This window comes from Somniosus microcephalus, chromosome 5 (genome assembly GCF_052327205.1).
Source record: "Somniosus microcephalus isolate GS21.2 chromosome 5, FLI_Smic_1.0, whole genome shotgun sequence".
Lineage (NCBI taxonomy): Eukaryota > Metazoa > Chordata > Chondrichthyes > Squaliformes > Somniosidae > Somniosus > Somniosus microcephalus.
This window is the reverse complement of record NC_140991.1, coordinates 154,090,740-155,244,172: the sequence shown is the minus strand read 5'-3', so window position 1 is coordinate 155,244,172 and position 1,153,433 is coordinate 154,090,740. Positions and strand designations below refer to the sequence as shown.

Genomic DNA, 1,153,433 nt, shown 5'->3' with positions numbered 1-1,153,433 from the left:
CAACCCTATCCATCAGACAGAAACAAGGTGAGTGGGCAGCTAAATTCGCCCAGGTTACTTACCTGCCAGAAAGCTGCGAGGATCCCACTATCATTACGATGATGTCATCAGAGAACGATTGCAATTTTAACTCAGGACTGCGTGGGGAAGCCACTGTAGCTTTCCCACCAGGCTGAACCAGGACGGAAGAGAATCAGCCCTTTTTTCTATTCTTTGTGGGGCCAGGAGGAGCAGGTATGTTCCTGTGGCTCCACAAGCAACGCTTAGGCCTCCTCGACCTCCCAAATGCGAGACCCCTGCAAGACGCCCCCGAATCCAATCCCACAACCGATATGTGTCGGTAGGTGGCCTCTGTGCAAGCTTTCACCGCTTCCCCAGACTTTTGGTAATATGTTAATGAGGCCTGGAAGTTAAACTAGTCTGGCCCTCATTGCTGCCGCAGTGGGTGAGTTTCCCCACCAGCCCAAAACCCACTTCAATTCAAAATTGAGGCTGTGATATGTTTTTGTTACCTGCCAACAAATTAAAAAGGGCAAAATTGAAATCGCATGCAAAGAAGCAAAAGTACAACTTTTTCTTTATCAATTAAATTAGGAATAGAATTTTAGCTCTGAAGTTGTTACAATCCAAGTCACATGTTCTGTTCTCTTATGTATTTCTTCAAATCTGGCTGTAATTCTGTACCTGTGTATTGCAGATTTATTTTGTAATGTATTAACAATGTAAAAAAACATTGATTAATACCTGAAATGTGAAGCTGACAGATAGCATCAAATCTTCTTTGATTATCACATCATGAAAAAGCAGGTGAAGATACCTGATCCTTTCTTATTTTCTTCACACACATCACACAGAGACTGAACTTAGTCTCAACATGACCTGAACATGAAAGTGGCACAAAATCAACATTGCATTACTTTTATGCTAAACTTAATTTCACATTGTTTATTTATTATGGCACTCAGTCAACACAAGATAGCAAAATAGTCAATTTGGGTGAAAATGGGCTGCTAATTTAATGGAAATTAACATTTTCTTATTTAATAATATTACATGTTTATGCTTCACCTTATGTTTCATGCACATTTACTACTGTATTAAGATATATTGCACATTCTTGATCCAAATGTCAATATTTTATTCCAGATTTTTAAAATAGACTTGAATGATTTAATGACAGGCAGACACAAAAACAGTTATCTTGTGTGGCCAGATCCCCACTGGACCATTTTATTTTTCACTGCGATACTCCATTATCAAAGCTTTAACTTCTTTCTGCCATCTGTTTTAAATATAAGCGTTTATTTTTGTATTATATTTTTTATCTTAGATCTGCATATGTTAGCTTTACCTTTGTCCATTCTACTCCCAGAGCTATGCTCCTTATTGGCATTTGCGAACAAGTGAATTTTATATTTCAAACGGAACATCAAATGCCCAATAGCAAATCTAATAGTAACTATTTCCACATTACCCTTGCAGCATCCATGGGCAAATCTAATTTTCCTTCAATGTAATATGTTCTGGTGCACTCACGGATTTGCTGCAAGCTTTTAATCCATAGAGTATAAAGTTTCAAATGGGTTTTAAATTGATAAGAACTTTTATGATTCAACTTTATTTTTCAGGAAATCAAATAGTTGTACTGGAACTTATCTCTGCTAAAATGAAGGTCATGTTCTTGGATTGGTTTGGGAGTTTTTTTCTCTCGTTGGGTTCTTATATTTAATCATATCATATCCAACATTCCTTCCAGCACCTAAGCCAAAAGTCCATTATACTTTATCAGATACAGTTACAAAGATTGGAAAGATACCCAGTTTATTGTTCTATGTATTGGAACAATGCTCACTTTATGGCCCTATATTTAATGTTATAAAAGTGAATTAGGAATATTAGGGGACAGCACTGGTGCCCCAAATGTTGTTTTGTTGTAAGATGGTAGGACATGGATTCGCGCCCATATATTGAATTACCAACCTCAGTCATGGAACCACGGGAAGGTACAGAGTGGAAGCAGCCACTTCACCACATGAAGAGGGAGAATTTACTCAGGATGCCCTTTTGATGCACTTCTTAGCCCCTGATTTTACAGCAGCAACACAAGCCCACCCTCTCACTTAGTAATGGTAGCTGCATGGAAAGTGGCAAAAGGGGAGAAAGTACCGCAGGAAAAGAAGGTTCATCTTCAAATAAAACTGATTCTGAATGAGCACGGAGTCAAACTGCTCCAATTAGGACTAATTCTGATATATTTGGAAGAACCTGATTGTGGTTCTATTTGGGTAAGATTTGATTTGCACCTTGCATATTGGACAACTGGACCACTTTCACTGCAACCAGGTCACCTGGCAATCTCCGTCTACGTTACCAGAGATCATTTACATTGGATGGATTATAATATAACATTGCCTGCCACTTCACTCCCCCCCCCACCACCACCAAACCAGCAGGGACTGAACAGACACACTTCCACCAGAAAGCTACAAACTGCCCTACTGAAGTATCTGAAATCTCATTCATACTTCAGCATATAATTCCAATTAGACCATCATTCACTGGATGTTGTCATTCTACCTGGGCTGGATTTAAACCCAAGAAACAGAGGCAAAAGTATGTTGTGCTTCCCCACTTCCCCACCCCAAAATACAGAATTTAACATTTGGTCCAGCAATGGTGTAGGCTGGGACAAAAAGGCCACGATTTCGCCGACCGAGGCGGGTCTGGGACGGCCGGGGTCGGTAGCACGGACCCAGCCCGCTGCTTACTCCAGCCCATACTCTCCAAGTGATTTTCCCTTGATTGGGCTTGTTAAGCCTGTCCAGCGAGGTTCCCGGCCAATTAAAAGGAAGCGGGTCTGATGATGTCATTTGATGATGCCTCATCAGCTGGTTTCCTTAAAGAGACCATGTCCAAATTGATTTTGACATTTGTGCTGTCAGTGTTCTACAGCATTGAGGTGCTACAAACACTGACAAGCACTGCACAGAGGTGCAGGGCTGCACCCAGGCTCTCCCATATGCTTATGGAGGGAGTCACAGCACGTAGGGAGGTTCTCTTCCCTTCCACTGGGTGGAAGAGATCTTCCCAGGAGACCAACGCAGCCTGGTTGTACATTGCACAGGAGGGTACAAGCAGTGATGTTGTCAGGGGGCCCAGGCTGCAGTGGCGCAAACCTTTTGATGATCTCAGTAGATCACAAAACATTACTGCCAAGCCATACTCAACCTCATCCTGCTGTGCCACTCATCATATCCCCATCACTCTGCCTTCCCTACCCTACTCCTGCACATCTTTACTCACATCAACTAACCTGCACCTCCACCCATCCCTCTCTATCTACAGTATCACTTCTCCATCTCACTAGCCACCCCTCACACTCACCCTCATCCTACTGCAAGCATACCAACTAACACACAAGGGTAGGCACCTGGGTGGTTTAGACAATGTTCATGTGAAGTTTCTGGTAATGTGCTGCCAAACATTGAAATCTTTATTTTCAACACTTTGCATTCTTGGGCAGATATGTATGCACCTTTGGAAGTGTCTTAGTGAGTTCCAGTGAATGGTGAGACATAATGTTCCCCCCTCCCACCTCCCACCGCATCCCCCCCCCCCCACAATGGTGATGAGTGTGAAAGGAATGGCTTGGACATTGTAGGGATGCTGTATGATGCTGGCGTGGGGTGGTGCCGACCTGGCACATCATGTGTCAGGCAGGGTGTACAGTGTTAAGTAAAGTAATTCTGGACATGGTGAGGCCATCGCTGGCGTTCCAGGCAGCAATGTGCATGGGTGATGATGCCCTGTGCCCTGTGCAGCATAAGTTGATTGCGGAGACGGTTGGTGTGGATGTTGGTGCTGCTGGTGTGCCTGGTGATGCTGGTGTTGGGGCTGATTGTGTTGGGATTCTGACAACCAAGGTGAGATATTTTCAAGGGCACTGATGTTGATGTAATAGATGGCAGGTGAGGTTGAGATGACAGAGCGATCTGTCACTGGTGAGAGAGGTTGTTCCAATGAGGTGACACTGGATAAAGGGTTTGCTGTAAATATTTGCTAGCTGCATAAAGGTCAATCTGCCTTCCAAATCCAGTAAGCAACAGCTTCTAACCTTGGAAAATGAAGACCTATGGAATGGGAGCTTTTATAGAACATTTGTAGCTGTCAGGTTAGTAACTTATTCCATGCTGTCACAACCCCCGACCTACTTACCTGATGTGACCCCCATGCTCCGGTAAACTCATGGAAAAGCTGGTAAAATGGTAAGTGCATGGTTTAATCCTGCTTAACTACCTTTTAACAAGCTTTTAACTATCTAAATTGGCTGACCTGCCGCTTGATGGTGGGTCTGTTCATGGATGACAGACCCAACACTTGGGAAACTGACACGGAGGCGGGTCATCAACGGGATACCGACCCACTGTCAATCTTTTTGATTTTGACAGCAGACCCACCTCCGAACCTGCACTTTGAGCACCGGTAAAATTCTGGCCATAGTGTGGGTTATAGTTTCCTCTATTTGCCTATTTTAGTGAAAAAGTAGTATAAAACACATAACACTTGCTAAAATTAGCAAACAGAAGAAAGTAAACCACTGTAAGATGATAATACAGCTATTATTATACAGGAAACTTTGTGTTATCCAGAGGCTAAATGTCCGGCAAGCTCGAGCCACCAGCAAAAATCAGGAGATGTTTTGTTCGGTTTTTTTTATTCTCGTGGCTTTTTTTTCCAACAGTCAGGCTCTGCAAAGTCTCTGTAGCTTAGCATCAGCTTCAGAGAGATGCTTCCAAGGTACGGGCTGACTGTTTAGAAGCTGTTGCTAAGCAACAGTGTTTGTTGTCAGATACGGAGATGAAAAGCTCCGTATGCTTCAACATTAACGCTGGTGTGGCTGGCAGTTTTGAGGGAACGGCAACAGCTTGGTCCCGTCGGTGCCGGATAGCACAAAGTTTCCTGTAGACAGATTCTGAAGCAATCATTTTCGGAGCAGCACAAGAGATGAATTGGAGTGCCATACACTTTTTAAATTAAAGGTTACTGTTTAAAACATAAACTGGCTATTGAAGATGGCTCTTGTCTTGTTAACCATATGAATCCATTTTATTTTTTATCCTGCATAATAGTATACCAACATAAATTTATTATCCATTAGTTTTTCTCCTGCGTGTCTGAGCATGCGTCTGCCATTATCATAATGTACAATAATATATATTCTGTCATACATCAGCTCTGCTAGAATGGATATTAGAATCACAGAAGTTTACAGCATGAAAGGAGGCCATTTGATTGCACCTAAATGTTATTCTGAATTACCAACAGGCAGAAAATTAGATTCTATAGATACAGGTATTCCTCACAATCTGCGACTCGGCACATTTCAATTTAAGTTTAGCACAACAGTAAAAGTTTGAACTCAAACACCCTATTAGGAGCTGTATCTGATTATCTTGTGTAACTCTGGGGGCTAAAAATTTGGTGGCTTTACGTCACCCGTGCAACGTCAATGTAACGTCACCTTGGCAAATTTGAACCTTAGCTCTGAGTTCAGCGCTGGGTCCTAAGCTCATCATGAAAACCCAGCATTCAGCAGACTGACAGAGATGCTGTCAGTGTCTCTTAAAGGGACATAGATACATAGATACATAGAAGATAGGAGCAGGAGTAGGCCATTCGGCCCTTCGTGCCTGCTCCGCCATTTAATGAGATCATGGCTGATCCTTTAATTCAGTATCCCGTCCCCGCCTTCTCTCCGTAACCCTTAACCCCTTTTGCCCGTAGAAATATATCTAATTCCCTCTTAAATATATTTAATGAGCTGGCGTACACTGCCCTCTGTGGCAATGAGTTCCACAGGTTCACCACTCTCTGAGTGAAGAAATTCCCCCTCATCTCTGTCCTAAATGGTTTAGCCCTTATCCTTAAATTATGTCCTCTAGTTCTGTTCTCACCCGCCAAGGGAAACATTCCTTCTGCATCCAGTCTGTCTAGACCTGTCAGAATTTTATACACTTCTATGAGGTCCCCTCTCAATCTTCTAAACTCCAGTGTGTACATCCCTAAACTACATAGTCTCTCCTCATAGGTCATTCCCGCCATTCCTGGTATCAGCCTGGTGAATCGCCGCTGCACCCCCTCCATGGCAAGAACATCCTTCCTCAGATGAGGCGACCAAAACTGTACACAGTACTCGAGGTGTGGTCTCACCAGTGCCCTGTACAGCTGCAGCAAGGTATCCCTGTTCCTGTATTCTAACCCTTTTGCTATGAAGGCCAGCATACCGTTTGCCTTCTTGACCGCCTGTTGCACCTGCATGCTCGCCTTCAGTGACTGGTGTACAAGAACACCCAGGTCTCTCTGTACTTCCCCCTCTCCCAATCTATTGCCATTTAAATAATAATTTGCCCTCCCGTTCCTGCACCCAAGGTGGATAACTTCGCACTTGTCCACATTATAGTGCATCTGCCATTTATCCGCCCAATCGCCCAGTCTGTCCAAATCGCTCTGGAGCTTCCTGGTCTCTTCCTCTGAGCCCACCCCACCTCCTAGTTTAGTGTCGTCTGCAAATTTGGAAATGCTGCATCCGACTCCCTGATCCAGGTCATTAATGTAAATTGTGAACAGCTGGGGGCCCAGGACAGATCCCTGTGGTACCCCACTTGTTACTGCCTGCCATTCAGAAAATGAGCCGTTTATTCCAACTCTCTGTTTTCTATCTGACAGCCAGTTCCCTATCCACGCCAAAACTTTCCCCTTTATCCCATGAGCCTCAATTTTCCATGCTAATCTTTTATGTGGGACCTTATCGAAGGCCTTTTGGAAGTCCAGGTACACCACATCTACTGGCTCTCCCCCATCTATTCTACCAGTTACTCCCTCAAAAAATTCCAATAGATTAGTCAAGCACGATTTACCCTTTGTAAATCCATGTTGACTCTGTCCTATCCTGTCCCCATTTGCTAAGTGCTCCGCTATTTCATCCTTAATGATGGACTCCAGCATTTTGCCCACAACTGATGTAAGGCTTACAGGTCTGTAATTACCTGCTTTTTCCCTACCCCCCTTTTTGAATAGTGGGGTAACGTTAGCTACCCTCCAATCCATCGGCACTGTTCCCGAGTCTAATGAATTCTGAAAAATCATCCTTAGTGCATCCGCTATCTCTAGGGCCACCTCCTTCAGTACCCTAGGATGCATGTTATCAGGCCCTGGGGATTTGTCCACCTTCAATCCCTTTAGCTTCCTTAACACCATATCCTTAGAGATATTGATTTGCGTCAGTTCCTCCTTTGCCAATGTCCCTATTTTTCCCGATATCCCAGGGAGGTTTTTTGTGTCTTCCTTCGTAAAGACTGACCCAAAGTATGCATTTAGTTGATCTGCCATTTCCTTATTTCCCATTATATATTCCCCCGTATCTGACTGCAATGGACCAACTTTGGTTTTCACCAGTCTTTTCCTTTTGATATATTTATAAAAGCTTTTGGAGTTAGTTTTTATATTTTCCGCCAGCTTGTTTTCGTAAGCTATTTTGCCCCTCTTGATCATGCCCTTTGCCCTCCTTTGCTCTATCTTAAACTGTTCCCAATCTTCCGCTCTGGCGCTTTTTTTGGCTATTTTATACGCCCTATCTTTGGATTTTATGCTGTCTCTAATTTCCCCTGTTATCCACGGTTGAGTCACCTTTTTAGATTTCCTTTTATGCCAGATTGGTATAAACAATTTTTGCAATTTTGTCATTCTATCTTTAAATGTTTGCCATTGTTTATCTACCTCCAGTCCTCTCAGGAACGTTGTCCAATCAGACCTACTCAGTTCCCGTCTCATGGCATCATAATTCCCCTTGTTTAAATTCAGGACCTTAGTCTCTGAGTCAATTTCTTCGCTCTCCATTTCGAGTGAGAAATCGATCATGTTATGATCGCTCTGACCCAAGGGTCCCCGTACAACAAGATTACTGATTAGTCCCTTCTCATTGCACAGTACCCAGTCCAATATAGCCTGTTCCCGAGTTGGTTCCTCGACATATTGATCCAGATAACCATCCCTTAAACACTCAAGGAATTCCTCCTCCTCATTATTTTTAATGAGGGACACACACATCTTTCAGGTAAGTTTGCATTTAAGCTTTTGGACTGGATTTCTTTGATCTTATTAAAACAGTGGCTTGCTGCACTACATGTTAAAAGTTTTTTTTAAGTGTGCAGGGAGTGCTGCTGGATTCTTGCAAGGCCTCTGATGGTAAAGGAAGGCCTCTGAGAAGACAGAAAATGCTGCAAATACTAAGCAGGTCAGGCAACATTCATGGAGAGAGAAACTGAGTTCACGTCTCAAGTCGAGATGTTGCCTAACCTGCTGAGTACTTCCAGCATTTTCTGCTTTAATTTCAGATTTACAGCATCCGCTCACAGAGACAAGAGGAAGATGCAGAAGAGGAAGAAACAGAAGAGGAAGAAACCAAAGAGGAAAAAGCCGAAGAGGAGGAAGCAGAAGAGGAGGAAGCAGAAGAAGAGGAAGCAGAAGGAAGAATGCAACCCAGATAGCCCCTTTCTGGCTGGCATATCTGGGATGGAATCATCTGCCTGCAGTACTAGTTACCACAAATCCAATTCCCCTTTCCATATTTGTCCCACACCTTACCTTCCCTCTGTTACTGACCATCACAGCTTCCTCTTGGCCACAATGCTGAAATAAAAACCACCACAAAGCAAATTTTCCAATCCAACTTTATACCGCTATCCATCCAATATGACATCAAGAAATCAACTCATCACCCTTATGCATTCCCTCTTGTGTGTGCCTTTGCCTATCCTACTGATGTCACACAGTGCTACCCCAGTGGCTGCAGCATGGCTGCTGGAAGGCTGCTGACTTTCAGTGGGGACACTGCAAATGGCCTTGCTCATCGACATTGAGGAGCTGATAGCTGGGATTGTGAAATCAAGTGACGGTGTTTCTTCTTCTTCTTCACTCTCTTCTCTCTCTTGGTCAACCACTGACTGGGCAGGCTGCATTTCTTGGGTGTGTGAAATGAGGAAGGCACAGGGTGGAGTTGTGGTGAGGGGAGGGTAGGATTACAAGAGCTGCATGCCAGAAGGAGGATAACGTATGAGGGGGGAGAAATTGGCCTCCTTTGCACCTCCCGTTAGCATCTCCGGGGGGGCGATAACAGAACACTAAGTGCTCACTGACTGGGCGCGGCGAAATTACTGACGCCCGCGAACTGGCGGGCTAGCGCTGGCGCTAAACCTTACAGCCTCGATCTCCTGCGCCCCAGAGATCGTAACGTCATCCAGTGCACAGCGCCCCGTTATCGCCCCGGATGTAAAATTCGCTTCCGCCCCCTGCAGCATCGCTGGGCATCAACAACACCAGCTGCAGGAGACGTTGTCACCTCGGCTGGCCGCTTGGGGAGCATTAATTAAAGGCAGTGGTGGTCAGGTGGTTCAAAATTTAATAATGTCCCCAGTGTGCTGTATTTAGATTTTTTTCCAGCCCGCGATTGATCAGCCCTGCACTCTTAGAGTGCTTGGGGCTGCTATGAGCAAATCGCAGGTGCCGTCGATGACCATTCCCAGCCTTAGCCTTCAATGATCGCAGCATTGGCCCTTCCCTTTAAGGGAGGGAAGGAGCCTGCAAAACTGGCAGCGTTGCACGGAACATTGATCAGCGCTCTGCTGATACAGCTCCTCTCACTCCCTTTAGCGCTCTAAGGGAAGAGATAGCGCTTGATTTAGTGCTTCTCTTGGAGTACTAAATCGGAAGTTCACGTCGGAATCAATTGTGTAGCGCCCGGCGATAGTTTTTCCACAAAAGTTATCACCCCAAACGGGGCGCTATGCATTTTGTAGCCCGAGGACACCAGCATCTTGTATCCTTTCTGCCCCACGCTGGACAATGGCTCAGCCATGCCCTGCCAAGAATGGCCTGTACCGTCTCCTCCAAGGGGATGAGGTGAAGCTAGGAATGGGAGGTGCGCCTCGTGATTGGTGCAGCTTGTTGGTAGGTGAGTGATTGGGGAGGGGTAGTCGTGCATTGCGAAGTGTGTGAGGCTAGTGATTCAGTTGCTAGGAGATGCCTTTTGAAGATGCATTCACTGACCTTGACCAGTGGTCTGAGGTCATGAAGCTTCTTTGGGCACTCGAGCCAGATTGTGAGGGCGACACTGCTGGCAGTGATGACCTCAGTGATGTGATCCCACCTCGTTCTTTCTGGAGGGCCTCCTGGCCCCTGTGGGGAGCGGACCTCTCTTGCAATGTTGACCCCCTGCACAAAGCTGGAGTGCTGCATGCGAGACCCTGGGTCCCCCTTCCCTGGCTTGCTGAGCCATTTGTGTTAGTGCTGAAGCACTTTTACTATTTTTTGAGGTGCGGAAGGCAATTCAGCTTTAAGAGCTGAAGACTCCCATTTGGGATTTCTTTTTAATGTTAATTTTTTTTAAAAGGCAGAAAGGGCTGAAAGTTGCATTTTTTTACTCCATTTCTGTTTTTATTAGTTCAGAAGGCATTGCCCTTTTAATGTATTGCCCTTTTAATATCTCACAATGCCTAGTGAACTCATTGCCTCACTTCCAGAATGCTCTTGACAGATTGGACGCCAGCCCTAGAGAAGGGCCTCTACAGGCAAATAGTTCCACTTTCTGGAGAACCTTCGCCTGCAGAAAACCCTTAGAAATTTTATGCCTGGTATAAACAGGCGTAAGGCTTGCTTTTACCAGCATAAGATTTGAAAAAAGTTAAAAAAAAAATTTCACTCATTTAAAAATATTTCTAAAAATGTAACTTTATTTTTAGCCCCGTAAAAAACTTTAATTATTGTTTTCAAAAAATTACATTTTTGTTTAAAATATTTAATCTAGTGAAATTTCAACTAATTTTAAAAATGTGATAAAAAAGCAAATTATTTATTGTTTTACATTATTTTTGGGGTGATCCCCATTCATATATTTGACAGGTCTATCTGTCAAGTGTATGAAGGGAGATTCCCTTCTTTGATTGGCTCCCCATGGCCCATGTGATCCCAGGGACATTTGCGAACCGCCTGCGCCTCTGGGATACGTGGGCCCTGCACATTTCGAGTTGGAGAGGACCAGGAGCAGAAGTGTTCGGACCTCGGGAGCCCTCAGGTAAGTCCATAGATTTTTTCCAGATCGGAGGCCTCCGCACGCAGGAAGCCTCCGATCGGAAAATACAGCCCATTAAATAATTATTTTGCTTCAGTATTTACCAGGGAGCTAGAACAAGTGGACATGACATTGAATAATGAGATTAGTAATGAAATAAGTGCATTTAAAATTTAAAAAGGGGATATATTAAATAAGCTAATCAAACTCAAAGAAGATAAAACCCCTGGTCCGGATGGATTGCATCCACGCATTTTAAAAGAATCTCAGGAAGAGATAGCAGAGGCATTACTCTGCATATTTAATAATTCATTAGAAAATGGTATAGTGCCAGAGGACTGGCGGATAGCTAACATAATACCTATATTTAAGAAGGGGGATAGAACATGTCCAGGGAATTATAGACCAGTCAGCTTAACATCAGTGGTAGGAAAAATAATGGAATCCCTACTGATGGAGAAAATAGAAGAAAATCTTGAAACCAAAAAAAATAATAAGGAAACTCAGCATAGATTTCAAAAGGGAAAGTCTTGCTTGACCAACCTTATTGAATTTTTTGAAGAGGTAACAGAGAGAGTAGACAATGGTAATGCAGTAGATGTAATTTTTATGGATTTTCAAAAGGCCTTCGATAAGGTACCCCATAATAGACTGATGAACAAGGTCAGAGAATGCGGAGTCAGGGGACAAGTAGCAGAATGGATTGCTGGCTGGCTTCAGGACAGAAAGCAGAGAGTAGGAGTAAAGGGTAGCTATTCACAGTGGCAGAAGGTGGGTAGTGGTGTTCCCCAAGGATCAGTGCTGGGACCACTGCTGTTTACAATTTCCATTAACGATTTAGACTTTGGAATCAAAAAATACAATTTCTAAATTTGCGGATGACACCAAATTGGGGGGGAGATAGTCAATACTGAGGAGGACATTAATAAACTTGCAGAATGGGCATATAATTGACAAATGAAGTTCAACACAGATAACTGTGAGGTATTACATTTTGGTAGGAAGACTAGAGAGGTCACTTATTACTTGGAGGGTGCGAGTCTAGGTGGGGTAGAGGAACAAAGGGATCTCGGAGTACAAATACATAAATCACTAAAGGTTGCAACACAGGTTAGCAAGGCCATAAAAAAGCAAACCAAGCACTAGGGTTTATTTCTAGAGGTATAAAATTGAAAAGTAGGGAAGTTATGCCAAACCTGTATCAAACCTTGGTTAGACCACACTTAGAGTACTGCGTACAGTTCTGGTCGCCATATTATAAAAAGGATATAGAGGCAGTGGAGAGGGTGACATGACTCTGTCATTCATGAAAGAAAGACTTATGAAATAATACTGAGTGGCCTGCGGGCGGTGGTGTCCAGGGAGAGTATAAATACTCGGGCACGGGCCCAGCTTGCGTAGGACATTCTTAACAGGAACTAGTGAATGACACAACTAGACCTCCATGTTGTAAAACAGTTGATTAAAGCTTTGTTTAACGCTTAGACTAAGTGCCTAGTAGTTTTCTTACGTCAGAGGGTGCAGAGAAGATTTACAAGAATGATACCAGAAATGCGAGGGTATACATATCAGGAAAGGATGAACAGGCTGGGTCTCTTTTCTCTTGAAAAAAGAGGGCTGAGGGGTGACCTAATAGAGGTCTTTAAAATTATGAAAGGTTTTGATAGAGTGGATACAGACAGTATGGGCTCGATTTTGTCAATGGGGAGCTTTTGGAGGCGGGGCTCCCACTTTTTGGGTTGTAGTCCCGCCTCCATCGACTTGTGGCCAACCCACGCTATTTTCCCTTGATTGACCTTGTTAAGCCCGCCCAGCGGGCTCAGCAGGCCAATTAAGGGACACCTGGTTACTGGTGATGTCAGCGATTGACATTTCATCTGTCAAGAGCTTTTGACAGATGAAAAATCAGCATTTGACAGCTCTGTGAAGTGGTCAAACACTGACAATCTGTCTTCTAACTTGAGTCCTTCTACTCTGACTCAGTTAGAGAGCTCTCCAGACCAGAAAGCAGAGGCTGCAGCTTTTGACAGTTCAGTGGCCATTCTGCTTTCTGTGCCAGTGAGCTGAGGGACTCCCGAGAACTGAAGGAAGGAAGCCTGCAGGAGAAAGTAAAGGTAAGTAAAAGTTATTAAAACACTTTACACTTACCTCACACACTTACCTCTACACACATGCACGCATCACTCACCTGCACAACGGACATCTTGACCCCTCCAACCCCTGCAGACCGACGGGTCCACCTCTCTAACTTGGCGTGGTTCGGAGCCATCGGACAGCCCACACTTCAGGGCTAAAAATAGGGATTAGGCAAAAAACTGCCTGTTAACTACATGTTAACAGGCAGATAATTGGCACTAATCCTCTTCCCGCCTCAGGGAGGTGGCTCCCAGCACAGGTCGGGTACCCGCCTCCTGGGACATTGGCACGGAGGCGGGTTGGGGGCGGGATGGGTTCCTGTTCCCCGATTCTGCTGTTTCCCCACCACTCCCACCTCCAAACCCGCCTCCTTGGGGCTTGGAAAATCGAGCCCAATGTTTCCACTTGTGGGGAAGAGCAAAACAAGAGGTCATCAATATAAGATAGTCACCAAGAAATCCAATAGGGAATTCAGAAGAAACTTCTTTACCCAAAGAGTGGTGAGAATGTGAAACTCGCTACCATAGGGAATGGTTGAAGTGAAAAGTATAGATGCATTTAAGGGGAGGTTAGACAAGCATATGAGGGAAAAGGCAATAGAGGGTTATGCTGATAGATTTAGATGAAGAAAGACGGGAGGAGGCTCATGTGGAGCATAAACTGGTTGGGCTGAATAGGCTGTTTCTGTGCCGTATATCCTATGCAATCTTATGTAATGTGAGGTTCTTGAAGGAGAAGTTACCAGAGGAGTTGGGGTATTTGGCGATAAGGTCCACACCACCACCATGGTGGTTGGGATGGGGCAAATGATGGAAAGTATAACCAGGTGGAGAGCCTCCAGTAATGGGCAAGGTGTCAACCCCCATGAGCCACGTTTCCATCAAAGCCATGATGTCAATGTAGCCATCCACAACAAGGTTGTGGATGGTAAGATAGTGTTTTGGTTGTTACTCTGAGGAACTTTACATGGAAAATTCATCAGTATAGAGGTGAAAGAAATGTTTTTTAAATTGATTTTGAGCTATGCATAAACAACAGATTTTTACAGTAATGATTGCAGAAGATGTTACGGAAAGAAGATACTTAATAGCATGCCCGTGATTACCTCATATGCGCAACTGGGAAGTGAAGCTGCCCGCTGGCAATGCAAACTCAGAAAATCCCCCCCAGAGAATCAATAAATAATTAATTTTCTTGAAGCACAGCATGTGATTTGAAAGATTTTATTGTGCATTGTTGAATTCAGGATTCACATTAATTTAATTTTATGAACACTGATATGATATTATTTCTTATTTTGAGTTTAACTCCCCAAAATTGCAATCCTCTAATACTGCCTCAGCTCCCCCATTCCAAAGAGCCTATAGAAATCATTTTTGACCAACTTTAGGTCTTTTGACACTAGGGCTTAGAAATTCAGTTGTTAGCGCCTTAGGAGGAGGAGAAGTGGGGCGCTAAGCGACTAGCGCCCGGGCGCGGCGCGCTCTGCGCCTCTCGCAAACTTCACTAAAGATTTGGCGGTGGCGCAAAACCGCACCGCCCGCTCAGCTGCGCACGCAGATCCTGATGTCATTTCATGGTGCAACGCCCTTGGTGTGCCCCAAACCGGAACTTCAGTGGCGCCGCCCTTATGTGCGCCTGGCACCCCCAGCGACTGGTAGAGGGGAACGGTTCCCAGTCGCTGTGGGGCGCGGGGGGTGCTAATTAAAGGGGACTCCTCCTGCAGTATAAGTGGCAGCCATTTCGTTCCACTCCTTCTTTGTGAGAGACAGATATTTGAAGAGAGACAAAGGGAGAGAGCTTTCTGGTTTGACTCCATGCTCGCACAGGTACTTTTGGCTTCAGGCCAGAGCTTTGCACTTGCATTTAACTTTCAGTGCCATAGCCTTGATTTGAAACATATAATGGGGGCTGCAATGGGTGGAAACGTTGGCTTACTGCATTGCATTCAAAGGGCTCAGAGATGCCGTGAGAGAGTGCCAGTCATGGCCAGATGGAGAAGGGCCAACAGGCGTTGGCACAGGAGGCCTTACCTGTAATGATCAGTAACATGTCATTCTAGAATGGTACACTAGGTGGAGCTGTATGTTTAGTAAGGGGCTACCCACAAGGCAGTAGTCAAGATGGATGCCTGTACACTCTACATGGATGAATAAATGACTAGCTCAAGCTAGCTGTTCATAATGAAAATGTCTATTTATTTATGAACATGACATGGTACCAGGATTGGTAATATCTGCTGAATATTGTGAAACGCGACATGGAGAATTTGAAGCCACCAGAGGGTTTGAAACTCATGGGGAATGTCGACTGCAATTGGTGGACTTTCAAACAACAATTCGAACTCTACATTGCTGCCATCGGGTTTGGTACGAAGCCAGACGCAAGGAAAATAGCGTTGCTGCTCACGGTTGCAGGCCCGCAGGCGATAGAGGTATTTAATACGGTTGTATTTGATCAAGAGGAGGACAGAGAAAAAATGGACGATGTGCTAAAGAAGTTTGATACACATTGTTCTCCCAAAAAGAACGAGACCTATGAGAGGTACGTGTTCTGTTCACGGACACAGCAGCAAAATGAGACTTTTGTTAGCTTTGTGACCGATCTGAAACTGAAAACACAGACATGTAATTTCTCTGAGCTGAAATCATCCATGATTCGTGACCAGATTGTGTTTGGTATTCATGATAAGAAAGTCAGGGAACGTTTGTTGAGAGAAACCGAACTAACATTGGAGGATGCTGTGAAAATATATCGTGCCAGTGAGCTAGCTCAACAGCATGCAAAGACTTTCAGTGAAATTAATAATAATGCAACTGTAATGAGTGACTGTGCTGCTGTCAGTGCTGTGTTCTGCAAGGGGAAGAAACAGGGGCAGAACAGAAATGCAAAGCAATCGGAGGATGGAATTTTAAATTTTAAATGCTGTGGTTACCAGCACCAGTCAAGACAATGCCCTGCGTTTGGGAAAATGTGCACAAAATGTAATGGAAAGAATCTCTTTGCCAAACAATACTTTTCAAAAGTAAAAACAAGGAAAGGGCAACAAGTCAATGTGATTGAGGACACTGATTTAAGTGAGACATTTTTTGTAGGAATGGTGTCATGTGACAATATCAAAAAGGATACAGAAAATGTGCAGCCCTCAGGAATGGACAATGCTGAACATAAAGTTAATGCAGTAAAAGAGGACAAATGGATGATGCCACTGCAGGTAAATGGAGCATTAGTTACATTGAAACTAGACGCTGGGGCAAAAGCAAACTTAATCAGTATGAGTGACATTAAAAATATGAAAGAAAAGCCCAAAATACAGAAAAAGTCAGTACTACTGAAGAACTATAATGGACAGAAAATAGATAGCTTAGTGTATGCAGACTTAAAGTGACAGTCAAAGACAAAGTGCATCATCTCATGTTTTCTGTTGTGGCTGAAGGACTTGATTCACTACTAGGCGACAAAGCTTGTGAGGACTTAGAACTGGTCAAGAGAGTCTACCGTATAAACTGTGCCATAAGCAGACCAGATGACTTGGTGGATTCTGTAGTGAGTAATTTCCAGGATGTGTTCAAAGGATTTGGAGTTCTACCATCCACTTACAAGATCCAGCTAAAGGAAGATTCTCAGCCAGTGGTACATGCTCCACGGAGAGTTCCAGCACCCGTGCGTGACAGGCTCAAGAAAGAACTGGACAGAATGACCACACTAGGAGTCATCAGGAAAGTCAAAGAGCCAACAGACTGGGTTAACTCCATGGTATGTGTAAAGAAAAAGAACAATGATCTAAGAGTATGCATGGGTCCAAAGGACTTAAATGCAAACATAAAACGTGAACACTACCAGATTCCCAAGCGAGAAGAACTCACCAGTGAAATGTCAGGTGCCAGATACTTCACAAAGCTCGATGCCTCACAAGGATTTTGGCAACTAAAACTGGATGAAGAGAGCACCAAATACTGTACCTTCAACACACCATTTGGCAGGTATTGTTTCCTCAGAATGCCTTTCGGGATAATACCTGCATCTGAAATCTTTCATAGAGCGATGGAACACATAATTGAAGGTCTGGAAGGAGTTCGGGTCTATGTTGATGACATCATCATCTGGGGCTCCACACTGAAAGAACACAATGAGAGACTGACTAAAGTGCTACAGAGCATACGCCAGAATGGACTGAAGCTCAACAAAGCCAAGTGTCAGTTTGGCGTCCAGGGAGTCACTTTCCTAGGAGATAATCTATCTGGTAAAGGAATAGAGCCAGACATGGAAAAAGTAAATGCCATACTCAACATGCCCTGACTCACTGACAAAAAAGGAGTGTTACGCATCATGGGGATGATAAACTTCATTGGAAAGTTCATTCCTAACTTGTCAGCCAAGACAGCCTGTCTGCGAGACCTGCTACATAAAACAAATGAGTTTGCATGGACAGAAAGACATGAACAAGAGTGGATGAACCTCAAAACAGTGCTGACAACCACACCTGTACTCACCTTCTTTGACCCAACAAAGAGAATCAAAGTGTCAACGGATGCATCAAAAGATGGCCTAGGCGCGGTCTTGCTACAAGCAGAGGGTGAAGATTGGAAGCCTGTTGCCTATGCCTCCAGGTCTATGACTGATTCTGAGTGTCGATACGCCTAGATTGAAAAGGAATGTCTAGACTTGGTAGTTGGACTAGAAAAGTTCCATGGCTACATATATGGACTTCCCACCTTCACAGTTGAGACAGACCATTGCCCACTGGTTGCCATCATAAAAACAAACCTGAATGAGATGTCTCCAAGGATTCAACGACTCATGATGAAGCTGCAAAGATATGACTTTGAACTGATCTACACACCAGGCAAATACATAATGTTAGCAGATGCACTATCCCGAGCACCCACAATGAGTCATGTGAGCTCTACTGAGGAAGACATGGATGTTCATGTGAGTATGGTCACTGCTGCGCTGCCTGTGTCAGATACAAAATCAAAGCACATAGCAGAAGAAACAGTAAAAGATACAGGCCTAGAATTTCAGTATAGCCAGTTTTGGGGCGCTAACGTAAGCGCCCGCCCGAAGTTAGCACCCGCCCCAAAGTTGCGCCCCCTTGCCGGAAATTCAGTCGCTTCGCCCTAAGAGGTTGCTGGAGCGCTAAAAGAGGCGTTCCACTACTATCTTTAGGCGCTAAGCCGGCGGTGCAGAGGGATAGCGCCGAGGCGGGGCGCAGCGCGGGTGCGGTCATTTTTTGATTGACAGCAGACCCCGTGGCGCCGACCAGCTCTTAAAGGGGGAAGGGACGATTTGGTCTGCTGCCACGCCCTGCACACTGCAGCTTTGCAAATAGGCCTCAACACTGCTGCTCAGCCCCAGGGAGTCATGGCAACGCCAGAGAAGGCCCGTGAGCGTGCCCTGCGCTTCTCAGAGCGTGATCTGGGAATAATGGTGACAGCTCTGGAGAAGAGGCGCAGGATCTTGTTCCCAGAGACTGGGAGGAATCTGACCCACCAAGAATACACCAGAGCCTGGAAGCAGATCGCCAACAGGGTGACGTTCACCGGCGATGCCCCCAGGACCCACAAACAATGTCGGAAAAAATACAACGACCTGACCAGGATTGTCAGGGTGAGTACCCTTTCCAGTCTCCTCCTCATTCTTGCATGTACACCTGACATGATGGGCAAAGGGAGCTGAAAGGCCTAATGGCCAGCCCTCAGCCAGCAGCTTTGGGACAGTCATGAGCATCAATTGCCCATTCTGCACTCTACACTCTGGCCAAGCTAGCTATTCTACCATGGGAGGCAGTGCACAGTACATCAGGGCTACACTCTGGCCAAGCTATTCCACCATGGGAGGCAGTGCACAGTACATCAGGGCTACACTCTGGCCAAGCTATTCCACCATGGGAGGCAGTGCACAGTACATCAGGGCTACACTCTGGCCAAGCTATTCCACCATGGGAGGCAGTGCACACTACATCAGGGCTACACTCCGTACTTACAGCCCGTCCTTTCTCTTGCAGGCTAAAGTTGCCTATAATCGCCAGGCCCGTGCCAGCACCAGGGGAGGCCGCGCCAAGCTGCAGAAGCTCACTCCCCTGGAGGAGCGCGTGAGTGGGCTCATGGGAGCCCGGCTGATCGTGCCCACAGCGTGCGGGGTAGCCGACCCTCCACTGCCCGGCAATGGTAAGGACCTCGCCTTTTGGCCCTCTCGCGTCGCACTTGCGCATCCGAGCTACCTCCTTTGCCACTGTCCCACCAATGCGCTGAATGCCACCAGTCCTGACTCCCTCGCTGACGCCGTCTCCTCACTCTGAAGCTACTCTTGTGCATTCCTGCTTTCAGCTGGTGACGACCAGGTCCCTGAAGCTGCCAGTGACAGCCACTCCGAGCAGGAGGAGGAGGAGGAGGAGGAGCAAGAGCAAGCCGGACCATCAGGGGAACACTCAGGTCCCGCAGGAGAGGACGAAATGATTGACACGTCCTCACTGGACGAGTGCCTGGACCAACTGTCGCAGGGGATTGCAGCTGCTGGGGCCAGTGGCGTCCAGCCACCCAGGAGCCCTGCGCGTGGGCCGCGGCCTTCCCCCCAAAGGGGGGAAGGATCAGAGGGGAGTGCAGTTGATCGGGACACTCGCCGCCACCAACGTGGCAAGGTTCCCCTAGTTCGGTCCCCTGCTCCCCAGTGGGAGAGTCCCGACTCCAGTCCGGACACCTTCACTTCGGAGGAGGCGCGGAAGCTGGACAAGATGGCCAAGGATTCGGACCGGCGCCACACGGAGCTCATGCGCGTGGTGGGGCGCATGCCTGAGGCCATCGAGTCACTGGCGACCAGTGTGCGCGAGTTCGGGGCATCAACTGCCGCGAGTGGCCGCATGCTCACTGATGCCGTCAAGTCCCTGGCGGGTATGATGCGGGCGCACACCAGGACAACAGGGGCACTCACTGCTGCCACACGCGCTGTCTCAAGCAGACATCGCCAGGGCACCCGCCGCGCTGCAGCATCCCAGCGAGCCGCCCCTCGGCTGATTGGTGCGGATCCTGCAGTGCGGGCCCGGCTGAGTGCCAGCGCGCCACAGCACCAGCCAGCGCATCCCAGACGCCAGCTTGCCCACATTGCGCCATCCGTCGCCGCCACTCCCCCACTGGGGCGTCAAGGGCAAGCGGCTGGAGCTGATGGTGGCCAGACTCAGGTGCGCCACTCAGCAGCCGGCCCCTTGAGGCCCAAAAGCCGTGTAGGCCGCCCCCCAAGGGCATCTGGCGGAAGGACATCTGAGCCTCAGGCGCCTTCCCCCAGCCTCGCAGCAGCCACTGGGCAGAGCTTGCGAAGGAGCAGCAGGCCGGGCAGGGGAGGCAAAAGGCTGGACAAGGTCTCGCCCTCGCGGGCCACTCAGTAGAGGGTGTGGCCAGCTTTCGTTTTATATGGCGGTGGCCATCTTTCTTTTGCCCATGGTTGTTTGGTTCGTGGGCTGATTTTTTGCGTTAAGGCCGAGGTTGAGGGCAGGTTTGTACAAATGTGGAGTTACTCCTCCCCAGTTTGTGGGAGTGAGTCGTTTGTTGGGCTTTTTGTGGGGCCCGTTGATTGTTTTTGGGGATTCATGTGGGAAGGGGTTTTCATTTTTGTGTAATAAATAATTATCTTTATTCATAGAGTCTCCATGGTTGTTCTTGTTAGTGTTTGTTGGCTTCGCCGGCTGAGGGCTTGCGGAGCGGCTGCATTCATCTTCCCTCATGGCCACAAGGCATTCCCTGACAGGGGGCTTAGAAGTAACGTGTAATAAGGTGGCGTCGCGCGGCCCTTGGCCCTGGTCGCTCCCTCCTGGGAACGTACTCCTGCTCCTCCTCCTCCTCCTCCTGCTCCTCCTCCTGAGGTGCTGGTCCAACGTCAGGTGGCAGTGCCTGAGTCCTGCGGATAGCCGGGTTGTGTAGCATGCAGCAAACTACCACAAATTGGGAGACCCGGTCCGGCGAATACTGGAGAGCTTCTCCGGAGCGATCAAGGCAGCGGAACCGCTGCTTGAGGACCCCAATAGTTTGCTCGATGATGTTGCGGGTGGTTTGATGGCTCTCGTTGTATGCCTCTTCAGCAGCGGTCCTGGGCGCGCGGAGCGGGGTCATGAGCCAGGTACACAAAGGATAGCCTTTGTCCCCGAGTAGCCATCCTCTTGGGGGAGGCTGTGCCTCGAACATGTCATGCACAGTACTCTGCCGCAGGATAAACGCATCGTGGCTGCTGCCTGGAAAGCTGGCATTGACAGCCATGATGCGCTGCTTGTGGTCACACACCAGCTGCACATTCAGAGAATGGTAGCCCTTCTTGTTGCAATACTGCTCGCCATGCTCCAGAGGGGCCCGCAAAGCCACATGCGTACAGTCAATGGCGCCCTGCACCAAGGGGAAGGCCGCGAGTCCTGCAAATCCCAATGCGCGCTGATGCTGGCTCTCCAGGGCCATGGGGAAGGAGATGAATTGGCGTCTCCTTCTGAACAGTGCTTCGGTCACCTGGCGGATGCAGCGATGCGCGCCGTACTGGGAGATGTTAGCTATGTCCCCAGCAGCGGATTGGAAGGAGCCGGTGGCATAGAAGTTCAATGCCACCGTCACCTTCACTTCCACCGACAGAGACGTCCTGCACCTGAGCTTTGGACGCAGATCTCTGTGAAGCAGGTGGCAGATCTCTGCAACCACCTCCTTTCGGAATCGGAGCCTTCTAACACATCGCGCGCCAGTCATGTTGAGGTAGGAGCGCTGCTGGCGGTATAGCCTGACTGGGTAAGGCCTACGTGGCCGACGCCTGTTGCCCCCTCTGCCTCTAGCCAGGGCTGCCCCTCTCACAATGCGTCTGCGAGCCCTACGGACATGGCGCTGCAGCTCTGCGTTGGCACCCCATGCAACCCCCATCAAATCCTGGCAAACAGTCAAATTTCCAAAAGGCCACTTGCAGCGCTCTGGCCTGAGTCCAAAAATACCTGAGCTGTTGCTGCTTGAAACCAGTTAGCTATCCTCCTTGTTGTGTGTCCAGAAATGCGTTGCACAAGAGTGTTTGCTGCAAAATGGCTGGCCTTTATACTGGAGGGTACGTCCCCTTTAATTTGCGCCCCCCGGGGCCCGCGCTGGCTGTGTTGCGTTCCCTTTTTCAAACGCTCCGGCCGCCAGCCGCACAATGGGGCGGTCCGACTGAAGTTTGGAATCGGGGCGGCCAAAGGGCGTTGCACGAGGATGTGACGTCATTTTCTGCGCGCGCATCCGGGCGGGCGCAAAACTTTGCGCCGGCGCTAACGGCCAACTTAATTTGGGGCGAGGCGCAAACTGCGCTGTGCCCGGCCGCAACACGCATAGCGCCCGACATTCACTTTTCTTTAGGCGCTAACTGCTGGCGCAACCAACTGAATTTCTAGGCCACAGTGTTACAAACAGTATTAGAGAACATTCATCATGGTTGGCCAAAAGGTTCCTGTCCAAAGTACTATCACATCAGGTCAGAGTTAAGTGTCGCAAGTGGACTATTACTAAATCAGAACAGAATAGTCATTCCACAGGCTCTACGTCAAGACATGCTCAAAAGGATTCATGAGGGACACCTCGGAATTGAAAAATGCAAAAGGAGAGCAAGAGACACTGTTTATTAGCCTGGCATAAATAAGGACATTGAGAACATGATAGGCATATGTGAGACATGTCAGAAACACCAAAACAAACAAGCAATGGAACCAATAATAGTAGCTGACTTACCAACAGCACCATGGCAAAAGGTTGGTATGGACCTCTTTCATTTGAATGGTAAAGACTATCTAATAGTGATTGACTACTATTTTAACTATCCTGAGATGGCGCTGCTCTCAAGCACATCAGCAAGCAATGTCACAATGCATGTTAAATCCATCTTCGCCAGACATGGAATTCCCAGGATTGCCGTTAGCGACAATGGTCCGTGCTTCAACTGTAAGGAGTGGCAACAGTTTGCAGCACATTATGACTTTCAACACATCACATCCAGTCCTCTGTATGCTCAGTTGAATGGTAAGGCAGAGAAAGATGCTCAAGTTCTCAAACAGCTACTGAAGAAAGCAACAGAAAGCAAGTCTGATCCTTATCTCACCCTGCTGAGCTACCGAGCCTCCCCTTTAGACTGTGGTTCTTCACCTGCTGAACTCCTAATGGGTCGCAAGTTGCGCACCATGCTACCCTGCTGTGCAAAAGAAAAACAGAGTAAGGAACTGAGACAGAGACTTCAACTGTTAAAGCTGAAACAGAAATCACACCATGACAAGTCATCCAAAACTCTGAAACCATTGACAAGGGATGATGTTGTCAGGATTGAGGATCCAGATGCATGGAACAGGAAAGCTACAGTTCTTGAGGAAGTAGGACCAAGGTCATACACCGTTAGAACTGAGGAAGGACAGATTCTCAGGAGGAACTGCCATTCCCTCCTGAAAACACAAGAAACTATCCAAGAGCAAATCGATGACAATGCCGCAACTGAATCTTGTCACTCACCACCAGAGCAATCTAACACAAACACACATACAGGCTCTCATGAAAACACATCAGATTTACCTGTGCTGAGAAGATCCACACGTGAAGTAAAAAAGCCTGATAGACTTAATCTTTGAGTACAAAGAAAACTATAATAAAAGAATGAAAAGCTTAGAGTTCATAAAGTAAAGCTTTGAAAATGTGTTGACTGTTGTGAAGATGTTTATGTCATTATGATTGATTGATATTGATTTTGTTTAACCTCTAAGGAAGGGGGATGTAATGATCAGTAACATGTCATTCTAGAATGGTACACTAGGTGGAGCTGTATGTTTAGTAAGGGGCTACCCACAAGGCAGTAGTCAAGATGGATGCCTGTACACTAGTCCACATGGCTGAATAAATGACTAGCTCAAGCTAGCTGTTCATAATGAAAACGTCTATTTATTTATGAACATAACATTACCGACCCAGGGTATACCGCCAGCAGTTCTCATATCTGAACATGTCTGAGGAGCAGTGTGTTCAGAGGCTGCGATTCAGAAGGGAGGTGGTCACTGAGATCTGCCACCTGCTTCGCAGAGATCTGCAGCCACAGCTGAGGAGCAGGACGACTCTGTCGGTGGCAGTGAAGGTGACGGTGGCTCTCAACTTCTATGCTCCTTCCAATCCGCTACTGGGGACATTGCCAACATCTCCCAGTTCGTGGTACATTGCTGCATCCGCCAGGTGACCAATGCCCTTTTCAGAAGGAGACGTCAGTTCATCTCCTTCCCCATGACCCTGGACAAGCAGCAAGAGCGTGCAGTGAGATTTACAGCATTAGCGGGCTTCCCCATGGTGCAGGGCACCATTGACTGTACGCATGTGGCTTTGCGGGCACCGCTACAGAATGCCGAAGATTACCGCAACCGGAAGGGCTACCATTCGTTCAACGTGCAGTTGGTGTGTGACCACAGGCAGCTCATACTGGCTGTCAATGCTCGCTTTCCAGGCAGCAACCACGATGCCTTCATCCTGCGCCAGACTTCTGTGGCAGACATTTTTGAAGAACAGGCTCACCTACGAGGATGGCTTCTCGGGGACAAAGGCTATCCTTTGCGCACCTGGCTGATGACCCTGCTCCGTGCGCCCAGCACCCCTGCTGAAGAGCGATACAATGACAGCCATCAAGCAACCAGGAACATCATTGAGCACACAATTGGCGTGCTCAAGCAATGGTTCCACTGTCTGGATCATTCCAGGGGAGCCCTACAGTACTCGCCTGAGCGAGTCTCCCATTTCGTTGTAGTGTGCTGCATGCTGCACAACCTGGCTATCCGCAGGACTCAGCCACTGCCAGCAGACATTGGAGGACCACCAGAGGAGGAGGAGGAGGAGGAGCACCAAGACGGGAGGGAGGCACAAAGTGCAAGGGCCGTCCGTCGGTGGCTTATTGTAACTTGGTTCTAGGCCCCCTCTCAGGGAATGGCTTGTGCCAATGAAAGAAGATGAATGTAGCCACTCCGCAAGTCCTCAGCCGGTCAAGGCAACAAATACTTCCAAAAGCAAACATGGACAATGCGATTAAAGAAAATGTTTTACTGTGCAAACTCTGTGCCCTTCCCGCATGACAAACTAATTCAGAGAAACCCCCCAAAAAACAGTCAGAGACATAACTGGCTCTCTCAACCTTCAGAAAATGCAAAAAACAGTTAAAGAAAAATGACCATGATCCTCGGCCTTTATAAAAAACAAACACAACAGTCTCGGCCTTCATATATAAAAGAACACAACAGTCTCGGCCTTCATATATAAAAGAACACAGCAGTCTCGGCCTTCATATATAAAAGAACACAGCACTCTTGGCCTTCATATATAAAAGAACACAGCAGTCTCGGCCTTCATATATAAAAAAACCCTCTCGGCGTCATATATAAAAAAATAATTTGGCCACACCTTCTACTTTTTCCCCTGCGAGGGTGATCCGTCTTGCTTCCATGAGTGGCCCCTTCCCGCCCTGCAGCTCCTCTTCAATGGGACCCCAGTGGCTGCAGCCAGGCTGGGGGAAGGCTGCTGAGGGTCAGATGGTGAGATGGCAGATGCCCTTGGGGGTCGGACTGGGCCAGCTCTGGGCCTGGAGGGGCCGGCTGCTGACTGCTCCAACTCTGCTTGGGCGGCAGCAGTCTGTCCTACGGGTGGTGGCAGCTGCAGTGGAGGAGTGAGAGTGTTGGCTGCAGGAATGCTGCCAACCTGACAGAGCACAGGCACTCCCTGGTCGGCTGATACATTGGCACTTGCGCGGGCCAGCGCTGCAGCATGCGGAACAATCTGCTGAAGCACAGACTGCTGGGCGGCTGCGGTGCGGCGAGTGCCCCGGCGATGCCTGGCCGAACCAGCGAGGGTGGCAGCAGTTAGTGCCCGTGTGGCCCTGGTCTGTGTCTGCATCACACCAGCCAATGAATGCACGGCACGACTGAGCACTTGGCTGGAAGCCGCCTGTGATGCAGCGAAGTCCTGCTGACTCCTAGCCTGTGCTGCCGCGAAGTCCTGCAGACTCCTGGCCTGTGCTGCCGCGAAGTCCTGCAGGCTCCTGGCCTGTGCTGCCCCGAATTCCTGTACACTCCTTGCCAGTGACTCTATGGAGTCAAGCATCCTTGCCACTGCAGCCATGAGCTCAGTGTGCCTGCGCTCAGCCTGGGCGCCCATTTCTGCAAGGAGCCGCACCTCCTCTGCGCTCACCATGGCAGGACTGGAGGCCGCACTCACCCTCCGGGGAGAAGGCCGCGGAGCTTCCCCACCCCTCCCGCGTTGCTGCAGCCCGCTGGGCCCCGGAGCTTCACTCTCCTCAGACCCTTCCCCCCTGCTCCCCTCCAGGGAAGACGTGTCCCCATCATGGCCATGGGCTGCCTCGGCTGAGGGTGTCACTGATGGGCCGGCTTCCTCTTCCTCCTCCTCGATTTATGATTCAGACACAGTGCCAGCTTGACGGCCCGCCTCCTCACCTGGCGATTCACCATCTGAAAGCAGGGAGGCACAAGAGTTGCTTAAAGTGAGGACAGGGCGGCAGCGAGGGAGGCATGAGTGCTGCTATGCACTGCATTGGTTCGATAGTGGCAAAGGATGCTGGTGTGAGGCGCAAGTGGAAAGAGAGAGGTCAAAAAGGTGATGCCCTTACCATTGGGGCCCAGAACAGGGTCAGCATCTCCACTGGCGACGGGGCCAATCAGCCAGCCTGCCATAATGCACTCCACATGCTGCTCCAGGTCGCTGAGCTGTTTGAGGTCAGGACGGCCTCCCCAGCCTGTCGCTGCTGCCTTTCGGTTGTGGGCCAGCTTGCCCTGCAAGAGAAAGGATGGCCTCTAAGTACAGTGTCAAGCCCTGATCTTGCCTGCACTGCCTCCCATGGTGGAATAGCCCTGACAGTGTGAAGCCCTAATCTTGCCTGCACTGCCATGATGGAATAGCCCTGACAGTGCGAAGCCCTCATCTTGCCTGCACTGCCTCCCATGGTGGAATAGCACTGACAGTGTGAAGCCCTTATCTTGCCTGCAGTGCCTCCCATGGTGGTATAGCCTTACAGTGTGAAGCCCTGATCTTGCCTGCACTGCCTGCCATGGTGGAATAGCCCTGACAGTGTGAAGCCCTGATCTTGCCTGCACTGCCTCCCATGGTGGAAGAGCCCTGACAGTGTGAAGCCCTCATCTTGCCTGCACTGCCTCCCATGGTGGAATAGCCCTGACAGTGTGAAGCCCTCATCTTGCCTGCCATGCCTCCCATGGTGGAATAGCCCTGACAGTGTGTAAATTCCTGAATGTGCAAGTGATTTTCATGACAGTCCCATAGCTGCTGGATGAGAGCTGGGCATTAGGGATTTCAGGTCCCTTTGGCCATAAAGTGAGGTGCACATGCAGGGATGAGGAGGATACTGGAAAGGGTTCTCACCCTGACAACCCGAGTGAGGTTGTTGAACTTTTTTCTGCATTGCACAGGAGTCCTGCCAACCACGCTGTTGGAGGTCACCCTGTTTGCCACCTCCTTCCAGGCTTTTCGAAATTCGTTGGGCAGCGGCCTCCTGCCACTATCAGGGAAGAGGACAAGGCGCCTGCGCTCCACTGCGCCAACCAGTACCTTCAGAGCACCCTCGCTGAAGCGCTGCGCTCGCTCCCTGGCCTTCTCCATAGTCGTGGGCATTGACCTGTTGAAGCAGCTATGTTCAGGCCTTGATTCAGGGCTGCAGTGTGCGGGGCGTGGCAGCCAAACAAATCCACCCTCCCCCTTTAAGAGCTGACCGGCGCCAGCGTGTCTGCCTTCAATCAGCAACTCGCCACACCTGTGCTGCGCCCGCCCTCGGTGTTAGCGCCTTGGCTCGCCGGCTTAGCGCCTTATGATAGTCGTGCACCGCCTGCTTTAGCGCAGCAGCAACCCCTTGGGGCGATGCAACTGAATATCGGCAACGGTGGCGCTAAGTTGCGCCGGGCGCAAAATTTAGCGAACGCTCGGCTGTAGCGCCCCAAACGTGGCTATGCTGAATTTCTAGGCCTAGGTATTTATGTTGACTTCTTGAAGATTTTTTATTCTATGTGCCATTTTAAATTTAGACATATATTTAACATCATTGATATATTTCCTGCAATTTGTTTTATTCATTGGATGTGGGTTAGGGTTAGGCAAAGCCAGCATTTATTGCCCATCCCTAATTGTTCTTGAGGAGTTGGTGGTGAGCTGCCTTCTTGAATACAACTGCAATTAAGATTCAACCACATTATGGTGGGTCTGGAGTCACATATAGGCCAGACCGGGTAAGGATGGCAGATTTCCTTCCCGAAAGGACATTAGTGAAACCAGATGGGTTTTTTGACAATCTGATAGTTTCATTGTCCCCATTACTGATACTAGCTTTTTATTCCAGATTTTATTTAATTAATTGAATTTAAATTCCCCAGCTGCCATGGTGGGATTTGAATTCATGTTTCTGGCTCATTCGTCCAGGCTCTGAATTACTCGTCAAGGAATATATCCACTATACTACCATACCACATTCCTGACAATACGAGAACACATCAGTTCTCTTTGTCCCGACATGACCATAATCGTTACCTCAGTGAATAAGTCAACATCAAACAAGTGCACTTTTCCTCTTTGACTGCAACCTCCATGAATAATGAAGTGCCATGTCAGTGCACAGTCTATTTTATTACAAAAATTGCAAAGTTCACACAATCACCCTACTCTTTCCTCGCATCATGCTTTCCCTGGGTACCTGCATGAACTTTTATATCACTTATTCTAGAGTTCCTTTTACGTGCCACATGAGGGTTAGGATCAGGTTGGCTCTTCATGCTGTGCACAAGGATCATGGGACTGAGGTGGCCCTAAACTCATATCAGGTTGCTATTGGGCAGCTTGTTGTCACCTTCCACATTCTGCTGGTGTGGTGCTTTGTGGCCAGAGGCTTGATAATAAGAACATAAGAACATAAGAAGTAGGAGCAGGAGTAGGCCATACGGCCCTCGGGCCTGCTCCGCCATTCAATAGGATCATGGCTGATCCGAACATAGACTCACGTCCACTTCCCTGCCCTCTCCCCGTAACCCCTTATTCCTTTATCAGCTAGGAAACTGTCTATCTCCGTTTTAAATTTATTTAATGTTGCAGCTTCCACAGCTCTCTGGGGTAGCAAATTCCATAGATTTACTACCCTCTGAGTGAAGAAGTTTCTCCTCATCTCAGTTTTGAAAGGGCAGCCCCTTATCCTAAGATTATGCCCCCTAGTTCTAGTCTCACCCATCAGTGGAAACATCCTCACCGCATCCACCCGATCAAGCCCCCTCAGAATCTTATATGTTTCGATAAGATCGCCTCTCATTCTTCTGAATTCCAATGAGTAGAGTCCCAACCTACTTAACCTTTCCTCATAAGTCAACCCCCTCATCTTCGGAATCAACCGAGTGAACCTTCTCTGAACTGCCTCGAGAGCAAGTATATCTTTTCTTAAATATGGAAACCAAAACTGTACGCAGTATTCCAGGTGTGGCCTCACCAGTACCCTGTATAACTGCAGCAAGACTTCCCTGCTTTTATACTCCATCCCCCTTGCAATAAAAGCGAAGATTCCATTGGCCTTCCTGATCATCTGCTGTATCTGCATACTAACCTTCTGTGTTTCATGCACCAGGACCCCCAGATCCCTTTGTACTGTAACACTTTGCAGTTTCTCTCCATTTAGATAATAACTTGATCTTTGATTTTTTTGCCAAAGTGCATAACCTCACACTTTCCAACATTATATTCCATCTGCCAAATTTTTGCCCACTCACCCAGCCTGTCTATGTCCTTTTGCAGGTTTTTTATGTCCTCCTTGTAACGATCTATAACATGTCATTCTATAGTGGACACTAGGTGGAGCCGTAGAGCTGTATATAGCTGTATGTATAAGACTACACTACCCAGCTGTATATATATTAAGACTACATTACCCATGAGGCATTAGGCGACCCACAAGGCAACAGTCAAGATGGCAGCCTGCACACAGGAGCACACATGCTGCATCTCTACAGATACTGTACCTAGAGAACGTGTACTGAATAAATGACTAGCTAGAAGCTAGCTGTGTTCATAATAAGAATGTCTATTTATTAATGAACATAAGATGGTACCAGGGTGGTGAAGATCTGCTGAAAATTGTGAAAAGCGACATGGAGAATTTGAAGCCACCAGAGCGTTTGAATCTCGAGGAAAAAATCGACTACAATTGGCAGATTTTTAAACAACAATTCGAACTCTACATTGCAGCCATTGGATTCGGTACGAAGCCAGACGCAAGGAAGATAGCGTTGCTGCTTACGGTTGCAGGCCCACAGGCGATAGAGGTATTTAATACATTTGTATTTAATCCAGTGGAGAACAGAGAAAAATTAGAAGATGTGCTAAAAAAATTTGATGCACATTGCTCTCCCAAAAAGAATGAGACCTATGAAAGATACATCTTCTGTTCTCGGACACAGCAGCAAAATGAGACTTTTGATAGCTTTATAACTGATCTGAAACTGAAAGCACAGACATGTAATTTCTCTGAGCTCAAAGCATCCATGATTCGTGACCAGATTGTATTTGGTATTTGATATACCTATCAATTCGTCCAATAAAAAGCGACGAGTTAGGAACGTAACTAAAGGTTTTTATTGACTAAATAACAGAGCCCACCCTCGTGGGTGATCGGGTCCAACAAGGAGGAATACCAACCAGTCGACTACCTTTATACCTGGGCAGGTAGGTGGAGCCATGGGCGGAGTCGGAGGTGGTCAGCCCAGGTATAACAGCGCGACAAGAGGCGACCTCGTATAGTGATACAACAGTGAGAACGGTGATAACAATACAACAGTGAACGATAAAAGTGGTTTACCACAGTATTCATGATAAAAAAGTTAGGGAACGTCTGTTGAGAGAAACCAAACTAAATTTGGAAAATGTGGTGAAAATATGCCAAGCCAGCGAGCTAGCTCGAAAGCACGCGAAGACTTTCAGTGAAATCAATAATGATGCGATTGTAACAAGTGATAATGCTGCTGTCGGTGCTGTGTCCTATAAGGGGAAGAAACATGGGCAGAACAGAAATGAAAAGCAATCGGAGGATGACATTTCTAATTGTAAACGCTGTGGTTACAAACACCAGTTAAGACAATGCCCAGCATTTGGAAAAATGTGCACAAAGTGTAATGGAAAGAATCACTTTGCCAAACAATGCTTTTCAAAAGTAAAAACAACGAAAGGGCAACAAGTTAATGTGATTGAGGACACTGATTTAAGTGAGACATTTTTTGTAGGAATGGTGTCATGTGACGATATCAAAAAAGATACAGAAAATGTGCAGCCCTCAGAAATGGACAATGCTGAACATAAAGTCAATGCAGTAAAAGTGGTCAAATGGATGATCCCACTGCAGATAAATGGAGCATTAGTTACATTGAAACTGGACACTAGGGCAAAAGCAAACTTAATCAGTATGAGTGACATAAAAAATATGAAAGAAAAGCCCAAAATACAGAAAAAGTCAGTACTACTGAAGAGCTATAATGGACAGAAAATAGATAGCTTAGGTGTATGCAGACTTAAAGTGACAGTCAAAGACAAAGTGCATCATCTCATGTTTTCTGTTGTGGCTGAAAGACTTGATTCGATACTAGGTGATAAAGCTTGTGAAGACTTAGAACTGGTCAAGAGAGTCTACTGTATAAACTGTGCCATAAGCAGACCAGATGACTCAGGTGATGAAGCAGAGAGCCCATCAAGGATGAAAAGGCCAAAGGGTATCCATGTCTTCAAAAAGCCTAGTTTCTCCAAGAAGAAAGAAAAAGACTTTAAGGTCAAAGAGAAGCCAAAGGAAGAAAAGCACAAAGAGGAAAAACACAAGGAGAAAAAGTCCAAAGATATAACCGCAGCAGATGTTGTTAAGCAGTGGAAAGAGAAAAAGAAAAAGAAGAAGCCTGCACCAGAGCAGGAAGCAGTTCCGGTGGATACTCCTTCTTTCCTCAGGCCAATCTTTGGTGTTCCATTGGCCGAGGCTGCTGAGAGGACTATGCTGTATGATGGGATCCAGCTGCCAGCAGTTTTTCGAGAGTGTATTGACTACATTGAGAGTTATGGCATGAAGAGTGAAGGAAACACTGAAACCCTCTCCAAGCAAAGATCGCAAGGAGACCTCGATCTATACAAGAGCAGATTGATGACAATGCCGCAACTGCATCTTGTCATTCACCGCCAGAAAAATCTCATGAAGACACATCAGACTTACCCGTGTTGAGAAAATCCACACATGAAGTAAAAGAGCCTGATAGACTTAATCTTTGAGTACAATGTAAAGCTTTGAAAATGTGTTGACTGTTTTGAAAATGTTTATGTTTATAGAGCACTAACAAAAGTGTTACTGCTATTATCTTTATTGTTTTCTTGAAAGTTGATTGATATTGATTTTGTTAAACCTCAAAGAAAGGGGGATGTAATGATCAATAACATGTCATTCTATAGTGGACACTAGGTGGAGCCGTAGAGCTGTATATAGCTGTATGTATAAGACTACACTACCCAGCTGTATATATATTAAGACTACATTACCCATGAGGCACTAGGCAACCCACAAGGCAACAGTCAAGATGGCAGCCTGCACACAGGAGCACACATGCTGCATCTCTACAGATACTGTACCTAGAGAACGTGTACTGAATAAATGACTAGCTAGAAGCTAGCTGTGTTCATAATAAGAATGTTTAGTTATTAATGTACATAAGGCTCCTCACTCACTGCTTTCCCTCCTATCTTTGTATCGTTGGCAAACTTGGATACGTTGCACTCGGTCCCTTCCTCCAAATCGTTAATATAGATTGTAAAGAGTTGAGGACCCAGCACCGACCCCTGCGGAACACCACTAGTTACTAATTGGCAACCCGAGAATGAACCATTTATCCCAACTCTCTGTTTTCTGTTAGATAGCCAATCTTCCACCCATGCCAGTATATTGCCCCCAATCCCGTGATTTTTTTATCTTGTGCAGTAATGTTTTGTGTGGCACCTTGTCAAATGCCTTTTGGAAGTCCAAATACACCACATCCACTGGTTCCCCTTTATCCACCCTGTTTGTTACGTCCTCAAAGACTTCGAGCAAATTTGTCAAACATGACTTCCCCTTCGTAAAACCATGCTGACTCTGTCCAATTAAATTATGCTTAACCAAATGTCCTGTTACTGCTTCCTTAATAATGGACTCCAACATTTTACCAACCACAGATGTTAGGCTAACTGGTCTATAATTTCCAGCCTTTTGTCTGCCTCCCTTTTTAAATAAGGGCGTTACATTAGCAGTTTTCCAATCTGCTGGGACCTTTCCTGAATCCAGGGAGTTTTAGAAAATTACCACCAATGCATCCACAATCCCTACCGCTACTTCTCTCAAGACCCTAGGATGTAAGCCATCAGTTCCAGGGGATTTATCCGCCTTTAGTCCCATTATCTTGCCGAATACCACCTCCTTAGTGATTTTAATCGTGTTTAGCTCCTCACCCCCCTATAGCCCCCTGTTTGTCCAGTGTTGGGATATTTTTAGTGTCCTCTACTGTAAAGACTAATACAAAATATTTGTTCAGCGTTTCTGCCATCTCCATGTTCCCCACCACTAATTTCCCGGTCTCGTCCTCTAAGGGACCAACATTCACTTTCGCCACCCTTTTTCTTTTTATATAACTGTAGAAACTCTTGCTATCTGTTTTTATATTTTTTGCTAGTTTACTTTCATAATCTATCTTCCCTTTCTTAATTAATCTTTTAGTTATTCTTTGCTGGCGTTTAAATGATTCCCAATCTTCTATCCTCCCACTAGATTTGGCTACTTTATATGCCCTTGTTTTCAGTCGGATACTATCCTTTATTACTTTACTTAGCCACGGATGGCTGTCTTTTCTTTTACGCCCCTTTTTCCTCACTGGAATATATTTTTCTTGAAAGTTGTGAAATATGTGCTGCTGTGTTCAAAGTGGGCAGTATGATGTAGGTAGACTCCAGCTGTCATCAATCAACTGGGCCCTGGGTCTGTGGCTCCAATGATCAGAGGCATGGCTGGTCTAATGGCAGCTATCAGATCCTAAAAACCCTGAGACACATCCTTCACTATGGTCTGGACAGTGAAATGCAAGCTGCACTCCATTGTGTTCTTAATGCCTCCAGAACTGTAGTCAGTGCTTCCGTGAAGGTGAAAGCTTCTTAGCTGGAGATCTATTGTGGATTGCAATGAAGCTGCCATATGCTCCGTGGTGCCTGCAAGAAACCCAAAGCTTTCCTGATGTTGTTGCACCTATCAGTTGCCACATATTATTGGATTTTTTTGTTTAATCATTCATGGGATGTGGGCTTCGCTGGCAAGGCCAGTATTTATTGCCCATTGAGAAGGTGATGGTGAGCCACCTTCTTGAACCGCTGCAGTCCACGTGGTGAAGGTACTGTTAGGGAGGTAGTTTCAGAATTTTGAGCCAGCGACGATGAAGGAACGCCAATATATTTCTAAGTCAGGATGGTGTGTAACTTGGAGGGGAACTTGCAGGTGATGGTGTTCCCATGCGTCTGCTGCCGTTGTCCTTCTAGGTGGTAGAGGTCACAGGTTTGGGAGGTGCTGTCAAAGAAGCCTTGGCGAGTTGCTGCAGTGCATCTTATAGATGGTACACACTGCAGCCACGGTGCGCTGGTGGTGGAGGGAGTGAATGTTTAAGGTGGTGGATGGGCTGTTGATCAAGCCGGTTGATTTGTCCTTGATGGTGTTGAGCTTCTTGAATGTTGCTGGAGCTGCACTCATCCAGGCAAGTGGAGAGTATTCCATCACACTCCTGACTTGTGCCTTGTAGATGGTGGAAAGGCTTTGGGGAATCAGGAGGTGAGTCACTCTCCGCATAATACCCAACCTCTGACCTGCTCTTGTAGCCACTGTATTTATGTGGCTGCTCCAGTTAATTTTCTGGTCAATGGTGACCCGCAGGATGTTGATGGTGGGGGATTTGACAATGGTATTGGTCGGAATCCCGCTGTCAACCCGCCTCCATGTCAGTTTCCCAAGTATTGGGTCTGTCTGCACTTTACAGACCCGACACCAAGCGGTGGGTGAGCTAATTCAGATACTTAAAAGCTTGTTAAAAGGTATTTAAACACCATTTTACCATGTACTTAACATTTTACCAGCTTTTTCATGAGGTGCCCGGTGCTCGGGGATCACATCAGCTAAGTAGGTCTGGTTTTCAATGACTCTCCATTCCTCTGAATAGTTGACAGCTGCAAAAGTGGTATAAACGCTACCATTTCACAGCTGTTCACTTTCCAATCTGAGAAGCTGGAGCCTGCAGGATTTGAAATACACTTTTCAGCTTTATGCAGTTTGGAAGTGTTTGGAGTAAACTCATAGGCCTAGAAATTGGGTTTTGGCGCAGCGACGGCTTTAGCGCCGGAAGTTAGTGCCGGAGCTAAGTCGCGCTGGGCGGGCCAAAAATTCACTAGTTCTGCGCCCAAACGGCTGCCGGCGCTGCTGAAAGCTGTTTGCGCCTGAAAACTGCCGCTACGCGCTGAATTGCGGCGCTATTCCGGCGCTGCGGCGCCCGCTGCGGTGCGGCAGGTTCGGGAAGTGCAGGCCTCCTCCTTCCCTTAAGGAGGAGCTGCCTGCACCCGGCCGCGGCCTGCGAAAATCATTGTAAAAATGAGCCCGGCACCTCGGACAAGTGCCGGGCTTGCATCTGTCCCGGGGGGGAGGGGGGGAGAAGTCCGGGGAGGGAGCTGCGGCCAGGCGGCCGGCGGGAAAGCGGCCGGCCGCCGCGGGGCCTTTAATGCGCCGGCGCAAAGTCCAGTAAGGCACCTCTGCCAGAACGTTGCTTGCGGATGCCACGGGCGAGGCGGCCGCAAGTCAATTTCGGAGTTCGGGCGGGTTACCATGGCAACCGGGACGCTGCGCACACCGATGACGTCATCAGTGCCGGCGCAGCGCTAACGGCCTAACGCCGATTTAGGGACCCACTCAATTTCCAAACTGGCCATAACTCCGGCGCTAGGCCCTCTAGCGCCTCAAAAGCGGCGCTAAGCCTACCGAATTTCTAGGCCTCTATCTGTTGTATCCGTGTGTTAATGGAGACACGGAATGCAGGAGTTGGTTTAACAGGTGTTTACTGAACAAAGCCTGGAGGTGAACTAAAAGATACAAGACGCTATACAGGCTTATATACCCGAGTGGTCACTACCGGTATTACAGTACACAGGGGCTCTTACAGGTACATACACTACAATTCCTCCCCTTTTAGATAATTAGTACATAACATTTTAAGTAATCATTAATTAACATGTTTACAAGAACAATAATCTACACATTTGCTGCAGTTAATCAATTATAAGTCAGTCTCTCTGGAGGCTTCCTGACTCGGTCCGGATAACGCCTCGGTGGTGTAGTAGTTTTTGGTGGTGTAGTAGGTTCTTTTGGCAAGGTCGATTCGGCTTGAATGCCAGTGTCGGGTTCATCTGGTTCCAGTATCACCGGATTGGAGGTAGATACTATGGGTATCTCTGCTTCATCATTAGGCGTATAGAGTTGTGGTGTAGGTTGTCCCTTTTCGGATGACTCTATGATCTGGTCAGCATGGCGCCTTATTATGCTTTCTCCAATGTCCACGGTATACATCAGCGGTCCTAGTCGTGTGCAAATAGTTCCAGGCTGCCATTTCTCGGTACGGTAGTCCCGGGCCAAAACTTGTTGACCTATCTGGAAGGTTCTAGTTGGCCTTTCATTCATGCCTTGAAATTGCCGGTTCTCTACGTCCCTTCTGATGTTTGGCTTGATCAAATCCAGCCGGCATCTTAGTCTTCTATTGAAAAACATCATGGCGGGGGTTTGGTTTGTAACCACATGTGTGGCATTCCTGTACGCAAACAAGAAGTTATCTACCTTATGTTGTAGATTTATGTCTTCATTACCCATGGCCTTTATGGCCTTCTTGAAGGTCTGGACAAACCTTTCAGCTAATCCATTGGTGGCGAGATGGTATGGGGCGGATGTGTAGTGCTTAACCCCATTGTTTTTTAAGAACTTCCTGAATTCTTCGGACACAAATTGCGGTCCATTATCAGAACAGATCTGTTCAGGCAGCCCATTCCTGGCAAATATGGTCCTTAATACTGTGATAGTTTTTTCCATGGTGGTGCAGGACATCTTTATTACCTCCGGCCACTTGGAGTGTGCATCCACCGCGATTAAGAACATTGAGTCCATAAATGGACCAGCAAAGTCGATATGTACCCTTTGCCATGGAGATGAGGGCCACTCCCATGGATGTAGAGGGGCTTGTGGTGGGGCGTTTTGGACCTTCTGGCATCCTAGACAGCTCTTGGTCATTTCTTCGATGTCTCCATCGATACCTGGCCACCACACAAACGCTCTGGCTAGGTTCTTCATTTTCACTCCACCCAGATGCCCCTCGTGAAGCTCCTTTAGCACTTTATCCTGGAGTTTGGGTGGAATCACCACTCTGGATCCACACATCAAGGTTCCTCGGCACACTGACAGCTGTTCTCTTCTTTGCGAGAATGCTGGCAACAGTGGTTCGCCATGTGCTGGCCATCCCTTCACCGTTAAATCCTAGACTCGTGAGAGAGTCGGGTCATTTCTCGTTTCCTTTTCAATGGCAGAATTTGTTACTGGTAGACATTCCACTATGGTTGAGTGGAACATCTCCACTGGGTCCACTGTAGGTGCCTCTTCTACCGTTGGCAACGGTAGGCGCGATAAACCATCAGCATTCCCATGCTGTTTTGATCCTTTGTATTCTATGTCATATTGGTGTGCCCCTAAGAAAAGGGACCACCTCTGTAGCCTTTGCGCTGTCATAATGGGAACGCCCTTTTTAGGGTTGAATATGGAGACGAGGGGTTGATGGTCAGTCAACAAGGTAAATTTTTGTCCGTGTAGGTAATGGTTGAATTTCTTCACTCCCCACACCAGGCTGAGTGCTTCCCTGTCGATCTGGGCATAGTTACGCTCAGCTGAGTTCAATGAGCGTGATGCAAAAGCTATCGGCCGCTCCGAGCCATCAGGGAATCTATGCGATAATACCGCTCCTACGCCGTAAGGGGATGCATCGCACCCCAGTCTGATTGGCAGTGATGGGTTGTAATGAGCCAACACTTCCTTGGACGTGATCAAGCCTTTGCATTTATGGAAGGCACATTTACAGTCTTCGTTCCATTTCCAAATTACTCCCGTTTGTAGCAGTGCGTTAAGAGGGTGCAGAACAGTTGACAAGTTCGGTAAAAATTTATGATAGTAATTTATCAATCCCAGGAACGACCTTAATTGTGAGACATTTTCAGGTGCTGGGGCTTTTATGACCGCTTCAATTTTTTCATGTGACTTATGCAACCCTTCTTTGTTAATTATATGGCCACAATATGATATTTGTTTCTGGAAAAATTCGCACTTGGGGCGATTTGCTCGTAGGCCCCGTTCTCTCAGCCTAGTGAGCACCTGCTCCAAATTGGCAAGGTGCTCGTTGTCCTTTTCTCCTGTCACAAGGATGTCATCTAGGTAGCATTGAGTCCCCGGAATCCCTTGCAGGACTTGCTCCATAGCTCTTTGCCAGATAGCTGGAGCTGATGCTACTCCGAAAACCAGTCGATTGTACTGGTACAGGCCTTTGTGTGTGTTTATCGTGAGATACTTTTTAGAGGCCTCCTCAACCTCCATCTGTAGATATGCCTGTGCCAAGTCAATTTTGGTGAAACATTTCCCTCCGGATAGTGAGGCGAAAATATCTTCTATCCTCGGAAGAGGATACTGTACCGTGTGAAGGACCGGGTTTACAGTCACCTTGAAGTCCCCACAGATGCGAATTTCTCTCTGTTCTTCAGATTTATCATTATTCAACGTTTTCTTCATGACCGGGACGATGGGTGTTGCCCACTCGCTCAAATGTACTTTGGATAACACGCCTGCCTTTTCCAAATTCTCCAGCTCTGCCTCGACTGCTGGACGAATTGCGTATGGCACCGGCCTTGCCTTAAAAAACTTGGGAATTGCCGCATCTTCCACTTTTATTCAGGCGGTGATGCCTTTCAAGGTTCCTAGTTCCTGTTGAAACACTTCTTTGGCATTGGCCAAGATGTCTTTTAATCGTTCAGGTATGACGTCATCATCATTTTTTTTCTTACTGGTCACCGTCAGTGCCTGAATGGAGTGCCAGTCTAAACGTATCTTCCTGATCCATTCACGTCCCAACAGCGGTGGACCACCATCTTGCAGAACGTATAAATACAACTTCTGTATTTCCTTGCCGTTGTATACAACAGGCACCCTTATTTTCCCTCTGGGGTATACTTTCTGCCCCGTATATGTCTTCAAGATAATGGATGTGTCTTTCAAAGGTATATGCGGAAATAGCCGCTCGTAATCCCGTCGACTTATGACGGTCAGAGCTGATCCTGTATCTAGCTCCATTTTAACTGGGGACCCCGCTATCGTGAGGGTAACCCAAATGGTCTGGTAATCTTCTTTGGCAATTACATTATGTAATTTGAGACAGCTTAGTCTCTTGTTTCCGGAGTCGCTATCGCTCTTCTGGTCTTCGGAGCTACTGTCCGTCATCATTTGTACCTTTCTGTACTTTTCCTTATTGATTTTTTTTCTGTCAGTGGATTTTTTGTTTCCAGATCGGCATACACGTGCAATGTGTCCCATCTTTCTGCATTGCCTGCATGCTTTGTCCTTGAACCAGCAGTCCCTCTGGTCATGGGTGGATCTGCTGCAGCGATAACATCTCTCAAAACCCCGTGTCATTTCATGGGTGCCGAAGTCCTGTGGCTTTTGCTGTATCTCTGCAGCTCCTCTTGCTGCTGCTTCGTATGATACAGCCACACTGAAAGCCTTGTCCAGTGTCAAATCTTTCTCAGAAAGTAGCCTTTTCTGTGTTCCTTCACTTAGGAGACCGCAGACGAATTTGTCTCGTAGAGAATCTGCCAGTCCTGCCCCGAATTGGCTGTGCTTTGACAGCTTTCTTAATTCAGTGAGGTAATCAGTGTTACTTTCATTCTTGTGCTGATTCCTCCTGAAGAATTTGAATCGTTCCACTATCAGCAGCGGTGTTGGGTTTAAGTGCTCCTGTAGGGTATCAACAATCTCCTTAAAATTCTTGTCCATCGGTTTGGCTGGAGTGATTAAGTTTCGTAACAGCCCGTATGTCCTTGAGCCCATCAGATTTCGAAGTACCGATGCCTTTTTATCATCCTGTACTTCATTCACTGTGCAATATACCTCCACTCTTTCCACATATGTGGTCCAATCCTCTATATTACTATCGAAAGCAGTAATATTGCCAGTCTTAGGCATCCTGAAAATCAAAAATGGTGCCTCCCGCGCTTTCCTTCCTTCACTGCCGAGAAAAAATGGCGCCTCCCGCGCTTTCCCGCCGCTGCCGCTGCTGACAACGCTGTTCTCCGCGGTTTTTATTTACACAGATATTTTTAATAGTTGGAGACTCGTTCCCGCCGGACTCTCTGGGACTTTTCCCTCCCTCTGCTTGGTCCGAACGCCGACCTGCTTTGCAGCGCCGGCCGTCTCCCGAGTGCTCCACCCTCCGTCTCTGTTTGCCTCCGCCTTCCAACTCGCTGCTCGGCCCCGCTGCAGAGCCACCCAATCGAGCCCCAGCCCGCCGCCCAGGAAGGATTAGTGCAGTACCTGCCACCAGCCCGGCTAGCTGGTGAAACCACAGTTTTTTTTTTTCTTCGACCTTCGTCTGAGGAATCAATCTCCTTGAGGTGCTGCCGAATTGCAGGTAAGTCCATTTCCAATTCGTCGCCACTGTTGTATCCATGTGTTAATGGAGACACGGAATGCAGGAGTTGGTTTAACAGGTGTTTACTGAACAAAGTCTGGAGGTGAACTAACAGGTACAAGACGCTATACAGGCTTATATACCCGAGTGGTCACTACCGGTATTACAGTACACAGGGGCTCTTAAAGGTACATACACTACACTATCCACTGTCACCTCCTTGGAGTAACTTCTCTCACCATTGAAAGATTGCTTCTGTCATCTCAACTTCAGCTGCCATCTACTACACCCTTGAAAAAATCTCACCTTGGTCCTCAGAATCCCACCACGATCAGCCCCAACTCCAACATCACCAGGCACACCAGCATCACCAACAACAACACCAACCTTCTCCGCAATCAACTGATGCTGTACAGGACAGAGGGCATCAGCACCCGACAACATTGCTGCCCGGCAGGACAGGGATGGCCTTACCATGGCCAGATTTACTTCACTTGATGCTGTACACCCTGGCTGCCACATGATGCACCAGGTTGGCATCACCCCACACCAGCACCATAAAGCATCACTACAATGCCCAAGCTATTCCTTTCACACTCATCACCATTGCACGGGGTAACGTTATGTCTCACCATTCACTGCAACTCACTAAGCCACTTCCAAAGGTGCACACAAAACTGTCCCAGAACGAAAAGTGTGGAAAATAAAGATTTCAATGTTTGGCAACACATCACCAGGAACTTTACACAAACCTTGGATAAAATACCCGAGTGCCTACCCTTGTGTATTGTTAGTTGGTATGATTGGACAAGGATGAGGGTGAGTGTGAGGGGTGGCTAGTGAGATTGGGATGTGATGATGTCGATAGAGAGAGAGGAATGGGTGGAGGTGAAAGCTAAGTCGGTGTGAGTAAGGGTGTGCAGGAGTAGGGTAGGGAAGGCAGAGTGATGGGGAAGTGATGAGTGGCAAAGCAGGATGAGGTTGAGTGGCTTTGCAGTAACGTTTCGTGATCTACTGAGATCATTGAAAGGTTAGCGCCACTGCAGCCTGGTCCTCCTGACGACATCCCTGCGTGTATCCTCATGTGCAATGTGCAACCAGGCTGCATTGGTGTCCTGGTGAGTGTAGTGTCCGTGTGTTGATAAAGACACTGAAGACAGGCGTTGGTTCATAGTTGTTTACTAAGCAAAGTCTGGGGGGGGTTCTAACGGATATACACAATATACAGGCTTATATAGCCGAGTGGCCATTACCGGCATTACAGCACACCTGGGGCTCTTAAAGGCACATACACTACAATTCCTCCCCTTTTAGCTAACAAGTACATCATATTTTAAGTAATTATTAATTACATGTTATAAGAAAAATAATATACACATTGCTGTAGTTAATTAATTATAAGTCAGTCTCTCAGGAGGCTTCCTGACTCGGTCCGGATAACGCCTCGGGGGTGTAGTAGTTTCTGGTGGTGTAGTAGGTTCTTTTGGCAAGGCTGATTCGGCTTGAATGCCAGTGTCGGGTTCATCGGGTTCCAGTATCACCGGATCGGAGGTAGATATGGGTATCTCTACTTCATCGTTAGACGTATAGAGTTGTGGTGTAGGTTGTCCCTTTTCGGATGACTTTATGATTTGGTCAGCATGGCGCCTTATTATGCTTTCTCCGATGTCCACGGTATACATCAGTGGTCCTAGTCGTGTGCAGATAGTTCCAGGCTGCCATTTCTCGGTACGGTAGTCCCGGGCCAAAACTTGTTGACCTATCTGGAAGGTTCTAGTTGGCCTTTCATTCATGCCTTGAAACTGTCGGTTCTCCACGTCCCTTCTGATGTTGGGCTTGACCAAATCCAGCCGGCATCTTAGGTTTCTATTGAAGAACATCATGGCGGGAGTTTGGTTGGTAACCATATGTGTTGCATTCCTGTATGCGAATAAGAAGTTATCCACCTTATGCTGAAGTTTTATGTCTTCATTACCCATGGCATTTATGGCCTTCTTGAAGGTCTGGACAAACCTTTCAGCCAATCCATTGGTGGCGGGATGGTATGGGGCGGACGTGTAGTGCTTAACCCCATTGTTTTTAAAGAAATTTCTGAATTCTTCGGACACAAATTGCGGACCATTATCAGAACATATCTGTTCCGGCAGCCCATTCCTGGCAAATATGGTCCTTAATACTGTGATGGTTTTTTCCGTGGTGCTGGAGGACATCTTTATTACCTCCGGCCACTTGGAGTGTGCATCAACCGCGATTAAGAACATTGAGTCAATAAATGGACCAGCAAAGTCGATGTGCACCCTTTGCCAGGGAGATGAGGGCCACTCCCATGGATGTAGAGGGGCTTGTGGTGGAGCGTTTTGGACCTTCTGGCATCCTAGGCAGCTCTTGGTCATTTCTTCGATGTCTCCATCGATACCTGGCCACCATACAAACGCCCTAGCTAGGTTCTTCATTTTCACTCCACCCAGATGCCCCTCGTGAAGCTCCTTTAGCACTTTATCCTGGAGTTTGGGTGGAATCACCACTCTGGATCCACACATCAATGTTCCTCGGCACACTGACAGCTGTTCTCTTCTTTGCGAGAATGCTGGTAACAGTGGTTCGCCATGAGCTGGCCATCCCTTCACTGTTAAATCGTAGACCCGCGAGAGAGTCGGGTCATTTCTCGTCTCCCTTTCAATGGCAGAATTTGTTACTGGTAGACATTCCACTATGGTAGAGTGGAACATCTCTACTGGGTCTACTGTAGGTGCCTCTTCCACCGTTGGCAACGGTAGGCGCGATAAACCGTCAGCATTCCCATGCTGTTTTGATCCTTTGTATTCTATGTTGTATTGGTGTGCCCCTAGAAAAAGGGACCACCTCTGTAGCCTTTGCGCTGTCATAATGGGAACACCCTTTTTAGGGTTGAATATGGAGATGAGGGGTTGATGGTCAGTCAACAAGGTACATTTTTGTCCGTGTAGGTAATGGTTGAATTTCTTCACTCCCCATACCAGGCTGAGTGCTTCCCTGTCGATTTGGGCATAGTTACGCTCAGCTGAATTTAATGAGCGTGACGCAAAAGCTATCGGCCGTTCTGAGCCATCAGGGAATTTATGGGATAATACTGCTCCTATGCCGTAAGGGGATGCATTGCACGCCAGTCTGATTGGCAGTGATGGGTTGTAATGAGCCAAAACTTCTTCGGATGTGATTAAGTCTTTGCATTTATGGAAGGCACGTTTACAGTCTTCGTTCCATTTCCAAATCACTCCTGTTTGTAGAAGTTCATTAAGAGGGTGTAGAAGAGTTGATTAGTTCGTTAAAAATTTATGATAGTAATTTATTAATCCCAGGAACGACCTTAATTGTGAAACATTTTCAGGTGCTGGGGCTTTTATGACTGCTTCAATTTTTTCAGGTGACTTATGCAACCCTTCCTTATTAATTATGTGGCCACAATATGATATCTGATTTTGGAAAAATTCGCACTTGGGGCGATTTGCTCGTAGGCCCCGTTCTTTCAGCCCCCCTGCTCCAAATTGGCAAGGTGCTCGTTGTCGTTTTCTCCTGTTACAAGGATGTCGTCTAGTTAGCATTGAGTCCCCGGAATCCCTTGCAGGACTTGCTCCATAGCTCTTTGCTAGATAGCTGGAGCTGATGCTACTCCAAAAACCAGTTGATTGTACTGGTACAGGCCTTTGTGTGTGTTTATCGTGAGATACTTTTTAGAGGCCTCCTCAACCTCCATCTGTAGATATGCCTGTGCCAAGTCAATTTTGGTGAAACGTTTTCCTCCGGATAGTGAGGCGAAAATATCTTCTATCCTCGGAAGAGGATACTGTACTGTGTGAAGGACCAGGTTTACAGTCACCTTGAAGTCTCCACAGATGCGAATTTTTCTCTGTTCTTCAGATTTATCATTATTCAATGCTTTTTTCATGACTGGAACGATGGGTGTTGCCCACTCGCTCCAATCTATTTTGGATAATACGCCTGCCTTTTCCAAATTCTCCAGCTCTGCCTCGACTGCTGGACGAATTGCGTATGGCACCGGTCTTGCCTTAAAAAATTTGGGAATTGCTGCATCTTCCACTTTTTTTGAGGCGGTGATGCCTTTCAAGGTTCCTAGTTTCTCTTGAAACACTTCTTTGGCGTTGGCCAAGATGTCTTTTAATTGTTCAGGTATGATGTCATCATTGTTTATTTTCTTACTGGTCACCGTCAGTGCCTGAATGGAGTGCCAGTCTAAATGTATCTTTCTGATCCATTCACGTCCCAACAACGGTGGACCACCATCTTGTAGAATGTATAAATACAACTTTGGTATTTCTTTGCCGTTGTATACAACAAGCACCCTTATTTTTCCTTTGGGGTATACTTTCTGCCCCGTATATGTTTTTAAGATAATGGATGTGTCTTTTAGAGGTATATGCGAAAATAGCGTCTCATAATCCCGCCGATTTATTACGGTTAGAGCTGATCCTGTATCTAGCTCCATTTTAACAGGGGACCCTGCTATCGTGAGGGTAACCCAAATGGTTTGGTAATCATCTTTGGCAAGTACATTATGTAATTTGAGACAGCTTAGTCTCTTGTTTTCGGAGTCGCTATCGCTCTTCTGGTCTTCGGAGCTACAGTCCGTCATCATTTGTACCTTCCTGTACTTTCCTTTATTGATTTTTTTTTTTCTGTCTGTGGATTTATTTTGTCCAGATCGGCATACCCGTGCAATGTGTCCAATCTTTCTGCATTGCCTGCATGCTTTGTCCTTGAACCAGCAGTCCTTCTGGTTATGGGTGGATCTGCTGCAGCGATAACATCTTTTGAAACCCTGTGTCATTTCATGGATGCCGAAGTCCTGTGCCTTTTGTTGTATCTCTGCAGCTCCTCTTGCTGCTGCTTCATATGATACAGCCATACTGAAAGCTTTGTCCAATGTTAAATCTTTTTCAGAAAGCAGCCTTTTTTGTGTTCCTTCACTTAAGAGACCGCAAACGAATTTGTCTCGAAGATAATCTGCTAGTCCTGCCCTGAATTGGCAGTACTTTGATAGCTTTCTTAATTCGGTTAGGTAATCAGCGTTACTTTCATTCTTGTGTTGATTTCTCTTGAAGAATTTGAATCGTTCCGCTATCAGCAGCGGTGTTGGGTTTAAGTGCTCCTGCAGGGTATCAACAATTTCTTTAAAATTCTTGTCCTTTGCTTTGGCTGGAGTGATTAAATTTTGTAACAGCCCGTATGCCTTTGCGCCCATTAGGTTCAGCAGTACTGAAGCTTTTTTTTCATCTTCTATTCCATTTGCAGTGCAATATACCTCTACTCTTTCCACGTATGTGGTCCAATCCTCTATTTTGTTATCAAAAGCATCAATATTGCCAGACTTAGGCATTTCAGAAAAGATATGGCGCTTCCCGCGCTTTCCCGCCGCTGCTGCCGATGACAACGCTGTTTCCCGCGGTTTCCGTTCTTTGTTTTTTAAAATTTTTTATTTGTTTAAAGTTGGAGACTCATTCCCGCTGGACTTTCTCTGCAGGTCTGAACGCTGACCTGCAGGTCTGAACGCTGACCTGCTTGCCGTGCCGGCCGTCTCCCGAGTGCTCCCTCCCAGTCCGTTATTGCTTGCCTCCGATTTTGCTGCCTGTCTCAGCTGTAGAGCCAGCCGCTGGAGCCCCAGCCTGATGCCCAGGAAGGATTAGCGCAGTACCTGCCACCAGCTTGGCCAGCTGGTGAAACCACAGCTTCTCTCACTTTCTTGAGTCTTCTGGACGCCCGAGGAATCGATGTCCTTGAGGTGCTGCCGAATTGCAGGTAAGTCCGTTTCCACTTCGTCGCCACTGTAGTGTCCGTGTGTTGATAAAGACACTGAAGACAGGAGTTGGTTCATAGGTGTTTACGAAGCAAAGTCTGGGGGGGGTTGTAACGAATATACACAATATACAGGCTTATATAGCTGAGTGGCCATTACCGGCATTACAGCACACCTGGGACTCTTAAAGGCACATACACTACAGTGAGGTCTTTTCCGCCCATTGGAAGGGAAGAGAACCCCCCTGCATGCTGTTACTCCCTCTATAAGCATATGGAGGGAGTCATGGGCGAGCCTGGATGCAGCCGTGCACCTTTTTGCAATGCTTGTCAGTGTTTGCAGTAGCTCAATGCTGTAGAACACTGACAGCACAACTGTCAAAATCAATGTGGCTGTGGTCCCTTTAAGGAAACCGGCTGATGACGCGTCATCAAATTATGTCATCAGACCCGCTTCCTTTTAATTGGCCGGGAATCTTGCAGGGTGGGCTTAACAAACCCAATCAATGGAAAATTCTTCTCACAGAGCAGAATGGAGCCGGGAGCGGGGTTGCAACCCGCCACCTACCACGGCCGCATGGAACCCGCCTCGGTAGGCAAAATCGCGGCCAACAAGTTTTGGGGAAAGGAATTGTGTTAACAGCAACTACCAGTAAAATTTGTTAAGTTATTATAGTATGTAGCGGTTCGTGTAGATCGCCACTAAATAAGAGAGTTTGACTTCGACGAACTATAAATAAGTTGTTTATTTACAGGAACAGGCTAATTACAGCAGGTAAGATAGCAGGTAAGATGGCTGACTGTAGGAGCACCGTGGTGTAGGTCTGGTCCCAGCGGGGACTCCACGAGGACTGAGTTTGCAGTCCTGTGGGGAGCGTGATGACGTCATTGCGTTTGTGTTGTGACGTCATCACGTTGCTCGCGTTTCCCGCGCTTAGGGCGTCACGTGATGCGCGTCGTTGCGTCACTGGCCGTTGAGACTGAGGTCGCGAGGCCGGGCTGTGCCGGTGCTTGCCACGGGAGCGGAAGATTGCGTCGCTCCTGTCGGCTGGCCGTTGAGGCCGAAGACACTAGGCCGGGCTGTGCCGGCGCACGCACATCATGTAAGTTAAAGGGAATTATGTGTCTCAATGTAAGGGACAACCAGTGGTACCGCCACAGTATAAAGAAGCCTTTATGTCGTTTCCACACTTAATAAAAATAACAACACTTATTAACATGCTAACGAACATGATACAGGTTTACGAGTAACATTGAAAAGTGGGTGGTCTGTTTATTCCACATGGTCTAAAATTAATTCTTATAGTGGAAAATGAGAGATCGATTCTGCTTCCACTGGCAATTATAAACAAGGCACAAGGCACAATCAAGGATAAAATCATCTATACAACCTTTAAAAGTTGCACATGAAAGTGCTACTTTGATTTCTTTGAAACTTCGCTAAGAAATAATTAGGTGACTCGGAAAATGATTCACACCGCAAATTGTGCCCCAGATCAGCCATCAAATTGGACTTGTTCATTGTGCTATCACTCCTGAGAAAAACCCAGACCTTATAGAGTTGCGGACTTTCACTTGAGAATGGGCACAAGTAATGTAACATTATAATACACATTGCTATTTATTACTGGGACTGGCCAACGACATAAATCTCTACAACCCTCTTCCAGTTATGACAATGAACTTAAATTTTTAATGTATGGGGAAAAGGGCTTAAATTAAAAACAGTGAATGCAGAGCCCAATATACCCGGGTCCATTTAGTTATGCCTCCACTATGGTAATTAAATGGGATAATAATAAAATGAGTGAATAATTGTGCAAAGATTAATAACCCCACTAACAGCCATTAGTGAGAGGACAGTGTTAAATTGGTAAATTTGAAACAGGCCAACTCATAGCACCTTGGGGGAAAAATTGGGCTGCTTTGCGCCTCCCGTTAGAGCCCTCGCGTTAATGGGGCGCAAAGCAACTAGCGCCCTGGCCGCGATCTTCGGGAGCGTCCCCTGACTTACCACCAGACGCTATGTTCGACGGGGTCAGGGGGGCCTACCTGCGACCGGGGAGGCGCTATTTAAAGGCGAGGTGCGGGGCGGCCATTTTTATTGCTGGCTGCCTGCCAGCACCTGCCTGCACTCCCGTCCCCGGCCTCCTGAACCGCCCCCCTCGCAGAGTGCCGGCTGCGCTCCAAGAGCCCAGCACTTCTCTTGAGTGCTGGGCTCTTTTGCCGGCACTTCCGATTCCCGGGGGCCCAGCTGGGCCCCGGGTCACACTGCGCAAGGCCCCTCCCCTTTAAGAAAGGGAGGACGGCCTGCAATACCATGGGGCGACGTTTGCCATCTCCTTTTGCCTTGCACCATCATCCCTTTTGTCTCCTAATCTCTCCTGCCTTCCATCCTATCACAGACCTTCCCTTTTGTTCTTTCCTCCCCTCCCCCTCTCCCTGCCCCTACACTTGCTAAAAACCTGTTACATCTCCAACTTTTTCCAGTTCTGACGAAGGGTCATCGACCTGAAATGTTAACTATGTTTTCTCTCTACAGGTGCTGCCTGACCTGCAGAGTTTTTCCAGCATTTTCTGTTTTTATTTCAACTCATAGGGCTCAATTTTCCAAGCCCCAAGGAGGCGGGTTTGGAGGCGGGAGTGGTGGGAAAATTGCAGAATCGGGGGGCAGGAACCCAACCCGCCTCCGTGCCAATGTCTCAGGAGGCGGGTATCCAACCTGTGCTGGGAGCCGCCTCCCCGAGGCGGGAAGGGGATTAGTGCCAATTAACTGCCTGTTAACAGGTAGTTAACAGGCAGTTTTTTGCCTAATCTCTATTTTTAGCCCTGAAGTGTGGGCTGTCCGACGGCTCCGAACCACGCCAAGTTAACAAGGCGGACCGTCGGTCTGCAGGGGTTGGAGGGGTCGAGATGTCCGTTGTGCAGGTGAGTGATGGGTGCATGTGTGCAGAGGTAAGCGTGTGAGGTAAGTGTAAAGTGTTTTAATAACTTTTACTTACCTTTACTTTCTCCTGCAGGCTTCCTTCCTTCAGTTCTCGGGAGTCCCTCAGCTCACCAGCACAGAAAGCAGAATGGCCACTGAACTGTCAAAAGCTGCAGCCTCTGCTTTCTGGTCTGGAGAGCACTCTAACTTAGTCTGAGTAGAAGGACTCAAGTTTGAAGACAGATTGTCAGTGTTTGACAGCTTCACAGAGCTGTCAAACGCTGATTTTTCATCTGTCAAAAGCTCTTGACAGATGAAATGTCAATCGCTGACGTCACCCAGTAACCAGGTGTCCCTTAATTGGGCTGCTGAGCCTGCTGGGCGGGCTTAATAAGGTCAATCAAGGGAAAATAGCATGGGTTGGCCACAAGTCGATGGAAGCGGGACTACAACCCAAAAAGTGGGAGACCCACCTCCAAAAGCTCCCCATTGACAAAATCGAGCCCATAGTGTTGATCATCACTCCCACTTCTAGCCTCCCAATAATTTATGAACATAAATTCAGATAGTAGTCAGATACTATTTTAAATACACAAAATGTAATGTAAAATAGTAAAATCTTCCCTTAGTAAATGAATGAAATGATTATATGTTGTATTGAAAGTCTATGGCCACGATTTTCTGCTTCGATGCGGCTTGTGAGCAGGTCAGCTGCCTTCCGGGTTCCAGTCTCGCCCCCAACAACATCCGGCCCACAGACATGATTTTTGTCAATTGGCTTTGTTAAGCCCACCCTGCAGGCTTGCCGGCCAATTAAGAGGAAGCCGGTGTCAGATGATGTCATGCGATGACGCATCATATGCCAGTTTTCTTAAAGGGGCCATGCATAATTTTTTTTGACAGCTCATTTCTCAGTGTTTGACAGCATTGATGTGCTACAATCACTATACAAAGGTTAGATCTTGTACCCAGGCTCTCCAGTGACTCCCTCCTTAGGCTAGAACAGATGGCAGCTGCAGGTGAGGTTACATTAGCGATCTGTCACTGATGAGAGAGGTTCTCCCAAAGAGGTGGGACTACACATACAATTCAAAACTTGTTACCTACAGAAAAGTCTAAATGCATTAAAAATGAATTTCCCAACATTTTCTTACCTCTGAAACTCACCAGTGCACCATTGGATCCTTCATACCACTTCTGCAGCTGTCATCAATGCAGAAACATTACAGCAGACTCACAACACGCCACACTTACATGGCGTGGTGTCCGGACGTCGGGAAGCCCACAGTAGAAGTGTCAAAATTGGAAAAATCCTGTTAACTGCCTGTTAACAACCTGTTAACAAGCAGTTAAGTGGCTATAATCCTCTTCCTGCCGCTAGTTGTCGGGTCCATGCGCAAAGCGGGGACCCGACACTTGGGAAGATTTATTGGAGGCAGATTGATAGTGGGTGTCTGGCCCGCTGTCAATCTTTGTGATTTTGCCAGATGTCTCGCCTACAAACCCGCCCCCTGAGCGCTGGCAAAATTCTGGCCTGAGTGACTGTTTGTCAGAGCGGCTCGCGTCTGCGGGGCATCCGACACAAGAGGTGTTCTCTTTTTAGTGTGCTGAGTACGGGAGCCCAAGGCTTCGCAAGGCCTTAACTACAATTGCGTGCATTACCTGGAGTCTTTGTGCTCTGGGTCCACTCCTGTGTCTAAGACGGTGATGAGAACCCCCCACCCCTGCGTCATACTCTGGGTACCGAGAGAGGAAAGACACAGTGCTGGTCTCTTTCTTTGGTAAAAGAGTCATCGAGATGAGCAGCCATGACTCGACTCTAAAATGGATAGGCCATATTTGAGTACGCAGTGCATTCTGGGTACAGACATCCATCATTGGGGCCCAGAATCACGGAACAGATCCTTTTAAGATCGGGCCAGGGAGAATTGCTTTTGCGAATTGATAAATTGAATTAAGTATTACTGTGTGTTCCCTGGCTGAAGTTCGCGTCCATCTCTGACCCACGAGCAGTGAAAGTGGATAGACTGATGTGCAGCTTAAGCTCCAGCTCTTGTTCTATTTCTGTCCTGTCCAGCGGACCGTATAGAATGACTTAGCAGGCCATATTTTGCCACCACTGTTCTAAAATCAACATTTATCTAAAATAAGTAATATTCTATTTTTAGGCAAAATAACAATCAGATGAATTTTCTGATATAGGCCCTATAACAGTGAGATGATGGATCTGTGAATTTGGCTCTCATCAATATGATGTTGGGCCAACCTTAAGAGATGTGGCCATATATATTTTTGATCCTTTCAAAGTTTGTATTTTGAAAAAAGCAGACAACTTACAAAACAAAACGGAAGACGAAATCAATTTGGAGACAAGAAACCAAGTAAACAAGTAATGAAATATGCAGAGCACCTGAATTCTCTTTTGGATTCCTTGTGAAGTGGAAGTGCTGTTGCATGAGGCAGGTGTTTTGCACTAGAGGGCACTCTCCCCAGATGAAAACAGTGCAACATGCCTGCCATGTGGTAGCAGCCAAGATCAACACTGTATAAACCGTCCACAGGAAAAAGATGGCACACCTTGACGAAGCTGCCAAGATAAGACTATCCAACAACCTATATCAATCACTTAGATGAGGGGACTGAATGTAATGTATCCAAGTTTGCTGATGATGCAAAGCTAGATGGGAAAGTAAGCTGTGAGGAGGAGCAAATAAGTTGCAAAGGGATATAGACAGATTAAATAAGTGGGTAATAAGATGGCAAATAATGTATAATGTGGGGAAATGTGAAATTATCCACTTTGGTAGGAAGAATAGTAAAGCAGAATATTTTTTAAAAGGTGGGAGGCTAGTAAATGTTGATATTCAGAGGGATTTGGGTGTTATTGTACATGAATCATAGAAAGTTAAGATGCAAGTACAGCAAGCAATTAGGAAAGCAAGTGATATGTTAGCCTTTATTGCAAGGGGGTTGGAGTATAACAGTAAGGTAGACTATACTTTGAGTACTATGTACAGTTTTGGTCTCCTTACCTAAGGAAGGTTACACTTGCCTTAGAGGGGTTGCAATAGAGGTTCACTAGATTGATTCCTGGGATGAGAGGGCTGTCCTATGAGGAGGGATTGAGTAAAATGGACCTTTATTCTCTGGCTTTTTGGAGAATGAGAGGTGATCTCTTTGAAACGTATTAAATTCTTAGAGGGATTGACAGAAAGGCTGTTTTCCCTGGCTGGAGAGTCTAGAACTAGGGGGTCATAGTCTCAGGATAAGGGGTCGGCCATTTAGGACTGAGTTGAGGAGAAATTTCTTCACTCAGAGGGTTGTAATTTTTTTGAATTCTCTACCCCAGAGGGCTGTAAATGCTCAGCCGTTGAGTATGTTCAACACTGAGACAGACAGATTTTGGACACTAAGGGAATCAAGGGATATGAGGATCGGGCGGGAAAGTGGAGTTGATGTAGAATGGCGGAGCAGGCTCGAGGGGCCGTATAGCCTACTCCTGCTCCTATTTCTTATGTTCTTATGTAATATCACTTACCAAGCTGAAGCAGAAGTAAGCGAGAAACAAAAATGTTGCTTGTCAACTTATTTCAAGCCATCAAACAACGTTAGCTTTCTCATTGCTTTCATGCCTGCCCATGCTCCAGCAGGGCACCTATTCAAGCTGCAACTCACAACATACACCCTTGGCACGCTCACATCTTCAGAGAGGTTCACACAAAAAATCATTAGGGGTGAATTTCCTTGGGACTTCTCCCGCTGCATTCACCAGGTGAACCCATTGAATTGGGTTCATTTGTTGTCACTTTGCTGAGATACTTCTTTTTCTCTGCTGGTCCAGAATAATGGGGGAATTTTAACCCCAATAAACAGGTGGGCTGGGATCGGGTGGGAGGTTAAAGTGTTAAAAATTGAATCCTGACCCAAACCCCACTCCAACTTGACCCCAACCTGACTCTAGTCAATACGATAGCAAAATACTGCGGATGCTGGAAATCCGAAATAACAACAGAAAATGCTGGAAAAACTCAGCAGGCCAGGCAACATCCGTGGAGAGGGAAATAGTCAACGTTTCGGGTCGAAACCCTTCTACAGAACTGAGAGAAAAGGCAGGAAATGAAACAAAAGGCAGTTTGGGGGCTGGGTAATGGGGGAGGGGATGAAAGAAGAGACATTAAGAGATATTCAAGGTGAGACGAGATAGTAACAGGACAGGTAAAGAAACAGACTTTGGGCCAGTAATTCCGGTCCCAACGCATGAGTACGGACGGTGTACTCACGCGTGGGCCCGTTGGAAGTGCCGGATTCCAGAATGCACAGCACATGCGCGGGAAACCGGCATTTCCTCTCCATCGAACTAAGGGTTTAAGAGGTCCAACGCATGCGCGCAGGACTCTGCGCGCACACGTTGAACTTCCTTCGTTTAGACAGGTTTGCGCGTGTGCAAGGGCCTGAACTTTTTGGAAATGAAAAAAGGAGGCGTAAGCAGTGGATTCTTGAAGGTAAGTGGTCTATTATTTAAAATTATTACATTTTTTCCACAGCTTCATTGTTTTTAAGGACTTTACAGTAAGGTAAGTTTATTTTTAGACCCGAATTCGTAAAAAAAAATTATTTTCAAAAATTTATTAATTGTTTTAAATAGTTTTTTAAAGTTATTTATAGTTTATTTAATTATTGGGATGTTTTTTAAAATTTTAATTAAAGTTAAACTAGTCTTTTGGGCGCCCGTACTTTTCATGAGTTTGACAGTCTTTACTATCAAACTCATGAATGAGTTTCCCCTCCCCTGATTGGCTGCAGAGTGCTCACCTGATCCCAGCCGGCACATCGCACTAACTATGCCGCTGGATCAGGTAAGCACATCGCGCCAACATCTGAACCGGGCCTGTGACAGGAAATGCAAGCAGGCCCGGGCTTCAGATGTCAGTGCGCAGGGTGAGTGCAGATCGGGGGCTTGCACGCGCGGGAAGCACCCGATCCTAATTTCTGGCCCAATGACTCTAGATGAAGTGTGAAATGCGCTGGCAGAGTGAAAGACAGCTGCCATGTGGGAGAGAGAAAAAAAAGGAAAAGGCACAAACCAAAAGTGTGGATAAAAAATATAAAGATATAATAGGGGCCGAGGTTATGATCTGAAGTTGTTGAACTCAATATTGAGTCCGGAAGGCTGTAAAGTGCCTAATCGGAAGATGAGGTGCTGTTCCTCGAGTTTACGGTGAGCTTCCGTGGAACAATGTAAGAGGCCGCAGACGGTGAGGTCTGAGTGGGAATGGAACAGTGAATTGAAATGACCAAATTGAAATGACCGTCTAGCCAACCCACTCTCAGGTGGCGTGTCGCCCATTTAAATATTATAATGAGGCTGGCGTGCCTCAGATTTAACCACCATTACAAATTTAACTCTGGCTGGTCGGGTTTCTCAGGACTCTGGGAACCCGCCAGCTAAAGTAAGACGAGGACTGCTGAATTCAGGAGATAAGTGCCTTTACACTTAGCTCCTGGATACAGAGCCCCTACCTCATCCACCCCGTGATCAGACATCCCCCCCCCCGAGACCTCCGAACCTCCCCTCGAGGCCTCTGATTCCCCCCCATGAGGCCTCCTATCCCCCCCATGTGGCCTCCGATTCCACCCCCCCCGACGAGGCCTCTGATACCCTCTTCGAAGCCTCTGATCCCTCACACATGGCCAACAGCCCACCCCATGAGGCCTCAGATTGCACCACGAGGCTTCCGATTCCCCCCGATACTGCCCCCGCTCCCAGATGCTCCTCTAGCCCTGATACTACCCCCTGCCGATACTCTAGCTCCGATCCTCTCTCCCACCGATGCTCGTCTGGCCTCGATCCTCCAGCCCCGATCCTGCCTCTCCCTCAATCCTTCGGCCCCGATTTTGCGCCCCACCAATGCTCCACCGGCCTGGTCCTCCAGCCCCGATCCTGCCTCTCCCTCAATCCTTCGGCCCCGATCCTGTGCCCCACCAATGTTCCACCGGCCTGATCCTCCAGCCCTGATCCTGCCTCTCCCTCAACCCTTCGGCCCCGATCCTGCGCCCCACCAATGCTCCACTGGCCTGATCCTCCGGCCCCGATCCTGCCTCTCCCTCAACCCTTCGGCCCGGATCCTGCGCCCCAGCAATGTTCTACCAGCCTGATCCTCCAGCCCCGATCCTGCCTCTCCCTCAATCCTTTGGACCTGATCCTGCACCCCACCAATGCTCCACCGGCCTGATCCTCCGGCCCCAGTCCTGCCCACTCCCCCTGATGCTCCTCCGGCCCCCCTGACCACCCCGCACCTGATCCCTCCCTCCCTCCTCTCTGCGGCCTAGTGTTGCAGGCCTACCCACCCGCAGCCAGCCAGATGGAGAGGGTGGGAAACAGAGCTTCGAAATGTTAATCAGGCCTTGCTGTTAAATTCAGCAGGGCCTGTGGGAAACCCATTCTCCCAGGTTTCCTGACCTCTTTCTAGACCCCGCCGCTCCCAACCCGCCTCCAGATTAAAATTCCGGCCAATGTGTCAGCAAAGGCTTTCTTTCAACTTGTACCACATAAAACAATGATTGGATACTATTGTCAATGCAAACCCTAGCACATTAATTTCACATTTAATTGCCAAATATCTTTGTGTTCTGTAATTTCCAGTTAACAGAACCATGCCCTCCCTATCTCTGGAATCTCCTCCAGTCCTACAACCCTCCGAGAACTCTACATTCCTCTAATTCTGGCCTCTTGTGCATCCCCAATTTCCTCTGCCCCACCATTGGTGGCCGTGCCTTCAGTTGTCTAGGCCCTAAGTCCCTCCCTAAAACTCTCCACCTCTCTACAATTCTCGCCTCCTTTAAGACACTCCTTATATCAAAGTTTGCAGATGATACTAAGATGGGAGGGAAAGTAGTGAGTGAGGAGGACATAAAAAACCTGCAAGGGGACATAAACAGGCTAAGTAAGTGGGCAGAGATTTGGCAGATGGAATACAATACTGGAAAGTGTGAGGTTATGCACTTTGGCAGGAAAAATCGTAGAGCAAGTTATTATCTTAATGGCAAGAAACTGGAAAGTACTGAAGTACAAAGGGATCTGGGGGTCCTGGTGCACGAAACTCAAAAGGTTAGTATGCAGGTGCAGCAAGTGTTTAAGAAGGCCAATGGAATGTTGGCTTTCATTACTAGGGGGATAGAATATAAAAATAGGGAGGTATTGCTTCAGTTGTACAAGGTATTGGTGAGACCGCACCTGGAATACTGCATACAGTTTTGGTGTCCATACTTAAGAAAAGACATACTTGCTCTCGAGTCAGTACAAAGAAGGTTCGCTCGGTTAATCCCGGGGATGAGGGGATGGGCATATGAGGAGAGGTTGAGTAGATTGGGACTCTACTCATTGGAGTTCAGAAGAATGAGAGGCGATCTTATTAAAACATATAAGATTGTGAAGGGGTTGGATCGGGTGGATGTGGGGAGGATGTTCCCGATGATGGGTGAAACTAGAACTAGGGGGCATAGTCTTAGAATAAGGGGCTGCTCTTTCAAAACTGAGATGAGGAGGAACTACTTCACTCAGAGGGTGGTAGGTCCATGGAATATGCTGCCCCAAAAAGCTGTAGAAGCTACATCATTGCATAAATTTAAAACAGAAATAGACAGTTTCCTAGAAGTAAAGGGAATTAAGGGTTACGGGGAGCGGACAGGAATTTGGACATGGGTCTAGGTTCGGATCGGACATGGCCCTGTGGTTTGCGGAGCGGGCCCAGGGGCCGTGTAGCCTGATCCTGCTCCTATTTCGTGTGTCTAATTCTGTTAGATTCAGGAGATGGTTCTGTGATAGTAGATTGGCGGTTAGGATCAGATCAGCCATGATCTTATTGAATGGCGTGATGCGCCTCAATAACTTCAAGGCTCAAAGTTAACTGGATAAAACAAGGCTTTTATTAGCAAATAAAGATGCCTGTGTCTTCACCTAGCATTCTGCTGTTCTGCTGCAAGGCAAGCCTGGGCTTGTCTTAAGTAGGGCCAGGTATGGGCGGAGCCGACACACCCAATGGGGACAAAGGGGGCGGTGCACTATATACAATCCAAGGTAAAAACACAGGAGCAGGCAATACATATGTAGTTAAATACAGAGTCTGATGAATGACATATTTCATCACATGGCGGAGCAGGCTCGAGGGGCCGATTGGCCTACTCCTGCTCCTATTTCTTATGTTCTTATGTTCTTATACCTCTTTGACAAAACTTTTTGACAAACCTGTTGTAAAATCTCCTTATGTGGCTCTGTGTCAAATTTTGTCAGCAAATGTTCCTGTGAAGCACCTTGCATTATTTTACTACTTTAAACACACTATATAAATGCAAGCTGTTGTTGATGTTAAAAACCAGGCAAAATCCATACGGAAAAGTCCACAAAAAATGGCTGTATCTCATTAACAGCTGCCTTTTGTATTCAGCTTACCTTTAAACTTGGTTAAGCCAGTGGAAAAAGTATTGAGTGGTAATTTTGCCTGAAGATTGGGATATTTAATGGTGCACCAAACTTCATCATTTGCATGTAGGATTCATGCTAATTGAGCTCCTGCCTAGAATGGCCAGGAAAATTAGATAGGTACAAAGCCGAAATGGAAGACAGCGGTTGGGGTTTCTAGAGGGGATCAGGTGAGATCAATGGTCATCTTATTTGCCAGTGCCCACATGTCCATTGGCAGTAACTATACTGCTTATTGAAAAATATACTCTCATGCACAGTAAAATTTCAAAAATAGATTTAAAAAATGAAGGCCTAGAAATTGGGTTGGTAGCGCCGACGCTGAGCGCCAAAAGAGACCTAGAATTGGGGCGAAGCCCTATGTTGGGGCGAGTGCTATGAGGATAGCGCCGACTCAGAAATTGACTACATTTAGCGCCTGCGCTAAGTGTTTGTGCGCGCCCGCGAGCACAAACGGCTCATGACGTCATTTCAGTGTGCAACGCCTTCTAGGAGCGCCTGAGCGCATATTGGGTGGCGCCCGGAGCCTTAGCGCCCAGCGCTATTAGTGACAGTTCGAAGGAGGGCTAACAGGCCCTTCTCGGAGTAGGGCGGCGCTATTTAAAGGGGACAGCTCTAGTGCAGAATCTTCTGCCACTTGGCCTGCTCATTGCGATCGCTGCTGGAGAGAGTTGGCGAGCTAATGTGGAGCGGAGTTCTGGGAATGTAGCTTTACAGTACTTGGGACCTTCAAACCTGTCCGAAGCACTTGCAGCACTACACCTAAAAGCCTTTTGACCAACTGGCATCGGAATGGGAGCTTGTTTGGAGGGCGACGGCCTCATCGCCCAACACTGTGAAGGGGCAGAGAGACGGTGGGAGAGAGGGCCGGGATTGGCCAGAAGGAGGAGGGGCAATGGAGGTCGGCCAATCCGACGGGAAGCTGTGAGGGTCTTTAGGCAGCAGGTGACAAGCCTTGACATGTCGGAGGAGCAGTGTTTGCGAAGGCTCCGAATCTGGAGGCACATTGTTACTGATCTGTGCCACCTGCTTGGTCAGGATCTGCAGCCGCGTGAACGCTGCAGAACCTCTCTGTCCGTGATGGCTACACTGACTGAAGGCCTCCATTTTTATGCCAACAGCTCCTTTCAGTCAGCCATCGGGGACAATGCGACTGTCGCTCAGGCTGCAGTCCGCTGTTGCATCCGGCAAGTGACAGATGCCCTTTATAGGCGAACGCGTCCATTCATAACCTTCTCTCGAACCCTGCACAAGCAGGCGGAGGAGGAGGAGTATGAGGAGGAGGAGGAGGAAGAGCAGGCGGAGGAGGAGGAGGAGGAGGAGGAGGAAGATGGAAGGGCTGCTGAAAGTGGAAGGTCCATTCGTCAGAGGCTCCTCTGGACTCGTCTCGACACCCCTGTGGCGGAATGATGAGAGTCTTACCTCATGGGCACTTTGGATGTTTGAGGGCCTCTGCATGCCAGCATCACTGAAAGTAGTCACATGCACCAAGCAACATTTAAACTTCTGTTTATTGACACAAAAGTCTTCCATTACAGCTAAACAACGTCAAGTGAGCAGAAACCATCACTGCCAAAATAAAAGTGACCTGTTCGGCAAAGCAGCAAAACTCAACAAAAATCTGCACCTATAACAGCAGGTGAGGGTGTCCGTGAATTTGGACAAACAAACATCTCAGCACCTCCCTCTACAACTGGCCCCTTGAGGGAGAACGACTACTCGTTCGCGCCCGGCCCCTTCCCTCCCTGCTGCTCCTACGTAATTGCACCCCAGTGGCGGCCTCAAGGCTGGGGGACGCTTGCCGACTGTCTGGAAGCGCAGAAGCCCCTGAGGTACGGCTTGGCCGACCTCTGGGCTTGGCGGGTGTGGACGCGGGATGCTTGCTTTGAGCATGGCTGGGAGCAGTGTGGCCTGCAGGTGGTGGCAGCTGCAATGCAGGCATCCCAGCGCTGGTATGTACAATGGTCTCCTGCCGAGAGAGGACACCTGCACCATGGTCGGACGACACACTGGCTATCTGAGGGGAGCGGCTCGGCTCATCCGCCACAATCGCAGGCTCCACGGATTCCTGGCCTTGTACGGGAGTGGAAGGGCCCGGGGTGATCCTATCTGATGCAGAGAGGGTGGCTGCAGTGAGACATCGCGTTGCACCAATCTGGCTGTGGAGGAGCCCAGCAAGTGAATGCGTGGCAACAGTGAGGACCTGTGTGCCAGGTGCCAGTGCTTCGGAGAAGGCCTGGACAGTTCTTCCCATGGCTTCGGACAAGGCAGGAGCCGACCGCTCCACTGCCTCGGACAAGCCCTGCACAGACCTTTCCAGGGATTGTCCGAAGCCCTGAACAGTCCTTTCCATTGCCGACTCAAAGCCGTGGACAGTCCTCTCCATTGTTGGGCCGAAGCCCTGGATAGTCCTGTCCATTGTGGCCCCGAAGCCCTGGATAGACCTGTCCATTGTTTCCCCGAACACCTGGAGAGACCTCTCCATTGTTGCGCCAAAGCCCTGCAGAGTCCTCTCCATTGTTGCCCCAAAGTCCAACATACTCCTAGCCAATGAATCTATTGACTCAGGCATCTTCTCCACTGCAGCCATCAGCTCCGTGTGTCTGAGCCGGGCCTGTTTGCTCATCTCTGCCAGGCGCCGGACCTCATCTGCACTCTGTGCAGCAGTCATGACGACCTGCCTTGCCCTGCGGGGAGACGGTGGCCGAACTTGCCTATCCCCCCTGCGTTGCTCCATGCCGCTTGGTCCGGCAACTGGTTCATCCTCTGAGCCACCCCACCTCCCCTCCAGGGGACTACTATCCCCAGTCTGCAGATGTCTCAGCTCCCCGGATTCTGCAACGGCTGGTCCGGATTCCTCCTGGTCCTCGCCTCCAGTGGCACTGGCACTGGCAGCTTCAGCGCATTGAGCCCGAGTTGGTGCTGCTTCATCTGAAAGTGGGAGGTGGAAGAGTGGCTTTAGCAAAAGGACAGGTTTGCTGAAAGGCATGCCAGATTGCGGCATGGCTCTGACATGGCTGCACACTGAGGAGGCATGCTGGCGGGGGGACCAAGTGGAAGGCAACAGGTGGAAAAGGTGAGAGTCTTACCCTCGCTGTCGGTAATGGGGTCGGCAGATGCAGTGGTCACAGGACCAGACAGACGTCCTCCAAGTATCTGGTGCACTCTCTCCTCCAGATCCATGAGAGTGACCACTTGTGCAGGTCCGCCACCGGTTCGACGCTGTTCTTTTCTAATCTGCGCCATCTTCGACTGCAGGGGAAAGAAGGGGAGGTCCTGTTACATGAGGCCTTGAGACATCATCGCATGCCCCCCATTGTGCAAGAGCCCTTACATGAGGCCTTGAGACATCATCGCATGCCCCCCATTGTGCAAGAGCCCTTACATGAGGCCTTGAGACATCATCGCATGCCCCCCATGGTGCAAGAGCCCTTACATGAGGCCTTGAGACATCTGTCCATGTGTCTGCCCAGAAAGGGCCATGGGTGCATACTGACAGATGGCCAGTGGCGCATCATTGCAGCAGGGTGCCCGAAGTCAGCTGCAGATGGAGGGAAGCACAAGTTTGGTAAACCATCACTCACCCTAACGATCCATGTCAGGTCGTTGAATTTCTTCCTGCACTGAACAGGGGTCCTGGTCGCCATGCTGCTGGAGTTGACCCTCACAGCAACCTCCCTCCAAGATCATCAGTAAGCCTTCTGATTTGGCCTCTTGCCATTATCCGGGTACAGCACCTGTCGACGGTGTTCAACTGCAGCCACCAAGTGGTCCAGAGCCTCAGTGCTGAAGCGCTCTGCTCTCTGCCTAACCTTCTCCATAATGATGAACTTTGTACCGCCAGACAAGGGCGAGTGCCGAATCTGAGGCCTACAGGGCGTTGGGTGTTGAAGCTCAGTCTGACTGACCCACCCCTTTAAGAGCCGGCCGGCGCCTGCAGGTCTCGTGCTTTGCCGTAATTGAGTTCACCTGCGCTGCGCCCGTCCGCGTCGAAATTGAGTAGCGCCTGACCTTTTGCGCCTTAAGAGCACCGTGCAACGGCTGATTTAGCGCCTGAATCCCCTTTGGGGGCGATGCAACCCAATATCGCCCCAGGCGCGGATAGCTCTCGTCTGGCTATAAACTTAGCGCATCGCCAGTTCTAATGCCTCAAGCGGGGCTATACCCAATTTCTAGGCCGAAAACTTTTTCACAAAAATGTCAACAAAAATGAATAACAAAGGTGCATTGTAAAACTGGAAAATAAATTTTAAAATGACTTATAAGCCTTTGGGGGCTAAATTTGATAGCCCCTGAAAAAGTGCTGGGATCGCGATGCGTGATTAACCCGCGCCCATGGATTGTAATGCAGACAGCACGGCAACTTTGTGCTGACTGCTCATTTAAATGATCTCTGCGTCCAGTCAGTGCTGGCTGCACTGTTCATTGGCTGGGCTCATCAGCAGGGGGCCAATTTCGTGAGAGGCTAGCACCAGTTAAAGCTAGCCTGCACTGCTTAAAGCTAGCCTGCACATCTTAAAGGAGAGATGCATTGTGTCTGGAGCAGGTGCTAGGAGTTGAAGAGATTCTGACCTGGAAAACAGTGAAGAATGGCACAACATGGGAGTGAGTGGGCTCCAAGGTTTTCGGACACTACACTGGAGACCTTGGTGGTGGAGGTGTAAAGTAGGAGAGATGTCCTGTATCCACAGAGGGCTAGGAGGCCCTCCAGACACACGCTCAAAAGGCAGTGGGAACAGATAGCCATGGAGGTCAATGCCAGGAGTCAAGCCCCGAGGACCTGGATGCAGTGCTGCAAGAAGTTCAATGACCTCACATGAGTGGTCAAGGTGAGTGAATGCATCTTTAAATGCCATATCCTACCAACTGCACCACTAGCCTCAGCCACTGCTCAATTCACCATACCCCCATCACTCACCTACCAACAATCTCTATTAATCAGGACTCATGCCAACATTCATATCTTCACCTCACCCTCACACACTTAGCACTGCGTCAAACCTCATACTCACATCTCACAGCTTGCACTCACTGCCAGCTATCCAACCATGAGAACCACATCACCCAAGCAGATAACACGACACTCACTGACACACTTCCCTCTCTCTTGCAGGACAAGGTGGCGCAAAACTGGAGGCAGTAGGAGCTACCGGAGGGGGACAGGTGTGCCTGCATGTCCCAACCCCCATGGAGGAGACGGTGCTGGCCATTATTGAAATGGCCATTGCTAAGGCCGTGGCCAGAGTGGGGCTGAAAGCATTGAAGATGACAGTATCCTCATACCTAAACCTTCTTCTCACATTCTGATTTACAAGCTGCAAATGGTATAAGCATGCACAGAATCATAATATCATAGAATGGTTACAGCAGAGAAGGAGGCCATTCAGCCTGTTGAGCCCATGCCAGCTCTCTGCAAGAGCACTTCAGCTAGTCCCACTCCCCTGCCCATTCCCCGTAGCCCTGCATTTTATTTTCCTTTAGGTACTTATCCAATTCCTTTTTGAAAGCCACAATTGAATCTGCCTCCACCACCCTTTCAGGCAGTGCATTCCAGAACCTAACCACTCGCTGCGTTAAAATGTTTTTCCTCATGTCGCCTTTGGTTCTTTTGCCAATCACCTTAAATCTGTGTCCTCTGGTTCTTGACCCTTCCACCAATGGGAACAGTTTCTCTCTATCTAATCTGTCTAGAACCCCTCATGACTTTGATTACCTCAATCAAATCTCCTCTCAACCTTCTCTGCTCTAAGGAGAACAACCCCAGCTTCTCTAGTCTTTCCACATAATTGAAGTCCCTCATCCCTGGAAACATTCTCGTAAATCTTTTCTGCACCCTCACATCCTTCCTAAAGTGCGGTGCCCAGAATTGGGCACAATACTCCAGTTGAGGCTGAACCAATGTTTTATAAAGATTCATCATAACTTCCTTGCTTTTGTACTCTATGCCTCTATTTATGAAGCCCAGGATCCCGTATGCTTTTTTAACTGCTTTCTCAACCTGCCCTGCCACCTTCAACAATTTGTGGACATATACTCCCATGTCTCTCTGTTCATGCACCCCCTTCAGAATTGTTTCCTTTAGATTATGTTGCCTCTCCTCGTTCTCTCTACCAAAATTTATCACTTCACACTTTTCTGCGTTAAGTTTCACCCGCCACGTGTCCGCCCATTCCAGCAGCCTGTCTATATCTTCTTGAAGTCTATCATTATCCTCTTCACTGTTCTCTATACTTCCACCCCTTACTTTCCCCCTCTCCCTTCACCACAACCTTACCCTTGTGCCTTTCCCCTTCCAGATACCTAAGAAGTGCAACCCGGCTGGGCAGTGGAGGAACAGCAAGAAGACAGTGATGCTGAAGACACACTGTCACTGGATTTCACACTCCTTACCACCAGCTCATAAACTGACACTGCGCATAATTTAGGGGATAGCATAGAGGTGGAATCAGCACGTGGTGAGACACCGGGCATGAGTGGCCTGCAGCCAGAGCAGGGGACAATGATAGTGCAGGTGCCAGCTGCCCGGAGGGCGAGGTCATACATGAGTTCTGCAGCAGAGGACTCAGACGAGGATTTCCATGGGACAGACTACAGAAGATGGCTGATGGGTATGCAGATTGAAATGCTTGGTGCATTGGGAAGCCTACCAGAAATCCTGCTTGCAATGTCAAGGAACCTGGAGGAGTCCAGCACCAACTTGGCACAGGGCTTTGCACAAAGTTTGGAGCCCATCCTTTCCAGCATGGAAATGGTGGCCAACTCTGTTCACACACTTGTGGACCCAACCATGATGGCCGATGTCTCAGCTTCTTTGCAGCACAAGCAGCAGCCACCCAAAGTCTGAGTGCTGCAGTGGAAGCTCAGACTACTGCCATGCAAGGTCACCTTGCTGCTAAGCAAGCGCAGACTGCTGCCATCATGGCTCTGGATTACAATGTGGAAGGGGGCTTGCAGGGTCTCACAGCAGTCCAGCAATCTGTCCTCCAACAGATTACTAGGATTGCTGAGGCAGGGCCCTGGGGGAGTAGCAATGGCTCCATGGAGCACAAACTTGCTGTCCTCTCTCAGGAAGACAGCATTCGTCCTCCCACCACTGCCACTCCGCCAGTGCCCTTGCTGTTGTTTGTCAGCCAGCCAGCCCAGACTGCTGCCGCCCTTGCCGAGATGTTGCAATCCGCATCCGGGCCTTCTAGTTACAGGGCTACTCGAGGTTATCCTCCAAGGCCATCTGCAGTCTCCTCTACTGAAAGTCAGCAGCCTTCCACCAGCCATGCTGCAGTCACGGGGGTAGCACTTCGTAGGAGCACTAGGACAGGCAAAGGCACATGGAAGACAGGCACTAAGAGAATGCACAAGGGTGATTAGTTGACTTTTGTATGCGATATAGCAAGATTTCATTTATAGATTTGGTTTTGAATGATTATTTTGTGGTGGCTTTTATTTATGCGTAGTGGCCAAGCGGACGATGTGATGGTCAGTGACAGAGTGAAGTTAAGGTGTGGGACCATTGGGGAATGGGGAGTTCGGGTTGCACTTACTAGAATCGCACGCAGAGGAGTTCTTCATGGACAGCCTGAGCAGAAAAGGGCTGTTTAAGTTGCCTCCTTCCTTCCTCTTCCTTCTCCTCCTCCTGCTCCTGTTCCTCAGCTGCTCAGCATATAGCTGGTGGCAAGGGCTGTGCCATCACAATGGCGAGGTTGTGGAGCATGCAGTAGACCATGACGATCCTTGACATTCGCTCTGCCAGGTACTGCAGAGCTCCTCTAGAGCGCTCCAGGCAGTGGAAGGGTTGTTGCAGCATGCCAGTGGTTTGCTCTATCACATTTCTTGTGCGCTGGAGTCATGAACCGTGTCATCAGCAGATAGCCCTTGTTGCCGAGTAGTCACTCTTTGATTTGCCGTGGTTGCTGAAATGCAGCAGGCATAGCGGACTGCCGCAGAATGAAGGCACCATTACTCCAGCCAGGATACCGGGCATTGACCTGCATGATTCGCTGCCTCTGGTCAAACACCAACTGGACATTGAGGGAGTGGAATCCCTTTTGGTCCTGGTATAGGGAAGAGTTGACATGCAGCGCCTGCAAAACGATGTGCGTGCAGTCAATGGCACCTGCACCATGGGGAAGTCTGCAATCCTTGCGAAGCTGTGTGCTCACTCCGCCTGCTTGTCTCTGTCAAGGGAGAATGAAAAGTAGTCAGCTCTCTTTGATTAGAGAGCCTCAGTGACCTCCTTTACACAACAGTCGACAGCAAACTGCGAGATGTTACAAATATCTCCAGCTCTGGCCTGGAAGGAGCCAGGCACATAAAACGTTATCACCACAGTGACCTTCACAGCCACTGGCAATGCGGTCCTTGTCCTGCTCTGAGCTGACAGATTTCACTGAGGACATCCTATTGAAGTGCAAACATCTCACACATTGTTCCTCGCTGGGGTTCAGGTAGGAGAATTGTTCCCTGAACACCCTGGGCAGATATGGCCTCCTGCTGAGAGCCCTTCTCCCCCTCCTCCTCCTCCCTCTTCCAGCAGCTTGTCCTGCTCTGCCTGACCTCTGTTCATTCTTCAAGTCATGCTGTATTCCAAGGGGAATACCTACTAGTGCACCAATGTCTGGCAGAAAGTAATTCGTGCAGAAGCCTTGAAGTCAGCAAAAAATCCTTCAGCACCTGCCACACCACTCCCTGTAGACTTTTGCAATTTGAAACAAATATAGAAAGCACCAAACACTTGTAGAATCGTAGCAACAGCTAGAAGAAATCAACCAGCAACTAATCTGTAAGTAGTTGATGATTCCTTTAAATAGTGCTGGTTGGGGGGTCCTTCCTGTTGCTGAACGCGCGTTCAGTTGTGCGAGCTTAAGAGAGGGCATTGGCTGGATTGTTGAGCTCCAAAAAGGCACCGCTGGCATTAAATCAGTATTGCACACTGATTGACATCATGATCTGCCTGCTCTGCTTACTTCCAGCAGATGTTTGCTGTGCATTCGCTAACACCCTCACCAATATAGCGTCCAGCGGGATTCGCCCCACAAGTGTGCGTGCGTGCATCGGATGACATTTTGGTATCCAAACGGCACCCATAGTATCCAAACAATGGGTCCTACCGATCCCAGTTTCGCACCGGGTGCCTTTTAGGCCCACTCTAGAAGGGGCAACGGGAGCTCCCAACAAAAGCCTGTCCTAAGCAAATTGAAAGTTGGCCTTTTGTTCACATCTCTCTCCTCCTTTGGGTCCCTCATTAAAACCCATCTCTTTGACCAAGGTTTTGGTCACCCCTCCTAATATCTCCTTCTTTGGCTTGGTGTCCATTTTTGTCTAATTATGCCATGAGATGCTTTTCTGTGTTAAAGGCACTATATAAATGCAAGTAGTTGTTGTTTTCATTTTAATTACATTATAGTACTTAAATGAAGACATGTTTCATTTTGGCAAGAGTACTTTAGACTGGATTAAGAGATTCCCCAGAAGATCACCCGCAGCGCTAAAGTCTCATAGATCTGATAGGGAACTGAGCCAGGTTTTCTGATTGTCCAGCCCCTATTCAATTACTGCACCAGTGGCTGTGGCGACTAGAAAATATAATCTCACATTTTTTCCCCAGAAAGCCATTAAGAGATGCATGGCTTCACTTGTGCATGATGCATTACTTATGAGATGTGATAATTGAAATACAACAGCCAGAGATGTGTGAATGCCAAATCTTCTGGCTCTAAATGTGAATCTCCAATATATTTCTATTTACTTGCATGTTAACATAGCCATAAATGCTAGAAAACTTTGCCTGTTTTAACTATAGGGACTGATTTTAACCCCTCTCCCCCACCTTGCAGGAATGGTGTGGACAGGGGGTTAAGATGGTATGGGTGGGGGGGTGTTGTTGTGCCATGTTCACAATGCATTTCCACCCACCAGCATCTTTACTTACCTGAAGGGTTTCAGCCATGGCCCAGTGGTAGCATTCTCGCCTCTGACTTGAAAGGTCGTGGGTTCATCCCACTTCAGAGACTTGAGTACATAATCTCGACTGACACTTCAGTTCAGTACTGAGGATGTGCTCTGCTGTTGGAGGTACCATCTTTTGGATGAAACGTTAAACTGAGGTCCCGTCTGCCCTCTCAGGTATCCATAAATGATCCAATGTCACTTTTGAAAGAAGAGCAGAAAAATTATCCCAGTGTCTTTGCCGAAATTTATCTCTCAACCAACATCACTAAAACAAATTATTTGGTGATTATCTCATTGCTGTTTGTGGGGCCTTACTATGCATTAAATGGCTGCTGCGTTCCCCTACCTTATAACAGTGACTACATTTCAAATGGACTTAATTTGTTGTAAAATGCTTTGGGACGTCCTGAGGTCATGAAAGGTGCTTTATAAATGCAAGTTCTTTCTTTCTTGAAAAAAACTCTGTTCCCTATCCACCAACTCCATCCCTTTCCCTGGCAATTATCTGAGGCTGAACCAGACCGTTTGCAACCTTGGTATCGTATTTGGCACCGGATGAGCTTCAACCACATATCTGCATTATCACCATGACCACTTACTTTGATCTCCATAACATTACCTGACTCTGCCTCTGCCTCAGCTCATCTTCTGCTGAAACCCTCATCCATGCCTTTGTTACCTCTAGACTTGACTATTCCAATACTCTCCTGGCCAGCCTCCCATCTTCCACCCAACTTAAATTGAGCTCATTCAAAACTCTGTTGCCCATACCCTAACTCACACCAAGTACTGTTCACCCATCATCACTGTGCTCGCTGACCTACATTGGCTCCCGATCCAGCAACGCCTCAATTTTAAAATTCTCATTCTTGTTTTCAAATCCCTCCATGGCTTGCCCCTTCCTATCTCTGTAGCCTACTCCGGCCCAACAAGACTTTGTGATCTCTATGCTATTCCAATTCTGACCTCTTTTGCATCCCTGATTTTAATCACTCCACCATTGACGACCATGCCTTCAGCAGCCTAAGCTTAAGCTCTTCAATTCCCTCCCTAAACCTCTCCACCTCGCTACCTTTCTTTCCTCCTTTAAGATGCTTCTTAAACTTACCTTATTGTCCAAACTTTTGGTCATCTCCTTAAAAGGATTGATGTCAAATTTTTGTCTGATAATGACTTTGGGAGGTTGTACTACATTAAAGGCACTATATAAATGCAAGTTGTTGTTGTAGTTCTAATGTAGTATGAGCATATTAAGCATTCTTCATAAACTTCGCCAGTCAGATCTTCCACTTCCAGTTCATTTGGGTTTTCACCTTATCCAAAGCAAATACTGTTTATTAAGAAAAATATTTTTAGCGTGATACAGAATCTGCAATGTGTTTGCTTCAATAATCCTAGTCAGTAATCCGTTACTGCTAACCTACTAAAGCAGCATTTCTATACTATAGTACATTGAAATTTCTATCATATGTTTAATAAGATACTTTAACTTATACAAGGGATTGGTTTTGTTTGTTCGTTTTTGGGATTGGGAAATATAATTTATCTATTAGTATTTTGTTCTGTACCCATTAATGTCAATGTTTTCCAATTCATTATGGATATGTCACACGCAGGGTTTAAATTGTCTGAGGTGTGCTTCAATAGCTGCAGGATGTCTACTGGATTCAGAGGATACTATATATAGTACCTTTTATAATATTAAAATCAGACTATGTAGGTCAACAGAAAAGGGCTGTTCCACCTTTAAAGTGGTTGTCAATCACTTCTTGCAGGGATTGATTTTCTTCACAGAATGCATTTAGATATCTTCCAAATATGTGTGAGTACCCTTGATGCTAACTGGAAAACCCATTTTTTTAAACTGCTGCTGCTTCTGTCTCTATTGATTTTTACATTAAGTAACATTTATGTACAATCTCAAACAGTGCAGATAGATTTTTGTGGCTTTTGTTTTTTACTGACATTTCAAAAACTGAAAATTGAAGGCAATTTGGACTATTTGTTCTGACACTTTGGAATTGTTTTAATGTACCACTGGCGTGTTAATATGGTGATATATAAATAATATTTTCTATATACAGAAATAGATATGTTTTGTTAAAAAAATATCTTTAAAGTGTAACAAAAAATGGCTTACTACACAAGGAGTGTTTTCATTGTAATTGGAATATGTTCAGCGTTCTAATCTCCTGTAGTATCACACATAAAAGGTTATAATGTTAGTTCGCCATTTCTTTTTGAAATACTGGAATAGATTAATTGTGACCTTTTCCTCTCTAGAAAGATTTTGGAGTAATGGGTTTAAAGATGAGTCACTGTGACTACTTTGTTGGTTGTAATGGGAATGTCAGTTGTTTCTACCTTCGCCAGCTACAGTTGTGAGTTCGAAATGGTGCAAGAAAGTGGGGCTCATTTCAATATCATTAGAATTAATTATCATACATTACATTAAGTAAATTATGTTTGAGGTCTGCAGTGAATTCTTAATGATATGTAAATTACAGTGTCAGAAATGGCAGTGTATGTAGAATTGTCTACTCAGCCTCTTCTGTCTGTGTGAATCTCTTAGGATGAGGCGGAATAAAATTCTATCTCCCTCTAGATTGTTCTATTTCCCCTTAAGCCATATGACAATCATTCTCCAATATGCACCTTGAACTTTGCTACCATCTGAAATCAGCACAAATTAATTGATGCGTCTGCCCCAGAAACAAGATCAAATTAGAGAGCTACAGAACAAAGCATCAAAATAATTCCACCTGCAAAATAGCATTATCACAGTATAATATTGGTAAGCACAAGTACAGAGGGAGCTCTTTCAGAATCCAAAGCCTTTAACTATGACTTACTACTATTATATCACATTTGAGAGCATTGCATGACAATCAATATTAATGGATAAAATATTACAGTGGATGCTTGTTAATGGCATTTAAGGGTATATACGACTTTAATTTAATTTCCTCTGCGTGAGCAGGATGTTCCTCGCATGGCGCCTAGGTCACCAATAAGCACTTTATATAAGCAGCTTATTTATAGAACATCTTTCATATAACAAAATGTTACATGAGGCGCAGTTGTCATTGAGCAGGAAGTAGAAATTAGGGGAAGTGGCCAAACAAAGGGTCAAATTTGTAAGTTTTGAAGAGGCTTTTGAAGGTGGGAACACAGTTAGTGAAGTGAAAACATTTGATGAAGTGAATTCCAGAGTGCAGGGTGTGGTGACCAAAGGGTCTGCCTCTGATAAAGAAATGGAAGGAAGGGGATGAATAGTAGAATGAAAGCAAAGAGTGTGCACAGAGATGGAGGGCTGGAAAATATTGCACAGGCAGGGTGGAACAAAACGATTTGAAGATGAGGATGATGATTTTCAAAATCTGTATACTGGAGATCAGAGAGAACATGAGTGATAGTTATCCAGAAGGTTGTATGAGATTGGGTTTGGCTTCACAGTTGGAGTCTGTGTAGGATGGAGCTGGGGAAGCCAATGAGCAGATCGGTAGTGACATTCAGCTTCGAGATGAATGTTTCAGTGGCATTGGGCTGAGATAAGAATGTAAGCAGATGAAATTCCAGAGGTCGAAACAGGCAGTCTTAATGATGAATTGGAAGTGAATGGAGGAACAAGAGATGGAGTGGTCTTAAGGGAGAGGCAGCTAAGCTAATGTTTCTGGAAGGCAAATTAATGCAATGGCAACACCTTCTCATCCAAGTCATTGATAAGAAAAAACTTGCAGTTATAAGAATGAAACCGAACGGACCACCCGGCATTGACCTCAGCACCGGCTACGGACACGGCAAAGGCACACCCAGCCCAGTCAACCCTGCAAAGTCCTCCCACCGACACCTGGGAACTTGGGCCAAAATTGGGAGAGCTGTCCCACAGACGAGTCAAGCAACAGCCTGACATAGTCATACTCACAGAATCATACCTTTCAGCCAATGTCCCAAACTCCTCCATCACCATCCCCGGGTATGTCCTGTCCCACTGGCAGGACAGACCCACCAGGGGTGGTGGCGCAGTGGTATACAGTCAGGAAGGAGTGGCCCTGGGAGTCCTCAACATTGACTCCAGACCCCATGAAGCCTCATGGCTTCAGGTCAAGCATGGGCAAGGAAACCTCCTGCTGATTACCACCTATCGCCTTCCCTCAGCTGCTGAATCAGTACTCCTTCATGTTGAACACCACTTGGAAGAAGCACTGAGAGTAGAAAAGGCACAGAATGTACTCTGGGTGGGGGACTTCAATGTCCATCACCAAGAGTGGCTCGGTAGCACCACTACTGACCGAGCTGGCCAAGTCCTGAAGAACATAACTGCCAGTCTGGGCCTGCGACAGGTGGTGAGTGAACCAACATGAGGGTTAAACGTACTTGACCTCGTCCTCACCAATCTACCTGTCGTAGGTGCATCTGTCCAAGACAGCATTGGCAGTAGTGACCACCGCACAGTCATTGTGGAGACAAAGTCCCATCTTCACACTGAGAACACCCTCCAGCATGTTGTGTGGCACTACCACCGTGCAAAATGGGATAGATTCAGAACGGATCTAGCAGCTCAAAACTGGGCATCCATGAGGCGCTGTGGGCCATCAGCAGCAGCAGAATTATATTCCACCACAATCTGTAACCTCATGGCCTGGCATATCCCTCACTCTACAATTACCACCAAGCCAGGGGACCAACCTTGGTTCAACAAGGAGTGTAGAAGAGCATGCCAGGAGCAGCACCAGGCGTACCTAAAAATGAGGTGCCAACCTGGGGAAGCTGCAACACAGGACTACATGTATGCTAAAAAGCAGATGCAGCATGCTATAGACAGGGCTAAGCGATCCCACAATCAACGGATCAGATCAAAGCTCTGCAGCCCTGCCACATCCAGTCGTGAATGGTGGTGGACCACTAAACAACTAGCGGGAGGAGGAGGCTTCAAAAATATCCCCATCCTCAATGATGGTGGAGCCCAGCACGTGAGTGCAAAAGACAAGGCTGAAGCATTTGCAACCAACCTCAGCCAGAAGTGCCGAGTGGATGATCCATATCGGCCTACTCCTGAGGTCCCCACCATCAGAGAAGCCAGTCTTCAGCCAATTCGATTCACTCCACGTGATATCAAGAAATGGCTGAGTGTACTGGATGCAGCAAAGGCTATGGGCCCCAACAAAATCCGGCTATCACGCTGAAGACTTGTGCTCCAGAACTAGCCGTGCCTCTAGCCAAGCTGTTCCAGTACAGCTGCAACACTGGCATCTATCCAACAGTGTGGAAAATGCCCAGGTATGTCCTGTCCACAAAAAGCAGGACAAATCCAATCTGGCCAATTACCGCACCATCAGTCTACTCTCAAGCGTCAGAAAAGTGATGGAAGGTGTCATCGACAGTGCTATCAAGTGGCACTCATTCACCAATAACCTGCTCACAGATGCCCAGTTTCGGTTCCGCCAAGACCACTCGGCTCCCGACCTCATTACAGCCTTGGTCCAAACATGGACAAAGGAGCTGAATTTCAGAGGTGAGGTGAGAGTGACTGCCCTTGACATCAAGGCAACATTTGACCGAGTCTGGCATCAAGGAGCCCTAGTAAAACTGAAGTCAATGGGAATCAGGGGGCAAATGCTCCACTGGCTGGAGTCATACCTAGCACTAAGGAAGATGGTTGTGGTGGTTGAAAGTCAATCATCACAAGCTGGGTGGGTGTGTGTGCTGTGAGGAGGATGCCGAGAAATTCCAGTATGATTTGGACAGGTTGGGTGATTGGGCAGCTGCATGGCAGATGCAGTATAATGTGGATAAATGCGAGGTTATCCACTTTGATGGCAAAAACAGGAAGGCAGATTATTATCTGAATGGTAATAGATTGGGAGAAGGGGAAGTCCTGGGTGCCCTTGTGCACCAGTCGCTGAAGGTAAGCATGCAGGTGCAGCAGGCGATTAAGAAGGCAAAAGGTATGTTGGCCTTCATAGCGAGAGGGTTCGAGTACAGGAACAAGGATGTCTTGCTGCAGTTGTACAGGGCCTTGTTGAGACGACACCTTGAGTATTGTGTGCAGTTTGGGTCGCCTTATCTGAGGAAGGATGTTCTTGCCATGGAGGGAGTGCAGCGAAGATTCACCAGACTGATACCTGGGATGGCAGGAATGACGTATGAGGAGAGATTGGGTCGATTGGGCTTATACTTGCTGGAATTTAGAAGAATGAGAGGGGATCTCATTGAAACTTATAAAATTCTAACAGGACTAGACAGACTAGATGCAGGAAGGATGTTCCCGATGGCAGGGGAGTCCAGAACCAGGGGTCACAGTCTAAGGATAAGGGCTAAGCCATTTAGGACAGGGATGAGGAGGAATTTCTTCACCCAGAGAGTGGTGAATCTGTGGAATTCTCTACCACAGAAGGAAGTTGATGCCAATTCATTAAATATATTCAAGAAGGAGTTTAGATATATTTCTTAAGGTTAAAGGGATCAAGGGATATGGGGAGAAGGCAGGGACAGGGTACTGAGTTTGGATGGTCAGCCATGATCTCATTGAATGGCAGAGCAGGCTCGAGGGGCCGAATTCTTCTATGAATCTATGAATCACAGCCCCAGAACATCACTGCAGGAGTTCCTCAGGGCAGTGTCCTGGGCCCAACCATGTTCAGCTGCTTCATCAATGAACTTCCCTCCAACATAAGGTCTGAAATGGGGACATTCGCTGATGACTGCACAGTGTTTAGCGCCGTTCACAACTCCACAGATAATGAAGCAGTCCATGCCCGCATGCAACAAGACCTGGATGACATTCAGGCTTGAGCTGATAATTGGCAGGTAATGACTATCTCCAACAAGCGAGAGTCTAACCACTTCCCCTTGACATTCAATGGCATTACCATCGCCAAATCCCCCACTATCAACATCCTGGGGGTCACCATTAACCAGAAACATAACTGCACCAGCCACATAAATACTGTGGCAGCAAGAGCAGGTCAGAGGCTAGGTATTCTGCGGCAAGTGTCTCACCTCCTGACTCCCCAAAGCCTTTCTGTTGTATCCGTGTGTTAATAGAGACACGGAAGGCAGGAGTAGGTTTCACAGGTGTTTACTGAACAAAGTCTGGAGGTGAACTAACAGATACAAGACAATATACAGGCTTATATAGCCCGACTGGCCATTACCGGCATTACAGTACACAGGGGGCTCTTAAAGGCACATACACCACAATTCCTCCCCTTTTAGACAACCAGTACATAATATTTTAAGTAATCATTAATTAACATGTTACAAGAACAATAATCTACACATTGCTGCAGTTAATCAATTATAAGTCAGTCTTTCTGGAGGCTTCCTGACTCTGTCCGGATAACGCCTCGGTGGTGTAGTAGTTTCTGGTGGTGTAGTAGGTTCTTTTGGCAAGGCTGATTAGGCTTGAATGCCAGTGTCGGGTTCATCTGGTTCCAGTATCACCAGATCGGAGGTAGATACTATGGGTATCTCTACTTCATCATTAGGCATATAGAGTTGTGGTGTAGGTTGTCCCTTTTCAGATGACTCTATGATCTGGTCAGCATGGCGCCTTATTATGCTTTCTCCAATGTCCACGGTATACATCAGCGGTCCTAGTCGTGTGCAAATAGTTCCAGGCTGCCATTTCTCGGTACTGTAGTCCCGGGCCAAAACTTGTTGACCTATCTGGAAGGTTCTAGTTGGCCTTTCATTCATGCCTTGAAATTGCCGGTTCTCCACGTCCCTTCTGATGTTTGGCCTGATCAAATCCAGCCGGCATCTTAGGCTTCTATTGAAGAACATCATGGCGGGAGTTTGGTTTGTAACCACATGTGTTGCATTCCTGTATGCAAACAAGAAGTTATCTACCTTATGCTGAAGTTTTATGTCTTCATTACCCATGGCCTTTATGGCCTTCTTGAAGGTCTGGACAAACCTTTCAGCCAATCCATTGGTGGCGGGATGGTATGGGGCGGACGTGTAGTGCTTAACCCCATTGTTTTTTAAGAACTTCCTGAATTCTTCGGACACAAATTGCGGTCCATTATCAGAGCAGATCTGTTCAGGCAGCCCATTCCTGGCAAATATGGTCCTTAATGCTGTGATGGTTTTTTCCGTGGTGGTGGAGGACATCTTTATTACCTCCGGCCACTTGGAGTGTGCATCAACCGTGATTAAGAGCATTGAGTCCATAAATGGACCAGCAAAGTCGATGTGTACCCTTTGCCATGGAGATGAGGGCCACTCCCATGGATGTAGAGGGGCTTGTGATGGGGCGTTTTGGACCTTCTGGCATCCTAGGCAGCTCTTGGTCATTTCTTCGATGTCTCCATCGATACCTGGCCACCACACAAACGCTCTGGCTAGGTTCTTCATTTTCACTCCACCCAGATGCCCCTCGTGAAGCTCCTTTAGCACTTTATCCTGGAGTTTGGGTGGAATCACCACTCTGGATCCACACATCAAGGTTCCTCGGCACACTGACAGCTGTTCTCTTCTTTGCGAGAATGCTGGCAACAGTGGTTCGCCATGTGCTGGCCATCCCTTCACCGTTAAATCGTAGACTCGTGAGAGAGTCGGGTCATTTCTCGTTTCCTTTTCAATGGCAGAATTTGTTACTGGTAGACATTCCACTATGGTTGAGGGGAACATCTCCACTGGGTCTACTGTAGGTGCCTCTTCTACCGTTGGCAACGGTAGGCGCGATAAACCGTCAGCATTCCCATGCTGTTTTGATCCTTTGTATTCTATGTCATATTGGTGTGCCCCTAGGAAAAGGGACCACCTCTGTAGCCTTTGCGCTGTCATAATGGGAACACCCTTTTCAGGGTTGAATATGGAGACGAGGGGTTGATGGTCAGTCAAAAAGGTAAATTTTTGTCCGTGTAGGTAATGGTTGAATTTCTTCACTCCCCACACCAGGCTGAGTGCTTCCCTGTTGATCTGGGCATAGTTACGCTCAGCTGAGTTCAATGAGCGTGACGCAAAAGCTATTGGCCGTTCTGAGCCATCAGGGAATCTATGTGATAATACCGCTCCTACGCCGTAAGGGGATGCATCGCATGCCAGTCTGATTGGCAGTGATGGGTTGTAATGAGCCAAAACTTCCTTGGACGTGATCAAGCCTTTACATTTATGGAAGGCACGTTTACAGTCCTCGCTCCATTCCCAAATTACTCCCGTTTGTAGCAGTTCGTTAAGAGGGTGCAGAACAGTTGACAAGTTCGGTAAAAATTTATGGTAGTAATTTATCAATCCCAGGAACGACCTTAATTGTGAGACATTTTCAGGTGCTGGTGTATTTATGACCGCTTCAATTTTCTCAGGGGGCTTATGCAACCCTTCTTCATGAATTATGTGGCCACAATATGATATTTGTTTCTGGAAAAATTCGCACTTGGGGCAGTTTGCTCATAGGCCCCGTTCTCTCAGCCTAGTGAGTACCTTCTCCAAATTGGCAAGGTGTTCGTTGTCGTTTTCTCCTGTTACAAGGATGTCGTCTAGGTAGCACTGAGTCCCCGGAATCCCTTGCAGGACTTGTTCCATAGCTCTTTGCCAGATAGCTGGAGCTGATGCTATTCCGAAAACCAGTCGATTGTACTGGTACAGGCCTTTGTGTGTGTTTATTGTGAGATACTTTTTAGAGGCCTCCTCAACCTCCATCTGTAGATATGCCTGTGCCAAGTCAATTTTTGTGAAACGTTTCACTCTGGATAGTGAGGCGAAAATATCTTCTATCCTCAGAAGAGGATACTGTACCGTGTGAAGGACTGGGTTTACAGTCACCTTGAAGTTCCCACAGATGCGAATTTTTCTCTGTTCTTCAGATTTATCATTATTTAACGTTTTCTTTATGACCGGGACGATGGGTGTTGCCCACTCGCTCCAATCTATCTTGGATAACACGCCTGTCTTTTCCAAATTCTCCAGCTCTGCCTCGACTGCTGGACGAATTGCGTATGGCACCGGCCTTGCCTTAAAAAACTTGGGAATTGCCGCATCTTCCACCTTTATTGAGGCGGTGACGCCTTTCAAGGTTCCTAGTTCCTGTTGGAACACTTCTTTGGCATTGGCCAAGATGTCTTTTAATCGTTCAGGTATGATGTCATCATCATTTTTTTTCTTACTGGTCACCGTCAGTGCCTGAATGGAGTGCCAGTCCAAATGTATCTTCCTGGTCCATTCACGTCCCAACAGCGGTGGACCACCATCTTGCAGAACGTATAAATACAGCTTCTGTATTTCCTTGCCGTTGTATACAACAGGCACCTTTATTTTCCCTTTGGGGTATACTTTCTGCCCCGTATATGTTTTCAAGATAATGGATGTGTCTTTCAAAGGTATATGTGGAAATAGCCGCTCGTAATCCCGTCTACTTATGACGGTCAGAGCTGATCCTGTATCTAGCTCCATTTTAACTGGGGACCCCGCTATCGTGAGGGTAACCCAAATGGTCTGGTAATCTTCTTTGGCAATTACATTATGTAATTTGAGAGAGCTTAGTCTCTTGTTTCCGGAGTCGCTATCGCTCTTCTGGTCTTCGGAGCTACTGTCCGTCATCATTTGTACCTTTCTGTACTTTTCTTTATTGATTTTTTTTCTGTCAGTGGATTTTTTGTTTCCAGATCGGCATACACGTGTAATGTGTCCCATCTTTCCGCATTGCCTGCATGCTTTGTCTTTGAACCAGCAGTCCCTCTGGTCATGGGTGGATCTGCCGCAGCGATAACATCTCTCGAAACCCCGTGTCATTTCATGGGTGCCGAAGTCCTGTGGCTTTTGCTGTATCTTTGCAGCTCCTCTTGCTGCTGCTTCGTATGATACAGCTACACTGAAAGCCTTGTCCAGTGTCAAATCTTTCTCAGAAAGTAGCTTTTTTTGTGTTCCTTCACTTAGGAGACCGCAGACAAATTTGTCTCGTAGAGAATCTGCCAGTCCTGTCCCGAATTGGCAGTGTAGGGTATCAACAATCTCCTTAAAATTCTTGTCCATCGGTTTGGCTGGAGTGATTAAGTTTCGTAACAGCCCGTATGTCCTTGCGCCCATTAGATTTAGAAGTACCGATGCCTTTTTATCATCTTTTATTTCATTCGCTGTGCAATATTTCTCCACTCTTTCCACATATGTGGTCCAATTCTCTATATCATTATCGAAAGCATTAATATTGCCAGCCTTAGGCATCTTGGAAAAAAAAAATGGCGCCTCCCGCGCTTTCCCGCCGCTGCTGCTGCTGACAACGCTGTTTTCCGCGGTTTTTATTTACAGGTGGAGACTCGTTCCCGCCGGACTCTCTGGGACTTTTCCCTCCCTCTGCTTGTCCGAACGCCGACCTGCTCTGCAGCGCCGGCCATCTCCCGAGTGCTCCCCCCCCTGTCTGTGTTTGCCTCCGCCTCCGCTGCTCGGCCCCGCTGCAGAGCCAGCCGATGGAGCCCTAGCCCGCCGCCCAGGAAGGATTATTGCAGTACCTGCCACCAGCTCAGCTAGCTGGTGAAACCACAGGTTTTTTTTTGTTTGTTTTTTTCTTACTTTTCTTTGACTTTCGTCTGAGGAATCGATCTTCTTGAGGTGCTGCCGAATTGCAGGTAAGTCCGTTTCCACTTAGTCGCCACTGTTGTATCCGTGTGTTAATAGAGACACGGAAGGCAGGAGTAGGTTTCACAGGTGTTTACTGAACAAAGTCTGGAGGTGAACTAACAGATACAAGACAATATACAGGCTTATATAGCCCGAGTGGCCATTACCGGCATTACAGTACAGAGGGGGCTCTTAAAGGCACATACACCACACTTTCCACCATCTACAAGGCACAAGTAAGGAGTCTGATGGAATACTCTCCACTTGCCTGGATGTGTGCAGCTCCAACAGCACTCAAGAAGCTCGACACCATCCAGGACAAAGCAGCCCGCTTGATTGGCACCCCATCCACCACCTTAAACATTCACTCCCTCCACCACCGGCATGCCTTGGCTGCAGTGTGCACCATCTACAAGATGCACTGCAGCAACTCACCAAGGCTTCTTCGGCAGCACCTCCCAAACCTGCAATCTCTTCCACCTAGAAGGACAAGGGCAGCAGGTGCATGGGAATACCACCACCTCCAAGTTCCCCTCCAAGTCACATACCATCCTGACTTAGAAGTATATCGCCGATCCTTCATCGTCGCTGGGTCAAAATCCTGGAACTCCCTACCTAACAGCACTGCGGGAGTACCTTCACCACATGGACTGCAGCGGTTCAAGAAGGTGGCTCACCACCACCTTCTCAAGGGCAACTAGGAATGGGCAATAAATACTGGCCTTGCCAGCGATGCCCTGATCCCTTAAAATGAATTTTTTAAAAATATAGTGCCTTTCGTGACGTTAAAATGTCCCAAAGTGCTTCACAGCCAATGAAGTACTTTTAACGTGTAGCCACTGTTGTAATGTAGGTAAACATAGCTGTCAATCGAGCATAGCAAGGTCCCATAAACAGCAATGAGATAAATAACCAGATAATCTGTTTTGATGATGTTGGTTGAGGAATAAATGTTGGCCAGGAGACCTTCACTGCTCTTCTTCAAATAAGATTTGCAAATGTGTCTCTTTAATGGTGATAAAAAAACTACACTTTACGTAGCCCTAGTGGTAATTTAATATGACTGTATAGAAGGAAAAACTCATTCTGTTGGAGCATATTGAATTTGAATTGCCATTCAATTAAAAAGAAAATCATTCCCATGATGTGGGCGTCACTGGCAAGGCCAGCATTTATTGCCCATCCCTAATTGCCCTTGAGAATATGGTGGTGAGCCGCCTTCTTGAACCGCTGCAGTCCGCGTGGTGAAGGTACTCCCAATCGTGCTGTTGGTGAGGGAGTGCCAGGATTTTGACCCAGTGACTATGACGGAACGGTGATAAATTTCGAAGTCAGGATGGTGTGTGACTTGGAGGGGAACTTGGAGGTGGTGGTATTCCCATGCACCTGCTGCCCTTGTCCTTCTAGGTGGAAGAGGTCGCAGGCTTGGGAGGTGCTGCCAAAGAAGCCTTGGTGAGTTGCTGCAGTGCATCTTGTAGATGGGACACACTGCAGCCACGGTATGCCGGTGGTGGAGGGAGCGGATGTTTAAGGTGGTGGATGGGGTGCCAATCAAGTGGGCTGCTTTGTCCTGGATGGTGTTGAGCCTCTTGAGTGTTGTCGAAGCTGCACTCATCCAGGCAAGTGGAGAGTATTCCATCACACTCCTGACTTGTGCCTTGTAGATGGTAGAAAGGCTTTGGGGAGTCAGGAGGTTAGACACTCGACACAGAATACCTGGCCTCTGACCTGATCTTGTGGCCACAGTTTTTATGTGACTGGTGCATTTAAGTTTCTGGTCAGTGGTGACCCCCCAGGTTGTTGATGTTGGGGGATTCAGTGATGGTAATGCCATTGAATGTCAAGGGATGGTGGTTAGACGCTCTCTTGTTGGAGATAGTCATTGCCTGGAACTTGTGTGGCGTGAATGTTAATTTCCACTTATCAGCCCAAGTCTGAACGTCATCCAGGTCTTGCTGCATGCAGGTGTAGACTGCTTCATTATCTGAGGAGTTGCGAATGGCACTGAACACTGTGCAATCATCAGCGAAAATCCCCACTTCTGACCTTATGATGGAGGGAAGGTCATTGATGAAGCAGCTGAAGATGGTTGGGCCTAGAACACTGCCCTGAGGAACTCCTGCAGCAATGTCCTGGGGTTGAGATGATTGGCCTCCAACAACCACAACTATCTTCCTTTGTGCTGGGTATGACTCCAGCCAGTGGAGAGTTTTCCCCTGATTCCCATTGACTTCAATTTTACTAGGGCTCCTTGATGCCACACTCGGTCAAATGCTGCCCTGATGTCAAGGGCAGTTACTCTCACCTCACCTCTGGAATTCAGCTGTTTTGTCCATGTTTGGTCCAAGGCTGTAATGAGGTTTGGAACCAAGTGGTCCTGGCGGAACCCAAACTGAGCATCGGTGAGCAGGTTATTGGTGAGTAAATGCCGCTTGATAACACAGTTGACAACACCTTGCATCACTTTGCTGATGATTGAGAGTAGACTGATGGAGCGGTAATTGGCCAGATTGGATTTGTCCTGCTTTTTGTGGAAAGGACATACCTGGGCAGTTTTCCACATTTTCGGGCAGATGCCAGTTTTGTAGCTGTACTGCAACAGCTTGGCTAGAGGCGCAGCTAGTTCTGGAGCACAAGTCTTCAGCATGATAGCCGAATATTGTTGGGGCCCATAGCCTTTGCTGTATCCAGTGTGCTCAGCCGTTTCTTGATATCACGTGGAGTAAATCGAATTGGCTGAAGACTGGCTTCTGTGATGGTGGGGACATCAGGAGGAGGCTGTGATGGATAATCCACTCAACACTTCTGGCTGAAGATAGTTGCAAATGCTTCAACCTTGTCTTTTGCACTCACGTGCTGGGCTCCACCATCATTGAGGAGGGGGATATTCATGGAGCCTCCTCCTCCCGTCCGTTGTTGAATGGTCCACCACCATTCACTTCTGAGGTGCAATGCTAGGCTTACACATAAAGGGACTGAGTTTAAATCTTAGAGCTTGACTGTTGTTTATAAATATATTTGATGGCCTAGAAATTGGATAAGGCCCAAATAAGGGCAGGGGCACTGCACAGCGCTATTCGCCTGCGCCTCTTCTAAATGGTGCACGCAGCATGCAAAATTAGTGCTGCCTGCTCAATAACATGTTTGCAGTGCTGATCTCAGTGCTAAATGTGCTGCTGATTGGCTTAGCACTCAACGGGGGACGGAGGGCGGGGCAATATCAGGTGCAGTCTACTGCCCAATAAAAACAGAAAATGCTGGAAATACTCAGCAGGTCAGGCAGCATCAGTGGAGAGAGAAACAGAGTTAACCTTTCAGCTCGATGGCCTTTCGTCAGAACTGGAAAAAGTTAGAGATGTAACAGATTTTAAGCAAGTGCAGGGGCAGGGAAAGCGGGGAGGGAGGAAAGAACAAAAGGGAAGGTCTATGATAGGGTGGAAGGCAAGAGAGATTAAATGACAAAGGAATGATTGTACAAAGCAAAAGGAGATGGTAATCGGACAAGTAAAGAATCAAAAGATGGGTCTAGAAGAGGTGAAAATGGGAAAGGCAGAATCATCAACAGCTGCCATCTGAAAAAATAGGGGCAGAAGTTAAGGTCTGAAATTGTTGAACTCAATGTTGAGTCCAGAAGGCTGTAAAGTGCCTAATCGAAAGATGAGGTGCTGTTCCTCGAGCTTACGCTGATCTTCATTGGAACAGTGTAAGAGGCCGAGGACAGAGAGGTCAGAGTGGGAGTGGAGTGGAGAATTAAAGTGACAGGCAACTGGCCAATAAAGTTTGCACTACTTAAAGGGGATGTGCTTTGTTGCAGAAGCATCTCATTGTCAGATGAGAAGACACAATGGCACAAAATGGAAGAGAGTGCGCAAGATGTTTTTCGGATGCTGCATTGGAGACCTTGGTCCTGGGGTGGAATGATGATGGGCTGTCCTTTACCCACAGGTGCCCACACAGTCACGTGTGTGCAGTTGATGGCACGCTGCACCGTGGGGAAGCCTGCTATCCTGGCAAAGCCACATGCGCGCTCGACCTGCTTCTCTCTGTTCAGAGAGAAGACAATGAAGTTCCTTCTCCTGGAGTAGAGAGCCTCTGTGTCCTCCCAGATGCAGCGATGAACAGCGAACTAAGAGATGTAAACTATGTCTCCAGCTCCAGACTGGAAGGATTCGCTGGTGAAAAAATTGAGGGCCACTGGGAGAGCCATCGTCGCCCTGCTCTGAGGTTGCAGGTCTGGTTGCAGGAGGTGGCAGAGTTCTGTGACCACCTCCTTGGTGAAACAGAGCCTCCTAATACACTGCTCCTGGCTTAAGTGGAGGTAGGAGAGTGCTTTCACAAGACCCTAGGTGGGTAAGACCTACTGCTGAGAGCCCTTGTGGCCCTCCACCTCCTCCCTCTGTGAGCACCTTGTCCTCTTCTTCACTGCTTCCGCTCCATCTCTCTATGGTACTTGAGTGCGAGGGGGATTGCAAGTCGATCTCCCAGGACTGTGAGCAAGTGGTGTGAACAGAACCCTTTAAATGAGAACCAATGCGATCTCCACTTGCAGCAATGCTCCCTGTGACCTCAGCAACTTTAAACAAGTTTAGAAAGCTCCAAGAGTTACAGAAACTTAGACAGAGCCAGTCAAACTGAAAAACCATGTCAGCTGCAAGTTGTTGCTGATGATCCCTTTAAATAACGCAGCTGGTGGAGTCCTTCCTGTTGCTGAATGCTTGGTTAGCTGGTTGTGATTAGGAGAGGGGAGATGCCTGTAAGTGGAGCGGCGGTGTCCAAAATGGCAGATCATGTGTCAAATCAGTGTTGCACACTCCGTGACATCATGATCTGCTTCATTTCCATTTCTGCAGCAAACGCTGGCAACGGCTGTGCTGCCGATTTCCCAAAATGGCAGCCACCGCGGGACCCGCCACAAGTGGGTGGAAGTGAGTCGGCCGGCATTTTTTTCTTCAAAAAGGGCCTTATTGGCCGGAGCAACCGCCCCCCCTACCCCCACCACGAATTTGTAGCCCGATGAGTTTGAATCTCAGAACATGACTATTGTAGTATGGTTCCAATAACTGCAAGCTGGATCACACTACGGCACCAAAGCTCTCTGTCTTAGGAAAGTTAATCAGTAGCAGCTACAGAGGTGCACTTCATCCACTGACAGATCACAATACCCAAAACATCTGTGAAAATGGCTACAGACTAATTCAACACCATGCTCTCAGTTGAGATGAGAAAGCATAGTAGCAGAGGCAGAAAGGGATATAACAGAGAAAAAAGTTCTGGATGAGCTGAAACTTTCAATGATAGTCTGTACATAGTGGAGGAGCGCAATGCTTCTAACTATGAAAACTCTTTGTACTGTTTACTTCTGAATGAGAGGGAATGGTTGAGAAAATTGATGGCTGCAAAGTATTGTGATGAATGGAAGACCAAAGTCTAGGTAGTTATGAGTTTTAAAATGCAGTTGTATGTAACTTGGGAAGCTTTTCCTAGGGCAGGCGCAGAAGGGAGTGCTGTTGCAAGGGAGTAAGGTAAAAGGGATACAAGGAAATGGTTGGAGATGGCCTTGTAGGTGATCAAGACCATGGGAGTAGAGAGACCACAGGAGATGGCAAGTTGGAGAGGGTGGCCGTAAATACAAGTATGAGAGTTTATATGGAGGGAGAGTTTTAGGGATGACATGTGGACAGTGAATTCAGAGGAGAGAGAGCAAGGAGAACTGAGATGGAGGTTGAAATCACCTAGTGTGAGGAGTTACTCAGTACAGAGGCTGCAAGAGGAAAGAAAGAAAGAAAGAAAGAAAGAATTGCATTTATATAGCGCCTTTCATGATCACCGGACATCCCAAAGTGCTTTACAGCCAATGAAGTCCTTTTGAAGTGTAGTCACTTGTAATGTAGGAAATACGGCAACCAATTTATGCACAACAAGCTCCGTAGGGGGTTTTGGCATGTGTGCCCAGTCAGCTCTGCCCCTGACTGTCTCTGAGCGGTTCGAATCGCTCCCACACCCCCTGGGTTCTAGACACCGGACCTAGGTACAGGCGGGGATACAGAAAATCGAGTAGACAAGTGGTTTGGTGCAAGAAAGCCACATTTTATTAAAAGGCTGAATAAAACACAATACTACTGAGAATTGTTATGTTCATTAATAAATAGACATTCTTATTATGAACACAGCTAGCTTTTGCTAGCTACTTTTATTGAGCACATGTGGACTTGTACAGCATCTTGTAGAGGCTTCCATCTTGACTGCTGCCTTGTGGGTAGCCTAGCCTCATGGGTAATGTAGTCTTAATATATATATAGCTGGGTAGTGTAGTTTTATACATACAGCTATATACAGCTCTACTGCTCCACCTAGTGTCCACCACAGAATGACATGTTATTGATCACTACATCCCCCTTTCTTTGGAGGTTTAACAAAATCAATATCAATCAACTTTCAAGAAAACAATAAAGATAATATCAGTAACACTTTTGTTAGTGCTCTATAAACATAAACATTTTCAAAACAGTCAACACATTTTCAAAGCTTTACATTGTACTCAAAGATTAAGTCTATCAGGCTCTTTTACTTCACGTGTGGATCTTCTCAACACGGGTAAGTCTGATGTGTCTTCATGAGATTGTTCTGGCGGTGAATGACAAGATGCAGTTGCGGCATTGTCATCAATCTGCTCTTGTATAGATCGAGGTCTCCTTGTGATCTTTGCTTGGAGAGGGTTTCAGTGTTTCCTTCACTCTTCATGCCATAACTCTCAATGTAGTCAATGCACTCTCGAAAAACTGCTGGCAGCTGGATCCCATCATACAGCATAGTCCTCTCAGCAGCCTCGGCTAATGGAACACCAAAGATTGGCCTGAGGGAAGAAGGAGTATCCACCGGAACTGCTTCCTGCTCTGGTGCAGGCTTCTTCTTTTTCTTTTTCTCTTTCCACTGCTTAACAACATCTTATCCCACACCCTATACCTAACTAGATTAAGCTATGAGGGGCCAGGAATTCATGCTCACCAATTCAAAACCTGTTGCTTTAGATGGTGGGGTTTGAGGCCCGCACTTCCTGTCCTTTGGGGTATCCCGGCGCCACGTGGTCACAGGGCGCGGCGCTGAAGTTGTTTGTGCAAAAGCACCCTCCCTTTTTCTCCGTCAACGTCTTCGTCGAATACTTCATCGCAATGGGCCTTCTTCTCCTTTGGGCGGTCACCGATGGTATTGCTGTGGTCGGGGGTCGGTTGGCGGTCTTTACCGTCTAATGATTTTGCTATCCATGCTTGGAACGCCAGCTTATTCTTCAACTGGGCTAATTACTGTCGATGTGGCAAATGCCAGCTTATAACTAGGCCGTTTGTCTAGATTTTGCTACCCATTCTTCGAACACCAGTATATTCTTAAATTGGAGTTTTACTGTCCATGCATGTAACGCCAACTTATTCACAAAACGCAAGCTTATAACTAGGCGTTTGTTCCCCAACGCGTCTTTCGCTGCCTTTCGCTGCTCTTATCGGTTTACCGTATTCTTCGTCTCGTCTCGTCTCGTCTGCCCGTTTGTGGCCTATGTGTCCTGTGTGGTTTCAAACTCGGGTCTCGTTCTCCTCCCGCGTTGGGCCCTCGGTTTAGTAATGGGCGTCCTTGGTGTTGAGTGGCATGGGGAGCGAGAAGAGAGCCCGCCACAAGGCCAGGGCACGAGAAAACTAAGAGTGAGAGCTACGAGCCAAGAGCAAGCACGATAAGAGAGCTAAGAGACCGATCACTATCGATGGGCCTACAATTATACCCGATTCTTCATTCCTTATCTGCGCGCCAAATCAGGTCAGTCCTTTGTCTAACTTTTGGCGGGCTCGTTTAAACTGATTACAGCCATTTACTTTAACGACTCCTGAAATGGCTGTCTCTGTGTTTTAACGGTTTCGATGTCCTGGCTGTTGGTTATGTATGAAACTTAATCGGGTTTTCCTGACTTGATGGCTTCTGTGAGCTGTTACCGACTCTTTACAATCTATATTAACGATTTGGAGGAGGGGACCGAGTGTAACATATCAAAGTTTGCAGATGATACAAAGATGGGACGGAAAGTAGTGAGTGAGGAGGACATAAAAAACCTGCAAAGGGACATAGAAAGGCTAAGTAAGTGGGCAGAGATTTGGCAGATGGAATACAATACTGGAAAGTGTGAGGTTATGCACTTTGGCAGGAAAAATCATAGAGCAAGTTATTATCTTAATGGCAAGAAACTGGAAAGTACTGTAGTACAAAGGGATCTGGGGGTCCTGGTGCACGAAACTCAAAAAGTTAGTATGCAGGTGCAGCAAGTGATCAAGAAGGCCAATGGAATGTTAGCTTTTATTACTAGGGGGATAGAATATAAAAACAGGGAGGTATTGCTTCAGTTGTACAGGGTATTGGTGAGACCGCACCTGGAATACTACATACAGTTTTGGTGTCCATACTTAAGAAAAGACATACTTGCTCTCGAGTCAGTACAAAGAAGGTTCACTCGGTTAATCCCGGGGATGAGGGGGTGGTCATATGAGGAGAGGTTGAGTAGATTGGGACTCTACTCATTGGAGTTCAGAAGAATGAGAGGCGATCTTATTGAAACATATAAGGTTGTGAAGGGGCTTGATCGGGTCGGTGTGGTGAGGATGTTCCCAATGATGGGTGAAACTAGAACTAGGGGGCATAATCTTAGAATAAGGGGCTGCTCTTTCAAAACTGAGATGAGGAGAAACTTCTTCACTCAGAGGGTGGTAGGTTTGTGGAATTTGCTGCCCCAGAAAGCTGTGGAAGCTACATCATTAAATAAATTTAAAACAGAAATAGATAGTTTCCTAGAAGTAAAGGGAATTAAGGGTTACGGGAAGCAGGCAGGAAATTGGACATGAGTCTAGGTTCAGAATGGTCATGGCCCTGTGGGTAGTGGAGTGGGCCCAGGGGCCATGTAGCCTGGTTCTGCTCCTACTGTGTTCTAATTCTGTGTTAGATTTCAGGAGATGGTTTTATTCCTGTTCCTGGCTGGGGTGGAGATCGCCTTTACAGAAGGTAAGTACTGTAGCAAATATAGGGACAGAGTGATCTCCTGGACGAGTTTCGATCACCTGGATGGGTCGGAGAGGAATTTCCCAGATTTTTTTCTCCCAAATTGGCCATTGGGTTTTTTATCTGGTTTTTCGCCTCTCCCGCGAGATCACATGGGTTCGGGTGGATGGAGAGTGATAGAAGATTTGAGGTTAGGATCAGATCAGCCATGATCTTATTGAATGGTGGAGCGGGCTCGAGGGGCCGATTGGCCTACTCCTGCTCCTATTTCTTATGTTCTTATGTTCTAAATATGCAGAAACCTGATGGCCTTGATTGTGGCCCATTCTAACCTGATCTGTTTCAAGGCGAATGGAACGCATATTCTGTGTTTATTTTGTCTGGCCCCACAGAGTCTATTCACAGGTCCAAGCATTTTAAGTTTCATTCCAGGCTTGAAAAAAAGTGCCTGCCTGTTTGCAGAGCCTTGCTTTTAAAATCCTGTACTTTTGGTCACGATGTTGCAGAAGCCATTTTGGGTACCCTGTCTTTTCCATAACTTGTCCATGCAGGGTCCCTTCTTCCATAATTTTGGGGAATGTGGGAGTTTTGCGAACCCTACAGCTCCCACAAACAGCAATGTGATAATGACCAGATAATCTGTTTTAGTGACATTGATTGAGGGATAAATATTGGCCAGGACACCGGGGATAACGCCGCTGCTCTTCTTCGAAAAATGTCATGTTATCTTTTACGTCCATGCGAGAGAGCAGACAGGGCCTCGGTTTAACGTTTCATCTGAAAGACATATTTTATTTCAGTAATGGAAGTAACATCCATAGCGTAATGACCATCTTTTAATTTCTGGCCAACATTCCTCTCTCAACCTATGTCATCAAAAACAGATTATCTAGTTATTCATTCACATGTTGTTTATTGAACCTTACTGTGTCCAAATTGGCTGCCATGTTTGACTACATAACATTAGTAACTGCCCTTCAAAAGTACTCCATTTGTTCTAAAGCACTTTGGGATGCCCTGAGATTATGTATGTGTTATATACATCATAACTCTTTCTTTGTTTCATTTGCATGGAGATGGTGCACATTTACTGATTTTAAAAACTGGCACAAAGTTGCTGAAAATGCCAGTCTCATATGGTGTAAGGTTGACCCTGTATATGTACAATTGAAATGCCCATAGATATTTCTTGAAAGGTAAACTTGTATGTCTTGTTACTTTTTATGGTATGCAAGTGTCAGTATGTCTTTCCTACTTCCTGAATGATGTAAGAGGAGAGAGTCAATAAATTAGATTATTCCTACAGGCCAGGCTGTAAATGATGTTGGCTGTGTGATGGATGTGATTCTGAGTAAAACTATGCAAAATGTAATTAAAGCCCTTAAAGATAATAACATTTCACATACAACTCTCACAAACTACATAATATACATCCTCATAGTTGTAGAAGGCTTTGTTTGATTTGACTGGGCATTTTTGTAACCTCCCCAAACTCTGATCCTCTAATTATTTGACAATAATGGCTATATTAACACAATTAAATGAACACATGTAAGGAAAAGAGCAGTCATCAATAATATATAAATCTGTATTTAATTTTCCATGGGGAAGGACCATCTACCTCCGAAGTATTGCAGGTTTATTTGGTGAACTGAATAAATAAGGCTCTTTCACACTGTGTGCAATATTCTCTTTATTATAGAACCAACACTTACTTTTGAAAATTTTTTTTAAAGCAAAGTTAACGTATAATAGGATGCAGCACTGTGTAAGATTTGGATCACAGGTCACACACAGATTTCCTCCTTATCTCTGTTCTAAAGGTTTTGTTGCCCTCTCGTAGACAACTTGTTTATACTACAGCTCCTTACTGCATTCCTTATCAGGCCTAGCTATGCCCACTTATATAGCCTGTTTTTGTGTTCTGAGCTCATAATTCAGCTCTCTGTACAGCTCCTTTTCTGACATGACTGGAATCCTTCTGTGTCATCAACTTAGACAACCTGCTGATCATAGGGAACCCGTAACAGACTATTCATTCAATGCTTACCGATTGTTACACCAGGCAGGAGTGTTCCCTCCCAGTCGGGGAACACTTCAGCAGTCAAGGACATTCAGCCTCCGATCTTCGGGTAAGCATTCTCCAAGGCGGCCTTCGAGACACACGACAACGCAAAATCGTTGAGCAGAAACTGATAGCCAAGTTCCGCACCCATGAGGATGGCCTCAACCGAGATCTTGGGTTCATGTCACGCTACATGTAACCCCACCTGACGCAGGGTCATCCAGACTCGAGTCGACATTGGCTTGTTCTCTCCACACAGATGCGGCCGGACCTGCTGTGATTTCCAGGAAAAAAAAATGTTTTTTGTCTGTTTTTTTGTTTTTCATACAGACCCCAGCATCTGCAATATTTGACCCCTTGTGACCCCACCTCATTGTTCTTTGATGTAATGTTTTCCTGACTGACCTGTTTGGACACCATTCACACCTTTGATTGCTGTGATTATCTCTCTGCCGAGGTGTGATAAATGGCTGTTGGAAAGATTACCTGTAAACATCTGACATGATTCTCTGACTATATAAGCTGTGCCTTTATGCATTTCTCCACTTCACCTGAAGAAGGAGCAGCGCTCCGAAAGCTTGTGATTTCAAATAAAGCTGTTGGACTATAACCTGGTGTTGTGTGACTTCTTACATTTGTCCACCCCAGTCCAACTCCGGCATCTCCACACCATGGCTACTATCGACACCACAAACTGCCAGCTCAAAGTGGAGAGGATCTCCAAGAAGATCGCGCATATCGACACAGACATCAAGTTTCTACAGAGATGCAAGAAAGCAGACAAGATCCCGAAAGGACTACAGATCATGAACCCACTCAAGTCGACCAACAACACAGACTACGCTGAGAGACTCTGCCATCGTACCTCTCGCACACTCCTCAACCATCTCGTACACCAGCTCTACAGCAGACGCCGCAACCTCGAAACCGAGATGGAGTCCATGTTCTCAGCCTGTCCTCAGGACACAGCAGACCAGCTACGAGACACCGCCAAAAAAACAAGGCAACGGAACTACGCTACCTACATGCACACCAAGAACAGGAAGCTTGAGAAACTCGGCATCACCAGCAGCAGCAACCAAGCCTCCCCCGGTACCACGGTTGAAACCACAGGGAAATCCATCATCAACCTGTCCGACCACACCCTTCAACCAGACGAAATTGAAGTACTCAGCCGAGGGCTCAATTTCTGCCCCACCACCAAAATGGACCCCATCGGTCTCGCGGCAGACACAGAGGAATTCAGCAGGAGAATGAGGCTCCGGGAATTCTTCCACAAATCCCAAGATGTCAGCAGCGAACCCAATGAGACAATCAATGACCCGGAACAGCAGACAGAGGGATCCGCAGTGCAGCAACCGAAGAAGAAAGAGTCAAATTGGACCCCTCCGGAGGGTCGCTGCCCTAAGCTTGACATGTATGCTCAAGCTGTCAGGAGATGCATCAATGCCAGATTCATCAACCGCACTCACAAGACAGTCCAGAATGTCACCCGAGCACAACGCAACGCCATCCACGCTCTCAAGACCAACTGCAACATCGTCATCAAACCAGTAGACAAAGGAGGCGCCATCGTCATACAGCACAGAATGGACTATTGCAAAGAAGTATACCGACAACTGGACAACCAGGAACACTACAGACAGTTACCCGCAGATCCGACCAAAGAACACACCCGCCAGCTCAACAGACTGATCAAGAACTTCGATCCAGACCTTCAAAGCATCCTACATGCTCTCATCCCACGTACTCCGTGCATGGGAGACTTCTACTGCCTCCCAAAGATACACAAAGCCAACACACCCAGACGTCCTATCGCATCAGGCAACGGAACCCTGTGTGAGAACCTCTCTGGATATGTCGAGGGCATCCTGAAACCCATCGTACAGGGAACCCCCAGCTTCTGTCGCGACACTACAGACTTCTTACAGAAACTCAGCACCCACGGACCAGTTGAACCAGGAACACTCCTCACCACGATGGACGTCTCGGCACTCTACACCAGTATCCCCCACGATGACGGCATCGCTGCGACAGCCTCAGCACTCAACACCAACAACAGCCAATCTCCAGACGCCATCCTACAACTCATCCGCTTCATCCTTGACCACAATGTCTTCACCTTCGACAACCAGTTCTTTACCCAAACACATGGAACAGCCATGGGGACTAAATTCGCACCCCAATATGCAAACATCTTCATGCACAAGTTCGAGCAAGACTTCTTCGCTGCACAGGATCTCCAGCCAATGCTATACACCAGATACATCGACGACATTTTCTTCCTATGGACCCACGGCGAAGAATCACTGAAAAGACTACATGATAACATCAACAAGTTCCATCCCACCATCAAACTCACCATGGACTACTCCTCAGAATCGGTTTCATTCCTGGACACACGAATCTCCATCAAAGACGGACACCTCAGCACTTCACTCTACCGCAAGCCCACGGACAACCTCACGATGCTTCACTTCTCCAGCTTCCACCCTAGCCACGTTAAAGAAGCCATCCCCTATGGACAAGCCCTGCGAATACACAGGATCTGCTCAAATGAGGAGGAACGCAATGGACACCTACAGACACTGAAAGACGCCCTTGTAAGAATGGGATATGACGCTCGACTCGTTGATCGACAGTTCCGACGGGCCACAGCAAAAAATCGCATAGACCTCCTCAGAAGACAAACACGGGACACAACCAACAGAGTACCCTTCGTCGTCCAGTACTTCCGCGGAGCGGAGAAACTACGCCATGTTCTTCGCAGCCTTCAACATGTCATCGATGACGACGAACACCTTGCTAACGCCATCCCCACGCCTCCACTACTCGCCTTCAAACAGCCACCAAACCTCAAACAGACCATCGTTCACAGCAAATTACCCAGCTTTCAGGAGAACAGCGACCATGACAGCACACAACCTTGCCACGGCAACCTCTGCAAGACATGCCAGATCATCAACACAGATACCATCATCACACGTGAGGGCACTGTAATGATATCAGCAAATAGTGATGGTATTTGCCTGTTTGATTATTATGCCTTACCAGCATATTTGCCTGTTTGATTATTTATGCCTGACCAGCAGAGGGCATGCGAGAGAGGCAGTTTAGTTTAGTTTTAGTTTCGGTTTTGGATGGATCTCTAAGATGGTGTCTCCTGTAAAAAATCTAACTTACTTGAACAAGCTTTAGATTAAAAGACATTCTCTTTCATCAATGTATCATCATTGAACCCACATAGAAATCAATACACGGTGTCAGAAGTCAGAAGTGATTGAAAGAGATGAAGAGGAAAAATCTGAAGTTAGCAACTCGACGAGACAGTGAACGGAGAGGTGGCAAGTAAGCTACCCAGCGAAATCAGCTCTTCACATATTAGCAAGCCAAAAGAGAACATCGTTACTTACCTTTGGAGAATAGCTAACGAAGTGAAAAATGGTAGGATTACACCCACCGGCGAAGCTTCAGTTGACAGGTAATGTGGCTGAAAGTTGGAGAAGGTTCAAACAACATTTGGAGTTGTATTTAGCGGCAATCGGAGCTGACGAGAAAAGTGATAAAATGAAAGCATCAGTGTTCTTACATGTCGTGGGTGATGAAGCGCTGGAGGTGTATAATAACTTCACATTCGCTGCTGATGGAGACAAAATGAAGTTGGATAAAATAATGGAACAGTTTGAGGCCTACTGCATACCTAAACGTAACGTGACGTTTGAGAGGCACAGATTTTTCACATGTGTACAGAAAACGGGAGAGACTATTGATCAGTATGTGACTGAACTGAGAAACAGAAGCAAAACGTGTGAATTTGGGGGACTGACAGACTCGCTGATAAAAGACAGACTGGTGTGTGGTATTCCAGATAATGGTCTAAGGGAAAGACTGCTAAGAGAGCAAAATCTAGACCTGGGAAAAGCCATAGCACTGTGTAGGGCTACAGAGACTGTGAAGTCGCAGGCAAAGGAGCTGTTCAGTGACAGTAGCTGCAACGTGGATGCAGTGAGAAAGAACGGACACAAACCGTTTAACAAAAAGAGCGCCAATGTGAAAAAAGAGGCATGGCCAGTGAACAAAAATGAAAGGGGCAATCGAAAGTCATGTAGTCGATGCGGTACACAGCATCCACCAAAAAAGTGTCCAGCATATGGTAAAACATGCAATAGTTGCTACAAAAACAACCATTATGCCCGTTGCTGTAAGAACCAAGCGCAACAAAGCAAGGTCCATGCAGTAGATGAAAGCGAGATAGAGGAGTTCTATGTGGATGTTGTGTCTGAAAACAAAAAAGATAAGAGAGACTGGATGTTGACACTAAAAGTGAATGACATACATATTCCATTTAAATTGGATACTGGAGCACAAGTTAATGTGATATCAGAGACTGATTTTAAGAAAATTAGACCCAGACCAAAGATACATGGAATAAAAGTGAAAGTGACAGGATACTCAGGTACTGATATACCAGTGAAAGGAAGATGCATTGTCAAAGTAACACACAAGGACAGAGAGCACATGCTAGCATTAATCGTGGTGCCAAAGGATGTGCAGGCCATACTAGGTTTAATAGCCTGTGAGAGACTGAACCTGGTAAAGAGAGTCCTCGTTGTGGAAAGCGAAGGAGAGACAGTCTATGATGAACTCATGAAAGAGTACAACGACCTATTTCAGGGTCTAGGCTGCCTTCCAGGAGAACACACGATCAGAGTAGATAAAAGTATGCCAACGGTCATACATCCATGCAAAAAAGTTCCGTTTGCTCTTCAAAAGCAACTGAAGGCAGAGTTGGACAGGATGGAAAGCCTGAACGTGATTCAGAAGATAGATGAGCCAACTGAATGGGTGAGTTCCCTTGTCACTGTGGACAAAAAGAATGGAAAGCTCAGAATTTGCCTGGATCCAAGAGATCTAAACAGAGCAATAAAGAGAGAGCACTTCAAGCTTCCTACACGTGAGGAAATCATGTCACAGTTTGCAAATGCGAAGTATTTCAGCAAGTTAGATGCATCATCAGGATTTTGGCAGATGAAACTGGATGAGGCAAGTTCAAGACTGTGCATGTTCAACAGCCCATTTGTCAGATACAGATTCCTAAGGTTACCATTTGGCATTGCCTCAGCTCCTGAAGTGTATCACAAAACTATCCATATGATCTATGAGCATCTGGAGGGAGTTGATACCTCAATGGATGACATCATAGTATGGGGAACCATGAGAACTGAGCATGACGAGAGACTGGAAAAAGTGCTGGAAGCAACAAGGAAAACAAACCTGAAGCTGAATAGAGAGAAATGCCAGCTCGGGGTGACAGAACTGACATTCGTGGGAGATATCCTTAGCAGTGAGGGCATCAGACCAGATCCCAGAAAGGTGTCTGCCATTGAGAATATGCCAAAGCCACAATGCAAAAAGGACGTGCAGAGGTTTAATGGAATGATCAACTACATGGGGAAATTCACATCCAACCTCTCAGAAAAGATGGCGCCACTGAGAAGACTAACTGAAAAGAACATAGAATGGGAGTGGAATCATGAGCATGAGAAGTCATGGAGCGATCTAAAGAAACTGCTCACAGAGGAACCAGTTCTGAGGTTTTATGGCCCAGCGAGACCCATCAAGATATCATCAGATGCATCACAGAGTGGGCTCGGTGCCGTTCTTCTGCAAAAATATGACTACTGGCAACCTATTGCATATGCATCGCGCTCAATGACAGACGCGGAGACGCGATATGCTCAAATAGAAAAGGAGCTGCTCAGCATCACATACGCCTGTGAAATATTTCACCAGTTTGTGTCAGGACAAGCAATCAGTGTAGAGACTGACCATAAGCCCTTGGTTGCATTGTTCCAAAAGCCACTAAATAGCTGTCCGCTTAGAATACAAAGAATGATGATTAGGCTGCAACGCTATACACTGAATGTTGCGTACACACCGGGTAAGCTGATGTATACAGCAGACACGTTGTCCAGAGCTGTTGACCTAAGGGAGCCCGCAAACACCAAAATGGATGAAAAAGTGAACGCCTACGTGGACATGATCACAAGTGCACTGCCCATAGCAGATGCAAAAATGGAGCTCATAAATACTGAGACAAACAAAGATGAAACACTGAGACGACTGAGGAAAAGCATCTTGGATGGATGGCCCAACATGAAGCAAGACTGCTCACCTGACATGGCAGAGTACTGGAACTGCAGGGCGGAACTATCAGTGGTCGAAGACATCATCTACAAAGGAAGTAAAATAGTTATCCCAAAGAGCCTGAGAAAAGAGATGCTAAAAAGGATCCATGGAGGACATCTGGGAATCGAAAAGTGTAAGAAAAGAGCACGAGAGGTGATGTACTGGCCACGAATCAACCAAGATGTGACAAATGAGGTGTCAAACTGCACAATATGCCTGAAATATCGAGCAAGCAATCCGGTAGAACCACTAAAGCCACACCCAGCGCCAGACAGACCTTACCAGAAGGTAGACGCTGACCTATTCGTATGTCAAGGGAAGGACTATCTTGTAGTCACAGACTATTACTCCCTGTATCCAGAGGTTTGTAGACTGTACACCACCACTGCAGATGCTGTGATAACATGTATGAAAGCCATATTCTCCAGACATGGCGTGGCTAGCGAGGTCTTCACAGACAACGGACCCCAGTTTTACAATGCAAGTTTCCGACACTTTGCCAAAGAGTGGGACTTTGTCCACACAACATCAAGTCCTCACTTTCCACAGTCCAATGGACTAGTGGAAAAATCGGTCCAGACAGTGAAAAGACTGATGTACTAGGCAAAAGACAGTTGAACTGACTTCTACCAGAGCATGCTTGTATACCGCACAACGCCGCTCGAGTGTGGTATGTCACCAGCCCAACTCCTTATGGGACGCCTGCTAAGGTCAAACTTACCCATCCCGGAGAACCTCCTGAAAACAAAAGAGGGGGAGAAAGTGAGGAAGTTCAAAGAACAACAGAAAGAAAAGCAAAAGTGCTACTATGACAGAGGAACACAAAACCTACCTGAACGCCACACTGGTGACCAAGTAAGGTTCAAAGACAAAACAAACATATGGACTCAGAAGGGAACTGTCCTGAGTGAAGTACAACCATGATCATACACCATTCAGACAGATGAGGGTGCTGTTCTGCGAAGAAATCGTCGGGATCTTCTCATGGGACCAGCCACAGCAGGTCAAAAGACTGATACTGTTGAACAACCTGATCACACAGCTGAGAAACCATCATCTGAGGCAACAACTCAGATTCAAGGACAATCAATCAGAAAATCCTCAAGACACATGAAGCCTCCTGAGAGACTCATTGAGCAAGTTTAAGGACTCTTGTTATAGAAGGAAGTAATGTTATCTTATTCTTTCTTCAAGTTCTAGTGTATTTACATATTTCATGTGAACACACAAAACAAGGTTAAAAAACCTTGATAATGATAATGATAATGTAAGTTCATTAAGTGTTACAGTTAAAATGGAGAGTAATACAAAGAAAACATGTTGTTAGATAAAAGTAAAATACTTTTGTTTTAAGAAAGGGAGATGTAATGATATCAGCAAATAGTGATGGTATTTGCCTTTTGATTATTATGCCTTACCAGCATATTTGCCTGTTTGATTATTTATGCCTGACCAGCAGAGGGCATGCGAGAGAGGCAGTTTAGTTTAGTTTTAGTTTCGGTTTTGGATGGATCTCTAAGATGGTGTCTCCTGTAAAGAATCTAACTTACTTGAACAAGCTTTAGATTAAAAGACATTCTCTTTCATCAATGTGTCGTCATTGAACCCACATAGAAATCAATACAGACACCACTCACCAGGTACATGGTACATACCCATGTGACTCGGCCAACGTTGTCTACCTCATACGTTGCAGAAAAGGATGCCCCGGAGCATGGTACATCGGCGAGACCATGCAGACACTGCGACAACGGATGAACGGACACCGCGCAACAATCGCCAGGCAGGAGTGTTCCCTCCCAGTCGGGGAACACTTCAGCAGTCAAGGACATTCAGCCTCCGATCTTCGGGTAAGCATTCTCCAAGGCGGCCTTCGAGACACACGACAACGCAAAATCGTCGAGCAGAAACTGATAGCCAAGTTCCGCACCCATGAGGATGGCCTCAACCGAGATCTTGGGTTCATGTCACGCTACATGTAACCCCACCTGATGCAGGGTCATCCAGACTCGAGTCGACATTGGCTTGTTCTCTCTACACAGATGCGGCCGGACCTGCTGTGATTTCCAGCAAAAAAAAATGTTTTTTGTCTGTTTTTTGGTTTTTCATACAGACCCCAGCATCTGCAATATTTGACCCCTTGTGACCCCACCTCATTGTTCTTTGATGTAATGTTTTCCTGACTGACCTGTTTGGACACCATTCACACCTTTGATTGCTGTGATTATCTCTCTGCCGAGGTGTGATAAATGGCAGTTGGAAAGATTACCTGTAAACATCTGACATGATTCTCTGGCTATATAAGCTGTGTCTTTATGCATTTCTCCACTTCACCTGAAGAAGGAGCAGCGCTCCGAAAGCTTGTGGTTTCAAATAAAGCTGTTGGACTATAACCTGGTGTTGTGTGACTTCTCTCAATTAATTTGTTAGTGCTGGTTAGTCATAGGCATGAGTACACAATTGGCTTATGTATCAAAGTCTTATTACATGGGTTACCAGTTGAAGAACTACCAGAGCGTGTGAAATAATACGAACCTAGCGGTGTGCTGATGTATTAAGCCCAATATCCCACCAGCGTGAGTCGTCCCCTATGCTGTCAATTTCAATATCTATTCTCGAGTTGTTTTGCTCCAAAACATAAAACTGCTTTAGGGAGGAGGTCAGTCACATCACTGAAGCCCATAGACAACAGGGGAATGTATTACCCGAATTGTGCCATATAATTGTGCAGCTCATACTTAAGTATTTTATTTACTGTCAGTTTCACTTGCGCATAGGTTTTGATAGTGAGTAAAAGGTGTTGGTTGATGGTACAGGTCCTGTTAGACCCGTAAAGCATGGTAGTTGTGGTAGTAGTGACACAGGAGGCACCACCAAAACCACCTCATACTGGATTTGTACTGGTTGTTCTACAAAACACAATTATTACAGTCACAGTTAAAATTCAGTCTTACAATCACTTCAAGCGACACGACAGTTTAATATCTAATCAACAAATCATGGACTTAAAAGATTCTCCAGATCTCTCTTTTACTCGTATCCATCTTGTGGATAATTCTTACTAAACATATCTCCTTAGCCCTCAATTGTCCCAATCCAGTTTCCATGTAACTCTCCACTTCAACGACAATTTCATTCCGTCTAACAGGTAGCAGTGTGTTTAACTCTATTTGGATTGTGACTTTAATTAGATAGTTTCTCGATGGAGTATGTGTCAATGCTTTAAAAGTTGCCTCACTCTCCTGAGCCACATTAACCATTTCATGTCGTACTGTTGTCAAGTAACTGAGCATGTCTGAGACCTGTTCTCCAGTGTAAATTCACCATGCATTTCCAGATGGTAATTGCTTCATACGTAACAAATCACATTTGCACACTCATCTCAATATCATGCCACACGTGCCATCCGATAGAAACCATTCTCGGGCTTACAGGTGATCTTATCAAAAGATTGTCTGGAGATCTTTGCTTATCTTCCACCACACGGTTCCGATGTCTCGGGTAGTGGCTGTAGTGTATGTGCCTTTAAGTCAGAACTACTTTTACAGCTCCTGTATACTGTAGTACCGGCAGTGACCACACCTGTATATAAGCTTTGCGCATGCCTCTGTACCCCCAGGCTTGAGACTACCCTCCTCCAGTAAAGACCTGTTTATTGTTAATGTACAGCATCCGTGTGATTATTTAATAACAGCATATCCACTGAACCACGGATCCAACAGTGGCGACGAGTGTCGATTCGAATCTACTTGCAATATAAAAAAAAAAAATAGTCGAGGCCAGGAACACGGGCGTCGACCACGAGCAACCGCCCAGCAGTCAGGCAGAGATTGAACTTCGCAGGGGAGGCTGTGGAGAGCCGGGCTTGGTTCCCCAGCCACGACGAGCAGCAAGAGACCGACGACAGGTCCAGCGCAGACACTTCCCGAGCAGCGGCGGCTGGTGCCGACCGACGGCGGAGAGAAAGCCGAGCAGCGTCAATGGGGTAAGACAGAGGGTGAAGAGCGCAGGGCGCAGCCGAGGGTTGAACACCGAGCGGCGTCGAGAAAAAGAAAACAAACTGGAGAGAGAGAGGGTAGAGAAACAGCCGGGTTCTAGACTGAGCAGCGTCGAAAAATATAAAAAGAAGAATGCGCAGAGCACAGCCAGGGCTCATGGGCTTAACAGGGTCCGCAGGGTGAAGAAAGGGGAGCGCGGGAAACGCCATTGAGCCGCGGAGAAGAAGAAAGAACGTGGGAGGCGCCATTTTTAGAAGCCGCAGCGGAGAAGAAGGGTGAGCGCGGGAAGGAAGGAAAGCACGGGAGATGCCATTTTATGCCAGCGGAGAAGAAGGGGAAGCGCGGGAGGTGCCATTTTTGACAGTTAACTCACACCCAAGGATGCCGAAGAGTGGCAGTATCTCTATGTTCGACAATGAAGTCGAAGATTGGGCAACATATGTGGAACGTATTGAGGTGTACTGCAGGGCGAATGAAGTGCCAGATGCTAATAAAGCACTGGTTCTGTTAAATTCCATGGGTGCAAAAACTTATGGGTTACTGCAAAATCTAATAACCCCAGAGAAGCCGGTAAACAAGAATTTTGAAAGCATAGTAGAAATCCTACAGGACCACTTAAACCCCACACCGCTGCTGATAGCAGAACGATTTAAGTTCCATAAAAGGAACCAACACAAAGACAAAAGCAATGCTGAGTACCTAACGGAACTGTGCAAGCTATCGAAACACTGCCAGTTTGGAGCGGGACTAGCAGACACGTTAAGGGACAAGTTTGTGTGTGGGCTACAAAGTGAAGGAACCCAGAAACTGCTTCTATCAGAAAAGGACCTTACGCTGGACAAAGCTTTCGGTATGGCAGTATCACACGAAGCAGCCGCAAGGGGCGCTGCAGAGATACAACGGAGACCGCAAGAATATGGCACCAATGAAATGTCCTATGGAACAGGGAAGTGCTATCGCTGCGGCAGAGGTTTCCTCCCACAGTCCAAAGATGTGCGGGTTAGGTTGATTGGCTCTGATAAATTGACCCTTAGTGTTAGGGGGATTAAATACATGGGGTTACGGGGATAGGGTGGGATATGTGTTGGTGTAGGGGTTACGGGGATCAGGTGGGATATGTGTCGGTGCAGGCTCGATGGGCCGAAATGGCCTCTATCTGCACTGTGGGGTTTCTGTGATTCTGGGATTCTGTGAACAACACATGACCAGAAAGATTGTTGGTTCAAGGACCAAGTGTGCAGACAGTGTGGGAAAGCAGGACACATAGCAAGAGTCTGCAGGTCTGGGAAGAAAACCAACAGTAAGAAATCTCCACAGGAGAAGTACAAAAAGGTACACCAGGTGATGGACAGTGGTTCAGACGAACAGAAAAGTGACACAGACTCTGGAATCAAGGAGCTGGGTTGTCTGAAACTACATAAGGTAACAGAAATAGAGGATCACCAGACTATCTGGGTTACACTCAAGATAGATGGAGTCCAAGTGAAAAAGGAATTGGACACAGGGTCAGCGCTAACAGTCATAAATCAAAGAGACTACAAGCGGCTATTTTCACACATACCCTTGAAAGCTACAGAGATTGTCTTGAAGACGTATACGGGGCAAAAAGTCTACCCCAAAGGAAAAATAAGGGTGAAAGTGACATATAAAGGCCAGGAAATACCTAAAATGGATATATATGTATTGCCAGATGGAGGACCACCACTGCTAGGACGTGAATGGATCCAGAAGATACAATTAGATTGGCATTCCATACAGGCACTGAAGGTTGAGGCCAAAAAGGATGACGACGTCACACCTGGACGACTGTCAAAAATGCTAACTGATGCAAAAGAAGTGTTCCAGGAGGGACTAGGAACACTAAAAGGAATAACATCAATGATTAAAATAGAGGAAAATGCAAGCCCAAAGTTTCTGAAGGCCAGACCAGTGCCTTATGCGATCAGACCAGCTGTTGAAGCAGAGCTGGAAGGGTTGGAACATTCAGAAGTACTGTCCAAAGTGGACTGGAGCAAGTGGGCTACACCCATCGTTCCTGTAATGAAGAGGTCGCTGAGTAATACGCCTGGGGAACCAAAAAAGGTCCGCATCTGTGGGGATTTTAAGGTGACAGTGAACCCAGTCCTTCACACGGTACAATATCCGCTTCCACGTATTGTGGATATTTTCGCCTCGCTATCTGGAGGTAAGCGCTTCACCAAAATTGATCTAGCCCAGGCGTACTTGCAAATGGAGGTAGAAGAAGCTTCAAAACAATACCTTACGATCAACACTCATAAAGGTCTCTATCAATACAACCGGCTGGTGTTTGGAGTAGCCTCAGCTCCGGCTATCTGGCAAAGGGCGATGGATCAGGTCCTGCAAGGGATTCCAGGGACCCAGTGTTATTTCGGTGACATCTTGGTCACGGGCGAAAATGACGGTGATCACCTCGCCAACTTGGAGAAGGTGCTCACCAGATTAAAGGAGTATGGGCTACGAGCTAATCACCGCAAGTGCGAGTTTTTCCAGAAAGAGATCTCGTATTGTGGCCATGTCATCGATGAAGAGGGGTTACATAAGTCCCCTGACAAGATTGAGGCAGTAGTCAAGGCTCCAGCACCGGAAAATGTGTCACAACTGAGGTCATTCCTCGAGCTGGTAAACTATTGCCACAAGTTCTTATCAAATTTGTCTACGGTATTACACCCACTGAACACCCTACTGCAAACAGGGGTACCATGGAAGTGGGATGACGAACGTAGACGAGCTTTTCAGAAGTGTAAAGAATTAATCACATCAAAAGAGGTGTTGGCCCATTTCAACCCAGCACTACCAATTCGTTTGGCATGTGATGCATCACCCTATGGTATTGGAGCGGTGCTGTCGCACAAATTCCCTGACAGGTTGGAGAGGCCAGCAGCCTTTGCGTCTCGGTCACTAACCTCAGCCGAGCGCAACTATGCCCAGATTGACAGGGAGGCCCTCAGCCTAGTATGGGGAGTAAAAAAATTCAACCACTATCTGCATGGGCAGAAGTTCACCTTGCTGACTGACCACCAACCGCTTGTCTCCATCTTTAATCCTAAGAAGGGCGTTCCAGTGATGACTGCACAACAGTACAACGATGGTCCCTGTTTCTAGGGGCGAATCAATATGAAATAGAATATAAAGGCACGAAACAGCATGGGAACGCTGATGGGCTATCGCGCCTGCCACTGCCTACTGTGGAGGAAGCACCAGCAGTGGACCCTATCGAGATACTTTATTCATCAATAATTGAACGATTGCCAGTAACGAACGCGGATATGGAGAAGGAGACCCGCAATGATCCGACGCTGTCTCGGGTATATGAATTGACGGTGAGGGGATGGCCAACTCATGGCGACTCACTGTTGCCAGCATTCTCATCCTGAAGAGAACAGCTGTCAGTATGCCAGGGGACAGTGATGTGTGGATCCAGAGTGGTGATTCCACCCAAGTTAAGGGAGAGAGTGCTAAATGAGCTACATGAAGGTCATCTGGGGGGAGTGAAAATGAAAAGCCTTGCTAGGGCTTATGTGTGGTGGCCGGGAATCGATCAACAAATCGAAGACCTAACTAAGAGCTGCTTAGGAGGCCAGAAGGTCCAAAATGCACCACCACATGCCCCTCTACACCCATGGGAGTGGCCCTCCTCTCGATGGCAATGGGTGCATATTGATTTCACTGGTCCATTCATGGACTCAATGTTCTTAATTGCAGTGGATGCTCATTCAAAGTGGCCTGAGGTGATAAAAATGTCTTCAACCACTACAGAGAAAACGATTGCAGCCCTACAGACCATATTTGCCAGAAATGGTTTCCCAGAGCAGATTTGCTCTGATAATGGACCACAGTTTGTGTCCGACGAGTTCCAAAAATTTATGAGAAGGAATGGGGTAAGGCATTACACATCCGCCCCGTATCATCCAGCCACAAATGGATTGGCTGAGAGGTTCGTACAAACCTTTAAGAAGGCGATAAAGGCCATGTGCGACGATGAAATTCCACTACAGCATAAGATGGACAATTTCTTATTAGCCTTCTGAAACGCGACACATGCAGTTACCAACCAGACCCCGGCCATGATTTCTTTAACCGAAGGTTGAGATCTCGTCTGGACTTGCTCAGACCAAATGTGCGAAGAAATGTTGAGGACAAACAATTCCAGCACATCAATGAGCAGCCGACAAGGAGCTTCAATGTAGGGCAACCAGTCTTGGCCCGTGACTATCGAACAGAGAAATGGCAACCCGGAACGATATGTACAAGGCAGGGGCCATTAATGTACACAGTGGATGTCGGGGAGAACATTGTGAGACGCCACGTCGATCAGATCTTAGCATCACAGGAACGCGTCAACCCCATGCCTCGAGTACCTGGGGATGAACCCGACACACCGGTAGCATCTACCTCAGACCCAGTAGCAGTGGAACCCGATGAACTACCCGATGAAAAGGGGTCAGAATCGCCTCTGCACCAAGAACAAGAACCTCCGGAAAGGCGCTATCCCGAAAGGGTCAGGAAGCCACCCCAAAGACTGAATCTATAAATGGACTTTTGTTGTTTAATGTACATGTTGAAATGTTAATTGTTATTTGAATATTAGGGGTACTACTAATCTAAAAGGGGAAGAATTGTAGTGTATGTGTCTTTAAGTCAGAACTACTTTTACAGCTCCTGTATACTGTAGTACCGGCAGTGACCACACCTGTATATAAGCTTTGCGCATGCCTCTGTCCCCCCAGTCTTGAGACTACCCTCCTCCAGTAAAGACCTGTTTATTGTTAATGTACAGCATCCGTGTGATTATTTAATAACAGCATATCCACTGAACCATGGATCCAACAGTGGCCAGACTATCAAATTCAGTTTTCTTAAAAAGTTCATTCTCTTCTTCTTCTTAGGCAGCCCCTCGGAACCGAGGATGACTTACTTCCACATTAAAAATGAGTTCGCAGGTGACTGATGAGTCCAATGCGGGACCTACAGTCTCTGTCACAAGTGGGGCAGACGGTGGTTGAAGGGGCGGGTGGGTGGGGTGCTTGGGTTGACGTGCGCTCCTTGCGCTGACTGTGCTTGGCTTCTGTTTGCTCCCGGCGAAGAGACTCGAGCTGTTCGGCGCCTTCCCGGATGCTTCTCCTCCGCTTTGTGCGGTCTTGGGCCAGGGATTCACAGGTGTTGATGGGGATGTTACACTTTTTCAAGGAGGCTTTGAGGGTGTCCTTGAAACCTTTCCTCTGCCCACCTGGGGCTCTCTTGCCGTGCCGGAGCTCCGAGTAGAGCGCTTGTTTTGGGAGTCTCGTATCGGGCATGTGGACAATGTAACCCATCCATCGGAGCTGATTGAGCGTGGTCAAAGCTTTGATGCTGGGGATGTTGGCCTGAGCAAGAACACTGACGTTGGTACGCCTATCCTGCCAATGGATTTGCAGGATCTTGCGGAGGCAGCATAGGTGGTACCTCTCCAGTGCTTTGAGGTGCTTGCTGTACATGGTCCATGGCTCTGAGGCATACAGCAAGGCAGGTATCACTGCTGCTCTGTAGACCATGAGCTTAGTGTCGGGTTTGAGGTCCTGGCCTTCAAACACTCTCTTCCTCAGGCGACCGAAGGCTGCACTGGCACACTGAAGGCGGTGTTGGACTTCGTCATCGATGTCTGCCCTTGTTGACAGTAGGCTCCCAAGGTATGGAAAGTGGTCCACGTTGTCCAAGGCCTTGTCGTGGATTTTGATAATCGGGGGGCAGTACTGTGTGGCAGGGGCAGGTTGGTAGAGGACCTTTGTCTTATGGATGTTTAGTGTAAGGCCCATGCTCTCGGATGCTTCGGTGAAGGTGTTGATGATGGTTTGGAGTTCAGTTTTCTTAAAAAGTTCATTCCAGGCAGGGACACAAATGTCTCCAAGAGAAAGTTGTCAATTTACTATTCGTAACTACACTTTCCTGACTTTCACTAGAATGGAAGTTACCATTAATACCGCAATCTATCTCATTCATGAACGTCTGGAGAAACTTTACTGTCCAATACAATATTAATGATAGATAACCTAAATCAAAGTTGTTTGGTGAACTAATTTTTTTTAAAGAACATCTGCCAGTGGAAATGGTTAACTCCCTTGCAGGTTTATAAGGCGGCGGTTTTATTCATTCATGGGATCTGGGCCTCGCCTGCAAGGCCAGCATTTATTGCCCATCCCTAAATGCCCTTGAGAAGGTGGTGGTGAGCTGCCTTCTTGAACCGCTGCAGTCCATGTGGTGAAGGTCCTCCTAGAGTGCTGTTAGGGAGGGATTTCCAGGATTTTGACCCAGCAACAATGAAGGATCGGCGATATATTTCCAATTCAGGATGGTGTGTGACTTGGAGGGGAACTTGGAGGTGGTGGTGTTCCTATGCGTCTGCTGCCCTTGTTCTTCTAGGTGGAAGAGGTCGCGGGTTTGGGAGGTGCTGCCGAAGAAGCCTTGGCGAGTTCCTGTAGTGCGTCTTGTAGATGGTACACACTGCAGCCATGGTACACCGGTGGTGGAGGGAGTGAATGTTTAAGGTGGTGGATGGGGTGCCAACCAAGCGGGCTGCTTTGTCCTGTAATATTCTTATTAACTAAACACGATACAGAACAGAAAATAAAACATAAAAAAAACAGTAAGTTACATAATATTCCTCTTTGTTCTTTCTTCAGATGTGTTTTCAAATGATATAATACAACTGGAGCAAAATTAGTTTTCACATTTAAATAAACTGCTTGTTTTTCTCAGTTTTTCTACACCAGCTTAACTCAAAGTTTTTTTTTTCAATTTTGGGTGCACAATCTTATTTGCACATTCATAAAATTTCCAAAATTCCAAGACAAGACTACAAAGGGTTAAACGGCGTTTAGCACAGATAAATGGGTGGAGCTAAAACAAGCATAACAGCCACTTTCTTTTAAAGACAGACTTTCAGGCAAAAGGAATACTGTAACTTCTTAAACATTCATAGTTAGGACACAAACAGAAATTCCAATATCCTTTAAGGTTCCTTTCACTCAGCAAATCTTATGTTTTATTTGTCTCGGCACAGATGCTGATAGCTTCCATATGGTAAAACTTTAAGTTTCTCTTTTTTTTCCTTCTTTTAAATCGTCATCTCAGCAGCTTTTCCAGGCTCTCCAAATCCCTGTTTTTTTCCTTCCTTTGCTGAGTTTTCAGATTGGTTAGCCTGCAACTTAGATTTTTTCCCTTCTCTATCTCCCACTCTCTCTCCTGCACTTTATGCTTCACCTCCTTCAGGCTATCTATCAATTGTTCCCGGTGGTATGCCAATACCATTGTATCTCTGGTTTTACCTTTACCTCACTCTCTCTCCCCTCTTTCAGGGAGTTCCCTACTTAGTCTTAAGCAACGATCACGCGTGGTCGACCAAGTCTCTACGGTCCCCACAACCGGAACATTACAACTCCCAACTCTGTGACCCCACTTCTGACAGCACTGTAAAATTTGGATCACAGGTCACACACAGATTACCCAAAGGGTCTTAGGAGTTGTAAGGCTTTTTATTAGAGAGCTACAGTTTAAGCATAATCAGATACTACTACATGCGATTGAAATAAATACAGTAGACATACAACCCGTGACAGATGAGGGAGATCTACGGCCCTGGAATGGAACAAAACAACCGGACAGACGGATGGTCAGGCAGTACGGTGGTCCCAGAGTGGGTGGATTCCTGCAGTCTGCGGCAGCGGTCACCTCCGTTTGTTTGTCCCTCGAGCTGTTGGAGGTGTTAGGCCATCAGCCAGCATTGATCCACCTCAGGGGCTAAACTTGACCAAGGTGTTAGGCCATAGCCACCTCAGGGAAGCCTTCGCCCCTAACTGTCTGTTTTCCTCTCTCAGTCGCCTGTTTATATACCTTATTTCGATGGGCTGGTGGATACCCGGTGTCAATCATTTTTACCCATCCCATTGTCCAATTACAAGGGATAGGGTACCTCTGACAGCTCCCTCTCGTAGATAGCTTGTTTATCCTACAGCTCCTTGCTGCATCCCTTATCAGGCCTAGCTATGCCCACTCGAATGCCTGTTTTTGTGTTCTGACTTCGTAGTTCAGCTTTCTGTACAATTTAGACAAACTGCTGATCTAGGGAACCCGTAACAGACTATTATTTCTTTCAATCCATGATTTCTTACAACTGCGTTCTCAATAAATGTGATGAATAGTTGGTCTAATTTTGGTACATGACTGAATGATGCAATCCAGTCTCATACCTTTGTTATATATGTTGAGAAAAGAAACAGTGGGAGAGAAATTCGTTTAGGCCTGTTTTCGGGCAAAAAATATTCGGGGTGCTCCAGAAGCTGCACGCTCAAGACTCACCTGAAATTGGGCCTTGGACCCCATCAATATCATTTAGATGAGCTGCGGATGCTAATTAGGCACCTTGAAGCAGCTTTCCGGTTTAGAGCACATCAGTTTGGGCCGGTTGTGACATTGACAATGACCCTTAAGTAGATTGGGATGGTGGGGTGGGGGGGTTGAGCACAGGCTGGCAGTGGCCAGCAGTAGTACTGTGGAGCCAGACGGAGCACTCCAGCTCATCCTGGATCCACATTAAAGCAAATTAAAATTCAAAAACTTATCTATTTGTTAGGCAGCATTCACAGAAGAACTGGAAAACCTGAGCTGAGCATACCCAGTGCATGCTCCGCTCTGTCCTGCCGAATTTATGATTGGGGTCATGAAATAGACATTAGGACCCTTATTAACAAGGGGCCTAATGTCTGTTTGAGACGGCTACCAGGGATGTCTATATATTGCCCCAGCTAATATTGTGTCAGACATCTTTAAAATTACCTTCGGGCATGGGACATAGCCTCGTAATATTGGTTCTTTTTGCCTCTGTTCTTTGCCCAAGAAACAGTTGTGATGGGGTCTAATTTTGGCACCAGTCTCTACTTTGCGAAATAGTTTTTTGTTCTCTAAATTTTTTTGCCCTCCCCTCCTGAAATAATTGGCACATTGAGTGTCGACAAGTTAGTTGACTGCAGGCCCATCACAACTGAGACTTATCCTAGCCACACCAAACATGTACACATTACAACAGTGACTACACTTCAAAAAGTACTTCATTGGCTGTAAAGCGCTTTGAGACGTCCAGTGGTCGTGAAAGGCGCTATATAAATGCAAGTCTTTCTTTCTTTCTTACACACAGGACATCAGGAAGCACCAATAATTCTCAATAGGCACTGACAGTGAGCTGATGAAATTATTTTATTGTGGAATTAATCTTTCAGATCAAATGCAGGTTCAGTGTAAGTGGGAGTCTGCCATTAACTATTATTCTATGTTGCTTGCTAAATAAAAATTGCAGGCTGATGGATATATGGAGGCAATTGCATTCGTTTTGAAGCATGTCAAGATTATCTTACGTCTCATTCTATTTTGTTTTAAATCTATAGTCATACAACTTCTGTCACCCATAATTAGAATGCAGAAGTACTACATGAGCTGTTCTCAGGAACTGGAACTAACAGCATAACGTTATCAAATACATTCATTCCAAATCCAAATGTGATTCGCAGTGACTAATAGAGAAAGAAAGTTGCTATTAAGTGTTGCTGTCAGCAGGATTGGTTGAAGACATTGGCCTGTATTTTCTGATCCCTACGGGTGTGTACGAGCTGTGTACACACCCATAGGGACCTCGCAAGTGTTGGTTTCAGGCATGCGAAGTGCATGCGCTGAAAACCGGCCATTCCTCTCTGTCAAGAATCCTCTTGACAGATCGCCTGGAGAAGGGCCTCTGCGGGTGGAGAGTTCCACTTTCTGCAGAACCTCTGCCCGCTGAAATCCCTTAAAAATCTTATGCCTGGTAAAAGCAGACGTAAGGCCTGCTTTTACCAGCATGAGTTTATAAAAGTAAAAAAAATAAAAAAAATTCCACTCATTTATAATTTAAAATTACTTTTAAAAAAGGTAAATTTATTTTAGCCCTGTAAAAAACTTTAATTTTTTTTCAAAAAATAAATTTTTTGTTTAAAATATTTAATTTAATGAAATTTTAACTAATTTTAAAAACGTGATTTAAAAACAAATTATTTAATGTTTTGATGTGTTTTTGGAGTGATCCCATTCATACTTTTGACAGGTCTAAGCTGTCAAAAGTATGAAGGGAGATTCCCTTCTCCCATTGGTTCCCCATGGCCCATGTGATCCCAGGGACGCTTGCGAACTGCATGCGCCCCGGGATACCTGGGCCTCTGCGCATTTCATAGAACAGAGGCCCAGGAGCGGAAATGGCCGGACCTCTGGAGCCCTCAGGTAAAGGCGTAAATTTTTTCCAGATCGGAGGCCTCCGCATACAGGAAGCATTCAGTCGGAAAATACGGGCCATAACAATTGTGTTAGGCATAGTGAGACCATTCTGATATTTTCAGTCTGTTCATGTAAGTTGAATGTATAGCATTATATGCTAAAGTTAACTCAGTGATGTGTGGCGTTGAGTGTTACACAATGTGGGACACCACTCATTAATTGTTCAGACCCAAACCAGCAACAACGTTTCAGGATAAGAACAAAAAATGCTAGATTGTGAGGGTTATATGTGAAATGTTATCACCTTTAAGGGCTTAATCACATTTTGCATGATTTTGTGCAGAATCATATTCACCAGTATCCAAAAAGTAAAGATACATTAATGTTTCATCAGAATTGGTCATATCAGGGCTGAAAATCATAGAATCATAGAAATTTACAGCACAGAAGGAGGCCATTCAGCCCATTGTGTTTGTGCTGGCCGAAAAGGAGCTATCCAGACTAATCCCACTTTCCAGCTCTTAATTTGTAGCCCTGTAGGTTACGGCACTTCAAGGCTTATCCAAGTACAAGAAGTAGCAGCCAATCAAATAATAATAAGAAAAAGAAAACCACAAGGCCTAGAAATTCAGTTGTTAGCGCCAGCCGCTAGCGCCTTAGGAGGAGGAGAAGTGGGGCGCTAAGCGCCTAGCGCCCGGGCACGGTGCGATCTGTGCCTCTCGCGAACTTCACTCAAGATTTAGCGGCGGTGCTAAACCGCAGCGCCCGCTCAGCTGCGCGCGCAGATCCTGACGTCATTTCATGGTGCAACGCCCTTGGTGCGCCCCGAACCGGAACTTCAGTGGCGCCGCCCTTCTGTGCGCCTGGCGCCCCCAGCGACTGGTAGAGGGGAATGGTTCCCAGTCACTGCGGGGCGCGGGGGGGCGCTATTTAAAGGGGACTCCTCCTGTATTATAAGTGGCAGCCATTTTGTGCCAATCCTTCTGTGTGAGAGACGGATATTTGGAGAGAGACAAAGGGAGATAGCTTTCTGCTTTGACTCAGCGCTCGCACAGGTACTTCTGGCTTCAGGCCAGAGCTTTGCACTTGGATTTAACTTTCAGTGCCATAGCCTTGAGTCGCCACATATAATGGGGGCTGCAATGGGTGGAAACGTTGGGCTTCTCCATTGCATTCAAAGGGCTCAGAGACGTCGTGAGAGAGTACCAGTCATGGCCAGACGGAGAAGGGCCAACAGGTGTCGGCACAGGAGGCCTTACCCACCCAGGGTATACCGCCAGCAGTTCTCATATCTGAACATGTCTGAGGAGCAGTGTGTTCGGAGGCTGCGATTCAGAAGGGAGGTGGTCACTGAGATCTGCAGCCACAGCTGAGGAGCAGGACGTCTCTGTCGGTGGCAGTGAAGGTGACGGTGGCTCTCAACTTCTATGCCACCGGCTCCTTCCAATCCGCTTCTGGGGACATTGCCAACATCTCCCAGTTCGCGGTACATTGCTGCATCCGCCAGGTGACCAATGCCCTTTTCAGAAGGAGACATCAGTACATCTCCTTCCCCATGACCCTGGACAAGCAGCAAGAGCATGCAATGGGATTTGGAAGAATAGCGGGCTTCTGCATGGTCCTGGGCGTAGAACTGATGAACCAGCAATGGGCAGGCCTTGCTTCAGAGCTGCAGTGTGCAGGGCATGCCAGCCAAACAAATCGACCCTCCCCCTTTAAGAGCTGACCGGCGCCAGCGTGTCTGCCTTCAATCATCAACTCGCCGCACCTGCGCTGCGCCCGCCCTCGCTGTTAGCGCCTCGGCACGCCGGCTTAGCGCCTTATGATAGTCGTGCATCGCCTGCATTAGCGCAGCAGCAACCTCTTGGGGCGATGCAACTGAATATCGGCGAAGGTGGCGCTAAGTTGCACCGGGCACTAAATTTAGCGAACGCCCGGCTGTAGCGCCCCAAACGTGGCTATACTGAATTTCTAGGCCCAAAGGTTGGAAAAAATCTAAACAAAGGAAAACTGCAGTTTGGATTATCAAAGACTCATGTATATTAAATTGCTACTCTTTAATGTTGTAAAATGCCTTTTTCAAAAACTGTGTATGAACCATTAACAGAAGCATCTATCTGAGCTGTGATTCATTGTCTGAACTGGTGTTGTACCCTTTATATTCATATTTAGTTTGACTGACAACTTTGGGTCTTGTGGTATCAAGGGATCAGTTAGATCAGTAGGGTGCAGAGACATAGTGACAGCTGTAATCAGTGGCATTGGCTGCCACTCCTCCTGAACAGTAGACTACACAGCTGTGCTAGCAGCTGGCACTGAAGGCTATAGCAGATATCCCACAGGGTACAAGGAACCACTTTACAGCATATGTAACATTGCCAACATGGATTGTCTGTGGTCTGTGTTTAATTGTACATTTAAATAACTTTTTTTTTACATATTTATATGTTTTCATTTTCCCTTTGGATCTGCATGGCTCTCAATGCTATTTACTTTCATGCTTCCTCCTCTTGCAGGTCAGACAAGACTATTTATGCAATGCAAGGCTCTGCAGCCAACATTTACATAGGCCCGTGACTGATGGATTAGACATGCCCTTCTGTTTGGTAAGACTGGTCCACCCAGCTTGTTTTTACTTCCCCTGACACTGAGCGTTCTGCAACTACAAAGTGCTTCCTCCAGCAGCCTGGCCAAGAGCTGTTAAAAGCCTCCCTCTGAGATATTTACATATGAATTAAAGACTGATTTAAACTTGGGGACTAGGAATTGATATCCAAACCCCTTTTCCTGGAACCAACACATTGCTAAGTGAATATTTTGAAATAATAACTCAGCTATGCAAGGTATGATGTTACATCTGAATATAACTAAAAATGTCCTTGCACCAAATAGAGTGGGAAGCCACTGTGTAAAAATGTGAGGCACTTTTTTGGGCATAAATATGACGAAGAGCTATTCTGTGTGCTGCCTACTTGCTTTGCACCTACTCCAGTGGAAAATTGGATAAAAATAGCCCTCATGCAAGTTAAGCCACTTAAACAGAACTGAAAATCATTATTGGAAATATCAGAGGGTAAATTTTCAACTCCCTGAAATATTGTAGGTGGTTCCACAATACCACTTAAACAGGCAGTGAAATGATTACAGATTTGTAACAATGAGATGTGTCGTGACACTATTGGTGATGTGATGATGTGGTTAGCAAACGTATCTATGCTACAAAAAGAAACTGATAAAATTACCCCTGTAAAGTTATCCTGTATGTTATAAGCCATTCAGAAAGATCCCACATCATCTGTGCCTGCTGCCAACTCCTAATGTTGTAGTCAAACCGCCTAAACTGGACAATGCTGCAGAGCAGTCAGGAAGTTTGCCAGCAGCATCGGGAGTCACAGCAGAGGAATCTTCCTCGACAGATCAGGAAAGCTGTAATGTATACAATTATATTCAGGTAGTTTATGCTTCACCGGATGTCACTTTCCCTTCAGTCACAATATTAACCATGGAAATTTATTGGAGCAGCTTGGTCCTGGCTGTTCCAAAAAGAACCTCTCAAAAAGCATAAAGACATCCTTTTCAAGATAGAAAAGTTACATACACAAAGTCTGGCAATGTTTAAACAAGCTTATGAAATTTATTATGCTTTATTACACATATGCATTGTGCTTTAAAGGAATACTCCAGTGTGCTTTCTAAAAAATAGAGACTGTCTTACACCAATGAACATAAGAACATAAGAAACAGGAGCAGGAGTCGGCCATACGACCCCTCGAGCAGGAGTCGGCCATACGACCCCTCGAGCAGGAGTCGGCCATACGACCCCTCGAGCAGGAGTCAGCCATATGACCCCTCGAGCAGGAGTCGGCCATACGACCCTTCGAGCAGGAGTCGGCCATACGACCCCTCGAGCAGGAGTCGGCCATACGACCCCTCGAGCAGGAGTCAGCCATACGACCCCTCGAGCAGGAGTCGGCCAAATGACCCTTCGAGCAGGAGTCGGCCATACGACCCTTCGAGCAGGAGTCGGCCATACGACCCCTCGAGCAGGAGTCGGCCATATGACCCTTCGAGCAGGAGTCAGCCATATGACCCCTCGAGCAGGAGTCGGCCATACGACCCTTCGAGCAGGAGTCGGCCATACGACCCCTCGAGCAGGAGTCGGCCATACGACCCCTCGAGCAGGAGTCAGCCATACGACCCCTCGAGCAGGAGTCGGCCAAATGACCCTTCGAGCAGGAGTCGGCCATACGACCCTTCGAGCAGGAGTCGGCCATACGACCCTTCGAGCAGGAGTCGGCCATATGACCCCTCGAGCAGGAGTCGGCCATACGACCCTTCGAGCAGGAGTCGGCCAAATGACCCCTCGAGCAGGAGTCGGCCACATGACCCCTCGAGCAGGAGTCGGCCAAATGACCCCTCGAGCAGGAGTCGGCCATATGACCCCTCGAGCAGGAGTCGGCCAAATGACCCCTCGAGCAGGAGTCGGCCATATGACCCTTCGAGCAGGAGTCGGCCAAATGACCCCTCGAGCAGGAGTCGGCCATACGACCCCTCGAGCAGGAGTCGGCCATATGACCCTTCGAGCAGGAGTCGGCCATATGACCCCTCGAGCAGGAGTCGGCCATACGACCCCTCGAGCAGGAGTCGGCCATATGACCCCTCGAGCAGGAGTCGGCCATATGACCCTTCGAGCAGGAGTCGGCCATATGACCCCTCGAGCAGGAGTCGGCCATACGACCCTTCGAGCAGGAGTCGGCCATATGACCCTTCGAGCAGGAGTCGGCCATATGACCCCTCGAGCAGCAGTCGACCATATGACCCCTCGAGCAGGAGTCAGCCATACGACCCTTCGAGCAGGAGTCGGCCATATGACCCCTCGAGCAGGAGTCGGCCATATGACCCCTCAAGCAGGAGTCGGCCATATGACCCCTCGAGCAGGAGTCGGCCATACGACCCTTCGAGCAGGAGTCAGCCATATGACCCCTCGAGCAGGAGTCGGCCATATGACCCCTCGAGCAGGAGTCGGCCATACGACCCTTCGAGCAGGAGTCGGCCATACGACCCTTCGAGCAGGAGTCAGCCATATGACCCCTCGAGCAGGAGTCGGCCATATGACCCCTCGAGCAGGAGTCGGCCAAATGACCCCTCGAGCAGGAGTCGGCCATATGACCCTTCGAACCTGCTCCGCCATTCAATAAGATCATGGTTGATCTACCTCACCCTATCCCCATACCCCTTGGTTCCCTTAGAGTCCAAAATCTATCTATCTCAGCCTTGACTATACTCAACGACTAAGCATTTAGAGCCCTCTGGGGTAGTGAATTCCAAAGATTCACAACCCTCAGAGTAAAGAAATTTTTCCTCATCTCAGTCCTAAATGGCCGACCCCTTATCCTGAGACTATGACCCCTAGTTCTAGACTCTCTAGCCAGGGGAAATAACCTCTCAGCATCTACCCTGTCAAGCCCTCTAAGAATGTTATACGTTGCAATGAGATCACCTCTCATTCTTCTAAACTCCAGAGAATATAAGCCTATTCTACTCAATCTCTCCTCATAGGACGACCCTCTCATCGCAGGAATCAGTCTAGTGAATCAATCAATCAATGAAAATGACACCCATGATTGTTAGCTGACCAGATGCACACATCACTCACTCAGAATATATGGCATACTTGCCTTGTGTTTAAACAGTGTCATGAAACATCTAAAATTATGCATTAACTTGAGGTAGCCAAGTCCATTAAATAGTTTTCTGACTCCATTCTGGTAGAATTGCCAAGGGGCTTCCCTTATCTCCCACCACAACTGTGATGGCAGATCAGTGGAAACCCCAGAGAAATGGCGTAAATGACCAACTATGCTGTTAATCAAAGGGTTTCCGCTGATGTTACAGTGGATGATTGGGAAAAACCCCATGGGAAATTCCAGGCGCATTGACATTACCAAAATAGAAGCTTAGTAATTACACTATGCAGTGTTAGCGTACAAAGGTTTATGCTCATCCACAATTACTTTAGCTACTATTTTATTGGAAGCATTAACCTTTTTATTTTAAATGGGTTCACACAGCAGATTAAGTAATTTTCTTTACAAGCACATTAAGCAATCGCACGTAATATCCCAAACAATAATTTCTAGGTTTGTGTTTTCACATGCGCCACGTGTAGATCCCACATGCCGCAATGATTAGGTATTTGCCATACTCTTCTCAAACTGACCTCTGATGATGTGCCAATGCCTTTTGCTGCTGCTGGTTGTCGGACAGTCATCTTTCTTTTCACTGATTCTGCATATTTCTCTAATTATTTTCTAACACTCAGTTACTGATAGAGAAAATCATTTACCACATTATGTAAAAAAGTTGCCTAATTTGAAAACTGATAAAAAAAAGGCAATCCAAAGAATTGAGCAGTATAAATCTAATTCATTTGGGAAAATAATAATATTTATAATAATTAACAGAATAGTTTAGGAATGTGATATTTACTGTCTAGACTGTGGTAGATAAACAAACAATTAACAGATTAGTGTTCACAGTGATGAAAGTGGGATGAAGGACAATAAAACAATGTGCTTAAGAGAAAATTACTGTTATTATTACCTACACATTTATAGTTCAGATTTCTACAGAAATCAACAGGCTTTATAGTATCATTCACCAAAATTCTGGCACAAACTGAGGGGAGAGAAAGTTCCCATTAACTTTCACTTTGAACAAGATTGACAAAACTAATAGGGGCCAAATATGATTTCAACTCATTTTTAATAGATCAAGTAGAATTTTTATGTCTTAATTCTTGCCAGGGATATTATCATCAGTGATGCAGACAAGACAGACTCTTTTAGTTCATAAGGTTAAAAGAACAGAGGCAGTTGCTTCCATGCCAGCTATTAAGGGCCAGGGTGCCAGGGTGAAAGCATATAAACTGCCGCAACAGACACAATTCAAGTTGTTGTGGTGATGATCCCTATAAAGGAGATTTGGGAGAGGGATAAATGTCTGAAATTAAGCTCCCTTAGAATGAATATGGATAAATACATCTGAGGGTTTGCATAGTGTTAGAAATGCAAATGATCCAAATTTGAAATGCAGAATGAGTGCCTGTCTTTATTTTTGTTATTTTTTGGTTACTGGCTTATTTAGAAGGGGGGACTGCATGAGGTATAGTTGGAATCTTATTGTAACATGTGTACCATGCCTTCCGACTGGATAACGGCCTACGCTGTTGAATATTTCTTTTATCTTGGTTTGTGAGTCAATCTGAAAGAAAATCATAAAAAAGACACTGCAGAGGGCCAATATCACACTGAGAACTATTCAGAAAATAGTTTAAATGAATTGGATAAATGTTAGAGATGCAAGAAGAAAGGAGTGTTTAAATGCATATGCCATAGGCATGTTCCATTATTCCTGCTTTGGGAGATTGCAGTTCATCAGCTGTTATATCTGGCAGGTGTTTGGATTCATGTGAAATACGAATTATGCATGCTGGGATATCTTTCAGATCTAGACATCCCTAAAGCAGTGCACAGAATGATTTATCTGCATTCATGGTAGCCAAATGAGTGGTCAAGCTGGCCTAGATGTCAGAGAGCCCTCATACTTCAAACATTGATAAAACATCGTTCTGGAAAGCATTATTCCAGAAAGGCTTGACTGCAGGACATTAGGATATAAAAATAGAAAATGGTGGAAATACACAGCACATCAGTCAGCATCTGAAAGAGAAAGAAAGGTTAATATTTTGAGTGAGACCTTTCATCAGGTATAATAGTTATGAGCAGTTAAAAGGAAGATAATTATGTAAAATCTATAAACCTTTGATGAGGTAAACCTCCAGAATTTAATAGACAGAATAATCAGTAAGTGAATGTCTACATTTCCTATTTGATATGGTCTTTTACCATAAAAGTATTTATCTTAACAGTGAAGCCTCACTATAACGAGTTCTGCCACTTCAAGCTCCATTAAAAGCAACTAAGAAGCTCTTGATGAAATAGACCTGTGGTAAAAAGAACCACTGTGCCCTTCCCCCACATATTTGATAGTTACAGCTTGAATTTTGTAGTTATTAATCATAGAATTATAGAATAGTACAGCACAGAAGGAGGCCATTTGGCCCATTGAGTCTGTGCCGGCTCTTTCGAAGAGCAATCCAGTTAGTCCCATGCTGTCTCTTTCCACATATCCCAGCAATTTTTACTTCTTCAAGTATTTATCTAATTTCCTTTTGAAGGCTAGTATTGAATCTGTATCCACCACCCTATCAGGCAGTGCATTCTAAATCCTAACCACTTGTTGCGTAAAAAAGTTTTTCCTCATGTTGCCTCTGGTTCTTTTGCCAATCACCTTAAGTCTGTACCCTCTGGTTATCAACCCTTCAGATATTGGAAACTGTTTCTCTTTATTTACTCTATCTAAACCCTTCATGATTTTAAACACCTCTATTCAATCTCTTCGTAGTCTTCTCTGCTCTAAGGAGAACAACCCCAGCTTCTTCAGTCTATACACTTAACTGTAACCGTTCCAGTAAATCTCTTCTGTACCCTCACCAAAGCCTTCACATCCTTTCTAAAGGGTAGTGCCCAGAATTGAACACAATACTCCAGCTGGGGCCGAACTAATGTTTTATAAATGTTTAGCATAACTTCCTGGCTTTTCTACTCTATGGGCAGGATTTTCATTTGGCCGTGGAGGCGGGATTGGAGGCATGTGGGGGGTTAAAATCCCAAAATTGGGGGGCAGGAGCCCATCCCGCCCCCAACCTGCCTCCATGCCAGTTTCAAAGGAGGCGGGTACCCGACCCACACTAGGACCCGCCTCCCCGAGGCGGGAAGGGGATTAGTGTCAATTAACTGCCTGTTAACAGGTAGTTAACAGGCAGTTTTTAGCCTAATCCCTATTTTCATTCTTGAAGTGTGGGATTCCCGACGGCTCCAAACCACGCCAAGTTAGCGAGGCGGGCCATTGGGCTGAAGGGCTTGGAGGGGTCGAGATGTCCGGTGTTCAGGTGAGTGATGAGTGCATGAGTGCAGAGGTAAGTGTGTTTGGCGTGTTTAAAGTGTTTAAAGAAGTTTTATTTAACTGTACAGCCTTCCTTCCTTCAGGTCTCAGGAGTCCCTCATCTCACCGGCACAGAAGGCAGAATGGCCGTGATCTGTCAAAAATTGCAACATTCAACTTTCTGTTCCGGAGAGATCTCCAAATCATCCTGAGAAGAAGGAATTAACTTGGAGTACAGATTGTTAGTGTTTGACAGCTTCAAACAGCTGTGAAACGCTGATATTTCATCTGTCAAAATGTCTTGACAGATGAAATATCAATCTGTGATGCCACCTGTTGCCGGGTGGCCCTTAATTGGCCTGCTGAGCCCACTGGGTGGGCTCAACAAGGTCAATAAAGTCAAAATCGCGTGGGTTGGCTACAACTCAATGGAGGCGGGACTACAACCCTGAAAGTTGTAGTCCCGCCTCCTACCCGCCTCCTCAATGAAAATCCAGCCCATTGCCTCTGTTTATAAAACCTAGGATCACTTATGCTTTATTAATTGCTTTGTTAACCTGTCCTGCCTCCTTCAAAAATTTGTGCACAAACACCCCCAGCTATCTCTGTTCTTGCACCCTCTTTAAAATTGTACCATTGAGCTTGTATTGTCTCTCTTCATTCTTCCTACCAAAATGTATCATCTCGCACTTTGTGTGTTGAATTTCATCGGCCATGTGTTTGCCCATTCCACCTGCCTGCCTATGTCCTCTTGAAGTCTATTATTATCTTCCTCACTGTTTACTAAAGTTCCAAGTTTTGTGTCATCTGCAAATTTCAAAATTGTGCCCTATATGCCCAAATCCAATTCATTAATGTATATCAAAAACAGCAATGGTCCTAGTGCTGAACCCGGGGGGAACACCACTGTATACCTATTTCCAATCCGAAAAACAGTCATTCACCACAACTCTCTGTTTTCTATCCCTTAGTCAATTGTGTATCCATGCTGCTACTGCCCCTTTTATCCCATGGGCTTCAATTTTGCTAACAAGCCTATTACGTGGTATTTTATTATACGCCTTTTGAAGGTCCATATGCACAACATCAACTGCACGGCCCTCATCCACTCTCTCTGTTACCTCATCAAAAACTCAATCAAGTTAGTGAAACACGATTTGCCCTTAAGAAATCCATGCTAGCTCTCCTTTATTAATCCATGCTTGTCCAAGTGGCTGTTAATTTTCTCCCAGACTATTGTTTCTGAAAACTTCCCCACCACCAACGTTAAACTGTATTTAAAATAACAACAAAAAATGCTGGAAAAACTCAGCAGGTCAGGCAACATCCGTGGAGAGAAATTTGAGTTGACGTTTCGGGTCGAACCCGTCTTCAAAACTGGAAAGAAAAGAAAATAGATCGAAGGCAGGGCTGCGATCGGACAAAAGAAGTGAAAGAAACAAAAGAAGTAAAAGAGCTAGACGAGATGGTAATAGGCTGAGATTAGGTGTAAAGTGTACTGGCAGGGCAAAAGATAGCTGCCAGGTGTGACAGAGAAACAAAGGGAAGGGGGGGGGGGGAAAGGAGTGGAAAAACTACAAGAAAAAATGTGTAATAGGGGCCGAGGTTATGATCTGAAATTGTTGAACTCGATATTGAGTCCGGAAGGCTGCAGAGTGCCTAATCGGAAGATGAGGTGCTGTTCCTCGAGTTTACGTTGAGCTTCCATGGAACAATACAAGAGGCCAAGGACGGTGAGGTCCGAGTGGGAATGGAGCGGTGAATTAAAATGACAGGCGACCGGAAGCTCGGGGTCACCCTTGCGGACTGAACGGAGGTGTTCCGCAAAGTGGTCACCCAATCTGCGTTTGGTCTCCCCAATGTAGAGGAGACCTCATCGTGAGCAGTGAATACAGTATCCTAGATTGCGAGAAGTACAAGTAAATCGCTGTTTCACCTGGAAGGGGTGTTTGGGGCCCTGGACAGTCGGAAGGGGGGAGGTATAGGGGCAGGTGTTACATCTCCTCCACTTGCACGGGAAGGTGCCAGGCGAAGGGGAAGGGTTGTTTGGGGTGATAGAGGAGTGGACTAGGGTGTCTCGGAGGGAGCAGTCCCTACGGAATGCTGAAAGGGGAGGGGAGGGGAAGATACGTTTGGTGGTGGGATCACTTTGGAGGTAGCGGAAATGCCAGAGGATGATCCGTTGAATGTGGAGGCTGGTGGGGTGAAAGGTGAGGACAAGGGGAACCCTATCATGGTTCCGGGAGGGAGGGGCAGGGGTGAGGGCAGAAGTGCGGGAGATGGAACTGACACGGTCGAGGGCAGTGTCAACCACGGTAGAGGGGAATCCTCGGTTGCGGAAAAAGGAAGACATGTCTGAAGCACTGGTGTGGAAGGTGGCATCGTCGGAGCAGATACGGCGGAGACGAAGAAACTGGGAGAATGGAATAGAGTCCTTACAGGAAGCGGGGTGGTGGGAGGAAGTGTAGCCCAGGTAGCTGTGGGAGTCAGTGGGCTTGCAGTGAATATTGGTCGATAACCTATCCCCAGAGATGGAGACGGAGAAGTCGAGGAAGGGAAGGGAAGAGTCAGAGATGGACCATGTGAAGGTGAGGGAAGGGTGGAAATTGGAGGCAAAGTGAATGAAATTGTCAAGTTCGGGGCGAGAGCAGGAAACGGCAGCGATACAGTCATCAATGTACCGGAAAAAGAGGTGAGGGAGGGGACCCGAGTAGGACTGGAACAAAGATTGTTCCACATAGCCCACGAAAAGGCAGGCATAGCTAGGACCCATGCGGGTACCCATGGCAACACCTTTGATTTGGAGGAAATGAGTGGAGTTAAAGGAGAAGTTGTTCAATGTGAGAACAAGTTCAGCCAGGCGGAGGAGGGTGGTGGTGGATGGGGACTGGTCGGGCCTCTGTTTGCCAGGTTTATCCTTTTCCCCTTTGTTGAACAAGGGTGTAACACTTGCAATCCTCCAGTCCTCCGGCACCACCCCTGTATCTAAGGAGGATTGAAATATTGTGGCCAGCACCTCTGCAATTTCTACCCTTACTTACTTCAGCAACCTAGGATGCATCCCGTCTGGACTGGGTGTCTTATCCACATTAAGCACTGCCAGCTTTTCTAGTACCTCCTCTATCTATTTTTATTTCATCCAGTATCCCGATAAGCTCCTTGTTTACTATAGCTTTGGCAAAGTCCTCTTCCTTAGTAAGCACTGATGCAAAGTACTCATTTAATGCCTCAGCCATGCCTTCTGCCTCCACCAGTAGATCTCCATTTTGGTCCCTAATCATACCACCACTCCTGATAACACTTTTACTGTTAATATGCCTAAAGAAGACCTTTGGATTTCCTTTTATGTTAGCCACCAATCTATTTCTGTACTGTCTCTTTGCCCCTTTTATTTTCTTTTTCACTTCTCCTCTGTACTTTTTATATTCAGCCTGATTCTCCTTTGTATCATCAAGCTGACATCTGTCATACGCGTTCTTTTTCTGTTTCATCCTACTCTCTAACTCCTTCGTTATCCAGGGAGCTTTGGGTATGGTTGTCCTCCCTTTCCCCCTTGTGGGAATGCACCTAGACTGTACCCAAACAATCTCCTCTCTAAAGGGCACCCATTGCTCCATTTCATTTCTGCCTGCCAGTCTTTGACTCCAATTTACTCGAGCCAGATCCCTCCTCAATTTGCTGAAATTAGCCCTCTTCCAGTTAAGTATTTTTATTCTAGATTACTCCTTTTCCTTCTCCATAACTAATCTAAATCCTTATGATACTATGAGCACTATTCCCGGGATGCTCCCTCACTGTGATATTTTCTACTTGACCCACTTCATTCCCCAGGACTAGGTCCAGCAATACCTCCTTCCTCGTTGGACAGGAAACATACTGATCAAGAAAATTCTCCTGAACACACTTCAGAAATTCCTTCCCCTCTCTGCCCTTAACACAATCACTGCCTCATTCAATACTGGGATAGTTAAAGTCTCCCATTATCACTACTCTATAGTTCTTGCACCTCTCAGTAATTTCCTTGAAAATCTACTCCTCTATCTCCTTCTCACTATTTGATGGCCTATAAAATACACCAAGTAGTGTAATAGGTCCTCTATTATTTCTTAACTCCAACCAAATAGATTCTGGGCTAAAGATTCAGGGGTTTAACGCCATCCGTTATCAGCAAAAAATGGCGAAGGAGCAGCGGCCTTCATTATGCTCCTTTCCATAGCACTGCCAGTAAGTATTAGCACCATGGAAAAAAATGGCGGCATGATGACGCAATTGGCGTGCAATGCCGACTTAAAATCACCACACCGAACTTCGGCCCTAGCGCTGAATTCAACGCTGGGTCCTAAGCATGCCAGGTAAACCTGACATGCAAGCAGGCTGACAGTGGCAATGTCAGCACCTCTTAAAGGGACACACACATCTTTCAGCTAAGTTAGGATTTAAGCTTTGGACTGGTTTTATTTTATTTTATGGAAGTAGTGGCTTGCTGCAACAGATGTTAAAAGCTTCTTAAGTGTGTAGGCAGTGCTGCTGGACACTAGCAAGGCCTCAGATGGTAATGGAAGGCCTCTGAGAAGACAGAAAATGCCACAAATACACAGCAGGTCAGGCAACATCTGTGGAGAGAGAAACAGAGTTCAAGTCTCAGGTCAAGATGCTGCCTGACCTGCTGAGTATTTCCTGCATTTTATGCTTTCATTTCAGATTTACAGCATCCGCTCGCAGAAGGAAGAGGAAGTCACAGAAGAGGAAGAAGCCAAAGTGGAGGAAGCAGAAGGAAGGATGCAATCCAGACAGCCCCTTTCTGGCCAGGATATCTGGGATGGAATCATCTGCCTGCGATACCAGTGACCACAACCCCAATTCCCCTTTCAACAATTGTCCTACACCTTACCTTCCTTCTGTTACTGACCATCACAGTGTCCTCTTGGCCACAATGCTGAAATAAAAGCCACCAAAAAGCAAACCTTCCAATCCAACTTTATACACCTATCCATCCAATATGACATCAGGAAAACAACTCATCACCTTTATGCATTCTCTTAGTGATTGTCTTGTGTGTACCTTTGCCTATCCTACTGATGCCACACAGTGCTACCCCAGTGGCTGCTGTAATGTATGTAATGTATATATACCTTAAGGGAGAGAACTACTTTTTACAGCTCCTGTATACTGTAGTACCGGCAGTGACCACACCTGTATATAAACCCTGAGTAGTGATCTGTACAGTTAGTTCTAGAGTAACCATCATTCAGTAAACACCTGTTGAATCGTTCCCTGCAGTCTGTTGTCTGATTATTGAAGGACACAACATTAAGATACTCGGACGTAACATTGGCGACGAGGCAGGTTCGAACCTACCTGCAACTCTGCATCACCTCCCAGGGATTCGCTCCTGGAGAACAGTGGAAGAAGGTTGAGTCCAGAAGCATGGGCGTCGACCACGGGCAACCGCCCCGTCATCCAGCGGAGATTTGAGCATCGCAGGGGAGGCTGTCGAGAGCCAGGCTTGGCTTTCCAGTCACGGTGGTCCAGCGAAACGGGCTGGCAACAGGTACTGCGCAGACCCTTCCCGGACAGTGGCGGGCTAGAGCCTGACCGAGCGGCACAGAAAAAGGCCGAGCAGCGTCGACGGGGGAGAGAGAGAGGCCAGAGTGCACAGGGTGCAGCCGGTGTTCAGGACCGAGCGGCATCAACGGGGGAGAGAGAGCAGAGTGCAGCCGGTGTTCAAGGGCCGAGCAGCGTCAATGGGGGAGAGAGGCGCGCAGGAAAACGCGAGGCGCTGCCATTGCCACGAGGACCGCAGAGAGCGGCATTGGCAGCAGCGCAGGAACAGCGTGCGAAACCCACAGGGCGTCGCCATTTGCCATGAGGACCGCCGAGAGCGGCGTTGGCAGCAGCGCGGGAGACGCCATTTTAAGCCGCAGCGGGGAAGAAAGGAAAGCGCGGAAGATGCCATTTTAAGCCAGTCTAACCACACCCAAAAATGCCGAAGAGTGGCAGTATCACAGCGTTCGACAATGAAGTCGAAGATTGGACGACATATGTCGAACGCATAGAAGTATACTGCAAGGCGAACGAAGTGCCATATGACAAGAAAGCGCTGGTATTGTTGAATTCAATGGGTGCAAAAACGTATGGCATACTACGAAACCTAGTAACCCCAGAGAAGCCAGTAGAAAAGGATTTTGAAAACATAGTGTCAATCCTACAGGACCACTTAAACCCCACACCGCTGCTGATAGCAGAAAGATTTAAGTTTCACAAAAGGAACCAGCATAAAGATGAAAGTAGTGCTGAGTATTTAACGGAACTGCGCAAGCTATCGAAACACTGCCAGTTTGGAACGGGACTAGCAGATACTTTAAGGGACACGTTTGTGTGTGGGCTTCAAAGTGAAGGAACCCAGAAACGGCTTCTATCAGAAAAGGATCTTACGCTTGTAGTTTCCGCGTATAAATAACACACGGACTGCAGGAGAACGGTAATAACAGGTGTTTACTGAACAGAGGGTATGCTGGAACTAACTGTACAAATTACTACACGGTGTTATATTCAGGTGTGGTCACTACTGGTACTGCAGTATACAGGGCTGTAAAAGATAGTTCCTCTCTTAAAGGTACATACATTACAATTCCTCCCTTTTTAGATAAACAGTACATAACATTCATTTAACAATTAAATAATAACTAATTACAATTACAATTTTCTTTGTACTATATACATCAGCTGAAAGTAATCATTTATAAATTCAGTCTTTGAGGAGGCTTCCTGATCCTGTCTGGATAGCGCCTTTCTCGAGTATCCTGTTCTTGCGGCGGAGTCGATTCTGGCTCATTGTCATTGGTTGGTTCGTCAGCTTCCAATACCACTGATTATGAGGTACATGCAATCTGTACTTCGGGTTCATCACCAGGTGCGTATGATCGTGGCATGGGTTTGACTTGTGCCTGTGACTCTAGAATCTGGTCAGCATGGCGTCTCACGATGCTCTCTCCAACGTCCACTGTGTACATTAGTGGTCCCTGCCGTGTGCATATCGTTCCTGGCTGCCACTTTTCTGTTCGGTAGTCGCGGGCCAAGACTGGTTGCCCTATCTTGAAGCTCCTGGTTGGCTTCTCATTGATGTGCTGGAATTGCTTATCCTCAACATCTCGTCTTATGTTTGGTTTGAGCAAATCCAGGCGACATCTTAACCTTCAGTTAAAGAACATCATGGCTGGAGCTTGGTTGGTGACTGCATGTGTCGCATTCCGGTAAGCAAACAAGAAATTATCCACCTTGTGTTGCAGTGGTATGTTGTCATTATACATCACCTTTATTGCTTTTTTAAAGGTTTGAACAAACCTCTCAGCCAATCCATTTGTGGCTGGATGATATGAGGCGGATGTGTAATGCTTTACCCCATTATTCCTCAAAAACCACCGGAAATCCTCGGACACAAACTGTGGTCCATTGTTGGAGCAAATCTGTTCTGGCAAGCCATTCCTGGTGAAGATGGTCCGTAGGACGGCAATAGTTTTCTCCGTGGTGGTGGAGGACATTTTGATGACCTCTGGCCATTTCGAATGTGCATCCACGGCGATTAAAAACATTGAGTCCATAAATGGACCAGCAAAATCAATGTGTACCCATTGCCATGGAGATGAGGGCCACTCCCATGGGTGTAGCGGAGCCTGTGCTGGAGCGTTTTGGACTTTCTGGCATCCAGTGCAGCTCTTGGTCATTTCCTCGATTTCTTTATCGATTCCCGGCCACCACACAAACGCCCTGGCTAGGCTCTTCATTTTTACCCCTCCCAGATGACCCTCATGAAGCTCATTGAGCACTCTATCTCTCAACTTGGGTGGAATTACCACTCGGGATCCACACATCAAGGTCCCCTGGCACACTGACAGCTGTTCTCTCCTTGGCGAGAATGCTGGCAACAGTGAGTCGCCATGTGCTGGCCATCCCTTCACCGTCAAATCATAGACCCGAGAGAGTGTCGGGTCATTTCGGGTTTCCTTCTCTATACTTGAGTTTGTAACAGGTAGACATTCGACTATGGTCGCATGGAATATCTCAACAGGGTCCACTGCAGGTGCTTCCTCCACCGTAGGCAGCGGCAGGCACGACAGCCCATCAGCGTTTCCATGCTGTTTCGTGCCCTTATACTCTATTTCGTATTGATGTGCCCCTAGAAAAAGGGACCATCTTTGCAGCCGTTGTGCCGTCATCACCGGAACGCCCTTCTTTGGGTTAAAAATGTAGACAAGAGGCTGGTGCTCAGTCAGTAAGGTGAATTTCTGCCCGTGCAGATAGTGATTGAACTTCTTCACCCCCCACACCAGGCTGAGGGCCTCCCTGTCAATCTGGGCGTAGTTACACTCGGCTGAGGTTAACGAGCGTGATGCAAAGGCTATTGGCCTCTCTGAACCGTCAAGGAATTTGTGCGACAGCACCGCTCCAATGCCGTAGGGAGACGCATCACATGCCAACCGAATCGGTAGTGTTGGATTGTAGTGGGCCAATACTTCTTTTGAAGTGATTAGGCATTTACATTTCTGAAAGGCACGCTTATACTCATCACTCCATTTCCATGCTACTCCAGTTTGCAGCAGGGCGTTCAGTGGGTGCAGAATTGTAGACAAATTTGGCAAGAACTTATGGTAGTAGTTCACCAACCCGAGGAACGACCTCAGTTGCGACACATTTTCCGGTGCTGGAGCCTTGACTACTGCCTCAATCTTGTCTGGGGACTTATGTAACCCCTCTTCATCCATCACGTGGCCACAATACGAAATTTGTTTCCTGAAAAACTCGGATTTGGGGCGGTTGGCTCGTAGCCCATATTCTTGTAATCTAGTGAGCACCTGCTCCAGGTTGGCAAGGTGTTCACTGTCATTTTCGCCCGTAACCAGGATGTCGTCCAAATAACACTGGGTCCCCGGGATCCCTTGCAGGACTTGTTCCATCGCCCTCTGCCAAATAGCCGGAGCTGATGATACCCCGAATACCAGTCGGTTGTACTGGTAAAGACCTTTGTGAGTGTTTATCGTGAGGTATTTTCTAGATGCTTCTTCCACCTCAATTTGTAGATACGCTTGGGCCAGATCAATCTTCGTAAAGCGTTTCCCTCCAGATAGTGAGGCGAAAATATCTTCTATCCGCGGAAGTGGATATTGTACTGTGTGAAGGACTGGGTTCACAGTTGCCTTAAAGTCCCCACAGATGCGAACCTTCTTCGGCTCCCCAGGCGTGCTGCTGAATGATTTCTTCATTACAGGAATGATGGGTGTGGCCCACTCGCTCCAGTCCACCTTGGACAGCACACCCGAACGCTCCAGACTCTCCAGCTCTGCTTCGATGGCTGGGCGGATCGCATACGGTACCAGTCTGGCCTTAAAAAATTTTGGGATTGCGTTATCTTCAATTTTTATCATTGCCGTTACGCCTTTTAGAGTCCCAAGTCCTTGCTGGAACACCTCTTTCGCGTCAGTTAGAATTTTTGACAGTCGTCCAGGTGTGACGTCGTCATCCTTTTTGTCAGCCACAGTTAGCGCCTGAATGGAATGCCAATCCAATTGTATTTTTCGGATCCATTCACGTCCCAATAACGGTGGTCCTCCATCTTGTAGTATATATAGATACAGTTTCTGTGTTTCCTTGCCGTTGTATTTAACGGGCACTCTTATTTTTCCTCTGGGGTAGACTTTTTGCCCCGTATTTGTCTTCAAGACAATGGACGTGTCCTTCAAGGGTATGTGTGAGAATAGCCGCTCGTAGTCTCGTCGATGCATGACTGTTAGGGCTGATCCTGTGTCCAATTCCATCTTTACTTGGGACCCTGCTATCATGAGGGTGACCCAAATGGTTTGGTGATCCTCCTTTGCGATCACGTTGTGTAACTTTAGACAACTTAGTCTCCAGCTGCCGGAGTCATTGTCACTCTTCTGATCTTCTGAACTACTGTCCGTCATCTTTTGTACTTTCTTGCACTTTCCCTTAGTAGTTCTTTTAGTGTTGGTTTTCTTTCCCGACCTGCAGACTCGTGCTATGTGTCCCAATTTTCCACATTGCCTGCATACTTTGTCCTTAAACCTGTAATCCTTCTGGTCATGGGTTGTTCTGCCGCAGCGATAGCACTTTTCTGCTCCATATGCCATTTCATTGGTGCTATATTCTTGCGGTTTCTGTTGTATTTCCGCAGCTCCCCGTGCTGCTGCTTCGTAGGATACTGCAACACTGAAAGCCTTTTCTAGCATAAGGTCCTTTTCCGAAAGTAGTCGTTTCTGGGTTCCTTCACTCTGGAGCCCGCAGACAAACTTATCCTTTAAGGTATCTGCCAGTCCTGCTCTGAACTGGCAGTGTTTCGATAACTTGCATAGTTCCGTAAGATAGTCAGCATTACTTTTGTCTTGGTGCTGGTTTCTTTTATGGAACTTGAATCTTTCTGCTATCAGCAGCGGTGTAGGGTTTAGATGTTCCTGTAAGATATTGACAATCTCTTCAAAGCTTTTCTCCATTGGTTTAGCTGGGGTAATTAAATTCCGCAATAGGCCGTACGTTCTCGCGCCCATCAAATTCAATAATACCGACGCCTTCTTTTCATCGGCCACCTCATTTGCCTTGCAGTACACTTCAATTCTTTCCACATACGTGGTCCAGTCTTCTATTTCGTTGTCGAAAGCCGTGATGCTGCCACTCTTCGGCATCTTGGGTGGTTTAAAATGGCGCCTCCCGCGCTTTTCCTTCTTCCCCAATGGATTAAAATGGCGCCTCCCGCGCTTTTCCTTCTTCCCCAATGGATTAAAATGGCGCCTCCCGCGCTTTTCCTTCTTCCCCCGCTGCTGCCAATGCTGCTCCTAGCGTTCTAAATAGTAATGGCGGTGCCCCGCGGCTTTCTGTGCATCTCTCTTTTGTTAATTCATTTTCTTAGTTTTATTCTTCTTCGACGCTGTCCACTGTGCGTCTCTTTTCCTTCCCCCTTTTTTATTTTCTTTAACGCTGCCCGGCTCTTGAGCACCGGCCGCGCCCTGTGCGCTCCACCCTCTCTCTCTCTTTTTCTTCCCGACGACACTGCTCGGCACCCTTGCAGAGCCGCTCGATCGAGCTCTAGCCCGCCGCAGTCCGGAAAGGGTCAGCGCACTACCTGCTACCAGCCCGATTTGCTGGAAAACCTTGACTGGAGAACCAAGCCCAGCTCTCCACAGCCTCCCCTGCGATTCTCTGAACTCTGATGGATCACTGGGCGGTTGCCCACGGTCGACGCCCGTTGCTCTGGCTTCGACCTCCAAGAAGCTTCTTTTCAGGGATGGATCCCTGTGAGGTGATGCAGTACTGCAGGTGAGTTTGAACCTGCTCGTCGCCACTGTAGTGTCCGCGTATAAATAACGCACGGACTGCAGGAGAACGGTAATAACAGGTGTTTACTGAACAGAGGGTATGCTGGAACTAACTGTACAAATTACTACACGGTGTTATATACAGGTGTGGTCACTACTGGTACTGCAGTATACAGGGGCTGTAAAAGATAGTTCCTCTCTTAAAGGTACATACATTACAACGCTGGACAAGGCTTTCAGCATTGCAGTATCACACGAAGCAGCAGCACGGGGTGCTGCAGAGATACAACAGAGACCGCAAGAATATGGCACAAATGAAATGTCATACAGAACAGTGAAGTGCTATCGCTGCGGCAGAACAACACACGACCATAATGATTGCTGGTTCAAGGACAAAGTGTGCAGACAGTGTGGAAAAGTAGGACACATAGTAAAAGTCTGCAGGTCGGGAAAGAAAACCAGCAGCAAGAAATCTCCACAGGAGAAGTACAAGAAGGTACATAAGGTGACGGAGAGTAGTTCAGACGAACAGAAGAGTGATACAGACTCCGGAAGCAAGGAGCTGGGTTGTCTGAAACTACATAATGTGATCAAAATGGAGGATCACCAAACTATCTGGGTCATGCTCAAGATAGCAGGAGTCCAAGTGAAAATGGAATTGGACACCGGATCAGCCCTAACAGTTATAAACCAAAGGGACTACAAGCGGCTATTCTCACATATACCCTTGAGAGATACAAAGATTGTCTTGAAGATGTACATGGGGCAAAAAGTCTACCCCAAAGGAAAAATAAGGGTGAACGTTCTATATAACGGCAAGGAAACACCAAAAATGGACCTATATGTATTGCCAGATGGAGGACCACCACTACTAGGACGTGAATGGATCCGGAAGATACAGCTAGATTGGCATTCCATACAAGCACTGACTGTAGATGCCAAAAAGGACGACGACGTCACACCTGGACGACTGTCAAAAATGCTAACTGACGCACAAGAAGTGTTCCAGCAGGGACTCGGAACACTAAAAGGCATAACAGCGACGATCAAAATAGAGGAAAATGCAAGCCCAAAGTTTTTTAAGGCCAGACCGGTACCTTATGCGATCCGCTCAGCCGTCGAAGCAGAGCTGGAAGGTTTGGAACGTTCAGGAGTACTGTCCAAAGTGGACTGGAGCGAGTGGGCTACACCCATCGTTCCTGTAATGAAGAGGTCGTTGAGTAATACGCCTGGGGAACCAAAGAAGGTTCGCATCTGTGGGGACTTTAAGGTGACAGTGAACCCAGTCCTTCACACTGTACAATATCCGCTTCCGTGGATTGAAGATATTTTCGCCTCGCTATCTGGAGGGAAACGCTTCACTAAGATTGATCTGGCCCAGGCGTACCTGCAAATGGAGGTAGAAGAAGCCTCGAAACAGTATCTCACGATCAACACTCATAAAGGTCTCTACCAATGCAACCGGCTGGTGTTCGGGATAGCATCAGCTCCGGCTATTTGGCAAAGGGCAATGGAACAAGTCCTGCAAGGGATTCCAGGGACCCAGTGTTATTTGGACGACATCCTGGTCACGGGCAAAAATGCCAGTGATCACCTTGCCAACCTGGAGCAGGTGCTCACTAGATTGAAGGAATATGGGCTCCGAGCTAATCGCCACAAATACGAGTTTTTCCAGAAGCAGATCTCGTATTGTGGCCACGTTGTTGATAAAGAGGGGTTACATAAGTCCCCTGAAAAGATTGAGGCAGTAGTCAAGGCTCCAGCACCGGAAAATGTGTCACAACTGAGGTCGTTCCTCGGGCTGGTGAACTACTACCATAAGTTCTTGCCGAATTTGTCTACCGTACTACACCCACTGAACACCCTACTGCAAACGGGGGTACCATGGAAGTGGAGTGACGAATGTAAACGAGCTTTCCAGAAGAGCAAAGCATTGATCACATCAAAAGAGGTGTTGGCTCATTTCAACCCATCACTACCAATTCGCTTGGTGTGTGATGCATCACCCTATGGCATTGGAGTGGTGCTGTCGCACAAATTCCCGGACGGCTCGGAGAGGCCAGTAGCCTTTGCGTCTCAGTCACTAACCTCAGCCGAGCGTAACTATGCCCAGATTGACAGGGAGGCCCTCAGCCTAGTGTGGGGAGTGAAAAAGTTCAATCACTATCTGCACGGGCAGAAGTTCACCTTGCTGACTGACCACCAACCACTTGTCTCCATCTTTAATCCAAAGAAGGGCGTTCCGGTGATGACTGTGCAACGGCTACAAAGATGGTCCCTTTTTCTAGGGGCGCACCAATATGAAATCGAGGATAAGGGCACGAAACAGCATGGGAGCGCTGATGGGCTATCATGCCTGCCACTGCCTACTGCGGAGGAAGCACCAGCAGTGGATCCTGTCGAAATATTTCATTCGACTATAATTGAATGCTTGCCAGTAACTAATGCTGGTATAGAGAAGGAGACCCAAAATGACCCGACACTGTCTCGGGTGTATGATTTGACGGTGAAGGGATGGCCAGCACATGGCAACTCACTGTTGCCAGCATTCTCATCCAGAAGAGAACAGCTGTCAGTATGCCAGGGGACCTTGATGTGTGGATCCCGAGTGGTAATTCCACCCAAGTTAAGGGAGAGAGTGCTCAATGAGCTTCACGAAGGTCATCTGGGAGGGGTGAAAATGAAAAGCCTTGTTAGGGCTTATGTGTGGTGGCCGGGGATCGATCAGCATATCGAGGACCTGACAAAGAGCTGCTCAGGATGCCAGAAGGTCCAAAATGCACCACCACATGCCCCTCTACACCCATGGGAGTGGCCCTCATCTCCATGGCAACGGGTGCATATTGATTTTGCTGGTCCATTCATGGACTCAATGTTTTTAATAGCCGTGGATGCGCACTCGAAATGGCCTGAGGTGATCAAAATGTCCTCCACCGCCATGGAGAAAACTATTGCAGTCCTACGGACCATTTTTGCCAGGAACGGCTTGCCAGAGCAGATTTGCTCTGATAACGGACCACAATTTGTGTCCGAAGAGTTTCGAAGATTTATGAAAAGGAATGGGGTAAGGCATTACACATCTGCCCCGTATCATCCAGCCACAAATGGATTGGCTGAGAGGTTCGTACAAACCTTTAAAAAAGCAGTAAAGGCCATGTGCGATGACGACATTCCGCTGCAGCATAAGGTGGACAATTTCCTGTTAGCCTACCGAAATGCGACACATGCAGTCACCAACCAGGCACCGGCCATGATGTTCTTTAACCGAAGGTTGAGATCTCGTCTGGATTTGCTCAGACCAAATGTACGAAGAGATGTTGAGAGTAAGCAATTCCAGCACATCAATGAGAAGCCAACAAGGAGCTTCAATGTAGGGCAACCAGTCCTGGCCCGCGACTACCGAACAGAGAAATGGCAACCAGGAACGATATGCACACGGCAGGGGCCACTAATGTACACAGTGGATGTTGGGGAGAACATTGTGAGACGCCATGCTGACCAGATCCTAGTCACAGGAACGAGTCAACTCCATGTCTCGGCCATACGTACCTGGTGAGGAACCCAACGTACAGGTCGCATCTACCTCAGAAATAATAGCATTGGAAGCTGATGAATCAACTGACGACAGGGTGCTAGAATCGCCTCCGCACCAAGAGCGAGACACTCGGGAAAGGCGTTATCCAGAAAGAATCAGGAAGCCTCCCCAGAGACTGAATATATGAATGGACTATTTTCATATAACGTTGTATATTAAAAATGTTAATTGTTAAATGAGTATTATGGTACTGTTAATCTAAAAGGGGAGGAATTGTAATGTATGTAATGTATATATACCTTAAGGGAGAGAACTACTTTTTACAGCTCCTGTATACTGTAGTACCGGCAGTGACCACACCTGTATATAAACCCTGAGTAGTGATCTGTACAGTTAGTTCTAGAGTAACCCTCATTCAGCAAACACCTGTTGAATCGTTCCCTGCAGTCTGTTGTCTGATTATTGAAGGACACAACATTAAGATACACGGACGTAACAGCTGCAGCATGGCTGATGGAAGGCTACTGACTTTCAGTGGGCGATGCTGCAAGTGGCCTTGCTGGTTGACATTGAGGAACTGGTGGCTGGGAGTGTGAAATCAATGTTCTTCTTCTTCCTTTTCTTCTTCTTCACTCTCCTCCCCCTCTTCTTGGTCACCCACTCCCTGGGAAGGCTGCATTTCTTGGGTGTGTGAAATGAGGAAGACACAAGGGTGGAGTTGTGGTGACGGGAGGGCGGGAAAGCAAGAGGTGCATGTGAGAAGGAGGATAACGTATGAGGATACCAGCATCTTTTATCATTTTAGCCCCGCCGCTGGCCAAGGGCTCAACCATGCCCCTACCAAGAATGGCCAGCACCGTCGTCTCCAAGGGTGTGAGGTGAGGCTAGGAATGGGAGATGTACCTCATGATTGCTGCAGATTATTGGTAGATGAGTGATTGGGGGTGGGGGGTTGTGCATTGAGTAGTGTGTGAGGCTAGTGGTGAAGTTTGTAGGAGATGGCTTTAGAAGATGCATTCACTGACCTTGACTACTGGTCTGAGGTCATGAAACTTCTTTGGGCACTGGAGCCAGGTGGTGGGGGCGACACTGCTGGCAGTGATGGCCTCAGTGATGTAGTCCCACATTGTTCTTTCTAGAGGGCCTCCTGGCTTCTGTGGGTAGAGGACCTGTCTGGTAGTGTTGACCCCCTGCACAAAGCTGGAGTGATGCATGTGAGGCTCTCGGTGTCCCTTCCCTGACTTTTTGAGCCATTTATGTTATGTTTTCCTTAATCAAAACTGCTACCCTTCCTCCTCTTTTTCCTTCCCTATCTTTCCTGAATACCTTGTACCCAGGAATATTAAGCATCCAATCCTCTTTTTTGAGTCAGGACTCCGTTATCAACACTGCATTATATTCCCATAACTTAGATGTATTTTCTATAATCCCACCTAATTCTGTATTATTTCTAACTCCAAGGCCATGATTTTCTCAGCGGTGTCGGGATGGGGGCAGGTCAACTGGTTTCCGGGTTCCAGTCCCACCCCCAGCTGCCGACGTGATTTTCCCTTGATTGGCCTTGTTAAGCCCGCCCACCGGCCAATTAACAGGAAGTGGGTCTGATGACGTCTGTCATCTTCCGGTTTCCTTAAAGGGACCATGCACAATTTTATTTTGATGGTTGATTTTTCAGTGTTTGACAGCATTGAGGTGCTGAAAACACTGACAATCACTGCAAAAAGGTGAACTCTTGCACCCAGGCTCTCCAATGACTCCCTCCATATGCTTATGGAGGGAGTCACAGAACGCAGGGAGGTTCTCTTCCCTTCCAAGGCTGGAAGAGAGCTCCCCAGGACACCAACTTACCTTGCACGTCCAACCAACCCTCTCTATCTATTTGATCACTTCCCCATCTCACTAGCCACCCCTCACACTCACCCTCATTCTACTGCAAGCATACCAACTAACAACACACAAGGGTAATGTGTTGTCATACAGTGAAATCTCTTTTTCAAAAAGTTCCCCTTATTGGACAGATCTGAGCACACATTGAGAAGTGCCTTATTGAGTTCCAGTGATTGTTCAGTCATAACACCCCACTCCCCCTCCCCCCCCACCCCGCTATAGTGATGTGTGTGCATGGAATGGCTTGGACATTAAAAGGATGCTTCACGGTGCTGGTGTGGGGATGATGTCAACCTGGCGCATCATGTGGCAGCCAGGGTTTGCAGCATCAAGTGAAGAAAGTCTGGCCATGGTGATGCCATCGCTGGCCTCCCGGCCAGCAATTTTGTCAGGGGCTGATGCCCTGTGACCAGTGCAGCATCAGGTGATGGCGGAGAAGGTTGGTGATGAGGTTGGTGATGTTGGTGTTGGGGCTGATTGTGGAAGTATTTGGAGGACCAAGGTCTGATTGTTTAATTGGCTCCGATGTTGCTGGAATAGATGGCAGCTGCAGGTGAGATGACAGAAGCGATCTGTCACTGGTGAGAGAAGTTCCCCCAATGAGGTAGCACTGGACATACAGTTGGATTTAAAAACTTGTAAGCTAAAGAAATCTGTATATGTATTAAAAATGCAGTAACCAACATTTTCTTTGCTCTGAAACTCACCATGTGCAACATGGCATCCTTGACACCACTTCTGCAGCTGTCATCTTTTCATAAACATCAGAGCAGACTCACAACACGCCAAGTTGAGCTGGCGTGTTCCCCGAACAGCGGGTAATCAGTGAGGGAGAAGGTAAAATTACAAGTAAGCCTCAAAAGACTCTTAAATTGGCTCTTAACAAGCCATTTAAGTAGCTGAATTGTCTCCCCCATCGCTTAGTGTCGGGTCAGTTCTGCGCTGACAGACCCAACACCTGGGAGATTCGCATGGAGGTGGTTTGACAGTGGGTTTCCTACCCGCTGTCAATCTTTGCAATTTTGACAGTGGTCCCGCCTCCAAACCAACACTGAGCGCCGGCAAAATTCCGGCCTAACTGTCTCTCCCAGTCCTCTGAGCACCTTGTTTCTACTTTATAATACTGCATCTTGGTGTCCAACCCCCTGTCAAATTAGTTTAAACCCTCCCCCACAGCACTAGTTAACCTGCCCATGAGGATATTGGTCCCAGGTTTGTTCAGGTGCAACCCATCCATCTTGAACAGGTTCCTCCTGCCACAGTGTTGGTCCCAATGTCCCAGGAATCTGAAGCCCTCCCTCTGGCACCATGTCTCTAGCCATGTATTAATCTGATATATCCTACTATTTCCATTCTCACTAGCGCAAAGCACTGGGACTAATCCAGAGAGTACTAATTATAAAGTATGTGTCTATACTTAATGCAATAATGACGAGACAGCTTGGAAGATTCAACGTAGGTCTTTACTTAATACCAACAGGCGGGAAACTGAGGGGAGATCAGTACCCACAGTACTATTTATACCCCTATGGCCAGGAGTGGTACTACGGTATCACTACGCCCTACAAAGTAGTGCTGCCCTGGCCATAGGTTTAAAGTAACATACCTATTACATACACAACATTCCTCCCCTTTTAATTAAAACGTACCTGTGCAATTAAGTCAATAGATGCCCCATAACTAGGGCTAATAACATTTGGTAACACAATATACATAACATATTTACATCAAGAGTTGTCTACTTATATATATATAAACAGAAACATGTTATAGATTCAGTCTCTGAGGAGGTCTCCTGTCTCGACTAGGATAACGTCTTTCTCTAGTCGGTCTCGGTGTAGGCAGCGGTACTTCCGTCACCCCTTCATCGCTGGACTCATCGGTGTCTGATGGCACATCCTGTGCCGTGGAGATCACTGGAGTGCTGAACTCCTCGCAATCCTGAGGCCTCTGTAATGACGAGCTGGGCCGTGATTCCGCTGTAACAATGTGCTGAGACGTTTGAGGTAGTGAATCAGTTGGGTTTCTGGACTCCACAAGTTGATCAGCATGTCGTCTGATTATGCCTTCCCCTGTCTCAACTGTGTACATCAAGGGTCCCTGGCGGGCCTTTATCGTACCAGACCGCCACTTTTCATTCCGATAATCACGGGCCAACACTTGCTGCCCCACCTCGAAGCTCCGTGTCTGTCTGTCAGGAGCCCTACGAAATACTCGGTTTTCCACCTCTCTCCGAATGTTTGGTCTGAGCAATTCAAGGCGAGACCTTAACCTTCTATTAAAGAACATGACGGCGGGGGCCTGGTTGGTCACCGTATGTGCAACATTACGGTATGCGAATAGGAAGTTGTCCACCTTGTGTTGTAGTGGCAACCTTTCCTCCCCCATCGCCTTGATGGCCTTTTTAAAAGTCTGAACAAATCGCTCTGCCAGCCCATTTGTAGCCGGATGATATGGTGCGGACGTATAATGTCGCACTCCATTCCTTTTTAGGAATGCTTGAAATTCTTCTGCCACAAATTGTGGCCCATTGTCCGAACAGACTTGCTCGGGCACCCCGTTTCGGGCAAAAATGGTCCTTAAGACTGCGACCGTCTTTTCGGCTGTCGTTGATGACATCTTTATGACCTCCGGCCATTTTGAATGGGCGTCCACTACAATAAGGAACATTGCATCCAGGAAGGGGCCAGCGAAGTCCACGTGGATCCTTTGCCATGGCATTGAGGGCCACTCCCACGGATGTAGTGGGGCTTGTGGTGGTACGTTCTGTACCATCTGGCACCCTTGGCACGCTTTTGCTACTTCCTCAATGTCCCTGTCAATGCCGGGCCACCAGACATAGGCTCTGGCGAGGCTTTTCATTTTGACACCCCCCAGATGACCTTCGTGTAAGTCCTGCAACACTTTATGTTGTAATTGTTGAGGGACCACCACCCTGGCTCCGCACATCAATGTGCCCCGGCAGACGGACAACTGGTCCTTCCTTGCCGAAAACGCCGGCAATGATGCGTCACCCTGCGCCGGCCAGCCTTTCACGGTTAATTCGTAAACCCTTGCCAATGTCGGGTCGTTCCGTGTTTCCCGCTCGATACATTGGCTGGTGATGGGCAAGTGTTCCATAACAGTCGTATGATATATTTCCATGGGGTCCTGTACTATCTCTTCGATCTCGGCAGGCAAGGGTAGCCGCGACAGGCCATCCGCATTGCCATGCTGTTTGGTACCCTTATATTCGATAAGGTACTGGTGTGCTCCTAAGAACAGTGACCATCTCTGTAGCCTTTGGGCCGTCATCAGGGGCACCCCTTTTGTTGGATTAGATATCGACACCAACGGTTGATGATCCGTCAGTAGTGTGAAACGTTGCCCATGCAGGTAGTGGTGGAATTTTTTTACACCCCACACCAGACTGAGGGCCTCCCTGTCGATTTGCGCATAGTTTCTTTCAGCTGTAGTTAACGACCTTGAGGCAAATGCTATTGGCCTCTCCATTCCGTTGGGAAATTTGTGTGACAACACTGCCCCTATACCGTACGGGGAGGCGTCACATGCCAACCTCATTGGCACTTTTGGGTCAAAGTGTGCGAGCACTTCCTTTGATGTAATGAGTTGTTTACCCTTTTTAAAAGCAGCCTCACATGCTTCGTCCCAACTCCAGGAGACTCCCTTTTGCAGCAATGAATTTAGTGGATGTAAAATGGACGATAAGTTCGGGAGGAACTTATGGTAATAGTTTATAAGGCCTAAGAATGATCGTAACTGAGATACATTCTCAGGGGGCGGGGCCTTCACTACTGCCTCGATCTTTTCTGGGGACTTATGCAGGCCTTCCTTATCTATAATGTGACCACAGTATGAGATACGTTCCTGGAAAAACTCACATTTCTACTTGTTCGCCCTGAGTCCGTATTGTTGCAACCGCAGAAGTACTCGCTCCAGGTTAGCGAGGTGGTCGTTATCCGTTTGTCCTGTCACCAGGATGTCATCCAGGTAGCATTGCGTTCCTGGAATGCCCTGTAGGACCTGTTCCATGGTCCTCTGCCATATTGCCGGGGCGGACGCCACACCAAATACCAGGCGATTGTACTGGTACAATCCCTTGTGTGTGTTAATCGTTAGGAGCTTTTTCGAGTCCTGCTCCACCTCCATCTGTAAATAAGCTTGACAAAGGTCAATCTTCGTAAAGTGTCTACCCCCAGCTAATGATGCGAATATGTCCTATATCCACGGCAGCGGATACTGTACCGTGTGCAGGACTGGGTTAATAGTTATCTTAAAATCCCCGCAAATGCGAACCTTCTTTGGTTCCCCCGGTGTGTTATTTGCAGATTTCTTTATAACTGGGACGATGGGCGTGGCCCACTCGCTCCACTCAATCTTTGTAAGAACACCTGCACTCTCTAAGGCATCCAGTTCTGCTTCCACCGCTGGCCGAATGGCATAAGGCACCGGTCTGGCCTTACAAAACTTGGGGTTTGCGTCTTGAGCAATAGTTATTTTTGCTCTAATGTCCTTTAAGGTCCCCAGCCCTTGTTGGAACACCTCTGGCGTTTTTGCCAATAGTTTTGACAGCCTGCTTGTAATGGTTGTATCATCCGTGGTGGTCTTTACTTTTAACTCGTGCATCGACTTCCAGTCGAAATGGATTTTTCTTATCCATTCCCTACCCAAAAGTGGTGGTCCGCCGTTTGGTAGGACGTATAAATAAAGTCCTGGCACTTTTCTGCCGTTGTATTTAACTGTTACTTGCATTTTTCCCTTCGGGTAAACTTTTTGTCCCGTATATGTTTTTAATTTAATTTCCATATCCTTTAAGGGAATGCGTTTGAACAGCCTGTAATAATCTTGTTCATTAATTACTGATAGGGCTGAACCCGTGTCCAGCTCCATATTAACTTCGACGCCTGCTACCTTCATTTTAACCCACATTGTGCTGTGGTCCTCCGTTTTGTCTACACCATATAACTTGAGACATCCCAGACCTTTAGGCTCTGCTTTTGTGCCTTCCTGTGACTCGTCTGAGCTACTGTCAGACATCTTATGTATTTTTGTCCTTGCCTTGGTACTGCTCGGATTGCCCCCACGATTGGGTTTCGTACCAGACCGACAAACTTTCGCTATATGCCCCTTTTTCCCACACTGCCGGCATATTTTATCATGAAACCAACAATTACTTTGGTCGTGGGTGGTTTTGCCACAACGGTAGCATTTACCTTTGTGAAATGTCACCTCATGGGTGTCATAGCTGGTTGTGTTTTGTCGTATTTGAGCAGCACCCTGTGCTGCTGCTTCGTGGACCGATGCTATTTCAATCGCCTGATCTAGGCTGAGCTGTTTCTTGGCTAGCAACCGTTTACGTGTATTCTCATTTAACATGCCACAGACAAATCTGTCTCTGATCGCGTCCGCCAATATGGCTCCAAACTGGCAATGTTTGGACAACCTTCTGAGCTCAGCTAAATAGGCTGCCTGCGACTCTTCATTCCTTTGGTCGCGTCTGTAGAAGCGGTACCTTTCTGCTATAAATGGTGGCTTAGGGTTTAAATGTTCCTTTAACGTATCAACAATTTGGGCGTACGTTTTGTCTTGCTGGCTTTTCTGGAGTAAGAAGATTCCTCAGCAGACCGTATGTTTTTGCCCCCATAAAATTTAATAAGGTTGCTACCTTTTGGTCATCTTCCACCTTGTTTACTATGCAATAAAGTTCATGCCTTTCGATATAGGCATCCCACTCTTCTGTGTCCTCAACAAATGCTGACAACCAACCTTCTTTAGCCATTTTAAGCTTTTGAAGAGAAAAAAAAAACTTTTCTCGCTTTCTCCACTAGATGGCGTTTTTCCTGCCTTTTTTTCCTCTGCTGTCAATGACCTCTCTCCAGCGTCGTTATTTTTGGCCGTTGCAGCTCCCGTTATTGCCACCGCCGCTATTAACAACGACCTTCCCCTCTCGTGGCCCGCTAGTCCTTGTGGCTCCGTTTGTTCCCCAGATCGCCTGCCCGTTCTGGCCCTTGCAGCTCCCATTCCCCGGGAAGAATTTCAGTTTACCTGGCCCTGGGTGGACTTTTGCCCCGTGGCTGGAGCGCCCGTTCAGCCTCTTCTCTCAGCTGCTGCAGCCTCCGCTAGAAACCTCTCTCTCTCGCTCCGTTGCTGCCGCTCCTCCCGAACCCGGAGTGCTGGGCGGCCTCCTTCGGTCGACGCTGGACTCTGCAGGCTGGCTGGTAAGAAGCCTCTCTCCTTCTCTCTCCGTACTGCTACCGTTCCTTTGTTGCACCGTGTACTGGTGAGTTCGAACCTTACTCGTCGCCAGTATAAAGTATGTGTCTATACTTAATGCAATAATGATGAGACAGCTTGGAAGATTCAACGTAGGTCTTTACTTAATACCAACAGGCGGGAAACTGAGGGGAGATCAGTACCCACAGTACTATTTATACCCCTATGGCCAGGAGTGGTACTACGGTATCACTACGCCCTACAAAGTAGTGCTGCCCTGGCCATAGGTTTAAAGTAACATACCTATTACATACACAACACTAATGACAAAGGCAACACTTCAAAATAAAATTAACAGTGTATTTTTTCACTGCTGCATTTATAAAGTATGTGTTTACTGACTTCCTATTCAGCTGTAGTGTCGTGCATAATTTATGGGGGTAATTTTAACTGTTGGCAATGGTGTAAAACGGATCATGTTGGATTGGTTGCCCCTTATACACACCATCTGTTTTTTCTTTCCATTGACTTCAGTGGTAAGGAAAATCAGGAGGGGTGCATAATGGGCAGCCGATCCAATATTGCTCATTTTATAACCATCACCAAAGTTAAAATGACCTCCCATGACTTTGTCTTTGGGAATCAAACACATAGCATGTAACAGGAAGAAGAGAAGAATGTTACAGATCACTTTATGAGATTTTACATTACAGAGGGAAGCATAAATCTTAGTTTAAGGGTCAGCTATATATACAGTGATATGGTGAGATGATGCTATATTCTAGCTGCTTAGGAAATGAAAAGAATAAAACATAGTTGAGCTTTACAGATGAAGAGCTCCCAATGTTATTTATTCAGCATATTTGCAGATCTTCATCTTTTATGCATGTATTTCTGAATATGATTATCTGTAATAAATTACATGAGTAATTACATTCCAATATGGATTATGTTTGACCAATACTTTCAGAATGCTAATATTGAATAATCTCATTTGCAATCTATTTAAGAGGAGCCTGAAGAATTAGGGGACAAGGCTTGTTTTATTTAAAAATGTAACCAGGAATCAAAAAAGTGGAGAGGGATAAATCTGGCAATTACAGGCCAGTCAGCTTAAGGTTGGTGGTGGGGAAACTTTTAGAGAAAATGGGGTTAATTTTAACCCCCCAAAACGGGTGGGTTGGGGCCAGATAAGATGTAAAAAATGTTAAAATCTCAAACCCGACCCCAACCTGCCTCCAACCCTCCCACTTCCAGGTTTAATGGAGGCGGGTCAGGGTGTGGGCAGCCAACCCGCTCCCAGGAGGCATGTTGGTCCTTTAAATATTATGATGAGGCTGAGAGCCTGGCCAGCCAGGTTTCCAAACCTTGGGAAACCCAGCAGTTCAAGGGAGGTGAGCACAGCTTCAGGGAAAAAGTGCCATTACAGCTCTGCTTGTGGGCCAGGAGGAGCAGGAGTGCTTCCTTCCAGCCCACCAAGCTAACCTTCTTCACTGTCATCGGAATCCCCCACTCCCACCCCGCCATTGGACTTGCCCCCACCCATCTAAAGATCTCCACCCAGGGACAGGGAACCGGACCCCCTCCCGGGGTCGGGGATTGGACCCCCCACACTCCCACTAACTCAGCAGCAGGCTCCCTACCTGCTCCTGTGGCCTCCTCCGGAATGCCCCCTGCCCGACACGAAGCTAAGCCTGTCAATCAGGCGATATTCCGCATGGGGATCCTGTAGAAAAAAAGATCTATGCTGTGGAGTCAAAACCTGCAGCATGCAGGGAAACCCGGACTCCGGGTTTCTGGAAAAAAACTCATCCCTACCGCTTACGAACACGGCCCAGTCAATATCGGGGCCAATAATCCTAGAAAAAATTAACTGGCACTTGGAAAATTGTGGACTAACAATTGAAAGTCAGCATGGATTTGCTAAAGGCAAATCGTGTTTGATTAACTTAATTGAGTTCTTTGATGAAGTAACGGAAAGGGTTGATGAGGGTAGTGCGGTTGATGTTGTATATATGGTCTTTCAAAAATACCACATAATAGACTTGTTAGCAAAATTAAAGCCCATGGGATTAAAGGGACAATGGCAGCATGGATACAAAATTGGCTAAGGGACATAAAGCAGAGAATAGTAGTGAATGGTTGTTTTTCAGACCGAAGGGAAGTATACAGTGGTGTTCCCCAGAGGTCGGTATTGGGACCACTGCTCTTTTTAATATATATTAATGACCTGAACTTGGATATGCAGGGCATAATTCAAAAGTTTGCAGATGACAAGAAACTTGGACATGTAGTAAAAAATGAGGAGGAAAATATAGGTAGACTATCCTTTATCCGCACTTCCGAAAACTGAAAACCTCTAAAAACCGAATGTTTTTTCGTGGAGCATAAGTCGTGCACACGACATGACCCGAGTGGCGCCAAACATGACAGGAGTGGTCCGGGAGCTCTGCCTTTCTCTGTGAGCAGGGCAGAGGGTCACAGAGTTCCCTCCTGGGCAGGAGATTGCAGGCCGAGCCGGGCAGTGTGAAGAAGGTACCGGGAGAGTGAACCCAATAATACAGCGGCCCGTCCGATAGCTGCAGCGGCCCGTCCGATAGTCTTTTCTTCCTCCCCCCCCCCGACCTGATTTGCGGGCCAGCTTAGTGTAGGAGTCAGCCGATATCCGGCTTTCCCACAACTGGCGGCGGCAGTCGAGCCCCAGACCCCCGCTAAGTCAAGGAATTCAGATACGGAGCAGGGGGAGCCGGAAACCTCGATCTAACGGCAGAAATCAGCAGCCGTTTTGTCAGGTTTTTTTTCTTCCCCTAGCAATTTTTTTCTTCCCCTAGCATTTTTTTAAACAGTCAGGCTGTGGAAAGAGTCTCTGTAGCTTAGCAACAGCTTCAGAGACGCTTCCAAGGCAGGGCCCGAGTGTTTACAAGCTGTTGCTAAGCAACAGTGTTTGTTGTCAGATACGGGGATGAAAACCTTCTGAAATCCGAAAAATTCCGAAAACTGAAACACAGCTGATCCCAAGGTTTTCGGATAAAGGATAGTCTACCTGTAATAGGCTTCAGGAGGACATAGACAGACTGGTGAAATAGACAGACATAGCAAATGTAGTTTAATGCAGAGAAGTGTGAAGTGAGATAGTCAATATAAACTAAAGGGTACAATTTTACAGGGGGTGCAGAAACAGAGAGACCTTTGAAGGTGGCAGGATAATTTGAGATGGCAGTTAAAAATATATGGGATCCTTGGCTTTATTAATAGAAGCGTACAAAAGCAAGGAAGTAATGCTAATCCTCTATAAAACACTGGTTATGCCTCAGCTGGAGTATTGTGTTAAATTCTGCCACCACACATTAGGAAGGATGTCTGGGCCATAGAGAAGGCGTAGAAGTGATTTACTAGAATGGTTCCAGAGATGAGGGACTTCAGTTGTGTGGAGAGACTGGAGAAGCAGGGATTGTTCTCCTTAGAGCAGAGAAGGTTAAGAGGAGATTTGATAGAGGTGTTCAAAATTATGAGCGGTTTTGCTAGAGTAAATAAGAAGAAACTGTTTCCAGTGGCAGAAAGGTCGATAACCAGAGAGCACAGATTTAAGGCTTGATTTATTTTAAAGAACCAGAGGTGGCATGAGGAAACTTTTTTTTTATGCAGCGAGTTGTTGTGAGCTGGAATGCACTGCCTGAAAGGGTGGTGGAAGCAGATTCAATAATAACTTTCAAAAGGGAATTGGATAAATACTTGAAGGGTAGATTTACAGGGCTGTGTTGGAAAGAGCATGGAATGGGACTAATTGGATAGCTCTTTCAAAGAGCCTAGAAATTCCTTACCTGAGCGCCGGCTGTTAACACTAGTTCTCTGGAAAAAAATGGTGGCTGCCTCATTTCCAGCTGCCCCCGGCATGGGACACAGTGTCCGCCATTTTGGTAAGGGCCATAGCACTGCCATTGACAGCGCTGTCCCTTGAAATGTAAATTAGCAGATCGTGACGTCAATTGGCATGCAGCGCCTGACTTGACGCCATGACTGCAAACTTGGACATACTCACTCTCTTTAACGCTGGGTCCTAAACATGTACAGAAGAGCTTGCTTGAAGCAACCCTACAAAGGTGATGTCAGCACATCTTAAAGGGACACTCCCATCTTTCAGGTAAGTTTGGATTTCAGCTTTTGAACTGTTCTTTTAAAATATTTTATTACAGTAGTGGCTTGGTGCAATAGATTTTAAAAGTTTGTAAAGTATGCAGTGAATGCAGGGAGTCCTGCTTGATGCTTGCAAGGCTTCAGATGGTAAAGAATGGCCTCTGAGAAGACAGAAAATGCTGGAAATACTCAGCAGGTCAGGCAGCATCCATGGAGAGAGAAACAAAGTTAATGTCTCAGGTTGAGATGCTGCCTGACCTGCTGAGTATTTCCAGTATTTTCTGCTTTTATTTCAGATTTCCAGCATCCGCTCGCAGAGGGAAGAGGAAGAAGTAGAAGAGGAAAAAGCAGAAGAGGAAGACACAGAAGAGGAGGAGGCAGAAGAGGAAGATGCAGAAGAAGAAGATGCAGAAGAGGAAGAAGCAGAAGAGGAGGAAGCGGAAGGAAGGATGCCCCTTTCTGGCTGGGATATATGGGATGGAATCATCCACCTGCGGTACCAGTGACCACAACCCCAATTACCCTTTCAACATTTGTCCCACACCTTACCTTCCCTCCGTTACTGACTATCAGCGCATCCTTTTGGCCACAGTGCTGAAATAAAAGCCATCACAAAGCAAACCTTCCAATCCAACTTTATACATCTATCCACCTATTATGACATCAAGAAATCAACTAACCACTCTTGTGCATTCCCTTAGTGACTGTCTTGCATCTGCCTTTGCCTATCCTAGTAATGTTACGCCATGCTGCCCCAGTGGCTGCAGCATGGCGGGTGGAAGGCTACTGACTTCCAGTGGGGGACACTGCAGATGGCCTTGCAGGATGGCCTCAAGGAGCTGGTAGCTGGGTTCTTCTTCTTCTCCTCCTCCTCCTCCTCCTCCTCCTCCTCCTTCTTCTTCTTCTTCTTCTTCCTCCTCTTCCTCCTCCTCCTAGATAAGGGGAAACCAGTGGATGTGGTGTATTTGGATTTTCAGAAGGCATTCGATAAGGTGCCACACATAAGGTTATTAAACAAAATTAGGGCTCATGGGATTGGGGGTAATATACTGGCATGGATTGAGGATTGGTTAATGGACCGAAAAACAGAGAGTAGGAATAAACGGGTCATTTTCGGGTTGGCAGGCTCTAACTAGTGGGCTACCGCAAGGATCAGTGCTTGGGCCTCAGCTATTCACAATCTATATCAATGATTTAGATGAGGGGACCAAATGTAATATATCCAAGTTTGCTGATGATACAAAGCTGGGTGGGAATGTAAGTTGTGAGGAGGATGCAAAGAGGCTTCAAGGGGATATAGACAAGCTAAGTGAATGGGCAAGAACATGGCAAATGGAATATAATGTGGAAAAATGTGACTTTATCCACTTTGGTAGGAAAAATAGAAAAGCAGAGTATTTTTTAAATGGTGAGAGATTGGGAAATGTTGGTGTTCAGAGGGACCTGGGAGTCCTTGTATGTGAATCACTGAAAGTTAACATGCAGGTACAGCACGCAATTAGGAAAGCAAATGGTATGTTGGCCTTTAATACAAGAAGATTTCAGTATAAGAGTAAAGATGTCTTACTGCAATTATATAGGGCCCTGGTGAGACCAAAACTGGAGTATTGTGTACAGTTTTGGTCTCCTTACCTAAGGACAGATATACTTGCCATGGAGGGAGTGCAACAAAGGCTCACCAGACTGATTCCTGGGATGGGGGGATTGTCCTATGAGGAGAGATTGAGTAGACTAGGCTTATATTCTCTAGAGTGTAGAAGAATGAGGTGATCTCATTGAAACATAAAAAATTCTTACATGACTTGACAGGGTTGATGCATGGAGGATGTTTTCCCTGGCTGGGAGTCTAGAACTAGGGGTCACAGTCGCAGAATAAGATGTCGGCCATTTAGGACTGAGATGATGATAAATTTCTTCACTCAGGGTGGTGAATCTTTGGAATTCTCTACCCCAGAGGGCTGTGGAGGCTCAGTCGTTGGGTATATTCAAGACAGAGAGCGATAGATTTTTGAATATTAAGGGATAAGAGGATATGGGGATAGTGCAGGAAAGCGGAGCTGAGGTAGAAGATCAGCCATGATCTTATTGAATGGTCGAGCAGGCTCAAGGGGCCAAATGGCCTAGTCCTGCTCCTATTTCTTATGTTCTTATGTTAATTTATCCCTCCTCGCTCCCCCTTCTCTCTCCTCTCTCTCTTCTTGGTCAACTACTGGCTGGGCAGGCTGGATTTCTTGGGTGTGTGAAATGAGGAAGACACAGGATAGAGTTGAGGTGAGGGGAGGGCGGGAAAGCAAGAGCTGCTTGCTTCCACCATGCACACCTTGTAAATCAGAAGAGATTGTGGGATGAGGGGGTACTGGGATATGAAAACGTATGAGGAGATCAGCATCTTGTATTCTTTCAGCCCTGCCACTGGCCAAGAGCTCAGCCATGCCCGTGACAAGAATGGCCTGCACCGTCTCCTCCAAGGGGGTGAGGTGAAGCTAGGAATGGGAGGTGTGTCTCGTGTTTGGTACAGATTGTTGGTAGGTGAGTGATAGGGGGAAGGTCGTGCAATGATAAGTGTGTGAGGCTAGTGGTGCAGTTGGTAGGAGACAGTTTTGAAAATGCATTCACTGATCTTGACCAGTGGTATGAGGTCATGAAGCTTCTTTGCCCACTGGAGCCAGGTCATGGGGGTGGCACTGCTGATAGTGATGGCCTCGGTGATGTAGTCCCAAACCGTTCTTTCTGGAGGGCCTCCTGGCCCCTGTGGGTAGAGAACCTCTCTTGCAGTGTTGACCCCCTGCACAAAGCTGGAGTGCTGCATGTGGGAGCCAGCATGGATTTATAAAAGGTAGCTCATGCCTGACAAACCTGATTGAATTTTTCGAAGAGGTGACTAAAGTCGTGGACAGGGGTGCATCTATAGATGTTATTTATATGGACTTCCAGAGGCATTTGATAAAGCCCCTCATAAGAAACTGTTAACTAAGGTTGAAGCCCATGGAATTGAAGGCAAATTATTGCCTGATTCAGAAATTGGCTGAGTGGCAGCAGACAGAGAGTAAAGATAATGGGCACGTACTCTAATTGGCAGGATGTGACAAGTGGTGTCCTGCAGGGATCTGTATTGAGGTCTCAATTATTTACTGTATTTATTTGGGAAATGGTGTTGGGGAAGTTGATGGGATTGAAGGCCGATAAATCCCCAGGGCCTGATAATCTACATCCTAGGGTACTTAAGGAAGTGACCCTGGAGATAGTAGATGCATTGCTGGTCATCTTCCAGAACTCAATAGACTCTGGAACAGTACCCATGGATTGGAGGGTAGCTAATGTTACCCCACTATTCAAAAAAGGTGGTAGAGAAAAAGTGGGGAATTATAGACCGGTAAGCCTGACATCGGTAGTGGGGAAAATGCTAGAGTCCATTATAAAAGATGTAATAGCAGAGCACTTGGAAAGCAGTGACAGGATCGGACAAAGTCAACATGGATTTACAAAAGGTAAATCGTGCTTGACTAATCTACTGGAATTTTTTGAGGATGTAACTGGTAAAATAGATAAGGGAGAACCAGTGGATGTGGTGTATTTGGACTTTCAGAAGGCTTTCGATAAGGTCCTGCATAAGAGGTTAGCTTGTAAAATTAAGGCACGTGGGTTTGGGGACAAGGTATTGACTTGGATAGAGAACTGGTTGGCAGATAGAAAGCAAAGAGTTGGAATAAATGGGTCGTTTTCCGAGTGGCAGGCAGTGACCACTGGGGTACCGCAAGGATCGGTCCTAGGACCCCAGCTGTTCACAATATATATTAATGATCTGGATGAGGGAATTGGATGTAGTATCTCCAAATTTGCAGATGACACAAAGCTGGGTGGGAGGGTATGCTGTGAGGAGGATGTTGTGAAACTCCAGTACGATTTGGACAGGTTGGGTGATTGGGCAGAAACATGGCAAATGCACTATAATGTGGATAAATGTGAGATTATCCACTTTGGTGGCAAAAACAGGAAGGCAGATTATTATTTGAATGGCAATAGATTGGGAGAAGGGGAAGTGCATGAGACCTGGGTGTTCTTGTGCACCAGTCGCTGAAGGTAAGCATGCAGGTGCAGCAGGCGGTTAAGAAGGCAAATGGTATGTTGGCCTTCGTAGCAAGAGGGTTCGAGTACAGGAACAAGGATGTCTTGCTGCAGTTGTACAGGGCCTTGGTGAGACCACAGCTTGAGTATTGTGTGCAGTTTTGGTTGCCTTATCTGAGGAAGGACGTGCTTGCCATGGAAGGAGTGCAGCGAAGATTCACCAGGCTGATACCTGGGATGGCAGGAATGACGTACGAGGAGAGATTGTGTCGATTGGGCTTGTACTCACTGGAGTTTAGAAGATTGAGAGGGGATCTCATCGAAACCTATAAAATTCTGTCAGGCCTGGACAGACTAGATGCAGGAAGGATGTTCCCGCTGGCCGGGGAGTCCAGAACTAGGGGTCATAGTCTAAGGATAAGGGGTAAGCCATTTAGGACTGAGATGAGGAGGAATTTCTTCACCCAGAGAGTGGTGAACCTGTGGAATTCTCTACCACAGAAGGCAGTGGAGGCCAATTCATTAAATATATTCAAGAAGGAGTTAGATATATTTCTTAAGGCTAAAGGGATCAAGGGATATGGGGAGAAGGCAGGAACGGGGTACTGAATTTGCATGATCAGCCATGATCTCATTGAATGGCGGAGCAGGCTCGAGGGGCCGAATGGCCTACTTCTGCTCCTATCTTCTATACTTCTATGTTTCTATGTTAATGACTTAGATGATAGGATAGAAAGTCACATATCCAAATTTGCCAATGACACAAAGATAGGCAGCATTGTAGGCAGTGTAGAGGAAAGCATAAAATTACAAATGGATATTGATAGATTAAGTGAATGGGCAAAACTATGGCAAATGGATTTCAATGCCAGCAAATATGAGGCCATCTACTTTGGAACTAAAAAGGATAGAACAGGGTACTTTCTAAATGGTGAAAGCTAAAAACAGTGGAGGTCAAAAGAGACTTGGGGGTCCAGGTACATAGATCATTAAAATGTCATGAACACGTACAGAAAATAATCAAAAAGGCTAATGGAATGCTGGCCTTTATATCTAGAGGACTAGAATACAAGGGGGTAGAAGTTATGCTGCAGCTGTACAAAGACCTAGTTAGACCACACCTGGAGCATTGTGAGCAGTTCTGGGCACCACACCTTAGGAAGGATACATTGGCCTGGGAGGGAGTGCAGTGTAGGTTTACCAGAATGATACCCGGACTCCAAGGGTTAAATTACAAGCAGAGATTACACAAACTAGGGTTGTATTTTCTGGAATTTAGAAGATCAAGGGGTGATTTGATCAAAGTTTTGAAGTTATTAAGGGGAACAGATATTGTAGATAGAGAGAAACTATTTCCGCTGGTTGGGGAGTCTAGGACTAGGGGGCATAGTCTAAAAGTTAGAGCCAGGCCTTACAGGAGTGAAATTAGGAAACATTTCTACACACAAAGGGTGGTCGTAGTTTGGAAATCTCTTCTGCAAACGTCAATTGATGCTAGATCAATTGTTAATTTTAAATCTGAGATTGATAGATTTTTGTTAACCAAAGGTATTAAGGGATATGGGTCAAAAGCACGTATATGGCGTTAGTTCGCAGATCATCCAGGATCTCATTGAATGGCGGAACAGGCTCGATGGGCTGAATGGCCTACTCCTGTTCTTATGTTCCTATGCCCCTTCCCTGGCATGTTGAGCCATTTGTGTTAGTGCTGAAACACTTATACCATTTTTTAGTGTGCGGAGGTAGTTCAGCTTTAAGAGCTGAAGACCGCCATTTCGGAATTAGTTTTAACGTTTATTTTTTTATTCAGAAGACAGTTGAGCTCTAAGGGCTAAAGACTGCCTATTTTTAAATGATTTTTATTTGTTTCATTTGAGAAGGCAGTTCCCCTTTTGAGTGATGAATACTGCTTTCTAAAATGACCATCTAACTTTAAGACAATGCTGCCTGGCTCCAGGGAAGCCACGGCCATGCTACCTTGGGCACCCTGCTGAGACTACCGCTGAAAAAGAGTGTTGCACTCCAGCTTTTGCACTGCACTAATGTTAATCAGCAGGCAGCACCAAAAGGCCTGCGCTATTATTGCAGGCGGCCGTTAACTTTGGCCCACGGTGGCACCGGCAGGTTTCCAGCCTACTCGAATTTTTTGGCCTATGATTCTATGAGTGCAAGTGCTTTTTAGAGAACAGAGCTTGCTTTGAGGTCTTATACACAAAGTTCTATCCTATTTCATTCTGTCAAGCTATGAGGAATTTAAAAAGCTAAACCTACTGCTGTCTAAGCTTGGAGGTATAATTAGGGATGTCCGTATATATTCAAGTGGTTGCAGTTCCCAGCAGTATATCACGTATGAAGCTCTTATCTTTGAGGCGCCAGTGTGGTTTGCATTGAGCTCCTTGACTGCTGTGGTTCATTTGCAGCTCTCAGCAGATATACTTTGGGCATTGTGTGCTTTCAAAAAGTCCCATTCTGTACAAAACTTGATATGTGTTTAAAAGAAATTGGAAGAAAAGAATAGAATGGAAAAGAGTTTAAATACTTTTTATTTATTTCTCCATAACTCTTATTTTTTTTTTTGATTTGGTGCTGAAATTATATTTGCACATTTTAGAGGGTTATATGATTTACAAATGGCTCCTCAGAATTATTTTTCTTTTCATTTTTAGTCTTAGTGTCTTCCATATGAGAAGAGATGTGGGTGATTTATGGGTGCAGTTGGGAAATGTGACACCAGTTCACCATGGTAGGCAGATAACATCATCCAGGTGACTTACCCACTGATGCCCCGTCTGGAACCTGTCATCTTTGATCTTAACTTTTTCTTCTGAGCAGGCGGCAAAGGCACCCACCTTAAGCCTATGGGATCCTTTTTTAAATATGCAGATTGGGGTCCAATTACATCATTGGGCCCTAACTGTTATTTTAACTATGCCATGAGTGGGGAAGTCACTGCGGATTTCCCGCCAGGTGAACTCCAGTCAGAAAGGGATCGGAAGCAGAAGTGCCAATCAAGTTAAATTTCTTTGCTTTCCTTTGTGGGGCCAGAAGGTACCTGAGTGTCGGCAGGTAGGCAAGGTCCACCTGAATTTCCACAGGCCATCAGCCGCTTCCCATCCACTGCCCACCCATTCCTGGCAGTCAGTCGGCCGGCAACATGTTAATGAGGCCCTGTGGTTAAAATTGTGGCCTCATTCTGCCATAGGCGGGAATCTAATTAAAACCAGTGGGTTCCCTCCAGAAAACTGCTGGCAGTTAAAATCTCCCGGATTGGCCCGGATTTTGCGATGGTAATGACGGTGAACTGTCAGCGTTCGCCGCCATTACCCCTCTGAAACTGGCCGTAACTTCAGGATTTAACGCATGCGCAGATAAAAGTGGGAATCCTGAAGTTCCGGTCAGTTATTCACTGCTCCCCATTGCCGGCAATCAGTAAAATCAGTTGAACTGACGGAAACTTAAGCTTTTCCTATCTAATTACGCTGTTAAACACCCCATTAAAGGTTAAGCCTTGTTGGAATAGGTGTAACTGGGGTTTTAACGGTGTACTGGTTGCCGAACAACCATTCTGGCCCTGAAAAATGAATTTTATATTTGTGGATTGTCAATTTCCCCATTATTATAGAAAATTATTAGATTTTTAAAATAATAAAACCATTTTTTAACAATTTTAAAGTTTGTTTATGATATTTCAGCTTCTACATTAATCCCATGTGTATGTCCTAATCTTTATTTCACTTTCCTGGTTTGTTGTCTGTGAGAATTCTTCAATATAATTGGCTGCTTGGACAGCTTGATGCCATCACTGCTGCTCTGCGCTATAGGGATACACTTTTCACAATGTTACAATCAATTTAACGTTGAGAAACCTAGAGTTTTCACCACAGAGACCGTGAGATCTTTGTGGGCAGCTTTCTTCAAGGTCAATGCCAATCGCCACTGACTGCAAATTCTGGGCCAACAATGCTTGATGTGGAGACCCTTCCGAAGCCATATTATGTTACACCACACTATAGCATGTCATCTCTGCCTCTAACATCTGTGAATTTTCTACCGGTTGATCAGCTTCACATTGACCAACTTCCTCAAGATCCAAACCTTTTCTCAGTCAGTTGACTTTAAATAAACTGTGTACATTATCCACAAATAGTATACTGGGTTTTCTTCAAGTCAGTAACACACCTCAGAGTTTAGATGGTATTCATAAACTGGAATTTCAATCTCCAGCCTATGATAGCATCTAAATCCCCCAATATTTTGCAACTTTATAAGCTGTTCTTAAGTATCCGTTATACCACAGCAACTGGTAGAAATCTTCTGAATGTTTCTGCAGGCATAAAGCCATCTGCTGCAGATATTTGGACCATTTCTGTATTAGTCTTCAGTCTTAGCAACAACTAGCCGGCAGAAAGCAACAGCCAAAAATGAGCTATCACTAACAACTTCCCCCATAAATTTTAAATTGTTAGTTCGTTGTTTTAGGACTAATTTAATTTCTAGCCCTACAACGCCACTGCTTTGCATATTTACAAAAATCCTGATAAAATGAATGATTGAACATTCAGGATCTTACCAGTTGCAGTACTGTCACATCTTGGCAGCTTAACAATTGTTACAGAGCTAATTTAAAGGTACATGAAAGTGATTTGAAAGGCTTGCAAACAGAACTGCACAATGATTAATGGCACAATGATATAATCCTTTGGTGATCTGGTCTACCTCTACAATTTTTATGTTTGTTATCTTAAATGTATAAAAATTAATGTCAGACCACAGCAGTTCATGCTGCATTGCAGACTTTCCCAGGGGACCAATATTATGGCACTGAAGCAGTTTTTGTAACAGGCTCTTTCTAACTGTTTGAGAGACTAAGCATACCTGAAGCGTCTACCAAAACAATAATGGTACCTCTTTGAATTGCCAACTCTGGAACTCCTTACTCATCTTCGTATTGAAAATGAATTCATTAAAGTCAAAACCCACAAGATCATGATTTTTCCAGTTCCCTCTTCCAGTTGGTGCTCTGTATCTCAGAACTTTAGTATAGCCTGTTCTATACAAGTGCATCTTTTAGAATCAAATAGAATCGTAGAAATTTACAGACATGCACTCCAAGGTCCCACTGTTCTGTACACTTCTCAGTATCCTACCATTTATTGTGTATTCCCTTGCCTTATTAGTTCTCCCTAAATGCATTACTTCATACTTCTCCAGATTGAATTCCTTTTGCTACTTTTCTGGCCACCTGACCAGTCCATCGATATCTTCCTGCAGCCTGCAGCTATCTTCCTCACTATCAACCACACAGCCAATTTTTGTATCATCTGCAAACTTCTTAATCATGCCTAACATACCACACTAAAGTCCTGAAATATACACCTACAGCTGGATTGGGATCTCTACTACCAGGAAAATGCTCGGAGCTAAAATTCCTCATGTGCTATTTTTATTGTAATTAATTTATTGAAATAGGTAAACAACTTAATTAAAATAGTGCACATAGGAATTTCAACCCACTAATACCATAGCCTTTCAATCTTATTTAACATTGAGAGGGGAAGGAGTACTGGAGTTAGACAATTAAATTAGATGTGCGACATCCATTGCGCTGCTGGGATATATCTACAGGAGCAGGAACACCAGGAAGATTCTCATTCTGATCCTTATCCTGATTCAAATTTCTTTAATTTTACTGAAATTTAAATTTAAAGGGGTAGAATAATATGCTTTTGAGGAGGTACTTGCCTTGAAGCATAGATTCATTACATAGTCACTTTTCAAAATGGTGGCCAGTAGACTCGAGAGAAGGGAAAGAGGTGGCTCCTCCTGGTATGAAGAGTAAGCCTAGTTTGTATATGTGTTAATCTGGAACATTACCAACAGCTGACTGACAGTTTCAAAAAAGCCACAAAGAGCTTACAACTGAAAAAACAGCACTGTATATAGGTCTTGAGAAAAAGGACAGGTGCAATGGCTAAGTTACGGACAAATAATTCAGAGAATGAAAGTTCAATTCCCTCCATGGCAGTTTGAGAATTTGAATTCAGTTAAAAAAAAAGTCTGTAAATAAAAAAACCTGCTATCAGTAAAAGTGACCATGAAGTTGTCGAATTGTTGTGACAACTCAACTGGTTTATCAAGTCCCTTCCCTTTGTAAGACTTTCTCATACTACTGTTCGGACCTTGAGAATTACAAATAAGCATAACAATGACAGATAAGTTTGTGATCAATAAAAGTAAGAAATCACACAACACCAGGTTATAGTCCAACAGCTTTATTTGAAATCACAAGCTTTCGGAGCGCTGCTCCTTCGTCAGGTGAAGTGGAGAGATGCATAAAAACACAGCTTATATAGTCAGAGAATAATGTCAGATGTTTACAGGTAATCTTTCTAACTGCCATTTATCACACCTCGGCAGAGAGATAATCACAGCAATCAAAGGTGTAAATGGTGTCCAAACAGGTCAGTCAGGAAAACATTACATCAAAGAACAATGAGATGGGGTCACAAGGGGTCACATCTTGCAGATGCTGGGGTCTGTATGAAAAACAAAAAAAACAGACAAAAAACATTTTTTTTGCTGGAAATCACAGCAGGTCCGGCCGCATCTGTGTGGAGAGAACAAGCCAACGACAACTCAAGTCTAGATGACCCTACGTCAGGTGGGGTTACATGTAGCGTGACATAAACCCAAGATCCCGGTTGAGGCCGTCCTCATGGATGCGGAACTTGGCTATCAGTTTCTGCTCAACGATTTTGCGTTGTCGTGTGTCCCGAAGGCCGCCTTGGAGAATGCTTACCCGAAGATCGGAGGCTGAATGTCCTTGACTGCTGAAGTGTTCCCCGACTGGGAGGGAACACTCCTGCCTGGCGATTGTTGTGCGGTGTCCGTTCATCCGTTGTCACAGTGCCTGCATGGACTCGCCGATGTACCATGCTCCGGGGCATCCTTTCCTGCAACGTATGAGGTAGACAATGTTGGCCGAGTCACATGAGTATGTACCATGTACCTGGTGGGTGGTGTCCTCACGTGTGATGATGGTATCTCTGTTGATGATCTGGCATGTCTTGCAGAGGTTGCTGTGGCAGGGTTGTGTGGTGTCGTGGTCGCTGTTCTCCTGAAAACTGGGTAATTTGCTGCGAACGATGGTCTGTTTGAGGTTAGGCGGCTGTTTGAAGGCGAGTAAGAATGGGATATGACGCTCGACTCATCGATCGACAGTTCCGACGGGCCACAGCGAAAAATCGCATAGACCTCCTCAGAAGACAAACATGGGACACAACCAACAGAGTATCCTTCGTCGTCCAGTACTCCCGCGGAGCGGAGAAACTATGCCATGTTCTTCGCAGCCTTCAACATGTCATCGATGACGACGAACACCTCGCTAACGCCATCCCCACGCCTCCACTACTCGCCTTCAAACAGCCACCTAACCTCAAACAGACCATCGTTCACAGCAAATTACCCAGCTTTCAGGAGAACAGCGACCACGACAGCACACAACCTTGCCACGGCAACCTCTGCAAGACATGCCAGATCATCAACACAGATACCATCATCACACGTGAGGACACCACCCACCAGGTACATGGTACATACTCATGTGACTCGGCCAACGTTGTCTACCTCATACGTTGCAGGAAAGGATGCCCTGGAGCATGGTACATCGGCGAGACCATGCAGCTACTGCGACAACGGATGAACGGACACCGCGCAACAATCGCCAGGCAAGAGAGTTCCCTCCCAGTTGGGGAACACTTCAGCAGTCAAGGACATTCAGCCTCTGATCTTCAGGTAAGCATTCTCCAAGGCGGCCTTCGAGACACATGACAACGCAAAATCGTCGAGCAGAAACTGATTGCCAAGTTCCGCACCCACGAGGACGGCCTCAACCGGGATCTTGGGTTCATGTCACGCTACATGTAACCCCACCTGACATAGGGTCATCCAGACTCGAGTCATCGTTGGCTTGTTCTCTCCACACAGATGCGGCCGGACCTGCTGTGATTTCCAGGAAAAAAAATGTTTTTTGTCTGTTTTTTTGTTTTTCATACAGACCCCAGCATCTGCAACATTTGACCCCTTGTGACCCCACCTCACTGTTCTTTGATGTAATGTTTTCCTGACTGACCTGTTTGGACACCATTTACACCTTTGATTGCTGTGATTATCTCTCTGCCGAGGTGTGATAAATGGCAGTTAGAAAGATTACCTGTAAACATCTGACATTATTCCCTGACTATATAAGCTGTGTTTTTATGCATCTCTCCACTTCACCTGATGAAGGAGCAGTGCTCCGAAAGCTTGTGATTTCAAATAAAGCTGTTGGACTATAACCTGGTGTTGTTTGATTTCTTACATTTGTCCACCCCAGTCCAACACCGGTACCTCCACACCATCAATAAAAGAGGTCTTTATTCACACTAGTTTAAAAATTCAAACTTACATAGAAGCACCCTTGGCAATGTATATGCCCACAGTTTATTAATTAGCCCTGGCAATATATATGCCCACAGTTTCGTCAGACGTACATAAAAGTATCATCGCAATTTATATGCCTACAATTTACCATACATAGAAGTATTCCTGCAATGTATATGCCCACAGTTTCGTACATAAAAGTACTCCTCAGCAATATCTATGCTCTATATCTGACCTTCATACCTACATACACACCTCCTCGGGTGATCAGTGGTAGGCTGCTAAAGCCAACTGGCCATTTCAAAACAGCTCCCTTTGTCCTTCTAATTTTCCCACTTCTCTCTCTTTCCTTTATAGTGCCCTTCGGCATGGGCCCCCTCGTATTTCTCCATATGCCTCCCTCTGATAGGTCAGTTTCATTCCCAACCTTCTCTGATTAGAGTTCTTTCTGCATGACACGTTCATGTTCCTGTGATGTGTGTGGGGGCAGGACTTCCTCTTCATCTGGTGTTTCTCTTTCCTGTCCATGTGGTCTTCCAAAAGACCATATGCTGACCACCTCCATTTGAATCCTTACAGACAATGGACCCCATGCTCACCTTCTCCATTTTGAATCTGTCCATTATCATCTCACAATTCGTTCGCAATTTCAATCTCCACATGGTAGCAGCGGTTTTAATACGTGTATAGAATCTTACACCTTAGGGAAGGAAACTTGCATGCCTTACCTGGTCTGGCCTATACGTGATTACATTCCCACACCAGTTTGCCTATCGTGCAAACAGATCAACAGAGGATGCAATCACAACTGCTCTACACTCTGCACTGAATTACTTAGATGGTACAGAGACCTACATCAGAATGCTGTTCATAGACTACAGCTCAGCATTCAACACTATCGTCCCCAACAAGCTGGCCACCAAACTCCACACTCTTGGCCTGAACACTTCCCTCTGCAACTGGACCCTGGACTTCCTAACAAACAGACCCCAGTCTGTCAAATTAGGTAACCACACCTCCCCCCCCTGACCCTGAACACGGGGGCCCCACAAGGATGTGTGCTGAGCCCCCTCCTCTACTCCCTCTTCACCCACGACTGTGTGGCTGTTCATGGTTCCAACACCATCATCAAGTTTGCGGATGATATCACGGTAGTAGGCCAGATCACCAACAACGATGAGTCAACCCACAGGGAGGAGGTCCAGCATCTCGTGAAGTGGTGCGCCGATAACAACCTGGCCCTTAACATCAAGAAAACCAAAGAAATCATTGTGGACTTCAGGAAGTCTAAAGGCGGAAGTCACACCCCCATCCACATCAATGGGGCTCTGATGGAAAGGGTGGACAGCTTTAAGTTCCTCGGAGTCCCCATCACGGAAGACCTCTCATGGTCCCTCAATACCTCCTCTCTGGTGAAGAAGGCCCAGCAGCGCCTATATTTCCTAAGGAGGCTGAAGGGATGCAACCTGTCACCCCTGATCCTCTCTAACTTTTACCGCTGCACAATAGAGAGCATCCTGACGAACTGTATCACAGTATGGTATGGCAGCTGTAGCTACTATGACCGGAAAGCCCTGCAGCGGGTAGTCAAAACTGCCCAACGCATTACCGGCACCCGGCTACCGACCATAGAGCACATATACCAGAAACGCTGTTTACGGAGGTCACGGTCCATCATCAAAGACCCTACCCACCCCAGCCACAGTCTGTTCACCCTCCTGCCATCTGGGAGACGCTACAGATGCATTCGCACCCGTACGACCAGATTTAGGAACAGCTTCTTTCCCAGGGCTGTCACCCTGCTGAACTCCACAAATAAACTCTAAAGCCTGCACATCTGCCAATGCACTTTATTATGGTTATGTTTATGTTAATGTATTACAAGCCAAATGTATGTTGAATGTTTAAATGTCTTAATCTAAATGTACACTCTCGGGAGCCGCAAGCCTACATTTCGTTGTACTGCACTTGTGCACTAACAATGACAATAAAGTTGATTATGATTATGATTATGATGTTCATAAAAATGGAAATAACAACAGAAAATGCTGGAAAAACTCAGCAGGCCAGGCAAAATCCATGGAGAGAAAATAGAGTCAATGTTTCGGGTCAAGCCCTTTGTCAGGACTGAAGGCCAGGCTAGGAGAGAACAAAAGAGAAGTGAAGAGACATTAAGAGGTATTCAAAACGAGACGAGATGGTGATAGGACTAGTGGAGACAAAAGACGGCTCTAGATTAGGTGTGAAATGCACTGGCAGAATGGGAGACAGCTGCCATGTGGGAGAGAAGTAAAAAAAGGGGGGGAGAGGTCCAAAACAAAGGTGTGGATAAAAAATAAGTAAAAATGTAATAGGGGCCAAGGTTATGATCTGAAATTGTTGAACTCGATATTGAGTCTGGAAGGCTGTAAAGTGCCTAAACAGAAGATGAGGTGCTGTTCCTCGAGCTTACGCTGAGCTTCCATGGAACAATGCAAGAGTCCGAGTACAGTGAGGTCTGAGTGGGAATGGGACAGCGAATTAAAATGACAGGCGAGCGGAAGCTCGGGGTCATCCTTACAGACTGAACGGAGGTGTTCCACAAAGCAGTCGCCCAATCTGCATTTGATCTCCCCAATGTAGAGGAGACCACGTGAGCAGTGAATGCAGTATACTAGATTGCAAGAAGTACAAGTAAATCGCTGTTTCACCTGGAAGGTGTGTTTGGGGCCCTGGACAGTGGGAAGGGGGCAGGTATAAGGGCAGGTGTTGCATCTCCTGCACTTGCACGGGAAGGTGCCGGGCAAAGGGGAAGGGGTGCTGGGGGTGATAGAGGAGTGGACTAGGGTGTCTCAGAGGGAGCGGTCCCTATGGAATGCTGAACGGGGAGGGGAGGGGAAGATGTGTTTGGTGGTGGGATCACTTTGGAGGTGGCGGAAATGGCGGAGGATGATCCGTTGAATGTGAAGGCTGGTGGGGTGAAAGGTGAGGACAAGGGGAACCCTATCATGGTTCCGGGAGGGAGGGGCAGGGGTGAGGGCAGAAGTGCGGGAGATAGAATGGACACGGTCAAGGGTCGTATCAACCACGGTAGAGGGGAATCCTCGGTTGAGGAAAAAGGAAGACATGTCGGAAGCACTGGTGTGGAAGGTGGCATCGTTGGAGCAGATGCGGCAGAGACGGAGAAACTGGGAGAATGGAATAGAGTCCTTACAGGAGGCGGGGTGGGAGGAAGTGTAGTCCAGGTAGCTGTGGGAGTCAGTGGGCTTGTAGTGAATGTTGGTCAATAACCTTTCCCCAGAGATGGAGACGGAGAAGTCAAGGAAGGGAAAGGGAAGAGTCAGAGATGGACCATGTGAAGGTGAGGGAAGGATGGAAATTGGAGGCAAAGTGAATGAAATTGTCTAGTTCAGGGCGAGAGCAGGAAACGGCATTAATACAGTCATCAATGTACTGGAAAAAGAGGTGAGGGAGGGGACCCGAGTAGGACTGGAACAAAGAGTGTTCCACATATCCCACGAAAAGGCAGGCATAGCTAGGACCCATGCGGGTACCCATAGCAACACCTTTGATTTGGAGGAAATGAGTGGAGTCAAAGGAGAAGTTGTTCAATGTGAGAACAAGTTTAGCCAGGCGGAGGAGGGTAGTGGTGGATGGGGACTGGTCAGGCCTCTGTTCAAGGAAGAAGCGGAGCGCCCTCAGTCCATCCTGGTGGGGGATGGAGGTGGAGGGATTGTACGTCCATGGTGAAAAGGAGGCGGTTGGGGCCAGGAAACTGGAAACTGTTAAAGTGGCGGAGGGCGTCCGAAGAGTCGCGGATGTAGGTGGGAAGAGACTGGACAAGGGGAGAAAAGATACAGTTGAGATAGGAAGAGATAAGTTTGGTGGGGCAAGAACAGGCTGAAATGATGGGTCTGCCAGGGCAGTCCTGTTTGTGGATCTTGGGAAGGAGGTAGAAGTGGGCTGTGCGGGGTTGGGGAACTATGAGGTTGGTGGCCGCAGGGGGAAGATCTCCAGAGGAGATGAGGTCAGTGACAGTCTTGGAAACGGTGGTTTGATGTTCGGTAGTGGGGTCATGGTCCAGGTGGAGGTAGGAGGAGGTGTCGAAGAGTTAGCGTTCAGCTTCCACTAGGTAGAGGTCGGTGCGCCAAACAACAACGGCACCACCCTTGTCAGCAGGTTTAATGACAATGTCAGGGTTGGATCTAAGAGAATGGAGTGCTGCAAGTTCAGAGGGAGGTAGGTTGGAGTGGGTGAGGGGAGCAGAGAAATGGAGACGGCCAATGTCATGGCGGCAGTTAGCAATGAAAAGATCTAGAGAGGGTAATAGGCCAGAGGGAGGGGATCCAGGTAGAACGGGAATTCTGAAAATGGCTCAGGGTGACTAAGACTTCAATTCTCCCTCCCTTGTTGTTGTCTCTCATCAGTATCTCTCCATCCTACTAGGGCCGAGATTGGAACTCTTGGATCACCTGTTCCACTGTGCTGTTCCTGTGAACAATTTCATTAATTTCTCACTGATGTTGGATAACAGTTTGTGGTCACAATATCAAGTGCTACCATAAATATACCAAGCAGCATCATTAACTCTGGGAATGGTTTTCCTGCAAGTATTATCCAACATCACTACAAATTAAGAAAATTGCTCATAGCATTGTAAAGTAACACATAGACTCATAAAAATTACAGCACAGAAGGAGACCAATCGGCCTGTTGTACATATTCTGGTGCTCGTTCTTCAACTGAAGCTATCAATTCTAATAGTGTGTGCCACAAAGATACTGAAAGCCGAGGAGAGAAATAATTAAATATAAAATATAATTTTGGCTTAGAAAACAAATAAAGTGTGGCCTATGGGACCTTACAACAGTGACTACACTCCAAAAGTACTTCATTAGCTGTAAAGCGCTTTGAGACGTCCGGTGGTCGTGAAAGGCGCTATATAAATGCAAGTCTTTTTTTCCCTGGGTTTCATTCCTCACCATGGCAGAAACAAGGAACAAATACATTATATTTGCATATACTCAACTACTTTCGAACATCAGCCAATCTCAAGCCTATTATGAGAGAGAGATACTGAAGAGAGACAACACCCAGGGAAGGAAAAATTGGAATCTTAGTCCCATTGACCAATTCTTATGAACTTTCTAGCAGCCTATTACAGAGTGGTGCGTTGGCAGAGGCCTGGGAGCAAGACTCCAGTCTGTCCTTTTGTTGGAGAAAGGTGTTTGATTCAAGGAGACTTTAGAAAGGGGAAGAAATAAGATAATAATTTAAAAAAGAAATGAAGTATTTTTTTGCCAATTTCTGGTACAATCATTTATATACATATTGCATATGAGCTGCAATAGCCTTTGTTCTCAGCATACTGGTGTATTGTTCAATTTGTGACTAGTGCGCATGCCAGCTGTTGTCAAGCATTAAAATGTCGGTATACACAATGGAATTCCTTGATATTCCCCTCATGTCTTACATTACAAAAGTATACAATTAGGCTGAATCACTGTACTAATCACCCCGAGGCTGTCACTTAGATTTATTCATTTACTCTCACACTTAAAAAAGATTCCCTTTAAGTGGTAGTCTTATTATCAATAATAAAGTCATCCTGTGAAAGCAAAAGCATACCTTCAGCAAGGAGGAATATCCCATTTACTTTCAAAGCAAAAGCAGGTCTGACAGATTCAGTTAAATACTTGCTGGAGATTAACTCACAGCTTGAACTTTACCAGCTGGCCAATCTGAATGCCAAAGGTCCGAAGGGAGATTGTGCTGAGAATAGATATTACATCACTGTCCAGAGAAGGGCCTCCTTTATTGTTCATGTGGTCATTTTACAGTGAGCATTATGCTAATCTGCTTGGACAAACTCAGCTGCATCCTAACTGTTAAGAGTTGATTTGACAGCTGTTTTCTACACCTGCTCTAGCAAAAAAAATCTATAATTTTGCTTTCCTATAATTTTATTCTTGTTTGACAGTGGATTATTAGATAGACAGACAGACAACAGACAGACAAACAGAGTTAGATAGATAAATAGATAGCTAGATAGATAGATAGATTAATATGCCTGCTGTTGTGTATGTACCTTTAAGAGAGAACTGCTTTTATACTGTAGTACCGGCAGTGACCACACCTGTATATAAAGCCGTAGCAGGCTTCTGTACTTTCAGTTCCAGCATACCCTCTGTTCAGTAAACACCTGTTATTACCGTTCCCCTGCAGTCCGTGTGTTATTGATACGCGGACACTACACTGGTGACAAGCAGGTTGAAACTCACCTGCAGTACTGCATCACCTCACGGGGATCCATCCCTGAAAAGAAGCTTCTTGGAGGTCGAAGTCAGAGCAACGGGCGTCGACCGCGGGCAACCGCCCAGTGATCCATCGGAGTGCAGAGAATTGCAGGGGAGGCTGTGGAGAGCTGGGCTTGGCTCCCCAGTCAAGGTGTTCCAGCAAATCGTGTTGGTAGCAGGTAGTGCGCTGACCCTTCCGGACTGCGGCGGGCTTGAGCTTGATCGAGTGGCTCTGCAAAGGGGCCGTGCAGCGTCGTCGGGAAGGAAAAGAGAGAGAGAGGGTGGAGCGCACAGGGCGCAGTCGGTGCTCAAGAGCCGGGCAGCGTTAGAGAAAATAAAATGAGGGGAAGGAAAAGAGAAGCACAGTGGACAGCATCGAAGAAGAATAAAACGAAGGAATTTAACTACCAAAAGAGAGACGCGCCGAAGCCGCGGGGCGCCGCCATTACTATTTAGAACGCTAGGAGCAACATTGGCAGCAAGGGGAAGAAGGAAAAGCGCGGGAGGCGCCATTTTAATCCATTGGGGAAGAAGGAAAAGCGTGGGAGGCGCCATTTTAAACCACCCAAGATGCCGAAGAGTGGCAGTATCACTGCTTTCGACAACGAAATAGAAGACTGGACCACGTATGTGGAAAGAATTGAAGTGTACTGCAAGGCAAATGAGGTGGCCGATGGAAAGAAGGCGTCGGTATTATTAAATTTGATGGGCGCGAGAACGTACGGTCTATTGCGGAATTTAATTACCCCAGCTAAACCAATGGAGAAAAGTTTTGAAGAGATTGTCAATATCTTACAGGAACACTTAAACCCTACACCGCTGCTGATAGCAGAAAGATTCAAGTTCCATAAAAGAAACCAGCACAAAGATGAGAGCAATGCTGATTACCTTATGGAACTATGCAAGTTATCGAAGCACTGCCAGTTCGGAGCAGGACTGGCAGATATCTTAAGGGATAAGTTTGTCTGCGGGCTCCAGAGTGAAGGAACCCAGAAATGACTACTTTCGGAAAAGGACCTGACGCTAGAAAAGGCTTTCAGCGTGGCAGTATCCTACGAAGCAGCAGCACGGGGAGCTGCGGAAATACAACAGAAACCGCAAGAATATAGCACCAACGAAATGGCATATGGAGCAGAAAAGTGCTATCGCTGCGGCAGAAAAACCCATGACCAGAAGGACTGCTGGTTTAAGGACAAGGTATGCAGGCAATGTGGAAAAGTGGGACACATAGCAAGAGTCTGCAGGTCGGGAAAGAAAACCAACACTAAAAGAACTACTAAGGAAAAGTATAAGAAAGTAAAAAAAATGACAGACAGTAGTTCAGAAGATCAGGAGAGTGATAATGACTTCGGGAGCAGGAGACTCAGTTGTCTAAAGTTACACAACATGATCGCAAAGGAGGATCACCGAACCATTTGGGTCACCCTCATGATAGCAGGGTCCCAAGTAAAGATGGAATTGGACACAGGATCAGCTCTAACTGTCATGAATCGATGAGACTATGAGCGGCTGTTCTCACACATACCCTTGAAGGACACGTCCATTGTATTGAAGACATATACGGGGCAAAAAGTCTACCCCAGAGGAAAAATAAGGGTGCCCGTTAAATACAACGGCAAGGAAACACAGAAACTGTATCTATATATACTACAAGATGGAGGACCACCATTATTGGGACGTGAATGGATCCGAAAAATACAATTGGATTGGCATTCCATTCAGGCGCTAACTGTGGCTGACAAAAAGGATGACGACGTCACACCTGGACGACCGTGAAAAATTCTAACTGACACGAAAGAGGTGTTCCAACAAGGACTTGGGACTCTAAAAGGAGTAACGGCAATGATAAAAATCGAAGATAACGCAAGCCCAAAATTTTTTAAGGCCAGAACGGTGCCGTACGCGATCCGCCCAGCCGTCGAAGCAGAGCTGGAGAGTCTGGAGCGTTCGGGTGTGCTGTCCAAGGTGGACTGGAGCAAGTGGGCCACACCCATCGTTCCTGTAATGAAGAAATCATTGAGCAGCACGCCTGGGGAGCTGAAGAAGGTTCGCATCTGTGGGAACTTTAAGGTAACTGTGAACCCAGTCCTGCACACAGTACAATATCCACTTCCACGGATAGAAGATATTTTCGCCTCACTATCTGGAGGAAAACGCTTTACGAAGATTGATCTGGCCCAAGCGTATCTACAAATGGAGGTAGAAGAAGCATCTAGGAAATACCTCACGATAAACACTCACAAAGGTCTTTACCAGTACAACCGACTGGTATTCGGGGTATCATCAGCTCCGGCTATTTGGCAGAGGGCGATGGAACAAGTCCTGCAAGGGATCCCGGGGACCCAGTGTTATTTGGACGACATCCTGGTTACGGCGAAAATGACAGTGAACACCTTGCCAACCTGGAGCAGGTGCTCACTAGATTACAAGAATATGGGCTACGAGCCAACCGCCCCAAATGCGAGTTTTTCAGGAAACAAATCTCGTATTGTGGCCACATGATTGATGAGGAGGGGTTACATAAGTCCCCAGACAAGATTGAGGCAGTAGTCAAGGCTCCAGCACCGGAGAATGTGTCGCAACTGAGGTCGTTCCTCGGGTTGGTGAACTACTACCATAAGTTCTTGCCGAATTTATCTACAATTCTGCACCCACTGAACGCCCTGCTGCAAACTGGAGTAGCATGGAAATGGAGTGATGAGTGTAAGCGTGCCTTTCAGAAATGTAAATGCCTAATCACTTCAAAAGAAGTATTGGCCCACTACAATCCAACACTACCGATTCGGTTGGCATGTGATGCGTCTCCCTACGGCATTGGAGCGGTGCTGTCACACAAATTCCTTGACGGTTCAGAGAGGCCAATAGCCTTTGCGTCGCGCTCGTTAACCTCAGCCGAGCGTAACTACGCCCAGATTGACAGGGAGGCCCTCAGCCTGGTGTGGGGGGTGAAGAAGTTCAATCACTATCTGCACGGGTGGAAATTCACCCTACTGACTGATCATCAGCCTCTGGTCTCCATTTTTAACCCAAAGAAGGGCGTTCCGGTGATGACGGCGCAACGGCTGCAAAGATGGTCCCTTTTTCTAGGGGCACATCAATACGACATAGAGTACAATGGTACGAAGCAGCATGGAAACGCTGATGGGCTGTCGCGCCTACCGTTGCCTACGGTGGAGGAAGCACCTGCAGTGGACCCTGTTGAGATATTCCATGCGACCATAGTCGAATGTCTACCTGTTACAAACTCAAGTATAGAGAAGGAAACCCGAAATGACCCGACACTCTCTCGGGTCTATGATTTGACGGTGAAGGGATGGCCAGCACATGGCGACTCACTGTTGCCAGCATTCTCGCCAAGGAGAGAACAGCTGTCAGTGTGCCGGGGGACCTTGATGTGTGGATCCCGAGTGGTAATTCCACCCAAGTTGAGAGATAGAGTGCTCAATGAGCTTCATGAGGGTCATCTGGGAGGGGTAAAAATGAAGCACCTAGCCAGGGCATTTGTGTGGTGGCCGGGAATCGATAAAGAAATCGAGGATATGACCAAGAGATGCACAGGATGCCAGAAAGTCCAAAACACTCCACCACAGGCCCCGCTACACCCATGGGAGTGACCCTCATCTCCATGACAACGGGTACACATTGATTTTGCTGGTCCATTTATGGACTCAATGTTTTTAATCGCCGTGGATGCACATTCGAAATGGCCAGATGTCATCAAAATGTCCTCCACCACCACAGAGAAAACTATTGCAGTCCTACAGACCAGCTTCGCCAGGAATGGCTTGCCAGAACAGATTTGTTCCGAAAATGGACCCAAGTTTGTGTATGAGGATTTCCGGAGGTTTTTGCGGAATAATGGGGTAAAACATTACACATCTGCCCCATATCATCCAGCCACAAATGGATTGGCTGAGAGGTTTGTTCAGACCTTTAAAAAGGCAATAAAGACGATGTATAACGACGACATACCACCACAACACAAGGTGGATAATTTCTTGTTTGCTTACCGGAATGCAACACATGCAGTCACCAACCAAGCTCCAGCCATAATGTTCTTTAACCGAAGGTTAAGATGTCTCCTGGATTTGCTCAAACCAAACATAAGATGGGATGTTGAGGATAAGCAATTCCAGCACATCAATGAGAAGCCAACCAGGAGCTTCAAGATAGGGCAACCAGTCTTGGTCCGCGACTACCGAACAGAAAAATGGCAGCACAGGTGGGCTTACCAAGGCCAATCAAGGGAAAATAGCGTGGGTTGGTCCGATGTCTCTGGGGGCAGGACTGAAACCTGAAAATCAGTAGTCCCGCCCCCAACGTGCCTCCATTGAGAAAATCCAGCCCTTAGAGATCAGGGAAGGCAAAGTCATAATAAATGTTAAAAATTGGCTTGTTCATATTTACAATTAATCATTAAAAAAGAATAAAAATAAATATTATAAAGGACATTGGACTGGATTCTCCTCAATGATCCTGTCTGAAATCAGGCAGGATGGCAGCAGGGAATTATGGCAAATTAGGGCCGTAATGTGTCACTGCTCGACCTGCATTTCCATTCTCCAGCCTCTGACAGGACTGCCGCTGGTGCAGAGGAGGCAGGGCTTGCATTCTCTCTTACACTAATGTTACCATTAATTCCCAGGGACGTCATGTAGATGCTGGCAGTAGGCCCTGGAAGCAGCAGTAATGCATTTGAGGTCCACCCATGGGCCTTATAGTAGCTTCGCCTCCCTTGATTCTGGCCTCTGTAGGCCTCTGCAGGCACAAGGAATCCACTGTGCAGATCTGCAGGGCGTTTCTGCCCATTTAGCTGTCTGGTTGCGTTTTCTGAACCTGCAGCAGTGGTCTCGCTGTAGCACCACCAGAATTTTGCAGCTGGGCATGTCTTTTGTCAGCATGATTCCCGCGGGTAGCCTGCCATGCATAACATACCTATTGATGCTCAATCTTGGAACCTAGGTTGGGGTTAAGGTGGTGATGGAGATGTGGATGGAAGCCCCATCAAAACACCACCTCTGGGAGAAGAATACCAGCCATTGTGCCCTTCATAAGGTTATCTTCAAAAGTTATACAAAGCTTTATTAGAGGGTCTGTTTAATACAGATTCACTATTGATGGACATTGTATCTGAGGTTATTTTAGAGAGAAGGCAATGCATTAATGAAAAAGAGCTTGCACTTCTAAAACACTTTATCATAACTCTCAAGACATTTCAAAGTGTTTGATAGCCAATGAATTACTTTGATGTGCAGTGACTGTTGTTATTTAGGCAAATATGACAATCATTTAGCATCTAGCAAGATAATACAATCATCAATGAAATGAATGGGCAATTAATCTAATTTTTTTTTAGTGATTTTGGTTGAGGATGTCAGTTTCATATCTCATCCGAAAGATAGCTCCTCTGCCGATCTTACAATTATAGTGTCACTCTGGATTGCCACTGTATTTAGGATAATATATAAAATAGTTTGTTCTAGGGATGGGTTATAGATTATCAAAGTGAGGGTTTAATATAAAGACCATGGGGGAAAAATTTGGTTGGTTTGTGCCTCCCGTTAGCGCCTTAAGAGGGCGCTAATGGGGCGCAAAGCAACTTGCGCCCGGGCGCAGCAATGTTTGCGCCACTCGTGAAACTGACCAGACATTTTGCGGCGGTGCTAAACACTATCGCCACAATCTCCTGTGCCCGCAGATCATGGCATCAGTCGAGCGTGCAACGCCCCGGACCAGATATTGAGTGGCGCCCCCTGCCTTACCGCCTGCTGCTAGCAATGACAGGTTGAGGGGAGCATTTTGCAGTCAGGAAGGGACTGGGGGAGCGCTATTTAAAGGCGACCGCTTCCTGCCTTTTTTTGTCGGCGACATTTTTGCACCACGCATTCTGAGTGAGAGAGGGAGACTACTGGAGATATTCAACGCTGTGTTGAGGAGTTTTGGGTACTGAGCAGCACTTTGCAGGTCCATTCTGATTTGATCTTCCTTGCATCGATTTAGAAGAGACTATGGGGGCTGCACTCTGAGCTCTTTCCCTGGGCCTCTCCATTGTTCTTTCCAGCAGATTTGATGTACAGGTCTCTCCAGGCCGAGATTCAAGGCTGCAATGAGCAGTGTTTGGATGGAGAGCAAGATCGACCCTTCCATTTAAGAACTGGCTGGCGCCAGTGTGTGTGTTCCATTGCTGACTGACATCACATGAGCTTTGCCAGCGCTCTGAGGTAGCGCCTCGCTCCTCGGCATTAGCACCTTAAGAGAGGTGTGTAGCACTTGATTTAGTGCTCCAATCACCTCCAGGGACAATAGAAGCCAAGTTTGTGGTCGGAGGCGATAATTAGTGCCAGGCACTAAACTTTGCGCCCGGCCGATAATTACACCCCAAACAGGGTGATACCGAATTTCACCCCCCATGTCATAGTGAGGAATTTTACTTACATGTTGCTATATTCAGCTCCGTAGTGCTCGGTTTTTCAGCGCTATGGGTGCTGCTTCAGGTCCAAAATGGCATCTGAGGAGCACGCAAACTTCTGGTGTGGGCCACGCCGGACGCCATTTTGGATATGTTGTTACCACGGGTGCTGGGAGCGTGCACCAGAAGTATGCAGAGTACGTAGATCGTGACATCAATCAGCGTGCAATGCTGAGTTGACATCAGCGTTGCCATTTCCGACCTCAACGGTGGAGCTAACGCCCTCTCTGAACCTCGCACAGCTGAACATGAGTTCAGCAGCAGGAAGGACACCCACCAGCGCTATTTAACAGGATCAGGTTAGTTGCTGATTTATTTCTACTGGCTCTTGGTGAGTTTATAGAGGTGTTTCTTGGTTTGGTGTCTGATTTGAAGTTGTTGAAGTGTCCAGGGAGTGATGTGGCAGGTTACTTCAAGGCTTCTGCTCAGACCAGTTCTCCCAGACATGGGTGCTGTAGTTTGTATCCCCCCTTGGCCTGCAGCATGACAGAGAGAATGAGCAGAGGCGACACAAAGCAGGAGAGCTGCTAGAAAAGGCAGGAGGAGGAGGGGGAGAAGGGCTCTCAGCAGGAGGCCATTTCCACCCAGGGTCCTCAGGAAGCAATTCTCCTACCTCAACCTCAGTGACGAGCAGTGCATGCGACTTCTCTGCTTCACTAAGGAGGTGCTCATTGAAATCTGCCACCTGTTGCGGGCAGAACTGCAGCCTCAGAGCAGGGCGAGGATGGTATTGCCATTAGCTGTCAAGGTGAGCGTGGTGATGAACTTTTATGCATCGGGTTCCTTCCAGGCTGGAACTGGAGATATTTCCAACATCTCCCAGTTTGCCCTGCACTGTTGCATAAGGATGATCACCGAGGCTCTGTATGGAAGGAGAGCTGAATACTTTTCATTCTCTCTTGCCAGAGAGAAGCAGGCAGAGCGAGCATGTGGCTTCGCCAGGATAGCAAGCTTCCCCATGCTGCAGGGTGCCATTGACTGCACACACATCGCTTTGCGGGCGCCGCATGTGAATTCGGAGATGTACAGCAGCTGGAAGGGATTCCACTTCCGCAATGTCCAGCTGGTGTGCAGCCATATTTTGCGAATCATGCAGGTCAGTGCCCGTTATCTTGGCAGCAGTCATGATGCCTTCATTCTGTGACAGTCCACTGTACCATCAGCATTTGAGCCACCATGACAAACCAGAGGGTGGCTACTGGGTGACGAGGGCTATCCGCTGACAAGCACACATGGGCAGCATGCATATATCGAAAGCCATGCTGACACACAGAATCTGATGGAGCAGACCATTGGCGTGCTTAAACAACGCTTCTGCTGCCAAAACCGCTCCGGAGGAGCCCTTCAGTACTCGCCAGAGTGTGCCTCAAGATTCATCATGGTCTGCAACATGCTCCACAACCTCGCCTTCATTAGGGCACAGCCCTTGCCACCACGTATATGGCAAAGAGCTGAGGAGGACGAGGAAGAGGAGGTGGAAGAGCAAGAGCAGGAGGAAGTGGAGGAGGAGGAAGGGAGGAGGCAACCAACACAGTCCCTTTCTGGCCAGGCTGTCCTTGATTGACTCATTCAACTGCTGTATCAATGAACGCAACCCCAATTCACCAACAGTCTCACACCTAACCTCCCTCTGTTACTGACCATCACAGCATCCTCTTGGCCACAATGCTACAATAAAAACCTCAACAAAAATAATTCCAAACCAAATTTATAAATCAAACCATCAAATATTACATTCCAAAGTCAACTAATCAACTTTGTGCATTCCCTTAGTGCCTGTCATCTGTGTGCCTTTGCCTGTCCTGGTGCTCTTATGCAGTGCTACCCCAGTGGCTGCAGCATGGCTGGTTGAAGGCTGCTGACTTTCAGTGGAGGAGACTGCAGATGGCCTTGGAGGACAACTTCCAGCAGCTCTGGGCCCAGTAGGCCCGGCTTCGCACTGCACCACCTCAGCATGGACGGCAGCAGTTTGGGCTGGCTGGCTGACAGGCAAAAGCAAGGGCACTGGCGGAGTGGCGGTGCTGGGAGGACGAATGCTGTCATCCTGAGAGAGGACAGCAGGTTTGTGCTCCATGGAGCCACTGCCACTCCCCCGGGGTGGCATCTCAGCAATCCTAGTAATCTGTTGGACGACAAATTGCTGGGCTGCTGTGAAACCCTTTCAACACTATGGTAATCACAGCCACGATGGCAGCAGTCTGCTTGCGTGGCAACAAGCTAAGCTTTCATGACTTCAGTCTGAGCTTTCACTGTATCACTCAGACTTTGGATGGCTTCTGCTTGTGCTGCAATGGAAGCTGAGATGTTGGCCATCAGACACTGCATGATGGTTGGATCCATAAGTGCGCTAATGAATTTGTCCACCACTTCCACGTTGGAAAGGATGGGCTCCAAGCTCAGCACAAAGCCCTGTGCAAGGCTGGAACTGGACTCCTCCATGCTCCTTGAGATTGCATTCAGGCTTTTTGGCAGTCCTGCCAATGCACCAAGCATCTCATTGTGCAAACCCATTAGCGTTCTTCTGTAGGCCGCCCCGTCGAAGACCTCATCTGAGTCGTGTGCAGCAGAACTCGTGTGCGACCTCGGCCTCTGTTGAGCTGGCACCTGCACTACCCTTTCCCCTTGCTCTGGCTACAGCCCACTTGTGCCCGATGACTCACCACGTACAGATCCCGCCTCTATGCTACCCTCTGTACCCTTTATTGTACTCAAAATTGTGGGGCGTGCAGCCACAATTTCCTGATACGTACTCCCAGCAGACAAAAGTCCATGCTCAGATTGTAGATCAAGCCAGCCCTTTAGTATACTGAAAGTGGTATAGCGAGGGATTAGTGTAGAGTGTTATAGGAAGGGGTTAGTGTTCAGTGAGTGTTATAGTGAGGTGTTAGTGTACACAGAGGCCCAGAAATTCGGGTCGGGTGCTTGCCGCGCGTGCAAGCCCCCAATGAGCACTTACCCGGCGCGCTGACATTTAAATCCTGGCCCGCAATGCATTTCCCCTCACTGGCCAGCTTGAGGTCCTGCCGCGCTGTGCGTGCGTGACCCAGCGGCGTACTTAGTGCGATGAGCCGGCTGGGATCATGTGGGCACTGGGCAACCAATGGGAGGTTGCAAAAGTTCATTCATAAGTTTGACAGTGAGAGCTGTCAAACTCATGAAAACTGCTGGCCCCAAAACACTACTTAAACCTGAAAGAAAATTTAAAAAAACATTGCAATACTTAAATGAACCATAAATAACTATGAAAAACTACTTTAAACAATAATTTTAAAATTTGAAAAAAAAATTTTATAAAAAATTGGGCCTAAAACTAAACTTACCTTACTGTAAATTCTTTAAAAATAACAAACCTGTGGAAAAAAAAATTCTAAATTCTACTAAAAGCCCACTTACCTGTAAAACTAAATACTTACACTTGTTTTTTCCTCGCGTAAAAACCGGAGGCCTTTACACACGCGCAACTCTGGAAAAAAAAGGGAATTTCACTGCGCACGCGCTGCCTGTGCAGTCGCGCGCGCTGTGCCTCTGAACCCCTTCGTTCAGAGGACTGGAAATGCCGGTGTTCCCCGCATGCACGGTGTTTCCTGAACGCCGGCATTTCATCCGGCCAGATGCATGAGTACCCAAACCGTACTCACGCATTTGGAGCCGAATTTCTGGCCCAGAGAGTTATACAACATTATATGTTGTGGTTACTGTACAAAAAGTGATATATTGGGTAGTTAGTGTGCAGAGAAAGGATTTTAATAGCTTTGCATAAATGTTGAAGGCTTTCATTTGAACCCTACGTGATCTGATATCTTGCTGAGGTCACAGCAGGTGACAGTAACCATACAAATTACATTGCAGCAAGAGTCAGAGAAACGTCACAGAAGCCACTTAAAATTGCAACAAGGATGCATTTATTTTTGGAACCATTTTATTTTGAGGAGAGGTCAATTTGTGTGTAAAACTGGAGAGGTCACCGGGTCAGGTAAGGCTTGAGGGCTTCATTTAATTTCGCAAAAGAACACTTGATTTCTGAATAGATTTGTGTGGTTATAGAACCCTTAGCAAATTGACCTATCAGCTGGAGTCATCAGTCACATAAATCATACTTTTGTTGATCAGCTCCACTTATCTCTTCTTTATATTGCTTCAGTAATTGACACCACTATTTTTAAGGACCTGAAGGGGGAGTCCAGAACCAGGGGTCACAGTCTAAGGATAAGGGGTAAGCCATTTAGGACAGAGATGAGGAGGAATTTCTTCACCCAGAGAGTGGTGAACCTGTGGAATTCTCTACCACAGAAGGCAGTTGAGGCCAATTCATTAAATATATTCAAGAAGGAGTTAGATATATTTCTTAAGGCTAAAGGGATCAAGGGATATGGGGAGAAAGCAGGGACAGGGTACTGAATTTGGATGATCAGCCATGATCTCATTAAATGGCAGAGCAGGCTCGAGGGGCCGAATGGCCTACTCCTGCTCCTATCTTCTATGTTTCTATGGCCTAGAAATTGGGTTGGGGCGCCAAAGTGGCGCAAAAGTCGCCTGAGCGCAGGATTTAGCGCAGCGTTCGAGGCTTTAGCGATTGTCAGATATTCAGTTTCATTGCCCCTCGAGGGACACGGGGCGAGGCTCGAGGCGCTCCACGTCCCTCTTAGGGCGCTGAAACTGAATATCGCAGCGCAACGTGCCGCAGCGCCACACGCTGCGGCACGGCACGCTGCGGTACTGCAGGCCTTCCTCCCACTGTTAAGGGGGAGGTGCCTGCAACAGCGCGAACCCCGATCGCGAGTGCCGGCAAACGAGTCCGGCACCAAGGAGAAGTGCCGGGCTCTCGGGAAACAGCCGGCAATGCCGTGGGGGGGGTGGTTAGGAGGCCGGGGACGGAGGTGCTGGCAGGCAGCCGCCAAAAAAGGCGGCCGCCCCGCAACTCCACCTTAACTTGCGCTGCTGCCGGCACAGTAAGGCGCCGTTCGCTACCAAATATCGCCAACGGGGCACGAATGGGGCGCTGCGCACACCGATGACGTCATCGGTGGCGGCGCAGCGCAAAAGACTAACGCCACCATTATCGCCCCAACTCAATATCGCGGGAGGCGCAGCGAGTGGCGCTACAGCCACTGCCTGCCTCTTTAGGCGCTAACAAGTGGCGCTACTCACCCAATTTCTCCCCCTATGTTTCTATGCCTAGTTAAAATTATAGTATTAAACTAGAGTTCCAAGAAATATTGTTATGTAACTGCCAGATTATCCACATAAGATTTTGATTGCATTCTTAAATTAAACAATTGTGCATTGGAAACCTTATTTATTAGGGAGCAGAAAAATTAGCCAGGATTTCACCCTTGTGTTAATATTGGGCAAGGAAAAGGTAGGAGCTAGTTATGATTGTCCCAGTGGTGGAATAGCCAGCTAACACTCCCGTCTAGCCTCACATGTGAAACACAACCGTGTGGGTAATGTACCAGATTGCTACTGCTCTCAGGGAACCATATCACAACATGAGTTGCAACATCCAGGAGAGGAGATATCACAAGAGACAATCAGGATAATTACTTGGAAAAGGAGTTTTCTGTTGTTTGTTTCAGGATGTTTTAAAACAGGCTTTTGGGTACTATTGAATTTAAATTCTGCATCAGGGTATAATTTCTAACGACTACTGCTACTAAGTAGTTCCATGTACCTCGGTATGCAGAGCCATGAAAGGTACTCTAGCTGTTTCCATTATTGAAACGTGCCAAACCATCGTAATCACCTTTCTTAGATTTTCTTTATAGCATTGTTTCGTGTCCAAGCCATGTTCTTATTATATCATTCTTGGATCTCACATTATTCTTCTCAACCAACTCATCTCTGCTGTCAGTATCTTTTGCTCGTCAACTTTTCTTGTGCTTCGACTCTCCGATCTGTATAATAATATGGGGATAACCATCACTTCATAAACTCCAGCCTTTATTTTTACTGAAATATCTTTAGCCTTCCATATCCTGCTTAATCTTCCAAAAGCAGCAGAAGCAATTCCAATCATTCCTTTGATGTCTTCTTCAATATCTAACTACTGTGTCTCTAATGGGTAACTAATATTAATGGACAAGGAAACTGCCTAATGTTCAGTAGATTGTTATTTTACCATTTCATTTCTGTCAGTCTTGTAATGCAATACACCTTTAAATATTTTAAGAGGCAGTATTACCATTCTGAGCAGTTTTCAGTTGCAGTTTTTGGAATAGATTGCTGCAAAACCTGCTCCAGGCAACCTTTACTGGATACTACCGCAACTTTGTGATGTAATAGAGATGCTAAAACTGCCTTAATTTGACTGCTTGCAATGTGGTTTCCATATTTGTATGTTACTGTTGATTGATATTCAGACAAATAAATTTATAGCATCATATGTGATCAACAATATGATGACATTAGTAGGAACATAGGAACAGGAGTAGGCTATGCAGTCCATTGAAGCTGCTCCACCATTTTGTTAGTTTTGGCAGCTCTGTTTTAAAAATCCTAATTCCCTGCCTTTTGTCTATACCTTTTAATATATTTACTTCCCAAACAAGTATCTTTCTCCCTTTTAAGCATCTCAACTGACTTTGTATTCACAGCCTTCTGAAGCAGTGGGGATAATTTTATCCTAACCCACCCAACGGGAAACTGATGGGATGGGATCGGCCGCCCATTTACACCCCACCCAATTTTAAAATCTGGCGGGGTGTAAAATGGGCAGCCAAGTCGATCCCATCGGTTTCCTGTCGAGCGGGATAGGTTAAAATTACCACCAGTATGTTCCATGTTCTCGCAATCCTTTGTGTAAAAGGTTTTCCCTGAATTTGCTTTCAACCAGCTTTGCTCAAATTCTAAGATGATGTTCCCTTGCTCTATTAGAGGAAGAATCATTCCCTATCTGCCAAATCAACTCTCTCCATTGTTTTAAACACTTACCCAATTCACCCCTTAACTTCCTCATGCCCAAGGTACATAATCTAAGCTTACCCAGTCTCTCTTCATAACTCAAGCCCTTGATTCCTGCTATCATCCTGGTGAATGATCACTGAACTTTCTCCAAGGCTACATATCCTTCCTGTTATGATGAAGCCCAGTATCCCATTACACTTTTTATTGGTTTTTTTTGTGCCCCTGACCTTTAATGGTTTATGTAACTAGACTCCTAAATTGGGTTGTTCATTCAAGCCCACCAGTGCTTCCTTATTTAGGTTGCACTTCCATCAGCTATTCTTGGGGTAATTTTCACTTTGGGTGCTGATGTGAACTGATGCTTCCAGATCTTCTGCCCATTATACATCCTGTATAATTTTCAATGGAAAGGAAAATCGGGCAAGGTGTCTAATGGCCGGCCGATCCACAACTGCCAGTTTTCCGCCCACATCCAAAGTGAAAATTACCCCCTTGTTTCCAAAGTGTGTTTCCTCATACTTTGCTATATTGAACTACATCTGCCATAAATCTATAGCCCTGAAATTATGAGACTGCACTTGTACTGCAGAGCCTCATCACCGAGCATGTAACAGCAATCCGGGTACACGCTGCCCATCATTTTTGAGCTATTAAAATTGATTGATAGAAACTTGTGGGGTCTTGCATCCAAAGCCCCAATATAAGCTCCTGGTGGGCATGACTCTGTGTCAGAATTGCGGTTTCATAAAATAAGCCCCTGTAGAGTGAAAAGCTGGACCCCAGCACTGATCACTGGGGGACACCACTTGTTAACTGCCTGTCAATCCAAGAATCTCCTGTTATGATTTGAGTTTTACCTGAGAGAATTTTTTCAGGTCCCTCCCTCCTTGTGGCCTGAAGTATGTGTTTACTTGCTAAATATCCATGTACTTTGGAGCCAGACCAAGGATAAAACTGAAAGCCCTTTTTACTGTATTTTGGTTTATTCTTTAAATCACATATCCTTATATGATCCTCTTTAACTATGGAAAGCGGTAGAATGAACATTTCACTACAGCAAGGCTTAAGTTATAAACTATCAAACAGATAGTAAATGGATAAATAAACAGAAGCAATGACACACTGTAGATTTACAATAGTTACAGGCTTAACTTTCCCTTCTTGGGAGATAGAAAAATAACAGTCACATTGGCTATGCTAAACTGCAAAGTAAATTGGACCAGATAAAAGATCCCGAAGCATTAACTTTGCTTCAGGATTAATTTCTGAGCATCCATGAAGTCTCTCTGGCCTATCTCTCTCTCTCTCTGATGGCTTCAAGTGGAACAAGACAGGCTAAGAAATGCAATTCAAAATTTGACTGCGGCAAAGGACATTTAAATATGTGTCTCTTAAACTCAAAAAGATCTGCCAATCAAACCAATATGCAGACAAAGCCCACAAGATGCTTGCACTTGAATTGGATAGCTTGGCTCCTTCCTTGGATGATGCAAAGATAACAGAGCTCATTTTTGAAATGTGCACTTCTGGCATGGAACCTCGCTCACTGAGGGCACATCTTGGAAAATTACTGGTGAGCTCGCCACAATTTTCACCCATTGACTCCCCACAATAGTTCCTCTCCTAATTTTAATGGACCAAAAGCTGTGGAAAGCATGTCTGCAACTCCCTGATATGCACGCCCAGCAGGCTAGGTGCAAGAGTATGCATTTGAAAAATTAACCCTAAAGTCTATATTCCAAGGCAATGTATAACAAGACAAGCGGAGCCATTTTGTGTGAATGAACCAGTGTCTCCACCCATTTTAAACAATAAAACAAAAGCGAAATACTGTGGAAGCAGGAATTCTGAAATAAAAACAGAAAATGCTGGACATACTCAGCAGGTCAGAGAGAAACAGAGTTAATGGGCTGGATTTTCCCTGCGGAGGCGGGATAGCGGTGGGAGAGATGTTTGGCGGGTTCCAGTTCCGCTCCCATCTGCAGCGGCTCTGTGTAAATGATTTTCCGTAGATTGGCCTTGTTAAGCCCACCCTGCGGGGTTCCTAGTCAATTAACAGGAAGCGGGTCTGATGACATCTGTTCTGCAGCATTCAGGTGCTGCAAACACTGACAAGCACTGCACAAAGGTGCACGTCTGCACCCAGGCTCATGCATGACTCCCTCCATATGCTTATGGAGGGAATCACAGCACGCAGGGAGATTCGCTTCCCTTCCCATGGGCGGAATAGACCTCCCCAGGAGATCAACGCAGTCTGGTTGCACATTGCACAGGAGGACACAAGCAGGGATGTCATCAGGAGCACCTGGCTGCAGTGGTGCCAACTTTTCACTGATCTCAGTAGATCACGAAACGTTACTGCAAAGCCACACTCTACCTCACCCTGCTGTGTCACTTATCACATCCCCATCACTCTGCCTTCCATACCCTACTCCTGCAGATCCTTACTCACACCAACTTACCTTGCACCTCCACCAATCCCTCTCTGTCTACATTATCACTTCCCCATCTCACTAGCCACCCCTCGCACTCACCCTCATGCCACTATAAGCATACCAACTAACAACACACAAAGGTAGGCACTTGAGAGGTTTAGCCAATGTTAATGTGAACTTTCTGGTAATGTACTGTCATACATTGAAATTTATATCTTCAACACTTTACCTTATTGGACAGATCTGTGCTCACCTGGAGCAGTGTCTTAGTGAGTTCCAGTGAATGTTGAGACATAACTCCCCTCCCCGCTATTGTGATGAGTGTGAAAGGAATGGCTTGAACATTGTAGGGATGTTTTATGGTGCTGGTGTGGGATGGTGTCAACCTGGCGTGCATCATGTGGCAGCCAGGGTGTACAGCGTCAAGTGAAGTAAATCTGGCCACGGTGATGCCATCGCTGGCTTCCCGGGCAGCAATGTTATCAGGTCCTGACGCCCTGTGTCCTGTGCAGCATCAGGTGATGGCAGAGAAGGTTGATGTTGTTGGTGATGTTGTTGGTGTGCTTGGTGATGTTGGTGTGCCTGCTGATGTTGGGCTGATCATGGAAGGATTCAGAGGACCAAGGTGTGATTTTTTTCAAGGGCGCCGATGATGCTGGAATAGATGGCAGCTGCAGTTGAGATGACAGAAGTGATCTGTCACTGGTGAAAGAGGTTGTTCCAATGAGGTGCCACTGGATATACAGTTGGCTCTAAACACTTGCAAGCTAAAGAAATCTCTATATGTCTTACAAATGCAGTAACCAACAGTTTCTGAGCTCTGAAACTGAACATCTGCAACATGGCATCCTTTATACCACTTCTGCAGCTGTCAGGTTATCAGATAAATCAAAGCAGACTCAACTCACGCCAGGGTGAGCTGGCGTGTTCCCCGAGCAGTGGGTAACCCGTGGGGGAGGACATAAAATTACAAGGTAGACTCAAAATAGCATTAAATTGTCTGTTAACAAGCCATTTAATGATCTAACTTGTCTCCCCCGCCGCTTGGTGTCGGGTCAGTTCTGCGCAGACAGACCCAACACCTGGGAGACTTGTGTGGAGGCAAGTTGACAGCGGGTTCCCTACCCGCTGTCAATCTTTGCTATTTTGACAGCGGACCCGCCTCCAAACCTGCACTCTGAGCGGCAGCAAAATCCAGCTCAACGTTTCCGGTCGATGCCCTTTAAAACAATACTGGGATATGTCATAGACAAAAATGCTTCATTTTTTGTTACGTGTCCCTTTTATTCAAAGCTCTCAGCCTCCTAACCAATTTGCTATCCTTGCCATGAGAATGTCTCCAATTTCATGCACCTCTAATTTAGCTACAACCTCTCGTGCTGAGCCTTATCAGAAGCATTCTGAAATCATGGCATTACTTCCTTAAAACATGTAGCTATCCTCCTCTATTTACAAGAATTAATTATTCAAACAGGAATTTGGTTCTAAGCACCACATCAATATTTTATATCTTATAGAGGAACCTAGAACTGGTGCTGAGGGATGGGTCCACAGGAAACAAGTTAGACAAAATAAATTTTGTGGCACTTTTAATCAACCACTTAGATGTTAATTAGTATAAAAATTCCATGTTGGTCTAGTGAAACATTTCAAACAGCTATCTTTGGAGTATGGGTTTCTAAATCCTGTAAATGTGTATCAGATTTTTACGTAAAAAAAGTGAAAAATCATTGATACTCAGAAATGGCGCTGGTAGGAGTACAGTTATATTAACTTGTTAACCTTTGTTAAAACATCACCAGCAACTCACGCTGTAATAAATCACCAGAATACAGTGTGTATTCTGCTTTGGCTTTTGACAGCTGTGTCTGTGCACCCTAGGAGGCAGTAGCCTGATCAGCAGCTGGCAGTCTGCAGAAGGATTTTGCAATCGGCATTTGCTGGGCTTGTCTTCAGGAGCAATGCATGAATACATTTTATTCCAGTTGCTGGCAAAGAGGGCCATCTCTGGGAATATCAGTGCCAAGCTTTATTGATTAAAATTAAAGCCCATAATCTTGTCTAATCCCTGTGTTGCATTCTTAAAGAGGATACCTTATATCAAAGGCAGCTTTAGGTTTTATCTGCTGAGGCAGATAAATTTCACTTTAAGCACTGGTGGAATGGGTTGGCTTTTCTCTCTAGAGAAAATACATGTGCTAGATTTTAAAAAATTGGCAGCTTCAGCATCTCATTCCCTCATAGATTACAAAATAAATGGCTCTACGGCTCTCAAGGCTTAAAAAAAAATCACCCATCTCTGAAGCAATGACTAGCTTCATAGTCCTGGATCTCACTTAGGAACCCAAACATTTATTGATCATTATAATTCTGAAACCATCTTTGCTAAACAGTTTGAAATATTGTGAATCTTCCCTAGCATCACTGAAATGAGAATATATATATTCCTTAACAAAACATACATTGTTATTTAATCAAAGAGGATAAATTCAGTTTGTGCCAAAATATCGCTCGTGGGAGCTCTGTAGTTTGTGTTTACAGAGAGGATAATCTGGCCCATCTGTCAAACACCTTAATCAAGACAGGAAAAGCACTACTTTGACTCAATATCTGGCAGCATACAAAAATGAGGGCGGATACTATTAAATTCCTTGGGTGGGTAGTTTTAAAATACATTTGTTCAAATGGTATCTTTCGGCAAGCCACAAATTTTAGCATAACTTTGAAATGGTATGTGGCACAGGTTTAAATAAAATTACGTGCTGAGCTTACGGGAAGAGAACTATAACAAAGACTGATGTTGGGTTAGGAAATCATTACTTCATCAGCTTCCAGAGAAAGCTATTGAGGCAACATAATATCATTAGCAAGGAGTGTGTTGAGGCTTCAGGTATATTCAGGGTTATTGAAATAATTCTTTTCAATGCCGCTGGAGTCGCTTCCAAGAATTTTTTGTCTATTTTCAATAATAGGTGATACACAACTGAAGATAATATGAAATATTATTTGCAATTCTTATGAGGACTGTATAAATCATTTAAATTTCAGAAATGTTCATATTGATAAAGGCTTATTTCTGGAGATTCATAATGCTGCTTGTCTGCTTTGTTTAACTGACGTAACTGATCAACAATGATATTCCTCAGCAGAGTGTGAGTTGAACTGCCATTTTCTATTCTGCGGGAAAACTGTCTCCTCATTAATGTTGATCATTAAGAGCAGTTGTAAATATATCCATGTTATAATTCAAGCTTTCTCACAACACTCTTTCAAAGAGTCAGAATGTTACACCACAGGAAAAGGCCATTTGGTCCATGAGGTCTGTGCCAGTATTTTTCTCCATGAAACACTATTCTAATCCAACTCCTTTATTTGCTCCCCTTACCCTTTAATATTACTCTTTTTTTCAACGAACTATCTAATTCCATTTTTAAAGTATTTATGGACTCTGCTTGCTGACAGGGTTTTTTCCTTCAACATTTTTCCAAAAACACATATTGGTATTCAAGAGCTCCTGTTTATGTACCACATCTAAATGCAGGGCATCTTAAACAGACAAAAGAGTACCACGTCAGCACAACAAACAGCCAACAGTAAGGACAATTACTCCTAGCAGTTATTGTAACAAGTAAATCAATAGGTAAAAAGGAATTAGTACTTAACTTTCACCAATATATTAAGCCATTTCTTTAAAAAACAAAATAACAAAAGTTTGAATTTTTAGGCCTAGAAATGTTCCCGAAGTGCTTCCGTCCCCCCACCACAATCATCGCTTACCTTAATTCAGCTATGGGAGGGCCGTCCGCCCCGGCAGGTGGGGCCTAATTTACATAGGAAAGTCATGGCCTGATGACATCATCGGCATTGCGATAACATTTTAACTTTTTGATTTGGGTGGCCTGCACAGGTCTAACCCCAACAACAGAACCATAGTGGGAGCCATGGAGTGATCATAAGAGGCCGAGGTAAGTTTAAAAAGAATCACTACATTACAACAGTGACTACACTTCAAAAGTACTTCATTGGCTGTAAAGTGCTTTGAGACGTCTGGTGGTCATGAAAGGTGCTATATAAATGCAAGTCTTTCTTTTCTTTTGGAATGCTTGGGGCCAGGAGGAGCAGGAGTACTACCCCAAGCCCTGCAAGGAGTTCTTGGGCCCCCACAGCCCCAGCTTTGCCTGTCACGCCCAGTGCCGGCATCGGCTTCCAAAGCCCCAGCCCAGCACTAATTTCATGCTGGGGACCGTTCATTTGAGTCCATGGCATCCATGGGTTCTTGACCCAATTTTTTCTACCGCTCGCCCGCCCTCAGGTCCTAATATAGGGCGTAGTGTTAGATTTATAGACTCGATTTTTGTTGTATTACCTTTAGGGAGAAAGCATCACCATGGCTATTTTTTGGAAATTATGGCCAGAAAGTAAAATTAAAGAAGATGATCATTTTTGTCACCTAACATTAGGGATTGATTTCTGGATATGGTTCCAGTTGATTTAATGATATGGTTGCTTCACCAGGAATGTAAGATCATGAAGCAGTTAGGTGTATGATCAGACATTATGTGATCTTATAAGCATTGGCGTCCCAGTGGCCAGTCACACCCCTCCCACCAGTCAACCAGAGAGAGACACACAGCTTGAACCAATGGAATGGTATGGTTAGGAATACTTTTGTTCTAATGTCACAAATTTAAACCTGTTGGGAGACAGGAAGCAGAAAAGTCTGACAGAAAGTGACATGGTGCACAGTTCAAAAACATTTACTAAAGGTAGTCCATGGTATTCAGCTTGCAGGACTTCAGACGGTTAAACCAAGGTTACTACAGCACTTTCATTGGCCGAGTATCTCTAAAGCCACGAGCCAATTTTGTAAAATGTGTGACCAATATCAAAATATGGATAAACTGGGGAACCACAACAAAGCTTTATTGCAACCCGTACCCATTGTTAACAAACCTTTCAAAAAAGTGACAATAGATATTTTAGGTCAAATGCCTAACAGGAGTCAGTTAGGGAAATGGTACAGATTAACCACGGCAGACTGCAGGCCTGAAATTCCACATTTATTTGGTACAAAAGTACTCGAGTGCTAGCATAGGAGACCAGAATTTGGGATATAAATCAGATATACCAGGATTGCATCCTTTCTAAAATATTCATTCAATTGTCAGTAGAATTGACAGCTGGCAGCAGATGTGCTGGCCCTCAAAGTAGTGCATGTATGCACTGGCCACGGTCTGGAAGCTGAGGTCTGCGTTTCCATTAGCCAGGGCTAGATTGTAAATGTTGAGGTATAAACCTGGCACTAGCAATTTTCCACCGACCTCAGCGTCACCTGTAACGATGGGGCCGTGCATGCCCAGGATGTCCAAGGCCTTCTGCTCACAGGAGGCTGGGATCTGCAGGTGGCGATGACACTGCTAGTGCTGAGTGGATTCTGGGCATTATATGCCAGCTTTTCCTGCAATGAGATAAGTAATTGAAGTTTAGACTTGCACCTAAGGAGTGAGTGGAAAGAATTATGGGGGTACTGAGTTGAGAGCAGAGTGGTTTGAGTACGTCTGAATGGAGGAAGGTGTTTTGGAGTTGTGCAAGGCAGTTGCTGTGAACAGTGATGAGGTTGCACCGTATGCTGGAAGCTGATCCAGTCATCCTTGCCATTTGCTGCACAATGTGGTAGAGGCCCTGCAAAACCTACATATGTTCTGCTAGCACCCTTCTCTTTATGGAATGACCCCAGACATTGTCATCCACTTGCTCTGCAACCAGATGCTGACATGTCCTATGCCTACAACTTCATGTCGACATATGAATTCTCTGACTTTCTTGTGCTCTGTGTCTCACCGTGTCAATTAATCATCTACACTATCTGTACCCCTTTGAGTGGGTGTCTCTTGGCTGCTGAGTTCAGGGAAAGAGTGAATGATGGGGTGGGTGAGTGGCTGTCAGTGTTGCCAGTGATAGAAGGGATTACAGAGTCTTGCTCTTCAGGAATCTTCTCCACTGTATCCTGGTTTGAAGACTTTGGAGTTAGAAACTATACTGTTAATTTTAATTTGCTTCTGCAGCATTCTATCTTAATCACTTACGTTGTGGCTCTCTTATGAGGAAGGTGGTAGTGGTGAAGAGATTGAAAAATACATAGAAATTAAATAAGAAATTGTTTACATTCTCTCGAGGGCATAGAAACTCCTACATTTTCATCCCCAACTGCCAGGCCACAGTTGAAAGCAATTATTACCATTGCTCTCAAAGGGTAATGCTTGACTATTGTTCCAGGGAATACCCATGCACTTCTCTGTGATTCAGTTACCTGCCCTGTTATTCACCTGAAAACGCACTTAACTTTGCTGACCGAGTAAGGTCATTAAAGTTCTTTTGACAGTTACAAAGTTGTGGAGGTCTTACAGCCGCAGTTACCTCTTTCCACAGGTGCTGCATGTGATGGCTTCTTCCCTCCTTTCTCTTATTTGTGCCAGCAGCACCTCCACATCAGCCTCAGAGAAGTTAACTGCTCACATATTCCGTTCTGTCGCACCAGCCATTTCAATCCTTCTTTCAAGAGCCTACCTGGCCCATTTGGTTCAATGCATCCCTGTAAATATGGAAGCTGCACCCTTGCTCCGCCCCGTTCCTGAATTTTTCACTTCTCCCACGTTCCTCTTGCACACCTCCCGTCCAACGAGTATCTGGCCCCCTCCCGGAAGGACACTCACCCTCGTCCCACCAGAATGATCTAAGTTAGTTGACTCTGGGATTTCTTTTCTGATTTGGCAGGCATAAGTTCCGCTCTGCCACACTTATACCATTGAACCGTGGACCCAGGAATTTCCTGGCCTGTGACTGTATGATTTGACCTGCTGAAAAGTAAATGAAAATCTTCTTACAACTACCTGGCAATATTAAAATCTTGCTCAGTATTATCCTGGCATTTCTAGGTTATCTAAATATTATTTTACTTGTCTCAAACACATTTCAATGTTTACATGAAGATTTTCATCCTGCAACCATGCTTACTCCAAATCCCTTACCACTACAGTTCTGGGTTCAAATCAAATTACATAGGAACAAATAGAAGAAACAGCATATTGTATTCACTAGCAAGGATCTCAAATTTCCAGCATGACAGATGGAAATAAATTCCTACAACAAAAGTACTCAAACTATTGTTAAGCATGCACAGGAGTGATTTTGAAATGTGACATCCCTCCCTGATCTCCATCACAGTTATAGACTGAGATATATGAGCAATAACTTGAAGATAGACTGAAGCTGCTCGTCGTATTCCCTATATGAAACTGACATTCTTGTCAAGTTCACAAATTCAAAGAGAATCCACCAAAGACTCTTCGAATTGGCCATGTTATTTGAGTGAATCTGCTGTAAATTTGTTGGATGATTGATTATCTATTTCTTGAAATGGAGAAAAAGAACCATTTATAAAGAGTTACTGTAGCTTTAAAGTAAAATTGATTCAGAAGTCAATAACATCGTCAAGGACAAATTGATTATTTAGAGCCAGTCTTTAAATGGATTAGCAGACTTTGTGAAGCTGACAATATCTTAATAGTAAATTAGAAATTAAAGGTTTTGTTTACGAGTTGATCAGATGTGACCATAAGAAGTAAAGACATTGGACCAGATTTTATGTTGAGAATAATGAGGAGGATAACAGCGCTCAACCATTATTATGGAATAAATCAGACAGCAACTTCTGGAGTCTGGACAGGCACAGTTAAACACAGAAATCCGGAACTTCATACAATCATAGAATGGTTACAGCACAGAAGGAGGCCATTCAGCCCATCGAGCCTTACCGGTCCAAGTTACCCTGCTCCTCCATAGCCTGCGCAATAACAGTACCTCGGCATTGAAATCAATGTAAGGGCATGATGTTGGGGTACTTACCCACTAGTTACCCACTAAACACGGCAGAAAAAGTTAGGGCTGGTGCATTGTAGGGGGTTTTGACATGTGTGCCCAGTCAGCTCTGCCCCTGACTGTCTCTGAGCAGTTCGAATCGCTCCCACGCCACTGGGTTCTAGACATCGGACTTAGGTACAGGCGGCGATACAGAAAATCGAGTAGACAAGTGGTTTGGTGCAAGAAAACCAAATTTTATTAAAAGGCTGAATAAAACACAATACGACTGAGAATTACTGGTTTAGTTACAGGCATAAACAGTTAATACACTTACATGGGAATGGGGAACGCACGGCACATCGAGGGAAACAAATACATTAAAAATCCCCTTATCCTTATCCCACCCCCTATACCTAACTAGATTAAGCTATGAGGGGCCAGGAATTCATGCTCACCAATTCAAAACCTGTTGCTTTAGATGGTGGGGCTTGAGATCCGCTCTTTCTGTCCTTTGGGGTATCCCGTCACCACGTGGTCACAGGGTGCGGCGCTGCAGTTGTTTGTGCGAGGCACCCTCCCTTCTTCTCAAAGAGTGCTGTGAGTTTGGGTAAGTGTGAGAGTTCTTTAATTGTTATTTCTCTTGAAATCATTCTTGATAAGATTACTTAAGCAGTTTAAGTAAAGGGGAAAAGTTAAATATTTGGGATTCTGTTGGTTTAAGAAGAGTAAAACAAGGTTACACTACAGTAGGAGTAAATTGGCACAGCAGGCAGTGGAAACCAGTTTTCTAACCAATCAGCAGGCGTGACTCATTTGGCTGTAAACAAACAAACAGTATAAAAAGACCAGTCCTAGTGCGAGCAAGCACTGAGTGCGAGTCATCAAAGAGTGCTGTGAGTTTGGGTAAGTGTGAGAGTTCTTTAATTGTTATTTCTCTTTAAATCATTCTTGATAAGATTACTTAAGCAGTTTAAGTAAAGGGGAAAAGTTAAATATTTGGGATTCTGTTGGTTTAAGAAGAGTAAAACAAGGTTACACTGGACCTGGGTGAGACTTGCAGCGTGAGCCGGAGCTTATAACCGGCAGCGAGGATCGAGGCCCGACCAGAGCATCGGACCTGGGTGAGACTTGCAGCACGTGGCGGAGCTTATAACCGGCAGTGAGGAGCGAGGCCCGACTAGAGCATCAGACCTGGGTGAGACTTGCAGCGCGAGGCGGAGCTTATAACCGGCAGCGAACGAGGCCCGACCAGAGCATCGGACCTGGGTGAGGATTGCAGCGCGAGGCGGAGCTTATAACCGGCAGCGAACGAGGCCCGACCAGAGCATCGGACCTGGGTGAGGATTGCAGCGCGAGGCGGAGATTATAACTGGCAGCGAACGAGGCCCGGCCAACTCAGCAGCAGGGGAGAGAGGTAAAAAGTAATCAAAGTGTGACGTCAGCAGGAAGCAGGTAAGTGATTGGTTGGTGAGTATTTCTCTCTTTTTTAAACTTTAACTCTGGTTTATAGTTTCTAAGGTCTCTCTGGTGTAGCGGGCACTGTTGGTAAACTATTTAACTGTACTGTAATTAGTGAGATTGATTGATTGAATTTAAATTCAATTAATTAAAGGGTAAATCATGACAGGACAGCCCGGCCCTGTGATCTGCTCCTCCTGCGATATGTGGGAACTCAGGGACACTTCCGGTGTCCCTGACAACTACGTGTGCAGGAAGTGCACCCAGCTGCAGCTACTGACAGACCGCATTGCGGCACTGGAGCTGCGATTGGATGCATACTGGAGCATTCACGATGCTCAGGACATCGTGAATAGCACGTTTAGGGAGTTGGACACACCACAGGTAGAGGTTGGACAGGAAAAAAGGGAACGGGTGACCAACAGGCAGAGTACTAGGCGCAGGCAAGTAGTGCAGGGGTCCCCTGTGACCATCCCCCTCTCCAACAGATACACAACTTTGAGTACTGTTGGGGGGGATGGCTTATCAGAGGAGGGCAGCAGCAGCCAACTTCCTGGCACCAGGGGTGGCTCTGCTGCACAGAATGAGAGGAAAAAGAGTGGGAGAGCTATAGTAATAAGGGATTCAATTGTAAGGGGAATAGATAGGCGTTTCTGCGGCAGCAAACGAAACTCCAGGAAGGTGTGTTGCCTCCCTGGTGCAAGGGTGTCTCCGAGCGGCTGCAGAACATCTTGGAAGGGGAGGGTGAACAGCCAGTTGTCGTGGTGCATATAGGCACCAACGATGTAGGTAAAAAGTGGGATGAGGTCCTAAAAGCGGAATATAGGGAGTTAGGAGGTAAATTAATAAACAGGACCTCAAAGGTAGTAATCTCAGGATTGCTACCAGTGCCACGTGCTAGTCAGAGTAGAAATAGAAGGATACTTCAGCTGAATACGTGGCTAGAGGAATGGTGCCAGGGGGAGGGATTCAAATTCCTGGGACATTGGAACCGGTTCTGGGGGAGGTGGGACCAGTTCAAACCGGACGGTCTGCACCTGGGCAGGGCTGGAACCGATGTCCAAGGGGGTTTGTTTGCTAGTGCTGTGGGGGAAAGTTTAAACTAAAATGGAAGGGGGTTGGGAACCCGAGCAGGGAGACAGAGGAAAGGGAAACAAGGATAAAAGCAAAAGATAGGAAGGAGAAAAACAAAAGTGGCAGTCAGAGAAATCAAGGGTTTAAATCAAACGTGGCCACAGTAAATAATAATTCTAATAGGTTTAAGAGCATTAAAAAAACAAGCCTGAAGGCTTTGTGTCTTAATGCGAGGAGCATTTGTAATAAGGTGGATGAATTGGCTGCGCAAATAAAGGTAAACGAATATGATTTGGTTGGGATTACGGAAACGTGGCTCAAGGATGGCCAAGACTGGGAACTCAACATCCAGGGGTATTCGATATTCAGGAAAGATAGGCAAAAAGGAAAGGGAGGTGGGGTAGCATTACTGGTTAAAGAAGGGATTAACACAATGGTAATGAAGGATATTAGCTCTGATGATGTGGAATCTGTATGGGTAGAATTGAGAAATGCTGAGGGGAAAAAAACATTAGTGGGAGTGGTATATAGACCTCCAAACAGTAAGGCAGAGGTTGGGGATGGCATGAAAAGGGAAATTAAAGAAGCATGCAATAAGGGCACAGCAGTCATCATGGGTGACTTTAATCTACATATAGATTGGGCTAACCAAATTAGTAACAATACTGTGGAGGAGGAATTCCTGGAGTGTTTACGGGATGGTTTCCTGGACCAATATGTCAAGGAACCAACCAGGGATCAGGCCATCTTAGACTGGGTATTATGTAATGAGAAAGGATTAATTAGCAATCTTGTTGTAAGAGGCCCCTTGGGTCGGAGCGATCATAATATGATCGAATTCTTCATTAAGATGGAGAATGAAGTAGTTGAGTCAGAAACTAGGGTCCTCAATTTAAATAAAGGAAACTACGATGGTCTGAGGAGCGAGTTGGGTAGGATTGATTGGGGAATGGCACTCAAAGGGTTGACGGTGGATAGGCAATGGCAAACATTCAAAGACCAAATGGATGAACTACAGAAGTTGTTCATCCCAGTTTGGCATAAAAATAAAAATAAAAGGGTGACTCAACCGTGGCTAACAAGGGAAATTAGGGATAGCATAAGATCCAAGGAGAGGACATACAAATTGGCCAGAAAAAAGCAATAATCCTGAGGATTGGGAGCAGTTCAGGATTCAACAAAGGAGGACAAAGGGATTAATTAAGAAAGGGAAAATAGAATATGAGAGTAAGCTTTCAGGGAACATAAAAACTGACTGTAAAAGCTTTTATAGATATGTGAAGAGAAAAAGATTGGTGAAGTCAAGCGTAGGTCCCTTGCAGTCAGAATCGGGGGAATTTATAATGGGGAACAAAGAAATGGTAGACCAACTAAATACATATTTTGGTTCTGTCTTCACAAAGGAGGACACAAATAACCTCCCAGAAATACCAGGGAACATAGGGTCTGATGAAAGGTTGGAACTGAAAGAAATCAGTATTTGTAGGGAAATGGTGTTAGGAAAATTGAAGGGACTGAAGTCTGATAAATCCCCAGGGCCTGATAATCTACATCCCAGGGTGCTTAAGGAAGTGGCCCTAGAAATAGTAGATGCATTGCTGCTCATCTTCCAGAACTCAATAGACTCTGGAACAGTACCCATGGATTGGAGGGTAGCGAATGTTACCCCACTATTCAAAAAAGGTGGTAGAGAAAAAGCGGGGAATTGTAGACCGGTAAGCCTGACATCGGTAGTGGGGAAAATGCTAGAGTCCATTATAAAAGATGTAATAGCAGAGCACTTGGAAAGCAGTGACAGGATCGGACAAAGTCAACATGGATTTACAAAAGGTAAATCATGCTTGACTAATCTACGGGAATTTTTTGAGGATGTAACTGGTAAAAATAGATAAGGGAGAACCAGTGGATGTGGTGTATTTGGACTTTCAGAAGGCTTTCGATAAGGTCCCGCATAAGAGATTAGCGTGCATAATTAAGGCACATGGGATTGGGGGCAGGGCATTGACTTGGGTAGAGAACTGGTTGGCGGACAGAAAGCAAAGAGTTGGAATAAACGGGTCGTTTTATGAGTGGCAGGCAGTGACTAGTGGGGTACCGCAAGGATCGGTCCTAGGACCCCAGCTGTTCACAATATATATTAATGATCTGGATGAGGGAATTCGATGTAATATCTCCAAATTTGCAGATGACACAAAGCTGGGTGGGAGGGTATGCTGTGAGGAGGATGTCATGAAATTCCAGTACGATTTGGACAGGTTAGGTGATTGGGCAGAAACATGGCAATTGCACTATAATGTGGATAAATGTGAGGTTATCCACTTTGGAGGCAAAAACAGGAAGGCAGATTATTATTTGAATGGCAATAGATTGGGTGAAGGGGAAGTGCAAAGAGACCTGGGTGTTCTTGTGCACCAGTCGCTGAAGGTAAGCATGCAGGTGCAGCAGGCGGTTAAGAAGGCAAATGGTATGTTGGCCTTCGTAGCGAGAGGGTTCGAGTACAGGAATAAGGATGTCTTGCAACAGTTGTACAGGGCCTTGGTGAGACCGCACCTTGAGTATTCTGTGCAGTTTTGGTCGCCTTATCTGAGGAAGGACGTTCTTGCCATGGAAGGAGTGCAGCGAAGATTCACCAGGCTGATACCTGGGATGGCAGGAATGACGTATGAGGAGAGATTGCGTCGATTGGGCTTATACTCACTGGAGTTTAGAAGATTGAGAGGGGATCTCATCGAAACCTATAAAATTCTGTCAGGCCTGGACAGACTAGATGCTGGAAGGATGTTCCCGATGGTCGGGGAGTCCAGAACCAGGGGTCATAGTCTAAGGATAAGGGGTAGGACATTTAGGACTGAAATGAGGAGGAATTTCATCACCCAAAGAGTGGTGAACCTGTGGAATTCTCTGCCACAGATGGCAGTGGAGGCCAGTACATTAAATATATTCAAGAAAGAGTTGGATATATTTCTTAAGGCTAAAGGGATCAAGGGATATGGGGAGAAGGCAGGGACAGGGTACTGAATTTGAATGATCAGCCATGATCTCATTGAATGGCGGAGCAGCCTCGAAGGGCTGAATGGCCTACTCCTGCTCCTATCTTCTATGTTTCTATGCAGTAGGAGTAAATTGGCACAGCAGGCAGTGGAAACCAGTTTTCTAACCAATCAGCAGGGGTGACTCATTTGGCTGTAAACAATCAAACAGTATAAAAAGACCAGTCCTAATGCGAGCATGCACTGAGTGCGAGTCTTCAAAGGGTGCAGTGAGCTTGGGTAAGTGTGAGATAGGGTAAGTGGGGTGTTAGGTGCTCTTTTCAAACTTTAGCTCTGTGGGTTGTAGTTAATAAGACCTTTCTGGTGCAGAGTGACTGTTGGTAAACCATTTAACTGGTGTAACCAGAGGGATTGATTTAATTTAAATCCAATTAATTAAAGGGGATACTAGCATCTAAAATCGGGCAGAGGGTGTCCATAACTAACAATAAAAAATTTAATTAATTACATAGAATGGAGCAGGTGATGTGTTACTGTTGCGAGATGTGGGAGCCGGTGAACCCCATTGAGGCTCACGGTGATTATGTCTGTGACAAGTGGCTGCTGCTACAGGAACTCCAGCTCTGTGTTGATGAGCTGGAGTCTGAGCTTCAGACACTGCGACACATCAGGGAGGGGGAGAAGTACCTGGACTCTGTGTATCAGGAGGTGCTCACACCTATGAAGTTAATTAATTCAGATGTAGCCCATGGTCAGGGACAGGACGGTGTGACTACGAGTGAGGCAGGTACGGGGATCCAGGAGGTAGAGCTGGAGGAGCTGCAGCCCTTGCTCTTGTCCAACAGGTTCGAGGTTCTTACTCCCTGTGGGGACAGGAGCAGGGACTGCAGGGAGGATGAGCAACCTGGCCACAGCACCGTGGAACAGGGGGCCATTCAAGAAGGGGGAGTATTTAGAAATGTTGTAGTGGTAGGGGATAGTATTATTAGGGGGATAGATAGAGTTCTCTGCAGCCGAGAGCGAGAGTCCCGAAGGCTGTGTTGCCTACCCGGTGCCAGTGTTAAGGACATCTCCTCTGGGCTAGAAAGAAACTTGCAGTGGGAGGGGGTGGATCCAGTTGTCATGGTCCATGTTGGGACAAATGACATAGATAGGACTCGGAAGCCGGTTCTTTTAAAGGAGTATGAGCAGCTAGGGGTCAAATTAAAAAACAGAACCTCAAGGGTAATAATCCGATTATTACCTGAGCCACGAGCAAATTTGGCTAGGACAAATAAAATTAGAGAGTTAAATGCGTGGCTCAAAGACTGGTGTGGGAGAAATGGGTTTTGCTTCCTGGGACACTGGCACCAGTACTGGGGCAGGAGGGAGCTGTTCCATTGGGACAGGCTTCACTTGGCCAGTGCTGGGACTAGAGTCCTGGTGGATCATATAACTAGGGCTGCAGAGAGGGCTTTAAACTAACTAATGGGGGGGAGGCTCCAAGAGTGCAAATAATAAAAATGACAACAGAGAAGGTCATAGACTTAGGTAGCAGTGGGAAATTAAAAACCAGAGCATGTCAGGAAGGGGCAGAAGGTATGGAGTAAAAGGTAAAGTAATAAAAAGGGCAAAAGCAGGAACTAAGTGTCACAAAACATATTTGAAAGTTCTCTATCTGAATGCACGTATCATTCGTAACAAAATAGACGAGTTAATTGCACAAATAACTACATATGGGTATGATCTTGTGGCCATTACAGAAACATGGCTGCAGGGTGACAATGCCTGGGAATTAAACATACCAGGTTATTTAATGATCAGGAAGGTCAGGCAGGAAGGAAGGGGAGGTGGGGTGACTATGTTAATAAAGGAAGGAATCACTGTAATACAGAGAAATGATATTGGGTCAAAAGATCAGGATAATGAAACAGTTTGGGTGGAGGTAAGGAATAATAAGGGGAAAAAACCACTAGTGGGCGTAGTCTATAGGCCTCCGAACAGTTGGAACTCTGTTGGACGGAGTATCAATCAGGAAATAGTTGAGGCATGTAATAAGGGAACATCTATAATTATGGGGGATTTTAACTATCCTATTAATTGGACAAATCAAATTGGGCAGGGCTGCCTTGAGGATGAGTTCATTGAGTGTATTAGGGATGGGTTTCTTGAGCAGTATGTAACTGAACCGACCAGGGGGCAAGCAACCTTAGATCTGGTCCTGTGTAACGAGAAAATAATTAATTATAAATGTCCTAGTAAAGGATCCCCTTGGAATGAGTGACCATAACATGGTTGAATTCCATATTCAATTAGAGGGTGAGAAGGTTGGATCTCAAACAAGCGTGCTAAGCTTGAATAAAGGAGACTATGAAGGTATGAGAGCGGAATTGAGTAGAGTGGATTGGGAAAATAAATTAAAGGGTAAGACGATACATGATCAGTGGTGTACATTTAAGGAGTTATTTTACAACTTCCAAAAAATATATATTCCACTGAGAAGAAAAGGGTGTAAAAGAAAAGACAGCCATCCGTGGCTAAGTAAAGAAATTAAGGATAGTATTCGACTAAAAACAAGGGCATATAAGGTAGCCAAATCTAGTGGGAGGATAGAGGATTGGGAAAACTTTAAAAGACAGCAAAAAATAACAAAAAGATTGATTAAGAAAGGGAAGATAGATTATGAAAGTAAATTAGCAAAAAATATAAAAACAGATAGTAAGAGTTTTTATAGTTATATAAAAAGAAAAAGGGTGGCTGAAGTAAATGTTGGTCCCTTAGAGGATGAGACAGGGAAATTAATGGTGGGAAATATGGAGATGGCAAAAACACTGAATGAATATTTTGTATCAGTCTTTACAGTAGAAGACACTAAGAATATCCCAACACTGGACAAATAGGGGGCTATAGGGGGGGAGGAGCTAAACACGATCAAAATCACTAAGGACGTGGTACTCGGTAAAATAATGGGACTCAAGGCGGATAAATCACCTGGACCTGATGGCTTACATCCTAGGGTCTTGAGGGAAGTGGCGGTAGGGATTGTGGATGCATTGGTAATAATTTTCCAAAACTCCCTGGACTCAGCAAAGGTCCCGGCAGACTTGAAAACTGCTAATGTAACACCCTTATTTAAAAAGGGCAGTTGACAGAAGGCTGGAAACTATAGACCGGTTAGCCTAACATCTGTGGTAGGTAAAATTTTGGAGTCCATTATTAAGGAGACAGTAACAGGACATTTGGATAATCATCATTTAATAGGACAAAGTCAGCATGGTTTTATGAAGGGGAAGTCATGTTTGACAAATTTGCTGGAGTTCTTTGAGGAAGTAACATATAGGGTGGATAAAGGGGAACCAGTGGACGTAGTGTATTTAGACTTCCAAAAGGCATTTGACAAGGTGCCACACAAAAGATTATTGCTTAAGATAAAAAATCACAGGATTGGGGGTAATATTCTGGCATGGATAGAGGATTGGCTATCTAACAGAAGGCAGAGAGTTGGGATAAATGGTTCATTCTCAGAATGGCAATCAGTAACTAGTGGTGTTCCGCAGGGGTTGGTGCTGGGTCCCCAACTCTTTACAATCTATATTAACGATTTGGAGGAGGGGACCGAGTGTAAAATATCAAAGTTTGCAGATGATACTAAGATGGGAGGGAAAGTAGTGAGTGAGGAGGACATAAAAAACCTGCAAGGGGACATAGACAGGCTAAGTAAGTGGGCAGAGATTTGGCAGATGGAATACAATACTGGAAAGTGTGAGGTTATGCACTTTGGCAGGAAAAATCATAGAGCAAGTTATTATCTTAATGGCAAGAAACTGGAAAGTACTGAAGTACAAAGGGATCTGGGGGTCCTGGTGCACGAAACTCAAAAGGTTAGTATGCAGGTGCAGCAAGTGATTAAGAAGGCCAATGGAATGTTGGCTTTCATTGCTAGGGGGATAGAATATAAAAATAGGGAGGTATTGCTTCAGTTGTACAAGGTATTGGTGAGACCGCACCTGGAATACTGCATACAGTTTTGGTGTCCATACTTAAGAAAAGACATACTTGCTCTCGAGTCAGTACAAAGAAGGTTCACTCGGTTAATCCCGGGGATGAGGGGATGGACATATGAGGAGAGGTTGAGTAGATTGGGACTCTACTCATTGGAATTCAGAAGAATGAGAGGCGATCTTATTGAAACATATAAGATTGTGAAGTGGTTGGATCGGGTGGATGCGGGGAGGATGTTCCCGATGATGGGTGAAACTAGAACTAGGGGGCATAGTCTTAGAATAAGGGGCTGCTCTTTCAAAACTGAGATGAGGGGGAACTACTTCACTCAGAGGATGGTAGGTCCATGGAATAGGCTGCCCGAAAAAGCTGTAGAAGCTACATCATTACATAAATTTAAAACAGAAATAGACAGTTTCCTAGAAGTAAAGGGAATTAAGGGTTACGGGGAGCGGGCAGGAATTTGGACATGAGTCTAGGTTCGGATCGGACATGGCCCTGTGGGTAGCAGAGCGGGCCCAGGGGCCGTGTAGCCTGATCCTGCTCCTATTTCGTGTGTCTAATTCTGTTAGATTCAGGAGATGGTTCTGTGATAGTAGACTGGTGGTTAGGATCAGATCAGCCATGATCTTATTGAATGGCGGAGCAGGCTCGAGGGGCCGATTGGCCTACTCCTGCTCCTATTTCTTATGTTCTTATGTTCTTATGTTCTTAACATCTTTGTCGAGTATTTTGTCGCGATGGGCCTTCCTGTCCTTCGGGCGGTCGCCGACGGTATTGCTGTGGTCGGGGGTCAGTTGGCGGTCTTTACCGTTTAATGATTTTGCTATCCATGCTTCGAACACCAGCTTATTCTTCAACTGGGCTATTACTGTCCATGTGACAAACGCCAGCTTATAACTAGGCCGTTTGTCTTGATTTTGCTACCCATTCTTCGAACACCAGCATATTCTTAAATTGGGGTTTTACTGTCCATGCATGTAACGCCAACTTATTCAGCAAACGCCAGCTTATAACTAGGCGTTTGTTCCCCGATGCATCTTTCGCTGCCCTTCTCTGCTCTTATCGGTTTACCGTATACTTCATCTCGTCTCGTCTGGTCTGCCCGTTTGTGGCCTGTGTGTCGTGTGTGGTTTTGAACTCGGGTCTCGTTCTCCTCCCGCGTTGGGCCCCGGTGTAATGGGCATCCTTGGTCTTGAGCGGTGTGGGGAGCGAGAAGAGAGCCTGCCAGGAGGCCAGGGCACGAGAACGAGAGGCAGCAGGCCAAAAGCCAAACGATAAGAGGCCAGAGCAAAAGAGCGATCACTACCAATGGGCCTACAATTATACCCGATTCTTCATTCCTTATCTGCGCGCCAAATCAGGTCAGTCCTTTGTCTAACTTTTGGCTGGCTCGTTTAAACTGATTACAGCCATTTACTTTAACGACTCCTGAAATGGTTGTCTCTGTGTTTTAATGGTTTCGATGTCCTGGCTGTTGGTTGTGTATGAAACCAAATTGGGTTTTCCTGACTTGATCTTCCCGATTAAATATGCAGAAACCTGATGGCCTTGATTGAGGCCCATTCTAACCTGATCTGTTTCAAGGCGAATGGAATGCATATTCTGTGCTTGCTTTAACTGTCTGGCTCCACAAAGTCTCTTCACAGATTTATGCATTTTAAGTTTTGTTTCAGGTTTGAAAAAGGTGCCTGCCTGTTTGCAGAGCCTTGCTTTTAAGATCCTGTACTTTTGGTCACGAGGTTGCAGAAGCCATTTTGGGTACCCTGCCTTTTCATAACTTGTCATTACAGGGTCCCTTTATCCATAACTTTGGGGAATGTGGGAATTTTGAGAACCCTACGCTCCCCCCTGTTGATACTAAACTTGCTTTAAGTATCATCCTGATAAGGTGAGCAAAATTTCCGACCCTCCACAGTCAATGTTCCCCTGCAATTACCTATCTAGGATACCCACGCCACATGCATTTCCCATTCTATAAATTGTAGTGTACATAAGCATACATAGAATAATTACAGGCGTTTACACACATCCAAGCATGGAGGGGGTCCTACACCCCTGCACCACTTGGTGCACATCATCTTTATTACAAACAACACGTTGAAAACCTGTATTAAAAGCAATAAAAGAACATTAAAAAAATCTTTAATCAATGATACAAACAACAAATTCAAACAGGTGTATCTCCCTCCACCTTAACATAATGTTCCTTCCAGGTCCTTTGGTTTCAGAATTCTAGTATTTGACCTTTTCCCTTGCACTGAATGCATACTAGGTACAATACTATCCCCAACTGGCAAACCACGAGAATGGGGGAAGCCAGTCTAATCCACGAAGGGACCTCTATATTACTGAAAATGTCCCACCAGGGTGGAACTACAATGTCCAATATCTTAGCCCCTATCTCTACTGTTTTCTGCTCCAGAGTGTAAAAATGTTTCTGTGAAACTATGACTGCTTTGAGTATTTTGGTAAGGTGTTCTGGGAGAGGGGGAATTTCGTAGCCGAAATGCGCTACATACTTCTGTAGATTGGTAAAATTCTCTTTTACAGTGAGGTGAACAGTGGAGGGTTCAGGAATGGGGACAATTCGTTCCTGGGCCACTTGAACTTCTGCCTCAGGTTTAAAGCAGAAACTGCTGTCACTAACCGGACACCAGCTATGCTGTCCATGCTGGTAGTGGGGCGCTCCTGTGGTGACACAATATGTCCCACCTCCTATATATGCTACCTGTGGGGGAACATGGCCTTGTGCCATTGCCTCCATGGTACAATTTATAGGTTTTGCGCCAGCAGCTCTGAACCCGCACTGTGGTTTTGAATAGGCGTTCAAGTGCTGGGGACACAGGATTATGTGTGCTCCTCGGCTCCGGCACCCCGAGAGGGCAGTACCTGTCATAGCGTGCTCCCACTTTATGACGTAAGGCGGGACCGCTGTGAAACGAATGTGTGCACCCCCTTGAATGATTCCAATGTTCTCGACCCTGTATACCGGCGCGGTTCGGGCTGTCCTACCCATGACCGGCATCCTAACTACTATACCCATGATGGTGTGGTTGGTCCGTCCACAATCCACTGGGACCGGGTAGGCTTCCGAAGCTAGTCGGAGTTGGCACAGGCTTACTGCATTCTCAAACGGATGGAGGGCTACGAGGTGCTTGTTGCTGATCCAGGAGGGGACTAAACCCTGTTTTAAATCCTCCAGATTATTGCGGCCCTCGCCCAGCAACCACGCCCCATACAGCACGCACACCTCATTCTGCGCAGCCTGGTCAGAAGCATTTCTGTCCTCCCTTATGAGGGCATTCACGGTCTTTGTGTGCTTCTCCAGCTTGGCTATAATTTCTTTTAAATGGACCATCATGGCCTGGTCCTCATGTAACTCTGAGCCCACTACCTTATTCTCATCCATTAGGCTTTTCTTTAACTGAGTTTTTAAACCGTTTATCTGGGTCTGTAATTCTATGTCATCTAAACTGTTGATGACAGAGGACCCAGTGTTAAACGCAGTAAAAACATCATTCCATGCTCCTCTTCTTTGCCTCCCTGCATTACCCAAAAACTCATGGTGTGTGGTGTACAATTCGGTTTTGTTGACATTGGCGAAATCGAACTCATAAAATTTTCTGAACATGTCATTTAATAGGGCCTGGTATAGCTGCTCTGTCTCTTTGGGGCACCACTCCGGTAAGTGTACCTCGGTGAGGTTTAAACTCACGGAGGCTACCGCGTAGTGTACCCCCTGGTACAGCACCTGCTCCGTAGGCACTAGTACCAGCCCATTCCCTGGTTCCTTGGTGGTGGCGGGGTACCCTTCCCTGTGTGTCATCGCTGCCTGAGTCATGGGCAGGGGCTTTCGGGGGCGGGTCACAAGCTCAGTGGCATTGACTGGGATCGGGGAGTATGGGACCGCGCACGCCTTCAGGCTTGTATCCCACTTCATTCCCTCCCCGGCATCTTGCCACTGCCGGTGGAAAATGATGGATATGCCTGTGGGGCAGACCCTCTCTGACCCCTACATACAGACATAAATCCCTTGATCTGGTTCCCACCACTTGCCCCAACAAACACTTAATCCCCCGTGAGTCCCTGTAATCGTCTGGTGGGTGTTGTTCCACAACCTTTCCCACTCGACTGCAGCGTTTCTCATATGCTTGCTCAGCTTTCTGAGCCACCACCACCTATCCAAAGGAATGTGTCCTTTGCACGTTAAACATACACGTTTCCTTACAGTGACGCTAACCCTTGTGGTAACGACCTGTACCCTGGGGCACAGGAGGGAGGCCTCCCCATACGTGAACCCAGTCTGGCTGGAGTACTGAGATGAATTGGACCCCAGCCACCCTGGCCACCTTCCCTCGTGGACGTAGACGGGGGTCTCCTCCACGTCCCGTTCGCCACTTCCATCAGTTACTATAGGTGCTCTTTCTCCTGAGCACTCATAGATGTGGGATTCCTCCACGTCACCTCGCTTTCCAATGCTCAGTCCTATCAGGGTGAGTAGGATTACGCCCCCCTTCATCCTGAAACTCTTTCTGCAAAAGATACAAGAGCATATAGCCAGGTCCCCAGGAGATTCTCTGGCTTGGGTGAAGCATAGTTGGGTCTCGTGACCTCGACTCAAATACACACACTCTTAACAGATTATTACCGATTTAAAACTACCCATCACCCTATTTAATACTTAAGCTAAACACCCTAAACTTAAATTACCTAAACTATATACATCCGCCGCCCGTCTCCGGGCGGCCAGCCTAATCCCTGTTTGGGCCGCGGCACACCGCTCCCTTCGGCGTGACCGCACTATCCTGCATTTCCGGTCCCTCGCAGCCTGTGGCTGCTGGCTGGGGACCTCTGTCTTTGGACTTACCCCTAACTCGGGAGGCTGTCCCTTTAAAATGGGGAGCCGGTGACCAGGGTTTCCTTGGCTGGGGCGTCCATGGGGACCTTCTAGGGACTGTAGCGGGTGGAGTTTTCCTGGCTGGTGGGCCTTTAACCCGAACCGCTGCCCCTCCGGTGCGGTCCGTGGGCTCACCACTACCGCAGGCTGGGGATCTTCTTCCTCAGGCTTTACCTCTCCCGAATCTGGGCTGGGGGCAGGTAACTCTTCGCAGCCTGTTGCTGCAGGCTGAGAGTCTCCGCCCCCAGGTCCCAAACCTGAGTCGGGGCGGGGTCTTCGCCCTCGGGTCCCTCCTCCTCTAAACCTGGGTCAGGAGCAGGGTTTTCACCCTTGGGTCACTCCTCATCTGGATCCCAGAAGAGTGGGGGAGTGTCCCAATCGGTGGGCGGGATGGCCCCTCCCCTTAAATAAGCCACAGCGTCTGCCTGTGCAGCCTGTGAACTTTTTCCCGCTGCAGGCTGAGGATCTCTATCCTCAGATCTTACCCCAACTGACTGCTTCTTGTCTCGGGTTTAAACAGTTTACACTGATTAATATGGAACCATTTGGTGCGCCGAGACATCTTAATGGCGTATACCATGGGGCTTGCCTTGTCTACAATGCTGTAGGGCCCCATCTATAGCGGTTCTAAATTCCTACCCGAGCATAGTTCCTCACCATGACCTGATCTCCTACCTCCCACTCATGGTGTTTTTGGGGTTCGAGCAGCAATCGGTTGCTCCGATGCTGCTTTCCCACGTTCCCAGCCACCTGCCCGTGGACCTGTTAAAGTGCTCGAAGAGGTTTCGGGCGAACCTGTCCCGGTTTACCTCTCTGAGCTGACCCTCGGTGAGCACCGGGGCTAGTACATGGGTGGGGGTCCGCATAACCCTGCCAGTCATCAGCTCGTGCGGGGATTACCCCATGCTTTTCAACTGGCTGGCCCAGATCCCCATGAGGACCAGCGGTAGGACCTCTGCCCATTTTTGAGGCGAGTCCACCGTCTCCTTCCTTAACCTTTCATTTAAGATCCTATTCATTCTTTCCACAATCCCTGATGACTGCGGGTTGTGGGCAACGTGCCACTTCCCCTCGATGCCTAGCAGCATAAGGGTATACTGCATTACCTGCCCGGTAAAGTGACTCCTTTGGTCGGACTCCACATACTGCAGTAGCCCCCATTGCGAGAACAATTCCCGGACCAGGATCCTGGCCGTACCCAGAGCTGTGGCTGTTCTGCTGGGGAAGGTTTCTACCCATTTGGTGAACACATCCACCAGGACTAGGCAGTACTTATAGCCTCCCTGGGCGGTGGGTAGGGGCCCGATGTAGTCGACATGTATCGATTGCCATGGTCCCTCTACCCTCTTGATGTGTCCCATGGGTACCTTCCTTTTATGGGGGTCAGGGTTATTAGCAGCGCACACCAGACAGCTGGCGCAGAACTCGCGGACATCTTCCCTGAGTCCTGGCCACCATCCCACCTGTTCCGCCCGCTGCCAGGTGGTCTCAGGCCCTGGATGCCCCGCTCCTGGACCCTCATAGGCCAGTTGAAGGAATTCCCTCCGGTGCTGTTGCGGCACAACCCACTGTTCCCCCCTGAACAGCATGCCTTCTTTTACGGAGAGGGCTGCTGCGCCGTAAGGACCCTCTACCCTTTTTCCCTCAGTCACTGCGCCGAGGACGGCTTTGAGGATGGGGTCTTGGGCTTGGACCGCCTTAAGGTCCGGGGCTAAAGCTACCCCTGCACTCCCTTGTGTCCCGTCCCTACCTCTGACTGCTGCTATGGGTCTGGACCCATATGGGTCCGAGAAAGTGCCTGTGCGAGCACCCTCCTTAGCCAGCATGTCAGCCTGCTGGTTACTCTGACTACGGGGTTCTGTGGAGGAATGGGCTTTCACCTTGTGAATGAAGACCTCCCCTTCCTCCCCCACCGCCGCCAGCATTTTCTCCAGCAGGTGTTTTACTGTGAGGGGTCTCCCGTTGGTGGAGGTGTATCCGCGGTGGGACCAGATGGCCAGGTACTCCGTACACAAATTGCACGTAAACATACTGTCCGAGCAAATCGTGTGTGGGGTGGGGAAGATTTTGGGGTGTGTAACGACGTACACTACCACGGACAGTTCAGCCTGCTGGGTGCTCATGGTGCTGGCGAGATTAATTGCCAGGGCAATGTTTGCCGCTGGGTCATAAACTCCGCACCCCGTGAGTCGCTCGCCAGCAGATACCATGCTGGAGCCATCTACATAGATCTCGCGGCCTGTGGGATGTATCCCGGCCCGTAAACCTATGTTCACTTCCCAAACCCCTTTTATGGAACACCGGTGGGCTGTTCCAGGACATACCAGGTTGGCTGCGAGCTTTGGCTCACAGGGACCCTTCACCTTAAGATCCATCTGTGAGAGGAGCAGGGTCCAGCAAGCAATGCGGGCACTGCTCACCGTTCCATCCTTGATCCTCCCATCCAGAAGCATCTGGGTGGGTGTGTGATGGGTGAGGAGGGTGATGGGAGAGGTGCCTGTGAAGATCAATGATCTTTTCACAGCCCAATGTGTGGCCAGGAGGTGCCGCTCACAGTTGGAGTAGCTCCTCTCCACATCCATGAGTACCCTAGAGGAGTAGACCACCGGCCTCAGCCGGCCGTGCCGCTCTTGGAGCAGCACAGCACTCAGGCTATCCCCGCTGGCTGCTATCTCCAGGAAGAACTCTTTCACCCCATCTATGGCCCCTAGAGCTGGTGCGGTCTGCAGATCCTCCTTGAGCCTGACAAATGCTGCCTGGCAACCCTCATCCCAAACCCACTCCACTCCCTTGTGTAGGAGTCGGAGCAGAGGGGCTGCTGTGGCTGCATAGTCTTCAATGAAGTCTCTGCAGTACCCGGTTAGCCCTAAAATTGACCTCACACCCGTGACTGTGTTGAGGACTGGTAACTCCTGTACCGCCTCCCTCCTAGCCTTATCTATGGCCCTTTCCCCAGCGCGTACGGTCAGGCCCAGGAATTTCACCTCCTGCTGGCCGATCAGCGCTTTCTTTGGGTTTACTTTAAAGCCCTCCTGCCTGAGCAACTCCAGTAGTTTGGCCAGCAGTGGGCCATGCTCCTCTCTCGAATCCGTGAACAGGAGCAGGTCATCCACATACTGCACCAACTGTCTGGGCTGGCTGAAACCCTTTAAACTGTTCGCCATGCACTGATGGAAGATGCTGGGGCTGTTGTGGAAGCCCTGCGGCAAACAGTTCCACATGTACTGTTGCCCTTTAAACGTAAAGGCAAACTTGTACTGATCCTCCCTCCTTAAAGGGATGGACCAAAACCCGTTGGAAATATCCAGCACCGTGAACATGGTCGCGGATGCTGGGATACTTCCTAACAGGTCGGCAACTGCTGCTACCATGGGTGCACAGGCTGGGATGTTACTATTGAGCACCCGATAGTCCACCGTGGCCCTCCAGGGATTGTCCTGCTTTCTAACCGGCCACAGTGGAGAGTTTATGTGGGTGGCTATCGGTCTCAAGACTCCCTGCTGCACTAAGGAGGACATGGCTGCTTCCATGTCTTGCTCCGCTTCCATGGGGAAGTTATACTGTTTCTGTGGTCGGGCCATGGGGTCCCCGTCTACGCTGACCTCAAACCCATTGACCCACCCGCAGTCGTGTTTGTGCGTGGCAAATGTGGCTAGGTGGGCGCGCATCAATGCCTGGAACTATTTTGGGTGTTACTGACCAAGAGCTCGAGGTTATAACCCTCTTTGGGCTTCATGGCGCACAGGGTCCCCTTCCCTTCTTTCCCTGGGATGACTACTAGCTCGCCGTCCTTTCCTGTACTTGCCCCCCATAGGTAATGATTCCATAAATCTACCAGGATCCCGTGGCCTACAATAAAGTCGGCTCCCAGGACCCCTCTTCCACCCTCCACTTCCCATCTCATCAGGACACAGGTCCACTTGGAGCGGAGTGGCCCTAACCGAATGGCGAGCGGGATGGAAAACGAGCCGGCCTGTTCTTTGCCTGTGAATCCCGACAGACTGTATGGGACCCCGTTAGATAGAGGCGAGGTGGTGGTGTTAGCTGAATGGACCACGGTGCATGATGACCCCGTGTCCAACATATAGGTCCCCTTCACCTATTCTACCTCCATCTCCACGAGGGGTCTCTTCCATTCATCGTATCGAAGGGAACACAGGTAAACAGGCTGCGCTGGCTCCAGTCATGGCTGTGGGTTGGATGGGGCTGATGGGGTCAGAGCACCGGTAGTGGCTGCTACTCTCCCTTGGCCAGTCAATAAGGACCTCATGGTGTCCAAAAATGACTCGACCGCGGCAGGAGGGATTCCTGCCTCGGCCTTTTGGTCTGGGGCTGTGGAATTCTTTCCCTTATTATCTTTCCAAGGGTTTTTGCACTCCATCCTCCAGTGGCTGTCCTTCCCACACCTGTAGCAATTCATCTTAGTGCTAGAAGGGTTATTCCCTTCCTTATGCCACTCCTTCCTATCCTGTCCGGGTTTTACCTCATGCACCTTCCCCTTAGGTGGGTGTGCATCGGTTCCCCTACCGTTCTTATAGGCTAGGGTCAACTGTCTGATCACCGTAAGTTCGGTGGTCTGAGGATTCTTGGGGTCGAACCAGACTTCCGCCTTGGCCCGGACCTGTGGCAAGCTGTTTGCCACCAGGCAACGGAGCCAATGGGCCATCTGATCCTGGTTCAGGAATGCCCAATTGGGTGCCCCAGGACAGGCGCTCCTATAAACCGGCCATAACCTGTCCGCGAAAGCCTGCGGGGTTTACCCTGTGAGCTGGACGGTCTTCTCCACACGGGAGAAAGGACTTTTCTCATTCATCCCCATGGCCTCCAGAACCTCATCCCTGAGCTCCTCATACCCACACTGCCCCTTCTTACACTCGTCAGAGAGGGATTGGAGGAGTCTACTCTCCGGAGAGAATAGCAGCATTTTGGCCTGCTCAGCACCATCGCAGTCGTTGACGCTGGCTGCCTGCTCTACTTCCCTGAAGTGGATCGAGGGGTCCCCCTTTTCGGAGAGCTTTGGGATATGGCTCACCATAGCCCTAAGCTGTTGGGTGCTATAGGGTAATACGAACTGGTTTTGGAGGGGTCCCTCGTCGTCGCCATTGACGGGTGGGCCGAACCTCCAATGCCGGGCAGGGCACATCGGTCCCGGCTCTGGCCTCTCTGGCGGCGGCTGTTCCACCTCCGCTCCCACCCCTGACTCCGCTCCCCCTTGCTGCCAGACCTCGCTAAAACCTGGCGCTACGGGTGGTGGTCGTGAGACCTGTTCCTCAACCGAGTCGTCTCTTGGCACTAGCTGTGATGTTTGAACCATTCTCCCCTCGTTCCCTATAAAATCCGCCTGGCCTGCCTTCAGGCTTATGAGGCACACCATGCCTTTTGCCTTCCTCAGGGCCAGGCTCAGATTTTCTATCTGTTCCTTGCAGGGGCCATGATCTGCATCTTCAAACCCCTGTTTGCTCACTAGCTTGTAAGCTGCCTTTACCTCTTTTACTTTCTCCTCCTGTTCTCTAACTTGTCTTGCTAGGCGGGCGTTCTTTTCCCGCAACCTCAACTCATTACCCTTGGCTTCGGTGACCTGGCACTGTAGGTATTCCAACTTGGCCTTATGTTCTCCCATTAAATACAACCTCTCCTGATTCAGGGCCTGCAATGCTACCATTAACTTCTCCACTGCTAGAGCCTTGTCCTGGATCTCCAGAGCTGACTCCTTTAACTCGGCTCCCTGTGCTGCAACGAGCCTGTCCAGAAGCTGGACCTGCTTTTTGAAACATATCAGCCAGACTGCCTTCTCTAGGGATAAACATAACATAAGAACATAAGAAGTAGGAGCAGGAGTAGGCCATTAGGCCCCTCGGGCCTGCTCCGCCATTCAATAGGATCTTGGCTGATCCGAACCTAGACTCACGTCCACTTCCCTGCCCTTTCCCCGTAACCCCTAATTCCCTTATCTGCTAGGAAACTGTCTATCTCCGTTTTAAATTTATTTAATGTTGCAGCTTCCACAACTCTCTGGGGTAGCAAATTCCATAGATTTACTACCCTCTGCGTGAAGAAGTTTCTCCTCATCTCAGTTTTGAAAGGGCAGCCCCTTATTCTAAGATTATGCCCCCTAGTTCTAGTCTCACCCATCAGTGGAAACATCCTCACCGAATCCACCCAATCAAGCCCCCTCACAATCTTATATATTTCGATAAGATCGCCTCTCATTCTTCTGAACTCCAATGAGTAGAGGCCCAACCTACTTAACCTTTCCTCATACGTCAAACCCCTCATCTCCGGAACCAACCGAGTGAACCTTCTCTGAACTGCATCGAGAGCAAGTATATATTATCTTAAATATGGAAACCAAAACTGCACGCAGTATTCCAGGTGTGGCCTCACCAATACCCTGTATTACGGCAGCAAGACTTCCCTGTTTTTATACTCCATCCCCCTTGCAATAAAAGCCAAGATCCCATTGATTTCTTCTGTTCCCTCCCTTCTGTCCACTTAGCTGCGGCATCTACCGGACGCCCAGCCCTTAACAGAGTGGTGATCCACTTCTTTGTGATATTCACCTTACTAAACACATAATCAGAAATCCTTTCCTCCATCATGGTTTGCTCATCCGAACCATTGTCTACTGTATCGCACCCCTGTTGCCGGAGTCCTGCCGCGGTCGCCGTTTCTGTAGGGGGTTTTGGCGTGTGTGCCCAGTCAGCTCTGCCCCTGACTGTCTCTGAGCAGTTCGAATTGCTCCACAACCCCTGACTTCCAGACACCGGACTTAGGTACAGGCGGCGATACAGAAAATCGAGTAGACAAGTGGTTTGGTGCGAGAAAACCAAATTTTATTAAAAGGCTGAATAAAACACAATACTACTGAGAATTACTGGTATAGTTACAGGCATAAAACAGTTAATACACTTACATGGGAATGGGGAACACACGGCACATCGAGGGAAACAAATACATTAAAAATCCCCTTATCCTTATCCCACCCCCTATACCTAACTAGATTAAGCTATGAGGGGCCAGGAATTCATGCTCACCAATTCAAAACCTGTTGCTTTAGATGGTGGGGTTTGAGGTCCGCTCTTTCTATCCTTTGGGGTATCCCGTCGCCACGTTGTCACAGGGCGCGGCGCTGAAGTTGTTTGTGCGAGGCACCCTCCCTTCTTTTCCGTTAACGTCTTCATCGAGTACTTCGTCGCGATGGGCCTTCTTCTCCTTCGGGTGGTCGCCGACAGTATTGCTGTGGTCGGGGATCAGTTGGCGGTCTTTACCATTTAATGATTTTGCAATCCATGCTTCGAACACCAGCTTATTCTTCACCTGGGCTATTACTGTCCATTTGACAAACGCCAGCTTATAACTAGGCCGTTTGTCTTGATTTTGCTACCCATTCTTCGAACACCAGCATATTCATAAATTGGGGTTTTACTGTCCATGCATGTAACGCCAACTTATTCACCAAACGCCAGCTTATAACTAGGTGTTTGTTCCCTGATGCGTCTTTCGCTGCCCTTCTCTGTTCTTATCGGTTTACTATATTCTTCATCTCATCTCGTCTCGTCTGCCCATTTGTGGCCTGTGTGTCCTGTGTGGTTTCGAACTTGGGTCTCGTTCTCCTCCTGCGTTGGGCCCCGGTGTAATGGGCATCCTTGGTGTTGAGCGGCGCGGGGAGCGAGAAGAGAGCCCGCCACGAGGCCAGGGCATGAGAATGAGAGGCAGCAGGCCAAAAGCCAAACAATAAGAGGCCAGAGCAAGAGAGCGGTCACTACCGATTATACCCGATTCTTCATTCCTTATCTGCGCGCCAAATCAGGTCAGACTTTGTCTAACTTTTGGCTGGCTCGTTTAAACTGATTACAGCCATTTACTTTAATGACTCCTGAAATGGTTGTCTCTGTGTTTTAATGGTTTCGATGTCCTGGCTGTTGGTTATGTATGAAACTTAATTGGGTTTTCCTGTCTTGATGGCTTCTGTGAGCTGTTACCGATTAAATATGCAGAAACCTGATGGCCTTGATTGAGGCCCATTCTAACCTGATCTGTTTCAAGGCGAATGGAATGCATATTCTGTGTTTGCTTTAAATGTCTGGCTCCACAAAGTCTCTTCACAGATTTATGCATTTTAAGTTTCGTTTCAGTTTGAAAGAGGTGCCTGCCTGTTTGCAGAGCCTTGCTTTTAAAATCCTGTACTTTTGGTCACGAGGTTGCAGAAGCCATTTTGGGTACCCTGCCTTTTCATGACTTGTCCATGCAGGGTCCTTTTATCCATAACTTTGGGGAATGTGGGAATTTTGAGAACCCTACAGCATTCAGATGTAAGTGAATTTTTAACAACTTGATCAGTCAGGATTGCTGCCAAACAACCTCTTTGGCACTGAAAATTTAATTTTACAAGTGTGGAGTCTCATTCCTTCAGAATTTAATTAATGTTGGAGATTTTTTTTAAATTAAAATTAAAATAATTTTTTTTAAATGTTTCTGTCTGCTCTCTTATCTCTCTCGCTTAATCCCATCTTAATCTCGCTCTCTTTATTTTGCTTTCTGGACATGATTTAAATCTAATTTATAATTCCTAGTTTAAACTTCCTGGTTTAGACTCGGGGAGGGGGGGAATTTTAACTCCACAAGATGGGAGGTTTGGGGTCGGTTGGGAAGTTAAAGTGTTAAAAATGTGAATCCCGACCCCAACCTGCCCACTTCCGGTTTTAACGGAGGCGGAACGGTGGGACAGGCAGCTAACCCACTCCCAGGAGGCGGGTTAGCACTTTAAATATTATAATAAGGCTGGAAGCCTCGGATTTAACCTACTGTGCAGGTTTAATTGTGGCCAGTTGGGGACCCAAGCCTCGTGATTCCCGGTACCCGCAGTGAGGCGAAGACAGCCTCGGGAGCAATTCTTATGGGCCACGAGGAGTAGGATTGCTTCCTCCCGGCCCTCCAAGCTCTCCCAGCATAAGCACCCTGCCCCCCCCAGGACCGGACCAACACCCCACCCAGGGTTGGTAGATCGAACCCTCCCAGATCGGACTACCCTGGGTCGGACCTGCCCCGGCTCGGGGCTCGCACCTACTTGGGGTTGCGGCCTCCTGTCCAGCGTTCCCCACCTGACTGGAAGCCAGCCTGCCAACCATTCCCGATCACATAGTTAGAAACCATGGTGCCTTTTTATTTCATTCCCTCCATGTTATATTTATTTGTTATTCTCCACAGGCATTGCACAGTGGAAGTCAAGTCAAGAGCATTATTCATGTCAAGCAGGCTGACAGGGTTTGGGAGTAATTGAATCAAGGCAGTGGAGGGAGGACAGGGAGACAGGGAGTGGTGAAGGAGTGGCAAGGGAAGGGAAAGAGGAGCAGAAGGGAGAAAGGAGAGGATGTCGGGTGGGTGGGAGATAGGAATGGGGAGGTTGAAGGAGAAAGGCAGAGGAGGGGGGGTGAAGATGAGAGGGTTGGGGAGGAGGGAAGTGATGGATAGTGGGATAGGATTGTGCAAGGACAGGGAAGGGAAACAGAGATAGATATGGATCAGGTGAGGTGGTTGGGAGAGGGAAGGAGAGGGGGAAAGTTAAATTAGGCAGGGCCTGCGGGAAACCCGTTCTCTCATGTTTCCCGACCACTTCAGAGCCTCCCTGCCCCCAACCTGCCTTCCCCGTTAACATTCAGCCCAATATGACAGTAACAGCTACCAACACCCACAACATTAACCTGACTTTTCTCTTTTCAGGAGCTGACGGGCCTGCTGTATTTCCAGCGTTTGCAATTTTTTCTAGTATATATTTGAGTGCAGAGCAAGCTTCTGAGACAGCCACATTCTATATGCAAAAGTCCAACAACAAACAATACTATTTTATAATCACTTACCTTTTATGTCGCATGTGTTTCCTTCCACTTTAAAAAAAATTTAAATATCGCATTCAAATTCAAACTGAACAGTATTGGAGAAAATTCAGATCCTCTGAATACATTTAAATTCGACCATTTTGAATTATTGCTTGAGACTCGATGTTCATCCCTAATACCAATTTAGATGCATAGTTCTGCTTGATAATTTGGAGACAGCATAGACTGGCCAGAAGCATTCATTCTTAGATAGGAGTCCTCTGTTCATTGCTGCAGATTTGAACAACCATCGGCAGTTTCCATAAAAGTATATTAGTAACAGACCAAACCAGCTGTGCAGCTAATAGGTTTTGTCTCCTCTGAGAAACACAGAATACTCCCTTTACCCAAACCCTATTTCAGAGTCCTGTTGTGAAATTGTTCCTTTGACTCCCTGGAGAGAATTTATGCCTGAAATATGAGATAACCTATATTTTTATACTGGAAACCACTTTTATTTATTCTACATTGAGCTCTTTCATTGACATAATTATTTTTCCTAAATTGCATCTGAATAAATGTTAATTGAACCAGAAGAAAACAACTTACAATTAGCACATGTTCTCATTAGATTAAGTTTATTATTTTCCAGAACCTCAAGTGTGAATTACGCAGTGTTATAATATTCCGTTCAAGTACACTGAATAATATTTGCATATCTAAATTGGATCAGCTTGAATAGCTTTTCCCTATTGTCCTGTTGCCTAGCATAGCCTGCAGGTGGATCAAACAGAAATTATTTCCCAAATCACCAGGATGGATCCAGAAATATCCATTTTCACTCATTTGTTTGTGTAAAGAGAATGAGCACCCTTGATGTTCTGTGTTAGTAAATATGCCCAAATATTTAATTAAATAAAGCTGCTTAAATTGTTAAAAAATGTATACTAACAGCCACTTAGCACACTTCAGGGCCAATGTTCCTCTTTTGCACTGCGTGTTAAATAATTGGGCGGGTGGTATGCATAGAAGAAAAGCAGGTGATGAAAATCTCATGCCTGTAACAGAGCCCACCCAATTTTGCATTCAATGATTTAATACTTAAGCACAAAAGAGGAAAATGTGCTCTACCCTTTTCAAAATTGAGTAGATATTTGTTGTTTGACCAATTTTTACTGATCGAGTCAGTGATACGAAACAGACATATCTACCTGTTTCCAACAGAGTCATGGCCTTAAGATATCAGACACAGAGCACAAATGCACACTTGCTTGATGACATGGTGAGAGTTAATTATACTGTCACAGGTACAAAGATCAATAAAGCAACAGTTATTTAAAAGTGGCAGGGAGACCAATATGGCTGTCTACAGCATGTCTTATTTTGAAATTAAGAATAGGCTGTGTGTAATTTTCTATAGTCCAATAGATAACTGCTACAGTTCAGGCTTTTGTGAAGGGTAGGTCATGTTTGACGAATCTAGTTGGATTTTTAGAGGAAATCAGTAGCATGTTGGATAGGGGGGTGTCTATGGATGTTGTCTGTATGAACTTCGATAAGGCATTTGATAAGGTTCTGCACAACAGATTATTAGCAACAATTAGAGTGCATGGAATTGGTGATAACCTTGTGATACGTGTTGGTAGTTGGTTGGGAGGTAAGAGACAGAGAGGCAGAAAAGGCTCGAAGGCCTGAATGGCCAACTCCTGTTCCTATATTCCTACTTGGTTACATTTATTCACAGATAAATTAATATATGGGGTAGAAATTGCTCATGGCCCGTTTTCAGGCCAATAACTAAAAGCCCACACGGAGTGCGTGCCGCTACCAGAAGGCCCAAGGTTCACCTGGAATTAGGCCTTGGGCCTCAATTACTTCATTTTGGGGAGCAGTCACACCTTCACATGCCACTCGCCCGTTTTGCTTGCATGAATGTTAGGTTGCTTCAACGTCAGTGGCCTATAGATAAGTCATGGATCTGGGGGGTGGTGTTGCGGCAACAGGAGGGGAGCAATCATAAATACTTTGGAGTTGGAAGAGCGCTCTTGCTCCTCCTGCTTCCACAGAAATGTTTTTGGAAAGGCGTTTGCCCAGCTTATCACAGATCAATTTTTGTAAGGGGGCCGAAAACAGGCATTATCCCCCTCATTTATAGATGTAAGGAATGTAACACCAGTTTTTGGTAGCCACCAGGGACACCTGAATGGACCAACCCAATTTTGGGTATCCTTGGAGCGAAGGACGTTGGTCCCAAAAATTGGGTCTTGTTGCTCCCATTTATGCCAGTAAAATAGATGCAACATAAGTACATAAGAACATAAGAAGTAGGAGCAGGAGTAGGCCATATGGCCCCTCGGGCCTGCTCCGCCATTCAGTAGGATCATGGCTGATCCGAACCTAGACTCATGTCCACTTCCCTGCCTGCTCCCCATAACGAGGTCCAGTTTCTAACCCATAAAGGTAAGAAATCACAGTAACATAATGAAGCCGTATAATACATAAAAATCATAAAATTAGTGTCATGCCACAAGTGATTAATATAACCTTTCAGCATACAGCAAATCCTGCGATTTTACAGGATCAAATCCTGTGCCAGTAGCCAATTCAAATTAGGTTATCGGACTCCAATCGGAGATTTCAGCATAACTATAAGCACAGGTGAGTCAGTGCCATGGGCCAACTCAATCCCATTTTTGCAATTTTCAGAAAATCAGGGTTATTGCATAATTTTTTTTTTATCCCCACTTCTGAACTTATGATGGAGGGAAGTTCATTGATGAAGCAGCTGAAGATGGTTGGGCCTAGGACACTGCCCTGAGGAACTCCTGCAGTGATGTTCTAGGGCTGAGATGATTGACCTCCAACCATCACAACCATCTTCCTTTGTGCTAGGTATGACTCCAGCCAGTGGAGAGTTTTCCCCCTGATTCCTATTGACTTCAATTTTACTAGGGCTCCTTGATGCCACACTTGGTCAAATGCTGCCTTGATGTCAAGGGCAATCACTCTCACCTCACCTCTGGAATTCAGCTCTTCTGTCCATGTTTGGACCAAGGCTGTAGTGAGGTCTGGAGCCAATTGGTCCTGGCAGAAGCAAAACTGAGCATCGGTGAGCAGGTTATTGGTGAGTAAATGCCGCTTGATAGCACTGTCGATGACACCTTCCATCACTTTGCTAATGATTGAGAGTAGACTTATGGGGCGGTAATTGGTCGGATCGGATTTGTCCTGCTTTTGTGGACAGGACATACCTGGGCAGTTTTCCACATTGTTGGGTAGCTGCTAGTGTTGTAGCTGTACTGGAACAGCTTGGCTAGAGGCATGGCTAGTTCTGTAGCACAAACCTTCAGCACGACACCTGGGATGTTGTCAGGGCCCATAGCCTTTGCTGTATCCAGTGTGCTCAGCCGTTTCTTGATATCACTTGGAGTGAATCGAATTGGCTGAAGACTGGCTGCTGTAATGGTGGGAACGTCAGGAGGAGGTCGATATGGATCATCCACTCCACACTTCTGGCAGAAGATGGTTGCAAACGCTTCAGCCTTGTATTTTGCACTCATGTTCTGGGCTCCACCATCATTGAGGATGAGAATATCCATGGAGCCTCCTCCTCCTGTTAGTTGTTTAATGGTCCACCAGCATTCACGACTGGATGTGGCAGGACTGCAGAGTTTTGATCTGATCCATTGATTATGGGATCTCTTAGCCCTGTCTATAGCATGCTGCTTCCGATTTTAGCATGCATGTAGTCCTGTGTTGCAGCTTCCCCAGGTTGGCACCTCATTTTTAGGTACGCCTGGTGCTGTTCCTGACATGCTCTTCTACACTCTTTATTGAACCAGTGTTTGTCCCCTGGCTTGATGGTAATGGTAGAGTGAGGGATATGCCGGGTCATGAGGTAACAGATTGTGGTGGAATACAATTCTACTGCTGAGGATGACCCACAGCGCCTCATGGATGCCCGGTTTTGAGCTGCTGGATCTGTTCTGAATCTATCCCATTTAGCACGGTGGTAGTGACACACAACACAATGAGGGTGTCCTCAGTGTGAAGACGAGATTTCGTCTCCACAAGGACTGTACGGTGGTCACTGCTGTAAGGGGTGGTGTGTGTGGTCAGCTTTGCCTCTGACTCCTGAGTGGTTCAAATCGCTCCCACTCCCTTGGTTCTAGACCTGGACTTATTTGGGGGTTGTAATGAAATTGCAGCAAACAACTGAATTTGATACAAGAACTTTGGTTTTTATTTGAGACAAGAAAATATGCACAACAAAATAATCTTATCACTCTAAAAGGGGGAACACTTCAGAATATACGAGGGAGAATGACAATAAACAAAACACTTCACCCCTCCCAATCCCACTACACTAACTAGGTTGGATTCCAGAGGACCAGGGAAATGCTCACCAAATGCAGGAATAGTTTGTAGAGTGCGAAAAAACTTGCAGATCTTCGGTTTCTTCCGAGTTGGTTTCTTGTTGGTCGCGGTGGCCCAGTATTACCTAGTTGTTGGTAATATTGTTGGTTGTTTGTTTCTTGGGGCCCTTGGTTGCTGTGATTCCTTCCGTTCTCCTTCTGTTGTCCTTTCGTCGATTGATTGTCCCGAGGCTGATGTGTTTCGAATGAGCTGTGCCTCTGTCTGTATGAACTGTACCTTCAAGTTCACATATCATCCGAATAACCTTCACTGACTGTCCGTATGACTCTCTGACTGTTTCTGTGTAAAAGCAGGCCTCAATTATACTGTTTTGAGGCCTTGCTTCTCTGCCCGCCAAATCTTCTCTGGCTCATTGTTAATTTTGGTGGGCTCGTTAACTTTAATAGTTTTAAATTCTTATCGAGCTTCGACTTGGTCCCATCTATTTTTAATTGACTTTTAACTAGTTTCGGGATTGCTTCAAAATCAGCTTAAGTGTGTGAAGTGGTTTTGGATGTTTCTCTGAGTAGTTTAAGCTGTTGTTCGATTGTCTTCTCCTGCTGGGGTCAGAGTCCCTTTTGTTGATTAGTGGCATGTACTGTATTATTCATGTTCTTGATGGCCCTGTAGGTTTTGGCGGGAACTGTCCTTCCGTAGGTCTATTGACTTTATGTGGAATGACTGAGATGGTCCAGAACATTCCCAGACAATCTGGCCTTTGCCAATACTCAAACTGTTTGTCCTACAGTGCCCATCCCAATTCCTTTGTTGCAGCCTTCCACAGGCCTGGACATGCCTTTTAAAATAGCCAAAATCCTGGGGTTTTGATTTTATGCCCCTTTTGGCCCAATATTCTTTAAAACAGTCCAAAATCTCTTCTCTTGGTTTGGGGGAATCTGTAGAATTTTGCAAGCCTTACACACACCCCTGTGATACTTGAAACACTATAGTATCATCCTGAATGAGCAAAATTTCTGATCCCCGGGAGCCAACCTTCCCCTGTATTACCTAAACTGAAAACCCAAATCAAAACACTCTCCCATTCCCCTTTAGGTGTAGTGTTTACACAGATATATACAAGGTACGAAAAATTCGATTACATCCACATCCAAGCATGTAGGGGGCCCAACACCCCGCACCACTTGGAAAAATTACACTCACATAGGAAAAATAATGACACACGCACTCATCAAACTTCATTTTTAATAATGGTCAAGGTTGGTTTTATACCTGGTCATAGATTTTATTTTTGTCCCATGCTCCCTCATGTTGAGAGCGGAGCATCCTGTCCCTTCCCTTGCACTTTGTGCATAACAAGTAGAAAACTATACTGAGCTGGCAAACCACTAAAATGTGTGAAGCCATTCGAATCCAAGAAGGGACCTCTATATTTTCAAAAATGTCCCACCAGGGTGGAACTACGATATCCAAGATCTTGGCCCCTATCTCGACTGTCTTCTGCTCTAATGTATAGAAATGTTTCTGTGATATGACCACTGCTTTTAATAGCGCGGGAGGATGTTCTGTTTGAGGGGGAATTTCATAGCCAAAATGTGTTACGTAATTTTGCAGGTTGGTAATGTTTTCCCTGACAGTGAGGTGAACAGTTGAGGGTTCAGGGATGGGTACAATCCGTTCCTGGGCCACTTGAACTTCTGCCTCGGGTTTAAAACAGAAACTGCTGTCACTCACCGGACACCAGATGTGCTGCCCATGCCGGTAGTGGGGCACACTTGTGGTGTCACAATATGTCCCACCCTGTAGGGGGCATCTTTTACCTGGTTTACGGTAATTTACCTTCCTTTACCTGGTTTACAGTAATTTACCTGGTCAAGCAGCTTTTTGCTGCTGCGCTCTGACCAATCCCAAACAGTGGTTTTGAATCGCTAAACCCACCCTTCCAGTTCTGACTGGAGGAACTTATAATTAATGATATATTAAAAACAGACAAATGATCTGGATGTAAGAAAGTCAAACTTTATTAACTAAATAAACTACACCACACGATCAATACAACAGTTAAAATTGCTTAACAGGGGAAGGCAGATGGCAAAAACGAGGGATAAATGGTTACAATGTTAACCTTACAATCTTAGAACATTTCCCTTAAATTACCACCCCTTTACTTCTCACTAGGTTGCCTTGTTGAGGAGTCAGAAGCCTGCTCACCTGTGGTCCAATGAGTAAGAGAGAGAGATATGCTTCCCAGAAGCTATCTTTATATCCTGGGAGCTCCTGCTGTTTTGGCACTGAAAAGGTCTGTGTGCAAATTTGCGCCAAAAAGTTCGAATACACAAGAGAAAGGCCATGATTGGCTGATTCAAATGGGCTATTTCCCAGTGGCCAAACTGCTCCCATTGTCTGGAATGGGTTTTGAATAAAGTTTGGGGTGGTTTGAATGTGTCTTCATTCTGGGGCCGAAATGTTCCCGCCCACATCTGGAAGTTTCTGGGCTAAAACAAAAGAGATCCAAACTGTCCATTGTCTGTAATGGGTGATTCAAACCCATTCAATCTTAAACTGTTCCATTTCTTAGTCTAAACCGTCTCTTCCTTAGTTTAGGTGTGTCTCATGGTGTGTGATGGGTTTTGAATGGAGTTGGATTGCTAGGTAAACAGAAGCCCTTTGTCCTGCAGTCACTGAAACCGCAGCCTAAGTGGATAATCATTTATGTCAACATAAACAAACATCAATTGCCTCTGAAGGGAAGGGAAACTCCCTTTTTGATTGACAGAATCTGACTGCCACTGCTTCACACACAGAAAGCTGCTTCCTTTGTCCTTCGCCACACATTCCAACGGCCGTTTTGAAGCCCCTTGCAATTTACCAAACTCAACGGAAACTCCCCTTTTTGATTGACAGAATTTTACTGCCATTGCTTGATCCTCCCCTTTTCACAGACATACACACCTTTGTCCTTGGCCTTGCTTACTGATGGTCATTTTTATCCCTTTGCAATTTACACAGTTCAAAACTCAAGAGTACATTTTTTAAATAAAATGTTCTGTCTTAAAGTGTGTGAATTTTTCCACGAAGTTCCTCGATTCCGGTGTTGTGCACGTGCTGCCCAACTCAACGCAGCCCCCCTGCAATTCTGGGTATGTTTAAAACATTGTCCAACCCAGAGGCAATTTCCACGATGTAGATGAATATTTCCTGATCTTCGGGGACTGAGGGGATTTTTGCGAACCCCTACAACCCCCTATGAATGCTACCTGTGGGGAAACATGGCATTGTGCCATTACCTCCATGGTACAGTTCACAGGTTGTGCACCAGCAGCTTTAAACCCACACTGTGGTCTCGAATAGGCATTCAAGTGCTGGGGACACAGTATTATGTGTGCTCCCCGGCTCCGGCACCCGGAGAGGTCTGTACCTGTCATAACGTGCTCCCACTTTATGACATAAGGTGGGACCTCTGCGAAACAGACGTGTGCACCCCCTTGAATGATCCCAATGTTCTCCACCCTGTATACCGGTGCGGGTCGGGCTGTCCCACCCATGACTGGCATCCTCACTACTATCCCCATGATAGTATGGTTGGAATGTCCACAATCCACTGGGACAGGGTAGGCTCCAGAGGCTAGGCGGAGCTGACATGGGCTCAGCGAATTACTAAATGGGTGGAGGGCTGCGAGGTGCTTGTTGCTAATCCAGGAGGGGACTAAACCTTGTTTTAAATCCTCCAGGTTGCTGCGGCCCTCACCCAGCAACCATGCCCCGTATAGCACGCACACCTCATTCTGTGCAGCTTGATCCGAAGCATTCCTGTCCTCCTGTATGAGTGCATTTACTGTTTTGGCATGTCTCTCCAGCTCAGCAATAATCTCTTTTAAATGGACCGTCATAGCTTGGTCCTCATGTAGCTCTGAGCCTACCACTGTGTTCTCCTCTGTTAGGATTTTTCTTAATTGGGTCTTTAAACCATTTATCTGGGTTTGTAGCTCTATATCATCTAGGCTATTTACTACTGAGGATCCTGTATTATAAGCAGTGAAAATGTCATTCCAGGTCCCCCTTCTTTGTCTCCCTGCGCCCATATTATGCTCAGGATGTAAACTGTACAGTTTCGCTTTGTCTACACTGGCAAAGTCGAATTCATAGAATTTCTTAAAAATTTCTTTCAGCAGGGCTTGGTACAACTGTTCTGTCTCCTTAGGACACCACACAGGTAAGTGCCCCTCGGCCAGGTTCAGGATCACTGAGGCCACTGCATAGTGTACCCCCTGGTACAGTAACTTATCGGTTGGCACTAGGACTAACTCATTCCCTGGTTCCTTGGTGGTGGTAGGACAGCTCTGTACTATAGTCCATGATGTCATGGTCATGGGCAGGGGCTTCCGGGGGGGCGGGTTACGAGTTCGGTGGCATTGACTGGGATCGGGGAGTGTGGGATCGCACATACATGCAGGCTAGAATCCCACCCCATCCCCTCCCCAGCATCTTGCCATTGCCTGTGGAAAATGATGGATATGCCTGCGGGGCAGACTTTCTCTGACCCCCACGTACAAACATAAACTCCCTGATCCGGCTCCCACCACTTGTCCCAGCACACACTCACTCCCCCTCGGGTCCCTGTAATTGTCCGATGGGTATTGTTCCCCAATCATTCCCAATCGACTGCGGGGTTTCCTATATCCTTGCTCAGCTTTCTGAGCCACCACCACCTATCCAAAGGAATCTGTCCCTTACATGTCAAACACACACGTTTCCCCTCGGTGACACTGACCCTTGTGGCAACGATCTGTACCCTGGGCCACTGGATGGAGGCCTCCCCGTACGTGAACCCAGTCTGGCTGGAGTACTGAGTCGAGTTAGACCCCAGCCACCCTGGCCACCTTCCCTCATGGAAGTAGATGGCGAGCTCCTCCACACCCCGTTCGCCACCCCCTGCGGTAACAATCGGTGCTCTCTCTCCTGAGCACCCATAGATGTGGGAGTTCTCCACATCTCCTCGGTCACCGATGTTCACCCCTACCAGGGCGAACAGGAGCAGAACCTTTCTCATGCCGATTTCCTTTCTGTAGGGACACGCAAACAAAATAGCCAGGTCCCGAGAATGCTCTCTGGCCTGACACAGTTACCAAAATTTTCACAAACTTAAACTTACCATAAACTAAAATTAGACTACTAAAATTCCAAAACCTAAGAAACTGTAAAACACTCTTAAACTAAAAGCTATATACATCCGCCGCCCGTCTCCGGACAGCCAGACTAATTCCTGTTAGGCCTCTGCCTTTTGTGGAATCTGGGCAGCTTGTACGCCTGGGCGTAAGGTGACCTGTGCCACCAGACCCGGAGAGTCCATCTTAAAAGAACTGGGGGGTTTTTTGTTTCCCAACTGACCGGGGGAGTGTGCCCTCCTGTGCTGCAGCACACTACCCCTCCCTGTGTGGCTGCCGAGTCCCTATCCTATCCTGTGGGTTCCCCGCAGCCTGATGCCGCAGGCTGGGGACCCTTCTCTCTCTCTGCCCAACGCTACCTCTCCTGTGTGTCCCTCACCTTTGGAGGCGGCAGGCTGGGGATCCATGTCCTTAGACTGGTCCCTGACCTTGGTTTTCCCCTTTCTGTTAAGGGTTCTCTTGGGGCTGAACCGTTTAAATTGATACTCGGGTGTCCACGGTAGTTTAGGCTGTGGTATGCGAGGAGACCTTCTTAAGGCTCCGGCTACTGGGGGTGTACCTGAGTCCCACTTAATTGGTGGGAGGGCCTCTCCAGTCACACACGTCACTGCCCCCACCTTTGCGGTCTGTGAGTCTGCCACAGCTGTAGGCTGATGCTCTCTAGTTTTAACACGGTTCGCCCTTGCTGGCTGTTCCCCACTCTCAGTTTTGAACAGCTTGCACTGATGAATGTAACAAGCAGCCTGTTTTAAAGTCTCGTCCGCTGCCCCGAACGGGCCTTCTATGGACTCCCCATTCTCTCTCTTTACCAGGACGGCCTTAAGGACGGAATCCTGGGCTTGGACCTGCTTTAAGTCCGGGGCCAAAGCTACCCACTGTGTGCCTCCCGTGTCCCAGATTGCGGCTACCGGACCTGCTCTACAGGGATCCCAGAACTCTCCTTCCCTGGCCCCCTGCTTGGCCACCTCATCGGTCTTTTGGTTACCCTCCCACGTGGTATGGAGGGATCCTAAATCTATGGCCAAAGGTTTGGACATTTCCCCAGCCTGCTCGTTCCCTGTGAATCCCATTAGGCTAAATGGGACCTTGTTAGACATGGGTGAATTGGTCGGGTCTTCTGAATGGACCATCATGCTGGAAGCGCCAGTGTCCACCAAATATCTCCCCTGCACCGTCTCCACCCCCATCTTAACACAGGGCCTGCCCTCCTCATCGTATTCAAGGGGACACAAGTTGACAGGCTACGCTGGTTCTAGTCATAGGTCTGGGTTGAGTGGGGCAGATGGAGTTAAAGCACCCGTGGCTGTGGCTATCTTCCCTGGGCCAGCCAACAAAACTCGAAGTGCAGCTACTAATGAATCAACTGTGTGGGGAGAGGTCGGTGTTTCTGTCTTTGAGGCAGGAGCTGGGGAGTTTTTCCCCACACTCTCCTTCCAGGGATTTCTACAGTCCCTTTTCCAATGCCCACTTTTCCCGCACCCGAAGCAGTTACGCTTTGTATCAGAAGGGTTACCCCCTTCCTGGTGCCACTCTTTCTTACTCTGGCTAGGTTTTATTTCATATACTTCTCCTTTTGTTGGGTGCTCTTCTATCCCTCTGCTGTTGCGGTAAGCCAGGGTCAGTTGTCTGACCACTGTCTCCTCGGTGACCCGGGGGTCTTTCAGGTCAAACCAAAGCTCAACCTTAGCTCTGATCCGTGGCAAGCTGTTTGCCACCAGGCTTCGGAGCCAGTGGGTCAGCTCGTTCTGGTTCAGGTGAGTCCGGTCAAGATCCCCATTACAGGCACTCTTATACACAGGCCACAGCCTGTCTGCGAAAGCCTGTGGGGTCTCCCCTGCTAATTGTGTAGTCTTCTCCAACCAGGAGAAAGGACTACCATTGTTCATCCCCATCGCCTCCAGAACTTCCTCCTGGATAGCAGCGTACCCGCCCTGCCATTTCTTGCTCTCCGCAGAGAGGGACTGGTAGAGGTTGCCATCCAGGGAGAAAAGGAGCATTTTGGCCATTTCGGAGTCATCGCACTCGTTAATGCCTGCTGCCTGTTCCACTTCCATGAAGTGGACTGAGGGGTCTCCCTTGTGGGTGAGTTTGTTCAGGTGGCTTACCATAGCCCTAAGCTGTTGGTTACCGTGGGGAATCACGAATTGGCTTTCAAGGGGCCCCTGGCCCCCACTATCGCCGGGTGGGCTAAATGTTTGCTGCCGAGCCGGGCACATCGGCCCCGGCTCCGACCTTTCCTGCATTGGCTTGCCCCCTTCTCCCTGCTGCCAAACCAAGTCAAAACCCGGCGCCACAGGTGATGGTGGTGTGCACTCCTCCCTGCCCTCCCTACAGATTGCTTGTCCCTCCTGCTGCCCAACCGGGTTGTTCCCCGACGCCACAGGTGACGTCTGAACAGTTTCTCCTTCTACTTCCAGGTCCACCCGGGCCGCACGTGGGCTCACTAGGCATACCATGCCTTTTGCCCTGGACAGAGCAAGTTTTAAACTGTCGATCTGTTTTTGACAGGGGCCGTGATCTCCCGCTTCAAAATCCCTAGTGCTTGCTACTTTATAAGCTGCCTTCACGTCTCTGAACTTTTCCTCCTGTTCCTTTAACTGTCTGGTTAGGCGAGCGTTCTCTTCTCTTAACACTAACTCATTGTTTTTAGCCTCGGTGACTTGACACCGAAAGTATTCCTGTTTGTTCCTATGTTTCTCTACTATCTGTAGTCGTTCCTGATTTTGGGTGTTTAATTCCTCCAATAATTGTTCCCCTGCTAGAGCCCTTGCTTGAGACAGTTTGGCTGCCTCCCGTAGCACTTCTGTTAACATCTTAATGTGCTGATCTAGAAGCTGGATCTGTCGTAGGGCGCAGACCAACCAGATGGCCTTTTCCACCGACTTCTTATGATCCTTGCTCTCAGTCCATTTGGCTGCAGCATCCATGGAACGCAACAGACTGGTCACCCATTTCTTGGTGATATTTACTTTCTTGAACACATAAGAGGAAAACCTCTCTTCCATTTTAGTTCTGTCCTTAAAAATAGTGTCTACTGCATCACATCCCTTTTGCCAAGGTCCTGCCGTGGTCGCCATTCTGTAAGGGATGGTGTGTGTGGTCAGCATTGCCTCTGACTCCTGAGTGGTTCGAATCGCTCCCACTCCCTTGGTTCTAGACCTGGACTTATTTGGGGGTTGTAATGAAATTGCAGCAAACAACTGAATTTGATACAAGAACTTTGGTTTTTATTTGAGACAAGAAAATATACACAACACAATAATCTTATCACTCTAAAAGGGGGAACACTTCAGAATATATGAGGGAGAATGACAATAGACAAAATATTTCACCCCTCCCACTCCCACTACACTAACTAGGTTGGATTCTAGAGGACCAGGGAAATGCTCACCAAACGCAGGAATAGTTTGTAGAGTGGGAAAAAACTTGCAGATCTTCGGTTTCTTCCGAGTTGGTTTCTTGTTGGTCGCGGTGGCCCAGTATTACCTAGTTGTTGGTAATATTGTTGGTTGTTTGTTTCTTGGGGCCCTTGGTTGCTGTGATTCCTTCCGTTCTCCTTCTGTTGCCCTTTTGTCGATTGATTGTCCCGAGACTGATGTGTTTCGAATGAGCTGTGCCTCTGTCTGTATGAACTGTACCTTTAAGTTCACACACCGTCTGAATAACCTTCACTGACTGTCCATATGACTCTCTGACTGTTTCTGTGTAAAAGCAGGCCTCAATTATATTGTTTTAAGGCTTTGCTTCTCTGCCCGCCAAATCATCTCTGGCTCATTGTTAATTTTGGTGGGCTCGTTAACTTTAATAGTTTTAAATTAAGAACATAAGAACATAAGAAATAGGAGTAGGAGTAGGCCAATCGGCACCTCGAGCCTGCTCTGCCATTTAATAAGATCATGGCTGATCTGATCCTAACCGCCCATCTACTATCACAGAACCATCTCCTGAATCTAACAGAATTAGACACACGAAATAGGAGCAGGATCAGGCTACACGGCCCCTGGGCCCGCTCTGCAAACCACAGGGCCATGTCCGATCCGAACCTAGGCTCATGTCCAAATTCCTGCCTGCTCCCCGTAACCCTTAATTCCCTTTACTTCTAGGAAACTGTCTATTTCTGTTTTAAATTTATGTAATGATGTAGCTTCTACAGCTTTTTGGGGCAGCATATTCCATGGACCTACCACCGTCTGAGTGAAGTAGTTCCTCCTCATCTCAGTTTTGAAAGAGCAGCCCCTTATTCTAAGACTATGCCCCCTAGTTCTAGTTTCACCCATCATCGGGAACATCCTCCCCGCATCCACCCGATCCAAACCCTTCACAATCTTATATGTTTCAATAAGATCGCCTCTCATTCTTCTGAACTCCAATGAGTAGAGTCACAATCTACTCAACCTCTCCTCATATGTCCATCCCCTCATCCCCGGGATTAACCGAGTAAACCTTCTTTGTACTGACTCGAGAGCAAGTATGTCTTTTCTTAAGTATGGACACCAAAACTGTATGCAGTATTCCAGGTGCGGTCTCACCAATACCTTGTACAACTGAAGCAATACCTCCCTATTTTTATATTCTATCCCCCAAGCAATGAAAGCCAACATTCCATTGGCCTTCTTAATCACTTGCTGCACCTGCATACTAACCTTTTGAGTTTCGTGCACCAGGACCCCCAGATCCCTTTGTACTTCAGTACTTTCCAGTTTCTTGCCATTAAGATAATAGCTTGCTCTACGATTTTTCCTGCCAAAGTGCATAACCTCACACTTTCCAGTATTGTATTCCATCTGCCAAATCTCTGCCCACTTACTTAGCCTGTCTATGTCCCCTTGCAGGTTTTTTATGTCCTCCTCACTCACTACTTTCCCTCCCATCTTAGTATCATCTGCAAACTTTGATATGTTACACTCGGTCCCCTCCTCCAAATCGTTAATATAGATTGTAAAGAGTTGGGGACCCAGCACCAACCCCTGCGGAACACCACTAGTTACTGATTGCCATTCTGAGAATGAACCATTTATCCCAACACTCTGCCTTCTGTTAGATAGCCAATCCTCTATCCATGCCAGAATATTACCCCCAATCCCGTGATTTTTTATCTTAAGCAATAATCTTTTGTCTGGCACCTTATCAAATGCCTTTTGGAAGTCTAAATACACTACGTCCACTGGTTCCCCTTTATCCACCCTATATGTTACTTCCTCAAAGAACTCCAGCAAATTTGTCAAACATGACTTCCCCTTCATAAAACCATGCTGACTTTGTCCTATTAAATGATGATTATCCAAATGTCCTGTCACTGTCTCCTTAATAATGGACTCCAAAATTTTACCTACCACAGATGTTAGGCTAACCGGTCTATAGTTTCCAGCCTTCTGTCAACTGCCCTTTTTAAATAAGGGTGTTACATTAGCAGTTTTCAAGTCTGCCGGGACCTTTGCTGAGTCCAGGGAGTTTTGGAAAATTATTACCAATGCATCCACAATCCCTACCGCCACTTCCCTCAAGACCCTAGGATGTAAGCCATCAGGCCCAGGTGATTTATCCGCCTTGAGTCCCATTATTTTACCGAGTACCACGTCCTTAGTGATTTTGATCGTGTTTAGCTCCTCCCCCCCTATAGCCCCCTGTTTGTCCAGTGTTGGGATATTCTTAGTGTCTTCTACAGTAAAGACTGATACAAAATATTCATTCAGTGTTTTTGCCATCTCCATATTTCCCACCATTAATTTCCCTGTCTCATCCTCTAAGGGACCAACATTTACTTCAGCCACCCTTTTTCTTTTTATATAACTATAAAAACTCTTACTATCTGTTTTTATATTTTTTGCTAATTTACTTTCATAATCTATCTTCCCTTTCTTAATCAATCTTTTTGTTATTTTTTGCTGTCTTTTAAAGTTTTCCCAATCCTCTATCCTCCCACTAGATTTGGCTACCTTATATGCCCTTGTTTTTAGTCGAATACTATCCTTAATTTCTTTACTTAGCCACGGATGGCTGTTTTTCTTTTACATGCTTTTCTTCTCAGTGGAATATATATTTTTTGGAAGTTGTAAAATAACTCCTTAAATGTACACCACTGATCATGTATCGTCTTACCCTTTAATCTATTTTCCCAATCCACTCTACTCAATTCCGCTCTCATACCTTCATAGTCTCCTTTATTCAAGCTTAGCACGCTTGTTTGAGATCCAACCTTCTCACCCTCTAATTGAATATGGAATTCAACCATGTTATGGTCACTCATTCCAAGGGGATCCTTTACTAGGACATTTTTAATTAATCCTGTCTCGTTACACAGGACCAGACCTAAGGTTGCTTGCCCCCTGGTCGCTTCAGTTACATACTGCTCAAGAAACCCATCCCTAATACACTCAATGAACTCATCCTCAAGGCAGCCCTGCCCAATTTGATTTGTCCAATTAATATGATAGTTAAAATCCCCCATAATTATAGATGTTCCCTTATTACAAGCCTCAACTATTTCCTGATTAATACTCCGTCCAACATAGTTGCAACTGTTCGGAGGCCTATAGACTACGCCCACTAGTGTTTTTTTCCCCTTATTATTCCTTACCTCCACCCAAACTGTTTCATTATCCTGATCTTTTGACCCAATATCATTTCTCTGTATTACAGTGATTCCTTCCTTTATTAACATAGCCACCCCACCTCCCCTTCCTTCCTGCCTGTCCTTCCTGATCGTTAAATAACCTGGTATGTTTAATTCCCAGGCATTGTCACCTTGCAGCCATGTTTCTGTAATGGCCACAAGATCATACCCATATGTAGTTATTTGTGCCATTAACTCGTCTATTTTGTTACGAATGCTACGTGCATTCAGATAGAGAACTTTCAAATATGTTTTGTGACACTTAGTTCCTGCTTTTGCCCTTTTTATTACTTTACCTTTTACTCCATACCTTCTGCCCCTTCCTGACACGCTCTGGTTTTTATTTTCCCCACTGCTACCTAAGTCTATGACCTTCTCTGTTGTCATTTTTATTATTTGCTCTCTAGGAACCTCCCCCCCACTAGTTAGTTTAAAGCCCTCTCTACAGCCCTAGTTATATGATCCACCAGGACTCTAGTCCCAGCACTGGCCAAGTGAAGCCCGTCCCAACGGAACAGCTCCCTCCTGCCCCAGTACTGGTGCCAGTGTCCCAGGAAGCAAAACCCATTTCTCCAACACCAGTCTTTGAGCCTCGCATTTAACTCTCTAATTTTATTTGTCCTAGCCAAATTCGCTCGTGGCTCAGGTAATAATCCAGAGATTATTACCCTTGAGGTTCTGTTTTTTAATTTGACCCCTAGCTGTTCAAAGTCCTTTAACAGAACCGGCTTCCTAGTGCTATCTACGTCGTTTGTACCAACATGGACCACGGCAACTGGATCCATCCCCTCCCACTGCAAGTTTCTTTCCAGCCCAGAGGAGATGTCCTTAACCCTGGCACTGGGTAGGCAACACAGCCTTCGGGACTGTCGCTCTCGGCTGCAGAGAACTCTATCTATCCCCCTAATAATACTATCCCCTACCACTACAACATCTCTAGTTACTCCCCCCTCTTGAATGGCCCCCCATTCCACGGTGCTTTGGCAAGGTTGCTCATCCTCCCTGCAGTCCCTGCTCCCGTCCCCACAGGGAGTAAGAACCTCAAACCTGCTGGACAAGAGCAAGGGCTGCGGCTCCTCCAGCTCTATCTCCTGGATCCCCGTACCTGCCTCACTCGTAGTCACACCGTCCTGTCCCTGACCATGGGCTACATCTGAATTAATTAACTTCATAGGTGTGAGCACCTCCTGATACACAGAGTCCAGGTACTTCTCCCCCTCCCTGATGTGTCGCAGTGTCTGAAGCTCAGACTCCAGCTCATCAACACGGAGCTGGAGTTCCTGTAGCAGCAGCCACTTGTCACAGACGTTATCACCGTGAGCCTCAATGGGGTTCACCGGCTCCCACATCTCGCAACAGTAACACATCACCTGCTCCATTCTATGTAATTAATTAAATTTTTTATTGTTAGTTATGGACACCCTCTGCCCGATTATAGATGCTAGTATCCCCTTTAATTAATTGGATTTAATTTAAATCAATCCCTCTAATTACACCAGTTAAATGGTTTACCAACAGTCACTCTGCACCAGAAAGGCCTTATTAACTACAACCCACAGCGTTAAAGTTTGAAAAGAGCACCTAACACCCCACTTACCCTAACTCACACGCTTACCCAAACTCACAGCACTCTCTGCTGACTCGCACTCAGTGCTTGCTCGCACTAGCCTGGTCTTTTTATACTGTTTTTCTGTTTACAGCCAAATGAGTCACCCCTGCTGATTGGTTAGAAAACTGGTTTCCACTGCCTGCTGTGCCAATTTACTTCTACTGCAGTGTAACCTTGTTTTACTCTTAAACCAACAGAATCCCAAATATTTAACTTTTCCCCTTTACTTAAACTGCTTAAGTAATCTTATCAAGAATGATTTCAAGAGTTTTGACTTGGTCCCATCTATTTTTAATTGACTTTTTACTAGTTTCGGGATGGCTTCGAAATCAGTTTAAGTGTGTGAAATGGTTTTGGATGTTTCTCTGAGTAGTTTAAACTGTTGTTCGATTGTCTTCTCCTGCTGGGGTCAGAGTCCCTTTTGTTGATTAGTGGCATGTACTATATTATTCATGTTCTTGATGGCCCTGTAAGTTTTGGTGAGAACTGTCCTTCCATAGTGGTTAGCACGGTGGCATAGTGGTTAGCACTGTTGCCTCACAGCGCCAGAGACCCGGGTTCGAATCCGGCCTCGGGCGACTGTCTGTGTGGAGTTTGCACATTCTCCCCGTGTTTGCGTGGGTTTTCTCCGGGTGCTCCGGTTTCCTCCCACAGTCCAAAGATGTGCGGGTTAGGTTGATTGGCTATGATAAATTGACCCTTAGTGTTAGGGGGATTAAATACGTGGGGTTACAGGGATAGGGTGGGATATGTGTTGGTGTAGGGGTTATGGGGATCGGGTGGGATATGTGTCGGTGCAGGCTCGATGGGCCAAAATGGCCTCTATCTGCACTGTGGGGTTTCTGTGATTCTGTGATTCTGTGATAGGCCTATTGTCTTTATGTGGAATGACTGAGATGGTCCAGAACATTCCCAGGCAATCTGGCCTTTGCCAATACTCAAACTGTTTGTCCTACAGTGCCCATCCCAATTCCTTTGTTGCAGCCTTCCACAGGCCTGGACATGCATTTTAAAATAGCCAAAATCCTGGGGTTTTGATTTTATGCCCCTTTTGGCCCAATATTCTTTAAAACAGTCCAAAATCTCTTCTCTTCTTAGTTTGGGGGAATCTGTAGAATTTTGCGAGCCTTACACAGCTACCAATACTCTCATGGACAGATGCATCTGCGACAGGTAGATTGGTGAGGACGAGGTCAAGTAGGTTTTACCCTCATGTTGGTTCTCTCAGCACCTGCCGCCGTCCTAGTCTGGCAGCTATATCCTTCAGGACTCAGCCAGCTCAGTCAGTAGTGGTGCTTCCGAGCCACTCTTGGTGAAGGATATTGAAGTCCCCCACCCAGAGTGCATTTTGTGCCCTTGCTACCCTCAGTGCTTCTTCCAAGTGGTTTTCAACATAGAGGAGTACTGATTCATCAGCTGAGGGAGGGCGGTAGGTGGTAATCAGCAGGAGGTTTCCTTGCCCGTGCTTGACCTGAAGCCATGAGACTTCATGGGGTTCAGAGTCAATGTTGAGGACTCCCAGGGCCACTCCCTCACGACTGTATACCACTGTGCTGCCACCTCTGGTGGATCTGTCCTGCCGGTGGGACAGGACATACTCAGGTATGGTGATGGAGGACTCTGGGACATTGGCTGAAAGGTATGATTCTGTGAGTATCATTATGTCAGGCTGTTGCTTGACTAGTCTATGGGACAGCTCTCCCAATTTTGGCACAGTCCCCAGATGTGAGGACTTTGCAGGGTCGACTGGACTGGGTGTGCCACTGTCATGTCCGAAGCCGGAGCTGAGGTCGATGCCGGGTGGTCCGTTTGGTTTTATTCTTATTATTGTTTTTCGTAGCAGTTGTGTACAACTGAATGGCTTGCTAGACCATTTCAGAGGGCAATTAAGAGTCATCCACATAGCTGTGGGTCTGGAGTTACATTTCGGCCGGACCAGGTAAGGACGGCAGATTTCCTTCCCTAAAGGGCATTGTGCTCATTTAACCAGGGTGGATCGCAAGAGACAGAGAAAATACACTTGAAAATACATATGTTGGAATACACTTTCCTTTAAGGTTTCTCTTAATCAACGCAGGACAAAGTAAAAGGCAAAATATTATGTAAGAATTTCACAGGAACTTCAGTGAAACTGGTTAATAATGAAGGTGTGTATCCAAAATGGCTGCCATCTATATAGCTGTGGTTTCAGTAGTCATGAAACCCGTACTTAAAACCTGCATGTGCCAGAAGAACTAATGTAAAATCCAGCTAGCTTTAGCCAGATTAAAATAGGAAGTCTTCAATTTTAAAGCAAACTTCAGGAAGAGAAGCTGTGCAGATAGAAATTTGATGCCCTTAATGCATAATAAATTCTATTTGCAACTGTTGAAGAAAGAAAAATCACTGTAATGATGGAAAAACAGATAATGTGAATTCAAAACAAATTAATGCAGAAGTGCGTAAAAGGCAAGCTGGACAGTATCCAAGAGTGGAAGTGCACTTAATAAAAAGAAAGGGCAGGGAATGTTTCAAGCAGTTAATTACTCAGTCTGTATTGGAATTCTCTTTGGCTCCCGTCAGCAGCTCTGTGCCTCTGGCATTGATCCATCAACCACCCTGCATGTCGACTCCTGCTCAGTCCAAAATATGGGAGGAAAAATTGGGTTGCTTTGCATCTCCCGTTAGTGCCTAAGAGAACCCCTACCCTAGTTTACTCTGCCTACCTACCTCCCGTTATGCTTTCAAAAACCTCCGGGTGGTTGGCGGGCGAGATGGTGGTCAGGGGAATGAGATGGTGGTCAGGAGGACGGAGTTGGTGATCGGAGGGACAGAGATGGTGGTCAGGGGTGCGGGATATTGGTTGGGGGGGCGAGATCGTGGGGGTGGGGAGAGGACAGATTGCGGGGTGGGGGGGGAAGCGGGTGTTTACAGGTTAGCTTGTTGGGCCTGGAGGAAGCACTCCTGCTCCTCCTGGCCCACAAGCAGTGCTGTAAAGGAACTTACCTTATGGATCTAGCCCTTCTCGCTTCCTTTTACCTGCCGGGTTTCCTGAGGCCAGGAAAAGCTTATTAAAATGGAGGCATGCAGTCTCTTAAAAGCTGTTACCGACTGAACCATCTCCTGAGAGTGTATTGGTCGCTCATCCCCCATCCCGCCTCCGTTAAAACCGGAAGTGGTCGGGTTCGAGGTCATGTTTGAAATATTTCAAATTTTAACTTCTCAACCAATTCAAACCCACCCATTTTGGGGGGTTAAAATTACCCCCAAGGTGCTTAAAACAATTACTGGCAATATGTGTTAATTTAATGTCTTCAGTTACCACCAGTTGTAAATTAAAATGCAAAAAGCTATTGACTCGCACGTTGTCATTTGGCTAATAAATGCCGGTAATTACCCTTAACAATGTAGACAAAACAATCTGAATTTATATTTTTGTACAGATTGAAAAAGGTTAGCAGGGATTTCCAAATGTACAATAACATGAAGGAGGTAAAAAGTCTACAACAACTATCTAGGATAATTGGTGCAGTTATTTATGACCATGTCATAAATTGTGGGTTAGGAGCTTATAGGACACACTGTAACCATGGTAATGCAAAGTAATCACCTTAGTTAGAGAAAAAAAACCACTCTTAAAATCTATTTGGGTGAGAAGGAATTTGACAGACAAGATTTAATAGAATTACACAGCACAGAAACAGGGCCATTCAGTCCAACTGGTCTATACCACAAAAGCCACCTCCCATCCTGCCCCCATTTCCCTCATGCCCATGCTGAAACCCTCAACCATGCCTTTGTTACCTCTAGACTTGACTATTCCAACGCTTTTCTGGTAAGCCTCCCATCTTCCATCCTCCATAAACTTGAGCTCATCCAAAACTCTGTTGCCCGTATCCTAACTCTCACCAAGTCCCATTCACCCATCACCCCTGTGATCGCTAACCTACATTGGCTCCCAGTCTGGCAACGCCTCAACTTTAAAATTCTCACCCTTGTTTTCAAATCCCTCCATGGCCTCGCCCCTCCCTATCTCTGTAATCTCCTCCAGCCCTACAACTCTCTGAGATCTCTGTGCTCCTCCAATTCTAATTGGTCCACCATTGGCGGCCATGCCTTCTGCTGCCTAGGCCCTAAGCTCTGGAATTCCCTTCTTAAACCTCTCCACTGCAGTACCTCTCTCTTTTCCTTTAAGATGTTCCTTAAAACCTACCTCTTTGACCAAGCTTTTGGTCATTTGTCCTAATATCTCCTTATGTGGCTCGGTCTCAAATTTTTTGGCTAACGCTCCTGTGAAGCGCCTTGGGATGTTTTACTACATTAAAGGCGCTGTATAAATACAAGTTGTTGTTGTATGTAAATTAGCCCTATTTTAAGCTTGCAACTTGTTTCCCTGACTGAGGAGTTAGCAAATGATTAGTTACTGTTTTAAAAGAAATGAGAAGCATGGAAGGAATAGGTTTAATTGACTCTTTGCATTAGAGTTAGTATGCATGTCAGTTATGCATTTAAGAGGTAATAATTTTCTGAGCAGATGTTAATTGAGCATGCATTAACTATTGCTCACACTTTTAAACTTGCTTCTGGGTGTAACAATTTCTATCACAAGTTTTTCTACAGAGACAACTTTAATGCTTTTTTTTTACTTATTATCTGCTGGATAAACACCAATTAAGAGTTATATATTATTACATAGTATTTACAGCATAGAAACAGACCATTCAGCCCAACAGATCTCTGCCGGTGTTTACGCTCCACACAAGCCTCCTCCCACCTTACTTCATCTCGCCCTATCAAGATATCCTTCTATTCCTTCTCCCTCATGTACTTATCTAGCTTCCCTTTAATTCCCCTTAATATTTTCTTAACTTATTAACTGCTAGTTAAACGCCAATTAAGTTTAAGTATATAAGAGCTCGACTTGCCAAAAAACCAGCCATGAATGAGTAAAGAGGTAAGGAACAACAGATGGATTTTAATCCCAGGGTTTTTTGAGAACATTGTAGATGTCCTAACTATGATCTTCCAAAGTTCTCTCAATTCAGGAAGTGTTCCTTTAGATCAGAAAATTGCATATGTCACTCTGCTATTTAAGAAAGGTGAGAGAGGAAATCCAGGGAATTGTAGACCAGTTAGCCTAACATCCATTGTCGAGAAATTACTAGAGTCTATAATTAAGGATGGGGTGACTGAACACCTTGAAAATTTTCAGCTGGTCAGAGAGAGCCAGCATGGATTTGTAACATTTTTTGAAGAGATGACTAAATTAATGGATAGAGGAATGTCTATGGATGTTACTTATATGGACTTCCAGAAAGCACTTGATAAAGTCCTGCATAGACTAACATTTTTTTATATAGTGCCTTTCACGACCACCGGATGTCTCAAAGCGTTTCCAGCCAATTAAGTACGTTTGAAGTGGAGTCACTGTTGTAATGTAGGAAACGCAGCAGCCAATTTGCGCACAGCAAGGTCCCACAAACAGCAATGTGATAATGACCAGATAATCTGTTTTTGATATATTGATTGAGGGATAAATATTAGCCAGGACACCGGGGATAACTCCCCTGCTCTCCTTCGAAATAGTGCCATGAGATTTTTTACGTCCACCTGAGAGAGCAGACGGGGCCTCGTTTTAACGTTTCATCTGAAAGACGGCACCTCCGACAGTGCAGCACTCCCTCAGCACGGTACTGGGAGTGTCAACCTAGCTTTATGTGCTCAAGTTCCATGGAGTAGGACTTGAACCCACAACCTTCTGACTCAGAAGCGATTGTGCTACCCATTAAGCCACAGCTGACACCATTAACATAAGAGATTGTTAGCTAATGTTGAAACTCATGGAATTGAGGGCAAATTATTGGCCTGGTTAGGAGATTGGCTGAGCGGCAGGAGACAGAGAATAGGGATAATGGTCAGGTACTCTAATTGGCAGGATGTGACTAGTGGTGTCCCACAGGGATCTGTGTTGGAGCCTCAACTATTTACTGTATTTACTAATGACTTAAATGATGGGATAAAGAGCCATATATCCAATTGCCGATGACACAAAAATAGGCGGCATTGTAAGCCGTGTAGATGAAAGCATAAAATTACAAAGAGATATTAATAGATTCAGTAAATAGGCAAATGGATTTCAATACAGTCACGTGTGATGTCATCCACCTAAAAAGGAAAGAACAGGGTACTTTCTAAATGGTGAAAAGCTAGAAGCAGTGGAATTCCAAAGAGACTTGGGGGTTCAGGTACATAAATCGTTAAAATGTCATGGATAGGTACAAAAAAATCAAAAAGGCGAATGAAGTGCTGGCCTTTATATCTATAGGACTAGAATACAAGGGGGTAGAAGTTATGCTGCAGCTATACAAAACCCTGGTTAGACCACACCTGGAGTACTGTGAGCAGTTCTGGGCACCACACCTTAGCAAGGATATATTGGCCTTGGAGAGAGTACAGCGTAGATTTACTAGAATGATACCCGGACTCCAAGGGTTAAATTACAAGGAGAGATTACACAAACTAGGGTTGTATTCCTCAGAATTTAGAAGATTAAGGGGTGATTTGATCCAAGTTTTCAAGATATTAAGGGGAACACATAGAGTAGATAGAAAGAAACTATTTCCGCTGGTTGAGGAATCTAGGATTAGGAGGCATAGTCTAAAAATTAGAGCCAGGCCTTTCAGGAGTGAAATTAGGAAACACTTTTTCACACAAAGGGTGGTAGAAGTTTGGAACTCTCTTCTGAAGATGGCAATTGATGCTGGGGCAATTGTTAATTTTAAATCTGAGATAGATAGATTTCTGTTAACCAAAGGTATTAAGGGATATGGGGCAAAGGCAGGTATATGGAGTTAGGTCACAGATCAACCATGATCCCATTGAATGGCAGAACAAGCTCAAGGGGCTCAATAGCTTACTCCTGTTCCTATGTTCCTATAATATAGGCTGACAGTTCAGTGAAGACTGGGTGAGTTGTTGCATTGTCAGAAGTGCCATCTTTTGGATGAATCGTTAAACCTGGCTGCCTGTTCAGGTGGATGTAAAAGATCCTGTGGCATTATTCAATGAAGAGTAAAGAGTTCTTCCAGTGTCTTACCCACCATTTCTCCCTCAACTATCACTCCAAAAAAGAGATTAGCTGGTCATTCATATCATTTTCTGCTTGTGACACTTCGCTGTGCACAATTTGTTGCTGCGTTTTCCTACAAAACAATAGTCTCTGCATTACAAAAGTAATTCATTGGTTGTGAAGCACTTTGAGATAGTTTGAGGATGCAATAAGGTGCTAAATAATTGCAGGTTCTTTTTTTATTCATTTATTCTTTCAATTAACATGCAGATTTACTCAGGATTTATTGAATTCACATATTGAGTTAATTTCTCCCATTCAAAGCTGATGTTAAGGAAATAGAATTACATAGAATTTACAGCACAAAAACAAGCCATTCAGCCCAACTGGTTTAAGCTTCACACAAGCCTCCTCCTACCCTTCTTCATCTAAGCCTATCAGCATATCCTTCTGACGAAAGGTCATTGACCTGAAACGTTAACTCTGTTTCTCTCTCCACAAATGCTGCCTGACTTGCTGAGTATTTCCAGCATTTTTTGTTTTTATTTCAGCATATCCTTCTATTCCTTTCTCCTTTGTGTGCTTATCTAGCTTCCTCTTAAATGTATGCTAGTCGCCTCAACTATTCCTTGTTGTAGCGAGTTCCACATTCCTACCACTCTTTGGGTAAAGAAGTTTTTCCTGAATTCTATATTGACCCATTTGGGAGCACCTAACTTCCAGTCATCATCTTCTGATAACATGGACAACAATAGGTAGTTATTGCATGCAGGCAAAAATGCGATGTTTACCACTGTAGTGCGAGATTATATTTTAAATCCATGAATTAGAAAGAACTCGGATACTGGCACTAAAATTGTAATTTCATACTTGGTTTTTTGTTACAACAGCGTCCTCACAGTCTTACATAAGAGAGGATCTGAAGAACCACAAATACTGGCTGGCTCACTGACCAGGATTATGTATGTGAAATGAATAAGATTTTATGTGTTGCCACAGTATTGTGAGTAAATCTGGCAGAATACATGGGGTACAAAATGAACCTTCCACTCCCTCGAGCCAAAAGCTGCAAGGATCAATTTTCATTTGAAAGTTAAATTTAGGCTGTTAACTCCAATGACATGTCAAAAGCATAGGATTTTTCATGCAGCTGATCTGAAATAAGCAAGTGGTAGAGGCATAGTTCCAGGTCACCAGAATATAAAAAATACACAAAACCAGAGGGAGACGACAGATTTCCAGTGCTGAGCAAACCATGAGATTAAAGGGTCTCCCTGTGAACTCGACAGCAGGCATGTTGCATCAAATCAGTCAATGCTAGATACTTTGCAAATGGAGCAGCAACAACAAAAAGAGGTTACTGCCCAGGAGGTTTGTGATCATAGGAGGCAAACTTTCAGGATTTGCTTCAGCCTGATGCAGCATGAGTACTGTTGATGTGTTACTCACCTGAATCTCAAAAAGGTAAAATGTGAAATAACAACAGAAAATGCTGGAAACACGCAGCAGGTCAGGCAGCATCGAGGAGAGAGAAACAGAGTCAACGTTTCGAGTCGGGGACCCTTCGTCAGAACTTCCAGCATTTTCTGTTGTTATTTCAGATTTCCAGCATCCGCAGTATTTTGCTAAGGTAAAATGTGAGATCTTTGTGCATTGATAGGGATGCGTAAACCTACGGCTGCTCATGGAGTCATACTTGCAACCACTAAGGCAACATTGGATAGCACTGTCATTGGAAGTGAAAGTGACTACTGCACTCAACTCCTACAACAGTGGATGCTTCCAGTCACCAACAGGACAATCACATGGATTAATTAATTAATTTTAACAGTTCTGTGACATTCCCTGAGTGCAAGCTAATATTGAAGTGTCAGCTGTGGTTCAGTGGGTAGCACCCTTGCCTCTGAGTCAGAGGGTTGTGGGTTCAAATTCCCACTCCAGAGACATGAGCACAAAAACCAGGTTGACACTCCAGTGCAGTGCTGAGGGAGTGCTGCATTGTCAGAGGTGCCGTCTTCCTGATGAGATATTAAACTGAGGCTCTGTCTGCTCTCTCAGGTGGACATAAAAGATCCCATGGTACTATTTCGAAGAAGAGCAGGGGAGTTCTCCCCAGTGTCCTGGCCAATATTTATCCCTCAATCAACATAACAAAAACAGATTATCTGGTCAGTATCACATTGCTGTTTGTGGGAGCTTGCTGTGTGCAAATTGGCTGCTGCGTCCTACATTACAACAGTGACTACACTTCAAAAGTGCTTCATTGGCTGTAACACGTTTTGGGATGTCCTGAACAAAGAAATGGCAGACCAAATAAATACATACTTTGGTTCTGTCTTCACAAAGGAGGACACAAATAACCTCCCAGAGATGTTGGGGAACATAGGGTCTAATGAGAGGGAGGAACTGAATGAAATCAGTATTTGTAGGGAAATGGTGTTAGGGAAATTGACGGGATTGAAGGCCGATAAATCCCCAGGATCTGATAATCTACATCCTAGGGTATTTAAGGAAGTGGCCCTAGAAATAGTAGATGCATTGCTGGTCATCTTCCAAAATTCTATAGACTCTGGAACAGTTCCCATGGTTTGGAGGGTAGCTATTGTAACCCCACTATTCAAAAAAGGTGATAGAGAGAAAACGGGGAATTATAGACCGGTAAGCCTGACGTTGGTAGTGGGGGAAATGCTAGAGTCCATTATAAAAGATGTAATAGCAGAGCACTTGGAAAATAGTGATGGGATCGGACAAAGTCAACATGGATTTACAAAAGGTAAATCGTGCTTGACTAATTTACTGGAATTTTTTTCAGGATGTAACTGGTAGAATAGATAAGGGAGAACCAGTGGATGTGGTGTATTTGGACTTTCAGAAGGCTTTCGATAAGGTCCCGCATAAGTAATAATAATTCAACTTTATTGTCATTGTACAATGCACAAGTACATGAACAACGAAATGTGATCTTGCAAGCTCCCATGAGTCCAGTACAAATAACATTTAACGTAAATAGCACCGTCCTGGGAGAAGCAAAGCTCCTGTCCGACAATCTTCAGCCCAACGCCCGGGCCTGCTCACCAACCGCCCCTCCTCAGAGCTCCTTCCGTGACCTTCTCACCAACCGCCCCTCCTCAGGGCTCCTTCTGTGATGGTCATCCCTCCAAGTACTAACCAGGCCTTGTTCTGCTTAGCTTCCAAGCCTTGCCAGTGACCCTGTCCCTAGTCCCAGGAACAGGGATTAGTGTGTAAAGTTAAAGCACATGGAATTGGGGGTAAGGTACTGACTTGGATAGAGAACTGGTTGGCAGACTGAAATAAAGAATAGATTTGCCTTTCTAATCTAGGCTTTATTAACTTAAAAATCCGGTAGCACATCTTCAACACCCAGTCCCAACTAAAGGCTGGAAAGAACTGAATTTAAGATGGCCACCACAAATCACATGACATCAACTACCAATGAGATTACAGCATATATCCCAAGACAGGAAACAAACAACCAATCACAATACTTCTTACTAAACATAAAGAATAATCACCACATTCACCCCTCCTTTTAAAATATACTCCAACCTAAATAACCTTTACAATTTATAATTAATTATTTACAACTAAAACTATGCACAGACAAAATAAAACTATTCAACATGGCACAATACTAAGTGAGCAACAACAAATAGTAACATTGCACATAAGTATTAAGTATCTCTCAACTAAAACAATATAATATATTTCAACAATTTTAAAACATTACTATCAATTTAAAAGTCCATTTTCAATCGGTCGACCGGATATCTTGTTCGTGTCGACCTTCTTAACCTTGGTGAAATTCCTTGCCCTCCCACACCAGGAGACACAGAAGTATCTTCTGCGGGAAGGCTATCCATATCCCGATTTTCAACAGTTTCCGGATTAGAAATCCCATCAGGAGGTAAACTGGGACGGTCATGAACATCCATCGAGGGATGACTAATAGAAGTATAATTATCTGCAGTCGGATTGGAAATATTCGTAGTATCTGTAACAGCATCCACATTATCTGAATCATGACTATTGTTAATATCCTCAGAAGAGGGCTGGCCACCACAAGGAGCCAAGTCTTTAATTGAAACGGTACTTTCTTTCCCATCTTGGAATCGAATATGAGCATATTGGGAATTTGCCTCCAACAGCTCCACCTCCTCCACTAAAGGATCATATTTTGACAATCTAACATGGCGTTGAAGCAGCACAGGTCCCTGCATAGTAAGCTATGAAGGTACCGAATGTCCCATAGTAGATCTCCGCGGATAGTTAAAGAGCCTTTCATGGGGGGTCACATTAGTAGCCGTTGAAAGCAATGATCTAATGGAATGCAGGGCATCAGGCAGTACCATTTCCCACTGTGTATTCTTAAGGTTCCGGGATGTCAAAGCCAACATAACTGCCTTCCAGATCACCCCATTGTATCGTTCGCACTGTCCATTACCCTGGGGATTATACGGGGTAGTTCTGCTAGTAGAAATTCCCCGACTCTGAAGGTATTCCTTCAACTGGGAAGACATAAAAGAACTTCCCTGATCCGAATGGATATACGCAGGCATCCCAAAGATGACAAAAAGTTGAGTCAGACATTTGATAACTGTAGCAGCTGATACATCTGCGCAAGGAAAAGCAAAAGGGAACCTTGAAAACTCATCCGCAACAGTAAATATATATCGGTTTTGAGTAGTTGAAGGAAGAGGCCCCTTGAAATCGACGCTCAAACGTTCAAAAGGAGAAGTAGCCTTTATAAGATGAGCTTGTTGAGGCTTAAAGAAATTTGGTTTACACCGAGCACAGATAGAACATGATGAAGTCATCCGCTTGACGTCTTCAACTGAAAAGGGCAAATTCTTACTGCGTACGAAGTGTATCATCCTCGTAACCCCAGGATGGCATAAGGCATTGTGAAGATTAATAAGCGTATCTCCGTGAATCACAGAACAATAAGCCCTCGACAGCGCATCAGCAGCAACATTATCCTTCCCCGGACGATAAACTATATCAAAATGGTAACATGCCAACTCAATCCTCCACCTCATTATTTTATCATTCTTAATCTTTCCAAAATGTTTGACATCAAACATAAAGGACACAGACTTTGATCAGTTACCAACGTAAAATGTCGCCCCGATAAATAATGTCTCCATTTACGCAGTGCTTCTACTATTGCATACGCCTCTTTCTCTATTGAAGAATGCCTTTTTTCACTATTGTTCAAGGTACGTGAAAAAAAGGCCACAGGTCTTCCATTTTGGTTCAGAGTAGCCCCAATTGCAAAATCAGAAGCGTCCGTCTCAATCACAAAAGGAACCTGCTCATCAATAGAATGCACAACTGCTCCAAGGATATCCTTTTTAAAATTATCAAAACACGTCCTGGCCTCCCATGATAGAGGATATGTCGTAACCCGAATAAGAGGCCGGATCTTCTGTGAAAAATTTGCAATCCAATTAGAATAGTAAGAAAACAGTCCAACAACTCGTTGCAAAGCCTTAGAATTAGTAGGACAAGGTAAATCAATCAATGGTTGCAGACGTTCTGGGACTGGTTTAATCTTGTTTCCCGAGATAATGTACCCCAGTAGATTTACCTCAGTGGTCGAAAAGGTACACTTCTCTTTATTGAAAGTTAAACCAACTTTTTCCGCAGCTTGAAGGAATCTTTCTAAATTAGAATTATGCTCCACCCTTGATTTGCCACACACCGTGATGTCATCTAAATATGAAAAGGTGTCAGAGAGAGAGTTATCACTTATAAAACCAATCACAATACTTCTTACTAAACATAAAGAATAATCACCACACAGACAGGAACCAAAGAGTTGGAATAAATGGGTCTTTATCCGAGTGGCAGGCAGTGACTAGTTGGGTACCGCAGGGATCGGTGCTAGGACCCCAGCTATCCACAATATATATTAATGATCTAGACGAGGGAACTAGATGTAATATCTCCAAGTTTGCAGACGACACAATGCTCGGTGGGCGTGTGTGCTGTGAGGAGGATGCCGAGAAACTCCAGTATGATTTGGACAGGTTGGGCGATTGGGCAGATGCAGTACAGGAAACTTTCATTTAAACAGAGGTTAAATCTCCGGAATGCTCTATCCACCGGCAAAATTTAGGAGTCGGTTCAGATAACATTTTTTACTTTTTGTTGCTTTTTTTCTCCATTCCTGGCTCTGCAAGCATCTAGCTGAATCTGTTGCTTAGCTACAGAGACGCTCGCAAGCTGCGCTGACTGTTTTGAAGCTATTGCTAAGCAACAGGGTTTGTTGCTAGATAGGGAGCTCAGAAGCTCCATATGTTTTAACATTAGCGCTGTTTTCTCCGGCAGTGTTGATCGACCAGCACCAGCTCGGTCCCGTCAGTGCCGGATACCAGAAAGTTTCCTGTATAATGTGGATAAATGCGTGGTTATCCACTTTGGTGGCAAAAATAGGAAGGCAGATTATTATCTGAACGGCAATAGATTGGGAGAAGGGGAAGTGCAACAAGACCTGGGTATCCTTGTGCACCAGTCGCTGAAGGTAAGCCTGCAGGTGCAGCAGGCGGTTAAGAAGGCAAATGGTATGTTGGCCTTCATAGCGATAAGATTCGAGTACAGGAGCAAGGATGTCTTGCTGCAGTTGTACAGGGCCTTGGTGAGACCACACCTTGAGTATTGTGTGCAGTTTGGTCGCCTTATCTGAGGAAGCATATTTTTGCCATGGAGGGAGTGCAGCGAAAATTCACCAGACTGATACCTGGGATGGTAGGAATGACGTATGAGGAGAGATTGGGTCGATTGGGCTTATATTCGCTGGAGTTTAGAAGAATGAGAGGGGATCTCATTGAAACTTATAAAATTCTAACAGGACTAGACAGACTAGATACAGGAAGGATGTTCCCGATGGCCGGGGAGTCCAGAACCAGGGGTCACCGTCTAAAGATAAGGGGTAAGCCATTTAGGACAGAGATGAAGAGGAATTTCTTCACCCAGAAAGTGGTGAACCTGTGGAATTCTCTACCACAAAAGGCAGTTCAGGCCAATTCATTAAATATATTCAAGAAGGAGTTAGATATATCTCTTAAGGCTAAAGGGATCAAGGGATATGGGGAGAAAGCAGGGACAGGATACTGAATTTGGATGATCAGCCATGATCACATTAAATGGCGGAGCAGGCTCGAGGGGCCGAATGGCCTACTCCTGCTCCTATCTTCTATGTTTCTATGTTTCTATGAGGTTGTGAAAGGCACTATATAAATGTAAGTCTTTCTTTCTTTCATATATTTGTGGGTAATGCCTTCCTTTTTATCAACTCTAAGGGTTACTGCTCCCTGAACATTAAAATGATAACTGCGCACTTTCAAAAATTATGCAAATCAATTCTCATTTTCTAAAGAGTAATCATGAACACACATCTTGAGAAAATCAAAAATTCCCCAATGGATCAGGGTGTGGGGGGATAGACAGAAATCAAGGTTGTCTCCTGGTAGATGTGAGTCACTTTTTTTAATATTCATTTTTATGGGATGTGGGCGTCGCTGGCAAGGCCAGCATTTATTGTCCATCCCTAATTGCCCTTGAGAAGGTGGTGGTGAGCCGCCTTCTTGAATCGCTGCAGTCCGTGTGGTGAAGGTACTCCCACAGTCCTGTTAGGTAGGGAGTTTCAGGATTTTGACCCAGCGACGATGAAGGATCGGCGATACACTTCTAAGTCAGGATGATGTGCGACTTGGAGGATAACTTGGAGGTGGTGGTGTTCCCATGCATCTGCTGCCCTTGTCCTTCTAGGTAGAAGATGTCGCGGGTTTGTGAGGTGCTGCCGAAGAAGCCTTGGCAAGTTGCTGCAGTGCATCTTGTAGATGGTACACACTGCAGCCACGGTACGTCGGTGGTGGAGGGAGTGGATGTTTAAGGTGGAAGAGGAGGTGCCAATCAAGCGGGCTGCTTTGTCCTGGATGGTGTTGAGCTTCTTGAGTGTTGTTCGAGCTGCACTTATCCAGGCAAGTGGAGAGTATTCCATCACACTCCTTACTTGTGCCTTGTAGATGGTAGAAAGGGTTTGGGGAGTCAGGAGGTGAGACACTCGCCGCAGAATACCTAGCCTCTGACCTGCTCTTGTTGCCACAGTATTTATATGGCTGGTCCAGTTAAGTTTCTGGTCAATGGTGACCGCCTGATGTTGATGGTGGGGGATTCGGTGATGGTAATGCCATTAAATATTAAGGGGTGGTGGTTAGACTCTCGCTTGTTGGAGATAGTCATTGCCTGGCACTTCTGTGGTGCGAATGTTACCTGCCACTTATTAACCCAAGCCTGAACGTCATCCAGGTCTTGTTGTATGTGGGCGTGGATTGCTTTATTATCTGAGGAGTTGTGAATTGCACTGAACATTGTGCAGTCATCAGCGAACATCCCCATTTCTGACCTTATGTTGGAGGGAAGATTATTGATGAAGCAGCTGAAGATGGTTGGGCCTAGGACACTGCCCTGATGAACTCCTGCAGCGCTGTCCTGGGGCTGTGATGATTGACCTTCAATCACCACAACCATCTTCCTTTGTGCTAGGTCTGACTCCATCCAGTGGAGAGTTTTCCCCCCGATTCCCATTGACTTCAGTTTTACTAGGGCTCCTTCATGCCACCCTCGGTCAAATGCTGCCTTGATGTCAAGGGCAGGCACTCTCACCTCACCTCTGGAATTCAGCTCCTTTATCCATGTTTGGACCAAGGCTGTAATGGGGTCGGCAGCCGGTGGTCTTGGCCGAGCCCAAACTGGGCATCAGTGAGCAGGTTATTGGTGAATAAGTGTCGCTTGATAGCACTGTCGATGACACCTTCCATCACTTTGCTTTTGATTGAGAGTAGACTGATGGTGCGGTAATTGACCAGATTGGATTTGTCCTGCTTTTTGTGGACAGGACATACCTGGGCAGTTTTCCACATTGTCGGATAGATGCCAGTGTTGTAGCTGTACTGGAACAGCTTGGCTAGAGGCGCGGCTAGTTCTGGAGCACAAGTCTTGCTCCAAACATGGCTGATGACACCTCTGTGCAAACCCAAGCCACACCAAAAAAATGCACATTTGTTTGCCAGAAATATAATAGAGCATGTCTTTTGTCTCCTAAAATGTTTCCAATATTTGTATTGTTCTGCTGGTGCCTTACAGCATCAGCCAGAGTGAGTTGGCAGAATAATTATAAACAACCATTTCTACAAACAGAAGGACGAGATGCAAAATTTGGTTAATAAAGTTGAACTAAAATTGCTTATCATTTTTTAGGGCGAAGTTTAATTTTTCTTTGTTTGGCTTTTTTACGTGCAAAAATATTTCTATATTAATTTTACACTATAAAAGTAATGACTTCAAACATTACAGTGCTCAATATTATCTTTTATTAATGTATGTGTTAACTGCTTAACGTGATGGTCCACTGTGTTGTTCCCTTGTGCTTTGTAAACAAGTACACCATTTTCTTTCGCTTGAACAGAAAACAAATTACTGCAGATGCTGGAACTTGGAAATAAAACCAAAAAATGCTGAAAACACTTTGCAGGTCAGGCAGCCGAGAGAGCACATGTTGAGGTTCAGGGTACGGAGCCCTACCTTAAAGGGTAAAAGGGAGATTCCCTAATCTGTCTCAATCACTTCCTCACCTCTGCATTTGATCACCTTGTTCCCAATAAAACCCTTACTCACTCCCACCCTGGTAATTCTCCTTGATACCGTCCCCATCTTCGCTCTCTTAAGTCCAAGGTATACAGATTGGTTTACTCATTCATCGCCAGATCTGGTTGGACTACAACAAGCACTTTCAGGACCTGCTCTCCTCTGCCAAAAGTGTGCATTACTCCAGGACCATCCTGGACTGCCAAGGTAACCCCCAGTTTCTTTTGTCCACTACCAACCATCTCCTTCAACTGCTCTCCTCTGCCCCCTCCACCCTTACCTCCCAACGACAAGTGCGAGGAGCTCATGGACAACTTTGTCACTGAGAGTCAAAACATCTCTTCAGCTGCCCCTGATGCTTCCCACCCTTCCCTTGCCCACCAAGCCAAACTTCCCTCAAAGTTCCCCCTGCACTAGCCTTGAATGCACATCTTTCTCTAATTTCTCTCATGGCCGCTTCAAGCTCATCTTGTCCATGAGACCCATCTCCTGTTCTCTCGACCCCATTACCCCATAACTGCTGAATAACTTCCCTTCCTGGCTCCCATGCTAGCTGATATCATAAATGGTTCCCTCTCCTCAGGTATGTCCTCTTCAGTTTCAAACCTGTCTTTATCATTCCCCACCTCAAAAAACCCACGATTGACCCCACTGTCCTTGCAAACTAATGCCAAATCTCTTAACTCCTTTTCCTCTCCAATCCATTGACCTTGTTGTTGCCTCCCAAATCTGTGCCCAGCTTTCCTGCAACTCCATGCTTGAAACTCTTCATTCAGAATTCCACCCCAGACACAGCACTGAACTGGCTCTTACCAAAGTCCCAAATGTCATCCTCTGTGCCTGTGACCATGGTGAACTATCTCGCCTCATCCTTCTCAAACTCTCTGCTGCCTTTGACATGGTTGACAACACCATCCTCCTCCATCACCTCTCCTCTGTTGTCCAGCTGAGTGGGACTGGACTTGGTTCCACTCTTACCTAAACAATCGTAGCCAGAGAATCTCCTGCAATGGCTTCTCTCCTGCCCTAAAAATGTTGCTTCTGGAGTCCCCCAAGGATCTATCCTTGGCCTCCTCCTATTTCTCATCTACAGCTGCCCCTAGCCAACATCATCTGAAAACATGACTTGTGTTGTCAGACTGCTTGTTCAACATACAGTATTGGAGAAGCAGCAATGTCCTCCAATTAAACATTGGGAAGACCGAAGCCGTAGTCTTTGGCCACAAACTCCATTCCATCCCCATCCCTGGCCACTGTCTCAGGCTGAACCAGACTGTTTGTAACTTCGGCATCCTATTTGACCCCAAGCTGAGCTTTGACCACATATCCTTTCTATCACAAAGACTGCCTACTTCCACCTCCACCTCAGCCCATCTACTGCTGAAACTCTCATCCATGCTTTTGTTACTTCCAAACTCGACTATTTCAATGCTCTCCTGGCTGAACGCCCATCTTCCACCCTCCATTAACTTGAGCTCTGCTGCCTGTAATTTAACCCACACCAAGACCGGCTCACCCATCACCCCTGTGCTTGCTGACCTACAATGGTTCCCAGTCCACCATGGTCTCAATTTTAAAATTCTCATCTTTGAGTTCAAATCCCTCCATGACTTTGTCCCTTCTTATCTCAATAACCTCCTCCAGCTCTATAACCCTCCAAGAACTCTACATTTCTCCCTCTGGCCTCTTGTGCATCCCCATTCCTTTTGCCCCATCATTGGTGGCCGTGCCCTCATTCAGCTAGGCCCTAAGCTCTGAACTTCCCTTCCTAAACCTCTGCCTCACCACCCTCTCCTCCTTAAAACCTACCTCTTTGGTCATGCTTTTAGTCACGTCTCCGTTTTATAATGTCTCCTTCTTTGGCTCATATCAACTTTTGTCTGTTTACGATCTGTGACGCACCTTGGAAGTTTTCCTACCTTAAAGGTTGTATATAAATACAAGTTGTTGTTGAGGTCAGTTAATGCTGAACACGCACACAACTAAGTAATTCTCGGATGTCTGCCCACTGATAGGGCCACAAAGTCTGGCCAAAAAGTGTCCAGTTCAGGAGCTGGTACAAGGTCCCCTAAGAAAGAATTATTTGGTATAAAAACAGAATATTTTGGAAAACACTCAGCAAGTCAAGCAACAACTGTGAAGAGAAACAGAGTTAACTTTTCAGGTCGATGACCTTTCATCAAAACGCATTAGAGATATTTGGTGTTCCTTTAGCCCATCCTCCCCTCGTAGAGGGCACTTCCTTAGAAGATTAAATGGGTGGAGTAATAGGAAAGATTGTACATGAACTATGCAAGGAGTGGGCTAGATGAGCTGAACGGCTTTTTCCTGTTCCATTCTTTTATATATTTTTCTGTTTAACTAAGGTTAATACATCAGTATCTGTGTTTAGATGGTTACATACCCACTTTCTATCACCTGACATGGAATGCATCTGTGTTGTAATTAAAAAGGGCAACCCTCTTTGTGTAAAGAATAAACAAGGAACAAGAAAAAACAATCAGATTGTGGGAAAACATCAGCTGTTTATGATACTATTCTTAGATTATGAAAGTGGGAGAGATCTGAGCACAGATTGATTCTAGACTCTGATATCCATTCTAAGGCAGCTCTGTACAATGGATGTTAGACAGGCCCCATTATGAGCTGCACTACTCTTTGTTGGAGTGATACCTCAAGCAGGAATGTTGTCTCGCGCTACAGCCAGCTTTCTACCTCTTACAGTAAAGCTGCATTAATTCTATTGACCTGTGATTGGAGAAACAATAAGGCCGAGAAATTGGCCTCCTTCGCACCTCCCGTTATTGTCTCTGGGGCCGCTAACAGGACGCTAACAACTTACTGACCGGGTGCGGTGAAATGAACAACTCTCGCTGAACTGGCCGAGAGGTTTGCGGCGGCGGTAACACATTGCGCTATGATCTCCTGCGCCCGGAGATTGTGACGTCATTGTCCTGCGCATTGCCCCAGACCTGAACTTCGGTTTCACCCCCTGCAGTATCGCTGGGCGACAACACTGACAGCTGCAGGAGGCATTGTTCGGGAGGCCGGGTGCTTTGGGGGCGCAAGTTAAAGGGGATGTTGGCTTGGTAAGTAGAAAAATTGTTGCAAAGCATGATTTCAATTTTTTCCATTTTTCTTCCGCCGTGATCGATCAGCCCGGCGCTCTGTTGGAAATGCATGGGGTTGATCGAGCCTGCAGCGATGGCTCTTCCCTTTAAGGGAGGGAAGGAACCTCGGATCTCGGCAGCGCTGCACGGGACATTGTGTAGCACTGCACCACTACCACCCCGCCTGCATCCTTTAGCGCTCCAGGAAGGAAATGGAGTGCTTGATTTAGCGCTCCACTTCCTTCCTAGAGCGCTAATACCGAATTTCGCAGGAGTCGACAATGATTAGCATTCTTCAACTTTTTTTATTTTAGCGCCCTGACCGGGGTGATACTGAATTTCTAGCCCAAGCTGTAATAATGTGTCCTTGTCTCCAATTTTAATAGATAGGTTTCTAGATGCAATAGGCGTCAAGGGGTATGGGGAGAGAGTGGGAATATGGTATTGAGCTAGAGGATCAGCCATGATCATATTGAATGGCGGAGCAGGCTCGAAGGGCCGAATGGCCTACTCCTGCTCCTATTTTTCTATGTTTCTATGTCTATGTTTCTATTAAAGGGTATATATTAGATCCACATTACCATTGTCTACATTTTTCAGGATGAAATCAAAGGACTAAACAGAATGTTGTCTGCTAAGTGAAGTCACAGTTCTTTGGATTTAATTTCCAATTTTGAATGCACCTGGGAAATAAATTACTAATTGATTCCCTTTGTGTGAGACTTTGGGGGAAAAATTGGGTGGCGCCCATTTTGGGGCGGTAACCTCGCCGGGGGGCTAATTTTAGCACCCGGAAAAGGTTAGCACCCGGGAAAGGTTAGCACCCCTACCCTGTAAATTTAGTAGTAGCGCCCCAAGAAGGAGGTGGAGCGCTACTGGAAAGCACTCCACCTCCTTCTTAGGGCGCTACTACTCAATGTCGCAGTGGTGCCATGCGTGACGGCACATAGCTCTGCATCATTGCAGGCCTCCTTCCCTGATTAAAGGGGAGGAGGCGTAGCGCTACACGCACCGGGGCCCTGCCGGACCACCAGGGAACAGGGTGCCATGGAAACAGCCCGGCACTCAAGAGGAGCGCCGGGCTGAACGATCGCAGCTGGCACCGCACATACAAATGTGAAAGAGGGCTGGTGCTGGCAGTCGGCCCAAATAAAAATGGCCGCCGACACCTCCCCTTTAAATTGCGCCTCTGCCCACTACCGCCGCTGCAAAACCACGCCCTGATCTTGTCATAAATATTGCCTGGCGATAGGTCAGGGGGCGCAAGGGAAGTTTGCGGCCAGGGCGCAAATGGGGCGCCTCGCACGGCGATGGTGACATCATCACCGGAGCAGCGGAGCGGGGTGCTACCGGCTACCACTGTCGCTAACCTCCCGCTGAATTTCGTGGGAGGCATTAGCGGCACTGCGCCCGGGCGCTAGGGCATTTGCACCCCGTTAGTGCCCCCCGGGGGTGCTAATGAGAGGCGCAAAGCAACCCAATTTCTAGCTCTTTGATCATGAGTCAGTTTGTCAGAACTCCTGTACACATGGGCTGAAAATAACTGTCATGTAAACAGGGTTAAGTGGTAAATGTGGTTGCAGTGCACTTCCAGGGTTTTATTTGTCCTATAACATGATTTAACCCACACACAGCTGAATAACTGCAGCAATATTACAGTGGTGACTTTCAGAGTTTACCCTTTCCTAATTCAATAGCCTTGGTAGCAATAAATCTACTTAATTTTTTTAACATGACACTTGTGTCATGCTTTCTTTAGATTAGATTTGTTTATCTAACATCTTTTTCATTTTTTCTTTGGCTGTTTTTTTTGGTCTGCTGAATTTGAGTGTGTCACATGTCAAATTTGATTATCACAAACAAAAGGCAATTCTTGTCACTGACACATCGAGCGGCGAAGCATTATTGTGATACTCATTAGAATCTTTTGGGCCCACTACATAATTTGTTTCAGAATATAATAAGCATGCATTGAGAATGACACATTTCTAGCTTTATGGTGTATTGTCAATCAAGAGCCTTTTGTTTAGTGTCATTTGCAAAACCAAATAAAAAGTAACAGTCCAGACAAGTAGACTGCACCTTGCAGTATAGTTTTGTATATCCGTTGAACTACCCTCATGACATATTACTCACTTTAGAACACAGATACTTTTTTATCATGTTTCAGAGGGAATTTAAAAAACCTGAGGTGCGTGAGTGCAGCACAGGATGACACATTCTCCAATATCACATATTAACAATCATTTGTCTTATATTTTTTCTTTCTTTAAGTTAATTATTCTCAGCATGCAAAGAATTTGCCTAATTGCAAAAAGCTCACCCGACCACAGCTTCCAGAAATTAAAATCCAATCACTCGAGATAATGATCCAGTTTAAAATGTAATGTGTTTATTTTCACAATGGATGACAGATATATGTAGATAATGCATGAGAAAAATGATCATTATTATGATCCTTCATGACCATAAAAATAAGGTTGACTTTGAAAAGAAATGTTGCGACTTGGTTGGTGTTCCTGTTGAATAATTAAATCAAATTTTGGTGACTAATGGTGTGTCACACAGTAACGAAATACAAAGACCATTTTTCATGTTTTATCAAACCAAAGAAGTACAGTAACATTCTTTTCATTAGCAAATATATAACCTGCTGTGCAGACTCCAGGAAGTGCTAATATTTGGTATGATTAATAAGCAGCCTTTCCATGAATTTAAGAAAATAAGAGGTTGCCAATGACAAAAGGTAATTTAGCCCATCCAGCTTGCTCTATTGTTTAGAAACATTTACAATTGGCACTGACATTTGTTCATCCCCGTTCTGCTACGAGTCAGAATCCCTCTTTTCCCACTCACCAAACTCTGCCCAATTCAGCTGGAATGTTTTAGCTGAGCCAATATCTAATGTAGTGACACGGTAAATGGGTTTGTAAAGATTCTTCTGTTTAATATTTCCAGCTAAATCATATATTGACCGGGATTTTGCTGTCAGCTGTGAACGAACGGTGCTTGCTGCTCATTACGCTTACAGTTGCCCACAGACATTTTGTGGGCTTTTGCACAACGACATACGGTAAATAGAGATCCATTTCAGGTGTCCTCTGCAGGGGATCTGGGACCTGTGTGAGGGCAAACAACAGTGGGTCTCTTCAACCAATCAGACTGAAGAAACACTACTGCGCCAAGCAAATCCCAATATTTACTCGGAGATGTACTGGGAGTGGGACGGCGGGGATGGGGGACGGTGGTGTGGGTGGGGAGTGGGGGAGGGAACGGTCTGAAATCACCTGGAAGAAAGCTCAGCATGTCTGTCAGTGGCTTTTTAACTCAGCCAGTTCATTAGCATTTTACTTCTGGGTTTGGCGTCCAATCCACAGCAGTGGACGTGATGAGGACCCCCATGGCGCAATCTCAACTCCAGTATTTAAAGGACCAATCCAAAGATGTGATTTGGTGGAGTTAGAGTTTGCAATAGACAAAGAGGAAGTTCAATGATAGATTTGAGACGGGCAAGGGCTGTGCCGCGTTTCAATAGCATCTCCCTTGATGGGGGCTGGGGGCTGTGAGGAGCCGCAGAGAGATACTCTTCCCCAGTAATGGGAGGAAGAAACCTGCTGGTGAAACCAATAAGGCGTGGCTGGAGGTGGCCCAGGAAGTGAGCAGCAGGAGCTTAGTACCACATGGATTCAGTGCAGGAAGCACATTAATGACCTAACCAGATCAGGAAAGGGGAGTACAGTTGCACATTTATCTAAATCCTGCTGTGCGCATCACATCAACCCCTCACTCTGCCTTGTCAAGCCTACTCCATCACATCACTCCTCACACCCACTTACCTTGCACACCCACCTATCTTTCTCTTTCTATGCACTTCCTTACATTCCCATCTATGTATCCGCCACTCCCACTCAGCCTTACCCTTATGTAATTCCATGTCTCTCCCTCATAGTCACCCTCAATAAATCCTCTCAATCCATCCATTCAACACGTACCATTACAGTCACTCAAAGGTCTGTTCTTTCCCTCATTGCAGGAAAAGAGGGCACAGAACACGAGGGAGAGGGAGAGAAGCGGAGGTGGGCTTCCACAGATTTGCCACATCATAAGTGCACAGGAGGAGGCGCTGGAGATAAATGGAATTTCTGCATGCCTGGCCATCAGAGATGGTGAGGTGGGGAGCTCACAGCTACCTGGGTGTTGTTGTTGTTGTTGTTGATGGTAGTGGTGACTCAATTAAATATCAGCAATCCACATGTCATATGGCACTCAGTTATGTTGACTTGATTTCAGCAGCGAGTGAAATATGATCATCTTCATAATGGTAAGTTGCAACATTCTTACCTTGCCAGGACTAATTCATGTCTTTTATCTCTGACAGGGTCTTCACGTGTGCAGCAGAAGCTGGTGGAGGTCGCCGACAATGATTCCTCCGAGGAACTGAGTTCTTCTGAGGGTGCACCTTCACAGGACTCCTGCATGCCATGCACCAGCACAGATACTCGCACTTCAGTGGGACTAGTTCGACAGATAGTTGGTTTTCACCTGGTGACTCACACGTCACGTGAGCAATAGCAGATGGTGGAGTCAGGGACAGTAGGGGGAGTCCGTGTCGGTGCAAAATCATCAGCTAAGTGATGGAAGGTGTCATCGGCAGTGCTATTAATACTCACCAATATCCTACTTATCAATGCTCAGTTTGGGTTCTGCCAGGACCACTCGGCTCCAGACTTCATTACAGCCTTGGTCCAAACATGGACAAAAGAGCTGAATTCTAGAGGTGAGATGAGAGTGACTGCTCTTGAAATCAAGGCAGCATTTGACTGAGTGTGGCATTAAAGAGCCTGAGTAAAATTGAAGTCAATGGGAATCAGGGGGAAAAGTCTCCACTGGCTGGAATCATAGCTAGCACATAGGAAGATGGCTGTGGTTGTTGGAGGCCAATCATCTCAGCCCCAGGACATCGCTGCAGGAGTTCCTCAGGGCAGTGTCCTAGGTGCAATCATGTTCAGCTGCTTCATCAATGACCTTCCCTCCATCATAAGGTCAGAAGTGGGGATGTTTGCTGATGATTGCACAGTGTTCAATTCCATTCTCTATTCCTCAGATAATGAAGTCATTTGTGTGTGCATGCAGCAAGACTGGGACAACATTCAGGCTTGGGCTGATAAGTGGCAAGTAACATTCATGCCACACAAGTGCCGGGCAATAACTATCTCCAACAAGAGAGAGTCTAACCACCTCCCCTTGACATTCAATGGCATTACCATCATCAAATCCTTCACCATCAACATCCCGGGGGTCACCATTGACCGCAGGCTGGCGAGTGACTTACCTCCTGTCTCCCCAAATCCTTTCCACCACCTACAAGGCACAAGTAAGGAGTGTGATGGAATACTCTCCACTTGCCTGGATGATTGCAGCTCCAACAACACTCAAGAAGCTCAACACAATCCAGGACAAAGCAGACCGCTTCATTGGCACCCCATCAACCACCTTAAACATTCACTCCCTCCACCACCAGTGCAACGTGTATGCAGTGTGTGCCATCTACAAGATGCACTGCAGCAACTCACCAAGGCTTTTTCAACAGCAACTCCCAAACCCACGACCTGTAGCACCTGGAAGGTCAAAGGGCAGCAGGCACATGGGAACACCACCCCCTCCAAGTTTCCCTCCAAGTCACACACCATCCTAACTTGGAAATATATCGCTGTTCCTTCATCGTCGCTGGGTCACAATCCTGGGACTCCTTACCTAACAGCATTGTGGGAGTACCTTCACCTCATGGACTGCAGCGGTTCAAGAAGTCAGCTCACCACCACCTTCTCAAGGGCAATTAGGGATGGGCAATAAATGCTGGCCTTGCCAGAGATGCCCACATCCCATGAATGAATCAATTAAAATACGCCATTCAGCCCCCGTAGCCTATTCTGCCATTCTATTAGATCATGGCTGAACTGTGCCTCAACTCTATTTACTTGTCTTTGCTCCATATGCTAAACCGTGGCTCAGTGGTCGCACTCTTACTTGTTTGGTTTCAAGTTGCACTCCAAAGACTTGAGTACAAAATCTAGGCTGACACTCCTATGCAGAACTGAGGGAGTGCTGCACTGTTGGAGGTGCTGTCTTTTGGATGAGACATTAAACCAAGGCCTCGTCTGCCCTCCCAGATGGACGTAAAAGATCCCATGGCATTATTTTGAAAAAGAGGAAGAGAGTTCTCCCCGGTGTCCTGGCCAATATTTATTTCTCAACCAATATTACTAAAAAAAACAGATTATCTGATCATTATCACATTGCTGTTTGTGGGACCTTGCCGTTTGCAAATTGGCTGCTGCGTTTCCTACATTACAACAGTGACTCCACTTCAAAAAAAGTTAATTGGAACATCCTGACATCGTGAAATGCACTGTACAAAATGCAAGTCTTTCTTTTCTTATAAATATTTATCGATTTCTGTCTTGAAAATTCCAAGTGACACAGCATTCAGCCTTTTGGAGGAGAGAATTCCAGTTTTCCCTTATCCATTGTGTGAAAAGGTAAATCCTGACTTCACTCCTAAATGGTCTAGCTCTAATTTTATTATGCTCCCTTATTCTGGTAACGAAGGTGGAGACAGGTTACATACTGAAAAAGGGTTGGACACTACTTTTTGGTAGTGAGGTCTGCATTAGGGGAAACTGAAGGAAAGGAAAATAAAAAGTCAGAGATATAACTTGATGCAAGGCCGAATCTCAATCGCCTTTTAATCTGAATGACTTCTGTAATAAAGCTTGAAAAGATAACTCATTTTGCTTTCACCCTTATCTAATTATTTTAAGGGTTATGCCCTAAAGTTTAATATCAAACTACAGAAGGTTATCATAATAAATGACAACTTACAGTTTCTGAAGTTCATGCAATGCAGATTGGAGTGTCAACATTAGAGGGAGCTCTTAAAACCCTTCAGAAAACAACTTGAGTTGCCATTTTCTTGAAATTACATTGGAATCCATTTATGTGGAATCTTAATTCACCAGTAAATTGTCATTAATTTGATCCTGGATGAGGATGCTGATCTGCTAAAATAAAGTTTTATTGCCATTCTCGTAGAAAAAAATACGGAAAATTACATTTTAGCAAATGGCAAAATTTAAAAAAAAATAAGGGCCCATAGGCTATGCTGGGGTAACCACTTTGATTATCTCTGAGTCTGATATAATCAATTGGAACAATATCACAGCGGTAAGCAGTCCCTAGAGCAGCTGCTAAAATACCAATGTAAACTCAGAATGCAATCAATACTCAATATACACTTTGCTTTCAGTGGTCCATTTGAATATTAATCAAATTTATTGTATAATTTTGAATATTGTTAAGACTATGGAATATTTCATTTAAAGAGTGAGGACATATTTGTGCGAATGCTGTGTGCAAAAATGTGTGATGGCTTCCTCTATATTAGAATATTTAAATTCCCCTACTCTATTACATGCTTTGTATAATGCACAGCATTGTACAGAGTTTCACGGGTTATACCTGGTCCAGAGGCTCAGGTGTGAACATCATCAATAATCTGATCTCATTCTGTTTTCATTGGAATGCAACAGCTTGAGGAAGTTGAATACTGATTTGAATCAAAGCCACTGTAAGCCACAAAATCCCTGATTGCAAACAGTGAGAAATTGTGATATTGATTGCACTAACCCATCATTACCGCACCACTGCTGCTATCAAAGATAGTGCTGAAAATATAGAATACTTTGTTTTACTATGTTTTATTGCCTCTCCAACTTCTTTCTCTCATCTTCTGAAAGTGCTGATTGTTGTTGCGTATGCTTCTATAGTTATCAGTCAACCTCCTATACCTTGCCTAATTGGTCATTCTTCATGTGTGAGCCGAAATAGTGAGGGGCAGATTGTTCTCTTCTGCACTTGGACATTAAATAATTGCCTGGATGCAGCTCATTAAGGGAAGTTGGGTGGAGAGAATCGGCCATCCATAATGGAGCCTGATATTCTGTCCATTAATTGAAATAGACAAAAAGTCAGCATGGCTCCATTACTGGCGTGGAACCATCCTAGCCTAATTTTCCTCTTTGTACTCCACCCAGGCGATTATTTAATTCCCAAGTACATTTGCTCCTGCATGTTAGCAGTCAATACAACTATTGGGGCAATACAAGTAAGCTCAGTCCATTCCTCCCCACTAGGCACGCATGCACACTTTCCAGGTCACTGAATAACGATCAGAAGCAGGAACCCTCGTTGATTTTTTTTCTCCTATCTTGACCCAGGCATGATGAGGCTAATTGTAGTACCACTTCTGCCACTCAAGCTTAAATCAACTAACTGAGCACAGACAAGGAATTGAACCTTCTTATTCTCTCGAGCTCAGCAAGACACAGACTTTATATAATGAGCCATTGGGCAATACTTACCACAACAGTTTTTTTAACAATGTTAAGGTGCTTTGTTTTGTAACTTACAACAATAAAATATTTGCATTAAAGTGTGTATAAAATGTGAAGAATTTAATTGGAATCTCTTCAAATATTTATTCACTGTAGACTTGTATTTTATATTGTCATCTCTGATTGCACTTATTGTTTAAGTTTATGTTCTCTTATCTTGTACAGACAGCTCCATTATGTAAATAGGCTAAGCTGCTTGAAGTAGGCACCACAATTACATCATCTTCCCACCTTTCATCAGGATACAGCCAATTGAAACACTTATTTAATACCTAATGAAAAAAATTAGCATCTAGCGCAACCTTAAATAGAAGATATGAATGCCAAAATTTGCAAGATATTTAAACATGCCCCTGCAATATAATTACTGGCACTTTACTCCTCCCAGTGGAAGAAAGAAAAAGTTTGAGCAGACAAACTCGGTTTCTGTTAAGGACTGCAATAGTATTTATGCAACATGTTTGGAAATAATACAAAGGATAATTTGCACTGCTTGACAAATTTGCATCTATCATAAAGGCCAACAAATTGTCCTGGTTGCTATGTGTTACAAACTTCGCCGCAAATAGCAACTGGACCAATTCTTACTCCTATTGGTAAAATGTATTCTTTGTTTAAGCTAAATGGAAATATGCCCAAGTGTAAAACTGTGGTGTGTAATCCTGTTTAAAGAGGAACGATACTATGGGAGACAAAGTACTTTCAATCTAAAGCCTAATCCACATACAGCTTAATTTTTTTAATATATATTAATTTCTCCTATTTTTGGAGATGAAATTTTACATTTTCAAAGTTAGGGGCCTGTCGGTCAGAAGAAATACACTCTACAGATATATACGGGATTTAACAGTGCATGGCGCTCATTGGCCTAGAAATTGAGTTTGCGCTGCGCCGGGGCTTAACGCCGGAAATTTAGCGCCGGTGCTAAGTCGCGCTGTGCGCGCCAAAAATTCAGTAGCGCCGCGCCCAAATGGCTGCCGGCGCTACTGAAGGCTGTTTGCGCCTGAAAACTGGCGCTACGCACCGCATTGCGGTGCTATTCCGGCGCTGCGGTGCCCGATGTGGTGCGGCAGGCTCGGGAAGTGCAGGCCTCCTCCTTCAGTTAAGGAGGAGCTGCCTGCACCCGCCCGCTGGCCGGTTAAATCGCCACAAAAATGAGCCCGGCACCTCGGGGAAGTGCCGGGCTCGCAGCCGAGAAGCATCTGTTCCGCAGGGGGGGGGGGGGGGGGGGGGAGTCCGGGGAGGGAGGTGCGGGCAGGCGGCCGGCGGGAAAGCGGCCGGCCGCCGCTCCACCTTTATGCGCCGGCGCAAAGTCGTGTAAGACTCTGTTGCCAGAGTCTTAGTTGCGGCTGCCACGGGCGAGGCGGCCGCAACTGAATTTTGGCGCTGGGGCCCGTCACCACGGCAACCGGGACGCTGCGCACACCGATGACGTCATCGGTGCCGGCGCAGCGCTACCGGTGTAACGCCGATGTTGGGCCCTAGTCAATTTCAAAACCGGCTGTAAGTCCAGCGCAATGCCCTCTAGCGCCGCAAAATGGGCGCTAAGCCCACTCAATTTCTAGGCCATTACGTTGTATGAGAATTAACATTTGTTCTAATCCTGAATGCCAATTCTGAGACACTAATGGAATTAAAAGACTTGGTATCACCCCCAGCATTGAGCTGGAAATGTAGTGACTCTTTACTAGAGTATAGTTATACAGATAAAGCCTTCCTATGGTATGTCAACCAGGTTCCCATTACTAATCTTGAATTTGACAGAGAATCTCAGCAGGCTATTCAATATTGGGGTGGTCACAACCAAGCTTACTATTGACTGTCCTCGCCCAACATCTTCAAACTGAATAGCAGTCAGAAGGGAGAAGTCTGTCTGATTTTCCCTTTCCTTGTCTAGGAACACTCAACCCAATTGTAGCACCCCTATTCATCCCAGCTGAGATCACCTACTGTAGACTGGAGATCAAACTAGGGCCATTCCTGATCATTGTAGCTGTGCAGTTCACTGAGCCTTCAGTGGAGCAAAAAGGATGCCCCTTACAGTGAATATCCCTTTTGATTGTATTATTTTTTAGAAGTACAAAATGTGTCCTTTATGCTTCTGCAGATGTAATAAAAGTAATTTTCCATGAAATGTATGATTTGGAAGCCTATAGATATATAGAACATATTATACAGCAGATTAATGGCCTGACTTTCACCTTTGCAAATACTAATCTTTTAACTGTTCATCTAAAAGGTCACATTAATGCATCAGTATTCATGATAACTACTGGAATCTTGTCAGTGAAAATGTTGCACTTTAGCTCTTTAAGCTGTCCTGTGATATAAATGTAGCATTGCAGTTTTCTAAATAAACAGAAGGTAACTCACCCCAGATTGTTGAATATGGTGGTTCTCTCATAAGTGTGACAGCCTCATAACTCACAAGTGCTGCAGGTGCCAGTGAGTGATGTAGACCTTTCATGCGTGTGAAAGAAGAGCTGGCTCAATAAACCTGACTGAGTTATTCTGTTTATTCTGTCAGGTTTCCTTTTTTTAACAGTTCTATTTAGTGGTGATTGCTCGAACATATGCACAAGAGAAAAGTTATTTCATTCTTGTGTTATTGTTCTCTACATTGACCCCTAATAAAGCAATTCTAGGTCAGGCAATGATCTTAGAGCCGCAGAAATAATATTGTTTTACTATCATAAAGAAACTTTATGAGATACATTTTATTTGAGTACTTCATCTCAGTACCACCACTTGCATAAAGTGCAATTCATATGAGATAGTCCAATTTTTTTTATTCTGTTTGTTGGCTCTAGGTGCTGTATCTCCCCAAATGAATGTTATTTATTTCATTGGGTTACTGATAAGACTGGTGTGCAAGCATACAGAACTTATGATAAAACAGCTTCATTTGCTGCAGGACAGTTAGACTTTTGCTCCTTCATTGTTCTGCAATTAGTTTTCATTTCAGTGTCATTTCCTTCCTACTTTTGTTGGCCCTCTAACTTTGGACTCACGTTGAACTGGGTACCTCCTTTCTTGTCACCCCCTATCCTTACTACACCATATAAATTTCTCGTATTGGCCCAATGTGGTAAACCACTGTCATACCTGTCTGTGTCTGTATGTGTATTCCACTAGGTACAGGTCTGGACATGCCTCGGCTGACTCCTCCCACTATTCCAGGTATATAAGTGACTACCTCCCAGTCCCTTAGTATTCTGGACGGGTCGACCACTCGAGACAAGACCTTCATTCTTTAGTTAATAAAAGCCTGATTGTTACTCGCTCAACTTCAGTCTTTTGAGTAATTGATGGCGCATCAATTTTATTAACTAAATTTTTTATAATGGAGAAGATCCTCACACCAGCATGCCTGGACCTGGACAGTCGGGAAGCGGACGCTTCCACCAAGTTTGCTCACTGGCTCACGTGCTTCGAGACATTCCTGACTGCCTCCACTGCGGTCGAAACGGATGCGGACAAACTGTCTGTCCTGTTCTCCAAGGTGAACCACCGAGTGTACTCAGTCATCCGGGATGCGACCTCGTACACAGCCGCCCTCCAGCTCCTCAAGACCCAGTACGTGCGCCCTGTGAACGAAGTATACGCCAGGCACCTTCTGGGGAGTCGCAAGCAACAACCTGGGGAATCGACTGAGGAATACCTCCAAGCACTGTCCGTGCTTGGCCGGGCCTGTGGGTGTAAGGCGGTAACGCCCACTAAGTACACGGAGGAACTGATCCGGGATGCCTTCGTAGCGGGCCACAGGTCCAACTACACCAGACAGCGACTGCTGGAGCAGAGTGACCTCACCCTCGACAAAGCCTCCGAAATCGCACTAACGCTGGACGCAGCCTTCCGGGGCATGGATGCCTACTCCTCTGCACCGTGGACGCCGCGGGGAACGACAACCTGGGACACGGTAGGACAGCCCCATAGCACCGTGCCACCCCAGCCACAGCCCAACAACGGCCCAACTACCGCAGCAGTGTCCCAAAGCCAGACAGCAGTATCCCAAGGCCAGAAATGCTACTTCTGTGGCCAGGCCAAACACCCCAGAGCGCGCTGCCCGGCGAAGAATGCAACCTGCTCGGGCTGCGGGAAAAAGGGACACTACGCCAGCGTCTGCAAGGCCAAAGCCACCCCGAACGCCAGCAGCGCCGCGTGTGGGCCGTGCGAGCCGCCATCTTGGGCCTCCCCAGCCATGTGCGAACCACCGCAGCAGCAGCCATCTTGGACGACTCCAGCCACATGGGAATCATGGGCGCCGCCATCTTGGACACCAGCCGGGACGCAGCAGACCGCCAACCCCCCCCCATCTGATACTCGCAGCGACACACCGACCCCTACGCTGGCCTCTGTGACGCTGGACCAAACGAGACCGCACCAGCTAGCTCGGTCCAAAATGGACGTTAAGGTAAACGGCCATGCAATAAACTGCCTTTTTGACTCCGGGAGCACAGAGAGCTTCATCCACCCCGACACGGTGCGGCGTTGCTCTCTCCCAGTCCTGCCTGCGCACCAGCGGATTTCTATGGCCTCCGAGTCCCAGTCAGCGGACATTGGCGGCTACTGCGTGGTGACACTAGTAGTAGACGGGACTGTGTTCAATAATTTTAAACTCCTGGTCCTGCCCGACCTCTGCGCTGCCGTTCTACTGGGGTTGGATTTCCAGTGCCACCTCAAAAGCGTTACGATGGCGTACGGTGGCCCCCTCCCCCCACTCACAGTCCGCAGCCAGCAGCCTCCAAATTGCCCGCCGCGCACTAGATGCAACCTCTCCACACTCAGAGTCCCACCCCCCCCACTGTTTGCTAACCTCACCCCCGACTGTAAGCCCATCGCCACAAAGAGCAGGCGATACAGTGCCGGGGACAGGGTTTTCATCAAAACCGAAGTGGAACGGCTCCTGAAGGAGGGGATTATTGAGGGCAGCTCCAGCCCCTGGCGAGCCCAGGTTGTGGTCGTTAAGACCGGCGAGAAACAACGCCTGGTCATCGACTACAGCCAAACAATAAACCGCTACACCCTGCTGGACGCCTACCCACTCCCCCGCATAGCTGACATGGTCAACCAGATCGCGCAGTACCGCGTCTTTTCGACCATTGACCTGAAATCAGCGTACCACCAGCTCCCCATCAGCCCTGAAGACCGCCAGTATACTGCTTTTGAGGCAAACGGCCGCCTCTATCACTTCCTTAGGGTTTCCTTCGGCGTTACCAACGGGGTCTCCGTCTTCCAAAGGGAGATGGACCGGATGGTCGATCAAAACGAGCTGCAGGCCACTTTCCCTTACCTAGATAATGTGACCATCTGCGGCCATGACTTGCAGGACCATGACGCAAACCTCGAGAAATTCCTCCGCACCGCCCAACTCCTGAACCTGACATATAACAAGGAGAAGTGCATATTCCGCACAGACCGCCTCGCCATCCTTGGCTGTGTTGTAGAACACGGGGTCATCGGTCTTGTACCGGCCTTGTACGAGATCTTGTACCGGCCTGGGAAGCTCAATGAACCCCCAGATGCCCTATCGCGTGGCACCTGCGCCAGCGCGCAGATCGATAGGCTGAGGGCCCTCCACAATGACCTCTGCCACCCGGGGGTCACCAGGTTCTTCCACTTCATCAAGGCCCGCAACCTGCCTTACTCCATTGAGGAGGTCAGGACCATGACCAAGAACTGCCAAGTCTGCGCTGAGTGCAAACCGCACTTTTATAGACCAGACAGAGCCCACCTGATAAAAGCCACTCGCCCTTTCGAACGCCTGAGCGTCGATTTTAAAGGGCCTCTCCCCTCCTCCGACCGCAATGTGTACTTCCTCAACATCATTGACGAGTACTCCCGGTTCCCGTTCGCTATCCCCTGCCCGGACATGACCAGTGCCACGGTCATTAAATGTCTGAACAGCCTCTTCACCCTGTTCGGTTTCCCCAGCTATATCCATAGCGACCGGGGCTCATCGTTTATGAGCGACGAACTCCGCCAGTACCTGCTCGCTAGGGGTATAGCCACAAGCAGGACCACCAGTTACAACCCCCGGGGGAACGGACAGGTGGAAAGAGAGAATGCAACTGTTTGGAAGGCTGCCCTACTAGCCTTAAAGTCTAGGGGCCTTCCGACCTCCCGCTGGCAGGAGGTGCTCCCCGATGCGCTCCACTCGATTCGGTCACTTCTCTGCACTGCCACCAATGCCACCCCTCACGAGAAAATGTTTGTCTTCCCAAGGAAGTCCACATCGGGGACATCGTTACCGCCATGGCTGACGTCCCCAGGGCCGGTACTACTGAGAAGACACGTGAGGGCCAATAAAACGGACCCCCTGGTCGAGAGGGTCGACCTCCTCCACGCCAACCCCCAGTACGCTTACATTGCGTACCCGGACGGGCGGGAGGACACAGTCTCCATACGAGACCTCGCACCCTCGGGGACCGCTGTAACCCACTACCCATTACCACCCCCCCCCACGACCCGATATCCAACCCCAGCAGCCGGCTCGCCTTGGACCGTCACCCATGAGGACTACACTCCAGGGCCCCAGCCTACACGGGACGCGACGCCGGAAGCTCCACCACCCCTGCCGTCGCCACGTCGATCACAGCGGCAGACAAGACCTCCGGAGAGACTCCAATACACGAACTTTTAAATACACTTCACCCCGCCGGACTCATTTTTAAACAAGGGGTGAATGTGGTAAACCACTGTCATACCTGTCTGTGTCTGTATGTGTATTCCACTAGGTACAGGTCTGGACATGCCTCGGCTGACTCCTCCCACTATTCCAGGTATATAAGTGACTACCTCCCAGTCCCTTAGTATTCTGGACGGGTCGACCACTCGAGACAAGACCTTCATTCTTTAGTTAATAAAAGCCTGATTGTTACTCGCTCAACTTCAGTCTTTTGAGTAATTGATGGTGCATCACCCATGTAATCTATTCGCTGCGTAAAAAAGTTTTTCCTCATGTCACCTTTGGTTCTTCTGCCAATCACCTTAAATCTGTGTCCTCTGGTTCTTGACCCTTCTGCCAATGGGAACAGTTTCTCTTTATCTACTCTGTCTAGCCCCTTCATAATTTTGAACACCTCTATCAAACCTTCTCTCAACCTTCTCTGCTCTAAGGAGAACAGCCCCAGCTTCTCCAGTCTATCCATGTAACTGAAGTCCCTCAATCTTGTAAATCTTTTCTGTACCCTCTCTAAGGCCTTCATATCCTTCCTAAAGTGCGGTGCCCAGAATTGCACACAATACTCCAGTTCAGGCCGAACTAGTGTTTTATAAAGGTTCATCATAACTTCCTTGCTTTTGTACTCTATGGGCTGGATTTTCATTAAGCTGTTGGGAAGGAGGTGGGACTACAACTTTCGGGTTTTAGTCCCGCCTCCATCAATGTCTGGCCAATCGATGCGATTTTCCCTTGATTGACCTTGCTGAGCCCACCCAGCGGGCTCAGCAGGCCAATTAAGGGCCACCCGGCAACGGGTGATGTCACAGACAGAAATTTCATCTGTCAAGAGTTTTTGACAGATGAAATATCAGCGTTTCACAGCTGTTTGAAGCTGTCAAACACTGACAGTCTGACTTCTAACCTGACTCCTTCTACGCAGACTCAGTTAGAACTGTCACCGGCACTGAAAGCTGAAGGCTGTCACTTTTGACAGATCGCAGCCATTCAGCTTTCAGGTCCGGCTGAGTGATGGACTCCCGACGCCTAGAGGAAGAAAGGCTGTTAAGGTAAGTACAGGTAAGTAAAAATTCTTTACACACTTTAGACACACCAAATACACTTACCTTTGCACTCATGCACCCATCACTCACCTGAACACCGACATCGCAACCCCTCCAAGTCCTTCAACCCGACGGCCCACCTGCTCTAACCTGGCGTGGTTTGGAGCTGTCGGGAATCCCATACGACACCCCTCAAAATAGGGATTAGGCTAAAAACTGCCTGTTAACTACCTGTTAACAGGCAGTTAATTGGCACTAATCCCTTCCCGCCTCGGGTCGGCGGGTCCCAGTGCGGGGCGGGTACCCGCCTCCCTTGAAACTTACGCGGAGGCAGGTTTTGGGCGGGATGGTGTCGGGACCCCCGAATTCGGGATTTTTGCCCCCCCCCGCACGCCTGAAAACCCGCCTCACGGCACACTGAAAATCTGGCCCTATGCCTCTATTTATAAAGCCCAGGATCCCGTATGCTTTTTTAACCGCTTTCTCAACCTGCCCTGCCACCTTCTATGATTTTGCACATATACCCCCAGGTCTCTCTGTTCATGCACCCACTTTATGATTGTACCCTTTAGTTTATATTGCTTCTCCTTGTTCTACCTACCAAAATATCACTTTGCACTTTTCTGCGTTAAATTTCATCTGCCATGTGTCCGCCTATTCCATCAGCGTGTCTATGTCCTCTTGAAGTCTATCACTATCCTCCTCACTGTTCACTATACTTCCAAGTTTTGTGTCATCTGCAAATTTTGAAATTGTGCCCTGTACACCCAAGTCCAAGTCATTAATATATATCAAGAAAAGCAGTGGTCCTAGTACTGACCCCTGGGGAACACCACTGTGTATCTTCCTCCAGTCAGAAAAACAACTGTTCACCACTACTCTCTGTTTCCTGTCACTTAGCCAATTTCGTATCCATGCTGCCACTCTCCCTTTCATTCCATGGGCTTCAACTTTGCTGGCAACCCTATTATATGGCACTTTATTAAATGCCTTTTGGAAGTCCATGTACACCACATCAACCACATTCCCCTCATCCACCCTCTCTGTTACCTCATCAAAAAACTCAATCAAGTTAGTTAAACACAATTTGCCTTCAACAAATCAATGCTGGCTTTCCTTAATTAATCCACACTTGTCCAAGTGACTGTTAATTTTGTCCCAGATTATCGTTTCTAAAAGCTTCCCCACTACCGAGATTAAACTGACTGGCCTGTAGTTGCTAGCCATTCTAAGGCTCTGATTTCTCCTTTTCAATTCCCATCTGACCATGGCCCTTTTCTACGCCCCTTTACATGCATCGTGCTTCTTTCAATTGTCCCACATAATTGTCACGATTCTTCAGCCTATCTTCTCTCCTGTTGCCATCTGGGGTTAAGCCCCTCCAAAGTGAGCTGACAACCTCATTCTGTGTCTTCTTTGCCATCCTCCACCACACCCATTTTGGCACTCGGCATTTTCAACTGCCTTTCCCTCTGCTTCCTATAGCCATCTCACCATCCTGCTCCCCATGGATTAATCTTTGTAACCATCCACTCACCCTTTCATCTAATCTTCCCCATTCCATCCCGACCTAATCCTCATCCTCCTTCAGAATGTCTGTCTCTTGCAAATAAGGTCCTCACCATCCATGACTTCATCCTGGCAGAATCGATACATGTTGTAGCATTCACTGAGACATTACCCACAAGTGATGATTCTTTCCCCTTCACTTAAGCCACCATACTTAATTATACTTTCCATTACTCAAAAAATCCACCCTCAAACCTTCAGTCCCTTCTAACTCACATCCCATCTCCAGGCACATCTGTCATTGCGAAGCCGACCCGACCCGACCGGCAGCGACCCAATGGAAATCATTATCAGGTAGTTTACAGGCACTTAAGAGCCTTTTTTCACTTACTTTTAAAATTTTCCTGGCCAAAGTCATAAATGTTACCAGTGATATAAACAGAAGATGCTGGAAATAATCAGCAGGTCAGGCAGCATCTGTGGAGAGAGAAGCGGAGTAAATGTTTCAGGTTGGTGACCCTTCAGAACTGATTTCAGATTTCCAGCATCCACAGTATTTACCTTTGTATTAATGTTATCTGTGACATTGACCGTGATCTGCTATCTATCCTTATCCACATTAATCTTTCTACCATGGCTCACATAGTTGACCATTCTAATTCTCCTCCACCGACTCTTCTGTTTCCAGCTCCGTGGGACTGCTCTTGCGTGATTTCACTCTTAACTTTTTGAATGCAGCCAGCACATTTCAATAATAGCTTCTCCTCCCTCACCTGCACCTTCACTGCAGGAGTCCCCCAAGGATCTATCCTCCTTTTCCTCATCTATATGTGGTCTCTTGATGATATCATCTGCAGATGTGGGGTCAGTTTCTATATATATGCTGGCAATATTCAACTTTATCTCTCTACAATTTTGCTTGATCCTGCAACCTTATGTACTGTTACACTGCTTGTCTGATATCAAGTTTTGGATGAGCCACAACTTCTTCAGCTGAACATTAGGAAGGCTAAAGCTATTACTTCTGGTGCTGGTCGCAAACTCCAGTCCCTTCACATTGACTCTAACCCCCTCCTGGCCTATCTTTTAGGTTCAGCAAATTCATGCATAACCTTGGTGTCCTATTCTGCCCTGATCTGAGTCAATCCCCATATTCTTTCCATCACCAAATTGTTTGCTTCCACCTCCGTAATACTGCCAACATTGGGCCTACCTTAGCCCCACTGCCATTGAAACCTTTATTCTTGGTTTCATCACCTCCAGACTTAATATTTTATATATGTGTAATTGCTCATATCTTGTACCACACTAAGCTTCTCTGACCCATCACTTCTGTCCTGGCTGATATACACTTGTTGCCTGTTCCCCAATGCATTAAATTAAAAATCTTTGCCCTCATCTTCAAACCCAACCATGGCCTTGCTGCACTCAACCTCTGCAACCTCCTCCAGAGGTTCTGTTCTATATCATTTGATCTTCTGACTTTGGTTGCCTGTACATCCCACCCTCCCTCCATCCCACCATTGATGGCAGAGCTTTCAAGCCTCTAGGATCTGTTCTCTGCAACCCCTTTCCAAGACTCCTTGATCTCTATACTTCCATCTTGTCCTTTAAAATCCTTCTCAAGCAGGGGCCCTAGCCAATATTTATCCCTCAATCAACATCACTAAAAAAAACAGATTATCAGGTCATTATCACATTGCTGTTTGTGGGAGTTTGCTGTGCAGAAATTGGCTGCCATGTTTCCTACATTACCACAGTGACTACACTTCAAAAAAAAAGTACCTCTGTAAAGCACTTTGGGACATCCAGTGGTCGTGACAGGCACTAAATAAATGCAAGTCTTTCTTTTTTTTCCTTTTCAAAAACTCACCCTTTCACCCATGCCTTCAATCACTCCTCCTTAAATCTCCCTCTTGGCTCAATGTTTTCATTCATCTTGTTACTATTCTGTAAAGTGCCTTTGGACATACAATAATTTAAAGGTGCTATTTAAATGTAACTTGTTGATTTTGTTGTTTCAAGGAACCATTTCCTCCTGAATTGCAAACTAGGAAGAAGACAAGAAATCTAAGCTTTTTCTCCTTTTCTCCACTGCTGGAGTTAGCTACTCATGTCAGGGTGCCATGCCACAGCTCTCAACACCCTTGGTTCGTTTACTCAAGCATTCATTCTTCATGAGTCAACCTAGCTAGTGCATGTCCACTATTCAACATAGGGTCCATTATGCCTAACCTCAATCCTGTCCTTATCTGACATCCATACATGTACACGTTCCCAACAATAGGACATGGAGTGGAATTATAGTGTCATACCACCACTCTGGCTGAGATCAGCTATCTCAGCACAAACTAGAGACTTTCCTTGTCTCTATGGGTTAGTACTACACCACATGGTGCACTTATCTATTGAGTCATTGGAAAACACTATCAGTGGCTGAGAGGATCAAATTTTATTTTTGTTCCTTGAATGCCACTTTTTTCTGTCTCTTTTGTGTCAATATGCCTTACTCTTGATCTTTATCGGTTGTTCACTCATTCTCTTTTTTATTCAATTCTATAAAGGGGCTTCCTTATAGCCCAGTTTCCAGTTCTGATGAAGGGTCTTCATCCAACATGTCAACCAATCATTTCTTTTCATAGACACTGAGAGACCTGCTGTGTATTTGCAATATTTTCTGTTTTTATGTAAGTATGCCTACCTCAGATGGGTTGCCTTAAACATATATACTGGCAACACCTTAGGAATTGCACTAATACTGTTCAATGTTTCCAGTCCTCTTGCTACTACTCTGTAATGTGCTTTGGGACATTTTATAATTTAAAGGCATTACATAAACGTAAGTTGTTTTGTTGTTTAGGGAAAACATTTCCTCATGCGTTGCAGATTAGGAAGAGGATCAAAACAGTAACCTTTTCCTGCTTTACCCAACTCCTCTACTAATGCCAGGGAGCCACTGCTGCTAATGATGGGAGAAGAGCATATGACATATAGTTTATATACTGCAAAATAATACTAACGTTATAGACTTTGGCACTTACATCATTTAGCAAGAAGGCAATAAGACAAATTTCTGATGAAGGGTCCCAGACCTGAAACGTTAACTCTGTTTCTCTCTCCACGGATGCTGCCTGGCCTGCTGAGTATTTCCAACATTTTCTGTTGTTATTTCAGATTTCCAGCATCCGCGGTATTTTGCAATTATATTTTATAAGACAAAGTGTTATCTAGCCCTAAAATATGTGCTGCTCTTAAGTGTATAATCACAGGGAAGCTTCTATAAATATATTGGAACATCAGTAGTACATTTCAAATGATGCACTGTTGGCGTACAATTTGTCTCTTGTTTCTTTCCAAAGTGTGATTTTTTTTTAGGATAAGGTCTCCGAGTGCAGTACTGGTGGCAAAAAATTGCTTAGGACTGAGCTGAATAATCAGTTTTAAAAAGTACTCAATCACTCAAACCCTGCTCCACAGAACAGGAGACTGCTAATTGAGTTTAACATTGGCATAAATTTGGCTTTCACACAGTTTAACATTTGGGCAATTGACAGATCGTCATCAGTTAACTGACCAACCTCTGCATCAGAGGCTTAATCTCCCCGAAATTGTGAGCACATTAACAGTGGCCACCATGTGTATTTGAGCTTCTATCAACTGTTTCCTTCCACCTCCACTCCCTCCCCGCCCCACCCCCTCACTCCTCCCATTCTGTTTACTTTGATTACCTGTATTTTTCTGTGCTCTTCCTGTTATTAACTGTTATTTTTGCCTACAAGATTCTTATTGGGTCATGAGTTGAGTAGTTTAACAAACGCCTGCCAAATTACATTGCCAAGCAGTAGAATTGTGAGAATTATTTGCAATTGTGTTTCTGAAAAATGCTGCCCTCACGTTATTTCCTGATCTCCACATTACTCCTAGTTTGCTATTGTCTCCACCTACTTTTACCATAAGGTTTTTATACAACTGTATCAGATTAAAAATGTAGCGTGAACAAACGAACTGCTTCGTGTAATTCCAATCTATTCACATTACTGCTATTGTGGCCAAGGTTCAGTGCACACTTAACCAGACAGCTACTCATTTTATGTGCTAAAATATTTATTTGATAATTGCAGTCACACAATAAAATATCTCCAATTATAAAAAATAATTGTTCGGCACAGCTCTTTTTTAACTTAGAGAAAGTCATCCAGGTCTAAAAAGGGATGAATAATGTATAAAAAACCATCATTGCTAACCTAATTCACGTTGTTTTAAAAGTGTTTTAGTCCACAATGTTGCAATACACAAAACAATAATGTACTGCTGATAAAGATATTACTGTAGTGTACAGCCCAGGACTGGTCTGGCTTTCAAAGGCTGCAAAGCTACTGGGGCTTCCGCTTTGTTACCACGTTCTAACTGGGATGCTTAAAATCAGCAACAATACACATTCTTACTCTCCTCCTCTATCGGGCGATAATCTCTTGATTGTTGCTTGTTTCTGACAGTCGACGAAAGGTAATCCACACTTGCTTATCTGGGGTAATCATATGGACACGGTGGCAGGCTTTCTGAGCCCTTAATTCCCTCTTAGAGGTGAAAAGTGGTAGATAAACAAAAGGGAATTTATCGCACTCTCGTTGCTAATTTGCAGTGGTGTCAGAATATTTAAATAGGCGGTGGATGGGATTGATTTGATCGATGCTTTTTAATTTAATACATTTGAAAAGGATGGATCTAGGGAGTTTTTTTTACAAAATGACAGACCTCCCAGGGGAGGGCGACTGAAATCCACCCCTCCTCGCACCTACCCACCTCTGAATAGCACCGTGGTTTCATCATTTGACTTTCTTGCTGCTGTGAGATGCAGGTGCAGACACGCATATATCCGTGTGCCTTCCCACATGGTTATATGAGTGTAGACAGCAGTATTAGGCAGCATATCTAGGCAGTGGCATTACAGCATTTGTTTCTTTCTCTCCGTGCAGCTGGTGTGAATGACTTGCCGCCGCCTACAAGACCCGAATGACCCGCTGCATCAGCCGGAGCCCCGCGTGGACAGCTGCTTCCCTCAGCTGATTGAAACCTGCCGCTAGTCACTGACTTGGAAGGAAAGGAAACGGTTGCAGCTCAGGTCATTCTTGTTTTCTGATGCCAGGCATCTTATTTTCCACATTCGGGCAAGCAAGATATCCGGAGAAGGACTCTCTGCATCCACAGTGCGTGGCGGATTCCCAGCAAGAGGAATAAGATAGAGAGAGAGAGAAAGGAAAGAGACATTAATAACAGGGCAAGGGTTATAATATCCTTTGTCTTCCGAACTGGAGTCACACTGAAGCAGGCAGGTGATTCTGGAGCTATGAGACTGAGAAGGAAAAGCACCGCTTCATTCAGATGTTCAAAGAACTGCGCAGCTTCAGCACAATGCATTGGTGTGATGTTAACCCTGGTCTTTGGGATCTGGAATGTTAAGGCAGAAGCAGAAGAAGAGTTTCAATCTGTGTATGTGTGGAAACCAGGTAGGACAGATATAATAAAGGCTCTCAATCATTTCTGTACTAGATTACACACGAAAATGCTTTAAATGTTTGGGGTACAGTAATTTTCAGTGTTCCCTCTTGGATACTTTTGCAAAGTATTTTAGAATTTTATTTGGGATGAGATGAGATATATTTAGTTTGCTTGTTTATAGTCCATGCTCCTGCCCTGCCGGATACTTATTTCTACCATCTACCTGACATCCCAAGCAGGAGGGTGTGTTGTTTTCGGATCACAGATTTCTCCATGGCGAGTGACATTCCCATTCTGTGATCAGTCAGCAGGAAGTCTATTTCTGCAGAGCTGAGACGGAGCAACGAGTGCTCCATCTGGCAGCCCAGCCAAGTGCCAGCATAAACATGCACACCGAACAGAGTCAGTGATGACCACGAGTAGGATTTGTTCTCAAATCATCAGAGTTGGGAGTCCCTGCTTGATCGGTGAAGCTATGTGTCTCTGTATTGTAAAACATTTAGAAAATAGGTTATGAAGTATTTGCATAACAGGATGTGCGTTAGCTAACACGTGTGAGCAGATCACTACATCAGGCTAAAAATATGACAATTTATACTTAATGGTGTCATTATACATCTCTCACCTTCATGCAATGTGGGTTTAGTAGATTATTGGTGTGATGGTGGTAGTATAATTGAGAAGCTTGATCTCCAATCTAACCCTTGATGCACTGAAAACAAAGGGATAACATTTCCAGGGATTGCTCCGATCTTCTGCTGTAACTTCGGCGGAAATCCTGGCAAAATGGCGTAAACAGCGGGAGAACTCACACGGAAATGTTACCCCACGTGGAGTAAGAGCACCTCTGGTAGGTAGTCTCACACTACTCGACCTTGGTGCCAAATGTAATATACTTTTCAATTATTTTAACACTGAGAGTGCTCTTCTCCACGGTCAGCATGTGAGGCTCATCTGGTAGCATAACTCGGGTCTGCCAACTGCACATTTGCATTATAGATAGACCAGTTTGAGACCAGTATCTGTAGTGCAATGGTACCCTAGGGGTAATTTCATCAATCCCATACTGCCAGCTCGTAGGGAGCACAGGTTGAAGAATTGGTTCTACAGTTTTGTAACCTTAACCCTGACCCATGCTTCCTTTAAGCACAACTCCTTACTGCGAGTGCGGGATCAGTGAATTTTGCTATAAGTGTCAGTAACAGGGAGAAGTGTCTGTCATTTTTGCAGTTTTGTAAATCTCTCCTTATTAGATGCGAACACAAGACGTCAAGTTTGTGCTGAAGCATTCACATGGCAAGCATTAACCAATGATAATTGCCGTATACCTTGAACAAAAATTCCCGCTGCCATCCAGTAACACAGACTGATCAATTTACAATTATACCTATACCCTGCATTTTTAAACAAACTGCAGCTTGCCAGGAGTTCAATAAGATTCTGATGCTGTCTTTTATCTGTTGCTGTCATTAGTCCAGAACAAAAATCCTACATAGTATGTGCTAAGCAAAAACGTTCTCAAATACGACATAATCACCCTTACTTGATCCAAATCAGCTGTGTTTCAACTCGGTAGGTGGTCATAGCATTACAATGCATAGCTGTGGAATAATTTTCACAGCTATTATGAGTTATTCTGTACTAAAGCCAGGGATGAATGCTGGAAGCAAAGTCCCAGTCTAATGGATATTAAGGATGAGGGTTGAATTTCAAGTTTGAATTCAGAAAATACAAATTTAGATAGCCCCCAATCTGAATTGGGATTTCAAACATCAGCGTCTGTCTCTGTAAATTAGACAGAATCTGAGTACCTGTCAGATATCAGACTTTCTTATTCAACAGGATCTGCCGTGAAGAGTGCCTGCAAGCTAAGACATGACAAATCAGGAATATAAAGGCATGGAATTTTGTGTGACGGGGCATCAAATGTGAAGTGGTTTGGGTGGGTAGGACAGAATTTGTCGTGGCACTTGATTAAGCCAAGTCACCACGCCTTTTCCTGCCCATTGGAAATTTTGGTTGAGTTGGGGGTGGACATATAATGATGGACCAAACAAATGAGGAAAATATCTCGTACAACAAATGTCCCATCAATTGTGTCCTAGCAATGCTGGATGCAAGGAATACTTGTACATCAGTGGCATCCAGCATTGCAAAAAGCCTCGGGGTGGGAGGGAATGAAAAGTTTAGCAGGATGGCATTACCAAAATTAGCGGAATGAGGAAGTGAAGAATTAAAAAAAAACGATTCTTGTTCCTAAGTCCATGTAGGCCCACTTATTCTACAGTTAGATGCTGCAGCAAAATACCTCCCCTCAGCTGAGATGTACATTCTATCAGTGCCATAACTGGCACCAGCACACGCCCACATATGCAAATGTCCCAATAGCATTTCTGGTCTCTTATCTGTACAGCCTGGAATTTATGTTATAATACTGTTATAAAGGTTAGACTCAGCATACAAAGGGTTAACCCCCAGAGATAGAACATTATTGGACATTTAAAGCCATTTAGAATGTTAGTTAGAATTGATCCTGGGTGGGTCCCCAGATGGATCTGCCATCAAACGGTGTACTTTTGTAAACAAAAAATAAAATTCTGCAGATGCTGCAAATCTAAAAATAAAAACAGAAAAATCTGGAAATACTTAGCAGCTCAGGCAGCACCTGTGGAAAAATAGCAGTCAACCTTTCTGGCCTTAAGATCCTTCCACAGGACTAGGAAGGGTCTCAAGGTCTGAAATGTTGATTGCTATTTTTCCACAAATGCTGCCTGACCTGAACATTTACAGCTTTTTCTGTGTGTACTTTTGTATGTTGATACTGGCTTTGAGATAATGGATGTCATTAGTTTTGGTGCTAAGTATTTATTACCATTATGATAAATGTTGTTTATTGTTAACACATAAATGTGCCAAGAGAATCCACATCAAAAGCATACCATTTCATTCAAGGTAGTAACTTTGGCAGCTTAGAGGGCCATTCCTCAGTACATAGAGTTGAGGGACTGTTTTTCTCTTTGTCACTCTGGGGTCAGTATGAGCCTCTCCAATATGGAGAGAGAATATCCAGGCTGAAGAATAAATATGTACAGCTTGCAACAGAGGAACACATGACCAGTTAACTTAGGAACAGTTATCTTGAAAGTGGTTTTCACCTGGAACAGTGACAAAGTTGCATATTTTTATTATTTTTATAGTATAAAGAAATAGATGAATCTTACTGAAAACTATATTCTGTTCATTCAAGTATTTCATGTAAGATTAACCTGTTTGTTGATTTATAATTGTGCTTCATCTCACTAGAAATGCTTTTCAGTCCGCCTTCTGTAAAGACAGGGGAATGCATGTGGCAGCATGTCAGAGATCACAGGACCCAGTATACACAACAAGCGGTCTATGTTATGATCCTTGGGTCACATTGTCATTCATATATTGGGTAGCAAAGCTACTTTCTGAATCATAGGTGATGTGAGGTCCACTTACAGGAGTGATGGGTGATGCTGAACACAAAAGAATATCTAGTGAGAGCTGTGAGTTTTGTAACAGCCCCAAACCCCAGCATATAGGCTGGGGTCAGTGACACACCCACGGGACAAGCTGTAGTTCCACCCCACCCTAGAGCTGCATTCAAAAGGCCTCCTCTGAAACTTATGGTTCACCTGCCTTTTCAGCCTTAGGCAGATGCTGAATTTGACAGAAAACAATATTTTCCTCCCCTATCCATATGTCCAGATCGCCCCTTATTGAGCCAAATTTTGATACTTTCAAAGTAATCTGATGTGGTCCAGTTTGGATTGCTACTTTGGATTAGTGCTTATCTCCATTAGATAGAGGCCCACCACTTGCACAGGTCTAAAGTTGGCCATCAATTTTTCTGTTTATTTCGGCATATGACATTGTTGAGGGTAACAGAATTGCTGTTTTCAGTTAATTCAAAACAATGAAAATGTCATGGAGATGGAACAACAATTTCACTTAATTTCCCATCTAGTGATGGTGATTTCCTTCCAGCCAATATTCAAGCCCAAAACCTGTCCCATATTACTCCTTACTTACCATCATTAGGAAAAGTATAACCCATTAGATGAAGTATTGTATGCTACAGGGATAGATGAACTGTTAAACTGAGAGTAGTTTTATTTTCACTTGGATTGGATCATTTTGCAACTACATGGTACACTTAATAAACAAATTACTTACCACCAAGAAAGCTAATCTGAAGAAGGATTTGAATTTTTTTAGCTTTTCATTTGCATGTTGAGAACAAAACAAAGCAAATGTTCTGCCACTTGATACTTCTGGTTTATTAGCTAAAATCTAAACAGTAGAAGATTTCAGAAGTTTGTTTAAGGACCTAATTGCAGTTGAAGGACATTGGCCGTGATTTCGCTGACTGAGATGGGTTGGTGTCGTGGTCCCAGTCTACTGCCTACTGCAGCCCACATGCTCCAAGTGATTTTTCGTTGATTGGGTTTGTTAAGGTTGCGAGGTTCCCGGCCAATTAATAGGAAGCGGGTCTGATGACGTCATTTAATGACGCTTCATCAGCCGGTTTCCTTAAAGGGGTCATGTCCAAATTGATCTTGACAGTTCTGCTGTCAGTATTCGACAGCATTGAGGTGCTGCAAACACTGACAAGCACTGCACAAAGATGCACGGCTGCACCCAGGCTCTCCCATGACTCCCTCCATATGCTTATGGAGGGAGTCACAGCACGCAGGGAGCTTCTTTTCCTTTCCCACAGGTGGAAGAGACCTCCCCAAGAGACCAACACAGCCTGGTTGCACATTGCACAGGAGGGCACAAGCAGGGATGCCGTCAGGAGGATCAGGCTGCAGTGACGCAAGCATTTCAATGATCTCAGTAGATCACGAAATGTTACTGTCAAGCCACACTCAACCTCATCCTCCTATGCCACTTACCACATCCCCATCACTCTGCCTTCCCTACCCTACTCCTACACACCTTTGCTCAAACCAACTTACCTTGCACCTCCACTAATCCCTCTCTATCTACATTATCACTTCCCCATCTCACTAGCCACCGCTCACACTCACCTTCATCCTACTGCAAGCATACGAACTAACAACACACAAGGGTAGGCACTTTGGTGGTTTAGCCAATATTCATGTGAAGTTTCTGTTAATGTGTTGTCAAACATTGAAATCTATATTTTCAATACTTTACCTTATTGGACAGATCTGTGCTCACCTTTGGAAGTGTCTTAGTGAGTTCCAGTGAATGTTGAGACATAACTTCCGCCTCCCTCAACCCCTCCATATGTCTATGTCTATGTTGTCAGACTGCTTGTCTGAATTCCAGACTTGGAAAGGCAACTATTTTCTACGATTGAACATTGGGAAGACTAATCTACTGGAATTTTTTGAGAATGTAACTGGTAGAATAGATAAGGGAGAACCAGTGGATGTGGTGTATTTGGACTTTCAGAAGGCTTTCGATAAGGTCCCACATAAGAGATTAGCGTGCAAAGTTAAAGCACACGGGATTGGGGGTAAGGTACTGTCTTGGATAGAGAACTGGTTGGCAGACAGGAAGCAAAGAGTTGGACCAGAAAGTTTGCAACATCAGCATCCTACTCAACCCCAAGATGAGCTTCCGACCTCCTTAATTTCACCTCCTTAACATCATCCACCTCTGCCACTGCCTCAACCCATCTGCTGCTGAATGTCTCACCCATGCATTTGTCACCTCCAGACTCAATTATTCCAATGCACTCCTGGCTGGCCGCCCATCCTCTAAGCTCTTAAAACTTTAGCTCATCCAAAACTCTGCTGCCTTTAGACTATCCCACACCAAGTCCAGCTCACCCATTACCCCTGTCCTCACTCTGAATGCCTCATTAAAATTCTCATTCTCATGTTTAAACTCCTTCATGACCTTGCCCCATCCTAGCTCTGTAACCTCTTCTAGCCCTGCGACCACCATCTACCACCGCTCCAGAACTCTCCATTCCTGCAACTATGGCCTCTTGTGCATTCCCCCCTCTCTTCACTCCACCATTGGCGGCCATGCCTTCAGGTGTCTAGGCCTCATTCTGTGGAATTCCCTCTCTAACCCTCTCTGCCTCTCCACTTTCCTTTCCATTAAGACCCTCCTTAAAACCCACCTCTTTGGTCACCCCTCTTAATACCTCTTTTGGCTCGGCATCTGTTTTTGATTATGCCTTTTAAATGTCTTGGGATGCTATTCTACAATAAAAGCACTATAACAACAACAAGAACAACTTGCATTTATATAGTGCCTTTAACATAGTATAACATTCCAAGGTGCTTCACTGGAGCGTTATCAAACAACATTTGACACCACGCTACATAAGGAGGTATTAGGACAGGTGAATGGGTTAGATTTTAAGGAGCATCTTATAGGAGGAGAGAGAGGTAGTGAGGCAGAGAGGCTTAGTGAGGGAATTCCAGAACTTAGGGCTTAGTCAGCTGAAGGCACGGCCACCAATGGTGGAGTGATTCAAATCGAGGATGTGCAAGAGGCCAGAATTGGAGGAGTGCAGTGATCTTAGAGGGTTGTTGGCCTGGGAGGAGGGTACAGAGATAGGGAGGGGTGAGGTCATGGAGGGATTTGAAAACAAGGATGAAAATTTTAAAATCAAGGTGTTGCCAAATGCAGTGTAGAAAAAGTACATTTTAAAAGCCTATTTTTGCGCTGGTGTTTCCTTTATTTTTTGCTTGTTTTGAATTGCTCATTATGGATATAAATCTTATTTGTTAGGTGGAATTTGTATTTTGAAAATGATTTGGTAGCACAAGTAAGTGATCATCCCTCAGGCGCATCTGAAAACTGGAAATAGAAGCTACGGTAGCTGTAACAATGTTTTAGAAATTTAACCCAAAGTAATAGCTAACATTACTTTGTTTTGCTAACATTAATTAATTAGAAGTGTTAACAACTTGATTTGCAGTCACTACATAACTAGCAAAGAACAACTGATCCTAGGCAGAGCAGAAAATCTCTTCTGCACACCATGATTATTTTTTTACTATAATTCCACCTAGTTAGAATTTGCAATTTTATGTATTTGCATTTCCATATAGTGTATAGTTTGGAGTAGTTTTAGTTTACTAATTTAGACAGACATTAATTTCAATTAGATTTAGAATTTAATTACATTTAAACAAAATCCCATCACTCGCATGAAGAAGGGTTCTTTGTGATCTTGAAATCCAGGACATGCACCACAGTCTTTCATTTCAATTTAGTGAGGTAGGAAGGGGCAGGTCTGATGTGGACAGCAAAGTGGAAGTGACTGCAGTGGTAGTTTGATGAATTTGTGTTCCCGGTGCCGAGCCTCACACACTGGGAGCGCATGTTGGGAATTTAGCCAGGTAACTCTTGCTCATGATTTTCCATTCCTTTTTTAAATTGTTGGAGGTGGGAGGGTGCACACCTGAACTCCTGGAAAGTGTTCCCAGCAGGCAAGACTCCATGCCAGGGATGTGAACTCATGAAGTTACACCTCATAAACCAGATCTTAGACTGCTTTTATAAAAATGCTACATAAAAAATCTGTGTTAATATTCAAAATATCAAAAATTATCAACCACTCCAGCAGAATTAATGATAGTTTTTGACACATATAATGATGAATATGCTAACCTACATGGCACTATCTACCATACTCATTATTTATTATTTTACTAGTGACGTATTGTTACAGGTTTTAAAATGCTCCTTTAGAGTTTTAATTTAAAATTTTGTTAAATTCCTATATTATTGGATGGAGGTCAAGGCAAAATCTTGAAGTACAGATTGAGCGTCCCAAATCCGGAGTTCCAGAATCCAGAATGTTCCGGAACCTGGGCTCCGGGACGATAGGTGGCAGGGGTCTGGAATTCGTAAAATGTTCTGGAATCCGGACACCCTGAGGGAGGCTTACCAAAAACCGTAAATAGCGCAACCTGGGCCCAGACATTTCTGGACTCGGCACGTGTTTCTGATGTCCGAAGTCCGGAAAACCCGAAAACTGGCTTGGCCTCGGTCCCAAGGTTGCCGGCTTCAAGATGCTCAACCTGTATAAGCTAAAAGTTATGCCTAGAAATGTTGATTTAAAGTTGAATTTGAACACATAAGCCTAGAAGCTATCGTTAACCAATATTAGCAAAGGCGAACTTAACATGTTTGTGTGACATTTATTTGTCTGCTATTTTAGTGGTGTTAACCCATTTTATATGAACAGGTTAATGTATGCATTAAAATATTGGACTAAAGAATGTCAAATGAATGTGCTAAATGTTCATTGCTAATATCAGCAACTGTAATTTATAGGTTATACAATTGAACTTAACTATAATGTCCTTTTTATATGGAATGTTTAATATTAAATATGACTTGAATGGTTTCTACCATATTTGCATCATGTTTCTACATGGGATGATAAAGTTTAATGTCAAAAAGGAAACATCTGCTGAAAATCACATAAAATAAATCAACTTAAAGAAAGTAATAATGTTGCTCACAGTGTTCAAGAATCAGAAAGAACAGTAAAGTATGAAGATAAATTATAAATTATTCATTCAACTTTGTTGATAGAATATATTGTTCCTATGTTTTCTATTTGTCCCCCCACTACCACCCTACTCCTTTCTTTTCTCCTTTGGGCAGACTGGACAAATTGACCTCACTCATTTAGTCAATCACTCAGTTCTTCCCATCTACTGATGGGGCTTTACCTTTAGGAGTGAGCGCCATCTTCTATCTCAGGCCTTCTTTGTTCCATCTTCCCAGTTGGTCAATTTGTCCAATGTCCTCTTCAATGTCAACCAAAAAGAACATTCTTTCTGGCTCACTGGAATTTCACTGCCACACAATAGCAAACTGTATAGTGCTCTGGTGTCATTTTGTTGAATTACATCAAGTATGTAATAGCATTGTTGCAATAATCCTAGCTGACAACAATTACAAAGGGCACACAGACTGAGAAGGGAATTGTTTGGGCTGGAATATATTTGGGTTTAAGAGAAAATATTGCCAGAGCTAAGAGGAACTGGAGAAGATTGAAGCACAGTCATATTGTTAGCGTTGAGAAGTGAATAGAGACCACATGGAGTTAATAATTAGTATTCTGTGCAGATATGAATGCTGAATCAGTGGATTTACAGCTTACAGTTTACAAATGCAACCTTGTGTCCTACTTGGGTGAAAGGTCAACAGCACAATGATTCCATTGTGCTGACTGTCATGTGTAAGGCTGCTTTTTATTATTTAAAAAATATTTTTTTCCGTCTCTATTTTGTTAATAATGAATGCTTCTTTCAATACCAACAAAATTTGTGTGGTCTCAGATTGGTATCTGCACAATGTGCCTGTCAGACAGATGATAATCCTCATTTGTGTAGTGGCGTATGCCCTTTGATTAACCTTTCATAATTTTTTTAAGAATTGTTTACACAAATAACTATTGTCTGCTAGTGATAAAACTGCACTACTGGATCTAATTTTCATGTCTATGTGTCAGGGCCGAGGTCAGATATGAGTAGATGGCTTGGTACCTCAGTGATAACAGGGTACCTCAAAGAGACTGTCACAGCGAAGAGCCTAACAATGTGGTGAATGAGGGGAGGATGTAACTAGGGGAAGATAGCTGGGAAAATATTCATTTGTTCTGAGAGTAAAGTGATCCATTATTTAATCATCCAATAATGTTACCTAATTATGGTACAACACTTTCTTAGTTTAAAGGACAAATTTGGGTGAACTTTTAGGTCACTTCAAAAACCACCAGGAATAGCTTCAGCATAGTCATTCCCTAAATGTCCATGATACTGTAATGAGACTAATACAGTTGAAATAGCTTCCAGTAGGAAATAAGGTGAGCATTCTATGCCCCAGAATTGTTCCTACTTAATGCCTGGGACTTTAGATCAAGAAGAAAGAAAAGGGGAAAAAGGCATTTATGTAGCACTTTATTTCTTCTTTCAGAAATAGTTCAAAGCACTTCACATTGAATGAATTACTTTGCAGTGTAGATGCTATGCAGGTAAACCTGGCAGCATTTGCTTACAGCAAGATTTCATACAATGGAATGAGACGAGATAATCCATTGTTTGTGGTATTGATTGAGGGGACAATGTTGACCAGGGCAGCAGAAAAACTCCCTGCTTTTCTTTGAATAGTGCATGGGATATTTATCATCTACCTGAACCACCTAAATAGGCTGATTAAGACTTGGTTTAACATCATCTCCAACAACACTTACTACTGCATTGGAAAATTAGCCTAGAATATATACTTGAATCCTAGAGTGGGGACCACAAACCATAACTCACATCCCACACCCTTCTCACTCAGAGAGTGCTACTAATTGAGCCAAGATGACACAAGTATCAAAATGAACATTATTATGGGCTGTGGTTATTTTTCAAGCAATACAATTAGAGTTGAACATTTGGACAAATATGTTGCTTAAATGTACAGAGGTTTCCTGTCACCATAGTGTTTTTCTCATTTTACATTTTACAAACCCACCACATGCTTCATTTGTTTCATTAAGTGGACTGACGGTGTGAACTGTGATCAGCCATCAGTAATAGGTTTGTCACTGACTGCTACAAGCTAATATAATTTACCAGACAGAGGTACAAGCTGTTTGGTTTCGATCACTGCAAAACAGCTGTTGCTGACAGTTTGATTCACTGGCTGTCTGGTCACAAAAAAAAATCACAGTTCTTTTTCATTTTGAAAAGGTTGTACATGAAGATTAGGCAGTGAGATATTAGAGCTAACAGCTTTGAAGTTGATGAACTATAAACCAAATTGTAAAAAAAATAATTGCCTTGCAGTGACAGTAGGATAACAGATGTTTTACAATTAGTAACCATTAACATGATATTCTGTTTATCTTCTAAAATACATTTATAAATTCTATAAATGATCCACAGTACATTGTTTCACTTTGTATATTGTTGTCATTTATGTCAATGGTCTCTTTTCACATGGAAACTGATTGGATTAATCCCTTAGGTGTAAGTGACTAGAAACATTACAAGGGTTTTGAACACTTCAGAATCCAGCTTAAATTTTGTTGTATTGAAATAGAGACTCATGAGAGTGCCGCTTTTGTGTCCATTGTCTCAAAATATACTCTTACATTTTTAACCATTTTGCCAATAATTCAGCTGTTTTGTTTATAATGTAAAAGAATAATTAGCTCAATCTAAAAGTCATTTTAATTTGTATTCAAAGCCTCTGTAATTAAATGATTTCCAAGAGAGAAAGCATGCCACACTGATTTTGAAACCACTGATCTAGAATCACAGGACTAAAGCCGCACTGACAGTTAATAAACTCATTGCATGTTTTTATACTGTGCCACACAGACCTGAGTCAACTGACCCCAGCGAGGATAACAATTGGCCCCAATGTCCCTATACTAAGGAGGGGAAACATTAACCAGTTTTCTACTACTATTTTTGATTGCTATCAAGTAATCCATGCTGGAAGTGCCTATGTAAGGATGGCAGATGAGGAAAGGTTTGGGCTTGGCTACAATGGCCCCCAATATTTAATATCGCACTGGAACCTACAGTTCAGGCTCATGAAAAAAATAACCAGCATTGTAATTTTTTCAAAATCTTTTCTCAGCCATCTTTGTGGTCTCTCTAAGTGGATTGCCAATTTAGAGCTATTTATGGTCACTTTTATGTTGTGCCCTTGAGCCCACTTGCAACGGGGTGGGGGATGTCAAAACTTATTTGATTTCTAGTTTTCTCCCTGCTTCTCTCCTCCTTTCTTGAAGGCACTCACTCTTGGTAAAATACATTTCCATGGGTGCTATGGCTCCTCCAGTACCTTTCCATAGTAACCATTCTTAATGCGTGAGCCTAGAGTGAGTTAGTGGCATGCAAATTCTCCTTGGACTGTATCACACCTGAGCCCAATCCTTTCTTTAATTGATGTGCACACTCAAGCACTTTGTACCAGGGCCCCCTGGGGCTGATATCATCCCCACCCACCCCTTTCCTAGCCTAAGAATGCTAAAGCCAATTATTGTATGCCAACTGCTGCCCCAGCTGAGATCAGCTAACACAGTAAGGATCACAAATCAAACCTTAGATCTGCTGAACTGTATGGCTTAGTGCAACATCAGGCAGTGCCTTTGTGGAAGCTAATTTCATGAATCTTAACTGTTGTATACATATTGTACTATACCTTTTTAGCTCAACATGATTTGCAGCACTAGATTATTTAGCTGTGTATTATGAGTAATGTTACAAAGTTATGCTCCCAGTTTAAATCAATGCAGGTGAGTACTTGCCCATTTTGGACATAGCACTCAGCATTTGCCAGAGGGGAGACAGAAAATTAAAAGGATGTGACTACTTAAAAGTAAGTGGTTGCTCAGGGTATCACACATGTTGTTAGCCCTTAAAAAGGATTTAACGTTGTTAAGTGGATATTTAAATCTTTACAAAGGCTATTTGGGACAAAATTAAAAATTGCGTCTGGCAAACTTGGCTGGTACAATAAGTGCAGAGGCAGCAAATAGAGTCTGTGGGAAAATGATGGAGCAGCTCAGCACCTGAAAGTGGATAAAATGGAGGTGCTGCTGGGGGAGGTGGTATGAGAAAGTTTCCATTGTTTATTGTTCCAAGCACTCTCCCTGGAGGATAGCGGTGCAGCATGCCTGACAGGCAATAGCAGTGAAACAATTGGGAAAGGAGATGTCCTTAATGGTCACTGGCATTGAAATCCCTATGGTACAGGTTAGCTGCAGATCCCCTTTGAGCACATGGCATGGATCTGTAACTGTCATGTTCAAGCCAGTTCCTTTTGGTCATTACCAGATTGCTGTTTTCAGACCTGGTGGCATGATGATGGGTGTGGGCACTTCAGCTCTGGTTCCCGCTGATCTCACTGACATGCCTTCTTTCACCTTATACAGTACTATAGGTTGAAATGGTATTGCTAGTGGGCACTTCACAGCCAGCACTATCACAACTAAGAACTTTTCATTTAGATGCCTTGTAACTCCCTGAGCTCTCATGTATTAAAAAATCACTATTCATGTTGCCTCTTTTGTTCAGCTCTTTCTGTTCTGCTAAAATCTAGTAAATGCTTCAATTACAGTTGGCTGTCCAGTAGATTAGCAGACAATATTTGGCTAGTTTAGGTTCCCACATAAATATACTTCTATGAGAAAGAAAAAATAATGAGACTGGAAGCCTTTACTAAAAATACTCTGCAAACATATAAAAAGGCTCCATCACACTGTGCTTTATTTAAGCTCATTTCAAATCGACGGAGCCAGCTTCCAGTTCAATCCTGGCCTGAATCGGTAGAAAATGATGCTAAGCTTCATTAAATGCATTATAATTATGTAAAGTATGCTATGGTGAAAAGTATTTTTAGTACTTTGGATTAATCTGGATTTTCATTAAATATTTTTTCCAATGGAAACTTATTTTTGCTGTTGAGAGGGGAAGAATCAAATAAAGAAAGTGTTTGGGTGAGATGATGAAATCACAAAGTAATTGGTTGAATGATATTAAGATTCCACATGAACAAATATATTGTGGCATTTGGAGGAAATCTCAGGGAAATAGATAATAGTTGCTATGATAAAATTATTATGAGAGAAACTGCACCAGGACCATAACTGCAATTTTTTTTTCATTTCACCACAGGTTATGTGCACCTCAAGCAAGTTCAGAACTGGAACTTAAACTGCATCACATATTTACGAACCCGCAAATATCTTGTCTTCACGTCCTGTGACAGTATTTTAGTTGTAAGAGTCTTTCCTTCTGTAGAAGATAGTTTGGTGCAGTTAAGCACAGTTCCTTGCTCATTCTGGAGATTTAACTTTCAGATCCTTGATGCATACATATTGGATCCTGGGGCATTGTGTGATATTGACAGAAGAATGGCTAATTTCTGCAGTAGCCTGCTGGTAGAAGTTAGGTGTCAGCACCTGTACTAGTGTCCACATGCTCTGTGAGCAGCAGCAGATTGATGTATTTCTACGTGTAGCTGACCTGTGATATGTACAGCGCAAGTTGAATCTACAGTATCAGCAATAACAACAACAACTTGTATTTATATAGTGCCTTTAAAGTAATCAAATGTCCCAAGGTGCTGTGAAGAGAGGTGATTTAGTGGGTGACCAACTGTTAATTCACATCATCTAGCTGAGACAATTTGAAGAGAGCAGGAGTGCAAAACTAGAAAGTTAAACCTCCCACAAGTGTTACCTTCCCTTGTGCAGCTAGTTATGATGTTATTACTATTGGATAGAGAAGTACAAGTAGATGGCAAAAGCCCACTTCACATTTGCTCCCAGGATGCTTCTACTTGCACTCATTCAGTTACAATTTGTCAGTTCTTACTTGCCAGAGTAAGAAGAATGCTTTAAGTATGATTCTTCCTAAATTAGTCTTGCTGGATTTTGATATGACAATGGACATTAAAAATGTCAGTTCAACTTGGCATCAAAGTACTGCCCTACAGAGAGGTGGGACATGCTTTTGTCGTCACATTGTGAGTTCCTTATCTTGACTATACTATCTGGGAAAAGTATAGAGTCGAAGTTAGGCTCTTCCCCACAGGGTTAGAGAGAAAATCAGCAGGCGAATCACCCAGGACTTTTCTCACACACCTCTTTGCAGCCAGCTCAGGCACAGTGTTGGCATAGACCGGGAAACAGATGGCTTACTTGTCCTCTTTGCCAGGGATTGGTGCTTGACATGTGGGACCGAAAAGGATGGAAGGAAAAATGCATTTAAAATGAGGTCAAACAAATCAATTCTGCTGCTTTCTGCCACTTGACATTACTGGTCCACTTAGTAACATTACACAACAGGGATTCTTAACATGTGCCAAAGGCAACTTGAGGCACTCATGGGTTATAATACTAATTTATTATTTTATGAAATTATGCAAATAAGGTGTTGATGATTAGACATCAGGATTCTGTTTTCAAAACATTTGTGTTTTTGTGCAGGTTGCAGTTATGTTAAACCACTGAGCATAGAACTTTAATCCCGTTGAGTCTCTTGTTTTATTACTGTGGTGTAAGAATTGGCTGCTGTCTCAATTCAGTTCTTTGTGGCCGCAAGAATAAAGCAGAAAACTGTCTGTAATCTGACAGTCATGTGCAATGAATTAGTAATCTTACACAGCTGTCACAAGAAAAGGTAATAAAGTAGGAAATGTTCTTCGGAGGTTGGCGCATGACCACGCTCAGGGAGGGGAGTATTAAAGGGATTTGTCCTCCGGAATTGCTGATAAATGCTCACGATAGGTGAAGCTTTGCACTGGGAGCATGAATTCATAAAATCTACCCTTTATTCTATCCACTAGTACCGTACTTGACCTTGGATGGGTTGATGCTGACTCTGGAGAGTTGATTTTATGAAATCACATTCCCAATAATTTTAATGGATGGAGAATTGTTGGGAACATGGTCCTGAATTCCCATTATGTGTGCCCAGCAAGTGAGAGTTCCTGTTGGGAGCACTTATCGGGATTCCCATGATTTTCTACCCATTAAAATTGCTGGCTGTGCAATTAGGTAAAATAAACCCTTGGTTGGCAAAAGTATAAAACGCTCTGTTCTTCTGCACAGTCCTCACCTCAGTTACTTAAAAAAAAAACTTAATAAATAAACTAAAACCTGAATTGCTTGAAAGACACAACACTATCTGAAAGGGGGAAAAAATAGTTTCACACTTTGGGAATCAGGAACAGGAGTAGGCCATTTGGCCCATAGAAACTACTCCAGCATTTTGTAATCTATGTCAGCTGTATCTCTTTAATCCCAATTTCCTGCCATCTTTCCCTATCCTTTAACATCCTCAATTTCTAAGTAAGTATCTGCCTCCCTATTAACAACATAATTGATTCTGCTTCTGAGACTCTGCGTTCTCAAATACATTTTCCTAGATTTTCTTTTAAGAGGCTTAGTTCTAAATTTAAGATTATTTTCTCTAACTTTTTTTACATTACAACGGTGACTATACTTCAAAAGAACTGAAGTTGAAGCTATGCAAATGCAAGCTCTTTCTTTACTGGGAAATGACTAACCAAATCAGAAAAATCTCGGTCTGAATCCTTTGTCAACTTAAAGAAACATTTTATGTTTATTGTGCACCATGTCAATAAACTAATAATTTTGTAAATGAAAAACAAATACTTGTTGATATAAAAATTAGCAAAGGAATAGAGTCTATTGCATATAGACTATTGCCTTTGTTGTGGAAATTAGACATATAAAACATTTTGCAATCAAGTGGTTTGAGATATTTTGTCCTGGGGAGGCATGGGGTAGAAATTTGTCTTGGGCAGTAGTGCAAAACGAGTGGTATTGCATCAGCTACCGATTGTATCAGCTTCGCATTAACAGCAATAGAACCGAATCTCGGGCAAGGTGTATAACAGGTGGCCAATGCGATACTGCCTACCTCCTAAGACAAATTTCTATCCCATAGTCTTAAAGGTTATTGTTTTCATGGAAATGTGTCTTGCTTATATGGTGTCTCATCACACAATTGCATGTGGCAGGTTGTAATATATGTTTATAAGCTTATGCATTATCTTCATTGGATGATTATCCTCAATAACTTCTCCTGATTCATGTTAGCTCTAACTTACTGGAACACTTAATAGTGTCACAAATATGGTATTGATTATCAATAATTGTACTTAGTCCTTCCTCTGTTCTGGGTAGGGTTGATTAGCTAACATTTAAATATTCATTGGTGTATAATCTTCTAGCTTCATAATATGTCAACACTATTTTGTTTACACATTCTCCTTCATTATTCTAAATATAATTACCCATCCCCCGACAATTATCAATTCAGGAAATGAACACTATCCCCATAGATTTGATTAAGTGGCGTGTATTTAAAAACTACTTAGGTGGTGTAGCTAGGCTTTTTGCAAGCCATCTGCACAAGGTCATGACACTTGCATCTGTCTGGTGATTTTTTTGCATTATTATCCTGATGTGCTCTTGGTAGACCATGTTCCAAGGTGTCACCATATCTGTCTGTCATACAGATAACCTTTATGCTTGATTTCATGTTAGTTTCCACAACAAAAACACTTCTGAGTAGCCATTTTTAATTCTTTGCCTAGTCGTATCAGTTAAGGGCCTCTATGCAATTGTGGTACATTTCCCTGCTCTGAGATAATACAGCCACGGAGAAAAGGTATAAATGGCATTTACACCATTTTTCCAGGGTTTCCGCGGTTCTTCCAGCTCCAGAAGCTACAGCAGATGAGTGAGAGACCACCGTGGAAGTTCACCCCGTTAATCTTTACCTTCCCCCCCGGGGACAGGGTGGGGGAGTGGGACTAGCTGAAGTGCTCTTGCAGAGAGCTGGCACGGGCTCGACGGGCCAAATGGCCTCCTTCTGTGCTGTAACCATTCTATGATTCTATCTTTAAATATTTTCATGAGTAGTATACAGCTAAGCTGAAAATGCCAGTTTATAAAATGAACTTGTTACTCTATCAAAGTAGCAAAAGCTTGCTTGGCATTAAAAGGACAATTCTATGATTCCATGCTTGTAGTGAGGAGCTGTGCTGTGCTCACAGGCAGCAGGGTTTGGAGAATTAGGGCTACAGTATTCTCCTATCTCCAACTCATGCTCTCACTCTCCCTTCAAGCATTGCTCCCCACTGGGAGTGTGAGATTAGAGTACCCCTTAAAATTCTTCCTAACATGAAAATATATAACATACCCATGTCATTAGTGTGGTCTTGTGTTCATGTTGATGAAGACCTGTAGTTAGTAAGGACTGTCATTAGCTGTATTGAATGTCATGCACTACAATTAAGTGGTTTGAGGTATTTTGGTCTGGGAAGGCATGGGAGTAGAAATTTGTCTTGGGCGGTAGCGCATACACATTAAGAGGGCAAAATTGAGTGCCTTTTCACCTCCCATTAGTGTTCCTAAGGGGGGGGGGGCGCTGACGGGCCGCAAATGGCTTTGCGACCGGGCGCGGCGCTGACATTGACTCCTACCATATTCGGCGGGAGTTCTGCAGTGGTGCTACAGTAATGTGCCCTGATCTCCTTTGCCCGGAGATCTTGATGTCATCGCCGTGCGCATCGTCCCTGTAGCGCCCCGGACCAAAATTGACTTCCGCTCTCTGCAGCAATGCCAGTCAAAAATACCGGCAGCTGCAAGAGGCATGCATCGATTGGCCGGCTGCTTCAGGGACACTGATTAAAGGCAAGGTGGCTGAGGTAAGTAGAAAAATACATACCTTTCTTGTTCCACTTTTTTTTGTGGGTTTCTGCCCGCGACCGATCAGCTCAGCACTCTGCTTGAGTGCTGGGCTGATCGCACGGGATCGCAGCTGCCTTGGTGGTCCAGGTAGGTACTTTTTAAATTGCAGAGCCTGCAGCGATGGCCCTTCCCTTTAAGGGAGAGAAGGAGCCTTTGAATGCGGCAGCGCTGCACGGCCCAGTGTGGAGCGCTGCTGAAGTCTCCGCCCTGCTGCTGCCGATTGCGCTCCAAGCAGGAGGTAGAGTGCTTGATTTCGTGCTCCAGTCCCTTCTTGGAGCACAAAACCAATTTTTTTTAAAGTTTAGAAACATTAGCGCCTGGCACTAATTTTCCAAACTTTTAGGGGGAGAAATTCAGTATCGCCCCATTTGGGGTGCAATTATCGGCCAGGCGCAAAGATTAGCGCCTGGAGCTAATTATCGCCTCCGACTGCAAACTTGGCTTTTATCGCCCCTGGAGGTGATTGGAGCGCTAAATCAGGCGCTTCACAACTGTCTTAAGGCGCAAAGGCTGAGGAGCGAAGCTCATGTGATGTCAGTCAGCAATGGAACACAGACACACTGGCGCCGGCCAGTTCTTAAAGGGGAGGGTTGATCTTGCTCTCCATCCACATTCTGCTCATTGCAGCCTTGAATCTTGGCCTGGAGAGACCTGTACATCAAATCTGCTGGAGAGAACAATGGAGAGGCCCAGGGAAAGAGCTCAGAGTGCAGCCCCCATAGTCTCTTCTAAATCGATACAAGGAAGGGCAAATCAAAATGGCCTAGAAATTCAGTTGCGTTCGCCAGCCGTTAGCGCCATAAGAGGAGTAGATCTCGAGCGCTAGGCACTTAGCGGCCGGGCGCACAACGATCTGCGCCTACGCCCAACTTCAGTAGACATTTAGCGCCGGCGCAAAGTGTTTGCGCGCGCTCAGCTGCGCGTGCAACTTATGACGTCATCTCGTCGTGCAACGCCGTTTGTGCGCCCCAAACCGGAACTTCAGTGGCGCCCGCCCAATGTGGGCGTGGCGCTGTTAAGAACTGTGAAGTGGAACGCAGCAGAGGCCCTGCGGGCCTCGGGGAGCGCTAATTAAAGGGCACTTAGACTGAACTATAAAGGGCAGCCATTTTGCTGCAATGACTTTAGTGCAACGGATTTCTGGACAGAGACCAAGGAAGAGACCTTACTGATTTGGGCCAACATAGGAGAGGTATTTTTGGCTTCTGGCCAGAGCTTGGAAATTTGACTCATTGTGATTTCACTGTTTGCAAGTATATTATGGGGGCTGCATGGGGTTCCAACCCTCAGTTCCAGCATTATGTGCGAAGGGCTCGCAGACGCTGTGTGAGAGGGGCAGCCATGCCTAGACGCAGAGGGGCCATCAGGCGTCGGCAACGTAGGCCTTACCCACTCAGGGAATACCACCAGCAGGTGTCCTATCTCACCATGACTGCCGCGCAGTGTGTTAAGAGGCTGCGCTTCAGAAGGGAAGTGATTGCAGAGATCTGCCAGCTGCTTCACAGAGATCTGCGTCCACAGCTGATGTGCAGGACGTCTCTGTCAGTGGAAGTGAAGGTCACGGTGGCTCTGAACTTTTATGCAAGCGGCTCCTTCCAAGCCGCTGCTGGGGGCATAGCTAACATCTCCCAGCTCGCCGTGCATCGCTGCATCCGGCAGGTCACCGATGCCCTTTTCACAAGGAGACACCAATTCATCTCCTTCCCCATGACCCTAGAGAGGCAGGAGCAGCGTGCAGTCGGATTTGCGAGGATTGCCGACTTCCCCATGGCGCAGGGCGCCATTGACTGCACGCATGTGGCTTTGCGGGCACCTATCGACAATGCCGAGGATTACCGCAACCGGAAGGGCTACCATTCCCTCAATGTACAGCTGGTGTGTGACCACAGGCAGCGCATCCTAGCTGTCAATGCCCGCTTTCCAGGCAGCAGCCACGATGCATTTATCCTGCGCCAGACTACTGTGGCTGACATGTTCCAGGCACAGCCTCCCCCAAGAGGATGGCTTATCGGGGACAAAGGCTATCCTTTGTGTACATGGCTCATGACCCCGCTCCGCGCGCCCAGGACCCCTGCTGAGGAGGCATACAACGAAAGCCATCAAGCCACAAGGAACATCATAGAGCAAACGATTGGCGTCCTCAAGCAACGGTTCCGCTGCCTGGATCGCTCCGGCGGATCTCTGCAGTATTCGCCGGATAGAGTCTCCCAGTTCGTCGTCGTTTGCTGCATGCTGCACAACCTGGCTATCCGCAGGACTCAGGCACTGCCACCTCACGTTGGACCACCACCTCAGGAGGATGAGCAGGAGGACCATGAGGAGGAGGAGGAGGAGTACCAGCCCAGGAGGGAGCCACAAGGTCCAAGGGCCGTCCGTCGGCGGCTTATTGAATGACACTTCTAGGCCCCCTGTCAGGGAATGGCTTGTGGCAATGAAGGCACATGAATGCAGCCGCTCCGCAAGCCCTCAGCCGGTTAACGCAACAACCACTTCAAACATCACACATGGACAAGCTGAATAAAGAAAAAGCTTTATTGAACAAACTCAGGGCCCTTCCCACATGAAACCCAAAAACAGACAACACCCTCAAAAAACAGTCAAACACATGACTCACTCCCACAACCTGGGGAGGAATATCAAAACTTGTCCATCCAAATGGCCTTCATCCTCGGCCTTACCAAAAGAACCCCCCCCATAGACAGCACAAGCACCCCCATATAAAAAAACATTTGCCAACACACTCTACTTTGTGTGCCGACAGGGCGAGTCCTTGTCCAGCCTTTTCCGGCCCCTGGACGACCTGCTGCTCCGCCTCAACCTGGGCCCTGTGGGTGTTGCAAGGCTGGGGGAAGGCTCCTGAGGGGCACATTGCGTGACGGCAGATGCCCTTGGGGGTCGGCCTAGACGAGCTCTGGCCCTCGAGGGGCCGGCTGCTGACTGCTGCAGCTGTGGCTGGGCAGCATCAGTCTCTCCAGCAGCTCGTCGCAGCTTTGCTGGGGGAGTGGCAGTGGCGGCTGCAGCAATGGGGGCAAGCTGGCTGATGGCAGGCGCTCGCTGGTCGCCAGAGACACTGGCACTCGGCCGGGCTGGCACTGCAGCAAGCGCAGCAATCTGGTGAAGGCCAGACCGCTGTGCTGCAGCAGCGCGGCGGGTGCCCTGGCGATGCCTGGCTGACACAGCGAGTGTGGCAGCAGTAAGTGCCCGTACTGCCCTGGTCTGTGCCCGCATCAGACCAGCCAGTGACTGCACGGCACCACTGATCAACTGTCCACTCGCTGCCTGTGCTGCCCTGAAGTCGTCCCGACTCGCGTCCTGTGCTGCCCTGAATTCGGCCCGACTCGCGTCCTGTGATGCCCCGAATTCGGCCCGACTCGCGTCCTGTGATGCCCCGAATTGTGCCCGACTCGCGTCCTGTGATGCCCCGAATTGTTCGAGACCCCTGGCCTGTGCTGCCGCGAGTTGTTCGAAACCCCTGGCCTGTGAGGCCCCGAAATCGGACACACTATGAGCCAGGGACTCAATGGCCTCAGGCAACCGTGCCACAACCCCCATGAACTCGGTGTGCTGCCGATCCGAGTCCGCGGACATTTGATCAAGGAGGCGCACCTCCTGGGCGAGGTCCGTCTCCGGACTGGAGGCCGGACTCTCCCTCTGGGGAGAAGGCCGCCGAGCTGGCCGACCCTTCCTGCGTGGCTGCACGCCACTGGGCCCAGCAACTACACTCCCCTGCAACACTTCCCCCCTCTGGGGAGAGGGCCGCCGAGCTGCCCGACCCTTCCCGCGTGGCTGGACGCCACTGGGCACAGGAGCTACACTCCCCTGCAGCACTTCCCCCCTCTGGGGAGAAGGCCGCCGAGCTGCCCGACCCTTCCCGCGTGGCTGGACGCCACTGGGCCCAGCAACTACACTCCCCTGCAACACTTCCCCCCTCTGGGGAGAGGGCCGCCGAGCTGCCCGACCCTTCCCGCGTGGCTGGACGCCACTGGGCACAGGAGCTACACTCCCCTGCAGCACTTCCCCCCTCTGGGGAGAAGGCCGCCGAGCTGCCCGACCCTTCCCGCGTGGCTGGACGCCACTGGGCACAGGAGCTACACTCCCCTGCAACACTTCCCCCCTCTGGGGAGAAGGCAGCCGAGCTGGCCGACCCTTCCCGCTTGGCTGGACGCCACTGGGCACAGGAGCTACACTCCCTGCAACACTTCCCCTGGCTCTCCTCCAGGGAACACGTGTCCCCTCCATTGCCATCCCCTGGCACGGATGAGGGTTCCCCCGATGTGCCGCCTTCCTCTTGCCCCTCCTCGTCCTCCTCTTCCGAGGGACTGACACTCACAGCTTCAGGGACCTCCTCCTCACCAGCTGAAAGCAGGAAGGCACAAGAGTAGCTTTAGAGTGAGGACAGGGCGTCAGCGAGGGAGGCATGAGTGGTGGCATTCTGCGCATTGGTCGGACAGTGGCAAAGGATGTAGATCTGAAGCGCAAGGGGAACGAGAGAGGTCCAAATGGTCATGTCCTTACCATTGGGGCCCAGCACAGGGTCGGCATCTCCAATTGCAATGGGGCCAATCACCCGGGCACCCATGACTCGACCCACGCGCTCCTCCAGGTCACTGAGCTGCTGGAACTGGGCACGGCCTCCCCCGGTGACAGTCCGGCTCTTCAGATTCTGGGCCAGCTTGGCCTGCAAGAGAAAGGACGGCCTCTAAGTACAGTGTGGTGCCCTGTTGTTGTGTGCACTGCCTCCCATGATCGAATAGCTTGGCCAGTGTGGTGCCCTGTTGTTGTGTGCACTGCCTGCCATGGTCGAATAGCTTGGCCAGTGTGGTGCCCTGTTGTTGTGTGCACTGCCTCCCATGGTCGAATAGCTTGGCCAGTGTGGTGCCCTGTTGTTGTATGCACTGCCTCCCATGGTCGAATAGCTTGGCCAGTGTGGTGCCCTGTTGTTGTATGCACTGCCTCCCATGGTCGAATAGCTTGGCCAGTGTGGTGCCCTGTTGCTGTATGCACTGCCTCCCATGGTCGAATAGCTTGGCCAGTGTGTCAAGTGCAGAAAGTGCAATTGATGTTCATGCCAGTGCCATAGCTGCTGGATGAGGGCTGGCCATTAGGGCTTTGAGGTCCCTTTGCCCATAATGTGAGGTGCACATGCAAGGATGAGGAGGACACTGGAAAGGGTACTCACCCTGACAATCCGAGTGAGGTCGTTAAACCTTTTCCGGCATTGGACACCAGTCCTGGGGACATCGCTGTTGGCTGTGACCCTCTGGGCGATTTCCCTCCAGGCTCTCCTGTACACCCTCTTGGGAGGCTTCTTGCCACTGTCCGGGAACAAGATATGGCTTCTCTTCTCCAAAGCCCTAACCAGCACCTTTAAATCATGGGCAGAGAATCGCTGCGCTCGCTCATGGGCCCTCTGCATCTTCCTGGCGCTATTTCTCTCCAGCAGCAGTGTTTAGGCCTAGCTGGAGGGCTGCAGTATCCAGGGCGTGGCAGCAGACCAAGTCGACCCTTCCCCCTTTAAGAGCTGGCCGGCGCCAGGCTGTCTGCTGTCAATCAAAACATGACCGCACATGCGCTGCGCCCGGCCTCGGCGGTATCAGTCTGCACCGCCGGCTTAGCGCCTAAAGATAGCCGTGCAACGCCAGTTTTAGCGCTCGAGCGAACTCCTTGGCCAAAGCTACTGAATATCGGCGAAGTGGCCTCCACTTTCCGGCGGGCGCAAACTTTAGCGGCCGCCCGACTTTACCACCCCAAAAGTGGTTATACTGAATTTCTAGGCCAATGAACCTACAAAGTGCTGCTCAGTACCCAAAACTCCTTCACACAGCGTTGAATCTCTCCAGAAGTCTCTCTCTCTCTCTCTCTCAGAATGTGTGGTGCAAAAATGTCACCAACAAAAAAAGGCAGGAAGCGGTCGCCTTTAAATAGCGCTCCCCCAGTCCCTTCCTGACTGCAAAACGCTCCCCTCAACCTGTCATTGCTAGCGGCAGGTGGTAAGGCAGAGGGCACCACTCAATATCCAGTCTGGGGCGCTACCGGGGTGTTGAACACTCGACTGACGCCACGATCTGCTGGCGCAGGAGATCGTGGCGGTAGTGTTTAGCGCCGCTGCAAAATGTCTAGTTAATTTCGTGACCGGCACAAACTTCGCCGCACCGGGCGCTAGTTGCTTTGCACCCCATTAGCGCCCTCTTAAAGCATTAACGGGAGGCGCAAACCAACTGAATTTTTCCCCCTTAAAATTTAGTGTCCCAAATGGGGCTATAATGAATTTCTCCCCCTAAGTATTTATAGACTAATGTTGCAAGTAGTAACATCTAGGCTATGGTTTTCAGAATTGGCCCCCGGATTTAGATCCAGTCACAATGACTATTACCAGTTCTTTAAATCCAGCTATTAGCATGCATATTCATATCCCACATTGCTGGCCAGAGTAGAGCCATCCACAGACCTTTGCTGGAAGCAGGATTATGTTGTCCATATTTTAGTTGTTTAGCTCAGGGGATTCAGAGCATGTGCCATGCTCTTTAGTTAAGTCGTTTTCCTTACACCACTAAGGTGCCAGCCTTTAGTCAACCATGGTAATTAACTATGCAGTTTTGAGCATACATCATGGTCCTTTGCCTTGAGGTTTTAGACTCATGATACAGTCTTTTAGCAGGGATAATTATGTCTTTTGCTTAGTCTGATGGCTGTCTCTTTCCCTAATGACCACTGTGTTAAATTCATTTTATTCAATTTCAGCAATCATTATTTTTTTCATTAATTCTATGTTTGAATGTTCACTTGAATTTTATCTGTTCTCAAATACAATGATTCGCACAAAAAACAATGATAATATTTACTTTATTTACCAGTAATTTACCAGTAATTATGTAAACTAATGTTGAAAATGTAAATGAATATTGATTGGTGAATATGATGAATTTAACTGGCCGGTGCAGTAACCAAAGGGTTCTATGTTAAAGAAGAAAGCAACTCATTGCATAAACCCTCAGCTGCCAACAAAGACTATTCCTGATCTTTCGTGACATGACTAGCTGTGACTACTTATCTTCGATAACTCACATATGTTTTAAAGGTTTCTGTACTATATAGGCAATTATTTTGCTTTTATGTATGTTAATTTAAAAAAGTTATGGAGTAGTAAATCTCTTGGAGCACGACAGGAACATAAAATTGTGGTAATGGATTTCTTCAAGCTGATTGTTCTAGGAGTGCTCTTTCAAAAAAAAAATAACGCACTTTCCACACTGGGAATAACTGTTACAGAAGCCAGAAAGGACTCCCTTAGGCTTTATAGGATTTCATCTAACAAAAAGAAATGGGAGGCTGTGTGAAATTAATGAGGGAACTAGTGGATTACTCAACATCTAATTCCATCCCCCCCCGCCAAGTGCTGTGAAAACTGCACTCTTCACATAATGACCATATGGGAAGAGCACAGAATCAGGCCACAGATTAAACCTAAATAACAACAGAAGACGCTGGAAAAACTCAGCAGGCCAGGCAACATCCGTGGAGAGAGAAATATTTCTATTGCTATTTCTATTTCTCTCTCCACAGATGTTGCCTGGCCTGCTGAGTTTTTTGAGCGTCTTCTGTTGTTATTTCGGATTTCCAGCATCCGCAGTATTTTGCTATCACAGATTAAACCTGACCAGTTTGCTCAGGCGGAGCTCAGTGTGGAGTTGGATTAGCTTTTTTCAGTTGTTGAAATAGAAGGCGAGAGCTTTAGTTGGAGAAAAAGGAGCCTTTGCAATTCAGAAACAGATTAGTATTTGATGGGATTGACTCTGTTTGGAATGAGCCGAATCAATGATCTAGAGCTATTTATTCATTCCAAAACCCCAGCCTTCCCATGAACTAGAATCATCAGATTGAAACTCTCAGAGCTCAGTCACTTGAGAACATTCCCTGAACAGTAATTGTTGAGAGAAAACTTTACATTTCATTAGGAGATTTGTACTGTTAAATACTTGAATTGATGTCATTATCTACAGCACCTTAAATAAATATTTACCAAATAAGATTACAACGTTGTTAAATTACATATGATGGCCCAGAAATTCGGGTCTCCACGGGTGAGTACGCATGGGGTACTCACCTGTAGGCCTGAGGAAGTGTCGGTTTTCTGCATGCACTGCGCATGCGCAGGAAACCGGCACTTCCGTTCCCCTGAAAGCAGGGGTTCAGAGGTCGAACGCGCGCGCAGGAGAGGCTGCGCGTGCGCTTTGAACTTAGGTTTTTTTTGCAGGTTTTCCCGGGATCGTAAGCCTGCAGTATTTAGAAATGTAAAAAGCAGGCGTAAGGCCTGCTTTTTACAAGGTAAGTGATCAATTAATTAAAATTAAAACATTTTTTCCACAGGTTTATTATTTTTAAATACTTTAAAGCAAGGTAAGTTTATTTTTAGCCCCGTTAGAATATAAAATTATTTTTTTCAAAAATTTAAATTATTGTTTAAAATAGTTATTTAATGTAATTTATAGTTTATTTAAAAAGTGTGATTTAAAAAAAAAATTATTTGAAGGTTTACTGCTATTTTGGGGCTGTAGTATTCATAAGTTTTGACAGCTCTTCCTGTCAATCTTATGAATGGGCTTTTCCCTCCTCCGATTGGCTGCCCATGGCTCACGTGATCCCAGGGGATGCATCACACTAACTACGCCCCTGGGATACGCAAGCACAGCGCGCCGGCAGCTGGGCCAGGCCCCGGAGCGGAATTCCACGGGGCCCTACAGCTCAACTGTCGGTGCACAAGGTAAGTGCAGGTCGGGGACTTGCACCTGCGGGAAGCCCCCGACCCGAATTTCTGGGCCATCGATTTTCAGCCCCCAGCTGGTGTGTTCTGCTTGGCATTTGTGCAGGGAAAGTGCTTTCACCAAAAATTAAGAGTCCAAAATTCTGCTCATCCTAGGCATGTGTCGGGCATAATTGCTGGTGGTGGGTAGTGGGAGGGGAGGGGGATGAAGGGGGTGAGGGTGGCATATGGGCCGGTTGGGATTCTGCACCATAGAGAGGAGGTTGGGAAATTCTTGTAGGGGTTGCATTTTTTGCCCTCTATCTCATATCAAGAGAGCATGTCTGGGGGAGTTACAAAGGAGCATAGAAACAGGAGGAGGCCATTCAGCCCCTAGAGCCTGTTCCGCCATTCAATTAGATCATGGCTGATCTGTACCTCAACTCCATTTACCCTTTGCTTCCGAGTTTCCTGGGAAATTCTGCCCACAATGCCATCTGAAACATATGAATACTGAGAACAGCAATGGGTTCCATTCCTGCTAACTACCATCCAAAGGCTTCAAAGTGTCAGAGGGAACAGGTAATTGATCAGAGAGTGGATCACGTAACTTGGAGAGATGGTCCAATAGTTCCTTTGGGAAGAGTTGTGTAGCAGTACTTCTATTGGGTGCTTCCCAGACTTCCTCTGATGTGTCAGAGCAGCATGGAGCTGCTTCAACATTCTGGGTCTGCTTCAAAGCAAGATCTAAATAGGAGAGTCCTGTACATGGAGAGAAAGGATTCCAAACCAAGTATATCCAGTTTTTTATTTGACAAACTTGGTTTAGCGCACTTTGCACTCAAACAAAATCACAATCCCTCTCCATGGCAACAGTAGAAATCAGACATAGTCACCATATCACACTGAGTGCATGGTGGTTATTTTCACATTAAGAGTTTATTTGAATAGCATCATAGATCATTAGGAACAGACAATAAAATGTGTGATAGCCAGTTATGGGTGAAAATACAAGACAAACTGAAAATGTGAAAAAACTAGCCCCAAGCCTAGGTTAAAATTAATTCAGAGATGATTTGAAAAAAAACCTCACTGTTACCAAAGGAGGTTTTGTATATGTGTGTATGCATTTTTAAATCTGTGTAATCTTTGACAACTGTAAAAAAAAATATTAAAAATTAAGACGAACACAATTTCTTACATGGTACACAGAGCTTCAGATTTTATGTCAAATTATTTTTCTTCTAGTGTTAAAAATAATTAACACTATGATATGATTGATGCATAATGTTTATCCAGTCCTACATAATTAAATATCAACATCAATGAGCCTAAGAGCCAAAATATATAACTGCAAACACATTGTGCTGTATCATAGTGCATCTTGCTAATGCTGAAATTTCTTGTAATCTCACATTTATCCAACTTGGTCCAATCGATTATCTAAATAGTCAAGTTTGGTTTGGTTACATTCTATAAAGATCTACAAAATACATAAGAAAATGTAACTAAACTGAAAATATATTGTAAAATGAATATTGCATCTACTTCATTCTTACTGATCACATATTTGTCCTGGTCCAGCCTTCACTTGCCCAGTCGAGTCATTCTCTGCCTTGAAGCGGATCTGTTTCATCTTCGGAATGCATCAATGAATCAGTAATAACAATGAAGGCATTAGGGCTAAGCTGATCAATCGATTACAGTTCATTAAACAATTATAATTTTTATTAAAGTGAGTTAATAGCCTAATCATCAAGTTAGCTAGTCTGCTAATCATACAGTACTTTAAGTACTTTTGGTCCAGTTCTTTAAGATTCTTTAATGTTAAAATTGCTTCCATTAGGGCAACACTTGAGTAGATTTTTTTCTCTAGTTTATTATCTTGGCAATGAGTTGAACATTTTAATCCAAATCCATTTGCACTCATTCAGTGTGATATTTCTATTGTACTGTATAAGGCACAGAATATGTATCAAACAAAGAAGACTAGAAAAGGTCTTGAATCCAGCCTGTGTCCATTTCAAAAACATCAAATCTGAAAGTGTAACTTAAATGTGAACAGATCAAAAGCGGTTTAATTCAATTATTAAATACAAATGAAAAATAAGCAAGTACTTGGATGTGCACTTGGGATGCTCTAACCTGCAGGGCTACAGACCAAGAGCTGGGAAGTGGGATTAGGCTGGATAGCTCTTTGTTGGCTGGCGCGGGCATGATGGGCCGAAATGGCCTCCTTCCGTGCTGTAACTTTCTATGATTCTATGACCAGAAAACTAAGCAATCAAATAACTTTTTTTCCCCAAATGACCAGTAGTAAAATCTTGGAACAAATTAAATCATTCAAAAATGCTGTGAACTTAGTTTGAGATGCCATATTGATTTTTCAGCAACCTAAAGATATATCTAGGTAAGCAACAAGGATAACATGACAACCCACAAAAAAACACTTCAAAGTAAAATTCTTTTTGTTACTCAAAGAATTGCCTGAACTGTGTTGTAAATCGCTGTAACATGATTTTTTTGCAGAGGCCTACTCCCTTGTCAGGAGTCTGGGGCTTAATTTTAAGTATTTGCCTGGAGCTTCAATTACTAATTTGAGTTTTGTTTTCTGCTGATGCCTTGCTTTCTCCCAATTGGATGCAGCCTGTGTCAATCACAAGAAGCCCTTCCTCTTCAATTTGACTCCAGAATGGTGATAAAAGCTGGCTCCCTCTGAGTCTAATGAAAAGTACCACGTTTTTGGAGCTTTGTTGGGATTGAAAGCATAACACACAAGGATTTTTTTTATTATTGACAACAATACTGGTCTTTCAAAAAGCATGCCAGAGCGTGCTGTTTGTAAGCCCCACGCCTCTCCCATTCTAGTGATGAAAGGGTGCTAACAACAAGGGAAACCATTATTAGCAATGGTGAAGGTAAATGATTTAAAAAAATATAACACCACATCAAAATGCAAAGCATGTATTTTTTGAACTCCAGCAGAGGTTACTTTGAAAAAATAATGTACCCAACTATACTCAAGAAGTTACCATGTGTATTCTTCCTTGACTCCCATACCCCTCTCCCCAAAACAGTATACTGTCCGAATCACCATGTAAAATGCCATGGAAGATGTGATTACTTTGAACTGGATTTTCAGTCAATCTTCTGCCACCTGGCTATTACAGCTGCAGCTACTGACAGACCGCATTGCGGCGCTGGAGCTGCGATTGGATGCATACTGGAGCGTTCACGATGCTCGGGACATCGTGAATAGCACGTTTAGGGAGTTGGACACACCACAGGTAGAGGTTGGACAGGAAGAAAGGGAACGAGTGACCAACAGGTGGAGTACTAGGCGCAGGCAGGTAGTGCAGGGGTCCCCTGTGGCCATCCCCCTCTCCAACAGATATACCACTTTGAGTACTGTTGGGGGGGATGGCTTATCAGAGGAAGGCAGCAGCAGCCAACTTCCTGGCACCAGGGGTGGCTCTGCTGCACAGAATGGGAGGAAAAAGAGTGGTAGAGCTACTAGGGGATTCAATTGTAAGGGGAATAGATAGGCATTTCTGCGGCAGCAAACGAGACTCCAGGATGGTGTTGCCTCCCTGGTGCAAGGGTCAAGGATGTCTCCGAGCGGCTGCAGAACATCTTGGAAGGGGAGGGTGAACAGCCAGTTGTCGTGGTGCATATAAGTACCAACGATATAGGTAAAAAGCGGGATGAGGTCCTAAAAGCGGAATATAGGGAGTTAGGAGGTAAATTAAAAAACAGGACTTCAAAGGTAGTAATCTCAGGATTGCTACCAGTGCCACGTGCTAGTCAGAGTAGAAGTAGAAGGATACTTCAGATGAATACGTGGCTAGAGGAATGGTGCCAGGGGGAGGGATTCAAGTTCCTGGGACATTGGAACCGGTTCTGGGGGAGGTGGGACAGTTCAAACCAGACGGTCTGCACCTGGGCAGGGCTGGAACCGATGTCCTAGGGGGAGTGTTTGCTAGTGCTGTGGGGGAGGGTTTAAACTAAAATGGAAGGGGGTTGAGAACCTGAGCAGGGAGACAGAGGAAAGGGAAACAAGGATAAAAGCAAAAGATAGGAAGGAGAAAAACAAAAGTGTCAGTCAGAGAAATCAACGGTTTAAATCAAACGTGGCCACAGTAAATAATTCTAATAGGTCTAAGAGCATTAAAAAAACAAGCCTGAAGGCTTTGTGTCTTAATGCGAAGAGCTTTTGTAATAAGGTGGATGAATTGGCTGCGCAAATAGAGGTAAACGAATATGATTTGGTTGGGATTACGGAAACGTGGCTCAAGGATGGCCGAGACTGGGAACTCAACATCCAGGGGTATTCGATATTCAGGAAAGATAGGCAAAAAGGAAAGGGAGGTGGGGTAGCATTACTGGTTAAAGAAGGGATTAACACAATTGTAATGAAGGATATTAGCTCTGATGATGTGGAATCTGTATGGGTAGAATTGAGAAATTCTAAGGGGAAAAAAACATTAATGGGAGTGGTATATAGACCTCCAAACAGTAAGGCAGAGGTTGGGGATGGCATTAAAAGGGAAATTAAAGAAGCGTGCAATAAGGGCACAGCAGTCATCATGGGTGACTTTAATCTACATATAGATTGGGCTAACCAAATTAGTAACAATACTGTGGAGGAGGAATTCCTGTAGTGTTTACAGGATGGTTTCCTGGACCAATATGTCAAGGAACCAACCAGAGATCAGGCCATCTTAGACTGGGTATTATGTAACGAGAAAGGATTAATTAGCAATCTTGTTGTACGAGGCCCCTTGGGTCGGAGCAATCATAATATGATCGAATTCTTCATTAAGATGGAGAATGAAGTAGTTGACTCAGAAACTAGGGTCCTGAATTTAAATAAAGGAAACTACGATGGTCTGAGGAGCGAGTTGGGTAGGATTGATTGGGGAATGGCACTCAAAGGGTTGATGGTGGATAGGCAATGGCAAACATTCAAAGACCGAATGGATGAACTACAGAAGTTGTTCATCCCAGTTTGGCATAAAAATAAAACAAAAAAGGTGACTCAACCGTGGCTAACAAGGGAAATTAGGGATAGCATAAGATGCAAGGAGAGGACATACAAATTGGCCAGAAAAAGCAATAATCCTGAGGATTGGGAGCAGTTTAGGATTCAATAAAGGAGGACAAAGGGATTAATTAAGAAAGGGAAAATAGAATATGAGAGTAAGCTTGCAGGGAACATAAAAACTGACTGTAAAAGCTTTTATAGATAAGTGAAGAGAAAAAGATTGGTGAAGTCGAGCGTAGGTCCCTTGCAGTCAGAATCGGGGGAATTTATAATGGGGAACAAAGAAATGGCAGACCAACTAAATACATATTTTGGTTCTGTCTTCACAAAGGAGGACACAAATAACCTCCCAGAAATACCGGGGAACATAGGGTCTGATGAAAGGATGGAACTGAAAGAAATCAGTATTTGTAGGGAAATGGTGTTAGGAAAATTGATGGGACTGAAGGCCGATAAATCCCCAGGGCCTGATAATCTACATCCCAGAGTACTTAAGGAAGTGGCCCTAGAAATAGTAGATGCATTGCTGGTCATCTTCCAGAACTCAATAGACTCTGGAACAGTACCCATGGATTGGAGGGTAGCTAATGTTACCCCACTATTCAAAAAAGGTGGTAGAGAAAAAGCGGGGAATTATAGACCGGTAAGCCTGACATCGGTAGTGGGGAAAATGCTAGAGTCCATTATAAAAGATGTAATAGCAGAGCACTTGGAAAGCAGTGACAGGATCGGACAAAGTCAACTTGGATTTACAAAAGGTAAATCATGCTTGACTAATCTACTGGAATTTTTTGAGGATGTAACTGGTAAAATAGATAAGGGAGAACCAGTGGATGTGGTGTATTTGGACTTTCAGAAGGCTTTCGATAAGGTCTCGCATAAGAGATTAGCGTGCAAAATTAAGGCACATGGGATTGGGGGCAAGGTATTGACTTGGATAGAGAACTGGTTGGCGGACAGAAAGCAAAGAGTTGGAATAAACGGGTCGTTTTCCGAGTGGCAGGCAGTGACTAGTGGGGTACCACAAGGATCGGTCCGAGGACCCCAGCTGTTCACAATATATATTGGATGAGGGAATTGGATGTAATATCTCCAAATTTGCAGATGACACAAAGCTGGGTGGGAGGGTATGCTGTGAGGAGGATGTCATGAAACTCCAGTACGATTTGGACAGGTTAGGTGATTGGGCAGAAACATGGCAAATGCACTATAATGTGGATAATTGTGAGTTTATCCACTTTGGTGGCAAAAACAGGAAGGCAGATTATTATTTGAATGGCAATAGATTGGGTGAAGGGGAAGTGCAAAGAGACCTGGGTGTTCTTGTACACCAGTCGCTGAAGGTAAGCATGCAGGTGCAGCAGGCGGTTAAGAAGGCAAATGGTATGTTGGCCTTCGTAGCAAGAGGGTTCGAGTACAGGAACAAGGATGTCTTGCTACAGTTGTACAGGGCCTTGGTGAGACCGCACCTTGAGTATTGTGTGCAGTTTTGGTCGCCTTATCTGAGGAAGGACATTCTTGCCATGGAAGGAGTGCAGCGAAGATTCACCAGGCTGATACCTGGGATGGCAGGAATGACGTATGAGGAGAGATTGTGTCGATTGAGCTTATACTCACTGGAGTTTAGAAGATTGAGAGGGGATCTCATCGAAACCTATAAAATTCTGTCAGGCCTGGACAGACTAGATGCTGGAAGGATGTTCCCGATGGTCGGGGAGTCCAGAACCAGGGGTCATAGTCTAAGGATAAGGGGTAGGACATTTAGGACTGAAATGAGGAGGAATTTCTTCACCCAGAGAGTGGTGAACCTGTGGAATTCTCTGCCACAGAGGGCGGTGGAAGCCAGTTCATTAAATATATTCAAGAAGGAGTTGGATATATTTCTTAAGGCTAAAGGGATCAAGGGATATGGGGAGAAGGCAGGGACAGGGTACTGAATTTGGATGATCAGCCATGATCTCATTGAATGGCGGAGCAGGCTCGAGGGGCCGAATGGCCTACTCCTGCTCCTATCTTCTATGTTTCTATGTTTCTATTATTATTTCACTGATGCAGTGACCACACTGCAATCTGAAATACTTAAGTAAAGGAGATAATTTTCTAGTGCAATTTTAGGGAAAGAACTGTTCTAGTTGCTGTATTTAGCAACATTGTAAATGCATTCAAAAAGAACGTGTTTGTGATTTTGTTTTATACAGCAATTACCAAATTACCCTGTTTTTGTTAAAGTGCTGTTGGAGTGGGGAAGTTACCATGCAGCTTTTCAGGATTAGGTTTACAGAATAAACTATCAGTACCTCTGGTTAAATGAATAAAGCTGAAAATGTGAGATTTTTCCCTGGGATGAATTTAACCATCCATAAAGTTAGCTTCCACATCCTTAAAAAGGATGTACTGGTGCTGACTTTCCTCTGTGTTCTGCCCATTTCCCTATTTCTGCCTATTTCTCCAGGTGCCAAAGAAAAAGAAACATGTTATGCCAGGTCTTTTACACCTTTGCATTTCACATGGATTTCTAGGGCATTTCTTGGGGAAAGCTTTAAATCAAATGTAAGTGACATGAAAGTGACATCATTACGCCCACCACAACATATTCCAGGGTTTCCGTGACTCTTCCAACAAAGTTACGGCAGGCGAGCGGATGAACTTCCTGCGGACATTCAGCCCCAAGTAGTCTAACAACAACCTTACCAATGATTTGTATCGGCTTGGCATTACTTATTTGTTATTTTACACCCCCATATAAAAAAACTAGGATCCCATATGCCTTTTAAAAATTAAATCCACTTTTAAAAATCTGTGTACCTGACTCTAAGTCTTGCTGTTCTTTTACTCCTTCTAAAGTTTTACCATTTAATGTCTATGTTCTCTCCTTATTCATTCTCCCAAAATGTATCTGCTCACATTTCTCCACATTAAATATCATCTTACATCTGTGTACCCAATCTACTAACTTATCTGTGTCTTCCTGAAGTCACTTACAGTCCTCTTCACAGTTAATCATGCCCCTTATTTTAGTGCTATCTGAAAAATTTGATATTGTGCCCTCTATACACAAGTTCATATCATTTTTATATATATATATATTGAGAAGAGCAGTTTTCCCACTCACTAACCATTGAAGGGTACCAGTGTTTTTTTGTGTTCAAAGTAGAAGAGCAGTGAAATAGAGTAGCTTTGTTAACATGGGAAATGTTAACTCTCTGTCTATTAAAGGGTCTGATATGAGGCCGGCAGAGGGATGCAAGACTGTTAATGATTATTTCCTTATTCAATATGTTAAGGGGAGTAAAAGAGAGGAGGACATATTCGATTATCTTATCTCTATTTGGGAGAGCCTCTGAACAATAGTGATCGCTGTATTGTTGGATCTCAGTTGCTAATTGCTGGTAATTTAATGTTAGTACCTAATTTTAGGGGAGCTAGATTTGGGGAAGGAACACTGTAAATGCCATTGGGTATTGACAACTGTAATACAGAAGAACAATTGATTATTTAAAAATCTACACAGGAGACAGGAAAGCCTTACATACCTCTCAGATAAAGTGAAGCATTAATGGATAAATATTGATGTTGGAAGAGAAACTAATCCCCCAAAAAATCACTATATAAAAAAAGAACCAATTATCAAAAAAGTAGAGACATGTGTATAAAATATAAGATAACTGGCATTAGCAAAAAGGATAGTGAACAATTGCAGTAGTGATGACAAGGATTTTTTTCAGTTATTTCAGCAGTCAGAGAATGATTAGAACTGCATTGAACAATTTGTCAGGGTAGGTTAGGTACAAAAATAAAAAATATAGTTGATGAACTAAATAGATACTTGTATCACTTTTCACTTTTGAAGATGATGCCACAGTCCTATTATCATAGGATAGGTGTGTAACTAAAACTGATCCATCAGAAGTAACTGCAGAAATGGTGTTAGCTAGGATTAATGAGTTTAATATTGATTAGTGCTGCAATTTACCCCAGAGTACTCCGGGAAATGAAGAGGTTGTAAGACACAGGGTCATACATTCAATGGTTTATTGAAGTCTGAGTTGATTCCCATGGATTGGGGGGCGACTCATGTGGTCCAATTATTTAAGAAAGAGAAGAAATTGACCCATGTAGACCAAGTAACATTCATATGGTGCCTTTCACAGCTGGGAATGACTCCAAATCCTTCACAACCAATTAATTACTTTTTATTGTACTCACTGTTGTACGGTAGGAAAACAAGGCAGTCAATTTGCACAATGCTAGGTCCCACAAACAGTAATGAGTTGAATTATCAGTTAATCTGTTTTTGGTGTTGTTCGTTGATAAATAAGTGTTGGCCAGGAACTCTCCTGCTATTCTTCATGTAGTGCATGGGATTTTTTTATGTCCTCGTGAACAGGCAGACTCAGCCTTGGTTTAACTTCTCATGTGAATAATGGACCCATCAGTTTGACTTTGGATGCAGGGAAACCGTTGTAAAGCATTATACATGATGTGATATATGATCACTTGGCAGTTAATTAGGGATACCCAGCATGAATTAAGAATGTAGGTCCTACCTCGCTAATTGAATCTTTTGAGGACTTGACCAGATTGCAGAACAAAGATTGCCTGGTGGATGTTGTTGCATTGATTTCCAAAAAGTGACTGATAAAGTAGTGCATAGACAGCTATCATTGGATTATGAGACAGATACTACATTGGATGGATAGCTGCTTGAATCGCATCAACAAAGGGTTGTTATTAATGGGACTGGATCTGGATCTACAAGCGGGGTCGCACAGGGCTCTGTATTGGGACCACTGCAGTTCATCATTTTCATAAATAATCCAGATGAGGGTTTAAATGGAGCCATTCTTAAATTCATGGCTGATACAAAAATGTGTGCAGGGGTTAGTAATTCAGACCAAATCTATAGGCGTAGGCCTATTTAGATAACTTAGTTGATTGTGTCCATATGTGACAGATATCATTTTATGTGGCCAAATGCAATGTCATGTATTTAGGCTGAAGAAACTCCAGGAATATTTAAAAGGGTGCCCGTTAAAGATAACGGTAGAGTTTCTGCTTTGGGCACCATCGGCAATCTGGGCACAAATTGCACTCAAAATTGCGCTAGTTTTCAGAATTGAATTTTTTGCTCAAGTCTCTGCTCAAACTCATTTTCTTATCACTGAACATAAAATCTTCCATGAATCAGCACAAACAGACAGCGTTTTAAAATATAATTGTTTATTTTCTTTTTCTTGCATTAAAAAATAATCCTTGATATATTTAAGAGTGCAGTTTAATTAATACAGCTGGAAATGGGTTTATCACAAAAATTAAGCACTTTTAATAAGAGTGTCTAGCCCACCACCTGTGAGTAACCTGATTTTAAATAACTGAAAATGACTTTTACCGAAACATTTACTAGTTATATTGGTGCACTATAGTCAGTTCTTAGTAAATTAAATATTTTTTAATATTTAAAAGCTTTTAAAATGTGCCTATTTAGTGCCCTTGTTCTTAAAAACCAGCTTAATTTTAAGAGCCTCCTCGACGGCTGGCAAATGGGTGCAATTAGTGGAAACTCACCATGGTAATTATTTTGATCTGGGGGCGTGGTCAGTATTGTGGGTGGGGCCGGTTTCTAGCGCAATGTTTTTTAAAACAGCGCAGAAGATCGTGGAAACTCAATATGCGCTGAACGTAAATTGCACTTGAAATTCCTTTATCTTTTGCGCTATTTTGGACAAATTGTGCTGGAAAAACCAGTACAACCTAGCGGAAACTCTATGCCAACATATCAAGACAGAGATCTGGAGCAGTAGCTGATCACTCATTAAAGATGAAAAAGCAGTATAAGGTGACATAAGTGAAAGCAAATGGAGTTTTAGATTCTAATAAGTACAAAATGAAGAGTAATATATTTGGGCTATATAACACTATGGCACAGCTGCACTAGGAGTATTGACTTCAGTTTTGGTCCCTCTCCATGGTAAAGGATTGTTATAAAATTCATGGGTCTACAGTAGATATACTTTCAGGCTCAACATCACCCATACTTACTTAAGTAGACCATGGATGTCCTACAATCAGAAGCACACCTTTACTGAGCCTTATTTAGTTAAATCATAACGTGACCCGGTGATTATAACATAAAACCCTTGCTATGTGTACTGGATACTATGATCACCTACATGCCACCATGTGCTTCCTTCTGTCTTTATGGAAGGTGGATTGAAAAGCACTCTCGTAAGATGAGGCATGATTATAAACGAACAGCCTGGTTTATTTGACATAGTTTACGTGAATAAACAGAACAGTTTTCCAGTAAGATACATCGATTTACTACCACTGTTCATACCATCAAAAAAAAATCCCTCCTGATATCTTGCATGGGGATTCACTTTTCAAGTTAGCTATCACTAAATTAACAGGTACTGTTTAAATTAATGGAGGATAATTGGATGGATTCATTTACAGGCATAGTTACTGACCTGCCCAATATTCTGATATTCGCTTGGGCACTGATCCAGGAAAAGTTCCCCTGATGTCTATATTGGCTGGTCTTTCTGGCATCCCACCCTGGGAGCCCTCTTAATCAACATTCTAAATGACTTCGGGCAGTTTATGGGAGTTAACCCTTTTGCTGAATCTAGTCTTTATAGAAATAGACATTAAAAAAAAATATGTTCCAGGCCATATAGGTAAAAGTCCTAAAATGTTACAAGGGGTTGGATGCTCTGGAAGGAGTGCCGAAGAAGATGATTAGAAGGATTACATAGAATTTACAGCACAGAAACAGGCCCAATTGGTCTATGCTGGTGTTTATGCTCTACACAAGCCTTCTCCCACTCCTCTTCATCTAACCCTAACAGCATAATCTTCTATTTCTTTCTCATGTGTTTATCTAGCATCCCCTTAAATGCATCTATACTATTCGCCTCAATTACTCCGTGTGGTAGTGAGTTCCACATTCTAACCACTCTCTAGGTAAATAAGTTTCTCCTGAATTCCCTATTTAATTTATTAGTCTTATATTTATGGCCCCTAGTTTTAGTCTCTCCCACAAGTGGAAACATCTTCTCTGCGACTACCCTATCAAAGCCTTTAATAACCTTGAAGACCTCCATCAGGTCACCCCTCAGCCTTCTCTTTTCTAGAAAAACCCCCAGCCTGTTCAATCTTTCCTGATAGGTATAATCTCTCAGTTCTGGTATCTTCATTGTAAATCTTTTCTGCCTCCTTCTCCATTGCCTCTATATCCTTCTTATAATATGGAGACCAGAACTGTGCACAGTACTCCTAGTGTGGTCTAACCAAGGTTCGAAACAAGTTTAACCTAACTTCTCTGCTTTTCAATTCTGTCCCTCTAGAAATGAACCCCAGCTGTTAAAATGCTTAGTTATTAAAACAGGCTTCACGAATTATGGTCATTTATTGTGGAGAATCACAGAGTTGCAAAAGATATGACTGAAGTTTTTAAAATGATGAAAGAATTGGATAGAGTCCAGTTGGATAAGTTATTTGAAATTGATAAAGGTATGACTAAAACTCATACCTATAAAATCTGTTGGCAAAGAATAGGTTAGTTGAGTTTAGATGCCAGAAAATACTATTTTTCAGAGATAGACTTAACCTTCTGGAACAATATCAGAAAATTGGGCAGGTCAGTGCACACGCCTGTATATGAATCCATCTAATTTTCCACAATTAATTTAAGAGGTGTGTAGTGAATATTGAGTCATGTTCCCTTTTAAATGACTGTGGTGACAAATCCCTGAGAAACGAGGGCATTTCCAGTTACAGGTATTGGTGGGTAAATTACTAGTTAGTTGATATTGTGAGGTGTCACGGGAAACATGGGCCCAGAATTCCATCAGAGTTGCTGCCATAATTTCACCAAAAGTGCGATTGAAACCTCGTCTTTCAGGGTAAATTGGGTTTCTGTTGCACTTCTGGTGAAGTTACAGCGGTGGAGCGAGAGTAGCTCTGAGGAACTTCTAGGCCATGGTCTCTTGGAGCTTTCTTGCTTGCGTATTGAGCTGGAGAAGAATACCGCAGGTTTATTTTTGAGAATTAGCTGCAGGTTCTTTCTTTTTTTTTTGCCTTTCTCAGGAGAGGCATGGTAGGGGATGGGTGAACGGTGTACAAGTCTGCACTGTTCATTGAATAGAATGAGCTTGATGGGCCAGATATTCTTTCTCACCTTGCTTTCCATATGTTCATATTCATCAAACCAGCCAAGCAGATTGTCTAAAAATATAGCTTAGAATCATAGTTAAACCTCACATGAAAAGCAAACCAGCAAAACAATTTATTACCACATACTGAATGAATTAAGATGAGTAAAGTTCATAGAAAGTGATAAATGAGAAAAGATAGGAATTTATTGAGGGAAATACAGTCGTTGAAGTGCAAAGAGTATACACACTATGTATGAATAATCTCAAGGCTGGAACCATAATGTTTCGTAGTGGTGCCATTTTCATCATTGCAGTTGCTCTGCAGTTCAAGGTTTTTATTCCTCACTGTGCTGTGTATTTAAATTGTCCTGAAATGTTAGGAATAACAACTAGTTTTTCCACTGCCCCAGTCATCTCAAACCTAATAACAAAATGCGTGGAGACAATAGGAATCAAGAAAACTGGTGAGTGTTGAGTATTGCCATCTGGTTACAAAATCGGTTTCTGATTGATGTTTGCATCTTGTATTTTTGTCAGTAATTACACGTTGTTTTGCTGCACTAACTACTTGCAGATTCATAGAAACATAGAAACATAGAAACGTAGAAGATAGGAGCAGGAGTAGGCCATTCGGCCCCTCTAGCCTGCTCCGCCATTCAATGCGATCATGGCTGATCATCCAAATTTAGTACCCGGTCCCTGCTTTCTCCCCATACCCCTTGATCCATTTAGCCTTAAGAAATATATCCAACTCCTTCTTGAATATATTTAATGAATTGGCCTCTACTGCCTTCTGTGGTAGAGAATTCCACAGGTTCACCACTCTCTGGGTGAAGAAATTCCTCCTCATTTCTGTCCTAAAAGGCCTACCTCTTATCCTTAGACTGTGACCCCTGGTTCTGGACTCCCCGACCATCGGGAACATCCTCCCTGCATCTAGTCTGTCCAGTCCTGCCAGAATTTTATAAGTTTCAATGAGATCCCCTCTCATTCTTCTAAACTCCAGCGAGTACAAACCCAATCAACCCAACCTCTCCTCATACGTCATTCCTGCCATCCCAGGTATCAGCCTGGTGAATCTTCGCTGAACTCCTTCCATGGCAAGAATATCCTTCCTCAGATAAGGCGACCAAAACTGCACACAATACTCAAGGTGTGGTCTCACCAAGGCGCTGTACAACTGCAGCAAGACATCCTTGTTCTTGTACTCAAACCCTCTCGCTATGAAGGCCAACATACCATTTGCCTTCTTAACCACCTGCTGCACCTGCATGCTTACCTTCAGCGACTGGTGCACAAGAACACCCAGGTCTCTTTGCACTTCCCCTTCTCCCAATCTATTGCCATTCAGGTAATAATCTGCCTTCCTGTTTTTGACACCAAAGTGGATAACGTCACATTTATCCACGTTATATTGCATCTGCCATGCTTCTGCCCAATCACCCAACCTTCCAAATCATCCTGTACTTTCTCGGCATCCTCCTCGTAGCACACACGCCCACCCAGCTTTGTGTCGTCTGCAAATTTGTAGATATTGGCCTAGAAATTCGGTGGGCTGCGCCACCAGTTAGCGCCCAAAGAGGGCACTTAGTGGCTTTAGCGCCACTGGCCACGCCCCCCGTGAAATTTAGCGGGGCGCTAATGGCGGCGTTAGCCTGTAGCACTGCGCCGCCACCGATGATGTCATCGGTGTGCGCAGTGCCCTGCTACCACCCCGATAGTGATATTGGGTTGCGCCCCCCGCTGTAACGCCGGTCGCAATCTGCGACCGGTTCAGGGTGGCCGACCTGCGGCGGTAGTGGCGCTAATTAAAGGGGAGGTGCGGGGTGGCCATTTTTTTTGCTGGCCGCCTGCCAGCAGCTCCTCACACCGCCGTCCCCGGCCTCCCGAGCCCCCCCCCCACCTCGCGGGCAGTGCCGGCTGTGTCCCAAGAGCCTGGCACTTCTCCTCGGTGCCGGGCTCTTTTGCCGGAACTCGCGATCCCCGATCGCGCTGATGCAGGCCCCTCCCCTTTAAGAAGGGGAGGAAGGCCTGCAGTAACGCAGCGCGCTGTGCCGCAGCATGTGGCGCTGCGGCACGTTGCGCTGCGATATTCAGTTTCAGCGCCCCAAGAGGGACGCGGGATGCCTCGAGCAGCGCTGTCTTCCATTTGGGGCACTGAAACTGAATATCGGGCTGGCGCAAGCGGCTCCGCCCGGAGCAGTAATTCCGGCGCCCAGTCGAGCGGGTGCCACCGAATTTCTAGGCCATTACATCTAGTTCCCTTGTCTAGATCATTAATATATATTGTGAATAGCTGGGGTCCTAGGACCGATCCCTGCGGTACCCCACTAGTCACTGCCTGCCACTCGGGAAAAGACCTGTTTATTCCAACTCTTTGCTTTCTATCTGCCAACCAGTTCTCTATCCAAGTCAATACCTTGCCCCCAATCCCATGTGCCTTAACTTTACACTCTAATCTCTTATGTGGGACCTTATCGAAAGCCTTCTGAAAGTCCAAATACACCACATCCACTGGTTTTCCCTTATCTATTTTACTAGTTGCACCCTCAAAAAATTCCAGTAGATTAGTCAAGCACGATTTACCTTTTGTAAATCCATGTTGACTTTGTCCGATCCTGTCACTGCTTTCCAAGTGCTCTGCTATTACACCTTTTATAATGGACGCTAGCATTTTCCCCACCACCGATGTCAGGCTTACCAGTCTGTAATTCCCCGTTTTCTCTCTACCACCTTTTTTGAATAGTGGGGTAACATTAGCTACCCTCCAATCCATGGGTACTGTTCCAGATTCCATCGAATGTTGGAAGATGATCAGCAATGCATCTACTATTTCTAGGGCCACTTCCTTAAGTACCCTAGGATGTAGATTATCAGGCCCTGGGGATTTATCGGCCTTCAATCCCATCAATTTCCCTAACACCATTTCCCTACAAATACTGATTTCTTTCAGTTCCTCCCTTTCATCAGACCCTATGTTCCCCGACATTTCCGGGAGGTTATTTGTGTCCTCCTTTGTGAAGACAGAAACAAAATATGTATTTAATTGGTCTGCCATTTCTTTGCTCCCCATTATAAATTCCCCTGATTCTGACTGCAAGGGACCTACGCTTGACTTCACCAATCTTTTTCTCTTCACATATCTATAAAACCTTTTACAGTCAGTTTTTATGTTCCCTGCAAGCTTACTCTCATATTCTATTTTCCCGTTCTTAATTAATCCCTTTGTCCGCCTTTATTGAATCCTAAACAATTCCCAATCCTCTAGATTACTGCTTTTTTTGGCCAATTTATATGTCCTCTCCTTGGATCTTATGCTATCCCTAATTTCCCTTGTTAGCCACGGCTGAGTCACCTTTTTTGTTTTAATTTTATGCCAAACTGGGATGAACAAATTCTGTAGTTCATCCATGCGGTCTTTGAATGTTTGCCATTGCCTATCCACCATTAACCCTTTGAGTGACATTCCCCAATCAATCCTACCCAAACTCACGCCTCAGACCATCGTAGTTTCCTTTATTTAAATTCAGGACCCTAGTCTCTGAGTCAACTACTTCATTCTCCATCTTAATGAAGAATTCTATCATATTATGATCGCTCCGACCCAAGGGGCCTCGTACAACAAGATTGCTAATGAATCCTTTCTCGTTACATAATACCCAGTCTAAGATGGCCTGATCTCTGGTTGGTTCCTCAACATATTGGTCCAGGAAACCATCCCGTAAACACTCCAGGAATTCCTCCTCCACAGTATTGTTACTAATTTGGTTAGCCCAATCTATATGTAGATTAAAGTCACCCATGATGACTGCTGTGCCCTTTTTGCTCGCTTCTCTAATTTCCCTTTTAATGCCATCCCCAACCTTCGCATTACTATTTGGAGTTCTATATACCACTCCCACTAACGGTTTCTGCCCCTTTGTATTTCTCAGTTCTACCCATACAGATTCCACATCATCAGAGCTAATATCCTTACAATTGTGTTAATCCCTTCATTAACCAGTAATGCTACCCCACCTCCCTTTCCTTTTTGCCTATCTTTCCTGAATATTGAATACCCCTGAATGTTGAGTTCCCAGCCTTCGCCACCCTGGAGCCATGTTTCCATAATCCCAATCAAATCATATTCGTTTACCTCTATTTGTGCAGCTAATTCATCCACCTTTTTACGAATGCTCCTTGCATTAAGACACTAAGGCCTAGAAATTCAGTATAGCCACTTTTGGGGCGGTAAAGTCAGGCGGCCACTAAAGTTTGCGCCCGGCGCAAAGTCGCACCACCTTCGCCGATATTCAGTCGCATCGCCCCAAGAGGTTGCTGCTGCGCTAAAACAGGTGATGCACGACTATCATTAGGCGCTAAGCTGGCGATCCGGGGCGCTAACACTGAGGACGGGCGCAGCGCAGGTGCGGCGACTTGCTCAATGAAGGCAGACACGCTGGCGCCGGTCAGCTCTTAAAGGGGAAGGGTCGATTTGTTTGGCTTCCATGCCCTGCACACTGCAGCCCTGAAGCAAGGCCTGACCATTGCTGGTTCATCAGTTCCACGCCCTCAACCATGGGGAAGCCCGCTATTCTTCCAAATCCGATTGCACGCTCTTGCTGCTTGTCCAGGGTCATGGGGAAGGAGATGTACTGACGTCTCCTTCTGAAAAGGGCATTGTTCACCTGGCGGATGCAGCAATGTTCCGCGAACTGGGAGATGTTGGCAATGTCCCCAGTAGCGGATTGGAAGGAGCCAGTGGCATCGAAGTTGAGAGCCACCGTCACCTTCACTGCCACTGACAGAGACGTCCTGCTCCTCAGCTGTGGCTGCAGATCTCTGCGAAGCAGGTGGCAGATCTCAGTGACCACCTCCCTTCTGAATCGCATCGTCCAAACACACTGCTCCTCAGACATGGTCAGATATGAGAACTGCTGGCGGTATACCCTGGGTGGGTAAGGCCTCCTGTGCCGACTCCTGTTGGCCAATCTCCGTCTGGCCATGACTGGCACTCTCTCACGGCATCTCTGATCCCTTTGAATGCAATGCAGAAAGCCAACGTTTCCACCCATTGCAGCCTCCATTATATGTGGCGACTCAAGGCTATGACACTGAAAGTGAAATCCAAGTGCAAAGCTCTGGCCTGAAGCCACAAGTACCTGTGCGAGCGCTGAGTCAAAGCAGAAAGCTCTCTGCCTTTGTCTCTCTCCAAATATCCGTCTCTCACACAGAGGGATTGGCACAAAATGGCTGCCACTTATACGGCAGGAGGAGTCCCCTTTAAATAGCGCCCCCCGCGCCCCGCAGCGACTGGGAACCGTTCCCCTCTACCAGTCGCTGGGGCCGCCAGGCGCAAAGAAGGGCGGCGCCACTGAATTTCCGGTTTGGGGCGCACAAAGGGCGTTGCACGATGAAATGACATCAGGCTTGTTTTTTTAATGCTCTTAGACCTATTAGAATTATTATTTACTGTGGCCATGTTTGATTTAAACCGTTGATTTCTCTGACTGACACTTTTGTTTTTCTCCTTCCTATCTTTTGCTTTTATCCTTGTTTCCCTTTCTTCTGTCCCCCTGCTCAGGTTCCCAACCCCCTGCCATTTTAGTTTAAACCCTCCCGCAGAGCACGAGCAAACACTCCCCCTAGGACATCGGTCCTGGCCCTGCCCAGGTGCAAACCGTCTGGTTTGAACTGGTCCCACCTCCGCAAGAACTGGTTCCAATGTCCCAGGATTTTGAATCCCTCCCCCTGGCACCATTCCTCTAGCCACATATTCAGCTGAAATATTCTTCTATTTCTACTCTGACTAGCACGTGGCACTGGTAGCAATCCTGAGATTACTACCTTTGAGGTCCTATTTTTAAATTTACCTCCTAACTCCCTATATTCAGCTTTTAGGACCTCATCCCGCTTTTTACCTATATCGTTGGTACCTATATGCACCACGACAACTGGCTGTTCACCCTCCCCTTCCAAGATGTTCTGCAGCCGCTCGGAGACATCCTTGACCCTTGCACCAGGGAGGCAACACACCATCCTGGAGTCTCGTTTGCTGCCGCAGAAACGCCTATCTATTCCCCTTACAATAGAATCCCCTATTACTATAGCTCTACCCCTCTTTTTCCTCCTGTCCTGTGTAGCAGAGCCACCCCTGGTGCCAGGAAGCTGGCTGCTGCTGCCTTCCCCTGGTAAGCCATACCCCCCATCCGTATCCAAAGCGGTATATCTGTTTAAGAGGGGGATGGCCACAGGGGACCCCTGCACTACCTGCCTGCACCTACTACTCTGCCTGTTGGTCACCCGTTCCCTTTCTGCCTGTGCCACCTTTACCTGTGGTGTGACCAACTGATTAAGTGTGCTATTCATGACGTCCTCAGCATCGCGAATGGTCCAGTATGTATCCAATCGCTGCTCCAGCACTGCAATGCGGTCTGCCAGTAGCTGCAACTGGACACACTTCCTGCACACATGGTTATCAGGGACACAGGAAGTGTCCCTGAGTTCCCACATAGCGCAGGAGGAGCATACCATGGCACTCGGCTGTCCTGCCATGACTTAACCCTTAATTAATTGCAATTAAATTCAATCAAATCAATCCCACCAATTACACTACAGTTAAATGGTATATTTAAGGGCCCTGGTTTACAAACAGTCCCCGCTACACCACAGAGACTTTAGAAACTATAAACCACAGAGTTTAAGTTTAAAAAAGAGAGAAATACTCACCAAACAATCACTTACCTGCTTTTTGGTGATGTCACACTTCGATTACTTTTTACTTCTCTCCTTCCCTCTGAGTTCGGAGCTTGGAGATTAGTACGCCTACCTGGTCTCTTGGAGCCTTTTATACAGCCGCCGCTCCGTGATTCCCACTGACTCTCGCTCCGCACTGAGGCCTACCTGGTCTCTTGGAGCCTTTTATACAGCCGCCGCTCCGCGATTCCCACCGACTCTCGCTCCGCACTGAGGCCTACATGGTCTCTTGGAGCCTTTTATACAGCTGCCGCTCCACGATTCCCACCGACTCTCGCACCGCACTCCGACTCAACTAGTATTTCCTTATTAAAGTTAAGGGGGGGCGAAATTGGATTAGACCCGGAAATGGGCTCAGGTGTTGCGAAGTACGATCGGCCTGCGCCTGTTCAAAGTAGGGCAAGCAGTACTCAAAATTCGTGCCGCCTGCTCATTATGATTGGAGCGCTGAGCTCAGTGCTAAACGCACTGCTGGTTGGCTTAGCGTTCAAGAGGGGGACCAATATCGGGTGCAGTCTACTGGCCAATAACATTTTGCCTAGGCTCTCTGCACTTCTTATAGGGGAGGTGCTTTGTTGCAGAAGCACCTCATTGTCACTCTGGATGCAGCCATGTCACAACAGGGAAGAGAAAGGACATGGCGCTTCTCAGACACAGCACTGGAAGCCTTGACCCTGGGGGTACTCAGAAGAAGCCAGGTCCTCTGCCCACAGGGGGCCAGGAGGCCTCCCAGACAGAATGCCAGAAGGCAGTGGGAGGAGATAGACCAAGCCGTCAGTGCCACGAGTGTAGCCCCCAGGACCTGGATCCAGTGACGCAAGCAGTTTAATGACCTCACACAAGTGGTCAACGTGAGCGAATGCATTTTCAAATGCCATTTTCCACCAACTGCACCACTAGCCTCACACACTGCTCAATGTACCACACCCCCATCACACACCTGTCTTTCACTAATGTTTGTTTTCAAGATGCCTGTTGTTTGAGAAATGATTTTGCCATAAATTAAAGATTTCAGTAGAAAGCAAGGCCATACAGTAAATATATTTAAGTACATAATAACATTTGAATAACTTAGTTCAGAAAAGAATCAAGATGAATAATATTGTATTTAAACATGGCCCCTTAATATTGTAATGAATCTGTTCTGGGAGGATAATTACAAGTAAATAAAGTGAATTTGGCACTTCAGATATTTTCATTAGTATTGATTGAACATTGGTAGTATTTTGGGAAACAGCAATCTATAGCTGTGTATTTAAAAGAAGGGAAATATCAGGCAATGTTTGTGTGCAGTTAATTGTTTGATTTTTTTTTCTTCCTGCCTTTTTGTGTTTGGTGGAGGGGTAAAGCCCAGGGCACGGGAGGCCCAAGGATTCCTTGTGGGGCCCAGAGGAGCACTCCTTTTGAAAAATTTAAATGTTTTACTTATATTATACTTGATCACTTTCAAGCATTCATCTGTGAGGGTGGTCCAATGAGCCCTAGGCTTCTACCTGGCTTTCAATATAAATGAACTACACAACTTAATAAACAGTAATCCAGTGGGGACATTTAAAAAAAAGCATTGTGTAAAAAATGGGGCAATTTTAACCCCCATGAAAACAAGGTATGGGGGTGGGGGGGGTGGTGTGTAGTTTACATACCAGCAGCATGGTACTCAACTTGTCCACGCCACACTCGTACCCTGCAAGGCCTCATTGGGATGCAAAAGTCAGGTTCTGATGAGGTCATTCAGACCCCAATGCTATTTTAAACCTGGGCCATGCGACGTGCGCACAATATCGATCGTGCCCAGGGAATTTGGGATGAGGCCTCAGACCCAGAAGATGCACAGATAAGTAAAACATTTAACATTTTTGAAAGGAGTGCTCCTCCGGGCCTCAAAAGGAATCTTTGGGCCTTCCATGCCCTGGGCTTTCCCCCTCCACCAAACGCATTCTGGATCCCTCCCCCCTCAGAACCACTTACCTGACCGCTGGACACCATTCCATCTTGCTGTGGTTGCCCCGCTCCCACCCTCCAGCCTCCTTGTCATTTCTGCCGGGTTCCCGGGCTCCTGGACTATGTTAATGAGGCCCAGGAGTTAAAATGGCCTGGGCCTCATGCCAGCGAGTCGGGGTGAGCCTGCTGCTCACTCCGCAGGCCTCACGCTCACCTATCACCCCCAGGTTAAAATCACAGCTTCAATGGTCTATCACAATATTACGAACTAGTAGTTTCCAGTTGGGTTAATTATCAATTAAGATCATATTTGAGACTTTCATTCGCTCATTAGCAATTGCCAAAAGCAAGACTGTTTTATGTGGAGAAGAATTGTTTACTGCTTTCAGAATAAACTACAGATCTCAAAGTCATGGCTGGGATTATGCACTAAAGAGTACAGAAGGATGGGGTAGGGAGTGGTGCAGTGGATTAGAGACTGATCTTTCATCTACTGGACCTGGATTCAAATCCAACAGAGACTATTGATCCTATGTGAGCTGTGTTTGTACAGTCCCACCCTGTTTCTAATAGGCATGGGCTCACAGCCCAAAACTACCACTAATTCATCACTAATGCAAACCAAACTGGCAATTTCATTTAAAGAAGTCCCAAGGATGACTGATCTGGGAAAAGGAAAATGTCACAGTGGTGACCTCATCTGAGGTTGGAGATGAGGCATATTGTTGGGACAGTTGGACATTTGCACCCAACTGTGTTATTCTGGTCTAAGATATTGCCACTGGGTGCTTGAAATGAGAGTGTTCAATTTCTGAGCAATAATCTCCTTAAGCACAAAATTTACATTGAAAAATATGTCTATCATAATTTTAAAAAGGTAGAAATGAGTATTCTCGATATCTGCTTCAACTTTAGAAGCCATACATTCTGGGCATTTGTGGTTTCAAAGCCACAGAATGATGCTGACAGCCTATGCATGAGCCTTTGCCGAATGTTTATTCATTCCCCTATTAGACTGCTAAGGCTAAGTAGCTCATTTCTAAAGCATCATGTGATCCTGTATACTTTCAGTTCCTACACCATTATTATCTTCATCACCTCCATCACACCAACATTATGTTCAGTGTACTCTTATATCATGATTCTTTAAAAAAAGAACCCTCAAAACCAAGTGTTAATTTCTAATGGCAAACAACAATTAAAAAAATACAGCATATCAATGACTAGTGCTACAAAGTGGTGGGATGTGGGTTCACAACAAGGTTCCTCTGCTCCCTTAATTAATGAATCTTCGCCACTCGAGAGAGACATCAAACCAGAGGAGTAACGTACTTCCCTATGCTGTAAGAAAACAATTCAGAAGTGAATCACCCTGACATTTTCGCACATATTTTGCAATTTAGAGGAGCATTGGCAGATGCCTGGGATCAAAGGCTTGCTGGCCCCTTAGGCTGGAATGGCATATGCAATGGGTTAGATTGAGCTTGGGAATCTCAGAAAAAGTAAAATAAAAAGATAAATTCCTATTTTTCCACATCCAGACTTTTTAGGCTTTAGCTTTGAGTAGTACAGAAACAGATACTTAAAACTACGCAGGAATGTTTTGGTGCTATACCGATCATGAGCTGGGACCTCTGTGTAATGTAAACAATAGCAAATGTCAGGCAGTGAGTTACAAAGCTGTAATTTAATCTTGCAGTTCTACTGACGTTCATAAGCCACTCGAGCTTCGCTCTCACAGCTTATGATGCCATGAGAACTGTTCAATTGAATTACTGCCTTGTAGCTCAGTGCCAGCTATTATCCAAGACCTACATACATATTTAATGCTGGGGAAACCAAGGGAAAAATGCCCTGGAAAATTGTGTATTACCTCTCAGATTACAAGCAGTACCTTAAACATGTAATATTCTATGGTTGTTTCTTTAGACACAGTTAGTCAACTGCAGTCAGACATTTTCTCATCAATTTGAAGGTAGTTACATGTGAAATAACAGTACAACAGTGGATTTGATGAGATCATCATATCGTGCAGTGATTTATATTATTTGAACTCTGTGAGGCTGCATAATTACCTGGCATAGCATAAAAACAGAAATTGTTTTGCAAGCCTTTCCAAACAGCAGATTCTCATGCCAAAATGTAGTAATTAGAAAGTTCCATCTCCATTACTAAAGAATATCCCCTTCCTACTTCTCATACTGGTTGTATAATTAGTTTGACAATGTGAGAGATTATTCTAACTGCACCATATGGTCTTCATCTGTAATCAACAAATACCAAAAAGCTTGACGTTTTCTGGTCCTCTTACTCTGAAACATTAATGAAGGGTTTGGACTATTGGGCGAATCTCAAGCAGCAAATCTGTAGTAATATGAGGGCACCGTTTACGAGTTTGAAAATCTAGCACAAAGCTTTTCCGCCAGGAGCACATATGGCAAATTCGGATATGGAGGTCAGTGGACTCTGCAGGATTTGTATATGGATGGAAAATCCTGAAGAGTCTATTGACCTTCATGCCTGAATTTCCCATTTGCGCTCCCAGTGGGCAAAGCTCCAAATCGGGAGTACAAATTCATAAAATCTAACCTCTGGTATTTATGCCAAACTGAGACAAATTCTATCTTTTAACTATATGCACACCTGGCAGGTGAGTCTCCACATTAGGAGCACAGACTCTTAAAATTACACTTTAGATGGGCAGGAAGCCCAACGCGCTGGCTTGGAGCCAGGCTGCATTGTAATTACCTAGTGGGCCAGTTTTGATAAGTAGCACTAATGCGCCAATTATTGTGCATCATCCTGCAAAATGATTTTCCATTAGAGGTGAAATACAGTCATAAGTCCTATTACTTGCATACATAAATGACATTGTATGTGCACTTCAGTATTGTTGTTGCCATGCTCTATACAAAGTGGTTGGGAACAATGGGTGCTATGTTCAAGGATGATTCTGCTTTCTTATAGTCAAAATGATTTATAAATTTAATACCCCAAATGTTCTTCTAGAAGTTTTATTCCCTCAAAAAAAAACAGTCATTTTATGGATTTATTTTTGTTGCACCTGCTAAGAAAGTGCAACAATAGAATGTTACCCGTTTTGTTAATTTAAAGCCTAAGTGATGCCTATTCTGTGTAAGAAGAGCTGTTCCAAGATCTGTCATATCACTTCATACTGAAATGAAGGTGTCATAGAGTCATAGAGTTTTACAGCACAGAAAGAGGCCCTTCGGCCCATCATGTCTGCGCCGTCCATCAATCCCTGTCCAGTCTAATCCCATTTTCCAGCATTTGGTCCATAGCCTTGTATGCAATGGCATTTCAAGTGCTCATCCAAATGCTTTTTGAATGTTGTGAGGGTTCCTGCCTCTACCACCCTTTCAGGCAGAGAGTTCCAGATTCCAACCACCCTCTGGGTGAAAAAGATCCTCCTCAAATCCCCTCTAAATCTCCTGCCCCTTACCTTGAATCTATGCCCCCTTGTTATTGACCCCCCTACTAAGGGGAAAAGTTCCTCTTTATCTACCCTATCTATGCCCCTCATCATTTTGTACACCTCAATCAGGTCCCCCCTCAGCCTTCTTTGCTCCAATGAAAACAACCCCAGCCTGTTTAGTCTTTCTTCATAGCTGAGGCGCTCCATCCCAGGTAACATCCTGGTGAATCTTCTCTGCACCCTCTCTAAAGCAATCACATCCATCCTATAGTGAGGCGACCAGAACTGCACACAGTACTCCAGCTGTGGCCTCACCAGCGTTTTGTACAGCTCCATCATAACCTCCCTGCTCTTATATTCTATGCCTCGGCTAATGAAGGCAAGTATCCCATATGCCTTTTTAACCACCTTATCTACCTGCTCCGCTGCCTTCAGGGATCTATGTACATGCACACCAAGGTCCCTCTGACCCTCTGTACTTCCTAGGGTCCTACCACTCATTGTGTACTCCCTTGCCTTATTTGTCCGTCCAAAATGCATCACCTCGCACTTTTCAGGGTTAAATTCCATTTGCCACTTTTCCGCCCATCTGACCAACTCGTTTATATCTTCCTGTAGCCTGAGGCTTTCCTCCTCACAATTTACCACCCCACCAATTTTCGTGTCATCTGCGAACTTACTGATCATACCTTTTACATTCTCATCCAAATCATTTATGTAGATCACAAACAGCAAGGGACCCAGCACCGATCCCTGAGGTACCCCACTAGACACAGGCTTCCAGTCACAAAAGCAACCTTCGACCATCACCCTCTGCCTCCTGCCACTCAGCCAGTTTAGGATCCAACGCGCCAAGGCACCCTGGATCCCATGGGCTCTTGCCTTCTTGACCAGTCTCCTATGTGGGACTTTGTCAAAAGCTTTACTGAAGTCCATGTAAACCACATCCACAGCATTTCCCTCATCCACACACCAAGTCACCCCCTCGAAAAATTCAATCAGATTTGTCAGACATGATTTACCCTTGGCAAAGCCATGCTGACTATCCCCGATTAATCCTTGCCTCTCCAAGTGGAGACTAATTTTGCCCCTCAGAATTTTTTCCAATAATTTCCCTACCACAGACGTTAGGCTCACTGGCCTGTAATTCCCTGGTTTATCCCTGCTACCCTTCTTGAATAATGGTACTACGTTAGCTGTTCTCCAGTCCTCTGGTACATCCCCTGTGGCCCGAGAGGTTCTGAAAATTTGTGTCAGAGCCCCTGCAATCTCCTCCCTTGCCTCACACAACAGCCTGGGATACATCTCGTCCGGGCCTGGGGATTTATCCACTTTTTGGCCTGCTAAAACCGCTAGTACCTCCTCCCTCCCGATGCTAATATGTTCAAGTATGTCACAGTCCCCTTGCCCGATTTCTATGTCTACATCATCTTTCTCCATCGTGAACACAGATGCAAAAAATTCATTTAAAACCCCGCCTACATCATCTGGCTCTACACACAGATTGCCACTTTGGTCCCTAATGGGCCCTACCCTTTCCCTGGTTATCCTCTTGCCCTTAATATACTTATAAAACATCTTAGGATTTTCCTTTATTTTGCTCACCAGTGTTATTTCATGGCCCCTCCTCGCCCTCCTAATTTCTTTTTTAAGTATGCCCCTGCACTTTTTATACTCCTCTAGGGCTTCCTCCGTCTTTAGTCTTTTGTAACTGCCAAAAGCCCCCCTTTTTTTCCTAATGCATTTTTGTATATCCCTTGTCATCCAAGGTTCCCTTTGCTTGTTGGTCCCACCCTTGACCTTTACAGGAACATGTTGGCGTTGTACTCTCTCTATTTCCCTTCTGAAAGCCTCCCACTGCTTTGATGTGGATTTTCCTATAAGTAGCTGCTCCCAGTCCACTTTGGCCAGATCCTGCCTTATCATATTAAAATCGGCCATCCCCCAATTTAGAACCCTTATTTCTGGGCCGTCATTGTCTTTTTCCATGACCACCTTAAATCTCACCGAATTATGGTCACTGTCGCCTAAATGCTCTCCTACTGACACTTCCACCACTTGCCCGGCTACATTCCCTAGAATTAGGTCCAGTACCGCCCCCTCTCTTGTAGGACTTTCTACAGAGCAGCAGTGATACCCGCCCTGCGGGTCCTGGGAACTAACCATCTCTTCTCTCTCTCTCTCTCTCTTAGGCAGTCCCTCGGAACTGAGGATGACTTGCTTCCACATTAAAAATGAGTTTGCAGGTGACTGATGAGTCCAATGCAGGACCTATAGTCTCTGTCACAGGTGGGGCAGACGGTGGTTGAAGGGGCAGGTGGGTGGGGTGCTTGGGTTGATGTGCACTCCTTGCGCTGCCTGCGCTTGGCTTCCGCTTGCTCTCGGCGAAGAGACTCGAGGTGTTCAGTGCCTTCCCGGATGCTTCTCCTCCACTTTGTGCGGTCTTGGGCCAGGGATTCCCAGGTGTCGATGGGGGTGTTGCGTTTTTTCAAGGAGGCTTTGAGGGTGTCCTTGAAGCATTTCCTCTGCCCACCTGGGGCTCTCTTGCAGTGCTGGAGCTCCGAGTAGAGCGCTTGTTTTGGGAGTCTCGTATCGGGCATGCGGACAATGTGACCCGTCCATCGGAGCTGATTAAGTGTGGTCAAAGCTTCGATGCTGGGGATGTTGGTCTGAGCGAGAACACTGACGTTGGTGTGCCTATCCTGCCAATGGATTTGCAGGATCTTGCGGAGGCAGTGTTGGTGGTACCTCTCCAGTGCTTTGAAGTGCCTGCTGTACATGGTCCATGTCTCTAAGACATACAGCAGGGCGGGTATCACTGCTGCTCTGTAGACCATGAGCTTAGTGGTGGGTTTGAGGTCCTGGTCTTCAAACACTCTCTTCCTCAGGCGACCGAAGGCTGCACTGGCACACTGAAGGCGGTGTTGGACTTTGTTGTCGATGTCTGCCCTTGTTGACAGTAGGCTCCCAAGGTATGGAAAGTGGCCACGTTGTCCAAGGCCTTGTCGTGGATTTTGATAATCGGGGGGCAGTACTGTGTGGCAGGGGCAGGTTGGTGGAGGACCTTTGTCTTACGGATGTTTAGTGTAAGACTCATACGCTTCGGTGAAGGTATTGACGATGGTTTGGAGTTCGATCTCCGAGTGAGCACAGACGCAAGCGCCGTCTGCATACTGTAATTCGACAACAGAGGATGGGACGACCTTGGATCTGGACTGGAGGCGACGGAGGTTGAACAGTTTCCCGTTTGTTCTGTAAATTAGCTCCACTCCAGTGGGGAGCTTACTGAGGGTGAGATGGAGCATTGCAGCAAGGAAGATTGAGAAGAGCGTTGGTGCGATGACACAGCCTTGCTTGACCCCGGTTCGTACGTGAATTGGGTCTGTGGTGGAACCATTGGTCAGGATCACGGCTTGCATGTCGTCGTGAAGCAGGCGGAGGATGGTGACAAACATTTTAGGGCAGCCGAATTTGAGGAGGACACTCCATAATCCCTCACGGTTGACAGTGTCGAAGGCCTTTGTGAGATCAAAGAAGGCCATGGACAGCGGTTGGTGCTGCTCCCTGCATTTCTCTTGTAAATGAATAGCACCATGACTAAAGCTATAAAACCAAGCTGAGATATCATGCCACAATGCCGGTAATTTTCCTAGTTTGCTGTCTCAGCAGCTGGGAGCATATATCAGAAATGTAGGTATATGTTGCGCACAGTCTTCCAACCATTTAGATTAATGTTTGAAAATCATACGTAGTGCACACTTGAATTTTTGATGCCCGTTCACGGTAGGGAAAGCTCTCTGCTGGAACCATGAAGTCAGAAAATTAGCCCTTATATTTTTAGAACCACCAAGTAATTAATGAAACCAAACTCTGTGGCTGTGAAATTTGGCACCTGATAAGGCCGGTTCTAAAGGAAAAATAGCGGCTGCCTCGCTTCTGCCCACTTCCGGCGGGTCCCGTGGCGGCCGCTACTTTGGGCAGGTTGGCAGCGCAGCCGTTGCCATTGGAGAAATGGTAATGAGGCAGATCGTGACATCAGTCAGTGTGCAAAGCTGAATTCAACGCCCTCTCTGAACAGCTGAACATGCGTTCAGCAGCAGGAAGGACCCCCCACCAGCGCTAGTTAAAGTGATCATCAACAGCTTGCAGGTGACTTGCTTTTTGATTTCTACTGGCTTTGTGTAAGTTTGTGCAACTGTTTGGAGCTTTCTAGTTATTTAAAGTTGGTGAGGGGACGGGGAGTGGTGCTGCAAGTGGAGAAGGCCTTGCTTCTGATTTAAAGGGTTCTGCTAACACCGCTTTCTCCCAATCATGGGGGCTCTACTTGCAATCCCCCTCGTGCTCAAGTATGACAGGGAGACGGAGCAGAGGCATCAAAGAAGAGGACTAGCTGCTCGCAGAGGGAGGAGAAGGAGGGGTAGGAGGGCTCGCAGCAGGAGGCCTTGCCCACCTAGGGTCTTGCGAGAGCACTTCTCCTACCTGCACTTAAGCCAGGAGCAGTGTATTAGGAGGCTCCGCTTCACCAAGGAGGTGGTCACAGAACTCTGCCACCTCTTGGAACCAGACCTGCAGCCTCAGAGCAGGTCAACGACGGCTCTGCCAGTGGCCCTCACGGTCAACGTGGCTCTCAATTTCTTCGTCACCGGATCCTTCCAGTCTGGAGCAGGAGACATAGCTAACATCTCGCAGTTCACCGTCCATCGCTGCAGTCGGGAGGTCACCGAGGCTCTGTACTCCAGGAGATGGGACTTCATTGTCTTCTCTCTGGCTGACCACTCTACACCTGGCTGATGACTCCCCTCCACAACCCCACCACTCGTGGCCAGCAATCATTTAATGAGAGCCATGCTGCCACGAGGAACAATGTTGAGCAGACCATCGGGATGCTAAAGCAACAGTTTCGCTTCCTTGACCGCTCGGGAGGAGCCCTCCAGCGCACGTTGGAGCAGGTGTCCCATTCTGTGGTGGTCCGCTGCATCCTCCACAACTTGGCCATCATGAGGCCGCAGCCCTTGCCACCAGAGGTTCCTCGACCACATCAGAAGAAGGATGAGGAGGAAGTGGAGAAGGAAGGGAGGTGGCATGCAGCAGATCCCCATTCTGGACATGCTGTCCGTGAGTGCCTTATCAGAATCCCGTTCCCCTGAATGAAACTCCAGGTCCCCGTTGCTCACCACTTCCCCACCTTACCATCCCTCTGTCACGGAACATCACAGCATCTTCTTGGGCACAAAGCTGAAATGAGAGCCACCACAAAACCAAATTACCAAACATAATTTATAAATTTAGCAATGCTGAACTGCATAACAATATCAACTAATCATCCTTGTGCATTCCCTTAGTGTCTGTCTTTCATGTTCCTTTGCCTATTCTAGTGCTCCTACAAAGTGCTACCCTAGCGGCTGCAGCATGGCTGGTGGGGGAGACTGCACATAGCCTTGCAGGATGACCTCGAGCTGCTCTGGGCCTAGAAGGCCCAGCTGTAGACTGCACCACCTCGGCATGGCCAGCAGCAGTCTGGGCTGGCTGGCTGACAGGTAGCAGCAAGGGCACTGGCAGAGTGGCAGAGGTGGGAGTGGGAATGCTGTCATCCTGAGAGAAGACAGCAGGTTCTTACTCCATGGAGCCACTGCCACTCCCCCGGGCCAGCACCTCAGCATTCCTAGCCATCTGTTGGAGCACAGATAGCTGGACTGCTGTGAAACCTTACAAGCCCCTTTGCTCCTTGGAGCAAGGACCTGCTATCTTCTCTCGGTCTGATCTTGCATGGCAGCAAGCTGAGACTGCAGGAGAGCAATCTGAGCTTCCAATGCAGCACTGAGACATTGGGTCGCTTCCGCTTGTGTCACAATGGTAGCTGTGACATCGCCCATCACACCCAGCATCATGGTTGGGTCCACAAGTGCTCTAATGGAGTTGCCCCTCACTTGCATCCTGGAAATCATGGACTCCAAGCTCCATGCAAAACCCTGTGCAATGTTGGAGCCGATTCCTCCAAGCTCCTTGACACTGACAAGAGACTCTCTGGCAGACCTGCCATTACACCAAGCATTTCTGTGTGGATGCCCATCACCCTTCTTCTGAATGCCGCCCCATCGAAGCCCTCATCTGAGTCCTGTGCAGCAGAACTTGTGAGCGAACTTGCCCTCCAGGGAGCTGGCACTCGAGCTACCTTTTCCCCCTGGCCTGGCTGCAGCTCACTCATGCCTGGTGATGCACCACTTGCAGATCCCGCCTCTAAACTACCCTCTAAATTTCACGACAATGTCATTTTCTGAACTGGTGTCTGGGAGTGTAAGATCGAGTGATGGTGCCTCTTCTTCTCATTCACTCTCCTCCTCCATAACATCGGGGACAGGCTGTGCTGGTGGCAGTTCTTGGGTATCTGAAAGGAGAAAGGCACAACGGTCGGATTATGGTGAGGGAAAAGCAAGATGTGCATGCCAACACCATCAGCAGCTTGTAAGTGAGAGGAGATTGTGTGATGAGGGGGAAGCGGAATGTGAGAAGAAGGATTAGGCATGAGCATACTGTCCTCATCAGCAATGCTTTCAACCTTGCTGCTCGCCGCGGCCTCAGTGAGGGCCCCTCCAATCATCTCCTGCACTGTGTCCTCAAGCTCCATCAGGTTGTGAAGTCAGCCTTCCCTTCCGCCGGTCTGCTGCTGTTCATATGAGCCAACTTTGCCTGCAAGAGAAAGGGTACTGTGTCAGTGAGTGTGGTGCAATGTGTTGGATTATGTGCCTGTCATGGTTGAATAGCTGGCTGTGTGCAAGGTGTGAGATGTGTGTGTGAGTCTTGCAGCAGCGGTAAGTGTGTGAGGGTGAGGTGAAGCTATGATTGTGAAGTATGAGTGGTGATAGCGAGAGATTGTTGGTAGGTGAATGATGGGGGTGTAGTGTATTGAGCAGTGTGTGAGGTTAGTGGTGCAATTGGTGGGATATGGCACCTTGACCACTCGTGCGAGGGCATTAATCTTGTGGCATTGAATCCAGGTCCTGTGGGACAACATTTGTGGCACTGATGGCTTCGGCTATCTACTCCCACTGCCTTCTGGCATGCTGCGGGTAGAGGTCCTGACGTCGTCTGTGTACCCCCAGGACAAAGGCCTTCAGTGCCGCATCAGAAAACCTCTTTGCCCTCTCTCTTCCCTGTTGGGCCATGACTTCATCCAGAGTAACACTGAGGTGCTTCTGCAACAAAGCGCCTCCCCATTAAGTCGTACAGAGAATCTTGGCCAAATTTTATTGGTCAGTAGACTGCACCCGATATTGCCCCCCACCACCCCCGTTGAGCGCCAACCAGCAGCGTGTTTAGCGCTGAATTCAGCACTCCAAACATTATAATGAGCAGGCAGCAAAAATTTTATGTGCTGCCTGCACCACTTTGAATGGGTGCAGGCATATCGCGCCTCGTGCTCTCCGCCCCCATGTTTAAGGTTTATCCAATTTCATCCCCTTAGTCTACAATCTGCCAAAGAGGCATTTCAGTACAAGAAGGTTGCACGCTGTTTGCAAAAATGTCTCTGGGATTTCGATAGAAAGCATGCTGATGCAATGCACATGTTCAGAGAGACGGCATTATGTATGGTTTCATAATTGGAGGTGGGGCCACAGGTGATCCATTTTATATCAGTAGCTGTGATTGATCAGAATGGTATAGGAAGTGTTTTTACTGTTTATGCCAACAGAACAGTAGATATGTGAATGTAACCATGAATTAAATCATCAATGCTTAATGATTTGTGATGCTTGAGTATTGATTTGTTAACAAATCAAGGATATTTTAAATGGTTTATGTCAAGAGACAATGTCAATTGGTCTGTAAGAATGGCAATGTGCATGTATTTTATGGCATTAATCCTTTTAGTATCAGGTCCTATGACTTTGCAAATATATAATGGTGAAAATATTGACATTTAGCTTTCATAAGATAATTGAAAATGTCCAGTAGTTTTACACTGAATATGCAACAGACTGTGCAGATTAACAAAACATGCAAAATGCAGAAAATGCAAAGTAGGTCAATCAGTGTTTGAAAGATTTGAATGTTTAGAGTGTGAAAGTCATTGTTAGTTGGTTAACTTAAAAGTCTTAGAAACATAGGAGCAGGAGTAGGCCAATCAGCCCCCCGAGCCTGCTCCGCCATTCAATTAGATCATGACTGATTTTAAATGTGGAGGGGCAACAGACACTTTAGTCTTGGTGAGTGTTGTCATAAGTTTACTGTTCAGGGGTGATGTGATTTCATGTTGTCATTTCAATCCGATGCTTAAATTTTATTTTTTCCAATTACAATTGGAATAGTTGTCATTACATTAATGAGCTTCAAAGCAAGAAAACTAAATGAGCTGTGACATTTGTCCACAGCTGCTGTGAGAAACATGGCCAAATACAAATGCTTTTATTATTACTATAGCGCGTTTCAGTTCCGCTACAATGTGATCTAAAAATGGCCAGGGACTTTATTCAAATGGACGCCGCAGGAGGATAATGTGGATGTTCGGAAATACACTGGCAATTTCTATGTAGGTCAGCTGTAAAGGGATGCTGTGAAATGTTTGCCTGAAGGGTGAAAAGCCACTGCTTGGTTAGCAGATTTGATTTGGTAAACGCTATCTTTGAGTCCGCTGCGCCAATACTGATTGCATTTGGAAGGGCATTGATGTTCATATTGACCAGTCAGCTGAAGATACAGCTATGCACGCCCATATATTGATTCACCATATAATTGCAAGCCACTGCAAGATTCTGACATGGCCAGTTGATGAATTATATTTTTGTCTGACATCCGCCAGGATATGTTCACTGAAAAATAACTTTTCAGATTTAAAAAAATGTAAAACCATAGAACTTGGTATTTTACGGGTAAATTATCCAAGTGACATAATTCAAAATGTCACATTACCTAATACAACAAATAAAGGCTTTGATTTTTCACTCCATTATTATCCATGTTATTTCAACTTGAACATTGTGACCTTATTTATTGAGACTTTTATATTGTTCACTTACAGGATATATACTCACATATACACAAAAAAATCTAAGTATAGATCTGCAGCCAGTGGCAGAACAAAGTTAATGTTTGCCATTTAGAAAAAAGAATATAAGCTTTCACTCTCTGAGGCAAAGCAATCTTTTTACTCCCTACGAGGTATGTTGAAAACAGTTGTTGGGTAATGTTTACATGTTCAGAGCAATAATGTTCCCAGCAGGGAAACAACCATTCAATCTGTAATCACAGCATATTGCTGGTCTGTTACTGCTGGCTTTTTTTTTGTTTTCATTAGTGCTTTCTATTTATTTTCGCCACATTGGGTGCAGCTTCCATTTTAGTTCCACTTGATAGGATATCCTCAGCTCTGAAACTACCGTTTCTCATTGTTTCCTTACTTTCTAAATTTGCACAAGCTTCTGTTGATTGGACCCAAGTACATTACTTTTATCACTTTTTTTTAACCCCTCTCAGGTCCTTCCCTCCCCTTCCCATTACCTGGCCAAGCTGCCTTCATTTCTCCTCACAGGGAATCTGCACATCGCCCCCACCCTCCCCTTCTCCATCCGTACTCCAATACATTGCTAATTCTGCAGCTTCTTCTCTCCTGCCACACTCCGAAACTTGAATTATTTTTTAAATTTGTTAAAAAAAAATTGCAGGGCTACGGGGAAAGGGTGGGAGAGTGGGACTAGCTCGTGCACAGAACTGGCACAGGCTCGACAGGCCAAATGGCCTTCTTCTGTGCTGTAATCATTCTATGATTCTTGGATGTGGGTTACACTGGCAAAGCCCATTGCTGCTTCCCTTGAGTCATTTAGAGTCAACCACATAGTGTGGGACTTAGGTCACATGCAAGAATGGCAGATTCCTTCCCTGAAGGACATTAGCAAACCAGTTGGGTTTTTATGGCAATCTGGCAACTTTCATGGTCATTTAAAAAAAAATGATTGCCAACCCACAAATAACCAGATATTGAAATCAACTTTAGAACTTGCCGTAGTGTGATTTGAACTCCTGATCTCTGTGTGGCTAGTCCAATGCCATAATAAGAACAAGTCTACCATACCCAGAATCCCCTTGAAGATGTCCATGTCTACCCTCTGTGCCTCTCTCAGCATTCTCTGAAGAGCCATCGGAGCACATTGCTGCCATCTTAACAGCAGTAACCGCAACTGCCCCATCCTCCTTCTCTACTGCCGAGCTTCCTGCCCAGCAAAACACGAAGAGAAAAACATGCCTTCCAAGCTATAATCTGACAACTCATTAAAGCCAGGGCTAAGAAGCAGTGGGATCTTTTCTATAGAAAGGCTGAATCAGCAAGATCCCAAAATCTGCGGCGATGCATTGCAGAGCATAATGCAGGAACACACCAACACTACATTCGCTGGGCTACAGTGCAAAGACCGACCCAGAGAAAACAGAGTTCTTCAAAGATCACCTCTGCACACCAAACAAAATCTCAAGAAATTTGACAAAAAAAAGTGGACTATTGCATTGATACACAACCAGAACTGTTCCAACTTCTGAACACAGAGACATGGGGGGAAAAATGGAGTCACGCCCCCTACTGGAAGCGCCCCGCTTCCCTCTTGGGGCGCTGCGAGGGAATATCGCGGCGCTACATGCCGCAGTACTAATAAACAAATAACATATGAACATACGAATTAGGAGCAGGAGTAGGCCACTCAGCCCTTCAAGCCTGCTCCGCCATTCAATAAAATCATGGCTGATCTGATTACTCCGCATTCCCGCCTACTCCTGCTAACTTTTCACCCCCTTGCTTACCAAGAATCTATCTACCTCTGCCTTAAAAATATTCAAAGACTCTGCTTCTACCGCCCTCTGAGGAAGAGAGTACAAAGACTCACGACCCTCTGAGTCAAAACATTTCTCCTCATCTCTGTCTTAAATGGGCAACCCTTTATTTTTAAACAATGACCCCTAGTTCTAGATTCTCCCACAAGAGGAAACATCCTCTCCACATCCACCCTGTCCAGACCCCTCAGGGTCTTATATGTTTCAATCAAGTCACCTCTTACTCTTCTAAACTCCAGCGGATACAAGACTAGCCTGTCCAGCCTTTCCTCATAAGACAACCCACCCATTCCAGGTATTAGTCTAGTAAACCTTCTCTGAACTGCTTCCAACGCATTTACATCCTTCCTTAAATAAGGAGACCAATACTGTACACAGTACTCTAGATGTGGTCTCACCAATGCCCTGTATAACTGAAGCATAACCTCCCTACTTTTGTATTCAATTCCCCTCGCAATAAACGATAACATTCTATTAGCTTTCCGAATTACTTGCCGTACCTGCTTAGTAACCTTTTGCGAATCATGCACTAGGACACCCAGATCCCTCTGCATTTCAGAGCTCTGCAATCTCTCACCATTTAGATAATATGCTTTTTTTTAATTCTTCCTGCCAAAATGGACAACTTCACATTTTCCCATATTATATTCCATTTGCCAGATCTTTGCCCACTCATTAACTTATCTATATCCCTTTGTAGCCTCCTTATGTCCTTTTCACAATTTACTTTCCTACCTTTCTTTGTGTCATCAGCAAATTTCGCAACCATACCTTCTGTCCCTTCATCCAAGTCATTTATATAAATTGTAAAAAGTTGAGGCCCCAGCACTGATCCCTGTGGCACACCACTCGTTACATCTTGCCAATCAGAAAATGACCCATTTATGTCTACTCTCTTTTTCCTGTTAGCTGGCCAATCTTCTATCCTTGCCAACATGTCACCCCCTACACCATGAGCTTTTATTTTCCGCAATAAACTTTGATGTGGCACCTTATCAAATGCCTTCTGGAAATCTAAATACAGTACCTATGAACAGCCAGCTGTCGTGATGCATATAGGTATCAACGATATAGGTAAAAAATGGGATGAGGTCCTAAATGCTGAATATAGGGAGTTAGGAGGTAAATTAAGAAATAGGACCTCAAAGGTATTAATCTCAGGATTGTTACCAGTGCCACGTGCTAGTCAGAGTAGAAATAGAAGGATATTTCAGATGAATACATGGTTAGAGGAATGCTGCAAGGGGGAGGGATTCAAATTCCTGGGACATTGGAACCAGTTCTGGGGGAGGTGGGACCAGTACAAACTGAATGGTTTGCACCTGGGCAGGACCGGGACCGATGTCCGAGGGGGAGTGTTTGCTAGTGCTGTTCGGGAGGGTTTAAACTAAAATGGCAGGGGGTTGGGAACCTGTGCAGGGAGACAAAGGAAAGGGAAGCAAAGATAGAAGCAAAAGACAGGAAGGAGAAAAGCAAAAGTGGAAGGCAGAGAAATCAAGGGTGTAAATCAAACAGGGCCACAGTAAATAATAATTCTAAAAGGACTAAGCATTAAAAAAACAAGCCTGAAGGCTTTGTGTCTTAAAGCAAGGAGCATTCGTAATAAGGTAGATGAATTAGCTGCGCAAATAGATATAAACAGATATGATATAATTGGGATTATGGAGACATGGCTGCAGGGTGACCAAGACTGGGAATTCAACATCCAGGGATATCCAATATTCAGGAAGGATAGGCAGAAAGGAAAAGGAGGTGGGGTAGCATTGCTGGTTAAAGAGGAGATTAAGGAAGGATATTAGCTCTGATGATGTGGAATCTGTATGGGTAGAGCTGAGAAATGCCAATGGGCAGAAAACGTTAGTGGGATTTGTATACAGAGCCCCAAAGAGTAATGCCGAGGTTGGGGATGGCATTAAACAGGAAATTAGATATGTGTGCAATAAGGGCACAGCAGTTATCATGGGTGACTTTAATCTACATATAGATTGGGCTAATCAAATTAGTAACAATACTGTGGAGGAGGAATTCCTAGAATGTATACAGGATGGTTTCCTAGACCAATATGTCAAGGAACCAACTAGAGATCAGGCCATCTTAGACTGGTGTAGGGGGTGGCATTGCCCAGTCAGTTATGCCCCTGGCTGCCTGTGAGCGGTTTGAATCGCTCCCACACCCCTGGGTTCTCGACACTGGACTTAGGTACAGGCAGGGATACAGAAAACGAGTAGACAAGTGGTTTGGATGTGAGAAAACCGAGATTTTATTAAAACAGAAATAAAAATTACAAATGCTGAGAAGTCACTATGTAGTTACAGGCTTATCAAAAGAATATACTTAAATGGGAATGGGGAACACACGACACATCGAGGGAACAACACACATTAATAAAATCCCTTAACCCTTATCCCACCTATAATACCTAACTAGATTAAGCTAAGAGGGGCCAGGAATTCATGCTCACCAAGTCAAAATCTGCTGAGTTATAACGGTTGTGGGATTTTGGGGTTCGCTCTTTGTGCTCACTGGAGCTTGCCGTCATCACGTGGTCTCAGGGCGTGGCAAGGGCATTGTCCAGGTAAAGTACCCCGAGATTAAAGTCTTTGCTTGGGTACTTTACCTCGCAGGGATGATGGTTCTTCTTCTTCGGGTGGCGGTTGAATGTTGCATGAAGATAGTCGTCGGTCGGCTGGATTGAAGGCCCGATTATTCGAAGCATTCTTCAATCTTCTTCGAAATCATCTCGTCTGATTTCATCTCATCTTGTCTCGTCTCGTCGCCTGGCCCGGCCTGGCCTGGTCTGCCTGCGTTCGCCTGGTGCTGTGCCAGTGTCCCTGATGGATTTGGGGAAGTCATGGGCAGTGGCTAGGTAGCAAGCGCAGGAGGAAGAGAGAGCGAGCAACGTGGCTACCAATGGGCCTATAATTATACTCCCATTGAAAACCCTTATCTGCGTGCCAAATCAGGTCAGTCTATTGTCCAACTTTTGGCAGGCTGTTTTAAATTATTATACCAATCTAAGTTAATTGGCTTTAGATGGCCGTTTATCGCACCTAATGGCCCTGATGTCCGGGTTGTATTGTCATTAATGCATTTTAATCGGCCTGTCCAGCCTTGATGGCTCCCTTGAGCTGTTTCCGATTATTTATGCAGACAAACTAATGGCCTTATGCTTAGGCCTAACTGGGCTGATCTGTTTCGATCTGACACAATGCATATTCAATGTTTGCCTAGCTGTCTGGCTTTTCAAACACAAAGTCCTTTTCACAGAAATGCATTTTAAGTTTCGATTTCCCAAAGCTGCCTGTTTTTGCTACAGAGAAAATCTTACAGGCTTTTGGTCACGAGGTGCGGACACCATCTTTTTGGGTACCCTTTTTAAATTGTCCATACAGGGTCCCTTTTATTACTAACCTTGGGGGAACGTGGGAATTTTGAGAACCTTACACTCCCCCCTGTGATACTAAAACTTGCTTGAAGTATCATCCTTACAAGGTGAGCAAAATTTCTGACCCTCCATAGTCAATCTTCCCCTGTAATTACCTATCTATGATCCCACGACACATGCACTTCCCATTCCACGAAAATGTAGTGTACATAAGCATACATAGAATAATTACAGTTTTTTACACACATCCAAGCATGGAGGGGACCCGACACCCCTGCACCACTTGGTACACATACATCTTTATTAACAACGCGTCGCAAAAATCTTTATTAAAAACAGCAAAACACAAGAAACAACAATCTTTAATCAGAAATACAAAAAGCTCAAACAGGCGTATCTCCCTCCACCTTCACATAATGTTCCTTCCAGATCCTCTGGTTTTGGAATTCTAACAACTGACCTTTTCCCTTGCACTGGATGCAGACTAGATACAACACTATCCCTAACTGGCAAACCACGAGAATGTGGGAAGCCAGTCTGATCCACGAAGGGACCTCTATGTTATTGAAAATGTCCCACCAGGGTGGAATCACAATATCCAATATCTTAGCCCCTATCTCTACTATTTTCTGCTCTAGAGTGTAAAAATGTTTCTGTGAAACTATGACGGCCTTGAGTGTTTTGGTAAGGTGTTCGGGGAGAGGGGGAATTTCATAGCCAAAATGCGCTACATACTTCTGCAAGTTGGTAAAATTCTCCTTTACAGTGAGGTGAACAGTGGAGGGTTCAGGAATGGGGACAATTTGCTCCTGGGCCACTTGAACTTCTGCCTCGGGTTTAAAATAGAAATTGCTGTCACTAACCGGACACCAGCTATGCTGTCCATGCTGGTAGTGGGACGCTCCTGTGGTGACACAATATGTCCCACCTCCTATATATGCTACCTGCGGGGGAACATGGCCTTGTGAGATTGCCTCCATGGTACAATTTATAGGTTTCGCGCCAGCAGCTCTGAACCTGCACTGTGGTTTTGAATAGGCATTCAAGTGCTGGGGACACAGGATTATGTGTGCTCCCTGGCTCCGGCACCCTGAGAGGCCAGTACCTGTCATAGCGTGATCTCACTTTATGACATAAGGTGGGGCCGCTGTGAAACAAATGTGTGCACCCCCTTGAATGACTCCAATGTTCTCTACCCTGTATACCGGTGAGGGTCGGGCTGTCCTACCCATGACTAGCATCCTAACTACTACTCCCATGATGGTGTGTTTAGACCACCCACAATCCACTGGGACTGGGTAGGCTTCTGAAGCTAGCTGGAGTTGGCACGGGCTTAATGCATTCTCAAATGGATGGAGGGCTGCGAGGTGCTTGTTGCTGATCCAGGAGGGGACTAAACCCTGTTTTAAATCCTCCAGATTACTGCGGCCCTCGCCCAGCAACCACGCCCCGTATAGCACGCACACCTCATTCTGCGCAGCCTGGTCAGAAGCATTTCTGTCCTCCCTTATGAGGGCATTTACTGTCTTTGCATGCTTCTCCAACTCCGCTATGATCTCCTTTAAATGGACCGTCATGGCCTGGTCCTCATGTAACTCTGAGCCCACTACCTTGTTCTCATCCAGTAATATCTTCCTTAACTGTGTTTTTAAACTCAGTAAAAACATCATTCCATACTCCCCTTCTTTGTCTCCCTGCATTGCCCAAAAACTTGCGGTGTGTGGTGTACAGTTCGGTTTTGTCGACATTGGCGAAATTGAACTCATAAAACTTCCAGAACATGTCCTTTAATAGGGCCTGGTATAGCTGCTCTGTTTCTTTGGGGCACCACTCCGGTAAATGTACCTTGGTGAGATTTAAAATCAGGGAGGCTACCGCATAGTGCACCCCTTGGTGCAGTACCTGATCTGTAGGCACTAGTACCAGCCCATTCCCTGGTCCCTTGGTGGTGGTGGGGCACCCTTCCCTGGGTAACCTCACCGCCTGCGCCGTGGGTGGGGGCTTACGGGGGTGGGTTACAAGCTCAGTGGCATTGACTGGGATCAGGGAGAATGGGACCGCGCCCGCCTTCAGGGTGGTATCCCACTTCATCCCCTCCCCAGCGTCTTGCCACTGCCGGTGGAAAATGATGGATATGCCTGTGGAGCAGACTCTTTCTGACCCCCACATACAGATATAAATCCCTTGATCCGGTTCCCACCACTTGTCCCAACACACACTTAATTCCCTGTGAGCCCCTGTAATCGTCTTGTGGGTATTCACAGAATCACAGAAATCACAGAAACCCCACAGTACAGATAGAGGCCATTTCGGCCCATCGAGCCTGCACCGACACATATCCCACCCAATCCCCGTAACCCCACATATTTTAATCTCCCTAACACTAATGGTCAATTTATCATGGCCAATCAACCTAACCCGCACATCTTTGGACTGTGGGAGGAAACCGGAGCACCCGGAGAAAACCCACGCAAACACGGGGAGAATGTGCAAACTCCACACAGACAGTCACCCGAGGCCGGATTCGAACCCGGGTCCCTGGCGCTGTGAGGCAACAGTGCTAACCACTATGCCACTGTGCTGCCCCAACCGTTCCCACTCGACTGCAGGGTTCCTCATATCTTTGCTCAGCTTTCTGAGGCACCACCACCTATCCAGAGGAATGTGTCCCTTGCACGTTAAACATACACGTTTCCCTACGGTGACGCTGACCCTTGTGGTAACGACCCGTACCCTGGGGCACAGGAGGGAGGCCTCCCCGTACGTGAACCCGGTCTGGCTGGAGTACTGAGATGAATTGGACCCCAGCCACCCTGGCCACCTTCCCTCATGGATGTAGATGGCGGTCTCCTCCGCATCCCGTTCGCCGCTCCCGTCGGTTGCTATTGGTGCTCTCTCCCCCGAGCACCCATAGATGTGGGATTCCTCCACGTCGCCCCTCCTTCCAAGGCTCAGTCCAATCAGGGCAAGTAGGATTATGCTCCCCTTCATCCCGAAAGTCTTTCTGCAACAGATACAAAAACATGCAGCCAGGTCCCCAAGAGATTCTTTGGCTTGGGTGAAGCATAGTCGGTTCTTACGACCTCGACTCAAGCATACACACTCTTAGCAGATACTACTTAATTAAAACTACCCGTTACCTTACTTAAACTTAAGCTAAAACACCCAAACTTAAGCTAAATACCTAAACTTAACAATAACCAAAACTTAAATTATCTAAATTATATACATCCGCTGCCCGTCTCCGGGCAGCCAGCCTAATTCCTGGTTGGGCTGCGGCACACCGCTCCCTTCGGTGTGGCCGCACTGTCCTGCACTGTTGGTCCCCCGCCGCCCATGGCTGCCGGCTGGGGACCTCTGTCCTTTGACTTCCCCCTGACTCGGGAGGCTGTCCCTTTAAACTGGGGAGCTGATGACCATGGCTTTCTCGGCTGGGGCGTCCGTGGGGACCTTCTAGGGACTTTGGCGGGTGGGGTTTTCTTGGCTTGTTGGCCTTTAACCCGAACTGCTGCCCCCTCTGGCGTGGTCTGTGGGCTCACCACTGCCGCTGGCTGGGGATCTTCCCCCTTAGGCTTCACCTCTCCTGAACCTGGGCTAGTGGCAGGTAACTCTTCGCAGCCTGTTGCTGCAGGCTGAGAGTTTCCGCCCCCAGGTTCCGAACCTGGGTCCGCGGCAGGGTCTTCGCCCTCAGGTCCCTCCTCCTCTACACCTGGGTTGGGGGCGGGGTCTTCGCCCTCGGGTCCCACCTCATCTGGATCCCAGAAGAGTGGGGGGTGTCCCAATCGGTGGGCGGCATGGCCCCCCCCTTAAACAAGCCACAGCGCCTGCCCGTGCAGTCTGTGAACTTGCTCCTGCTGCAGGCTGAGGATTTTTATCCTCAGACCCTACCCCAACTGGCTGTTTTCTCCTCTCAGGTTGAAACAGTTTGCACTGGTTAATATGGAACCATTTGGTGCGCCGAGGCATCTTAATGGCGTATACCATGGGGCTGGCTTTAACTACAATGCTGTAGGGCCCCATGTACAATGGTTCCAAACTTCCTACTCGGGCATAGTTCCTCACCATGACCTGATCTCCTACCTCCCACTCGTGGTGCTTTCGGGGTTCAAGCAGCAATCGGTTACTCCGATGCTGTCTTCCCATGTTCCCAGCCGCCTGCTCGTGGACCTGTTTAAGGTGCTCAAAAAGGTTTTGGGCGAACCTGTCCTGGTTTCCCTCCCTGAGTTGACCCTCCGTGAGCACCGGGGCTAGCACATGGGTGGGGGTCCGCATAACCCTGCCAGTCATCAGCTCGTATGGGGAGTACCCCGTGCTTTTCGACTGGCTGGCCCGGATCCCCATCAAAACCAACGGTAGGACCTCGGCCCATTTACAGGGCAAGTCCACCATCTCCTTCCTCAACCTTTCCTTTAAGGTCCTATTCATTCTCTCCACAATCCCTGATGACTGTGGGTTGTGGGACACGTGCCACTTCCCCTCGATGCCTAGTAGCATAAGGATATTCTGCATCACCTGTCCGGTGAAGTGGCTCCCTTGGTCAGACTCCACATATTGTGGTAGTCCCCACCGCGAGAACACTTCCCGGACCAGGATCCTGGCAGTACCCAGAGCTGTGGCTGTTCTGCAGGGGAAGGCCTCTACCTATTTGGTGAACACATCCACCAGGACTAGGCAGTACTTATAGCCTCCCTGGGTGATGGGCAGGGGCCCGATGTAGTCGACCTGTATCAACTGCCATGGTCCCTCTACCCTCCTGATGTGTCCCATAGGTACCTTCCTTTTGTGGGGGTCAGGGTTGTTAGCAGCGCACACAAGACAGCCAGCACAGAACTCGCGGACATCTTCCTTGAGTCCCGGCCACCATCCCGCCTGTTCCACCCGCTGCCAGGTGGTCTCAGGCCCAGGGTGTCCCGCTCCTGGACCCTTATGGGCCAGTTGAAGGAATTCCCTCTGGTGTTGCTGCGGCACAACCCACTGTTCCCCCCCGGAACAGCATGCCCTCTTTTATGGAGAGGGTTGCTGTGCCGTACGGACCCTCTTCCCCTTTTCCCTCAGTTACTGCACTGAGGACTGCCTTGAGGACGGGGTCTTGGGCTTGGACCGTCTTAAGGTCCGGGGCTAACGCTACTCCTGCACTCCCTTGGGTCCCATCCCTACCTCTGACTGCTGCCGTGGGTCTGGACCCGTAGGGGTCCCAGAAAGTGCCTGTGCGGGCTCCCTCCTTGGCGAGCATGTCAGTCTGCTGGTTGCCCTGGCTGTGGGGTTCTGTGGAGGAATGGGCTTTCACCTTGCGGATGAAAATCTCCCCTTCCTCCCCCACTGCTGCCAGGATCTTTTCCAGCAGGGGTTTTACTGTGAGGGGTCTCCCGTCGGCGGAGGTGTATCTGCGGCGGGACCAGATGGCCAGGTACTCCGTACACGAATTGCACGTGAACGTGCTGTCTGAGCAAACCGTGTATGGGGTAGGGAAGATTTCGGGGTGTGTAACGACGTACACTACCGCGGACAGTTCAGCCTGCTGGGCGCTCATGGTGCTGGGGAGCTTAATTGCCAGGGCAATGTTTGCCGCTCGGTCATAAACTCCACACCCCGTGAGGCGCTCGCCAGCAGATACCGTGCTGCAACCGTCTACATATATCTCGCGGCCTGTGGGATGTATCCCGGCCCGTAAACCTATGTTCACTTCCCAAACCCCTTCAATGGAACACCGGTGGGCTGTTCCAGGATATACCAGGTTGGCTGCGAGCTTTGGCTCGCAGAGACCCTTCACCTTAAGATCCATCTATGAGGAGGGTCCAGCGAGGAATGCGGGCACTGCTCACTGTTCCAGCCTTGATCCTCCCATCCAGAAGCATCTGGGTGGGTGTGTGATGGGTGAGGAGGGTGATGGGAGAGGTGCCTGTGAAGATCAGCAATCTTTTCACAGCCCAATGTGTGGCCAAGAGGTGCCTCTCACAATTGGAGTAGCTCCTTTCCACATCTGTGTGTATCCTAGAGGAGTAGACCACCGGCCTTAGCCTGCCGTGCCGCTCTCGGAGCAGCACAGCACTCAGGCTATCCCCGCTGGCTGCTACCTCCAGGAAAAACTCTTTCCCCCCATCTATGGCCCCTAAAGCTGGTGCTGTCTGCAAGTCTTTCTTGAGCCTGACGCATGCTGCCTGGCAACCCTCATCCCAAAGCCACTCCACTCCCTTGTGTAGGAGTCGGAGCAGAGGGGCTGCGGTGGCTGCATAGTCCTCAATAAAGTCTCTGCAGTACCCGGTTAGCCCTAGAAACAACCTCACACCCATGACTGTGTCGGGGACCGGTAATTCCTGTACCGCTTCCCTCCTAGCTTTATCTATGGCCCTTTCTCCAGCGCGGACGGTCAGACCCAGGAATTTTACCTCCTGCTGGCCGATCTGCGCTTTCTTGGGGTTTACTTTAAAACCCTTTTGCCCTAGCAGCTCCAGCAGTTCGGCCAAGAGCGGGCCATGCTCCTCTCTTGAATCAGTGAACAGGAGCAGGTCATCCACATATTGGACCAACTGCCTGGACTGGCTAAAATCCTTCAAATTGTTTGCCATGCACTGATGGAAAATGCTGGGGCTGTTGTGGAAGCCCTGCAGCAAGCAGTTCCACGTGTACTGCTGCTCTTTAAACGTAAAGGCAAACTTGTACTGATCCTCCCTTCGTAAAGGGATGGACCTAAACCCGTTGGAAATATCCAGCACCATGAAAGTGGTCGCGGATGCTGGGATACTTCCTATCAGGTCGGCAACTGCTGCTACCGTGGGTGCACAGGCTGGGATGTTACTATTGAGCACCCGATAGTCCGCCATGGCCCTCCAGGAATTGTCCGGCTTCCTAACCGGCCACAATGGAGAGTTTACGTGGGTGGCTATCGGTCTCAGAACCCCCTGCTGTACTAAAGAGGACATGGCTGCTTCCATGTCTGGCTCTGCTTCCCTGGGGAAGTTATACTGTTTCTGTGGTCGGGCCATGGGGTCCCCGTCTACGCTGACCTCAAACCCGTTGGCCCTCCCGCAGTCGTGTTTGTGTGTGGCAAATGTGGCCAGGTGGGCCTGTGCAACTGCCTGGCACTCCTGTGGGGTGTTGCTGACCATAAGCTCGAGGTTATAACCCTCTTTGGGCTTCATGGTGCATAGGGTCCCCTTCCCTTCCTTTCCTGGGATCACTACTACCTCACCATCCTTTCCTTTACCTGCCCCCCATAGGCAATGATTTCTCAAATCTACTAGGATCCCGTGGCCTGCAATAAAGTCGGCTCCCAGGACCCCTCTTCCACCCTCCACTTCCCATTTCATCAGGACACAGATCCACTTAGAGAGGAGCGGTCTTAAACGAATGGCGAGCGGGATGGAAAACGAGCCGGCCTGTTCTTTGCCTGTGAACCCTGACAGACTGTATTGGACCCCATTAGATAGAGGCGAGGTGGTGGGGTTAGATGAGTAGACCACGGTGCATGATGCCCCCGTGTCCAACAGATAGGTCCCCGTCACCTTTTCTACCTCCATCTCCAAGAGGGGTCTTTTCCATTCATCGTACCGGAGAGAACACAGGTAAACAGGCTGCGCTGGCTCTAGTCATGGCTGCGGGTTGGATGGGGCTAGCGGGATCAGAGCACTGGTGGTGGCTACTACTCTCCCCTGGCCAGTCAATAAGGACCTCATGGTGTCCAAAAGTGACTCGACCTCTGCGGGAGGGATTCCTGCCCCCGCCTTTTGGGCTGTGGCTGTGGAATTCTTTCCCTTGTTATCTTTCCAAGGGGTTTTGCACTCCTTCTGCCAATGACCGTCCTTCCCACACCCGTAACAATTTGTCTTTGTGTTGGGGGGGTTATTCCCTTCCTGGTGCCACTCTTTCCTACCCGGTCCGGGTTTTACCTCATGCACCTTCCCCTTAGGTGGGTGTGCGTCGGTTCCACTACCGTTTTTATAGACTAGAGTCAACTGTCTGATCACCGTAAGTTCGGTGGTCTGGGGATTCTTGGGGTCGAACCAGACTTCTGCCTTGGCCCAGACCTGTGGCAAGCTGTTCGCCACCAGGCAACGGAGCCAATGGACCAGGGGATCCCCGTTCAGGAACACCCGGTTCGGCGTCCCTGGACAGGCCCTCCAGTACACTGGCCATAACTGGTCCGCGAAAGCCTGCGGGGTTTCCCCTGCGAGCTGAACCGTCTTCTCCACACGGGAGGAAGGACTTCCCTCATTCATCCCCATGGCCTCCAGAACTTCACCCCTGAGCGCCTCATACCCGCTCTGCCCCTTCTTACACTCGTTAGAGAGGGATTGGAGGAGTTTACTCTCCAGGGAGAATAGCAGCACCTTGGCCTGTTCAGCGCCATTGCAGTCGTTGATGCTGGCTGCCTGCTCTATGTCCCTGAAGTGGATCGAGGGGTCTCCCTTTTCGGACAGCTTCAGGATATGGTTCACCATAGCCCTAAGCTGTTGGGTGCTATAGGGTAATACGAACTGGTTTTGGAGGGGTCCCTCATTGTCGCCATTGACGGGTGGGCCGAATCTCTGATGCCGGGCTGGGCACATCGGTCCCGGCTCTGACCTCTCTGGCGAGGGTTGCTCCACCTCTGCTTCCACCTCTGGCTCCACCCCCCCTTGCTGCCAAACCTCGCTGAAACTTGGCGCTACAGGTGGTGGTCGTGAGACCTCCTGTCCCTCAACCAGATCGTCCCTGGGCACGACCAGTGATGTTTGAACTGATGTAGGAAACTATGATGGTATGAGGCGCGAGTTGGGTAGGATTGATTGGAGAAAGTCACTCAAAGGTTTGACGATGGCTAGGCAATGGCAAACATTCAAAGATCGCATGGATGAACTACAGAATTTATTCATCCCTGTTTGGCATTAAAATAAAACAAAAACAGTGACTCAACCGTGGCTAACTAGGGAAATTAGGGATAGCATAAGATCCAAGGAGAGGACATATAAATTGGCCAGAAAAAGCAGTAAACCTGAGGATTGGGAGCAGTTTAGAATTCAACAAAGGAGGGCAAAGGGATTAATTAAGAGGAGGGAAATAGAGTATGAGAGTAAGCTAGCAGGGAACATAAAAACTGACTGTAAAAGCTTTTATAGATATGTGAAGAGAAAAAGATTGGTGAAGTCAAGCGTAGGTCCCTTGCAGTCAGAATCAGGGGAATTTATAATGGGGAACAAAGAAACGGCTGACCAATTAAATACATACTTTGGTTCTGTCTTCACAAAGGAGGACACAAATAACCTCCCAGAGATGTCGGGGAACATAGGGTCTAATGAGAGGGAGGAACTGAATGAAATCAGTATTTGTAGGGAAATGGTGTTAGCGAAATTGATGGGATTGAAGGCCGATAAATCCCCAGGGCCTGATAATCTACATCCTAGGGTACTTAAGGAAGTGGCCCTAGAAATAGTAGATGCATTGCTGGTCATCTTCCAAAATTCTATAAACTCTGGCACAGCTCCCATAGATTGGAGGGTAGCTAATGTAACCCCACTATTTAAAAAAGGTGGTAGTGAGAAAACAGGGAATTATAGACCGGTAAACCTGACATCAGTGGTGGGGAAAATGCTAGAGTCCATTATAAAAGATGTAATAGCAGAGCACTTGGAAAACAGAGATAGGATCGGACAAAGTCAACGTGGATTTACAGAAGGTAAATCATGCTTGACTAATATACTGGAATTTTTTGAGGATGTAACTAATAGAATAGATAAGGGAGAACCAGTGGATGTGGTGTATTTGGACTTTCAGAAGGCTGTTGATAAGGTCCCACATAAGAGATTAGCGTGTAAATTTAAGGCACATGGGATTGGGGGTAAGGTACTGACTTGGATAGAGAACTGATTGGCAGACAGGAAGCAAAGAGTTGGAATAAATGGGTCTTTTTCCGAGTGGCAGGCAGTGTCTAGTGGGGTACCGCAAGGATCGGTGCTTGGACCCCAGCTATTCACAATATATATTTATGATCTAGATGAGGGAACAAGATGTAATATCTCCAAGTTTGCAGATGACACAAAGCTGGGTGGGTGTGTGTGCTGTGAGGAGGATGCTGAGAAACTCCAGTATGATTTGGACAAGTTGGGTGATTGGGCAGATGCATGGCAGATGCAGTATAATGTGGATAAATGCGAAATTATCCACTTTGGTGGCAAAAACAGGAAGGCAGATTATTATCTGAATGGCAATAGATTGGGAGAAGGGGAAGTGCAACGAGAACTGGGTGTCCTTGTGCACCAGTCGCTGAAGGTAATCATGCAGGTGCAGCAGGCGGTTAAGAAGGCAAATGGTATGTTGGCCTTCATAGCGAGAGGATTCGAGTACAGGAGCAAGGATGTCTTGCTGCAGTTGTACAGGGCCTTGGTGAGACCACATCTTGAGTATTGTGTACAGTTTTGGTCGCCTTATCTGAGGAAGGGTGTTCTTGCCATGGAGGGATTGCAGCGAAGATTCATCAGACTGATACCTGGGATGGCAGGAATGACGTATGAGGAGAGATTGGGTCGATTGGGCTTATATTCGCTGGAGTTTAGAAGAATGAGAGGGGATCTCATTGAAACTTATAAAATTCTAACAAGACTAGGCAGACTAGATGCAGGAAGGATGTTCCCAATGGCGGAGGACTCCAGAACCAGGGGTCACAGTCTAAAGATAAGGGGTAAGCCATTTCGGACAGAGATGAGGAGGAATTTCATCACCCAGAGAGTGGTGAACCTGTGGAATTCTCTACCACAGAAGGCAGTTGAGGCCAGTTCATTAAATATATTCAAGAAGGAGTTGGATATATTTCTTAAGGCTAAAGAGATCAAGGGATATGGGGAGAGAGCAGGGACAGGGTACTGAATTTGGATGATCAGCCATGATCTCCTTAAATGGCAGAGCAGGCTCGAGGGGCTGAATGGCCTACTCCTGCTCCTATCTGCTATGTTTCTATGTTCCCCGTTATCCAGAGCACATGTTACTTCTTCAAAGAACTCCAATAAATTGGTTGAACATGATTTCCCTTGCACAAAACCACGTTGACTCTGCCTGATTACCTTGAACTTTTCTAAGTGCCCTGCTATAACATCTTTAAAGATAGCTTCTAACATCTTCCCTTTGACAGATGTTAAGCTAACTGGCCTGTAGTTTCCTGCTTTCTGTCTCCCTCCCTTTTGAATAAAGGAGTTACATTCGCTATTTTCCAATCTAATGGAACCTTCTCCGAATCTAGGGAATTTTGGAAAATTAAAACCAACGCATCAACTATCTCACTCTTTTAAGACCCTAGGATGAATTCCATCAGGACCCGGGGACTTGTCAGCCCGCAGCTCCAACAATTTGTTCAGTACCACTTCCCTGGTGATTATAATTTCCTTGAGTTCCTCCCTCCCTTCCATTTCCTGATTTACAGCTATTTCTGGGATGTTACTTGTATCCTCTATAGTGAAGACCAATGCAAAATACCTGTTCAATTCAACTGCCATCTCCTTATTTTCCAACATTAATTCCCCAGATTCACTTTTTATAGGACCCACGCTCACTTTGGTAACTCTTTTCTTTTTTAAATACCTATAGAAACTCTTACTATCTGTTTTTATATTTCTAGCTAGCTTTCTCTCATACTCTAATTTTTCTCTCCTTATTAATCTTTTAGTCATTCTTTGCTGTTTTTTATATTCTGTCCAATCTTCTGACCTGCCACCCATCTTTGCACAATTATATGCTTTTTCTTTAAGTTTAATACTATCTTTACCTTTTTTAGTTAACCATGGATGGTGGGTTCTCCCCTTGGATTTTTTCTTTCTTGTTGGAATGTATATATTCTGTGTATTTTGAAATATCCCCTTAAATGTCTGCCACTGCAACTCTATTGACCTATCCCTTAACCTAATTTGTCAGTTCACTTTAGCTAGCTCTGCTTTCATGCCCTCATAATTGCTCTTATTTAAGTTTAAAATACTAGTCTTGGACCCACTCTTCTCTCTCTCTCAAACTGAATGCAAAATTCAATCATATTATGATCGCTGCTACCTAGGGGCACCTTCACTATGAGGTCATTAATTAATCCTATCTCGTTGCACAATACCATGTCTAGTATAGCCTGTTCTCTGGTTGGCTCCAGAACGTGCTGTTGTAAGAAACTATCCCAAAAACATTCCATGAACTCCTCATCTATACTACCTTTGCCCATCTGATTTTTCCAGCCTATATGCAGATTAACATCCCCCATGATTATTGCCGTACCCTTCTGACAAGCTCCCATTATTTCTTCCTTTATACTCCATCCTACCATGTGGTTACTGTTAGGGGGCCTGTACACCACTCCCACAAGTGACTTCTTGCCTTTATTATTTCTCATCTCTACCTAAACCGCTTCTACATCCTGGTTTCCTGAACTTAGGTCATCCCTCTCTATTGTGCTAATACCATCATTAATTAATAGAGCCAACCCTCCACCTTTTTCCACCTTCCTGTCCTTCCTAAATATACCCTTCAATATTCAGGTCCCAATCTATGTCATCCTGCAGCCATGTTTCTGTAATGGCTATCAGATCATATTTATTTATTTCTATTTGCGCTGTCAGTCCATCTGTTTTGTTTCGAATGCTACGTGCATTCAGATGCAGAGCCTTTAGTTTTGTCCTTTTATTATTTTTGTAACCTCTAGCCTTATCTGTTGATTTACTCTTAGATTTGTACTCTCTATCCCTTCCTGTCACGGTCTGTTTATCATTTCCCATATTAATACCTTTCTCTATTGCCTTGTTTCTAATCTTTGAATTACCACATCTTCCCAAATTTGATCCCATGCCCCCAATATTTAGTTTAAAGCCCGCTCTACTGCCCTAGTTATACAACTCGCCAGAACACTGGTCCTAGCATGGTTCAGGTAAAGACCATCCCAACGATACAGATCTCACTTTCCCCAGTACTGGTGCCAGTGCCCCAGGAATTGAAACCCATTTCTCCCACACCAGTCTTTGAGCCATCCATTCATCTCTCCATTTCTATTTACACTATGCCAATTTGCTCGTGGCTCAGGTAATAATGCACCCTTGAGGTTCTGCTTTTTAATTTAGCCCCTAGCTGCTCATACTCTCTCAGCAGAACCTCTTTCCTAGTTCTACTTATGTCATTGGTACCTACATGGACCATGACCACTGGCTCCTCCCCCTCCCACTGCAAGTTCCTCCCCAGCCCAGAGCAGATGTCCCAAACCCTGACACCGGGCAGGCAACACAGCCGTCTGGACTCTTGCTCTTGGCCGCAGAGAACTGTATCTATCCCCCTGACTATGCTGTCCCCAATTACCACTACATTCCTATTAACTCCCCCCGCTTAAATTGCTTCCTGCATCTCGGTGCCATGGTCAGTTTGCTCATCCACCCTGCAGCCACCGCTTTCATCCATACAGGCCACAAGAACCTCAAACCTGAGGCTCCTCCACCTCCTGGGTCCCCATACCTGCCTCACTCGCAGCCACATCCTCCTGTCCCTGACCACTGACCAAATTAGAAGACCCTATCCTAAGGGGTGTGACTGCCTCCTGGAATAAAGTGTCCAGGTAACTTTCCCCCTCCCTGATGCATCGCAGAGTTTGCAGCTCGGCCTCCAGCTCATCAACTCTGAGCCGAAGCTCCTCAAGCCGCAGACACTTACCACAGACATGTTCGTCCTGGATCACACTGGCATCCAGGAGCTTCCACACACTGCAGTCGCAACACATCACCTGCCCTGCCATCGTTATTAAGTCTTAATTTATTTATTTTTATTAATTAATAATTAACAAACCCTACTACACCTTATAAGATTTATTACTGCTAGCAAACTAGTACTAATGAAACCTTACAATTACTAATAAATTTCCTGGGATTTAAAAGATAAGGGAAGTGAGCAAAATACTCACCAACCAATCACTTGCCCTTTTCCCTGTGATGTCACCTTTTATTTTTCTCCAGATGTGGTTGGGGGGTGTCACAGAGCCGAACTCCCGCTGGTTCTCGGTCCCCTCTTCTGCAGCTTTTTAGCTCCTGCTCTCCTGGAAGCTGACAAAGATAGAAAAAGAAAGGAACACCTCCCTCCCCGAACTCCCTCACTCACCAGGGCGCTAATGGGAGGCGAAAAGCAACCAAATTTTTCCTCCATGGTACTTGATAAGTGTAGTATGCTTGAGAGGAACAGGTGACTTTAGACCTATAGTTCCCAAAGTCCTTCAGCACTGGGGTTTTCCTCTTGTCATGTCTGGGGTCTGGGTCTGTTGTAGATTAATTGATGGCTATGATTAATGAACACTCCATTATTGTATCATGTGACTACCAGGGTTGTAGAAGGTGAACTAAATAGACTTTGTGTAGCAATTCCTATCTTCCACAGATTTATTTTTATTCATTGGATGCGGGTGTCACATTTATTGCCCATTCCTAATTGCTCTTGAGAAGGTGCTGCAGTCCATGAGTGAAGGTTTTCCTCGCAATTTGATACAACTGAGCGGCTTGTTCGGCCATTTCAGAGGCAGTTAAGATCCAACCACATTGCTGTGGGTCTGGAGTCACATATAGGCCAGACCAAGTAAAGACAGACTATTAGTAAACCAGATGGATTTTTACGACAATCCGGTAGTTTCCGGTAGTCTCCATTACTGATAGCAGCCAGATTTATTCAATTAATTGAATTTAAATTCCACAGCTGCTGTAGTGGGACTCATGTCTCCAGGTTACCAGTCCAGTAACATAACCACGATGCTACCACTCCCGATCTGAAAGTAACTGAGAAGTTTATGCACCAAAGAGCAATGCAAATACCCTGCTCCAGCCAATTATTGCTGCTGAACTCCTAAGGATCATGTGGGAGGATGGTGTCACCAAATGCACAGACAGCGAGATCCCTGTTAAAATAATGGTCAAGGTCTTCACCAAATTGTTAGTGCTGAGCTATTTCCTGAAATTCTAGACATCAGCTGTGGTCACAATGGTCCACAAACTAGACAAAGACTCCAGCAACCATTAGGCTGTTGAGCTGCCTGGGAAAGCTGCTAGAGAGTCATCATGTACTGCCTCTAACATCATCTCGACAGCATTGAATTCTTCAACGCAGGCCAAGCAGGGTTCAGAGGAAGAATCAATAGTGACAACTTGCTACAATTCTTGGAGCCCATCCTTTTACCTTATAAGAAAAAAGAGTGCACATTGGTGATGTTTTGAGATGTGAAAAAGGCTCTTGACAAGGTTGAGCTCCATATCCTCAGTGAGCTGATTTGATAGATATCAAATTTCTTGATAGAGCACACAATAGGTGTTAAAATGGTGGCTGCAATCTCCACTAAGAGTTCCTCAGGGTTCTATTTTAACCCACTTTTGTATCTTATTTATGTCAATGACATTCAAACACCCAAAGAAGGACTGCTCATTGTTTACTGATGACTTTGGACATCCTCCATGAGCTTGGAAATAGCATCAGAAAAGTTGTAGCAATGCATTGGTGAGCTAGAGGAATGGGCATACCAGTGGAGAATTCTGCTGAACCTTGCAAAAAATCATTGTGTGCAATTCTCCAAAAGAAACAAGCACAAGGAACAGGATGTGAGGATTGAGCTGCTGTCAAAGAACAGCAGATTGCAGAAGTTTATGACTTGGACATAATACATTGATGACATGAGAGCCAAGGCATCGGCTAAGGTAGGCCAGTTGTGAGCACTCTGTGGAAAGGAGCATGGCGTTAGCCTCAGAACTTTCCTCAGACTGTACAAGCCTACATCTGCCCAGTCCTTGATTACAGCTATCCACTCTGGTGTACAGCATAACAGACACAGATTCAGAGGCTACTGAACTGAGCAATGATGGCAGCATATCACCGACCACACTTTATCTGCACATCATCTGTGAACTCCAAACAATGGAAGAAAGGCTTCTAAGACCCTGGCAGAGGTACCTGCACAAGGCAATTGCATTAGCCCATCAATTTGTTGTCACTACTGATAGAAGAGGAAGGACAGAACCCACGTCTGCTGTAGGTGCCATATCTTAGCAACATTCAATCACAGTGAGGATTATGGTGCAGTGGTTAGCTGAGTGGCACTAAAATCCACACACCTCACAGAATTGACTGCTACAAAATACAGGATACCCAATGTGAAAATGATATGAAAAGGGTAATAAATTCTGGGCCATGTTAGCAAGCTCTCAATGTTACTAATTGATTTCTCAGAAACCATTGGTTCAGCTACCTCTGCTGCTTCCCCTCCTTCCTCTTGCTCACCAAGCCAAAGTTCCTTCCCTGTCCCCCCAGTCTCCACTGCACCCTCTCCCCAAACCCTTGTCCCTCTCGCATTTCACTCCCATCTTCTGCCATGCCCACTCCTGTAGTGTATGTACCCGTCTATCTTTAAGGGAACTATTGAATGTAACCGTTCACCTTTAAGGGAACTACTTTAGGTGTGGCACTATTTGTTTGGCTTCTGTATACTGTAATACCGATAGTGACCACACCAGTATATAAGTGTTGTGCCAGGAGTTATTGGGCAGATTCGCCCGGACCTTCGAATAGTAAAGACCTGTTTTGTTTGTTACTTCTGAAGTCTGTGTATTTATTAACTGCACAACCCACAGACTTTACAGTGGCGACGAGTCCGATCGTACTCTGCGGCAAGATTACCAAAGCAAGGAGAGGGTCGAAGAGAGGCAACCGCCCTCGTCGTGCTGCTGGAAGAAAACACGAGGCTGCAGCAGGAGAAAGGTGGAAGACTTTAGCAACAAAAGCTTCCATTAGCAACAGGCACTGACTACCCTTCTACCACGGTGCGGAGTGAGCTGATCAGCAGGGAACAAGGCGGCCGAAGAGACTGTGAGTAGGGGAAGGTGTAGAAGTATCCGGAGGATAAGGGCAGAGCATTCGACCTCGGTCGAGGGGGAGCTGTGCTGGCCAAAAGTCGGGTCCAACGGCGTCGGGTGACAGCCGGACCGCGATCGGCGGGAAAAATCCGGGCAGCGACCGCAGCCACGAAGCGCTGAGCCTGCGAGTAGGCGCGGGAAGAGAAACCCAGCCGCAGCCGGGGAGGGAAACACCGGTCTGCGAGAGGGCTGGGGAGGCGAACGGGAACCGTGCGGGTGAGAGCCGGGTGCGGAGAGAGAGACTGCGAGGAGCCAGTCCAGCGGCTGAGCTGTTCTCCACCAACGGGGTACTCAGAGCCGGCAAAACCGAACGTGCGGGAGTGGGTGAGAGACACAGCCGAAAACGGGGTGAGAGACTGCGCGAGAGCCAGTCCAGCGGCTGAACTGTTCTCCACCAACGGGGTACCCAGGGCCGGTAGCACCGAACGTGCGGGTGAGAGAGCGACAGAGCCGGGTACGGAGAGAGAGACTGCGCGAGAGCCAGTCCAGCGGCTGAACTGTCCTCCGTTAACGGGATGTACCCAGCGCCGGTAGAGCCGTGCGGGCGGGAGGAAAAGACATAGCCGAGTAAGGGGAGCTGTGCGGAAGCCAGCCAGCGGCTGAACCTGTCCGCTGTGGGGGAAGCGTACCCCTTCCACCAGGAAGAAACGCGGGAAGCCGCCATTAGGCGGAGAAGACGCCAGAAGCGGGAAACCGCCATTGAAGTGGGCGGGGCGAGAAAGGAAGAGCGGGAAACCGCCATTTTCACGGGAAAACCGCCATCTTGATTGACATACCGCCATTGAAGTGGGTGGGGAGAGAAGGAAAGAGCGGGAAACCGCCGATTTCGCGGGAAAACCGCCATCTTAGAAACAAACAAATAAATAAGAATACTTAAAGAAATACTGGTGCTGCTCCCAAGGGAAGAAAAATGCCTAAGCGAGGGAATACTAACGACTTTAATTCGGAAATAGAAGACTGGGCCACGTACGTGGAACGCATAGAGATCTATTGCGAAGCCAACAAAATAGAGGAAGACGACAAGGTGATAACATTGCTAAACTCGATGGGGGCAAAAACATACGGGCTCTTGAAGCATCTAATAGCACCAAATAAACCAGCGGATCAGACCTTCGACGAGATTGTGGCTGTGCTGAAGGACCATTTGAACCCCACACCGCTGATGCTGGCTGAACGATTCAAATTCTACGCAAGAACGCAGAAGAAAGACGAAAGCAATGCGGAATACTTGGTCGAACTGCGTAGGCTAGCGAAATACTGCCAGTTCAGAGGGAATCTGACAGAAGCGCTGCGGGACAAGTTCGTATGCGGATTGTCCAAAGAAGGGACGCAGAAGCGACTACTGGAAGAGAATGACCTCACACTGGACAGGGCTGTCCTTATAGCTGCATCGCACGAAGCCGCAGCGAAAGGAACGGCGGAAATGCAACTAAAGGCGGCGGCACTTGGGGTGGACCAAATTACTTCAAGCACAACAAAATGCTACCGTTGTGGGAAGACAACGCATGACCAGAATCAATGCTGGTTTAAGAACCAAGAGTGTAGGAAATGTGGCAAACTGGGTCACATCGCGAAGGTATGCCGGTCCGGGAAAAAGACCAATTATCAAAGGAAGCCACCACAAGAAAAGTACAACAAGGTACACAAGGTGGCTGAGAAGAGTTCAGACGAACAGAATTCAGACTCAGACCCAAACAACCAGGAGCTGGGTAGGCTGAGAATCCACAATGTGGGTAAAGAAACGGATCTACAGGCCATCTGGGTCATACTAAAAATAGCTGGAGTCCAAGTAAGAATGGAGCTGGACACTGGATCAGCTCTATCAGTCATCAACCGAAGGGACTACGACCGGCTATTCTCTCACATACCTTTAAGAAATACCAAGTTCGTATTACAGACATACACGGGGCATAACGTATACCCCGTGGGGAAAATAAGAGTCAAGGTGAGAGATAGGGGTAAAGAACACCCAAGAATGAACTTGTACGTATTACCTGAGGGAGGACCACCACTTCTAGGACGGGAGTGGATTAAGAAAATAGACATGGAATGGCATTACCTAAAAGCCATAATGAGGGAGGACTCGGTGCAAGCTATTAGCTCAGATTCTGAAATGGATGATGATAAGACCAAGTCGAATATGGAAGACAAGGCTAAAAGGGACTTGTCGACGATGGGGGAGAAAATGAAGACATGCCGAAGGACTTATGGTACCAAGGAGAATAAAGCTGCAGAGCAGAACTCCAGGTTGACAGAGAATTCTGAGCCTGTTCAAGCAAAGGATTCATCCATGACAGAAGAACACCGAGCTCGGACGCAAACTTATGTCAAAGTACGACAACAATTAGAACAGTTGAGTGACCGTCTCGTACAAGAGATGAAAAATATGGAAAGGTTCTGGGACACCGAATGGGAGAACCTGGAAAGACTACAGAGACAGCTAGCTCAAGCAGAGAGCGACCATAGAGCCATCGTGGTCAAATACCAATCACATTCCCCTGATGCTGTTCAGGAACTAGAATATTTACAGAATGAACCAAAGGAAGAGGAATCTTCAGGGAGCCAGGATTTTATTCCAGTTCTTCTCTACGACTCCTTACAAGCAGAGTGTGAGAAGTTGAAAGAACAGTATGAACAGGCCCAGGCTACAATTCTGGAGGGGGTTAACTCGGCAGCCTCCGAAAAGCTAGTTTCAGTAGAAGCATATGAACAACTAAAGGTTGAACATGAGCAAGAAGTCCAAAGGCTGCAGGAAATTCTTGATGAGCTCAAGGCCAAGACAGACTCATCGGTAGGAGATCCATCCATAGATGAGAAATTAGAGGTGAAAATCATGGCAGAGCATGAAAGACAGGATGTCCAAGAACTTATAAAAACATTGAAGGACACCCAAGACAAATATGAGGCGGCAATGACCGAGGTTCAACAACTTGAAGAACCGATTCAACTGGGAATCCCTTCAGTGGAAGAACAGGACACTGTAAGAATGGTCCCTGAACATGAACTAGAGAGCATCAGGGCGCAACTTTTCTGAGCGCTGAAAGCCAAAGTTCAAGAGGAACGTAAGGTGGAAGTATTGGAGAAAGAGGTGGAGGAAATGGAGAAGACTCTGATCCACCGTGTTCCCAGGGAAGAGTTAATGGTCAGCCAACTCCTTCATATGCTGAAGGACAAGACTCTACAAGGGGAACAATCTGAACACGAGCTTCAATCTCCAGGGGGAACGAGTTCGGAGCTCTCAAAAGTCACGGAGATAGCTGAGGTGGCAACACAAATTTTACAAGGATGCCAAAAGTACGTTGAATCACATCAAGGTGAACAGAAGAATGTGGAAACCGTTACTTCAGTAGAAGGGTTAAATAGCCTGATAACGCAATTACCGATGGAAAGGAAGGGATTGAACTCACAAATGAGGTCCGTCGTGAAGGAATGGCAGATAACCCAGGAAGAGCGGGATGAATATGAATGCATGAAGAAGGCTTTTCAAGAAAGATGTTTAGGGAAGGAACCACCGTCAGCTAACGTCCAGACGGGTGAGGAGGAAGAAGAAGTCTCTCTCGCTGGCCTAACTCAGGACGAACCCGAATATTACCATGACCTGTTGAGTGACACTGAATATTACGAGGATGTGGTCTGCCCAGCTTGTGATGAAAACTCTCAAAGTGCTGAAATCCGGAGGAAGCACTTAAGGTCTAAGGAACATAGAGAGTTGGTGGCACTACAGCTGGCAGCCGAGAAAGGAACTCCGAGAGTTTCAAAAAGGCAGAAAAGAAAAAGAAGAAGCAGAAGATAATAACTGTCTAAAATATTAGCACTTCTACCATTCCAGGCGGGACATTACGAAAGGAGCTAAATTAGTTGAAAAACTGGAAAATGTCAAGACAGCCAGTTGGTTGTAAAAGTCCACACTGCTGGTTCAACAGGACGAAGGTTCAAGCTGTTACGTCAAGAAAAAGGCTATGGAGGAGTCACGCTAGCCAGGTAATCCGGCTACACCAAAGAAATGTTGTTCGGAACGAGTCAAGATCAGAGACTGAATCTATGAACTGTTTCCGCAGAGACTGAACCTGTGAACTGTTTCCACCGAGATTATATTTGTAAATTGTTTTATATGACATTGACTCCACCGAGATTATATCTGTAATTTGTTTTATAGGAAGTTGAAGATATGTATGTTTAACGGGGACTCTGTAAGTAATAAGCTAAAAATGGAGGATTGTAGTGTATGTACCCGTCTATCTTTAAGGGAACTATTGAATGTAACCGTTCACCTTTAAGGGAACTACTTTAGGTGTGGCACTATTTGTTTGGCTTCTGTATACTGTAATACCGATAGTGACCACACCAGTATATAAGTGTTGTGCCAGGAGTTATTGGGCAGATTCGCCCGGACCTTCGAATAGTAAAGACCTGTTTTGTTTGTTACTTCTGAAGTCTGTGTATTTATTAACTGCACAACCCACAGACTTTACAACTCCAAGCTCATTTCATCCATAAAATCCTCCTCTTGCACCCTCGATCCCATTCATTGACCACCCAACTTCCCTTCTGCACCCTCTTCGAATTGACATTGTAAATGGTTTGCTCTCCTCAGACACTGTCCCACTCTCTTTCAAAACTGCCATCTGCCCACATCTTCTTAACAAACTCACGCTTGACCCCTCTGTCCTTGAAAACTATGGGTGCATCTCTAACCTCCCTTTCCTCTCCAAAATCCTCAAACATGTTATCATCTGACAGATCCATGCCTGTGTTACCTGTTATGCCCTGTTTGACCCCATCTAATTAGGTTTCTGCCCTTTTCACAGTGCCGAAAGAGCCCTAACCAGAGTCATGAATGACTGTAACCATAGTGCATTACTCTTGCCCTCACTTTATCTTTTGACGCAATCGACCACACTGTCTTCCTCCAATGCTTCTCCTCAAGCTTAGTGGAACTACCCTCGCTTGGTTCCACTCTTACCTTTCCAACTATAACCAAAGCATTTCTAGCAATAGCTCTTCCTATCCCTACATCATCACTTCAGGAGACCACCCGTTATCCTTTCTTGGCCCACTCCTCTTCCTTATTTACATGCTGCTCCATGGCGATATCATTTGCAGACATAGGGTCAGCTTCCACATGAATGCTGACAACACCCAGCTCTTCATCTCTGCCATCTCTCTTGACGCCTCCACTGCCTTTGTGCTGTCAGACTGCTTGTTCAACATCTAGTCTAGGATAAGCGACAATTTCTTCCAGCTAAACATTGGGAATACATGAAGCTATCATTATAATTCCCCACCACAATCTCCATAGCCCTTGCGTCCAACCCATCCCCTCCATGGCTACAGTCTCAGGCTCAATCAGACTGTTTTGCAAGCCTGGTGTCCTATTCAACCCTGAGTTGAGCTTCTGACCCTATATCCTCTTCATTACAAAGGCCACCTACTTCCACCTCTCAAGAGGCTTGACACCATCCAGGACAAAGCAGACCGTTTGACTGGCACCCCATCCACCACCTTAAGCATTCACTCCCTCCACCACCAGCGTGCCATGGCTGCAGCGTGTACCATCTACAAGATGCACTGCAGCAACTTCCAAACCTGCGACCTCTTCTACTTAGAAGGACAAGGGCAGCAGGTGCATGGGAACACCACCACCTCCAAGTTCCACTCCAAGTCACACACCATCCTGACTTGGAATTATATTGCCGATCCTTCATCGTCGCTGGGTCAAAATCCTGGAACTCCTTCCTGAACAGCACTGTGGGAGTACCTTCACCACACGGACTGCAGCAATTCAAGAAGGCAGCTCACCACCACCTTCTCAAGGGAAATTAGGGATGGACAATAAATGCTGGCCTTGCCAGCGACGCCCAGATCCCATAAGCGAATTTAAATAAAAATCACCTGCTTCCACCCCAACCCAGCCCATCTGCTGCTGAAACCTTTATCCGTGCCTTTATTACCCCCAAATAAAGGGCATTTTCCAGGGTCTGCAAACAGGTGCACTGGAATACCTGAGCACAGCAAATATTGGAACATGGACCGGGTTGGAGTGCGTGCCTATAAAGGAATCCGCTCATTTTTCCACCATTAATTTAAATTGCGTATTTTACGATACTTGCTGCCCCTGACAATCCAGTGTGCCTGGATGCAGAACCAGGAAAATCTTCCCTGATTACTGCAATTCTCTCCTTGCAGCCTCCCACATTCCACCCTCCATAAACTTCACCTGATCCAAAACTCAACAGCTCATATCCTATCCCACACCAAGTCCTACTTGCCCAACACTCCTGTCCTTGCTGACCTACATTAGCTCCCAGTACTGCAACACCTCAAACATAACATTTCATCCTGTGTTTAAATCCATTCATGGCCCTATCTCTGTAACCTCCTCCAGCCCTACACATCCCCACCCCCCCATCCCCCACACATCTCCAGTTCTCTGGCTTTAGCCCCTTGTTCATCTCCCCCTCCCTTTGACCCACCATCAGTGGCCCGACCTTATAAAATATTCGTTATAGAAGCAAGTTATTGCTATTCTACGAGAAACGGAGGAAATGATTTCCTCTTCCCAGCCAGGAATTGCTCACTCATGACTGCATGTGGCATTTGCTCACAAATGTTCAAATATTGTGCTACATGATTGCCTTTATATGTGTGTGAATTACTCAGTTGGATCTTAATACACTTATGTAATATGCTGCACCATGTTCTGTGTTATCAAGGGATTCAATTTCAGATGCCATTATTTGGAGTGCAACAGGTAGACAGATGGTCAGATAGTTATCTACCATGATTTTTTTATTTTCAAATTATCTGTAACATGGATCGTGCATTATGGATTCATTGATATTATATGAACAGATGTAACTATAAAAGTAAGTGCATACAGCATTGTTTATCTGTTTGTATGCACAGATACAAATGCATTTAAATAGACTCATAGGGCTAGAAATTCAGTTGCGTGTGCGACCAGTTACCGCCCAAAGAGGGCTTCTGCGCCAGTAGAGGAGTTTGCGCTGATATTCAGCGCTGCGGTAATGGCGGCGGTAGCCGGTAGCGCTGCGCCGGCACCGATGACGTCATCGGTGTGCGCAGTGCCCCGGTTCCGCCCCGCTATCGGCCCGACCCCCATATTTAGTTGTGGCCGCCTCTTCCGCAGCGGCCGCAAACAACGTTGTGAAGACCGGGCCGTGCTGCAGCCTTAGTGGCGCTAGTTAAGGCGGAGGTGCAGCCGGCCGCTTTTTCGGCGGCCACCTGACCGCAATTCCTTCCCCGGCCTTCTCCACCCCTCCCCCGCAGCATTGCCGGCTGCTTTCCGTGAGCCCGACACTTCTCCGTGGTGCCGGGCTCATTTGCCGGCACTATCAAGCGGCGAGCTCCCCGTTGCAGGCACCTCCCCCTTAAGAGAAGGAGGAGGCCTGCAGTATCGCAGCCTGCCGCTCCGCAGGGGGTGGCGCAGCGGCACCTACAGCACTGAAATTCAGTTTCAGCGCCCCAAGCGGGGGCGGGCACACCCTGGAATAGCGCCCGGTTCCGACTTGGGCCGCAAAAACTGAATATCTGACGGGCGCAACTGGCTCCGCGTGCAGCGCTAACTTTTGGGCGCTAGCCAGCTGGCGGGGCCTTACTGAATTTCTAGGCCATACTGTTTATTCGCCAAGAAATTATTTTATGTGTGCACCTTTTAATGCCTAGATTTAGGGATTTGGATGTCCATAAAAGAACACACCTAAAATGCAATGTAGAGAAATAATTTATAACAATGATAACTATTTTATAGCTTAAAACAAATGTCGAAGGAAGTGCTCAGATAGTTTAAAAAAAAATCTTCCTCATAGCAAGTATATTCACAAATGTGGGGAGGTTAGAAGGAATATTTTTCATACACAATTAGAATATCGAACACTTAACCATGAGTGACTATTGAAGCCAAGTTTAAGAGGGAATTGGAGATAAATTTTGAATTAGTGCTCCTGATGCGTAACCTTGTGTGACATGAGGGCAAATTGGACAATAGGGCACAGAACTTGCCTGCCAGATTTGCGGCTCTCTTCAATTTTCTCATTATTACAGTATTTATTTACTTATTTAGATTTACACTTACATAAATAAATCAACACTTGAAGAAAAATAATAAAGGGTATAACAAAAGAACAAGAAATTAGCAGAGAGATCAATAACCAGGGAGCATAGATTCAAAGTAATTCATAGAAGGATTAGAGGGGAGTTGAGGAGAACCTTTTTCACCCAGAGGGTGGTGGGGGTCTGGAACTCACTGCCTGAAAGGGTGGTAGAGGCAAAAACCCACATTGCATTTAAAAAGTACATGGATATGCACTTGAAGTGCCTTAAACTATAGGGCTACAGACCAAGAGCTGGAAATTTGGATTAGGCTGGATAGCTCTCTCTGTGCTGTAAATTTTTATTTTTATGGTTTTATATAAAGTAGATAGCCCTGAATTTGAATGGGGCTGTCCCAACCTCCCACTGTAACTGTGGTGGCGATCAGGACATAAGAAACAGGAGCAGGAGTAGGCCATTTGGCCCTTCGAGCCTGCTCCGCCATTCAATAAGATCATGGCTGATCTTCTACCTCATCTCCACTTTCCTGCACTATCCCCATATCCCTTGATTCCCTTAATATTCAAAAATCTATCGATCTCTGTCTTCAATATACTCAACGACTGAGCCTCCACAGCCCTCTGGGGTAGAGAATTCCAAAGTTTCACCACCCTCTGAGTGAAGAAATTTCTCCTCATCTCAGTCCTAAATGGCCGACCCTTTATTCTGAGACTGTGACCCCTGGTTCTAGACTCCCCAGCCAGGGGAAATATCCTCCCTGCATCTACCCTGTCAAGCTCTGTAAGAATTTTGTATGTTTCAATGAGATCACCTCTCATTCTTCTAAACTCTATAGAATATAGACCTAGTCTACTCAATCTGTCCTCATAGGACAATTCCCCCATCCCAGGAACTAGTCTGGTGAACCTTCGTTGCACTCCCTCTATGGAAAGTATATCTTTCCTTAGGTAAGGAGACCGAAATTGTACACAATACTCCAGGTGTGGTCTCACCATGGTCCTATATAATTGCAGTAAGGCATCTTTACTCTTGTACTCAAATCCTCTTGCAATAAAGGCCAACATACCATTTGCTTTCCTAATTGCTTGCTGTACCTGCATGTTAACTTTCAGTGATTCATATACAAGGACACCCAGGTCCCTCTAAACACCATCATTTCAAAATCTCTCACCATTTAAAAAACACTCTGCTTTTCTATTATTCCTACCAAAGTGCATAACTACACATTTCTCCACATTATATTCCATTCGCCACTCACTTATCCCCTTGAAGCCTCCTTGCATCCTCCTCACAAGCACTGAACCTTGTGGTACCCCACTAGTTATAGCCTGCCAAACCGAAAATGACACGGTTATTCATACTGTCTGTTTTTTATCCGTTAACCAATCCTCAATCCTCAATTGGGGGTAATATACCCCAATCGCATGAGCCTTAATTTTGTTTAATAACCTCTTGTGTGGCACCTTATCAAATGCCTTCTGAAAATCCAAATACACCACATCCATTGGTTCCCCCTTATCTATTCTGCTCGTTACAACCTCAAAAAACTCTAACAGATTTGTCAAACATGATTTCCCTTTCATAAATCCGCGTTGACTTTGCGCAATCCTGTTATTATTTTCTAAGTGCCCTGTTACCACGTCCTTAATAATAGATTCTAGCATTTTCCCTACTATTGATGTCAGGCTAACTGGTCTGTCGTTCCCCTTTTTCTCTCTTCCCCCTTTCTTAAATAGTGGGGTTACATTTGCTACCTTCCAATCCGCGGGAACTGTTCCAGAATCTATGGAATTTTGGAAAATGGTAACCAATGCATCCACTATCTCTACAGCCACCTCTTTCAAAACCCTAGGATGTAGGCCATCAGGTCCAGGGGATTTATCGGCTTTCAGTCCCATTAATTTCTCCAGTACTTTTTTTTTACTAATTTATTTCAGTTCCTCATTCTCACTAGAGCCTTGGTTTTCCACTATTTCTGGGCAGTTTTTTTTTCTTCCGTGAAGACAGACACAAAAAAGGACAACCCTCCAAAAAATGGCCAAACAATGCTGTTTCTCTGGGGCTTCAATTTGATACTTTTAATTTGTTGTCAATGAGGACCCACAGGTAGTTATCATTTCCATGCATATTGTTTTCTATCCATTTTAAATAATTAGCCATTCCTGAATTTTTTGTCCCCATCTGAAGCAGTTTGGACTTCTCTGTTAAATTTAAATTCACAGTCGTCTGCCTAATTCCAGGCACCTCTCAAGTATTCAGTGATTTCTATAATATTTATGCCGGAGCTTTCCCGATTTTCTCCCTTCATTCCTTAAGCAGCATCGGATGCCCCTGGGATTTATTTACTTTACATTTGCACAACTGTTCTGCAAGCATGTTGGTAGTAATGTGAATAATATCACAACTTGCCTCTGCAACATCCTCTATTTCCCTTTCCAGATCAAATAGTTTCTTAGCTAAAACTGAGGCAAAGACTTATTTAACAGTTCTGTAGTATGTGTAGCATCAGTTATCACGCGCTCAACCGATCCCACTTCAATAGCCCTGCTCCACCCCTTGTTTTTCTTTCTCTTTTAATGTAACTAAAAATGCTTTATTGTTATCCTTCGCTTCTCTCGCCGTGTTCAATTTGAAATTTTTCTTTGCCATGCTAATGCTTTTTTTTTACAATCCTGGCATGCCTTGTGCTTGTGATATTAAACCCATCTTAGTCCTGTGCGATTTTCCTTCATGGCTGTAAAATGACATTTTTCTCCCCCTATTTATGAGTTGCTTAGTTTTCCCATCCAACCAGGCAGGAGTATCTTTAAGCTTGGTACTTTTATTTGCATGAGCACACTTTGGTCCACTGCATTCAGAATCACCTCTTGAAGGAACTCCATAGTCCTTCCACTTCCCTAGCCATAGTTAAACCTGCCAGGCCCCCTCTGGCAAGCCTTCTCAAGCACATAAATAATGTTTAATGAGCTAAGCCATTTTCAGTGTTACTGATGAGAAAAACCAAAACTATTGGAAAGATAAAGGGGTAATATTTCTGCAAGAGTTCTCTCGGTCTCCCTCCATAATTTTGGCAGAATATCGGCAGAAACTTGAATTTATGGAGGGTTCAGGAGAACTCCCATGGAAGTTCTACCCCGAGAAGTTTTACAATCTATATTTTGGCATATTGCCAACCAAGCCCCAATGCTGCTTAAGTTGAGCTTTGCCTTGGGACTGTATACAGGAAGGATTTGGTTATGTTAATCCTTCCCTTTTTATTTATACTTTAATTAAACAGTATCAAGGAATGGTATTCTAATGTGTCATACTGTACAATAGATAATTATGAAAATGGCATTTTGTAGTACAACAATTACAAGAAAGGACTGAGGAGAGTTGAAAAACTGATGATAAATATGAATACAAAGCTCTTACAATTTTTTTTTCAATTTAATTAAACAACTTTATGTGGAAATTACAATTAAATTAAATTTTACCATGAAAGACATCTCCATTATTGGCATTGGAAGATGCAAATCAAGTATGAAGTCATGTGCTGGAGTTGTCACAAAAGTGGCATGAGGTTGTGCCATGCTGAGTGTGGAGACTCCCAAAATGTACCCTTACATGCCTGAACCATAACCAACTAACCCTTTAAAATGTCTTTCATTCTAGGTGTGAATTAGATTATGTTCTTGTAATTAATGTGAACTGGGATGTCTCCCAGAACCATGGTATTTGGAATCTAGACCATAGTCTAGCAATTGCTGTTGGCGATTTAAGTAGATTTTTAAAATTTGTTCCTGGGATGTGGGTATCGCTGGCAAGGCCAGCTTTTATTGCCCATCCCTAATTGCCCTTGAGAAGGTGGTGGTGAGCCGCCTTCTTGAACCTCTGCAGTCCGTGAGGTGAGGGTGCTCCCACAGTGTTGTTAGGGAGGGAGTTCCAGGATTTTGACCCAGTGACGATGAAGTGATATATTTCTAAATCAAGATGGTGTGTGACTTGGAGGTGAACTTGGAGGTAGTGGTATTCCCATGCGCCTACTGCCCTTGTAGGTAGAAGAGGTCGCGGGTGTAAAGTCTGTGGGTTGTATTGCAAATAATACACAGACTCCAAGATTAACAAATAAAACAGGTCTTTACTATTCAGAGGTTCGGGCGAATCTGCCCTAGTTAACATATCCCAGCCCTTATATACTGGTGTGGTCACTATCGGTATTACAGTATACATGAGCCAACAAATAGTGCCACACCTAAAATAGTGCTCTTAAAGGCGAACGGTTACATTCAATAGTTCCCTTAAAGGTAAACGGGTACATACACTACAATCCTCCCTTTTTAGCTTTTTACTTACAGAATCCCGTTAAACATACAATCTTCAACTTTATATAAACAGTTTGCAGATATACTCTCGATGGAGTCAACGTCATATAACAATTTACAGATATACTCTCGATGGAGTCAACGTCATATAACTTCATGTTTAACATAACATAATAACATATATAACTTCATGTCAAAACAGATCACAGATTCAGTCTCTGCGGAAAACAGTTCACAGATTCAGTCTCTGTGGTGTAGTCGGTTCACATTGCTGGAGTGACTCATTCAATAGTCCTTCCATGGATTTAACAGTTTGAACTTCCGAACTGATTTGGCTCCGTTCGGAGGGACCACGTGTGTGATCTGGTAGAGGTGATAATGGTTCAGATGGGTCATCTTCTGTTTCGACTTTTCCTTTTCTGCTTCTTGGAGACTCTCTGGGCTCCACTGTCAGCTGCCAGCTGCATGCGCAGTTCCTCCTTCTCTTCCTCCTTTTTCCGTAGTAGAGCCACCTTCTCCCGATGTTCCGTAGACTTTTGGTGCTCCTCCATGATTTCTGCACTTTGGGAGTCGAAGTTACAAGCTGGGCAGGACAGGACATCGTAATATTCGGTGTAGTCCACCAGGTCATGGTAATATTCGGTGTCGTCCTGAGCTAGGCCAGCGAGAGGGTCGTCTATTTCCTCCATACCCAGCTGGACGTTAGCCAGCTCTTGTTCCAAATCCAGACATCTTTCCTGAAGAGACTTCTTCATGTGTACCTCTTCATCCAGCTTTTTCTGGGCTTTCAGCAAGTCGTTTACTAATGACCTCATTTGTGATTTTAATACTTCAACTTCCTTTGGAGATTGATTGATCGGACTATTCAATCCCTCTACCGGAGCAGCTGTTTCAGCGGTCTGTTGTTCTACATTGACGTGAGTCAGCGTACTTTTGGTATCCAAGGGTTGCTCTGCTGCCATCTTCTCAGTCTGTGTTGCAACCTCAGCTATTTCAATAACTTTTGAGAGCTCCAAACCCCTCTCCTCTTCCACCACTAATGTTTCATCTATGGATGGAATCTTTACCGATGAGGCAGCCTTGGCCTGGAGCTCATCAAACATTTCCTGCAGCCTTTGGACTTCTTGCTCATGTTCAACCTTTAGTTGTTCATATGCTTCTACTGAAACTAGCTTTTCGGGGGTTGCCGAGTTAATCCCCTCCAGAATTGTAGCCTGGGCCTGTCCATACTGTTCTTTCAACTTCTCACACTCTGCTTGTAAGGAGTCGTAGAGAAGGACTGGAATAAAATCCTGGCTTCCTGAAGATTCCTCTGCAATTGGTTTTTTTGCAATTTCCTGTTGGAGTTCAGCCAAGGCTGCTATGCTATCTGCCTCTCGAAGTCTCACTGCCATCAATTCTTCTTTATTCTTGCAGTCTATCTCAGCCATTTCCCGTTTACTCTCATTTAACTGAGTGAGTAGCCCCTTATTCTGGGCTGAGAGATATTGCACCTTCTCATGTAGACCATAGCACTCCTTCTCTGCTCGACATAGCTGAATTCTGCTGATTTGGTTCTGTGTTTCAAGTTCCAACATCCTTTGCTTAGCTTCTTTCAGTTTCGCCTCAATAATCCCCTCTCGCAACATGTCCACATTATTCACATCAGGTAAAGAAGCGTTTCTCTTTTCCATGTCCAAGATTTGTTTCTGCATCTCCTTAAGAGCACACTGCGATTCAACTTCTCTTAACCTTGCCTGCACTAGCTCCGTCTCCAATTGCAGAACAAAATCCTCAGTGTAGCGTGGTTTGCCCTTCTGCTGTATCTCTAGATCATGCAAATATTCTAACTACTGAACATCATAAGGGAGATGTGATCAGTAATTGGTCACGATGGCTCTATGGTCGCTCTCTGCTTGAGCCAGTAGGTTCTGTTGTCTTTCCAGACTCTCCCATTCGGTGTCATAGAACTTTTTCATTGTTTTCATCTCTTGTACGAGGCGGTAACTTAATTGTTCTAATTGTTGTCGTACTTTGAAATAACGTTGAGTTCGAGCCCGGTGTTCCTCCGTAATGCATATGTCTGTAACTTGAACAGACTCAGAATTCTCTGTCTTTATGCACGCCATCGATTTTCCAACCTTAGTCTGTGAGTTCATGTTAACCTTGTTTTTCATACGTAAGCTGGACTTATCGTCTTCCGGCTCGGAGTCTGAGCTGCTTGTCTGCACCGAGTCCTCACTCGTCATTGCTTGTAGGTAGTGCCATTCCATGTCTATTTTCCTGATCCACTCCCGTCCTTGAAGTGGTGGTCCTCCCTCAGGTAGTACATACAAATTCATTCTTGGGTGTACTTTACCCCTATCTCTCACCTTGACTCTTATTTTCCCCATGGGGTATACGTTATGCCCCGTGTATGTCTGTAATACGAACTTGGTATTTCTTAAGGGTATGTGAGAGAATAGCCGGTGGTAGTCCTTTTGGTTGATGACTGATACAGCTGATCCCGTGTCCAGCTCCATTCGTACTTGGACTCCAGCTATTTTTAGTGTGACCCAGATCGTCTGTAGATCAGTTACTTTACCCACATTGTGGATTCTCAGACTATCCAGCTCCTGGCTGTTTGGGTCTGAGTCTGAATTTTGTTCGTCTGAACTCTTTTCAGCCACCTGATGCACCTTGTTGTACTTTTCTTGTGGTGGTGGCTTCCTTTGCTTGTTGGTCTTCTTTCCGGACCTGCATACCTTCACGATGTGACCCAGTTTGCCACATTTCCTGCACTCTTGGTTCTTAAACCAGCACTGATTCTGGTCGTGCGTTGTCTTTCCACAACGGTAGCATTTGGAAGTGCTTGCAGTAATTTGGTCCACCCCGAGTGCCGCCGCCTTTAGCTGCATTTCCGCCGTTCCTTTCGCTGCGGCTTCGTGCGATGAAGCTATGAGGACAGCCCTGTCCAGTGTGAGGTCGTTTTCTTCCAGAAGTCGCTTCTGCGTTCCTTCTTTGGCCAAGCCGCATACGAACTTGTCCCGCAGCGCCTCTGTCAAATTCCCTCCAAACTGGCAGTATTTCGCTAGCTTACGCAGTTCGACTAAGTATTCCGCATTGCTTTCATCTTTCCTCTGGGTTCTTGCGTAAAATTTAAATCGTTCAGCCAGCATCAACGGTGTGGGGTTCAAGTGATCCTTCAGCACTGCTACGATCTCTTCGAAGGTCTGGTCCACTGGTTTAACTGGTGCTATTAGATGTTTCAAGAGCCCGTATGTTTTTGCTCCCATCGAATTTAACAAAGTTATTGCCTTGTCGTCATCCTCAATTTCGTTGGCTACGCAATATATTTCTATGCGTTCCACATACATGGCCCAGTCTTCTATTTCAGCATTAAAATCATTAATATTTCCTCGCTTAGGCATCTTCTTCTCTTCTTGAGAACAACACAAGTATTGCTTTACTTATTCTTATTTTTCCTCTCTTCTTGAGAACACACCAGCATTTCTGAAAATTCTTATTAATTTTCTAAGATGGCGGTTTCCCGCTTCTGTCTTCTTCCCCAGCGGTTTCCCCGTGAAAAATGGCGGCTTTCCCGCGCTTCTCGCTCTCCCCGCCCACTTCAATGGCGGTTTTCCCGCGCTTGGCGGTCTTCACCCGACCCCCGACGCTGTCTTTCAGCCCGAGTGCGGCCCTTATCTCCGCCGCGATCGATGGCCCGCGCTGTTCACCGCGGCTCTCGCGCCTTCAGTGTCTGCCGACTCTGCCCTACCAGCCCGAGTGCGGCCCTTATCAGGGATTGCGATCGATGGCCCGGCTGCGCCCCTCACTTCAAAGCGGCCCGGCCCTTATCAGTGGATGCGATCGATGGCCCGCGCTGCGCCTCTCGCCCGAAGCGGCTCTCGGCCCTTATCGCTGGTGCGATCGCTGGCTCGCGCAGCGCCTCCCGCTCGAAGCGGCTCTTGCTCGCTCCCTCTTGGGCTCTGGCTCACCCGCTCACGCGGCTCTTGCTCGCTCCCTCTCGGGCTCTCGCTCAGCGGATTCAAACGCCTCTCCCCGACCTCCCGCAGCCCGGCCCTTTCCTCCCCGGCTGCGGCTGATTCTTCGCGGGTTATTTAGTTATTTATTTATTTATCGCCACCGCGCCTTGTGATCCCGGTCGCTGTCCGGCCTTTTTCACCCCCTCGACCGTGGTGGTCACTGCCCTTATCCTCCGGATATTTTCCACACTTTCCCCTACTCACAGTCGTTGCGGTCGCCGGTTGCTTTCTTTTGTTAGTTGATCGACGCACTCCGCACCGTGGTAAAAGGGTAGTTGTGCCTGTTGCTGATGAACTTTCGTTGCTAGTCTGCTTCCTGTCTGTTGCTGCAGCCTCGTGTGTTCTTCCAGCAGCACGACGAAGGCGGTTGCCTCACTTCGACGCTCCTTAGTAGCTTAGGAAGTACTGTTGCCGCAGGGTACGATCGTCCTCGTCGCCATTGTAAAGTCTGTGGGTTGTATTGAAAATAATACACAGACTCCAAGATTAACAAATAAAACAGGTCTTTACTATTCAGAGGTTCGGGCGAATCTGCCCTAGTTAACATATCCCAGCCCTTATATACTGGTGTGGTCACTATCGGTATTACAGTATACATGAGCCAACAAATAGTGCCACACCTAAAATAGTGCTCTTAAAGGCGAACGGTTACATTCAATAGTTCCCTTAAAGGTAAACGGGTACATACACTACAGCGGGTTTGGGAGGTGCTGCCGAAGAAGCCTTGGTGAGTTGCTGCAGTGCATCTCGTAGATGGTACACACTGCAGCCATAGTGTGCCGGTGGTGGAGGGAGTGAATGTTTGAGGTGGTGGATGGGGTGCCAGTTAAGCGGGCTGCTTTGTCCTGGATGGTGTCGAGTTTCTTGAGTGTTGTTGGAGCTGCACTCGTCCAGGCAAGTGGAGAGTAATCCATCACACTCCTGACTTGTGCCTTGTAGATGGTGGAAAGGCTTTGGGGAGCCAGAAGGTGAGATACTCGCCGCAGAATGCTGTACCTGCATGTTAACCCTCATCCAACTCATTGATGTAGATTGTGAATAGCTGAGGCCCAAGCACTGATCCTTGCGGTACCCCACTAGTTACAGCCTGCCAACCCAAAATTTACCCATTTATTCCTACTCTCTGTTTTCTGTTCGTTAACCTATCCTCAATCCATGCTAATATATTACCCCCAATTCCATGAGCCCTCATTTTTTTTAATAACCTCTTGCGTGGCACCTTATCTGAAAATCAAAATACACCACATCCATTGGTTCCTCCTTATCTATTCTGCTAGTCACAACCTCAAAAAACTCTAATAGATTTGTCCAACACGATTTCCCTTTCATAAATCCGTGTTGACTCTGCCCAATCCTATTATTATTTTCTAAGTGCTCTGTTACCACGTCCTTAATAATAGATTCTAGCCCTTTCCCTACTACTCAGGTCAGGCTAACTGGTCTGTAGTTCCCCATTTTCTCTCTCCCTCCTTTCTTAAATAGTGGCGTTACATTTGCTACCTTCCATGTAAGGAGTTCAGCGAAGATTCACCAGGTTGATACCTGGGATGGCAGGAATGACGTATGAGGAGAGATTGGGTCGATTGGGCTTGTACTCGCTGGAGTTTAGAAGAATGAGAAGGGATCTCATTGAAACTTATAAAGTTCTGGCAGGACTGGACAGACTAGATGCAGGGAGGATGTTCCCGATGGTCGGGGAATCCAGAACCAGGGGTCATAGTCTAAGGATAAGGGGTAGGCCTTTTAGGACAGAAATGAGGAGGAATTTCTTCACCCAGAGAGTGGTGAACCTGTAGAATTCTCTACCACAGAAGGCAGTGGAGGCCAATTCATTAAATATATTCAAGAAGGAGTTGGATATATTTCTTAAGGCTAAAGGGATCAAGGGGTATGGGGAGAAAACAGGGACTGGGTACTGAACTTGGATGATCAGCCATGATCACATTGAATGGCGGAGCAGGCTCGAGGGGCCGAATGGCCTACTCCTGCTCCTATCTTCTATGTTTCTATGTTTCCAATCCGCGGGAACCATTCTAGAATTTATGGAATTTTGGAAAATGACAACCAATGTATCCACTATCTCTATAGCTACCTCTTCAAAACACTAGGATGTAGGCCATCAGGTCCCGGGGATTTATCGGCTTTCAGTCCCATTAATTTCTCCAGTACAATTTTTTTACAAATACTAATTTCTTTCACTTCCTCATTCTCGCTAGACCCTTGGTTTTCCACTATTTCCGGGAAGTTTTTTGCGTCTTCTTCCGTGAAGACAGACACAGAAGCCACGAATTTGCCAGCGGTCAGAGGGTGGGTTTGGAGGCGGGCCACAGATTAAAGTTGTTTTAATTGACGGCGGGTTCGGAACCCGCCATCATCCTGCCTCCACACAACCTTCCCAAGTGTCGAGTCCCAGGTTTGTGAGTGGACCCGACACCCAGCGGCGGGAAACGGATTAAAGGCATATAACTGCCTATTAACAAGTACTTGTAAGCAATTTTCAGGGTCCTTTTTTATTTTTCAGTTTCTGGGTCGGGTTTTACGACATCTGGACAGCATGCCAGATAAGTGTAGCATGAACACCAGCGAGCTGCAGACTTCAGAGCTGCAAGTGCAGTGTAAATGCACTCTCCAATCTAGTCATTTAGAAATCTCTAAGTTTGAGTCATTTGGCGGGCAGATTCTGTTTTTATTCTGCCAGTTTGTGTTGTACACTCCAGCGATCTCCAGGGCTGCCTCCTCATGGTCATAAGGTGAGCCAGGGATGGTGGTCCTCCTCCTGTCCTCCGCCTCTCCCTTTTATTGTGGGCTCTGTTCTGTAGTGAGGGACACAAGTGGAGTTTGAGAGAGACTGATGGAGTGAGTGTTAAGAATGCAGGTCATAGATGTTTAGAGGCAGACTGTGAAGGAGTGAAGTGCACTAACCATCTTCCCTCCCTGTGCATTTTAAGTTGTAGGCTTGGCATAAGGGTGTGAGTGTTGCATATCAAGATAGGGACGTGATGCTGTACAACAGTGGGGGGGAGGGTTCAGGTGAAGGGGAATTTAGAAAGTCAAAGAGAAAGGAGAAGGCAATAGTGCAGGGTAGCGATAGGGGTAATGATAACCAGAGTGTGACAGGCTATTCAGCCTGCGCCTCACAAACAACCTGATGACTCCCAGTGATGCAGAGACACAGAGTGTCCACAGCACCTGGTCTGCACTCAAGGCCTCCATAATCAGCACCTGTGAAGAGACGCTCGGTCACTCGACCAGGAAACACCAAGACTGGTTCGACGAGAACAACCAGGAGATCCAGGAGCTAATAAGCCGCAAGCGCAAGGCATTCTTGATCTGGAAACAGCAACAGAACTCGAGAGCAAGAAAGCAACTCTACAGATGTCTGAAGGCTGAGGTCGAACAAAAAACTCGCGACCTAAAGAACAGATGGTGGGTGGAGAAAGCACAGCAGATCCAGCAGCTAGCCGACAACAACGACGTGCGTGGATTCTTTAGCGCAGTCAAGACCACCTACGGCCCAAGCACCCACGGTCCTACCCCACTGCGGGCCAAGAATGGAGAGGCACTCATCAAGGACAGAGAGGTAGCCAGTGCCTGCTGGAAGGAGCACTTCGAAGATCTCCTTAACCGAGACTCTGTCTTTGACATGCGTGTGCTCAACTCCATCCCACAGCATGCTACCCACAACCATCTCAGCACAACCGCAGCCCGGCATGAGGTTGAAAATGCCATCTGACAACTGAAGAACAACAAGGCCTCAGGAGCAGATGGAATCCCCGCCGAGGCGCGAAAACATGGCGGAGAAGCACTATTGGTGTGAATTCATGAACTCATTTCTCTTATTTGGAAGGAGGAGAACATGCCAGGGGATCTCAGAGACGCTGTAATCGTGACCATCTTCAAGAAAGGTGACAAGTCCAATTGCGGTAATTACAGAGGAGTCTCCCTGCTGTCTGCCACAGGGAAAGTCATTGCAAGAATCCTCCTCAATTGCCTTCTCCCAATGGCTGAAGAGCTCCTCCCAGAGTCGCAATGCGGATTCTGCCCACTAAGGGGCACAATGTACACGATCTTCACCGCGCGTCAACTACAAGAGAAATGCAGGGAACAGCATCACCCGCTGTACATGGCCTTCTTTGACCTCACAAAGGCCTTCAACACTGTCAACTGTGAGGGATTATGGAGTGTCCTCCTCAAATTCGGCTGCCCTCAAAAGTTTGTCACCATCTGCCACCTGCTTCAGGATGACATGCAAGCCGTGATCCTGACCAACGGATCCGACACAGACCCAATTCACGTATGGACCAGGATCAAGCAAGGCTGTGACATTGCACCAACGCTCTTCTTGATCGTCCTGGCTGCAATGCTCCATCTCACCCATAGTAAGCTCGTCGCTGGAGTGGAGTTAAGTTACAGAACAAACGGGAAACTGTTCAACCTCCATCGTCTCCAGTCTAGATCCAAGGTCGTCTCATCCCCTTTCATCAAATTACAGTATGCAGACGATGCTTGCACCTGCGCACACTCTGAGACCGAAATCCAAACCATCATCAACACCATCACCGAAGTGTACGAGAGCAGGGGCCTTACACTAAACATCTGTAAGACAAAGGTCCTCTACCAACCTGCCCCCGCCACACAGTACTGCTCCCCAGTAATCAAATTCCAAGACGAGGCCTTGGACAACGTGGACCACTTTCCATACCTCGGGAGCCTACTGTCAACAAGGGCAGACATCAATGACGAAGTCCAACACCGCCTTCAGTGTGCCAGTGCAGCCTTTGGTCGCCTGAGGAAGAGAGTGTTTGAAGACCAGGACCTCAAACCCAGCACCAAGCTCATGGCCTACAGAGCAGTAGTGATACCCGCCCTCCTGTATGCTTCAGAGACATGGACAATGTACAGCAGGCACCTCAAAGCACTGGAGAGGTATCACCAACGCTGCCTCCACAAGACCCTGCAAATCCATTGGCAGGATAGGCGCACCAACATCAGTGTTCTCGCTCAGGCCAACATCCCCAGCATCGAAGCTTTGACCACGCTCAATCAGCTCCAATGGATGGGCCACATCATCCACATGCCCGATACGAGACTCCCAAAACAAGCACTCTACTTGGAGCTCCGACACGGCAAGAAAGCTCCAGGTGGGCAGAGGAAACGCTTTAAGGACACCCTCAAAGCCTCCTTGAAAAAGCGCAACATCCCCACTGACACCTGAGAACCCCTGGCCCAAGACCGTACAAAGTGGAGGAGAAGCATCCGGGAAGACGCCGAACACCTCGAGTCTCTTCACCGGGAGCAAGCGAAAGCCAAGCACAAACATCGGAAGGAGCGCACGTCAACCCAAGCACCCCACCCGCCCCTTCAACCACCATCTGCCCACCTGTGACAGAGACTGTAGGTCCCGCAATGGACTTATCAGTCGCCTGAGAACTCATTTTTAGTGCAGAAGCAAGTCCTCCTCGGTTCCGAGGGACTGCCTAAGAAGAAGAAGAAGAAGGATAACCAGAATGTGACAGGAAAGGACAGAGTGTATAAACATAAGAGTGCATCAGCAATTAGAGTCAGAGCAGGGAAAAATGGCATAAAGAAAAAATTAAAAGATCTTTATCTGAGATAGATGAGCTGATGGCACAAATAGAAATAAATGGGTATGATCTGATAGCCAAAACAGAGACGTGGTTGCAAGGTGACCAAGGCTGGGAACTGAATATTCAGGGGTAATTGACATTTTAGAAGTATAGGCAGAAAGGAAAAGGAAAAGAAGGTGGGGTAGCTCTGTTAATAAAGGATGAGATCAGTGCAGTGGTGAGGAATGATATTGGCTCAGAAGATCAAGATGTAGAATCAGTTTGGGTAGAGATAAGAAATAGTAAGGGAAGAAAGTCACTGGTGGGAGTAGTCTATAGGCCCCCTAACAGTAGCTACACTGTAGGACAGAGTGTAAATCAAGAAATAATGGATGCTTGTAAGAAAGCCACTGCGATAATCATGGGCGATTTTAATCTTCATATAGATTGGACAAATCAAATTGGCAAGAGTAGCCTTGAGGATGCGTTCATAGAATGTATTCAGGATGGTTTCTTAGAACAATACATTGTGGAACCATCCAGGGAGAAGGCTATTTTACATCTGGTAATGTGTAATGAGACAGGATTAATTAATGATCTCATAGTAAAGAATCTTCTAGGGAAGAGTGATCATAACATGATAGAATTTCAAATTCAGTTTGAGGGTGAGAAACTTGGGTCTGAAACTAGTGTCCTAAACTTAAATAAAGTTAATTACAAAGGTAGGAAGACAGAGTTGGCTAAAGTAGGCTGGGAAAATAGATTAAAGGGTAAGATGGTAGATAAGCAGTGGCAGACATTTAAGGAGATATTTCATAACTCTCAGCAAAGGTTTATTCTAGTGAGAAATAAAGAATCTATGAGAAGGATGAACCATCCGTGGCTAAGTAAGGAAGTTAAGGATGGTATCAAATTGAAAGAAAAGGCATACAACGTTGCAAAGATTAGTGGTAGGCCAGAGGATTGGGAAATTTTTAGAAACCAGCAAAGGATGACTAAAAAAATAATAAAGAGGGTGAAGATAGATTATGAAAGTAAACTAGCAAAAAATATAAAAACAGACAGTAAGAGCTTCTACGGGTATGTAAAAGGGAAGAGAGTAGGTAAGGTAAACGTTGGTCCCTTAGAGGATGGGACTGGGGAATTAATAATGGGAAACAGGGAAATGACAGAGATTTTGAACAAATATTTTGTATCAGTCTTCATGGTAGAAGACTCTAAAAGCATCCCAATAATAATTGCTAATCAAGGGGCTATAGGAAGGGAGGAACTTAAAACAATGACTATCACTGGAGAAAAAGTACTAGGCGAACTAACAGGACTAAAGGCTGACCAGTACCCTGGACCTGATGGCCTACATCCTAGGGTCTTAAAAGAAGTGGCTGCAGAGATAGTGGATGCATTGGTTGTAATCTACCAAATTTCCCTGGATTCTGGAGAGGTCCCAGCAGATTGGAAAACCGCAAATGTAACGCCTCTATTCAAGAAAGGAGGGAGGCAAAAAGCATGAAACTATAAGCCAGTTAGCCTAACATCTGTCATTGGGAAAATGCTGGAATCCATTATTAAGGAAGTAATAGCAGGACATTTAGAAAATCATAATACAATCAAGCAGAGTCAACATGGTTTTATGAAAGGGAAATCGTGTTTGACAAATTTACTAGAGTTCTTTGAGGATGTAACGAGCAGGGTGGATAAAGGGGAACCAGTAGATGTAGTGTATTTGGATTTCCAGAAGGCATTCGATAAGGTGCCACATAAAAGGTTACTGCACAAGATAAGAGCTCACGGGGTTGGGGGTAATATATTAGCATAGATAGAGGATTGGCTAACTAACAGAAAACAAAGAGTCAGGATAAATGGGTCATTTTCCAATTGGCAAACTGTAACTAGTGGGGTGCCACAGGGATCAGTGCTGGGGCCTCAACTATTTACAATCTATATTAATGACTTGGATGAAAGGACCGTGTGTACTGTAGCCAAATTTGCTGATGATACAAAGATAGATGGGAAAGCAAGTTGTGAAGAGGACACAAAGGGCTGGATTTTAATTCAGGTGCTGGTTGGGGTCATATAAACCGCATTTCGTGTTATCCACACGAATGTAAATCGATGTGGGAGACTGATGCGAATTTAACTTAATTGCCCAATTGAGTTCCAACGTGTGAGAACCCTTGGCAAATGAGTTTATACAGTCTGAAAGTTGCCTCCGATGACGTCATCATTGCTGCTGCATTTAAGGTCTACAGCAAGCCTTGCTTCTTCTGCAGACTGCCAACCTTTTCGCCTTTAGTGTGGGAGGGACCTGGAGGCACCATGAGCAGCGGGAGGGCTAAGTCTGCTCCCAGATTCGATGATGTGGTCCTGCAGGCATTAGTTGATGGAGCTAGAGCACATAAGGAGGTGCTCTTCCCTTCTACAGGGAGGAAGAAGCCTCCCCAGCAGACCAAGGCCATGTGGATACAGGTGGCAGAAGAGGTCAACTCCTTAGCAATGACCCGCAGAACCTGGATACAGTGTAGGAAGAGATTTCATGACCTTCAGCGCACTGGAAAATGAGTATGATTTTCCCATCACTCTCAATCTGATCCCCATTGCCTTTCCTCACCAGCACTCAACTTTAGCAATCTCTTCCTCCACGTCCCACTTGACACTGACATCCATGCACCCTTACTCATTCCCTTTCTCTCTATGGTCACATTCACCTAACTATTCAACTATGCAGCCCTCACACTCCCTATCACTGTGATGCTGTGCAGACAACTGACAACACACAGGGAGGGCCCTTGGTCTTGCCACCTCACTCCATCTTTGTCTCCTAAGTATCTATGCTATGGATTCTCTACACTCACTCTTTCATTCTCACTCAACCTCCACTTGTCTCCCTCATTGCAGGAAGAGAGAGCTCACAATAAAAGTGAAAGAGCGAGGACAGGAGGAGGGACACCCTCACTAGCCCACCTCACCCCCGGGAGGAGGCGGTCCTGGAAATCGTTGGAGTTGAGGAAGATGCGCAAGTGGGGGATGGACAGATGGGTGCAACACAGCAAGCTGGTGACAGAATAGTTTACCATCTCTCTCACTGACATTGCATGAGTCGCTGATAATGATTCTGAAGCTCTAACAGATGGATTTATGAGCATCTGCAATATGCAATGTGCATGTAACCTTGGCATCACATCCCTGGCTCTTTCCTTTACTCCCCCACAGGACCATCACAAGCAGCTGTCCCCACTAGCCAGGAGGAACAACCTGAGCCTCCAGACTCCTCAGAGGAAGCTGCAACCTCTGAGGGCGCAGCGTCAGCAGAATTCAGTGCACCCAGCACCAGCACAGACACTCACACCTCGGTGGGACCTTTGGGACATAGAGTAGTGTTGTCACCTGGTGTATCACAGCTCACAAGTGAGCATCAGCAGATTGTGGAGACAGGGACAGCAGTGGAGAGTCCTAGTCGGAGGGCGCAGGATTCTGCCAGCTCGGCTCAGCTGCATGTTGACCCTCTGCCTCTGGGTCCATCCATAAGATCAGCAGTGCTGGAACTCCAGGAACAGATGCAGGAGTCTCTGGAAGGTCTGGTCTCCAAGGTCGCTGCGAGTGTGGAGCGAATGGAGGAGTCCATAGCGAACATGAGCAGAGCCTTTGTGGAGTCATTGGCGCATGAACGCATCACCACGGAAAGGATGCCAACCTCCGTGCAAATGATGGCAACCTCCGTCGAAAGGATGGCTACAGTAGATGAGAGGATGGCTGCGGCCATGGAGGAGATAAGTCGCCAGAGTGCAGAAAACATGGTGAGTGTTCAGAATAGAATGACATCTCTGGAGGAGCAATGGTCATCTATTGAACAGAGAAACCAGACCTTCATGGAAGTCCTTCTGAGTAGGACTGCCAGTGCAGATACGGGTCCCCATGGCCCCCCTGATGTGCAGCAAGCTGCTCTCAAACCACTTGCAGGGGCTAGGGGGGGACCTGACCCATGAGAGGGAAGTTGGTGGCAGACATCAAGGAAGTGGGGGCTCCTCTCCAAGCACTCACACTTCCATGCCACTGCAGAGCCCTCGGTCAGAGCCCCACCAGAGTCCACACCCAACTGAGATCAGCGTCTCAACCCCTGCACAGCCACAGGAGCAGCAGACTGTTGACGAGCCCTCAAAGGCCTGCAACCCCAGAGGACGCCCGCCAAAGGTGTCGAGACAGGAGCAGCAGGAAAGTGAGCAAGGGGCCTCCACATCTGCTGAAGCTGCAGGGGAAGCACCACGTAGGAGCACGCGTAAGAGAAAGATTCTGCACAAATAGTCACAAGGGTAGTCATTTGGGTGAAATTTGATGTTTTGTTTGAAAAAGCCATCAGATTAATAATGTTAATAAAAATTCTGATGGCTACTGCTGTAGTTGTGGCGTGTGTCATTTCGCAAATGGAACTTTCACATTGAGGGCTTAGGATTATTTGCAATTGTCAGTATGCTGGTCAAATAGCTAGGAATCCACAGGGTCTTGGCCATTGTCGATGCTCAGGTAAGAAGCTGCGAGGCAAAAGTGCTTGATCAGCTAGGCTAAGCAAATCTGGCCAAGATGAGTGCGTTCCTTGCATCCCGGGCAGCAATGTTCTCACGTAATGCTGCCGCTGGTTGATGGGCCTCTGCAGGATGCTTGTTTTTGTTTTCCTCCTCCTCTTCCTCCTCCTCCTCCTCCTCCTCATCATCATCATGATCATCATGATCTGAGGAGGATATGTGAGGAGCCATTTGGTCCTCAGGAATCTGCATGCCACGACGCTGTGCCATGTTGTGAAGTGCACAGCAAACCATGATGATTCTGGAGACCCTGGCTGCTGAGTACTGCAGGGCTCCACCGAATCTATCCAGGTATCTGAAGCGCATCTTCAGCAAACTGATGCTTTGCTCGATTGTGGCTCTGGTGGACATGTGGCTGGAGTTGTAGCTCTCCTCCGCTTCATTGGATGGTCTCCTCAAAGGCGACATTAGCCAAGTCCTCAGAGGATAACCCTTGTCTCCAAGTAGCCATCCGTTAAGTTGGTCTGGCGGACCGAATATCGGAGGCACACGAGACTGGCACAGTATGAAGGAGTCATTGCAACTGCCAGGGTACTTGGCACAAACATGCAAAATTTCCTCCTTGTGGTCACACACCAGCTGAACGTTAAGGGAGTGGAAGCCCTTGCGGTTGACAAAAATAGCTGGATTGCGATGGGGTGCCTTAAGGGCCACATGTGTGCAGTCAACGATGCCCTGCACCCTTGGAAAGCCTGCCAGATTAGTTAATCCAACCACACGTGCCGTGACACTTGCTTGATCCTTGGTGAAATGGATGTGATTGTGCGCGATGGCAAAGAGGGCATCGGTTACCTGCGTGACGCAAGTGTGTGCGGCCGCCTGGGAGATGTCACTGATGTCTGCTGCTGCTCCCTGGAATGAGCCTGAGGCAAAAAAGTTGAGTGCAGTGGTGACTTTGATGGCCAGGGGTAAGGGTTGTCCACCTGGTCCTCTGGCCTGAAGGTGTTGTTGCAGCATTGCGCACATGTCACCCACTACCTCTCGTGAAAGTCGGAGCCGCCTTTGGCACTGCTGCTCAGACATGTTGAGGTAGCTGATCCTGTGTCTGTAGACCCTGTTTGGGGGGTATCTCCTGTGCCGACGGGCTTAAGGAAGTGGCCCTAGAAATAGTAGATGCATTGCTGGTCACCTTCCAACATTCGATAGACTCTGGAACAGTTCCCATGGATTGGAGGGCAGCTAATGTTACCCCACTATTCAAAAAAGGTGGTAGAGAGAAAACGGGGAATTACAGACTGGCAAGCCTGACATAGGTAGTGGGGAAAATGCTAGAGTCCATTATAAAAGATGTAATAGCAGAGCACTTGGAAAACAGTGACAGGATCGGACAAAGTCAAAATGGATTTACAAAAGGTAAATCGTGCTTCACTAATCTACTGGAATTTTTTGAGGATGTAACTTGTAAAATAGATAAGGGAGAACCAGTGGATGTGTTGTATTTGGACTTTCAAAAGGCTTTCGATAAGGTCCTGCATACGAGATTCGCGTGTAAAGTTAAAGCACATGGGATTGGGGGCAAGGTATTGACTTGGATAGAGAACTGGTTGGCAGACAGGAAGCAAAGAGCTGGAATAAACGGGTCTTTTTCCGAGTGGCAGGCAGTGACTATTGGGGTACCGCAGGGATCGGTCCTTGGACCCCAGCTAGTCACAATATATATTAATGATCTAGACGAGGGAACAAGATGTAATATCTCCAAGTTTGCAGACAACACAATGCTGGGTGGGCGTGTGTGTTGTGAGGAGGATGCCGAGAAACTCCAGTATGATTTGGACAGGTTGGGTGATTGGGCAGAAGCATGGCAGATGCAGTATAACGTGGATAAATGCGAGATTATCCACTTTGGTGTCAAAAACAGGAAGGCAGATTATTATCTAAATGGCAATAGATTGGGAGAAGGGGAAGTGCATCGAGACCTGGGTGTCCTTGTGCACCAGTCACTGAAGGTAATCATGCAGGTGCAGCAGGCGGTTAAGAAGGCAAATGGTATGTTGGCCTTCGTAGCGAGAAGGTTTGAGTACAGGAACAAGGATGTCTTGCTGCAGTTGTACAGGGCCTTGGTGAGACCACACCTTGAGTACTGTGTGCAGTTTTGGTCGCCTTATCTGAGGAAGGATGTTCTTGCCATGGAGGGAGTGCAGCGAAGATTCACCAGGCTGATACCTGGGATGGCAGGGATGACGTATAAGGAGAGATTGGGTCGATTGGGCTTATACTCGCTGGAGTTTAGAAGAATGAGAGGGAATCTCATTGAAACTTATAAAATTCTAACAGGACTAGACAGACTAGATGCAGGAAGGATGTTCCCAATGGCGGAGGAGTCCAGAACCAGGGGTCACAGTCTAAAGATAAGGGGTAAGCCATTTAGGACAGAGATGAGGAGGAATTTCATCACCCAGAGAGTGGTGAACCTGTGGAATTCTCTACCACAAAAGGCAGTTGAGGCCAGTTCATTAAATATATTCAAGAAGGAGTTAGATATATTTCTTAAGGCTAAAGAGATCAAGGGATCTGGGGAGAAAGCAGGGACAGGATACTGAATTTGGATGATCAGCCATGATCTCATTAAATGGCAGAGCAGGCTCGAGGGGCTGAATGGCCTATTCCTGCTCCTATCTGCTATGTTTCTATGTTCCCCGTTATCCAGAGCACATGTTACTTCTTCAAAGAACTCCAATAAATTGGTTGAACATGATTTCCCTTGCACAAAACCACGTTGACTCTGCCTGATTACCTTGAACTTTTCTAAGTGCCCTGCTATAACTTCTTTAAAGATAGCTTCTAACATCTTCCCTTTGACAGATGTTAAGCTAACTGGCCTGTAGTTTCCTGCTTTCTGTCTCCCTCCCTTTTGAATAAAGGAGTTACATTCGCTATTTTCCAATCTAATGGAATCTTCTCCGAATCTAGGGAATTTTGGAAAATTAAAACCAACGCATCAACTATCTCACTCTTTTAAGACCCTAGGAGTTGGAGATATTTCTTAAGGCTAAAGGGATCAAGGGATATGGAGAGAAGGCAGGAACAGGGTACTGAATTTGGATGATCAGCCATGATCTCATTGAATGGCGGAGCATGCTCGAGGGGCCGAATGGCCTACTCCTGTTCCTATCTTCTATGTTTCTATGTCAGACTGGAGATGGGTGTCAGGCTCCAAACTTCCACAGCTGTGGTTACGCCTTCTAAAAGCTCCCCCAGACCTGAGACAACAAAGTCCTGCCACCTGCAAATGATGGCTGATCAAATCTCCTCTTTAATGGTTGACCTGCAGCTGATAGTCAGCAATCCAATTGTGCTCCCGTCAGGTTTCACCAGCGTGTTTCACACCAGGCGTGTTGCACGTGGGAAAAGGGTTAAAATGGCAAAGGCCTTTCAAAATGGCATTATAGAGGCATTTTAGTGCTTGTTAAGGGCCTTAACGGCCTATCCCGCCTCTTGGAGGCAGAACGGAGACGGGATCATTAGACACGAATGAATTAAAATTGCTCGGAGGCGGGGACGGTCCCACCCGCCAGTTTTCGCGATTTTAACCCCCCACACGCCTCCAATCCCGCCTCCACAGCTCAATGAAAATCCTGCCCAAAGAGTCTGCAAAGGGATATAGATAGGTTAAGTGAGTGGGCAAACATTTGGCAGATGGAGTATAATGTGGGAAAATGTGAGGTAGGAAAAATAAAAAAACAAATTATTATTTAAACGGAGAGAGACTACATAATTCTGCGGTACAGAGGGATCTGGGGGTCCTCGTACATGAAACACAAAAAGTTAGCAAGTAATTAGGAAGGCAAATGGAATGTTCTCCTTTATTCCAAGGGGGATGGAGTATAAAAGTAGGGAAGTCTTGCTACAACTGTGCAGGGCGCTGGTGAGACCACACCTGGAGTACTGCGTGCAATTTTGGTCTCCTTATTTAAGGAAGGATATACTTGCATTGGAGACAGTTCAGAGAAGGTCCACTAGGTTGATTCCTGAGATGAAGGGGTTGTCTTATGAAGAAAGGTTGAGCAGGCTGGGCCTATACTCATTGGAGTTTAGAAGAATGAGAGGTGATCTTATTGAAACATATAAGATTCTGAGGTGGCTTGACAGGGTAGATGCAGGGAGGATGTTTCCCCTCGTGGGGGAATCTAGAAATTTGGGCACAGGTTCAGGTTAAGGGGTCACCCATTTAAAACTGAGATGAGGAGGAATTTCTTCTCTCAGAGGGTCGTGAATCTTTGGAATTCTCTACCCCAGAGAGCTGTGGAAGCGGAGTCATTGAATATATTCAAGGCGGAGATAGACATATATTTGAGCTACAGGGGAATCAAGGGTTATGGGGAGCGGGCGTAAAAGTGGCATTGAGGCCAAGATCAGATCAGCCATGATCTTATTGAATGGTGGGGCAGGCTCAAGAGGCCAAATGGCCTACTCTTGCTCCTATTTCTTATGTTCTTATGTAATAACAACAACAATAACTTGTATTTATATAGCGCCTTTAACATAGCAAAACATCCCAAGGCGCTGCACAGGAGTATTTTAAGACAGAAAATTTGACACCAAGCCACATAAGGATAAATTAGAGCAGCTGACCAAAAGCTTGGTCAAAGAGGTAGGTTTTAAGGAGCGTCTTAAAGGAGGAAAGAGAGGTAGTGATGTGGAGAGGTTCAGGCAGGGAATTCCAGAGCTTACAGAGAAAGATAGGGATGGGTGAGGGTGCAAGGGATGTTACAGTGAGTTGGGATGTGCAGGGGAAGGTTTCCAATGCAGATTGATGGGGATGATAGAGATGGAAGGCAGATTGAAGGTAAGTGTGATGTTATACTCACTTTAGCAGATCTCAACAGAGCATTAAACCTTTTTCAACACTGAACCCATGTGCGTCTGCACACAGACCTCGAACTCACCTCCTCAGCAATTTGCAGCCAAGCTGACTTGGTTTGCTGAGGAGGCCTCCTCCTTCCATTTCCAGGGAAGAGGAGCTGCTGATGTCCTCTAACTCCCTCCACAAGAGCATGGGGGGAGCCCTCATTGAACCTGGGTGCAGCCTTAGTTTTCTGTGTTGCCATTCCTGTAGCAGCCAGCACTTTTGACAGAAAAAAGCTAATGCTTCTGCAAAGGGGACATGGCTCCTTTAAATCTTTACTGAAACAACGCGTCATCAGAGGCGAGAATCTGGCACTCTGCAAGCAATTGCCTGGAGGGACCCGCACGTCGGCCGTAATGAGGCCAATCAACGTAAAATCTTATCTGTGGGGTGACGGCAACAGGGAGTGGGTTGGGAACACGCCGAACTGCAGGCCCGCCGTCAACCCGCCTCCTCAATCAAAATCTCAGCCAAAGTATTTGTTTAATTTCTCCGCCATTTCTTTATTCCCCATTATAATTTCTCCTGTCTCAGCCTGTAAGGGTCCCACATTTACTTTTGCTAATGTTTTCCTTTTTTCATTGTCTGTTTTTATGTCTCTCGCTAGTTTACTCTCATATTCTATTTTCCCTTTCTTTATCAATTTCTTCAATTCAATTCAATTCAATTTTTATTTGTCATATATGCAGCAGACGTGTGTACTGCACAATGAAATGTTGATTTTTACGAGTCCTCCCAACATTGGAATAAATATGGCATAGCAATGATAAAAATACTAATAGAAATACAGTAATAATAAATAAAACAACAGTAATAAATAATAATAAATTATTCGTTCATGAGTCTTATGGCCTGGGGGTAGAAGCTGTTTCGAAACCTGCTGGTACGAGACCGTATGATTCGGTATCTCTTACCAGACGGGAGCAGGGTGAAGAGGTTGTGGCTGGGGTGGCTCGCGTCTTTGATGATTCTCAGGGCCTTCCCCCGGCACCTCTCGGGGTAGATATCCTGCACAGCAGGTAGTTTAATTCCTATAGTATGTTGTGCAGCTTTCACCACCATCTGTAGAGCCTTGCGGTCTGTGGCGGTGCAGTTGCCATACCAGGTAGTGATGCAGCCGGACAGGATACTCTCGATGGTGCACCGGTAGAAGTTGGTGAGAATCTGGGGGGCCATTCCAAATTTCTTTAGTCTCCTGAGGAAGAACAGGCGTTGGCATGCCTTCTTGGTTACAACGTCGATGTGATGGGACCACGTTAAGTCCTCCGTAATGAATACACCCAGGAATTTGAAGCTGCTGACCCTCTCCACCTCAGCCACTTCGATGTAGATTGGGGTGTGTCCCTCCCCCTGCCGCTTCCTGTAAGCCACGATCATCTCCTTTGTTTTGCTGATGTTGAGGGAGAGGTTGTTGTACTTGCACCATTCTGTTAGGGCTCTTACCTCCTCCCTGTAGCCTGTCTCGTCGCCATCTGTGATCAGGCCTACAACGGTAGTGTCATCAGCAAACTTGATGATGGAGTTGGAGTTGTGCGTGGCCACGCAATCGTGAGTAAACAGGGGGTTCAGAAGGAGGCTGAGCACACAACCCTGGGGAGCTCCCGTGTTTAGGATCTTGGCCCTCCTTTGTTGAATTCTAAACTCCTCCCAATCCTCAGGCTTACTACTCTTTTTGTCAACATTATAAGCCTCTTCCTTTGATCTAATACTATCTTTAACTTCTCTTGTTAGCCATGGTTGGACCACTTTGCCTGTGGGGTTTTTATGCCTTAAAGGAATGTACATTTGTTGTAAATTATGTAGCAATTCTTTAAATGCTAGCCATTGCTTCTCTACTGTCATTGGGTCAGTCTTTACGAAGGAAGACACAAAAAACCTCCCTGGGATATCGGGAAAAATAGGGACATTGGCAAAGGAGGAACTGACGCAAATCAATATCTCTAAGGATATGGTGTTAAGGAAGCTAAAGGGATTGAAGGTGGACAAATCCCCAGGGCCTGATAACATGCATCCTAGGGTACTGAAGGAGGTGGCCCTAGAGATAGCGGATGCACTAAGGATGATTTTTCAGAATTCATTAGACTCGGGAACAGTGCCGATGGATTGGAGGGTAGCTAACGTTACCCCACTATTCAAAAAGGGGGGTAGGGAAAAAGCAGGTAATTACAGACCTGTAAGCCTTACATCAGTTGTGGGCAAAATGCTGGAGTCCATCATTAAGGATGAAATAGCGGAGCACTTAGCAAATGGGGACAGGATAGGACAGAGTCAACATGGATTTACAAAGGGTAAATCGTGCTTGACTAATCTATTGGAATTTTTTGAGGGAGTAACTGGTAGAATAGATGGGGGAGAGCCAGTAGATGTGGTGTACCTGGACTTCCAAAAGGCCTTCGATAAGGTCCCACATAAAAGATTAGCATGGAAAATTGAGGCTCATGGGATAAAGGGGAAAGTTTTGGCGTGGATAGGGAACTGGCTGTCAGATAGAAAACAGAGAGTTGGAATAAACGGCTCATTTTCTGAATGGCAGGCAGTAACAAGTGGGGTACCACAGGGATCTGTCCTGGGCCCCCAGCTGTTCACAATTTACATTAATGACCTGGATCAGGGAGTCGGATGCAGCATTTCCAAATTTGCAGACGACACTAAACTAGGAGGGGGGGTGGGCTCAGAGGAAGAGACCAGGAAGCTCCAGAGCGATTTGGACAGACTGGGCGATTGGGCGGATAAATGGCAGATGCACTATAATGTGGACAAGTGCGAAGTTATCCACCTTGGGTGCAGGAACGGGAGGGCAAATTATTATTTAAATGGCAATAGATTGGGAGAGGGGGAAGTACAGAGAGACCTGGGTGTTCTTGTACACCAGTCACTGAAGGCGAGCATGCAGGTGCAACAGGCGGTCAAGAAGGCAAACGGTATGCTGGCCTTCATAGCAAAAGGGTTAGAATACAGGAACAGGGATACCTTGCTGCAGCTGTACAGGGCACTGGTGAGACCACACCTCGAGTACTGTGTACAGTTTTGGTCGCCTCATCTGAGGAAGGATGTTCTTGCCATGGAGGGGGTGCAGCGGCGATTCACCAGGCTGATACCAGGAATGGCGGGAATGACCTATGAGGAGAGACTATGTAGTTTAGGGATGTACACACTGGAGTTTAGAAGATTGAGAGGGGACCTCATAGAAGTGTATAAAATTCTGACAGGTCTAGACAGACTGGATGCAGAAGGAATGTTTCCCTTGGCGGGTGAGAACAGAACTAGAGGACATAATTTAAGGATAAGGGCTAAACCATTTAGGACAGAGATGAGGGGGAATTTCTTCACTCAGAGAGTGGTGAACCTGTGGAACTCATTGCCACAGAGGGCAGTGTACGCCAGCTCATTAAATATATTTAAGAGGGAATTAGATATATTTCTACGGGCAAAAGGGGTTAAGGGTTACGGAGAGAAGGCGGGGACGGGATACTGAATTAAAGGATCAGCCATGATCTCATCGAATGGCGGAGCAGGCACGAAGGGCCGAATGGCCTACTCCTGCTCCTATCTTCTATGTATCTATGTATCTATGTCATACCTTTTAATGTAGTTTCCCAATCTACCTGAGCCAATTTGCCCCTCATACCTACATAGTTTGCTTTGTTTAGATTTAAGACCCTAGTTTCAGATTTAACTAAATCACTTTCAAACTGAATATAAAATTCTATCATATTATGGTCACTCTTCCGTAAAGGCCCCTTTACTACAAGGTTATTAATTAACCCTTTTTCATTGCACAGTACTAGATCTAAAAATAGCCCGTTCACTAGTTGGTTCCTCAACATACTGATCTAGAAAACTATCTTGCATACATTAGAGTCATGTCATAGAGTTATACAGCACAGAAAGAGGCCCTTCGGCCCATCGTGTCTGCGCCGTCCATCAATCCCTGTCCAGTCTAATCCCATTTTCCAGCATTTGGTCCATAGCCTTGTATGCAATGGCATTTCAAGTGCTCATCCAAATGCTTCTTGAATGTTATGAGGGTTCCTGCCTCTACCACCCTTTCAGGCAGTGAGTTCCAGATTCCGAACACCCTCTAGGTGAAAAAGTTCATCCTCAAATCCCCTCTAAACCTCCTGCCCCTTACCTTGAATCTATGCCCCCTTGTTATTGACCCCCTTACTAAGGGGAAAAGTTCCTCTTTATCTACCCTATCTATGCCCCTCATCATTTTGTACACCTCTATCAGGTCCCCCCTCAGCCTTCTTTGCTCCAAGGAAAACAACCCCAGCCTGTTTAGTCTTTCTTCATAGCTGAGGCGCTCCATCCCAGGTAACATCCTGGTGAATCTTCTCTGCACCCTCTCCAAAGCAATCACATCCTTCCTATAGTGAGGCGACCAGAACTGCACACAGTACTCCAGCTGTGGCCTCACCAGCGTTTTGTACAGCTCCATCATAACCTCCCTGCTCTTATATTCTATGCCTCGGCTAATGAAGGCAAGTATCCCATATGCCTTTTTAACCACCTTGTCTACCTGTTCCGCTGCTTTCAGGGATCTATGTACATGTACACCAAGGTCCCTCTGACCCTCTGTACTTCCTAGGGTCCTACCACTCATTGTGTATTCCCTTGCCTTATTTGTCCATCCAAAATGCATCACCTCGCACTTTTCAGGGTTAAATTCCATTTGCCACTTTTCCGCCCATCTGACCAACCCGTTTATATCGTCCTGTAGCCTGAGGCTTTCCTCCTCGCAATTTACCACCCCACCAATTTTCGTGTCACCTGCGAACTTACTGATCATACCTTTTACATTCTCATCCAAATCATTTATGTAGATCACAAACAGCAAGGGACCCAGCACCGATCCCTGAGGTACCCCACTGGACACAGGCTTCCAGTCACAAAAGCAACCTTCGACCATCACCCTCTGCCTCCTGCCACTCAGCCAGTTTAGGATCCAACGCGCCAAGGCACCCTGGATCCCATGGGCTCTTACCTTCTTGACCAGTCTCCTATGCGGTACTTTGTCAAAAGCTTTACTGAAATCCATGTAAACCACATCCACAGCATTTCCCTCATCCACACACCTAGTCACCCCCTCGAAAAATTCAATCAGATTGGTCAGACATGATTTACCCTTGACAAAGCCATGCTGACTATCCCCGATTAATCCTTGCCTCTCCAAGTGGAGACTAATTTTGTCCCTCAGAATTTTTTCCAATAATTTCCCCAGCACAGATGTTAGGCTCACTGGCCTGTAATTCCCTGGTTTATCCCTGCTACCCTTCTTGAATAATGGCACTACGTTAGCTGTTCTCCAGTCCTCTGGTACATCCCCTGTGGCCAGAGAGGTTCTGAAAATTTGTGTCAGAGCCCCTGCAATCTCCTCCTTTGCCTCACACAACAGCCTGGGATACATCTCATCCAGGCCTGGGGATTTATCCACTTTTTGGCCTGCTAAAACCGCCAGTACCTCCTCCCTCTCGATGCTAATATGTTCAAGTATGTCACAGTCCCCTTGCCCGATTTCTATGTCTACATCGTCTTTCTCCATAGTGAACACAGATGCAAAAAATTCATTCAAAACCCCGCCTACATCATCTGGCTCTACACACAGATTGCCACTTTGGTCCCTAATGGGCCCTACCCTTTCCCTGGTTATCCTCTTGCCCTTAATATACTTATAAAACATCTTAGGATTTTCCTTTATTTTGCTCGCCAGTGTTATTTCATGGCCCCTCCTCGCCCTCCTAATTTCTTTTTTAAGTATGCCCCTGCACTTTTTATACTCCTCTAGAGCTTCCTCCGTCTTTAGTCTTTTGTAACTGCCAAAAGCCCCCCTTTTTTCCCTAATGCATTTTTGTATATCCCTTGTCATCCAAGGTTCCCTTTGCTTGTTGGTCCCACCCTTGACCTTTACAGGAACATGTTGGCGTTGTACTCTCTCTATTTCCCTTCTGAAAGCCTCCCACTGCTTTGATGTGGATTTTCCTATAAGTAGCTGCTCCCAGTCCACTTTGGCCAGATCCTGCCTTATCATATTAAAATCGGCCTTCCCCCAATTTAGAACCCTTATTTCCGGGCCGTCTTTGTCTTTTTCCATGACCACCTTAAATCTCACCGAATTATGGTCACTGTCTCCAAAATGCTCTCCTACTGACACTTCCACCACTTGCCCGGCTATATTCCCTAGAATTAGGTCCAGTACCGCCCCCTCTCTTGTAGGACTTTCTACATGTTGGCTCAAAAAGCTCTCCTGGATGCACTTTAAGAATTTTGCACCCTCTAAGCCTTTCACACTCTGACTATCCCAATTAATATTGGGGAAGTTGAAATCCCGCACTATTATTACCCTATTATTTTCGCACTTCTCTGCGATTTGCCTACATATCTGTTCCTCTATCTCCCCCTGACTGTTTGGGGGCCTATAGTACACTCCCAGCAAAGTGCTTGCCCCCTTTTTGTTTTTAAGTTCTACCCATATGGCCTCATTTGAGGAACCCGCTAATATATCATCCCTTCTTACAGCAGTAATTGATTCCTTATTTAATATTGCAACACCCCCTCCCCTTTTACACCCCCCTCTGTCTCGCCTGAAGATTCTATACCCCGGAATATTGAGCTGCCCGTCCTGACCCTCCCTCAACCATGTCTCCGTGATAGCAACAATATCGTACTCCCATGTGTTCAACAACAACTTCAGTTCATCCACCTTATTTGCAAGACTCCTTGCATTAAAATAAATGCCTTCCAGCCTTGCCACATTCCCTTTTGCCTTCACATATTTGCTCTGCCTTCCCAGCTGACTTGTTTTTTCCTCCGTATTTGGCTGCAAATCACCCCCTACTATAGTTCCACTCTGTATCCCATCCCCCTGCCAAGTTAGTTTAAACCCCCCCCAGCAGTGCTAGCAAACCTCCCCGCAAGGATATTGGTCCCCTTGTGGTTCAGGTGTAAACCGTCCGACTTGTACAAGTCCCACCTTTCCCAGAAGCAGACCCAGTGATCCAGGAAACTAAAGCCCTCCCTCCTGCACCATCCCTTTAGCCACGCATTCATCTGTTCTATCTTCCTATTCCTATACTCACTAGCACGTGGCACCGGGAGTAATCCAGAGATTACAACCTTTGAGGTCCTGCTCTTTAATCTTCCACCAACTCCCTAAATTCTTGCTGCAGGAATTCCATGAATTCATCCTCCACACTATTACTGCAAATTTGGTTTGCCCAGTCTATATGTAGATTAAAGTTCCCCATGATTACTGTATTACCCTTGTTACATGCACCTCTAATTTCCTGATTTATACTCTGCCCTACATTACAACTATTATTTGTATACTAATATCACAGACAGCAATTTCTAGGCTAATGCACCTTTAACTTTAATTAATGCTCCATGGGATCTTCGGCAGGAATATTTTGTGTGAATGTGCCTTGGTGTGATGAGGCAGACAATTCTACAGTTTCCAACCATTGGCCGCGATTTTGCCAGCTCTCAGAGGGCGGGTTCGGAGGCGGGTCCACTGTCAAAATTCGAAATGATTGACTGAGGGTTGGGAACCCACTCCTAACCTGCCTCCATCTCATTGTTTACTAAAATGTTAGGGCATTATCATCTTCAAAAAGTTTTGGGGAAAAAATTCGGCTGATTTGCGCCTCCCGTTAGCGTCCTGAGGTGGCGCTAATGGAACACAAAGCAACTAGCGCCCAGGCGCAACGCCGCTAACGCCTCCCGTGAAATTCAGTGGGAGGTTAGTGACAGCGGTAGCCAGTAGCGCCTCGCGGCGCTGCCCCTCCGGTGATGGCATCATCGTTGTGCACAGTGCCCCGCTCACGCCCCGGCCTAAAACTTGGCTCGCACTCCCTGACCTACTGCTGGACATTGTGTCCAACAAGGTCAGGGTGGCGTTTTTGTAGCCGGGGTGGCAATAATTAAAGGGCAAGTGCCGAGCGGCCATTTTCTTGGGGCTGCCTGCCAGCACCTGCCCCCTCTGGCCTCCTCCTGCGAGGTGCCGGCAGCGATCGGTCATGCTGGGCTCTTTTGCCGGCAGCACCCTCCCCGGTGATCCAGAGGGCCCTGGTGTGCGCTGCACTGGGCCCATCCCCTTTAATCAGCGATATTCAATGGGAGCGCCCCAAGAGGGAGGGGGACCCCTTCCAGTAGCGCCCCGCCTCCTGCTTGGGGTGCTACCATTGAATTGGGGGGCACTAACTTTTTTGGGGCGCTGCGAAGTTATCACCCCAAAGGGGCCACAAGCCAATTTTTCCTCCTTTGTTTTTATATCAAAGTGGCTCTGGTGGTGAAATTCAACTTCTGCGGTAGTGCAAAACAGGCAATAGGGAATCAGCAATCCATTTTACACCCTGCCTGATTTTCTTTCCCATTCAAGTTAAGAGAAAGGAAAATCTGGCGGAATGTGAAATGGGCTGTGTTACCGCCAATGTCGAATTTCATCCCCTCTATATCCAAATTTCAAGCCTTGTTTTCATTCATTAGTTCTGTTCATCTTGCTGGTACTCATGCAAATTCTGTAAGAAGCCTATTATGAATTACCACTAGAGATTTTCAAGAGTTTGTTGGAGGAGCTGGAAGAACAATGGGTCATTTAAACAGTCAGATCAATTGTATGCCTTGTAAGCTATCAGTTATGCTGTTCAGTCTTTTGCCTTATTTTCTGCTTCTCTGAATTATTCTAGTTATAGATCAATTCAGCCAGTAGTTTAGCCTGTACAAAATGGTCTCGTATCATGAATATTTTCCATCTTCTAGATTGACAAGAGATGATGAGTATCCCATATGCTCTCCAGTGGGTAGTTTACCATGATAGGGGTTAGTTGTCAGACCTGGACTATGGTAACTCAATACGGCAGAGAGTTAAAATTGCAAGCTTTATGTTCCTAAGAACAGGTCTGTTGTCAAGCATATTACAATGAGAAAAAATGTTGGAAAAAGCTTCAACCATAACAAAATGTTTCATATAATTGATAAATTGAATTTCTTATGCAGCAAGTCAACATTAACATCACAACTGAATACATATTTTCTAGTGTCAAGTGATTTCCAACCATATCGAAGAGATTAATGGTAAATTACAGGTTTATGCTTAAGCTGTTATTTGTGTTAAAAAAACTGGCTGGGAAGAGGGTTCAGACTTTCATTTCATTCATGAGAAAACCTGAACAAGTCACAAATTATATGCTTCTTACACTCAAAAATATAAAGTGAGGCTTCACTTCGTACCCTGCATTTTCTCTGTTTAATTTATAGCCTCCCTTTTAGAATCTGACGTTATTGTGAATGACTGAAAGGTAGGTCATCAACATTAAAACCTTAACTGACTGTAATTTAGTCTCGTACAATTATCAGCTGACTTGCTCAGTGCCATTTGGTGACTGTTGTCAAACGATGAATCAGGTCTTTAATTGAGGGGTTTCTTGTGATTCTTTCATTTGAATTATGACGTAAGAGAGCATAGGCATTTTAAATCTGACAGAAATTGATGAGTTTCTTTTCACAAGTGCTAACACAGAGTGCTGGTAATTCTGAAGTGCTAAAGGACTGAATGGACCTCACTGTTCTGCATACAGTGGGGTGAAATTGAAAGTAGCAGCACACAACATAGGACTGTAACATTTGGGAATGAAGCCCAGAGCACTCTTGCTTTCCATACTTCAGATATTGTTCAAGTAGATGGTGATACTGTTCAGTACAGAAACTGAGCAAACAATATTCCATTGTTTCCAATCTTAAGTAGAACTCAGGAAGAGGATGTCAGTATCTACTGCAGTCCATCCAGCAGATCAGAATACAAAGAAATGTGTGATTGCTACTGATACAGACTAGCACAATTACATTTCCACCAATGCCACACTGTGTTGACACTAACACCTGAACTCTTTCTGTGGCTGACAATTTTGAATAATTGTAAAATGGATGCGTTTGACAGTTCCATGAGGGATAAAAAAAACTCTTTGTGGCTGCTAAAATCTTTAAATCATGCCAGTGAATATGATATACCAGAAAATTTACAGACAATGGAATCCTGGATGAAGATGCGACTTATTCAACTACAGTACTTGAATAAAAAGATTTAACTGGCTAGTTGCACTGAGCTGATCTGTAATGTACATTGCACCAAATACCAATTGGGGGAAAAACACAAAGTCCACATTTGTTTGAAGTATAAATATTTTCAATCATTTTAATTTGTCTTTTTTTACCTTTTTACAAGATCACACAGTAATTTTTATATAATCAGTACATTTATTCATAATCAGTTATAAATGTTATCCATTTTAAAGAATATCAATTTAATTTAAGCATTGTGGCATATTTTAACTGCAATGAAAGTCTACAAGGTAATGGGCAATTTTTAAAAGAGTAATCATGATATTCATTCAAATTATGGTGCAGAAATTTCACAACTTCACAAATTGTAATCTAGGTAATTTCATATGACAAAACTATCAGCTACAAGTACTAAATGGACAAGTGGATCTGTCATGCATTCCTTATGTTGAAACAGAGATTACACTATTACAAGAAGGGGTACTGGGGTATGGAAGTGCATGAGAGGTCCACATGGCCACTGAATTTAAAAATATGTTTGTTAGAAATGTGCTCAAATACAATGCAGTAAATGTTTTTTCTTTGGTTCCTGGAAAATGTGAGCCAATTGGGATTTTCTGTATGTGTGGCAAACATGTTACGTGCAGCACTTTTATACATCTAAGCCACTGCTTCTGATTAGTCTGGAGCTAGCTGCTAACCTTGTCTGTCCCTTTAAGGTCACTGCTCTTAATAGGCAAATCCAGATAATTATAATTATAGCTAGTCATTAATTGCTGACTCAGAGAACAGTTCCAATTGCATGTAAATTTTCAGGCTCCAGGTTTTTGGGCATTTTCAGTGAACTCTCTAGGATGGTATTACTACTTTTTAAACAGAAATATAAAGCGATCAGATATTTGATTAAATTAAATAGACTTTTAAAAAATGTCTAAGAACTTGACATCAGGAGATGCTGTGACAACAATTAAAGGTCATTGATATAAACTATACCAAACCACTTTAAAATCCTATACATTGTATTCAGGGCTGTCATTAGCTGGTCAGGTGAGTAATATACGCTGGCCACAAAAATCCACGCAGGGACATATCCCCGGTATAAGTGCCATGATGCAACTGTCGAGAACCTCTACTGTTGAGCCCAGGGGCGGTTTCCTACTGCACATTGCAATGGTGGATGCTCATGCCACTAGGGGTTCATCTAGGGTGCCTGCCTGATGGAGAGGTCAGGATTCCTGGTGAAGGTTGTCAGTCTGCAGGAGAGCAGTTCCCCCGCCCCCAATGCCCTGAGTGGGCACCTTGTAAGGAGGCCACTTTAAAATAAAAATCAAATTCAAGTTTTTTTCTTCAGGAATTCACAATTAGTTTGCCAGTTGTCAGTGAGCAATGCCTGGTCTCACCAGGTGGAACCTCATTGAATCCCTCTGAGGGCCGATGAAATGGAATGTCCCGATGTATGGAGTTCCTGCTCCCTGCACTGCACGCTTTGGCCAATAGCTTTGTCTGGGGTGGCAAAGCATCCGCCTCCACAAGGCTATCCTGGAAATGCAGTGCAAGGCCAGGACCCAGTGTATCCAAAGCCTGGCTAGATTCCGGCTTTTCTGTTGGACTCCAGCCAAAGTTAGTGTGAGTAGGTCAGAGAGCTGCAGATTATGGGGCAACTATGTTTAAGAAAAGCAATGAAATATTTTGCCAAGGAACATTGGACTCGATCAATATTTTTCCAACAGAGCCTATTGTTTTTGAGTGGTATTAAGCAACTACCAATGTACATGTTCAGATTTATTCTAGATAAGAGCTGCTAAGTAAATACCTGATATATTTTCACACATTTAGAAGATTAAGCATATGAGATGAATTGGTGACAAATAAGCATCATCCTGCGATGCTGCCTCTTTGTTGTGATGAAGCACGATAGATTGATTTATACGAGTATATAAATGCAGTATGCTGCCTAATTCCATAGCCTTTGCCGTTGATAGGTAGGTCATTGAGCCAAATATGTTACAGAACAGGTTTTGTTATGAAGCTCATGAATGGGTTCAAACCGCCACAACAGATAACCGCTAACTAAGTATGAATTACTATTTTCTAACTAGTCGGGCTGTAAAAAAGGAAAATGCCACCCCAAATGAATTGCCTCCCCCTTTTCACCTGACCTCCTCCCGCTGGATGCTGTGGAGATAAATCACTGACAGAAAAAACAGCGGGGAACCCTATTAATGACAACCTTCAGCTATGCTAGCTATCCCACCAAGTGTCAGTGACACTCTGCCAGCTGAGAGCCTTTTAATATCAAGTAACAGGGAATTACAATTTTTTTCAGCATTTAATTTATTTGGCACTTTTTTAAATTCTTCGGTAATGATTTTGACAGACTACAATTTGTGAAATGTGAAACAGTAGAATGTGTGAATTATTGTACAAGTATGTTGCATGAATAAGGCAAGATAATTTTGTTTTTCTTTTTAACCTACAGCTGATGGAATAATGGCTATTGATCAGAAAGATACTTGTGCAATGCCCCAGGATAATTATTTACTACTGACATGGTCTAATTAGAGCAAACATCACGGAGAGGGAAAAAGTAGCTGTGATTAGTTTTTAGAAAACAACATTTTGTTACTGTTGCAGCCATTGTTTCTTAGTATTTTATTAAAAACAAAACAAAATACAACAACAACAACTTGTATTTATATAGCACCTTTAACATAGTGAAACATCCCAAGGCACTTCACACGAACATTATAAGACAAAAAAATTTGACACCGAGCCACACAAGAAGAAATTAGGGCAGGTGACCAAAAGCTTGGTCAAAGAGGTAGGTTTTAAGGGGAGTCTTAAAGGAGGAAAGAGAGGTAGCGAGGCGGAGAGGTTTAGGCACGGAACTTCAGAGCTTAGGGCCTTGGCAACAGAAGGCACGGCCACCAATGGTTGAGTGATTATAATCAGGGATGCTCAAGTGGGCAGAATTAGAGGAGTGCCGATATCTCGGTGGGGGGGGGTGGTGGGGGAGGGCGGTTGTGGGGCTGGAGGAGATTACAAAGATAGGGAGGGGCGAGGCCATAGAGGGATTTGAAAACAAGGATGAGAATTTTGAAATCGAGGCATTGCTTAACCAGGAGCCAATGTAGGTCAGCGAGCACAGGAGTGATGGGTGAACGGGACTTGGTGCGAGTTAGGACATGGGCAGTCGAGTTTTGGATGACCTCAAGTTTATTTAGGGTAGAACATGGGAGGCCAGCCAGGAGTGCATTGGAATAGTCAAGTCTAGAGGTAACAAAGGCATGGATGAGGGTTCCAGCAGCGGATGAGCTGAGGCAACGGCAGAGACGGGCAATGTTAGGGAAGTGGAAATAGGTGGTCTTAGTTATGCCACGGATATGTGGTCAGAAGCTCATTTCAGGGTCAAGTATGACACCAAGGTTGCAAACAGTGTAGTTCAGCCTCAGACAGATGTTAGGGAGAGGGATAGAGTCAGTGGCTAGGGAACAAAGTTTGTGATGGGAACCGAAAACAATGGCTTCGGTCTTCCCAATATTTAATTGGTGAAAATTTCTGCTCATCCAGAACTGGATGTTGGACAGGCAGTCTGACAATTTAGAGACTGTGGAGAGGTTGAGAGAAATGGTAGTGAGGTAGAGCTGGGTGTCATCAGCGTACATGTGGAAACTGACGCTGTGTTATTGGATGATGTTACCAAGGGGCAGAATGTAGATGAGAAATAGGAGAGGGCCAAGGATAGATCCTTGGGGGACACCAGAGGTAACAATGCGGGAGCGGGGAGAGCAGCTGTTGCAGGTGATTCTCTGGCTATGATTAGATAGGTAAGAATAGAACTAGATGAGTGCAGTTGGATGACGGTGAAGAGGCGTTGGAGAAGGATGGAGTGGTCAACTGTGTCAAAGGCTGCAGACAAGTCAAGAAGGACGAGGAGGGATAGTTTACCTTTGCCACAGTCACAAAGGATGTAATTTGTGACTTTGATGAGAGCCGTTTCGGTACTGTGGCGGGGCGGGAACCTGATTGGAGGGATTCAAAATGGTATTTTAAATTATATTAGCAAGTAAAGACTATTACCTACCAGAAACAGTATTTCTCAACTTGAATAATTTGAGAAGCGTTGTACTAATCAGTATTGGATAGAAAAAACTTTTCAGTCATTTTTTAGGTAAAAGTTGTTGAAAAGTTTTTTTCAGGTGCTTAAAAGGTATTAAGGGAAGAATACAACTTATAATGGAAAATTTCATTTGATTATTTGTCTTAATTCCATCATATTAGTAGTTATCATCTGATGAAAATTTGTTGTAACCCCTCCCGGACTTCCAGGTTTCCTGCACGCTACTGGCTTCGCCCCCCGCGACTCCCAGCAGGTTTAACAAGTTAAAATTCCCCCCTTTGACTCTAGAACTCTGTCCCAAAACCCCTTCATTTCTCTGCCTTACTCATCACCTTTAGAACCTTTCTTAAAATGTATCTCTTCAATCAAACTTTCAGTTGTCTCTCCTAATCCTCCTGCAAAGTCTCAGTGCCTGTTTATTTATTTCTTGTAAAGCATCTGAGGACATTTTTAACATTAAAGGCAGTATATAAATGCAAGTTGTTCTTTGTATAGAATTGTTTTGCGAGCTAATGCAATTGTCCATCTGTTTAAAATGAAATGGTACACAAAACAATTTTACTAATGTACCACAAGGAGAATTTAATCCCTTAGTTGATTTTTAAACAAGTGTTCTCCTCATCTTCTGAAGTCACGATTCATGCCTATATACAGGTCCATGGTTGCCAGCAGACCTCTAATACCTTGCCCAAGCCATTATTCTTCATGTCACACACGGGGCTAAATTTTCAATTTCAATGGACAGAAAATCATGGGAGGCGCATGACCAAGTTCCCAGTATGTGTTCTCGGTGCATGAAGCCATGTGCCAGGAGCACTATAATGGAAACTCACCCCATGTTCACTTTCCATCAAGGATCACTTGGTAATAAACTCAGGAACTCTGTGGGGGAGAAATTCGGTTGTTAGCGCCACCAATTAACACCTAAAGAGGCCGAGAAGTGGGGCGCTAGCCAATTTCCGGGCGGGTGCAAGGTGCCTAGCGCCTCGCCCCATATTGAGCATGCATTTAGCGCTGGCTTAGCACCCGCTCATGGGCGCAGGCTGATTATGACGTCATTTGAGTGTGCAACGCCTTTTGGGCGCCCCGGACCGGAAATTCAGTGGCGCCCCCCTCCGTAGCGCCTGGCACTAATAGTGACAGCTTACCTGGACCTGACCAAGTCGCTCTCGGGCTGGAGGAGCGTTATTTAAAGGGGACTGGTGTGGTTTAAAAGCGGCAGCCATTTTTGGAGCACAACTTCCTCGAGAGCTACAAAGAGTTGCTGAGCTGCACACTGAGAGCCGTTTGACCACTGAGCCAGCGCAGGCAGACGATCTTCAGCCTTCTGACCATCACCTTGCTGTTGGTGAGCCTTGACAATGGGGAACCTTCCTGTGGGCACTTATTATGGGGGCTGCATTGGAGGGGAACGCCCTGCTGCTGAATCATCTGGAAAGGGCACTGAGATGCTGGGAGAGGGGGCGGGCATGGCCAGACGGAGGAGGGCCAACAGACGTCGCCACAGCAGACCTTACGCTGGCAGGGTTTTCCGACAGCACTTTTCCTACATGACCATGCCGGAGGAGCAGTGTGTCAGAAGGCTGCGATTTAGAAAGGAGGTGGTGACTGAGCTGTGCCAGCTGCTTCAGTCAGATCTGCAGCCTCAGATAAGGTGCAGGACATCTCTGTCGGTGGCTGAGAAGATGCCTGCTGGCCTGAACTTCTACGCGAGCGGCTCTTCTCAGGCTGCGTGTCAGAGGCTGATCAGAAGTAGCTTCTAGGCCCCTCTCATGGAATGCTTGCTGCCATTCCAAGAACAGGAATGGAACCGGTCTGATACCCCCAAGCCTGTGAAGGGCAAGATGCATGTAAATAACAGGCATGGCCATTGTAAATGAAGAAAGTGTTTCATTAAACAAAATGTGGTTCCTTCAAACATGGGAAAGCTATGGCAACAGAAAGCAAAACTAATACACTGACACATAACTGCCTCTCACACCTGGGAGACTGTCCAAAACATAAATCACATTCCGACCATCTTCTTTGGCCTTGATTCCACTGCGCCAACCAAAGCATCCAATGCCCCATCAGTGAGTTGTTCCGCCCTCTGCCTCACCCTTTCCATGTCTTGCTAGGCTGGTGCGCCACAGGTAGGCTCCCACCGCTTTGAAGGCCTACAAGGCAGTGAGTGTGTCTGGTGATGCCAATTGACCTGTCCCTTTAAGAGCTGGCCGGTGCCACTGTGTCTCAGGGAAAGTGATTATTGACAGCACCCGCGCTGCGCCCCGCCGCCGCAAAATTGGGTTGCACCGCCGGGTTAGCGCCTTAAGAGTAGCATGCAGCGCCTGATTTAGTGCCGCAATCACCTTTAGGGGCGCTGCAACCCAATATCGCGCTAGGTGGCGCTAAATTGCGCCTGGCGCTAACCTTTGCGCATCGCCAGGACTAGCGCCCAAACGCGGCTATACCGAATTTCTAGGCCTGTGACTTTTTTCCCCTTAGCCTAAGGCCAGTCATAGCATGCCAATTGCTGCACTAGCTAAAGTCAATTAACTCAGTATATGCCAGGGATCAGTGCCACATTGGGTGGCATATTTAACCACTGAGTCATCAGGAGCCAAATCTGGCAGCATTAATGGCATAAAATAATCCCAGTAATGTAATCAGAATGATCAAATAGAGTTATCATTATCATGCAGCAAATATAGCAGCAAACGGTGACAAAGGTCTGTTTGATGCTTGGAGTTACTGAAAATGGCACAGAGGAGGGTGTGTTAGTTAAATTCATGTTCTTTTAAGATTAAAACATAGGGTGAGGTTAAAGAGCAAGCAGCTACAACAGGGAAGTCAAACCTTATTAAATTTGTATTTGTCTACAGAGGATTTGTATTTAAAATTAAAAGAGGCAAATAGTTGATAGCAGACCAACAAAAGCTTTATTCATGATCCAATAGTTTGCAATTCATTCTGCTGAAATATGAATGTCTGACAGAATAAGCCAAGCAATAACCCTGTGTTTGAATATCCAATTTCAATAAAAGTGACAACCATCAACCTTTAGTGTCATCCAGTTTCAGACATGAATTTCTATCAGTATCTCTGATGTGAAGTGAAAGGACACTTTAAAGGAAATTGTGTAGGTTATTGGTCCTGATACTAATATGGAAGGACTAGAATTGAATGTTAAGGTATTTTAGCATAATATTTCAGAAACTAAGCACATTACAAAGAGAAATTTGTATTGCTGAGTGAATGGTAGAAACGTGTGCACAGATGCAGGAATAAATGTCCAGTAGAATGACTTCATCCCCAGTGGAAATGATAGAACCGTCTCCATGAAGAAGGTGACTGACAATGCAAGAGAAATACAGATATCTCATTCAGTTGTGGGGTGGATCCACTTCCTTTTATCAGCTGGTTAGCAAAAGGCACTCCTATAGATTATCCTTGCATGTAGCAATCCCCATGAAGCCTAATCTCTCTTGCTTGCTTTGATTTATCAAGGTTATGATTTGATTTGGTGGGTGATATTGGCTACAAATTGAAAGCAAGAGGATTCTTGGAAGAATGCGCTCATCATTTATTCATTTGATGCTGCAACTGAACAGCACAAGATTTGTAACGGATACCATCCTCCTTGCCCCCTTTCTTCTTCCCAATCTTCACCAGCATGTGTGGGTTTTTTGAACGAGCAGAACAGCAACCTGAATGTTTTTAAGCATCCAGATTGCGAAAAATGTAATCATTATAGTTTTACTCATGTGGCTAATATAAAATTAGGTACTTGAAATTGCAAACACAAGCACAGCAAGCACTGCATATTGTTAAGATAACAGTAATATAGATTATGGTCTTTCTTCAGGAAATATGAGAGGTAATCCAGGCTCATCTGATTCATTAGCTTAGCCAAAACTCACTTATTTTCCTCATATAGCAGGTCACCGAGTGATGCCTCTTGGAGTCCTAATTTCTACTTCAGCCAGGAAGGTGAAATTGTCTGGCCTGATGATTTATTTGTATCTCTTATCAGTATTGCTGTGTGATAAATTAATACAATAAGCAAAACTGCAAACATCCTAGTTTTTCCTTATATATGCCAATCACATCACACTGACAGCATTCTGAGGGCTTGGTACATGTGTCAGTGTTCTCTGACACAATCAGCAGCACCACCACCTTTAATGGACATGGTTCTAGCCCCTGCATATTGTAGGTGGAAATTTTTGTGAGAACAGGAGTTGTCATGTACAATATGCAGCAGCTTGAATCACTTCAAACAGCAGCACTCAAGACAGGGGCAACACCTAGAGGGGAGGGAAAAGGAAGGGGAGGAAATGGATGGCAATGAAGGGAAGAGGTAGAAACTGGGAGCTGTGCTTTGGGTGGGGGAGGAAGGACAATACCAGTATTAACTAAGAAGAAGTGGGGAATGGTAGCATAGTGGTTATGTTACTGGACTAGTAATCCAGAGACCTACTTGATGATCCAGAGATGTGAGTTCAAATCCCACTACGGCAGCTGGGGAATTTAAATTCAGTTAATTAAATAAATCTGGAATAAAAAGCTAGTAGACTATGTAACTACTGGATTGTTGTAAAAACCCATATGGTTCACTAATGTCACTTTAGGGAAGGAAATCTGCCATCCTGGTCTGGCCTGTATGTGACTCCAGACTCACAGCAATGTGGTTGACTCTTAACTGCCCTCTGAAATGGCCTAGTAAGTTGTAACAAAGAATAAAACCAGACGGACCACCTGGCACACCCTGCAAAGTCCTTCTCTAACATCTGGGGACTTGTGCCAAAATTGGGAGAGCTGTCCCACAGTCTAGTCAAGCAACAGCCTGACATAGTCATACTCACAGAATCATACCTTTCAGCCAATGTCCCAGATTCCTCCAGGACCCACCAGAGGTGGTGGTACAGTGGTATACATTCGGGACTGAGTACTCAATGTTGACTCTGGACCCATGATTTCTCATGGCAAGGAAACCTCCTGCTGATTACCACCTCCCTCAGCTGATGAATCAGTACTCTTCCATGTTGAACACAACTTGGAAGAAGTGCTGTACTCAGGGTGGGGGACTTCAAAGGCTATGGCCCTGACAACATCCTGGCTCTCATGCTGAAGACGTGCTCCAGAACTGGGGGACTTCAATGTCCACCACCAAGAGTGGCTCGGTAGCTGTAGGACTGGGCCTGCCACAGGTGTTGAGAGAACCAACACTTTACCTCGTCCTCACCAACCTACCTGTCACAGATGCATCTGTCCATGACCACTGCAAAGTCCTTGTGGAGACGAAGTCCTGCCTTCACACTGAGGACACCTTCCATCATGTATATGTGGCACTACCACCGTGCTAAATTCAATAGATTCAGAACAGATCTAGTAGCTCAAAACTGGGCATCCCTGAGGTGCTGTGGGCCATCAGCAGCAGAATTGTATTCCACCACATTCTGTAACCTCATGGCCTGGCATATTCCTCACTCTACCATTACCATCAAGCCAGGGGACCAACCCTAGTTCAATCAGGAACAGCATCAAGCAGCATGCTATAGACAGAGCTAAGCGATTCCACAATCAACGAATCAGATCAAAGCTTTGCAGTCCTGCCACATCCAGTCGTGAATCGTGGTGGACAATTAAACAACTAACGGGAGGAGGAGGCTCCATGAATATCCCCATCCTCAATGATGGCGGAGCCCAGCACGGGAGTGCAAAAGACAAGGCAGAAGTGCCGAGTTGATGATCCATGTCGGCCTCCTCCTAAGGTCCCCACCATCACAGAAAGCAGTCTCCAGCCAATTCGATTCACTCCACGTGATATCAAGAAACAGCTGAGAGCACTGGATACAGCAAAGGCTATGGGTGGGCCCTGACAACATCCCAGCTCTCATGCTGAAGATTTGTGCTCCAGAACTAGATGCGCCTCTAGCCAAGCTGTTCCAGTACATCTAACCGACAATGTGGAAAATTGCCCAGGTATGTCCTGTCCACAAAAAAGTAAGACAAATCCAATCTGGCAATTACTGCCCCATCAGTCTGTTCTCAATCATCAGCAAAGTGATGGAAGGTGTCATCGACAGTGCTATCAAGTGGCACCTGCTCACCAATGCTCAGTTTGGATTCTGCCAGGACCACTCAACTTCAGACCTCATTACAGCCTTGGTCCAAACATAGACAAAAGAGCTGAATTCCAGAGGTGAGGTGAGAGTGACTGCCCTTGACATCAAGGCAGCATTTGACTCCCTCCAGCACCGGTGCACTGTGGCTACCATGTGTGCCATCTACAAGATGCACTGCAGCAACTCGCCAAGGCTTCTTTGACAGCTCACAAACCAGCGATCTCTACCACCTAGAAGGACAAAGGCAGGAGGTGCATTGGAACACTATCACCTGCAAGTTCTCCTCCAAGTTAGACACCATCCTGACTTGGAAATATATTGTCGTTCCTTCATTGTCGCTGGGTCAAAATCCTGGAACTCCCTCCCTAACAGCACTTTGGGAGTAGCTTCATCACACAGACTGCAGCAGTTCAAGAAGGTGGCTCACTATCATCTACCCAAGGGCAATTAGGGATGGGGTTTAAATGGTGGCCTTCCCAGTCGAATAAAACAAGAGTGTCAGCCTGAACTGGGAGATTCAGGGAAAGAGTATCATCTTGGATGGGGGTGGAAGAAAAGTATTGGGTTGGAGAGAAAGAAGACTTCAGTTGAATTGAGGTTGGCGGGGGTGGGGGGGGGGGGGGGTTGGTGAGAATGCCTTACAAATGAAGCTCTTTCCATCCACAATATTATCTTTAATCAATTGTTATCCCAGGCCTCACTGAAACTTCCATCACAGATAGCAACTCTTTCTTCCTTGTTGAGGCCACTCTTCCTTGTTGAGGCCACTCTTCCTTGTTGAGGCCACCCTTCCTAGCTAATCTCTGCATTACATCACTTACCATATCCATTGTGGTAGTGGCAGGTCTAATCCTGACCTGACCCTTTACTCCTCTGCATGTTCTCTTCCTCTGAGCACTCATTCTCTAAAACCTCTCCTTTCTTTGTCATTCAAAAACCTTCTTGTCTACTGTCCTCCTAAGTTTCCTACTAACTTCTCAGCTGAAATCTCCTCCCACCTTTCCTTATTCTGTTTCTGCACAGAAAGACATCTCACCCTTGCTGATTTCAACCTGCAACTTAACTCTCCTTGCCCCCTTTTCGCTAATTTCTCTTTTCTCCTGTCCTCACTCTCTATATAACTGGCCCATCAACACACACAATGGCCAGAATTTTCTGGGGTCCATGTGGGTGGGAATGGAGGCGGGTCGGGTGGGAAATTTGAAAAAAGTGGGAGCAGGTTGGGAACCCGCCATCATCCTGCCGTCACGTGACTTTCCCTCGGGCGCGTTTACCGGTGCGGCAGCGATCCGACCAGCAGAAGTGGGCGACCTAATTCAAATCATTATAACCTTGTTTACAGGCACTTAAGAGCCTTTTCCCCCCTGCATTTAAAACTTTCCTCGATGGCCACGGGAACCACGCTGTTCGGGAACCACATCTGGCAACCTGAGGCAGGAGCTGAGTGGCCATTGCTCCAGCTGATTAGTTGACAACATGAAATGTAATACAAAATCTCCCACCTGACAGCTGATCACTTTCCTCAGGCAGAAGCTGTCCCAGCACAGATTCTGCAGGCTGCAAGTCTTTCCAGCAAAGTCTCCATCCGGTGTCACCTCATTGGAAGAACCTCACTCATGATTGACAGGTTACTTCTTTCATCGCTACTTCACCTGCCATCTATTCCATCAACATGGATGCCGGTTATACTGTCTCACCTTGGTCCTCAGAATTGGACCACGATGAGCCCCACCATCAGCAGCACTAGGCACACCAGCAGCACCAACAACAACACTACCAACCGTTTTCACATTCACCTGATGCTGCACAGGACAGAGGGCATCAGCACCCGAGCGCATTGCTGCCCAGGTTGGCCTCATCATGGCCAGATTTACTTAACTTGACGCAGTACACGCATATGGCTGCCACATGCTGTGCCAGGTTGGCACCACCCCACACCAACACCATAAAGTATACCTGCAATGACCAAGCCATTCCTTTTACATTCACCACCATTGCTGGAGGTAATGTTATGTCTCGCCATTCACTGCAACTCACTAAGCTTTCAAAGGTGCACACAAGTCTGTCCAAGACAGGCGGTGAAAATAAAGATTTTTTATGTTTGACAGCACATTAATGGAAACTTGACATAAACATTGGATAAAACACCCAAGTGGCTACCCTTGTGAATCTACTTGTGTGTCATCTTTATCTTTCGCTTGCTTCTACGAGGTGCTAGCCGTGTGGCTTCAGCAGAGGTAGAGGCAGCCTGCTCACTTCCCTACTGCCAAGGAGCTGGAGAGCACCTTGCTGCACATCAGTGGGGCCATGAGGACCCACGTCTACGCTGACATCCCTCCTAGAGAGGAGGTCTATGAGCCTCTGCCATCTATGCTCCTGTGAGTGGCACATTAGCTGCTCCATGCTGGTGGCCATCCTATCCATGGAGGAGCCTACAGTCACCATCACCTGTGACACGGCAGTGCTCATGTTGGAGATGGACTCCTCCATTCTCTGAACATTTGCAGACATCGCGCTCACAAAACCTGTCAGAGCCCCCTGTACTTCTTCCTGCACCACCAGGATTGCCCTCTTTCTGGATGGCTCCTGAGGCTCAGCATCTGCATGCAGCTGAGCAGAGCTGGGAGAGTTATGCACCATTCGATGAGGAGTCTCCACTGCTGTCCCTGTCTCCACCATCTGCTCTTGCTCACTTGTGAGTTGTGAGACACCAGGTGACAACACTACTCTATCTCGCGTGGGACCCACCAAGCTGTGTGTATCTGCACTGATGCTGGGTGCGCTAATGTCTGGTGACGCTGCGTCCTCAGAGGCTGGAGGCTCCTCTGAGGAGTTGTCTTCCTCTTGCTCCTGGACAGTGGAGTGGAGGGCAATTGATGGACCTGTGGGAGAGTAAAGAGATGAGTTAGATATGTCATATGAAGAATGGGTACAGATAACATTATGCACATGATGACCATTCAATGGCTGCTGACATCAGTCCCCATATGAATGACTGATGTATGCCATGTAACTGTATGATATGTAATTCTGTCACCGGGTTGCTGAGATGTCCCCCTCTCTCCGTCTCCCACCTCCAACTGCTTGGCGACTCCAGATATTTCTAAAGCAGCCTCCTTTGCTGTTGTAAGGTTTGCAAATGATGGAGGGCCACTGCCAGTTCTCCCCCTCTCCCTCTTATTTTGGGCTCTCTTTTCCTGTAAGGAGGGAAAGAAGAGAAGGTTGAGTGAGAGTGATAGAATGAGTGTAAGGAATGGATGGGTTAGACCTTTAGAGGGAGGCTATAATGGAGTGGGGTGCCAAAGCCAAGTGGCCTCCTTGTGTGTTGTTAGTTGGTATGATTGCACTTGGGTGAGGGTGAGTGTGAGGGGTGGCTAGTGAGATGGGGATGTGATGATGAAGATAGAGAGGGATGGGTGGACGTGCAAGGTATATTGGTGTGAGTAAGGATGTGCAGGAGTAGGGATGGGAAGACAATTGATGGGGATGTGATGAGAGGCACAGCAGGATGAAGTTGAATGTGGCTTTTTACTCACATTTCCTGATCTAATGAAATCATTGAAACATTTGCGGCACCGCACCCAGGTCCTCCTGACCACGTCCCTGCTGGTGACCGCCTTTGCAATCTCCAACGAGGCTGTTTTGGTCTCCTGGGGAGGTCTCTTCCACCCATTAGAACGGAAGAGGACCTTCCTGCATGCTCTGACTCCCTCCATAAGCAGATGGAGGGAATCTTCAGAGAACCTGGGTGCAGCCCTCTGCCTCTGTGCAGTCATTGTCAGTGTGTGCAGCACTCCAGTGCTGTAGTGCACAGACAGCACTGTTACATTAACCTTTAAATGTAATGTGGCCATGGCCCCTTTAAAGAGCCTGGTTGAAAATGCATCATGAATAACAGATCTAGACTTCTCAATAACTAAATACCTTCTCCGTTACATTCTGCTGCTTCCCCCTCCCCTCCCCACCATTTCACCTCACACACAAAATGCGAGGAATTTAGGAATATTTTCAGCTCAAAGATTAAGACCATCCACCTAGTTCTTCAGCCATTTCCTTTTGTCTCACCCTATACCACTCCGTAGATTACCCCCATATATATATCTCTCACCAAGCTGAATTCTTCCATGGGACCCACCTCCTGCTCACTCAAACCCCTCCCAACTCAAATCGTCATCACACAACTCTGATATTATCGATGGCTCCCTCTCTTCAGGTACCGTTCTCCCACCTTCAAGATGCCATCATCATCGATCTCCTGAAAAAAAAATCACCCTTGATTCCTTGGTCCTCTCCAACTACTGCCCTCTATCTCCCACCTCTCCTTCCTTTCTAAGCCCTTTAATGTGTTGTCATCACCCAGCTCCATGTCCACCTCTTCCACCATTCCCTCTTTGAATCCCTTCAATCCTGTTTCCACCCTTCCTGGAGCACAAAGACAGCCTTTGTCAAAGTCATCAATGACATCCTTTATGACTGTGACTAAAGTGTGCTATCCTTCCTTGACCATCTTGCATTTGTCACAGTTGACCACTCCATCCTTCTCCAGCATTTCTCCTCTGTGGTGAATCTCCATAGCACTGCTTTTGTTGTGCATTAGAAGGTCATTTGAGCCTCAGTGGGCAGTCTGAAAGAAGTTCAGTAATTGAGCTGACAAATAGATGGCCATGCTGACCTTCAGTACCTTTTCTATGACTCATTGGCCTGGGGATTGTACCTCATGCATTGGCAGCTTGTTTCCTCCAGATAAACTTCCAGCTGGAAGCAGCACTGGGATAATGGGTCAATTCTTAGATTCTGTGGGGTGGCCAGCATTCTCACTGGATCACAATTTCATAAAAATAATTCATACTTCATAATCGGGGCATTCAAGAATGAATATAAATTAATGTAAATAAGGTGTGCTTAAAGGGCTGCCATGAGCCATACAGCTGTAGAGTAAACAAGATATTTTGCATTAATGAGATGATTCATTGCTGATATTTTCCACTTGTGGAAAAGCTTTGCATGCTTGTGAAAAGAACTATTATATATAACTCAGTGTCATTAGCAAGAGATCATTATTTTGTTTACATCGGGGATTGCAGGCAGTGCTGTAATTCTAAAAATAAAAGGACTACTTTTTTCATTGTTTTGCATTGATAATCTGTCTAATTATAATCAGGTTGCAAGGTCTTTAAGGATGAGGAAGGCTATTTGGCCCATCATAATTCATCCACCCAGAAAAATCCTAAAGCCCGCACTCCCCCCATTATATCATCTAAATGTTTCATGAAATATTCCACTACTCTTCTTAAAGGTCTATGGCCTAGAAATTCGAGTAGGCTGGAAACCTGCCGCTGCCACCGTGGGCCAAAGTTAACAGCCACCTGCAATAAGAGCACAGGCAGCACCGGTATTTTAGTGCTGCCTGCTGATTTACATTATCGCAGCACAAAACCTGCAGTGCAACACTCTGTTTTGGGTTGTAGCCTCAGCAGGAGGCCAATGTAGCATGGCTGTAACATCCCTGGAGCAAGGCAGCGTTCTCTTAAAGCTAGCCTGTCATTTTTGAAAGCAGTGTTGATCCCTTAAAGGGGAACTGCCTTCTAACATGAAAAATTAAAAATAATTTAAAAATAGGCAGTATTTAGTCATCAGAGCTCAATTGCCTTCTGAAAAAAAAGCATTAAAAATAATTCCGAAATGGTAGTCTTCAGCTCTTAAAGCTGAACTGCCTTCTGCAAGTAAAAAAATGGGAAAAGTGCTTCAGCACTAACACAAATGGCTCAGCAAGCCAGGGAAGGGGCCCCCAGGGACTCGCACACAGCACTCCAGCTTTGTGCAGGAGGTCAACACTACAAGAGAGGTCCCCTACACACAGGGGCCAGGAGGCCCTCCAGAAAGAAGGCTGTGGGACCAGATCACCGAGACCATCACTGCCAGTAGTGTCGCCCCCACGACCTGGCTCTAGTGCCCAAAGAAGCTTCATGGCCTCAGACCACTGGCCAAGGTCAGTGAATGCATCTTCAAAAGCTGTCTCCTACCAAGTGCACCATTAGCCTCACACACTGCTCATTGCACAACCCCCTCCCCCAACCATCACTCACCTACCAACAATCTGTACCAAATACGAGGCACACCTCCCGTTCCTAGCTTCACCTCACCCCCCTTGGAGGAGACGGTCTGCTAATTTACATTTCAGGGGTCAGTGCTGTCAACAGCAGCTTTATGGCCCTTACCAAAATGGTGGCTGCTGTGTCCCGTGACGAAGGTGGCCCAAAGTGAGGCAGCCACCATTTTTTTCCCAGAAAACCAGCATTTACAGCCGGTGCTAAGGTAAGCAATTTCTAGGCCTATTTAATATTTTGATCAGTCTGTGTGTAAAGAAGATTTTTACACCTGCCCTAAATTTACCTTTTACTAGTTTAAATGTACATCCTCATGGACTATTTTTTTTTAATTTCACTTAAAATAATATGTTGGGCTTACCTTTTCCACTCGCTTAACTATTATGTACCTCTATAAGATCATCTCTCAGATGTCTCGTTCCAGGCTGAAAAATCCAGTCTTTTCCTATTCCTCAGATATTTCAGACTAGAGATCAGCCTGAAGGCTCTTCTCTGCACTACTCCCAGTGTTTGAATGTTTTCCATTGGTCTCAGCGACCAGAACAGGATGCAGTACTCAAGGTCTGACTAGAGCACTGTACAGTTTTGTTATGACTTCCTCTGCCTTGGATTCTATTGTTTTGTCTATGCATCTCAACATTCTATTGGCTTTGATTGGTGCTCTGTATTGGCTGGGCAGGTTAAGCGTCTGGTCCACTAAGAGTCCTAGGATTCTTTCAGCTTTATCTGTTACTATTTCAACACCATTCATGGAGTGCATCTGTTACTTATGTTTTCCTATATGAAGTACTTTACATTTGTCTCACTCCAAAGACTTGAGCACATAATCTAGGCTGACACTCCTTGCAGTGCTGAGAGAGTTCTGCACTGTTGGAAGTGCCGTCTTTCAGACGAGATGTTAAACTGAGTGGACATAAAAGATCCCATGGCACTATTTTGAAGAAGAGCAGTGGAGTTATCCCCAGTACCTGGTGACTATTTATCCCTCAACCAGCATCACTAAATCAGATTATCTAGTTCTTATCACATTGCTATTGGTGGGAGCTTGCTGTGCACAAATTGGTTGCTGAGTTGCCTACATTACAACAGTGACTACTCTTCAAAAGTACTTAATTGGCTGTAAAGCGCTTTGGGACGTCCCGAGGTTGTGAAAGGCGCTCCATAAATGCAAGTCTTTCTTTTTTTCTTCTTTTATGTCTGCATTAATTTTCATCTGCCATTTTTCTGCCATTTACCTATTTTATCCAAGTTATTCTGTATTTTCTGAGTTTATACCCTGATTCCACTGCCTGTCTTTGTTAAGTATACTCTGCAAATATGACCACTTTGCATTGTGAATACAGTCAACTTTTGCAAACAAATTGCATAGATTAGTGGCAGACTTAGGATAAATTGAAGACAGCATGATTATTATGTTAATACATGGCTTATATAGGCATTCCAGCCAACTAAATAATGGAGGTATAGTGTCACTGAAAACTGCACTTAGTAAACAGGACTCCTGGAAAGCTGTCTCTTTATCTTTTCCTTCAGTGAGTATCAGATAGTTAGGTCTCTTCCTCAGGCTATCAGAAGTCAACAAGAGAATGGCCCAGGCTGGACAAGCATATTGTGTAAAATAACACAGGCTTGTTTAGTACAGTTGATTTTACAGTTACTATCTAGCCAGGATAAGACCAAATCTTAACTACATTTCAGGACTTCTGTAAAACAGCACCGACTGTTTATAAAGTTTAAGAGAAATAAAAACAAAAGTTTCTGCTCATCCTTTTGTTTTCAATTCCCTGAACACTTAAAATGCTGAAACAAAAAGAACAAGTCGTATATTCCCAGAAAACAATACATTATGGCTATTAATAAGTAAAATGTGCTCAAGGAAACAAAGCTTTAGCCTTGAAATTATGCTGTAAGATAACAGTACATACATTCCCCTAAAGTTCTTTTTAGCATTTAATTTGAAAGGATTATTTCACAAAAATAGCAGACAAAGGAAATTCAGATCAAAGCATTAAATATTCATATGCTATTAACCCACAGCATAATTTTAAGATCTTAATCCTTCACATTATTATGCATGGTATTGGTCACAGGGTAGCAATCTGGAGTGGGAATGCTGCCAGCTTTTTTCCCCCTTTTCTAGCCCCAGGGCAATGAAGCCAATTATAGTGCCCCAAAAGCCAAAGTGGTTGAGATCAGCATAGACTACAGATCAAATCTAAGAACTTCCTTGACATTGTTCCCCAATCTCACATTGTGTAGTGATTTTACCAACTGAACCATCAAGAAAGCCCCAGAGTTTCTAAATGGAATATGTACATAAAAACCCTGTCAAGAGAACGCAAAACGGATATTTCCCAAGGGTAAACAAATTGCTTACGAGAATGTTGTCCCTATTCATCTCTGATCTGGACATACCTCCTACTGGTAAACTAATGGAGTAAGTGTAGCTGGGACTACAAATCTGATTAAGATGTGCCTTAGCTAAAGGCTCACAGTAGAAATGAAAGAGAAACCTTAGAAGGGAACTGATATAATAAAAGTATAAAAATTGAATTTACTGGATCCAGTTTTTAGAAATGTGCTATTGCAGCTGTATTGCATTCTTTTGATAGAATTATAAAGTGATTATATGCTTTTATTATATATATATATTGAGACTATGTCCATAAGTCAAGCTGAGCAGGTAAAATTCTTGGAAATTGTCCTTAGTCTTTGCCCTTAACACGCGTGTCTTTGGAACAGAACATATTAAAGTGTTCTCCAATGAAGCTGAACACCTTTGAATAACGATTCTTTCCTTTAAATTAGGCAGAATGTGTGGTGTGCAATATGTCTTTTAAGCTTTAGTGCAATCAATGTCAGACTGGAACAGTTTTGAGGAAAAGGAGAGTAAGAAATCAATAGGGCAAAACCAATCAATAGCTGGCATCTGCTCAGCCAGCATGCCTGAAGCAAAAATAGATTGAGAATAAAAAAAATTCAAGTTGGTAATCCTTGTTTTCATTACAAAATAATTTGGCAGAATGCCTATAAAGGTAACTAATGAACCTCCGCCTTTGAACTGAAATCTTACATGGTTGGAGCTGACATTCTGTTGTGAGGCTAATATATATCTTGAATGTGACTTATTTTGCTGTATCACTAAGAGTATATTGCAAAAGCACAATTATACTCATTCTTTCAATTTTATTTTTAATTCCTCTACTGAAGTTTGATAAAAGCTAGATTAATTCAAAAATCTAGTTTACTAGAATTCATGTGATGTATTGAACAAAATGATGTTCAGTAGTGGCTGTTACTGTGCACTAATATTAGCAATAGCAGTGCTAATACCATTGGACTGTTTCATATGGCCAGGGCAGCTACTGATGGCAGCATGACATTCACCTGCAATGAAGGAAGATACCTTTTGATGGAAGATGTGCAGTTAAAGTAATTTGATTGATCTTGTGAGTTTATTTCAGTGGGTAATATTGGAAGTCAAAATGACTACACTGTGCCTTAAGCAAAAGTATTGAGAAACCAGCCAGACTCAATTTAGTATCTAACATGACAGTACATAACTGCTTTTTTTTAAAGTCACTGAATTCAGTTAGAATGAGGAGAGCTGACTGTATTCAGAAGAATCTGAAAGTGAATTAAAAATGTAATCTTTTTTAATGTGAATATGTGAGGTCATTAATATCAATACATATCTTCAAACGATTTTGAATAAACTTTAAAAATTGACTTTCTGGCCATTAGTTTATGTCATATTAACAGCATTATTTTTATTTATCTGTGCCGTGGGAATTTTAAAAATTGGAATCTGTATAATTATTGCTTAATAAACCAAGAATCTAATTTGCCATCATAGTAATTTCTTATATTTTATTTAGATATCAATATGTAATTATACGTATACAATACAAAAAATCAGTAAAAGGTATTAAAGTGTCATTCTTAGCTATTAACAATTGGATAAGTCATTACCACACCATATGATTTTAAAATATGCCTGACTTGATGTATGATACTAATTCTGAAAACTATCATGTCATCTGGAAATTAATTTTAAAGCTTAGAATATTTGCTGTATAAGGTTTGCTTGAGTATACACTTCAAAAGTATATAGTTATACAAAGTATATAGCATACAAAGAGGTGATAGAACCATGAGGTTCCACCACACAAAAATTGTTTAAAATGGCAGTGAGTAAAGATATTTTCTAGATTGCTTTTATTTTTCTGCTGTCATATAATTGAATGCAATTAATGTGTGCTATAAAGTGAAGCTGAGAGAAATCCAAGAGAGACTGGACACTACAGCAATGTAAAGAATCATTACAACCTGTTGCAGCACAGATTGCTGGCCTGCTGCGACACCGCGAAAGCCCCAGTCGGCAGTGGTAGACCCAGCCACGATGGCAGCAGTCAGAGCTTGCGTGGCATCAAGCTGAGACTGCATGAGAGAAGTCTGAGATTGAATGGCACCAACCATAGACTCCATTACAGCACTAAGATGTAAAAAAAAATTCTCCTCATTTCCCCTCTGGTCATTTTACCAATTATATTAAATCTGTGTTCTCTGGTTACTGACCCTCCTGCCAGTGGACAGAGTTTCATGAACAAAGAATTCATGGTGAACTCAGTGAGAATATAACACCAGACAAGTCAAAGGGTGAGGAGAAATTTCTCCTGCAACTGAGTGACTGGGGTGGATGTGGGGAAAGAGCTTGCTTTAAGTTCTTAGGGGGAGAAATTTGGTACCTTAGCGCCTCCCATTAATGCCTCTGGGGGCGCTAACGGGGCACTACCAGCTTAGCGACCGGGCGCGACGATGGTACCGACGCCCAGAAATTGAAGTGGAGGTTTGTGGCGGCAGTAACCACTAGTGCCACGCTGTCCTGCGGCCGGAGATCGTGACATCAGCCGGCTGCTCAGCACCCCGGCTCAGAAGTTCACTCTCACCCCCTGCTTGAGCGCCTGCCGTTAGCAATGACAGGTAGAGGAGGCGGTATACAATCGGATGAGCACTAGAGAAGTGCTACATAAAGGCGTCAACATCTGGTTTATTTTTAGTTGGCAAAGAATGCCTTCCTTATCAGTTTGACATAGGCAAACAGGTGTTTTGAGCAATTTCAGCATTTTTCACTTGAAGGAGCCTTTTGCCTCAGAAAAATTATTCACTTTCATTTCGGTTAGATTTTATAGTGCAACATTTCCATAATTTAATGGGGGTTGTACTGGCACTGGACCTCACCCTCCAGCATCAACATCAGAGGCAGCAGAGGCAGAGAGAAAGATTGCAAAATGTGGCCAGAGGGAGGAGGGCCAACAGGGCTCTCAACAGGAGGCCTTACTCTCCCAGGGTATTCTGGCAGCATTTCTTCTACATCAATCTCACTGAGGAGCAGTATCTTAGAAGGCTCCGCTTCAGCAAGGACGTGGTCACAGAGCCCTGCCACCTCCTGCAGCCAGACCTCGAGCCTCACATCTGGAGCACCACATCTCTCTCAATGGCAGTCACGGTCACCATCGCCCTAAATTTCTACGCCAGTGGATCGTTCCAGTGTGCAATAGGAGATATATCTAACATATCACAGTTCGCCGCCCATTGCTGCATCCGCAAGGTCACAAATGCTCTCTACAGAAGGGGAAGGAACTACATTTCCTTCCCCATGACTAGAGAGAAACAACGTGAGCATGCATGTGGCTTTTCCAGGATAGTGGGCTTCCAATGTCACTTTGCGGGCACTGCATCATTATCCAGAGGTATTCCGTAACTGCAAAGGCCACCACTTACTTAATGTGCAGTTGGTGTGCAACCACACACAGCGAATCCTCACCGTCCATGCCCAATATCCAGGCAGCAGCCACGATGTCTTCACCCTGCGCCAGACTGGTGTGCCAGCTCTGTTCCAGCCACCACATCAAGCTCGCAGCTGGCTGCTGGGAGAAAGAGGCAATCTGCTCTCCACCTGGCTCATGACTCCCCTCTGCAACCCCAACACTCGTGCCCAGCATTCATATAATGAGAGCCATGCTGCCACTAGGAACATCATTGAGCAGACCATCGATCGGAGTGCTCAAGCAATGGTTCCGCTGGCTTGACCGCTTGGGAGAAGCCTGCCATTACTCGGCTGAGTGGGTGTCCCATTTCATCGTCGTCTGCTGCATGCTCCACAACTTGGCCATCATAAGAGCACAGCCATTGCCACCAGGCATAGCCACTGTTATGTATTGTGTGTTCTATTGTGTGTTCTCCTCCCACCTGTGGTGGCGTTGTCACAGGAGATAAATGGTTGGGTGTTCTCTGTTAAGTTTAGCTCTCTTTGTTCGGAACTTTCCAGAACTTCCTTTCCTTCCAATAAAGCACTTCATGTTTGGATCTCTGAGTTCTGAGTCCTAAATTGTGTCGAGGTAGAAAGGTACCGACACAACAGCCACACCACCTCAGGAGGAAGTAGAGGAGGATGAGGAGGAGGAACAGGAACAGGAGCACGAACAGCAGAGACGGAGGAGGCTGCCACTTAATCGGCCTTGTGGAAGGGCAGTCCATGAACGCCTCATCAGACTTTGGTTCCAATTAATTCGAGGCCACTTCCCGGTTGCTCAGCACGTCCCCATCATTCCATCAATTTCTCATTCCATACCACACCCCAAAGCTGAAATGAGACACAGCCCCAAATCTGCAACATTCCAATAATAAATTTATCCAAATTCAGGAACCACATATATACAACAACAATATTAACTAATGACCCTTGTGGAAACCCTTACTTCCCCTCTTTACAGTGCCTTTCCCTAATCTACTGCTCCTACATAGTGCCTCCCCAGTGGCTGCAGCAGGGCTGGTGGAAGGCTGCTAAGTGTCAGTGCCAGAGACTGTAGATGGCCTTGCACGACGCCCTCGACCAGCTCTGGGCCTGGAAGGCCCGGCTGTTCACTGTGCCACCTCAGGATGGGCGGCAGCAGTCTGGGCTGGCTGGATGATAGGCAGCGACAAGTGCAATGGCAGTGTGGCAGTGGTGGGATCAGGAATGCTGTCATCCTGAGAGAGGACAGCAGGTTCCTGCTCTACTGACCCACTGCCACTCCCCCAGGACAGCACCTCAGCATCCCTACCAATCTGCTGGAGCACAGATTGCTGGCCTGCTATGACACTGTGAGATCCCCAGTGGACTGTGGTGCACCCAGTGATTATGGCAGCAGTCAGAGCTTGCGTGGCATCGAGCTGAGATTGCATGAGAGCAGTCTGAGACTCGATGCCACCAGCCATTGACTGCATGACAGCACTAAGATGTTGCATCACTTCCGCCTGTGCTGCAATTTAAGCTGGCACATCGCCCATGACATGCGACATGAGGTCTGGATCCACACAGTCTCTCTCGGAGTCTACTATCCTCTGCAGAGTGGAAATGATGGGCTCCATGGTGTGCGCAGAGCTCTGTGCAATGTTGGAGGCGGACTCCTCCACGCTCCTTACCATCGCTTATAGACTCTCGGGCATCCTTGCCATTGCACCTATCATCTCGGAGTGCATGCCCATCACCCTTCTTGTGAACGCCTTCCCATCGAGGTCCTCATCTGAGTCCTGTGCAGCAGAAGTCGCGCGCAAACGCGCCCTTTGGGGAGCTGGCTCCCGAGCTACCCTTTTCCCCTGGCCTTGCTGCAGCCCACTCGTCCCCGGTGCATCACCCAGAGCAGACCCTTCTACTAAACTTGCCTCTAATGATCGCGTAGTGCCAGTATCTGAGGTGGTGCCTGCAGGTGAGAGATGCAGTGACGTGGTGCTTTGCTCCTCGTCCTCTTTTCCTTCCCCACTCTCAGTGGGAGTCTCAGGGACAGGCTGGTCAACTGGCTGCTGATTCTCTGAAAGCATAAAGGCACAAGACTCGTGTTAAGGTGAGGGAAGGGGAGGCAGGACGGGAGCTGTTAGATCTGTGTATTTTTGATGTAGTGTGTCCTTCAATAACTAGACACGAGACTGCAGGAACAATCAACAGTTATTTACTGGATGAGGGTTACTCTAAAACTAAACGTACAGATCCCTACTCAGGGTTTATATACAGGTGTAGTCACTGCCGGTACTACAGTATACAGGAGCTGTAAAAAGTAGTTATCCCCTTAAAGGTACATACACAACAATTCCTCCCCTTTTAGATTGACAGTACCATAACATTCATTTAACAATTAACACTTTTAACATGCACATTAACTGAAAATAGTCCATTTATAAATTCAGTCTTTGGGGCGGCTTCCTGATCCTTTCTGGATAGCGCCTTTCCTGAATGTCTTGTTCTTGGTGCGGAGGCCCCTTGTCGTCAGTTGGTTCATCAGCTTCCGATGCTACTGTTTCTGGGGTAGATGCTACCTGTATGTTGGGTTCATCACCAGGTGCGCGAGTCATGGGGTTGACTTGTTCCTGTGACTCTAGGATCTGGTCGACATGGCGTCTCACAATGTTCTCCCCAACACCCACTGTGTACATTAGTGGCCCCTGCTGTGCATATCGTTCCTGGTTGCCATTTCTCTGTTCGGTAGTCACGGGCCAAGACTGGTTGCCCTACATTGAAGCTCCTTGTCAGCTTCTCATTGATGTGCTGGAATTGCTTATTCTCAACATCTCTTTGTACATTTGGTCTGAGCAAATCCAGATGAGATCTCAACCTTCAGTTAAAGAACATCATGGCCGGGGTCTGGTTGGTGACTGCATGTGTCGCATTTCTGTAGGCTAACAGGAAACTGTCCACCTTATGCTGCAGTGGAATGTCGTCACGCACATGGCCTTTACTGCTTTCTTAAAGGTTTGTACGAACCTCTCAGCCAATCCATTTGTGGCTGGATGATACGGGGCGGATGTGTAATGCCTTACCCCATTCCTTTTCATGAATCTTCGAAACTCTTCAGACACAAACTGTGGTCCGTTATCAGAGCAAATCTGCTCTGGCAAGCCGTTCCTGGCAAATATGGCCCGTAGGACTGCAATAGTTTTCTCCGTGGTGGTGGAGGACATTTTGATCACCTCAGGCCATTTCGAGTGCGCATCCACGGCTATTAGAAACATTGAGTCCATGAATGGACCAGCAAAATCAATATGCACCCGTTGCCATGGAGATGAGGGCCACTCCCATGGGTGTAGAGGGGCATGTGGTGGTGCATTTTGGACTTTCTGGCATCCTGAGCAGCTCTTTTTCAGGTCCTCGATTTGCTGATCGATCCCCGGCCACCACACATAAGCCCTAGCAAGGCTTTTCATTTTCACCCCTCCCAGATGACCTTCGTGAAGCTCATTGAGCACTCTCTCCCTTAACTTGGGTGGAATTACCACTCGGGATCCACACATCAAGGTCCCCTGGCATACTGACAGCTGTTCTCTTCTGGATGAGAATGCTGGCAACAGTGAGTCGCCATGTGTTGGCCATCCCTTCACCGTCAAGTCATATACCCGAGACAGTGTCGGGTCATTTTGGGTCTCCTTCTCTATATCAGCGTTAGTTACTGGCAAGCGTTCAATTATAGTCGAATGAAATATTTCGACAGGGTCCACTGCTGGTGCTTCCACCGCAGTAGGCAGTGGCAGCCGTGATAGCCCATCGGCGTTTCCATGCTGTTTCGCGCCCTTATACTCGATTTCATATTGGTTCGCCCGTAGAAAAAGCGACCATCTTTGTAGCCGTTGCGCAGTCATCACCGGCACGCCCTTCTTTGGATTAAAGATGGAGACAAGTGGTTGGTGGTCCGTCAGCAAGGTGAACTTCTGCCCGTGCAGATAGTGGTTGAACTTTTTCACTCCCCACACTAGGCTGAGGGCCTCCCTGTCAATCTGGGCGTAGTTACGCTCGGCTGAGGTTAGTGACCGAGACGCAAAGGCTACTGGCCTCTCCAACCCGTCTGGGAACTTGTGCGACAGCACCGCTCCAATGCCATAGGGTGATGCATCACACGCCAACCGAATGGTTAGTGCTGGGTTGAAATGAGCCAACACCTCTTTTGATGTGATCAATTCTTTGCACTTCTGGAAAGCTCATTTACATTCGTCATTCCACTTCCATGGTACCCCTGTTTGCAGTAGGGTGTTCAGTGGGTGTAGTACTGTAGACAAATTCGGCAAGAACCTATGGTAGTAGTTCACCAGCCTGAGGAACGACCTCAGTTGTGACACATTTCCCGGTGCTGGAGCCTTGGCTACTGCCTCAATCTTTTCAGGGGACTTATGTAACCCCTCTTCATCAATAACGTGGCCACAATACGAGATCTGTTTCTGGAAAAACTTGCATTTGTGGCGATTTGCTCGGATCCCATATTCCCTCAATCTAGTGAGCACCTGCTCCAGGTTGGCAAGGTGAGCACTGTCATATTCGCCCGTGACCAGGATGTCGTCCAAATAACACTGGGTCCCTGGAATCCCTTGCAGGACTTGATCCATTGCCCTTTCCCAAATAGCTGGAGCTGATGCTACCCCGAACACCAGCCGGTTGTATTGGTAGAGACCTTTATGATTGTTGATCGTGAGGTACTATTTCAAGGCTTCTTCTACCTCCATTTGCAGGTACACCTGGGCCAGATCAATCTTAGTGAATGAAGCGTTTCCCTCCAGATAGCGAGGCGAAAATATCTTCAATCCGCGGAAGCGGATATTGTACCGTGTGAAGGACTGGGTTCACTGTCACCTTAAAGTCCCCACAGATGCGAACTTTCTTTGGTTCCCCAGGCGTATTACTCAACGACCTCTTCATTACAGGAACGATGGGTGTGGCCCACTCACTCCAGTCCACTTTGGACAGTACTCCTGAACGTTCCAAACCTTCCAGCTCTGCTTCGACGGCTGGGCGGATCGCATAAGGCACCGGTCTGGCCTTAAAAAACTTTGGGCTTGCATTTTCCTCTATTTTGATCATCACTGTTATGCCTTTTAATGTTCCAAGTCCCTGCTGGAACACTTCTTGTGCATCAGTTAGCATTTTTGACAGTCGTCCAGGTGTGGCGTCGTCATCCTTTTTGGCATCTACAGTCAGTGCTTGTATGGAATGCCAATCTAGCTGTATCTTCCGGATCTATTTACATCCTAGTAGTGGTGGTCCTCCATCTGGCAATACATATAGGTCCATTTTTGGTGTTTCCTTACCGTTATATACAACGTTCACCCTTATTTTTCCTTTGGGGTAGACTTTTTGCCCCGTGTACATCTTCAAGACAATCTCTGTATCTCTCAAGGGTATATGTGAGAATAGCCGCTTGTAGTCCCTTCGGTTTATGACTGTTAGGGCTGATCCTGTGTCCAATTCCATTTTCACTTGGACTCCAGCTATCTTGAGCGTGATCCAGATAGTTTGATGATCCTCCATTTGGATCACCTTATGTAGTTTCAGACTTCCGGAGTCTGTATCACTTTTCTGTTCGTCTGAACTACTCTCCTTCACCTTATGTACCTTCTTGTACTTCTCCTGTGGAGATTTCTTGCTGCTGGTTTTCTTTCCCGACCTGCAGACTCTTGCTATGTGTCCTACTTTTCCACACTGTCTGCACACTTTGTCCTTAAACCAGCAATCATTATGGTCGTGTGTTGTTCTGCCGCAGCGATAATACTTCACTGTTCCGTATGACATTTTATTTGTGCCATATTCTGGTGGTCTCCGTTGTATCTCTGCAGCGCCCCGTGCGGCTGCTTCATGTGATACTGCCATGCTGAAAGCCTTTTCCAGCGTTAGATCCTTTTCAGATAAAAGCCGTTTCTGGGCTCCTTCACTTTGAAGCCCACACACAAACTTGTCCCTTAAGGTATCTGCCAGTCCCGCTCCAAACTGGCAGTGTTTCGATAGCTTACGCAGTTCCGTTAAATACTTAGCATTACTTTCATCTTTATCCGATTCCTTTTGTGAAACTTAAATCTTTCTGCTATCAGCAGCGGTGTGGGGTTTAAGTGGTTCTGTAGGTTTGACACTATGGCCTAGAAATTGAGTTTTGGCGCAGCCAGGGCTTTAGCGCCGGAAGTTAGTGCCGGAGCTAAGTCACACTGGTCGGGCCCAAAATTCACCAATTCTGCGCCCAAACGGCTGCCGGCGCTGCTGAGAGCTGTTTGCGCCTGAAAACTGGCGCTACGCGCTGAATATCGGCGCTATTCCGGCGCTGCGGTGCCCGCTGCGGTGCGGCAGGTTCGGGAAGTGCAGGCCTCCTCCTTCCCTTAAGGAGGAGCTGCCTGCACCCGGCTGCGGCCCGCGAAAATCTTTTTAAAAATGAGCCCGGCACCTCGGAGAAGTGCCGGGCTTGCTTCTGTTCCGGGGGGGGGGCGGGGGGGGAAGTCCGGGGAGGGAGCGGCGGCCGGCGGGAAAGCGGCCGGCCGCCGCGGTGCCTTTAATGCGCCGGCGCAAAGTCATGTAAGACTCTGTTGCCAGAGTCTTAGTTGCGGCTGCCACGGGCGAGGCGGCCGCAACTGAATTTCGGCGCTGGGGCCCGTCGGCATGGCAACCGGGACGCTGCGCACACCGATGACGTCATCGGTGCTGGCGCAGCGCTACCGGTCCACCGCGGCGGAAGGGCCCCAGGCAATTTCGGCGCCAGCGCCAATTGCAGCGCTAGGCCCTCTAGCGCCGCAAAATCGGCGCTAAGGGCACTGAATTTCTAGGCCTATGTTTCCAAAATCCTTGTCCACTGGCTTCTCTGGGGTTACTAGGTTTCGCAGTAAGCCATACGTTTTTGCACCCATGGAATTCAACAATACCAGCGCTTTCCTCTCATCTGGCACTTCATTCGCCTTGCAGTAGACATATGCGTTCGACATATGTCATCCAATCTTTGACTTCATTGTCGAATGCTGTGATACTGCCACTCTTCGGCATCCCTGGGTGTGGTTAGACTGGCTCAAAATGGCATTTTCCCGCGCTTCCCTTCTTCTCCGCTGCGGCTCAAAATGGTGTTTTCCCGCGCTCTCCCTTCTTCTCCGCTGCGGCTCAAAATGGCGTTTTCCCGCGCTCTCCCTTCTTCTCCGCTGCGGCTCAAAATGGCGTTTCCCGCGCTCTCCCTTCTCCGCTGCGGCTGCTCAGCCCTTGAACACCGGCTGCGCTCTGCGTGTTTCCCTTTCTTCCCCGCTGACGCTGCTCGTCCCTTGAACACTGGCTGCGCTCTGCGCGTTTTCTTTCGCGCCTCTCTCTCTTCTCCCGTCGACGCCGTTCGGTCCTGAACACCGGCTGCGCCCTGTGCGCTCTACCCTCTCTCTTCTCCCGTCGACGCCGTTCAGTCCTGAACACCGGCTGCTCCCTGTGCGCTCTACCCTCTCTCTTCTCCCGTCGACGCCGCTCGGTCCTGAACACCGGCTGCGCCCTGTGCGCTCTACCCTCTCTCTTCTCCCGTCGACACTGCTCGGCCTTTTCTGTGCCGTCGGTCGGCTCTAGCCGCCGCTGTCCGGGAAGGGTCTGCGCCATACCTGTTGCCAGCCCGTTTCGCTGGACCACTGTGACTGGAGAACCAAGCCCAGCTCTCAACAGCCTCCCCTGCGATGCTCAATCTCTGCTGGATGACTGGGCGGTTGTTCGTGGTCGACGCCCGTGCTTCTGGCCTCAACTTTCTTCCACTGTTCTCCAGGAGCGAATCCCTGGGAGGCAATGCAGAGTTGCAGGTAGGTTCGAATCTGCCTCGTCGCCACTGTTAGATCTGTGTATTTTTGATGTAGTGTGTCCTTCAATAACTAGACACGAGACTGCAGGAACAATCAACAGGTATTTACTGGATGAGGGTTACTCTAAAACTAAGCGTACAGATCCCTACTCAGGGTTTATATACAGGTGTGGTCCCTGCCGGTACTACAGTATACAGGAGCTGTAAAACGTAGTTCTCCCCTTAAAGGTACATACACTACAGGAGCAAGGAATGCAGACAGTATAATTAGCTGGATTTGGATTTCCAGAAGGCATTCGATAAGGTGCCACATAAAAGGTTACTGCATAAGATAAGAGCTCACGGAATTGGGGGTAATATATTGGCATGGATAGAGAATTGGCTAACTAACAGAAAGCAGAGAGTCGGGATAAATGGTTCATTTTCCGGTTGGCAAATGGTAACTAGTGGGGTGCCACAGGGATCAGTGCTGGGGCCTCAACTATTTACAATCTACTTTAATGACTTGGATGAATGGACCGAGTGTAATGTAGCCAAGTTTGCGGTTGATACAAATATGGGTGGGAAAGCAAGTTGTGCAGAGGACTCAAAGAACCTGCAAAAGGATATAGACAGGCTAGGTGAGTGGGCAAACATTTGGCAGATGGAGTGTAATGTGGGAAAGTGTGAGGTTATACAGTTTGGCAGGAAAAATAAAAAAGCAAATTATTATTTAAATGGAGAGAGATTACAAAATGCTACAGTTCAGAGAGACCTGGGGGCCCTTGTGCATGAAACACAAAAAGTTAGCATGCAGGTACAGCAAGTAATCAAAAAGGCAAATAGAATGTTGGCCTTTATTTCAAAGGGGTTGGAGTATAAAAGCAGGGAAGTCCTGCTACAACTGTACAGGGTATTGGTGAGACCACACCTTGAGTACTGCGTACAGTTTTGGTCTCCTTATTTAAGAAAGGATATACAGTACTTGCATTGGAGGCAGTTCAGAGACGATTCATTAGGTTAATTCCAGAGATGAGGGGGTTGATTTATGAGGAAAGGTTGAGCAGGCTGGACCTATACTCATTGGAATTTGGAAGAATGAGAGGTGATCTTATTAAAACATATAAGATACTGAGGGGGCTTGACAAGGTGGATACAGAGAGGATGTTTCCCCTCGTGGGGAAATCTAGAATGTGGGGGCACAGTTTTAGAATAAAGGGTCGTCCTTTTAGAACTGAGATGAGGAGGAATTTCTTCTCTCAGAGGGTCGTTAATCTGTGGAATTCTCTGCCCCAGAAAGCTGTGGAGGCTCGGTCATTAAATACATTTAAGGCGGAGATAGACAAATTTTTGCAAGATAAGGGAGTGAAGGGTTATTAGGAGTGGGCGGGGAAGTGGCTTTGAGCCCAATATCAGCCATGATCTTATTGAATGGCGGAGCAGGCTCGAGGGGCCCGTGGCCTATTCCTGCTCCTATTTCTTATGTTCTTATGAAAGTGGGAAAGGCTTGTGGCGTGAGGGGGAAGTGGGATGAGAGAAGGAGACGGGATGAACATACTGTTGTTGCCCCTAAGGGGACGACATTGCCGAGGGCCATGGCGCCCACCACTTGCTGCCCAATGAGTCGCAGCACTCGCTTCTCCAGGTCTGAAAGCTGCTGGAGCTGCACATCACCCCTGCCTGTTCTCTGCTGCTCCCTCTTATTGTGAGCCATCTTGATCTGCAAGAGAAACAAATGTGTGTGAGTCAGAGTCCAGCTATGTGTTTGGGAGATATGGCTGCCGTTGTTCAATTGCTGTGATTGTAGGCAAGGCGTGAGATGTGGATGTGAGGAAGAGTAGGTGCAGATGCTTGGTGGGGCTGTGGTGGTTTGTGCAGTGTGTACAGACTGAGGTTCAGATGCTGGTAAGTAGGACCTGTTGAAGCATGTACTCACCCTGACCACCCGAGTGAGGTCGTTGAATTTCTTCTGGCACTGTGTCAGGCTGCATATGGCCACACTACTGGCCCAGTCCTCCTGGGCCACTTCCCTCCACATTGCCCTGAAGACCTGGGGCAATGGCTTCCTTCCAGTGTCCGGGAACAGCACTGCCCTCCTTCGCTTCACTCCCGCGACCAATGCTTCCAATGTCTCATTCGTGAAATGACGAGCTCTCTCCCTGGGAGTGGGATCAGCCATCACAATCGGGATTGAACTGTTAGCAGGTCACCTTCACTGCCAGCAATGCTGATAATGAGGATCTGCACAATGATGCAAACTTCCTTTTAAAAGCTGGAAGGAGCCAGTGTGAAGGATCATTCTTGATTGCATAGCACCTGAAATTGATTATCGCTCTGCTGGTAGCGCCCCTGTAGCACCCTGCTGAGGTAATTAGCGCTTGATTTAGCGCTCCAGTACTTTCCAGACGCACTAACAGCCAATTTAGGGGAAGCTCAGAATCATTAGCGCCTGGTGCTAAGTTTTCATGATTTCAAAAATTAGCGCCCCAAACGGGGTGATACCGAATTTCTCCCCCTTAATGTTCACATCACAATTTTTGTTTCTGTAACATTTCAGGAGGAGCACATGGTTCTGATGAGCTTGCAATACAGCTCTTTTGAAGTCTCTAAACTGAATGGTATTCTCATATATCTGAATAGCACTATACAGGGGAAGGTGAGGAGTTTTCTGGGGTATGTATTTGTGCAACAAAAGGATAATAAAGTTGTATGTGAGTATGAAGTATTGGGGCTGAGTTGAGTGATCTGAATGGTGTTTTTTAATCCTTTCTTAACTTCTTCATAAACTGTAATGAAGATGTAGGTGTTTTATTTTGATTAATATTCAACTCATCAGTATGAAATATGTAATTTCTGGGAAATCATACCTTCCTATTTCAGGGACCCAGTGCCAGGATGAAGCACTCACAGGCCAAATGTAGCAAAGTAAGATACAGAGTAAATTACCCTGTACTCTGTCCCAGCAATGGATATGAAGTAGCACTGTTCAGTTGTACTCAAATTTAGTGCTGCAATATAAACATATTGTAAACAATTTTCAATCAACTGATAGAATAAAACACTTAAAAATTAATTTTATCTACATCCAACCTCAATGTCAAAAGAGGCTCTATTGCTCTGTGTAACTATCCATTTCCCAGATCAATCTTCCTATGGTCTCTGCTTGCCAAATTCAAGGCAGTTTTCCACTGTGTGTCCATGGAATGTATGAATTGAGCATATGCAAACTAATTTCAGATAGAACTCATATAGCTAGCAGAGATAGTAGGTATTCATCACATTGATCTGGGCTGGATTCAAACTCAGGTCTTAGAAGAAAGGTGGCAGTATGGAAACTCACTGGACCATGTAGTTCTCCTCCCTTGAAACTTTGATGGAGTGGCTGTTTTTCCAGAGACAATCTGAACATAGTTATGTAAGAGACTGATTATGCTTACATAATATTTGTATTTAACAGCAACTACAATGCAGCGCATACATTATTTTTGTGCTCAACAGCAACTACAGTGTTGTAAAGGTCACTGTCAGTATGGAGTCCACAATGCTCAATCACATAATCCAGAAATAGAGTGAATATTTGGTGTGAGCACAAAGTTAGAGCAGTATCCTTGAAATTTATAGCGACTTGGATAGGGTATGGAATCCCAGCTTCATTGGGAATTTGGTCTTGTGTGATGCATCTGACGAGCAACTGAACGAGAGTTCCACAGGTCATAAGTTGGCTTTCAATTTCTCATTGAAGCACTTGTCCTCCTTTCTCCTAACTTCCCAATTTTAACTTGTTTCCAAAAAGCAACTCCTCACTTGATAATTTTAGTGTGCTTTATAGTCCCTATGCACTAGTGATGGAATATTGTAGTCCTGTTTAGCAGAATGCAAAGAAGATGGGCTAGAAATTAGTCTACTTACTGCCACTCCATAGTGCCATGAAATGATGATAAAATGGCAGCTGCAGCTCTTTTGCCAGCTGGTGGCGGGTCCCGCGGCAGCCGCCATATTTGTGTCCCCCTTTGCGCTGCCAGTAACTGGTAGCGCCCTGAAAGAAAAAGTGGCAGTGTGGTGACGTCAATCAGCATGCAACACCAACTTAATGTCACCAACGTAAACTTTGACCCTAGCGCTGGGCCCTAAGCACGCCAGGTTAATGCAAGCAGGCTGACAGTGGTGATGTCTGCACGTCTTAAAGGTACATCGTTAGGTAAGTTTGAATGTAAGGTTTTGGACTTTTTTGAAGTGGTGGCTTGCTGCAATAGATGTGAAAAGTTTTTTAAGTGCGTAGGGAGTGCTGCTGGACACTTTCAAGGGCTGGGATTGTAAATGAAGGTCTTTGAGAAGACAGAACATGCTGCAAATACTCAGCAGGTCACGCAACATCCGTGGAGAGAGAAACAGAGTTCACGTCTCAGGTAGAGATGCTGCCTGACCTGCTGAGTATTTCTAGCATTTTATGCTGTCATTTCACATTTACAGCATTTGCTTGCAAAGGGATGAGGAAGACACAGAAGAGAAGGAAGCAGAAGAGGAGGAAGCAGAAGGAAGGATGCAACCCAGACAGCCCCTTTGGGGCCAGGATATCCGAGATGGAATCACCTGCCTGCGGTCCTAGTGACCAGAACCCCAATTCTCCTTTCAACATTAGTCCCACACCTTACCTTCCATCTGTTACAGACCATCACAATGTCCTCTGGGCCATGATGCTGAAATAAAATCCACCACGAAGCAAACTTTCCAATCCACCTATATACGTCTAGCCATCCAATGTGACATCAAGAAATCAACTCATCACCCTTATGCATTCCCTCAGTGACTGTCTTGTGTGTGCCTTTGCCTATCCTACTGATGTCACACAGTGCTACCCCAATGGCTGCAGCATGGCTGGTGGAAGGCTGCTGATTTTCAATGGGGACACTGCAAATGGCCTTACTGGTTGACCTTGAGGGGCTGGTGGCTGGGAGTGTCAAATCAATCTTCTTTTCTTGTTCTTCTTCACTCTCCTCTCCCTCTTCTTGGTCAGTCACTGGCTGGGCAGGCAGCATTTCTTGGGTGTGTGAAATGAGGAAGGCACAAGGGTGGAGTTGTGGTGACAGGAGGGCAGGAAAGCATGAGGTGCATGCCAAAAGGAGGCTAGCATATTAGGATACCAGCACCTTGTATCCTTTCAGCCCTGCTGCTGGCCTAGGGCTCAGCTCAGCCTTGCCCCTGCCAAAAATGGCCTGCACCGTCTCCTCTAAGGGGGTGAGGTGAGACTAGAAATGGGAGATGTGCCTCTTGATTGGTGCAGGTTGTTGGTAGGTGAGTGATTGAGCAGTGTGTGATGCTAGTGGTGCAGTTAGTAGGAGGCGGCTTTTGAAGATGAATTCATTGACCTTGACCAGTGGTCTGATGTCATGAAGCTTCTTTCGTCACTGGAGCCAGATGGTGGAGGTCCCACATCATTCTTTCTGGAGGGCCTCCTGGCCCTTGCGGGTCGAGGATCAGTCTTGCAATGTTGACCCCCTGCACAAAGCTGGAGTGCTACATGTGAGACCCTCGGTGCCCCTTCCCTGCCTTGCTGACCCATTTATGTTAGTGCTGAAGTAGCTTTCCCTTTTGTTGAGATTAGCAAGGTAATTCAGCTTTAAGACATTTGGGACTTCCTTTTAATGTTAAATATTTTTTAAAAGGCAGAAAGGGCTGAAACTGCATTGTTTTCCTTCATCTTAATTCGTATTGCTTCTGAGTGCATGGCCCCTTTAATTCTCAGACCTCTTTATTACCCACAATTCCGGGCGAGCTCCACAGCCTCACTTCCAGAGACTGTGGGAAGCTGCAACACTGCTCCTGGACAGCAACTTCATCTCGGATGCCTCTAGCATCAGCACCAGGACGGCATTGCACGGAAGGTAAGTGTTGCATCAATGATCTCCATGCCCCCCAGACCAATTTTGCCCCGTTAGTGTTGCAGCCATTTTCAGCTGCCATTAAAGCCAGCTGCCGGTGTTTGTTGGCAAACATGAATCTCTCTCCCGATGGGTTTTTCTTCTTGAACTCAGTGCAGTCTTATTTCATGTGCATTTGATGAGGATAGTCTGTTTCATACCAATACTCAAGTTTCCTTGATCCAACTGTTTTATTGTTTTTATTAAGTGATAGACGACATAGAAAGTGCCGCTTTTGTTTTTACTGATGACACTACTCTCTATTGAGTAGCTAATTTCATTTCTGAAAGAAAGCAGGGAAATATAGATGGAAGTGGACAATGGTGTGTTACCTTCAGCGTTTAGAAAACAAAGTCAATGGCCAAGATTTTGTTCACCTCGGCGGTTCCAGTGCGGCCAGTGTCGGTGGCAGGTCGCAACCCCATTGCTGGCTCCATCCCGCTGCCTAAAATGAACTTACCTCAATGGGGCTTGTTAAACCCACCCAGCGCGTTTCCCAGCCCAATTAGATGGAGCGGGTCTGGTGACGTCATTCATGACGCGTCATTAAAGGGACCATGGCCACCTTACCTTTGACGTTTGTGCTGTCAGTGTTCTACAGCATTGAAGTGCTGCAAACACTGACAATGACTGCATAGAGGTGCAGGGCTGCACCCAGGTTCTCCCATGACTCCCTCCATTTGCTTATGGAGGGAGTCAGAGCAGGCAGTGAAGTCCTCTTCCTTTCCGATGGGCGGAAGAGACCACCCCAGGAGATCAAGACAGCCAGGTTGCACATTGCAGAGGAGGGCACAAGCATGGATGTAGTCAGGAGGACCTGAGTGCAATGGCGCAAACCTTTTAATGATCTTATTAAATCAGAAAATGTGAGTACAAAGCCACACTCAACTTCATCCTGCTGTGCCACTCATCATATCCCCATCACTCTGCCTTCCCTATCCTACTCCTGCACATCCTTACTCACACCAATGTACCTTGCAGCTCCACCCATCCCTCTCTATCTACATTATCACATCCCCATCTCACTAACCACCCTTCACACTCACTCTCATCCTAGCCCAATCATACCAACTAACAACACACAAGGGTAGGCACTTGGGTGTTTTATCCAAGGTTCATGTAAAGTTTCTATTAATGTGCTGTCAAACATGGAAAGCTTGATTTTCAACGCTTTGTGTTCTTGGACAGTTTTTGTGTGCACCTTTGGAAGTGGCTTAGTGAGTTGCAGTGAATGGTGAGACATAACGGTACCCCCTGCAATGGCGGTGAGTGTGAAAGGAATGGCTTGGACATTTGTAGGGATCCTTTATGGTGTTGGTGTGGGGTGGTGCCGACCTGGTGCATCATGTGGCAGCCAGGGTGTACAGCGTCAAGTGAAGTAAATCTGGCCTTGGTGAGGCCATCCCTGGCATCCCGGGCAGCAATGTGGTCGGGTGCTGATGCCCTGTGTCCTGTGCAGCATCAGGTGATTGCGGAGAAGGTTGGTGCTGGTGTTGCTGGTGTGACAGGTACTGCTGGTGTGACTGGTGCTGCTGGTGTTGGGGCTGATTGTGGTCAGATTCTGAGGATCAAAGTGAGACAGTATAAACAGTACCCATGCTGATGGAATAGATGGCAGGTGAAGTTGAGATGACAGAAGCAACCTATCAATGGTCAGAGAGGTTGTTCCAATGAGGTGACACTGGATGGAGAGTTTGCTCCAAACACTTGCAGCCTGTATAAAGCTCAATCTGTGTTCCAAATGGAATAAGCAACAGCTTCTCTGCTTGGAAAGTGAACAGCTGTGAGGTGGGAGCTTTTATAGTACATTTCAAGCTGTCAACTAATCAGCTGATTCAATGTCCATTCAACTCTTGCCTCAGGTTAACATGCATGGTCCACGAGGAGCTTGGACCCTGTGGGCGAGCATTTAAAGTTAAAAGGTATGGTTAAAACCATTATTAAGGGCCCGTCAACAAGCCAATAATTGCTTTAATTGGGTCGCCCGCGTCTGCGGGCCGGGTCCAATCCAAGATCACAGACGCGCCATTGGGCAAGGCGCATTGCGACGGGATGACAGCGGGTTCCTGAACCGCTATCAAAAAAAATCAAATTCCCACCCGACCCGCCACCGATCCCGCCTGCTGATCCCAAGGAAAATTCCGGTCAATATATCTGTTGAGAAAGATTGGCAATGTTGTCCACCCTACTAGACTCTTCAAGGGCTGGAATATTTCTGTAGTTGCCGGCATTCAGATTTTTGGTCATTAAGCACCAGAGCTGGTAAATAAGAACATAAGAATTTTGGGAACAGGAGATCACCTACCCTCCTCATATATGCTTCAATACTTGGGAATGTTCTTCTATTACCCCTGTCACTCTTCTGGGCAGAATACATGAAAAAAGCTTGGCCTGGGAGAGGCAATCCATCTTCTTCCCTCTCTCCTTCAAACTCTCCCTCTCCATTGCAACCTTTCTTGTCTCTATTATATTGATGCCACCGTGATCAGTACTGCTCTGAACTTTTCTCTTTTGTTCATTATTAGCTCTAACTGTATCAACCAATATGCTTTTTCTCATCCCCATATTCTCATTGAAATTAAGACTCATCCTCCGACTCTAACGCTTTCTTTTGCAGGAACTCAAAACTGTGCAGCTCATTATCTGTCTCAGCCCTTTCTTTTGCCTACCATTTCAGGCTTTTAAAGCCAAAGTTTGGGATCATCTGATTACTACATCCTGATGTACCTTGGCCCCAAGATCTAGTGTATGGGGCTGGAATTTGGGGAGTAGATCAGATATGCCAGAGTTAAAGCTATTCTAAAATACAGACTACATTACAGTGGATCTGGCTGGAGATGTGCCAGCCTGAAACGTAATGACAGGATAGTGAGGGCAAAACCCACTGTCCCAGAAATCTCACCATTTAATTTGGAATTGCACCTGACTTAAGTTAAGCCTGTAGAAAAGAGGGGGAAATTACCTGCATCACTTGTCAAACTAGGAAGTGGTTGAGTTCACAGACTTCGAATATTGACAAATTTTATCTAAATTATCAGCTTTGCTTGAAACATTTATAAAATATATATATATTTTCTCAGTTGTGCCACAAAGAAAGGATTATGCAAGCAGTTTCAAGCAGAGAAATAATTTTCTTTACACATTCTGTCAAGGACCCCTTATCATGGGGTTCATTATGGCAATTCCCATATATACCAATATATGCACACAGAGCTGGGTGAACATGCTAAATGGAATGGTTTGCTAAACAGATTATCGAGGGAATTTGGTGAGAGTGAGAATTCATTGGTAAGCAATGTTCCCATTAAGCAGCGCGGCCACATAGCCACATGGCCGCACAGCCGTCTGGAGGTCCCGCGCAGGCCGCTCACCGGCTTTGAATAACCACGCATGCATGAAGATTTGAATGGGCCACACAGCCAGTTAAAGGGCCCACGCACAAAAAAATTACAGGGAACATTGCTGGTAAGTGGTCCAGATAGTGTGTCGTTATCAAACTGAAAGTTATCCTAGTTTTCTTACTTTAAAGCTGCAAGTTATTGGCAGTTAATAGTCAATCAGCTGTAAGTGGGTCCCTGACTAGGTATTAATTATTGTGGCTGGCAGTTGACTGACCAGTTGTAACTAGTGTATTTCTAAAAAATATACATTAGAGGGATATCTGCTAACGCACAGAGCTGTGCATACAGAGCTGGGTGAATCTGCTAAACAGAGCGGCTCGCTAAACAGAGTGGCAATGGGAATTTGGTGAGAGTGGGAATTCGGTGCAAAGGAGGAAGGAGGTGATAAGTACTTTAAATCATGAGGCAACAGTAAATAAGTGAATATATAAATATTCAGAATCATTTAATTGACCTAAGGGGAGAAAATTAATTTAGTAGAGGATGCCAACATTAAAGAAATCTGTACATAAAATAAAAAGCTGGTATACATATATAATTAATTAATAAATAGGATACAAAACTAAAAATGTATATATAACATAAGTAGATAGACTTTTAAGTAAAATGGCGGAACAACTGAGACCAGTTACCTGCAATTCCTGTGCCATGTGGGAACTTCAGGACGCTTCATGTGTCCTGCATAACCACATGTGCAGGAAGTGCCTCCAGTTTCTCGAGCTCAGGGCTTCTGAGCGTGAGGAGCGGTTGGAGTGACTGCAGGGTATACAGGAGCCTGAGAATCTCCTGCAGTGCATGTTCCAGGTGCAGGTCACCCTGCAGCTACTGAGATTTCAGCAGGATAGTAACTGGATGGCCACCCGGCAGGGTAGGAAAGGGCAGGCAGTGCAGGAATCCTCTGGGAGTGTGGCACTCTCAAAACTGTTTTCAGCGCTGAATACCAATGAGTGTGATGGCACCTCTCTGGGGAGTGCAGTCTAGAGCACATCCATGACACCATGGGACAAATGACTGCACAGCAGGGCACAATAAAGTGTATAAATGCAGTGGTCATAAGGGATTCAATAGACAGGAGGTTAGACAGGTGTTTCTGCAACCACCAACATGAGTCCTGCATAGTGTGTTTCCTCTCTGGTGTCAGGGTATAGGACATCACTGACAGGGTGCAGAACATGTTGAGGAGGGAATGGGAACAGTGAGAAGTTGTGGTTCAATTGGGAACCAATGACTTAGGGTGGAAAAGAGTTGAAATCCTACAGTCAGAGTTTCTGGACCTTGGGAGGAAATTAAAGAGCAGGACCTCAAAGATAGTAATCTCTGGATTACTCCCATGCGCTAGTGAGTATAGGAAGAGTAGGATAAAACAGGTTAACTCATGGCTGGAGAAATGGTGCAGGAGGGAGGGCTTCAGATTCGTGGGGCATTTGGACCAGTTCTGGGGCAGGAGGGACCAGTTCAAGGTAAATGGGTTGCAGCTCAACAGAGCTGGGACTAATGTCCTCGCAGGAAGATTGACGTGTTCTGTGGGGGAGTGCTTAAACTAATTTAGCAGCGGGATGGGCACCAGGATGAAACATTATAGAGGAGAAACAAAGTGCACAGAAGACTAGGAGAGACAAATAGTACTAGGGTAAAGAATAGTTCAGAATTAGGAGGAACCAAACAGGGGGCAAATGCTTGGCAGTCTAAGATGGGTTTGGAGTACATGTACATAAATGCACGTAGCATGGTAAATAAGGTTGATGAGCTGCAGACAGAAGTCGTCACATGAGCTATGATATAGCAGCCATACAGTGTCAGCCGTGGCTCAGTTGTTGCACTCTTGCCTCTGAGTCCGAAGGTTGTAGGTTCAAGTCCCACTCCAGAGACTTGAGCACAAAATTCTAGGCTGACACTCCAGTGCAGTACTGAGGGATTGCCAGAGGTGCCGTCTTTCAGATGAGCCATTAAACCAAGGCCCCGTCTGCTCTCTCAGGTGGACGTAAAAGATCCCATGGCACTATTTTGAAGAAGAGCAGGGGAGTTATCCCCTGTGTCCTGGCCAATATTTATCCCTCAATTAACATCACTAAAAATCAGATTATCTGGTCATTATCACATTTCTGTTTGTGGGAGCCTGCTGTGCACAAATTGGCTGCCGCGTTTCCTACATTACAACAATGACTACACTTCATAAAATACTTAATTGGCTGCAAAGCGCTTTGGGACGTCTTGAGGTCATGAAAGGCGCTATATAAATGCAAGTCTTTCTTTCTTTTCAATAACAGAGACCTGACTCAAAGAAGGGGAGTATTGGAAACTTACTATGCCTAGCTACAAAATATTCAGGAAAAATAGGGAAGAAAAAAAGGAGAGGGTGGCAGTATTGATCAAATAAACTATTTTAGCACTGGAGAAGAATGATATAGTTGAGGGGCCAAAGACAGAGTCTATTTGATTAGAATTAAGGAACAATAGAGGAACTATTACACTACTGGGTGTATACTATAGGCCACCAAATTGTGAGGAGATAGAGGAGAAATTTGAAAGCAAATTACAGAAAGATGCAAGAACAAACAGAGCAGTAATAATGGGGGACTAATATAGCCTGGGATAGTAACAGTGTAAAAGGCAAAGAGGGGGAGAACATTCTTGATCATTGTGTTTCCAATGCAATGAGGAAAGAAGCAATGCTGGATCTAGTTCTGAGGAATGAAGTGGGGCAAGTGGAGCATGTTGCAGTGGGGCAGCATTTGGGGAATAGTGATCATAATAGTTATAATAGTTATGGAAAAGAACAGGAACAATGAAGCACAAAAATATTTAACTGGATGAGGGCTAATTTCAGTGAGTTGAAAAGGGATCTGGCCCAGGTGGATTTGAATTAAAAATTGATAGGCAAAACAATCATTGAACAATTGGAGGCCTTCAAAGAAGAGATGGTTTGGGTACAGAATAGACACATTCCCATGAGGGGGAAAGGAAGGACATCCAAAGCTAGAGCTCACTGGATGACAAACGAATTAGAGATTAAAATGAGACTGAAAAAGGAGGCTTATGACAGATGTAAGATTTATAATACAGTAGGGAACCAAGCTGAATGTAGAAAATACATAGAAGATCTAAAAAAGGGAATAAGAGGGGCAAAGAGAGAGTATGAGAATAGATTAGCGGCTAACATAACAGGGGAACCAAAAGTCTTTTATCGACATATAAATGGGAAAAGGGTAGTCAAAGGAAGGGTGGGGCTGATTGGGGACCAATAAAGAGATCTTCTTGTGGCAGAAGGCATGGCTGAGGTACTAAATGAGTACTTTGTATCTGTCTTCAGTAGAGAAGCGGATGCTGTCAATGTAGCAGTAAAGGAGGAGCTAGCAGCAATATTGGATAGGAAAATAATAGATAAAAAGGAGGTACTTACAAGGTTGGCAGTCGTCAAAGTAGAAAAGTCACCCGGTCTGGATGGGATGCATTCTATGTTACTGAGCGAATTAAGGGTTGTGAAAATTGCGGAGGCTCTAGCCACAATCTTCCAATCCTCCTTAGATATGGGGATGCTGCCAGAGGACTGCAGGATTGCAAATGTTACACCCTTGTTTAGTAAAGGGGAAAGACATAAACCCAGCATCTTCAGGCCAGTCAGGTTAACATCAGTGGTGGGGAAATTTTTAGAGACAATAATCTGGGAAAAAATTAATTGGCACTTGGAAAATTATGGGCTAATAAATGAAAGTCAGCACAAATTTGTTAAAGGCAAATCATATTTGACTAACTTGATTGAGTTCTTTGGTGATAAATGGAGAGGGTTGATGAGGGTAATGTGGTTGATGTTGTGAATATGCACTTTTCAAAAGGCGGTTGACATAGTACCACATAATAGGCTTGTTAGCAAAATTAAAGCCCACGGAATTAATGGTACAATGGCAGTGTGGAGAAGAAATTGGCTAAGCGACAGAAAGCAGAGAGTAGTAGTGAATGGTTGTTTTTCAGACTGGAAGGAAGTATACAGTGGTGTTCCCCAGGGGTCAGTATTGGGACCACTGCCCTTTTTGATATATATTAATGACCTGAACTTGGGTATATAGAGCATTATTTCAAAGTTTGCAGATGACACAAAACTCAGAAATGTAGTAAACAATGAAGAGGATAGTAACAGACTTCAGGAGGACATTAACAGACTGGTGAAATAGGCAGACACATGGCAGATGAAATTTAACGCAGAGAGAGGTAGGAAGAATGAGGAGAGGCAATACAAACTAAATGATACAATTTTAAAAGGGGTGCAGAAACAGAGAGACCTGGGGGTGTATGTACACAAATCTTTGAAGGTGGCAGGACAAGTTAAGGCTGTTGAAAAAGCATATGGGATCCTTGGTTTTATAAACAGGCATAGAGTACAAAAGCAAGGAAGTTATGCTAAACTTTTATAACACACTGGTTAGGCATCAGCTGGAGTACTGTGTTCAATTGTGTGAGAGACTGGAGAAGCTGGGGTTGTTCTCCTTAGAGCACCAAAATTTAAGAGGAGATTTAATAGAGGTGTTCAAAATCATGAACGGTTTTAATAGAGTAAATAAGGAGAAACTGTTTCCAGTAGCAGAAGGATTGGTTACCAAAGGACATAGATTTAAGATGATTGCATAAGGAAGCAGGGGCAACATGAGGAAACATAGCGAGTTGTGACCTGGAATGCGCTGGCTGAAAGGGTGTTGGTAAGAGATTCAATAGTAACTTTCAAAAGGGAATTGGACAAATACTTGAAGTGAAAACATTTGCAGGGCTCTGAGGAAAGAGTAGGGGAGTGGGACTAGTTGGATAGTTCTTCCAAAGAGCTGGCACAGGCATGAAGGGCCGACTGGCCTCCTTCTGTGCTGTATCATTCTATGATTCTATAATGGTGGCAGAACAGGAACAGGAACAGGGGAAGAGGAAATGAGAGAGGCATTTAGGATAACACTACAACAAAATAATAATAAAAAGGGATAGTGACACCAAAAGAGAAGGCAACTAACCTACAGAAAAGAGTAATTGGGCATTCTTGGAAGTCATTTAGATGAATCCAGTTGTCCAAATAGCTGCCAAAATCTAATGAAAGGGTCTTGGTCACAGATGCAGTGATTTCTCATCAACACTAGTCTCCCTCTATAAGAGAATGCTAATGTGCCTAACATCACATTTAGCTGGGACATTCTGAATCAGTCAATGTTTTCTTCTCTATTATAAGCCAAACTACAAGAAAGCACGAGGTGGAATGGGAAATTTCTTGCTCTGCAATGATGGGTATTTTTGTTTCTTTTTTTTATTATGTTTTATAGATTTCTCCCCCCACCCCCACAGAGACTGAGAACATATTTTTAGTTTTTTTTTTCACTTTTTCTGTTTCTCTCACTCTCAGTCTTGTACAGCTCTATTTTGACTGACGACAGGCCTCCCCGAACAGCCTGAGCAGCAAATGTTTTCCTAATCAGGGATGGTTACACATCCAAAGAAACAGCTACTCTCTCTCACCTCAAGCAGAGCCTCTTGTATAGTCATAAGAAGACTTAACAATTGCCAGCTAAAATATTACAGGAAGAGTGTAGAATTGATGCGATCTGCACAACTGAGTGAACCTCGTTGCTTAAGATTGACCATAGAAACATTAAATGGCTGAAATTGGTCTTGGGTGTGTAGTGTCCGAGGATCAATAATACTCAGACTGCAGGAGAACAATAAAACAGGTATTTACTGAACAGAGAGTAATTCAAGACTGAAATACAGAAGCCTGCTATGGCTTTATATACAGGGGTGGTCACTGCCGGTACTGCAGTATAGAATCAGTTCTTCTCTTAAAGGCACATACACAACAATTCCTCCCCTTTTAGATAAACTGTACATAACATTCATTTAACAACTAAATAATAACTAATTACAATTACAATTTCCTCTGTACTATATACATCAACTCAAATAATCATTTATAAGTTCAGTCTCTGAGGAGGCTTCCTGATCCTGACTGGATAGCGCCTTTCTCGAGTATCCTGTTCTTGCGGCGGAGTTGATTCTGGCTCATTGTCATTGGTTGGTTCGTCAGCTTCCAATACCACTGCTTCTGAGGTAGACGCAATCTGTACTTCGGGTTGATTACCAGGTGCACCTGCTCGTGGTATGGGTTTGGCTTGTTCCTGTGACTCTAGAATCTGGTCAGCATGGCGTCTCACGATGCTCTCTCTAACGTCCACTGTGTACATTAGTGGTCCCTGCTGTGTGCATATCGTTCCTGGCTGCCATTTTTCTGTTCGGTAGTCGCGGGCCAAGACTGGTTACCCTATCTTGAAGCTCCTGGTTGGCTTCTCATTTATGTGCTGGAATTGCTTATCCTCAACATCTCGTCTTATGTTTGGTTTGAGCAAATCCAGGCGACATCTTAGCCTTCGGTTGAAGAACATTATGGCTGGAGCTTGGTTGGTGACTGCATGTGTCGCATTCCGGTAAGCAAACAAGAAATTATCCATCTTGTGTTGTAGTGGTATGTCGTCATTATGCATTGCCTTTATGGCCTTTTAAAGGTCTGAACAAACCTCTCAGCCAATCCATTTGTGGCTGGATGATATGGGACAGATGTGTAATGCTTCACCCCATTATTCCTCAGAAACCTCTGGAAATCCTCTGACACAAACTGTGGCCCATTGTCGGAGCAAATCTGTTCTGGCAAGCCATTCCTGGCGAAGATGGTCTGTAGGACTGCAATAGTTTTCTCCGTGGTGGTGGAGGACATTTTGATGACCTCTGGCCATTTCGAATGGGCGTCCACAGCGGTTAGGAACATTGAGTCCATAAATGGACCAGCAAAATCAATGTGTACCCGTTGTCATGGAGATGAGGGCCACTCCCATGGATGTAGCGGGGCCTGTGGTGGAGCGTTTTGGACCTTCTGGCATCCTGTGCATCTCTTGGTCATATCCTCGATTTCTTTATCGATTCCCGGCCACCACACAAACGCCCTGGCTAGGCTCTTCATTTTTACCCCTCCCAGATGACCCTCACGAAGCTCATTGAGCACTCTATCTCTCAACTTGGGTGGAATTATCACTCGGGATCCACACATCAAGGTCCCCCGGCACACTGACAGCTGTTCTCTCCTTGGCGAGAATGCTGGCAACAATGAGTCGCCATGTGCTGGCCATCCCTTCACCGTCAAATCATAGACCCGAGAGAGTGTCGGGTCATTTCGGGTTTCCTTCTCTATAATTGAGTTTGTAACAGGTAGACATTTGACTATGGTCGCATGGAATATCTCAACAGGGTCCACTGCAGGTGCTTCCTCTACTGTAGGCAACGGTAGGCACGACAGCCCATCAGCATTTCCATGCTGTTTCGTACCCTTGTACTCTATGTCGTACTGATGTGCCCCTAGAAAAAGTGACCATCTTTGCAGCCGTTGTGCCGTCATCACCGGAACGTCCTTCTTTGGGTTAAAAATGGAGACCAGGGGCTGATGATCAGTCAGTAGGGTGAATTTCTGCCCGTGCAGATAGTGATTGAACTTCGTCACTCCCCACACCAGGCTGAGGGCCTCCCTGTCAATCTGGGCGTAGTTACGCTTGGCTGAGGTTAACGAGCGCGATGCAAAGGCTATTGGCCTCTCTGAACCGTCAGGGAATTTGTGTGACAGCACCGCTCCGATGCCGTAGGGAGACGCATCACATGCTAACCGAATCGGTAGTGTTGGATTGTAGTGGGCCAATACTTCTTTTGAAGTGATTAGGCATTTACATTTCTGAAAGGCACGCTTACACTCATCACTCCATTTCCATGTTACTCCAGTTTGCAGTAGGGCGTTCAGTGGGTGCAGAATTGTAGATAAATTCGGCAAGAACTTATGGTAGTAGTTCACCAACCTGAGGAACGACCTCAGTTGCGACACATTTTCCGGTGCTGGAGCCTTGACTACAGCCTCAATCTTGTCCGGCGACTTATGCAACCCTTCCTCATCAATCATGTGGCCACAATACGAGATTTGTCTCCTGAAGAACTTGCATTTGGGGCGGTTGGCTCGTAGCCCATATTCCTGTAATCTCGTGAGCACCTGCTCCAGGTTGGCAAGGTGTTCGCTGTCATTTTCGCCCGTGACCAGGATGTCATCCAAATAACACTGGGTCCCCGGGATCCCTTGCAGGACTTGTTCCATCGCCCTCTGCCAAATAGCCGGGGCTGATGCTACCCCGAATACCAGTCGATTGTACTGGTAAAGGCCTTTGTGAGTGTTTATCGTGAGGTATTTCCTAGACGCTTCTTCCACCTCCATTTGTAGATACGCTTGGGCCAGATCAATCTTTGTAAAGTGTTTCCCTCCAGATAGTGAGATGAAAATATCTTCTATCCGTGGAAGTGGATATTGTACTGTGTGCAGGACTGGGTTCACAGTTACCTTGAAGACCCCACAGATGCGAACCTTCTTCGGTTCCCCAGGCATGCTGCTCAATGATTTCTTCATTACAGGAATGATGGGTGTGGCCCACTCGCTCCAGTCCACCTTGGACAGCACACCCAAACGCTCCAGACTCTCCAGCTCTGCTTCAACAGCTGGGCGGATCGCGTAAGGTACCGGTCTGGCCTTAAAAAAATTTGGGGTTTGCGTTATCTTCGATTTTTATCATTGCCGTTACTCCTTTTAGAGTCCCAAGTCCTTGTTGGAACACCTCTTTCACGTCAGTTAGAATTTTTGACAGTCGTCCAGGTGTGACGTCATCATCCTTTTTATCAGTCACAGTTAGTGCCCGAATGGAATGCCAATCCAATTGTATTTTTCAGATCCATTCACGTCCCAACAATGGTGGTCCTCCATCTGGTAGTATATATACATACAGTTTCTGTGTTTCCTTGCCGTTGTATTCAACTGGCACCCTTATTTTTCCTCTGGGGTAGACTTTTTGCCCCGTGTATGTCTTCAATACAATGGACGTGTCCTTCAAGGGTATGTGTGAGAATAGCCGCTCATAGTCACGTCGATTCATGACAATTAGGGCTGATCCTGTGTCCAATTCCATCTTTACTGGGGACCCTGCTATCATGAGGGTGACCCAAATGGTTTGGTGATCCTCCTTTGCGATCACGTTGTGTAACTTTAGACAACTTAGTCTCCTGCTCCCGGAGTCCTTATCACTCTCCTGATCTTCCGAACTACTGTCTGTCAATTTCTTTACTTTCTTGTACTTTTCCTTAGTAGTTCTTGTAGTGTTGGTTTTCTTTCCTGACCTGCAGACTCTTGCTATGTGTCCCATTTTCCCACATTGCCTGCATACTTTGTCCTTAACCCAGCAGTCCTTCTGATCATGGGTTGTTCTGCCGCAGCGATAGCACTTTTCTGCTCCATACGCCATTTCGTTAGTGCTGTATTCTTGTGGTTTCTGTTGTATTTCCGCAGCTTCCCGTGCTGCTGCTTCGTAGGATACTGCCACGCTGAAAGCCTGTTCTAGCGTCAGGTCCTTTTCCGAAAGTAGTCGTTTCTGGGTTCCTTCACTCTGGAGCCCGCAGACAAACTTATCCCGCAAGGTGTCTGCCAGGCCTGCTCCGAACTGGCAGTGCTTCGATAACTTGCGTAGTTCCGTAAGATAGTCAGCATTGTTCTCATCTTTGTGCTGGTTTCTTTTATGGAACTTGAATCTTTCTGCTATCAGCAGCGGTGTAGGGTTTAGGTGTTCCTGTAAGATATTAACAATCTCGTCAAAACTTTTCTCCATTGGTTTAGCTGGGGTAATTAAATTCCGCGATAGGCCGTACGTTCTCGCGCCCATCAAATTTAATAATACCGACGCCTTCTTTCCATTGGCCACCTCATTGCATTGCAGTACACTTCAATTCTTTCCACATACGTGGTCCAGTCTTCTACCTCGTTGTCGAAAGCAGTGATACTGCCACTCTTTGGCATCTTGGGTGATTTAAAATGGCGCCTCCCGCGCTTTTTCTTCTTCCCCAATGTAATAAAATGGCGCCTCCCGCGCTTTTCCTTCTTCCCCAATGGAATAAAATGGCGCCTCCTGCGCTTTTCCTTCTTCCCCTTGCTGCCACGCTGCTCCTAGCATTCTACAGGGTAATGGCGGCGACCCGCGGCTTCGGCGCGCCTCACTTTTCCTTCCCCCGCGTTCTATCCTCTCCACGCTGCCCTGTTCTTGAGCACCGACTGCGCCCTGTGCGCTCCACCCTCTCTCTCTCTCTTCCTCTCAACGACGCTGCACGGCCCCTTTGCAGAGCCGCTCGATCGAGCCCAAGCCCATCGCAGTCCGGATGGGTCAGCGCACTACCTGCTACCAGCACGACTTGCTGGAACACCTCGACTGGGGAGCCAGGCCCAGCTCTCCACAGCCTCCCCTGCAACTCTCCGATGGATCCCTGGGCGGTTGCCTGCGGTCGACGCCCGCCATTCTGACTTCGACCTCCAAGAAGCTTCTCTTCAGGGAAAAGATCCCCGTGAGGTGATGCAGTACTGCAGGTGAGTTCAAACCTGCCCGTCGCCAGTGTAGTGTCCGAGGATCAATAATACTCAGACTGCAGGAGAACAATAAAACAGGTATTTACTGAACAGAGAGTAATTCAAGAGTGAAATACAGAAGCCTGCTATGGCTTTATATACAGGGGTGGTCACTGCCGGTACTGCAGTATAGAATCAGTTCTTCTCTTAAAGGCACATACACAACAGGGTGGTAACGTACATCGGATAATAGTGAATTGCCAACTCCAGCACAGACATGATGGGCAGAAAGGCCTCTTCTGTGCCATAAATTTGATGATTCTATGAAATGAAATGTTTTGTTGATGGGTCTTAGCAGCAAAGGAGCAGGTTGCTTGTAAAGTGTAAATTCACCATAAGGTTAAAACGGCTGAAGGCCCAACACAAACTAGAAGGAGGAAAACACTGGCATAAGAACAAAGGCTGAGATGAGCTAAGGATTTTTTTCAGTATTAAGATGAAAAATTGCCTGGAAGCCGAACAAAATAAAGAAAGCAAGTGAGCAATCCTTTTACCTAATTTTAACAAACTCAACAAAATTTCCAGATTCAACCTTCTTCACTTTTCCTGTTATTATCAAAGAACAAAGTTCATAAGTGCATAAGTTACATTATGGGATATCTTGGAATGGAGGGTGTTATGTAGAGACGAGGGATTGTGAGGTTGAGAGAACTTGTGTTATATCTTAAAATGTGTCTTTGATCTGTGAGCTTGTTTTTTATCTTGGGAAATTCAGGTGAAGGGATTGGTTTGTTGCTGGGAAGCATGCAAACAATGTTACAAGTGGGGGGAAAGGAAGATCTGAAAATTGACACTTTTAGAGATATTGTATGTGCTCTACTTTTTAGCATCTTTAGTCCTTGGTAGACGCAAAGAAATTGCAGGACACATTTTGCATTTTCCACAGATGATTTTTCAGCAAATTGTTTTTTGCAATCTGTAGTCTTGGAAATACGCTGCATGTCTTACTTCCAATTAATTGTCTTTGCTCTATTTTATTGAAGCTATTTAAATTAAAGGAAGAAGGAAGTTAAGTATAGGTTTGCAGCTGAACAGAGATTTGCACAGACGCGGGTTGATAATATGTTGCTATTGTAGCTGTGTCAAGAGCCACCACAGAGGAATACTGAGAATTATCTTAATCCTAAATGGCACAACATTACAACAGCTTTCCAGAAAGACCAAAAACTGGCTCTTGAAAGAAGAAAAAAAAGCTAGTCAATGAATATAGAACTAAAGCCAACAGAAGGGAAACGTCTGATGGAGTTGAAGTAAAATTAAATCTTGGGATAAGCGAATGTTTTGTTGTGGTAACTAAGTCTAATCCAAAACCAGCCAAACCTATCAAACTCAGCCAGACCTGATAAAAAGAAACCTACTGTTCCCATTTTAGTAGTGATAAAAAAAAGACCTGATTAAATCCAACTCAAATTACTTTCCATGCTATCATTAGGGTGAAATAATTGTAAAATTTGAACTGCATAAATCTCAAATGGACTAAGCTGGAAACAAACTTCCCTTAATTATATTGTCCAAATGTGTTTTTTTTAGAGGAAGCAGAATTTTTATCCTCAATATAAATATACTTAATGTAAAATGACTAAAAACTACCTTCACTGCAATAAAGTAAAAACAAATTAGTAAAAAAGAATTATACAATGACAAGTCTAATAATAATTGGAAATAAACAGATTGGATCACAGTGCGAAATAGTGCATCTGCAGAGTGCCAGGGGTTATTAGCAATTTTTGGAAAAGAAAATCAATCTGCTGTGAGGAAATATTGGCCCAGAAATTCGGGTGAGTAAGCACGGAGTACTCACGCGTGGACCCGATGGAAGTGCCAGTTTCTTGCATGCACTACGCATGCGCGGGAAACCGGCATTTCTGATGCACTGAACGAAGGGGTTCAGAGGTCGAACGCGTGCGCGCGGGAGTCTGCGCGTGCGCGTTGAACTTCCTTTTTTTTACAGGTTTTTCCGTGCGTGAAGGCCTCTACATTTTACACATTTAAAAACCAGGCATAAGGACTTCATTTTAAAAGGTAAGTGGTCAATTAATTAAAATTAGAATTTTTTTCCCCACAGGTTTATTATTTTTAAATACTTTAAAGTAAGGTAAGTGTATTTTTAGCCCCGTGTTTTTATAAAATTATTTTTTTCAAAAATTTAAATTATTGTTTAAAATAGTTATTTGATGTTATTTATAGTTTATTTAAAAAGTGTGATTTTTAAAAATATTTATTTGAAGGGTAAGTACTGTTTTGGGGGCCGGAGTTTTCATTAGTTTGACAGTTCTTTCTGTCAATCTCATGAATGGGCTTTTCCCTCCTCCGATTGGTTGCCCACGTGATCCCAGCGGACGCATCGCACTAACTACGCCGCTGGATCATGCAAGCCCGGGCCACAGAGAGGAAATCCACGCAGGCCCAGGCCTCAACTGCCGGCACGCTAGGTAAGTGTAGGTCGGGGGCTTGCACCCGAGGGAAGCCCCCGACACGAATTTCTGGGCCAATATCCCTGTAACTAATTCTGCACTTCTCTACATCTCATGTCAATCCTATGCTCTGCGCTTGGTCTGTAAGTGAATACAGTAATGTATGTACCTTTAAGGGGGAGAACTAATTTTTACACCTCCTGTATCCTGTAGTACCGGCAGTGACCACACCTATACATAAACCCTGAGCAGTGATCTGTACAGTCAGTTGCAGTTTGAACCCTCATTCAGTAAACACCTGTTGATCGTTCCCTGCAGTCTTTGTCTGATTATTGAAGGACACAACATTAAGATACACGGATATAACATTGGCGACGACGCAGATTCGAACCTACCTGCAACTCTGCATCACCTCCCAGGGATTGGCTCCTGGAGAACAGTGGAAGGAGGTCGAGTCCAGAAGCACGGGCGTCAACCACGGGCAACCGCCCAGTCATCCAGCGGAGATTTGAGCATCGCAGGGGAGGCTGTCGAGAGCCAGGCTTGGCTTTCCAGTCACGGTGGTCCAGCAAAACGGGCTGGCAACAGGTACTGCGCAGACCCTTCCCGGACAGCGGCGGCTAGAGCCGACCGAGCGGCACAGAAAAAGGCCGAGCAGCGTCGACGGGGGAGAGAGAGTGGGCAGAGCGCAAAGGGCGCAGCCGGTGTTCAGGACCGAGCAGCATCAACGGAGAGAGAGCAGAGCGCAGCCGGTGTTCAAGGGCCGAGCAGCGTCAACGGGGGTGAGAGGCGCGCAGGAAAACGCGAGGCGCTGCCATTGCCACGAGGACTGCAGAGAGCAGCATTGGCAGCAGCGCAGGAGCAGTGCACGAAACCCACAGGGTGTCGCCATTTGCCACGAGGACCGCCAAGAGTGGCGTTGGCAGCAGCGCGGGAGACGCCATTTTAAGCCGCAGCGGGGAAGAAAGGAAAGCGCGGGAGACGCCATTTTAAGCCGCAGCGGGGAAGAAAGGAAAGCACGGGAGACGCCATTTTTAAGCCAGTCTAACCACACCCAAAAATCCCGAAGAGTGGCAGTATCACAGCGTTCGACAATGAAGTCGAAGATTGGACGACATATGTCAAACGCACAGAAGTATACTGCAAGGCGAATGAAGTGCCAGATGACAAGAAAGCGCTGGTATTGTTGAATTCAATGGGTGCAAAAACGTATGGCTTACTACGAAACCTAGTAACCCCAGAGTAGCCAGTTGAAAAGGATTTTGAAAACATAGTGTCAATCCTACAGGACCACTTAAACTCCACACCGCTGCTGATAGCAGAAAGATTTAAGTTTCACAAAAGGAACTAGCATAAAGATGAAAGTAATGCTGAGTATTTAACAAAACTGCACAAGCTATCGAAACACTGCCAGTTTGGAACGGGACTAGCAGATACTTTAAGGGACAAGTTTCTGTGTGGGCTTCGAAGTGAAGGAACCCAGAAACGGCTTCTATCAGAAAAGGATCTTACGCTGGACAAGGCTTTCAGCATTGCAGTAGCATACGAAGCAGCAGCACGGGGCGCTGCAGAGATACAACAGAGACCGCAAGAATATGGCACAAATGAAATGTCATACGGAACAGTGAAGTGCTATCGCTGCGGCAGAACAACACACGACCATAATGATTGCTGGTTCAAGGACAAAGTGTGCAGACAGTGTGGAAAAGTAGGACACATAGCAAAAGTCTGCAGGTCGGGAAAGAAAACCAGCAGCAAGAAATCTCCACAGGAGAAGTACAAGAAGGTACATAAGGTGACGGATAGTAGTTCAGACGAACAGAAGAGTGATACAGACTCCGGAAGCAAGGAGCTGGGTTGTCTGAAACTACATAATGTGATCAAAACGGAGGATCACCAAACTATCTGGGTCACACTCAAGATAGCAGGAGTCCAAGTAAAAATGGAATTGGACACAGGATCAGCCCTAACAGTCATAAACCGAAGGGACTACAAGCGGCTATTCTCACATATACCCTTGAGAGATACAAAGATTGTCTTGAAGATGTACACGGGGCAAAAAGTCTACCCCAAAGGAAATAAAAGGGTGAACGTTATATATAACGGCAAGGAAACACCGAAAATGGACCTATATGTACTGCCAGGTGGAGGACCACCACTACTAGGACGTGAATGGATCCGGAAGATACAGCTAGATTGGCATTCCATACAAGCACTGACTGTAGATGTCAAAAAGGATGACGACGTCACACCTGGACGACTGTCAAAAATGCTAACTGACGCACAAGAAGTGTTCCAGCAGGGACTCAGAACACTAAAAGGCATAACAGCGATGATCAAAATAGAGGAAAATGCAAGCCCAACGTTTTTTAAGGCCAGACCGGTACCTTATGCAATCCGCCCAGCCGTCGAAGCAGAGCTGGAAGGTTTGGAACGTTCAGGAGTACTGCCCAAAGTGGACTGGAGCGAGTGGGCTACACCCATCATTCCTGTAATGAAGAGGTCATTGAGTAATACGCCTGGGGAACCAAAGAAGGTTCGCATCTGTGGGGGACTTTAAGGTGACAGTGAACCCAGTCCTTCACACTGTACAATATCCACTTCCGCGGATTGAAGATATTTTCGCCTCGCTATCTGGAGGGAAACGCTTCACTAAGATTGATCTGGCCCAGGCGTACCTGCAAATGGAGGTAGAAGAAGCCTCGAAACAGTACCTGACGATCAACACTCATAAAGGTCTCTACCAATACAACCGGCTGGTGTTCGGGGTAGCATCAGCTCCGGCTATTTGGCAAAGGGCAATGGAACAAGTCCTGCAAGGGATTCCAGGGACCCAGTGTTATTTGGACGACATCCTGGTCACGGGCGAAAATGACAGTGATCACCTCGCCAACCTGGAGCAGGTGCTCACTAGATTGAAGGAATATAGGCTCCGAGCTAATCGCCACAAATGCGAGTTTTTCCAGAAGCAGATCTCGTATTGTGGCCACGTTATTGATAAAGAGGGGTTACATAAGTCCCCTGAAAAGATTGAGGCAGTAGTCAAGGCTCCAGCACCACAAAATGTGTCACAACTGAGGTCGTTCCTCGGGCTGGTCAACTACTACCATAAGTTCTTGCCGAATTTGTCTACCGTACTGCACCCACTGAACACCCTACTGCAAACGGGGGTACCATGGAAGTGGAGTGGCGAATGTAAACGAACTTTCCAGAAGAGCAAAGCATTGATCACATCAAAAGAGGTGTTGGCTCATTTCAACCCAGCACTACCAATTCGGTTGGCGTGTGATGCATCACCCTATGGCATTGGAGCGGTGCTGTCGCACAAATTCCCGGATGGCTCGGAGAAGCCAGTAGCCTTTGCGTCTCGGTCACTAACCTCAGCCGAGCGTAACTACGCCCAGATTGACAGGGAGGCCCTCAGCCTAGTGTGGGGAGTGAAAAAGTTCAATCACTATCTGCAAGGGCAGAAGTTCACCTTGCTGACTGACCACCAACCACTTGTCTCCATCTTTAATCCAAAGAAGGGCATTCCGGTGATGACTGCGCAATGGCTACAAAGATGGTCCCTTTTTCTAGGGGTGCACCAATATGAAATCGAGTATAAGGGCACGAAACAGCATGGAAACGCTGATGGGCTATCACGCCTGCCACTGCCTACTGCGGAGGAAGCAGCAGCAGTGGATCCTGTCAAAATATTTCATTTGACTATAATTGAATGCTTGCCAGTAACTAACGCTGGTATAGTGAAGGAGACCCGAAATGACCCGACACTGTCTCGGGTATATGATTTGACGGTGAAGGGATGGCCAGCAGATGGCAACTCACTGTTGCCAGCATTCTCATCCAGAAGAGAACAGCTGTCAGTATGCCAGGGGACCTTGATGTGTGGAGCCCGAGTGGTAATTCCACCCAATTTAAGGGAGAGAGTGCTCAATGAGCTTCACGAAGGTCATCTGGGAGGGCGGAAAATGAAAAGCCTTGCTAGGGCTTATGTGTGGTGGCCGGGAATCGATCAGCAAATCGACGACCTGACAAAGAGCTGCTCAGGATGCCAGAAGGTCCAAAATGCACCACCACATGCCCCTCTACGCCCATGGGAGTGGCCCTCATCTCCATGGCAACGGGTGCATATTGATTTTGCTGGTCAATTCATGGACTCAAAATGTTTTTAATAGCCGTGGATGCGCACTCGAAATGGCCTGAGGTGATCAAAATGCCCTCCACCACCACGGAGAAAACTATTGCAATCCTACGGATCATTTTTGCCAGGAACGGCTTGCCAGAGCAGATTTGCTCTGATAATGGACCACAGTTTGTGTCCAAAGAGTTTTGAAGATTTATGAAAAGGAATGGGGTAATGCATTACTCATCCGCCCCGTATCATCCAGCCACAAATGGATTGGCTGAGAGGTTCGTACAAACCTTTAATAAAGCAGTAAAGGCCATGTGCGATGACGACATTCCACTGCAGCATAAGGTGGACAATTTCCTGTTAGCCTACAGAAATGCGACACATGCAGTCACCAACCAGGCCCCGGCCATGATGTTCTTTAACCGAAGGTTGAGATCTCGTCTGGATTTGCTCAGACCAAATGTACGAAGAGATGTTGAGAGTAAGCAATTCCAGCTGTCGAGATCTCGACTCTGAGTAAGACTCTAGACACCGGGTTCCGTCAGAAAAGTAACACTTCAATGTTTTACTTGGTGCAACAAGGGAAGCGTGTCTCAGTCAATGGCTGAGGCAACTTCAACAAGCACGAATTCGGACTCTATATTTATACAGTGAAGTAAACAACTCCTGATTGACACATCATTATCATACATCAAACCGTTTCATGCACAATAACAATGAATAGAACATCTTGTCACATTCCTGTACGTTCACATAGTTAATCATTGCTACATAAAGACATCTGTCACCACAGACTTACTCCTATTCCTCTTACATTGTTCAGTTACAGGCTGCACCTTGGGAGCGGTTTTGGTACCTAGCACATTCTGTTCTGGCCGTGTTCCAACAGTCTTGCATCAACTAAACCAATACTTAAACTTTTAACCCATGTCAACTATCCCATCATACTTTGCAAGACTGACACAAAACTATATGTATGATATTCTATATTTCCACATTCCCCCCTTTTGTTCTTCTTAAGGACAACTCTATGGAATTTCTATCTGTCCTAACTTGGCAAACTCCATTTCAAAAGTATCTCCATCAATATTCTCATATTCTTCCATCATCATGAGTCCAATTTTGTGGTAGCCAAGGGTATGCTCTATGCCCACAGATAAAATAAGTTATTATAGGCTTCAAATTTGTTCCATATCTGGTGCATCATTCCTATTCCTTGCTCCCCCTCCCAGGGTTTCTTGCTGGTAAGATTTTGCACTGTGGATAGGTTCCATTGTTCTGAGTAGGGCCATTCAACTGCACCTGGTGGTTTAGTAGTGGTTTTGGTCAAAGTGTAATTACATTTGCACTCGCTCCATCCGACCATCAATCCTTCCCCATCGTTGTTTACCAGGCAGACCTTTCCTTTTGTATTTTGTTTTTTTAGCGCCCCCCTTGAGGTGACTATTAAACTTTCTGGATTTCTTTGATTATCATATTGGGGATGAAACCATCCTTCGAATTTCGTGGGGTTATATCCTGCTCCCTTCCACTCATTTTCCAGTAGATCTGAATTTAAGCTATTTTGGGTTTGTACTGTGTCCTCATTATTCCAGGTAGTATTAGATTGTAATAACCACCCTACCATCTCCTCTATTTTAAAGGGAATGGGCCACAGAGGTATTCCACCCTCTGCATGTATAGGGATGTGACTGCATATCCAGCATTTAGTAAGGTTCTGTCTTTTGGCATACAAATAACTCATGTATAGCCATGCTTGTTTAACAACCTTCTTCCTCTTCTTCCCTGTTTCTTATCTGCCCTATTAAGTTTTCTTTTCCGAGTGGCTAATGTTGAAATAAAGGGCTGTGTAACTGCATTGTTACAAAACATTGGCCTGGCCATCAGGGCCAGTCCTCCCTTTGGATTACCACTACAGATAACTCCTTCATTCGCAATTCTTTCACTTGGTGACACAGTATCGGGGCATGTAACCCATAGCTTATCAAGCTTCTGTCCACTATCTTCTTCTACTATCTTATTCTGCCTAATCCTAAGACTCAGGGGTTGATACGGGGGTACCTGCATAGTGTGATCCTGAAGCTGAACCTTCATAGTCTCATTATAGCATATAATATAAAAGAAATCACTGTTTATAAGTACACATTCTTCTATGCATGGTTTGCCCTTCAGGGGATCTGGGTAAATCAATATGGCAGTTTCAATTATCGTTAACAAAGGGAACAGTCTTATTAGAGTCCAAATCCAGTTCATCTTGGCAGTGTATCGTCTTCAACTGATGCCTTCTTACAATGGGACGCGTGTACCCATGTTGGTCGCTCCCTTACTTTTACAGCGGTGTTTGTGGTCAGGAGTACCTGGAAGGGTCTCTCAAATCTGGGTTGAAGGCTATTCTTTCACTTAAAGATTTTTATGTAGACGTTATCTCCTGGCTCGAAAGTATGGCACTTTCCTTCAGCGGGGTCGACCTGGGCTTTCTTTACCTGTTGATGGAAACTAGAAATGCATTTGGTTAGTGCAATGCAATAACTCAACATATCTTCCTCCATTTTATGAATGTCCATTTGTTTAGCTGTTAAAGGTGCCGAAAAGGGCAATCTCTGTGGTCTTCCCATGACGATCTCGTAAGGCGACAATCCTGTAGTTCTGTTGGTAGCAGACTGCATTGTCATTAAAGCTATGGGCAACAATTCAACCCATTTAAGTCCGGTTTCTTTACACAGCTTTGCAAGCTTATTTTTCAGCATTCCGTTGTATCTTTCCACTAGTCCAGCCGACTGGGGGTGATAACTGCAATGAAGGTGCTGGTTAATCTGTAAGGCTTTGCATAGTTCCTTGATCACTGTCCCCGTAAAATGGGACCCATTGTCACTTGACAGTTTTGCTGGTATCCCAAAGCGAGGCACAATGTCCTTCAATAAACATTTAGCAACAGTGGTAGCGTCATTCTTTCTACAAGGAAAAGCTTCAATCCATCTTGAAAACATTTCGGCCTAGAAATTGAGTGCCCTTAGCGCCGATTTTGCGGCGCTAGAGGGCCTAGCGCTGCAATTGGCGCCGGCGCCGAAATTGCCTGGGGCCCTTCCGCCGCGGTAGACCGGTAGCGCTGCGCCGGCACCGATGACGTCATCGGTGTGCGCAGCGTCCCGGTTGCCATGCCGACGGGCCCCAGCGCCGAAATTCAGTTGCGGCCGCCTCGCCCGTGGCAGCCGCAACTAAGACTCTGGCAACAGAGTCTTACAAGTCTTTGCGCCGGCGCATTAAAGGCCCCGTGGCGGCCGGCCGCTTTCCCGCCGGCCGCCTGGCCGCAGCTCCCTCCCCGGACTTCCCCCCCCCCCCCCCCGGAACAGAAGCAAGCCCGGCACTTGTCCGAGGTGCCGGGCTCATTTTTAAAAAGATTTTCGCGGGCCGCGGCCGGGTGCAGGCAGCTCCTCCTTAAGGGAAGGAGGAGGCCTGCACTTCCCGAGCCTGCCGCACCGCATCGGGTGCCGCAGCGCCGGAATTGCGGCGCGAAACGGCAGTTAGCGCCGATTTACCGCCGCAAAGACCCTTCAGTAGCGCCGGCAGCCGTTTGGGCGCGGCCCTGCTGAATTTTTGGCGCGCGCAGGGGGACTTAGCGCCGGCACTAACTTCCGGCGCTAAAGCCCTGGCTAAGCCAAAACTCAATTTCTAGGCCATCAACAATAACTAATACATATTTAAAGCTCATACATACAGGTAGTTCAATAAAATCCATTTGCAAGTGTACAAAAGGACCCATGGGGTTTGGGTGGGCTGCAGGTTGTACCTTCCTTATCAATTTTCACACATTTGTTTTGCTAATTTGGAAATTCCTGGTGCGTACCAGGTCTGAAGGATATAGTCCGCCATCCCCCCTTTGCCCGCATGGGTAAATTTATGAACACATCGGGCAATAGGTGATAGTAATGATTTGGGTGCCACCATGCGGCCGTCATGATGAACCCATAAGCCGTCAGTGTTTTTAAAGCAATGATTAACAACCCATTCCTTAACTTCATCAGAGCTGGCCCTATCTTGATGGGTCAGCACATCATCTAAGGACGGGGGCTGCCGCATTTCTGACTTTTCTTTAACAGGAAAGGCTGAAACTTGCTGTTCAGCACTTGATATGGCTTGAACAGCCCTGAGAACTGTTCCATTTTTAATTCTATCCTTTCTATATAGTCCTCTACATCTTCATCCTTTTTCTGGGTAGTTTCCATTATTTTTGACCAATTTGTCTTTTTCGGAAAGGCCGTGTGTAAGTCGGTGTACAAGGTGTCCCATAGACCATCCGTGGGTCTAGTGGCGGGATTGGGAGTTGGCCCAGTACGGTGTTCAGAAAAATCCTTGAAGTGTTCCTCAAGCTGTTTAAACTGTGGTCCCTTAAGCCAGCCTTTACACAAGATTTCCATGTCAAGAATGCTGGGTTGGTGACAAAGGACTATCATTTTTAATTTATCAATAGCTCTTCCCAGATCTATTTCCGGATCTGGAAGTTCGTCCATCATAGTTCTTAATTCAGTAGGTGACCAGGGACGGTGAACTGAGACTGGTTGTCCGCCCTGTGGATTAGGGAAAAATTTCAGAGGAGCCTCGGTAGCGGGGGCCGTGGCCGTAGCTGAGTCTGGGACTTGGGCAGGACCGGGACCTGTACTTTCCTCTATTTCCTGTGGTTCTTTCTTTTCTTTACTTCGAGTATGTCCTGCTGGTCCTGAGGCCACAGCAGTTTGCCTCCTTCTTGGGGTGGCTTGAATATTACTAGGTGACCATGGCTGAAGTGGGCCGGGTGATAATGGATATAGTCTCTGGACGTAATCATCATCGCTATCCTCCTTCTCTTCCTGTAGTGGAGTGCCAGGTCCCTTTTTGCCTTGTGTCATCATTAAACGATGTACCTGGCTATTTCTTGGTTTTAATACTTCTTTCTCTTTCCCCCTTTTGCTTGCTTCTACACTACATTCCCGTCTCTTTCCAGCTTCTCTTTTCCAATCACTAAACGCTGACCAATTTACGTCCTTCTTTCCTTTTCTTCCTGGATCTCTATCCATTAAACACTCCTCGAGGCATGTAATCCTTTCTAAGTTAAATGAACCATCTGGAGGAAAGGGTCTAGTCTTATTCATAGTCCATTTGGACCAATTCGGTAAGTGGTCAATAAATAATTGGCCACAGTTCTTTAACATAAAGGCTGCCGGCGTGCCTTTCTCGGGTGGCTTGCTGACACTGGCACTCATTATAGCAGCTTAAAATATTAACACTGAAGTAACCGGATTTTCCGTAATAAATCGTAACCTGCGTTGTTTGCCTCGACAGGTTAGATTAACAGACAATATACATACAAAGATGTTCACAAACACTGTCCTTCTGGTCTCTGTTTCCACTCAGTGCCACAAAATCCCCAACTGTAGCCGCTCCGAGTGCCTTTTGGGTTCCGGCACCTACTTCATGGTCCTGGCCTTCACGTGGGGCATTTGCCCTCTTAATAACCGGCCTGAGGCTAGGCGTCCGGAAACTTGGCACTCTCCTTGTCCGTTTCGGGCTTAGTCAACTGACCGTGGCAAGGGTTTGGAACTCAGAGACCGTTAGAAAACAAATACAGTACAAAACATAGCAATTTCAAAATGGATCCTTACACTTTAAAACTTAAGAGCGTATCAAATCTGCAATAACACGACTAATCATGCAACGGACACATGACTTATTACCCTACAACAATCCCTTCTTTTTCATAAAATTCTGGGTCTCTTTCAACCCTTGCAGGGTCTTTTTCAACCCTCGCTTAACCTTATTATAGGGTCTTTTTCAACCCTCGTTTTATCTACAGGGTCTTTTTCAACCCTCGTTTTATCTACAGGGTCTTTTTCAACCCTCATTTTATCCTTATTCAGGTACCTCTTTGTTTTAATGCGCCTTCTTTTCTCCTTTCTACACGGATCCGTTCAGGTCACAACCGTCCTCGTGTCTGATCCTCTATTCCGTTTCTGAAAGGGAAACAGTAACAAAGACAGCTCACCCCTGAACTATGAGTCAGATCGCAGTACCGCCTATGGGGAAAACAGACCTATGTCACTGAGTGCTTGTGAAGGGGAAATACCCTTTTTGTGTGGCCAATCGCCACTGCGGCCGTTCAGGGTTTTTCCCTACCAAGACAGTGCATCCTTGTCCGTTTACTCACCGATTGGCGGCAAGCGATCTCGGTGGAACCTCCAAAGAATACTGTCAAAATCACAACTCCGAGTAAGACTCTAGACACCGGGTTCCATCAGAAAAGTAACACTTTAATGTTTTACTTGGTGCAACAAGGGAAGCGTGTCTCAGTCAATGGCTGAGGCAACAACTTCAACAAGCACGAATTCGGACTCTATGTTTATACAGTGAAGTAAACAACTCCTGATTGACACATCATTATCACACATCAAACCGTTTCATGCACATGAACAATGAATAGAACACCTTGTCACATTCCTGTACGTTCACATAGTTAATCATTGCTACATAAAGACATCTGTCACCACAGACTTACTCCTATTCCTCTTACATTGTTCAGTTGCAGGCTGCACCTTGGGAGCGGTTTTGGTACCTAGCACATTCTGTTCTGGCCGTGTTCCAACAGTCTTGCATCAACTAAACCAATACTTAAACTTTTAACCCATGTCAACTATCCCATCATACTTTGCAAGACTGACACAAAACTATATGTATGATATTCTATATTTCCACACAGCACATCAATGAGAAGCCGACAAGGAGCTTCAATGTAGGGCAACCAGTCTTGGCCCGCGACTACCGAACAGAGAAATGGCAACCAGGAATGATATGCACACGGCAGGGGCCACTAATGTACACAGTGGATGTTGGGGAGAACATTGTGAGACGCCATGCTGACCAGATCCTAGAGTCACAGGAACGAGTCAACCCCATGTCTCGGCCATACGTACCTGGTGAGGAACCCGACGTACAGGTCGCATCTACCTCAGAAACAATAGCATTGGAAGCTGATGAATCAACTGACGACAGGGTGTTAGAATCGCCTCCGCACCAAGAGCGAGACACTCGGGAAAGGCGTTATCCAGAAAGAATCAGGAAGCCTCCCCAAAGACTGAATTTATAAATAGACTATTTTCAGTTAATGTTGCATGTTAAAAGTGTTAATTGTAATTAGTTGATATTTAATTGTTAAATGAGTGTTATGGTACTGTTAATCTAAAAGGGGAGGAATTGTAATGTATGTACCTTTAAGGGGGAGAACTACTTTTTACAGCTCCTGTATCCTGTAGTACCGGCAGTGACCACACCTGTATATAAACCCTGAGTAGTGATCTGTACAGTCAGTTGCAGTTTGAACCCTCATTCAGTAAACACCTGTTGATCGTTCCCTGCAGTCTTTGTCGGATTACTGAAGGACACAACATTAAGATACACGGATATAACAAATACTGTTTCTAAACAAGTTGTGTGTCTGCTTAAGGCTGGTAGAAAACACAAATGAATCTGTAGGTTTGTTGAAAATGGTCAAGTGCACGAGTGAAAATAACCCTTTCAGAAGTTCTGCCAAGAAGTGCTATCAGAATATATATAAAGCTACTCCGTATTTTCATAATATAACATCTTATAACAACCTAGGAAATCATGAGAAACAATAGCCAGCTAAATTACAATCAAGTTCTTGTAGAAACAAGTGTAATGGGGAAATGTCTTACTTTGAATTGAAAATTCACCTACCTAACTACAATAAAGCTGTAATTTTGCCAAGCTCCACACCACTGATTGTAAAATTGTCTGCATGAGGTCATGTGCCTGATTTTGCAAGCTTGATTTGGGGGAATTTAGTAAGGCCATGCAATGGGCATGTTAATGTGGTATGAGGTAAATCAGGTCCCACAGCAAATTTCAGAAGGGTGGCTGAATCTCCACTCTAGTGTTCATCTTGTCTTTAAAATCTGGTTGCATTAGTGTTAGAACAGGCTAGGCCTACTTAGTAGGCCCTCATAAAGCTAGCTAGCTTGTTTTTTTTGGTTGCTTTGTAAATCCATTTTTTCCCTGGGAGCAAGGTTGTGTATTTGAATCAGTCAAAATCTACCAAACCATTTCTGAGGTTCAAAATCTTGGAAACTGTGGCCTAGAAATTGGATATAGCCCAAAAACTGGTGGTGTCATGGCCCAGCCCTATTTGGCTGCGTCCGTTCAAAGTGGTGCAGGCAGCATGCAAAATTCATGCTGCCTGCTCATTTACATGATTGGAGTGCTGATCTCAGTGCTAAACGTGCTGCTGGTTGGCTTATCACTCAACAGGTGGGCCAATATCAGGTGCAGTCGAATGGCCAATAATGTTTGGCCTAGTCTCTCTACACAACTTAAAGGGGAGGTGCTTTGATCCAGCAGCACCTCATTGTCATTTGTGTTGGAAGACATGGCTCAGCAGCAGCACAGAGACGAGCCAAAAGACATTCGGATGTGGCTCTCAAGGCATTGTTGTGGCAGTGGAGAGATGGCGGGGTGCCCTGTTCCCACAGGGTGGCAGGAAACCATCAAAGCACACTTCCTGCAGGCTCTGGCAAGAGATAGCTGCGTACGTCACGGCCAACATTGTCATACCGCGGACATGAATCCAGTGCCGCAAGAAGTTTAATGGCCTCACATGGCAGGTCAAGGTGAGTGAAGGCTTCAGCAAATGCCGCATCCCACCATCTGCACCACAAGCCTCACACACTGCTCAATGCACCACGCCACCATCACTCACCTACCAAAAATCTCTACCGATCATCACTCACACCTCACATTCATAGCTTCACTTCACCCTCCTTAGGACTGCTGCAACACTCACATCTTTCACACAGACAGCTATTCAACTATGGCAGGCACATCACCCACACTCACTGACACACTTCCCTTTCTCTTGCAGGCCAAGGTTGCTCACAACCACCGTGAGCAGTGGCAGACGGGAGGCGGCCAAGCCGCTTTACAGGCCTTGAGCCAACTGGAGGACTCCGTGCTCAACATCATTGGAGGGGAAGTCACTGAGGCCGTGGTAACGGGTGAAGTTGAAGCCCTTGGGGACAATAACAGTCTGCTCATTCCTAATCCTTCTTCTCACATCCCACTTCCCTCACATCCCACTTCCCCCTCAGCCCACAATTTCTTCTCACTACAGCTGTATGCATAGATATCTTGCTTTCCCTCCACTCCCCTCACCATAACCCAACTCTTGTGCTTTTCTGCTTTCAAATGACCAAGAACTGCCACCAGCACAGCCTGTCCCCAAAGTCATGGAAGAGAGCGGATATGAAGAATAAGACAAACCATCACTGCATCTGACACTCGCAGCCACCAGCTCAGAAACTGGCACTACGCGGAATGTAAAGGGTAGTATGGAGGCAGGATCTGCACATGGTGAGGCACCAGGCATGAGTGGGCTGCAGCAAGGCCAGAGGAAAGGGTAGCTCGGGCCAGCTCCCCGGAGGGCGAGTTCATACACGAGTTCTACTGCACATGACTCAGATGATGACCCTGATGGGGCAACCTTCAGAATGATGGGCATGTTCACCAAAATGCTAGGTGCAATGGCAAGCCTGCTAGAGAGCCTCTTGTCAGTGTCAAGGAGCATGCAGGAGTCCGGCTCGAACTTTGGATGGGGCTTTGCGCAGTGCTTAGAGCCCTTGATTTGCAAGCTGCAAATGATGGAAAAGTCCAGGAGAGACCTTGTGGACCCAGCCATGATGCTGCATGTGATGGGCAATGTTGCGGCTTCCATTGCAGCACAGGCGGGAGTGACCAAATGTCTCACTGCTGCAGTGGAAGCTCAGACTGCTGCCATCATGGCTGTGTTTATGAGTCTCGAAAGGGGCTTGCAGGATGTCGCAGCAGGCCAGAAATCTGTCTTCCAACAGATTGCTAGGAATGCTGAGGTGCCGCCCCGGGGGAGTGGTAGTGGGTTTGTGGAGCAGGAACCTGCTGTCCTCTCTCAGGATGACAGCATTCCTATTCCCAACACTGCCACTCGGTCATTGTCTCAGCCAGCCAGCCCAGACTGCTTCCGCCCATGCCGAAGTGGTGCAACCTACAGCCAGGCCTTCTAGGTCCACAGCTGGTTGAGGTCGTCCTGCAAGACCATCTACAGCCTCCCCATGGAAACTCAGCAGCCTTCCACCAGCCAGGCTGCAGCCACTGGGGAAGCACGGCTTAAGAGCACCAGAGTAGGAAAGGGCACACAAACAAAAGGCACTAAGGGATTGCACAATGATGATTAGTTGATGGTGTACTGTTAATTGAATACTTATAAATGTATTCATTTGGATTGGAATGTTTGTTTTGTGGTGGCTCTCATTTCAGCTTTGTGCCCAGGAGGACGCTGTGATATTCCGTGACAGAGGGATGGTATGATGGGGATGTGATTGATGGGGATGTGGTGAGCAATGGGAATCTGGGGTTTCATTCACTCGAATCAGAGTCTGATGAGGCGTTCATGGACAGCCCATTCGGAAGGGGCATTTGCTTCCTCCTCCTCCCCTTATCCTCGTCTTCTTGCTCTTCCTCTTCCTCCTCCCCTTGCTCTTCTTCCTCCTCCTCCTCCTCTTCCTCTCCTTCATCCTATTCCTGAAGTGGTCCCACAATCCCTGCTGGCAAGGGCTTTGCCATCATGATGGCCAAGTTGTGAAACATGCAGCAGACCACCACAAAAAGAGACACCCACTTCAGCGAGTACTGGAGGGCTCCTCCCAAGTGGTCAGGAGAGTGCCTGCCACGCCAACCCCCCATGAACGGACACCACCCGCTCCCCCCCCGACCCTTCCGATCTCCCCCCCACCCCAATCTCCCCCATGAGGCCTCCGACCTACCCCACGAGGCCACCAATCTCGCCCCCGAGGCCTCCGATCTCAACCCCCAAGGCCTCCAATCTCAAACCCACTCCCCTGGCCTCCAATCAAACAGCACCATGCTTCCCCTGCGCCCCCCACCCCAGCCACCGATCCCTCAGGCCTCCGATGTCTGACGCCTCACACCGACCTATGACCACCCCTAGCCTCCGATCCCTCAGGCTTCCAATCTCCGAATCCCTCCCTCCCTCCTCTCCGCATCCCTCCCTCCCTCCTCTCCGCACCCCGGCTGCAGCCTTGTGCTGAAGGCCTACCCACCTGACAGCCAGCCAGCCTCTCAGTCTGGCTGGCTGCTGCCGGGAAACGGAGAAATTTTTTAAAATCAGGTCCTGCCGTTAAATTCGACAGGGCCAGAGGGAAACCCGTTCTTCTGGGTTTCCCGATCTCAATTCAATGCCCCTTCCACCCCACCTCCCACTCCCTCCCCGCCTCCGAGTGAAACTGATATTGGACAGTTTATGCTTTTCTTTAAAAGTTATGGTCAGTTGTTTTCAATGGAGGTGAATTAGTAGTTAATACCATATTTATAAAATAGAGAAATATGGGACTGGATAACCAAGAAACTTAAAAGTAAATAACAGGACTAACAAGTCTCAAAAATTGTAGATTATATATAGTACATTTCACTATAGGAACAACACGGGCAACAGTGCAATATAGGAACACTTTGGAATTCAAAAGTGCGACAACCAGAATCACTTGTGAAATTCTTTGACCAAATTACATTTATGGGGAAATATTCTCGATGAATTGCGTGTACTGAAGTTGTAAACATGGAGTAAATGTTCATCTTCAACGCCTAGGCAGTAATATGCAGAATGGATCACCTGCCCTTTGGGAGAATCCAAATTACTGCCCAGGCAGTCAAGAAGAGAATTTACCCCATGCTCTTTCAAAATAAATTTATAATTTTACTACAGCTGCCACACAAAGGAAATATTCCCTTTCTATTTAATTACAAATAGATTATAAGACCTTGAACTATAAAAATACCACTGACACCCATGTAATAGAGGGGATTTAAAAAAAAATATTTGTTTATGGGATGTGGGCATCGCTGGCAAGGCCAGCATTTATTGCCCATCCCTAGTTGCCCTTGAGAAGGTAGTGGTGAGCCACCTTCTTGAACCGCTGCAGTCCGTGTGGTGAAGGTACTCCCACAGTGCTGTTAGGTAGTGAGTTCCAGGATTTTGACCCAGCAACGATGAAGGATTGGCAATTTACTTCTAAGTCAGGATGGTGTGTGACTTGGAGGGGAACTTGGAGGTGGTGGTGTTCCCATGCATCTGCTGTGCTTGTCCTTCTGGGTGGAAGAGGGTGCGGGTTTGGGAGGTGCTGCCAAAGATCCCTTGGTGAGTTGTTGCAGTGCATCTTGTAGATGGTATAAACTGCAGCCACGGTACACCGGTGGTGGAGGGAGTGAATGTTTAAGGTGGTGGATGGGGTGCCAATCAAGTGGGCTGTTTTGTCCTGGATGGTGTTGAGCTTCTTGAGTGTTGTTGGAGCTGCACTCATCCAGGCAAGTGGAGAGTATTCCATCACACTCCTTACTTGTGCCTTGTAGATGGTGGAAAGGCTTTGGGGAGTCAGGAGGTGAGAAACTCACCGCAGAATACCCAGCCTCTGACCTGCTCTTGTTGCCACAGTATTTATATGGCAGGTCCAGTTAAGTTTCTGGTTAATGGGGACACCCAGGCTGTTGATAGTGGGGGATTCGGCGATGTTAATGCCATTGAATGTCAAGGGGCGGTGGTTAGACTCTCACTTATTGGAGATAGTCATTGCCTGGCACTTCTGTGGCGCAAATGTTGCCTGACACTTATCAGCCCAAGCCTGAACGTCGTCCAGGTCTTGTTGCATGTGGGAATGGACTGCTTCATTAGCTGAGGAGTTGTGAAAGGTACAGAACACTGTGCAGTCATCAGCGAACATCCTCATTTCTGACCTTATGTTGGAGGGAAGGTCATTGCTGAAGCAGCTGAAGATGGTTGGGCCTAGGACAATGCCCTGCAGCAATGTCCTGGGGCTGTGATGATTGACCTTCAACCACCACAACCATCTTCCTTTGTGCTAGGTATGACTCCAGCCAGTGGAGCGTGTTCCCCCTGATTCCCATTGACTTCAGTTTTACTAGGACTCCTTGATGCCAGATTCGGTCAAATGCTGCCTTCATGTCAAGGGCAGTCACTCTCACCTCACCTCTGGAATTCAGCTCCTTTGTCCATGTTTGGACCAAGGCTGTAATGAGGTCGGGAGCTGAGTGGTCTTGGCGGAACCCAAACTAGGCATCAGTGAGCAGGTTATTGGTGAGTGGGTGCCGCTTGATAGCACTGTCGATGACACCTTCCATCACTTTGCTGATGATTGAGAGTAGACTGATGGGATGGTAATTGGCCGGGTTGGATTTGTCCTGCTTTTTGTGGACAAGACATACCTGGGCAGTTTTCCATATTGTCGGATAGATGCCAGTGTTGTAGCTGTACTGGAATAGCTTGGCTAGAGGCGCGGCTAGTTCTGGAGCACACGTCTTCAGCACGATAGCCGGGATGTTGTCTGGGCCCATAGCCTCTGCTGTATCCAGTGCACTCAGCCTTTTCTTGATATCACGTGGCATGAATCGAATTGGCTTCTGTGATGGTGGGGACCTCTGGAGTAGGCCGATATGGATCATCCACTTGGCACTTCTGGCTGAAGTTGGTTGCAAACGCTTCAGCCTTGTCTTTTGCACCCATGTGCTGAGCTCCACCATCATTGAGGATGGGGAATATTCTTGGAGCCTCCACCTCCCGTTAGTTGTTTAATGGTCCACCACCATTCACGACTGGATGTGGCAGGACTGCAGAACTTTGATCTGATCCGTTGATTTTGGGATCGCTTAGCCCTGTCTATAGCATGCTGCTTCCACTTTTTAGCATGCATGTAGTCCTGTGTTGCAGCTTCCCCGGGTTGTCACCTCACTTTTAGGTACGCCTGGTGCTGTTCCTGACATGCTCTTCCACACTCCTTATTGAACCAGTGTTGGTCCCCTGGCTTGATGGTAATGGTAGAGTGAGGGATATGCCGGGTCATGAGATAACAGATTGTGGTGGAATACAATTCTGCTGCTGATGGCCCACAACGCCTCATGGATGCCCAGTTTTGAGCTGCTAGATCTGTTCTAAATCTATCCCATTTAGCATGGAGGTAGTGCCACACAACACAATGGAGGGTGTTCTCAGTGCGAAGATGGGACCTCGTCTCCACAATGACTGTGCGGTAGTCACTGCTGCCAATGCTCAGATACATCTGCGACAGGTAGATTGGTGAGGACGAGGTCAAGTAGGTTTTTCCCTCACCACCTTTCGCAGGCCCAGACTAGAAGTTATGTCCTTCAGGACTCGGCCAGCTCGGTGCTACCAGAGCCAGTCTTGGTGATGGACATTGAAGCCCCCACCCAGAGTACATTCTGTGCCCTTGCTTCTCCCAAGTGGTGTTCAACATGGAGGAGTACTGATTCATCAGCTGAGGGAGCTAATCAGCAGGCAGTTTCCTTGCCCATGCTTGGCCTGAAGCCATGAGACTTCGTGGGGCCCGGAGTCAATGTTGAGGACTCCCAGGGCCACTCCTTCCCAACTGTCTACCACTCTGCCACCACCCCTGCTGGTGGGACATACCCAGGGATGGTGATGGAGGAGTGTGGGACATTGGCTGAAAGGTATGATGATTCTGTGAGTATGACTATGTCAGGCTGTTGCTTGACTAGTCTGTGGGACGGCTCTCCCAATTTTGGCACCAGTCGCCAGATGTTGGTGATAAGGACTTCACAGTGTTGACTGGGCTGGGTGTGCCGTTGCCATGTCTGTAGCCGCTGCCGGGTGGTCTGCCCAGTTTCATTACTGTATTGTGTTTCGACTTGCTAGGCCATTTCAGAGGGCAGTTAAGAGTCAACCACATTGCTGTGGGTCTGGAGTCACATATAGGCCAGACCAGGTAAGGACAGCAGATTTCCTTCCCTGAAGGACATTAGTGAACCAGATGGGTTTTTATGACAATTTCATGGTTACCATTACTGATACTAGTTTTTTTTATTCCCAATTTATTTAATTTAATTTAAATTCCCCAGCTGCCGTGCTGGGGTTTGAACTCACGTTTTATGGATTACTAGCCCAGTGACATTACCACTGCGCTATGGTTCCCACAGATATCACAATATAGCTGGCATCGTATAGTATTTGGACAACTGAGTGGATTCATTCATATAACACACAACTGATGAGGTTGGATAGTGAGTTTCTTAAATATTGCACTCCATTGGCAATGTTGTCACATTCTATTTATACAATAGAGAAAATTTTACAAACTCATGCTCCTGACAGTTTATGGTCCACTCTAGAAACACATATTCATAAAGTTTACCTTAATAGATAATCTTAACTGGAAAATCGTTTTAAAATAAAATCATAAATCCTGTTTAAATGGAAAAAAAGGACCTATTTTGTATGGATGGATATTGTGATAGGATAGCTAGATACACAAACAGGCTCCGATCCTCAGAGCTGCCGGCAGAATAAGAGTGGAAAAACAGAACATTGTACAAAAACATTCATCAGTTGTCTTTTGGTTCAAAACTGAGAACTATAATAATTGATTGCTATAAATATGAACCAAATCAGAACCAACATAAAAGGCCAGTAACCATTTCATTTTACTTTTTGATCAGTTCATTGTTGGAATAATACACTGCTTTGATTAGCTACTGCAGTCTTGGATAATCTCCATTAATTACCAATTATCGTCCAGGTTCTAGTGATGGAAAATGTAGACATTTGATTTACTACCAGCTGCCAGACAAAGAGGACCCAAGATTCCAGGAGGCCTGCTTTGCTGGAAGTACAGTAGGCTAGAATATTTGGCCGTCCATGGGCAGCAGACCACCACTGCCCCTTTACTGGAATTTCCTGCCTTCTAAATGTGGCGGAAATCTTTCACGGCTAGGTTCTGCCCCATGTTCCAACCCTCCTTGTGCTTCCAATTCACCCAGGAGTGAAATATTGGCCCTGGAGTGGAACGGAGAGAGAGGGACAAATACAGGGTATCCTTCCTTACCATAATTTGATTTTATCAAAGTTAAAAAGAAAATGAATTGAATTATGAAAATTATAATTACCTTTATATTGATAATTAGTAATTAGAATGTTTACATTTTCTTATTGCTGTGAGTGAAAGATATAGGCTACACATCGAGCAATCAGACAAAAAAACACAAAATTCAATGTTAATAGAGATCCCTTAGAAAGTTGCAAACCAGTGGTGCCCAACATGGGACCACAGAATAATCCACAGAGAATTCTCCAAAGCACCAGTAAAAACTCAGTATAACATTTAGTAAAAATGGAATTTGACATATTCAGTCACTAACTCAGTGACCCTGTTGTTATCCCGTACATGATGTAAACATCCCTATTGTTATAAAACAGCAAGGGGGAAAAATTTGGTTGATTTGCGCCTCCCGTGAGCGCCCTAAGAGGGCGCTAATGGGGCGCAAAGCAACTAGTGCCTGGGCGCGGTGCTGCCAACGCCGCACGAAATTCAGTGGGAGGTTAGCAGCAGCAGTAACTGTTAGTGTGGCGCAGCGCCGCTGGCAATGATGTCATCGGCGTGTGCAGCGCCCCGCTTGAGCCTTGGCCGCGATCTTTGGTAGCGCCCCTGACGTACTGCCGGACGCCATGTCCGACAGGGTCAGGGAGGCCTACCTGCGGCCGGGGCGGCGCAAATTAAAGGGGAGGTGCCGGGTGGCCATTTTTGTTGCTGGCCGCCTGCCAGCACCTGCCCTCGTTGCTGTCCCCGGCCTTCTGTGCAGCCCCCAAGTGGAGTGCCGGCTGCACTCTGTGACCCCAGCACTTCTCTTGAGTGCCGGGTTCTTTTGCCGGCACTCCAATCCCTGGTGGCCCAGCTGGGCCCCGGGTTGCACTGCGCAAGGCCCCTCCCCTTTAATAAGGGGAAGGCCTGCAGTACCGCAGCGCGACGTGCTGCAGAGCGTGGCGCTGCAGCACGTAGCGCCATGATATTCACTCGCAGCACCCCAAGAGGGAGGCGAGGCGCTTCCAGTAGCACCCTGCCTCCCTCTTGGGGCACTACCAGTGAATTTCGGGCACGGGGGCGCTATCTTTTTCAGGGTGCTGCGAAGTTAGCGCCCCAAAGGGAGCACGACCCAATTTTCCCCCCAAATCCTCTTACTCACAGCAAGCAACAGCACAAGGTATTTACTGGTGCTTGTGTGTAGATATTGGCCCGTAATTTCCGATAGGAGGCTTCCTGCGTGCAGATGCCTCCTATTGGAAATAAATTGACGCCCTTACCTGAGGGCTCCCAAGGTCCGGACACTTCCGATGCTGGGCCTCTCCACAGTCAAAATGCGCAGGGCCCACATACCCAAAGGGCGCAGGCAGTTCGCAGCATCCCTGGGATCACATGGGCCAGGCCAGCCAATAGGAGAAGGGAATCTCCCTTCATACTTTTGACAGATAAACCTGTCAAAAGTATGAATGGAGATCACCCCAAAAAGACACTAAAACATTAAATATATTTTTAAAAAACCATCACATTTTTAAAATGAGTTAAAATTACATTAAATTAGATATTTTAAACAAAAATTTAATTTTTGGAAAAAAATAATTAACGTTTTTAACGGGGCTAAAAATAAACTTACCTTTTAAAAAGTATTTAAAATTATAAATGAGTGAAAACATTTTTTTTTCCTTTAACTTTTTTTAACTCTTATGCTGGTAAAAGTAAGCCTTACGTCTGCTTTTACCAGGCGTATGATTTCTAAGGGTTTTCAGCGGGCGGAGGTTCTGCAGAAAGCGGAAATCTCCCCCCGCAGAGGCCCTTCTCCATGGCAGGCGTCCGATCGGTCAAGAGGATTCTTGACAGATCGGAAACGCCGGTTTTCAGTGCGTGCACTTCGCATGCCTGAAACCAGCATTTCCGATGTCCCTATGGGTGTGTACACAGCTCGTACACACCCGTAGGCATCGGAAAATACGGGCCATTATATTATATTACCTGGAATTTCCATGGATGTTCTCCAACAGGAGATCAGCAAAACCATGACGAAAAAGAATTAATCTGCTGGGGATTCTGCCCATTTCCAAATCCTATCAGTTGCCATGTGTGCTCCTCCCCCACTCATAAACCTCAGCATGTTCCCTTGCAACAGCATAACCTCTGACCCAGAGCAATGCCACAGGAGAACTATAGCGAATATAATAAAAGTTTTATGTCTGGTACGTCCAAAACGATTCAAAGTAGCACGTGAAGATTAAATCACATTTGCAACTGATTGGCTCAAATACTCATACAAATATTCAGAAAACAGCAACAAATCACAACTGCCAATGAATAAGTAGCTTCTTTAAAAAAGTTTTTGTTTTTCAGACAAACTTCTTTGTCCTCGGGATCATAAAATCATAGAATGGTTACAGCACAGAAGGAGGCCATTTGTCCCGTCGAGCCCCTGCCGGCTCTCTGCAAGAGCACTTCAGCTAGTCCCTCGCCCTTTCCCCGTAGCCCTGCAAATGGTTTTCCTTCAGGTACTTATCCAATTCCCTTTTGAAAGCCATGATTGAACCTTCCTCCACCACCCTTTCAGGCAGCGAATTCCAGATCCTAACTCCTCACTTCGCAAAAAAGTTTTTCCTCATGTCGCCTTTGAGGCTCACCACCACCTTCTCAAGGGCAACTAGGGATGGGCAATAAATGCTGGCGAATAAAAAAAAATTATTTTGGCAATCACCTTAAATCTGGGTCCTCTGGTTCTTGACCCTTAGGCCAATCTGAACAGTTTCTCTCTCTACTCTGTTCAGGCCCCTCATGATTTTGAACACCTATCAAATCTCCTCTCAACCATCTCTGCTCTAAGAAGTAGAACCTCAGCTTCTCTAGTCTATCCACGTAACTGAAGTCCTTCATCCCTGGAACCATTCTCGTAAATCTTTTCTGCACCCTCTCTAAGGCCTTCACGTCCTTCCTAAAGTATGGTGTCCAGAATTGGACACAATACTCCAGTTGAGGCCGAACCAGTGTTTTATAAAGGTTCATCATAACTTCTACTCTATACCTCTATTTATGAAGCCCAGGATCCCATATGCTTTTTTAACCGCTTTCTCAACCTGCCCTGCCACCTTCAACGATTTGTGTATCTATTCCCCCAAGGTCTCTCTGTTCATGCACCCCCTTTAGAATTGTACCCTTTAATTTATATTGCCTCTCCTCGTTCTTCCTCCTAAAATGTATCACTTCACACTTTTCTGCGTTAAATTTCATCTGCCACGTGTCCGCCCATTTCACCAGCCTGTCTATGTCTTCCTGAAGTCTATCACTATCTTCCTCACTGTTCACTATACTTCCAAGTTTTGTATCATCTGCAAATTTTGAACTTGTGCCCTGTACACCCAAGTCTAAGTCATTAATATATATCAAGAAAAGCAGTGGTCCTAGTACCAACCCCTGGGGAATACCAATGTATACCTTCCTCCAGTCCAATAAACAACCGTTCACCACTACTCTCTGTTTCCTGTCACTTAGCCAATTTTGTATCCATGCTGCCACTGTCCATTTTATTCCATGGGCTTCAACTTTGCTGGCAAGCCTATTATGTGGCACTTTATCAAATGTCTTTTGGAAGTCGATGTACACCACGTTGCCCTCATCAACCCTCTATGTTACCCCATCAAAAAACTTGATCAAGTTAGTTAAACATAATTTGCCTTTAACAAATCTGTGCTGGCTTTCCTTAATTAATCCACACTTGTCCAAGTGACTGTTAATTTTGTGCCTGATTATCATTTCTAAAAGCTTCCCGAGGTTAAACTGACTGGCCTGTATCATAGGAACATAAGAACATAGGAACATAGGAACAGCAGTAGGCCAGTCAGCCCCTCAAGCCTGTTCCGTTATTCAGTATGATCATGGCTGATCTGCAACCTAACTCCATATACCCGCCTTTGGCCCATATCCCTTAATACCTTTGGTTAACAAAAAGCTATCAATCTCAGATTTAAAATTAACAATTGATCTAGCATCAATTGCCGTTTGCAGAAGAGAGTTCCAAACTTCCACCACCCTTTGTGTGTAGAAGTGTTTCCTAATTTCACTCCTGAAAGGCCTGGCTCTAACTTTTAGACTCTGCCCCCTAGTCCTAGAATCCCCAACCAGTGGAAATATCTACCCTATCTGTTGCCCTTAATATCTTGAAAACTTCGCTCAGATCATCCCTTAACCTTCTAAATTCTAGGAAATACAACCCAAATTTGTGTAATCTCTCCTCGTAATTTAACCCTTGAAGTCCGGGTATCATTCTAATAAACCTAAGCTGCACTCCCTCCAAGGCCAATATATCCTTGCTAAGGTCTGGTGCCCACAACTGCTCACATTACTCCAGGTGTGGTCTAACCAGGGTTTTGTATAGCTGCAACATAACTTCTACCCTCATGTATTCTAGTCTTCTAAATATAAAGGCCAGCATTCCATTAGCTTTTTTGATTATTTTCTGTAACTGTTCATGATATTTTAATGATGATCTATGTACCTGGACCCCCAAGTCTCTTTGGACCTCCACTGTTTTTAGCTTTTCACCATTTAGAAAGTACCTTGTTCGATCCTTTTTAGGTCCAAAGTGGATGACCTCATATTTGCCACAGTTTTGCCCATTCACTTAATCTATCGATATCCCTTTGTAATGTTATGCTTTCATCTACACTGCCTACAACGGCGCCTATCTTCGTGTCATCGGCAAATTTGGATATATGACTTTCTATGCCATGTAGTTGCTGGGTTTATCCTTGCACCCTTTTTTGACTAAGGGTGTAACATTTGCAATTCTCCAGTTCACTGGCACCACTCCCATATCTAAGGAGGATTGGAAGATTATGGCCAGTACCTCCACAATTTCCACCTTCCTTCAGCATCCTAGGATACATTCCATTCGGTCCTGGTGACTTATTTACTTTAAGCACAGCCAGCCTTTATAGTACCTCCTCTTTATCAATTTTTATCCCATCCATTATCTCAACTACCTCCTCTTTCACTATGACTTTGACGGCATCTTCTTCCTTGGTAAAGACAGATGCAAAGTACTCATTTAGTACCTCAGCCATGCCCTCTGCCTCCATGCATAGGTCTCCTTTTTGCTCCCTAATTGGCCCCACCCATTTACTATTTATATGCCTATAGAACACTATCGGATTCCCTTTTATGTTAGCTGCCAATCTATTCTCATAGTCTCTCTTTGCCCCTCTTATTTTCTTTTTCACTTCCCCTCTGAACTTTCTATATTCAGCCTGGTTCTCACTTGTATTCTCAACCTGACAGCTGTCATATGCCCCCTTTTTCTGCTTCATCTTAATTTCTGGGCAGGATTTTCATTGGGCCATGGAGGCGGGTTTGGAGGCGTGTGGGGGGTTAAAATCCTGAAATCGGGGGGGGCACGAAGCCATCCCGCCCCCAACCCGCCTCCATGCCAGTTTCAAAGGAGGCGGGTACCCGACCTGTGCTGGGACCCACCTCCACGAGGCGGGAAGGGGATTAGTGCCAATTAACTGCCTGTTTACAGGTAGTTAACAGGCAGTTTTTAGCCTAATCCCTATTTTCATTCTTGAAGTGTGGGATTCTCGACAGCTCCAAATCAAGCCAAGTTAGCGAGGCAGGCCGTCGGGCTGAAGAGCTTGGAGGGGTCGAGATGTCGGGTGTTCAGGTGAGTGATGGGTGCATGAGTGCAGAGGTAGGTGTGTTTGGTGTGTTTAAAGTGTTTAAAAAAGGTTTTACTTACCTTTACAGCCTTCCTTCCTTCAGGTCTCGGGAGTCCCTCGTCTCACCGGCACAGAAAGCAGAATGGCCGTGATCTGTCAAAAATTGCAGCATTCATCTTTCTGTTCTGGAGAGATCTCTAAATCATCCTGAGAGGAAGGAATTAACTTAGAGTACAGGTTGTCAGTGTTTGACAGCTTCAAACAGCTGTCAAACGCTGATATTTCATCTGTCAATAGGTCTTGACAGATGAAATAACAATCTGTGACATCACCTGTTGCCGGGTGGCCCTTAAGTGGCCTGCTGAGCCCGCTGGGTGGGCTCAACAAGGTCAATCAAGTAAAAATCGCGTGGGTTGGCTACAACTCGATGGAGGCGGGACTACAACCCTGAAAGTTGTAGTCCCGCCTCCTACCCGCCTCCTCAATGAAAATCCAGCCCTCTATCTCTTTCGTCATCCAGGTAGCTCTGACTTTGGTTGCCCTGCCTTTCCCCCTCATGGGAATTTACAATGACTGTACCCGAACCATCTCCTGTTTAAAGGCAACGCATTGTTCGATTACAGTTTGGCCCGCCAATCTTTGATTCCAATTTACCTGGGCCAGATCCATTCTCAACCCACTGAAATTGGCCTTCCTCCAATTAAGTATTTTTTACTCTAGATTGCTTCCTGGCCTTTTCCATAGCTAATCTAAACCGTATGATACTATGATCACTGTAACTGTTTACAACACTTCCTCACATGGGGTGCGAAGAGTTCAGCAGGTGGAGGATCAGATTTCTTTTCCGGTCAAGTTATGCTTCGTGGACACTTAAATAGGCCAGTTAAAACACAGCTGCCCCTCAGCAGTAGATAGCTATTCTCAAGTCAACTTCTTTACTCTTATTATGAAAGGGCTGCTAAACACTCCCCTACTTATTATATGATGCATTGTGCGTTTCATGGGATAACACTTTATCATTAGAAAAGTATATCCACTGGCTGCCTGTTGCAGAATCTACCATAATTTCATTCAAATTATTTCAATAGATTGTCCTTGCTGATCTCTATTGGCTCCTGGTCCTTTACTGCCTCCAATTCAAAATGCTCATCCTTGGGGGGAATTTTCCCAGCCCTGAGGAGATGGGTATGGAGTTGGGACTGCCGGGAAAATGGCAGAAATTGGGAACGGGTACCGACCCCACTCCCAACCCGCCTCTGTGCCATCTTCCCGGGAGGCGGGTCACTGAGTTGTGCAGGGAAGGGGATTAGAGCCAATTAACTGCCTGTTAACAGGTAGTTAACAGGTAGTGTAGAGGCTTTTCCCCATTTTACACCTGCAATTGCAGGCTGCCCAACGGCTGTGAACCTCGCCAGGGTCAGCGAGGCGAGCAATGGGTCTGCGGGGGTGAGAGGGGTCGAACTGTCAGCTGCAGAGGTGAGTGATGGGTGCAAGTGTGGACAGGTAAGTATAAAAGGTGAGTTAAAGTGTTGGAAAAAGTTTCCTTACCTTTGCTTCTTTCTGCAGGCTTCAATCTTTGAGGATCTGGAGGTGCCTCATCTCAATGGCAGAGAAGAGAGAACGGCTGCTGCATTCTCAGCTTTCTGCTGAGGAGAGAGGTCTTAGTGAGCCTGTGTGCAAGGGCTCACCTTACAACAGAGATTGTCAGTGTTTGACAGCTTCTCAAAGCTGTCAAACGCTGACAATTCATCTGTCAAAAATTTTTTGACAGATGAAGCGTCATACACTGATGTCATCTGTCACCAGCTTTCCCTTAATTGGCTAGTAAGCCTGCAAGGCGGGTTTAACAAGGCCAATCAAAGGAAAATAGCATGAGTTGGTCAGACGTTGCTGGGGGCGGGACTGAAACCCGGAAACCAAAAGTCCCGCCTCCAGCACGTCTCCATTGAGAAAATCCAGCTCAACTTGCGTTTAAATCCCTTCATGACCTTACCCCTCCCAATCTTTGTAACATCCTCCAGTCCTACAACCTCTCCCCACACCACCCCGCTCCCCCCAACACCACCACCCCTGTTCCTCCGATTCTTGTGCATACCCACCCTCTATTTTCCCTTTAGCCACTTGCCTTCACCTGCTTAAACTCCATGGTCTGAAATTCCCTCCCTAAACCCCTCTACCTCTAGACTCCTTTAAGATTCTCCTTAAAACCCATGGGGGTGATTTTCATTCAGAAGTCGGGAAAGAGGCGGGACTACAACTTTCGGGGTTGTAGTCCCGATTCCATCGAGATGCGGCCAATCCACTCAATTTTAACTTGATTGACCTTGTTGAGCCCGCCCAGCGGGCTCAGCAGGCCAATTAAGGGCCACCCGACAACAGGTGATGTCACAGACCGAAATTTAATCTGTCAAGACGTTTTGACAGATGAACTATCAGTGTTTCATGGCTGTTTGAAGCTGTCAAACACTGACCGTCTTACTTCTAACCTGAGTCCTTCTACACAGACTTAGTTAGAAATCTCACCGGCACAGCAAGCTGCAGGCTGTCACTTTTGACAGTTTGCAGCCATTCTGCTTTCTGCGTCGGTTAAATGATGGACTCCCGAAACCTAGAGGAAGGAAGGCTAAAAAGGTAAGTACAGGTAATTTAAACTTCTTTACACACTTTAGACACACCAAACACACTTACCTTTACACTCATGCACCCATCACTCACCTGAACACCGGACATCTCGACCCCTCCAAGTCCTTCAACCCAACGGCCCGACTCCTCTAACTTGACGTGGTTTGGAGCCGTCGGGAATCCCACACTTCAAGCTTTAAAATAGGGATTAGGCTAAAAACTGCCTGTTAACTACCTGTTAACAGTCAGTTAATTGTCACTAATCCCTTCCCGCCTCGGGTAGGCGGGTCCCAGTGTGGGGCGGGTACCCGCCTCCTTTGAAACTTACATGGAGGCGTGTTGGGGATGGGATGGTGTCGGGACCCCCGAATTCGGGACTTTAACCCTCCACACGCCTCCAATCCCGACTCCACGGGTCAGTTAAAATTGAGGCCTTAATTTGTTTGTATCAAATTTCTCTCTGCGTTATTTTATTGGTGGTATTAATCCAAAGTGCACATGTTTCTAAAGTATACTGGGAAGGCTGCAAATTAAATATTTTTATTTTTATTCTTGTGACATGGACAACACTGGCAAGGCTGCATACTCACCTGAACACCGACATCTCAACCCCCCTCAGTCCTTCAACCCGACAGCCCGACTCCTCTAACTTGGCGTGGTTTGGAGCCGTCGGGAATCTCACACTTCAAGCTTTAAAATAGGGATTAAACTAAAATCTACCTGTTAACTATCTGTTAACAGGCGGTTAATTGGCACTAATCCCTTCCCGCCTCGGGTAGGCGGGTCCCAGTGCGAAGTTTTCAATTAAAGCCAGGTTAGACCAGAGGCTGTATATAATTCAAAGGCTAATGTTACTCAGAGCGAATGGGATAGGCCAGAGCAGGAGCTCTAAAGATCAAATGGATGTTAAAGGATCATTTACAATAGGAAATAACAAAACAATTGCAGATATATTATTTGAAACTTATATGGAGGCGGGCTGGGGGCGGGATGGTGTTGGGACCCCCGAATTCGGGACTTTAACCCCCCGCACGCCTCCAATCCCGACTCCACGGGTCAATGAAAATCGACCCCCATCTCTTTGAAAAAGCTTTTGGTTACCCCTTTTATTATCTCCCCCTTTGTCTAGTTGTGTCTGATTATGCCTCTGTAAAGTGCCTTTGGATGTTTTTCTATGTTAACAGCCTAAATTAATACAAGTTGTTGTTGTTGTATAACATCAGACAGTGCATGTCAGACCATAAGAAGGATGGACTGAGCCAATGGAGGGATTGAAGAGGCAGATGGAACAACAAGAAATTCATATGTCAGGGCTTTTCCTTAGTAAAATCTTCTATAAATTTATTGCAGAAATAAAAATGTGTTTAATCACCATTACAAGTGAGAGTGAACATAAAAGTACAACAGCACAAATAGCATGTTTAACAGGCATAATTAGGAGAGGACAGCTTCATGGAGCAGCAAAAGCCCCAAGGGGATGAGGGAGGTCTGGTTAATTTAAGCCGATATGGGACCTTCAATGTCTGAATTCGAGACCTCCAAGCTTGAGAGAGTTGCCGTCTTAAGATGTGGGTAAGTCATAGGTATAATACTCTCAGAAATTGGTCAAAGACGCTGAAAGTCTAGAACAGGGATAGTAAGGAAATAATTTAATAGCTAAATCCCTGAAGGACCATAAGAAGTTCTCAATTAAAGCTAGGTTAGACCAGAGGCTGTACATAATTCAAAGGCTAATGTACTCAGAGCGAATGGGATAGGCCAGAGCAGGAGCTCTAAAGATCAAATGGATGTTAAAGGATCATTTGCAATAGGAAATAACAAAACAATTGCAGATATATTATTTGATAATACATATCTGGAAACCAAGAAGTTGAAGTGAGTAACTTCTTTAGTTTGATTACATTTCAGTATTCAAATTCTGATCTCATAGACCAGTCCTCACTTCCCCAAAGATAATTAGAATCATAGAATCATACAGCACAGAAGGAGACCATTCAATCCATCGTGCCTCTTTGAAAGAGTTATCAAATTAGTCCCACTCCCCTGCTCTTTCCCCATAGCCTTGCAAATTTTTCTCCTTCAACTATTTATCCAATTACCTTTTGAAAGTTACTATTGAATCTGCTTCCACCATCCTTTCATGCAGTGAATTCTAGATCATAATAACTCGCTATGTAAAAAATGTTTACCTCATGTCGCCTCTGGTTCTTTTGCCAGTTACCTTAAATCCATGTCCTCTAATTACCAACCCTTCTGCCACTGGAAACAGTTTCTCATTATTTACTCTATCAAAATCATTCATGATTTTGAACACCTCTATCAAATCTCCCCTTAACCCTCTCTACTCTAAGGAGAATAACCCCAGCTTCTCTAGTCTCTCCACATAACTGAAGTCCTTCATCCCTGGTACCATTCCAGTAAATCTCCTCTGCACCTTCTCTTGACATCCGTCCTAAAGTGCAGTGTCCAGAATTGGCCACAATAATCCAGCTGGGGCCTAACAAGTGGTTTATAAATGTTTAGCATAACTTCCTTGCTTTTGTACTGTGTGCTTCTATTTATAAAGCCAAGGATCCCGTATGTCTTTTTGATAGCCTTCTCAACTTGTCCTGCCACCTTCAAAGTCTTGTGTACGTACACTCCCAGGTCTCTCTGTTCCTGCACCCCCTTTAAAATTGTACCATTTCCATTATATTGCCTCTCCACATTCTTTCTACCAAAATTAATCTCTTCATCCTTCTCTGCGTTAAATTTCATTTGCCATGTTTCTGTCCATTTCACCAGTCTATTAATGTCCTCAAGTCTGTTACAATCCTCCTTACTGTTTACTACATTTCCGAGTTTCATGTCATCTGCAAACTTAGAAATTATGCCCTGTATACCAAAATCCAGGTTATTTAAATATATCAAAAAGAGCAGTGGTCTCAACACTGACTCCTGGGGGACACCACTGCACACTTCTCTCCAGTCTGAAAAATAGTAATTCACCACTATTCTCTGCTTTCTGTCCCTTAGGTAATTTCTTATCCATGGAAGCACTGCCTCTTTAATCCAATGGGCTTCAATTTTGCTAACATCTATTATGTGGTACTTTATCAAATGCTTTTTATATGCACAACATCAACTACTCTACACTCATGAACCCTCTCTGTTTCTTCATCAAAGAACTCAATCAAGTTAGTCAAACATGATTTGCCTTTAACAAATCAATGTTGGCTTTCATTGATTAACCCATATTTATCCAAGTGCCAATTTATTTTTGTCCTGGATTAGTGACTCAAAGGGGGTGATTTTGCCAATGGGGGCGCGTTGGAGGCGGGACTGCTACTTGTCGGGTTTTAGTCCCGCCTCCATCAACTTGTGGCCAGCCCACGCTATTTTCCCTTGATTGACCGTGTTAAGCCTTCCCAGGGGGCTTAGCAGGCCAACTAATAGGAAGCCGATGACAGAGGATGTCGGCGTATGACGTTTCATCTGTCAAAAATTTTTGACAGATGAATTGCCATCGTTTGACAGCTTTGAGAAGCTGTTGTTTGGTGAGTTCTTGTACTCAAGGCTCAACAAACCTATTTTCTGAGCAGAAAGCAGATGGCTGTTGCAACGGAGAATGTAGCAGCCATTCTGTCTCTGCCATTGAGATGCCGGAGCCTCCGGATCCCCAACGATTGAAGCCTGCAGGAAGAAACAAAGGTAAGTAAACTTTTCTAACACTTTACACTCACCTCACATACTTACCTCTCCACACTCGCACCCATCACTCACCTCCACAGCGCACTTTTGGACCCATCCGACCCCCGCAGACCCACTGCTCGCCTCGCTGACCCTGGCAGTGTTTCCCGACATCGGGAAGCCCGCACCTCTGATGGAAAATGGGGATAATCCTCTTAACTGCCTGTTAACTATCTGGCTGTAATCCCCTTCCCGCCTCCAGGAGACGGGACCCGGCGTGGGTCAGGTACCCACCCCCTGGGAAGATGGCACAGAGGCGGGTTGGGTACCCACCCCCAGATTCTGCCATTGTCCCAGCAGTCCCGCCTCCAAACCCGCCTCCCCAGGGCTGGCAAAATTGCCCTCAATGTTTCCCACCGCCGACGTTAGGCTGACTGGCTTGTAGTTGCTAGGTTTATCCCTCTCCCCTTTTTTGAACAGGACTGAAACATCTGCAATCCACCAGTCCTCTGGTACCACTCCTATATCTAAAGAGAATTTGAAGATTGTGGCCAGGGCCACTGCAATTTCCATCCTTACTTCCCTCAGCAACCTGAGATGCATCCCATCTGGACCGTTCTACTTTGAACGCTCCCAACCTTTTAAGTGCTTCCTCTTTATCTGTTTTTTTCCAATCCAATTTCTCCACTACCTCCTCCTTTACTGTAATATTGGCAGCATCCCTTCTTTACTGAAGGCAGGTGCAAAGAACTCATTTAGTACCTCAGCCATGCCCTCTGCCTCCATGAAAAGATTTCCTTTTTATTCCCTAATCGGCCCAACTCTTCCTTTGACTACCCTTTTACTATTTATATGTTTATTAATTAATTGTTGCTGTTACAGTTCAGGCTTTCCCCAACATCTTTATCTCATGTATACAACTTGACAACAGTTACCATATGTAGACTGTATTCTGGAAACTAAAACATGCATCTTATATCTTCTGTTGTACTGATTTGGCAAAACCCAGATATAGGCCGTGATTTCGCCAGCCGTCGTGAGTTCGGTGTAGCCAGAGCAGACAGCAGCCGCAAACTCCGCACCCGTCTTCATCCTGCCTCCTCTGAGTGATTTTGCCCTGATGGGGCTTGTTAAGCCCGCCGTGCGAGGTTCCCGGCCAATTAAAAAGAAGCGGTCTGATGACATCATCTGATGACGCATCATCAGCCGGTTTCCTTAAAGGGACTATGTCCAAATTCATTTTGACAGTTGTGCTGTTAGTGTTCTACAGCATTGAGGTGCTGCAAACACTGACAAGCACTGCACCCAGGCTCTCCCATGACTCCCTCCATATGCTTATGGAGGGAGTCACAGCACACAGGGAGGTTCTCTTCACTTCCAATGGGCGGAAGAGAGCTTCCCAGGAGATCAACGCAGCCTGGTTGCAAATTGCACAGGAGGACACAAGCAGGGATGTTGTCAGGAGGACCAGACTGCAGTGGCGCAAACCTTTCAATGATCTCAGTAGATCACAAAATGTTACTGCCAAGCCACACTCAACCTCATCCTGCTGTGCCACTCATCATATACCCATCACTCTGCCTTCCCTACCCTACTCCTGCACATCCTTACTCACACCGACTTACCTTGCACCTCCACCCATCACGCTCTATCTACATTACCAAGGTGAGATTTTTTCAAGGGCACCGATGTTGATGGAATAGATGGTAGGTGAGGTTGAGAAGACAGAAGTATACTGTCAATGTTGAGATAGGTTGTTCCAAGGAGGTGACAGTGGATAGAGAGATTACTCCAAACACTTCAAAAGTGCAGAAAGCTCAAATGTGGGTTCTAAATACTGAAGGCTGAAGCTTCTGAGATTGGAAACTGACCAGTTGTAAACTGGCAGGTTTTAAACCACTTTTGCAGCTGTCACCTATTGAAAGAAATGGAAAGTTGTTCAGAACCCGACATACTTACCTGGCGTGATCCCCGAGCGACGGGAACCTCGTGGAAAAACTTGGCAAAATGTTTTGGAGTTGGGAAAATGGGGATTTAATTACTTTAATCACCCTCCTAACAAGCACAATTGCATGACCCGCTGCTTAGTGCCATGTCTGCAAAGCGCAAGCAGAGCCGGCACTAGGTAAACTCACAAGGAGACGGGTTTAGAGCGGTATATCGCCCCGCTGTAAATCTTTTTGATTTTGATAGCAGACCCGCCTCCAAACCCACCCTCTGAGCGGCAGCAAAATTCAGCCTGTAGTAATTAGGCCCAATCACAGTAATTTTCCCACGATACCTCTTGTGAATTTGAAAGCCAGAAATATCAGATTTGTGCAGGCTAAACTAATGTTAGATTTATTTACAGTTATAAATGATTCACAGAGCAAAAACGGGACAAAAAATTAGCAGCATAACACCTTTATTAGAGACTAGAAGTTGTCCATGAGGGGTTAATCTATCCTTTTCAGAATTCTGCTTTCAGCCTTTCTTGACATTTCTTGGAAAGGAGCAATTTCTTTGGATAGACCAGATGAGCCTTCCCTTGTCCTTAGTAAACAGCTTACAATTCTGAAGTGTATCTTTTGCAGAGATGTTGCATGCAAAATACATAAGCCTCCAAATGGCCATGGAGTTTGATGCATTTACACCAGAACTGCTGATGAATGAAAAACAATTCCTCATGTCTTTTTTTCCTTTTTGCACTCTTCATTTCTTCCTTCGAAGATAGTACTGCCAATCAATCATGATCAAAGGAACAATCACTCAGGCTTCACACCATCAAAGTATAATAATATGAAGATGATCCTATGGAATGTTAATGAGAATGTAAACACATAATGCTAAAAATTCGAGAGCGCTAGAAACCTGCTGTTGCCACTGCAAGCTGCAGTTACTGGCCACTGAAATTAATAGCGATAGCAGCACCAGTATATTGACGCTGCTTGCTAATTAACATTAGCACAGCACTAAACTTATTGTGTAAGGTCGGTTTTCGGGCGGTAGTGTCAGCAGGAGGCCCAATGTAGTGTGGCCGTAGCATCTTTGGAGCGAGGCAGCGTTCTCTTATAGCAAGGCTGTCATTTTAGAAAGCAGAGTCGGTCCCTTAAAGGGGAACTGCCTTCTAAAATGAAAAAAATATTAAAATCATTTAAAAATAGGCAGTTTTTAGCCATTAGAGCTCAACTGCCTTCTGAAAAAAATTAAAAATTATTCCCAAATGGCAGTCTTCAGCTGCTAAAGCTGAATTGCCTTCCGCACCTTAAAAAAAGGGAAAGCGCTTCACCAATAACACTAATGGCTCAGTAAGTCAGGGAAGGGGCACCCAGGGTCTTGCACACAGCACTCCAGCTTTGTGCAGGGGGTCAACAGTGCAAGAGAGGTCCTCTACCCAGAGGGGCCAGGAGGCCCTCCAGAAAGAAGCATTTGGGACCAGATCACGAGGCCGTCACTGCCAGCAGTGTTGCCCCACCACCTGGCTCCAGTGCACAAAAAAGCTTCATGACCTCAGAGCAGTGGTCAAGGTCAGTTAATGCATCTTCAAAAGCAGTCCCCTACCAACTGCACCACCAGCCTCACACACTTCTCAATGCACGACTCCCCCCACCCAATCACTCACTTACCAATGGTCTGTACCAAACGTGAGGCACACCTCCCGTTCCTAGCTTCACCTCACGCCCTTGTAGGAGACGGTGTTGGCCATTCTTGGCAGGGGGCATGGCTGAGCCCTTGGCTGAAAGGGTACAAGATGCTGGTAACCTCATACGTTATCCTCCTTCTCGCATACACCTCTTTCTTTCCCGCCCTCCTCTCGCCACAATTCCACCCTTGTGCCTTCCTCATTTCACACACCCAAGAAATGCAGCCTACCCAGCCAGTGGGTGACCAAGAGGAGGAAGAGGAGAGTGAAGAAGAAGAAACACCGTCACTCGATTTGACACTCCCAGCCACCAGTTCCTCAAGGTCAACCAGTAAGGTCATTTGCAGTGCCCCCCACTTAAAGTCAGCAGCCTTCCACCAGCCATGCTGCAGCCACTGGGGTAGCATTGCATGATATCAGTAGGATAGGCAAAGGCAGACACAAGATAGTCACTAAGGGAATGCATAAGAGTGATTAGTTGATTTCTTGATGTCATATTGGATGGATAGATGTATAAAGTTGGATTGGAAAGTTTGCTTTGTTGTGGCTTTTATTTCAGCATTGTGGCCTAGAGGACGCTGTGATGGTCAGTAACAGAGGGAAGGTAAGGTGTGGCACAAATGTTGAAAGGGGAATTGGGGTTGTGGTCACTGGTACCGCAGATGGATGATTCCATCCCGGATTTCCTGGCCAGAAAGGGGCTGTCTGGATTGCATCCTTCCTTCTGCTTCCTCCTCTTCTGTGTCTTCCTCTTCTGTGTCTTCCACTGCAAGCGGATGCTGGTAATCTGAAATAAAAACATAAAATGCTGGAAATACTCAGCAAGTCAGGCAACATCGCAACCTGAGACGTGAACATTGTTTCACTCTCCACAGATGCTGCCTGAGCTGCTGAATATTTTTAGCAGTTTCTCTCTTCTCAGAGGCCTTCCTTTACCATTCGAGGCCTTGCAAGCTTCCAGCAGCACTCCTTGCACTCCCGCCACACTTTAAAAATGTTTAATATCTATTGGACTAAGCCAATACTTCATTAAAATATAAAAAATCCAGTCCAAAAGCTTAAAAGCAAACTTAGCTGAAAGTTGTGTGTATCCCTTTAAGAAGCACTGGCAGCGTCTCTGTAGGTCTGCTGCACGCTTGCTTTTCAGAGCGAGCTTAGGACCCAGCGCTAAACTCGGCACAAAGGTCCAAGTTCACATTGCGTGGTGTCAAGGCGATGTTGCACGACAACTGACGTCACACTCTCCAGATGTGCATGTCTAGGGCCAGCACTGCTAACGGCAGCACTATGGCCCTCACCAAAATGGCGGCCGCTGAGTCCCACACCAGAGGCGGGTGCAAGTGAGGTGGCAGCCATTTTATTTCATGAATCTGCCTGTAACGGGTGGCGGTAAGCGGCTGAATTTTTCTCCACCAGAATCTAATCAACCAACACCTGATATAACTCCTATTGTACACAATTCAACTCACATCTAGATCAAAGCAACTTTATCTCAATTAATTCTTATCAAAGAGTGTCTGCCCTTTCCCAGTTTGATTGTATTTTTGTCTTGCATTTCAAAATTAAGTTATTATTCTTTTAAAATACACATAGGCCCATATTTTCCGATGCCTACGGGTGTGTACGAGCTGTGCACATACCCATAGGGACATCAGAAATGCTGGTTTCAGGCAAGCGAAGCACATGCGCTGAAAACCGGCATTTCCGATCTGTCAAAAATACTCTTGACAGATCGGACGCCTGCCCTAGAGAAGGGCCTCTGCGGGGGGAGAGTTCCGCTTTCTGCAGAACCTCCGCCCGCTGAAAACCCTTAGAAATCTTATGCCTGGTAAAAGCAGGCGTAAGGTTTGCTTTTGCCAGCATAAGAGTTGAAAAAAGTAAAAAAATAATTTTTTTCACTCATTTATAATTTTAAAATACTTTTAATAAAGGTAAGTTGATTTGTAGCCCCGTAAAAAACTTTAATTATTTTTTTCCAAAAATTACATTTTTGTTTAAAATATTAAATTTAATGTAATTTTAACTCATTTTAAAAACGTGATGGTTCTTTTAAAATTTATTTATTGTTTTAGTGTCTTTTTGGGGTGATCTCCATTCATATATTTGACAGGTCTATCTGTCAAAAGTATGAAGGGAGATTCCCTTCTCCTATTGGCTGGCCTGGCCCACGTGATTCCAGGGACGCTTGCGAACTGCATGCGCCCCTGGGATACGTGGGCCCTGCGCATTTCGACTGTGGAGAGGCCCAGGAGCGGAAGTGTCCGGACCTTGGGAGCCCTCAGGTAAGTTCGTAGATTTTTTTCCGATAGGAGACATCCGCACGCAGGAAGCCTCCTATCGGAAATTACGGGCCATAGATTCATTCTATTTTTGCCACAGTAGGACCTATTGCTGGAGTCCTGATAAAGAGGCAGAGTTTCCTCTGAAAATGCTGACTGAAAGATAGCTTTTAAGATGAGTTATGCAATTTTTTCAGGCATCCTTTGACATTTGTTCTTTTGTTTGGAAAAATGAGCCTACATGTCCTAACATAAGACAAAACCATTGAGTTGCAATAAAATTAACAATTTTTGTGGTTCATAAAATCATACAGCACAGAAGGAGACCAATCGGCCCATTGTGTCGGTGCTGGCTCTTTGAAAGTGCTATCCAATTATCCCATTTCCCTGCCCCTTCCCCATAGCCCTGCAAATGTTTCCCTTTCAAAGTGTTTATCCGATTCCCTTTTGAAACTTTTTATTGAATTTGCTTCCACCACCCTTTCAGGCAGTGCATAATAACTCGCTGTGTAAAGATAATTCTCCTCATCTCGCCTCTGGTTCTCCTCTCCAGTGTTTCATCCTGGTGTCCCTCCCTCCAAATTAGTTTAAACCATCTCCCACAGCTCTAGTTAACCTTCTTTCAAGGACATTGGTCCCAGTCCTGTTGAAGTACAACCCGTCCAGGTCCAACCTACCTCAGAACTGGTCCCAATGCCCCAAGAATCTGAAGCCCTTCCTCCTGCACCATTTCTCCAAATACGCTGGTTCCACATTTGATTTTTCCTTGTATCAGTTCAGAGCTGTCTGAACTAAATATCTGTTTTTGGGTAAGACCTTTTCTCTTGTTCCTACTGGTGACCATATAAACTGTAAATTTCGATCACAGGTAATGGATGGTCACCAGGCTAAAACAGTAAAGCATTCAACCAACAGCAAAATAATGATTAGCCAAACTGAAACTAAGAGAAAACAAAAACAAATATAAAATACGAAGGAAATTAAACTGAGGAAAACAAGTTCTGTTCCTAGCCAAATAATGAGCAGAAAGTCTTTAAAGGAATAATTACTGAGTTTTATCCGTTCATGAACAGCAAGACTAATTAAATTAGTTAAACTAAATGTAATTAACTTATTCATAGCAACTATAATCAAATTCAAGTCATATTAAAACATAAATCAATGAAAGCTACTTTAACCCATAAATGCACAGAAATTTCATTATGTTTTAATGTAGGAATTAAGACACTGGAGAGTCCGCACATGGATAGCATACAGAAGATTGTATATCATATAAATTTGGAGCAGATATCTTCTCAACCCTGATCATTGAGTTCCTGAACATTTTTGAAGGAGGGAAGGGAGAAATTCTTCAATCACCAGCTTCGACTGCAACCCCTAACGTACATGAGTAACAAAATTACAAATGAGTCAGCAGAAATTGAAATGGATCATTAACAGTGACTGGCTAAACTGCAATAAATTGAATAAAACCAGATCAATAATGAAAATGATGGAAAATATTGAATTAAATTAGTTTAGCTATGTCAAGGGTCACTAAATCATGAATAAAATCAAATTGAAATATAACATTTATAAAGTAGTATGATAAAAGTAAATGAGTAGTATAAAAAAATTATGATGCAAATTATTCCATGTTATAAAGAATTGCCATATGTATTGGTATAAAGGTTGCATACAAGAATAAAAGCATAACGAATGAAAATCTTTCTCATTTTTTTGTAAATAGAGATGGAGAGTGTTTATTATTTTAACAGTTTGTGCTCAGTTTAAACATGATGTTGGAAACATATGGGGCTACAATTGCAAAAGGATTTACTGTTACCTGACTGGACTACCTTTGCATTCAGCAAATTGCATTCTTCAGCAATGGCAAATAAAAACTTGTTTTCTTTCTTTCCCTTACTATAGACCAAAGAGCAGGATTATGAATCAAATTAAGCTCGATAAGTGAGACAATCGTAAATATTTTCTGGAAAATAGAGGTGGATCTAGAGGAGCAGTAGTCAATAATGCACAAGCAGGAATTTTCTAGTGGTGAGCAGAATCATGTATATCCTACACAATTTTTAAGCATGCAAATATTGCATGGTTATAAAAGAAATGTGTAGGATAAAACATATGATTGCAGTGTACAGTGCTTTGAGAAATCATGTAAATGACAGAAAGGCCCTCGAACTCGAGATTCATCTGAGGTCCCAAAACGCTGCATGGTGCAGCCGATTATTATTCCTGCACTTGGCATATGCTTAATGAAACACTCTTACTCTGGACCAATGTTGCATAAATTTACTGTGCTCAGTCTGTGAAAGAAATAAAAATTTACAGAGTTCTTTGACTGAATATTAGAGTGACAGTGCCACATTTTTGTTTTTGTACATCCACACAAAGCCCCTGGGTGTACGTACCCAACTGAAATGTACTGAAAATAGTTGAAAGGGCCATACAAGTTTCAGTAATGACTCTGAAACCCCAGAAGAGTTGACTTGTGAAATGTCTAGATTGCCTTGCTGACTGATTGTATCAACTCCTTGATAGATCAAAGAAGTATGACAGTGTTGAAATTCTTCAGGCTTTGACATTATTAGTAACGGCCAGCTCTCGGGAATAATGGATAACCTTTATATGACCTTATAATCTATATTGTGTGGAAAAGACAGTCATTGTTCTGTTAAAACAGTTTTTGCTGTTTCCAAATATTGTTTATTTTTTCACAGACAATAGTTTCCATTTTTAAGGTGAGCAGTCTATTCCAAATAAATAATTATTTTTGGCAAAAGCAATATTAATACAAATCTTCAAGCTTTACTGTTTTAAACACACAATTAATATGAGAAATCATTTTATATGATAAATATATCAAGTAATAGTGGATGTCACAGATTGTGTTTGGTGGTTACTCAGGTTAAAAACAAATACAGAACTATGAATACATTAAAGCAAAACTTGCTTCCTTAGGAAAACAGATAATAAAATACTTTCAGAAGGCAACATATATCCTGCCATCCCTGGATACAACAGAAAATAAGGGCTAGAACATCAAATAAACAACTCTATTTGAACAGTAATGTAGCTATCTAGGTCACAGCATATCCTCTGTTGAAATGAAATAGTAAAATGATACTGCTAGCTGTAAAATAATCACTTGTCTAAATTGAATTGAAAGATTGCTCGTGAACAAATCATTGGCTCTTTTGAATTTTGGTAAATGCATGCTAGTTTTTAATCTCAGGCTTAATCTGGTAATGGTCTTCTCTAAAGGTGATTATGTCTTACTGGGTACATAGATTTCATTTTGTTTGGACTGTTACCAAGTACAGGGAGCTGGGTATTGGCACAGGAGTAGGGGAAGCATTTTTCACCGGGCCAATCCACTTGTTAATTTTGTGTGCTTCTGTAGTGACAACAGAAGGTAGAGATTAAACATAGGCTTTTTGTGCAGATTCATTAGTGTTCCCGTGCACTCTAATTTTCCTGACATTTAGAATGTGAAGGAGAGTGACATCAGCTTGCTGATGGCTATCATATAAAGAACAGGCTGTTTATAAGGAGGACAGATGGGATGGCTTCAGAGTTTTATGTGACAGGTGCACAACTCAGGTGTAATTAAACTGCTTCACTATGTGTCACATATTTAGAGGTTATCTCACAGGTGACATTTCTTATCTGTTCCAATCAACCAAGGTGAATAGCACCACTACACCATAGACAGAAGGTCAACATTGTATGTACAAGTAGAGAACCCTATCCACTCTTTTGCTGCTGCTGATTTCATTCTATATTCATCAACTTCTTTCAGATCACAGGCCCTCAGTGCACACAACCTTCATTCCAGCTACAGCACAATGGTTGAATCATTAAATCTTGATCATCTCCGTGCCTTCAGTGAAACAAGGAGAATCTTGTTTCTTTCAATTCTTCAAAGAATCTTGTTTCTTTCATGTCTGTCGCAAGTCTGACACTTACTATGTTCCTTACCTTTTATGGTACTACCTTTAAGTTTTTGTCAACTAATAGTACTCTTGGCCTCATTATTTCCTCTGATCCCAAATGGAATTCCCGTAACTCTTCCGCTGCTGCACCTGCCTCCAAAAAGTTCAAAAAGCCCCCTTTCGAGCCAAACACTTTTTCACAATCAACAATTTTAAACATTTTAGAGTACCTAAGCCAGTCCAAAGCATTTATATCTAGGGAGGCACATTTAGCACCTTTCTTGCACTTGTGGTTAGAATATAAGATAAAGCTTATTTGTGATGAGTGATTTTTCTCTGGCCTCTAGCTTCGAACCCCTCAACTTCCATCATAATTGTTCCATGTCTCTTTCTATTTTATCAATATGCTATAGGTCACTGCACCCCTAATTACTCTTCCTAAGCTCTAAGTACACCATGCTGCATTCCTTCTTCCTGCATTCTCATTGCACAAATCAAGACTCAATGCACTATCTCCTAATTCAACTCCTTTCCCTTTCAGCATTGTTAGATATAGAATAGGTATCGTTGTGGTTTGTTTTTTGTTAGATTGCATTCTTATTTTTAGCTGGAGATGCTAATTAATATGCCAGTCATTTTAACAAGACAGTTCAATTTGCATCATTTTGAACATCCATCTTGTTAAAGCAGTTGCAGAACCACAATTGAGGGCTCAAACTGCTAATTTGGTAATTAGACCACTAAAAGTTTCTAAATATCAATTGTAGGAATGAGCTCAAAGTGACTTGAATTTAGGTTCATTCACTACAAAATTTAACCATATTTGCATATCAGTGTTACAAATTCAGATCTGCCATAGATACCTTCTCAGGCTCAACGGCATCAGTCTCTCCCTCAAATGGATCCCATGTCCCTTACATGATGGACTAGCCTCTCACTGCCTAATATTTTACTTATACATTAGCAGAACCCAGGGGTGTCAATGTAGTACCTCCTTGTGATCGGTACTCGATATTTGTGTTTTTCAGATGTGCTCCCATTTGCCTCTGCAATGTTTTCAAACGGGGGCTGAGGAAACACTTGATAAGACAATGTCAGATATGGATGCTTAAACTTTATTTCACAGTAAGTCTCTTCTTAGGCAGTCCCTCAGAACCGAGGATGACTTGCTTCCACATTAAAAATGAGTTCTCAGGTGACTGATGAGTCCAATGCGGGACCTACAGTCTCTGTCACAGGTGGGGCAGACGATGGTTGAAGGGCGGGTGGGTGGGGTGCTTGGGTTGATGTGCGCTCCTTGCGCTTGACTTCCGCTTGCTCCCGGCGAAGAGACTCGAGGTATTCGGCGTCTTCCCAGATGCTTCTCCTCCACTTTGTGCGGTCTTGGGCCAGGGATTCCCAGGTGTCAGTGGGGATGTTGCACTCTTTCAAGGAGACTTTGAGGGTGTCCTTGAAGCATTTCCTCTACCCACCTGGGGCTCGCTTGCCATGTCGGAGCTCCGAGTAGAGCGCTTGTTTTGGGAGCCTTGTATCGGGCATGCGGATGATGTAACCCAGCCATCGGAGCTGATCAAGCGTGGCCAAAGCTTCGATGCTGGGGATGTTGGCCTGAGCGAGAACACTGACGTTGGTGCGTCTATCCTGCCAATGGATTTGCAGGATCTTGCGGAGGCAGCGTTGGTGGTACCTCTCCAGTGCTTTGAGGTGCCTGCTGTACATGGCTCATGTCTTCAGTGTGCCAGTGCAGCCTTCGGTCACCTGAGGAAGAGAGTGTTTGAAGACCAGGACCTCAAACCCGGCACCAAGCTCAAGTGATACCTGCCCTCCTGTATGCCTCACAGCAAGTGAACGTACAGCGACAGCTATGATCAGACTCACTTATCAGTACAGCGTGTTATCGCATAATACAAAATAATGAACATGCTATTTTTCCTGACAAAAGTGAATTATCTTGCTTGACTTAACAAATTAACACTGAAATTCCATGGTGTACCACTGTAACTCCAGAAGAAGACTGCTGGAATCCCCAAGGATATGGTGTAAACATTTAAAATGTTTATGCGATTTCTTTGGGGTCTCTCTCCTGTTCAGGTTATAATAGAAGACCAGTTGAAACCCCACAGAATTTCGTGACCAATACCTTCTAACTGCCCTCTTGCATTCTCCTCCTGAGTCTGGTGAAAGCTTGCCCTTGCAGCTTTCTGTTCTAAAACTTGGCTGGCTGCCTTTGTCTATGTCTCTGTCTCTGTTTACGCTCTCTGTGCTCACAACCTGAAAGTTAGACAATGCCAGATAACCCCTGCCAAATGCCTAGGACCAGGGAGCTCCCAACACAATGGGAGCTAGGTGCATATTGATTGTCAAGACTAACAAGTTGCTTACAGTCTTTGGGGAAATAACATCAAAATGAGTTTATTAGCATTTTAAACACCTTTCATCTCTGTGCCTTTTTAAACTCACATGAATTCAATTTGTTTTAAGATAGAACCCTTAAATGTAATATTTTTCTTTCCAAATCCTTTATGTGGAAAAATCGTCAGTAATTCAGAGCAAATCCAGTGACATGCGGAATAAAAGATCGTTTTTTTCGAAAGAAATGTTGTTCTTGGCAAAGTAGGACAATATTTCTTCCAGCAACCCTTAACTAGTGAGGGAACAATTCAGCCAAGGTTGCATCTTCCGATTGTTGTCCAGTGATCCCTGTACTGTGTGTTTTGAGGGCAGTATCAGGTTCAGCTGGTATGTCTCTCCATTATTGCCCAGACTACCATATGAAGGATGGCTAATTGGAGGAAATACTGGAGTGGCAGTTGGCACCCATGGAACCAAATCCCTCAATGTGAATCACCACCTACAATACAGGAGGGGACTCACACTTAAGTATGTTTTCAGCAGTGCCCAATTCCTTGATAGCTATCTTCTTCTTAGGCAGTCCCTCGGAACCGAGGATGACTTGCTTCCACATTAAAAATGAGCTTGCAGGTGACTGATTATTCCAATGTGGGACCTACAGTCTCTGTCACAGGTGGGGCAGACGGTGGTTGAAGGGGCAGGTGGGTGGGGTGCTTGGGTTGACGTGCGCTCCTTGCGCTGCCTGCACTTGGCTTCCGCTTGCTCCCGGCGAAGAGACTCGAGGTGTTCGATGCCTTCCCAGATGCTTCTCCTCCACTTTGTGCAGTCTTGGGCCAGGGATTCCCAGGTGTCGATGGGGATGTTACACTTTTTCAAGCAGGCTTTGAGGGTGTCCTTGAAGCGTTTCCTCTGCCCACCTGGGGCTCTCTTGCCGTGCCAGAGCTCCGAGTAGAGTGCTTGTTTTGGGAGTCTTGTATCGGGCATGTGGACAATGTGACCCATCCATCGGAGCTGATTGAGCATGGTCAGAGCTTCGATGCGGGGGATGTTGGCCTGAGCAAGGACACTGACGTTGGTGCACCTATCCTGGCAATGGATTTGCAGGATCTTGCGGAGGCAGCGTTGGTGGTACCTCTCCAGTGCTTTGAGGTGCCTGCTGTACAGGGTCCATGCCTCTGAGGCATACAGCAGGGCGGGTTTCACTGCTGCTCTGTAGAGCATGAGCTTAGTGCCGGGTTTGAGGTCCTGGTCTTCAAACACTCTCTTCCTCAGGCGACCAAAGGCTGCACTGGCACACTGAAGGTGGTGTTGGACTTCGTCGTCGACATCTGCCCTTGTTGACAGTAGGCTCCCGAGGTATGGAAAGTGGTCCACGTTGTCCAAGGCCTTGTCGTGGATTTTGATAATCGGGGGGCAGCACTGTGTGGTGGGGGCAGGTTGGTAGAGGACTTTTGTCTTATGGATGTTTAGTGTAAGGCCCATGCTCTCGTATGCTTTGGTGAAGGTGTTTACGATGGTTTGGAGTTCGACCTCCGAGTGAGCGCAGACGCAAGCATCGTCTGCATACTGTAATTCGACGACAGAGGATGGGACGACCTTGGATCTGGACTGGAGGCGACGGAGGTTGAACAGTTTCCCGTTTGTTCTGTAAATTAGCTCCACTCCAGTGGGGAGCTTACTGAGGGTGAGATGGAGCATGGCAGCAAGGAAGATTGAGAAGAGCGTTGGTGCGATGACACAGCCTTGCTTGACCCCGGTTCATTCGTGAATTGGGTCTGTGGTGGAACCGTTGGTCAGGTTCACGACTTGCATGTCATCGTGAAGCAGGCGGAGGATAGTGACAAACCTTTGAGGGCAGCCGAATTTGAGGAGCAGTTGGAATCCCCGCCGAGGCACTAAAGCATGGCGGAGAAGCACTACTGGTGCGAATTCATGAACTCATTTCTCTTATCTGGAAGGAGGAGAGCATGCCAGGGGATCTCAGAGACGCCGTAATTGTGACCATCTTCAAGAAAGGTGACAAGTCCGATTGCAGTAATTACAGAGGAGTTTCCCTGCTATCTGCCACAGGGAAAGTCATCGCAAGAATTCTCCTCAATCGCCTGCTCCCAGTGGCCGAAGAGCTCCTCCCAGAGTCGCAATGCGGATTCCGCCCACTAAGAGGCACAATGGACATGATCTTCACCGCACGTCAATTACAAGAGAAATGCAGGGAACAGCACCAACCACTGTACATGGCATTCTTTGATCTCACAAAGGCCTTCGACACTGTCAACCATGAGGGATTGATAGCTATGTACAAGAGAACAGGCAGTAGATTGATTATCACACCTTTCCCTATGCCTAATCCACAGAAATACAGCTTGTGGCTATGTTCTGAAAACATTTGTGGGATAGTGTGCAACATCAATTATTGCACCAGGCTTGCATCTATCATCTCATTCAATGATAACAGCTTTGAGACCACACTGTTCTGTCTCCAAACAGTACTTTCTTTCCAGACTATATTAACCTGTGACATTGGAGAACTGTTCTTAATTGTCTTAACTTGGTCCTCAAAATTGTGTTTTATTTTCCTAGATAAATAATTTAGTTCAAGTTCTGAATTGGCAAATAAGGAAACTGACAATCAAATGATCCACCTGTAGACAGAGAAGTGTCCTTTTCCACGACTTCAGGTATTGTTGCTAATACCTACTCTGAGCATATTGTTCCAATAGTCAATTGGTTAACTATTTAAGAATATCATGTGGATGGGAATGAGCCATACAACATTAATGTTAGGCAAAAGTAGGTTTAGTATATAATAGCAAAATACTGCAGATGCTGGAAATCTGTGGGGGGTAACAATTGCAAAAACTGGGGGGACTGGTCTTTAAGGCCCTTAATCAGCAATAATTGGCCTTTATAATGCCATTTTAACAGGCCCTTGCATTTTTAACGCTTTTCCCACGTAAAACACGCCTGGTGGGGATCACGCCTGTGAAACCTGGCGTGAGCACTATTGGCTTGCTGACTATCAGCTGCAGGTCAACCATTAAAGAGGAGATTTGATCAGTCATCATTTGCAGGTGGCAGGACTTTGTTGTTTCAGGCCGGGGGCAACTTTTACCAGGCTTAACCATACCTGTGGAAGGTTGGAGCCTCACACACATCTCCAGTGTGACCTCCTGGGAAACCCCACTCACCACCTTCACTCAGCGCTTCCTCAATGGAGGCATATACCAGAAGCATGGGAGCCATTTATTTCCTTCCCTTCTGGGCATTAGATGAGCTCGAACACCAGCCGCGGCACCAGCAGAACCAGGAACAACAGCAGCAGCAACAGGAGCGCCAGGCTGATGCTCACCCACCTGAAGCTGCACAGGCCAGAAGGGGCCAGCGCTTGGAAGTGGCTTGAGAGCACCTTGCTGCACATCAGGGGGCCATGGGGACCCGTATCTGCACTGGCAGTCCTACTCAGAAGGACTTCCATGAAAGTCTGGTTTCTCTGTTCAATAGATGTCCATCGCTCCTCAAGAGATGTCATTCTATTATGAACACTCACCATGTTTTCCATACCCTGGCGACTTATCTCCTCCATGGAGGTTGACATCCATTCCATGGTGATGCGTTCATGCACCAATGACTCCATAAAGGCTCTGCTCATGTTCGCTATGGACTCCTTCATTCGCTCCACACTCACATCGACCCTGGAGACAAGACCTGCCAGAGACTCCTGCATCTGTTCCTGGAGTTCCAGCCCCGCTGATCTTATGGATGGACCCAGAGACAGAGGGTCGACATGCAGCTGAGCCGAGCTGGCAGAGTCCTGCGCCCTCCAACTAGCACTCTCCGCTGCTGTCCCTGTCTCCACAATCTGCTGATGCTCACTTGTGAGCTGTGATACACCAGGTGACAATGCTACTCTATGTCCCGAAGGTCCCACCGAGGTGTGAGTGTCTGCGCTGGTGCTGGGTGCGCTGAATTCTGCTGACGCTGCGCCCTCAGAGGTTGCAGATTCCTCTGAGGAGTCTGGATGCTCAGGCTCTTCCTCCTGGACAGTGGGGATGGGGCTCTCGATGGTCCTGTGGGGGAGTAAAGGAAAGAGTTAGAGATGTGAGGTCAAGGTTACATGCACATTGCATATTGCAGATGATCATAGGTCCATCTGTTATAGCTTCAGAATCATTATCAGCGACTCATGCAATGTCAATGAGAGAGATGGAAAACTATTCTGTCACCAGCTTGCTGTGATGCACCCGTCTGTCCGTCCCCCACTTGCGCCTCATCCTCCAGTCCTACGATCTCCAGGACCGCCACCTCCCAGGGGGTGAGGTGAGCTACTGATAGTGGCCCTCCTCCTGTCCTCGCTCGTTCTCTTTTATTGTGAGCTCTCTTTTCCTGCAATGAGGGAGACAAGTGGAGTTTGAGTGAGAATGAAGGAGTGAGTGTAGAGAATCCATAGCATAGATGCTTAGAAGGAGACAAAGATGGAGTGAGGTGGCAAGACCAAGGGCCCTCCCTGTGTGTTGTCAGTTGTTTTCATAGCATCAGAGTGATAGGGAGTGTGAGGGCTGCATAGTTGAATAGTTAGGTGAATGTGAGCATAGAGAGAGAGGGAATGGGTAAGGGTGCATGGATGTCAGTGTCAAGTGGGATGTGGAGGAAGAGATTGCTAAAGCTGAGTGCTGGTGAGGAGAGGCAATGGAGATCAGATTGAGAGTGATGGGAACTTCATACTCACTTTTCCAGTGTGCTGAAGGTCATGAAATCTCTTCCTGCACTGTATCCAGGTTCTGCGGGTAGCCGATAAGGAGTTGACCTCCTCTGCCACTTGCAGCCACGCAGCCTTTGTCTGCTGGGGAGGCATCTTCCTCCCTGATGAAGGGAAGAGCACCTCCTTGTGAGCTCTTGCTCCCTCCACTAAAGCCTGCAGGGCAATGTCGTCAAAACGGGGTGCAAATCTCGGTCTTTCTCTTGCCATTCTGCTTCCAGCTCAGTGTATCAGCAAATGCCAAAAGGTTGGCAGCCTGCAGAAGAAGCAAGGCTTGTTGCAGGCCCTAAATGCAGCAGCAATAATGACGTCATATTATGCGACTTTCTGACTGGAAATACTCATTTGCCAAGGGTTCCCACACGTTGGAAATCAATTGGCCAATTGAGTTAAAATTGCATCAATCTCACACACCCATTTAGATTCGTGTGGGAAACACCAAATTCGGGGAACCCGACAATTCCCCGCACCTGAGTGAAAATCGACCCCAATGTTTCGGGTCGAACCCTTTGTCAGAACTGGGCAGTTCTGACGAAGGGTTTGACCTGAAACGTTGACTCTGTTTCTCCTCTCCTCGATGCTGCCTGACCTGCTGAGTGTTTCCAGCACTTTCTGTAGGTTTAGTATATCTGTATGATTAACTGCACTGTGCCATGAACAACAGTAGAACGTATATAGTAATACTAACCAAAGCAGTTTGATCTACTAGTCAACACAGCATTTACATAATGAGAAAGAAAGTATCCCTCTTGTGCATGCAGAGAGCAGTGGGGTATATTCTTTATCATTTTAATAACCCTTCACCTGACCATGAATGCATGCATTCATATTCATATTTGCATAGATATTCAATTACAATATTTTACTGTATCAGCAGGATAAATGTTGCTATTGAAGCTACTGCGTGACTATAGCTTAGAAATTACTGTTTGTGATGTTAGCGCATGAACACTTACTACATTAATGTGCGTGCTATTTAATGAGGGTGTTAAACCATTTGATTTAATGTATTACAAGAATATAAAGCAAATAGCACACTGTAACTTTATCCATTCAAAAATAGAATGTTACCTTGTCAGAGAAGGATTTCAGTTCCTGACCAGCTAGATGAAACCACTTCTTTTGCTTTTGTATACAGTTATTAGGTAAAAGTTATTTATGCTGACTTTATAGGTGAATAATTTCTGCTAAACACTCAGTGATGCCAATTTAAAACCATCCAAATTAGCCCTTTCCTCTGATAGGGCTCCCAGGTGGAAGTGAGTGCAGCTCTGAATGTCACACAGGAAACATAATTTCACAACACATTTAAAATTATAATTATAAAAGATATGGCATAACTTTGAAGACATCCCTCCCAGACAGATCAGCATTATGCGTTTTAAATTCAGAGATATATCACACAACAGGTATATTGCCTGCTGGATGTTATTCATATATGATTCAGTTGAATTCAGATAGGAATATGGTAGTTTAAATAACTTCAACTATCCAACAGACCACTTAGTAACACTATTGTTAAGTCTGTGTGTTATAGTGATAATTACTACACAGACTACAAGAGTAAATTCAACAGGTCTTTACTGGTTGGAGGTAGGGACTATACTGAATACAATATTACTACACAGTGCTTATATACCGGTGTGGTCACCACCGGTATTACGTATACAGCAGCCAGAGAAAGTAGTACATCTCTTAAGGTGGAACAGGCTTAAGTTCTCTTAAGGTGGAACAGGTTACATACACCACAATCCTCCCTTTTTAGCTTAACAGTCATATCCCCATTTAACATAACATAATAACATATATACATATATAACTTCAGGTATAACAGTTCAAAGGTTCAGTCTCTCAGGAGGCTTTCTGATGCGGCTTGGATAACGCCTCTCAGTAGTCTCTGATTCTTGTTGTTGAGGTGCCTCCTCTATTTGGTTTCCAATGTATTGGGTGTCATCATCATCAAGTACATTCCCTGCCGAGGTAGATGCTTCAGGTTCATTAACGTCTTCCACAGTTGTCTCTGTCACAACCATGGGTTCGACCCTTGCTCTCGACTCTACCAGTTGATCCGCATGACGCCTTATCACATTATGACCAATATCTACTGTGTACATCAGAGGTCCTTGTCTGGCCCGAATTGTTCCGGACTGCCATTTTTTGTTTCCATAGCCCCTTGCCAACACTGGTTGTCCTACGTCGAAAGTTCGAGTGGTCTTGTTGTTAATATGCTGAAACTGTTTGTTTTCCACTTCCCTCCGCACATTTGGTTTTAACAAGTCCAACTTGGACCGCAACCTCCTGTTATAAAACATCATGGCAGGACTTTGGTTAGTCACTGCATGATCGGCGTTTCGATATGACATCAGGAACTTGTCGACCTTGTGTTGCAGCGGAATCTGATCATCGTTCATGGCCTTAATTGCCTTTTTGAATGTCTGGACAAATCTTTCAGCCAACCCGTTTGTCGCCGGATGATATGGGGCAGAGGTATAATGTTTTACTCCATTCTTCTTTAAGAATTGTCGGAATTCTTCCGATACAAACTGTGGTCCGTTGTCCGAACAGATCTGTTCTGGCAATCCGTTCCTTGCGAATATTGTTCTTAACACCGCAATTGTCTTTTCTGAAGTAGTGGTATTCATCTTGATGACTTCTGGCCATTTGGAATGTGCGTCCACCGCGATTAGGAACATGGAGTCCATGAATGGACCAGCAAAGTCAATGTGTACGCGTTGCCATGGGGCTGAAGGCCATTCCCATGGGTGTAGCGGTGCTATCGGAGGTGCATTTTGCACTTTTTGGCACCCAGCGCAGCTTTTCGTTAACTCCTCAATCTGTTGGTCAATACCCGGCCACCATACATAAGCCCTAGCAAGACTTTTCATTTTAACTCCCCCCAGATGACCTTCATGCAGTTCGTTTAAAACTCTTTCCCTTAACTTGGGAGGAATAATCACTCTTGTCCCGTACATCAAGGTACCATGGCAGACAGACAGCTGGTCTCGCCTTGCCGAAAATGCCAGTAACAGAGGATCACCCCGTGTTGGCCATCCTTTCACTGTCACCTCGTAGACTCTGGACAGTGTCGGGTCGTTCCTGGTTTCTCTTTCAATACTTGCATTGGTGACTGGTAAACACTCGATGATGGTCGAATGAAATAACTCAACAGGGTCAGCTTTCGTCGTGTCTTCTTCTTCAGGTAGTGGCAGGCGCGACAGCCCATCAGCATTGCCATGTTGTTTCGTACCTTTGAATTCTATTTGATATTGATGTGCCCCTAGGAAAAGAGACCATCTCTGGAGACGCTGCGCTGTCATCACCGAAACACCCTTCTTAGGGTTAAAAATGGATACCAACGGTTGATGGTCTGTCAGAAGTGTGAATTTTTGGCCCTGCAGGTAATGATTAAACTTCTTCACTCCTCATACAAGGCTAAGAGCCTCCCTATCGATCTGCGCATAGTTGCGCTCAGCGGAGGTCAATGATCTGGATGCAAACGCGACTGGCCTTTCCGTGCCATTTGGCAACTTGTGTGAGAGTACTGCCCCAATACCATATGGAGAAGCATCACAAGTCAACCGAATAGGCAGTGTCGGGTTGAAGTGAGCCAACACTTCCTCTGAGGTGATCAATTCTTTGCTTTTGCGAAATGCCTTCTTACAGTTTTCGCCCCATTCCCATGGTACCCCTTTCTGTAAAAGAGCGTTTAACGGGTGCAGTACCGTGGATAGATTTGGCAGAAATTTATGGTAATAGTTAATTAATCCTAGAAACGACCTCAACTGAGAGACATTCTCCGGAGCGGGAGCCTTTACAACTGCCTCAATCTTGTCAGGAGACTTATGAAGCCCCTCCCGGTCAATGACATGGCCACAGTACGAGATCCGCTTCTGGAAGAACTCACATTTCTGCCAATTTACTCTAAGTCCATGCTCTTTCAGTCTGTTGAGCACCAGTTCCAAGTTTGCGAGATGTTGTTCATCACCATCACCTGTGATCAGAACATCGTCCAGGTAACATTGTGTGCCTGGAATTCCCTGTAATACCCGCTCCATGGCCCTCTGCCAAATTGCTGGAGCCGATGCCACTCCAAAAACCAGCCTATTGTACCGGTACAACCCTCGATGCGTGTTGATCGTGAGGTATTGGCGTGACTCTTCCTCAACCTCCATCTGCAAGTACGCCTGCGCCTGGTCTATCTTGGTGAAGTGTTTCCCGCCAGACAATGAAGCGAAAATATCCTCAATCCGTGGAAGCGGATACTGCACCGTGTGAAGCACCGGATTAACGGTGATTTTGAAATCTCCACAGATGCGAACCTTCCCTGGATCTCCTGGCTTGTTGCTCGCAGGACGTTTCATAACGGGAACAATGGGCGTAGCCCACTCACTCCAATCTACCTTAGACAGTACACCTGAACGTTCTAGTGCTTCCAGTTCCGCTTCAACAGTAGGTCGTATTGCATAGGGTACCAGTCTGGCTTTAAAAAATTTTGGTTGTGCATGTTCATCAATCTTGATGTTTGCCGTAATTCCTCTCAGTGTTCCCAGTCCCTGCTGGAACACCTCTTTAGCATCATCCAATATTCTGGACAATCGTTTAGGTTTGACATCTGTTTCCCCGGAATCTACCGTTAGTGCCTTCAAGGAGTGCCAGTCCATATTCATTTTCCTAATCCACTCCCGTCCTAGTAGTGGTGGACCTCCTTCAGGTAGCACATATAAGTCCATTACTTGGCTTTCTTCACCCTTGTGGACCACTTCTACCTCTATTTTTCTGATGGGGTACACTCTTTGCCCCGTGTATGTTTTCAGTATAATCTCCGTATCCTGTAGGGGAATATGTTGGAATAACCTTCTGTAATCTTTCTTATTCATGACCGTCAATGCCGATCCAGTGTCCAATTCCATTTTTACTTGGACTCCTGCTATCTGAAGAGTGACCCAAATTGTCTGGAGATCTGCATCCTTACCAACGTTGTGTACTCTTAAGCTATCCAGTTCATTACTGCTAGCGTCTGAATCTGACTTCTGTTCGGTCAAACTGTTCTTTGTCACCTTGTGTACCTTTGCGTATTTTCCTTGCGGTGACTTTTTGTTGCTGGTCTTCTTTCCTGACCGGCATACTTTAGCTATGTGGCCAAGCCTGCCACACGTTCTGCATTCTTGGTTTTTAAACCAACACTGGTCCTGATCGTGCGTTGTCTTTCCACAACGATAACATTTGACAACTCAAACCCAATTTGTTTGTACCGAGTTCCGGTGACCGTAGCTGCATTACTGCCGTGCCTCTCGCTGCGGCTTTGTGTGCTGCTGCCATAGTGACCGCCTTCTCAAGCGTCAGCTCATTCTCCTCGAGCAGTCGCTTTTGTGTATCCTGTTTAAATAAACCACACACAAATTTATCTTGTAGTGCCTCTGTCAGTCCCGTTCCAAACTGACAATATTTTGCTAGCTTACGTAATTCCATCAAATATTCAGCATTGCTTTCATTCTGCAGCTGCCTTCTGTCGTAAAATTTAAATCGTTCCACTAGCATCAGCGGCGTGGGATTTAGATGATTTTTCAGGACAGTAACAATCTCCTCGAACGTCTTATCCGCTGGTTCATCTGGTGATACAAGGTGTTTCAATTGCCCGTATGTCTTCGCACCCATTAAATTTAATAATGTTAGTGCTTTATCTGCATCAGGAATTTTATTTGCCTTACAATAATTTTGTATGCGTTCTACATACATGGCCCAATCTTCGATGTCACTATCAAAGGTATTAATGTTCCCATGTTTAGGCATCGTTGCAATTTATTGTATTTTTATGTTATCCAAGATGGCGGCTTCCCGCTCTTGTCGTCGTCCTCCGCCCACAAAATGGCGGTTTTCCCGCGCTTGGCAGTGTTCAACCGTCCCCCGACGCTGTCTCCGCTTCACCGCGGCTCTCGCGCCTTCAGTTTCCCCAGACGCTGCGCCTTTTAGCCCGAATGCGGCCCTTATCTCCGGTTGCGATCGATGACCCCGCGCTGCGCCTCTCGCTCGAAAGCGGCCCGGCCCTTATCTCCGGTCGCGATTGATCTCACCGCCCTTATTCCTCCATCTTCCCAGCCCCGTCTGTACAGCCAACGCGGTTGACTTTCTGTCGCGTCGCTGCCCGGCTTACCCACCACCGAGGTAGAAAGAAGAAAGCTGACAGTCGCTGATGGAGGCTTCGAGGTCAGGATGTCTTCTGCACTCCGGTTTCTCGATGCCTGCCGCTCGACGTGTCTTCCAGTAGGGTGATGAGGGTGGAAACCTCTCTTCGACGTCCTGTCTGTGGACGAAGCCGCCGTGGAAATAACTGCCGCAGGGTAAGAATCGGACTCGTCACCACTGTTAAGTCTGTGTGTTATAGTGATAATTACTACACAGACTACAAGAGTAAATTCAACAGGTCTTTACTGGTTGGAGGTAGGGACTATACTGAATACAATATTACTACACAGTGCTTATATACCGGTGTGGTCACCACCGGTATTACGTATACAGCAGCCAGAGAAAGTAGTACATCTCTTAAGGTGGAACAGGCTTAAGTTCTCTTAAGGTGGAACAGGTTACATACACCACAACTATGGAGTGAAATTCCTCTGATTGATAATCTATCATACATATATAAAACTTATTATCGATCACATTTCCATCACATTCCAGACATCACATTCTAAACAACACATTTCAAAGTGTCACACTTTGTTACAGACACAAAAAAAGGAGAGGCAGTCCTTTTATGTTGAGTTCTCCTGGCCTAGAGCCAGAAATATACAAGCTACATTTGTCCTCTAATTGACTTGAGGAGTTTATAAGCAGCTGCAAGTATCTGGATTTAGACCACAAAGTAGACTTGAACAGCAGCAGTCTTGAAGGGACAGGCCAGGTTCAACACGGGTCCGTCTTAGAAGTTAACCATCACAACTGTGCTCCAGAATCTATATAACTCGTAAGCTACATCATGAGAGATCTGCTGGTTTTATACATTAAATCGGTATTTGTACTATTGTCAACTTTTTGTTAAAATTACCAACAGGGGGAATTTCATCCCCAGTGTGCAATAAAAGGTCAAGTAAATTGATATATTTCAATTTATCTTAGAAAAACACAAAATTATTACTTTAGTTCCTTCAAGGCCCTTCTTGATCTCACTTCTCCCTATCTCTGTAATCTCCTCCATACATACAACATCCCCCACCCCCCCCAAAATTTCCATATGTTCAACTCTGGCCTCTTGTGGATCTCCCTCCCCCCACCCCGCACCCCCCACTTCAACCCACCCTTGCCAGCTGTGCCTTCAGCTGTCAGCTGGGCAGCGGATGGGGAAGTTTTGAGCCCAAGATCAGCCATGACCTGATTGAATGGCGGAGCAGGCTCGAAGGGCCAAGTGGCCTATTCCTGCTCCTATTTCTTATGTTCTTATGTCCCAAGCTCTATAATTACCTGCATAAACCCCTCTCTCTCCATTTCCCTCTCTTCCTTTAAGACACTTCTTAAAAGCCACCTCTTTGACCAAGTTTTTGGTCACCCCAACATCTCCTTTGACTCGGCATCCATTTTTGTCTGATTACATCGCTATGAAACACCTTGGGATATTTTTCTACATTAAAGGTGCTACATAAATGCAAGTTGTTGTTGTTTGGTTTAATATTTAAAACAGGCATACATCTAACAGATAATTGCCAAAAGGACATTTGTCTAATAGGTATATGCTTAATAGGTATGTGCTTGGCAGATATATGCCCACCAAATATATGTCTAACAGATACACACCTATCAGATATCTGATTAATTGGAGAAGATTAAAAAGCATATACCAGCACAGTAAGGTTTTTTTTGACAAGGTTTATAAATCACTAGTCACTTTGAGCAGGGAGGTGCCAAGTGAAGCTGTGATGTCTCCTAGCAGGGAGTAGGGAAAATTTGAAAGGAGAGTTCAGCCTGGGCAGTCACTGGTGCGTCATGACAGCTGGCTCCATAGATCACTGGTTGCAACCTGGGAGCAGATCACATACGCAACCTCATGTCTACAGAGGCATCATATCAAGAGGATGACAAAGTATACATGAGACTAAAGCACCAGAAATATCTTCAAATACTATAAAGGGAGGGGCGAGTTGAATTAAATCATGAAGTCTAATTTTAGACTGCCTCCCAACAGAAGGTATTGATCCCTCCGTTGTGATTGTTCAAGACACTATGTTCGCAGATACACCACAAACAGGCCATGTGACGGATACTACCACCCTTGCTTCCCTAAATGTACCTCTCCAGCTGAAGGGGAAACTGGTAGTACTCGAATCATAAGTGGATCCCGTGGGGAATGGCACACAGGCACTTGGCAAGATGTTATTTGTGAACCTTCTGGGGTAAAATAAAAATACAATGATGTTTCAATAATGAATTATCATGGAGCATACTTTTGTTAAATATGCATTTTTTTTTTGGATTTGCTGTTAAGGTCACCCTTAGAGTTAGATGATGGAGATGGTCATGGGTGCATTCGAAAACACAAATGACTTTTCAGTTAGACACAACAAGGATCTATTTCCATCTCTCTCTCTCTGTTTGTGTATATTCACGCATTCACGAGCGCAGTGATTGCTGCAGTGGACAACCGCACTTATTGAGGCTTTCCTGAACCCCTTGAGCCAATGCTAGATCGTCTCCCATAGGCTTTTAGCAAGTCCATTCTTCATTGATGTCTTGCTAGATGCCCATATGAATGGTGGGGTTTGAAAAGAAATCAATAAAATCCCCAAAAAGGAGAACAAATAATAACTTCTTGCTTTTATGTTGCTTTTTGTACCAGAGTGCAGCTGAGCTATGAAGTAGCCATTTTACTTAACCATGCTTTTTAATTACTGACTTCAAAATATGATGGTGTTTGATGATGAATATAGTACCTCTTGCCTCACGGTTTTGAAGAACATATATTTAATATTTATAAAATTATATTAAAAGGTCACTGGCTGACAAAGCATTCTGATTTTTTTTCTTAAAAGTAATAAATAACAGTAGATAAATCAAAAATAAATAAATATTATTAAAAGATAGCCTGTGTATCCAATGTTATTTTTAAAGAACTACTCACAATAGGAGACTTTATAAGAACTTGATCATTAAGGACAGAAATTCCAATATGTGGGAATGATCTCATTGGTAAAAATTTTGCGAGCAGGGACTGAAAAGTTGTTCCGTCATGACCTCACCAATTCCCCGCTGTGAATGTGCACTGTGCTATTTTCCGATTTGCATTTCCTGGCAGCAGATGCAGTTCTCACACAGGATGGCTGGAATCTTCCCAGCCCTGCGAGTGCAGGTTTGGAGGCGGGCCCACTGTCAAAATGGTCCTGATTGACAGCGGGGCGGAAGTCCAATCTGAACCCGCCTCGTGTAAGTTTCTCAACTGTCAGGTCTGCCTGTGTATCGCAGACCCGACACCAAGTGGCGGGCCAGTTAATTAAGGTACTGAACAGTTAATTTAAAGTCTGGTTGGCAGACAGAAAGCAAAGAGTTGGAATAAACGGGTCTTTTGCCGAGTGGCAGGCAGTGACGAGTGGGGTACTGCAGGGATCAGTCCTTGGACCCCAGCTATTCACAATATATATTAATGATCTAGACATGGGAACTAGATGTAATATCTCCAAATTTGCAGATGACACAAAGCTGGGTGGGCGTGTGTGCTGTGAGGAGGATGCCGAGAAACTCCAGGATGATTTGGACAGGTTGGGTGATTGAGCAGAAGCATGGCAGATGCAATATAACGTGGATAAATGTGAGGTTATCCACTTTGGTGGCAAAAACAGGAAGGCAGATTATTATCTGAATGGCAATAGATTGGGAGAAGGGGAAGTGCAACGAGACCTGGGTGTCCTTGTGCACCAGTCACTGAAGGTAAGCATGCAGGTGCAGCAGGCGGTTAAGAAGGCAAATGGTATGTGTGGTGTATGTAACCTGTACCACCTTAAGAGAACTACCTTAAGAAGATGGACTACTTTCTCTTGCTACTGTATATTGTAGTACCGGTGGTGACCGCACCGGTATATAAGCTCTGTGTAGTAATTTGTAAAGCAGTTATGCCCTGACCTTCAAGTAGTAAAGACCTGGTTAAGTTTTTCCTGTTGTCTGTGTCCAGTTATTTAAAATAAGTATATCTGGAACACACAGACTCAACAGTGGCGATGAGTCGATCTTACCCAGCGGCAATTGCATCCAAGGCAGCTTCGTCCCCAGAACGGGCGTCGAGAAGAGGCATCCGCCCTCAGCATCCTGCTGAGCACCGCATTCGCACGGGAGGCATCGAGAACCCGGGTTGGAATTGCTGACCACGAAGTCCACCATCAGCGACAGGCAGTGATCATCCTTCTTCCACGGCGGTGGGTAAGCCGATCTAGCGACACGGGCAGAAAGTCGGCCGCGTTGTCAGTGGAGAAGGGGGGGCGAGACCGGAGGAAAAAGGGCGGAGAACTCGACCGCAGCCGGTGTAAAGGGCCGGGCTGCAATCGGAACAGACGCGCAGCAAGAAAGGAAGCGCTAATACCCACGAGGACAGCGGGGAGTAAAAGCAGCAGCGTCGGGGGAAATTAAGGACCGTTGGGAGGCGAGAACGGCAACAGCGCGGTAATCGCCATTGTAGCCAGCGGGGGAAGAAGCCAAGCGCGGGAAGCCGCCATTTTAGGCGGCGCAAGAAGAAGACAAGCGCGGGAAAAGCCGCCAAGCGCGGGAAGCCGCCATTTTGGAAAAAAATTAAATACTTAAAGAAACTTACAAGGATGCCTAAAAACGGTAACATCACTGCTTTTGATAGCGATGTCAAAGATTGGGCCACTTATGTGGAGCGTATTGAAGTTTATTGTACAGCAAATGAGATACCGGCTGAAAAGAAAGCACTAACCCTATTAAACTCAATGGGTGCGAAGACGTACGGGTTATTAAGGCACCTTGTAACACCAGATAAACCGGCGGATAAGACATTCGCGAATATTGTTACTATCCTGCAAGAGCATTTAAACCCCACGCCGCTGCTGATAGTGGAACGATTTAAATTTTACAGAAGAACGCAGCTGAAAGAGGAAAGCAACGCTGAATTCTTAATTGAACTGCGCAAGCTATCAAAGTACTGTCAGTTTGGTACAGGACTACCAGATGCTCTGAGAGATAAGTTCGTGTGTGGACTATTAAAAGAAGGAACTCAGAAGCTACTGCTAGAGGAAAAGGACCTTACGCTAGATAAAGCTGTCACCATTGCAGCATCGCACGAGGCGGCAGCACGAGGCACCGCGGAAATGCAGCTAAGGCCATCGGAACTCAGCACCAATCAAATGGCATTGGGTGCAGTAAGGTGCTATCGTTGCGGAAGGACAACGCACGATCAGAACCAGTGCTGGTTCAAAGATCAAGAATGCAGAAAATGTGGCAGACTCGGTCACATAGCGAAAGTATGCCGGTCAGAAAAGAAGACCAGCAACAAAAAGTCACCACAGAAGAAGTACAAAAAAGTACACAAGGTGACAGAGAACAGTACGGATGAACAGAAGACGGATTCAGACTCCAGCAGCAAGAAACTGGGTTGTCTAAGAATACATAATGTGGGTAACACAGCAGACCACCAAACTATTTGGGTTACACTCCAGATAGCAGGAGTCCAAGTGAAGATGGAATTGGACACGGGATCGGCATTGACGGTCATGAATAAGCAAGATTACAAAAGGTTATTCTCACACATTCCCCTAAGGGATATGGAGATTGTATTGAAAACATACACGGGGCAAAGAGTGTACCCCATCGGAAAGATAAAAGTAAAGGTGGTCCACAAGGGTAAAGAAAGCAAAGGAATGGACTTGTATGTGTTACCTGAGGGAGGTCCACCACTACTGGGATGAGAATGGATCAGGAGAATAAATATGGACTGGCATTCCTTAAAAGCACTAACTGTAGATTCCGGTAAAAAGGACGATGTCAAACCTAAACGACTGTCCAGAATATTGGACGATGCTAAGGAGGTGTTCCAACAGGGACTGGGAACACTGAAAGGAATTACGGCAAACATCAAGGTTGAAGAACATGCAAACCCGAAATTTTTCAAAGCCAGACCGGTACCTTATGCGATACGACCTGCTGTGGAAGCTGAGCTGGAAGGGCTAGAACGTTCAGGAGTACTGTCAAAGGTGGACTGGAGCGAATGGGCCACGCCCATTGTTCCCGTCATGAAGCGTTCATTGAGCAACAAGCCGGGGGAACCGGGGAAGGTTCGCATCTGTGGCGATTTCAAGATCACTGTTAATCCGGTTCTTCACACGGTGTAATATCCGCTTCCGCGGATTGAGGATATCTTCGCTTCGTTGTCTGGCGGGAAACACTTCACCAAGATAGACCTGGCGCAGGCGTACTTACAGATGGAAGTTGATGAAGCATCACGCCAGTATCTCACGATCAACACGCATAAGGGCTTATATCGGTATAATAGACTGGTTTTTGGAGTGGCATCGGCTCCAGCGATTTGGCAAAGGGCCATGGAGCAGGTATTACAGGGAATTCCTGGCACACAATGCTATCTGGACGACATTCTTATTACAGGAGATGATGATGAGGAACACCTTGCTAATTTGGAACAGGTGCTCACCAGATTGAAAGAGTATGGACTTCGAGTTAATCACCAGAAATGTGAATTCTTTCAGAAGCGAATCTCGTACTGTGGTCACGTCATTGACCAGGAGGGGCTTCACAAGTCACCTGACAAGATCGAAGCTGTTGTGAAGGCTCCCGCTCCGGAAAATGTATCCCAGTTGAGGTCGTTCCTAGGGTTGATTAACTATTACCATAAGTGTCTGCCAAATTTATCCACGGTGCTACACCCGCTGAATGCTCTTTTACAAAAGGGAGTGCCATGGAAGTGGAGCGAGGACTGTAAGCGGGCTTTTCACAAAAGCAAGGCATTGATCACCTCTAAGGAAGTGTTGGCTCACTTTAACCCAACGCTGCCTATTCGTTTAGCTTGTGATGCTTCTCCATATGGTATTGGGGCAGTACTATCACATAAGTTGCCAAATGGCTTGGAAAGACCAGTCGCGTTCGCATCCAGATCATTGACCTCCGCTGAGCGCAACTATGCTCAGATAGATAGGGAGGCTCTCAGCCTCGTGTGGGGAGTAAAAAAATGTAATCATTACCTGCAAGGCCAAAAGTTTACGCTGCTGACAGACCACCAGCCGTTGGTTTCCATTTTTAACCCTAAGAAGGGTGTTTCGGTGATGACAGCGCAGAGGCTCCAGAGATGGTCCCTTTTCCTAGGGGCACATCAATATGAGATCGAATTCAAAGGTACAAAGCAACATGGTAATGCTGATGGGCTGTCGTGCCTGCCACTACCTACAGCGGAAGAGGCACCGACAGTTGACCCTGTTGAGTTATTTCACTCGACCATCATCGAATGTTTGCCAGTCACCAATGCGAGTATTGAGAGAGAGACCAGGAACGACCCGACACTGTCTCGGGTCTACGAATTGACAGTGAAGGGATGGCCAGCACATGGCGAACCACTATTACCGGCATTCTCAGCCAGACGAGAACAGCTGTCCGTTTGTCAAGGAACATTGATGTATGGAACAAGGGTGATTATTCCTCCTAAATTAAGGGAGAGAGTTCTAAAGGAACTGCATGAAGGTCATCTGGGGGGAGTCAAGATGAAAAGCCTTGCTAGGGCTTATGGGCTAGATTTTCAGTTTAGGCAGTTTTGGGGCGCTAGCTTTAGCGCCCGCCCGAAGTTAGCGCCCGCCCCAAAGTAGCGCCCCGTTGCCGGGAATTCAGTGGCTTCGCCCTAAGAGGTTGGTGGAGCGCTAAAAGAGGCGTTCCACTACTCTCTTTAGGCGCTAAGCCGGCGGTCCAGAGGGATAGCGCCCAGGCGGGGCGCAGCACGGGTGCGGTCATTTTTGCACTGACAGCAGACCCCGTGGTGCCGACCAGCTCTTAAAGGGGGAAGGGACGAATTAGTCTGCTGCCACGCCCTGCACACTGCAGCCTTGCAAAGAGGCCTCAACACTACTGCTCAGCCCCAGGGAGTCATGGCAACGCCAGAGAAGGCCCGTCAGCGTGCCCTGCGCTTCTCAGAGGGTGATCTGGACATCATGCTCACAGCTCTGGAGGTGAGGCGCAAGATCTTGTTTCCAGACAGTGGGAGGAATCCAACCCACCACGACTACACCAAAGCCTGGAAGCAGATCGCCCAGAGGGTGACATTCACCGGCGAGGCCCCCAGGACCCACACACAATGCCGTAAGAAGTACAACGATCTGACCAGGATTGTGAGGGTGAGTAGCCTTTCCAGTCTCCTCCTCATTCTTGCATGTACACCTGACATGATGGGCAAAGGGACCTGAAAGTCCTTTTGGCCAGCCCTCAGCCAGCAGCATTGGGACAGTCATGAGCATCAAATGGCCATTCGGCACTCTACACTTTGGCCAAGCTATTCCACCATGGGAGGCAGTGCACACTACATCAGGGCTTCACTCTGTCCAAGCTATTCCACCATGGGAGGCAGTGCACACTACATCAGGGCTTCACTCTGTCCAAGCTATTCCACCATGGGAGGCAGTGCACACTACATCAGGGCTTCACTGCGCCCTTACAGCCCGTCCTTTCTCTTGCAGGCTAAAGTAGCGTTTAATCGCCAGGCCCGTGCCAGGGGTGGCCGCGCCAAGCTGCAGGAGCTCACTCGGCTGGAGGAGCGCGTGTGTGTGCTCATGGGAGCACGTGTGATTGTCCCCACAGCGTGCGGTGTATCCGACCCTCCACTGCCCGGCAATGGTAAGGACCTCGCCTTTTGGCCCTCTCGCGTCGCACTGGCCCATCCGAGCTATCTCCTTTGCCACTGTCCCACCAATGCGCTGAATCCCACCAGTCCTAACTCCCTCGCTGACGCCGTCTCCTCACTCTGAAGCTACTCTTGTGCATTCCTGCTTTCAGCTGGTGACGACCAGGACCCTGAGGCTGCCAGTGACAGCACCTCCAACCAGGAGGAGGAGGAGGAGCAAGCCGGACCTTCGGGGGAACAGTCACGTCCCGCAGGAGAGGAGGAAATGCTCGACACCTCCTCACTGGACGAGTGCCTGGAGGAACTGTCGCAGGGCAATGCAGCTTCTGGGACCAGTGGCGTCCAGCCACCCAGCAGCCGTGCGCGTGGCCCGCGGCCTTCCCCCCAAAGGGGGGAAGGATCAGAGGGGAGTGCTGCTGCTCGGCAAACTCGCCGTCACCAACGCGGCAAGGGTCCCCTAGTTCGGCCCCCTCCTCCCCAGCGGGAGAGTCGCGACTCCAGTCCGGACACCTTCACTTCGGAGGAGGTGCGGAAGCTCGATCAGATGGCCGACGACTCGGACCGGCGCCACACGGAGCTCATGAGCGTGGTGGGGCGCATGCCTGAGGCCATCGAGTCGCTGGCGACCAGTGTGCGCGAGTTCGGGGCAGCAACTGCCGCGACTGGCCGCATGCTAACTGATGCCGTCAAGACCCTGGCGGATGTGATGCGCGCGCACACCAGGACCAGAGGGCCACTCACTGCTGCCACACGCGCTGTCTCAGGCAGGCATCGCCAGGGCAGGCGCCGCGCTGGACCATCCCAGCAAGCCGGCCGTCGGCTGATTGCTGCGGATCCTGCAGTGCGGGCCCGGCCGAGTGCCACCGCGCCACAGCACCAGCCAGCGCATCCCAGACGCCAGCTGGCCCACATTGCACCATCCGTCGCCGCCATTCCCCCTCTGGGGCGTCAAGGGCAAGCGGCTGCAGCTGATGGTGGCCAGGCTCAGGCGCGCCACTCAGGAGACGGCCCCTCGAGGCCCAAACGCCGTGTAGGCCGCCCCCCAGTGGCATCTGGCGGAAGGGCATCTGAGCCTCAGGCGCCTTCCCCCAGCCTCGCAGCAGCCACTGGGCAGAGCTTGCGAAGGAGCAGCAGGCAGGGCAGGGGAGGCAAAATGCTGGGCAAGGTCTCGCCCTCGCGGGCCACTCAGTAGAGGGTGTGGCCAGCTTTCCTTTAATATGGCGGTGGCCATCTTTATTTTGCCCATGGTTGTGCTTTTGGAGGGCTTTTTTTTTGCGTTAGGCCGACGTTGAGGCCCGGTTTCAATAAAGGTGGAGTGGCTCCTCCCCAGTTTGTGGGAGTGAGTCGTTTGTTGGGCTTTTTGTGGGGCCCGTTTATTGTTTTTGGGGATTCATGTGGGAAGGGCTTTTCATTTTTGTTTAATAAAAAATTATCTTTATTCATGCAGTCTCCATGGTTGTTCTTCTTAGTGTTTGTTGGCTTCGCCGGCTGAGGGCTTGCGGAGCGGCTGCATTCATCTTCCCTCATGGCCCCTGGCCATTCCCTGACAGGGGGCTTAGAAGTACCGTGTAATAAGGTGGCGTCGTGCGGCCCTTGGCCCTGGTCGCTCCCTCCTGGGAACGTACTCCTGCTCCTCCTCCTCCTCCTCCTCCTCCTCCTCATGCTCCTCCTGCTCCTCCTCCTGAGGTGCTGGTCCAACGTCAGGTGGCAGTGCCTGAGTCCTGCGGATAGCCAGGTTGTGTAGCATGCAGCAAACCACCACAAATTGGGAGACCCGGTCCGGCGAATACTGGAGAGCTCCTCCGGAGCGATCAAGGCAGCGGAACCGCTGCTTGAGGACCCCAATAGTTAGCTCGATGATGTTGCGGGTGGTTTGATGGCTCTCGTTGTAGGCCTCTTCAGCAGCGGTCCTGGGCGCGCGGAGCGGGGTCATGAGCCAGGTGCACAAAGGATAGCCTTTGTCCCCGAGTAGCCATCCTCTTGGGGGAGGCTGTGCCTGGAACATGTCATGCACAGTACTCTGCCGCAGGATAAAGGCATCGTGGCTGCTGCCTGGGAAGCTGGCATTGACTGCCATGATGCGCTGCTTGTGGTCACAGACCAGCTGCACATTCAGAGAATGGTAGCCCTTCCTGTTGCGATACTGCTCGCCATGCTCCAGAGGGGCCCGCAAAGCCACATGCGTACAGTCAATGGCGCCCTGCACCAAGGGGAATTCCCCGAGTCTGGAAAATCCCAATGCGCGCTGATGCTGGCTCTCCAGGGCCATGGGGAAGGAGATGAATTGGCTTCTCCTTCTGAACAGTGCTTCGGTCACCTGGCGGATGCAGCGATGCACGCCGTACTGGGAGATGTTTGCTATGTCCCCAGCAGCGTATTGGAAGGAGCCGGTGGCATAGAAGTTCAATGCCACTGTCACCTTCACTTCCACCGACAGAGACGTCCTGCACCTGAGCTTTGGCCGCAGATCTCGGCGAAGCAGGTGGCAGATCTCTGCAATCACCCCCTTCCGGAATCGGAGCCTTTTAACACATCGCGCGGCACTCATGTTTAGGTAGGAGCGCTGCTGGCGGTATAGCCTGACTGGGTAAGGCCTACGTGGCCGACGCCTGTAGCCCCCTCTGCCTCTAGCCAGGGCTGCCCCTCTCACAATACGTCTGCGAGCCCTACGGACATGGAGCTGCAGCTCCGCGTTGGCACCCCATGCAACCCCCATCAAATCCTGGCAAACACTCTAATTTCCAAATGGCCACTTGCAGCGCTGTTGCCTGAGTCCAAAAATACCTGGCTCTTGCTGCTTGAAACCAGTTAGCTATCCTCCTTGTTGTGTCTCCAGAAATGCGTTGCACAAGACTGTTTTCTGAAATAATGGATGGCCTTTATACTGGAGAGGACGTTCCCTTTAATTAGCGCCCCCCGGGGCCCGCGCTGGTTGTGTTGCGTTCCTTTTTCCAAACGCTCCGGCCGCCCGCCGCACAATGGGGCGGTCCGACTGAAGTTTGCAATCGGGGCGGCCAAAGGGCGTTGCACGAGGATGTGACGTCATTTTCTGCGCGCGCATCCGGGCGGGCGCTAAACTTTGCGCCGGCGCTAACGGGCAACTTAATTTGGGGCGGGGCGCAAACTGCGCTGCGCCCGGGCGCTACACGCATAGCGCCCGGAAATCACTTCTCTTAAGGCGCTAACTGCTGGTGCAAGCAACTGAAAATCTAGCCCTATGTGTGGTGGCCAGGTATCGACAAACAAATAGAGGATCTGACTAAAAGCTGCTCAGGGTGCCAAAAAGTTCAAAATGCACCTCCAATTGCACCGCTGCATCCATGGGAATGGCCTTCAACCCCATGGCAGCGTGTACATACCGACTTTGCAGGTCCATTCATGGATTCCATGTTTTTGATAGCGGTAGACGCACATTCTAAATGGCCAGAAGTGATTAAGATGGCGACCACTACCTCGGAAAAGACGATCGCAGTTCTTAGAACCATATTTGCAAGAAATGGATTGCCAGAACAGATATGTTCAGACAACGGACCGCAGTTCGTGTCAGAAGAATTCCAGAAATTCATGAAAAAGAATGGGGTGAAACACTATACATCTGCCCCATATCATCCGGCTACAAATGGGTTAGCCGAGAGATTTGTGCAAACGTTCAAAAAGGCGATAAAGGCCATGAGCGAAGACCATATTCCACTACAACACAAGGTGGACAATTTCCTAATGGCATATCGAAACGCCACACATGCAGTGACAAATCAAAGTCCTGCCATGATGTTTTATAACAGGAGGTTGCGGTCCAGGTTGGATTTGTTAAAACCAAATGTGCGTCGGGAAGTCGAAAACAAACAGTTCCAGCATGTAAATAACAAGACCACTCGGAGTTTCGAAATAGGACAACCAGTGTTAGCCCGGGACTATAAGAATGAGAAATGGCAATCTGGAACAATTCGTGCCAGACAAGGACCCCTGATGTACACGGTAGAGATTGGTGAAAACGTAATACGATGTCATGCTGACCAACTTGTAGAATCGAGAACAAGGGTCGAACCCATGGCTACGGCAGAGACACCAGTGGAAGAAATTATTGAACCTGTAGCATCTACCTCAAACGCGAACGTACATGAGGATGTTCAATCCATAAGAGATCAATTAGAGGAGTCACCCCAGCAACCAGAATCAGAGACCCCTGAAAGGCGTTATCCAACTCGGATCAGGAGGCCTCCTCAGAGGCTGAATCTTTGAACAGTTGCATGAAAGTTGTATATATGTTATCCATGTTATGTTTAAATTGGGGTGTACACTGTTAAGCTAAAAAGGGAGGAATTGTGGTGTATGTAACCTGTACCACCTTAAGAGAACTACCTTAAGAAGATGGACTACTTTCTCTTGCTACTGTATATTGTAGTACCGGTGGTGACCACACCGGTATATAAGCTCTGTGTAGTAATTTGTAAAGCAGTTCAGCCCTGACCTTCAAGTAGTAAAGACCTGTTTAAGTTTTTCCTGTTGTCTGTGTCCAGTTATTTAAAATAAGTATATCTGGAACACACAGACTCAACAGTATGTTGGCCTTCGTAGCGAGAGGGCTTGAGTACAGGAACAAGGATGTCTTGCTGCAGTTGTACAGGGCCTTGGTGAGACCACATCTTGGAGTACTGTGTGCAGTTTTGGTCGCCTTATCTGAGGAAGGATGTTCTTGCCATGGAAGGAGTTCAGCGAAGATTCACCAGGCTGATACCTGGGATGGCAGGAATGACGTATGAGGAGAGATTGGGTTGATTGGGCTTGTACTCACTGGAGTTTAGAAGAATGAGAGGGGATCTCATTGAAACTTATAAAATTCTGACAGGACTGGACAGACTAGATGCAGGAAGGATGTTCCCGATGGTCGGGGAGTCCAGAACCAGGGGTCACAGTCAAAGGATAAGGATAGGCCATTTAGGACAGAAATGAGGAGGAATTTCTTCACCCAGAGAGTGGTGAACCTGTGGAATTCTCTACCACAGAAGGCAGTAGAGGCCAATTCATTAAATATATTCAAGAAGGAGTTGGATATATTTCTTAAGGCTAAAGGGATGAAGGGGTATGGGGAGAAAGCAGGGACAGGGTACTGAACTTGGATGATCAGCCATGATCGCATTGAATGGCGGAGCAGGCTCGAGGGGCTGAATGGCCTACTCCTGCTCCTATCTTCTATGTTTCTATGTTTAAGAGGATTAAAAGCAGGCACTTACAATTTCACCATCTTTCTGACGAGTTTGCTGTCCCTCGGAGAACACGGCAGGTAAGTGGAGTCGGGTTCTCAATGACTCTCCATTGCTTTCAATAGGTGACAGCTGCAAAAATGTTATAAAACTACCAGTTTACAGCTGTTCACTTTCCAATGTCAGAAGCTGTCTTTATAATGTAAGTAGAGAGAGACGGATGGATGAAGGTCTAGGGATCTTGAGCTGAATAACTTTGTGCAGGTGTATGGTTGGCAATGCACAGTGGTGGGGATGTAATGACAGGCACAGCATCATCAAGGTAAGTGTAGGTTTATTCTTACTTTTCCTGATCTTAGAAGATCATTAAACCTTTTCCTGCACTGTACCTGGGTGCGACGCACTACTGAATTCGCTGTTATCTCTTCACCTATATTAAATCATGCTAATTTACTCTGTTGGGGAGGCCTCTTCCTGCCATCCGCAGGGAAGAGAACTTCCCTACGTGCCCTCACTCCCTCAACAAGATGCTGGAGGGCCACATCATTGAAACAAAGCGCAGATCTCTGCCTTTCAAATGTCATGGTACTGACCTCCACTCACTAACACAAGCTTCACCAAAGAAAATCCAACTGTCAGCAAACGGGGCCATGGCCCCTTTAAATATACCGGCAAGAAGTGTGTCATCCAGTGACCTCAGCGGACATAGAGGGGTTGATTTTCATTGACCCGTGGAGTCGGGATTGGAGGCGTGCGGGGGGGTTAAAGTCCCGAATTCGGGGGTCCCGCCACCATCCCATCCCCAACCCACCTCCAAGTAAGTTTCAAAGGAGGCGGGTACCCGCCCCGCACTGGGACCCGCCTACCCGAGGTGGGAAGGGATTAGTGCCGTTTAACTGCCTGTTAACAGGTAGTTAACAGGCAGATTTTAGCCTAATCCCTATTTTAAAGCTTGAAGTGTGGGATTCCCGACGGCTCCAAACCACGCCAAGTTAGAGGAGGCGGGCCGTCGGGCTGAAGGACTTGGAGGGGTCGAGATGTCGGTGTTCAAGTGAGTGATGGGTGCATGAGTGCAAAGGTAAGTGTGTTTGGTGTGTCTAAATTGTGTAAAGAAGTTTAAATTACCTGTACTTACCTTTTCAGCCTTCCTCTAGGTTTCGGGAGTCCATCATCTAACCGGCATAGAAAGCAGAATGGCTGCGAACTGACAAAAGTGACAGCCTGCAGCTTTCTGTGCCGGTGAGATTTCAAACTGAGTCTGTGTAGAAGGACTCAGGTTAGAAGTAAGACTGTCGGTGTTTGACAGCTTCAAACAGCTGTGAAACACTGATATTTCATCTGTCAAAACATCTTGACAGATGAAATTTCAGTCTGTGACATCACCTGTTGCCGGGTGGGCCTTAATTGGCCTGCTGAGCCCGCTAGGCAGGCTCAACAAGGTCAATCAAGTTAAAATCGTGTGGATTGGCCGCATCTCGATGGAGGCGGGACTACAACCCCAAAAGTTGTAGTCCCACCTCCTTCCCGACTTCGGAATGAAAATCACCCCCAGAAACATAGAAACATAGAAGATAGGAGCAGGAGTAGGCCATTCAACCCCTCAAGCCTGCTCTACCATTTAATGAGATCATGGCTGATCATCCAAATTCAGTACCCTGTTCCTGCTTTCTCCCCATATACCTTGATCCCTTTAGCCTTAAGAAATATATCCAACTCCTTCTTTAATATATTTAATGAATTGGCCTCAACTGCCTTCTGTGGTAGCGAATTCCACAGGTTCACCACTCTCTGGGTGAAGAAATTCCTCCTCATCTCTGTCCTAAATGGCTTACCCCTTATATTTAGACTGTGACCCCTGGTTCTGGACTCCCCCGCCATCAGGAACATCCTTCCTGCATCTAGTCTGTCAAGTCATGTTCGAATTTTATAAGTTTCAATGAGATCCCCTCTCATTCTTCTAAACTCTAGCGAATATAAGCCCAATCGACCCAAACTCTCCTCATACGACATTCCTGCCATCCCAGGTATCAGTCTGGTGAATCTTCGCTGCACTCCCTCCATGGCAAGAACATCCTTCCTCAGATAAGGCGACCAAAACTGCACACAATACTCAAGGTGTGGTCTCACCAAGGCCCTGTACAACTGCAGCAAGACATCCTTGCTCCTGTACTCAAATCCTCTCGCTATGAAGGCCAACATACCATTCGCCTTCTTAACCGCCTGCTGCACCTGCATGCTTACCTTCAGTGACTGGTGCACAAGGACACCCAGGTCTCGTTGCACTTCCCCTTCTCCCAATCTATTGCTGTTCAGATAATAATCTGCCTTCCTGTTTTTGCCACCAAAGTGGATAACCTCGCATTTATCCACATTATACTGCATCTGCCATGCATCTGCCCAATCGCCCAACCTGTCCAAATCATACTGGAGTTTCTCGGCATCCTCCTCACAGCACACACGCCCACCCAGCTTTGTGTCGTCTGCAAACTTGGAGATATTACATCTAGTTCCCTCATCTAGATCATTAATATATATTGTGAATAGCTGGGGTCCTAGCACTGATCCCTGCAGTACCCCACTAGTCACTGCCTGCCACTCGGAGAAAGACCCATTTATTCCAACTCTTTGCTTCCTGTCTGCCAACCAGTTCTCTATCCAAGTCAGTACATTACCCCCAATTCCATGTGCTTTAACTTTACACAGTAATCTCTTATGCGGGACCTTATCAAAAGCCTTCTAAAAGTCCAAATACTTCACATCCACTGGTTCTCCCTTATCTATTCTACCAGTTACGTCCTCAAAAAATTCCAGTAGATTAGTCAAGCCCAATTTACCTTTTGTAAATCCATGTTTACTTTGTCCGATCCTGTCACTGCTTTCCAAGTGCTCTGCTATTACATCTTTTATAATGGACTCTAGCATTTTCCCCACTACCAATGTCAGGCTTACCGGTCTATAATTCCCCGTTTTCTCTCTACCACCTTTTTTGAATAGTGGGGTAACATTAGCTACCCTCCAATCCATGGGAACTGTCGCAGAGTCTATAGAATTTTGGAAGATGACCAGCAATGAATCTACTATTTCTAGGGCCACTTCCTTACGTACCCTAGGATGTAGATTATCAGGCCCTGGGGATTTATCGGCCTTCAATCCCATCAATTTCCCTAACACCATTTCCCTACAAATACTGATTTCATTCAGTTCCTCCCTCTCATTAGACCCTATGTTAATTGGAATGGGAAATGCGCAGGGCGGGCCTAACAAGGCCTTTAATGGTAAGATCTTATTTTTGGCCGGGATCGCTGCAGGAGCGGGTTCATCACCCGCCACCGCCATCTCCTGCCCAGGTAAGGGAAATTGCGGCTGATATGCTTGAACTTCATCATGTATGCTTAATGCACTTAAATGAAGTCATTGATATCCAGCTCTCCATTTGCCAAATTTCAGATTAAAGTCCTGTCTTGCATTAAATCCACCTATGCGGATGATAATTAAAGGCAAGTTACATTCCTGCATGGGAAGATGGGAGCTCTTAAAAGGACACAGCTATTTCTTTATAATTTTAAATAAAAGTTTGTTTTCAAAGCACACCAGCACTGATTTTAATACTTGAAAATAAAGAGGAACAAAGAAGGCATGCCGTGGAGGTAAGTTGCCGCGAGATTTGGACTGCCCACATCACCATAATGCCACCAACCATACTTGCAGGATCTGGCACCCCTACTTGGTAATGACTGAGAGGACCTGCCTCCACCAGCTCTGGATAAGTACAGAGGCAATTACAGAACTGTGCCATCTACTGTTAGGGCATCAGTAGTCAATCTGCACCAAAGGGACGGTATTGCCAATCACAGTGAATGTCACCTTTTCACACAATTTGTATGTCTCTGGCTCCATCCAGGCTAGCACAGTGAGCATGTGCAATATCAGCCAATTAGCTGCTGTCCGCTGATGTATTTAACAGGTGACTGGAGCATTGGTCAGCAAGGCCAAAACTTTCTTCTCCCTTCCATTGAATAGCAACAGCAGCTTGACGCAGCTGGTTAATTTCAACACATTGTTGGATTCCACAAAATCCAGGAAAAGAAAGACTTGCATTTATATCGTGCCTTTCACGACCTCAGGATGTCCCAAAGCACTTTACAGCCAATGAAGTACTTTTGAACTGTAGTCACTGTTGTAATGTAGGAAACGCGGCAGCCAATTTGCACACAGCAAGCTCCCACAAACAGCAATGTGATAATGACCAGATTATCTGTTTCAATTATGTTGATTGAGGGATAAATATTGGCTAGGACACAGGGGATATCTCCCCATCTCTTCTTTGAAATAGTGTTATGGGATCTTTTATGTCCACCTGAGAGAGCAGATGGAGCCTTGGTTTAATGTCTCATCTGTGCCATGCTTATTAGGAGACGAAGGTAGTCTGCTGGGATGACTCCTGGGAGACCAAGGCTACCGTTTTCAACCACGGTTAATGCTACTGTTGTGCCAACAACAAATGGAAGCAGAGTGCAGATACAACAAGGCCCATGCAGCTAATAGAATTATTGTAGAGCAAGCCATTGATATCCCAAAGCAGTGTTCAAGATACCTGAACAGATCAGGGATCATCTTGGAATGTAGCCCCACCATGGTCTCTAAAATGATCATTGTCTGTCGCATGCTGCACAACTTTGTAATACAAATAGGTTTCACTAAAGTGGAGGTTGTAAGGCCAGAGCATGATACAGACAGTGATGCAGAGGTTGACACCGTAGAAACAGCTTTGCAACTAGGAAGACTATTACACTAGCACACATACAGCTAATTTTCCAAACAAACCATTTAACAAGTCCTCCTGTCCACATGCACTCAATTAAGTGCTCTAAACACTGCCCTTAGTATTGTCCTCTGCACTACTTCAACTACTATTCAGGTTCATCCTTTGTTGTGCTCTTACTTCATTCTGCACTATTTAAAGAAACTTTTTGGGCAAATATCAAATAAAGTGTAACCAATCTACTTCCCTAATTTGTGTTATGTGTAGGTGAAGTTAGCAAAAACCAGACTGCCTTCCTTGGTGTCTGTGTTCTGTTTTATTCCTGACGAAAACCTTCCCAACAGTCTGGGCACAAAAACTAATCCCTTTAAAGCAACCTTTAACTCAAAAAACAAGTTAAATAACTTGGCCTAGATTTTCAGTATAGACAGTTTTGGGGCGCTAACCTTAGCGCCCGCCCGAAGTTAGCGCCCGCCCCAAAGTAGCGCCCCGTTGCCGGAAATTCAGTGGCTTCACCCGAAGAGGTTGGTGGAGCGCTAAAAGAGGCGTTCCACTACTATCTTTAGGCGCTAAGCCGGCGGTGCAGAGCGCAACACCCGAGCTCAGGCGCAGCGCACGGCAGACACTCTGGTGCCAGTGAGCTCTTAAAGGGGTAGGGTGCATGTGTTTTTTCAAAGGCAGAGTCTGGGGGTGAAAAGAGAAACACGAGGAGGAGGAGGAGGAGGAGGAGGAGGAGGACGACGACACTGGATCCTTCCAGACAACACATGCAGACTGCCTTCTATAGTGCAGGAGGAGGGCCCTTTAAGTTGCGCTCCCCAGGTTGTGTTGCGTTCCATTTTAGAAACGCTCTGGATGCCAGCCGCACAATGGGGCGATCCAGCTGAAGTTTGGATTCGGGGCGGCCAAAGGGCGTTGCACGAGGATGTGACGTCATTTTCTGCGCGCGCATCCGGGCGGCCGCTAAACTTTGCGCCGGCGCTAACGGGCAACTTAATTTGGGGCGGGGCGCAAACTGCGCTGCGCCCGGGCGCTACACGCATAGCGCCCGAAAATCACTTCTCTTAAGGCGCTAACTGTTGGCGCAAGCAACTGAAAATCTAGCCCCTTGTATCTAGATCCTTTCTGTGAAAAAAATGCCCAAAGTAACCTGAAACGGGACACATTTCTTCAGCCTAACCATGCCAGTGTTTGTGAAGAGACCCACTTGAAATGTTCACCTACTGTTCTCTTACACTATTCTTATTGATGTGCAGTGAATTTCCAGCATTGGTGTTTTTTTCTTACCTTTGCCCTACACTAAGCCAAAGCTACTGTCAATGCAATTGATAAAATCAAAAGTGGTCAGATTCTTGATTTAACGGGAAATAGAGGAACACAGATATCCTGAAGCACAACAGAGATGAAAATGGTTTGAGAAAATACATGCCGTAAAGTATTTAGCAGAGTATGGTAGACTGAGTGGCTGTTAGTCCTTTCATGTGTTCTTATGACTAAAACAAAGTGCATATCTATTTAGACTCCTATCACCCATGTCTTGGTATTAACTTCTTTATATGCACACTGTAAATATTTATTTCATACCCACCCAGTTGCTGTGACTGTGAGTTACAAAGGAACATAGGATTTGCTAGACAAGAAAAGACCAACATTTATCTAGTTCGCCTTCTATCATTCAGGTAGTCACATGATACAACATTATATAATACTATTTTACTCACACCTGGCAGGTTACCTTGGCTGCATGTGTTAAGTACTCTGTTTTCTTCAGATCTGCATTTTGTGTCACAGATATGCCTGTATTGCTCAGTGTTACTAAGGGTGCAAGTTAAGAGCAACACGTTGTATAATGTATTCCCCCAACGTGCATGGTGTCATAATATGGTGATTATGTTCATTAGTATATGAGCATATTGTGCTCACAGCCCCAAAACTTATAGAATTACACAGGCAAAAAGGGGATGAGATTTGGCATAATTAGATCTTGCCCCAAATTTCGCTCGTACCCACTCAGATTGTGCAATTTATTTGTCTCCATGGTGGAATTTCAGGGCTAGGGTTTTTTTATTGCAAATTATAATATTATAGCTTTGTCAGCATAAGTAAATTGTGTAGAGGTTATAACTGGAAGCAAAACAAGCTTGCAACAGATATAACAAAAATGTGCTTTTCATATATTTAGGTGCATTTCTGTACAAATAACATGCATCTGTTGACATATGATTCCTGTATAATCTTGTTCGCAGTAATGTGGACAAACTAGTAGTTGCCCTGAGAAGGTGTTAACTTTCTAATTTTTCAGACAATTATTTGTCAAACTCATAGTGTGGACAAGAGTCACGTGTAGGACAGCCTGGGTAGGACATTATTCGAGTTTTTACGACAATCCAACAAAAGCTTTCATGGTCATTTTTTCTTGTGACAGCTGACAAATTACCAGATTTATTGATTTCAATTTCATAACTTGCCAGGGTTGGATTTGAACTCACAACCTCTGAGTTGCTAATGCAGCATCAACCAATATGTTACTGTGCCCTGCCATTTAGTGTATAAATGGTGTAGAATTCATGTTAAAAAAGCATGGGGGAAAAATTCAGTATTGCCCCATTTGGGACGCCATTATCGGCCGTGCACAAAGTTTAGCGCCTGGTGCTAATTATCGCCTCGACGGCAAACTTTGCTTTTATCGCCCCTGGAGGTGATTGGAGCGCTAAATCAGGCGCTTCACACCTGTCTTAAGACGCAAAGGCTGAGGAGCGAGGCGCTACCTCGCAGCGCTGACGAAGCTCATGTGATGTCAGTCAGCAATGGAACACAGACACACTGGCGCTGGCCAGTTCTTAAAGGGGAGCTCTGACGAAAGGTCATCGACCTGAAACGTTAACTCTGTTTCTCTCTTCACAGATGCTGCTTGACCTGCTGAGTTTCTCCAGCCTTTTCTCTTTTTATCTTAAAGGGGAGGGTTGATTTTGCTCTCCATCCACATCCTACTCATTGCAGCCTTGAATCTCAGCCTGGAGAGACCTGTACATCAAATCTGCTGTAAAAAACAATGGAGAGACCCAGGGAAAGAGCTCAGAGTGCAGCCCCCACAGTCTCTTCTAAATAGATGCAAGGAAGGGCAAATCAAAATGAACCTGCAAAGTGCTGCTCAGTATGCAAAACTCCTTCACACAGTGTTGAATCTCTCCAGAAGTCTCTCTCTCTCTCTCTCAGAATGCGTGGTGCAAAAATGTCACCACCAAAAAAAGGCAGGACGCGGTCGCCTTTAAATAGCGCTCCCCCAGTCCCTTCCTGACTGCAAAACGCTCCCCTTAACCTGTCATTGCTAGCGGCAGGCGGTAAGGCAGGGGGCGCCACTCAATATCTGGTCCGGGGCGCTACTGGGGCATTACGCACTCGACTGACGTTACAATCTGCTGGCGCAGGTGATCGTGGTGGTAGTGTTTAGTGCCGCCGCAAAATGTCTAGTTAATTTCGCGAGCGGCGCAAACATTGCCGCTAGTTGCTTTGCGCCTCATTAGTGCCCTCTTAAGGCACTAACGGGAGGCGCAAACAACTGAATTTTTCCCCCTATATCTCCTATACAAATGGCATATAGGACCTGTATAAACTAAAATTTTGCATATGGTTTAACCAAGGTTCTATACAATTTAACATAACTTCTCTGCATTTCAATTCTATCCCCATTGAAATGAACCCCAATGCATTGTTTGTTTTTATTTTATGACCTTATTAACCTGTGTCGCTACTTTTATTGATTTGTGTATCTGCTAATGTAAACAGTGAACAACAGTGGTCCCAGCGCCAATCCTTGTAGAACACCACTTCTCACCTTTTGTCAGTCTGAGTAACTGGGGGAGAAATTCATTATAGCCCCATTTGTGGCACTAAAACTTCAGTAGTGGAAAAGTTATCACCAGGTGCTAATGATGAGAGGCTCCTGCAAAATTCAGTTGTAGCGCTCCAAGAGGGAAGTGGAGCGCTAAATGAAGCGTTACAACTTCCCTTAGAGTGCTAAAGGGAGTGAGAGGGGCGGTAGTGGCAGAGCGCTGAGCAATGTTCCGTGCAGCGCTGCCGGATTCGCAGTCTCCTTCTCTCCCTTAAAGGGAAGAGCCAATACTCACAACAGTTAAAGGTAAGGCTGGGGATGGGTCAGCGATGGCACCCACGATCCGCGAGGAGCAGCCCCAAGCACTCTAAGAGAGTGTAGGGCTGATAAATCACGGCAATGAAAAATTTAAAGAAACAGCACAAAGGGGTGAGAAAAAAGTTTTGGCCTACCTGACCACTAATCCCTTTAAATACCACTCCTCAAGCGACTGGCTGAGGTCAGAATGCCTCCTGCAGCTGCCATTGCTGAGGCCCGGCGAAGCTGTAGGGGGCGGAAGCGAATTTAGGATCCGGGACGGTAACGAGGCGATGCGCACCAGATGATATCACGATCTCCGGGGCGCAGGAGTTCGAGGCGGTAAGTTTTACCACTGACGCTACCTCTCCATTGAATTTCGCAGCAGTCGTTTCTTTTGCTGCGCCTGGTCGGTAAGTCGTTAGCGCCCCGTTATCGCCCCCCCCCAGGCAATAACGGGAGGCACAAAGGAGGCCAATTTCTAGCCCTCTACCTTTAATCCCTACTTCAACACAAAAGCAAAATAATGCAGATGCTGAAAATCTGAAATAAAAACAGAAAATACTGGAAATACTGAGCAGGTCAGGCAGCATCTGTGGAGAGAGCTGATGAAAGGTCATCGACCTGAAATGTTAACTCTGTTTCTCTCTCCACAGATGCTGCCTGACCTGAGTATTTCCAGCATTTGCTGTTTTTAATCCCTACTCCCTGTTTTCGGTTTTGTAACCAGCTTGCTTTCCATTCTGCTGCTTATACCCTGACTCCACATGCTCTGACCTTAGTCATGAGTCTACTATGCAGTACCTTATCGAAGGCCTTTTGAAAATCCAAATATATTACATCTGCTGCATTACCCTTGTCTACTTACTCTTTCTGTTACTTCTTCAAAGAATTCAATGAGATTGGTTAAGCGTGGCATTCCCATTTGAAATCCGTACTGATTACTCTTTAATGGCCCAGAAATTCGGGTCGGGGGCTTCCCGCGGGTGCAAGCCCCCGACCTGCAGTTACCTAGCGCGCCGGCCGTTGAGTTGTGGGCCCGCGTGGGATTCCGATCCTGGGCATCCTCCAACTGCTGGCGTGCAGTGCTTGCGTATCCCAGGGGCGCAGTTAGTTTGATGCATCCCCTGGGATCACGTGGGCCATGGAGAGCCAATGGTAGCAGGGAATGCTTCATTCATAAGTTTGACAGGAAGAGCTGTCAAACCTATAAATACTATAAGCCCCAAAACATCACTAAAACTTCAAATAAATTTTTAAAATATCACTTTTTTAAAATAACTATAAATTACATGAAATAACTATTTTAAACAATAATTTAAATTTTTGAAAAAATTAAATACATTTTCTAATGGGGCTAAAAATAAATTTACCTTTCTTTAAAGTATTTAAAAATAATAAACCTGTGGAAAAAATGTTTTAATTTTAATTAACTCACCACTTACCTTGTTAAAAGCAGGCCTTGCGTCTGCTTTTTAAAAGTGTAACTGCTGGAGACTTACCCTCCCGGAGAAAGCTGGAAAAAAAACGTAAGTTCGATGCGCATGCACTGCTTCTCTGGCGCACGCGTTCCACCTGTCAACCCCTTCTTTCAGGGGAACGGAAGTGCTGGTTTCCTGCGCATGCGCAGTGCATGCACAAAACCAGCACTTCCGTTGGGCCTACGGGTGAGTACCCCGTGTGTACTCACGCATTTGGACCTGAATTTCTGGGCCATTATATTTTTGGTTTCTAGATGTTTTTCTATTACATCTTTGAGTAAAGATTCCATTTTCATTCCTACCTTCGACATGAATCCACCTGGCCCATAGTTCCCTGGACTTGTTCTATCTCTCTTTTTAAATTTATGGATCACATTCGCTGTCTGGCACTATTCCCCTTTCTAATCATTTTTTATATCTATGTAATCATGCGTCTTCCCTAACTTCTTTCAATATGCACAGATACAATCCATCTGGACCAGGGGTTTTATCCTCTCTACATTTGAGTAGTTTATCAATTATCTCCCCCATTTCTATCTTAAATGTCATTATATCTTTTTTGATCTCTTCTTCTAAAATCATACCATACCACCGGGTTCAAATCTGGCCTCGGGCGACTGTCTGTGTGGAGTTTGCACATTCTCCCTGTGTCTGCATGGGTTTCCTCCGGGTGCTCCGGTTTCCTCCCACAGTCCAAAGATGTGCAGGTTAGGTTGATTTGGCTATGATAAATTGACCCTTAGTGTTAGGGGATTAAATACGTGGGGATAGGGTGGGATATGTGTCGGTGCAGGCTCGATGGGCCGAAATGGCCTCTATCTGCACTGTCGATTCTGTGATTCTGTGATTAGTCTCCTGAGGGCAAAGTAACTGTTCAATATTTTGCTGTCATTACCTGTGAGTTTATCTTGTGCATCCCTTAGTGGCCCTCTCCCTTTCCTGATTTTTCTTTTGTTTGTTTATGTGCCTGTAGAATAATTTACTATTCGGTTTTATATTCCTTGTTAATTTAGTTTTGTAGTTCCTCTTTGCATTCCTAATTGTTTTTTGACTTCTTTCCTAACCTCTTCATATTTCCTTTTGTCGTCCTCTCCTTTATTGTCTATATGCGTTTATTGTATATATGTTTGCCTTTATTTAAATTTCACTTTTGTCCTTATCTCTTTATTCATTCTTATTAAGATGCATATAAATTTTAGACAAACAGCATGTCACAATTGAAAGTACCTCACTTGATGCATAGGTTGCTGTTTATTGATACATTTTTAATAAACTCTGTGCACGTACACCATTTGTGAACATACGAACAATAACGGTCCATCAAGCCTCTCCCACACAATTTTGACACCTTGTGTATCACAATATATACACTTCCCACCCCACCCAAAACCATGTGATCTTCTGGGAGAGACAAAAAAAAGGTAAAAACCCAGACAATTTGGGGGGAAAATCAGGGAAATTGATCTCCGCCTCCCCTAGTCGATCGAAACTAGTCCAGCAGATCCCCAGTAATTCCATGCAGTACCTACTTTTCGTACAAAGTGATCTTTGCCCAGTCAGGAACAGGTCCAGCTCTTTCTTTAATCAGCATTGACCACACGAGTGGGCAGGGCAGTCTGTCCCAGAGGTCCACTATTTCCTGGAAAAAGAACAATTGCTTTGAACACACCAGAAATATGTACAGACTTAAAAAAAATGGAGCCTAGAATTTACTATGAATCAAGTTGTATGAATGCTTAAGAAACTTGTATCAAATTCCTCTTTGTACTATTTTAACAGACATGTTAACTCATTGGGGGGTAGGAGGGAGGAAGTGTTTAGTGATGATGCTCCTGCCATCAAGGTGTGGGACAGGCTTGATGGACCAACTGATCTTTTCTTGCCGGTCAATTTCATATGTTTGTATGTTATCTTAATGAATTAATGACAATTTCCAGGCTTGGATGTTTTGAATTATATAACCAATTCATTATTTTTTAAAATTTGTTTATGGGATGTGGGCGTCGTTGGCAAGGCCAGCATTTATTACACATCCCTAATTGCCCTTGAGAAGGTGGTGAGCCGCTTTCTTGAACCACTGTAGTCGGTGTGGTGAAGGTACTCCCACAGTGCTGTTCGGTAGGGAGTTCCAGGATTTTTGACCCGGTGACAATGAAGGATCGGCGATATGCTTCTAAGTCAGGATGGTGTGTGACTTGGAGGGGAACTTGGAGGTGGTGGTGTTCCCATGCGCCTGCTGCCCTTGTCCTTCCAGGTGGTAGAGGTCGCGGGTTTGGGAGGTGCTGCCGAAGAAGCCTTGGCAAGTTGCTGCAGTGCATCTTGTAGATGGTACACACTGCAGCCACAGTACACCGGTGGTGGAGGGAGTGAATGTTTAAGGTGGTGGATGGGGTGCCAATCAAGCGGGCTGTTTTGTCTTGGATGGTGTTGAGCTTCTTGAGTGTTGTTGGAGCTGCACTCATCCAGGCAAGTGGAGAGTATTCCATCACTCTCCTTACTTGTGCCTTGTAGATGGTGGAAAGGCTTTGGGGAGTCAGGAGGTGAGACACTCGCCGCAGAATACCTAGCCTCTGACCTGCTCTTGTTGCCACAGTATTTATGTGGCTGGTGCAGTTAAGTTTCTGGTTAATGGTGACCTCCAGGATGTTGATGGTGGGGATTCGGCAATGGTAATGCCGTTGAATGTCAAGGGACGGTGGTTAGACTCTGGCTTGTTGGAGATAGTCATTGCCTGGCACTTGTGTGGTGCAAATGTTACTTGCCACTTATCAGCCCAAGCCTGAACATCGTCCAGGTCTTGTTGCACGCGGGCATGGACTGCTTCATTATCTGAGGAGTTGTGAATGGCACTGAACACTGTGCAATCATCAGCGAACATCCCCATTTCTGACCTTATGTTGGAGGGAAGGTCATTGGTGAAGCAACTGAAGATGGTTGGGCCTAGGACACTGCCCTGAGGAACTCCTGCATTGATGTCCTGGGGCTGTGATGATTGACCTTCAACCACCACAACCATCTTCCTTTGTGCTAGGTATGACTCCAGCCAGTGGAGAGTTTTCTCCCCAATTCCCATTGACTTCGGTTTTATTGGGTTCCTTCATGCCACAGTCGGTCAAATGCTGCCTTGATGTCTAGGGCAGTCACACTCACCTCACCTTTGGAATTCAGCTCCTTTGTCCATGTTTGGATCAAGGCTGTAATGAGGTCGGGAGCTGAGTGGTCTTGGCGGAACCCAAATTGGGCATCCGTGGGCAGGTTATTGGTAAGTAAATGCCGCTTGATAGCACTGTCGATGACACCTTCCATCACTTTGCTGATGATTGCGAGTAGCCTGATGGGGCAGTAATTGGTCGGATTGGATTCATTCTGCATTTTGTGGACAGGACATACCTGGGCAGTTTTCCACATTGTCGGATAGATGCCAGTGTTGTAGCTGTACTGGAACAGCTTGGCTAGAGGAGCGGCTAGTTCTGGAGCACAAGTCTTCAGCACGACAGCCATGATGTTGTCAGGGCCCATAGCCTCTGCTGTATCCAGTGCGCTCTGCCGTTTCTTGATATCACGTGGAGTGAATCGAATTGGCTGAAGACTGGCTTCTGTGATGGTGGGGACCACAGGAGTAGGCCGATATGGATCATCCACTCAGCACTTCTGGCTGAAGATGGTTGCAAACGCTTCAGCCTTGTCTTTTGCACTCACGTGCTGGGCTCCACCATCATTGAGGATGAAGATATTCATGGAGCCTCCTCCTCCCGTTAGTTGTTTAATGGTCCACCAGCATTCACGACTGGATGTGGAAGGACTGCAGGGTTTTGATCTGATCTGTTGATTGTGGGATCTCTTAGCCCTGTCCATAGCATGCTGTTTCCACTTTTTAGCATGCATGTAGTCCTGTGTTGCAGCTTCCCCAGGTTGACACCTCATTTTTAGGTACACCTGGTGCTGCTCCTGGCATGCTCTTCTACACTCCTTATTGAACCAGTTTTGGTCCCCTGGCTTGATGTAATTGTAATGGTAATTGTAGAGTAAGGGATATGCCGGGTCATGAGGTTACAGGTTGTGGTGGAATACAATTCTGCTGCTGCTGATGGCCCACAGCGCCTCATGGATGCCCAGTTTTGAGCTGCTAGATCTGTTCTGAACCTATCCCATTTAGCACGGTGGTAGTGCCACACAACATGATGGAGAGTGTCCTCAGTGTGAAGACGGAATTTCATCTCCACAATGACTGTGCGGTGGTCACTGCTACCAATACTGTCATGGACAGATGCATCTGCGACAGGTAGGTTGGTGAGGACAAGGTTAAGTAGGTTTTTCCCTCGTGTTGATTCTCTCGCCGCTGTCCCAGACTCAGCCAGCTCGGTCAGTATTGGTGCTACCAAGCAACTCTGTGTCCTTGGTACTCTCAGTGCTTCTTCCAAGTGGTGTTTATAATAATAATAAATAACTTCCAGAGGAAGTTATGTGCACATCACTTCCTGTGAACTGTGAACTCTGTGTATACATCATTTCCTGTGCACACGTCACTTCCTGTGTTTGGACTAGTATAAATACTGAACTGCTCAGTATGATAGGAGGGCTTCTCCTAGAGGCATGGTGAAGACCGCTCTTGTATATAGTTTAATTATAAGCTGCTTAAAGCTTACTTTAAAGTTCCTTGATGTGTGAGTCTTTTTATTACATCAGTGTTCAACATGGAGGAGTACCATCAGCTGAGGGAGGGCAGTAGGTGGTAATCAGCAGGAGGTTTCCTTGCCCATGCTTGACCTGAAGCCATGAGACTTCATGGGGTCAGGAGTCAATGTTGCGGACTTCCAGGGCCACACCGTAGCCGGTGTTGGGTGGTCCGTCTGTTTTCATTCTTATTATTGTGTTTTGTAGTGGTTTGTTACAACTGAGTGGCTTGCTAGGCCATTTCAGAGGGCAGTTAAGAGTCAACCACATAAGCATATGGAGGGAGTCATTGGAGAGCCTGGGTGCAAGTGTTCACCTTTGTGCAGTGCTTGTCAGTGTTTGCAGTACCTTAATGCTGTAGAACACTGACAGATCAACTGTCAAAATGAAATTGTGCATGGTCCCTTTAAGGAAACTGGCAGATGACACGTCATCAAATGACGTGATCAGACCTGCTTCCTGTTAATTGGCCGGTAAATCCGCAGGGCGGGCTTAACAAGGCCAATCAAGGAAAAATCACGTCTGCAGAGCAGAGGCAGCTGGAGGCAGGACCAGAACTCGGAAACCTGCTGACACGCCCCCATCCCACCTCCAGAATTACATTTGCGGATCTGGTACAAATGGGTAGAGTGTGTACAGCTCATGCTCCACCCATTTATACTTCAAAATTTCAGTAGAGGTCTGACAATGACATAGGGCCTGATTTGCAGATTTAAACTGCCTCCTTCAGAAATGGGTGGGAGTGCTGTGTGCTAATTTTCAGGTCTGCCTGAAAATGTTATCAGGCGGGCCTTGGGCTTCCAAGGGAGGGCTGAGATTCAGCCCCCTCCCTTATTTTCCTCTGTTAGGTGCAAAATGGATGGGTGGCATTTGAAAATCATCCCTGTAGTGTATGTACCTTTAAGAGGAGAACTACTTTTACAGCTCCTGTATACTGTAGCACCGGCAGTGACCACACCTGTATATAAACCCTGAGTAGGGATCTGTACTGTTAGTTTTTAGAATACCCTCATCCAGTAAACACCTGTTGATTGTTCATCTGCAGTCTCTGTCTATTTATTGAAGAACACCATACCTCAAGATTCATGGATTTAACAGTGGCGATGAGGCAGATTCGAACCTACCTGCAACTCTGCATTTCCTCCCAGGGATTCGCTCCTGGAGGACGGTGGAAGAAAGTCGAGGCCAGAAGCACGGGCGTTGACCACGAGCAACCGCCCAGTCATCCAGCAGAGATTGAGCATCGCAGGGGAGGCTGTTGAGAGCTGGGCTTGGTTCTCCAGTCACGACGATCCAGAGCAACAGGCTGGCAACAGGTACGGTGCAGACCCTTCCCGGACAGCGGCGGCTGGAGCCGACCGATGGCACAGAAAAGGCCGAGCAGCGTCGACGGGGTAAGAGAGAGGGTGAAGCGCACAGGGCGCAGCCGGGGTTTGAAGACCGAGCGGCGTCGACGGAAAGCAAAAAGAGAGAGAGGGTAAAGCACAGCTGGGGTTCAGGACCGAGCGGCGTCAACGAGAGAGGCGTGCAGGAAAACGCGCAGAGCGCAACCAGTGCTCAAGGGCTGAGCAGCGTCCGCGGGGGAAGAAAGGAAGCGCGGGAGACGCCATTTTTGAAGCCGCAGCGGAGAAGAAGGGCGAGCGCGGGAAGAAAGGGAACCGCGGGAGACGCCATTTTGAGCCAGCGGAGAAGAAGGGAGAGCACGGGAGACGCCATTTTAAGCCAGTTTAACCACACCCAGGGATGCCGAAGAGTGGCAGTGTCACAGCGTTCGACAATGAAGTCGAAGATTGGGCGACATATGTAGAATGCATTGAAGTGTACTGCAAGGCGAATGAAGTGCCAGATGCCAGGAAAGCACTGGTATTGTTGAATTCCATGGGTGCAAAAACATATGGCTTACTGCGAAACCTAGTAACCCCAGAGAAGCCAGTGGATAAGGATTTTGAAAGCATAGTGGCAATCCTACAGGAAAACTTAAACCCCACACCACTGCTGATAGCAGAAAGATTTAAGTTTCACAAAAGGAACCAGCATAAAGACGAAAGTAATGCTGAGTATTTAACGGAACTGCGCAAGCTATCAAAACACTGCCAGTTTGGAATGGGACTAGCAGATACGTTAAGGGACAAGTTTGTGTGTGGGCTTCAAAGTGAAGGAACCCAGAAACGGCTTCTATCAGAAAAGGATCTTAAGCTGGACAAGGCTTTCAGCATGGCAGTATCACACAAAGCAGCTGCACGGGGCGCTGCAGAGATACAACGGAGACCGCAAGAATATGGCACCAATGAAATGTCATATGGAGCAGTGAAGTGTTATCGATGCAGCAGAACAACACACGACCAGAAGGATTGTTGGTTCAAGGACCAAGTGTGCAGACAGTGTGGAAAAGCAGGACACATAGCAAGAGTCTGCAGGTTGGGAAAGAAAACCAGCAGCAAGAAATCTCCACAGGAGCAGTACAAAAAGGTACATAAGGTGACGGAGAGTAGTTCAGACGAACAGAAAAGTGATACAGACTCCGGAAGCAAGGAGCTGGGTTGTCTGAAACTACATAATGTAATCAAAATGGAGGATCACCAAACTATCTGGGTCACGCTCAAGATAGACGGAGTCCAAGTGAAAATGGAATTGGACACAGGATCAGCCCTAACAGTCATAAACCAAAGGGACTACAAGCGGCTATTCTCACATATACCCTTGAGAGATACAGAGATTGTCTTGAAGACGTACACGGGGCAAAAAGTCTACCCCAAAGGAAAAATAAGGGTGAACGTGATATATAAAGGCCAGGAAATACCTAAAATGGACATATATGTATTGCCAGATGGAGGGCCACCACTGCTAGGACGTGACTGGATCCGGAAGATACAATTAGATTGGCATTCCATACAGGCACTGAAGGTTGAGGCCAAAAAGGATGACGACGTCACACCTGGACGACTGTCAAAAATGCAAACTGACGCACAAGAAGTGTTCCAGGAGGGACTCGGAACACTAAAAGGCATAACAGCGATGATCAAAATAGAGGAAAATGCAAGCCCAAAGTTTTTTAAGGCCAGACCGGTGCCTTATGCGATCCGCCCAGCCGTCAAAGCAGAGCTGGAAGGTTTGGAACGTTCAGGAGTACTGTCCAAAGTGGACTGGAGCGAGTGGGCTACACCCATCATTCCTGTAATGAAGAGGTCGTTGAGTAATACGCCTGGGGAACCAAAGAAGGTTCGCATCTGTGGGGACTTTAAGGTGACAGTGAAGCCAGTCCTTCACACGGTACAATATCCGCTTCCGCGGATTGAAGATATTTTCGCCTCGCTATCTGGAGGAAAACACTTCACTAAGATTGATCTGGCCCAGGCGTACCTGCAAATGGAGGTAGAAGAAGCCTCGAAACGATACCTCACAATCAACACTCACAAAGGTCTCTACCAATACAACCGGCTGGTGTTCGGGGTAGCATCAGCTCCGGCTATTTGGCAAAGGGCAATGGATCAAGTCCTGCAAGGGATTCCAGGGACCCAGTGTTATTTGGACGACATCCTGGTCACGGACGAAAATGACAGTGATCACCTCACCAACCTGGAGCAGGTGCTCACTAGATTGAAGGAATATGGGCTCCGAGCTAATCGCCACAAATGCGAGTTTTTCCAGAAGCAGATCTCGTATTGTGGCCACGTTATTGATGAAGAGGGGTTACATAAGTCCCCTGAAAAGATTGAGGCAGTAGTCAAGGCTCCAGCACCGGACAATGTGTCACAACTGAGGTCGTTCCTCGGGCTGGTGAACTACTACCATAAGTTCTTGCCAAATTTGTCTACAGTATTACACCCACTGAACACCCTACTGCAAACGGGGGTACCATGGAAGTGGAATGACGAATGTAAACGAGCTTTCCAGAAGTGCAAAGAATTGATCACGTCAAAAGAGGTGTTGGCTCATTTCAACCCAGCACTACCAATTCGGTTGGTGTATGATGCATCACCCTATGGTATTGGAGCGGTGCTGTCGCACAAATTCCCGGATGGTTTGGAGAGGCCAATAGCCTTTGCGTCTCGGTCACTAACCTCAGCCGAGCGCAACTATGCCCAGATTGACAGGGAGGCCCTCAGCCTAGTGTGGGGAGTGAAAAAGTTCAACCACTATCTGCACGGGCAGAAGTTCACCTTGCTGACTGACCACCAACCACTTGTCTTCATCTTTAATCCAAAGATGGGCGTTCCGGTGATGACTGCACAACGGCTACAAAGATGGCCCCTTTTTCTAGGGGCGAACCAATATGAAATAGAGTATAAGGGCATGAAACAGCATGGAAATGCTGATGGGCTATCACGCCTGCCACTGCCTACTGCGGAGGAAGCACCAGCAGTGGACCCTGTCAAAATATTTTATTCAACTATAATTGAACGCTTGCCAGTAACTAACGCTGACATAGAGAAGGAGACCCAAAATGACCCGACACTGTCTCGGGTATATGACTTGACGGTGAAGGGATGGCCAACACATGGCGACTCACTGTTGCCAGCATTCTCATCCAGAAGAGAACAGCTGTCAGTATGCCAGGGGACATTGATGTGTGGATCCCGAGTGGCAATTCCACCCAAGTTAAGGGAGAGAGTGCTCAATGAGCTTCACGAAGGCCATCTGGGAGGGGTGAAAAGGAAAAGCCTTGCTAGGGCTTATGTGTGGTGGCCGGGGATCGATCAACAAATCGAGGACCTAACAAAGAGCTGCTCAGGATGCCAGAAGGTCCATAATGCACCACCACGTGCCCCTCTACACCCATGGGAGTGGTCCTCCTCTCCATGGCAATGGGTGCATATTGATTTTGCTGGTCCATTCATGGACTCAATGTTCTTAATAGCAATGGATGCGCACTCGAAATGGCCTGAGGTGATCAAAATGTCCTCCACCACTACGGAGAAAACGATTGCAGTCCTACGGACCATATTTGCCAGGAACGGCTTGCCAGAGCAGATTTGCTCTGATAACGGACCACAGTTTGTGTCCGAAGAGTTTCGGAAATTTATGAGAAGGAATGGGGTAAGGCATTACACATCCGCCCCATATCATCCAGCCACAAATGGATTGGCTGAGAGGTTCGTACAAACCTTTAAAAAGGCAGTAAGGGCCATGTGCGATGACGACATTCCACTGCAGCATAAGCTGGACAATTTCCTGTTAGCCTACAGAAATGCAACACATGCAGTTACCAACCAGACCCCGGCCATGGTGTTCTTTAACCGAAGGTTGAGATCTCGTCTGGATTTGCTCAGACCAAATGTACGAAGAAATGTTGAGAATAAGCAATTCCAGCACATCAATGAGAAGCCGACAAGGAGCTTCAATGTAGGACAACCAGTCTTGGCCCGTGACTACCGAACAGAGAAATGGCAACCAGGAACGATATGCACACGGCAGGGGCCACTAATGTACGCAGTGGATGTTGGGGAGAACATTGTGAGATGCCATGTCAACCAGATCCTTGCGTCACAGGAATGAGTCAACCCCATGTCTCGCGTACCTGGTGATGAAACCAACATACCCCAGAAACTGTAGCATCGGAAGCTGATGAACTAACGGACGACAGGGGGCCAGAATCGCCTCCGCACCAAGAGCAAGACACTCAGGAAAGGCGCTATCCAGAAAGGATCAGGAAGCCGCCCCAAAGACTGAATTTATAAATGGACTATTTCAGTTAATGTGCATGTTAAAAGTGTTAACTGTTAAATGAATGTTATGGTACTGTTAATCTAAAAGGGGAGGAATTGTAGTGTATGTACCTTTAAGAGGAGAACTACTTTTACAGCTCCTGTATACTGTAGTACCGGCAGTGACCACACCTGTATATAAACCCTGAGTAGGGATCTGTACTGTTAGTTTTTAGAATACCCTCATCCAGTAAACACCTGTTGATTGTTCATCTACAGTCTCCGTCTATTTATTGAAGAACACCATACCTTAAGATTCACGGATGTAACAATCCCCATTGTCAATCTAACTGACAACCAGCCATTACTTTACAACCACATCAATTGTAAGATTTTAAACTTGTTATCTTAAGTGGCTGTCAGTGTTCTGCTTAACCCCATATACAGCTCCATGTGTTGTAAGAGATAAATATATGTTTAGCTCATACTAGCGCTGACTTAGCACTGTACTGTAAAACATTTGCATTTTCCTCTACCTCGCATTCTGACTTCAGCTACAGAGCGTAGAACCTTCCAGATGCAAAATTATCTTCATGTCAATGTGTTTTGCTGATAACGAGCATGTGTGTTAAATCCAATGTCACGGATTTAAACATTGAGCACAGATTAAGGCACCAAGTTTCAATATAAATATGTTAGATACTGCCAAATACTTATCCACAAAATACTTAACATTCAGTGGTTTTGCAGCACAGTGCTAGATCTACATGGCTATGAACTAAACATATTTATTTCTTACAACACGTGGGGAAGTATATGAATTTAAGCAGAATATTGACATACACTTAAGATGGAAAGTTTAACATATTACAGTTCGTGTGATGGTGAAGTGCGAGCTAATTAGTTACAATAACAATGACATCTTGTAAAGTGCTAAAGCTCACCACAAAGTACAGCATTCAAGGAACAAATGGGAATGGAAGGCCTCCATTAAATATATAGAGGATAACTTTAATGCTATAATTATCCTTTCTGTCCCAGTATGAACTGTACTGTATCTTTTGCGGTGTCATCTGATTGCAAAGCTGAACCCGCTGGTACATTTTAGAACGGATATTAACACTTAACCTAGCTTTAATTGCATGTTAGCATTTATTCATTGCTACTCTTCTGCATTTCATGGCTATTATTTTGTAAAGTTTCTAAGGTACAAACACAAAATAGCTTTAGTAAATGATAGAGCGTTTTCACGTAAAATTGTGCTCAAGTTGGCAGCAAAATTGCAAGGTACTTAATTGCCATAATTAGGCTCTGTGTCGATGTGAGGTGTAGTTAAAGGTCAAAATTAGAAGTATGTGACTCAAACTTGTAAGCCTACAACCTACGCTACACTTTTTTAATTCATTCCTGGGATGTGGGCATTGCTGGCAAGGCCAGCATTTATTACCCATCCCTAATTGCCCTTGAGAAGGTGGTGGTGAGCCACCTTCTTGAACCGCTGGAGTCCGTGTAGTGAAGGTACTCCCACAGTGCTGTTAGGGAGGGAGTTCCAGGATTTTGACCCAGCGATGCTGAAGGAATGGTGATATACTTCCAATTCAGGATGTTGTGTGACTTGGAGGGAAACTTGGAGATGATGGTGTTCCCATGTGCCTGCTACACTTGTCCTTCTAGGTGGTAGAGGTCGTGAGTTTGGGAGGTGCTGCCGAAGACTCCTTGGCGAGCTGCTGCAGTGCATCTTGTAGATGGTACACACTGCAGCCACGGTACGCCGGTGATGGAGGGAGTGAATGTATAACGTGTCAGAAGACAGACAGAGTTAACGTTTCAGGTCGATGACCTTTCGTCTGAACTGCACATGCTTAAAATCTGTTACATCTCTAACTTTTTCCAGTTCTGGCCATTTCCTTCTCCAGGAATATTTTAAAAAGTTGCCACCATTTACTCTTCAGGCCTTGCCATGTCTCTGTTTGGACATTGGAACGGAATAGCATCACAATGATTTTCCTTCCAATTTTCAGGGCAGGCACTTCTGCTGCACCCTTAAAGGTGCAGGCTGCCTGCACCAAGTATTTAAATGACCCCATGCTTGTGATTTGGACCGCGTCTGTCACTGGCCATGCGTAGATGGGAGTTGCACTGCACCACACATCTGTAGCTGGAGTGGAACTCCAGGAATTTCAGGCCCTATATGTTGAAGATGCCAAGTTTATGTACCTAAAACAGCATGCTTTCCCTCAATGTATCATTCATCACCTCATGGAAGCAATTTTTACAGAGAACTTTCAGTAACTGAGCATATATAACTTTTTTGTGATTTCTTAATTTTTGTGCTATTTTCTAAATTGTTGAGTTTTTTTTAATTAATAGCAGTAATGAAATTACATTTTCAGCATAAAAATTCTAAGAGTATGATCATGTGGCAGAACCACTAAATGACTCTGGATAACTGTATATAATTCTCTTTAACGATGTTCTAACACCAGCCTAAACCTGTACCATTGTGTTAGGCATTACTGTGTTTTGTATATAGAGTTTGCATGTACGGGGCGTGGCCCCTTTAAGAGCGCGGGAAAATGTGGGCAAACGCGATGACGTCACGTCGCAAACACGGGGCTGCCCAGGCAGTCCCTGTGGCATCTCCTTTGAGTAAAGACCTGTTTAATTGCTCTCCTGTGTCGATCTCAATTATTCATAGGAATTCGTTAATTCCTACATTGGTGACCCCGTTTTTGTGAACGTTTTCACAAAAGAAGAGCACAGCATGGAAGCAAACGCCGTTTCACTAAAGCTACCACAGTTCTGGGAGCAGCAAGCGCCCTCGTGGTTTATTCAGGTCGAGGACCAGTTCGCCCTGCGGAACATCGATGCGGATCAGACCAAAAATCTTTATGTGGTCTCTGCACTCGACAGCTCTACCGCCTCTCGGATCGTCAGCCTACTCAAAAACCCCCCAACGGAGCGCAAGTATGACACCCTCAAAGCGCGGTTACTGCAGATTTTCGGGCTCACAAAATCGGAGCGCGCCCGTCGATTACTCGCTATGCCTGGGTTCGGGGACTCCAAGCCTTCAGAGTTGATGAGCCAAATGCTCACACTCCTGGGCTCAGAACGGGAATGTTTCCTATTCCGCGAGATTTTCCTCAGCCAACTGCCTGAACAGGTACAAGCTGCCCTGGCCAGATCTGAAATAGAAGACTGCGCAACATTCGCTGCAGAGGCTGACAAAATTTTCGCTGTAACTCGGCAGTACTGCGCTGCCACGAGGCACCCATCCCCCGCAGATGCCACCCCAGCTCGTCAGCTGCTGGGCTGTGTTTCTACCATGTGCAGTTCGGCGCGAAGGCGAAGCATTGCCGCCCTCCCTGCAGTTTTCCCCCAAAAAAACGACAACTGACACTGCGACCACTGAGGAACGGGTCTAACGGGCACCCCGCGGCCGCGATGGCGGTCGGCAATGCGGGAAAATTGCTGTTCATCACTGATACTCTCTCCGGTCGTCGTTTTCTGTGCGACACCGGAGCGCAGTGCAGCATTTTACCCGCGTCCGCCCTCAATGTGCAGACAGGGAATCACGGCCCTGCCCTTGAAGCGGCCAATGGCGGAACTATTCGGACCTTCGGCAGATGGTGAGTGGAGTTGTGCCTCGGGGGCAAAGTTTTCACTGGGAGTTTGTTACGGTCAAAGTTTCCCAGCCCCTCCTCGGCGCAGATTTCCTGTGTGCCAACAGCCTCCTGGTCGACGTTAGGAACCGGCGACTGATCAACGCTGCAACTTTTAATTCTCTTCCATGTTACCACAGTAACACTACGTCGCGCACCGTCTCCTGTGCGTTCCCGACTCCTGATGAGTTCACTCGCCTGCTCAGCGAATTCCCTGACCTGACAAGACTCACGTTCTCCTCCACAGCCACGAAACATGGTGTGGAACACCACATCACCACCAACGGCCCCCCGGTCTACGCGCGGGCCCGGCGCCTGGAACCTGGCAAGCTGGCGGTCGCAAAGGCGGAGTTCGCAACCATGGAACGGTTAGGGATTATTCGCCGGTCGAATAGACCCTGGTCTTCACCCCTCCATATCGTCCCGAAGCCTGGCGGCGGATGGCGGCCCTGCGGCGACTATCGACGACTAAACGATGCCACCACTCTTGATTGGTACCCGATCTCCCATATCCAGGATTTCTCTGCCCATTTGGCATGGGACACCGTGTTCTCAAAAGTCGACCTCGTCCGGGGCTACCACCAGGTCCCAGTTCATCCACAAGATGTCCAGAAGACCGCAGTCATCACCCCATTCGGCCTCTTCGAGTTTTTACAGATGCCGTTTGGGTTAAAGAACACAGCCCAGGCTTTCCAACGCCTGATGGACTCCGTGCTGCGGGACCTCAAGTTGCTCTTCGTCTACCTGGACGATATTCTAATTGCTAGTCCTACCAAGGAGGAACATACCTGTCACCTACGCACCCTTTTTTGACGCCTCAGCCAACACGGCCTGATTATCAACCCAGCCAAGTGTCAGTTTGGCCTGCACCAAATTGATTTCCTGGGGCATCGCATTACCTCAGAGGGAGCGGTTCCTTTACCTTCGAAGGTAGAGGCGGTGACATCTTTTCCACACCCGCAGAACATAAAGGCCCTGCAGGAATTCCTAGGCATGGTAAACTTTTACCACCGTTTCGTGCCTAAGGCAGCACTACTCATGCAGCCCCTGTACGAGGCCCTCAAGGGCAAGACTGGCAAGAACCCGGTAGACTGAATGGATGACATGGCCCGAGCGTTCGCCGACACCAAAAGCGCCTTAGCCAACGCCACCATGCTGGCGCACCCACTGCCAGGAGCCACCATCGCCCTCACCACCAACGCGTCAGACTACGCAGTCGGTGCCGTGTAACAGCAGTGGGTGAACGGGATGTGGCAGCCGTTGGCATTCTTCAGCCGTCAACTATGGCAGAATGAGAGAGCGTACAGCACGTTCGACCGGGAGTTGCTCGCCCTTTTTCTGGCCATCCGCCATTTTCGGTTCCTTCTGGAAGGACGTCCTTTCACTGCCTTTCTGGACCATAAGCCGCTGACGTTTGCCATGTCCAAGACCGCCGAACCATGGTCAGCCCGACAGCAGCATCAACTGACCTACATATCCAAATTCACCACGGATATACGGCACGTGGCCGGTAAGGACAACCTGGTGGCAGACTGCCTCTCCCGCGCGATCGTCAATACGGTTCATTTGGGCATCGACTACGCCCTCATGGCAGTGGACCAAGCCTCAGACCCGGCAGTCCAGGCTTACAGAACGGCCATCACTGGCCTCCAGTTGGCCGACGTCACGTTCCATTCGGCAGGTACCACGCTGTTGTGTGACATCTCCGTACAGGATCCTCGCCCTGTCGTGCCGGTCGTCTGGCGCCGCAAAGTGTTCAACGCCATACATGGGTTGTCACACCCTGGAATGAAGGCCTCTCAGAAACTGATGTCAGCGAAATTCGTATGGCATGGCATGCACAAACATGTCCGTGACTGGGCCAAAACCTGCGTGGTCTGCCAAAAGGCTAAGGTACAGCGCCACATCAAAGCCCCGTTGGCCGCCTTCACAATTCCGGAGCGACGTTTTGACCATGTCGACGTGGACCTGGTAGGACCATTCCCACCCTCCCATGGTTTTTCACACATCCTGACCATGGTTGACCGCACCACCAGATGGCCAGAGGCGGTCCCCCTGTCATCCACTAATTCGGCGGACATGGCCAGGGCGTTCATTTCCTCCTGGATCGCCCGTTTCGGAGTGCCCGCAGATATTTCTTCAGACAGGGGACCGCAGTTCTCCTCCGGACTCTGGAATGCAGTGGCCCAAGGACTCAGTGTCAAATTACACCGCACCACAGCCTACCACCCACAGGCGAATGGCCTCTGCAAATGCTTCCACCGTTCAATGAAAGCCGCCCTGAAGGCCAGCCTCCAGGACGCTGGATGGGCAGACAAGCTACCGTGGGTCCTGTTGGGCCTTCGCACGGCCCCCAAAGAAGACCTTCACTCTTCATCAGCGGAGCTTGTCTATGGTCAGCCGCTGCGAGTCCCAGGGGACTTCCTACCAACATCGACAGAGCCATGGTCCGCGTCTGCCCAGCTTGCTAGTCACCAAGAGGTGGCCAGATGTTTCGCACTGGTGCCCACTTCGCACCACGGGCCACAGAGGTCACACGTTCCCACGGAGCTTCACAAGGCGGAATACGTTTTTATTCACCATGATGCATATAGAGATCCGCTCAAGGCCCCATATACCGGTCCCTTCCGCGTGTTGGAAGCAGAGGACAAAACCTTCACGGTAGATGTCGGTGGTAAACCGGACCACATTTTGGTCGACCGCTTAAAGCCAGCGCATTTAGACCTCGACCGTCCCGTTGAGACAGCACAACCGCCGAGACGAGGTCGGCCACCCATCGCCGTTACGGCAGATCATGTGCGACCGCCCGCCAAACCGCCAGCCGCCCAGCAGCCTCCGCCTCGAGAGTACAGGAGTCGTTCTGACAGGCTTGTCAGACCCCCTCACCGTTTGACTTTGTCCATTAAAGCGAATTCTGGGGGGGCGCATGTGGCAGAACCACTGAATGACTCTGGATAACTGTATATAATTCTCTTTAACGATGTTCTAACACCAGCCTAAACCTGTACGATTGTGTTAGGCATTACAGTGTTTTGTATATAGAGTTTTCATGTATGGGGTGTGGCCCCTTTAAGAGCGCGGGAAAACGCGGGCAAACGCGATGATGTCACGTTGCAAACCACGGGGCTGCCCAGGCAGTCCCTGTGGCATCTCCTTTGAGTAAAGACCTGTTTAATTGCTCTCCTGTGTCGATCTCAGTTATTCGTAGGAATTCGTTAATTCCTACAATAAATCCTTTTCTCTCTCCAAGATGGAAAAATACATTGAAATTTTGGGGGAGAAATTCAGTTGGTTGTGCCACCCATTAGCACCTTAAGAGGGCGATAAGTGGGGCGCGAGCCAGCTAACGCCCGGGCGCGGCGAGACCTGCGCCTCTCGCGAAATTGAGCGGACATTTAGCGGCGGCGCTAAACCGCAATGCCCGCTCAGCTGCGCACGCAGATCCTGACATCATTTCAGAGTGCAACGCCCTTGGGGCGCCCCAGACCGGAAATTCAGTGGCGCCCCCCTCCTTTCCGCCTGTCACTCCCAACGACTGGTGACTGGAACGGTTCCCAGTTGCTGTGGGGCTGGGGGGACGCTATTTAAAGGGGGCTGTTCCTGGCTTCTTTGTGGTAGCCATTTTTGGACCACTCCTTCTGTGAGAGAGAGAGAGATTTGCAGAGAGACAAAAGGAGAGAGATTTCTGCATTGAGTCAGCGCTCGCTGAGGTACTTTTGGCTTCTGACCAGAACTTTGTAGTTGCTTCGCTTTTTCACCGGCATAACTTTGAGTGGCCACATACTATGGGGCTGCAATGGATGGGAACGTTGGGCTTCTCCATTACATTGAGAGGGCTCAGAGACGCAGAGAGAGAGTGCCAATCATGGCCAGATGGAGGAGGGCCAACAGGCATCGGCACACGAGACCTTACCGTCCCAGGGTTTTCCGCCAACAGTTCTCAGACTTCAATATGTCTGAGGAGCAGTGTTTTCGGAGGCTGCGATTCAGCAAGGGGGTGGTCACTGAGCTCTGCCACCTGCTTCAGCCAGATCTGCAGGACATCTCTGTCGGTGGCAGTGAAGGTAACAGTGGCTCTCAACTTCTATGCCACTGGCTCCTTTCAATCTGCTACTGGGGACATTGCCAATATCTCCCAGTTCGCGGTGCATTGCTGCATCCGTCAAGTCACGAATGCCCTCTTTAAAAGGAGACGTCAGTACATCTCCTTCCCCATGACCCCAGACAAGCAGCAAGAGCGCACAATGGGCTTTGCAAAAATAGTGGGCTTCCCCATGGTCCAGGGCGCCATTGACTGCACGCATGTGGCTTTGCGGGTGCCACAAGAGAATGCCGAGGATTACTGCAACCGGAAGGGGTTCCATTCGTTGAACGTCCAGTTGGTCTGTGACCACAGACAGCTGATACTCGCTGTCAATGCCCGCTTTCCAGGCAGCAGCCACGACGCCTTCATCCTGCGCCAGACTTCTGTGGCAGACCTTTCCGAGGTCCCAGCTCACCCAGGAGGCTGGCTTCTCGGGGACAAGGGCTATCCTCTGTGCACCTGGCTGATGACCCCGCTCCGTGCGCCCAGCACCCCTGCTGAAGAACGATACAATGAGAGCCATCAAGCTACCAGGAACATCGTTGAGCACACAATCGGCGTGCTCAAGCAACGGTTCCGCTGCCTGGACCATTCCGGAGGAGCCCTTCAGTACTCACCTGAGCGAGTCTCCCATTTCGTTGTTGTGTGCTGCATGCTGCATAACCTGGCAATCCTCAGGACTCAGCCACTGCAACCAGACATTGGAGCACCAGCAGAGGAGGAGGAGGAGGAGCAGCAGCACCAAGATGGGAGGGAGCCACAAGGTGCAAGGGCCGTCCATCAGCGGCTTATAGCAAGTCGCTTCTAGGCCCCCTCTGAGGGAATGGCTTCTGCCATTCAAAGAACATGAATGGAACCGTGCCGCAACCCCTAAGCCGGTCAAGGCAACAAATAGTTCAAAGAGCAAACATGCACATTCTGAATAAAGACACTTCTTTATTTAACAAACTATGTGCCCTTCCCGCATGACAAAGTAACAGAGAGAAACCCCCCAAAAAACAGTCAGTCACATAACTGGCTCACACAACCTGGAGACAATGACCAAAAGAGTAACAAAAATATGACCACGATCCTCGGACTTCAATTAAACAATTAACAACATTTTACCACACCTCCTACTTTTTGCCCTTCGAGGGTGATCTGCTTCGCTTGCGAGATTGTCCCCTTCCCACCCTGCAGCTCCTCCGCACTGGGACCCCAGTGGCTGCAGCAAGGCTGGGGGAAGGCTGCTGAGTGTCAGAAACTGAGACTGCAGATGCCCTTGAGGGACGGCCTGGACCAGCTCTGGGCCTGGAGGGCCCGGCTGCTGACTGCTCCAACTCTGCATGGGCGGCACCAGTCTGTCCTACAGGTGGTGGCAGCTGCAGTGGAGAAGTGACAGTGCTGGCAGCAGGAATGCTGTCATTGTGAGAGAGGACAGCAACTCCCTGTTCGGCCGACACACTGGCACTCCCACGGGGCAGCACTGCAGCATGCGGAGCAATCTGCTGAAGCACAGATTGCTGGCCTGCTGCGGTGCGATGAGGGCGCTGGCGAATCCTGCCCGATCCAGCGAGGGTGGCAGCAGTCAGTGCTCATGTGGCCTTAATCTGCGCCTGCATGAGACCAGCCACTGACTGCATTGCAGCACTAAGCAATTGCGTGGCAGCCGTCTGTGCTGCGCCGAAGTCCTGGAGACTCCTTGCCTGTGCTGCACCGAAGTCCTGGACACTCCTTGCCAGTGACTCAATGGATTCGAGTATCCTTGCCACTGCAGCCATGAGCTCAGTGTGCCTGTGCTCTGCCTGGGCGCTCATTTTAGCGAGGAGCCGCACCTCTTCTGCGCTCACTGTAGCAGGACTTGAGGCCAGACTCTCCCTCTGGGGAGAAGGCCGCCGAGCTTCCCTGCCCCTCTCGCGTTGCTGCAGCCCGCTGGGTCCTGGAGCTTCACCCGCATCAGACCATTCCCCCCCACTCCCCTCCAGGGAAGACGAGTCCCCATTATGGCCATGGGCTGCCTCGGCTGAGGGTGGCACTGATGGTCCGGCTTCCTCCTCGTCATCGCCTTCAGAATCACTCACCGTGGCAGCTTGAGGGCCCGCCTCCTCACCTGGCGAATCAGCACCTGAAAGCAGGGAGGTACAAGAGTGGCTTTAGCATGAGGACAGGGTGGCAGCAAGGGAGGCATGAGTGCTGCAATGTACTGATTTGGCTCGAAGGTGGCAAAGGATGCTGGTGTGAGGAACAAGTGGAAGGAGAGAGGTCAAAAAGGTGATGACCTTACCATTGCTGTCCATAACGGGGTCGGCATCTCCAATGGCGACAGGGCCAATCATCCGGCCTGCCATAATCCGCTGGACTCGCTGCTCCAGATCGGTGAGGGCTTGAAGGTGAGGCCGGCCTCCCCCGGTCCGTTGCTGCTGCCTCCTGTTCTGTGCCAGCTTGCCCTGCAAGAGAAAGGACAGGCTCTGAGTACAGTGTGCAGCCCTGATCTTGGCTGCAATGCCTCCCATGGTGGAATAGCCCTTATAGTGTGCAGCCCTGACCTTGGCTGCAATGCCTCTCATGGTCGAATAGCCCTTACAGTGTGCAGCCCTGATCTTGGCTGCAATGCCTCCCATGGTTGAATAGCCCTTACAGTGTGTAAAGTGCTGAATGTGCATGTGAGTTTCCTGAAAGGGCCATAGGTGCTGGATGAGGGCTGGGCATTGGGGCTTTCAGGACCCTTTGGCCATAAAGTGAGGTCGACATGCAGGGCTGAAGAGGATTCTGAAAAGGGCACTCACCCTGATGACCCGAGTGAGGTCGTTGAACTTCTTCCTGCATTGCACAGGGGTCCTAGGCACCATGCTGCTGAAGGTCACTCAGTGAGCCACCTCCCTCCAAGCTTTTCGATATTCGCTGGGCAGCGGCCTCCTGCCACTGTCCGGGTACAGGAGAGATCGCCTGCGCTCCACTACGCCAACCAGAACCTCCAAGGCCCCCTCGCTGAACCGCTGTGCTCGCTCCCTGGCCCTCTCCATGGTCCTTGGCTTAAGAATGTGGCAACAGGTCTGTCCAGGCCGAGATTCAGGGCTCCGAAGCACAGGGTGTGGCTGCAATTCCAGATCGACCCTCCCCTTTAAGAGCTGACCGGCGCCAGCATGTCTGTGTCCAATCGCTAACTGGCCGCAGCTGTGCTGCGCCCGCCCTCGGTGGTAGCGCCTCGCTCCTCCGGCTTAGCGCCTTAAGACAGTCATGCAGCGCCTGTTTTAGCGCTCCAAGCACCACCTGGGGCGAAGCAGGCCAATTTACCAGTAGGTGGCGATAATTTGCGCTGGGTGCAAAATTTCGCACCCGGCCGATACTTACGCCCCAAATGGGGCGATACCGAATTTCTCCCTTAACTGGAAATGTTGCAACTATTAATATATTTGCACCTGACAGTTTAACCAAAAACAAAGTCAAATGATAAAACTCAATCTTGTGCTTAGTTCAAAGGTAATGATACAATATAACCAATAGTTTGTATTATTAGATAGGCCACTGCTTTGTGGTTTACGTGGAAAAAATGGCCAAAATGTGCAATGCATTTCTCAAAACACTGGTTTAAAAATCCCAGCATCTCAATTAATATAAAACATATTCAAACACCATAAACCAAAACCCTAATCATTATGCAAAGTATGAATTTTATTGTGGAATAGTATAAACTGCTTCTTTTAACTAATCATTTCCTAACAAACCCGTATCAGATAATGTCATTTAAATTTAATTTGTATTACAAAATTACATGTCTTTTTTATAGCCTTTAAGTAGGTCCTTGTACTCTTTTTGCTCTGGCTACTGAGGTCTCGCTGTACCTTAAAGTTCCACTGTTATTCTACCAATTATGGTTTGCAATTTATTTTAGTTAATGCAATGAGTGCAGAATGCAGAAAACAAATTGAGTCCCTCCTACACAATCAGGATCAGAGCGGCCATGAAGGATTTGTGTCTGATTTAGGAAAAGTACTTCAGAAAGACTGATTATTTAATCAGGCGAAGTACTGATACATGATGTGTGCTCAATCCACTGGTAATGAGGAGCGTGTTGTTAGAGATATAGCAGTACTGCACGGCCTCATTTGCATTTGCAAGAAGTCGGTCCCAGATATTTCAGCCAACACTACAATGTAATAACTAGCTTGGAAGCTTTGGGAAATAATTCAAGTGAATACATTGGCAATTATATTATCAGCTCATGTTATATCTTCCTGCACTCAATTAATTATTTTGCGATATCTAATTGAACCCAGTAAGTTGTTTGATTTTTTCTTTCAATGGTGGACATCGCATTTATTTCATGTTCTGGAAAAAAGTAAAGTCCAAATTGATAGAAGTCAATGGGGGAGAAATTGGGTGAGTAGCGCCACCTGTTAGCGCCTAAAGAGGCAGTCAGTGGCTGTAGCGCCACTGGCTGCGTCTCCGGTGATATTCAGTAGGGGCGCTAATGGTGGCATTAGGCATTTGCGCTGCGCCGCCACCGATGACGTCATCGATGTGCGCAGTGCCCCATTCGTGCCCCGTTTGCGATATTTGGTAGCGAACGCCGCAGTTGCGCCGCTCGCTACCCGCGCCTGGTTCACGGGGCCTTACTGTGCCGGCAGCGGCGCAAGTTAAGGTGGAGGTGCGGGAAGCGGCCGCCTGCCAGCACCTCCGTCCCCGGCCTCCTACCCCACCCCCCCCCCGCGGCATTGCTGGCTGTTTCCCGAGAGCCCGGCACTTCTCCTTGGTGCCGGGCTCATTTGCTGGCACTCGCGAGCGGGGATCACGCTGTTGCAGGCACCTCCCCCTTAACAGTGGGAGGAAGGCCTGCAGTACCGCAGCGTGCCGTGCCGCAGCGTGTGGCGCTGCGGCACGTTGCACTGCGATAATCAGTTTCAGCGCCCTAAGAGGGACGCGGAGCGCCTCGAGCCGCGCCCCGTCTCCCTCGAGGGGCACTGAAACTGAATTTCTGACGATCGGTATCACTCCGATCGCTGCGCTAAATCCTGCGCTCAGGCGACTTTTGCGCCACTTTGGCGCCCCAACCCAATTTCTAGGCCAATGAGTCCTAATAAGACCATCAGGCCTTAAAATCAGACTGAATGTTAATGTAGAAGCATGTAATGTGCCTATAAGACATTACTTGGTTTGTTTTATTGATGTTAATACACATATAATAAAACAATCTTCTGCTGATATTTGCTTAATCTAATTTTAAAGCTTTAGATTGTTAAACCGGGCTAACAGCATTTTGTGATTGATGAACATTACTTTTTGGGAAGAATAAAGCAGATTTTGTTCACATTTTAAGGCCAGGTAAATGTGAAAAAAAAACTCCAGATTACCAAACAAACAAGGTCTGAATCACTCAAAATCCCGAGCCATTCTCAACAACATAGTTGAAAACATCATGATTTTCATCCAGTGTGACTTTCAATTTCTTGTGAGATGACAAGCTGCCTTTTAGGAAAGATAAATTTCAAACTAAGGTCGTTAAAGTCTGGTTTGCACCCTAGCTCAATCTCAGCTAGTTTGATGGACGTTAATATCAGCCCAGTACCTGACTCCTTCCCTATGTCATCATCTCCCTGACAGGAAGTGAACAGGGGGAGTTAATTATAATGTTGCTATCTGTTTGTTCTGTGTAAAATGTAGCTGAATCATTAATTCACTGCATAAATATCAACAAATGTATATTAAAGTGATTAACAAAGCTTCAGGGCTCCAAGTTTATGGCAAAATCTCTTCTGTCAGACAACAACGTTACTTGGTTAGTTATTGACACTAGACAGTACGGAACACACACTGGATGTTGCTTAAAACCCCTTATTATACCACCGTCATCAACATCCCATGGTTTAGCCATTCTGAGCATGTATATCTCCTAAAATACTGCAGAATATGATCTTTAATTACAAAGTGAAATGAAATGTAAATGTTCTCCTCTCTTAAGTGTTGACCCATGCTAGTATATATTCTGTGGGTGCTGGTGGCCCTCCAGTAGCTTGGCGATGTGATCGTTCTTTGTGTGGGCCTAGTGAAAATTAACTGACAGGTTCACAGTCAAGTTTGAGATCCTGTCATCCTCACACAATGGGGTTGATTTTAACTTGGCAAAATTGGCATTAATGGGGCGGTGATAAGCTCAAAATGGGATGGGTAGACTTACCTCCCATTGACCCTGACGTTCTGCCTGTTGCCACTTCTGCAGGGACCTCCCAATGGGTGGCCAAAACACCTGTTGCTCTCAAGTGGTTGGCCCCTTTTAATCAGAGTCCTATGATGTACATAGGACCTCGATTGCCATTTCAGGACAGAACTGGGCTGCACTGCACTGCACTCTCCTACCAGTTTTACTGGTGATAGAGCCAAAGAGGCGCCAATAAGGTAAATTTTAAATTATTGTTGTAGGGCCAGTAGGAGCAGGGGATTTACCTTGTTGCCGGCTGGGCAGCCTCGCGATGCCCGATATTGATCCGGCCCAAATCCGGCAAACTGCATTGGGACGGCCATTTGGTGCCTGCAGCTCATCAGTTCCATTTAAACGAGACCGGGTTTCATAATGGCTCCGGCCTCTTCGCTGCCAGATTAAGTGGTTGTCAGCACGCTCCACTAGTTGGCTGCTCAAAAGTTAAAATTGACCCCAATGTCCACAAATATGCATTCTCCAATAGAAAACACTAGGAGGCAACTAGGAGTGGGAAACCAGGCGGATTTTTCCCTTGGGCCTTTCTTGACCTGTAACATGCCATACATTGTGGTAGATTTACCCACTGTCATTGGAAGTTGGGGGAAGGAGAGCAAAGTACAAATATGTATATAAATGGCATATTTATACTCAAAATATGTAATCAATATTTTAGTGTTATAATGGAAAGTGTAGTCATGTGAATTTGTATCAAGTTTTGCAACTTTAACATTTGATATAAGCGTCTACCCACTAAACAAACTCTTCTTAAATTCTTTACCTTATAGGCGCCTGGGGGAGATGTATGGGAGAGGAGTGTGGCCCAGGAGGTGTCCAAACCAGGTCAGTATGGTGTGCCCATGTGGAGGGATGGACTACTTTACCCACTAACTGTAAACCAGCGGAAAGACCTGAGAATCAGCAGAATTGTTTCAAAGTTTGTGACTGGCATAAGGATCTGTACGAGTGGCAGGTGAGCGAATGGAGTGAATGCTCACCTGTCGCTTCCAGGAACCCTTCTTCAAGGCAAACTTCTGAGTGCCTGAAAGGCGAAGAAGGAATTCAGAGCAGAGATGTAACTTGCATCGAGAAAAGAAATGGAGCTGCAGTGGAGGATGTTATCTGTGACTATTTTGAGACTAAGCACCGCCTCGAACAAGCCTGTCTCATCCCCTGCCCACAGAACTGTGTGGTAATGGAGTTTACTCCCTGGTCTGAATGCACTAAATCTTGTGGGGTGGGGTTACAACACCGAATTCGTCAAATCCTGGTCCCCCCACTCTATGGCGGCGATCCTTGCCCCAACCTGACTGAGTTTCGGCCCTGCACGTTCAGTTCCTGTGACACAGAAGAAAGTATGTACAGTTTGAGAGTCGGCCCCTGGAGCGCATGCTCTCTTCCACATTCTCGACAAATTCGGCAAGTAGGAAAAAGGATGAGGGACCCAGAAGCGCGGGAGCTTATGAAGAAAAAGAGGAACAGAAACCGTCAAATCCGTCAGGACACCAAATATTTTGATATACAGATCGGTTACCAAACAAGACAGGTTACATGCACTCACAGAAATGGAAAGACCGCTGCTCTGAGGTAAGAAGTTCAGAGTTAATGAGACACACCTTCTCCCTGCTTTTATTAAGTAACCTAGGATTGGATGGGGCAACATATTAGACAGTCTTTTTTACCACTGAGATCGAGGTTTAACTGATATGTCTTAAAAGATGAAATCGTTCTCTGTCTAGTGACTGTAAAGGTCCTATGTGAAATGAGTGGAACAGTCTCAACCCAGTGGCCATAAAGCTGCCCTAATGAAGGGAAAAAATGTCTCACATTGAGTTGCACAGACCAGGAAAGGTCCCAGTAGTAGTTGCTTTTTCAAGGTTTTTGTTGAAGCATGATGTGGCACAATAGAGGGAAGTTTATTCTGTATCTAACGCTGCTAATCCTGCTATACTTGACCTAAGAGTGGGTGCCCAAAGTGGAACAGTAACATCCTTCACCTTGATGTGCAGAAAATCACAAAACAACATCCGTAGGAGAAGTGATTCTATGCAGTAAGTGAAGTTACCCCTGGTCACTCATGCAAGACTGATTGAAGCTACTGGTAAAATTAACAAACACTATAAATTCTGCAATCCTTTATAAATACGTAGTTAACCTCAGATAAATACTTACCCCATCCAACCACAGAATTCCAATGCACCAAATCACCTGCTATTCATTCTCATTACATAGAATTCCCAATCCAGGCAAAATAGTTCAGGACACTGTCCGTTATCTGTTTCACACTAACTGCTTGTTGTAAAAGATCATTACTCATAGTAAGATGCTTTAGGTCCAGTTGCAGCATCATTGACTATAGGGCTGAGCTGGAGATAATGCAAACTGGCAAGTTTTTTAACAAGGACTCTCTAGAAATACTGATTCAAGTACACTCTGATCAAAGCGCAACATTTCTTGGCAAATTGCTTACACAGTTGTTAGGATTTATCTGTATGTTTGTTCTTGACAACATAATCTGCTTTATTCAGAATTATATTCTACAAAATATTTATTAAAAGCCTCTGAACTTCAAAGCAATTTTAAAAATTGTATTCGGTCAGTAATTAAAATGTATTGAGTTTGTGGATTTTAATATTACACTTTGGTATCACATTGTCACTTAACATTATGCAGAGTGGCAGTAAGTCACAATGACATGTAATTGTAGTACGTGGTAATTTACCTGAAGCATTACATGTCAGCATCTACATTTAAATGGTAGAATTATTTGAGGTATTCAAAGTTTTACAATTTAGGACTGAATAAACCCATGTTGAAGCAGTAAGCCTCCTAAAATACCAAAGTACTTATGAATACTGTGTACACTGGTTGAAGTATCTTACATCATGATAGAGTACTTAAGATTAAACAATTTTTATTTCAGACAACTGGATCTTCTGTTGCATTGCTCCTGGGAAGTGGAGACAATGGGATACATCAGCATTGGCAGGGCACACTGGGCTATAGGCAGAGGTGGAAAGTTGTAGTGCATGTGCAGAGAGGGTCAACAGATGGGGAGTGGGAAAATCATATGGTCAACATTGAGAAGGGATCGTAAGAACAACTTTGAGGGGTACACAGTTAATGCAATAATGAAAGGTGTAGAGTAAAACGGCGCTCTGAGAATGGAGCAGAGGTTGTTCAAAAAGAGGAAGCATGTGGAGGTGAAAGTATGATCACGTGTAATGGGTAACTGCATTGGTAAGTTTTATATTTGTTTGCATAATTCTTTAATTAATTGTGTTTATTATGTTATTTACAGTGCTGTGCAACAGGGCAACAGTGGAAGTAATATAGCGATTGGTTATAGAATCATAGAAATTTACGGCACAGAATGAGGCCATTCGACCAATCGTGTATGTACTGGCTGAAAAAGAGCTATTCAACCTAATCCCACTTTCCAGCTCTTGGTCTGTAGCCTTGTAGGTTAGGCACTTCAAGTGCATATTCAAGTACTTTTTAAATGTGATGAGCATTTCTGCCTCTAGTGTCAGCTGTGGCTCAGTTGGTAGCATCCTCACTTCTGAGTCAGAAGGTCGTCGGTTCAAGTGCCACTCCAGGGACTTGAACACAAAAATCTAGGCTGACACTCCGGTGCAGTACTGATGGAGTACTGCACTGTCGGAGATGCTGTCTTTCAGGTGAGACGTTAAACTGAAGCCTCATCTGCCCTCTCAGGTGGACGTAAAAGATCCTATGGCACTATCTCGACGAAGTGCAGGAGAGTTATCCCTGGTGTCCTAGCCAATATTTATTCCTCAATCAACATCACTTAAAAAAACAGGTTATCTGGTCATTATCACATTGCTGTTTGTGGGAGCTTGCTGTGTGCAAATTGGCTGCCGCGTTGCCTACATTACAACATTGACTACCCTTCAAAAAGTACCGCTGTAAAGCTTTGGGACGTCCGGTGGTCATGAAAGGCGCAATATAAATGCAAGCCTTTCTTTCTCTACCATCCTTTCAGGCAGTGAGTTCCAGACACCCACCGCCCTCTGGGTGAAAAAAGTTCTCCTCAACTCCCCTCTAATCCTTCTACCAATTACTTTAAATCTATGCCCCCTGCTAGGGGAAATAGGTCCTTCCCATCCACTCTAACTTGGCCCCTCATAATTTTATACACCTCTATCAAGTCTCCCCTCAACCTCCTCTGTTCCAAAGAAAACAACCCCAGCCCATCCAATCTTTCCTCATAGCTAAAATTCTCCAGTCCTGACAACATCCTCGTGATTCTCCTTTGTACTCACTCTAGTGCAATAACATCTTTCCTGTAATGTGGTGAACAGAACTGTACACAGTACTCTAGCTGTGGCCTAACTAGTGTTTTATACAGTTTAAGCATAACCTCCCAGCTCTTATATTCTATGCCTCGGCTAATAAAGGAAAGTATCCTATATGCCTTCTTAACCAACTTATCTACCGGTCTTGCTACCTTCAGGGATCTGTGGACATGCACTCCAAGGTCACTCTGTTCCTCTACACGTCTCAGTATCCTACCATTCATTGTAAATATACACTTATCTTGTTAGCCCTTCCCAAAAGCATTACCTCACACTTCTCTGAATTGAATTCTCTTTGCCTCTTTTCTTCCCACCTGACTAGTCCATTGATATCTTCCTGCAATCTATAGCTTTCTTCCTCACTATCAACTACATGGCCAATTTTTGTATCATCTGCAAAATTCTTAATCATGCCCCCTACATTTGGGGATCGATTTTAACTCAGGTGCGGGCAATTGTCGGGTTCTCCGAATTTCGTGATTCCCACACGAATCTAAATGGATGTGTGAGATTGATGCAATATTAACTCAATTGGCCAATTGATTTCCAACGTGTGAGAAGCCTTTGCAAATGGGTTTTTCATGACTGCAAGTCCCCTCCAATGACGTTATCATTGCTGCTGCATTTAAGGTCCACAGCAAGCCTTGCTTCCTCTGCAGGCTTCCATGCTTTCCCCTTATGACGGCACAGGAGCCTGCAGGAGCAATGGCCAGTGGGAGGGCAGGAGCTGCACCAAAATTTGATGAGGCACCACTGCAGGCATTGTTGGATGGGGCTAGGGCCCACAGGGACGTCCTGTTCCCTTCTTCAGGGAGGAAGAGGCCTCCCAGTCAGACCAAGGCTGTGTGGCTACAGGTGGCTGGGGAAGACAATTCCTTGGGGCTCACACGGCGCACCTGGATGCAGTGCAGGAAAAGATTCCATGACCTTCATCGCGCTGGAAAAGTAAGTATGAAGTTTCCATCACCCTCAATCTGATCCCCATTGCCTTTCCTCACCAGCACTCAGCTTTAGCGATCTCTTCCTCCACATCCCACTTGACACTCACATCCATGCATGCTTAGCCATTCCCTCTCTCTATGCTCACATTCACTGAACTATTTGACCATGCAGCCCTCACACTCCCTCTCACTCTGATGCTTTGAACACAACTGACAACACACAGGGAGGGCCCTTGGTCTTGCAACCTCACTCCATCTTTGTCTCCTTCTAAGTATCTATGCTATGCAATCTCTACACTCACTCCTTCATTCTCACTCAACCTCCACTTGTCTCCCTCATTGCAGGAGAAGAGAGCTCACAACAGGAGAGAGCGAGCCAGGACAGGAGGAGGGCTGCCCTCATTAGCCCAGCTCACCCCCTGGGAGGAAGCCGTCCTGGAGATTGTCGGGGCTGATACAGCTGCAGAAGTTGGGGAAGGACAGACAGATGCATCCCCGCAAGCTGGTGACAGAATAATTTTCCATCTCTCTCATTGACATTGCATGAGTCGCTGATAATGATTCTGAAGCTACATCATATGGACTTATGATCATCTGCAAAATGCAATGTGCATGTAACCTTGGCATCACATCTCTAACTTTTTCCTTGACTCCCCCACAGGACCATCGAGAGCCCCCCTCCCCAGTGTGCAGGAGGAAGAGCCTGAGCAGCCAGACTCCTCAGAGGAATCTGCAACCTCTGAGGGTGCAGCGTCAGCAGAAATAAGCGCACACCGCACCAGCGCAGACACTCACACCTCGGGGGGACCTTTGAGATATAGAGTAGTGTTGTCACCTGGTGTATCACAGCTCACAAGTGAGCATCAGCAGATTGTGGAGACAGGGACAGCAGTGGAGAGTCCTCGTTGGAGGGCGCAGGACTCTGCCAGCTCAGCTGCATGTCGACCCTCTGCCTCTGGGTCCATCCATAAGATCAGAGGTGATGGAACTCCATGCAGAGATGCAGGAGTCTCTGGCAGGCTTTGTCTCCAGGGTCGCTGCGAGTGTGGAGCGAATGGAGGAGTCCATAGCGAACATGAGCAGAGCCTTTGTGGAGTCAGTGGCGCATGAACGCATCAACATGGAAAGGATGGCTACCTACGTGGAAATGATTGCTACCTCCGTGGTAAGGCTGGCTACGGTAGAGGAGAGGAGGGCTACGGCCATGGAGGAGGTTAGTCACTAGGGTATGGAAAACATGGTGAGTGTTCAGAATAGAATGACATCTCTTGAGGAGCGATGGCCACCTATTGAACAAAGAAACCAGACCTTCATGGAAGTCCTTCTGAGTACGACTGCCATTGCAGATACGGGTCCCCATGGCCCCCCTGATGTACAGCAAGGTGCTCTCAAGCCACTTGCAGGCGCGGAGGGGGAGCTGACCCATAAGAAGGAGGTTGGTGGCAGGCCTCAAGGAAGTGGGGGTTGCTCTCCAAGTGCTGTAAGGGGGGGTGGTGTGTGGTTGGCGCGTGCGCCCAATCAGTTATGCCCCTGACTGTTTGGTGAGCGGTTCGAATCGCTCCCATGCCCCTTGGGTTCTAGACACATGCAGCCAGGTCCCCAAACGATTCTCTGGCTTGGTGAAGCATGGTCGGGTCCTGCGACCTCGACCCAAATATACACACTCTTAGCAGATTCCTTACTTAAAACTACCCATCACCTTATTTAACTTAAACTAAAACACCCAAACGTAAGCTAAATAATTAAATTTAACAATAAACAAAACTTAAACTACAACTATATACATCCGCCGCCTGTCTCCAGGCGGCTAGGCTAATCCCTGGTTGGACTGCGGCTCACCGTTACCCCCGGCGTGACCACACCGTCCTTCACTGTTGGTCCCTCGCAGCCCGTGGCTGCTGGCTGAGGACCTCTGTCCTTGGACCTCTCCCTGACTCGAGGGGCGGCCCTTGGTAACTGGAGGGCTGGTGACCATGGCTTTCTCGGCTGGGGCGTCCGTGGGGACCTTCTAGGGGCCTTGGCGGGTGGGGCTTTCTTGGCCGATAAGCCTTTAACCCGAACCGCTGCTCCCTCAGGCTTGACCTCTCCCGAACCTGGGCTAGGGGCAGGAAACTCTTCGCAGCCTGCTGCTGCGAGCTGAGAGTCTCTGCCCCCAGGTCCCATGGCTGGGCCCGGGGCGGGGTTTTCGACCTCACGTCCCTCCCTCTCTACACCTGGGTTAGGGGCGGGGTTTTCGCCCTGAGGTCCCTCCCCCTCGTCTGGATCCCAGAAGAGTGGGGGAGTGTCCCAATCGATGGGCGGGATGGCCCCTTCCTTCAAGCAAGCCACAGCGCCTGCCTGTGTAGTCTGTGAACTCGCTCCTGCTGCAGGCTGAGGATCTTTATCCTCAGACCTTACCCCAACTGGCTGTTTTCCCCTTTCAGGTTTAAACTGCTTACACTGGTTGATATGGAACCATTTTGTACGCCGGGGCATCTTCACGGCGTATATCATGGGGCTGGCTTTATCTACAATGCTGTAGGGCCCCATGTACAATGGCTCCAAACTTCCTACTCGGGCATAGTTTCTCACCATGACCTGAACTCCTACCTCCCACTCATGGTGCTTTCTCGGTTCGAGCAGCAATCGGTTACTCCGATGCTGCCTTCCCATGTTCCCAGCCACCTGCTCGTGGACCTGCTTCAGGTGCTCAAAAAGGTTTTGGGCGAACCTGTCCCGGTTTACCTCCCTGAGCTGACCCTCCGTGAGCACCGGGGCTAGTACATGGATGGGGGTCCGTATAACCCTGCCGGTCATCAGCTCGTACGGGGAGTACCCCGTGCTCTTAGACTGGCTGGCCCGGATCCCCAGCAAAACCAACGGTATGACTTCGGCCCATTTACGGGGTGAGTCTACCGTCTCCTTCCTTAACCTTTCCTTTAGGGCCCGATTCATGCGTTCCACAATCCCCGATGACTGGGGTTTGTGTGCCACGTGCCATTTCCCTTCAATGCCTAACAGCATGAGGGTGTTCTGCATCACCTGTCCGGTGAAGTGACTCCCTTGGTCGGACTCCACATACTGTGGTAGTCCCCACCTCGAGAACACTTCCCGGACCAGGATCCTGGCAGTACCCAGAGCTGTGGCTGTTCTGCAGGGAAAGGCCTCTACCCATTTGGTAAACACGTCCACCAGGACTAGGCAGTACTTATAGCCTCCCTGGGCGGTGGGCAGGGGTCCGATGTAGATGACTTGTATAGACTGCCATGATCCCTCTACCCTCCTGACGTGTCCCATAGGTACCTTCCTTTTGTGGGGGTCGGGGTTATTCGCAGCGCGCACAAGACAGCCTGCACATAACTCGCGGACATCGTCCCTGAGTCCTGGCCACCATCCCGCCTGTTCCACCCGTTGCCAGGTGGTCTCAGGCCCAGGGTGTCCCGCTCCTGGAACCTCATGGGCCAGTTGAAGGGATTCCCTCTGGTGCTGCTGCGGCACAACCCACTGTTCTCCCCGGAACAGCATGCCCTCTTTAACGGAGAAGGTTGCTGTGCCGTACGGACCCTCTACTCCTTTTCCCTCCGCTACAGTGCTGAGGACTGCTTTGAGGACGGGGTCTTGGGCTTGGACCGTCTTAAGGTCCGGGGCTAACGCTACCCCTACGCACCCTTGGGTCCCGTCCCTACCTCTGACCGCCGCCATGGGTCTGGACCCAAATGGGTCCCAGAAAGTGCCTGTACGGGCACCCTCCTTGGCGAGCAAGTCAGCCTGCTGGTTGCCTTGGCCGCGGGGTTCTGTGGAGGAATGGGCTTTCACCTTGTGGATGAAAACCTCCCCTTCCTCCACCACTGCTGCCAGGATCTTTTCCAGCAGGGGTTTTACTGTGAGGGGTCTCCCATCAGCGGAGGTGTATCCGCGGCGGGACCAGATGGCCAGGTACTCCGTACACGAATTGCACGTGAACATGCTGTCTGAGCAAATCGTGTAGGGGGTGGGGAAGATTTCGGGGTGTGTAACAATGTACAGCACCGCGGACAGTTCAGCCTGCTGGGTGCTCATGGTGTTGGGGAGCTTAATCGCCAGGGCAATGTTTGCCGCTGGGTCGTAAACTCCACACCCCGTGAGACGCTCACCAGCAGATACCGTGCTGGAACCGGCTACACAGATTTCGCAGCCTGTGGGATGTATCCCGGCCCGTAAACCTATGTTTACTTCCCAAACCCCTTCAATGGAACACCGGTGGGCTGTTCCAGGATATACCAGGTTGGCTGCGAGCTTTGGCTCACAGAGACCCTTCGCCGTCAGATCGATCTGTGAGAGGAGCAAGGTCCAGCGGGCAATGCGGGCACTGCACACTGTCCCATCCTTGATGCTCCCGTCCAGAAGCATCTGGGTGGGTGTGTGATGGGTGAGGAGGGTGATGGGAGAGGTGCCTGTGAAGATCAGTGATCATTTCACAGCCCAATGTGTGGCCAAAAGGTGCCACTCACAGTTGGAGTAGCTCCGCTCCACATCCGTGAGTATCCGGGAGGAGTAGACCACCGGCCGCAGCTGACCATGCCGCTCTTGGAGCAGCACAGCACTCAGGCTGTCCCCGCTGGCTGCTACCTCCAGGAAAAGCTCTTTCCCCCCATCTATAGCCCCTTAGCAGCGCGGTCTGCAAGTCTTTCTTGAGCCTGACAAATGCTGCCTGGCAACCCTCATCCCAAAGCCACTCCACTCCCTTGTGTAGGAGTCGGAGCAGAGGGGCTGCGGTGGCTGCACAGTCCTCAATAAGTCTCTACAGTACCCGGTTAGCCCTAGAAACAACCTCACACCCGTTACTGTGTTGGGGACCGGTAGTTCTTGTACCGCCTCCCTCCTAGCTTTATCTATGGCCCTTTCTCCAGCGCGCATGGTCAGGCCGAAAATTTCACCTCCTGCTGACCGATCTGCGCTTTCTTGGGATTCACTTTGAAACCCTTCTGCCCTAGCAGCTCCAGCAGTTCAGCCAATAGCGGGCCATACTCCTCTTTTGAATCAGTGAACAGGAGCAGATCATCCATGTTAGATCCGTGATTCTAAGAGTATGATGTTTTTCAATAACCACACGGATGCTGTAACTTAACAATCAACAGGTATTTACTGGAGTAGGGTAGTTTCAAGACTGGGGTACAGAGGCATGCTCAAGGCTTATATACAGGTGTGGTCACTGCCGGTACTACAGTATACAGGAGCTGTAAAAGTAGTTCTCTCTTAAAGGTACATACACTACAATTCCTCCCCTTTTAGATTAGTAGTACCCATAATATTCAAATAACAATTAGCACTTTAACATGTACATTAAACAACAATAGTCCATTTATAGATTCAGTCTTTGGGGCGGCGTCCTGATCCTTTCAGGATAGCGCCTTTCCTGAGGTTCTTGTTCTTGGTGCGGAGGCGATGCTGACCCCTTTTCATCGGTTAGTTCATCGGGTTCCAATGCTACTGGTTCGGAGGTAGATGCTACCGGTATGTCGGGTTCATCCCCAGGTACACAAGACATGGGGTTGACTCGTTCCTGTGACGCTAAGATCTGATCAACGTGGCGTCTCACAATGTTCTCCCTGACATCCACTGTGTACATTAATGGCCCCTGCCTTGTGCATATCATTCCGGGTTGCCATTTCTCTGTTCGGTAGTCACGGGCCAAGACTGGTTGTCCTACGTTGAAGCTCCTTGTCGGCTTCTCATTGAGGTGCTGGAATTGTTTATCCTCAACATTTCTTCGCACATTTGGTCGGAGCAAGTCCAGACGAGATCTCAACCTTCGGTTAAAGAACATCATGGCCGGGGTCTGGTTGGTAACTGCATGTGTCGCGTTTCGGTAGGCTAATAAGAAATTGTCCACCTTATGCTGTAGTGGAATTTCATTGTCGCACATGGCCTTTATCGCCTTCTTAAAGGTTTGTACGAACCTCTCAGCCAATCCATTTGTGGCTGGATGATACAGGGCGGATGTGTAATGCCTTACCCCATTCCTTCTCATAAATTTTCGAAACTCTTCAGACACAAACTGTGGTCCATTATCAGAGCAAATCTGCTCTGGCAAGCTGTTTCTGGCAAATATGGTCTGTAGGACTGCAAACGTTTTCTCTGTAGTGGTTGAGGAGATTTTTATCACCTAAGGCCACTTCGAATGAGCATCCACTGCTATTAAGAACATTGAGTCCATGAATGGACCAGCAAAATCAATATGCACCCATTGCCATGGAGAGGAGGGCCACTCCCATGGGTGTAGAGGGGCATGTGGTGGTGCATTTTGGACCTTCTGGCATCCTGAGCAGCTCTTGGTTAAGTCTTTGATTTGTTGATCGATTCCCGGCCACCACACAAAAGCCCCAGCAAGGCTTTTCATTTTCACTCCCCCCAGATGACCTTCATGTAGCTCATTTAGCACTCTCTCCCTTAACTTGGGTGGAATCACCACTCTGGATCCACACATCACTGTCCCCTGGCATACTGACAGCTGTTCTCTTCTGGATGAGAATGCTGCCAACAGTGAGTCGCCATGTGTTGGCCATCCCCTCACCATCAAATCATATACCCGAGACAGCGTCGGATCATTGCGGGTCTCCTTCTCTATATCCGTGTTCGTTACTGGCAATCGTTCAATTATTGATGAATAAAATATCTCGATAGTGTCCACTGCTGGTGCTTCCTCCACAGTAGGCAGTGGCAGGCGCGATAGCCCATCAGCGTTTCCATGCTATTTTGTGCCTTTATATTCTATTTCATATTGATTCACCCCTAGAAACAGGGACCATCTTTGTAACCGTTGTGCAGTCATCACTGGAACGCCCTTCTTAGGATTAAAGATGGAGACAAGTGGTTGGTGGTCAGTCAGCAAGGTGAACTTCTGCCCATGCAGATAGTGGTTGAATTTTTTTACTCCCCATGCTAGGCTGAGGGCCTCCCTGTCGATCTGGGCGTAGTTATGCTCGGCTGAGGGTAGTGACCGAGATGCAAAGGCTACTGGCCTCTCCAACCCATCTGGGAATTTGTGCGACAGCACCGCTCCAATACCATAGGGTGATGCATCACATGCCAAACGAATTGGTAGTGCTGGGTTGAAATGGGCCAACACCTCTTTAGATGTGATCAATTCTTTACACTTCTGGAAAGCTCGTCTACGTTCGTCATTCCACTTGCACGGTACCCCTGTTTGCAGTAGGGTGTTCAGTGTGTGTAATACCGTGGACAAATTTGGTAAGAACTTATGGTAGTAGTTTACCAGCCCGAGGAACGACCTCAGTTCTGACACATTTTCCGGTGCTGGAGCCTTGACTACTGCCTCAATCTTTTCAGGGGACTTGTGTAACCCCTCTTCATCGATGACGTGGCCACAATACGAGATCTGCTTCTGGAAAAACTCGCACTTGTGGCGATTAGCTCGTAGCCCATACTCCTTTAATCTGGTGAGCACCTTCTCCAAGTTGGCGAGGTGATCACTGTCATTTTCGCCTGTGACCAGGATGTCATCCAAATAACACTGGGTCCCTGGAATCCCTTGCAGGACTTGATCCATTGCCCTTTGCCAAATAGCCGGAACCGATGCTACCCCGAACACCAGCTGGTTGTATTGATAGAGACCTTTATGAGTGTTAATCGTAAGGTATTGATTCGAGGCTTCTTCTACCAACATTTGCAAGTACGCCTGGGCTAGATCAATTTTGGTGAAGCGTTTACCTGCAGATAGCGAGGCGAAAATATCCTTAATTCGTGGAAGTGGATATTGTACCGTGTGAAGGACTGGGTTCACTGTCACCTTAAAATCCCCACAGATGCGGACCTTCTTTGGTTCCCCAGGCGTATTACTCAACGACTTCTTCATTGCAGGAATGATGGCTGTAGCCCACTCGCTCCAGTCTACTTTGGACAGTACTCCTGAACGTTCCAACCCTTCCAGCTCTGCTTTGACAGCTGGTCTGATCGCATAAGGCACTGGTCTGGCCTTAAGAAACTTTGGGCTTGCATTTTCCTCTATTTTAATCGTTGCTGTTATGCCTTTTAGTGTTCCGAGTCCCTCCTGGAACACTACTTTTGCGTCAGTTAGCATTTTTGACAGTCGTCCAGGTGTGACGTCGTCATCCTTTTTGGCCTCAACCTTCAGTGCCTGTATGGAATGCCAATCTAATTGTATCTTCCGGATCCATTCACGTCCTAGCAGTGGTGGCCCTCCATCTGGCAATACATATATGTCCATTTTAGGTATTTCCTGGCCTTTATATATCACTTTCACCCTTATCTTTCCTTTGGGGTAGACATTTTGCCCCGTGTACGTCTTCAAGACAATCTCTGTAGCTTTCAAGGGTATATGTGAAAATAGCCGCTTGTAGTCCCTTTGGTTTATGACTGTTAGGGCTGATCCTGTGTCCAATTCCATTTTCACTTGGACTCCGTCTATCTTGAGTGTAACCCTGATAGTCTGGTGATCCTCCATTTTGGTTACCTTATGTAGTTTCAGACAACCCAGCTCCTTGCCTCCGGAGTCTGTGTCACTTTTCTGTTCGTCTGAACTACTGTCCATCACCTGGTGTACCTTTTTGTACTTCTCCTATGGAGATTTCTTACTGTTGGTTTTCTTCCCAGACCTACAGACTCTTGCTATGTGTCCTGCTTTTCCACACTGTCTGCACACTTGGTCCTTGAACCAACAATCCTTCTGGTCATGTGTTGTTCTGCCGCAGCGATAGCACTTCCCTGTTCCATAGGACATTTCATTGGTGCCATATTCTTGCGGTCTTCGTTGTATCTCTGCAGCGCCCCTTGCAGCTGCTTCGTGTGATACTGCCATACTGAAAGCCTTGTCTAGCGTAAGATCCTTTTCTGATAGAAGCCGTTTCTGGGTTCCTTCACTTTGCAGCCCACACACAAACTTGTCCCTTAATGTATCTGCTAGTCCCACTCCAAACTGGCCGTGTTTCGATAGCTTGCGCAGTTCCGTTAGGTGCTCAGCATTGCTTTCGTCTTTGTGTTGGTTCCTTTTGTGGAACTTAAATCATTCCGCTATCAGCAGCGGTGTGGGGTTTAAGTGGTCCTGTAGGATTTCTACTATGCTTTCGAAATTCTTGTTCACCGGCTTCTCTGGTGTTATTAGAACATAAGAACATAAGAAATAGGAGCAGGAGTAGGCCAATTGGCCCCTCGAGCCTGCTCCGCCATGCAATAAGATCATGGCTGATCTGATCCTAACCGCCAATCCACTATGACAGGACTATCTCCTGAATCTAACAGCATTAGACACACGAAATAGGAGCAGGATCAGGCTACACGGCCCCTGGGCCCGCTCCGCTACCCACAGGGCCATGACCTATCCGAACCTAGACTCATGTCCAAATTCCTGCCCGCTCCCCGTAACCCTTAATTCCCTTTTCTACTAGGAAACTGTCTATTTCTGTTTTAAATTTATGTAATGATGTAGCTTCGACAGCTTTTTGGGGCAGCATATTCCATGGACCTACCACCCTCTGAGTGAAGTAGTTCCTCCTCATCTCAGTTTTGAAAGAGCAGCCCCTTATTCTAAGACTATGCCCCCTAGTTCTAGTTTCACCCATCATCTGGAACATCCTCCCTGCATCCACCCGATCCAACCCCTTCATAATCTTATATGTTTCAATAAGATCGCCTCTCATTCTTCTGAACTCCAATGAGTAGAGTCCCAATCTACTCAACCTCTCCTCATATGTCCATCCCCTCATCCCCGGGATTAATCGAGTGAACCTTCTTTGTACTGACTCGAGAGCAAGTATGTCCTTTCTTAAATATGGACACCAAAACTGTATGCAGTATTCCAGGTGCGGTCTCACCAATACCTTGTACAACTGAAGCAATACCTCCCTATTTTTATATTCTATCCCCCTAGCAATGAAAGCCAACATTCCATTGGCCTTCTTAATCACTTGCTGCACCTGCATACTAACCTTTTGAGTTTCGTGCACCAGGACCCCCAGATCCCTTTGTACTTCAGTACTTTCAAGTTTCTTGCCATTAAGATAATAACTTGCTCTACGATTTTTCCTGCCAAAGTGCATAACCTCACACTTTCCAGTATTGTATTCCATCTGCCAAATCTCTGCCCACTTACTTAGCCTGTCGATGTCCCCTTGCAGGTTTTTTATGTCCTCCTCACTCACTACTTTCCCTCCCATCTTAGTATCATCTGCAAACTTTGATGTGTTACACTCGGTCCCCTCCTCCAAATCGTTAATATAGATTGTAAAGAGTTGGGGACCCAGCACTGACCCCTGCGGAACACCACTGGTTACTGATTGCCAGTCTGAATATGAACCATTTATCCCAACTCTCTGCCTTCTGTTAGATAGCCAATCCTCTATCCATGCCAGAATATTACCCCCAATCGCGTGATTTTTTATCTTAAGCAATAATCTTTTGTGTGGCACCTTGTCAAATGCCTTTTGGAAGTCTAAATACACTACGTCCACTGGTTCACCTTTATCCACCCTATATGTTACTTCCTCAAAGAACTCCAGCAAATTTGTCAAACATGACTTCCCCTTCATAAAACCATGCTGACTTTGTCTTATTAAATTATGATTATCCAAATGTCCTGTTACTGTCTCCTTAATAATGGACTCCAAAATTTTACCTACCACAGATGTTAGGCTAACCGGTCTATAGTTTCCAGCCTTCTGTCTACTGCCCTTTTTAAATAAGGGTGTTACATTAGCAGTTTTCCAGTCTGCCGGGACCTTTGCTGAGTCCAGGGAGTTTTGGAAGATTATTACCAATGCATCCACAATCCCTACCGCCACTTCCCTCAAAACCCTGGGATGTAAGCCATCAGGTCCAGGTGATTTATCCGCCTTGAGTCCCATTATTTTACCAAGTACTACTTCCTTAGTGATTTTAATCGTATTTAGCTCCTCCCCCCCTATAGCCCCCTGCTTGTCAAGTGTTGGGATATTCTTGGTGTCCTCTACTGTAAAGACTGATACAAAATATTCATTCAGTGTTTTTGCCATCTCCATATTTCCCACCATTAATTTCCCGGTCTCATCCTCTAAGGGACCAACATTTACTTTAGCCACCCTTTTTCTTTTTATATAACTATAAAAACTCTTACTATCTGTCTTTATATTTTTTGCTAATTTACTTTCATAATCTATCTTCCCTTTCTTAATCAATCTTTTTGTTATTTTTTGCTGTCTTTTAAAGTTTTCCCAATCCTCTATCCTCCCACTAGATTTGGCTACCTTATATGCCCTTGTTTTTAGTCGAATACTATCCTTAATTTCTTTACTTAGCCACGGATGGCTGTCTTTTCTTTTATACCCTTTTTTTCTCAGTGGAATATACTTTTTTTGGAATTTGTAAAATAACTCCTTAAATGTACACCACTGATCATGTATCGTCTTATCCTTTAACCTATTTTCCCAATCCACTTTACTCAATTCCGCTCTCATACCTTCATAGCCTCCTTTATTCAAGCTTAGCACGCTTGTTTGAGATACAGCCTCCTCACCCTCTAACTGAATATGGAATTCAACCATGTTATGGTCACTCATTCCAAGGGGATCCTTTACTAGGACATTTTTAATTAATCCTGTCTCGTTACACAGGACCAGATCTAAGGTTGCTTGCCCCCTGGTTGGTTCAGTTACATACTGCTCAAGAAACCCATCCCTAATACACTCAATGAACTCATCCTCAAGGCAGCCCTGCCCAATTTGATTCGTCCAATTTATATGATAGTTAAAATCCCCCATAATTATAGATGTTCCCTTATTACAAGCCTCAACTATTTCCTGATTGATACTCCGTCCAACCGAGTTGCGACTGTTCTGAGGCCTATATACTACACCCACTGGTGTTTTTTTCCCCTTATTATTCCTTATCTCCACCCAAACTGTTTCATTATCCTGATCCTTTGACCCAATATCATTTCTCTGTATTACAGTGATTCCTTCCTTTAGTAACATAGCCACCCCACCTCCCCTTCCTTCCTGCCTGTCCTTCCTGATTGTTAAATAACCTGGTATGTTTAATTCCCAGGCATTGTCACCCTGCAGCCATGTTTCTGTAATGGCCACAAGATCATACCCATATGTAGTTATTTGTGCCTTTAACTCGTCTATTTTGTTACGAATGCTACGTGCATTCAGATAGAGAACTTTCAAATATGTTTTGTGACACTTAGTTCCTGCTATTGCCCTTTTTATTACTTTACCTTTTACTCCACACCTTCTACCCCTTCCTGACACGCTCTGGTTTTTAATTTCCCCACTGCTACCTAAGTCTTTGACCTTCTCTGTTGTCATTTTTATTATTTGCTCTCTAGGAACCTCCCCCCCACTAGTTAGTTTAAAGCCCTCTCTACAGCCCTAGTTATATGATCCGCCAGGACTCTAGTCCCAGCACTGGCCAAGTGAAGCCCGTCCCAATGGAACAGCTCCCTCCTGTCCCAGTACTGGTGCCAGTGTCCCAGGAAGCAAAACCCATTTCTCCCACACCAGTCTTTGAGCCACGCATTTAACTCTCTTATTTTATTTGTCCTAGCCAAATTCGCTCGTGGCTCAGGTAATAATCCAGAGATTATTACCCTTGTGGTTCTGCTTTTTAATTTGGCCCCTAGCTGCTCAAACTCCCTCAGCAGAACCTCCTTCCTTGTCCTATCTATGTCGTTGGTACCAACATGGACCACGACAACTGGATCCTCCCCCTCCCACTCCAAGTTTCTGTCCAGCCCAGAGGAGATGTCCTTAACCCTGGCACCGGGTAGGCAACACAGCCTACGGGACTCTCGCTCTTGGCTGCAGAGAACTCTATCTATCCCCCTAATAATACTATCCCCTACCACTACAACATTTCTATTTACTCCCCCCTCTTGAATGGCCCCCCTCTCCACGGTTTCGCAGTAACCCATAAGTTTTTGCACCCATGGAATTTACCAAAACCAGTGCTTTCCTAGCATCTGGCACTTCATTCACCCTGCAGTACACCTCAATACGTTCCACATATGTCGCCCAATCTTTGACTTTTTTGTCGAACATAGAGATACTGCCACTCTTCTGCATCCCTGGGTGTGATTTAACTGTCAAAAATGGCGTATCCCGCGCTTCCCCTTCTTCTCCGCTGGCACAAAATGGCGTCTCCCGCGCTTTCCTTCCTTCCTGCGCTCGCCCTTCTTCTCCGCTGCGGCTTCTAAAAATGGCATCTCCCGCGCTCTTCCTTCTCCGCGGCTCAATGGCGTCTCCCGCGCTCTCCCTTCTTCTCCCCACGGACACTGTTCAGCCCTTGAGCCCTGGCTCTGCTCTGCGCGTTCTTTTTTTTTTGTGCGCCGTTCCCGTTTCCGCCGCTCGGTCCTGAACCCGGCTGTTGCTTTACCCGCTCTCTCTCCGTTTTGTTTTTCCTCGACGCCGCTCGGTTTTCAACCCCCGGCTGTGCCCTGTGCGCTTCACCCTCTGTCTTACCCCGTCGACGCTGCTCGGCTTTCTCTCCGCCGTCGGTCGGCTCCAGCCGCCGCTGTCCGGGAAGGGTCTCTGCTGTACCTGTCGTCAGTCTATTGCTGATCGTCATGGCTGGGGAACCAAGCCCGGCTCTCTGCAGCCTCCCCTGCGATGTTCACTCTCTGCCGGACGACTGGGCGGTTGCTCGTGGTCGACGCCCGTGTTTCTGGCCTCGACTTTCTTCCACCGCCCTCGAAGGGAAATGCAGAGTTGCAGGTAGATTCGAATCGACACTCGTCGCCACTGTTAGATCCGTGATTCTGAGAGTATGATGTTTTTCAATAACCACACGGATGCTGTAACTTAACAATCAACAGGTATTTATTGGAGTGGGGTAGTTTCAAGACTAGGGTACAGAGGCATGCTCAAGGCTTATATACAGGTGTGGTTACTGCCAGTAGTACAGTATACAGGAGCTGTAAAAGTAGTTCTCTCTTAAAGGTACATACACTACAATTCACATATTGGACCAACTGTCTGGGTTGGCTAAAATCCTTTAAACTGTTTGCCATGCACTGATGGAAAATGCTGGGGCTGTTGTGGAAGCCCTGCGGCAAGCAGTTCCACGTGTACTGTTGCCCTTTAAACGTAAAGGCAAACTTGTACTAATCCTCCCTCCTTAAAGGGATGGACCAAAACCCATTGGAAATATCCAGCACCGTGAAAGTGGTCGCAGATGCTGGAATACTCCCTGTGAGGTCGGCAACTGCTGCTACTGTGGGTGCACAGGCTGGGATGTTACTATTGAGTACCCGATAGTCCACCATGGCCCTCCAGGAATTGTCCGGCTTTCTGACCGGCCATAACGGAGAATATATGTGGGTAGCTATCGGTCTCAGCCCTCCCTGCTGCACTAACGAGGACATGGCTGCTTCCATGTCTGGTTCTGCTTCCCTGGGGAAGTTATACTGTTTCTGTGGTCGGGCCATGGGGTCCCCGTCTACGCTGACCTCAAACCCTGTGACCCTCCCGCAGTCGTGTTTGTGAGTGGCAAATGTGGCCAGGTGGGCCTGCACAAATGCCTAGAACTCCGGTGGGGTGTTGCTGACCATGAGCCCGAGGTTATAATCCTCTTTGGGCTTCATGGTGCAGAAGGTCCCCTTCCCTTCCTTTCCCGGGATTACTACGATCTCACCATTCTTTACTTTACCTGCCCCCCAAAGGCAATGATTCCTCAAATCCACTGGGATCCCGTGGCCTACAATAAAGTCGGCCCCCAGGACCCCTCTTCCACCCTCCACTTCCCATTTCATCAGGACACAGGTCCACTTGGAGTGGAGCGGTCCTAACCGAATGGCGAGTGGGATGGAAAACAAGCCAGCCTGTTCTTTACCCGTGAACCCCGACAGACTGTATGGGACCCCGTTAGAGAGAGGCGAGGTGGTGGGGGTAGCTTAGTGGACCACGGTGCATGATGCCCCCGTGTCTAACAGATAGATCCCCGTCACCTTTTCTACCTCCATCTCCAAGAGGGGTCTTTTCCACTCATCATACCAGAGAGAACACAGGTAAACAGGCTGCGCTGGTTCTAGTCACGGCTGTGGGTTGGATGGGGCTGATGGGGTGAGAGCACTGGTGGTGGCTGCTACTCTCCCCTGGCCAGTCAATAAGGACCTCATGGTGTCCAAAATTGACTCGACCTCTGCGGAAGGGATCCCTGCCCCCGCCTTTTGGGCTGGGGCTGCGGAATGCTTTCCCTTGTTATCTTTCCAAGGGTTTTTGCACTCCTTCCGCCAATGACCATCCTTCCCATACCCGTAACAATTGGTCTTTGTTATGGGGGGTTACTCCCTTCCTGGTGCCACTTTTTCCTAATCGGTCCGGGTTTTACCTCATGCACCTTTCCCTTGGGTGGGTGTGCATCGGCTCCCCTACCATTTTTATAGGCCAGAGTGAGCTGCCTAATCACCGTAAGTTCGGTGGTCTGGGGATTTTTGGGGTCGAACCAGGCTTCTGCCTTGGCCCGGACCTGTGGCAAGCTGTTCACCACCAGGCAACAGAGCCAATGGGCCAGGAGATCCCTGTTCAGGAACACTCGGTCCGGCGTCCCCGGACAGGCCCTCCGGTACACCGGCCACAGCCGGTCCACAAAAGCCTGCTGGGTTTCCCCTGGGAGCTGGATCGTCTTCTCCACACGGGAGAAAGGACTTCCCTCATTCATCCCCATGGCCTCCGGAACCACATCTCTAAGCTCCGTGTACCCGCTCTGCCCCCTTTTACACTCATCAGAGAGGGATTGGAGGAGACTACTCTCCAGGGAGACTAGCAGCATCTTGGCCTTCTCAGCGTCATCGCAGTCATTGATGCTGGCTGCCTGCTCTACTTCCCTGAAGTGGATCGAGGGGTCTCCCTTTTCGGAGAGCCTCGGGATATGGTTGACCATAGCCCTAAGCTGTTGGTTGTTAAAGGGTAATACGAACTGGTTTTGGAGGGGTCCCTCATTGTCACCATTGGCGGGTGGGCCGAACCTCTGATGCCGTGCTGGGCACATCGGTCCCGGTTCCGACCTCTCTGGCGGGGGTTGCTCTACCTCCGATTCCACCTCCAGTTCCACACCCCCTTGTTGCTAAACCTCGCTGAAACTTGGCGCTACGGGTGGTGGTCATGAGATCTCCTCTCAATCGGGTCGTCCCTGGGCACTACCGGTGACGTTGGAACTGTCCTCCCCTTGTTCCCCATAAAATCTGCCTGGCCTGCCTTTGGGCTTATGAGGCATACCATGCCTTTTGCCTTCCGGAGGGCTAGGCTCAGATTTTCTATCCTCTCTTTACAGGGGCCGTGGTCTGCCTCCTCAAACCCCTGTTCGCTCACTAGCTTGTACGCTGCCTTTACCTCCTGTACTTTCTCTTCCTGTTCCCTAATCTGCCTTGCCAAGCGGGCGTTCTTCTCCCGCAACCTTAACTAATTTCCCTTGGCCTCGGTGACTTGGCACCATAGGTATTCCAACTGGGCCTTGTGTTCTCCCATTAAATGCACTCTCTCCTCATTCAAAGCCTGCAAAGCCACTAATAACTTCTCCCCTGCTAGAGCCTTATCCTGGATCTCCAGGGCTGACTCCCTTAACTCGACAGCCTGTGCTGCGATGAGCCTGTCCAAAAGCTGGACTTGCTTTTTAAAACACATCAGCCAAACTGCTTTCTCTAAGGACTTCTTGTGTTCCTTTCCCTCTGTCCACTTAGCTGCTGCATCTACCGGACAGCCAGCCTTTAACAGATTGGTGATCCACTTCTTAGCGATATTCACCTTGCTAAACACATAATCAGAAATCCTTTCCTCCATCATGGTTTGCTCATCCGAACCATTGTCTACTGTATCGCAACCCTGTTGCCGGTGTCCTGCCGCAGTCGCCATTTCTGTAAGGTGGGTGGTATGTGGTTGGCGCGTGCGCCCAGTCAGTTATGCCCCTGACTGTTTGGTGAGTGGTTCGAATCGTTCCCACGCCCCTTGGGTTCTAGACACCGGACTTAGATACAGGCGGCAATACAGAAAAGACTCGAGTAGACAGGTGGTTTGGATGTAAGAAAACCAAGATTTTATTAAACAGAAAATAACACAGTCTTACTAGTATAAAATTACAGGCAAATATTCAAAGTAACTATACTTATACAGGGAATGGGGAACACATGGCACATCGAGGGAAAACAAACTATATTAACAATCCCCTTATCCTTATCCCACCCCCTACACCTAACTAGATTAAGCTACGAGGGGCCAGAATTCATGCTCACCGAGTCAAAATCTGCTGAGCTCAAACAACGCTGGGGCTTGTGGTTCGCTCTTTGTGCTCTCCGGGGCCTGCCGTCATCACATGGTCTCGGGGCGCTGCAAGGGCGTCGTCCAGGCAAAAGTACCCCAAGATTAAAGTCTTTGCTTGGGTACTTTACCTCGCAGGGATGATGGTTCCTCTTCCTCGGGCGGCAGTTGGAGTTTGCATGAAGATAGTTGCACGTCAGCTAACTTGAAGGCCCGATCATTCAAAGCATTCTTCAATCCTCTCCCGATTTGTCTCATCACCTCGCCTCGTCTCATCCTGCCTCGCCTGGCCTGGTTTGTCCATGTCCGCCTAGTGCAATGCCGGGCGTCCCTGATGGGGTGGGGAAAGGCATGGGCAGTGGCCAGGCGGCAAGTGCGGGAGGGGGGGAAAGAGCAGCAGCCACGAGGGCGGGGAGCAAGAGACAAGAGAACGTCGGTCGCTGGTGGGCCTACAATTATACTCCTTCGGATGGCCTTTATCTGCGCGCCAAATCAGGTTAGTTCATTGTCCCAATCTTGGCGGGCTAGTTTAAATAATTGTAGCAATCTAAACTAACTGTTTTTAGATGGCCATTGATCGCACCTAATGGCCTGATGTCTGAGCTGTATTGTTATTAATGCATCTTAATCGGCCTATCCAGCCTCGATGGCTTCCTTAAGCTGTTTCCGATTATTTATGCAAACAACTTGATGCCCTCAAGTATAGGCCTAACTGGTTTTGGTCTGTCTACGATTTGGCTTAATGCATATTCAAAGTCCTGCTGTCTGCTTTTCAAAATACAAAAGTCCTTCTTCACAGAAACTGCATTTTAGGTTTCGATTTCCCCAAAAGCTGCTTGTGCCACAGAGTCCAAGCTTTTAAAATCTTGCAGGCTTTTGGCCACGAGGTGCGGACGCCATCTTTGGGTACCCTTTTTAAAATGTCCACGCAGGGTCCCTTTTAATAATAGTAACCTTTGGGGAACTGTGGAAATTTTGCGAATCCTACAGTGCTCACACTTCCATGCCACTGCTGAGCCCTCGGTCAGAGCCCCACCAGAGTCCACACCCAAGTGAGATAGAGTGAGATAGGACAAAGTCAGCATGGTTTTATGAAGGGGAAGTCATGTTTGACAAATTTGCTGGAGTTCTTTGAGGAAGTAACATATAGGGTGGATAAAGGGGAACCAGTGGACGTAGTGTATTTAGACTTCCAAAAGGCATTTGACAAGGTGCCACACAGAAGATTATTGCTTAAGATAAAAAACACGGGATTGGGGGTAATATTCTGGCATGGATAGAGGATTGGCTATCTAACAGAAGGCAGAGAGTTGGGACAAATGGTTCATTCTCAGACTGGCAATCAGTAACTAGTGGTGTTCCGCAGGGGTCAGTGCTGGGTCCCCAACTCTTTACAATCTATATTAACGATTTGGAGGAGGGGACCGAGTGTAACATATCAAAGTTTGCAGATAATACTAAGATAGGAGGGAAAGTAGTGAGTGAGGAGGACATAAAAAACCTGCAAGGGGACATAGACAGGCTAAGTAAGTGGGCAGAGATTTGGCAGATGGAATACAATACTGGAAAGTGTGAGGTTATGCACTTTGGCAGGAAAAATCGTAGAGCAAGTTATTATCTTAATGGCAAGAAACTTGAAAGTACTGAAGTACAAAGGGATCTGGGGGTCCTGGTGCACGAAACTCAAAAGGTTAGTATGCAGGTGCAGCAAGTGATTAAGAAGGCCAATGGAATGTTGGCTTTCATTGCTAGGGGGATAGAATATAAAAATAGGGAGGCATTGCTTCAGTTGTACAAGGTATTGGTGAGACCGCACCTGGAATACTGCGTACAGTTTTGGTGTCCATACTTAAGAAAGGACATACTTGCTCTCAAGTCAGTACAAAGAAGGTTCACTCGGTTAATCCCGGGGATGAGGGGATGGACATATGAGGAGAGGTTGAGTAGATTGGGACTCTACTCATTGGAGTTCAGGAGAATGAGAGGCGATCTTATTGAAACATATAAGATTGTGAAGGGGTTGAATCGGGTGGATGCGGGGAGGATGTTCCCGATGATGGGTGAAACTAGAACTAGGGGGCATAGTCTTAGAATAAGGGGCTGCTCTTTCAAAACTGAGATGAGGAGGAACTACTTCACTTAGAGGGTGGTAGGTCCATGGAATATGCTGCCCCAAAAAGCTGTAGAAGCTACATCATTACATAAATTTAAAACAGAAATAGACAGTTTCCTAGAAGTAAAGGGAATTAAGGGTTATGGGGAGCGGGCAGGAATTTGGACATGAGTCTAGGTTCGGATCGGTCATGGCCCTGTGGGTAGCGGAGCGGGCCCAGGGGCCGTGTAGCCTGATCCTGCTCCTATTTCATGTGTCTAATTCTGTTAGATTCAGGAGATGGTTCTGTGATAGTGGATTGGCGGTTAGGATCAGATCAGCCATGATCTTATTGAATGGTGGAGCAGGCTCGAGGGGCCGATTGGCCTACTCCTGCTCCTATTCCTTATGTTCATATGTTCTTATGTTCATCTGAGGAGGGTATGTGAGGAGCCACTTGGTCCTCAGGAATCTGCAAGCCACGACGCTGTGCCATGTTGTGAAGTGCACAGCAAACCACGACGATTCTGGAGACCCTGGCTGCTGAGTACTGTAAGACTCCACCTGATCTATCCAGGCATCTGAAGCGCATCTTCAGCAAGCCGATGGTTTGCTCGATTATGGATCTAGTGGAAATGTGGCTGGAGTTGTCGCGCTCCTCAGCTTCGTTGGCTGGCCTCCTCAATGGCGTCATTAGCCAAGTCCTCAGGGGATAGCCCTTGTCTCCAAGTAGCCATCCGTGAAGTTGGTCTGGTGGCCTGAATAGTGGAGGCACACTAGACTGGCGCAGTATGAAGGAGTCATGGCAACTGCCAGGTACTTGGCACAAACATGCAAAATCTCCTTCTTGTGGTTAAGGGAGTGGAAGCCCTTGCGGTTGACAAAAATACCTGGATTGCGATGGGGTGCCCTAAAGGCCACATGTGTGCAGTCAATGACACCCTGCACCCTTAGAAATTCTGTCAGATGAGCTAATCCAACCGCTCGCGCCATCATATTTGCGTGATCCTTGGTGAAATGGATGTAATTGTGCGCGAGGGCAAAGAGGGCATCGGTTACCTGCAGGATGGAAGTGTGTGCGGCCGACTGGGAGATGCCACTGATGTCTGCTGATGATTCCTGGAATGTGCCTGAGTCAAAAAAATTGAGTGTGGTGGTTACTTTGATGGCCACTGGTAAGGAGTGTCCACCTGGTCCTCTGGGCAGCAGGTCTTGCTGTATCATTGCGCAGATGTCAGTCACTACCTGTCGCGAAAGTCGGAGCCGCCTTTGGCACTGCTGCTCAGTCATGTTGAGGTAGCTGACCCTGTGCCTGTAGACCCTGTTTGGGGGGTATCTCCTGTGCTGACGGGCTTCCATGCGCTGGCCCCTTCTGGGCTGTGCTGCTTCAGGTGGGTGAGCAGCAGCCTGTCGCTCCTGCTGCTGCTGCTGTTGCTGGTGCTGCTGTTGTTCCTGGTTCTGCTGCTGCCGCGCCTGATGCGCGAACTCCTCTAATGCCCAGAAGGGAAGGAGAATAATGGCTCCCATGCTTCTGGCATATGCCTCCTCTGAGGAAGCGCTGAGTGAGGGTGGCGAGAGGGGTTTCCCAGGAGTTCACACTGGAGTTTTGTGTGAGGCTCCAACCTTCCACAGGTGTGGTTAAGCCTGGTAAAAGTTGCCCCAGGCCTGAAACAACAAAGTCCTGCCACCTCCAAATGATGACTGATCAAATCTCCTCTTTAATGGTTGACCTGCAGCTGATAGTCAGCAAGCCAATAGTGCTCACGCCAGGTTTCACAGGCGTGATCCCCACCAGGCGTGTTTTACGTGGGAAAAGGGTTAAAAATGCAAGGGCCTGTTAAAATGGGATTATTAAGTCCAATTATTGCTGATTAAGGGCCTTAAAGACCAGTCCCGTCTGTTGGAGGCGGGACTGATTCGGGACCATCAGACACGCCTGGGTTAAAATGGCTCGGGGTCGGGAACCAGGCGGAGGGATCCCGCTCGCCAGTTTTAGTGATTTTAACCCCCCGCACGCCTCAAAGCCCGCCTCACGGCTCAGTTAAAATCGACCCCTTTAAGTCTAAATCATTGATGCATACCACAAAAAGCAAGGGACCTAGTACTGAACCCTACGGAACCCCACTGAAAACAGCTTCCCAGTCACAAAAACATCCGTCGACCATTACCCTTTGATACCTGCCACTGAGCCAATTTTGGCTCCAGCTTGCCACTTTCCCTTGGATCCCATGGGCTTTTACTTTTCTGACCAGTCTTCCATGTGGGACCTTGTCAAAAGCCTTGCTAAAATCCATGTAGACTACATCAAATGCACTACCCTCATCGACCCTCCTTGTTACCTCATTAAAAAATTCAATCATCAGGCACGACCCTCCCGTAACAAATCCATGCTGACTGTCCTTGATTAATCCATGCCTTTCCAAATGACGATTAATACTGTCCCTCAGAATTTTTTTCAATAATTTGCCCACCACCGAGGTTAGGCTGACTGGCTTGTAATTACTCGGTCTACCCCTTTCACCCTTATTAAACAATGGTACAACGTTAGCAGAGGATTGAAAAGTGATGGTCAGACCCTTCGCTATTTCCTCCCTTGCTTCTCTTAACAGCCTGGGATACATTTCATCCGGGCCTGGTGATTTATCTATCTTCAAAGATGCTAAACTTCCTAATACTTCCCTGTCACTATGTTTATCTCATCTAATATTTCACACACCTCTTTAACTACAAAACGTCTGCATCATCCCTCTCTTTTGTAAAGACAGACGCAAAGTATTCATTAAGAACCATACCCACATCTTCCACCTCCACATGTAAGCTTCCTTTTTGGTCTCTAATAGGCCCTACTCTTTCTTTAGTTATCCTCTTGCTCTTTATGTATTTATAAAACATCTTTGGGTTTTCCTTGATGTTACTTGCCAATATATTTTCATGCCCTCTCTTTGCTTTCCTAACTTCCTTTTTAATTTCACCCCTGCACTTTCTATACGCCTCTCAGCTTTCTGCAGTATTTAGTTCTCGGTATCTGACATAAGCTTCCCTTTTTTTGCCTTATCCTACCCCGTATGCCCCTTGACATCCAGGGGGCTCTAGATTTGGGAGTCCAACCCTTTTTCTTTGTGGGAACATATTTGCTCTGAACCTTCCCTATCTCCTCCTTGAATGCTCTGACACTGATTTACCTTCAAGTAGCTGTTTCCAGTCCACTTTTGCTAATCTCAGTTTAGTAAAATTGGTCTTTCTCTAATCGAGAACTTTTACTCCAGGTCGATCTTTGTCTTTGTCCTTTTCCATAACTATGCTAAATCTAACTGAATTATGATTGCTACCACCAAAATGATCTCCCACTGATACCCCTTCTACCTGCCCAGCTTCATTCCCTAAAATTAAGTCCAGAACCGCCCCCTCTCTTGTTGGACTTGCTACGTACTGGCGTAAAAAGTTCTCCTGAATGCATTTTAAGAATTCTGCACCCTCTATACCGTTTACACTGATTCTATCCCAGTTAATGTTAGGGTAGTTGAGATTCCCTACTATTACTGCCCTATTGTTTTTGCACTTCTCAGAAATTTGCCTACATATTTGCTCTTCTATCTCCCGCTGACTATTTGGGGGGTCTATAGTATAAAAATAAAAGATGTCAGTAATATTCAGAAGGACAATCAGGATTTAAAAGAGAAAGAATTACTTTCATGAGGATGCCACAAAATACTAATCCCTCAAATAAAAACAGTAAATGCTGGAAACACTCAGCAGGTCAGGCAGCATCTGTGGAGAGAGCAAGGTAGGGTTAACCTTTCAGGTTGATGATCTTTCTTCCAAACTGGAACATGTTAGAAATGAACAGCTTATATGTAGGAACAGAGCCAAAGAAAAGGGAGCAGGGAGAAAGAATTGAGGCCTGTGATTAGAGGGAAGACAGGACATGATTAAATGACAGAAGTCATGATGGTGTAAGACAAAAGGAGGCAATAGACAAGAAACAAAAGATGTATCTGAGACCTAGAGTATATGTGAATGGTGACAGCAAAATAGCCGAGATGGAGGGAACATAAGAACATAAGAAATAGGAGCAGGAGTAGGCCATTCGGCCCTTTGAGCCTGCTCCACCATTCAATGAGATCATGGCTGATCATCTGCCTCAATTCCATTCACCGGCCCTATCGTCATATCCCTTGATGCCCTTACTAGTCAGAAACCTATTGACTTCTGTTTTGAATATACCAAATGACTGAGCCTCCACAGCCCTCTGGGGTAGAGAATTCCAAAGATTCACCACCCTCTGTGTGAAGAAATTTATTTTCATCTCAGTCCTGAATGGCCTACTCTTTATCCTGAGGCTGTGGCCCCTGGTTCTAGACTCCCCAGCCAACGGAAACATTCTCCCAGTATCCACCCTTTGTAAGGGGTGGTGTGTGGGTATGTGTGGGTTCAGTCAACTTCACCTCTGACTCCCTTGAGCAGTTCAAATCGCTCCCACTCCCTTTTGGTTCTAGACTTTGGACTTATTTGGGGGTTGTAATGAATTGCAACAGACACCTGGGTTGGTCAAAAATAATTGAGATTTTTATTTTTGAGACAGGAAAATATACAATACAATAAAAACTTATGCTCTAAAAGGGTGGGGAACACTCGGAATAAGCGAGGGAGAATTACAATACACAAAATCCCTTACCCTCCCAACCCCACTACACTAGCTAGGCTGGAATCCAGAGGACCAGGAAATGCTCACCAAAACGACTTTCTTGGCAGATTGTAGAGGTTCGCGATTTCGGGGTTCTCCTTAGTTGTGGCGGTTGGGGCCTGCCGTACCCTGGATGTGGTAGAAGACTGCACCTGCGTTGGGTCTTCAGTTTGGGTTTGTCCGCTGATGTGGTTAGTCGCGCTGTTGGATGTATCGGGTAAGTACCCAATTTTCTTTGGTTAGGACAAGTTTTAGGGTCTTTTGTGTCCAAATCAGACTAGCTTGTAGAGTGGAACAAGTCTTTGGTTTGTGAATTTTCGGCGGTTGGTTTCTTGTTGGTCGCGGTGGCCCAATATTATCTGCTTGGTGGTAATATTGGTGGTTGTTGGTTTCTTTAGGCCTTTGGTTGCCGCAATCTCTGTTTCTTCTTCCTTCTCCAAGTCTCCGATCTTGCTGTGTGTTGAGCTGGACTTCTTCTCCGATGATGATCTCTCTGAACTGGTGATGAAAACTGACTGTTGAATTGAAAAGGCAGGCCTCAATTATACTAATTTGAGGCCTGGTTTATCTGACCGCCAAATCTCGGGTTCCTTTGTTAAATTTGGCGGACTCATTATTTTTAATAGGTTTTAAAACTTTAACGAACTTCAGGGATGGCCCGCCTACTCTTAACGAGTTTCGGGGATGGTCCATCTCACTCTTAATTGACTTTTAACTGGTTTCGGGATTGCCTTGAAACTAGTTTAAAAATGTAAATCGTTTGGAAATCTCTTTGATTGGTTTTGTACGGTTTGATTGTTGTATCCTGTAGGGCTATGTTCTTTTCTTTTGTGTTGCTGCGAGCATGTACTGTTTTATTCATGTACCTTGGTTCTGTGTTTTTCGGCAGGAGGCAGGTTTTATTGTCCTTATATAAAAGCTGAGGTGGCCCAAGACATTCCCAGACTGTCCAATAGCCAAACTCGGGGGCCCACCCCACCTTCCCTGTGTCACAACCTTTTGCAAGTCTGAGCATGCCTTTTAAACCAGCCAAACCTTCCTGGGATTTTTATTTTTAAATCCCTTTGGCCCAATAATTCCTTAAAACAGTCCAAAATCTCTTCCTTACATTAGGGAAAATGTGTAATTTAACTCTTTGAATTCTTCTGTTAGGCCCAACCATACATTTTATCCTTTTTACAGATTTCTTCTATAATGGTCCAAAATCGTTTTAAATAAGGTTATTCTTCTGTTTTGGGGTTTTGCAGAATTTTGAGAACCTTACACCTATCAAGCCCGTTAATCATTTTGTATGCTTCAATGAGATCCCCTCTCATTCTTCTGAATTCAAGAGAATACAGGCCTAGTTTACTCAATCTCTTCTCATACGACAGTCCCGCCATCCCAGGAATCAATCTTGTGAACCTTCGTTGCACTCCCTCTATGGCAAGTATATCCTTCCTTAGGTAAGTAGACCAAAATTGTACACAGTACTCCAGGTGTGGTCTCACCAAGGCCCTATATAATTGGAGTAAGACTTCCTTACTACTGTACTCAAATCCTCTTGTAATGAAGGCCAGCATACCATAGAAACATAGAAACATAGAAGGTAGGAGCAGGAGTAGGCCATTCGGCCCCTCGAGCCTGCTCTGCCATTCAATGCGATCATGGCTGATCATCCAAATTCAGTACCCTGTTCCTGCTTTCTCCCCATATCCCTTGATCCCCTTAGCCTTAAGAAATATATCTAACTCCTTCTTGAATATATTTAATGAATTGGCCTCAACTGTCTTTTGTTGTAGAGAATTCCACAGGTTCACCACTCTCTGGGTGAAGAAATTCCTTCTCATCTCACTCCTAAATGGCTTACCCCTTATCCTTAGACTGTGAACCCTGGTTCTGAACTCCCCTGCCATTGGGAACAGCCTTCCTGCATCTAGTTTGTCTAGCCCTGTTAGAATTTTATGAGTTTCAATGAGATCCCCTCTCATTCTTCTAAACTCTAGCGAATATAAGCCTAATCGACCCAGTCTCTCTTCATATGTCATTTCTGCCATCCCAGGTATCAGTCTGGTGAATCTTCACTGCCCTCCCTCCATGGCAAGAACATCCTTCCTCAGATAAGGCGACCAAAACTGCACACAATACCATTTGCCTTCCTAATGGCTTGCTGCACCTGCACATTCACTTTCAGTGACTCATGTACAAGGACACCCAGGTCCCTTTGAGCTTCTGCATTCCTCAATCTTTCACCATTTAGGAAATACTCTGCCTTTCTGTTTTTTCTACCAAAGTGGATAACTTCACATTTCTCCACATTATATTCCATCTGCCATGTTCTCGCCCACTCACTGAGCCTGTCGAGATCCCCTTGAAGCCTCTTCATATCCTCTTCGCAACTGACACTGTCACCTAGCTTTGTGTCATCAGCAAATTAGGAAATGTTACATTTAGTCCCCTCATCCAAATCACTGATATAGATTGTGAATAGCTGGGGCCCAAGCACCGATCCTTGCGGTACCCCATTAGTCACAGCCTGCCATCCTGAAAAAGACCTGTTTATCGCTACCCTTTCTTTTCTAAGAACATAAGGACATAAGATCATAAGAACATAAGAAATAGGAGCAGGAGTAGGCCAATCGGCCCCTCGAGCCTGCTCCGCCATTTAATAAGATCATGGCTGATCTGATCCTAACCGCCAATCTACTATCACAGAACCATCTCCTGAATCTAACAGAATTAGACACACGAAATAGGAGCAGGATCAGGCTACACGGCCCCTGGGCCCACTCCGGTACCCACAGGGCCATGTCCGATCCGAACCTAGACTCATGTCCAAATTCCTGCCCACTCCCCGTAACCCTTAATTCCCTTTACTTCTAGGAAACTGTCTATTTCTGTTTTAAATTTATGTAATGATGTAGCTTCTACAGCTTTTTGGGGCAGCATATTCCATGGACCTACCACCCTCTGAGTGAAGTAGTTCCTCCTCATCTCAGTTTTGAAAGAGCAGCCCCTTATTCTAAGACTATGCCCCCTAGTTCTAGTTTCACCCATCATCGGGAACATCTTCCCCGCATCCACCCGATCCAACCCCTTCACAATCTTATATGTTTCAATAAGATCGCCTCTCATTCTTCTGAACTCCAATGAGTAGAGTCACAATCTACTCAACCTCTCCTCATATGTCCATCCCCTCATCCCTGGGATTAACTGAGTGAATCTTCTTTGTACTGACTCGAGCGCAAGTATGTCTTTTCTTAAGTATGGACACCAAAACTGTATGCAGTATTCCAGGTGCGGTCTCACCAATACCTTGTACAACTGAAGCAATACCTCCCTATTTTTATATTCTATCCCCCTAGCAATGAAAGCCAACATTCCATTGGCCTTCTTAATCACTTGCTGCACCTGAATACTAACCTTTTGAGTTTCGTGCACCAGGACCCCCAGATCCCTTTGTACTTCAGTACTTTCCAGTTTCTTGCCATTAAGATAATAGCTTGCTCTACAATTTTTCCTGCCAAAGTGCATAACCTCACACTTTCCAGTATTGTATTCCATCTGCCAAATCTCTGCCCACTTACTTAGCCTGTCTATGTCCCCTTGCAGGTTTTTTATGTCCTCCTCACTCACTACTTTCCCTCCCATCTTAGTATCATCTGCAAACTTTGATATGTTACACTCGGTCCCCTCCTCCAAATCGTTAATATAGATTGTAAGGAGTTGGGGACCCAGCACCGACCTCTGCGGAACACCACTAGTTACTGATTGCCATTCTGAGAATGAACCATTTATCCCAACTCTCTGCCTTCTGTTAGATAGCCAATCCTCTATCCATGCCAGAATATTACCCCCAATCCCGTGTTTTTTATCTTAAGCAATAATCTTTTGTGTGGCACCTTGTCAAATGCCTTTTGGAAGTCTAAATACACTACGTCCACTGGTTCCCCTTTATCCACCCTATATGTTACTTCCTCAAAGAACTCCAGGAAATTTGTCAAACATGACTTCCCCTTCATAAAACCATGCTGACTTTGTCCTATTAAATGATGATTATCCAAATGTCCTGTTACTGTCTCCTTAATAATGGACTCCAAAATTTTACCTACCACAGATGTTAGGCTAGCCGGTCTATAGTTTCCAGCCTTCTGTCTACTGCCCTTTATAAATAAGGGTGTTACATTTGCAGTTTTCCAGTCTGCCGGGACCTTTGCCGAGTCCAGGGAGTTTTGGAAAATTATTACCAATGCATCCACAATCCCTACCGCCACTTCCCTTAAGACCCTAGGATGTAAGCCATCAGGTCCAGGTGATTTATCCGCCTTGAGTGCCATTATTTTACCGAGTACCACTTCCTTAGTGATTTTGATCGTGTTTAGCTCCTCCCCCCCATAGCCCCCTGTTTGTCCAGTGTTGGGATATTCTTAGTGTCTTTACTGTAAAGACTGATACAAAATATTCATTCAGTGTTTTTGTCATCTCCATATTTCCCACCATTAATTTCCCGGTCTCACCCTCTAAGGGACCAACATTTACTTTTGCCACCCTTTTTCTTTTTATATAACTATAAAAACTCTTACTATCTGTCTTTATAGTTTTTGCTAATTTACTTTCATAATCTATCTTCCCTTTCTTAATCAATCTTTTTGTTATTTTTTGCTGTCTTTTAAAGTTTTCCCAATCCTCTATCCTCCCACTAGATTTGGCTACCTTATATGCCCTTGTTTTTAGTTGAATACTATCCTTAATTTCTTTACTTAGCCACGGATGGCTGTCTTTTCTTTTACACCCTTTTCTTCTCAGTGGAATATATATTTTTTGGAAGTTGTAAAATAACTCCTTAAATGTACACCACTGATCATGTATCGTCTTACCCTTTAATCTATTTTCCCAGTCCACTCTACTCAATTCCGCTCTCATACCTTTATAGTCTCCTTTATTCAAGCTTAGCATGCTTGTTTGTGATCCAACCTTCTCACCCTCTAATTGAATATGGAATTCAACCATGTTATGGTCGCTCATTCCAAGGGGATCCTTTACTGGGACATTTTTAATTAATCCTGTCGCGTTACACAGGACCAGATCTAAGGTTGCTTGCCCCCTGGTCGGTTCAGTTACATACTGCTCAAGAAACCCATCCCTAATACACTCAATGAACTCATCCTCAAGGCAGCCCTGCCCAATTTGATTTGTCCAATGAATATGATAGTTAAAATCCTCCATAATTATAGATGTTCCCTTATTAGAAGCCTCAACTATTTCCTGATTGATACTCCGTCCAACATAGTTGCAACTGTTCGGAGGCCTATAGACTACGCCCACTAGTGTTTTTTTCCCCTTATTATTCCTTACCTCCACCCAAACTGTTTCATTATCCTGATCTTTTGACCCAATATCATTTCTCTGTATTACAGTGATTCCTTCCTTTATTAACATAGCCACCCCACCTCCCCTTCCTTCCTGCCTGTCCTTCCTGATCGTTAAATAACCTGGTATGTTTAATTCCCAGGCATTGTCACCCTGCAGCCATGTTTCTGTAATGGCCACAAGATCATACCCGTATGTAGTTATTTGTGCCATTAACTCGTCTATTTTGTTACGAATGCTACGTGCATTCAGATAGAGAACTTTCAAATATGTTTTGTGACACTTAGTTCCTGCTTTTGCCCTTTTTATTACTTTACCTTTTACTCCATACCTTCTGCTCCTTCCTGACACGCTCTGGTTTATAATTTCCCCACTGCTACCTAAGTCTATGACCTTCTCTGTTGTCATTTTTATTATTTGCTCTCTAGGAACCTCCCCCCCACTAGTTAGTTTAAAGCCCTCTCTACAGCCCTAGTTATATGATCCGCCAGGACTCTAGTCCCAGCACTGGCCAAGTGAAGCCCGTCCCAACGGAACAGCTCCCTCCTGCCCCAGTACTGGTGCCAGTGTCCCAGGAAGCAAAACCCATTTCTCCCACACCAGTCTTTGAGCCACGCATTTAACTCTCTAATTTTATTTGTCCTAGCCAAATTCGCTCGTGGCTCAGGTACCCTTGAGGTTCTGTTTTTTAATTTGACCCCTAGCTGCTCATACTCCTTTAACAGAACCGGCTACCTAGTCCTATCTTCGTCGTTTGTACCAACATGGACCACGACAACTGGATCCAACCCCTCCCACTGCAAGTTTCTTTCCAGCCCAGAGGAGATGTCCTTAACCCTGGCACCGGGTAGGCAACACAGCCTTCGGGACTCTCGCTCTCGGCTGCAAAGAACTCTATCTATCCCCCTAATAATACTATCCCCTACCACTACAGCATTTCTAGTTACTCCCCCCTCTTGAATGGCCCCCCGTTCCATGGTGCTGTGGCCAGGTTGCTCATCCTCCCTGCAGTCCCTGCTCCCGTCCCCACAGGGAGTAAGAACCTCGAACCTGCTAGACAAGAGCAAGGGCTGCGGCTCCTCCAGCTCTACCTCCTGGATCCCCATACCTGCCTCACTCGTAGTCACACCGTCCTGTCCCTGACCATGGGCTACATCTGAATTAATTAACTTCATAGGTGAGACCACCTCCTGATACACAGAGTCCAGTTACTTCTCCCCCTCCCTGATGTGTCGCAGTGTCTGAAGCTCATACTCCAGCTCATCAACGCGGAGCTGGAGTTCCTGTAGCAGCAGGCACTTGTCACAGACGTAATCACCGTGAGCCTCAATGGGGTTCACCGGCTCCCACATCTCGCAACAGTAACACATCACCTGCTCCATTCTATGTATTTAATTAAATTTTTTATTTTTAGTTATGGACACCCTCTGCCCGATTATAGATGCTAGAATCCCCTTTAATTAATTGGATTTAATTTAAATCAATCCCTCCAATTACACCAGTTAAATGGTTTACCAACAGTCACTCTGGTTTGAAAAGAGCACCTAACACCCCACTTACCCTAACTCACACACTTACCCAAACTCACAGCACTGCTGACTCGCACTCAGTGCTTGCTCGCACTAGCCTGGTCTTTTTATAATGTTTGTTTGTTTGCAGCCAAATGAGTCAGCCCTGCTGATTGGTTAGAAAACTGGTTTCCACTGCCTGCTGAGCCAATTTACTCCTACTGCAGTGTAGACCTTGTTTTACTCTTCTTAAACCAACAGAATCACAAATATTTAACTTTTCCCCTTTACTTAAACTGCTTAAGTAATCTTATCAAGAATGATTTAAAGAGAAATAACAATTAAAGAACTCACACACTTACCCAAACTCACAGCACTCTCTGCTGACTCGCACTCAGTGCTTGCTTGCACTAGCCTGGTCTTTTTATACTGTTTGTTTGTTTACAGCCAAATGAGTCACCCCTGCTGATTGGTTAGAAAATTGGTTTCCACTGCCTGCTGTGCCAATTTACTCCTACTGCAGTGTAGACCTTGTTTTACTCTTCTTAAACCAACAGAATCCCAAATATTTAACTTTTCCCCTTTACTTAAACTGCTTAAGTAATCTTATCAAGAATGATTTAAAGAGAAATAACAATTAAAGAACTCACACACTTACCCAAACTCACAGCACTCTCTGCTGACTCGCACTCAGTGCTTGCTCGCACTAGCCTGGTCTTTTTATACTGTTTGTTTGTTTACAGCCAAATGAGTCACCCCTGCTGATTGGTTAGAAAATTGGTTTCCACTGCCTGCTGTGCCAATTTACTCCTACTGCAGTGTAACCTTGTTTTACTCTTCTTAAACCAACAGAATCCCAAATATTTAACTTTTCCCCTTTACTTAAACTGCCTAAGTAATCTTATCAAGAATGTTAACCAATTCTCAATCCATGCTTGTATATTACCCCCAATTCCATGTGCCCTAATTTTGTTCACCAACCTCTTGTGTGGGACCTTATCGAAGGCCTTCTGAAAATCCAAATACACCACATCTACCTTTGTCTACTCCACTAATTACATCCTCAAAGAACTCCAATAGGTTTGTCAACCAGGACTTCCCTTTCATAAATCCATGTTGACTCTGCCCAATCTTACTATTAGTTTCTAAGTGCCCAGTTATTGCATTCTTTATAATAGATTCCAGCATTTTCCCAACTACTGATGTGAGGCTAACAGGTCTGTAGCTCCCCGTTTTCTCTCTCCCTCCTTTCTTAAATAGCGGGGTTACATTTCCTATCCTCCAGTCTACAGGAACCATTCCAGAATCTATAGAATTTTGGAAGATGACGACCAATGCGTCCACTATCCCAATGCCACCTCTTTCAAAACCCTAGGATGTAGGTCATCCGGTCCTTGGGATTTATCGACTTTTAGTCCCATTAATTTTGCTAATACTGTTTTTTTACTAATAATAATTTCTTTAAGTTCCTCATTCGCGCCACAGCCTTGGTTTTCTCATATTTCTGGGAGGTTTTTTGTGTCTTCCTCCATGAAGACAGAAACAAGGGGCTCGATTTTAATGCAGCCGACAGGCGGGCTTTTAGGTGTGCGGGGGGTTAAAATCACGAAACCTGGGTGTCGGGACACCCCCTGCCTGGTTCCCGCCTCCACGCCATTTTAACCTAGGTATATCTGATTGACCCGAATCAGTCCCGCCTGCAACAGGCGGGACTGGTCTTTAGGGCCCTTAAACAGCACTAATTGGCCTTTATAATCCCATTTTAACAGGCCCTTGCCTGTTTAACCCTTTTCCCATGTAAAACGCGCCTGGTGGGGATCACGCCTGTGAAACCTGGCATGAGCACTATTGGCTTGCTGACTATCAGCTGCAGGTCCAACATTAAAGAGGATGTTTGATCAGTCATCATTTGCAGGTGGCAGGACTTTGTTGTCTCAGGTCTGGGGCAACTTTTACCAGGCCTAACCACACCTGTGGAAGGTTGGCGCCTCACACACTTCTTCAGTGTGACCTCCTGCGAGACCCCTCTCACCACCCTCACTCAGCGCTTCCTCAACTGAGGCACCTACCAGAAGCATGGGAGGCCTTTTTTTCCTTCCCCTCTTGGCATTAGAGGACCTCCAGCCCCATTCGCGAAATGACACATGCCACAACTGCAGAAGTTGCCATCAGAATTTTTGTGATAAACACACAACTGATGGCATTTTCACAAAATACACAGCATTTCACCCAAGTGACTACCCTTGTGACTATTTGTGCTTTATTCTCCTCTTACGCATGCTCCTACGCAATGGTTCCCCTGTGGCTTCAGCAGATGTGGAGGCCCCTTACTCACTTTCCTGCTGCTCCTGTCTTGACACCTTTGGCGGGCGTCCTCTGGGATGGCGAGCCTGTGAGGGCTCGTCAGCAGTCTGCTGCTCCTGTGGCTGTGCAGGGGTTGAGACCTCTATCTCCATTGGGTGTGTACTCCGGCGGGGCTCTGACTGAGGGCTCTGCAGTGGCATGGAAGTGTGAGCGCTTGGAGAGGAGCCCCCACTTCCTTGAGGTCTGCCACCAACCTCCCTCTCATGGGTCAGGTCCACCTCAGTGCCTGCAAGTGGCTTGAGAGCAGCTTGCTGCACATCAGGGGGGCCATGGGGACCCGTATCTACAATGGCAGTCCTACTCAGAAGGACTTCCATGAAGGTCTGGTTTCTCTGTTCAATAGATGCCCATCGCTCCTCAAGAGATGTCATTCTATTCTGAACACTCACCATATTTTCCATACCCTGGTGACTAACCTCCTCCATGGCCGTAGCCCTCCTCTCCTCTACCGTAGCCAACCTTACCATGGAGGCAGCTATCATTTCCACGTAGGTAGCCATCCTTTCCGTGTTCATGCGGTCATGCACCAATGACCCCACAAAGACTCTGCTCATGTTCGCTGTGGACTCCTCCGTTCGCTCCACACTCGCAGCGACCCAAGAGACAAAACCTGCCAGAGACTCCTGCATCTGTGCATGGAGTTCCATCACCTCTGATCTTACGGATGGACCCAGAGGCAGAGGGTCGACATGCAGCTGAGCCGAGCTGGCAGAGTCCTGCGCCCTCCGACGAGGACTCTCCACTGCTGTCCCTGTCTCCACAATCTGCTGATGCTCACTTGTGAGCTGTGATACACCAGGTGACAACTCTACTCTGTGTCCCGAAGGTCCCACCGAGGTGTAAGTGTCTGCGCTGGTGCTGGGTGCGCTTATTTCTGCTGACTCTGCGCCCTCAGAGGTTGCAGATTCCTCTGAGGAGTCTGGCTGCTCAGGCTCTTCCTCCTGCACAGTGGGGACGGGGGCTCTCAATGGTCCTGTGGGGGAGTCAAGGAAAAAGTTAGAGATGTGTTGCCAAGGTTACATGCACATTGCATTTTGCAGATGACCATAAGTCCATATGATGTAGCTTCAGAATCATTATCAGCGACTCATGCAATGCCAATGAGAGAGATGGAAAACTATTCTGTCACCAGCTTTCAGGGATGCTCCTGCCTGTCCTTCCCCAACGTCCACATCTCGGTCAGCCCCGGCAATCTCCAGGATGCCTTCCTCCCAGGGGGTGAGCTGGGCTAATGAGGGCGGCCCTCCTCCTGTCCTATCTCGCTCTCTCCTGTTGTGAGCTCTCTTTTCCTGCAATGAGGGAGACAAGTGGAGGTTGAGTGAGAATGAAGGAGTGAGTGCAGAGATTCCATAGCATAGATACTTAGAAGGAGACAAAGATGGAGTGAGGTTGCAATACCAAGTGTCCTCACTGTGTGTTGTCAGTTGTGTTCAAAGCATCAGAGTGAGGGGTAGTGTGAGGGTTGCATGGTAGCGTAGTTCTGTGAATGTGAACATAGAGAGAGTGGGAATGGGTAAGGGTGCATGGATGTGAGTGTCTAGTGGGATGTGCAGGAAGAGATTGCTAAAGCTGAGTGCTGGTGAGGAAAGGCAATGGGGATCAGATTGAGGGTGATGGAAACATCATACAGTACATACTTTTCCAGTGCAAAGAAGGTCATGGAATCTTTTCCTGCACTGCAACCACGTTCTTCGTGTGAGCCCCAAGCAGTTGACTTGACCTGCCACCTGTAGCCACACAGCCTTGGTCTGACTGGGAGTCCTCTTCCTCCCTGCAGAAGGGAACAGGACCTCCCTGTGGGCCCTAACACCAACCAGTAATGCCTGCAGTGAAGCTTCATCAAATTTGGGGACAGATCTGGCCCTCCTGCTGGCTGTTGCTCCTGCAGGTTCCTGTGCCATCTTAATGGTGAAGTTTGGGAGCCTGCAGAGGAAGCAAGGCTTGCTGTGGGCCTTAAAAGCAGCAGCAATGATGACGTCATATTCTGCGACTTTCTGACTGGAAATACTCAATTGCCAAGGCTTCCCACACGCTGGAAATCAATTGGCCAATTGAGTTAAAATTGCATCAATCTCATAGACCCATTTGGAATCGTGTGGGAATCACTAAATTCGGGGATCCCGCCAATTCCCCGCACCTGAGATAAAATCGACCCCAAAGTATTTATTTAATTTCTCTGCCATTTCCTCATTCCCCATTATAAATTCTCCTGTCTCTGACTGTAAAGGACCTACATTTACCTTCACCAGTCTTTTCCTTTTCACATACCTATAGAAGCTTTTACAATCCATTTTTATATTTTTTGCTACTTTGTGGTCATGTTCCATTTTCCCTTTCTTTATCAATTTCTTGGTCCTCCTTTGCTGATTTCTAAAAAGATCCCGATCCTCAGGCTGACTGCTTTTTCTGGCAACTTTATAAGCTTCCTCCTTTGACTTAATACTAGATCTAATTTCCTTTGTTAGCCATGTTTGGATCACTTTTCTTTTTGGGTTTTTATGCCCTAGAGGAATATATGTTTGTTGCAAATTATGCATTATTTCCATGAATGTTAGCCACCTTCATACCTTTTAGTGTAGTCTCCCAAACTACCATGGCCAACTTGTCCCTCATACCCTTGTAGTTTCCTCTGTTTAGATTGAAGACCTTAGTTTCGGATTGGACTACATCACTCTCAAACTTAATATAAAATTCAATCATATTATGGACACTTGTCCCTAATGGCCCCTTTACCACAAGATTATTGATTAGCCCTTTCTCATTATACAGTACCAGATCCAGAATAGTCTGTTCCCTGGTTGGTTCCTCCACATACTGATCCAGGAAACCATCTCGCATGCATTCCAAGAATTTGTCCTCCACACCATTAGTGGTAATTTGATTTGCTCAGTCAATATGTAGATTAAAGTCCCCCATGATGACCATATTGCCCTTGTTACATGCACTTCTAATCTCTTGATTGATACTGTGCCCTAAATTACCACTACTGTTTGGTGGCCTATACATAACTCCCACCAATGTTTTCCGCCATTGCTGTTTCTTAGCTCCACCCAAACTGATTCCAGTTCTACATCACGATCTGCCAAGCCAAGATCTTTTATCTCTACCGTACCGATCTCAACCCTTACTAACAGCGCTACTCCACCTCCTTTTCCTTTTTGTCTGTCCTTCCTAAATGTTGAGTACCCTGGAACATTCAGTTCCCAGCTTTGGTTACCCTGCAACCATGTCTCTGTAATGGCAATTACATCATACCCATTTACTTCTATTAGTGCCATTAATTTGTCCACCTTGTTGCGAATGCTACATGCATTTAGATAAAGTGCCTTCAACTTTGCCCGTTTAATATTTTTCTGCACTTTGACCCTCTTTACTGTTGGCCTTTGTTTCTGCTCCCTACTAGTTTTGCTGGCTACTTTTCTAACTTGCACTTCCACCTTTGTCTCTGTTCTGGGCCCACACTTGGATTCCCAGCCCCCTGACAAACTAGTTTAAATCCTTCCCAACAGCACTAGCAAACCCCCCTGCGAGAAGTATGAGAAATCTGGCAAACCAGAGAAGGCTCCAGTGACCAAGAAGTGTGGCAAAAGAAAAAGGCCGGTAGACCCCAGCGAAGCAGACCACCCCGCCAGCCGTATGCTGATAGGGGATCCTCACCCCAAGTACCAGCCCACAACCTCCCCATTCCCGCAAGCACAGGTGCAGCCATCCTACATAATCAGCACCTGCTGTCTGAGAGAAAATGTGAGTGTGAATAAGGTCTGTGTTACAGCCAATATTAAAGCCAGAGGGCTGTAAAGTGCCTATTTGAAAGATTGAGGTGCTGTTTCTTGAGCTTGCATTGAGCTTCATTGGAACAGCGTAGAAGGCCAAGGACAGGGAGGTCAGTATTTTCTGCTTAAAAAAAAAATTCTGATTTCAAGCATGTGTTTTTTTTAGTCTTCACATGTCTGCTATTTACAAAGGGACTAGCACCTGATATGTGACTAATAAACCACAGAATTTTTTGAACAAATATATGTATATAATATCAATATGAGAGCAGACTTTGCAACGGTCATGTCAACAGTAGTGGTTTGGCATCTGAGTGCACCAAAGCTGCATCTGAATGCTCAAAATGTGCAGCACTAAGCTGCAAATCATACAAATATAAACTAGAATATTTCTGTTCTTCATTTTCTGTGAAAATATACTTTAATTAAGAATATGAAATCTGCTCATTGGCCAGCACAAAGATTTCTCCAATGACCAGCTGAGCTGGTACAGTTAATCATAAAATTATGGTCATCATAAAAGCAGAGATCGGCAACATCTAATTAGTTTGTGCTCCCCCTTCTTCAATCATGAACTCCCTGATGCTATTGATGAACATGTATAAAATGGTAATTGCTTTTAAGGATCGTAGGTCACAACTGAATATAGCAACATAAATTAAGCACATAGAATATAAGCACGCCCTGTGGGATTAATCTGAACCATAAAGTTCTAAATTAATGGTGTTCAATTGGCACAAAGGACAGTAGAATGCTCTGTATGGAGTTACTAAAATAATGGATAAGCATAGGACCAGTGAGCAAATGTGATTGGCCATATGTTATTTTCATTTATTTCCATATCTGGTTCTTTGACATACAGACTAATCCATCAAAATTAGTGTATAATAATCTTGCATCACAGTGGTGTAGGCAGGATTTTATTTTGTGGGGTGCAGTGTTTAGATATGAACTTCCCAGACCAAATAAAACTACTCCAAAAGGTCTATTTTTTAAATAGGAATTTCACAATAAGTTTCAAATAGAAACATGGAGCCCAACATTTACGGAGAGGGAGCAGGGTGGGGGGTGCAGTTTTGCGGTCAGCAAACCCAGAAGAACGGGTTTCCCTCAGGTCCTGCCAAATTCAACGGCAGGATCTGATTACCATTTTTGAAATCCGTTTCCTGGCCACAAAACTAGATTGAGATGCTGGCTGGCTGTCGGGCCAGTGTTAAAGCTGGAACAAAGAAAAATCTGAGGCTCACAGCCTCATTAACATATTTAAATGAGTAACCCGCTTACTGAGAGGTTGGTTGCCCATCCCTTTCCCGCCTGCATTAAACTAGAAGTGCACGGGTTCGAGGCAGGTTAGGTTCGGGTTTGAGTTTTTACATTTTTACTTACCACCCAACCCAAACCTACCCATTTTTGGGGGTTAAAATTCCCCCTAATTATTTCCAACAATTCAAATGAAGCAAATGAAAAGAAAAAATTGTAAAGCACAAAGTCCAAGTTAAGTGTCGCTAGTCTATCAACAATTTTGCTACTATTCACTGCAATATTCTGGTGAACATTTAGAAGAGCAAGACCAATGGTTTTCACTGATTGAATTGCAGACCTGACTAGCTCTGGAAGAACAAATGTTGTTTCAGTGTTCTATCAAGTGATCTAAGGCACGCCCTTTTGAAAGAAGGAGTGGTTCGAATTTTTAACAATCGTAGTAATTTCGGCAGTGGTGGGGGGGTAGGTATTTGAACACACTGAACAAGGCCCCCAGTCCACTCTTTTGCCCCCCCCACCCCGCCCCTCCCCTACAGCCCCCCGCACCCCTCTTCCCCCCCACCCCCATCACTATCAGATTTTTTTTTTTAAACAGGATTTACTTCTCTACCTGATTTTATTTCTATCTAGACATTTTTCCTCAGAGCAATCTCTGGACAGGCAGTAACTTAGAAGATAGGATAGGGGCAGGAGTAGGCCATTCGGCCCCTCGAGCCTGCTCCGCCATTCAATGCGATCATGGCTGAACTACTTCCTTCACTGTTCACTGGTGAATAAAGAACAATTATCTAAAAGAAAAATAATCCATTTTCAATCCTCGCAAACATCATTGATTAAATATCCTGAAGAAAATCAAGTATTCCTTTAGGTAAATGCATATTAAACAGTTCAATAGATCACTTGAAGGTCAGTATATACTGAAAGACTTCCACAGTTACCAGTATTTACTGAAACAATACCTGGTTAGATCTGGGCCATCATTAGGCAGATGTGAAACACAGTATGATTAAAAAAAAATCTTCTACCTGTGAGGAAGAGTTTTATTTTTGGCTGCCATTTTCATTTTCTTCCCCCTATATCAGGCCATTCAGTCCCAATATACATAACTAGGAGCGCCTCTACTGATATCAGTATCAAAGACAGTGAGTGGCACCGCAGGTGCTAGTGTAAGTAGGCACACAGGTCAACTGGGAGGAACCCAAGCCAGGAAAGTTGAGTTCTCAGCAGTACTACAGATCTATGGGTCATCCAGTGGACCTGTGCATCAATAATGCCTATCACTGATGCCAGCAGATCAGCTCTCAGCTACATTGGTGGAATCCCAGAATAGAGAATCTAGGAGGATTGATGAGGAAAGAATATTAAAAATGGAAATATTTCCTACCAAATATCTTTAAGTCTTTTTCAAAATACCAAGCTAAAGGAATAGTTTATATTGAAAGCACACCCCTTACAGTAATCTGCCTCTTTAAATCACAGAGTAAAGTGCTATGCATAGGAAGAAAAAATTAAATGACGCACATACCCTATGAATGAAATAGGTAAGGATGAAGCTGAAAGTTACCTAGGATGGACTATAAACATGTCCAACCAATGCAGAGCTGCAATCAATAAAGGCAATAGGATTTTTATTTATTTGTTCTTGGGATGGGGGCAAAAAAAAATGGCAAAGCAGCATTTATTGCCTATCCGTAGTACCCTGAGGGCATTAAGAGTCAACCACATCTTGTGGGACTGACAGAGGTCATGAATTCAAGTCCCACCATCTCAAAATGTGAAATTAAATTCAATAAATCTGGTAATTTGTGAAAGCTGCTGGACTGTCACAAAAGCCCAACTGGTTCATTGATGTCCTTCACCTCTACCTGATCTGGCCCACATATCTGTCTCCAGTCCTACAAGATGGAGTTGACTCAATGCCCTCAGGGCAATTAGGGATGGGCAATAAATACTACTTTGCCAGTTATTTTGCTCCAACCCCAAGAAATAAAAAGCCTTCTATTGAACTGGGAAATAAAGGTTCAAACTAGTAAAAGATAATTTTAGGACAGATATCAGGAAATTCTCCTTCACCGACACGGTGATCAATGTGTGGAATAAACTTCCAAATAGAGCAATGGAGGCAAAAATCCTGGAATCATTTAAGAAACAATTGGATATTACAAAGGGTGACATTTGAATCTGTCTGGATGGATGAATTAAGGTAAGTTGAATCGTCTTCCTCACTTGTATTATCTTGTGAAACTACTCTCCCCACAGTAATCGGCCCCCTTAAAACACTTAATAAATTGCAAGAAAGAGACTTTTTTGTTTTCTTGCTACAGACCTTTTCAGCTCTTTTGTTTTCTTTTGCTTACCTGACATTATTAACACAATTCACCTCATCTTCTGATATTTCAGGTATCTACAGAGTAATGATGAAATATCAAGATAAGTCAGTGCACAGAAGTGCTAATTTTACAAATTTGCATTCCTGACATTCCAGGAATGCGTATCGGGAATTCAGGTGTGGAAGCTCTGCACCAGGAGCACAAGTTTGTGAAATGACCCCCAGATAGTCTCTGTGACCTTCTGTATATTTGAGCAGCCTGTTGGCTTCAAGAGTAGAATGAAGATCACTGTCAGTGCATTATTTATCTTTTTCTGATTGTGGTGGAATGGCTGCACTTGTTTACGCGCTGTATTCTTCCTCTCATCCTTTCCTGTATCTCCCCCACCCAGAAAAAGCAATAAGCTCCCACAATGGCTCGTGGGTGATGTGATACTGAACTACACAGTCGAGGAAGCACCCAGGTTTGATCCTAGGTTTTGGTGGAGTGATCTGATCTCTGCTATCTCTTACTGGGAATTTCCTTGGGGATTCTCCCGAGCGGCCGAAATCCCGCTTACATGGTGTATCAAAGCTGGGTGGGAATGTAAGTTGTGAGGAGGCTTCAAGGGGATATAGACAGGCTAAGTGAGTGGGCAAGAACATGGCAAATGGAATATAATGCGGAGAAATGTGAAGTTATCCACTTTGATAGGAAGAATAGAAAAGCAGAGTATTTTCTAAATGGTGAGAGATTGGTAAATGTTGGTGTTCAGAGGGACCTGGGACTCCTTGCACAAGAATCACTGAAAGTTAACCTGCAGGTACAGCAAGCAATTAGGAAGGCAAATGGTATGTTGGCCTTTATTACAAGAGGATTTGAGTATAGGAGTAAAGATGCCTTACTGCAATTATATAGGGCCCTGGTGAGACCACACCTGGAGTATTGTGTATAGTTTTGGTCTCTGTAAAGTCCGCGCCTCAATAATACACGGACTTCGGGAGAACAATTAAACAGGTATTTTACTGAACAGAGGGTACTCTTTTAGTTTGGACCCAAAAAAAAAAAAATTGGACTGTAAATGAACAGAAGTTCAACTAAAACTTAACAAATCAAATTAAAATTTGGTTTTCCGGGTTGATGATGCACTCCAGTCCCCGCGGCGCCCACCGGTCGCGGAAATACTCAAGCGCACCGGCGGACACCGCGTGCTCCATCTCCAGGCCCACCCGTGCGCGAACATGGCCGCAGAAGAGAGGCAGGCAATCTGGCTGGACGACCCCCTCGACCGCCCGCTGCCTGGACCAATTGATGGCTCTCTTGGCCAGGCCCAGGAGCAGTCCCACGAGGAGGTCCTCCAACTTGCCCGCTCCCCTCCGCACCGGGTGACCGTAGATCAAGAGCGTGGGACTGAAGTGCAACCAAAAATCAAGGAGCAGCCCCTTCAAGTAGTGAAAGAGGGGCTGCAACCTCTCACACTCGACATAAATGTGAAACACGGACTCCTCCAGGCCGCAAAAAATGCAGGCGGCCTGGGAGTCCGTGAACCTACTTAAAACCATATTGCACGGGACCGCTCCGTGCAACACCCTCCAGGCCAAGTCCCCGATGGAACAAGGGAGGACTCCCGCGTAGAGAGCCCTCCATTGGGGACCTTCGCCTCCGCCGGTCGGCAAGACGCCATGCCAAGGCGTGTCCGGACGGCAGACGAAGGTGGCAAAGTGGAGAGTGTGCAGGAGCAGCCCGTACAGGAAACCCCTCCGTGCGGAATGAAAAGGCACGGAGGGTATTTCCTCAAGACGGCTCAAGTTGTGAGGCGCCGGTTCCCGAGGGGAGTTTCGGGGCCGGGCGCTGATGAGGAATTCCGTCCGAACGGGGGTAAGCTCAGACGGGATCACCCCACGTGCTTGAGCCGCCTCGATACACCTAGTGGAGTCGGGGCCCAGTGCCACTTTCACCGACTCGATGGCTTCGACCGCGAGCCGGACGTTAGCCCAGGACAGGCGCTGCGCCAGCTCCTCCGGCGCCATCCAGCCCGCTCCTCCGCCATCGAGCAGGTCCCCGACTCTGGTCACCTTGCCAGGCACAGCCCTGCCCTCCGCCAGCCGCCCGAACCCACGGTCGTGGAGGTGCGGATTCCTGAGCAGCGGCTCCCGAAGGAGAGCCGCTGCTCCTGACGGGGGAGAGCTCCGCCTGGAAGCGACGTAGTTCCAAACCCATAGCAGCTCCTGGTAGAAGACAGGCAACTCCCGTAGGCCGGCACGCCTGCCGCCCACTTTCACAAACAGGAGCTGCGTGTCGTAATTGAGGCCGTGCAGCTGGCGGAAGAAATACGTCGCCAGCGCACACCATCTCGGAGGATTCTCCACGTACAGGTATCTCTGCAGCATCTGAAGACGGAAAGTCGCAGTCTGGGTGCGAAGGCACACCAGCGCCTGACTGCCCTCCCTAAGCGGGAGACTCAGAACCGCGGCAGAGACCCAGTGCTTCCTTTTGTCCCAGAAGAAGTCGATGAGCTTATTCTGCATCTTGGCGACAAACGCAGGGGGAGGGATCAAAGTGACCAACCGGTACCACAACATGGCGGCCACCAGCTGGTTTATGACCAGCGCTCGACCCCTGTAGGACAACACTCGGAGCAGTCCTGTCCAGCGTCCTAGGCGAGCGGTGACTTTGGCCTCCAGCTCTTGCCAGTTCGCCGGCCAGGCATCCTCGGCAGGGCTAAGGTAGACTCCCAAATAGAGGAGGTGCGTGGTGCTCCAGGCGAAAGGCCTGAACTCCTCCGGCAGGGAGTCCACCCGCCACTGACCCACCAGGAGTCCGGAACATTTCTCCCAGTTGATCTTGGCAGAGGATGCGTCCGAGTAAATCTGCTGGCACTCCCGCATCCCCCGCAAGTCAGCGGGATCCGTGACCGTGAGGAGCATGTCATCGGCGTAAGCCGAGAGGACCAACTCCACGCCCGGCCCTTGCAGAGCCAGTCCCGTCAACCTTTTCGCAAGAAGCGCAGGAAAGGCTCCATGCAAACGGCGTATAACTGACCGGACGTGGGGCATCCCTGACGCACCCCCCTCCCGAAGTGAAGGGGCGCCATCAAGGACCCGTTAACTTTAATCAGGCACTCCGCGGCGGCGTACAGAAGTCGGATCCGGGCGACGAAATGCGTTCCAATCCCGAATGCGCGCAGAGTCCCGAAGAGATACTCGTGATCCACCCTGTCGAACGCCTTCTCCTGATCCAGGGAGAGGAAGGCGACCGACAGACCAGCCCTCTGGGAGTGGTGGACCAGGTCCCGGACCAGATGGATGTTATCGTGGATGGTCCGGCCCGGGACCGTGTAGTACTGGTCGGGGTGGATCATGTGGGCCAGCACGGTGCCAAGGCGAGCAGACATGGCCCTGGCAAAGATTTTATAGTCCGTGCTGAGGAGGGAGACCGGGTGCCAGTTCTTAAGGAGGCGGAGATCGCCCTTCTTAGGCAGCAGGACAATGACCGCCCTGCGCCAAGAGAGGGGCATCTCCCCGGTCGCCAAACTTTCCCCCAGGACCCGCGCGTAGTCGCCCCCCAAGACGCCCCAGAATGCCCTGTGGAACTCCACGGTCAGCCCGTCCAGCCCCGGGGACTTTCCCCTGGAGAGCTGGCGGAGGGCGCCGGTCCGCTCCGCCAGGCTTAGCGGAGCGTCCAATTTTTCGGCGCCCTCCGGGCTGACCTTCAGCAGGTCCTCCCACAAAACTCTGCGCGCATCCTCGCTGGACGGATCCGGAGAGAACAGAGCCCCGTAATAGGCGCGGGTCTCCGCACTGATTCCCTTCGGATCCGAGACCAGAGATCCGTCATCAGCCAGCAGTCCCAAGAGCTGCTTACGGACCCCCCGTCTTTTTTCCAGCGAGTAGAAGAAGGGTGAGCCGCGGTCCAGGTCCCACAGGAGCTGGATCCGCGACCTCACGTACGCGCCTCGGGACCCGACGAGCTGCAGGTCCTTCAGCGCGCCCTTCTTCTCTTCGTACACCTTCCGCAGGGCTGGGTCCTCGACGACCTGACCGAGACGGGACTCCAGGTCGAGCACCTCCTTCTCCAACCGCCCGACCCGGGCCTCCCGCCTCTTGGTCGACCCCTTCGCGTACTCCTGACAGAAGAGATGGACGTGGGCCTTGCCCACATCCCACCATAGCCTCAAGGAGGGGAAGCCCCCCCGCTACCTTCTCCAGTCGGCCCAGAACCGACGAAACGAATCCCGGACTGCGCGTCCTCCAGCAGCAGGTTGTTAAAATGCCAGTACGCGGACTCCCCCCGCGCGCGCAGCGGAGCGAGCTCTGCCCACACCAGGAGGTGGTCTGTGCACGGCACTGGCCACATGGAAGCTGCCGGAACGCAGGAGACGTATGCCCGGGAAATGTAGATTCGGTCGATTCTGGACCTTCCTCCCCCAGACCTCACGCTAGTGAAGGCGCTGGAGTCGGGGTGGAGATTTCGCCAGACGTCCACCAAGTCGAAGGACCCGACCAGGTTCCTCAACTTCTCCATCACCGCCGGGCTTCGCGGGGGACCCGAACGGTCCCTCGCCTCGAGGGTGCAGTTAAAATCCCCCCCGAGGATGACGCACTCGCCCACGTCGACGGAGCCCAAAAGAGCGGACACTTCTTCGAAGAAGCGCACTTGCTGCGCACCGGTCTGAGGGGCGTACACATTCACTAGATGGAGCAGCATGCCCCCCAGGCGAACAGTGACCTGGAGCAAGCGGCCCGGCACGTGCTCCTTGACCCCCAAGATCTCCGGCTGAAAATGCGGGGCCAGCAAGATAGCCACCCCGCTGGAATTGTTGGAGAGGTGACTCATGCTGACCCCTCCTTGCCACTCCAGGAGCCACGTGGCTTCGTCTCCCGGAACGGAGTGGGTTTCTTGCAGGAAGCACATCGCATACTTCCCGTCCCGAAGGACCGAGAAGTTATTGAATCTGCGGCACGCCTCCCTGCTGCCGTTGATGTTGAGGCTGGCTATGGTTCTCTTCATGTCAGAAGCATAGTGCAACCTCTACCTACACCTAACGGGGGGAGGGAGGGCAGCTGCTGGTCAGCCGCCACTTCCTCAGCAGCCCAGTGAGGAACGTTCTGAGCCGACGCAGCTCGAGCGGGTCGCGCCCATTATTTTAATGGCGGCGCGGACGGACACGATGAGCAGCGCCAGCTCCGACCACCTGTTGAGGGCCAGCCGGATCTTATTATGCCGACCCAGGCACGTGGCCATAAAGTCCCGGAGTTCCCTTACGGGAATGAGGGGAGACTCGGCGAGGGTCACGAGGTCATCCAGTGCCTCGTCGGCGTTGGAGTCCAAATCGTCCTCCGTGCCCATCACCGAGTCCCCATCCTCCTCCAGGGGGTCGTCACCAGCGACTGACCCGTCCGTCGCGCAGTGCGCAGCAAATGGCTCGGCCGCACCAGCCGGCCCCGCCTCCGCCCGGATCCCACCCCCAGGATCGGCGGCAGAGGATTCCTCCCTGGGCTCCTCTAGGGGCGCCGGGCCAAAAGACGGCGGCGGTTCGGAGTCCCCCCCTGCCCCAGACGCCAGAACGACCAGAGAAACCGGGGAGAGAACAATTCCCAGCTCCTCCAGTACGTCCGGCACCAGAGACGCAGCCAGGGGGCCATCCTCCTCCCCGCCACCAACCTCCAACCCAGCGGATGGGGTGTTTTGAATTAAAACCTCTACCAGGTCGAGCAGCCCCTGGGAGATGTCCGGGTCGCATTGGGCGAGCTCATTTTCCTCGATCTCGCCCGACCCAGACCCCAGGCCGCCCGACCCGGCGAGGGGTAACGGCACCGATAAAATGTCAATCTCCGCCGTGGGTTGTTCCACGCCCACCCCCACGGGCATGGTCTCGTCCCCATCCCCGGGAGGCACGTGCCAGACAGACACATCTGCCTCAGCCTCCCGAGGGACAGGCGACCCCTGCCGATCGCTGGTGATGACGACAGCCGGGGGGGTGGGGGGCGTGCTCCCTCCCCCCCGCCGGAGGCCTTGGTGGCATCGGTCCCCGACGTCGATCGCGCATCAGATGTTCCCGACGCGCGGGCAGATCCGGGGGGAGGAGCGGCGGCGGCGCCAGCCTCGGCCGCACTAGACGATCTGGCGGCCTTGGAGGCGGGGCAGTTTTTCCTGATGTGCCCCACCTCCTTGCAGGCGTGGCACCGCACACCGTCCGACGTCCAATAGACGCGATAGGCGGTCCCCTCGTGAAGGACGACGAACGCCCCGTCGGTGTCCTCCTCCCGCGCCAGCTGGATGAATAGCTGGCGCCGGAAGGAGAAGACATGGCGAAGGCTGGCTTCCCGGAAGCCAAGCGGGATGGGCGTAATCCCCGACCTCACCTCCCCAAGTTGGCATAAATGGGGGAGGAGGAGCTCACCAGGAACATAGGGCGGGACATTCGAGATGACAATTCTCTGCGCGGTGGCCTCGAGAGGATCCACCGGCAGGAAGGTCCCGCCCACGGTGAGCCCCTTGGCGACGGCCAGGGACACCGCCCGCTCCGACCCCAGGAAGAACACAGCCTTCCCGTACATTTTTGAGGCCGCTACGATGGCTGAGGGGTCAACAACCCCAGCCATGGCTTTAACGCAGACCTCAATAGTCATAGTGGGGTGAGTGTAGCTCTTCAACCCAAGCTTTTTTGTTATCAGTCTGAATGGTGATGGGGCAGCAGAAGCAGCGGGAGCAGCTGCGGCTGCCACTCCCGCATAAGTCCTGGCTGGCCCCGCCACCGGCGAAGATGCAGTCGCTATTTTGGGGTGTTTTCTAAAAAGGGCTACACTCACCCCAAGTCACAGGCCTGAAGGTGTTAATGGCCTCAGTTATTTGTATGTCTTCTATTTGAGCAGAGGGAGCTGTTTAGATTGAAGGCACACCTCTCCCCTTATTGATTGAAACTGGGAGAGGGGCCTTCTCCCCTCTGCTCAATAGGTAATTAATTAGTAGAGTAAATTGAGGTGCCTCAGAGAAAGAGGCAGAGAGAGAACAAAGAGAGAGAGAGAGGGGGTGGGAAGGAGGGAGGCCACAAGGGCAGGTTCGCCACTCAGGATGGTGGGTGGGTGGGTGTCGGCAGGGGTGCACTCTCCGATGGAAATAAAGTAAAGTCTTTGGTGGTCTTCTGGCAGGGGCAGAAGATGTCTTCACCTGGGAAAGCTGGAGATGCCCCAGGGTCAGTCCCACACCAGGTCTTAACAATGTCTAGTTGAATTGGACTTCACCTAGGCAGCTCCAGCTGTCCCAGGTCAGGCAATAGAAGGGGTGTTTAATAGTGGTGTGTGTGGCCTAGTTTTTAACAAGAGCCACACACACACACAGACACCCCCTTGATAATCCGGCCTTGTTTCTTCTTTCCTCCCCCCACCTGCAAAACAAAGTCTATAGGAGAGTGCACCAGATAACACCCACCTGTAGATGTTCAAAGGATGTTGCTCTTCCCTCCTTCCAAACAGTTGTGGTTGATGGTGGTTTCACTCCCCTCTCTCCCTCTCCTGAAGTGGAGGCCAATTTGGGGAGGCAGTGATCGGAAAGGCCTCTCCCCTGGTTGATGATGTTGCTGGCCTCCGTTCTCCTTCTCCTCCTCTGTCCTCTCTCTCCAGGCACCTCTGTTGTTGTGACGATGATGGTGGAGGTGGTGGTGGTGGCCTATCGTTGTCCTCCTCTTCCTGGTCAGGAGACCACCACTTTCCACTCTCCTCCTTCTCCTGGTCTGGCTTCTCATTCTCCTTCTGCTTGCTGAGGCAGCTGCACAGCCAGCAATGCTGAGAATAAGGTCTGAACAGGAGGGTCACGTCAGACTGAAGTACAGAAGGCTGCTAGGGCCTTTTATACAGGGGTGGTCACTGCCGGTACTGTAGTATAAAATCAGTTCTTCTCTTAAAGGTACATACACAACAATTCCTCCCCTTTTAGATAAACAGTACATAACATTCATTTAACAACTAAATAATAACTAATTACAATTACAATTTTCTCGTATACATCAACTGAAATAATCATTTATAAGTTCAGCCTTTGAGGAGGCTTCCTAATCCTGACTGATAGCGCCTTTCTCGAGTATCCTGTCCTTGCGGTGGAGTCGATTCTGGCTCATTGTCATTGGTTGGTTCGTCAGCTTCCAATACCACTGCTTCTGAGGTAGACGCAATCTGTACTTCGGGCTCATTACCAGGTGCACATGCTCGTGGTATAGGTTTGGCTTGTTCCTGTGACTCCAGAATCTGGTCAGCATGGCATCTCACAATGCTCTCTCCAATGTCCACTGTGTACATTAGTGGTCCCTGCTGTGTGCATATCGTTCCTGGCTGCCATTTTTCTGTTCGGTAGTCGCGGGCCAAGACTGGTTGTCCTATCTTGAAGCTCCTGGTTGGCTTCTCGTTGATGTGCTGGAACTGCTTATCCTCAACATCTCGCCTTATGTTTGGTTTGAGCAAATCCAGGCGACATCTTAGCCTTCGGTTGAAGAACATTATGGCTGGAGCTTGGTCGGTGACTGCATGTGTCGCATTCCGGTAAGCAAACAAGAAATTATCTACCTTGTGTTGTAGTGGTATGTCGTCGTTATACATCGCCTTTATTGCCTTTTTAAAGGTCTGAACAAACCTTTCAGCCAATCCATTTGTGGCTGGATGATATGGGGCAGATGTGTAATGTTTCACCCCATTATTCCTCAGAAACCTCCGGAAATCCTCGGACACAAACTGTGGCCCATTGTCGGAGCAAATCTGTTCTGGCAAGCCATTCCTGGTGAAGATGGTCCGTAGGACTGCAATAGTTTTCTCCGTGGTGGTGGAGGACATTTTGATGACCTCTGGCCATTTTGAATGGGCGTCCACGGCGATTAGAAACATTGAGTCCATAAATGGACCAGCAAAATCAATGTGCACCCGTTGCCATGGAGATGAGGGCCACTCCCATGGGTGTAGAGGGGCCTGTGGTGGTGCATTTTGGACTTTCTGGCATCCTGAGCAGCTCTTGGTCAGGCCCTCGATTTGTTTATCGATTCCCGGCCACCACACATAAGCCCTGGCTAGGCTTTTCATTTTTACCCCTCCCAGATGACCTTCATGAAGCTCATTGAGCACTCTGTCTCTCAACTTGGGTGGAATTACCACTCGGGATCCACATATCAAGGTCCCCCGGCACACTGACAGCTGTTCTCTCCTTGGCGAGAATGCTGGCAACAGTGAGTCGCCATGTGCTGGCCATCCCTTCACCGTCAAATCATAGACCCGAGACAGTGTCTGGTCATTTCGGGTTTCCTTCTCTATACTTGAGTTTGTAACAGGCAGACATTCGACTATGGTCGCATGGAATATCTCAACAGGGTCCACTGCACGTGCTTCCTCTACCGTAGGCAACGGTAGGCGCGACAGCCCATCAGCGTTTCCATGCTGCTTCGTACCCTTGGATTCTATGTCGTACTGATGTGCCCCTAGAAAAAGTGACCATCATTGCATCCGTTGCGCCGTCATCACCGGAAAGCCCTTCTTTGGGTTAAAAATGGAGACCAGGGGTTGATGATCAGTCAGTAGGGTGAATTTCTGCAGATAGTGATTGAACTTCTTCACCCCCCACACCAGGCTGAGGGCCTCCCTGTCAACCTGGGCGTAATTACGCTCGGCTGATGTTAACGAGCGCGACGCAAAGGCTATTGGCCTCTCTGAACCGTCAAGGAATTTGTGTGACAGCACCGCACCAATGCCATAGGGAGATGCATCACATGCCAACCGAATCGGTAGTGTTGGGTTGTAGTGTTGGTTTTCTTTCCCGACCTTCAGACTCTTGCTATATGTCCCATTTTCCCGCATTGCCTGCATACTTTGTCTTAAACCAGCAGTCCTTCTGATCATGGGTTGTTCTGCCGCAGCGATAGCACTTTTCTGCTCCATACGCCATTTCGTTTGCGCTTTATTCTTGTGGTTTCTGTTGTATTTCCGCAGCTCCCCGTGCTGCTGCTTCGTAGGATACTGCCACGCTGAAAGCCTGTTCTAGCGTCAGGTCCTTTTCCGAAAGTAGTCGTTTCTGGGTTCCTTCACTCTGGAGCCCGCAGACAAACTTATCCCGTAAAGTGTCTGCCAGTCCTGCTCCGAACTGGCAGTGCTTCGATAACTTGCGTAGTTCCATAAGATAGTCAGCATTGCTCTCATCTTTGTGCTGGCTTCTTTTATGGAACTTGAATCTTTCTGCTATCAGCAGCGGTGTAGGGTTCAGGTGTTCCTGTAAGATATTAACAATCTCCTCAAAACTTTTCTCCATGGGTTTAGCTGGGGTAATTAAATTCCGCAATAGGCCGTACGTTCTCGCGCCCATCAAATTTAATAATACCGACGCCTTCTTTCCATCGGCCACCTCATTTGCCTTGCAGTACACTTCAATTCTTTCCACATACGTGGTCCAGTCTTCTACCTCGTTGTCGAAAGCAGTGATACTGCCACTTTTTGGCATCTTGGGTGATTTAAAATGGCGCCTCCCGCGCTTTTTCTTCTTCCCCAATGGAATAAAATGGCACCTCCTGCGCTTTTCCTTCTTCCCCAATGGAATAAAATGGCGCCTCACGCGCTTTTCCTTCTTCCCCTTGCTGCCACGCTGCTCCTAGCGTTCTACAGGGTAATGGCGGCGACCCGCGGCTTCGGCACGTCTCACTTTTCCTTCCCCTTGTTTATTTTCTCTCCACTGCCCGGTTCTTGAGCACCGACCATGCCCTGTGCGTTCCACCCTCTCTCTCTCTCTTTCCTCCCGGCGACGCTGCGTGGCCCCTTTTGCAGAGCCGCTCGATCGAGCTCGAGCCCGCCGCAGTCCGGAAGGGTCAGCGCACTACCTGCTACCAGCACGATTTGCTGGAACACCTTGACTGGGGAGCCAAGCTCAGCTCTCCACAGCCTCTCCCGCAATTCTCTGAACACCGATGGATCCTTGGGCGGTTGCCCGCGGTCGACGCCCGTTGCTCTGACTTCGACCTCCAAGAAACTTCTTCTCAGGGAAAGGTCCCCGTGAGGTGATGCAGTACTGCAGGTGAGTTCGAACTTGCTCGTCGCCACTGTAAAGTCCGCCCCTCAATAATACACGGACTTCGGGAGAACAATTAAACAGGTATTTTACTGAACAGAGGGTAACGTCAGACTGAAGTACAGAAGCCTGCTAGGGCCTTTTATACAGGGGTGGTCACTGCCGGTACTGCAGTATAAAACCAGTTCTTCTCTTAAAGGTACATACACAACAGTCTCCTTACCTAAGGAAGGATATACTTGCCATGGAGGGAGTGCAACGAAGGTTCACCAGACTGGTTCCTGGGATAGGGGGAATGGTCCTATGAGGAGAGATTGAGTAGACTAGGCCTATATTGTCTAGAGTTTAGAAGAATGAGAGGTTATCTCATTGAAACATACAAAATTATTACAGGGCTTGACAGGGTAGATGCAGAGAGGATGTTTCCTCTGGATGGGGAGCCTAGAACCAGGGGTCACAGTCTCAGAATAAAGGGTCGGCCATTTAGGACTGAGATGAGGAGAAACGTCTTCACTCAGAGGGTGGTGAATCTTTGGAATTCTCTACCCCAAAAGGCTGTGCAGGCTCAGTCGTTGAGTATATTCAAGACAGAGATCGATAGATTTTTGAATATTAAGGGAATCCAGGGATATGGGGAGCGGGTAGGAAAGTGGAGTTGAGGTAGAAGATCAGCCATGATCTTATTGAATGGCGGAGAAGGCTCGAAGGGCCAAATGGCCTACTCCTGCTCCTATTTCTTATGTTCTTATGTATCTGCCATTTCAGTCTGTGCCTTTTTTCACTGAAGCAAATGGAGGCTTTAATTTGGGTTCAATAGCAGATAAGTGTTCATAAGATCCTCTGACCAGTATTTTGAATCGAATCCACATGTAAATTTGCTTTGCTGTCCATGTGAAGTATGTTAAGGTGTCAGGCTTGGCTCAGTGGTAGCAGACCAGTGGAGGCAGAGGTTGCGGATTCAAGCCCCACTCCAGAGACTTGAGTAAATAATCTAGACTGACACCAGTGCAGCATTGAGTGAGTGTCGCACTGTTTTTTGAATGAGATGTTAAACTGAGGTCCCCTCTGCCATCTCAGTAAAAGATCCCATTCAAAGAAGAGCAGGGAAGTTCTCCTGGTGTCCTGGCCAACATAACCAAAAACAGTTTAATTGATCCTTTATCTCATTGCTGTATGTGGGACCTTACTGTACGCAAACTGGATTCTGTGTTTCCCGAAATTACAACAGTGACTGCACTTTAAAAGTGCTTCAATGGTTGTGAAGCACTTGGCATGTCCTGAGGTCATGAAACGCGGTACAATAATACAAGTTCTCTTCCTTCTAGCACACACAAGCCCTTAGTCTTCTGTACAGTTGGTGTTACAGGAACATGCATTGTATAACTATGTGACTATTGTACAAATAAAAACTAAATTGTTTCCTGGAATCAAACCTTTTAAAACATTTACCTTTTAAGTAATAAAATAGTTTTAATCATACCACAAACTGATAGTTTAGTGTCTACTGGATATAAATATAAAAGTAGCAGACGGAAAGGCACTTGGGCCTAGAAATTCATTATAGCCACTTTTGGGGCAGTAAAGTCGGGCGGCCGCTAAAGTTTGCGCCCGGCGCAAATTCGAGGCCACTTCGCCGATATTCATTAGCTTCGCCTTAAGAGTTTGCTCGAGCGCTAAAACTGGTGATGCACGGCTCTCTTTAGGCGCTAAGCCGGAGGTGCTGAGCGATACCGCCGAGGCCGGGCGCAGCGCAGGTGCGGCCATTTCTTGATTGACAGCAGACACCCTGGCGCTGGCCAGCTCTTAAGGGGGAAGGGTCGACTTGGTCTGCTGCCACGCCCTGGACACTGGAGCCCTCCAGCTAGGCCTGAACACTGCTGCTGGACCCAAATAGCGCCTCAAAGTATGGAGAAGGCCCGTGAACGAGCGCAGCGCTTCTCAGAGCATGATCTGAGGGTGCTGGTTAGCGCTGTGGAGAAGAGACGCCATATTTTGTTCCCAGACAATGGGAGGAAGCCGCCGGCCCGCGTCTACCAGAGAGCCTGGAGGCATGTCGCCACCAGGGTGACATCCAACAGTGAGGTCCCCAGGAGCGCTGTACAATGCCGCAAAAAGCTAAATGACCTCGCCAGGATTGTCAGGGTGAGTACCCTTTCCAGTGTCCTCCTCATCATTGCATGTGCACCTCACATTATGGGCAAAGGGACCTGAAAGCCCTAATGGCCAGCACTCATGCAGCAGCTATGGGACAGTCATGAAAATCAATTGCACATTGTGCACTTAACACACTGGTCAGGCTATTCGACCATGGGAGGCAGTGCACACAAGATCAGGGCTACACACTGGCCAGGCTATTCCACCATGGGAGGCAGTGCACACAAGATCAGGGCTACACACTGTACTTAGAGGCCGTCCTTTCTCTTGCAGGCCAAGCTGGCCAATAATAAGAGGAGCCGGACTGTGACCGGGGGAGGCGGACCCCAGATCCAGCCGCTCACCGAGCTGCAACAGCGCGTGGAGCGCATCATGGGTGCCCGGGTGATTGGCCCCGTTGCATCTGGAGTTGCCGACCCTGTTCTGGGCACCAATGGTAAGGACATCACCTTTTGGACCTCTCTCGTCCCACTTGCGCATCAGATCTACATCCTTTGCCACTGTCCGACCAATGCGCTGAATGCCACCACTCATGCATCCCTCGCTGACGCCCTCTCCTCACTCTAAAGCTACTCTTGTGCCTTCCTGCTTTCAGATGGTGAGGAGGAGGTCCCTGAAGTTGCCAGTGACAGCCCCTCAGAAGAGGAGGAGGAGGAGGAGCAAGAGGAAGGCGGCCCATCAGGGGAACCCTCAGCCGCGGCAAGCCATGCCACTGTAGGGGAGACGTCTTCCCTGGAGGGGAGCGTGGGGGAAGTGTCGGAGGGGAGTGTAGCTCCTGGGACCAGCGGCCTGCAGAAACGCGGGAGGGGGGTGGAAGATCAGCGGCCTTCTCCCCAGAGGGGGGAAGGGTCGGAGGGGAGTCCAATTGCTGGGCCCAGCAGCGTCCAGCAACGCAGGAAGGGTCGGCCAGTTCGGCGGCTTTCTCCCCAGAGGGAGAGTCCGGCCTCCAGTCCGGAGACAGTCAACGCCGAGGAGATGCGCCGCCTCGAGGACATGTCCGCGGACTCGGAGCGCCGGCACACGGAGCTCATGGGGGTAGTGGGACGGATGCCTGAGGCCATCGAGTCCCTGTCTCGGAGTGTCACCAAATTCAGGGCCTCTCTGGCAGCGACTGGCCAGGTGATCATTGGTGCCGTGCAGTCACTGGCTGCTCTGATGCGGTCACAGAACAGGGCACTCACTGCTGCCACACTCGCTGTGTCAGCCCGGCATCGCCAGGGCACCCGGTGCGCTGCAGCAGCACAGCGGTCTGTCCCTCGGCAGATTGCTGCGCATGCTGCAGTGCTGGCCCGAGCGAGTGCCAGTGTCTCAGGCGACCAGCGAGCGCCTGCCATCTGCCAGCTTGCCCCCATTCCTCCAGCCGCCACTGCCACTCCCCCAGTGGAGCTGCCATGAGCTGCTGCAGCGACTGATGCTGGCCAGCCACAGCTGCAGCATTCATCAGCCGGCCCCTTGAGGGCCAGACCTCGTCTAGGCCGACCCCCAAGGGCATCTGCCGTCACGACATGTGCCCCTCAGGAGCCTTCCCCCAGCCTTGCAGCAGCCACTGGCCTCACTTTGAGGAGGAGCAGCAGGGCGTCCAGGGGCCGGCAAAGTTTGCAGAAGGCATCGCCCTCGCGGGACACAAAGTAGAGGGTGTGTCCAAATGTTGTGCTTTTTGGAATGGTTGTTTTTTGAAGGCCGAGGATGAGGCCATTTTTGTTTACATCTTTTGTTAATCCTCCCCAGGTTGTGGCAGTGAGTCATGTGTGTGAGTGTTTTTTGGGGGTTTCGTGTGTTCTTGGTTTTCATGTGGGAAGGGCCCTGAGTTTGTACAATAAACCATTTTATTTATTCACATTGTCCATGTTTGATCTTTGAAGTGTTTGTTGCCTTAACCGGCTGAGGGCTTGCGGAGCGGCTGCAATCATGTTCTTTCATTGGCACAAGCCATTCCCTGACAGGGGGCCTAGAAGTGACGTTCAATAAGCCGCCGACGGGCGGCCCTTGGACCTTCTGCCTCCCTCCTGGGCTGGTACTCCTCGTCCTCCTCCTCCTCGTGCTCCTCCTGCTCCTCCTCCTGAGGTGGTGGTCCAATGTGAGGTGGCAGTGCCTGAGTCCTGTGGATAGCCAGGTTGTGCAGCATGCAGCAAACGACGACGAATTGGGAGACTCGCTCCTGCGAATACTGGAGGGCTCCCCCCGAGCGATCCAGACAGCGGAACCGTTGCTTCAGGACGCCGATTGTTTGTTCGATGAGGTTCCTGCTCGCTTGATGGCTCTCGTTGTATGCCTCTTCAGCAGGGGTCCTGGGCGCGCGGAGCGGGGTCATGAGCCAGGTACACAAAGAATAGCCTTTGTCCCCGATAAGCCATCCTCTTGGGTGAGGCTGTGCCTGGAACATGTCAGCCACAGTTGTCTGTCGCAGGATAAAGGCATCGTGGCTGCTGCCTGGAAAGCGGGCATTGACAGCTAGGATGCGCTGCCTGTGGTCACACACCAGCTGTACGTTGAGGGAATGGTAGCCCTTCCGGTTGCGGTAATCCTCGGCATGCTCCAGAGGTGCCCGCAAAGCCACATGCGTGCAGTCAATGGCGCCCTGCACCATGGGGAAGCCCGCTATTCTTGCAAATCCCACTGCACGCTGCTGCTGCTTGTCCAGGGTCATGGGGAAGGAGATGAATTGACGTCTCCTTCTGAAAAGGGCATTGGTCACCTGGCGGATGCAGCAATGCACGGCGAACTGGGAGATGTTAGCGATGTCCCCAGCAGTGGATTGGAAGGAGCCGGTGGCATAGAAGTTGAGAGCCACCGTCACCTTCAATGCCACCGACAGAGACGTCCTGCGCATCAGCTGTGGACGCAGATCTCTGTGAAGCAGCTGGCAGATGTCTGCAACCACCTCCCTTCTGAATCGCAGTCTCCTAACACACTGCGCGGCAGACATGTTGAGATAGGAGAACTGCTGGTGGTATACCCTGGGTGGGTAAGGCCTCACTTGGTGACGCCTGTTGCCCCCTCTGCGTCTAGCCAGGGCTGCCACTCTCTCACGGCGTCTGTAAGCCCTTCCGACATAATGCTGAAACTCAGCGTTGGCACCCAATGCAGCCCCCATAATATGCTGGCAAACACTGAGATCTCAATGAAGGCAAAGATAATTGCAAAGCTCTGGCCTGAAGCCAAAAATACCTGTCCTAGTGTTGGGCCAAAGCAGTAAGCTCTCTTCCTTGGTCTCTCTCCAAAAATCCGTTGCACAAGAGTGAATGCTGCAAAATGGCTGCCCTTTATAGTGCAGGGTAAGTGCCCTTTAATTTGCGCTCCCCGCGGCCCGCCTCGGCTGTGTACCGTTCCACTTCACAGTCGTTAGGGCCACCCGGCGCACAATGGGGCGGCGCGAGTGAAGTTCCGGTTCCGGGCGCACAAAGGGCGTTGCACAACGAAATGACGTCATGATCTGCGCGCGCAGCTGAGCGCGCGCAAAGACTTTGCGCCGGCGCTAAATGTCTACTGAAGTTGGGGCGAGGCGCAGATCGCGCTGCGCCCGGGCGCTAAGCGCCTAGCGCTCGAGATCTGCTCCTCCTAAGGCGCTAACGGCTGGCGCAGTCAACTGAATTTCTAGGCCTTGATGTCTTACTGGTTTGCTGCCTAAATTTAACAGTAATAAAGAAAAATGATACACTGAGGAAACATAATGCACTGCTGAGTGGGTGAGCTAATGAGTAACAGGAGAAATTCAGATGTATAGAATTGTGGTTCTGCAGCTTTTTTGCTCATTACTTGGTTCATTTACAGAAACTGTTTACACATCAATGCACACAGCAGCTACTCCAGAAAGGTCTTGTATAGCTAGTTAAGAGATACTGGCAATTCCAGCACATTTCCAGCATACGTTTGCCGGGGGTGTGGCAGAACACCTGGGAATTAGGCCAGCACCTGCATAGGTCGTGTCTTGGGTTTCACGCCAGGTTTTCGGGGTAGGGGGAGTAAGGGAGATCTGTTTGGGATGGAACCTCCATCGGCCACAAACATCGTCCCTTACATCAGAGGGGATGTGGCCAGGGAGGGAATTCCCAAGCCAGGAATTTCTTTAGCCTCAGCCTGGATTATGCTGGGCAACCAGCGCACCAGGCAGAACGAGGAGTACTGGCCTCATGAGCAGTGCATGTGGGACCACATAGAGGGCTCTGGTCTGAAACTTCAAAGAAAAAAAACCTTAAAAAAAATTTGCTGGGACAGAAATGAGCAGCTGCCCAGTGTCACATTACCCACCTTCCTGCACTAGGGGCTCTTGCCCTCTAATGATTATGCCAAGAGCTATGGTCCTAATTCCACAGGGATTGTAAGGGCCAGGCGTTGTCTTTGTGGCTTTCTGGACCACGTGCAGAATGAGGAAGCAGAATATGTCGGGAAAAAACTCTTCTGACCATAATCCCTCTGGATGAAAAGGAGGGATGGAGCTTGTGTGCTGTGTAGGACCTCAAATCTTCAACTGGACCTCATATATTTTGCTACAAGTGATGGTGTTGAATAATTGGCTTCCATTGACTGCTTTGATCTGCCCTTGGTATATAAGACCTGTGACCAGCAGGCAATTGAAACCACACAGGTGTGTCCTGCGCTGCTGTAATTGACTGATTTTAGACTAATTTAAACTGAATTTAAAGTAATTACAGCAGCAGCAGCAGGAGAAGCACAGCAGGGTCAGGCTTCAGTTGACTGCTGCTCATTGCAGGTACAGGTGATTAACACTGGATTAATGTGACCACAGATGCCTGTGCACCTGAGGTACCGAGCACTATGTGATGAATACCCTCAAATGGGCAGAATTGGCAGAAACTCGCCATGCTGACCTGGGCGTGTGATCAGTTTTGTGGGCAAGGACTGCTTTGGCCAATTGCACTTTTGAGCCAGCGGCCTCTCACTTTCATAAAGGAAAAGGAATGACACCTCAGGAATTGTGGTACAGGCTACTTTGGTTTATCCGGAGGTTAACTGTCCGGAATGCTCGAGCCACCGGCAAAATCAGGAGCCGTTTCGTTAAGTTTTTTTTCTTTTCGTTGCTTTTTTTTCACCAGTCAGGCTCTGCAAGGTCTCGCTGAAGCTGTTGCTAAGCTACAGAGATGCTTGCAAGGTACGGCCAACTGTTTAGAAGCTGTTGCTAAGCAACAGGGTTTGTTGCCAGATACGGAGCTCAAAATCTCCGCATGTTTCAACATTAGCGCTGGTTTGTCCGGCAGTTTTGATGGGACAGCAACAGCTCGGTCCCGTCGGTGCCGGATAGCACAAAGTTTCCTGTAATTTGGCTTTCTCTGACTTTAAAGCAACGTGCTGTAAACAACACACACTACTTCTAGTAAGGGGTAGAATAGCATATGTACAAATTTAGATAATTGACAAACAAAAATGTAAAAAGAAAGACAAAAGTAAATAAAGCACATGGAAATGTAAAATAGAGAAAACGGGAGCAAGCAAAAACAACTAAACATGTCGGAAAGATGGGCACATCCCCCCGTCGCATCTGGATTTGCCTGCAATCTTTCCTAGATGTTTTAGCTGTTTTCCTGTCATTTTTCATGTAATTGAAAGCAAAGAAAGTACAGATAGCAAAGAGAAACCTTTAACTGTGATCAGCACACTGAAAAAAAAATCTACAGCAAGCAGCAACAAACAGCAGCAAAAAGATTGAGAGAAAAGAACAAGTTGGAAATGTTGCAGTATAATCTTGCATGACAAGTTTTCCAGTATGCACAGAGAAAACACACCAAGAAAAATATAAAAGCAGTGTCAGTGTTCCCATCGCTTTTTGACATGTTTGTACTCGTGTATGAGTACAGGTAAAATGCACAAGAAAAAGCAGACAGCAAATCCAGGAAAAATACAGGGTGAAAGTGTAACGCACAGAAAATGTCTGGTCTTGACTTTGGGATAGTGCAATAGACCCTGTAACTTACTTTTGATGAGATTGGTGATCAGATGCTTGGCACATTTTTTGACATTTCTCTTCCCACATTTCTCTTCCCATTATTTTAACACAAATGTTAACTCATGTAAAATAAAGAAGTTAACTCCATCATTACAATAACGGACAGAGGAATGCCAGATGAATCTATGAAACATTTGTCCTTTAATATCTCCAACAGTGATTTCTAGGCTTAGATCTTCATTTGTGTTAAGATTCTCAGTGTTACTGCTACCAGATGTGTAATGTATATACCTTTAAGGGGGGGAACTATGTTTTACAGCTCATGTATACTGCAGTACCGGCAGTGACCACACCTGTATATAGCAGTGAATAGTAATCTGTACAGATCAGTTGCAGTGTGAGCCACGTTGAGTAAACACCTGTTGTACCGTTCTCCGCAGTCTGTGTCTTATTATACATAGACGCAACATTGGCGACGAGGCAGGTTCGAACCTACCTGCAACTCTGCATCACCTCCCGGGGATTCGTTCCTGGAGATCAGTAGATCGGAGGTCAAAGCCAGAGACTCGGGCGTCGACCACGGGCAACCGGCCAGTCATCCAGCAGAGACTCGAGAATTGCGGGGGAGGCTGTCGAGAGCCAGGCTTGGCTTTCTCGTCGAGGTGGTCCAGTGAAACGGGCTGGCAACAGGTAGTGCGCAGACCCTTCCCGGACAGCGGCGGGCTAGAGCCCGACCGAGCGGCACAGCAAAGGGCCGAGCAGCGTCGACAGGGGAGAGAGAGAGAGGGCAGAGTGCACAGGGGGCAGCCGGTGTTCAGGGGCTGAGCAGCGTCGGAGAGAGGGAGAGAGAGATGTGCAGAAACCCGCGAGGCGCCGCCATTGCCACGAGGACCGCCGAGAGCGGCGTTGGCAGCAGTGCAGGAGAAGCGCGCAAAACCTACAGGGCGCCGCCATTGCCACGAGAACCGCCGGGAGCGGCGTTGGCAGCAGCGGGGGAGGAAGGAAAGCGCGGGAGACGCCATTTTAAGCCATTGGGAGACGCCATTTTAAACCACATCCAAAATGCCGAAGAGTGGCAGTATCACCGCATTGGACAATGAAGTCGAAGATTGGACTACATATGTTGAACAAATAGAGGTGTACTGCAAGGCAAATGAGGTGTCAGATGACAAGAAAGCATCGGTATTGTTAAATTTAATGGGTGCAAAGACGTATGGTTTATTACGAAATCTAGTAACCCCAATGAAGCCAATGGAAAAGAGTTTTGAAGACATAGTAATGATACTAAAGGAACATTTAAACCCCACACCGCTGCTGATAGCAGAAAGATTCAAGTTTCACAAACGGAACCAGCATAAGGATGAAAGCAATGCTGATTATTTAACAGAACTGCACAAACTATCGAAACACTGCCAGTTTGGAGCGGGACTGGCAGATACCTTAAGGGACAAGTTTGTGTGTGGGCTTCAAAGTGAAGGAACCCAGAAATGGCTTTTATCTGAAAAGGACCTTACGCTGGAAAAGGCTTTCAGCATTGCGGTATCATATGAAGCAGCAGCACGGGGCGCTGCAGAGATACAACAGAGACCGCAAGAATATGGCACAAACGAAATGTCATATGGAACAGAGAACTGCTATCGCTGCGGCAGAACAACACACGACCAGAATGATTGCTGGTTCAAAGACAAAGTGTGCAGACAGTGTGGAAAAGTAGGACACATAGCACGAGTCTGCAGGTCGGGAAAGAAAACCAGCAATAAGAAACCTACCAAAGGAACGTACAAGAAGGTACATAAGATGATGGAGAATAGTTCAGACGAACAAAAGAGGGATAACGACTCCAAAAGCAGGGAACTGAGTTGTCTGAAACTACATAATGTGATCACAATGGAGGATCACCGAACCATTTGGGTCACTCTCAAGTTAGCAGGAGTCCAGGTAAAGATGGAATTGGACACAGGATCAGCCCTAACAGTCATAAACTGACGGGACTACTAGCGGCTATTCTCACACATACCCTTGAGAGACACAAAAATTATTTTGAAGATGTACATGGGGCAAAAAGTCTACCCCAAAGGAAAAATAAGGGTGACCGTTATATATAACGGTAAGGAAACACCAAAACTAGGCCTGTATGTATTGCAAGATGGAGGACCACCATTACTGGGACGTGAATGGATCCGGAAAATACAACTGGATTGGCATTCCATACAGGCACTGACTGTGGCTGACAAAAAGGATGACGACGTCACACCTGGGCGACTGTCAAAGATCCTAACTGACGCGAAAGAAGTGTTCCAGCAAGGACTCGGAACACTAAAAGGCATGACAGCGACGATTAAAATTGAAGAAAACGCAAGCCCAAAATTTTTTAAGGCCAGACCGGTACCTTATGCGATCCGCCCACCGTCGAAGCAGAGCTGGAAAGTCTGGAACGTTCAGGTGCACTGCGCAAGGTAGACTGGAGTGAGTGGACTACACCCATCGTCCCTGTGATGAAAAAGTCATTGAGCAGCACGCCTGGGGAACCAAAGAAGGTTCGCATCTGTAGGGACTTTAAGGTAACAGTGAACCCGGTCCTTCACACCGTACAATATCCACTTCCGTGGATTGAAGATATTTTTGCCTCGCTATCTGGAGGGAAACACTTCACTAAGATTGATCTGGCCCAGGCGTATCTGCAAATGGAGGTAGAAGAAGCATCAAAAAAATACCTCACAATCAACACCCATAAAGGTCTCTACCAATACAACCGGCTGGTATTCGGGGTAGCATCAGCTCCGGCTATTTGGCAGAGGGCAATGGAACAAGTCCTGCAAGGGATCCCAGGGACCCAGTGTTATTTGGACGACATCCTGGCCACGGGCGAAAATGACAGTGATCACCTTGTCAACCTGGAGCAGGTGCTCACTAGATTGCAGGAATATGGGCTCCGAGCTAACCGCCCCAAATGCGAGTTTTTTAGAAAAGAGATCTCGTATTGTGGCCACGTTATCGATAAAGAGGGGTTACATAAGTCCCCAGAGAAGATTGAGGCAGTAATCAAGGCTCCAGCACCGGAAAACGTTTCACAACTGAGGTCGTTCCTCGGGCTGGTAAACTACTACCATAAGTTCTTGCCAAATTTGTCTACAATACTACACCCACTGAACACCCTACTGCAAACTGGGGTGCCATGGAAGTGGAGTGACGAGTGTGGACGAGCTTTCCAGAAGAGCAAAACACTAATCACATCGAAAGAGGTATTGGCCCATTACAACCCGGCATTACCAATTCGGTTGGCATGTGATGCGTCACCCTATGGCATTGGAGCGGTGCTGTCGCACAAATTCTCGGACGGCTCAGAGAGGCCAATAGCCTTTGCGTTACGACCACTAACCTCAGCCGAGCGTAACTACGCCCAGGTTGACAGGGAGGCCCTCAGCCTAGTGTGGGGAGTGAAAAAGTTCAATCACTATCTGCACGGGCAGAAATTCACCTTGCTGACTGATCACCAGCCTCTTGTCTCCATTTTTAATCTGAAGACGGGCGTTCCAGTGATGACTGCGTAACGACTACAAAGATGGTCACTTTTTCTAGGGGCGCACCACTATGAGATTGAATATAAGGGCACGAAACAGCATGGAAATGCTGATGGGCTTTCACGCCTGCCACTGCCTACTGCAGAGGAAGCACCAGCAGTGGATCCTGTCAAAATATTCCATTCGACTATAGTTGAATACCTACCAGTAACTAACGCTTGTATCGAAAAGGAAACCCGAAATGACCTGACACTGTCTCGGGTATATGATTTGACGGTGAAGGGATGGCCAGCACATGGCGACTCACTGTTGCCAGCATTCTTGACAAGGAGAGAACAGCTGTCAGTGTGCCGGGGGACCTAGATGTGTGGATGCCGAGTGGTAATTCCACCCAAGTTAAGGGATAGGGTGCTCAATGAGCTTCATGAGGGTCATCTGGGAGGGGTAAAAATGAAAAGCCTAGCCAGGGCTTATGTGTGGTGGCCGGGAATCGATAAACAAATCGAGGACCTGACCAAGAGCTGCTCAGGATGCCAGAAAGTCCAAAATGCACCACCACAGGCCCCTCTACACCCATGGGAGTGGCCCTCATCTCCATGGCAATGGGTGCATATTGATTTTGCTGGTCCATTCATGGACTCAATGTTTTTAATAGCCGTGGATGCGCACTCGAAATGGCCTGAGGTCATCAAAATGTCCTCCACCACCACGGAGAAAACTATTGCAGTCCTACGGACCATTTTTGCCAGGAATGGCTTGCCAGAACAGATTTGCTCCGACAACGGACCACAGTTTGTGTCCGAAGAGTTCCGGAGGTTCTTGAAAAAGAATGGGGTAAGGCATTACACATCCGCCCCGTATAATCCAGCCACAAATGGATTGGCTGAGAGGTTCGTACAAACCTTTAAGAAGGCAATAAAGGCTATGTACAATGACAACATTCCGCTGCAGCACAAGGTGGACAATTTCCTGTTCGCCTACCAGAATGCGACACATGCAGTCACCAACCAGGCCCCAGCCATGATGTTCTTTAACCGAAGGTTAAGATCTCGCCTGGATTTGCTCAGACCAAACGTACGAAGAGATGTTGAGAGTAAGCAATTCCAGCACATCCATGAGAAGCCAACAAGGAGCTTCAATGTAGGGCAACCAGTCTTGGCCCGTGACTACCGAACAGAAAAATGGCAGCCAGGAACGATATGCACACGGCAGGGCCCACTAATGTACACAGTGGATGTTGGGGAGAGTATCGTGAGACGCCATGCTGACCAGATCCTAGAGTCACAGGAACAAGTCAACCCCATGCCTCGCCCATACGTACCTGGTGATGAACCCGATGTACAGGTCGCATCTACCCCAGAAACAGTAGCATCGGAAGCTGATGAACCAACCGACGACAGGGGGCCAGAATCGCCTCCGCACCAAGAGCAAGACACTCAGGAAAGGCGCTATCCAGAAAGGATCAGGAAGCCTCCCCAAAGACTGAATACATAAATAGACTATTTTCAGCTAATGTTGCATGTTAAAAGTGTTAATTGTAATTAGTTTGATATTTAATTGTTAAATGAGTGTTATGGTACTGTTAATCTAAAAGGGGAGGAATTGTAATGTGTATACCTTTAAGGGGGGAACTATGTTTTACAGCTCATGTATACTGCAGTACCGGCAGTGACCACACCTGTATATAGCACTGAGTAGTAATCTGTACAGATCAGTTGCAGTGTGAGCCACGTTGAGTAAACACCTGTTGTACCGTTCTCCGCAGTCTGTGTCTTATTATACACGGACGCAACAAGATGTACACTAATTCAGCAAGAACTCAAGTAGTGTGCCTGATGGAATGGTCCAATCACTCCTTAATTCTGCTGTCTTGAGACACATTACTGCCAAATAGACAATGTCAGAAAATACAGCACATGCAATGCCTTCAACCGGCACAAAGATACAAGACACGACAGCTGGTTAGCAGCTTACTTGACCTTGCTGTTATTTGTATTGATGTTTCAGCTGATACTTTGCCCCTTAAAACCATGTGCGTTAATATTTGTTTGCAAATGACTGTGTTTGGCAACACTTCAACATTATCATGATAGTCTGGATTGTTGAATGACCAGGCTGGATGATTTTGGCTTTACGATTGAGTCAGTATTAGATCATGACTTGTATCCAGATTTTCAGAGGGTAGTTCAGATCATTGCAATTAGCTACTATAGCAACACTCCAGGCCACCCACATGTAAGCAAATCATACTGTGATATAATAGAGAATAAATTGATGCAGAATAAGCTCACGCAACTAGGTCCTGCTGGTGCATTTATTAAACATTGTGCAGTACAGTAAGTTTGACATAAATTAGAGACATCTAATAACAGAACATTGGCAACATGTTTCTTCATATTCCTTAAAGGCACTACCTCATCCTGTCTCCTATTGCGAGTAGATACATGTTGTGTGGACAGCCAGTAACAACACACATAAAGGGAGCAATGTTGGCTTTTGGCAACATTTTCTGACATTATTTGTTGATTTTAGAGCCATAATTTTAGATGCCACACCCTCTTTAAGTAGAATACAACTAACAGTGAGTGCCTTAAGATGCGCTGTTATCATATGATGAATCATATGCAATATAAATATGTAGCAAAAATACTTCAGTTCTACAAAAATGACAGTTAAGGGCATGAAGAACAAAGCAAGGGAATGGTCTGAATTTGATTGGCTCCTTTAATGAAGCCTTGATTTTATTGCCCTAGATATAAATTTGCATTTAGCAGTATGAATAACCCAACAGCAAGTAAACATTAAACAGCCAAAAATTATAGCGCATTCCTCCTGTAAGCCTCGCGGGAGCGCACCAGAAATGGCCAAAACATTAGGTCAGGATCTGGATATACTGGGTCCCCGCCTTCCCTGCCAGCTGCCATCAACCCCTAACTAGGCCACCCGTATCTCAAGAGGTGTGGCTGGGCAGGTTAGTGGAGGTTGGGGGGGGGAACGCAGAGTGGACTCCCATCCTGGGAGTTTCCTCATCCTCAGCCTGGGAATCAACCTGGCGTCTATACGTCTGCCACAACAAGGTGCATTGGCCTCTTCGTCAGTGCCAGTGGGGCCAATGGGAGTCAAGCCTGGGCCATGGTCTGGACCCTCCAAAAAAAATGTTGAATTATTTTCAGCCCCCTTATAAAGGGAGCAACGGAGTAATTCTGGAATGTTTCAAGGGAAGCCCCAGCACCTCACCTCCCTTTCTAGCCTACATGGGATTCCCAGTCTCCCGTTACTGACAGGAACCCAGGATGTGCCCCTGGTGGTGCAGGCACCCAACATTGATATTGTAACCTTTTCCTGACCCCTCAAGCACGGGCAAGGTCACACTGCAAGTTCTTGGCAGCACTTATGGTGGTATTCTACCCCACAGATTTTCAGAGCTCAGTATACAGACAATGCCTTCAACGACTATTAAGCAAAAAAGAAGGACGTAGCAGACAATTTAGAGGAATCATGTCCTCAAATTCAGGGGCGCGGGGGGCAATTTTATGGGTGTATGCCCAAATGTCTGCTTCATCGTGCTGGTGGGCAAAAGACTCCGCAGTGACCTCAGCAAATCACAGCTTGGAATTTTTTCATCAGCCAAGCACTCTTTGTCTGTTTAAATCAATATTGTGAACACTATTGTGATGACGTTCAGGCTTGGGCTGATAAGTGACAGGTAACATTCGCACCACAGAAGTGCCGGGCAATGACTATATCCAACAAGCGAGAGTCTAACCACATCCCCATGACATTCAATGGCATTACCATCGTCGAATCCCCCACTATCAACATCCTGGGGGTCACCATTAACCAGAAACTTAACTGGACCAGCCACATAAATACTGTGGCAACAAGAGCAGGTCAGAGGCTAGGTATTCTGCGGCGAGTGTCTTGCCTCCTGACTCCCCAAAGCCTTTCCACCATCTACAAGGCACAAGTAAGGAGTGTGATGGAATACTCTCCACTTGCCTGGATGAGTGCAGCTCCAACAACACTCAAGAAGCTCAACACCATCCAGGACAAAGCAGCCCGCTTGATTGGCACCCCATCCACCACCTTAAACATTCACTCCCTCCACCACCGGTGTACCGTGGCTGCAGCTTATACCATCTACAAGATGCACTGCAGCAACTCTCCAAGGCTTCTTCGGCAGCACCTCCCAAACCCGCAACCTCTTCCTAGAAGGACAAGGGCAGCAGGCGCATGGGAACACTAAGTCACACACCATCCTGACTTAGAAATATATCGCCGATCCTTCATCGTCGCTGGGTCAAAATCCTGGAACTCCCTACCTAACAGCACTGTGGGAGTACCATCACCACACGGACTGCAGCGGTTCAAGAAGGTGGCTCACCACCACCTTCTTGAGGGCAACTAGGGATGGGCAATAAATGCTGGCATTGCCAGCGATGCCCTGATCCCATAAATGAATAAAAACAAACTAAACATTACTTGGCAGTTTAAGAATGTAATCACCCTACTCCTCTTTACTCCTGCGAATTTACAGGGGTGCTGTCTTAATTAGAATGTTTTTGATACACCCTTTTTCTGTTTGGAAAGGCAGAGGAGCCAGAGAATCATGTATTAGTTTCATCACAATGAAATGATGTGCAAGTAACTTCATAGCAAACTGCACACTATAAAGTGCACACACTAAACACAGCTCATCTGCAACCATAGGAAGATCATCATGCATGTGTGTGCCAAATTCCCTGGTAGCTGCCATGACTCTATCGTCCTGCACCAGTCCACCCTCCCTCAGCTCTTCGCTCCTCTAATCAGACTTTCCAGCTGGCTGCTTGGAGACGATGGCCCCGATTTTCATTTTGTTTGGGAAATGGTCGGGTTTCCCCGAATGTGGGGTTTCTGACACACATAAAAAAGTGTCAGCCAGCTCCACGCAATTTTCCCTCAAGTGGCCAATTAATTCCCAGCATGTGGAAAGCCTTGCTAATTGTCCAATTCGAGTCAGAAATCCCCACAGTATGATGTCATCATTTGTGGTGCTTTCAAGGTCCATAGCAAGCACTGCATCCTCTGAAGGCTTCCATATGAACCATACAGAATGGCAGAGGAGCCTGCAGCAGCTGTGGCCAGTGCCAGACCCCGAGCTGCCTCCAAATTCGACGAGGCTTCACTGCAGGCATTATTGGATGGGGTTAGGGCCCACAGGGAGGTCCTCTTCCCTAGGTCAGGGAGGAAGAGGCCTCCCATTGAGACCAATGCTGCATGGATGCAGGTGTCAGCAGATGCCAACTCATTGGGAGTCACCAGAGGAACCTTGGCATTACATCTCTAACTCCTTCCTTTACTCCCCCACAGTACCATCCAGAGCCCCCGTCCTCACTGTGGAGGAGGAAGAGGCTGTGCAGCCAGACTCCTCAGAGGAAGCTCCAACCTCTAAGAGCGCAGCGTCAGCAGAAGTAAGCGCACCCAGCACCAGCGCAGACACTCACACCTCGGGGGGACCTTCGGGACATAGAGTAGTGTTGTCACCTGGTGTTTTACAGCTCACAAGTAAGCCTCAGCAGATTCTGGAGACAGGGACAGCAGTGGAGAGTCCTCGTCGGAGGGCGCACGACTCTGCCAGCTCAGCTCAGCTCAGCTGCGCTGCATGTCGACCCTCTGCCTCTGGGTCCATCCGCAAGAGAAGAGGTGATGGATCTCCATGCACAGATGCAGGAGTCTCTGGCAGGTTTTGTCTCCAGGGTCGCTGCGAGTGTGGAGCGAATGGAGGAGTCCATAGCGACCATGAGCAGAGCCTTTGTGGAGTCATTGGCGCATGAACGCATCACCATGGAAAGGTTGGCAACCTCCATGGAGGAGATAACTCGCCAGGGTACGGAAAACATGGTGAGTGCTCAAAAGAGAATGACCTCTTGAGGAGTGTTGGCAATCTGTTGAACAGAGAAACCAGATCTTCATGGAAGTCCTTCTGAGTAGGACTGCCAGTGCAGATATGGGTCCCCATGGCCCCCTAAAGCGCAGCAAGGTGCTCTCAAGCCACTTCCAAGCGCTGGCCCCTTCTGGCCTGTGCAGCTTCAGGTGAGTGAGCAGCAGCCTGGTGCTCCTGGTGCTGATCCTGCTGTTCCTGGTTCTGCTGCTGCTGCCTCTGCTGCTGGAGATGCTCTAATGGCAAGAAGGGAAGGAAAAAAAGGCGTCCCATGCTTCTCGTAGATGCCTCTGCTGAGGAAGTGCTGAGTGAGGGTGGCAAGAGGGGCTTCCCAGGAGATCGCATTGGAGAAGTGTGTGAGGCTGCAACCTTCCACAGCTGTGCCTAAGCCTTGAAGAAGTAGCCCCAAACCTCCAACAACAAGGTCCTTCAACATACAAGTGCTGGCCCTTTAAATCGCAGCTTCTCCATTGACCTGCAGCTGACAGCAAGCAAGCTGGCAAGCTTCACACCAGCTCTCAGCAGCGGGGTTCCCCGCAGGCGGGTTTGATGTGGGGAAAGCCCCAAAGTTGCAACGGCCCAGGAATAACTACCTCAACAAGCTGATAAATGGTAATTAGTGTGCCGACGACCAATCTAGCCAGCGGCGGCCGGGGCTGAAGCGGGTCGCGGGGAAACGGCGGTCTGAAAGTCAGATGGGGTGGGGAATCAGGCGGGGGGGGGTCCCGACCCGCTTTTTCGACGATTTTCGGCCCCCGGCCGCATGAAAAGCCGCCCGACGGCGGCCAGAAAATTGACCCCACATGTCCATCAGATGTGTCATAGAGCAGAGAATAGGCAGGTTGAATATGCGCTTAAGATACCTTGACAGATCTAGAGGAGCCCTTCAGTATGCGCCAGCCAGGTTTTCCAGAATCATCATGGTCTGCTGCGCCCTGTACAACAGAGCGCAGCAGCGAGGATTAGCGCTGCATGAGGAGCAAGGCTCTGAGCGCACAGCCTCTTCAGAGGATGCGGAGCAAGAGGAGGTGCATCAGCTGGAAGATGAGGAGGAGGAGTAGGAGGAGCAGGAGGAACCTGCGGTGCAGATCCCACCAGCACCCGAGCACATTGCTGCCCAGGAGGCCAGGGATGGGATCACCATGGCCAGATTTACTTAACTTCAAGCATTACACTCATATGGCTGCCATATTCTGTACCAGGTTCCCACCACCCCACAAAAACAGCATAAAGCATCCTTATAATGACCAAGCCATTCTTTTCACACTGACCACGATTGCTGGTGGTAACGTTATGCCTCACCATTCACTCCAACTCATTAAGCCACTTCCAAAATTGGCCATGACCTAAAAGTGGTAATTTTAACACCCCCGTGGCTGATTTTCCCAGGTAGCACCCTGAGAAGGAGGAGGGGCGCTACTGGAAGCACCCCGCGTCCCTCTTGGGGTGCTAAAAACCAATATCATGGCGCTACGTGCCACAGCGCCATGCGGTACTGCAGGCCTTTCTCCCCCTATTAAAGGGGAGGGGCCTGGCGTAGAGCGTCCCGGCACCCAGCTGGGCCACCAGGGATTGGGAGTGCCGGCAGGGGGGGACTTCATGGGGGCCGGGGACAGCAACGGGGGCAGGTGCTGGCAGGCGGCCAGAAACAAAAATGTCCACCACCACCGCCCCTTTAAGTAGCGCTGTCCCAGCCGCAGGTAGGCCCCCCTGACTCTGGTGGACATAGCGTCCAGTGGTAAGCTGGGGGGCACCACCCAATATTACAGCCGGGGCGCGAGTGGGGCACTGCGCACAGCGATGACGTCATCGCCGGCGGCACCGCCACTCACCTACTGCTGAATTTCGCGGGAGGCATTAGCAGTGCCGTGCCTCAGGCGCTAGTTGATTTGTGCCCCGTTAGCGCCAATCAACTGAATTTAGCCCCCAAGTAGTTTTATCTGTGACAAAGGAGTAACGGAAGCTTCACACAAACAGTTATTAAAACACCCAAGTGCTTACACTTGTGCATATACTTGTGTGTCATCTTTCTCTTATGCATGCTTCTAGGAGGTGCAACCCCTGTGGCTTCAGCAGAGGTAGAGGCAGCCTGCTGACTTCCCTGCTGCGACTGTTTAGACACTTTTGGCGGATGTCTTCTGGGTCTTGGAACCTGAGATGGCCCCGCCAAAGTCTGCTCCTCCTGCGACTGTGCAGGGGCAGACTCGGCCATCGCGATCCCAGGAGGCATGTGGGGCTCTGACTGAGGGGGATGCAATGGGGGAGAAGTGTAAGCACTTTGAGAAGAGCTCCCACTTCCATGTCCACTCTCACCATCATCCCGCTCACGGGTACCCGCATTTCCCTGCTAGCAAGGAGGCGGAGAGCACTTTGCTGCACATCAGTGGGGTCATGAGGACCCAAGTTTATGTTGACATCTCCCCTTATGTACAACTTTCTGGATATCTCCAGCTTAGAATATTTAAACTGTTTAGAGATTTAACTTCCTCTAGTTCGCAACTGTTAAAATAGCGCAGATGGGAATTTAACACAAACACATTAGTTAAAATGGGGCACAGAGGTCTATGAGCCTCTGCCATCTATTCTCCATAGATAGCATGTGTTCATGTGAGTGGTGCATTAGCTGCTCTATGCAGGTGACCATCCTTTCCATGGAAGAGCCTACATTTGCCATTGCCTGCGACATGGTGGTGCTCATATTGGAGATGGACTCCTCCATTTTCTGCACATTTGCAGACATTGCAGTCTCAAAACCTGTCAAAGCCTCCTGCAGTTCTTCCTGCACCTCCAGGATCGCCCTCTTCCTGGATGGCCCTGAGGCTCGGTGTCTGCATGCAGCTGAGCAGAGCTGGGAGTGTTCTGTGCCCTCCGGTGAGGAGTCTCCTCTGCTGTCCCTGTCTCCACCATCTGCTCTTGCTCACTTGTGACTTGTGACTCACCAGGTGACAACACTGGTCTATCTGATGTGGGACCCACTGGGCTGTGCGTATCTGCGCTGGTGCTGGGTGCGCTTATGTCTGGTGACGGCGCACCCTCAGATGTTGGAGGCTCCTCTAAGGAATCATCTTCCTTTTTATCCTTTACAGTGGTGGGGGTGGGGTGTCTTTTGATGGACCCGTGGGAGCGTAAAGAGATGATTTAGAAATCTCATGTAAAGAATGGGTACCGATAACATTATGCACATGATGAACATTCACTGGCTGCTGACATCAGTCCCCATATGAGTGACTGCTGTATGCCATGTGGCTGTATGAGATGTAATTCTGTCACCAGGTTGCTGAGATGTCCCCCTCTCTCTGTCTCCCACCGCCAACTGCTCTGCAACTCCTGATGTGTCCAGGGTGACCTGCACTGCTGCAGTTAAAGTGGCCAATGATGGAGGGCCACCTCTGGTTCTCTCTTTCTCCCTCTTATTCTGCGCTCTCTTCTCCTGCGAGGAGGGAAAGAAGAGAAGTTTGAGTGAGAGTGATGGAATAATTGTATGGAATGGATGGGTAACATCTGTAGAGGGTGACTATGATGGAGTGGCATGGCCTTGTGTGGTGTTGGTATGATTGTATTAGGATGAGGGTGAGTGTGAGGGGTGGTTAGTCAGATGGGGATGTGATAATATAGATAGAGAGAGAGGGATGCGTGGACGTGCAGGGTATGTTGGTGTGAGGAATGATGTGCAGGAGTAGGCTTAGGAAGGCAGATTGATGGGGATGTGATGACAGTCACAGGAGGATGAAGTTGATTGTGGATTTGTACTCGCCTTTCCTGATCTAATGAGATAATTGAAGCACTTCCAGCACTGCACCCAGGTCCTCCTGACAACATCCCTGCTGTTCACCTCCTCTGCTATTCGGAGACAGGCTCGTTTGGTCTCCTGGGGAGGTGTCGTGCACCGTCAGAAGGGAAGAGGACCTCCCTGTGTGCTCTCACTCCCTCCACAAACATATGGAGGGAGTCATCTGAGAACCTGGGTGCAGCCCTCTACCTCTGTGCAGTCATGTTTCCAAGGCTTAGCAAGACCCAAATACCCTAATAGAGTGCCTCCACACTCTTAGATGAACATTCAAATGCAATGTGGCTATGGCTCCTTTAAATATCCTGGCTAGAAATGAGTCATCGATGATGTCATCAGACCAGCACCATTTAATAGGGCCAGGTAATGCACAGGCCTGCCTTAATAGGCCTCACGAAGGGAAAGTTGTTCTGAGGAGTGGCATGAAATGAGGAACAAGGTCGCAGGCCCGCAGTCAATGGAACTGAATATCAGGCTCTGCCTAGAATGGGCGGCCGATCCGATACCACCCGGTTTTCGCCACCGCCCGAGACGAATTTCTAGGCCCTTATGTACAACTTTCTGGATATCTCGCAGCTTAGAATATTTAAACTGTTTAGAGATTTAACTTCCTCTGGTTCGCAACTGTTAAAATAGCGCAGATGGCAATTTAACACAAACACATTAGTTAAAATGGGGCACAGAGGAAATTAAACCTCCGAGTCTGGAGGATAAGTAACTAACTCAAATCCAAATAACTACACTTGAAAGTCATTTAATTAGGGTTGTAAAGACAAATTCTTAATAATGTTATTGGTGAAGACCTAACAATATCATTAAGAAACCCTGGGGAATAGTAAATAAGAAACTATTTCACATAAAGGACAGTAGATCAGTCATGTTTTTACATTAAATATTTTCTTACATTCAGTGCCTCTGGTCCCTTCCAGAAGTGAACTTCACAACCCTTATGCTCTGGACTACATCCTTTCTCTGTCGAACATCTAGACAAACTGTGATCTGACCTAGGGATTGCCAACAGAGAACCCTTACTCTATGTACTGACTACTGGAATTATCACATGTGCGACAGCAGACTGAACAAACGCTCTTATCTAGTCATGGCATAGGCTTGAACCAGAAAGTGATTATATTTACAAAAGTATGTGAAGAAACAGTACAGAGTTTAACACAATGGTATATATATAGTCCCCGCTACTCTTCAAAATATAAAACAATAAATAAACTCTCCAACATCGATCTTTAACCATATAATAACTTAGTGTCACCTCAAATTAACCTGTCTTGTTGCTTGTCAAGCCGACGGAACTTTAAAACCAACAATTCTCACAGCTCCTGTGTGAAAGCTACACACATACTCTGAGTACTCTTTTGTCTTTTTTGCAACTTGCAAATAACAATCTGTGAAATTAATTCTCTACCCACTGAGCCCATCATAGAGGACTCCAGGCAATCAAGGGTCCTACCCTCTCAAAGGACTTGGAAACAATTATTAATCAAAGTCATTACCCAGCTTTGGGCCCTACCCTTTGAACTGTAACCAGGGGGTTTATAAAGAAACCCCACAGATCCTAAACAAAGCCAATAGTTAACATACTGTTCAATATTTAATTAAACTGAATAGCTATTCATCAATATTAAATGAAGGTGTTATAAATCTTTGGTCTATTTTAGCTATTCTCTTTGATTCAGTGGCGTTGTTAACTCACATAAGTGGTTCCCACATCATATGTTCAGGAGTGTTCCTACATTGCCCAATATCTTATCTTACAATAGCATTTCCTGGGGCCATAACAATGTAACCCACATGTGATCTGGACTGGATTATATTTTTCATGCATTTGCATTGCCATCTATCAGTAGGTAGATTGAACAAAATTCACTGAGACCAGGCCAGATATGAATCATTAGAGCAAGCGAATGTACAGTTCTGGGCACCCAGACCAGAATGATACCCGGACTCCAGGGGTTCAATTACGAGGAGAGATTACCCAAAATATGGTTGTATTCCCAGGAATTTAGAAGGTTAAGGGGTGATTTGATCGAAGTTTTCAAGATATTATGGGCAACAGATAGGGTAGATAGAGAGAAACTATTTCCGCTGGTTGGGGAATCTAGGACTAGGAGACATAGTCTAAAAATTAGAGCCAGGCCTTTCAGGAGTGAAATTAGGAAACACTTCTACACACAAAGGGTGGTAGAAGTTTGGAACTCTCTTCCACAAATGTCAATTGATGCTAGATCAATTGTTAATTTTAAATCTAAGATTGATAGATTTTTGTTAACCAAAGGTATTACAGGATATGGGGCAAAGGCGGGTATATGGAGTTAGGTCGCAGATCAGCCATGATCTCATTGAATGGTGGAACCGGCTCGAGGGGCTAAATGGCCTACTCCTGTTCCTATCGTCCAGAGTAACAGTTAGAACCAAAACTAATTTACTGCACTTAACTTCAAACCCCTCTTTGTGAATAAGGGGGAAAAATAAACCATGCCACACTATCCCACGTTAGTGGGCTAAATTAAATTTTCCTAGTCACCCTCCTGGTTCTCACCAGTTCTGAGCTTAAGATGAGCAGGATTTACCTTGGTAGATGAGGCTCCCTTCCTAGACATAACTAGACTGACTGACCAAACTCTCTGTTTCTTGCTTTCCACCCCCTACCTTGTCCAAAGGTTCATCAGTAAGGCTGCCAACTAAACTGGCACTGCCCTCCAAGAGTGGAATTCCACCTGACAACCCCCACTAAGTAAATATTTTTGTATGCCATATATGAACGCATGCTGGAATCATCGGAATGTGTTAATAGATTATTTATTTGTCTCAATTTGGTAAAAGTAATGACTAGCCATTCTTTCCAAGTGAACTTGATAAGAGATCTGTTCCCGACCATTGTTCCTCTTTTTTATCAAAAAAGGTGCTGGCACTTTGTGCATTAAAAACCTAGGGGGAGAAATTTGGTAATTTAGCACCTCCAGTTAGCACCTGGCGGGGGTGCTAACGAAGCGCTGAGGCAGTAGCGCCATGACAAGGCGAATCCAGCACCGCACACCAAATTTGGCCCCCCCATAGTGCCGCCGCTGCGAATTAGCACTGGGGACGTCAGCACCAGGCAGATCGTGACGTCAGTGAGCGTGTAACACTCACTGGGCACCCGATGTGCCAAATTGAGTATCGCCCCCTGCCTTAGTGCCTCGCCCTGACAGTGACAGGGAGAGGAGGCGTGAAGCAGTCAGTAGCTGGCTCCAGGGGCGCTACTTAAAGGGATCATGAGTAATGAGTCGCAGCTGACAGGTTAGTGCTGTTTCACTGCTTCCTTGTCAGTTTGACATTGTGCAACAGTTTAAATCAATCATTTAAAAGTTGTTTTATCTCCGTAGTGTTGTGGCTACTAAAAATTAGTTACATTTATTCTCACAACATATCAAAGTGCTATACTACGTTACGTTAATAGGGCTGTACTGGCAGTCAACCTCGCCCTTCAGGATCTACAGCGGAGGGAGCGCAGGCAGCGAGAAAGATTGGAACATGTGGCCAGAGGGAGGAGGAGGGCCACCAGGGCTCTCAACAGGAGAACTTACCCTCTGAGGGTATTCCGACAGCACTTCTCCTACCTTCAATTAAGCGAGGAGCAGTGTATGAGAAGGCTCCGCTTCACCAAGGAGGTGGTCACAGAACTGTGCCAATTCCTGCATCCAGACCTCGAGCCTCAGATCAGGGTGACCACGGCTCTCTCAGTGGCAGTCAAGGTCACCGTTGCCCTCAATTTTTTCGCCAGCGGATCCTTCCAGTCTTCAGCAGGAGACATAGCTAACATCTCGCAGTTCACTCTCCATCGCTGCATCCGGGAGGTCACAGAGGCTCTCTACAGTAGGAGAATTGATTATATTTCCTGCCCCATCACCAGAGAGAAGCAAAACAAGCGTGTATGTGACTTTGCCAGGATAACGGGATTCTCCATGGTGCCGGGCACCATTGACTGCACCCACGTGGCTTTGCGGGCACCGCATAACAATCCTGACATCTCCTGTAACCGCAAAGGCTACCACTCACTTAATGTGCAGTTGGTGTGCGACCACAGACAATGAATTCTCAATGTGAATGCCCGCTATCCTGGCAGCAGCAATGATGCCTTCATCCTGGGCCCGACCGGTGTGTCAGCACTCTTCCAGCCATCACATAAAGCTCGTGGCTGGCTGCTCGGAGACAAGGGGTATCCGCTCTCCACCTGGCTCATGACTTCCCTCCGCAACCCCAAAACTCCTGCCCAGCACTCATATAATGAGAGCCATGCCACCAGCAGGAACATCATCGAGCAGACCATCGGGGTGTTCAAGCAATGGTTCCGCTGCCTTGACCGCTCGGGAGGAGCCCTTCAGTACTCGGCTGAGCAGGTGTCCCATTTCATTGTCGTCTGCTGCATGCTCCATAACTTGGCCATCGTGAGAACATAAGAACATAAGAACATAAGAAATAGGAGCAGGAGTAGGCCAATCGGCCCCTCGAGCCTGCTCCGCCATTCAATAAGATCATGGCTGATCTGATCCTAACCTCAAATCTTCTATCACTCGCCATCCCACCCGAACCCATGTGATCTCCCGGGAGAGGCGAAAAACCAGTTAAAAAACCCAATGGCCAATTTGGGAGAAAAAATCTGGGAAATTCCTTTCTGACCCACCTAGGCGATCAAAACTCGTCCAGGAGACCACTCTGTCCCTATATTTTCTGCAGTACTTACCTTCTGTAAAGGCGATCTCCACCCCAGTCAGGAACATGAATAAAACCATCTCCTGAAATCTAACACAGAATTAGAACTCAAGAAGTAGGAGCAGAATCAGGCTACACGACCCCTGGGCCCGCTCCACTACCCACAGGGCCATGACCATTCCGAACCTAGACTCATGTCCAATTTCCTGCCCGCTCCCCGTAACCCTTAACTCCCTTTACTTCGAGGAAACTATCTATTTCTGTTTTAAATTTATTTAATGATGTAGCTTCCACAGCTTTCTGGGGCAGCAAATTCCACAAACCTACCACCCTCTGAGTGAAGAAGTTTCTCCTCATCTCAGTTTTGAAAGAGCAGCCCCTTATTTTAAGATTATGCCCCCTAGTTCTAGTTTCACCCGTCATTGGGAACATCCTCACCGCATCCACCCGATCAAGCCCCTTCACAATCTTATATGTTTCAATAAGATCGCCTCTCATTCTTCTGAACTCCAATGAGTAGAGTCCCAATCTACTCAACCTCTCCTCATATGACCACCCCCTCATCCCCGGGATTAACCGAATGAACCTTCTTTGTACTGACTCGAGAGCACGTATGTCTTTTCTTAAGTATGGACACCAAAACTGTATGCAGTATTCTAGGTGCGGTCTCACCAATACCTTGTATAACTGCAGCAATACCTCCCTGTTTTTATATTCTATCCCCCTAGCAATAAAAGCCAACATTCCATTGGCCTTCTTGATCACTTGCTGCACCTGCATACTAACTTTTTGAGTTTCGTGCACCAGGACCCCCAGATCCCTCTGTACTACAGTACTTTCCAGTTTCTTGCCATTAAGATAATAACTTGCTCCATGATTTTTCCTGCCAAAGTGCATAACCTCACACTTTCCAGTATTGTATTCCATCTGCCAAATCTTTGCCCACTTACTTAGCCTGTCTATGTCACTTTGCAGGTTTTTTATGTCCTCCTCACTCACTACTTTCCCTCCCATCTTTGTATCATCTGCAAACTTTGATATGTTACACTCGGTCCCCTCCTCCAAATTGTTAATATGGATTCAGAAGAGTTGGGGACCCAGCACTGACCCCTGCGGAACACCACTAGTTACTGATTGCCAGTCTGAGAATGAACCATTTATCCCAACTCTCTGCTTTCTGTTAGAGAGCCAATTCTCCACCCACGCCAGAATATTACCCCCAATCCCGTGATTTTTTATCTTGAGCAATAATCTTTTGTGTGGCACCTTGTCAAATGCCTTTTGGAAGTCTAAATACACTACGTCCACTGGTTCTCCTTTATCCACCCTGTATGTTACTTCCTCAAAGAACTCAAGCAAATTTGTCAAACATGACTTCCCCTTAATGAAACCATGCTGAGTTTGTCCTATTAAATAATGTTTATCCAAATGTCCCGTTACTGTCTCCTTAATAATGGACTCTAACATTTTACCAACCACAGATGTTAGGCTAACAGGTCTATAGTTTCCAGCCTTCTGCCTACTACCCTTTTTAAATAAGGGTGTTACATTAGCAGTTTTCCAAACTGCCGGGACCTTTGCTGAGTCAGGGAGTTTTGGAAAATTATTACCAATGCATCCACAATCCCTACTGCCACTTCCCTCAAGACCCTAGGATGTAAGCCATCAGGTCCAGGGGATTTATCCGGCTTAAGTCCCATTATTTTAGCAAGTACCACTTCCTTAGTGATTTTAATCGTATTTAGCTCCTCTCCCCCTAGAGCCCCCTGTTTGTCCAGTGTTGGGATATTCTTAGTTTCCTCTACTGTAAAGACTGATACAAAATATTTGTTCAGCGTTTTTGGCATCTCCATGTTTCTCACCATTAATTTCCCAGTCTCATCCTCTAAGGGACCAACATTTACTTTAGCCACCCTTTTTCTTTTTATATAACTATAGAAACTTTTGCTATCCGTTTTTATATTTTTTGCTAATTTACTTTCATAATCTATCTTCCTTTTCTTAATCAATCTTTTAGTTATTTTTTGCTGTCTTTTAAAGACTTCCCAATCTTCTATCCTCCCATTAGATTTGGCTACCTTATATGCCCTTGTTTTTAGTCAGATACTATCCTTAATTACTTTATTAGCCACGGATGGCTATCTTTTCTTTTACACCCTTTTTTCCTCAGTGGAATATATATTTTTTGGAAGTTGTAAAATAACTCCTTAAATGTACACCACTGATCATGTACCGTCTTACCCTTTAATCTATTTTCCCAGTCCACTCTAATCAATTCCGCTCTCATACCTTCATAGTCTCCTTTATTCAAGCTTAGCACGCTTGTTTGAGATCCAACCTTCTCACCCTGTACTTGAATATGGAATTCAACCATGTTATGGTCACTCATTCCAAGGGGATCCTTTACTAGGACATTTTTAATTAATCCTGTCTCATTACACAGGACCAAATCTAAGGTTGCTTGCCCCCTGGTCGGTTCAGTTACATACTGCTCAAGAAACCCATCACTAATACACTCAATGAACTCATCCTCAAGGCTGCTCTGCCCAATTTGATTTGTCCAGTTAATATGATAGTTAAAATCCCCCATAATTATAGCTGTTCCCTTATTACAAGCCTCAACTATTTTCCTGATTAATACTCCGTCCAACAGAGTTGCAACTGTTCGGAGGCCTATAGACTACGCCCACTAGTGTTTTTTTCCCCTTATTATTCCTTATCTCTACCCAAACTGTTTCACTATCCTGCTCCTTTGACCCAATATCATTTCTCTGTATTATAGTGATTCTTTCCTTTATTAACATAGCCACCCCACCTCCCCTCCCTTCCTGCCTGTCCTTCCTGATTGTTAAATAACCTGGTATGTTTAATTCCCAGTCATGGTCACCCTGCAGCCATGTTTCTGTAATGGCCACAAGATCATACCCATATGTAGTTATTTGTGCCGTTAACTCATTCATTTTGTTACGAATGCTACGTGCATTCAGATAAAGAACTTTCAAATATGTTTTGTGACACTTAGTTCCTGTTTTTTCCCCTTTTACTACTTTACCTTTTACTCCATACCTTCTGTCCCTTCCTGACACGTTCTGTTTTTTAATTTCCCCACAGCTACCTAAGTCTATGACCTTCTCCGTTGTCATTTCTGTTATTTGCTCTCTAGAAACCTCCCCCCCCACTAATTAGTTTAAAGCCCTCTCTACAGCCCTAGTTATATGATTCGCCAGGACTCTAGTCCCAGCACTGGCCAAGTGGAGTCCGTCCCAACGGAACAGCTCCCTCCTGTCCCAGTCCTGTCACAGTACTGTCCCAGTGTCCCAAGAAGCAAAACCCATTTCTCCCACACCAGTCTTTGAGCCACGCATTTAACTCTTTAATTTTATTTATCCTAGCCAAATTCGCTCGTGGTTCAGGTAATAACCCAGAGAGTATTACCCTTGAGGTTCTGTTTTTTAATTTGACCCCTAGCTGCTCATACTCCTTTAACAGAACCTTCTTCCGTGTCCTATCTACGTCATTTGTACCAACATGGACCATGACAACTGGATCCTCCCCCTCCCATTCCAAGTTTCTTTCCAGCCCAGAAGAGATGTCCTTAACCCTGGCACCGGGCAGGCAACACAGCCTTCGGGACTCCCGCTCTTGACTGCAGAGAACCCTATCTATCCCCCTAATGATACTATCCCCTACCACTACAACATTTATTTTTACTCCCTCCACTTGAATGGCCCCCTGTACCACGGTGCTGTGGCCAGGTTGCTCATCCTCCCTGCAGTCCCCACTCCTGCCCTCACAGGGAGTAAGAACCTCAATCCTGCTTGACAAGAGCAAGGGCTGCAGCTCCTTCAACACTACATCCTGGATCCCTGTACCTTCCTCACTCGTAGTCACACCATCCTGTCCCTGACCACGGACTACATCTGCAGTAATTAATTTCATAGGTGTGACCACCTCCTGAAACATAGGCCTAGAAATTCAGTTGCGTTCGCCAGCCGTTAGCGCCATAAGAGGAGTAGATCTCGAGCGCTAGGCACTTAGCGGCCGGGCGCAGAACGATCTGCGCCTACGCCCAACTTCAGTTGACATTTAGCGCCGGCGCAAAGTGTTTGCGCGCGCTCAGCTGCGCGCGCAACCTATGACGTCATTTCGTCGTGCAACGCCCTTTGTGCGCCCCAAACCGGAACTCCAGTGGCGCCCGCCCAATGTGGGCGTGGCGCTGTTAAGAACTGTGAAGTGGGACGCAGCAGAGGCCCTGCGGGCCTCGGGGAGCGCTAATTAAAGGGCACTTAGACTGAACTATAAAGGCCAGCCATTTTGCTGCAATGACTTTAGTGCAATGGATTTCTGGACAGAGACCAAGGAAGAGACCTTACTGATTTGGGCCAACATAGGAGAGGTATTTTTGGCTTCTGGCCAGAGCTTGGAAATTTGACTCATTGTGATTTCACTGTTTGCAAGTATATTATGGGGGCTGCATGGGGTTCCAACCCTCAGTTCCAGCATTATGTGCGAAGGGCTCGCAGACGCTGTGTGAGAGGGGCAGCCATGCCTAGATGCAGAGGGGCCATCAGGCGTCGGCAACGTAGGCCTTACCCACTCAGGGAATACCGCCAGCAGGTGTCCTATCTCACCATGACTGCCGCGCAGTGTGTTAAGAGGCTGCGCTTCAGAAGGGAGGTGGTTGCAGAGATCTGCCAGCTGCTTCACAGAGATCTGCGTCCACAGCTGATGTGCAGGACGTCTCTGTCGGTGGAAGTGAAGGTCACGGTGGCTCTGAACTTTTATGCAAGCGGCTCCTTCCAAGCCGCTGCTGGGGACATAGCTAACATCTCCCAGTTCGCCGTGCATCGCTGCATCCAGCAGGTCACCGATGCCCTTTTCACAAGGAGACACCAATTCATCTCCTTCCCCATGACCCTAGAGAGGCAGGAGCAGCGTGCAGTTGGATTTGCGAGGATCGCCGACTTCCCCATGGTGCAGGGCGCCATTGACTGCACGCATGTGGCTTTGTGGGCACCTATCGACAATGCCGAGGATTACCGCAACCGGAAGGGCTACCATTCCCTCAATGTACAGCTGGTGTGTGACCACAGGCAGCGCATCCTAGCTGTCAATGCCCGCTTTCCAGGCAGCAGCCACGATGCATTTATCCTGCGCCAGACTACTGTGGCTGACATGTTCCAGGCACAGCCTCCCCCAAGAGGATGGCTTATCGGGGACAAAGGCTATCCTTTGTGTACATGGCTCATGACCCCGCTCCGCGCGCCCAGGACCCCTGCTGAGGAGGCATACAACGAAAGCCATCAAGCCACAAGGAACATCATAGAGCAAATGATTGGCGTCCTCAAGCAACGGTTCCGCTGCCTGGATCGCTCCGGCGGATCTCTGCAGTATTCGCCGGATAGAGTCTCCCAGTTCGTCGTCGTTTGCTGCATGCTGCACAACCTGGCTATCCGCAGGACTCAGGCACTGCCACCTCACGTTGGACCACCACCTCAGGAGGACGAGCAGGAGGACCATGAGGAGGAGGAGGAGGAGGAGGAGTACCAGCCCAGGAGGGAGCCACAAGGTCCAAGGGCCGTCCGTCGGCGGCTTATTGAACGACACTTCTAGGCCCCCTGTCAGGGAATGGCTTGTGGCAATGAAGGCACATGAATGCAGCCGCTCCGCAAGCCCTCAGCCGGTTAACGCAACAGCCACTTGAAACATCACACATGGACAAGCTGAATAAAGAAAAAGCTTTATTGAACAAACTCAGGGCCCTTCCCACATGAAACCCAAAAACACACAACACCCCCAAAAAACAGTCAAAAACATATCTCACTCCCACAACCTGGGGAGGAATAACAAAACTTGTGCATCCAAATGGCCTTCATCCTCGGCCTTACCAAAAGAACCCCCCCCATAGACAGCACAAGCACCCCCATATAAAAAAACATTTGCCTTCATCCTCGGCCTTACCAAAAGAACCCCCCCCCATAGACAGCACAAGCACCACCATATAAAAAAACATTTGCCAATACACTCTACTTTGTGTGCCGAGAGGGCGAGTCCTTGTCCAGCCTTTTCCGGCCCCTGGCCGACCTGCTGCTTCGCCTCAACCTGGGCCCTGTGGGTGTTGCAAGGCTGGGGGAAGGCTCCTGAGGGGCACATTGCGTGATGGCAGATGCCCTTGGGGGTCGGCCTAGACGAGCTCTGGCCCTCGAGGGGCCGGCTGCTGACTGCTGCAGCTGTGGCTGGGCAGCATCAGTCTCTCCAGCAGCTCGTCGCAGCTTTGCTGGAGGAGTGGCAGTGGCAGCTGCAGCAATGGGGGCAAGCTGGCTGATGCCAGGCGCTCGCTGGTCGCCAGAGACACTGGCACTCGGCCGGGCTGGCACTGCAGCAAGCGCAGCAATCTGGTGAAGGCCAGACCGCTGTGCTGCAGCAGCGCGGCGGGTGCCCTGGCGATGCATGCGTGACACAGCGAGTGTGGCAGCAGTGAGTGCCCGTACTGCCCTGGTCTGTGCCCGCATCAGACCAGCCAGTGACTGCACGGCACCACTGATCAACTGTCCACTCGCTGCCTGTGCTGCCCTGAAGTCGTCCCGACTCGCGTCCTGTGCTGCCCTGAATTCGGCCCGACTCGCGTCCTGTGCTGCCCTGAATTCGGCCCGACTCGCGTCCTGTGATGCCCCGAATTCGGCCTGACTCGCGTCCTGTGATGCCCCGAATTGTTCGAGTCCCCTGGCCTGTGCTGCCGCGAGTTGTTCGAAACCCCTGGCCTGTGAGGCCCCGCAATCGGACACACTATGAGCCAGGGACTCAATGGCCTCAGGCAACCGTGCCACAACCCCCATGAACTCGGTGTGCCGACGATCCGAGTCCGCGGACATTTGATCAAGGAGGCGCACCTCCTGGGCGAGGACCGTCTCCGGACTGGAGGCCGGACTCTCCCTCTGGGGAGAAGGCCGCCGAGCTGCCCGACCCTTCCCGCGTGGCTGCACGCCACTGGGCCCAGCAACTACACTCCCCTGCAACACTTCCCCCCTCTGGGGAGAAGGCCGCCGAGCTGCCCGACCCTTCCCGCGTGGCTGGATGCCACTGGGCACAGGAGCTACACTCCCCTGCAACACCTCCCCCTGGCTGTCCTCCAGGGAAGACGTGTCCCCTCCATTGCCATCCCCTGGCGCGGATGAGGGTTCCCCCGATGTGCCGCCTTTCTCTTGCTCCTCCTCGTCCTCCTCTTCCGAGCGACTAACACTCGCAGCTTCAGGGACCTCATCCTCACCAGCTGAAAGCAGGAAGGCACAAGAGTAGCTTTAGAGTGAGGACAGGGCGTCAGCGAGGGAGGCATGATTGGTGGCATTCTGCGCATTGGTCGGACAGTGGCAAAGGATGTAGATCTGAAGCGCAAGGGGAACGAGAGAGGTCCAAACGGTCATGTCCTTATCATTGGGGCCCAGCACAGGGTCGGCATCTCCAATTGCAACGGGGCCAATCACCCGGGCACCCATGACTCGACCCACACGCTCCTCCAGGTCACTGAGCTGCTGGAACTGGGCACGGCCTCCCCCGGTGACAGTCCGGCTCTTCAGATTCTGGGCCAGCTTGGCCTGCAAGAGAAAGGACGACCTCTAAGTACAGTGTGGTGCCCTGTTGTTGTGTGCACTGCCTCCCATGTTCGAATAGCTTGGCCAGTGTGGTGCCCTGTTGTTGTGTGCACTGCCTCCCATGGTCGAATAGCTTGGCCAGTGTGTCAAGTGCAGAAAGTGCAATTGATGTTCATGCCAGTGCCATAGCTGCTGGATGAGGGCTGGCCATTAGGCCTTTGAGGTCCCTTTGCCCATAATGTGAGGTGCACATGCAAGGATGAGGAGGACACTGGAAAGGGTACTCACCCTGACAATCCGAGTGAGGTCGTTAAACTTTTTCCGGCATTGGACACCAGTCCTGGGGACATCGCTGTTGGCTGTGACCCTCTGGGCGATTTCCCTCCAGGCTCTCCTGTACACCCTCTTGGGAGGCTTCTTGCCACTGTCCGGGAACAAGATATGGCTTCTCTTCTCCAAAGCCCTAACCAGCACCTTTAAATCATGGGCAGAGAAGCGCTGCGCTCGCTCACGGGCCCTCTGCATCCTTCCTGGCGCTATTTCTCTCCAGCAGCAGTGTTTAGGCCTAGCTGGCGGGCTGCAGTATCCAGGGCGTGGCAGCAGACCAAGTCGACCCTTCCCCCTTTAAGAGCTGGCCGGCGCCAGGGTGTCTGCTGTCAATCAAAACATGACCACACCTGCGCTGCGCCCGGCCTCGGCGGTATCAGTCTGCACCGCCGGCTTAGCGCCTAAAGATAGCCGTGCAACGCCAGTTTTAGTGCTCGAGCAAACTCCTTGGCCAAAGCTACTGAATATCGGCGAAGTGGCCTCCACTTTCCGGCGGGCGCAAACTTTAGCGGCCGCCCGACTTTACCACCCCAAAAGTGGCTATACTGAATTTCTAGGCCATAGAGTCCAGGAACTTCTCCCCCTCCCTGATGTGCCGCAGTGTCTGAAGCTCGGTCTCAAGCTCTTTAACATGGAGCTTGATTTCCTCTAGCAGCAAACACTTATTGCAAATGTAATCACCGTGAGCCTCAATGGGGTCCACCAGCTCCCACATTTTGCAACAGTGACACATTACCTGTTCACCCATATCTGTGTAATTAATTAAATTTCTTATTATTAGTTATGAAGACCCTCTGCCCCGATATAGATGATAATATTACACCACTATTTAATAGGACTTACCAACTTAAAGGTATAGAAGAGAAGGAAGAGAACCTACCAACCAGCTGATCACCAACCTCCCTCGTGGAAGCTGTCTGGGGGACCTGTCTGGTTGAATTGTCTCACTGCTCCACGTCCGCAGTGTTGGATTAGCCTGAGAGAGGGAAGCAAAACAGAGCAACAAGCACCCCCTCACCAGCCCAGCCCTTGCCACCAGGGATTGCGGGACCACCTCAGGAGGAGGAGGAAGAGGAAGAGGAGGAGGAGGAGGAGGAACAGCAGCGAGGAACGAGGCAGCCACACTGTCGGCCTTCTGGAAAGGCGGTCCGTGTCATCAGACTGCGGTTCCAATAAATTAAACCCCAGATCCCCAGTTGCTCACCACATCCCCATCATTCCATCCCTGTCGCAGGCCATATCATAGCGCAAAGCTGAAATGAGAGACACCACAAAATAATCCAAACTGAATTAATAAATTTGCCAATAATCAGTTAACACATATTTACAACAACAATATTAACTATTCACCCTTGTGCAATCCCTTAGTGCCTCTCGTTACTGTGCCTTTTCCTGTTCTAATGCTCCTATGAAGTGTTGGCCCAGTGGCTGCAGCACGGCTGGTGGAAGGCTGTTGAGTGTCCATGCGGGAGACTTCAGATGGCCTTGCAGGACACCCTCGACCAGCTCTGGGCCTGGAAGGCCCAGCTGTAGGTTGCACCACTTCAGCATGGGTGGCAGCATTCTGGGCTGGCTGGATGACAGGCAGTGACAAGGGCAATGGCAGAGTGGCAGTGGTGGGAGCAGGAATGCTGTTATCCTGAGAGAGGACAGCAGGTTCCTGCTCCACTGACCTACTGCCACTCCCCCGGGGCAGCACCTCAGCATCCGTAGCAATCTGTTGCAGCTCAGATTGCTGGGCTGCTACAACACCGTGAAAGCCCCGGTCAACAGTGGTAGACCCAGCCATGATGGCAGCAGTCAGAGCTTGCGTGGCATGAAGCTGAGACTGCATGAGAGCAGTCTGAGATTGAATGGCACCAACCATAGACTGCATTACCTCACTAAGACGTTGCGTCGCTTCAGTCTGTGCTGCAATGGAAGCTGCCAGATCACCCATCAGACGCGGCATCAGGTCTGGGTCGCCACGGTCTCTATGGGAGTTGATTATCCTTTCCAGACTGGAAATGATGGGTTCCATGGTGTGCGCAGAGCTCTGTGCAGTTTTGGAGGCGGACTTCTCCATGTTCCTTACCATTGCCGAGAGGCTCTCGGGCACCCTTGCCATTGGACCTATCATCTCCGTGTGCATGCCCATCACCCTTCATCTAAAGGCCTCCCCATCGAGGTCCTATCTGATTCCTGTGCAGCAGAACTTGCCCTCCAGGGAGCTGGCCCCCGAGTTACCCTTTCCCCCTGGCCTTGCTGCAGCCCACTCGTTCCTGGTGCATCATCCTGTGCAGATCCCGCTACTATGCTAGCCTCTAAAGAAACCATAGTGCCAGTATCTGAGCTGGTGCCTGTGGGTGAGAGATGCAGTGACATGGTGTGTTCTTTGTTGTCCTCTTCTCCTGCCTCACCCTCAATGCTGCCCTCTGGGCAGGGAGGGAGAAATACATTCTTACAGCATGATTAGCTGGAAAGTGCGAAAGGCTTGTGGGATGAGGGGGAAGTGGGATGTGAGAAGAAGGAGTAAGGATGAACATACCATTGTTGTCCCCAAGAGGCTCAACGTCACCGGTGGCCATGGCACCCACCACCTGGTGCCCAATAATCTGCAGCACTCTTTCCTCCAGCGTAGACAGTGGTTGGGTGTCGGCTTGTCCCCCGCCTGTGCACCCCTGCCCCCTCCTGTTGTGAGCCACCTTGACCTGCAAGAGAAGGGAAAGTGTGTGAGTGAGTGTGGAGCAATGAGTTTGGGTGATGTGCCTGGCACAGTTGAATAGCTGTCATTGTGTGCAAGGTGTGAGATGTGGGTGTGAGTATTGGCAGGTCGAGATTGTTGGTGGGTGAATGCTGGGAGTGTGGTGCTTTGGCCAGTGTGTGCAGACTGTGGTTCAGATGGTGATATGTAGCATTTGTTGAGGCATTGACTCACTTTGACCACCCGAGTGAGGTTGTTAAATTTCTTCCTGCATTGTGTATGGGTCCTGGGGACCACAGTGCTGACCGAGAGCTGATGGGCAACCTCCCTCCATATGGCACCAAAGACTTGAGGTGAGGGCCTCCTGCCGCTTGCCGGGTAGAGCACCGCCCTCCGTCTCTCCACAGCGGACACCAACTCCTCCAATGTTTGGTCTGAAAATCTGCGGGCTCTCTCCCTGGGGTGTTATCTGCCATGAGTACAGCTGGTTGAGTCATCCGGCTCCTTGGACTTGGCCTGCTCCTGCTTGCTGACACAGGTTTACAGCCAGCAATGCTGAGAATGAGGTTCTGCAGCATCAATGAACATCCCCTTTAAGAACTGGAAAGAGCCTGTGACAATGATGACTTGCGATTAGACTGTACCTGATATTGGTTAGCGCTTTGAGTGTAACGCCACTGAGCTAGGCCGTTAGCATTTGATTTAGCGCTCCCATCCTTTCTTTGAGCGATGATACTGAATTTTGCATGGAGTGAGATTCATTAGCGCCTGGCGCTAAATCTCAAACTTTTCCAAAGTTAGCGCCCACTCCTGGGCGATAATTAATTTCTCCCCCCTAGAATCTTGGATTCGACTCAGATCAAAACCTTATTGTAGCTAAACCAAGAATCTCTACCAGATCGAATAGACAGGAAGCCAGTCTCTATTAATTTTCTAAAATACTTGTCATTGACTGCAAGCATTCCATTTAACCGATAGCTGCCGTTTCCTATTGTCAGTTTTATCGAGTCACATATAAAAGAATGGTGTGGCTGGTATGTCTGCAGCTAAGCTGATGTGTTTCCCTTTTAAGAAGTAACCCAGGTGACACCGATTTAATCCCTTGCATGTTGATTACAGCAGTATAGAATTACAAGCTAAAAAAATTCAACATGGGCAAAAATCTACAAGTCAATGGGGAACAAGTTGCCAGGGAAGCAAACAGTAAAAATTGGATTCAAGATGTGTATCTGGGGGGGGGAAATATTTGAGGGATATGTGTTGAGATAACAGGAAGGTAGTGTGCAGATCAATCAAAAGTTATGGGTCTGTTGGATCAAATAGTTTTTTCTTCAAAATCCTAAAATTTCATGTTTCTATATTACTGGTTATTTTTGTTGCTATTTTTCTTAAATGTTATAGTTTATTTGAAATGTTATTCTAAGTTCATTACTCAGTTAAGCGAGCTACGCACAGTTGGCATGGGAACCGATCATTCTGTACTAATTATAGCTTTTGCTGCAATGCAAGCATTAGTGGCAACCATTATGGTAGTTCTGGAATGCAGTTTCTCGATCAGGCCATTTGAGAAGCTGCGTCTGCATGAAACTTTGCCAAACTGTCTCGATGTAGCTTTACCTGCGTTGCAATAGTGAGCTTAAAGGTGTGAACCAAAGAGCACTTCTCTTCAAAGGATATGATTCTTATACACTTAACAGAGCAGGCTCAGACTCGAATAGGGACCATCAGATGATTGCGCATAATTATACTGTGACTGGCTGCCATCTACTCAAAGTGCTAATGTAATACAGCAGTATTCTTCAATTCTGATTAAGGTCAAATGGGAGTTTCAACAGAACTTTTCCCATTAAGTGTTCAGCCTAACCTGTGCCATATGTTTTCAACAACTGCCCATTGAATTTCAATCAATCTTTGAGGCTTTGGTATATATTTATGAATGATTATGAGGAAGGCATAATAAGGGAATTACTATCGGTTCTAGACCAAAAATATGAAAGAAATTGATTCCTGTACATACTGCCCTGTGATTATAAGATTTTAATTATAATATGGTTGCTCCAGTTATTTTTAAAATCTCTATAAATAACAAGTTCTGTAATGCTACAGAGCTCTATGAGCTGTTTCAGCCATGTCGATCATTTTGTTTGTACTTTGAAAGTGGGCAAAACCTTTCAAGTGTGTGGGAGGCGTGCACTGGAAATGTGGAGCTGGCGTGTGAGTTTCTTAATTAATGTGGGTGTGTTGATAGATTTGAAAGAGCCATTTTTAACTTCTTTCCAAAAATGTTGTAAATGATATTATAAGGTGGTTAAATAGAAAGCATCTCATTTAATAAATCTTTTAAAAATGTGATTAAGTGGCTTTTGAACTGATTCAATCTTTGTTTTTTTTTGTCAGCCTCTGCACACAAGAGAAGCTGCCAATCACCTTCCAGTCCTGTGTAGTCCCAAAGGACTGTCAAACCTCAGAATGGTCCGAGTGGAGCCCATGTTCAAAGACGTGTTACAGTGTGACTTCTCCTAAAGGATTCCGTACCAGAATGTCCAGTATTAAACAATTTCCTGTCGGCGGTGGTAAAGAATGTCCATCCTTAGAAGAAAAAGAACCTTGCACCCCCCAAGGGGAAGGTGTGCCATCTTGTGCTACGTAAGTTTGCTGTTGTTAATGCCTTTGTGTTCACAGATATTTCACATGACTACCAGGCTGAGAATTGGTCAACTGAATAAACAACAGATATGATTTGGAATGTCATTACAAACAATAGATTACACAATCTAATTTTTGTGACATTTTGCGCTCATCAAGAAGAGGGATATTAACAAAGGGAAAAGGAGCACTTTCTTATTTCAGCCATGCGTGTCAGAACCAAGTCAACTGTTCCACAGGCTAACTGCAGGGTAAAACTTTTGCTGCTCCACCCCTGTAGCAATGTGCCTTTATCCCAATCTGAGAACACTCCCCACTGCATCAGTGTGACATTTCCATTCCTTGTATCAGCCATTCACCTGGTCTTTGAGATTGCCAATTTAAGGGCAGTGTTGTGCTATGAAAAGTCAGTTGGGATTACCCAAGCTCATTTCATATAGAATCCTTTACAGCCAAAAAATGGTAGACTTTCATTCTATTAACTTAGGTTGGATTCAAAACCAAGTGCAAGATCAGTATACTACCTCATAGTACCTCTCAGGCACAGATTGTTTCTTTTCCTCATTCTCTTGTCTTGCCAGACTTCGCATTAACTGAGCACAGGTGTGTGACCGCCTTCGAAACTTCTGTTATGCTTTCCTAAAGTAACCAAAAGCAGGTAGACAGAAGTTGTCTGTGGATGACTCTAATTTTTTTCTTTCTCCCTAAAGGGGAGTATCTGATCTCTCATTGAAGACTCTCATATTAATATTTTTTTTTAATTCATTTTATGGGCTGTGGCGTCTCTGGCAAGGCCAGCATTTATTGCCCATCCCTAATTGCCCTTGAGAAGGTGGTGGTGAGCCGCCTTCTTGAACCGCTGCAGTCTGTGTGGTGAAGGTACTCCCACAGTGCTGTTAGGTAGGGAGTTCCAAGATTTTGACCCAGCGACGATGAAGGATCAGCAATATACTTCTAAGTCAGGATGGTATGTGACTTGGAGGGAGCTGAAATCAGATCCTTAGGTGTCTGGGGATCATGACCATGAATCCTCATCTGATTACTTTGTGCTGTTGTGTATTAGTAATCCAATATGCTGCTTCTCTGATTATTGCATTGTTTTTATTAATGTAGGGCTTTCCTTCCCCTTTCATCACCATTTATTTAAACAAACCTACCCAGTACAGTAGAGGATTTGTATTGCAGTAAGAAGCCATACAACTGAGTGGTATATTTCCAAATTACACCATTATATTGATCAGATCTAAGAGTTAAATTTCAAAGATCTGAAACACATAAGAATACCCATTCACCAAAGCCATTGTCTTTGGTCCCCGTCACAAACTCCGTTCCCTAGCTATCGGCTCCATTCCTCTCCCTAGCATCTGTCCGAGGCTGAACCAGACTGTTCGCAACCTTGGTGTCAAATTTGACCCTGAAATCAGCATCTGACCACATATCCACACTGTAACTAAGACCACCTATTTCCACCTCCGTAACATCACCTGTCTCCGCCCCTGCCTCAGCTCATCTGCTGCTGAAACTCTCATCCATGCCTTTGTTACCTCCAGACTTGACTATTGCAACGCACTCCTGGCTGGCCTCCCACGTTCTACCCTACGTAAACTTGAGGTCATCCAAAACTCGGCTGCTCGTGTCCTAACTCGCACCAAGTCCCATTGACCTATCAGCCCTGTGCTCGCTGACCTACAGTGTCTCCTGGTTAAGCAATGCCTTGATTTAAAAATTCTCATCCTTGTTTTCAAATCCCTCCATGGCCTCGCCCCCCTCCCTATCTCTGTAGAAACACAGAAACATAGAAACATAGAAGATAGGAGCAGGAGTAGGCCATTCGGCCCCTCGAGCCTGCTCCGCCATTCAATGAGATCATGGCTGATCATCCAAATTCAGTACCCTGTCCCTGCCTTCTCCTCATATCCCTTGATCCCTTTAGCCTTAAGAAATATATCCAACTCCTTCTTGAATATATTTAATGAACTGGCCTCCACCGCCCTCTGTGGCAGAGAATTCCACAGGTTCACCACTCTCTGGGTGAAGAAATTCCTCCTCATCTCAGTCCTAAATGGCTTACCCCTTATCCTTAGATTATGACCCCTAGTTCTGGACTCCCCCGCCATCAGGAACATCCTTCCTGCATCTAGTCTGTCCAGGCCTGACAGAATTTTATAGATTTCGATGAGATCCCTTCTCAATCTTTTAAACTCCAGTGAGTATAAGCCCAATCGACACAATCTCTCCTCATACGTCATTCCTGCCATCCCAGGTATCAGCCTGGTGAATCTTCGCTGCACTCCTTCCATGTAATCTCCTTCAGCCCCACCGCCCCCCGAGATATCTGCTCTCCTCTATTTCTGGCCTATTGAGCATCCCTGATTTTAATCGCTCAACCATTGGTGGCCGTGCCTTCAGCTGCCTAAGCCTTAAGCTCTGGAATTCCCTCCCTAAACCTCTCCGCCTCTCTACCTATCTTTCCTCCTTTAAGACGCTCCTTAAAACCTACCTCTTTGACCAAGCTTTTGGTTACCTGCCCTAATTTCTCCTTATGTGGCTCGGTGTCAAATTTTGTTTTATACTGTAAAGCGCCTTGTAACGTTTTACTATGTTAAAGGTGCTATATCAATACAAGTTGTTGTTGTTGTTGTTGTTGTTGTTGCTTCTAGTTCTTCAGCTTCCATTTCTCTATCTGAACAGACAAATAACCACATTTGGGTTTCTTGTGCAGTTCACATATGAAGCTTCCATTTAGTTTGACATTTTCATCTGTTGATGCCATATGTTACTATTGTGACTTACAAGATTGAATCTGTTTACCATTGCTGAAGTGGGAAACCACTTAAACCAGAGATATCCTGACAATTTCCAGGTTTTTTTATTCAACAGTAATCTGTTATCCATTTTCTCCTCAAAGCTCATGTTGTTCCACATTTAGTTCAAATTGATGTGCTTTTAATTACATGGTGGTAGAATGATGCCTAATGGGTCCCTTAAATTGTACTCACAGGTTATTATCTTAATGGTTGTCTAAATAATAATTTATGGTTAGTTTTTATGAAAATGAAATATTAATTGACTATTTAATGAAATGATGTTTAATGTATGTGATATTTTCTGATGGGATGTAGAGTCCTACTGTAGAAAATGTTATTTTACTAAATGCAATCCTGCCTCGCTTTAGTGTAGACATTACTGCCCTCCAATCTCTCCAATTAGGTTCCTAGCTTTGAGGCAAGCAGGTTGAAATGGTGCAGTGCGTTATTAATAATGGGAATATTAACACCTTTACGTGAAATTTCTTTGGCCTAGAAATTGGATATGGGCTGAAAATGGGCGGTGTCATGGCCCAGCGCTATTTAGCTGTGCTGGGTCAACGTGGTCCAGGTAGCACGGAAAATTTGTGCTAAGTGCTCATTTACATGATTATGATGCTGATCTGAGTGCTAAACCCGCTGCTCATTGGCTTACTGCTCAACAGGTGGGACAATATCGGATGCAGTCTAATTGCAAGTAATGTTTGGCCTAGGCTTTCTCCACTATTTAAAGGGGAGGTTCTTTGATGCAGCAGCATCTCATTGTCATTCTATTTGGAGCTCCATTTGGATTCAGTAGTGAATTGCAAGAGATGGCTGAGCAGCAGCAGAGGAAAAAAGCTAGATGGTTGTCGTATGCGGCTCTGGAGGCACTGGTGCTGGCCGTGGAGAGGTGGCGGGCTGTCCTCTTCCCACAGGATGGCAGGAAGCCAGCTGCACATACATGTAGAATGCTCTGGCAGGAGATATCTGCATAAGTGATGCCCAGATTATGGATACAGTGCCGCAAGAAGTTTAATGGCCTCACACGGCAGGTCAAGGTGAGTGAAGGCTTCAGCAAATGCCATATCCGACCATCTGCATCACAAGCCTCACACACTGTTCAATGCACCACACCCCCATCACTCACCTACCAACAATCTCTACCTATCACCACTCATACCTCACAATCCTAGCTTCACTTCACCCTCACAACCTTACCACTGTTGCAACACTCGCACTCACATCTCACACCTTGTACACACTGACAGCTATTCAACTATGGCAGACACATCACCCAAACACATTGCACCACACTCACTGACACACTTCCCTTTCTCTTGCAGGCTAAGGTCAAACACAATCGCTGTGAGCAGCGGCAGACATGCAAGGGGCAAGCTGCCATACAGGCCCTGAGCCAATTGGAGGAGAGTGTGCTCGACAGCATTGGAGGAAAAGTCACCGAGGCCGTGGCAATGGGTGAAGTTGAAGCCCTTGGGGACAACAACGGTACGCTCATTCTTAATACTTCTTCTCACATCTCACTTTCCCCTCATCCCACAATCTCTTCTCACTTACAAGTTGCTGATGGTATATGCAGGATATCTTGCTTCCACTGCCCCCCCATCCCTCCCCTCGCCATAACCCGACTCTTGTGCCTTTCTGCTTTCAGATAACCAAGAACTGCCACTGAAGTCATGGAGGAGAGTGAAGGAGAAGAATAAGACACACCGTCACTGCATCTGACACTCGCAGACACCAGCTCAGAAACTGGCACTGCGCAGAATGTGGAGGGTCGTATAGATGAGGAATCTGCACATCGTGAGGCACCAGGCACGTGTGGGCTGCAGCAAGGTCAGGGGGAAAGGGTAACTCGGGGGTCAGCTCCCCGGAGGGATAGTTTGTGCGTGATATTTGCTGTACACGACTCAGATGAGAACCTCGATGGGGTGGCCTTCACAAGATGGGCATGCACACCGAACTGCCAGGTGCAATTGCAAGCCTGCCAGAGAGCCAGTTGGCAATGTCAAGGAGCATGGAGGAGTCCAGCTCCAACATTGGCCAGGGCTTTGCGCAGAGCTTGGAGCCCATGATTTCTAGGCTGGAAATGATGGACAACTCCAGGAGAGACAGTGCCAACCCAGATGTGATGCTGCGTGTGATGGGTGATGTCATGGCTGCCATCGCAGCATAGGCGGAAGTGACCAACACCTTAGCACTGCAGTTGAAGTGCAGACCGCTCTCATGCAGTCTCAGCTTGCTGCCACACAAGATCAGACTGCTCTCCTGCAGTCTCAGCTTGCTGCCAACCAAGCTCAGACTGCTGCTATCGTGGTTGGGTTTACCAGTGTTGAAAGGGGCTTACAGAGTGTCGCAGCAGCCCAGCAATCTGTCCTCCAACAGATTTCTAGGAATGCTGACGCACCGTCCTGGGGGAGTGGCAGTGGGTCTGTGAGGCAGGAACCTGCTGTCATCTCTCAGGATGACAGAATTCCTATTCCCACCACTGCCACTCTGCTATTGCCCTTGTCGCTGCCTGCCAGCCAGCCAGCTCAGACTGCTGTCGCCCATGCCGAGGTGGTGCAGTCTACAGCCAGGCCTTCTACGCTTCTACGTCCAGAGCTGGTCGAGGTTGTCCTGCACGGCCATCTGAAGTCTCCCCCATGGAAACTCAGCAGCCTTCCACCAGCCATGCTGCAGCCGCTGGGGGAGTTCCGCTTAGGGGGACCAGAACAGGAAACGGTACCTGAACGACAGGCACTGAGGTATTGCATAAGGGTGATTAGTTGATATTGTTATTTAAATTGAATAGTTATAAATTTATGAATTTTGTTTGGAATCTTTATTTTTAGTGGCTCTCATTTCAGCTTTGTGCCCAGGAGGACACTAAGATATTCCGTGACAGATATGATGACATTGTGGTTGGTGAGGATGTGGTGAGCAATGGGGATCTGGGATTTCATTCACTTGAATCAGAGATTGATGAGGCATTCACGGAAAGCGGAAGGGGGATTTGCTATGTGCCTCCTGCCTCCTGGTCCTCCTACTATTACTCCTCCTCCTCCTCCTCCTCTCCCTTGTCCTCTTCCTGATGTGGTGCCGCAATCCCTGCTGGCAAGGGCTTCATCCTCATGATGGCCAAGTTGTGGAGCATGCAGCAGACCACCATGAAATGGGACACCCGCGTACTAGAGGGCTCCTCCTGAGCAGTCAAGACAGCAGAACCGTTGCTTCAACAGGCCGATGGTCTGCTCAATGATGTTCCTGATGGAAGCATGGCTCTCATTATATGAGTGCTGGGCACGAGTGTTGGGGTTATGGAGGGGAGTCATGAGCCAGGTGGTGAGTGGATAGCCCTCGTCTCCGAGCAGCCTCCCTCGAGTTTGACGTGGTGGCTGGAAGATTGCTGCCACACCGGACTGACGCAGGATGAAGGCATCATGACTGCTGCAAGACTAGCAGGCATTGACCATCATGAGGAACTGGGCATGGTCGCACAACAACTGCACATTAAGTGAGTGGTAGCTTTTGTGGTTACAGAAGATCTCAGGATTGTTATGCGGCAACCACAAAGCCACGTGTGTGCAGTTGATGGCGCCCTGCACCATGGAGAAGCCTGCTATCCTGGCAAAGCCACGTATGCGATCCTTCTGCTTCTCTCTGCTCAGAGAGATGACAATGTAGTCCCTTCTCCTGGTGTAGAGCCTCTCTGACCTCTCGGATGTAGTGATGGACCGTGAACTGCTGCAGATTGGAAGGATCCACTGGTGAAAAAACTGAGGGTCACGATGACCATGACGGCCACTTTGAGAGCCATTTTCACCCTGCTCTGAAGCTGCAGGTCTGGTTGCAGGAGGTGGTAGAGTTCTGTGACCACCTCCTTGATGAAGCATAGCCTCCTAATACACTGGTCCTCATTTAAATGGATATGAGAGAAGTGCTCTCGGAAGACCCTAGGTGAGTAAGGCCTTCTGTTGAGAGCCCTCCTGGCTCTCCTCCTCCTCCCTCTGTGAGCATCTTCTCTTCTTTGCTGCCTCCGCTCCCTCTCCCAAAGATCCTCGAGCATGAGGGGGATTGCAAGTAGATCCCCCATGACTGTCAGCAAGTGTTGTGAGCAGAAGCCTTTAAATGAGAATGAAGGCGTTCTCCACTTGCAGCAACGCTCCCTGTGACCTCAGCAACTTTAAACAAGTTTAGAAAGCTGTTAGAGTTGCAGAAAGTTCCACAGAGCCAGTCAAACTGAGCAAACATGTCAGCTGTAAGTTGTTGCCGACGATCCCTGCTGGAGGCTCCTTCCTGCTTATCAACGTTTGGTCAGCTGGTCACAATTAACACAGGCCAGTAATTTGAGCGGTGCACTCCAAAATGGCAGATCGGGCGTCAGATGAACGCTGCAGACTCACTGATGTCACGATCTGCATAATCTCCATATTGTTAGCGAGCGCGGACATCAGCAGCATTGCCGCCCAGCTGAAAATGGCAGCCACCGCGGGGCCTGCCGGCAGTGGGCGTAAGTGCGCGGCTCCCAGTTTTGTTCCTGAAATGGGCCTTAATGGCCAGCGCTAACACTACAAATTTCTAGGCCATTGTCTCTTATCTTAACAAAAGCATTAAACCATTCATTTTAAATTGCATCAGCATGGTGACATCACACAGGACCAAGATCAGAAATAGAATGGCGAAAAGGTTCCAAATGCATTTTAAAATTGAGCGCTTTAATATTGCAGTATTATAAAACAGCACACTCATGTTCTAGCTCATTGTCAAAGGGGCCTTCAGTGCCATTGCCAGTTATACTTCTACATCCATTGATTATCAAGGAATATGAAAAGAAATAATAAAGGCCTAGAAATTGAGTTTGCGCTGCGCCAGGGCTTTAGCGCCGGAAGTTAGCGCCGGCGCTAAGTCCCTTTGCGCGCGCCAAAAATTCAGTAGCGCCGCGCCCAAACGGCTGCCGGCGCTACTGAAGGGTTTTAGCGCCTGAAAACTGGCGCAACGCACCGCATTGCGGCGCTATTCCGGCGCTGCGGCGCCCGCTGCGGTGCGGCAGGCTTGGGAAGTGCAGGCCTCCTCCTTCCGTTAAGGAGGAGCTGCCTGCACCCGGCCGCGGCCCGCGCAAATCTCTTCAAAAATGAGCCCGGCACCTCGGACAAGTGCCGGGCTTGCATCTGTTCCGGGGGGTGGGGAAGTCCGGGGAGGGAGCTGCGGGCAGGCGGCCGGCGGGAAAGCGGCCGGCCGCCGCGGGGCCTTTAATGCGCTGGCGCAAACACATGTTGGACTCTGTTGCCAGAGTCTTAGTTGCGGCTGCCACGGGCGAGGCGGCCGCAACTGAATTTCGGCGCTGGGGCCCGTCGGCATGGCAACCGGGACGCTGCGCACACCGATGACGTCATCGGTGCCGGCGCAGCGCTACCGGTGCAACGCCGCTTTAGGGCCCCAGGGAATTTTTGAACTGGCCATAACTCTGGCGCTAGTCCCTCTAGCGCCTCAAAAGCGGCGCTAAGGCTAGTGAATTTCTAGGCCAAAGTGTTCTATACACATATAAATAACAAGGAAAATTAAAGGAGGGATAGGGCCACTAAAGAATGAGCAAGATAAACTCACAGGTAATGACAGGGAAATGGCAGAAGTATTGAATAACAAATTCGCTTCAATTTTTACTAAAGAAGATAACAAAATAGACACTTCACTAGTGGATGAGCTTAAAAAGAATATTAATACAGTTGGGATAGAAAGGGAGAAAATAATTGACCAACTAGCAAAACTAAAAAAGGATAAAACCTCAGGTCTGGATGGTATGCACCCACACATACTCAAGGAAACTAGGAAGGAGGTAGCAGAGGCACTAGTTTATATATACAATAGTTCCATAGAAGAGGGGACAGTGCCAGAGGACTAGCGGACAGCTAATGTTGTTCCTATATTCAAAAAGGGAGATAGAGCAAAACCTAGGAACTATAGACCAGTCACCTTAATATCAGTGATAGGGAAGATACTGGAATCTATACTAAAAGATGTGCTAGAAGAGCATCCACAGACATAAAATATAATTTAAAAAATTGTTAGTGTGGATTCTGAAAGATTAAGTCATGCTTAACTAACCTGATAGAATACTTTGAAGAGATAATGGAAAGAGTAGACTAGGGTAATCTAATAGATGTCATATACTTAAATTTTCAAAAGGCCTTTGATAAGGTATCACACAGTAGGCTCATGACAAAGGTTAGGGCATGTGAAGTTAGGGAATAAATAGCTGAATGGATAGCCATTGGCTAAAGAGTAGAAAGCAAAGAGTAGGTAAAGGGTAGTTATTCAGATTGGAGGAAGTAGAAAGCAGTGTTCCACAAGGATCAGCGCTGAGACCACAATTATTCATAATTTACATTAATGATTTGGAATAAATAACTCAAAATGTGCAGATGATACCAAACTGCTAACTATAGCTAACACTGAGTAAGAATGCAGCGTAATACAAGAAGAAATTAGAAAATTTGCAGACTGGGCAGTTAAGTGGCAAATGAACTGTAACATTGACAAATGTGAGGTGATGCATTTTGGGAGAAAAAACAGAACCATCACCTAGACCTTCGAAAATAAGAAACTGAATGGGTTGGAAGAGCAAAGGGCTCTAGGGATCCAGGTGAATAAATCATTAAAACCAACGTCGCAGGTCAGCAAAGTAACTGAAAATGCTAACAAAACACTGGGATTTATTTCTAGATGTATAGGGAAAGAAATTCATTATAGCCCTGTTTGGGGCACTAATTTTTAAAAGTTGAAAAAATTAGTGCCAGGCGTTAATGTTTTTCAACTTTTAAATAATTTGGTTTGTGCTCCAGAAGGAAGTGGAGTGCTAAATCAAGCGCTCCACTTCCTTCCTGGAACGCACCAGGCAGCAGGCGGGATGGTAGGTGTGCAGTGCTGCACAATGGGCCATGCAGCGCTGCCGTGTTGGAAGGCTCCTTCCCTCCCTTAAAGGGAAGGGCCATTGCTGCAGGCTCTGCAAGAGGAAAACTTACCTGGTCCTCGATGGCAGCCGCGATCCGGCCTGACCAGCCCGAATCACTACAGCAGAGTGCCGGGCTGATCGATCGCTGGCGAAGAAAAATAAAAAAAAACTGAGACCATTTCAGAATTTTTTCTACTTACCTTGGTCACCTTGCCCCTGAAGCGTCTGGCCTCCCGATGAACGCTTCCTGCAGCTGCCAGTGTTTTGGCCGGCGATGTTGTAGGGGGCGAAACTGAAGTTCGGGTCTGGGGCGCTACCGGGGCGATGCGCACGGTGATGACATCACGATCTCCAGCCGGAGGAGATAGGGGCGCAATGCCATGCCGCCACCGCAAACCTCCCGCCAAATATAGCGGGAGTCGATCTTCTCGCCGTGCCCGGTCGGTAAGTGCTTCACGCCCTGTTATCACCCCCCCGGAGGCGCTAATGGGAGGCACTAAAGGTGCCCAATTTCTAGTCCGAAGAATTCAAAAGTAGTGAATTTATATCAAACTTGTATAGGACCCTGGTCAGGCAACACTTCGAGTACTGTGCACAGTTCTGGGCTCCATATTATAAAAAGGACATAAAAGCACTGGAGAAAGTGCAAAAAAGATTTATAAGGATGGTACCAGAACTGAGAGACAATAGCTATCAGGAAAGATTAAACAGGTTGAGGCTTTTTTCTTTAGAAATGAGGGCCTAGAAATTGGGTTGGGGCGCCAAAGTGGCGCAAAAGGCGCCTGAGCACAGGATTTAGCGCAGCGTTTGAGGCTTCAGCGATTGTCAGATATTCCGTTTCATTGCCCCTCGAGGAATGCGGGGCGAGGCTCGAGGCGCTCCGTGTCCCTCTTAGGGCGCTGAAACTGAATATTGCAGCACAACGTGCCACAGCGCCACACGCTGCAGCATGGCACGCTGCGGTACTGCAGGCCTTCCTCCCACTGTTAAGGGGGAGGTGCCTGCAACAGCGCGATCGCTACCAAATATCGCGAATGGGGCGCTGCGCACACCGATGACGTCATCGGTGGCAGCGCAGCGCAAAAGGCTAACGCCACCATTATCGCCCCAACTCAATATCGCGGGAGGCGCAGCCAGTGGCGCTACAGCCACTGCCTGCCTCTTTAGGCGCTAACAAGTGGCGCTACTCACCCAATTTCTCCCCCGAGAAGACTTAGAGAGGGCCTCATAGAGGTCCTTAAAATTATGAATGGGTTGAACAGGTTAGGTGTGGAGAGAATGGCCAAATTTTTAATTTGGAGGCGGATAGGGAACAGGGGTGCTGGAAATCAGTCAGGAAACCCAGGAGAACGGGTTTCCCGCAGGCCCTGTCGAATTTAACGGCAATGCCTGATTAGCATTTCAAAGCACTAATTCCCTTCCGCAGCCAGCCAGCCGGAGAGGGGCATGTCAGAATGGGACCAGGTTCCAGAGGGTGATCGGGGGCCGGAGATCAGAGGCCTCGTGGGGGAAGGGGGTTGCGGGGCGGAGGCAGATTGCAGTTAGTGGAAAGATGCTTGCCTCCTGGATCCAGCAGTCCTCACCTTCCTTTAGCTGGTGGGTTCCTCGAGGCCTGGGAAAACAGACCAGCCAAAGTTAACGTTAAAATGGTGGATCACCATGAAGTACTGAGCCCCATTATAATATTTAAAGTGCCAACCCTCCTGGGAATGGGTTGGCTGCCCGCCCCCGTCCCACCTCCATTAAAACCGGAAGTGGGCATGTTGAAGGTGGATTGGGGTCGGGATTCAGATTTTTAACTCTTTAACCTCCCAGCTGACCCCAACCCACCGTTTTTGTGGTTAACATTCCTCCCAATGTTTCCACTTGTGGGAGAATCCAAAACTAGGGGCCATAAATACAAGATAGTTACTGTTAGATCCATGTGATAATGGAGACACGGAATGCAGGAGTTGATTTAAAAAGTGTTTACTGAACAAAGTTTGGAGGTGAACTAACAACACAAGACGCTACACAGCCGAGTGGTCACTACTGGTACTACAGTATACAGGGGCTTCAAAAACATAGTTCCTCTTAAAGGTACATACACTACAATTCCTCCCCTTTTAGATAAATAGTACATAACATTTTAAGTAATCATTAAATAACATTTTTACAAGAACAATAATATACACATTTGCTGAAGTTAATCAATTACAAATTCAGTCTCTCTGGAGGCTTCCTGACTCGGTCCGGATAACGCCTCGGTGGTGTAGTAGGTTCTTTTGGCAAGGTCGATTCGGCTTCAATGCTAGTGTCGGGTTTATCTGGTTCCAGTATCACCGGATCGGAGGTAGATACTATGGGTATCTCTGCTTCATCACTAGGCGCATAGAGTTGTGGTGTAGGTTGTCCTTTTTCGGATGACTCTATGATCTGGTCAGCATGGCGCCTTATTATGCTTTCTCCAATGTCCACGGTATACATCAGTGGTCCTAGTCGTGTGCAAATAGTTCCAGGCTGCCATTTCTCGGTACGGTAGTCCCGGGCCAAAACTGGTTGACCTATCTGGAAGGTTCTAGTTGGCCTTTCATTCATGCTTTGAAATTGCTGGTTCTCTACGTCCCTTCTGACGTTTGGCTTGACCAAATCCAGCCGGCATCTTAGTCTTCTATTGAAAAACATCATGGCGGGGGTTTGGTTTGTAACCACATGTGTTGCATTCCTGTACGCAAACAAGAAGTTATCTACCTTATGTTGTAGATTTATGTCTTCATTACCCATGGCCTTTATGGCCTTCTTGAAGGTATGGACAAACCTTTCAGTCAATCCATTGGTGGCGGGATGGTATGGGGCGGACGTGTAGTGCTTAACCCCATTGTTTTTTAAGAACTTCCTGAATTCTTCGGATACAAATTGCGGTCCATTATCAGAACAGATCTGTTCAGGCAGCCCATTCCTGGCAAATATGGCCCTTAATACTGTGATGGTTTTTTCCGTGGTGGTGGAGGACATCTTTATTACCTCCGGCCAATTGGAGTGTGCATCCACCGCGATTAAGAACATTGAGTCCATAAATGGACCAGCAAAGTCGATATGTACCCTTTGCCATGGAGATGAGGGCCACTCCCATGGATGTAGAGGGGCTTGTGGTGGGGCGTTTTGGACCTTCTGGCATCCGAGACAGCTCTTGGTCATTTCTTCGATGTCTCCATCGATACCTGGCCACCACACAAATGCTCTGGCTAAGTTCTTCATTTTCACTCCACCCAGATGCCCCTCGTGAAGCTCCTTTAGCACTCTATCCTTGAGTTTGGGTGGAATCACCACTCTGGATCCACACATCAAGGTTCCTCGGCACACTGACAGCTGTTCTCTTCTTTGCGAGAATGCTGGCAACAGTGGTTCGCCATGTGCTGGCCATCGCTTCACCATTAAATCGTAGACTCGTGAGAGAGTCAGGTCATTTCGCGTTTCCTTTTCAACGGTAGAATTTGTCACCGGTAGACATTCCACTATGGTCGAGTAGAATATCTCCACTGGGTCCACTGTAGGCGCCTCTTCCACCGTTGGCAACGGTAGGCGCGATAACCCGTCAGCATTCCCATGCTGTTTTGTTCCTTTGTACTCTATGCCATATTGGTGTGCCCCTAGGAAAAGGGACCACCTCTGTAGCCTTTGCACTGTCATAATGGGAACGCCCTTTTTAGGGTTGAATATGGAGACGAGGGGTTGATGGTCAGTCAACAAGGTAAACTTTTGTCCGTGTAGGTAATGGTTGAATTTCTTCACCCCCCACACCAGGCTGAGTGCCTCCCTGTCGATCTGGGCATAGTTACGCTCAGCTGAGTTCAATGAGCGTGACGCAAAAGCTATCGGCCGCTCCGAGCCGTCAGGGAATCTATGCGATAATACCGCTCTCACGCCGTAAGGGGATGCATCGCACGCCAGTCTGATTGGCAGTGATGGGTTGTAATGAGCCAACACTTCCCTGGACGTGATCAAGCCTTTGCATTTATGGAAGGCACGTTTACAGTCTTCGCTCCATTTCCAAACTACTCCCGTTTGTAGCAGTGCGTTAAGAGGGTGCAGAACCGTCGACAGGTTTGGTAAAAATTTATGATAGTAATTTACTAATCCCAGGAACGACCTTAATTGTGAGACATTTTCAGGCGCTGGGGCCTTTACGACTGCTTCAATTTTTTCAGGTGACTTATGCAACCCTTCTTCGTTAATGACATGGCCACAATATGATATTTGTTTCTGGAAAAATTCGCATTTGGGGCGATTTGCTCGTAGGCCCCGTTCTCTCAGCCTCGTGAGCACCTGCTCCAAGTTGGCAAGGAGCTCGTTGTCATTTTCTCCTGTTACAAGGATGTCGTCTAGGTAGCATTGAGTCCCCGGAATCCCTTGCAGGACTTGCTCCATAGCTCTTTGCCAGATAGCCGGAGCTGTTGCCACTCCGAAAACCAGTCGATTGTACTGGTACAGGCCTTTGTGTGTGTTTATCGTGAGATACTTTTTAGAGGCCTCCTCAACCTCCAGCTGTAGATATGCCTGTGCTAAGTCAATTTTGGTGAAATGTTTCCCTCCGGACAGTGAGCCGAAAATATCTTCTATCCTCGGAAGAGGATATTGTACCGTGTGAAGAACCGGGTTTACAGTCACCTTGAAGTCCCCACAGATGCGAACTTTTCTCTGTTCTTCAGATTTATCATTATTCAACGTTTTCTTCATGACCGGGGCGATGGGTGTTGCCCACTCGCTCCAATCTACCTTGGATAACACGCCTGCTTTTTCCAAATTCTCCAGCTCTGCCTCGACGGCTGGACAAATTGCGTATGGCACCGGCCTTGCCTTAAAAAACTTGGGAATTGCCGCATCTTCCACTTTTATTGAGGCGGTGGCGCCTTTCAGGGTTCCTAGTTCCTGTTGAAACACTTCTTTGGCGTTAACCAAGATTTCTTTTAATCGTCCAGGTATGACGTCATCATCGTTTCTTTTCTTACTGGTCACTGTCAGTGCCTGAATGGAGTGCCAGTCTAAACGTATCTTTCTGATCCATTCACATCGCAACAACGGTGGACCACCATCTTGCAGAACGTATAAATACAACTTCTGTATTTCCTTGCCGTTGTATACAACAGGCACCCTTATTTTCCCTCTGGGGTATACTTTCTGCCCCGTATATGTCTTCAAGACAATGGATGTGTCTTTCAAAGGTATATGCGGAAATAGCCGCTCGTAATCCCGTCGACTCATGACGGTCAGAGCTGATCCTGTATCTAGCTCCATTTTGACTGGGGACCCCGCTATTGTGAGGGTAATCCAAATGGTCTGGTAATCTTCTTTGGCAATTACATTATGTAATTTGAGACAGCTTAGTCTCTTGTTTCCGGAGTCGCTATCGCTCTTCTGGTCTTCGGAGCTACTGTCCGTCATCATTTGCACCTTTCTGTACTTTTCCTTATTGACCTTTTTACTGTCAGCGGATTTCTTTCCAGATCTGCATACACGTGCAATGTGTCCCATCTTTCCGCATTGCCTGCATGCTTTGTCCTTGAACCAGCAGTCCTTCTGGTCATGGGTGGATCTGCCACAGCGATAACATCTCTCGAAACCCTGTGTCATTTCATGGGTGCCGAAGTCCTGTGGCTTTTGCTGTATCTCTGCAGCTCCTCTTGCTGCTGCTTCGTATGATACAGCCACACTGAAAGCCTTGTCCAGTGTCAAATCTTTCTCAGAAAGTAGTCTTTTCTGTGTTCCTTCGCTTAGGAGACCGCAGATGAATTTGTCTCGTAGAGAATCTGCCAGTCCTGCCCCGAATTGGCAGTGCTTTGACAGCTTTCGTAATTCGGTGAGGTAATCAGCGTTACTTTCATTCTTGTGCTGATTCCTCCTGAAGAATTTGAATCGTTCCGCTATCAGCAGCGGTGTTGGGTTTAAGTGCTCCTGTAAGGTATCAACAATCTCCTTAAAATTCTTGTCCATCGGTTTGGCTGGAGTGATCAAGTTTCGTAACAGCCCGTATGTCCTTGCGCCCATCAGATTTAGAAGTACCGATGCCTTTTTATCATCCGCTACTTCATTCGCCTTGCAATATACCTCCACTCTTTCCACATATGTGGTCCAATCTTCTATATCACTATCAAAAGCAGTAATATTGCCAGTCTTCGGCATCTTGAAAATCTAAAATGGCGCTTCCCGCGCTTTTCTTTCTTCCCCGCCGAGTTAAGATGGCACCTCCCGTGCTTTTCCGCCGCTGCCACTGCTGCCAATGCTGTTGCTGGCGATTTATTTATTTTTAATTTTTAAATTTTTTTTTAATGGCGACGCACTATGGTCTTTGCGCCTCCCCAATCACTGCTGCCAACGCTGTTCTCCGTGTTTCCCGTTGCGACCTGCAGCTTTTCGCGGTATTTCTATTTTTTTTTATATATCGCTTCATTAGTTTCTCTGTTACTTGGAGAACCATTCCCGTCGTGGAACGGACCCTCTGGGACTTTCCCCTCCCTCTGCTTGGTCTGAACGCCGACCTGCTTTGCAGCACCGGCCGCGCCCTGAGTGCTCCACCCTCTCTCTCTCTTTGCTTCTGCTTCCCGACTCGCTGCCCGGCCCCGTTGCAGAGCCACCCGATCGAGCTCTAGCCCGCCGCAGCCCAGGAAGGATCAGTGCACTACCTGCCACCAGCCCGTTTAGCTGGGGAAACCACAGACTGGAGACCAAGCCTGGCCCTCGTTTTCGAGTTTCTTCGAGTTATTTTTTTTTTCTTGCTTCTGGCTTCGACCTTCGCCTGAGGAATCGATCCCCTTGAGGTGCTGCCGAATTGCAGGTAAGTTTGTTTCTAACTCGTCACCACTGTTAGATCTGTGTGTTAATGGAGACACGGAATGCAGGAGTTGATTTAACAAGTGTTTACTGAACAAAGTCTGGAGGTGAACTAACAACACAAGACACTACGCAGGCTTATATACCCGAGTGGTCACTACTGGTACTACAGTATACAGGGGCTTCAAAAACATGGTTCCTCTTAAAGGTGCATACACTACAGTTACTAATAAATCCAATAGGGAAGTAAGGAGAAATTTCTTTACTCAGAGTGGTTAGAATGTAGAACTTGTTACCACAGAAGTGGTTGAGGCAAATAGCTTAGATGCTTTCAAAAGGAAACTAGACAAGTACATGAAAGAAAAGGGAATAGAAAAAAGTGCTGAAAGGCTGAGATGAGACAGATGGAATAGGAGGAGACTCATGTGGAGTATAAAAACCAGCACAGACTAGTTGGGCCAAATGGCCTGTTTCTGTGCTGTATATCCTGTACAATTCTATGTAATTATATGCAATCCTTTACCATTTGGAAGGGGAAGAGTTCATCTGAATTGCCACGTTCTAAATGTTGTAAAAGGAAATCTTTGTATATTCACAAGTGTCCCTTGACCATTTTTATTCCCATGTTTCATGTCTTAAAGCTGGCAGTCAGCATCAACCTGGGAGCAGATGTTTTCTGCATTAAGATTATGAAATTACAGAGCCTTGTTCCACTCCAGTGATGTTATAAATGAGCTTAGAGGACTGTTTTCTAAACACTTTGTTCATCTACAGAGTAAACAATCGACACAGAATGGCAATTTTCTTTTATTTAATTAAATTTGCCCGGGTGTTAATAAAATCTTAATGGGATAGAGAAAATAAACCCAAAACAATACTTTCAAATGTGCCAATGGGCAACAGAACAATTGGGCATGGGCTCAGACTTGTAATGGTCAAGTTTAAGGATTTCTTGGAGGTGGTCTTGCTAAAATGTGCTCTTGCCAATTTAGGAAGATAACTAGATCATTTATTCGGCACTTTTAGGACCAGCTTTACTTTGAAAGTAGCATGAACTGTCCAAAAAGTCTAGTATAACAACTTATAGTATTTGTACCATGTGGCAAGTTAGGTGAGTCCGTGCTGGAGTAGGTTTTCATAGGATGTGGTCACCCTCTGGTATTTCCTGTCCATGGTGATTATTCATCTGACATTCACAAATACACAGTCCCAGAAGATAAAATTGGGAAAATAAATCTTAATAAGGTACAAAATTAGTTTGGCACAAAATCCAGAAGAAAAAAGGGCTAACATCAATTAAACTAGACAAACACGTGCAGAAAATATATAAAAGGATATAGCAAAAGAGCGGGGAGTGAGATAAGATAGTTCTGGATCCTATGAACTGCGGTCCTCTGAACTGAACTTTCTATGATTTCCATGAAAGCTAACAATAATTTTGTACCATATATCACGAAACATCAAAGCGTAAACACGATCAGCTCCTTCTTTCTCTCTAAACATATTGCAATATTACTGGAGCATGCAAACATATATACCTGTATTGTGGAATTAAGCTCTGCCAAAGTGTATATTTGAAACATTGTTACAGCATGTCAAAATATATATCAGAGTGTTAGTGAACTATGTCAAAGTAAATGTAAGATATATAAGTGAAAGTATATATCAGCCGAATCAATAATGCAGCAAATAATATATATCGGAGTATTAGTGGAATACGAAGAAGTACTGGTGAAGTATATTTACGTATTGAGTTACCCTGCCACGCTATCAAAAATATAGAATCATAGAATGGTTACAGCACGGAAAGAGGGCATTCGGCCCGTCGAGCCCATGCCAGCTCTCTGCAAGAGCACCTCAGCTCGTCCCACTCACCCGCCCTATCCCCATAGCCCTGCAAATGTTTTTCTTTCAGGTACTTATCCAACTCTCTCTTCAAAGCCATGCTTGAGTTTGCCTCCACCACCCTTTCAGGCAGTGCATTCCAGATCCTAACCACTCGTTGAGTAAAAAAGTTTTTCCTCATGTCGCCTTTGGTTCTTTTGCCAATCACCTTAAATCTGTGTCCTCTGGTTCTCGACCCTTCTGCCAATGGGAACAGTTTCTCTCTATCTACTCTGTCTAGACCCCTCATGATTTTGAACTCCTCTATCAAATCTCCTCTCAATCTTCTCTGCTCTAAGGAGAACAAACCCAGCTTCTCCAGTCTGTCCATGTAACTGAAGTCCTTCATCCCTGGAATCATTCTCGTAAATCTTTTCTGCACCCTCTCTAAAGCCTTCACATCATTCCTAAAGTGCGGTGCCCAGAATTGGTCACAATACTCCAGTTGAGGCCAAACCAGTGTTTTATACAGGTTCATCATAATTTCCACGCTTTTGGACTCTATGGGCTGGATTTTGATTGAGGAGGCGTGTAGGAGGCGGGACTACAACTTTCGGGGTTGTAGTCCAGCCTCCATTGAGTTGTGGCCAGCCCACGCGATTTTCACTTGATTGACCTTGTTGAGGCCATCCAGTGGGCTCAGCAGACAAATTAAGGGCCACCCGGCAACAGGTGATGTCACAGATTGACATTTCATCTGTCAAAAGCTTTTGACAGATGAAATATCGGCATTTGACAGCTGTTTGAAGCTGTCAAACACTGACAATCTGTACTCCAAGTTAATTCCTTCCTCTCAGGCTGATTTAGAGATCTCTCCAGAACAGAAAGCTGAATGCTGCAACTTTTGACAGCTCGTGGCCATTCTGCTTTCTGTGCTGGTGAGATGAGGGACTCCCAAGACCTGAAGGAAGGAAGGCTGCAAAGGTAAGTAAATGTAAGTAAAACTTCTTTAAACACTTTACACACACCAAACATACTTACCTCTGAACTCATGCACCCATCACTCACCTGAACACCAGACATCTTGAACCCTCCAAGCCCTTCAGCCCGACGGCCCACCTCACTAACTTCACAGAATCACAGAATCACAGAAACCTCACAGTGCAGATAGAGGCCATTTCGGCCCATCGAGCCTGCACCGACACATATCCCACCCGATGCCCATAACCCCTACACCAACACATATCCCACCCTATCCCCGTAACCCCACGTATTTAATCCCCCTAACACTAAGGGTCAATTTATCATAGCCAATCAACCTAACCCGCACATCTTTGGACTGTGGGAGGAAACCGGAGCACCCGGAGGAAACCCACGCAAACACGGGGAGAATGTGCAAACTCCACACAGACAGTCACCCGAGGCCAGATTCGAACCTGGGTCCCTGGCGCTGTGAGGCAACAGTGCTAACCACTATGCCACCGTGCTGCGTGGCATGGTTTGGAGCTGTCGGGAATCCCACACTTCAGCAATAAAAATAGGGATTAGGCTAAAAACTGCCTGTTAACAGGCAGTTAATTGGCACTAATTCCCTTCCTGCCTCGGGGAGGCAGGTCCCAGCACAGGTCAGGTATCCGCCTCCTTTGAAACTGGCATGGAGGCGGGTTGGGGGTGGGGTGGGTTTGTGCCCCCCGATTTCAAGATTTAAACCCCCCACATGCCTCCAATCCCACCTCCATGACCCAATGAAAATCCTGCCCTATACCTCTATCCATGAAGCCCAGGATCCCGTAAGCTTTTTTAACTGCTTTCTCAACCGGCCCTGCCAGCTTCAACGATTTGTGCACATATACCCCCAGGTCTCTCTGTTCATGCACCCCCTTTAGGATTGTACCCTTTAGTTTATATATCCTCTCCTCATTCTTTCTACCAAAATGTATCACTTCGCACTTTTCTGCATTAAATTTCATCTGCCACGTGTCTGCATATTCCACCAGTCTGTCTATGTCTTCTTGAAGTCTATCACTATCCTCCTCACTATTCACTATACTTCCAAGTTTTGTGTCATCTGCAAATTTTGAAATTGTGCCCTGTACACACACAACCAAGTCATTAATATATATCAAGAAAAACAGTGGTATGAGGTATGATGGTATGAGGCGCAAGTTGGCTAGGATGGATTGGGGAATGTTACTTAAAGGGTTGACGGTGGATAGGCAATGGCAAACATTTAAAGATCGCATGGATGAACTACAGAATTTGTTCATCCCTGTTTGGCATAAAAATAAAACAAAAAAGGTGACTCAACCGTGGCTAACAAGGGAAATTAGGGATAGCATAAGATCCAAGGAGAGGACACATAAATTGACCAGAAAAAGCAGCAAAACTGAGGATTGGGAACAGTTTAGGATTCAGCAAAGGAGGACAAAAGGATTAATTAAGAGGGGGAAAATAGAATATGAGAGTAAGCTTTCAGGGAACCTAAAAACTGACTGTAAAAGCTTCTATAGATATGTGAAGAGAAAAAGATTGGTGAAGTCACGCATAGGTCCCTTGCAGTCAGAATCAGGGGAATTTATAATGGAGAACAAAGAAATGGCTGACCAATTAAATACATACTTTGGTTCTGTCTTCACAAAGGAGGACACAAATAACCTCCCAGAGATTTCGGGGAACATAGGGTCTAATGAGAGGGAGGAATTGAATAAAATCAGTATTTGTAGGGAAATGGTGTTAGGGAAATTTACGGGATTGAAGGCCGATAAATCCCCAAGGCCCGATAATCTACATCCTAGGGTACTTAAGGAAGTGGCCCTAGAAATAGTAGATGCATTGCTGGTCATCTTCCAAAATTCGATAGACTCTGGAATAGTTCCCATCGTTTGGAGGGTAGCTAATGTAACCCCACTATTTAAAAAAGGTGGTAGAGAGAAAAACGGGGAATTATAGACCGGTAAGCCTGTCATCGGTAGTGGGGAAAATGCTAGAGTCCATTATAAAAAATGTAATAGCAGAGCACTTAGAAAACAGTGACAGGATCAGACAAAGTCCACATAGATTTACAAAAGGAAAATCATGCTTGATTAATCTACTGGAATTTTTTGAGGATGTAACTGGTAGAATAGATAAGAGAGAACTAGTGGATGTGGTGTATTTGGACTTTCAGAAGGCTTTCGATAAGGTCCTGCATAAAAGATTAGCGTGCAAAGGTAAAGCACATGGGATTAGGGGTAAGGTACTGACATGGATAGAGAACTGGTTGGCAGACAGGAAGCAAAGAGTTGGAATAAATGGGTCTTTTTCCGAGTGGCAGGCAGTGACTAGGGGGTACCGCAGGGATCGGCCCTAGGACCCCAACTATTCACAATATATATTAATGATCTAGACGAGGGAACTAGATGTAATATCTCCAAGCTTGCAGACGACACAAAGCTGGGTGGGTGTGTGTGCTGTGAGGAGGATGCCGAGAAACTCCAGTATGATTGGGACAGGTTGGGTGATTGGGCAGATGCATGGCAGATGCAGTATAATGTGGATAAATGTGAGGTTATCCACTTTGGTGGCAAAAACAGGAAGACAGATTATTATCTGAATGGCAATAGATTGGGAGAAGGGGAAGTGCAACGAGACCTGGGTGTCCTTGTGCACCAGTCGCTGAAGGTAAGCATGCAGGTGCAGCAGGCGGTTAAGAAGGCAAATGGTATGTTGGCCTTCATAGCAAGAGGATTCGAGTACAGCAACAAGGATGTCTTGCTGCAGTTGTGCAGGGCCTTGGTGAGACCACACCTTGAGTATTGTTGCAGTTTTGGTTGCGTTATCTGAGGAAGGATGTTCTTGCAATGGAGGGAGTGAAGCGAAGATTCACCAGACTGATACCTGGGATGGCAGGAATGACGCCTGAAGAGAGATGAGTCGATTATGCTTACATTCGCTAGAATTTAGAAGAATGAGAGGGGATCTCATTGAAACTTATAAAATTCTAACAGGACTAGACAGACTAGATGCAGGGAGGATGTTCCCGATTGCGGGGGGCTCCAGAACCAGCGGTCACAGTCTAAGGATAAGGGGTAAGCCATTTTGGACTGAGTTGAGGAGGAATTTCTTCACCCAGAGAGTGGTGAACCTGTGGAATTCTCTACCACAGAAGGCAGTTGAGGCCAACTTATTAAATATATTAATGAAGGAGTTAGATATATTTCTTAAGGCTAAAGGGATCAAGGGATATGGGGAGAAAGCAGGGACAGGGTACTGAATTTGGATGATCAGCCATGATCTCATTAAATGGCGGAACAGGCTTGAGGGGCCGATAGGCCTATCCTGCGCCTATCTTCTATGTTTCTATGTCCTAGTACTGACCCCTGGGGAACCCCACTGTGTACCTCCCTCCAGTCCGAAAAACAACCGTTCACCACTACTCTCTGTTTCCTGTCACTTAGCCAATTTCATATCCATGCTGCCACTGTCCCTTTCATAGGCTTCAACTTTGCTGGCAAGCCTATTATGTGGCACTTTGTCGAACGCCTTTTAGAAATTCATGTACACTACATCAACCGTATTGCCCTCATCAACCATCTTTGTTACCTCATCAAAAAATTCGATCAAGTTGGTTAAACACGATTTGCTATTCTTTAACATGCTTCAGCAGAGGAAGTATCACTATTGACCAATGGTGTATAAATAACCAAAACCAGTTGTACCTATCTGTGAAAGGGAGGCAATTTTATTAAGTTATAGTAGAACATTTTTATAAGCATTATAATTAGCTCAGTGGTTCAAATCTTCTCAGCAATGCTAGATAAATCAGATTTGTCATGGTCCAGAGTGTTTGAAAGTTGGCAACTGTTAAGAGTGGAGTCGAATTTGGGTTAGTTTTAAAAAGTGGGCGATGAATATGAATCACTAATCAGCAGATCCTAATGTGGTTATTTAAGCATGAAGCACACTTTGAAGTAGATGATTTCCTGTTTTAGAAAGTGACAATTACGCTTCCTCATAAATGTGCTGTATTATTCATGAATTCAACATGCCTTGGCATACTAACGTTCTGATTACTTGGCTTTATTTGCATATTCAATAGGTTGTATAAGCTACAGAATAATGTATTTACTTCTGAGTTTCAATTTACTGCAAAGACTACTTTAGCTCTGGACATCTCATATGAAAATTCAAGTTGAAATAACTCATTACTGTGCAGCTTGTAAATTCTATGGAAGTATTTAAATTTTTGTTAGCTGAGAGGATAATCCATAGATACATTGGCCCAGAAATTCGGGTCGGGGGCTTCCTGCGGGTGCAAGCCCTCGACCTGCACTTACCTTGCGCGCAGGCAGTTGAGCTGTAGGGCCCCGTGGAATTCCGCTCCGGGGCCTGGTCCAGCTGCCGGCGCGCTGTGCTTGCGTGTCCCAGGGACGTAGTTAGTGCGATGCGTCCCCTGGGATCACGTGAGCTGTGGGCAGCCAATCGGAGGAGGGAAAAGCCCATTCATAAGATTGACAGGTACACCTGTCAAAACGTATAAATACTACAGGCCCAAAATAGCAGTAAACCATCAAATAATTTTTTTTTAAATCACACTTTTTAAATGAACTATAAATTACATTAACTAACTATTTTAAACAATAATTTAAATTTTTGAAATAAATAATTTTATATTATAACGGGGCTAAAAATAAACTTACCTTGCTTTAAAGTATTTAAAAATAATAAACCTGTGGAAAAAATGTTTTAATTTGAATTAATTGACCACTTACCTTGCAAAAAGCAGGCCTTATGCCTGCTTTTTAAATGTGTAAATTCTGCAGGCTTACCCGCGTGTGAAAACCTGTAAAAAAAAACTAAGTTCAAAGCGCACGCGCAGCCTCCCCTACGCGCGCGTTCGACCTCTGAACCTCTTCGTTCAGAGGATCGGAAGTGCCGGTTTCCCGCGCATGCGCAGTGCATGCAGGAAACCGACACTTCCATTCGGCCTACGGGTGAGTACCCCGTGCGTACTCACCCGGGGAGAGCCGAATTTCTGGGCCAATATAGCTTTGGGCTAGAGTACAGAATGAGGTTCAAATCTAAAATGGTTTAAATTATATGAAAATTTTGGTGTTCAGAATAGTCAAACTCTGCTTGATAGCTCGGGTGGTAAGTGCACTACCATGTGCAACGCTGAGCCATACCAACCATAAAGGTCCTAGGTTTGATCCCTGCTCTGTGTTGTGTTAGGTTGTCATAAAGGTGATTGACGATTTTAAAAGTGTAAATGAGCAGAGTGGCCCTGGTGTCCATATACACAAATCCTTAAAGATGGCACAGCAAGTTGATAAGGTGGTTAAAAAAGCATATGGGTTACCTGGGTTTATAAATAGAGGGATAGAATATAAAAACAAAGAGATCATGCTCAATCTTTATAAATCACTGGTTAGGCCTCAGCTGGAGTATTGTGGACAATTCTGGGCACCACACTTCAGGAACGATGTAAAGGCCTTAGAAAGGGTACAGAGGAGGTTTAGTAGGATATTACCAGGGATGAGGGACTTCAGTTTTGAGGAGAGGCTGGAAAAGTTAGGATTGTTTTCCTTGGAACAGAGAAGGTTAGGAAATGACCTAATACAGGTTTTCAAGATAATGAGAGGTTTTGATAGAGTAGGTAGTGAAAAACTATTCCCTCTGGTGAGTGGGTCAATAACCAGAGGTCATAGATTTAAAATCATTGGCAAAATATCTAGAGGGGAGATGAGGAGAAATGTTTTCACTTAGAGTTGTCAGGATCTGGAATGCTCTACCTGAAAAGGTGGTGGAAGCTGATACCATAAATAATTTTAAAAGGGAGTTGGACAGGTACTGGAGGATGAGGAACTTACAGGGTTACGAATAAAAAGTAGGGATGTGGAGCTAGGCATGATGGGTTGAATGGCCTCCTTCTGTGCTGTAAGGTTCTATGATTCTAGTAGTGGCTCTACCATTGACTACACAGATTTTAGGCTTTGAGGGGAAAATTCAATCAGGTTTCCAGCTGTTGATAACTATCCAATGACCGTTGCTGCAATGTGGGCTTGTGTGAATATTGAACTCGGCTATGATGCTTAAATTGTCTGCCAGCACCACCTTCATGGCTCAAATTCAGAACAGCTACTTAGCCCAGGTACCAGAGCCCTATCATCCAGTGTTTGGCTGTTGGTGGAGAGTGCCTTGAGCCAAAAAGAGAAATGAGGCCTGCACAAGTATCCTGAGTGTACTGTGCAAAGGTCCCACCAAGAAAATATACAGTTTAAAGATGAAGGCATTAGTTTTCCACAAGAAGTGAGCCTCTTTCTCCACTGGGGCCTGCCATGGCACATTTCTGCCTGTAGATTGGCACGACTCCCCAGTGGATGCCAGGGATCCCACTTTCTGTATGTAAATGTTCCTGGGGCTGCAAGCATGACCTATGTCAAGGGAGTATCTCCGGGGTGGGATGATGTCTCACCCCACCAGAGATGTGCTCCAATTAAGTTGGCGGGGGGAGGGGGGTGGGTGAACAGGAAGCCTAGGTCATGACCTGTTTTAGAATACATCACAGGATGGCATAGGAGGAGCCTATTTATAGTAATGTGCATATTACCTCTAAGTTGCATGGTTTCTGGGGGTGGTTAAGACATTGCGGCCATAAACCCTCAGAATGTCCAGAAATAGGAACTTGTCCCTCGGAAATCCCAACACCTGTGGGGAGATATAAATAACATGGCATAATGCCCCAGATTTTGCTGTCAAAGTAACAGTGAGGCTGATAGCGCACTGTTATTTAAGCGTAAATGGTACACAAACCTCAAACGAGGGGCAGATGGATGGTTAAATGGCAATGTACCCACAAGTTGTTGTCCGAGTTGAGGCTCTCTGCCATTAGCTTTGTGAAAAAGGTATTTTACTGTCTGCCTCACCATTGAAATGCATTTGAATGGTGTGAATTTGCTGAATGTACGCGTAGATACAAACTAAACTTGCCACAAAGTTAAGTCTAGTCATTACAAGTGCAAGTACTCTTTTAATGGTGTGATAAATGTTAATTACAGCCAATCAACCGCTCTGGCACTGAAAATTAACTATTTCAAGTGTGCAGTCTTATCCCTTCAGGTATTAATTGTTGCTGGGGATTTTTAAAATGTCACATTTAAAATTTTAAAATTTGTTTTTTACTTTTCCTTTCTGTCTTTTTTCTCTCTCTCTTAATCCAATCTTTCCCTCACATTTCTTTCTGTACCTGATTTGACAATGAATTCACCCACTCTAATTCACACTTCTTCTCCGCCCTTCCTCTGTTTATTTCTCAATCCTTCAATCAGGTTGGTTAAGGAGCTACACAGTTGCTTGCCCTGTTCACTCAGGTCCCAGATGCCCTGTTTCACTCGCTGCGCTGTTATCAACTCGCACTTTCAACAACTTGCCATTCAAAAAATTTAAAATCCTAAATATGCAAGGGCAAGTCTAATTAACAGCAGATGCCGTTAGAGGTCCTGCGACAGCAAAATCTGGGCCATTTGGGGAATTTTCCCAGCCCTTGGGAGGCGGGTATGGAGGCGAGACTGCCGTGAAAATGGCAGAAACTAGGAGCGGGTACCGAACCCGCTCCCAACCTGCCTCCGTGCCATCTTCTCGGGAGGCTGGTCCCTGACTCGCACAGGGACCCATCTCCTCGAGGCAGGAAGGGGATTACAGCCAATTAACTACCTGGTAGTTAACAGGTAGTTAACAGACAGTTAAGAGGCTTTTTCCCCATTTTACCCCTTCAAGCGTGGGCTTCCTGACGTCGGGAAACCCCGCCAGGGTCAGCGAGGTGAGCAGTGGGCCTGCGGGGATGAGAGGGGTCGAAAAGTGCGCTGTAGAGGTGAGTGATGGGTGCAAATGTGGACAGCCAAGTATGAGAGGTGAGTGTAAAGTGTTAGAATAAGTTTACTTACCTTTGTTTCTTTCTGCAGGCTTCAACCCTTGGGGATCCAGAGGCTCCTCATCTCAACGGCAGAGATGACAGAATGGCTGCTGCATTCTCCGATGCAACAGCCATCTGATTTCTGCGGAGGAAATAGGTTTTGTTGAGCTTTCAGTAAGGGTTCACCATAAAACAGAGATTGTCAGTGTTTGACAGCTTCTCAAAGCAGTCAAACGCTGACAATTCATCTGTCAAAAATTTTTGACAGATGAAACGTCATACGCTGATGTCCTCTGTCACTGGTGTTCCCTTAATTGGCCTGCTAAGCCTGCAGGGCAGGCTTAACAAGGTCAATCAAGGGAAACTAGCGTGGGTTGGCCGGACGTCGTTGGGGGCGGGACTAAAACCCGACAATCAGCAGCCCTGCCCCCAATGCGCCCCCATTGATAAAATCTAGCCCATTGTGTTTCTTGCAGAGCCAGAATAAAATTTAATCTTATTTAAGTACATATGATGCCCTTGATTTCATTTGAGGTACTAAAGTTGACCATAGTGTTTCTGGACTGGGGAGGGGGGAGTGGGGTGGCTGAATGGAATCAGCTGACATTCCCACTCCTGATAACTATCAGGTGACCTGGTTAAAAAGTATGTGTGCACGTGGACATCAAATGAGACCCAGCTGTGAAACTCATGGTTAGATAGACAGCCAATGCTCAGTGTCTCGCCACTCAAGCAAAGTACTGGAAGTCTGCTGGCATTTGAGAAAATACACCCCAGCATAAATAACTGCCATTAGGAGAGGAAAGTACAAATTAGTAAAATAAAACGGTTTAGCTGGTGGGGCACTGCTTGAGGCGTATGTGTGCATTGAGTAGACTAGTTCTCCTGCTCTGGATGTCTCTTTGAGGATCCATCCTTTGGTTTATCATCTTGGATTTTTTTTTAAATTCATTCACAGGATGTTGGCTTTGCTGGCAAGGCCAGCATTTATTGTCCATCCCGAATTGCCTAATTTTGAATCCTTGACTGGGATTGACATTACTTACTGCTCAGATAGTTCTGGTAAACCCATTCCTTCTCATTAGACCTCCACACAGCCATGATAATCTTAGCACTTTGGTCAAGGCTCATAAATTGGTGCTACATTTCAGAACAGACTCTTAGAAGATTTGTCAGTAAGAACGAGCTGAACGAGAGATGTGTGAAAATGAGACTTTAAACAAAAACAATCTATGGGAGATTTGCACTGTGTATGGAATGTGAGATTGTTGGAGACTAAATGATTCACAGGTGAGAAAATGAATTGAATGTGAAATGTGGGGAGCGAGAGAAAATATGAGGTATTGCAATTCTGCATGAGGGAGGAAGTGAAGGGATAATTACTAGTCCTAGCCTTTTTTGGGCTACCCCAGATCAGGCGTATTCCCCAGACGTTCACCTTCAACTAAAGTTAGAGATAGCCGAATTCTATAAGACGCTTAATTGGGTCTAAAGTTCCAGACTATCTCTCTCTAAAGGAAAGGAACAACGTAAAGATGTTACCATCCTCCAGATAGCACTTTTAATAAGTTTAATTAGACTGTAACCTTCCGGATATTATGAGGGTCCAGAAACCCCCCCCAGAATTCTGCAACTCCTTACAAAAGAGTGTACAGAAATTGAGTTTGCAAGTTTAATACAGAAATACTGTTTGAGACAATTCTAAAAATATATAGATTTATTTAAGAGCTGACATACAGTTAACAGCTGTTGAGTCAATCGCAACTTTAACAGTTCAAAATACAAATAGCTTACATTTCTTATTCTCAGAGATCCTTATTCTCAAATCTTAACTTTGTACATTTTTACATTTTTTATTCTTAATCCAGAATATCCACCAAAATCAAATAAGAGTACCTTTTTGATCCCCGAGACTCAAAGATTTAAAAACTTACAGAGCGTGCCTCTGAAGATGAGAATCACTTGTACTTTCCAGTGATTTCTGACTTTCCATCTGAAAAGCTCTATTTTTATGCCTTTTTTTAGTGGTTTATCCTTTGAAGTTTTCTGCTGATGTAAGCTAATTATATCTAGTCATTCTCTATTGCATACTTTTCTATTCTTACTGTCAATTTAGCTGTTAGCTTGCAGACAGCTGTTGTTTAGGTGTTTCAAAACTTATCATAATAAATAATATGACAGTAGTATTTATTTGATGTCATTCTTATCGAAGGACTTCCATTCAATTCTAAATATTGGCTTAACTGCTAATTATCAAACGTCGTGACTCCTATGTGTTCAAAGTTCAACACAAACACAATGTGATTGCTTGGTGCATCTATTGAAGTCATATCTACTAACATAGAAACATAGAAACATAGAAGATAGGAGCAGGAGTAGGCCATTTGGCCCCTCGAGCCTGCTCTGCCATTCAATGAGATCATGGCTGATCATCCAAACTCAGTACCCTGTCCCTGCCTTCTCCCCATATCCCTTGATCCCTTTAGCCTTAAGAAATATATCTAACTTCTTCTTGAATATATTTAATGAATTGGCCTCAACTACCTTCTGTGGTAGAGAATTCCAGAGGTTCAGCACTCTCTGGGTGAAGAAATTCCTCCTCATCTATGTCCTAAACCCCTTATCCTTAGACTGTGACCCATGGTTCTGGAGTCCCCCGCCATCGGGAACATCCTTCCTGCATCTAGTCTGTCTAGTCCTGTTAGAATTTTAGAAGTTTCAATGAGATCCCCTCTCATTCTTCTAAACTCCAGTGGGTATAAGACCAATCGACCCAATCTCTCCTCATCCGTCATTCCTGCCATGCCAGGTATCAGTCTGGTGAATCTTCGCTGCACTCCCTCCATGGTAAGAACATCCTTCCTCAAATAGGGAGACCAAAACTGCACACAATACTCAAGGTGTGGTCTCACCAAGGCCCTGTACAACTGCAGCAAGACATCCTTGCTCCTGTACTCGAACCCTCTCGCTACGAAGGCCAACATACCATTTGCCTTCTTAACCACCTGCTGCACCTGCATACTTATCTTCAGCGACTGGTGCACCCAGGTCTCGTTGCACTTCCCCTTCTCCCAATCTATTGCCGTTCAGATAATAATCTGCCTTCCTGTTTTTGCCACCAAAGTGGATAACCTCACATTTATCCACATTATACTGCATCTGCCATGCATCTGCCCAATCACCCAACCTGTCCAAATCATACTGGAGTTTCTCGGCATCAGCACACACACCCACCCAGCTTTGTGTCCAACTCTTGCTTCCTGTCTGCCAACCAGTTCTCTATCCAAGTCAGTACCTTAACCCAAATCCCATGTGCTTTAACTTTACACGCTAATCTCTTATGCGGGACCTAATCAAAAGCCTTCTGAAAGTCCATATTCACCACATCGATTGGTTCTCCCTTATCTATTCTACCAGTTACATCCTCAAAAAATTCCAGTAGATTAGTCAAGCACGATTTACCTTTTGTAAATCCATGTTGACTTTGTCCGATCCTGTCACCATTTTCCAAGTGCTCTGCTATTACATCTTTTATAATGGACTTTAGCATTTTCCCCACTACAGATGTCATGCTTACAATTCCCCGTTTTCTCTCTACCACCTTTTTTGAATAGTGGGGTAACAGAAGCTACCCTCCAATCCATGGGAACTGTTCCAGAGTCTATAGAATTTTGGAAGATGACCAGCAATGCATCTATTATTTCTAGGGCCACTTCCTTAAGTACTCCAGGATGTAGATTATCAGGCCCTGGGGATTTATCGGCCTTCAATCCCGTAAATTCCCCAAACACCATTTCCCTACAAATACTGATTTCATTCAGTTCCTCCCTCTCATTAGACCCTATGTTCCCCGACATCTCTGGGAGGTTATTTGGCTCCTCCTTTGTGAAGACAGAACCAAAGTAGGTATTTAATTGGTCAGCCATTTCTTTGTTCCCCATTATAAATTCCCCTGATTCTGACTGCAAGGGACCTACGCTTGACTTCACCAATCTTTTTCTCTTCACATATCTATAGAAGCTTTTACAGTCAGTTTTTATGTTCCGTGCAAGCTTACTCTCATATTCTACTTTCCCCCTCTTAATTAATCCCTTTGTCCTCCTTTGCTGAATCCTAAACTGCTTCCAATCCTCAGGTTTGCTGCTTTTTCAGGCCAATTTATATGTCCTCTCATTAGCTCTTATGCTATCCCTAATTTCCCTTGTTAGCCACGGTTGAGTCACCTTTTTTGTTTTATTTTTATGCCAAACGGGGATGAACAAATTCTGTTGTTCATCCATGCGATCTTTAAATGTTTGCCATTGCCTATCCACCATCAACCCTTTGAGTAATATTCCCCAATGAATTCTACGAACTCGTGCCTCATACCATCGTAGTTTCCTTTATTTAAACTCAGGACCCTAGTCTCTGATTCAAATACTTCACTCTCCATCTTAATGAAGAATTCTATCATATTATAATCGCTCTGCCCCAAGGGGCCTCGCACAACAAGATTGCTAATTATTCCTTTTTCATTACATAATACCCAGTCTAAGATGGCCTGATCTCTAGTTGGTTCCTCGACATATTGGTCTAGGAAACCATTCCGTAAACACTCCAGGAATTCCTCCTCCACAGTATTGTTACTAATTTGGATAGCCCAATCTATATGTAGATTAAAGTCACCCATGATAACTGCTGTGCCCTTATTCCACGCGTCTCTAATTTCCCATTTAATGCCATCCCCAACCTTAGCATTACTGTTTGGGGGTCTGTATACAACTCCCACTAACATTTTCTGCCCCTTGGTATTTCTCAGCTCTACCCATACAGATTCCACATCATCAGAGATAATATCCTTCCTTACAATTGTGTTAATCTCCTCTTTAACCAGCAATGCTACCCCTCCTCCTTTTCCTTTTTGCCTGTCTTTCCTGAATATTGATTACCCCTGGATGTTGAGTTGCCAGCCTTGGTCACTGTGGAGCCATGTTTCCGTAATCCCAATCATATCATATCCGTTTACATCTATTTGCGCAGCTAATTCATCCACCTTATTACGAATGCTCCTCGCATTAAGACACAAAGCCTTCAGGCTTGTTTTTTTAACGCTCTTAGACGTTTTACAATTATTATTTACTGTGGCCATGTTTGATTTAAAACCTTGATTTCCCTGACTGCCACTTTTGTTTTTCTCCTTCCTGTCTTTTGCTTCTATCCTTGTCTCCCTTTCTTCTGTCTCCCTGCACAGGTTCCCAACCCGCTGCCATTTTAGTTTAAACCCTCCCCAACAGCACTAGCAAACACTCCCCCATGGACATCGGTCCCGGTCCTACCCAGGTGCAAACCGTCCAGTTTGTACTGGTCCCACCTCCCCCAGAACCGGTTCCAATGTCCCAGGAATTTGAATCCCCCCCTCTTGCACCATTCCTCTAGCCACGTATTCATCTGAAATATCCTTCTATTTCTACTCTGACTAGCACGTGGCACTGGTAGCAATCCTGAGATTACTACCTTTAAGGTCCTATTTTTTAATTTACCTCCTAACTCCCTATATTCAACTTTTAGGACCTCATCCCGGTTTTTACCTATATCATTGGTACCTATATGCACCACGACAACTGGTTGTTCACCGTCCCCTTCCAAAATGCTCTGCTGCCGCTCCGAGACATCCTTGACCCTTGCACCAGGGAGGCAACATACCATCCTGGAGACTTGTTTGCGGCTGCAGAAATGTCTATCTATTCCACTTACAATAGAATCCCCTATTACTTTAGCTCTCCCACTATTTTTCCTCCCATCCTGTGCAGCAGAACCACCCATGGTGCCAGGTAGTTGGCTGCTGCTGTCTCCCTCTGATAAGCCAGCTCCAGTGCCGCAATGTGGTCTGCCAGTAGCTGTATCTGGATACACTTCCCGCATACATGGTCGTCAGGGACACAGGAAGTGTCCCTGATTTCCCACATAGTGCAGGAGCAGCATACCATGGCGCCGAGCTGTGCTGCCATGACTTACCTTTAATTATTTCAAATTAAATTAAATCAAATCAATCCCACCAATCACACTACAGTTAAATTATATACTCAAGGACCCTTGTTTACCAGCAGTCCCCGCTACACAACAGAGAACCTAGAAACTATAAACCACAAAATTTAAGTTTGCAAAAAGCGAGAAAGAGAGAAATACTCACCAACCAATGACTTACCTGCTTTCTGGTGATGTCACACTTCGATTACTTTTTACTTCTCTCTCCCGCTCTCGGCTCTGTTTAACTCAGCCTCTTCCGCTCTCGGAGTTCTGTACCTCTCGCAGGTCTGCCTCTCCCGCTCTCGGCTCTGTTTAAATCAGCCTCTCCCGCTCTCAGAGCTCTGTACCTCTCGCTGGTCCACCTCTCCCGCTCTTGGCTCTGTTTAAATCAGCCTCTCCCACTCTCGGAGCCCTGTACCTCTCGCAGACAAAGTTTCTGTTTGTGTAACTTTTACAATATGTAAACCAAAACCACTTCAACCAGGGTGTTCCATGCATTTCTTAGCTACTTCAATTGATTGCATATATAATCATGTTTCCTGTTTCTCATTTGATGTTACTTTTACGAAGGCACATGGTTTTTTAATATTCTGTGTTCCTGTTCGAAGTGATAGTTTTTAACACTTTATTTGGGCATTGCTATTGTGTTGGTTCAAAACTGCAGACATTCTGGAAGCTGCAACTTGCTGTTTCAACAGGGCCATTGGCTTAGTATTAACAATCAATTCCCATTTCAAAAGCTTGTGTGGCGCTTTACAGCTTTTGTGTTAACACTTCATTTTATCTCAGAAGCTTGTATTTACAACCTGTATTGTTGAGGCTTTCCAGACTTTTAAACCCAGTATGTCATGTATTAATAATATCAGAAATTTGTTCATAGGATGATGTATCTCTTGGAATATGGCTATTTCCTTTAGACACCCTCTTGACCAAAAGATGAGCTCATAACATCAGGGCAAAGTTTGGTCAATGATACTAATAAGGTTACCATAGCATATTAATTTCACGAGATGCGCAATCATGTGCTACATGAAAATTCCTTTTAAGGCATCCTAGGACAATGTTTTGCCTTATTTTAAATTGAACACAATTTAAAAGGATGATAAGTACATAGTCATGCAATTAGCGAAACAACATGTACTTAGAATGTCCAATTGGCAGATGTACGTTCCGTAGAGGTGAGTTATTCTTACGAGTCAAGGAGATGTCAGTTGAAACTAGTTGAAGCTTGACACGCTGTTCCTTCGATCCGGCGTGTGTACAGATGCGTGTTGTTGTAAAGGCCTTGCCTGGCACTCAGTTGATTCCTCCTTTATCCGCGGTGTCTTCCTCCTTCGTTGAAGTAACTCGTTGATCCTTCCTTGTTTCGGTTGTTGCTTTTTGCAAATCCAATTCCTGATGCGTTGTCAAGCAACGTGTGGAAGAGCCGGTGACACCGTCTGACTGACCATCTTCAGTAATTCGATCGCGTCCATTTCCTGTGTCGTGCTCCAAGCTGGGTCTTGAAAGACAGTGCACGACTGCACCTTGTATTGTTCCTCCTTTTCAGTATCCCGCAGGACACCTCTTGACATTTTCTATGGAGACAGTTTTAAGAATATGCTTGCCATTCGGCTGGTTAATATGTATTTGAACTGTTCTTTTGTTAATAACAGAATGTATTTGAACAGGTTTTTTCCACTTCGGTCTTAAACCATGTTTCTGCTCGAGCTTCTTTTCCTGTACCCATTCTCCTACTAGGGGTTGCCATTCTTTATTTGTCAATTTTTTCTCCCTATTTGCTTCCATTATCCCCTGATCAATTCGATGAATCTCCTCTGTTACTTTAAAAAAAATCTAACTGTCACTGTCGGGTCAAGGACTCAGAGTGTGTAGAGGCAATAAAAGAACTATGGGTAAGCGGTGTATGCATCCCAACCCCATACATCAGATAATATGGAGTTTTAGGGGACACTGTCCCTGATGCAGATGTGAGCACATTATTGAGTGATAGCTGTACTTCCGGAATGATGGTGGTCCACTTATTCCCCCTGATTCTCAACAGTTTGACCAATAGCTTTTTTACTTCCTGGTTTTTAAGTTCCACCAGCCCCGCTGATTGCGGATGACGTGGCGTGCTGTGCTCTAAGCCAATCCCCCTTTGTTCGCAGTAGTCTTTAAAGACCTTAGATACAAAGGCTCCGCCTTTATCAGAGTGTAAGATTTTGGGTGCACCAGCTACAGTAATTATATCAGAAATAGTCCTGGCAAGTGCGTTTTCCGAAACAGTTTTTGTGGGGACCAGCCAGCAGAAGGAAGTGCATCCATCTACACAAACAAGAACATGTCTATATCCCAAAGATGGGGGAAGTGGTCCAATAAAGTCAATAAAGAATTTTCCCATTGGCTCATCAGCTTTCACAGGAGCCAATGATGGTGGCTTAATTAGTGATGACTTATTGGTTAAATAGCATGGCTCACAATTTGCCACGTATGTTTTACAGGCCTTAAGCATACCTGGTCACCAATATAAGTGGGTCAATTTGCAGAATGATGTTCTGGCACCACAATGTGCTTGACTTATGCCCTCGTGAGCTTCTTTTACAAGCTGTTCTCGTTTGTGTCTCGGGGTACCTCTCGGTTTCCTTTGGGCAACTTAACTAGTACAATACCCGTAGGGGTTTCCGAGTAAAAGTACTTTGGTGGCTATCCTGGTGGATTCTCTTTTGTCGGGTCTAATAGCTGAATCAGTTCCTCATCCTGATTAGCTGCCCGTTCTGCGCTAGTGATTACACTAACATTGGCAGGCCCCTCTCGAGGAGGTTTCATGCACACCGAGGGTTTTGCTTGTTCTTCTGCAAGGTTGTTCCAGTGGTATGCCCATTTATATGCATCACCTGACAATTCTTTTTCTCCATTCTCGAATGGAGAATATCTTCCCACAGTGTGGGTTTAATAAGGTCTGCTTTCTCGAAAGCATACCATAATGCTGCAGCTTCAGCATATTGCGCTGTCTTATGGCCAAGGGGTATAGACAGTAATTCTTCTGGATAAAAAGAATAGGAATCTCGAAAAGTCCCTACTACTATCCCCATCCCAGCTGAGGATTGTTGGGATGTCTCTTTTTTAATCGTCATTGACGATCCATCACAGTAAATAACTTGATGGTATTCTGTAAGCAGTCTCATAGGAATTTGTGTGATTCCCTCCTCTGTATCATCATCCTCCATGATGGGGAGCTGCTCTATCTTTGCACATTGATTTGGATGCCGCTGCAGATAAGGATAGTATTTATTAATGAGTTGCTCGAGGAGGTCTTCGCCTCCCCCCTCTAGGCAAGTTTGATCAAGCTGTGTTCGAACATGTTTTTCCCTGTCATCCTGATCTGTGGATGCTTCTACAGGTCTGGTTGAAATTTTAAGGTAATGTTTCGTGTTTTGTTGTCCTATAATGAGGGAACAGGCCAATTGTGGTACCAGTCCTACATCTAGAGTCACCGTGATTCTATATATAGTAATAGGTATCTTGTAAAAATTAATTATTTTGGTTTTGTCTTGCAATTGTAAGGAAGGATATTTGCTCTGATGATGTGGAATCTGTATGGGTAGAACTGAGAAATACCAAGGGGCAGAAAACGTTAGTGGGAGTGGTATATAGACCTCCAAACAGTAATGCAGAGGTTGGGGATGGCATTAAAAGGGAAATTAGAGAAGCATGCAATAAGGGCACTGCAGTTATCATGGGTGACTTTAATCTACATATAGATTGGGCTAACCAAATTAGTAACAATACTGTGGAGGAGGAATTCCTGGAGTGTTTACAGAATGGTTTCCTGGACCAATATGTCGAGGAACCAACCAGAGATCAGGCCATCTTAGACTGGGTATTATGTAACGAGAAAGGATTAATTAGCAATCTTGTTGTACGAGGCCCCTTGGGTCGGAGCGATCATAATATGATAGAATTCTTCATTAAGATAGAGAATGAAGTAGTTGACTCAGACACTAGGGTCCTGAATTTAAATAAAGGAATCTACGATGGTCTGAGGCACGAGTTGGGTAGGATTGATTGGGGAATGTCACTCAAAGGGTTGATAGTGGATAGGCAATGGCAAACATTCAAAGACCGCATGGATGAACTACAGAATTTGTTCATCCCAGTTTGGCATAAAAATAAAACAAAAAAGGTGACTCAACCGTGGCTAACAAGGGAAATTAGGGATAGCATAAGATCCAAGGAGAGGACATATAAATTGGCCAGAAAAAGCAGTAAACCTGAGGATTGGGAGCAGTTTAGGATTCAACAAAGGAGGACAAAGGGATTAATTAAGAAGGGGAAGATAGAATATGAGAGTAAGCTTGCAGGGAACATAAAAACTGACTGTAAAAGCTTTTATAGATATGTGAAGAGAAAAAGATTGGTGACGTCAAGCGTAAGTCCCTTGCAGTCAGAATCAGTGGAATTTATAATGGGAACAAAGAAATGGTTGACCAATTAAATACATATTTTGGTTCTGTCTTCACAAAGGAGGACACAAATAACCTCCCAGAGATGTCGGGGAACATAGGGTCTGATGAAAGGGAGGAACTGAAAGAAATCAGTATTTGTAGGGAAATGGTGTTAGGGAAATTGATGGGAGTGAAGGCCGATAAATCCCCAGGGCCTGATAATCTACATCCTAGGGTACTTAAGGAAGTGGCCCTAGAAATAGTAGATGCATTGCTGATCATCTTCCAACATGCGATGGAATCTGGAACAGTAGCCATGGATTGGAGGGTAGTTAATGTTACCCCACTATTCAAGAAAGGTGGTAGAGAGAAAACGGGGAATTACAGACCGGTAAGCCTGCCCTCGGTAGTGGGGAAAATGCTAGAGCCCATTATAAAAGATGTAATAGCAGAGCACTTGGAAAGCAGTGACAGGATCGGACAAAGTCAACATGGATTTACAAAAGGTAAATCGTGCTTGACCAATCTACTGGAATTTTTTGAGGATGTAACTGATAAAATAGATAAGGGAGAACCAGTGGATGTGGTGTATTTGGACTTTCAAAAGGCTTTCGATAAGGTCCCGCATAAGAGATTAACGTGTAAAGTTAAGGCACATGGGATTGGGAGCAAGGTATTGACTTGGATAGAAAACTGGTTGGCAGACAGAAAGCAAAGAGTTGGAATAAACGGGTCTTTTTCCAAGTGGCAGGCAGTGACAAATGGGACATCGCAGGGATCGGTCCTTGGACCCCAGCTATTCACAATATATATTAATGATCTAGACAAGGGAACTAGATGTAATATCTCCAAATTTGCAGGTGACACAAAGCTGGGTGGGCGTGTGTGTTGTGAGGAGGATGCTGAGAAACTCCTGGATGATTTGGACAGATTGGGCAGATGCATGGCAGATGCAGTATAATGTGGGTAAATGCGAGGTTATCCACTTTGGTGGCAAAAACAGGAAGGCAGATTATTATCTGAATGGCAATAGATTGGGAGAAGGGGAAGTGCAATGAGACCTGGGTGTTCTTGTGCACCAGTCACTGAAGGTAACCATGCAGGTGCAGCAGGCGGTTAAGAAGGCAAATGGTATGTTGGCCTTCATAGCGAGAGGATTCGAGTGCAGGAGCAAGGATGTCTTGCTGCAGTTGTACAGGGCCTTGGTGAGACCACACCTTGAGTATTGTGTGCAGTTTTGGTCGCCTTATCTGAGGAAGGATGTTCTTGCCATGGAGAGAGTGCAGCGAAGGTTCACCAGACTGATACCTGGGATGATGTATGAGGAGAGATTGGGTCGATTAGGCTTATATTCTCATGAGTTTAGAAGAATGAGAGGGGATCTCATTGAAACTTATAAAATTCTAACAGGACTAGACAGACTAGATGCAGGAAGGATGTCCCCGATGGCGGGGGAGTCCTGAACCAGGGGTCACAGTCTAAAGATAAGGGGTAATCCATTTAGGACAGAGATGAGGAGGAATTTATTCACCCAGAGAGTGGTGAACCTCTGGAATTCTCTACCACAGAAGGCAGTTGAGGCCAATTAATTAAATATATTCAAGAAGGAGTTAGATATATTTCTTAAAGCTAAAGGGATCAAGGGATATGGGGAGAAAGCAGGGACAGAGTACTTAATTTGAATGGTCAGCCATGATCTCATTAAATGGCAGAGCAGGCTCGAGGGGCCAAACAGCCTACTCCTGCTCCTATCTTCTATCTTTCTATGTTTGCCTATTCTGTAGGCAGCTACCAGCCCTTTAGTTGTGGCTGTATTAGTGAGTATTCCTTGATGGAACCCATTACATGCACTCCCTGAGTTGCCATGAGAACATAAGCTTATATTTGAACTCAGTTGTTGCACTGGTTTAATGGGGAAATTAAGTTTGAACTTAGTATCATTTGCTGTAGTTGCCTCAGGTCTTGGGCATTCCAATCTTGGCAACTGTTTTCCAATTTATCAAGGTTAGTTAGAATCCAGCAGGTTTTTTCCTGGCTTGTGTTTCCCGGTCTACCACTGTGGTGATTATTTCCTATGTTTAATAAGAAGTATTGTGATTGGTGAATGTGGTGGTTGTGCTCTGTGTTAGTAAGAAGTATTGTAATTGGTTGTTTGTTTCTACCTTGAGATATATGCTGTAAACTCATTGGTAGTGGATGTCAGGTGATTTGTGGTGGCCATCTTAAATTCAGTTTTCTCCAGTCATGGTTGGAGACTGGTGTTGAAAGATGTGCTACTGGATTTTTAAAGTTAATAAAGCCTAGATTAGAAAGGCAAATCTATTCTTTATTTCAATTTATTAACTTTTTATCAGAATGGAGCGATATCTTCAACCGGAACGATTCAATGCTGACCCTAATTCTGCAGGAGTGGCTGATAAATGGAAACATTGGTATTGTACATTTACAAACTTTTTGGGTGCGTTGGAACAAGAGTCTCTCAATAAGCTGAATATGCTGATCAACTACATTGCTCCGGATGTGTATAAGTATATTTTGGACTGTAAAACTTACGAATTGGCTATTTCTACATTGGAGAAGATTTTTGTTCAACGAAAGAATGAGGTATTTGCACGTTACCTTCTATCTGCCCATAGGCAGCAGGTGGGAGAATCTTTGGATACTTATTTACAAGCACTTCGGCACCTTAGTGCTAACTGTAATTATAAAGCCGTGACGGCCGAAGAATATAAGGAATAATCGGTACGGGATGCTTTTATTAATGGACTACTGTCTAGATCAATTCATCAGCGGTTGTTAGAAAATAAGACTTTGGATCTCAAGAGTGCTTTTGAGCAAGCTTCTACATTGGATATGGCTCAGAGAAGTTCGGATTCTTATGCTCTTTCTAATCGGCCTGCGACTGTGGTTTCGGCATGTCCGGACAAAAAAGAATTAGGTGGACTTAATGGGAGTGGTTTACTAGATTCTGAAACAGTTTCTACTTCGGCGGCTGTTGCCTCTAGGATTCAGAAGTGTTATTTTTGTGGGAACGTCCGGCATCCTCGTTTGAAGTGTCCTGCCCGGGAGGCTGTGTGTAGTAAATGCGGAAAGAGAGGTCATTATGCACGTGTTTGTAAATCATTAGGTTCAATTACCTCCTCTTCTGTGACTATTCAACCTGTAGAGAGGGCGTTTATTGCATCAATTTCTGCTGCATTTGCTCATGGCCTAAACAAAGCTATAGTTATGGCCCAAGTTAATGGGTTAGAAGTGAAGGCTCTCATAGATACGGGCAGTACCGAGAGTTTTATAAGTCTTCAGTTTGCGAAGGAAAAGTGTTTGAAAATCTTGCCTGTTACTTATCAGGTGTGTATGGCTCAGGCGACCCTTACTTCACAAGTAGCTGGTTGTTGCCTTGTGAAATTGATTCTTCTGGGTAATACGTATACTGATATACGCCTATCTGTTTTGCCTAATCTTTGTGCGGATATTTTGATTGGTCATGATGTGCTTAAATTACACGAGTCTCTCAGTCTTTCGTTTGGAGGGACTAAGCCACCCTTATCCATTTGTGGATTAACTTCTTTATCCATTTCTCCATCATCACTTTTTTCCAATTTGATGCCGGATTGTAAGCCAATTGCTACCAAGTCAAGAAGGTATAGCAGTCAGGATAGAGAATTTATTAATTCTGAAGTCCAACGTCTTTTATTGGAAGGAATCATTGAACCTAGTTGTTCGCCTTGGCGGGCTCAGGTAGTTGTCACCACTAACGAGAGGCATAAGAAACGAATGGTGATAGACTACTCCCAAACTATTAATAGGTATACTCAATTAGATGCGTACCCTTTGCCTAAGATTGATGAGCTTATCAACAAAGTGTCTCAGTATAAGTTTTTTAGCACTATTGATTTAAAGAGTGCTTATCATAAGATTCCTATTGTTAAGAGGGATCAACCATATACAGCCTTTGAGGCTGGTGGAAAGCTGTATCAGTTTTGCCGAATACCATTTGGTGTTACTAATGGTGTTGCTTGTTTTCAACGGGCAATGGATGCTTTTATAAGTGATAACTCTCTCTCTGACACCTTTTCATATTTAGATGATATCACTGTGTGTGGTAAATCAAGGGTGGAGCATGATTCTAATTTAGAAAGATTCCTTCAAGCTGCGGAATAAGTTGGTTTAACTTTTAATAAAGAGAAGTGTATCTTTTCGACTACTGAGGTAAATCTACTGGGGTATATTATCTCAGGAAATAAGATTAAACCAGATCCAGAACGTTTGCGACCATTGATCGATTTACCTTATCCTACTAATTCTAAGGCTTTGCAACGAGTTGTTGGACTGTTTTCTTACTATTCTAATTGGATTGCAAACTTTTTGCAGAAGATCCGGCCCCTTATTCGGGTTATGACATATCCTCTATCATGGGAGGCCAGGACATGTTTTGATAAATTTAAAAAGGATATCTTAGGAGCAGTTGTCCATTCTATTGATGAGCAGGTTCCCTTTGTGATTGAGATGGATGCTTCTGATTTTGCAATTGGGGCTACTCTGAACCAAAATGGAAGACCTGTGGCCTTTTTCTCACGTAACTTGAACAATAGTGAAAAAAGACATTCTTCAATAGAAAAAGAGGCATATGCAATAGTAGAAGCACTGCGTAAATGGAGACATTATTTATTGGGACGACATTTCACGTTGGTAACCGATCAAAAATCTGTGTCCTTTATGTTTGATGTTAAACATTTTGGAAAGATCAAAAATGATAAAATAATGAGGTGGAGGATTGAGTTGGCATGTTACCATTTTGATATAGTTTATCGTCCGGTGAAGGATAATGTTGCTGCTGATGCACTGTCGAGGGCTTATTGTTCTGTGATTCACGGAGATATGCTTATTAATCTTCACAATACCTTATGTCATCCTGGGGTTACGAGGATGATACACTTCGTACGCAGTAAGAATTTGCCCTTTTCAGTTGAAGACGTCAAGCGGATGACTTCATCATGTTCTATCTGTGCTCGGTGTAAACCGAATTTTTTTAAGCCTCAACGAGCTCATCTTATAAAGGCTACTTCTCCTTTTGAACGTCTGAGCGTTGATTTTAAGGGGCCTCTTCCTTCAACGACTCAAAATCGATACATATTTACTGTTGTGGATGAGTTTTCAAGGTTTCCTTTTGCTTTTCCTTGCGCAGATGTATCAGCTGCTACAGTTATCAAATGTCTGACTCAACTTTTTGTCATCTTTGGGATGCCTGCGTATATCCATTCGGATCAGGGAAGTTCTTTTATGTCTTCCCAGTTGAAGGAATACCTTCAGAGTCGGGGAATTTCTACTAATAGAACTACCCCGTATAACCCCCAGGGTAATGGACAGTGCGAACGATACAATGGGGTGATCTGGAAGGCAGTTATGTTGGCTTTGACATCCCGGAACCTTAAGAATACACAGTGGGAAATGGTACTGCCTGATGCCCTGCATTCCATTAGATCATTGCTTTCAATGGCTACTAATGTGACCCCCCATGAAAGGCTCTTTAATTACCCCCGGAGATCTACTACGGGATATTCGGTACCTTCATGGCTTACTATGCAGGGACCTGTGCTGCTTCGACGCCATGTTAGATTGTCAAAATATGATCCTTTAGTGGAGGAGGTGGAGCTGTTGGAGGCAAATTCCCAATATGCTCATATTCGATTCCAAGATGGGAAAGAAAGTACTGTTTCAATTAAAGACTTGGCTCCTTGTGGTGGCCAGCCCTCTTCCGAGGATACTAATAATAGTCATGATTCAGATAATGTGGATGTTGTTATAGATACTACGAATGTTTCCAATCCTATTGCAGATAATTATACTTCTATTAGTCAGCCTTTGATGGATGTTCATGACCGTCCTAGTTTACTTCCTGATGGGATTTCCAATCCGGAAACCGTTGATAATCGGGATATGGATAGCCTTCCTGCAGAAGATACTTCGGTGTCTCCTGGTGTGGGAGGGCAAGGAATTTCACCAAGGTTAAGAAGGTCGACACGAACAAGATATCCGGTCGACCGATTGAAAATGGACTTTTAAATTGATAGTAATGTTTTAAAATTGTTGAAATATTATATTTGTATTTTAGTTGTAAATAAATTAATTATAAATTGTAAAGGTTATTTCGGTTGGAGTATGTTTTAAAAGGAGGGGTGAATGTGGTGATTATTTCCTATGTTTAATAAGAAGTATTATGATTGGTGAATGTGGTGGTTGTTCTCTGTGTTAGTAAGAAGTATTGTAATTGGTTGTTTGTTTCTACCTTGAGATATATGCTGTAAACTCATTGGTAGTGGATGTCAGGTGATTTGTGGTGGCCATCTTAAATTCAGTTTTCTCCAGTCATGGTTGGAGACTGGTGTTGAAAGATGTGCTACTGGATTTTTAAAGTTAATAAAGCCTAGATTAGAAAGGCAAATCTATTCTTTATTTCAACCACACATTGTGTAGATAGAGCTCAGGTTTACTTGACCTAGGGACGCAATTTGTGGTTACTGGGGTTGGTTTACTGGACCATTAATCATTGCACCTCCAGCATTTAGATAAGAGTGAGCTAGTGCCTGTCAGCATTGATTATAATGGATTCTAAGCTGTCTATAGTTTTCTCGAAGATTGTTGTCATTTATTTCATCATGAGTTTGCCACCTTAACCAGAGTCCATGGCCCCCAGGAGCATAAGCTGCTCCGGGTCCAGCTATTTGGCCATGGTTGCCACCACCTTGTTGGGCACCATTCATTAGGCCTCCCAATTGTGCAGGTGTGCACCTTATCATTAAGGAATTTAGTGGATTTTGAGTATTTGTTTGATTATCCCGCAGGATATTCTGGATCCCCTGATTCTGGTGATCAACATTAATAATGCCATGAGTTCTAACAGCTCCTTCAGCATCAAAGCCTTCTATTTCAAAAATTATCACTTGATTTTATGGTGGTACAGGGATAGGATTATTTCCCCTAATAAAGCAATCATTTGAATTTTCTAATAAAAAGACTTGGCCAATTCCGACAGGGTTTGCCATTTCTTCAGGACCTAACCTCGGTTAGAGTTTAATATTTCATCAGGAACTAATTTCTAGACCTCAATGGTATATTGAGGGAGTTCTGATTTAAGTTCTACAAGGCCTGGTCAGGGTCTTGTCGTCTCTAGAGACTTAAATTTGGGTCCTCTGTCAGTAAAACACTCCTTCTATACTTAACAATCTATAAGATGGATATAGATATAAATATAAGTATAGGTTCTGTAGCAACTTGTTAACACACACGTTGGGCGCCAACTGAAGGGATAATTACTAGTCCTAGCCCTTTTCGGGCTACCCCAGATCAGGCATATTCCCCAGACGTTCACCTTCAACTAAAGTTAGAGATAGCCGAATTCTATAAGACGCTTAATTGGGCCTACAGGTCCAGGCTATCTCTCTCTAAAGGAAAGGAACAACGTAAAGATGCTACCACCCTCCAGATAGCACTTTTAATAAGGTTAGCTAGACTGTAACCTTCCGGATATCATGAGGGTCCAGAAAACCCCCCAGAATTCTGCAACTCCTTACAAAAGAGTGTACAGAAATTGAGTTTGCGAGTTTAATACAGAAATACTATTTGAGACAATTCTAAAAATATATAGATTTATTTAAGAGCCAACATACAGTTAAAACAGCTAGTATGGTAGCAAAATACTGCAGATGCTGGAAATCCGAAATAACAACAGAAAATGCTGGAAAAACTCAGCAGGCCAGGCAACATCCGTGGAGAGAAAATAGAGTTGACGTTTCGGGTCGAAACCCTTTTTCAAAACTGGAAAGGAAATAAAATAGATCGAAGGCAGGTCTGTGATAGAACAAAAGAAGTAAAAGAGACATTAAGAGGTATTCAAAACCAGACGAGATGCTAATAGGACAGTGGAGACAAAAGACGGCTGAGATTAGGTGTGAAGTGTACTGGCAGGATAAGAGACAGCTGCCATGTGGGAGAGAGAAGAGAATAAAAAGGAAAGGCGGGGGGGAAGGGAAGACCCAAACAAAGGGGTGGAAAAAAATATAAGTAAAAATGTAATGGGGGCTGAGGTTATGATCTGAAATTGTTGAATTCGATATTGAGTCCAGAAGGCTGCAAAGTGCCTAATCGGAAGATGAGGTGCTGTTCCTCGAGTTTATGTTGAGCTTCCATGGAACAATGCAAGAGGCCAAGGACGGTGAGGTCCGAGTGGGAATGGAGCGGTCACCGTCTGGTTTTGAATACCTCTTAATATCTCTTTTACTTCTTTTGTTCTATCGCAGCCCTGACTTCGATCTATTTTATTTCCTTTCCAGCTTTGAAAAAGGGTTTTGACCCGAAACGTCAACTCTAATTTCTCTCCACGGATGTTGCCTGGCCTGCTGAGTTTTTCCAGCATTTTCTGTTGTTAATACAGTTAACAGCTGTTGAGTCAATCGCAACTTTAACAGTTCAAAATACAAATAGCTTACATTTCTTATTCTCAGAGATTCTTATTCTCAAATCTTAACTTCGTACATTTTTACATTTCTTATTCTTAATCCAGAATATCCACCAAAATCAAATAGAGCACCTTTTTGATCCCCGAGACGCAAGGAATTAAAAACTTACAGAGCGTGCCTCTGAAGTTGAGAATCGCTTGCCCTTTCCAGCGACTTCTGACTTTCCATCTGAAAAGCTCTATTTTTATACCTTTTTTTAGTGGTTTATCCTTTGAAGTTTTCTGCTGATGTAAGCTAATTATCTCTAGTCATTCTCCATTGAATTCTTTTCTATTCTTACTGTCAATTTAGCTGTTAGGTTGCAGACTTCTGTCTGTTGTTTAGGTGTTTCAAAACTTATCATTAAAACAATATGACAGTAGTATTTATTTGATATCATTTTTATCGAAGGACTTCCATTCAATTCTGAATATTGGCTTAACTGGTGATTATCAGACGTCGTGACTCCTATGTGTTCCAAGTTCAACACAAACACAATGTGATTGCTTGGTGCATCTATTGAAGTCATGTCTACAAAGTCTTCTGTTTGTGTACCTTTTACAATATGTAAATCAAAACCACTTCAACCAGGGTGTTCCATGCATTTCTTAGCTACTTCAATTGCTTGCATATATAATCGTGTTTCCTGTTTCTCATTTGATGTTACTTTCACGAAGGCACAGGTTTTTAAATATTCTGTGTTCCTGTTCAAAGTGTAGTTTTTAACACTTTACTTGGGCATTGCTATTGTGTTGGTTCCAAACTGCAGACATTCTGGAAGCTGCAACTTGCTGTTTCAATAGGGCCATTGTCTTATTATTAACAATCAATTCCCATTTCAAAAGCTTGTGCTGTGTTTTACAGCTTTTGTTTAACACTTCATTTTATCTCAGAAGCCTGTATTTACAGCCTGTGTTGTTGAGGCTTTCCAGACTTTTAAACCCAGTATGTCATGTATTAATAATATCAGAAATCTGTTCATAGGATGGTGTATCTCTTGGAATATGGCTATTTCCTTTACAGAAGTACCAGAAATTGAAACAGATGGGTGTAAATGGAATGGTGATACTTCAGCATTACTGGATGAAGAAACATGGTGAATTGGAAAGGAAAGCAATAAGACTGAAAAGAGTAGACAGATTGATATTTCTCAAGCTTTATTGTGGTCTGGTGCTAATCCAGCATTTTTAATTTGCATAATTTTAATTTAGCAATAACAGTTTTAATATCATAAATTAATGCCTGAAACAAAGTTGAGGATCTTAAGCAATATGTAATGTTTATCTGATAGTGCAGGGATATTTATAATTCCTAACGGTTAGTGTCACACTACTGCATACCTCATTCTAATGATCTCTCAGGGCCATCTTTCCTTTGTTTAGCACAGGCAACCACTCAGTTCTTGGGTTCAAAGCAAAGGAAAAAGGGTGGATGGAGACCTAAGAAGCTGGCTCTCCACCCCTGTTACGTTGCCCTAGGAGTTCCATGGTTTCCTCCTGGCGGGATATGGAGTGCTTGCATCTGGAGCAGGTGCAAGTATTCTATTTGATTTCAGGTTAGGTGGGAGTGAAGGAATGGTGCCTGTTGCCTCATTTTCCTTCCTCAACACTGAGCATGCACCCACTAGGAAGAGTGCCAGAAGAAGCAGGCATCCGGTTTTGTGTCCAACCCCACTTACATCAGAGGATGTGAGAAGGGGCATGCAGCAAGATGAATGAGCCCAGAATAAAGGAAAGTTCTTTTATTTTACAGATATCCGAGTATGTCTTCAGGGCTGGAGGCCAACTTGCTGCTGTTTATGGAAAGTAGCCAGAAGGCTCCACAGCTGGCAGCCATTACAGCTGCTGCAGGCCCAATTCTGGGCACGGCCTCTGCCAAAGGGAAAACATTCAGGCCATTCAAATCACCTGAACCCAGAAATCCAGGCAGATTCAAGCCATATCAGGCCAAGCGTACTTTAGGTGTGCTCCACCCAAATAGGTGAAGTGAGGGGGTGCGTCAGGAAATTGGCCTTGATTCTTACTATGTGCTATCCCAATCAACTGATGGAGATGTTTTCTCTTATACACACACACACACCTTTGTTTTCTTTTTATCAATTTAAGAGAATATGAGTAGAAAAAGTCCCTCATGCCATAATTTTGCATTGCATTAGCCAAGCAGGCATCCCCTCAATATCCCTCCAGTCACACCCAGACCTGTGGAAATTTTAGAAGTGATATTTATGCAATATATGCAACTTATTTTGATATATGTCACTGATAATGGGGTAGAAATTCAACTTGGGCAGTAGCGCAAAACGGGCAGCATTGCATTACTGCCCATTATATGCCCCACCTGCTATTTAGTTCCATTGACGTCAATGGAACTGTATTTCAGGCAGGACTCTTAGCAGGCGACCCATGTGATACCACCAATTTTGCACTAATGCCCAAGGTGAATTTCTATCCCATGTTATTTTTTTGAGTAGAACACAGGCACTCAAAATCAAGCACTCCCAGTTGAGGTGTAGGGTGTTGTATATTTTACACTGCCATCTGGGTTTGTTCAATTTGTAAAATCAGGAATATCCCTCAAAATTATTCTTCACAATAATTATAAGCTTAGTGGAAATTGTCACCAACTTCTGACCTGCCTTCTCCCTATACATTAACAGTTATTAAGACATGGAATATCATACCAGAAGCAGTGGTGGAAGCAGAATCCATAACAGCTTTTAAAAGCAAAGTGTATAAATATTTGTGAAAGAAAGAATTAAAAGTGTATGGGGAAAACAGCAGAGAAATGGGGCTAAGTGGATAAGTACTTCACAGTGTGAGCACAGGTATGATAGGCTGAAGAGCCTCTTTCTGTGCTATAAAATTCTATGATTCTAACATTTTACAATAAATTATATTGAATCAAATTTGTGTTACATCGCAAAACAGGATTTACATTTGCATTAGTTTGAAACTATTGGCCTAGAAATTCATTAAGGCGCTGCCAGCTTTGCGGTCAGTTACCGCCTAAAGAGGGCTTCTGCGCCAAAAATGAGTTTGCGCTGATATTCAGCGCAGCGGTATTGGTGGCGGTAGCCATTAGCGCTGTGCCGGCACCGATGACATCATCGGTGTGCGCAGTGCCCCGGTTCCGCCCCGAAACCGGCCCGATCCCCATATTTAGTAGCGGCCGCCTCCTCCGAAGCGGCCGCAAACAGTGACCAGAAAACGGGGCCGTGCTGTAGCCTTAGTGGGGTGCTTTAAAGGGGAAGGTGCGGCCGGCCGCTTTTTCGGCGGCCGCCTGCCCGCACCTCCTTCCCCGGCCTCCTCCACCCCCCCCCCGCGGCATTGCCGGCTGCTTTCCGCGAACCCGGCACTTCTCCGTGGTGCCGGGCTCATTTGCCGGCACTCTCCAGCGGCGATCTCCCCGTTGCAGGCAGCTCCCCCTTAAGAGGAGGAGGAGGCCTGCAGTACCGCAGCCTGCCGCTCCGCAGCGGCTGGCGCAGCGGCGCCAAGAGTGCTGAAATTCAGTGTCAGCGCCCCAAGCGGAGGCGGGCACACCCTGGTATAGCGCCCGGTTCCGAATTGGGGCACAAACACTGAATATCTGACGATCGCTAATGGCTCCCCGCCCAGCGCTAACTTTTGGGCACGAGCGAGCTGGCCGCCCCAAAGTGAATTTCTAGGCCATAGTATTCCCAATTTCTGTTGACACAGGATCTCAGAGAAATATAATCCATAATGTTATTTCAAATATATTTTATGATTTGCACCAACTTGGTGTAAAACCATATTATTCTAATGGCTGCTCTTCTGCTAATGAGATTGCATGAGTGGTTCCATTAACCTGTGAAACCGAGACTACGAAACCTGATCTAACCTTCATTTAATGCTAATTTTTCAACATATCAAAACTATATTGTGCAAATATTCCTTGATATAATTTCAATATGCAGGTACTTTGGCATTACTCACTGAACAGTGAAGCTTAAATGACAGGCTTGTGAAGGCAGAATGGGGAACGCAGCTTTGATCCCCACCAGCTAATGAGAATGGGAAGGAGGAGCATTGAGTGACACTGGTAGATTTTTTCCTAATACAATATTTTTGTCACAATACCTTTTACTTCATTGCATTCAGTTACACAAAATCATGGAATAAATATTACTGCAAATATTTTAATAAATGTTTTTATATATTTCCAGCGAATCTATGTAACAATAATTCTTGTGCCTGGTGCCCAATGTATTTAAGATTAAAGTTTTACAGCTCGTCTGAAGTATCACTTTTCTGTATTCTTATCAGCTGTCTTATTTCTCAAAACTGACCAAAGTACTGACCACTGACTGTAAAAGAATAACCAATCAAAAACTGCTTAGACACGCTGACTTCATTGAACCAACCAATCACATGAATTTATTTTCGCTCCCTTAAGGATCAGTTAAATAAGAAACCAACCAATCAGATCATTAGAAAGGAAAATCAACCATTTCCCTCTCCCCTAGTAATCCTCCACCTGACTATTGCCAGCCTGAAAAATCACTCTCTGACCTTTGCCTTCCTCTTTCTGTCCACTTAGGTTGCAAGATCTCACACTATTCACTTTGACATGCCCTCTTGGTCGCTCCCAAATCTTCTGATCTTTGTCACGCATGCGCAACCTCTGACTCATTTGAGTGAACATGATCTTTGCTCACTCCCTGCCCCAACCCTGATTAATGTAGGTCCTCCAGTAAATTTTCTGGAAATTTTTTGAGGATCAGTATCATTTAACATATTGGCCCAGAAATTCAGGTCGGGGGCTTCCCGCAGGTGTAAGCCTCCGACCTGCACTTACCTTGCGCGCCGGCCGTTGAGCTGTAGGGCCCTGTGGAATTCCGATCCGGGGCCTGGTCCAGCTGCCGGCGCGCAGTGCTTGCGTATCCCAGGGGCACAGTTAGTTCGATGCGTCCCCTGGGATGACGTGGGCCATGGGCAGCCAATCGGAGCAGGGAATGCTCCATTCATAAGTCTTGACAGGAAGTGCTGTCAAGGCTTATAAATACTACGGCCCCAAAATAGCACTAAACCTTCAAATAATTTTTTTTTAAATCACATTTTTAAATAAACTATAAATTACATGAAATAACTATTTTAAACAATAATTTAAATTTTTGAAAAAAATAATTTTATATTCTAACGGGGCTAAAAATAAACTTACCTTACTTTAAAGTATTTAAAAATAATAAACCTGTGGAAAAAATGTTTTAATTTTAATTAATTCACCACTTACCTTGTAAAAAGCAGGCCTTACGCCTGCTTTTACATTTCTAAATTCTGCAGACTTACCCTCACGGAAAAACCTGCAAAAAAAAACGAAGTTTGATGCGCACGCACAGCCTCTCTGGCGCACGCTTTCGACCTCTGAACCCCTGCTTTCAGGGGAACGGAGTGCCGGTTTCCCATGCATGCGCAGTGCATGCAGGAAACCGGCACTTCCATCGGGCCTACGGGTGAGTACCCCGTGCGTACTCACCCGTGGAGACCCGAATTTCTGGGCCATTATCTTCAGAAAGACGACTTCATAATCCTCATAATTACTTAATTCCTAAACCTCCTCTGGAGAGAAGGTTATGCAGTAATCATTACCATCCATATGTCGAGGCCCAGAAATTCCGTTCACAGCCCTCCCGCGGGCGGAGATCTGCGATTTGAAAAAATCTCCGCCTGGACCGGAGGGCTCCTGGGAGGCGCAGAATTCCGCTGTTGTGCCTCTTCAAACTGCCGGTGTGTAGGGCACGCGTATCCCAGGGGCGCAGGTAGTTTGCAGCATCCCTGAGATCACGTGGGCCATGGGTAGCCAATCAGAGCAGGGAATCTCCATTCATAGATTTGACAGGAAAATCTGTCGAATCTATGAATAGAGATCAGCCCCAAAACATAAGTAAAACTTCAAATACATTTTTTTCAAAATCACATTTTTAAAATGGCTATAAATTACATAAATTAACTATTTTAAACAAAAATTTAAATTTTTGAAAAAAAGAATTAAAGTTTTTAACAAGGCTAAAAATAAACTTACCTTTCTTTAAAGTATTTTAAAATGATAAATCAGTGGGAAAATTTTTTTTTTTACTTTCTTCAACTCTTAACCTGGTAAAAGCAGGCCTTGCGCCTGCTTTTCCAGGCACAGCTGTTTCTGACTTACCTGGACTGAAGCAACTGTGAAAAAAACGGAAGTTTCAGCCGTACGTGCTGCCTATCCGGCGCAGGCGTTTGATCTGTCAAGCCCTTTCTTCACAGGACAGAAGTTCTGGTTTCCAGCGCATGCGCAGTGCATGCCTAAAACCGGCACTTCCGTTGGCTCTAGGAGTGAGTACACAGCGCGTACACACCTGTAGGGAACGGAATTTCTGGGCAATTATACTATCTAGAACTGTCAATTGTTGCATAGGAAAGTACATCTAGGTAAATTCAGATATGAAGCATGCAAAATTTGGATGTACTGATTCAGTTTGAATTTAATTTGTTATTGATTGCTGGATGGGGATGAGCCAAATACACAGTAAAAGTTGAACCAGGTCTATAATTAAAAAATGTTTCTCCAGCTTGATTACTGAAAATTTAAACCCACCTTGTTTCAATAGAAAGAAAGAACTTGGATTCATGTCATATCCCATCATAACCTATGAATGTCCCAATAAATTACTTTTACTCACTGTATACAATGAATTATTTTGTTAGCAGTCAGCAATGAATGAATGACCATCTAATCTGTTTTGGTTTTATTGGTTAATGGAAGAACATTGGGCAGGACACCAGGACAACACCCTACTCCTCTTCCAATAGTACCATGGGATCTTTAACATCCACCTAAACAGGTAGATGGGAACTTGGTTTAACGTCTCATCTTAAAGATGCATCTCTGATAGGGCATCATTCCCTCAGGACTGCATTGAATGCTGACGACACCCAGCTCTACCTCACCACCACTTCTCTCAACCCCTGCACGGACTCTAAATTGTCAGACTGCTTGTCCGACATCCAGTACTGGATGAGCAGAAATTTTCTCCAGTTAAATATTGGGAGGACCGAAGCCATTGTTTTCAGTCTCCGCCAAAAACTCCATTCCCCAGCCACTGACTCCATCCCTCTCTCTGACATCTGTCTGAAGCTGAACCACACTGTTCGCAACCTTAGTGTCATATTTGACCCTGAATTGAACTTCCGACCACATATCCGCGGCATAACTAAGACCGCCTATTTCCACCTCCGTAACATCGCCCATCTCTGCCTCTGCCTCAGCTCATCTGCTGCTGAAACCCTCATGCATACCTTTGTTACCTCTAGACTTGACTATTCCAATGCACTCCTGGCTGGCCTCTCACGTTCTACCCAACGTAAACTTGAGGTCGTCCAAAACTCAGCTGTCCATGTCCTAACTCGCACTTAGTCCGTGCTTGCTGACCTACATTCAGCAACTGTTAAGCAATGCTTCGATTTCCAAATTCTCATCCTTGTTTCCAAATCCCTCCATGGCCTCGTCCCTCCCTATCTCTGTAATCTCCTCCAGCCCCACAACTCCCCGAGATATCTGCACTCCTCTAATTCTGTCCTCTTGAGCACCCCTGATTATAATCGCTCAACCATTGGTGGCCGTGCCTTCTGTTGCCGAGGCCCTAAGCTCTGGGATTCCCTGCCTAAACCTCTCCGCCTCTCTACCGCTCTTTCCTCCTTTAAGACGCTCCTTATACCTACCTCTTTGACCAAGCTTCTAGTCATCTGCCCTAATTTCTCCTTATGTGGCTTGGTGTCAAATTTTTGTCTTATAATCTGTGAAGCGCCTTGGGACATACAGGTTGTAGTTGTTGTTGTAGTAGTAGACTAGACGATGTGCTAAAGTCTTGGAGCAGGGCCTGAATCCGTGACCTTCTGATTAAACGATGAGAGCTACCAACTGAGCCAAACTGACAGTAGGCTGCTACATGTGTAATACTTCATTTCCATTAGACGGTCAAAGGCCCAGAAATTCGGGTCGGGGGCTTCCCGCGGGTGCAAGCCCCCGACCTACACTTACCTAGCGCGCCGGCAGTTGACCTCTTGGCCTGCGTGGAATTCCTCTCCGAGGCCTGTCCCAGAGGCCGGCGCGCTATGCTGGCGTGTCCCAAGGGCGTAGTTAGTGCGATGCTTCCCCTGGGATCACGTGAGCAACAGGCAGCCAATCGGAGCAGGGAATGCTCCATTCATAAGTCTTGACAGATAGACCTGTCAAAACGCATAAATGCTGAGGCTGTAAAACTGTACTTTACCTTCAAATACATTTTTTTTTAAATCACACTTTGTAAATAAACTATAAATGACATTAAATAACTATTTTAAACAAAAATTTAAATTTTTGAAAAAAATAATTTTATAAAAAAACGGGGCCAAAAATAAACTTACCTTGCTTTAAAGTATTTAAAAGTAAAAAACCTGTGGAAAAAATGTTTTAATTTTAAATAATTGACCACTTACCTTTGAAACTGAAGTCCTTACGGCTGCTTTTTACATTTCTAAAATGTACACTTACCCGCACGTTAAAACCTGTAAAAAAAAAGGAAGTTCAACGCGCACGCGCAGACTCCCGTGCGCACGCGTAGACTCCCGTGCGCACGCGTTCGACCTCTGAACCCGAGAGTGCAAGCAAGATTCCGGCACTTCCATCAGGTCCACGCGTGAGTACTCCATCCGTACACACGCCTTAGGACCCAAATTTCTGGGCCAACATAAAGGGGGAGAAATTCGGTTGGCTAGTGCCTCCCGTTAGCGCCTCTGGGGGGCGATAACGGGATGCTAACGGCTTACTGCCCAGCCGCGGCAATATTACTGCAGTCTGCAAAATTCACTTGGTGGTTTGTGGCTGCAGTAACCCCTAGCACCATGATCTCCTGTGCCTGGAGATCGTAACATCATTCGGCTGCACATCACCCCGGTAGCGCCCCGGACCCGAACTTCAGTTCCGCCCCCTGCAGCATCGCCGGGCGAAAACTCTGGCTGTTGCAGGAGCCGTTGTTCGGGAGACCGGGCGCTTCGGGGGCGATACTTAAAGGCAAGGTGGCCGAGGTAAGTAAAAAAAATTCTGAAATGCTCTATCTCTTTTTTTCCATTGTCTTTGCCAGCAATCGATCAGCCCAGCACTCTGCTGCAGTGCATCGGGCTGGCTCGCGGCTGCCGTTGGGGGCCGGTCTTGATTTAGCGCTCCATTTCATTCCTGGTGTGTTAAAACCCATTTTTTTTAAAGCTGGAAATCATTAGCGCTTGGCACTAAGTTTCCCAGCTTTCAAACATTACCATCCCCAAATGGGGCGATACTGAATTTCTCCATGATCTCTTCCCAGTAAACCAAAAATTTGAGATGCATGCCTCCTTACTCTACCATAAGCAGTTGGATATATTTCTCGCTGATTAAACATCCAATAATTAAATAAATGCCTCTCCCATTGCAGAGATCAAATGCCAGCCTCTACTAGATCATTAGGAAGAATACAATCCACTGAGCCATCATTGAAAGAAAATAGAATTAAAAGCAGTTCATCACTTAAAATCTGAACTCTTGGTAGTGTCTTGCACTATGTGTCATGGCCTTCCACCTAGATTTTTCAATATTTAAAAAAAAAACTCTCAGCCAGCAGCATCTGCCATAATAGGGGCACAAAATGTTCAGCCTGATGGAGCCCATACATACAAATGAACAATCCAAACTGCATAACAATCCAAACTGGACTACGCTAACATTTTCTCAAACAAATAGTGCAGGCTGTTTGACATTAGCAATTGAATTTGGTTTTCCTCCCTTGACACTCACATTTACAATGAGTGTGTTGGGTCTGCACATATGGGGGGGGAAATGCAGATGTTTTTGTTTCTCTTTTAATGAGAAGCTCTGTGAAAAGGTTCCCATGGGACACATTGCAGTGCTTACGTTTTCACAGTGAATGGGTCAATCTTGTCAGCTGCATCGAATTTTACCATTGGCATTCACAAAAATAAATTAAATCACTTTGCTAAAATACAGTTCTATTTGTTTTCCTTTAGAGCTCCTCAGTCAACAGTTAACACGAGTTTAGTATTTGTTACAGAGGGGTAACCACGTTATCCGGATTAAAGGGCTAATGGTCCCTTTTGCGTTAAAAATATATTTTTTGAGCTTTTGCACAGTATAATCTGTGCCCATTAGTGGTAAAACCAAACTGTATGAAAGCATTCACTTCAAAGAGTGCGCTCAATGCTGCTGAGTGTCATTGAATATGAAGATCATCCCTTTAGAAATAAAATCCTTCATCAAATAGTGTTTTCTGCAGTTGAATCATTTTTTGGGCTTTCATGTGCAAAACCCTGGTGCTTCTAAACAAAAATCCTCTTATGGTTACAAAAGAAATTCTTGATATTGGTTCAAGGAATAAAGGTGTCAACTGTGACCTTTAGCAATACAGTAATGATAAAATTACAAAGTGACTTGTGCCCCTACCTAATGTGTCACTTGTTATTTTGTTCAGTATAGTGATGCATTTTTAAAATAAAAATTCTCTAAATTCTCCACTCTCTCGTGAGGCTATTGACTCCCTCATTGAGATACACTCATTGTTGCATATTGCCCTCTGGTACACCCATGTGGTCATTAAGTGTGAACCTTAACAGTGAGTCTCAAAAGGCTCACTGACTCTAATAAGTCTGATTCTATTTTCCGTGGTGTCCACACTTGCACACTGCATATTACTCAGTAGCAAGAACCCTAGTCAATTTTCCTATCATCTGTAATGTCCTCTACAGTTGCCCTGGCTGAGATCACCTCACTCAGCAGGAATCAAATCTTTGTGGCTCAGACGTGGAAAGTTTAAGGCCGGTTTTGTGAAGCCGCACCAGCTGCATAAAACCTCATGCAACCATGTGCTCCTGATCCAATGGCCGCGATTTTGCCTACCGAAGCGGGCTAAGTGCAGCCGAGGTAGGTGGCGGACGGCAACCCCGCTCCCGGTTCCATTGCGCTCTGTTGAAGTGATTTTCCCCTGATTGGGCTTGTTAAGCCTGCCCTGCAAGGTTCCCGGCCAATTAAAAGGAAGCGGGTCAGATGACATCATTTGATGACGCATCATCAGCTGGTTTCCTTAAAGGGACCATGTCCACAATCATTTTGACAGTTGTGCTGTCAGTGTTCTATAGCATGGAGGTGCGGCCAACACTGACAAGCACTGCATAAAGGTGCACGGCTGCACCCAAGCTCTCCCATGCACGCAGGGGGTTCTCTTCTCTTCCAATGGGTGGAAGAGACCTCCCCAAGACACCAACGCAGCCTGGTTGTACATTGCACAGGAGGACACAAGCAGGGATGTCGTCAGGAGGACCAGGCTGCAGTGGTGCAAAACTTTAAATTATCTCCGTAGATCATGAAATTTTATTGCAAAGCTGCACTCAACTACCTCCTGCTGTGCCACTCATCACATCCACATCACTTTGCCTTCCCTACCCTACTCCTGCCCATCCTTACTCACACCAACTTACCTTGCACCTCCACCCATCCCTCCCTATCTACATTATCAAACCCCAATCTCACTAGCCACCCCTCACACTCACCCTCATCCTTGTCCAATCATACCAACTAACAACAAACAAGGGTAGGCACTTGGGCGTTTTAGCCAATGTTCATGTAGAGTTCCTGCTAATGTGCTGTCAAACAATGAAATGTTTATTTTCAACACTTTGCGTTCTTGGACAGATTTGTGTGCACCTTTGGAAGTGGCTTAATGAGTTGTAATGAATTGTGAGACATAACGGTACCCCCGCTCCCCCCCCCACCCCACAATGGTGATAAGTTTGAAAGGAATGGCTTCGGCATTATAGTAATCTGAGATGTTATGATTAAGGTTATCCACCAGGTGGTGCTGTAGCCTATACTGCTGCTAAGGTCAGAGGTTTACTTCCTGTTAAGGTCAGAGGTTTGCTTCCTGTCAGGTGAGCAAATGTGGAATGCCAGGATGTGGGCCTGATGTAGGTGTTTCCCAGTTGTTAATAAAGTACTCGTGTTAATTCTAAGATAGCGCCTCTTGAGTCCTTGTTCCACTTCATGGATTTATCACATTTGGCGACGAGGTAAAAAGGACCTGGATAAAGAAGAGAAGTCTGCCAGCACTTTTAAACAACAAAATCATGAGCTGAAGTTAGCTACCAGTTGGAAGAGAGCATGGCTGCCACGGTAGGAACGGTCTCCGCTTTTGATATTCGAGCACAAACCTGGGAGGAATACTGTGAAGTGTTGGGTTATTTCTTTGAAGCAAATGAAATAAATGATGCCGGAAAAAGGAAAGCCATTCTGCTTAGTTCAGTGGGAAGCCAGACCTACAGTTTGATGAGGAATCTGGTCAGTCCTGAAAAGCCTGGAGACAAATCGTTTGTTGAATTAGTGGCCTTGCTAAAAGAACATTTCAACCCTAAGCCTAGTGAGATTGTACAGCGGTTCAAGTTTAATTCAAGGAACAGGAAAGAGGAAGAGAGTGTAATGAACTATGTAGCGGTGTTGCGTAAATTGGCACAAGATTGCAATTATGGGAACAACCTGAAGGAAATGCTGAGAGATAGGCTAGTTTGCGGAATAATGGATGACCGAATGCAGCGCAGATTATTATCCGAGACTGGGCTTACTTATGAAAAAGCATTGGAACTTGCTCAAGCCATAGGGACAGCGAACCGAGATGTAAAAGAAATACAGGGTTCAGACAGGGCTAATGCTACGCAAGTTGCAGGTCAGGTTGTTGTGCACAAATTGAACATGCGTCAGAAACCACAACGTGAGCATGTGAAGGCATGTTATAGATGCAAGGGCGATCACCCGGTGAGTGAATGCCGGTTTCTGGAGGAAAAGTGCTACAAGTGTGGGAAACAAGGACACATAAAATGAGCTTGCAGGGTGAAATCACCTGTGGAGGAATCCAAACCAAAAGGGGGAGGACAGCAAAACCAAGGGAGAGAAGTGAAAAAACATGGAGCACACCACATCAGCGGGGAAGCTGAGGAAGAAGAGGACATGTTCATAATGTATGGCATGTTAGAGAACATTCCAAAAGTGGCTCCTATCACATTGCAACTGACAGTAAATGACTCTAAGGTGAACTTTGAAGTGGATACAGGGTGCGGCGTGACCATAATGAACAAGGCAGAGTACTCAAAATTGTGGAACCGTGCAAAAGTTCCAGTGTTAAAGCCTTGCTCCCTGCATCTTAAAACATATACAGGTGAACGAGTAGCGACATTAGGTGCAACTAAGTTAACTGTGCAACACAGGGACACAGTGGAACAGCTACCTGTAGTTATAGTATCGGGTACCAGACCAAACCTGTTGGGTTGGGGCTGGATAAAAGAACTTAAATTAGACTGGGGAGCAGTACATCAAATAGATGTGGGCAAACATTTGACTTTGCAAGAAGTGTTGAGTGAACATGAGAATGTGTTCAAGGAGCAACTTGGCACATTTAATGGCCCCCCAGCTAAGATTTATGTAGACAAGGAGGCACTGCCAAGGTTTTTTAAACAACGACCTGTGCCTTATGCCATGAAGCCAAAGGTAGAGGCTGAGCTTGACCGTCTATTGAGAGAGAACATACTGGAGCCAGTGAAATGTTCGGAATGGGCAGCTCCCATAGTACCTGTTTTAAAACCGGACAATTCGGTTAGACTCTGTGGAGACTATAAATTGACAGTCAATTGGGTGTCCAAACTAGAGCAGTATCCTATTTCCAAAACAGAGGATCTCTTTGCAAACCTGGCTGGAGGAAAGAAATTCACAAAGTTGGATATGAGTCATGCCTACTTGCAGATTACACTGGATGATGAATCAAAGAAATATGTCACCATAAATACACACAAGTGCTTGTTTACATATAACCGCTTACCGTTTGGTGTCTCATCTAGTCCAGCTATCTTCCAGAGGACAATCGAAGGTGTACTGCAAGGGATTCCACATGTTTCCATCTATCTGGATGACATTCTGGTGACGGGAAGAACTGACCAGGAGCATCTGAGCACTCTGAGAGAGGTACTACAGAGATTGGAGAGGGCAGGGTTCCGGCTCAAGAGGAGTAAGTGCACTTTCCTGGGGAATGAGGCAGTGTTCCTGGGACACAGAGTGGACGCCACTGGGCTCCATCCACTCAAGGAGAAGGTACAAGCACTGCAGGACGCCCCTGCTCCTACAAATGTGGCTGAGTTTAAAGCTTACCTGGGACTGCTGAACTATTATAACAGGTTTTTACCAAACTTGTCAACTGTGTTAGCACCTCTTCACAAACTACTGTGCAAGGAGACACAGTGGCAGTGGGGAGAGGAGCAGGGGGGTTCATTTGAACAGTCCAAGAAACTGATGCTGTCATCGGATGTGCTGATTCACTATAATACAGAGAAAGACATTATTCTCTCTTGTGACGCTTCACCTTACGGGGTGGGGGCAGTTCTTTCACACTGCATGGAAGATGGAACTGAAAGACCAATAGGGTTTATGTCCCGAACTCTAACACCAGCGGAAAAAAACTATTCCCAGTTAGACAAAGAGGGGTTAGCAGTAATGTTTGGGTTACAGAGGTTCCACAAGTACATATATGGCAGGAAGTTCACCATATGCACCGATCATAAACCTCCTCTCTCTTTTCAATGAGATGAAAGCAGTTCCACAGATGGTGTCACCCCGGATCCAGAGGTGGGCAGTGACGTTGAGGGCATATGAGTATGTTATCATTTACAAGGCGGGCAAGTACCATGGGAACGCAGATGCCTTGAGCCGTCTTCCACTGCCAGGCACACCTATCCGTGCAGCTCCAGAGGACAGAGTTTTGATGTTGGAGGACACTGACACGGCACTTGTGACTGCAGAGCAAGTAAGAACATGGACAGGTAAAGATCCAGTACTGTCTAGAGTTCGAGAATATGTGGTGAGGCGATGGCCACAGCATCCAGAAGGGGTTGACTTCACACCCTACAGTGTCAGGAAAACAGAGCTGAGTGTGCAGGATGGTTGTGTGTTGTGGGGAGCATGAGTGATTATTCCACAGCCAGCACGACAGTCTATCCTAGAGCAACTACATCAGTATCATCCTGGGGTCTCGCGTATGAAAGCCTTGGCTAGGAGTTACTTGTGGTGGCCAAAGCTAGGTGAGGAGATAGAAAATCTAGTCAAGACATGCAGCACTTGTCAGGAACACCGGAAGGCACCAGCAGCGGCTCCTCTCCATCCCTGGGAGTGGCCGTGTAAATCTTGGAGAAGATTGCACTTAGATTATGCGGGTCCATTCATGGGGAAGATGTTCCTCATAATCATTGATGCACATTCCAAATGGATGGATGTTTATCCTGTAAATTCTGCTTCCGCCACTACTACTATAGACTGCCTGCATCGGAGCTTCAGTAATCAAGGGCTACCGGAGATCGTGGTGAGTGACAATGCCACTTGTTTTGTGAGTACAGAGACAAAAGAGTTCTTGAGAAAAAATGGCATAGTGCAGGTGACCTCGGCTCCATATCATCCATCCTCGAATGGACTTGCGGAGAGAGCCGTACAAACATTTAAGGAGATGATGAAAAAAAGTGCAGAAGGGAGTTTAGCAGCCAAAGTGTCACAGGTTCTGTTCAGCTACAGAATAACATCTCAATCCACCACAGGACTCTCTCCTGCTGAGATGTTATTAGGTTGTAGACTACGCTCCACTCTTGACCTTGTCCACCCAGACCTAAAAAGGAAAATGGAAAACAGACAAAACAAACAAAAAGAGAACCATGACAAAAGAACAAAGAGCCGAAGTTTTGGAGAAGGAGATGCGGTCCTTACCAGGAATTTCAGTTATGGACCAAAGTGGATTCCTGGCTTCATAGACTCAATGACAAGTCCAGTATCATACAAGGTCATGTTGGGAGATGGTGGAGTAGTACGCAGACATGTAGATCAGATACTTCCCAGACAAGGGGAAATTGAAATGAAGGTTCCAGATGCAATGACTGAAGACAGGGTTGCCCCCAGTTATCCAAGTGCATCTGTGGTGCCACCACCAGGGACAGAGACAATTCCACAGGAACCTATTCATCAAGAGGAAACCATCTTTGCAGAGTCAGATACTCTGAGCACTGCTCAGGAGCAGCTGGTGGCTTCACCACAAACAAGCAGGGACATTACTGTTAGACATTCACAAAGGGCTCGCAAGCCACCAGAGAGATTGATACTGAACTGTTAGATTCGTCAAGTATGGAACATGATGAATGGAGACTCCTTATGTGACCCTCAGGAATGGTTGTTTGTTAAGAAATTCATACTGAAATCTTAAGGGGGAGGGATATAGTAATCTGGGATGTTATGATTAAGGTTATCCACCAGGTGGTGCTGTAGCCTATGCTGCTGCTAAGGTCAGAGGTTTGCTTCCTGTTAAGGTCAGAGGTTTGCTTCCTGTCAGGTGAGCAAAGGTGGAATGCCAGGATGTGGGCCTGATGTAGGTGTTTCCCAGTTGTTAATAAAGTACTCGTGTTAATTCTAAGATATCGCCTCTTGAGTCCTTGTTCCACTTCTTGGATTTATCACAGGCATTGTAGGGATGCTTTATGGTGCTGGCGTGGGGTGGTGTCAACTTGGTACATCATGTGGTAGTAATGGTGTACAGCATCAAGTGAAGTAAATCTGGCCATGGTGAGGCCGTCCCTGGCCTCCCGGGCAGCAATGTGGTCAGGTGCTGATGCCCTGTGTCCTGTCTAGCATCAGGTGATTGCGGAGAAGGTTGGTGTTGTTGTTGGTGATGCTGGTGTGCCTGGTGATGTTGGTGCTGATCGGGGTGGGATTCTGAGGACCAAGGTGAGATTTTTCAAGGGCACCAATGCTGATGGAATAGATGGCAGCTGAAGTTGAGATGACAGAAGTGATCTGTCAATGGTGAGATAGGTTGTTCCAAGGAGGCAACAGTGGATAGAGAGTTTACTCCAAATACTTCCAAACTGCATAAAGCTCATAAGTGTGTTCCAAATCCTGCAGGCTCCAGCTTCTAACACTGGAAAGTGAACAGTTGTGAAATGGTAGCTTTTATACCACTTTTGCAGCTGTCACCTATTCAGAGCAATGGAGAGTCATTGAAAACCCGACCTACTTACCTGACGTGATCTCCGAGCACCATGAAACTCATCAAAAAGCTATAAAAATGGTAAGTAGATAGTAAAATGCTATTTAAGTACCTTTTAACAACTTCTTAACTATTTCAATTGGCTCACCCGCCGCTTCGTGTCAGGTCTGTGCCCGGCACTTGGGAAACGAACACGGAGGCGGGTTCACAGCGGGCTCCCGACCCGCTGTCAATCTTTTAGATTTTGACAGCGGACCCGCCTCGTAACCCGTCCTCTGAGTGCCGGAAAGATTCCGGCCACTGTGTGCCACATTTTATAGCATACAATTGGGGGCAAAAATAGGCTGCAAGACCTGTGCACATGGACGTCATTTAAATTGATAAAATATTTAAATCAGGTGCCAGGCTGAGTCTTGCAACTTTTGGCACGGCATGATGTAGTAGCTTTAGGAGGTAAGAGGAAAATGGGGAGAAAACTGGAAAAAAGGCATAAATATTGTGAAAGTAGAAATCCACTATCGTCACATAGAGGACACATTCAGGTTGGTGGCTTGAATACCATTTTTAGAAAAAAAAATGGGAACAGCCAGCGGCAATTAAAAGGAGAGATGTCTTACAAAATAGAACCTGGTGTTTCCTAGAGTACAGAAAGATTTAAAGACATTTGTTTTCTGTAACAGGTGGGGGAGAGGGCTCTATGTTAACAACTAACCAGTCGTCCTGGTTTTCTGATGTAGAAGCTTCCTTTTAACACTATAGGAATCCTGACCTCCAACTGCTTCAGCTATTTTGCTCCATTTCTGGCCTTCGCTTTACCTTTGCTGAGCCAGACATCCCTCCAAGAACACTTTGCTAACAGTATGTAGTTTGTCAAGCATTAATGCCTAAATACCATGGTGGCAATTTCAAAATATCTAAATGAAGGACTTGCTCCTTTGATCAAAATATAACTGCAGCTTATTTCTTCAGTGAGTGGCAGGTTCTCACAGTTGCCCACCTGAATACAAGTAATGGTGTATTAGCTTGATTTTTACGCATAATATTCAATATTAAATATTTACAATATATTGGCAACTACACAGTGTAATGAGGGCACAGCTTGCAAATGGCAGAACGCTGATTTGTTTTACCCCCAACCCCCCCCGCCCTGATTCTTATGTGATTTCTTATGCTGTCAGAGAGCCAGGTCATTGAGAGAGTTTGGATACTTCTGTATAGGAGAAGTGAAAAACTGTAAGTCATAGTCCTCACTGAAGGAACAATTGGCAGGAGCATAAGAGAAACCGTTTTTCCAGCCTATCCTCTTCGGTGGTTTTCACTGGCCACAGGTGGGAGGAAGAGGAATAAAAGATAAGCAAAATAAAATGCCTTAGAATTGGAGAAAATATTTAAAAAATCACAGGATATCAGTTCTATGAGTGTCATATAGTAGAAATTACATGTGTGGTTTGATAGTTACCAGGAGAATTCAGCACACAAAGGGTTACAGTAATTGAAACGATTTTACAGAAATGACTTCAGATTTCAGATTGCCCAGGAACTGCTACATCCTTTTAAACTTAATTTGTGCTACATCTCACTGTACATGCCCTTCTTCGAAATTTCAAGCTTGGTGAAGCAGAAAAAAAGGCCATTACAGTTCATTTTCCACGGTGCTGAGACATCTCCTCAGAGCGCCTGGGACATTGAGTGTTTACATCCGATGGTGATGAAGAATCCAATACTATTTCTTCCACTTCTTTTCCACCACTGTAGGTTTAACTTTATTCAGATAGAGCATCTTTTTCATCAGGGACAAGTGTCCTCTAATCACAAGTCAATTCATAGCAGGGAGAATGCATGCAGCGGCTAGTTACTTACACAAGTTTATTAAAACACAGGGGTTGATCTTTGACGTCCGTGGGGAGGCTGCACTGCCAAACTGCTGGTGTCGGCCTGAGGCCCAAGTCATTTCGAGGCCTGGTTGTCACTAACATGTTGCCGGTGAATTGCGGACACCCCGCCGCAGCTCACCAGTTGTGGGAAGGTGTAACTCGGCCGCTCTCACTCCGAGCCAGCTGGTATCTCGCATGGATGAGGGCGGAGGCAATTTCGGGGGGGGCCTAAAATGGCCTGGCAGCGGGCCAGAATTTTTGGGGGGGTCCAGTAGGAAGACTTCTGCTCTTGGAGCCACTATCAATAAAAGCTAAAAGTTTCCTGAGCCGTTTTCTGATCGGTCTCCAGCGGTCCGTTTAAGAATTGTTTGTTAGGCTGCTTAATGCCTGGTATAAATGGGCAGAGCGTGCACAGCACACACTCCACTCAATTATGCCTGAAAATTCCAATCGCTGTCCTACAACCGAGCCCCAATTCGAATACTTACGCAGCCTGTTTCAGGTAGTTGGGCTGCTCCCCTATGAACAGGCCCACCTGAAACATGCATTGGATGGGTCAATGGGGAAGCCAAGGCGCCTCTTCCCTCTCCCCCACAATTTTCAATTGCTGGCCGCCCGTTTTTCATGTGAGAAATGGGATGGCCAGCAGTTGAAAATCACCCCCAGAGATAACATGAAACTGACTCTTGTCGCATTGTATGTGGTTTAGTTTCCGGAAAGTTTCCGGAAAGCCCTGCAGCGGGTAGTCAAAACTGCCCAACGCATTACCGGCACCCGGCTACCGACCATAGAACATATATATCAGAAACACTGCCTACGGAGGGCACGGTCCATCATCAGAGACCCTACCCACCCCAGCCACAGTCTGTTCGCCCTCCTACCATCTGGAAGACGCTACAGATGCATTCGCACCCGTACGACCAGATTTAGGAACAGCTTCTTTCCCAGGGCTGTCATCCTACTGAACTCCACAAATAAACACTAAAGCCTGCACACCTGCCGATGCACTTTATTATGGTCATATTTATGCTAATATATATGTACAAATGTATGTTGAAATGTTTAAGTGTCCAATCCAAATTGTACACTCTCGGGAGCCGCAAGCCTACATTTCGTTGCACTGCACTTGTGCACTAACAATGACAATAAAAGTTGATTTGATTTGATTTGAAACATTGCTTTGGCATTAATTGCAGTCCTATTAGATCCATCTTCTCAGAGAATTAGTGTTAATGCTTATATTAGTTCACATTTGTAGAGGTGGTAGCTATGTTTGTTCCCCTCTAATCTTCTCCCGCACATCCTCTGCTGAATGCACTGACTCCTGCTAGTAAACATGCATTCAATAGGCCAGGTATGCTCCTTACCTAAACCCAGACAGCCATGCTTCATGAGCGAGTCTGGTCAGCGAGTGTCGATGGGCTACTCATCTATAGAGGTATCACAGCCAAGCTCAGTTCTGTCCTCATCCATTGTCCACATGCACACTCTTTTCATCAGGGGTTCCTGAGCAATGATTAGGAGTAGGAACCCTGGCCAATTTTCCCCTCCTAGCTTAGATATGCTCTGAGTCAAACTACCATGTCCTACTTCATTTCCCTACTGAGATCAGTTATCTCCTATACCTACATTTTAAACATCAGCATACATAAAGCACCAGCTAAAGTCTTCACATCCCATCATTAGATAAAAAGCAGCCTCCATCCAGATTACCAATGAGTATTTTTATGTGTGTTAAATAGCAGCAGAGACAGGTGGCAGTCACTGTTTATCATTTTGAAATGTATTGCTCGTCGTTGCCTCATAAAATACTTTTCTGGGTTGGATATGGAAATTCTGACAGCGATGTCTTCGAAAATATAGATCTGAAATATAGCCCGGCTGCCTCATTAATTTTTTAAGCAAGGAGCATCTAACATCCTACTTAAAAAGCTCTCTATCCTTTTATATGCATTAACACTAGGAATATAGAATAATCTTTGAAGTTTTCAGGATGCATAGAATCTGGAAAAATGAATCTATAAGTTCCTTTATATTTTTATGCTGAAATATTTCAAAAAGGATGTGGCTCTGAGCAGCAATCCCAATATTCTCTACCTAAATGAAATGCTTGGAATGCTGCTATTTTTTCCAGTTTTTGATTCGGAAGTACTGTAACCCTCAAAGCGATCTAGGGCTGGTTATTTCACTACGTGTATGCTTACCAGACAATTTAGCAAAGTTTTTATACTGTCTGTTGGCTAGAATCTTTTTTCTAGCTAGTACCAATGCTGGCAGTAATAGATAACTGTTGGAATAAAGGAAGTAGAGTAATTGGGAGTAGACCAAAGGAATTGCTCCCAATGTTTGATTTCTTTTTCAAAATAGAGTTGTAACATAATTGAATTACTGCATTGCCGAAGTTCAGGGCCCGTATATTTCTTTTGTTCACTCTGTTCTCCTATATGCCTAGTTTTATGTTCTTGGTGGGGCAGGGATACCGCTATGCATTTATGTGGCACTTGGCTGGGAAGGGAGTTTAAAAATATATTTTCCTTTCAGCCCTCAGTATGACACTGAGCTGCAAGTCCATCTTTTGCCTTTCTGCTGATAGTATTCCGTGTTTCTGGCATTAAATTGGCAGAATTCTTCCAGTAGAAAATTTAAATGTGCGATATGGGGGTAGAAGATGAGATATGCCTGATACAGTAGACATAGCAGATCATTGTCAGCATTAAGCCCACAATACACATCAACAGAGAAAGTCAACACACAATGCCTTGGTTTAAACTAATAGTCACAATTCCAACACATAGATGACGTTTATGTCCTCTGAAGTGGTCTAGCAAACCATTCCATTGTAAAAACAAAGCAAAGTACAAGAAAAATTAGATTGCAGCAGTTCAAGAAGGTGGCCCCATCATCACCTTCTCAGAGGAACTGAGGTAATAAAGGCAGCCTTGCCAGCATCACTCCTTTCCAAGAAAGACTTTAAAAAAAAATCTGCTTTCATTTTTCTTAATTCATGCTCAGGATTTGGGTGTCTATAGAAAGGCCAACATTTATTGCCCATCCCTAGTTGCCCTTGAGAAGGTGGTGGTGAGCCTTCTTCTTGAATCACTGCAGACCATGTGGAATTTTGAAGTGATTCATTTTGAAATGAAACCATTTTATATTTGTTCACTGGTTCATAAACTGCTTGTTGCAGATATTCGTGGATGACGACAGAATGGAGTGAATGTCGTGTCGACTCGCTACTCAGCCAGCAAGACAGAAGACGTGGAAATCAAACCTCTCTCTGTGGTGGGGGAATTCAAACTCGTGAATACTATTGTGTGCAGGCTAATGAAAACCTCTTATCTTATCTGAACACACTTAAGGAAAAGGAAGGTAATAGACCATGTTTGATCTGTAATGTGACCCACCATGTTTATCCCCTGTAGGCTAGATTTAAATGTCAGTTTGGTTCACTGCAATATCCCATTTCAGCTAAGCCTTTCCATATAGTCCTATTTCATTTTTATGAATGACGTTAATTAATATCAATTACATTGGCTACCTGACATTTTTTCCCCAAAGTTTTGCGAATGAATAAGAATCAAATCCAAATTTGATACAACTATATGGCCAGGAAAGGCTTGATTGTATTAAGGGATGTTGCATACAGTTGATTTTTTTCTCTTGTTCTGACTGTTTCAAATACCACTTATGTATATGGAAGAGAAAGAATAAAATGCCTTTTTCTTCAGTCCTCACAAAAGTATTGATTGGCCTTCTGAAGGATCGAAAGATAAATCAGTCACAATTAGTACAAGGGTGGATATTTAAAAAATAAACTAATTAAAATGTATTTTAGAACATCAACTAAGCAAATGGTGGAAATAAAACTATTAGAAACAAAAGGAATATTATTCAATCTGACCACAACAACAAAAAATCTCTATCTCATTCCAGCAGCAATATTCATTGGCCAGTATGAGCTGACCTGTAGTCTAGAGATAGTTTATTCTGTGTTGCCCATCACAATGCAACTTGTGCATAATCGAGATTTTCTTTTTGGAGGGCTCAGACTGTTCGGGTATGTGTATAAATGAAAATAAAAACCCTCTAAGGATTTTATTTTATTAAAAGACATTCTATTTCCCTTTGTCACCTACTTAAAAAACTGTCAAAATGCTACATCATATTCTATTGATGACAGGCATTGTCAATACTGTGAATAATATACACTGTGCAAAGAGAACCGTGCAAGGCATTTGTATCAAAATATAGTTTCCATTATTTTATCAGAGGTGCCAGCCTGTTTAAATAAATGGCTTAATGCCTCTGTTAAAATAGTGATAAAGGAATTGAATACAAATGTGTTGAGGGTTTATTTGCTAATCTTTCACACAATAAAATTTCAGGGCCATTGTTTTTCATCTTTCAATTAAGAAAACAGGATAAAGTGCAATAAACTACTTTCACACTGAATAATTTCCCTTGTTTCCAAACCCCAGATTTTTCAAAAGCAAATGCTGCTCGTATTAGGCTTTGTATAAAAAGGAATCTCCGTCCAGGAATTTACATAGTATTGGTTGCCTGTTATTTCAGAAAGTCTATCACAGAACCAGGGGAAGCCTAGTGTTGCCCCACTTCTGTCAATCACTTTTGAAATAACAGGTATATAATTAAGGCATTCTGCAGCACATTTATTTTCCTTGAATTCATTCAAGTAATTAAGGCTCCAAACATGACAGGTGTTTCTCTGACATTACTTTGAGTCAGTTGTATTACTCAGGGGGCTGAGTAATTCCATTCTTGTGCCATCTGTACAGCAGCCAAAATCTTTTGTAGATGTTTATCTTAATAAACATGGGTAGAGGTAATCTCAGCAGCAGTAGTGGGTTTGCAGTTTTTCATGAGTCTGACAGACCCGTAACTCACAAGTGCTCTAAGCATGAATGATTGTCCCTCACAAGCACTAAGAGCAGATTGCCTAGAACTGATCATAACTGGTGAGACAGTCTGCTTACACTGTGGCTGCATGGCTCCTAGTGCAGCCATTGGCATTAGTTTGTTTATTTTGAAGTTTCGACACAGTTCTTTGCTTACATGTCACTTACAGGGTCATTTATTCACACAATGGGGTAGATCTTGACTTTGAACCATAGTGTAGAGTTGGAAAGGACACAGACCTCTGGGGAGGTGTGATCGGCAGAGAGGGGGTAGGAAAAGCCAACTCCAACGGTACCCTCCTCCTGTCAAAATGCTTAGAACATGGCCTTGGCCATAACCAACACCTTGTTCCATCAGAGAGACAAGTACAAGGCTTCATGGCAGCACCCTCGCTCTAAGCACTGGCATCTGCTGGACTACATCATCATCCGAGCAAGGGACCACAAGGACGTCCATATCACCCGTGCCATGACAGGAGCTGACGGACCACCACCTAATCCGCTCTGTCATCTCCATCAATGCAGCCCCAAAACAGCAGCGGCAACAGAAACAATGCCGCAGGAAAATCAACGCTGGAGCACTCAAAGACCCCGCTAAGAAAGCCCTATTAAGCCTGTGCCTCACAAACAACCTGATGACTCCCGGTGATGCAGAGACACAGAGTGTCTATAGCGCCTGATCTGCACTCAAGGTCTCCATGATCAGCACCTGTGAAGAGACGCTCGGTCACTCGACCAGGAAACACCAAGACTGGTTCAACGAGAATGACCAGGAGATCCAGGAGCTAATAAGTTGCAAGCGCAAGGCATTCCTGATCTGGAAACAGCAAAACAACTCGAGAGCTCTACAGACGCCTGAAGGCCGAGGTCCAACAAAAAACTTGTGACCTAAAGAACAGATGGTGGGTTGAGAGCGCAGGAGCTCCAGCAGCTAGTTGACAACCATGACGTGCATGGATTCTTTAGCGCAGTCAAGACCATCCACGTCCCAAGCACCCAAGGTCCTACCCCACTGTGGGCCAAGAACGGAGAGGTACTCATCAAGGACAGAGAGGCAGTCAGTGCCCGCTGGAAGGAGCACTTCAAAGATCTCCTTAACCGAGACTCTGTCTTCGACACGAGTGTCCTCAACTCTATCCCGCAGCATGCTAACCGCCACCATCTCGGCACAACCCTAGCCCGACATGAGGTTGAAAAGACCATCCAACAACTGAAGAACAACAAGGCCTCAGGAGCAGATGGAATCCCTGCTGAGGCACTAAAGCATGGTGGAGAAGCACTACTGGCATGAATTCATGAACTCATTTCTCTTATCTGGAAGGAGGAGAGCATGCCAGGGGCACAATGGACATGTTCTTCACCACACGTCAATTACAAGAGAAATGCAGGGAACAGCACCAACCGCTGTACATGGCCTTCTTTGATTTCACAAAGGCCTTCGACACTGTCAACCGGGAGGGATTATGGAGTGTCCTCCTCAAATTCGGCTGCCTTCAAAAGTTTGTCACCATCCTCCGCCTGCTTCATGACGACATGCAAGCCGTGATCCTGACCAACGGTTCCACCACAGACCCACTTCACGTACGGACCAGGGTCAAGCATGGCTGTGTCATTGCACCAACGCTCTTCTCGACCTTCCTTGCTACAATGCTCCATCTCACCCTCAGTATGCTCCCCGCTGGAGTGGAGCTAAGCTACAGAACAAATGGGAAACTGTTCAACCTACGTCGCCTCCAGTCCAGATCCAAGGTCGTCCCATCCTCTGTCGTCAAATTACAGTATGCAGATGAAACTTGCATCTGCGCTCATTCAGCGGTAGAACTCCAAACCATCATCAACACCTTCACCGAAGCGTACGAGAGCATGGGCCTTACACTAAACATCCGTAAGACAAAGGTCCTCTACCAACCTGCCCTCGCCACACAGTACTGCCCCCCCCACCGATTATCAAAATCCACGACAAGGCCTTGGACAACGTGGACCACTTTCCATACCTCAAGAGCCTATTGCCAACAAGGGCAGACGTCGATGACGAAGTCCAACACCGCCTTCAATGTGCCAGTGCAGCCTTTGGTCGCCTGAGGAAGAGAGTGTTTCAAGACCAGGACCTCAAACCTGGCACTTAGCTCATGGTCTACAGAGCAGCAGTGATACCCGCCCTGTTGTATGCCTCAAAAACATGGACCATGCACAGCAAGCACCTCAAAGCACTGGAGAGGTACCACCAATGCTGCCTCCGCAAGATCCTGCAAATCCATTGGTAGGATAGGCGCACCAACGTCAGTGTTCTCGCTCAGGCCAACATCCCCAGCATCGAAGCTTTGACCACGCTCGATCAGCTCCGATGGACGGGTCACATCGTCCGCATACCCGATACGAGACTTCCAAAACAAGCTCTTTACTCGGAGCTCCGACACGGCAAGAGAGCCCCAGGTGGGCAGAGGAAACATTTCAAGGACACGCTTAAAGCCTCCTTGAAAAAGTGTAACATCCCCACCGACACCTGGGAATCCCTGGCCGAAGACCGCACAAAGTGGAGGAGAAGCATCCGGGAAGGCGCCGAACACCTCGAGTCTCTTCGCCAGGAGCAAGCGGAAGCCAAGCACAAACAGTGAAAGGAGCACATTTCAACCCAAGTACCCCACCCACCAGCCCCTTCAACCACCGTCTGCCCCACCTGTGACAGAGACTGTAGGTCCCGCATTGGACTCATCAGTCACCTGCAAACTCATTTTTAATGTGGAAGCAAGTCATCCTCGGTTCCGAGGGACTGCCTAAGAGAGAGAGAGCCATTTTACATCTCTCCTGATTTTATTTCCATTGAAGTCAAACTATTTGCTACCACCCGTTTTACACTATTGCACAAAGACAAAATCTATCCCTTCTATTACTAATTCTGATTGGTTAAATTATTTTTAAACTATTTATATTATCACCACAGTGACACAGAAGCACTGTTCTCCCAATTCCCCCAATTTACACTTGCGTTTTTCACTCCGCTCCACCTAGTTTATTTTTGCACTTTTCTTCCCCACTAGTTCTCTCTCACACTCTTGTCTGAGTCTCCTCATCCCCAGTTCATAAAGTCACTTTTCTCAGATTCTCCCCCTCCCCTTCCACTCCCCCAGTTCATCGAAGCAATCTTCGCTGATTCTCCATTCTTACCTCTTCACTGCACCAAGATAATCCTCCAATTTTTCCCTCCCCCAAAACTCATGAGGTAGTCTTCTTTAATTCTGTTCCCTCCCCTCAGTTCACAGAAGGAATCTCTTCTGATCCTTTGCTTATCTTAAATAGATTGGGGGAAAAGTTCGATTGGCTTGTGCCTCCCGTTAGCGCCCTAAGAGGGAGCTAATGAGGCGCAAAGCAACTAGCGCCGGGGCACGGCGATGTTTGTGCCACTCCCGAAATTGACCAGACATTTTGCGGAGGTGCTAAACACTACTGCCCCGATCTCCTGCGCCCGCAGATCGGGACGTCAGTCGAGCGTGCAATGCCCCAGTCGCGCCCCGGACCGGATATTGATTGGCGCCCCCTTCCTTTCCACCTGGCGCAAGTAACGACAGGGAGACTGGAACGTTTCCCAGTCGGGGCTGGGGGGGCACTCTTTAAAGGCAGCCTCTTCCTGGCTTTTTCTGTGGTAGACATTTTTGCCCAACTCATTCTGACAGAGAGAGAGATTCTGAGAGAGAGATAGAGAGACTTCTGCATAGAGCCAACACTGTGTGAAGTAGTTTCGGCTACTGAGCATCACTTTGCAGGTACTTTTGGATTTGACCTTCATTACTTCAATTGCCAAGAGACTTTGGGGTCTGCACTGATTCGGGGCGTCATCCTGCGCCTGTAGAATCGGAGGCAACAGAGACGCAGAGAGAGAGTGGCAATCATGGCCAGACGGAGGAGGACCAACAGGCCTCTGCACAGGAGACCTTACCCTCCCAGGGTATTCTGGGAACAATTCTCCTACATTAATTTTTCTGAGGAGCAGTGTTTGCGCAGGCTGCGCTTCAGCAAGGAGGTTGTCACTGAGCTCTGCCACCTGCTGCAGCAAGGTCTGCAGCCTCTACTGAGGACCAGGACGTCTCTGTCAGTGGCAGTGAAGGTCACAGTGGCTCTGAACTTTTATGCCACCGGCTCCTTTCAAGCAGCTACTGGGGACATTGCCAATATCTCCCAGTTCGCGGCCCATTGTTGTATCCGTCAGGTCACAAATGCCCTCTATAAAAGTAGATGCCAGTACATCTCTTTCCCGATGACCCAGGCCAAACAGCATTGTGCTTTGCGAGGATAGCGGGTTTCCCCATGGGGCGGGGTGCCATTGACTGCACGCATGTGGCATTGCGGGCACCGCATGAGAATGCAGAGGTTTTCCACAACTGCAAGTGGTTCCACTCCTTAAATGTCCAGTTGGTCTGTGACCACAGACAGCTGATACTTGTTGTCAATGCCTGTTATCCTGGCAGCAGCCACGATGCTTTCATCCTGCACCAGACTGGTGTGCCGGAACTTTTCCAGGCACCGCATTAGCCAAGTGGTTGACTCCTCGGGGACAAGGGTTATCCACTGTGCACCTGGCTGATGACACTGCTCCATGCCCCCAACACACCTGCTGAGCTGCGGTATAATGAGAGCCATCTCGCCACCAGGAACATCATTGAGCAGACGATCGGCGTGCTCAAGCAATGGTTCCGCTGTCTGGACCACTCAGAAGGAGCCCTGCAGTACTCGCCTGAGCGAGTCTCCCTCTTCATAGTTGTGTGCTGCATGTTTCATAACCTGGTAATCCTCAGGACCCAGCCATTGCCACCAGTCCTTGGAGCACCACTGGCGGAGGAGGAAGAGGAGGAGGAAGAGGAAGAGGATGATCAGCAGCAGCAGCAGGGCGGCCCACAATGTTGAAACTGCAAGGGCCGTCCGTCAACGGCTGATAACAAGCTGCTTCTAGGCCCCTACTGAGGAATGACTTCTGCCATGGAGAACAATATGAATGAAAGCAACCCACAACCCCAAAGCCGACCGAGGCAGCAATGATTCCAAAGGCCAAATCTGTACATTTCGAATAAAAAACTTTTTTATTTTACAAACTCTGTGTGTGTCATTTCTTCATGACAAACTAATAGAAACAAACACAAAAAATCATTCATTAACATTACTGGTTCTCACAACCTGGAGATAATGGCCAAAACACTAAACAAAAGTTTGAACATGAACCTCGGCCTTTAATAAAAAATTTACCAACATTTCGTCACACCTCCTCCTTTTTGCCCTTCGAAGGTGATCTTCTTCCCTTGCGCACTTCCCCCCCTTCCCACCCTACTGCTCCTCCGTAATGGAGCCCCAGTGACTGCAGAAAGGCTGGTGGAAGGCTGCTGATTGTCAGAACCTGAGACTACAGATGCCCTTGAAGGACAGCCTCGATTAGCTCTGGGCCTGGAGGGCCTTGCTGCAGACTGCACCATCTCTGCATGGGCGGCAGCAGTCTGGGCTACAGGCGGTGGCAAGTGCAATGGGAAAGTGACAGTGGTGGCAGCAGGAATACTGTCATCTTGAGAGATGACAGCAACTCCCTGCTCGACCTACACACTGGCATTCCCATGCGGCAGCAGCTCAGCATCCGGAGCAACCTGCTGGAGCACAGATTGCTGGCCTACTGAGGCGCGGTGAGAGCCCCGGGGAAATGTGTCCGAACCAGCAACAATGGCAGCAGTCAGTGCTTACATGGCCTCAATCTGAGTCTGCATGAGAGCAGCCTGAAATTGGATCACGGAAGCCAGTGACTGAATTGCAGCACTAAGCTTTAACGTGGCATCCGCCTGTGCTATAGCATAGTGCTCTACGCTCCTTGCCAGTGCATCAATGCTTTCAGACACCCTTCACACTGCACCCATGAGCTGAGTGCGCATGCCCACCGCCTGGGTGTTCATTTCAGCGATGAGCCGCTCCTCCTCTGTGTCCAGTGCAGCAGGACTCAGTGGCCTACTCTCCCTCCGGGGAGAAGGCCCACGAGCTTCCCTACCCGCATCGCGTTGCTGCAGCCTGCTGGGTCCCGGAACTTCACCCTCATCAGACCCTTCCACCCTGCTCCCCTCCAGGGAAGACGTGGTCCCAGTGTGGGCATGGGCTTCCTCGGGAGAGGGTGGTGCTGATGCTCTGACTTCCTCTTCCTCCTCGTCTGTGGCTTTGCTTCCACTGGTAGCTTCAGGGCCCATCTCCTCAGCTGGTGAATCTTGAGGTACAAGAGTGGCTTTAGCGTGAGGACAGGGGGGCAGTAAGGGAGGAAGGAGTGCAGTGATTTAGTAAGTTGGATTGAAAGTTTCAAAGGCTGGTGTTGTGAGGGACAAGTGGAATGAGAGGAGAAAAAGCTGATGACCTTACCATTGCTGTCCCGAACGGGGTCGGCCTCTCCGGGTCAATGGGACCGATCACCTGGCTTGCCACAATCCTGTGGATGCGCGCCTGATCGCTGAAGGGTTGCAGCTGAGGCCGCCCTCCACCCGTTCATTGCTGCTGTCTCCTATTATGAGATAGCTTGGCCTGCAAGAAAAAGGACGGCGTTGTAATGATCAGTAACATGTCATTCTAGAATGGTACACTAGGTGGAGCTGTATGTTGCTGTATGTAGGAGCTGTAGGTATATAAGAGTGGGCTACCCACGATGCACTAGGTTACCCACAAGGCAGTAGTCAAGATGGATGCTGTACAGAAGCCCACATGGCATGAATAAAGTGACTAGCTCAAGCTAGCTGTTCAAAATGAAAATGACTAGTTATTAATGAACATAACATGGTACCAGGATTGGTAAAATCTGCTGAATATTGTGAAACGCGACATGGAGAATTTGAAGCCACCGGAGGGTTTGAAACTCACGGGGAATGTCGACTGCAATTGGCAGACTTTCAAACAACAATTCGAACTCTACATTGCCGCCATCGGGTTTGGTACGATGCCAGACGCAAGGAAAATAGCGTTGCTGCTCACGGTTGCAGGTCCGCAGGCGATAGAGGTATTTAATACGTTTGTCTTTGATCAAGAGGAGAACAGAAATAAAATGGACGACGTGCTAACGAAGTTTGATACACATTGTTCTCCCAAAAAGAACGAGACCTATGAGAGGTACGTGTTCTGTTCACGGACACAGCAGCAAAATGAGATTTTGATAGCTTTGTGACCGATCTGAAACTGAAAGCACAGACATGTAATTTCTCTGATCTGAAATTATCCATGATTCGTGACCAGATTGTGTTTGGTATTCATGATAGAAAGGTCAGGGAACGTCTGTTGAGAGAAACCGAACTAACATTGGAAAATGCTGTGAAAATATGCCAAGCCAGTGAGCTAGCTCAAAAGCACGCGAAGACTTTCAGTGAAATTAATAATAATGCGATTGTAGTAAGTGATAGTGCTGCTGTCGGTGCTGTGTCCTACAAGGGGAAGAAATGTGGACAGAACAGAAATGAAAAGCAATCGGAGGAAGGAATTTTTAATTGTAAACACTGTGGTTATAAACACCAGTCACGACAATGCCCAGCGTTCGGAAAAATGTGCACAAAATGTTATGGAAAGAATAACTTTGCCAAACAATGCTTTTCAAAAGTAAAAACAAAGAAAGGACAACAAGTCAATGTGATAGAGGACACTGATTTAAGTGAGACATTTTTTGTAGGAATGGTGTCATGTGACAATATCAAAAAGGATACAGAAAATGTGCAGCCCTCAGGAATGGACAATGCTGAACATAAAGTTAATGCAGTAAAAGAGGACAAATGGATAATGTCACTGCAGGTAAATGGAGCATTTGTTACATTGAAACTAGACACTGGGGCAAAAGCAAAGTTAATCAGTATGGGTGACATTAAAAACATGAAAGAAAAGCCCAAAATACAGAAAAAGTCAGTACTACTGAAGAACTATAATGGACAGAAAATAGATAGCTTAGGTGTATGCAGGCTTAAAGTGACAGTCAAAGACAAAGTGCATCATCTCATGTTTTCTGTTGTGGCTGAAGGACTTGATTCACTACTAGGTGACAAAGCTTGTGAGGACTTAGAACTGGTCAAGAGAGTCTACCATATAAACTGTGCCATAAGCAGACCAGATGACTCAGTGGATCCTGTAGTGAATAATTTCTAGGATGTGTTCAAAGGATTTAGAGTTCTACCATTCACTTACAAGATCCAGCTAAAGGAGGATGCTCAGCCAGTGGTACATGCTCCACGGAGAGTTCCAGCACCCCTGCGTGACCGGCTCAAGAATGAACTGGACAGAATGACCACGCTAGAGTCATCAGGAAAGTCGAAGAGCCAACAGACTGGGTTAACTCCATGGTACGTGTGAAGAAAAAGAACAAGGATCTAAGAATATGCATGGATCCAGAGGACTTAAATGCAAACATAAAACGTGAACACTACCAGATTCCCAAGCGAGAAGAAATCACCAGTGAAATGTCAAGTGCCAGATACTTCACAAAGCTCGATGCCTCACAAGGATTTTGGCAACTAAAACTGGATGAAGAGAGCACCAAATACTGTACCTTCAACACACCATTTGGCAGGTATTGTTTCCTCAGACTGCCTTTCGGGATAATATCTGCATCTGAAATCTTTCATAGAGTGATGGAACACATAATTGAAGGTCTGGAAGGAGTTCGAGTCTATGTTGATGACATCATCATCTGGGGCTCCACACTGAAAGAACACAATGAGAGACTGACTAAAGTGCTACAGAGCATGCGCCGGAATGGACTAAAGCTCAACAAAGCCAAGTGTCAGTTTGGCATCCAGGAAGTCACTTTCCTAGGAGATAATCTATCTGGTAAAGGAATAGGGCCAGATATGGAAAAAGTAAACGCCATACTCAACATGCCCAGACCCACTGACAAAAAAGGAGTGCTACGCATCATGGGGATGATAAACTTCATTGGAAAGTTCATTCCTAACTTGTCAGCCAAGACAGCCTGTCTGCGAGACCTGCTACGTAAAGCAAATGAGTTCGCATGGACAGAAAGACATGAACAAGAGTGGATGAACCGCAAAACAGTGCTGACAACCACACCTGTACTCACCTTCTTTGACCCAACAAAGAGAATCAAAGTGTCAACGGATGCATCAAAAGATGGCCTAGGCGCGGTCTTGCTACAAGCAGAGGGTAAAGATTGGAAGCCTGTTGCCTATGCCTCCAGGTCTATGACTGATTCTGAGTGTCGATACGCCCAGATTGAAAAGGAATGTCTAGGCTTGGTAGTTGGACTAGAAAAGTTCCATGGCTACATATATGGACTTCCCACCTTCACAGTTGAGGCAGACCACTGCCCACTGATTGCCATCATAAAAAAGAACCTGAATGAGATGTCTCCAAGGATTCAATGACTCATGATGAAGCTGCAAAGATATGACTTTGAACTGATCTACACACCAAGCAAAGACATAGTGTTAGCAGATGCACTGTCCCGAGCACCCACAATGAGTCATGTGAGCTCTACTGAGGAAGACGTGGATGTTCATGTGAGTATGGTCACTGCTGCGCTGCCCGTGTCAGACACAAAATCAAAGCAAATAGCAGAAGAAACAGTAAAAGATACAGTGTAACAAACAGTAATAGAGAACATTCACAATGGTTGGCCAAAAGGTTCCTGTCCAAAGTACTATCACATAAGGTCAGAGTTGAGTGTCGCAAATGGACTATTACTAAAACAGAACAGAATAGTCATTCCACAGGCTTTACGTCGAGACATGTTCAAAAGGATTCATGAGGGACACCTCGGAATTGAAAAGTGCAAAAGGAGAGCAAGAGACACTGTTTATTGGCCTGGCATAAATAAGGACATTGAGAACATGATAGGCGAATGTGAGACATGTCAGAAACACTAAAACAAACAAGCAAAGGAACCAATGATAGTAGCTGACTTACCAACAGCACCATGGCAAAAGGTTGGTATGGACCTTTTTCATTTGAATGGTAAAGACTATCGAACAGTGATTGACTACTATTCTAACTATCCTGAGATGGCGCTGCTCTCAAGCACCACAGCAAGCAGTGTCATAATGCATCTGAAATCTATCTTCCCAGGATTGCCGTTTGCGACAATGGTCCGTGCTTCAACTGCAAGGAGTGGCAACAGTTTGCAGCACAGTATGACTTTCAGCACATCACATCCAGTCCTTTGTATGCTCAGTCGAATGGTAAGGCAGAAAAAGGTGTTCAAGTTCTCAAACAGCTACTGAAGAAAGCGACAGAAAGCAAGTCTGATCCTTATCTCGCCCTGCTGAGCTACCGAGCCTCACCTTTAGACTCTGGTTCTTCACCTGCTGAACTCCTAATGGGTCGCAAATTGCGCACCATGCTACCATGCTGTGCAAAAGAAAAGCAGAGTAAGGAACTGAGACAGAGACTTCAACTGTTAAAGCTGAAACAGAAATCACACTATGACAAGTCATCCAAAACTTTGAAACCATTGACAAGGGATGATGTTGTCAGGATTGAGGATCCAGATGCATGGAACAGGAAAGCTACAGTTCTTGAGGAAGTAGGACCAAGGTCATACACTGTTAGAACTGAGGAAGGGCAGATTCTCAGGAGGAACCGCCGTTCTCTCCTAAAAACACAAGAGACTATCCAAGAGCAAATCGATGACAATGCCGCAACTGAATCTTGTCACTCACCACCAGAACAATCTAACACAAACACACATACAAGCTCTCATGAAAACACATCAGACTTACCTGTGCTGAGAAGATCCACACGTGAAGTAAAAAAGCCTGATAGACTTAATCTTTGAGTACAACGAAAACTATATTGAAAATGTATTGACTGTTGTGAAGATGTTTATGTCGTTATGATTGATTGATATTGATTTTGTTTAACCTCTAAGGAAGGGGGATGTAATGATCAGTAACATGTCATTCTAGAATGGTACACTAGGTGGAGCTGTATGTATATAAGAGTGGGCTACCCACGATGCACTAGGTTACCCACAAGGCAGTAGTTAAGATGGATGCTGTACAGAAGTCCACATGGCATGAATAAAGTGACTAGCTCAAGCTAGCTGTTCATAATGAAAACGACTAGTTATTAATGAACATAACAGGCATCTGAGTAAATATACAGCAATGGTCTTGCCTGATGTGCCTCCCATAATTGAATAGCCCTTAATGTATGCAGCCATGGTCTTGCCTGATGTGCCTCCCACAGTTGAATAGCCCTTACTGTATGCAAGGTGTGGAATGTGCGTGTATGTTTCATGAGAGGGCCATAGGTGTTGGATGAGTGTTGGGCATTGGGGTTTTAAGACCTGCTGGCCATAGAGTGAGGTTGAAATGGAGGGATGGAGAGGGTTTGAAAAAAAGCCACTCACCCTGACGACCCGAGTGAGGCCGTTGAGCTTTTTGCAACATTGAATATGGGTCCTGGGCACCATGCTCCTGGAGGAGACGTGCTGAGCCACCTCCCTCCACACTCTTCTGTAGTCGCGTGACAAAGGCCTCCTGCCACTCTCAGGGTAGAGTATAGATCTTCTGCGCTCCACCGTGCCAAGCAGAGCCTCCAAGGCCCACTCGCTGAAGCGCTGAGCTTGTTCTCTCACCCTCTCCGTAGTCCTTGGCTGGGAAATGTAATCACAGGTCTCTCCAGGCCGAGATTCAAGGCTCCAATGAGCAGGGTGTGGCTGGAGCGCAAGATCGACCCTCCCCTTTAAGAACTGGCCGGCGCCAGTGTGTCTGTGTTCCATCGCTAACTGACATCACCTGCGCTGCGCCCGCACTCTGAGTTGCGCCTCACTCCTCAGCCTTTGCACCTTATGACAAGTGTGTAGCACCTGATTTAGCTCTCAAATCACCTCCAGGGGTGATAAAAGCCAAGTTTGCAGTCGGAGGCGATAATTAGCGCCAGGCACTAAACTTTGCGCCCGGCCGATAATTGCGTCCCAAATGGGGCGATACCGAATTTCTCCCCCATTTTTTCAGAAAATAATATTTTGGGATACAGTCACTTCTTCTTAGGCAGTTCCTCGGAACTGAGGATGACTTGCTTCCACATTAAAAATTAGTTCGCAGGTGACTGATGAGTCCAATGCGGGACCTACAGTCTCTGTCACAGGCAGACGGTGGTTGAAGGGGCGGGTGGGTGAGGTGCTTGGGTTGACGTGCGCTCCTTGCGCTGCCTGCGCTTGGCTTCCACTTGCTCCTGGCGAAGAGATTCGAGGTATTCGGCGCCTTCCCGGATGCTTCTCCTCGACTTTGTGCGGTCTTGGGCCAGGGATTCCCAGGTGTCGGTGGGGATGTTACACTTATTCAAGGAGGCTTTGAGGGTGTCCTTGAAGCATTTCCTCTGCCCACCTGGGGCTCTCTTGCCATGCTGGAGCTCCGAGTAGAGCACTTGTTTTGGGAGTCTCGTATCGGGCATGCGGACAATGCGACCCATCCATCGGAGCTGATCGAGCATGGTCAAAGCTTCGGTGCTGGGGATGTTGGCCTGAGCAAGAACACTGACGTTGGTGCGCCTATCCTGTCAATGGATTTGCAGGATCTTGCGGAGGCAGCGTTGGTGGTACCTCTCCAGTGCTTTGAGGTGCCTGCTGTACATGGTCCATGTCACTGAGGCATACAGCAGGGCGGGTATCGCTGCTGCTCTGTAGACCATGAGCTTAGTGCCGGGTTTGAGGTCCTGGTCTTCAAACACTCTCTTCCTCAGGCGACCGAAGGCTGCACTGGCACACTGAAGGTGGTGTTGGACTTCGTCGTTGGTGTCTGCCCTTGTTGACAGTAGGCTCCCAAGGTATGGAAAGTGGTCCACGTTGTCCAAGGCCTTGTCGTGAATTTTGATAATCGGGGGGCAGTACTGTGTGGCGGGGGCAGGTTGTTAAAGGACCTTTGTTTTACGGATGTTTAGTGTAAGGCCCATGCTCTCGTATGCTTCAGTGAAGGTGTTGATGGTGGTTTGGAGTTCAACCTCCAAGTGAGCGCAGACGCAAGCGTCATCGCATACTGTAATTCGATGACAAAGGATGGGACGACCTTGGATCTGGACTGGAGGCGACAGAGGTTGAACAGTTTCCCGTTTGTTCTGTAAATTAGCTCCACTCCAGTGGGGAGCTTACTGAGGGTGAGATGGAGCATTGCAGCAAGGAAGATTGAGAAGAGCGTTGGTGCGATGACACAGCCTTGCTTGACCCCAGTTCGTACGTGAATTGGGTCGGTGGTGGAACCATTGGTTAGGATCACGGCCTTTGTATTTGTGTATTTTGGGATACAGTATCTGAGTAATTTCAGACATGTGGTATGTGTAGCATGCTTGGGAGGGAAAAGGTGACTTTGGACCTATGGTCCCCAAAGCTCTTTACCACTGAGGTTTTCCTCGTGTCGTGTCTGGGTCTGTTGTAGACTCATTGATAGAGATTGATTGCTGTGTTTGGAAACAATTCCACTATCGTTGCATCATGTGACTACCAGGATGGTAGAGAGTGAACAAGATGGACTATGGTCTTTTTTCATTATCTTTTGTCCCCTTTTCTGGTGATTTTGGGCAGGATAGTAGAGGAAATACAGCTGTAAAACACAAACACTGCATAAAAATGGGGATAGTTGTCATGTATGGCCACACTTTGGAAAATCTTCACAGTTTCTGCTTCATTTTAACAAGACTGCTATCAATCTTTCCAAACACATCTGCCCTTTGTCTGTCAAATAAGACTGTTGCTACAGTTGTTTGGTAGAAATCTATTCTCTTCGATATAAGATCCACCCATGGCCCCCTCCCCCGACTGATTGTGTCCCATATGCTGGGCACCCCGGGTGGAAATCAGGCTTCTGCCCTCTCCAGCTCCGGGAATTCTTGGGCTTATATATTTATATATACATGTATGGGAAAAGTTAGCAATTCTTGATTGCATTAAAGCAGAACAACAGCTCAGCAATGACAGAAAAATGGTCAGATAGCTGGTCATTATCACTCTGTTGCCAATGACTAGGAGATAGTTGTCCTCTACTCTACTATATTGTTAATGGAGGAATAAAGGGATTTTAACAAACAAATTGTTCCAGAAACAATTGGGACAAGAGGTTACTCTTCTTCTTAGGCAGTCCCTCGGAACCGAGGATGACTCGCTTCCACATTAAAAATGAGTTCGCAGGTGACTGATGAGTCCAATGTGGGACCTACAGTCTCTGTCACAGATGGGGCAGATGGTGGTTGAAGGGGTGGGTGGGTGGGGTGCTTGTGTTGACGTGCACTCCTTGCGCTGCCTGCGCTTGGATTCCGCTTGCTCCCGGCGAAGAGACTCGAGGTGTTCGGCGCCTTCCCGAATGCTTCTCCTCCACTTTGTGCGGTCTTGGGCCAGGGATTCCCAGGTGTCGATGGGGATGTTACACTTTTTCAAGGAGACATTGAGGGTGTCCTTGAAGCGTTTCCTCTGCCCACCTGGGGCTCTCTTGCTGTGCCGGAGCTCCGAGTAGAGCGCTTGTTTTGGGAGTCTCGTATCGGGCATGCGGACAATGTGACCCGTCCATCGGAGCTGATCGAGTGTGGTCAAAGCTTTGATGCTGGGGATGTTGGCCTGAGCAAGAACACTGATGTTGGTGCGCCTATCCTGCCAATGGATTACTACTCACCATTCAGAGTACACATTCTCCTTTAAGGCTCATGCTTTTTTTTGATAATTTGAAGTTATTAAAGGAAATATAAGTTGAATGATGGCTTTTTATTTGTTGTTATATCTAATGTGTAAAGCAACATATAATAATTTATTTTCTTCCTTTACACTGTCAGCTTCAAAACCTGTTGTCAACAAGCTGTGTAGTGGACCTACACCAAACACCACCCAGCTGTGTCTGATCTCCTGTCCCATTGAATGTGAAGTGTCGTCCTGGACTGCTTGGGGACCATGTACCTATGAAAGCTGTGATGATCCACAAGGAAAGAAAGGTATATTGAATCTATCATTAGCAGGATTGTAGCAAACATATAAGATATTAGTTTTTAGAATTTAAATTAGATATTGGAGAGCATAAATGTTGGGAATAGAAGCACTCTGGACAACTGAGGGCCAGATTTAAAACAGTAGCTTTAAAACAAACATAATTGGATGATTGTCTATATTTTTATTCTTTTTACTAATTTGTTCAACCTTGTGGGTCGATCTCCTCTATGCAGTAAGTATAGCAAAATCGTAAATGTGTTCTTAATAAATTAGTTTAAGATTTCACAACAGCGAGTGCACAGAGGAAATCTCCTATTTTGGAAACTACATAGCAAATATATATTTTTTAGGGGGAAAGAAGTAAATTCCAATTAAAAGACAAGCAATTTGTCCAGATTCTTTTGAAAAGACACTGATGATGTTTTAAGTGTTTAGCTTAATAAGATGTAAATGAACGCAATGATGAAATAATGTAGAAGATGCAAATGCTCCAGGCCAGCTTTTCTTCCATCAGTGCAGAATTTATGAGTTTAAATTACCTACTGATACTAACTAGAACTCTGCTTATATAATTCTTCATTTGAAAGGATCCACCCTAATGAGCCTGTGTAATTACAGATTTTGTTGAAGACTTTACTTGTGTATTGATTTAAAGAAGATTAATATAAGGGGTTGTACAGACTAAATTTACACAAGGCTGTTTTCTATTATTGGTTGTTTTGTAAACAGGAAAATGAACTAAGTAAAATTATTCCTTCCTATAGGATTTAAATTGCGGAAACGACAAATTGCCAATGAGCCTACTGGTGGGACTGGGAATTGTCCGCACTTGATTGAAGCTATCCCTTGTGATGACCCATCCTGCTACAGCTGGCAGGTTGCGAGACTGGGAGAATGTTCACCTGACAATGACAGCGAATGTGGGCCAGGCATCCAGACACCAGAAGTTCAATGTGTCAACAGCAATAGTAAGGGACTAATTTAATCTTTATTGTAAATGGATATCTGAGGGCAGTCCTTTCACTTGTATGTTGAAACACACATTTTTCATCCACTGAGAATTGTACATGGTGAACTGGGTTTCTGATTTGTTGCTGTCTCCAGTGTTATATGAGAAGTTTTTAAGGATGTTTTAACTCACTGATTGAAGTCTCCCTTAGCTTCAGTCTGTGTTTTAGTAAAATGATTCAGTTCAGATTTCTAGTTAAACATCTACAATGCATTAGCACCTGTGTGATGAGATCTTTGTTTCTGCTGCTTACCTTTAATGCCTGATTTCACTGTCTATGTATTTGTAGGTTACTGACCCTAGATTAGTTGTTAGAAGCCATGGTAAGTGTGGGTTAGGCACAAGCCTTTGGCCTCTGGGACTTAGCTTCAAATGCAGACCAAACTGATGGGATGAATGCCTCCTGTCTGCTGGCTTTAAGCATGCTATGTGAATGAAGTTTGGGTAGTCTCAAATCAGTTCCGAGTGGGCATGGGCACACTGAATAAAACAGCCCATTATTCTGCACTTAAGGCAGTAAACTGGCAATCTCATGCAGAATAGACACAAAATGATTGGTGTAGAAAATTGAAAGATGTCACACAGTACAGTGGAGGTGCTGCTTTGAGGTTGGAGCTGAGGTACATTATTGGAACATTATTGCTTTATCCTGTGTGTAACCATGTCATAACTGACCCACCAGTACAAAATAATGGCCCAAAATTCTAAGCACAAATTTAAAAAGAATCAGAAATTGTCTCTGTATATTTGGTCTGTCCTCTTCCTGATCACAGTGCAGGTCACTTTCACCAGCAACTAAACTACCAGTGGCCAAAAAATGTAGTCACCACCAATTTGTTCGAAACTTTCCCACTTATCATGTACTACAAGTACAGCACCTAGTAAACCTGAAGTCAGTGGGGATCAGGGAAAAATCTCCAGAGCCTGGAGTCATACGTGGCACAAAGGAAGGCAGTTGTGGTTGTTGGAGGGCAAACATTGCAGCCCCAGGACATTGCTGCTTGAGTACCTCAGGGCAGTGTCCTCAGCCCAACCATCTTCAGCTTCTTCATCAATGACCTTCTCTAAGGGCAGACTGAGGCTGTTCACTAATGATTGCTGTCTTCAGTTCAATTTGCAGTTCCTCGGAAAATGAAGCAGTCCATGCCCGCATGCAGCAAGGTATGGACAATATTCAGGCTTGGGCTGATAAATGGCAAGTAACATTCGCCCCACGCAGCAGCAGAATTCTATTCCACCACAATCTGTAACCTCATTGCTCAGTATATCCTTCACACTACCATTCTACCATTACCATCAGGCCAGGGGACAAACCCTGGCTCAATGAGGAGTGTAGAAGAGCATGCCAGGAGCAGCACCAGACCTACCTAAAAATTAACTGCTAACCTGGGGAAGCTACAACGCAGGACTAAATGCTAAACAGCGGAAACAGCCTGCTATAGACAGAGATAAGCCATCCCTCAACCAACAGATTAAATCAAAGCTTTGCAGTCCTGCCACATCCAGTCGTGAATGGTGGTGGACAAATAAACAACTAACGGGAGGAGGAGGCTCCATGAACATCTCCATCGTCAAAGATGGTGGAGCCCAGCACGTGAGTGCAAAAGACAAGGCTGAAACATTCGCAACCAACTTCAGCCAGACGTGCCGAGTGCATGATCCATATCAGCCTCCTCCTGAGGTCCCCACCATCACAGAAGCCAGTCTTCAGCCAATTCGATTCACTCCACGTGATATCAAAAAACAGCTGACACACAGGATACAGCAAAAGCTATGGGCCCTGACAACATCCCAGCTATCCTGCTGAAGACTTGTGCTCCAGAACTAGCCGCGCCTCTAGCCAAGCTGTTCCAGTATAGCTACAACACTGGTATCCTTGTACAAGAATCACTGAAAGTTAACATGCAGGTACAGCAAGCAATTAGGAAAGCAAATGGTATGTTGGCCTTTATTACAAGAGGATTTGAGTATAAGAGTAAAGATGCCTTACTGCAATTATGTAGGGCGAGACCACACCTGGAGTATTGTGTATAGTTTTGGTCTCCTTACCTAAGGAAGGATATACTTGCCATGGAGGGAGTGCAACGAAGGTTCACCAGACTGGTTCCTGGGATGGGAGGAATTGTCCTATGAGGAGAGATTGAGTAGACTAGGCCTATATTGTCTAGAGTTTAGAAGAATGAGAGGTGATCTCATTGAAACATACAAAACTATTACAGGGCTTGACAGGATAGATGCAGAGAGGATGTTTCCTCTGGATGGGGAGTCTAGAACCAGGGGTCACAGTCTCAGAATAAAGGGTCGGCCATTTAGGACTGAGATGAGGAGAAATGTCTTCACTCAGAGGGTGGTGAATCTTTGAAATTCTCTACCCCAGAGGGCTGTGGCGGCTCAGTCGTTGAGTATATTCAAGACAGAGATCGATAGATTTTTGAATATTAAGGGAATCCAGGGATATGGGGAGCGGGTAGGAAAGTGGAGTTGAGGTAGAAGATCAGCCATGATCTTATTGAATGGCGGAGAAGGCTCAAAGGGCCAAATGGCCTACTCCTGCTCCTATTTCGTTTGTTCTTATGTATCTACCCAATAATGTGGAAAATTCCCCTGTTATGTCCTGTCCAAAAAAGCAGGACAAATCCAATCCATCCAATTGCCACCACATTAGTCGATTCTCAATCACCAGCAAAGTGAGGGACGGTGTGGTCGACAGTGCTATCAAGCGCACTTACTTACCAATAACCTGTTCACCGATGCTCAGTTTGGGTTCCACCAGGACCACTTGGCTGTAGACCTTATTACAGCCTTGGTCCAAACATGGACAAATGAGCTGAATTCCAGGGGTGAGGTGAGAGTGACTGCCCTTGACATCAAGGCAGCATTTGACAGAGTGTGGCATCAAGGAGACCTAGTAAAACTGAAGCCAATGGGAATCGAGGGGTAAACACTCCACTGGCTGGAGTCATACCTAACACAAAGGAAGATGGTTGTGGTTGTTGGAGGCCAATCAATCAGGACATCGCTGCAGGAGTTCCTCAGGGCAGTGTCCTAGGCCCAACTATCTTTAGCTGCTTCATCAATGACTTCCCCTTCATCATAAGGTCAGAAGTGGGGATGTTTGCTGATGATTGCAGTGTTCAGTTCCATTCGCAAGTTCTCAGATAATGAAGTAATCCGTCCCCGCATGCAGCAAGACCTGGATGACATTCAGGCTTGGGCTGATAAGTGGCAAGTAACACTTGCACCACACAAGTGCCAGGCAATGACTATCTCCAACAAGAGAGAATGTAACCACCGTCCCTTGACATTCAAAGGCATTACAATCGCCAAATTCCCCACCATCAACATCCTGGGGGGTCACCACAAGACCAGAAACTTAACTGGACCAGCTACATAAATATTGTGGCTACAAGAGCAGGTCAGAGGCTGGGTATTCTGCGGCAAGTGACTCACCTCCTGATTCCCCAAAGCCTTTCCACCATCTACAAAGCACAAGTCAGATGTGTGATGGAATACTCTCCACTTGCCTGGATGAGTGCAGCTCCAACAACACTCAAGAAGCTCGACACCATCCAGGACAAAGCAGCCCACTTGATTGGCACCCCATCCACCACCTTAAACAGTCACTCCCTCCACCGCCGGCACACCATGGCCGCAGTGTGTACCATCTATAAAATGCACTAGAGCAACCCGCCAAGGCTTCTTCGACAGCACCTCCCAAACCTGCGACCTCTATCATCTAGAAGGACAAGGGCAGCAGGCACATGGGAGCACCATCACCTCCAAGTTCCCCTCCAAGTCACACACCATCCTGACTAGGAAATATGTTGCCGTTCCTTCATCGTCGCTGGGTCAAAATCCTGGAACTTGCTCCCTAATAGCACTGTGGGAGTACCTTCACCACACGGATTGCAGCAGTTCAAGAAGGCGGCTCACCACCACCTTCTCAAGGACAATTAAGGATGCGCAATAAATCCTGGCCACGCAAGCGATGCCCACATCCCATGAATGAATAAAAAAAAGCACTGCCCCTTGACATTCAATGGCATTACCATCACGGATACCCCACCATCAACATCCTGGGAGCTGACCATTGACCAGAAGCTCAATGGGATCAGCCACATAAATGCTGTGGCTACTAAAGCAGTTCAGAAGCTGGGTATTCTGTGGTAAGTGGCTCATCTTCCTGACTCTCCAAAGCCTCTCCATCACCTACAAAGAAAGACTTGCATTTCTTTCACGCCTTTTACAACCTCGGGATGTCCCAAAGCACTTTTCAGCCAATGAAGTACTTTTGAAGTGTAGTCACTGTTGCAAGACACAAGTCAGAAGTGTGATGGAATTATCTTCACTTACTTAGATAGGTGCAGCTGCAACAACACTCAGGAAGCTTGTCACCATCCAGGACCAAGCAGCCTGCTTGATCAACACTTCATCCACTAGCCTAAACATCAACCCCCTCTATCACTGGCATATCGTGGCTGCAGTGTGTATAATCAACAGGATACACTGCAGCCAAGGCTTCTTCAGCAGCATTTCCAAAACCCACAAATTTCACCACCTAGAAGGGCAAGTGCAGCAGTTGTAGAGGAACAGCAGCACCTCCAAGTTCCCTCCTGAGTCACACACCATCCTGACTTGGACATATATATAGATCACCATTCCTCCACTATCACTGGATAAAAATCCTGGAAATCCCTACCTAACAGTATTGTGGGTGTACCTTCACCACACAGATTGTAGCTGTTCATGAAGAGGGCCCACCACCACCTTCCAAAGGGCATCTAGTGATGGGCAATTTGGCGTTGCCAGCAATGCTCACACCCTAAGAATGATTTTTAAAAACGTGTGCACAGAGTAGTCCAGTCTAGCTTGGGTTATTGCTCGTCCATGGAAATCCCATTATTCTATGTTAGGAAAAAGGTTATTACTATTGCTTTAATGTATGGAAAAACCCTACAGTCCCAAATTAGAAGAACAAAACAATGGCCCATAATTTGTGGCCCCTACGGCGCATATGAGGTGCATACGCACCCATAAGAGCTGCAAAAGTTCTGCGTTCTCGCGCGCAAATTACATGTGTGAAAACCCGGAACTTGCGATCAGTCAAGAATTTTCTTGACAGATCCAACGCATCCCCAGGAAAGAACATCCGCGGGCGGAGAGTTGGGCTATTTGCCCAACTTCTGTCTCGCGAATGCCCGTGAAATTCTTACGTCTGCTTTTACCAGCGTAAGAGTTTAAAAAGACATAAACATACATTTTTTTCAATCATTTATACATTAAAAACCTGTAAAATTAGGTAAATTTATTTTTAGCCCCTTTAAAACATCTAAATTTATTTTTCAAAAAATTTAATATTTGTTTTAAATATTTAATTAAATGACATTTTAATTAATTTTAAATATATAATTTAAAAAAAAATTATTTGATGTGTAGATGTATTTTTTGGAGTATTCCCATTCATGCTTATGGGGTTTCCATACATACGGAATCCCCATAAGCATGAATGGGGAGCCCCCTTCTTTCATTCATTGAGCCGACCTACGAACCGCCTGCGCCCCGGGATACGTGAGCCTCTACCCGCGGGTACCTGGAGAGGCCCAGGACTGTGAATCTCTGTATCTCCCAGACCACTAGGTACATGGGCATTTTATTTGCGGATCAGAGGCATTTCCCCGCGGGAAGCCTCCGACCACAAATTCAGGGCCATTATTTCACAAGATGTTAAACTACTAAAGCTTGGGCTTGTGTTTATGTTTTGCCAATTTAGGAATGAATGTAATGTGGTGGACCATGGAAACTAGATTGATTCATAATTGAATGACTTATTTGATTCTCATTGGTGTCAGCCCTATCTCAGTGGTAGCAATCTCAGCTCTGAGTTAGAAGATTGTAGGTTCAAGTTCCACTCCAAAGGCTTGAGCATATAATGTAGACTAGCACTTCAGTGCAGTACTGACGGAGAGCTACACTATTGAAAGTGCCAACCTTTGGAGGAGATGTTAAACCATCTGCTCTCTCAGGTGGATGCAAAAGACCTCAGGGAACTATTTGAAGAAGAGCAGGGGAGTTCTCCCGGTGTCTTGCGAATATTTATTCCTCAACCAACATTACTGAAACAGATGATCTGGGCATTTATTGCATTGCTGTTTGTGGGACCTTGCTGTACGTAAATAGGCTGCCGTGTTTCTTACATTACAACAATGACTACACTTCAAAAGTACTTCATTGACCGTAAAGTGCTTTGGGACATCCTGAGGTCATGAAAGGCGCTATATGAATGCAAGTTGTTTCTTCTTTCATTCTAAGCTGAAACATGTGGCATCAAAATCGTGGTGCATGTTCTCTGGATGATGTAACTTGTCTATTCGGCATAATATTGTTTAGATCTTCTCTGCCTTTCAGTAGTGGATAATAAAGTGAGCCCTGACACCTACTTAGTACCTCTTCTATACTAAATTTCTGTCATTTTTCCACAAAGTTTGATGAATCAATAGTTTCTCTGTACATGTGTACAAATCAAAAAACAGTTCTCAGTTGTGTGGGGAGTGCATTGAGTAATTGAGTGGGTGAGACACTGTCCTTTTGAGCTCTGAGATCTGGTTTCAATCCAGCCCGTACTAATGGAATTGAAGTCTTCAGTGTCTTGTATGGCTCATCCTGTTTGAAATGAGATTGGGCAATTGCTGGTAGCCATGGTCCCACAGCACATTCTGCAGTAACTGGCAATCTCATTCAGAAAGACTACAGGTTAGTATAGAAAATGGAAAACTAATACATCGGTGCAGTAATGGGTACTCTCCTGAGACTGGGGCTGAGGCACATTGTTGGGATACAGTACTTAACAATGGATGCTCAAAATGGGAAAGGTCCATTCTCCAGCACTGACATCCCTCACATTGATGAGCATAAAAACTAAGGGTGGATTTTCCTCGTAGCGGTTCGGTAGTGGACATCTGCCCGCCCCCGACCCCAATACAACCCAGACCCATTTTCCTGGCTTGCAGCCCACTGTAGAGGCAGGGCGGGCTCCCAGCAGGGTCCACTGCCACAAAGCATGCAAATCAAAGTGATGCTGCAGCTAGATACCACTGCAGAACCAGAAGATGTGGCTGGGTATTTAAAGGAGCAGAAAATCCCTGAATAGGAGAAGGGAAAACTTCTATTTGGCCTCAGCTGAGACCAAAAAAAGTGTAAATTAAAAAAAAAAAAAATATTAAAAATAAATTTAAAAAACAGTAAATCTATTGATTTGAATGAAGGGAGAGGATGAATCCCTTAGGCCCCCCTTCCTCCATTAGGAGATTTTGGTCTTTGGATATTACTGCTTTCCACCAGGCAGTCCTGGGGGGTGGGCAGCAGTAAGAGGAGCGAATGGGAGAAACATGAGCCAGGAAGCCAGACCTTGTAGCGGGTAGGGTTGGGGCAGCCAATGGCAGTCGAGGGAGGAAAAAACAAGCAGTAAAATAACTTGTAGATTTCTGAAGGTGAATGTTAGAACTGGAGCCAAACATAGATAGCAATTCAAATGGATTTTGAGGTAAAAGTAAAATTGGGGGCTAAATTCGGTTGGTTTGCACCTCCCATTAGCGCCCTAAGAGGGCTAATGGGGCACAAATCAACTAGTGCCTGGGCGCGGTGCCGCTAACGCCTCCCGCGAAATTCAGCAGGAGTTTAGCGGCGGCGCTAACCGTTAGCGCCGCGCTGCGCCACCAGCGATGACGTCATCACCATGCGCAGCCCCCTGCTCGCGCCCCGGCTGTAATATTGGGTGGCGCCCCCCGACTTACCAGTAGATGCTATGTCCGCCGGGGTCCAGGGGGCCTACCTGTGGCCGGGGCGGTGCTAGTTAAAGGGGAGGTGCCGGGCGGACATTTTTGTTGCTGGCCGCCTACCAGCACCTGCCCCCGTTGCTGTTTCCGGCCCCCGTGAAGCCCACCCCGGGGGGTGTTGGCTACACTCCGTGAGCCCAGCACTCCTCTTGAGTGCCGGGCTCGTTTGCTGGCACTCCTGATCCCTGGTGGTCCAGCTTGGTGCCAGGACGCATTGCACCAAGCCCCTCCCCTTTAATAAGGGGAGGAAGGCCTGCAGTACCGCGGCGCAACGTGCGTTGCGGCACATAGCACCACGATATTGGCCCACAGCGCCCCAAGAGGGACGCAGGGCGCTTCCAGTAGCGCCCCTCCTCCCTCTCGGGGCGCTCCCTGGGAAAATTGGACGCGGGGGCGCTAACTTTTTCGGGGCGCTAAAATTAGCACCCCGGCAAAGATGGGCGCTACCCAATTTTTACCCCTTACTGTTCTAATTAAAGGGAAATGATTAATTTTTGCTTAACACAAGACAAACAAACATGATTGACTTCTGAAGCCACAGTCAACATGTTTCTAGAAAAAAAAAAGAAAATGCTGGAAATACTCAGCAGGTCAGGCAGTTTTTGTGGAGAGAGAATCAGAGTTAACGTTTCAAATCATAGACCTTTCATCAGAACTGGGGTGGATCCGAAACATGAAGGATGGAATTTAAGCTGGAATCCACGTGGAATAAGTCGGAGCTGGAGACAGTTTTTAGGAAAGAATGTTTTAGTCAGAGCGATGTAGCAAATCATTTAAACATGATGTTGCTCATTATTCAACCCAGCAGTGAGTATGAATTACACATAAATTTTGAGAAAAAAATATAACTGCAGGCAATTGTATAGTTAAAACAAGAAAACCTTGCATAAATTTACAATTCATGGTTAGCCAAAAGGGTTGCCTGGATACCTGTTATAGGACTAACACCAACTGCTGTTTCCTTGTGAAAGTGGGTGGGGGTGGGGAGGAAGGATTGCTACTGAAAAGCTGCTATCATAGTAAGAAAAGGAGCTAGAGCATCAGTGAAGAACTGCATTGAAACTCCAGTGAAAGCGGGATGAATACAAAGATTTTTCTTTTTTTATGTACATTCATGGGATAAGGCCATCATTTATTGCCCATCCCTAATTGCTCTTGATAAGGTGGTGATGAGCCGCCTTCTTGAACCACTGCAGCCCATGTGGTGAAGGTACTCCCACAGCGCTGTTAGGGAGGGAGTTGCAGGAATTTGACCCAGTGATGATGAAGAATTGGCGATATACTTCTAAGTCAGGATGTTGTGTGACTTGGAGGGGAAATTGGAGGTGGTGGTGTTCCCATGCGCCTGCTGCCCTTGTCCTTCTAGATGGTAGAGGTTGCGGGTTTGGGAGGTGCTGTCAAAGAAGCCTTGGCGAGTTGCTGCAGTGCATCTTGTAGATGGTACACACTGCAGCCACGGTATGTCGGTGGTGGAGGGAGTGAATGTTTAAGGTGGTGGATGGGATGCCAAACAAACGGGCTGCTTTGTCCTGGATGGTGCCGAGCTTCTTGCGTGTTGTTGGAGCTGCCCTCATCCAGGCAAGTGGAGAGTATTCCATCACACTCCTGACTTGTGCCTTGTAGATGGTGGAAAGGCTTTCAGAAGTCAGAGGGTGAGATGCTCACCACAGAATACCTAGCCTCTGACCTGCTCTTGTAGCCACAGTATTTATATGGCTGGTCCAGTTAAGTTTCTGGTCAGTAGAGACCCCTAGGATGTTGATGGTGGTGGATTCGGTGATAGTAATGCCATTGCATATCAAGGGGCAGTGGTTAGACTCTCGTTTGTTGGAGAAAGTCAACATGGATTTACAAAAGTTAAATCGTACTTGACTAATCTACTGGAATTTTTTGAGGATGTAACTGGTAGAATAGATAAGGGAGAACCAGTGTATGTGGTGTATTTGGACTTTCAGAAGGCTGTTGATAAGGTCCCACCTAAGAGATTAGCGTGTAAATTTAAGGCACATGGGATTGGGGGTAAGGTACTGACTTGGATAGAGAACTGATTGGCAGACAGGAAGCAAAGAGTTGGAATAAATGGGTCTTTTTCCGAGTGGCAGGCAGTGACTAGTGGGGTACCGCAGGGATCGGTGCTAGGACCCCAGCTATTCACAATATATATTAATGATCTAGACAAGGGAACTCGATGCAATATCTCCAAGTTTGCAGATGACACAAAGCTGGGTGGGCGTGTGTGCTGTGAGCAGGATGCCGAGAAACTCCAGTATGATTTGGACAAGTTGGGTGATTGGGCAGATGCATGGCAGATGCAGTATAATGTGGATAAATGCGAGGTTATCCACTTTGGTGGCAAAAACAGGAAGGCAGATTATTATCTGAACGGCAATAGATTGCGAGAAGGGGAAGTGCAATGAGACCTGGGTGTCCTTGTGCACCAGTCGCTGAAGGTAATCATGCAGGTGCAGCAGGCGGTTAAGAAGGCAAATGGTATGTTGGCCTTCATAGCGAGAGGATTCCAGTACAGGAGCAAGGATCTCTTGCTGCAGTTGTACAGGGCCTTGGTGAGACCACACCTTGAGTATTGTGTGCAGTTTTGATCGCCTTATCTGAGGAAGGATGTTCTTGCCATGGAGGGAGTGCAGCGAAGATTCACCAGACTGATAGCTGGGATGGCAGGAATGACGCATGAGGAGAGATTGGGTCGATTGGGCTTATATTCGCTGGAGTTTAGAAGAATGAGAGGGGATCTCATTGAAACTTATAAAATTCTAACAGGACTAGACAGACTAGATGCAGGAAGGATGTTCCCGATGGTGGGGGAGTCCAGAACGAGGGGTCACAGTCTAAAGATAAGCGGTAAGCCATTTAGGACTGAGATGAGGAGGATGTTTTTCACCCAGAGATGGTGAACCTGTGGAATTCTCTACCACAAAAGGCAGTTGAGGCCAATTCATTAAATATATTCAAGAAGGAGTTAGATATTTTTCTTAAGGCTAAAGGGATCAAGGGATATGGGGAGAAAGCAGGGACAGGGTACTGAATTTGGATGATCAGCCATGATTTCATTAAATGGTGGAACAGGCTTGAGGGGCTGAATGGCCTACTCCTGGTCCTATCTTCTATGTTTCTATGTTTCTATGAGATAGTCATTGCCTGGCACTTATGTGGCACGAATCAGCCACTTATCAGCCCAAGCCTGAATGTTGTCCAGGTCTTGCTGCATGCGGGCATAGACTGCTACATTGGCCCAGAAATTGGTGTCGGGGGCTTCCCGCGGGTGCAAGCCCCCGACCTACACTTACATAGCGCGCTGACAGTTGAAGCCTGGCCCTGCGTGCATTTCCTGTCAGTGGCCCGGTTCAGCTCCCGGCGCGCTGTGCGTGCGTGATCCAGCGGCGTAGTTAGTTCGATGAGCCGGCTGGGATCACGTGAGCACTGGGCAACCAATCGGAAGTTGCAAAAGTTAATTCATGAGTTTGATAGTAAGAACTGTCAAACTCATGAAAACTCCAGGCGCCCAAAACAGTACTTAAACTTCAAATAAAAGTTTTAAAAAATCCCACTAATTAAATGAACTATTAATAACTGTAAAAAAACTAATTTAAACAATTATTCACATTTTTGAAAAAAAATTTTTTTTTTAAATCGGGTCTAAAAATACACTTACCTTACTGTAAAGTCTTTAAAAATAATAAACCTGTGGAAAAAAAATTCTAACTTTAATTAATAGACCACTTACCTTTTAAAACTAAGTACTTACGTCTGCTTTTTTCTCGCGTAAAAGCTGGAGGCCTTATCGCACGGGCAACCCTGTAAAAAAAAAAGGAATTTCAGCGCGCACGCGCAGACTCCTGAGCACACGCGTTCCACCTCTGAACCCCTTGGTTCAGAGGAAAGGAAATGCCGGTTTTCCGCGCATGCGCTGTACATGCTGAAAATCAGCACTTCCATCGGGCCCACGCATGAGTACACGGTGCTTACTCACGCGTTGGGACCCGAATTACTGGGCCATTATCTTAGGAGTTGTGAATGGCGCTGAACACTGTGCAATCATCAGCGAACATCCCCACATCTGACCTTATGTTGGAGGGAAGGTCATTGATGAAGCAGCTGAAGATGGTTGGGCCTAGGACACTGCCCTGAGGAACTCCTGCAGCGATATCCTGGGGCTGAGATGATTGACCTGCAACCACCACAACCATCTTCCTTTGTGCTAGGTCTGACTCCAGCCAGTGGACAGTTTTCCCCCCGATTCCCATTGACTTCAGTTTTACTAGGGCTCCTTGACGCCACACGATGCCAAATGCTGCCTTGGTGTCAAGGGCAGTCACTCTCACCTCACCTCTGTAATTCAGCTCCTTTGGCCATGTTTGGACGAAGGCTGTAATGTTGTCTGGAGCTGAGTGGTCCTGATGGAACCCAAACTGGGCATCAGTGAGCAGGTTATTGGTGAGTAAGTGCCGCTTGCTAGCACTGTCGATGACACCTTCCATCATTTTGCTGATGATTGAGAGTAGACTGATGGGGCGGTAATTGGCCGGATTGGATTTGTCCTGCTTTTTGTGGACAGGACATACCTGGGCAGTTTTCCACATTGTCGGATAGATTACAGTGTTGTAGCTGTACTGGAACAGCTTGGCTAGAGGAGCGGCTAGTTCTGGAGCACAAGTCTTCAGCACGACAGCCATGATGTTGTCAGGGCCCATAGCCTTTGCTGTATCCAGTGTGCTCAGCCATTTCTTGATATCACGTGAAGTGAATCGAATTGGCTGAAGACTGGCTTCTGTGATGGTGGGGACCTCAGGAGGAGGCCGATATGGATCATCCACTCGGCACTTCTGGCTGAAGATGGTTGCAAACACTTCAGCCTTGCCTTTTGCACTCACGTGCTGGGCTCCACCATCATTGAGGATGGGGATATCCATGGATCCTCCTCTTCCCGTTTGTTGTTTAATGGTTCACCATCATTCACGACTGGATATGGCAGGACTGCAAAGTTTTGATCTGATCCGTTGATTGTGGGATCGCTTAGCCCTGTCTATAGCATGCTGTTTCTGCTTTTTAGCATGCATGTAGTCCTGTGTTGCAGCTTCCCCAGGTCGGCACCTTATTTTTAGGTACACCTGTTGCTGCTCCTGGCATGCTCTTCTACACTCCTTATTGAACCAGGGTTGGTCCCCTGGCTTGATGTTAATGGTAGAGTGAGGGATATGCTGGGCCTTGAGGTTACAGATTGTGGTAGAATACAAGTCTGCTGCTGCTGATGGCCCACAGAGCCTCATGGATGCCCAGTTTTGAGCTGCTAGATCTGTACTGAATCTGTCCCATTTGGCTCGGTGGTAGTGCCACACAACACGATGGAGGGTATCCTCAGTGTGAAGATGGGACTTCGTCTCCACAATGACTGTGCAGTGGTCACTGCTGCCAATACTGTCATGGAAAGATGCATCTGCGACAGGTAGATTGGTGAGTACGAGGTCAAGTAGGTTTTTCCCTCGTGTTGGTTCTCTCACCACCTGCCGCAGGCCCTGACTGGCAGCTATGTCCTTCAGGACTCGGCCAGTTTGGTCAGTGGTGGTGCTCCTGAGCCACTCTTGGTGATGGACATTGAAGTCCCCCACCCAGAGTACATTCTGTGCCCTTGCTTCTCTCAGTGCTTCTTCCAAGTGGTGTTCAACATGGCGGAGTACTGATTCTTCAGCTGTGGGTGGGCGATAGGTGGTAATCAGCAGGAGGTTTCCTCGCCCATGCTTGACCTGAAGCCATGAAACTTCATGGGGTCCGGAGTCAATGTTGAGGACTCCCAGGGCCACTCCTTCCTGACTGTATACCACTGTGCCACCACCCCTGGTGTGTCTGTCCTGTTGGTGGGACTGGACAAACCCAGCGATGGTGATGGAGGAGTCTGGGACATTGGCTGAAAGATATGATTCTGTGAGTATGACTATGTCAGGCTGTTGCTCAACTAGCCTGTGGGACAGCTCTCCCAATTTTGGCTCAAGTCCCTAGATGTTGGTGAGGAGGACTTCGCAGGGTTGACTGGGCTGGGTGTGCCGTTGTCGTGTCCGTAACCGGTGCCGAGATCGATGCCGGGTGGCCTGTCCGGTTTTATTTTTATTATTGTTTCTTGTAGCAGTTTGTTACAACTGAGTGGCTTGCTAGGCCATTTCAGAGGGCAGTTAAGAGTCAGCCACATTGCTGTGGGTCTGGAGTCACATATAGGCCAGACCAGGTAAGGACGGCAGATTTCCTTCCCTAAAGGACATTCGTGAACCAGATGGGTGTGGTAAACCACTGTTATAGTTATCACTGTATATTGTTCTCACTGTTCTCACTGTCACATCACTACACGAGGTCGCCTCTTGTCGCACTGTTATACCTGGGCTGACCACCTCCGACTCCGCCCATTACCTGCCCAGGTATAAAGGTAGCTGACTGGCTAGTATTCCTCCCTGTTGGATCGGATCACCCACGAGGGTGGGCTCTGTTATTTAGCCAATAAAAACCTTCAGTTACGTTCTTAACTCGTCGCCTTTTATTGGACTAATTGATAGGCATATCAATTTTATTGGCTAAATTTTAAAGATGTCTGATAATGAACAGCAACAGCAAGGAGCTCACCCAGCAGCACAGCAACAGCAGCCTCCAGACAACGGGCCACACCAGCCGGCTTGGCTGCAAGCCTTGAAACCACCATACCTGGATCTAAACCCACAGGCACCAAACTCAGCCAACGACTTCAAACACTGGCTGGACTGCTTCGAATCGTACCTGGAGGAAGCCGTCGTCCCTCAGAGATCCAAACTAAGAGTCCTGAAAGCCCAAGCGAGCCCGAGAGTATATACACTCATCCAGGACATGACTACGTACGACGACGCCATCAACCTACTGAAACAGCAGTACCGGAGCCCGGTAAACTACATGTACACTAGGCATCTCTTAAGATCTCGCCAGCAACAGCCAGGAGAATCGATAGCTGAATTTTCACGAGCGCTGAGACAACTCGGCAGGAACTGTGACTTTAAAGCGGTGACGGCTACTGCGAACATGGAAGACAATGTCCGCGACGCCTTGGTGAGAGGCCTACGTTCCGACTACACACGGCAAAGACTGCTTGAAGCTAAGGACATAGACCTGGACAAGGCCGAAGCCCTCGCCCTCACCCTAGAGGCCACCCAGCAAGACCAGGAAGCGTTTGCCAGGTACTATTCGCGACCCTGGGACTCGGGCCCGACCCCCACCCCACCACCCTTCACAGCGCTGCCCCCGGGACCTACCTCAGCGTCTGCATCACGGATCCGACCGGGCCCGCTAGCCCCGGTACCGGCCCCGACATCAGGCAACCCCGATCGGGCCGCTGGCTGCTTCTTTTGCGGCCAGGAGAAGCATCCGAGGTCGCGCTGCCCAGCCAAAAACTCGACCTGCAAAACCTGCCTCAAGAAAGGCCACTTCTCCAAGGCCTGCAGAAGCAAATCCTCAGAAGCCAGCAGTGCCTCATGCGAACCCTGGGGGCGGCCATCTTTGTGCGGGGCAGCCGAAGCCTGCAGAGCCTCATGGGAAAACCAGGGGCGGCCATCTTTGTGCGGGGCAGCCGAAGCCTGCAGAGCCTCATGGGAAAACCAGGGGCGGCCATCTTTGTGCGGGGCAGCCGAAGCCTGCAGAGCCTCATGGGAACAGCAGGGGCGGCCATCTTTGTGCGGGGCAAACGATATAAACAGAGCCTCATGTGAACTACGGGGGCCGCCATCTTCGCCGCCATCTTGTCATGACAACGACGCGCTCATCTACACCCTAGCTTCCATGACCCTGGATCAAGCCCGCCCGCACCACCTGGCCAGCTCAATGATGGACATCAAAGTCAACGGCCACGCCACGACCTGCCTGTTCGACAGCGGAAGCACGGAGAGCTTCATCCACCCAGACACGGTGAGCCACTACTCCCTCCCCGTCCTGCCAACGCGCAGCCGCATCTCGATGGCATCGAGGTCGCACGCCACAGACATCAGCGGCTACTGTGTCGTGACATTGTCGGTTAAAGGGACAGAGTATAAAAATTTTAAACTCCTCGTACTCCCCCAGCTGTGCGCTGCCGTCATACTAGGGCTGGACTTCCAATCCCACCTCCAAAGTGTAACCCTAGCATACGGTGGACCCCTCCCCCCACTCACAGTCGACAACCAGCGAAAGTTAAACCGCCCACCGCGTAACACCTGCAGCCTATCCACCCTCAAGGTACCGCCACCTTCCCTGTTCGCTAACCTCACCCCCGACTGCAAACCTGTCGCTACTAAGAGCAGGCGGTACAGCGCTGGGGACAAAGCCTTCATTAGCTCTGAGGTGCAGCGACTCCTGAAAGAGGGCATTATTGAGGGGAGCAGCAGCCCCTGGCGTGCCCAGGTGGTGGTAGTCAAGACCGGCGACAAAAATCGCCTGGTTATCGACTACAGCCAGACCATAAACAGATACACCCAGCTGGACGCATACCCCCTCCCCCGCATATCGGACATGGTCAATGAGATTGCACAATACCGCGTATTCTCGACCATCGACCTCAAGTCGGCCTACCACCAACTCCCCATCAGCCCGGAGGACAGCCAGTACACCGCCTTCGAGGCGAATGGCCGCCTCTACCAATTCCTTAGGGTCCCCTTTGGTGTCACCAACGGGGTCTCGGTTTTCCAACGGGAGATGGACCGGATGGTTGACCAGAACGGACTACAGGCCACTTTCCCCTATCTCGATAATGTCACCATCTGCGGCCGCAACCGGCAGGACCATGACGTGAATCTGGAGAAATTCCTCCGTACGGCCCAACGGCTGAACCTCACCTACAATAAGGAGAAATGCGTGTTTAACACAGCGCGCCTTGCCATCCTTGGCTGTGTAGTAGAGAACGGAGTCATCGGCCCCGACCCCGAAAGAATGCGCCCCCTCATGGAGCTACCCCTCCCCCACTGTCCAAAGGCACTTAGGAGAACCCTGGGGCTTTTCGCCTACTATGCCCAATGGGTACCCAATTATGCGGACAAAGCCAGACCCCTCCTGAAAACCACATCCTTCCCCCTCACGGAAGAGGCGTGCGCGGCCTTCTCCCTCATTAAGGGAGACATAGCCAAGGCCACAATGCACGCAGTGGATGAGTCAATCCCCTTCCAAGTGGAGAGCGATGCATCCGACTTCGCCCTAGCCGCTACCCTTAACCAGGAGGGTAGGCCGGTAGCCTTCTTCTCAAGGACCCTACAGGGCCCCGAGACCCGACACTCGTCGGTCGAGAAGGAAGCCCAGGCAATTGTGGAGGCAGTACGGCGCTGGAGGCACTACTTGGCAGGCAAACGATTTACCCTCCTCACCGACCAACGCTCGGTTGCCTTCATGTTTAATAACAAGCTGAGGGGCAAGATCAAGAACGACAAAATCTTGAGGTGGAGAATCGAGCTTTCCACCTATGATTATGAGATCTTGTACCGGCCCGGTAAACTGAACGACCCCCCTGATGCTCTTTCACGCATTACATGCGCCAGCGCGCAAAGTGATAGACTTCAGACCCTCCACAATGACCTCTGCCACCCCGGAATCACCAGACTCTACCATTTCATTAAGGCCCGCAACCTGCCATACTCCATCGAGGAGGTCAGGACCATGACCAGGAACTGCCAGATCTGTGCTGAGTGCAAACCGCACTTCTATAAGCCGGACAGAGCAAGCCTGATCAAGGCCACCCGCCCCTTCGAGCGTCTGAGCATCGACTTCAAGGGGCCCCTACCGTCATCCGACCGTAATGTGTACTTCCTCAACATCGTTGATGAGTACTCCCGTTTCCCCTTTGCCTTCCCCTGCCCAGACATGACCAGTAACACGGTCATTAAATGCCTGAACAAACTCTTCGCCTTGTTCGGGTTCCCGAACTATATACATAGTGACCGGGGCGCCTCCTTCATGAGCGAGGAACTCCGTCAGTTCCTATTGGAGAGGGGTATTGCAGCAAGCAGGACCACCAGCTACAACCCCCGAGGGAACGGCCAGGTGGAAAGAGAGAACGCGACGGTATGGAAGGCCACCCTCTTAGCCTTAAAGTCTAAGGGCCTCCCAACCTCCCGCTGGCAAGAGGTCCTCCCGATTGCGCTGCACTCCATCCGGTCACTACTTTGCACTGCCATTAACACCACCCCCCATGCTCGAATGTTTGTCTTCCCCAGGAAGTCGACTACGGGAACCACCCTACCAACCTGGCTGACCTCTCCGGGACCCGTCTTGCTGCGAAAGCACGCGAGGGCCCATAAAACGGACCCCCTGGTCGAGAAGGTGAACCTCCTGCACGCCAACCCCCAGTACGCCTATGTGGCTTACCCAGACGGACGGGAGGACACTGTCTCCTTACGAGACCTCGCACCCTCACCCCCCCCTCCCAACCCCCCGAGTCCAGCCGAGGTAGACGGCATGCCGGAACCCCACGAGCCTTTGCCGACTACGCAGACACCAGCTTTAACACCGGATAATGTAACACCGCCGCTGCGACGATCGGAGAGGCTAACGAAGCCTCCGGACAGACTGACATACCAGAGCTGGTAATACACTTCACCCCGCCGGACTCTAATCTAAACAAGGGGTGAATGTGGTAAACCACTGTTATAGTTATCACTGTATATTGTTCTCACTGTTCTCACTGTCACATCACTACACGAGGTCGCCTCTTGTCGCACTGTTATACCTGGGCTGACCACCTCCGACTCCGCCCATTACCTGCCCAGGTATAAAGGTAGCTGACTGGCTAGTATTCCTCCCTGTTGGATCGGATCACCCACGAGGGTGGGCTCTGTTATTTAGCCAATAAAAACCTTCAGTTACGTTCTTAACTCGTCGCCTTTTATTGGACTAATTGATAGGCATATCAATGGGTTTTTACGACTATCCAATATTTTCATATTTCTTTTTGTTCTTCACAGTTTTGCTCCATGGCTTAGAAACTCTAATATGCTATAACAGGCCAATATAATTGCTTTAATGTGAGTGTGCAGAGATTTCAATTGAATTGGAAACAATATGCCTGAAGTTGTTTTATTAAAATGAATGTCAGTTGTGATGGAACTGCAGAGAATGTGTGCTAGATACCGCTGCTTCACACTGGGGCTATTTATACAAAGTGTCACGTTGATTAGTTGCAGAGCTTCAATATCTAAATAAGAAAATTTTGTCGTGCAGTAACATTCTTAGGCTTACTTGATAACTGGCTACTAAAATTATAACTTTATTAAAAAGGAACTGTAGGAGAAAATTGCCAAAAAACACCCCATATTCCAGGTAATTAAAAGCTAAATTGTTTTTGCTTTAACAAACCCTTCCCTGCAGTAAATGCGTAAAATTGAATGTAATTTGCCTTTTCCATATCCAGCAGGGAGTCACTCAACTGAGGTCAGCCAAGTAGCTTCATAGGGAATAACACAAATTGGCATCATTTTGCATCCAGGACATTGATCATTAAGTGGCTGAAGCGGGAAACTTTAGTACTGTTAAATAATACTCAGATTTAAAATTCTCATCCTTGTGTCCAAATCCCTCCATGGCCTTCCCCCTCCCAATTTCTGTAATCTCCTCCAGCTCTACAACCCTCTGAGAACTCTGCGTTTTTCCAATTCTTGCCGCTTATGCATCCCCGATTTCCTTTGCCCCTCCATTGGCGGCCATGCCTTCAGCTGCCTAGGCCCTAAGCTCTGAAATTCCCTCCCTAAACCTCTCCACCTCTCTACCTCTCTTTCCTCCTTTAAGACGCTCCTTAAAACCTACCTATTTGACCAAGCTTTTGGTCACCTGCCCTAATATCACCATAGGTCGCTCGGTGTTAAATCTTGTCTGATAACACTCCTGCGAAGCGTCTTGGAACTTTAAAGGCGCTATATAAATGCAAGTTGTTGTTGTTGTATGTCTGTACAATACCATGTTATGGCGTTGATTTGCACCCTTGGCTCTGTGGTAGCACTTTACCTTTAAGTCTTAAGATCATGGATTCAAGCCCCACTCTTGAGACTTGAGCACATAAACTAGGCTGATCCATTGGGGTAGAGATCAGGATGCATTTTGCCCATCTTTTTTACGTAAAATAGGCGCAACATATAACAATTTCTGGGCACGAAGTCCTGCACCTGATCTGTGTTGGTGACATGGACACTGCCATACTGCTATTCATTGTTTTTAACCATCCCTGACGGCAACCTGAAAGCAACATTGGATCAATTTAAATATGCAAAAAAGGATCCTGCGCCTCTTTCAGGAGCCTTCTGCCAAGGCAACTAAAGGCTGTGCCATCAAACAACTAAGATTTCCAATCTGACAGCATAATGCGCACTGGTGACCAAGCCACCTGCATTCCAATGTCCAAAAAGTACAGGGGGTAAATCTTGCCCTGTGCAGCCTGTTCTACGTCAAGAGACCACCCGTTTTACACTATCACACAAAGCCAAGATCTACCCCCAGTAGTGTAAATGCTGCAGGTCCAAATGCATCAGCGACACTGTGGACTTGTGTCCATTAGAAGATTGGTTGAGAGTGCTCAAACCTTTGAGATGAAAGGATAGCTGCATGCAAACCCTCAACACAGCTCCTTTAACAGCCAGTGGCAGATTGCGTGCGAGAGCTTTTTGTTTTTGTTAGCTGTTATTTTTAGTTATTTGCCTTGGTCACCTCTTGGAAGTGGATTAGCCTCACTGATGATGTGTTTTTGCATTTTAAGGAAGTAACCATTAAAAGGCTTTCAAACAATTTATCAGACAGATTTGGCTATAAAGAAATCATAACACTGAAGTGCGCTTTTATGGGACTAAATGTGAAGCAGAAATTAAATTCCATGTCAATGGTGCTTCCCCCGCATTTTGTACAGCAACGTTATTAGGTTTTACTGGCTGGGTTAGGTTGCATTGCACTATAATGTGTCATGCTTCATTCATTCAATAATTAACATCCAATATTGTGCTTGAGATGGTATCCCCTGTAGTTGTGTTATTTGTAGATATTTAATTGGCTGTAGTAAAATGGCAAAATGACAGCTGTTTAGCTCTCAATCAAAACTGGTGACTGATGTCATCTCGTATTTTTCCCTGTTATAGCCTGTAGTTATCAGTTACTTCAAATCAATTAAGAAGTGGAATGTAGAAACCAGTCCTCACTTAAGATGACATGATATCCTATAACCCAAGTTAGTAACATTATCCTACTGAAATAAAATTTCCAATTTGTATTTTTAAAATCATTTGCATAGATCTAGATTTTGGAAAAAGTAAACACATTCAAAACAAGTGCACATAATTTGTGTTTGAGGTGCCAATGAGACTGTTACACAAATTTAGAAACACAATCTCAGTAAAATCATTGTCACTGAAACAATAATTTAAGAAAGATCACTGAAAAAAGATTAATATTGGAAAGATTTAAACCTCTTCTGTTTATTCAGGCAGGTTCATGGCTCTGAATTCTACAGCTTACTGTGGCACAAGTTAAATGATTCCTGCAGAGTTGCTGTGTGTAGTTAAATGTGTTGATGTCATTCTAATGTGATTGTGGCTCCATTAGGAAGTTTGCTCGAGAACCATTAACATGTGTCCCATGGGTCGTTACAAAAGAAGATGGCGCACTAATTTCTGGAAGAAAAAATAATGAGTCAGAGATACTTTGCGAGGCAGTTTACTGATTTATAAAAACATAATTAATAACTGTCACAATTTAAAACTCTCCCTTAAACCTTAAATGCATCTGAAAGACTTCAAAAATTAAATATATTTTTGCATATTTCCGTAACTGTATGTAATATTTGTTTAATAAAGGAAACTCCCAAGTCAGGTGTAGCATGGCCAAATATGGAATAATTCTACCTTTACTCTGTCAACAGTATTCTTCAACCACAACATTAGAAGGACATTTATTCTGTCCAAATGTTATTTCTACTTCCCACAGACACCATTCTTGAATTTTTTTTCTGATTGAGTCTGTCCATTTGTACTGAAATATAGGCTGTTTTGTGTAGTGGGTGTGTGCTTATTTCACATTGGTACCTTAGAGCCCAACAATGAGAGGAGACTTTCATCCCATTAGTGGAAATAGTTTCAACCCCAGGTACCAGACTGAAAGGGCAATGTGCGAAGCCACTTTGTCCCACGTACTTTGGCATTTTTCGTAAATAATTGGTGATACTTTTAATACATCCTCAAAATTCTATTTGTTTCAGTAGAATATTGTTTGAAACAAAATCATTGTACATTTAGTAAGCCAAGTTAAGATATGATATGTAATAACAGCTTCCACTTGATATTGGAGTTTAAAATTGTTCAATTGTTTACTCACCCCAAACTTTGAAGACTGCTTGCCATGTTCTCAAATGTTTCCATTAAAACATTGATGCTCATATATCAAATTCCATTTGAATGTGGGTAATTGTCCTCCATTGCCACCTTCACTTCCTCCTCTTCACTTGTGCTCTGTGATTCATTAAGGGCTCCATTCTGCATCTCACTAACTGAACCTCTCTGTCTGTACCAGTGCTTGCCAGTGTTGGAGTGAGTGAAGCAGGCTGCTGTGAGGTGCTGGAAGAGGGCAGACATTGGCATCAGTTAGGTGGCTTCAGTAGGCTCCCCTACCTGGGGAGCTATAGACCCAAAAGAAAAAACATATGATACAATGCTGCCAGGAAGATAACAGCTGGAATTTTGCCGGCACTGAGAGAACGGGATTAGAGGCAGGTCAGCTGTGAAATTTGAAATGATTGACAGTGGGTCGGGAACCTGCTGTCAACCTGCCTCCATGCTATTCTCCCAGGTGTTGGGTCTGTCAGCGCTGAACAGACCCGACACCAAGCGGTGGGGGAGGCAGTTAATCATTAGCTGGATTGTTAAGAGGCAATTAAATATTATTTTAAGCTCAACTTTATATTTTTAGTGGTCGCCAACGGCTTCCCCACTGCTCGGGGATCACATCGGGTAAGGAGGTTGGGTGTTGTGTCATGGGATGATTTACTAAGTTGACAGCTGCAAATGGTCTATAAAAGCTCCCATTTCATAGGTCTTCACTTTCCAAGGTTACAAGCTGTTGCTTACTGCATTTCGAAGACAGATTGACCTTTATGCAGCTTGCAAGTGTTTGGAGCAAACTCTCTATCCAGTGTCACCTCATTGGAGCAACCTCTCTCACCATTGACAGATCGCTTGTCATCTCAAACTCACCTGCCATCTATTTCATCAGCATCGGTGCCCTTGAAAAAAATCTCACCTTGGTCCTCAGAATCCCACGAAGATCAGCCCCAACACCAGCAGCCCCGGGCACACCAGCAGCACCAACAACACCAACCTTCTCCGCAATCACCTGATGCTGCACTGGACACAGGATATCAGCTCCCAACCACATTCCTGCCCGGGACAGCAGGGATGGTCTCACCCTGGCCACATTTACTTCACTTGATGCTGCACACCCTGGCTGCCACATGATGCGCCAGGTTGGCACCACCTCACACCAACACCATAAAGCATCCCTACAATGCCCAAGCCATTCCTTTCACACTCACCACCATTGCGGGGTGTACCGTTATGTCTCACCATTCACTGCAACTCACTAAGTCACTTCCAAAGGTGCACACAAATCTGTCCAAGAAGGCAAAGTGTTGAAAATAAAGGTTTCAATGTTTGACACCACATTAACAGAAACTTCACAGGAACATTGGCTAAAACATCCAAGTGCCTACCCTTGTGTGTTGTTAGTTGCTTTACTTTGACTAGTGGTACGGTAGCATAGTGGTTATGTTACTAGATTACTAATCTGTAAGACATGAGTTCAAATTTCACCACAAGCAGCTGGGGAATTTAAATTCAATTAATTAATTAAACCTGGAATTAAAAACTAGTATCAGTAATGGTGATCATGAAACTACCGGATTGTCATAAAAACCCATCTGGTTCACTAATGTCCTTTAGGGAAGGAAATCTGCTGTCCTTACCCGGTCTGGCCTATGTGTGACTCCAGACCTACAGCAATGTGGTTGGCTCTTAATTGCCCTCTGTGGTTCAAGAAGGCGGCTCACCACCACCTTCTCAAGGGCAATTAGGGATGGGCAATAAATGCTGGCCTTGCCAGCGATGCCCACATTCCATGAACGAATAAAAAAAAATGAGTGTGAGGGGTGGCTGGTGAGATGGGGAAGTAATAATGTAAATGGATGGGTGGAGGTGCAAGGTAAGTTGGTGTGAGTAAGAATGTGCAGGAGTAGGGTAGGCAGAGTAATGGGGATGTGATGAGTGGCACATGAGGTTGAGTGTGGCTTTACAGTAACATTTTGTGATCTACTGAGATCATTGAAAGGTTTGCGCCACTGCAGCCTGGTCCTCCTGACAACATTCTTCCTGTGCAATGTGCAACCAGGCTGTGCTGGTCTCCTTGGGAGGTCTCTTCCACCCATTGGAGGGAAGAGGACGTCCCTGCGTGCTGTGACTCCCTCCATAAGGAGGGAGTCCTGGGTGCAGCCGTGCAGTGCTTGTCAGTGTTTGCAGCATCTCATGGAGAAAGACCGCAAAAGGAGTAGTTCTCCTCAGTAACGCCGGCGCACTCTATCTCAAAGCTATCCGGGTCCACAGTTCCATTTCATCCTTCGACTCATTTGACGCTTCAACAAAACTTTTTTTCTTCCTTTCCAATGTCAAGGATCGCAAGCTTCATCAACTCTTGGACACCAACGCCCCTCCGGAACATTCTTCTCCTTCACTTTCCTCTGACACGCCTTCTCCCAATCTCACCCCCTGCCGCGTTTTCACTATCCCCTTGTAGGAATTATTAGGGGGTTATATATACTGGGGTTATTGTCTCTGGCCAGTCAGAAGTATCTGAGCTGCTCCAGAGCCCCGTGCGGTTTCGAATCGCTCCCCTTTAACATAAGAACATAAGAAGTAGGAGCAGGAGTAGGCCATACGGCCCCTCGGGCCTGCTCCGCCATTCAATAAGATCATGGCTGATCCGAATCTAGACTCACGTCCACTTCCCTGCCCTCTCCCCGTAACCCCTAATTCCCTTATCTGCTAGGAAACTGTCTATCTCCGATTTAAATTTATTTAATGTTGCAGCTTCCACAGCTCTTTGGGGTAGCAAATTCCATAGATTTACTACCCTCTGAGTGAAGAAGTGTCTCCTCATCTCAGTTTTGAAAGGGCAGCCCCTTATTCTAAGATTATGCCCCCTAGTTCTAGTCTCACCCATCAGTGGAAACATCCTCACCGCATCCACCCGATCAAGCCCCCTCACAATCTTATATGTTTCGATAAGATCACCTCTCATTCTTCTGAACTCCAATGAGTAGAGGCCCAACCTACTCAACCTTTCCTCATACGCCAACCCCCTCATCTCCGGAACCAACCGAGTGAACCTTCTCTGAACCGCCTTGAGAGCAAGTATATCTTTTCTTAAATATGGAAACCAAAACTGCACGCAGTATTCCAGGTGTGGCCTCACCAATAACTTGTATAACTGCAGCAAGACGTCCCTGTTTTTATACTCCATCCCCCTTGCAATAAAAGCCAAGATTCCATTGGCCTTCCTGATCGCCTGCTGCACCTGCATACTAACTTTTTGTGTTACATGCACCAGGACCCCCAAATCCCTTTGTACTGTAGCACTTTGCAGTTTCTCTCCATTTAGATAATAACTTGCTCTTTGATTTTTTCTGCCAAAATGCACAACCTCACACTTTCCAATATTATATTTCATCTGCCAAATCTCTGCCCACTCACTTAGCCTGTCTATGTCCTTTTGCAGGTTTTTTATGTCCTCCTCACTCACTGCTTTCCCTCCCATCTTTGTATCATCGGCAAACTTGGATATGTTGCACTCGGTCCCTTCCTCCAAATCGTTAATATAGATTGTAAAGAGTTGGGGTCCCAGCACTGACCCCTGTGGAACACCACTAGTTACTGATTGCCAGCCCGAGAACGAACCATTTATCCCAACTCTTTGTTTTCTGTTAGATAGCCAATCTTCCACCCAAGCCAGTATATTACCCCCAATCCCGTGATTTTTTATCTTGATCAGTAATCTTTTGTGTGGCACTTTGTCAAATGCCTTTTGGAAGTCCAAATCCACTACATCCACTGGTTCCCCTTTATCCACCCTGTATGTTACGTCCTCGAAGAATTCGAGCAAATTTGTCAAACATGACTTCCCCTTCATAAAACCATGCTGACTCTGTCCTATTAAATTATGTTTATCCAAATGCTCTGTTACTGTTTCCTTAATAATGGACTCCAACATTTTGCCAACCACAGATGTTAGGCTAACTGGTCTATTGTTTCCAGCTTTTTGTCTACTTCTCTTCTTAAATAAGGGTGTTACATTAGCAGTTTTCCAATCTGCCGGGACCTTTCCTGAGTCCAGGGAGTTTTGGAAAATAATCACCAATGCATCCACAATCCCTACCGCCACTTCTCTCAAGACCCTAGGATGTAGGCCATCAGGTTCGGGGGATTTATCTGCCTTAAGTCCCATTATTTTACCGAGAACCATCTCCTTAATGATTTTAATCGTGTTTAGCTCCTCCCCCCCCCCCAATTGCCCCCTGTTTGTCCAGTGTTGGGATATTTTTAGTGTCCTCTACTGTAAAGACTGATACAAAATATTTGTTCAGCATCTTTGCCATCTCCATGTTCCCCACCACTAGTTTCCCGGTCTCATCCTCTAAGGGACCAACGTTCACTTTAGCCACCCTTTTTCTTTTTATATAGCTGTATAAACCCTTGCTATCTGTTTTTATATTTTTTGCTAGTTTACTTTCATAATCTATCTTCCCTTTCTTAAGTAATCTTTTACTTATTGTTTGCTGGCTTTTAAATGCTTCCCAATCTTCTATCCTCCCACTAGATTTGGCTACTTTATATGCCCTTGTTTTCAGTCGGATACTATCCTTTATTACTTTACTAAGCCACGGATGGCTGTCTTTCCTTTTACTCCCCTTTTTCCTCAGTGGAATATATTTATCTTGAAAGATGTGAAATATCTCCTTGAATGTAGACCACTGCTCTTGTACCGTCTTACACGTTAATCTTTTTTCCCAGTCCACTTTAGTCAATTCTACTCTCATTCCTTCATAGTCTCCTTTATGTAAGCCCAGTACGCTGGTTTGAGATGCAACTCTCTCACCCTCAAACTGAATTTGGAATTCAACCATATTATGGTCACTCATTCCAAGGGGATCCTTTACCAGGACATTTTTTATTAATCCTGTCTCATTACACAGGACCAGATCTAAGATTGCCTGCCCCCTGGTTGGTTCAGTTACATACTGCTCAAGGAACCCATCCCTACTACACTCTATGAACTCTTCCTCAAGGCTGCCATGCCCAATTTGATTAGTCCAGTCAATATGAAAGTTTAAATCCCCCATGATTATAGCTGTTCCCTTATTACAAGCCCCAACTATTTCCTGATTTATACTCCGACCAACAGAGCTGCAACTGTTAGGAGGCCTATAGACTACGCCCACTAGTGACTTCTTCCCCTTATTATTCCTTATCTCCACCCAAACTGTTTCACTATCCTGATCCTTTGACCCAATATCATTTCTGACTATTGCAGTGATTCCATCCTTGATTAAAATGGCAACCCCACCTCCCTTTCCTTCCTGTCTGTCCTTCCTAATTGTCAAATACCCTTGTATGTTTAGTTCCTAGTCATGATCATCTTGCAGCCATGTTTCTGTAATGGCCACCAGATCATACCCTTGTGTAGTTATTTGTACCATCAACTCATCTATTTTGTTACAAATGCTGCGAGCATTCAGATAAAGAACTTTCAAATATGTTTTTCGACAATTTATTCCTGCTTTTACCCCTTTTACTACTTTACCTTTATCATTATACATTCTGTCCCTTCCTGACACGCTCTGGTTTTTAATTTCCCCACTGCTACCTTGCTCTATTGCCTTCTCCGCTGTCATTTTTATTTTTCGCTCTCTTAAAACCTCCCCCACACTAATTAGTTTAAAGGCCTGGTTCTGACCACCAGACTTATTCAGTAGCGATGTAGACAAAACAAGACTCATGGTTGGGTGCAAAGAAGACCAGTATTTATTGAAATAAAAAGAAATAAATGAAAAATAATCAATACAACACCCCTATGCTTAATACAGCACTTTTACTTAACACAGTACACTTATGTCTACTACAGCACTCTTTTGCTTAGTACAACACTCTTTAATAGGGGAGGAGAAAATGGACACAACAAGGGAAAATTGACTAAAATTAGAATTTAACAAAAATTCCCCTTAATTCCCACCGCTAATACCTATCTAGGTTGCCTTGTGATGGGCCAGAAAATCTATGCTCACCAGAGAACGCCTGCTCCATGCCCCTGCAGTCTTAGATTCTTCACCACCCCTGAAATGGAGATACCCCAGTGTTTAAAAGTAACTGCTGGTATTCTACTCCTTTGGGCGGGCTGTCGAGTTGTTCTTCCTTGCAGGCAGAGCACGAAGGTGAGGCGGCAGAGAGAGAGAGAATGGCTTCCTGAGAAGCTATCTTTATACCCCATTTGGAGCCGAAATCTTTGCGCCCAAATCTGAATGTATCTGGGCTATACAAAAGGGAATCAATCTGTCCCCATTCATTGTGATGGGTTTTTGAATGTATCCCCATCCATTGACTGATTTGAATAAAGCTCTCAGTTTGAAAAAAACATGTCTGTTTCCTTAAGTGCTGAGCAAACAGCCCTTGGATGTTAGTGTAAACAAATCCAATTGTCCTGCAGTCACGTCCAACGGCAATTGATTGGCAGTCTCAAGTACTTAATCTCTTAAGTCAACATTGTAGAGCATTCATGTAAACAAGGTTCTTTGTTCATGTTGACAGTCTCAAGTATTTAATCTCTTGAGTCAACATTGTAGCTTTGTTTGTGTAAACAGAGTTCTTTGATTGACAGTTTGAATACCTCATTACTTCAGAGGCTGTTTTTTTTTCAAATCCTTTGCAGACACACAAGCAGGCTGCCCTTTTGTCTCCTGCCACAAGGTCTGACAGCTATCTTTGATTTTCCTTTTCACATACACAGGCTGTGTTGTGTCTTTTGCCACGAGGCCGGACAGCCATCTTTGATTTTCCTTTCCACACACATACAGGCTGCCTTTTCCTTCAGCCACGAGGTCTGATGGCCATTTTGATGCCCTGGATATTTAAAGGTATATTCTACCCAGGTTTTCATTAATCAAAATATAATCTTTGGGGCTGTATAGATTTTCAAAATTCTTGCGAAACCCTACACCCTCTGACCTTCCCCTCTCTGATCCCGAACGATCAGTCCTCAGCAAAGGCCTGAGCTTCATCCCCTTATGCCCCCACCTCAATGAATTTCAAGCTCGGCATGATGTTGAGCTCTTTTTCCGCCGCCTTCGTCTCTGTGCCCACTTCTCTGGCCAGGAGTTTTATCCCCGCACAACTGACCCTTTCTCCCGCTTTCAGAATTCCCATTCTACCTGGACCCCTCCCCCTGGCCTCTTACCCTCTCTAGATCTTTTCATCGCTAACTGTTGCCGTGACATCGGTCATCTCCATTTCTCTGCTCCCCTCACTCACTCCAACCTACCTCCCTCTGAACTTGCAGCACTCCATTCTCTTAGATCCAACCCTGACATTGTCATTAAACCTGCTGACAAGGGTGGTGCCGTTGTTGTTTGGCGAACTGACCTCTATCAAGCGGAAGCTGAACGCCAACTCTCCGACACCTCCTCCTACCTCCACCTGGACCATGACCCCACTACCGAACATCAAACCACTGTTTCCAAGACTGTCACTGACCTCATCTCCTCTGGAGATCTTCCCCCTGCGGCCACCAACCTCATAGTTCCCCAACCCCGCACAGCCCACTTCTACCTCCTTCCCAAGATCCACAAACAGGACTGCCCTGGTAGACCCATCGTTTCAGCCTGTTCTTGCCCCACGGAACTTATCTCTTCCTATCTCAACTCTATCTTTTCTTCCCTTGTCCAGTCTCTTCCCACCTACATCTGTGACTCTTCGGACACCCTCCACCACTTTAACAGTTTCCAGTTTCCTGGCCCCAACCACTTCCTTTTCACCATGGACGTACAATCCCTCTACACCTCCATCCCCCACCAGGATGGCCTGAGGGCGCTCCGCTTCTTCCTTGAACAGAGGCCCGACCAGTCCCCATCCACCACTACCCTCCTCCACCTGGCTGAACTTGTTCTCACATTGAACAACTTCTCCTTTAACTCCACCTATTTCCTCCAAATCAAAGGTGTTGCTATGGGTACCCGCATGGGTCCTAGCTATGCATGCCTTTTCGTCGGATATGTGGAACACTCTTTGTTCCAGTCCTACTCGGGTCCCCTCCTGCACCTCTTTTTCCGATACATTGATGACTGTATCAGTGCCGTTTCCTGCTCTTGCCCTGAACTAGACAATTTCATTCACTTTGCCTCCAATTTCCACCCTTCCCTCACCTTCACATGGTCCATCTCTGACTCTTCCCTCCCCTTCCTCGACTTCTCTGTCTCCATCTCTGGGGATAGGTTATTGACCAATATTCACTACAAGCCCACTAACTCCCACAGCTACCTGGACTACACTTCCTCCCACCCTGCCTCCTGTAAGGACTCTATTCCATTCTCCCAGTTTCTCCACCTCTGCCGCATCTGCTCCGACTATGCCACCTTCCACATCAGTGCTTCCGACATGTCTTCCTTTTTCTTCAACCGAGGATTCCAATCTACCATGGTTGACACGGCCCTCGACCGTGTCCGTTCTATCTCCCGCACTTCTGCCCTCACCCCTGCCCCTCCCTGCCGTAACCACGATAGGGTACCCCTTGTCCTCACCTTTCACCCCACCAGCCTCCACATTCAACGGATCATCCTCCGCCATTTCCGCCACCTCCAAAGTGATCCTACCACCAAATGCATCTTCCCCTCCCCTCCCCTTTCAGCATTCCATAGGGACCGCTCCCTCCGAGACACCCTAGTCCACTCCTCTATCACCCCCAGCACCCCTTCCCCTTCGCCTGGCACCTTCCCGTGCAAGCGCAGGAGATGTAACACCTGCCCTTATACCTCCCCCCTTCCCACTGTCCAGGGCCCCAAACACCCCTTCCAGGTGAAACAGCGATTTACTTGTACTTCTTGCAATCTAGTATACTGTATTCGCTGCTCACGATGCGGTCTCCTCTACATTGGGGAGACCAAACGCAGATTGGGTGACCGCTTTGCGGAACACCTCCGTTCAGTCCGTAAGGGTGACCCCGAGCTTCCGGTCGCCTGTCATTTTAATTCACCACCCCATTCCCACTCAGACCTCACTGTCCTTGGCTTCTTGCATTGTTCCACGGAAGCTCAATGTAAACTCGAGGAACAGCACCTCATCTTCCGATTAGGCACTCTGCAGCCTTCCGGACTCAATATCAAGTTCAAAAATTTCAGATCATAACCTCGGCCCCTATTACGTTTTTACTTATTTTTTTATCCACACCTTTGTTTTGGTTGCCCCCCCCCACTTTCCTTTTTTTTTCTCTCTCCCACATGGCAGCTGTCTCCCATTCTGCCAGCGCATTTCACACCTAATCTAGAGCTGTCTTTTGTCTCCACTAGTCCTATCACCATCTTGTCTCGTTTTGAATACCTCTTAATGTCTCTGCTTCTCTTTTGTTCTCTCCCAGCCCGGCCTCTTAATCTATTTCATTCCCTGTGCCTCTTTAGTCTTGATAAAGGGTGTTGACCCTAAACGTTGACTCTAATTTCTCTCCACGGATGTTGCCTGGCATGCTGAGTTTTTCCAGCATTTTCTGTTGTTATTTCGGATTTTCAGCATCTGCAGTATTTTGCTATCGTACTAGTTCTCCTCAGTGTTTGCAGCACCTCAGCACAACTGTCAAAATGAATTTGGACATGGTCCCTTTAAGGAAGCCGGCTGATGACGTGTCATCAAATGACGTCATCAGACCCGTTCTCTGTTAATTGGCCGGGAAGCTCGCTGGACGGGCTTAACAAGCCCGATCATTGTAAAATCACTTCAACAGAGCAGGCTGGAGCCAGCAGCGGGGTCACACCCCACACCGGACCTGCCTCGGTAGGCGAAATCGCGGCCAACATTTCAAATGAAGCTACATTCCCAAATATTGCATTATGCTGCTGCGGTGCAGTGTATGTTTGTGTATCAGCGAATGAGTGAGTGGGTAAGTAGGTGGAAGAAAACGCAAAAGGCAAAAGATGGTACTAGTTATGAGCTTGGAGGGGGCTTCCATACTCACATTTTGCCCTTACATCTTACCCACAGTTTGAGGGGCCATTTTCTCATAACGAGTCATTGGATACAATTGTGAGGTCCCCTTCCAGTTCATGCCCATTTTCACCTATTATGTGTTGGTGAGAAAATATGAAAGGGATATAAATTGCCCAAACAACCTTATGTGAGTCCGTGTATTGGCAATGTGTTTATGATACTACTGTATATTGCACGATTTATGTCACATTAGAAGCATATTTCTGTGCCAGCTTCGTGGAGATGCATGTGCATTTCACAACCAGGTGAGCAGTTGCCCGAGTGTTGTGCATGTTGACTGTATAATGCTGCTCCAAGGTGAGAGTGAACTGTTATCGACATTTATTGTACGGTCATATACTAAAAGTAGGCAAGGTGCCTTCCTGAGTCCTACAAATGTCTTTCTCGACTGCTGTCATGATGTATGCACATGTGAGAAATTCACATGCTCTGCTACTTCCTCCCAGACATTACACAGTGCCCTAAGCTCTGAAGAGAACCACCCTTGCTGGCAACTCATGGAGAAAGACTGCAAAAGGCGTAGTTCTCCTCTTCCCCCTGATTTCTGCATTGGTAAATTCTAGTCAATAGGAAAATCAATGCAGAGGCTTTATGGGTGGCTCTCATCAAATATCCCACCCAGTGATCCCAGCAAGCTCTTTGCACACCAAGTGATCTGTGCAAGGAGCGTCATTAATTTTTTTAATGACCTGACACTGCGAACTCAGGTGAGGTGATGCCAGTATGCTATTAGCACAGATCGGAGTAGCTCCTGACTTTATGCAATAGTGTAAAATGCATATTCGTGAATCGACAGCCTGTTTTACATCACTCTCGATTTTTAAAACCCTTGACTTCAATGGAAATAAAAATCGGGAATGATGTAAAACAGGCTATCACCCATTTTACATTATCGCACAAACATAGCAACATAGAAACATAGAAGGTAGGAGCAGGAGTAGGCCATTCGGCCCCTCGAGCCTGCTCCGCCATTTAATGCGATCATGGCTGATCATCCAAATTCAGTACCCTGTCCCTGCTTTCTCCCCATATCCCTTGATCCCTTTAGCCTTAAGAAATATATCTAACTCCTTCTTGAATATATTTAATGAATTGGCCTCAACTGCCTTCTGTGGTAGCCTCCTCATCTCTGTTCTAAATGGCTTACCCCTTATCCTTAGACTGTGACCCCTGGTTCTGGACTCCCCTGCCATCGGAAACATCCTTCCTGCATCTAGTCTGTCTAGTCCTGTTACGATCTACCCAATTGTTCCTAAGAGAAAGGATTTATTGAGTTTTTCCATAGCTGAAATGCTAATACATTCAATGTTACCACACAGCCAACATTCCAATATTACACTACTGGGGTAATTTTACGAGTTCAGGTTCCCGGCCTCAAGGCTTGTCCATCAGGAGCACATATTGGAAATTTGGGCATGTGCCCCAGACAATTTTCCAACCATTAATTTGCTTCTGAATTCCTATCGTGCATACTTGGTGGGCAAGGCTCAAGGTTGGGAATGTAAACTCGTAAAATTACCCCTTACAAGTTTACTCAAGTCAATGCCAGAAATAAACAAAACGGTGATCATTTACCACATTGAAGAATTCTGGCCTTGAAGTGCCTGCGAGTAATCAAGTTCATTTTGAGAAATAACACATTTGGGCCGCATTCATTACTCGATCAAACTGTTTGAAAATACAAACTCTGATTGGTTAAAATCAAATTTGATTGAGGATGAGTGTAAGAGATGTTCTGTGGGGTGTCAGCCAATCAACCCCATCAGTGTGTTATTGGTGTCAGATGAGTGTTTTTCATTACTCACCAGCTGTGAGTATTGTTTCAGCTGAGTTAGCATCTCTTCTAAGCTGGAAAGAACATAAAAAATAGTTTCAACAGGGGACATTTTATTTGCGCTAATTGCACTGGTGCCCACACTCCTGCACCATGCTATTCCATGCACTACAGAGCAAAAAATATTTCTTATTTGGCAACACAATGTGCAAGCTTATTCTGCCAAATTGACATGCTGGGCTCATTTAAATGGATTTGTTGTCTACTTTTTTCTCTCAGTGTGATAGAATTCCATCTGAGCATCATGAAAGGAATAATCTCACATTTTAAAAGGCTTTTTTCTGACTGCGGTGTCTAAGAATGATGCAAATTATCTGGTTATTTAAATACCAGTAGAATTTTAGAAAACTATCTTTTTCGTTGTACACATTATTTCATCCCTCTCTACTTACAGCTTCTCTGAAGACAGCAACTTTTGCTGGTTTACTGTTGCAGCAGCCACAGTTCTTCAATATCTTGCCCAAATAGTCATTATTCATTTGTGAGTGCAGACAACAAATATATTTGACCATAGAAACCAAGACTGATTTTGTCCTCATCCAGTGATCCAGTGTTCATGCATATACTTTCCAATATTTGTTCCTACAATCATAACAATTACAGCACAGAAGGCAATTGTGCCTGTGTTTAGTCTTCAACTAGAGATGCCTACGCTATTATCATTTTCCTGCCCGTGTTCAAACACAGCCAATTCCTATTTAAATTATGTTATTACAACAACATGCATTCATATAGCACTTTAACCATAGAAAAACTAGAGGAAAACAGATGCTAACCCAAAAAAGAATAGATTATGAGGAGTGACCAAAAGCTTGGTAAAACATATTGGGCTAGAAATTCGGTGAATTTGCGCCTTTTCACCTGGGCATGCGCCGCTAACAACTGCCGCTAAATTCAGCGGGAGTTTAGCAGCATCATCACCATGCACAGCACCCCATTTTCGCCCCGCCTGCAAATTGGTCCTGAATCTACGCCGGGCAATGACAGTGAGCGATTCAGGGGGTGGGAATGGAGTGGCAGGAGGTTCGTGAGACGCTAACTAAAGGGAAGGTGGCAGGCGGGGGAAAAAAATCAGCCGATTTACTTGTTGCCGCCCGATGCGCCTTTGAACTCGGGGTCGTACCATGATCTGGCAGCCTGGCACTCCTCGAGTGCCGGACTGTTGGCACAGCACCCCACACCCTGGTGGTCCAGGTAGGGCCCCACAGAGTTGTGGGTTTGGGCCCTCCCCTTTACTAAGGGGAAGAGCCCTTCCATGCGGCAGCACTACGTGGCCCAGTGCATAGCACCGCAGAATGCACCGCCCTGATATTCGGGGTTAGCGCTCTAAGAAGGAAGAGGAGTGCTTGAATTAGTGCTCTGCCTCCCTCTTGGGGCACTAAAACTGAAGTTAGCGATCGCCGGCGCTATTTTTCGCTGGGCGCACCCAGGCGATGTTAGCGACTCAAAATGGTCATTAACAAATTCTTCCCCCATAGGTTTTAAGGAAGGTTTTAAAAGAGGTGGCAAAGCCAAAGGGTTTAGGGATGGAATTCCAGAGAATAGGACCTAGGTGGCTGAAGGCACAGCTGCCAATAGTGAGGTAAAGTTAGGGGGGATACACAAGAGGCTGGAGTCAGAGGAAAGAAGAGTACTGGGGTTGGTGGGGCTGGGATGGGGCGGGGGGGAGGGTGGGGCTTGTAGGACTGGAGGAAGTTAAAGGGTTAAGGAAAGGAGAGGCCATGCAGGGATTTAAACACATAGATGAGAATTTTAAATTTAAGTTGTTGGGGGACTAGGAGCCAATGTATTGGTGTGAGGAGCAAGCAGGACTTGGTGTGGGATAGGATATGGGCAGCAGAGTTTTCTATGAGATAAAGTTTATGGAGGTGGAAGATAGGAGACCATCCAGGAGAGCATTGGCGTAATCAAGTCTGAAAGTGATAAAGGTGTAGATGAGCATTTCAGCTATAGATTGGCTGAGCTAGGGATGGAGGCAGGTGATGTTATGGATGTGGAAGTAAGCACTCTTTGTGATAGAGATGATGAGAGGTTGGAGGACCAGCTCAGTTTTGAACAGGTGCCAAGGTTGAGAACAGTTTAGTTCAATGTTAGACAGTGCTCAGAAAGGAAGATGGAGTCAGTGGCAGAGAGTAAGGAGTTTATGATGGGGGCCGAAGACAATGGCTTCACTTTTCCCAATGTTTAGCTGGAAGAAAATATGGCTCATCCAAGATGGGATGTTTGACAAGCAGCCTGACAACAAAGGCTGTGGAAGGATTGAGAGAGATGGTCGGGAGATAGAACTGCTGTCATCAGCATATATGTGGAAGCTGACCCTGTGGCTTCAGTTGATGTTACCAAGGGCAGCATGTAGATGAGGAAGACATGAGGAAAACATGGATCTTTGGAGGATGCCAGAGGTGATGGTGCAAGGGTAGGAAGAGATGCTACGATTGGATAGGGAATTGCGGAACCAAGCAACTGCATTCCCAAAGAACTGGACAGTAGAGGACAAGCATCAGAGGAGGACAACATGATCGACTGTGTCGAGGGCTGCCGAGATCTCAGGAGGATGAGGAGCGATAATGCACCACGGACACTGTCACAGAGAATCTCATTCATGTCTTTGGTTAGGGCCGTTTTGGTCCTGTGGGAGGTGTGAAAATTTGACTGAAGGGAAACAAGTGGCATTATGGGAGATGTGGGCAGGGATCTGGGAGGCAGGAACACGTTCAAGGGGCTTGGAAAGGAAATGGAAGCCGGATAGGGGCAATTATTAGTAAGGGCAGAGGGGTCAAGAGAGGGTTTTTTTGAGAAGGGGTTGATGATGGCAGTTTTGAAAGGGAGGGGGACAGTGCCTGAGGAAAGGAAACACTTTAAGATGTCTGCTAGCATTGTGGAAAGGAAGGGAAGTTAGATTGTCTGGAATTCAGTAGGAATGGGGTAAAGGGAGCAGGCATTAGCTTTATTGGATGAAATGAACTTGTGGGGGGACATGGTGGGGGAATTAGTGAGAAGAAGGTTCAAGACTGGGATGGAAATGGAACCAGGTGGAGGCTTGGCTTAGCGGGTAGGGGGAGCAGCTGAGGCAGCTTGACTGATGGTTTATTTTATGAATTTGCACTTCTGGCATGAAGCTTTGACCATCAGTAGTGTATATCTAGACTCCAGGTGCAAAGGTCAGTCAGCCCTCTAGGTTTAACCATCTGTAATGGACAGAAAATCCTGCGGGTCCCACTGACCTCCGTGCCTGAATTCCTGATATGTACTCCCAGCAGGCAAAGCTTTGCACTTGGAACATGAATTCATAAAATTTACTCTGTAGTGTCTTGCTCAGTCGCCATCTGTGCCACAGGACAAAAAAAACATTGAAGGTGCATGGCCAAATTCCTGATGTGTGCTCCTGCCAGGTGAGGCTGATCACCAGGTAAGTAATTTTATAATATCACCTTTGTAATATAATCCTGACTGTTACTAAGGTTAGCTGTCTATCCACTTACAAACTGTAGTCTACTGGATCCATACACTTTACAAGATGTTATCAATATTCATCTAAAGCGCATTGAGGTCACAAATTGTAGTCAGAAGGGACTTTGATACAAGGGGTCATACCTCATCAATCTTTTGGATTTCTTTGAAGAGCTAACTGGGTCAACAGATGTATGTCATCCAGTGAATATATTTTACTTAGACTTTCCAAAGGTATTTCATAAAGTTCTGCACATGAACAACACTTAAAAGTGTTTAAAATTAATGAAAATTGAACTGGATAGACAGAAAATTGGTTTGACGACGGAAAGCAGAGAGTGAAGAGAAATAGATAATACTTTGTTTTGAGACAGAAACTAGTGAAGCTATCAGGGGTTCTTCTGGGTCCTATGCATTTTACATTGTTCTTAAATAAACTTCTAGTTATAAAATTTGCTGAATATCTGAAGCTACATGACAGGGGACCAGTGTAAAAGAGACTATATTAAGATGAATCGGTTAAGCAATGCTTCGATTTCAATTTCAGAATTCTCATCCTTGTTTTCAAATCCCTCCATGGCCTCGCCCCTCCCTATCTCTGTAATCTCCTCCAGCCCCACAACCCCCCGAGATATCTGCGCTCCTCTAATTCTGCCCTCTTGAGCATCCCTGATTATAATCGCTCAACCATTGGTGGCCGTGCCTTCTGTTGCCTAGGCCCTAAGCTCTGGAATTCTGGAACTCCCTCCTTAACCTCTCTACCTCTCTTTCCTCCTTTAAGATGCTCCTTTTGACCAAGCTTTTGGTCACCTGCCCTAATTTCTCCTTGTGTGGCTTGGTGTCAATTTTTTGTTTTATAATATTCCCGTGAAGCGCCTTGGGACGTTTTACTACTTTAAAGGTGCTATGTAAATACAAGTTGTTGTTGTTGAATCTGAACAAATGAAATGAGTGGGTTTTGGATGGCAGATAGATTCTAATGTGGATAAGTGGTATGACCAGACGCATGAGGGAAAAGCCTGACAGAAGACATGATCCAAATCCTTTATAAAATAATAAAAGGCATGAATGATCTAAATGTTGTTCAAGATTAACTGTGAAGGTTTTGTCCATAGATCAGTAGATATCTGGAATATTCCAATCAGCAATTAACATTACATCAGCTAACTGCTTTGAAAAGAGCTGGATCATTATCTGCTTAAAACAGAATTTGGGGATAGATTTTCCAACCAGTGTTATTTCTCCTATTAGCGTGATCCAGATATGTTCAGATTTGGAAATGAATGAATTCCAATCTGTCACCACCACCTGCTTTTTCTCGCCTGTGCCCTGTCCTGTGACTCACCCTGATGCTACATAAAGCAAACTATCTGCTGGTATTAGAAGTCTAGCTGCCAGAAACTCAGTGCTCTCCCAATGCATCCTTAGCATTGCACTGGGAGAAAAATGTAAATATTAGAATATTAGTCTATATATATTGAGAACTGTAATCTAATTGTTCAGAAACTATGACCAGTCTATAGCTCCCAGTAAACATTGCAGGGCCTCTAACTAATCAGAGAAAATAGGACAAGCCTGGGTAATAAATTCATATTCCGACTGTCAGTCTTTGGTTATCGGAATGGAACACCTAATCTTATTAAGGCAACGAAACACAACCAATTTAATTTTTCTTCACCAGTGTGATTCCAAAGCAGGATGCTTTCGATACCTTGTGATTACCAGTGCCATCAAGGAATATCATCAGCATAGGAAGGATAATCTGCAGGGTCCCCAGCACAATATGTCTCTGATTCGCAAGCACTCATACCCTGGCTAGATTGTTAATAAATCTGTGTAGAGGAAGCTTGCTAAGACTCAAATCAAATTATCAGCTCCTCCTAAAACATCTGGACAGGAACAGTGACTCACAAAATTCTCCACTGAGCCTGATTTCTGTGCATATTTATATTCACAAACAAGGAGATCAAATGCGCCTCTTTTATCACACCATCAAGCCACTTACTTGTAATTTACTGTTGTCATTATTTTCATTCATCAGCCTATTTCAAAACAGCAATGTCTTTTCCTTGTAGGTTTTCTAGACAATCTGGAGCTATTTTACCTGATTCTTATCAGAACAGAACACTCAGAAGAATAAAGATTATTTGACATGAACTCAGATGTAAATTTATCTAATACAGTAGTATCTCAGTACCTCATCACATCTATATATATAAAACAGTATGGCCTAGAAATTGGGTATAGCCCCGCTTGAGGCGTTAGAACTGGCGATGCACTAAGTTTATAGCCAGACGAGAGCTATCCGCGCCTGGGGCGATATTGGGTTGCATCGCCCCCAAAGGGGATTCAGGCGCTAAATCAGCCATTGCACGGTGCTCTTAAGGCGCATAAGGTCAGGCGCTACTCAATTTCGATGCGGACGGGCGCAGCGCAGGTGAACTCAATTACGGCAAAGCACGAGACCTGCAGGCGCCGGCCGGCTCTTAAAGGGGTGGGTCAGTCAGACTGAGCTTCAACACCCAACACCCTGTAGGCCTCAGATTCGGCGCTCGCCCTTGTCTGGCGGTACAAAGTTCATCATTATGGAGAAGGTTAGGCAGAGAGCAGAGCGCTTCAGCACTGAGGCTCTGGACCACTTGGTGGCTGCAGTTGAACACCGTCGACAGGTGCTGTACCCGGATAATGGCAAGAGGCCAAATCAGAAGGCTTACTGACGATCTTGGAGGGAGGTTGCTGTGAGGGTGAACTCCAGCAGCATGGCGACCAGGACCCCTGTTCAGTGCAGGAAGAAATTCAACGACCTGACACGGATCGTTAGGGTGAGTGGTGCTTTACCAAACTTGTGCTTCCTTCCATCTGCAGCTGACTTCGGGCACCCTGCTGCAATGATGCGCCACTGGCCATCTGTCAGTATGCACCTATGGCCCTTTCTGGGCAGACACATGGACAGATGTCTCAAGGCCTCATGTAAGGGCTCTTGCACAATGGGGGGCATACGATGATGTCTCGTGGCCTCATGTAACAGAACCTCCCCTTCTTTCCCCTGCAGTCGAAGATGGCGCAGATTAGAAAAGAACAGCGTCGAACCGGTGGCGGACCTGCACAAGTGGTCACTCTCACGGATCTGGAGGAGAGAGTGCACCAGATACTTGGAGGACGTCTGTCTGGTCCAGTGACCACTGCATCTGCCGACCCCATTACCGACAGCGAGGGTAAGACTCTCACCTTTTCCACCTGTTGCCTTCCACTTGGTCCCCCCGCCAGCATGCCTCCTCAGTGTGCAGCCATGTCAGAGCCATGCCGCAATCTGGCATGCCTTTCAGCAAACCTGTCCTTTTGCTAAAGCCACTCTTCCACCTCCCACTTTCAGATGAAGCAGCACCAACTCGGGCTCAACGCGCTGAAGCTGCCAGTGCCAGTGCCACTGGAGGTGAGGACCAGGAGGAATCCGGACCAGCCGTTGCAGAATCCGGGGAGCTGAAACATCTTCAGACTGGTGATAGTAGTCCCCTGGAGAGGAGGGGGGGGGCTCTGAGGATGAACCAGTTGCCGGACCAAGCGGCATGGAGCAACACAGGGGGGATAGGCAAGTTCGGCCACCGTCTCCCCGCAGGGCAAGGCAGGTCGTCATGACTGCTGCACAGAGTGCAGATGAGGTCCGGCGCCTGGCAGAGATGAGCAAACAGGCCCGGGTCAGACACACGGAGCTGATGGCTGCAGTGGAGAAGATGCCTGAGTCAATAGATTCATTGGCTAGGAGTATGTTGGACTTCGGGGCAACAATGGAGAGGACTCTGCAGGGCTTTGGCGCAACAATGGAGAGGTCTCGCCAGGTGTTCGGGGAAACAATGGACAGGTCTATCCAAGGCTTCGGGGCCACAATGGACAGGACTATCCAGGGCTTCGGCCCAACAATGGAGAGGACTGTCCACAGCTTTGAGTCGGCAATGGAAAGGACTGTTCAGGGCTTCAGACAATCCCTGGAAAGGCCTGTGCAGGGCTTGTCTGAGGCAGTGGAGCGGTCGGCTCCTGCCTTGTCCGAAGCCATGGGAAGAACTGTCCAGGCCTTCTCCGAAGCACTGGCACCTGGCACACAGGTCCTCACTGTTGCCACGCATTCACTTGCTGGGCTCCTCCACAGCCAGATTGACGCAATGCGATGTCTCACTGCAGCCACCCTCTCTGCATCAGATAGGATCACCCCGGGCCCTTCCACTCCCGTACAAGGCCAGGAATCCGTGGAGCATGCGATTGTGGCGGATGAGCCGAGCCGCTCCCCTCCGATAGCCAGTGTGTCGTCCGACCATGGTGCAGGTGTCCTCTCTCGGCAGGAGACCATTGCACATGCCAGCGCTGGGACGCCTGCATTGCAGCTGCCACCACCTGCAGGCCACACTGCTCCCAGCCATGCTCAAAACAAGCATCCCGCGTCCGCACCCTCCAAGCCCAGAGGTCGGCCAGGCCGTACCTCAGGGGCTTCTGCACATCCAGACAGTCGGCAAGCGTCCCCCAGCCTTGAGGCCGCCACTGGGGTGCAATTACGTAGGAGCAGCAGGGAGGGAAGGGGCCGGGCGCGAACGAGAAGTCGTTCTCCCTCAAGGGGCCAGTTGTAGAGGGAGGTGCTGAGACGTTTGTCCAAATTCACGGACACCCTCACCTGCTGTTATAGGTGCAGGTTTTTGTTGAGTTTTGCTGCTTTGCCGAACAGGTCACTTTTATTTTGGCAGTGATGGTTTCTGTTCACTTTACGTTGTTTAGCTGTAATGAAAGACTTTTGTGTCAATAAACAGAAGTTTAAATGCTGCTTGGTGCATGTGACTGCTTTCAGTGATGCTGGCATGCAGAGGCCCTCAAACATCCAAAGTGCCCATGAGGTAAGACTCTCATCATTCCGCCACAGGGGTGTCGAGACGAGTCCAGAGGAGCCTCTGACGAATGGACCTTCCACTTTCAGCAGCCCTTCCATCTTCCTCCTCCTCCTCCTTGTAGGGGGTTTCTCTTGCTTGCTCTGGTCTCCTGACAGGCCTCTTGCAATAATTACCCGTGAGTGGTTCGACCCACTCGCCCCTACGGTCCTAGACCTTGGACTTAGGTGCAGGGAGCTGTAGTGCAGAAAACTCAATAGACCAGGTCGAATAGCACGAAATGGATGCCTTTATTGAACAGTTTGCAGCATTATAAAATACATGTCATATGCACAGATTAAAGCAACTACAAGCATGCACACATCTATAAACTTAACTCTATAGAAATGGGGAACACACGGCACATCGTAAAAGGGGTAACACATTACAATTACCCTTAACCCCCTCCCCTATAACCTAACTAAGTTTCGATTTGAGGGACTCGGGATCATGCTCACCACTTTAAGAATTGCGAAAAAGGCTTTGCAGCCTTTTGACACAGCTTTCCGTTGTCACGTGGGTTTGGAAGCTTCTGGCGCAGCTTGTTTTCCTCTTGGTTCTCCTGCGATGAGCGCTCGCCGATGTGATGTTGACGAACTGGAGTACCGGGCCCTGGGTGTCTTCCTGGGTCGTCGATGATCTCCCGATGACTCTTTATACAGTCATCATTGTCCTTCTGAGAGCTGGGGTACCTGGGCCCTGAGTGTCTTCTTCTCTGGCCTGGGTCGTCGATGATCTCCCGACAAAAGTACCCGGGCCTCCCTCGTCGTCTTCCCGTCGTGGCCGGGCCTTGCCTGGCCGAGCTGGCTTCCAAGCCGAAATCTTCTCGTCGTCCTCTCGTCGTGGCCAGGCCTTGCCTGGCCGAACACCGAACACGGTCCGAACCGAAGTGCTGCTTGGTTCCAATGGAGTCTGTCCCGAAGCATACCGATGGAGAACTCACTGATGGACTTTACTCAATCCACAGCTATACTTTTTTGGAACATTCTTATCTCCCGCCAAATCATACTCCTGTCTTTGTAATAATTTTGGCGGGCAGAACTCTCTGCAGGGGTGTTTTGTCTTCATAACGGGAGTCGGTGATAGCTGAACTGGCCTTCCTGGGCCAATAATGTCTTTGCTTTGTTACCGTAACTTGGTTTGTATATTGATCGGTCTGGAGATCGCCCTGGATGGCTGTTAAACGGCTTCTCTTTGTACAGTGTAATGGGTTTAAGCGTTCGTTCAATTGTCCGCCCATTTCTTGATGGGTCTCATCCTGCCACCCAAATCTGTCCTGTACTTATAATCTAATCAATATGTATACTCAGTTCCATGAGTTTCGGCTTCCCGAAACTGGTTTTCGCGGGCTTTTAATGTCTTCAATCCACAAGCCTGTCTGGCTTGCAGTAACAGAAATTCAAATGGTCCCAGAAGCTGGTCACGAGGTCTGGCGGCCATTTTGTGTGCCCTTTTATCAAAGGTTTCTCTGTAAAAGCTTCTTTTGGTCAATAAAGCTGTTTTATTAACCCTACTTTCCTACGTGATTATTTAATGAAAATTTCGCGAATCTTGCATCCTCCTCCTCCGCCTGCTCTTCCTCCTCCTCCTCCTCCTCCTCCTCATGCTCCTCCTCCTCCGCCTGCTTGTGCAGGGTCTGAGGGAAGGTTATGAATGGACGCGTTCGCCTATAAAGGGCATCTGTCACTTGCCGGATGCAACAGCGGACTGCAGCCTGAGCGACAGTCGCATTGTCCCCAATGGTTGACTGAAAGGAGCCGTTGGCATTAAAATGGAGGCCTTCAGTCAGTGTAGCCATCACGGACAGAGAGGTTCTGCAGCGTTCACGCGGCTGCAGATCCTGACCAAGCAGGTGGCACAGATCAGTAACAATGTCCCTCCAGATTCGGAGCCTTCACAAACACTGCTCCTCCGACATGTCAAGGCTTGTCACCTGCTGCCTAAAGACCCTCGCAGCCTCCCGTCGGATTGGCCGACCTCCATTGCCCCTCCTCCTTCTGGCCAATCCCAGCCCTCTCTCCTGCCGTTTCTCTGCCCCTTCACAGTGTTGGGCGATGAGGCTGTCGCCCTCCAAACAAGCTCCCATTCCGATGCCAGTTGGTCAAAAGGCTTTTAGATGTAGTGCTGCAAGTGCTTCGGACAGGGTTGAAGGTCCCAAGTACTGTAAAGCTCAAATCCCAGAACTCCGCTCCACATTAGCTCACCAACTCTCTCCAGCAGCGATCGCAATGAGCAGTCCAAGTGGCAGAAGATTCTGCACTAGAGCTGTCCCCTTTAAATAGCGCCGCCCTACTCCGAGAAGGGCCTGTTAGCCCTCCTTCGAACTGTCACTAATAGCGCTGGGCGCTAAGGCTCCGGGCGCCACCCAATATGCGCTCAGGCGCTCCTAAAAGGCATTGCACACTGAAATGACGTCATGAGCCGTCTGCGCGCGCGGGTGCGCGCAAACACTTAGCGCAGGCACTAAATGTATAGTCAATTTCTGAGTCGGCGCTATCCTCATAGCCCCAATTCTAGGTCTCTTTAGGCGCTCAGCGCCGGCGCTACCAACCCAATTTCTAGGCTTATGTCTCTCTGTCTGTCTGTCTCTGTCTGTCTCTCTGTCTCTCTGTCTGTCTGTCCGGCTATACAATCAGAAGTTATAGAGCGTACCTACACATATGTTATATCAAAGGAAAGCTCATCATTAGGGGACTCTTGTAGGCCTATTTACTTTTTGGTCGGACAAAAATTGTGCCGACGGTATCCAAAAAACGTTAAAAATTCCGCTCATTATCCACTCATTAGCATCGAATGGGGGAGGGTTCATTGTGTGTGCGGGCGGGCCATCCTAGAGTTGAGTGACGTGATGATTGACCAATCCTACAGTTCAGTGACCTGACGGTTGACCGGGCGGGCCTTATCATTCTGAACTGAGGTGGGTGTCAGCCATCTTGATTCGTAAGTTTATTTTTTTTCCCCACTTTCTGCGTGTTTCTTTTCAAATCTAGATTTTCAGCAAAAAAAAAGTTGCTTTTAAACACAAATTGTTTTTTAAAAAAGTTAATTTGTAAATCTTTTCTCTAACCTCTATAATTTTCCTACCTTTCACCGTTTTTTCAGGCCTGGAAGCCTGGGCCTCTGTTGCCCAGCCACGCCCGAGCTAGGCACCGCCACTCCCGCTGGGCCCACCCCGCGATCGCCGCCATCTTTGTAAAGGCTGGCGGCGCGGGACTGGGCCAAGCGTAGCCATCGTCGCCATTTTGGTAAAGGCTGGCGGGGCGGGAGGGAGCCTAGCGGGAGGTCAGTTGCCGTCACCACGGGGCTCAGGCTCAGCTGATCGGGCGCTCATCAGGGGTCGGCCCGCAACACATCGACCGGAGGAGCGGCGGCTCTCTCTCCTTCCCCCTGCGGCTCGGGCGGGGGGCCGGTGCTCAGGAGGGCGGGGCTCGGGAGAGCAGGAAGGGGGGGGAAGGGTTACCCCGGCAACCGCGCCCGGCCCTCTCTCACAGCCTCAAGCCGGTTCACGCCCGTTCCCGCGGCTTGGCTCCAGCGCAGGCCCAGCCGCAATCGGCGGTCTTGAAGCCGGGGCTCGGGAGGGCGTGGGGCGGGGCTCGGGCTGACCAGGGCGCTGCGCTCGGCTGGGCCATGTCAGTGCGTGGGGCGGCACGGAGCTCCGCGGAGCCATCGCCGGCAGAGGGGAGAGGGTCTGCTGGCTCCCCCCCTCCCTTTCTCCCCCCTCCCTTTCTCCCTTCCCCCCATCCCCTCCTTCCCCCACACCCCCCTTCCCCCCCACACCCTCCCTCCCCCTCCCCCTCCAGCCCCACCCGCCCTCCCCCTCCACCCCCCCTTCCCCCCCTCCCCCTCCCCTCCCCTTCCCCTCCTCCCCCTCCCCCCTCCCCTCCCCCTCCCTCCTTCCCCTCCCCTCCCCCCTCCCCCCTCCCCCTCCCCCTCCCCTACCCCTCCCCTCCCCCTCCCCCTCTCCCCTCCCCACTCCCCCTCCTCTCCCCTCCCCCCTCCTTCCCCCCAGTCGCTCTCTCTCTTCTCCCCAGTCGCTCTCTCTCTTCCCCCCAGTCGCTTTTCTCTCTTCCCCCCAGTCACTCTCTCTCTTCCCCCCAGTTGCTCTCTCTCTTCCCCCCAGTCGCTCTCTCTCTTCCAACAACAACATGCCCTCAAAAAACCCTCGGCACCGCCGGGCACTCCAGCTAGTTTGTACTAAAATACAGGTTGTTTTGAATGGGAGTGCTGAACCAATGTCAATGAGTTTACTTTGCTATATTTGCCTTCTGATTCTAACGCCTCAGAATAATAATTACCTTCAGCTGTCAATAAGACAAAGTTACTACTGCTCAATTCAGACAATGTCCTTTTGTGCAGTCACAGTATTTTCAATGTGAGAATGCCATTATTTGGTCGTGGGTCATGTATTTGAGAGTTAAACTGTCTTCATTTAAAGAATAATTTGCACATTTTTGTGCTGCAATAAAGTGAACATCTTGTTAGTAAGAAGAAAAAACTTGCATTTATATGCCTTACATGAACTTAGGATGTCCCAAAGCAATTTACAGCAAATGAAGTACTTTTAAAGTGTAGTCACTGTTGTAATGCAGGATATACGGCAGCCAATTTCCACACAAGGTCCCACAAAGAACAATGAGATAATGACCAGATAATCACTCTTTTTTAGTGATGTTGGCCAGGACACCAGGGAGAACTCCCCTGCTCGTCTTTAAAATAAAGCCATGGGTTCCTTTACATCTACCTAGGAGCGTTTCATTTGAAAGACAGCACTTACAACAGTGCAGCACTCCCGCAATACTGCACTGAAGTGTCAGCCTAGATTATGTTCTCAAATCTTTGGAGTGGGATTTGAACTTACAACCTCTTGCTTTAGAGGTGAGAGTGCTACCAACTGAGCCAAGGTCGGCACCTAATTTCATCATCAAATTCTTGAGGTTCATAAAATGCTGTACTCCGTAGGCCTCGTACTACCGTTGATTGTGCACTTGTTGCACTCATTGAAAATTAGCTTGTTATCTCAGTGCAATAGTTCTTTAACTGCACATCTTAACTCTGACATGTATCCCTGGAGCACATTAAATGCATTGTCTGAAGCTGTGCCTTGGCTGAGATAGACTTCCAGATTGCAGTAGTAATAGCTTCTATAAATATTTGAAGCAACAGTAGGAGAATGGTTCTTTGTCACTGCTGCATCTGGGACTTTTTATCTGTAACTCTGAACTTTCTTCCTCTCCTCAGGACTGTGGAGGTCTTCTGTTGTTCGGCACACTCAGCATCAGTGTCCTTGTAGGTTTTGATAGTAGAAACCAGGAGGTTGGATAATGTCAATGATTATGAAGCAAGGCATAAATTGAGGAGGATATCCTTGTGGGGGAGGCTAACGCATAAAAGTAGATAAAGTGAAGAGCTTGTCAACTTGTTTTGTCACGTGTGGACTTGTTATGGTGTCAGCCATTGTTAATATTTTTTAACCAGCCATTTGATTATTGTTCACATTTAATTTTGTTTTTTCTATTCCATTCACTTTACACTATGGAGTATGTTACTTCTTGTACCTTTACTGATGCAGCCTCATATGTTACTGTAATTTTGGTATTTGTATGATAGCACCCGCAGATGAATTGAGAAAAGTTAAGAACTAAATTCCTTCAGATTCTCATATGGCGATGTCAATATCTTTATCATCAGTTTTGATTCCTAGCTGATGAATCAATAGTTACAAACATGGCAACAGAAAGTTTCGGTATGATGCTGTTGGATATATAAGAGGTAGCAGTTTGTTATCTTGCCACCTAGTGAAGGGATCTCTCCGAGTTTAATACCTATGTTTGTCCAATAAAAGGCATCTAGATATTTTGTCTATCCTGATCATGGGCCCGAAAAGTAACTTTCCACAGTTTTTATATGGGAAAGAAATCATATCTCAGTACTTCATTTTCTGTCAAGATGAATCAACAGTATGGCAGTCAGAAACCCCATGCACTGAAGCCTTTTCTTCGTTTCAGCTGTGAATCTTATGAAAGGTTTTAACGCCTTTGTGACAATAATATTAAAAAATACAGGCCTCCAAGTTTTATTCCATCCAGGAAACTGAGAGAAAATTATTTTTGAGTTTAAATATGTGCTTGTTGTGAATAAAGTAGCAGCTCCTAAGCTGATGCTTTAAGGGAATTGCATTATTCTGAAAAATTGCAGCTTTTAAATGTTGTTTATAAGCATTTGATGTGTTTTCTCTTGTCTAAAATATCACTGCATCGTAAAAATGGCATTGTGACAATTAGCCTTATGAAATGCGATTCTTCCAGATTTACCCTCCGCAAAACACTATTTAAAATCATAAGAACACTGCAGTTACTTTTTCTTATGCTTGGTTTTAAGGCATCTTTACTTGGGCAACAGATGCATTCTTTTCTGTCTGAAGGGTTGTGTTCAAACCATTCAGGGTAGCATACTGGTTGTACCAGTGTGGCAAAATTTAATTATACTGCTGCATCAGTTGCATGCTCAGATGTGCAAGTCATGAAAAATGCATGTAAAAAGGAAAGACATGCAATTATTTAGCACCTTTCACATCCTCAGGACATCCCAAAGCAGTTCACAGTCAATTAATTATTTTTGAATTGTAGTCACTGTTGTAATGGAGGTAAACACAGCAAGCAAGGTGCCAAAAGCAACAAATGTAGACCAAACTTTATGGTAATAATTTAAGTGCAAATTTAGGCTGTATTCATTTCAGGTATCAATATGAAGCATTGGAAGTGAAGGGTCCATATTTACATAGATATAGTTCCCTGAATGTTGTTTAATGCCAATTTGATATGATTTAGTAGTTGATGTTGCTTTATTGAGCTTTTCTTTAAACAGTAATTTGTGTAGTGAGATAGTTACTTGATCAAATCTAAAAGGTACAGAAGCTTGTCAATATTTCCAACACTTTAAGCGATTCAATGACCCTTCTCTCCCTCCACACTCAGTTTTAGTTCACATTGGTCGATCTTCCGTGATCGTAGAATGAAAATTGATTTTCTCCTCGTGGGAGTTTCTGCTTGTCATCAAATGCACTTTGTTTGTGCTAAGATGATACTTGATTAAACTGACTTTTTTTTTAAACAGGCATCTCTTCACTGCTGATCAATGAGCTGTTGTCTCTCAGTAAAGGTTTTTTGTCACACGAAATACAAAGGTGCTTTAGGTTATCGGTCTCCTTAATCAAATTGCTGTCTTTATAATGCGGTGTTTACTTATTGTCTGGGTCCTTTGCTGAAACACTTAGCTTTTAGAAAATTATTCAGAAAGATGAGATTCTCTAACAATTGCAGTGTAACTTTTTTTGCAGTTATATGTTGAATAAACTGTGCAGTAGAAAAGGTTCTATTTTGGGAAGCAAAGTGGCACTGAAAGTTAACACAGTGACCTTTAGTGCAATGGAGCATGGATGGACTCAGGTTTTGAGTCCTGCTCAACTTACTTTCTTAACTACATTGAGCACAAACTGTAACGTTTTCCAGTGGACAAGGAACAATCAGAGAGGACAGTCATGCCTAGTAGGTTGGCTACAGGGTGCATTGATAGGGACTTAGAAACAGGCCGTGCACCTTGTACCTTTAATGGGAGAGATGTCAGGTGGGTGGTCAAAGATGTTAATAAAGGGAAAAGCTTATCCAGGATATCTTCATAAAAAGAAAGTCATAAAGCGTGCAATAAGAAAAAGCTGTTTCTTTTCAGCAAAAACACTGCCTCAAAGAATAAAATATTATTTTCTGTTCATGGACTTGGTTTTAGTGTATGGTTCCACGCTATTTTTTCATTGTGTTCTACTTAAATTATGTTCATATTCAGTATGAGAAATTTGCTGAAAACAATGTTTACTGGTAATATATGATAGAAAGTGCATACATTTTTACAAATTTGAAAATAACTTTCACTGCTTGGCAATAAAAAAAGTGCATAGTCAATGCATTTGTGCTACATAATGTTCTTGAGGTATGGGCCATACGCGGATTTACAGTCACAGGTGTACCCGATTCCTCGCATACTGCAGTTGGTGTTTCGGGGGAAGAGAATGAGGTTGCACTACAGGGGTGTGCAAGCTTCATTTAAATAGTGTAATTAATTAAAATCAAATCTCATGTCAAATTGCATCTTCAACCAAGGCTCTGTCCACAACATGCACATCACCCATATAGAATGGGGCATGGAAGGAACAAGGATCTAGCCTGACCAAGCCTCTTAAAGGAAGAGAACAGTTTCAGCTGCATTTTATAATATATTTTATTACCTCTTACCCCATGCAGTACTTGACTTTGTTGTGTAATCTGCCATTTTTGCATTTCGTTTTTTTGTCCCCCTGCTAATACTTTCCTTCATTATTCTGGGTTGCTGTTGACATTTGAATTGCACCTTGCAAAGCGGTGAGGAAGGGTATTTCTTTGGTAGTTCCGAACGGGCTTCATGATTTAGATTTGGAAGAGAAGATCATGAAGGGCCAACAAAAGCAAATGCAATGACACCTTTTGTCTGCATTTTTCACTACCCTGGTACCTGTATTTGTAAACCCCTCTACTTGGAACTGGACATATCAGAAGAGACCTGTTTTCACCACCTTTGCTTGATAAGACAGGCTGTGACATGTGCTGCAGCATGAACTGCAGACAACATCAGGACCTGGGAGGGCTCCTCCCACAGAAGGAAGTTTTCATGTCACTGCATCCTTCCACACAACCCCAGGGGACATCTGTCACATCAGACAGTCTGCAGTGCACATATGTCAAACAAGTGACTAATGCTTTGCTTGCAAGGAAAGGAAGTATTGGATGGACAGGTCACCGCTTTCACTCAAATGCAGATGGACACATTGACATCACAGCTTCTTCTATCAACCTCATGACCTACAGAGAGCAGAAAGGGTTTGCACTGAAATAATGTCCAGATGGGTATCTGGCAGAATTATTATGTACATCAATAGCCATTACCACAGATACCTTGGGGCAATGGTTCTTAGGACACCAAGTTATCCTCTGCATCCTTGACTTCTGATCCCACTGAGAAAACCCTTAACTGCAGAGGAGTGTCTTGAGCTGGAAGCATGAACGTTTGTTTGCTGTTCCATGTCACCCATCTTCACATGCAAGAAAAATGTGTCATCTGACTTTGCTACAATTAAAGAGTTTGAGCAAAAGCCCAGTGATTTCTCCCAGATTAGGTTTATACCATACTTGATACATCCCACAGGAAATCTGTGCAAAATCAGGAGCACACTCACATTCATCTTTCTCCTGATGCCAGCAAGCTTCCTCCTTGTTTGCAGCCAGGTACAATGGAGCTAGATGACTGCATGGACTAGGTTGGCAACCTTCCTCCATTCTGCTGGTATCTGTGCTTTTATTGGAGGCTGTGGTTCAGCCTCATATTGGTTCACCCTTGTTTGATGCACCTCCTGCCACAGAACAACAACAGTGACAACAACTTGTATTTATATCGCGCCTTTAATATAGTAAAACATCCCAAGGCGGTTCACAGGAGTGTTATCAAACAAAATTTGACACTGAGCCACATAGGGAGATAGTAGGGCAGATGAAAGAGGTAGGTTTTAATGAGCATCTTAAAGGAGGAAGGAGAGGTACAGAGGCAGAGAGGTTTAGGGAGGGAATTCCAGAGCTTAGGGGCTCGGCAGCTGAAGGCATGGCCACCAATGGTGGAGCAATTAAACCTCAACTCTTCACCATCTAAAAGGAGCAGTGTTGCCCACATGTCTTCGCTGTGCAATTGTGAATAATTAGTCCACTTTATGCCATCACCACAGCTTCCTCTTTATGGGTATATTTGCTACTTTTGTGTGTGCTAGTGGTGTGGGCATTGTCTTGTTTTGCACACTTTGTACAAAAATAATAAATTGCAGGACAATGGAGTATTACAGTTTAAACTCTTTTATGAAGCATCAGGTCTGTGATCTTACTCATAACAGTACAGTGGGGAAAAGATGGTGTTAAGGCCACTTACAGATACCTGCAGGCCAATGACAACTCAGCATGTAATCACATGTGAATATAATAGGTATTCCTTACAGATGCCTGCGGGCCAATGATAATTCAATATGCAAATGTTACATCCCCTTTTAAAAGAAAAATGTTATGCGTTACTTTTAAACCTTTCTCCTACATAATGTTCTCGGTAGCATAAACATATAAGTAAACTCAGCATTTAACTAGCACTGAAAACATCTCAACATTTCAATAACGATGTACAGTTTTTTTTAGGGCAGCGATCCACCTATACCCTTTGACAGTTCACAAGACAAGGATAACTCTAGGCTCGACCTCTCGTCCCGACCTTGTGTGGTATGGAACTGAGCATGCTCCTGAATCGGTCAACAAATCAGGTTCAGGCTTAGGTTCAGGTAAGTATGATGTGTTTTGTGTATTGCTCTGGTCATCACACTCTGTTGAACTGATCCTCTCGTCGGAATGATGGTGTTGTTCCTTGGTGTTGAGGAGGTGCCTGCGATTGCAGCGGTACACCTGTCCTTCTGGGGTGCGGACGTGATACGATCGCTCAGTGTCAGCTGGCTGGATGACGACTGCTGGCTTCCAGTAGTCATGCTCCTGGATTCTGATGGATTCTCCATTGTGCAGCGGCGGCAATAGTCTAGCTGACCTGTCATAGTATCTCTTTTGGTGTTGCTGTCTCTGTACACATTTTGCAAGCACTTGCTTGCAGCTGACGACATCTGGCTGCAGCTGCTGGTTGGTGCTTGGAAGGATTGAGCGAAGTCTGTGGCTCATCAACAGCTGCGCTGGTGACTTGATGTTGTCAACCGGAGTGTTGCGGTACTCAAGAAGACTGATGTAGGGGTCTCTTTTGTCCGCTTTGGCTTTGTCCATGAGTGTTTTTGCAATCTGGACAGTTTTTTCAGCAAGGCCATTACTTTGAGGGTAATGTGGGCTTGATGTGACATGTGTGAAATCCCATGCCTTGGCAAACGACTCGAACTCTTTTGATTTGTATTGGGGCCATTGTCTGAGACTAAAGTCTCTACAATGCCATGCCTGGCAAAGGCTGCCTTTAGCTTGTGGATCACAGCTGCAGATGTGATGCTGTCAAGCTTGTCCAGGTCAAAAAATCTGCTGTAGTAATCAACAGTCACTATGTAGTCCTCGTTGTTCCATGTGAACAGATCCATTGCCGTGACCTGCCAGGGCCTGTCTGGGATACGGTGAGGTATCATGGGCTCTTTGACATTTGATGGGCGGCGTTCTAGACAAATGGAACATTTTCCGACAATGTCCTCAATGTGTTTGCACATTCCGGGCCAAAACATAATGTCACGTGCTCTTTGTTTGCATTTTTCCATGCCCATATGTCCAGCATGAATTTTTGTCAACATCTCTTCTCTGAGACTGGTAGGAATGATGATTTGGTCCCCTTTGAAGACAATTCTGTTGATTTGTGACAGTTCGTCTCTGTGGTTCCAGAATTCAGATATGCTCTGAGGGCATTTCCTCCTTTCCTCAGGCCATCCTTCATGTATGACTTTGCTCAGCAGTGTGAGTTGTGCATCTTTCTCTGTTTCTGCTCAGATCTCCTTCAGTTTTGAGTCACTCACAGGTAAGCTGTTGTACACCATGTGTACCTGCACATCCATGCCTTCACTGAGGCTGCTGTCCTGGTAGCTAAGAGACTTTCTGGAGAGCGTGTCTGCGACAGGAATGTCTTTGCCTGGACGGTGAATGATTGTGAAGTCGTACTTCTGGAGCTGAAGGATCATTCTCTGTAGCCTTGGTGGGGCTGTGGCTAGTGGTTTCCTCATGATTGACTCGAGGGGCTTGTGGTCGGATTCGACAATGACTTGTCGGCCATAGACGTACTGGTGGAAAGGCTTACATCCAAACAGAATTGCATATAGCTCTTTCTCGATTTGAGCATAGTTGATTTCACTGTCTGAGAGATCTGGAAGCGTAGCCGATGGGCTTTCCTTCTTGCAGTAATACTGTGCCTAGTCCGTACTTTGACGCATCCACTTGTAGTCTGAGCTCTTTGTTGGGGTCAAAGTAGGCAAGAACTGGTCCTGGTTCTCTGGTGATTAGGTCTTTCATTTTCTGAAATGCTGTGTCATGTTGTTTGTCCCACAGGAACTCATTGGATTGTTTGAGCAACTGACGCATGGGTGCGTTGATTTCGGAGAGGCTCGGGGCAAACTTGGCTAAGTAGTTAACCATGCCTAGTACTGTCTCTAGCTCTGCACCGTTCTTCGGCAGCTCCATCTTCTTGATGGCAGAGATTTTCTCTGGATCCGGCTTAATGCCATCAGTTGAGAGGCGATGCCCGAAATAACTGATCTCGGTGGATCCGATTATGCTTTTCTCGGGGTTGAGCCGGATACCTTTCTCCCGTGATCTTTGTAGCATCGCACGGAGGTTCCTGTCATGTTCCTCTCTATTCCTGCCATAGATGAGGATGTCGTCTATGATTGCGACTACTCTGTCGAGGCCTTCATAGGTTTCGTCGATCTTCCGCTGGAATTCATCCTGAACCGAGATAAGACCAAATGGTAAACACAGAAATTGGTAGTGTCCAAATGGTGTGTTGAACGTTGTTAGCTTAGATGACTCTTCCGTGAGCTTGATAGTCCAGTATCCTGATCGTGCGTCCATTACACTGAAATAACATGCTCCCACTAGCTTGGGTGTGATGTCATCTAGCATTGTTAGAGGGTAGTGAGGGAGTTTGATAGCCTTGTTCAAGTCTCTGGGGTCGAGACAGACTCTGAGCTTGCCTGTACGTGGTTTCTCAACCACTACTAACGCGTTGACCCACTCTGTCGGTTCTGTTTCCCGGACGATGATTTCTGTATTCTCCATGCTCTGCAGCTCTTCCTTTAGGCGACTACATAGAGCAAGGGGTATCCTTCTCGGTGGGCAAACCACAGGGGTTGCTGCTGGGTCAAGGTGAATAGTGCATTCACCTGAGAATAGTCTGATTCCTTTGAAAATGTTAGCAAACTCCTCCATGACTGTCTGCTTCTCAACTGGTGCTGTCAATGATAGCACTAGGTTGATGAGGTCCATGTCTAAACATGCCTTTAGACCTAGCACTGGAGGTGCTTGAGTGTCAACTATGTAAAAGTCCAACATCATGTCGCTTTCTTTGTACTTGCATTTCATCACGCATGTGCCTTTTACAATGAGCTGCTCACCCCCATAGCTGGTCAGTCTGCATGAGGTGGGCTGTAGCTCACACTCATCCTTCAAGCTGTGGTACTCACTCAGAGGAATTACATTAACCTGAGCTCCAGTGTCTAGTTTAAACCTAAGCTCTGTGCCCTGTTTTCCTATCTCAATATCGGCAAAGGCTTGCTCAGTCTCTGAAATCTGTTTTTTCTGTGACACAGAATCAATAAACAGTTCCTCTGCATTTGGCTCTCTATCTGGCATTTGGCTGTCACTCACTGTGTGTACTGCTATTCCGACAACAGTCCTGCAGACTTTAGCAAAGTGGTTCCGTTTACCACATTTAGCACATTGTCTTCCTCTGGCAGGGCATTGCTCCTTTTCCCCATGCCAGTTGTTTCCACAATATCCACAGTTTTTGAAGCGTTTTATATCTGTGTCGCTCATTTTTAGAACTCTCTCTGTTCTTTCTGTTCTGAAACACGCTCTCTGGGCGGTGTTCTTTGGTGTGTGTCTATTAACTGCGTGCACTGTCTGTTCACGCGAACTGCTCGTGGCGCCGGTTATGGTTTTCAACTGTGCTTTGGCTATCTCGTGCGATCTAGCTATGTCCATAGCTTTGTCCAGCATTAGCCCGGACCCAACATTCAAAAGTTTCTCTCTCACTTTAGCTGAATGTATTCCAAACACGATGCGGTCTCTGACCATCTCATCTTTATCGGCATATTCACAGTCTTTTACCAGCAGTTTTAACTCAGTCACGAACTGTTCAAATGACTCACTAGCTCCTTGTACTTTCTCCTGAAACTTGTACCTAGCGAATATCGTATTTGTCTTGGGCATCACATATGATTCAAAATGGTCAAAATAACTTTTCAGTACCTTTGCTTCATCCGCGGTGAGAGGCCATGTGTTAAAAATGTCTCTCCCTTTTTCTCCGATCCACAGGAGTAGGTAGCTGCATCTTTCTTCCTCCCCATTGTTTTTCAGTGGACCCGAGAACATCAACTTCACGTGTTGCTTGAACTTGCACCATTCTCTATGTAAGTTCAAAGATTCCCAATTCATTCGAGATAAGGGAGCTCCAACGATGTCCATTTCAAATCCCACTTCTGACACCATGTCTTTTGCACACTTTGTACAAAAATAATAAATTGCAGGACAATGGAGTTTTACAGTTTAAACTCTTTTCTGAAGCATCAGGTCTGTGATCTTACTCATAACAGTACAGTGGGGACTCGGGCGACTGTCTGTGTGGAGTTTGCACATTCTCCCCGTGTTTGCGTGGGTTTCCTCCGGGTGCTCCGGTTTCCTCCCACAGTCCAAAGATGTGCGGGTTAGGTTGATTGACTATGATAAATTGACCCTTAGTGTTAGGGGGATTAAATACGTGGGATTACGGGGATATGTGTTGGTGGAGGGGTTACGGGGATCGGGTGGGATATGTGTCGGTGCAGGCTCGATGGGCCGAAATGGCCTCTATCTGCATTGTGGGGATTCTGTGTGTGTGTGTGAAGTCCCCTTACAGATGCCTGCAGGCCAATGACAACTCAGCATGTGATCACATGTGAATATAATAGGTATTCCTTACAGATGCCTGTGGGCCAATGATAATTCAATATGCAAATGTTACAGGCATGCACCAGGTGCCGGGGAAGGGGAGAAATCAGCACTTTCAGATATTTTCCGACATAAGATCATAAGAAATAGGAGCAGGAGTAGGAGATTCGGCCCTTCGAGCCTGCTCCGCCATTCAGTAAGATCATGGCTGATCTTCTACCCCTCCCTCTACACTTGCTTAAAAATCTGTTCCATTTCCTGCTTTTTTCCAGTTCTGATGAAAGGTCATCGACCTGAAACGTTAACTCTGTTTCTCTCTTCACAGATGCTGCCTGACCTGCTGAGTTTCTCTAGCATTTTCTGTTTTTATTTCAGATTTCCAGCATCTGCAGCATTTTCTTTTTGTACAATTACCGTACTTCCCGCACTATCCCCATATCCCTTGATTCCCTTAGTATCCAAAAATCTACCAATCTTTGTCATGAATATACTCAACAATGAGCATCCACAGCCCTCTGGGTTAGAGAATTCCAAAGATTCACAACCCTTTGAGTGAATACATTTCTCCTCATCTCAATCCTAAATGGCCAACCCCTTATTCTGAGACTGTGACCCCTAGTTTAGACTCCCCAGCCAGGGGAAATATCCTCCCAGCATCTACCCTGTCAAGCCCTGTATGAATTTTATATGTTTCAATGAGATTACCTCTCATTCTTCTGAACTCTCGGGAGTATAGGCCGAGTATCCTCAATCTCTCCTCATAGGACAATCTCCTCATCCCAGGAATCAATCTAGCCAACTTTTGTTGCACTCCCTCTATGGCAAGTATAAGGAGACCAAAACTGTATACAGTACTCCAGGTGTGGTCTCATCAAGGCCTTATATAATTGTACAAAAAGAAAATACTGCAGATGCTGAAAATCTGAAATAAATACAGAAAATGCTGGACAAACTCAGCAGGTCAGGCAGCATCTGTGACGAGAGAAACAGAGTTAACGTTTCAGGTCGATGACCTTTCGTCAGAACTGGAAAAAAGCAGGAAATGGAACAGATTTTTAAGCAAGTGTAGAGGCTGGGAATGGGGGGAGGGGATGAAAGAACAAAAGGAAAGGTCTGTGATAGGATAGAAGGCGGAAGAGGTTAAGAGACATTAAGAGATACTCAAGGCAAAAGGAGATGGTAATAGGACAGGGTAAGAAACAAAGGATGGCTCTAGATGAAGTGTAAATTGCGCTGGCAGAATGAAAGACAGCTGCCATGCGGGGGAGAATAAAAAAAAGACAGACAAAGAGTGTGGATGAAAAATATATATATATGATAGGGGCCGAGGTTATGATCTGAAATTGTTGAACTCTATGTTGAGTCCAGAAGGCTGTAAAGTGCCTAATCAAAAGATGAGGTGCTGTTCCTCGAGCTTACGCTGAGCTTCCGTGGAACAATGCAAGAGGCCGAGGACGGTGAGGTCTGAGTGGGAGTGGAGCGGTGAATTTAAGTGATGGGTGACTGGAAGCTCAATATAATTGTAGTAAGACTTCTTTACTCGTATACTCCAATCCCTTTGTAATAAAGGTTAACATACCATCTGCTTTCCTAATTGCTTGCTGTACCTGCATGTTAACTTTCTGTGATTCGTGTAAAAGGACATCCAGGTCCTTACCATTTAAAAAATATTCTGCTTTTCTATTTTTCCTACCAAAGTTTTCCTACCATGTAGTGTTGGGAGGGCAGGAAGTTTGTGCTGCAATGCACAAGTCTCAGTAGACTTTCAAAAATATGGTAATGGAGACGGGGCAACCCAGCTCCATATTTTCCATTGGACAGTCAGGAGAACGGACTTCCTGGTTCAAGGTATTTGCTCCATTGTTTTTGCCATTAATTCTTAACTTAATTTCTGGGCCTTTTTGAGGTTGCTTTTCTGGTGATAATTCAGGTTTTTCTTTTGGTGAGTAGAACACACCACGGTTACTTGGACATGTCTGTGAAGCTATGTCTTCACTGCTTACGTTTCACCAATGAGATTGTTACCGCCGAATTGGAGCCTGAACGGACCCAGTGATATACAGGGTCGACGTATACCCAAATTCGACTTATAGAGCAATAAACTCAGACTACTGCGGACCTTGCTGGAATGTGCGAGTACACTTTTATTTACAGAGCGCTCTGGGAGAAGTGCTATACACCCCCTTGGTGCAATCGCCAGCTTCTCAGCTTTACAATAGCAGCCGCGCTCCTTTTATACAATTTAAAAACAGGAAAGATACCATATTACATTAATTCCTTGGCCAATCTGGTACTTTAGCATCCTTTAACTTTGGCCAATCCGATACCTTAGCAACCCTTAATCACATTCTGTCAAAAACAAGTTGATTATATTATTATACCGTTAGCAAACTTAATTATATTACTGTTCTGTACAAGTGACATCACACGTTTGGTGTAAGCAGATCAAGTCAGCTGTCTGTTATGCCAGTGTCTGCAAAATGTCAATGAATGTCAAGTATTTCAGCAGGCACTATGGTGCCATTTTAAAATTTCCTCCAACAGCCCCTCCTTTTGGTCCTGGAGCACGATCCTCTTGCTCCCAGATGACCATCGTTCTTCATTTCTTCACAGGGTTGGTTTACAACCACTGACTCATCTCATGAGAACCGGCCGTTCTGGCCACGTCATCATACGTTTCTTCTTCTTCACCCATATTTCTGGGCAGGAGGTCGGTGTATTCTTTGACAGAAGCTACTGGCAGCACAGCTTTCACAGCAGTTTGACAGCACATTTTAATGATACTCAATGCACAGCACAGCAGTATACATATCACAACCATGATCAATATCATTTGCACTAGCCAAGCACCCCAGCCTGATCCTCCCAGTAACCAATCAAACCATCCGCCTCCAATATTGGATTGATGGAGCAAAGCTACTTGTTTTTGAATATGGTCCGCTAGGTTGGTAATATTTTCAGAACTGTCTGGGATGTATGTACAGCATTCTGCTCCGATCATGGCACATGTACCTCCCCGTGCAGCTAGTAGGTAATCTAGTGCCATTCTATTTTGTAGGGCGACAGTGCTTAGGGCTACCATTTTGGCACTCATCTCTCTCAGGGATTCAGCCGTGTCATTGGCTACTCCCTCAATTATGGTTGCCAATAACCATATTTCTTGAGAAGTAAACACTATTCCAGCCGTGGGGAACATAGCTCCTAGTACCACCTGCCAGGTGGGAAGTTCTCTTTTAGTACGACTATGCTTGTGGTGGTCTTTCAATTCCTTTATGTGGTGTATATATGGTACTACATACCCCAAATAGCATGATCCTGCCCAATTCTCTGGTAGCCAGGGGTATGCTCTATGACCGCATATGAAGTATGTCCCATTATAGGCTGTCATTATCTGTCCCGGTTGTTCGGGGTTTATGTTGGTGCGGAAGACGGTAAAACCCACCTGGTTGTCAGTATTTGTTCGTCTGGTCCCATTCCATGGTTTATTATTAGTCAAATTCATCAAATTGGTGGTATTGAACCACCAGCTTTCCATGGAATTTCCTGCATTATATGTGGTAACATTTTGTATACAATGACTTTTCTCCACATCAATTCTGATCCCTTCAGTCTGTTCTGTACCGCACTCCCAACATATCTCCCCGATCGGCTGGCCCTTTCCTGACGTATTGGTAAGAACTAAAAAGGGGGGTTCTTTCGTATAATTATATGTTGGCTTATACCATTCTTTAAAATTTTCTAACGAATATCCTCCCCCCCGGAACTCATTCCTTAGGCTAGTCCATTTCTGTTCCCAGGTTTTTCCGAAGGTGGATAAAGTGGTATTTTTCTGTTTCGTATGATTTCTATTAATTATCCATTCTGCCATATCTGTGAGGTTCAAGGGTATTGGTCGCAAGGGTATCCCTCCTTTCGCATGAGTGGGAGTATGGCTACATACCCAACAGGCATCTATCCCACTCCATTTGGCATACTTATATGACATATATAAAAACATATTTACATGCAATCCCCGTTTTCTATGCGGTCCTGTCGCCGCATCTCCCGTGACAATACGTATCAACGCAACTATACACAGTAACTTATACATGTTTTTGATGCAATATTCTTCTTCCAGTTATTGCCGAAGGGGTCTCCCTTTTTTTCCTGTGGAACAGATTCAGAACAGTGGGGGTAATTATTCACGTTCATGTCCTTTATATAACTTCAACTGAGTCCAATGTTTCCATATGCCCTTTCCCCTTATGTCCAGACAGGCACAGGTGTCCCCACTGATTATGATCTCATAGGGTCCGCTCCATTTCGGTGCGAACCCCGGTTTGCCAGGTAGATTTCTTACCATGACCCACGCTCCGGCGGGGGGAACGTCCGGGAGCGTGTTAAGTTCTAGCTCCTTGTCCCTTTCCCGCTGTTGGTCACGGATATTTTTACGCATCTCCTTTAATTGAGTGCTGAGTTCCAAAATGTATCATTTTAATTTATCTTTTAGAGGACCTACATCGGCCCCACCTGTTATGATGCCTTCGGGTAATTGCATCGCCCTTCCTGTCATTAGTTCATAAGGGGTAAGGCCAGTCGTTCGGTTTGTAGTGGCCCGAAGTTTCATCAGGATGATGGGCAGCACTTCAGTCCATGTTTTTCCCGATGTTTGCATCGCCTTGGCCAATGCATTTTTAAGGGTACGGTTCATCCGTTCCACCATTCCTGAACTTTGTGGGTGATAGGGGATGTGGAACTTCTGTTTTATACCCATTAATTGACATACGGTTTTTATGACACTACCAGTAAAGTGAGTGCCTTGATCGGAGTCGATTTGAAGGGGCACTCCCCATCGGGGAATTACTTCTTCTGCTAGGATTCTGGCAACCGTCAGGGCGGTGCAGTTCCGTGTTGGAAAAGCCTCCACCCATTGAGTGAATTGGTCTATGATTACCAGGCAGTATGTTTTACCATGGGACGGGGGTAGAGGGCCGGTAAAATCGATTTGCAAATGTTCCCATGGGCCTCGCGGCCTGGGTTGATGTCCCATATTAACCTTTATTGGCCTGCCTGGATTGTACTGTGCACACGTAACACACCAGTGGCAGTGTTTAGCAATATCTCTTCCCATCCCTTTCCACCACCATTCTGTACCGAGACTTCCTGTCATTGCCTCTCTTCCCGAGTGAGAGAGCCCGTGGTGAATTTCCAACAGAGTGTTTTGTATGCACTCTGGGGCCATTATCTTATCAACCTTTCGCCAGACGTTATCGCTTCCTCGTATAGCGCCTTGTTTCTCCCACGTACCTTTCTCAACATCTGGTGTGTCCTCGTGCAGTTCTTCAATACTTATCTCATCTCCTGGGTTACTTATGCTAGCCACTGGTGTGTCGCTAATCTCCTCTTGTTCTAACGCGAATTGTGCAGCTTTGTCCGCTGCTTGGTTCCCCTGGTGGTTTAACCAATCTGGGCTAGTTCTGTCTGGCTCTCTCTGGTGTGCCTTGATTTTTATTACTGCAACTTGTTGGGGCTTATTACTAGCCTCAAGGAGGGCCTCTATCCTTCTCTGATGTTTTATAGGATTGCCTCCTGTTGTAATGAATCCTCTCCTACCCCAGGCGGTCATATAGTCATGGACTACCCCAAAGGCATATCTACTATCTGTGTAGATGTTTACTACTTTATTTTCCGACATCTCCAGTGCCTTAGTGAGTGCCACTAACTCGGCCACTTGGGCTGACAAACCCCCGTCGATTCGCCCTGACTCTACTGTTTCCAGTCAGTCATTAACTACGGCCCACCCTGTGCGGGGTAGTCCATCCATATATTTGCACGACCCACCTACGTAAAGTGTTCCTTCGGCCATCGCCAGAGGGGTATCCTTTATTCTATCTTCTTCTAAGTTCATATCTACATCCCCACAATTATGAGGCTCTCCGGTTCCTAATATTCCTTCTGCCGGATTGTCCCCCATATCCCTAATGATGGTTACTGCTTTACTCGGAGGGAGGAGGACCGCTTCCCATTTTGCTCGTCTCATATTTGAGACGGATCTCAATTTTCCCGCGTTCAGCATTTCTACCAAGGTGTGTTTGGTGTGAAGGATAATGTTTCCTGTCATCACAATTGGCTCGCTACCTTTATGGCCCAGGCAGCACAATCTAATGCGGCTATACACCGTGAAAGCCCGGTTACTACAGGTCCTTCTGCAGTGGAGTAGTATGCCACTGGCCTGCGCTTGTCCCCATGATCCTGTGTTACCACCGCGGTATAAAATCCCCCTTCATTATTGCAGTGTATGTGGAAGTCTTTGCACATGTCTGGTAATCCCAATCCTGGGGCTGATATTAATTCTGACTTCAGTTGGATATAAGCTTCCTCCTGCTCTGGGCCCCATTCTATTGAGTCCAGTGCTGGTTTGCCCCCTTTCACTAGCCGCTGTATGGGTTCTGCTATTTTAGCGAACCCTGGGATAAAATTTCTACTATAATTAAAGAGGCCTAATACCTTCCTTACTCCCCTCACTGTTACGGGCCTGGGCATACTCTGGACAGCATCCTTTCTGTCCGGTGGCATTTCTTTAAGTCCCTGGGAGATAAGGTGTCCCAGATACAATACCTGGGTTTTTCCTATCTGTGCCTTTTTGGGGCTCACCTTTAGGCCAGCCGTCTCCAATGTTTTTAATACTAGGTACAGGGTCGTCTGGTGCCCTTCTTTCATTTCCGAAGCTATTAGTATGTCATCAACATACTGGAGAATCGTACTCCCGCTGGGCAGTTCTACCCTTTTTAAGATGTCGCTCATGACTCGGTGAAAGATAGCCGGGCTATTGTGAAACCCCTGTGGGAGCCGGGTCCAGGTATACTGTTTGTCCCCTACCGTAAACGCAAATTTTTCCTGTGATTCTGGGTCCAAGGGTAAGGCCCAGAATCCGTTGGCTATGTCCAGGACCGTGAAGATTTGGTGTTCTGGGGCTAGACCGTTTAAGATGGTTGAGGGGCTGGCGACGATAGGGTGTAACTTAGGGGTGACCTTGTTGAGGGCAGTGTAATCTATAGTTAACCTATAGCTTCCGTCAGGTTTTCCTACTGGCCATGTAGGGGAATTGGTGGTACTTGTTGTTTCTCTCAGGATGCCTTTCTCTACAAGTCCTTTTACTATGTCTATGACTGCCTTTCTTGCCTCGGTTTTTATGGGGTACTGGCGGTGTGGCTTATGTTCTGGTCCGGGGATCTTGATAGGGTCAATACCAGCTTTTCCTGTGTCTAGTTTTGTTTCTGCCCAAGCTCCGGGGACGGAGGCGCAAATGGCCCCGTAATCACCTGTATCTAATTGCCAGTTTCTTTTGGTTACTGTGGCTACTCCAATCGTGCCGGTATTATTTGCGAGTCATCCTACCTTTGCAATGTGGCTGTCTGTTTTTGGCCACATTAGTTTTCCCTTGCCACAATCGATTAATATTTCGTATTCTTTCATAAGATCATTACCCATTATTGTGCCCTCATTATTTTTACATACGTAGAATCTCATCGGGATGTAAAGATTGTCTATTTCTACTATTTGGGTGGTACTTAGGAAGGCGGGCACCTTGGTGCCGCCGATCCCTGTTAAATATATCATCTTACTGGTTGTAGGGAAGGGAAGGTCGGTTACGGATATTGACGCTCCCGTGTCCACTAGCATTTCACACTGTCGGCCCCCTACTAGTGCAGACACATAAATCCTACCCTCCTTTTTGCTTTTTACGGGGGCCGCTGGACGTCACTTATTCTGTTGCTGTCGTTTATACTCCTGCCACTCCCTGTAGTCTTCGGCGGACATCGTATTTTGCCCGCTAGTTGGCCTGCCATGTTTGCTATAACAAGTGGCTTCCAAGTGTCCCCTTTTTCCACAATAGTTACATTGTCTCTCATTCTTTTTGCCCTTGCATTCTTTTGCAAAGTGACCCATCTTTCCACAATTATGGCATGGTCCCTATTTGGGTCTTGCTCCAGTTTCCAATTGGCCGACCGCAGCTATTTTTTCTTGTTTAACTTTTGTCACTATCTCATCCTTCATCCCGTTTCCGTCTATTTCACATGCCCATTCTACCAGGTCATCATAATTTCTTGCGGTCACTACTCCCATTTTTATGATTGTTTGGTGTGCCAGTGATAAGCCGTCCTTAAATGCTTGTATAAATGCCGGATCTGTCCTGACTGCGTTTGGTTGGCCCGAACTTTCCTGGTAAATACTAAATAGTCGCTCGCCATATTCTGAGGCCCCTTCTCCCTTTTGTTGTTTAGTCGCTGTAATTTTACTCCAATTAGTGGGGGAGTCACCTAAAACCCGTTGGACTTCAGTTTTAAAGAGAACAAAGGGTGCCTGTTGGGCGTCTACTTCAGCAGTGAGGGCTACTGCATGTGTCCAGCGTCCCTCACTGTAATCCCTTGCGGCTGCGGCGGCGCCCGCACCGGGATCGCCCGCCACAAGTCGCCACCTGTCCGCCGGACAGGCTGCCCGAACTAACTGATGGATGTCTCTTAGATGTAACTGATGCCCCACCCAAACGGTGTTGAGTTCTGCCCAAAACTTTGCGTTCAGGCTACGGGTCTGGAGTTTTCCCAGGACTGTCATGATTTGTTGTCTCTCCCCGGGGGTAAAGGGTTTATAACTCGCTGTTGGTGCAGCGGCGGTTCCACCCCGGGTTACTGGGGCCATGTCGACACTTTCGACCTTTTCCTCAAACATGGGAGCCGTTGGATCTAGTGTCTCGTATGGGGGAAGGGAAGTAGTATCCGTCCAACCACTCATTCATCCGCCCTCACATGTAGCCCACTTTTCTAAATCCTTAATTACCTTATCTTGGCAAGTTATCTTTGTTTCAAGAGTTTTAATGTCCTGTGTTTTATCTTTAACAATTTTCTTAATTACATTTACTTGTTCTATCTGTCCTGACATTTGGTGTACTAGTAACACGCCCGCCTTTTTAGTTTTATCCTTTTTCTGTTTACTCAGCCAATTTCTCTGAAGTTCTAATGTCTGTGATACGTGCCATCCGTCCTTCTGCATTTTTTTAAATTAGTGAATGCCTGTCTGTCATATAAGAATCGATGAGGGAGCCCGGGGGCCCCCTCTTAATCTCCTTACCTGACATCAGTAGTCCACCAACCTTTCCTCTTTGTCTGGAGTCACATTTTTGAAAGCCCCCCTATTCTTTTCTTCTAAGAATACCCGGGCGTTTTAACGTACTCGAAACGACGTTCTCAGAGGTCTGGGTTTCTCTGTCTTTCAAGAGTGCCCGGACGTGTAACGTTTTAGCCCGCTCCACAAGTTCCGAACATCAGCCTGTTAGTCCCGAATAAGACCTGAGGATTAAAATTTTGTCAATACAGATACGAATATAAGTTCATCACAGACAAATGTCAAGTGTAGTCCCACACTCCACTAGTCCACTTACTTATTCTTTGATCACTCAGCGTCCTTATACTTGATCAGAGTACTAAAACACCGGTGACCCTGCTCGCAGCGCCAATTTGTTACCGCCGAATTGGAGCCTGAACGGACCCGGTGATATACAGGGTCGACGTATACCCAACTTCGACTTATAGAGCAATAAACTCAGACTACTGCGGACCTTGCTGGAATGTGCGAGTACACTTTTATTTACAGAGCGCTCTGGGAGAAGTGCTATACACCCCCTTGGTGCAATCGCCAGCTTCTCAGCTTTACAATAGCAGCCGCGCTCCTTTTATACTATTTAAAAACAGGAAAGATACCATATTACATTAATTCCTTGGCCAATCTGTTACTTTAGCATCCTTTAACTTTGGCCAATCCGATACCTTAGCAACCCTTAACCACATTCTGTCAAAAACAAATTGATTATATTATTATACCGTTAGCAAACAACTTAATTATATTACTGTTCTGTACAAGTGACATCACACGTTTGGTGTAAGCAGATCAAGTCAGCTGTCTGTTATGCCAGTGTCTGCAAAATGTCAATGAATGTCAAGTATTTCAGCAGGCACTATGGTGCCATTTTAAAATTTCCTCCAACAAGATCATCAATGAACTTTGCTATCTCCTGCAGAAAACTTCCTGAATGACTGGGAAAACTCTGACTTGAATGTTTATGGTGTGGAGATGCCGGAGTTGGACTGGGGTGGACAAATGTAAGAAGTCACACAACACCAGGTTATAGTCCAACAGCTTTATTTGAAATCACAAGCTTTCGGAGCACTGCTCCTTCTTCAGGTGAAGTGGAGAAATTCATAAAGACACAGCTTATATAGTCAGAGAATCATGTCAGATGTTTACAGGTAACCTTTCCAACTGCCATTTATCACACCTCGGCAGAGAGATAATCACAGCAGTCAAAGGTGTGAATGGTGTCCAAACAGGTCAGTCAGGGAAACATTACATCAAAGAACAATGAGGTGGGGTCACAAGGGGTCAAATATTGCAGATGCTGGGGTCTGTATGAAAAACAAAAAAACAGACAAAAAACATTTTTTTTGGCTGGAAATCACAGCAGGTCCGGCCGCATCTGTGTAGAGAGAACAAGCCAATGTCGACTCGAGTCTGGATGACCCTGCATCAGGTGGGGTTACATGTAGCGTGACATGAACCCAAGATCTCGGTTGAGGCTGTCCTCATGAGTGCGGAACTTGGCTATCAGTTTCTGCTCGACGATTTTGCGTTGTCGTGTGTCTCGAAGGCCACCTTGGAGAATGCTTACCCGAAGATCGGAGGCTGAATGTCCTTGACTGCTGAAGTGTTCCCCGACTGGGAGGGAACACTCCTGCCTGGTGATTGTTGCGTGGTGTCCGTTCATCCGTTGTCGCAGTGTCTGCATGGTCTCGCCGATGTACCATGCTCCGGGGCATCCTTTCCTGCAACGTATGAGGTAGACAACGTTGGCCGAGTCACATGAGTATGTACCATGTACCTGGTGGGTGGTGTCCTCACGTGTGATGATGGTATCTGTGTTGATGATCTGGCATGTCTTGCAGAGGTTGCTGTGGCAGGGTTGTGTGGTGTCGTGGTCGCTGTTCTCCTGAAAGCTGGGTAATTTGCTGCGAACGATGGTCTGTTTGAGGTTAGGCGGCTGTTTGAAAGCGAGTAGTGGAGGCGTGGGGATGGCCTTAGCGAGGTGTTCGTCGTCATCGATGACATGTTGAAGGCTGCGAAGAACATGGCGTAGTTTCTCCGCTCCGGGGAAGTACTGGACGACGAAGGGTACTCTGTTGGTTGTGTCCCGTGTTTGTCTTCTGAGGAGGTCTATGCAATTTTTCGCTGTGGCCCGTCGGAACTGTCGATCGACGAGTTGAGCGTCATATCCCGTTCTTACAAGGGCGTCTTTCAGTGTCTGTAGGTGTCCATCGCGTTCCTCCTCGTCTGAGCAGATCCTGTGTATTCGCAGGGCTTGTCCATAGGGGATGGCTTCTTTAACGTGGTTAGGGTGGAAGCTGGAGAAGTGAAGCATCGTGAGGTTGTCCGTGGGCTTGCGGTAGAGTGAAGTGCTGAGGTGTCCGTCTTTGATGGAGATTCGTGTGTCCAGGAATGAGACTGATTCTGAGGAGTAGTCCATGGTGAGTTTGATGGTGGGATGGAACTTGTTGATGTTATCGTGTAGTCTTTTCAGTGATTCTTCGCCGCGGGTCCATAGGAAGAAAATGTCGTCGATGTATCTGGTGTATAGCGTTGGTTGGAGATCCTGTGCAGCGAAGAAGTCTTGCTCGAACTTGTGCATGAAGATGTTTGCGTATTGGGGTGGGAATTTGGGGAACACTTCAGCAGTCAAGGACATTCAGCCTCCGATCTTCGGGTAAGCATTCTCCAAGGTGGCCTTCGAGACACACGACAACGCAAAATCGTCGAGCAGAAACTGATAGCCAAGTTCCGCACTCATGAGGACAGCCTCAACCGAGATCTTGGGTTCATGTCACGCTACATGTAACCCCACCTGATGCAGGGTCATCCAGACTCGAGTCGACATTGGCTTGTTCTCTCTACACAGATGCGGCCGGACCTGCTGTGATTTCCAGCCAAAAAAAATGTTTTTTGTCTGTTTTTTTGTTTTTCATACAGACCCCAGCATCTGCAATATTTGACCCCTTGTGACCCCACCTCATTGTTCTTTGATGTAATGTTTCCCTGACTGACCTGTTTGGACACCATTCACACCTTTGACTGCTGTGATTATCTCTCTGCCGAGGTGTGATAAATGGCAGTTGGAAAGGTTACCTGTAAACATCTGACATGATTCTCTGACTATATAAGCTGTGTCTTTATGCATTTCTCCACTTCACCTGAAGAAGGAGCAGCGCTCCGAAAGCTTGTGATTTCAAATAAAGCTGTTGGACTATAACCTGGTGTTGTGTGACTTCTTACATTTGAATGTTTATGCTACTGGGTGCTTTTAAGTTTCCTCAGGTGACATCTGTAAGATCAACTAGGTTGCATGTTAGGTTGTTGTGTGCTTAATAAGTTGTCTGTTGCCAGAATGCCTTCAGTGTAGGACAAATTCATTGAAGGAAGAAAAATATGCAGACTGGGTAGTAGACTGCAATTTGGCCAGCTGGTTGCATCTCTCCAATTGGCTCCATGGAGTGGTGGCACACGTAATCCCACTCGAGCTCCTCCAGATGGCTCAGTGACTTGAGTTGGGTGTGTGCCCTCCAGTTGCCAGCCTCTTCCTTCAGTTATGTGCCTGTTTTTCCTGCAATCATAAAGAAGATTGGTGAAGTGCTAGTTTATTCATGAGCCCTGCCACTGCTATGCAATTGTTTACCGTCCTTCCGAAAAGTAGAGTTGAAGAACACACAACATAAAAGTGGCTGCTGGTGGAGTCTTCGCATCATGAAGGAATTTTCTGGGAATGTGAGAGGTCATGCATGAGTATGGATTGCCTTGTCATAGTGTTAGCAAAAGGTGTCCCGAAGGATGTGTAAGGATCTCATGTGAGTATGCCGCTAGTTGAGGTGAAAGTTTATATTTGTGTCATGCCAGAACATTGTAAAGAGATAACACTTACCTTTGTAAACTTCTTCAAAGCTGTTGAACTTTTTTCCTCATCTGGGAGGAAGTCCTCCTAACCGCAGATACTACATTGACCTACTCTACTATCTCTTGCCATGCAGACCTGGCAAATACCTTTAAAACGGATAGCACTCACGACCAAAAATGGAAACCTTACTTTGCATGACCTCCCTAAGAATGATTTCCAGGGTTCTTTTGAAGAAAGGAGCTATCCTCCCACTTAACATAGAAACATAGAAACATAGAAGATAGGAGCAGGAGTAGGCCATTCGGCCCTTCGAGCCTGCTCCGCCATTCAACGAGATCATGGCTGATCATCCAAACCCGAGCACCCGGTCCCTACACCGACAGCCATCCCACCCAAGCCCTATCCCCGTAACCCCGTAACCCCACGTATTTAATCCCCCCTAACACTAAGGGTCAATTTTTCATTAACGGTAACCCCTACACGGAGCAGAATTGCTATGGCTGCTAAGCCCCACACTTCGGACATTTTGGGCTACTGTGTGGTAACACTGACTGTAAAAGGCACGGACTACAAGGATTTTAAACTCCTCATGATGCCAGAACTCTGTGTTAATGTAATCTTGGGCCTGGACTTCCAGTGCCACCACGAAAGTGTCACGCTAGCATATGGCGGGTCCCAGCCGCCACTCACAGTCTGTGGCCTATCAACCTTAAAAATCAGCCCGCCCTCTTTATTCGCTAATCTCGCTCCGAACTGTAGGCCCATAGCGACCAAAAGTAGACGGTACAGCCTGGAAGACAGACACTTTATCAAGGCGGAAGTGGACAGACTCCTGCGGGAAGGCATTATTGAATGCAGTACCAGTCCGTGGCGTGCCCAAGTAGTCATAGTTAAAAATAGCAAAAAGAAACGGATGGTAATTGACTACAGCCAGACTGTTAATATTTATACCCAGCTGGATGCCTACCCTTTACCCCGCATATCAGAAATGGTCAACCAGATTGCGCAATACTGAGTCTTCTCGACTGTCGACCTCAAATCCACGTATCACCAGCTCCCCATTAGAACGGAGGACCGCCCATACACCGCCTTTGAGGCGAACGAACGCCTCTACCATTTTCTCAGAGTGCCCTTCGGGGTAACAAATGGGGTCTCGGTCTTCCAACGTGAGATGGACCGCATGGTTGATGAGAATAAACTACAAGCTACCTACCCCTATCTGGACAATGTCACTATCTGCGGGCACAACCAGCAAGACCACGATCTAAATCTTGCGAGATTTTTAAAAACTGCCCTAAAGCTGAATCTAACCTACAACGAAGACAAATGTGTCTTCAACACAACCCATCTCTGTATCCTCGGCTGTGTGGTGGAAGATGGGGTAATTGGACCGGACCCTGACCGATTACGCCCCCTAAAGGAACTGCCCCTGCCACACAATCCCAAAGCTTTAAAAAGGTGCCTGGGATTTTTTTCGTATTATGCCCAATGGGTGCCCAATTACTCTGATAAGGCCCGACCCCTCATTAAATCGACGTCCTTCCCACTATCAGCTGAAACTCGGGAGGCTTTCACCAGTATCAAACAGGACATTGAAAGGGCTGCACTGTGTGCAGTGGACGAAAGCATTCCCTTTCAAGTCGAAAGCAATGCGTCAGACTTTGCCTTAGCTGCGACCCTCAATCAGGCTGGGAGACCTGTGGCCTTCTTCTCCCGAACCCTTCAGGGACCTGAAATCAGGCACTCTTCTGTCGAGAAGGAGGCACAGGCTATAGTGGAGGCAGTGCGGCACTGGAGACACTACCTAGCCAGCAAACGTTTCACCCTGCTCACCGACCAGCGGTCGGTGGCTTTCATGTTTAATAACAAACAAAGGGGGAAAATCAAGAATGACAAAATACTCAGGTGGAGGATCGAACTATCCACGTTCGACTATGATATTATGTACAGGCCGGGAGCCCTTAATGAACCCCCAGACACCTTATCGCGGGGAATGTGTGCCAGCATTCATACGGACAAATTACAGGGTCTCCACAACGACCTCTGTCACCCAGGGGTCACCCGACTATACCATTTTATAAAGTCCCGCAATCTGCCCCACTCCATCGAGGAGGTCAGGGCAATGACCAGAGCCTGCCGCATCTGTGCGGAATGCAAGCCTCGTTTCTACAGGCCTGACCGTGCACACCTTATCAAAGCCACACGGCCATTCGAGCGCCTAAGTCTGGACTTCAAGGGACCCCTTCCCTCTGCCGACCGTAACGTATACTTCCTCAATATCATCGATGAATATTCCCGCTTCCCCTTCGCCATTCCCTGCCCAGACATGACCAGTGCCACGGTCATCAAGTGTCTCTGTAATCTATTCTGCATGTTTGGCATGCCGAACTACATACACAGCGATAGGGGGACGTCATTTATGAGTGACGAACTGCGCCAGTTCTTGCTCTCAAAGGGGATAGCCACTAGCAGAACCACTAGCTACAACCCCTGGGGTAATGGGCAAGTGGAAAGGGAGAATGCTACTGTTTGGAAGGCTGTCACGTTAGCCTTAAAGTCAAAAGGCCTTCCGGCCTCCCGCTGGCAGGAAGTCCTCCCATTTCATCCTTTGCTTGCAGCAGTAAATGCAGATCAAAAACTCTTCCCACAGCAAAGGTGCTACTTTAGGAACTGCATCTATACTTTTAACTTCCTGCCACAGTTTTCCCACCCCCACAGTCCTCCATGCTTCTATCTCTTGGCCTAACCACACTGGAAATGTGTCATCATCTATATATATAAAAGGATATGTCTCTCTGTCTGTCTCTCTGTCTGTCTCTCTGTCCGGCTATACAATCAAAAGTTATAGAGCGTACCTACACATATGTTATATCAAAAGAAAGCTCATCATTAGGGGACTCTTGTAGGTGTATTTACTTTTTGGTCGGACAAAAATTGTGCCGATGGTATCCAAAAAACGTTCAAAATTCCGCTCATTATCCGCTCATTTGCATCGAGTGGGGGCGGGTTCATTATGTGTGCGGGCGGGCCATCCTACAGTCAAGTGACAGGACCATTGACCAATCCTACACTTCAGTGACCTGACGGTTGACCAATCGGTGCGTGTGTGGGTGGGCCTTATCATTCTGAACCGAGGTGAGTGTCAGCCATCTTGATTACTAACTACTAACTATTGATTTATTTTTCCCACTTTCTGTGTGTGTGAAGGGGATTTTATCCAGCACAAATTTGGTACTTAGGAGCCCAACTAGCTCATTATATAATTTGCGTGTAATAGATGAGTCCAGTATGTGATTTATTTCTCGGGGCCATGTCAGTGCGGGGGCCTGGGGCCTAGGCTTCTCCAACCACCAGCAGCGCAACTCCAGTCCCAGGCTCCCGGCCTAGACAGGGACCAACACTGGCAGAGGGGAGAGGGTCTGCTGCCTCCGCTCCATTCCCAGGGTCGGTAGGTGGGGAGGCTTCATAAGCAACTGGGGTAGGTCGCAAGCCCCGAATAATTATCTGAAGGTCCCGTGTTTGCAGCTGAGGGGATTTCTTCTGCTGACAGCCCCAGGTTAACGGCAGCCATCTTTGTCAAGGAGGGCGAAAAGTTTCTGTGCGATGCCATTTTGATTCAGTGTGTAACAGAGTGCATGCGCGGCCATCTTAGTACAGGAACATAGAGTGGGTGCGGCTTCAGTGCTCCCAATCGGCTCCTGGAGAGACAATCGAGTGTGTGGGCGGGGCCTTATCTTTCCAACTGAACAGCAAGTGGCGGCCATTGTTTGTGATACAACACACTGACAGGTGAGGACCCCCTTTTTTAATAAAAAGATTGGTGAGGTTGTAAAGTGTATGTTATAGAAAGATTTACCAAAAATGTTTTATAAGTACTTTGGCCTAGAAATTCAGTTGGTTGCGCCAGCCGGTAGCGCCTTAGGAGGAGTAGATGTCGGGCGCTAGGCGGCTAGCGGCCGGGCGCAGCGCGATCTGCACCTCGCCCCAACTTCACTCAAGATTTAGCGGCGGCGCAAAGGCTTTGCGCGCGCTCAGCTGCGCGCGCAGATCCTGACGTCATTTCCTCGTGCAACGCCCTTTGTGCGCCCCAAACCGGAAATTCAGTCGCTTCGCCCCATTGTGCGCTTGACGGCCCTAGCGACTGTTACAGTGGAACGGTGCTCAGTCGATGCGAGGCGCGGGGGGCGCAAATTAAAGGGCACTCCTCCTGCACTATAAAAGGCTGCCATTTCGCAGCACTCCTTCTTGAGAGACGGATCTTTGCAGAGAGACCAAGGTAGATAGCTTTCTGCTTTGGCTCATCACTCGGACCGGTACTTGTGGCTTCAGGCCACAGCTTTCCAGTTGTCTTTGCCTTCATTGACATCTCATTGTTTGCCAGCATATTATGGGGGCTGCAATGGGTGTAAACGCTGGCTTTCTCAATTACATCCAAAGGGCTCACAGACGCCGTGAGAGAGTGGCAGCCCTGGCTAGACGGAGAGGGGGCAACAGGCATCGGCAAAGGAGGCCTTACCCACCCAGGGTATACCGCCAGCAGTTCTCCTATCTCAACATGTCTGAAGAGCAGTGTGTTCAGAGGCTGCGATTCCGAAGGGAGGTGGTCACTGAGATCTGCCACCTGCTTGGCGGTGATCTGCAGCCACAGCTGAGGTGCAGGACGTCTCTGTCGGTGGCAGTGAAGGTGACGGTGGCTCTCAACTTCTATGCCACCGGCTCCTTCCAATCCGCTGCTGGGGACATTGCCAACATCTCCCAGTTCGCCGTGCATTGCTGCATCCGCCAGGTCACCAATGCCCTTTTCGAAAGGAGACGTCAGTTCATCTCCTTCTCCATGGCCCTTGCCAAGCAGCAACAGCGTGCAATGGGCTTTGCAGCATTCGCGGGCTTCCCCATGGTGCAGGGCGCCATTGACTGCACGCATGTGGCTTTGCGGGCACCTCTGGAGAATGCCGAGGATTACCGCAACCGGAAGGGCTACCATTCGCTGAACGTCCAGCTGGTGTGTGACCACAGGCAGCTCATCCTAGCTGGCCCGCTTTCCAGGCAGCAGCCACGATGCCTTCATCCTGCGACAGACTTCTGTGGCAGACATGTTCCAGGCCCAGCCTTACCCACGAGGATGGCTTATCGGGGACAAAGGCTATCCTTTGTGTACCTGGCTGATGACCCCGCTCCGTGCGCCCAGCACCCCTGCTGAAGAGGGATACAACGATAGCCATCAAGCGACCAGGAACATCATCGAACAAACAATCAGCATCCTGAAGCAACGGTTCCGCTGTCTGGATCGTTCCGGTGGAGCCCTACAATATTCGCCGGAGCGAGTCTCCCATTTCGTGGTCGTTTGCTGCATGCTGCACAACCTGGCTATCCGCAGGACTCAGCCACTGCCACCAGAGATTGGAGGACCACCAGAGGAGGAGGAGGAGGAGGAGGAGGAGGACCAGCACAGGAGGGAGGCAGAAAGTGCAAGGGTCGCCTGTCGCCGGCTTATTGAACGTCGGTTCTAGGCCCCCTCTCAGGGAATGGCTTCTGCTAATGTCAGCAGATGAATGTAGCCGCTCCACAAGCCCTCAGCCGAGCAGGGCAACCAGGACTTAACCAAAAAACCATGCACAGTGCAATTTAACAACAATAATTTATTGCAAACCTCTGCCCTTCCCACATTACATGCTCATGTGGAGAAGCCCCCTCCAAAAACACAAAACTACCAGTCTCGGCCTTACAAAAAGAAAGAAAGACACCAGTCTCGGCCTTACAAAAACACAACTGCACCAGTCTCGCCCTTACAAAAAGAAAGAAAGACACCAGTCTCGGCCTTACAAAAACACAACAGGCATTTGTGCATACCTTCTACTTTTTGCCCTGCAAGGGCGATGCCTTTCGCATCCTTGCCTGGCCCCTGCCCGCCCTGCAGCTCCTCCTCAATGGGAGCCCAGTGGCTGCAGCAAGGCTGGGGGAAGGCTGCTGAGGGGCAGATGGCGTGACGGCAGATGCCCTTGGGGGTCGGCCTGCACCAGCTCTGGCCTTGGAGTGGCCGGCTGCTGACTGCTCCAACTCTGGCTAGGCGGCAGCAGTCTGTCCAGCGGCTCATGGCAGCTGCAATGGCGGAGTGGCAGTGTCGGCTGCGGGAATGGTGCCAACCTGGCAGATCGCAGGTGCTCGCTGGTCACCTGATACAGTGGCACTCGCACGGGCCAGCACTGCAGCATGCGCAGCACACAGCTGAAGGACAGACTGCTGGGCTGCTGCTGCACGGCGGGTGCCGTGGCGATGCCTGTCTGATCCAGCGAGAGTGGCAGCAGTTAGTGCCCGTGTGGCCCTGGTCTGTGTCCGCATGACAACAGCCAGTGAATGGACGGCACGACTGAGCACTTGGCTCGAAGCCGCCTATGCTGCCACGAAGTCCTGCAGACTCCTGGCCTGTGCTGCACTGAATTGATCCAGACTCCTGGCCTGTGCTGCTCCAAATTGCTGGACACTCCTTGACAAAGACTCAATGGAGTCAGGCATCCTTGCCACTGCAGCCATGAGCTCATTGTGCCTGCGCTCAGCCTGGACGGCCTTTTCCTCCAGGAGCCGCACCTCCTCTGCGCTCACCGTCGCAGGACTGGAGGCCGCACTCACCCTCTGGGGAGAAGTCCGCCGAGCTTCCCCACCCCTCCCGCGTTGCTGCAGGCCGCTGGGCCCCGGAGCTTCACTCTCCTCCGACCCTTCCCCCCGGCTCCCCTCCAGGGAAGACGTGTCCCCTACATCGCCATGGGCTGGCGCGGCTGAGGGTGGCACTGATGGGCCGGCTTCCTCTTCCTCCTCCTCGTCTTCCGAAGGGCTGACAGTGGCAGCTTGAGGGCCCGCCTCCTCACCTGACGATTCACCATCTGAAAGCAGGAAGGCACAAGAGTAGCTTTAGAGTGAGGACAGGGCGGCAGCGAGGGAGGCATGAGTGCTGCCATTCACCGCATTGTTCGGACAGTGGCAAAGGATGCTGATCTCATGCGCAAGTGGAACGAGAGAGGTCCAAAAGGTGATGCCCTTACCATTGGTGCCCAGAACAGGGTCGGCATCTCCACTGGCGACGGGGACAATCAGCCGGCCTGCCATAATGCGCGCCACACGCTGGTCAAGGTCGGAGAGCTTTTTGAGGTCAGGACGGCCTCCCCCGGTCTCAGTTCGGTTGCGCCGGTTGTGCGCCACCTTGGCCTGCAAGAGAAAGGACGGCCTCTAAGTACAGTGTGAAGCCCTGATCTTGTCTGCACTGCCTCCCATGGTCGAATAGCTTGTACAGTGTGTAGCCCTGATCTTGTCTGCACTGCCTCCCATGGTCGAATAGCTTGTACAGTGTGTAGCCCTGATCTTGTCTGCACTGCCTCCCATGGTTGAATAGCTTGTACAGTGTGTAGCCCTGATCTTGTCTGCAATGCCTCCCATGGTGGAATAGCTTGTACAGTGTGTAAAGTGCTGAATGTGCAAGTGATTTTCATGACAGTCCCATAGCTGCTGGATGAGGGCTGGCCATTAGGGCTTTCAGGTCCCTTTGCCCATAAAGTGAGGTGCACATGCAAGGATGAGGAGGACACTGGAAAGGGTACTCACCCTGACAACCCGAGTGAGGTCGTTGAACTTCTTCCGGCATTGCACAGGAGTCCTGGCAACCACGCTGTTGGAAGACACCCTGTTGGAGACCTCCCTCCAGGCTTTCCGGTAGGCGCTGGGCAGCGGCCTCTTGCCACCTTCTGGGAACAGAACATGGTGCCTGCGCTCCACTCCGCCAACCAGCAGCCTCAGGTCACCGTCGCTGAAGCGCTGCGCTCTCTCCCTGGCCTTCTCCATAGCCCTGGGCGTTGTGCAGGTGAAGCTGAAGTGGTCAGGCCTAGGTTGAGGGCTGCAGTGTGCAGGGCGTGGCAGGCAAACAAATCCACCCTCCCCCTTTAAGAGCTGACCGACGCCAGAGTGTCTGCCGTCAATCAAGAACTCGCCGCACCGGCGCTGCGCCCGGCCTCGGGGGTATCGCTCAGCACCGCCGGCTTAGCGCCTAAAGATAGTCGTGCATCGCCTGTTGTAGCGCAGCAGCAACCTCTTGGGGCGATGCGACTGAATATCGGCGAAGGGGGCGCGACTTTGCGCCGGGCGCAAACTTTAGCGGCCGCCCGACTTTACCGCCCCAAAAGTGGCTATACTGAATTTCTAGGCCTTTAAGTTTCAATTTCAAGGTATTAAAAGGTAGGCTGGGCCATGTCAGTGCAGGGGCCCGAGGCCTAGGCTTCTCCAATGGCCGGCAGCGCAACTCCAGTCCCAGGCTTCCGGCCCAGACAGGGACCAACACTGGCAGAGGGGAGAGGGTCTGCTGGCTTCCCCTCTCCCTTTCCCCCCCTTCCCCCCACTTCCACCCCCCTCCCACACACCCCCTTCCCCCCCACACACACCCCCTTCCCCCCCACACACACCCCCTTCCCCCCCACAAACACCCCCTTCCCCCCCACAAACACCCTTCCCCCCCTCCCACACACCCCTTCCCCGCCTCCCACACACCCCTTCCCCCATCCCACAGACCCCTTTCCCCCTCCCACACACCCCCTTCGCCCCTTCCCACACACCCCCTTCCCCCCTTCCCACACCCCCCTTCCCCCACCCACACACCCGCTTCCCCCCCTACAAACACACGTCCCCCCCTCCCACACACCCCTTCCCCCACTCCCACACCCCCCCTTCCCCCCTTCACACACACCCCCTTCCCCCCCTTCCCACACCCCCCCTTCCCCCACCCACACAACCCCTTCCCCCCCCACAAACACCCTTCCCCCCCACACACCCCTTCCCCGCCTCCCACACACCCCTTCCCCCCATCCCACACACCCCTTCCCCCCTCCCACACACCCCCTTCGCCCCCCTCCCACACCCTCCCTTCACCCCTGCTCCCACCCCCCTTCCCCCGCCTTCCCACACACCCCCTTCCCCCCCTCCCACACACCCCCTTCCCCCCTCCCACACACCCTCTTCCCCCCACACACACCCTCTTCCCCCCCACACAACCCCTTCCCCCCTCCCACAAACTCCCTTCCCCCCTTTCCCACACACCCCCTTCCACCCCTTCCCACAACCACCCTTCCCCCACCCACACACCCGCTTCCCCCCAACAAATACATTTCCCCCCCTCCCACACACCCCTTCCCCCCCTCCCACACACCCCCTTCCCCCCCTTCCCACACACCACCTTCCCCCCCTTCCCACACCCCCCCTTCTCCCACCCACACACCCCCTTCCCCCCCACAAACACCCTTCCCCCCTCCCACACACCCCTTCCCCGCCTCCCACACACCCCTTCCCCCATCCCACACACCCCTTCCCCCCTCCCACACACCCCCTTCGCCCCCCTCCCACACCCCCCTTCACCCCCGCTCCCACCCCCCCTTCCCACCCCTTCCCACACACCCCCTTCCCCCTCCCACACACCCCCTTCCCCCCTCCCACACACCCCCTTCCCCCCACACACACCCTCTTGCCCCCACACAACCCCTTCCCCCCACACAACCCCTTCCCCCCACACAACCCCTTCCCCCCACACAACCCCTTCCCCCCACACAACCCCTTCCCCCCACACAACCCCTTCCCCCCTCCCCCACACCCCCTTCCCACCCCCCTCCCACACATCCCCTTCCCCCCTCCCACACAACCCCTTCCCCCCTACCCCTTCTCCCCCTCCCACACACCCCTTCCCCCCCTCCCACACACCCCTTCCCCCCCTCCCACACACCCTCTTCGCCCCCGTCCCACACCCCCCCTTCGCCCCCCTCCCACACCCCCCTTCACCCCCGCTCCCACACCCCGCCTTCCCACACACCCCCTTCCCCCCCCCACACACCCCCTTCCCCCCCACACACCCTCTTCCCCCCCACACAACTGCTTCCCCCCCACACACTCCCTTCCCACCCCTCCTCCCACACACCCCCTTCCCCCCTCCCACACACCCACTTCCCCCCTTCCCACACCCCCCCTTCCCCCCTTCCCACACCCCCTTCCCCCCTTCCCACACCCCCTTCCCCCCCACACACCCACTTCCCCCCCCACAAACACCCTTCCCCCCCTCCCACACACCCCTTCCCCCTCCCACAAACCCCTTCCCCCCTCCCACACACCCCTTCCCCCCTCCCACACCCCCTCACCCCCTTCCCACACCCCTACTTCCCCCCTACACACACCCTTCACCCCCTCCCCCTCCCACACCCCCCTTCCCCCCTCCCACACACCCACTTCCCCCCCACACCACCCCTCCCACCCCCCCCTCCCCCTTCCCCCCCACACACACCCTTTACCCCCCTTTACCCCCCCACACACACCCTTTCCCCCACACACACACACTTTCCCCCCCATCCCCTCCCACCCCCCTTTCCCCCCCTCCCACCTCCCCTCCCACCCCCCCTTCCCCCACCACCCCTTTCCCCCACCCCTTTCCCCTTTCTCTCCTTCCCTCTCTCTCTCCTTCCCTCTCTGTCTCTCTCTCTTTCCCTCTGTCTCTCTCTCCCTCTCTCTCTCTGTCTCTCTCTCCCTCTCTCTTTGTCTCTCTCTCCCTCTCTCTCTCTCTCTCTCTCCCTCTCTCTCTCTCTCACACTCCCAGTCTCTCTCTCTCTCTCACATGCCCAGTCTCTCTCTCTCTCACACTCCCAGTCTCTCTCTCTCTCACACTCCCAGTCTCTCTCTCTCACACTCCCAGTCTCTCTCCCTCTCACACTCCCACTCTCTCTCTCCCCCACTCTCTCTCTCTCTCCCCCACTCTCTCTCTCTCTCCCCCACTCTCTCTCTCTCCCCCACTCTCTCTCTCTCTCCCCCACTCTCTTTCTCTCTCCCCCACTCTCTCCAATTCCAATTCCAATTAAAATGCTTTATTGGCATGAAAGTTTACAGAGAACCATATTGCCAAAGCTTACATAGCAAAAAGGTACAGTTTTCCAACATTCTGTAGGTGTCAATCGATTTGACATTTGTTGGGTACATACAATATTACTTTTAAACAATATTAATTTTAAACAGTCTTTGTACTTCATTTGGTACGTTCAATATTAATTTTAAACAGTCCTCAGGTTGTGACATGTTGTTACATATTTGGCCCCAAGGTATGGTCTGTCTCCTTCTCCTAGGACTAATCTCAATTTTGACAGATCATCCAATTCCTTGAAATCTGGGGTTGTTTGGCTTAGCTTGTTGAATAATATGTTTCTTGATGTGTTGAATTTTTCGCATTTTAGGAGGAAATGCATTTCTGTTTCAACCTCGCTCTCTCCCCACTCTCTCTCTCCCCCCACTCTCTCTCTCTCTCCCCCACTCTCTCTCTTTTTCTCTCTCCCCCACTCTCTCTCTCCCCAGTCTCTCTCTCTCTCTCCCAGTCTCTCTCTCCCCCTGTCTCTCTCTCTCCCCCGTCTCTCTCTCTCTCCCCCAGTCTCTCTCTCTCCCCCAGTCTCCCTCTCTCTCTCCCCCAGTATCCCTCTCTCTCTCCCCCAGTCTCTCTCTCTCTCTCCCCCAGTCTCTCTCTCTCTCTCCCCCAGTCTCTCTCTCCCCCAGTCGCGCTCTCTCTCCCCAGTCTCTCTCTCTCTCCCCAGTCTCTCTCTCTCTCTCCCCCAGTCTCTCTCCCCGTCTCTCTCTCTCTCTCCCCCATCTCTCTCTCTCCCCCAGTCTCTCTCTCTCTCTCCCCAGTCTCTCTCTCTCTCCCCAGTCTCTCTCTCTCTCTCCCCCAGTCTCTCTCTCCCCCTGTCTCGCTCTCTCTCTCTCTCTCTCTCCCCCAGTCTCTCTCTCTCTCCCAGTCTCCCTCTCTCTCTCCCCCAGTCTCTCTCTCGCTCTCTCCCCCAGTCTCTCTCTCTCTCTCCCCCAGTCTCTCTCTCTCTCCTCCAGTCTCTCTCTCTCCCCCAGTCTCTCTCTCTCTCTCCCCCAGTCTCTCTCTCTCCCCCAGTCTCTCTCCCTCTCCCCCAGTCACTCTCTCTCCCCCAGTCACTCTCTCTCTCCCCCAGTCTCTCTCTCTCTCCCCCACTCTCTCTCTCTCTCTCCCCAGTCTCTCTCTCTCTCTCCCCAGTCTCTCTCTCTCTCCCCCAGTCTCTCTCTCTCTCCTCCAGTCTCTCTCTCTCTTTCCCCCAGTCTCTCTCTCTCTTTCCCCCAGTTGTGCTCTCTTCCCCCAGTCGCTCTCTCTCTTCCCCCCAGTCGCTCTCTCTCTCTTCCAACAACAACATGCCCTCAAAAATCCCTCGGCACCGCCGGGCACTTCAGCTAGTCATATATAAATGAGGAGACTGTAGAAAATCTCAGGACATTCCCTTTCAGTGCCCATACCAGGATATGGACATTTTTGAAGCTGCAGCCTCGCTGGATTCTATGGGGGCAATTTTGTTAATGGGGGCGCGTTGGAGGTGGGACTGCTGCTTGGCGGGTCGATGTCCCACTTCCATCGATTTGTGGCCAACCCATGCTATTTTCCCTTGATTGACCTTGTTAAGCCCACCCAGCGGGTTTCGCAGGCCAATTAAGGAAAAGCTGGTTGCAGAGAATGTCAACGTATGACGTTTCATCTGTCAAAAATTTTTGACAGATGAATTGTCATCATTTGACAGCTCTGCGAAGCTGTCAAACAGTGACATTCTCTGTAGTTTGATGAGGTCTTAAATTCAAGACCTCATCAAACTTCTTTCTTTTACAGAAATGAGACGGTTGTTGTATCTGAGAATGCAACGGCCATCTCTCATCTGTAATACGGAGGTCCGAAACTCTCCGCATAGACACTGACTGAAGCCTGCAGGGAGAAACAAAGGTAAGTATACTTTTACAAACACTTTGCACTTACCTCAGATACTCACCTCTACACTCTTGCACCCATCACTTACCTTCACAGCACACTTTTGCACCCCCCCCGAACCCCGCAGACCCAGTACTCGCCTCGCTGACCTGGTGGGCTTTTTAGAGCCTTCGGGAAGCCTGCACTTGTGAGGGCAAAAAGGGGATAATCCTATTTTCTACCTGTTAACAGGCAGTTAATAGGCTTTAATCCCTTCCCGCCTCCAAGGAGATGGGACCCGGTGCGGGACGGCTACCCGCCTCCTCCCAAATTCTGCCATTTTCCTAGCAGTCCCGCCTCCATACCCGCCTCCCCAGGGCTGGCAAAATCGCCCCTTTGGCTTCCCAGTCAAGTGTGCAACAGGTCAAGCCCTCTAGACAAGCTTTTCGTTGCTAATAGCCTATTCAAATGAGTGGGATGGATTTCCATCATCCTCTGGACTACTGATGAAGGGAGCCTAAAGCATGTGCCAACTCAATAAAAACCTTATTTTTGCTGTACTTCAAAAAAATCATGGTTGCACAGTGAAGATAGGTTTCCACCTTCCCTTTAACTGAAAGAGAATAACACGATTAATTGTTGCTCACTGCCTCAATTTGTCTTGAATTTTTTTTTAAAACTGCTTCCTCACCTATTATTGTGAAGTCCAGCAAAAGAAATAATCTTGCATTCACCTTCGGTCTTCCATGATTTATTTTCATTAATTTGTTTGTAGGTCAGTCCAAAAGTTTTGGTCGCGTTTTTGCTTGACAAGCAAATTAAGGGAGGTTCTTTCAGACTCCTCATTTGTTGAATATTTTATGAGTATATAGGCTTTTGATTGTGTCTCTTAACAGAATCTGACTTTCAATTTAAAGATTATAAGGCATTTACGGTATCATTTAGTGGACCCGTTCTGAGGGATTATATCCGGGAGTTTAGTCAAAAACATGCTTTTTTATTATCTAAAGTACTTTAAGATACTTTGAGAAAGAGGAAATTTTCTTGTATTTTTGGGGTAAACATCAGACAGCCTATTAATTGTTAGCAATGTCTCCACTGTAATGAATTTCCTTCCATTTTGTTTTAAAATAAGGAGTATCTGACTGACAGAGATTGATGTAATGATTTATAATCACATATGTGAACAGCACTGTCCGTGAATTCGCCTGTCTGCTTCACGTAGTGATCTGCTTTTGTCCTGTGTCAGTCTCCTCAGCAGTATGCAAATTTCTTTTTTGTTTAAAGGGCGTTTTAAATTGTGGGTTGATTATAAATTTTGATTTATTCATTTTAAAGTTTTATTGGGATGACAACGATCAGTCTGTTTTTCTCTAGTCGCCAGTTGTTCTCCCCTGGCCATGCCTCCAGCTTTCAAAGGAGGAGGAGCCAGTGATCTGCACCCAGGCCTCCTGACTTTTCCTCCGCCTTGGAAGGAGACACTTGAACACTGTTCATTGCTCTGTGCCTCTTTAGAGAGCGAGAGAGACTTCAGGATGTCCCAAAGTGCTTTACAGCCAATGATATACTTTTGAAGTGTAGTCACTGTTATAATTAAAGCAGTGCAGCTGAGCCAAGCAAGACAATGCTATGGGAAAAATAAACCTTTACCACCACCAGACTGACAGTGTCCTGCGGAACAGTAGTGCCACGAATGCTACTATAAAATTGGTATTGCCAAAAAATAGATATTTTTTCTCTTCTGTGCCACAAGAGAGTAAATTAACTTGACTCAAACCAGGTTAAACATGTACTGGTTGCTGACTGGTTTTATGGAAGAAACGTTAAAAATGTAAATGTGCAATGCCAGTTTTCCAAAGGCTTTAGTAGTTAGCACAGGGAAGTCTGGTTTGTCCAAAGAATTTTTTGATTTGACAATTTTAGACTAAATTTCCATATTGGAAGCATTTGCAAGTGCTTGAGCATAGAAGTATAAATTTGTACCACTACAGCCCGTTCAATATTTTAATCCATTCTCTGTATATTGTTTGGCTGCTGTGGTGGACAGTGATGTGCCCAGCAGTCAGAAATATTTCTAGCCACTCCCAAAATAAATAACCCAGTTCCCAATACAACGGGTTAGAAACTTGGGGCTGAATTTTGCCGATGCTCAGAGGGTGGGTTCGGAGGCGGGTCCGTTGTCAAAATCAAAAAGATTGATAGCGAGGCGATATCCCGCTCTAAACCCGCTCTAAACCCGCCTCCTTGTGAGTTTCCCTAGTGCCGGTTCTGCCTGCGCTTTACAGACACGGCACTAAGCGGCAGGTCATGCAATTGTGCTAGGTAAGAGGGTTTTAAAGCAATTTGTATCAGATACAAACCATTTTCCCAAGTTTTCCACGAAGTTCATGTCGCTCGGGGATCACGCCAGGTAAGTATGTCGGGTTCTGAAAAACTCTCCATTTCTTTGAATAGGTGACAGCTGCAAAAGTAATCTCTCTATCCACTCTCACCTCCTTGGAATAACCTATCACAACATTGACAGATTACTTCTGTCATCTCGACCTCACCTGCCACCTATTCCATCAGCATTGGTGCCCATAAAAAAATCTCACCTTGGTCCTCAGAATCCCAACACGAGCTGGGTGGGCGTGTGTGCTGTGAGGAGGATGCCGAGAAACTCCAGTATGATTTGGACAGGTTGGGTGATTGAGCAGATGCATGGCAGATGCAGTATAATGTGGATAAATGCGAGGTTATCCACTTTGGTGGCAAAAACAGGAAGGCAGATTATTATCTGAACGGCAATAGATTGGGAGAAGGGGAAGTGCAATGAGACCTGGGTGTCCTTGTGCACCAGTCTCTGAAGGTAAGCATGCAGGTGCAGCAGGTGGTTAATGTTAGATCCGTGATTCTGAGAGTATGATGTTTTTCAATAACCACACGGATGCTGTAACTTAACAATCAACAGGTATTTACTGGAGTAGGGTAGTCTCAAGACTGGGGTACAGAGGCATGCTCAAGGCTTATATACAGGTGTGGTCACTGCCGGTACTACAGTATACAGGAGCTGTAAAAGTAGTTCTCTCTTAAAGGTACATACGCTACAATTCCTCCCCTTTTAGATTAGTAGTACCCATAATATTCAAATAACAATTAACACTTTAACATGTACATTAAACAACAATAGTCCATTTATAGATTCAGTCTTTGGGGCGGCTTCCTGATCCTTTCGGGATAGCGCCTTTCCTGAGATTCTTGTTCTTGGTGCGGAGGCAATTCTGGCCCCTTTTCATCAGTTAGTTCATCGGGTTCCACTGCTACTGGTTCGGAGGTAGATGCTACCGGTATGTTGGGTTCATCCCCAGGTACGCAAGACATGGGGTTGACTCGTTCCTGTGACGCTAAGATCTGATCAACGTGGTGTCTCACAATGTTCTCCCCGACATCCACTGTGTACATTAATGGCCCCTGCCGTGGGCATATCGTTCCGGGTTGCCATTTCCCTGTTCGGTAGTCACGGGCCAAGACTGGTTGTCCTATATTGAAGCTCCTTGTCGGCTTCTCATTGATGTGCTGGAATTGTTTATCCTCAACATTTCTTCGCACATTTGGTCTAAGCAAGTCCAGGCGAGATCGCAACCTTCGGTTAAAGAACATCATGGCCAGGGTCCGGTTGGTAACTGCATGTGTCGCGTTTCGGTAGGCTAATAAGAAATTGTCCACCTTATGCTGTAGTGGAATTTCATCGTCGCACATGGCCTTTATCGCCTTCTTAAAGGTTTGTACGAACCTCTCAGCCAATCCATTTGTGGCTGGATGATACGGGTCGGATGTGTAATGCCTTACCCCATTCCTTCTCATAAATTTTCGAAACTCTTCGGACACAAACTGTGGTCCATTATCAGAGCAAATCTGCTCTGGCAAGCCGTTTCTGGCAAATATGGTCCGTAAGACTGCAATCGTTCTCTCTGTAGTGGTTGAGGACATTTTTATCACCTCAGGCCACTTCGAATGAGCATCCACTGCTATTAAGAACATTGAGTCCATGAATGGACCAGCAAAATCAATATGCACCCATTGCCACGGAGAGGAGGGCCACTCCCATGGGTGTAGAGGGGCATGTAGTGGTGCATTTTGGACCTTCTGGCATCCTGAGCAGCTCTTGGTTAGGTCCTCAATTTGTTGATCGATTCCCAGCCACCACACATAAGCCCTAGCAAGGCTTTTCATTTTCACTCCCCCCAGATGACCTTCATGTAGCTCGTTTAGCACTCTCTCCCTTAACTTGGGTGGAATCACCACTCTGGATCCACACATCACTGTCCCCTGGCATACTGACAGCTGTTCTCTTCTGGATGAGAATGCTGGCAACAGTGTGTCGCCATGTGTTGGCCATCCCCCTCACTGCCAAATCATATACCCGAGTCAGCGTCGGATCATTGCGGGTCTCCTTCTCTATATCCGCGTTCGTTACTGGCAATCGTTCAATTATTGACGAATAAAATATCTCGATAGGGTCCGCTGCTGGTGCTTCCTCCACAGTAGGCAGTGGCAGGCGCGATAGCCCATCAGCGTTTCCATGCTGTTTCGTACCTTTATATTCTATTTCATATTGATTCGCCCCTAGAAATAGGGACCATCTTTGTAACCGTTGTGCCGTCATCACTGGAACGCCCTTCTTAGGATTAAAGATGGAGACAAGTGGTTGGTGGTCAGTCAGCAAGGTGAACTTCTGCCCATGCAGATAGCGGTTGAATTGTTTTACTCCCCATACTAGGCTGAGGGCCTCCCTGTCAATCTGGGCGTAGTTGCGCTCGGCTGAGGTTAGTGACCGAGACGCAAAGGCTACTGGCCTCTCCAACCTGTCTGGGAATTTGTGCGACAGCACCGCTCCAATACTATAAGGTGATGCATCACATGCCAAATGAATTGGTAGTGCTGGGTTGAAATGGGCCAACACCTCTTTTGATGTGATCAATTCTTTACACTTCTGGAAAGCTCATCTACGTTCGTCATTCCACTTCCATGGTACCCCTGTTTGCAGTAGGGTGTTCAGTGGGTGTAATACCGTGGACAAGTTTGGTAAGAACTTATGGTAGTAGTTTACCAGCCCGAGGAACGACCTCAGTTGTGACACATTTTCCGGTGCTGGAGCCTTGACTACTGCCTCAATATTTTCAGGGGGCTTATATAACCCCTCTTCATCGATGACGTGGCCACAATACGAGATCTGCTTCTGGAAAAACTCGCACTTGTGGCGATTAGCTCGTAGCCCATATTCCTTTAATCTGGTGAGCACCTTCTCCAAGTTGGCGAGGTGATCACTATCATTTTCGCCCGTGACCAGGATGTCGTCCAAATAACACTGGGTCCCTGGAATCCCTTGCAGGACTTGATCCATCATCCTTTACCAAATAGCCGGAGCTGATGCTACCCCGAACACCGGCCGGTTGTATTGATAAAGACCTTTATGAGTGTTAATCGTAAGGTATTGTTTCGAGGCTTCTGCTACCTCCATTTGCAAGTACGCCTGGGCTAGATCAATTTTGGTGAAGTGTTTACCTCCAGATAGCGAGGCGAAAACATCCTCAATTCGTGGAAGCGGATATTGTACCGTGTGAAGGACTGGGTTCGTTGTCACCTTAAAATCCCCACAGATACGGACCTTCTTTGGTTCCCCAGGCATATTACTCAACGACCTCTTCATTACAGGAATGATGGGTGTAGCCCACTCGCTCCAGTCTACTTTGGACAGTACTCCTGAACATTCCAACCCTTCCAGCTCTGCTTTGACAGCTGGTCTGATCGCATAAGGCACTGGTCTGGCCTTAAGAAACTTTGGGCTTGCATTTTCCTCTATTTTAATCGTTGCTGTTATGCCTTTAAGTGTTCCGAGTCACTCCTGGAACACTTCTTTTGCGTCAGTTAGCATTTTTGACAGTCGACCAGGTGTGACGTCGTCATCCTTTTTGGCCTCAACCTTCAGTGCCTGTATGGAATGCCAATCTAATTGTATCTTCCGGATCCATTCACGTCCTAGCAGTGGTGGTCCTCCATCTGGCAATACATATATATCCATTTTAGGTATTTGCTGGCCTTTATATATCACTTTCACCCTTATTTTTCCTTTGGGGTAGACTTTTTGCCCCGTGCACATCTTGAAGACAATCTCTGTAGCTTTCAAGGGTATATGTGAAAATAGCCGCTTGTAGTCCCTTTGGTTTATGACTGTTAGGGCTGATCCTGTGTCCAATTCCATTTTCACTTGGACTCCGTCTATCTTGAGTGTAACCCAGATATTCTGGTGATCCTCCATTTTGGATACCTTATGTAGTTTCAGACAACCCAGCTCCTTGCTTCCGGAGTCTGTGTCACTTTTCTGTTCGTCTGAACTACTGTCCATCACCTGGTGTACCTTTTTGTATTTCTCCTGTGGAGATTTCTTACTGTTGGGTTTCTTCCCAGACCTGCAGACTCTTGCTATGTGTCCTGCTTTTCCACACTGTCTGCACACTTGGTCCTTGAACCAACAATCCTTCTGGTCATGTGTTGTTCTGCCGCTGCGATAGCACTTCCCTGTTCCATAGGACATTTCATTGGTGCCATATTCTTGCGGTCTCCGTTGTATCTCTGCAGCGCCCCTTGCGGCTGCTTCATGTGATACTGCCATACTGAAAGCCTTGTCCAGCGTAAGATCCTTTTCTGATAGAAGCCGTTTCTGGGTTCCTTCACTTTGCAGCCCACACACAAACTTGTCCCTTAACGTATCTGCTAGTCCCGCTCCAAACTGGCAGTGTTTCGATAGCTTGCGCAGTTCCGTTAGGTACTCAGCATTGCTTTCGTTTTTGTGTTGGTTCCTTTTATGGAACTTAAATTGTTCTGCTATCAGCAGCGGTGTGGGGTTTAAGTGGTCCTGTAGGATTTCTACTATGCTTTCGAAATTCTTGCTCACAGGCTTCTCTGGGGTTATTAGGTTTCGCAGTAACCCATAAGTTTTTGCACCCATGGAATTTAACAAAACCAGTGCTTTCCTAGCATCTGGCAGTTTATTCACCCTGCAGTACACCTCAATATGTTCCACATATGTCGTCCAATCTTCGACTTCATTGTCGAACGTAGAGATACTGCCACTCTTCGGCATCCCTGGGTGTGATTTAACTGTCAAAAATGGTGTCTCCTGCGCTTCCCCTTCTTCTCCGCTGGCACAAAATGGCGTCTCCCGCGCTTTCCTTCCTTACCGCGCTCACCCTTCTTCTCCGCTGCGGCTTCTAAAAATGGCGTCTCATGCGCTCTTCCTTCTTCTCCGCAGCTGAATGGCATCTCCCGCACTCTCCCTTCTTCTCCCCACAGACACTGTTCAGCCCTTGAGCCCTGGCTGTGCTCTGCGCGTTCTTTTTTTTTTTGTGCGCCTTTCCCGTTTCCGCCGCTCGGTCCTGAACCCGGCTGTTGCTTTACCCTCTCTCCGTTTTGTTTTTCCTCAACGCCGCTCGGTTTTCAACCCCCGGATGCGCCCTGTGCGCTTCACCCTCTGCTCGGGATGCCAGCAATGGCCTCACCATGTCCAGATTTGCTTCACTTAACACTGTACACTTTGACTGCCACATGATGCGCCAGGTTGGTACCACCCCACACCAGCACCATAAAGCATCACTACAATGTCCAAGCCATTCCTTTCACACTCATCGGGGGGGGGGGGAGGGCGTAACAGGACATGGGCCTAGAAATTCAGTTGCGTTCGCCAGCCGTTAGCGCCATAAGAGGAGTAGATTTCGAGCACTAGGCACTTAGCGCCCGGGCGCAGACCGATCTGCGCCTACGCCCAACTTCAGTTGACATTTAGCGCTGGCGCAAAGTGTTTGCGCGCGCTCAGCTGCGCGCGCAGCTTATGACGTCATTTCGTCGTGCAACGCCGTTTGTGCGCCCCAAACCGGAACTTCAGTGGCGCCCGCCCAATGTGGGCGTGGCACTGTTAAGAACTGTGAAGTGGAACGCAGCAGAGGCCCTGCGGGCCTCGGGGAGCGCTAATTAAAGGGCACTTAGACTGAACTATAAAAGCCAGCCATTTTGCTGCAATGACTTTAGTGCTACGGATTTCTGGACAGAGACCAAGGAAGAGACCTTACTGATTTGGGCCAACATAGGAGAGGTATTTTTGGCTTCTGGCCAGAGCTTGGAAATTTGACTCATTGTGATTTCACTGTTTGCAAGTATATTATGGGGGCTGCATGGGGTTCCAACCCTCAGTTCCAGCATTATGTGCAAAGGGCTCGCAGACGCTGTGTGAGAGGGGCAGCCATGCCTAGACGCAGAGGGGCCATCAGGCGTCGGCAACGTAGGCCTTACCCACTCAGGGAATACCGCCAGCAGGTGTCCTATCTCACCATGACTGCCACGCATTGTGTTAAGAGGCTGCGCTTCAGAAGGGAGGTGGTTGCAGAGATCTGCCAGCTGCTTCACAGAGATCTGCGTCCACAGCTGATGTGCAGGACGTCTCTGTCAGTGGAAGTGAAGGTCACGGTGGCTCTGAACTTTTATGCAAGCGGCTCCTTCCAAGCCGCTGCTGGGGACATAGCGAACATCTCCCAGTTCGCCATGCATCGCTGCATCCGGCAGGTCACCGATGCCCTTTTCGCAAGGAGACACCAATTCATCTCCTTCCCCATGACCCTAGAGAGGCAGGAGCAGCGTGCAGTCGGATTTGCGAGGATCGCCGACTTCCCCATGGTGCAGGGCGCCATTGACTGCACGCATGTGGCTATGCGGGCACCTATCGACAATGCCGAGGGTTACCGCAACCGGAAGGGCTACCATTCCCTCAATGTACAGCTGGTGTGTGACCACAGGCAGCGCATCCTAGCTGTCAATGCCCGCTTTCCAGGCAGCAGCCACGATGCATTTATCCTGCGCCAGACTACTGTGGCTGACATGTTCCAGGCACAGCCTCCCCCAAGAGGATGGCTTATCGGGGACAAAGGCTATCCTTTGTGTACATGGCTCATGACCCCGCTCCGCGCGCCCAGGACCCCTGCTGAGGAGGCATACAACGAAAGCCATCAAGCCACAAGGAACATCATAGAGCAAACGATTGGCGTCCTCAAGCAACGGTTCCGCTGCCTGGATCGTTCCGGCGGATCTCTACAGTATTCGCCGGATAGAGTCTCCCAGTTCGTCGTCGTTTGCTGCATGCTGCACAACCTGGCTATCCGCAGGACTCAGGCACTGCCACCTCACGTTGGACCACCACCTCAGGAGGATGAGCAGGAGGACCATGAGGAGGAGGAGGAGGAGGAGGAGGAGTACCAGCCCAGGAGGGAGCCACAAGGTCCAAGGGCCGTCCGTCGGCGGCTTATTGAACGACACTTCTAGGCCCCCTGTCAGGGAATGGCTTGTGGCAATGAAGGCACATGAATGCAGCCGCTCCGCAAGCCCTCAGCCGGTTAACGCAACAACCACTTGAAACATCACACATGGACAAGCTGAATAAAGAAAAAGCTTTATTGAACAAACTCAGGGCCCTTCCCACATGAAACCCAAAAACAGACAAGACCCCCAAAAAACAGTCAAAAACATATCTCACTCCCACAACCTGGGGAGGAATAACAAAACTTGTCCATCCAAATGGCCTTCATCCTCGGCCTTACCAAGACAAACCCCCCCATACAGAACACAAGCACCCCCATATAAAAAAACATTTGCCTTCATCTTCGGCCTTACCAAAATAAACCCCCCCCATACAGAACACAAACACCCCCATATAAAAAAAACATTTGGCAACACACTCTACTTTGTGTGCCGAGAGGGCGAGTCCTTGTCCAGGCTTTTCCGGCCCCTGGCCGACCTGCTGCTCCGCCTCAACCTGGGCCCTGTGGGTGTTGCAAGGCTGGGGGAAGGCTCCTGAGGGGCACAATGCGTGACGGCAGATGCCCTTGGGGGTCGGCCTAGACGAGCTCCGGCCCTGGAGGGGCTGGCTGCTGACTGCTGCAGCTGTGGCTGGGCAGCATCAGTCTCTCCAGCAGCTCGTCGCAGCTTTGCTGGGGGAGTGGCAGTGGCGGCTGCAGCAATGGGGGCAAGCTGGCTGATGCCAGGCGCTCGCTGGTCGCCAGAGACACTGGCAGTCGGCCGGGCTGGCACTGCAGCAAGCGCAGCAATCTGGTGAAGGCCAGACCGCTGTGCTGCAGCAGCGCGGCGGGTGCCCTGGCGATGCGTGCGTGACACAGCGAGTGTGGCAGCAGTGAGTGCCCGTACTGCCCTGGTCTGTGCCCGCATCAGACAAGCCAGTGACTGCACGGCACCACTCGTCAACTCTCCACTCGCTGCCTGTGCTGCCCTGAATTCGGACTGACTCGCGTCCTGTGATGCCCTGAATTCTGCCCGACTCGCGTCCTGTGATGCCCCGAATTGTTCGAGACCCCTGGCCTGTGCTGCCGCGAGTTGCTCGAAACCCCTGGCCTGTGAGGCCCCAAAATCGGCCACACTATGAGCCAGGGACTCAATGGCCTCAGGCAACCGTGCCACAACCCCCATGAACTCGGTGTGGCGACGATCCGAGTCCGCGGATATTTGATCAAGGAGGCGCACCTCCTGGGCGAGGACCGTCTCCGGACTGGAGGCCGGACTCTCCCTCTGGGGAGAAGGCCGCGAGCTGGCCGACCCTTCCCGCGTGGCTGGACGCCACTGGGCCCAGCAACTGCACTCCCCTGCAACACTTCCCCCCTCTGGGGAGAAGGCAGCCGTGCTGCCCAACCCTTCCCGCGTGGCTGGACGCCACTGGGCACAGGAGCTACACCCCCCTGCAACACTTCCCCCTGGCTCTCCTCCAGGCAAGACGTGTCCTCTCCATTGCCATCCCCTGGCGTGGATGAGGGTTCCCCCGATGTGCCGCCTTCCTCTTGCTCCTCGTCGTCCTCCTCTTCCGAGGGACTGACACTCGCAGCTTCAGGGACCTCCTCCTCACCAGCTGAAAGCAGGAAGGCACAAGAGTAGCTTTAGAGTGAGGACAGGGCATCAGCGAGGGAGGCATGAGTGGTGGCATTCTGCGCATTGGTCGGACAGTGGCAAAGGATGTAGATCTGAAGCGCAAGGGGAACGAGAGAGGTCCAAACGGTCATGTCCTTACCATTGGGGCCCAGCACAGGGTCGGCATCTCCAATTGCAACGGGGCCAATCACCCGGGCACCCATGAGTCGACCCACGCGCTCCTCCAGGTCACTGAGCTCCTGGAACTGGGCACGGCCTCCCCCGTTGACAGTCCGGCTCTTCAGATTCTCGGCCAGCTTGGCCTGCAAGAGAAAGGACGGCTTCTAAGTACAGTGTGGTGCCCTGTTGTTGTGTGCACTGCCTCCCATGGTGGAATAGCTTGGCCAGTGTGTAAAGTGCAGAAAGTGCTATTGATGTTCATGCCAGTGCCATAGCTGCTGGAGGAGGGCTGGCCATTAGGCCTTTGAGGTCCCTTTGCCCATAATGTGAGGTGCACATGCAAGGATGAGGAGGACACTGGAAAGGGTACTCACCCTGACCAACCGAGTGAGGTCGTTAAACTTTTTCCGGCATTGGTCACCAGTCCTGGGGACATCGCTGTTGGCTGTGACCCTCTGGCCGATTTCCCTCCAGGCTCTCCTGTACAGCCTCTTGGGAGCCTTCTTGCCACTGTCCGGGAACAAGATATCTCTTCTCCTCTCCAAAGCCCTAACCAGCACCTTTAAATCATGGGCAGAGAAGCGCTGCGCTCGCTCACGGGCCCTCTGCATCCTTGCTGGCGCTATTTCTCTCCAGCAGCAGTGTTTAGGCCTAGCTGGAGGGCTGCAGTATCCAGGGTGTGGCAGCAGACCAAGTCAACCCTTCCCCCTTTAAGAGCTGGCCGGCGCCAGGGTGTCTGCTGTCAATCAAAACATGACCGCACCTGCGCTGCGCCCGGCCTCGGCGGTATCAGTCTGCACCGCCGGCTTAGCGCCTAAAGATAGGGGTGCAACGCCAGTTTTAGCGCTCGAGCAAACTCCTTGGCCAAAGCTACTGAATATCGGCGAAGTGGCCTCCACTTTCCGGCGGGCGCAAACTTTAGCGCCCGCCCGACTTTACCACCCCAAAAGTGGCTATACTGAATTTCTAGGCCATTATGTCTCACCATTCACTGCAACTCACTAAGCCACTTACCAAAGGTGCACACAAATCTGTCCAAGAACGCAAAGTGTTCAAAATAAAGATTTCATTGTTTGACAGCACATTACCAGAAACTTCACATGAACATTGGCTAAATTACCCAAATTTGTTGGTAGTTCGTATGCTTGCAGTCGGATGAGGGTGAGTGTGAGGGGTGGCTAGTGAGATGGGGAAGTAATAATGTAGATACAGAGGGATAGATGGAGGTGTAAGGTAAGTTGGTGTGAGTAAAGATGTGCAGGAGTAGGGTAGGGAAGGCAGAGTGATGGGGATGTGATGAGTGGCACAGCAGGATGAGGTTGAGTGTGGCTTGGCAGTAACATTTTGTCATCTTCTGAGATCATTGAAAGGTTTGCGCCACTGCAGCCTGGTCCTCCTGACGACATCCCTGCTTGTGTCCTCCTGTGCAATGTGCAACCAGGCTGCGTTGATTTCCTGGGGAGGTGTCTTTCAACCATTGGAACAGAAGAGGACCTCCCTGCGTGCTGTGACTCCCTCCATAAGCAGATGGAGGGAGTCATGGGAGAGCCTGGGTGCAGCCATGCACCTCCGTGCAGTGCTTGTCAGTGTTTGCAGCACCTCAAAGTTGCAGAACACTGACAGCACAAATGTCAAAATCAATTTGCGCATGGTCCCTTTAAGGCAACCGGCTGATGATGCGTCATCAAATGATGTCATCAGATCCGCTTCCTTCAATTGGCCGGCAAATGCACTGTGCGGGCTTAACAAGCCCAATCAGGGGAAAATCATTTTGGACAGCGGTGTGGAGCCAGCAGTGAGGCTGGGACCCACCACCGACATCGCCTGCCACGAACCCATTGAGGTCGGTAAAATCCAGCCCAACATTTCAGGTCGATGACCTTTCATCAGAACTCTGATGAAAGGTCATTGACTCCAGAGAGTTGAGCAGAAAATCCAGGCCGACACTCCAGTGCAGTGCAAAGAAGTACTGCACTGTCAGAGGTGCTGTCTTTCGGATGTGACATTAAACCAAGGCCGTCTGCCCTCTCAGATGGATGTAAAAAAATCCCATGGCACTATTTGAAGAAGAATAGGGGAGTTATTCCCTGACCAATATTTACTCCAACCAACATCACTAAAAAAGACAGATTATCTGGTCATTATCACATTGCTGTTTGTGGAACCTTGCTGTGCGTATACTTTCTACTGTGTTTCCTACAATACAACAGTGACTACACTTCAAAAGTATTTCATTGGCTGTAAAGCGCTTTGGGGCATCCTGAAATGCGCTATAACATTGCAAGTTATTTCTTTTTCTTTAGCAGCTAGGGTATTACTACAAGTAAAGGTGTTCCTAACATTAGCAAACATTGTAACATTGAAAACCCCATCATAACACCGTTTACATGCCTAAATAGGTATCATAGGTAAATATAATGGGGCAGAAATTCCTCCCCAAACGCGTGAGTACGGAAGGGGTACTCACGCGTCTGGCCGGAGGAAATGCCGGTTTTCAGCATGCACAGCGCATGCGCTGAAAACCGGCATTTCCTCTCCTCCAACCCAAGAGTTGAAGAGGCTAGCGCGTGCGCTGTAGGGGGCAGCACGTGCGTCTTGGATTTCCTCTGTTTTGGGGGATTTGCGCATGTCTAAAGGCCTCCGGTCTTTACGCTTGTAAAAAGCACACATAAGTATTTATTTTTACAGGTAAGTGGTGTTTTAGTGTAATTTAGAAATTTTTTTCCCACAGGTTTATTATTTTAAAGAATCTACAATAAGGTAAGTTTAGTTTTAGACCCTTTTTATTAAAAATGTATTTTTTCAACAAAAAAAATTATTGTTTAAATTATTTTTTTTAACTTATTTATACTTAATTTAATGATTGGGATGTTTTTCAAATTTTTATTTAAAGTTTAAATAGTGTTTTGGGCCCCGGTAGCTTTCATGAGTTTGACAGTTCTTACTCTCAAACTCATGAATGAACCTTCCCCTCCCCTGATTGGTTGTACAGTGCTCACCTGATCCCAGCCGGCACATCGCACTAACTACGCCGCTGGATCAGGTAAGCACAGCGCGCCGACAGCTGAACCGGGCCTGTGACAGGAAATGCAAGCAGGCCCGGGCTTCAGATGTCAGCGCGCAGGGTGAGTGCAGATCGGGGGCTTGCACCCGCGGGAAGCCCCCGACCCGAATTTTTGGCCCAATGAAAAATATGACGAGTCAGTTGACATTGGGGTTTTTCAATTGAATTTGAAATGGAATATTGTGGCCCACCTATGGGTTTTAGTATGTAATAGATTTTATTGATCTTAATGAGGCAGTATTCACAATTGAAATGATACACTAGTAAATTTTATAGGTGCAGTTATTAGTGTATTAGCTACCATACTTCTGTCAAATGTTTACATTTCTATTCACACGAGTTCCGATTTTCTTCCTTTCACTCTAAACTGATGGATTGTTGGTGGGTTTCTTCTTTCCCCAGGAGAAGTTGTAGACAGAAATTTGTGCAGAGAAGCTATCTATCCAGTTCCAGTATCGTGTGAAGTACCGTGCCCAAGAGACTGTGTTCTTAGCAAATGGTCGGAATGGTCATCATGCTCATATACCTGCTCCGGGAAAACCACCGAGGGTAAACAGATGCGTGCGCGCTCAATTCTGGCATATGCAGATGAAGGTAAGATCACCAATCAGTAAGACAGTACAGACTCCCTTTACTCTATTAGTGAAAAGAACAAAGAATTAGTGGCTTTCATGTAATTAAAATAACAACTAACATCATCTGTGTATATTCAAATTGCTTGGTTTCTTAATAAATTTTTACGAATTGAAGAGATTCAATCGGTTGACTGAGGTGCATTACTGACTATAATAAGTAATAGTTCTCCAGGGATTCATGCTATGAACATATATTGCTCTAATTGTGTACCTTACTGTTCAGTTTTAGCCTGGGAATCCATCAAGTTATGTCATATTACCTGATTGCCTGTAAATGTATTGACACACATCAAAGGAATATTGTCAAAGCAGTGGTGGGTGCTTTTTCTCCTCTGTTATCTGTTGTAAGCCTATGCTGTCAAGCTGGTGCTGATATACCTCTTACTGGCAAATTTGTTCAGTTACATTTACTGTCCAAAAGCAGCAGGGGGTGTCATGATTTCATGGGCTAGGTGTCATTGACCCCAGCTGTGTTCAATGCTTCATCAACCATTGAATGTCTTGAACAATGAATATGGCACAGACATGTTTAACTCCAGGTGAAATACTGTAGCTATACTGACTATTATGAATATAATCAGCCATACTGTACATACATACAAAATAAATAAGTTTTACAAATAAGGTAAAAACCATTCCTTTATCATGAATAGACAAACATTTCACAAAGATGATCGAATGCAACACTTTGATTCTTCTCTTTCCCTCTAGGTGATAGTTCCTTGGTGTCACACACCATACTTAACTGAAAGGGTAGAGTGGTGCCTTGTCCCAGGGCTCTGCCTATTATACTCCATAACTACTCACCATTAGATGTATCAATGACTTGGAATTATTTTTCCTTGAGTAGGTGTCGGGAACTCATTGTGTGGATAATTGATGAGTGCGAGTCTATGTTCTACCTTCCATGTGCAGTCAATCTGTTTCTCCAGTAAACTAGATTCCACTATTTACAGCATTAAAATCATGAAATATCAGGTCAATAGAAGCCCATTAATACAAAAACTTTCCAAATATAAAAGTCCAGTGCCTGGCTACAAGTTGCTAACTTTGTTTTTTTAAAGTAATCTACCGCGGTGAAACCATACACAACTTTTCACAAAAATAGCAAAAAGGACAGCCTGAAATTAAAGGTGCACTCAAATATCTTTTGTGCCATTAACATATTATTATAATAATAATGAGAACAGCAGTGCCGCATAAAAAAAGAAGCAGTGTACTACCTCTATGTGAATGGATGGTTTCAAATTGGCCTCCTGCTACTGTTTAAAAAAAATCAGAGCCATATTATTTCAGTGTGAAAACTGCCAATAATGTTTTTGAAGACAAATACATGCTATTTATATATTGTTTGTTTTTTAATAGGAGCAGCACAGTGTCCAAACAGCGGTACCTTACAGGAAGTACGCAGCTGTAATGAGCATCCGTGTACTGTCTATCACTGGCAGACTGGTCCTTGGGGCCCCTGTATTGAAGATTTGTCTGTGGTTACTCTTAATTCAAGCACCAGCTGGAGTGGTGAGGCAACCTGTGCTGTGGGAATGCAAACTAGAAAGGTTATTTGTGTGAGAGTCAACGTGGGACAAGTTGGACCAAAAAAGTAAAGGCATAGTAATTGCTCAATAAAACTGTAATAATATTTGCTTTGGGTTAAAGAAAGCTATCTAAAATAACGTGTGCTGCTATTGGCTGAAGTGTTCACATGGTATGATAATGTTAAAATGAATCCATAGGATCCAACCCAGTTTTAGAAGAATGCAGTTCAGATGTTCCAAATGCTGTGGCTTGGAATTTCTTCTCCCATTTACAGGGGGAAATCTAGCCCATAAAATATTTGCTGTGTTGAAGCAGTGAGATTGATTGTATAGAGGTCAGGTAATAGTTTGCATTCAGTACTGTGACCTGGCATGGCTCAATACATAACGATGATGATCTGCTAGAGGTCGCGATGCAAGTCTTTCTTTTTTTCCTTCTTTCTTTGAATCCCTTTGAGGCCTTCAGTAAGCTCCAAACCTTCACTAGAATAAAGAAATCGAACCTGGAGGGGATCAATTAATTACTTTGTCTAGTGGCAGAGTGTCTCCAGTTGGAGCCAAAGATTGAAAGAAAAATATTTCTTTGGCCTGGTTGGACCTCAGGGAGGTAGGGGAACCTCGGGTGGAGCGACATGGCCCTTCCAAGGGTGGATCGGGTCATGCATCCCTGATGCACATTTGCAGATAATGGTTTGCATTCAGTACTGTGACGTGGTATGACTTAATACATAATGATGATCTACAAGAGGTCGTGAAAGGTGGTATATAAATGCAAGTCTTTCTTTCTTGAGCTCAAGTTGCCCTAATGCCAGACATTGATTGCTGTAGTGATTTGGGCAGGCATCATGAATGTTTTTTTGACCCACATACCTTGAATAATCACGATTAGTATGCTTAGTAAATGTTTTTTTTGTAGTTGATTTGGTCACCCTTGGATCTGTTGATAGTAAAGCCTGACTGTGATGAATTTAAGCTTTACTGGAAGGGCAAAAATAACAACAACTTGCATTTATATAGCACCTTTAATGTAGGAAAGCATCCCAAGGCACTTCAGCGAAGTGTAATCTGACAGAAATGGACGTCAGACCAAAGGAGGAGGTATCAGGAGGACTGACTAAAAGCTTGGTCAAAGAGGTAGGTTTTAAACATAGTTGAGCAATATAGAGATGCATTATTGCAACATTTTGTGTTTCACACAGCCAAACTGGAACAGGTTGTAGAGAGAGATTCGGGGTGAAATTTTTCTTCACCAGTAATGCAAAACACGCACCTAATGAATTGGCAGCTCATTTTACACCACGCACAATTTTCTTTTCTGCTGACTTCAGTGTAAAAACAGGCTGCCAATTCACAATGAGTGGATTTCACTCTACTGGCAAAGACCAATTTCACCTCCTCAGTATTAACATTTTTTGTTTTATTTTTTAAATCCCAAAAAACTAAATTATTATAGACCAAATACATCCCAATGAACATCATTTACTCACAAAGAAAGCTTTGAGACTACTTTATAGAACACACAATATGGGACATCAGGGAAGAGTGACATAATATGATGAACATAATATGATAGACTTTCACATTGGGTTTGAGAGTGAAATATTTAAGTCTGAAGCTAGAGTCTTAAACTTAAATAAAGTTAATTACATAGGTATGAGAGGTGAGTTGGCTAAGGTAGATTGGGAAATTAGATTAAAAGGTATGACAGTAGCTAAGCAGTGGCAAAGATTTAAAGAAATATTGCAAAATTCTCAATGAATATACATTCCATTGAGAAATAAAAACCCCATGGGAAAAGTGATCCATCCGTGGCTAACTAAAGAAGTTAAGGATAGTATTAGATTAAAAGAAGAGGCTTATAATGTTGTGAAGAATAGTAGTAAGCCTGAGGATTGGAACAGCTTTAGAAACCAGCAAAGGATGACCAAAACATTGATAGAAAGGGAGAAAATAGAGCATGAGAGTAAACTAACAAGAAATATAAAAATAGATTGTAAGAGTTTCTACAAGTATGTAAAAAGGAAGAGAGTAGCAAAAGTAAACATTGGTCTTTTAGAGGGTGAGACAAGAGAAATTATAATGGGGAATAAGGAAATGGCAGAGACTTTAAACAAATATTTTATACTGTCTTCACAGTAGAAGACACAAAAAGCATACCAAAAATAGTGGGGAACCAAGGGGCTTATGAGAGTGAGGAACTTAAAGTAATTAAGATCAGTAGAGAAAAAGTACTTGAGAAAGTAATAGTGCTAAAAGCTGACAAATCCCCTGGACCTGATGGCCTACATCCTAGGGTTCTAAAAGAGGTGTCTGCAGAGATAGTGGATGCAATAGTTGTGATCTTCCAAAATTTCCAAGGGGGAAATTTTTCAGGGGGTCAGTGGGTGCGTTTGGTGGCGGGTCGGCTGGAAAATGTTTTTTTTTTGACAGCAGGTAAGGAATCCGCTGTCAACCTGCCTCCACGCTAGTATCCCGGATGTCAGGTCTGTCATTACTGAACAGACCCAACACCAAGCAGCGGGGGAGGCAAGTTAGATTATTAAGAGCTTGTTAACAGACAATTAAATACTATTTTAAGCTCACCTTTCAATTTTTAGAGTTCACCAACAGCTTCCCCGCTGCTCGGGGATCACGTCAGGTAAGGAGATCGGGTGCTGTGTCAGCATGGGATGATTTCTTAGCTTGACAGCTGCAAATGGTCTTTAAAAGCTTCCATTTCATAACTATTCACTTTGCAAGGTTAGAAGCTGTTGCTTACTGCATTTGGAAGACCGATTGAGTTTTATGCAGGTTGCAAGTGTTTGGAGCAAACTCTCCAGCCAGTGTCACCTCCTTGGAACAACCTCTCTCACCATTGACAAATCGATTCTGACATCTCAACCTCACCTGCCATCTATTCCATCAGCATCGGTGCCATTGAAGGTATCTCACCTTGGTTCTCAGAATCCCACCATGATCAGCCCCAACACTGACAGCAGAACTGTCAAAATCAATTTGCGCATGGTCCTTTTAAGGAAACTGGCTGATGACGCGTCATCAAGTGATGTCATCAGACCTGCTTCCTTCAATTGGCCGGCAAACATGCTGGGCGGGCTTAACAAGCCCAATCATCGTAAGAACACTCTACAGAGCAGGCTGGAGCCAGCAGCGGGGTCACACCCTGCCACCAACCCTGGCCGCATCGGACCTGTCTCGGTTGGCGAAATCACGGCCCTAGTTTCTAGAACAGTCCCAGCGGATTGGAAGGTAGCAACTGTAACTCTGCTATTCGATAAAGAAGGGAGAGAGAAAACAGGGAACTACAGGCCAGTTAGCCTGACATCAGTTGTTGGGAAAGTGCTGGAATCCATCATTAAGGAAGTGGTAATAGGGCACTTAGAAAATCATATTATGATTGGGCAAAGTCAAAATGGTTTTATGAAAGGGAAAATGTGTTTAACAAATTTATTAGAGTTTTTTGAGGATATAACTAGCAGAGTAGATAATGGAGAACTACTGGATTAGTATATTTGGATTTCCAAAAGGCATTCAATAAGGTGCCACATAAAAGGTTGTTATGCAGGATAAGGGCTCATGGGGATGGGGGTAATATATTAGCATGGATAGAGGATTGATTAATGGACAGAAAACAGAGAGTAGGGATAAACGGGTCATTTTCAGGTTGGCAGGCTATAACTATGGAGTGCGGTAAGGATCAGTGCTTGGGTCTCAGCTATTTACAATTTATGTTAATGACTTAGATGAAGGGACCGAATGTAATGTAGCCAAGTTTGCTGACGATACAAAGCTAGGTGGGAAAGTAAGCTGTGAGGAGGACACAAAGAGCCTTCAAAGGGATATAGACAAGTTAAGTGAGTGGGCAATAAGGTGGCAGCTAAAGTATAACGTGGGGAAATGGTAGGAAGAATAGAAAAACAGAATATTTTTTAAATGGTGAGGAACTATTAAATGTTGGTGTTCAGAGAGATTTAGGTGTCCTCATACAGGAAACACAGAGAGTTAGCATACAGGTACAGTAAGCAATTAGGAAGGCAAATGGCATGTTGGCCTTTATTGCAAAGGGTTTGGAGTATAAGAGTAAGGAAGTCTTACTACAATTGTACAGGGCTTTGTTGAGACCACACTTGGAGTACTGTGCACAGTTTTGGTCTCCTTATCTGAGGAAGGATATACTTGCCTTAGAGGCGGTGCAACAAACGTTCATTAGATTTATTCCTGGGATGAGAGAGTTGTCCTACGAGGAGAGATTGAATAGATTGGGCCTCTGCTCTCTGGAGTTTAAAGAATGAGAGGTGATCTCATTGAAACACACATGATTCTGAGGGGGAATTGACAGGCTATTTCCTCTGGCTGGAGTGCCTAGAACTAGGGGGCATAGTCTCACGATAAGGGGTCAGCCATTTAAGACCGAGATGAGGAGGAATTTCTTCACTGAGAGGGTTGCGAATCTTTGGAATCCTCTACCCCAAAGGGCTGTGGATGCTGAGTCTTTGAGTTTTAACTCCACAGCGTGCATGCGACATCAGGGATGGGTTCCCTGCCCAGAAGCCAGCCTGATTGACAGGCTGGCTTCTAGTCATGTGGAGAACTCGGAAAAGGAGGCTGCAGGACAAGGTACATGCTGGGCCCAGGATGGTGGGGGAGGGGGTTTCCAAATACGGTGGGGGGTGGTCCGATCCCAGTGGTCCAACCCCGGCCCTGGCGAGGGCCAGACTGAAGGTGAGGGAGCTTGGGAGCCGGGAGGAAGCACTCCTGCTCCTCTCATCCCATAAGCATTGCTCCCCAAGACTGAGGTCGCCTCATTTCAGCCGCTGGGAATCCCGAGCCCTGGGATCCCTGGCTGCCTGCAGTAAAAACTGCACAGCAGATTAAAGTTGAGGCTTCAGGCCTCATTATAATATGTAAATTGTCAACCCGCCTCTTGGCAGCAGGTTAATTCCCCACCTACCCCCATCTCGCCTGAGTTAAAGGTGAAAGTGGGCGGGTTGGAGTCAGGGTTCACATTTTACAACTTTCACTTCCCCCCATGCCTCCAACCCACCCATTCTTTCCTCTGAAAATTCCAGCCATAGATTTTTGGACTCTAAGGGATTTGGAGATTGGGCGGGAAAGTGGAGTTGAGGTCAAGATCAGCCATGATTTTATTGAATGGCGGAGCCGGCTCGAGCGGCTGTATGGCCTCCTCCTGCTCCTAATTCTTATGTTATGTTCTTGGGTGCTTGCCACTCCAGTGCAGAAGTGAGCTGACCTCAGCAACAACAACAACTTGCATTTATACTGCACCTTTAGCACAGGAAAACGTCTAAATGCGCTTTCTTGAGTTATCATAGAACAATGGACGCTCAGCCAAAGAAGGAGATATTAGAAAGGGTAATGAAGGACTTGCACAAAGGGGTGGTTTTAAAGTCGGGACCTAAAGGAGGAGAGGGAACTGGAGAAGCGAAAGGGTTTAGGGAGGGAATTGAAAAGTGTGAGCCTCGGTAACGGAAGTCATAGCCACCAATGTTGGGCCAAAGGGAGGGGGAACAGTGCCTGAGCACAGGGAAACATTTACAATGTCATAAGAACATAAGAAACAGGAGCAGGAGTAGGCCAATCGGCCCACGAACCTGCTCCGCCATTCAATAAGATCATGGCTGATCCTATCTTGGCCTCAACACCACTTTCCCGCTCTCTCCTCATACCCCTTGACTCCCTTGTAGTTCAAGTGTCTGTCAATCTCCGCCTTGAATATATTCAATGACCCAGCCTCCACAGCTCTCTGGGGCAGAGAATTCCAAAGATTCACGACCCTCTGAGAGAAGAAATTCCTCCTCATCTCCGTCTTAAATGGGCGACCCCTTATTCTGAAACTATGCCCCCTAGTTCTAGATACCCCTACTAGGGGAAACATCCTCTCAGCATCCAACCTGTCAATCCCCCTCAGAATCTTATGTTTCAATAAGGTCACCTCTCATTCTTCTAATCTCCAATGAGTATAGGCCCAACCTGCTCAACCTTTTGTCATACGTCAACCCTTTCATCTCAGGAATTAACCTCGTTAACCTTCTCTGCACTGCCTCCAATGCAAGTATATCCTTCCTTAAATATGGAGAGCAAAACTGTACGCAGTACTCCAGGTGCGGTCTCACCAGAGCCCTGTAAAGTTGCATCAAAACTTCCCTACTTTTATACTCCATACCCCTTGCAATAAAGGCCAACATTCCATTAGCCTTCCTAATTACTTGCTGTACCTGCATGCTAACTTTGTGTTTCATGTACTAGGACTCCCAAATACCTTTATACCACAGCATGTTGTAGTCTCATTCCATTTAAATAATAATTTGCTTTTTCATTCTTCCTTCCAAAGTGGATAACCTCACATTTTCCCACATTATACTCCATCTGCCAAATTTTTGCCCACTCACTTAACCTATCTATTTCCTTTTGCAGATTCTTTGGGCTGGACTTTAACTCAGGTGCGGGCGGTTGTCGTGTTATCCGAATTTCGTGTTCCCCACACAAATCTAAATGGATGTGAGAGATTGATGCAATTTTAACTCAATTGGCCAAATGATTTCCAACGTGTGGGAAACCTTTGCAAAGGGGTTTTTCATGACTGAAAGTCCCCTCCAATGACGTCATCATTGCTGCTGCATTTAAGGTCCACAGCAAGCCTTGCTTCTGTTGCAGGCTTCCAAGCTTCCTCCATTTGGTGTCAGAGGGACCTGCAGGAAAGATGACAAGGGGGAGGGCAAGAGCAGCTCCTCGCTTAGACAAGGCGGCACTGCAGGCATTAGTGGATGGGGCTAGGGCCCACAGGGTGGTCCTCTTCCCTTCATCAGGGATGAAGAGGCCTCCCACTCAGACCAATGCTGTGTGGATGCAGGTGGCTGAGGAGGTCAACTCCTTGGGAGTCACACGGCGAACCTGGATTCAGTGCCGGAAAAGATTTCATGACCTTCAGCGCACTGGAAAAGTGAGTATGAATTTCCCATCACCCTCAATCTGATCCCCATTGCCTTTCCTCACCAGCACTCAGCTTTAGCAATCTCTTCCTCCACATCCCACTTGACACTGACATCCATGCACCCTTACCCATTCCCTCTCTCTCTATGTTCACATTCACATAACTTTTCCACCATGCAGCCCTCACACTCCCTATCACTCTGATGCTTTGAACACAACTGACAACACACAGGGAGGGCCCTTGGTCTTGCAATCTCACTCCATCTTTGTCTCCTTCTAAGTATCTATGCTATGCAATCTCTACACTCACTCCTTCATTCTCACTCAACCTCCAATTGTCTCCCTCATTGCAGGAAAAGAGAGCTCACAACAAGAGAGAGCGAGCCAGGACAGGAGGAGGGCCACCCTCAATAGCCCACCTGACCCCCTGGGAGGAGGCCGTCCTGGAAATCATGGGCATTGAGGATGATTCGCGCATGGGGGATGGACAGATGGGTGCAACACAGCAAGCTGGTGACAGAAAAGTTTTCCATCTCTCTCTTTGACATTGCATGAGTCACTGATAAAGATTGTGAAGCTGTAACAGATGCACTTATGGGCATCTGCAAAAAGTTATGTGCATGTAGCCTTTGCATCACATCTCTGACTCTTTCCTTTACTCCCCCACAGGACCATCTCAAGCATCCGTCCCCCCTAGCCAGGAAGAAGAGGCTGAGCAGCCAGACTGAGGGCTGCGGGTCACCAGAATTCAGCGCACCCAGCACCAGCGCAGACACTCACACCTCGGTGGGACCTTCGGGACATAGAGTAGTGTTGTCACCGGGTGTATCACAGCTCACAAGTGAGCATCAGCAGATTTTGGAGACAGGGACAGCAGTGGAGAGTCCTAGTCGGAGGGCGCAGGACTCTGCCAGCTCGGCTCAGCTGCATGTCGACCCTCTGCCTCTGGGCCCATCCATAAGATCAGAGGTGATGGAACTCCAGGCACAGATGCAGGAGTCGCTGGCAGGTTTTGTCTCTAGGGTTGCTGCGAGTGTGGAGCGAATGCAGGAGTCCATAGCGAACATGAGCAGAGCATTTGTGGAGTCATTGGCGCATGAACGCATCAACACGGAAAGGATGGCTACCTCCATGGAAGCGATTGCTACCTCCGTGTAAGGCTGGCTACCGTACAGGAGAGGATGGCTACGGTGGAGGAGAGGAGGGCTACGGACATGGAGGAGCTTAGTCGCCAGGGTATGGAAAACATGGTCATTGTTCAGAATAGAATGACATCTCTTGAGGAGCGATGGGCATCTGTTGAACAGAGAAACCAGACCTTCATGGAAGTCCTTCTGAGTAGGACTGCCATTGCAGATACGGGTCCCCATGGCCCCCCTGATGTGCAGCAAGGTGCTCTCCAGCCACTTGCATGCACGGAGGGGGACCTGACCCATGAGAGGGAGGTTGGTGGCAGACCTCAAGGAAGTGGGGGTTCCTCTGCAAGCGCTCACACTTCCATGCCACTGCAGAGCCCTTGGTCAGAGCCCCACCGGAGTCCACACCCAAGTGAGATAGACGTCTCAACCCCTGCACAGCCGTAGGTGCAGCAGACTGTTGACGAGCCCTCACAGGCTCGCAACCCCAGAGGATGCCCATCAAAGGTGTCGAGACAGGAGCAGCAGGAAAGTGAGCAAGGGGCCTCCACATCTGCTGAAGCCACAGAGGAACCACTACGTAGCAGCACACGTAAGAGGAAGATAAAGCACAAGTAGTCACAAGGGTAGTCACTTGGGTGAAATTTGATGTATTGTTAGAAAAAGCCATCAGATTAATAATGTTAATAAAACATCTGATGGCTACTGCTGTCGTGTGGCGTTTGTCATTTTGCGAATGGGACTTTCACATTGAGACCTTAGGATTACCTGCAATTGTCAGTATGCTGGTCAAATAAGTAGGAATCCGCAGGATCTTGGCCATTGTCGATGCTCAGGTAAGAAGCTGCGAGGCAAAAGTGTTTGATTGACTAGGCTAAGCAAATCTGGCCAGGATGAGTGCATTCCTTGCATCCCGGGCAGCAATGTTCTCGCATAATGCTGCCGCTGGTTGATGGGCCTCTGCAGGGTGTTCGTTTTCTCCCTTCTCCTCCTCCTCCTCATCTGAGGAGGATATGTGAGGAGCCACTTGGTCCTCAGGAATCTGCAAGCCACGAAGCTGTGCCATGTTGTGAAGTGCACAGCAAACCACAATGATTCTGGAGACCCTGGCTGCTGAGTACTGCAGGGCTCTACCTGATCTATCCAGGCATCTGAAGCGCATCTTCAGCAAACCGATGGTTTGTTCGATAATGGATCTGGTGGAAATGTGGCTGGAGTTGTAGCACTCCTCAGCTTCGTTGGCTGGCCTCCTCAACAACGTCATCAGCCACGTCCTCAGGAGATAGCCCTTGTCTCCAAGTAGCCATCCGTTAAGTTGGTCTAGCGGACTGAATAGCGGAGGCACATTAGACTGGCGCAGTATGAAGGAGTCATGGCAACTGCCAGGGTACATGGCACAAACATGCAAAATCTCCTTCTTGTGGTCACACAGCAGCTGAACGTTGAGGGAGTGGAATCCCTTGCGGTTGACAAAAATACCTAGATTGCGATGGGGTGCCCTAAGGGCCACATGTGTGCAGTCAACGATGCCCTGCACCCTTGTAAAGCCTGCCAGATGAGCTAATCCAACCGCTTGCGCCGTGACACTTGCTTGATCCTTGGTGAAATGGATGTGATTGTGCGCGAGGGCAAAGAGGGCATCAGTTACCTGCGTGATGCAAGTGTGTGTGGCCACCTCGGAGATGCCGCTGATGTCTGCTGCTGATCCCTGGAATGAGCCTGAAGCAAAAAAGTTGAGTGCGGTGGTGACTTTGACGGCCACTGGTAATGCTTGTCCACCTGGTGCTCTGGGCAGCAGGTCTTGCTGTAGCATTGCGCAGATGTCAGTCACTACCTCTCGCGAAAGTCGGAGCCACCTTTGGCACTGCTGCTCAGTCATGTTGAGATAGGTGACCCTGCGTCTGTAGACCCTGTTTGGGGGGTATCTCCTGCGCCAACGGGCTTCCAGGCGCTGGCCCCTTCTGGCCTGTGCAGCTTCAGGTGGGTGAGCAGCAGCCTGGCGCTCCTGCTGCTGCTGCTGTTGCTGGTGCTGCTGTTGTTCCTGGTTCTGCTGCTGCCGCGGCTGGTGCTCGAGCTCCTCTAATGCCCAGATGGGAAGGAAATAAATGGCTCCCATGCTTCTGGTATATGCCTCAGTTGAGGAAGCGCTGAGTGAAGGTGGCGAGAGGGGTTTCCCAGGAGGCCACACTGGAGATGGGTGTGAGGCTCCAACCTTCCACAGGTGTGGTTAAGCCTTGTAAAAGTTGCCCCAGGCCTGAGACCACTAAGTCCTGCCACCTGCAAATCATGGCTGATCAAATCTCCTCTTTAATGGTTGACCTGCAGTTGATAGTCAGCAATCCAATAGTGCTCCCAACAGGTTTTCCCACTAGGCGTGTTTTACGTGGGAAAAGGTTTAAAGTTGCAAGGGCCTGTTAAAATAGGATTATAGAGGCCATTTAGTAGTAATTAAGGGCCTTAAAGACCAGTCCTGCCTGTTGGATGCGGGATGGAGTCGGGACCATCAGACACGCCTGAGTTAAAATTGCTCGGAGTCGGGAACCAGGCTGGGGGGGGGGGGTGTCCCGCCCGCCAGTTTTTGCGATTTTAACCCCCCCGCACACCTCCAAGCCTGACTCCACGGCTCAATGAAAATCGAGCCCTTTGTGTTGTCCACACAACTTGCTAACCCACCTCTCTTTGTATTGTCAGCAAATTTGGCTACAGTGCACTCGGTCCCTTCATCCAAGTCATTAATATAGATTGTAAATAGTTGAGGCCCCAGCACTGATCTCTGTGGCACCCCATTAGTTACTGATTGCCAACTGGAAAATGACCCATTTATCCTGACTCTGTTTTCTCTTAGTTAACCAATCCCCTATCCGTGCCAATATATTACCCCCAACCCCGTGCGCTCTTATCTTGTGCAGTAACCTTTTATGTGGCACCTTAATGAATGCCTTCTGGAAATCCAAATACTGGTTCCCCTTTATCCACCCTGCTTGTTACATCCTCAAAGAATTCTAGCAAATTTGTCAAACACGATTTCCCTTTCATAAAACCATGTTGACTGCTTGATTGTCTTATGATCTTCTAAGGTCAGCTAGCATGGGGGCCAGAAAAGGAAGTTGGGTGGTCAAACGTTTAGTCAAGAGAGCGTGAGGTGGGTCTCATGGATGAGATGAGCTCAGAGAGGGTACGGAGAGAGATTAGACACAAGCTAGAGAGAGACACACATTCAGGGCTACAGCAAGCGGTATTCTGGAGGCAGGTTTGTTTTAGTTGGAAAGAGAAAGGGGGAAGTATTAGAGGCTGCTGAATGGATGGATGGTCTCAATCTTGAGCTCCTTGCACTTGTCGGAGGTGAGGTTGGAGGGAGAATAGGTTTAAGGAGATGGTTGGAAGTGGAGAATAGAAGCAGCTGGTTATCTTTCCTCTGTCAAAATCATTCACTACTCCAAGATCATCCTGGAGTGCAGAGTGAGACAAGATTATGCTTGATGTAGTCCAGCCGGATTGGGTGCAGAGTGAGCCTCAGGCCTCGTGCCCCATAATATCGAGCTTCCCACAGTCAGCCACTATCAATTAGTACCCCTCAGAGCACCCTTCTTGGAAATGATTATTTTTTCCAATTCCTGCTGTAGTTTCTGATTCTTATTTCTATGAAATGATGGAGTTTAGTTTAAAACAGCACTAACTTCTGAGATTTAGTCATTGCAAAGAGCAGGTAGAAAATGTTCATGTATTTTGTAAAAAACAGCTTGTGGTACTTGTTTTTCACCTTCTTGAAACAGGGCTAAGCTTTAATAAAGAATACTTCAGAGAACTGACTAGCTGGAACAAAACACATAGCTGCATGTAGCTTATGTTAATTATATCCTTGCAGAATAACTCCTATGAGCCTGGGACATTTGGCTTTCTAAACAGTTTATACCTCATTAAATAGGGTATTGAGAATCACGAGGAAGAAAGTTACACTGACAGACTCTGGATTATTAAACCTGTTTCTGTGAAGATGACATTTGGGAGTCTGAGATTCTGGGAGCCATTCCCTAAAGCGCAGTGCTATTAATCTTAAAACATAGGCAGTCTTGAAAATTATGTAAGAAGCCATTTGGACTCTTGTGATTCCAACTATATTCTCCTTGACTTTTCACCAATTGAAAAACATCTCAATCATGACCATAATTTCCGGTCCTAATTAGATGTGTTATGAATATGGCTTTTCTGACAGTGCAGTGATTCAATTAACATTTTTATCCCTTAACCTATCATTATTACAATGGTTTACAATAATTATGAAATAGAAGCATCCATATGATTGTGAGTATAAAGTACCATGACATTGTGACATCATTCATTCTAACTAATCTTTCCTTCATGCTAAATTAATTCAAAATCATTTAATTTATTCAGTTTTAATATACGTGCCTTTACCCAATTACAATTGGACAGTAATCCATAGTAACTAGCCCAATAAACATGATCTGGGCTACACTTATGGCCCAGAGCTATGTAAAAAATTAATTAGTTGTGCAATCTATTTAAAAAGACTTGATCACCCAAAAGTGGCTGCAGGTTCCTGCTCATTATTGCACTGATATGAATTTATTGTCTCCATTTAATCTGTCTTTTTGTTCAGCTTTGTTGATTAATTTCAAATCTCTTCTGCCTCTGTTTAGCTTGGAGGGATAGAGATGCAGAAGTCTGTATCCATTTTAAGAATGGTCTTTGTTAAGTATGTGTATTGTATTGAACAATTAACACAAAGACTTAAACGTATAACTCAAACAGGTCTTTACTGGTTGGAGGTAGGGACTATACGTAGGTCTTTACTTCATGCCCACAGGCGGGAACTGAGGGGAGATCAGTACCCACAGTACTATTTATACCCCTATGGCCAGGAGTGGTACTGCGTATCACTACGCCCTACAAGTAGTGCAGTCCTGTCCATAGGTTCAAAGTAGCACACATATTACATACACAACATTCCTCCCTTCCTAGCTTTACAGTCATCTCCCCATTTAACATAACGTAATAACATATATACATATATAACTTCAGGTTTACATAACAGAATAACATAGATACATAGATAACTTCATGTCAAAACAGATCACAGATTCAGTCTCTGCGGAAAACAGTTCACAGATTCAATCTCTGTGGTGTAGTCGGTTCACGTTGCTGGAGTGACTCATTCAATAGTCCTTCCATGGATTTAACAGTTTGAACTTCCGAACTGAATTGGCTCCGTTCGGAGGGACCACGTGTGTGATCTGGTAGAGGTAATAATGGTTCAGATGGGTCATCTTCTGTTTCGACTTTTCCTTTTCTGCTTCTTGGAGACTCTCTGGGCTCCACTGTCAGCTGCCAGCTGCATGCGCAGTTCCTCCTTCTCTTCCTCCTTTTTCCGTAGTAGAGCCACCTTCTCCCGATGTTCCGTAGACTTTCGGTGCTCCTCCATGATTTCTGTATGGTGGGAGTCGAAGTTACAAGTTGGGCAGGACAGGACATAGTAATATTCGGTGTCGTCCTGATCTAGGCCAGCGAGAGGGTCTTCTATTTCCTCCATACCCAGCTGGGCGTTAGCCAGCTTTTGTTCCAAGTCCAGACATCTTTCCTGAAGAGACTTCTTCATGCGTACCTCTTCATCCAGCTTTCTCTGGGCTTTCAGCAAGTCGTTTACTAATGACCTCATTTGAGATTTTACTACTTCAACTTCTTTTGGAGATTGATTGATCGGACTATTCAATCCCTCTACCGGAGCAGCTGTTTCAGCGGTCTGTTGTTCTACGTTGACGTGAGTCAGCGTACTTTTGGCATCCAAGGGCTGCTCTGTTGCAGTCATCTCAGTCTGTGTTGCCACCTCAGCTCTTCCAATAACCTTTGAGAGCTCCGAACCCCTTTCGTTTGAATATTGAAGTTCGTGTTCAAGTTTTTCCCATTTCAGAGTCCTGTCCTTCAGCATATGCAGGAGTTGGCTGACCGTTAACTCCTCTGACATCAGACGTTTTGTGTGCTCCTGCTCCATTTTCTCCATCAGCTGCTTCTGTTGTCTTTCCAGATTCTCCAACTCTATATCAAAGAACTCTTTCGTTGCATTCAACTCTTGCTCAAAACGGCGAAGCATTTGTTCTAATTGCTGTTGTAGTTTGAAATGGAGTTGAGTTCGAGCCCGGTGTCCCTCAGAAATGGGCACATCAGTAGACTTGCCAGACTCAGAATCCACAGTTAAACTATGTTGTTGTTGCTCAGTGGAATTCTGTGCTGAAACTTTGTCTTTTGCACCTGAGTTGGGCTTACCATCATCCGTTCCAGAGTCTGGGCCGACTATCTTCACCGAGTTCTCACTCGTTATTGTTTGTAGGAAATGCCAGTCCATATTCATTTTCCTAATCCACTCCCGTCCTAGTAGTGGAGAACCTCCTTCAGATATCACATATAAGTCCATTATTTGACTGTCTTCGCCCTTGTGGACCACTGCAACCTCTATTTTCCCGATGGGGTACACTCTTTGCCCCGTGTATGTTTTCAATATAATCCCTGTATCCTGTAGGGGAATATGTTGGAATAACTTTCCGTAATCTTTCTTATTTATGACCGTCAATGCCGATCCAGTGTCCAATTCCAGTTTTACTTGGACTCCTTCTATCTGAAGAGTGACCCAAATTGTCTGGAGGTCTGCACCCTTACCAGCGTTGAGTACTCTTAAGCTAGCCAGTTCATTACAGCTTAAGCTAGCCAGTTCATTACTGCTAGCGTCTGAATTGGACTCCTGTTCGGTCACCTTGTGTACCTTTGCGTATTTTCCTTGCGGTGACTTCTTGTTGCTGGTCTTCTTCCCTGACCTGCATACTCTAGCTATATGTCCAAGCCTACCACAAGTTCTACATTCTTGGTTTTTAAACCAACACTGGTTCTGATCATGCGTTGTCTTTCCACAACGATAACATTTGCCAGAACTCACACCCAATTTGTGTGCACTGAGCTCCGGTGACCGTAGCTGCATTACTGCCGTGCCTCTCACTGCGGCTTCGTGTGCTGCTGCCATAGTGACCGCCTTCTCAAGCGTCAGCTCATTCTCCTCGAGCAGTCGCTTTTGTGTATCCTGTTTAAATAAACCACACACAAATTTGTCTCGTAGTGCATCTGTCAGTCCCGTTCCAAACTGGCAATATTTCGCTAATTTACGCAATTCCAGCAAATATTCAGCATTGCTTTCATGCTGTAGCTGCCTTCTGTCATAAAATTTAAATCGTTCTGCTAGCATCAGCGGTGTGGGGTTTAGATGATCTTTCAGGACAGTAACAATCTCATCGAACGTCTTATCCGCCGGTTCATCTGGTGATAACAGGTGTTTCAATTGCCCGTATGTCTTCGCACCCATTAAATTTAATAATGTTAGAGCTTTATCTTGGTCACGAATTTTATTGGCCTTACAATACTTTTTTACTCTTTCAACATATATGGCCCAATCTTCGAGGTCACTATCAAAGGTGCTAATATTCCCGTGTTTAGGCATTGTAGATTTGCAATTTCTCAGATTTTATTTTGTTTATTTGTTATCAAAGATGGCGGCTTCCCGCTCTTGCCGTCGTCCTCCGCCCACAAAATGGCGGTTTTCCCGCGCTTGGCGGTCTTCACCCGTCCCCCGACGCCGTCTCCCTTCAGCCCCCGAGTGCGGCCCTTATCTTCGCCGCAATCGATAGCCCGCGCTGTGCACCGCGGCTCTCGCACCTTGAGCTTCTGCAGCCGCCGCGCCTTTCAGTCCGAGTGCGGCCCTTATCTTTGGTCCCGATCGCTGGCCCGCGCTGCGCCTCGCACTTGAAGCGGCTCCCGGCCTCTGGCTCACCCGCTCGCGCGGCTCTTGCTCGCTCCCTCCCGGGCTCTGGCTTACCCGCTCGCGCGTTTCACCGCGGCTCTTATCAGGGATTGCGATCGCCCTTATCTTCTCCAACTTCCCCAGCCCTGTCTTTGCAGCCAACGCTGCACGGCTTACCCCACCACCTAGGTTGAACAAGGAAACTGCAGAAAGACTTCTGTCAGTCGCTGGAAGCTGTCAGGATGGCTGCTGCACTCCAGTGCTCAGTCGCTGTTGGAGGCTTCAGAGTCCTAAAGCCTGTTGCTTCTAGTGGGGTGGTGATGTTTGAAACCTCTCTTCAACTGCCGCAGGGTAAGAACCTGACTCGTCGCCAGTGTTAAGTATGTGTATTGTATTGAACAATTAACACAAAGACTTAAACGTATAACTCAAACAGGTCTTTACTGGTTGGAGGTAGGGACTATACGTAGGTCTTTACTTCATGCCCACAGGCGGGAACTGAGGGGAGATCAGTACCCACAGTACTATTTATACCCCTATGGCCAGGAGTGGTACTGCGTATCACTACGCCCTACAAGTAGTGCAGTCCTGTCCATAGGTTCAAAGTAGCACACATATTACATACACAACAGTCTTCATTTTCCAGAGTATAGGGCCTAGGTGGCTAAAGGCCACCAGTGGTGGGGCAAAGGGAAAGGAGATGAGCAAGAGAAACAGAAAGTTTGTGGTTTGTAGCTCTGGAGGAGATTATAGGGATGTGCAGGAATTTAAACAAAAGAATGATGAGTTCAAATTTCTGGCATGGGGGACTGGGAGTCATTGTAAGTCAGCGAGATTGGGTGATGGGAAAGTGAGACTTAGTATCGGATACAGGAACAGAGTTTTGGATGAGCTTCTGAAATTTGCCCTTTAGCTATTCTTCAAAAAAGATTGGAAAACAGCCAAGCTTAAGAGAAACATTTAAACAAAATGACTACTTCGGGCACAGTGCACATGCTCAGGTATTACAAGACACGAACGACTATTCAATGGGTAAATGTAATTGCTTTATTGTTAACTATGTATTTTTTAGGTTTACAAACTTACGTTAGAAATTGCAGTTATTAAGAAAAAAATGTTAGACAAAATTTCTTTCAAAACCTGTTTTGCGTGACGGCTGCACAGTGCACAGTGCGACGGCTGTCCAGTAGGAGGGCTGCCCAGTGCGGGGGCTGCCCAGTGTGGGGGCTGGCCAGTGCGACGGCTATCCAGTGTGAGGGCTGCCCAGTGTGACTGCACAGTGCGACCGCTGCCCAGTGTGTCTGCCCAGTGTGAGGGCTGCCCAGTATGGGGGTTGCCCAGTGTGGGGGCAGCCCAGTGCGAGGGCTGCTCAGTGCGAGGGCTGCCCAGTGCGAGGGCTGCCCAGTGCGAGGGCTGCCCAGTGCGGGGGCTGCCCAGCACGGGGGCTGCCCAGTGCGGGGACTGCCCAGTGTGACTGCCCAGTGTGAGGGCTGCACAGTGTGAGGGCTGCCCAGTGTGACTGCACAGTGTGAGAGCTGACAGTGCGACCGCTGCCCAGTGTGACTGCACAGTGCGACCGCTGCCCAGTGTGACTGCACAGTGCGACCGCTGCCCAGTGTGACTGCACAGTGCGACCGCTGCCCAGTGTGACTGCACAGTGCGACTGCTGCCCAGTGTGACTGCACAGTGCGACCGCTGCCCAGTGTGACTGCACAGTGCGACCGCTGCCCAGTGTGAGGGCTGCGCATTGTGACTGCCCAGTGTGGGAGCTGCACAGTGCGACCGCTGCCCAGTGTGACTGCACAGTGCGACCGCTGCCCAGTGTGACTGCACAGTGCGACCGCTGCCCAGTGTGAGGGCTGCACAGTGCGACCGCTGCCCAGTGTGACTGCACAGTGCGATGGTGGCCCAGTGCGAGGGCTGCCCAGTGCGAGGGCTGCCCAGTGCGGGGGCTGCCGAGTGCGGGGGCTGCCCAGTGCGGGGGCTGCCCAGTGCGGGGGCTGGCGAGTGCGGGGGCTGGCGAGTGCGGGGGCTGCCGAGGGCAGGGGCTGCCGAGTGTGGGGGCTGCCCAGTGCGGGGGCTGCCCAGTGCGGGGTCTGCACAGTGTGACTGCACAGTGTGAGTGCTGCCCAGTGTGGCTGCACAGTGCGATGACTGCCCAGTGCGAGGGCTGCCCAGTGTGACTGCAGAGTGTGGGGGCTGCAGAGTGTGAAAGATGCACAGTGCGACCGCTGCCCATTGTGACTGCACAGTGCGACCGCTGCCCAGTGTGACTGCACAGTGCGACCGCTGCCCAGTGTGAGGGCTGCGCATTGTGACTGCCCAGTGTGGGAGATGCACAGTGCGACCGCTGCCCAGTGTGACTGCACAGTGCGACCGCTGCCCAGTGTGACTGCACAGTGCGACCGCTGCCCAGTGTGAGGGCTGCACAGTGCGACCGCTGCCCAGTGTGACTGCACAGTGCGATGGTGGCCCAGTGCGAGGGCTGCCCAGTGCGAGGGCTGCCCAGTGCGGGGGCTGCCGAGTGCGGGGGCTGCCGAGTGCGGGGGCTGCCCAGTGCGGGGGCTGGCGAGTGCGGGGGCTGGCGAGTGCGGGGGGCTGCCGAGGGCAGGGGCTGCCGAGTGTGGGGGCTGCCCAGTGCGGGGGCTGCCCAGTGCGGGGTCTGCACAGTGTGACTGCACAGTGTGAGTGCTGCCCAGTGTGGCTGCACAGTGCGATGACTGCCCAGTGCGAGGGCTGCCCAGTGTGACTGCAGAGTGTGGGGGCTGCAGAGTGTGAAAGATGCACAGTGCGACCGCTGCCCATTGTGACTGCCCAGTGTGAGGGCTGTCCAGTGTGATGACTGCACAGTGCGATGGATGAACAGTGTGAAGGCTGCCCAGTGTGGGGGCTGCACAGTGTGACTGCCCAGTGTGAGGACTGCACAGTGCGATGGCTGCACAGTGCGGGGGCTGCCCAGTGTGGGGGCTGCACAGTGTGACTGCCCAGTGTGAGGACTGCACAGTGCGATGGCTGCACAGTGCGGGGGCTGCACAGTGTGGGGGCTGCCCAGTGTGACTGCCCAGTCTGAGGGCTGCCCAGTGTGGGGGCTGCCCAGTGTGACTGCCCAGTGTGAGGGCTGCCCAGTGTGAGGGCTGCCCAGTGTGAGGGCTGCCCAGTGTGAGGGCTTCCCACTTTGAGGGCTGCCCAGTGTGAGGGCTGCACAGTGTGAGGGCTGCCCGGTGTGACTGCCCAGTGTGAGGGCTGCCCGGTGTGAGGGCTGCCCGGTGTGAGGGCTGCCCGGTGTGAGGGCTGCCCGGTGTGAGGGCTGCCCGGTGTGAGGGCTGCACAGTGTGGGGGCTGCACAGTGTGGGGGCTGCCCAGTGTGAGGGCTGCCCAGTGTGACTGCCCAGTGTGAGGGCTGCACAGTGTGGGGGCTGCACAGTGTGAGGGCTGCACAGTGTGACTGCCCAGTGTGAGGGCTGCCCAGTGTGGGGGCTGCACAGTGTGAGGGCTGCACAGTGTGACTGCCCAGTGTGAGGGCTGCCCAGCGTGAGGGCTGCACAGTGTGGGGGCTGCACAGTGCGATGGCTGCCCAGTGTGACTGCCCAGTGTGAGGGCTGCCCAGTGTGGTGGCTGCACAGTGTGACTGCCCAGTGTGGGGGCTGCACAGTGTGACTGCCCAGTGTGGGGGCTGCCCAGTGTGACTGCACAGTGTGAGAGCAGCCCAGTGTGAGAGTTGCACAGTGTGCCTGCACAGTGTGAGGGCTGCACAGTGTGACTGCACAGTGTGAGAGCTGCACAGTGTGGGGGCTGCCCAGTGTGACTGCAGGGTGCGGGGGCTGCAGGGTGCGGGGGCTGCAGGGTGCGGGGGCTGCAGGGTGCGGGTGCTGCACGGTGCGATGGCTGCACTGTGCGGGGGCTGCACGGTGCGGGGGCTGCACGGTGCGGGGGCTGCACTGTGCGATGGCTGCACTGTGCGATGGCTGCACTGTGCGGGGGGATGCATGGTGCAGGGGCTGCACTGTGCGATGGCTGCACTGTGCATGGACTGCACGGTGTGGGGGCTGCACTGTGCGATGGTTGCACTGAGCGGGGGCTGCACGGTGCGATCGCTGCACGGTGCGGGTGCTGCACGGTGCGGGGGCTGCATGGTGCGGGAACTGCACTGTGCGGGGGCTGCCCGGTGCAGGGGCTGCACGGTGAGGGGGCTGCACGGTGCGGGGGCTGCACGGTGCGGGGGCTGCACTGTGCGGGGGCTGCACTGTGCGGGGGCTGCACAGTGCGGGGGCTGCACTGTGCGGGGGCTGCACTGTGCGGGGGCTGCACTGTGTGGGGGCTGCACTGTGCGGGGGCTGCACAGTGCGATGGCTGCACTGTGTGGGGGCTGCACTGTGTGGTACACAGGAAATAAGCATAAAAACAGGAAGTGTATGCTAGATAAAAGACTTTTAATATATTTAGCACTGAAAATTCACAGACCAGCATCCCAGGAATGACACCAAGATCACACCTACTAACAACGACTGCTGCTGATCCGGCAGACTTTCTGTGGTCAGACTAAGACAATAGTAGCCAACCGCACTACTAGGACACCCGCCATTGGAAATATGCTGGAAAGTCCAGCAAAGGTCGCATGGCCAGTGGGGCGGGGGTGGTAGCTCTCAGGGCCTCCTTAGGAACAACAGATGCCCCCATCAACCCCTCCACAAATGGAATTACTTTACAATTGTTAAAAAAAAAATCTTTTGCAGGGTTCAGGCCTCGATCCTGGCCTGGACCCCCAGATGGTTCCACTTCAGGCCCTTTACAGGAACACATGCTTGGTCTAAGGGCTGGATTTTGCCAATGGAGAGCTTTTGGAGGCGGGACTCCCACATGTCAGGTTTTAGTCCCGCCTCCATTGACTTCTGGCCAACCCACGCTATTTTCCCTTGATTGATCTTGTTAAGCCCACCCAGCGATCTTAGCAGGCCAATTAAGGGGAAGCTGGTTACAGAGAACATCAGCGTATGATGTTTCATCTGTCAAAAAGTTTTGACAGATGAATTGTCATCGTTGACAGCTCTGTGAAGCTGTCAAACACTGACATTCTCTGTAGTTTGATGAGTTATTGTATTCAAGACCCATCAAACCTCTTTTGTGAGCAGAAATTAGATGGTTGTTGCATTGGAGAATGCAGCAGTCATCTGTCATCTCTGCCACGGAGATGCGAGACTCTCCGCATCCCCAACGATTGAAGCCTGCAGGAAGAAACAAAGGTAATTAACTTTTTCTAACACTTTCCACTTACCTCACATACTCACCTCTCCACACTTCGCAGCGCACTTTTGCACCCCTCCAATCCCCGCAGTCTCACTGCTCGCCTCACTGACCTTGGTGGAGTTCGCAGCCTTCAGGAAGCCTGCACTTGTGTGGGTAAAATGGGGATAATCCTCTTATCTGCCTGTTAACTACCTGTTAACAGGCAGTTAAGTGGCTGTAATCCCCTTCCTGCCTCCAAGGAGATGGGACCCAGCGCGGGTCGGCTACCCACCTTCTGGCAAGATGGCATGGAGGCGGGTTGGGGGCGGGATCTGTACCCGCCCCCAGATTTTGCCATTTTCCCAGCAGTCCCACCTCCAAACCCTCCTCCCCAGGGCTGGCAAGATCGCACCCTGAGCATCAAACCATAAGCAAGATCCTTTTGAGGCCCTGAGCCACAGGAACTCCTGACATAGGGCGTTGCTACTCTGGCCCTGTGACCCCCTTATAATAATGGGGGCAGGCAGACACTCCATCCCCACAAGGCCATCTGGATTCTTCAGCACCAGTTCTTTGAAAACATCTGCATCAAGCAGTAAACAGAAGTTTTGGTGTTAACCCTTAAGAGGGTTATAATCAGGAGTTTTAAACAGCATGAGAGTTCTTCTAAACCTGGCGAGTGATAAGAATGAGGCCCACATAGTACTTGTTTTAGTGAGAGGTTAATGGAGCATATTTGTGGGAAGATGAAATCGACTCAATTCACTGGGAAATCTAACCCTTTCTCATCGAATTTACAGACTCATATTCTGAAGCTGCATTTATGAAGGGTCACTGACTGAGTAAGGTCGTTTTCATTGTATGTGTATATGCTGATTTTTATGCTTCATATTACTATTTATTTGTAAATAAAGGCTGGAATTTTCTGGGATGGTAGCAGGTGCGATCGGTGGCGAGTCAGGTGGGAAAGTTGTTATTTTTGATAGCGGGTCGGGAATCCACTGTCATCTCACTCCCACGCGCCTTTCCCCCAGGCATGTCTTTCCTCGCTCCATCGCATTGGGCCGGGTAACGCGCTGGGTGGGCTTAATAGGCCCCATTAAGGTAAGTTCATTTTCAACAGCAGGTTGGAGCCAGCATCGGGGTCGCGACCCGCCACGGACACCGGCCGCACCAGACCCACCCAGGTAGGCAAAATTCCAGCCAAAGATATTAGTTGTGTTAGTCTACAAATTCCCTTTTCCTGTGGCAATATCCACCATTTCAAAGAGAATTTGGTAGCACCGTGCAAGTGATACTCAGTCAACAGATTACTGCAGATGCCTGATCCAATAGAATACAAAAAGATATAGCTTCCAGATCGTATGAGACAAGATAAACTGATTACTGAAAGAGAGGCAGCTCTAAAAGAGAACTGAAACTGCAACAAACGTTAATTCCTTACATTTAGCAAATAGCTCTTATCAATTCTAGAATATATATCTATATTATAATTTTTCAGCTTAACTTAATTCTCTTAAAGGATGAGCAGTAAGTATTATCCCCTGGGAGAAAAATAATAATAATTCCATATGGAAATAGTATTTATCATCAACAGCTAAAAATGAATGAAAAGTTTACAATGCCAACTCCCACACATATATAGCGTGCACACAGTAAAAGGTGCTCACTTTCTTTTGTTACTTTCTACTTACTTTCCCCCCAAAAAATTGAAATCTATTACATAAAAATATCTGCACCGGTGAAAGATGAATACTGGTCTTTTTTTAAACTACGCATGAACGGTCTTGTAATAGTTAATGGGCTTATCACACCGAAGTGGAAAAACAAACTATTCATCTGTCACTGGTGACTTCTTCTCTGTTCATGCCAGATTGGTTTGAAATGACACCAGACAAATTCTACACACATGCTACTCCTGTTTTTATAAAGATGTAATGGCCTTTAATCTTTCATAAGGCTCACACAGATCAGATCATCTAAGGAGTACTGAAGGGTCATATTATTCAGGAAGAAGAACTACAACTGTATCTTGATCCTACATGTTACCCAAGATTGGTTTTTTTTCTAAACACCATAGTTTAAACAGAGACACTTCTCATGAAAACTGCAAAGGCGAAGCTTCTTGTACTCTCCTGATAAATAGGGATTATCATTGTATAATCAAATCAATAAGAGAACACCATAGGACTTATCTAGCTTCACCCATCTCTGTTGAAAAACACTTTACTTCATATCATTTGATTTTAACCTGACCTTCAGCACACTACAAAAAAAAATCAATATTTCACTTCAAAACTTCAAATGAGCACTAGCTTAGATTTCTCCATCAAATTGAAATGGAACTGTTTTGATTGAATTATTTTCATAAAACGTGCTCGTGAACAGCACCATTGATGCAAACTTATTTCATGTTTTAAAGACAAAGAAAAATGCCTTGAAATTCCAGTGGCTGGTGGGGTGTCTTCCAATCTACAGCCTTAACTTAAGTGGGTGATCGACAGAACCCCCACAGTTAATGGCTGCAAATGGCTAGTAATGCTGTTTCTTGAAGGTGCTCCACCGATCTCCCGCCAAAGCGATGGTTGGAGATTGGGAGAACCTCAGTGGAAGTTAAGGGCTAAAATACTTTTACAATGAAGTGTAAAAAGGTGTGTCACAGTTCTACAGTTTCAAATTACTACGTATAGAAATTGCCTTTATGTATGTGTTGTAGCTTACAGGATTAGAAATAGAGTCACGATTAAACTGGGAGAGGAGATTGCTTACTAATACAGATGAAAAGATTTGACAATGCATCAACGATGTTTGTGTTCCACATGGGCACAGCCATGCAATTCTGCTTTTTTGCTTACTGAAAGCTAAGGGGATTCATTTATTTTGATTAATTCCTCTGTGTGCTCCCTTAACACCATCATTAAACTGTTTAAAATAAATAGCAATGGAATTCTATACAAATGTGTTAAACAGCAACAACATTTATATAGCACCCCTCACGTAGAAAAACACCTCAGAGCACTCTGAGGCATTACCCTATATATTTTGAACATAACCCCTACATCCAAACAACAGACAGAGGAATGTTATAAAAACACTTTACCCATAAATATTGGCAAGTCATTTTAACCTTTAAAGAAACATTTGTTAGTAAAATATACATTTCCAATTATAAAAGTGAGTTCCTAACATAAAGTACAATTGCAGAAATAAGCCCTTGCTGTCTGAAGGGCAAATATTATTTAGTGCAATAATTTTACCTTTTATGATTAATTTACCTAGGTAGTCAGTCTAAATTTATTGACTGAACACAATGAAAGGTAGTACAAAATATCTCCAAAATAAACATGATTTTGTACTGAAAATAACTATAGGTTGTGTTTATAATTTAAACTAAGTAATGGCTTTGCTGGCAGGAGTGTCATGTTTTGATCTGACAAGTTTTTGCAGGCTTCATGTCAAATGTTTTTCACTTTAGTAAGCTGAATTAAAGCACTCTAGATAGACAATGTCCAATAAACTGGCTAATTAATTCATGAACTAGCGGGAACCTTCATAATACACTTCATTTCACTATGTACAAGGTTCTTGTAGGGAACGATCATAAGAATGCCTGATCCAATAGAATAACAATTTGTTGGCAAGTCGAAGCCCCTTCTCTCCAGCTGACAGGATTAAAATGAGCTTGTAACATGAGCAAAGTGCTGCATTTCTCTTGTTTGAGGGAGCTACATTACAGTATCTCCCAAATCAATCTTGCATGGCAAAAAGCTCTATTTGTAAACACAAATCACTTTCTATCACCTTGTACACTGATCTGGAGGCTGATTACAGCAATAGCTGAAACTAAATAACAGAGTATTAATAAAACTCAATGGGAACGGTTTAATCTGTAGAAAACAAAAGGCCTACTTTAATAGACACTATTTGTGTTGTTGGTAGCACAATGCTAATTGTCCTAATTTGAATTTTCTGACCCAGAAGAACCTTTCTTGGGTACTTTTCTCATGGTAGGAACTTTCAAGGTTAGTAGTAAGAAGTAGTAGGAAGTTAAAGGCTTCTAATTGTAGTACATTTATACCAACAGATCTTATGAATTTAAGTTGTGAATTACCTTTTTAAAAAAGTATTTAGGAAATAAACATTACAGTCTGTATTTAGTTTTTTTTTACATTAAGAATGTGTGAAAAATATACTGACTGATTCCATTTTAAAATATTGTTACCTTGCCTCTGAAGAACATCTAATAAAAGATTTGTTTTTTTGCTTCAGATGCCCTGAAAGTCTACGACCAGACACAGTGAGACCCTGTCTCCTACCATGTAGAAAGGACTGCATTGTAACATCTTACAGTCACTGGACACCTTGTCGTTTATCATGTAAAGAAGGTGAGTACTGACATGTTTGTTAAATTACAGGTAAAAATGCACAGGTTTCATACTGAAAAAGGGTACAAGGAGCACAAGCTCTTGATCCCCAATTCCATAAACTGTAAATTCATAAACTAGAGCCCAGGTTTTAACCCCCTGTGCCCGATGTGAATTGGACATGTGTGGGGTTAAAATATTGGCAGCGTGGCACTTACCTTGTCCACTCCATTTTAGCAGTGAGCGAGGCCCTTGCCCCAGCAGGCGACAGCTTCATTGAAATGAAAATGTCAGGGTCTAATGACATCATTCAGACCCCAGCGCCATTTTAAGTAGGTTTAACGAGGTCAATGCCTGATGTGCGCCTCACCAGGGAAACCTAACACCAAGGAGCAGCAGGCCCAGAAGAGGGCTGAAAAGGTAAGTTTATTTTTTTCAGAAAGTTTCCATGTGGGCCGGAAGGAACAGGAGTGCTACTTCGGATCCCACAAGGAAACTTTGGGCCTCCCTCCCTGGTTGCGATTGCCTCCGTTCCCCCCCAAAAACCACTTACGGGTCTCCAGCAGAAGCCAGCCATCATGCTTGTCCTGCCTCATATCATTGATGTGGGGTCAACCAGGAGTCAGGCCTGGTGTATTCGAATCGGGGCCAGGTGTTGAAAAGGCTCGGATCTCATGTCAATGAGCCAGGGCGCACTCCACCAGCCCTACGCTCACCACTAGTTCAAATCGGGCTTATAGCCTCAATTAAATTATTTCAGTAAAATACACAGGTTGGGAAATTCATCAGAGTTGCTTCCACTCCACCAGCATTACTTCACTAACCGGGTTACTGTTGCACTTCCGGTGAAGTAACACCGGCAGACTGCTAGATTATATTTTATGGTGGAGAAGATTAGCTGACATGGTGAATTAAAGATTGTCCTTTCGTCTTTGGCACTGGAATTTAAATCGAATCTGCATTGATGAGAACTTTAAACAATAGAGATAGAGGGTAAAAAAAAACATGCTGGAAATCTGAAATAAAAGCAGAAAATGTTGAAAGTGCTGGATTAGCATTTTAGATGAGGATCTTAAACACCCTAGAATCAGGAATGATAAAAATTAACCAAACAATTAAAAAAAACTAGGCTATAGGGTATTGGATACAATAGTGGGCTGGAGTACTTTCCTTTAAGTGACTAGATGACATATTTAGTTTGTGCATTGTTCTTTTGCCTCTTGGGCCAGGATATGAATCCCATGGAGATCAATGGGTTGAACATTTACTCTCACTTCTCTCTAAAGCTACATGAGTTTTGGGACTAGAAATTCATTATAGCCACTTTTGGGGCGGTAAAGTCGGGCGGCCGCTAAAGTTTGCGCCCGGCACAAATTCGAGGCCACTTCCCCGATATTCATTAGCATCGCCCTAAGAGTTTGCTCGAGCGCTAAAACTGGCGATGCACAGCTCTCTTTAGGCGCTAAGCCGGCAGCCCGGGCGCTAACACCGGAAGGTGGGCGCAGGGCAGGTGCGGCGAGCTGCTGATTGACGGCAGACACTCTGGCTCCGGTGAGCTCTTAAAGGGGGAGGGTGGATATGGTTTTTTGAAAGGCCGAGACTGCTGTATTTGTGTTGTTGGGGAGGGCTTCTCTCCATCAGTTTGTTATGTGGTCCTCCTCCTCCTCCTCCTCCTCATCCTCATCCTCATCATCATCATCTTTGTCTCTCACAAAGTGTTGCAAAATGGCTGCCTTTTCTACTGCAGGAGTGCCCTTTAATTTGCGCTCCCCGCGGCCCGCCTCGGCTGTGTACCGTTCCACTTCACAGTCGTTAGGGCCGCCCGGCGCACAATGGGGCGGCGCGAGTGAAGTTCCGGTTCCGGGCGCACAAAGGGCGTTGCACGACGAAATGACGTCATGATCTGCGCGCGCAGCAGGGCGCGCGCTAAGACTTTGCGCCGGCGCTAAATGTCTACTGAAGTTGGGGCGAGGCGCAGATCGCGCTGCGCCCGGGCGCTAAGCGCCTAGCGCTCGAGATCTACTCCTCCTAAGGCGCTAACAGCTGGCGCGCCCAACTGAATTTCTAGGCCTTGGCGTTTAAGTCCTAGTGAACACAAGTCCACAGAAAGATTAATAGTAAATTGGCATTTGCATTCAGAGACAATGGTGTGGGAAATAGAAAGATCACACTAGTCTAGTGGGATTCTAAGTACATTTAGAGTGATAAAGTTGGGAATTTGGAAAGAGTGGAAGTCTCTGGTAAGTACTGGGTGAATACTAGCTGTAAAAAGTGAAATTTATTTTAACATTTTGAATTTATCTTAGAAGTTTAAAAACTGTAAAATAAACTCTCATTAACAGAAACCACCAGTTAACTGTCAATCAGCTGTAAGTGTTTGTTTGAATAGTTGCTAATTACTGTGAGCAGGAAGCTGAGTCAGCACTTGTAACTTGGGTGTTGGTCAAAAGTGTATAAAAGTAAACAGCATCTGCTGGCACACAGAATGATCTGAAATGGAATGTACTTAAACAGAGTGTTAAAGTTGGGAATTTGGAGAGAGTGTGAATTCGGAGTAGAGGAGGAGGAAGGAGGTGCTGCTTTTTGCCTCCAATACTTGTAGTGGCTTGTGTTGCAGGGAAATATTTAATTTAATCTACCTAATAACTTAAACTAGGTCAAGTAATCAGTTTCATTTTTTTAACTATCAGCTAAGTTAATTAAATACATAAACTTTAATTAACTAAATATATAAAACAAGGTTATATAGGGATGGCACTGCAGGTGGTGTACCACAACTGCAGCATGTGGGAGTTTGTGGAGAGCATCGCGATGCCGGGCAAACACGTCTACAGTAAGGGGTCGATTTTCCCGCAGGTGCGGGGAATTGTCGGATTCCCAGAATGTCGGGGTTCCCACACGAATGTAAATGGGTCTGCCAGATTGATGCAATTTTCCCTCAATTGGCCAATTCATTTCCAGCGTGTGGGAACCCTTGCTAATTGACTATTTCCAGTCAGAAAGCCCCACAGTATGATGTCATCATTCGTGGTACTTTTAAAGTCTATAGCAAGCATTGCAACCTCTGGAGGCTTCAATACGAACCACACAGGATGGCAGAGGAGCCTGCAGCAGCTGTGGCCAGTGCCAGACCCCAAGCTGGCTGCAAATTCAACGAGGCTTCACTGCAGGCATTATTGGATGGGGTGAGGGCCCACAGGGAGGTCCTCTTCCCTAGGTCAGGGAGGAAGAGGCCTCCCACTGAGACCAAGGCTGCATGAATGCAGGTGGCAGCAGATGTCAACTCGCTGGGAGTCACCAGAAGAACATGGATGCAGTGCAGGAAGCGATTCCATGAACTTCACCGTACAGGAAAAGTAAGTATGAAGTTTCCACCACCCACAAACTGATCCCCATTGCCTTTCCCCACCAGCACTCAGCTTTAGCACTCTCTTCCTCCACATCCCACTTCACAGTCACATCCATGCACCCTTACCCATTCCCTCTCTCTCTCTATGCTCACATTCACATAACTATTCCATCATGCAGCCCTCACACTCCCTCTCACTCTGATGCTTTGAACACAACTGACAACACACAGGGAGGGCCCTTGGTCTTGCAGCCTCACACCATCTTTGTCTCCCTCTAAGTATCTATGCTATGCAATCTCTATACTCACTCCTTCATTCTCACTCAAACTCCACTTGTCTCCCTCATTGCAGGAAAAGAGAGCTCACAACAACAGAGAGCGAGCCAGGACTGGAGGAGGCCCACCCTCAGTAGCCCACCTGACCCCGTGGGAGGAAGGAGTCCTGGAAATTGTCGGGGCTGATGTGGCTGTGGAAGCTGGGGAAGGAGAGACAGGGGCAGGCCCGTAAGCTGGTGACAGAATAGTTTTCCATCTCTCTCATTGAAATAGCATGAGTTGCTGTTATGATTCTGAAGCTACATCATTTGGACTTATGAACATCTGCAAAATCCAATGTGCATGTAACCTTGGCATCACATCTCTAACTCTTTCCTTTACTCCCCCACAGGACCATCCGAAGCCCCCGTCCCCACTGCAGAGGAGAAAGAGGCTGAGCAGCCAGACGCCTCAGAGGAAGCTCCCACCTCTGAGGGCGCAGCGTCAGCAGAATTCAGTGCACCCAGCACCAGCGCAGACACTCACACCTCAGTGGGACCTTTGCGAGATCGAGTAGTGTTGTCACCTGGTGTATCACAGCTCACAAGTGAGCATCAGCAGATGGTGGAGACGGGCAGCAGTGGAGAGTCCTCGTCGGAGGGCGCAGGACTTTACTAGCTCAGCTGTGCTGCATGTCGACCCTTTGCCTCTGGGTCCATCCGCAAGAGAAGAGGTGATGGATCTCCATGCACAGATGCAGGAGTCTCTGGCAGGTTTTGTCTCCAGGGCCGCTGTGAGTGTGGAGCGAATGGAGGAGTCCATAGCGAACATGAGCAGAGCCTTTGTGGAGTCATTGGCGCATGAACGCATCACCACGGAAAGGATGGCAACCTCTGCGGAAAGGATGGCTACAGTAGAGGAGAGGATGGCTACGGCCATGGAGGCGCTAAGCCGCCAGAGTGTTGAAAACATGGTGAGTGTTCAGAATAGACTGACATCTCTGGAGGAGCGATGGTTAGCTATTGAGCAGAGAAACCAGACCTTCATGGCAGGCCCTCTGAGTAGGACTGCCATTGTAGAAACGGGTCCCCAAGGCCCCCTGATGTGCAGCAAGCTGCTCTCAAGCCACTTGCAGGCACTGAGGGGGACCTGACCCATGAGAGGGAGGTTGGTGGCAGACCTCAAGGAAGTGGGGGCTCCTCTCCAAGCGCTCACACTTCCATGCCACTGCAGAGCCCTCGGTCAGAGCCCCGCCGGAGTCCACACCCAACGGAGATAGAGGTCTCAACCCCTGCACAGCCGCAGGAGCAGCAGACTGCTGGCGAGCCCTCACAGGCTCACCACCCCAGAGGACGCCCGCCAAAGGTGTCAAGACAGGAGCAGCAGGAAAGTGAGCAAGGGGCCTCCACATCTGCTGAAGCCACAGGGGAACCACTACGTAGGAGCACGCGTAAGAGAAAAATAAAGCACCACTAATCACAAGGGTAGTCACTTGGGTGAAATGTGTATTTTAAAAATGCCATCAGTTGGTTATTGTAAATAAAATTTCAGATGGCAACTTCTGCAGTTGTGGCGTGTGTCATTTCGCGATGGGGACTGGAGGTCCTCTAATGCCAAGAGAGGAAGGAAAATATGCCTCCCATGCTTCTGGTAGGCACCTCAGTTGAGGAAGCGCTGAGTGAGGGTGGCGAGAGGGGCTTCCCAGGAGCTCACACTGGGGAAGTGTGTGAGGCTCCAACCTTCCACAGCTGTGCCTAAGCCTTGAACAAGTTGCCCCAAGCCTGAAACAACAAGGTCCTGTAACCTACAAAGGCTGTCTGATTAAATCTCTTCTTTCCTGATTGACCTCCAGCTGAAAGTAAGCAAGCCAACATTGTTCACACCAGGTTTCATCAGCGGGGTTCCCACCAGGCGTGTTTAGCATGGGAAAAGGCTGAAAATAGCAAGGGCCCCTTAAAATGGCATTAAAGATGCCAATTATTGGTGATTAGGCTCCCGACGACCAGTCCCGCCAGCTGCGGGCGGGACTGATTCGGGTTGGATTGAAACACCGGGGTGAAAGTCGGATGGGGCGGGGAATCAGGCGGGGGGGGGGGTCGCGACCCCCTATTTTTGCGATTTTTGATTTTTTTTTCCACCCCCACACGCCTGAAACCCCGCCTGATGGCCCCTGGAAAATTGACCCCTAAGTGTCTACATCTTGATGATCTCAGCTCAGAGTTGTTGGGCTGGGATCTGAGGTGTCGACATTGCGAGCATCAGGGAGGGGGAAAGTTACCTGGACACTTTGATCTAGGAGGCAGTCACACCCCTTAGGTTAGGTAGTGGTAGAGGTCTGGTTAGTGATCAGGGACCGGATGGTATGACTGTAACTCAGGCAGGTAAGGGGACCCCAGGCGCAGTACTAGAGGAGCCTCGGCCCTTTCCCTTATCCAACAGGTACAAAGTTCCTGCTGCCTGTGTGAATGAGGGCAAAGGCTGCAGGGTGGATGAGCGAACTGATCATGGCACCGTGGTACAGGAGGCCATTTAAGTGGGGGGAGTGAAAAGGATTGCTGTTGTGGTAGGGGACAGTATAGTCAGGGGGATAGATACCATTCTCTGCAGCCATGACTGGGAGTTCCAAAGAGATATGGTGATCTGGGGTTTCATTCCTGAGAATCAGAGTCCGATTCGCGTGAATGAAAACCCAGATCACCATATCCCTATCATATAGTCCCTGTCTCACACCATATCACAGCATCCTCCTGGGTGCAAAGGTGAAATGAGAGAGACGACAAAATATTCCAAACATAATTAATAATTTTATCTATAAACATATCACATATATCAGATGAATTCTAATAACTAATGACCCTTGTTTCTGCCATAGTTGAATAGTTGTCATTGTGTGCAAGGTGTGAGATGTGGGTGTGAGTGTTGATAGGTAGAGATTGTGGTGGGTGAGTGCTGGGGGTGTGGTGCATTGGGCTGTGTGTAAAGCTTGTGATACTTGGCATGGTGGTATGTAGCATTTGTTAAAGCCTTCACTCATCCTGACCACCCGTGTGAGCTTGTTAAACTTCTTCCTGCATTAGGGGTGGGTCCTGGGGACCACAGTGCTGCCCATGACATGGTGTGCCACCTCCCTCCATGTAGTCCGGCAGATTTGTGGCGAGGGCCTCCTGCCAGTTGGCAGGTACAGGACCGCCCACCTTCTTTCCACCACTAAAACCAATGTCTCCAAAGCTTCATCGGAAAACCTCCAGGCTCTCTCTCAGGGGCGGCGATCTGTTATCAGGATTTGTAAGTAAGTGCTCCTTCTCCTTGTCCTCCTTCTTATGGTTGTTGAGGCATCAGCACACCCAACAATGCTGAGAATGAGGTGCTACAGCATCAATGAATCCTCCCTTTAAGCAGTGAAAAAAACCTGTGGCAATCATTACTTGCATTTAGACTGCCCCCAATATTGGTCCATCTTTTCAGTGTAACGCCATTGAGCTTGAGCTTTTAGACTAGAATTATGACTGCAATCATTTTAATGAGGAGTGAGGACGAATTTTGCGTGCAGCCTGGACGATTTTCAACTGGTGCTACTTAATCATTTTTAGTCTAAACACTGCCCATTTCTTGGCTATAACAAATTTCTAGCCCCTAGAGTCGTAAACTTAAATAAAGCCAATTACATGGGTATGAGGGGCGAGTTGGCTAAGGTAGATTGGGAAATTAGATTAAAAGACATGACAGTACATAAGCTGTGGCAATCATTTATAGAAATATTCCAAAATTCTCTCGATTCTAGCATGGTCCCAGTAGATTGGAAGATAGCAAATGTAACCCTGCTATTCAAGAAAAGAGGGAGAGAGAAAACAGGGAACTACAGGCCAGTTTGCCTGACATCAGTTGTCGGAAAAATGCTGGAATCCATTATTAAGGAAGTGGTAAAAAGCACTTCGAAAATCATAATATGATTGGGCAGAATCAACATGGTTTATGAAAGTGAAATCAAGTTTAACAAATTTATTAGAGTTTTTTGAGGATGTAACTAGCAGGATAGATAAAGGGGAACCAGTGGATGTAGCATATCTGGATTTCCAAAAGGCATTCAATAAGGTGCCACATAAAAGGTTGCCACGTGCAAATTGGCATAGGGACAAACAGATTAGAGGTTTAAATGCATGGCTCAAAGAGTGGTGTGAGAGGAAGGGGTTTCGGTTCATGGGGCACTGGCATCAGTACTGGAGAAAGAGGGAGCTGTTCCGCTGGGACGGGCGCCACTTAAACCGGGCTAGGACCAGTGTCCTGGCAAACCGAATAACTAGGACAGTAGATAGGGCTTTAAACTAATGAAGGGGGGGCGGCAGGATTCAGGAAAGAGTAAATTTAAAAGCAGCGAGAGAAATGTATAGGCTCTAGAACAGAGTAGAATTTTGGGTAAAAATAAGCAGACTGGGTCAGGAAGGGTCACAGAGAGTAACAAAGGTAATAAGGCATCAGTGACTTAGGTGACATCAGGAAAAAGAGAAATAAGTCAAAGCTAAAGGCACTATATCTGAATGTGTGAAGCATTTGCAACAAAATAGATGAATTAATAGCGCAGGTAGAAATGAACAGGTTTGATCGAATAGCCATAATGGAGACGTGGTTGCAAACTGGCCACAGTTGGGAACTAAATATTCCAGGATACATAACTTTTAGAAGGGATAGGCAAAATGGAAAAGGAGGGGTAGCCCTGTTCATAAAGGATGGAATAAAGACAGTAGAGAGAAAGGATCGTAGCTCTGAAAATCAAGAAGTAGAATCAGTTTGGGTGGAGCTATGAAACAGCAAGGGGCAGAAAACATTGGTGGGAGTTGTTTATAGGCCCACAAACAGTAGTTGTAATGTTAGGGCAGTGTATAAATCAGGAAATTTGAGGCGCATGTAACAAGGGTAATACAGTAATCATGGGGGACTTTAATCTACATATAGACTGGGCTAACCAAATTTGCAGTAATAGTATGGAGGACAAATTCATGGAATGTATGCAAGATAGTTTTCTAGATCAGTATGTTGAGGAACCAACTAGGGAACAGGCTATTTTAGATCTAGTATTGTGCAACAAGAAAGGGTTAATTAATAACCTTGTAGTGAAGGGGCCTTTAGGGAAGAGTGACCATAATATGATAGAATTTTATATTCAGCTTGAAAGTGACTTAGTTAAATCCGAAACTAGGGTTTTAAATCTAAACAAAGCAAACTACGTAGGCATGAGAGGTGAGTTGGCTAAGGTAGATTGGGAAACTACATTAAAAGGTATGACAGTGGACAAGCAATGGCTAACATTTAAAGAATTAACACATAATTCACAACAAATATACATTCCTTTAAGGCACAAAAACCCCACAGGAAAAGTGGTCAAACTGTGACTAACAATAGAAGTTAAAGGCAGTATTAGATCAAAGGAAAAGGCTTATAATGCTGCCAAAAAGAGTCGTATACCTGAGGATTGGGAGGATTTTAGAATTCAGCAAAGGAGGACCAAGAAATTGATAAAGAAAGGGAAAAAAAAATGAGAGTAAACCAGCGAGAGACATAAAAACAGATTGTGAAAGCTTCTATAGGTATGTAAATGTGGGTCCCTTACAGGCTGAGACAGGAGAAATTATAATGGGGAATAGGGGAATAAGGAAATGGCAGAGAAATTAAACAAATACTTTGGGGGTGATTTTGCCGGCACTCAGGGGTTGGGTTTGGAGGCGGGACTGCTGGCAAAATCAAAAAGATTGGCAGCGGGTCCTGAACCCGCTTCCAACCAATCAATTTTCCCGGGAGACGGGTCCCCGATTTGCGCTGGGACCCAACTCCTAGCGGCAGGAAGAGGATTATAGCCACTTAACTGCTTGTTAACAGGTAGTTAACAGGCAGTTAAGAGGCTTTTTCCAATTTTGACACTTCTTCTGCGGGCTTCCCAACATCGGGAAACCCCACCAGGGTAAGTGTGGCGTGCTGTAGGTCTATTGTAATGTTTGTGTATAGATGACAGCTGTAGAAGTGGTGTGAAGGATCCAATGGGACACTGGTGAGTTGCAGAGGTAAGAAAATGTTGGGAAAGTCATTTTTAATGTGTTTAGAATTTTCTGTACTTGACAAGCTTTGAAGTGTTTGTATAGTCCCACCTCTTTGGGAGAACCTCTCTCTCCAGTGACAGATCGCTTCTGTAACTTCACCTGCAGCTGCCATCTGTTTTAGCCTAAGGAGAGAGTCACTGGAGAGTCTGGGTGAAAGGGCTCACCTTTGTACAGTGATAGTCAGTGTTTGCAGCACCTCAATGCTGTCAAATACTGAAAAAATCATGTCAAAAAGAAATGGTGGTGGCCCCTTTAAGAAAACCGGCAGATGACGTGTCATCAACTGACGTCATCTGACACCTGCTTTGTATCTGTCTTCACGGAAGAAGACGCAAAAAACTTCCCGGAAATAGTGGAGAACCAAGGGCCTAGTGAGAATGAGGAACTGAAAGAAATTATTATTAGTAATAAGGACATTCAATTAATTGCGAACAGGTTAGTGGAGCTGGTGTCTGATATGAGCACCGTCATTACCTCGAGCACAAAAACGAAAGCATTGTCAAGAAGTGTTTCCCCTAAGAGGGAAAGAATTCTGCAAATTTTTCAACACTGACAGGATTTCAAAAAATGGGAGGAAAGCTCTCTTCTGAATCGACACTGATTCTCTGCTTCTCCTTTTGCTCCGATGTTCTTTGCAGAGAGAGACAGCAAAACAAAGAGACAGAGAGAAAAAAAAGAGAGAGAGAGACAGGGACAGAGAGAGAGAGAGACAGGGACAGAGAGAGAGAGAGAGACAGGGACAGAGAGAGATGGAGAGAGGGACAGGGACAGAGAAAGAGAGACAGTGAGAGGGAGAGAGAGATGAAGGTCCAGGAGGGTGTGCGTAGTCTGTTCCCGGGAACTGAGCAGCGGCCACACTTTGAAACAACACAGATGGAGGCACAGCACATGTACAATGGCCACTGGAAGGAAGCTAAAGCAAACAATTTTTAGGTCTGCGGTGAAATTTTTTTTTTATATTCGAAAATTGTTCCAGTTAAATTTTGCCAGATGTTGTCCCCTTTTTGAAAGAGTCTATCAGGGTTATTTAAATAATGTTATGAGAAAGGGGAAAAAGTTTGTGCCCCCATTTGTAACTCAGAGTCTGTGAGGGACAGAGGGAATGGCAGCAGAAAAATAGGAAACTACTTCTCCAAAACTGATCCCAACTCATCACCAAGGCTGGGCATAGATAACCTCACCACCTTTTTAGGAAGCTTAACCACTTTATTCACTTTCTTATTTGAGCTCCATTTGGAATTAGAGTTTATTTTATTATTTTTTTGTTGTATATTTAATGAAAACGTTGAAGAGCGAAAGAAATACTTGGAACAACTTCTTCTGTTGAAGCTGCAACGAGACTTGAAAGAATGTCACATTTTTTAAACCAGGTCTTGAAATCCAAATACTATTAAAGAGGCTCTGAAATGCTTAAAGCATTTTAAAATTGAAATTTCTCAATATTTGATTTTGAACGATCGAATGAAGTGAGTAGCTTTACACAAACATGCAATCATGCTGTTGAGGAGGGGGTGGGCAGGGGAGGATTTGTAGGAGTTACATATTGGCCCAGAAATTCGGGTCGGGGGCTTCCCACAGGTGTAAGACCCCGACCTGCACTTACCTTGCGCGCCGGCTGTTGAGCTGTGGGCCCGCGTGGAATTCCGATCCAGGGCCTGCTCCAGCTGCCGGCGCGCAGTGCTTGCGTATCTCAGGGGCGCAGTTAGTTCGATGCATCCCGTGGGATCACGTGGGCCATGGGGAGCCAATCGGAGCAGGGAATGCTCCATTCATAAGTTTGACAAGAAGAGCTGTCAAAACTTATAAATACTACGGCCCCAAAACATCACTAGATCTTCAAATAAATGTTTTAAAAAATCACATTTTAAAAATCTATATATATAAAAGGATACATCTGTCTGTCTGTCATTCTGTCTGTCTGTATTGAATTAACTCGAAAGTTATAGAGCGTACCTACACGTGTGTTACATCGAAAGAAAGCTGACGATTCCAGAACCATCCTAAGCGTATTTACGTTTCAGCCAGACAAAAATTGCGCCCGCGGTATCCAAAAAACGTTCAACATTCCGCTCATTATCCACTCATTAGCATCGAGTGACGTCGAGGTCGACCAATCGTACGGCGCGTTCCTGGCGCCTGCGGGAGGGCCCTCCTACGGTCGAGTGACGGGACGATTGACCAATCCTACGCTTCGGTGACCTGACGGTCCACCAATCGGTGCGTGTGTGGGCGGGCCTTATCGTTCTGAACCGAGGTGAGTCGCCGCCATCTTGATTCCAAACTTTTCCTTTCTTTTTCCCGCTTTCTGCGTGTTTCTTTTCAAATCTACATTTCCAGCAAAAAAAAAGTTGCTTTTAAAAGACAAATTGTTTTTTAAAAAAGTTAATTAATTTGTAAATCTTTTGTCTAACCTCTATAATTTTCCTACCTTTCACCGTTTTTCCAGGCCTCAAAGCCTGGGCGTCTGTTGACCAGCCACGCTCGAGCTAGGCGCCTCCCGTCGCGATCGACAAAAGGCCCGCGATCGCCGCCATCTTTGTGAAGGCTGGAGGGGGCAGGCCTGAGCAGAGCGTCGCCACCGCCGCCATCTTAGTAAAGGCGGGCGGGGCGGGAGTCAGCGTCCGCGCCATCTTCTGCCCGGTGCGCGACTTGAGTCCGGCCGGGCCTCACGCGGTAGGTTGCGCGGCGGCGTCTTTCTGGTCTTGAAGCCGGCTCGGGTGGGGACATCGGGAGATCGCGGGGGCGGGACATCGGGAGATCCGGGGGCGGGACATCGGGAGATTGGGGGGTGGGACATCGGGAGATCGGGGGATGGGAGATCGGGGGATGGGAGATCGGGGTGCGGGACATCGGGAGATGGGAGATCGGGGGACGGGAGATCGGGGGGGGCGGCACATCGGGAGATCGCGGGGCGGGACATCGGGAGATCGGGGGCGGGACATCGGCAGATCGGGGGGCGGGACATCGGGGGGTGGGAGATCGGGGGTCGGGGGGCGGGGCTCGGGGACTCCCCCTCTCCCCCTCCTCTCCCCCCTCCCCCTCCCTCCCCTCCTCCCCCTCCCCCTCCTCCCCTCCCCCTCCCCCTCCCCTCCCCCGTCCCCTCCCCCATCCACTCCCCCCTCCCCCTCCCCTTCCGCTCCCCCCTCTTCCCCTCCCCTTCCGCTCCCCCCCTCTTCCCCTCCCCTTCCTCTCCCCCCCGCTCCTCCCCTCCCCCTCTCCCCTCCCCCTCTCCTCCTCCACCTCCCCCCTCCCCCTCCACCTCCCCCCTCCCTCCCCTCCACCTCCCTCCCCCTCCCTCCCCCCTCCCCATCCCCACCCCCCTTCCCCCCAGTCGCTCTCTCTCTTCCCCTCCAGTCGCTCTCTCACTCCCCCCCAGTCACGCTCTCTCTTCCCCCCCAGTCACGCTCTCTCTTCCCCCCCAGTCGCGCGCTCTCTCTCTCTCTCTTCCAACAACAACATGCCCTTGAAAAAGCCTCGGCACCGCCGGGCACTCCAGCTAGTAAACTATAAATTACATGAAATAACTATTTTAAACAATAATTTAAATTTTTGAAAAAAAAAATTAATTTTCTAACAGGGCTAAAAATAAACTTACCTTGCTTTAAAGCATTTAAAAATAATAAACCTGTGGAAAAAATGTTTTAATTTTAATTAATTCACCACTTACCTTGTAAAAAGCAGGCCTTACGCCTGCTTTTTAAATGTGTAAATTCTGCAGACTTACCTGCCCGGGAAAACCTGTTAAAAAAAAACAAACCTAAGTTCGATGCGCACGCGCAGCCTCTCCCGCGCATGCATTCGACCTCTTAACCCCTTTGTTCAGGGGAACGGAAGTGCCAGTTTCCCGCGCATGCGCAATGCATGCAGGAAACCGGCACTTCCATTGGGCTTACAGGTGAGTACCCCGTGCGTACTCACCCGTGGAGACCCGAATTTCTGGGTCATTACATTTTATTGACTTAAAAAAAACATTAAGATGCTTAGGAAGAGAACCAAAAAAGGGGAAAAACACAAACCATTTTATTTTGTCTGTCGTTCTGTAGTCTGAACAAGTCCCAAGAATAATGTAAATATAGATTTCCTCTTAAACGTTTAGTGGAGTGTTAATAGAAACAAGAGTTATGTAATGTATAAAAATTGCAGGAAGCCACTTCAGAAGAAACCATTATTTGTTTATTGATTAAACTGATAACGTACAATTTTGATTTGGTATAAATGATTAAAATAGTACTCATCCCAGAGTACTAAAAGAGGTAGCCATGGAAATAGTGGATGCATTGGTTGTCAACTTCCAAAATTCTATAGATTATGGAACAGTTCCTGCAGATTGGAGGGTGGCAAATGTAACCCCACTATTTAAAAAGGAGGGAGAGAGAAAACAGGGAACTACAGACCGGTTAGCCTAACATCAGTAGTAGGTAAAATGCTAGAGTCTATTATAAAGGATGTGATAACAGGACACTTAGAAAATATCAACAGGATTAGACAAAGTCAACATGGATTTATGAAAGGAAAATCGTGTTTGACAAACCTACTGGAGTTTTTTGAGGATGTAACTGGTAGAATAGATAAGGGAGAACCAGTGGATGTGGTATATTTGGATATTCAGAAGGCCTTTGATAAAGTCCCACATAAGAGGTTAGTGTGCAAAATTAAAGCACATGGGATTGGGGGTAATATACTGGCATGGAATGAAAATTGGTTAATAGACAAGAAACAGAGAGTATGAATAAATGGGTCTTTTTTCGGGGTGGCAGGCGGTGACTTGTGGGGTATCGCAGGGATCAGTGCTTGGGCCCCAGCTATTCACAATATATATCAATGAATTGGATGAGGGAACCAAATGTAATATTTCCAAGTTTGCTGATGACACAAAACTAGGTAGGGTAGGGTTGTGAGGAGGATGCAAAGAGGCTTCAAGGCGATTTAGGCAAGTTCAGTGAGTGGGAAAATACATGGCAGATGCAGTATAACGTGGATAAATGTGAAGTTATCCACTTCGGTAGGAAAAACAGAAAGGCAGAGTTGTAGGAATTGACGAATTCCTACGAATAACTGAGATCGACACAGGAGAACAATGAAACAGGTCTTTACTCAACGGAGATGCCACGAGGACTCCTTGGGCAGTCACGTGGTTTGCGATGTGACGTCATCGCGTTTGCCTGCGTTTTTCCGCGCTCTTAAAGGGGCCACGCCCCGTACATGCAAACTCTATATACAAAACACAGTAATGCCGTACACAATGGTACAGGCTTAGGCTGGTGTTAGAACATCGTTAAAGAGAATTATGTACAGCTAGCCAGAGTCATTCAGTGGTTCTGCCACATGCGCCCCCCCAGAATTCGCTTTAATGGACGAAGTGAAACGGTGAGGGGGTCTGACGAGCCTGTCAGAACGACTCCTGTACTCTCGAGGCGGAGGCTGCAGGGCGGCCAGCGGTCTGGCGGGCGGTCGCACTCGGTCTGCCGTAACGACGGTGGGTGGCCGACCCCGGCTCGGCGGTTGTGCTGTCTCGACGGGGCGGTCGAGGTCCAAATGTGCTGGCTTTAAGCAATCGACCGAAATGTGGTCCGGTTTACCACCGACATCTACCATGAAGGTTTTGTACCCTGCTTCCAACACGCGGAAGGGACCGGTATATGGGGCCTTGAGCGGATCCCTATGTGCGTCATGGCGAATAAAAACGTACTCAGCCTTGTGAATCTCTGAACGTGTGACCTCTGCAGCCCATGGTGCGAAGTGGGCACTGGTACAAAACATCTGGCCGCCTCTTGGTGACTAGCAAGCTGGGCAGATGCGGACCATGGCTCCGTCGATATTGGTAGGAAGTCCCCTGGACTTGCAGCGGCTGACCATACACGAGTTCCGCAGATGAAGAGTGAAGGTCTTCTTTGGGGGCCGTGTGAAGGCCCAACACGACCCAAGGTAGCTTGTCTGCCCATCCAGCGTCATGGAGGCTGGCCTTCAGGGCGGCTTTCATTGAGCGGTGGAAGCATTTGCAGAGGCCATTCGCCTGTGGGTGGTAGGCTGTGGTGCGGTGTAATTTGACACTGAGTCCTTGGGCCAATGCATTCCAGAGTTCGGAGGAAAACTGCGGTCCCCTGTCCGACGAAATATCTGCGGGCACTCCGAAGCGGGCGATCCAGGAGGAAATGAATGGCCTGGCCACGTCCGCCGAAGTAGTGGATGAAAGGGGAACCGCCTCTGGCCACCTGGTGGTGCGGTCAACCATGGTCAGGATGTGTGAAAAACCATGGGAGTGTGGGAGTGGTCCTACCAGGCCCACGTTGACATGGTCAAAACGTCGCTCCGGAACTGTGAAGGCGGCCAACGGAGCTTTGATGACCACGCAGGTGTTGGCCCAGTCGCGGACATCTTTATGCATGCCATGCCATACAAATTTCATGGACATCAGCTTCTCAGAGGCCTTCATTCCAGGGTGTGACAACCCATGTATGGCGTCGAACACTTTGCGGCGCCAGACGACCGGCACGACAGGGCGAGGATCCTGTACGGAGACGTCACACAACAGCGTGGTACCTGCCGAATGGAACTTGACGTCGGCCAACTGGAGGCCGGTGATGGCCGCTCTGTAAGCTTGGACTTCCGGGTCTGATGCTTGGTCGCTGCCATGAGGGCGTCGTCGATGCCCAAATGAACCATATTGATGACCGCGTGGGAGAGGCAGTCTGCCACCAAGTTGTCCTTACCGGCCACGTGCCGTATATCCGTGGTGAATTCGGATATGTAGGTCAGTTGACGCTGCTGTCGGGCTGACCACGGTTCGGCGGTCTTGGACATTGCAAAGGTCAGCGGCTTATGGTCCACAAAGGCGGTGAAAGGACGTCCTTCCAGAAGGAACCGAAAATGGCGGATGGCCAGAAAAAGGGCGAGCAGCTCCCGGTCGAATGTGCTGTATGCTCTCTCATTCTGCCGTAGTTGACGGCTGAAGAATGCCAACGGCTGCCACATCCCGTTCACCCACTGCTGTTGCACGGCACCGACTGCGTAGTCCGACGCGTCGATGGTGAGGGCGATGGTGGCTCCTGGCAGCGGGTGCGCCAGCATAGTCGCGTTGGCTAAGGCGCTTTTGGTGTCGGCAAACGCTCGGACCATGTCATCCGTCCAGTCTACCGGGTTCTTGCCAGCCTTGCCCTTGAGGGCCTCGTACAGGGGCCGCATGAGTAGTGCCGCCTTAGGCACGAAACGGTGGTAAAAATTTACCATGCCTAGGAATTCCTGCAGGGCCTTTATGTTCTGCGGGCGTGGAAAGGATGTCACCACCTCTACTTTCGAAGGTAAAGGAACCGCTCCCTCTGAGGTGATGCGATGCCCCAGGAAGTCAATTTGGTGCAGGCCAAACTGACATTTGGCCGGGTTGATAATCAGGCTGTGTTGGCTGAGGCATCGAAAAAGGGTGCGTAGGTGACAGGTATGTTCTTACTTGGTAGGACTGGCAATTAGAATATCGTCCAGATAGACGAAGAGGAACGTGAGGTCCCGCAGCACGGAGTCCATCAGGCGTTGGAAAGCCTGGGCAGCATTCTTTAACCCAAATGGCATCCATAAAAACTCAGAGGCCGAATGGGGTGATGACTGCGGTCTTCTGGACGTCCTGTGGATGAACTGGGACCTGGTGGTAGCCTCGGACGAGGTCGACTTTTGAGAAAATGGTGTTCCCTGCCAAATGGGTAGTGAAATCCTGGATATGGGGGATGGGGTACCGATCAGGAGTGGTGGCGTTGTTTAGTCGTCGATAGTCGCCGCATGGCCGCCATTCGCCGCCAGGCTTCGGGACGATATGGAGGGGTGAAGACCAGGGACTATTCGACCGGCGAATAATCCCTAACCGTTCCATGGTGGCAAACTCCGCCTTTGCGACCGCCAGGTTCCAGGCGCCAGGCCCGCGCGTAGACCGGCGGGCCGTTGGTGGTGGTGTGGTGTTCCACACCATGTTTCGTGGCTGTGGAGGAGAACGTGGGTCTTGTCAGGTCACGGAATTCGCTGAGCAGGTGAGCGAACTCATCAGGAGTCAGGAACGCACAGGAGACGGTGCGTGACATAGTGTTACTGCGATAACACGGAAGGGAATTAAAAGTGGCTGCATTGATAAGCCGCCGGTTCCGAACGTCGACCAGGAGGCTGTTGGCGCACAGGAAATCCGCGCCGAGGAGGGGCTGGGAAACTTTGGCCGTAACAAACTCCCAGTGAAAACGTTGCCCCCCGAGGCACAACTCCACTCGCCATCTGCCGAAGGTCCGAATTGTGCCGCCATTGGCCGCTTCAAGGGCGGGGCCGTGATTCCCCGTCTGCACATCAAGGGCGGACTCGGGTAAAATGCAGCACTGCGCTCCGGTGTCGCACAGAAAACGACGACCGGAGAGGGTATCGGTGATGAACAGCAATTTTCCCGCATTGCCGATCGCCATCGCGGCCGCGGGGTGCCCATTAGACCCGTTCCTTGGTGGCCGCAGTGTCAGATGATACTGGGTTTTTTTGGGGGGAAAACTGCAGGGAGGGCGACAACGCTTCGCCTTCGCGCCAAACTATGCGTGGTAGAAACACAGCCCAGCAGGCTGACGAGCTGGGGCGGCGTCTGCGGGGGATGGGTGCCTCATGGCGGCACAGTACGGCCGAGTTACAGCGAAAATTTTGTCAGCCTCCGCCGCGAGTGTTGCGCAGTCTTCAGTTTCAGATCTGGCCAGGGCAGTTTGTACCTGTTCAGGCAGTTGGCTGAGGAAAATTTCGCGGAATAGGAAACATTCCCGTTCTGAGCCCAAGAGTGTGAGCATTTGGCTCATCAACTCTGAAGGCTTGGAGTCCCCGAGCCCGGGCATAGCGAGTAATCGACGGGCGCGCTCCGATTTTGTGAGCCCGAAAACTTGCAGTAACCGCGCTTTGAGGGTTTCATACTTGTGCTCCGTTGGGGGTTTTCGAGGAGGCTGACGATCCGAGAGGCGGTAGAGCTGTCGAGTGCGGAGACCACGTAAAGATACTTGATCTGATCCACATCGATGTTCCTCAGGGCGAACTGGGCCTCGACCTGAATAAACCAGAACTGCGGTAGCTTTAGCGAAACGGCGTTTGCCTCCATGCTGTGCTCTTCTTCTGTGAAAACGTTCACAAAAACAGGGTCACCAATGTAGGAATTGACGAATTCCTACGAATAACTGAGATCGACACAGGAGAACAATGAAACAGGTCTTTACTCAACGGAGATGCCACGAGGACTCCTTGGACAGTCACGTGGTTTGCGATGTGACGTCATCGCGTTTTCCCACACTCTTAATGGGGCCACGCCCCGTACATGCAAACTCTATATACAAAACACAGTAATGCCTAACACAATGGTACAGGCTTAGGCTGGTGTTAGAACATCATTAAAGAGAATTATGTACAGCTAGCCAGAGTCATTCAGTGGTTCTGCCACAGAGTATTATTTAAATGGTGGTAGATTGGGAAATGTTGATGTACAGAGGGACCTGGGTTTCCTTGTATACCAATCACTGAAAGCAAACATGCAGGTGCAGCAAGCAGTTAGGAAGGCAAATGGTATGTTGGCCTTCATTGCAAGAGGATTTGAGTACAGGAGCAAGGATATCTTACTACAGTTATACAGGGCCTTGGAGAGACCACATCTGGAGTACTGTGTGCAGTTTTGGTCTCCTTACCTAAGAAAGGTTATACTTGCCATAGAGGGAGTGCAGCGAAGGTTCACCAGGCTGATTCCTAGGATGGCAGGACTGTCGTATGAGGAGAGATTGGGTTGACTAGGCCTGTATTCACTAGAGTTTAGAAGAATGAGAGGGGATCTCATTGAAATGTATAAAATTCTGACAGGGCTAGACAGACTGGATGCAGGGAGGATGTTTCCCCTGGCTGGGGGATCACGAACGAGGGGTCACAGTCTCAGGATACGGGGTAGGACATTTAGGACTGAGATGAGGAGAAATTTCTTCACTCAGAGGATGGTGAACCTGTGGAATTCTCTACCACAGAAGGCTGTGGAGGCCATTATATATTTAAGAAGGAGATACAGGAAACTCTTGTTTAAACAGCACCTAAATATCCGGAATTCTCTATTAACCAGCAAAATTGAGGAGTAGGTTCAGGTAAATTTTACTTTATATTAGTGGCCGTGTAACCGGGGCTCCTGCACCTGTGGTCATGTAACAGGGACTGCTGGATCTGTGGCCGTGTAACCGGGGTTCCTGCACCTGTGGCCGTGTAACCGGGGTTCCTGCACCTGTGGCCGTGTAACCGGGGTTCCTGCACCTGTGGCCATGTAACAGGCACTCCTGGATCTGTGGCCGTGTGACCGGGACTCCTGCACAAGTGGCCGTGTAACCGGGGCTCCTGCACAAGTGGCCGTGTAACCGGGGCTCCTGCACAAGTGGCCGTGTAACCGGGGCTCCTGCACAAGTGGCCGTGTAACGGGGCTCTTGTACCTTGGTAGGTATACCTCTCCATTATCCGGAATTTTTAATCAACCGGCACCATCCCAGTCCCATAGGTGTCGGATACCAAAAAGTTTCCTGTAGATAGATTTCTAGACACAAAAGGCATCAAGGGATATGGGGAGAGAGCGGGAATATGATATTGAGATAGAGGATCAGCCATGATTGATACATCCGTGGTTCAGTGGATAAATAATTACATGGATGCTGTACATAAACAAATAGCAGGTCTTTACTGGAGGAGGGTAATCTCTAGACTGGGGTACAGAGGCATGCGCACAGCTTATATACCGGTGTGGTTACTGCCGGTACTACAGTATACAGGAGCTGTAAAAAGTAGTTCTGACTTAAAGCACATACACTACAATTCCTCCCTTTTTAGATTAATAATACCCCCTTAATATTCAAATAACAATTACATTTTTACATGTACATTCAATAACAAAAGTCCATTTATAGATTCAGTCTTTGGGGCGGCTTCCTGACCCTTTCGGGATAGCGCCTTTCCGGAGGTTCTTGTTCTTGGTGCAGAGGCGATTCTGACCCCCTTTCATCGGGTAGCTCATCGGGTTCCACTGCTACTGGGTCTGAAGTAGATACTACCGGTAGGTCGGGTTCATCCCCAGGTACTCGAGACATGGGGTTGACGCATTCCTGTGACGCTAAGATCTGATCGACGTGGCGTCTCACAATTTTCTCCCCGACATCCACTGTGTACATTAATGGCCCCTGCCTTGTACATATCGTTCTGGGTTGCCACTTCTCTGTTCGATAGTCCCGGGCCAAGACTGGTTGCCCTACATTGAAGCTCCTTGTCGGCTTCTCGTTGATGTGCTGGAATTGTTTGTCCTCAACATTTCTTCGCACATTTGGTCTGAGCAAGTCCAGACAAGATCTCAACCTTCGGTTAAAGAACATCATGGCCGGGGTCTGGTTGGAAACTGCATGTGTCGCGTTTCGGTAGGCTACTAAGAAATTGTCCATCTTATGCTGTAGTGGAATTTCCTCATCGCACATGGCCTTTATCGCCTTCTTAAAGGGTTGTTCGAACCTCTCAGCCAATCCATTGGTGTCTGGATGATACGGGGCGGATGTGTAATGCCTTACCCCATTCCTTTTCATGAATTTTTGGAACTCGTCGGACACAAATTGTGGTCCATTATCAGAGCAGATCTGCTCTGGCAACCCGTTTCTGGCAAATATGGTCCGTAGGACTGCAATCGTTTTCTCTGTAGTGGTTGAAGGCATCTTTATCACCTCAGGCCACTTTGAATGAGCCTGAGGTGATAAAGAAGAACATTGAGTCCATGAATGGACCAGCGAAATCAATGTGCACCCATTGCCATGGAGAGGAGGGCCACTCCCATGGGTGTAGAGGGGCATGTGGTGGTGCATTTTGGACCTTCTGGCATCCTAAGCAGCTCTTAGTTAGGTCTTCGATTTGTTGATCGATTCCCGGCCACCACACAAAAGCCCTAACTAGGCTTTTCATTTTCACTCCCCCCAGATGACCTTCATGTAGCTCATTTAGCACTCTCTCCCTTAACTTGGGTGGAATCACCACTCTGGATCCACACATCACTGTCCCCTGGCATACTGACAGCTGTTCTCTTCAGGATGAGAATGCTGGCAATAGTCAGTCGCCATGTGTTGGCCATCCCCTCACCGTCAATTCATATACCCGTGACAGCGTTGGATCATTGCGGGTCTCCTTCTCTATATCCGCGTTTGTTACTGGCAATCGTTCAATTATTGACGAATAAAATATCTCGATAGGGTCCACTGCTGGTGCTTCCTCCACAGTAGGCAGTGGCAGGCGCGATAGCCCATCAGCGTTCCCATGCTGTCTCGTGCCTTTATATTCTATTTCATATTGATTTGCCCCTAGAAACAGGGACCATCTTTGTAACCGCTGTGCAGTCATTACTGGCACGCCCTTCTTAGGATTAAAGATGGAGACAAGTGGTTGATGGTCAGTCAGCAAGGTGAACTTCTGTCCATGCAGATAGTGGTTGAATTTTTTTACTCCCCATACTAGGCTGAGGGCTCCCCATACTAGGCCTCCCTGTCAATCTAGGCGTAGTTGCGCTCGGCTGAGGTTAGTGACTGAGACGCAAAGGCTACTGGCCTCTCCAACCCGTCTGGGAATTTGTGCGACAGCACCGCTCCAATGCCATAGGGTGATGCATCATATGCCAAACGAATTGGTAGTGCTGGGTTGAAATGGGCCAACACCTCTTTAGATGTGATCAATTCTTTACACTTCTGGAAAGCTGGTCTACGTTCGCCATCCCACTTCCATGGTACCCCTGTTTGCAGTAGGGTGTTCAGCGGGTGTAATACCGTAGACAAATTTGGTAAGAACTTGTGGTAATAGTTTACCAGCCCGAGGAACGACCTCAGTTGTGACACATTTTCCGGTGCTGGAGCCTTGACTACTGCCTCTATCTTGTCAGGGGACTTATGTAACCCCTCTTCATCGATGACGTGGCCGCAATACGAGATCTGTTTCTGGAAAAACTCGCACTTGTGGCGATTAGCTCGTAGCCCATATTCCTTTAATCTGGCAAGCACCTTCTCCAAGTTAGCGAGGTGATCACCGCCATTTTCGCCCGTGACCAAGATGTCATCCAAATAACACTGGGTCCCTGGAATCCCTTGCAGGACCTGATCCATCGCCCTTTGCCAGATAGCCGGAGCCAAGGCTACTCCAAACACCAGCCGGTTGTATTGATAGAGACTTTTATGGGTGTTGATCGTAAGATAATGTTTCAAAGCTTCTTCTACCTCCATTTGCAAGTACGCCTGGGCTAGATCAATTGTGGTGAAGCGTTTACCACCAGATAGCGAGGCGAAAATATCCTCAATTCGTGGAAGCGGATATTGCAACGTGTGAAGGACTGGGTTCACTGTCACCTTAAAATCCCCACAGATGCGGACCTTCTTTGGTTCCCCAGGCGTATTACTCAACGACCTCTTCATTACAGGAACGATGGGTGTAGCCCACTCACTCCAGTCCACTTTGGACAGTACTCCTGAACGTTCCAACCCTTCCAGCTATGCTTCAACCGCTGGTCTGATCACATAAGGCACTGGTCTGGCCTTCAGAAACTTTGGGCTTGCATTATCCTCTATTTTAATTGTTGCTGTTATTCCTTTTAGTGTTCCTAGTCCCTCCTGGAACACTTCTTTTTGGTCAGTTAGCATTTTTGACAGTCGTCCAGATGTGACGTCGTCACCCTTTTTGGCTTCCACCTTCAGTGCCTGTATGGAATGCCAATCTAAATGTATCTTCCGGATCCATTCACGTCCTAGCAGTGGTGGTCCTCCATTTGGCAATACATATATATCCATTTTAGGTATTTCCTGACCTTTATATGTCACTTTCACCCTTATTTTTCCTTTGGGGTAGACTTTTTGCCCCGTATACGTCTTCAAGACAATCTCTGTAGCTTTCAAGGGTATGTGTGAAAATAGCCGCTTGTAGTCTCTTTGATTTATGACTGTTAGAGCTGAACCTGTGTCCAATTCCATTTGCACTTGGACTCCGTCTATCTTGAGTGTAACCCAGATAGTCTGGTGATCCTCCATTTCGGTTACATTATGTAGTTTCAGACAACCCAGCTCCTTGCTTCCGGAGTCTGTGTCACTTTTCTGTTCGTCTGAACCACTGTCCATCACCTGGTGTACCTTTTTGTACTTCTCCTGTGGAGATTTCTTACTGTTGGTTTTCTTCCCAGACCTGCAGACTCTTGCTATGTGCCCTGCTTTCCCACACTGTCTGCACACTTGGTCCTTGAACCAACAATCTTTCTGGTCATGTGTTGTTCTGCCACAGCGATAGCACTTCCCTGTTCCATAGGTCATTTCGTTGGTGCCATATTCTTGCGGTCTCCATTGTATCTCTGCAGCGCCCCTTGTGGCTGCTTCGTGTGATACTGCCATACTGAAAGCTTTGTCCAGCGTAAGGTCCTTTTCTGATAGAAGCCGTTTCTGGGTTCCTTCACTTTGTAGCCCACACACAAACTTATCCCTTAACGTGTCTGCTAGTCCCGCTCCAAACTGGCAGTGTTTCGATAGCTTGCGCAGTTCCGTTAGGTACTCAGCATTGCTTTCGTCTTTGTGTTGGTTCCTTTTATGGAACTTAAATTGTTCTGCTATCAGCAGCGGTGTGGAGTTTAAGTGGTCCTGTAGGATTTCTACTATGCTTTCAAAATTCTTGTTTACCGGCTTCTCTAGGGTTATTAGATTTCGCAGTAACCCATAAGTTTTTGCACCCATGGAATTTAACAGAACCAGTGCTTTATTAGCATCTGGCACTTCATTCGCCCTGCAGTACACCTCAATACGTTCCACATATGTCACCCAATCTTCGACTTCATTGTCGAACGTAGAGATACTGCCACTCTTCGGCATCCTTGGTTGTGCGTTAACTATCACCAATGGTGCCTCCCGCGCTTCCCCTTCTTCTCCGCTGGCACAAAATGGCGTCTCCCGTGCTTTCCTTCCTTCCCACGCTCGCCCTTCTTCTCCGCTGCGGCTTCGCAAAATGGCGTCTCCCGCGCTCTCCCTGCTTCTCCACGGCTCAATGGCGTTTCCCCTTGCTTCGCCCCGCGGACCCTGATCAGCCCGTGATCCCTGGCTGTGCTCTGCGCGTTCTTCCCTTGATATTTGTCGACGCCGCTCAGCCTAGAACCCGGCTGTTTCTTACCCTCGCTCCGGTTTGCAGTATTTTTCCTCGACGCCGCTCGGTGATCAACCCCCGGCTGCGCCCTGCTCTCTTCACCCTCTTCTTACCCCGTCGACGCTGCTCGGCTCTCTCTCTCTGCTGTCGGTCGGCTCCAGCCGCCGCTGCTCGGGAAGAGTCTGCTCTCGATCTGTCGTCGGTCTCTTACTGCTCGTTGTGGCTGGGGAACCAAACCCGGCTCTCCACAGCCTCCCCAGCGAAGCTGGATCTCTGCCTGACTGCTGGGCGGCCGCTCGCGGTCGACGCCTGTGTTCCTGGACTCGACTATTTTTTTGGGGGTTTTTTTGTTTTATGTTGCAGGTAGATTCGCATCGACACTCGTCGCCACTGTTAGATCCGTGGTTCAGTGGATAAATAATTACACAGATGCTGTACATAAACAAATAACAGGTCTTTACTGGAGAAGGGTAATCTCCAGACTGGGGTACAGAGGCATGCGCACAGCTTATATACCGGTGTGGTTACTGCCGGTACTACAGTATACAGGAGCTGTAAAAAGTAGTTCTGACTTGAAGCACATGCACTACAATGATCATATTGAATGGTGGAGCAGGCTCGAAGGGCCGAATGGCCTACTCCTGCTCCTATTTTTCTATGTTTCTAGCAGATTAAAAATTGAGAGTAAAATGAAGTTTATTTCCCACTGTTTAATTGCAAAGTACCTAAAATAATTCAACACTTTTCGTGATAAGAGCAGGGATTAATATTGTGGAGAATATTTGAGAGAAAAACATTAGAAGCAAAATTCGTAAATTAACATCTTTACGTCACCATATTAGTAAACATTTCCAAGTCAGTCTGATTGGTTCTCCTGTCCTGGAAGAAAGATGTATGCTTATTTCTGTTAAACCATAGCTTTTCCTGCTTTTTGTTTTTAATTCGATGATGCAAATTGTGTATGTGTTTTTCTGCACTTGTGAATAAGTGCTGCATTCCTGACATGTTACATGGCAAGGGGATTCAAGAAGACAATGGGGGAAACATTGATGATCGCCAGCAAAGCAGTCGGTGTCACCGCCAACTGCAATTAACGGCCGCCCAAAATGGCTGCAGCGCTAACCAACCTAAATTGGTATGGGGGGTATGGAGGTAGGTGGCGCAGCACTAACATTAGGTGGCGTTGCACGAGGGATCCGGGACCAATTTGTAGCCCTTTGTTTTTTTCACAAATATTCAATATTTAAAAGAAATTCCAAATGTGATTATTCAGCTCCTAAAGCTGAATTACCCTCCTAAACTCAACAAATGGGAAAACTGTCTCACCACTAACATAAATGGCTCAGCAAACCAGTGAAGGGGCACCCAGGGTCCCACACACAGCACTCCAGCTTTGTGCAGGGGGTCAACACTGCAAGACTGGACCTCTACCCACAAGAGCTAGGAGACCCTCCAGAAAGAACAATGTGGGGCTACATTACCAAGGCTGTCACTGCCAGCATTGTCGCCCCCACCACCTGGCTCCAGTGTGCAAAAAAGCTTCATGACCTCAGACCACTGGTCAAGGTCAGTGAATGCATCTTCAAAAGCGGTCACCTACCAACTGCACCACTAGCCTCACACACTGCTCAATGCAACAATATGCACCAATGATGAGGCACATCTCCCATTCCTAGCATCACCTCACCCCCTTGGAGGAAACGGTGCAGGCCATTCTTGGCAGGAGCATGGCTGAGCCCTTGGCCAGTGGCAGGGCTGAAAGGATACAAGATGCGGGTATCCTCGTACGTTATCCCCCCTTCTCGCATGCACCTCTAGGTTTCCCATCCTCCCATCAGCACAACTCCACCCTTGTGCCTTCCTCATTTCGCACACCCAAGAAATGCAGCCTGCCCAGCCAGTGGGTCAACAAGAAGAGGTAGCCTGCCCAGCCAGTGGGACCGCAGGCAGATGATTCCACCCCGGATATCCCAGCCACAAAGGGGCTGTCTGGGATGCATCCTTCTGTTTGATTCCTCCTCTTCTGCGCTTTCCTTTTCTGTGTCTTCCTCTTCCCTCTGCAAGCGAATGCTGTAAATGTAAAATGACAGCATAAGGTGTTGCAAATACTCAGTTGGTCAGGCAGCATGTCGACCTGAGATGTGAACTCTGCTTTTCTCTCCACGGATGTTGCGTGACCACCTAAGTATTCGCAGCATGTTCTGTCATCTCAAAGGCATTCACTTACCACCCGAGCCCTTGCAAGCGTCCAGCAGCACTCCCAAAACACTTAAAAAGACTTTTCACATCTATTGCAGCAAGGCACCGCTTCAGTAAAATCCAAAAAACCAAGGCCAAACCCTTCCATTCAAACTTACCTGATTGATGTGTGTGTCCCTTTAACCGCTGCAGATATTGCCCCTGTCAGCGTCTGTCAGCCTGCTTGCACACCAGGTTAACCTGTCGTGCTTAGGACCCAACGCTAAATTGAGTGCTAGGGTCGACGTTCGCGTAGGTGACGTTAAATCGGCATTGCACGCCGACTGACGTCACCACGCTGCCATTTTTTTTTACAGGGCGCTGCCGGTAACTGGCAGCACAAAGGGGCCCATGAATATGGCGGCTGCCGTGGGGACCGCCTCCAGTTGGCGCAAGAGCGGCGGCCGCCATTTTTTTCAAGAATTGCTGACGCTAACAGGTGGCGGTATGTATATGAATTTTTCACCCAATGCTTATTAATGGAAGTGATTAAAGTTGACAATATGGATACCCATTCTTGTTCAATTGTTCAATTCTTTTTAATACTGTGTACTAAAGAACTACAGCACTTTATATTGGTTGGATGTTTGGTTGCATTGTGATTAATATTCTAATCACTTATGTGAACATACAGCACATCAGTGCCATATTTATATTTTAAAAATATATAAATAAAAAATTAATGGTCTGCCATCTGTATTTACTGGAATTATGCCACTGAGCTTTTATTTTTCAGAACTGCTTTGATTTAAAAAATGTCTTCAATATATTGTAAAAGTGTAAAAGCATTTCAAACCTTAAATCAATCTCTTGCCTTTCCCTTTGTGTGTTCTGAACTGTATCCTTTGATGTTCATTTATCTCATATGGCTGGCTTTTCTATAATTTGTTCTTGTATGGGTGATTGACTTTTCATTCTCCAAATGAAAAGCACGCTTTCATCATAACAATAGATTGCACTATTTCTCACTAGAGCATCGAGCTGCATTTTAAAAACGTTTTTAAAGCTGGCACTCAATGAGTCGCAGACCCTTTCCACCTTATGCATGATGGGCTTCAGCAACCAAATCATCTTTTCATTTGCTGGCAGCATTATTAAATGAGCCCATTTTAAAGAACTGGATTTGCTTTTTTATCCTGTACAAAGCAGCTGAAACTTTAAACTTGTGCCACTGATCCTACAACTGCTAACTCCTTTTTGTTTATTTTAAACAAGTGTGACCTAAATAGCATTTTATATTAGTGCCTACTTTGATATTATTTGCTGTTCTACACCTTATGTAGTCTCTTCGGCTCTTTCATACATTTCTTCTGCTTTTTCCTCTTCATGTTCCCTAATTCCTTTCACTTGTGTCTGCCCGAAAATGATTCAAAAATGTGAGATTCTGGGAATAATGGGGTAGAAATTGGACCTCTTTGTGCCTGTTTTACGGGTGTAAACAAGGTGCAACGTGGGCCTATTCTGGGGCCCAACATCCTGCACCCAAAGGACGCCTGAAAAACGTCTGACTCGAAATTGGGTGGGGCCATTTTTCTGGCATCCCTGGTGACCACCTAAAACAGGCATTAGGCCCCTTAGGTTGGTTGGCACTCAGCGGAGCAGGTGCCGAGCCTACTTCACTTAAGATTCTTCAGCGACCCCCAACGAAATGTAAGTTTATGTTTTTAAAAATAAACCAGAAATTGCTGCTGTGGCACCAGGAAGATCAGGAGGTCTCCCCAGACTCCACAGCACTCGCGATCGCCACCCCGCCCCCACCCTTTGCCTGCTCCATCCCCCCTTCCTGAACATACATTCACCTTTGGAAAAGGCCGAGCTGCCTGGGGGGGTGGGTTAACACAGGCGCTGTCAGCTCGCCCAAATTAAGCAAATAAGGTCTGATGACCAATGTCGGGGTGTCTCTGGGCCTCCTGATTGGGGTGCGTGCTGCCAGTGCCAATATTCCCTTTAAGCTGTGCGGCTGCGCAGCACTCCATGGGTTCCACGCAGCTGGTAAGCCCACTTCTAAATTGAAAAGATCGCGCATGCGTGGCCTTCTGAATGGGCTGCACAGCCCGTTAAAGGGGCCGTGCGGTCCCCAAAAGAAATTACGGGGAACATTGGTCAGCCCGCCACTGGTCGTGGACTCGAAAATGGGCCATAATCAATTTCCACCTCCCAGGGTAGATTTATGTCTACTGCTTGGCTGGTAATCTTGCAGAGTGGATCATGTTATTGTATCCACCTGGTTTTCATTCCATTGATTTCAATGAGATGACAATCAGTGAAATTGCATAGAGAGAAGGTGATCAGCTCCACCTGATTAGCATTCGGGCAGTGAAGACAAAAATCTACCTATGTACATATATACATAAATGCACACATACCTGTTCCTCCGTTCCAGCTACTAACACTACAGGGTACACTTTTTGAGGTGAGGCTCCCAGCACAGAGGCTTGATCAATGGAGCGTAGATCAAAGATTCAAGCACTGAGGTCAATGCACATGATTTGCAGCGTGCTAAATATTCTTCTCATTAAAATGTGCATCACAGGAAAATTGGGAATGCCATGAATCAAGCACGCTGAGCTCTGAACCTAGTTTTCCAACCCACATTCCCATCAGGGAAGACCCCACATTGGTAATAAAATTTACCCCAAAAAATCCAAAGGTGGATTGAAGTACACAAATTCTTTGCACCTATTCTTGCCATGGGATCAAAAGAATAAAGTAATATTAGTGGTCATTCTGTGATCCGATGCTTGCAGGGAGTGCCTCTAGGGAAACCCTGGGCAAACAGCCATGATTTTCCATCCATTAAAATTATTAAATTATAGACTGATAGCAAGAGCTGCATCCTCACCATTTCCCAAGATACACTCCCATGAGTGCTGCTCCCCACTGGGATCACTGGATTTCACAATCATCTGTTTTTTCCTATTACATGTACATAGCATTTTCTATTAAAGACATAGGCTATCTTAATTATCCAAACTGGATCAACATTTTGCTAATTTCCTTCATTTAGTGAGCAGAATACAACACAGAAAAAGGCCATTCAGCCCATTGTGACTGTGCCAGCTCTTTTAGAGTGCTAGTCCCTGATAGCAATGAGAAGCCGGAATCCTTGTCCCACTCCCCTGCTCTTTCCCCATAGCCATGCATTTTTTTTCCTTTTCAAGGATATATGTCCAATTCCCTTCTGAAAGTTACTATTCAGTCTGCTTCCACCAGCCTTTCAGGCAGTGCATTCCAGTTCATAACAACTTGCTGCGTCAAAGAAATTCTCCTCATCTCACCCCTGGTTCTTTTGCCAATCACCTTAAATCTGTGTCCTCTGGTTACTGACCCTCTTGCCAGTGGAAGCAGTTTTTTCTTATCTACTCGATCAGAACCCTTCATATGTGCTCCTGTTGAACAAAGCTCTACATTGGAAGTGCTAATTCCTAAAATGTATGTGGGAAATGGCAATCTGCAAGTAAGTGTCTCATAACTTCTCATAGTGCATACAGTTCAAGCCTTGTTTATTAACCATTGTAATATTTCATTACTTCCAGGAGATGATACTATAACAAAACAATCCCGTCATCGTGTCATCATTCAATTGCCTTCAAATGGAGGGCGTGATTGTCCTGACACGCTCTTTGAGGAGAAGGACTGCGAGACCCCTCGTGTCTGCAGTAATTACAGGTAAAATTGTCCATCAGGTGGAATATAATCTAATCAGGTCAGACTCGCATTTTGCCCAATTTATACAAATTTATTTGTGGTTTTCATTAAAAAGTTAACATTTTATAAATGTTCCAAACTTCCCCGTTCCCTACAGGAAAAGGTACTGAGGACCAAGAAGGTCTCATTTTCGATTCCAAGTCAGTGCTGAGTCAGCTGATCTCAGCCAAAGCAGTGGGTACACTACCATTGGTCCCAAGACTCGGGGCAGGGGAGGGGAAAATCAGCACGGATTCTGGCTTCTTATTGCTATCAGTTCCCTCTGTTGGAAGTGCTGGATGCACAGTTAGGATAGAATTGGACTCAACTGTATGATGAAATAATCTGCCAGCACTCAATAGCCCTGTGTTCTCACATGAAGGATATCCATGGTACCAAAGGACTGCCAGCTCCAGTGAAACTGTACTCAACCATCAACCAGTACTTTCTGGGGAGAAAATTAGAGGGAAATGTTTGTGAGAAACACAGTATATAAAGTATGTTTCCTACCTTGTGATGCTTGCTGTTTTTCTTTCCTGTTGTCAGAATAAAGCTGCAGTGTCCCCAAAATTTGGTTTCTGAGTCCATATCAGAAAAGGCCAGTTAGAGACATTTAGATTGAGTTTCTCCTCCCAAAGTCCTGCTGATTAGGATGCTGAAGGTGTATTCACTATAAAATTGGTGGATACGTGGGTGCATTGTACCCTCCTTAGTTCTTGTTCTTGGGTTCATGAGCCACAGTTGCAGGACATAAGCTTAATTTTCCAAAAACCATCTTGCTTGTGAGCCAGGAGGAGCTAGAGTGTTTCCAGCCATCCCAACAAGCTTACCTGCTTCCAGCTCCACGATCGCCGACACCCCCAATCTCCCCCCGCCCCCCCAGCTCTGCAATTGCCCCCACCTCCACACTCTTCCCCCCCCCCCGTGATCTCTCAACCCTGACTACCCCCTGCCCCCCCCCGACCATGAGAATCCCCAACCGTAATCTCTCCCTCCCTCCCTACCTGCTCTCTGCTCCTCGGCTGCGGCCTTACATTGAAGGCTTTCCCGCCCAACAAGCAGGGCTGTTGGGCGGGAAACCTACAGAAAATTTTTAAACGACATCCTGCAGTTAATAACTCCCTCCCCACCTCACTGTAAATATTGGGGCCAATGTCTCAGTTACCTGTATGATAAAGTACAGAGTTAGCATTGTGAATTAGCATTGTGAACAAGAAGGGAGAGCATGCCAGTCACAGGTGGAAGAGACTGGCCACTTTTAAGACCATCCACTTGAGATAAATGGAGTACTGCTGTCAAAGTTAATTTGCGACTAAAAGCATTTATCAGTCCCCCATGGTAGATGAATCCATGTACATGTTCCAAGGTCAGAACCTTATTTGGCTTCTAATTCTGATTTTCTTTTCTGTCTGTAAAACTCAATAAACTAGCTATCTATCTTGTTTAAATGCTGTTTAAATGCTGTCTAGCACCAAAAGGACAAATCACTTCTTTGGTTCCCAGTACAAACACATGTCCATTTGTTTTGTTTTTGTTATAAAAAGCATCAGTCCTACTTAGCAACAAAAGGCAAGCTCAGAGTCTTTGTGAATTATGGTACTTGATCAGGTGAAAACCTCTGTTTTGCTTCCTGATTGAGGGATAAGATACATTAAAATATGCTACATTGATATAGGAAGTAGTACAAGACAAATCTAATTGAATTCACCATGCCAGAAACCAGGTTATATTTAAACAATTTAGACTCATATTGATCTGAGGAAGTTCTCAAGAAGGATAATTGACTCATTACAGACCTTATTGTATGTATGTTTATATATTGTACAAATCTGTGTTCATATTACTAATTCATTGTAAACAAATATATTAGTTGCTTTAGTATGTAAATGATCACAAATGGTACAATTTTAAGGAGGATGCAGGGACAGTATGGGTTTACATACACAAATTTCTGAAAGTGGCAGGACAAGTTTAAAAAAAGGCTGTTTAAAAGCATACGGGATCCTGGGCTTTATAAATAGAGGCTTAAAGTACAAAAGCCAGGAAGTTATGCTAAACCTTTATAAATCACTGGTTAGGTCTCAGCTGGAGTATTTTGTTCAATTCTGGGCACCGCACTTTAGAAAGGATGTCAAGGACTTTGAAAAGGTGCAGAAGAGATTTACTCGAATAGTTCCAGGGTTGAGGGACTTCAGTTATGTGGAGGGATTAGAAAAGCTGGGGTTAATCTCATTAGAGAAGAGACGATTAAGAAGAGATTTGATAGAGCTGTTCAAAATTATATGAGGTTTTATTAGAGTAAATAGGGAGAAACTGTTTCCACTGCCTAGGGGTTGGTAACCAGAGGAAAACAAATTTAAAGAAATTGGCAAATAAAAACCCAGAGGGGAGATGAGGAGATTTTTTTTTTTACACATCGAGTTGTGATCTGGACTGCACTGCCTGAAAGGGTGGTGGAAGCAGATTCAATAGTAACTTTTAAAGGGAATTTGATAAATACTTGAAAAGGAAAAGATTGCATGGCTATGGGGAAAGAGCAGGAGAGTGATCGCTCTTTCAAAGAGCCGGCACAGTTATGATGGGTTGAATGTCCTCCTTCGGTGCTGTACAATTGTATGATTCTATGATCCTCTATTTGAAAGAAAGTTTGATAGCATAGATCAAGACTATGTTAAATCTAATATGCAGATTACTGCAAGTGGGGTAATTGTTCATTGTTTGGGTTCATACCTCTTTGAAAAGAGATTATAAAAAGTACAGCTTCCAGATCATTGGGGACCTGGGCCATTGAGTGAGAAGACAGTTCTATAAAAAGACAAAATGAAATTGGTTAATGAGAATTTTTTGTTTATAGTTGTGCACAGTAATCTTACAAGAATGCAGCATGGTGAAGGAGGCACATTTGGGGTGAAATCTCACTGGGATAGATTTTGAATTTGTTCGAGAGTGTAAATCAGGTGGTAGTGAATTGGCAGCCCGTTTTACATCTCTCTCACGATGACCTCAATTAAAATATAATCGGGAGAGATGTAAAACAGGCTGCTGATTCACCATCACCCGTTTTACACTATCGCACAAAGACAAAATCTACCCCATTGTGTGATATTAACACACAAGATTTTGAAGTTTCTTTGGAGGAAAAATTCAGTTGGTAGTGCCACCCGTTAGCGCCTTAAGAGGGCGCTAAGTGGGGCGCAAACCAACTAGCGCCCGGGCGCAGCGATATCTGCGCCTCTCGTGAAATTGACCGAACATTTTGCAGCGGCGCTAAACAGTACCGCCTGATCTCCTGCGCACGCAGATCTTGATGTCATTCGAGAGTGCAACGCCCTTGGGGCGCCCCGGACTGGAAATTCAGTGGCGCCCCCCTCCTTTCTGCCTGTCGCTACCAACGACAGGTTGACTGGAACGCTTCCCAGCTGCTGTGGGACTGGGGGTGCTGCTATTTAAAGGGGGCCTCTTCCTGGCTTTTGAGTGGTAGCCATTTTTGCACCACTCGTTCTGAGAGAGAGAGAGAGAGATTTGCAGAGAGACAGAAGAGAGAAAGAGAGACTTCTGCATTGAATCAACGCTGTCTGAGGTAGTTTTGGCTTCTGACCATAACTTTGCAGGTACTTTGCTTTTTGACCTTCATAACTTTGATTGGCCAGATACTATGGGGGCTGCAATGAATGGGAACGTCGTCCTTTTCCATCACATTCGGAGGGCACAGAGACGCAGAGAGAGAGTGGCAATCATGCCCAGACGGAGGAGGGTTAACAGGCCTCGGTACAGGAGACCGTACCCTCCCAGGGTTTTTCGCCAACAGTTCTCCTACATTAATGGCCCAGAAATTCGGGTCTCCACGGGTGAGTACACACGGGGTACTCACCCGTAGGCCCAATGGAAGTGCCGGTTTCCTGCATGCACTGCGCATGCGCGGGAAACCGGCACTTCCGTTCCTCTGAACGAAGGGGTTCAGAGGTTGAACGCATGCGTGGGAGAGGCTGCGCGTGCGCATCGAACTTCGTTTTTTTTTACAGGTTATCCCGCGGGGGTAAGCCTGCAGAAGTTAGAAGTTACACAATCGGCGTGCTCAAGCAACGGATCCGCTGTCTGGACCATTCTGGAGAAGCCCTGCAGTACTCGCCTGAGCGAGTCTCCCACTTCGTTGTGTGCTGCATGCTGCATAACCTGGCAATCCTCAGGACCCAGCCAATGCCACCAGACATTAGAGCACCAGTGGAGGGGGAGGAGGAGGAAGATGAGGAGGATGATCATCAGCAGCACCAAGGCGGGAGGGAGGCACAAAGTGGAAGGGCCGTCCGTCAAAGGCTCATAGCAAGTCGCTTCTAGGCCCCCTCTGAGGGAATGGCTTACCTGAATGAAACCATCCCGCAACCCCTAAGCCGGTCAAGGCAACAATGAGTGCAAAGACCAAACATGCACATTTTGAATACAGACACTTCTTTATTTCACAAACTGTGTCTCATTTCCGCATGACAAAGTAATAGAAAGAAACAAAAAAAAACATTCATTCACATAACTGGCTCTCACAACCTGGAGACAATGTCCAAAACAGTAACAAAAATTTGACCATGAACCTTGGCCTTCAATAAAACAATGAAAGACATTTTGCCACACCTCCTACTTTTTGCCCTTCGAGGGTGATCTGCTTCCCTTGCGAAATTGCCCCCTTCTCACCCTGCAGTTCCTCCGTAATGGGACCCCAGTGGCTGGAGCAAGGCTGGGGGAAGGCTGCTGAGTGTCAGAAACTGAGGCTGCAGATGCCCTTGAGGGACGGCCTGGACCAGCTCTGGGCCTGGAGGGCCCGGCTGCTGACTGCTCCAACTCTGCATGGGCAGCAGCAGTCTGTCCTACAGGCGGTGGCAACTGCAGTGGAGAAGTGACAGTGGTGGCAGCAGGAATGCTGTCATCTTGAGAGAGAACAACAACTCCCTGCTCGACCGACACACTGGCATTCCCACGGGGCAGCACTTCAGCATCCGGAGCAATCTGATGGAGCACAGATTGCTGGCCTGCTGCGGCACGGTGAGAGCCCCGGGGAAATCTGCCCGATCCAGCGAGGGTGGCAGCAGTCAGTGCTCTCGTGGCCTCAATCTGCGTCTGCATGAGACCAGCCACTGACTGCATTGCAGCACTTAGCATTTGCATGGCAGCCGCCTGTGCTACAGCAAAGTGCTCCACACTCCTAGCCAGTGATTCAATGGATTTAGGCATCCTTGCCACTGCAGCCAGTGTGCCTTTGCTCCACCTGGGCGCTCATTTCAGCGAGGACCCGCTTCTCATCTGCGTCCAGTGCAGCATGACTCGAGGCCATACTCTCCGTCCGGGGAGAAGGCCCCCGAGCTTCCCTAACCGCCCCACGTTGCTTCAGCCCGCTGGGTCCTGGAGCTTCACCCTCATCAGACCATTCCCCCCTGCTCCCCTCCAGGGAAGGCGTGTCCCCAGTATGGGCATGGGCTGCCTCGATAGAGGGTGGCACTGATGGTCCGGCTTCCCCTTCCTCCTCGCCTTCAGCTTCACTCTCAATGGCAGCTTGAGGGCCCGTCTCCTCACCTGGTGAATCACCATCTGAAAGCAGGGAGGTACAAGAGTGGCTTTAGCGCGAGGACAGGGTGGCAGCAAGGGAGGCATGAGTGCAGCGATTTAGTGATTTGGATTGAAAGTGTCAAAGGCTGCTGTTGTGAGGAACAAGTGGAAGGAGAGAGGACAAGAAGGTGATGACCTTACCATTGCTGTCCAGAACGGGTCGGCGTCTCTAGTGGCGACGGGACCAATCACCTGGCTTGCCACAATCCTGTGGACGCGCTGCTCAAGATCGCTGAGGGCTTGAAGGTGAGGCCGCCCCCCACCGGTCCGTTGCTGCTGTCTCCTATTATGAGTCAGCTTGGCCTGCAAGAAATAGGACAGCGTCTGAGTAAATATGCAGCCATGATCTTGCCTGAAATGCCCCCCATGGTTGAATAGCCCTTACTGTATGCAGCCATGATCTTGCCTGAAATGCCTCCCATGTTTGAATAGCCCTTACTGTATGCAAAGTGTGGAATGTGCGTGTGTGTTTCATGAAAGGGCCATAGGTGTTGGATGAGTGTTGGGCATTGGGGCTTTCAAGACCCTCTGGCCATAAAGTGAGGTGGAGATGGAGGGATGAAGTGGTTTTGAAAAAAAGGCACTCACCCTGACGACATGAGTGAGGTCGTTGAACTTTTTCCTACATTGCACATGAGTCCGAGGCACCATGCTGCTTGAGAACACTCTCTGAGCCACCTCCCTCCACACTTTCCTGTTCTCGCTTGGCAAAGGCCTGCTGCCACTCTCTGTGTACAGAATGGATCTTCTGCGCTCCACCCCGCGAACCAGAGCCTCCAAAGCCCGCTCGCAGAAGCGCAGTGCTCGCTCCCTGGCCCTTTCCATAGTGTCTGGCTGCTAGATTTAGCCACAGGTCTGCCCAGGCCGAGATTCAAGGCTCCACTGAGCAGGGTGTGGCTGCAGAGCAAGATCGACCCTCCCCTTTAAGAACTGACCAGCGCAAGTGTGTCTGTGTTCAATCGCTAACTGACAGCACCTGCGCTGCGCCCGCCCTCTGAGGTAGTGCTTCGCTCCTCGGCCTTAGCGCCTTAAGAGAGTTGTGTAACACCTGATTTAGCGCTCCAATCACCTCCAGGGGCGATAAAAGCCAAGTTTGCTGTCGGAGGCGATAATTAGCGCCAGGCGCTAATCTTTGCGCCCGGCCGATAATTGCGCCCCAAATGGGGCGATACCGAATTTCTCCCCCTTTGTCTCTTATTTTAATGAAGGCACTAACACCATTGTTAAAATGGAGTGGCTGCTGCCAATGAACCGGAAGCTGCGCAGAAACGTACTGCGCACTCCAACAACCGGAAGCATGATGTTTCTGCTTTTTTAAAACGAGCACGCTAACGAGCCCGCTCGCTTCCCAGCTTTTTCTAACGAGCCCGCTCCCTTCCCAGCTTTTTCTAACGAGCCCGCTCCCTTCCCAACTTTTTCTAACGAGCCCGCTCCCTTCCCAACTTTTTCTCACGAGCCCGCTCCATTCCCAGCTTTTTTTAACGAGCCCGCTCCCTTCCTGGCTTTTTAATTTTTTTTTAATGAGCCCGCTCCCATAACAAACTGGAAGTGCGCATTGGCAGAACGCTTCCGGTTCATTGGCAGCAGTCGCGTCTTTGTTAAAATAATGCATCAATAGCAACTTCATACTGTTGTGTCAATATAGCAGGGGCAGATTTCATTCCCAATGGGATTTTTGATAAGTTTATTAGCTAAAGTCAGTCACTGAATTGATTTAATTCTTATCAGTTTGCCACAGCAACATTTCCTATGTGACTATTATTTAGGAGGTGGAGTTAAGACTTAGCTAATGTAGAAGGAGACCAGCCATCTTAAGAAACTCATATCTTCATTCCATCAGGAAACAAACTATAGTCACATGAGGTCATCTCTTAGAACATAAGAAATAGGAGCAGGAGTAGGCCAATCGGCCCCTCGAGCCTGCTCCACCATTCAATAAGATCATGGCTGATCTGATCCTAACCTCAAATCTACTATCACTCTCCATCCCACCCGAACCCATGTGATCTCCCGGGAGAGGCGAAAAACCAAAGAAAAAACCCAATGGCCAATTTGGGAGAAAAAATCTGGGAAATTCCTCTCCGACTCATCTAGGCGATCGAAACTCGTCCAGGAGATCACTCTGTCCCTTTATTTCCTACAGTACTTACCTTCTGTAAGAGGTGATCTCCACCCAAGCCAGGAACAGGCCCAATTTACTCTTGAAGGACTCCTAGCTGGCAGCCTGTTCCCGAGGTCTCCACTAATACCTGTGAATAGAACCATCTCCTGAAATCTAACACAGAATTAGAACACAAGAAGTAGGAGCAGGACCAGGCTACACGGCCCCTGGGCCCGCTCCGCTACCCACAGGGTCATGACCGATCCGAACCAAGACTCATGTCCAATTTCCTGCCCACTCCCCGTAATCCCTAATTCCCTTTACTTCTAGGAAACTGTCTATTTCTGTTTTAAATTTATTTAATGATGTAGCTTCCACAGCTTTCTGGGGCAGCAAATTCCACAGACCTACTACCCTCTGAGTGAAGAAGTTTCTCCTCATCTCAGTTTTGAAAGAGCAGCCCCTTATTCTAAGATTATGCCCCCTAGTTCTAGTTTCACCCATCATTGGGAACATCCTCACCGCATCCACCCGATCAAGCCCCTTCACAATCTTATATGTTTCAATAAGATCGCCTCTCATTCTTCTGAACTCCAATGAGTAGAGTCCCAATCTACTCAACCTCTCCTCATATGACCACCCCCTCATCCCCAGGATTAACCGAGTGAACCTTCTTTGTACTGACTCGAGAGCAAGTATGTCTTATCTTAAGTATGGATACCAAAACTGTATGCAGTATTCCAGGTGCAGTCTCACCAATACCTTGTACAACTGCAGCAATACCTCCCTGTTTTTATATTCTATCCCCCTAGCAATAAAAGCCAACATTCCATTGGCCTTCTTGATCACTTGCTGCACCTGCATACTAACTTTTTGAGTTTCGTGCACCAGGACCCCCAGATCCCTTTGTACTACAGTACTTTCCAGTTTCTTGCCATTAAGATAATAACTTGCTCAATGATTTTTCCTGCCAAAGTGCATAACCTCACACTTGCCAGTATTATATTCCATCTGCCAAATCTCTGCCCACTTACTTAGCCTGTCTATGTCCCTTTGCAGGTTTTTTATGTCCTCCTCACTCACTACTTTCCCTCCCATCTTTGTATCATCTGCAAACTTTGATATGTTACACTCGGTCCCCTCCTCCAAATCGTTAATATAGATTGTAAAGAGTTGGGGACCCAGCACTGACCCCTGCGGAACACCACTAGTTACTGATTGCCAGTCTGAGAATGAACCATTTATCCCAACTCTCTGCTTTCTGTTAGATAGCCAATCCTCCACCCATGCCAGAATATTACCCCCAATCCTGTGATTTTTTATCTTGAGCAATAATCTTTTGTGTGGCACCTTGTCAAATGCACTTTGGAAGTCTAAATACACTACGTCCACTGGTTCCCCTTTATCCAACCTGTATGTTACTTCCTCAAAGAACTCAAGCAAATTTGTCAAACATGACTTCCCTTTCATAAAACCATGCTGACTTTGTCCAATTAAATTACGTTTATCCAAATATCCCGTTACTGTCTCCTTAATAATGGACTCTAAAATTTTACCAACCACAGATGTTAGGCTAACAGGTCTATAGTTTCCAGCCTTCTGCTGACTACCCTTTTTAAATTAGGGTGTTACATTAGCAGTTTTCCAATCTGCCGGGACCTTTGCTGAGTCCAGGGAGTTTTGGAAAATTATTACCAATGCATCCACAATCCCTACCGTCACTTCCCTCAAGACCCTAGGATGTAAGCTGTTGTGTCCGAAAGTAATAAGACACAACACTGCAAGGGAACGGCACAACAGGTGTTTACTCAACGTGGCTCACTCTGGAACTGAACTGTACAGATTACTACTCAGTGCTATATACAGGTGTGGTTACTGCCGGTACTGCAGTATACATGAGCTGTAAAAAGTAGTTCCCCCCTTAAAGGTACATACATTACAATTCCTCCCCTTTAGATTAACAGTACCATAACACTCATTTAACAATTAAATATCAAACTAATTACAATTAACACTTTTAACATACAACGTTAGCTGAAAATAGTCCATTTATATATTCAGTCTTTGGGGAGGCTTCCTGATCCTTTCTGGATAGCACCTTTCCCGAGTGTCTCGCTCTTGGTGCGGAGGCGATTCAGGCCCCCTGTCGTCGGTTGGGTCATCAGCTTCCGATGCTACTGTTTCTGGGGTAGATGCGACCTGTACGTCGAGTTCCTCACCAAGTACGTATGGGCGAGACATGGGGTTGACTTGTTCCTGTGACTCTAGGATCTGGTCAGCATGGCGTCTCACGATGTTCTCCCCAACGTCCACTGTGTACATTAGTGGGCCCTGCCGTGTGCATATTGTTCCTGGCTGCCATTTTTCTGTTCGGTAGTCGCGGGCCAAGACTGGTTGCCCTACATTGAAGCTCCTTGTTGGCTTCTCATGGATGTGCTGGAATTGCTTGCTCTTAACATCTCTTCGTACGTTACGTTTGGTCTGAGCAAATCCAGGCAAGATCTTAACCTTCGGTTAAAGAACATCATGGCCGGGGCCTGGTTGGTGACTGCCTGTGTCGCATTCCGGTAGGTGAACAGGAAATTGTCCACCTTATGCTGCAGCGGAATGTTGTCATTGTACATAGCCTTTATTGCCTTCTTAAAGGTTTGTACGAACCTCTCAGCCAATCCATTTGTGGCTGGATGATACGGGGCGGATGTGTAATGCCTTACCCCATTCTTCTTCATAAACCTCCGGAACTCTTCGGACACAAACTGTGGTCCGTTATCGGAGCAAATCTGTTCTGGCAAGCCATTCCTGGCAAAAATGGTCCGTAGGACTGCAATAGTTTTCTCCATGGTGGTGGAGGACATTTTGATGACCTCAGGCCATTTCGAGTGCGCATCCACGGCTATTAAAAACATTGAGTCCATGAATGGACCAGCAAAATCAATATGCACCCGTTGCCATGGAGTTGAGGGCCACTCCCATGGGTGTAGAGGGGCATGTGGTGGTGCATTTTGGACTTTCTGGCATCCTGAGCAGCTCTTGGTCAGGTCCTCGATTTGTTTATCGATTTCCGGCCACCACACATAAGCCCTGGCAAGGCTTTTCATTTTTACCCCTCCCAGATGACCCTCATGAAGCTCATTGAGCACTCTATCCCTTAACTTGGGTGGAATTACCACTCAGGATCCACACATCAAGGTCCCCCGGCACACTGACAGCTGTTCTCTTCTTGTTGAGAATGCTGGCAACAGTGAGTCGCCATGTGCTGGCCATCCCTTCACCGTCAAATCATATACCCGAGACAGTGTCGGGTCATTTCGGGTCTCCTGTTCTATACGAGCGTTAGTTACTGGTAGGTATTCAACTATAGTCGAATGAAATATTTCGACAGGATCCACTGCTGGTGCTTCCTCCGCAGTAGGCAGTGGCAGGCGTGATAGCCCATCAGCATTTCCATGCTGTTTCGTGCCCTTATATTCAATCTCATAGTGTTGCGCCCCTAGAATGAGTGGCCATCTTTGTAGTCGTTGCACAGTCATCACCGGAACGCCCTTCTTCGGATTAAAAATGGAAACAAGAGGCTGGTGGTCAGTCAGCAAGGTGAATTTCTGCCCGTGCAGATAGTGATTGAACTTTTTCACTCCCCACACTAGGCTGAGGGCCTCCCTGTCAATCTGGGCGTAGTTACGCTCGGCTGAGGTTTATGATCATGACGCAAAGGCTATTGGCCTCTCTGAGCCGTCCGAGAATTTGTGCGACAGCACCGCTCCAATGCCGTAGGGTGATGCATCACACGCCAACCGAATTGGTAGTGCTGGGTTGAAATGGGCCAATACATCTTTCGATGTGATTAGTGTTTTGCTCTTCTGGAAAGCTCGTTTACATTCGTCACTCCACTTCCATGGCACCCCAGTTTGCAGTAGGGTGTTCAGTGGGTGTAGTATTGTAGACAAATTTGGCAAGAACTTATGGTAGTAGTTTACCAGCCCGAGGAACGACCTCAGTTGTGACACGTTTTCCGGTGCTGGAGCCTTTACTACTGCCTCAATCTTTTCTGGGGACTTATGTAACCCCTCTTTATCGATAACGTGGCCACAATACGAGATCTGTTTTTTAAAAAACTCGCATTTGGGGCGGTTAGCTCGGAGCCCATGTTCCTTCAATCTAGTGAGCACCTGCTCCAGGTTGGCGAGGTGATCACTGTCATTTTCGCCCATGACCAGGATGTCGTCCAAATAACACTGGGTCCCTGGGATCCCTTGCAGGACTTGTTCCATTGCCCTTTGCCAAATAGACGGAGCTGATGCTACCCCGAATACCAGCCGGTTGTATTGGTAGAGACCTTTATGGGTGTTGATTGTGAGGTATTTTTTTGATGCTTCTTCTACCTCCATTTGCAGATACGCCTGGGCCAGATCAATCTTAGTGAAGCGTTTCCCTTCAGATAGCGAGGCGAAAATATCTTCAATCCGCGGAAGTGGATATTGTACGGTGTGAAGGACTGGGTTCACTGTTACCTTAAAGTCCCCACAGATGCGAACCTTCCTTGGTTCCCCAGGCGTGCTGCTCAACGACTTTTTCATCACAGGGACGATGGGTGTAGCCCACTCGCTCCAGTCTACCTTGGACAGTACTCCTGAACATTCCAAACTCTGCAGCTCTGCTTCGACGGCTGGGCGGATCGCATAAGGCCTTAAAAAATTTTGGGCTTGCGTTTTCTTCGATTTTAATTGTTGCTGTCATGCCTTTTAGTGTTCCGAGTCCTTGCTGGAACACTTGTGCGTCGGTTAGGATCTTTGACAGTCGCCCAGGTGTGACGTCGTCATCCTTTTTGGCAGCCACAGTCAGTGCTTGTATGGAATGCCAATCCAGCTGTATTTTCCGGATCCATTCACATCCCAGTAATGGTGGTCCTCCATCTTGCAATACATGCAGGTCTAGTTTTGGTGTTTCCTTACCGTTATATATAACGGTCACCCTTATTTTTCCTTTGGGGTAGACTTTTTGCCCCGTGTACGTCTTCAAAATAATTTTTGTGTCTCTCAAGAGTATGTGTGAGAATTTCAATTTCAATTTCAATTTTATTGGTCACATAACTAAATACAAGAAGTGTAATCTAGTCAGTGAAATGTTTTTTTCTTGACAAGCCAAGAGCACCAAGCAGCAAGAACACTTAGCTGCCTGGTACACACGGAGCTCGCAAGGACGGCAGCCATCTTCATCGGCGCCATCACAAAAAAACACATACCGACATATACACGCATACATACTTTAAATATAAATAAAGCAGACATAAAATAAATAAAAAAGACATGAAAAGACAGCACATAAAATTAACAAGCAATAATGTAAAAAAAGTAATTTCTACAGTAATTACATTGATATTTCTACCCAGGCTTCTAGAATAATCTCTGGTTACAGGGTGGCCGCACTGGGAGAGCATCGTGAGGAACTCACAACTTAATTAATTAATTAATAAAATAAATAAAGTGCCCCCTCAGTCTTTCTCGATGTTTCCATCTTGGTCTCTCTCGATGTTTCCCCTCTCTCTCTCTCGATGTTTCCTCTGTCTTTCTCGATGTTTCCTCTCAGTTTTTCTCGATGTTTCCCCTCGGTTTCTTCCACACACCTGGCATGTAGATTACCCCTGGCTGTCCAACTTGGCGTCCTGGTAACCGGAATAGCCGCTCGTAGTCCCGTCGGTTTATGACTGTTAGGGCTGATCCTGTGTCCAATTCCATCTTTACCTGGACTCCTGCTATCTTGAGAGTGACCCAAATGTTTCGGTGATCCTCCGTTTTGATCACATTATGCAGTTTCAGACAACTCAGCTCCCTGTTTTCGGAGTCGGTATCACTCTTTTGTTCGTCTGAACTATTCTCCGTCACCTTATGTACCTTCTTGTACTTTTCTTTTGGAGATTTCTTATTGCTGGATTTCTTTCCCGACCTGCAGACTCGTGCTATGTGTCCTACTTTTCCACACTGTCTGCACACTTTGTCTTTGAACCAGCAATCATTGTGGTCGTGTGTTGTTCTGCCACAACGATAGCACTTCTCTGTTCTGTATGACATTTCGTTTGTGCCATAATCTTGCGGTCTCTATTGTATCTCTGCAGCGCCCCGTGCTGCTGCTTCATATGATACCGCAATGCGGAAAGCCTTGTCCAGCGTAAGGTCCTTTTCAGATAAAAGCCGTTTCTGGGTTCCTTCACTTTGAAGCCCACACACAAACTTGTCCCTTAAGGTATCTGCCAGTCCCGTTCCAAACTGACAGTGTTTCGATAGTTTGCGCAGTTCTGTTAAATATTCAGCATTGCTTTCATCCTTATGCTGGTTCCATTTGTGAAACTTGAATCTTTCTGCTATCAGCAGCGGTGTGGGGTTTAAATGTTCCTGCAGTATCGTCACTATGTCTCCAAAACGCTTTTCCACTGGCTTCGCTGGGGTTACTAGATTTTGCAATAAGCCATACGTCTTTGCACCCATTAAATTTAACAATACCGACGCTTTCTTGTCATCTGACACATCATCTGCCTTGCAGTATACCTCTATTCGTTCGACAAATGTAGTCCAATCTTCGACTTCATTGTCAAATGCGGTGATACTGCCACTCTTCGGCATTTTGGGTGTGGTTTAAAATGGCTTAAAATGGCATCTCCCGCGCTTTCCTTCCTCCCCCACTGCTGCCAACGCCGCTCTCGGCGGTCCTCGTCGCAATGGCGGTGCCCTGTAGGTTTCGCGCGCTTCTCCTGCGCTGCTGCCAATGCCACTCTTGGTGGTCCTCGTGGCAATGGCAGCGCCCTGTAGGTTTCGCGCGCTTCTCCTGCGCTGCTGCCAACGCCGCTCTCGGCGGTCCTCGTGGCAATGGCGGCGCCTCGCGGGTTTCTGCGCGTCTCTCTCCCTCTCCTCGATGCTGCTCGGCCCCTGAACACCGGCTGCGCTCTGCCCTCTCTCTCTCTCTCTCTCCCCCGTCGACGCTGCTCGGCCCTTTGCTATGCCGCTCGGTCGGGCTCTAGCCCGCCGCTGTCCGGGAAGGGTCTGCGCACTACCTGTTGCCAACCCGTTTCGCTGGACCACCACGACTGGAAAGCCAAGCCTGGCTCTCAACAGCCTCCCCTGCAATTCTCGAGTCTCTGCTGGATGACTGGGCAGTTGCCCGTGGTCGACGCCCGTGTCTCTGGCCTTGACCTCCAATCTACTGGTCTCCAGGAACGAATCCCTGGAAGGTGATGCAGAGTTGCAGGTAGGATCAAATTTGTCTCGTCGCCAATGTTGTGTCCGAAAGTAATAAGACACAAGACTGCAGGGGAACGGTACAACAGGTGTTTACTCAACATGGCTCACTCTGGAACTGAACTGTACAGATTACTACTCAGTGCTACATACAGGTGTGGTTACTGCCGGTACTGCAGTATACATGAGCTGTAAAAAATAGTTCCCCCCTTAAAGGTATATACATTACATAAGCCATCAGGTCCAGGGGATTTATCCGCCTTGAGTCCCATTATTTTACCGAGTACCACTTCCTTAGTGATTTTAATCGTATTTAGCTCCTCCCCCCCCTAGAGCCCCCTGTTTGTCCAGTGTTGGGATATTCTTGGTGTCCTCTACTATAAAGACTGATACAGAATAATTGTTCAGTGTTTTTGCCATCTCCATGTTTCCCACCATTAATTTCCCGGTCTCATCCTCTAAGGGACCAACATTTACTTTAGCCACCCTTTTACTTTTTATATAACTATAGAAACATTTGCTATCTGTTTTTATATTTTTTGCTAATTTACTTTCATAATCTATCTTCCCTTTCTTAATCAATCTTTTAGTTATTTTTTGCTGTCTTTTAAAGACTTCCCAATCTTCTATCCTCCCACTAGATTTGGCTACCTTATATGCCCTTGTTTTTAGTCGGATACTATCCATAATTACTTTACTTAGCCACGGATGGCTATCTTTTCTTTTACACCCTTTTTTCCTCAGTGGAATATATTTTTTTGGGAAGTTGTAAAATAACTCCTTAAATGTACACCACTGATCATGTACTGTCTTAACCTTTAATCTATTTTCCCAGTCCACTCTAATCAATTCCGCTCTCATACCTTCATAGTCTCCTTTATTCAAGCTCAGCATGCTTGTTTGAGATCCAACCTTCTAACCCTCCAATTGAATATGGAATTCAACCATGTTATGGTCACTCATTCCAAGGGGATCCTTTACTAGGACATTTTTAATTTATCCTGTCTCATTACACAGGACCAAATCTAAGGTTGCTTGCCCCCTGGTCGGTTCAGTTACATACTGCTCAAGAAACCCATCCCTAATACACTCAATGAACTCATCCTCAAGGCTGCCCTGCCCAATTTGATTTGTCCAGTTAATATGATAGTTAAAATCCCCCATAATTATAGCTGTTCCCTTATTACAAGCCTCAACTATTTCCTGATTAATACTCCGTCCAACAGAGCTGCAACTGTTCGGAGGCCTATAGACTACGCCCACTAGTGTTTTTTTCCCCTTATTATTCCTTATCTCCACCCAAACTGTTTCACTATCCTAATCCTTTGACCCAATATCATTTCTCTGTATTACAGTGATTCCTTCCTTTATTAACATAGCCACCCCACCTCCCCTTTCTTCCTGCCTATCCTTCCTGATTGTTAAATAACCTGGTATGTTTAATTCCCAGTCATGGTCACCCTGCAGCCATGTTTCTGTAATGGCCACAAGATCATACCCATATGTAGTTATTTGTGCCGTTAACTCGTCCATTTTGTTATGAATGCTACGTGCATTCAGATAAAGAACTTTCAAATATGTTTTGTGACACTTAGTTCCTGCTTTTTCCCCTTTTACTACTTTACCTTTTACTCCATAGCTTCTGTCGCTTCCTGACACGCTCTGGTTTTTAATTCCCCCACTGCTACCTAAGTCTATGACCTTCTCCGTTGTCATTTTTATTATTTGCTCTCTAGAAACCTCCCCCCCACTAATTAGTTTAAAGCCCTCTCTACAGCCCTAGTTATATGATTCGCCAGGATTCTAGTCCCAGCACTGGCCAAGTGAAGTCCGTCCCAATGGAACAGCTCCCTCCTGTCCCAGTACTGGTGCCAGTGTCCCAAGAAGCAAAACCCATTTTTCCCACACCAGTCTTTGAGCCACGCATTACCTCTCTAATTTTATTTATCCTAGCCAAATTCGCTCGTGGCTCAGGTAATAATCCAGAGATTATTACCCTTGAGGTTCTGTTTTTTAATTTGACCCCTAAGCTGCTCATACTCCTTTAACAGAACCTTCTTCCTTGTCCTATCTACGTCGTTTGTACCAACATGTACCACGACAACTGGATCCTCCCCCTCCCACTCCAAGTTTCTTTCCAGCCCAGAAGAGATGTCCTTAACCCTGGCACCAGGCAGGCAACACAGCCTTCGGGACTCCTGCTCTTGACTGCAGAGAACCCTATCTATCCCCCTAATGATACTATCCCCTACCACTACAACATTTGTTTTTACTCCCCCCACTTGAATGGCCCCCTGTTCCACGGTGCTGTGGCCAGGTTGCTCATCCTCCCTGCAGTCCCCGCTCCCACTCCCGCCCTCACAGTGAGTAAGAACCTCGAACCTGTTTGGCAAGAGCAAGGGCTGCGGCTCCTTCAACACTACCTCCTGGACCCCCGTACCTGCCTCACTCATAGTCACACCGTCCTGTCCCTGACCACGGACTACATCTGAATTAATTAATTTCATAGGTGTGACTACCTCCTGAATCATAGAGTCCAGGAACCTCTCCCCCTCCCTGATGTGTCGCAGTGTCTGAAGCTCGGTCTCAAGCACCTCAATAAGTTCGATGCGCACGCGCAGTCTCTCCCGCGTACGCATTCGACCTCTGAACCCCTGCGCAGTGAATGCAGGAAACCGGCACTTCCTTTGGGCCTACGGGTGAGTACCCCGTGCATACTCACCCGTGGAGACCCGAATTTCTGGGCCAATATGGTGGTAGGAGGCGGAGAAGGGGAGGAAATAAAGTTGTTAATCCCTTCTCTTCCATTGCTGATTCAGGTCCTATAGCTATTCCAATAGCTTTGGCTTTCTGCAGACTTGGTGATTACAATAGACAATGCTAATCAGCTCCAAGATTTGTAGTGCTTGTTAGCTCACAGGATAATTACAGATGAGGAAAGCCCATTTAATTTATCCATCCTCAGAGATCTTAATATGCCCCTTCCCATTGTAGCACCCAATTGTTTCTTAAATGCTTCCAAGTTTTTTGCCTCCACTATTCTATCTGGAAGCTCATTCCACTTGTTGATTGTACTTTATGTGAAGAAGAATTTCCTGATATCAGTCCTAAAATTGCCTTTTACTGTGTTGGCTAGGTCTACTTCTGCAGTTTAATTTAAAGTAATTTTTGGGTTAAGTTTTTCTATACTCTTAGCAATCTATTATCCCTCTGTAAGATCACCTCAATACATCCTTTCTAGGCTGAAAATCCCAAATTTCTTCAGTCTTTCCTCATGAGTCAGACCCCCAAATTGTCCTGCCCTTCATCTGGGAGAGGATGCATAGTGAGAAGTAAAGAAGGAAAATATAAATATGGTGTAGAAGATAAATGCAAGTTCTTTCCTTCTTTCTTAATAAAATTGTGTGCAGAAACTTAATGCTGTATTCTTTCTAATAGGTGGAAAACACACAAATGGCGTCGGTGTCAGTTAGTACCTTGGTATGTCCGTCAAGACAGCCCTGGAGCGCATGAAACCTGTGGTCCAGGGCTTCAAACCAGAGGTTAGTTTACTTTTCTATGGCCTTCTTGTCACATGTTAATCATATTGGGCAGGAATTTCCGCTAGATTGCGCTGTTTTTCAGTACAAATCACCCAAAGTCAGCCAAAACCAGCACAAAAGATCATGGAATTTTAAGCACAAATTACATTCAGTGCAAATCAAGTTTCTGTGATCTGTTGCGCTGGTTTCAAAAACATTGTGCTAGAAGCAAGCCCCAGCCAGAAAACTGGCCATGCCCCCAGAATGAATTAATCAGCATTGCGAGTTTTCGCTAATTGCACCCCATTTTTGGCTGTATTAATAAAGCTGCGCCCAGTTACCACTCTTAAATATAACAAGTAATATTTTTTAATGCAAAAACGTTTTTTAAAAATTACATTCTAAAAGGCTACCCAATTGCGTTGGTTCTTGGCAGATTTTATTTTTGCTGATATGCAAATGAGTTTGAGCAGACACTTGAGGGAAAAAAAACACTTCTCAAAACTAGCGGAATTGGTGCCCGGATCGCTGATTGCTCCCAAAGCAGAAATTCTTGGCCAATTATAGATACACTGAGGCTGCCAAGTAAATTGTGATGCACTGTAATAGTGTGAATTTATAAATTTGGTAACATACAACCAGACATCCTTGCCAAATCTGTTTGCTCGATAGAAAGAAAAATAATCTCAAGTTTTAAATTATTGTTAAATTCCAAAATTTATCAAATTATGGAGTGCATCAACACATTTTGAACGTAGTCTAAAACTTTTATTTTCTTAAATTAGGCAAGTTACATCAGCAAGGAAGTCACACTAGACATTTTCCAACTTCCTTGTTAGAAAATACAATCTGTTCAACATGGTTGTTGAGTAGAGACATTCACAGCGCCGCTTCACGCCGCTGTCCCCGGCCTCCTGAGCCCCCCCGCCACCACGTTTTGCCGGCTGTGTCCCAAGAGCCCGGCACTTCTCCTCAGTGCTGGGCTCTTTTGCCGGCAGTCGCGATCTCTGATCGCGCTGCAGCAGGCCCCTCCCCTTTAAGAAGGGGAGGAAGGCCTGCAGTACCGCAGTGCGGCACGTTGCGCTGCGATTTTCCGTTGCAGCGCCCCAAGAGGGATGCGGGGCAACTCGAGCAGCGCCCCGCTTCCGTTTGGGGCGCTGAAACTGAATTTCCGGCTGGCGCTCGCGGCTCCTTCCAGGCGAGACTGGCGCCCCAAACGGGGTGCCACCGAATTTATAGGCCTTTGTGTTTAATGTTGATTGGATGTTAAATGAAAGATTGTGTGATTAGCTAAAATTAGCCAATTGCTAAAATTTGCCCCATCTAGAATTTATAGCAATCGTGATACAAACTTACAATTTTATACCTAACTAGTCATGCATTTGTCCAGAAACCACTATGCAACAAGAGTGAAATGTCATTTTGATGAATAGTTTAAAAAAGAGCATAATGCTGCTGTGGTGGCTTAATGGGTATAATGTTATACTGATCAGAAGATCCGAGGTTTGATCATCAGTCCATGATGAGTTATTTGGTCTCAGCTGATGTTATACTCTCCAACTACCTGACACTAAGTTGTGGATAGGGCAAAATTTCCTCCAGCTTAATGTCAGCAAAACTGAAGCCATCTTATTTGGCTTCTGCAAACACCTATGCACTTCTGGAATTCACTCCATTAGTCTTTCCAGCTACCACCTCAAGCTAAGTCAGAAGATGCAGAACCTCAGTGTATTTCTTGACCCTAAGCTGAGCTTTCATCCTCACATCTGCTCTGACTACTTCTCTTTTATTTTGATGTAGTGATTATAGGACTACAAGACTAGTAACCCAGGATCATGAGTTCAAATCCCACCATCGCAAGTTGTGATATTAATGTCCTTCAGAGAACAGAACCTGTCACCCCAACCCAGTCTGACCAACATGTGAATCTAGTCCTCATTACATAGTTGACTCTTAATGCCCTCTGAAGCGCCTGGCAAATAATCAGTTGTCAAGGCAACTAGGGACGGATAATAAATCTGGTCTTACTAGAGTCACCCACATCTCAACAACAAACAATAAAAAAAATCTCTGCATCATGACTTGTTTGCATCTCTGTTTCCTTTCCATTGCTGCTGAAACCATAATCAATGTTTTTATCAGTTCCGGGTTTGACTTCTCTTATGCTTTACCCACCATAAAATGTGAGTTAACTGCCACCATTATCCTCATAATAGGATATCAACAGCTTTAAAGCTGTTGGTCAGCTTTTGTTGGTTTCTAGATTAGCATGTAAGGAGTAGAAGGTACCAGTTGAAGAGCAAGCACTAGCACAAGCATGATGGGCCAGATGGCCTCTTTCTTTCCTATCACTTCGATGATGTCCACTCCTAATTATTATACCGTGACCTTTGCTAGAAAATACACATGTCCTCACACTAAGTGAGGAAAGGATTGGACTGACATATGATGGCCTCACAGTCTTGTTGCTCACTGTCAAAGAGTGCACATGAAAAGTGTGTAAGATATTGGAGGTTAGCCAGTAACCATGAAACCTTACCCCAGCATGAGGGGAGGGGAAAAAAAGGGAAGAAAATCAGAAAGAAAATGAAAAAAGGGAGGAAAAAAGAAAACAGGCTGGATTTAGGTAACCTTGGTAAAGCAGACCAACATAAAATCAAATTTTCCCGTGAGAAATCCGGAACTAACAGAATCATTTGGAAGTTTTTACACAGAGTAAGGTGATGTAAGGGTCTGACGTGACCCAAAGAGTTAGAAATTATTTTCAGTGTTTCCCTTCTGTCAAACAAATACATTCACCATGGTTGCTAAGGGCGCTGTTTGCATGAGAGTATAAGCTATTAATACATCTCCCAAGAAAATGTACTTCCTGTTTAATTACCAGCAGTGATGGATTTTTACCACCCAGTTTCCTGCACTGTGAAACTCTTTGGTTCCCACAAATCCGCATCACGTAACAAGTGCTTTAAAAATTTCTGTGAGTGTTATCTCAGGCAGACTGCTTGTAAGTCGCTTGGTCTGACTGTGATTTGTTTTAGATTTATGCGATAACTTAAGGGCATACTTTTGTAATTTTTAATGACTAAATTGAATTGTAAAGGAAAAAATAGCTGATGTCATTATATAAATATGAAGAATCAGAAGTGTCCAAATGGAACACTCCCACAAACAATCAGCAATTAGAAGTAACCCGATTTTTATTTTCCAATGATATTGGGTTCTACTAAGGGGAAATAACTAGTGAAAAGAATACATTTTGATCTGCATATTCATCCTGCAGAAATAAATTCGATGGTACCAGTAGCCCAAATTCAAAGGTAACATCTATTTTGGAACAACATTTGAACAAGTGAAAAATGACACAATGACTTCACAAAAAAATATTATGCAAGATGCAGCACTCCACTGAGTTGTTAATCTCAGTCACACTGCTATGGGGAGAAACAAAGCATTTACTATGGCCAGAATTTTCTGCCGTCCATGTGGGTGTGATTGGAGGCGGGTTGGGAGGGAAATTTGAAATAACTTGGAGCAGGTTGGGAACCCGTCGTCATCCCACCCCCACACACCTTTCCCTCGGGTGTGTTTGCCAGCGCGGCAGCGACTCGAACGGCAGAAACATAGAAGATAGGAGCAGGAGTAGGCCATTTGGCCCCTCGAGCCTGCTCCGCCATTTAATGAGATCATGGCTGATCATCCAAATTCAGTACCCTGTCCCTGCTTTCTCCCCATATCCCTTGATCCCTTTAGCCTTAAGAAATATATCTAACTCCTTCTTGAATATATTTAATGAATTGGCCTCAACTGCCTTTTGTGGTAGACAATTCCACAGGTTTACCACTCTCTGGGAGAAGAAATTCCTCCTCATCTCTGTCCTAAATGGCTTATACCTTATCTTTAAACTGTGACCACTGGTTCTGGACTCCCCCGCCATCCGGAACATCCTTCCTGCATCTAGTCTGTCTAGTCCTGTTAGAATTTTATAAGTTTCAATGAGATCCCCTCTCATTCTTCTAAACTCCAGCGAATATAAGCCCAATCGACCCAATCTCTCCTCATACGTCATTCCTGCCATCCGAGGTGTCAGTCTGATGAATCTTCGCTGCACTCCCTCCATGGCAAGAACATCCTTCCTCAGATAAGGCGACCAAAACTGCACACAATACTCAAGGTGTGGTCTCACCAAGGCCCTGTACAACTGCAGCAAGACATCGGTGTTCCTGTACTCGAATCCTCTCGCTATGAAGGCCAACATACCATTTGCCTTCTTAACCGCCTGCTGCACCTGCATGCTTACCTTCAGCGACTGGTGCACAAGGACACCCAGGTCTCGTTGCACTTCCCCTTCTCCCAATCTATTGCCGTGCCCAATCACCCAACCTGTCCAAATCATACTGGAGTTTCTCGGCATCCTCCTCACAGCACACACGCCCACCCAGCTTTGTGTCGTCTGCAAACTTGGAGATATTACATCTAGTTCCCTCGTCTAGATCATTAATATATATTGTGAGTAGCTGGGGTCCTAGCACCGATCCCTGCGGTACCCCACTAGTCACTGCCTGCCACTTGGAAAAAGATCCGTTTATTCCAACTCTTTGCTTCCTGTCTGCCAACCAGTTCTCTATCCAAGTCAGTACCTTACCCCCAATCCCATGTGTAATGATATCAGCAAATAGTGATGTTATTTGCCTGTTTGATTATCATGTCTTACCAGCATAGTTGCCTGATTGATTACTTATGCCTGACCAGCAGAGGTCATGTGAGAGACAAGCAGAGGAGTTTAGTTTTGGTTTCGTTCTAGATGCATCACTAGCATGATGTCTCCTGTAAATGCTGTTTAACTGAGTTGAACAGACTTTAGATTAAAAGACATTGGCCTAGAAATTGAGTGGGCTTTGCGCCCATTTTGCGGCGCTAGAGGTCATTGCGCTGGACTTACAGCCGGTTCAGAAATTCCCTGGGGCCCTACCATCGGTGGTAGACCGGTTGCGCTGCGCCGGCACCGATGATGTCATCGGTGTGCGCAGCGTCCCGGTTGCCGTGGTGACGGGCCCCAGCGCCGAAATTGAGTTGCGGCCGCCTCGCCCGTGGCAGCCGCAACTAAGACTCTGGCAACCGAGTCTTACAGGAGTTTGCGCCGGCGCATTAAGGTCGCACGGCGGCCGGCCGCTTTCCCGCCGGCCGCCTGCCCGCACCTCCCTCCCCGGACTCCTCCACCCCCCCCCCGTGGAACAGATGCTTCTGGGCTGCGAGCCCGGCACTTCCCCGAGGTGCCGGGCTCATTTTTGTGAAGATTTTACCGGCCAGCGGGCGGGTGCAGGCAGCTCCTCCTTAACTGAAGGAGGAGGCCTGCACTTCCCGAGCCTGCCGCACCGCATCGGGCACCGCAGCGCCGGAATAGTGCCGCAATGCGGCAGGTAGCGCCCATTTTCAGGCGCAAACACCCTTCAGTAGCGCCAGCAGCCGTTTGGGCGCGGCGCTACTGAATTTTTGGCGCGCGCAGGGGGACTTAGCGCCGGCGCTAACTTTCCGGCGCTAAAGCCCTGGCGCGGCGCCAATTGAATTTCTAGGCCATTCTCTTTCATAAATGTCTCGTCATTGAACCCACAAAAAAATCAATACATGGTGTCAGAAGTGATTGAAAGAGATGAAGAGAAAAAATCTGAAGTTAAATCAGCTCTCCACAAATTAGCAAGCCAAAAGAGAACACCGTTGCTTACCATTGGAGAATAGCTAACGAAGTGAAAAAAATGGAAGGTTTACACCCACCGGCGATGCTTCAGTTGACAGGTAATGTGGCTGAAAATTGGAGGAGGTTCAAACAACGTTTGGGGTTGTATTTATCAGCAATCGGAGCTGACGAGAAAGGTGATAAAATGAAAGCGTCACTGTTCTTACATGTCGTGGGTGATGAAGCGCTGGAGGTGTATAATAACTTCACATTCGCTGCTGATGGAGACAAAATGAAGTTAGATAAAATAATGGAACAGTTTGAGGCCTACTGCATACCTAAACGTAACGTGACGTTTGAGAGGCACAGATTTTTCACATGTGTTCAGAAAATGGGTGAGACTATTGATCAGTATGTGACTGAACTGAGAAACAGAAGCAAATCATGTGAATTTGGGGGACTGACAGACTCGCTGATAAAAGACAGACTGGTGTGTGGTATTCCAGATAATGTTCTAAGGGAAAGACTGCTAAGAGAGCAAGATCTAGACCTGGGAAAAGCCATAGCACTGTGTAGGGCTACAGAGACTGTGAAGTTGCAGGCAAAGGAGCTGTTCAGTGACATTAGCTGCAACGTAGATGCAGTGAGAATGAACGGACACAAACTGTTTAACAAAAAGAGCGCCAATGTGAAAAAAGAGGCGTGGCCAGCGAACGAAAATGAAAGGGACAATCGAAAGTCATGTAGTCGATGCGGTACACAGCATACACCAAGAAAGTGTCCAGCATATGGTAAAACATGCAATAGTTGCAACAAAAACAACCATTATGCCCGTTGCTGTAAGAACCAAGCGCAACAAAGCAAGGTCCATACAGTAGATGAAAGCGAGGTGGAGGAGTTCTATGTAGATGTTGTGTCTGAAAACAAAAAAGAAGAAAGAGACTGGATGTTGACACTAAAAGTGAATGACATACATATTCCATTTAAATTGGATACTGGAGCACAAGTTAATGTGATATCAGAGACTAATTTTAAGAAAATTAGACCCAGACCAAAGATACATGGAATCAAAGTGAAAGTGACAGGATACTCAGGTACTGATATACCAGTGAAAAGGAAGATGCATTGTCAAAGTAACATACAAAGACAGAGAGCACACGCTAGCATTAATCGTGGTGCCAAAGGATGTGCAAGCCATACTAGGTTTAAAAGCCTGTGAGAGACTGAACCTGGTAAAGAGAGTCCTTGTTGTGGAAAGCGAAGGAGAGACAGTCTATGATGAACTGAATGTTGCGTACACACCGGGTAAGCTGATGTATACAGCAGACACGTTGTCCAGAGCTGTTGACCCAGGAGAGCCCGCAAACACAGTGAAAAGACTGATGTACAAGGCAAAAGACAGTGGAACTGACTTCTACCAGAGCATGCTTGTATACCGCACAACGCCGCTCGAGTGTGGTAAGTCACCAGCCCAACTCCTGATGGGACGTCGGCTAAGGTCAAACCTACCCATCCCGGAGAACCTCCTGAAAACAAAAGAGGGGGAGAAAGTGAGGAAGTTCAAAGAACAACAGAAAGAAAAGCAAAAGCACTACTATGACAGAGGAACACAAAACCTACCTGAACTCCACACTGGTGACCAAGTAAGGTTCAAAGACAAAACAAACACATGGACTCAGAAGGGAACTGTCCTGAGTGAAGTTCAACCAAGATCATACACCATTCAGACAGATGAGGGTGCTGTTCTGAGAAGAAATCGTCGAGATCTTCTCATGGGACCAGCCACAGCAGGCCAAGAGACTGATACTGTTGAACAACCTGATCACACAGCTGAGAACCAATTATCTGATTCAAGGACAATCAATCAGAAAATCCTCAAGACACGTGAAGCCTCCTGAGAGACTCATTGAGCAAATTTAAGGACTATTGTTATAGAAGGAAGTAATGTTATCTTATTCTTTCTTCAAGTTCTAGTGTATTGACATATTTCATGTGAACACACAAAGCAAGGTTAAAAAACCTTGATCATGATAATGATAATGTAAGTTCATTAAGTGTTACAGTTAAAATGCAGATTAATACAAAGAAAACATGTTAGTTAAAAGTAAAATACTTTTGTTTTAAGAAAAGGAGATGTAATGATATCAGCAAATAGTGATGTTATTTGCCTGTTTGATTATCATGTCTTACCAGCATAGTTGCCTGATTGATTACTTATGCCTGCCCAGCAGAGGTCATGTGAGAGACAAGCAGAGGAGTTTAGTTTCGGTTTCGTTCTAGATGCATCACTAGCATGATGTCTCCTGTAAATGCTGTTTAACTGAGTTGAACATACTTTAGATAAAAAGTCATTCTCTTTCATAAATGTCTCGTCATTGAACCCACAAAGAAATCAATACACCATGTGCTTTAACTTTACACGCTAATCTCTTATGCGGGACCTTATCGAAAGCCTTCAGAGGCGGCTGAGATAATTTAGATCATTATTAGGTAAATGTCAGACCCGTAAACCTCTTTATAACCCTACCTTTCAAATTTCCCTGGATGACCACGTCATCTTTAGAGGGAGACTATGATGGAGTAGGATGCCAATGTCAAGAGGCCTCCTTGTGTGTTGTTAGTTGGTATGATTGCATTAAGATGAGGGTGAGTGTGAGGGGTGGTTAGTCAGATGGGGATGTGATAAGGTAGGTAGAGAGAGAGGGATGGGTGGACGTGCAGGGTATGTTGATGTGACTAACGAAGTGCAGGAGCAGGGTTGGGAAGGCAGAGTGATGGGGATGTGATGAGAGGCATAGCAGGATGAAGTTGAGTGTGGCTTTGCACTCACCTTTCCTGATCTAATGAGGTAATTGAAGCATTTCCAGCACTGCACCCAAATCCTCCTGACAACATCCCTGCTGTTGACCTCCTCTGCTATTTGGAGCCAGGCTCCTTTGTTCTGCTAGGGAGGTCTCTTCCGCCCATTGGAAGGGAAGAGGACCTCCCTGTGTGCTCTCACTCCCTCCACAAGCATATGGAGGGAGTCATCTAAGAACCTGGGTGCAGCTCTCTGCCTCTGTGCAGTCATGTTTCCAAGTGATTGGAACACTCAAAAGTTCCAGTGCAGTGCCTGCACACTCCTAGATGAACCTTCAAATGCAATGTGGCCATGGCTCCTTTAAATATCCCGGCTGAATACGCGTCATCGATGACGTCATCAGACCCGCACCATTTAATAGGGCCGGGTAATAGGTGCCATTTTCGGAAAGCCGATCTCCGGAGCGGAATGGAATGAGGAGCGGGGTCACGACCCGCCACGATGACCGCCCGCACCTGACCCACCTAGGTACAGAAAATTCCGCCTCTGACGTCAATAGAAATGAAATTCGGGAGAGATGTATAACGGGCGGCTGATCCGCTATCGCAGAATTTACACTATCGCCCGAAGTTAAAATTACCCCCGCTGCCTTCTCCTTCCACTCTCCCTCTCCCCTCAACTCCCCCACATCACTTCTTCACTCACCTCCATTTCTACCCTCCTTCTCCTCCCCCTTCTCACCACCCCACATTGGTTACATTATCTCCCATCTATTAATCCTGCTGGACCTGAAAAATTCAAATTGGTTTTGAATACCCGTGTGCAACACCACAGGAGATCGACTAATGTATTATTAAAATCAGTATGCCCTGTCACCCATAAACATTCCTTATGGACCTTTCAATGTCAATTGCATCCACACCCTTGTGACCTTTGAAATTACCTATGATTTCTGTAGGTGGCGCTGCAAATAGTTTTCTCATTCAGAATATATCGCCGTTAATCATCTTCTCTCTGTCACAAAACCCCTGTGGCTCTCTAATTCCACCATTAAAACTTGGTTTAAGTTTACATGCATCCAAGCATTGGTCCCTACGGTACTGCATTCAATACTTCCCCACCCACCCACTCCCAGTCTGACATACCATCTCTTAGTTTATTCATTTTAACCAGCTTCATATCCAGTTCCACATTCTATCCTGGATTCTCACAGATTTTAGTTTTATTAGTAATTCCTTCTGGAACTTCCCTACCCAGAAGGGTCATAAGAACATGGGAACATAGGAATAGGCCATTCAGCCCCTCGAGCCCGTTCGGCCATTCAGTGAGATCATGGCTGATCTCCGACCTAACTCCATATACCCGCCTTTGCCCCATATCCCTTAATACCTTTGGTTAACAGAAAGCTATCAATCTCCGATTTAAAATTAACAATTGATCTAGCATCAATTGCCATTTGCAGAAGAGAGTTCCAAACTTCTACCACCCTTTGTGTGTAGAAGTGTTTCCTAATTTCACTCCTGAAAGGCCTGGCTCTAATTTTTAGGCTATGCCTCCTAGTCCTAGACTCCCCAACCAGCGGAAATAGTTTATCTTTATCTATCCTATCTGTTCCCCTTAATAGCTTGAAAACTTTGATCAGATCACCTGTTAACCTTCTAAATTCTAGGGAATTCAACCCTAATTTGTGTAATCTCGCCTCATAACTTAACCTTTGGAGTCCGGGTATCATTCTGGTAAACCTACGCTGCACTCCCTCCAAGGCTAATGTATCCTTCCTAAGGTGTGGTGCCCAGAACTGCTCACAGTACTCCAGGTGTGGCTTAGCCAGGGTTTTGTATAGCTGCAGCATAATATCTACCCCCTTGTATTCTAATCCTCTAGATATAAAGGACAGCAGCTCATTAGCCTTTTTGATTATTTTCTGTACCTGTTCATGACATTTTAACGAACTTATGTAGCTGGACCCCCAAGTCTCTTTGAACCTCCACTGTTTTTAGCTTTTCATCATTTAGAAAGTACCCTGTCCTATCCTTTTTAGGTCCAAAGTGGATGACCTCATATTTGACTACATTGAAATCCATTTGCCACTGTTTTGCCCAATCACTTAATCTGTCGATATCAATGGCTGGTGCGGGAAATGAAATATCACACAGGTGGTCTCTGAGGTTGAGTTAAATCACGTTGTTGGCATAGCTAGAGAAGCTTTACTCTGCATCTAATGCAAGCTATAATGAAGCTTGGCATGTTTTAAGCTAGCCTGATCCTGAAATAAAAGGTATTCCATTCCTCCGCATTGACATCCTTTGCTTTGATAAACATTGGGGGGATATATTTCTACGAGGGTAAAGTTCCACAGGGATTATCCTGCTTGCCCACCCACTGCAACGTCAACGGAAGAGCCACAGAAATGATGTTTACTCTGTTTTTTCTTGGGTTTCAGTGGCTCTTCTGCCAAAGTTACAGCCGGTGAACAGGAGAATCCTACGGAAGTCCACACCCTCTAATTCATCAAAAATATAAGAAAAAGAAGTTTTGATATTTTAAACCAAATTCTTATGATAAGTAGCTCTAGAAAATAATAGTTCTGCTTTTTCAACCAATCAGATCAATATTTTAAACAAACCAACTCATTTTATGGAATCCTATTTCTTCTGCTTTTAGCAATATCATGTCGCAAACAAGATGGTGGTCAAGTGGACATTAATACTTGCCTGAAGTGGGCTGGCACAATGCCACTTCTAACTCAACACTGTCAGTTGCCCTGCCAGGATGACTGCCAGTTCACCAACTGGTCCAAATTTTCTTCCTGCAGTGGTGACTGCGGTACAGTACAGACCAGAAGGAGGACACTTGTCGGTGAGTGACTAAACAAATAGAAATACCTTTAGCAAACTTACTGTGACCATCCCACCTTATTCTGATACCACAAAGTAAATGTGCATACTTGAATCTGTTCCACCCTGTGCACTTTTTTATATACGCTTGCATGATAGAGAAGTGGAAACTAGACATTTGAATGTTTGATGGTTATTTATGACAGGCACCATATCCAGCATTTCATTCTGAAAGTACATCCATTAATTCATAGTTCCTTTGTCTTTGTTTCTTATGGTGATGATTTCTTATAATAAACATTTGGATTTACACTTCATCAACAAATCTTTACTGTGCTTTGGATACAGCATTTTTGTATCAATCTTTAAATAACTTTGAAAAGAAAGCACCACATAAGCAATATATATGACGGGGGGGGATTTTTTCGGGGGGGTCAGCGGGTGCTCGGTGGTGGGTCGGGTGGAAAAATTGATGTTTTTGACAGCAGGTCGGGACACCGCTGTCAACCCACTGCCACGCACCTTTCCCAAATGTCGTGTCTGTCAACACTGAGCAGTCCCGACACGCAACAGCAGGGGAGGCAACTCAAGTCATTGTGACCTTGTTAACAGATCATTAAGGAATATTTTGAGCTCACCTTCAGAGTTTAGCAGGTCACCCAAGGGGTCTACGCTGCTCGGGGATCATGTCAGGTAAGTAGGTCAGGAGTTGTATGACCATGGAATCATCTCATTACTTGACAGCTGCAAATGTATAAAAGCTCCTATCTCACAGCTGTTCACTTTCCAAGCTCAGAAGTTGTTGCTTACTGCATTTGGAAGATATATTGGGTGAAAAATTGGATTGGTTTGCGCCTCTCATTAGCACCCCAGGGGGTCGCTAATGGGGCGCAAATCCCCAAGCGCCCGGGCTTGACGCCGCTAACACCTCCCGCAAAATTCAGCGGGAGGTTAGCAGCGCCGGTAGCTGTGCCGTCGGCAATGACGTCATCGTCAAGCAATGCGACACCCTTAGCGCCCCGCCATGACCCCTTACCGCCCCGCTGCAGAAATTTGGCTGTACCCCATGAAGCTGCCATGGGCAATGTCAGCGACAGTCTCGTGGGTCGCAAACTGGGCTGACCTGCGCTCACGAGGCAGTAATTACAGGGGCAGCCCGGCTGCCCCCCTACACCACCATTTCATTGTTTTGGCTGACCTCTGGGTCGGCCTCTCGTGGCGGCCCTTGGCGGGGCCGTGGCTGCCATCACACAGCCCAGCACTGTGTCTCGGTGCCGGGCTGCGGCCACGACACCAGGCCGCCCTGGTGGGCTAGTGGAGGCCGTCAAATGGCCTGCAGAGTCACAGCGTTCCTTCCCTTTAATGGAAGGGATGGGGCGAGGAAACGCTCTGGCGCTACCGCGCTTTGCGCCCCAGACACCACCCCGAGAGGAAGTGGAGCACCCGAGATAGCACACTGCTTCCTTGCAGGGGCGGTAATCCCAATTTAGCGACTGGGGCGGTACTCCTGTGCTGGGCATTAAATGGGTGGCATTAATTTGGTTACGGCCCCAAAAATCTCTCCCCCTTTGAGCTTTATGCAGGTTGCATGTGTTTGGAGTAAACTCTCTATCCAGTGTCACCTCATTGGAACAACCTCTCTCACCATTGACAGATCACTTCTGTCATCTCAAGTTCACCTGCCATCTATTACATCAGCATTGGTGCCCTTGAAACTATTTCACCTTGATCCTCAGAATCCCACCACGATCAGCCCCAACACCAGCAGCACCAGGCACACCAGCAGCACCAACACGACCACCAACCTCCTCTGCAATCAGCTGATGCTGCACAGGACACAGGGCATCAGCACATTGCTGCCCAGGATGCCAGAGATTCACTTTATACTACATCCTGGCTGCCACATGATGCGCCAGGTTGTCACCACCTCACACCAACACCATAAAGCATCCCTACAATGCCCAACTCATTCCTTTCACAGTCACCACCATTGTGCTGGGCGGGTTTAACAAGCCCAGGGGAAAATCGTTTTGGACAGCAGGCTGTAGCCAGCAGCGAGGCCGGGACCCGCCACTGATGTCACCCATCATAGACCCGCAAAGGTTGGTAAAATCAAGCCCGACAATTCAGCTTTCATTACATAAGTTTCTAAATAATTTTCTGGGTCGGATCACTCAACCTTTTTTGTTTCTGAGGCCCCCTTCCCGTGTTATAAAAATTCCATGGACCCCCCTGTAACACAACACAAGTATTTTTTCTGTATAAAAATTCTCTCTGCGCCGGTCCCACTCATCATCTTATTGCTGCTGCTGCTATCCTGGCACTGTAGCAAATGCTGGTCCCCACACCCATCCCACTCCCTCTTTCCCTACACATGAGCCTCAATCACATGAGCCTCAATCACATGACCCCCCACTCTCAATTCACAATTCACAATTCAAATCGTTTTATTGGCATGATAAGTTACATCTTATGTTGCCAAAGCATCAAAATACATTTATGGTTTAGCACATAAACGCAGTTCTATTCATACAGTGTACTCTCCCTCTTTCCCCTGTGACCCCCAACTCCCTCAGCAGCTGTTCCCAGTACATCAGTCGGTCCTGGCTCTCTGCTTGATTGTCAGTTGAACAGCCTTTTTTCCCCAACTCCAATATTTTAGAACTAATAAACAAAAGTGTGCAAATAAAATGAAAAACACAATTATTTTAAGGCCCATATGATTTTTCTCCCAAATTGCTCGCAGCAGTGTCCAGATTAATGTTTCATTCCTGGTGGCTCCAGGACAGTCTCAGAATGTTGAAATGCTAACTGGAGGCCAACATTGGGGGTGAACAATCAGGTCTGCCTGTGATGCCCTCCTTGGTAGAGCAAGACTGCTAACACTCAAGGTATGGGCTCGCAGGTGAACAATGAATGAGGTTAGGCACCAAAGGGCAGCCAGCACCCTTGTAACTATACTACAGTGTGAGTCAACACTTTGAAGACAGCAGGAGAGAAAATGGGGAGGGAAATTAGACTGCACAATATTTAAATGATTTTGCAACCTGTTTCAGTTTTGCTGGTAATAAGTGCCAATTCTAATAGTTTCCTAATGTTGACATATTCCGCTCTTCTTCCTCCACGAAGACAGCGACTCACTGTTTGGCCCCAGCAGCTCCTTTCCTCCTTTCAGCTGCCGCCTCTTTCTTTGCTCTTTCTCCATTTGATTGACAATCACGACTACGTGAATAACAAAAATAGGACAAAAAGAATTCAAATCTGAAACGGAACCGACATACATGCATGAGCACGGAGCTGCCATTGGCTGATTTCAATAGCCGAGGATACTTGAACTGAACAGTTGCCGCTGGTGATGTTTGGCAGTGAGAGGAGTCAGGGCGCGAAAGATGAAAGTCGAAGAGCAACTGCATCAATTAACCTGGGGAAGAGGGAACAACAAACTACACAGCATGGCGTTAGGACAAGTGTGGGGGGAACGAAATATACAGCGGGGCCTGGTGAGAGGAGAGCAGAGGACGGAGAGCTCGAGCTGGGGGATCTGTGCTCAGCGTCCGTCACCTCTCTCCCTTCTCAGTGAGCGAGGGCCTGGGCTCAGCGGCAGCTGCCGCCATCCTTGCACATACGTTCAGGAAGGGGGGATGCAGAATTCCGAGTTGGGGCCGGAGCCACCAGTATGAAGGGGAAGGGTTCCCTAAATGGTCAGATGACCACCACGTGCCAGAGCGATGTAAGGCTGGAGGAAGTTGTAGAGATAGGGTGGGATGAGATCATAGAGGGATTTGAACACAAGCATAAAGATTTTTAACTGAATGTATTGGAAGGCAAGTAGCCAATGTCATTCAGTAAGGATGAGGGTGAGGACCTAATGCAGGATAAAACGTGGGCAGCAGCGTTTTGAACAAGTTGAAATCTATGGAGGGTGATGGATGGGAAGTCAGCAAGGGGGTTATTGGAATAATTGGGTCTAGAGGTGATAAAAGCATGGATGAGTGGTTCGACAGAAGTAGAGATGAGGGTGGCTGATGTTGCAAAGGTGGAAATGCTTCATCATTTCAAAATCACAGTCTATCTCTAGTCAAAAAGATGGCCAGACAGCCTACTACATACTTAAGAACATAAAAAAATAGGAGCAGGAGTAGGCCATAGGGCCCCTTGAGCCTGCTCCACCATTCAATAAGATCATGGCTGAACATCGAGTTCAACTCCACTTTCCCGCCCAATCTCCATATCCCTCGATTCCAAAAATCTATCTATCTCAGCCGTGAAGATATTCAAAGACTCAGCATCCACAGCACTCTGGGGCAGAGAATTCCAAAGATTCACAACCCTCTGAGTGAAGAAGTTCCTCTTCATCTCGGTCTTAAATGGCCTACACCTTATCCTGAGAGAATGGGCACGATCTTGTCAGCCCTGAGGAGGCGGGTATGGAGGCGGGACTGCCGGGAAAATGACAGAATCTGGGGGCGGGTGCACATCCCGCCTCCGTGCCATCTTGACAGGAGGCGGGTAGCCGACCCGCGCTGGGTCCTGTTTCCTTGGAGGCAGGAAGGGGATTAGCGCCACTTATCTGCCTGTTAACAGGTAGTTAACAGGCAGATAAGAGGATTATCCCCATTTCACCCACACAAGTGTGGGCTTCCAGAAGGCTCCGAACCCCGCCTGGGTCACCGAGGTGAGCAGTGGGTCTGCGGGGGTCGGGGGGTGCAAAAGTGTGCTGTGAAGGTAAGTGATGGGTGCAAGTGTGGAGAGGTGAGTATATGAGGTAAGTGGACAGTGATAGTAAAAGTTTACTTATCTTTGTTTCTTCCTGCAGGCTTCAATCGATGGGTATGCAGAGAGTCTCGCACCTCCGCAGCAGAGATGACAGATGGATGCTGCATTCTCCAATGCAGCAACCATCTAATTTCTACTAAATAAAGAGGTTTGATGAGTCTTGAATTCAAGAACTCATCAAACTACAGAGAATGTCAGTGTTTGACAGCTTCACAGAGCTGTCAAATGATGACAATTCATCTGTCAAAAAATTTTTGTCAAAAAGTTCTCTGTAACAGGCTTTCTCTTAATTGGCCTGCTCAGCCCGCTGAGCGGACTTAACAAGATCAATCAAGGGAAAATAGCATGGGTTGGCCAGAAGTTGATGGAGGTGGGACTGAAACCCGACAAGTGGGAGTCCCGCCTCCAAAAGCTCCCCATTGGCAAAATCCAGCCCTATGCCTCCTAGTTGTAGATACTCCAGCCAGGGGAAACAAGCTCTCAGCATCTACCCTGTCAATCCCCTTCAGAATCTTGTATGTTTCAATGAGACCACCTCTCATTCTTCTAAACTCCAGAGAGTATAGGCCCAATCTACACAATCTCTCCTCATAGGACAACCCTCTCATCCCAGGAATCAATCTAGTGAACCTTGGTTGCACCGCCTCCAAGGCAAGTATATCCTTCCTTATATAAGGAGACCAAAACTGTGCACAGTACTCCAGGTGTGGTCTCACCAAGGCCCTGTACAATTGTAGCAAGACTTCCTTACTCTTATACTCCAACCCCCTTGTAATAAAGGCCAACATGCTAGAGAAGAAAGTAGCACTAGAGGCGGAAGTAGTGCCATATTAGATAGGAGCAGGCTAAGAAAGACTACGAAAAATTCAAAAATGGGTTTAGAATGCATGTACGTAAACGCACAAAGTGTGGTGAATAAGGATGGTGAGCTATAAGCACAATTAGCCGTGTGGCAATATGATGTGGCAATAATGGAAACGTGGCTTAAAAACAGTGAGGACTGGGCACTTAATATTCAAGGGTACAAGGTGTTCAGAAAAGATAGGGAAGGAAAAAAGGGAGGTGGGGTGGCAGTGCTGATTAAGGAAGACATTGTAGTGTTGGAAAGGGACAATGTTCTTGAGGGGACAAGGACAGAATCCATTTGGTTAGAGTTAAGGAGCAAAAAGGGTATGATCACACTATAGGGGTATTCTATAGGCTTCCAAATAGTGCAAGGGAGGTAGAGGAGCAAATCTGCAGGGAAATCGCAGAGATATGCAAGAACTATAGAGTGGTGATATTGGGGGACTTTACTTACCCAAATATCGATTGGGATAATGTTAGGGTAAAGGGAAAGGAGGGGGAGGAATTTCTGAAATGTGTTCAAGAGAATTTCCTTGACCAGTATGTTCTAGGCCCAACTAGGAAGGAGGCATTGCTGGATCTGGTGCTGGGGAATGAGGTGGGCCAGGTCGACCAAGTGTCTGTGGGAGAACACTTGGGTACGAGTGATCATCGTATCATAAGATTTAGATTAGCAATGGAGAGGAGCAAGGAACAATCTAGAGTGGAACTTCTAAACTGGAATAGGGCTAACTTCAATGGGATGCGAAAGAATCTAGCCAGGGTAAAATGGAACAACAGGACAAACTATAACAAAACAATGGGTGACCTTTAAGGAGGAGATCTTCCAAGTACAGGCTAGGTATATTCCAACAAGAGGGAAGCTAAGGGAACCAAAGCAAGGGCTCCTTGGATGACGAGGGAGATAGAGAAGATGATGAAACAAAAAAAGAGGGTGTATGATGCATGTCAGGTGAATTCTTCAAGGGAGAACCAGACCAAATACAATAAGTTGAAAGGGCAAGTGAAGTTGAAAATAAGATTGGCAAAGAGAGAATATGAGAATAGAATGGTGGTTAACATAAAAGTGAACCCAAAATATTCTACCGGCATATAAACAGTAAGCGAGTAGTAAGAGGCAGGTTGGGGCCTATTAGGGACAAAGAAGGTGATATATGCTTAGAGGCACAGGGCAAGGCTAGAATACTCATTAAGTACTGTACTTTGTATCGGTGTTTACTAAGGAGGTGGATGCTGACAAAATATCAGTAGAAGTGGAAAAGGTAGAAGCAATAGAATGGGTGAAAATTGATAGACTGGATGTACTAGAAAGGCTGGGTATGCTTCGAGTGGATAAGTCGCCTGGTCCAGATGGCTTCCATCCCAGATTGCTAAGGGAATTGGGGGAGGAGATAGCGGAAGGGCTTGCCATAATTTTCCAATCTTTCCTAGATGCATGGCGGTGCCTGAGGATTGGAAAGTGGCAAATGTGACATCATTTTTCAAGAAAGTGTGTAAGGACAATCCTGGTAACTAATAATTAGTCAGTTTAACATCAGTGGTGTTAAAGTTTTAGAAACAATAATCAAGGAAAAAATTAACGGGCACTTGGAGAGGTTTAAGCTTATTAAGGAGAGCCAACACGGATTTGTAAAAGACAGATTGTGTTTGACTAATCTAATTGAATTTTTTGATGAAGTAACAGGGAGGATTGATGAAGGGAATGGATGTTGTCTACATGGATTTTCAGAAGGCGTTTGACAAAGTACCACATAGGAGGCTGGTTAACAATATTGAGGCTCATGGAATAGGTGGGTCAGTAGCAGCTTGGATAAGGAATTGGCTTAAGGACAGAAAACAGCGAGTTGTGGTAAATGGCTGTTTTTCAGACTGGAGGATGGTAGATAGTGGTGTTCCCCAAGGGTCAGTGCTGGGGCCACTGCTTTTTTTGATATATATAAATGACCTGGATATTGGAATATAGAGTAGAATTTCTAAATTTGCCGATGACACCAAACTTGGGGGTGTGGCAAACGGTGAGGATGATACCAATCGACTGCAACAGGACATAGAAAGGCTAGCAAAATGGGCAGACAAGTGGCAGATGGAAGTTAATACAGAGAAGTGTGAGGTGATGCATTTTGGCAGAAGGAACAGGGAGAGGCAATATACACTTAATGACACAGTTTTAAAGAGTGTGCAGGGACAGAGGGACCTAATGTGCTTAGGTCCCTGAAGATGGCAGGACATATTGAGAGAGTGGTTCACAAAGCATATGGGAACGTGGGTTTCATAAATAGAGGGATTGAGTACAAAAGTAGAGAAGTTATGCTGAACCTTTATAAAGCGCTGTTTAGGCTGCAACTGGAGTATTGCATCCAGTTCTGGTCACCACACTTTAGAAAGGATGTGAAGGCCCTCGAGAGGGTGCAGAGGAGATTTACCAGAATGGTTCCAGGGATGGGGGATCTTAGCTACAAGGACAGGTTGGAGCAGGTGGATTTGTTTTCATTAGAGCAAAGGAGGCTGAGGGGTGATTTGATAGAGGTGTACAAGATTATGACGGGTTTGTATAGGCTAGACGGGGAAAGGCTGTTCCCACTAGTTGATGGTACAAGGACTAGGGGACACAGATTTAAGGTTCTGGGCATGTGACACAGGGGGGATGTGAGGAAAATCTTTTTTACGCAGCGAGTGGTGAGGACCTGGAACTCGCTGCCGGCGGAAGTGGTGGAAGCGGACACACTCAATGTTTTCAAGGGGAGACTGGATAGGCACTTGAGGGAAATAAACTTGCAGGGTTACGGGGATAGAGCGGGGGAATGGGACTGACTGGATTGCTCTACAGAGAGCCGGCACGGACTCGATGGGCTGAATGGCCTCCTTCTGTGCCGCTATGAGTCTATGCCATTTGCCTTCCTTATTGCTTGCTGTACCTGCATGCTAGCTTTCTGTGTTTCTTGCACGAGGACACCCAAAGCTCTCTGAGCACCAACTTTTAAAATTTTCTCACCATTTAAAAAATACTCTGTTTTTCTATTCTTCCTACCAAAGTGAATAACCTCACATTTCCCCACATTATACTCCATCTGCCACCTTACCGCCCACTCACTGAGTCTATCTATATCCCTTTGCAGACTCTTTAGGCTGAATTTTGATATTGGAGGTGTGTAGGAGGCGGGACTACAACTTTTGTGGTTGTAGTCCCGCCTCCATCGAATTTTGGCCAACCCACACGATTTTCACTTGATTGACCTTGTTCAGCCCACCCAGCAGGCTCAGCAGGCCAATTAAGGGCCACCCGGCAACAGGTGACGTCACAGATTGACATTTCATCTGTCAAGAGCTTTTGACGGATGAAATATCAGTGTTTGACAGCTCTTTGAAGCTATCAAACACCGACAATCTGTACACTAAGTTAATTCCTTCCTCTCAGGCTGAGTTAGAGATCTCTCCAGAACAGAAAGCCGAATGCTGCAACTTTTGACAGCTCGTGGCCATTCTGCTTTCTGTGCCGGTGAGATGAGGGACTCCCGAGACCTGAAGGAAGGAAGGCTGTAAAGGTAAGTAAAGGTAAGTAAAACTTATTTAAACACTTTACACACACCAAACACACTTACCTCTGCACTCATGCACACATCACTCACCTGAACACCGGACATCTCGAACCCTCCAAGCCCTTCAGCCCGACAATCCGCCTCGCTAACTTGGTGTGGTTTGGAGCCATTGGGAATCCCACACTTCAGGGATAAAAATAGGGATTAGGCTAAAAACTGCCTGTTAACAGGCAGTTGATTGGCACTAATCCCCTTCCCGCCTCGGGGAGGCAGGTCCCAGCACAGGTCGAGTATCCGCCTCCTTTGAAACTGGCATGGAGGTGGGTTGGGGGCAGGATGGGTTTGTGCCCCTGATTTCACGATTTTAACCCCCCACACGCCCTCCAATCCCGCCTCAACAGCCCAATGAAAATCGAGCCCTTTGTATTCTGCTCACAGCTTACTGTCCCACCTAGCTTTGTATCGTCAGCAAACTTGGCTACAGTACACTCGGTCCCTTCATCTAGGTCATTAATATAGATTGTAAATAGTTGAGGCCCAAACACTGATCCTTGCGGCACCCCACTAGTTACAGCCTACCAACCTTTAAAAGACCCGTTTATCCCTACTCTCTGTTTTCTGGCTGTTAACCAATCCTCTATCCACGCTACTATATTACCCCCAACCCCATGAGCCCTAATCTTGTGTAATAACCTTTTATGTGGCACCTTATCGAATGCCTTTTGGAAATGCAAATATACTACATCCACTGGTTCCCCTTTATCTACCCTGCTAGTTACATCCTCAAAAAACGATAAGAAATTTGTCAAACACGATTTCCCTTTCATAAAACCATGTTGACTCTGCCTAATCATGTTATGATTTTCTAAGTAACTTGATACCACTTCCTTTTGGAGGATCAAAACCAATGCATCCAGTATCTCTGCAGCCACCTCTTTTAGAACCCTAGGATGTAGGCCGTCAGGTCCAGGGGATTTGTCGGCTTTTAGTCCCATTAATTTCTCTAGTACTTTTTCTCTACTTATATTAATTACATTAAGTTCCTCACCCTCATTAGACCCTTGGTTCCCCATCATTTTTGGTATGCTTTTTGTGTCTTCTACTGTGAAGACAGATACAAAATATTTGTTTAACCTTTCTGCCATTTACTTATTCCCCATAATCATTTCTCCTGTCTCAGCCTCTAAGGGACCAACGTTTAGTTTTGCTACTCTCTTCCTTTTTACATACATAAGTTCTTACAATCTGTTTTTATATTTCTTGCTAGTTGTCTCTCATTTTATTTTCTGCAAATGTGGTTGCCAAACTAACTACTAAAAGCTGCGGCCTTACATCCCTCGTGGTGGTCATCTGACTCTGACCTTTTAGGCAAGTCTTCCCTTTCACCCCACCATTGGCGGCAGAGCTATCATCCACCTTGGCCTTACTCTCTAGGATTCACTCCCTAAACCTCTTCCACATTTTCAATTCTCTCTTCATATTGTCTCTCCCTATGGGGAAGTACCTCCCTCTGTGGGAGTACCTTCACCACACGGACTGCAGCGGTTCAAGAAGGCGGTTCACCACCACCTTCTCAAGGGCAACTAGAGATGGGCAATAAATGCTGGCCTTGCCAGCGACGCCCAGATCCCATACGCGAATAAATAAAAAAAGTGTTTGGTTTCTCTTCCACATTTTATCACAATGGCTAAGATTGGGAACCTGGAATGGTGGGGATTACATCTGCATCCTACCACAATGTGGCCCAATATAATACTTCTCTGAGACACTGCACGACTGTGATCCATCTCACTCCACCTACTTTAAGCTTTAGCTGTAATACAGGCCAGAATTTAGCATTTTTGACCAGAGTGGGGGGCGGCGGCGGGGAGGGTGGCTGGTAGTGTCTGGGTTTTCGCACACGCTGTGGTGTTTTTCCACGGTGTACGTGTGACGTCACAGACAGGTTCCCTGCCCGGGAGTCAAGCCTCATTGACATGCTGGCTTCCAGTCGGGCAGGGAACGCTGGACAGGAGGCCGCAACCACAGGTAGATGCAAGCCCTGACCCCGGGGGGGGGTGGATCTGATCTCGGGTGGGGGGAGCAGGTGGAGTCCAATCCCCGAACCTGGGGAGGGAGGGGCGGTGTCCAATCACTGACCCCGGTTTGGGGGGGGGGGGTGGAGGGAGGCGTTTGTATGGGGGCGCTGATGGCGGGGGAGCTTCAGGGGCTGGGGCAAAGCACTCCTGCTCCTCCCAGCCCACAAGGATTGCTCCCCAAGACTGTCCTTGCCTCGCCGCAGCTGCCGAGAATCCTGAGGCCCAAGAGACCCAGCTAGCCACAGTTAAACCTGCACAGCAGGTTAAATCCGAGGCTTCCAGCCTCATTATAATATTTAGAGTGCCAATCTGCCTCCTGGGAGCAGGTTGTCTGCCCAGCTCCCCGTCCTACCTCTGTTAAACCTGGAAGTGGGTTGGTTGGAGGCAGGTTGGAGTCGGGATTCACATTTTTAATACTTTAACCTCCCACCCGACCCCAACGCACCCATTTTTTAGGGTTCTGTTCAAAGATAGTGAAACAATCTAGATCTGAAATTTGAGATAAGAAGTTTACCTTCTGAGTGTCCTGTTGTGCTGGATGCAGTAATATTGTTCCCTAGCATTTAAAAGTTGGTTTCATTTTGATGTTTACTTAAACTGATATATCTTTTCATTGTTACTATCAGGGAAAAGCAAGAAGAGAGAAAAGTGTAGGAACACTCAACTTTTCCCTCTGATTGAGACCCAGTTCTGTCCCTGTGACAAATACACAGCACAGCCTATAGGCAACTTGTCTGACTGCATTCTGCCTGAGGGAAAGATGGAGACCATGCTTGGCATGAAGGTCCAAGGAGATATCAAGGAATGTGGACGGGGATATCGTTATCAATCCTTGGCTTGCCGTGATCAGAATAATAGACTTGTGGAATCAGGACGATGCAACAGACATGGTAAGTTGAAGAGAAATTAAAAATTTCAGTAATTATATTCATTGGAATACATCTTTGTAAAAATATGATCACCCGTATGCTATTTCTCTAAAGTGCAGTGGGAAAAAATTACTGTAGTTTGAACAAAAGAAATAGGAGCAGCAGTAGGCCATACGGCCCCTCTAGCCTGCTCCACCATTCAATAAGATCATTGCTGAACTTCTACATCAACTCCACTTTACTGCCTTATCCCCATATCCCTTGATTCCATAGCCGAAGAATCTGTCGATCTCAGTCTTGAATATACTCAACGACTGAGCCTCCACAGCCCTGTGGGGTAGAGAATTCCAAAGATTTACCACCCTCTGAGTGAAGAGATTTCTCCTCATCTCAGTCCTAAATGGTTGACCCCTTATCCTGAGACTATGACCCCCTAGCTCTGGACTCTCCAGCCAGGCAAAACAACCTCTCAGCGTCTACACTGTCAAGCCCTCTAAGAATTTTATATGTTTCAATGAGATCACCTCTCATTCGTCCAAACTCCAGAGGATATCGGCCCATTCTACTCAATCTCTCCTCATAGGACAATCCTCTCACCCAGGAATCAATCTACTGAACCTTTGTTGCACTCCCTCTAAGGCAAGTATATCCTTCCTTAGATAAGGAGACCAAAACTGTACACAGTACTCTAGGTGTGGTCTCACCAAAGCCCTATATAATTGCAGCAAGACCTCCTTACTCTTATACTCCAACCCCCTTGCAATAAAGGCCAACATATCATTTGCCTTCCTAATTGCTTGCTGAACCTGTATGTTAACCTCTGTGATTTCTGTACAAGGACATCCAAGGGGGAAAAATTCAGTTGTTTGCGCCTCCCGTTAGCGCCTTAAGAGGGCACTAATGGGGCGCAAAGCAACTGGCGCCCGGGCGCGGCGATGTTTGCGCCGCTCACAAAATTAACTAGACATTTTGCGGCAGCACCAAACACTGCCACCACAATCTCTTGCGCCGGCAGATTGTGACATCAGTCGAGTGCGCAACGCCCCGGTAGCGCCCCGGACCGGATATTGAGTGGCGCCCCCTGCCTTTAGCAACGACAGGTTGAGGGGAGCATTTTGCAGTCAGAAAGGAACTAGAGGAGCGCTATTTAAAGGCGACCGCTTCCTACCTTTTTTTGTTGGTGACATTTGTGCACCACGCATTCTGAGAGAGAGAGAGAGAGAGAGAGAGACTTCGGGAGAGATTCAACGCTGTGTGAAGGAGTTTTGGGTACTGAGCAGCACTTTGCAGGTTTATTTTGATATGCACTTCCTTGCTTCGCCAGCGCTCTGAGGTAGTACCTCGCTCCTCGGACTTTGCCCCTTAAGACAGGTGTGAAGCGTCTGATTTAGTGCTCCAATCACCTCCAGGGGCGATAAAAGCCAAGTTTGCCGTCGGAGGCGATAATTAGTGGCAGGCGCTAAACTTTGCGCACGGCCAATAATGGCGCCCCAAACGGGGCGATACTGAATTTTTCCCCCCACATCCCACTGAATACCAACATTTACAAGTCTCTTAGCTTTTAAAAAAATCCTGCTTCTCGATTGTTCCTACCAAAGTGGATCATTTCACACTTCCCCACATTATACTCTATCTGCCACTTTCATCCCCAATCACTTAACCTGTCTATATCCCTTTGCAGCCTCTTTGCGTCCTTCTCACAGCTTACTTTCCCACCTAGCTTTGTATCGCCAGCAAACTTGGATATATTACATTCAGTCCCCTAATCTAAATCATTGAAAGAGATTGTGAATAGCTGAGGCCCAAGCACTGATCCTTGCGGTACCCCACTAGTTACACCCTGCCAACCGAAAATGACCCGTTTAGTCCTACTCTCTGTTTACTGTCCTTTAACCAATCATCATTCCATGCTAGTATATTACCCCCAATCCCATGAACCCTAATTTTGAAAGGACTTAAAATAAAATGGAATACATTAAGATGTATATATTATAAAGAACAACATTGGTATGAATGTATTTCAATGATTTGATAAATCTTGGGATTCGGATGATGCTGCAGATTTGCTGTGTCCAGTGATTCAATGCACCCAGGCACAGACCCAGACAAATCTCCCCTGCTATCTCTTCTATAAGTATGATATTGTGAAATCCAACTTTGTGACAGGGCTATTAAGTTGACTTAACTATTGAAAGCAACAGAAAATTAACTTTGTAAACGTGTCCAAGTTTGTTTCCAGACACTGGATCTATAAACTGGAATCCCGCCTTTGGTCTTCATGTTGCTATAAACAGTGCTTAAACACCTGCTTTACTGGGCATCCCTGCGCTGAAATATGAGATTGGAGGCCAGGAATATCCCCTTCCCCTGCACTAATATTGTGATGGCCCTGAGCCTACTGCAAGCACAGGCCCACCTCCACCTCTTTCCACCACCCCTTCCCCCATTAGGAAGATTTGGAAATGCTAGCAAAATGAGTTTCCACAGCTTTTTCCTGACCTTTGCCCCAGGAGAAATGAGCAGTTCCCAGGGCAAGGGTCACAAAAATCAGCCCCATCAGCTCAATTGGAAATCAATGAGTCCTTTTCCCAGGAATATTGAGCAGATTAGCTGGTTCACAATAGTTTTAAGGTTCTCATAATATCTCACAGTTCGGCTGATTTTCCAAATGTATGTTCCTGGTGCAGAATCTTGCTCAGCGGGAACTTAAAACTTCCCATAATTTTCCATCCATTAATGAAGTATTCAGAAAACTGAAAACAGAAAAAGGTTTTCCAGAATTATTGTGTGAGAGATCACAAAATTTACAGATGAATTGAAACATTGTAAATAAGGCCAAGTTAGTGACAATTTGCGTAGATTAAAATTTTGCCGGAAATTTGCTTAGATTCAGCTGTGCCTTTACAGTGTTAACAGCGCCTTTTCCTGATCCTTGTGGACTCTCGGTACCTCAGTGCACGGGGTCTCCAATCATTTCAGTAGCTGAAGTCAGTTAAGCATAAAATCCAATACCTGGAGTTCCCCATCTTAATCCTATTTTCATGGAGGCCAGATTGTTTTTAATACCTCCATCTATTTTAATTTGTTTGGTAACCCCATAGCATTAATTAAATGGAATGCACTGATTGGCTCTTACTAAGCTCTTTCAATTCTATGTTGAAAGGCTTAAAGCAAGGGATTATTGGACTGCTCAGTAGAAAAGTTTATCTGGCTCAAATACAAATGTTTTAGATATTCTAAAATTAAACTATAATTATTTCAAATGAAGTGTGGAAAATAGTTTTTAGAGAGATACAACAATGCAAAAAGTCTAAATATTGCAGCACCAAATTACCCTGAACCTCTAGCCAAGGTTCCAGAAGAGGTAAATTTAGACATTTAGCTCCCTGACGCCTTGCTTACCAAGTTAGGGAAATCTGTGCCATTCTCGCCATCCTCTTCTACCTGGGTTAAACCAGTTGGAGGATTCAACTCAACCTTCTGGGTCTGAATCCACAAAGGCAGTACTGTATTTGGAGAGTGAAAGCGGTTCCACCTACCCATGGGGGAAAAGTACCAGCCGCACCTAATCGCCACTACAAAATAACGTGTTGTGCATGTCATGGTGTGATTCTAAAAGTCAAAGCCAGCATGCAACCCCACTCTAATGGGATGCTAGCCAAACTGGATAGAAATCAGCCTTGTTCATTGGTGTTCTCAGTTTCAGTTTTGGCAAGTTGAAGATGAGATTGCCATAGTTATGTTACATGTGAGGAACCCGGTTTTGGCCAGTTTCAAACCTGTTGCATTTTCTTAAGTGTTGTATAACCATAGTATTGAATGCCATAGTCAAAATCTCAACATTTAGAGGAATTAACTAACTTAATCTAACACTTTGGGGATGAAATTGTTCTTTGGCGGTAGCTCAAAATGAGTGATAGCGAATCAGCAGCCCATTTTACAACTCATCTGATTTTCTTTTCCATTGACCTCAAAACTCTGTTTTTAGGGATAATTTTGGGAGACTCTGTTACCAGCATGGAGCCTCAGTAGATGGGAGTGCAGATCATAGAATAAATCATATAGTCTTATATCTGACCTTGGCTCCTGTCTATTGTGGCTGGGAGTGGAGCATCCCATAATTATCCCTTGGTTTCTTTTCTTAAGCGATATGCTTAAATTAAGCATCTATTAGCTGAGCAGGTTTCATAGCAATGTTGTGACCATAAGAGTTGTTATAATATGAATACTATACTAATAGTCACTACCATACCTTTAATAATTACTTTCTCTGACAACAGCTTATATAGAGGAGGCTTGCATCATCCCCTGCCCTTCTGACTGTAAGCTTAGTGAATGGTCCAATTGGTCTCGCTGTAGCAAATCATGCGGCAGTGGAGTGAAGGTCAGATCCAAGTGGTTGCGTGAGAAGCCATACAATGGTGGAAGACCTTGTCCAAAGCTTGACCACACCAACCAGGTAACTATAAACAAATTGAATGCAGATTTCTGAAATGCATATTTTGTAAACCTATTTTCAAACCTTTGATTGGTTTAATTGTCAAGATGACTGTGAACTTGATATTTGATTAAACCTCCATGATGGGCCACTACAGCTTTTGCATCAATGAATAGGGGTTTCTGTATATGCATCATCACAAAAGTGGTAGTATAACTTAGGTGTCAGATCAGCAATCTGACTCTAAACGTAACTTAAAAACAAGAGGTTCAAGATCACCTTTAGGAGATACTTTGAGCCTGCAGTATAACTGTAAAGCCAAGTTAAAAATATTCATAATAAGTCTATTAGATCACTTGGAAACATTTTAAATTTAATTTTGAATCTCTTAATGTTGGCAGAGGGCTGAAAGTCCCATTAGATATGCAGATGTATCTAAGTATAATGTAAGAGCCATAAAAGCTTAAGAAAATACTTTAAAATAGTGGTTAAATGGCATAATACAGTTATTTTACCTGACCGACTTATTGTATTAAGAAACCCCCTATGTTCTTGCTCCAGTAGTATAGTCCGAGACATCCCCTTCATTCTTGCCACAATGGAACAGTCCCTAAGCCACACATGGGTGCAGCCATTTTACAGTTTAAACTGCACGTGGTTGAAGGAGGCAGAAGTTGTGAGGTTTGGAGCAGTACAGTTTTTGACCGTGTTCGTTTATACATGTTTGCTTTGTAATTCCGTTTGTTAAGCATTATAGTAAACAGTTTAAAAGACAAAGCTACATTTGGGAACGTTTTATTTCGACACGCGTCTACTCGTTGTTAAAAACCCCACAGCTCAGTGGCTGCCTGTTTGGAAACTAAGAAGCGCCACTACATTAGTCAAAAACTTGCTCCCTAAGAAGGAAGGGACGGAATCGTCGGCGAACGTATACCCGAATGGTCACGGAGCCAGACGACAATATAAGAAAGCGAAGGTACAGTGACTGCTACTTGCTTTGTTCATTCTATTGAGAAGCTAAATAAGAGCTGCGGGTAAAATGGCCGAGGCCTTACGGAGCCAGGAGCCTCCATCAGCCAGAAAGATTGCTGGCCAAAAGAGGGAAATAAAGCTCACCCCAAAGGCAATGGAAGAGAAGTTACATAGAAGCATAGGTGCAAGGAAGGCTAAATTAGCTCAGATAACTGGAAAAATGAAGATAATCGATCGTCTCATGGAAGATAATGCTAATATTAAGAAAGCTGAAGACATGATGTATTACGATTTCTCCAAGCTGCATGAAGAATTTAATGTACTCAATGAAGATGTATTAGCACTTCTGCCTGAAGAAGAGGGAAACGCTGATCAGCACAACTGGTTTGATCTTAAATCAACCAGCATTAAGGACTATATCAAGGCCACGGAACAGTGGATGTTAAAGATTCGTCAAGACGCTGATACAGCAGAGAAAGATAAAGTTGACGATGAAGTCGGACCAGACGATAGCATTTCAGAGACTTCCGCCAGACCGAGCAAAAATCAAAAAGAAGGTAGCTCTGTTTCTGGACGCAGGTCAGTCGCTTCTACCACAAGCTCGTCGCGACGCATGAGAGCGGAGGCCGAACGGGCGGCGTTGATGGCGCGCGCAGCATCTTTAGCGGAGAAGCAAGCTCTTGAACGGGAAGAGGCCCAACTGCAGGTCCAAGAGGCCCAACTGCAGGCCCAACGGGCCCAGGTGCAGGCAAAGAAAGAACAGCTGGAGATAAAAACAGCTATCGAGGTCTCAGACGCCAGGTTGAGTGCGTACGAAGATTATGAAGGCTCACGGGACGGCGGGAGCCACTGCCAGTCAACGTCGTCACATAGAGTTGGATCCAGGGCACCTTCAAGAGTTACAACAGAGCCCGAAGGCAATCCCCTGGCATTACAGCGTGGAAGAGTGGCCTCTCCACTAGCAGGAGCACGTGATGCTACCTCAGACATCAGACGGTCTAGACTAGACCCTGCTGATGACCACCAGAGGCCTGAAGACACAGGGAGAAGCCTATACCGAGTGATGCAACGTCAGAACGAAATTACAGAGATGCTTGTAAAACAACAGAATCTGTTTCGACTCCCTCAAAGAAACATACCAGTGTTCCAAGGCGACCCACTCAAGTATAAGCCCTTCATCAGATCCTTTGAACAAGCCATTGACTCCAAAACAGAGAGCAGCAGTGATAAGTTGTACTACCTGGGACAGTACACCAGTGGTAAGCCACAAGACCTGGTCAGAAGCTGTGAACACATGAGACCGGACCGGGGATACATAGAAGCCAGGAAGTTGCTGCAGGAGCACTATGGTAACGAGCTGAAGATAGCCACTGCATATATCGAAAAGGCTACCAAGTGGCCACAGATCAGATCGGAGGACGGAGAGGCATTGAACGCATATGTTCTTTTCCTCATAGGGTGTCGCAACACCATGGAGGATGTTGAATTCATGGAAGAGATGGACAATCCTACGACTATGAGAATCATCATCTCTAAGCTTCCTTACAGGATGAGAGAACAATGGAGAAGAACAGCCTTTGAGATAATGGAGAGACGGAAAAGTAGAGCCAGGTTTGCAGACTTAGTGAACTTCATAGACAAACAGGCTAAAATTGCTAGGGACCCATTGTTTGGAAACATCCAAGATGTCAGCCCGACCACCGATGGAAGAGTGAAAGCCAAGCCTGTTGAATCAAAGACTCTCAGGAAAGGTGGTTCCAGGGGAAGCAGCTTTGCAACTATCGTCACCCAGGCCGAGGAAGAAAGGCCCCAGAACTCATCTCCCAAAAAGAGCAGCACAGTGACATCTGCTAATGCCCTTCAGAAGCCATGCTTATTCTGCCAGAAGAATCATACATTGGATTTCTGCAGCGACATCAAAGCACAGCCACATAAGGACAGAATCGAATTCCTGAAGTGCAACGGCCTATGCTTTGGATGTCTCTCTCAGGGGCACCTGAGTAGAAACTGTAAGCAAAGAACAACATGCAGAGAGTGCACTCGGAAACATCCCAGTCTGCTGCATATCCATAAAGAAGAACAAGTCTCTAAGAAGAGTGAAGAAAACAATACCGACGAGAAGGTTGTTTCAAGTGCTCTGGTGTCGCTAGAACCAGAGACTTGTGGACTCCCTGGGGCCGGTGACAGTGACTGTATTCTTGCCATCGTACCAGTAAAGATCAAGTCTAAGAGGAGCGAGAAGCTTGTGGAGACTTACGCCTTCATGGATCCAGGTAGCTCAGCAACGTTCTGCACAGAATCACTCATGCGACAGCTGAACATTAGAGGCAGAAGAACAGAAATCCTATTACGCACCATGGGTCATGAGAAGTCAATGCAAAGTTATATCCTGTCAGACCTAGAAGTGTGTGGACTTGAAGAGAGGGACTTCATAGACCTGCCTAATGTTTTCACACAGAGGGAGATTCCTGTTAGAATAGGGAACCTAGCCCTGCAGAAGGATGTGGATAGATGGCCTTACCTAGAAAAGGTGCGTCTCCCATACATTGAAGCAGAAATTGGCCTATTAATTGGAACCAATGCCTACAAAACTATGGAGCCATGGCAGGTGATAAACAGCAAGGATGACGGACCCTACGCCGTCAGGACAGCCCTTGGATGGGTAGTCAATGGACCGGTAAGGAGAGATGATGGCCACAAGTCGAACAAGGAGGAACGACAAAACGTCACAGTTAATCGCATCTCTATCGCAAGCATTGAAGAGCTGTTGATACAGCAGTTCAACGCAGACTTCTCAGAACACAGCTGTGAGGAAAAAACAGAGATGTCACAAGAAGACCATCAGTTCATGGGTTTGATGACAAGGTCTACACAGTTCATTAATGGCCACTATCACATTGGTTTGCCACTGAGAAGACAGACCGCGAAGATGCCGAACAATCGCTGCATAGCAGAGCAGCGCGCCATCAGTCTAAAGAGAAAGCTGAACAAGAACCCCGACTTTCACGCAGACAACAAAGGCTTCATGAGAAACATCATAGCGAAAGGCTATGCTGTAAAGGTGCCCGAGGAACAGTTGAACAGAGACGATGGAAGGGTCTGGTACATTCCTCATCACGGGGTGTATCACCCAAAGAAGAAAAAGATCCGTGTAGTGTTTGACTGCGCCGCCTCATTCAGAGGAACTTCACTGAATGACCAGCTGCTTCAAGGTCCTGATCTTACTAATACCCTCATTGGCGTCTTGACTAGGTTTAGACAAGAGCTCGTTGCCATGATGGCAGACATAGAATCAATGTTCTACCAAGTTAGAATCCCTGATGAAGATGCTGATCTTCTGCACTTCCTTTGGTGGCCAGATGGCGACGTTAGTCAAGCGATGGTGGAATGTAGAATGGCCGTACACTTGTTCGGAGCCACACCATCTCCCAGCTGTGCAAGCTACGCTCTCAGAAAAACTGCAGAAGATGGCAAAGGCAAAGCACCATCAGAGGCTGTGGAGACAATCTTCAGAAACTTTTATGTCGACGACTGTCTGAAGTCCGTGTCAACAGAAGACGATGCCATCGCACTGTCAAGAGACCTTAGAACTCTGTGTTCGAATGGAGGATTCCATCTGACTAAGTGGATAAGCAACAGCAGAGCAGTTCTAGCTTCTATCCCAGAAAAGGAAAGAGCCACTGAAGTCAAAGATCTGGACCTGAGCCACGATGTCCTTCCTATCGAGAGAGCTCTTGGTGTACAATGGTGCATCGAGTCAGACACGTTCAACTTCAGGATAATGGTGAACGAAAGACCATCCACAAGACGAGGGATTCTCTCTGTGGTCAGTTCCATCTACGACCCTCTTGGATTCCTGGCACCACTCATTCTGCCGGTGAAGCTGATGCTACGAGAGCTGTGTAGAGACAAGAGAGGATGGGATGAAGATATCCCAGAAGGTCAAGCTCAGAGATGGCACAGATGGTTGACAGATTTGCAACAACTTTCTAGCTTCAACGTCAGTAGATGCATCAAGCCCGCGAGTTTCGGAGTTACAAAGACGGCTCAACTACATCATTTCTCGGACGCCAGTGAGGACGGCTATGGCACGGCTACTTACCTCTTGCTGACAAATCAACAGGGCCAGAAACATCGTGCCTTCCTCATGGGGAAATCCAGGGTGGCTCCGCTGAAGCAGGTCACCATCCCGAGACTGGAATTGACGGCAGCGGTTGTTGCAGTTAAAGTTGACCAGGTGATGCGGAAAGAGTTACAGCTCCCATTAGAAGAATCTGTCTTCTGGACGGATAGCACGACGGTGCTGAAGTATATAGAGAATGAGAAGATACGCTTCAAGACCTTCGTAGCAAACAGAACCTCATCCATTAGAGAAGCTACACAACCATCTCAATGGAGGTACGTAAACACCTCATTAAACCCAGCAGATCAAGCCTCACGAGGATTGAAGGCTGAAAACTTCATGAGGAGTGAAACTTGGATACAAGGCCCAAGTTATCTGCTGGAAACAGAGAGATCATGGCCAGAAAGACCAGATATGCCAAGTCAGATTGCTGAAGACGACGTCGAAGTCAAGAGATCAGTCACAGTAAATCTCATAAATACGAAAGAGAACTTTGACACAGTGAACAAGCTTGTTAACCATTTCTCAGGATGGCACCAGTTGAGGAAAGCAGTTGCATGGTTTCTAAGGTTGAAAGAGTTGCTGCTACACCTGAGCGGTAAGAGAAAAGAGTACCGAGCCACTATCAGTCAGTCTGAAAGTAACCCTGATAAGCAGAGAATGCTTCTACAGCAGTATACGCATCATCACAAGACCACATTGGGCAAGAATTCATTGACCGTGGAGGATTTGGCCAAGGCTGAGAAGGAGATAGTTCGCTTCAGTCAAAGACAAAGATACCCAGAAGAAATCGAAGCTCTACAGCGAAATACTCCAATCTAGAAAGGTAGTCATATCTACAAGCTGGACCCTACACTGCAAGATGGAGTACTGAGGCTGGGAGGGAGACTAAACAAATCTGCTATGCCAGAGGAGGCCAAGCATCCTGCTATCCTTTCTAAGGACCTCCGGGTTGCTACCCTCATTCTTCAGCATATACACCAGAGTATTGAACACAGTGGGAGGAATCACGTGCTTGCGAAGCTAAGACAAAGATACTGGATTCCAGGAGCTAATTCCGTAATAAGAAAAATACTCTCTGAATGCATTGTTTGCAGACGGTTACACGCTAGAGCTGGGGAGCAGAAAATGGCAGACCTGCCTGAAGACCGTTTGTTACCAGACAAGCCCCCATTTACAAACGTAGGGGTGGACTATTTCGGGCCTTTCGAGGTAAAGCGAGGACGGAGCCTTGTCAAGAGATATGGTGTGCTTTTCACTTGTTTGACCATCAGAGCTGTTCATATTGAGGTGGCACACACGCTTGACACTGATTCCTGTATTAACGCCTTGCGGCGCTTTGTCTGTAGAAGAGGACAGGTGTCCTTTATGCGTTCTGATAATGGCACTAATTTCGTCGGAGCGGAGAGAGAACTACGGGAAGCTATTGAAGGTTGGAATCAGCTTAAAATACAGGAAGCCATGATGCAAACAGGAATTAAGTGGATCTTCAATCCTCCGGCTGCATCCCACCACGGAGGTGTCTGGGAAAGACAGATACGCACCATAAGAAAACTACTCAGTTCTGTACTGAAGCAGCAAGCGCTTGACGACGAGGGACTCCAAACCGTTCTGTGCGAGGTCGAAGCCATCATTAATGACCGACCGATAACTAAGACATCAGATGATCCCAATGACCTCGAAGCCCTGACTCCGAACCACCTGTTGTTGTTGAAAACACAGCCAGCCATGCCCCCGGGAGTCTTCAAAAAGGAAGATCTGTATGCCCGTCGGAAGTGGAGGCAAGTTCAGTATATGTCAGACCTTTTCTGGACCAGATGGACAAGAGAATACTTACCTCTGCTACAGGAGCGTCAAAAATGGTCCAAAATAAAGAGGAACTTCATTGTCGGAGACATTGTCTTAATTGTGGATGATTCAGCCCCTAGAAATTCTTGGTTGATGGGAAAAATAATTAAGACCATGCCAGACTCCAGAGGCGTCGTTCGTCGCGTTTGTTTGCAAACCAAGACCAGTACCCTGGAAAGACCGATCACAAAGCTCTGCCTGCTACAAGAAGCAGCGTGAAAGGTTCCTGAACGAAAAAAGTGGACACTTATATTGTAAATATTTTGAACTCATTAGTTTATGACTCTTAATGTTTGAGTAATTGATATGCTTCATGTGCCTAGTCAATCAGGGGCCGGAATGTAAGAGCCATAAAAGCTTAAGAAAATACTTTAAAATAGTGGTTAAATGGCATAATACAGTTAATTTACCTGACCGACTTATTGTATTAAGAAACCCCCTATGTTCTTGCTCCAGTAGTATAGTCCGAGACATCCCCTTCATTCTTGCCACAATGGAACAGTCCCTAAGCCACACATGGGTGCAGCCATTTTACAGTTTAAACTGCATGTGGTTGAAGGAGGCAGAAGTTGTGAGGTTTGGAGCAGTACAGTTTTTGACCGTGTTCGTTTATACGTGTTTGCTTTGTAATTCCGTTTGTTAAGTGTTATAGTAAACAGTTTAAAAGACAAAGCTACGTTTGGGAACGTTTTATTTCGACACGCGTCTACTTGTTGTTAAAAACCCCACAGCTCAGTGGCTGCCTGTTTGGAAACTAAGAAGCGCCACTTCATATAATATAACTCTGTTTTTTGATTGTGTAGTGGGTTCTTCTTCATTTCAATGTTCTTGCGTTAGCCGAAACAGTTAGCTGAAACTGACCAATAGTGAATGCATACCACACACAAATATAGAAACCTAAGCATCAATAGAACACCTGAAAATCAGTTTTGTAATATGTTGCATCGTGATTTCTGCATAATAGCCTGTAATAAATCTACTTCTAGTTGGTCTAGAAATTATCTTCTGAAGGTGGTATTGTGGCATTGAACATTGGCATGGAGCAGGGACATATCAAGTTCAATACCCATTAGATCTCCAACCCAATCAGAGTTGTATTGAACAGGGAGGTGTTGAATGGAGTTTCTGGCATGGAGCAAATAAATTTAGAAGGGAGAAGCAGTCTCTGGTGTCTCTTGGAAGACAACTAAAGGGAGCATTGGTGATGGGCTTGGAGCAGGCCATGCATTCCGCCCTCCTGGCTGTAGGTGTCTGGCCAGGCAGACAAAGAAAGGGAAAGAAATGTATCCAAATATCCCATCAAAATTAAGGTTTTCCAAAATGGAATTCTCTTTTGCCCATAATGTTTGGGCTCTGCTTTTGATTCTGTTAATAGCAACGTGCTGAGCACAATGTTGGCAGCAGGCAACTGTATACATGTGGATATCAGAAAATCAATGAAATGAGTCAGTTAAAAAATACTCCACATGGGATTTGATGTCTAAACCTTTTCTTTAAAGATGATGTGTAAGTAAAGCAAAAAGAGAATAAATGACGGCATAACATGTGATTTTTAAAAAAAATCAGACCAACTTCTATCATAAATCTAATCCAGTTTTGCACCTTAGAGACTCATTACACTGATGTTTTCGGCCAAGGCTCATTAAAATGGGCAGCTGGAAAGCAACTGTTAAGAGGTGTGAAAAGAGGAAAGGTTGATTTGCTGTCTAAATGGACACTATGGGGAAAAAATAAATCTGAAACTGTCAAGCAGTGTTAAGTCTGTTCCAGGCATAAGGGCCAAACAGAAAGTTTGTCTGGAAGGAGGGAAGGAGGAACAGGGAAAAGTAAAACTAGCAAATTGTATGTCCCTCCTCTTCCCACCGCCCCCCCCCCCACCCACCACCCACCCCCGACTCTAATTTTTTCCCTACAATGTAAACATTTATCTGATATATACATTCGTTTAAAAAAAGAACAGGTACAAATATTGTGATAGTAAAAAAAATTAACAGATTACTCTGTAAAATATATAATTAAAACAAGTTAGAATAGCATGATTAGCATAGATTTAAGGTGATTGACAAAATAACCAGAGGCGACGTGAGGAAAAACCTTTTTACGCAACGAGTGGTTAGGATTTAGCCTTCAAAAGAGAATTGGATAAATATTTAAAGGAGAAAAAATTGCAAGGATATGGGAAAGGACAGGGGAATGGGACTAAATAGATTGTTCTTCGAAAGAGCTGGCACAGAAACAATGGGCCAAATGGGCTCCCTCTGTGCTCTATTATTCTATGATTCTATGAAAAAGTGTCTGACGTTGTAATGGCTCAGTAGTTACTGAATAGAGGGGTGTCAAATCAAGCTTTTTGGATAAATAATGATACTTAACAAAGATAAGACTGAGATCCACTAACCTGCTATAGAACGGCAAAAAAATGCACTTAAATAAAAAATGTACTTTCAAACTATACAAAGGAATTGATTTCCATAAAATTTATTTGCAAAGAAACAGTTTCTTTCTAAAAAAATATTGAGGCCGAATTCCTTCGACCATTTCACCAGGCGCCCACAGTAACCCCGATGGGAGTCCAACAGCACAGTTTGGGAAAAGACCGGGACCCAGATATGCTGAATCTCGACCTTAGTTGGGAAAACCTGGTTGGTCTAGTAAGGGGTAGAGCCTCCACCCACTGCTTACAAAGCCAGCCATGTCAGAGGCAGGAGGGGCTGTGGCGCGGAGTGGCTAACAGGGACTCCCTACACTGGGAGTTCACACTTCCCACAGCCTTTAAGGGACCCAGCATAACACTGGAGGCCAGTGCCCAATGAGATAGGACACACTAGTCTCCCGAACAGGCATAGATTGGCACCAGTGGAGGAGAAGGGGTGGGGTGATTCCAGGCTACGGAATCAGCCTAGAGCCCTGAAAACGGGGAGTTTTTAAAAATTTGATTATTTTTGTATCGGCCCCTTTCACAGGGGGTCAAAGGAGGGACTGAATGGGTTCTTTGAGGGGGGCATTCCCCCAAAGATGACAATCAAGAGCCAAAGTTACCAGCAGCATGAGAAAGGTGGGTGCATGAGGTGCACCTATAGTGCTACGGGTGCCCACCAGCCCCATGCAATTGAAGTGCCCTCCCCTTGACCCTGTAACATTCGCTGTGCATTTTTAGGGTGTACATGCCTGAAGGGAGCTCCTACTTAACTGGAGTAAAATATATACACAGTTGAATAGAAATGTTCTTAAATAAAAAAAAAAATAATGGCCCAGAAAATCCTCACAGACATGATCCCAGCAATTAGGCCGGGATCATGGCTGCTGGTGACCTCTACCACTAACCCCGTATCTCTGACCTTGTACTGGGTGGGTAGGTGCCCTTTACAAGGCCAATTGAATATTTTGACCAGTACCAGTGTATCCAGACCCAGTTTATGACCCATCTGCCACATTCCTGCCAGAGCTGCAGCAGGAGTGCTATGGAAGAGTCGTGTAAATTTGGCCCTGATATTAACAGAAACCAAGAAATCCAAAACTGATCACATTGGATTTACGAGGCTGAAAATCCCTGTCATCAGAAAACAAAGACTTATCAGTATGATTTTTAAACATATTAGAAAATGTAATTCGTGTTATTTCAGTTTAAACAGAATTGATCTGTATGAACAATGAGTAACTGTGTTGAATAATCATATTTCTTTGTCTTTTTTGTGCCTCTCCTTTGACAACTTGTGTGTTCACACCAGGCTCAGGTAAGGCAGTATGATCCACTGTAAAAGTATACATGTTAATTCTACCTTGCAGTTTGTCTACGTCCATATTTAATTATGTATTTGTACTTATTTCCTGTACTTTTGGTGTCAAATCAAAGTTAATTTCTCTTGTTTGAATTAATTAACTTGTGGGTGTGTGTGGGTTGTGTGAAATTGTGTGTTGTGTGTATTTGAGAGACTGGATCCCCCATGGCATTGCTTTCTGTTAGTCAGAGGATATGCTAAAGTGAAATGTCCGATGTGTGATGGCTAAAGTGTAACAGGAAGTTAATGTGACATTGACAGGAAGTCCACACTATATACAAGACTTTAATATATTTTCGATAACATAGTAAAGTAACTGATATACATGCAATATAGTAAAGTAATTAATATTGCCTGCATAACAGCAGTCATCTCACCGAGCTGTTTCTGAGAGGCTTGATAAGGTGTTATATAAATGCAGGTCTTTTTTCAGGATCCTTTTGTGATATATTAAAGTAACCATTTTAGCAACAAATAGTTCCAGTCAAATAGGAATCATATACTTTGTAAAACTATTCAATATTGGAAAGTTATTCAATTATAAGAACAAATATAGTTTGTGAAAAGCATGTATTAAAAAAATGCAACATCAGATGACCGAGGCCCTTGTGAGTTTGTGAGAATTCACTACAGACTTTGTCAGTAGTTGGCATTTTGCCTCAGGAATCCATATTACTGCAGGTCCCAACTGAAGGAGAACTGTGGTGTTGGGAGCAGGAGCTGTGTGTCAATTCACTGCACTGCTGCTGACAAAGTCTGTAGGACCGCCTGGGGTTTCTTTTTTAAAACTTTTAAAACTCCCACAAACCCACCAGCAGATAAACTGTTTCTATTGGTGGGACGAATAAGATCAGGTGGTGGGCCGAATTCGGGACCGCCACCCTTGTACAGTAAAAACAGGATCAGAGCAGCATACAGGAGCCAGAGGTCTAAGGCCATGCCATGAACACAAGAGCTGCTACAGGTACACCACAACACTCTGTGTCAGTGGAACATTTGAGCATAGAATGGCAACTTTGAAGCTCCACATGTCGCTTCTGTCTGTCAGAGCCTCTCCCAAACAATGTTGTTATCTGGAACTCTGCCTTTGATATACAGAAGTTTAAACACAGTGGCAGCCATCACTTGTTGGCGCAGTTACTGGAGCATGCATTAGGCTACAGGAAACCTCTTCCAAGCCTTTCTGTGCTCCCAATAACTACCAGAGTCAATCTGTGAGAGACCTGTTCTTTTTGTTGTAGTTATTTCCAGTCATTTCCCATTGTTTGACATTTAAATTTTAAAAAAATTGATGACAAGTGGGACAGTTTAAAAATATATATAGTCGTAATTAAGGTTTTTGAATTTTTTGGGCAGTACCTTTAGAGAAGTCCTAGCTGCCAGAAAACAATGCTGTTAGATTTCCTTCACAAATTGGATAGAACTTGAAAATAAAGCATGGAAGTTTTAGCTTGGCTTCTTTAATAATCATATGGGTGATCTTAAAAATAATTAAAAGCTTCAATTTTATTGCCATTTACAAATGTTTAATGACTTTACCCACATTCTTCCTTTCAAATTTGCATTGTTTAGTAAATGGGTGTGAATTTCCATAGTCCCACCATAAATTGGACTAGCCACAGAAACCCCCCCAAAATGGATTTAATATATGTATATATATTATATGTATGCTGACCTTATATTTGAATAATAAGACACTTGATACTGTTTAATTGAAAATGTCAATCCGTTTAACTAGAGATAACAGCAGCTGTGTTGTTCACCAGTTGATGGGTTTAATTAGCCTACAGCTGATATGAATAACTATGTTATTTGGTAAACGTTGAGAAAAATTCTAAATACTTTTAATCCACTCAATTGGAAATAGCAGACATTTTCCAAACTATAAAAAGTTGTTTTTTCCATACATTCCAGACAGAAGATTTACAGGCCAATTACCTTGTGCTCCCATTAATAGGATTAAAGCTTGTTTTTAATCTAGGGAATTCCTAAGTAGAGTAAAATAAAAATAAATAGGGGTGGGGTGGAATAGGTAAATCGCTCTAATTACAAAGAACTATTTTAAAATACAGGCCAACTACAGAATCAACACTTGTATTAAAATGCACAGTGTGTTGGCACATTCTGATGTACTCTAGATTATTTTTTGTTAAGAATTTTCTATCCGTCAGAACAGAAGGCCTGAACTATGCTAAGTAACTGTTAGAAAAATCATAAATTGAGATCTACAGACTCCTTCACAAACTGAATAAGCTTTCAACAATAAATGGTTCACTCCTTGTCAAAATAAAAATAAATGGGGAAGGAACAGCTGAATTACTAATTACAAAGAACTGTTTTAAATACTGATCCTAACTTACATGGCCATAGTTTGACTTTTTTTTTATCAATTCACTATATATTAAAGTGACTAAAAGAAAACAACACTATTTACCTTTAGTCATTGGCCCAGAAATTCGGGTCGGGGGCTTCCCGCGGATGTAAGCCCCATATCTGCACTTAGCTTGTGCGCCGGCCGTTGAGCTCTGGGCTCCCGTGGAATTCCGATCCGGGGCCTGGCCCAGCTAGTGCTTGCGTATCCCAGGGGCGCAGTTAGTTCGATGCGTCCCCTGGGATCATGTGGGCCATGGGCAGCCAATCGGAGCAGGGAATGCTCCATTCATAAGTCTGACAGGAAGTGCTGTCAAGACTTATAAATACTACGGCCCCAAAATAGCACTAAATCTTCAAATAATTTTTTTTTTATCACATTTTTTAAATAAACTATAAATTACATGAAATAACTATTTTAAACAATAATTTAAATTTTTGAAAAAAATAATTTTATTTTCTAACGGGGCTAAAATTAAACTTACCTTGCTTTAAAGTATTTAAAAATAATAAACCTGTGGAAAAAATGTTTTAATTTTAATTAATTCACCACTTACCTTGTAAAAAGCAGGCCTTACGCCTGCTTTTTATATTTCTAAATTCTGCAGGCTTACGTTCCCAGGAAAACCTGTAAAAAAAAACGAAGTTCGATGCGCACGCACAGCCTCCCCCGCGCACGTGTTCGACCTCTGAACCTCTTCGTTCAGAGGAACGGAAGTGCCGGTTTCCCGCGCATGCGCAGTGCATGCAGGAAACCGGCGCTTCCGTCGGGCCTATGGGTGAGTACCCCATGCGTAACTCACCCATGGAGACCCGAATTTCTGGGCCAATATAATATTTCCCATATTTCTAAGTTTCTTACTCTTTCTTATGATGTGTTTATACTTCATTCTGACACTAAATCTGTAATGTAAATCCAGAGTCAAGGTCCAGCCTGAATCTGAAGAGAATCAACATGATACTCCATGGAGAATGCAGCCTTATGCTCCCTTGGTTTGATATCATATGGAGTGTAAATCCACTTGGGCACTATTTTAGCTTACCTGACATTAATTTAAATATTAAGAGAATTCTCTTTCAGTGCTTTTTAAATATTTAAGTTTTAACTCCTGGGAGGGGAGTTCAGAATATGTGTGTAAGCACAGTTGCATAGAACTTTCTCCTGAGTAGGCTCATTGGAGTTCTAGCCACACAGGAGCCAGGCAGTGTAAACAGGATATGGCTGGACTCCATACTGCCCAGAGACCAGTAGCTGCCACATAAAAACAGTCTTCTTAGCCTCTGATATTGGCATCAAACATTTTGTGCAAGTGATTAATTCTCTTTTTCACAGACAGGTTCAACACATATTTTACAAGAGCAAATATTTTGTTTGCGTGTTCTCTGAATTAAATGAAAGATTGCTCCTTTTGTACTTGTCTCATTCACGGCTATTGGAAAGATACTTATTGAACTCACAGTATCTTTGCACAGTCATCACCATCATTAATTCTGGCATCCCCACTGCCACTTTTTTCTTTATGCCAATAATTATAGTTGGCTGTTTTGCAATTTCAGCCAAGGTCACCTTCTACTTTATCTCACCTTTGATCTTTGGTTTTCCTCTGGGGTTTTTTCCAAAGGTTTCTCAAATCAAACTCTGCGTAGCTGCAATAATGATCCAATCCATCATGTAGCCAGGAGTAGCAGAGGGACAATGAATGGCATCTTTTGGTTGTGAATGTATTGAGCTGCAAGAAAAACCTTTTGTGCCTCAGAGAGTACAAATCAGAAGTTCAGCCCAATTCTGGTGCTGTTGAACTAGGAGGAAGACCCGAAGGGTTAGTCTTTTAAGTAACTAATATTTATTTAAGTCAGTATTATGTGCATCATTATCATAGGTATACGAGGTGGTTCCCTGCCACAGCGACTGCAGTCAGTATGTATGGATAGCAGAGCCATGGAGTGTGTGCAAAGTGAGCAATGTGGACCTAAAGGATAACTGTGGAGAAGGAGTGCAAACTCGGAAAGTGAGGTAAAGCTAAATATAATTAATTTCTTATTTCAAAGTTCTGATTTGAAATTGTATGATATTGTTCATTCACATAGAAAGAAACTTCTGCTCCCTGATAGTTCAGAGGGTAAATACACTACACAGTGTGGTATTGAGCAATACAGACCAGGAAGGCCTAGGTTTGATCACTGGTCTGTCCTGAGTTAGCTGATTTCAGCCAGAGCAGTGTTGGGAACACACAATTGATTCCAGGACTCAGGAAGGGAAAACTCAGCAATGGTTCCTGCTCCTGATCATCATGTGGCATCTGCTACCTGCTCCCTTTACCCCAGTCCCACTAAACTGCAGACCACCCAAGTTCCCTTCCTTGCCCCCATGCTATCTGACATTATAAATGGTTCCCTCTCCTCAGGGACTGTCCCCCTCCCACCATCATTATCTCCTCCTCCAAAAATTCACCCTCGGCCCCATTGCCTTTGCAAACCACTGGCATTTTGCGCATCCCCCCCTCCATCCAACCCACTATTGGCTGTCATGCCATCAGTCACCTAGGCTCCATGCTCTGGAATTCCCTCCCTAAACCTCTCTGCTGTTTCACCTGGCGCTCCTCCTTTAAGACCTTCCTTTAAACTCATCTCTTTGACCAAGTTTTTAGTCACACCCCACCCGAATATCTCTTTCTTTGACAATGTCCATTATTTCTTTATGCCTCTGTGAAGTGCCTTGGGACATTTTCCTGTGATTAAGGCACTATGGGCTAGAAATTCACTTTGGCCCCGCCAGCTGGCTAGCACCCAAAAGTTAGCGCTGCGCACGGAGCCAGTTGCGCCCATCAGAAATTCAGTTTTTGCGCCCCAAGTCGGAACCGGGCGCTATTCCAGGGTGTGCCCGCCCCCGCTTGGGGCGCTGAAACTGAATTTCAGCGCTGTAGGTGCCGCAGCGCCACCCGCTGCGGAGTGGCAGGCTGCGGTACTGCAGGCCTCCTCCTTCTCTTAAGGGGGAGGTGCCTGCAACTCGGAGATCGCCGCTCGCTAGTGCCGGCAAATGAGCCCGGCACCACGGAGAAGTGCCGGGCTCCCGGAAAGCAGCCGGCAATGCCGCGGGGGGGGCGGTGGAGGAGGCCGGGGAAGGAGGTGCGGGCAGGTGGCCGCCGAAAAAGCGGCCGGCCGCACCTCCGCCTTAACTAGCGCCACTAAGGCTGCAGCACGGCCCGGTCTTCACATCGTTGTTTGCGGCCGCTGCGGAAGAGGCGGCCGCAACTAAATATGGGGGTCGGGCCGGTAGCGGGGCGGAACTGGGGCACTGCGCACACCGATGATGTCATCGGTGCCGGCGCAGCGCTACCGGCTACCGCCGCCATTACCGCAGCGCTGAATATCAGCGCAAACTCCTCTACTGGCACAGAAGCCCTCTTTGGGCGGTAACTGGGCGCAAAGCCCACTGAATTTCTGGCCCTATATAAATACAAGTAGCTGTTGAAATCAGGAATGGGGTTGTCACCTTCAGTTTGCTGAGGTCTAGGATTGTTCCCATGAATTGAAGTGAAGCCCGTGTGGCACCGATAGTTCAAAAGGGGAGCAAGTCAGAACCTGGGGATTATGGGCTAGTTAGTTTGATGTCAGTTATAGGCAACCTACTGGAAATAATTATTAGAAATGTGCTCTATCATTTGGAAAGAGCAGAGGTTATTATGCAATCACAACATGAAACTTTAATAGATGCTGTAGCCCGGTTGATATTGTTTAATTTGATTTTCAAATAATCTTCAATAAAGCGCCACACAGAAGGCTATTAAGTAAGGCTGCACCTTGTGGAAATTTTAAGCTGGATAGCAAATTGGTTGTTATATATGGTAGCAGTCTCTGTGGGCTCCAGGCACTAGTGGAGTACCGCAGGGATCTCTGTTATGACCTTGTTCCCCATCTTTATCAATTATGTGGATGAAAGCATTGGGGGAACAATCCTTAAGTTTGCTGATGACAAAAAGCTATGTGAGGGAATTAGGACTTTAGATAAAATAAATAGATCTCATGCTGATCTTAATACAATGCCTGCGAATTTGCCAGCGCTCAGAGGGTGGGTTTGGAGGCGGTTCAGGAGTAAAAATTAAAATGATGGCCAGCGAATAGCTAACCCGCCACCATCCTGCCTCCAAACAACTTTGCAAAGTGTTGGGTTTGCGAGTCCCAATCAGACCCGACACCAAATGGCGGGAGAGGCACTTAAGGCAGTTAATAGCTTGTTAACTGCCTACATAATGCCTTTTTAACTGGCTCTTGCCATTTTAAGAAATTTTCAGCATGTTGCCCGTCGTGCGACAAACACACCAGCTGATTGTGCCGGGTTCAGCAAGTAGGTGAATTGTTGATAGCTGCTCCTGCAGCATAAAGGCGGATGTGCAACATGGCTGAGTTTCAGATGAACTTTGAGGTTTGGGAACACTTTTTGCAGGTCTTTTGAGCTTGTGAGTGTTTAACCTGAGATCCATATGCACTTTGTCCTCCTTGGAAGACCCTCTGGCCACATTGGCTGAGCGCTTATAACAACTTTTCCTCAACTGAGATATATACCAGCGGGATGGGAACCATTTATACCCTCTCATCCTGGTCCTCAGAATCGGAGGAAGAGCAACCGCACCAACAACAGCAGCGCCAAGCTTCTCCTCATCCATCTAATGCTGCACAGGACAGAGGCCATCAACGCAGGGCTGTACCCCCAATAGGTGCCCTGACCCCTCCCTGTGCAGCTTCCATTTCTGAGCACACATAGGCCAAATCTTCGATTCTTTGCCATCACTTTTGTTTAATAAAGTAACAATCGGGATGACAAACTTTACTTTGTTAGATAAGAAAACACCCAAGTGCCTACCCTTGTGACTATTTGTGCTTTAGCTTTCTCTCAGGCGTGCTTCTACGTGGTGCTTCCCCTGTGGCTTCAGCAGATGTAGAGACACATTGCTCAGTTCTATGCTGTGTCTGCTTCAACGCCTTTGGCTGCGTCCTCTGGGTTTGGGTGCCTGGGAGGGCTCCGCAACAGTCTGCTCTTCCTGCAGCTGTGCAGGGGCTATGACAGCCATCTCAGTTGGGTGAGGAATCTGGGGCTCTGACCAAGGGCTCCGCAGTGGCATGGGAGTGTGACCCTCTCATGGGTCACCCGCACTTCACTACTACAAGTGGCTGGAGCGCACCTTGCTGCACATCAGTGGGGCCTTGAGGACCCATCTCTATACTGACAGTCCTCATAATGGGGACATCCATGTACCTCTGGTGCCTCTTCTCAATAGATGCCCATCTATCCACCATAGCAGACCATCTATTTAGAAGAGTCATCATGCTCTGTTGAGTCTGGCGATTTATGTCCTCCATGGAGGTTGCCACCCTCTCCATGTTGGCACGTTCATGTGCCATTGCCTCCACAAAGGCAGTGCTCATGTTTGAGATGGACTCCTCCATTCTCTGCACACTCGCTATTACCGTGGATACAAACCCTGTCAGAGACTCCTGCACTTGTTCCTGGAGTTCCAGCACCGCTCTCTTTCTGGATGACCCCAGAGGCACAGCGTCTACATGCAGCAGAGCAGAGCTAGGCGCGTCCTGCGACCTCCTACGAGAACTCTCCGCTGCTGTCGCTGGCTCCACCATCTGCTGATGCTCACTTGTGAGCTGTGATGCACCAGGTGACAACACTGCTCTGTCGCGAAGGACCCACCGAGGTGTGCGTATCTGCGCTGGTGCTGGGTGCGCTGACTTCTGGTGACGCTGCGCCCTCAGAGGCTCCAGGTTCCTCTGAGGAGTCGTCCGGCTCTTCCTCCTGGACAATGAGGAGGGGGACTCTCGATAGTCCTCTGGGGGAGTAAAGGCATGAGTTAGACATGTGATATTTAGGTAGCAGATGTAGAAATTAAGGGGGATGGGGTTATAACTGGGGTTATTGCCTCTGGCCAGTCAGAAGTATCTGAGCTGCTCCAGAGCCCCGTGCGGTTTTGAATCGCTCCCCTTTTCTTGGTTCTGACCACCGGACTTATTCAGTAGCGATGTAGTCAAAACGAGACTCATGGTTGGGTGCAAAGAAGACCAGTATTTATTGAAATAAAAGGAAATAAATTTAAAATAATCAATACAGCACACCTGTGCTTAATACAGCACTTTTACTTAATACAGTACACTTTTGCTTACCACAGCACTCTTTTGCTTAATACAACACTCTTTTACTTAATACAGCACTTTTACCTAGTGCAGCACACTTTTACTTAATACAGTACACTTTTGCTTACTACAGCACTCTTTTGCTCAGTAGGGGAGAGGAAACGGACACATCGAGGGAAAATTGACTAAAATTACAATTTTAACAAAATTCCCCTTAATTCCTTGTAATGGGCCAGAAAATCTATGCTCACCAGTGAAACGCCTGCTCCAGTGTATTCTTCACCGCCCCGAAGTAGAGATACCCCAGTATTTAAAAGTAACTGCTGGTATTCCACTTCTTTGGGCGGGCTTGCTGAGCTGTTCTTCTGTAGGCAGAGCATGGAGGCGAGGCAGCAGAGAGAGAGAGATGGCTTCCTGAGAGGCTATTTTATACCCATTGGGAGCCATAATCTTCGCGCCCAAATCCCGATGTATCTGGGCTATACAAAAGGAAATCGATCTGTCCCCATTGACTGTGATGGGTTTTAATGTATTACCCCATTCATTGACTGGTTTGAATAAAGCTGTCTTAGTTTGAAAAAAACATGCCTGTTTCCTTAAGTGCTGAGTAAACAGCCCTTGGATGTTAGTGTAAACAAATCCATTGTCCTGCAGTCACCGCCCAACCGCAATTGATTGACAGTCTCAAGTACTTAATCTCTTGAGTCAACATTGTAGAGAGTTCGTGTAATCAAAGTTCTTTGTTCATGTTGCAGCTTCCCAAACCGTATTTGATTGATAGTTTAAATACCTCATTACTTCAGAGGCTGGTTTTTTTTTTCAAATCCTTTATCAGCCATCTTTGATTTTCCTTCCACATACACACAGGCTGTGTTGTGTCTTTTGCCATGAGGCCGGACAGCCATCTTTGATTTTCCTTTTCACATACACACAGGCTGCCTTTTTTTTCTTCTGCCACGAGACCTGACAGCCATTTTTGATGCCCTGGATTTTTAAGGTATATTCTACCCAGGTTTTCTTTAATCAAAAATATAATCTTCGGGGCTGTAGAAATTTTGGAAATTCTTGCAAAACCTTACACAGACACATCCTATTGTGCAGATGATCAGAACTCAATCTGTATGAACATCAGATGCCTTATCAGCCACTCGTGAAATCTAAATGAGAGGGTTTCAAATCTATTCTATCACCAGCTTGCTCTACTGCGCCTGTCTCTCCGTTCCCCCACTTCCAGCTCCTCTGCACCTTCGGCAATGTTATCAGCAGCCTCCTCAGCACTTGTCAATGTCGCCAGGGATGGTGGGCCTCCTCCTGTCCTCGCTCTCTTCCTCTTATTGTGGGCTCTCTTTTTCTGCAAGGAGGGACACAAGTGGAGTTTCAGCGAGATTGATGGAGTGACTGAAGAATCCATAACATAGAAGCTTTGAGGGAGACAACGATGGAGTGAGGTGCCAAGAAGAAGGTGCCTCCCTGTGCGTTGTTAGATGTTGTCATTGCATAATAGTGAGAGCAAGTATGAGGGGTGCATAGTAGGATGGTGAAGTTAATCTGTACATAGAGAGAAAGGATAGGTAAGGGTACAAGGGAAGTAAGGCTAAGGTGGGATGTGGAGAAGCCGGCTGACAATGCAGAGTGCTGGTGATGAGAACAGATGGGAAGCAGATTGAAGGTAAGTGTGATGTTATACTCACTGTTACAGAGCGTAGCAGATCATTAAACCATTTTCGGCACTGCACCCAGGTGCGTGAGCACAAGGACCTTGCGCTTACCTCCTCAGCAATTTGCAGCCAGGCTGCCTTTGTCTGCTGAGGAGGCTTCCTCCCACCATCGGGAGGGAACAGAACATCCCTGCACCCTCTTACTCCCTCCACAAGAGCATGAGGGAGTCATCATCAAAATGAGGAGCAGCCTTACATTTTGGAGCAGTCATGTTGCATTGGGCTGTTTTCAGGAGCAGCACAAAGGAACTGAAAAGCAAAGGCTACATGGACCCCTTTAAAACAACTGAATCGATGATGCCAGCAGAGGCAAGCAGCAGACTTGCACCCACTGATTGGGCCGGGTAGCGCGCATGGCAGGCTTAATGAGCCTAGTTAAATTAAAATTGTTATTTGGGAGCGCCTGAAACCGGCAGCGGAATCGGAACCCGCCCATCAGCCAACCCGACTCCAACCCGCCTCCTGTGGCAAATTCACGGCCAACGAGTCCTGTTATGACAGATGTCCTCCAAAGTGGATAAATACGGATGTTATAGTGGGCGAGCAGGAGAGCCTCCCCCTCCCCCCCACCCCCCACAAGGAAATTCCCAAGGATAAATACCCATAATATTTTTGGATCTGCTGAATTCTGATAACATATACATGGTAGAGAAACTTCTCTAACTAACCAGCAGCAGTTTTATAGTTGAGGGATAACTGATTATCATAGCTATATATATACACATCCACTTCATTTAACATTTTGGATTTTGACAAAATGAAGGGGCTGTGACCTCAGCAAGGATGAGCCTTATTTGATTCAAGTGCACGTGTAAAACTAAACCACTTGTTCTGACATTAGGTGTATGCAGAATACAATGGATGGTCCCACTGAACCTGTCGAAGACTACCTCTGTGATCCAGAAGAAATGCCACTGGGTTCCAGACAATGCAAGCTGCCATGTCCTGCTGATTGTGTTATGTCTGAATGGACACCCTGGAGCAGGTGTCCTCTGGTAATATGACAGTAACTGGTTGTACTGAATATTGCACTTGCTGGCTCCTTTAATTCATGCACAAACCTGGTTTTCATGGTAATTTACTTGTAGCATGTTAAACTACTCCAATACCACTTTTATCTGGAAATATGTTAATTTGTGAAAACAACACATTACAATTAATTTCAGTAATAAAATAAGCCATGTGTAATAATGTTGACAAAACCCTTGAAATTTCCCCTTTAATTAAGAAGGCGTTTATCTTGAATAAAACAGAGACCTTGGGGTAGATTTTGACTTCGTGGGATAATGTAAAATGGGTGATAGCAAATCAGCAGCCCATTTACATCTCTCCTGATTTTTATTTCCATTGACTTGGAATGGAGAAATTCCTCTTGTGTAATGCAGAAGTGGACAGACATCCTGTATGAGTAGATCTTGCTGTGAGTCATGTAAAAGTGCATTTATATTTTGTTTCAGCCTTGTAACAGTAGTAGTGTTCGAGAGCGGTCAGCACTTCCATTAAGGCAGCCTGGAGAAGGGAAACCCTGTCCAGCTGAAACAGAGACTGAGCCCTGCAATCTGAACAAGAACTGCTTTCTCTATGTGTATAATGTTACAGGTAACTGTGGCTTTCTTCTCAATGTTATTTAATAAGATTTTCATTTTTTTCTGTGCAACCTTTTTAGGTGAAGAATCATGGTAGCATAGTGATTATGTTACTGGACTAAATCTGGAATAAAAAGCTAGTATCACTAATGGTGACCATGACACTACCGGATTGTTGTAAAAACACATTTTGTTCACTAATGTCATTTAGGGAAGGAAATCTGCCGTCCTTACCTGGTCTGGCCTATATGTGACTCCAGACACAACGCAATGTGGCTGACTCTTAACTGCCCTCTGAAATGGCCTAAAAAGCTACTCAGTTGTATCAAACTGCTACGAAAAACAGTAATAAGAGTAAAACCGACGGACCACCCAGCATCGACCTAGGCACTGGATTCAGACACGACAACGGCACACCCAGCCCAGTTGACCTTGCAAAGCCCTCCTCACTAACATTTCGGGACTTGTGCGAAAATTGGGAGAGCTGTCCAACAGACTAGTCAAGCAACAGCCTGACATAGTCATGCTCACAGAATAATACCTTTTAGACAACGTCTCAGACTCCTCCATCATCATTCCTGGGTATGCCCTATCCCACCGGCAGGACAGACCCACCAGAGGTGGTGGCACTGTGGTATACAGGAGGGAGGGAGTGGCCTTGGGAGACCTCAACATTGACTCCGGACCCCATGATGTCTCATGGCATCAGGTCAAACATGGGCAAAGAAACCTGCTGATTACCAGGTACTGCCCTCCCTCAGGTGATACATAGATAAGAAATAGGAGCAGGACTAGGCCACATGCCCCTCGAGCTTGTTCCGCCATTCAATAAGATCATGGTTGATCTTGGGCTCAAAGCCACTTCCCTGCCCGCTCCCCATAACCCTTCACCCCCTTATCTTGTAAAAATCTGTCTACCTCCACCTTAAATGTATTTAATGACCCAGCCTCCAAGGCTCTCTGGGGCAGAGAATTCCACAGATTTACGACCCTCTCAGAGAAGAAATTCCTCCTCATCTCAGTTCTGAAAGGGCATCACCACTCCTCCAGGTTGAACACCACTTGGAAGAAGCACTAAGGGTGGCAAGGGCGCAGAATGCACTCTGGGTGGGGGACTTCAATGTCCATCACCAAGAGTGGCTCGGTAGCAACAGTACTAACCGAGCTGGCCGAGTCCTGAAAAATATAGCTGCCAGACTGGGCCTGCGATAGGTAATGCGACAAACAACACAAGGGAAAACCTATATGAACTCATCCTCCCCAATCTACCTGTCACAGATGCACCTGTCCATGATAATTTTGGTAGGAGTGACCACCGCGCAGTCCTTGTGGAGACGAAGACCCATCTTCACACTGAGGACACTCTCCATCGTGTTGTGTGGCACTACCACCATTCTAAATGGGATACATTCAGAACAGATCTAGCAGCTCAAAACCGGCCATCCATGAGGCGCTGTGGGCCATCAGCAGCAGCAGAATTGTATTCCGCCACAATCTGTAACCTCATGGCCCAGCATATTCCTAACTCTACCATTACCATCAAGCCAGGGGACCAACCCTGGTTCAATGAGGAATGTAGAAGAGCATGCTAGGAGCATGACCAGGCTTATCTAAAAATGAGGTGCCAACCTGGGGAAGCTACAACACAGGATTACATGCATGCTAAATAACTGAAGCAGCATGCTATAGACAGGGCTAAGCAATCCCACAATCAACGGATCAGATCAAAACTCTGCAGTCCTGCCACATCTAGTTGTGAATGGTGGTGGACCATTAAACAACTAACGGGAGGAGGAGGCTCCATGGATATCCTCATCCTCAATGATGGCAGAGGCCAGCATGTGAGTGCACAAGACAAGGCTGAAGCGTTTGCAACCATCTTCAGCCAGAAGTGCCGAGTGGATGATCCATCTTGGCCTCCTCCTGAGGCCCCCACCATCATAGAAGCCAGTCTTCGGCCAATTCGATTCACTCCATATGATATCAAGAAGCGGCTGAGCGCACTGGATACAGCAAAGGCTACGGGCCCTGACAACATCTTGGCTGTCATGCTGAAGACTTGTGCTCCAGAACTAGCCGCGCTTCTAGCCAAGCTGTTCCAGTACAGCTACAACACTGGCATCTATCTACCCGACAAAGTGGAAAATTCCCCATGTATGTCCTATCCACAAAAAGCAGGACAAATCCAAATTGGCCAATTACCATCCCATCAGTATACTCTCAGTCATCTGCAAAGTGATGGAAGGTGTCATCGAGAGTGCTATCAATCAGCACTTTCTCACCAATAACCTGCTCACCGATGCCCAGTTTGGATTCCACCAGGACCACTCGGTTCCAGACCTCATTACAGGCATGTGATGGAATACTCTCCATTTGCCTGGATGAGTGCAGCTCCAACAACACTCACGATGCTCGACACCATCCAGGACAAAGCAACCAGCTTGATTGGCACACCATCCACCACCTTATACATTCACTCCTTCCATTACCAACGCACCGTGGCTGCAGTGTGTACCATCTACAAGATGCACTGCAGCAACTCACCAAGACTCCTTTGACAGCACCTTCCAAACTCGCGACCTCTACCAACTCAAAAGACAATGGCAACAGGCACATGGGAACACCATCACCTCCAATTCCCCTCAAAGTTACATACCACCCTGACTTGGAAATACATCGCCGTTCCTTCACCGTCGGTGGGTCAAAATTCTGGAACTCCCTCCCTAACAGTACCTTTACCACATGGGCTGCAGCGGTTCAAGAAGACGGCTCACCACTACCTTCTCAAGGGCAATTAGGGATGGGCAATAAATGCTGGCTTTTCCAGTGACGCCGCATCCCATTAAAAAAAAACACAGCTGATCTAGGACTTCTTCCACAAATAATAGATTCATGTAAAATGTTGTTAAAATTGCCATTGTTTAAAATTGAATCCCTAGATCCGCTTCATGATCACTTTTGTTAGTTTTTAAGTGCTCAGTGGAACAGAATCACTGGGGTAATGTTTGTGTCGGTGCTGTGGTGTTTGTATTTAAAAATGGGGAGGCAGCAGGACCAAAACAGCAAGGGAATCGGAAGTGCTGACTTGCAGCTGAATTCCCACCCATTTCAATTTTTGGGCAGACCTTGATCCAGGTATCCTCTCCCAGGGTTTACCTGAGGGCCACTGCCAGCGAGGCAACCGGCCCAACTTCATCCTCGTAGAACTGGCAAGCTGCCTCTGGACTCCCGATTAGCATCCGCAGCTCACTGGCAATATGCTAATGAGGCTCGAGGCCCAATTTTGGGTGAGCCTCCGGCCTCCAGCACTCCCTATTTCGGGCCCAAAAACGGGCTGAAATGAATTTCCATAACGCTGGCCTGTGTAGGTGGGCTGAATGTTAAGCCTGCTTACGGTCAGAAAATTGGTGCCCAGCCATGCCAGAGATGGCCACTTAGGGAGGCACTAGGAACAATATCCAGTTTCTGAGGTGATGCTGCACGTCACCAGAAGTATTGATAGCCCACCTTTTACATTTTACATTACAACATTTCTGCCAATAACAGGCCTGCCAGCGCTGTAATATAAACACTGCTTAAGTGGCCTCCACTGCAACATCGAATCCTTTCATTTTCTTGCTTGTTATGTTAAGTATATACTGTGAGGCTCCTAATTATATTCCATTTCATAGATTGGAGCACCTGTCAGCTGAGTGATAAAGCAGTCTGCGGTAATGGAATTAAAACAAGAATGCTGGACTGTGTTCGCAGTGATGGGAAGTCGGTCAATCTCAAGTTCTGCAAAGAGGTACACCACATGTTATAAGTGCTACTCCTGGAGCAAACTACAAAGTAATAGCTTTGTTCAGCATCATGCTTCATCAGATCACCTAACACAGATATTTTTTCCCAATCATTTCCGGACTATTAAATATTACTTTAGACGAGCTCTAGTCAATCTCCTGGGACTTTTTAAATAATTTGTTGTGTCCTTGTTCACATGCAGGAAAAGAAAGATATGTTAATTGTTATATCCTGGAGGAACTGGTTCCAGTAAAATAAAGTTAGCAGGGTAGTTGTTTCAAACAAATATCACATTGGGTGGGGGGGAATTTTAATCCCTCAGGATGGGCAGGAGAGGGTCAGTTGTGGGGGTGGGGGGCGGGATGGTGAAGTTAAACTCTTAAAAATCTGAAACCCGACTACAACCCGTCGCAAACACACCCACTTCCAGTTTATCCAGGGCAGGTTGGAAGGTGACCAATTAAGGCAAGAGGCGAGTCAGTTATTTAAACATGTTAATGAGGCTGCATGCGTCAGATTTTAACAGCCTTTTAGATTTAACGGCTGTGAGTTGGGTTTCCCAGGGCTCAGGAAACCTGGCAGCTGAAGGGTGGAGGGAGCAGCCGGATCCAGCAGGTAAGTGCTTTTTGTGGGCCAGGAGGAGCAGGAGCGCTTCCCCACCCCCCACCCCCGGCCCCCAAGCTAACCTGCCGTGATCAGCCTCCCTTCCCGCGATCTCATCCCTCCCTATGATCTCCCTCCTCTCCAGTCCCAGGTGGCAGTCTTCCAGCGCACGCCTTCCCACCTGACAACCTTTCAATCTAGCTGGCTGCTGGCCGCAAAATGGAGAAAAACATTCAAATGAGGTCCTGCCATTAAGTTCAGCAGGACCTCCACGTTTCCCGTACTTCAGGGTTTCTCGGCCGTGACAAGTCCCCCTCACCAATGTTCACTGTAATTTTTTTGAGTGGGCGGGCCCTTTAACTGGCTGCACAGCCCATTCAATTTTTTGCGTGTGCGTAGTTATTTCCTTTGTAAAGCCAGTGAGTGGCTTGCACGGGACCTCCAGACTGCTGAGTGGGAACATTGCGCACCCCCCCCACCCCCACCCCTGCCTCCCCATAAATATCAGGGCCATTATCTTTCCAATTTGCATTTGATAACATTGCTTTTTGGTTCCATCGCAGGACACACAATGAAAAGATAGATAAACAGTAAGTATTTGCATATAAAAATTCACAAGGGAATTCTCCAGGTAGCTACTAATACAGCAGACACCTCCATAGCATGCTGTGTCATGGAGTGGCTTAACATGTGTATAAATCAGATTGCCCACATGGGGTTCCAGGTCTGAGCTGTATCATCTAAGAAAAGGAGAGAGAAGGAGGGAGGAGGGGAGTGAGAGAGAAAGAAAGAAATACTGGGGTGATAGGCCAAGCATTTAGCTGCATAGAAATGAAGGAAAAGCTGAAGCACCTGATTAAGTACAGCACTGACAGAGACCAATGTGCATGCCTTTCCACTATAATGAGCACATACAGATCTCTATTGGGGTGGAGGGTCAGACAGTTCATTTGGTTGAGTGCTAGATTTGGAGCTGAAAGATCTTGCATTCAAAACCTTATTCAGCTTTTCATCCTGCTGAAGTGGATGAAATGAAAATTGTTTCTTAGGGTGTGGGGAAGAAGCATTAGGTCAGTGCTTGCCACACTGCTGCAATACATCCTGTTTGCTTGGCAATAGAAATGGAGATCAACCCCACGCTTTAAAAGAGACCAATCTCTGTGGGTAATAGTGCTGTCTCTCCCACAGGGAGTCCTGCAAATATGATTATTGAGAAAACGTATAAGCAGAGAAATTATAATTCTGATTTTGAGTGTGTATGGTATATGTCAGTCCACACTATTCCTTGTAGTCACACCTTCACTAACTTTCCCCTTTATTATCTGTGTCTCTATAAGAACACAAATGTGTCCTTTAGTTAAAAAAAGTGGAAGCAATATTCAATAAGATTGTGATAATGCAGGTTAATGTAAAAATAAAGTGTGCAGCGTGGGCTTATTACAGGAGTCTGGTTGTCCAGAAAATGAGTGATTAGAAATAGTTTTTTTTGATAACACTCCTGTGAAGCACCTTGGGACGTTTTATTACGTTAAAGGCACTATATAAATATGAGTTGTTGTTGATATTTGAACAGGAAAGAAATATAAATGCAATATTCATATTCCAAAATGAATAACAAATTCTGATCCTGTTAAACATGATGCCAAATGCTTATGCCGGCTCATTCTTCAAGGACACTAATAGCATTCATGTGGCTGTAAAAAAAAACACAATTGTAGCTTTTTAACTTAATCGGGAGATATTTTGGAAGGATAAATTTTGTATAGTTGGTTTGGGTATTTTTCTAATTCGATTTTTTAATGCTCATATTACAAAATGTCATTTTGGAAATATTGTATGATTGGTAAGAATGTATTTTATTTTGAATCCTGGAATGAGAGTAAATGAATGTTATCAACATTATTGATCTAGGTTTATTACATGGGCGTGAATAACCACATTCCCTGTCCGCCCTCTTCTAAAGAGATGTGAAAAGAAACCAATTGATAGACACATGAGAAAGGGTAAATGTCATCACTCCAATGCCGTTTCCTGATGCTGATTAGAATGAAACGTGTGCTAGCAATGTTTTTCTTCATTTTAATACAAATGCACAATCTGAGAGCGCTTTCGAAGGGTTCTGTCTCATTTTCTTATTCCCACGCACTATTGGAAATAATTGAGTGTGATAATTGCTTTTGCTTATTATTAATTTTCATTGATGGGCAGGCAGCAGAGCAGTCTGCCCCCAGTGCCCTGTCAATGCCACGCTTCAACCAGCCACTAAAAGGCGTATATAAGAGATTGTAAATTGCCTCTCACTCTCTCATTCAATTATAGCATTCACCAGCAGTCGCTCCTCTTCAGACTAAGCACTCTCTATGTGAAGAATGTTTGGTAACAAACTACATCCTGCCACTTAGTGATACAGTAGCCTGGAATTTCCTGGAAAGTTTTGGCGTAACTGCGACATAAGGGCAGAGTTGCGCAGTATTTTCTGAGGAAATTTGTGCATATCTGATTTATGCCGGTTTTACACCAAAATAACGCTACACACAAATTTCTTCCGTCATTTGCGTTGTTCCCAAGTTAAACCCGCCAAAACCCCACTTGGCTTATTAACATAGCTCCACTCCCGTTCAAAAGACCAGTGATCGCAAGTTTCCTGCATTTATGCCCTTCTGAACAGGTGTAAATTGAAGCCCAATATTTTAGGCGCACCAGGTCCCGATGTCACTACTTCTGATGTTTTATACCGATTTTTTTTAACTTCTCTTTTCTTAGACCTGCATTGTATTTTTTATATCTTTGAATGCTTTTTATGGCATCAGAATCCATTACATTAAAAAGCCTTGGGACATTTTACTACATTAAAGGCACTATATATAAATGCAAGGTGTTACAAAAGAGAACATTTTCCATAATTGCATTTTCTTAAACCTGCTGATTGGCCTGCAGTTTCTGTTAGCTTGTGCAATTCGGCCAAAATCGGCCAAATTAGCACAAAAGATTGCAGAATTTCAAGCGCAAATTACGTCCAGCACAAATTGAGTTTCCACGACATTTTGCGCTGGTTTAAAAAACATCGCGTTAGAAGCCAGCCCCACCCACAAAGCTGGCCACGCCCCTGATCGAATTAATCACCATCTGGAGTTTCCACTAATTGCACTTGTTTGCCTTCAAAGAGACTCTTTAAATTAAGTTTTTATAGGCGCAAGGGCACTAATGGGTACCTATTAAAAGATTTGGGGGGAGAAATTCATCATTGCCCCATTTGGGGTCGGTAACCTTTGAAAGCTGGGGAATTTAGCGCCAGGTGCTAATGATTCCCAACTTTCATGAAATTGGGTTTAGCGCTCCAGGAAGGAAGTGGAACGCTAAATGCACTCTACTTCCTTCCTGGAGCACTAAAGAACGCAGGCGGGGTGGTAGTTGTGCAGTGCTGCACAATGTCCTGTGCAGTGCTGCCGTGATCCAAGGTTCCTTCCCTTCCTTAAAGGGAAGGGCCATCGCTGCAGGCTCTGCATTGGGATCAGTTAGCTGGTCCCCGCCGGCAGCCCCAATCTGGCTCGATCAGCCCCATGTGCCGGGCTGATCGATCGCGGCCCAGGAGAAGCAAAATGAATTGATCAAAACTGTTTCAGAAATGTAGGTACTTACCTTGGCAACCTCCTCTTTAACTTTCACCCCCGAAGCGCCTGGCCTCCCGATCAATGCCTCCTGCTGCTGTCGGTGTCATCGCCCGGTGATGCTGCAGGTAGCAGAACCGAAGTTCTGGCCCGGGGCAATGCACACGGCGATGACGTCACGATCTCCGGGCGAAGGAGATCGGGACGCAATGCCTTACCGCTGCCGCAAACCTTCCGCAGAATACAGCGGGAGTTGATCTTCTCGCCGCGCCCAGTCGGTAAGTGCTTAGCGCCCCGTTATCGCCCCCCCTGGAGGTGCTAACAGGAGGCGTTAAGGTGCCCAATTTCTCCCCCAAGATTGTTTAATTTACTAAGAAACTGACTACTGTGCACCAATGTAACTAATAAATGGTTCTTTAATAGTCATTTTGAGTTATTTAAAATCGGGTTATTCACAGGGGGTGAACTAGATTAAAAATGCTTATTTTTTGTGATAAACCCATTTTCAGCTGTATTAAGCAAACTGCATAAGGTTACGATTATTAACTGTATCAAGGAATATTTTTTAATGCAAAAATATTTATTTTTGAAGTACTTTCTAAATCGCTGCCCGATTGCGCTGATTCATGGAAGATTTTACGTTAGCTGATATACAAATGAGATTGAGCAATAAATTCACTTCTCAAACTTAATGCAATTTTGAGCATATTTTGCGCCTGGATCGCTGATTGCGACCAAAGCAGAAACTCTTGGCCGCTGTGCTTAATTTGCATAATGCTGGCTTCAATTTTCATAACATCAGTAAGATAAGGTAGGACCTAAAGAAGGAAGATGGTGTGTGTTCTGCCCTTTACTCCAGCCCCGATTGTTTACTTTGATTTCCACTTATTGTATGGCAGTTTTTACGTTATGATATATGCTAATGCAATTCTCAGGAACATAAGAACATAAGAAATAGGAGCAGGAGTAGGCCATACGGCCTCTCAAGCCTGCTCCATCATTCAATAAGATCATGGCTGATCCTTTATTTCAACTCCACTTTCCCGCCCGATCACCATATCCCTTGATTCCCTTAGTGTCCAAAAATCTATTTATCTCAGTCTTGAATATACTCAATGGCTGAGCATCCCCAGCCCTTTGGGGTAGAGAATTCCAAAGATTCACAACCATCTGAGTGAAGAGATTTCTCCTCATCTGAGTCTTAAATGGCCAACCCCTTATCCTGAGACTATGACCCCTAGTTCTGGACTCCCCAGCCAGGGGAAACAACCTCTCAGCACCTACCCTGTCAAGCCCTCTAAGAATTTTAAACGTTTCAATGAGATCACCTCTCATTCTTCTAAACTCCAGAGCACATAGGCCCATTCTACTCAATCTCTCCTCATACGACAGCCCTCTCATTCCAGGGATCAATCTAATGAACCTTCATTGCACCCCCTCCAAGACGAGTATATCCTTCCTTAGTTAAGGAGACCAAAACAGTACATAGTACTCCAGGTGTGGTCTCATCAAAGCCCTATATAATTGCAGCAAGACTTTCTTACTCTTATACTTCAAACCCCTTACAATAAAGGTTAACATACCATTTGCCTTTCTAATTGTTTGCTGTATCTGCATGTTAACTTTCTGATATTTGAGCGTAAGTTCCCATCAGTAAGTTTCAGTATACTTGCTCTGCAAGCCCGATCCAGGAAATTCCAAGGGCCTGTGTGTCACCAGTGCTGACCGTTACTGAGGGGACGCATGGTAATAATATAGTCTTACTTTTAGGCATCACCATAATTTTGCTTTATTGTTACAACAACAACTAGAATTTTATAGCACCTTTAATGTAGTAAAAAGGTCCCAAGGTGCTTCACTGTAGCGTTATGAAAGAAAATTTGACCACAAGCCTCATAAAGAGATATTAGGACAGGTGACGAAAAGCTTGGTCAAAGAGGTAGGTTTTAAGGAGCCTCCTAAAGGAGGAGAGAGAGGTAGAGAGGTCTCCTGTTAAGATTCTTTTCTCCACTGTAAACATTTGAGTTCATAAGCCTAAACACCCATGTCAGTTTAGTTGTCCTCCTCTGAACCTTCTCCAAAGCCAAGATGTCCCCACTGAAGTGTGATAACTAAAACTGTTCATAGTAGTGATGGTGAGATCGAACCAGTGCTCTGTATAAGTTCACTATACCTCCTGGGACTTGTGTCATTTCCTCTAACTGTACGTTCCAAGACCTTCTGAGAACTACTTTGCCTTCTTTACTGCTGTCACATACTGCACTGATAGTTTCAACAAGCTATCCACCAGTGCTCTAGACATCCTTCATAGAAACATAGGAGCAGGAGTAGGCCATTCGGCCCTTTGAGCCTGCTCCGCCATTCAATATGATCATGGCTGATCCTCTATCTCAATACCATATTCCTGCTCTCTCCCCATACCCCTTGATGCCTCTTGTGTCCAGAAATCTATCTACTTCTTAAATATATTCAGTGACTTGGCCTCCACAGCCTTCTGTGGTAGAGAATTCCACAGGTTCACCACCATCTGAGTGAAGAAATTTCTCCTCATCTCAGTCCTAAATGTCCTACCCCATATCCTGAGACTGTGACCCCTCGTTCTAGACTCCCCAGCCAGGGGAAACATCCTCCCTGCATCCAGTCTGTCTAGCCCTGTCAGAGTTTTACACGTGTTGTATTCTGTAGTCTACCACTGTTTATTTACATTCCCACTGCTTATTCCCTTTCCGCAGCCTTATCATCTTGCATTAAATGACATCTGCCACTTGTCAGCACAATCCGGTAAATATAAAAAGTTACGTAAATTAATACACAGAGAAGAGAGGGGGGTTCAAAACTATCTTTGTAAAAGCTGTAGTTGATTCCATGCCCACCCAGAATCCGAGACACCTTTAAACAGTGAATTATACCTTACCTTCCCTCTCCTGACTTAATGGGGTAAATTTTACTAATTTAAAATTAATGGCCTGGAATTTGCGGTCCGGATGACAGCGAACTGGCAGCGTTCGCCATCATTCCGCCTTTGAAACTGACTGCAACTTGGTGATTTGGTGCATGCGCAGATCCTGAAGTTGCAGTCTGTCATTCACTGCTCCTCTACAGGCTGCGCTATGCACCCCCACCCCTACCTCCACAGACCCAGCAACCAGTGTAATCTCTCAAATCAGGGAAACTGGTGAAAACTTTGGCTCTTCCGCGTAAGTATGCTGTTAAACTACGCACTAAAAGTTAGACCCAAAGGGATTAGGTGTAACTGGGATTTTAACAGCGTATTGACTGCTAAACAAAGGTTATGGCCCTGAAATACTAATTTTACTTTTGTGCAGTGTCAAATTTTTCCATTTTAATTAAAAAAAAAATTTTTTAAGAAACTTCTCAAAAAAATTTAAATTTGTTTAATGTTCGTTCATCTTTATTTCAGATTTGCCTTTTTCCCCCATGTGAGAGCCCCATCTTTGTTTTGCTTACTCCAACATTTTTAAAAAGTTAGAATTTTAAGAGCTTACTCACTTCCTAGTTCGCTGCCTGTGAGAATTTTGTCTTTTGATTGGCTGCTTAGACAGCTTGCTGACATCACAGCAGCTTGCACTAGGGGATCCCCACTATACTCTGTTGATTTGAATTACGCGTCGGAAAACCCAACTTCTCGACACAGAGATCATGTGATCTTTGTGTGAAACTTACTTCAGGACCAGCGGTGAACGATTTTGCTGCTGACTGCAAATTCCGGGCCAATATTAAATAAAATTAGTATTGGAAAATTCTACAGGACATGCTGACCTCTGCTCCCAAATTTCCAACATGAACTCTTGTCTACAAAGCTCCATGTTGGTGGTGCAAATTCAGTTGTCCTTACATTGAGGAATTGTGAAGAGAAAGTTTGCAGAATGCAGAAGTTAATAATGGACAGGAGGAATCACTTGTGAGGGCTTGGTGATCTTTTAGTTACATTGTAGATTTGCTGTAGTAAAATATTACTTAGGGCGAAAAAGTTAGCACCTCCTCCCCCACCATAAATTCAGTAGTAGCGCCCCTAGCAGGAGGTGGAGCGCTTTCCAGTAGTGCCCCAAGCAGGATGTGGGGCGCTACTGGAAAGTGCTCCACCTCCTGCATGGGGTGCTACTACTGAATTTCACGGCGCTTTGTGTGGCAGTGCCACGCAGTGGCGGTATATAGCGCCGCGTCATTGCAGGCCTCCTCCTCTGCTTAAAGAGGGGCCTAGCACTGCGTGCACCGATGCACTGCCAGACCACCAGGGAACAGGGTGCCGTGAAAATAGTCTGGCATTCAGGAGGAGTGCCGGGCTAAGCGATCGCGGCTGGCACCCCGCATATAAAAGCGAAAGGGGGCAGGTGCTGGCAGTCAGCCAAAAAAAAGGCCGCCTCACACCTGCCCTTTAACTTGCGCCGCTGCCAAACCACTCCCTGATCCTGTCACATATTGTGCACGATAGGTCAGGCGGCGCAAGGGAAGTTTGTGGCAGGGGCACAGCGAATGGTGATGATGTCATCGTCAGCGGCACAGGGCACTACCGGCTCCCGCCACCCCTAACCTCCCACTGAATTTCACAGGCGGCATTAGCGGCGCTGTGCCTGGGCGCTAGGGTATTTGCACCCTGTTAGCACCCCCCAATTTTCCCCTTAATGTTTTATGTGAGCTAGTAGCAGGAGTAACCCTGGCAGATGGAAAGTTGCTTCAAAGGCAGTGTTTGATAAATGGGCCAGGTGCATGCATCCCAACATGAGTTGATTGCTTGTAAGGTAAGCATGTTGTATATTTTATGACGGAGATGTAGGAGGAGATTGTCTTGGGTCTGTGCCCAAGCACAGTTGTTCACTTGGGCACAGCAATTAGCATAAAATCAGGCAGGTGGGAATACAGGCCTGTAAAGGAACCTACCTAATTTTACCCCATTTAAATTAATGGAAAGAAAATCGGGCAGGTTCTCTTTACAGCTATGTGCTCCAATCTGACCAATTTTCATATATTCGCTGTGTCTAGGTGATCATTTTGCAAATGCATAAGCACCAAGCTCTGTTTTGAAAGCCATGAAGAAAACTGAAGGCATAACTTTTCTGTACAGATGCCTTTTTTCAGCACTCCCAGTTAAAAGTGCCCTTTTAGGCGGTCTGCACAGAACAGGATTAAACGGAATGGACTTGAACAGAGTGTTTGGGAATTTGGAAAGAGTGGGAATTTGGAGAACAGGGGGAAGGAGTTGTTGCTTTTTGCCTACACTACTTGCAGTGCTTTGTGTTATAGGTAGGTATTTAATTTCAGTACCCTTAACTTAATCCAGATCAAGTAAGTAGTCAAGAAACTACACTGTAAACTAAATTAACTAATTACAAGTTTAATTAAATAAAACTAGGCCATATAGGGATAGCAGTACAGGTGGTGTGCAGCAACTGCAGCATGTGAGAGTTTGTGGAGAGCATTGTGATCCTGGACAAACACGTTTGCATCTTGAGGAACTTCAGCTCAGAGTTTTTGAGCTGGAGTCTGAGGTGCAGATATTGCGGGGCATCAGGGATGGGGAGAGTTACCTGGACACTTTGATCCAGGAGGCAGTCACACCCCTTAGTTAGGTAGTGGTACTGTTCTGGTTAGTGGTCAGGGACAGGAGGGTGTGACTGCAACTCAGGCAGGTCAGGGGACCCCAGGTGCAGTGCTGGAGGAGCCTCAGCCTTTGCCCTTGTCCAACAGGTATGAGGTTCTTGCTGCCTGTGTGGATGAGGGAAAAGCCTGCAGGATGGATGAGCAAGCTGACCATGGCACCATGGTGCAGGAGGCCATTCAAGTGAGGGGAGTGAAAGGGAAAATAGTTGTGGTAGGGGACAGTATAGTCAGGGGGATAGATACTGTTTTCTGTAGCTGCGACCGAGAGTTCCAAAGGTTGTGTTGCCTGCCCGGTGCCAGGGTTAAAGACATCTCCTCGCGGCTGGGGAAGAACTTGGAGTGGGAGGGGGAGAATCCGGTCGTCATGGTCTACGTACGAACCAACGGCATAGGTAGAACTAGGAATGAGGTTCTGCTGAGGGAGATTGAGGAGCTAGGATCCAAATTAAAAAGCAGAACTTGAAAGGTAATAATCTCTGGGTTGTTACCTGAGCCTCGCGCAAATTGGCATAGGGACAGACAGATTAGAGGTTTAAATGCGTGGCTCAAAGAGTGGTGTGGGAGGAAGGGATTTCAGTTCATGGGGCACTGGCAGCAGTACTGGGGAAAGAGGAAGCTGTTCCGTTGGGATGGGCTTCACTTAAACCAGGCTGGGACCAATGTCCTGGCAAACCGAATAACTAGGGCAGTAGACAGGGCTTTAAATTAATGAAGGGGACGGGGAGGATTCAGGAAAGAGTAAATTTAAAAACAGTGAGAAAAATGTCAAGGCTCTAGAGTAGAGTAGAATTTTGGGTATAAATAAGCAGATTGGGTCAGGAAGGGACAGAGAGAGTAACAAAGGTAATAAAGCATCGGTGACATCAGGGAAAAATAGAAATAAGTCAAAGCTAAAGGCATTATATCTGAATGCACGAAGCATTTGCAATAAAATAGATGAATTAATAGCGCAGAAAGAAATTAACAGGTTTGATCTAATAGCCATAATGGAGACATGGTTGCAAAGTGGCCACGGTTGAGAACCAAATATTCCAGGATACTTAACTTTTAGAAGAGATAGGAAAAATGGAAAAGGAGGAGGGGTAGCCCTGATAATAAAGGATGGGATAAAGACAGTAGAGAGAAAGGATATTAGCTCCGAAAATTGAGAAATAAAATCAGTTTGGGTGGAGCTAAGAAATAGCATGGGGCAGAAAACATTGATGGGAGTTGTTTATAGGCCCCCAAACAATAGTTGAAATGTAGGGCAGAGTATAAATCAGGAAATTAGAGATGCATGTAACAAGGGTAATATAGTAATCATGGGGGACTTTAATTTACATATAGTCTGGGCAAACCAAATTTGCAACAATAGTGTGGAGGATGAATTCATGGAATGTATGCAAGATAGTTTTCTAGATCAGTATATTGAAGAACCAACTAGGGAACAGGCTATTTTAGATCTAGTATTGTGCAATGAGAAAGGGTTAATGAATAACCTTGCAGTAAATGGGGCCTTTAGGGAAGAGCGACCATAATATGATAGAATTTTATATTGTTTGAAAGTGATTTAGTTAAATCCGAAAGTAGGGTCTTAAATCTAAACAAAACAAAGTACGTAGGTATGAGGGGCGAGTTGGCTAAGGTAGATTTGGAAGCTACGTTAAAAGTTATGATGGTAGAGATCAATGGCTAGCATTTAAAGGATTACTACATAATTTACAACAAATATACATTCCTTTAAGGTATAAAAACCCCACAGGAAAAGTGGTCCAACTGTGGCTAACAAGAGAGGTTAAAGATAGTCTTAGATCAAAGGAAGAGGCTTATAATGTTGCCAAAAAAAGTAGTAAGCCTGAGGATTGGGAGGATTTTAAAATTCAGCAAAGGAGGACCAAGAAATTGATAAAGAAAGGGAAAATAGAATATGAGTAAACTAGCGAGAGGCATAAAAACAGACTGTAAAAGCTTCTATAGGTATGTAAAAAGGAAAAGATTAGCTAAATTAAATGTGGATCCCTTATAGGCTGACAGGAGAAATTATCACGGGGAATAAGGAAATGGCAGAGAACTTAAACAAATACTTGGTGTCTGTCTTCACAGAAGAAGATGCAAAAAACTTCCCGGATATAGTGGAGAACCAAGGATCTAGTGAGAATGAGGAACTGAAAGAAATTAGTATTAGTAAAAAAATAGTACTAGAGAAATTAATGAAACTGAAAGCTGTTAACTCCCCTGGACCTGATGGCCTACATCCTAATGTTTTGAAAAAGGTGTCTATGGAGATCGTGGATGCATTGGTTGTCATTTTCCAAAATTCCATAGATTCTAGAATGGTTCCCGCGGATTGGAAGGTAGCAAGTATAACCCCACTATTTAAGAAAGGAGGGAGAGAGAAAATGGGGAACTACAGACCAGTTAGCCTGACATCAGTAGTAGGGAAAATGCTAGAATCTATTATTAAGGACGTGGTAACAGGGCACTTCAAAAATAATAATAGGATTGAGCAGAGTCAACACGGATTTATGAAAGGGAAATCATGTTCGACGAATCTGTTAAGTTGTAACTAGCAGAATAGATAAGGGGGAACCAGTGGATGTGGTGTATTTGGATTTTCAGTTGGCATTCGATAAGGTGCCACACAAGAGGTTAGTAAACAAAATTAGGGCTCATGGGTGTGGGGGTAATGTACTAGCATGGATTGAGGATTGGTTAATGGACAGAAAACAGAGAGTGGGAATAAACGGGTCATTTTCAGGTTGGCAGGCTGTAACTAGTGGGCTACCGCAAGGATCAGTGCTTGGGCCTCAGCTATTCACAATCTACATCAATGATTTGGTGAGGGGACCAAATGTAGTATATCCAAGTTTGCCGATGTTACAAAGCTGGGTGGGAATGTAAGTTATGAGGAGGATGCAAGGAGGCTTCAAGGGGATATAGACAGGCTAAGTGAGTGGGCAAGAACATGTCAAATGGAATATAATGTGGAGAAATGTGAAGTTATCCACTTTGGTAGAAAAAATAGAAAAGCAGAGTATTTTTTAAATGGTGAGAGATTGAGAAATGTTGGTGTTAAGAGGCACCAGGGTGTCCTTGTGAAAGGATAATTACAAGTCCTAGCCCTTTTCGGGCTACCCCAGATCAGGCGTATTCCCCAGATGTTCACCTTCAACTAGAGTTAGAGATAGCCGAATTCTGTAAGGCGCTTAAATGGGTCTAAAGGTTCAGGCTATCTCTCCCTAAAGGAAAGGAACGACTGAAGATGTTACCGTCCTCCGGATAGCACTTTTAATAAGTTTAACTAGACTGTAACCTTCCGGATATTAAGAGGGTCCAGAATACCCCCCAGAATTCTGCAACTCCTTACAAAAGAGTGTACAGAAATTGGGTTTGCGAGTTTATACAGAAATACTCTGTGAGACAATTCTAAAAATATATAGATTTATTTAAAAGCCGACATTCATTTAACAGCTGTTGAGTCAGTTGCAGCATTAACAGTTCAAAAACAATTACCTTACATTTCTTATTTCTCAGAGATCCTTATTTTCAAATCTTTACTTTGTTACATTTCTACATTTCTTACTTATTTCTAAATCCAGAACATCCACCAAAATCAAATACCTTGATTACCTGAGACTCAAAGTTAAAAACTTACAGAGTGTGCCTGTGAAGTTGAGAAACATTTGCCCATTCAGTGACTTCTGACTTTTTATCTGAAAAGCTCTATCTTTTATACTTGTTTTTTAGTGGTTTATTCTTTTAAGTTTCCTGCTGATGTAAGCTAATTATCTTATTCATTCTCTCTGTTGAATGTTTTCTATTCTTACTGTCATTTCAGCTGCACACTCTCAGACCTCTAGGTGTTCAATAGTTATCATAAAAATAATATGACAGCAATGGTTTCTGTTTGATGCCATTTTTACAAAATTCTTTCATTCAATTCTTAATATTGGCTTGGTGTGGAGATGCCGGAGTTGGACTGGTGTGGACAAATGTAAGAAGTCACACAACACCAGGTTATAGTCCAACAGCTTTATTTGAAGTTATTGGCTTAACTGTTTTTAGCAGAAGTTGTGACTCCGTGGTGTTCCAAGTTCAATACAAAAACAATGTAATTGCTTGGTGCATCTATTGAAGTCATATCTTCAAAGTGTTCTGCAGGTATCATATTTACTATATGTAAAATAAAACCACTTTAACCAGGGTGTTTGCTTGTTTTCTAGCTATCTTAGTTGGTTGCATATTTAATCTTGTTTCCTGTCTTATTTGATGTTACTTTTACAAAGGTACATGTTTTTTTAATATTCTGATCCTGTTCAAAGTGTCAGTTTCTAACACTTTACTTGGGTCATTCATTGTGTTGGTTCCAAACCGCAGACCTTTCAGAAGCACCAAACTGCTATTTCAATAGGGCCTTTGTATTAGCATTAACAATGAATTCCCATTTCAAAGCTTGTTTGGTTTTTACAACTTTGTTAACAACTGATCTTTATCTCAGATCCTGTTTTCTGTTTGCAGCCTGTGTCTCCAAGGCTTTAGATTTTTAAACCCTGTATATCATATATTAATAAATATCAGAATTCTGTTCATATTATGGTGTATCTCTTGAAATATGGCTTATTCCGTCACGCTTGTACACGAATCACTGAAAGTTAACTTGCAAGTACAGCAAGCAATTAGGAAAGCAAATGGTATGTTGGCCTTTATTACAAGAGGATTTGATTATCAGAGTAAAGACGTCTTACTGCAATTGTATAGGGTCCTGGTGAGACCACACCTGGAGTATTGTGTACAGTTTTGGTCTCCTTACCTAAGGAAGGATATAATTACCATAGAGGGAGTGCAACGAAGGTTCACCAGACTGGTTCTTGGGGTGGGGGGATTGTCCTATCAGGAGAGATTGAGTAAAGTAGGCCTATATTCTCTGGAGTTTAGAAGAATGAGAGGAGATCATATTGAAACATACAAAATTCTTACAGGGCTTGACAGGGTAGATGCAGAGAGGATGTTTCCCCTGGCTGGGGAGTCTAGAACCAGGGGTCACAGTCTCAGAATAAAGGGTTGGCCAGTTAGGACTGAGATGAGGAGAAATTTCTTCACTTCAGGGTGATGAATCTTGGGAATTCTCTACGCCAGAGGGCTGTGGAGGCTCAGTCGTTGAGTATATTCAGGACAGAGATCGATAGATTTTTGAATATTAAGGGAATCAAGGGATATGGGGATAGTGCAGGAAAGTGGAGATGCGGTAGATGATCAGCCATGATCTTATTGAATGGCAGAGTAGGCTCGAAGGGCCAAATGGCCTACTCCTGCTCCTATTTCTTAGGTTCTTATGTTCTTATGTTTGCTTCTGTTGACAGCTGGGTTTGGAGAAATCATGGCAGATGAACGCATCGTGTGCTGTGGAATGTCCCGTGAATTGCCAGTTCTCTGACTGGTCGTCCTGGTCTGATTGTTCTCGGTCATGCGGTCTTGCGGGTGCGTACTAATATTAATGCAATTTATTAGAACCCAGCAGGTGCCAGTTTAACTTAACATTCAGTTACATTTTAGCATCAACATTTAAAATAACAAGAATCGATATGCATTCTTCAGGACAAATCGCCAAATATATATGCATAAGAAGCCAAGCAACAGTGGCTGCTCTGGAAGGATGAGTTGAACTCATGCAGTGGCTGCATTTCATCTCACTTTCAAGTAGAGGTGGGGTCTCAGTTTTCCCAGCTCTACTCAGATTAAACTGCATTTTAGTGCACAAGAATGTTATCTTTAATCCGAATAAAGTTTTAAAGTTTCCTGTGCTGCCACTGTGCCTTTGTAGTGCTGACTCTCAGGGCCAGAATACAGTACCAGTAAATGGGTTATACAGCTAATGGTACATAATAAATCATTTAACTATTATGGCCTATCACAGAACCACTTACAGGCATAATGGATTTTGCTATAGACTAAGACTGACACAGGAGTTTTCAATGTATTTATATATTTATGTAAAATGTGTGTGTGTATATATTATATTTTATGTGTATGTATATTTATGTATATTTTAATATATATTTGTAATATGTATGTGTGTAAATATATGTTATATATGTATGTGTATATATATATATAGTTTAGTTGAAAATATTCTGAAGTGATTATAAGGCCTTAATTGATTCTATGGGGATCAGTCTGTGGTTCTAATTTGTCAAGCATTGCTCTCACAGTTTAAAAGCTGAAGTGATTACAATGGTGCCTTTTAATTGCTCCCAAATACCAATTCTATGAGAGGGAGAAGTTCTTCTTTTAATCAAAAAATGGAACTGATGAATAGCTATGAAACACACAATATCTGAAAATGTGACTATTTATGTAGAAAAGCAAGCATTCTCCTGATTTTCTTTAACAGAACAAATTCACCCTCAAATAAAGTTTACGGGGCGGGGGGGTGGAATTCGGTATCGCCCTGTTTAGGGCGCTAATATTGGCCAGGCTCAAAGTTTAGTGCCTGACGCTAATTATTGCCTCCAACTGCAAAATTTGCCTCTATCGTCCCCTGGGGGTGATTTGAGCGCTAAATCAAGCGCTACACACCTCACTTAAGGCACTAACGTCGGGGAGCGAGGCGCTACCTCAGAACGCTACCGAAGCTCAGGCGATGTCAGTTACCATGGAAACCAGACAGACTGGCGCCGTCCAGTTCTTAAAGAGGAGGGCCATCTTGCTGGCCAGCCACTCCCTGCTCATTGCAGCCTTAAATCTCGGCCTGGAGAGACCTCTAAAGCAATTGTGTTGGAAACACTAATGAACAGGCCCAGGGAAAGCTGGGCGCTTAGGAACCTCAAAATTGGTGCTGAGGGCCACAACTCCTTAGGACAGCATTAAATCTTTCCAGACGTCTCTCTCCCTCTCATAATAACAGAAGAACATAAGAAATAGGAGCAGGAGTAGGCCATTCAGCCCTTCGAACCTGCTCTGCCATTCAATGAGATCATGGCTGATCTTCTGCCTCAACTCCATTCACCGGCCCTATCACCATATCCCTTGATGCCCTTACTAGTCAGAAATCTATCGACTTCTGTTTTGAATATACCCAATGACTGAGCCTCCACAGCCCTCTGGGGTAGAGAATTCCAAAGATTCACCACCCTCTGTGTGAAGAAATGTCTTCTCATCTCAGCCCTGAATGGCCTACCCTTTATCCTGAGGCTGTGGCCCCTGGTTCTAGACTCCCCAACCAAGGGAAACATTCTCTCAGCATCCACCCTATCAAGCCCTGTAATAATTTTGTATGCTTCAATGAGATCCCCTCTCATTCTTCTGAATTCAAGAGAATACAGGCCTAGTTTACTCAATCTCTTCTCATACGACAGTCCCGCCATCCCAGGAATCAATCTCGTGAACCTTGGTTGCACTCCCTCGATTATCGACTTTTAGTCCCATTAATTTTGCTAGTACTGTTTTTTTACTAATAATAATTTCTTTAAGTTCCTCATTCTCGCCATACCCTTGTATTTCTGGGAGGGTTTTTATGTCTACCTCCGTTAAGACAGAAACAAAGTGGCCCAGAAATTCAGAACGGGGGCTTCCCACGGGTGTAAGCCCCCAACCTGCACTTACCTTGCGTGCCAGCCGTTGTGCTGTGGGCCCCCGTGGAATTCCGATCCGGGGCCTGCTCCAGCTGCCGGCGTGCAGTGCTTGCGTATCTCAGGGGTGCAGTTAGTTTGATGCGTCCCCTGGGATCACATGGGCCATGGGGAGCCAATCGGAGCAGGGAATGCTCCATTCATAAGTTTAACAGGAAGTGCTGTCAAAACTTAGAAATACTACGGGCCCCAAAACATCACTAAATCTTCAAATAAATTTTTTAAAAATCACATTTTTTAAATAAACTATAAATTACATGAAATAACTATTTTAAACAATAATTTAAATTTTTGAAAAAAATAATTTTATTTTCTAATGGGGCTAAAAATAAACTTACCTTTCTTTTAAACATTTAAAAATAATAAACCTGTGGAAAAAATATTTTAATTTAAATTAATTCACCACTTACCTTGTAAAAGCAGGCCTTACGCCTGCTTTTAAAATGTGTAACTTCTGCAGACTTACCCTCCTGGGAAAACCTGCAAAAAAAACATAAGTTCGATGCGCACGCGCAGCCTCTCCCGCGCACGCGTTCAACCTCTGAACCCCTGCTTTCAGTGCATGCAGGAAACCGGCACTTCCATTGGGCCTACGCGTGAGTACCCTGTGCGTACTCACCCGTGGAGACCCAAATTTCTGGGCCATTATTTATTTAATTTTTCTGCCATTTCCTCATTCCCCATTATAAATTCTCTCATCTCTGACTGTAAAGGACCTACATTTACCTTGGCCAGTCTTTTCCTTTTCACATACCTATGAAGCTTTTACAATCTGTTTTTATATTTTTCGCTAGTTTGTGCTCATATTCCATTTTCCCTTTCTTTATTAATTTCTTGGTCCCCTTTGCTGATTTCTAAAAAGATCCCAATCCTCAGGCTGACCGCTTTTTCTGGCAACTTTATAAGCTTCCTCCTTTGACTTAATACTAGCTTTAATTTCTTTTGTTAGCCATGGTTGGCTCACTCTTCCTTTTGGGTTTTTATGCCCCAGAGGAATATATGTTTGTTGCAAATTATGCATTATTTCCTTGAATGTTAGCCACTGTATGTCCACCTTCATACCTTTCAATGTAGTCTCCCAATCTACCATGGCCAACTTGACCCTCATACCCTTGTAGTTTCCTCTGTTTAGATTGAAGACCTTAGTTTCAGATTGCGCTACATCACTCTCAAACTTAATGTGAAATTCAATCATATTATGGTCACTTGTCCCTAAAGGCCCCTTTACCACAAGGTTATTGATTAGCCCTTTCTCATTTTTTTTTTTACACAGTACCAGATCCAGAATAGCCTGTTCCCTGGTTGGTTCCTCCACACACTGATCCAGGAAACCATCTCACATGCATTCCAAGCATTTGTCCTCCACACCACTCTCAACCTGTGTGTACCAAAAATTGTGCCGACAAGAAAAAGCAGGAAGCGCACACCTTTAAATAAAGCTCCCCCAGCCCCTTCCTGACTTGAAAACGTTCCCCTCTACCTGTCGTTCCTAGCGGCAGGCGCTAAGGCAGGGGGCGCGACTCAATTTCCGGTCTGGGGCATTACCGGGGGGTTGCACGCTTGATTGACATCACGATCTGCGGGCGCAGGAGATCGTGGCGGTAGTGTTTAACGCCGCTGCAAAATGACTGGTCAATTTCACGAGTGGCGCTAAAATCGCCATGCTCGAGAGCTAAGTTCCTAGCGCCCCGTTAACGCCCCCCAGAGGCACTAACAGGAGGCGCTGACCAACTGAAATTTTTCCCCCTAGGACTTTAATTTTACTGTTTCCTTTTTAATTGTAGCTTTTATAGAAGTATGAGGGAGGATCAAATCAAATTCTTATAGCCAAGTAAATGTGACATCTGCATCTTCTTTACTTAGGGGTAATGACGCGCAAGAGGACATTGATTCAGCCATTCCAGGGAGACGGAAGACCATGTGTAATGCAACTGGAACAGTCCAAACCTTGCCTAATCAAGCCTTGCTATCGATGGCAATATAGTGCTTGGGCCCCGTGTAAAGTTGAGGTATATTAATCACAGTATACTCTTCTGTTTAATGTCAATAATAAATTCTGATCTAATTTACTAATTTCCATAATAAATAAACCAAATGATTGTTCTAGTTTTAGGACTAGCTAATCTCTCATTGTGTTGCTCACTGAAAGTTGGAATAAACATTCTTTTCCTTACCTATGTCTGCCATTTTTATGTTGGTGTTTCTGTTTTCCTCTTGTTCTATTGTCACTCTCCTTTTGTCTTCTCTGCTTTTTAAAATTGATTTTTACTTTTCACCCTGTAGTTTTCTGCTGCTCTCAGTCTTGCTTTTTTCTTTTAAGTAGAGATGGTAGATCTCATGGGACTGTGGAACTGCTGCTGGGGTCACGGATGGTGAGGGTGAAGGATCCAAAAAGGGCTTGAGGCAGGTTTTGAGTCTTGGGTGATGGGGGCAGAGGGACGTGTTTATTTTGGTGAGCTGTTTGACCTGTGGCGCACTCTATCATAATGTGTCTTGTTTTTGTAACCCAGGCAGTGCTTCCAGTTACTCAAATAAGTCTATATGTTGGTCTAATCACAACAACATTAAAAAGCCTTTTCTTTCTGTTCATTTCAATGAGATATTGTGGACATATTCTCAAAAATGCACATGTAGCTATTTAACGCGAATCATTCAAAAGAAACTCATCAGTGGCACCAGCGGGAGAAATCTCGGAGCGGCGGAGCGACTATAAAAGGGCCCCAGAGGCTCAGGTAGGCCTCAGTGCGTCAGCGGCGGTGGCGGGAGAAATCTCGGAGCGGCGGAGCGACTATAAAAAGGCCCTAGAGGCTCAGGTAGGCCGCAGTGCGTCAGCGGCGGCGGCGGGAGAAATCTCGGCAGCGGAGCGACTATAAAAAGGCCTCAGAGGCTCAGGTAGGCCTCAGTGCATCAGCGGGAAAAATCTCGGCGGTGGAGCGACTAAAAATGCCCCAGAGGCTCAGGTAGGCCTCAGTGCGTCAGCGGCAGCGGCGGGAGAAATCTCGGCGGCGGCGATGATATAAAAAGGCCCCAGAGACCAGGTAGGCCTCGGAGCGTACTAATCTCCAATCTCAGAGAGGGAGAGAAGTAAAAAGTAATCGAAGTGTGACGTCACCAGAAAGCAGGTAAGTGATTGGTTGGTGAGTATTTCTCTCTTTATAAACTTTAACTCTGTGGTTTATAGTTTCTAAAGTCTCTGTGGTGTAGCGGGGACTGTTTAAAAACCAGGGCCCTTAAATATACCATTTAACTGTAGTGTAATTGGTGGGATCGATTTGATTTAATTTAATTGCAATTAATTAAAGGGTAAGTCATGACAGGACAGCCCGGTGCTGTGGTATGCTCCTCCTGCGCTATGTGGGAACTCAGGGACACTTCCTGTGTCCCTGACAACTATGTGTGCAGGAAGTGTGTCCAGCTGCAGCTACTGGAACACCGCATTGCGGCGCTGGAGCTGCGATTGGATTCATACTGGACCATTCGCAAGGCTGAGGACGTCGTGAATAGCACGTTTAATCAGTTGGTCACACCGCAGGTAAAGGTGGCACAGGCAGAAAGGGAACAGGTGACCAACAGGCAGAGTACTATGCACAGGCAGGTAGTGCAGGGGTCCCCTGTGGACATCCCCCTCTCAAACAGATACACCACTTTGAGTACGGTTGGGGGGGATGGCTTATCAGAGGAAGGCAGCAGCAGCCAACTTCCTGGCACCAGGGGTGGCTCTGCTGCACAGGATGGGAGGAAAAAGAGGGGTAGAGCTATAGTAATAGGGGATTCTATTGTAAGGGGAATAGATAGGCATTTCTGCGGCCGCAAACGAGACTCCAGGATGGTGTGTTGCCTCCCTGGTGCAAGGGTCAAGGATGTCTCAGAGCGGCTGCAGAACATCTTGGAAGGGGAGGGTGAACAGCCAGTTGTTGTGGTGCATATAAGTACCAACGATATAGGTAAAAAGCGGGATGAGGTCCTAAAAGCTGAATATAGGGAGTTATCACACAGGAAATCACAGGAACCCCACAGTGCAGATAGAGGCCATTTCGGCCCATCGAGCCTGCACCGACACATATCCCACCCTATCCCCGTAACCCCACGTATTTAATCCCCCTAACACGAAGGGTCAATTTATCATAGTCAATCAACCTAACCCGCACATCTTTGGACTGTGGGAGGAAACCGGAGCACCCGGAGGAAACCCACGCAAACACGGGGAGAATGTGCAAACTCCACACAGACAGTCGCCCGAGGCCGGATTCGAACCCGGGTCCCTGGCGCTGTGAGGCAACAGTGCTAACCACTATGCCACCGTGCTGGGAGGTAAATTAAAAAATAGGACCTCAAAGGTAGTAATCTCAGGATTGCTACCACTGCCACATGCTAGTCAGTGTAGAAATAGAAGGATATTTCAGATGAATACATGGCTAGAGGAATGGTGCAAGGGGGAGGTATTCAAATTCCTGGGACATTGGAAGCAGTTCTGGGGGAGGTGGGACCAGTTCAAACCGGACGGTTTGCACCTGGGCAAGGCCGGGACCGATGTCCTAGGGGGAATGTTTGCTAGTGCTCTGGGGGAGGGTTTAAACTAAAATGGCAGGGGGTTGGGAACCTGAGCAGGGGGACAGAGGAAAGGGAAACAAGGATAAAAGCCAAAGATAGGAAGGAGAAAAACAAAAGTGGCAGTCAGAGACATCAATGGTTTAAATCAAACGTGACCACAGTAAATAATAATTCCAATAGGTCTAAGAGCGTTAAAAAAACAAACCTGAAGGCTTTGTGTCTTAATGCGAGGAGCATTCGTAATAAGGTGGATGAATTAGCTGTGCAAATAGAGGTAAATGAATATGATTTGATTGGGATTACGGAAACATGGCTCCAGGGTGGCCAAGGCTGGGAACTCAACATCCAGGGGTATTCAATATTCAGGAAAGATAGGCAAAAAGGAAAGGGAGGTGGGGTAGCATTGCTGGTTAAAGAAGGGATTAACACAATTGTAAGGAAGGATATTAGCTCTGATGATGTGGAATCTGTATGGGTAGAACTGAGAAATACCAAGGGGCAGAAAATGTTAGTGGGAGTGGTATATAGACCTCCAAACAGTAATGCGGAGGTTGGGGATGGCATTAAAAGGGAAATTAGAGAAGCGTGCAATAAGGGCAAAGCAGTCATCATGGATGACTTTAATCTACATATAGATTGGGCTAACTAAATTAGTAACAATACTGTGGAGGAGGAATTCCTGGAGTGTTTACGGGATGGTTTCCTGGACCAATATGTCGAGGAACCAACCAGAGATCAGGCTATCTTAGACTGGGTATTATGTAACGAGAAAGGATTAATTAGCAATCTTGTACGAGGTCCCTTGGGTCGGAGCGATCATAATATGATCGAATTCTTCATTAAGATGGAGAATGAAGTAGTCGACTCAGAGACTAGGGTCCTAAATTTAAATAAAGGAAACTACGATGGTCTGAGGTGCGAGTTGGGTAGGATTGATTGGGGAATGTCACTCAAAGGGTTGACGGTGGATAGGCAATGGCAAACATTCAAAGACCGCATGGATGATCTACAGAATTTGTTCATCCCAGTTTGGCATAAAAATAAAACAAAAAAGGTGACTCAACCATGGCTAACAAGGGAAATTAGGGATAGCATAAGATCCAAGTATAAATTGGCCAGAAAAAGCAGTAAACCTGAGGATTGGGAGCAGTTTAGGATTCAACAAAGGAGAACAAAGGGATTAATTAAGAACGGGAAAACAGAATATGAGAGTAAGCTTGCAAGGAACATAAAAACTGACTGTAAAAGCTTTTATAGATATGTGAAGAGAAAAAGATCGGTGAAGTCAAGCGTAGGTCCCTTACAGTCAGAATCAGGGGAATTTATAATGGGGAACAAAGAAATGGCAGACCAATTAAATACATATTTTGGTTCTGTCTTCACAAAGGAGGACACAAATAACCTCCCAGAGATGTTGGGGAACATAGGGTCTGATGAAAGGGAGGAGTTGAAAGAAATCAGTATTTGTAGGGAAATGGTGTTAGGGAAATTGATGGGATCGAAGGCCGATAAATCCCCAGGGCCTGATAATCTACATCCTAGGGTACTTAAGGAAGTGGCCCTAGAAATAGTTGATGCTTTGCTGATCATCTTCCAGCATTCAATGGAATCTGGAACAGTACCCATGGATTGGAGGGTAGCTAATGTTACCCCACTATTCAAAAAAGGTGGTAGAGAGAAAATGGGGAATTATAGACTGTTAAGCCTGACATCGGTAGTGGAGAAAATGCTGGAGTCCATTATAAAAGATGTAATAGCAGAGCACTTGGAAAACAGTGACAGGATCGGACAAAATCAACATGGATTTACAAAAGGTAAATCGTGCTTGACTAATCTACTGGAATTTTTTGAGGATGTAACTGATAGAATAGATAAGGGAGAACCAGTGGATGTGGTGTATTTGGACTTTCAGAAGGCTTTCGATAAGGTCCCGCATAAGAGATTAGCGTGTAAAGTTAAGGCACATGGGATTGGGGGCAAGGTATTGACTTGGATAGAGAACTGGTTGGCAGACAGAAAGCAAAGAGTTGGAATAAATGGGTCTTTTTCCGAGTGGCAGGCAGTGACTAGTGGGGTACCGCAGGGATCGGTCCTTGGACCCCAGCTATTCACAATATATATTAATGATCTAGACAAGGGAACTAGATGTAATATCTCCAAATTTGCAGATGACACAAAGCTGGGTGGGCATGTGTGCTTTGAGGAGGATGCCGAGAAACTCCAGGATGATTTGTACAGGTAGGGTGATTGGGCAAAAGCATGGCAGATGCAATATAATGTGGATAAATGTGAGGTTATCCACTTTGGTGGCAAAAACAGGAAGGCAGATTATTATCTGAATGGCAATAGATTGGGAGAAGGGGAAGTGCAACAAGACCTGGGTGTCTTTGTGCACCTGTCGCTGAAGGTAAGCATGCAGGTGCAGCAGGCGGTTAAGAAGGCAAATGGTATGTTGGCCTTCGTAGCGAGAGGGTTTGAGTACAGGAACAAGGATGTCTTGCTGCAGTTGTACAGGGCCTTGGTGAGACCACATCTTGAGTATTGTGTGCAGTTTTGGTCGCCTTATCTGAGGAAGGATGTTCTTGCCATGGAAGGAGTTCAGCAAAGATTCACCAGGCTGATACCTGGGATGGCAAGAATGACATATGAGGAGAGATTGGGACGATTGGGCTTGTACTCGCTTGAGTTTAGAAGAATGAGAGGGGATCTCATTGAAACTTATAAAATTCTGACAGGACTGGACAGACTAGATGCAGGAAGGATGTTCCCGATGGTCGGGGAGTCCAGAACCAGGGGTCACAGTCTAAGGATAAGTGGTAGGCCATTTAGGACAGAAATTAGGAGGAATTTCTTCACCCAGAGAGTGGTGAACCTGTGGAATTCTCTACCACAGAAGGCAGTAGAGGCCAATACATTAAATATATTCAAGAAGGAGTTGGATATATTTCTTAAGGCTAAAGGGATCAAGGGGTATGGGGAGAAAGCATAAGAACATAAGAACATAAGAAATAGGAGCAGGAGTAGGCCAATCGGCCCCTCGAGCCTGCTCCACCATTCAATAAGATCATGGCTGATCTGATCCTAACCTCAAATCTTCTATCACTCTGCATCCACCCGAACCCATGTGATCTCCCGGGAGAGGCGAAAAAGCAGGGACCGGGTACTGAATTTGGATGATCAGCCATGATCGCATTGAATGGCGGAGCAGGCTCGAGGGGCCGGGTGGCCTACTCCTGCTCCTATCTTCTATGTTTCTATGTTTCTAACAAGTTGCATCTGTCTTTCTTTGGTCAATCTAGTTTTTTTTTACAGTTTTGTTTATTTCATATGAGAAGTGTACACACTTTCTCAGGGCATGGCTTGATACAAATTACATGCTGTAATATAGGTTTCACTATAATAACAGGTATATGCAATCAGTTATATATATATAGTTATGCAGTTCTGTACATTCGAATGGGAAGTACTCAATGATGGGTTTGAGGTAATTCCTAGCCAGGAGGGCTAGGTGTTCAGGTCAGGGAGAATTGAGACAGCAGCTGGTCCTTTCCAGAATTGAGCACGGTTCTGGGGCCTGTCTCCTCAGCAGGCAGCAGTAAGTTGTGTCTGGTTGTGGGGCTTGGGTAGATGGGAGGATGGCCTGTAAGCTGGGGCTCCATGTTCCTTAGTGTTTTCCAGCTCTAGGTGCAGCTCACACATTCACTCACTCTGACTGATAAATATATCACATACTGTTGTTGGGTGTCTTGCGTTGTAGCATAAAGATCTGTGCAAATCTGTGAGTAATAGAAGTTTTTGCTCTACTGGCAGCAGGCCAAGTATTTGTGGGCTTGGTGCCAGAGGGACGGACTGAAGGGATTATTACTAGTCCTAGCCCCTTTTGGACTACCCCGGATCAAGCGTATTCTTCAGATGTTCACTTTCAACTAAAGTTTGAGGTAGCCAAATCCTAAAGATGCTTAATTGGGTCTAAAGGTCTGGACTATCTCTCCCTAAAGGAAAGGAACAACCTGAAAATGTTACCATCCTCCAGATAGCACCTTTAATAAGTTTAGATAGACTGTAACATTCTGGATATTATGAGGGTCTGGAAAACTCCCCCAGAATTCTGCAACTCCTCACCAAAGAGTGTACAGAGATTGAGTTTGCGAGTTTGATACAGAAGTATTATGTGAGACAATTCTAAAAATATATAGATTTATTAAAGAACCGACATATAATTTACAGTTAGTGAGTCAATTGCAACATTAACAGTTCCATAAAAAGAAAGCTTACAATTCTATTATCAGAGAACCTACTCTCAAATCTTAACTTTGCTACAGTTTTACAGTTCTTAGTTTTATTCAGGATATCCACCAAAATCGTTGATCCTCGAGGTACAAAGAGTTGGAGACTTACAGAGCTGGCTCTGAAGCTGAGAATCGCTTTGCCCCTTTAAGCGAGTCTACTATCCCATTTGAGAGTTCAATATTTATACCCTTTTCCAGTGGTATTTCCTTTAAGGTTTTCTGCTGATGTAAGCTAATTATCTCTAGTCATTTTTCTGCAATTCTTAGTCACCTCAGCTGGTAGCACTACAGAACCATGTCTCTCCTCTAGGTGTTCTAAATTTATCATAAAAAACGGTGTAACAGCAGGCGCGCTTTACTTGATGTAATATTTACGAAGGCAGATGTTTGTTACTTTTATGTGCTTCTTTACGAGGTGTAAATTAGAACACCTTATACAGGGTGAACTGTTGTCTTGTTCCCAAAGGTTCAGACTGTCAGGAGCCTTTAACCTGCTGTTTCAATAAGGCTATTGATTCAGTGTCAACAGCTTATCTTATCTCAACAGCCAGAATGCTATCACAGCTTTTTCATAGTTGGGTTCTAGATTTCCAGACCCAGTTTGTCATGTTTTAATAAGGCCAGAATTATTTCATAGAATGGTGTATTTTTCTGAATAGGTTATATGGCTTATTCCTTCACAGGTTACCCCAGTCATAGCTCCTGTCATCTCATAGACACCCTTCCAGAAGGGCTGGAGGTAGGACTAAATTGTTTTCAGGAGTCTGCTTTGGTGGCCATAGTTCTTCCAGCACTCATCCGCCAGGGTTGGGCGGAATTTTCTTAGTGTAGAGTGAGGCATGCACCGTAGAGGATTCTGAGTTGACCTTCTCTCATTCTGCTGAAGCTGGAGGTTTGAGGATCAGTGTTATGGGTTCTTTCAGTCTTCTACCAAGAATGGGCAGCCTAGGTCATGCTCCCAGGAGTCAAGTATGCTTCCTGTGTCATCCAGCACAGCTACACATAATAATGAGTGGAGGTGTACTTGTAGGACAGCTCTTCATTGCGATGGACCCTTTATAAAGGGGTTGGTTTGCAATAGATGTCTGCAGAGCTCAGTGGTATGATGAACCTTGAGGTAACAGAAATAGTCAGCACCAATCCTACCATTTACTTACCCAGCATCTTCCAAACCACCAAAGTGTCAGCCTTGGCTCAGTTGGTAGCACTCTTGCCTCTGAGCCAGAAGGTTGTGGGTTCTAAATCCCACCCTAGAGACTTGGGCACAAAAATCTAGGCTGACACTCCAATGAAGTATTGAGGGATTGCTGCACTGCTGGAGGTGCTGCCTTTCAGATGAGACGTTAAAACAAATCCCCATCTGCTCTCTCGAATGTAAAATATTTCATGGCACTAATTTGAAGAGGAGCAGGGGAGTTCTCCCCAGTGTCCTGGCCAATATTTACCCCTCAATCCACATCGCTAAAACAGATTATCTAATCATTATGCTGTTTGTGGGAGCTTGCTGTGTGCAAATTGGCTGTCGCCCTTCAAAAGTATTTAACTGGCTGTAAAAACAGGAAGGCAGATTATTATCTGAATGGCAATAGATTGGGAGAAGGGGAAGTGCAACAAGACCTGGGTGTCCTTGTGCACCAGTCGCTGAAGGTAAGCATGCAGGTGCAGCAGGTGATTAAGAAGGCAAATGGTATGTTGGCCTTCGTAGCGAGAGGGTTTGAGTACAGGAACAAGGATGTCTTGCTGCAGTTGTACAGGGCCTTGGTGAGACCACATCTTGAGTATTGTGTGCAGTTTTGGTCGCCTTATCTGAGGAAGGATGTTCTTGCCATGGAAGGAGTTCAGCGAAGATTCACCAGGCTGATACCTGGGATGGCAGGAATGACGTATGAGGAGAGATTGGGTCGATAGGGCTTATACTCACTGGAGTTTAGAAGAATGAGAGGGGATCTCATTGAAACTTATAAAATTCTGACAGGACTGGACAGACTAGATGCAGGAAGAATGTTCCCGATGGTCGGGGAGTCCAGAACCAGGGGTCACAGTCTAAGGATAAGGGGTAAGCCATTTAGGACAGAAATGAGGAGGAATTTCTTCACCCAGAGAGTGGTGAACCTGTGGAATTCTCTACCACAGAAGGCAGTAGAGGCCAATTCATTAAATATATTCAAGAAGGAGTTGGATATATTTCTCAAGGCTAAAAGGATCAAGGGGTATGGGGAGAAAGCAGGGACCGGGTACTGAATTTGGATGATCAGCCATGATCGCATTGAATGGCGGAGCAGGCTCGAGGGGCCGAATGGCCTACTCCTGCTCCTATCTTCTATGTTTCTATGTAAAACACTTTGGGAAGCCCTGAGGTTGTGAAAGGTGCTATATAAATGCAAATCTTTTTTCCTTTTCAAAAAATTCCGCCAACCGTCAAGTAACAATCTTAACTAGTTCAAAACAAAGGGTATGTGCTTGCTGCTTACTGGAGGCCTACTCATTTGCCTGAACAAAGACTGATTTACTAGTTGCCACAACTTCCCAGCCTGCTATAGAAAAATGCCTTACTCTTTCCAATGTATATGCCAACCCAAATAGGTCAAGCAGCCTGCCATATCACTGCTGGGGAACCTGAGCAGCATAAAGAGGAACATGCTTGCCCTGCCTAATCTACATATCCCAGACACTACTGGGACGTTAACAAGCACATTACCAGGTTCCTCTGGACAGGATGGCAGACAAGGATACCCCTGAGCTGGGTGCATCTCGTCAAAAGTAAAGGTTTTGGGGTGTAATTGGGTGCCTTTGCGCCTTCGGTTAACACCCCCGGGGGGCGCTAATGGGGCACAAATTGCTTTGCAACCAGGTGCAGCGCTGACATCGACTCCCACCATATCGGTAGGTGTTTTGCGGCAGCGCTATGGCGTTTCACCCCGATCTCTTTCGTCTGGAGATCGTGACGTCATAGCTGTGCACAACGCCCCGGACCCGAAATTGACTTCTGCCCCCTGCAGCAGCGCCGGTCGAAAACACGGACAGCTGCAGGAGGCGTGCATCAGGCTGCTTCAGGGATGATGATTAAAGGCGAGGTGGCCGAGGTAAAAAAAAATTTAAAATTACCTTTCCTGTTCTAGTTTTTTTGCGGGTTTCTGCCCGCAATCGATCAGCTCAGCACTCTACTTGAGTGCCAGGCTGGTCATGCGGGATCGCAGTTGCCTTGGTGGTCCAGGTAGGTACTTTTTAAATTGCAGAGTCTGCAGCGATGGCCCTTCCCCTTAAGGGAGGGAAGGAGCCTTTGAACACGGCAGCGCTGCACGGCCCAGTGTGCAGTGCTGCTGAAGTCTCAGCCCCCTCTCCGCCGTTAGCAGCCTAAAAAGGAAGTGGAGCGCTTGATTTAGCACTCCACTTCCCTCTTGGGGTGCTAAAACTCAAACATGTGGTCGCCGGCACTATTTACCACCGGGCGCTTAAGTTAGTGTCCAGGTGATGTTAGCGGCCCAAAATGGTTGATACCGAATTTTTCCCCCATTTAAGTCTCCCAAATTTTAAGTGATACTATTGGGAAACAAGGCCTCCTCCTAAACCTGTTGCTCGACATCAATCTAAATGCCACCCTACTAACTCTCTTACACACTCACCTCTTCAGAAGCCCGCAGTAAAGACCCACAGGTCCACCAACCACAAAACAAGTCCTTCCAACAGCTGATTGACAAATTTCATAAAAATAGCATCATGGAATTTTATTAGCAAATAAAAGAGCTATCCACTTAACCCTTTCCATGAATCCTTTTCATTTTTTTCTTTTTCAAATATTTGTCAATTTCCATTTTTAAAATTGTTATGGATTGATTTACACCACCATTTCTAGTAGGGCATTCCATTTCCTAACAATGCTCTACATTAAAATAATTCTTCTAATGTTCTTTTGGTGGTAATCTTCAAATTATGTACTCTAGTTACTGACTCATTGATCTACATTATTTCTGATTTTTAACTTATCAAAACCATTCATAATTTTGAACACTATTAGATCTCCTCTTAACCCTAATGAAGTCCAATCTTTCCTGATAACTAAAGCTTCTCATCCGTGATATCACCTTAGTAATATGCATGTCTGACATCAAGCACTAGATGAGTAAATATTGGGGAGACCGAAGCCATTGGCCCAGAAATTCGGGTCGGAGGCTTCCCGCGGGTGCATGCCTCTGACCTGCACTTACCTAGCGCGTCAGCCGTTGTGCTGTGGGTCCGCATGGGATTCCAATCCTGGGCCTCCTCCAACTGCCGGCGCGCAGTGCTTGCGTATCCCAGGGGCGCAGTTAGTTCGAAGCGTCCCCTGGGATCACATGGGCCATGGAGAGCCAATGGTAGCAGGAAGAGCTGTCAAAACTATCAATACAAATCAGCCCCAAAACATAACTAAAACTTCAAATAATGTTTTTTTTAAATCACATTTTTAAAATAACTATAAATTACATAAAATAACTATTTTAAACAATAATTTAAATTTTTGAAAAAATTAATTACAGTTTCTAACAGGGCTAAAAATAAACTTACCTTTCTTTAAAGTATTTAAAAATAATAAACCTGTGGAAAAAATGTTTTAATTTTACTTAATTCACCACTTACCTTGTTAAAAGCAAGCCTTGCGCCTGTTTTTTAGAAGTGTGACTCCTGGAGACTTACCCTCCTGGAGAAACCTGCAAAAAAAACGGAAGTTCCAGGCGCATGCGCTGCCTCTCTGGCGCACGCGTTCAACCTGTGAACCCCTTCCTTTAAGGGAATGGAAGTTCCGGTTTCCCACACATGCACAGTGCATGCACGAAACCGGCACTTTCGTTGGGCCTATGTGTGAGTACCCTGCACGTACTCACCCGTGGGGATCCGAATTTCTGGGCCATTGTCTTCGGTTCAAGCCACAAACTCCATTCCCTTTCCATTGATTCGACCTCTCTCCCCGGCAACTGTCTAAAGCTGACCAGGTCTGTTCGCAACCTTGGTGTCATATTTGATCATGAATTGAGCTTCCTATCTCATATCCGTTCTATCACTAAGACCGCCCATTTCCACCTTTGTAATATCACCCGTCTCCGCCCTTACCTCAACTTATCTGCTGCTGAAACCCTCATCCATGACTTTATCACCTCTAGACTTAACTATTCCAATGCACTCCTGGCCGGCCTCCCCAGTTCTACCCTCCATAAACCTGAGGTCATCCAAAACTCTGCCGCCCATGTGCTAACTCGCACCAAGTCCCACTCACCCATCACCCCTGTGCTCGCTGACCTACATTGGCTCCCAGTTAAGCAACGTCTCAATTTTTAAATTCTCATCCTTGTTTTCAAATCGCTCCATGGCCTCGCCCCTCCTTATCTCTGTAATTTCCTCCAGCCCTATAATCCCCCAATACCACTACGTTCCAACTATTCTGGACTTTTGAACATCCCCAATTTTTAAATTCTCCACCATTGGCGGTTGTGCCGTCAGCTGCTTAGGTCCTAAGCTCTGGAATTCCCTCCCTAAATCTCTCCATTTCACCACTTCTTTTTCCCCCTTTAAGATGTTACTTAAAACTTATCTCTTCGACCAAGCTTTTGGACATCTGCCCTAACATCTCCTTATAAGGCTCGGTGCCAAATTTAGTTTTGTTTTGTTAACACTCCTGTGAAGCGCCTTGGGATGTTTTATTACATTAAAGGTGCTATATAAATATAAGTTGTTTTGTTGTAAATCTCTTCTGCACCCTCTCCATAGCTTTGACATCTTTCAAAATGTAAGACACTTAATACTGGACACTATCACACTGGGCTAATCAGTAATTTGTATTGGTTTAAAATTACCTCTTTTTTTAAAATTCATTTTATGGGATCTGGGTGTCGCTGGCAAGTCCAGCATTTATTGCCCATCCCCAGTTGCCCATCTTGAGCAGTATGTAACTGAACCGACCAGGGGGCAAGCAACCTTAGATTTGGTCCTGTGTAATGAGACAGGATTAATTAAAAATGTCCTAGTAAAGGATCCCCTTGGAATGAGTGACCATAACATGGTTGAGTTCCATATTCAATTAGAGGGTGAGAAGGTTGGATCATAAACAAGCATGCTGAGCTTGAATAAAGGAGACTATGAAGGTATGAGAGCGGAATTGATTAGAGTGGACTGGGAAAATAGATTAAAGGGTAAGACGGTACATGATCAGTGGTGTACATTTAAGGAGTTATTTTACAACTTCCAAAAAATATATATTCCACTGAGGAAAAAAGGGTGTAAAAGAAAAGATAGCCATCCGTGGCTAAGTAAAGTAATTAAGGATAGTATCCGACTAAAAACAAGGGCATATAAGGTAGCCAAATCTAGTGGGAGGATGGAAGATTGGGAAGTCTTTAAAAGACAGCAAAAAATAACTAAAAGATTGATTAAGAAAGGGAAGATAGATTATGAAAGTAAATTAGCAAAAAATATAAAAACAGACAGCAAAAGTTTCTATAGTTATATAAAAAGAAAAAGGGTGGCTAAAGTAAATGTTGGTCCCTTAGAGGATGAGACCGGGAAATTAATGGTGGGAAACATGGAGATGGCAAAAACACTGAACAATTATTTTGTATCAGTCTTTACAGTAGAGGACACTAAGAATATCCCAACACTGGACAAACAGGGGGCTCTAGGGGGGGAGGAACTAAATACGATTAAAATCACTAAGGAAGTGGTACTTGGTAAAATAATGGGACTCAAGGCGGATACATCCCCTGGACCTGATGGCTTGCATCCTAGGGTCTTGAGGGAAGTATCGGTAGGGATTGTGGATGCATTGGTAATAATTTTCCAAAACTCACTGGACTCAGCAAAGGTCCCGGCAGATTGGAAAACTGCTAATGTAACACTCTTATTTAAAAAGGGTAGTAGGCAGAAGGCTGGAAACTATAGACCTGTTAGCCTAACATCTGTGGTTGGTAAAATGTTAGAGTCCATTATTAAGGATACAGTAACGGGACATTTGGATAAACATAATTTAATAGGACAAACTCAGCATGGTTTCATGAAGGGGAAGTCATGTTTGACAAATTTGCTTGAGTTTTTTGAGGAAGTAACATACAGGGTGGATAAAGGGGAACCAGTGGACGTAGTGTATTTAGACTTCCAAAAGGCATTTGACAAGGTGCCATACAAACGATTATTGCTCAAGGGAAAAAATCACGGGATTGGGGGTAATATTCTGGCGTGGGTGGAGGATTGGCTCTCTAACAGAAAGCAGAGAGTTGGGATAAATGGTTCGTTCTCAGATTGGCAACCAGTAACTAGTGGTGTTCCGCAGGGGTCAGTGCTGGGTCCCCAACTCTTTACAATCTATATTAACGATTTGGAGGAGGGGACCGAGTGTAACATATCAAAGTTTGCAGATGATACAAAGATGGGACGGAAAGTAGTGAGTGAGGAGGACATAAAAAACCTGCAAAGGGACATAGACAGGCTAAGTAAGTGGGCAGAGATTTGGCAGATGGAATACAATACTGGAAAGTGTGAGGTTATGCACTTTGGCAGGAAAAATCATAGAGCAAGTTATTATCTTAATGGCAAGAAACTTGAAAGTACTGAAGTACAAAGGGATCTGGGGGTCCTGGTGCACGAAACTCAAAAAGTTAGTATGCAGGTGCAGCAAGTGATCAAGAAGCCCAATGGAATGTTGGCTTTTATTGCTAGGGGGATGGAATATAAAAACAGGGAGGTATTGCTGCAGTTGTACAAGGTATTGGTGAGACCGCACCTGGAATACTGCATACAGTTTTTGTGTCCATACTTAAGAAAAGACATACTTGCTCTCGAGTCAGTACAAAGAAGGTTCACTCGGTTAATCCCGGGAATGAGGGGATGGTCATATGAGGAGAGGTTGAGTAGATTGGGACTCTACTCATTGGAGTTCAGAAGAATGAGAGGCGATCTTATTGAAACATATAAGATTGTGAAGGGGCTTGATCGGGTGGATGCGGTGAGGATGTTCCCAATGATGGGTGAAACTAGAACTAGGGGGCATAATCTTAAAATAAGGGGCTGCTCTTTCAAAACTGAGATGAGGTGAAACTTCTTCACTCAGAGGGTGGTAGGTTTGTGGAATTTGCTGCCCCAAAAAGCTGTGGAAGCTACATCATTAAATAAATTTAAAACAGAAGTAGATAGTTTCCTAGAAGTAAAGGGAATTAAGGATTACGGGGAACGGGCAGGAAATTGGACATGAGTCTAGGTTCGGAATGGTCATGGCCCTATGGGTAGTGGAGTGGGCCCAGGGGCCGTGTAGCCTGGTTCTGCTCCTACTGTGTTCTAATTCTGTGTTAGATTTCAGGAGATAGTTTTATTCCTGTTCCTGGCTGGGGTGGAGATCGCCTTTACAGAAGGTAAGTACTGTAGAAAATATAGGGACAGAGTGATCTCCTGGAAGAATTTCGATCGCCTAGATGGGTCGGAGAGGAATTTCCCAGATTTTTTTCTCCCAAATTGGCCATTGGGTCTTTATCTGGTTTTTCACCTCTCCCAGGAGATCACATGGGTTCGGGTGGATGCAGAGTGATAGAAGATTTGAGGTTAGGATCAGATCAGCCATGATCTTATTGAATGGTGGAGCAGGCTTGAGGGGCCGATTGGCCTACTCTTGCTCCTATTTCTTACGTTCTTATGTTCTTATGTTGCCCTTGAGAAGCTGGTGGTGAGCTGTCTTCTTGAACCGCTGCAGTCCGTGTGGTGATGGTACTCCCACAGTGCTGTTAGATAGGGAGTTCCAGGATTTTGACCCAGCGACGATGAAGGATCGGCGATGTACATCGAAGTCAGGATGGTGTGTGACTTGGAGGGAAACTTGAAGGTGGTGCTGTTCCCATGCGCCTGCTGCCCTTGTCCTTCTAGGTGGAAGAGGTCATGGGTTTGGGAGGTGCTGCCGAAGAAGCCTTGGTGAGTTGCTGCAGTGCACCTTGTAGATGGTACACACTGCAGCCACGGTACGCCGATGGTGGAAGGAGTGAATGTTTAAGGTGGTGGATGGGGTGCCAATCAAGCGGGCTGCTTTGTCCTGGATGGTGTCGAGCTTCTTGAGTGTTGTTGGAGCTGCACTCATCCAGGCAAGTGGAGATTATTCCATCACATTCCTTACTTGTGCCTTGTAGGTGGTGGAAAGGCTTTGGGGAGTCAGGAGGTGAGACACTTGCCGCAGAATACCTAGCCTCTGACCTGCTCTTGCTGCCACAGTATTTACGTGGCTGGTCCAGTTAAGTTTCTGGTTAATGGTGACCCCCAGGATGTTGATAGTGGGGGATTCGATGATGGTAATGCCATTGAATGTCAAGGGGAGGTGGTTAGACTCTAGTTTGTTGGAGATAGTCATTGTCTGGCACTTCTGTAGCGCGAATGTTACCTACCACTTATCAGCCCAAGCCTGAACGTCGTCAGGTCTTGTTGCAGGTGGGCATGGACTGCCTCATTATCTGAGGAGTTGTGAATGGCGCTGAATACTATGCAGTCATCAGTGAACATCCCCATTTCTGACCTTATGTTGGCGGGAAGGATATTGATGAAGCAGCTAAAGATGGTTGGGCCTAGGACACTGCCCTGAGGAACTCCTGTAGCGATGTCCTGGGGCTGTGATGATTGACCTTCAACCACCACAACCATCTTCCTTTGTGCTAGGTATGACTCCAGCCAGTGGAGCGTTTTCCCCCTGATTTCCATTGACTTCAGTTTTACTAGGGCTCCTTGATGCCCGACTCGGTCAAATGCTGCCTTGATGTCAAAGGCAGTCACTCTCACCTCACCTCTGGAATTCAGCTCCTCTGTCCATGTTTGGACCAAGGCTGTAATGAGGTCGGGAGCCAATTGGTCTTGGCGGAACTCAAACTGGGCATCAGTGAGCAGCTTATTGGTGAGTAAGTGCTGCTTGATAGCACTTTCAATGACACCTTCCATCACTTTGCTGATGATTGAGAGTAGACTGATGGGGCGGTAATTGGCCAGGTTGGATTTGTCCTGCTTTTTGTGGACAGGACATACCTGGGCAGTTTTCCACATTGTCGGATAGATGCCAGTGTTGTAGCTGTAATGGAATAGTTTGGCTAGAGGCGCGGCTAATTCTGGGGCACAAGCCATCAGCATGATAGCCGGGATGTTGTTGGGGCCCATAGCCTTTGCTGTATCCAGTGCACTCAGCTGTTTCTTGATATCACGTGGAGTGAATCGAATTGGCTGAAGGCTGGCTTCTGTGATGGTGGGGACCTCGGGAGTAGGCTGATATGAATCATCCACTCGGCACTTCTGGCTGAAGTTGGTTGCAAACGCTTCAGCCTTGTCTTTTGCACTCACATGCTGGGCTCCACCATCATTGAGGATGGGGATATTCTTGGAGCCTCCTCCTCCAGTTAGTTGTTTAATGGTCCACCACCATTCACGGCTGGATGTGGCAAGACTGCAGGACTTTGATCTGATCTGTTGATTGTGGGATCGCTTAGCCCTGTCTATAGTAGGCTGCTTCCGCTTTTTAGCATGCATGTTGTCCTGTGATGCAGCTTCCCCAGGTTGGCACCTCATTTTTAGGTATGCCTGGTGCTGCTCCTGGCATGCCCTTCTACACTCGTTGTTGAACCAGGGTTGGTCCCCTGGCTTGGTGGTAATTGTAGAGTGAGGGATATGGCGGGCCATGAGGTTACAGATTGTGGTGGAATACAATTCTGCTGCTTCTGATGGCCCACAGCACCTCATGGATGCCCAGTTTTGAGCTGCTAGATCTGTTCTGAATCTATCCCATTTAGCACGGTGGTAGTGCCACACAACACGATGGAGGGTGTTCTCTGTGTGAAGACGGGACTTCGTCTCCACAATGACTGTGCAGTGGTCACTGCTGCCAATGCTGTCATGGACAGATGCATCTGCGACAGGTAGATTGGTGAGGATGAGGTCAAGTAGATTTTTCCCTCGTGTTGGTTCACTCACCACCTGTCGCAGGCCCAGACTGGCAGTTATGTCCTTCAGGACTTGGCCAGCAGTGGTGCTACCGAGCCACTCTTGGTGATGGACATTGAAGTCCCCCACCCAGAGTACATTCTGTGCCCTTGCTACTCTCAGTGCTTCTTCCAAGTGGTGTTCAACATGGAGGATTATTGATTCATCAGCTGAGAGAGGGTGGTAGGTGGTAATCAGCAGGAGGTTTCCTCGCCCATGCTTGACCTGAAGCCATGAGACTTCATAGGGTCCAGAGTCAATGTTGAGGACTCCCAAGGCCACTCCTTCCCGACTGTATACCACTGTGCCACCACCCCTGGTGGGTCTGTCCTGCCGGTGGGACAGGACATACCCGGGGATGGTGATGTAGGAGTTTGGGACATTGGCTGAAAGGTATGATTCTGAGTATGACTATGTCAGGCTGTTGCTTGACTCGTCTGTGGGACAGCTCCCCCACTTTTGGCACAAGTCCCCAGATATTGGTGGGAGGACTTTGCAGGATTGACTGGGCTGGGTGTGCCGTTGCCGTGTCCGTAGCCGGTGCCGAGGTCGATCCGTCCGGTTTCATTCTTATTATTTTGTTTCATAGTGGTTAGTTACAAATGAATGGTTTGCTAGGCCATTTCAGAGGGCAGTTAAGAGTCAACCACACTGCCATGGGTCTGGAGTCACATATAGGTCCGACCTGGAGTCACATATAGGTCAGACCAGGTAAGGTCAGCAGATTTCCTTTCCTAAAGGGCATTAGTGAACCAGATGGGTTTTTACAACAATCCGATAGTTTCGTGGTTACCATTACTGACACTAGCTTTTTATTCCAGATTTATTTAATTAACTGAATTTAAATTCCCCAGCTGCCATGGCAGGATTTGAACTCACGTCTCTGGATCATTAGTCCAGGCCTCTGGATTACTAGCCCAATGACATTACCACTACGCTACCGTTCTCTTTGATTTTGTACACTTTGTACCTGCTTATAAAACCTAGGATGCAGTATGCTTTTTTTCATATTTTTATCAACTTGTACCCCCACTTTCAAAGATCTTTGTATCAGAACTCCTAATCTCTCTGTTCTTCTATGCTTTTAAAAGTTTTATCATTCAGTGTTTATGTCCTCTCCATACTCATCCTCCCAAATTAGAATCATAGAATGGTTACAGCACAGAAGGAGGCTATTCAGCCCGTCGAGCCCATGCCAGCTCTCTGCAAGAGCACTTCAGCTTGTCCCAATCCCCTGCCCTGTCCCCATAACCCTGCATTTTTTTTCCTTCAGGTACTTATCCAATACCCTTTTGAAAGCCACAATTGAATCTTCCTCCATCACCCCTTTTGGCAGTGCATTCCAGATCCTAACCACTCGCTGCGTAAAAAAGTTTTTCCTCATGTCGCCTTTGGTTCTTCTGCCAATCACCTTAAATCGGTGTCCTTTGGTTCTCGACCCTTCCGTCAATGGGAACAGTTTCTCTCTATCTACTCTGTCTAGACCCCTCATGATTTTGAACACCTCTATCAAATCTCCTCTCAACCTTCTCTGCTCTAAGGAGAACAACCCCAGCTTCTCCAGTCTATCCACGTAACTGAAGTCCCTCATCCCTGGAACCATTCTTGTAAATCTTTTCTGCACCCACTCTTATGCCTTCAAATCCTTCCTAAAGTGCGGTGCCCAGAATTGGGCACAATACTCCAGTTGAGGTCGAACCTGTGTTATAAAAAGGTTCATCATAACTTCCTTGCTTTTGTACTCTATGCCTCTATTTATGAAGCCCAGGATTCTGTATGCTTTTTTAACAACTTTCTCAACCTGCCCTGCCACCTTCAACAATTTGTGCACATATACCCCCAGGTCTCTCTGTTCATGCACCCCCTTCAGAATTGTACCTTTTAGTTTCTATTGCCTCTCCTCGTTCTTCCTACCAAAATGTATCACTTCGCACTTTTCTGCATTAAATTTCACCCGCCACGCATCCGCCCATTCTACCAGCCTGTCTATGTCTTCTTAAAGTCTATCACTATTTTTCCCTGATGTCACCTCACTGTTCACTATACTTCCAAGTGTTGTGTCATCTGCAGATTTTGAAATTGTGCCCTGTAGTCCCACATCCAAGTCATTCATATATATCAAGAAAAGCAGTGGTCCAAGTACCGACCCCTGGGAAACACCACTGTGTACCTTCCTCCAGTCCGAAAAACAACTGTTCACCACTACTCTCTGTTTCCTGTCACTTAGCCAATTTCGTATCCATGCTGCCACTGTCCCTTTTATTCCATGGGCTTCAACTTTCAACAATTGTATCGCCCTTACCCAATAACTACTTCCATCAATCTAACTTATAACTGAGGCAGTCACACTGACTTTCAGTAAAATCACAATTATTTATTTCTCTTGTTAAAGGATGCTCAGTGCGGAGATGGCATGCGATTTCGAAACATATCATGCGTTGTGTTCGATGGATCCAGTGAAGATCCTGGCAAGGTTGTGGATGAGGAGTTATGTGCCGACCTAGAGCCTGCAGTTAATGGAGACAAGCAGATCGTTCTGCAAGCAGCCTGCACTGTTCCATGCCCAGGTGCTGTCAGTTTTCAAAGACTTTTAATTGGGAGCCAGACAAAAATCATACTATGCTGAAAAATATAAGGAGAGGGCATTTCACATAAGAGTAAATTTTATAAATTTGCACTCCGAGCACAAAGATTCTTGTTAATTCTTACAATCTTAAATGTTTAAATTTATTCAATTTAAATTCTTATATCTACTCTAGCTTCTGAATACAGCGCTTTCAATTTATTAAAGAGAGGGTAGTACACAGGAATCTGAGCCATACTGCTTGGTCAGGGCATGCCTGATGCTACCATTGAGAGCATAATGATCAGATTCAGGTAACAAATATTATATATGCCATGGTCTAATTTATTTATAATTTTTCACTCCTCAATATTAAAAAAAGGAAATTATTTTAATTACAAAGAATATCTTTCTCCAAACATCACTCAAGATCATCAATCCTGGAACACTCCTTGTATGGGGGTTTAATTTTCTCTGCGCTATTTTAGTTCACCGGCCAACACATTTACATTAAAATCCTGTTAGCACTATTTCAATAAATGAATTGTTAACTTGTTTATTTTTTAAATGAGTTAGCAATTTTATTAAAATAACACAGACAGGAATTTAACACAGACTCGTTAACCAGTGCACTCAAAATCAAACAGGGAATGTTAAATAACAACAGAAAATGCTGGAAAAACTCAGCAGGTCAGGCAACATCCGTGGAGAGAAATTTGAGTTGATGTTTCGGGTCGAACCCTTCTTCAAAACTGGAAAGAAAATAAAATAGATCAAAGGCAGGGCTGCGATCGGACAAAAGAAGTAAAAGAAACAAAAGCAGTAAAAGAGACAATAAAAGGTATTCGAAGCTAGACGAGATGGTAATAGGCTGAGATTAGGTGTGAAGTGTACTGGCAGGGCAAGAGATAGCTGCCAGGTGTGAGAGAGAAACAAAAGGAAAGGGGGGGGGAAAGGAGTGGAAAAATTACAAGTAAAAATGTAATAGGGGCTGAGGTTATGATCTGAAATTGTTAAACTCGATATTGAGTCCGGAAGGCTGCAGAGTGCCTAATCGGAAGATGAGGTGCTGTTCCTCGAGTTTACGTTGAGCTTCCGTGGAACAATACAAGAGGCCAAGGACGGTGAGGTCCGAGTGGGAATGGAGCGGTGAATTAAAATGAATGTTAAACCCTTGGTATTGAAACTAAACAACTTTTAAGGCTGTGTTGGACAGTTCAGTACTTGTATAGGCAGCGTGATTAAATAAATGATGCAATTCACAACCTTTCAAAGGCTTGCTGAACAGAAATAAGGCACTTATGGAAGAAGATTACTGACATTTTCAATGTTACTTTTACATTAGACACTCTGAATGGAAACTGCTCTGCAATCATCAGTAATGCACTACTACAGTTACATTGATTTTTTTAAGTAATGTATAATGCATTATTTTTTAATGTCTCCTCAGCATGTATTGCATTATTTGTCAACAGTATCAAAGTTTAATATTATTTATACCCATAGCACTAAATTAAAAATATATATTCCTTCTGTTATTTTTCCTGCAGATTTATGCATTGCTTTTTGCAGCCCCTGGTGTGGAACTGTGTGAGATTAACCAATATAAATAGAGTAGGAAACATGCATTATAATTTTTCTGATGACTATAGGGTTATATACATATAATATGGTTCAATGACATTGGACCATAAAAGCTCAATATCCACAGTTTAGAAAGTAATTTCATTGCTGATATTGGGTTCCAGCACTTTAACTCTCCGTTATATGTGTTACTGTAGTGAGTCTACAACACAGAGCTATGCATAATTCAGAACCAAACAGCCAATCTCACTCAGAGCCTATAAGGTTGGCAGGTGTGCAAAAGAGATATATTATACTGCAGTAAGGAGCACTCTCTTTGGGTCTGCTGTATTTACTTTCTTGGGTTTAGTGGCGTGAGTCACTCCCTTATGTGACTTAAGTGTCTTATTGTTATGGCAGTTGACTCACACTGCCCTATGTTTACTTGTGTGATAGCGTAACCCAGGAGTGTAACAATTGTTATCTGAATTAAATTGTTGTGTCTTTCACACATGTATTTCCTCAATCTCTCTTAAGTTAACATTCGGTGGGGCAAGGCTTCTTTCAAATTGTTAAACTGCTTTATTCCACAGTAAGGTGAACATACAAATTAATAGTTATGATCAGATTCACTTAGTTCCTTTGGTATAATTTATCTTTGTGTAATGAGTCAAAATAAAGAACAAACCATGCTTTACTTAAACAAGAAGGGATGGATTTTCCTTATTGGGGTGGATTTAGGACTTCCACCTGTCCTTCCAGCTCTGCCCAATCCCAACCCACTTTCCTGGTCGGGGTCATTAGTGATGCAAGACGGGGCCCCAGCAGGATTCCCGCAGCCAAAGGGAGTTCGCCAGAGCCTGAGGAGAATGAGGTGGTCTTATGCAAGGATGCTGCAATAAGACCTGAAGTGGCAGTGAGGAACTTTTAAAGGGACAAAAGAACAACAAAGGCGGTAGAAGCAGCAGCCTTTTAGGCATTATTTGTCAACAGCATCAAAGTTTAATATTATTTATACCCGTAGCACTAAATTAAAAATATATATTCCTTCTTTACCCTCAACTTCCAGATCCGTCGCTTCCCTGGCTCTACCGTCGCCTTCCGCCAGGCGATCCCAGGGAGTGGCATTAAGATGGGGGATGGGAAGGAAATTGGCTGGGAAGCTGGGCCCAGTGCCCTCCCTTCACGAGGGAGGAGGGAAATCCAGGTCGGTGCAAAGAAGCAGTGGCAGGTCTCACCAACCAATTTCACCATCATTTCCGTCACCTGAAAATCCAGACCAAGGTCCTTTAACTAACCTTCAGCATTCCAAACCACTTTGCTACGCCGAAGACCCTTAGTGCCTTCACTCAAACTATTCAGACCTCTCTCACAGCCAACATGACACACAAAAACCTGTCTCTGCCCCTTTTAAAAAACCTGACTCCAGTCAGTGTCAGCTATGTGGCTCAGTTGGCAGCACCCTCGCCTCTGAGTCATAAGGTTCTGAGTTCAAATGCCTACTCCAGGGACTTGAGCACAAAAATCTAGGCTGACACTCCCAATGCAATATTGAGGGAGTGCTGCACTGTCGGAGGTGCTGTCATTCGGATGAGACATTAAACCGAAGCCCCGTCTGCCCCCTCAGGTGCACTTAAAAAGATCCCATGGCACTGTTTCAAAGAAGAGCTGGGGAGTTAGCCCTGGTGTCCTGGCCAAAATCTATCCCTCAGTCAACATCACTAAAACAGATAATCTGGTCATTATCATATTGCTGGTTGTGGGAGCTTGCTGTGTGCAAATTGGCTGCTGTGTTTGCTGCATTACAATAGTGCCTACACTTCAAAAGTACTTCATTGTCTGTAAAGTGCTTTGGGACGTCCAGTGGTCATGAAAAGCGCTATATAAATGCAAGCCTTTCATTTTTCTTTCTTTCAAACTCATTACCCCACTCCCCTCCCAGGAGCAGAATTCATCAGCCTAACTTGGCAGTGACCCCTGCTGAATTCAAATAAATAGGATTGTTGCAGCAGCAATGACCAGTCACTACAAAGTCTAATTGGCCCAGAAATTAGGATCGGGGGCTTGCCGCGCGTGCAAGCCCCCGATGTGCACTTACTCGGCGCGCCGACAGCTGAAGCCTGGGACTGCTTGGAATTCCTGTCACTGGCCTGGTTCAGCTGTCGGCGCACTGTGCTTGCCTGATCCAGTGGCGTAGTTAGTGCGATGTGCCGGCTGAGATCAGGTGAGCACTGGGCAGCCAATCAAGGGAGGGGAAACTTCATTCATGAGTTTGATAGTAAGCACTGTCAAACTCATGAAAACTACGGGCACCCAAAACACCACTTAAACTTTAAATAAAATGTTAAAAAACATCCTACTAATTAAATGAACTATAAATAACTTTAAAAAACTATTTTAAACAATTAATCAAAATTTTGAAAACAATAATTTTTTAAGAAATCGGGTCTAAAAATAAACTTACCTTACTGTAAAGTCCTTAAAAACAATAAAGCTGTGGAAAAAATGTTATAATTTTAAATAATAGACCACTTACCTTAAAGAATCAAGTCCTTACGTCTCCTTTTTATATGTCTAAAAAGTTCAGGCCCTTACACACGGGCAAACCTGTCAAAAAGAAGGAAGTTCAACGCGTGCGCACAGAGTCCTGCGCGCATGCGTTGGACCTCTGAACCCCTTGGAGGAAATGCCGGATTCCCGCACATGCACTGTGCATGCTGAAATCCGGCACTTCCAACAGGCCCACGCGTGAGTACCCCGTCCGTACTCACGCGTTGGGACCGGAATTACTGGCCCATTATCTTTCACAATCTCGGGAACAATAGTTCAGACGCCCATTAGAAACCCACACTATACCTGCCAGCCCTGCAGTCCTGTGAATTTACCCCCATGGAGCTAAGTTTAATTCAATAGTAGTATTTGTACACCACTGTTACCCTGTAGCAGCATAGTCTGGACTCCTGAAACTTGACAGGCACACTGTAGTGAAACTCCTCCTCTTCATAATTTTCATGAAAAGGCAGCATGAGTACAAAACACGATTTTCCTTTTTTTATGCTCTGGGTTTTAGCTAAAATTACTGACATGAGGGGCTGGATTTTCATTCAGGGGACGTGATGGAGGCGGGACTACACCTTTCGGGGTTTTTGTCCCACCTCCATCGAGATATGGCCAATCCAAGCGATTTTAGCTTGATTGACCTTGTTGAGCCCACCCACCGGGCTCAGCAGGCCAATTAAGGGCCACCCGGCAACAGGTGACGTCACAGACTGAAATTTCATCTGTCAAGAGGTTTTGACAGATGAAATATCAGTGTTTGAAAGCTGTTTGAAGCTGTCAAACACTGACAGTCTTACTTCTAACATGAGTCCTTCTCCACAGACTCAGTTAGGAAGCTCTCCTGCACAGAAAGCTGAAGGCTGTCACTTTTGACAGTTCGCAGCCATTCTGCTTTCTGTGCCGGTGAGATGAGGGACTCCCGAGACCTAAAGGAAGGAAGGCTGTAAAGGTAAGTGAAGGTAATTTAAACTTCTTTAAACACTTTAGACACACCAAACACACTTACCTTTGCACTCATGCACACATCACTCACCTGAACACCGACATCTCGACCTTTCCAAGTCCTTCAACCCGACGGCCCGCCTCACAAACTTGGCGTGGTTTGGAGCCATTGGGAATCCCACACTTCAGCATTAAAAATAGGGATTAGGCTAAAAACTGCCTGTTAACTACCTGTTAACAGGCAGTTAATTGGCACTAACCCCTTCCCGCCTTGGGTAGGCAGGTCCCAGCGTGGGGCGGGTACCCACCTCCTTTGAAATTGGCATGGAGGCGTTTTAGGGGCGGGATGGGTTCGTGCCCTCCGAAATCATGACTTTAACCCCCCGCACGCCTCCAATCCCGCCTCCACGGCCCAATGAAAATCCTGCCCGAGATACTCCATAGCAGCTGAGAGTGTGGCAGATGCACTAATAAGTATAAAGTGCTTGAGAGAGCATTTTGCCCAGATTTTCCTTCTTCACATGGAATCCACTTGGCGCCTCTTCACTTCAGATTGACTGAGATTTTTTAAATTTACTCATGGGCTGTGGGCGTCGCTGGCAAGGCCAGCATTTATTGCCCATCCCTAATTGCCCTAGAGAAGGTAGTGGTGAGCCACCTTCTTGAACCGCTGCAGTCCTTGTGGTGAAGGTCCTCCCACAGTGCTGACCTTTTTGTAACGGTTTGGTACAAATGAGTGGCTTGCTAGGCCATTTCAGTGGACAGTTAAAAGTCAACCACATTGCTGTGGGTCTGGAGTCACATATAGGCCAGACCGGGTAAGGATGGCAGGTTTCCTTCCCTAAAGGACATTAGTGAACCAGATGCATTTTTGCAACAATTCGGTAGTTTCATGGTCACCATTACTGATACTAGTGTTTTAATTCCGAATTTATTCAATTAACTGAATTTAAATTCCCCAGCTGCCATGGTGGGATTTTAAACTCACATCTCTGGATTATTAGTCCATGCCTCTGGGATTACTAGCCCAGTAACATAACCAGTACGCTACTGTACCCTCTATTATAAATCCAGAGGGCTGGGAAAAAGGAACCTGTATTAAATGGCACAATGTACTGGTCCTGCATTGTGCTCAACACAACAACATCCACACAGGAGGGTGTCATGATGTAATGTGATGTAATTACTCCAGATTTACAAGAAGAATTATTTGCAGTACAAGATTGCATGCATGACACATACACCATAAAATGCAAGTCTTACTGAACATTTTTTGTACATCAGTGTTGAATTGTGACATTTTACTTGATGCTTGCAGGTGACTGTTACCTGACAGAATGGTCTGTGTGGAGTTCTTGCCAACTAACCTGTGTGAATAATGAAGATCTCGGGTATGGTGGAGTACAGGTGCGGACAAAGGCAGTGATCATCCAGTCAATGGAAAATGAGCACCTGTGTCCTGAACAGGCACTGGAGACCCGCCCGTGTACAGGTAGGTACAGCTGTTACCTCGTGCAAGCCGACAAGTACACAACAACGGTGGAGGGATTTCCCTGGTCACTATGGAGGGTGAGATTCAACTTTGGTGGATGTGCAAAAAGAACGGGTGGGAAGGGAAATCTGGCTTGGCTGATCTGCTACCACCCATTTTATAAAGTTGAGTTTCAACCCCGATCTGTAGCCATGTTGTAAATTAATTTCAAAGGAATGTGTTTATAATATCGCTACGAGGGAGGGCTGCACTGTCGGAGGTGCTGTCTTTCGAATGAGACGTTAAACCGAGGCCCCGTCTGCTCTCTCAGGTGGATGTAAAAGATCCCATGGCATTATTTCGAAGAAGAGATGGAGAGTTTTCCCTGGTGTCCTGGCCAATATTTATCCCTCAACCAACATCACTAAAAAAAAGACAGATTATCTGGTCATTATCACATTGCTGTTTGTGGGAGCTTGCTGTGTGCAAATTGGCTGCCGCATTTCCCACAATACAACAGTGACTCCACTTCGAAAATACTTCAGGGCTGTAAAGCGCTTTGAGATGTCCGGTGGTCATGAAAGGCGCTATATAAATGCAAGTCTTTCTTTTTACGAGTAGCAAGCAGAGAATTTCTTCCCATTATCTCTCGCATAAAAAAAAATCAAAAGTTCTATCTGGTTTTAATAATTCACTGTTACATGATAAAGATGTTATGATTATTGATATTTTAGGCCTAGAAATTGAGTTTGCGCTGCGCCAGGGCTTTAGCGCCGGAAGTTAGCGCCGGCGCTAAGTCCCTTTGCGCGCGCCAAAAATTCAGTAGCGCCGCGCCCAAACGGCTGCCGGCGCTACTGAAGGGTTTTAGCGCCTGAAAACTGGCGCAATGCGCCGCATTGCGGCGCTATTCCGGCGCTGCGGCGCCCGCTGCGGTGCGGCAGGCTCGGGAAGTGCAGGCCTCCTCCTTCCGTTAAGGAGGAGCTGCCTGCACCCGGCCGCGGCCCGCGCAAATCTCTTCAAAAATGAGCCCGGCACCTCGGACAAGTGCCGGGCTTGCATCTGTTCCTGGGGGGGGGGGGGAGAAGTCCGGGGAGGGAGCTGCGGGCAGGCGGCCGGCGGGAAAGCGGCCGGCCGCCGCGCCTCCTTAAAGCGCCGGCGCAGACTCCGGCAACACTCGTTTGCCGGAGGCTTAGTTGCGGCTGCCACTGGCGAGGCGGCCGCAACTGAATTTCGGCTTGGGGCCAGGTTACCACGGCAACCGGGACGCTGCGCACACCGATGACGTCATCGGTGCCGGCGCAGCGCTACCGGTCTACCGCCACGGAAGGGCCCCAGGCAATTTAGGAACCGGCGCCAATTGCAGCGCTAGGCCCTCTAGTGCCGCAAAATCGGTGCTAAGGGCACTGAATTTCTAGGCCTTAGGCCTAGAAATTGAGTTTTGGCTTAGCCAGGGCTTTAGCGCCGGAAGTTAGTGCCGGCGCTAAGTCCCCCTGCGCGCGCCAAAAATTCAGCAGGGCCGCGCCCAAACGGCTGCCGGCGCTACTGAAGGGTCTTTGCGGCGGTAAATCGGCGCTAACTGCCGTTTCGCGCCGCAATTCCGGCGCTGCGGCACCCGATGCGGTGCGGCAGGCTCGGGAAGTGCAGGCCTCCTCCTTCCCTTAAGGAGGAGCTGCCTGCACCCGATCGCGGCCCGCGAAAATCTTTTAAAAAATGAGCCCGGCACCTCGGACAAGTGCCGGGCTTGCTTCTGTTCCGGGGGGGGGGGGGGGGAAGTCCGGGGAGGGAGCTGCGGCCAGGCGGCCGGCGGGAAAGCGGCCGGCCGCCGCGGGGCCTTTAATGCACCGGCGCAAAGACTCGTAAGACTCTGTTGCCAGAGTCTTAGTTGCGGCTGTCATGGGCGAGGCGGCCGCAACTGAATTTCGGCGCTGGGGCCCGTCGGCATGGCAACCGGGACGCTGCGCACACCGATGACGTCATCGGTGCTGGCGCAGCGCTAACGGTCTACTGCGGCGTAAGGGCCCCAGGCAATTTCGGCGCCGGCGCCAAATGCAGCGCTAGGCCCTCTAGCGCCGCAAAATCGGCGCTAAGGGCACTCAATTTCTAGGCCTTAGTCTTTTAATAAAAGCATGAGGGCCCTGAAACAATGCCATGTAGTAGAGGAACACGTGACTGCAGGTCTGAAATTCCTCTCTCTACTATTTTAAAATGTTAACTTACTTAAAATAAATTGGTTAATGCCTCCACTAAAATAGCAGAGAGAAGAATTTTGCTGCATGTGTCTGTGACTATCCCATGATGCAACTTCAGGACCAAGAATTTTTAGAAGCAGGTAATATCATTAGGCCCAACAGGCTTGTCTCTTTTTGATTGTTTTACACCCCACCTATCCATCTTCTTATCCTTCATGCCGCTATCACTTCTCTCAGCAAAAACACACCTAAGTCCCTTTTAAACCCATTTTTGCTGGCCACTTCAATTGCTATACCTAGTAATTTGTTCCTGGAGTGTATTACAGGTAGACTATCCTTTACCCGCACTTCCGAAAACCGAAAACCCCTAAAAACCGAAAGTTTTTTCATGGAGCGTAAGTCGTGCGCACGACATGACCCGAGTGGCGCCAAACATGACAGGAGTGGTCCGGGAGCTCTGCCTTTCCCTGTGAGCAGGGCAGAGGGTCACAGGGTTCCCTCCTGGGTAGGAGATTGCAGGCCGAGCCGGGCAGTGTGAAGAAGGTACCGGGAGAGTGAACCCAACAATACAGCGGCCCGTCCGATAGCTGCAGCGGCCCATCCGATAGTCTTTTCTTCCCCCCCCCCAACCTGATTTGCGGACCAGCTTAGTGTAGGAGTCAGCCGATATCCGGCTTTCCCACAACTGGCGGCGGCAGTCGAGCCCCAGACCCCCGCTAAGTCAAGGAATTCAGATACGGAGCAGGGGGAGCCGGAAACCTCGATCTAACGGCAGAAATCAGCAGCCGTTTTGTCAGGTTTTTTTTCTTCCCCTAGCACTTTTTTTCTTCCCCTAGCATTCTTTTAAACAGTCAGGCTGTGGAAAGAGTCTCTGTAGCTTAGCAACAGCTTCAGAGATGCTTCCAAGGCAGGGCCCGAGTGTTTACAAGCTGTTGCTAAGCAACAGTGTTTGTTGTCAGATACGGAGATGAAAACCTTCTGAAATCCGAAAAATTCCGAAAACCGAAACACAGCTGGTCCCAAGTTTTTCAGATAAAGGATAGTCTACCTGTACCTTTCATGTGATAAAAGTTCCCAAATGACTTTGGAATTTTTAATTAACTTTTAACCCTTAGGGCCAGAATTTACTGTAAAAGTAACAGTGAGACTAACACCACTCACCTTATTTATCAGACAGCAACTTCAGGAGAGCGCAAATGTGAAGTTAAAGGTGAGAATCCAGAAGTGCTGTCCGAGATGCAAACTCCGTAAACTGTGTGAAAACAGCATCTCGCCATCTGGTTCCCCATTCAAATATATTGAATGGCATGAAGTACCAGGTAGATACAGACTAAACTCGCCAAAGAAAGCTGGGGTTTGTCCATTTCAGTCGAAGTACCCTTTTAACAATGTGATAAATCTTAATTTCTGCCAAACAACATCTCTGGCACTGGAAATTAACTTTTACAAGAGTGGAGTCTCATTACTTCAGATTTTAATTGTTTTTGGAGATTTAAAAAAAAGTAAAGTAAATTTTTTTGTTAATTTTTCTCTCTGTCTCTTTTTTCTCTCTCTTTTAATCCAATCTTTCTTTCCTAGTCTTTATTTTGTTTTCGGTATCTGATTTGACATTGAACTCAATATTCTAACTGACACTTCCTGGTTCAGACTCTGTGCTGTTCCGTAATGATTCTTCAATCTGATTGGTTAAGGAGATACACAGTTGCTTGGCCTGTTCACACAGGTCCCAGATGCCTTGTAGAATGCGCTACGCCATTTGGATCTCTAACTTACAGCGGCCGCAAAATTCAAAACCGTAACGCCGGTAGTTTGGCCCATTTTTTTTTTAAATTGCGTCTGCCTCGCTTCCGCCCACTTTCAGCCTGGCTCGCACTGTTCGTCATCTTGGTGAGAGCGATAGCACGGGCAGTACGTGTGTGCATGCGCCGGCAGTATGCAGAGTAGGCAGATCGTGACGTTATTCAGCGTGTAACACCGATTTGATGCATAATCTGCCATTTTCGATGTTGCCACTTCATTCAATGCCCTCTCCTAAACACGCACAGCTGAACGTGCGTTCAGCCGAACGAGTGAGCCCCCACCAGCGCTACTTAATGGGATGCATCCAACTTGCAGCTAAGTTGCTTATTGCTTTTGTACTGGCTCTTGCGGAGTTTGTAGGTGTACTGGGTTGCTGCAACAGATTTCAAAATGTGTTAATGTGTGCAGGGAGTGCTGCTGAATGTTGGGAATGTGTTGGCTGCTACTGGATGGCCTCTGACTACACCACTTGCTCCCAGTCATGGGGGCTCCAGTTGCAGACCCCCCTCACGCTGCAGCATGACAGGGAGATGGAGCAGAGGCAGCAAAGAGAACAAACGGCTCGCAGAGGAAGGAGGAGGCGGGGGAGGAGGGCTCTCAGCAGGAGGCCTTACCCACCTTGAGTCTTCAGGGAGCACTTCTCCTACCTGCACCTAAGCCAGGAGCAGTGTGTTCGTGGCTCCACTTCACCAAGGAGGTGGTCACAGAACTCTGCCACCTCTTGGAACCAGACCTTCAGCCTCAAAGCAGGGCGATGACAGCACTGCCAGTGGATCGCAAAGTGACTGTGGTCCTGAATTTTTTTCGCCAGCAGTTCCTTCCAGGCTGGAACAGGCAACATAGCAAACATCTCGCAGTTCGCCGTCCATCGCTGCATCCGTGAGGTCACAGAGGTGCTGTATGCCAGGAGAGCGGACTTCATTGTCTTCTCTCTGAACAGAGAGAAGCAGGAGGAGCACACATGTGGCTTCCCCATGGTGCAGGGTGCCATCGACTGCACACATGTGGCTTTGCGGGCGCCACATATCAATAGTGAGATGTTCCCTAACTGCAAAGGGTTCCACTCACTTAATGTGCAGTTGGTATGCGACCACACCCAGTTGGTGAATCAAATACAATAGCAAAATACTGCGGATGCTGGAAATCTGAAACAACAACAGAAAATACTGGAAACACTCAGCAGGTCAGGTAGCCTCGTGGAGAGAGAAACAGAGTTAACATTTCAGGTCAATGACCTGAGTTCTGACGAAGGGTCATCAACCTGAAACATTAACTCTGTTTCTCTCTCCGCAGTGCTGCCTGGCCTGCTGAGTGTTTCCAGCATTTTCTGTTGTTGGCCCAGTTGGTGAATGCCCAGTATCCTGGAAACAGTCATGATGCGATCATCCTGCGTCAGTCCAATGTGCCAACAATCTTCCAGCCACCACATCACATCCAAGAGTGGCTGCTCGGAGACAAGAGCTATCGGCTCTACATCTGGCTGCTGACTCCCCTCCACAACCCCACCACTCGTGGCCAGCACTCATATAATGAGAATCATGCTGCCATGAGGAACGTCGTCGAGCAGACCATCGGGGTGCTGAAGCAACGGTTCCACTGCCTTGACTACTCAGGAGGAGCCCTCCGGTACTCACCAGAGTGGATGTCCCAATTCGTGGTGGTCTGCTGCATCCTCCAGAACTTGGCCATTATGAGGGTGCAGCACTTGCCACCAGAGGTTCCGTGACCACCTCAGGAGGAGGAGCAGGAGGAGGAGAAGGAAGGCAGGAGGCACTCTGCTTATCCACGTTCCAGCCGGGCTGTCTGTGAGCACAGCATCAAACTCTGGTTCCCCTTAATGAAACCCCAGATCCCCATTGCTCAACACTTCCCCACCTTACCATCTGTCTGTCACCGAACATCACAGCGTCCTCTTGGCCACAGTGCTGAAATGAAAACCACCACAAAACAAACATTCCAAACAACATTTATAAATCAATCAATCCAATACTACATAACAAAGTCAAACAATTACCCTTCTGCATTCCCTTAGTGCCTACCTTCTGTGTGCCTTTGCCTGTCCTAATGCTCCTACTCCAGTGGTTGCAACATGGCTGGTGGAAGGCTGCTGACTTTCCAAGGGGGACACTGCAAATGGCCTTGCATGATGATCTCGAGCAGCTATGAGCCTAGAAGGCCCAGCTGTAGACTGCACCACCTCGGCATGGGCGGCAGGAGTCTGGGCTGGCTGGCTGACGGGTAACAGCAAGGGCACTGGCAGAGTGGCAGTGGTGGAAGTACGAATGCTGTCATACTGAGAGAGGACAGCAGGTTCATGCTCCTTGGAGCCACTGCCACTCCCCCGGGTAGGCGCCTCCGCAATCCTAGTAATCTGTTGGAGGACAGATTGCTGGACTGCTGTGACATCCTGCAACCCCCTTTCCACACTGGTAAATGCAGCCAAGATGGCAGCTGTCTGTGCTTGTGTGGCAACAAGCTGATCCTCCATGAGAGCAGCCTGAGCTTGCATGACTGAAGTCTGAGCTTCCACTGCAGCACTCAGACGTTGGGTCACTTCCGCCTGTGCTGCAACGGAAGCTGAGACATCAGCCATCAGACCCTGCATCGTGGTTGGGTCCACAAGTGCGCTAATGGAGTTGCCCATCACTTCCATGCTGGAAATCATGGGCTCCAAGCTCTGTGCAATGCCCTGTGCAAAGTTGGTGCCAGCCTCCTCCATGCTCCTTGACAGTGACAACAGGCTCTCTGGCAGGCCAGCCAATGCACCAAACATTTCTGTGTGTATGCCCATCTTCTGTAGGCCGCCCCGTTGAAGTCATCATCTGAGTCCTCTGCAGCAGACCTCGCGTGCGACCTCCTGGCCCCCTGCAGGTAAAAGACCTAGCCCCTGTACAAAGGCCGCAAATGCTGTGTTGGAGAATATTGGTGCCCTTTCTCTGCCCTGTTGATCCATTACTGAGTCACAGTTGTCTTGACAAGCACTTCCAGCAGCTGCTGAATGCAAAATACACCTCACCTTTAATAAGTGCAGTCAGCCTTTAGAAGTGGAGACTAGCTTTAACTAGAGTTAAGCTCGCACAAAAATTGGCCCCCTGCTGAGCGTGCATCCACTCAGCAGCGCACTCCGCACTGGGCTGCAAGCATCAATCATGGTAATTAGTAGGTAGCACAAAGGTCACATGCTGCCTGCACTACTTTCAAAGGGCACAGGCCAATTGCACACCACGATCCCCGTGCCCATTTTCGGGCCTAATCGAATTTGTAGTCCAGCAACTTTTAGTGCAAAAGGTCATAGAAATTAAATGGGCAAGTGCAAGTCTACTTAACAGCGTGCGGCGTTCATTCGCTGGCTACAGTAAATTCTGTCCCTCAGAGTTTGAACCATTCCCACAATTTGCCTGGATCAGCTTTGCCAATCCTCCTCTTAAACTAGAAAACTTTGATATCACCTCAAAATATCTTCTGTTTCCATTGAGAAGTATATATGTTTGCAAATAAATTGATAATTGTTTAGTCATTTTCATGCATAAGCACTAATGGATATGTTTTCCTCTTTGGCTCAGAAATAGTTACTTTATTTTTGATTGAGCTTAATGGCTGCCAACAAAATGCTGGGTACTCCCATTTTCACTTTGGCTGGTTATGTCCAATGTGAATTCAACAACAGGAAAGACAAAACAATTAGGGAATTACAGTACAAAAGCAAAATGCTGCGGGAGCTGGAAATCTGAAATAATAACAGAAAATGCTGGAAATACTCAGCAGGTCAGTCAGCATCTGTGGAGAGAGAAACAGAGTTAACGTTTCAGGTCGATGACCTTTCGTCAGAACTGAGTTCCAGCATTTTCTGCTTTTATATTAGGGAATTACAGTGCTCATTTAATACTCCTAAATAGGCACACAATTAGCATAAATATTCCATTCAGCCAAGCGTGAAGTGTGCAAAGCTTAGTTAAAATGATCCAATGATGATTTTGTGAAGCCAATTTTACAGAGTAGGACGTGAACTTGACAGGATAACGTGACTGAAGTTTGTGCTGCCCTGAACCAATTGTCATTCAGAGTAGTGATCCAACCCAGCTCCTGCTGGCATCTCGGACCTGACCTGAGTCTTGTTGATAGCCGTCACTTGAGCTGACTCATCCTAGTAACTCTGGCCCGCCCAATGCTTCTGTCCATATATAGAAAGATAGAAAAATAAGAGCAGGAGTAGGTCATTCGGCCCTTCGAGCCTGCTCCACCATTCAATATGATCATGGCTGATCCTCTATCTCAATACCATATTCCCGCTCTCTCCCCATACCCCTTGATGACATATACTTGCTGAGCAATTGGAGGAGCAGAAATGAACAGTATTTATGATGCTTGACAATATATACTATAACGTGTGTATTTACATCAAAAATTTTAAAGTGCCTCACACAATGAATAACTTTCGAAAAGCAATGACTGTTGTTACCATGGCAATAGCCAATCTGCACAGGCAACATCCCACAAACAGCCAAGAGATAAATGACTAGTTAATCTGCTTTTGATGGGAAAACTGTGTGCTCCTCTTTGTATCATGCCTTGGGATCATTAATATCCACCTGAAGTACTGAGGCAGCAGGTGGGAGGGACTTCAATTTAACATCTCATCTAAAGCATGATACCGCTAATGATGTATTCCTTCCTCAATACTGCACTGAAGTGCCAGCCTAGATTATAAACTCCCAACTCTGGTATTGGGCTCAAATCCAACACCTTGACTAGGAGGCAAGAGAGCTCCCAACTGAGCCAAGCTGACATGTATTTATTTCAATAGGGAATTCAGGAGAAACCCCTTTACTCAGAGAGTGGTGAGAACGTGCAACTCGCAACCACAAGGAGTAGGTGAGGCGAATAGCATAGATGCATTTAAGGAGAAGCTAGATAAGTACATAAAGGAGAAAGAATAGAAGGATATGCTGATAAGGGGAGATGAAGTAGGGTGGGAGGAGGCTCGTGTGGAGCATAAACACCGGCATAGGCCAGTTGGGCCCAATGTCCTGTTCCTGTGCTATAATTTCTATGTAATTCTACATAATTTCCATCAAATGTTGCACATCTGCACTGTTGATGGGGAGGCCTTGTCTAACGGCAGCACAAATCAGAAATCAGGTGCTCACTTCCCACAATTTTCTGAATCTTCAGAGATTGGTTTGGCGTTTTGGTGGGGGAGAGGGGTGGGGTCGGTTGGAAGACACATCAAAGCAATGATTGAAACTGGTCAGAGAAGTACTTCATCAGCACTTGGTCCTTTTTCTGATTATAAACAAATTGATGACTTCCAGTGCTGTCAGAGTAAGCTCCTCTCTGACAGCACCGACTCACAAAGCATTCCCTGTGATGTTTTCCTTTACCAAGCTAGTGGCATCATTTGTCTGCAGTTCACTTCATTACTTGTAACTGTAAATGAATGCTACCACCTTCTGGTTACATCTGGAAGTACATAAATACATTTGAATTTCACAAGCTGCAAAAGCTGTATGTAAATGTCCACATTGCTATTTATATTTTTCTAACCACAGTGCACTGAGGCATTGAGCTGGAAAATTCAACCTTCTGCATGGCAAATCATTAAAATAAACCCATTAAAATATTATTTTGTTCTGTCCTCGAGACAGCGGGTTTTGTATATAGATGTAGCTGTGCCTACCGAGCCACTTTGCCATCAAAGCATTATTTTACTAAATCATTTGCAATTTAAGATATTCAGTGGAAAGCTATAAAAAAGGAACTGACAAAACACAGTTGAGTCTGAGGCACTGGATTTTTTGAACATTTGTTTTTCATGCTACTTTTCTCTTCTCCTGAAGGCCCTGACTCCTGCTTTTTGTTAGGATGGGGTCAACACCAGATTTATTGCCCCTCCCTAGTTGGGCTGACAACTGAGCAGATTGCTAGACCACTTCAGAGTGGCATTAGGAGTCAACCATGTAATGTGAAATAGAGTCACCTGTTGGCCAAACCCAGAATGGAGTAGGTTCGCTTTCCTGAAGGACATTCGTGAACCAGTTGGATTTTTACAACAATCCAGCAGCTTTCATGGTTATTTACTTTTCCTGTGCCAACTCACAATTAACCAGCTTAGTGAATTCAATTTCCCAACTTGACTTGGTAGGACTTGTACTCCTAACCTCTCGATGGCCATCCCAGTACCATAACCTCTACACTAACTCTGGTTACAGGCCTGCTCTGCTTTCTGTTTGTATATCTGAAGGACACACGTCAAAAAATAATTACATTAAGTTGGGGATTCAGTGATGCATTCTCAACTTTAGATAAAATCAGTGAACTCATGATTTTATTTAAGTATTTATCCCCAGTGAATAATCTGACAAAATCTAACATGGCTGCATTCTGGGGCCGATTTTCACTTTCAGGAGTAGTGGAAAACTGGCCAGCCGTTGTACAACTCTGTCTGATTTTCCTTTCCACTTAAGTCAATGGAAAGGAAATTCAAGCTGGGTCCATAACGGATGACCGATCCGCATAGATTCTGTGATCTGATTTGCCTGTGCTAACCATGTGATACTCCATGGCCTCGCCGCTTCCTAGCTCTGTAACCTCCTCCAGCCTGCAACCCTCTGAGATCTTTGCGCTCCTCCAATTCTGGCCTCTTTAATCGCACCACCATTGGCGGCCATGCCTTCAGCTGCCTAGGCCCTAAGTTCGGGAATTCCCTCCCTAAACCTCTCTGCCTCTCTAAGGAAGGAGAGTTCTCTCTCCTCCTTTAAAACGCTCCTTAAAACCTAACTCTTTGACCAAGTTTCCTTGTCCTAATATCTCCTTATGTATCTCAGTGTCAAATTTTGTTTGATAACCCTCCTGTGAAGCACCTTGGGACGTTTTACTACGTTAAAGGCGCTATATAAATGCAAGTTGTTGATGTTGTTGTTGCATAGCCAGCACAGACCAATCAGCAATAGAAAGAGATGCTACAGTCATACATTTGTAGGGGTCATAAATATAAGATAGTCACTAATAAATCCACTAAGGAATTCAGGAGAAACTTCTTTACCCAGTGTGGTTTGAATTTGGAACTCGCTACCACATGGAGTAGTTGAGGCGATTAGTATAGATGCATTTAAGGGAAAGCTAGATAAGTAGATGAGGGAGAAAGGAATAGAAGGATATATGCTGATAGGGTTAGATGAAGTAAGGTGGGAGGAGGCTTATGTGGAGCATAAACACTGGCGGAGACCAGTTAGGCCGAATAGCCTATTTTTGTGCTGTACATTCTATGTAATTCGATGTACAGGCACTGTCCACTACCTGACCCAGTTCATGTTATGTCAACAAGCTATTTGACCATGGGGGTGGGAGGAGGGGTCAGCATTGCAGCCGAGCCCAATCCCAAAGTCTACACATACACACACCTCTATCAGAGATCGATCAGGAACTACAGCTGCTCCACTTGTGCACTTCTGCCCTCACCCCTTCCCGTCCCTCCCGGAACCACGATAGAGTTCCCCTTGTCCTCACCTTTCACCCCACCAGCCTCCACATTCAACGGATCATCCTCCGCCATTTCCGCCACCTCCAATGTGATCCCACCACCAAACACATCTTCCCCTCACCTCCCCTTTCAGCATTCCGAAGGGACCGCTCCCTCCGCGACACCCTGGTCCACTCCTCAATCACCCCCAACAGCCCTTCTCCTTCACCTGGCACCTTCCCGTGCAAGCGCAGGAGATGCAACACATGCCCTTTTACCTCCTCCCTTCCCACTGTTTAGGGCCCCAAACACCCCTTCCAGGTGAAACAGCGATTTATGTGTACTTCTTGCAATTTAATATACTGTATTCGCTGCTCACGATGCGGTCTCCTCTACATTGGGGAGACCAAATGCAGATTGGGTGACCGCTTTGCAGAACACTTCCGTTCAGTCCGTAAGGGTGACCCTGAGCTTCCGGTCGCCTGTCACTTTAATTCACTGCTTCACTCCCACTCTGATCTCTCTGTCCTCGGGCTATTGCATTGCTGCAATGAAGCTCAACGTAAGCTCGAGGAACAGCACCTCATCTTTCGATTGGGCACTTTGCAGCCTGCCGGACGCAACATTAAGTTTAACAATTTCAGATAATTATCCCTGCCCCCATTTTTCATGCAGTATGATTTTTGCCATTCCCATTTGCAACATTTTATCTTTCCTGCCTCTTACAAAAGCACAGGGTATTCTTTCTATTCCTTCCTCCCCCGCTAACCCCCCCCCCCACCTGTCTCTGCACCTGCTTAATATCTGTTACATCTCCAGCTATTTCCAGTTCTGATGAAGGGTCCCAGACCTGAAACGTTAACTCTGTTTCTCTTTCCACGGATGCTGCCTGGCCTGCTGAGTATTTCCAGCATTTTCTGTTGTTATTTGGGACCTTCCTTGCTGTACAGCTCAGCTACTCACTAGATAACCCTCATTGGCCATGAATGTCTAATCATCATTCTAAATCCACATCACCAATAATAGAATAATTTGCACCCTCATTGTGTCTAGCTGCACTGGAACCAAAATATCTGACAATTTTGGATTTTTCCTCAGATTCTTTTCTTAGCACCAAGCACCACTCCTGTGGGTGAGCCTACAAGTTACTGTATGCTTTTGCATGTCCAATATCTGGGTAATTAGAGCAAGCTCGGGGTCAAATGGAAACCCGTGTCACTGTATTTCAACTTCCTGGTTATATTATTATGCCCCCACATTGTCTTTAGAAAACAATAAACACTTAAATAGATCTATAAATTGCAGAACAAATTTATTAACAATAAACTGGTAAGAGCACATCAGGAAGAAATGCATTTACAGTAATACTCAGAACATAGTTATTCTTTCTTCTCATCCATGCACTGAAACTCAGTGTAAAACTGTAACTAAAACAAAGTCCCTGACCATAACTACCCTGTCACAGAGCCTGCTGCTTCTCTCTCTGATGGCTTCAGAGGTACTACTGAACTGGCTTGAGATATCAAGGTTATTTTTAACCCTACCCTCCCAGCAGAAACCAGGCCAGCGGGCAGTTAGGAGCGATCAGGCTATGTATCTGCTCGGAACTCGACCCTTGCCCGTCGTCTCCGGTATTAACCTGCCGTGCTCGGCAGGCAGATGAGGAGCCCGACTCAGAGCCTTGGGAATTATCTTTGTATGATTCCTACTGCAGGCTGGCATGTTGTACACTCAGGTCATTTTTTCTTATAACTGTTTCTTACAGGTGGCTACTGTTATGAATACATTTGGTTGGCTGGTGCATGGACAGGATCATACCGAGAAGTGTGGTGTCAGAGGTCAGATGGAATAAATGTCACAGGTACTGAAGGCATTTTTATTTCCCGCATGCATTAGGAGGATATAACCATTGTCAATGCCTTCCTGAAGGGTTCCTATGAAGTGTTTCTTCCCTCTGGTTGACTTGCAGTACACTGTACTCAGTGGCATACAGAAGAATAGAATGAAGTGAGTCAAGCAACTTTAGGAAGGATTTCAGAGCCATGAAGAGGGTACAGAAAATCCTTACCAAAATGATAAGCAGGGATGTTATGAGGAGAAACTAGAGACACTGGGTTTTTTCCCACTAGAATACAAAAGGTCAGGAGGAGGCCTGATACAAGTGTTAAAAATTATATGGGGTATTTAATAAGGTAAATCGGGGTGGGGGGGAACTATTTCCATTGATCAGTGAGTCAACAAATAGGGGGCATAAATGTAAGATAATCACCAAAACAATGAATTTAATTTAAGTCTCTGGTGACAAGATAACATGATAAACATCCAGTGTCACTCCACAAGGATGATTAGTACATAAATAGTGCAACATTTTTTGTAAACAGCATGTTTTTGGAAAGTAATTTTTTAAAAGTGAAACATTCTGATCTATTTTCCATTCTTTCATTGCAAACATTCAATTTATAATGAAATGAGATTCGTCTTCCCCTTTACTGGCAATGTAGAATTTTATCTTTTTTTAATGCTCATCAAAATTTAAAGCTGACAAACAGAATATTTTCTAGTACTACACCCAAGATTCAGCATCAAGCACTCTTGCCTCAAGCTGCTTTACGCTGTCCCAATATTAAGCCTCAGCTCCAATATCAAAATGACACCATTATAATTTTCCATTTTCCAAGCCAGCAATCCTTGTGGCCTTTGAGTGAAATTAATGCTGAATTAGGAGCAAGTTGTGCTATGTGCCTACAGCTGCTCAAAATGAGTTTGGGACTGCCCAAGCATATTTCACTTGGGACCATTATCACCAACAGTTAGAGACAACTTTTATCCAGTAGTCTAGGCTGGACTCGGGTAAGGAGTGTGCTAAACCACTGTACCACCCAGTCCCCTGGCTGACATAGGTCTGAGGCATAAGTATCTATTAAGCAGTCTGCTATAACTGAGTGCTCTCTGTGTATAATCAGACAATTTAAGATCACTGGTATACTTATGATGTTCTATAGCTGCTCGTTCCAACATACAAGCTTCATATTGGAAACATAATGATGAGAAGATAACAGTTGTGATAAAATCAAAATTATATTGCAAGTTTATTATTTGCTGTTAGTAAATGTAACTGTTTGCCTTGTAGGTGGCTGCTCTGCAGTGAACCAACCTTATGCTGACAGATCATGCAATCCACCATGCACTAAACCTTATACATACTGCACCGAGGTAAGTGTTCGCTGCTGACGGCAGTATACAATTCCTGATTCACTGGTATTCTATCATTTTCAATATTGCAATGCTTCATGTAGCGTGTTGTATTATTAAAATGCTATTTTCACTCAATTTGAATGAATGACTGTTTAAATTGCGAAACCTTAATTTTTCCTACCTAGTCTGCAGTGTGCGCCTGTGAAGAAGGTTACACGGAGGTGGTGACATCTGACAATTTGCTAGATCAGTGTACAATGATTCCAGTGTTCGAGATCCCTTCAGTGGAGGAAAAAAAAGCCGATGTGAAGACCAGCAGAGCCATCAACCCAACCCAAACACCTGACAACAAGGAAGGGCACTTGGGGCGGACCTGGTTCTTGCAGCCCTTTGGAGCAGGTCAGATAAAAAGTCTGGCTCAAAAACTTCAGTCCGCCATTTATTTAAACAGATATTTAGATCTTTGACCTACATGTGAATTTTATATTTAATGGACCAAAAAGAGACATTTGCTAAACACTTAGGCCTAGAAATTCGGTTGGTTGCGCCAGCGATTAGCGCCTAATGAGCCCGAGATTTAGGGCGCTACCCAATGTTCAGGCGGGCGCAATGAGGATAGCGACAACTCCCATATTGACTATCCAACTGTTAGCGCGCGCCCGCGTGCGCAGGCAGATCATGACGTCATTTCAGTGTGCAACGCCCTTTTGGCGCCCCTGACCGGATATTCGGTGGCGCCCAGAACCTTTCCGCCTGGCACTATTAGTGACAGTTCAAAGGAACGTTCCCAGGCCCTTCTCGGAGTCGGGGGACGCTATTTAAAGGGGACAGCTCTAGTATAAAAGCTGCAGCCACTTGGCCTGTTCATTCTGATCGTTGCTGGAGAGAGTTGGTGAGTTACTGTTGCACAGGATTTATCGGATTTAGCCTTCGAATACTTGGGACCTTCAGCCCTGTCCGGAGCAGTTGGAGCGCTAGACATTACAGCATGTTGCCCGTCTGGCATAGCAATGGGAGCTGCTTTGGAGGGGAACGTCCTCATGGCTGGACACTTTGAAGGGGCACAGAGACGGCGGGAGAGAGGGCCGGGATTGGCCAGAAGGAGGAGGGGCAATGGAGGTCGGCCACTCCGAAGATACACTGCGAGGGTTTTCAGGCAGCAGGTGTCATACCTTACCATGTCGGAGGAGCAGTGTCTGCGAAGGCTCCGATTTGGTAAGGAGGTTGTGACTGAGCTGTGCCACCTGCTTGCTGAGGATCTGCAGCCGTGTCTACGGTGCAGGACCTCTCTGTCGGTGGCCGTGAAAGTGAATGTTGCCCTCAACTTTTACGCCACCGGATCCTTATAGTCAGCCACTGGGGACATAGCGAATATATCTCAATTTGCAGTGCATTGTTGCATCCGGCAAGTGACAGCTGCCCTCTATAGAAGAAGGCGTCAATTAATCACCTTCCCTCTGACCCTGGAGAAGCAGGCGGAGCGCGCGCAGGGCTTCGCTGCTATTGCAGACTTCCCCATGGTGCAGGGGGCCATTGATTGCACACACGTGGCTTTGCGGGCGCCATTACTGAATCCTGAGGAGTTCCGCAACCGCAAGGGGTTCCACTCCCTCATTGTCCAGCTGGTCTGTGACCACCGCCAGATGATCATGGCAGTCAACGCGCAATTCCCTGGGAGCAGCCACGATGCGTTCATCCTGCGGCAGACCTCAGTTTCTGACCTTTTTGAGGGGCCGGCTCACCCACGAGGCTGGCTTCTTGGCGACAAGGGCTATCCTCTCTGCCCATGGCTCATGACCCCACTCCGTTTGCCCGCCACCCTGGCAGAAGAGCTTTATAATAGCAGCCATCAGGTGACCAGGAACATTGTGGAGCACACTATTGGTGTGCTCAAACAGCGTTTCCACTGTCTAGACCATTCGGGGGGAGCCCTGCAGTACTCGCCGGAGCAAGTGGGTCACATCATCGTCGTCTGCTGCATGCTCCACAACTTGGCCATTCGACGGACCCAGCCAATGCCAGCTGCCCCTCAAGGTCCAGCAGAGCAGGCGGACGAGGAGGAGGAGGAGGAGGAGGAAGAGCAGGTGGACGAGGAGGAGGAGGAGGAGCATGCGGATGAGGAGGAGGAGGAGGAGGAGGAAGATGGGAGGGCTCTTGAAACTGGAAGGGCCATCCGTCAGAGGCTCATAAGGACTCGGTTTGAGGACCCTCTGACGGAATGATGGGTCTCATTCGTCCTGTGCACTTCTGATCATTCAAAGCCTATGAAGGCCACCATGAGTGTAAATAGTTACGAGTACCATTGTAAATTTAAAAAAATCTTTATTTTCAACAAAGTGCTTCCTTCCAGCATAACAACGTCATGTCAACAGAAACCATAACTAATAAAATAACAGTTAACTCTCTGGCAAAGCCGCAAAACTAAACAAACCATCACCAACAATCAGAACAGGTGAGGGCGTCCTTGAATTTGGGGAAAGAAACGTCTCAGCACCTCCCTCTACTGCTGGCCCCTTGATGGAGAGCGACTTCTATTTCGCGGTCGGCCCCTTCCCTCCCTGCTGCTCCTCCGTAGTTGAACCCCAGTGGCGGCTGTTATGTTCATTAATAACTAGTCGTTTTTATTAAGAACAGCTAGCTTTTGCTAGACACTTTTTTGAGCACATGTGGACTAGGTACAGTATCTGTAGAGGCCTCCATCTTGACTGCTGCCTTGTGGGTAGCCTAGTGCATCATGGGTAGCCCACCCTTATATACATACAGCACCAACTAGTGTACCATTCCGGATCATTACATCCCCCTTTCTTTGAGGTTAAACAAAATCAGTATCAATCAATATCAATCAATAACAACATAAACATCTTCAACAGTCAATACATTTTCAATGTAGTTTTTTTGTACTCAAAGATTAAGTCTATCAGGCTTTTTTACTTCATGTGTGGATCTTCTCAGCACAGGTAAGTCTGATGTGTTTTCATGAGAGCCTGTATGTGTATTTGTGTTAGATTGTTCTGGTGGTGAGTGACAAGATTCAGTTGCAGCATTGTCATCGATTTGCTCTTCGATAGTCTCTTGTGTTTTTAGGAGGGAACGGCGGTTCCTCCTGAGAATCTGTCCTTCCTCAGTTCTAACAGTGTATGACCTTGGTCCTACTTCCTCAAGAACTGTAGCTTTCCTGCTCCATGCATCTGGATCCTCAATCCTGACAACATCATCCCTTGTCAATGGTTTCAGAGTTTTGGATGACTTGTCATAGTATGATTTCTGTTTCAGCTTTAACAGTTGAAGTCTCTGTCTCAGTTCCTTACTCTGCTTTTCTTTTGCACAGCAGGGTAGCGTGGTATGCAACTTGCGACCCATTAGGAGTTCAGCAGGTGAAGAACCAGAGTCTAAAGGTGAGGCTCGGTAGCTCAGCAGGGCGAGATAAGGATCAGACTTGCTTTCTGTCGCTTTCTTCAGTAGCTGCTTGAGAACTTGAACACCTTTCTCTGCCTTACCATTCGACTGAGCATACAAAGGACTGGATGTGATGTGTTGAAAGTCATACTGTGCTGCAAACTGTTGCCACTCCTTACAGTTGAAGCACGGACCATTGTCGCTAACGGCAATCCTGGGAATTCCATGTCTGGCGAAGATGGATTTCACATGCATTATGACACTGCTTGCTGTGGTGCTTGAGAGCAGCGCCATCTCAGGATAGTTAGAATAGTAGTCAATCACTATTAGATAGTCTTTACCATTTAAATGAAAAAGGTCCATACCACCCTTTTGCCATGGTGCTGTTGGTATGTCAGCTACTATCATTGGTTCCTTTGCTTGTTTGTTTTGGTGTTTCTGACATATCTCACATTTGCCTATCATGTTCTCAATGTCCTTATTTATGCCAGGCCAATAAACAGTGTCTCTTGCTCTCCTTTTGCATTTTTCAATTCTGAGGTGTCCCTCATGAATCCTTTTGAGCATGTCTTGATGTAGAGCCTGTGGAATGACTATTCTGTTCTGTTTTAGTAATAGTCCACTTGCGACACTCAATTCTGACCTTATGTGAAAATATTTTGGACAGGAACCTTTTGGCCAACCATGATGAATGTTCTCTATTACTGTTTGTAATACTGTATCTTTTACTGTTTCTTCTGCTATTTGCTTTGATTTTGTGTCTGACACGGGCAGCGCAGCAGTGACCATGCTCACATGAACATCCACGTCTTCTTCAGTAGAGCTCATATGACTCATTGTGGGTGCTCAGGATAGTGCATCTGCTAACACTATGTATTTGCCTGGTGTGTAGATCAGTTCAAAGTCACATCTTTGCAGCTTCATCATGAGTCGTTGACTCCTTGGAGACATCTCATTCAGGTTCTTTTTTTATGATGGCAACCAGTGGGCTGTGGTCTGTCTCAACTGTGAAGGTGGGAAGTCCATATATGTAGCCATGAAACTTTTCTAGTCCAACTACCATGCCTAGACATTCCTTTTCAATCTGGGCATATCGACACTCAGTATCAGTCATAGACCTGGAGGCATAGGCAAAAGGCTTCCAATCTTCACCCTCTGCTTGTAGCAAGACCGCACCTAGGCCATCTTTTGATGCATCCGTTGACACTTTGATTCTTTTTGTTGGGTCAAAGAAGGTGAGTACAAGTGTGGTTGTCAGCACTGTTTTGAGGTTTATCCACTCTTGTTCATGTCTTTCTGTCGATGCGAACTCATTTGTTTTACATTGCAGGTCTCGCAGACAGGCTGTCTTGGCTGACAAGTTAGGAATGAACTTTCCAATGAAGTTTATCATCCCCATGATGCGTAGCACTCCTTTTTTGTCCTGTTTTGAAGATGGGTTCGACCCGAAACGTCAACTCAAACTTCTGTCCACGGATGTTGCCTGACCTGCTGAGTTTTTCTAGCATTTTCTGTTGTTATTTCGGATTTCCAACATCCGCAGTATTTTGCTATCGTACTCCTTTTTTGTCAGTGGGTTGGGGCATTTTGAGTATGGCGTTTACTTTTTCCATATCTGACTCTATTCCTTTACCAGATAGATTATCTCCTAGGAAAGTGACTTCCTGGACGCCAAACTGACACTTGGCTTTGTTGAGCTTCAGTCCATTCCGGCGTATGCTCTGTAGCACTTTAGTCAGTCTCTCATTGTGTTCTTTCAGTGTGGAGCCCCAGATGATGATGTCATCAACATAGACCCGAACTCCTTCCAGACCTTCAATTATGTGTTCCATCGCTCTATGAAAGATTTCAGATGCAGATATTATCCCGAAAGGCATTCTGAGGAAACAATACCTGCCAAATGGTGTGTTGAAGGTACAGTATTTGGTGCTCTCTTCATCCAGTTTTAGTTGCCAAAATCCTTGTGAGGCATCGAGCTTTGTAAAGTATCTGGCACCTGACATTTCACTGGTGATTTCTTCTCGCTTGGGAATCTGGTAGTGTTCACGTTTTATGTTTGCATTTAAGTCCTTTGGATCCATGCATATTCTTAGATCATTGTTCTTTTTCTTTACACATACCATGGAGTTAACCCAGTCTGTTGGCTCTTTGACTTTCCTGATGACTCCTAGTGTGGTCATTCTGTCCAGTTCATTCTTGAGCCAGTCACGCAGGGGTGCTGGAACTCTTCGTGGAGCATGTACCACTGGCTGAGCATTCTCCTTTAGCTGGATCTTGTAAGTGAATGGTAGAACTCCAAATCCTTTGAACACATCCTGGAAATGATTCACTACAGAATCCACCGAGTCATCTGGTCTGCTTATGGCACAGTTTATATGGTAGACTCTCTTGACCAGTTCTAAGTCCTCACAAGCTTTGTCACCCAGTAGTGAATCAAGTCCTTCAGCCACAACAGAAAACATGAGATGATGCACTTTGTCTTTGACTGTCACTTTAAGTCTGCATACACCTAAGCTATCTATTTTCTGTCCATTATAGTCCTTCAGTAGTACTGACTTTTTCTGTATTTTGGGTTTTCTTTCATATTGTTAATGTCACTCATACTGATTAAGTTTGCTTTTGCCCCAGTGTCTATTTTCAATGTAACTAATGCTCCATTTACCTGCAGTGGGATCATCCATTTGTCCTCTTTTACTGCATTAACTTTATGTTCAGCATTGTTAATTCCTGAGGGTGGCACATTTTCTGTATCCTTTTTGATATTGTCACATGACACCATTCCTACAAAACATGTCTCACTTAAATCAGTGTCCTCAATTACATTAACTCGTTGCCCTTTCTTAGTTTTTACTTTTGAAAAGCATTGTTTGGCAAAGTGATTCTTTCCATGACATTTTGTTCACATTTTTCCAAACGCCGGACATTGTTTTAACTGGTGTTTGTAACCACAGCGTTTACAATTAAAAATTCCTTCCTCCGATTGCTTTTCACTTCTGTTCTGCCCATGTTTCTTCCCCTTGCAGGACACAGCACTGACAGCAGCACTTACTGCAATCGCATCATCATTGATTTCACTGAAAGTCTTGGCATGCTTTTGAGCTAGCTCGCTAGCTTGGCATATTTTCACAGCAATTTCCAATGTTAGTTCGGTTTCTCTCAACAGACGTTCCCTGACTTTTTTATCATGAATACCAAACACAATCTGGTCACGAATCATGGATGCTTTCAGCTCAGAGAAATTACATGTCGGTGCTTTCAGTTTCAAATCAGTCAAAAAGCTATCAAAAGTCTCATTTTGCTGCTGTGTCTGAGAACGGAAGATGTACCTCTCATAGAGTTCATTCTTTTTGGGAGAACAATGTGTATCAAACTTCTTTAGCACATCGTCTAATTTTTCTCTGTTCTCCTCTGGATTAAATACAAATGTATTAAATACCTCTATCGCCTGTGGGCCTGCAACCGTGAGCAGCAACGCTATTTTCCTTGTGTCTGGCTTCGTACTGTACCCGATGGCAGCAAAGTAGAGTTCGAATTGTTGTTTAAAAGTCTGCCAATTGTAGTCGACATTTCCTGTGAGTTTCAAACGCACTGGTGGCTTCAAATTCTCCATGTCGCGTTGCACAATATTCAGCAGATCTTACCAATCCTGGTACCATGTTATGTTCATTAATAACTAGTCGTTTTTATTAAGAACAGCTAGCTTTTGCTAGACTCTTTATTGAGCACATGTGGACTAGGTACAGTATCTGTAGAGGCCTCCATCTTGACTGCTGCCTTGTGGGTAGCCTAGTGCATCGTGGGTAGCCCACTCTTATATACATACAGCACCACCTAGTGTACCATTCCAGAATGACAGGTTACTGATCATTACAGCGGCGTCAAGGATGGGGGACGCCTGGTGACTGTCTGCAAGCGCAGAAGCCCCTGAGGGATGGCCTGGACAACCTCTGGGCTTGGAGGGTGCGGAGGCTGGCTGCTTGATCTGGCCATGGCTGGAAGCAGTGTGCACTGCAGGTGGTGGCAGCTGCACTGCAGACGTTCCAGCGGTGGCATGAGCAATGGTCACCTGCCGAGAGAGGACACCTGCACCATGGTCGGACGACACACTGGCTCTCGGAGGGGACCGGCTTGGCTCTACCGCCACAAGTGACTGCTCCACTGATTCCTGGCCTCGTGTGGTACTGGAAGGGCCCGGGGTGATCCTAGCTGATGCAGATAGGGTGGCAGCAGTGAGAGTTCGCATTGCCTCAATCTGGGTCTGGACGAGGCCAGCAAGTGACTGCGTGGCAGCAGTGAGGACCTGTGTGGCAGGTGCCAGTGCTTCGGAGAAGCCCTGGACAGTTCTCTCCATTGCTTTGGACAAGGCCGGAGCAGTCCGTTCCACTGCCTCAGACAAGCCCTGGACAGACCTTCCCAGGGATTGTCCGAAGCTCTGAACAGTCCTTTCCATAGCGGCCTCAAAGCCCTGGACAGTCCTCTCCATTGCTGCCCCCGAAGCCCTGGACAGTCCTCTCCATTGCAGCGCCAAAGTCCAGCACACTCTTTGCCAGTGTTTCTATCGACTGAGGCATCCTCTCCACTGCAGCCATAAGCTCAGTGTGCCTGAGCCGGGCCTGGGTGCTCATTTCAGCCAGGCTACGCACCTCCTCTGCACTCTGTGCAGCAGTCATCGCTCCCTGCCTCGCCCTCCGGGGAGCCGGTGCCCGAACTTGCCTACCCCCTTGCGTTGATGCAGGCCGCTTGTTCCGGCAACTGGCTCCTCATCAGAGCCCCCCCCACTCCCCTCCAGGGGGCTACTATCCCCAGTCTGCAGATGTGTTGGCTCCCCTGCGGCTGGAATGGATGGGGCGGCTTCCTCCTGATCCTCGCCACCGGAGGCACTGGCACTGGCAGCTTCAGGGCCCAGATCCCGAGCTGGTGATGCAGCATCTGAAAGCAGGGAGGTGGAAGAGTGGCTTTAGCAAAAGGACAGGTTGGCAGCAAGGCATGCCAGATTGCGGCAAGGCTATGACATGGCTCCACAGTGAGAAAGCATGCTGGTGGGGGGACCAAGTGGATGGAGACAGCTGAAAAAGGTGAGATCCTTACCATCGCTGTCGACAATGGGGTCGGCAGCTGCAGTGGTAACAGGACCACTCAGACGTCCCCCAAGAATCTGGTGCACTCTCTCCTCGAGATCCATCAGAGTGACCACTTGTGGAGGTCCTCCACCGGTTCATAGCTGGTCCTTGCGAATCGTCGCCAGCTTGGACTGCAGGGGAAAGAAGGGGAAGTTCTGTTACATGATGCCCTGAGTGATCGTCTCATGCCCCCCATGGTGCAAGAGCCCTTACATGATGCCCTGAGTGATCATCTCATGCCCCCCATGGTGCAAGAGCCCTTACATGACGCCTTGAGTCAAATGTGCATGTGTGTGCCCAGAAAGGGCCATGGGTGCTTGCTGACACATGGCCATTGGGGCATCGCGCACCCTGTAGCCATGAAGTCAGGTGCAGATGGAGGGAATCAGAAGTTTACATAAACACCACTCACCCTCACGACCCGAGTGAGGTCGTTGAATTTCTTCCTGCACTGAACAGGGCTCCTGGTCGCCATGTTGCTGGAGTTGACCCTCTGACAAACATCCCTCCAAGCTTGGCGGTAGTCCTTTTGATTCGGCCTCCTGCCATTGTCAGGATAGAGAACATCTCGACGGCGCTCCACTGCGGCCACCAACTGCTCCAGAGCCTCAGTGCTGAAGCGCTCTGCTCTCTGTCTCACCTTCTCCATCTTGACCAAGTTTTTTGCGCCAGAGAAGGGCATGCGCCGATTCTGAGGCCTACAGGGCAATGAGTGTGGAAGCTGAGGCTGACTGACCCACCCCTTTAAGAGCCGGCCGGCGCCTGGAAGTCTCGTGGTTATCGGTAATTGAGATCACCTGCGCTGCGCCCGTCCGCGCCGATATTGGGTAGCACCGGAAGTTTTGTGCCTTAGGAGGCCTGTGCAATGTCTGAATTCGCACCTCAATCACCTTTGGGGGCGATGCAACCCAATATTGCGCCAGGCGGCGATAAGTTTCGTCTGGCTATAAACTTTGCGCAGCGCCAGTTCTAACGCCTCAAGCGGGGCTATACCCAATTTCTAGGCCTTAGGATAATTCAGAGTACTACATGAATAAAGAAGTAAATATGATTAAACATTTCTTATGAGATTCAAAGTCACTTTAGTAGGTGATTAAAAAAATAATTATGTTTTGTATTTAGCATTGTAGTTTCAAGGTGAGACAACTGTGCAAATTGAATTGAAGGGTAGAAATGCTATGGAATTATAAAACTGTTTAATTATCTTCTGTTGGAAACTGCTGAGTTTTGAACAGGAACATTCTTGATGCTCTCCTAACAATAATGCTTACAATTACATTTCCTCATTCTGCTACTAACTCTTAAGATGATTATTTTCTCTTTAGTGTGGAATACTAAACTCCTTGGCTTTGAGACCATTATCTGTACTTCCCTGCTTAAAATAACTTACCATATATTGTCAAAGCCCATGGTTATTACTATATAATTAGGGTACGACAGCATTTTACAAGAACTGACTGCCGGAGGAAAGGAGGCAGTTAAATAAAAAAAGAAAACTGTAAATGCTGGAAATCTGAAATTGAAACATAAAATGCTGTAAATGCACCGCAGGTCAATCAACATCTGTAAAAGGAAAAGACAAGTTAACTTATCAGCTGTGTATCTCTCAACAGATCTGCCGAAGAGTCCACACCCAAATCATTTATGTATAGCAGCACTTGCTACGTAGAACCCAATATTGAAGAGAGTTTTGTGAGGCAATGATGAACAAAAGTGTAGGTCTAATACTGCAGACTGTCAGCACAAAGAATATCAGGAATGTAAATACAAGCAGAGAGGCAAAAAAGCCGACCTTAAATAGTTGTTTGTAATGTACTCGAGTGTTGGGATAGAACATGTGTTGAGTAAGCACTGACAAAATCAGCTGCATCAAGAGAACAGTTTTTTGATTAGTGAACAATTGCACAGAAAAGCAGGCAGCATTGAATTAACTAGTTCATTATTCACAAGCACATTTTTTAAATGCCCAGGATAATTCCCTTCTCATTAGTTCAGGGTGTCGGGTAACAATCTGTGCAAATCTCTGCATATTAATAATTATTGCTTCTATTTCTATAGTTTTTTTTTACCATGGATGGTAATTTAAGCCTTTAAATATCATAACAATTTGAACTCACTGGAAGGTTTATACTGATGACAGAATGCCTGTAGGTTTGTATAAAATGCTGCAGTGTATTGTGTGTGTGTACGTGTGTGTGTGTGTGTGTGCACGTGTGTGTGTGTGGGTGTGTGATTGCACATGTGTGTGTGTGGGTGTGTGATTGCACGTGTGTGTGCATGTGCATATGTGTGTGTATGTGCGTGTGTGCGCATGTACATGCATGCCTGCCTGTGTGTGCGTGCATGTGTGTGCACGCATGTTTGTGTGTGTGCGCATGCACGTGTGTGCATCTACGTGAGTGCGTGTGTGTGTTTGTTGTATAAGCTAGTGTTTGCAGCTACTAACTGGGTATATACTCCTCTCCTAGCTGTGTAGCTGTTATTATCATTTCATTATGAATTCATATCCCAAGTAATAACTGCATACTTGGATTCCGGATTGAAGTAGAAAAAGCTAAGCTGGATTAATTTTTTTCTTACCTACACTCGGTATACGAGGTATCCAAATCAAATAGATCCAGGTAGTTAGTGGATTAACCAATCCACAGAAAACTGTTCTATGTGTGTTTGTCAATTAAGCTCTGTGATTTTTTTGTTTTCTTCCCTTCTCACCTAAAACCACTGAGTCATGGTGAAGAGTAGCGCCATGGATCCAACCTCTCTTTCATACCTTTCCCAAATAACTTCCTGCGTGAGTCTAGAGTATGGGCAAGCTATTTAACTGTAGGGGATCTCACACATAACTCATCTTGTTTTCACACGGAGTAGAAAAATGGCCTTCCTTTGCCACAATTAACGAACAGAGAAATCTTCCACCTTGATGAGCACAAGCTGACGCCTTGCCCAGTATCTTTGTGGATGAATATATTGGGGGTAATTTTAACTTTGAGCGGTGGTTTAAAATGGCCAATATCAAATTAGCCGTCCGTTAGACATCACGCCCAGTTTTCCTTTCCCATTGAAGTCAGTGGAAACCATGCGGGGTGTATAACAGACGGCCAATTCGATATCGCTCATTTTACACCATCGCCAAAGTTAAAATTACCTTCACAGTCTGGTGTAGTGCTGTGTTGTGCAAACCATAAGTGTCCCCGTTTTGATCCTTGATCAGTGCTAAGTTAGCTGATCTCAGCTGGGTTAGCAGTGGGAGCACCACATCTGGCCTCTGTGTCCCTGGGCTAAGACCAGATATAAGTTTATTTAAAGTCAACTGAACGACCCTGCTGGCTTGCTGCTATTCAACTTAACATACCACCAAAATAAAAATACAAATGCCAACAATGCCAGGTAAATACATTTTATTATTTTTCCCCCTTTTTTAACACTCTTCTCCCCTCCTGTAGGTATCAACTCCTTTCTGGGGTGCTGCTACACAGACACACAAATAGCCATTGTTAAATGTGAGCCTTGTCAGTGAATGTTCACAGACCTTTCAAACATGGGGTGGGGGCATCACAGCGAAGCCTGATCCTGTCCTCACCTGAAGTTCACATGTGTGCGCTTCGGACAGAGGTTGTTAGATCGCAGTCAAAAGCAGGAACTCTGGCCGACTTTCCTTGCTCTAAACAGATAATGCTGAAGCCAGTTGTAATGCCTTATCGTTTCTCCAGCTGGAGTCAGCAAACTCTGATAGCACAGAATAGGGATTGGACATAGGATCCTCTTGTTCTGTATAACTCAGCTGCTCACTGGATAAACAATAAAAGCCATTGAAGAACCTGTGATGAATACATTTTAAAAATCAGATCTGCCTTTCCACTGCCACAAATATCAATCAGATTTTTCACCATCTATGTTTGGACATTATCAATCAGCTGCCATTTTGTATCTTTCAACATTTCCAGTCTCCCATTTCATAATTAAAACTTTTCATTAACTACAGTTAAAAATCATAGCATGAAAGTTTTGAAGACAAAATCGTTCAAATTGGAATGTGTATATTAGTTTCCTCCAAGGAAAATTGGAAATGTTATTTTGTGTGAACTGTAGATTTTTTGGCACATATTTCATTGCTTATAGGCAATGAACTGATTTTAGAGGTTTTTTTTAACATGGTAAAATATAAAATTGGTTTGTTTCCTACATTACAGATATACTAGATTCAAATACAGTACAGGGGAACAGTAAATGTTCCTTAAGCTCCAGTACAAGATTACAAGCTATGGTTTGTACAGTTCACCAGAAACCCTTCCTCCAGTTCCCCTGCCACAAAGCCTTGGAACAATGAATTTTTTCCACAAGTTCACAAGTTCACTGTAATTCATTGTGAGCTGTAATGGCCTCTTCACCATGATCCTTTTTCCCATACACGACAAGGCCTTGTCTAAGCCGTCAGTTACTCTAAGTGTCACTAACACCTCTGGCCTTAGCTAGCCCTAATCTACTGCCATCTATTTTAATTCACTCCAGATCACTGCGATCTCTGATCTCAAGCCTATTGAGATTTCTCAACCAATCTATCACAATTTTACCCCAACTGTCCAGAGTCTACTCTCAGCTTCCGAAACGTACTTTCTGGTACAATGTGATCACTTCCCTATCCCAAGTCTATTAACATCCTTCATCCAATCCAGCATAAATGTACTCAATTCTTAACCTGCTGCTGTCTCTGTTCTTGGTTGGCACAGCTCTCGAGGTCACTGCAGTCCCTCTTCCAGCTCACCACAATCCATTACACACAGCACATTAGCCTATAATAACATCGGTATTTTTCAGAACAAGAAAGGATGAGCTTTAGATACAGCAAATCTGTCCTTTTCAATTGATCTTAAAAATTCTACCTTCCAAACATAATCCCTTCTCTCTCTCTCTTGAAACATCTAGAAGATTGCTGTAAATCTTCAAGACTCATATAATGTTTATCTCTCTGATAGACAATAGCAAAAGGCCACCAGACAGTAGATGACTACTTTTCTTCTGTCTCCATTGTTGTTAATCTCTGCACTGAATGAGAGGATGAGGGGTCTCGACACTGCAATGTGACTAATTTGGCCATCTATGCTAAATTATCCCCAACTGAAATCTGTTTAAATTATTATTTAAAAAAAAATCATATTAGCTTCACCTTGAAACAAAGTGCAAAAAAACAGAATGCTATGTCAGATGTCACATGAAAAGACAGCTTCACTTTTTAATAAGATTACAAGTACAGTATTATTCATTCGGTACTTCATTTTTAAATAGTGAGACATGATCCTGTGTCATAAAATCAGTATCAAACTGATTCTCATGCAGTATGTACTCTAGCCTCTCTTACAATCTTTTGTACTGTGCTCCGACTTCTGATATACTGGAGATCCCTTATGCACCATATTCTGATGCAGGTCATAATATAGCACTCAAGAAGTGAGTTACTGTGAGAGTATGTAGGTATATGAAGAGACACATACATGCAATGACAGGTAACTTCTATAGTACAAAGAAAGCTTTTAAGGTCGCATCACTCTTGATCAATTTATTTTTGATAATTCTATCTTCTTAAAGGTAACTTTCCTGTTACAATCAGCAAATGATGTTGACATGTACACATTATATGATTTGCATTTTGTACAGAACTAAAATCTATAAGCTGGATTTTTACATATTCTGATTGTTTTTGTTATAAGATGTAAAAGAAAACACCATCTTACACGATCTTATATGCACTGAAAGTAAAATAGTTGTGTAAAACATCAAGTAATGTTACCATACTGACCTCTGTTGGACGAGGAATGAAATGCTAGTAAGTTGATGCCTATCACTGGACATCCTGTAAACTTAGTCAGACACCAACTAATTTTTCATATATTGTATATCTTACAATTAGGAATGATGGGATAAAGTGGCCATTTTCCCCCATTTAAAGGCTATATGATATTCTGAACATGAAGGGAAAGTATAATAAGCTACAATTGATGTCAATATGTGCCTCTGATCATATTATTCATGTATTCCTATATATACTTAAATAGGATTCAGGGCTACTTGTTCTAGTATGGAGCCTGATGGGAGGTGTGGCAGGGTAGGTTAGATGAACCAATGGTCTTGTCCTGCCCAAACCATGTACTATTTTTTAATAAATGAAGACATCTACAGCACAAGATTCAATGTATAGACTAGATTGTTTCACCAAATATTTGGATACCTCAACTGCCATATTGAAGTGTTGTAGAAGTATGTTGGTAAGGTAGGAATTACAGTGACAACAAAAATATAACAATGTAAAAAATATATTAAAATAGTATCAATGCTAATTAAAATTGTTTCAAAATAAATCTACCGTTCTGGTTCACTGCCCACATTCAGTTTTAGATTACACCATCTCTGTATTCATTGTTAAGAGTTAACAAGGTATCTTTGCTTTATAGATGGGAAGCTGAAAACATGGGTTTATGGTGTGGCAGCAGGAGGTTTTGTCTTAATAATCTTCATTGTCTCTATGATCTATCTAGCCTGGTAAGTTTGTGGTGGTGTCCCATGCCATAGAACTATACAGACATAGCCATTATACTGTAGGGTTTCAGAACAGTTGAGAGCAAAGACTGTAGGTGTGCAAACTACCGAAATTTCACATTTTATTCAAGGTAGTTTCCCTTTGAAACTATGAACTAAAATGCTGTTAAGAGTTGGTTGAAGCCTTTTTGTGGTGTACAACTTTCTTTGTGAATTGTGAATCATCTTCAAGCCTACAGATTAAAAATTAAAGTTTGCAGAGTAAATATTTCAATATAATATGAAGCTCGTCTTATAAAGTGCCTCAGTTGTGCATGTACTTTATCTACCTATGCAACTATCTATCTCTCCACACACACCATCATTATTGAAACACGGCAATGAGTAGTGGAACTGAGGGCTACTGCCTAAGATCCAGACAACAATCAAATGACATATGTCCCCCTCAGCAACAAACACTCGCTCTGCTGCAGGGTCTGTGGTCAAATTGTATTTAACTCAAAAACAGCTTCAGAAAGTAGCTCCAAGTGCATTTATAAGCATGATGAAAGAAATCTTAAGTTTTATCCAATGCAATCACCATTTCATTAACCTTTTTCACTTGCATGTGCTAACCACTAATTGGCGTTTATGTCTTTAACTGATTTCTGACTGACATTATGGCAGAAACATTTTATAGTGGCAACTTGAGCTTGTCATTGCTTGGACAGCTATCAGTATTATAGTTCCATACAGCTGACTGCCAGCACTTTACACAAGAAGTGGCTTACAATTCCAAGCTTCACCTTCTAGTGTAGATTTTTAAAATTGGTTCACAAGCGCATGGTAAACATAACATTGCCGGATTCTGAAACACATCAAGCCAAAAATGGTTCTGCTGAAATGAATATTCTAAATTTTGTGCAGTAAGTATCTTGTCACACTGAACAAGTCCTAGTTCTTCTTAGATCACATTTTGGTCTAGTGTAAAAAAAAGAATGCTTTGCATTTCTTGCACGTCGCTGCTCGTCAGCATGAGAAATGAGACCGTTGTGGAATGGAATATGTTTATGCTTTGTTCCCACTGAGTATCAAGCACTCTCTGGTCAGGTGTTGCAGAAGGTAAGATGCAGTTTGGAGTTGGAGCTCCCTCCACACTACCTAAACCACCTGCCTTGACTCCCAACCTCAGAGTTATACCATTTCTGCCTCAGTGTGCTACTTCTAGCTTTTATAACCAGGTGCCTTCATTGTTTCTTTGACTAAAATTGTCTACTTAGTGCTAGTTATTGAAACAGTGCAATAGTTGACTAAACTGATTTTAACAACCAAATTAGTTCATTTTTTTGGCTAATTAATCAATGATAATTTAATGCCAAAGTACTAGATGTGACATCACCAAACAGATGCCTTCACCAGGACAGGTGTTGATGCTGCTGTTCCTTCAAATTGATTGGAGTGTCAAGGGGAAATCCTGCATATCTCAAATAATGCACTGTGCGGGGCATAACTGGTGTAAGAGATCAGTTGCACCTTGTCAAACTCTGGAACAGCTTGTGAGTACAGCATTGTAACAGTTTCTATTTAATTTTCACCCTCCCTCATCTGTAGGTGCTGACTCTTCCTGGGGTACAGTTCCACAGGTGAAGATCACAGGCTGATATCTCGGCCAATTTACCACTCTTCTCCTATGAGTTTAAACCCTGAGTTTTGGCAGAGTTATTGACCATGTGCCATCACTGGCGAGCCAGATTCTGTCCTCACCCAAAGTTCACGTGCATAGACTTTCTGGCAGAGGTCATTGTAAATAAATCTGGAGTTGAAACACTTGGCTATTATTCCCCACCCCTCACTTAGGAACAGTAAGGCCACTTACAGTATCTCTACCATTACCCCAGCTGAGATTATCTAACCTAAGGATTAAACTTAAAACCTTCTTGTCACTTTAACATTGTAAAATCATATGCAAAGGTATATTTGCATGCTAATTGTAACTTGAGTCTTTTCCCTTCCTTCTTTGTAGCAAAAAACCCAAGAAACCACAAAGAAAACAAAACAACAAGCTGAAACCTTTGACCTTGGCCTATGATGGAGATGCTGACATGTAGTCTCCCTTGTTGCTTGAAGGATCTTTCCCAGTCTTTCTTCATTAGTGTAAGGTATAACGTGCAGTACTGTATGTCCGGTCTACAGTCCTTTAGGGAATTCTGGGACAGTTTGTCACATTCTATAGCACTGTGACTTTTTGCAGGAAGAAGGATGGAAAAATATGCCACAAGATGTCATTCTCAGTATAATACAGGACTTCAAATGATACAGCTGCCTATTTGTAACAAGCTAAACCTTTGAAATGATGCTAAAGAACTATGCTACACTGCACCAAAAGCAAACTTTGCTTTTATGTGAATAAGACATTAAGGCACAAATTACATTGTAATTAAAAAGTAAAGCTGAACTTTGTATTAATTGCCTTTTGTCTAATAACTATATATCAAATACAAGGATGATGGCCTATGTGAGAAAGTTCTCCAACTATAACAGGAGTCAACTGAAAAACTGGCAACTGCTCACAGACCTGATGCACACTTACCAGAAAGAACAGACATGGTGGATTGAAAATTTAAACTACGTACCCCAGGCCAGAGCTGTTTCATAGTGATAGCTTCACAATGTTAATGCAAAAAGGATGCAAATTTATACTTCTATTAACTGCTTATTGCAGCCAATTGTAGATGCAGCAACACCGAATAATACACGTGCTTGGTGGCAAGTCAACGGTTAAAGTCAAGGACAGCTAAATTGCTAGATGTTCTCATACAGCATGATCCTCAAAAACTGCAAAGTGCGATAGTAAGAAATACAAATCAAAACCATTCATCTGGGAAATTGAAGTCTAAAGTATTAAGAGCCTAAACCTTTTCCTTCTTACCTTTCCATGCATTACTTATGAAACTGTATATGTATTTCCAACAACAAGTTAACCAGTTACTCCAGTATCTATTGCTGCTGAAAATGCTCATACCTAACTATTAATGTTGCAAACTATGACCTTATTTATTCTACCTAATGAAATGCTCTCTCTAAATGGCCTGTGGACCACAGCCCACAACACTTGTTAATTATGAGGCACTTCTTTGCACTATATTAGTGCTGCATGATGTGCACTTAATCAGTTATCACCTTAGAAATAGCCTCTTCCTAACAAAAGTGTCTCACATCAGTAATATAAAATAGATAGTTTGAAAAGGAGCAAACTAATATTGTTTACTCATGGATTACAACAGCTTTGTACTGTGGCAGAATGAAATCAGAGTATTTCAGTCAGTGTATGTACATACATATTTGTGTCTATAGTCACTGCAGCTATTTTGTAAAATGTATCGGTGGTCAGTATAGTTGCAGTATTTATAGGCATCTAGTTGAATTTTCTGAAATATGTAATTGTTCTGATCTTATGTGCTCTGTGTGCAAACAGTCCACTAGCTATTTTGCTAGTTCAATCTTTTTATACAGTTTTTCTGTTGCTCCTTTTAAAAGGGCAATGTATTTTGACTACTTTATTATCATTACCAAAATGTGAGGAAGAGGAGAGACTGCAGTTAGCAAACACAAAAGTCAGAAATCCCAATCAAGTCTAATTAACACAGCCAACTTGTAGAAAAATCAATGTTGGCATATAGTTAATTTCTTGCAGGTAAAATTGTTTGAGAAAACTATTAAATATGTGAGGAGAATAAACATCCATTTATTAATGCTACATTGCCAGTATTATAAGCATTCCTCTTTGTGTGAAATGTGTTTATTCTATCATTCTGATACAAAGTAAACAGGAATCGCTTTTCTGAAGGAAATACTGTAAAACAAAGTATTGGACCAAATTAAAACTCACGTTGTTCATCATTGATCTAAGTGATGCAACATTTTATTATCTTCTAAAATGTACTCTTGCATCAACATTACCTCTTCCAGGAAATTATCAACATTTGAATTAAGCAAACCTGAATTTGCCAAGGCACAAAATATTTATTAAGGCAGAAATATTTTGTTTCACAGTAATTTTCCTATGAGACCATTAAATGGAATTGCTGAGACAAAGCTACTGCTAACTGTTAGATCATTGTATATGGTGTGCCCAAGGAACATAATTAACTTGTTTACAATCTGAAATTCTTTTAAGAAATTGGGAGCTTTACTTCTGTTACTAAAGGTAAAAGTAAAAACGAATTGTACGAGTGGTCAGTGTGCTGACATCTCTCACCTTGCTCAAAACAAAAAGGCAGGAGAATTGTCAGTGAAGAGATGTCACCACATATGAAACTAAACCCATAACTGTTTCTCTTCGCAGTTTACTTGCATGTTTTTGAATGAAGATAGCAGCTGCCAAAAGAATGTGCTTCTCTTTCATTCCAATGTGTTATTGTTAATTTGTAGATAATATGTCATTTTTTTATTTTTTAAATTATGTATATTTTCTTTTTTTTAAATTAAAGCAATGTTTATGTATAACCTCCAAAATTTTGCAGGGGGAAATAAATCCAAATTTTATTGAGTAATAATTATATTTAAAACAAAGCCGTGGCACATGCTGTATAGGAGGTTACTGTTTGATAACATTTATTCTACCTGAAACATTAAATAAAAAATTATCAAGAGTTTTATTGTATGTTTATTGTAAATTCAAAATTGGGTTTAGAATGCATGTATGTAAATGCACAAAGTGTGATGAATAAGGTTGGTGAGCTACAAGCACAATTGGCCGTGTGGCAATAATGGAAACGTGGCTTAAAAATGGTGAGGACTGGGCACTTAATATTCAAGGGTACCAGGTGTTCAGAAAAGATAGGGAAGGAAAAAAGGGAGGTGGGGTGGTAGTGCTGATTAAGGAAGACATTGGCCCAGAAATTAGGATCGGGGGCTTGCCGCGCGTGCAAGCCCCCGATGTGCACTTACCCGGCGCACCGACAGCTGAAGCCTGGGACTGCTTGGAATTCCTGTCACTGGCCTGGTTCAGCTGTCGGCGCGCTGTGCTTGCCTGATCCAGCGGCATAGTTAGTGCGATGTGCGGGCTGGGATCAGGTGAGCACTGGGCAGCCAATCAGGGGAGGGGAAACTTCATTCATGAGTTTGATAGTAAGAACTGTCAAACTCATGAAAACTACGGGCGCCCAAAACACTACTTAAACTTTAAATAAAATTTAAAAAAACATCCCAGTAATTAACTGAACTATAAATAACTTTAAAAAACTATTTTAAACAATTAATCAAATTTTTGAAAAAAATATTTTTTTAAGAAATCGGGTCTAAAAATAAACTTACCTTACTGTAAAGTCCTTAAAAACAATAAAGCTGTGGAAAAAATGGTATAATTTTAAATAATAGACCACTTACCTTAAAGAATCAGGTCCTTACGTCTCCTTTTCACATTTCTAAAAAGTTCAGGGCCTTACACACGGGCAAACCTGTCAAAAAGAAGGAAGTTCAACGCGTGCGCGCAGAGTCCTGCGCACACGCGTTGGACCTCTGAACCCCTTGGAGGAAATGCCGGTTTCCCGCGCATGCGCTGTGCATGCTGAAATCCGGCACTTCCAACGGGCCCACGCGTGAGTACCCCGTCCGTACTCACGCGTTGGGACCAGAATTACTGGCCCATTGTAGTGTTGGAAAGGGAGGGTGTTCTTGAGGGGACAAGGACAGAATCCATTTGGTTAGAGTTGAGAAGCAAAAAGGGTATGATCACGCTATTGGGGGTATTCCACAGGCCTCCAAATAGTGCAAGGGTGGTAGAGGAGCAAATCTGCAGGGAAATTGCAGAGGCATGCAACAGCTATAGAGTGGTGATATTGGGGGACTTTAATTACCCAAATATTGATTGGGATAATGCTAGGGTAAAGGGAAAGGAGGGGGAGGAATTTCTGAAATATGTTCAGGAGAATTTCCTTGACCAGTATGTTCTTGGTCCAACTAGGAAGGAGGCATTGCTGGATCGGGTGCTGGGGAATGAGATGGGCCCGGTTGACCAAGTGTCTGTTGGAGAGCACTTGGGTATGAGTGATCATCGTATCATAAGATTTAGATTAGCAATGGAGAGGAGCAAGGAATAATCTAGAGTGGAACTTCAAAACTGGAATAGGGCCAACTTCAATGGGATGTGAAAGGATCTAGCCAGGGTAAAATGGAATCAAAGACTGTAGTGTATGTACTTTGAAGAAGGAACTATATTCTGCAGCCTCTGTATACTGCAGTACCAGTAGTGACCACCCCTGTATATAAGCCTGTGTAGTAACTTTGCATAGTTAGTTCCAGTTTGTCTCCACTCAGTAAAGACCTGTTATAACCAACTCCTGTAGTCCGTGTCTCAATTACACACGGACATAATACTGGTGACGAGCAGATCCGAACTTACCTACAGTCTGCACCACCTCATGGTGATCCATCCCTGAAGCGAAGTTGTCAGAGGCCGAGGCCAGAAGAAAGAAGAAAAAATAAATAAATAAATAAAACGATCAGAAGAAACGGGTGTCGACCGTGGGGCAACCGCCTCTGATTCATCAGAGTGAAAGATTTGCAGGAGAGGCTGTCGAGAGCGGGGCTTGGTTATCCTGTCGATGGTGTTCCAGCTAATCGGGCTGGTGGCAGGTAGTACACTGATCCTTCCTGGGCTGCGGCGGGCAAGAGCTCAATCAGGTGGCTTTTCAACGGGGCCGAGCAGCGTTGTCGGGAAGAGGAGAGAGATAGAGAGAGTGGAGCACACGGCGCGGCTGGTGCTACGAAGCCGGGCAGCGTACAGACCCGAGAAGAGGGAGGAAAGTGTCCCACAGGGTTGCTCCGACGACGGGGAAATAAAAGAAATTAGAAGCGCAGAAAGCCGCGAGGAGCTGCCGTTTGCCACGGGAACCGCGGAGAGCGGCGTTAGCAGCAGCGCGGGGGGAAGTGCGTGAAGACCATAGGGCATCGCCATCAAGGCATAAAACGCCAGCAACAGCGCTAGCAGCAGCAGAGAAGACAGAAAGCGCGGGAGGCGCCATTTTGTTAAATCGGGGAAGAAGGCAAAGCGTGGGAGGCGCCATCTTAGATTTCCAAGATGCCGAAGACTGGCAATATCACTGCCTTCGATAATGCAATAGAAGACTGGACCACGTATGTGGAAAGAGTCGAAGTATATTGCGAGGCAAACGAAGTAGCTGAGGAGAAAAAGGCATCGGTACTACTAAACTTAATGGGCGCAAGAACGTACGGCCTATTGTGGAACCTGATTACTCCAGCCAAACCGATGGCAGAGTTTTAACGAAATTGTTGATATCCTACAGGAACACCTAAATCCTACACCACTGCTGATAGCAGAAAGCTTTAAATTCCACAGGAGAAATCAGCATAAAGATGAGAGCAATGCTGATTACCTTACGGAACTACGCAAGCTATCAAAGCACTGCCAGTTCGGAGCAGGACTGGCAGATACCCTGCGGGACAAATTTGTCTGTGGACTCCTGAGTGAAGGAACCCAGAAGAGGTTACTCTCAGAGAAAGAGCTGACGCTAGATAAGGCTTTCAGCGTGGCAGTATCGTACGAAACAGCAGCAAGGGGAGCTGCGGAAATACAGCAAAAGCCACAGGAATATGGCACCCACGAAAAGACACGGGGATTTGAAAAAATGTTATCGCTGCGGCAGAACAACCCATGACCAGAAGGACTGCTGGTCCAAGGACAAAATATGCAGGCAATGCGGAAAGATGGGACACATTGCACGAGTTTGCAGGTCTGGGAAGAAGACTAACGACAACAAAAAGGCTACTAAGGAACAGTACAGGAAAGTACAAAAGATGACGGACAGTAGTTCCGAAGACCAGATGAGCAATAGTGAATCCGGGAACAAGAGACTAAGCTGTCTCAAACTTCACAACGTAATCGCAAAAGAGGATCACCGAACCATTTGGGTCACTCTCACGATAGCAGGGTCCCAAGTCAAAATGGAATTGGATACAGGATCAGCCCTGACCATCATGAATCGACGAGACTATGAGCGGCTATTCTCACACATACCCTTGAAAGACACATCCATTGTCTTGAAGACGTATACGGGGCAAAAAGTATACCACAGAGGGAAAATAAGGGTGCCTGTTGAATACAATGGCAAGGAAATACAGAAATTGTATCTGTACATACTGCAGGATGGTGGACCACCGTTATTGGGACGTGAATGGATCAGAAAGATAAGTTTAGACTGGCACTCCATTCAGGCACTGACGGTGGCTGGTAAAAAGGATGACGAGGTCACACCTGGACGATTGTCAAAAATCTTAGCTAATGCCAAAGAGGTATTTCAACAAGAACTGGGAACTCTTAAAGGTGTAACCGCCTCGATAAAAATAGAAGAGAATGCAATTCCCAAGTTTTTCAAAGCAAGACCGGTACCATATGCAATTCGCCCAGCCGTCGAGGCAGAGCTGGAGAATCTGGAGAATGCAGGCGTGTTATCTAAGGTAGACTGGAGCGAGTGGGCGACACCCATCGTTCCTGTCATGAAGAAAACGTTAAACAATAAGTCTGAGGAGCCAAGGAAGGTTCGCATATGTGGGGACTTCAAGGTGACGGTGAACCCAATCCTTCACACAGTACAATATCCTCTCCCGAGGATAGAAGATATTTTTGCCTCACTATCTGGAGGGAAGTGTTTTACAAAAATTGACCTAGCACAAGCATATTTGCAGATGGAGGTTGAAGAATCCTCTAGGTAGTATCTCACGATAAACACTCACAAAGGTCTTTACCAGTATAATCGACTGGTATTTGGAGTAGCATCAGCTCCGGCGATATGGCAAAGAGCGATGGAACAAGTCCTGCAAGGGATTCCGGGGACTCAGTGTTACTTGGACGACATACTAGTGACAGGTGAAGATGACAGTGAACACCTTGCCAACCTAGAGCAGGTGATCACTAGACTAAGAGAACATGGGCTATGAGCCAACTGCCCCAAGTGCGAGTTTTTTAAGAAACAGATATCGTATTGTGGCCACGTGATTGATGAAGAGGGGTTACATAAGTCCCCTGACAAAATTGAAGCGGTAGTTAAGGCTCCAGTGCCTGAAAATGTGTCGCAACTGAGGTAATTCCTCGGATTGGTGAATTACTACCATAAGTTTTTGCCGAATTTGTCCACAATTCTGCACCCACTGAACGCCCTACTACAAACTGGAGTAGCATGGAAATGGAGCGATGAATGTAAGCGGGCCTTTCAGATGATTATAGACCTAATCACTTCAAGAGAAGTATTGGCTCACTACAACCCATCACTACCGATAAGACTGGCGTGTGATGCGTCTCCCTACGGCATTGGAGCGGTACTGTCACATAAATTCCTTGATGGTTCAGAGAGGCCGATAGCTTTTGCGTCACGCTCGTTAACTTCAGCCGAGCGTAACTACGCCCAGATTGACAGAGAGGCCCTCAGCCTGGTGTGGGTGGTGAAGAAGTTCAATCACTACCTGCACGGTCAGAAATTTACTCTACTAACTGATCATCAACCTCTTGTCTCCATTTTCAACCCTCAGAAGGGCGTCCCGATAATGACAGCACCACGGCTACAGAGGTGGTCACTTTTCCTAGGGGCACACCAATATGACATCAAGTACAAAGGAACTAAACAGCATGGGAATGCTGATGGATTGTCGCGCCTACCGTTGCCGACGGTGGAAGAAGCACCTGCAGTGGATCCAGTGGAGATATTCCACTCGACTATAGTCGAATGTCTACCTGTGACGAATGCAAACATAGAAAAGGAAACACAAAATGACCCGACACTCTCCTGGGTCTATGACTTAACGGTAAAGGGATGGCCAGCACATGCCGATCCACTGTTGCCAGCATTCTCGCCGAGAAGAAAGCAGCTGTCAGTGTGCAGAGGAACCTTGATGTGTGGATCCAGAGTAGTAATTCCACCTAAATTGAAGGATAGAGTGCTCAATGAGCTTCATGAGGGTCATCTGGGAGGGGTAAAAATGAAGAACTTAGACAGAGCGTTTGTGTGGTGGCCGGGAATCGATAGAGAAATCAAAGAGATGACCAAGAGCTGTACAGGATGCCAGAAGGTCCAAAACGCCCCACCACAAGCCCCTCTACATCCATGGGAGTGGCCCTCATCTCCATGGCAAAGGGTGCACATTGATTTTGCTGGTCCATTTATGGACTCGATGTTTTTAATTGCGGTGGATGCACATTCAAAGTGGCCAGAGGTAATAAAAATGTCCTCAACCACCACAGAAAAAACTATCACAGTCTTACGAACCATATTCGCCAGAAATGGGCTGCCTGAACAGATTTGCTCCGACAATGGACCACAGTTTGTGTCTGAAGAGTTCCGGAGGTTCTTAAAGAACAATGGTGTTAAGCATTACACATCCGCCCCATATCATCCAGCCACCAATGGATTGGCTGAGAGGTTCGTTCAAACATTCAAGAAGGCTATCAAGGCAATGTGTAATGAAGACATACCCCTACAACACAAGGTGGATAACTTCTTGTTTGCCTACCGGAATGCGACACATGCAGTTACCAACCAAACTCCAGCCATGATGTTCTTCAATCGAAGACTAAGATGCCGCTTGGATTTGGTTAAGCCAAACATCAGAAGAGATGTGGAGAACAGGCAGTTTCAGAATATGAATGAAAGGCCGACCAGGAGTTTTAAGATAGGTCAACCAGTTTTGGCCCGGGACTACCGCACAGAGAAATGGCAGCCAGGAACGATCTGTACACGGCAAGGACCTCTAATGTATACCGTGGACGTTGGAGAGAGCAGTGTAAGACGCCATGCTGACCAGATTCTAGAGTCACTGGAAAACGTCAAATTCCACACCATGATCTGATACACCTGGTGATGAAACCGAAGTACCAATTGCATCTACCTCAGAACCGGGAATATTGGAAGCAGACGAACCCAACAATGACGTTGATTCCGAATCAACTCTGCCAGAAGAACCTGATACCCCAAAGAGGCGTTACCCAGACAGAATCAGGAAGCCTCCTCAAAGACTGAACTTATAATTGCTTAACTTCAGCTAATGTATATGACAACTGTAATTGTAAATATGTTATTTAATTATTAATCGAATGTTATGTACTGTTTAGCTAAAAGGGGAGGAATTGTAGTGTATGTACTTTGCAGAAGGAACTATATTCTGCAGCCCCTGTATACTGCAGTACCAGTAGTGACCACCCCTGTATATAAGCCTGTGTAGTAACTTTGCATAGTTAGTTCCAGTTTGTCTCCACTCAGTAAAGACCTGTTATAACCAACTTCTGCAGTCCATGTCTCAATTACACACGGACATAATAAAGACTGACAGGAAAAACTGTAACGGAACAATGGGTGATCTTTAAGGAGGAGATGTTCCAAGTACAGGCTAGGTACATTCCAACAAGAGGGAAGGGCAAGGGAACCAAAGCAAAGGCTCCTTGGATGACAAGGGAGATAGAGAAGATGATGAAACAAAAAAAGAGGGTGTATGATGAATGTCAGTGGTGGGTAAAGTTTTAGAAACAATAATCAAGGAAAAAATTAATGGGCACTTGAAGAGGTTTAAGCTAATTAAGGAGAGCCAACATGGATTTGTAAAAGGCAGATCATGTTGGACTAATCTAAATGAATTTTTTGATGAAGTAACAGGGAGGATCGATGAAGGGAATGCAATGGATGTTGTCTACGTGGATTTTAGGAAGGTGTTTGACAAAGTACCACATAGAAGGCTGGCTGAAAAAATTGAGGCTCATGGAATAGGTGGGTCAGTGGCAGCTTGGATAACGAATTGGCTTTCGGACAGAAAACAGCGAGTTGTGGTAAATGGCTGTTTTTCAGACTGGAAGATGGTAGACAGTGGTGTTCCCCAAGGGTCAGTGCTGGGGCCACTGCTTTTTTTTTTGATATATATAAATGACCTGGATATTGGAATACAGAGTAGAATTTCTAAATTTGCCAATGACACCAAATTTGGGGGTTGGCAAACCAATCGACTGCAGCAGGACATAGAAAGGTTAGCAGAATAGGCAGACAGGTGGCAGATGGAATTTAATAGAGAGAAGTGTGAGGTGATGCATTTTGGCAGAAGGGACAGGGAGAGGCAATATACACTTAATGGCACAGTTTTAAAGTGTGTGCAGGGACAGAGGGACCTGGGAGTTAATGTGCATAGGTCCCTGAAGATGGCAGGACATATTGAGAGAGTGGTTAGCAAAGCATATGGGATGTTGGGCTTCATAAATAGAGGGATTGAGTACAAAAGTAGAGAAGTCATGCTGAACCTTTATAGAGCACTGGTTAGGCCACAACTGGAGTATTGCATCCAGTTCTGGTTACCACACTTTAGGAAGGTTTCAAAGGCCCTCGAGAGGGTGCAGAGGAAATTTACCAGAATAATTCCGGGGATGGGGGATCTTTGCTATAAGGACAGGTTAGAGAAGTTGGATTTGTTTTCATTAGAGCAAAGAATGTTGAGGGGTGATTTGATAGAGGTGTACAAGGCTATGACGGGTTTGGATAGGCTAGATGGGGAAAGGCTGTTCCCACTAGTTGATGGTCCAAGGACTAGGGGACACAGATTTAAGATTTTGGGCAAGAGATACAGGGGGGATGTGAGGAAAATCTTTTTTACACGAGTGGTGAGAACCTGGAACTCACTGCCGACGGAAGTGGTGGAAGCGGAGACACTCAGGGCTAGATTTTCGTGGAGCTGTCAGGCGGGGTTTCAGATGTGTGGAGGGGGGAAATCCCGAATTTGGGGGTCCCGACACCATCCCGGCCAAAACCCCGCCCCACGCAAGTTTCCGGGGCGGCGGGTACCCACCCCGCACTGGGACCCGCCGAAACCAGGCGGGAAGGCATTAGTGCCAATTAACTGCCTGTTAACAGGTAGTTAACAGGCAGTTTTTAGCCTAATCCCTATTTTGAGGGGTTTCGTGTGGGTTTCCCGACGGCTCCAAACCACGCCAGGTTAGAGCAGGCGGGCCGTCGGGTTAAAGGAGTTGGAGGGGTCGCGATGTTGGCGCTCAGGTGAGTGATGGGTGCATGAGTGTAAAGGTAAGTGTGTTTGGTGTGTCTAAAGTGTGTAAAGCACTTTTACTTACCTGTACTTACCTTCACAGCCTTTCTTCCTGTAGCCGTCGGGAGCGCATCACTCAGCCGGTACTTAAAGCTGAACGGCTACGATCTGTGAAAAGTGACAGCCTTCAGCTTTGAGTGCCGGTAAGAGTTCTAACTGAGTCTGTGCAGAATGACTCATGTCAGAACTCAGACTGTCAGTGTTTGACAGCTTCAAACAGCTGTGAAACACTGATATTTCATCTGTCAAGAACTCTTGACAGATGAAATTGCAGTCTGTGACATCACCTGTTGCCGGGTGGCCCTTAATTGGCCTGCTGAGCCCGCTGGGCGGGATCAACAAGGTCAATCAAGGGAAAATCACGCGGATTGGCCGGACGTCAAAGTAGGTGGGCCAAAAACCTGAAAGGGGAAGTCCCGCCTTCTTCCCGACAGGTTCGGGAAAATCTACCCCTCAATGTTTTCAAGGAGAGACTGGATAGGCACTTGAGGGAAATAAACTTGCAGGGCTACGGCTTTAGAGTGGGGGAATGACACTGACTGGATTGCTCTACAGAGAGCCGGCACGGACTCAATGGGCCGAATGGCCTCCTTCTGTGCCGTTTTTGCCAGGCCCGAGGAGGCGGGAATGGAGGCGTGTGGGGTGTTAAAATTGCAAAAAGTGGCGGGCGGGCCCAACTCCGCCTCCATCCCGCCTCCAAGCAATTTTCCCAAATGTGTGGTTTCTGATCCTATCTTCGTCTCGCCTCCAAGAGGCAGGATAGGCCCTTAAGGCCCTTAACAACCACTGAATTGCCTCTATAATCCCATTTTAAAAGGCCTTTCTGATTTTAACACTTTTCCCATGTGATGCACACCTCCTCTGAAACACGACGGTGAAACCTGGCGGCAGGACAATTGGATTGCTGACTATCAGCTGCAGCTCCACCATTAAATAGGAGGTTTGATCAGTCATCATTTGCAGATGGCAGGACTTTGTTGTCTCAGGTCTGGGGAAACTTTTAGCAGGCATAACCATAGCTGTGGAAGTTTGGAGCCTGACACCCATCTCCAGTGTGGCCTCCTGGGAAACCCCTCTCGCCACCTTGACTGAGCGCTTCCTCAACTGAGGCATATACCAGAAGCATGGGAACCATTTATTTCCTTTCCTCCTGGACATCAGATTCGGACGAAGACCAGTCGCGGCAGCAGCAGAACCATGAACAACAGCAGCACCAACAGCAGCAGCAACAACAGGAGCGCCAAGCTGCTGCTCACCCACCTGAAGCTGCACAGGCCAGAAGACACCAGCCCACGGAAGCCTGTCGGCGCAGGAGATACCCCCCAAACAGGGTCTACAGACAGAGGATCAGCTCCCTCAACATGACTGAGCAGCAGTGCCAAAGGTGGCTCTGACTTTCATGAGAGGTAGTGGGTGACATCTGCGCAATGGTGCAGCAAGACCTGGAAACCAGAGGAGCAGGTGGACACCCCTTACCAGTGGCCATCAAAGTCACCACCGCACCCAACTTTTTTGCCTCAGGCTCATTCCAGGGATCAGCAGCAGACATCAGCAGCATCTCCCAGGCGGCCGCACACACTTGCATTACACAGGTAACTGATGCCCTCTTTGCCATCGTGCACAATCACATCCATTTCTCCAAGGATCAAGCAAGTGTCACGGCGCGTGCGGTTGGATTAGTTAATCTGGCAGGCTTTCCAAGGGTGCAGGGCGTCGTTGACTGCATACATGTGGCCCTTAAGGCACCCCATCGTAATCCAGGTATTTTTGTCAACCGCAAGGGCTTCTACTCCCTCAAAGTGCAGCTGGTGTGTGACCACAAGAAGGAAATTTTGCATGTTTGTGCCAAGCACCCTAGCAGTTGCTATGACTCCTTCATACTGCGCCAGTCTAGTGTGCCTCCGCTCTTCAGTCCGCCAGACCAACTTAACGGATTGCTACTTGGAGACAAGGGCTAGCCCCTGAAGACGTGACTAATGACGCCATTGAGGAGCCCATCCAATGAAGCTGAGGAGAGCTACAACTACAGCCACATTTCCACCAGATCCATAACCGAGCAAACCATCGGCTTGCTGAAGATGTGCTTCAGATGCCTGAATAGATCAGGTGGAGCCCTGCAGTACTCAGCAACCAGGGTCTCCAGAATCGTCGTGGTTTGCTGTGCACTTCACAACATGGCACAACGTCGTGGCTTGCAGATTGCTGAGGACAAAGTGGCTCCTCACTGAAGAGATCGCAAAGTCTCTGGTTGAAGAATGGACTCAGTCGAGAATATTTTTGTGGACTTTATGGGATTTTCTGAGGGCATTTTCCCTGTGGTGGGATCGCCCTGTGCAAACGCGTGGGGGACTGGTTTGTTAAAACTCCAGAGAACGCATGGCAGTTGGCTGTGAGAAAAGAACTGTCAGTCATCCAGAATGTATGGGTTCGCCCGACAGTCCTGGAAAAAGGAAGGGGGCCATTGAACTTGAAGCCACTCTAATATGCAAAAGCACTTCTCACCTCCATCTCAGAAGAGAAGCAGAACAATGAACCCATTGGCCTCAACCAGCCGAAAAGGAGCCAGTTTTTATCCCAACACAAAGACCGAAAGATATGTCCCAGACTTAGGGCCATTAATCCAATACGCATGGGTCCGATGATGACCCATCACTGATTAAGCACTGGAGTGCACAGAAGAAAAAGGATTTTAAAGATTGGCGGGAAAAGATAGGGGTAGCCAGACTACTATAAAGACCCACCATTCTCTTTCTCTCGCTCCCTGCTTCAACAAGATTGAATAACAAGAAATGCCAGAGAAGCTGCCGAGCGGAGCAATCGAAACCAACTGCGTGTGGGGGTAAGCATAGTCTCTCAGAAGTGAAGTTTTGGGCTATTCCGAGGGTGGGAGTTTTGTAATGTATATACCTTTAAGGGGGAGAACTACTTTTTACAGCTCATGTATACTGTAGTACAGTACCGGCAGTGACCACACCTGTATATAACGCTGAGTAGTGATCTGTACAGATCAGTTCCCATTTGAGCCATGTTGAGTAAACAGCTGTTGTACCGTTTCTCCTGCAGTCTGTTTCTTATTATTCACGGACGTAATATTGGCGACGAGGCAGGTTCGAACCGACCAGCAACTCTGCATCACCTCCTGGGGATTCGTTCCTGGAGATCAGTGGATTGGAGGTCAAGGCCAGAGACTCGGGCGTCGACCACGGGCAACCGCCCAGTCATCCAGCAGAGACTCGAGAATTGCGGGGGAGGCTGTCGAGAGCCAGGCTTGGCTTTCCAGTCGAGGTGGTCCAGCGAAAAGGGCTGGCAACAGGTAGTGCGCAGACCCTTCCCGGACAGCGGTGGGCTAGAGCCCGACCGAGCGGCACAGCAAAGGGCCGAGCAGCGGCAACGGGGTAGAGAGAGAGAGGGCAGAGCGCACAGGACGCAGCAGTGTTCCGGGGCTGAGCAGCGTCGACGGGAGAGAGAGAGAGAGGGCAGAGCGCACAGGGAGCAGCTGGTGTTCAGGGGCCGAGCAGCATTGAAGAGAGGGAGAGAGAGACGCGCAGGAACCCGCGAGGTGCCACCATTGCCACGAGGACCGCCGAGAGCGGCGTTGGCAGCAGCGCAGGAGAAGCACGCGAAACCTACAGGGCACCGCCATTGCCACGAGAACCGCCGGGAGAAGCGTTGGCAGCAGCGGGGGAGGAAGGAAAGCGCGGGAGACGCCATTTTAAGCCATTGGGAGACGCCATTTTAAACCACACCCAAAATGCCGAAGAGTGGCAGTATCACCGCATTTGACAATGAAATCGAAGATTGGACTACATATGTCGAACGAATAGAGGTGTACTGCAAGGCAAATGAGGTGTCAGATGACAAGAAAGCGTCGGTATTGTTAAATTTAATGGGTGCAAAGACGTATGGCTTATTACAAAATCTAGTAACCCCAACGAAGCCAATGGAAAAGAGTTTTGAAGACATAGTAACGATACTACAGGAACATTTAAACCCCACACCGCTGCTGATAGCAGAAAGATTCAAGTTTCACAAACGGAACCAGCATAAGGGTGAAAGCAATGCTGATTATTTAACAGAACTGCGCAAACTATCGAAACACTGCCAGTTTGGAGCGGGACTGGCAGATACCTTAAGGGACAAGTTTGTGTGTGGGCTTCAAAGTGAAGGAAACCAGAAACGGCTTTTATCTGAAAAGGACCTTACGCTGGAAAAGGCTTTCAGCATTGCGGTATCATATGAAGCAGCAGCACGGGGCGCTGCAGAGATACAACAGAGACCGCAAGAATATGGCACAAACGAAATGTCATATGGAACAGAGAACTGCTATCGCTGCGGCAGAACAACACACGACCAGAATGATTGCTGGTTCAAAGACAAAGTGTGCAGACAGTGTGGAAAAGTAGGACACATAGCACGAGTCTGCAGGTCGGGAAAGAAAACCAGCAATAAGAAACCTACCAAAGAAAAGTACAAGAAGGTACATAAGATGACGGAGAATAGTTCAGACGAACAAAAGAGTGATAACGACTCTGAAAGCAGGGAACTGAGTTGTCTGAAACTACATAATGTGATCACAACGGAGGATCACTGAACCATTTGGGTCACTCTCAAGATAGCAGGAGTCCAGGTAAAGATGGAATTGGACACAGGATCAGCCCTAACAGTCATAAACCGACGGGACTACGAGCGGCTATTCTCACACATACCCTTGAGAGACACAAAAATTATTTTGAAGACGTACACGGGGCAAAAAGTCTACCCCAAAGGAAAAATAAGGGTGACTGTTATATATAACAGTAAGGAAACACCAAAACTAGACCTGTATGTATTGCAAGATGGAGGACCACCATTACTGGGACGTGAATGGATCCGGAAAATACAACTGGATTGGCATTCCATACAGGCACTGACTGTGGCTGACAAAAAGGATGACGACGTCACACCTGGGCGACTGTCAAAGGTCCTAACTGACGCGAAAGAAGTGTTCCAGCAAGGACTCGGAACACTAAAAGGCATGACAGCGATGATTAAAATTGAAGAAAATGCATGCCCCAAATTTTTTAAGGCCAGATATGCGACCCGCCCAGCCGTCGAAGCAGAGCTGGAGAGTCTGGAACGTTCAGGTGTACTGTCCAAGGTAGACTGGAGTGAGTGGGCTACACCCATCGTCCCTGTGATGAAAAAGTCATTGAGCAACACGCCTGGGGAACCAAGGGAGGCTTGCATCTGTGGGGACTTTAAGGTAACAGTGAACCCGGTCCTTCACACCGTACAATATCCACTTCCACGGATTGAAGATATTTTCACCTCGCTATCTGGAGGGAAACGCTTCACTAAGATTGATCTGGCCCAGGTGTATCTGCAAATGGAGGTAGAAGAAGCATCAAAAAAATACCTCACAATCAACACCCATAAAGGTCTCTACCAATACAACCGGCTGGTATTCGGGGTAGCATCAGCTCCGGCTATTTGGCAGAGGGCAATGGAACAAGTCCTGCAAGGGATCCCAGGGGCCCAGTGTTATTTGGACGACATCCTGGTCACGGGCGAAAATGACAGTGATCACCTTGCCAACCTGGAGCAGGTGCTCACTAAATTGCAGGAATATGGGCTCCGAGCTAACCGCCCCAAATGCGAGTTTTTTAGAAAACAGATCTCGTATTGTGGCCACGTTATCGATAAAGAGGGGTTACATAAGTCCCCAGAGAAGATTGAGGCAGTAGTCAAGGCTCCAGCACCGGAAAATGTTTCACAACTGAGGCTGTTCCTCGGGCTGGTAAACTACTACCATAAGTTCTTGCCAAATTTGTCTACAATACTACACCCACTGAACATCCTACTGCAAACTGGGGTACCATGGAAGTGGAGTGACAAATGTAGACGAGCTTTCCAGAAGAGCAAAACACTAATCACATCGAAAGAGGTATTGGCCCATTACAACCCAGCATTACCAATTCAGTTGGCATGTGATGCGTCACCCTACGGCATTGGAGCGGTGCTGTCGCACAAATTCTCGGATGGCTCAGAGAGGCCAATAGCCTTTGCGTCACAATCACTAACCTCAGCCGAGCGTAACTATGCCCAGATTGACAGGGAGGCCCTCAGCCTAGTGTGGGGAGTGAAAAAGTTTAATCACTATCTGCACGGGCAGAAATTCACCTTGCTGACTGATCACCAGCCTCTTGTCTCCATTTTTAATCCGAAGAAGGGCGTTCCGGTGATGACTGCGCAATGACTACAAAGATGGTCACTTTTTCTAGGGGCGCACCACTATGATATTGAATATAATGGCATGAAACAGCATGGAAATGCTGATGGGCTATCACGCCTGCCACTGCCTACTGCGGAGGAAGCACCAGCTGTGGATCCTGTCAAAATATTCCATTCGACTATAGTAGAATACCTACCGGTAACTAACGCTTGTATTGAAAAGGAAACCCGAAATGACCCGACACTGTCTCGGGTATGTGATTTGACGGTGAAGGGATGGCCAGCACATGGCGACTCACTGTTGCCAGCATTCTCGACAAGGAGAGAACAGCTGTCAGTGTGCCGGGGGACCTTGATGTGTGGATCCCGAGTGGTAATTCCACCCAAGTTAAGGGAGAGAGTGCTCAATGAGCTTCATGAGGGTCATCTGGTAGGGGTAAAAATGAAAAGCCTCGCCAGGGCTTATGTGTGGTGACCGGGAATCGATAAACAAATCGATGACCTGACCAAGAGCTGCTCAGAATGCCAGAAAGTCCAAATTGCACCACCACAGGCCCCTCTACACCCATGGGAGTGGCCCTCATCTCCATGACAACGGGTGCATATTGATTTTGCTGGTCCATTCATGGACTCAATGTTTTTAATAGCCATGGATGCACACTCGAAATGGCCTGAGGTCATCAAAATGTCCTCCACCACCACGGAGAAAACTATTGCAGTCCTATGGACCATTTTTGCCAGGAATGGCTTGCCAGAACAGATTTGCTCCGACAACGGACCACAGTTTGTGTCCGAAGAGTTCCGGAGGTTCTTGAAAAAGAATGGGGTAAGGCATTACACATCCGCCCCGTATCATCCAGCCACAAATGGATTGGCTGAGAGGGTTGTACAAACCTTTAAGAAGGCAATAAATGCCATGTACAATGACAACATTCCGCTGCAGCACAAGGTGGACAATTTCCTGTTCGCCTACCGGAATGCGACACATGCAGTCACCAACCAGGCCCCAGCCATGATGTTCTTTAACCGAAGGTTAAGATCTCGCCTGGATTTGCTCAGACCAAACGTACGAAGTGTTGTGTATGTAATATGTGTGCTACTTTGAACCTATGGACAGGACTGCACTACTTGTAGGGCGTAGTGATACGCAGTACCACTCCTGGCCATAGGGGTATAAATAGTACTGTGGGTACTGATCTCCCCTCAGTTCCCGCCTGTGGGCATGAAGTAAAGACCTACGTATAGTCCCTACCTCCAACCAGTAAAGACCTGTTTGAGTTATACGTTTAAGTCTTTGTGTTAATTGTTCAATACAATACACATACTTAACACGAAGAGATGTTGAGAGTAAGCAATTCCAGCACATCCATGAGAAGCCAACAAGGAGCTTCAATATAGGGCAACCAGTCTTGGCCCGCGACTACCGAACAGAAAAATGGCAGCCAGGAACGATATGCACACGGCAGGGCCCACTAATGTACACAGTGGACGTTGGGGAGAGCATCGTGAGACGCCATGCTGACCAGATCCTAGAGTCACGGGAACAAGTCAACCCCATGCCTCGCCCATACGTACCTGGTGATGAACCTGACGTACAGGTCGCATCTACCCCAGAAACAGTAGCATCGGAAGCTGATGAACCAACCGACGACAGGGGGCCAGAATCGCCTCCGCACTAAGAGCAAGACACTCGGGAAAGGCGCTATCCAGAAAGGATCAGGAAGCCTCCCCAAAGACTGAATATATAAATAGACTATTTTCAGCTAATGTTGCATGTTAAAAGTGTTAATTGTAATTAGTTTGATACTTAATTGTTAAATGAGTGTTATGGTACTGTTAATCTAAAAGGGGAGGAATTGTAATGTATATACCTTTAAGGGGGGGAACTACTTTTTACAGCTCATGTATACTGTAGTACCAGCAGTGACCACACCTGTATATAGCACTGAGCAGTAATCTGTACAGATCAGTTCCCGTTTGAGCCACGTTGAGTAAACAGCTGTTGTACTGTTTCTCCTGCAGTCTGTTTCTTATTATTCACGGACGTAACAAGTTTCATTTGGTTCAGTCAGGTGAAGGGGTTTATGCGACTGGGTAATTCGTTGGTAGGGGTGGGATTAGAGTCCACCATCGCAACAAGGGAATTACTGCTTGTTATAGTCCCCAGTTTTGTACTGTATGTACGTTGTTTGTAACCTGGATTTTGGATTCTCCACAGAGACAATGATTTTGTTTAGCAGTGCATATTTTAGCCAATGTATGGTAGACCAAATAAATATAAGTTTGATTTTTCACCGAAGCATTCCTGTCCGTGACTTATTTCACTTACACTCTGAATGATAGGAGGGGGAGGGGGAGGGGGAGGGGGAGGAGGAGGAGGTTTTGTGTTGCACCTTCTTATCAGACCATCGATAATGGCCAAGAACCTGCGGATTCCTAGCACTCTGACCACCATACTGACAATTGCAAGTAATCCTAGTGAAATGACACATGCCACAACTGCAACAGTTGCCATCAGAATTTTACTTACAATAACCAACTGATGGCTTTTCAACATTAAACATCACATTACACCCAAGTGACTACCCTTGTGACTATTTGTGCAGTATCTTTCTCTTACGTGTGCTCCCACATGGTGGTTCCCCCTTGGTATCAGCAGATGTGGAGGCCCCTTGCTGACTTTCTTGCTCCTGTCTCGACACCTTTGGCTGGCGTCCTCTGGGGTTGTGAACCTGTGAGGGCTCAGCAACAGTCTGCTGCTCCTGCGGCTGTGCAGGGGTTGAGGCGTCAATCTCAGTTGGGTGGTGACTGTGGTGGGGCTCTGACCGAGGACTTGACAGTGGCATGGAAGTGTGAGCGCTTGGTGAGGAGCCCCCACTTACTTGTTCTCTGCCACCAACATCCCTCTCATGGGTCAGGTCCACGTCAGCGCTTGCAAGTGGCTTGAGAGCACCTTGCTGCACATCAGGGGGGCCATGGGGACCCGTATCTGCACTGGCAGTCCTACTTAGAAGGACTTCCATGAAGGTCTGGTTTCTCTGTTCAATAGCTGACCATCGCTCCTCCAGAGATGTCAGTCTATTCTGAACACTCACCATGTTTTCTACGCTCTGGCAACTTAGCTCCTCCATAGCCGTAGCTATCCTCTCGTCTACTGTAGCCATCCTTTCCACGGAGGTTGCCATCCTTTCCGTGGTGCTGCGTTCATGCGCCAATGACTCCACAAAGGCTCTGCTCATGTTCGCGATGGACTCCTCCATTCGCTCCACACTCGCAGTGACCCTGCAGACAAAACCTGCCAGAGACTCTTGCACCTGTTCCTGGAGTTCCAGCGCCGCTGTTCATCTGGATGGACACAGAGGCAGAGGGTCAACATGCAGCTGAGCCGAGCTGGGAGAGTCCTGCGCCCTCCGACTAGGACTCTCCACTGCTGTCCCTGTCTCCACAATCTGCTGATGCTCACTTGTGAGCTGTGATACACCAGGTGACAACACTACTCTATCTCACGATGGTCCCACCGAGGTGTGAGTGTCTGCGCTGGTGCTGGGTTGGCTGAATTCTGCTGACGCTGCACCCTCAGAGGTTGCAGCTTCCTCTGAGGAGTCTGGAGGTTCAGGCTGTTACTCCTGGATAGTGGGGACGGGTGCTTGCGATGGTCCTGTGGGGGAGTAAAGGAAAGAGTCAGAGATGTGAGGCCAAGGTTACATGCATATTGCAGATGATCATAAGTCCATCTGTTAGAGCTTCAGAATCATTATCAGCGACTCATGAAATGTCAATGAGAGAGATGAAAAACTATTCTGTCACCAGCTTTCTCTGATGCACCCGTCTGTCCGTCCCCCACTTGCGCATCGTTCTCGAGTCCCACGATCTCCAAGACCGCCTCCTCCCAAGGGGTGAGGTGGGCTACTGAGGGTGGCCCTCCTCCTGTCCTCGCTCTTTCCCTCTTATTGTGAGCTCTCTTTTCCTGCAATGAGGGAGTTTGAGTGAGAATGAAGGAGTGAGTGTAGAGAATCCATATCATAGATGCTTAGAAGGAGACAAAGATGGAGTGAAGTGGCAAGACCAAGGGCCCTCCCTGTGTTTTGCAAGTTGTTTTCATAGCATCACAGTGATAGGGAGTGTGAGGGATGCATAGTCAAATAGTTAGGTGAATGTGACCATAGAGAAAGAGGGAATGGGTAAGTGTGCAGGGATGTCAGTGTCAAGTGGGATGTGGAGGAAGAGGTTGATAAAGCTGAGTGCTGGTGAGGAGAGGCAATGGGGATCAGATTGAGGGTGATGGGAAAGTCATACTCACTTTTCCAGTGCGCAGAAGGTCATGAAACCTCTTCCTGCACTGAAGCCAGGTTCTGCAGATCAGTGACAATGAGTTGACCTCCTGGGCCACCTGGATCCACACAACCTTCGTCTGCTGGGGAGGCTTCTTCCTCCCCGAAGAAGGGAAGAGCACCTCCTTACAAGCTCTTGCTCCCTCCACCAAAGCTTGCAGGGCGACGTCATCAAATCTGCTGCTCATCCTGCCTCCAGGTCTCTCTCACTGCAAAGGCCAAAAGGTTGGCAGTCTGCAGAAGAAGCAAGGCTTCTTGCAAACCTTAAATGTAGCAGAAATGATGACGTCATCGGAGGCGAGTTTCAGACTGAAAAAACTAATTGGGCCATGGGTTCCCACACGCTGGAACTCAATTGCCCAATTAGGTGAAAATTGTACCATTGTCCCACATCGATTTGGAATCGGGTGGATAACACGAAAAGTGGATGACATGACCCCAGCCCGCCCCAATGACAAAATCGAGCCCTATGACTCTGTTTGCATTAATTTTAACTGAGCAGACATACACAACATTCAACAGCTTTATAGCCGAATTCAGCAGAGGTAGGATCTTTGACACCAAGTCCTATTCTTCTGCATATTAGAATCTCGCACTGTAACTTCATTGGAATCCCCAAAGGATGAGAGTAAATAGCCGTCTACGCCATTTCCCCAGGTGAAATTACAGCGGTGAGCGAGCGAACCACCGTCAAGGTTATTGCTGTATATTACTGCTTATGCTTACAGGACTACAATCTACTCCTGATAATTCAAAATCATTTCTGAGTTAAAAAAAAGCAAATTATCCAATAATTCAAATTCAACAATGTAAGTGACACAGCAAAGTGGTAATTTAGTGTTTAAAACATCAGATCTAGCAGCTCAAAACTGGGCATTCATAAGGCGCTGTGGGCCATCAGTAGCAGAATTGTATTCCACCACAATTTATATCCTCATGGCCCAGCATATCTCTCACTCTGCCATTACCAGCAAGCCAGGGGACCAACCCTGGTTCAATGAGGTGTGTAGAACAGCAAGCCAGGAGCAGCACCAGGTCTACCTAAAAATGAGCTGCCAAATTGGGGAAGCTGCAATACAGGACTACTTGCATGCTAAACAGCAGAAGCAGCCTGCTATAGACAGAGCTAAGTGATCCCACAACTAACTGATCAGATCAAAGCTTTGCAGTCCAGTTGTGAATGGTGGTGGACAATTAAACATCTACCAGGAGGTGGAGGCTCCATGAACATCCCCATACTCAATGATGGCGGGGCTCAGCAGACGAGTGTAAAAGACAAGGCTGAAGCATTTGCAACCATCTTCAGCCAGAAATGCCGAGTGGATGATCCATCTCGGCCTCCTCCTGAGGTCCCCACCATCACAGAAGCTAGTCTTCAGCCAATTCGTTTCACTCCATATGATATCAGGAAATGGCTGAGCGCACTGGATACAGCAAAGACTATGGGCCCTGACAACATCCCGGCTATCGTGCTGAAGACTTGTGCTACAGAACTAGCCACCCCTCTAGCCAAACTGTTCAAGTACAGCTACAACAAAGTGGAAAATTCCCCAGGTATGCCCTGTCCACAAAAAGCAGGACAAATCCAATCTGGCCAATTACCTCCCCATCAGTCTACTCTCAATCATCAGCAAAGTGATGAAAGGTGTTGTCGACAGTGCTACCAAGTGCCATTTACTCACCAATAACCTTCTCACCAATGCTCAGTTTGAGTTCCGCCAGAACCACTTGGCTCCAGATATCATTACAGCCTTGGTCCAAAAATGGATAAAAGAGCTGAATTCCAGAGGTGAGGTGAGAGTAACTGTCCTTGACATCAAGGCAGCATTTGACCGAGTGTGGCATCAAGGAGCACTAGTAAAATTGAAGTCAATGGGAATCGGGAAAAGCTCTCCACTGGCTGGAGTCATACCTAGCACAAAGGAAGATGGTTGTGGTTGTTGGAGGCCAATCATCACAGCCCCAGGACATCGCTACAGGAGTTCCTCAGGGCAGTGTCCTAGGCCCAACCATCTTCAGCTGCTTCATCAATGACCTTCCATCCATCATAAGGTCAGAAGTGGGGATGTTTGCTGATGATTGCACATTGTTCAGTTGCATTCGCAACTCTTCAGATAATGAAGCAGTCCGTGCCTGCATGCAGCAAGTCCTGGATGACATTTAGGCTTGTGCTGATGAGTGGCAAGTAATGTTTGCACCACACAAGTGCCAGGCAATGACCATCTCCAACAAGAGAGAGTCTAACCACCTCCCCTTGACATTCATCAGCATTACCATTGTCGAATCCCCCGTCATCAACGTCCTGGGTGTCAGCATTGACCAGAAACCTAACTGGACCAGCCACATAAATGTTATGGCTGCAAGAGCAGGTCAGAGGTTGGGTATTCCGTGTCAAGTGACTCATCTCCTGACTCCTCAAAGCCTTTCCACCATCTACAAGGCACAGGTCAGGAGTGTGATGGAATGCTCTCACTTGTCTGGATAAGTGCAGCTCCAACAGCACTCAAGCAGCCTGCTTGATTGGCATCCCATCCACCACCTTAAACATTCACTCCCTCCACGACCGGTGCACCGTGGCTGCAGTGTGTACCATCTACAAGTTGCACTGCAGCTACTCACCAAGGAGTCTTCGACAGCACCTCCCAAACCCGCGACCTCTACCACTTAGTAGAACAAGGGCTGCAGGTGCATGGGAACACCGCCACCTCCAAGTTCCCTTCCAAGTTACACACCATCCTGACTTGGAAGTATATCGCCGTTCCTATATTGTCACTGGGTCAAAATCCTGGAACTCCCTCCCTAACAGCACTATGGGAGTACCTTCACCAAACAGACTGCATCGGTTCAAGAAGGTGACCCACCACCACCTTCTCAAGAGCAATTAGGGGTGGGCAATAATTGCTGGCCTTGCCAGCGACACCCACATCCCAGGAACGAATATAAAAAAAGATAATTTGAAAGAAGACTTTAAATCAAGACTAGTGGAGGGTATTCAGCTGACCCAAATGTGAGTAATGACTCAACACTTCACACGGCCATTACGTAGGAACATATCATCATCTCGTAACAGTTGAGCAACACCTTCCTCACCAATTACTCCACACTCTGTTCAGTCCATCAAAAAGCTTTTTTTTTACAAGGAAATATAGATCACAGACATAGAAATAGGAGGGCAGAATCACTTCAATAAGATAGAAATTTAGAATGCTGATCATTTCTGTTAAGTTAATTTTCAAATCAAATATTCTCTGCACACACTTCTAGGACTGAGCTGGGCGTAAGTAAGAAAACTCAATCAACACGGGCAAAGAACCCAACTGACCAAGAATGCTCCTGGTAAAGAGCAAGACAATATAGTCCAAACAAAGGAAGAAGAGCAAATCAGGTTGACATAGTAATATTTAGTAAATATATGAGAGAAGAAATTTTACTTGTATTCAAATCGGACGACAAGTCGGTGGAGCGATCGCTCCACAAGTCGGCAGAGTGATCGCTCCACAAGCTTCACTTGGGTGGAAGAGTAGAGCTTGGGCGGCAAACGGGCATCCTGATGCAGCTCATTGGTCAGAGCCTGATAAATTCCAGCTAGCTTCGATGCCAAACCGGCCCCCAGTTCAGTCCTGCAGGGAAGGGGAGGCGAAGCAAGGGGGCGGGGTGAGTTTGGGCCTGCTGCATTTTTGTGGATGGCGGAGGAACACTCCTGCTCCTGGCTCCACAAAAATAAATAACTCTGAAATGTTTTGTGGACATCTTTTGAGCAGCTTTCTTAAAAAGGACTGCTGGTTAGGCCACTCAAGATCTGGTACAACTAGACAGAATTTACGTGACATGTTTATGCCTGAATTTTGCATCGGGGGTCCTACAACTGACATAGGACCCCGATTTGCATATTTAAGCAGCCTTGTGCCTGTTTAAAACATGCATGCAGTGCACTGTAAACATGGCATCAGGTGGGCTTAAGCACCTTTGGACCAGACAAGGTGCCCCACCCCCAACCCCCATTTTCAACTCCTGGCTGCCCGTTTTTTCAAGAGCTAAACAGACGGCACTGAGTTGAAGTTCTCGCTCACAAACATAACTCTATTTTGACAAATGTCCAAATCTAAACTGATATAATAGTTCAGAAGCAGACGACTCCTTTCATGCAGTGAATATGGACCAAGTAATTTAAGCCCTGCCATCAAACAGTACAAGAAAATCAAATTCATCATTTCAAGTTTAGCTAAATCACCATTCTGGAAAATGGTAAGCAACTTGACTTAACTCACCAAATCCCATAAACATAATGGGGGGAATTTTTACTTCCCGACCCATTGAGAGTGTGGGTGTCCGGTAGCACATGGGAAACATGGAAGTCTGGATTTCCCCGCACTCTGTGGAAATTTAACTCCACAGCATGCATCTTCTGTCAGTGGCAGGTTCCCAGCCCAGTAGTCGGCCTGATTGACAGGCTTGGCTTCCATTCAGGCGGTGAGCACATGGCGGAGGCTGCAGGACCAGATAGGTCCAATCATAACATACGAACATACGAATTAGGAGCAGGAGTAGGCCACTCGGCCCCTCAAGCCGGCTCCACCATTCAATAAGATCATGGCTGATCTGATTATTCCACATTCCCACCTACCCCAGATAACCTTTCACCCCCTTGCTTATCAAGAATCTATCTATGTCTGCCTTAAAAATATTCAAAGACTCTGCTTCTACCGCCCTCTGAGGAAAAGAGTACAAAGACTCACGACCCTCTGTGAGAAAAAATTTCTCCTCATCTTTGTCTTAAATGGGCGACCCCTTTTTTTTAAACAGTGACCCCTAGTTCTAGATTCTCCTATAAGAGGAAGCATCCTCTCCACATCCGCCCTGTCAAGACCCCTCAGGGTCTTATATGTTTCAATCAAGTCACCTCTTACTCTTCTAAACTCCAGCAGATACAAGCCTAGTCTGTCCAGCCTTTCCTCATAAGACAACCCACCCATTCCAGGTATTAGTCTAATAAACCTTCTCTGAACTTCTTCCAATACATTTACATCCTTCCTTAAATAAGGAGTCTAATACTGTACACAGTACTCCAGATGTGGTCTCACCAATGCCCTGTATAACTGAAGTATAACCTCCCTACTTTTGTATTCAATTCCCCTCGCAATAAACGATAACATTCTATTAGCTTTCCTAATTACTTGCTGTACCTGCATACTAACCTTTAGCGAATCATGCACTAGAACACCCAGATCCCTCTGCATCTCAGAGCTCTGCAATCTCTCACCATTTAGATAATATGCTTCTTTTTTATTCTTCCTGTTAAAATGGACAATTTCACATTTTCCCACATTATACTCCATTTGCCAGATCTTTGCCCACTCACTTAACCTATCTGTATCCCTTTGTAGCCTCCTTATGCCCTCTTCACAATTTACTTTCCTACCTATTTTTGTGTCATCAGCAAATTTAGCAACCATACCTTCAGTCCCTTCATCCAAGTCATTTATATAAATTGTAAAAAGTTGAGGCCCCAGCACTGATCCCTGTGGCACACTACTTGTTACATCTTGCCAACCAGAAAATGACCCACTTATGCCTACTCTCTGTTTCCTGTTAGCTAGCCAATCTTCTATCCATGCCAATATGTTACCCCCAACATCATGAGCTTTTATTTTCCGCAATAACCTTTGATGTGGCACCTTATCAAATGCCTTCTGGAAATTTAAGTACAGTACATCCACCAGTTCCCCTTTATCCACAGCACATGTTACTTCCTCAAAGAACTCCAATAAATTGGTTAAACATGATTTCCCTTGCACAAAACCATGTTGACTCTGCCTGATTACTTTGAACTTTTCTAAGTGCCCTGCTATAACGTCTTTAATAATAGCTTCTAACATCTTCCCTATGACAGATGTTAAGCTAACTGGCCTGTAGTTTCCTGCTTTCTGTCTCCCTCCCTTTTTGAATAAAGGAGTTACATTCGCTATTTTCCAATCTATTGGAACCTTCCCCAAATCTAGGGAATTTTGGAAAATTACAACCAACGCATCAACTATCTCACTAGCCACTCCTTTTAAGACCCTAGGATGAAGTCCATCAGGTCCCTGGGAGTTGTCAGCCCACAGCTCCAACAATTTGCTCAGTACCACTTTCCTGGTGATTGTAAATTTCTTGAGTTCCTCCTCCCTGCCATTTCCTGATTTACAGCTGCTTCTGGGAAGTTACTTGTATCCTCTGTAGTGAAGGCCGATGCAAAATACGTGTTCAATTCAACTGCCATCTCCTTATTTTCCATTATTAATTCCCCAGACTCACTTTTTATAGGACCCACGCTCACTTTGTTAACTCTTTTCTTTTAAAAATATCTATAGAAACTCTTAGGCCCCGATTTTCTGGCCGCCGTCGTGTGGCTTTTCATGCGGCCGGGGGATGAAAATTGGCGAAAAAGTGGGTTGGAACACCCCCCGCCTGATTCCCCGCCCCGTCCGACTTTCGGACTGCCGTTTCCGCGCGCCCCGCTTCAGTCCCGGCCGCCGCTGGCGGGACTGCTCGTCGGAGCACTAATCCCCAATGATCACCTTGTTAAGGAAGATTTTCCAGGGCCGTTGTGACTTTGGGGCTTTCCCCACCTGAAACCCGCCTGCGGGGAACCCCGCTGCTGAGAGCTGGCATGAAAGGAAGGGGAGGTGGGGTGGCTATGTTAATAAAGGAAGGAATCACTGTAATACAGAGAAATGATATTGGGTCAAAAGATCAGGATAATGAAACAGTTTGGGTGGAGGTAAGGAATAATAAGGGGAAAAAAACACTAGTGGGCATAGTCTATAGGCCTCCGAACAGTTGCAACTCTGTTGGACGGAGTATCAATCAGGAAATAGTTGAGGCTTGTAATAAGGGAACATCTATAATTATGGAGGATTTTAACTATCATATTAATTGGACAAATCAAATTGGGCAGGGCTGCCTTGAGGATGAGTTCATTGAGTGTATTAGGGATGGGTTTCTTGAGCAGTATGTAACTGAACCGACAAGGGGGCAAGCAACCTTAGATCTGGTCCTGTGTAACGAGACAGGATTAATTAAAAATGTCCTAGTAAAGGATCCCCTTGGAATGAGTGATCATAACATGGTTGAATTCCATATTCAATTAGAGGGTGAGAAGGTTGGATCTCAAACAAGCATGCTAAGCTTGAATAAAGGAGACTATGAAGGTATGAGAGCGGAATTGAGTAGAGTGGATTGGGAAAATAGATTAAAGGGTAAGACGATACATGATCAGTGGTGTACATTTAAGGAGTTATTTTACAACTTCCAAAAAATATATATTCCACTGAGAAGAAAAGGGTGTAAAAGAAAAGACAGCCATCCGTGGCTAAGTAAAGAAATTAAGGATAGTATTCGACTAAAAACAAGGGCATATAAGGTAGCCAAATCTAGTGGGAGGATAGAGGATTGGGAAAACTTTAAAAGACAGCAAAAAATAACAAAAAGATTGATTAAGAAAGGGAAGATAGATTATGAAAGTAAATTAGCAAAAAATATAAAAACAGATAGTAAGAGTTTTTATAGTTATATAAAAAGAAAAAGGGTGGCTAAAGTTAATGTTGGTCCCTTAGAGGATGGGACCGGGAAATTAATGGTGGGAAATATGGAGATGGCAAAAACACTGAATGAATATTTTGTATCAGTCTTTACAGTAGAGGACACTAAGAATATCCCAACACTGGACAAACAGGGGGCTATAGGGGGGGAGGAGCTAAACATGATCAAAATCACTAAGGAAGTGGTACTCGGTAAAATAATGGGACTCAAGGCGGATAAATCACCTGGACCTGATGGCTTACATCCTAGGGTCTTGAGGGAAGTGGCGGTAAGGATTGTGGATGCATTGGTAATAATTATCCAAAACTCCCTGGACTCAGCAAAGGTCCCGGCAGACTGGAAAACTGCTAATGTAACACCCTTATTTAAAAAGGGCAGTAGACAGAAGGCTGGAAACTATAGACCGGTTAGCCTAACATCTGTGGTAGGTAAAATTTTGGAGTCCATTATTAAGGAGACAGTAACAGGACATTTGGATAATCATAATTTAATAGGGCAAAGTCAGCATGGTTTTATGAAGGGGAAGTCATGCTTGACAAATTTGCTGGAGTTCTTTGAGGAAGTAACATATAGGGTGGATAAAGGGGAACCAGTGGACATAGTGTATTTAGACTTCCAAAAGGCATTTGACAAGGTGCCACACAAAAGATTATTGCTTAAGATAAAAAATCACGGGATTGGGGGTAATATTCTGGCATAGATAGAGGATTGGCTATCTAACAGAAAGCAGAGAGTTGGGATAAATGGTTCATTCTCAGACTGGCAGTCAGTAACTAGTGGTGTTCTGCAGGGTCAGTGCTGGGTCCCCAACTCTTTACAATCTATATTAACGATTTGGAGGAGGGGACCGAGTGAAACATATCAAAGTTTGCAGATGATACTAAGATGGGAGGGAAAGTAGTGAGTGAGGAGGACATAAAAAACCTGCAAAGGGACATAGACAGGCTAAGTAAGTGGGCAGAGATTTGGCAGATGGAATACAATACTGGAACGTGTGAGGTTATGCACTTTGGCAGGAAAAATCGTAGAGCAAGTTATTATCTTAATGGCAAGAAACTGGAAAGTACTGAAGTACAAAGGGATCTGGGGGTCCTGGTGCACGAAACTCAAAAGGTTAGTATGCAGGTGTAGCAAGTGATTAAGAAGGCCAATGGAATGTTGGCTTTCATTGTTAGGGGGATAGAATATAAAAATAGGGAGGTATTGCTTCAGTTGTACAAGGTATTGGTGAGACCGCACCTGGAATACTCCATACAGTTTTGGTGTCCATACTTAAGAAAAGACATACTTGCTCTCGAGTCAGTACAAAGAAGGTTCACTCAGTTAATCCCGGGGATGAGGGGATGGACATATGAGGAGAGGTTGAGTAGATTGGGACTCTACTCATTGGAGTTCAGAAGAATGAGAGGCGATCTTATTGAAACATATAAGATTGTGAAGGGATTGGATCGGGTGGATGCGGGGAGGATGTTCCCGATGATGGGTGAAACTGGAACTAGGGGGCATAGTCTTAGAATAAGGGGCTGCTCTTTCAAAACTGAGATGAGGAGGAACTACTTCACTCAGAGGGTGGTAGGTCCATGGAATATGCTGCCCCAAAAAGCTGTAGAAGCTACATCATTACATAAATTTAAAACAGAAATAGACAGTTTCCTAGAAGTAAAGGGAATTAAGGGTTACGGGGAGCGGGCAGGAATTTGGACATGAGTCCAGGTTTGGATCGGACATGGCCCTGTGGGTAGTGGAGCGGGCGCAGGGGCCGTGTAGCCTGATCCTGCTGCTATTTCGTGTGTCTAATTCTGTTAGATTCAGGAGATGGTTCTGTGATAGTAGATTGGCGGTTGGATCAGATCAGCCATGATCTTATTGAATGGCGGAGCAGGCTCGAGGGGCCGATTGGCCTACTCCTGGTCCTATTTCTTATGTTCTTATGTTCTTAAAACAGCTGGCTTGCTTGCTTGCAGCAGCAGGTCGCTGAGGGCTGAAGATATTTAAATAGGCAGCATTTGCAGGTGGGGCCTCCACGATCGCCTTGACCTTTGGCGGCGCCTTATGCAGGCCAGTAGCGTCAATCACATGCCCCAGGTACTCAACTGAAGACTGAAAGAATTCACATTTGTCTTTACGAACTCTGAGTCCGTCCTCTTTCAGTCGTTGTAGTGTCGCATCCAAGTTCAGAAGATGATCCTCCTCATTTGTCCCAGTGACAAGGATGTCGTCCAGGTAGCACTGGACTCCTGGCAGTCCACCCAAAATCTGATCCATTGCCCTTTGGAATAGAGCAGGGGCCGACGTAATTCCAAACAGAAGGCAGCAGTACCTGTATAGCCCCTTGTGTGTCACAATTATCAGCAGCTCCTTTGATTTGTCATTGACATACGTTTGTAGATAAGCCTGGCATAAGTCTATTTTGCTGAACTTTTGCCCTCCAGCCAGGCCCGTAAAAAGATCATCAATGAGGGGAAGAGGGTACTGTTCCATAGACAGCACGGGGTTAATAGTCACTTTAAAATCCCCGCAGATTCGAACAGATCCATCCTTTTTCAGGACAGGAACAATGGGTGTGGCCCATTTGCTCATGCTCACAGGCTCCAGGACTCCATTCTCGACTAAGGCCTCCAAGTTAGCCTCAACTTTTGGCCTAATTGCATCGGGTACAGGTCGGGCTTTGTGAAACTTCGGCTTGCTGTCAGGCTTAATGTCCAGTCTCACGCTGTTCTTTTTCATGCTCCCAAGTTCCCCATTGAAGAGTTCTGCATGTTTGTTTAACACTGCAGTCAGACCTGACTCCCCTTTTGACATCATGCGGACTGTAGGCCAGTCCAGCGTGATTTTCTCTAGCCACGCATGTCCCAGTAGCGATAGGTAATTTCCCTTTACCACATATAGTGGCAGTTTTACAGTCTGTCCGTTCAATTTAACTGTCACCTCAATGACGCCTCTCATGGCCACAGGTTCGCCGGTATACGTCTTTAGCACAATGTTTGTTGGCTGAAGGGTGAGATGCTTTAGCATTTTGTTGTAGACAGTATCTGAAACAAGGGACACAGCCGTGCCTGTGTCCACCTCCATCCGCACTGATTGTCCCTCCACCAGTGGTGACACCCAGTAGCCATTTGAACCACCTGCAACCGTCAGTATATGCACCTCTTCCTCCTCAGATGTGTCGCTCCCCTCTGTTTAGCTTGTTCCATCATACTGCACTGAATGAACACTCTTTTTCCTCTCTTGTCCAAATACAGACATTTTGCTTCCATGCTTCCCAGCTCTGTCTGTTCTTTTTTTACCTCTACAGGCACGTTCAATGTGACCCTTTTTGCCACAATTCCGGCATTCCAGCTCCGTACACCAGCAGTCATTAGCGTGATGGCCCGTTTTCCCACAACGGTAACATGTGCCGTTCCGCGCACCTTTAGGCTCAGACGACACCTTGTGAACTCTCCCTGTTGAACTCAACTGGTGAGCCTCCTTTTCCGCCATCTCCATGGAGACACTAACTTCAATGGCCTTTTCAAGAGTAAGGTTGTCCTCAGTAAGAACGCACTTCTGTGTGGCTGCATTTTGCAGACCACACACAAGTCTGTCTCTAATGGTGTCATTCAGCACCTCCTTGAACTGGCAGTGTTCCGACAACCTTTTTAAAGCAGCAATAAACATTGTCACTGATTCCCCCTCCTCTTGATTCCGTTTGTGAAATCTAAATCTCTCAGCAATAACCAGAGGTTTTGGTGAAAAATGTGCTCCAAGAATTTCCACGAGTTGCTTATATGTTTTAGTTCCTGGCTTATCTGGCTGCACGAGGCTGCAAAGTAAATTGAAAGTCTTCGGCCCGATTACACTCAAAAAGGTAGGCACGACCTTTTCATTTGCCACCGCATTCGCCAATACAAAATAGTCAAAACGTTCCATATATGCACTCCATTGCTCCACATTTTCATCAAAATCACCGATGTTTCCTAATATAGTAGCCATCTCACGTTTCAAATTAAATTTTCTGTTTACTCACTGCACCCGTAACGTACGCAGATTCATCCGCTCCTCGTTGCCACTTGTTGTGTCGGTATCTTTCTACCTAGATACAATTTAGGACTCAGAACTCAGAGATTCAAACATGAAGTGCTTTATTGGAAGGAAAGGAAGTTCTGGAAAGTTCCGAACAAAGAGAGCTAAACTTAACCGAGAGAATACCCAACCATTTATCTCCTGTGACAACGCCACCACAGGTGGGAGGAGAACACACAATAGAACACACAATACATAACACAGGACCTTGTTGATCAAGGCTTGGGGGAACTTTTTGAAGCCTTAGGAGCAGCTGCAGAAAGTTGGAGCCTCACACACTTCTGCAGTGTGAGCTCCTGGGAAGCCCCTCTCACCACCCTAACTCAGCGCCCCCTCAACGGAGGCATCTGCCAGAAGCATGGGAGGCCTTTGGGACATTCCCTTCCTGGCATTAGAGGATCTCCAACAGCAGAGGCGGCAGCAGCAGAACCAGGAACAGCAGGATGAGCACCAGGAGCACCAGGCTGCTGCTCACTCACCTGAAGCTGCACAGGCCAGAAGGGGCCAGAGCTTGGAAGTGGCTTGAGAGCACCTTGCTGCGCTTTAGGGGGCCAGTGGGATCCGTTTCTGCACTGGCAGCCCTACTCAGAAGGACTTCCATGAAGATCTGGTTTCTCTGTTCAACAGATGGCCAACGCTCCTCAAGAGATGTCATTCTCTTATGAGCACTCACCATGTTTTCCGTACCCTGGCGAGTTATCTCCTGCATGGAGGTTGCCAACCTTTCCATGGTGATGCGTTCATGCGCCAATGACTCCACAAAGGCTCTGCTCATGGTCACTATGGACTCCTCCATTCGCTCCACACTCGCAGCGACCCTGGAGACAAAACCTGCCAGAGACTCCTGCATCTGTGCATGGAGATCCATCACCTCTTCTCTTGCGGATGGACCAGAGGCAGAGGGTCGTCATGCAGCACAGCTGAGCTGAGCTGGCAGAGTTCTGCGCCCTCCAACGAGGACTCTCCACTGCTGCCCCTGTCTCCAGAATCTGCTGAGGCTCACTTGTGAGCTGTGAAACACCAGGTGACAACACTACTCTATGTCCCGAAGGTCCCCCCGAGGTGTGAGTGTCTGCGCTGGTGCTGGGTGCAATTACTTCTGCTGATGCTGCGCCCTCAGAGGTTGGAGCTTCCTCTGAGGAGTCTGGCTGCACAGCCTCTTCCTCCTCCACAGTGAGGACGGGGCTCTGGATGGGACTGTGGGGGAGTAAAGGAAGGAGATAGAGGTGTAATGCCAAGGTTCTTCTGGTGACTCCCAGCGAGTTGGCATCTGCTGACACCTGCATCCATGCAGCATTGGTCTCAGTGGGAGGCCTCTTCCTCCCTGACCTAGGGAAGAGGACCTCCCTGTGGGCCCTAACCCCATCCAATAATGCCTGCAGTGAAGCCTCGTCGAATTTGAAGGCAGCTCGGCCTCTGCCGCTGGCAGCAGCTGGTGCAGGCTCCTCTGCCATTGTGCAAGAGTGGTTGAGAAGCCTGCAGAGGTGGAGAAGCTTGCTGGACACTTTGAAAGCACCACGAATGATGACAGCATAGTGTGGGGATTTCTGACTCAAATTGGACAATTAGCAAGGCTTCCCACATGCTGGGAATTAATTGGCCACTTGAGGGAAAATTGCGTGGAGCTGGCTGACACTTTTTTATGTGTGTCAGAAACCCCACATTCGGGGAAATCCGACCATTCCCCACACAAGCCGAAAATCGGGGCCTTACTATCTGTTTTTATATTTCTAGCTAGCTTTCTCTCGTACTCTAATTTTTCTCTCCTTATTAATCTTTTAGTCATTCTTTGCTGCTCTTTGTATTCTGTCCAATCTTCTGACCTGCCACCTATCTTTGCGCAATTATATGCTTTTTCTTTAAGTTTGATACTATCTTTAACTTTTTTAGTTAACCACGGATGGTGAGTCCTCCCCTTGGAATTTTTCTTTCTCGTTGGAATGTATATATGCTGTGTATTCTGAAATATCCCCTTAAATGTCTGGGGAGGTCCAATCCCAAGGAGGGTCTGATCCCCAACCCTGGAGGGTCCAATCGTTCAATCCCAAGGAGGGTCCAATCTTCGACGCCAGGAAGGGGACCAAGCCCTAGGGGGTCAATTCCTGACCCCAGGGGTATCCCAATCCCAAGGGGTTTTGTATGGGGGTGTTCTGATGGTGAGGGAGCTAGGAGGGCTGAGAGGAAGCACTCATCCTGGCCCACAAGGAGTACTTCCCGAGGCTGTCCTCACCTCGCTGCAGCTGTTGAGTTTCCCAAGACCTGGGAAACCTGGGTGGCCACAGTAAAACCCTGCAAAACAGGTGAAATCCGAGGCTTCCAGCCTCATTAAGATATTTAAAATGCTAACCCATCTCCTGGGAGCGGGTTGGCTGCCCGCCCTTGTCCCACCTCAGTAAAATCTGGAAGTCGGCAGATTGGAGCTGGCTTCCCGACACGCTTCGGTTTGTTTGACCGTTTTAACACCCCCTCACCCACACCCACTCCCACCCGCTCACCCATGTTAAAATTCCCCCCAATGCATCAGAATTTGCTGGGAAAATGACAGTGAATTGAATGCATACGCCATTATTATTGTGTAAATAACCCAGCAATTTGTGGCGAGGAAGTGATACGTTGCGAATAGCCATAAATTGCTGCAAGTTGTGCTGCTCCGCCATTAGCCTTACAAAAATGGAAGTTCGCTGCCAAACTCCTCGTGAGATTCAAGAAATTAAACTCACTGCAGAAAGTTAGGACTGGTACTTAATGACATAAGAGCCCTTTTAATTATGAGATTTATGTTCCTGCAATGCCACTCAACCTTTCCAGCCTAGAAGGGGAACAATTTAAACTATGGAGTCTCATTCCTTCAGGTAGTAAATTGTTCCTAGAGATTTTTAAAATGTAAAATTTAAAATTTTAAAATTTTTTCTTACTTTCTCTTTTTCCTCCCTCTCGTAATCCAAACTTTCTTTCCCTCACATCGCCTGTCAGCATCTTACAGTGACGTCTGTTCCCGTGCCAGAAGATAGTTTGGTTTGAGCTTGATGACTGGAACAACTTACCAGATACTGAGGGAGAAATTGGCTAACCCCTACAAACAGACATGGGGATCATGGTACACGATTAAACCATGCCTATTCACTGCAATGCGGGCAGCACATTAATTTCATGCTGCCTGCTGTTTTAAGTGATTGCCAGCATTACCCGTGCTGTTCATTGGCTCTCGCATCAGCAGGGGCCCCGATATCATGAGTGCCTAGTGTAACATCTGTGTGTTATATTGCAAATTATTACACAGACTACAAGAGTAAACTTTAACAGGACTTTACTATTCGAAGGTCAGGGCGAATCTGCCCAATCACTCATTACACAGCACTTATATACCGGTGTGGTCACCACCGGTATTACAGTATACCGCAGCCAAGATAAAGTAGTGCAACACCTAAAATAGTTCTCTTAAAGGTGGACGGTTACATACAATAGTTCTCTTAAAGGTAGAACGGTTACATACACTACAATCCTCCCTTTTTAGCTTACAACATACTTATTCCCCATTACACATAACATCATAACATATATCCAACTTCATGTAAAAACAGTTCACAGATGTAGTCTCTGCGGAAAACAGTTCACAGACTCAGTCTCTGCGGAAAACAGTTCACAGATTCAGTCTCTGCGGAAAACAGTTCACAGATTCAGTCTCTGTGGAGGCGCCTCCTGTGCTTCTTGACTCAGTCTGGACAACGCCTCGGTGGTGTAGCAGTTCCCTGTGGTGTAGTCGGTTCACTTTGCTGGGGTGACTCATCCAATAGTCCTTCACTGGACTTAACAGCTTGAACTTCCATCACTTCTGAACCAGCATTGCTGACTTCTAAAAGCTTGAGTACCTTGGGAAGTTTTTCTACTTCCAAACTGATTTGGTTCTGTTCGGAGGGACCACGTGCGTAATCTGGTAGGGGTGATAATGGTTCAGATGGGTCATCTTCTTCTGTTTCATCTTTTCCTTCACTGCTTCTTGGAGACTCTCTGTGCTCCGCTGCCAGCCGCATGCACAGTTCCTCCTCCTCTTTCTCCTGTTGCCTTAGCAGCGCCACCATCTCCCGGTGTCTCTTAGACTTTTTGTGATTCTTCAGGGTTTTTGCACTTCGGAAGATTTCCCCACAAGCTGGGCAGAACAGGTCATCGTTATATTCGGTGTCGTTCAACAGGACATGGTAATAATCGGTGTCGTCCTGAGCTAGGCCAGCGAGAGGGTCTTTTATTTCCTCCATGCCCAGCTGGACGTTAGTCAGCTTTTGTTCCAAATCCAGACATCTCTCCTGAAGAGACTTCTTCATGTGTTCAGCTTCCTCCAGCTGTTTCTGGGCTTCCTGCAAGTCTTTTACTAATGACCTCATTCGTGATTTCAATACTTCAACTTCATTCGGAGATTGATTGATCGTATTATTCAATCCCTCTACTGGAGCAGCTGTTTCAGCATTCTGTTGTTCAACATTGACGTGAGTCAGCGTACTTTTGGCATCCAAGGGTTGCTCTGCTGCCATCTTCTCAGTCTGTGTTGCAACCTCAGCTATTTCAATAACTTTTGAGAGCTCCAAACCCCTCTCCTTTGAAGATTTAAGCTTATGTTCAAATTGTTCCCATTTCAGAGTCTTGTCCCTCAGCATATGAAGGAGTTGGCTGACAGTTAACCCTTCTGACATCATCCGTTTCCCAGTAGCTGCAGGGATGTTTATAACCTTGCCCTGGGGCTCCTTTGCTGTTTCTACTTCACCATCATCCGCAGCCTCCACCATTCGAATTTCCACAAATGAATCGTCCGGTGATGCTGCACCCAACTTCAGTAGGAGCTCGGAATTCATGGCGACCAAATCAGCCTTTTCTGCCTGCAACCTGCTAACAAGCGCCTTCAGTTGCTGAACATCTTGCTCCACCAGATTAGAGCACGCACCTTCAGAAACCGAATCAGCTTTGATTCGTTTGGCCTCCTCGCGCAGACGGTTTGTGTGCTCCTGCTCCCTTTTCTCCATCAGCTGCTTCTGTTGTCTTTCCAGATTCTCCCACTCTGTGTCAAAGAACGTTTTCATTGCTTTCATCTCTTGCTCAAGACGGCAACTCAATTGTTCTAATTGCTGTTGTAATTTGAAATGGAGTTGAGTTCGAGCCCGGTGTTCCTCAGAATTGTGCATGTCTGTAAACTGGACAGACTCAGAATTCTCTGTCAAACTATGTTGTTGTTGTTCAGTGGAATTCTGTTCTGAAACTTTGTTCTCCTCTGAAGCATAAGCATTTATGCACTCCTTCGTTTTTCCAACCTTAGTCAGCAAGTCCATTTAGACTTGTCTTTCGCACCTGGGCTGGTCTTATCGTCATCAGTTTCAGAGTCTGAGCTGATTGTCTTCACCGAGTTCTCACTCGTTATTGCTTTTAGGTAGTGCCATTCCATGTTTATTTCCCTGATCTACTCCCGTCCCAGAAGTGGTGGACCTACCTCAGGTAGTACATATAAGTCCATTCCTTGGTGTTCTTTGCCCTTGTCTCTCACCTTGACTTTTATCTTTCCGATGGGGTATACTTTATGCCCCGTGTATGTCTGCAATACGATCTTGGTACCTCTCAAGGGTATATGTGAGAATAGCCGGTTGTAATCCCTTCGATTTATGACTGATAGGGCTGATCCTGTGTCCAATTCCATTTTTACTTGGACTCCGGCTATTTTTAGCATGACCCAGATAGTTTGTAGGTCAGCTTCCTTACTCACATTGTGAATTCTCAGACTACCCAGTTCCTGGCCGTTTGGGTTTGAATCTGAATTCTGTTCATCCGAACTCTTCTCAGCCACCTTGTGTACCTTGCTGTACTTTTCCTGCGGTGACTTTTTTTTGTTGCTGGTCTTCTTTCCTGACCGGCATACTTTAGCTATGTGACCAAGCTTGCCACATTTTCTACATTCCTGGTTTTTAAACCAGCATTGGTTCTTGTCGTGTGTTGTCTTCCCACAACGATAACATTTCGTTGTACCCGAAGTCATTTGATCCACGCTGAGTACCGCTGCCTTCAGCTGCATTTCTGCAGTGCCTCTCGCTGCGGCTTCGTGCGATGCTGCAATAAGGACAGCCTTATCAAGTGTAAGATCGTTCTCTTCTAGCAGTCGCTTTTGTGTTCCTTCCTTCGACAACCCGCACACGAACTTGTCTCTCAATGCCTCTGTCAGATTTTCCCCAAACTGACAGTATTTCGCTAACCTACACAGTTCAACCAAGTATTCCGCGTTGCTTTCCTCTTTCCGTTGCGTTCTCGCATAAAATTTGAATCGTTCCGCCAACATCAGCGGTGTGGGGTTCAAATGATCCTTCAGGACAGCAACAATATTAGCGAAAGTCTGATCCGTCGGTTTAGCTGGTGACAGAAGATGCTTCAATAGCCCGTATGTCTTCGCCCCCATTGAGTTTAGTAAGGTTATAGCTTTATCATCATCTGCTATTTTATTGGCCTCACAATATATCTCGATGCGTTCTACATACGTGGCCCAATCTTCCACCTCGGAATCGAAGTCGTTGATGTTACCATGCTTAGGCATCTTCACTATCTTTCTGAGAAACAACAACGAATTTGTTTGTTACTTTTTTTTTCCAAAAAATGGCGGTTTCCCGCGCTTGTCTTCTTCCCCGCCCACTTTCAAAATGGCGGTTTCCCGCTCCTGTCTTCTTCCCCGCCTACTGGCGGCTTCCCGCGTTTCTTCCCCTGGCGGGAGGGGTAAGCTTTTCCTTCGGGCGACGACTGCTGGCTTTCGGGGTTCGCAGCCTGCGCGCCGGCTTCAGTGCGTTCCTTGTTCCCTTTTCTCAGCAGGGCAACCGGTGCTGGGGACAACCCGTTGGCGGTGAACAGTTCCAGCCGCTGGGCGGAATCTCGCTCGGTCTCCCTCGCTCGGTCCCGTTCCCCTTCGCTCGGGCTCTGTCTCTCCCTCAGCGGCTTCCAATCGCGCCTCCCAGCCGTCTCGCAGTCCGATCTTTTCCTCCCCCGGCTGCGGCTGAGTTCTCCGCGGTTTTATTTATTTATTATTATTTTTTTTTTGTTATTTCTTCCCGCGCCTTACGATCCCGGTCGCAGCGCCTCGCGGCCTCGGTAGCTGCCCGGCCTTTTTCGCCGGTCGCGGTCGAGCTGTCTCACGACGCTGTTGCGTCTCCCAGCCCGCTTGTAGCCCGGTCTCTCACACCGGCTGCGTTCCCGCTTGTAGCCCGGTCTCTCACACCGGCTGTGTTCCTGCTTGTACCGCGGCTTCCGTGCCCTACGCTGCCCCAGTCTCAGCATCTCTGGCCCCGACTTCTGTCCGGCTCCTTTCCCCCGACCGTGGTCGAGTTCACCGCCCTCATCCTCCGTTTCTTTTTATTTCCCCCCTACTCACAGTCAACGTGGCCGACTTGCTTCTCGTGGCTGATCGGCTCACTCACCACCGTGACAGAAGGGACGATCACTGCTTGTTGCTGATGGAAGGCTTCGTGTCTGAATTCTTCCTTCCTCCTTGCTCTGCAGACTCGAGTCTTCTCTCAGCAGAACGACGAGGGCGGATGCCTCTTCTCGACGCTCGTTAACTGCTTCGGATGTATCGCTGCCGCAGGGTAAGATCGAACTCGTCGCCACTGTAAAATCTGTGTGTTATATTGCAAATTATTACACAGACTACAAGAGTAAACTTTAACAGGACTTTACTATTCGAAGGTCAGGGCGAATCTGCCCAATCACTCATTACACAGCACTTATATACCGGTGTGGTCACCACCGGTATTACAGTATACCGCAGCCAAGATAAAGTAGTGCAACACCTAAAATAGTTCTCTTAAAGGTGGACGGTTACATACAATAGTTCTCTTAAAGGTAGAACGGTTACATACACTACACCTAGTACTATTCAAAGGCAGCCTGCACTGTAGTGTATGTACCTTGAAGAAGGAACTATATTCTGCAGCCCCTGTATACTGCAGTACCAGTAGTGACCACCCCTGTATATAAGCCTGTGTAGTAACTTTGTATAGTAGTTCCAGTTTTGTCTCCATTCAGTAAACACCTGTTATAACCAACTTCTGCAGTCTGTGTCTCAATTACACACGGTCGTTACATTGGCAATGAACAGATCCGAACTTACCTACAGTTATGCACCACCTCACGGGGATCCATCCCTGAAGCGAAGTTATTAGAGGTCGAAGCCAGAAGGAAGAAATCCAAAAAGAAAAAAAAAACAAACAGAAGAAACGGGCGTCGACCGTGGGCAACCGCCCCCTGATTCATCGAATTCGAAGATTTGCAGGAGAGGCTGTCGAGAGCTGGGCTTGGTTATCCAGTCTATGGTGTTCCAGCTAATCGGGCTGGTGGCAGGTAGTACACTGATCCTTCCTGGGCTGCGGCGGGCTAGAGCTCGATCGGGTGGCTTTTCAACGGGGCCGAGCAGCGTTGTCGGGAAGAGGAGAGAGAGAGAGAGAGTGGAGCACACAGGGCGCGGCCGGTGCTACGAAGCCGGGCAGCGTACAGACCCGAGAAGAGGGAGGGAAGTGTCCCATAGGGTCTGCTCTGATGACGGGAACAGTAATTAAAATAAAAGAAAAAGAAATTAGAAGCGCAGAAAGCCGCGAGGAGCTGCAGTTTGCCACGGGGACCACGGAGAGCAGCGTTGGCAGCAGCGCGGGGGGAAGCACGCGAAGACCATAGGGCATCGCCATCAAGGCATAAAAACGCCAGCAACAGCGCTGGCAGCAGCGGAAAAGGCAGAAAGCGCGGGAGGAGCCATCTTAATCCAGCAGGGAAGAAGGCAAAGCGCGGGAGGCGCCATTTTGTTTAATCGGGGAAGAAGGCAAAGCGCGGGAGGCACCATCTTAGATCTCCAGGATGCCGAAAACTGGCAATATCACTGCCGTCGATAATGCAATAGAAGACTGGACCACGTATGTGGAAAGAGTCGAAGTATATTGCAAGGCAAATGAAGTAGCCAATGAGAAAAAGGCATCGGTACTACTAAACTTAATGGGCGCAAGAACGTACGGTCTATTGCGGAACCTGATCACTCCAGTTAAACCGATGGCTAAGAGTTTTAACGAAATTGTTGATATCCTACAGGAACACCTAAATCCTACACCGCTGCTGATAGCAGAAAGATTTAAATTCCACAAGAGAAATCAGCATAAAGATGAGAGCAATGCTGATTACCTTACGGAACTATGCAAGCTATCAAAGCACTGCCAGTTCAGAGCAGGACTGGCAGATACCCTACGGGACAAATTTGTCTGTGGACTCCTGAGTGAAGTAGGAGGGCGAGGAGGGGCCATGAAATAACACTGGCGAGCAAAATAAAGGAAAATCCTAAGATGTTTTATAAGTATATTAAGTGCAAGAGGATAACCAGGGAAAGGGTAGGGCCCATTAGGGACCAAAGTGGCAATCTGTGTGTAGAGCCAGATGATGTAGGCGGGGTTTTAAATGCATTTTTTGCATCTGTGTTCACTATGGAGAGAGACGATGCAGACATAGAAATCGGGCAAGGGGACTGTGACATACTTGAACATATTAGCATCGAGAGGGAGGAGGTGCTAGCGGTTTTAGCAGGCCAAAAAGTGGATAAATCCCCAGGCCCGGACGAGATGTATCCCAGGCTGCTGTGGGAGGCAAAGGAGGAGATTGCAGGGGCTCTGACACAAATTTTCAGAACCTCTCTGGCCACAGGGGATGTACCAGAGGACTGGAGAACAGCTAATGTAGTACCACTATACAAGAAGGGTAGCAGGGATAAACCAGGGAATTACAGGCCAGTGAGCCTAACATCTGTGGTAGGGAAATTATTGGAAAAAATTCTGAGGGACAAAATTAATCTCCACTTGGAGAGGCAAGGATTAATCGGGGATAGTCAGCATGGCTTTGTCAAGGGTAAATCATGTCTGACAAATCTGATTGAATTTTTCGAGGGGGTGACTAGGGGGGTGGATGAGGGAAATGCTGTGGATGTGGTTTACATGGACTTCAGTAAAGCTTTTGACAAAGTCCCGCATAGGAGACTGGTCAAGAAGGTAAGAGCCCATGGGATCCAGGGTGCCTTGGCGCGTTGGATCCTAAACTGGCTGAGTGGCAGGAGGCAGAGGGTGATGGTCGAAGGATGCTTTTGTGACTGGAAGCCTGTGTCCAGTGGGGTACCTCAGGGATCGGTGCTGGGTCCCTTGTTGTTTGTGATCTACATAAATGATTTGGATGAGAATGTAAAAGGTATGATCAGTAAGTTCGCAGATGACACGAAAATTGGTGGGGTGGTAAATTGCGAGGAGGAAAGCCTCAGGCTACAGGACGATATAAATGGGTTGGTCAGATGGGCGGAAAAGTGGCAAATGGAATTTAACCCTGAAAAGTGCGAGGTGATGCATTTTGGATGGACAAATAAGGCAAGGGAATACACAATGAGTGGTAGGACCCTAGGAAGTACAGAGGGTCAGAGGGACCTTGGTGTACATGTACATAGATCTCTGAAGGCAGCGGAACAGGTAGATAAGGTGGTTAAAAAGGCATATGGGATACTTGCCTTCATTAGCCGAGGCATAGAATATAAGAGCAGGGAGGTTATGATGGAGCTGTACAAAACGCTGGTGAGGCCACAGCTGGAGTACTGTGTGCAGTTCTGGTCGCCTCACTATAGGAAGGATGTGATTGCTTTGGAGAGGGTGCAGAGAAGATTCACCAGGATGTTACCTGGGATGGAGCGCCTCCGCTATGAAGAAAGACTAAACAGGCTGGGGTTGTTTTCCTTGGAGCAAAGAAGGCTGAGGGGGGACCTGATTGAGGTGTACAAAATGATGAGGGGCATAGATAGGGTAGATAAAGAGGAACTTTTCCCCTTAGTAGGGGGGTCAATAACAAGGGGGCATAGATTCAGGGTAAGGGGCAGGAGATTTAGAGGGGATTTGAGGAGGAACTTTTTCACCCAGAGGGTGGTTGGAATCTGGAACTCACTGCCTGAAAGGGTGGTAGAGGCAGGAACCCTCACAACATTCAAGAAGCATTTGGATGAGCACTTGAAATGCCATTGCATACAAGGCTATGGGCCAAATGCTGGAAAATGGGATTAGACAGGACAGGGGTGGATGGGCGGCGCGGACACGATGGGCCGAAGGGCCTCTTTCTGTGCTGTAAAACTCTATGACTCTATGACTCTATGAAGGAACCCAGAAGAGGTTACTCTCAGAGAAAGAGCTGACGCTAGATAAGGCTTTCAGCATGGCAGTATCGTACGAAGCAGCAGCAAGGGGAGCTGCGGAAATGCAGCAAAAGCCACAGGAATACGGCACCCATGAAATGACACGGGGATTTGAAAAATGTTATCGCTGCGGCAGAACAACCCATGACCAGCAGGACTGCTGGTCCAAGGACAAAACATGCAGGCAATGCGGAAAGATGGGACACATTGCACGAGTTTGCAGGTCCGGGAAGAAGACTAATGACAACAAAAAGACTACAAAGGAACAGTACAGGAAAGTACAAAAGATGACGGACAGTAGTTCCGAAGACCAGAAGAGCGGTAGTGAATCCGGGAACAAGAGACTAAGCTGTCTCAAACTACACAACGTAATCACAAAAGAGGATCACCAAACCATTTGGGTCACCCTCACGATAGCAGGGTCCCAAGTCAAAATGGAATTGGATACAGGATCAGCCCTGACCATCATGAATCGATGAGACTATGAGCGGCTATTCTCACACATACCCTTGAAAGACACATCCATTGTCTTGAAGACATATACGGGGCAGAAAGTATACCCCAGAGGGAAAATAAGGGTGCCTGTCGAATACAACGGCAAGGAAATACAGAAATTGTATCTGTACATACTGCAAGATGGTGGACCACCATTATTGGGACGTGAATGTGTTAAGTATGTGTATTGTATTGAACAATTAACACAAAGACTTAAACGTATAACTCAAACAGGTCTTTACTGGTTGGAGGTAGGGACTATACTGAATACAAGATTACTGCACAGTGCTTATATACCGGTGTGTTCACCCCCGGTATTACGTCTACAGCAGCCTGAGAAAGTAGTACATCTCTTAAGGTGGAACAGGCTTAAGCTCTCTTAAGGTGGAACAGGTTACATACACAACACTCCTCCCTTCTTAGCTTTATAGTCATCCCCCCATTTAACATAACGTAATAACATATATACATATATAACTTCATGTTTAACGTAACATATCACAGATTCAGTCTCTGCGGAAAACAGTTCACAGATTCAATCTCTACGAACAGTTGCAACATACTCTTAGTGGGAACAGTTTACAGGTTCAGTCTCTGTGGGAACAGTTCGTGAATTCAGTCTCTGATCTTAATTCGTTCCAGGCAGCATCTTTTCGTAGTGTTCGGCCGGAGGTAGTAGAAGTAACAATATTTTAAACAATTATTATTTTCGGCCTCTTCTTTTTCTTTTCTGCCTTTTTACAACTCTTGTCGTTCCCATCTTCTCGGCGGACAGCTGTAATGCTACCAACTCTCTATGTTCTTTAGACCTTAAGTGCTTCCTCCGGATTTCAGCACTTTGGGAGTTTCCATCACAATTTGGGCATACCACATCCTCGTAGTATTCAATATCACTCAACAGGTCGAGAGGCCCTTCTACTTCTTCCTTACCCAACTGGACGCTATCCGACTGCTGTTCCTTCTCTATCTCTCTTACTTCCCGTAGTAGAGCCACCTTCTTCCGATGTTCCGTAGACTTTTGGTGCTCCTCCATGATTTCTGCACTTTGGGGGTCGAAGTTACAAGCTGGGCAGGACAGGACATCGTAATATTCGGAGTCGTCCGACAGGTCATGGTAATATTCGGTGTCGTCCTGAGCTAGGCCAGCGAGAGGGTCGTCTATTTCCTCCATACCCAGCTGGACGTTAGCCAGCTCTTGTTCCAAATCCAGACATCTTTCCTGAAGAGACTTCTTCATGTGTACCTCTGCATCCAGCTTTTTCTGGGCTTTCAGCAAGTCGTTTACTACTGACCTCATTTGTGATTTTAATACTTCAACTTCCTTTGGAGATTGATTGCTCGGACTATGCAATCCCTCTACCGGAGCAGCTGTTTCAGCGGTCTGTTGTTCTACATTGACGTGAGTCAGCGTACTTTTGGCATCCAATGGCTGCTCTGTTGCAGTCGTTTCAGTCTGTGTCGTCACATCAGCCATCTCAATGACTTTTGAGAGCTCCGAACCCTTTTCCTTTGAAGATCGCAGCTCGTGTTCAAGTTTTTCCCATTTCAGAGTCTTGTCCCTCAGCATATGAAGGAGTTGGCTGACCGTTAACTCTTCTGACACCAGATTATGGCACGCACCTTCAGAACCTGAATCAGCTTTGATTCGTTCGGCCTCCTCGCGCAGATGGTTGGTGTGCTCCTGCTCCATTTTCTCCATCAGTTGCTTCTGTTGCCTTTCCAGATTCTCCCACTCTGTAACAAAGAACTTTTTTATTTCATTCATCTCTTGCTCAAAACGGCGAATCATTTGTTCTAATTGCTGTTGTAGTTTGAAATGGAGTTGAGTTCGAGCCCAGTGTCCCTCAAAAATGTGCATATCAGTAGACTTGACAGACTCAGAATTCTCTGTTAAACTATGTTGTTGTTGCTCAGTGGAATTCTGTGCTGAAACTTTGTCTTTTGCACATGGGTTGGTCTTACCATCATTAGTTCTAGAGTCTGGGCTGATTATCTGCACCGAGTTCTCACTCTTTATGGCTTTTAGCGAATGCCAGTCCATATTTATGTTTCTAAACCACTCCCGGCCTAGTAGTGGTGGACCTCCCTCCGGTAGCACATATAAGTCCATTATTTGACTTCCTTCGCCCTTGTTGGCCACTGCAACCTTTATTGTCCCGATGGGGTACACTCTCTGCCCCGTGTAGGTTGTCAATATAATCTCCGTATCCTGTAGGGGAATATGTTGGAATAACCTTCTGTAATCTTTCTTATTCATGACCGACAATGCCGATCCAGTGTCCAATTCCATTTTTACTTGGACTCCTTCTATCTGAAGAGTAACCCAAATTGTCTGGAGGTCTGCACCCTTACCAACGTTGAGTACCCTTAAGCTAGCCAGTTCAATACTGCTTAAGCCAGCCAGTTCATTACTGCTAGCGTCTGAATCGGACTCCTGTTCGGCCACCTTGTGTACCTTTGCGTATTTCCCTTGCGGTGACTTCTTGTTGCTGGTCTTCTTCGCTGACCTGCATACTCTAGCTATATGTCCAAGCCTACCACAAGTTCTACATTCTTGGTTTTTAAACCAACACTGGTTCTGATCATGCGTTGTCTTTCCACAATGATAACATTTAACAGAACTCACACCCAATTTGTGTGCACTGAGCTCCGGTGACCGTAGCTGCATTACTGCCGTGCCTCTCGCTGTGGCTTCGTGTGCTGCTGCCATAGTGACCGCCTTCTCAAGCATCAGCTCATTCTCCTCGAGCAGTCGCTTTTGTGTATCCTGTTTAAATAAACCACACACAAATTTGTCTCGTAGTGCATCTGTCAGTCCCGTTCCAAACTGACAATATTTCGCTAATTTACGCAATTCCAGCAAATATTCAGCATTGCTTTCATGCTGTAGCTGCCTTCTGTCGTAAAATTTAAATCGTTCCGCTAGCATCAGCGGCGTGGGGTTTAGATGATCTTTCAGGACAGTAACAATTTCATCGAACGTCTTATCCGCCGGTTCATCTGGTGATAACAGGTGTTTCAATTGCCCGTATGTCTTCGCACCCATTAAATTTAATAATGTTAGTGCTTTATCAGCCTCACGAATTTTATTGGCCTTACAATAATTTTTAACTTGTTCAACATATATGGCCCAATCTTCGATGTCACTATCAAAGTTGCTAATATTCCCGTGTTTAGGCATTGTAGTACTTTTATCAGATTTGCAATTTCTCAGATTTTTTTTTTTTACTGCTATCCAAGATGGCGGCTTCCCGCTCTTGCCGTCGTCCTCCGCCCACAAAATGGCAGTTTTCCCGCGCTTGGCGGTCTTCACCCGTCCCCCGATGCCATCTCCCTTCAGCCCCGAGTGCGGCCCTTATCTCCGCCGCGATCGATGGCCCGCGCTTTTCACCGCGGCTCTCGCGCCTTCAGTGTCTGCCGACGCTGCGCCTTTCAGCCCGAGTGCGGCCCTTATCAGGGATTTCGATCGATGGCCCGGCTGCGCCTCGCACTTGAAAGCGGCCCGGCCCTTATCAGTGCTTGCGATCGATGGCCCGGCTGCGCCCCTCACTTCAAAGCAGCCCGGCCCTTATCTGCCGATCACTATCGCCCTGTACCTCTCTCTTCCCCAGTCCTGTCTTCTACTCCGGTTCACAAGCTGATGGAGGCTTCAGGGTCCTAATGCCTGTCGCTTCCAGTGGGGTGGTGAGTGGTGAGGTTTGAAACCTCTCTTCAACCGCCGTGGAATAACTGCCGCAGGGTAAGAACCTGACTCGTCGCCAGTGTTAAGTATGTGTATTGTATTGAACAATTAAAACAAAGACTTAAACGTATAACTCAAACAGGTCTTTACTGGTTGGAGGTAGGGACTATACTGAATACAAGATTACTGCACAGTGCTTATATACCGGTGTGTTCACCCCCGGTATTACGTCTACAGCAGCCTGAGAAAGTAGTACATCTCTTAAGGTGGAACAGGCTTAAGCTCTCTTAAGGTGGAACAGGTTACATACACAACAGAATGGATCAGAAAGATAAGTTTAGACTGGCACTCCATTCAGGCACTGACTGTTGCTGGTAAAAAGGATGACGACGTCACACCTGGACGATTGTCAAAAATCTTAGCTAACACTAAAGAGGTATTTCAACAAGGACTGGGAACTCTTAAAAGCGTAACTTCCTCGATAAAAATAGAAGAGAATGCAATTCCCAAGTTTTGCAAAGCAAGACCGGTACCGCATGCAATTCGCCCAGCCGTCGAGGCAAAGCTGGAGAATCTGGAGAATGCAGGCATGTTATCTAAGGTAGACTGGAGCGAGTGGGCGACACCCATCGTTCCTGTCATGAAGAAAACGTTAAACAATAAGTCTGAGGAGCCAAGGAAGGTTCGCATCTGTGGGGACTTCAAGGTGACTGTGAACCCAGTCCTTCACACAGTACAGTATCCTCTTCCGAGGATAGAAGATATTTTCGCCTCACTATCTGGAGGGAAACGTTTTACAAAAATTGACCTAGCGCAAGCATATTTGCAGATGGAGGTTGAAGAATCCTCTAGGAAATATCGCACGATAAACACTCACAAAGGTCTTTACCAGTATAATCGACTGGTATTCGGAGTAGAGTCATAGAGTTATACAGCACGGATAGAGGCCCTTCGGCCTATCGTGTCGGCGCCGGCCATCAAGCCCTGTCTGATCTAATCCCATATTCCAGCATTTGGTCCGTAGCCTTGTATGCTATGGCATTTCAAGTGCTCATCCAAATGCTTCTTAAATGTTGTGAGGGTTCCTGCCTCCACAACCCTTTCAGGCAGTGAGTTCCAGACTCCAACCACCCTCTGGGTGAAAAAGTTCTTTCTCAAATCCCCTCTAAACCTCCCGCCCTTTACCTTGAATCTATGCCCCCTAGTTATTGACCCCTCTACTAAGGGAAAAAGCTCCTCAGCATCCATCCTATCTATGCCCCTCATAATTTTGTACACCTCAATCATGTCCCCCCTCAGCCTCCTCTGCTCCAAGGAAAACAAACCCAATCTGCCCAGTCTCTCTTCATAGCTGAAGCGCTCCAGCCCCGGTAACATCCTGGTGAACCTCCTCTGCACCCTCTCCAACGCGATCACATCCTTCCTGTAGTGTGGTGACCAGAACTGCACACAGTATTCCAGCTGTGGCCTAACCAGTGTTTTATACAGTTCCATCATAACCTCCTTGCTCTTATATTCAATGCCTCAGCTAATGAAGGCAAGTATCCCATATGCCTTTTTTAGCATCAGCTCCGGCTATATGGCAAAGAGCGATGGAACAAGTCCTGCAAGGGATCCCGGGGACTCAGTGTTACTTGGAAGACATCCTAGTGACAGGTGAAAATGACAGTGAACACCTTGCCAACCTAGAGCAGGTGCTCACTAGACTAAGAGAACATGGGCTACGAGCCAATCGCCCCAAGTGCGAGTTTTTTAAGAAACAAATATCGTATTGTGGCCACGTGATTGATGAAGAGAGGTTACATAAGTCCCCTGACAAAATTGAAGCGGTAGTTAAGGCTCCAGCGCCTAAAAATGTGTCGCAACTGAGGTCATTCCTCGGATCGGTGAATTACTACCATAAGTTTTTGCCGAATTTGTCCACAATTCTGCACCCACTGAACACCCTGCTACAAACTGGAGTAGCATGGAAATGGAGCGATGAATGTAAGCGGGCCTTTCAGAAGTGTAAAGGCCTGATCACTTCAAGAGAAGTATTGGCTCACTACAACCCATCACTACCGATAAGACTGGCGTGTGATGCGTCTCCCTACGGCGTTGGAGTGGTACTATCACATAAATCCCTTGATGGTTCAGAGAGGCCGATAGCTTTTGCGTCACGCTCGTTAACTGCAGCCGAGCGTAACTATGCCCAGATTGACAGAGAGGCCCTCAGCCTGGTGTGGGGGGTGAAGAAGTTCAATCACTACCTGCACGGACAGAAATTTACTCTACTAACTGATCATCAACCTCTTGTCTCCATTTTCAACCCTAAGAAGGGCGTCCCGATAATGACAGCACAACGGCTACAGAGGTGGTCCCTTTTCCTAGGGGCACACCAATATGACATCGAGTACAAAGGAACTAAACAACATGGGAATGCTGATGGATTGTCGCGCCTGCCGTTGCCGACGGTGGAAGAAGCACCTGCAGTGGATCCTGTGGAGATATTCCACTCGACCATAGTCGAATGTCTACCTGTGACAAATGCAAACATAGAAAAGGAAACACGAAATGACCCGACACGCTCCAGGGTCTATGATTTAATGGTGAAGGGATGGCCAGCACATGGCGAACCACTGTTGCCAGCATTCTCGCCGAGAAGAGAACAGCTGTCAGTGTGCCGAGGAACCTTGATGTGTGGATCCAGAGTAGTAATTCCACACAAATTGAAGGATAGAGTGCTCAATGAGCTTCATGAGAGTCATCTGGGAGGGGTGAAAATGAAGAATTTAGCCAGAGCGTTTGTGTGGTGGCCGGGAATCGATAGAGAAATCGAAGCGATGACCAAGAGCTGTACAGGATGCCAGATGGTCCAAAACGCCCCACCACAATCCCCTCTACATCCATGGGAATGGCCCTCATCTCCATGGCAAAGGGTACACATTGATTTTGCTGGTCCATTTATGGACTCGATGTTTTTAATTGCGGTGGATGCACATTCAAAGTGGCCAGAGGTAATAAAAATGTCCTCAACCACCACAGAAAAAACTATCACAGTCTTATGAACCATATTCGCCAGAAATGGGCTGCCTGAACAGATTTGCTCTGACAATGGACCACAGTTTGTGTCTGAAGAGTTCCGGAGGTTCTTAAAGAACAATGGTGTTAAGCATTACACATCCGCCCCATATCATCCAGCCACCAATGGATTGGCTGAGAGGTTCATTCAAACATTCAAGAAGGCTATCAAGGCAATGTGTAATGAAGACATACCCCTGCAACACAAGGTGGATAACTTCTTGTTTGCCTACCTGAATGCGACACATGCGGTTACCAATCCAAACTCCAGCCATGATGTTCTTCAATCGAAGACTAAAATGCCGCTTGGATTTGGTTAAGCCAAACATCAGAAGAGATGTGGAGAACAGGCAGTTTCAGAGTATGAATGAAAGGCCAACCAGGAGTTTCAAGATAGGTCAACCAGTTTTGGCCCGGGACTGCCGCACAGAGAAATGGCAGCCAGGAACGATCTGCACATGGCAAGGACCTCTAATGTATACCGTGGACGTTGGAGAGAGCATTGTAAGACGCCATGCTGACCAGATTCTAGAGTCACTGGAAAATGTCAAATCTACACCACGATCCTATACAGCTGGTGATGAAACCGAAGTACCAATTGCATCTACCTCAGAATCGGTGATATTGGAAGCAGACGAACCAAACAACAACGTTGATCCCGAATCAACTTTGCCAGAAGAACCTGATACCCCAAAGAGGCGTTATCCGGACAGAATCAGGAAGCCTCCTCAAAGACTGAATTTATAATTGATTAACTTCAGCTAATGTATATAGCAATTGTAATTGTAAATATGTTATTTAATTATTAATCGAATGTTATGTACTGTTTAGCTAAAAGGGGAGGAATTGTAGTGTATGTACCTTGAAGAAGGAACTATATTCTGCAGCCCCTGTATACTGCAGTACCAGTAGTGACCACCCCTGTATATAAGCCTGTACAGTAACTTTGTATAGTAGTTCCAGTTTTGTCTCCATTCAGTAAACACCTGTTATAACCAACTTCTGCAGTCCGTGTTTCAATTACACACGGACATTACATGCACCTCTTAAATGGGAGGTGTATTGTGGCTGGAATAAGTGGTGGGAGCCCTTTGTGAGCTGAATCTGTGCTGTCCAAGATTGAAGAATGGCAGAACATGGTAGAGAGCATGCTCCAAGTTTTCTGCTAATAGGCTGGAGGCCTTGGTGGAAGAGGTGGAATGGAGGGGAGATGTCCTGTATCTGCAGGGGGGCAGGAGGCCCTCCAGACAAATACTTAGGAGGCAATGCCAGGAGTGTTGCTTGCCAAACATGGATGTAGTGCAGGAAGAGGTTTAATAATCTCACATGAGTAGTCAAGGTGAGTCATCTTCAAATGCCATATCCTACTAACTACACCAATAGCCTCATCCACTGCTCAATTCAATACATCCCCATCACTCACCTACCAACAATCTCTATCAATTAGGATACAACCCTAACATTGATCTGTTTTACTTCACCCTCACACACTTAGCACTGTTGCAAGCCTCGCACCACAACTCATAGCTCACACACACTGGCAGCTATTCAACCATGAAAGCCACATCACCCAAACCTATTGCACAACACTCACTGACAAACTTTCCTCTTTCACATAACAGGAGGCAACAGGAAAGAAATTACTCATATTGAGTCACAAGTCTAAAAGTATCTGTCGCTCTCTTTTAGTTTCATCCTTAGCTACTGCAACACCATCCGTATAAAGTACTTGTGTTTGCTGTTTGGTTTCTTCCAGTGTACATTTGACACTTATCCTTATTGAATTTCACTGTTTTGGTCACTTAGATTTTATCTGACTCCAGCTCATTAGGTACATTTCCTGCTTTAATTCTTCCAGCTTTCCTCTAATTCCTAAGTGTCCTTTGACGGGTCAATCACCTTTTTCTGTAATTGCACATAGCCAATCCATTTTCATCTTCAACCCAGCAGACAGCTTTTCTATTTTTACTTGCTGATCTTTAACACTGGCTTCAGCATGTTCAATATACCCATAACATGGTTTAATTTTGGCAGACATCTCACTTCCCGTAGTTAACTGCTCACTTAAAATCTGATGCTAAGGCTTTGCTTAGATTTATTGTTTCCTTCTCTCTTGATCTGGGCTCATTTAATCTCAGGCCTGACTTGCTGTATTTGGTTCAGCCCTGACTTGACATGGATGGATTTTTTAATATGATTGAGCCTATATTGGAGCTTCTTGTTTAAGAATGGGCTTCTTGGATTTCCTATTGAATCAAGCTGGTTTTGTGGGGATAGATTTACCTCTTCTGCGCTCAGGTGTTAAATAATCACCTGGGCAGAGGGCACAAAGGCAAATAAGGCAGCAAGGATGATATGCCCATGAGGAAGTCCATCTAATTTTCCTCTCAGGCAATTATTTAATACCCAAGTGCGAAAGTCCCACAAGTCCCCACCTAGGCTTGCTTTGTTTGTTGCTAGTTTTTCTTGGGGATTTTCACATTTCTTCCTTCAAATCCATAGAAAGCATAAGATTTAACCCTGGTATTTGAGGTTTAGACCTCTCTACCCTGGGTAGCATATCAGGTAGTTCATTTTTTCCTGATCACTTGCAGCTGCATTGTGCTAACCTTTATCCCCTTCCCTAAAGGAAACTTTGTTTACTGACCCATATTAGGTTATATTTTCTGGGCCAGGTGCTAAAACCCAGCACATGAGTGCAAAAGACAAGGCTGAAGTTTTTGCAACCATTTTCAGCCAGAAGTGCCGAGTGGATGATCCATCTTGGCCTCCTCCTTAGGTCCAAACCATCACAGAAGCCAGTCTTCAGCCAATTCAATTCACTCCACGTGATATCAAGAAACGGCTGAGCACAGAGTATGCAGAAAAGGCTAGGGGCCCCAACAATATCCCAGCTGTCGTGCTGAATACCTGCACTCCAGAACTAGCTGCACCTGTAGCCAAGCTGTTCCAGTACAGCTACAACACTGGAATCTACCCGACAATGTGGAAAATAGCCCAGGTATGTCCTGTCCACAAATAGCAGGACAAAACCAATCCAGCCAATTACAACCCCATCAGTCTACTCTCAATCATCAGCAAAGTGATGGAAGGTGTCATTGACAGTGCGATTAAGAGGCGCTTACTCACCAATAACCTGCTCACCAACGCTCAGTTTGGGTTCCGCCAGGATCACTCAGCACCAGACCTCATTACAGCCTTGAATCAAACATGGACAAAAGAGCTGAATTCCAGAGGTGAGGTGAGAGTGACTGCCCTTGACATTAAGGCAGCTTTGGACCGAGTATGACATCAAGGAGCCCGAGTAACATTGAAGTCAATGGGAATCAGGGGGAAAACACTCCACTGGCTGGAATCATATTAGCACATAGGAAGATCGTTGTGGTTGTTGGAGGCCAATCATCTCAGCCCCAGGACATCGCTGCAGGAGTTCCTCAGGGCAGTGTCCTCAGCTGAACCATCTTCAGCTGCTTCATCAATGACCTTCCCTCCATCATAAGGTCAGAATGTGAAGGAATAATCCATGTAACCTATTCATGAAAAATACACCATTCTAGGAAAGAATTCTGACCTTATTAAAACATGACAAACTGGGTCTGGAAATCTAGAAACCAAACTATGAAAAAGCTGTGAAAGTATCCTGGCTATTGAGATAAGATCGTTGTTGATACTGAATCAATAACCTTATGGAAACAGAAGGTTAAAGGCTCCGGTAGGCTGACCTTTCGGAACAAGACAATGGTTCACCCTGGTTAAGGTGTTCTAATTTACACTTCATAAAGAAGCACAAACATCTGCCTTCGTAAAAATGACATCAAGTAAAACGCACCTGCTGTTACACCATTTTTTATGGTAAACTTAGAACACCTAGAGAAGAGACATAATTCTGAAATGCTACCAGCTAAGTTGACTGTAAGAATTGCAGGGGTCAGCAGAAAAATGACTGGAGATTATTAGCTTACCTCAGCAGAAAACCTTAAAGGAAATACCACTGGAAAAGGGTATAAATATTGAACTCTCAAATGGGGTAGTAGACTCGCTTTAAAGGGGCAAGGCGATTCTCAGCTTCAGAGGCAGCTCTGTAAGTCTCCAACTCTTTGTACCTCGGGTATCAAAGGTATTTGATATTGGTGGATATTGTAAGATTTGCAAAATTCCAACATTCTCTCAAGGTTATTAATAAAAGGGACCCTATGGACATTTTAAAAAGGGTACCCAAAGATGGCGTCCGCACCTCGTGACCAAAAGCCTGCAAGATTTTAAAAGCTTGCACCCTGTGGCAGCACAAGCAGCTTTTGGGGAAATCGAAACCTAAAATGCAGTTTCTCTGAAATAGGGCTTTGTATTTTGAAAAGCAGACAGCAAATATTGAATATGCATTAAGCCAGATCGTAGACAGATCAAAACCAATTAGGCCTATACTTGAGGCCATCAAGTTGTCTGCATAAGTAATCGGAAACAGCTTATGGAAGCCATCAAGGCTGGCCAGGCCGATTAGAATGCATTAATAACAATACAGTCTGGACACCAGGCCATTAGGTGCGATAAACGGCCATCTAAAAACAGTTAGTTTAGATTGCTATAATTATTTAAAACAGCCCGCCAAAATTGGAACAATGAACTAACCTGATTTGGCGCGCAGATAAGGGCCTTTCGAAAGGAGTATAACTGCAGGCCCCGGGCAGCAATCTCTCTCTTGGCTCTTGCTCTCTTGCTCTTGCCCTTGCTCCTGCTCTCGTGGCTCCGGCCTCTTGGGCTGCCTGTACTCGTGCCCTGGCCTCATGGCGAGTGCTCTCCTCGCTCCCCGTAGCAGAGTTTCAACAACTAAGGACATCCATACCAATTGCAGGGGAGGGGAACAAGACCCGAGTCCCTAGTCATCCAGGACACCCAGGCCGCAAAGAGGGGTGAGACGAAACTGAGTGGGCAGCCCAGGGCCTGTATGGTAACCGAACAAGACGAGACGAATCGAGACGAAGAGTAAGGCAGACCCGACAAAGAGCAGAGAAGGGCAGCAGAAGACGTATTAATTAAAAACCCGAGCGCCGAGTTATAAGTTGACGCGCGGGGAAGAAAATATCTGAGGACAGTGAGACGAAGTTGGTTGGGCGAACCCTGCAACTAAGTTGGCGCTTGAGGGTAACCCTCTCGTTGAACATTGCGAATAAACGCAGGTGTCCACGCCATGACGAATATGCTGCCGTTCTAAGGATGGGTAGTAAAATCTAAGCAGTAAAAACTGTTAATCGTCTCATTGACGTAACGTTACCGCCGATGACCGCCCGAGGGAGAAGAAGAGGAGAACCCATCGCGACGAGTCGACGATGGCAGCGGAGCAGAAGAAGGTGTGTCACAGCAGCAGCTCCCGCACCATGCCCCTGAAGACCACGTGGTGACGGGGTACCTAAGAGGACAGAAAACCAAACCTCAAAATCTGCATTCGTCAAACAGTAGGCTTTGTTTTGGATTGGTAAGCATGAATTCTGGCCCCTCATAGCTTAAGTTAGGTATAGGGGGTGGGATAAGGATAAGGAGATTGTTAAAGTAATTGTTTTTCCCTCGATGTGCCGTGTGTTCCCCATTCCCTGTATAAGTATATAAGTATTTTGTATTTGCCTGTATTTTTAGTGACTTCTCATAAGACTGTTTTATTTTCTGTTTAATAAAATCTTGGTTTTCTTACATCCAAACCACCTGTCTACTTGAGTCTTTCTGTATCGCCGCCTGTACCTAAGTCCGGTGTCTAGAACCCAGGGGTGTGGGAGCGATTCGAACCACTCACCAACAGTCAGGGGCATAACTGACTGGGCGCACGTGCCACACCCGCCACCCTCTACAATATCCTGTAAAAAACTAAGAACTGTAAAACTGTAGCGAAGTTAAGATTTGAGAGTAGGTTCTCTGATAATAGAATTGTAAGCTTTCTCTTTTTGGAACTGTTAATGTTGTGATTGACTCACCAACTGCAAATTACATGTCGGTTCTTTAATAAATCTATATATCTTTAGAATTGTCTCACATAAGACTTCTGTATCAAACTCGCAAACTCAATCTCTGTACACTCTTTGGTGAGGAGTTGCAGAATTCTGGGGGAGTTTCCCAGACCCTCATAATATCTGGAATGTCTAGCTAAACTTATTAAAAGTGCTATCTGGAGGCCGGTAACATTTTCAGGTTGTTCCTTTCCTTCAGGGAGAGATGGTTCAGACCTTTAGGCCCAATTAAGCGTCTTTAGGATTTGGCCACCTCAAACTTCAGTTGAAAGTAAACATCTGAGGAATACGCCTGATCAGGGGTAGTTAGAAAAGGGCTAGGACTAGTAATTATCCCTTCAGTTGGCGCCCAACGTGTGTGTTAATGAGTTGATACAGAACCCTATACTTATATTTATATCTATATCCATCTTGTAGATTGTTAAGTATAGAAGGAGTATCTTACTGACAGTGGTACTAAGACCTAGATTTAAGTCTCCAGAGATGACAAGTCCCTGTTCAGGCCTTGTAGAACTTAAACCAGAACTCCCTCAATATACCATTGAGGTCTAGAAATTTCTTATAAAGTTCATATTAAATCCTAACTGAGGATAGGTCCTGACAAAATGGCAAACCCTGTCGGAATTGGCCAAGTCTTTTTATTAGGAAATTCAAACGATTGCTTTATTGGGGAAATAATCCTATCCCTATACCTTCACAAGACCAAGTAATAATTTTTGATGGATCGTCAATGACGATTAAAAAAGTGACATCCCAACAACCCTCAGCTGGGATGGGGATAATAGCAGGGACTTTTCGAGATTCCTATTCATTTTTTCCAGAAGAATTACTGTCCATAACCCTTGGCCATAAGACAGCACAATAAGCTGAAGCTGCAGCATTACGGTATGCTTTAGAGAAAGCAGACCCTATTAAACCCACACTAATCTGCACGGATAGTGACTACTGTAAAAGAGGATAAAACCAAGATCTAGTTTTCTGGGAACAAACAAACTTTACCAATCATAAGGGTAAACCCATAAAACATAAGTCATTGTAGGAAGACATTCTCCGTTCGAGAATGGAGAAACAGAATTGTCAGGTGATTCATGTAAACGGGCATACCACTGGGACAGTGCACTCAAAAGGAAACAGTCTTGCAGATGAACAAGCAAAACGTTCGGTCTGCATGACACCCGCTCGAGAGGGGCCTGCCAATGTTAGTGTAATCACTAGGGCAGAACGGGCAGCTAATCAGGGTGAGGAACTGATTCAGCTATTAGACCCAACAAAAGAGAATCCACCAGGATATCTGTGGTGTATGTAACCTGTTCCACCTTAAGAGAACTTAAGCCTGTTCCACCTTAAGAGATGTACCACTTTCTCTGGCTGCTGTATACGTAATACCGGTGGTGACCACCGGTATATAAGTACTGTGTAGTGATATTGTATTTAGTATAGTCCTGACCTCCAACTAGTAAAGACCTGTTGAACTTTATTCTTGTAGTCTGTGTCAGTAATTAATCTTAATACAACTGGAACACACAGACTTAACAGTGGCGACGAGTCTGATTCTTACCCTGCGGCAGTTTATATCCACGGCGGCTTCGTCCACAGAATGGGCGTCGAAGAGAGGCATCCACCCTCATCACCCTGCTAGAAGACACGTCGCGCGGCAGGCATCGAGAACCCGGAGTGCAGAAGACATCCTGAACTCGAAGCCTCCATCAGCGGCAGTCAGCTATCTTCTTTCTACCTCGGTGGTGGGTAAGCCGGTCAGCGACATGAGCAGAAAGTTGGCCGCGTTGGCTGTACAGACGGGGGGAGGAAGACAGAGGAATAAGGGCGGTGAGATCGATCGCGACCAGAGATAAGGGCCGGGCCGCATTCGGGCCGAAAGGCGCAGCGCGGGGACATCGATCGCGGCTGGTGATAAGGGCCGGGCCGCTTTCGGGCCAAAAAGGCGCAGCGTCTGGGGCGACTGAAGGCGCGAGAGCCGCGGTGAAGGCGAACGCAGCTGGTGCTAATAACCGGGCTGCAAGAAGGGCTGCGAGGCGTGACATTGGGGAAGCGCGAATGCCCGAGGGAGCCGCGGTGAAGCGGAGACAGCGTCGGGGGAGTTACTAACCGCTGGGAAAGGGGAGCAGCAGCGGCACGCCAAACGCCATTGCAGCCAGTGGGTGAAGACCGCCAAGCGCGGGAAAACCGCCATTTTGTAGGCGGAGGTCGAAGACAAGAGCGGGAAGCCGCCATCTTGGGATAAAATAAATTGCAACGATGCCTAAACATGGGAACATTGATACCTTTGATGGCGACATCGAAGATTGAGCCATGTATGTAGAACGCATACAAAATTATTGTAAAGCAAATAAAATCCCAGATGCAGAGAAAGCACTAACGTTATTGAACTTAATGGGTGCGAAGACATACGGGCAATTGAAACACCTTTTATCACCAGATGAACCGGTGGATAAGACGTTCGAGGAGATTGTTACTGTCCTGAAAAATCATCTAAACCCCACGCCGCTGATGCTAGCGGAACGATTTAAATTTTACAGCAGAAGGCAGCTGAAGGATGAAAGCAATGCTGAATATTTAATGGAATTGCGTAAGCTAGCAAGGTGCTGTCAGTTTGGAACGGGACTGACAGACGCGCTAAGAGATAGATTTGTGTGTGGATTATTAAAAGAAGATACACAAAAGCGACTGCTCGAGGAGAATGAGCTGACGCTTGAGAAAGCGGTCACTATGGCAGCAGCACATGAAGCCGCAGCAAGAGGCACGGCAGTAATGCAGCTACGGTCACCGGAACACAGTACAAATAAATTGGGTTTGAGTACTGTAAAATGTTATCATTGTGGAAAGACAACACACGATCAGAACCAGTGTTGGTTTAAAAACCAAGAATGCAGAATGTGTGGCAGGCTTGGCCACATAGCTAAAGTATGCTGGTCAGGAAAGAAGACCAGCAACAAAAAGTCACCGCAAGGAAAATACATAAAGGTGCACAAGGTGACAAAGACCAGTTCGAACGAACAGAAGTCAGATTCAGACGCTAGCAGTAATGAACTGGGTAGCTTAAGAGTACACAACGTTGGTAAGGATGCAGATCTCCAGACAATTTGGGTCACTCTTCAGATAGCAGGAGTCCAAGTAAAGATGGAATTGGACACTGGATCGGCATTGATGGTCATGAATAAGAAAGATTACAAAAGGTTATTCCAATATATTCCCCTACGGGATACGGAGATTATATTGAAAACATACACGGGGCAAAGAGTGTACCCCATCGGAAAGATAGAGGTAAAAGTGGTCCACAAGGGCGAAGAAAGCCAAGTAATGGACTTATATGTGCTACCTGAAGGAGGTCCACCACTACTGGGACGGGAGTAGATTAGGAAAATGAATATGGACTGGCACTCCTTAAAAGCACTAACGGTAGATTCCGGGGAAACAGATGTCAAACCTAAACGATTGTCCAAAATGTTGGATGATGCTAAAGAGGTGTTCCAGCAAGGACTGGGAACACTGAAAGGAATTACGGCAAACATCAAGATTGATGAACATGCACAACCAAAATTTTTCAAAGCCAGACTGGTACCCTATGCAATACGACCTACTGTAGAAGCGGAACTGGAAGCGCTAGAACGTTCAGGTGTACTGTCTAAGGTAGATTGGAGTGAGTAGGCTATGCCCATTGTTCCCGTTATGAAACGTCCTTCGAGCAACAAGCCAGGAGAACCAGGGAAGGTTCGCATCTGTGGAGATTTCAAGATCACCGTTAATCCGGTGCTTCACACGGTGCACTGTCCGCTTCCGCTGATTGAGGATATTTTTGCTTCGTTGTCTGGCGGGAAACACTTCACCAAGATAGACCTGGCACAGGCGTACTTGCAGATGGAGGTTGATGAAGAGTCACGCCAGTACCTCACGATCAACACGCATAGAGGTTTGTACCGGTATAATAGGCTGGTTTTTGGAGTGGCATCAGCTCCGGCAATTTGGCAGAGGGCCATGGAGCAGGTATTACAGGGAATTCCAGGCACACAATGTTACCTGGACGATATTCTGATTACAGGTGATGGTGATGAAGAACACCTCGCAAACTTGGAACTGGTGCTCAACAGACTGAAAGAGTATGGACTTAGAGTTAATCAGCAGAAATGTGAGTTCTTTCAGAAGCGGATCTCATACTGTGGTCATGTCATTGACCGGGAGGGGCTTCATAAGTCTCCTGACAAGATAGAGGCAGTTGTAAAGGCTCCCGCTCCGGATAATGTCTCTCAGTTGAGGTCGTTTCTGGGATTGATTAACTATTACCATAAGTTTCTACCGAATCTATCCACAGTACTGCACCCGCTGAACGCTCTTTTACAGAAGGGGGTACCATGGGAATGGAGCGAAAACTGTAAGAAGGCATTTCGCAAAAGCAAAGGATTGATCACCTCAGAGGAAGTGTTGGCTCACTTCAACCCGACACTGCCTATTCGGTTGGCTTGTGATGCTTCTCCATATGGTATTGGGGCAGTACTCTCACACAAGTTGCCAAATGGCACGGAAAGGCCAGTCGCGTTTGCATCCAGGTCATTGACCTCCGCTGAGCGCAACTATGCGCAGATCGATAGGGAGGCCCTCAGCCTTGTATGGGGAGTGAAGAAGTTTAATCATTACCTGCAGGGCCAAAAATTCACACTTCTGACAGACCATCAGCCGTTGGTATCCATTTTTAACCCTAAGAAGGGTGTTTCGGTGATGACAGCACAGCGAATCCAGAGATGGTCCCTTTTCCTAGGGGCACATCAATATCAAATAGAATTCAAAGGTACAAAGCAGCATGGCAATGCTGATGGGCTGTCGTGCCTGCCACTACCTGAAGCAGAAGAGACGACGAAAGTTGACCCTGTTGAGTTATTTCATTCGACCATCATCGAGTGTTTACCAGTCACCAATGCAAGTATTGAAAGAGAAACCAGGAACGACCCGACACTGTCCCGAGTTTACGAGGTGACAGTGAAGGGATGGCCAACACATGGTGATCCTCTGTTACCGGCATTCTCGGCAAGGCGAGACCAGCTGTCCGTCTGCCATGGTACTTTGATGTACGGGACAAGGGTGATTATTCCTCCCAAGTTACAGGAAAGAGTTCTAAAGGAACTGCATGTAGGTCATCTGGGGGGAGTTAAGATGAAAAGTCTTGCTAGGGCTTATGTATGGTGGCCGGGCATTGACCAACAGATAGAGGAGTTGACAAAAAGCTGCGTGGGGTGCCAAAAAGTGCAAAATGCACCTCCGATCGCACCACTACACCCATGGGAATGGCCTTCAGCCCCATGGCAACGCGTACATATTGACTTTGCTGGTCCATTCATGGACTCCATGTTCCTAATTGCGGTGGACGCACATTCCAAATGGCCAGAAGTGATCAAGATGAATACCACTACTTCAGAAAAGACAATTGCGGTGTTAAGAACAATATTCGCAAGGAACGGATTGCCAGAACAGATATGTTCGGACGACGGACCACAGTTCGTGTCGGAAGAATTCCAAAAATTCTTAAAGAAGAATGGGGTGAAACATTATACCTCTGCCCCATATCATCTGGCAACAAACGGGTTGGCCGAGAGATTTGTCCAACCATTCAAAAAGGCAATAAAGGCCATGAACGATGATCAGATTCCGTTACAACACAAGGTGGACAATTTCCTAATGGCATATTGAAACGCCGCTCATGCAGTGACTAACCAAAGTCCTGCCATGATGTTTTATAACAGGAGGTTGCGGTCCAGGTTGGACTTGTTAAAACCAAATGTGCGGAGGGAAGTGGAAAACAAACAGTTCCGGCATATTAATAACAAGTCCACTCGAAGTTTCGACGTAGGACAACCAGTGTTGGCAAGGGGCTATGGAAACGAAAAATGGCAGTCCGGAACAATTCGGGCCAAACAAGGACCTCTGATGTACACAGTAGATATTGGTAAAAATGTGATAAGGCATCATGCGGATCAACTGGTAGAATCAAGAGCAAGGGTCGAACCCATGGTTGCGACAGAGACAACTGTGGAAGACGTTAATGAACCTGAAGCATCTACCTCGGCAGGGACTGTACCTGATGATGACGTCCAATACATAGGAAACCAACAAGAAGAGTCACCTCAGCAACAAGAATCAGAGACCACTGAAAGGCATTATCCAAACCGAATCAGAAGGCCTCCTGAGAGACTGAACCTTTGAACTGTTTATACCTGAAGTTATATATGTATATATGTTATGATGTTATGTTAAATGGGGATATGACTGTTAAGCTAAAAAGGGAGGATTGTGGTGTATGTAACCTGTTCCACCTTAAGAGAACTTAAGCCTGTTCCACCTTAAGAGATGTACTACTTTCTCTGGCTGCTGTATACGTAATACCGGTGGTGACCACCGGTATATAAGTACTGTGTAGTGATATTGTATTTAGTATAGTCCTGACCTCCAACTAGTAAAGACCTGTTGAACTTTATTCTTGTAGTCTGTGTCAGTAATTAATCTTAATACAACTGGAGCACACAGACTTAACAATATCCACCACAGTACTTTTACTCGGAAACCCCTACGGGTATTGTGCTAGTTAAGTTGCCCAAGGGAAACCGAGAAGTACCCCCGAGACACAAACGAGAACAGCTTGTAAAAGAAGCTCACGAGGGCATAGGTCAAACACATTGTGGTGCAAGAACAACATTCTTAAAACTGACTCCCTTATATTGGTGGCCAGGCATGCTTAAGGCCTGTAAAACATACGTGGAAAATTGTGAGCCATGCTATTTAACCAATAAGTCATCACTAATTAAGCCACCACCATTGGCTCCTGTGAAAGCTGATGAGCCAATGGGAAAATTCTTTATTGACTTTATTGGACCACTTCCCCCATCTTTGGGATACGGTCATGTTCTCACTTGTGCAGATGGATGCACTTCCTTCTGCTGGCTGTTCCCTACAAAAACTGTTTCAGAAAACACACTTGCCAATGCTATTACTGACATAATTACTGTAGCTGGTGCATCCAAAATCTTACACTCCGTTAAAGGTGGAGCCTTTGTCTCCAAGGTCTTCAAAGGCTACTGCGAACAAAGGGGGATTGGGTTAGAGCACAGCATGCCACGTCATCCGCAATCAGTGGGGCTGGTGGAACGTAAAAATCAGGAAGTAAAAAAGCTATTGGTCAAACTGTTGAGAATCAGGGGAAATAAGTGGACCACCATCATTCCGGAGGTGCAGCTATCACTTAATAATGTGCCCGCATCTGCATCAGGGACAGTGTCCCCTAAAACTCCATATTATCTGATGTATGGGGTTGAGATGCATACACTGCTTACCCATGGTTCTTTTATTGCCTCTACACTCTCTGATTCCTTGACCCGACAGCGACAGTTAGATTTAAAAAAAGTAACAGAGGAGATTCATCAAATTGATCAGAGGATAAGGGAGGCAAATAGGCAGAAAAAATTGATGAACAAAGCAAGGCAACCCCTAGCAGGAGAATGGGTACAGGAAAAGAAGTTCGAGCAAAAACCTGGTTTAAGATCAAAGTGGAAAAAACCTGTTCAAATACATTCTGTTATTAATGAAAGAACAGTTAAAATACATATTAATCAGCCAAATGGCAAGCATATTCTTAAAACTGTCTCCATAGACAATGTCAAAAGATGTCCTGCGAGATATCGAAATGGAGGAACAATACAAGGTGCAGTCGTACACTGTCTTTCAAGACCCAGCTTGGAGCACGACACAGGAATTGGATGCGATCGAACTACTGACGATGGTCAGCCAGACGGTGTCACCGACTCCTCCACACGATGCTTGGCAACGTCTCAGAAATTGGATTTGCAAAAAGCCACAACCAAAACAAGTAAAGATCAATGAGTTACTTCAACGACGGAGGAAAATACTGCAGATGGAGAAAGAATCAACTGAGCTCCTGGCAAGGCCTTTACGAAAACAAGAATCTGTCCTCACGCTGGATCAATGGAACAGCGTGTCAAGCTTCAGCCAGTTCCAAATGACGTCTCCTTGAATCATATGAATAACTCACCTCTACAGAACGTACATCTGCCGATTGGACATTCTAAGTACATGTTGTTTCGCTAATTCCATGACAATGTACCTATCATCCTTTTAATTTGTGTTCATTTTAAAATAAGGCAAAATATTGTCCTGGGATGACTTAAAAGGAATTTTCATGTAGCACATGATTAGTCTTTTGTGAACCTAGAGAAATTAATGTGCTATTGTAACCTTATTAGTAACATTGACCAAACTCTGTCTTGATGCTCGAGTTCATTTTTTGGTCAAGAGGCGGGTGTGAAGGAATAATCCATATAACCTAGTCAGAAAAATACACCATTCTAGGAAAGAATTCTGGCCTTATTAAAACATGACAAACTGGGTCTGGAAATCTAGAACCCAACTATGAAAAAGCTGTGAAAGTATTCTGGCTTTAGAGATAAGATAGTTGTTGACACTGAATCAATAACCTTATTGAAACAGAAGGTAGGCTTTTGGAACAAGACAATGGTTCATCCTGGTTAAGGTGTTCTAATTTACACTTCTTAAAGAAGCACAAACATCTGCCTTCATAAAAATGACATCAAGTAAAACGCACCTGCTGTTACACCGTTTTTATGGTAAACTTAGAACTCCTAGAGAAGAGACATAATTCTGTAATGCTACCAGCTAAGGTGACTGTAAGAATTGCAGGGGTCAACAGAAAAAGGACTGGAGATAATTAGCTTACATCAGCAGAAAACCATAAAGGAAATACCACTGGAAAAGGGTATAAATATTGAACTCTCAAATGGGATAGTAGACTCGCTTTAAAGGGGCAAGGCAATTCTTGGCTTCAGAAGCAGCTCTGTAAGTCTCCAACTCTGTACCTCGGGTGTCAAAGTTATTTGATTTTGGTGGATATCCTGTAGAAAACTAAGAACTGTAACACTGTAGCAAAGTTAAGATTTGAGAGTAGGTTCTCTGATAATAGAATTGTAAACTTTCTCTTTTTGGAACGGTTAATGTTGTGATTGACTCACCAACTGTAAATTACATGTTGGTTCTTTAATAAATCTATATATTTTTAGAATTGTCTCACATAAGACTTCTGTATCAAACTCGTAAACTCAATCACTATACACTCTTTGGTGAGGAGTTGCAGAATTCTGGGGGAGTTTTCCGGACCCTCATAATATCCGGAATGTTACAGTCTAGCTAAACTTATTAAAAGTGCTATCTGGAGGATGGTAACATTTTCAGGTTGTTCCTTTCCTTTAGGGAAAGGTGGTCCAGACCTTTAGACCCAATTAAGCATCTTTAGGATTCGGCTACCTCAAACATTAGTTGAAAGTGACTGTCTGAGGAATACGCCTGATCTGGGTAGCCCTAAAGGGGCTAGGACTAGTAATTATCCCTTCAAGAAGTGGGGATGTTTGCTGATGATTGCACTGTGTTCAGTTCCATTCGCATCTCCTCAGATAATGAAATACTCCATGGCCACATGTAGCAAGACCGGGACAACATTCAGGCTTGGGCTGATAAGTGGCAAGTAACATTCACACCACACAAGTACGATAGCAAAATACTGCAGATGCTGGAAATCCGAAATAACAACAGAAAATGCTGGAAAAACTCAGCAGGCCAGGCAACATGCGTGGAGAGAAATTAGAGTCGACGTTTCGGGTCAAAACCCTTTATCAAGACTAAAGAGGCACAGGGAATGAAATAGATTAAGAGACCGGGCTGGGAGAGAACAAAAGAGAAGAAGAGACATTAAGAGGTATTTCAGATCATAACCTCGGCCCCTATTACATTTTTTCTTATATTTTTTATCCACACCTTTGTTTTGGTTTTTCCCTCCCCCCACTTTCCTTTATTTTTCTCTCTCCCACATGGCAGCTGTCTCCCATTCAGCCAGCGCATTTCACACCTAATCTAGAGGCGTCTTTTGTCTCCACGAGTCCTATCACCATCTCGTCTCGTTTTGAATACCTCTTAATGTCTCTTCTTCTCTTTTGTTCTCTCCCAGCTCGGCCTCTTAATCTATTTCATTCCCTGTGCCTCTTTAGTCTTGATAACGGGTTTTGATCTGAAACATCGACTCTAATTTCTCTCCACGGATGTTGCCTGGCCTGCTGAGTTTTTCCAGCATTTTCTGTTCACACCACACAAGTGCCAGGCAAAGACCATCTCCAACAAGAGTGAGCTACTTCCTCTTGACATTCAATGGGATTACCATCACTGAATCCCCCACCATAAACATCCTGGGGGTCACCATTGACCAGAAACTTAACTGGACCAGCCACATAAATATTGTGGCTACAAGCGCAGGTCAGAGGCTGGGTATTCTGTGGCAAGTGTCTCACCTCCTGACTCCCCAAAGCCTTTCCACCATCTACAAGGCACAAGTCAGGAGTGTCATGGAATACTCTTCACTTCCCTGGATGAGTGCAGCTCCAACAACACTCAAGAAGCTTGACACCAACCAGAACAAAGCAGCCCACTTGATTGGCACCCCATCCACCACCTAAAACATTCACTCCCTCCACCATTGGTGCACCGTGGCTGCAGTGTGTACCATCTACAAGATGCATTGCAGCAACTCATCAAAGCTTCTTCGACAGCACCTCCCAAACCGCGACCTCTACCACCTAGAAGGACAAGGCCAGCAAGCGCAGTGGCACACCACCACCTATAAGTTCCTCTGCAAGTCACACACCAATCTGACTTGGAAGTATATCTCTTTTCCTTCATCGTCGCTGGGACAAACTCATAGAACTCCCTCCCTAAAAGCACTGTGGGAGTACCTTCACCTCACGGACTGCAGCGGTTCAAGAAGGCGGCTCACCACCACCTTCTCAAGGGCAACTAGAGATGGGCAATAAATGCTGGCCTTGCCAGCAATCCCACATCCCATGAACAACTTTTAAAAAAAATAGTGGGACCAGTGTGCAGTGAGCATATTTGTAGTGTATGTACCTTTAAGAGGAACTATGTTTTTGAAGCCCCTGTATACTGTAGTAGCAGTAGTGACCACTCAGGTATATAAGCCTGTGTAGCGTCTTGTGTTGTTAGTTCACCTCCAGACTTTGTTCAGTAAACACTTGTTAAATCAACTCCTGCATTCCGTGTCTCCATTAACACACGGATCTAACAGTGGCGACGAGTTAGAAACGAACTTACCTGCAATTCGGCAGCACCTCAAGGGGATCGATTCCTCAGATGAAGGTCGAAGCCAGAAGCAAGAAAAAAAAAAAAAACTCGAAAACGAGGGCCAGGCTTGGTCTCCAGTCTGTGGTTTCCCCAGCTAAACGGGCTGGTGGCAGGTAGTGCACTGATCCTTCCTGGGCTGCGGCGGGCTAGAGCTCGATCGGGTGGCTCTGCAATGGGGCCGGGCAGCGAGTCGGGAAGCAGAAGAAAAGAGAGAGAGAGGGTGGAGCACTCAGGGCGTGGTCGGCGTGCGGACCGAGCAGAGGGAGGGGAAAGTCCCAGGGGGTCCGCTCCACGAAGGGAATGGTTCTCCAAGTAACGGAGAAACTATTGAAGCGCTATAATAAAAAAAAAAGTCGCAGAGGGTCCGCTCCACGACGGGAACGGTTCTTCAATTGCGAAGAGAATATTGAAGCGATATATGAAAAAAAAAATAGAAATACCGCGAAAAGCTGCAGGTCGCAACGGGAACCGCGGAGAACAGCGTTGGCAGCAGCGGCAGCGACGGGAAAGCGCGGGAGGCGCCATCTTAACTCGGCGGGGAAGAAAGAAAAGCGCGGGAAGCGCCATTTTAGATTTTCAAGATGCCGAAGACTGGCAATATTACTGCTTTCGATAGTGATATAGAAGATTGGACCACATATGTGGAAAGAGTGGAGGTATATTGCAAGGCGAATGAAGTAGTGGATGATAAAAAGGCATCGGTACTTCTAAATCTGATGGGCGCAAGGACATACGGGCTGTTACGAAACTTGATCACTCCAGCCAAACTGATGGACAAGAATTTTAATGAGATTGTTGATACCTTACAGGAGCACTTAAACCCAACACCGCTGCTGATAGCGGAACGATTCAAATTCTTCAGGAGGAATCAGCACAAGAATGAAAGTAACGCTGATTACCTCACCGAATTACGAAAGCTGTCAAAGCACTGCCAATTCAGGGCAGGACTGGCAGATTCTCTACGAGACAAATTCGTCTGCAGTCTCCTAAGCGAAGGAACACAGAAAAGACTACTTTCTGAGAAAGATTTGACACTGGACAAGGCTTTCAGTGTGGCTGTATCATACGAAGCAGCAGCAAGAGGAGCTGCAGAGATACAGCAAAAGCCACAGGACTTCGGCACCCATGAAATGACACGGGGTTTCGAGAGATGTTATCGCTGCGGCAGATCCACCCATGACCAGAAGGACTGCTGGTTCAAGGACAAAGCATGCAGGTAATGCGGAAAGATGGGACACATTGCACGTGTATGCAGATCTGGAAAGAAATCCGCTGACAGTAAAAAGGTCAATAAGGAAAAGTACAGAAAGGTACAAATGATGACGGACAGTAGCTCCGAAGACCAGAAGAGCGATAGCGACTCCGGAAACAAGAGACTAAGCTGTCTAAAATTACATAATGTAATTGCCAAAGAAGATTACCAGACCATTTGGGTTACCCTCACGATAGCGGGGTCCCCAGTCAAAATGGAGCTAGATACAGGATCAGCTCTGACCATCATGAGTCGACGGGATTACGAGCGGCTATTTCCGCATATACCTTTGAAAGACACATCCATTGTCTTGAAGACATATACGGGGCAGAAAGTATACCCCAGAGGGAAAATAAGGGTGCCTGTTGTATACAACGGCAAGGAAATACGGAAGTTGTATTTATACGTTCTGCAAGATGGTGGTCCACCGTTGTTGGGATGTGAATGGATCAGAAAGATACGTTTAGACTGGCACTCCATTCAGACACTGACGGTGACCAGTAAGAAAAAAAACGATGATGACGTCATACCTGGACGATTAAAAGAAATCTTGGCTAACACCAAAGAAGTGTTTCAACAGGAACTAGGAACCCTGAAAGGCGCCACCGCCTCAATAAAAGTGGAAGATGCGGCAATTCCCAAGTTTTTTAAGGTAAGGCCGGTGCCATATGCAATTCGTCCAGCCGTCGAGGCAGAGCTGGAGAATTTGGAAAAAGCAGGCGTGTTATCCAAGGTAGATTGGAGCGAGTGGGCAACACCCATCATCCCGGTCATGAAGAAAACATTGAATAATGATAAATCTGAAGAACAGAGAAAAGTTCGCATCTGTGGGGACTTCAAGGTGACTGTAAACCCGGTTCTTCACACGGTACAGTATCCTCTTCCGAGGATAGAAGATATTTTCGCCTCACTATCCGGAGGGAAACGTTTCACCAAAATTGACTTAGCACAGGCATATCTACAGGTGGAGGTTGAGGAGGCCTCTAAAAAGTATCTCACGATAAACACACACAAAGGCCTGTACCAGTACAATCGGCTGGTTTTCGGAGTGGCATCAGCTCCGGCTATCTGGCAAAGAGCTATGGAGCAAGTCCTGCAAGGGATTCCGGGGACTCAATGCTACCTAAACGACATCCTTGTAACAGGAGAAAACGACAACGAGCACCTTGCCAACTTGGAGCAGGTGCTCACGAGGATGAGAACGGGGGCTACGAGCAAATCGCTCCAAGTGCGAATTTCTCCAGAAACAAATATCATATTGTGTCCATGTCATTAACGAAGAAGGGTTGCATAAGTCACCTGAAAAAATTGAAGTGGTCGTAAAGGCCCCAGCGCCTGAAAATGTCTCACAATTAAGGTCGTTCCTGGGATTAGTAAATTACTATCATAAATTTTTACCAAACTTGTCGACGGTTCTGCACCCGCTTAACGCACTGCTACAAATGGGAGTAGTTTGGAAATGGTGCGAAGACTGTAAACGTGCCTTCCATAAATGCAAAGGCTTGATCACGTCCAGGGAAGTGTTGGCTCATTACAACCCATCACTGCCAATCAGACTGGCGTGCGATGCATCCCCTTACGGCGTGGGAGCGGTATTATCGCATAGATTCCATGACGGCTTGGAGCGGCCGATAACTTTTGCGTCACGCTCATTGAACTCAGCTGAGCATAACTATGCCCAGATCGACAGGGAGGCACTCAGCCTGGTGTGGGGGGTGAAGAAATTCAACCATTACCTACACGGACAAAAATTTACCTTGTTGATTGACCATCAACCCCTCGTCTCCATATTCAACCCTAAAAAGGGCGTTCCCATTATGACAGCGCAAAGGGGCACACCAATATGACACAGAGTACAAAGGAACAAAACAGCATGGGAATGCTGACGGGTTATCGCGCCTACCGTTGCCAACGGTAGAAGAGGCACCTACAGTGGACCCAGTGGAGATATTCTACTCGACCATAGTGGAATGTCTACCGGTGACAAATTCTACCATTGAAAAGGAAACGCGAAATGACCCGACTCTCTCACGAGTCTACGATTTAACGGTGAAGGGATGGCCAGCACATGGCGAACCACTGTTGCCAGCATTCTCGCAAAGAAGAGAACAGCTGTCAGTGTGCCGAGGAACCTTGATGTGTGGATCCAGAGTGGTGATTCCACCCAAACTCAAGGATAGAGTGCTAAAGGAGCTACACGAGGGGCATCTGGGTGGAGTGAAAATGAAGAACTTAGCCAGAGCGTTTGTGTGGTGGCCAGGTATCGATGGAGACATCGAAGAAATGACCAAGCGCTGTCTAGGATGCCAGAAGGACCAAAACGCCCCACCACAAGCCCCTCTACATCCATGGGAGTGGCCCTCATCTCCATGGCAAAGGGTACATATCGACTTTGCTGGTCCATTTATGGACTCAATGTTCTTAATCACGGTGGATGCACACTCCAACTGGCTGGAGGTAATAAAGATGTCCTCCACCACCACGGAAAAAACCATCACAGTATTAAGGGCCATATTCGCCAGGAATGGGCTGCCTGAACAGATCTGTTCTGATAATGGACCGCAATTTGTATCCGAAGAATTCAGGAAGTTCTTAAAAAACAATGGGGTTAAGCACTACACGTCCGCCCCATACCATCCCGCCACCAATGGATTGGCTGTAAGGTTTGTCCAGACCTTCAAGAAGGCCATAAAGGCCATGGGTAATGAAGACATAAATCTACAACATAAGGTAGATAACTTCTTGTTTGCGTACAGGAATGCAACACATGTGGTTACAAACCAAACCCCCGCCATGATGTTTTTCAATAGAAGACTAAGATGCCGGCTGGATTTGGTCAAGCCAAACGTCAGAAGGGACGTAGAGAACCGGCAATTTCAAAGCATGAATGAAAGGCCAACTAGAACCTTCCAGATAGGTCAACCAGTTTTGGCCCGGGACTACTGTACCGAGAAATGGCAGCCTGGAACTATTTGCACACGTCTAGGACCGCTGATGTATACCGTGGACATTGGAGAAAGCATAATAAGGCGCCATGCTGACCAGATCATAGAGTCATCCGAAAAAGGACAACCTACACCACAACTCGATACGCCTAGTGATGAAGCAGAGATACCCCTACCTCGGATCCGGTGATACTGGAACCAGATGAACCCGGCACTGGCATTGAAGCCGAATCGACCTTGCCAAAAGAACCTACTACACCACTGAGGCGTTATCCGGACCGAGTCAGGAAGCCTCCAGAGAGACTGAATTTGTAATTGATTAACTTCAGCAAATGTGTATATTATTGTTCTTGTAAAAATGTTATTTAATGATTACTTAAAATGTTATGTACTATTTATCTAAAAGGGGAGGAATTGTAGTGTATGTACCTTTAAGAGGAATGATGTTTTTGAAGCCCCTGTATACTGTAGTACCAGTAGTGACCACTCGGGTATATAAGCCTGTGTAGCGTCTTGTGTTGTTAGTTCACCTCCAGACTTTGTTCAGTAAACACTTGTTAAATCAACTCCTGCATTCCATGTCTCCATTAACACACGGACCTAACAATATTGGTCACTGACTTCCTGCTAAGCTAATTTTCCTGGTTTATCCTATATAAATCAGTCATTCTAAGCTCCTAGTGTATACTGGCCCTGGCACTAGGAGCTCCCCAAAGGACAGTGGAGGGAAATTACATACACCAGCCCTTAAAGAGCTGCAGCTAACATTTAACTGCATGCACTCACTGAAACTAAGTAGCTGTATATGAGGGTAAAAATTGTTACAGCCTTACAGACTACGGGGGGAATTTTTCAGGGGGTCAGCGGGTGCATTTGGTGGTGGGTCAGTTGGGGGAAAAAAATTTTGACAGTGGGTTGGGAACCCCCTGTCAACCCGTCACCATGCAACTTTCCTAGATGTTGGGTCTCTCAACGCTGAACAGACCTGACATGCAGCGTCGGGGGAGGCAATTTAGGTAAATAAAATTATTTTGAGCTCACCTTTAAATTTTATGAGACCCACGGGGTCTCCCTGCTCGGGGATCATGTCAGGTAAACAAGTCGGGAGTTGTGTTACCAGAAATCATCTCTTTACTTGACAGCTGCAAATGTGGTATAAAAGCTCCCATCTCAGAGCTGTTCACTTTCCAAGCTCAGACGTTGTTGCTTACTGCATTTGGAAGACAGATTTAGCTTTATGCAGCTTGCAAGTGTTTGGAGTAAACTCTGTATCCAGTGTCACCTCGTTGGAACAACCTCTCTCGCCATTGACAGATCGCTTCTGTCATCTCAACTTCAGCTGCCATCTATTACATTAGCATCAGTGCCCTTGAAAATATCTCACCTTGGTCCTCAGAATCCCACCACGATCAGCCCCAACACCAGCAGCACCAGGCACACCAGCAATGCCAACAACAACAGCAACCTTCTCCGCAATCAACTGATGCTGCACAGGACACAGGGCATCAGCACCCGACCACATTGCTGCCTGGGAGGCCTGGGATGGCCTCACCATGGCCAGATTTACTTCACTTGACACTGTACACCCTGGCTACCACATGATGAACCAGGTTGTTACCACCCCACACCAACACCATAAAGCATCCCTACAATGCCCAATCCATTCCTTTCACACTCATCGCCATTGCAGGGGGTACCGTTATGCCTCATCATTCACTGCAACTCACTAAGGCACTTCCAATGGTGCACACAAATCTGTCCAAGAATGCAAAGTGTTGAAAATAAAGATTTCAATGTTTGACAGCACATTAACAGAAACTTCACATGAACATTGACTAAAACTGCTGCAAGCTTCACACCCACATCTCACAGCTTGCACACACTGCCAGCTATTCAACCATGACAGGCACATCACCCAAACACATTGCACCACACTCACTGACAAACTTTCCTTTATCTTGCAGGCCAAGGTGGCTCAAAACCAACATGAGCAGTGGCAGGGGGAGCTCGTCTTCAAGACCTTACTGTGCTGGAGGGGACAGTGCTGGAGACCATTGGAGGGGCCGTCACTGAGGCTGTGACTCGCGGCAAGGTTGAAAGCATTGAGGATGATGGTGTGCTCATACCTAATTCTTCTTCTTGCATCTGACTTCCCCCTCATCGCACAATCTCTTCTCAATTACAAGCTGCTGATGGTATAAGTGATATACCTATCAATTCATCCAATGAAAAGCGACGAGTTAAGAAAGTAACTATAGGTTTTTATTGGTTAAATAACAGAGCCCAGCCTCGTGGGTGATCGGATCCAACAAGGAGGAATACCAGCCAGTCGACCACCTTTATACCTGGGCAGGTAGGTGGAGCCATGGGCGGAGTCAGCAGTGGTCAGCCCAGGTATAACAGCGTGACAAGAGGCGACCTCGTATAGTGATACAACAGTGTGAACAGTGATAACCATAGAGTAACGATATAACAGTGATAACTATAGTGTAACGATAGTGAGCGACAAAAGTGGTTTACCACATTCACCCCTTGTTTAGATTTGAGTCCGGCGGGGTGATGTGTACTACCAGTTCTGGTATGTCAGTCTGTCCGGGGGCCTCGTAAGCCTTTCCGATCATCGCAGCGGCGGTGTTGCATTCTCCGGTGGTGATGCTGGTGTCTGCGTGGTCGGCGAGGGTTCGTGGGGTTCCGGCATGCCGTCTACCTGAGCTGGAATCGGGGGGGGGGGTGGGGGGGGGGTGAAGGTGGTGTCTCCGGAATGCCCGAGGGTGCGAGGTCTCGCAAGGAGACTGTGTCCTCCCGCCCGTCTGGGTATGCCACATAGGCGTACTGAGGGTTGGCGTGCAGGAGGTTCACCCTCTCGACCAGGGGGTCCGTTTTATGGGCCCTCACGTGCTTTCGCAGCAGGACAGGCCCCGGAGAGGTCAGCCAGGTTGGTAGTGTGGTTCCCGTAGTCGACTTCCTGGGGAAAACAAACATTCGTTCATGGGGGGTGGCGTTAATGGCAGTGCAAAGTAGTGACCGGATGGAATGCAGCGCTGCCGGGAGGACTTCCTGCCAGCGGGAGGTTGGGAGGCCCTTAGACTTTAAGGCTAAGAGGACGGCCTTCCATACAGTCGCGTTCTCTCTTTCCACCTGGCTGTTCCCTCGAGGGTTGTAGCTGGTGGTCCTGCTTGCAGCAATACCTCTTGCTAGTAGGAACTGGCGGAGTTCCTCGCTCATGAAGGAGGAGCCCCGGTCACTATGTATATAGTTTGGGAACCCGAACAAGGCGAAGGGGTCGTTCAGGCATTTAATGACCGTGGTACTGGTCATGTCTGGGCAGGGGAAGGCGAAGGGGAAATGGGAGTACTCATCAACAATGTTGAGGAAGTACACATTACGGTCAGAGGACGGGAGGGGCCCCTTAAAATCGATGCTCAAGCGCTCAAGCGCTTGATCAGGCTTCCTCTGTCCGTCCTAAAGAAATGCGGTTTGCACTCGGCACAGGTCTGGCAGTTCCTGGTCATGGTCCTGACCTCCTCGATGGAGTAGGGCAGGTTGCGGGCCTTAATGAAGTGGTAAAGTCTGGTGACTCCGGGGTGGCAGAGGTCGTTGTGGAGGGTCTGAAGTCTATCAATTTGCGCGTTGGCGCATGTAATTCGTGATAGAGCATCAGGGGGTTCGTTCAGCTTACCTGGCCGGTACAAGATATCATAATCATAGGTGGAGAGTTCTTGATTTTACCCCTCAGCTTGTTATTAAACATAAAAGCGACCGAACGCTGGTCGGTGAGGAGGGTAAATCGTTTGCTTGCCAGGTAGTGCCTCCAGCGTCGTACAGCCTCCACAATCGCCTGGGCCTCCTTCTCGACCGACGAGTGTCGGATCTCAGGGCCCTGTAGGGTTCTTGAGAAGAAGGCCACCGGTCTCCCCTCCTGGTTAAGGGTAGCGGCTAGGGCGAAGTCGGATGCATCGCTCTCCACTTGGAAGGGGATGGACTCATCCACCGCGTGCATTGTGGCCTTAGCAACGTCTCCCTTAATGAGGGAGAAGGCAGCGCACGCTTCCTCCGTAAGGGGGAAGGATGTGGACTTCATGAGGGGTCTGGCTTTGTCCGCATAATTGGGCACCCATTGGGCATAGTAGGCGAAGAGCCCCAGGGTTCTCTTCAGCGCCTTTGGGCAGTGGGGGAGGGGTAACTCCATGAGGGGGCGCATTCTTTCGGGGTCGGGGCCGATGAGTCCGTCCTCTACTACGCAGCCGAGGATGGCAAGGCGTGAGGTGTTAAACACACATTTCTCCTTATTGTAGGTGAGGTTCAGCCATTGAGCCGTACGGAGGAATCTCTCCAGATTAACATCATGGTCCTGCCGGTCGCGGCCGCAGATGGTGATGTTATCTAGATAGGGGAATGTGGCGTGCAGCCCGTTCTGGTCAACCATCCGGTCCATCTCCCTTTGGAAGACCGAAACCCCGTTGGTGACGCCGAAGGGAACCCGAAGGAAGTGGTAGAGGCGGCCATTCGCCTCGAAGGCGGTATACTGGCGGTCCTCAGGGCGGATAGGGAGTTGGTGGTAGGCCGACTTAAGGTCGATGGTAGAGAATACTCGGTATTGTGCAATCTGATTGACCATATCAGATATGCGGGGAAGGGGGTATGCGTCCAGCTGGGTGTACCGGTTTATGGTCTGGCTGTAGTCGATGACCAGGCGGTTTTTATTGCCGGTCTTAACTGTAAAGTCTGTGGGTTGTGCAGTTAATAAATACACAGACTTCAGAAGTAACAAACAAACAGGTCTTTACTATTCGAAGGTCCGGGCGAATCTGCCCCAGCAATCCTGCCACAACACTTATATAGTGGTGTGGTCACTATCGGTATTACAGTATACAGAAGCCAAACAAATAGTGCCACACCTAAAGTAGTTCTCTTAAAGGTGAACGGTTACATTCAATAGTTCCCTTAAAGGTAGACGGGTACATACACTACAATCCTCCCTTTTTAGCTTATTACTTACAGAGTCCCCGTTAAACATACATATCTTCAACTTCCTATAAAACAAATTACAGATATAATCTCGGTGGAGTCAATGTCATATAAAACAATTTACAGATTCAGTCTCTGCGGAAACAGTTCATAGATTCAGTCTCTGATCTTGACTCGTTCCGAACAACATTTCTTTGGTGTAGCCGGTTCACCTGGCTAGCGTGACTCCTCCATAGCCTTTTGCTTGACGTAACAGCTTGAACTTTCGTCCTGTTGAACCAGCAGTGCGGACTTTTACAACCAACTGGCTGTCTTGACATTTTCCAGTTTTTCAACTAATTTAGCTCCTTTCGTAATGTCCCGCCTGGGATGGTAGAAGTGCTAATATTTTAGACAGTTATTATCTTCTGCTTCTTCTTTTTCTTTTCTGCCTTTTTGAAACTCTCGGAGCTCCTTTCTCGGCTGCCAGCTGTAGCGCCACCAACTCTCTATGTTCCTTAGACCTTAAGTGCTTCATCCGGATTTCAGCACTTTGGGAGTTTTCATCACAAGCTGGGCAGACCACATCCTCGTAATATTCAGTGTCACTCAACAGGTCATGGTAATATTCGGGTTCGTCCTGAGTTAGGCCAGCGAGAGAGCCTTCTTCTTCCTCCTCACCCGTCTGGATGTTAGCTGACGGTGGTTCCTTCCCTAGACATCTTTCTTGAAAAGCCTTCTTCATGCATTCATATTCATCCCGCTCTTCCTGGGTTATCTGCCATTCCTTCACGACGGACCTCATTTGTGAGTTCAATACCTTCCCTTCCATCGGGAATTGCGTTATCAGGCTATTTAAACCTTCTACTGAAGTAACGGTTTCCACATTCTTCTGTTCACCTTGACGTGATTCAACGTACTTTTGGCATCCTTGTAAAATTTGTGTTGCCACCTCAGCTATCTCGGTGACTTTTGAGAGCTCCGAACTCGTTCCCCCTGAAGATTGAAGCTCGTGTTCAGATTGTTCCCCTTGCAGAGTCTTGTCCTTCAGCATATGAAGGAGTTGGCTGACCGTTAACTCTTCCCTGGGAACACGGTGGATCAGAGTCTTCTCCATTTCATCCACCTCTTTCTCCAATACTTCCACCTTACGTTCCTCTTGAACTTTGGCTTTCAGCGCTCGGAAAAGTTGCGCCCTTATGCTCTCTAGTTCATGTTCAGGGACCATTCTTACAGTCTCTGAGTTTCTTACAGTTTCCTTTTCTTCCACTGAAAGGATTCCCAGTTGAATCTGTTCTTCAAGTTGTTGAACCTCGGTCATTGCCGCCTCATATTTGTCTTGTGTGTCCTTCAATGTTTTTATGAGTTCTTGGACATCCTGTCTTTCATGCTCTGCCATGTTTTTCACCTCTAATTTCTCATCTATGGATGGAACTTCTACTGATGAGTCTGTCTTGGCCTTGAGCTCATCAAGAATTTCCTGCAGCCTTTGGACTTCTTGCTCATGTTCAACCTTTAGTTGTTCATATGCTTCTACTGAAACTAGCTTTTCGGAGGCTGCCGAGTTAACCCCCTCCAGAATTGTAGCCTGGGCCTGTTCATACTGTTCTTTCAACTTCTCACACTCTGCTTGTAAGGAGTCGTAGAGAAGAACTGGAATAAAATCCTGGCTTCCTGAAGATTCCTCTTCCTTTGGTTCGTTCTGTAAATATTCTAGTTCCTGAACAGCATCAGGGGAATGTGATTGGTATTTGACCACGATGGCTCTATGGTCGCTCTCTGCTTGAGCTAGCTGTCTCTGTTGTCTTTCCAGGTTCTCCCATTCGGTGTCCCAGAACTTTTCCATATTTTTCATCTCTTGTACGAGACGGTCACTCAACTGTTCTAATTGTTGTCGTACTTTGACATAAGTTTGCGTCCGAGCTCGGTGTTCTTCCGTCGTGGATGAATCCTTTGCTTGAACAGGCTCAGAATTCTCTGTCAACCTGGAGTTCTGCTCTGCAGCTTTATTCTTCTTGGTACCATAAGTCCTTCGGCATGTCTTCGTTTTCTTCCCCATCGTCGACAAGTCCCTTTTAGCCTTGTCTTCCATATTCGACTTGGTCTTATCATCATCCATTTCAGAATCTGAGCTAATAGCTTGCACCGAGTCCTCCCTCATTATGGCTTTTAGGTAATGCCATTCCATGTCTATTTTCTTAATCCACTCCCGTCCTAGAAGTGGTGGTCCTCCCTCAGGTAATACGTACAAGTTCATTCTTGGGTGTTCTTTACCCCTATCTCTCACCTTGACTCTTATTTTCCCCACGGGGTATACGTTATGCCCCGTGTATGTCTGTAATACGAACTTGGTATTTCTTAAAGGTATGTGAGAGAATAGCCGGTGGTAGTCCCTTCGGTTGATGACTGATAGAGCTGATCCAGTGTCCAGCTCCATTCTTACTTGGACTCCAGCTATTTTTAGTATGACCCAGATGGTCTGTAGATCCGTTTCTTTACCCACATTGTGGATTCTCAGACTACCCAGCTCCTGGTTGTTTGGGTCTGAGTCTGAATTCTGTTCGTCTGAACTCTTCTCAGCCACCTTGTGTACCTTGCTGTACTTTTCTTGTGGTGGCTTCCTTTGATTGTTGGTCTTTTTCCTGGACCGGCATACCTTCGCGATGTGACCCAGTTTGCCACATTTCCTACACTCTTGGTTCTTAAACCAGCATTGATTCTGGTCATGCGTTGTCTTCCCACAACGGTAGCATTTTGTTGTGTTTGAAGTAATTTGGTCCACCCCGAGTGCCGCCGCCTTTAGTTGCATTTCCGCCGTTCCTTTCGCTGCGGCTTCATGCGATGTAGGATGAGAACAGAACTAGAGGACATAATTTAAGGATAAGGGCTAAACCATTTAGGACAGAGATGAGGGGGAATTTCTTCACTCAGAGAGTGGTGAACCTGTGGAACTCATTGCCACAGAGGGCAGTGTACGCCAGCTCATTAAATATATTTAAGAGGAAATTAGATATATTTCTACGGGCAAAAGGGGTTAAGGGTTACGGAGAGAAGGCGGGGACGGGATACTGAATTAAAGGATCAGCCATGATCTCATCGAATGGCGGAGCAGGCACGAAGGGCCGAATGGCCTACTCCTGCTCCTATCTTCTATGTATCTATGTATATGTATCTATGACAGCCCTGTCCAGTGTGAGGTCGTTCTCTTCCAGTAGTCGCTTCTGCGTCCCTTCTTTGGACAATCCGCATACGAACTTGTCCCGCAGCGCTTCTGTCAGATTCCCTCCGAACTGGCAGTATTTCGCTAGCCTACGCAGTTCGACCAAGTATTCCGCATTGCTTTCATCTTTCCTCTGCGTTCTTGCGTAGAATTTGAATCGTTCAGCCAGCATCAACGGTGTGGGGTTCAAATGGTCCTTCAGCACAGCCACAATCTCTTCGAAGGTCTGATCCGCTGGTTTATTTGGTGCTATTAGATGCTTCAAGAGCCCATATGTTTTTGCCCCCATCGAGTTTAGCAATGTTATCGCCTTGTCGTCTTCCTCTATTTTGTTGGCTTCGCAATAGATCTCTATGCGTTCCACGTACATGGCCCAGTCTTCTATTTCAGAATTAAAGTCGTTAATATTCCCTCACTTAGGCATCTTTCTTCCCTTGGGAGCAGCACCAGTATTTCTTTAAGTATTCTTATTTATTTGTTTGTTTCTAAGATGGCGGTTTTCCCGCGAAATCGGCGGTTTCCCGCTCTTTCCTTCTCTCCCCGCCCACTTCAATGGCGGTATGTCAGTTAAGATGGCGGGTTTCCCGTGAAAATGGCGGTTTCCCGCTCTTCCTTTCTCGCCCCGCCCACTTCAATGGCGGTTTCCCGCTTCTGGCGTCTTCTCCGCCTAATGGCGGCTTCCCGCGTTTCTTCCCGGTGGAAGGGGTACGCTTCCCCCACAGCGGACAGGTTCAGCCGCTGGCTGGCTTCCGCACAGCTCCCCTTACTCGGCTCTGTCTTTTCCTCCCACCCGCACGGCTCTACCGGCGTTGGTTACACCCCGTTAACGGAGGACAGTTCAGCCGCTGGACTGGCTCTCGCGCAGTCTCTCTCTCCGTACCCGGCTCTGTCGCTCTCCCGCACGTTCGGTGCTACCGGCCCTGGGTACCCCGTTGGTGGAGAACAGTTCAGCCGCTGGACTGGCTCTCGCGCAGTCTCTCTCCCCTTGCTCGGCTCTGTCTCTCTCTCCCACCCGCACGGTTCCTGTTCGCCTCCCAGCCCTCTCGCAGACCGGTGTTTCCCTCCCCGGCTGCGGCTGGTTTTCTCTTCCCGCGCCTACTCACAGTCTCAGCGCTTCGTGGCTGCGGTCGCTGCCCGGTTTTCCCGCCGATTGAGGTCCGACTGTCTCACGACGCCGTTGGACCCGACTTTCTGACCGGCTCCGTTCCCCCCTCGACCGTGGTCGAGTGCACAGCCCTTATCCTCCGGATATTCTCTACACCTTCCCCTACTCACAGTCTCCGCGGCCGCCTTGTTTCCAGCTGATCGGCTCACTCCGCACCGTGGTAGAAGGGTAGTCAGTGCCTGTTGCTAATGGAAGCTTTTGTTGCTAAAGTCTTCCTCCTTCCTCCTGCTGCAGCCTCGTGTTTTCTTCCAGCAGCACGACGAGGGCGGTTGCCTCTCTTCAACGCTCTTCTTGCTTTGGTAATCTTGCCGCAGGGTACGATCGGACTCGTCGCCACTGTAAAGTCTGTGGGTTGTGCAGTTAATAAATACACAGACTTCAGAAGTAACAAACAAACAGGCCTTTACTATTCGAAGGTCCGGGCGAATCTGCCCCAGCAATCCTGCCACAACACTTATATACTGGTGTGGTCACTATCGGTATTACAGTATACAGAAGCCAAACAAATAGTGCCACACCTAAAGTAGTTCTCTTAAAGGTGAACGGTTGCATTCAATAGTTCCCTTAAAGGTAGACGGGTACATACACTACATTAACGACCACGACCTGGGCATGCCAGGGGCTGCTGCTCCCCTCGATGATGCCCTCCTTCAGGAGACGCTGCACCTCAGAGCTAATGAAGGCTCCGTCCCCGGCGCTGTACCGCCTGCTCTTGGTAGCGACGGGTTTGCAGTCGGGGGTGAGGTTAGCGAACAGGGAAGGTGGCGGGACCTTGAGGGTGGATAGGCCACAGGTGTTACGCAGTGGGCGGTTTAAAGGCTGCTGGTTGTCGACTGTGAGTGGGGGGAGGGGTCCGCCGTATGCTAGAGTGATGCTTTGGAGGTGGGATTGGAAGTCCAGCCCTAGTAGGACGGCAGCGCAGAGCTGGGGGAGGACGAGGAGTTTAAAATTTTTTATACTCCGTGCCCTTAACCGACAGGGTCGCGACACAGTAGCCGCTGATGTCTGTGGCGTGGGACCTCGATGCCATCGAGATCCGGTTGCGCGTTGGCCGGACAGTGAGGGAGTAGTGGCTCACCGTGTCTGGGTGGATGAAACTCTCCGTGCTTCCGCTGTCGAACAGGCAGGTCATGGTGCGGCCGTTTACTTTGATGTCCATCATGGACTTGGACAGGTGGTGCGGGCGGGCTTGGTCCAGTGTGACGGAGGCTAGTGTGTGGCTCAGCGAGCTGCCGTAGTCTGCGGGTGAGGCGGTGGTCGAGTCCGGAGGCGAGGTGGCGGTCGAGCGTGGAGGGTAAAATGGCGGCGCCCACGAGGTTGGACAAAATGGCGGAGAAGATGGCTGCCCCCACAACTCACATGAGGCACTGCTGGTGTCGGTTGCCTGGATCAAAGATGGCCGCCCCATTACTCACACGTGGGGATGCTGGCATCTGTGGCCTTGATGGAAGATGGCCGCCCCCACAACTCGCATGAGGCACTGCTGGCCTCTGTTGATCTCTGTTGGCCTCTGCAGGCCTTAGCAAAGTGGCCTTTCTTCAGGCAGCTTGAGCACGTCACGTTTCTCGCTGGGCAGCGCGCCCTAGGATGTTTCGCCTGGCCGCAGAAGAAGCAGCCGGTGGCCCGATCGCGGGGGTCCGAAGTCGCAGCCGGTACCGGGGGTGGCGGTCCCGATCGGGTCCGGGACGCCGACGCAGAGGTAGGTCCCAGGGGCGGCGCTGCGAGGGGTATCGCGGTCGGGGTCGGTCCCGAGTCCCAGGGTCGCAAATTACTGTACCTGGAGTACGCCTCGAGGTCCAGATGGGCCACTTCTAGGGAGCGAGCGAGGGCTGCAGCTGTGTTCAGGTCAAGGTCCTTTGCTTCAAGAAGTCTTTGCCGTGCGTAGTCGGACCGCAGGCCTTTCACGAAGGCATCGCGGACATTATCTTCAGTATTTTCTGCCGCTGATACCGCTTTAAAGTCACAGTCCCTGCCGAGTGCTTGTAGCGCCCGTAAAAATTCATCTACCGACTCTCCTGGCTGTTGCGGGCGGGATCTTAGGAGGTGTCTGGCATACATGGAGTTTACCGGGCTCCGGTACTGTTGTTTCAGCAGGTTGATGGTGGCTTCGTATGTTTTAAGGTCCCGGATGAGTGCGAATATTTTAGGGCTCACTTGGGCGGTCAGAACTCTTAGCATGGATTTCTGAGGCACGCCGGATTCTCCCAGGTAGGATTCGAAACAGCTCAGCCAGTGTTCGAAGTCGAGGGCTGAGTTTGCTGCCTGTGGGTTTAGATCCAGGTACGGTGGTCGGAGGGCTCGCAGCCAGGCTGGCTGCTGTGGCTGTTGTAGCTGGGCGTCTGGCTGGTCGCTTGGCTGGTCGTTTGACTGGTCGTTTGACTGCTCAAGTGTCGACATTTTAAAATTTAGCCAATAAAATTGATATACCTATCAATTCATCCAATGAAAAGCGACGAGTTAAGAAAGTAACTATAGGTTTTTATTGGCTAAATAACAGAGCCCACCCTCGTGGGTGATCGGATCCAACAAGGAGGAATACCAGCCAGTCGACCACCTTTATACCTGGGCAGGTAGGTGGAGCCATGGGCGGAGTCAGCAGTGGTCAGCCCAGGTATAAAAGCATGACAAGAGGCAACCTCGTATAGTGATACAACAGTGTGAACAGTGATAGCCATAGAGTAACGATATAACAGTGATAACTATAGTGTAACGATAGTGAACGACAAAAGTGGTTTACCACAATAAGCATCGATATCCTCCTCACCTCACCACAACCCGACCCTTGTGCCTTTCTCCTTTCAGATATCCAAAAACTGCCAGCAGCCCAGCCTGTCCCCGACCAATTAGAGGAGGAGAGTGATGGAGAAGAGGAGGTACAGTCACTCGATCTGACACTCCCAGGCACCAGCTCAGTAAATGGTGATGCACAACCTTTAGAGGGGGTATAGAGGCTGGATCTGCACGTGGTGAGTCACCGGGCACAAGTGGGCTGCAGACAGGCCAGGGTGAAAGGGTGGCTTGGGTGCCAGCTCCCTGGAGGGCGGGTTCGCACACGGGATCTGCTGCACATGATTCAGATGATGACCTCGATGGGGCGGACTTCAGAAGAAGGGTGATGGACATGCACACAGAAATGCTATGTGTACTGGCAGGCCTGCCAGAGAGTCTGTTGTCAGTACAAATGCAAAATACTGCGGATGCTGGAAATCTGAAATAAAAACAGAAAATGCTGGAAATACTCAGCAGGTCAGGCAGCATCTGTAGAGAGAGAACTCATGTAAAGTTAAGGCACATGGGATTGGGGGCAAGTTATTGACTTGGATAGAGAACTGGTTGGCAGACGGAAAGCAAAGAGTTGGAATAAATGGGTCTTTTTCCGAGTGGCAGGCAGTGACTAGTGGGGTACCGCAGGGATCGGACCTTGGACCCCAGCTATTCAGAATATATATTAATGATCTAGATGAGGGAACTAGATGTAATATCTCCAAGTTTGCAGACGACACAAAGCTGGGTGGGCATGTGTGCTGTGAGGAGGATGCCGAGAAACTCCAGTATGATTTGGACAGGTTGGGTGATTGGGCAGAAGCATAGCAGATGCAATATAACGTGAATAAATGCGAGGTTATCCACTTTGGTGTCAAAAACAGGAAGGCAGATTATTATCTGAATGACAATAGATTGGGAGAAGGGGAAGTGCAACGAGACCTGGGTGTCCTTGTGCACCAATCGCTGAAGGTAAGCATTCAGGTGCAGCAGGCGGTTAAGAAGGCAAATGGTATGTTGGCCTTCGTAGCGAGAGGGTTTGAGTACAGGAACAAGGATGTCTTGCTGCAGTTGTACAGGGCCTTGGTGAGACCACATCTTGAGTATTGTGTGCAGTTTTGGTCGCCTTATCTGAGGAAGGATATTCTTGCCATGGAAGGAGTGCAGCGAAGATTCACCAGGCTGACACCTGGGATGGCAGGAATGACGTATGAGGAGAGATTGGGTCGATTGGGCTTATACTCGCAGGAGTTTAGAAGAATGAGAGGGGATCTCATTGAAACTTATAAAATTCTAACAGGACTAGACAGACTAGATGCAGGAAGGATGTTCCCGATGGTCGGGGAGTCCAGAACCAGGGGTCACAGTCTAAGGATAAGGGGTAAGCCATTTAGGACAGAGATGAGGAGGAATGTCTTCACCCAGAGAGTGGTGAACCTGTGGAATTCTCTACCACAGAGGGCGGTGGAGGCCAATTCATTAAATATATTCAAGAAGGAGTTGGATATATTTCTTAAGGCTAAAGGGATCAAGGGATATGGAGAGAAGGCAGGGACAGGGTACTGAATTTGGATGATCAGCCATGATCTCATTGAATGGCGGAGCAGGCTCGAGGGGCCGAATGGCCTACTCCTGCTCCTATCTTCTATGTTTCTATGTTTCTTGTCAGTGTCAAGGAGCATGGAGGAGTCTGGCTCCAACATTGCACAGGGCTTTGCGTGGAACTTGGAGCCCATAATTTCCAGGATGGAATTGTTGAGCAATTCCATTCGAACTCTTGCGGACCCAACCATGATTTTGGGTGTGATGGGCAATGTCGCAGCTTCCATTGCAGCACAAGCGGAAGCGACCCAACATCTGAGTGCTGCAATGGAAGCTCAGACTGCTCTCATGCAGGCTCAGTTTACTGCAACGCAAGATCAGACTGCTGCCATCGTGGCTGAGTTTACGAGTGTGGTCTCACAGCAGTCCAGCAATCTGTGCTCCAACAGATTGGTAGGAATGCTGAGACGTCACCCCAGGGTAGTGACAGTGGCTCTGTGGAGCAAGAACCCGCTGTCCTCTCTCAGGATGACAGCATTCGTACTCCCACCGTTGGCACTCCGCCAGTGCCCTTGCTGCTACCTGTCAGCAGCCAGCCCAGACTGCTGCCGCCCATGCTGAGGTGGTGCAGCCTACAGCTGGGCCTTCTAGGCCCAGAGCTGTTCGAGGTCATCCTGCAAGGTCATCTGCAGTCTCCCCCACGGAAAGTCAGCAGCCTTTCACCAGCCATGCTGCAACCATTAGGGTAGCACTGCATAGGAGCACTATAATAGGCAAAGGAACACGAAAGGCAGACACTGAGGGAATGGACATGGGTGATTAGTTGACATTGTTATGTAGTATTGGATTGAATCATTTATAAATTATGTTTAGAATGTTTGTTTTGTGGTGGCTCTCATTTCAGCTTTGTGCCCAAGAGGACGCTGTGATGTTCCATGACAGAGGGATGGTAAGGTGGGGATGTGTTGGGCAACTGGGATCTGGGGTTTCATTCAGGGGAACTGGAGTCTGATGAGGCGCTCATGGACAGCCTGTCCAGAATGGGGATCTGCTGCCTGCCTCCTCCCATCCTCCTCCTTCTCTTCCTCCTCCTCTTTCTTCTCTTCTTCCTCCTCCTCCTCCTGAGATGGTCGCGGGACCCGTGGTGACAAGGGATGCGCCCTCATGGTGGCCAAGTTGTGGAAGATGCAGCAAACTGTTGGACATTGTGAAAGTTAGAAGTTTAACAATCTTCCTTCTTTGTATCTTATAGCAACAGGTTTTCTTGGAAGTGTTGAAAAAATAATGCATTGTCAGGCTTTCTGATATAAACAGGATGACTTTGAAGTGTTGTGAGGAGAAAGCATGGCTTGATTTCTGAAATGTAAAGTGCTTGTATAAGGGAATAAGTGTTAATAATGACATCACCCATGAATGGTTAATGTTTAGTTTTAGGGTAATAAACATGGGAAGTAGTGAGTCCTTTTGCTAAAGATAACAGTAGGTAAGGGAAGTTTTGCTTAAGGGAAATAGTACTGAGGTAAACAATTGCAACTTGCTTACTGTGGCTCAGTGGGTAGCACACTCGCCTCTGAGTCAGAAGGTTGTGGGTTCAAGTCTCACTCCAGGGATTTGAGCACATAAAAGCTAGGCTGACAGTACAGTGCTGAGGGAGTGCTGCACTGTCGGAGGTGCCGTCTTTCAGATGAGATGTTAAAACGAGGTCCCGTCTACTCTCTCAGGTGGACGTAAATGATTCCATGGCACTATTTCAAAGAAGAGCAGTGGAGTTATATCTGGTGTCTTGGCCAATATTTATCCCTCAACCAACATAACAGAAACAGATTATCTGGTCATTAACACATTGCTGTTTGTGGGAGCTTGCTGTGTGCAAATTGGTTGCCACATTACAACAGAGACTCCACTTTAAAAAAAAGTACTTCATTGGCTGTAAAGCGCTTTGAGACATCCGGTGGTCATGAAAGGTGCTATATAAACGCAAGTCTTTCTTTCTTTTTACATAGATAATCTGTTTTCAGAGGATTTGGGAAATAGATACATCATTTTGACATTTGCCTTTGACGTCGTTAAAATATGGGCCTAGAAATTCAGTATAGCCACTTTTGGGGCGGTAAAGTCGGGCGGCCGCTAAAGTTTGCGCCCGGCGCAAAGTGGAGGCCACTTCGCCGATATTCAGTAGCTTTGGCCAAGGAGTTTGCTCGAGCGCTAAAACTGGCGATGCACGGCTATCTTTAGGCGCTAAGCTGGCGGTGCAGAGTGATACCACCGAGGCCGGGCGCAGCGCAGGTGCGGTCATTTCTTGATTGACAGCAGACACCCTGGCACCGGCCAGCTCTTAAAGGGGGAAGGGTCGAGTTCGTCTGCTGCCACGCTCTGGACACTGCAGCCCTCCAGCTAGGCCTAAACACTGCTGCTGGAGAGAAATAGCGCCAGGAAGGATGCAGAGGGCCCGTGAGCAAGCGCAGCGCTTCTCTGCCCATGATTTAAAGGTGCTGGTTAGGGCTTTGGAGAGGAGACGCCATATCTTGTTCCCGGACAGTGGCAAGAAGCCTGCCACCAGGGTGTACAGGAAAGCCTGGAGGGATGTCGCCCAGAGGGTCACAGCCACCTGCGATGTCCCCAGGACTGGTGTCCAATGCCGGAAAAAGTTTAACGACCTCACTCGGATTGTCAGGGTGAGTACCCTTTCCAGTGTCCTCCTCATCCTTGCATGTGCACCTCACATTATGGGCAAAGGGCCCTCAAAGCCCTAATGGCCAGCCCTCATCCAGCAGCTATGGCACTGGCATGAACATCAATTGCACTTTCTGCACTTTACACACTGGCCAAGCTATTCGACCATGGGAGGCAGTGCATACAGCAACAGGGCGCCACACTGGCCAAGCTATTCGACCATGGGAGGCAGTGCATACAGCAACAGGGCACCACACTGGCCAAGCTATTCGACCATGGGAGGCAGTGCATACAACAACAGGGCACCACACTGGCCAAGCTATTCGACCATGGGAGGCAGTGCACACAACAACAGGGCACCACACTGTACTTAGAGGCCGTCCTTTCTCTTGCAGGCCAAGCTGGCCCAGAATCTGAGGAGCCGGACTGACACCGGGGGAGGCCGTCCCCAGTTCCAGCAGCTCAGTGACCTGGAGGAGCGCGTGGGTCGACTCATGGGTGGCCGGCTGATTGGCCCCGTTGCATGTGGAGATGCCGACCCTGTGCTGGGCCCCAATGGTAAGGACATCACCTTTTGGACCTCTCTCGTTCGCCTTGCGCTTCAGATCTACATCCTTTGCCACTGTCCGACCAATGCGCTGAATGCCACCACTCATGCCTCCCTCGCTGACGCCCTGTCCTCACTCTAAAGCTACTCTTGTGCCTTCCTGCTTTCAGCTGGTGAGGAGGAGGTCCCTGAAGCTGCCAGTGACAGTCCCTCGGAAGAGGAGGACGAGGAGGAGCAAGAGGAAGGCGGCCCATCGAGGGAACCCTCATCCGCGCCAGGGGATGGCAATGGAGGGGACATGTCTTCCCTGGAGGAGAGCCAGGGGGAAGTGTCGGAGGGGGGTGTAGCTCCTGTGCCCAGTGGCGTCCAGCAACGCAGGAAGGGTCGGCCAGCTCGACGGCCTTCTCCCCAGAGGGGGGAAGTGTTGCAGGGGAGTGTAGTTGCTGGGCCCAGTGGCGTCCAGCCACGCGGGAAGGGTCGGGCAGCTCGGCGACCTTCTCCCCAGAGGGAGAGTCTGGCCTCCAGTCCGGAGACGGTCCTCGCCCAGGAGGTGCGCCTCCTCGATCAAATGTCCGCGGACTCGGATCGCCGGCACACCAAGTTCATGGGGGTTGTGGCACGGTTGCCTGAGGCCATCGAGTCCCTGGCTCATATTGTGTCCGATTTCGGGGCCTCACAGGCCAGGGGTTTCGAGCAACTCGGGGCAGCACAGGCCAGGGGTTTCGAGCAATTCGGGGCAGCACAGGACGCGAGTCGGGCCGAATTCAGGGCAGCACAGGACGCGAGTCGGGACGACTTCAGGGCAGCACAGGCAGCGAGTGGCCAGTTGATCAGTGGTGCCGTGCAGTCACTGGCTGGTCTGATGTGGGCACAGACCAGGGCAGTACGGGCACTCACTGCTGCCACACTCGCTGTGTCAGCCAGGCATCGCCAGGGCACCCGCCGCGCTGCAGCAGCACAGCGGTCTGGCCTTCAGGAGATTGCTGCACATGCTGCAGTGCCAGCCCGGCCGAGTGCCAGTGTCTCAGGTGAGCAGCGAGCGCCTGGCATCAGCCAGCTTGCCCCCATTGCTGCAGCCACCACTGCCACTCCCCCAGTGAAGCTGCCACGAGCTGCTGGAGAGACTGATGCTGCCCAGCCACAGCTGCAGCAGTCAGCAGCCGGCCCCTCGAGGGCCAGAGCTCGTCTAGGCCGACCCCCAAGGGCATCTGCCGTCACGCCATGTGCCCCTCAGGAGCCTTCCCCCAGCCTTGCAGCACCCACAGGGCCCAGGTTGAGGCGGAGCAGCAGGTCGGCCAGGGTCCGGAAAAGGCTGGACAAGGACTCGCCCTCTCGGCACACAAAGTAGAGGGTGTTGCCAAATGTTTTTTATATGGGGGTGGTTGTGTTGTCTATGGGGGTGGTTGTTTTGGTAAGGCCGAGGATGAAGGCCATTTGGATGGAAAAGTTTTGTTATTCCTCCCCAGGTTGTGGGAGTGAGTCATGTGTTTGACTGTTTTTTGGGGGTGTTGTCTGTTTTTGGGTTTCATGTGGGAAGGGCCCTGAGTTTGTTCAATAAAGCTTTTTCTTTATTCAGCTTGTCCATGTTTGATGTTTGAAGTGGTTGTTGCGTTAACCGGCTGAGGGCTTGTGGAGCGGCTGCATTCATGTCCCTTCATTGCCACAAGCCATTCCCTGACAGGGGGCCTAGAAGTGTCGTTCAATAAGCCGCCGACGGACGGCCCTTGGACCTTGTGGCTCCCTCCTGGGCTGGTACTCCTCCTCCTCCTCCTCCTCCTCATGGTCCTCCTGCTCGTCCTCCTGAGGTGGTGGTCCAACGTGAGGTGGCAGTGCCTGAGTCCTGCGGATAGCCAGGTTGTGCAGCATGCAGCAAACGACGACGAACTGGGAGACTCTATCCGGCGAATACTGCAGAGATCCGCCGGAGCGATCCAGGCAGCGGAACCGTTGCTTGAGGATGCCAATCGTTTGCTCTATGATGTTCCTTGTGGCTTGATGGCTTTCGTTGTATGCCTCCTCAGCAGGGGTCCTGGGCGCGCGGAGCGGGGTCATGAGCCATGTACACAAAGGATAGCCTTTGTCCCCGATAAGCCATCCTCTTGGGGGAGGCTGTGCCTGGAACATGTCAGCCACAGTAGTCTGGCACAGGATAAATGCATCGTGGCTGCTGCCTGGAAAGCGAGCATTGACAGCTAGGATGCGCTGCCTGTTGTCACACACCAGCTGTACATTGAGGGAATGGTAGCCCTTCCGGTTGCGGTAATCCTCGGCATTGTTGATAGGTGCCCGCAAAGCCACATGCGTGCAGTCAATGGCGCCCTGCACCATGGGGAAGTCCGCGATCCTCGCAAATCCGGCTGCACGCTGCTCCTGCCTCTCCAGGGTCATGGGGAAGGAGATGAATTGGTGTCTCCTTGTGAAAAGGGCATCGGTGACCTGCCGGATGCAGCGATGCACGGCGAACTGGGATATGTTAGCTATGTCCCCAGCAGCGGCTTGGAAGGAGCCGCTTGCATAAAAGTTCAGAGCCACCGTGACCTTCACTTCCACCGACAGAGACGTCCTGCACATCAGCTGTGGACGCAGATCTCTGTGAAGCAGCTGGCAGATCTCTGCAACCACCTCCCTTCTGAAGTGCAGCCTCTTAACACACTGCGCGGCAGTCATGGTGAGATAGGACACCTGCTGGCGGTATTCCCTGAGTGGGTAAAGCCTACGTTGCCGACGCCTGATGCCCCCTCTGCGTCTAGGCATGGCTGCCCCTCTCACACAGCGTCTGCGAGCCCTTCGCACATAATGCTGGAACTGAGGGTTGGCACCCCATGCAGCCCCCATAATATACTGGCAAACAATGAAATCACAATGAGGCAAATTGCCAAGCTCTGGCCAGAAGCCAAAAATACCTCTCCTATGTTGGGCCAAATCAGTAAGGTCTCTTCCTTGGTCTCTGTCCAGAAATCCGTTGCACAAAAGTCATTGCAGCAAAATGGCTGGCCTTTATAGTTCAGTGTAAGTGCCCTTTAATTGGCGCTCCCCGAGGCCCGCAGGGCCTCTGCTGCGTTCCACTTCACAGTTCTTAGCACCACCACGCCCACATTGGGCGGGCGCGACTGAAGTTCCGGTTTGGGGTGCACAAAGGGCGTTGCACGATGAAATGACGTCATAAGCTGCGCGCGCAGCTGAGCGCACGCAAACACTTTGCGCCGGCGCTAAATGTCTACTGAAGTTGGGTGTAGGCGCAGATCGCGCTGCGCCCGGCCGCTAAGTGCCTAGCGCTCGAAGTCCACTCCTCTTAAGGCGCTAACGGCTGGCGCACGCAACTGAATTTCTAGGCCATGGTGTTTAAAGGATCATGGTTTTTAACAGTATCTTAGAGTGTACTTGAAAGATACAGAAACCGGTAAAGTCACTCTCTGTATACAGTTAAAGTCTGATCGCCTTTCTGAGTATCAATAAAGTCTGTTCCATATACTCCACTACGAAGTCGCATGCTTACTCGAAACGTGTTGTTGTGAACCAGAGGAGAAAGGAGGTTGCTTAACACAGACCATCACAAAATGGGACACCCACTCTGGTGTGTACTGGAGTGCTCCTCCTGAGTGTTCAAGGCAGTGGAACCATTGCTTTAGCACCCCGATGGTTGGCTCAATGAGGTTCCTCGAGGCAGCATGGCTCTCATTATATGAGTCCTGACCACGAGTGGTGAGGTTGCAGAGGGAAGTCATCAGCCAAGTGGATAGCCCTTGTCTCTCAGCAGCCACCCTCGGGTTCGAAGTGGTGGCTGGAAGATTGCTGGCACAGCGGACTGGCGCAGGATGAAGGCATCATGACTACTGTCAGGATACCATCATGATGTGCTGGACGTGGTCATACACCAACTGCACATTAAGTGAATGGTAACCTTTGTGGTTGCGGTGCATCTCAGGATTAATATGTGGCGCCTGCAAAGCCACGTGTGTGCAGCTGATGGCACCCTGTGCCATGGGGAAGCCTAATATCCTGGCAAAGCCACATGCGTGGTCCTCCTGCTTCTGTTTGTTCAGAGAGAAGACAATGCAGTCCCTTCTCCTGGTGTACAGAGCCTCTGTGACCTCTGTAGGGGGGCATCCTTTACCTGGTTTACGGTAATTTACCTTCCTGTACCTGGTTTACGGTAATTTACCTGGTCAGGCAACCTTTTTGCCACTGCACTTTGACCAGCTCCAATCAGTGGTTTCGAATCGCTAAACCCCTCTTTCCAGTTCTGACTTGAGGAACTTATAATTAATGATATATTAAAATGGACAAATGGTCTGGATGCAAGAAAGTCAAACTTTATTAAAACTAAGAAACTACACCACACGATCTTGTAGTCATGGTAAAATTGCTTAAATAGGGGAGGGGAAAAAAATGGACACAACGAGGGGAATTGACTAAAATACAATTCTAACGAAATCCCCACTTTACTCCCACCCCTAAGCCTATCCTAAGTTGCCTTGTGGAAGGCCTGAAAAATATATGCTCACCACTGCAGTGCCAGCTCCGTGTCCCACAAGATCTTCACTGTCCTGAAGTAAAGAAACACCCCAGTGTTTTAAAAGTAAACTGCTGGTGTTCTTACTTCTTCAGACAGACTCCCACGCTGTAGAGGGCACACGGAGGCAAGCCAGAGAGAGAGAGATGCCTCTGAGAAGCTATCTATTATACTCCAATTTTGGGGCCCAAATGTTCCCGCCCAGACCCGGAAGTTTCTGGGCTAAAACAAAAGGGATCCAACTGTCCCCATTGTCCAGTAATGGGTGATTCAAACCCATTCAATTTTAAACTGTTCCTCTTCTCAGTTTAAGTGTCTATTCTGTGATAGCTGCAGTTTTGAACGTGTCTTCATTCATCCTGATGGGTTTGAATGGAGTTGTACTACTATGTAAACAGAAACCCATTGTCTGTGGTCAACTGAGACTGCAGTTTCAAGTGGTTACTCCTTGTGCAAACATCCTTGTAGCAGTTTCTGTAAACAAATCGATTGTCTCTGCAGGGAGGGGCTTCCCGAACTGCCTTTGATTGGCAGATTCAAACGGGATACTCCCCAGTGTAAACAAACAGCTTGTAGGTTACCTGACCCACCCAATACCACAGGGTGATTGACAGCTCGGGCTCCATTCAAATGCTAATGGCCTGTCTGTCCTTTTTCCTGCTGAAAATTCTGTTTCCAAGAGGTTCAAAACTCAAGAGTACATCCTTTTCTTTAATAAAATGTACTATCTTAAAGTGTGCGATTTTTACAAAGTCCTTTGATTCCAGTGTCCAAGTGCTGCTTAGCTCACGGGCTCCTTAACGCAGCCTTTTGCGGTTCTGGGCACGTTTTAAAACATTGTCCAACCCAGAGACAATTTAAATCACGCAAAGTCTTCGTCCACGATGTGGATTAATATTTCCCGATCTTCGGGGCTGAGGGGATTTTGCGAACCCCTACATTCCCCCCTTGGATACTCGCAACTTGCTTGTAGTATCCTCTTGAAGAAGTGAGCAAAATTTTCTGACCCCCGACAAACAACCATCCCCTGTATTTACCTATAGCTACCTATCACTGATCCCCCGACCCATCTATTTCCCTCCAATCCGAGAAAAACTGTGGTACGGTAGGCATCTACAGATACATCAATTACAAAATGTTACAATAAGGGGTCTCATACCGCTGCACCACTTGTCACATTATAACATATTACAAAATGTTGCAATCTTGGTTATACAATGTAATCAAAATGGTTCCAAGCACGGAGAGGGTCCTACGCCTCTGCACCACTTGTAACTGTAAAACAAAATACAAAAATCTCTATTAAACATTTGAAACAAAATGCTGAAATAAACCCCAACCATCACGTGCCAATGATGGGTCGTGAAATTCGAGTGGGTATTGCTCCTCCCACCCGGGCAGTAAATGTTCCTTCCACCCCCCCTTTTAATGGTCTTAAACTTTTAAAACATACAGAATGGATTTTACAGAACAGTCTGCTCCGCCAGCCCCGAGCCATTCCCTTGTCCCTTTGTGGAGGTGGGGTACCGCTCATGTTTCACAGACCGAGACCGGAGAGTATGGGATCGCGACTCCCAGTCCCTCCCCCTCCCGTCTGCCCTCGACTGGCTGGAGAAAATGATGGGTGCCTGTGTGGCGGCTCTCACTGGCCCCACACTCAAACTTGGATCCCAGATCCGGCCACCCACTCATCCTTCCCAGTCACACTTACACTCCAACTTTGCACGTGGGCCCCGGGTGAGTTCCTCCCTTCCCTGAATGCACCCACGCAACTCTTGGGTCTCCCCCTCCCCTTTACAATCTTTCTCGGGCCATCACCACCCACTCTCGGGGAACGCGTCCCTATCTGACAAGGCGCCCATGCTTCCCCACCATGACTCCTCAATAACGAGGTCTCCCGCAAGTGAAATTCGGTCAGGATAGTGCTGGGGTGACCATCTCTTCCGCGTAGGATGAGTAGGCAGGTTCCTCCGGACTCTGTCCGGTTTCTCCTGAAGGTCGCTACGGGGTCTCCTCCTGGATTTGTCCAGTGGCGAGGTGATCCCCAACATTCTGTATATCTTCATTCGATGCCCAGCTCGGGCTGGGCAAACAGGGCTGCTCCTTTGTCCACTCTCCTGCAAAAGGACTTAAAAGGACATGCAGCCAGGTCTCTCACTGACCTGCTGCCTTAGGTGGAGACATGGTCAGGTCCCTCGACCTCGGACCAAAATACAAGCATTTGGCACACTTATAAACTTAAACTTTGAACTTAAACTTAAAACTACTAGTTACATTCTAAACTTAAAATTTAAACACCTTAAAAGCAAGCTATAAACATTGGTAACTTAACACCAAGCTATAATACAAATGCCGCCCATCTCCGGACGGCCAGGCTAATCTCTGGTGTCACTGTTGCAGATTACTGCTGCCTGCAGCGAAGCTTGACTGATTCCAGCTTCTGGTCCCTCGCAACTTATGGCTGCTTATTGGGGACCTCGGCCCTTTGGCTTCTCCCTGGTTCGGGAGACCGCCCTACTCCACTGTAAAGTGGGTGACCATGCTTTCTTGGGCTGGGGCACCCGAAGAGACCTTCTGAGGGGCGTCTCTGTGGGGGAAACTTTGGCTGATGGACCCTGAGCCTGGGTCACAGCCCTAGCTGGCTGGGAACCTTCTCCCCCTGATGCAAACAGCCCGCACTGTTTAATATACCTGGCAGCCTGCCGGTACTCCGGGTTTGTCTCCTTTTCCCTACCCACTCCTGTACTGGGGGCAGGTATTCCCTCACCACCCGCTGCTGATGGCTGAAAATCTTCCTCCCCAGCTCCAAAACCTGGTACTAGCTCCTCCCATTTGACCCCTGCAAGAGGAATTGCTATCCCTTCCTCCCTAGAGTCCAACACCATAGGGGGAACCACTCTAGAAGCGGGCTGGGAAGCTTGTCCTTTTAAGCAGGCGACTGCGCCTGCGCGAACCTCCTCCCCGGAGTCCCCCGGCAGAGGCTGTGAAACCTCTGTCTTCAAACAGGTGACTGCGCCTGCGCAGGAAAACTGAAGGGGAGCCACTGGGGTCACAGGCTGGGGAACTGCGCCTGCGCGAACCTCCTCCCCAGAGTCCCCCGGCAGAGGCTGTGAAACCTCTGTCTTCAAACAGGCGACTGCGCCTGCATGGGAAAACTGAGGAGGAGCCACTGAGGTTAGAGGCTGGGGGACTACGCCTGTGTGAACCTCCTCCCCAGAGTCCCCCGGCAGAGGCTGTGAACTTCTGTCTTCAAACAGGTGACTGCGCCTGCGTGGGGAAACTGAAGAGGTTCTGTGAATGAACTCGCAGCAGCCTGCAGATTTCTACTCTCAGGCTGCTGTTTCTCTGTTTCTGAACTAGATAACCGATCAAATTTAAACTTTGGCCAAAACTTAGGTGCCACTGGGGCGGGGAAGTGTCCTAATTGGTGGGCAGGACAACTTTTCCCTTGAAACAAGCCACAGTGCCTGTCTTTACAGCCTGTGAACTTGAACTTGTATGGTCAGATTTATACAATTTACATTGGTTGGCGTGAAACCACTTTGTGCACCGGGGTAGTTTTACTGCATAGACCATGGGGCTGGCCCTATCAACTATACTATAGGGTCCCATGTAGAGTGGCTCTAAACTTCCCACCCGGGCATAGTTTCTTACCATCACTAGGTCTCCTATCTCCCACTGGTGGCTCCTGCTAGGCTCGAGCAGCAGCCGGTTATTCCGATGCTGCTTCCCCATGCTGTCTGCTGCCTGCCCATAAATTCATTTGAGGCGTTCTAGGAGGGTAACCTCTTGCTGACCGATCTGCGCCTTCTTGGGATTGACTTTAAACCCCTTTCTCTGCAGCAGCTCCAGCAGCTCAGCCAGCAGTGGGCCATGCTCCCCGACCGAGTCGGTAAGTAAGAGCAGGTCATCCACATACTGCAGTAACTGAGTGGGTTGACTGAGCTCTTTAAAACTATCCTTCATATATTAGTGGAAGATGCTGGGGCTGTTGTGGAAACCCTGTGGCAGACAGGTCCAGGTATACTGCTGTCCCTTAAAGGTGAAGGCAAACTTATATTGGTCCTCCCGTTTTAAAGGGATGGACGAGAACCCATTCGAAATGTCCAGCACCGTGAATGTGTTCGTGGATGCTGGAATACTGCTAATAAGATTAGCCACTGCTTCTACTGTGGGGGCATACGTGGGGATATTGCTGTTAAGCACCCGATAGTCCACCGTGGCTCTCCATGAATTGTCCGGTTTCCTAACCGGCCAAAGTGGAGAATTAACATGAGTGGCTATGGGCCTCAACACTCCCTGTTTAACTAAGGAGGTGAAGGCTGCCTCCATGTCGGGTTCTGCCTCCTTGGGGAAATTGTACTGCTTCTGTGGTCGGGCCATGGGGTCCCCATCTATTTTAACCTCAAACCCTGTGATCCTCCCGCAGTCGTGTTTATGGGTGGCAAAGGCTGTGAGGTTTGCCTGCACGACTGCCTGCAGTGCCTCCGGGACACCATTTACCATGAGCCCGAGGTCGTAACCTTCTTTGGGCTTCATAGTACACAAGGTCCCCTTACCCTCCTTGGCCGGGATGACCACTACACCTTCTTCCCTGTCTGTGCTAGCCCCCCAAAGGCAATGGTTGCGGAGATCCACGAGGATCCTGTGGCCCACCAGGAAGTCAGCTCCTAGGATCCCCTTTCCTTCCTCCTCCTCCCACCTTGCCAGGATGCACGTCCACTTAGTTTGGAGCGTGCCCAGACAGACTGAGAGGGGTCTGGAGTATACCCCCACCTGCTCCTGACCGGTGAATCCCGATAGTATGTATGGAACCCCGTCAGACAGAGGTGAGGTGGTGGGATTATCCGTATGGATCACGGTGCATGATGCCCCCATATCCAATAGATAAGTCCCTGTAACCTTCTCTACCTCCAGCTGTACGAGCGGTCTCTTCCATTCATCGTACCGGAGATTACATAGACAGACAGGCTGCGCGGGCTCCAGTTATTGTGGGGAGGCAGAGGTGGGCGAGGGGGCTGCAGCACCACTGATGGCTGCTACCTTTCCCTGATTGGCCCTGAGGAAAGATTTTATCGACTCCATGACGGACTCGACTGTATCGGGAGGAGTTTCTGTCTCTGCCTTCTGAGTTGGGGCTGCGGGGGTCCTGGCTTTATCGTCTCTCCCAGGCTTTTTACAATCCCTATGCCAGTGGCCCTTCTCCCCGCACCTGTAACAAGTGACCTTGTTCTGGGAGGGACGGCTCCCCTCCTGGTGCCACTCTTTCTTATATTGAGCCCCAGGTTTAACCTCGTGGACCTTACCCTTTTGCTGGGGGGTCCCACTATTCCTACCATTCCTATATGCTACCGTGAGCTGCCGGATTACAGTCTCTTCGGTTGCTAGGGGGTCTCGGTGGTCAAACCAAGTATCAGCCTTTGCTTTTATCTGGGGCAGGCAATTGGGCACCAGGCAACGAAGCCATTGGGTCCGCTGCTGCTGGTTCAGTTGTGCCCTATTTTGTCCCCCTGTACACGTGCTGTTGTAGACTGGCCACAGCCTGTCTGCAAATGCCTATGGGGTCTCCCCTTCCTTCTGCAGTGTTTTCCCTATGCAATCGAACGGACTGCCGTCGTTCGCACCCATGGCTTCCAGTATTTCCTCCTTTAGGTCCTCAAAACCCTTCTGCCCTCTCTTAGCCTCATCTGAAAGGGTCTGATAGAGCTTACTATCTACAGAGAAAAGCAACATTTTGGCTTTCTCTTCCTCATCACAGCCATTAACATAGGCTGCCTGTTCTATCCCTTGGAAGTGCATTGAGGGGTCTCCCTTTTTGGAGAGCAGGGGAATATGTTTCACCAGGCCTCTGAGCTGTGGGGTATCATAGGGTACCAGATAGGTATGCTGAACAGCCCCATGGTCATTATCGTTCACGGGCGGACCGTACCTCCGTTGTCGGAGGGGGTACACTGGTCCTGGTCCCCGCCTGCCTAGCGGGACCTGCTGGCATCCATCCCTTCTTGCTGCCAGAACTCCTCAAAACTTGGAGCTGTGGGCTGCGGTCTTCGGATCTCTAATTCCCTGGCCAGCTCTGTTCTGGGTGCTGCCTGTGGGGTGGTTTGATTTGGGCGGCTGGTACTCTCCGACGGACTTCCCTTCGGACTTATGAGACATACCATCCCTTTAGTCCTTAATAACTCCATACCCAAACTCTCTATCTTTCTGTTACATGGGGTATGATCTGCTCCACTAAACCTTTGGTCGCAGGCCAGCTTATAAGCTTCCTTTACCTCCCTAACCATTTCCTCCTGCTCTGTTACTTCTAAGGTGAGGCGGGCATTCTCTTCCCGCAGTCTCATCTCATTACTCTTAGCTTCTGTAATTTGGCACTTTAGGAACTCTATCTTGTGCCTCGTGTGGCTTTTGCCCTCGCTAGCTTCTTGGGTGAGGTGTACGTTTTCCTCCTGTAGCCTCATCTCACTGTCCCTAGCCTCTGTGACTTCCTGCACAAGGCGCTCTATCTCTGCCTGGCATTTCATGACCTCTAGTGTGAGGCATGCATTTTCTTCCCGCACCCTAATCCCACTATCTCTGGCCTCATTCACCTCTCTTATGAGGTGTTCTACCTCCGCCTGGCATTTTTCAAACTCCGACTCCCGATTCTTGGCCTCTTTAACCTCCTCCCGCACCCTCATCTCACCCTTCTTAACCCAGCCACCTATACCAAAATAGGTCAGCTTACACGCTGCCGCTAACTTCTGCAGGGCTACCCACAGACTAAAAGCAAGAAAAGCAAGAGCTGATGCTTTCTCCAGATCCAGACCACTTATCATATCAAAAACTGCCTCCAGTCCTGCCGCGGTCGCCAATTTGTAGGGGGGCATCCTTTACTTGGTTTATGGTAATTTACCTTCCTTTACCTGGTTTACGGTATTTTCCTGGTCAGGCAGCCTTTTTGCCACTGCAGTTTGACCAGCTCCAATCAGCGGTTTCGAATCGCTAAACCCCTCCTTCCAGTTCTGACTGGAGGAACGTATAATTAATGATATATTAAAACGGACAATTTTATTAAACTAAAGAAGCTACACCACACGACCTTGTAATCACGGTAAAATGGCTTAAATAGGGGAGGGAAAAACGGACACAACAAGGGAAAACGACTAATATAACAATTCTTAATGAAATCCCCACTTTACCCCCACCCCTAAGCCTACCCTAAGTTGCCTTGTGGAAGGCCAGAAAAATATATGCTCACCACTATAATGCCAGCTCCGTGCCCCATTGAGATCTTCACTGTCCTGAAGTAAAGAAACACGCCAGTGTTTTAAAAGTAAACTGCTGGTGTTCTTAACTCTTCAGACAGACTCTATGCTGTAGAGGGCACATGGAGGCAAGTCAGAGAGAGAGAGATGCCTCTGAGAAGCTATCTCTTATACTCCAAATTTGGGGCCCAAATGTTCCCGCCCAGATCCGGAAGTTTCTGGGCTAAAACAAAAGGGATCCAACTGTCCCCATTGTCCAGTAATGGGTGATTCAAACCCATTCAATTTTAAACTGTTCCTCTTCTCAGTTTAAGTGTCTCTTCTGTGATAGCTGCAGTTTTGAATGTGTCTTCATTCATCCTGATGGGTTTGAATGGAGTTGCATTATTATGTAAACAGAAACCCATTGTCTGTGGTCAACTGAGACTGCAGTCTCAAGTGATTACTCCTTGTGCAAACATCCTTGTAGCAGTTTCTGTAAACAAATCGATTGTCTCTGCAGGGAGGGGCTTCCCGAACTGCCTTTGATTGGCAGATTCAAACGGGATACTCCCCAGTGTAAACAAACAGCTTGTAGGTGGCCCGACCCACCCAATACCACAGGGTGATTGACAGCTCGGGCTCCATTCAAATGCTAATGGCCTGTCTGTCCTTTTTCCTGCTGAAAATTCTGTTTCCATGAGGTTCAAAACTCAAGAGTACATCCTTTTCTTTAATAAAATGTACTATCTTAAAGTGTGCGATTTTTACAAAGTCCTTTGATTCCAGTGTCCAAGTGCTGCTTAGCTCACGGGCTCCTTAACGCAGCCTTTTGCGGTTCTGGGCACGTTTTAAAACATTGTCCAACCCAGAGACAATTTAAATCACGCAAAGTCTTCGTCCACGATGTGGATTAATATTTCCCGATCTTCGGGGGCTGAGGGGATTTTGCGAACCCCTACACCTCCCAAATGCAGCGATAGATGGTGAACTGTGAGATGTTAACTATTTCTCCTGCTCCAGGCTGGAAGGATTCGGTGTCAAAAAAATTGAGGACAACGGTGACAAGGACCACTGGCAGCGCCATCGTTGCCCTGCTTTGTTTTCAAGAGGTGGCAAAGTTCTGTGACCACTGCCTTGGTGAAGCACAGCCTCCTAATATACTAGTCCTGGCTTAAGTGCAGGTAATGGAAGTGCTCTTTGCAGATCCTAAGTGTGTAAGGCCTCCTGCTGAGAGCCCTCCTGTCCCTCCTGCTCCTCCTTCTGTGAGCAGCTTGTCCTCTTCCTGCTGCCTTGGCTCCATCTCCCTGTTATGCTCCAGCACGAGGGGGACTGCAAACAGAGCCCCCATGACTGGGAACAAGTAGTCTGAGCAGAAACCTTGAATTCAGAAGCAAGGCCTTCTCCATTTGCAGCACCACTCCCTTTCACCTTACCAACTTTAAATAACTGTAGAAAGCTCCAAACAGTTGCACAAACTTACACAGAGCCAGTAGAAATCAAAAAGCAAGTCACCTGCAAGTTGTTGATGATTCCTTTAAATACTGCTGGTGGGTTCCCTCGTGCAGGTGAACGCACGTTCAGCTGTGCATGATTTGGAGAGGGTGTGCAGTTGAGTGGCGACGTCCAAAATAGTAGGTCATGCATCAAATCAGCACTGCACGCTGATTGGCCTCACGATCTGACTGATTAGCATTCTTCTGGCAAATGCAGGCATAGGCGGTCACCATTTATTTGCCGAAACCAGGCTTAACAGCCGGAGCTAAAGTACCAAATTTCGTGGCCAGGCCAGGGACTTTCCAATGATTAGTTACATCCAAATACAGGAGCATCACACAATTACATTCGACAGTAATTATCTATCTGCATTATCAGAACTTGGAGCTAAAATTAATTGAAATATTGGGGCAGAAATTCCTCCCCAAACGCGTGAGTACGGAAGGGCGTCTGGCCGGAGGAAATGCCGGTTTTCAGCATGCACAGCGCATGCGCTGAAAACTGGCATTTCCTCTCCTCTAACCCAAGAGTTGAAGAGGCTAGCGTGTGCGCTGTAGGGGGCAGCGCGTGCGTCTTGGATTTCCTCTGTTTTGGGGGATTTGCGCATGTCTAAAGGCCTCCGGTCTTTACGCTTGTAAAAGCACACGTAAGTATTTATTTTTCCAGGTAAGTGGTGTTTTAGTGTAATTTAGAATTTTTTTCCCCACAGGTTTATTATTTTAAAGAATCTACAATAAGGTAAGTTTAGTTTTAGACCCTTTTTATTAAAAATTTATTTTTTTCAAAAAAAAAAATTATTTTTTAAATTATTTTTTTTAACTTATTTATACTTAATTTAATGATTGGGATTTTTTTAATTTTTATTTAAAGTTTAAATAGTGTTTTGGGCCCTCGTAGTTTTCATGAGTTTGACAGTTCTTACTCTCAAACTCATGAATGAACCTTCCCCTCCCCTGATTGGTTGTACAGTGCTCACCTGATCCCAGCCGGCACATCGCACTAACTATGCCGCTGGATCAGGTAAGCACTGCGCGCTGACATCTGAACAGGGCCTGTGACAGGAAATGCAAGCAGGCCCGGGTTTCAGATGTCAGCGCACAGGGTGAGTGCAGATCGGGGGCTTGCACGCGCGGCAAGCCCCCGACACCAAGTTCTGGGCCATTATGTAGTTAATTTGATCAAGCAATTTTTATCCTGAGTTTTGAAAGTGGTGGCATTCTCACCCTACTTGTCACTCAGTCTTAGCAGTGATAATATTACGATTCACCTCAGTGCTAGCTGCATTCGTCCCCCAACCCTTTCCCCATTTTTAGTTTATTCGTTTTTCTTTCCTTTCTGGACCTCCTTATACTGTGCCTCCCTAGTTGAAAAGGTCTGTAGACAATTTGCTTCCAAGGCTTCCTTTTCCTCATAAAGTAACATCTGAGATGTGTGTGAAAGTAGCCCAGGGTAACTTCTCCCCCATGTTTGCATCTGGCAATGATCAAGATTAGGAAAGCATGCCGTGTCGGAGCTCCGAGTAGAACGCTCATTTTGGGAGTCTCGTATCGGGCATGCAGACGATAACATTTGATAACGCTCCTGTGAAGCGCCTTGGGACATTTTGCTATGTTAAAGGTGCATATAAATGCAAGTTGTTGTATGGTGTATTGAAGCATTAGCATCCTGTACCACTGTGCTGCAGCACTGTCAGCTTTCTTACTCCCCAGTCTGTCACTCAAAAATCTCAGCCCTTGGCAATATTCAGTCCTAACACTAGTAATAGTTTTGATTCCAATCAATTGTATAGCGGCTCTACCAGTCTGATTATTTTCTCAATCAAGTCACACACACCTGTGGCAACAGTCATCAGTCAATCACTCATTCATCAGCTAGTCAATTTCTCACTTCCAGTGACTATAGCAATCCATCACACAGTAATTATTATCAGAAAAGGCATGTGCGCTGTAATGCTTTAATTTCTAAAAATAAATATTGGCCCAGAAATTCGTATCGGAGGCTTCCCGCGGGTGCATGCTTCCGACCTGCACTTACCTAGTGCACCGGCCATTCTGCTGTAGGCCTGCGTGGGATTCCGATCCCGGGCCTGCTCCAACTGCCGGCGCGCAGTGCTTGCGTATCCCAGGGGCGCAGTTAGTTTGAAGCCTCCCCTGGGATCACGTGGGCCATGGGGAGCCAATGGTAGCAGGGAATGCCCATTCATAAATTTGACAGGAAGAGCTGTCAAATCTATGAATAAAATTCAGCCCCAAAACATAACTAAAACTTCAAATAATTTTTTTTTTAAATCACATTTTTAAAATAACTATAAATTACATAAAATAACTATTTTAAACAATAATTTAAATTTTTGAAAAAATTAATTACAGTTTCTAACAGGGCTAAAAATAAACTTACCTTTCTTTAATGTATTTAAAAATAATAAACCTGTGGAAAAAATGTTTTAATTTTACTTAATTCACCGCTTACCTTGTTAAAAGCAGGCCTTGCGACTGCTTTTTAGAAGCATAGCTCCTGGAGACTTACCCTCCCGGAGAAACCTGCAAAAAAACCAGAAGTTCCAGGCGTACGCGCTGCCTCTCCAGCGCATGCGTTCAACCTGTGAACCCCTTCCTTTAAGGGAACGGAAATTCCGGTTTCCCGCGCATGCGCAGTGCATGCACGAAACCGGCACTTTCATTGGGCCTACACGTGAGTACCCAGCACGTACTCACCCGTGGGGACCCGAAGTTCTGGCCCATTACCTTTTTTTAAAAAATTACCAAAATAACCCATTCTTACAGAAAGAGATGAATATAAATTGTAAATGCAAAAAAGTTGAAATAAACATAGAACATCTGAAAAGAGAAAAAAATGGGTTAATAAGGTTGATTTTGCATCTCACTGGGACTGCTGCAAACAAGATTTTGCTCCCTAAAATTGGGGCTAATTTTGACTTTGGGTGATAGTGTAACATGGACGATATTGATTCAGCCGCCTGTTATACATCTCTCCTGACTTTCATTTCCATTGAATTCAAAATTATCCTCATTGTAACATGCTCCCTGCATGGATTCCTGGAGCACAGGAAATACAATAACTGGTGGGGGCAGCGAGGGGGGCGGGGGGGAGGTGGTGGGTGTGGGGGGTGGTGCATGATATTTGGCAAGGCAGCAGGTTTTAAAGGGCGACATCTTCCACTAAAGAGTAGCAGCTTAATTGAACTTTAAACAATTCTGGAAGGTGTAGTAAATGGAAAAGGAAAAGTAAATGGATTCTTGTGGACTAATTAGCACAATGCTTGCTAATAAGAATAAATAGGCAGAGTTTTTGAATGTCATGTCTGAAGACATTTGTAGACAACAGGTTTGCAACAAATAAAGAATATTCTGATCCACTGCTGCCAACAGTAAATGAAAAGATCAAAACACTTGTTAGTTTAAATTATTCAAATATAATACTTTAATGAGGAGAAATGAGATTGCTGACCTATGCAAATGAGTACAATGTTTAATGCTGGTGGCAGTAAAAAGCAGAAATGTTCCTGACATTGTATAATCTGATAACACTCTGATGTGTAATATTGTGAAATTTAGTTGGACACAGATTGGTTCTACAATTCATCTGCTCACCACATCATCCAGAAGCGAGCAACCCATCACCCTACAGCTCCAAGATAGAGCAATTTTAGACTTCCCTCAACTCCTGTGTAGGCCAGAAGCTGGGCTGTGGTAGTTCTAGGTCAGCATCAAGATTTGATAACTTTGCAAGTCCCTGGTAATTTTTCATTCTCATTGGATATTCAAATGCAAATCTGGTTCAGGCTTTCTGCTCAACCTTTTCAGGGCAGGTTTTACAATTTCTGGAATTTTCTGTCACTTAATGATGCCCCATCCGGCCATCGTTAATGTATTCGTGTAGTAGGTGGCTCTGCTTGTACCAGTTGACACTTATGCCACTTGGGCTCTGTAATATAAATGACTGGGCTAAGGAGTTCAGCCACAATTAGAATACTGCTGACCATGAAACTTGTGACCAGGTTTGTGTGACAACCAATAGAGTGGACTTGACCGCAGATGATGTGGTCAATATTTCCCTTGTCGCTGCAGCTGAAGTTATGAACAAACTGAAGGAAGAAGCTGCTAGCAGTGTCCTGTTAAGATAACTGCAAAGAAAAGGAGTACAGTTCGATAAAAGCAGCAGGTCTTTAAAGTACCATGTAAAGCTTCTTCAGGGTAACCCAGAGCTGCTGTAAAGGTAGATTATGATACAGCATGCTGTGAGGCCAGGTAACTGAAGTGGGATTAGTGGTTGCATCATCTTGAAAGCCTTGTGTGGAAACATGGATTTTTTGCCTGTGTTGAAATTTTAACTTGTATTGCTGGTATCAACATATAAGGAGTTAACTTCCAAGGCTACAAAAAATATTCTTTTTAACAGAAAGCCATCAGTTTGAGGAAGGCAGTTTGAGGTAGAATTTCCACAGGGGCTTTCCTAATCATCCACCATCTCTTTGGTGGATAATCCACAGAAACCCCAGAGAATTAGTAGTGTGTCTCGATTTAGTGAGAGTGCTCATCCAGTCTGCCGCTCGGAGAGAAAGAGGAGAATTCATATGGCAGAACATATATCACATTCTAGTAGCCTGTGTGCAGAGTAAAAGTTCTTTGTTATGATCTCTGGCATGCACTCTCATTTACCTTGATATTGGGCAGAAACAGGCGCACCGTGGATCATTGGGGTTGTGAGGCTTGAGATTATCAATTGTAGTAACCCAAAAATATGACAGGTGTGAAATTAAACAAAAATGATTCTAAATTGTTTTTCTATTGGCTGAAGTCTGTTGTCAGTCATGGTTAAAAAGGTTTCTCTGGGCCAGTGCCAATGATTGACAAGTCTGGTGCTCTACACAAAGCTGTGAGGGCAGCTTCAGGGTCCAGTGAAAGCAGTATTCTGAGTTGTCATTTGATCTAACGGACCACAGCAATGATCCATCTGCATGGAGGACTGGTTAACGGACAGAAAACAGAGAGTAGGAATAAACGGGTAATTTTCAGGTTGGCAGGCTGTAACTAGTGGGGTACCGCAAGGATCAGTGCTTGGGCATCAGCTATTCACAATCTACATCAATGATTTGGATGAGGGGACCAAATGTAATGTATCCAAGTTTGCTGATGATACAAAGCTGGGTGGGAATGTAAGTTGTGAGGAGGATGCAAAGTGGTTCAAGGGGTGAGTGTGTGGGCAAGAACATGGCAAATGGAATATAATGTGGAGAAATGTGAAGTTATCCACTTTGGTAGGAAAAATAGAAAAGCAGAGTATTTTTTAAATGGTGAGAGATTGGGAAATGTTGGCGTTCAGAGGGACCTGGGTGCCCTTGTACACAAATCACTGAAAGTTAAAATGCAGGTACAGCAAGCAATTAGGAAAGCAAATGGTATGCTGGCCTTTATTACAAGAGGATTTGAGTGTCAGAGTAAAGGCGTCTTACTACAATTATATAGGGCCCTGGTGAGACCTCACCTGGAATATTGTGTACGGTTTTGGTCTCCTTACCTAAGGAAGGATATACTTGCCATGGAGGAAGTGCAACGAAGGTTCACCAGACTGGTTCCTGGGATGGGGGGAATTGTCCTATGAGGAGAGATTGAGTAGACTAGGCCTATATTGTCTAGAGTTTAGAAGAATGAGAGGTTATCTCATTGAAACATACAAAATTATTACAGGGCTTGACAGGGTAGATGCAGAGAGGATGTTTCCTCTGGATGGGGAGTCCAGAACCAGGGGTCACAGTCTCAGAATAAAGGGTCGGCCATTTAGGACTGAGATGAGGATAAACGTCTTCACTAAGAGGGTGGTGAATCTTTGGAATTCTCTACCCCAGAGGGCTGTGCAGGCTCAGTCGTTGAGTATATTCAAGACAGAGATCGATAGATTTTTGAATATTAAGGGAATCCAGGGATATGGGGAGTGGGTAGGAAAGTGGAGTTGAGGTAGAAGATCAGCCATGATCTTATTGAATGGCGGAGAAGGCTCGAAGGGCCAAATGGCCTACTCCTGCTCCTATTTCTTATGTTCTTATGTATCTACCCAATAATGTGGAAAATTCCCCTGTTATGTCCTGTCCAAAAAAGCAGGACAAATCCAATCCATCCAATTGCCACCACATTAGTCGATTCTCAATCACCAGCAAAGTGAGGGACGGTGTGGTCGACAGTGCTATCAAGCGCACTTACTTACCAATAACCTGCTCACCGATGCTCAGTTTGGGTTCCACCAGATTGAGTAGACTAGGCCTATATTCTCTAGAGTTTAGAAGAATGAGCGATTATCTCATTGAAACATACAAAATTCTTACAGGACTTGACAGGGTAGATGCAGAGAGGATGTTTCCCCTGGCTGGGGGGTCTAGAACCAGGGGTCACAGCCTCAGAATAAGGGGTCGGCCATTTAGGACAGAGATGAGGAGAAATTTCTTCACTCAGAGGGTGGTGAATCTTTGGAATTCTCTACCCCAGAAGGCTGTTCTGGACTTATGGACATTATGGACATTTTACATGCAGTTAGCACCCTCTGGTGGTGGTTATTGTGTTAGCAGTGTTTGTATGCAGCAGAGGTCATTTGACCTTTCTACCTTTCTTCCTGTTTGACCCAGGAAGTAGAATTCCAGGAAGAACCTGACTTGAGTAATCGAGAATTCCATGAGGGATTCGCAATCCAGTGTAACCTGATCTCATATGTTAGGCCAGGCGCAATATCTGTGAGTATCTTTGTCTGTTAGCATGATAGCAACTTTGTCAGTGTAGTATTTTGACAATACTATGT

General features: G+C 46.5%; 1 protein-coding gene across 1 annotated transcript; it reads left to right on the top strand.

Moving 5' to 3' along the window:
* The first annotated feature begins 274,146 nt into the window (after window positions 1–274,146).
* thsd7aa (thrombospondin, type I, domain containing 7Aa) lies at window positions 274,147–1,046,065 on the top strand. The gene is made up of 27 exons (XM_085988376.1): window positions 274,147–274,837; window positions 556,174–556,972; window positions 651,231–651,479; window positions 719,799–719,980; window positions 736,285–736,440; window positions 737,200–737,403; window positions 834,804–834,995; window positions 836,402–836,636; window positions 861,949–862,064; window positions 892,652–892,784; window positions 911,160–911,263; window positions 922,378–922,572; window positions 934,413–934,676; window positions 938,936–939,114; window positions 954,066–954,199; window positions 960,883–961,036; window positions 961,499–961,640; window positions 965,299–965,414; window positions 980,580–980,697; window positions 984,711–984,856; window positions 1,005,036–1,005,210; window positions 1,011,589–1,011,762; window positions 1,024,955–1,025,050; window positions 1,026,320–1,026,402; window positions 1,026,570–1,026,783; window positions 1,041,347–1,041,434; window positions 1,043,434–1,046,065. The coding sequence occupies exons 1-27, from the start codon at window positions 274,678–274,680 to the stop codon at window positions 1,043,516–1,043,518; spliced, it is 4,893 nt and encodes a 1,630-aa protein (XP_085844502.1). The 5' UTR covers window positions 274,147–274,677; the 3' UTR covers window positions 1,043,519–1,046,065.
* Window positions 1,046,066–1,153,433: the final 107,368 nt, after the last annotated feature.

Coding starts and splice junctions, on each gene's coding strand:
- thsd7aa (XM_085988376.1), top strand. CDS start 274,678: ATGAGACTGAGAAGGAAAAGCACCGCTTCATTCAGATGTTCAAAGAAC. Junction 980,698..984,710: donor TCGGTCATGCGGTCTTGCGG/GTGCGTACTAAT, acceptor TTCTTTACTTAG/GGGTAATGACGCGCAAGAGG. Junction 1,005,211..1,011,588: donor CTGCACTGTTCCATGCCCAG/GTGCTGTCAGTT, acceptor TGATGCTTGCAG/GTGACTGTTACCTGACAGAA.